This window comes from Mauremys reevesii, linkage group 18 (assembly GCF_016161935.1).
Source record: "Mauremys reevesii isolate NIE-2019 linkage group 18, ASM1616193v1, whole genome shotgun sequence".
In the NCBI taxonomy this organism is placed as follows: Eukaryota; Metazoa; Chordata; order Testudines; family Geoemydidae; genus Mauremys; species Mauremys reevesii.
This window is the reverse complement of record NC_052640.1, coordinates 14,434,301-15,416,078: the sequence shown is the minus strand read 5'-3', so window position 1 is coordinate 15,416,078 and position 981,778 is coordinate 14,434,301. Positions and strand designations below refer to the sequence as shown.

At 42.2% G+C, this 981,778-nt stretch overlaps 4 protein-coding genes and 3 long non-coding RNA genes across 42 annotated transcripts; 4 read left to right on the top strand and 3 right to left on the bottom strand.

The window, feature by feature from the left end:
* Nucleotides 1-2,936: 2,936 nt before the first annotated feature.
* GOLGA3 (golgin A3) lies at nucleotides 2,937-43,716 on the bottom strand. 4 transcript variants are annotated; one of them, XM_039505236.1, is made up of 25 exons: nucleotides 43,542-43,716; nucleotides 40,159-40,243; nucleotides 39,722-40,044; nucleotides 34,127-34,405; nucleotides 32,886-32,998; nucleotides 30,272-30,966; nucleotides 27,591-27,702; nucleotides 26,532-26,838; nucleotides 25,592-25,794; nucleotides 24,867-25,004; nucleotides 23,448-23,609; nucleotides 22,072-22,440; nucleotides 20,479-20,556; nucleotides 19,561-19,824; nucleotides 18,703-18,797; nucleotides 17,474-17,690; nucleotides 16,154-16,297; nucleotides 14,862-15,059; nucleotides 13,515-13,631; nucleotides 13,210-13,349; nucleotides 11,763-11,895; nucleotides 11,401-11,523; nucleotides 10,364-10,528; nucleotides 8,770-8,933; nucleotides 2,937-7,767 (listed from the first exon to the last, which is right to left on the bottom strand). In XM_039505236.1, the coding sequence occupies exons 3-25, from the start codon at nucleotides 39,852-39,854 to the stop codon at nucleotides 7,560-7,562; spliced, it is 4,557 nt and encodes a 1,518-aa protein (XP_039361170.1). In that variant the 5' UTR covers nucleotides 39,855-40,044; nucleotides 40,159-40,243; nucleotides 43,542-43,716; the 3' UTR covers nucleotides 2,937-7,559. The 4 variants fall into 4 exon arrangements, with proteins under 4 accessions (XP_039361170.1, XP_039361169.1, XP_039361172.1 ...); XM_039505235.1 differs by lacking the exon at nucleotides 43,542-43,716 and adding an exon at nucleotides 43,208-43,373; XM_039505238.1 differs by lacking the exon at nucleotides 43,542-43,716 and adding an exon at nucleotides 43,208-43,372 and having other exon boundaries at nucleotides 34,250-34,405.
* Nucleotides 43,717-52,035: 8,319 nt separating this feature from the next.
* On the top strand, nucleotides 52,036-97,374 carry LOC120385907. Of its 2 annotated transcripts, none has more exons than XM_039504464.1 (7): nucleotides 52,036-52,197; nucleotides 75,815-76,815; nucleotides 89,182-89,233; nucleotides 89,331-89,433; nucleotides 91,033-91,196; nucleotides 95,157-95,402; nucleotides 96,115-97,374. In XM_039504464.1, exons 1-7 carry the CDS (start codon nucleotides 52,114-52,116, stop codon nucleotides 96,850-96,852), a joined length of 2,388 nt encoding a protein of 795 aa, XP_039360398.1. In that variant the 5' UTR covers nucleotides 52,036-52,113; the 3' UTR covers nucleotides 96,853-97,374. The 2 variants fall into 2 exon arrangements, with proteins under 2 accessions (XP_039360398.1, XP_039360399.1); XM_039504465.1 differs by having other exon boundaries at nucleotides 95,157-95,238; nucleotides 96,115-96,272.
* A 6,832-nt stretch (nucleotides 97,375-104,206) lies between these two features.
* Nucleotides 104,207-145,936, bottom strand: CHFR (checkpoint with forkhead and ring finger domains). Of its 13 annotated transcripts, none has more exons than XM_039504505.1 (19): nucleotides 145,896-145,936; nucleotides 143,663-143,748; nucleotides 137,818-137,962; nucleotides 135,998-136,097; nucleotides 124,123-124,232; nucleotides 122,123-122,182; nucleotides 121,734-121,946; nucleotides 120,174-120,395; nucleotides 119,280-119,436; nucleotides 117,987-118,141; nucleotides 117,116-117,278; nucleotides 116,055-116,197; nucleotides 114,893-115,012; nucleotides 114,335-114,418; nucleotides 113,582-113,652; nucleotides 111,545-111,632; nucleotides 111,247-111,354; nucleotides 109,609-109,681; nucleotides 104,207-106,955 (listed from the first exon to the last, which is right to left on the bottom strand). In XM_039504505.1, exons 3-19 carry the CDS (start codon nucleotides 137,948-137,950, stop codon nucleotides 106,913-106,915), a joined length of 2,043 nt encoding a protein of 680 aa, XP_039360439.1. In that variant the 5' UTR covers nucleotides 137,951-137,962; nucleotides 143,663-143,748; nucleotides 145,896-145,936; the 3' UTR covers nucleotides 104,207-106,912. The 13 variants fall into 13 exon arrangements, with proteins under 13 accessions (XP_039360439.1, XP_039360438.1, XP_039360444.1 ...); XM_039504504.1 differs by having other exon boundaries at nucleotides 145,878-145,916; XM_039504510.1 differs by lacking the exon at nucleotides 143,663-143,748 and having other exon boundaries at nucleotides 145,896-145,921.
* Nucleotides 138,648-202,301, top strand: LOC120385920. Of its 3 annotated transcripts, XR_005589417.1 has the most exons (5): nucleotides 138,648-138,885; nucleotides 180,356-180,416; nucleotides 190,897-190,945; nucleotides 199,744-199,786; nucleotides 202,165-202,301. It is a non-coding gene; the product is annotated as an uncharacterized LOC120385920 (long non-coding RNA). The 3 variants fall into 3 exon arrangements; XR_005589415.1 differs by lacking the exons at nucleotides 199,744-199,786; nucleotides 202,165-202,301 and adding an exon at nucleotides 196,003-197,236; XR_005589416.1 differs by lacking the exons at nucleotides 138,648-138,885; nucleotides 199,744-199,786; nucleotides 202,165-202,301 and adding exons at nucleotides 140,134-140,420; nucleotides 196,003-197,236.
* FBRSL1 (fibrosin like 1) lies at nucleotides 197,240-937,089 on the bottom strand. Of its 17 annotated transcripts, none has more exons than XM_039504497.1 (21): nucleotides 936,981-937,089; nucleotides 718,930-719,130; nucleotides 583,557-583,658; nucleotides 569,355-569,390; nucleotides 410,040-410,069; nucleotides 320,459-320,512; nucleotides 267,300-267,345; nucleotides 229,460-229,853; nucleotides 227,488-227,741; nucleotides 221,022-221,257; nucleotides 218,658-218,708; nucleotides 217,442-217,537; nucleotides 213,481-213,552; nucleotides 212,914-212,943; nucleotides 212,268-212,339; nucleotides 211,849-211,932; nucleotides 210,739-210,871; nucleotides 206,326-206,409; nucleotides 203,466-203,549; nucleotides 202,136-202,370; nucleotides 197,240-198,536 (listed from the first exon to the last, which is right to left on the bottom strand). In XM_039504497.1, exons 2-21 carry the CDS (start codon nucleotides 719,122-719,124, stop codon nucleotides 197,303-197,305), a joined length of 3,522 nt encoding a protein of 1,173 aa, XP_039360431.1. In that variant the 5' UTR covers nucleotides 719,125-719,130; nucleotides 936,981-937,089; the 3' UTR covers nucleotides 197,240-197,302. The 17 variants fall into 17 exon arrangements, with proteins under 17 accessions (XP_039360431.1, XP_039360418.1, XP_039360420.1 ...); XM_039504484.1 differs by lacking the exon at nucleotides 936,981-937,089 and adding an exon at nucleotides 924,804-925,592; XM_039504486.1 differs by lacking the exon at nucleotides 936,981-937,089 and adding an exon at nucleotides 924,804-925,592 and having other exon boundaries at nucleotides 206,332-206,409.
* LOC120385919 lies at nucleotides 343,692-344,565 on the top strand. 2 transcript variants are annotated; one of them, XR_005589414.1, is made up of 2 exons: nucleotides 343,692-343,906; nucleotides 344,005-344,565. It is a non-coding gene; the product is annotated as an uncharacterized LOC120385919 (long non-coding RNA). The 2 variants fall into 2 exon arrangements; XR_005589413.1 differs by having other exon boundaries at nucleotides 343,761-343,906; nucleotides 344,002-344,036.
* LOC120385921 lies at nucleotides 937,072-975,671 on the top strand. The gene is made up of 3 exons (XR_005589418.1): nucleotides 937,072-937,143; nucleotides 973,255-973,423; nucleotides 974,220-975,671. It is a non-coding gene; the product is annotated as an uncharacterized LOC120385921 (long non-coding RNA).
* The last annotated feature ends 6,107 nt before the right edge of the window (nucleotides 975,672-981,778 follow it).

Here is a 981,778-nt window from a genome sequence, read left to right as displayed (position 1 = left end):
AACCCCATTATCCTTTTGGCCTTCACACATCCCATGGCAACAAGTTCCGCAGGTTGACTGCGCGTGGTGAAGTACTTAGTTCTGTTTGTTTTAAACCGACTGCCTATTTCACGGGGTGGCTCCTGGTTCTTGTGTTATGTGAAGGAGTAAACGCCTCCTTATTCACTTTCTCTGCATAATTCATGATTTTATAGACCTCTATCATATTCCCCCTTAGTCATCTCTTTTCTAAGGTGAACAGTCCTGGTCTTTTTAATCTGTGTGGAAGCTGTTCCATATCCCTAATATTTTGTTGCCCTTTTCCAGTTATATCTTTTTTGAGATGGGGTGTCCAGAACTGCATATAATATTCAAGATGTGGACATACTATGTATTTATATTAGACTCACCCTTTCCCTTGCCTACGTTGTGCCCCATCACCTCCCCCCCCCCAGCCCTCCCACCCCCAAAACATAGTAGGTTGAGTTGTAGGGGATAAAATAGACGGGTTTCCTGTCAAATGTGAGTTGATTTGGACAAGTGTTTCCTGGATTGTGTAGGATACAGTGATGCCTGGAGCTGCCCTCCTGGTATTTGTTTTGTACACTGTAGCATGGCTGTATCACACTTTGTTATTGTTCTAATACTGATACTTTCACTAATTTAAGAACGTTCTGTTAAAATCTTTTGAATTTTTTTCCCAATTTTGTTTATTTTTTTTGTCATTCTGAAGATTTGTTACTCACTCTGTTAACAAAATTTGGTCCTTGTGGAAGTGTTTAGTCCAGCCCTTGATAATGTTCAGCTAAGGCTACCATGAGTCACTGCCACATTAGGAGCTAGATCCCAAAGAACTTGGGAATCAGTAACACCATAGGTGCTGTGGCTGCTGCAGCACCCCTTGGCTTGAAGTGGTTTCCATTATGGACAGGGTTTACAGTTTGGTTCAATGGCTCTCAGCACCCACACTATAAAATTTGTTCCAGCATCCATGAGTAACACCACAAAAAGGTTATGCAGATAAACAGTTCAACTTTATTTTTAAAAATGGTCCAAAGAAACAGCACTAATCTTGACTCAGACATTTAAAAACAAGCAAATGGGTGCAGAAGCCCTGTATTTCAGCAAAATTATTACTTTTATGAAAAAGTATTCCCTTATCCAGTTACATTTACAGTATATTCAGAATCTGATCCCCAGCCCTTCTGTAGTCCTCCAGGTGCACAGGTTATATTTAGAACCAGACAGGTCTGGTTTCAGAAAATACTGCTGTGCGTGTCCCCTGGGGCATAGGTACCTTTCTCAACTGGCCACTGCTCTTTCACTAGTTTTAGAAGCCCTACTCTGCTTCAGAGATTGTTTCAGTGCCAACAACGTACTTAAGCTACATAAAACAGAAAATGTAAACAATCTGTGCCCAAAAAGAGCTTACTCTCAAAGACAGGCACAAGATTGGATACTGTATGAAACCCAGAAAAGGGACTAACTCACAGCTTCTTGTTTTATTAAGTATGACAAAAGCAGCAAGGCTGTAGGAGGAACTTGAAAAAGAAGAGGTTGGAGCTGGCTGTGGACAATGTATTGGTAATGGTGGACTCCTAGGGACATGGGGTTACTTTGGCCCTATGCTTCAGAGTTTACTTGACCTGTTAGTTGGTGGAGTCCACTTTGCAGCTAAAGGGCTACCAGATGAATTGATAAGTTTCCCTGGAGTCTGGTTGTCTCCTGACCACTCAGTGTTGTCTGGCTCTGACGGAGTTTATAGTTCTACAATTGTTTTTAGTTTGCTCTTCTTGGATAGAAAGTAAATGTGTTTTTACAGTTATCCTGTCACTAAAATAAAACTACCATTTTAAAAGTCTCCACCCACTTAAGAGGGCAGCAACCCTCTAAGAACCAATCACCGAACCAAGGTTTTTCTGCTGGAGGCAAGGCTGAATTTTAACCCACTTTATGACACTGCTATCTAGCTTGGCCTCACACATACACCTGTACCCTGATATAACGTGACCCAATATAACACAAATTCAAATATAAAGCAGTGGTCTGGGGGGGCGGGGCGCAGAGCGGGACTGCGCACTCTGGCTGATCAAAGCAAGTTCGATATAATGTGGTTTCACCTATAACACGGTAAGATATTTTGGCTCCTGAGGACAGCATTATATCAGGGTAGAGGTGTATATAAATCTGAAACACAGACAGCTTGCACCAGATGCTTCTGAGGTGTCAAAGTGCCTTGGAATCAGCATCATTGGCAGAGTCATAGGAAAGTGAGCCAAAGGGAAAAAAATAGAAAATGGGTGAGAGGTGTGGAGACAGATGAATTAAATTTAGAATCCCTTTCCTACCAGCTAATTTTAACATATATCAAATTAAAAATTTTAAGCACATGGCAGACAAATGTAGAAAACAAGTTTTCGTTTCCTAGGCCATTTCATCATGAAAGCTGATTTGACTATCAATTATTTTTGAACTACAAATTGTCTACTCTAAACTACACCCACTGTTTGGTCCTGTCTGTGTTACAGAAGTGATGTGCTAGGAAAAAATCTTGTAACAAAGTTTTAAATTAAATGTATGGTTTTGTCTGCAGTGTGGACAGATCAGGAATCAAAATGTTCTTTGAGAGCCATTCAAAATTATTTTAGTAAACGTAACTGCTGTCCACTGTGAATAGTGCATCACTTCAAAAAAAAGAAATGTTAGGCTTCATTCATGCTGGCCAGCACAGCTGTAAGACCTGAAATCATATTAAAAACATTATTATAGAACAGTTTCAGGACACAGTCAGTTAATGATAGGACCTGTATGGACAAGGCATGTACAGCATATCTACCTTGAGAGTTTATAGGGATTGTACAGGCATGACTGTACAATAAACCAGCCAGTGTGTACAACTTTAAATGAGAGGCCTTGAAGTAGAGGTTGACAATGTCCCTTTAACTTACACTGTTTAATGCTGAAAGCAAGGTACAGTCATTTATTAGTTTCTTTTCATTTCAAATGTCTGTATTTAAATTAAAATCATGATGACATTTCCCCACTGTTTAGTTTTGTACATTTGACTTCAAATGTCAGCAAAATCCAGCCAAGAGAGATGCACCACACTTAGCTTTCATCATTCCTGACATGTTCAGCTCACTCTCAATAAATTAAATATAATGGAAAGATAATTGCAGTGATTCTTGAAACATTTAAACTATTGATTGTAAAGTAATATACAATATTTCTTCAATATAAACAGATCTTTTTAAAAAGTTTCTGTACAGCATCTTTAGAATTTTATATATAGAAAAGTTGACGGCAAAAAAGTGTACTAATTTCACTATCAAAGTAAAAACATGAAACCCTTTACCAAAAATAGTTTATTGCACAAAACTTTTAAGGATTTCCTATGCACACCTTTTTTTTTTTTTTAATTACATGCTTTGTAAGGTCATAATTATTAGTTGTACATAGTATAACTCCTCCCTCCCCTGGGTTATCCACTCAAACTTTGTGAAATGACAAATGCTTTTATAAATACAATTGAATTAGACAGCAGATGACTGAAAAATCACATATAAAACATGACAGCATTTCTTTTACAATATTTAGAATGTTTCCCTCCCATCATATCCCATCTGGCTAGCATTAATGGTTACTCTGGGCTGTCACTGCTTTCATAATGAAAACACTGTACCCATAAAAAAGGCTTCTGGTCACTGGGGGTATGACATGCAAGAATTCACACCTCACTCACAAAATTAAGATAAACATACATCACCAGTTTGTGCATCTATTAAACCAGTAGCGAATTTGCCATCTTTGAATCAAATTTATATTGACCAGATTAATCACCATCAATGCACCCTGTGGGATATCTTAATTGCTGTTAAACCCTCACAACACTGAATTTCACTTATATGAGGAGGAATATACAATACATGAATGTATATGCCCTAGATAGAATTTCCATTCTGGGCACTATACTATACTCCTTACACACATGAAACTCCCACAGATTTCAATAGGGGTATTGCCTGAGTGAAGAGTATGGGATCAGACTCTTTTCACAAGAAGAGGAAGGACTGAGTTGACCACCTAATGTGGTACACAAAAATTTCCAAGTAACCTGGAAGACAATGGAATTAAACTTCATGCAAAATACAACACCAGAGACTAACTATAAAAGCTTCCTCCCAACATAGGTTTAAACAGACAACTGGGAAAGTTTCTTTAAAAAAACAAAAACAATACATGGTTTTGAAAAATAATGCTGCAGCCTTTACCACCTTATTACTTCATAAATTTTTTTACAATACAGCAACATTTATTTCTCTTTCATCATTAAAACTTGGCTGGGGAAGTAGCAACTACTAGGAGTGAGGAAATATACATAGAAATTACATTCCATTGCAGTGCAAAACCACAGCAAAAATAGATCCCTTTGAGATTATTCGTTTAGTTTCTAAAAGCACACCAATGCTAATGAGGCACCGATTTGCTTCTTAATTATTTGTCAGTGCTCTTATACATGCAGGAGGGACCAGTGTTTTTATTCCCACTCCTAGTTTTACAGGCCTAAGAAACAAGAGATCTGAGACTGCTGTGGAGACATCATGCTGAGCCCCATGGTGGAAGGGAGAACCTTTTAAAAAACAATCACCACCTCTCTGAATTAAGGAATAAGGTTGAAGGGCTCTAAAGTGAAGGCCTGGCCCTGTAATGTGCTGAGCATCTCCTAGGACATGCTGAATTCCCTCAACTCCTGCTGACTTCACTAGGAGTAGGATGTCCTCAGCACTTCATAGGGTTTAGCACCTTCAAGTGTCATCCACCCCTTTTGGGTCCCGAGGATGGGTTTTGTTTTTGTTTTGTAAAGGGTGGTGAATATAAGTTAAAGGAACAAGAAGTGTGATATCTTAAAGGTCTAAAAAAGGAAACTGGGTACCCTCAGAGACAGGTTGGTTGAGTAAAGGAGAAATCAATTTTCACATAAATTTACAGAGCCGTCCCTTGGGTACAGCGAATCGGGGTGACCACTGCAGGCCTGTGTGATTGGCCGGCGTGTTTGGTCCTGGAAGTGATGGGTCAGTCCTGGAAGAGACAGATTAATCACTTCTGCCCTAGGCCCCGCACCTCCATAGGAATGGCCCTGCTAATGTATCTCACAACTTAACATAATTATCTCTTTTCTTAAGAGGAAAACTATACACTTAAGGCTACTTTGCTGTATTAATATACACTGTTGTCTTTTAAAGCGGTCATAAGAAAGATGCAGCACTGCCCTGAAAAAGGGTGCATTATGGTAACTAGTACAATACAAATCTCAGATAAATGCTTTGGCTGTACAAATGATGCCAAACTTACAAATTAAAACAATGGATTCTTAACCTGTAGATAATGCATTTTGTCACACAGAAAAGTAATATTAAACCTGCACAAATGGTATTTTACTTAAAAACCTGAACATTTGATAAATTTTTTGCACTGAATATATTAGTCATTATGTAGTTTTAACTTGATCAATTAACAATACAGTATTTTTATTTTTTCCTCTTAGAGCACAATATACAGGCAGCTTAAAGGACATGAACAGCAGCAAAATTAGTCAGTACCATTTACTCTGTAAAATAAGACTTAAGTAGTATATAAACATTAGCACATCTGGGTGAGTCGGTAAAGTTTTTGGCTTTTTTAAAAACCGTTCAGTAATCCTACATGATTGGCAACTAATGCCACATTAAACCATTCATTCCCTCTCAAACCTGAAATCCTTGACTTTTAACTTTAATATCAGTCCTTCATATATTTTATTTTATTTTAGCAAAAAGATAAGAGAGAATCCAATACTGGAGTTTCACTGTCAGTCAGTTTAGACATGTTGTAGTACAAACTGTTCAGCAGGATTGAGTAAAAGAGGTTTAGAGAACTAAATTTTTAGATAAAAGGTAAATTGGTTTGTTTTAACTTTTTTTTTTTTTTTTTTTTAAGATATTGCAAAAAAGCAGCCCTCTCAAAGGAAAGATAACTGCCTTTTTTAGAAAAAGATGGATTTTGACCATCCGCAGAACGGAGATAAGGATGATAATGTGTCTCAGTATATGCAAAATCTAAGTACCAAACAATCCTTATCTCACAAGAACCTAATTTTATTCCGTAATTTAATCTATTTGTATTGATTGGTCAAAAAAATCCAAACTACAGAGCATGTAACTGTCCCTATTTTCTGTATCTTTCAAGAAAAACAAAAAGTACATGTATGTATGTGAGCATCCACTGATTCCTCTAGATGTAAGTTTGTCATGTGCAAAGTGTGATTCAGACTGTAGAGTAGGCAAAACAAAGCACTGGTGTTACTTCTAGAGGAATGAGGAGGAAGGGATGACCTATCCGTGCACTGTCAACAGGATAGGGATGTGATCAAAGGAGACGTGACTCTAAGGCAATTGCTTCAGTCATCTTGTATTAGATCGAGCAGGGTGCATCTGCAAGGAGGGCTGCAGTAGTGCCAATGCTCCCATTCATAAACAATGTGCACTTACTTGGGAGCAGGATGAAAAAAGTTAAAGCTAATGAAAATAAAATTAATTTTATAGGCATATCATTTTGTCTTTAAGATACAAATAAAATAGTTACATTTCTAAAATCTCTGGTTTTTTGGGCTAGTTTCTGTAAGGACTATGTACAATGTTTTCCAACAGCAAACTTAAATGTCATACATTAAACAATGACAGTAACAAAAACACCCATGTCAATCTTAATTTACTGTATACGCATACTAAAACAGACACTCCAGGTCAGATGATTATGTATTTATATACATACCCTGTACCGGGGACATCTACTTCAGAAATTAAATAAAAAGGTGCAAAAAAAGCATTTGTGCAGTGAAACAAAGCTCCACACTGGCCTGAGAATGCAAGAGGGAAATCAGGCACTCCAGACAATGTCCTGGGCAAACATTGCCAAAGAAAGTTACTGGTCTACACTGACCAACTTTTTATAGTCCATTTCTTTTAATATAGGGCAATGGTGCTTGTCATAACTAGTGGCAGGCTTGAACCAAAATCTGAAATCCGGACACCTACAGCCTGAATTCAAGAGGGTGGAGGTTTTGGATTCAGATTGCCAAGTCTGACCCAGTGCCTATGGTTGGAACTGGAAAAAGACTTACTTTTCCAGATACGATTTGGATGCAGCCCAAGATGGTGAAAAATTTCAGATAATCTGATGTTGCAAGATTACAGTGATCCCTTAACTAAATTAAACAAATCCAGACCCAGAATCTAACAGTGTCTTCTTGGCCTATCTCTAGTAATAATTCAGATTTTTTTAATCCTTCCTCTGAATTTCTGCCTAGACTCATAAATGCGCCAAATTTATCCTCTGTCCCCAACATGGATTTCACTATTTCAGTGAGACGAAAGCATCCCTCACAGGAAACCTTAATACAGCATGGTCCGCAATGAATGTTTTGCTGATTCCTTGAAACCATTCATTTGCTCTGCTTTTGCCTTTAACAAAGAAATCCACTGAAACAAATAATGATAAAGATTCCTGTACACACTTAAAGCAGTTGTGATGAAAAACAACGGTCATTGTTTCAACGCTTCTTTGTCACCAGCACTGTGATTCTGTTCTTTTATGTCCACAGCAGGAATTTCCTGCTCGCCTGATGCTGTTGCAGGACAGGTAGAAGTTAGGTCCATTAATTGCCCTTCGATCTGAGTCCAAGAAGACATTGATTCATGTACTGTTATGGTGTGTTCCTCCATCTGACGCTGAAGGCTGTCCATTTCTTGCCTTTTGAAAATGATGGGAGAGAAAGCAGAAATATCAGTTGAAAGTTAGTCACCAAAAAAAAAAAAAAAGGCATGATTAATCATTTCTGAGGTTTGAGATCTACCCAAAATTACCTGAAGCATAATGGAAACACAACGCACTTATATATGGGAACTGAGAGCCAGTCTATGCTGAAAACTTACATTGCGTAGCTAATGTCTCAGATATGTGAATTTTTCACATCTCTGAGAGACACGAGTTAAGTCAACCTAACCCCTGGCGTAGACAATGCTAGGTCAACAGAAGAATTTTCCCATCAACCTAGCTACTGCCTCTCAGGGGGGTGGATTAACTACGGTGACGGGAGAACACCCCTCCCATTGCTGTAGCGACACTAAAGCACTACAGCAGTGCAGCTGCAGTGTTTTAAGTATAGACATAGCCTAAGTCTCCAAGAAACTCAGGATTCTTAATCCCTGGGCTGGGAGCAACATGGAGAGGATACACTTAGTCCAAAGGGAGAGGGCAACATTGCAGTGTGCTCTTTTCCATACATCCCCCTGGTCAGGCATGAAGCAGAACTGTAGCCTCAGTGGAGGCATTTAACCTTCCCAAACAGCTGGGTGACAGTAACTTGGATGTACATTATACAAATATACTGATATGCTGGACAGCAAATAATGCTATGAAGTGGAAGAAGAAGGGGCAGAAAGCAATAGAGAATAAGGAGCAGACAAAAACCTTAGCACACTCAATCAACCTGCCATCCCAGAATCTGTTTTGGATAGGGAGGGAGTGTAGCTCTCTTAGCAATACAGCTTACTTGGGAGTTTTGTAGGGTGAGATATGAAAACTGCTACAAAAATGAAAAGGTTTAATGAACATTCTATAGCAGACAGGAATCCAGGCAGCACATCAAAGAGAAAACTAACACAAGGGTCACCTTCCAGATGCAGACTAGTGGCAGACTTTAATATTAAAATTTTTTTGAATAACGTGGTTTTAAAAAAAAATGTGTCATACTTTAGTTGGCGGAGACAGCTGTTCAGGTTTTTTAAAGGCTCCTTGCTCACAGCTGTTGATGGTTTCAATAGCTCTTCTAGCAGCGCAGCAGGGACTGGACAGTCAGGAATCTTCACTGGAGTCACAGGATTTGAAGAATTAGTCTCTCCCTTCAGTTCCTTCTTCTGTTTAAAGGAAAAACAAAAAACCCAAACAGAAAAAGAATAAAACACATTCCTCTACATCACTCTTGCCACATAGGAACAGTGTTAAATCCTGCTCCATATCTACATACTTGCATAATGGTCAGAGTTCAGAGGATAATAGAAGGTTACTCAAAAAGTAGGCTCAGCTACATAACAGACTGAATCAGTCTAGTTTGTCAGTCATACTTGTGAGTAAACAAATATATTCTAGACAGGTAGGTGAGGTGGAGTCAAAGGTTCTTCAGTTCTACATACTAGATAAGAGGGACAGTCTCTAAGATCTCATACTATTAAGAGGCCGATGAATAGGCAACTGAGACAGTATGGAGTTAAATTAATTGCCCTGGTCCTCTGTGATAAGCTAAACTATAATGGAGAAAAACAAAAAAAAGTTACTCAAGAGAGTTCAGACAAAATACTGGCATAGGTCAAAGAAATCCTTTTGGACATTTTGGGCTAGGCTGATGGGACTGATTCTCAAACTGTAATCAGCGGCTCACCAGTGATCTGCAAAACCCTTCCTGCTGTTCTCAAAGTAAATTATTTTGATAATCAAGTACTGGGAGATTGGAAGGGGAGTTGGTCCATGAAAGAGTCTCTTACTAAGTAGTCAGCAGAAGAAAAAAAAAGAGAGAATCACTGCTACACTACCTTTCTTTATAAGTACTAAATATGAGAACTAGTGAAGAAGCCATTAACTGTTGAAAATATGAATGAAAGAGACAAGAAAGGACTTGGACAGACTGCATAAGCATGTGCCCTTTTAAGGGATTATCTAAAGGAGTGAAGATTTGTGTAGCAATGAATGAAGCCAAGTCAGTCAGTCTGTTCCGGTGGAGTGGAGGCCCCAACGGGCCAAGCGTCATCTGTTATTATTTATTATGGGTATAATAAACCATGCTATTATGCATACTATAATATAACTACTACACCCCCCCTCCCCTTGCCCCCCTTGTGCATTGTTGTGTTCCATGCACCTGGTCTGCTTTATCTGCAGCGCGTCCTGTGATGGTGTGTGGGTGTGGGGGGTGGGAATCACTTCATCCGGGCATCGGGCATCCCATTTAGCGCCTTAGCTAGGACGATAGGAAGTAACAGATTTGCCCACCGTTTATTATTTCTCTCTCTCCTTTTTTGATATGTTGCATTGAATCAACATGTGAATGCAACATGTTGCTTCAATACACAGAAAGAAAGACATTCTGCTGAAAGAGAAGTGAACTCCCTGTTTACAAACCAGCAAATCCCCCGGAATTACTATTTAAAAAATAAGAAAACCACTGATCCCCACATGTAATTCTAACATTATGGTTGTATCAGGATTCTCATGAAGTTATGCTATAGAAAACTTTGTTCCCATGTCACGTTCCCAATTATTTTAAAATAAACTATTTTTTCTACTTAAATACCTTCTTCATCTTGCCATGCTTCAGGTCAGTCTTCAGCTGCTGGTTCTGCTGCAGCAGTGTCTTCATGCTGTTCTTCAATTCAGTCACTTTAGCCTGAAGCATGAACTTGTCCTTCTGAGTCATTGACAGATCTTCCCGCACCATCTCCAACTCAGTCTTGATATTCTAAAGAATGAAAAATTAACCATTAAAGAAGCTTAAAAACAGTGTGAGGGAAACAGTCTAAAGTGGAAAATTCCAGCTTATTAGTACAGTGTTCATATTTTAACTGCTAAAAACCATTGAACTGCAAGCTGAATGACTCTAGATGTTTTATATATTCTACTAGTTTAAATATTTTAATTACTTGCTAAATTCTGAAGTCAGATGCCAGTGTAGGATATGCCACTAATATAAGCCAGTAACATTTAATTCAATGTATTACCTCTTGAAAGAGTGTTATAGGACAACAGCATATTCTTGCTCCTCCTTGCAGTGATAGATACTGGCATCATTTAAACTATTATCTACAAGTCTGACAGTACCTATTCCTATCAAGTCATTTGTTTGATAATTCCCCAGTGCAAGGTTTCTTGAAGGGGCACCGTCACGTGAAGTTTAGATTTAGATTTTGTAAAAAGTAAGTTTTGACAAGACCCAACAGAAATGTTTCCATCGTTTCTTTAATTTCAATAGTAACTACCGCCCCTATACCACACTCCATTGCTATTCTTTGCCAACTGGGCACAGCTGCATTGTGTTCATGCAGACAAACCAGAAAGTGAAGCCAATTAGAAACATGTGACTAGCCTATGCTGATTGTCCAAGCTCGTTTCAGTACAAAAAGCAAACACAATAATGAAATGGAAACTGATAAGACTCAAAAAATCTCAGTTTTAATCATCTACAGTTTTATATGTAACACTTGTGCAGTACTTTGCTTTTTAAGCTTAGTATCCCTCTAAGCGTTATCCTACTAAGTATCTCCTCCCCTATTGTAGATTTACTCTTCAATGAAAACACCTGTCTATCAGAGTCATACAGGCCAGATCAAGTACCTGTAATACTACTTGTATTCCTTCTAACTCCTTTTGACTGCGTTGCTCAGTCATATCCAACTGCTGCTTCAGTGTTTGGATTTCTCTCTCCTTCTGCTCCACCTCCCATTTGAGGTCTTCAACCTACGGGGGCGGGGGGAAAAAAGTACCTTAAAATTCACTACAGGAGCAATCAATCACAAATTTGATAAGTATTTTAATTATTACTTATTTGTTGCAAAAATCTTCCCACTTTTTAGATTGCTGATTAAATCAAAATCATACAAAAATTGCCAACTGAGGTGTCAATTAAACCACCTGTTTCATGCTCCTGAAGAAGACATATGTAGTATGGGAGTAAGGAATTAACTAGAAGCTTTTACCTCTTGGTTTTCAACAGGCTGTTTGCTAAGTTGTTCATCCAGCTGTTTCTGTAGAAGCTGGAGTTGAGATCCGGCTTCTGCCAACTCTTGCTGGAACTGTGATACTTCTTGAGAATGTTTTCCATCCTGAACCCTAGAATGGAAGTGGCAGAAAACCTCAAATTGCCATTATCTGTAATTTTCTCTCTTTATAATATAACAGATATGACTAATAAGATGAAATATTTAACAGTACGTGATATAGATTATCAGCTTGAGGCACAAATTAGTCTATTTTTAATAAAATTAGCAGCAAAGTCTGGTGAACTATTTCTTTGATAAGCTTTGTCTATATGCTCACCCCTGGATTTTAGCCAAAAAAGACAGAATTTCAGTAAGATAAATATATTGTTATATAGCTACATACTTCTTGACAAATGTCTTGATGGCTGATAATGTTTCATATGAAGGGAAAGCTGTTAGTAGGATATTTTAAAAGAAGCAGTTCCCATATTGATCCATTCTGGCATTGATATCAGTGTTAACTGCAGGACTGAGGCTGTGAGATGACAAGTTAATTCTATGGTGGAGGAAGGAATAGGCCTGGTCTACCCACAGTTTTTGTACTGGTATATCTATTTCAGCTGGGGTATGATTTCTTACCAAAATAGTTATATGGGTAGAACTCTTAATGTGGTCGCAGTTATACCTGTATAAAGGTGCTTATACTAGCATAGCTTATTCCCCTTCTCATATTGGAATAAACTATTCCATCCACAGTGGATGGAACTACACTGGTATAGTTAAAGTAGTACAATGTGTGTTTAGACAAAGCCTTAAGGAAGTTATTTAACATTTAAATAAAAAAAAAGCATCATTCCGAAGAGCTCAAAATCCCATTAGCAGCTTCATTGAGTCTTGTACTTCAAATTTTCACAGCCTGCATTCTAGGGGTTGTTCCACTGAAGACTGGAACATGATGGAATAACCAGTATATTCAGCAGCAGGCAGCCAGTTCAAATTCCCACACAACAAAACAATTTACTATATACCAAGAAAGTGGATAGTCAGCTGAAGCCTCATTTGCTTATCAAGGTCATCCTGCAATTAAGGTCTCAGGGATGTGCAACAGAGTCAAGATACTGAGTAGAGTGTTAACCTCATCTAGTGTATGAAGCAGGGTTCATCTGTATCAAAACTGTAAGAAGTGCAAGTGAGATGGTCTGAAGAAGATGTACCCCAGATACAGTAAAAGAATCATGAGACAGAAAATAGAAGTGTTTTTGCAGGCAGTGCACACTTGTGGCAAGTGATAAGACTTAGACAGGACTAATTCCACACAGAGCAGAGGGCCAAAGCCGAAAATTCAAATACATAAGTAGTTCTTAGATTTCTTAATAAATTGCAACCATTTTATTCACCTTGTTCTAAGAAACTTAGTGTTTAGTATATGTTACTGTGTACTTACTGTAGTTTGTCTGCTTCAGCCTGAAGGGCTTGGACAAGCAGTTCTTTGGCTTGTAGCTCTTTCTTAATTTCACTCAGCTCAAGAACAGCAGCTCTATAATGACGACGGTTATGTGCTGCATCTACTTTGGCTGCCGCAACCTACAGATGCAAAATAGATAGCTTCTCTTCATCTGACCAGTATTACAGGATTATAAAAAGGTAGAGATGGGTGAGACACGCACACATAAAACAGAATTTGCTACTTATTCAATATTTTGTATTTAAATCACCTGTGAAGTAATAAAGCAGAATCCGAGCCCTTACCTGCTCTTTAAGGTTATTAACTTTTGACTTTTCTCTTTCTAAGGCAGTCTGTAAGGCTTGAATAAGTTGTTTCATTTGCTGATCCTCCTCCTCTTTACGCTTTAGGACTGCTTGAACCTATGGTATCACAAAACCAGAGGTTCAATGGCACAACACAGGGTCTGTGCACAATGTCCAGAAGATTTGAGGTGGGGGTAGAGGGGGAAAAAAGGCAGTAGTACCTATTCTGACCAGTGAAGTATTGTTCATTTGCATGCAGTTTTGTGTAAGACATGAAGTGTTAACTATTTTTTAAAAATGAAGGTTTAGGGTTATTAAAAGGCTGGCTTTGAATAAAATATTATCCCTGTTTTTAGGTATAATTTTAATCATTCATTCACACACCTTGGGTCAACTCCCCCCACCTGCACCTTGAGCTGGGTGCACTGTAGAAACATGCCTTATCTAGTGACGGGGTCAATGCCTCTCCTTGCACAACTTGCATAGCCTTGAGAGTCTAATGATGCTTTCAAGTGGACTCCCTTGGATGGAAGAACTGTTGTCATGACAGAGTCTCAAGGGCACTAGGGAATGAGGAAAACATGGGAATTCTCAAAGTTCCAACAGAGATGGAGGAATGTCCCTCCACCCCAACTTCCCCCTTGGAGGTGGTGGAGAATTACAAATGCTGAGTTATTTAACTTTCAGAATTCAATACAGTAGGGTGCAGACAGGACCTGCTTTTCAGAAACAAAAAATGTCACAAAACCTTCCAAAGGAAGTAAGTAACATGAAATGTATTAGGCACGTGGATCTTTTCTGCACATTTTAAAGATCCCATGGCACCTATGAAAGAGTAAGAGTTTGCCTGAGAATCCTTGGCAAAACTTCCCCTCCCATTACTGCTATTCACTCTCACTGCACACTGCTCTCTCACCCCTGAAATGGCTATATTTCAGTGATGCTAAATGTAGATTGGAGATGGGGAAGGTGCTATATTGACAAATATTAAAATTAGTACGATCATCAACAATGATATCAGATCTTTGTGGTACAAGGTATATGTTAACAAGAGCTGTATTAAATTTGTCACTTTCACTTTTGCAAATTTTTGTTAATGTTTTCATTGAGAAAGTTCTTAATTTAATCCAGCAGGATTTTTTTTTAATGACATGTCTCCCATACCTATATTATTATTCTAATGTAAGCTACATGAGACCTGGACCTGGAGAAAGCACACCATTTCTTTAAACACGTATTTTGAATGAAAATCTACAGACAATCCAGTCCCTATACCTTCTGCAATCAGAAGAATATTAACCTTCTCTTCTAAAAATGTCACATCAAAAAGTCAAATGCTTTGAATACCTGGAGATTCAGCTGTACCAGGTCTGCCTCTCTCTTTGCTAGTGCTGTTTCGAGGATGTTGTTGTGCTCCCGCAAAGCAGTGTTAGACTGACCAAGACCAGTGAGCTTCCCTCGTTCATGTTCCAGTTCGAGGGCCAACTTCTTGTTTATTTCTTCTAAACGTTTTATCTTCCTCCTGAAACCTCTAGATTCCTGAAGCTGCAACCAAAAAAAATAAAATCACAATATTATTGCCATAAGCAGTTGTGAGGTAGACTCATCAAACATGATGATTGCTTTGTGCATATGATGTTAGAAAATTTTTCCAACTTTCACAATAGATGCTTCTAAAATTTAGTTCAACCACATTCTTATTCTGATTTTCTTCGGGAGATTAAAATGCTGGCTAGAAGTAGAGGGCATAAGTCCTGTCCATAGGAGAAGAAAAGAAGGGATGAGCTACTGATGGTAGAGAGGTCAATCCTGCATATTTCTAGTGCCACCTTAGCATTTCAACAGGCGTAGTTGGTCTCTTTCATGTAGGAGCTTCTTTTCTTTCACCCCTACTCTTTTTTCCTGTATTGTAAGTAGGGCAGCGGCGAGCGTGGCTGACCCTAGGGCTGCCCAAGCAGCTGGCTCTGGGGCTAACTGCTGAAGTGGCCCCAGGGACAGCCACAGCAGCCGCTGCTGGAACGGCTCTGCAGCCAGTCCCTGGGACGGCCCAGCAGTCAGCTGCACCAACCGCAGCTGGAGCGGTCCTGAGGCCAGCTGCACTGGCTGCTGCTCAGGCGGTCCCCAGGCAGCTAGCCTCAGGACCACCTGAGCAGTGGCCCGTGTGGCTGGCCCCAGAGACTGCATGAGCAGCAGTCTCTGGGGCGGCCGAAGCAGCCGCTGCTTGGTGGCCCCTGGCAGCTGGTACCGCTACCCCTCCCTCCCCCAGGAGCTCCCCCATCAATGGCTTCTGGGGTGCCCCCTCAGCAGCATCCCCACCCCCAAGATTTAGTTAGGTGTATTTACAATATAAGTCAAGGACAGGTCATGGGCTGTGAATTTTTGTTTATTGCCCGTGACCTGTCCATGACTTTTACTAAAAATAACGGTGAATAAATCGTAGTATTAATGATAAGGGCCCAATAAAACCACGAGGAGTTGGCAGCTTGCAGCAAAATTAGCAAGTGTGGTGGACACAATCTTCCTTTTGTAAGATTATAACATACTTTCATTTTATTTGAACAGTTCAATCCCAAATCCTCTTTTCCCCCCTGGGCTGTACACTGAACCTCCCTGTCTGCCAGGAAAGCTCAGGCAATTACCTCATCCTCAAGTTCAATCACTTTTTCCCTGTACTCCTCAAGCTCCTGGCTGGTGAGTGAAATTACTTCTTGCAGCTCTTTCTCCAACATCATCTTACTGTGGCTAACAGCCTGCAGCTCTGTCTCCAAAGCTTGAATCCTTTCCTAAAGACAGAGACATCAGAAGCCTAGTTAGTAGAACACTTGTTTTGCAGAAGCAACTGTTCTTTTTAACAAGTTTATTCCTCCAACAGGTAGAAGTTTAAAGTGCTTTAATGGACAATATTTTGGGTCGGGCGACAATATTTTGGGTCGGGTGGGGGAAAAACTTATTACATTTAACAGATTCATATTTTGCTATAATGGAAATCACTCTTTTAATGAATGTATTTACATTGCATCATAGATGCCATATAAATCATATAAGAAGTCACATCTCTGCCTTGAGAAGCTTGCATTCTTTCACTGACAGAGACAATATACACAATAAGAACAGAATTCTTCACACAACATCAAAAAAGAGCTTTAGCATTTGAAAGCTATGGGGAAATAGTTGGATTTAAGGAGGGATTTAAAGGAGGACAGAGTGTTTGGTGCAAGCAAAGAAGAAACTATTAGTTAATAAGTAAAAAAAGGCTTCATTATATTTCAATACAAAAAGAAAATACTGAAAACCTGCACTTAAATAACAGGAACATTAACAGGAATTCGGGGCTAAGGCTGACACTCCTTCTGAAGCGTAGCTATAACTGGGGGTTGGCTGTTTATTTTACTCATATATTCGGAGATTGCCAAAACATTTTCCTTATTTTTGATAAGGAAATTCTCTCACAGTTTGAGACACTGGCACATGGACTATCGGTCTGGAAATTGGAAGTATCTTCACAATATTTAAATAATACTTTAAAGAAAACCACTTCTGCAGTAAATAATAAATCAAGGCACACATTAAGTGAATTCCCCTATGACTGAAACGTAGCATATGGAATCTTTACTACAGACTTAAATGCATGTTAAAGGGCAAGCTTCTAGTTTATTTTAGTTTGAAAAGTATCATAGTTATTAACTTTTTAAGTCCTGAAAGGAGATTTCACAGCTGGCTACAGGAATGAAGCTTTGTTGTTGGTGTAAATTAATATAGATACACAGAAAAACTTGCAGTGTTTTCAGTAGAAGGTAAAACCCTGTAAAATACAATCCTGCCCAAAGATGATCATCTCATTACCAAAATTTTTCTCTGTATGATAAATGAACCTATAGGTAAGGCCATGTCTAAGTATTTAGTAGTAATGCAAGATAATCCTATCTCTCTACTAACAAAGTTACAGGACATCGTCCTACATGGGAAGCCTGGTTATTTCCTCCATCAGCGATTTGTGCTTTTAGTTTGCTCAGCTCCAGTTCAGAAGATTCCTTTGCAGTGAGGGCTTCCTGCAGCCGGCGGCTAAGAATGCCAACTGCATTCTCATAGGCTTTGTGTTTTGCCTTCATTTCTTTCTGTGCACTGGTCAGATCTGACCCCAGACGCTTCATTTTTTGTTTCTGTTCAGTGATGGCCCTAGAATAAGAAAGCACAAAGAGAACTCCCTAAAAACTGTATTAAACAATTAAACTTCTAGATTAACAAAACTCTACTGAGAGGTCATAGCAAACACCCCTAACATGATACTAATTCCCAAAGAAGCTATTTTTTCCCAAAGTTACATAAAATCAAATAGACTGATATAAGAACTACTAAAGCTTTTGCTTAGAACATAAACCACATTTTTCAAATATTAAGGGACAATACCAAGTTGTTTACTCCACAAAATTAGTATATTAATTGCAGAAAGCCATTTTCTGATTTGATAGTCCTTGGCGACGCCACTGTTCTTGTGCATCAGCAACAAGAGAGTGCAAGACTTGGGCAGCATTGCTGTAGACATGTGTAAATGAAATGGAAAACTACTCCTGAGTTTAACTTCTCCTTGTTTGTCAAACTCACTTTTGTGTAGGGTTGCACTGTACTTTTACAGTGGTGGATCCTATAGTACTGCTCCCTTTCTCCTTCCCAATATTCATTTACATATGTCTACTTCCATCCCAATCCCATCACATCTACAGTCACAGTAACACTTAATATTTGTGGTTTTCAATTTAGTGCTTATGAAAGACAGTACTGTTAAAAAATAAGATTTATTAATGTTGCCATCTGTGTGAGAACTGTTTCAATATATACCAATTGCAAAAAGCCACTTTTGGTGAGCAATAGTTTGCTATTTGTACAATTTCAGGTGCCTCTGGCCTCATGCCATATACCACAAAGCTTGGAAATAAAGAGAAATGGTCAGAGGAGAGGTCTGTGAACCTGAAACTCATGAGTTTCTGTCCTACCAACAACTTCCATGTCCAGGCTACATTGGGGCACAGATGTTAAGTAGTTTATCAAGCTGTAAAATGGAAATACAGCTGCCATACAAGGGTAGGGAAAAAAACTAAACAGTAATTTGTGTACAGAACACTGAAGTAAAAAAGCACAATAGGAATAGTGAGTGCTACTGTTATTCTGGTTATGTAAAAATCTGACTTACTTTTTGGCTTCCTCTTGCATTTGTTCTACCTGTAGTTTTAATACCTCATTCACCTCAGCAAGAGATGTCATTTGTTCTTTATCAATCTGCAAAGACTTGAGGAGGAAAAAAGGGTGAGGGAGGAAGAATTTAAAAAAGGAAAAAAATACGATAAGCACAAAAGAAATCCTCATTCCGGTTTGCTATATATATATATATATAATATATACACACACACAGTGTATCAGAATGGTAAAAACAGGACTACTTATGTATCTATTTGGCAACCAGTTTATGGTAAGGTTTAGTTTAATATATCAACAACAAAGTAATGTGGTAATTTTCAAAACTATTTCCTTTTCTATATACAAGGATTGGGGGTGAGAGGGGAAGTATGTTTCCTTCCATGTACCAAACAGTCTCCTTCCCCATCCCTTTTTAATTCTAGTCACTATCCTGACATCTACAGACTGGGCAGTAGTCCCCTTAGCATATGCTAATACAAGTCCTTAACATGAAGGATTGTTGTTGAGCAAAATAAGACACTTGCACTTCCTGACAACTCTGGGAGCTAGGAGTGTTGCCTCCACAGCACATCTCTATCACACCTGCAGCCTAATTCTCCACTCTGTTACTGGTATAAAATCAATGTAATGCCACCGACTTCAATATGGGTTAATATAGTACAAGTACATAGCAATACATCATCATTCAGTTTAACCATCAAAAGTAAGTAACATACAACTGCCTTCAATATATATTTGGTAACCTTAGTTTAAAAGATTACTCCTTAACTACAAAACCTCAATAATTAATAGGATTAGCTGCAGCTCAAATGTGTGCTATCCTTGATATAACTGCACTAGATTTACTCCTTACCTGTAGCTGTATCTCCATGTCATCCCGTTCTTTCTGCACTGACTGGAGGTGGCTTTCTAACTCCACCATCTGCTGGTGAACCTGGGATACTTCCTTCTGAAGTCTTGAGCGTTCAGCATCAATGGATTGCTTTTCACCTTGAAGTTTCAGTAGCTCCCGTTTTAATTCTTTCACTTCCGAATCCAGCCGCTTCTTTGTAGATTTCAATTCACTAATCAGCTGGTCCTTTGAACTTGCATCTCTTCGATAAGCTTCCACCATTACCTAGTGCACATGTCAGAATCAGAGAGAGATCCACCAGTGTACAATTTCTAAAACTGTTGGACTAATAGGCAAGCAAATGGTAACAGTCAACAGTGCCACTATAGGGGACATCTGAAGTCCTGGTACATCTTTAGTTTAAAATTAGAATCATATTCTATATAATTCCAAACAAGATTTGGAGTAAAACAAATTATTTCTTTTAAATTAAAATTCCCCAGGCCAACAGAATTTCATACAGTTGCATTAAATTTAAGGTACTTGAAGAGTTACCCATTTTTTTTATAAAAATGAATATTGCTGAAAAAAGTTGTCACCTAGTACAAATGACCTAGAGAAATCTTAACATATTGTAGGCCAAATGAAGTCCATGTGACAAACTTCCCAGACTTTAATGGGAACACAATTTGGCCTACATGTCTGCTTTTATGTCAATTACAGTTTTTAAAAAAAAAATCCATGTATAACCTACAGAAATATACCTCACAATGAACTGTGTTACAACATTCCTTCTATTTGCTATAATGGCCTGTCAGTTAAATAATACCATTTTCATTAGGAAGTAAGATGCCATTAACCTATTAGTACATGCCTTCCCAGCAACACACAATCTTTGTTCATTTTAAATACAATTTTGAAATGGCTATGTATACCCACCTTTTGCTGTAGGAATTGCTCCTTTACTTTTTGGGTCTGTTTCTTCAGGCTGGCACTTTCCTGTTGCAGATTTTCCACCTATTAGAGAAACATGCAGACATGTTGCCTTACTTGGATTATAAATTCTCTGGAGCAGGAACTGTCTTTCTGTTATGTATATGCATAGTGCTTAGACAAACAAGGGCCCTGATCCTGACTGTGGCATCAGACACTACCGTAATGCAAATAATAAATTGTTTTATACCTAAATAGTTGAGACAGATTCAGAATGATAATCTTCCCAACACCACCATCAAGGATGCAGCATCTCCCACTTTCTGGGCATGCACGTTTTAGAATACATCCGACTCTATATCGTGTATCCAGATGACACAGATTCAAGTTTACATGCTCAAGTTAAAAATCAAAATAAATAGCAGGTGCTTCATAATTTATAGAGCTACAAAAATGTTTTTATACTCATATACCAGCAGAGGTTCTTTGGACTTCTGTGACCAATACTCTAGAATCCCCCACCCTACCTTCAGTGGGAAATCTTTGCTGGGTCCCATAAGAATGGCCATACTGGGTCAGATCAAAGGTCCATCTAGCCCAGTATCCTGTCTTCCAACAGTGGCCAATGCCAGGTGCTTCAGAGGAAATGAACAGAACAGGTAATCATCAAGTGATACATCCCTGTTGCCCATTCCCAGCTTCTGGCAAACAAAGGCTAGGGACATCATCCCTGCCCATCCTGGCTAATAGCCATTGATGGACCTATCCTCCATGAACTTATCTAGTTCTTTGTTGAACCTTGTTTGAACCCTGTCCCAGTACAAGCCTCCAGTAGAAATGTAGATGCTCTACCTTTCTCTCAAGTTTGGGATGCTCTACACAAACTGTGGGTCCAAACTTGCTTATGACAATAGAGTTTTGTTTAGTCGAAGCTCCACTGCGGATTAGAGCGCACGCAACAGAACATAAGTAGACAGCAAACCTGGTCTGGTAAACTGGTACAGGGGAAAAACAAGTCTGGGAACCACTGTCAGCATACAGTAATGGACAAAAATGAGATCAGGTATGTTTTAAGTTAGGAAGCAGCTATTAATTCTTCCAAAAGGAGTGCCCACAGAGAATCTAACCTTACTGTATGCATAGGGAAATTTTTTTTGGCTGAGATTGCCTCATTAACACAGTGCACTAAAAATACTATTTCCAAAAAGTGTACTTTATACAAAAAGAAAGTATATATCTATTTATTTTGAAAATTGATATCAGACATGAATCTGTCTCTTGACAAAGAACAAATCTAGTTTATTAAATCCTTAAGATGCAAGAATAACTCAGTTGCACAAACTTCATGAATCCAGAAGCACAGATCCAGATATAAAATAATAATAAATGGGAAACATTCCACTGATATAAACAGAATAAATGAGCAATATTCACTATTGGGGAACAGTCATAAAACAGCTAGATTTATTTTCATTCTCTCGATCTTAAAGTTCATGTGCACATGATACTAACACCAGTCATATATTTGGCTCTATCACAACCCTGTGTCAACAGTTACATCTTCTTATTTGCAACAGAATAATTTTAGAAATTCATTACCTGGCTTGACTTTATAGCTATTTCTTGTCTCAATTGTGCCAAGATTTCTGATGCTGCCTCAGTACTTTCACCTAAGAAGTTTGCTCCTTCATCAAGTTCTTCTTTGCTTGCTTTTGCTGCCTGCAGAGCTACCTCTAGGACAATCTTTTCATTCTGCAAATATTGGATCATGTCATCCTTGGAAATAACATCACCTTGGAATTCCTCTAACCTGGCCACCAGCTCATCATATTGAGTCTGTAGGTCATTTAGGGACTGCTCTTTGGTGTGCAATGATTCTTGGGTTAAGGTGAGCTGCTTCATGAGCACTAGATGCTCTTGCTGTAAAGATTCAAGCTGCAGATCTCGCTGATGCAGAATCAATTTAACCTGAAGAAAAAAATAGTTTTTAAAAGATTTAATCCATCTCAGATGAATTTTAAAACTACAAAATATACTTATTTAAGAAGGTACTTTTAAAAAAAATAGCCTAGTATCTTTGAGGCACTAATAGAATATAACTGTAAAGAAAGTTGAAGGCGATCTTATGTTTCATTGATTCTCTCTCTTCACAGTGTTGATTATATTGGGGTCATTCTGTGCAACAGCTAGAACACTAGAGAGCAGATATTGGTCAGGCTGACAATCCTAGAAGACTACATGTTTTACTTCATGACCTTTTTAATTTCTATTTTAAATTAAGTGTCCAGTGTGCATATAAACATGTTAGCTTCTGCTTAAGATACCATTACCCTTAGATATCCTTTTTGGTCATAACATTGAGCTCTATCATGCACCAGATCCTCATTACATTCCCCTGCACAACATCATCTTCCAGCAACATAAAATTAAATCCTTTACAAAACGTTGGTGTAAATTGATGCTGCACTCAGGAAAATGACTATCTAAAAGGGCAACTTTTAACAACAGAAATGCACTCCTTGCGTATATACAGAATTATTATCTGCAGAATTCACTAGCACATCTAACTTTTACTATTATTTAGTTCTTTTGGCACTGCAGAACTACAATCATCGAGAGAGGAAGCTCAATTCTATTCTAGTTCACACATCAAAAGAATTGCTAACTCTGCTCCGATTACCAAATCTTTATTATTGTTAAGGATGCACAAGCCAGAAAAATAATGGTTTAACTTTCTGATATCAGGTAGATTTTGAAGGACTGGTGGGTAGAAGTGGACTGACTCCTTTTACAAGTAACTGAGCAAGTCTGAGCTGGAATTCAATGAGACACACAACATGCTTATCTTTCCATGCCATTTTTAGAGTAATATTTCAGTCACTTTAAACATCGTTAACTGAAAATCCATGTATTAGTTTTTCAGTTTAAGTGTTCTCCAGGAAGCCCTTGGGAAACTATCCAGTAATCAAGTCTACCTGTTCCAGTTCTTGTTCCAGTGTTGCTGCAGAATCAGCCATTTTCTGCAGTTGTTCTCTCTCATCCTCAAACTCCTCCAGCCTTCTCTGCAGGTCATCTTCCACCATGGTTTTAGCCTCCTGGATCTGTACAAATGCAGCTTCTTGATCTAACATGTCAGCCTGCACAGAAAAAGCAGGAAGTATTTAGAAAGGAATTAGGAAAATGGTAAAAATATCAGATGAAATGGATTTAAAAAAAAATCAGAAAAAATATTGGAGAACAAAATAGGAAAGCATTATTCGGTTCTCTGTGTTACACTCCTGGAGTCCTCAGTGAAGTTATCCACTCAGTATTTGAAGATTACTGGGCTTCTAGGACACATTCTTTGGAATGACTATGGTGCATCTTGCACATTCATAAGAGACTGAATGCTTTTCATTTTAAAAAAATTGATAAGCTACCACAGAAGGGAAGACCAAACATTTCTGCAGTCCCAGCATAACATTTTCAAAAGAACTTCAGTGACTTGAGTCCTAATCTCATTAAGATTCAATGGGTCTTAGGTTCCTAAGTCACTTCAAAAAACAAGATATAGGAGTGTAAGTTACCTAGGTACTTTTGAAAAAATTATTAATCTTTCTGCTAGAGGCCAGGAAGGATAAGCCTGGGGTATAAGAGATTTTCACAGAGGGCCTTTTAAGGATATTACCAATTTCATTTAAGTTCCCCACTCCTCTATTTAAAAACAACAACAAGTATTACTCTACAATAGCAAATACGAATCTTTGCCACCAGCCTTTGTTTTTGGATGACATTCTTGAATTATTAACCAACACTAAAATGAGTAAGATGTTTTAGATCGTCCACAACATTAACTGGGTTTCCCAATATTTAGTAATATCAGAGTGCAAGAATGAGGATTCAAGTCTCAGTAGAATTTATCAGCTGCACATAATTCAGAGCGACATCCCCCGCATGTATACTGTTTACAACAGGGTGGCCGAAGTGTGGTTCATTAAGTTTTCCAATGTGTCTCATAGCTGGGCTAATCTCAGATGTAAAAGTATGGCCTCTGAGACTCCAGGTCCCAGTCCCATTTTACTTTAATCAGAGGAGGTTACATTTAGGCCTATCAACAGGGTCTCTTTATGTAGGTAAGTTTGTGACCTACAGAGGTTGGCAGTTTCCTTTTTAACTAGCAAGATTCTTCATGTAGTTTTAAAATTTGGAGGAGTAACACTTGCCTTCCGGGGATGTAAATTTGAAAAGGCTCTTTGATCATGTAAGATATACAGCAATTTGAACGTACTCATAGCGAAGTCATTTTTACCAGTGTAAATACCTTCTTCCTGAATCTGAAAATATGATGATCACTAAACTGGAATACAAACCTTGAACAACAGAACACAATTCAGACAGGCCACCTACAACCTCACCTCAATATTTTGCAGCTGTGCTGCAATACGTTCCTTTTCTTTGATGGATCTGTGCTGGGTCTCTGTTAGCTGATGAGACAATGACACATTCTCTAGTTTGAGGTGCTCCAACATACCTGCTTGGGTCATTTGCCCAGCCTGCAGGAAGAAAAAGTCAATACAAATACTCAAAACATGGGTTGACAATGAAAAAGTTCCGAAGAAGAGGACTCAGTCTACCTGGGCCTTAGCTGTCACCTAAAGGCTGTACAGATCTACATCCATGAGAAAGCTTAATAAGCTTTTCATAAAGTGCATTGATTAAGTTTATGCCTCAGTATTAGACAGGAAGTAACACCTAACAATGACAGGTAAAAGGGACAGAGCTAATCATGCACCTTACATCAGTGGTTCTCAAACTTTTGTATTGGTGACCCCCTTTTCACATTGCAAGCCTCTGAGTGTGACCCCCCCTTATAAATTAAAAACACTCTTAAATATATTTAACACCATTATAAATGCTGGAGGCAAAATGGGGCTTGAGGTGGATGCTGACAGCTCACAACCCCCCATGTAATAACCTTGCGACCCCCTGAAGGGTCCCGACCCCCAGTTTGAGAATCCCTGCCTTACATAAATACAGAAACGAGACTGGCCCTCCTTAAAAGTCTGAAAATAATTTATCCACAGGCTAAAGCTAACGTAAGAAAGAAAGCAGTGAGGGTGTGGAAAGTTCACACATTTACCTGTATATTGGCCATCTCACTCTGTAGTCTAACACGTGCCTCCTGTGCTACTGCCAATTGCTGCTGGTACCACTGCCGCACATTTTGCAGCAATGCGATCTCTGCTTGAGATTCTTTTAGCTTATTGGTCAGTGTGGTCCGTTCTAACTGCACTTGCTGAAGCTGGTTCTGTAAGGAAGCCATTTGCTGTCGCAGACTGTGTACTAAAAAAAGGAAAAAAATTAAACTATGCTATTCAAATGTCCAATTTTTGATGGTTTTAAGTGTAGCAATGAACCCTAAACATCTTAATGGAAGTGTGCCTATATAACAAAGAACATCCATTCCCACAATTCCTGGACCCACAGAATTAGGGTCATTAGCAGAAAACGGCTTTAGAGGTCACTTCTTCACATGTTCGAAGTTCCTTAGAAGCATAAAGAAGGGCAGAAATAAGTAAGATTTGGGAGCATGCACATGTCTGGGAGATGGAAAGGATACTAGATGCTTTTATCTTAAAAAAAAAAATTAATGAATTGTCAAACAGTTTTTAGACTGCAGACTCTGACTGTGCCTTCCTTTGCATCTGGTCAGTGCCTAGCACGTTAGGGGAACTCCTGTAACACAAAACAAGAAATAGTAATAATAAAATAAATAATCATGCAAATCTCTAAGAATCTGATATCAATGAGATACAAGTTAATAATTTCTCCCTATTCCCTCCTTTTTCATGCTGAATGTACCTAACTGGAAACCAGTTTCTTCCTTGTCTTAAGATGGAAATACTATCCAGTAAGACCCTGTAGGCAGCGTCATGATACACAACACGTTAATCACTTTTTTGTTTGTAAGGTAGTTGCATCAGTAATTGATAGTGCACACAAGTAGTAAGATTCAATTAAATTGTTTGTGGAACAGAAAAAAAGATAAGTTTTCAAGATTCAAGTTTACATTAGCTCACCTGCGTTATCCTTGCTGAGAACACTTTTTTGCATATCTTCAACTTTTCCCATGAGTCTTTGGTACTGTTCCTCTGCCAGTTGCAGGTCATTATTTGAGGAAGCCAAGCTAGCATTCTTGGCTTCCAAGGTGTTCTGCAGGTCAGCCATAGCTCGTTCCAGATCCCAGCAAGATTGCTTTAAGGTAGCCACTTCTGAACTCAAAGAGTCCTGCTTCTGTTGGCTGCTCTGGCTGTGCTCCATCTGAGCCTGAAGCCTCATGTTCAAAGCTGCAATCTGGGCTTGCAGCTCAGTCTTCTCTTTAAGTGCCTGACCAAGTTCAAACAATAAAAAATAATTTTAGGAGAAACTAATAAATAAGTATAGTGCATTAGCAAGAGAGGTAGAGATATCAATATGCTGTCTAAAAGAACCAGCTGCTCCAAAAATACATTTTGCTCCGCTGGATAACATTTCCATGTAAAATAAGAAAAAATTTCACTGTATTTAATAAATGTCTCAAATATGCAGGAAAAATGTAGACAAAAGTGCATACAAACTAGACAGCATCCTTAAAGAAAAGACTGACACAGGTATTTGGTACTTAAGATAGCTTGCTAGACACTGAAAGGTCTCAGTCTTGCTTTAAATACCCATCTTATGCTTGCAAGTGATCATTCCTCTGCTCTGATGTCCCCTACTGTTTGACACTCACTTGTCCTTAACTTCTCTCTCATTCCATTTCTCTTTTAAAAAAAATAGAAGTCTGAAACTGCCACCCACTTTAAGGACAAATATTTAACATATGTTGAGCCCACCACTGGCTCAACATTTACTACTACTTCTTTATACTCCTTTTTCTCTATTCTCTCTTTTGTGAACCACTTCAGTATGGTTTATTGGGTTTTTTTTTACCTTCAGATTTAAAAAGCTTTATTTTAAATAAACAGCCTTTTTTATCTAGCTTATGCAAAATTTATTAAAACCACCTCTCTGCAAACACAATGTGGGAGCTACTTTAAAATTTTAATTAATGTCTGACTGTAGTTTATTAAATACAGAAATTCAGATAAATTTTCTACCTGATTAGCTTCTAATGACAGTGCTTCGAGCTGTCCTTCAAGTCTCATCTTTTCTTTTAGGACCTGCAACATTTCATCATGAGTTCCTGTGATAGAGCTTTCCATAGACACACTGGAGACAGAAACCACACACATTTAAAGAGTTAGGATTTTTTATAAATCACCCATTTATAGAGAGGTGAATCTGAAATTACAAGATGTTCCAACTCCACTAAATTACTCAGTTTAAATTAGCTAGAGTTTTGGGAAGTCTTTAGCTTTGTGAAAGACTCACCACAAAGAACTAAACAAATTTCACTTGCCATCTGACAGAGAAATAGCTGCTATGCACAAAATACTGAATTGGGAGCTATCTGAATTCCTCAAAAACAGGCATATAATGGAACTGATGTTTGTTTTCCAGGAAAGAAAGTAATGGGCTGACTTTATTATCCTCAGAAAGTAAATATCCTTTACCAAGAGATTTACAGGCATCTCAAAGGAAAAATTTCTTGTGATCAAGCACCTTCCACACGCACCAACCACACAGAACTATTTTAAACAGGAAAATAAATGGATAGTTGTCACAGCTAAAGCCAGGGGCGGCTCCAGGCACCAGCACTCCAAGTGCGTGCCTGGGGCGGCAAGCCGCGGGGGGTGCTGTGCCAGCGCCAGGAGGGCGGCAGGCAGGCTGCCTTCAGCGGCTTGCCTGCCGAGGGTCCGCTGGTCCCGGGACCAGCGGACCCTCCGTGCTTGGGGTGGCAAAATGTCTAGAGCCGCCCCTGGCTAAAGCAACAAAAGAGAGCGATTCAGCATGGAGTATACCCTATTCCCATTCCCCAGTATAGTTTACTCAGCATATCCATGAAGTTCAGCAAAAATGGGCAAGAACTTCTGCTCTCTCTCCTGTCAGGATTAGGCATAGATTGTGATATCTAATGACAACTGATTTTGCTCTAAGAACTTTGAGAGGTTTGTATTTCTTCCAAAGACAAGACAAATAACTGTATTTTCTAAATGTGCACAAGTTGTTTTGGTAACTGCATCTTTAGACAACAACAGTATTGTGAGTTTGACTAGTTTTCCACTTGCTAGTCTAATCTTGATCTCCTGTAAGGGATAGATATTAAGCCATAATTAGGGTGTCATAGACACAAACGTCTGAGGATCTAACAGTTAATCCCCTTCTAAAGAGGATATGAGTATCTAGGGCAAGTATCCTGGCATCTTGCAAGTACAGAGGACTGAAAAACAAACAAACAAACAAAAAAACCCACATATTTCTCTGCACAGATCACTAGTCTATAAACAGACCAAAGAGAAAACACTACTGTTTCTTAAGACAGTATCATATATCATTTCATTATTTTTTTTAAATCAGTGCAGTCCAATGAAATTCTGTGGCATATAATACATAACTAGTCTGAGACCAAAGAGAGCTTTAGATGGAAAGAGGAGGGCTGCTAACAGGGCATTCTCTATGAAGGCCCTATTGTTTTAGAATTTGGCCCACCAACCCCCACCTCCTGGCCAAAATAAGCCCAAATCTAACTACCTTCAGGGCATAGAGCACCTGAAAAGAGTAGAGGAAGGAATTGTTAGAGAGGAGGGCAATTTGAGTTTAAGTTGCCTAAAGGCTATGTCTACACTAGAGAACTTACAGTAGCAGAGCTGTACTGCTGCAAGGTCTCTCCGCTCTATGCTGATGACGGAGCTGTCCACACCAGCATTTCTGTCGGTGTAACCTATGTCAGTCAGGGGTGTATTTTTTTCACACCCGACTGACAAAAGTTTTTCCTCACAAAAGTGCTAGTGTAGATATAGCCTTAGTCTCTGGTGGTAGGTAAACTTATATAGTATTACTGCATTTTTAAGTTACGTATGGCTATACCAAAAGGGTGCCTTTCTATAAGTTTAAAATAAAGTAAGGAACTTTTAAAATCCTGACTATGAAATCATGACAGGAAATTGCAAATATCTGAAATATTACAGTTTAGGTAAATTTGTTCTCTAGGCCATTAAAAATGCATACTTTAAAAATTCTGCTCATTCACTGTTCAGCGTGTAATGCCTGAATTAACCCTCTCCTCGCCATGCACCTACAGTCGTTTTGGTAACTGTATCTGAATGATCACTATTGTGAAAAACCAAATTTCCCAGTCTGGTTATATTTGGTTCTAACTGGCACTCCCACAAATTGTAACACTATTAGTCTCAGCCAAGTGGTCCTCAGTGGTCCCACAAAATTCTTTCCTCTCTATGAAAACAAAGAAATCCCTTCAATCAGATACTGAAAACCAAACAGCCAGTGATTAGTGCACAGGATAGGCAAACACACCAGCACAAACTGGAAATGGATTTTGGAAAGCCATTTTTGATGTACAGGGCTAAGTGGATACTACAAGCAGTGGACACCACAATCAAATTCTACTATATTTAAAGAATCGTGATGACAAAGCATACACGTCTACAGTGCCCTTGTTTTAATCACTTGATCAGGGACAGTTCCTATAAACTAAAAATACCTATAATAAAAATGTATTCAGTGCAGTGATTTCTATTAGGACTCACTAGTTATCACACATTTGATCATACTGAACAGAAGTTTAGTTATACCAAAAATGTTGTAGTTGGTAATTAAAGCATCAGGTTGCATATGCCAAAGAAGTGCAATGTGTGTATTGTGCAATGTAATGTCTTACCTGCTAGAAATACTGTCTCTCCGACTCCGCACTTCCCCATTAACTTCCTGGTTCTGGGCATGATGCTCTGCTGCTGCAGCCTGCAATACTTCCCTGATGGAAGGAAATTGCCCCACTCCATCTGGCAGGATCTCCTGGCCATTTACTGTATATGAAATGCCCTGTTTGCCTTCTGCATTCAGTAGAATGCTATACATCCCCCTTCCTGACACACTGCTGTAGGAAGAGCTGTCACTCTCATTTCCATCCAGCCTTGTTCCTAAATCGCTTCCATCAATCTCTGAAACACTGTCTCCTGCTATGGAGGAATTCTCCAGTCGGTCATCTGTTTCAGAGCGGAGACTGATTTCAGATACAACAGAAGTCAGACCACTTCTATTCTCCTTTAGAGACCCACCAGATGCATCAGAAGTCTCAAAATTCCTAGTAGCATTTCCAGGATCTGAATTTTCAGTTCTGTAATCAGCCAAGGAACGGATATTACTTGACTTGGAAGATTTGGAGCTTCTTTTCTCTTTTGAAGGAGCTGGAAGTCCCAGGCTGCCCAGTTTTGGCCCCCTTGGGACACTGGTCCGCAAGAAGGAGTATTCTTTTGTCATAGCTACAGTGCTGGCCCTTGGCAAGATTTCTGGATTTAACATCAGCTCAGGATCTAGTGTACTAGAGGGCCGGGTTTTGGATGTAGAGTAGCTGGACTAAAAGAAATCAGAAGCGAACAATAAATTCTAGAACACTACACTTACATTTGCATCAATTTTTTCTTATCATTGTATTTAGAAAGGTGTAAACGGTTCATTTTTCTTTTCTAACAGCACTTGGACTTACGTAGAACTTCACAAACAAACTACTCTTAATATCTAGTTAACCCAGTCCTGGCTGAGATTTGGATATGGAGGAGAGCTAACTGATTGAGTCTCAATCCAGACATGATGAAGGTAATTTAGGTAAACTGTGAAAACTAATCAGAAGATATTGCAAAAGAGTACTTTAACAACTTAATAAAGGCTTCAGCCTCTGAATAATAATTTTTAAACTTTCCAAAAGTTTTTCAATTTTTTTTTTGTATTATGAGACGACAAAGAAAAGAATATGGATTTTTCAGAACATCTATGATTTAGACGTGTGCATTTAAAAACAAAATTATGGAAAGTCAATTAGTGGGGACTAATTGTATTTAGTATTTACTAAAAAAGTAAAACTGCAAAGATTTAAACTTTAAAAAACTAACCCTTTACAATAATATATATATACACACACACAATAATATATCAGATTTGTACATTCTAATTACAACATGCAATTCTATGTTGACACTAAAATCAAATGCAATTATATTGATTACATAAATATACAACTAAATGCTCATAAATACTAGATTAAAATGTCACATTATGAGATAAATGCACAAGAGCAAAGAGACTCAGTTTAGAAATAACCAAAAGTATTATGAGCACAAGGTCAACTTAGTATTTCCCAAATATGAACTGTAGAATCCTTTACTCAAGACTTATCTCCAAAGGGTTTAATCTTCCCTGCATACTCCTCTCCATCCATCTTCTTCCTTCTCCACTTCTCTATCTCCTGGATTACCCCCTTCTCCCACCTGTTCCTACCATTCCCCTCACACTAACCCTTACACTCTTTTTTGTAAATCAAGGAAATAAAACATGCCAATCATTCTCTTGATCTTGCTGTCCCCAGTCCTGCAAACACAACTATTAGTAACTTTAAGCCTGTTAGGAGTCTCATTTGAGTTCAATGGGACTACATACATGGTAAATTCTGTTCGGGTTTAGACTGCACCCATCATCATAGAATCATGGCCTTTGTTTGGATATTGTACACCTTTCTCCCAGACTTCATCTATTTTTGTATTTGAGATTGTAAGCTCTTTGGGTAGGAGTCATGTCTTCATCTCTGCTACTACGAAGTAAAATTTACTAAAAGTATCTAGCAGAATGGAGCCCTAGTCCTCAGTGGGGGCTATGGGCTCTACTGCACTATAAACAAATAATAAAGTAAGTATATATAGTGGCATGATGAAAAGTGTACAGTTATTGCAGATGGTGCCTAAATAGAAACCTTGCATAGTACACTTTTGAAGACAGCAGTGGCAGTTTACTCAGCTCTATGCTTTTCTTAACAAGGCATTGTAAAATCTGTTCTTTTAACATTTCTACTACTCCAAACATATACGATTGTTCTTCTCACTAGACTTTCCAAATCATCATAAAAAAACCTAGAAGTAACAATTTCTTTGTGAAATTCCTAGCGAGTGTGGGAAGTCACTCAAAGTTGTGGACTATGGTAAATAGGATATCGTATTATATGCAACAAATAATCATTCAAACCTCAGGAAGAAAATATAGGACCAAATTCTTTCTTCAGTTACACTAGCGGTACCCTGCAGCCTTCATATATTACCATGATGCAACTGAAGACAAAATTTGGCACACACAGAAGAGAAGTAGAAAAATAAATTTTCCTGGCTAGAAGTTATTGAATTTTTACAGCCAGGAAACAGACAGTTTAGGGCAGGTATGGGTTCATTTTCCTAGCTTCCCATCCACACAGAGATCACCTAGAAACAGAGGATCTGCTGCAAGGTGCTTACTCTTTCTTGGTGCCTTTTTACTCTGTACTGTTTGAGCTGCTCTTCCAGACGCCTTCTTGCCTGAAGTCTGATTTGTTCCTCTTTCTCCAATGGGAGTGAAGACTCTGCTGAACCTATGTACAAAAGTTACCTCTAAAGTCACACAGAAAACTTCAAAAGGCAAACACAACACAGAAAGGGTGGAAAATATTCCTAGATCAACCCCTTCTCCCATCAGCAACGTATACACAACATTCATGCTTAAGCAGAGCATGCATCATTCTCAAGGACAGCCCTTTAGCATGCAGCTCAGGAATACTCTCCCATCTTCTGAAGTATCCTTGTGTAAGCACTGAGATTACAGTTCTTAATTCAATCATTTTATATTTACAAATATCACAACTCTTTCAAGTGATCTGAGACAAAACCTTCCACAGTAAGAGCAAGAATACTTTCACCACCTAAATCCCACCTGCTTTAGAACCCAAATTATGACAGAATGACAGAAATAGGCAAAAATCTATTCAGTTTCTAGTTCCATCACTCAGAGGCTAGCGTAAGATTGTTCCCTACAGTACATTTTCTTGCATTTTGTCCAGTTTAGTATTAAATACGTGATGCAGCTTCCCTTACTTCCCTTGAGAGACTAGTCTAGTCTAAGGGCTTGTCTACACTTACCGGGAGAATCAACCAGCGGCGGTCGATGCATCGGCAATTGATTTAGCGGCTCTAGTGAAGACCTGCTAAATCGACTGCAGATCACTCTCCCATCGACTCCTGTACTCCACTGGAGCAAGAAGAGTAGGGGGAGTCGACGGGAGAGCATCTCCCGTCAACATCACATAGTGTGGACCCTGTAGTAAGTAGATCTAAGCTACGTCGATTTGAGTTACACTATTCACATAACTCAAATTGCGTAGCTTAGATCAAATTTCCTCTGTAGTGTAGACAAGTCCTAAGACATCCCACTGTAAGAAGCTTTTGCTATTATTTACCTAAAATTGTAATTTTCTCAGTGTTATCCCATTACTCCCAAAGTGGGACAGACTAGGGCAATTTAGCTTCCTATCCACTATAATCTTCAGGTCGGTAGAACAACCAAACTTGTTAAATGTTAAGGCACATGCTTTCCTGGGAGCAGAGAGTGGTTTATTGCAAAAATGAATTTTAGTCCAAGCTTAAGTGATTCTGCAGACACGCTCAGAGGAAAAAAGCTTTAGGCAGCAAGAGAAGCAGGGGCTCTACAGTAAACAGATGCTTACACAATTCAGTTTCTTGCATGGGAAGACTTAGTTTGAGTGACTGCAAAGCTTCTTTTCTAAGAACTACTCCCTCAGCACTAGTTCCCTGAGACTTCCTTAGGTTGTCATGGAAACCAGCCACACCTGGAGACACTTGACCATGTGGACTGCTGGTTGGTTCAAAAGACAAAGGGAGGTCGGGATAGAGTGCCTCTGGTCCATTCTGGTAAGTGTCCCGTTTGCTGTTTATCTCCAGACTTTCTCCTTCATTTGGCACTTTGTTGGCATTAATACTAGTTGCTGAAAAGAAAGTTACATTGCATTAATTAATTCACACTGGCAACTATAAGTCATCCCATTCAACCCTACACACACTTCCAAAACCTAATCTAACAAATTAATAGGATTGTTTTTTGGATGGTAAGAATATCTACAAATTGCTGATTTTTACTTAAAAGAGAAATTAGATGGAGGAAGTTTATTTCTCCATTCAGAACAAGCAGATTCACTTTGCACTCCTATTATGCCCTACATCAGAGGATCTCAAAGGGCATCAAAAGCATTAACTAAGCCCCTTCCCAACAACCTTATTAGGCAAGTATCATCCCAGTTCTCAGATGCATCATATGTATACAGCACAATAGATAACATGAACCAAAATAATGAAGCAAGAAAATACAAAACAGAAGTCCCGCAATTTATTTTTATTAGATTTCATATATAACACAGAAAGAGCTAACCTAAATCTGGATCTCATCCCTTTTTGGTGGTGTCTATATGCATTTTTCATGAGGAAAAAAATACATCCTCAACGCAAGCATAACACATATATAAAATATACAAATTTATATTTTAAAGACCTCCACCTTGCTTCTCTGCTTGATGGAGCAAAGATGTACATTTAAGACATGGCTGTGAACTTAATGATTAATTTTAAGATACATGTTTCTAGATCGCACAAGAGAAAAAAACTATCCAAAAGGAAGCTGAAATAGCCACCTTGCTAGTACAGTTTATTCAAAAAAGTTTATGTGAACAAACAGAGCTGAGAAAAAGTTGTGCTAAAATGGAATTGTTTCTGCTGCTTACTTCTGACACACACTCATCCTTTCAGAAAGTAGGGCTGTTATTGATCACATACAGAAACTAGATATAGGCAAACAGATCACAATGATTAAAGAAAGTGGTTCCTTTTCCATTTGGACATGAAAGTTACTGCTTAGCTATGAAATACTTTTGGCATAAAATAGGATCATTTCAGGCACCAGATAAGGAAGAAGGGAAGTTACACAAAAATCAGGAATATAATAATTCTCAGCTGTGGTAATCTTTAAAACACCTCTCTGAAGTTAAATAAGATACATTGGGAAGTAGGGGGAATTCAGGTGGGGCAGTGCTTTTGTTTTGTTACATAAAAACTAGTCTTCTCATTTAGTGTGGTCAAATTATGCTTTAGAAGAGTTTAAAAATAGAAAGGACAGTAAACAAATGTACTGATTAAAGATACAAAGATTAACTGAATCTCTATATTAACTAAAAAAAATGAAGCACACTATAATCCACTTGGAGTAAAATAGGATATAGTGAAACTCAATTTAGAGAGAATTGCCCATTTGTTTGATTTACTGCAGTGTGATAGGTGTATTTCCAATTATAAAGAACCACTGCTTACCAAGAAAATGTCTTGTTGTAAAGGGCTTCACTGCATTTTGTGTTAACTAAGGTCATGGGCCTATGCAGTTTGTGGTAAGCTGGAACCAAATTCCACGACAACATCCCTGGAATCTCTATGGCAAAAGTGGGCCACATCCAGCCCTTCAGACGTTTTAATCCGGCCCTGGAGCTCCCGCCGAGGAGCGGGGTCCAGGGCTTGCCCAGCTCCGTACATGCTGTGGCTCTGCGCGGCTCATGGAAGTAGCAGCATGTCCCCCTTCAGGCTCATACGTGTAGGGGCAGCCTGGGGGCTCCACACGCTCCCCCCGCCCCAAGCACCGCCCCCACAGCTCCCATTAGCCGGGAACCACAGCCAATGGGAGCTGCAGGGGCGACACCTGAGGACAGGGCAGCATGCTGAGACGCCTGGCCGTGCAGGAGCCGGAGGGGGTACATGCCATTGCTTTTGGGAGCTGTTTGAGGTAATCGTCGCCTGGAGCCTGCACCCTTGACCTCCTCCCCTAGCCCTGATCCCCCTCCTGCACTCTGAGCCCCTCGGTCCCAGCCCAGAGCACCCTTCTGCACCCCCAATTCCTCACCCCGAGCACCACCCCAGAGCCCTCACCCCTGCCTCCCTGCACCCCAACCCCCTCCCCCAGTCCAGAGCCCCCTCCCACACTCTGAACCCCCAATTTTGTGAGCATTCATGGCCCGCCATACAATTTCCATACTCAGATGTGGCCCTTGGGCCAAAAAGATTTCCCACTCTGTTCTAGGGCCTAAGCTGTCCTAGAAAAGGTTTGCCAGTATAGCTAAACCAACAACACCGCCAGTGTAGATACATACCTACAAAAGAGTGCTTTTTCCAAAATAGCTGATAGCAGTTCCTCAAACAAAACAAACTATACTTGCAAAAGCACTTTCTGCTGGTATAATTATCTACGTTCTTTTTTTTCCAGAATAGAAACGTTGTTAAAATATATTTAAAAAAAAAAAAACCCACCCCACACCTGAACAAAAACATCTAATGCTGACCTGCCAGTATTCTGGTGCAACATACTTGCATTAGAACACAAGAACAGCCATACTGGGTCAGACCAAATGTCGATCTAGCCCAGTGTCCTGTCTTCTGACAGTGACCAATGTCAGGTGCCCCAGAGGGAATGAACAGAATAGGTAATCATCAAGTGATCCATCCACTGTCACCCCTTTCCAGCTTCTGGCAAACAGTGGCTAGGGATACCATCCCTGCCTATCAATGGCTAATAGCCATTAATGGACCTATCCTCCAGGAATTTATCTAGTTCTTTTTTGAACCTTGTTATAGTCTTGGCCTTCACATCATCATACTGGAAATTCTTCAGACATTTTCATTTAAATATAAACAACGGAGGTTTGCATTGAATTAAATATTAAAATGAACACCATAATCCTTACAGCAGCCCCTGTGTTGTTGGTTTTTATATTAAAAAAATTATACTGGTGCTACTATTTCAGTTTTTGATATGTCTCAGATTTTTGTATTGGGAATGCATAACCGCATCAGAAGTTGTCAAGAGGAAAGAAGCATTTTGAAAGCTATGTTGGGGCATGGGAGGTAATTTGGCATGTTAGCTGGATGGTGATGGTCTACTGTGATGGTGAGTAGTGAAATAGCTATGGCATATATAGGCTTCAACCACAATAACTCAGAAATGGGGCAGTTCATATCTTTGATCCCTCACTCTCACAGATCTTGGGAGACAGACCTGTCCTTGCTTACAGACAGTCTCCCAACCTGAAGCAAATACTCACCAGTAACCACACACCACACAACAAAAACACTAACCCAGGAACCTATCCTTGCAACAAAGCCTGATGCCAACTCTGTCCACATATCTATTCAAGTGACACCATCATAGGACCTAATCACATCAGCCATACCATCGGGGCTCATTCACCTGCACATCTACCAATGTGATATATGCCATCATGTGCCAGCAATGCCCCTCTACCATGTACACTGGCCAAACCGGACAGTCTCTACGCAAAAGAATAAATGGACACAAATCTGACATCAGGAATCATAACATTCAAAAACCAGTAGGAGAACACTTCAATCTCTCTGGCCATTCAGTAACAGATTTAAAGGTGGCAATTTTGCAACAGAAAAGCTTCAAAAACAGACTCCAAGGAGAAACTGCTGAACTTGAATTGATATGCAAACTAGATACTATCAATTTAGGCTTAAATAGAGACTGGGAATGGCTGAGCCATTACACACATTGAATCTATTTCTCCCATGTTAAGTATCCTCACAGCTTCTTGTCAAACTGTCTTAAATGGGCTATCGTGATTATCACTACAAAAGTTTTTTTTCCTCCTGCTGACAACAGTTCATCTTAATTAATTAGCCTCTTAGAGTTGGTTGGGCAACTCCCACCTTTTCATGTTCTCTGTATGTGTATATCTATATCTATATCTATCTCCTCACTATATGTTGCATTCTATGTGTCTGATGAAGTGGGCTGTAGCCCACGAAAGCTTATGCTCAAATAAATGTTAGTCTCTAAGGTGCAACAAGTACTCCTGTTCTTTTTGCGGACACAGATTAATACGGCTGCTACTCTGAAATCTTTGAGCTACTGTTTCAGCCTGTCTTTCTCAATCTGCAGACAACACTGCATCAGTTTACATCTGTTTCATGATTTAAAGGTTATCCTCACAACTATAGAAGTGTTAAAAACATGTAAAAAAAATAATAAGATTCTGAGCACAATTCTCAGCATGGGAATGATTTTAGCCACAGAATACACAAGACACTACATGCTATTGCTAATGTTATTTAGTTGCAGACATATATTAAAATTATTGCAATATCCTGAAAGCACCGGAAGGTATAATTAAATAGCATGTCTTTCTCTTGTTTTTAATCTATTTACAAGCTATGATTGTTAGGAAGATGTCTGACAGAAATAAGGACAGGAAAAAGTTAAATTTTAACTTAATGTGAGATGAATGATGCATCTTACGATTATACCCTGGCAATCAGATACAAGGTTGTCTCTCAAATAAAAATAAAGGCTCTGGGCTCCTCTTATTGTAGCTGTATGACCAAAAAACCCCCACCAGAACTGTATAGATGGGAACTGTAACATACATTCATTACTCAACCATTTCCAACCAACATTAAATCAATTCCACATATGCATATTAGGTTCACCAATGACTATTAGCTCAGATGGTCAGGAATGCAACCCCATGCTCTGGATGTTCCTAGCCTCTGATTGCCAGAAGCTGGGAGTGGACAACAGGGATTGATCACTGGATGATTGCCTGTTCTGTTCATTCCCTCTGAAGCCCCTGGCATTGGCCATTGTCAGAAGATGGGATACTAGGCTAGATGGACCATTGGTCTGACCCAGTATGGCCGTTCTTATGTTCAACAATAAATCTTTATGCTAAGGAGGCCTATTTAGGTCAGCACATTACTAAACTTCTTGCAAACAAGTGCAAAGTTTTCTACTTAATTATTTTGTAAAGTGGAAAAGTTTAGTGGATTATGCTAAACCAGAAGAAAAGCATTCTTTTTCTAGAATAAGAGTGTGTTCATACATGGAGTTATTCCGGAATAGCTATTCCATAATAACTCCAGGTCTAGACAAGCCCTTAAGGATCTTACCTCTTAATTTCAGGGGAAGAAAAATATAACAGATTAATTGTGATAGGGATTGCTCAATTGCTGTATTTAATTAATGGCTTTAAAAACAAAATTTAGAAGCAGTTTTTCATTAAAAAGATGGACTTCTTCTGAATTTCTAAGACAGATGAGTTATAGTTTTCACAAGACATTCTATAGTATTATACAGCAAAATACACTACTGAATCCAACAAAATAACGGTCAACGTCTTGTATGACAAAAGCATGAGTGAGAGAGAGGCCTTATAATCAGAAAGCGATTCAGTTCTTATGAAACGACTCACTATTAATTTCAGCTCCTTCGGTTGGCATATCTGATTTGGCCTTATAATCCAGACGTCCTTCTGAACTGTGAGAGGCCCCATTGCTAGCTCTGTTCTCCAACAGGGCACCTTGCTCAACAGATGACGAGTCCATGGTAAGAATGACCCAGATCCAAGGAAATTAATTTTTCTGAATAATTTGCCTCCAAGTGAACTACCAAGTCCAGATTCTCTCCATCAGCAGCAGTGCTATTCGAGATGACGTAGAGTAGCACAATAGTGGGCTTTTCATTCGTTGGTTTACAGTAGGCAGCTCAGAAATTCCAGGAGATCATGAAAATAACCTGGAGCAAAAAAAGCAATTACCAAGATGCTACATTCACTGGAAACAAATACATTTATTTTAAAAACATATTCACAACGTTGAAGATACCAGATAGACAGTAAGTAGCACTTACAAATTGCTCTTCACCCACTCAATCCATTTACTTCAGTGTACAGAATCAGGGTATGAAATGATAGTGCAGACAATAATCCACTGTCCTGAAAAATGAATACATTATTTAATAACATTTTTTCAACTTTTACAGTACAAAGACCTGTGCAAGCCTACAGAAAGAGGTTCTGCACCCAGACAATTGATTTAAGATCATTATCTTAAAGCCCTTTTTAATGTAAATATGTATTCTAAACCTGGCATCAGCTCCGCTAGACATATGCAATTGTCCTACTCCAACAAATTACAGTGGTCACTCATTCCTGACCATATTTCCCAAAATGAAAATGGGTCAACACGGGGCTTGCTCAAACCCGCATCCCCCTCCCATGTAGGGCTGGCCCAAGCCCCTCCACACAGGGCTGACTACTTGCCCGAGTCCCATGAACGTTCCTCCGCACACACACCGTTGGGGGTTGTGCACCATTTTTTGGCAAAATTGGGCATGTGTCCCATTTGCTCTTGCCAACTGATGATCAGTTGGCAGGAGCAAACCTGCCCAGTTTTGCCAAAAAAGTCAGGATGTCCGGGACAGGGCTTAAAAAGGGAACCGTCCCAGCCAAAATGGGACATATGGTCACCCTACTCATTAATAATCTGGACTCCTGTACTGTATTTTTCATTTTGGGGAGTTATTCCACTTGAAGTCTGTTATTTTACCTGTATGAATGCAAACAGTGGCTCGAATCTAACCTTTTATTCAAATCATGGCACTATTGTTTATTCAGTTGTAGCTCAGGTTCTTGCACAGAACCAACACATATAACTTTGCAGGAGCATGACCTACTAATTACAGCTTGTGTTGACAGTCAAAATGAAAGTTTGAAGGCCAGCCTTCACTGGCAGCTCTTAGGGCATGGGTTCTCAAACTGGGGGTCAGGATCCCTTAGGGGGTCATGAGGTGATTACATGGGGGGTCGTGAGCTGTCAACATCCACCCCAAACCCCACTTTGCCTCCAGCATTTATAATGGTGTTAAATATATAAAAAAGTGTTTTTAATTTATAAGGGGGGAGGGTCACATTCAGAGGCTTGCTATGTGAAAGGGGTCACCAGTAAAAAAAATTTGAGAGCCACCGTTAGACTTAGGGCAAGGCTACAGAGGATTTCCTAACAAAATGCACTGCATTCTGCCAATCATATGCCAAACAGCCAGATGTTTAAATATAAGTCAAGGCATATACTGATAATTTGTTAAACAAATTATAAAGATAATATTGCATTCATTTCAATTACTGATAGGCTAATTAAATATAAAGTAAATGTAGAAGATTACCAAATTTAATGGATTGTTGTTCAAAAACAAGACACTAAAAAGCACTTGACTAAAAAGCAGAATTTTAACTAAGTGTAAAAACTGTTAAATGTATAAATTATACTTCCAAACACAATCAAATAATTTGACCAATTTAACCTTCTATTCCCTCTCCATCTCCGCAGAATACATCTATAATTTCTAAGGTGCCACACCACTTGATCTCTTGGTGATAAGAGCAACAGCGTCAAGGGAAAAATACAACCAGATTTAAGACCAGATCCTGCAGTCATGAAGGCAAAACTCTCACTGAAATCGATAGATGTTTAACATGCATAGGACTGAATCCAGTGTTATCCCAATATCAAAGAGCTTTGTCCATATCACATGGACAACAAAAAGGCAATCACCCTAGAAAGCCAGAAGCTAATCCATGCCTATTTTCACAGAGGTGTCTGAACTGGGGTAGGCATTTTAGGATGGAATTTCCCTCCACAAAAGAGAAACATGCATACATTACAAATAACCTCAGACTTTTTAAAGTTACATATAACTAACTTAAACTTTAGTAATAGCTGCTACCAATGCTGACATCACAACAGATACTGTACATAGAACAAGTCATAAGGGGATCCTGATTGTAGCAATAAGGTAAAGAGAGTTTACAATCACCATAGTTACACCTTACACAATCCAGTCTGACTAATTTAGATGATTTGTCACGCATTACTAGCAACAACAAATACTTGTGTCTGCCCTGCACACAAACATTCATGTTGCACAGACTTTTAAAACGTAGTGAAATAACAACGTTTGTACAAAGGGCTGTGTCTATACAGTACTCTCTCTTCCTAAAGCTCTTCCTTGTTCCTAATCATATAAAGTCATCACATTTTGACTCCTAATTGCTATTAAAATCCATTGTAAATGATCTCTTTATAAAACATACCCATCACAGGCTCCCAGACACCTTACACAGAAAGGAGCAGTGTTGGAGGGGAGTATATAGCTAGCACTAAGAGCACAGGCATTCACTAAACCAAAAAAAAAGCCCAAAAAGAACCCATTTTATTAAAAGCATTTAAAAGAACAACACAGACTGACACCCTGTGAAACTTAGCACTTATGCCTAAGGTTATTGGAGACAGAGAAAAACAAGTTACAAGAAGCATCAGCTAGAGACACCTGGGATGACAGGAGTCTTCTATCTGACTCCGAGACAGGAGGCTGGATGTTAGGAAAAGAGAGCTGGCACAATAACATTTCGCCCTGACATAGCACCTTTCATCCCCCCATCACCCCAAAGAAACTAGAGACACTCAGCACCACTGAGCCATCGGCGAGGAAGGTTTAACCTCCACACAAGACAGGCAGGACGGTGTCCACGATGATTGATACCCAGCGCACCGGGTTTATTTCGCTTATATGGGACAAGCAAAATGCTGGCCTGAAACCCCAAGGACGCGGAGCTAGACCCCGGCCTGCCCTGCCCAAACAAGAGCTCAGCCCCCACCTTCCAGGCCAGAGCCCAGCCCCGGCCCGTCCAGCACAGAGCCCCAGCCCAGCCCGAGCCAGAGCCCGGACCCGGCCCGTCCAGCACAGAGCCCCAGTCAGACTCCCCGGCGCCGGCCCGCCCAGTCCCTCCGGGTCCCTCACCCAGACCCCCCCGTCCTTCCCCGTGGGGACTCGGGGCCCAGCGCTCAGCGCCCCCCCGCCCCCCCGGACCCTCAGCAGGCCCCGTCCCCTCCCCACAGACCTGACAGCTACCGACGGGCTCCGTCCTCCAGCTGCCAGCCCGAGACGTGGCGCCGCTGCCGCCTCAGCCGGGGGAGGGGGAGCGGTGCAGCGCGTTTCTCCTCCCCCGCCGGAAGGGCAGGCCGCAGGGCCCCGGAGCGGCGCCGATCCCCGCCGGGTCTGTCTCCCTCCCACACCCAGACCCTCCTTCCCCCGACTTGGGGCGTCCGCGGCTCGGGGTGCGGGGTCAGCGGGGCAGGGCGGAACGGCTGAGGGGGGCCGCTGTTTCCCAGCTGCGGGGACGGGCTTTGCCGGGACCTTCCGGGAGGGGAGGGGAGGGGAGAGGAGGTCTCCACCTTGTTGTTTGGGTTGGTGCTGCTGGCACTGGGGTGGTTTGCTGTCCTGCCCTCCCGGCCTGTGTCGCGCTGTATCACGATGGAAGGTCTTGGTCTGACAACTACGTCTTCTCACGCCTGCTCCTCCCCTTCAGCATGGTCATGGGGCCGTAGGCTCTCTGTAGTTAATGGTGACACTACTTTATTCTCATGCCAGGAGTCAGGGCTTCCCCCAAGTCATGTGAATGGAAACCCCCTTGCGCAGGACATTTCAAACGTGCTCCCTTCATCCCTTACTCTCTCCCCACCACTTCAGTGATCATAGTAGTGGAAATCCCCTGGATTAGAACTCATACAAGCCGAGCAGTCAGATCCCTGCCTTTGTAAGTGTGTGTGTGTGTGATAGCAGACTCATCTGCAAATGCCTAAAGGTGGCAACTAATTTACATTTATATATATTACACACACGTTATGTCGAAAAGAAATACAAGGTACTAGCTTAGTTTTCCATTCAGCGGGTTTTGCAATTTCAATTTCTGTTAGGCTGACCAGGTAGCAAGTGTGAAAAATCGGGATGGGGGGGAATAGGTGCCTATATAAGGAAAAGCCCCAAATATCGGGACTGTCCCTATAAAATCAGGACATCTGGTCACCCTAATTTCTGTTGAACTGCTCAACCATCAGAAAAGTTCAGGGCTTTTTTCTGTTCACCTGCCAAAGAGAACCTGGAAGTGTTTGTCATTGATTGATCTGGGAGAGAGTGTAGCAGAGGCATTTGGCAATTTGGGGAGGGTGTCAAATTGGGGGCACATCACAACTTCCGCGATAAAAAAGGTTTGGCATCTACCTATAATTTATTTTAGACATTTTAAGATGCCTTTTTAATTTGTTTCACACATCTACTTTATCATTAATCAGTGGGTTTCACTAACAAAATTGTAGAACATGCCTTGAGGTATTATTTTAGTAACTCCCACAAGCAATGTCTGATGTGTCATTTGCACGGAGATTTTAATGTTACCCCTTTTGACCTGAGCATTTCGTGCATAACTGGGATCCTGCAAGTAGTTTTTGTTAGCAGGAAATATTGATGGTAGAGTCAAATATTTCTTTGATGCAATCCTGTTTATTTATAAAGAACATACAAAGTCCTGGTTGTTTTTTTTAACACTGTAGGAATGAAATAACATTGAGACAGTTTCCTTGCTCAGTATCCCTAGCCTCTTTTTCAAGCCTGCACTCTACCCAAAAAGCTCACTCTCAGCTTTCTCTTTTTCACATTACAATGTGCTTCTCTGTCTGTCTCTCACTTTCTGCTCCCTGCTTCTGAGGGGGAACTGGTAAGCAGGGGTGTACTGTTTCTTTGGCAACAGCAAATCTGTGAATACTATGAGTGTCCAGTGGAAGAAGGGTGGGACACTCTACAGAGATACTTGATGGGCTTGAGAGTTGGAGTGTGCCTATAGCTAACCTGTGTAAAGGCCTGTGGGCCTGTGAGGCACACAGAGAAGAACTTATGTTGCCTGTGGCAGTGGGGTTGGGGAGCTGACCCCTAGCAGGCACAAACAAGGCTTCCTCACACAAAGAGCAGTGGTAGCGAGATGCCTCAGAGCCATGGGTACCCTGGGAAGCGTCACACCTAACTTCAGATTACATGTATCTATGTGGTGCAATAGATTGTTGCAGATTAGATGCGTTTGTTAAAAATCAGATTATCCTTTTACATAACCATTTGATTTGCAGCATATTTGTGGATCATTTTTGTTCTTTGAGCAGGTATTGGTCTGAAGGTTTCCTCTTCATATTTTCTAGAACAAATTCAGGCACTCTAGTTCTGTTTTTCTGCCATCTGGTATGGTAGAGATCCTTGGTCTATAGAACCACAATAAATAACTTTAAAAGGAATTTCTGGTCAACTCTGTAGTGAGGAAGGAGTCTATAGTTTCCCAATCCTGCATACATTTTTTAGGTAAGTGTTTGGGGTTGCTTTTTATAGAAAAATACTTTATGAGACATAAGGTAACAATATACTATATATATAAATGCAACTCACCAGGAATAGGATAGGAAGAAAATTCTTGAAATACCTTGGCAAGTTAAAATGTTAGTATAGTCTAACTACTTATTTCATTAATGATGTGTGTCAATCATTAATATAGGGTAAATAAAATTTAAACCCAGTTATTGGACAAAACATGGTGCACAGGTCAAATTCTTATAAATTTACAATAGTAATATATGCAATTATTCCTAGATTAATCCATTGAACATCATAGGGGTGTGGGACAGTAACCCATTTAGAGAGATTACAGATTACAAAAATTAGGAATGTGCATATAAAGCTAGAGGAGCACGACACTCCAGATAATATCTATCCTTAGTAAAAGGTATTGACCCATTCACAAAACTTTGAAGTATTCCTATTGTAAGATACAAGGATAGGAAATTGTTTCCTAGGAAATTGTTTCTCTAGCTTCCATTCAGTGGTTTTACCCTCTGCAGAAAAATAAATTACAGTTCCAAAATTTGGAACAACATATGGAGGAAACTCTGAATCCATAACATACAGGGATGATGTGTGGCCCATTGTGGGACATGCACTATAGCTTTACAATAGTCTTCTGAACCGTAGAAATATCACCAGAATTCAAGTGGAGGGCAGTCTCTTCCCAAAACCTATTCCAAGTGCTTATATGGTTTACTTTGTAAAGCCTGATTACTTTATTTTGGAAAGCAACCTTCTAGCCTTAAAAAAAACCCTCACGTTTAACTGAATAGAACTAGTAAAGTGCATCCAAATGGAATAAATATCTCTTCTTTGTGCAGAGTAAACTGATAACTTCTTTGTGACATTTCTTGACTTAAATGTCGAGGGTGGGGTGGGCTGTAACTCACTGCAATAATCTCAGTTGAAAACCTCTCTTCTTTACTTACTACTATTTGCCTTTTTCCCTATTACTTCAGGAACTGACCCTGCAAAGAACTAGGGAGGTGAGCAGTCCCATTAAGTTCAATAGGACTATTCATATGTGTTAGTCTTTGCAGGATTGCAGTCTAGATCTGTAAACATGTTATTAAAACCATGTAAAGCATTTTAAGATACAATCTGTTTGAACATATTTGCACCATATCTTTATTTTGTATTTATACTCAAAATTGCACCAGTAAAGAAAGGAATGTGAGATCTTGCAAGGGATAGGCCCTGGATGATAAACAGTTTGTATTTGGCCACAGTCATGATTCTCACAGGACAAAAGATCATAAATATATCATTTTCCGCCCAGCTCCTCATCAAAAAAAGCAAAGTCAAATGCAATGGAAAAACTACATACCCCTCAGAGCCAGTAGGTGGCTCTCTCTGTGTACAGTCCAACAGACATTGTGTGTATTGTCCAGTTTCAGAAGTGGATTTGTTTTCGTAATTATTTTCTTAACACAGATCTTGTTCTCTAACCACCAACAACACTATGTGCATGCTTCAGTCCCCTGAGCTTATTAGATTTATTTTCCCCTTACACATTCCTCTTATTTGCTTCTATTCAGTCTCCAAGACCCTTTCCCCTCATTATGTATTGGAAAGAAAAACCTGCTCTGACCACACACAAAGCACAAATGGTTAAGTAACTAACCAACCTGGCACATTGTATTCAGTATCAGGCATCCAGTTCCCCATCACATCTCAGTGAGGGGAAAATATTTATTTTGTACTAAATGTGGAAAATAAAAACCAATTCATTAAAATCTTTAGGAACTTCATCATCAATCAATCATCAATGATCAATCATTATGGCCATTCTTATGAGTGCTTACATATCTACAGAAGTATACTCGCAAAGTTCTTTCTCCATTCCTCAGGCCATAGGAATCATTTTTTTAAACCATTATTTGGCTTATCCTTCTAACAATAAAGAGTTTTTACATGGAGTTCTGTGAGTACTAGTCTACTGTTCATGATCATTCCAATCTCTTTTAAAAGTGAATTTCACAGTTGTGAGCCACTTGTTGAGAATATTTGTGATGAGTGCCATTGTTCCAGGCAAACATAGCTGCCACGGGAGCTCATGATCCTCCTAGGAAAGGTGGTTCCTTAGGTAATTCAGGCCAGTCCTGTGAAGGGATTTCACAATGAACATGGAAGCCCCCATTAAGACACAGTAGTTAATGGGGAGCCAGTGCAGACAGCAGAGTACTTTTGTTACTAGGTACAGTGGGCTACTGTAGATAGGAGAAGAATTTTAGGACTTAATCTTATAAACTATTCTGCATGGAAGGTGCTCTGGGGTCCCACTGCACATCTGGAGGCACACTGACTTTACTCACATGGGATCACTTGCAGTAGGAGTGCTAAGGAGGGTGTTCAAGTGTGGACATTGGGCATGCCAAGGATTCTCTTTGGCTAGAAAAAAAATTGACTCAGTTGCGTAGGGGGAGTTTATAAACTTGAACATAAAAAGCAGTCCTCCCTAGATGAAACTACTAACTTCAGATGTGTAATTCTGAGTATTTAGTAATTAGGAAGTTACGGTACGAAGTGCAGTGGAGACAGATCTGTGCTGCAGAGGGATGGTGGGAAGAGCAAAGAAATACTGAAGGGAATGGAGGAATAGATGGGTCTGAATACAGCTTAAGCAAGAAATGAGAAAGCAAGAAATGAGACACATTTGTCTGTGTGGTATATGTTAGAGGTCTACTTTCTGAAACTACAGCACAGTCCACATGGCAGCCTATTCGCCTGGAAAGGATTATGGGTGCCTGCACTCAGATAACCCTTGGAAAGGAATCCAACTAACAAGGAAGTAAGATCCTTAAAAAAGAGCTAGAGTTGGACGTGTTCTCCCTTTCCTTTAGATATTTTTTGTAATATTATTCCAGTCCTGTCAAAACGAAGAAAAATCACTCTTCTGATACCTCTTTTTGCTAGCCTTTGACTTACATGCTCAGCAACTGCACCTAAGCATAAGCAAGCACTAGATAGAATCTCTTTATTTACTTCTGTCACACTGAGTCTCATGTGGAAAATAATATATTCTTTGTCTGAGGGATTTTTGAAAGCTTAACATGTATTTATGTTGACAGCTGAGACTTAACTGTGAGTGTTAGAAAAGCAATGCATCTCAGTCCTATGCTATAAACAACAGACTATGCTTTGAGCAGGAGAGCTCTGTTGTAAAAAATATGCTGCAAGACTGCCAATTGACAGGGAGTGTATTTATCCAGAATAGGTCCTATATAGTAACACAATACATTGTAACTGACAGGCAACTCATGGGAACATTACACAGAAGGAGGAAGATCTAAAATTCAAACATAAACCAACATGGATCTGGAACAAATGACTGACAACATCTTAGCTCAGGAACCAAAATATCAGCTTCACGGAATCTTTCTAAAAATAAAACAGTGAAATAATAATTCTCTGCACATAGAAGTCTTGCAATTGCCAATCTTAAGGCAGGCAGGTAAACCAATTTATCTATCAAGGTGTTTCTAATGTTCCATCACCAGGATATCTGCGTATCAACAAATGCAAGTCCGCACTCCTCCTCAGGAAGGCAATACAATCTAGTAGAAGAATGAGTACAGATTAAACAGTCATAGTTCTGATTCATAACTATGGCTCTGCCACTCACACTCTCCATGGCCTTGGGCATCTCATGTCATTGTTCTTCCCAAATTCCCTTATCTGCAAAACAGGGTTGGGGAATAACACATCTACATCTCAGAGATGTTGTTAAGGTTAATTAGATGGTGTTTGCACAGCTCTTTGGAACATGTCAGTGCTAAGTGCTAATTTATTTTTTTTTAACTGATGGCACATCTCAAGCACAGAGATGTTAAGTAACTTGTTCCAGGTGACACAGCAAGTCAGAGTCCAAGCTAGGATTAGAACCCACATCTGCTGACACCAGGACTGAGGAACGTATTTATTCTTGTTCTTCCAGGAACACAGGAATTGCTATACCAGATGAGACCAATGGTCCACTTAGTCCAATATTGACCAATACTAGAGCTTTCAGGGGAAAGTCCAAGAAACCTCCTATTGGACAATTATGGAATAATGTTCCTATTGGTGGAAGCTTTTCCCCTAAAACCAGCTATTTAGTGCCTGGATCTCTGAAGTCTCCACATGCTGTTTCTCATAAGAAGGTAATTCAACAATACCAAAAAACAAAACAAAAAACAAAAAAACCCACCAGCATCAACAACAACCCACAAATTCTTCTAAGGAACCTTACTCCTTCACCAAAGAGTTTAATTTCTAAAGAAATTTGTTTTAACTCTTTCTAGAGACAATTACCATTAACTCTAGCTATCAGCAAAAACAACAAGGAGTCCTTGTGGCACCTTAGAGACTAACAAATTTATTTGGGGATAAGCTTTCATGGGCTAGAATCCACTTCATCAGATGCATGAAGTGGAAAATACAGGCACAGGTATAAATACATGAAAGGATGGGAGTTGCCTTTCCAAGTGTGACAATTCACTTAACAGCAGGATACCAAGGGAGGAAAGATAACTTTTGAAGTGGTAATGAGAGTGGTCCATTTCAGACAGTTGACAAGAAGGTGTGAGTAACAGTAAGGGGAAATTAGTATTGGGGAAAATAGGTTTAGGTTTTGTAATGACCCAACCACTCCCAGTCTTTATTCAGGCCTAATCTGATGGTGCCCAGTTTGCAAATTAATTCCAGTTATGCAGTTTCACATTGGAGTCTGTTTTTGAAGTTTTTTTGTTGAAGAATTGCCACTTTTAGGTCTGTTATTGAGTGACCAGAGAGCCTGACGTGTTCTCCTACTGGTTTTTGAATGTTATGATTCCTGATGTCAGATTTGTGTCCATTTATTCTTTTGCATAGAGACTCTCTCCAAGGGGGTGGAGACTCTTTGGCTCTATGGAGATGTCTACACTGTAAATGAAGGGGTGATTATAGTACGGTTAGGTTTACTTATGCTAACTTTAATTTAGATATCACAGGTAATAATAGCAGTGTAGATGGCATGGGCTTCAGCATGGCCAGGCAACCAGAGTACAAGCCTGCCAGAAATCTTAGGTATGTACTCTGGTTGCTAGCCAGTGCTGAAGTCCATGGCACCACGTCTACACTGCTACTGCCACCTGTGCTAGCTAGATTAGTGGCTCTTATGTACCCTGTCTGCATTATGGGGCCAGGGAGAAAATACAGTGGAAAACAGAAAATAATTACATCAAACATAAAACCACTATATGTTTTAAAACTCTCCTCTGCTGTGATGCCTACAACAAATTTGACAATTGTTATGCAGCTGGTGTGTGGTAACACTGCTTTTCATGCAGTTTTATCTTATTGATTCCTTGTGCTCCACATATCTATTCTGTTGTATCCGCCCGTTGCCTCTTGTTTTATACTAGACTGTAAACTTCTGGAGGCAGGGACTGACTTCTTATTTTGTGTAGCACCTAGCACAATGGGATTCTTGTCTATCATCCGGGTCCCTAGATCCTAGTGCAATGTTACTACTGCTGCTATGTGTTTGGTGGAAGACTAGTTTATATTCTCTTTTTTTAAGAAAACAGGGGTGTGGTGGTGTGATGAAAAAGTCTGTGCTTGCTTGATTCTCCTATTCCTCAAAGAGCTTGCCATCCTATTCCACTCCAGAGAGCAGGGAAAGAGCAGAGATTCAGCAATCCCAGATCTACACAACCACCTTGTTAGTAGATTATTCCCATATAAAGAAATTGGGCAGCACTTGTAGGGCCAGAGGAGTCTCTGCCCAACAGCAACAATGACCTACCAGAAAAACATCTTTCCCTGCTAAGCCCCAGGGTCCATAGACACCCCCTCCCCTAACAGGCACTGCGGCACCAGGATTTGGTTTGGCAGGGGTGGCTGCACCTACTCTTAAGTGTGTCTTATTGACAAATCCAGAATTTGTTAGTGTGACCAGATACCCTGATTTTATAGGGACAGTCCCAATTGTAGGGGCTTTGTCTTAGATAGGCACCTATTACCCCCTACCCCATCTGCAATTTTCACACTTGCTATCTGATTACCCTAACTCCCCCACCCCCAACTGTCAATCAGTTAAATTACTCCCAAAGAACCGCTGTGTACCAAGGGGGGGACGGGGACATCCGTGCATCTCTCTCGCTTTCTCTCTCCCTCTCTCAACCACACACACACACACGACACCCTCCTCCCGGCTTTCAACCCTAGTAGCCCCCTGTGAGTCTCTCCCAGAGCTGGAAAAATCACGCTCGGTTTCTCGCCGCTTCCTTTCCATCCTGCTGCTTTGGGGGGGCACAGGGCAATGTGTGGGGAGGAAAATGCAAGACCTCCCTCTCTTGCCCCATACACCACCCCCTTCCAGCCTTCCCCCCACCACCTCCTCTGCTGCTGCAGGTGACTCCCTGCAGGAGAGGGGGAGGGGGAGAAATACAGCGCAGGAGGAGGGAGGGCGTTTAGGAGTGGGACAGAGGCAGGGAGGAAAAGGAGGGAGGTCCAGGCTGGGGGTGGAGGGGGGTAGGTATTAGGAACAGCTGCTCCAGCCTCCGCTTGCTGCAGCCAACGCACAACAGGCAGCAACAGCGCACAGAGCATCAGGATCCAGCCAGCATGGAGAAAACTTTCGCCCAGTACAGCTCCGGGTGGCTCTTTCTGACAGCTGCGGCGCTCTGCTTATGGGGTGCCAAAGGCAAGGTAAACGGGGCTGCTTCTCCCCTCTCCCCTAGGGGCCTGCCCCGTCCCCCAGGCTTTGGGGCTACAGCTGCGGCTCTGGGGTTGGAGCAGGGGCTGATTTCGCTGGAAGGGGCGGGGGTGGGTGGGTGCTGTTGCCCGGGCATGTCCGGCTGATGTTGTTTTTTAAAGGGCTGGATGGGTTAGTGGTGGCTCTGAGGAGAGGGAAATGCTTTGATGTGTAAATGGTGCCCATGGAGAGGGGGGAGCTGCTGCCGCTTTGTCAAGGCTTTGGCACCGCTGGCCGATATTTAACCTATCCCCTTTCTAATGTAATAACACCAGCCTCTTCCCCCTAGCCCACCCCATCTCCCTGCCTCGCCTCTGTACTAAACTGCCCCGGGATGTGCGCAAAGTTCCTTTTCCCTTTTAATTAAGTTGCAAGTGCTTGACCACATCTCAGACCGAATAGTCTTTTCACACCTTGCAGCCAGGGCAGTCGTTGGAAAGCCCGATTAGTGCTCAGTAGGAGGGACTGGTAAAACGACAGTGAACTGCTGGAGCCAATTAATTAGTTCTGAAACTGACCGAGAGGTCCTGGCTCTTGGCTGTGTCTTGCGAGGCCCTGGGAAACAAAAGTCAGGCCACCTACAAGCTCCGGGGGCTCTCAAACTAATGATCAGACTATATATAAAATACTGCCTATTTTCCAAGAGCTGCACTACTCACCCTAATCCTTTGGAATGGCATCAAGTCCCATTGTAGAGATGGGAGACCTGAGGTCTCCTGGTCACAGGAGCGTGACAGAGCCAGGACTAGAACACGAGTGTTCTGACTCCAAGAGCTCATGCTGCTGAGGTGGGGGTGCCACACAGGAGAGTCATTTGTGGCTTTCTGAAGCTCAGAGCAGCAGGGGACTAGATCACCTCTAAACTACCCTAGGAGCCAATCTGCCAACCAGGGATTGCCAGTGCAGTACAAAGGGTTCATAGCAGGGCTCAGCATTGAGCCTAAAGACTTGTTTCAACCACTGTACTACACTACTGTACCTCTCTTTCCAGTTAATTTTAAAAATATTTTGATGTCTCTGTTTGCTTGTGTTACTGAAGTGCCCAAAACATGCTTGGTGCTGTATAGAAAAATAGAAAGCAAAAGTCCTTGTCCCAAAGATTTTACCTATTATGTGGCTTGCTTTTCAAACTGTGTATTCTCTACTGTGAATACTATCATTCTCAACAATTCATTGTTTTATATTCAGATTTGCCCAGGCCCACAGCTAGCTTGTAATATCTTGCTTTCATGTCTGAATTATTGACCTCAGAAATGCAGAGTGGTGAAATTTGAAATTGTAGAGAGCACAATGTATACAAAGGTAATGTAATCCCTTATTGTAACATATCTTGTACTCATTTTTGTATTTATATCCCATATTTGTGTCTTAGCAGGCTGAGCAGTGTGCAGGAAACAGTAAGGGTTTGTTTACATAAGGTAGTTACACCTGTATAATTCCCCATGAGGAGTTATTCTAAAATAAGAGTGCCTCTTTCCAGTTTAGTTAGTCACTTTGGATGGATTTAAGGTGAACTGCAAAAAGCCACTTTTATTTTGGAATAAGTGTGTTCACATACAGAAATTATAGTGGTTTCATTATAACTAGAATAATAGTAAGTATAACTAGAAAAATCTCCCAGGTACACAAGCCTTAAGGCTGAGGATTCAGATATTTCATACAGTTTCCCCTTATCTATACTTTGGAGATGACTTGAGGAGAAGGATTACTAGTTTATGATAATATATTGTGTATAAAAAGGGCCAGAAAAAATAATTTGGCTAATGCAGACTCTGGATTGTGAGGGTCTCTCTCTCTCTCTCTCTCTCTCTCTCTCTCACACACACACACACACACACACACACACACACACACACACACACACACACACACACACACACACACACACACACACACACACACACACACACACACACACACACACACACTAACATGAAATGAAGTTTACAATAGAAATAACAGAACCTAACCAGTAGAATTAACCTACCCTTTGATTTAGTGCTTTATAAAGCCCTTGAGACATATGGGTAGCTTGGTGTAATCACTTGCCTTGCTATCTATTATTACTTCCCTAATTGTGTGCATGTAATCCAGAATATGAACAGGGTTTAAACAATGTGACTGGCTATGTGTGGCACCTCCCCCTAAAGGGACACAGGTATAAAATGGGATATATTAAATAGGTAGGGCCAGAAAAGCATCAGCTCTTTGGTTCCTTGGGGGAGCTTGAATATGTGCGTATCCTTTTGCAATGTACAGTCATTTGCACAAGAAATGGTCACTAACCATTTTGATGAAATAATAGGCAATCCTGGTCCCACTGAAGTCAACAAGACTTTTGTGACTTTAGTAGGAGCAGGAATAGTGTGGAATCTTCATCCTCTGTCCCAACCAACTTGTTATAAGAAAAGTTGCATGTAAAGCTCTGTCTACACTACTTAAAAAAATTCTGCTTTTTAAATTTAGGATAACTAACACGTTAGCTAGCCTGCTGTAAAATCCCAGTAGAGATAAGGCACTGTAATTTTACCACAGGATTGACCTTGCCTGGTTAACCATGGGTGGGAGGGTATAGCATTGACTCACCTAACAGATGCTTTGTCTCTACGCTCTCTAATAGGATTTTATAGCAAGATAACTAATGTATGGTAGTTATCGTTCTGTACAAATTAATTGGATACTCATATGGAATTGCATTATTTACTAAACAAGGTACATAGCTTATTATCTGTTTTGTTAATGTGGATGCATACCTCTCTGGTCCAACTGCATGCTTCTCTTATCAAGCTGCATAATTCACTAGTTGTCTGGTTTTTTTTTTGCATACTTCTGAACTAGTTTGGCACTGTAATTTCTTCCATATATTAGATGGAATTAGTGTTAGCTGAGTTACATGCTTCTGCTTGTGGGTGGGGCATGGAAGAATGTTTGCGCAAGCTGTATATTTTGGTAGATGCAAAACAGCTTTGCTGATCAACTTCCGTTGTTCACACACTTTGAAATCTAGCAGTTTGATTTCCTTTAAGGTGTTTAACCTAGCTATGTACTGATTTTTAAAGAAGCGCCCTCTTTAATGGTAGCACACTGAATCCAGTTGCAGCTTCCCGCATAGACATTACATCTTGTGAAGTCAATTTACCTTTTTTGATCGCATATAGTCTGTAAATTTGCATGATAGTACAGGATAATTTTCTTCAGAATGATAGCTATGCATCTATTCAAGTCTCACTAACCTCAGCCAGCGTCCTGTAATGGAATCTCAGCACAGGCCTTTGAAAACTGTCTTGCAGCATGTGTGTATGTGAGACAGCTGAGCTTGCTTGGTATTATCAAGGATTGTGTTATGGTCCTCAAACAGGAAGTCTCATTGTTTTTTATCCTTTTTGGTTGGATTCGGATTCTTAAAGAGTGGGACTTGTAGTTTTCCTCTAGGCTGATGGTTCAAATCCAATTCAGGTTAGCAGAGAGAAAAACTCTTTCCATCTGGAAACTGTATAATGTCCAGCAAGAAATGAATTGTTAGGTGGTGTCCAGTTCACATCATTAAAAATTATGACCAAAATTGATACTAACTGGTCCCCATGTTGGTTTCAGTACAGAGGTCAAGGATTGTATGGGCCAGAGAGACTGAACTGCCCTTTCACCCTTGGAGATGTTCTGTCCAGGTCAAAGTTGAGGCGCATTGACAAACCCATGTGGAGAAACTTGGACTGTTTGAAGCTTGTATCTGGTTTGTGGATAAATAGAATTCTGTCTCCAGGAATGTGAACCAAGCATACATTAACAAGAAAAGAAAAAGTTAAAAATCAAATGAAGGAGAAACTGAAGAAGTGGTGGAGACTGTTGTTCCTGTTTATTTACAGCAAGTGGAACAAGATCTGAAGATCAATGGATTGTTTATCCTGGAGAAAATATAACTTTGAAGCCAAACAGATAGCAGGGCAGTCAAAATTCCTATTCTGTGTGAAGTACAGTTCTGTTAATAAAATCCTAAAAGAGAAGATCTCTATTTATCCAAACATAAACCCTCCTCTGATATACTGCTATTCACTTGCTGCATTCAAAAAGAGTGTTTAATTAAAAAAAAAACAGTGAAAGCGGTCTTCTGCTATCCCAGACTCTCTAGCTAGGGACTTGATCCCGCCCCATTGAAACCAGTGGGAATTTTGCCATAGTCTTCAGTGGGAGCAGAATCCTTCCCAAGACCAGTCAAGTATTAAAAAGTTCAACTACTAAAATATGCACCTCAATTAGCAAAGAATGTGGCCTGATTAGTAAAGTGTATGAAATTTCAGCTATTAAAGTCTGCAGCTGATCAACAAAGCGTGCTGGACAATTGGCAATGTATCCGGAATCTCAACTACTGAACTACAGCATCCTGCCAGATCAACAAAACATGCATCTGAATTAGTAAATTATGCAACTGGAGCAGCAAAATATTCACCTTAGACAGTAGAGTATGTAAAATCTGAAACACTTAAAAGAATGCACAGTAGTTAAATTCTATTGCAATTCAACACAGCAGTAGGAAAAATAGGTAGTTCATTCAAGTATCTCCCGATGTGTCCTGTACTTAAAGAATTCCCCCAGCTAAAATAACAGCTAACTATTGGATAGTAGAAGTGATAAAGAATAGGACTACTACTACTAATCTGGTTTTCAGCCAGGTGTTCTGCCTTGTATTTAGCTGTGATACTGAGTACATTTCCCAGACCTGAGAAGAGCTCTGTAAGCTCTCTCACCGACACAAGTTGTTCCAATAAACGATATTACTTCACCCACCTTGTCTTTCTAGGTGTATGCTGAGTTATTTTAGTGACACTTTAACTGGCTTTTCAGTTTCATATAATTATTACTTTATTAGTCACTGCATGAGTACACAGAACTTTAGAAATACATAAAAGACAGGTTGCCAGCTGAGACAAGACGTCTTCAAAGAGGCCAAAGATTTCCCTAGCAATTAGCTTAAGGACTAATAATCTCTCCATTATCTGTGCAACTGTGCAGTAGGAATAGAATATTATAAAGTTTAAATAAAACTGGTAATATTTTTACTTTACTCTCCTCTTTTAGCTTTCCTCTTTGTTTACAATACTCTCATATCTGCTAGCATTGGCTCATATTTGCTGCATGGAGTATTGGGATACCCAGCCTATCATGGTAGCTAATATACAGGTCTAGAGTATTGTCCTGCTTCTCAAATCCACAGGGGGAATTCCCTAACATCCTGAAGCCAGAAACTTGATTACCTCAATCTTAGTGTGCACATATAATTAATTTAATAAAATATTCTAGCTACAGTATTCGATTCTGATCTCCTGCAGTTGCTTCCTAAATTTTAAATTTCCCTTTCAACTCCTTGTAAATTAAATCACTTATTTTTGCATATACACAAGGAATGTGGGTTGTCTTGATTAATCAAAATGTATGGTTTCAAAGTCCCTATAAACAACTTGTTTATATTTGGAAGTCAATTTTTCTATACTGTCCACCTTCAGGAATGGAATGTATAACACTTGTTTTGTAGTGGCAGTGGTAACTTTTACTATACTGTTCACTTCAGTACACCTCAAATTTGGACCATTATTTCATTTGTTATATAATAAATCTCTGCTTTTTTTTAACCCACTCCAACTGATTTATACAACTGATTTGCAATGAACTTCTTATTTACAAAATTTCTGCTTCATTTCCAGGTCAGTTCAATGAATGATCCCATTTAGTTCTTTTTTCCTGTCTCAAATATTTCCTACTGAGTCCAAATCAGTGCCCTTAAAACATAATTGATTTAGGTCATTGAACTATTATTTTTCATTCATGTTAGTCTGCCTCATGCCACTGGTCTGACTGGTATTTCAATTAGAATAATGTAGGGAGGTTTTCTCTTAGAGGATAAAGTTCATGTGGAGGTTCTGAAGAAATAAAATCCTGCAGTTTGCATGTCTAGTTCCAGGCAATTTTATGTGTGAGAGAATATTTTGAGTCTAGTTCTTTCTCTTTGATCAACAATGTGATCCAAAGACATTTTAGTCCTGATGACTCTAATTACTTAAGCATTGAAGAGGCTGAAAATGGGCAAGACTTGTAAGGTTGACTTCAAGTCTTGCATATCACATGGGACTCTCTTTAGAGTTGGACCATGATTTTTTTTCCCCACCAAGACCCTGATGTAGATCAAGAGGCCAAGGGATGTAACTTAGCAGTGAATTATATGGAATCACTTACATTATAGAAGTTAATGGGGTGCTGCACCACTGGAGATACAAACTGTCCGTGGGATGAAAACTGTAACCAACGTCCCTTCTGACTCTCTGATAGTTGTCCAGCTTGAAGCAAATGATCCCATAGCACTATCTGAAAAGAGAAGGGGACTCTGTCTCCTCTCCTGTGGTAACCAAGAAATACTGTAACAGTAGAGTGTGGTTTGTTTTTTCTTCTTTAACAGAACCTAACCAGTAGAATTAACCTACCCATGACAGACATGGGGGCATTAAGGTTTTTGTTTTGCCTTTAAAATATTGGGTGCCAAATACTACCAGAAGATGGATACCAAACACTGGCCTAAGTGGAACAATGACTAGGTCTAGCATAGCCCCTCCTAGAATCACAGAATGTAAGGCTGGTGGGGACCTCGAGAAATCCTCTAGTCCATACCACCCCACCCCTCCCATGCTGAGGCAGGACAAAGTACCTCGACCATCCCTGAAAGGTATTTATCAAATCTGTTCTGAAAAGCCTCCAATGACCGGGATCCCACACCCTCTGTTGGTGACCTATTCCAGTACTTAATTATCCTTAAAGTTAGGAAAAACTTTCTAATATCTAATCTAAATGTCTCTTGCTACAGATTAAGTCAATTACTACTTTCAGTGGCCACGAAGACCAGTTGATCACCGTCCTTTTTATAATATCCCTTAACATATTTGAAGACTGTTACCAGATCCCCCCTCCTATGTCCTTTTCTGTGTTGAGCATACCTCATTTGCCTACATGATTGCTCTGCTACTATGGTTTAACTTGTGAATTTTTAAAGCCCTGTAGGTTTTTTTTTTTCAAAGCTAAAATGCTGCAGTAGTACATGGCTCTGCATTGGCTCCTTAGGACTATGCACACTAAACATTAAATGCCAAATTTACTGATATTGTTGCCTATCATTAGCACTTGAGTCTTAATTAGATGGGAGGAAGGGGTTAGGCTGTGCCTTGAGTATGAAAGGTGCTAATAGAACTAAATTATTTTCTGCTTGGACAAGTCCTTGAATATTACTGGTGGGTCTATAGAATCTTGAGTTATGTGTAGACTAGTTATACAAAAGTTATCCTGTCAAATTATTTACTAGTACCTTCATCTCTTGAAATCACTTAGACTCCATCTGAGAACACCTTAATCCTTTTTACAGCTTGTGGTAGTGAATTGTCCAGTATTGCATTCTGCAGTAAGGTACGTCCCTACTCATTCCATCCCCAATAAAACATACATGAAACATAGTGAGAAGTGATCCAAGTGGGGCGGATGGGTGTGGATCCGCATTCACGTTGCTCTCCCCGTTAGTACCCTGCCCAAGCCAGGGAAGCTAATGATCCAACCAACGGACCAAAGTTGGTGATGAATCCTGGTCATGTGCCACTTGAGGCACATTGCACATACGCTAAGAAGAAGAAGCGTGAGAAGAAAAAGCCACGTTCCCTTTGTGTGCTTCTTTTCTTTCTAGGAGCCAGCTCCAAAGACCACTGAAGTCAATGACAGTCTTCTCCTGGATTTCAGTGAGTTGGGATCAGGCGGTAGGTGCTGCTGACTATTAGTAGAAGTGGGACACTGAAGAAGTGGGCCACTCAGCCCTTCATCCGTACTCAGTGTTAGGTGGAGACCTTTAATGGCAGAACAGTCATTAATACTTTGCTTTTGCGGCACCTTTATTTTAGGATTTCAAAGAGCTTTACAAATATCTAATTGAACTAAGAGAAACCCATAGTTCTGAGGAGCATGTGGATCACTTCTTAAGTATAAGGCGTGGGTGGGAATCAAGGCTCCAAACAAAGGCAAGTTAATTAGATGAATCAGCCATAACCTGTTACTCTGTCTGCATTTTCATCCAATTTTCTTCTTCTTCTTCTTCTTTTTTATTAGCTGCCAGATTGCAACATCAAACCAAAAGGGAACATGGGTCTCCATTCAGAGCTATTGCAGAGTTAAGGGTGTCTTTCTAAAGTGGACTGATCACCAGTCCCTTACTTATCTTCAGTTTACCTGATGGGCAGGAGCCCTTCTGGGTTAATTGCCTGTACATGTTCCACTTAGCAGGGCTCCGAGCTGCCTTGGTTACCAAACATTCTTCAGCCCAGAGTGATAGTTCAGGCCCTTTTAAAGGGATAATTTTCAGGGTTTGCATAATATGTGGGACCTCAAGCTGCTGGAACTGAGGATCAAGCCATGAGTTGCTAGTCCTCTGGTCCACTGCCAACAGCAGCGTATGTGTGGTGGGGAGTGGGTGTCTGACTGACTGCGAGCTGTGTTTTCAAATGCAGTTAAGACCTGCCTGTTTGAGTTTCAGGGCCCCATGTAGCTGTTTGTTTTTAAGGTTGGCCTTGACAATGTCAAGTCTGGTAGGCTGAAGGTTTTGACTTGCTTCTAAAAGTAACAGTAACTTATTCCAAGTTGCCTGGCAACTTGAAAGAGAGAGAAGAAAGGGCATCTGCAAAGCAGATTTATTAGGAAAAATAAACTGCTCTCTGGTTGGGACCCTATAATAACAAATTCAATGTCAGTTTTTCCTCTGTCTGCAGTGCCCCTGAGGCTTCCTCATTTTCCACCTCTCTCCCTGCCCAAAATAATCTGTCCTTGTGTGTAGGCTGTAAAGTGAAATTTACAAGCATCCTGCTCTCTGAAGTCCTGGCAGAGCAGGAGTCTTGTAAATTTCCTTTTACAGCACACACAAGAAGAGATAAGCCCAGGCACAGTGAGGTGGGGAAAAAAGCTGCCATTTATACTCCCACCATCTGAACTATAACAGATTTTTTGATACCTAGTGAATTTTAAAGTGTAGTTATAAACAAAACATTATTTCCAAAATTGTGTTTGTAAGTATTAAAAAGAATCATTATAAATGTCCTCTCTATAAGGCTCCCTCATCCCTATTTCCTTACCTTGAACTTGTTTCCTTGAATGACAGGAAGAGTATCTGAGGAGGCACAGTAATGATTCTGTGGTGCAAGTGGTGAGATGGAATGTTTGCAGATGAACTTTCACATGTGGAATGTTTTCTTCTCCATATGGTTTTATAACATAAACACCCAACATGTGAAACTTCCAAAGTGCCGTGATGAGGAACAATCGCTTCATGTGGTTGAAAAAGAAATCCAAGCTCAAACCAGCCTTTGTTGATTTGCAAGGCACTTTTATGTGTGTATAGTTGTGGATTTTTTTTTTAAAGCTCAAAACCTTTTTTGGCCATGAAAGAGAGTGGGTGGGTGTTTTGTTGACTATGTGGTAAAGGCTTGAAAGAGACTTACCCAGGCAGTCTGTTTCTGCTTTGATAATTTTTTTTTATTTTAAATTTTGGACAATGGAGCTGTATGTGGATTAGTCATTTGAATTTTCTTTTAAGAAATGACTTCCATAACAAAAGACTACTTTTTAAAAAACAAACAGACAACCTATCCAAATGTATCTTCGCAGACATACACAGCATATATTGACCTATACTGGACTACAAATAAGATTCTTTTACTGCAACTCTATAGGTTTTGGTTGGTGTACATTTTTCTTTGTTGCTGAGAAGTTTAAACACATTCTGACCATGTTCCCTTACTCTTTAATTTGAGCTGCTTTGGCCTGTTCAATTTCTAGAAAATGAAAACCAGATTGACCTTCTGAGAGTTCCTTCTCCACCCCCACCAATTTCCACCAGCCATATCGTTTACTATTACATTTTTCTATGGTGTGTTGTGTAAATTTTGTTAATTGGAGTTCAGTCTAGTAAGAAAAAGACCTATATTGACCTATTAAAGCCCTGAAGCAAATGATCATGGCATCTTGAACTCTTCATTACAACAGTTTACTTTTGTTATTTATGGTGCTCCCATCAAATTCATGACTATTTGCCTGAGGAGACTCTCTAAATGATGCCTTTGTTTCTCTTTCTGAGGCATTAATTTTATTTTTTTTTGGAATGAGAGCACTTGGCATTGCATTTGCGTCAAAAAGTGGAGAAAAACAGGATGGCGGCTTTGTATGAAGGTAGGATCTTGTTTGGTATGGCATTTTGCATCCAAATCACAGAAGCTGTCTAAAGAAAGCAATACACACTTCAGCAATTCCCAGACCAAATAGGGTTTGAATCTATTGCATTTATGGTCACACTAGAACTAGTTTTCCCAAGGATCAGCCATGAATTTTGGGACTTAGAAAAAGTCTATGAGAAGACACCAGTTGTTTTTGCGAACTCCACCACTCTATGGTGTCTGTTATCTTACGTATGTTGTATGCTTCTTTATAGCTGTCAAAAGTTTGTGTAAAGATGAGAGGAAAAAACAGTGAGCAAAGACTACTTGCATCTGCATTGAACTTATTGTATGACCCTGGAAGTTTATACCATAGAGTAACCCTAGTTTGTGTGAACTATTAATGAGACACAGATTTTTGCTTTTAATACAGATCTTGTTTGCTAGTTAAAAGTTCTGTCCTCCCCCATCCCATAAGAATGGATTTGGAAATTCTGCTTCTAATGTAATACATTAATCCAGAAGTGGGAAAGAACCACGGGTTCTCAACATCCTTTTTCTTCCTGAATAGATTTAGGGAGAGGAATGGATTCTGAAACTTCAAATTGTAACATGGGGTTGCAGTATGGGGGAAAAGTTGAGAACCACAGATCTAGTCCACTTCTCTGCCAGTGCAGAACTCTTATCTATATTGTACACTTCTACTAGTGTTTTCTCTAGTTTATAAATGTTTCCAGTATTGTGACTTCCACAGTTCCCTTGGGTGACTATTCAACAATTTAACAGCTCTCACTGCAGGAATATTCTGCTAATATCCACTCTAAACTTTGTCTCTTAACTTCATCCCATTACTACCTGTTGTACCATCAAGTATTTATATAGATTGCAGTAGTGCACATAATGAACTAGGCTCTTTCCAAACGCAGAGGGAAAACTTTGGTCCCTGTCACAAAGGCCAACAAAACAAGGCCATCCCCTTGTCTTTTTGCTTAACAAAACTATATGTATTTAATCTCCCATCCATCTCAATTTTTGTTGCTCTTCTCAGAACTATTTCCAATTTGTCAGTTTCTCCCCTATGACAAAGGGATCCAGAAATGACCACTATTCCAGGCATGGTCTCACCAATAGGTCTACTGTTCCGCCCTCCAGGGTGCTTCAGATTTGTCTACATAGGGAAATCTGCCAGCATAACTATACTGGTATAATTATACTGCTATAACTCCCTTTAAGGACATAAGAACATAAGAACGGCCGTACCAGGTCAGACCAAAGGTCCATCTAGCCCAGTATCTGTCTACCGACAGTGGCCAATGCCAGGACCCTCTTATTCTGGAATAAGAATGCCTTTTTCTTGGTTTAGTTTACATCATTTTTGGAAGGGGTTTAAGGTAAACCCAGAAAAGGCATTCTTACACTGGAACGGGAGTGTTCATGTGGTGTATAGCAGTAAAAATAGGTCAGTAAATCTCCCTTTATTTGTTGGGTCTTCTCCTTTCTGCTCTTGCTCTTAGCTAGAGGGTAAAGGCTGTATAGTAAAGTGAAAGTTACTATATTGTTCAGCTGTCTTGGTGAAGAATAGGAGTTTTGTTAGATGCATATGACAAGGTGTATATATATATAGGACAATCCCGAAGAAGTAAAATATCATTGCATTTTGCTATGGTTGCTCAAGTTGCTTTTATGAAAGATTCAGGGTGCCTCCATTTTTGGGAGCCCATCATGATACCTTGGTTCTTATATTCAAAGCAATGAGAATCTACATGTCCTACTAAAGTAAATAAGAGCTACAGGTGCTCACCCTCTCTAAAAATCAGGCCCAAGGTGCCTCAAATTTGGCAGCCAAAATCTGTGACTATTCCTGAAAATTCTGCCCAAAGATCATGTTTATATAGTAGTTTACAGTCAAAGCCCATCTCTAAATTATACTAGAGATGCTGAAGTTTTGGTTCCTCATCTGAGCTTCTCCAAATAACATAGATGTTCAGTTCTGGGATTTTGGTTTGGTGTATCTGCACTGTACACAAATACAAATTGTGATTTGAAATGTTGTACAGATGCTGATTATGTTGCTGTTAAAGAGATGCTGATTATATCATGGACAGCTGTAGTGTTCAGTGGGTAACTGTTCGAAAATAGCCTCTGTTTGTGCGTCTGGGAACAAGCATTTGTTTGTAAGCTGGAAAACGCTTGCAGATAAATGAGAACCAGTTCTGTTGTTCTCTGTAGAAGCCGGAGAGCCTTGTTGTTCTGCCTGATGGTCATCGGAGTGCCCATGTTTATGCTGTAATTTCTTCCTCCAGAAAAAATCGAATGTGAGGGAGAGGAGGGACAGTGACTTCATGGTACAATTATGCAATCTGCTTGAGACTAGGTATCAAAATACATTAGTCTGCAGCGGTGAAGCTGACCAGGTGGTGGGGGGATACCAAAGACCTCTGTAATGAGACTGCTGACCTTATCTTGCCTCTTCTGCAGCTTCTTTGATTGATGCATACTTGAGGGACGGTCTACCTAACAGTCCAGCAGTCTGGTGGAGAACATGTGACTGCTTCCACATCTACAGGCAGTTGTACAGACCTGCTGTAATGGGGCTCACTCACCACTCTGGTACCTCCTGCTGGCTGTCTTGGGAATTCGCTTTGCATGTTAGTTCGCCCTCTTCGGGTCATGCCTTGCTGCCATCACTCCTGCTCTAGGACCCACATCTCTCCAAGGACCGCAGCGTCCTCTTCAGCGGCACAGCCCTCTGGCCATGCCACACATTGTGATCCTCCATTCCAGGGGACCTGCAGTCTGCTTTTCAGCCACTTCCCTTAGTGGCTACTGCAGCAAATTGTCTGGCCACTTCCTCCTGGCCCCAGCAGCCTCTTTGCCCTTGCCTCAGGGCCACCACCTGCAAACCCCAGCAGCCAGCCAGGAGCTGTCTCTTGCTCCCCCGGTCCCTGCTAGCAGCACTGCTCTATCCAGGGTGCTGGCAGTTCTCTCAGCCTTCCAGAGACACACCCTTCCTCCCTGGGCTCCCAGCAGAGAACTGAACTCCTGTTTTGGGGTTCTTGTGTATTCTGTATTCTAGGCAATAAAGTAGTACCATGTTACAACCTTGCAGCAAGAAGATTTATTATCTAATTTATTTGTATGCTGTGAAACAAAGAGTCCAAAATGCAGCCTGGTATCAGAAGGGCCTTTGTTTGTGGATGTCTCCCCTGACTGAGAGTACACGCAGGCTTATGCAGTAAAATGTAAGTGTCTCCTAAGCCCTCCAGAATTATGAATTCAGCTTCACAATCTCCCTGTGAGGTGAGTAAATAGTATCCCTATTTTATAGATGGAAAGATTAAGGCACAGAGAGGTTAAGTGCCTGCCTAAACTTACATAGAAAATTAGTAGCAGGTTTTAGGCTAGACCCCAGGAGTACAGACATCTAGTTCTTTGCTCTACTCACTAGACTTTAGTCCTTCCCTTCCTTTACTCTAATAATCTTATTGCCCTCCTTGACTTTGGCAGCAATAGGCTTTTATAGTCTTCCCTTACTTAGGAGTCCTAGCTGCATTTTTCATTCTCCTGTAAACTGGAGAAAATATAGTAGAAAGTTTAGTGATACACAAGAAAACAGGGTCCTGTAAAGCTGTCAGGTGTGTGCCAGGAAGGATTATGAAGAGACTTGGACCCTTTCCTAGAAATGGGATTTGCAGAGTGGAAATGTCACATCCCATAATCACTTTCTTGTAGTGGAACTGCTGTTCCCTACCACAATAACAAGAGCATCTGTTCAAAAATGCAGTGTTGGTTTTTCCTCAAATCCCAAAGGAAAATGTTACCCATTGCTGAAAACACATGTCCGCAATAGGCACAGATGAATGGGAGACGGAAATGGCTTTAACTGCAGTCTGTAGACAGCACTAAAGTCTGTTCATCCCTGCTTCAGAAACCCAAGATTGAATCCTTAAGCAGCAGTGTGGGTGAATTTACTAATGTAGCTGGAAGAAGAATTGTGTGTATGTCCCTGATCAAATAAAATGTGGAAGGCTGTGGTTTGTAACTGACAATTTTTCCAAGGCCAGTCCAACTAAATCCTAGTTGAGAATCTGAAAAGGAATGAGACCTCTTTCCCTGCCTCTACCAGAGCAGCAATTCATTCTTTATTTATAGCCAGATAGTCGCATATCCTGACAAACATCTGTGGACAGGCATGTACATGTCTATTAATCTGTCTCTTATCCCAGGGAGTCTCAGCCTTTTTCTTTCTGAGCCCCCTCCCCTCCCAACATGCTATAAAAACTCCACAGCCCACTACTGCCACAACAACTGTTTTTCTGCATATAAAAGCCAGGGCCAGCATTAGAGGGTAGCCAGCGGGGCAACTGCCCTGGCCCCACACCACCGGGGGCCCCTCAAAACTAAGTTGCTCAGGCTGCGGCTTCAGACTCCGGTGGCAGGGCTCAGGGCCCCAGGAGTCAGCCCTGCACAGCGGCACTTTGGCTTTCTGCCCCGGGCTCCAGCAAGTCTAACATTGGCCCTGCTTAGTGGACTCCCCTGAAACCTGCTTGTGGCCCCTCAGGCGGCCCCAGACCCTTGGCTGAGAACCACTGTCTTATCCAACCTATAAAGGTGTCTACATTTAACACCTCCCTGTCTCAGAAATGGACTATCCGACGCTTCCCACATGTGACGCGGAGTTTGAATGCAATGTGAGATTATAAGTTGTTAGGGACAGGGCCCTTGTTATCTTCATGCCTATCTGTAAAGCACTGAGGGCACCGTAGTGTCATACACAGTGGTGGTAACATGGGTCACTACTTTTTTAGGATCTAGTCTGTATTACCTTTGCCTATAATACAGCTAACATCAAATGTCCTACACCCATGAGCAGTCACCTTTTTAAAAATAATAAATGTAAGGCCCATGGCTCGATGCTCCAAAGGGGAAAAAGCTCTCCACTTCCTCTATGACAAGTGCTGCTGAATAGAGCTTCACTGGCATAGGCCAGCTAGTCACAATTCTCCTAGTGACACTGGTTAGTGGCCATAATAATACGTGAACATGGATTTTGCAGGGGGTAGTGGGCTCCTAAAGAGAGGAAAGAGCTCATTCCCAGGCATCCAGGATTCTGCTCAAAAGTCTCAGGTGCTCTTGGCTCCTCTCCGGTGGGGACTCCACAGTGAGGGACAACAGAGCACAGCAGCGGAGCTGAGTGGATTCTGGCAAGGCTCTGCTCATCCAGCACCTTATATAAAGCTGAATCACTAAACTAGGTGATGGCACTTCTGCGTGAGACTAGCAGGCTGCTCCCTTGGTACTGGAGAGAGGCCTACAAAGAGACACATGGGTTATTGTGACGCACTGATCCAAACCATGAGTGGGATTTGGTAGATGGGTGAGATGGTACCTGTGGGACATTGTCATGAGCAGGTGGGAAGGCAGTTAAATGAACAATTGTCAAAGTTAGTGGGAAAGGGAGTGGGTTTTACTCTTTATTTGCATATATATTTTGTTGTGTTTTCCCAATTTTATGACTGTTCCCTTTCCCCAATAAAGATTTTGTTTGTTTGACTCTACACAAACCCTAAATACTTGCCAGTGGGGAAGTTCTACCTGTTAAGGGCACCCAGGAGGGTGTTTAGTTTTCCCAGATTTCTGGGTGGGGGCTTGAGCTGGCTTAGTTATTTATCAAGAAAGACCTTAGATCAGTGTTTCCCAAACTTGGGACGCCGCTTGTGTAGGGAAAGCCCCTGGTGGGCCGGGCCGGTTTGTTTACCTGCCGCGTCTGCAGGTCTGTCCAATCGTGGCTCCCAGTGGCCACAGCTCGCTGCTCCAGGCCAATGGGGGCTGCTGGAAGTGACAGCCAGTATGTCCCTCGGCCTGCACCGCTTCAAGCAGCTCCCATTGGCCTGGAGCAGTGAACCGTGGCCAGTGGGAGCCGCAATTGGCCGGACCTGCGGATGGGGCAGGTAAACAAACCGGGCTTTCCCTACACAAGCGGCGTCCCAAGTTTGGGAAACACTGCCTTTGATATATTGAACCTGGCACTTTTTGCTGCTGTTAACCAGCTAGCAGAGTGTCATAAAAACAAAAGGAGTTTCCTTCCTAGGTCTCACTGCAACATTTTTACTTAGTACTCTTTTCACATGCTTAAGAATAACTTACAGTTAAATTTTTTTTTAAATATCTCCACATAGATCAGAGGAATACACTTATTTTTGAACTCTGTGTGGAACTAAGCTTTTACTGATCAAAGTTTGGATTATATATATAGGCAATTTGATTTGGTAATTAGAGAGGATCCACATAGGTCAATTCTCAATCCTCCTTCCTTTCTGAAAGACATTTGAACTTGTGCATAGAGGGAGCTTGTCCACACTTAAAACTTCAAGCCACTGCAATGTAAACACCTCTCATTGGCATAGGTAATCCCCCTCTCTGAAAAGTGGTAGGTAGGTCAAAGGAAGAATTCTTCCATCGACTTAGCACGGTATACGCAGGTACTTACGTTGTCTTAACTATGTCACGCAAGAGTGTGGATTTTTCATACCTCTGAGAAACGTAGTTATGCCAACCTAATTTTCTGTGTAGACATGGTCTGAGACTCTCCAGCTGTGTTTCTACACTAACTTCTTGGTGTAGGTGTAGGTCACTAGATTGGGGTTTAAAGACATAGAAGACCAACCTGGTAGGAAGATAAGGCAAGACATGCTAGAGACTTTGTGTTTTGGTCTTGGTGTGGCACAGTCTTTATGTGCCCTGTATTTCCAGCTGTAAAACTGTAAAATGCTTTCTTCCCACTAAGTAGTTTTAGCACTGTACTCTTTCACTTAATGTCTAACCCTACTCTGGAAAGGGACTGCAAAAGTTCTCATCCTATTATGTAATACAGTAGTATCTTCTGCTAATGCTGACAGTCTGGGGTTTGGAAGAGACAACATCAAGGGCAACAATGAAAGTTCAACTGGAGTCTTCAGTTGGTGATGCAACATCACAAAGAACTGAGTCACCAACATAAAAACAACTTTAGATATTAGAATGGAGACGTGAAAAATAGATGTGTGAATGATGAGCTGAAACTTCTGAAAACAAATACACACACTTTAAAAAAAAATTGGCAAAGCACTAGATATGAATCCTCCCATTGACTTTGTGCTCTAGTTTGAAAGACTCCCATTGAATTCCATGGTCTCTGGATCAGTCAGTTAGTGAAATGAATGTCCTATAGAGCTCTTAGTCGGTTTTTAAATGTCTTTCATGCCTGGGATGGACAATCCTTGGAAGATTATATTCTGAGAAGCATCCTAAAGCTCAGACTTCTTCAGCCTAGAAATCCCTATGAGAAAAGGACGTTGGGTTTGAGCTGGGAACCATACTATACTTTTGGGAGTGTTGCAGCTAATGCCAAGTCAGCAAGAAAGACCTCTGCAAACAATGAACAAAAAAAAATTTTTTTTGGTAAATGTCAAAGTTGTGTGTTTGCTTCCAGTTTTGGCTGAAGGTTCAGGCCACACCTCATTTCATTCCAGTTGGTTGGTTTTGCTCTAATAGCCCGGTGAGTTCCAGAGATCCTTCATTCAGAATGAACTTCCTCTGCTCCAAGAGGGAGGGATCTCTAACCAGGACACTGCACCTTGCTCTGCACGGTTTGGGTCATCCCAGAATTTATTGGTAGACTTGAGATTTGTAAAGAGGTCCCTGAGGGAGAATGAAAGGAAAGGGAGCTGGTCTTAAGTCCTGCCAACACTTTCAAACTTGTGATTTTAAAATTGGACATTTAAAGAAAATTGTGGGGTGAGGGGAAGGGGGACATGTTTAAGACAGTGTGCTGAGCATTGGCAGCTTCTAGTGACTTACATGGGAGCTGGAGGTTCCCATACCTCAAGTGAGCTACCTAAAGTTAGGCATCAAAGCATAAAAACCTTGGCCCCCAAGATAGGTTTTTCTGACAGCAGTAGATCTTAATTGCACCCTCCTATGGCATATCTTGAGCTAGCTGCAGTATGAGTAAGGCTCCAATAGATCTCTCAAATGGTATCATATTGAGATAGGATCACGGTGCTGTTCCTGGAAGAGGCACTTTTAAAAACAAACGGGAAAAAACACATGCAATATTCCCTACCTTCACTGTGGAAAAATTACCAAAATTTCAAAGAAGTGATGCCTCCTCCAGAAAAGGATAGGACAACACAGGGTAATAGCTGAATTTCTGAGTTGGACCTTAAGAATATTGTGTACCTCAGTCTGTGCATGTGTATCTTCTCTTTGCCCCGTCCTACTCCTAATGTTAAGTCTTCTTTATATGCTGTTCAAAGCAAAGCAATGAAAATCATTGCCTTGAAGGGGAGGTAATAACACACCATTATGAAATATTAGAGGGAGTGATCAGTGTTAGAGCTATATTCCTCCCCCTATGAAATTTAGATGGGTGGAGGTTTGAGAAGGGGTTTCATTTATTTAGCCTGTTCAGGGCCATAACTGAGAGTGACTTTCAGTCTGTTTGCTCAGTCTGAAACTGGGAACAAACAACAGAAAGGTGAGACCTTTGCTGTAAAGCTACAGTGTACATGGTAGCACTTCTATGGCCTAGAGGAAAAAATAGTTTTTTGGGACTTCCAGGTTTTTGATTATCATTATCAACAGCTTGGATTGCCTCATATGTGTTTGTTTAAAACTGTAGTAGATTGTGTCTTGTTTTCTCTATGGGGAATTTCATTCTGATTCTTGGTGCTTTTCCAAGGGAGCTGATATTTCCTGGGTGAGTAAATATAAAAGAAAACAAACTACATTGGATAGGTCCCAAGCTGGTGAATCTGAAATTCTGAATGTGAGGAGTTACACAAACCTCAAGATGACAGGATGAGGGGGACTCTCTTGTCTCTTCCTCCCCCCCTCTTTAAAATAAATATTTTTGGATCCTGCCTGCAATGCTGGGACAACTGTGCAGCTAGGCTGCTGCAGACAGCAGCCCCCCGTGTCTAATGTAGATAAGGAAAACACGTTGGCACCTTTCTTTTTAATTGTGCTCAAACATGGTTCTTGCTAGAAATGAGCTAATAGCTTACCTTTTTTTTTGGTAAAAGGAATTGATTTCTGCTTCCAAGTGGTCTCTATAAAGTGGAATAGGGAAATACATCATCATGGAGTCTTAGGACACTGCCATCACAACCACCATACTTCTACCCAAAAAACATGGAACAAAACTCCTTTTTGAGTCCTGATAATATCATTTGTAGAAGACTGCACTCAGCACTGGATTGCCTCCTCACAGCTGGGTGTGGCATACTAGGTTCTCCTTTTTTAGCACCCTCTACCAACAGCTGTTCCAGCCCTGCAGTGCTATGTCTCTTTTCTCATGACTCAGCCCTTTGCCCAGGACATGTTCAGTGCCACCCCTTCCAGAGGAACAGAAAGTCCAACAGAAACATCAGATCCCTCCATCTGGTCTGCTGCCCTCAATTATAGGCCCAGTGGTCTGTACACTCCTTGAGGGCTGTCAAAAATCTTTACCCCCTTATGTCAAGGGTTTCACACCACCTTCTCTGGGTGGCAGGTAGGAGAACTGAGGCCTGCCCTCTGCATTAAGTTCTGGTCCAAGGACTCCAGGAAAGGCCATCAGGGTTCTCTTCACCAGACTCCTTGCTGCCACTTTCCTACCTAGCCTTTCCTTGGGCTTTCACCTCACCCTTCAAGGAACTTCTTTGTTCCCTACAGGGCTCTTCACTTGCTACTACCAGGAAAGCCCCTTTTACACTAAACTTCCTCTGCTTATAGCACCATGAAGACCCTGCCCAGCTGAGTTTCATCATTAATTAGGCGTGGCAGACCCTCCAGGTGCACCCAGATGGGTTAATTAGCCTCTCCAGCCCACATTTATACTTTCATCAGCTGTGTGGGATAGCTGTCTGAGTTTGGGAGATAAGCAGGGTAATACCTGACCGCAGTGAACTGGGAATTGGCCATTCAGTGGAGTTTTAAAAAACACTGAGAGAGTCCTAGGCAAACTTACAAGCAGTGAACAACCCAGGACACTCTGGTAGCCTTCTCTATGATTGTGTTCAGTGATGCTCTACACCTCTACTATGGTATAGGGTATCTTCAACTTCTCCTTTTCTCTCTCCTCCTTTCATATCTCTATTTACAGGATCTCCAGTAACTGGAGCCTAGAAACCATCAAACCATTCACTGACCCCTGATGCCTTCTCTTCTCTTCATCTCATCCCTTGGAACCTTCATCTGTCTGAGCAGGTCATTCAGTTTCATGTGCTGGTGGGGATAAGCACTCCCAATTGTGACCTTTCCATTCTCATTGTGTTAAGGTATCTTTTGATGGCACATTGTTGCAATAGCACTCCTGCATAAGATTCTTCATGAGAACTCAGAAGACTGATGTGAGAGGCCCCTGTCCAATCTCTGACCATCTGTTAAAATCTTCATATGAGATGCAAAAGATTAGCCTCCCCCATGATTTATCTGAGTGATGTTGGCATATTTTACCACTTTAAAAAAATTCCTATAATTTGGAAAGATTAAAAATAAAATGTGTCAAACAAATTCTCTGCCTAAATGCATGTTTCTGCAAGTCTATGACTCTATACATTGGTAAATGTGGTGAACATCTTAATAGATGATATTCAGCCTTTGTAACAGATGACTCAAATTCACTGGATCATTTGTCAATCATTCAATTGTGGATTATAAATTCATCAGTCCTGTCTCTTCTTCAGGAATCTTTTTTTTCTCAGCTCTGTCTTGCATATTCTGCCTCTTGTTGACCTTCCTCTGGGATAAAGTTTTGAATCCAAATTCTCAAGCTATAGTAAATAAATGATTCCACCATTGAGGTCACTGTTCTAGCCTAATTTTGCAATTTGCAGTATACAATTCACCCACCCTTGCTCTCTTTGAGAGAAGCATTTTACCTGCTGGCATTCAGCAGTCTTCCAGCTAGAAATTGGAGCCAACTGGCAATCCTCTGGTGGTTCTGGGGATCAAAAGGAATCTGTTTGGACGTCTGCTTTTGAATCTGAGATTTCACTGATGGGGGTTTCTACTAAGGAGATACATAATCCACCCAGAATGGCACATGCAAGCCAAAACTAAGGACAGAAAAAGGGATGAACTTCTCAAAAGTGCTGGATGGACTGTACTGGACGGAAAGTCCTGGATCTGTTGAACTGTTATAGCATAAGTAATAGTGTGCAGGGCTCCCCCTGCCACTTTTTTGGGGTCAGAAGACACCTGTGAACCAGGCCATCTGGTAGTGGTGGTTCTGGTGATGACCAAGTTGTTCAGCAGAACCTGGACGGAGACCATTAGCTCATTTCACATAGACACACAGCAATTTCCAGTCACTGTGAGCTTGAGTAGACTTAGGCCAGTGCTCTTACCGCCCATCACATCCCAGGTAAATACTATTTGCCTCTAGCAATTTTCATACAAGTTTCATATACATTTAAATAAAAGATAAATTCATGTCAGGGCTCTACTAAAGAATATCCAACTCAGGTGACACTTGTAGAATACTCTAGTGATTGGGATGTAAGAAGAATGATTTTTTTTCCGAATCAACACATGACTTTTCCCATGTAAACAACTTTACAGTAATAAAAGTTTGAACAAAAGACCAGGCCTGAAGAGGTAAATCTGCATGAATATGACTTCCTTCTAATGTAGAACATAGAAGCCCTCTTCCATTCCCCAACCAAGGAAACCATATTATACACTCTGTTGCCTTGTCTTCACTAGGTAAAAAGGTGTGTTCTTAACTTGAATTAGCTAATTTGAGTTAAACTCATAGTGAAGACAATGCAGTTTGTAGCTCTCAAACAGGTTATCAGGTAAAATTAGAGCAGTGGTGGAAAACCTGCGGCCCATCAGGATAATCTGAGTCTGGGCCGCAACACATTTTGATATGCTGGCTTCCATTTCCCACAGCTCCCATTGGCCAGGAACGATGAACCATGGCCACTGTGATCTGTGGGGAGCAGTGCCTGCAGATGGTCAGCATCAGCAAAATGTCTCACGGCTGGCAATCAGATTACCCTGATGGGCCACAGGTTACCCACCACTGAATTAGAGACTATCAGAGCGTAGGCTTTAACTCTACTCGGCTTTCCCGTAGTTTCTAACTGTACCTGATAACCTGCATGTGAACTGCCCTGTCCTCAGTAGGCTTTTACCTCGTTAGCTAACTTAGGTTAAGAATGCACCTCTCAAGTGAAGACAAGGCCTGCATGTGTATGCAGGAATTGTAGTTTCTTTACCACTTGAGTATGAAACACAGTGTTTGACAGTGAATTAGTCTCCTGATAACATGGAGATGTGAAGAATTTAATTTCCATAGATAAACTAATTACCGGTACTTGAGACTTCATGCTTTAACCTAACTCATGCCCCCAAAACACCAAAATGGCCTGTTGCTTATTTCATTAGACCTAGGATAACAGTTTTTGACCGATATTTAAATCTGGCCATGGAGTATTTTAATTCCATTATAAAATAGTCTCTCTCTCTTGTCCCCACCTGCCACTCCTATTCCCCTCTGCCAAAAAAATGGAAAGCATCTGCAGAAAATCACTTATTCATGTCCTGGAAATCTGCAAAGGAGAGCAAATCTGACCACTGTTTGAGGACATTTAATAATTCTTTGAGTTTCAAAGGAATTCTTTTTTTAATTTTAATGAACCAAGGGAGGGAGAAAGAGAATAAAAATCTGGACTGTTTTGACCTCGTGGCTATATACAGACTTGTCTGTTGTTCTGCCAAGCTTCTTTTGTGTTTTAACAGATAACAGACCAAGATGACTAATCATTTTAAATAAAAAAAATTCCCTTTTCTCCAACTAACACTGGTAAACACATGGCTCCTAGACAGGGGCTGGTGATCTAATTATTTATGGACTTTCTTCCTTTAAAGAATATTGCCCAAGGCAGAGGTGAGCTTTACTTTCCCATGTCTATGGAGGAATCTTGCATGAAAGTTCTGAGAGAGAGAAGTCTCTTCACCTTCCCTCAATCACAAGCACTGTTGCTATGAAAGCTTTTGCCATCTGAGACTTGTGTCACGTAATGAAAGGGAGACTGGGCTTGCAACATACACATCCAAAAAGTGATTATCTGTTTTAAATATTAATGCTCCAAATGGTGAATGTAGAAGATTGGCTTTTTAAAAGCTTTATGAATTTTCATTTCCTAAGGGATGTTCTATGTCAACCAACTGAAGATGGATAATTTTAAGATAGTAGATGTAAAAGGCCTAGACCGCTGAATACGCTTTCTTTAGTTTATAGCACTAATATATATCCATTATAAAAAAGGTGATTTTTAATTTTAATTTGCTTTTTATTTGTCTGTCTGTTTCCCTCCAGGTATATTATTCCTGTGGTGCAGATTTGGAATCCATGGAAAGAGGTCTTATTTTATCACCAGGCTTTCCAAATAACTACTATCCAGGGACACACTGTGTTTGGCAGTTTTTCATTCCTGTTAGAACCCATCTTATCCTGGAAATTCTTGACTTTGATGTATTTGAAAGCTCAAATGAAACTCCAGACCCTTGGGATGGCTTTTTTTCTTCTTCTAAAAGAAAAAATAAGGAGATGTTTCCTATTGAAGAAAACTCTGACCTTCCCATCACTCTTGCTACTACAAAATCCTCTGTTCTGGCTGGGATGTCAAAGGCGACCCAGAAACATAGCAGCCCAGGAGCTCAGTCAAAGGGTCTTGCTGGCCGCTACGATGGATTCCCAGTAACTACCTCCAAAAAAGAAGAATACAAACAAACATCTGAAGAAAAACAGTTCAGACAGATGGAAGAACCCAAAGAAATAGTTAAGGCTCAGCCAGATGGACTGCCATTCACTGTGGCTGGCAATACCACTACACAGCAGCAAAATATCAGTGGCCTAGAGATGAACAGAGATTTGAAAGGGAAAGTCCTGCTTGCTCACCTCACTGCTAGAAGGCGAGATGAGGACATGGGAGAGAGTCAGACTCTCTCCACAACAGCCTTACCAAGAGAAAGCTCCACCACCCAGCAGTCTTCAGCGGATGTGTGTCCCCATGATGTCTTGTATGTTTCTGACCTCATCACATTTTCCTCTCGCTTCTGTGGGACAAACTTGCCTTTAAACAAGACCATGGTCTTCAGTTCATCTCTGGAGATGGTGGAGGTTATTATGGAGCTGATCACAACCACGGATCGTGGGAGGGGCTTTGCGATGCTCTTTGAATACAAGAACATCACAGAACCTAATGTCATGGATGTGGTGAGGCAGGATGGAAAGGAAAACACAATGATGCTGGCAATAATAACTGGAATTGTCTTCTTTGCACTTGTTCTTCTGTCTACCCTCTGCATAACTTGCAGGTAAGATATTTGTAATGATCTAAGCTCCTGAAACTAAACCTGCCATGAAATCTGGGATATAACTGATGACATAGTGAAAAGGACAGTGAGGGGTTTTTTCCTACTTTATTTAATTCAGAATCAAACCTGATTAGATCAATTGTCCACCAGAATAAAATCTGGCTAAATTCTACTCTAATGTATTTGTTAATACTATGTATAATTTACTATTATTATTTGGTAGTATGGTATGTCTCAAAAAAATGATGGTCTTGGCTTTGGATTCTTTTGGCAGCTGTCTTGCAGTGTCCGTTTTGATATGTTTTAATGGGGTCACCAACGGGGACATTACACTTGCTGGGGCAGAAGCTGAAGCCAGAGCCCCCCTGTCCAGAGCTGAAGCCGATGCCCAAGGGCTTTAGCCCTGGGTGGCAGGGCTCAGATGACAGCCCCCCCTGCTGGGGGCTGAAACCCTTGGGCTTTGGCTTTGTCCCCCTGGCCAAGGTGGTGAGGCTTGGGCTTTGGTGGGGCTTGGATGGGCTCTGGCTTCGGTCTCCCCTCCTGGGATTGTGTAGTAATTTTTGTTGTCAGAAGTGGGTTGCGGAGCAATGACGTTTGAGAACCGCTGCTTTATATGTGTCCTTCAAACCTTTTACCCATCCCGCCTCCATCAAGTGGGCGAGACACTAGTGTTGCCCTATAACAAGCAGCATATTCTTCCTGGACTGGGTCTAATGTTGTTCCATGCCCTGCAGGATAATGTTTCTTCTTTTGCTGCATATTGAAGTTGAAAAATCAAGTCCTATTTCTGCTTTTCCACAAAATGTCTTCGTTCAAAACCTTTTTTTCTTAAATTGAAAATGAAATAATATTTCTATATGATTCCTCCCCACCCCCCCATCAAACTTAGCTGAAACCTAGCTGTTTTTGCCAGACATTTTGATTATGACAGAAAAACTTTCAACAAACTGTACTGCATGTACAGATCCTCTGCAGCAACAGAATCCAGTTTTCCAGGGCAGCATTCAACTGTCTTAACCAAGAGACAGTCTTTTTTCCCCTTCCCTTGCAATCCCCTCACTGATTCATGAGAATACATCTTCCAATGTCTGCAACAAATGAAGCAGGGGTGCTACAGACAACAGCCTCCTTTACTGAACACCCCTGAATCATCACCAGAGCAAGTCCATCCTGAGCACTGACTGATGCAGCAATCTATGTAAAAAACAGTTATGTACTCATGTAATTAAAAATTGTATCATCATCAGGCATATGACCAAGGGGGCAAAATTACAGTTATACAGGCTTCCTTAATACTGGCATTTCCTAACTTTTGAGTGCTTGACTTCACAACATTTTAATGTTCTTTTAACCTTTTGTGGGTGTGTAATGTCTCCTTGAGGTTGCAAAATTTTCAAAGAGCTCTTGGCAATATTCAAGAATATTTTGATAAGACTTATTTTTCTTGTGGTCCTGTTGGAAGGTAAATCCCTGGACATACTGAATAGATACAAAGTATATTCTATAACCACACTAAGTTTAAAGAGATATAAACAAGGTGGTTAGGTTGAAACATCATTTTCTCTGCTATACATGGAAGTTCCTGACTTCAGAATCCAGCTGTTATTTTGTATTGCTTAGCAAACTAAACCTTGCAAAACTTTAAGAGTTAGACACATCTGTTTATATCTAACCATTTTCCTTCTTGACGGACCCTGATAAATACATAATTTAGACTACAAAGTTTTGCCTGCTCTAAAATGGTTCAAATCTGATGGAAAATATCTACTAGATGCTAAATATTTTTTATTTTTAAGCTCTTGCCAATTTTTTTTTGGTAAATGCTTCCTCTGCTATAGTAACAGTTATGGCCTAATCCTGCTCATATTGGGCCAGATTCTAATACTCTCTCTTGTTGAGTACCATGTTACTTCTCAAATACTCCCAGTAATTCCAGTGGAACTTCTCATGGCACAAAGTAATACTCAACACAAATGGGGATGTTGCAAGCCATCAATTTGGCTTCCAGCCCACTTAAAAACACCAAGCCCACTTTGAAAGGCAACTTTACTTTTAAAGGTTCAGTTGCTACAGATATTGTTTTGCTGATGAGAGGCAGGATTTGTTTTAATTGGCCTTTTTCAATCAGGATGTTTTTAAAATGGGGAACTAGTTGGGTGTTAACACATGGACTAGAATTGCAGGAAATGATTGACTCCTGGATCTTTGCATTGGTGTGGTTTCAGGGAAAATTACCTGCTTTACCTTAGACTGCATGTTTGTATTGTGTTTTTGTTTTGTTTTTAAAGGCCATTTCCTATCCCGCTTGCGTATACTCGTGTGTAAGCCTCCCTGTCTTTCCAGGGACAGGTTATTTTGGGCATATGTTGATTTCTTGCCAAACTTGTATGCATGAGTGAAATGTGATGCTTGTGAAAGTGAAGGCCTCACCGTGCTGAGTAAGCCAGTTTATATAGTACTGGCAGATGCTACGTTAGGTTTTTTTCTTGCTGTTCTGTCTATGCACCTCCAAGCTATTAGTCTGGGACCTCTTCTGATTAGAGCTTGCCAATGCTACTCAACTGTTTTGGCTTATGCAGACTAGGAGTAAAATTATGTGATATCCATTAAGCACATCAAAAATTTGCCTCTGAATGAGACCATCAAGCTCACTTCTAATTTTGTGTGGCCTAAGTAAGGATTTGAATTCAGAGATGCATTAGCCCCCTCTTGTCCTCCTTGCAGGAAACGTTAATTAGTCAAATCTATAAGAGAGGAGCTGACTCCAGATCGAGGATGGGAGAATGAGGCTATGGCTACACTGGCGATTTGCAGCGCTGGAAAGCCTCCACCAGCGCTGCAATTAGTAAGTGGCCACACCTGCAGGGCACTTCCAGCGCTGCAACTCCCTGGCTGCAGCGCTGGCCGTACACCTCACTCAGCATGGGGAATAAGGATTCCAGCGCTGGTGCTGCAGCGCTGATCATCAAGTGTGGCCACACACCAGCGCTGTGATTGGCCTCCAGGGAATAAGGTGTATCCCAGAATGCTTTTATAAATTACTCTCTTTTGTTTTGTTATGCAGCCTCTCTTTGTTTTGTTGTGAACGAGCTCCGATCGGAGCTCCGTTCTGTACCTGGCTGTAAACAATCAAATGAGAGGCAGGCAGGCAGAGTGAATGAAACAGAACGGAGCCGATCGGAGAGCTCCGTTTGAACTGCTTATCTATAAAAACAAACACTGATCACAGCAAACAGGAGCTATCTGTACCTGGCTGTGAACGATCAAATGAGAGGCAGGGGAAACAGTGTTGGATGCAGGCTGTTAGGGTTCGCAAACATTTTGTGATTTTTCCAATCTCTCTCTTCCCCGCTCCCTGTCACAGTACACCACAGGGAGTGAGTGAAACAGGGGGGAGTCCGTGTTGGAGGCAGGCTGTTTGCAATTAGAGTTAAGACTAAGGGCTCATGAACATTTTGTGATTTTTCCAATCCAGGAAGCTAACACACAGTGTTGGCTCCAAAAATCCACTCTCTATCTTCCCCGCTCCCTGTCACAGTACACCACCCTCCACCCCCCTCTTTTGAAAAGCACTTTGGTGCACTTGAATGCTGGGATAGCTGCCCATAATGCAGCACTCCCAACAGCGCTGCAAATGCTCCAAATGTGGCCACACACCAGCGCTGGTAGCTCTGAGTGTGGCCACACACCAGCGCTGCTCCTACACAGCTGGATGACCAGCGCTGCAAACTACTAGCGCTGCAAACCGTAAGTGTAGCCATACCCTAAGGAAGGAGAATACCCGCACTGTAAAGTTTAGGGAAAGGTCAGATCTGGATCCATTACAAAGGAGGCTTTGAAATTTGGAGTCTACCCTGGGCCCATTACAGGGAGAAGAGCCTGCTTTGAAGTACAGATATGGGTTATAGGGATTTGATCTGGGATTTCAGTTCAGGCTTATCTAGGGTAACCATATAACAAGTGTGAAAAATCGGGACGGAGGTGGGGGATAATAGAAGCCTATATAAGAAAAAGCCCCAAATATTGGGACTGTCCCTATAAAATCGGGACATTTGGTCACCCTAGGCGGTGGCCTATCTTCTATAATGAAGCTGGCCACAGCATTACATCAGGGGTGCTGGAACAATCTATATAGTGGGGGTACTGAGAGCCATTGAACCCAACTGTCAACCCTGTATATGATGGAGACCACTACAAGCCAGAACCCCTAGTTCCAGCACCTATGTATTACGTAGAGCATAAGAAGTTCAAAATTAAGGACAAAGGGGACACTTGCTGATAACAATGTCCAGTGGAGCCCATGACGACAGGTCCTGTCCCCTGAGAACATCCTGTCAGTCAGAGAATACTCTAGGAGGAATGAAGATACTCTAATGAGGCAGTACATTCAGCAACGGGTCCAGTTTTCTGAGGAATAACACTTGCTATGACTGGAATGTGCTGTTGCAGAGGAAACCTCAACAGAAGATGCTAATAATAACCTTCAGACTGTTTGCTAAACTTGTCCTCCACCTCCCTTTCTCTCCACTCCACCTGCTCCTCTGGTATCTGAGCAAGTTGAAGCTTAGCTGTGCTATGCTTCCCTCCCCACCCCCTCTTTTTTTTTTTTTTTAAGCTGCCACTGTTGCTCAGCTAGAAGTAGCAAGCTCTGCCTCGCCAGTGGTAGAAATGGCATAGGACAGGCTTGGCACCCAGCACCACCTAATAAATGGAGTCATCAGCAATGCCTGCCCAGGTTTATTCCATTGAACCAAAGTGAAGCTATCTGGGGAGACTCCAAGTTTCTGCCACACTGTTGCTTTTGTTTAGTGTTTGCGGAGGGAATGAAAGCATCAGTTGTTAGATGGCCAATAATTCTAATTACTTTTGGCCATGAGGCCTGGCTTGAGTAACAGGGGTTTTTATTTTCTTTCCCAAGCCCCCAAGAACAAGAGACATGTTCACCTTATTTAATTTTAATCATGCCCAGTGCAATCAGACTTTTGCTCGATGGTTGCAATTCATGGGGAAGAGACATTTTACATCTGCGCACCCTGCCAAAGAACTGATTCTTATTACAACCCCTCAGTTTACAAGCATTTCACATGAAGGGAAGCCTCTTATTTCCAAACACCCCCCTCCCAAATAAATTAATTTAAAAGTTAATACCCTCCCTGTATTTCCACTTGGTGGGCAGAAATGATGGAGTAATGTTTCATCCAACACAAGACCCAAATAGTAGTGACCGGGCAAGATATAGAGCAGGACTGACCAACAGGTTGCCAGGTGGCAATTCTTACTGCTGTAATACATTTCTGGGGAATCTGATTAACCTCTGAGAGTGTGCTAAAAACAGAATGGTTATCTGCTAATTGCTGCAGCTCTGTACTGAGTACTGTACAGAATCCAAGAAGCCCCTCGCTCCTTGCCTGTATGCCTCAATGCCCTCCATCTTTGTTTAGCCCATAGCTCTGCACATTAGTTCTTTCCATTTAAATGGAGCTACTGCTACTTCAGCAAAGTCTTGCTGTGCTGGAAAAAAGTTGCCTTTGTCAAAGGCTTCTACAGAAAATTTCAATTTTTCAGGAAAAAAAACCCCACCCCCAATTGTTCAGCTAAAAACTTCGATTCAGAAATGTCATTGTGGTGCCTCACATGAGCTGAAGTCTGGGGGCATGAGGCACTCATTCTCCTCTGTGGATGGGGCTGCCTGGCCAGACTAAATCTCCCATGATACACCATGGTCTCCCTGTATGCTGAGCTGCTGCAGTGCATCATGGGAGTCATAATTTCACTGGATACCCAGGCCCAAAAAGAAGAACGGGGGTATAAGGATCTGTGGCAGCATTTCTGAATTGAAAAATTCCATTTTCTTCTGGAAGTTTTTGACTTTTGGTCAAAAGATGACTTTTTTCAGGTGTTCATTTTATTTTTATTCTCCACTTAAAAAAAAAAAAAGAGTTTGCACAGAAACACTTCAGCCAGCTCTAGTTAGTATTTTGCCCGTGATATATAAGTACTTTAAGTCTTGGGACGCACAGTGGCGCTCATTTTCTTAGTTACCTGCTAGATACCCAGTTCCCAGCCTTGTACCTCAGGAATATACCAATTTATTAATTGGTTCACCACTTCAACAATGGAAAGTGGATATACGCTGGCCTTTGTACCCTGAGCAGATTTGTCCCACACTTCATACAAACTCACTGGTAAAAATAAACAATTAAACATATTTATTGACTATAAAAGGTAGATTAAGTAATATTCAAAAAGTCAGAGTTAGTTACCAAAAGAAAAGAAAATATAACTACCCCGTCTAAACTCTCAACCCTATTAGACTGAGCAATATCTAGATTAAGCAGTTTCTCACCCCACTGGATATTGCAGTTCATAATACACAAATTTGAAACCTAGGCCTGTCTCCTTTGTTGGAATCTTGTCTTCTTCTCAGTAGCTTTGTTGCTTGCATCATAGGTGGGGGCAGGAGAAAGGACCCAGTATGTGTCCACTGTCTGTTTTCTATCCTCAGTCCATGTGCTTGGAAAACAAGTCCAGGCATGTCTGGGGGCATTGCTGAGTTTCCAGGCAAGGTTGAACAATTCCCCTGGTGTGGCCTCATGCGGGTGAGTCATTGCATTGTAGTTCCCTTGCTGGACAATGGTTGTTGATGGGTTGACTGACACCCCGCCCAGGTGTTGGTTACTTCTTTGCTGTTGCCTATGGGAAGCTAATGTCTGGCTGATGCCTCAATTTACAACATGTTTTACTGACAACCATACCACATAATTCTCATAACTTTATATACACACGCATACATACACACATACACACACACACACACACACAACACTACATATATGGATAGAGAAATAACTTTCAGCAGATCATAACCTTTCCCCTGATACCTTACAAACAAGCTTTATATGTAAGATCATGATTAGATAAAAAGTGAGGAATATAGGGGTTTCAGGACACTCCCTCCAAGGTATAGAATGTCACACCAGCCAAGTAACTGAGATTTTTGTATTCAGTATTAATATATGCCTTTTATTCAACATTATGCAAGAGAATACTAATAAACTGTGAGTTGTTCTAAACTTACTTATATGCATTTGCATCCCACTGAATATTATTATATATATATAAATTTTAAGAGGCCATAACTCAAGAGACCCATTATAGGTGACTTTCTTTGGATCTTGGAGGGTTTCGGGGGTGGGGGGGGAAGGAAGGGTTGTTTTAAAATCATGGTGGATGTTCAAAAACACTCCAAGTAATGTAATCCTGATAACGCTAACAAGATATGGGTTGTTCATGGTTGTAGAAGGGTGGACTCACTGCTAGAGCATCTCCTTATGGCTGGGTTTGGCGCAGCATCTCTCTCCTGTTGAGTGACTCTTGCCAGTAGTTGCAGTGGTCTGAGTCTTCTTATGAGTTGGCCCTCCACCCAAGTAACATTTAGTCCTACCCCATCCAGGGTAAATACAGTCCAATAAACTAAATTCTCCACCCCTATCTGAGCTCGCACCTCAGCTGGGTCATCACCGCTTCCCCAGGTTCTGTAAGGTTGTCTGCCACTCTAATGCAGACCAACACTGCTCAGGGCTTTTTCCCTGATGGCCTGGCTCCAAATTCTACAGTCTGTCTCCCTTTCTGCATCACCTTTCTCAGTGGTCGGTAAGGAAACCCATGCTTTCCTTCTACTCTGAGTTCTAGTCCAGGAACCCTGTGATCAGCAGGTAAAATCTGCTCTCTTAGACTTCACTGTCTCCCTGGATTTCTTCCTACCTTGGCCTTCCTTCAGACCCTTTCCCTCATCTCTTCCCTGGGTTTACAGTACATCTGCTTCTCTCTAGTTGCTTCCTTTGCTCTCCAGCAGTTAGAAAGCAACTGCAGAGTTCTCACTCTGTCTCCCTAGAGCCCTATGTGCTCAGGCTTCTTTCTTTATACAAATCACCCATCTCCTTACCCAGCTGGTACTCATCTTTAATTGGGCCTCATCTACCCCACCCTCCAGGAATGACCTGGTTGGTTGATTGGCCTGTCAGTCCCACATTATCCCTTTCATCACATGGTGTGGAGTAAACACCCAACGCACTGGCCCGTGTTCATGGTTATAGAAGGGTGTCCCAGGTTTTGATTTTTGAAGGTGAATGTTGCTTCACACTCTCCCTTCATCCCAGTTTCCAGCCTGTCTAGAGAGAGCGATTCTAATCAATACCCAGTGAAGACAAGTTCATTCTTCTGGGAGGCTTTAATGCCAGAGTTGGAAAAGAGGGCTTGGAGCGGTGTAGTAGTAAAGACCAATGGAGTCAGAAAAATGAAAAATGGTCTCCTCCTATGCTGCAAGTGTGCTACTCATGAGCTCGTTGTCACCAACCCAACCTTCAGGCAAGCTAGCAAATACAAAACTTCTTTGGTGCATGCAAGATGAAAGCACTGGCACCTGACTGACTATACAGCAAACAGACATTAAGATCACCAGAGCAATGCAAGGGGCAAACTGTTGGACTGACCACAGGATGATTAGAGCCATTTTTAATTTACATGCTGTTGCCACTCAGTGAAAAAATGCTGAACAGATTAAACCAAAATTGAACATAGCAAAGCCATTTCTCCAAGAAAAGCTGAGGGAAAACTTAGAGGAAAAAATGGATAGCATTGCATCATCACCCAAGATTGCACTTGACATATGGAATATATTCAAATTAGCCATTCTTCAAGCCCCAGAAGAAACTCTAGGTAAAAATGAAAGTTGGCCCTAAGATTGGTTTGATGAAAATGACAATGAAATCAAAAAAATCCTTAAGGAAAAGAATGCTGGGTTTGTGTCTTGGCAAAATAACAAAGAATCAACATCAAAGGAAAATAAATTCAACTATTTGCAAGAGATGGCTCAAGGACGTCTTTGTGTCCTACACGATAAATGATTGGAAAAGAAAGCAGAAGAAATACTGTGTTATGCTGATACTAACAGCACAAAAATGTTTTGATTCCCTGAAGGAATCAAATTTGAATAATCAAAACCAGGAACAGCTCCACTAACAAGTTCAAATGGATCTACCTTAATCAAGGACAAAAGAGGTTTCTCTGAGAGATGGGTGTAGCACTTTAGTGAGCTACTCAACTGTTAGGGGGCTTATTCCTTTACCCTCTCACTTCCCTGGTCCTTCTCACATGAACAGAGAGAAACAATGCGGCATTATGTTGGGGAAACACCACAGACAGGATTCATAACACAAACCATGAGCAAAAGACCCACCCCTAAGTAAGTTTAGCAGTATCCTTTTCCTGTCAGGGTCTTAAGTCCAACCACCCAAAAGATCACCCCAGAGTCCCAAAAGTCCAACACCCCAAAGTCTCTTGAGTCCAGCAACCCAAAAATCACCCAAAAGTCCAACAACCCAAAAGTCTCTGTCCCTGGTCGGTGCAGCCCCAGAGTTCAAAAGTTTATCTGCAGAGTTTTACCCCCCACAAGCTGGGTGGAAATGGGGGGGGGAGAAAGGGGCATGCGGGGTGTTAAGGGGCACCTTACGTGGTCCAAGGCCAACTGCCCTGCCTCTCCGTGGGGTTCTGCTGCAGCCTTCACCACAAGCTGCTCAACTCCACCAGCCATCCCGTGAGCCACTCCAGCCATCCCATGAACTGCTCCGCTCTGCCCGCTTCACTCCACTCACCATCCCGTGGGCAGCTTCAACCATCCCGCAAACTGCTCCGCTCCGCTGGCTGCTCCAACCATCCCACAAACTGCACTGCTCTGCCAGCCACTTAGCAATATATCTTCAGGCTCCCCCACTAGTTAATACAGCATTCAGTAATCTCAGCTTTTAGTAATTTTAGCTCTTTAGTGATTTTAGCTTGTAATAGAAGAGCCCCAGTGCTAGTGCACCATTGGCCCAAAGTGAATTCAGCACAGCAGCTTGTAACTAGACTCTTAACAAAATCAAAATTAGCACTACTATTTAACAGTGATTGTGGTTGTTTCAGACCCTCAAAAGGTACCCATACCATCAGATACAAATGCTTGTCCCTGAACTGTCTCAATTCACTGGGTTTTGGCACCCATGTCCCTTGTCTAGTGAGTGCTACTTAGTTGATGGTGAGTCCCTCTGTCATAAAACAGTTCCACTGGCCTTGATTCACATAATCAGGGTAACAACACTTTATTCTTCCTGCCCCAATAACAGAGAAACTGGGGATCCCACAGCAGCCAAAGTGACCATTTGGGCAGCTGTGGGCTCATGCTAGGCGGGGTGGGTGTGCCTATGCAAACAAGACCAGCCCCTGAAGTTCTTTTCCACAACTCACCACAATTCACCACCAGATGTCAGGGTAGAGCTCATCCTGACTCAGCTTACACTAACATATTGTAACATGATTTAACCAATTATATCCCACCACTTAAATTGGTTTACACCCAACAAAATTAATTATACAGCAGACAGAAACAATCACAGAACCGGACAGAGATTATACAGACAAACAATAAGGAAGTTGAGACTACAGTGATAGAACAATACAGAAATTAGGATTTCACATCCCAGCTATTAATAAGTGAGTTCTTGCCAGACAGGATGCTATCAAACTAAGTTTCCTTTTACATCTTCTAGGCTCTTCCCTTTCTCTGAAGGTGATAGGATTACAATCCTGTCCTGATATTCCTAACAGTCCAATAGCACCTTATTTCCATGTGACTAGTTTGGAATGTAAGAATATGACCATACACTTCCCAGTTTATGGCTGGCCTCTGCTACTTAGCCTAAGGCCTTAGCCTAAGAACAGGGCTCAGATTGTCACAGTAAGAGAAAGCCCTTACACAGCTTAGTGATAAGAATACACCTAAATTCTTAAAGTATAGGCCTTTGCAGACAGGCTTGAATATCTATATCCTAACATCAACCATCCCGCTACTATCAAGCTACAGGTGCTAAAGGAACTGACCCAGCACTCCATAGATCAGGGGTCTCAAACTCAAATGACCCCGAGGGCCGCATGAGGACTAGTGCATTGGCCCGAGGGCCGCTGACATGCCCCTTGCCCCCCGCCCCCCCCCACCCCACCCCCCCCCCCCCCCGGCCCCCTGCCCCTTCTCTCTCCTGTCTCTCTCTCTCCTCCTCCCTCCCCCTCCCCCCTCCCTCCCTCCTCCTAAGTGCCACCAAGCTGTTTGGGGGCTGGCGGCGGCACGCGCGGCGCGGCGGGGCCCCGGCGGCCCCCCCCCCCCACCGCCCCCAAGACTGCGCTGCGCGGCGGCGGGGTGGTCCTTTTCTCCCCCCCGGCCCCCCCCCGCCCCGCCCCACCCCCCCGGCCCCCCCCCCCCCCCCCCCCCCCCTCCCCCCCCCCCCCCCCCCCCGCCCCCTCCCCTTCCCCCGGGTCTGGCCCGGCCCCCGCCCGCCCCCCCCCCCCCCCCGGCCCCCCCCCCCGCACCCCCTCCCCGGCCGCCCCCCGGCGGGCCCCGCGGCCCCCCCCGGCCCCGCCCGCGTCGCGCGCTCCGCGGCCCTCGGCGCCGGCGCTGAGCCCAGCGCCTGAGCCGCCGCAGAGCTCAGTGCTCAGCCCAGAGCCCTCGCCCCAGCCAGCCCCCAGCCCCAGAGCCTCCCGCCCCCCCCCCCCAGCCCCACGGGCGGGGCTCCCGGCGGGAGACGCTCGGCTCGGGCAGGAGGGGAGGGAGACCGGGAGGGGCGGGAGGCCCTGGAGGCGGAGGGCCCCCCCGGGAGGGGGGCCCCCCCTCCCTGGGCCCCCGGGGCGGCGGCCTGGGCGGCCCTGGGCGGGGCGAGGGGCATGGGGACCCCTGGGTGCGCCCAGAGCTCAAGAGGGGACACCAGGCCATAGATGATGAAATTGCACAGCCACCTACCATTGAGGAAGTGCAATAAGCTACCAAACAAATGAAGTCAGGTAAATCCCTGGCAAAGAGAACATACAAGCTGAAATCTTTAAACTTGCAGGCCCCCAAACTTCTTGGCTCACTAAGAATATCCCAGAATGCTTTGTTCTATATAATAAAATGTCTGGCATGGTGAAGCCAATGAACTGTATCACAGCTTGAGACCCAGGGTGGACTACATATTTTGTAGTGTGCTGTACTTACAGAAATCAAAGTTCCACCCTTCTAAGGAGAATAAGTGTTGAGACTTGGGATATCTGGCATAAACTCCTGGTTCTGCTGCAGACACGTTGCAGATTCTCTAAGAATTTAATCTCTTCTGCATTAGCTGACTCCCTGATAAGATGGGGGTAACAATTGCTCCCTAGCACACAGGCATTGATACAAAGAAAGCTGTAAAGTGTCATGGATAGAAGTGCATAGTTGTTCTGTTGTGTTTTATGAACATGGACGAGGACTTTCCTCCTATGGAAAACTAATCCATGGGCTTGTTGCTGTCTTTTCCTCAGGCAGAAAATGTGCCCCAAAAGGAACCCTTCCAATGCACACAGTGACCAGGAGGTTAGTGCTAATGTTTTTGGTGATTTTGTTTCTCTTGCATATTGGCTGTTATGCTGTTTCTCTGTAGATGTTTACTGGGGCGTGTTCTGAGTTGTAGAATGGGATCCAGAACTCCGCCATAGATATCAATGAGCTCCAACTTGTGGTGCCAACTCGAGAGAATGAAAACAACAATCATACTGTCAGCCAGGACCAAGCTGGTAAGCTGGAGAGTATATTGTTTCAACCCATAGCTTCTTGCCCATTAAGTCAAGTCAGTCTCTCTCCCTGAACCTTCCTCTTCAGCTGTGTGTGTGTTGACGCAGTGCAAGCTGTCACATATTAAAAGTGTTTGATGTGGAATTACCTCCTTTTGCCCTTCCTCTTGCTGGTAGAGTAATTCCCTGGCAAGGAATACTCATAAGTGTCATTTCTGAACTCTGCCAACAGAAACTGTCATATCCAGTGACACAATGCATATACGTGGTTAGCAGGGCAAATGTGGTTTTGGTTCATTCTGTCATATTGCTGGCTTAAAAACACCTGTAAAATCTTCAAGAATTGTGTTTTTTCTCCCTACCATCCTCCCCTTTGTGTCACCTGGCAAGCATGGCTGTCTAAGCACCGGGTTTGGAACACTCAGATTCCCTGGAGAAGTCACAGGTCCAAAGTTTTTTCATATTAACGTTGTGGATAAAATTGCTCTGATCCAGAGTGAGCCATCTACAGAACCCCAGTGAGTGACAGTAGTAAGTGCTGGGATGCTTTGACTACAACTCATAGGTCCTTCATGGCTGGTAAAAGCCAATACAGACGTACTGGGTCTAATGTTGGTGGAGATTGTCCATCAATGTTTCCCTCCAGAGAGACAAAGTGGCTGAGGTAATACTGTTTATGGGACCAACTTCTGTTGGTGAGAGAGACAAGCTTTCGAGCTTACACACAGCTCTTCCTCAGGTCTGGGAAACATACTCCAAGTGTCACAGCTAAATACAAAGTGGGATAGATTGTTTAGCATAAGTAGTTAACACATATTTCAAGGGACCATTCAACATGAAATAGCCCACTAATGGTCCCTTGAAATATATGTTAACTATTTGTGCTGAGTTGAGTTTGTCAGGCCTGTTAGGAGCTGCTGTTACAGACCAGTGAACCCTTTGCCAGCTGGCACCAAGCCACCTGTGTGTCACAGAAGTTCTTGTGAGATCCCAGCTCAAAATCCCAACTCTGTGCTGACAATCTTGCTAATAGTTTCCAATCTCCCTTTGTTGGGAAAGGTCACTGAGAGGATTGTGGCCAGACAGCTCTGGCAGTCTGAGTCCCTAAAGCTCTTTGACCCTGATCAGTGAGGTATAACATGAACACAACTTTGGGGGATCTTCAAAGTTTAGGATTTGAGTTGGGGGAGGGCAGGTTATATAGGGTGGAGGCCAGAACTGCCTTCTTATCGCCACATAATATCCTACTTGCCACCCCAAAATGTTTATATGCATATAAAAATGAGATGGGTTGAGCCAGCCTGCAAAGTTTTGATCCAGAGCTGAACTTTTCCCAAGGGTGGCTGGATTTACAACTTTGATTTGGGCCCGTCTCTAAAGGGCTTTGGTTTTAAGTCCTTCTGGTTTCCTAGCCAAATTTCAGCCTCTTAGGACAAGGCAAGTGGTTGAATGATTGCATTTTTTTCAGATCTGTGTGGCAGCCAAGGGCTGATTTTTTTTAGGCTGGGTTAGAATGGGAAGAGGAAGGTGGGCTATTTGCCCAGCCTAAACAAAAGGAGATCGTCACTTAAAAAAATCTTTCTATGTCTTTTCTTCCCTTAGTCACTTCCTCTGGAGGCAGCACAGAACACTCTTCTCGGCATACTGACCCAGATATGCCCTCTTCTATGTCTGCCGTGACCACTGAAACAGGGAGCGATGAAGTATTTATTATTTCAGCCGGCCCTGGTGCCAGCGGGTTGAGTTTTACCACATACAGAATACAGGTAGACTGTCATAGACACACGTGGGAGTATCACAGGAAAAGATTTCTAGTAGTTGGAGGAAGGAACTGAGAGTCAAAACTCCCAGATTCCATTCCTGGCTCTGTCCCTAACTTGCTGTGGGCAAGTCATATAACCATACAGTTCCTCAATCCGTCAGTAATATTATTTACCTACCTTGCAGCGCTGTTGGTGTTGTGGTTGATTTGTGTTACTGTAGCTCCTAGGTTGTGAAGCTTAATAAACGTTTGCCAATAAATTGGATGCTTTATGTGTCAGAGCTCTTTACAAATGTTTATTTTTTAATTTTATTTTTAAAATTTAAATACTGTAATGTGGCTTCCCTAGTTTTTTTGTTTTGTTTTGAAGGGGAGGAATTGGGGGGGTATTTTAGCTTACTCCCTTGAAGCTCTTACTGATGTTTCTTTAGAAACACATGTGGTTCAAAAATCCTTTTGCTTGCATTTCCCTTGAGCACCCAGGGTGGTGATTAACATATGTTTTCATAATCGTTCTGGGGTCAACACTTGCTATCTAAGTGTAGAAGCCTGGAATAGTGCAGAAGCCTACCAGTCCTTCATGTAGCTCATGTGACTTTATCCCTGAGGTACAAAGTATTGGGTGTCTGCATCCCTGGCCTTGATTGGAGGCCAGTGAGGTCTGCTAGGATACAGTATCGATTAGGATTTTCCTAGAGTCTTAATTCTATAGAGGTCCGTGTACATTATTATGTCCAGTAATGAAAAATAGCCAGTGAAAACTTAAATGAATATGGGCCACTGCTATTTTTCTTAAACTAGCCTTCTATATGATGGGCAGTGATTTATTATCTAAGACCCATTAAAAATGTTTTAATGCTCTAATTCAGTGTTTCTTAACCTTTTTAATATCAGGGACCAGCTTCCTGCCTCTGTAAAAACTGTGTCAGGAAGACCTCAGGGACAAGCCCTGGTCCACAGAGCAGTCGTTGAGAAACACCCAGAGGTGAAAGTAAGCCGGTACGGTCTGTTACGGCGTACTAGCAAGAGCCAGTACACAGCTGACCGTACCAGCAGGGGACAGCTTCCCCAGTCCAGCAATTTAAAAGGGCCCTGGGCTTCCGGCAGCGGCTGGAGCCCCTGGCCCTTTAAATTGCCACCAGAGTCCGCTGCTGCTACCCCAGGGCTCTGATAGTGGGGCTCTGGTGGCAATTTAAAGGGCCAGGGGATTTAAAGACCCCGCTCCTTCTGCCAGAGGCCCCACCCCTTCTGGTCGAGCCCCCTCCTTGCTCAGGACCCCGGCCCTGCATACCAGGAAGTCCCTTAAGTTACTTTCACCCCTGGAAACACCACTCTAATCTACCACTCTGTAGCTGCATTAAATCTTGAAATATTTAAGGTGTAAAAGACAATAAAATAGTTTGCATAGCAGAAGTCAAATTTTTTAAAACTTGTGCATAGCTTTAAAATTCTTACATTATCTAACATCTCCATTGCACCTGCATCATCATCTGTGGCACGATTTCACAGAGGTGGATAGGAAGATAGAGTAGAAATTGGCAAGATTTGTGCTTTCTCGCCAAGTATGACTTTATTGGTCAGAGCTCTATCAGATGCTGATGAAATGAAACCTCAGTTTGTTGTGGATAGATGGAAAATCCATATTCTCTTTCCTCCCATTTAAAAAAAATGTTGAGCATCCACAAATCTCATAGAAATCATTGAGCTGTGAAAGCTCACCTTTCAAAATCAGGCTATTTTTTCCTCTCCTTTCCAACTCCCCCCCCCACCCCCTCCCACTGCTAGAAGATATATAAAATGTGAAAGTAATATTATTACGCTTGATCTTGGACAAAAAGCTTGGAAGGAGCGATCTGATGTTACTGCGAAGTAGTGCTTCCCACAGCATGTTGTTAGCTAGGTAGCTAAAGAATCTAGATGAGGGCTTTATGGATCCATACTTGTTGCCTGATAATGGTGGAAGGCCTGGATAGGAAGAGGCTAAGAAATCCTTCTAAATGCTAGATTTTCAGCATGTTTGAGACCCACCCTCCCTGTTTTGGAAGAAAAATGTACGTACAAAATGGCTTGTAGCAGGCCCATATCTAAACAGCGGTACTTCAAACCAGCTGATTTGCACCCTTATTCTAGGAGTCAGAAGTGCAGCTACTCAGGTTTACACACATGATTGAAATGCATCCGATGCGCATTGTTGGGGGCACAAATTGCATCTGCAGAAAGGAGGTGGTCCTGAAAAATGTCCTCTCTAATCCTCATTTATATTGCTCTGAATAGGTGGACTCCTACTCTGTCTTCCCTCTGTAATATGGTTTGTATGTGCTAGCTTCTGTAGGACAGCCTGGGCAAATGGTGCATGTTGTTATCCACTGGCATGCAGCTACTTTCTTGGCTCTTACTCTGACATTATCCTAATGTTTATGGAGGTGTGAAAGCTTGAGCCTTTATAGTAGACAAGGATTCCAGACTCACTCACCTCAACCGAAATGCTTGTCTAGACAAAGCGAATCATAAGAAGCTTTACACAAAGATTATCTAAATCCCTTTACTGAGAAATAGTAGTTGGCCAGCAGCAACCAAGCCTCCCACTGAGTATAAGCCTGAGATTTGCTGGTGAGGGGGCAATGATAGGTTGGATTTAAACACACACCCCAGAAGCTAATCCACTGTTGGGAGTCAAGGGTACATCCAGGCAAGGTGCTGGGGGAGCAAACAAACTTCTCTGCAGTGTCTCAGTACATTTGTTAAGATGAAGGGAGGGTAGAGGAACTACTCTGCAGGCCCTGAGGGAGAGAACTGATAAAGAGTGGAGAAAATGAATCCTGTACATGTGTTCCAGGGGAAAATATAGGGCATGTAGACAACTTCTATAGAAAATGGAAACCATGTGACTGCTTTATTTATATCACCACTTTTAGGCCTATGTCTATTGCCTTCACTCCACCATCCCTTCTCATGCATTGTACTCTCTATTGATCTTATTTAATTCTGCCTATAAACTGAGTAGATCTTACAATGTGGATCTGTCCCCCTCTATTGGCTAGACCAGTGTTTCTCAACCTTTTTGATACCAGGGACTGGCTTGCTGCCTTCCTAAAATGTGTCAGGGTGGGGATATCTCAGAGATCAGTGCCAAACACTGGGGAAGACTACAGAAGCCTTTGTCTAAAAAACTTAAGACTTTTAGCACAGGTCATTAAGGTTCATGGTTTTAGATCAAGAGACCTGTAAGAACCAAAGACTGATTGAGGGGAGCTGGTCAGGCCTTTAGGTTGACTAGTTGATATCCATCAGATCCTCAAAGGTTCTGGACTCACATTGCTTAATGAAAGAAATCCAACTCCATATTTTTTGTATACATCTTATTAAAGCTCTTAATTATGATGTCAATAAAACACAGTGCCAAAGCTAAGCTGATATTACTCATATTAAAATGAAAATAAAGTAATGCAACTACCGAATCAAGCTTAAAAATCAACAAATTAGTCTCCACACTGGATTGGATTTAAATAATCAAATTAATTGTTATAGAAATAATTAGTCCTTAAATGTTATAAGAAGGATTCTGAGAAGGTGGCTGTTTGGTAAATATCGCCATGGAGAGATGTAAACAAGCCCTAATGTGTTTGCTTGAGAGGACTGTGGGAGTCTCTCTGGCATGTAAGGGTTTTCTAGCTGAGTGGGGGATATTTTGAAACTGGCTAATAAAGGTAAAACTTTTCTTGTGGGGGCGGAGTGAGGCAATGGTGAACCTGGTGGGTTTAATGCTTTCTGTTCTGGCATATGTTAGGCAGGTGCTGTACAAGCTGCCCCACTGACCTATCTTGTCCCAAGAAAAGATGTGTTTAAAGAACCAGGGTCACTTTCACAGATAGCTCAATGTTTCTAAGTGCCACTCGGGCCTTTGCATGTAAAGTACTTTTGAGACCTTTGGCTGAAGATGTTGAAAAATTTCTCTGTTTTTCAGGACAAAAACCTAAAGAGAAGTGTCACAAGTCCAGCTTCTGTGTCAGACTGGCTGACTTCTGATCATATGGCTCCAGGAGCAGGTACTGTGGATAAAGGGAACACACAGGCAGAGAACCATCATCCAAGGCAACGGACATGGAGTGCCCGCACATTTCATGACTTACTGACTCCGTTACCTCAGTTACAGAAAAAATGGTATAGCTGGACCACTAACAGCCCCTTCACTAAACTGGTAGACAGCAGCGTAAGTATCTACAAGAAGGGAAGGTGTGGGATTCAGGCATTGTGCTCCTAACAACATTAAAGACTACTTCCAAAGGGGCACTTTATATTGCACAAAGACCCACCTACTTTTTGATGTGAACTCCTCTTCCCACTCTTCTGCCTTTCCCTTGTGCATGTGTTGAGCATATCAGCTGAAAAGGTCCAAGGCCCTGAATGTGTGCGCGCACACACATGCGAGAGAGATGGAGACTGTTAGTTCACATTACCATAATATACGTCATCTGGAGCTTGATCCTGCAGCACTGAGAAGCTGCAACTCTCGGGGCTAAGCATCTGGATAAAAGATTATTTTCCCTTAAACTTACGAATTATTTCTTCAGAATGGATCATCTTGAGTCATTCTGCATAATTTTTATGGTTATATCTTAGGTTTCTTTTAATTGACGTATTAGTATTGTACTGCAAAGAATCCATAGACCCATGATGACTAGCTGTCTCTCTGATTGACTCTGCAGATGTCAAACCAAGAGTGCTTGTTATAAAGTTAACATGATGCTTCCGTATCTTCCCATGCACAAAGTACTGCTTTTTGAGAAGGGAAGGAAGCATGTAGCCTCTTGGTCATGATAAGTGCACTATGAAATTTCAATTTTAAATTCCCTAAGGTTAAAAGTTTTCTAGACTGCTGCTTTTCAAAGTATGTTTATTAACTATTATTATTATTTTGGTAGGGTCTTTCTACATCCACAAGAAACCAGAGTGTAACAACCAGAAAAGTAATTTCAGCCACTGAGATAGAGGGAATCTCAGATATTGTTTATTCTGACTCGTCCACCTGCACCGCATCATACCCACTAACCCAATCTGCGCAAAGGCAGGGGAAACTGAGCTCCTCCAGCTTGAAGAAATCCAGGTTTGGGAACCCTTACTTTGGGTTTTTAACCAGCTCCCCTGATTGCAAAGAGGTGAGGCCCTTGGATCCCTCGAGACACATGGGGGTGACACCTCCACTTGATAACCAAAGCCATGGCCCCCCTGGCCTCAAAAGCAACTTAATCAACTGTTCAAAAACCAAGGAGCTCTCAATAGAAATGGACAAATCCAAACCAGCTTTTGTTATTTCTGAAGAAGGGGATGACCAGCAGCCTCTGGTCCTCGCAGAGCACTTTAGTCAGTGTAGAGATACTCTGTCTGAGCAAAATGTTGTATATGCTTCAGTGAAGGCTATGCCTGATAAACCACCAGTGGTCTTGACTGTTCAGGGAGACAGCTCAGCCAGGCCTCCCAATTTCACATTGGATCTCCCCATTTGGGAAAAGTCTCCCAATTTATATAGCAATCACATGAAGACCGATAACTCTTCCAGGGGCCAGTGCAGCTTGCCTAGTGCAGATACCAATACAATCGAGTCACCATGGAATTTTGATTCCTTAACTGCTCATACACTCTGTCAAACATCGGTTCAATGAGGCTTCCAGAGCGACTAAAGGAATCTGTCTGTGAACAGATGCAATAAGGACCATAGCTGTTCACTTTTCTGCTGGAGAAGAAGCTGCTGTGCCTATGGAGGGTAGCAAGTGTGGACAGAGGCAACTTTTTTTTCTTCCCATCAGCAGATTGGAGTTATGGGAAAAGGTAACCTAGCAAAGCACAAAACAAAGTCATCTTTTCTCATGATCAGTTGGGCCTAATAAGTGCACGACATGGTCTTGTTCTCAGTTCCATTCTCCCACATGGAATTTTAATTGTGGCTTATGGAAGAGAGTGATAAAGTGACTCCTCTAAAAAGGTGTCTAATACTGAGTAACTGTGTTCTGGTACGCTACAGGAAAACAAATGATCTGAGTGATTACTTTATGGCACATGGTGTGGAATGGAGACCAGTCCTCAGGGTCACTGTGGTGTCACCTTGTTCTTTGCTACATGTCATGAACCAAATTCTGCTCTCAGGTACACTTGCATAATCCCTACTGATGTCAACTGAAGTTGCCTCCAGCTATCCAAGAGTAGAATTTGGACTTGCATGTTTATGCATACTTTATATATAAAGTAAAATGTTTTAAATAGTTGGTAACCTCTCCACTTTAGTACAAAGTCTTGTTCATATCAGTCTTTGCTGTTTCCTTAGCATTAAAGGGTACATGTAGACCTTAAGTCTAACAGTTTAGAGTGGTAAAAGCACAATACGAGAGCGCACTCAGTCTGATGCTATCAAAATAATTAATACTAATTTCCAATGTTAACCCTGTTAAAATTTCTACACTCTTGGCTAGCACTGTGTAGGTCTGAAGAATTAAGGGAGCACCCCTCATGGCAATAGGAGGGTGTATACAAAAAACACTATTCACTAGCAATAAAGTCTTCAGCATCCTGATACTTGCAGCTGCTATTGTTTTAATACTGTAACAACCAGCTATTGCTGGTAATGCACACTGACTGCAGAATTACTTCCTTTAGCAGGCAAGCCTTAAAAAAACAACAACAAGCAAACTAAGTTGGGCAGAATTCATAGCCCTCTTTTGAAATGAACTCCTTAGTAGCTATGCCACCCTGATTACAAATCCAGCGCATGAAATGGAAGACTGAACCAAAGGGAAGTCTGGTAATTCGATTGCCTTTAATAACCCAATCCGTATTTTAATTGCCTCCCACTGATATTTTCCTGTCTTAGCAAGAAATGTCTGCATACTTACCCCACAACTAAAAGCATTTCACTTTCCTAATTGAAAGTATTGTGTCACATGGAGCTATGTGACTACAGCTGGTTTAAGCTGTTCTAAAAATGGATAGAGGACTCCAAATATGTGATAGATGCCAAAGGTGGGAAAAATCTTCATGCAGTCTACCCTGTGTCCGCAACACTAGGAGTCAAATGAGTGGTCTTAATATTTCTATGCCCAGACATCTAAGCCTGCCTCTTGAAATATTTAACCCCAGTTTGGCCCTGATTTATTTAAGATCTCACCTGCTATTCCAGCTTCCATTTACCACCTATTAAATTCTGAGCTGTACAACACATGGTCTTAGTTTTGCCTAGCATGTTTTATGTGTAGAAATAGAAGCATTGCATCTGGTACTGGTTGAGGAGGAAGAGAGTATCCCATAGTAACTTATTTTTTTTAAGCAGAACTACACAAGCAGGTTTCTGTTAATTCTTATTACTGCCAGCCTGCACTGAGCTGAATTTTAAAGTATAAAATTCTGGCTTCAGCTTTTTTTAATTAATGTTACAAGAACTAAAGGGAAGAGCTAATATACTTAGAGAAATCTGCAGTGCTCTATATATTTTAATGAACTCTTTCCCTATGTATTGAGTTTCACATGTAACACTTGCATTGTAATGCAGCATCATTATGCTTTGTTGTTTTTAGACTTCAACTTGCAAAATAAATATCAAAGTATTAAAAAAAATACTTTTGGAAAACACTCAAGTGACCAGTTACCTTCGATAATTGCTTGGGTGGGGAGAGGGAGAATGAAGGTTGTTTTTTTTCCAATGAGTGTTTGTTAATGTATGAATTTCTTTAGTTGAATAAACTGCCTTGGCACTATTGCTTGCTTTTTGTGTTGTAAGACTGAACTGAATGACTTGTGCTCCCCTGAGTAACTGGTAACTACTATACTGCCTCAGACAGAGGGAATATGGCTAGAAGTGGGAGCTGAACAAATTCAGACTGGAAATGAGGCATAATTTAGACAGCGAGGGCAATTAACCATTGGAACAGTTTATCAAGAGTCATGGTGGATTTTCCATCTCTGGCAATTTTTAAAGCAAGACTGGATGTTTTTACTAAAAATAATGATCTAGGAATTATTTTGAGGATGTTCTATAGCCTGTGTGATACAGGAGGTCAGACTAGATAATCACAATGGTCCCTTCTGGCCTTGGAATCTATGAACATCTATGCTAGTAACTTGTCTTCAACAGGACCAGAGCCTGTAGAGAAATCAAGAAATATTATAATGAATAGTTCTTGCATAATGTGCTCATCACAGAAGCTTTTCCCCAGCCCCCTTGAGTTAATGCCCTGAAGCAAAAGGATTTATATCCTTACATCTTGTTTATCCAGTTACATTACTTAAGATGAGGTTATTGCCCACATTCTCCACACTGACTTCCTGTCCTAGCTATCCTTGTAGCCAAAGAATAGACAGTCTGCCTTCTCCTAAGCCTTTCACCACAGCTAGCAAAGGAGGGAAAGTCTCACACTTGCATCTTGCTGTATAAAATATACCCCTCATGTTCATTGACAGCATGTGCTACCTCCATAATACCTACTACAATGGTACACAGCCACTAATCGCCTCGGAACAAACTCGGGTGGGACGCAGGGGGCAGGTCTCCAGCATGGACAGTATACATACTAGACTTTCACTTTCTTCAAACTTGTATCACAATCTTCAATATATATTTAATTTTCAGACTAGCTGTAGCTGCTGCTGCAAACTTTAGAAGTGCCAGACACCCTATTACAGTGGGATATAGGAAAAAAAGCTAGAATCGGAAACAGTTCTACAATATACAGATTCTTATATTAAACTTGGTTTCAAAAGTATGGCTGCATCTTTGCTTTCCTACTAAAAACCAAGCCCGCTGTTATTGGACTGTAGGATTTTCCCCAGGCAACATTCCCACATGTTTCTGTTGAAAAACTGTTTGAACATCACAGGGGTAGCATTTAACTAGAAAAGTATGAAGGCTGCTGGTGTAGGAAAGTTGTATAGTGTTCTCTGCGGTACCCATGAACTAGGATTAGTAAGAGACAAAAGACTTCATGGTACACAGACTGAAGAGTTTGTGTACAATATACATAACTTGGCCCTTCCTCTTACCAACTCTAAAAAAAAAAATTAGTCTTCGACACCTCACTTCACAAAGTGTTACTCCACTTTGTAAATGAGGAAACCAAGGCACAGCAAGGACAAGGAAATGGCAGAGGCGGGCTTTAACAAAGGTGCCTGCCCCAAAAACTGGCTTCCAGACCATTATGGTAGATGACCTCTGACATAGCTACAGCTAGCCTATTCCAAAAGCATATATGTCTGCTTTGCAAAGCTGCCTGTTCTATTCATATTCTTATGCCGCACCCATCAGCATTGTATCTGAAAGTGTATCAGACTAGACACAAAACACCACTCAACTGAGCAAACTAACAGCATACAGCGCAGCTAGGCAAGACAGAAAAAAGAGCAAATTAGTAATGCTTTTGTAAGAAATTCTTTTAAAAAGTGCATTAAAGTCCTATATTTTAAAAAAAGGACCAGGGTTCAAAAACGCACTCAACTATCGTGAGTATTTAAACCTGTCCCCTGTGACCCATTTTACTTTTAAAACAAGCTCATCAGTTTGCAGTTGTAATTAATGTTCTTATTTATATAGAACTCTTCTTAGGTACAGTAGGTTAAAAACCGCTAACAGGAAGAGGGAAGTAATTTAACAATTATGTGGAAAAAAGTATCAAGAGATAATGAATCTAAAACCTAGAAAAGCACAATAGAACCTCAGTTCCGAACACCTCAGGAATGAAGAATGTTCATAACTCTGAACAAAACATTATGGTTATGCTTTTAAAAGTTTACAACTGAACATTGACTTAATACAGCTTTGAAACTTTACTATGCAGAAGAAAAATGCTGCTTTTAACCATCTTAATTTAAATGAAACAAGCACCAAAAGTTTCCTTCCCTTGTCAATCCCCTCCCCCTTGTTTTTAGTAGTTTTCATTTAACAGAGTACTGTACTGCATTTCCTTTTTTGGGGGAGTCTCTGCTGCTGCCTGAATATGTGCTTCCGGTTCAAAATGAGGTGTGTGGGTGACTGGTCAGTTCATAACACTGATTTCATAACTTGGGGATTCTACTGTAGTGTGTAAAACTGATATGAAAGCCTTTCTATATTTCACCTTATATTTGATTAGAAATATCTTTGGGCTGTGTTATAGCTATAGTGTCCGTATCAGAGACGCAATAATACGGTAGTTCATAATGAGACTGAGGTATTCCTTCCACCTTTCCCCCTCACCCACAATGTTAGCTAATTGGTAGTAACAGGATTTCAAAAGAAGGCATGAGCCCAGTTTTGCTCATTGGTAGCAAGAGCAAGGTAGCAGCAGTTCTTTGAAGCAACTCTACCACCATATAGCAGAACAAGGTTGCAGGGCACTAGTTTTCTTCAGAAGCAATCAACTACTCATAGGTAGCTAAAATGGCAAGGAGAAGTTTAAGGGAATTAAACACCTAGCAGGGTCAAATATGCAGTTACTGTTGTACTAAACTTGAAGATTTAGATTTGTGTTTTAAACAAGCATTTAATACTTATATCCACTACACTTAGTATGTAGAATTTTTAATACAGGGAGCTGGGTGGGCAGGAAGATGCAGTCAGTTTGTTAGCAGAAACCTACTTTCCTTTCAGTCATTTTATAAAATCCAGTCAATTAACTAATGTTAATTTTGTTGCTTATATTTGCTTTTTTCCCCTGAGGTAGAAAAACAGTTTGCAGCAAGATGGTTGTTTGGCTTGATCTCACTTATCAAAACATTTGAAATATTCTAATAATTCACACAGTTTGTTAAAAAGCTAGAATGAATTGTTTGGATAAAATGTAAACAATTAAAGGGGAAAGAAAGGTGACAAGACCCAAGCCAATGGAGTCACTGAACCCATCCAAGCAGTTGTAACATCAGCATTGAAAGGAATAGCTGACTGGGAGATTAAAATTTAAAAAACATTCATGGCCTTTCTGGAAATGTACGATGTTAAATCTCATACGGCGCCCTTAGAAAATGAATTACAAAAAATGCTATAGCAACTAATGAGCTTAGGGATGAAATTACCTCATTGAAAGTCAGAACAGCCAACCATAAAAAAAAGCAAGATGATCTGAAATATAGATTTAGAAACAATCTTTGCATATTAGGCATTGCCAAAGGAAATAATTTAAGTTAGTTTTCTTCAGAAGCTGGTCCCTGACATTGTAATTGGGGCCTCTGTTCCCAAACTTGATACAGAAAGGCGGGAAAATAACTCAGGCAAAAAAGGCGGGAAAACTACCCAGGCACATTCTCTGAACTGCTCAAATGCAACGATACTGAAAGCAGGGGAATAAGCAAACAGTCCTTGTGCTGCAAATTCCCCCCCCCCCCCCCCCAAGAGGATCGACAGCATGAAATAACACCTTTTTCCAGAAAAGTTTTGTCAGGAAGCATAAATAAAAGGTTTGATTGTGGTTTGGTGGTGATCCTCTTCTCACAGAGCAAACTCCCCCTATTCCCACTTCAAAAAGAAAAAAAATCCAAAAGGACTAGTTTAAGCCATCTAACCTAAAGCCTCCATTTAAAAGCTGAAAACTACTTCACTAACAATTACAGTGTGTGTTTTTACTAGTATAGCCATCTCACTATTTATTACTCAGAGCCAAAGACCAACCTCACTGACTTTAAGGGGAGCACAATCTCACCTTAGGTGTAAATTACTGAGGCCTAGATGGCTCAGAGAACTGTAATGGAAACTACCCACTCACTGACTGAAATACAACCCACAGTAAGAATGACCAAGAGTAACAATGACTGTAAGTGCTTCGTGGACAGATGTGGACACTCTAAAACCTAAAATTAAATGATGCTTTTTTCTTTCACTCCACTTCATAAGGTACTCCTTCCACAATGGATAAGCAGGGTAAAGCACAGCTGCTTGCACGATGCTACAGCTGTTCCAGTGACAGAACTTAACTCTGGCAAGACCAAAAATTGACTGCTTCCTTTTAAATTGTGTTAAATACAAGACAGTCTATGCTAAAATAGAGTACACAGTACTTAAACCCACCAATGCTGGTAGAACATCCAAAGCAGTTACAGGTCTGAATGTCTACAAGTCTCTTGTTCTTACAGCTTATGGAGCAGGATTATACTTTCACTGTATATTGCTTAAAGTTTGGGTTTTAATGTTTTTTTCAATTTAGTTTGAAGAATGAATGACAGCTGGCTTAAAAAACAGCAGTAAGGATTAGCTACAATATTAAAGGATTTCAATTTCCATCTTAGTGTGAGAACTGTAAGAATTCAGAAATGCTAAGATCCTAACTCATAAAAACTTGAAACTATAACAAGTTTGACTGGCTTTACTATTTTCATCAAATAGTCAAATGAAGTCTGGTATGAAAAAAAGTTTTTCCAACTTGGTAAGTATGCAACTTTCTACAGCAGACTTAACTTCTCCATCTGTAGTAGCCATTCAGAATCTTTTCATGTGTACATATAAACTAGACTATCTAGACTGGCTTTTAACGCTGCAATATTCATTTTCTGTAGCCCGCTGTTAAATCTTATTCTAGTACTGTCAGCAGTTTTAGAATGACAGTGATCACAGTATCTAGATACACTTGCACAAAGTTAGAAGAAAATCCAGTTCTACAAAAGGAAGTAAAACTCTTTGCTCCTGTCCCTTGTATAGAATTTTTCTTATTTAAAACAAGAGTTATGTCTGCGTGGTTACTTTCAAGTACAATGGAACTCAGTTGAAGTGCAGCTCATTTGTTATAAATCCTGCAGAGAGATTGGAGATCCTTTGCAAATTTATCTTGACAGGTATGTAAGGGAGGCTAAGCCAGATCTCTCACATGCCACATACAAGGACTCTCTCCAGGTAATACCTTCATCTCAGTTATCAAGAGTTTAAGTCTGGTATCTTGCTGTAAAAACTCAATAACTTTCAAATGATGAGCAATATGACTGAACGTTAGAAGGTGATGTGTGCAATATCATCTATGCACAGATTGTGGTGAGGAGAGATTGAACAGCACAGATGAAATGGAAACAGACAGCTTCAGTGGGTAATTTTTTTTAATAACTTTTTAGTCCAGGTAATCACAAAAAGAATTGGAAGAACTGCATTCCACCTTCTTTATAAAATAACCTTCTCACAGAAGGAGACTGTATCTTATTCACCACTACATTAAACCCTATCATAATCACTCTTGTTTTTACAACATCTATTCTACAAGGTTCCATGCTCAGCTCCCAAATGTCTCTTATAAAGAGGGTGGAGGTATGCTTTAGACAGGTTAAAAATATGGTGCACCTTTACAGTATTTAAACAATTACACCAAGTATAGTTTATACAGTTATCACATTATCTAAATATCACCTGGCAACCATACATTTTAAAAGGACTAATGTATAAGAGTATGTAATACCCATGACAGATGCTCTTAGTTACTTAAGAGCATATAAAGATCAGGATTCATTCACCTTCCCCATTTGCAAGTTAATCTCTCAGCTCTTCCAAGTACAATATAATCACAAAAAACTTCTCATTCCATTGCACTACTTCAACCCCCTATGCATAGAAAGGCATATTTATTCTCTATTGGGGAGGGGGGAAGAGAGGGGTACATAAAAGGTATATAAGGAACCTCTACTATACAGGTAGCTTGGATGTCAAGTACTTGAGATTGTTGCAGATTTTTAATATGTCACATACGTCCCAACAGCTTGTGCAGGTGCAAAAGAAGTTGTACATAGGGTTGTAGACGTTATTCTTAATCCACAAAAAATTCAGCACATTTGGGACTTGAACATTAGCATAGTGACAAGTCTATGCTAAAAGCCAATGTGGGGCATGGAAAGTAGTGAGTGAGAATGCAAAGCACATTTCTATATGTAATGTGCAAAGGCTCTCTTTCCACAAATACATGCCATTTGCTTACATGCACAGCCAGAGTTGAAATTGAGACCAAACAGCTGGGAATGGCTGTCCTGAGAAGATATAATAACCATTAAGAAAAAATCAATCTTTCTAAACATAAAATATGAATACAGATGCAACAGAACGTTGTTAGTAATAGTAAAAGGTAGACAAAGTTTTGTTAACAAGTTTCAAGTATTATTCCAGATCTGATTTCAACCCTACTCACAGGAGGAAATGCCCAGAGATTAGGAAGAGAAGTCCACACCCAAGTGTACTTTTAACAGCATTATGGATATTACCAACAGGCCCATCACTGCTGCATCTACTTTTAAAATTAAAATATGAACAGAAATCCATTTTTAATTAGCATTTATATTAACATGTGCAGTATTGTACTTTTTTAATTAATTGACAAACAGATATAATGTGCTACATCATCCTGTGCTGCACTATAACACATAGCACAGAGTGTATTTTTTTATGTTGAAGTATAAATCTTGCTTGCAAAATAAGGCATACCTAAAACATGATATATACAGAGGTAACTTTGTACTCTTTCTTCCCATTCTACTTTGCTCTCCTGGGTATGATACTTATGAAGAGCTGGTCCAAGTGCAGCATGTGAACATTAGTTGCCAGACGACTAGGAAATATTTATGACTACATCACATTTTTATGATGCTCAGGAAATGTTCTGAACATAATTAAGCAAAAAATAGATGAGTGAAAAATTAAGTCTACATAGTCAAAATGTTAGAGACACCAATGTCCTCCTTAAAATCTCCCCCACATCAAAAGAATTTCTCCATATTGCTAAAGTACATCTGTGGTAGACCTTTCCGTAGGTAACATTTGTTCTTTCTTGTAAATCTGTTATATTCTGTTGAAGTGGCAGCTTTTCTACGCTTTTACCGATGTGCACACACTAGAGCACAGCTGCAAGATAAAAACTACATGCCTCGCTAACGTACATCACACCAAAAAATACATTTAAAAAATTGCACCAACTTGTCTTACTGTCTGCTCTATGTCAATAATGGTTTAGTTTAATATAAAATTGCTAAACAGTTATTAAAATAAGAAGCTTGTTCATAAGCAATTACTATCCCAAATTTGAGTCTGATTTGTAAATATTTGTGCAACTGTTTGAGTTATTTAATTCTAATGGTAAAAAAAATCAATATTACTAAACTAAAAAAAATGTTTTCCTTTATAGCGTTCCTGCACAGCACTGTTCTGATCTGGAGCTGTAAGCTGAAGCTGTTCTTTGTTTAATGAATAGGGAAAAAAATTAACAAAAAACCATTCTGATGAACATATACCAGATCACCTTCCTGTTTTGTGAAGTGAACTTTAATAGATTTCCAACCCAACTGCAATTCTAATGACAAGATAGCAGTGGACAAGTCTGAACGTGTTGAGTTTCCTCCTTTGATATTAAGTTACCAGTACAGAGCATTTCCATTTTAATCTAAAGGTTTCTCTTATTTTCAGACACATTTAGTGCAAATACACTCCTTACTGATTACTCTTAGGTCCTCCAATGTATCGCTGCTATTACGTGATTTAAGTATAGTGAAATAGTAACACTGTAATAATGAGGATGGAATGCAATGCTTGTCAGATTTTCTTTCAAAAGGTTCTCACTTACTCATATATAACTGTTAAACTCTACAAATTAAAAAGGTCACACCAGAGTACCTGATGAAAAAGTTATTGACTCCCTGCTGTGAGGGAATAATGAAAATCCCCTGAAAACATTTCCTATGTGATCAGTATTTCGGGCTTCCATCCTCTTTCTAAAGACTACAAATATTCAGACAGCTTCAATTTCAGAAAGTTCAGTTCTTGAAACGTGTTTGTTCACAAATGTGATTAAATTTCCTGAAATAAAAATAAAAAACGTTTAAAATTGCTCTCAGAAGTACACCACCATGAAAGAGTCAAACCTGCTTTAGAATATTTTAAAGTCAAACAAAAGTTCAGAACAGCACATATACATGTTAATGCTATCAGAACCTGAAGACATTGAGGCCTGTTATTTTAGGCTGAATCCTATCCTCCATAAAGTTTTTCATAATAGATTTCTCAGTATTTCTACTACCCAACAACTGTTAATTACATTATGAACTCTGAAAACCTGTTAACTGCATTCCTCTCTATCACCACATACTTTAAATCCAGGAGTCAATTAAGACAGGACATATTAACAGAAGTAATCTTGCCCTGACAGACAGTGGTCATTTTCAGCAGTCAGCATTAGGAGTCTCACTGGGAACTGAAGTTGTTAGCCAATCTTCAGGACATATTAACCTGGCTAATAAATAAATTTCAACATACACATTCTTTGATTTCTGAGATCCAAGATGAGTTTGGAATCTCTTTCTGGAAATAAAGGAGAGTGGAAAACTTTCCCACTTTGGGGAGGAAGGATGCCTCTTCCCAAGTGACTTGGGTTCCATGGAAGTGGCATACTGATCATCCTGGATTAGACAGGCAACACAGAATTCTAGAAATGTACTACTTTCTTAGTGTCAAGTTCTTGTCTGTTCTTGTGTTCTCTCTGATGGGTTCAGTGCCCCAACATGTATTTAAAGCACAAGTTGAGAGTTGAGCATGTAGATGTTTGCAGGAGATGGTGTAGAAGGCCTGAGGCTCTCAGCCCTCTTATTTAATAAGAATCTGGTCTTAAACCCACACCAGTTAGCAGACTAGCTCTGCCTCATGCAGAAGGTGATGTATGATGTAAAAGTGGTGTCTCAGGACTGTTTTGTTTCATGGGTTTCTGGAACTAGGAGCTTGTCCAAAGTTCTGTGTACAGATAATGCTTGAAGAAAGAGCACTGAATTATCACTAAAACTTTCTTCAATTCCAAAAAACCCAACTTCAATCTGAATAGGAAAGTTTGGCAGTTGTTTTGACACTGAATCAGCTCCCAAGCGCGTCAAAATGCCCCCTAGCAACAACAATGCAGCCCAGTGCTACAGATAACTCTCGCAGATGTACATCAAAGCACCTAAACTAAATCTATGAGAAAGAGAAAGAAAATTAGTTTGTGGGTTTATTCTGAAAAATCTTTACCCTTGGAAGACATTGGCGGATGAATATTTTTAATATCTTTCTAATGATTTGGCTGTATAAGCTGCACAGATGGATGATTTTCAGACCACAGCAGTCTGAATTAAAGGAAAATTATGATAACTGCATAGTCTTCTCAGAGAATTAGGTAGATAGAGCAGGACCTTCTGCTCATTAAAGCAATCTCTCAATAGAGGGAAAGTGACAGCTCCTCTTTAGGAACTGAGAACATGGATCATTATTCATAAAGTGAGGAACAGTATTTCTGCCTACCCTCACCCTGCTTAATGGAGCAAATCAATTCTGAGCTAAGCAAGCTGTTAAATCCTTTAACTTTTGGCCAAATTTAGGCTTGGAGTGAATGCAACTCCTCTGAATATAGTGGAGCTAGATGGGTTTACGCTGGGTCTGAATCCAGCCCTTTGTGGGGAAAAAGATCTTTTTAATTCTATAGATAGAACTTCTAGTTAGTTCTCGTGCATGATCACGTACCTTGAGAAGCCTGAGACTGTCCTCCACTAACTAACTGGAGTCTCTTTTTCTAACAAAAAGAAGATATAACCAAGAAATTCCCACCCAGCTGACTAGGATTTAAAGGAATCAAACCCTTCTTTTAAAATATATCACACATGCAGTCTTATGTAAATCACCCATTGGCAGGGGCGGCTCCAGGCACCAGCACACCAAGCGCGTGCCTGGGGCGGCAAGTCGCAGGGGGTGCTCTGCCAGTTGCCTTCGGTGGCATGCCTGCGGAGGGTCCGATGGTCCCACGGCTTCAGCGGACCTCCCGCAGGCTGCCGCCGAATCTGCGGGACCAGGGACCTCCCGCAGGCAAGCCGCCAAAAGCAGCCTGCCTGCCGTGCTTGGGGCGGCAAAATACCTACAGCCGTCCCTGCCCACTGGCAGCTGCATAGGTCTGTCTTTCACACGTGGATTTGGAGTCTATACTCCCTAGAACTGATATACACTTGACAAGCGAAGGATCTTCCTCCTTTCTTCAAGCTTAATTCTTTATTTTCACCAGGAGCCCAAGCTGAACAAATCCAGGGAAAGAAACTCTTGGAACCACACTGGCGACAAGGAATGGCAGGCCACATCAGACTCCTAAAGCTACAGGTTCTCAACCGGTTTCGAACAGGGAGATGTCAGATAACCACTTTCAACAAGAGTAATCTTGTCCTCAGATGCATCCCAGTATCCTTGGAATCCCATGGCACTTCAAAATAGGGACCAGAACAGGGTTTATGCAGTGCATCTGAGGAGAGCCCAGGCACAAAGAACTTAGAAAGTCTGCTTCAGTGGGAAGTGATGACTAGGCTTGGGGAGTCAGGATCAAAAGTGTGCCAAACTTGGCTATTTCAGATCACAGGTGCTTGTCTGACCTGTTTCCTTATGCCTGATTTTTTGATAGTTTTAAGTTCAAGCTTAAAAACAAAAACAAAAAAAACCACCAACTCACATAGCATGGTGTGCTTTAACCTGAGTCCGGCAATTGCGCCCCCAGTAACAATCAGGACGTGATGTGACAGTCACTATAAAATAAACCACCATAAAGTAATGAATAAAGGTGTAGCAGATGACAAAAGTCAATGTAGCTGAAATACATTAGGATCCACTGCAGTAAATGGCTTTGCTTAGGTGTTGCTGGGGACAGAAAAGACCTCTTGCAAGAAACTGCTTTAAGTAATATCAGTTTCCTGTCATTTTTACAAAATACATATTGAAGCACAGAAAAACCCATCATGCACTGGGGGCAAACATGAACCAGCCCTCTGCATAATGACTTGATCCTGCACCACTGAAGCCACTTGGAGTTTTGCCACTGACTTCAGTGGAAACAGGATCGGGCCTTAAATACATAAGACATCATGCACCAGTTACAGTTTAGATATACTTCAAAACAGAATTTGAGAAAAATATGTTGTGATTATTTTTGTTTCTGTAGTTTTGGCGCAGCTATAATGAATGTAAAGCTGAGTAGTCAAACATGCCTCCCTAAGCAGATAAAATGTTACTTATAAAAATTAAAAACATACTAGGCTGGCCCGTCTGCCCCATGCTGTGTTGAAACTCGCAGCAGCATACTTAGCAGGTAATTGAGTGGAGAAGCTGTTGCTAACAACAAGGACTGTTTGGAAAAAAAAGAGTTGCAGTGCATAACTGAGTTAAAAGTAGATTAATGGAAGGGCTCATCTGCCCCCAACGGACTGTGGACACACTGGAATTGAAGGAGATACAATTGCTCTTACTATCTTCTAATGAAGCTCTATACTGCTCAGCAGTTTTAGAATGCATGTTGGGATGAATTCTTGTAACCAACTAACGACATGGATATCTGACAATATAGTCAGATATCATTCAGAAAATATCAGCACCTGATTTGCATTTAAATGTGCAAAGAATTTATGATAGCTAAATTAAAGTCAACAGCTAGTTGTTCTTATATATTATGCTTTACTTCTGAAGTGTTTTAGTATGCACTTTTGTCCTCATAAATATTTAAAATTTTAAAAAACAACAAGCCATATTGGAGGCAAAGAATCCCCTATGAAGGTTTTGGCACTAGCCGCTCTTTGAACTGGTAACACACAAGCTTTACAACAGCTCATGAGTAAGGCAACCAATGTAAGACCTCACTCTTGCAAAGGGAACCACCGACTGCCTGCAACAGGACTACACCTAGGTGTAAGGACCTGCATGGGAGGATCCATTTAACTGAAAGAGGTTCGACTCAGAGGCCTGGTCTACACTGTGGGGGGAGGGGAAAAATCGATCTAAGATACGCAACTTCAGCTACGAGAATAGCGTAGCTGAAGTATCTTAGATTGACTTAGAATCACTTACTTCGCTTCCTCACGGTGCAGGATTGATGGCCGCCTCTCCCCCATCAACTCCGCTTCCACCTCTCGCCGTGGTGGAGTTCCGGAGTCGACGGCAGAGCGATCGGGGATCGATTTATCCGTGTCTACACTAGATGCGATAAATCGATCCCCGATAGATCGATCACTACCCGCCAATCCGGCGGGTAGCGTAGACATACCCTGAGTTCCCAGGCCTGCACAGTCACGGACCAAATTAATTTTTCCCCATTCCTCACCTGGCAATTCAGCAGCAGGAATATTCTGCCTATACTGGTAGGCGAGCTCTCGGAAGCTGCGGAGGCCACAACAATAACAAAGCACTGTGTTCCCAGTAATTCTGTAATCTGGAGAACAAGCCAGTTTGTACACAGCATTAACTTAAGTCTCATTTAATCTAATGTCTCAAAAAAATGCAGTGACCGCTCTGAGCATGTACACAGACAGCTTAGGAAAGCAGGATAGGTTTAGCACAATCCACTATTACTTATTGAAATGCATGCCACTCAAAATAAACATAAGAACGAAGAGACTTACCTGACAGCATAAAAACTTCCCTTTGAAGAGCTAAGAGACTTTCATTTAACATATTTTTCCATGTAAAACCCCTGGATGCCAGGTAATCCTGAAACATGGAATTTTAAAATGTGTATTTAGAAGAGGCTAAGAGATATCAATGTAACAAAAATGTAAGTCTAAATAGGTTTTCAAAATGCATTTCATTTTATATTTTTAATCCAAATTATTGATATTTCTTTAACCTGACTACCAATATTACCATTGTCAGATCACTGATACTTAAAGTCAATACTCTTTGTTCACCATGACCCTTCTCCCGCAAATACTAATGTAGGTATTTAGCTTTAAGCATTCAAGTAGTCCCACTGCAAGTAAGCGTGTGTGTAAAACTTCACAGGATTGAAGCCTAATCATGCTAGGCGAGGTCCTGGTCCATTAGAGTCAATGGCAAAACTTCCATTGACTTCAATGGGGCCAGGATTTTACCCAATGTCCTTAACTAAAGACAACATGGATCATGCTCAGGTACATAATATTTGGCATATACTTGAAGTTAAAATTAACTCGAATGGAGGAAAAAAATTTAATAAGCCTAATTTTCTTTGCAGATTTTTTTCCATTATTAATCTTTTGGACATTACACTTTTTATAGACCTTGGGAACCGGTTTTCTTAGCAAGTCATCATTGATATGTATAAAGCTGTAACACCTGTTTGCTAGGTGCATCTGAATTCCAGAAGGTGTCTTTTAGTCATTTAATTTCAACGTGATTTCTACGGCGTTTAATCATTGCCACACCTGCACCAGAAGTGCAAGTTGGAGAAATGAATCTCCATGATTATGGAAAAGTGATTTTTCAGCTTATTTTGGGGAGAAAGAGCAGGGGGAGGGGAGTGCTCAGGAGAGCTTGGAGGGAATTCTAGTTCAAATCTCTACACTTCCTCTTGCACAGAAATTGAAATGGCTAAAAGATGACCCAGAAATAAATACAATACTTCCAGCTGGCCATTTGCTCAGTGAGGTAAGTTTTACACTTGGTCGGCTCTGCTGAAAGCTAAAAAACTATTTAGTTTGCCTTTCAGAGACCCACTGGTGGCACACCTAAAACTGCCAGCCAGGACACAGCCCTATTGTAAAGATTACCACATGCAACATTGCTATTGAACACCTTTGCCTCACCCTTACAGAAAGGATGTATAGTAACATCAGTTTAGTGCTGGTGCAGAGCAGATCCCCCAGAGACACACAGAGCCAAAATCCATTACAATTCATCATCCAGGAACTGAGTGCACTCTAGGCTTGACAGATCACAATATAAAATCCCTGTGTGTGTGTGTGTGTGTGTATAGGTACGTATACATAAACACACACTATATAGTAATTACACTCTACTGGGTGAACATTCTATATCTAAATCCTTAAATATGTATTTATACACAATCTAAGCATGTATATTATTTCATGCCACTGGCCTGCTGGGTGACTTTGAGAAAGCCACTTCATCTTAGTATTCCCATTTCACAGATGGGGAAACTATCACACTACATCAGAGCAAGGTATTATTATACACAGTAGAAGCCTGACTCATTAACAGCTCAGAGCAGTTACTGTCCATTGTGTCTTCTCCTGCACTCTCCTCAAAGAGATGTACCAACATGAAAGACTGAACACATTCCCGATGTCTTTATTCACTCTTCTAAACTCACTTTGTCTTTGAAAAGAATATTTGCCTGAGTGAGAGTTAATGGATTAGGCTAATGGTGTTAAAGTGACACTGAGTTTGGGGGTGAGGATGGAGTGATTAAATGCAAGACAAAATATAACTCATGGAATCTGAGTTAAAGATAATGTTAGTTGTGCCTCGACACTACCTGCATCTCCAGACAGTGAATGAACAAACATCACTCAATTGCTGCTGGACCTACACACAATGGGATGGATAAAGGAGAAGAGTGTCTCCTTCTGGATTTCTTGCTTTAAACACCTGGTATGTCACAGTCTCAGTGTTACATGTTCTCTTGCTCATATCCAACATATAATGATTTTTAAACATACCTTTAGAATATCCGACTCATAATGGTTGTTGTTTAGGATTCCATCTAAACACTTGTCACCAAGATTTATTTCTGTTAAGAAGAGGAGAAATTATCTTTGTTTTGAAATTTCTAAATAAGTTTTTCTTATTCTGTAACAAAGATGGACTTTTATGAACACAGTATATGAGTTTATGCAAACACATATTGAAGCATATCATGTAACATCCCAACTTTAGGAACTGATCCAAGATTAGGTACTAAGCAGCTCACTACTCATTACAGTCCACAGGAGCCACTGTTGCTCAATACCAATTAACAATACAATAACCCATTAATTGTGACTTCTACTACCCATTTTAAAGGTATAGTCTAAAAGTTTTTGAAGTGGGTGTCTTCTCTACCATTTTAAGATCTGGCTCTCTATGTTCTTATGTTGATTTGTATGTTTTTCTCCTTAGTCTGAAATGTTGCAAGATTCTCTTTAATATCCAAGCTGCTATTTATAGTCGCAAAAGTAATTTGCTAGCTTGATCTGATATTAAAGTGTTAAAGCATGTCAAAGCTAAGGATTATACATTTAAAGAATTACATGTATTTGGAACATGACAACATAGATCCCCTCTCTTTTTCTGTGCCATGACTGTGACTGAGCTAAAGCCTAATCTGAACTACAACATTACATTTATATTAGAAAATTAAGCTTGGTAAAATCCAAGTAACCGAGACACTATTGTTTGCAAAGTGACTATAGCTGATACAGCTACTGCCATACCACAGAATGGTGCCAAGCAGCCAAAACATGCCATCCGAGTGCAGCCCCAGTACAAGTGACAGAACGGCTGTAGACAAACTGTGCCTGTGAACACAAAGAAAAGCCACGATCAACCCAAGGCAGTCACCACTGTCTGGGTATATTGGTCTTACAAAGCAGCGTAACAACCCAAAGCTCATAGGGCTTTACACAAAACACTGCTCCGCTGTACAACTAACCTGACATAAATGGGGGCTATATGTTACAATACAAAAAAAAAAAAAAAAAAATCAGTCAGCTAATGCATTTTGCTGTATCACTATAACAACGAAGATACACAAGTCTTTCCATCCACACTATTGTTGAAAAATGCTAATATATTTCAAAACAATTTGCATTAATTGTGCTTAGAGTAGAGATATAGGAGAACAACCTCCCTCCCTTAATTAAACCCCACAGAAGCAGGAAGACCCTCTCTTGTAACAGCACATGATCTGATATAGTTAGAATGTCTTTCAAATAGACCTAGGATTAGCAATAAGAATTAAATTTGTTTTTAGGATAATAAAGTTTACTCACATTGCTGAGGGGCAATATTGGGATTCTGTTCACGCTCTGCTCTTCGGTCTGGCATTGGTTGAAAACAGCACGTGCATATTACATGACTTCCTTGAGAAGGACAAACATACTCCTGGACAGCTAGATTGAAAGAAATGAAACCCCAAAGAATTAAATATGGAACCACAGTACCAATGAGTGTTAGACACACACATCAGCATCCAAAGAGCAGAGGAACTTGATACTTAAGCAATATCGCTGAAGTTTTTAGAAGGCTATACAGAAAAATAGGGAAATTGGTGTTAAGGCTTCTAAACAATATACCTTTTTACAGTATTAAACTACAAGACTTTTATTAATACAGGGAAATAGCTTAAGAAAATAAAAGAACCAATTGCTCCTAAACAGTGTATTTTGGGCAATACAGCTGTTAAGTTCTCTCTCTAGTTTTCTGCTTGTACATTTGAGTACATATCTCTCTCATCACACATATACATGCAGACTCTAGAGTTGACAAGTCAAAGCCAATGAATGATTTTTTCAATCAGCTTTGAAACAGCAGGAGAAAAAGCTTGACAACCTTTTGATACCACTTTGATTTTGATGAACCTTCAATTTTATCCAGCAAAATCAAGACTGTCAACCCACAAGATGAAGAATGGAGAACAATTATTTCAGATGACCCTCATCAGTTGATGTTCTACAACTTATTCCCCTCCCTGGGAAATCCAACTAAACCCTAGTAGTTAGTGGATTACTTACTACCCTGAGTAGAATCATCTACACTCACCCTGTAAGCACTACAAATCCTGTAAGCTTTTGAAACTACGCCACTGATAACTCCAAAATGGAGTGTTGTAAATTTGCTTTTGTAGTAGGGGTTTGCGCTTTGCTGAAATTCACAAAGATAGATTATTCTATACTCCCACAAAGGTGACAGAAAATGGTTCCACTCAGCTATAATGTATAGCTATTTAAATATAGAGCACATAGTATTTGTTAAATAAATAGGAAAGGCATGACTTATCCCCCAGTAACCCAGGAAAGTCATCTTCACATCTCAAGACTCTAGGGAACATGCTGACTTTCACAACACCTCAAGAAAGTGTTCTTTCCTCATAAGTGACATGTGTTTCTTAGTGTCCCAATACCATGTTAACAACAAGCTTTTCATCACACTGACTTGCAGGAAAGTTGGCAGACGTCGATGGTGCATCTCCCAACGCTTGTAATCCTCCTGCTTCCCCCTCTTGGCCTGGGCAAGGAAGTGGCGGAATGGAGTGTCGCCGATATCCTGGGCACTGTCTGCACACTATATAAGGCTGACTGAAAGGCACAATCAGGTTACTGGATTTTATATGTATAGTTTCCAGAGTGGATTCAACTAGCTATTTGTTTCTGGTTTTATAAAGTGTTAGACTAAGCCCAGTAGATAAAATCTGGATATGGAAGCTTACGAGTTCAGCAACACAAATCACATGAAGCTAAGTACTGAACTCCTAGTTCCTTTCAAAGTAGAAAGGGTAAAATAAAAAGACAATTATTTCAGAAGCATTTAAAGTTTTTTAGTTCCAGAAGTGAGTGCAAGTAGCCCTAGATTGTTGTTCTTTACACTGAGCCCACAAGTGAGCTGGAAGCTTTCCAAGATCTACAAATGATACAATGCTTGCCTTGGCTTCCAATCCAAGAAGGCGTAGGATGGGGGGGAAAGGAGGACAAAAAGTTACAACAGTATGTTGTGATTTAGGGCCAGATCCACCATTCTGTTCCACTCCATCCCCTTGGCACCAGAAACTTGGCTTAGCCAACCAGCTGGGAATCCTCCTCGTATCTGGCAATCCTTCAGGAAAGCGCTTGCTGCTCAACACCACCCACTACTGGACCTCTGGTGGAGAGGGAATGCCGGGGCAGAAGGCAGCACGGCTGGAGCTGTACACTGGGGATCTTGGGCTACTTTAGCTTGTGCCAAGACCTGGATCAGCTCCCTGTTTCCTTTATAAATAGCACTTTATCTATCGGTTTTGAGATTATTATAGAGCTTCTAAAACTGACCTTGAAAACAAAATTAAATCAAAACCGAACCCTGACAAGGATCATGAAAACATACTGACAGGGCTTCAAAAATGAGGGACGCAATAAAGATTAAACCCCAGTTTTGCAAATGGCTGCAGCTAACACAGTGCTCTAGCCTAGTTTGAGACTGCCAACACTCAGACCCAAACAAAGCTAAGCCAATGCACATACCTGATATCTGAGGATTCACTATCTACATCCGACAGTTCCAGCAGATCCTCAGAACTTCCTTCTTCATCTGAAAATGACCTTCGCACCTTAGGCTGCAGCATGTCTTGAGTGATTTTGTTTCTGGCATCCATACTACGTACATCCTCTTCATTACGACACTTATCTGCAAAAGAAACACAAATATGAACGTGAAGAAAGAGATAGCTGTAAATCATCAAATCAACTACTCCAGAGCAAAATCATCTCCATCACCTTGCAAGTTTTTAAACAATGTACCCAGTATTTATGAATATGTGACTACAGTATTTGTAGCTATGTAATGCTCATGTATCTGACATTTTATAAAGTCACAAGCACAAGACTGAAGCCCGGAATTCATAATTCTAGTTCCAGCTCTGCCAATAGCAGTGTCTGACCTTGGGTAAGTCAGTTAGGATGAAATTTTCAGGAGTGGGTGCTTAAAGTTAGACAATTAAATTCAAATCTTGTTTTTTCAAAAATATCTAACTTCAAGAAGCCTCATCTCTCAGTGCCTCTCTTTGACAATACCTCCCTCCCTCTCATAATGAATTTAGCTTCACAACACCTTTAACATTTGTTAAGTGCCTTCAGGTCTAGTATTATAAAAAGGTTCCTGTAATAAATTGCTTTCAATTCTCAGGTATTTGAGGATTACACTTTATTCTGACATACTAACTGGCTGTTGGTTCTTTTTCTCTTATGGCAACGTGAGAGCAACAGGCAAAATAGTAAGATAGGCACAGAAGGGTTTTATGGCTAAAGATCTTTTTCTCTGTTTATACACCTATTTCACACTTAATATCTGAAACATGCTGTAGATGTAAGTATATTAAATACACTTCCAACTTGCCTGGATGCTGGATTAGATAGGCTTCAACCAAGTTATTCAGTATATGGTTCTTACAGATACGTTCAACTGGACAACGGCAAGTTGGACAGAGAGAAGACCGTTCCATCCACCCTGAGTAGCAGGCAGCACAGAAGGTGTGCATGCAGGGCTGCAAGCTGGAAACACAAACAGGTTTACATCACAGGGACAATGAGAAATCCCAAGACTCAAAACAGGCCTTTTACATAAGCTTTAAATACAGAAGTATTTAAAAAGCATGGTCCTTTGATATCTGTTTAGATAATCAAGAAATGGAAGTCTGTTTTTCCACTACTTTTTCTACAGTGAAGATCTGTTTCACAAGGGGCCAGGACTACACAGGAGAGTTGAACTGGTGACCACATTTCCGTTACCAATCAGATGATGGATGTTTAGCAGTCTATTGGAAATTAGTGGATAATCTCAGGATTTAGTAGATTGTAGAAAGCATGTCTACAATATAAAGTAACCCACATTCACAATTAGCATCATATTATTGTAGGTCTTGTCAGAGACCAAGGATTTAATATAGACTGGAGCTGGAATCACTCTACTCTCTTCATCCACACTTCCCAGACTGCTGTGCTATTAATCAAAGGTGCTAGATTACTGAAGAAGGTATTTTTAAAATTAATTTTAATAAAATAGTTCAATTACTTATAATCCCCTATAATTTTGAGTCTTTTCCAAATATATGCTTGAGGCAAAGATGCTCACCTTTCCCATATGACGATGGGAAAGCATCCATTAAAATCATACACTTCAACTGGCATCTCATGTTCAGTTTGATCTGCTTTTCTGGCTAAGCTACCTGATACATTCCACTTCACTTCAGTCTAGTGGGAGAAAATGGTAATGTTGATTAAAGAAGAGTCAGAGCCTTGTTTCACCGTCCACTGGCCAAGTGAACTAGAATTCATCATGAGATTTGCTATACCAGATTGACTCAATGGTCCATTAAATCCTGTATCATGCCTCTGACTGTGGTCTATGCCCAAGGCTTTGTAGGATGGTGAACACTCCTACCATTTAAGCTTCTTTGAAAGTCCCAGCCTAAAGCAGCTAGCTAATTGTTCAATACTGTACGGTGGGGGAAGTGTACATGTTGAAACCCTGGTAAATACACTCCATAAAAAGAGAAAATCTTACCAACCCTCAAGAGAAAATAATAGTTTAAAAAAGCCAAACAAACCCCCACTACCCCAAACAGCAGTTATTGCATTCTCTGTATTAACTCCCATGTAATTACAGAAGCTTCTTTTTAACTATAGGTACCTGACACAGTCATGCAGCAATTCCTGGCAGATAATGCAAGTGAGTGTTTCTTCCATTTTGTCTGGTTTCACATTTGTTGTTTTTGCACCTTCAGATCCAGCTTTAATTATACATTGATTTGGAGCTGTCATCTGAAGATATGGACTAGTATTCTCATCTGCAGAGAAGACATATCTCAGTGTTATAACAATACATGAAATTGACCATGGATGTCAGAGCCTTCCTAGTTAATGTTAATTAAGCCAAAAAGCTAAGCATTATGATTCGTATCTGCTTCCATCACTAGTGTTGTCACAAAGCTGATGTCCTTGCTTTGCAGACTGATCTCTGCACAGTCTTACAGTCACGGCCATTATTTTCACTGAGCCAGCAACAGAATAGCAGGAAGCCTGGAGCAGGTCTAAAATCAGAAATATTTGGTCCCTTTAAGGCATACTTTGTGAAAAGTAAACATATTTGCCCTCATGTAATAGAAGCCTGAGGGCATGGGTTTTTAAAAACCAGATTGCAATACCTATTGTGTTCTGAACAAGGTTTTATATACCATTTAAACAAATCCTTTAAAGCCCTTCTAGGTTATAGGGGTGCATTTTGGACTCATTTCACAGAGGAAAAAGTAATAATGCTCTTAAACTTTCATAAGATATAGTTAGAGTCTTGGATTCTAATCTAGACTGAACCACTGAACTGCCTACTGAGCCCTGGTAAGTCATTTCAGATCCCTGTGTTTCAGTTAACCCAAATGGAATTCTGTGAAAAATTAACAAGCCACCCATGTAAGTAATTAGAAGCTTGTGATTACATTACAGAGTGTCAGTCTTCTTTCAAATCATTTTAACAAAAGATTAAATAGAAGACTACATCGTATGTCACATTATACTATAATATACTAGCCTCCTTTTATTTTCTTCTTTGCAGGCTCCAAGTCCTCCTCCTTTTCCCTTTGAGGCTCTGATGTAGAACTTTCATTTCTCTCTTTATCAATGATATTTGAAGTGATAGTAGAAGTTTCACTATTTGCATACAGCTGTCCTTGTTCTTCATCTGATGCTCCAGGATACCTAGGTTCTAGAGTGGGGAAAGCAGGCACAGGAATGAAAATAGAGGACTGTGATCCTGTAAAATGAAAGCAGAGATTATTAACAGATATGTACAAAGAGGGAACACTGTAGAAAAACTATATTTCCCATGACACATGCCCATCCCAATTCAATCATTATCTGAATGAGAAAAGGCCATGTCAAACAACAAGTGTACTGGCATTGTTTGCACGATTATATGGTATATCATCTGACCTAGTTTTCCCAATTTACCTGATTATTTGGAGGATGTGTAAAGAAACTGGTACAGAATCTGTAAACGCTCCCCATCTAAATGGAAGTGCTTATAATTCATTCATAAAAATATGCTCCAGGCCAGTACTTAGTAATAAAGATTTGGTCTTGGAGTGATTTTATTCTCTCTCTCTCTCACATGCACACACACACACAGCCCGCCTACCTCCTTTCTACATATGCAGCCTACCACAGAAGTGGTTGGCGAGTCTGTGCGGAGCACAAATAATATGCAGAGTACATCAAGGCTAAGGCACATTTTGAACAATTCTTAGGAAGGAGCCAGTATGAGCAGGCAAGGCCAGATTTGTAATAAAATGCTGCAGTATTTGAAGCGTTTAGCAATTTGGGGATGGAGCGAGGTCATGAGACAGAGTGCAGTATAGGTGCACGGAAGATTGAGGATACACTGAATGTCAGGAGGCAGCCTGCAGTGATCATGTAAATTGGAATGACAGCATGAGTAGATTTTCACTTGGTTAAACTGGGTGGCAGGTGGGTAGCTGGAAAGGATCCCCAGAGGAACTAGGGATCACTTCTGGGAACATCATTTACATCTTCTAAATAATTGTCTTTTGTTCTATTTGTCAGATTAAATGATCAATGTGGTCCCTTCTAACCTTAAAAATCTCTGAATGGGAGAAAGTGGACTGGTGAATGGCAGCAGCAACAGTGAGGATTAGAATGGTTCCTCAGAGAGCGACTCCATGCGTGCAAATATTCAGTTATGGTTAGCTTTGTGATGTGATCTGTATAGTTTCAGTAAGTTTACACTCCAGCTTGGTGAGGGAAAAAAATCCCCAACAGCTGCACCTAAGTTCCAAGATGGTGAAGGCTGCAAAATTAAAACACTTAATGATTGAAATGCATTGTCTGTGTCCTTAAATACACACAATTCTCACAATTTCCTCTCCAAGCCACTAGGACTAAGCCTAATTATTTTCTTATGGAACAAATTATTAAATTAACTACCAATCAGGTGCTCTGACTTGAACTTTTGCAGGGATTTTGATAATCATCATTTTATCCTCCACTGTAAGAGATTCGTTTCTTAGGATTCAACAGAAAAGTCATAATTCCTGAGGCACCAAGCTTACAAACACTGCACACAACACCTTACCAGATGTTGAAGGATTATCCTGCTCAGCAGATGCCCGCTCGATAAGAGAGGTAGAAGAAGCATTAAAGAGGTTAGATGTAGAAGTAGATGGCTGTGGTTCCTCATAGCAAGACTGAGTGGCTGGCGGTGATGAGGTAATTTGGGTTCCATCATCACTTCTTCCTATATGTGAGGTATCTTTGGTCAGATGGCACGTATTTTCTACATTAGCTTCTGTAACAGAAACGGGAGTGGAAAGAATATCTCTCTGATAGGCAACCTCAAAAGGTCATGGCTTCATCAGAGTCAATTAACAGGATTTGAAGGAATCAAGCTCTCTTAAAATGGCTACAATTAGTCACAACCACTCATCTCCTTTTCTTTAGTCTTGAACTAATAGTTTTACTTACCTACTGGTTCTTGAGTTACATCTTGTTTTGCATTGAAGGATTCGTAGAGATAAGCAACATCTGAAAGGAGAGAAAATGGCAGAAATTTTATTATAATTTTAAAAGTGGTTTTATTTCTCTCCCTCTTACTCTCATCAACCCCTACCCACAGGTGGCTGCTTCTCATACGTTTTCTACAATGGAGAGGGCAAACAGGAGATTGCTGTTATAGCCAATGTTAATACTGCTACTTAGGAGGTAATTAGGAACAGAACAGATGGATCTATTCTTCTCAGACCAAGCAGAATGGCTGTGTGTGAAATTTAGCTTGTGCCAACCATAGAAATTGAGGCTTAAACACTTACTAACTATAAATTCTGGTGTGTATCAAGATAAGCTGTGACTACTCTTACTAATACAACTGTACTGGATGTTCTCTGCAGAAGGCTGAGAGGTGAGCTCTAACTGTTCAGAAGTTCAATTTTTTATATAAATTTTCTTTAGAGTTTATTGTAAAAAGTTTAAAGTTAACAATCAAATTCCATACAACAGTTTAAGCCACTACCCAAATGCTATTCACTGGCTAACCCAAAACCTACTTACAAAGCAAATCAGAGCAAATTCTTTTCTTCCCCAGGCTATGGGAACCCTCCAGCTTCCTGACAGAACCCCAGAGATCCCATTGTGTCCCCCTGCTTTTTATCCTCAACCATTTAGGTCCTTCCAACACCCTGTAAATTTGCACTGTGATCAATCTTTGCACTAGCAAAGAACTATGCAGGATTCTTTTTAGACTGCTTCAGAATTGCTTAAATAAGACAACTATACGTGCCAAAGCTAAGCTCCCTCTCAGTCCTTCAAGGCACAGGGGATTAAAAACACCAGGACTCAGAACATTAACTGAATGATAGGTACTAAGGCACTAAGCAGCTCTGTTCAAATACATTTTAACTAAAAGAAAATTAATACCTCAGAACATCTCAATCTATCTTGGAACAATGGAGTAAATGAATTCCTCAACTAGTATGGACTGCTACAGTGAAATCCTCAAAAGAGGATCAACAAAAGAGATAGTGGATATAAAGATATAGATTTAGAGCATGTGCACATGTGTCACTGCTTTCCTGCAAAACTGACATCACAAACTGATAAATCCAGATTCAAAAAACTGATGGTGAGGTTACAAAAGGGATTCAGGTTCCAACAGTTATATGCATCTAAAATAAACTGTGGACAAACAGCTTATAGATTTTCCTGTTGTGGCATAGCTGCAAACAAATTCTAAGACATTTAGACTTTCTTACACTTTAGACAAGTCTGAGGCACCAAATTCATCTGGGGCTTAAGTTCTATCCGGGCTTTTAATACCACACCCATCACAGTAGCATTTATCTCTTCTAATAATTCCTGAGCATATGACAGTGTAATAACTTGTTACACTCCCAATCTGCCCACTATAAATTTACATTCCTGTTTTGGACATAATAGCTAGAATGTAGTATTTAAAATACCTATACCATTAATCTATTGTAAAGGAAACTTCAGAAAACTGAACATTTTCTACTGAAGTAACAAATGCTAAATACTAATTTCATGGCACTGGGATGGGCCCAGGAGGCGGGCTTATATTTCTGGCTCTGCTAATGACATACTGCATGACCTTTAGCTTGTCTCGCCACCTCTCTATGCCTCCATTTCTCCTCCAAGCCTTCATCTATCTCGTCTAATTAGACTGTAAGTTTCGTAGGGCAGGGGCTATTTCCTACTATGTGTTTATAGAGTATCTTGCAAAATGAGGCCCCAATTTCAACCGAGGGCTATAGGCTCTACCATAATACAAATAAGAGAGGATGATGATGATGACTAGAGAAGGCCCCCAGAATCATGAAAAAGTTTCGTTTTAATATTAAGTGACTTGCTCTAGCATTCACTGAGTAGCTCTATTCTTACCATCTGATATACCCTTGTATCCCTTATGACTAGCGAATGCCATTTAAAAAAAAAAAAAGACATCTGCTTACTGTTTTCTGGCTCATTCTTCCTGTAAACAACATAGATCACATCCCCAGTCTGCAAAGGGCATGTCTGCTTCTTAACCACTTTCAGTTTATTAATTACTGTTCCATTAGTGCTGCAAAAAGAAAGATAGTTATTTAGCCCAAATGCTTTCATTAATTATCATGGGGGTTGATTGGGAGAGAAGAAGGTGGGGGGAGAGATATTAGCACAGAAAATCGTTGGTACCCAAAAAAAATGTAGCCAAGATTAAGAGAAGCCAGATAACCGAATGGGAAAAATCTGCCATGCAGGGCTGTTCTGCAGAGTTGCTGAGGACTTCGTTGCTAGTTTGCAGCTCCTGGTAAAGAAACATGTGGCTAACAGACAGACAATGATCCCTTACGTTTGGAGAATGGCTCGAAATAATTAGAGAATTGCTCCCTACCGAATGAGCTCAGCTAAGATAAACAGAAGACAGAAATGGACAGAAGTAGAACATCTCACACATCTATCTGAAAGTGCTACGGGTATGTCTACACTACGGGATTACTCCGATTTTACAGAATTCGATTTCTGGCAACAGATTGTATAAAGTCGAGTGCATGCGGCCACACTAAGCACATTAATTTGGCAGTGTGCGTCTATAGTACCGAGGCTAGCGTCAACTTCCGGAGTGTTGCACTGTGGGTAGATATCCCATAGTTCCCGCAGTCTCCCCCACCCACTGGAATTCTGGGTTGAGATCCCAATGCCTGAAGGTTAAAAAAACATTGTTGCGGGTGGTTCTGGGTACATATCGTCAGGCCCCGCTCTCTCTCCCTCCCTCTGTGAAACCAACAGCAGACAACCGTTTTGTGCCTTTTTTCCTGGGTTACCTGTGCAGACACCATACCACGGCAAGCATGGAGCCCGCACAACTGACTGTCACCGTAAGTCTCCTGGCTGCTGGCAGACAGGGGACTGCATTGCTACACAGCAGCAGCTCATTTCCTTTTGGCAGCAGATGGTGCATTAGGACTGAAAGCCATCGTCATCATACAGAGATGGGAGTGACTCAGCCAGGTCATTTCCCATTTTCTGCTGAGCACCCAGGAGATAATGAGGGTTAGCAGTCATAATGCAGCATCTTCTGCTAAGCACCCAGGAGATGACGATGGCTAGCAGTCATACTGCACCGTCTGCTGCCAGCCTAAGATGTAAAAGATAGATGGAGTGGATCAAAACAAGAAATAGACCAGATTTGTTCTGTATTCATTTGCTCCCCCGTCCCTCCATGAAATCAACAGCCTGCTAAACCCAGGCTTCTGAGTTCAATCCTTGAGGGGGCCATTCTGTGTGACAGTTGTTTGTGTTTCTCCTTGATCCACCTTTGTGGATTTTAATTCCCTGTAAGCCATGTCGTCAGTCGCCCCTCTGTCCATCAGAGCAACGAAAGACAATCGTTTTGCACCTTTTTTCAGTGCAGACGTCATACCACCGCTCAGCTCAACACAGCGGTCATGAACATTGTAAACACCTTGCGCATTATCGTGCGGTTTATGCTGAACCAGAACCTGGAAAACCAAGCGAAGAGGAGGCAACGGCAGCGCAGCAACAAGAGTGATGAGGACATGGACACAGAATTCTCTCAAACCACGGGCCCCGGCGCTTTGGAGATCATGGTGTCAATGGGGCAGGTTCATGCCATGGAACGCCGATTCTGGGCCCAGGAAACAAGCACAGACTGGTGGGACCGCATAGTGCTGCAGGTGTGGGACGATTTCCAGTGGCTACAAAACATTTGCATGCATAAGGGCACTTCTATAGAACTTTGTGACTTGCTTTTCCCTGCCCTTAAGCACCAGAATACCAAGATGAGAGCAGCCCTCACAGTTGAGAAGCAAGTGGCGATAGCCCTCTGGAAGCTTGCAATGCCACACAGCTACCAGTCAGTCGGGAATCAATTTGGAGTGGGCAAATCTACTTTGGGGGCTGCTATGATGCAAGTAGTCAAAGCAATCACTGAGCTGCTGCTACCAAAGGTAGTGACTCTGGGACATGTACAGATCATAGTAGATGTCTTTGATGCAATGGGATTCCCTAACTGTGATGAGGCAATAGATGGAACCCATATCCCTAGATAGATGGAACCCACCCCCTTGATTGACTCATTCCCTGTAAGCCACCCACCCTCCCCTCCTTCGATCACAGCTTGCTTGCAAAGGAAATAAATTCACTATCATTTAAAAACCATGTATTCTTTATTAATTGATTATAAAAATAGGGATAGAACTGACAAGGTAGCCCAGGTGGGGTGTGGAAGGAGGGAAGGAAAAGGCCACTTCAAAACTTGTTGAATGACAGCCTTCTGTTGCTTGGGCTGTCCACTGGGGTGGAGTGGCAGGGTGCACGGAGCCTTCCCCCCGCTGTGTTCTTGGGCGTCTGGGTGAGGAGGCTATGGAACTTGGGGAGGAGAGAGGGCAGTTAAACAGAGGCTGCAGCAGCACTCTGTGATCCTGCTGCCATTCCTGAAGCTCCACCAGACACCGGAGCATGTCCATTTGATCCCGCAGTAGCCCCAGCGTTGCATCCTGCCCCCTCTGATCTTCCTGCCGCCACCTGTCATCTCGAGCATCCCTCCTGTCCTCACGTTCATTGGACGCTTTCTTGTACTGTGATACTGTGTCCTTCCACTCATTCAGATGAGCTCTTTCATTGTGGGTCGACTGCATGATCTCAGAGAACATTTCATCTTGCGTGTGTTTTTTTCACCGCCTTATCAGAGATAGTCCTCGGGACGGAGGAGGGAGGCTTGAAAAATTTGCAGCTGCAGGAGGGAAAAAAAGGGAGAGAAATATTTAAAAAGATACATTTTACAGAACAATGGGTATATTCTTTCACAGTTTTGCATCTTAATATTGAATGCCTGTGGCTTTGGTGTTAGAGATCACAGACGCAGGGCCGGGCAATGGAATTCAGCTTGCATGCAGCCATGGTAAGCCATTGTCTTTCGGCTTCTCATAAAAGCAGCGCCCTCGTTTCCCATACCAAGCAAAGCCCGTTGAATGTTGCGGTTTTCGTGTTAACGTGCAGCAGCAGAAATCAAACTAACCCCCCCCACCTCCAAATCCAATTCTCTGGGATGATCGTTTTACCCCTCCCCCCACCACATGGGCTGGTATCAGGGAAGATCCCTGCTAGCCAAATGCAAACAGCTCAGCGCCAATACCTCCCACCCACCGCCTGGCTAACTGCGGGGAGGATTTCTTTTCAGCCACAGGCAAACAGCCCAGTAGGAACGGCCACCTCTGAATGTCCCCTTAATTAAATTCCCATATTTCAACCAGGTTACCATGAACGATATCACTCTCCTGAGGATAACACAGCGAGACAAAGAACAGATGTTGCTTGAATGCCAGCAAACACCGGGACCATACGCTGCCAGGCTTTGTCATGCAATGATACCAGATTACTTGCTACTAGCACGGCGTCCTACCATGGAGGACCAAATAAGGCTGCCCTGCCCAGAAACCTTTTGCAAAGGCTTTTGGAGTACCTCCAGGAGAGCTTCATGGAGATGTCCCTGGAGGATTTCCGCTCCATCCCCAGACACGTTAACAGACTTTTCCGGTAGCTGTAGTGGCCACGAATGCATCACAAGTCCTCAGGGCAAATTAATCATTAAAAAACGCTTGCTTTTAAACCATGTTTTATATTTACAAAGGTACACTCACCAGAGGTCCCTTCTCCGGCTTCATGGTCCGGGATACCGCCTTGGGAGGCTATTTCAGTCAGGCTGAGAAAAAGCTCCTCGCTGTTGGGGAGAACGGAGTGCTGTATGCTCTCTGCAAGCTCGTCCTCCTCCTCCTCCTCATCTTCTCCGTCCGCAAAATCCTCAGGCATAGCTAAGAGTACCCCCTCCTCGGAATCCATGGTCAAGGGTGGGGTAGTGGTGGCGGCCCCCCCTAGAATTGCATGCAGCTCAGTGTAGAAGCGGCATGTCTGCGGCTCTGCCCCGGAGCGTCCGTTTGCTTCTTTGGCTTTCTGGTACGCTTGTCTGAGTTCCTTAACTTTCACGCAGCACTATAGTGAGTCCCTATTGTGGCCTCTCTCCGTCATGCCCTTGGGAGATTTTTTCAAATGTTTTGGCATTTCGTCTTTTGGAACGTAGTTCTGCTAGCATGGAATCGTCTCCCCATACAGCGATCTGATCCAGTACCTCCCATACGGTCCATGCTGGAGCTCTTTTTCGATTCTTGAACTGCATGGTTACCTGTGCTGATGAGCTCTGCATGGTCACTTGTGCTGATCAGCTCTCCACACTGGGCAAACAGGAAATGAAATTCAAAAGTTTGCGGGGCTTTTCCTGTCTACCTGGCCAGTGCATCCGAGTTCAGATTGCTGTCCAGAGCAGTCACAATGGTGCACTGTGGGATAGTTCCCGGAGGCCAATACCGTCGAATTGCGTCCACACTAACCCTAATTCGAACCGGCAATGTCGATTTCAGCGCTACTCCCCTCGTCGGGGAGGAGGACAGAAATAGATTTTAAGAGCACTTTATGTCGAAGTAAAGGGCTTCGTTGTGTGGACTGGTGCAAGGTTAAGTCGATTTAACGCTGCTAAATTTGACCTAAACTCGTAGTGTAGACCAGGCCATAGTGTTGGGATTAACATTGATAGAAAGGACTCTCTTTTAAACTGTTTATGGGGTGGAAGAACCCATTTTCTGTACAACCAGGGACCTCATGCTGGCCTCTCTCTCCTTCCTCCTTCTCTCAGATGCTGAAAGTTTAAAATACCAAAGGTTGCAGATGGGAAATGATTCTGGTTATTAGTGACTCTAGTCAGTTATTTAATTCTTATTTGAATTAGAAAATGAATTGCTGGAATGACTTTTTATTTATTTATTTTTATTAAAGGTCTATAAGTTTTCAACATCATACTCTCAAGCTGCTACCTGGGGATTACTAACAGAAGGAAGGAAAGAAGGAAGTATCTATTTTTCCAGTGATGTTTACCTCAACTATTTCAGGTTGCCAACTTTCCAGTCACACAAAACCGAACACCCTTGGCCTGCACCTTCTCTGAGGCCCCATCCTGCTTACTGTATCCCCTCTCCTTCCATCACTCGCTCTTCCCCCCCCACTCACGCGCTCTTTTTCACCAGACAGGGGAAGGTCCCTTTTCAAGCGGGTGTTCCGGTTGAAAACCAGACACATGGCAACCCTAAGAAAGTTAATGGGGGAAAGGACATGTACATGCGCTTACATGGAGTTAAAAGCCAAGCTAGATGGAATCATTTTGAAGTGGAAACAAACTTCAAAAAACTTATCTGAGGACTTAAATTTGGAAACACATCCGTGCACAGCACCACCAGCTACTGACTAAATATCTAATTATATCGATCTTCACTCATTCTTTTTGAGATGTACCACTTCATACAGTCGCTATCAGTGTTTTAAAATCAAGTCAAATTACAGTGAAATGAGTAATTTCAGCTCTGTTGCAATATGAGCATTTTTTAAATGATTCATAGAACTAAAGGAGTTCAGATTTCTGCCATCCACGAACCTCAGCAACTAATACCATATGTATAAAGATGCCCAAAGAACATTGGGTCTTTTTTGTTGTTGTCTATGCCAACCTTTGGTACTATAAATCTTTACTGCCATCTTGTGGATGAATTTAGTTACTCAGCCCAGATTTTTCCAAACATACCATGGTCTCTATTTCATGGTGGAAAATTAACTATCTAGAAACAAATCCCATCCTTCTCTTCTCATCATTTATCATTTTAAGCAAAAACGGCTCAGCAGAAAGGCCTCCAGTCATCTATTTACACAAGAAGAGAAAGTAAATATATATACGGATATAAACTATCAGTCAGGAAATTCAGGCTTGAAATTAGACGAAGGTTTCTAACCATCAGGGGAGTGCAATACTGGAACAGTCTACCGAACAGGGGGTGGGAAGGGGGGACTCCACTACTTTTTAGATTAAGCTAAGTAAGTTTATGGATGGAGGGGATAATATGATAGCTTAGCTTATCAATCAATCAAAATTATGTGCCTGTAATGATATACTTTTCCAGAGTTTGGCTGGAGGAGCCTTGCCCAGCTCGGGGCCTCAGTTCAGCTGACCGCCGGGGGGGTTTTTGAAATTTTTTTCCTCCAGGAAGGCTGGCTGGCTTTGGCCCTTTTTTCTCCCTCCTCCCAGGGGCGGAGGGGGGGGCTGGTGGATGAGGATATGGGCTGCATCTTGCAGGAGCATGGGACTAGATTAGAGACTAGATATCATAATGGTCCCTTGATTGATTTCTATCTGATGATAAAGAGATTGTTAAATATCCAGAGATTGACAGTAGGAAGTGTCTACTAGGCACTACTAGCAGAAATAGGGTGACCAGATGTCCCAATTTTATAGGGACAGTCCTGATATTTGGGGCTTTTTCCTATATAGGCTCCTATTACCCCCACCCCCTGTCCCGATTTCTCACACTTGCTATCGGGTCACCCTAAGGAAAAATCATTTTTGAGGTGGCACTAAGTGATTTCTCAGTCAAGAAATATATTGCTTCTCCCCATCAGACATACTCTTACAGTGTAGATGGATAAGTCAACTAGGGTGACCAGATGTCTGATTTTATAGGGACAGTCACGATTTTGGGGTGTCACCCTCGTCCCGATTTTTCACATTTGCTGTCTGGTCACCCTAAAGTCAAACAACACTGAGCAAACTGCAAGAAATGCTGTTTTGAAGGTCCCCTACAGAGGGGAGGAAAAACATTGGACTCGTTTCCTTCTTTGCTCCTTTATTAATAATTTTTTTTTTAAAAAGGAGGTTAGAAAATATTTATTTAAATATTCTCCTTGTCTTTTTACATTAGAAATACAGATCCTGTCTAGGTTAGAAGACTCTATGATGATCAGAGAAACAGTAAAGTGCATCACCAAAGTCAAGAGAATGAAAGTTGAGCAATTAGGAGGGGAAGGGAATTTCAGTCAAACTGTTAAAAAAAAAAAACATTTTTGATTTATTATTTACCTATGTTAAATGACAAAGAAATATTTTGAAACAAGGAAACCATTGTTAAAGATTCAAAAAACTGACTAAACTTCTTCAATCAAGTGTTATTGCTCACAATGACCATTGAGACCTGCTAGAGGTCTGCCAGCAAAACTCCAGAACAAACAAACAAAAAAACCCAAACCTTTTGGGCCTTCTTCATAATAGTAAAACAGCAAAAAAAAAAGGGGAAATGCTCATCTTTTAAAGAAACCTTTACAAGTCTCCTTTAAGTAATGCAGAAAAATTTTCAAGGATTATTTTATACAATGAGAATTGAACTAATTTGGATTACAGTTATATTATCGGCTGGCTACTCATGCAAAGTATCAGAGGGAACAACTCTGCTTGCAACATTACCCATCTGGACAAATTTCAACAGAAGAAAACAACGAAATAAGAGTCATATCTAAGTGTTTAAGCAGTGGTCTATGTGCGCTATAATGCAAAACACTATGTGCGCTATGATGCAAAACCACAGACACAAAGTCTCAAGTCTTGTTCTGAAGTGTACATGAATATCAGGTGGATGGGAAAAAAAAACAGCTCAATCTGACAAAATAAAGAATGTCTTTTAGTGAACTTCAGATCTTCAGGAGGTTTCTGGCCTCAAGACTTATTACCATAATGAGGGCAAATATATCAATTTTAAAAAAATTTCAATACAAAGGATTTTTTAAGTACCTTTAACATAATTATTAAGCAATTACTGTCAAATCCCAAGATGGGCATAAGGGACTTTAATGTGTTTTAGCTAAATGCTTATTAGAAAAATGTGCACTCTTGGATATCAAACAGTGAAGTTTGCTACTGGGAGGGAAAAACTGCTAAAACTGCTGCCAAATCAACATTAAGGCTTGAATCCCACACACATTTCCACGCAGGTGAATCTCTATGCTCCTGCAGAGTCCCATTGACTTGAACAAAGCTCTGACTACACCAGTCATTTGGAGAATCAGGGCCCAAACCATCATCCTTAAAGCCAAATGAGGAAACTGGTAGGGTAGCAAATGAGCAATCTTTGGACAAAGTTTCTCCCCCTCCAGCTGCCCAGAGATTCATTTGTTTAATAGAAAGAAAGGGAAAAAAAAATATCACATCACTCAAAGAAAAGCACCCAAGTTTTTGCTAAGCACTAAAGAAAACTGAATGTGGTTAAAATTAGATCTTAGCCAATAATATATGAAATTGTAACATTCCTTTGTGTGTCATATCCAGTTTCAGGGCTCTAACCAGAGAAGTCTAACAGACACTTTGTGGAGTGTCAGGCTATCACAAAATGGCTAAATTTATGTATTTATGAGGCACTACAAATCATTGCACTGCAAGTGAAGAAGAAAGTCTAATATGTCTCAAGTCCAACAGACATTCCTTGTGATTCAGTACAAAACCAGTGCCAACCTGCAATATTGTTTGGAGGGAGATGAGAAGGAAACTCTGCTATTAGACGTACAATTTGGATGAAATGTAAATCCAGGTCATAAAAGATCCCACATCACTTTTCTTAAGACTAGAGATATAAATCTCTGTATCCTGACCCAGTTCCCAGGGTGTAGTGGTGCAAGTTATCCCATACTATTCTGTCAATGTGCCTCTTGGCTCTGGAAGGGCCAATCCTAAAGTTAAGAGTGTAGTTTGGCTATTTAATGCAGGCGCACACACAAAAACTGCCCAAGAGAAGACAGAGAAAGGCCCTTCAACTCATGAGACTGAGGTCGACTTTTGCATTTGAATTTTTGTTTTTAAGAAAGAATTAATTGCTTTTCCCTGGGACAAGCCAACTGTTCCGTGAATGTAACTGATTTAAGTAATCTAATACAGTATTGTTTCATCTAGTAAACACTAAGGGCTTGTCTACACTGGCAATTTACAGCACTGCAACTTTCTTGCTCAGGGGGATGAAAAAACATATACATTATGGCAGTAGGAGAGTAGGAAGAGAAGACTTAGGCTTTGTCTACACTAGCAATTTTGTCAGTCTGGGGTGTGAAAAACACATCCCCCTGACCAACATAAGTTTCACCGACAAAGCACCACTGTGGGCAGCGCTATGTCAGTGAGAGACACTCTCCTGCCTACATAGCTACCGCCATTTCTTGGGGAATGACTAATTATGCCGGTGGGAGAGCTTTTTCCCGTCCACATAGAGCAGCTACACAGAAGACCTTACAGTGGTGCAGCTATAAGGTCCATAGTGTAGACATAGCCTTGGAAGGCAAAGATAAATTTTGTGGTTGGGATGGGGTCACCCACTTCAAATTCCTGCCTGAGAATTCCATTCACACATTGTTAAACTTGAATGTAGCTCCCAGAGTCAGGTCTGTTCATTCAGGATCTGATGGAGCACTGATCATTGCACTCTGCACTTTGCATTGATCTAGCTTAATTCTGCCAGCACAGCAGGGAGGACTCCTCTGAATGGACCTCCCTTGGAACAGTCAGGGTCTATTTATATGTTTTCAACCTTATCAAGTGTGGACAGCTAAACTGCTGGATGAAGTCCCGAAGCCCTTTACTAGGCAGACACATTACAGTTGCTCATGATACTGCCTGTTAAACTGGAAGCATAGCACTTTGTTCTGCAGCTTCTGCCAGTTCAAGACTTTTCCCTGCACACAAAGATAAAAGTGTTTCCAGTCTTATAAAAAATAATAATAATACATGGCCTAAATCAATATCAGAAGTGAGTTTCTGGCCCCAGAAAGAATCCCATTAGCAACATCACATCTACCAACTCTGATCAAGAGAATGAGGAGGGACTGGATAAGTAAGGGTAGGGGTAACTCAGTGGTTTGAGCATTGCCCTGCTAAACCCAGCGTTGTGAGTTCAATCCTTGAGGGGGGGCCACTTAGGGCTCTGGGGCAAAAATCTGTCTGGGGATTGGTCCTGCTTTGAGCAGGGGGTGGACTAGATGACCTCCTGAGGTCCCTTCCAACCCTGATATCTGTGATTCTTCACTAGCAACGTTAAAGCACTACCGTGGCGCTCCCAGTGCTGTAAAAACCCCCACCCCTATGAGGGTAGTAGCTCCCAGTGCTGGTGCACTGTCTACACAGCCACTTCACAGCACTGAAACTTGCAGGGCTCAGGGATGTGTTTTTTCACACCCCTGAGCAAGAAAGTTTCAGCGCTGTAAAGTGGTAGTGTAGAAAAGGCCTTAGTTAAATTTTGCCATAGGAAACTGCTGACTAGGCCCCCCCATACATCCTGCGACAGGCAAGAAAGATTATACATCCCAACTAACTTAAACAACGCCCCAATAACTATGTTGGTGAAACAGTAAATCACTACATTCTACAGTAGTGATTAGAAAATGATACAAGAGAAAAACATCCTATCACCTGTGGGTGAAGAACACTTTTCACAGAGCGATGACTCTATATCTGACCTATCAGTCCTCCTCCTCAAAAGAAACGTGCACAATAACACTTTCAAAAGACAAGCCTGGGAGCTTAAATGTATTACTCTGCTAGACACTAAAAATCATGGACTGAACAGAGAGACTGGATTTATGGCTCATTACAACAAGCTGTAAAGCACTAACCCCTTCTTTTTGTTCTATGACTATAGAGGTGTCAATGGGCCATTCTACCTCGAACAGTCTTACAATATGTGCTAATTACTTATGCTAAACAAGCTGTTCCACCTTACATTTAACTGTGATGCTGAGAGTACCTTTCCCAGCCCTGAAGAGCATTGTGTATCTCAAAACTTCTTTTTCTCACTAACAGAAGTTGGTCCAATTAAAGATATTGCCTCATTCATCTTGTCTCTCTAATATTGAGGGACCGACATGGCTAGAACAACACTGCATAAGCTTCTCATCAGCATTCTTGTAACCCAGCAGGAAATAACCTCTCCCAGAAGAGGAAGTGTGTTGGCCCTGATCCTGCAAAAACTTATGTGCTGAACTTTATGCACTATGGAGTAGTTCCATTGACTTCATTGGGACTGCTCATGGTGAGCTAAGTTAAGCACATACATGAGTCTTTCCAGGATTAGGGCCTTTAAGCATTATATCAATACATAATAACTCCCTGAAATACTGATTAGAGAAAAGAACCTACCAAAAAAAACCAAAAAACCAATCTGATAACAAATGACTAATGGCAACATCAAGAGCTACAATGCTGTATTGAGCAATTTCAATTATTTAATTAAGTTTATTGACTTATAATTTTACTTATTAGGCCCCTTTTCTCTCCTCTCCACCTGAAGTGCTTGAGGTGACAAAGTAATTTCAAAATATAAAACAATAGGCGTAAGTATGTATACAGTGCTCATTACCATAGATCCAAAAGGGAGTTCAAACTATAAATAAAGCCAAAATCCAGACAACCCTTCAAGCCCCAAAGTTTCTGTGAAATATAAGCTACCTTCAGAGATATTTTAAACACCAAAAGGAATAACAAATATGAATCTCTATTCATATCCATTGCACATTTTTGAAGTTATCTGTGCAAATGTATTTCCTCCCCGACCCAAGAAGCTGGGGATGGAGGTAGGGAAGAGAGCTAGAATAAGGAATGAGTGTGTCATATACTAATTCACTATGAACAGTTTTTAAAAAACTCCTAAAGTCACTGATAATTTTTTTCACAATGCTATAATTGCAATCACATAATAAGACACACAGTATACAAAATGACCAGTCTGTCTTTCATCCAGTAAACTAGGCATTCCATGGGGGAGAGAGAGAGGAGATGAGTTTTAGGGATTGTTGGAAAAAATTAACACCTAACAATAAGAGACTTACCAACTACTCTCTGATATGTACAGCTAACGCCTTTCCTGAGCACTAAACATAATTTTACTCCAGCAACCAGAAATAAAAGTTTAAAGCAGGGCTAACCTGGTATCCTCCAATGATACTTGTCCAGATTCTTCATCCACTGTAATCTTACAGTGATCTCCAGACACCAGTTTGTTGCCAGGAAAGGACAAGTCACAACCTTAAAAAGAAAATGTTTATGATCAATATGTTTATAAATATCCCATGAGAATTTACATAGGCAGAACTCTTCTTTTAAAAACAAAATTTTCTTACACGTGTTAGCACCATCTTTAGATTATTAAAGACAAAGAAAATTTAAAACCTAGTGCAGTTCACTGTCATTAGGCAGGAGTATTAATGATTTGGGGGGGTGATGGGAACCTTCCCACCCATTCTAGGGTTCTGAGCAACCTTTTGACACTACCTTAATCCCTCCTTCCCAGCCATATTCAAGGCTTCACACTAAAACACTATTCTATCTTGCAACACTTCCCTTGTAAGAGGGGCCATAATAAGGAACGTGATTCATATCCTCCCATTCATAGCCTGGTGCCGGATTACTTCCCAATACATTCAATCCTCCCTGATAATGGTTTACCACTATTTTTCCAAAACTAATGTCCATGGGACAACCAACAGCTACAACCTGTGCTGCACAACTTCATGGTCATGTGATTCTTGCTGAAAGTGACTAGAACGCCGTAGTTTCCCCCAGAAGTAGTTCAGCACTTCCGCACTGGTGTACCCCTCTACTCTTTGTGGCTCTTGGAATATAGTGTAAGGGACAGGAAGAAGAGGGAAACAGCATGGACTAAATTAATTTTTCCAGAATCCCACATATTTTTCTAACAGGATAATGGTGCCAACAATATTTTGCTGAGCAGTAGATGGCAATTTTGGTTATGTATTTTTCTAACTGAACACTTTAGTAATCTAACTGTTAAATGATTATGAGAGCAATTCAGCAGGCAAAAGTCAATCTTTATCTGCCATGTAAGCCCACTGATATTCAACAAGATTTCCTAGTGTGGACATCTTGTTGGTATTTAGCAATACAGTCATCAAAAAGGGCAACAAATATATGGTACTAAATTTAACAGAAAAAAGATATTTAGATTTTCCCTATAATATGGTCCATGAATTCCATTTTGACTGACCATATAGAGTCTATAAACTATAATATACTTTCATTGATGCTAGGTGCTACAACATGATATGCACTGAGTTGATGGACAGGCAACCTAAAGTTAGTGCCAGATGGCACAGTGCAAGGTTAAGTGAATAATTTGCCTTAAACATGGAATTCCCTTAAAATAAAATAAAATAGTCAACACTTTTAAACACAGAAACATTTGCATTTCAAATCAACTCTCATAAAAAGTATCTTAATATGTTAGCAACCATCATGCAGCCAGAAGGCAGCTTTTTGGATTGTAGGTGTGTGTTAAAGTGTGAAAATGTTGCATTGCAGATCCTCCCCACCTTCTTTTTTTTTTTTTTTTTTAAATCACAAGAGCAAAAGGTGACAAAATAGGTATGGCATGACAAAACTTGGTTTGAAATGTAATGCTTTTTTATTTGCACAGAAACAATCAGGGAAATCATCAACACAAATTCACAGGATTGGGTGTTTGTGATATCACCAGGAACCCCATTAAAAAAGAAAGCCAAAGACAGGGCGAGAGCACAACTTTTCTCTCTGGAAATGCTAGAGTAGGGAACAAGGGATTTTGTGGCAAGCATTGAGGTGGGCCTCTTCTATCCTACCTCCACCTTATCCTCACACCAGATACTAACATACCTGTCATGTTTCAGAGTCCATCTTCATGTATTTTTAAGGCCAGAATGACCACTATGATCACCTAGTCCGACCTCTTGCAAATCACACACCAGCTTACCTTTTTTCCGCCCAATTGTCCATTCTCTTTTCAGCAGTAAGACATGGGGCTCTGCTTCATCTGTCCCTAACCGGATCAGCTTCCCCCAAGGCTGTTGCTGCTGGTTTTGGTCTCCTCCTTCAGAGTGCTCCATTTGGATTCACATCTGATTTGAAAAAAAAAAAAATCACAAGACACACGATAAAAGTTTCACTTGGAAACAGTAGAGTTTCTCTCCCCAGCCGTCCTACCTTTCTCCCCCATCTGTTCTTCCTCTCGCAGCTTTCACTGCCGATTATCTTTCTCTTTCCCCAGCCTTCTCTCCCCACCCCATCCCTCTCCCACTTCTTGGCTGTTCTCTGTCCAAAGCCATCACTTCCCCTCTCATCTCTTTATTTCCAGACCCACCTCCACCTCCCCCTCCCCCGCAGCAGCCCCTCAGACACCTGCACACGCACCAGCCCCAGCTCTCCTGCGTTGCTCTAGTGTGTGGGCTGAAATCCCTGCACTCTCCTCCCCGCTCCTTCCCTCTCCAGGGCAAGCAGGGCCCCCCTCAGAGCCTGGCCCTCCAAGGCCTCTCACAGCCCTGAGGGTGAGACACACAGGAGCCAGGCTGGGGCTGCTGCCAGAGCCCCGTCCTCCCTCCCCTTCTCTCTCGCAACGTCCCTCCCGCTCACCGCCCTGCCCCCAGCCCAGGGGGGCTTCGCAGCGATCCCCTCCCCCAGCTCCAGCCTCTTACACCCAGTCCTGCCGCGGAGGCTGCTGCTGTCAACAGACATTGCCAGCCATCAGCTGATCAGGCTCTGGGCGGGGCCCCGAGCTCCCCCACGCCTCCTATTGGAGACCAGAGCAGGGGAATCATAGAGAACCCCGAGGGCAGGGAGGCACGGAAAGAGAAGGCTTCCGCTCCCACCATAGAGCTGGCCGCGCTAGAGCGCCGCTTTCTTCCGCGCTAGGCAGCCATCTTGGATTGGGGAAGCCAACCGACTATTGATGCGGAGGAAGGCCGCGCGGCGGCCATCTTGGAGGTGGGCACCAGTAGCGAGAGTGTGTCGGGCATTTTGGATTTGGGCGCTATTCCCTTTTGAGGTAATATATTAATCGCAGAGCACGCTGGCGCCCATCTTTGTCATGGGCAAAGTGAATGTCCTGTAACAATTGCGCTCAAAGAGTAATAATGCTGTAATAACTCTGTTATCTGTGAGACCTGCATTTCTGTTAAATATCGAGTAATTAAGCTACAGTTAATTTGACTATAGCACAATCAGTGGAATTTAGCTGGCACAGAATGAGCCAGCAACGCTGCCTTCCCAGGGAATTGCTCCGGACATAATTCTGCGCTGAAAGGGGAAAACTAAATACTGATTTGGGGCCCAGTCTTTCTAGTTTTAAATACTTGAGAGACACTTAAATACAAGGATGGGGTAGGACTTAGAAATACATAGTTGGCAATATTGCCAGCTCCCAGTGCCCGCGGGGGGGAGCCCGTACAAATTACCAGGGCCCGGTGGTCCAGAAGGGGGCCCGGAGCCCGCTTACCCGGCCCTGGTTAGCTGGTCTGCCCTTGCTGGGAGACCTGAAAAATGTTTTTCACCGGGGCCCGAACCCGCTCTCGGTGGCCCTGCCAGCTCCAAATATTAGAAAAGCCTGAGTCAGTCGTTCCTCCTTCCTCCCCACTACAGTTGCCAGTTTTGGACGTATTCCTGGAGGTTTCATCACATGACATAATCTATAATTAAAGATTGATCTTTAATTCCTCGAGACTCAAGGAAAATCCTGGAGGGCTGGTAACCCAAATTCCTCCCACTCCCAAGTCATGACCAGCTTTAAAATATTTTTTAAATATAATAATACATTTGGGGTTCTTTGTTTGCCTTTTGGTATGGTCAAGCAGAGGGCATGGCCGGGCTGGGTGTGGGGGAGCAAGCTTGTTCACCCAGCCCTGCTGGAGCGCTCCTGCCAGCACGAAAGGCAAAGTAGCCCTCAGTGGCTTGGAAGGAGCTCAGTCAGCAGCCTGCTGCTTCCGCTCCCTCCCGCCCGCGTCTCCCCATGCTGCAGGAACACACTGTCAGGTATCCGGTTAACACTGGTGACCAGACACTAAAAATCCGGTTACGATGGGAAGCCCTGCCATGTGTAGTTTGAGCAGGGGCGGCTCCAGACCCCAGCACGCCAAGCGCGTGCTTGGGGCGGCATGCCGCTGGGGGTGCTCTGCCAGTCGCCGGTCGGGCGGCAGGCGGCTCCGGTGGACCTCCCACAGGCGTGCCTGCGGAGGGTCCGCTGGTCCCGTGACGCTTTGGTGGAGCCGTGGGACCAGCGGACCCTCCGCCGACGCCTGCGGGAGGTCCACTGGAGCCGCGGGACTGGCGACCGGCAGAGCGCCTCCCGCAGCATGATGCCGTGCCTGGGGCGGCGAAATGTGTAGAGCAGGCATCGTCCCCGCCCCCAGTATCCTCCACCTCTGATTTCTCCAAAGCTCTGCTTAGCGGTCAGGGTGGGAAGAAGCTCCCTCTGTCCCTCTCTTGGGCTGAAGCTGGCAGGCAGCTCCAGGATTCTGACTCCTGGGTCCTAGTGCCTGTCATCATCAGCTTCTATGTGTGCTGGGTCCTGTTTCTGGACAACTGGTGAGTGCCTGGGGATGGCAGGGAAAGGGAGTGGCAGGGGAAGAGGCAGTACCAGAGCGGTAGGGTGGGAAGCTTGCACAGAACCTGCACACATTCTGTCCAGCTCCAGACAGAACTCTTGCTTCTCCCATGTATAAGTAATGAATTCCCACACACTTGTAGGCAAAACAAAACAAAACAAAACAAAACATCCCATTTTGGATACCAGTACTTTAACTTTTATAGTACCTTCCATCAAGGGGCTTCAGATTGATGATGCACTGTGTTCAATACTGTATCGAACTGTTCTAAAAATCAAAGAAATTAAATTTTTTTCTTTGATGTATTTTTCTGTACTGGGATGCACAGGCAAGCAAGTTCTCTCCTTATGCTCAGCCTAGTTCCACAGCCCAGTGCATCTCTGTACTTTTAAGGGGTTGCAAAAGCACTGGAAGAAGCTCAACACACAATGTACGTTTCTCCCTCCCCTCTCCCTCAAGGATTTTAAATCCACTTCTTAGCAGGCTATGATAGAAAGACTGTCTGGATAAGCTAAAGGCAGGTTCTATCTATTTGCTGGTTCTCTAGCAGTTCAATCCATCATAAAATCACCTCTCATTTGATTTCTTTTGAGTTTCATTCCAAATACTTAAAGCTAAATAAACCTGAAGTTAGTCCTCATTTTTCTGCCCCAATTCAAACTAACTTCTTTCCCAAGTGGAACATGTTGGGTAAGCATGGAATGTGTGTGATTTGAGAAGAAAATGAGAACACAGGCCAATTCCTGCTGAAAGTTACACCTGCGTAGCCTTATTGACTTCAGGGAGGAGAACAGATTTTTGCACAAGAATAGATTTTGGTCCCTTCTGCATTTTCCACACCTGGTATAGCAGAATCTCATTCACTTTCCCCCCCTAAACTCTGGGCATTTTAAGGAAAAAAAATAAATAAGTAAGGTCTGCTTGATTTACACATGCAAACGAAACAGGAAGCTCTCCCTTCATTCTACACCAACCTTAAACAAACACTAGACCTGATGTAACAAGGGTGTCACTACAGCAGCCTTGGTTGGACTGTTCTTTGATTTCAACAGGGATGCACACAGGGCCGGTGTAACCATTTAGGCAACCTAGGCGGTTGCCTAGGGCACTAGGATTTGGGGGGCGCCATTTTCTTCGGCAGTGACCGTGGTGGCCGGATCTTCGGCTGCCCCAGTCGCTGCCGGCATTTAGGCGGAGGGAGCTGGGGCAGGGGAGCGTGGGGAGGGCTGCCTGCAGCAAGTAAGCGGGGGAGGGGGCGGCCCCCAGGGGAACTCCTTGCCCCAGCTCACCCCTGCCCCGCCTCTTCCCCGAGCACGCCGTGGCCGCTTCACTTCTCCCGCCTCCCAGGCTTGCGGTGCCAATCAGCTTAGGCACCACAAGCCTGGGAGGCGGGAGAAGTGAAGCAGCAATGGCATGCTCAGGGAGGAGGCGGGGCAGGGGTGAGCTGCTTCACTTCTCCTGCCTCCCAGGCTTGTGGCGCCTAGCGAGTGCTACTTAGTTGAGGGCAATTCACATAACCAGGATAGCAACACTTCATTACTAATGCCCCAATAACAAAGAGACTGGGGATCCCACAGCAGCCAAAGTGACCATTTGGGCAAGTAGTCCATCATGCTTGGCAGGCTGGGTGTGCCCATGCAAATGAGATCAGCCCCTGAAGTCATTTTCCACAGCTCACCACCAGATGTCAGGGTAAAAGTTCCTTCTGACTCTGCTTACATCAACTTCAAGCTTACTTTGGACTTAGTCCTTACTGTTGGCTGGTGCTTTTAACACTTGTTATCTCTGCGTAACAGAAGAAAATGCCAGCATATGCTGTACATGTTAACTACCTGAGGGGGATACAGCTAGAAGCACTATACCCAAATCTTTTTGTAAACAATAGCATTAGTAGAGGGAGAAAGTTGTTTCTTTGTATTGTGGCTTTGAGAAAACACATTTTCCAAATGTTCCTGCAGAGAGATCCCCTACTATCACACTAAGGAATTACTGCACCGTGGTGATAGCACAGAACAAGTGGTTTCGTTCAGCTCCTACAACATCTATGCAGAAAGATGGCAAGTGAAATGTACAGCTAGCTTAGTGAGTCATGTGTTTATGGGAGATTCAATTAAAATTAAATTATACAACAAATTAGGTTTTAAATGCTATGCTGCATAGCCAGACAGATAAATAATAATTAGAAATGTACTGATTCAGCACTATGTGCATTTGAACAGTACACTACCATCATTGCTTTTCATGTACGTTGATGCTACTTCCACACCCTCACACACACCATGAGCAGTTCCTTATAGAACCCCAAATATCTTATCTTTCCCCATATTTACAACACTCCCCATATCTAGCCATCTTCTGGTCATGGTGAAATGGATAGAACTCCTTCTAGAGCTCATCCACCGAACTATTCAATCAGTCAGTAATGGCTCTAGAGGGATTTGTGTCACTCTCTTGTTCTTTCCGGTGGCAGGAAGTCAAGATATTATTGAATTTCAATCTCTAAATCTTTTGTTGGTTGCATGTGCATATAAAATTCTGAAGTGAAGGAAGCTGAAGTTTAGTTCTTTGCTTTTCTCTTCCCCTTCTCTTTTTGCTGTTGATCAATACACAGCTCAGACAAACTGGAAAGGACTTTGAAGGGAGCAGCTCACACCCCAATGCACACATCAGATATTTATTATTTATAGCACCTGGAGGCATTTGAGAGTTCTATCCCAAGATCATGAGTGAGGCTTAATTTTACGTAGAAATTGCATCTCTCGCGATAAATTCATGAGAGTTGGCATGTCTGGGTTACTGGGGAAGGAACCATGCTATTGGGGCAAAAAAGGGAGGCAACACTGTGGAGCAACTGCCATGTCGCACACAGAATTTGCCCATAGTCCCTTCCTGAAACCTCCAAACTCTTTCATCCCCCTATCTTCTGTATGTTGCGGCAAACTACTCCTGCCTTGCCGTGTTTCAGCACATTTTCCCCTCCCATCATTCTTTTTTATGCGTTTTTGGGGGTGATGTAATCTTAAAAGTCAATTTTGTAACCATAATACAGAAATAAGAATTTATGTATATATTTAAAAAAACTGAAAAGACACAGGTCTATGCCCAAATATCAATCATACATAAGCCAAAGATAATTCAGAGTGACTGTACACAACACTGAAGTGTGCTGTACCCAGGGTGACAAACCCTTTATAAATGTACTGCCTGCCGCTGCACAATGACCTTTTTAAACCACCAGCTGCACGTTTGCCATCACTTCGCCCATTATGATCTCATCCGCCACACCAGGATGTTAGGGAGGAAACACTCTGGGGAGAGGAATGGATATTTGTTATAATCCCCAACCAGTCCCTCTTCGCCAACCCCACAATCTGCCCGCCTGGTTTTGACCTGCTGTATTGCCAATGGTCCCTGTTGACCAGGTTCCGGACAGGGCAAAGTCTCTGTGCAGCAAATCAGTATCATTGGGGCCTTCGTGACAGCCCTTTGTGCAGCTGCGGCATGACACTGACAATGACGCACATTGTCGATGAATGCCTGCTGACTAGGTTAGCGGCGGCCTAGAAGAACTGCATCATGCCACTGAAGATGCCATCTCTTGGCTAGACGACTATGCAAATGCTAAATAAATAAAATTTCTAGAGGGATGCCATCAATTTTAAAAACATTTAAAAAAAATTAGTTCCCTCTTGAAGTTACTATCACCAACTTTATTGAGTTATATTCAAACTGGATTTTCAAAAATGTTTACATTTTTTTCACTGTTTATGCCCTTTATTTTTCTTTCTACTTGGAAATGAAAATAAGTGAAGTCAGTTTTGCTTTTCTTTAGAGTCACGTTCAAGATCTCAATGCTGCAGTCTTTGGCTTGCAAACACTGTGTGAAAATGCTTGTCTAAAAATAAATGTTTCCATTGGGATTACAAAGTAATAATGAAAACACTTCTATTGGTCTTAGGTTTTTTGTTTGTTTTCCCCCCAGAGGTCATTCCTAACTCACATTAGCTGTCTTCCTCACAAAGTAAATTTTAATCATGTGAACAAGGGTTGTAGACTGATCCTTACATCTTGGGACAAATTTGAGTTTGACCAGCTCTCTTTAAAGATACTTCTTTTGATTTACATGTGATATACCATATTTTCCTTATATGAAATTACATTACATAAATTCCCCAGCACTTTCCAAGTCACATTCTTAGATTTATATCTTTTGTCTAGAGGGAGGAAAACTAGCATTTATTATTTGAAGATTAAGAAAGACACATAGAAAGATTACATTAGTATTTCTACAAATCTTCACCTCCATTGAGAATTGGGAGATTTATAATTTGGTTTAAGAACTGTTAGCACTTGGCGTTTTTTTTTAATTGCTTTTCTTTAAATGTTTTTGAATTCTGTTCTTATGAAAGGTGCCAAAGTGATAACACTGGTGTGTAAAATTCCATATTTATCCACACAACAGGCATGGCCACTGTCCATGCCATACTGTCAACATACTTCCCCACCAATGCGTCCCTTAAATCTGAGTTAAAGAGATTGACACTAGAATTCAGATAATTTACAGCCCATTCAGTCCTCCTTTGCCTCTTTTGAGGCTGCAAAAGGAGTGCCAATTTGTACCACTGCTAATTTTAGATACTTCCCCTGCTGGGTTAAGTTAAGTTGGGTTGCCTCACTTGGAAGATAGCTTAAGGATGGCAGTGTAGAAGACAAGAGTCCATCCTGGATTTTAGGAGAAAAGGACTTTGTTTGTGGGAAGAGGCTGAAATTGTAGTGAAATTGGCTAAATGGGGTCCTAAATTCACCCTTGCTTATGAATAATGGTAACACTTTAAATGCAAAAACAAAAAATATGAAATACATTGGATTCATAGCTCTTGTTCTAAAGAAAATCAGGGCAGCCAATAGTGCCACATTTTCCCATAGGTCTAAGAGGTGTGTTTGGACTGATAGTACATGCAGCAGCCCAAAGTAAGCATACTGGTTATACAAGTCACTTCAGTGCAGTGAAGGAATTCATCTACCCCAGGGAAAAGAGCCCTATTGACTAGAATAAGAGACTGCTTCAAACAATGAATGAATGATGTTTTTCTCCAAATCTCTCAACTCTTTCTGCTTAGTAAGGGAAGCCATTTAAAAAATGATAAAATGCAGTTTATGGCTGCTTGCCGATTAAGGAGCAGGAGAAAGATTTAAGAAGATTGTTGGGGAAAATATACACTATATTACATTGCTCATATCTTACTTTTATCTGCACACAAATTAACATAATTTCTCAGTCCAAACAGCCTGGATTCTTTATCCATCATCATTTAAAAGTACTCCTGAAAGAGTAGTTAGTTATCTTCTTGTACTTGATAGTAATATCTCTCTGCTGGAAAATTATTTAAGTGGAAACTTCTATCAGACTCCTATATTAAAAGAAAAAAATATATACTTATCTCATCTTTCTCACATTCAAACGACAGTTCTCATCTCACTCGGAGAGATTAGCAGTGAAAACCAACATAATTAGATCATAATGAAGGATCTGATTCTGTCATGGAGGTCACAGAGATCACGGATTCCATGACTTTAATGGACCTCTGTGACTTCTTCGGCTTCAGCCTCTTGCAACAGCAGAGCTGGAGCAGCTGTCTGCCCCCACCCCCAGGAGCAACAGAGGGACTGGAGCAGTGGCCAGCAGTTAGCCCCCAGGGCTAGAGTAGCAGCTGCTCAGCCCCCTTTGCAGAAGCAGTGGCTGGGGCCAGAGCAGCCCCCAGGGCCAGAGCAGCTGCCGGGGCAAGAGCAGCAGAGTGCTCTAACTGTTAGTCCCCCCACTCCGCATATTTTTAGTAAAAAATCACAGACAAGTCATTGGCTTCTGTTAATTTTTGTTTTTTGCTCACAACTTGTCTGTGATTTTACTAAAAATACCCATGACAAAATCTTAACCTTCACCATAACATAATGTGAACTGTAAAGGTAACTGTCAGCATTGAGAGACCTGTGTAGGTTTAATTAAGAAAATCTTGGACCAGGTGGAGTCAGAGTATCCTGCACTGTAACCTAGGAGATAAGGCCACAATTCTAACAATTGCACTGCAGGATGCTCATTTTATGTGAACTGGTGGAATTCCATTGAAATCAGTGAAGTCACACCAATTTTCGCCAGCTGAGAATATTGCCTCTTGTCTCTTGCTGTCATGGCTACACTTGCAAATTTGCAGCGCTGCTGGCAAGAGTTGTAAGTACTGTACAGGCAGAAGCATATGATCTTACCAACTGAAGCCTTGCAACACTAACTGTGACCCCTTTGGCCAATTTAGGAGCTGTGCCAATGCACTCCATGGGGGTCCTATACACATCTTCCAGTGGTAAAAATGATGAGAATAGGGTTTCCACCTGTCCAGGGTTTCCCAGGATTGTCCCTTTTTTGAGGTAGCACTCCCAGGAAATCTGTAAGGGTACGTCTATACTTACTGTCCGGGTCGGCGGCTAGCGTTTGACTTCTCGGAGTTCGATATATCGCGTCTAATCTAGACGCGATATATCGAACTCCGAACGCGCTCCCGTCAACTCCGGAACTCCACCACTCCACAACAGCAGTGGTGGAGTCGACGGGGGAGCCGCGGACTTCGATCCTGCGGCGTCTGGACGGGTGAGTACTTCGAACTAAGTTAGTTCGAGTTCAGCTACGCTATTTGCGTACCTTAGGTTGACCCACCCGCCCCCTTAGTGTAGACCAGGCCTAAGTGTGCTCAATACATGATGCCATATGTCCAGTTTTGTGGTCTCAGGATTCCCGGATGTCCTAGTTTTTTATACCTCAGAAATGGCAAACCTAGCTGATAGTGGTCATAAATTTTTCTTCACAAGATTTTGTTTCTTCCACATAAGAGTGAGAAGGGAAGCTGTCTTTCCATTCAGGAACGAAGCCCAGCACAGATGCCATCTCAGTTACCAGTGACAAGTGTTACAAGACTTTGCAATGCATTGTGCTATTGATAGCGTGATTAAAATGTACTGTGCCTTTCATAAAGCGTTTCCTTTTTACTGGAGGCAGCGTAAGCAGGCTGGAAGAAGAGACCTATTCAGGATCAGAATCTATTCAAGCTGTATCCTCTCCATACTGTTGTACAGTTAAAAGAATGAGGAGTACTTGTGGCACCTTAGAGACCAACAAATTTATTTGGGCATAAGCTTTCATAGGCTTTTTGTGTACAGTTGTGAAACATAAACTACTAGCTCAGACTGGGCAAAGGCAAAGCTGGACAAAACAACCAATGCCATAGTGGCGGATAGTGGTGGGCATAGACTTTGAATTGCATTGTGTAATGCCACTGTGGTCTCAGACTTGTCTACTACAGACATTGGAGATTGTGTGTTTTGCTTTTCTTGGACTATCACGAGAATGCTACAACACAGTCTGATACTTGACATTTTCCGAGTGGCTTGTAACATCTGGGATAAAATTCTACCAACTGAGGGGGGTGAAGGCAGCCCAGAGGCAGACCCCCTATCACATGGGTTCATCAAGTCTTTCTGATGTTGGACTCCCGGGCTGTCAAGCCCTTGTATCCACACAGGAACGGATCAAATGGCGAATGGTCATTGCAGCCAACTGTTCAGCAAAGCATTGAAGACGAAGAAGAAGAGACTGCTAGAGAAACAAGGCAAGATGGACTGATTTAGTGCTATTAAATAAAAGCAGTGCCTCTTCGCAAGTTGCAGGTATAGATCCATGAGCACCCATGGGTTGGAGCAGCTGGCCTAGTGGAAATACAATGAAGATGTTTGTCTTGCATTAGTGTTTGAGTTAATCTATAGTGATCTAAAAAATTGTCATGGACACCGAACTAGGGGCCTGAGTGGATAACGGAGTGGGATATCACCATAAGAACGGAGATACTGGATCAGACCAATGGTGTATCTAGCCTAGTATCCTGTCTTCTGACAGTGGCCAATGCAAGGTGCCCCAGAGGGAATGAACAGATCATCAAGTGATCCATCCCCTGTTGCCCAGCTTCTGGCAAACAGAGGCTAGGGACACCATCCCTGCCCATCCTGGCTAATAGGTCCATCAATGGCTATCCTCCATGAACTTATCTAATTTGTTTTTTTAATCCTGTTATAGTCTTGGCCTTCACAACATCCTCTGGCAAGGAGTTCCACAGGTTGACTGTGGGGCGTGTGGAAAAAATACTTACTTTTGTTCATTTTAAACCTGCTGCCTATTACTTTCATTTGGTGACCCCTAGTTCTTGTGTTATGAGAAGGAGTCAATGACACTTCCTTATTTACTTTCTCCACACCAGTCATGATTTTATGGACCTCAATCATATCCCTCCTTAGTCGTCTCTTTTCCAAGTTGAAAAGTCCCAGTCTAATTAATATCTCCTCAATGGCAGCTGTTCCCTACCTCTAATCATTTTTGTTTCCCTTTTCTGAACCTTTTCCAATTCCAATATATCTTTTTTGAGATGGGATGACCACATCTGCAGGCAGCATTCAAGATGTGGGCGTACCGTGGATTTATATAGAGGCAATATATTTTATGTCTTATCCTCTATCTATCCTTTTCTTAATGATTCCAAACATTCTGTTTGCTTTTTTGACTGACGCTGCACACTGAGAGGATGTTTCCCAAGAACTATCCATAGTGACTCCAAGATCTCTTTCTTGTGTGGTAACAGCTAATTTAGACCCCATCATTTTATATGTATAGTTGGGATTATGTTTTGCAATGTGCATTACTTTGCATTTATCAACACTGAATTTCATCTGCCATTTTGTTGCCCAATCACCCAGTTTTGAAAGATCTTTTTGTAGCTCTTTGCAGTCTGCTTGGAACTTAACTATCGCAAGTAGTTTTGTATCATCTGCAATTTTTGCCACCTCACTGTTTATCCCTTTTTCCAGATAATTTATAAATATGTTGAATAGGATTGGTCCCAGTACAGACCCCTGGGGGACACCACTATTTACCACTCTCCATTCTGAAAACTGACTATTTATTCCTACCCTTTGTTTCCTATCTTTTAACCAGTCACCAATCCATGAGAGGATTATCCCATGACAACTTACTTTGCTTAAGAGTCTTTGGTGAGGGCCCTTGTCAAAGGCTTTCTGAAAATCTAAATACACTGTGTCCACTGGATCCCCCTTGTCCACATACTTGTTGAGCCGCCTCAAAGAATTCTAGTAGATTGGTGAGGCATGATTTCCCTTTACAAAAACCATGTTGACTTTTCCTCAACAAATTATGTTCATCTATGTGTCTGACAATTTTGTTTTTTACTATAGTTTCAACCAGTTTGCCTGGTATTGAAGTCAGACTTACTGACCTGTAATTGCTGGAATGACCTCTGGAGCCCTTTTTAAAAATTGGCATCACATTAACTATCATCCAGTCATTTGGTACAGAAGCTGATTTAAATGATAGGTTACAAACTACAGTTAGTAGTTCTGCAATTTCACATTTGAGTTCCTTCAGCATTCTTGGGTGAATAGCATCTGGTCCTGGTGACTTATTACTGTTTAGTTATCAATTTGTTCCAAAACCTCCTTTAATGACACCTCAATATGTGACAGTTCCTCAGATTTGTCACCTAAAAAGAATGTCTCACGTTTGGGAATCTCCCTCACAATGGCCCCACTGGTTGTTTAAAGCATGCTTCCTGCTTCTGAAGTACTTACAATTTTTTTTGCTATTACTTTGAGTCTTTGGCTACTAGTTCTTCAAATTCTTTTTTGGCTTTCCTACTTATATTTTTACATTTCATTTGCCAGAGTTTATGCTCCTTTCTATTTCCCTCACTAGGATTTAACTTCCACTTTTTAAAGGATGTCTTTTTGTCTCTCACTGCTTCTTTTACGTTGTTGTTTAGCCACGGTGGCACTTTTTTGCTTCTCTTGCTATGTTTTTTAATTTGGGAGTATACATTTAAGTTGAGCCTCTATTATGGTGTTTAAAACATTTCCATGTAGCTTGCAGGGATTTCACTTCTGGCACTGTACCTTTTAATTTCAGTTTCACTAACTTCCTCATTTCTGTGTAGTCTCCCTGTCTGAAATTAAATGCTACAGTGTTGGGCTGCTGTGGTGTTTTCCCCGCCACAGGGATACTCAATTTAATTATATTATGGTCACTATTACCAAGTGGTCCAGCTATATTCATCTCGTGGACCAGATCCTGTGCTCCACTTAGGACTAAATCAAGAACTGCCTCTCCTCTTGTGGGTTCCAGGACTAGCTGCTCCATCAGTAGTTAATTCATAGGAGTTAAAAAAAAAAGTTGATAAAATGCCCTAAATTGCATCATCTTTAAATTAAAAAGCCCTTCAGAATGGATACAGAGATTAAGGAACTGTCTTACTCTGTTATTGGCTTCTTCAAATGTCAAGTTCTAGAAACCTCACTGCAATTTTTTTTAAGCATAGTTAGGTGATATAAGCTCATGTTCTTCACTGATTTGGATTGGGCTGTCTCTCTAGTAGAAGACAGGAAGCAGGTTTCTATGTCTAGTGCAAAGTTAAGGATTCCAGTGCTCTTCTGTCTGGCTTATTGCTTGAGACAAGGTGGGTGAGGTAATATCTTTTATTTGACCAACTTCTGTTGGTGAGAGAGACAAGCTTTTGAGCTACACAGAGCTCTTCCTCAGGTCTGGGAAAGGTACTTAGAGTGTCACAACCAAACACAAGATCAGACATAGGTTAGCTTGGTTTATTGGTGGCAGGGAACTAGACCGATCAGCATTGGAGGATACAGACTCAGAAGCCTTTTCAGATTGTTTATAAATCCCTGCTCTAGACATTAAAAGAAAATTGACCATAATTCAGGAGGCTGTGGCTTCCAGGGATAGTAAGATGAGAGGTTTCATATTAAAGCCCAAATTGAAAATCTAGCGGTATTGGCTGATGGGCAATACACATTACACAGAATACCAAGCTCTAAACTTCTTGGGGGTGCATGACATCCCCCAGGATGCAATCTGGACTGTGGAACTACTGTGACCCCTTTAACTCTCCTCCCCACCCCAGGCTGTCTCCTCCACTGGTGTGCTAGTGAACAGCAGACGCCTCCAGGCTCTGTTCAGTCAGCCATCAGCGTGCAGACGAATCTCCAGCAAAGTACATGAATGCTCTCCCCAGCCACTCATGAACTATATCCAGGGAGACACCAGGAAATCTTCCTCCCACCCCCCGCAGTCCCAGTCTTGCAAGCTCATTAATTAGGTTGCCACTCCATCAAAGGATAGTGGACATGCACCAGACTTTGTAACCTGAGTAGACTTCCCAAACTTCAATCAAAAACTCACTGGCTTAGATAAAACATTAAAATAAGTTTATTAATTACAGAAAGCTAGGTTTTAAGTGGTATAGGCATAAAAGTTCAGATTTGGTTACAAAAAGAAATAAAAGAAAATCACAGTCTAATGCCTGAACTTTATCAAGCTAAGTCAAATTTGAAGCAGTAAGGTTTCTCTGACCCAAAAACCAACAGTCTGTGCTAACTGAAGAGCTTTTCCAGTTCAGACCACTCTCCCCAGTTCAAATGTTTCTGTGTCTTCCAAATGATCTTGTTGCCTTCAGTGTAGGTGGGGGAGGAACGGTGAGGTGGTGATGTCATTGTCCCTTATTTTATACTCTCCTCCAGGTGCTGGAAAGATCCTTGCTATGTCACGGAGGTTAGGCAGCCTCATGGTGTATGTGCTCCAGCAACTGTCTTTCATGTGAATTGTAAATTTGTTGTTTACAACTCCAGTGCTTGCAAATGGCCAGTGATGGTCACTTAACATCTGGCTGGGTGTTGGCCACTCCTTTGCTGCTACTGAAGAGGTAGTCTGTGGGCGTTTCCCAGATTCACAACGTGTTTCAGTAACCAACATATATCAAAATCTCATAATGTCATATACAATGATGATACATATATTTTGACAGAACAATGATGCTGGATAACTTTCCAAATGATACCTCACAAGGCATACTTTGTATGAAACATATGATAATCATATAACATGGATTTGGAGTGCTATTTTGAGGTACAGTGCATCACAGGGTGAGGTGGGGAATCAAAGCACTGACTTTGAGGACAGTCTCATTGTTTAAAAATATTAGGTTAGTGGGAGCTCCTGAGACAGTGGAAGGAGGAGACGCTGTGATACAGCTTGAGTGCCCTATTTATTTGGGTTCTGTATAGTGTTTACCCCAAGGAATCTGTTAGAAACTCTACATAGTTATGGTGAGTATGCAACTCTCAGTATGTTGTTTGGCATCTGTGAAGCATAAACTTACCAATGTCCCTCACATAAATAACAACTAGGGCTAGAAATGCCATAGAACTCAGCTGATAGTGGGGGGTAGGATTGCTCTACATTTCTCACCAACACTTTCTGTGACATTAAAGAGAGCTGTTGATGAGCTTTAAGGGAGTCCCATTCAGTCTTCCTTGCCCAGAACAACTATGATGACAGCACAGGGTTGTGGGCGAGTAAAGTGACACCGGGAGGGAGTAGATGGGGCATCTACATGGTTCTAAAAAGGAAGCAGAGAATCTTAAGAAAATAAAAAGGATTTAGATAGGAGGAATCAGAGAACAAGGTTTTTAAACCTGGCCTTAGTCTGTGGGAAAGATATTGGTGACACTGACTTGGAATAAGATTATTATAAAGCCACAGAAAATGTATCACTAGATCACTTTAAATAGCTTACAGAGATTTATCCTGCTAATGAATTTGCTGGAATTCTACAAAATTCCAGATTTGGTACTAATAGCTACCAAAGCATCTTAGGTAATAGCAAAGCACCGGAGGTTAACTCAACATCTTCATGTGTTACTTGTACATGTCTGTTAAATGTAGGTAATTTGAAACGTGATGAGGCCAGAAGTATGAAGCATTGAAGATTATGATATTACATCAATAAATTTAACAGAGAGCTTGGTTGGTCATCTCATGACATCATCATCCATCATGGCAGCATGTGCTGAGGTTTAATAGAATTAACCTTAACCAGTCTCCAGTGGTAGCATGTGGTCAATAGCTATAGCATGAGAACTCCTTGTGTGTTGAAATAACATAATACCCAAGAAGCAAAACTGCTGCAGTTTCTGAAAGATAAGAATGGAAGGGAATGCAGGAGACACATCCTTGTTTAGCTAAGGGCTTGGCTACACTTGCGAGTTAGAGCACATTAAAGCAGCCCCCGGGCGCCCTAACTCACTTCCCATCCACACTGGAAAGGCACATAGAGCGCTCTGACTCCAGGGCTAGAGCACTCCTGGTACTCTACCTCGGTGAGAAGATTAACACTTGGTGCGCATTGGCTGAAATGACTGGGCATCAGTGTGAACGAGGTGTTGCATTACTGCGCTCTGATCAGCTCTGGAAATGTCCCATAATCCCCTTAAATCAAGTGACCACTCTTGCCATTGTTTTGCAATCACTGCAGGAATACGGATATGCCCTTTGAAAGCTCTGTTTCTGACAGCCAGCATGCGTATCTGCTCCGAGACAAAGCAACCATTACTGTGGAATGCTGAGTGAGAGAGAGAGAGGCGGAGGGGTAAAGCGGGGGGGTCTGCTGCTGTCTGAATTTACAAGACAGAATGCTGACATGCTCTCAGCCCCCAAAAAAACCCACTCTCTCCCCCCATATACACATAACACACTCCCTGTCACACTCCACCCCACCCCCATTTGAAAAGCACATTGCAGCCACTTGCATGCTGGGATAACTACCACAATGCACTGTTCTCTGTGGCCATTGCAAGAGCTGCTAATGTGGCCACGCCAGTGCACTTACAGTTGTCAGTGTGGACAGATTGCAGCGCTTTCCCTACTGCGCTCTAAGAAGACTGGTTTAACTCAAAGCACTCTACATCTGCAAGTGTAGTCATGCCCTTATACATTTTTGTATGTGGATTAGGGTTAAAACTGTCTCAGAGAATACAAATGAAAGGAATCAAGGAATGGCCCATCTCACTAACTAAAGTAATCCTGACTAGGAGTCACTTGTGTGCAACTGGTTTACAGATAGATGTGGTCCTGGAACAGACTGGTAATTTCAGGCTCTGAATCCTTACTAAGCTTAAAAATCAGATCAGGATGATTAAACAAAAAGGCAGTTATTTTAAGAGATTGGCTGGAAATAAACTTGTGTCTGTGCTAATTTTTCTTTTGGCAGAACCAATTCATTCTTGGCCTTCACAAGATAGTCTTTTACATTTGATTTAAAATTGGATTTGGGCCTCTGGGGATATCTTATGTCAGCCTCTCTAATATAGTATCTGCAGGAAGACAGAGATAAAAAGTCACTTTCACTTAAAGGCAGAGTATCTTTTCTCCGGAATCTAATCTGGATTTTCACATTCTCATTCCCTCTTGTACTTTAGATCACTGTATCTACTTTTCTTAAGTCACATTAGACAGGGCAAGATTATGCTAAGCGACCCCTCTTTGTTTACAGTTAGGGTCAGTGACACAGCTGGGCTGGGGGGAGACAAACTCATACTTGACACCTAAAATCATGACTTGTATCAGCAGCATAAAGCACATTTTGTCCCATATCTCAGTAATAATCATACCAAGGGCCATACAAACATAGAATTTAGTGCCAGGAACAGAACACTATAGATGGTGTAGGCATTCTCCTGTACTTTTCATACAGTAGTCCTTCATCTCCCTGAAACCATAAAGAGAATACTCCCTTACAGGCAGGCTATGCTACAACCTAGGATGGCAAAAGCATAAAAAACCCTTTCCGTGAGGCAGTTTTCTCCTCTGCTTACATCAAGGTCCAGCCTAGCATATATATACATTCATGTTCTCATTTTCTCTCTGCTATCTGAGCAGACACTGTCCAATATCACATCCCTCCCTGCAGCAGCTTCATACCACCAACTGAGTCCCTGGTAAATAGCTGATTGAACTAAGCTGGTTCTGCCTAGGCTGCAGCGAGATCAGGCAGAGCCAGCTGAAAGCAATTTCAGTGTACCCAGAGTGGAGACCAAATCAATTCTTCTCTAGAAAGGGAAATGGGAATAGGAGATATGGATTCAAGTACTCTCTCTGAATCAGGCATTGAGAACCTTTGAAAATCCAGAAAGGGAAAAAAGAAACCTCCCTTTTCCATAGTGGTCACCTTCGAGTGTGTATCTGGAGGGATCAAATGAGTTTGAGTGGACATGTATGGGGGATGGGTCAAGAGAATGGAGGTGCATGCCTGAGGGGAAACCTTGGAAAGAAAGTCTGAACAATTGCATACGTTTGTAGAAGTAGAGCGTGTGACTGGCATGAGAAAAATAGAGAGGAAGAAAAGAAAGGGGAAGAGAGAAAGATTTGGATTTTAAAAAAATCCCACTGAGGAAAAAGAAATGGAAAGAGCTGGAAAGATGGAAGTGTGATACAAGAAAATAACCAAGTGGTAGAAAAAGAAGGCAGAAGAGATACTCCAACATGTACAGTCATCAGAAAAAGGAACCACTATGGGGACATAGTAAGTTTTTTAAACTGTTCACAGAAAGTTTACTGATGATGTGTTAAATTAAACCTGTAGAAAGTACAGTACAGCATGGGATGGGTTATAAAAGATGGAAGGTGAGGGGAAAACGGGCTCAGATGCATTTTATCCACCTGAATGTCTCTCTGATAGGCTTTCTATGGAATATGAATGCTCAGTTTAGAGATGCTCTTACTGCAGAAAATTCTCATTGTCTTGGGCTCTGCTTTCCATGTAGTTGCAGAAATATCCCATAGTAGTTTAGATGCTGAGATTTTCTATGGGGCAAATGCTGAAGAGACTGTTAACTAGAGAACAGATGTTCACTGGCTTGTGTGCTTGGCTGAATGTTAATATGTTCTGCACAGTACAAGTAAATAAGCCTTCTGCATTCACTACAAAGAACCATGAACTTAATGGGCCAAATTCACACCTATGATGTGCCCATAGCATCTGGGCTTAAACTCTTGTAGGTAAGTTGAAATCTTTTATACAAGATGCGAAAATAATAATGCTAAAACTAAAACCTGTCTCTTTCCAAAAGTGAGGTACAGCTCCTGTTATGTCAAAGCAGATCTGCACCAGATAGATATCACTGAGATATGGATATATGTGAATACAGTTGCTCTAATTCAGGGGTAGTCAACCTATGGCACGCGTGCCAAAGGCGGCACGCAAGCTGATTTTCATTGGCACTCACACTGGTCGGGTCCTAGCCACTGCTCTGGGGACTCTGCATTTTAATTTAATTTTAAATGAAGCTTCTTAAGCATTTTAAAAACCTTATTTACTTTACATACAACAATAGTTTAGTTATATATTATAGACTTATAGAAAGAGACCTTCTAAAAACTTTAAAATGTATTACTGGCACACAAAACCTTAAATCAGAGTGAATAAATGAAGACTTGGCACACCAAATCTGAAAGGTTGCCAACCCCTGCTCTAATGACTAAGATAATGTCTTGGTCCCTTTCTTAGTAAAAGGATGTTGCTTATTAGAGGGAATCTAATTCAATGGACTCCATCCTGCCAGACAGCAGGAATATAAGGGCTGAATTGTAGCTGAGATGCTCTTTTAGCTCCAATTATAGGTGACTGAATCATCTTCTTGATGTACATGTAAACTCCCCTTGTTTAGTACATTAGAGTCAGAATCTGACAGCTAGAATCTGTTTATTTCAGGTTTTTGGGTGACTGAGGGTTCAGAGGAGAGGTGCCTTCTGATTATGATTGGTGGAGATTTTTTGTTCAAGTTTGTCTGATATCTATAGATTGCAGTTTGGGATTTGCTTCCAGCAATTTATTTTATTTTATTTTAAATGTAAATGTACCTAGAGGCTTGGGAAATGGATGTTTTTCTTTATAAATATGAAAAAACTGATGATCATGGTGTTTGCATAAAGGACCACAGTGAAAGATGGCTAAGATCTACATTTCATATGGTACAAGGTAAATACCATACTGTATTTTCAGTATGCTCAGTATAGTTTTATGAAGTATTAACACTTCCAGCCAAGCACATCTATTATCAGTTTCTTTACCAAGTGGTGTTGCATCCTTCCTCAGTTACAGCTGTGAGAAAGTGGTTTTGTTCAAATGGAAAACAAACTAATAGATTCTCTTATCTCTCATCTTTCTTTTGCAAGCAGATACTCCAATGATACAAGGGGTTTATCAATGGGCTTGTATAGCTATGAAGGGGACACTTTTCTGGGAGCCCTTTTGTTAAACTGTTAGCAGCATATAGTTAGTCCAGTGAGTACTGACAAGAAGTATTGTAAATGGAGTACCCTTGACTTTCTGGTAGTAGATAGGGTGGGAGTCAAGAGAGCTGAACTGCTGCGTGACCTTGGGCAAATCACTTCACCGGCCTATTCATCTGTTTCCCCTTCCATGCTTGGTCTTTCACTAATTAGATTGTAAACTCTTTGAAATAAGGATGGTCTCTTGATAAGTATATGTACAGTGCCAAGCACAATGGGGTTCCTGATCTCATTTGAGGCTTCTAGGTGCTACTTTAATACAAATAATAATACTCAGTACACTTTGTACTGGTAGGAAGTCCTTGGAAAGGACTTGAACAGCATTTGTTAGTATAGGTCTTTCTATATAGCTACAGCATCTATTATGTCAAAAGCCTTTACGTATACAATCTATACATCTGGATCATGACATCACTAGTGTAATGTTGTCACATCTAGGGAGGAAGGTGACTGTTCAAGACTGCACAGCAATATAACTAGGCTTGGCAGAATCTAGTTTTTTATATAATTGTGATAGATGATTTTAACTTAAAAATCAATATTAATTTTCAGTTGTGCAAAATTATGGATTTTAAGCATTTTTTAGATGATCAGTTTAAATTTTCACAGTTGGGGAAATTATGGAGGGGTCAGACAATTATTTAATGAGTAGATGCTGAGATTAAAAAAGTTAAAAGTTTTATAACAAACACATACTGTCATACCTCAATTTTAGCTTTAAATCAAACTCTAATAAGTTCTCAAGCAGCATTTTTCTTACTTTGCCAATTTGTAAATTTCTGTTATCAATGGAACTATTTTTTATTGGTTGGTGTGAATTGATGAATGTTGATTTCACCACAATTACTGATAACTGAAAATCTAATCTTTCCAAGTCTAAATATAATACAATATTCTTGGGGACAAAATATCAGAAATCTATATTTAGTTGGGAAGGACAAAGGAAACTTAGGTAGGCAGGCAGAAAGCAATTAACTCAGCTTTGCAAAATTCCATTTGCCCTCTTCCCTCAGGCAAATTATATTTGGCCAGGCTGAATTAACTGATCTGGAATCTGACCAGCATAGTAAGGTTAACACCCTGATTCTTACTGAGAATGTCAAGGGATTATCAAAAACCCTTGCTGCACCTAGATATTCCTTTAATCTCTTACCCAAGTATTCACCTTGCTTAGTATATCAGACATAATAGCACATAGGCTGCCAGCCATGTAGGTACTGGTGGAAGTTCAGAAAGCTCTAAGGCACTATATAAATATTAGGTCCTTTTTAATTATTAATTGGGGAACTGTAACAGCAAGTTATACCTTTTTTTTGGAGCTGGTCATTAAGAATTATTTTAAAGCTCATACAAAGCAAATTACCTGAGGCCCTACTGTCTCTGGAGTTTGTGATAGAGTCTTCCAGAAGGGACTCTGGGGTATTTCATGTTTCAGTTAGTGTTGCTGGGGTTTGTACAAATCAGGGCAAGATTTGCTTCTTCCTCTGGTAGTGTTGTGGTAAAAGGAACTTGTGAATTGCAAAGTCAGAGGAGATTCTTAAGTTGTGAGATCCCAAACTGTTGCTTATATTGCATGTGCCTAAGGTACAATTTATACTACAGGTATACCGAAATTAGGGGGACCAAGCTACTGCATGGTTGTTGCCTGACCTAGGTAAGCTACTGTAGTGTAAATGGGCACCTAATCGTGTTCCTCATAACTGCGTTAAAACCTTGGCTTTAGCCCAGATATTAGGCTCCTCTCTACAATTATGGGTTTTGAGCTGTTTCTCCTGTCTCATTTGCATTTGGATGTGTGAACAGAGCTTTGTTCAGAGGCCAGATGTTGACATAGTTGTGAAGTAAAGACCACTGAGTTGTTCTCAGGCTGGAAGAACTGGTTGCAAGGCATGATTGTTCAAGCCTTCAGTTTGCTCCTTTGGCACTAGATGGCACTGTTGCTCTTTAGCAGCACTTGAAAATGACAATTCTCTCTCTCAGAAAGGTTGGCACAAGCGGAGATAGCTTGGAGATTTCAGTTAGTGGTTTGTGCATTGCTGCTGTTATCTTTAAGCTTACCTCCCCCTCCCCCTATCCAACTCCTTCCCACCCGCACTCTTGTAAACTCTTTGTAAGCCCTCCGGCTGTTTTATAGATAAAATGTGAAAAGAAAAACCATGGCAATCTCTCCAGTGGCTTTCATTATCGCACCTCTCTAACAACTGCAGAATTCGCCTTTCGTTTCAAATTGGATTTCACTGATCTTTGGAAAATAAAGCTGCAGCCTCCAGACTGACAACTGGACTGATGTGTCTTAACAATGAGTTATAACACACATTCCAGTAAATGAAGAACGTAAGAAGAGTGGCACATCTGCTTGCAATCGAAACCTCCAACTGCTGGAGAGTTGCAGCAGGCCATAGAGATGGTGCAGGCCAGGAAAACTCATTTGTATACAATGAAACTTGTTTACATTGTGCTAGTGCCCAAACTGTGCTAGGTGTGGTGCAGGCAGATGATTTTGCTCATAGCATAGTTACGGAAGCAACGGTCAGGAATTCAATCACTTTGTGTGAACAGGTCATCTGTTCTCCAAAATTACAGCACTGGGATGATTTAGTTGGGGTTGGTCCTGCTTTGAACAGGGGGTTGGACTAGATGACCTCCTGAGGTCTCTTCCAACCCTAATCTTCTATGATTCGCTTACTCTTTGAGTGTGGAAAAAATGTTGAATTTACAAGTCAATCTGTTAATTAGCTTTGGTAAAAATTAATTTTTAAAATGGGCCCTTTAGGGCGCTAAATTTCTTGCATCTTTTATCTCGGCACAGGCATTTGGCTGTCTATCCCAAAAATTGGCAGACGGGTAAGTCTTGGGTAGATAGTCTGACGTGGATAGATTTTGAAAATCCTTCTAGGATTAATGATAAGACTAGACCTAGGCCATCTAGTCCATTGGCCCTTTCCAATGCGGGATTGTTAATATCATTACATAGTTTTAATTTTAGTTCAATTTTAAAACTCCTAAACACTGGGACTGCTGTTGGGAAAAAAAAAAAGTTCTAGAGCCTAGTAGAGCTTATAGTGAGACAATGTACCTGCCATTTCCAGTTAAAGTTTCCTTTTCTTAATTTCATCTAGTTTATGCTAATTAAAGTAATCTGGAGCACCCAAAATAATGCCTCTCACTTGGAGGTGTGTTAAACCCTTCCAAATATTTACAGGCCTCATCGTCCCCTTTAGTTTTCACTTAGCCAAATTGTACACACTATGCTTTGCTGTCTTCCTCTTTCCCCAATGAGCTAATCTTTGCAGCCCCATAACAATTTTGTTTCACTTCTTAGAACTCCCTCCCGTTTATCCATATCATCCTGGTAAGTGCCCAGAACTAGCTATAGTTTACTAGTCAGAGCTCATACCAGAGCTGTATAGAAAAGGAGCATGCAGCCCAACACTGTGTACTTGTCCTTTCAGTGGCCCTATTACATTGGGGACTCGTGTATCATTTGCTGTCCACTCACGCCCCTATCTCCTTTAGTTACTGCCTTCCAGATTTCTCCCTCTAGTTGAACATCTGTGTTTTGGATAATTTTCCTCCAGATGCACTAGCTTGCAGTTTTTTCCATGCTGAATCTCATTGTTGTTTTCTGCCCATAATTCTAAGCTCTCACGGTTGCTTTATAGTATTCCTCTGATGTGTTCAAAGGGTCCCAATTCAGTATTATCTGCAAATTTCATCACTGTCCTGGTTTACCCCTTGTGGTAGAACATACATGAAAACTAGAAGCAAGCCAAATGCTGATCTTCATGATACATTGTTGGACTCCTACTGCCTTTTAACATGTCCTTTGTTTATAGTCCTTCCGACATTCTTCTATGTGGATTATGTGCACACATCCAAGCAAATTGAATTAATGTTGTTTTTAAGTGCTGTAAAAACCCATATGGTTTTTATCAATTGTGGTTATGTTATCTTCTGGATGATAAAATGTTCTCTATCATTTTACAAGAGAGAGGAGTTAAGCTTATGGTAACTCCCACAGTCACACTTTCCTGTGTGAAGAGCTGTGCCATATTTACTTTTCTTCCATTTTTTGTTTCCTTCCACCTCCCTAGTTCTGCAGGATTCAACTGCATGGTAAGGAGAATATTTGTTAAATTTTGTGCGGTTAAATCCATGCCTCTAGCACTGTGAATATGCCCGTGAAAGGGCAAGTAGATTTAATTTCAAAGCATAACTTTGCAAAAACTTCTGTGATTTACAATTACACATTTTAAATTGGATTAAATGAGCTTTAAGTGAATTTAGCTTTATATCCTCTGGCTTATCTGTACATGAAACCTGTGGGGTAGGAATCTGTGTTTGAAGATGCACAAAGAAGGGTTCCCATGACATCCTCTTGCCAACATTACTACAGTTTACCCAAAATCCCTTCAACCCTAGCTTCCTAGTGGTTAGTAGTGCACAACACCTCTTGAGGAAGTGGTGGGGCTGGAGTCTAGGGCTATGTCTACACTGCTGTGTGGCCGCTCTTTGTCCCGGCGACAAAATAAAACCAATTCAAATGAGGGGTAGTAGCTTCATTGCTGGGACAGCATCTCCCGCCGACGAAGTGCTGTCCACACCGGCGCTTTTTGTCGTTAAAATTTGTCGTTCAGGGATGTATATTTTTCCCCCACACACACAGTGCTGAGGGAGGAGGGAGAGGACTGTAAGTGCAAGGGGACAAGATCTCAAAGCAATAAGATTGCTGCTAGGTGGTCTGTAGTGGCTTGCTCTACTGCCCATTAAAGCCACCCATTGACTTCAATGGGTTTAGATCAGTCTAGAAGTGAGAGAGAAACCAAAGATGGGAATGCATAGCTAAGCGTCATATTGGCATGATGTTCTTGTTTGAGCCCAAGCTGCCTTGGGATATTTCTATTCTCTGACCCTCACAAATTCCCCCTCTGTTTTTACCCAGCAGGAATGTAAGGCACTTGGAATTCATTAATAATCATTGCAGATGACCATGTCTAATGCTTAACTTTTTTTTTTTGCACCCACCCACAAATGCTGTGCTGGAGCACAACCCCCTTGAGCACTCTATTGCATGCTGCACAAGGATTTGTAAGATATGGGCTTGAAAATCTTCTTCATTCAGAGTCACAGTTTAGCATTCCTGGTAGACAGACAGACGGAGAAGAGAGTGTTTCCATCAAAGGTCCCCACGCTCACAGCTCCCCTTCCATACTACTCCAACTGGGTGGATTAAACTGTGTTACTGCTTTGTGTGTTTTGGCATCCTCCCCATTCATCACTGCATTGATAACTGATAGAGACAGTATTAGTTAAAGAACCAACTGCTGCAGTACCAAAATAAACAGGAGATGAAAGATAAGGCAGAGTCTCCTCGATGCATACTAACCTTAAATGAAGGTCTGTTTGATAATGCTGCTGTTTTGATGTGCTAAATAGGTCTGTCTTAATGCCCCAGTGGATAATAAATCAAACATACATCCCAATGATGTCACGCCAAGATTATCGAGATTGGCAGCCGGCAAAGGGGGGAGGATACCCCGCAAAGAAGTTGTGCATGGAGAATGTTCTCAAGTCATCTGTTGTGGCAGGCAGCAAGCCTGACTTCACAGCCTGTTCCTCTGTCAACATGCATTTAAAATCTCATCCAGTGATGCTTCCAGGCAGGATGATGGTTCTTTCAAAGTCACATTCCCCGTGTTGTAAATAACGTTTCTCTGGGTTGTTTGTATGGAGATGGAGGCCTTTCAGGTACAGGGTTTGCAGCTCTCCACATGGCAAAGCCCACTCCCCAGTCCTTCCGTTCTAGGGGTGCTCTCGTCAAAGGTAGCCTTGAAGTGACAGAGGGAAAGGAGCTGCAGACATTGTTCAGATGGTATTACTACCTAGGGTCCATGCATTAGCCAAGCTGTATTTGTTGAACACTTTCTCTCTTTTAAATTGTCCTTCAGGAAGCACCTCGTGACCTAATTATGCCTGCAGTTGTATCACTTAACTTGTCCCGCACTACAAGTGGCACATGGAAGCAGGGAGCTCTGAGCACACATGCTCGCAGAAATTAACTAATAGAGAATGACAGGAGGTGGTGAGGGGGTTTTGTTTTAGAATAAGAAATCTCCTGGAGTGTTACTGATCCTCTAGAGGTGCCATTAGCTCATGATAACCAAACCTTTGAAATGGCTTTATTGTCTTAATAATACAGTGGTGAAAGAAAATAGGGAATATGCCACATTTATTATTTATGCTGGTAAAATATGAACATTGGCAATTAGAATCTTTAAGCCATGGGTTCAGCAGAACTGCATTGCTCATTTATTCCTGTTTGGAACATCCATCATGGCATCTGAATGCCCCTAGCGTCCATGTCTGACCACACAAGCTTGCTAAAACAGTAAGCTTATCCTATAAAATACTGCAAAGCAGCAGGCCATCAGAATTAATATTGCAGGATGGAGACATAGTTTAACTGTAGGGATGGATGGGCTTTCCCTATTGTGGGTGATGTTGGAAATGAATGGTGCTTTACGCTATCTGATCTAATCTTACCTTAGGAAAAAATTCTGCCTTGGTTAAGAGCACACAGCCTCTGTGTTGCATAGTCATGCTGTGGCATCTGCTGTGTGCATCTGATCTGAACATGCTGCTTCCCTGCACACTTAATTGGTAAAATTACCACCTATAAAAAACAAAGCAAACAATTCTGGTCCTTGGGACTGTAGCAGCAGTCTCTCTCTCTCTCCCTCTCCTTCCCCTGCAGTGTGGTTGGGAATCATGCTCTGCTAACACAAGGCAGCATGGCGGAGATGCATGTTGAAACATATGCATCATGACATCTACATCTGGATGGAGTATTCCACATTGAAATTTAAGGAGAACATGCAGCTAGTGAGAGAGAGCACTGTATTTTACAAGTCCTTTCCACACCGCTACATTCTACCCCCAGACTGTACTTTTTTTTTTATTCTTGGTGCCTAGAGAGTGGCCGTGGGGAAGTGGGGAGGGAGAGAGGCTTTCACAACAGAGGAAAATGGAAGGGGAGAAGGGGAAAGTTAACGCTTACATAAAATAAATTAGCCAAACCATCATATGACCACACTGCTTTCAATCCAATGGAAGCTATTTCAATAATCTGCCTGACAGCCCACTTTCTCATTCTGTGCAATCCATCCATTAGGTTGCAAACTTTTGGATCACTTCATCTTAAGAAGTGGGCAATAAGAGTAGGGATAGCTGGATGTTGTATCTGCAGTAACTGTCGACAGAGACTGGAGGGGAGAATGAGAACAAGTGAACTTTTGTTAATAGATTAATTCAATCAAATTTTAATTGGCATTGCAGAACAGATGAAGTGCCAACGTTTGAGGGTCACACACACAACATGCAAAGGTGTCTACACTAAGTATGCTCCTTGCCTTGAGCTGTGATGATTGATACTTGTGCGCTTTGACTAGTCGGGGCAGTTCTACTTGAGTTATCAGAGAATCTACCCCAACTGATCCCCTTCTGCATGATATTCAATTACAAAACATTACATTACCAAACTCACTTATTGCTCAATAGTGTGTGTGATGCTACTGCCTCTTGCATCCCTATATGCCCCACCTGGGGTTTCCCTCAACTAGCTATGTAGCGGTAAAAAGTATATGCGCCTTGTCTCAGTAGGATTTTACATTAAGATAGCTAATGATGTAAAAACACACTTAGCCACTCTGGGCTGCGAGGGAGACAAGTCAGTGGATGAACACACAGTGCTACTAATTTAACAAAACACAATATTAGCATGAGTATATATAAGGTTAGTGTGTCTGAAATCTTTCTCCATCATGAAAGATCCCCCTTTAAAAGGCCGGAATGCAAAACAAAAGGGGCTGTTGTGCTGTGATTCATATTATGCTGGGGGTTAAGGGTGCAATTTGTTCTAGGGCAGAGGGCCAGCTCACGGGCCTCTACATCACTTAAACCCATAACATGGAGTGTAAATTGCATAGGCCCATTGCACTGGAGTAAGTTTCCCTACAACTTCAGCATAATTAATACTAATGTGTTAGGCTGGGCAGTTGGTATCCTGACCACTGCTGGGCAATAACAAACCCACCCCGTGACTGGTAGTGTGGAGGCACACTCCAGCTGACTATGGGAAATATACAAAGCCCTGTGATTTTGCACAGAGGAGTGGTGCTGGGTTATAGCTGTTGGGCATATGAACTGCCTCAGAACAGAAGGGAGATGTAGCACATGCTGTCACTCATGATATTTCTGCAAAAGCTCTGTTTAAGTCTGAGTTTATTTTAAAATCTAAACCCAGTAACACTTGCTGAGATCATTAGCTGGCAGCCTGAGGCAGCTAAGAGTGTATGGTTGCTTCAAAAATGAATTCCCCTCATTGGTTTTAGTTGAATTCAAACCCTTGAAATATCTAGTGTACCCTTGTCTCTCTCTTATATAATTTTATACCTGTTGGCATGTCTTTCATTTGGATCCATGTGCTCCCACTGGAGACTTGATTCAAACTGTTTATTAAGCCACAATAATGCACAGGTGTTCACAATGCATCCTGGATCTCCACATTTACCACCTGTCCCCAGGTATTCATATTTATTACATGAGCAAAAGGAAAAAGTCAATCTCTTTCCCAATGGTGATATTTTCTCCGTGAATGAATAAACCGAGTCAGTTTCTTTTGAGTGAGTTTAAGGCCTCTTGGTCCTGTATGTCCCTCCTTGGTGAAAGTATAAGTGACCCCAGTTGGGCTGTCTGTAGGATTTGAACTTGGTACCTTCAGCACTAAAAGCATGAGACTCTACCACTGCATTAAAGAATTAAGAACTGTAGCGAGCATCTGTAGGAGATTCATTAATCTCCTGTGTGAGCTAGCCACTAGAGCAACCATGAATTTTTAGCTGCCCCCAGACTGACAGCTATGATCTCAGCAAGTGTTACTGGGCCTAGAGGGGGACAAAGCCTACACTTAGTGCAGGCTACACAAGTGTGACTAGAATCTACAGACGGGTGCAAAGTTAAGTGCTGAGCAGCAGTAAATCTCATATGTCCTTGCTTTCAAGAATGCAAGGTGAGAAAATTGGGGGCATGGGCAGAGAATGGATTTAAGTGCAATCCTCAGCATGCAAAACAAGCCACTTAAGTATGTTTCCCTTTTAAGCATTGCCTACTAGTGAATGCAGACCTGGGGTCCCTGCTACTCCTTATCTTGCTCATCACTTTCTGCCTTGTTTATACACGTGCAACATTCTGTGCCTGCATTGCTCAGGATCAAGCCCTAGGATCTCACAAGCATGGAACAACAAGAGTGTGTGGAGGGAGCTGGGTAACCCCTCTACATAAAACACTCATGCAAGCTGCCTCTGCAGCATCCATAGTTCCCCATAGTCCCGACTTCAGGACTCGCTGCTGTTCCAGGCTTTAGGCCCTTCCTCAGCAGTAGTCATTGAATAACAAATAGTTATGGTAGAAGCTACACAGCACTTTAAATCTTCTAAACCATATGCTCCAAATGAAATAAATAGGAAAAGGCCCCAGCAAGATTAGACCTATTAACTAAAGGCCAAATTTCGGTGGCTGAGGGTCCAGAAGAGTGCAGGGAGTCTCTCCTGACCAATGTCCTTGTGCAGAATGTGTCTGTAGTGTGGCTGCGTGCTTTCTTCGGGCACAAAGCAGAATGGGAGGGTTTCCTGTTGGTGATGCAGCCAGGGCTAATAGGCCAAAGATGATATGTTAGTGTTGGCTGGAGTTATGTTTGGGGCCCTGCCCTACCCACCAGCTAAAGACAGTCAGGCAGTGCTGGAGGAGTTCATTTTGTAGTAAATACCTTTTCCTGAGTACACACCACCCTCCTTCCCGAGGTGCTCTTGGAGGAGTTATGCCTTATGCAAGCTGAATGCCTTCCCTCTACCATTGCTCGTTTGCCACAGCTGCTTACAGCCCAGTGAGTGAGCCATAATTTATCCCTGAGCATCTCTATGAGCTGATACACTTAGCTTGCCACTGCTCATAAATTATAGGCAGGATGTGCCTCTGCTGGCCCTGTCATCCTCTGACTTTTTTTCCTCTGAGGGCAGGTCTGCCTCTGACTGCTACATTTTAATTCAGACTGTCAGATAACCAGTGGTGATCCCCCAAAACCTAGGCACCTTGCCCATCTGCCCTAGTATGGACACCCCAGAACAGGATTCCACTGTGTTAGAGGAAATGCTTCTGACTCCTCTCTCACATATATCTGGGGGAGAAGGAAAGTGTAGTTTGGATCAGAGCACTGCAGCTTTATCAGTGTAGGCGTTCTGCTCCATGTGGCATAACAGCCTCAAGTCCTTTTAAACCTTGACATAAATATGTAGTGATAAGATAAGCCTGGTTATCCTGTACCGGTTACTCCAGATAAGATAAAGCCTTTTATGCTTTAAAACAGGACTCAAAGTTTCTGCCCCCTTTTTTATTTTTTATTTTGAGCAACCTCCAGAAATGGTTCTGTTTACAAGGGGAATGATCGCGTGGGAGCAACAGGGATTATAAACATGGCTTTCAAAACCTACCCAAAACACACAAAACCTCTTGTCCTCAGACCAAACAGAATTAATCTGGTAGATAGTCCATTTCAATCTCAAAGAGCTGCTGGACTAGTAAGAGGCAAAATTATTGCAGTACATGGGTTTGCCTAGGGTTAGTTTGCTAGAATTGTGTGCACACTGTAGTATTTCAGTGATTACAGAGGCCAGTTCTAGGATAGTTAACATGAAATACCATATTATGGAGGCACTGGTTGAGACTCCATAATTAAGACTGAGTTTCATTTTGCACTTAAAGGAAAGATTCACCTTGTTTTGTGTGAAAAATACAGTGTATCCTCACCAAACTTAAACATTTACCCTTTGAGTTCAGAATGCATTTTCTGAGAACATACTGGAAGTCCATCAGAGTTAATTTTAAATGGGTCCTTTGCAAAATTTAGCATGTTAATTTTTGTCCCAAATGGTCTTAAACAGAATAACACAGACTTCAAATTTCCCATATAGTTAAAATAAATTAATCTTGTGCCTAGGCTAAATTTGAAGAAATTAAGTTAAGTTTATTAATGGTGGTTGTATCTAATTGCTATGATTATATAGCAGCTAGATAGGCTCAAGTAACTCTTACATTTGGCCATTCTGACATCAGAGAACTCAACCAATTGCCCTCCTTCTATAGCTAATTTGCATGTTAGTTGTAAAAAGTCAGTGGTACAACTGCAAGATATCTCAATGATAGATTACTTGGTCCAGCTGTCTCTGCTCTTGAAGAAATATTCCAGGCCTGCATACTAGCTTGAGCATCAGTGTGTGAAAGGCTCCCCATGGCACTGTTGTGTCAGTACTGATGCAGCATTGCTGGAGGAACTGAGACACAAATGCAAAGCACAGAGACATTTAGACTCTGGGACTGGGTTCTCCCTGCCTCCTCTTTACATAGGCAGACTGGTGTTGACACAGCCTTTTAAACCAGTAAGGTAATTGCAAAATAAATTCCAGATCCACCAATACACTTTCAGCCTGCTTTGCACCTGTAACTTGCTAGTAGAACGTGTGTTACCCATCCTCTCTGTGCCCAATCTATAGAGGATGGGAATCTGTGACTGCCCCAAATAGAGTGTCTTGGCTCTTTAGCTTGAGTTGAAGAGGATCATGGTTTTAGTTCTGAAGGTCCCTTGTCCATTGACCAAGCTAGCAGCTGTCACACTCAGTGTTCAAGTGAGGCAAAGTGGCTATAAATCCAATTTAACTGGCTAGTGTGCTCTGGCTGCTTTGGGCTGCAATGGTGTACCACGGAAGCTGCTGTACAGTAATGCTAAAAATAGGGGCTTGGGGGTGTCTTTAAAAATCAGTTTAATCTAAAATCTAGGATCACAAATGTTAAATGCTTTAGTCACAATTCTATGGTTACTGCATGATACTGTCACGGGGTAGCATTATGATGGTTCCAGGTGCCTTAGCTGTTCATTTCTTATCTGAGCATGTCTGGGTTTTGTTCTTTAAGCACAACCTTAAGTCTGGATTTACAATGCTTGGTTTTAGGATAACTACAGCATCCCTGAAACTACTTTCACTCTTTAGTTACTGAGATGTACTCTCAAGCTTAACCCTCTCTGAATGTAGGGTTTTTGTTTGTGTGGGGTTGTTTGGTCTGGGAATAGCACTATGATATTGATATTACTGTAACTGAGTGTGGCTGAATCCTTTGTCTTGGTCTGCAACTGATTCCTGTGTGTGAGAGAATCAACAGGGAATGTGGCACTGTGTAGTGTCCTGCAGTATGTTTGGCAACTGTGCACTCTAGCATGGAGCTCAGACCTTTCATTGCACACACGAGCAAGTGGACTTCTTGACAACTGCAAACATTTTGGTGCCCATTTCACAAGTGAGCAGAGGCTGAGTGTGTGGTACATGGCACACAAGACAGCAGCTAAAGCTTAAAATACCACAATCATATGTTACAGTTCTTAACTGCCACAAATGTGTTTGAAATGCACTGAATAGATTTAGAAATAATCTTGTTGATCACTCTAAGTTCACTCTACAATTTTATGTTTTGTAGCAAAATGTAACCCTTCGCTTTTCCTGTTACTTATAAGGACAGAGCAGGTAACTTCTAGATTGTGTTTTTCCAAATCTGTCACTGATTTGGGTCCTGGCTCCACTGTGACCAATCCCCTGGAGTTGCATCATAGACTCTCCATTGGGGGGGGATCACATATGGGTTTCAGGAAGTTGTGACCATCCTACCCTTCTAATATTGCTAGATAGAGAAGGTTGAGAGCCACTGAATTATAGCAAAATAGTGCCAGGTGCAGTTCAAACAATGTTTGGTCTCTCCAGTACAGATGGGACCAAACTGGGTCTTAATGCTGTTACTAAATATCATGATGGCCCTGCAGAGTCCAAGGTTGTTACACAACTCAGGAATATTGTTAGTGCTGAATCCCACCTGTGCAGACAATGCTTAGTCACATAAAACAATTATTTCGTAACCAGGTCCCCCAATGTGGTGGATTCCCATAAAGTTGATGAGACCTGGCAAGTCATTTAGGCAAAAGTTTTCAAACTTAAGTGCCTCTAGAAGAGGACTCAGCACTGGTGTGCCCTCTCATTGCTGAGTGTGGCTTAGCAGCTTTCCGCTCTAGCATCCCCTGCTGACCTTTGCTCTGGTGCTGGGTGGTCTTCCTTTTCCCATGACTTGACCCTCCAGCCCAGTCATGTCAAAGTCCACATAAAACAATACCCAAAGTTCCAGTCTCTTCTGCCCCCCTTATCTCAGTGTTACTAAGACCCATGGGTCCTCGCCCCCAGACATTCAATGTATACCACTCAGAGAAATCCTTACTCGAGTAAGTGTTAACACACTCAACTCCCAGTACTTTACTGAACCTGTCTTGGGTTCACCACAGTGAGAACCCCTCCTCTCCCAACCTCTTGGTAGGTCTCAGTTCTGTATGGAGCCCCCTTTCAGGCCTGTTGCAGTGAGAATCACCATCTCCTGTAGCCTTTGCCTTTTAACTGTCTGAACCTAGGATTTTCCCTGCCTCTAGCAGCCTTCCTTGACATCCTCAGCTTCCCAAACTTCCTCTCCAGATCTCATTCCTCCTCTTCATCAGGGCTTCCCACCTAATGTCTCAAGCTCAGCTTAATGTCTGAAAAGTTCTTTCTTACTCATTTCATAGCATGGCTTCTTCCTGGCTCCTCTAGCTCTGGCTCCAAACTTCAGACTTCTCTTAGCCTTTAGCCCAAGGGAAAACTCCCAGCTATCTCTCATTAAGATCTCCTTTCTGAGCCACTTCCACTGCCTTTTACTCCTGCTTCTATGAAGACCCAGCTGGGTTAGATTACCAGTTATGCCTGATACCCCTCCAGGTGCCGCTCAATGGCCTAATTGGGCTCAAGCTCCTGTTAATCCCTGATTAATCACTGTGCAGGGTTTACACACTCCATTACAGTGCCTCATGTTAGGCAGCTATATGCTCACCTAACTAATGAGATAACACCCACAGCTCTTGCTAACTCTGAAAATCAGGCCACTTTTATTTAGGATGCTAAATGTGGCCTTAGCCTTGATGCATCCAGATTGGCCTTAGCCTCTCTGTGGCTCAGTTAACCTTCTTATAAAATAAAGATATCTTCCTTGCAGGGATGCTAAATGGTCTAATGTTGGGATGCCATGTTATCCTAAAATTAAAAGGCACAGTGTATAGTCCAAGTATTAATATTACTGCAAGATATTACAGAGTGTTTATACTCTCTGAATCCCATTAAAGGTTAGATCCCCATTTAGACTCTCTTTCCCACAGTTGTGGAAGTCTGGCTGGCCATCTTCCATGTTGTTCCGACCACTCAGACTATGTTGACAATTGAGGACTTTAAGGGAAATCTCCCACCATCCGGTGTAGGTCTAGATGACCCAATAGTAAAAATGCAGGCTGTCACTGTGGGCTAGCACTAATGGAACTGCGCCAATGTTACTATAGTGCGGGCGGCTCAGACTTCCTTAAAATCCTTCAAGGCTATGATATCTGGGGGGAGGGGAGAAATATTCCTGGAAATTCCCATCGTAAACTTTTGATAAAAGTTCCTTATGCCCCTGAAGCTAATGGTCAGAACAAGCACAACTCTTTTTTTGTTGTTGTACTGTATTTGAAGGGAATTTGGCCAAAAGGTAAAAGATACATTTCAGTGTAATTAAATAAAATATATTTGGCTACAAAGAGTAATCAGCTGAGCAGCCAATGGAAAAATGTCTTAAATGGAGGATAATCAGAGAGACCAGGTTCAAACGTGAAAAACAATGCCATCATTCCAGACCAATTTATGAGCAGTTAACAATGTGTGTCTGAGACAGAGTGTATCTGAGGTGAGTTCAACAGGACAAAGAGAGATCATCTCATCCACTGGAAACTTGAGGGACATGCTATGTATTCCCATTCGACAGAGTTCAGGCTGGCACATATACACAAGATCCCATCAATAACCTTTTTCGGCTTGCACAATTAGTGTTCTCCAATTTTCATCCATCTTTGTTTTGTTTAAAGAACTCAAGTCATGCACACTAAGAAGTAAAATGTTGAAGTATGATTGGAAGAGTTTTGCTGAACTTTTCCAAATGTGTGTTTTATTTAGGGGGAAAATGGCAATCAGGCTTCGATCCAGTGCCACTGAAGGCAGGGTCAGGCCTTTAGAAGCCATCAGTTATAGTGTTCAGAAATTCCAAGTTTAACATTTGTGACTGAACTTGGTTAAAATCTACTTTTCATAGGGCTTTGTTGGTCAGCAGGCTGGGGTCAACTCATTTTAAAATCAAAATCTAGTAATCAGCTTCAGTCCAGGTAGCGATCCAAACTACAGCACTTAAGCACAACTATTCACATATCTGGAGTTGCGTAACTTAGGTCGCCTTAACCCCATAGTGTAGACCTGCCCTCAGTATGAGGCGATGGAAACAGCCACAAGCATGGTTGAGACAGAGCTCTTTTGATTCAGAATATCATCAGGCTGAATAATCACTGGTTTCACAATCTGTTACCATCCAATTTAAGTTCTCAGCCATTTTGACTTTACAAATTACACCTGTGAGACATACAGCTAGAGTGAGTCATGTATCTATGCCATGCCAATAGTTTTAGACCATTGGTGGTGCTACCTCTGATTTCACAACCACCACTCTTACTCTACGGAGAATTTGCATGCAACAAGTGTCATTGATTGTAAGAGAGACTACACAGAGGGTTGGTTACTTGGCTCAACTGCCCCAGTTCTTCAAAGCCACCCAAAGCAAGACAAATCACCCTGCACCCTCCCTCAAACAGTGGAAATGCCCTCCCTCTCTTGTTTGATGGGGCTCACAGTCTCTACAAGGATTGGGAAGTTCCTGAGCAGGAGATGGAAAGGAAGATAGGGCCCTCTGACTGTTCAGGCTGCCAGTGCTCTGGCTATTGCTCTGGCTGCTGCTGGTACATGTGGGGTGAACCCCTGAAGACAGGCCCGGCGCTTCCATTAGGTGACCCTAGGCGGTCACCTAGGGCGCCAGGATTCAGGGGGCGGCATTTTGTGCGCTCCCCACAGGGCGCACGGGAGCTTCCGGTTCCGCTCCCATCACGCCGCTGAAGAAGGACCTTCTGCCGACGTGCCGCGGAAAACAGCAGCAGGCAATTGAGCAGCTCAATGACTTCCACTGTCGCCTGCGGCATTTCGGCAGAGGGTCCTTCTTCGCCGGCGCAATGGGAGCGGAACCGGAAGCTCCTGCGCGCCCCATGGGGAGCACACAAAATGCCACCCCCCGAATTCTGACTAGGGCGCCAGAAACCCTGGCACCGCTCCTGCCTGAAGAACAATGCTCTATGCTGTTACATATGCCTAAAACCACCACTGACTGTTCACGGATTAGCTAGGAGGGGTATATAGTTATATACACTACTGGCTGTTCAATAGCTCACAGCCATTTTAGAGTGGGAAGTAAAGAAAAACACTGAGTTTGCAGGAGTGGGATTCAGTATGGCCAAGTGTAATTAAAAATTGAAGTCGAGCCAGGACACTGAGTTTTACACACCCCTACAGAAAGATTAAGTGTGGGGTGTGGGAGGAGACTGGCAAAAGTTCAGCATCTGTACTTTGCTACAATAAAAACTTGCTATAATTAAAAAAAAACAAAAAATCTTGTAGCTTCATTGCCTGTTGGCCTACACAATGATAAATTGGGCGTGAGAGGTGTGCCGGTGTTTAATCTGCAAGGGAGACAAAAAAATGGGGCACTGTGCAGTCTGTGCACAATACTCAGCACTCTGGGGTTCTGTCCAGTAAACCATTTATACCTGCTTATTCACATATGATGCCAAAAGGGTATTGCGGGGGAGTTTGAGCATTAGCTTACTAAACCCAGGGTTGTGAGTTCAATCCTTGAGAGGGCCATTTAGGGATCTGGGGCAAAAAAAAAAAATCTGTCTGGGGAGTGGGCCTGCTTTGAGCAGCGGTTGGACTGGATGACCTCCTGAGGTCCAACCCTGATATTCTATGAAATTCACAGACTGCACTAGCAACAAACAAATTGAACTATTTTTAGAAGAACCCAACTTAACCAAGCACCTTTGCTGGCAGGGATCAGCAGCCCTGCAGCTGCAAGAGCAAATATGAAAGGAATGGGAGAGGTTAGGAGGCAGAAAGGTATTTTTTGAGCTCTGCAGGACATTTAAAGAGAAATCTTTGGGATTCAGGTGCATAGGGGGAGCAGGGTTACCTTCCACTTGTTCCTAATTACAAAGGCAGTTAGGAAATTTTTAATTAACTTTAACTGCAAATGATTTGATGTGAGTTGGAGGAAACATTTTTTGGAACTCATCTTACTGTAACCAAGTTAAGAAACTTGATTGTGTCTAGAAAGCACAAACTTAAATCAACAGCATAAGACATCTAAAAAAGTTCCTTTCAAGTCTGGATCCCTTAAGTACCTCTGCCAGTTATTCAGATTTTTATACCCATTTTAGTGTTTGATAACTAGGTACATTTTAAAAGCAGCCATTTTATCAAGCACTCTAAAGACTGTGCTAATTATTTTCAGGTGGATTTTAAAAAAAAACATTTAAGAACTTCTGCCTTTTAGTATCTGGGCTCCCTATAATGCTCCATACTCCCCAATCAAACACTCCCTAACCCAAGAGAATAAACTAGAAACCACAGCCACTGCTCCTGCCAGAAAATTATTGCACACCACTTTAAAACTTTAGGTCCATAGAGTAATAGAGGTGGAAGACATTAAAATGAGAAAATATCCTTGAAATTTTACTCATGTCCTATAACTTACAGGATTCCATATATACAGAGACAGCTTATCCAGCATCTATATTGTATCTTATAAACAATTTTAGGACTAGCAGCCTGACTTACATTTGCTTTTGATCATGTCTCTGCCAAACAGTGCTAGAGAGCAGGACTTCTGCTTGCTCCCATTTTTGCTTACTGTTGAACACAAATTCTGCTGTTAGAGGAAAACACCTAACCATCCCATGAACTGGATCGAAGGGAGTCTATTCCCTGTAAAATATGCTCATGTAATGCCTATTAATATATGAAGGGGAAGGTAGTCTACTTGATCCTGACTTGTTATTTACCAACTTTAAAGACATACCTGAAAGGGAGCAGATGCCTGGCTAGCGTCCCATTGTAAGAATGTTATGACCATTATTTGCAGGCCTTTGCAGCCAATACCAGCCATCAGCAGTAGAAGATGAGTGGCTGGGGCCTCCTTATCTGCCTAGCTATTTTTATATGGTGCCTATCACCTTAGGATTCAAGTAGCATAAACGCAGAGAGGGGCCCCTGATCTTACAAACTATTCTACATGGGGCCTGTGTGTACCTGGAGCCCCACCCTGCTTGGGCACAGGTTTTTTTCCCTTGCAGAGCAGTATGCATAACCGGGGCTTAAAGACAGACAAGCTTTAGGTTGATATTAGTCCAGAGGATTGGAAAAAATTACCAACATGTTCACAAGGGAGCTCTAGCCTCACAGCTGCTCCTCCCTTTGGTAGGCATGTTCAGTTTAACAGAGCACTGGAAATGCACAGGTTTTGGGAAATAAGTGTTCTTGGTCTCCTTTTTCTTATTGCCTGTAAAATGGCAGGAGACTTTCAAAGCAACACCAAATCCTGTTTAGTTTTTAATGTTCTTTTTTAAAGAAAAGTTACTTGTCTAGATCCAGCCCTTTTCACCTTAACTTTCCATCACACCACATAAAACTCCTGTATATTTTGGCACTAAACAAGAAATAATTTTTTCCCTCCTTTTCTTTTTCGAACACAAAACAGGAGCTCACGTGCTCTCTCTCTCTCAGCTTTGGAATGTAGTTCTGCACAAACACAGAATGTGCAAATAATGGAGCAAGGAAACACCATTAAATTTTGTAGACAATCAAATGTATTCTATGCACAGCAGCTAGTTTCTCTTGCCCTCTGCAGAAGTAAAGATTTACTAGTGTTCTGGGAAGGGATAAAGAATCAAACACCTCCCTACAAAATCCAGCACAAACAGCTTGGAAATGGCCCTATGCTACATCACCTTCTGAAAAGGTCGATTTCACTCCTACATGATGGTGCAGGCAAATTGATAGGCCCCCAAACGAATGTACCCTGAGAATTCAGTGTAAGGGTACTGGATTTTTGTGATCACAGGGTTGGGCACGCGCACGAGCATGTGCCCAGAAAGGTGTGCCACTGTTCTTATGAATCATCTAATCAAAGGCCCTATCTGCATAAAGGAATTGTTACCTAACTACAATCAACGTAGTTAAATTCCATAATGTAGGCAGGGCCTGAGGCATTTCTTAAGCTCTCATCACCATAGTATATTGGCATCAGGCAAGCCAGTTATGTCAACTAAATTCTTGTTTGTAATCCCATTGATGTAGTATTTGATAGGAATGGAATGGAGGGACACTGTGACATGAACGTCTCACACAGGCCTGTGGCTGCAATATACCGTGTGTTTGGGTTGATTGGTGGTGGATTGTCTCCCTGCTGAGAGCTGGGATTTCAGTCTGACTTTGAAAGAAGATTGTTCTTTTAAATCTCTCTCAAACAAAGATCAGATTCCCTTTTAAGGCAGGTTAATTTTGGGGTGTAGCAGCCTTGATAGTGTTTTCTGCAGTCCTAAGAACAATAGTAAGAAGCTCTTGCAAAGTAGCATGTAGAACTGTGATGTGTATATGGACCATTTCAGCAGGGAAAACATGTCTCTCCTTTCCTGCAGAGAAGTCTGGTTCAGAGCCTACAATGCTTTGGCATCCCAGAGGGAAGAAGATAAAAAACACAGAAGAATTTAAGAGCAAGGGGAATCTCCCTGCAAAGGGAATGGGTACTACTGAAAATAAGGAAGCAAGAATTAAAAAAAAAAGAAAAAAAAAAAGGCATCATACCTTCTTAGGGAACGTGCACACACAGTGATCCTATTGGGCTTGCCTGCCCATCTTCAGGCTCCTCTGTTAGGTCCTTGCACCCTGATAATATATTGTATGTAATGTTCCAAGCATAGTGAATATTGCCGTTCCATTACGGCACTGTTTTTAATGAGGCACAACGTTTATGTCCCAAAGAAGCTTCCTGGAACCTAACCTTATTCTCCTCCCTTCCTCTTAGCCTCCCTCCCTCAAAGATTGTTGCCTCCAGCAAGGAGGGTTTCACTGGGCTCCCTTTGGAGCTCATTAGCATTGTTGTTTCAGCCAGGCAGTAGGACTAATAGAGAAAAATGTGCAGCATTCGCTCCCCACCCAGGACTCAGCCTGCTGCCCCGGTAGTGAACACCCAAACTCAGATGCATAGCCATACACTAGCCAGCCAGCCCTAAACACAACGCTTACATGCAAGACATGACATACAGTGCCTACTACTGATTTTTATGGACCCCTAAATGTCCCAGTATGTAGGCAGGATGCCAAACGTAATGGAACAGTAGTAGCTAGGATGGCTTTGCATTTATATAATACTTGCAAACACTAATTAAGCTCCACAATATCCCAGTGAAGTAGGTGGTGTTATCCCTGTTTTACAGATGAGGAAATTGAGGCACAAAGTAATTAGTTTTCTCATAGTCACTATTGCAGCCGGGAACAGAATCCAGGCATCCTGACTTCTAGTCCCTTCTAACACCTAAACTCACTCTTGTAAAAAGAGGGCATCTCACTAGCTGGGCTGGAGTTTCCACCACAGGGTTGATGGTTGGCCTAGTACAAGCCACGGACTCTTAGTCCTGGTAGTGGCCCCACCCTTGTGGCCCTACTTACTTTACTTCAGGGGAAGGGAGGGAAAACAAAAGTTCAGGTCAACACAAACCAAGCCCCTCCTGGGGTCGCTAACCAGACCAAACAAAAACTGCCTGAGGCACCACCTTGTTTCGGGTGTGCCTGGGTAGCAGCGTTTTTGGGTAGCTGCATCAACCCCTCCCTACCTTACCCTGGGATAGCTGAACTCCTCCTAGAGCTGGCAGGCTTCTAGCAGGAAGGATCCGCCTGCTGTTCCAGGACCTAATCTAGTTGCTCCCTTCTCAGTGTTTCCTGTCTTGGGTACTGCAGCATCCTCCTTTTAAAACCTGCCTTCCTACCATGCCTGATTGACAGGCCAGGGGGTGGGGTGCACACACTCAGCCTGTTAGGATGGCATTTGTACACCCCATCACAGCTCTTAGATTCCAATACATACTGAAAGAATTGTCAGAGGAATTGGGTAAGGTAGGCAACTGAAGAAGTCTTCTTCCAGGTGTTTAACTCCTTAAGCAAATACATTCTAACTTCCACATCTCTTGTTCAGGCAGCAAGAGTGTATGTATCTGAGACTGGCTGCTTAAAAGCCAGTACATTTCCCCTCCCCTGCAGTAAGGATATTTTCTATTTAAAACGTCAAAGAGAAAACATCACCAAATTTGTTTCTTCTTGCAGCAAGTGGCATCCACTGATGGGTCCTTACTATGTGATAGCTGAATTCATACCTGACTCCCAATCCTGTGTCCATTTGTCACTAAAAGACCCTAGATAGAATGCCAAAACTCCCATAGACCTCTGCGAGGATAGGACCGTATTCTTTGGAGTTAATTGCACCAGCTCAGTATTTAGCCTGTTATTAACCATGGATCCAATCCTGATATATAGGGTATATGAACTAGGCTCTCAACTGCACTCTTGAAAGTGCCAATGAGAATTAGTCATTCCTATATTTGGTGCTAAGTACAATCTGTTGTGTCCTGTTACATAGAATAAAAATTGGAATCTCTGAGCATGAGGATTGTTCAGAAGCATAAAAGAAAGACTTAAAACTGTCACTCTCAGGTGTAAATGGCTCATTGAAGCCTTTCTTTGGAGTGCAATGATGAGGGGGAATTGCTCTTCTCTGATGAGAGATTGTGTTTTCTTCTCTAGGAGAATGCTGCTCTCTTCCTCCCCCCAATTTAATAATGCACTAAATTGGTGGGCCTCTTAGCAAGTGATTCTAGTCAACTTCAGTATCTATTTGCAATCACATGTGCTTGGAGAAGCCCACTTATGCCTCTATTTGAGAGACCAGAGGGAAGTTAGAAGAGATGAATTACCGCACCCCATTAGCACTCTAGAAAAACCCTTTGAAATGAATCACTGATGGCTGAATGTACAAGATTTATATAATGAAATACAGTTTAAAAAAAAAAAGTGAGGCAAAGTTGCTCAGACTAAGTGTACAACCTGTACTCCACCCTCAACTAAATTACTCTCTTAGCAACTGAGGGTAGGGATTGGGAATGTATCCAGGGATAGGAGGGTGGAGGAGAGCTAGGGCATTAGCAGATGGTGGTTTCCCACATGAAAAGGAGGAAGAGGGAATCCTTGGTTGTGCCCCAGACAAGACAGAGATCAAAGATGAGACAGCCAGATTCCCCAAGATTTGACATTTTCTGCAGAGGGTTCTGGAGCTGATGCCATAATCACCATGCATTATTACAATTATTTTGCACCCCTCCCCTTCCTCCCAAAAAAGAGAACTGTGTTGTCTGAACTGGCCTTGGGAAAATGGTTACCAGATGCTAAGAACCCTTTGTTTTTATTTATTCTGTCTAGCACATGAAATGTACAGAAAGGCAATAATTACTCAAAACGTTGCACATGAGAGCTATCTTATTCGCTTTACAGAAAGAAAGGGAGCCAGGTAGGGGAAAAAGAGGGAAAAATGCAAAAGCAGCCATTTGGAAAGGTAAGGGCAAGTGGCCTGTTGTCCCTCCTTGTGCTACAATCCCATGTAATTTCATAAGCTAAGCAATGTGGGTCTGTTTCAGTATTTGCATAGGAGATCTGCAAGGAGCACTATTGCTATGCTGTAGAAAGTGGTGGTGACTCAGCAACATGCACTCTCCCCTCTGATTTGCTGTTGAACCAGTGACCCAGCATGGAGTCTCTCTCTCTCGCTGCTTCTCTCTGAAGTCCTGGTCATGAGTGTGTAGTGCCAGGGGGTCTCAAACTGGGGGTCGGGACCCTTCAGCGGGTTGCAAGCTGTCAACCTCCACCCCAAACCCCACTTTGCCTCCAGCATTTCTAATGGTGTTAAATATATAAAAAGTTTTTTTTAATTTATAAGGGGGGGGGGGTCATCAGAGGCTTGCTATGTGAAAGGGGTCACCAGTAAAAAAGTTTGAGAGCCACTGGTGTAGTGCTTTTTATCAGGTGGTGGTGGAGCTTGTCTCTGGTGACCTGGCCAAATTTCTTCTTGGGATAATGTCCTTCTGCTTAGCTAAAATACACCCAGAAGTTTCAACTGGATACAATGGGTTTTTTTCCTTCACTTCCTGTCTCAAAACTGTTGCATAGTGTAAAGATCAATTCAACAACTGCTGCATCTCAGGGTGTGCTGAAATGCACTCTCCATATCCCTTCCCTATCTCACAGGGTGTTGTGAGACTCTTAAAATTAGATCATGGATGGAAAGGTGGTGGAATCTCCATCCTTAGAGGTTTTTAAGGCCCAGCTTGACAAAGCCTTGGCTGGGATGATTTAGTTGGCGTTGGTCCTGCTTTGAGCAGGGGATTGGACTGGATGACCTCCTGAGGTCTCTTCCAACCCTTATCTTCTATGATTTTATTAAAGCCCGATAGAAGTAGGAAGTATTAATACTTGTTCCCTACTTCATAGACATTTATGATACAGTTCTGTGTTGTCAGGAGGCATAGGGCCTAATTTAAAGTGTGCTGCACTTCGGCTACTCTGCTGCTAAAGTAGATGCAGAAGCAGACTAAGGGCTCAATTCAAATCAAAATGAGTTTTCTGGTCATGGTACCTCTCTGGCACTTCCTGTTCAGGAGCCAAAGCTTGTAGGGTACTGTTCCCACAGAGACAAGGCCTTTAGCAAAATTTCGTGACTGGTGCAGAGTAAGAAGTCAAAGTCCTATATATATACACACACACACCCCGGTGATGCAAGAAAATGCAACTGAACATATTCAGAGAAGTCAATATTGATACATGGGGAAGAATCCTCAGAAGCAGATTGGTGGTTAAATTGGTGCTGGATTAACCTCTTTTTAAAAAAAATTATGACTGGCTTCTACAGTGCTCATCATTTGGCTGCCTGGAATTGGACGATGTGTACAGAAAGGAGGGAGGGAAAAAATCATGCGGTTCATCTCTGTGCAAGACAGGATCAGCCACACCACTAACTAGTCCAGCCCTCTGACCCTAAATGTGTGGTGCAGCCAAGTCATTTGCAGGCTGCACCCGGAGAATATCATTTATAGACTCATAGACTTTAATGTCAGAAGAGACCATCGTGATCATCTAGTCTGACCTCCTGCACGTTGCAGGCCACAGAACCTCACCCACCCATAAGCCCATAACTTCTGGCTGAGTTACTGAAGGCCTCAAATCATGGTTTAAATCTTCACCTAATTTTGAACCTAAACTTGTTGATGGACAGTTTATATCAATTTTTTCTTGTGTCTACATTGACACTTAACTTAAATAATTCCCCTCCCTCCCTGGTATTTATCCCTCTGATGTATTTATAGAGAGCAATTAGTCTTCTTTTGGGTAGGTTCAACAAGACAAGCTCTTTGGCGGTCATAAAGTAGGTTTTCCATTCCTTGCATCATTTTAGTAGCCTTTCTCTGCACCTTTCAGTTTGAATTCATCTTTCTTAAACGCTGGACACCAGAACTGCACACAATATTCCAGATGAGGTCTCATCAGTGCTTTGGATAATGGTACTAATTCTTCCCTGTCTCTACTGGAAATATCTTGCCTGATGCATCCTAGGACTGCATTAGTCTTTTTCATGGCACATCACATTGACGGCTCATAGTCATCCTGCAACCAATAGACCCAGGTCTTCTCCTCCTCTGTCCGTTCCAACCAATAAGTCCCTAGCTTATAGCAAAAATTCTTGTTGTTAGTTCCTAAATGCATGACCTTGCACTTTGCACTATTAAATTTCATCCCATTTCTATTCCTCCAGTTTACAAGGTCATCCAGAACTTCTTGACGATATTACGGTCCTCCTCTGTATTGGCAATACCTCCCAACTTTTTGTCACAAGCACATTTTATTAGCACAATCCCACTTTTTGTGCCCAGGTCAATAATAAAAATGTTAAATAATATTGCTCCCAAGACCGATCCCTGAGGAACTCCACTAGTAACCTCCATCAAGCCTGACAGTTCACCTTTCAGCATGAACTGTTGTAGTCTTCCCTTTAACCAGTTCCTTATCCACCTTTCAGTTCTCATATTAATCCCCAGCTTCTCCAATTTAACTAATGATTTCCCATGTGGAACTGTAGCAAATGCCTTACTGAAATCCAGGTTGATTAGATCTACTGCATTTCCTTTGTCCATTTCTGCACCACTTAATTTTTGTGCCTAGAATCCTAAAGCCCTGATTCTCTAGAGCTTCAGCACAGGTCCTTATTTTTGTGCCTGTAAGTAATTGTTGGTGCATTTTATAGTACTTGGACATCTATCTGATCTACAGACAAAATCAGGTATTTAAACATTCTCTCGGCTCTAAAATGCCTGCAGTTATTTGTGGATATAAGAATTGGAGGCCTTCTGGAAAATAGGTTTGGATTTTTTAAAATACTCCTCCTTTTCTTTTAAATGGAAACTCCCCCCCTGCGGGAACACTTCCCCAGATTCACATGCTTTAAAGGAGTCCAAATGCTTGTTAGAGACCTGCGACCTGGGTAAAATGGCTGTGCACAAAAGTTTTGCCAGAGGGGAAAGCGTTCGTTGGAGTGAGTAATTAGTTTGTCAGACAGTACAATGGCTTCCCCCTTCTGTAAATACACAGCATTCACTAAGGTGGGTGGCTGCTTTTTTTTGTTTTTTTTTGTTAATAGTATGGAAAAGTCTGTCTAAGTCCAGAAATGTTAGAGGTCTCACCTGTAGAGACTGGCTTATACAGTAGCAGCGTGAGAGAAATGGTAGTTATTTGACAGGGTTTCTCAAGGCTAAAATGCATAAAACACAGCAGATTGCAGTCGCCTTTGTCATCTTTAATATGAAGATCCCAGCATGCGTTTCTCCACTCTGATCTACACAAAAGTTGCTCAGCTCAAGATAGGGGCTTGTTGTGTCCATGGTAACATGTTTCTATTAAAGATGAGGGTCACAGGTGACCGCCTGACTTGAGACAGAGCATTGCCTGATGAGACCTGTAGTCTCAGAGAGCAACACCTAAATTCTAAACGTGTGAGTAGAACTCCGCATGCAAACAAGCCTCATGCTGGACAACCTGTTTTTGTAATGGCAGTTTCTGCACAGAGTTATAGTCTTTGTTTGCCTCTTCTCTCCTAAATTCCTAATCTCCCTGAGTGCTGTTCTCCTCCAGTATATTCCATCAAGTGTTTCTAATATCTAATTGCATATGACTGATGAGCCTGAACTACATGACAGTGTTGCCAAGAACCACTTTTTAGAGCCTGCTCAGCCAGTCATAACACACTGCATGACTGTTAAGAGTTTATAGTTTGTGTACATAACACCCTCTGAGTACTGGAGTGTGGTTTATCCAAATAGAAAAGAATGGAGATGAATGAATGAATGTAGGAATGACTTTTGGCCAGGAAATACTTTAATTTTAATTAGGAGAAAGGGGGTGAGAGGGGCATGTGGAGTCTTTCTTCTCTCACAAAAGAAGACTAATGTTTACAGCTGTGGGCTCGACCTCAGAGCATCCCACATAATGCTAGCGCTGAAATGTTTTGATTTGTTAGGAGTGTGATGTTAGACCTGATAACCTTACATTAAAAACAGTGAAATAAAGGGAAACATCTGACTAGGGAGGAATCCATTTTTTTCTTTATTTCCCCCCTACCTTTCCCTTTCAGCTGCCTTCATAGAGAAACAAGTTCAGACAGCTGCCCATTCACACAGGCCCCATCTCTTTGAAGAAAGATTGGTCCATTACTGTAGCTTTCCTGCATCACCATAGCTTTCTCTCACCTCTCCACTGAGTGCCCATTTTAGGAAATAAGCGATGGAGCCAATTGATCACCACCACTGCTATTAAAACGGGGGACTCCCAGTCCTGAGAATCACATTAAGGGACCCGTATCCCACTGTGTATGAGGACTTGTCAGATCTAGGCATTTTGTTCAATAGCCTGTTTGTGCAAGAGCACTCCCATCGCCATTAAGAAAGTGATAATCATTGTTTAGAAATTATAATTTCTCCCTCCGCAGGGCAACAAAATGTTTAAATCTTTATTGCCATCTGTGTTATTCCTCATCAGTCTCAGTAAATCGGGTCTGTAGAGAGAGGATGTTTTGAGAAAGACTGATGCAAAATAGGCATTAAACACCCCAGCCTGCTAAGTAGTGAACATATACATTCCTTCGTCTTTCTCTTATTAGTAATGTATTTATAGAACCTCTTCTTATTGCCTATTGTCTTGTACTCCTGCTTAGCAATTTTTCCATGTTTCCACTTTTTATAGTATTCCTTTTTGATTTTCAGGTATTTAAAGAGCTCCTCTTACTGTTCTTCCTATCTTTTCTTGGCATTGGGATAGTTTAAAGTTGTATCTTTTAATATAGTCTCTTTGAGAAAGTGCTAGCTCTTCTGAACTCCTTTTCCCCTTGAGTTTTCTTCCCATGGGACCAGTTCTCTGAGTTGGTTAAACTCTGCTTTTTTGAAGTCCCTTGTCCTTATTCCGCTGCTTTCACGCTTTTCTTTCCTTAGAATAATGAAATATATCATTTCATGATCACTTTCCCAAGTGGCATTCTAGCTTCTCATTCACAACGAATTCCTCCTTGTTAGCCTGAATCAAGTCTAAAATGGTTGCCTCCCCCAAATTACTTCCTTCTCCTTCTGCAACAAGAATTTGTCCCCAATACATTCCAACTTATTGAACATTTTGTGTTTCACTGTATTACTTTTCCAACAGAGGTCTGCGTAGTTAAGTCCCCCATTACTATCAGGTCTTGTGTTTGGGATATTTGTTGTTTGTTCTATAAATGCCTCATCCACCTCCTCTTCCTGATTTGGTGGTCCATAGTAGACCTTTATGATGACATTGCCCCTTTTTATTTTTACCCAGTGACTTTCAACTGATCTGCTTCTCACCTCCTTCTGGACCTCAAATGTATAAATTCTTGGTGTATGATGCAACACCTCCTCCCTTTTGAACCCGTCCTTCCTGAACAAGCTGTACCCTTCAACATCAATATTCTAGACATGAGATTTATCCCACCAAGTCTCTGTGATGCCAATAACAACATTTTACATGTGTACTAAGACATCCAGTTCTTTCTGCTTATTCCCCACACTCCTTGCATTTGTTTATCAACATCTAATATATTGAATAGATTCCCCCCACTGTTTTCCCTTGTTTCTCCTATGCCCTTATTGACATTTTCCATCCCCCTCCTCCCCCACCTCCAAATTCTTGACTTCGGTGTAGGTCACCTTCTTTTATACTTACCTGTGGGCTTTTGTCACGTGACCTCTTTGAACCTAATTTGAAGTCCTCGTCTCTAGGTTGGAGAGTCAGTGTCCTAAGATGCTCTCCCCCTTCTTTGTCAGGTGGACTGCCATCTCGTCCCACCAGCTCTCCCTCACAAAACAGCATCTTTGTTCCCACCACTCAGATTTTGAAGCTCTCCTTTTACAGTGTGAAGTTGTTCTGAGCCATTGTGGCTGTCAAGCCAGTCTCCCTCTCTGGTGATCAACACCACCGGGCCTGCTGAGTCGACAGCCAGCCAGGCTGAAACAATAGAGCAAGTTAATGGAGCAAAATAACCATCAGTGTTTCCCATTAAAAGGAATTTTTTATATAGTGCCTGTAATTTTCTCCCAGCTCACTCAAACACCTCACAGAATAAACAGTTTCTGTATTATCCCCTTGTAAATGAGACCACAGGATCATAAACTTTAATTTGTTGCTTTTGGCTGCTCTCAGGTTTGGCAGACAATTAAACCAATTCATTAGCGAGTTCAGAGGCACATTTTTGGCCATGCCTTGCTTCAAGGGCTATGTGAGGTAATCCCATGAGCTCATCCACTGCAGGGTGCAAAAAATGTCCAGTATCTTTCTCACATGATGCCTCAATACTATAAATTTCCTAGGTGCATTCTAGGTGGTTTTTTTGCCCTTCACATTGGTTTGCAACATCCAGAAGATGCATCACTGTTGGAGGCTGGGTAGCCCACTGGCCTGATGTGTTGGACAAAGTCTATGTTGATCAGTAGGATGAATATCACTTGTGATGGGGCTGAAGGTTTACATTTAGGGAGTGGGCCAGTAAACTGCCCCAGAACAGTTCATAGCTGAGTTTTGGGGAAGTCTCATTTGTATATGAGCTTTAGAGCTCTCCCCACAAGATGTAAATAATTCATCAACAATTCCTTGGATGTCCAACCAATTTCAGAATCCCCAATTCCAGCTGGAGAATCAAGGCTAGACTGTCAACCCAGCTAGATTGTCTCTCTGATTTTAACCTTTTGTTGCTATCAGTTTAATGTATAATGAGGCTAGAGGTTGCTTTTAAAACAAAAGACTTAATATTATTTTTATGAAGGCAATAGGGCCTGGATCTGACCAGTCTTAAAACTGCAATCTGTTGGGGATGCGCTCTGGATATTTTTAATTTCTCAGAAACTGTAGTGTTTTTTTTTAAATAGCTCCTAGTTTTGTAACCCCTACAAACTCCCCATGGTTTTGTTCTTCTCCCTCCTGACTGTAGCTGCATTTTACTTTTCTCAGAGCAGTGATGGCCATCAGCATTCTCATTAGTTTAAGCAGGCCGATGATCTCTTTAGTAGCCTCTGGGGTAAGTATGAACATTTATGAGGGGAGAAACCTCTTCGATTGTGTGTCTCTCATATTTCTTTGCTGACACAGACAGAGAGAGAGACAGACTACCGCACGGCTTCCTATATCTGACTGGGTTAATTCATTTAGGACAAGCGCATGCTTCATTTGTCCCAGGGCTAAGCCCTGGCATCTCTAGGGGCTTGGCAGTTCATAGCCCCAGCACCTCTGGGCTTGCCGCATCAGTTATGAAAGTAAAAAGAATTGCTTGAGTCCCAGCACCTAATTGTTTGATCCCTGGCACCTCTTTCATTACAAATTACGCACTGGTCAAGTGCTAGCTGTGGTAGCCCTTACACAAGGTGTTGGATACATTCTTAGATGCAGGTGTGGCATTATTAGCAGATGGTAAATACCTGGGGAAGAGGGAAATAATCTTACTTTCAGGAAGGGGCCTGAAATGCTTTAGGTTAGTTTTCCTCCAATTTTCCTTCTACAAACGAGATGCTCTTAAACATCATCTTCCACCCCCTCTAAGAAGCATAACGCCCCACTGCCTGGTTCTCTAACCCAACAAACCACCAAGAAAGGTTTTGTGGTCCACAGCCCCCAGGCTGAGATCCACTCTAGAAGAAAGTATCTTATGTGATGTGTGTTGTAGCATGAGGTCAACTCCTTTCTCATGCCTAACAGAAAAACAGTTCCAGGATCTCAACTCCCATCTAGTCATAAAGAAAGGGGGTCATGCCCCCCCGAGACCTGGCCATAACTCACCCAGCTCCCAGAATTTATGGCTCCTTTGCTGAGATCATTTAAGCCCATTTCTCTGCCAAGGCAAGATTTTTTTGTGTGCAAAGCCTTCTCTGAGGATAGCTCTTCAGAAAAGAGTTTCCAAGGGAAAATAAAATTGCACCCAATATAAACACTATGAATGAAATGTTTTGAGCAATGAAACCAAACAGCATCTAAAACTCCATTTTTCTGATTGGTGTCTTGAGCTTGGCATACAAAAAGTTTTCCTTTAATTTTTACTTTCAGTGAACGGGCTGTCAAGAGCAAAGCTGGGAAACGTCCCTCAGGAGTTGGCGCTCCAGCTGTCTCTCTCTCAGCTTGTAATCCTTGTGACATTTGTCAGGAGGCTGCTCACCACCACAGTAACATGGATCCCACAGGGTGGAGAGGGAGATCCAAGCCCTTCTCTGTCATCTAGCTGAAACTGCTGACAAAGCAAAAGTTTCAAGTAGCAAAGCAAAAACCAAGAAGCCTTGTTTGTAGAGAGCGAGCTCCCTCAGTTTTGAGCACAACTAGTGCAATCAAAAACATGTCCCACCATTCTCATTAAGAAACAAAGTAAACAGACATGACAGGTGTGGGTGAAGATCCTCACTTTCATTGGTTATGTAACCACTGATACACAACCTGGGCTATTCTCATGTGAACACCTCAGGTAGCTCACAATTGAGAAGAGAGGACTAAGTCTTTACCTAACCTCTGTCGTGTGTGGCAGGGGATGTGTAAATAAACAAAGTACCTTTCTCCTTTAAGGAAAAGAATGAAGGTTTTGTGAATAAAACACAGACCTATGCCTGGGGAAATCTGGGTTCAATTTCCTGTGCTGCCACTGCCTTCCTGTATGACCTTGGGCAAGTCACCTTGCTCCAAATTTTCCAGCTAGGCTGCCTAACAGTGAACGAATAGAAGTGGCCTAGTTTCTGACCTGATTTCAGTGGGCATTCAACACCTGAAAATCTGGCAACCTATTAGGTGCCTACATTTGTTTTCCCCAGCTGCAAAATGGGGATGATATTTACTTCATAAAGTGCTTAGAGATCTAGGAAAGAAAAATGCTACATAGAGCTAGATATTGCTATAAGGGTAACTTTACATTATTTGCTTATCATCAGAGGCTCCAGTTTGAAAATGTTCTTGATCTCAGTGTGTAACAGTGTTCCTGGTATTTGTAAAATGCAGATGAGCTGGCCAGGCTCCTGCTTCCAGATGGAAAAACTTAAGAAGGGTTAGGGGGTGAGAGGAGGGAAAAGTGTGGTTTTCTCGCAATTATTCTGTTGGGGCAGGTGAAAAGAGTAGAGGGGAGGCCACTTTCTCCCATCCTGAAACCCTGCAGGTGCTCTGTGCCGCCTCATCAGCTGTGGAGCTCCCTAGCTTCCAGGCAGCTCCATTATTTTTGCTGAGAGAAAGCAGCCTTTCTCCAAAGCTGCATGGCTTTGGCCTGGCTTTTGTAAAGTTCTCTTGCAGCCTAGCCACTTGAAGGAACGCATGAAAACGACAGGGTGGTCAACTGCATGTGTGAATAGAGGATGTGTCTCTGGGCCGGTCACACGCTGACACCCAACCCTCTTCAAAACTCTTAGTAAGTGCCCCTTACTTCCACCCCAGTCCTTGTACATGCAGGGAACAGCTAGTTCATTTGGATCCACAGGTGGATAGCAGGTGTGGGGAGGGACATTGATGGAGAAGAGTGGGGCATCCATTTTTTTCATCTTACCTACCTGTGCACCCTTTCATGATGCCTACCAAAGGCAGACCATATCTGTCTGTGCCAGGTGACTGGCTACCCCGTCTGAATGGTTAAGCTTTGTAAATCATGAAAGCTAGCTTCAAGCGTAAAAATGAGTACACTTCCCCTGCTGAAAGAGGCTGCATCCTGGGACTTGTTTTTTAATGGCCATTTAGTGGGACAATCCTGCATATCACTGTTTTGACACGTCCTAGTTAAATAAGGAAGAAAACAGAGGGTGGTTGATGATAAATAGGGTAATTAGGGACGATTAATAGAGTAGAAGGGTCTTTCAAGAAGACAAAGAAATTGTTTTGCCAACACCTGCAAAGAGGTGTCTTAGCCACTTCTGCGCAGATTGCTCTAAATACTCTTTCAACGGCAGGGATCAGAGGCAATGAAGGATAACCCCTTTTCTTCTGCTGCAGGTTGCCTTGAAAGGTTTTGGGGGGAAATCCTGTGCATTATGCTCAGACCACTGTTTGGCTTTTCATTATGTTCAGCAATGGAAGTCTGTAATTTAGGCCTGTAAATTAGTCTTGTAAATCTGTAATTTAGAGAGTCCCCTGGCCCTCAGGCTTTTATTTTTTCTATTTCATGTAATACAGTGTTACCTGAAATGGCATCTTCCAGATAAAATATTGATTTCTGTGGCATCTAAGTAGGGATGATGACACTTCAGTGCTCTGATATCTTTCAGGAGGGGCAGGATGGAGCTAACTCGGTATGGAGTGTTACCTTGGCCTTCAAGAACTCTGTTAAAAGCGGAATCCATCACCTACCATATTGTTCCTTAGGAGGGGGGTAGATGTTGATGCCATTTGAGAGCGAATATCAGGGCTAATAGCTCCAGAAAACTTGTGTGTATCTGATAAATGCACTTGCCAAAATCTGACTTACTTTTATTTCCCAGGTTAAACGCCTCCTGATCCACAAAGGGAAATCTGCCTTTAAGACCCCAAGTAAGTGAAGTGATAGTGCAAGGGGATAATCAATTTCACCTAAGAAATTTGGATATTTGATCTTGATTCATGGGTGGGCCAGCATCTACCCGCATAAAGCACTATAGAGACCCAATGCACAATAGTAAGGAATAACAATACAGCAATCAAAAATCCTCATTGCCTGTGCCCCAGGCATTCTGCTGAGAATTCAAAGCAAGTGTCCTATCAGCAGCTCTTTCTGTGAAGCATTGAAAATGATATAACATCTATCACAAAGCAAGAGGTTGCTTTCCAAATCAGGGGCTGGAATTAGCTGCGTGAATTTATTGAAGATCATGGGAATGTCAAGCATTTCCTTTTGTATTAAGCTTCACTCTTGCAAGGGGAAGGATTACTCTACTTCCAGCAGGTGAGTCTTGGGGGAGGCTCATGTAGCTATTTCTGGCTCAAGAGACTATACAATTTGTCCCTCTCTTTGAGGGCAATCGAGAGTAAAAAGGGATTGCTTCCTACCATGAGTGGCTGCAAAGCCTCTCAAAATTAATGCAAAAGGTAGATTCTGCATAGTTGCCACCCCTCCCTCAAAGTTACATGTATCTTTTAAGTTTTATTACTGAATCTGCCCAGGCATAAATAACAGTATTAAAAAAATTAAGTGACACTGTGCTTAGTCCTGCATGAGTTAAAATGTAAGGAGCTGCCAATCTAAATGGCACATACAGCAAGGTAGATAAGAGAAGCTGCACTCAGAGACCCAGAAGGTGGTGTGTGTTATCTTAGGTCTCCTTTATTTTAATCTTGTTCTATTGGCACAGAGGCATTGGCTTGATATGGGCTAGTGTTTGTGTGCCCTGTGGAAGATGAGAGGTTAGGAGGGATTTAAATGAGGAGAGGGTCTGAGCCTGGCACATTAGGAGTGGGAGGTGGCAGCATGCACAGGGGCCAAGGAAGAAGGCACCTAGAAGGAATAGGAGAAGGAAACAAGGGTGGCAAAAAACATTGCGATGGTGGCAGAGTGAAGAGGGAGCTTAAGAAATAAGATGCAAGGCTGGAATTAAACAGGTCCTTCAATGGCAATGATGGGCAGTGTGGATTTGAGATGGGGGCATGGAGTGAGAAGTCATTGGGGGATTAAAGTTGTGGGCAGGGGATGGACGAATCACTTGATGATTACCTGTTCTGTTCGTTCCCTCTAAAGCACCTGGCATTGGCTGCTGTTGGAAGACAGGATACTGGGCTAGATGGACCATTGGTCTGACCCAGAATGGCTGTTCTTAAGTACCAACTGCTAGATGAGCCAGGGAGATAGCTTTAGTGTTCTGGATGGAAGGCAAGTGAATCAAGGCAGGGGATAACTAGAGGATGGACCAGTGCTTTTTTTTTAATGTTTATTTCATTATTTCAGTAGTTGGCACAAAGGAAGAGCCAGATTTTTAAAATGTGGAAAGTGGTTTCAAGCTTTGACGAGAGTCTGGGTATGTGGGGCGAAGAGAGAAATACAAAACGTGATCCCAAGTGTAGGAGCCTAAGTTATAGTTATGGGAATAAAATGGTGGTGTGTGCAGCTAAGGAGAGAGGAAGAATTAAGGTGCTTTTGTTAGGTCATGTTTGTATTCAGCCAGCCATCCCGGATGACCTCGCAGAGAGAGAGAGCTGGATATGTGGCATTGCACAGAGACAGAGTTAAGACGTCTGAGCCATCAGCAGAAAGTTGATAGTTGGATCCATGTGAATGGAGGTAGTTCCTTAGGAATAAGGGGTGAAGGAAGGAAGAACAGACCCCTTTCACAAATGCATTAATTACTAGAAAAAATAGTGTGTGTGAGACTATGTATTTGCTGGCTACACCTGAATGCATTAGAAACCTCAAGGCCAGCACAACAGACTATATAATTAGTCTATTCTGGGTTTAGCTAAAGGCTCCACCCGAGTGCCAGCTACTTCTCAGGGAAGCTATTACAACTAATTGACTTTATCGGAACATTTTAAGTTTCCCTACCCTTTGCTCAATAGAATTCTACAGACCAAGTCTGCTACGGAGATTATTTTCCTTGAGAAGTTAGAAGCTAATGTGGTCTGATTCAGGCAAACTACCTAGATGGGAAAGTCTGAATTCACATGCTGTCTAGTAGCAGAATAGGGGTGGGTTCATACAGTATTGTAACATCTATAGTCTTGCGGCTTTGGCAAGATGAACTTTTCTAAAGGAGTTATCAGAGTTCCTCTTTTTTTTTGTTCAGTGTAAGTTGATGAAAATGTGCTCTTGATTTCCCTTTGTCCCTTTTTTCCCCCTAGAATAGGCATCCGCTTTTGTCTAACTCAAGGAGTCTGACTCATAATTTGTTCATTTTCCCCCTGCTGGTTCAGAGATGAGGTTGACCTAGGAGATGGATGTAAGACTCTCTGATCAAAAGCCTGACATGATTCTTGAGTGCTGGGGTCTCCCTTTCCTTCTGAAACTGTTGGGACATTCCATTTCTGCTTATTTTGTCTTCTCTAATTTCTTTCCTTTGCTCCTTCTGTAAACTAATTAATGATAATGAGGCCCAAAGATGATGTGCATATTCAAAATCTGAGAATTCCTGCTGTGACAGTCTGGACAACTGAGGAGTCCTAGAGGGCGTAGCTACACTAGACTTTTTTTGTTTTAATCTTTTAAGTTAATGTGGATGAGCCCCAGATGTTTGTTCTTTAGGTGGGGATCAGCAGATTTGCCTTATTGTCAAATTCTTTAATGCTTATTTTTTTGCCATGTAAATTTGAGGATTCCTACAATCCCCTATTGTTTCAGGAATTAGCTTTAGCCTATAATCCACTGTCTCCACCCAACCAGTCAGATGGATATTCAGCACAGTATTTGACTGTTCAATTAAAAAAAAGATGCCTGTAACTGTTTATGAACAGAAGATAGTACATTCATAATTATAAAACTCATGCCAGGAAGCCAACTGTATTCCAGTCGGTACATAAACACTCCTGGTGTCTCAGAAGAGCCTATTTCCCTCTCCTTGTTCTTTCTGTACATAGACCTTCCAGTGAAAGCAATGAGATTGCTGCATTCCACGCACTTCCTTCAGCAGCTGCCAATACCACTGCTATTTTTCCACTAAGTCCCACCTCTATCAGCGAGTGGGGAAAAATCTCCCAGATGATGGCTGGAAATGGAAGAATCAAAAGCGGGGGTGGGAAACTGAAAGAGCATAAATGAAGCGGAAGTTCTTAACCAGAAAGATCTATGTAGTACTCCCCTCTTAGTAAGAGAAGGCTGACCTGGGGTAGTTAAAGGAGTAACACTGAATTAATTTCTCTGTTTCGTGTAATAATATGATTAATCATGATGAACTGTTTTGCTACGGAAGTTGATAAACAGTACTGTGTAATTCCATAGGAATTCCATTGTGGTGCAGTATTAATGAACCATTGCTGTTACACTTTCACATAATGCTTCACAATACAGTAAATGGCAAATCTTGGACTTCCTATGCTGTTGTGACAGATTGAATACCATTCATGATGAATTCTTCTGGCACTCATATGGGTGCAATATGTAATTCTTTAGGAATTCCATTGTAGCTGGCCACTAAATTAATGCCCACTTATTAAGTATTACATGGACTGTTACTGTACAGTAGGCTTTTAACTGGATTGCATACACACTACAATCTTGTTGACATTTCTGAGCATTCAAAAGATATAGCTATACAATCTTTTTAATGGACACTAAGGTTGTAAAATGCTGAGTTTGCCTTGGGCTCTACTGTAAAAATGTTGTCAAACAAGATGGCCCATTGCACAATGGTGGTGGAGGAGAATTTCAATGCCAACATTATCCATGAGCCAAGATTACTAATAGCTCTTTGTGCTGAGGCCAACACACTTTTCACTTCCACCATGTGTTATACATTTCTCCAATTTCTGGTGGGGTAGCAGGTGCTGATTTTTAATGCCTATTTTATTTTGTCTCCTTTCACATCAGCCTAAAGACCATGCTTTTTTTTTTTTTTTTTTTTTTTTTACACTGAGTAATTTAGTCACACACAAACTTTAAAACAGAAGCTGTAACATGCTGTTAAAACAGCTTTGCCCACTGTTAAATCAGTTAGTTATTGATAGGAAGGAGGTAAGGGGAATTGAGAGTTAGGCCAGCAGCATTGTTCTTTAAACAAGCTGTTGCACAGAGGCTGCCCATGAAACAACTACATTTTTACTCCCTCCCTCCCAACTCCAAAAGGTGGCATAAACCTGTATGTGCTACAGAGACATCTATAACTCGTAGTTACAGTTTTTGTATGAGGCAGCGCCACTCTCTGCATAGGGTAAAACTTGAGCTGCTTCATACACCATAGCTATTCTAGCAGCTGTCAAAGTTCTTAGTTCTGATACCTTTGATATTGTGTCTGAAGTGCTAAGAGCTAAATCCTTGGCCAATGGGCAAGGTTCTTAGGGTAAGGGGATGCTAATCAAGGAAAGATTTTAAACAAACCCCTCAACCTCTTCATCACACGGTGGCTGGGCCATCAAAGCACCTGAAGCACTATTGGTATTAAAGAGCTCAGCACATCTGTCGATAAACCATTAGCCTTAAAGTCAAGAGGACTAGCTATGACACACAAACACTCAACTACCTTTTTTCATCCAAAATCAATGTTGTATTTATCTTCATTGATTTACAAGGAAACTGAATGTTTAAAATTACAGGGGTGCAGGGGGGAGGTTGGGAGGGGGAGGGTGGGAAACGAGATACAGAGTCAAGGAAAGAAAATAGTAGCAGATGGCTGAATTAACTAGAGAGTAAAAGCCCAGGATATATAAAACATGGATACTGAAAAATAAAATAAAGGATGGGGAAATGGAACAGCAAGTAAAACATGGCAAAATTTACACATGAGTGAAAAGTAAAATTTGAAATAAAAATAAAAATCATTCCAAAAAGCCAGTTCAAGGCAGAACCACACTGCAACAAACATTTGCTTATGGTCTTCATGTAATAGAGATAATACATCAGGATTTCTTTTTTTTAAATCAACCATTAGACTTTTTTGCACTCCTAAAATTCTACTTTGTCTTGTATACAGATTCCAATAAGAACACTGCACAATTAGCACAAGGGGTCCACGGAAAATTGTCCTTGCTTGCCAGCGAGCCTGCCCACAACACAAAAAAAAAAAAAAAAAAAAAAAAAAAAAAAAAAGGAAGAAAAAAGAAAAAAAAGAGGAAAAAAGAAAAAAAAATTAAAGAAAGGGTCTGCCGCATGGGTACTGTGCCAGTTCCATCTGTTTTTTGCCATCTTGAAAAGTAGTAAACCAAAATCTCCTCCCAGGAGCGTCTCTTCCTTGGTGAACTGTCCCTTGTGTTTGTACAAAAAAAATGCAGTCTTTTTTTTTTTTTTTTTTTTGTTAAACACAAGCATCCTTCTTTCTGTTCACATGCCATTTCCATTCTGTCTCCAGAGTTGCGAGTTGTTTTGTTTTTTTGGGGTTTTTATTTTTATTTTTTTTAAATCTTCCTCCCCCCAACATCCAGTAAGACCTGCCTCCAAGTTCTTGCATAGTTGAAGTATATATGCTGCACTGAGTGTGTATTTCTGACTGTGACAAGAATGAGTTGTAACCATGTTAACAAATAACCAGAGTGGTTCTAGAAACCTTTTTTTTTTTTTTATATAAAGTCTACCTATGTTAAGAATTTAATATTGGTGTACATTTATATTAACAGAATATTTACAGTTTGTTTTCTTTGTTTGTTTTGTTTAAAACAAGAAGTCAAAAAAAATTCCTCTTAAATTTCTGCATAATATTATAAGGCAAAAAACAAACAGTTTTGTACATTATTATTATTATTAATAATAATATTTTAATATATATCTGTAACTTCGGTTCCAAAGTACCAAGATAAGTGATCAATTGGCCTCAGTTAGGGAACCTCACAGTGGACTGTAAGAAACTACAGTATTTCCATAAATAATACTTTAAGAAACCCTGGGTCATTTTCTTAAGGATCTGAGGCATTTTAAATGCAAATTTAACTAAAAACAAAATTTCTCTTTTTTTAAGTGAATAAAGAGCACAAAATTAAAAAAATTACAAATCCATTAAAAATGTTTCTCACATTTGGGAAAAAATGTACAAACTTGATATTTTTAATAACTAATTTTAGCACAGAAACAAAAAAAAATCAATACCTATATATATTAAATTCCCATTCTTAGCAACCTTCTTGTTGGAAAGTTTGAAACCCCATACCCCATTATTTATGGAACTGTGCTTAACTTCTATAAATTTTACATTAAAAAAAAAAAAGGTTACAGCAGTGCATTTTGTAAAAGATTTTTGTTGTTCTATATACAGCCAAGTTTAAAATTCACCCTGTTGGGGACTATCGTGCCTCTACTTCTTTGGGGTTCCTAGAGGGGGAATAGTCCCTGGACTCTGAGTTTGTGAGTGGGGTAGTCCTGCGTGGGGAGGCAGGTCTAGTACTGCTTGCTGGTACCAAAGGGGGCGGGGCACTCAGTGCTGCAGTTGGTGGGTTCCTATTTAAAATTCCATTGTGCATGGCAGTGGATGGACTGAGTCTGGGGTAATGCATCCCGCTTAAGTGAGGCATGAACGATGGCATGTGTGCCAGATGACTTTCGATAGGGGACGAGTGCAGGTGGTGCATTCTGGCACGTTCAAGTTCTTCCCGTAAGTGCAAGCGCTCCCTCTCCTCCACTTGCCGCAACCGCTCCTGCTCTCGGCGGGCTTCAAGAAGGTTTTCATGGTTATAGTCGTGCGGTTCTCTGTCTCTGTAAGAACGCTCATGGTCATAAAATCCAGAAGTGGTAGGGAACCTGTGGATGGGATCTGTCCGGAGCTGGAAGTCCATTCGACGATGCAAGTCTAAGCTCCGATAGGCATCTCTCAATGGGTCCCTCACTGGGTCCCAAGAAAATCCAGGATGTGGCAGTCTCTCCCTTCCTGACAAAGGATTCATGCCCATAAGAGGGGTCATCATTCTGCTGCGGTCTAGAACATTCATGTTGTTCATCTGGTGAACGCTACTCATGGAGAGAGGCATTGTGGCGGCCATAGAATGGGGTAATGGTAATCCATGCAAAGAAGGTGGTGGCGGATGTTCCAATGTTCTGGAATGCTGTGAAGGTTCAGATCCCACCACCAGCACATCACTGTCCTCCTTGCGCTCCTCTTTGACCTTGATGTCATTCTTAATCTTCTGGAGGTCACTTGGAAGCTCTGGCTTTCTCTCTATATCTTTGTTCATTAAATTGCTAAGTTTCAAGCTCTCGCTTAGTGCAGGTTTGCTGTAGGGAGATACAGACTGAATTACTGGCTTCGTGTTGTCCTCAGAGGGTCTCTTATCATGGCTTGGAGTTTCCTTCACGGGGGAACGGCTCTCTTTTATCTTGTGTTCTGTTATGGGCGGCTCTCTCAGTCGGTCAGGGTGCTCTCTCTCTGGTTCTTTGGACCTTTCCCTTTCACCAATGCTAACTTGCCTGATGGGATCGCTGGAGGTCTGAGTGTTGCTGCGGATGAGATTGCTGATCTGATGGGTCACAGGAGCTGATGCCGGTGAGGATCTATTTGAATGTCTGTTTTTATCCATGAGATCTCTGTGTAAAGAGAAAATACCTTATTGTTGGTGTGTGCTTGTTTACACCAAACACCTATGCCAACAATGAACAGCACTATAGTCTAGTAAATAACGTATATGTTATTATTAAAATTCTGAGCCAACATAGACCTTCTGAAAATGAGGGACTAACAGCTTTGGCTAGCAGCAGGCATAGTACTGTTAAATGCTGAGCACTATCTTGCAGCCGGCTATTCCAGCTATGGGCTGCTCATGAGCACTTGTTTGGTGACTTGTGAAAGGTGACTTTGGTTCTTATATTCATGTTCCATTTTACAAGTGACCTTATCTCAATTTAAACTGTAGTCTCCTTAAGAGACAGGCTAGTGGAGGGCCAAAAGGGTCAGTAGATTATTTAAAAAATATTTTTCTAGACTGTGCCAGCCAAGGAAGTAATCATTATGCTATCAATCAATAAATACAATTTATTACCTAGGAATATTAGCCATTAATTTTCTAAGATCTACTTGAGTTACCTCGATGGCTGCACTGATGCCATGTGACATGCATCCAAGACAAAGAAACTGCATCTGTTGGCAGCTTAGTCTTGAGTTCTATGCACATTTACACTAAATTCTTCATAAAACAAATCCATCTTAAACTCTCCTATCTAGGGGCTTGAGCAGCCTGGACATGAGAATATTTTTCCTAGTTTTCCTAGGCAGCAGCAGATCTGCTTTTTAGTTCAGTTTAACTGAGCTCAGTGCTGCAATTTCAGCTGATAAGAAAAAAATGCCAAGCACGGGAGATACATGCACATGAAACTGATTAATCAGACTGCCTTTCAAGAAGGGCTGCTGTGATGCTGACTAAACGAGGCAGGTCTCTCACACAAGCAGGGATGATATTCAATGTTTAGAGTGGGAATGGGAGGCATGAGAGTGGGATTGTATTCCCAGCTGTGCCACAGATGTGTTTTGACCTTGGACAAATCAATTAACCACACTGTGCCTGAGTTACTCCCATCTCTAAAAGGGGAGGAAGGTAAGTAATGCTCACCCTTTTCAAAGCACGTTGTGATCTTTGGGTAAAAGGTGCGCTAACCGCAAAGTACGAGACAACTGAGAAATTTAATGATGCTCAAACTTTCTGTTGGGTTACTGTCATGAGCTGAATGACTCTTGGTGAAAACTAATAGGTACTGTTGGAGTTTTGTGAATATTTATCTCCATTTGTTTATTTTTCAGGGCACTGAATTTTGGCAAACCTTTGGTATTGGTTCAGCAAAAGGTATTAGATGCTGTGATAGACAGACCTGGTGATGTTTTTCGGTCAGTTAAGCTGATTTACTAATGGCCTGCCTACATTACGGACCCTATGGCATACTCCCATAGTGTAGACATAGCTTACACTGACAGACAGGGCTTTGCTATTGGAGTAGGACCACCGCCTCCCCAAATGATGGTAGCTACATTGACAAACATTCTTTCACAACATAGCAGCCTCTGCAGTGGGGATTAGGTTGGTTTAGCTGTGTCAATCATGGGTGTGTTTCTTTCATACCTCTGACCATCATAGTTGTTGGCCTAATTTTAAAGTTTAAGCAATTTAAAGTTTAAGCAAATTAAACCCCTTTCTGGATGGTCTCACTCTGAAGTAAAGTGGTCTTTGTTCGCTTTAGTGAAGTGAATTAAGCTAACGTGACCTAATGCCACTGTACTTTGAAATGAATGTCCAGATAGGGGTTTAATACCCTTTAACTAATGCACTTTGAAATTCATACCTTTAGTTAATTTGTCTTAATTTCTTCCCATGCAGACAAGCTCTAAGTTTATATGCAAATGGATTCTTCTTCCCCCCTTACAAAAATGTGTGTCCGTAAATTGCATCAGAGACTATAACTCTATGCTATTTAGGATTCTGGGACAATTACTCCTATACAACCTTCCTGACTTTGGTGCATGGGAGTAAGAGGTCAGAATTTACCCTCGCCACTATGATGGACTGCATTACAAATGCCTTGGGCCAGATTTTCCATCTCCAGTTCACCAGGTCAAATCCGGTCTACGGTGGTAACAACAAAGAGTTGTCAGCTGAAGTACCAGCAATACCCTCCCAGCTCAAAGATATTCCAAGTAAACAGAAAGGCCCTGAAGGTCAACAAAGTCTGACTGTGTGTAGAGCAAGTCAAGGTGGAAAAGCAATTTCCAGCGTGGAGGCCTTCTGTAGAATGTGCTGGCCTCAGGCATACAACTCTAGGAGTAGTTGGTTAGTATCAACTGCCAAGGTAACACACACATACTGAGTTAGCCGCTCAGATAACCTAAGACACAAAGGGCATGTTAGAACAAAATCATTCACCTAGAAGACGAAACACTACGTGAAATATCCCACTCATCACTTTAAAAGGTTTTACCTACACTAGAACTGTTTTAAAACTCAAATGAATGGATTGCCCATGAACATGAGTTCACTAATACTCTTGCACACGCTCTGCAGACATTTGCATTTACCCGGTTAGTATTGTGGGAAAACATTTGTGAAGTATCCAGACTAGCATGTGTAAATGTTAGTGGACTCAAGTTAGTGGGCAATGCTAGCTGAAATTGTTTACAAGCATTCATCTCATAAAACTATCACCCCATTTTTGGAGCAGTGGGTACGCTTGGGCTCTCTGGTGAGATTGCTAATAGGATTTGAATGGGCCATGGAGCCTGAGCTCCACAGCCTGGTCCCTTTGAGTCAGGGAAGGGAGCACAGAGGAGGGTTCCAGGCTATAAGGGACCTGTTCTGTGGATAAATGGAGTGTATTTGTCTGCAGATTGGTTCTTGATTCTACAATTGACAATTTCCCTTGCAAGCCTCATGAGAGAGATACTGATCTGGTTTAGTTCTTTTACATTTCTTTTTCACTGGGCCACTTTTTCATAGGAGCTTGAAAACTGCCTGCTCCATGGATAATTTCATCTCTGAGCATGTTTCTAACATAATTAAAATTGATGACTTATTGTTCACCTCTTGGTTTATGCATTAGCATCTTTGCGCTAGGCCGGCAACAGCTAAAGAGGAACCCCAGATAGGCTTTTTCTTTTCTGGATCCTGCCAAACCAATCTCTTTTGGTTTCTCAGCAACAGAATTGTTTGGGTTTTATTTGAGATACCTGGCTAGACTTGAGAGGCATTGCCCTTAGCTCAGTGTATGGGAGTGAGAGAGATCAGATCACAGTATCACAATGCAGTTTGCAAACCTTTGCTTACCTGAGATGTTTTGAAAGACAGAAAACACTGTAGCCCACAGCAGCTCTCATTCACCATGCCTGTGTATTAAGAGCTGTCTAATGAGACACACTTTGGGAACAGAGTCTACCTGACAAATGGCCTAATGGCAGGAGAGGACGGACTTGTTCACCACGTTGCCACAGAGAGTGACATTCAAGGATGGTCTGTTTGTTTCTGTCTTGCCAAAACATGCCTATGGTAGTGCTGAGTGGAGGAGGAGGCAGCTTCAGAGAGCTTCAGAGAGAATTTGCTCACCTCACTCAGCAGCAGATTTACAATTATACCAAAATCAAGGCCACTGGAGGGGGAGTTGAAGATTAAGGGGTACAAGAAAGTGTCCAAAACGTTCCTGCCACGTACCTCTCTTTCTCTCTGTCGTCTTTATTCAGTGAAAGATCCCTCTTCTCTGACTCCCGCTCCCGGTCTCTGTCGTGGTTGGTTACTGAAGAGCTCCGTTCGGAATCCCCCGGCTTAGGCCACTGTGGAGGTGTCGGGAAGGAAGGTGGGGTTCGATGGAGTCTGTTCCATGGCTCGTGGGGATTATTAAAGCTCTGTAGGTTTGGACCGTCTTTGTGAGCAAAAATGCTGTTGTGAGCTAGAATAGTGGGAGGCAAAAGGGAACAGATTTTTTTCTTTCTTTTGAACAAGAGTTAAAAAATAATTCACACCAAATTATCCCAAATAAATTCTGTAAAGTGCCAATTATAACCATAACTATCCTTTCAAGGCTTCTCATTTTGGGGTCAGGGAAAGCTCTTAGCAGGAAGTTTCAACCACCTCTGATATCTGGTGAAAGACACAGCAGCTCTTAAGACTGTTTGCGGGGGAAGCTTTAACTACAGATCTGAGTAACTCCTGTAAGGTAATGAGACCATTAACACCATGAGAGATGATTCAGAATTGCCCAGCTTCTCTTTCTCTCCCCGCCACCATGGGATCCATCACAACCAGTACTCACTAGCTCCCGTCACTGACGTAAACTAAAAGGTTGCAGGTAGTTACAGCAAATCAGCTGCCTGCAGTGAGGACTCAGGGCCCTATTTGTTCAGGAAAGCATAGGTGATGTGTAGTTGTGTTTTTTTTTTTGTTTTTTTTTAAACAGAGCTTGTCCATGGTTCACATGCTCCTTTTAGTATGATCGGTCACTTGATTTTTGTCCACCAGTCCAGAATTCATCCCGTTCTGCATGAGATGCACATGCATGCTCCCCTACGTGTGTCTGCCAAGCATGCCTCACCTGCCAGTAATGTACTTTTAAAGGAAAATCCTTCTATATGTGGAACTTAAAATTCAGACCATGGGCATTGGCGGGAGGGGGAAAGCCTGCACAGTGATTTAGGAGAGAGATCAATGGCTGTTCTACTGCAAGTCTTCGCTGTTGAAGGGTGTCACTTTACACGCCAGTAGGGTAGCAGAGCTCAGCGAAGTTTCACGGCTCTGGCACCTCTAAGAGCATACAAGGCAACAATCTTGAGCGGTGAAGAGATGCAGAAGCACAGCTACTGATAACACGTGACATGCAGAAAAGCTCCCACCGCAGAGACCTGGAAATCTTAGGTGCAGTGTTTTCAGATAGGATAATGGAGGTTAGGAAATAACTTTTTTAAAAACTACCACCAGCTGCTGTAAATATTAGCATGTGGCTTTTTTGGAAGGGATGTTTGTCTGCAGTAACCCAGCCAGTACTTACTCAGAGCATGACTGCCTAATCCTCCAAAGGCATTGCTGCCTAAGTTCCCAAGGCCGCTGAAGGTGCTTGACCTGCTAAATGGATCTGGAAAGGCAAACAGGGATTTAGCAGGCATTTAGCCAAGAATGTTGGAGAATGAAACGCACCCCTCCCCTTTTGAATGCTCTGAATCCAAGTAGGATTAGGTCAGACTTTAAGCTGATCCTCCTTATTGCAAGGTTTTTTGCACGGAAAATTCCCAGCATGTTAAAAAATGGAGAAGGGATTCAGTGCTTACTACACAAACAGATGCTGTCAATGTTTGTATGCCAGTCAGAGGGGAGCTAGAAGCTAAGTTCTAATAGCTGAAATTGGGGTGGTAGCTACTAAGCTACACGTGGCAATGAAGAGCTATAAACTGTGTTCTGGCATGAGTGGGCCTTGCAATAACCTTGTCAGGACATACGAAGACTTTGATACACTTTTTGCTCTCCAGCTCCTTTCGGAGCCTACTCTGGGTTCTGCGCCATGTCACAGCGTAGACATCAATATAAAATAAAGCTCTGACAAAACCCAGCAGCCTTGGTATAGGATAACAAAAGGCTCCTGCATTAGTAACCCTACACCTGAGAAAGGGTGAGGCCAGACACAAATACCGCACTGCTGCTAGCTGATATTTCGGCAGCATTAGACAGTTAGTGGAGGAACTAAACACAAAACCATTCTAGCAAGCAGGGGGTTGACGGCTTATTATGACAATGCTTTTTGATACAGATGAACTTTCTTTGCTCACTACTATTATATTTCAGTTGCCTTGAAACAGGAACTGCAGGAACTCTGGTGAGTGGCTAAGAGGTCATCTTGTTTCACTATCGCTTTTGTATGCACCTCTGTATTGTCTGCTGTGTAACCTTTTCACAGACATAATCCTAAGCGAATCACTACAGACATCCATCCCTATAGCAACTATACACCTGGGCCTTTTGCACTAAAATTCCTTGTACAGAGCCACTAGTCGCAGTGACATTGGGAGGGCTAGTGTAGACTAGGGGCTATTGTGTGTCAGCCACCTGGTGTTTTAGACCTGCTCTGAGTCAAGTTAGATGAGCGGTTGGCTAAAATGCCAGAGAAGGGTCTGCGCTGCCGCTACAACGAGGGTGGTAACCATAGTTGAGAAATGTTAGGGGAAAAGTGCTGGTGTAGAGTCAGCCTCAGAGGATTGTTTATCCTCACTCACTAGTGTGAAAGTAGACCACAGTCGTAAGGCCTTGCTAAGTCAGAGCACTAAGTTCCCTCCCCATAGGCGCCAACTTTCCCTCTGCCCCGTGGGTGCTCAAACCCCCTCCCCCCGGCCCTGTCCCACCCTCGTCCCAATTCCAACCCCTTCCAAGTCCCCGCTTCCTCCCCCGAGCGTGCTGCATCCCCACTCCTCTCCCTCTGTCTCAGAAAGTCCTAAGCGCCGCCAAACACCTGTTAGGCGGCAGGCAGGAAGCGCTGGGAGGCGGAGGAGCAGGGACATGGCACGCTTGGGGGAGGAGGAGGTGGAGGTGGGGGGAACTTGGCTACCGGTGGGTGCGGAGCACTTGCTAATTTTTCCCTGTGGGTGCTGCAGCCCCACAGCACCCATGGAGTTGGCGCCTATGTCCCTCACTACACTGCTACCATTAAATTCTGACCAGACCTAAAACATCTTAAATAACATACAAGAGCTGGGTGAACACTACAGAGTTTTCCACAAATACATCAATTAGAATTTTTACACTACTTGACTCTGTGTTTGCACCCTACTCTTGTACTGAATATTAGAGTGACTCGTTTCCAGAAATAGTGAATTTTAATTGAGTGTTGGAGAAAATTCAAAGAAAACAGGTTACCATGGGGTTTTTGCCCTGGAAACTGAATTCAAACAGGTCATCATAGGGCATATTCTGTTCACTGACTGGATGAGAGTAAGGGCTTGAGAACACATGAAAGTTAGTACAGAATAAGGTAGGATGTGAATTTAAAGTGGAATGGCCATTCCTGAGTAACTCTGATTCTGAAATACAAATGCCTCTTTTCCCCAAATTATCTTAATCCACTATGGAAGTGGATTACGCAAAAAACAGAAAGACATACTTATTCCTGAATAACTCCACATGTAGAAAAACCCTTATCATCAAAACTAACCAACACAGCTTGAACTTTGAGTGATATAATGAACTGCTCATGAGCACTATGTCGAACAAGAAAAACTAATTTTGTGTATAATTTAGAATGAAGAAATTTTAGAAAATCAGGGTCTGCTTACAGCCAATTAGGGAACCGAAAAGCAAGCAAAATATATTGGATAACCGTTCATCCAGCTCTAATAAAAAACCCAGCCAAGAACTTAATAGGTGGGAAGGGATGTGGGAGAAACATATTTTAAATTATGCTTTGTTTGAGATATATTTTGCCAATGATTGGAAGTGCTAAATTATCCTTTTTCTTTTGATCACCTTTTGATAAGCCTCCTAATTTCTATTTATTTATCCATCTAATAGCACAAATTATTATTGTTTCTTTGAGCCCACCACACACACATTTAACTACAGACTGGAATAAACCTTTACATCTAAGATGTAAGTGAGCATGCACAGTGGCTTATCACTCATGGAGTTCCACCTTTCTGAGACTCTCCATCCATTGGCAGTGGAGGCATCTACTAAGCCTGCTGATCGTAGGAAGTAATTTGGAGGTGGAAAAACAAAGGGTGTGTTGGGGGAATATTCCTACATAGCTTCTGTTTCCTGTGGGGGATTAAGCCCCCCCAGTGCTACGGTATCTCAGACACTGCTGATCCATGGAGTCAGGGAATGAATTAAATAGAACAATAAATGTGAAAGCAGTGTTTACTTACACTTACCTGCCAAATGGCTAGTAGGCAGGAAGCTGCTGTGATGAGGCGAGGGTCCAAAAGGGGTGGTGGCTGGATGTGCAGCACCTGTGACAACAAGGGAGTGATATGTTTTTATTCCAGCGATGGGTAAGTGTTTAATATGAGAAGCCAAAGCTCCTGTCCATCAAGTCCATTAGGTAGATACAAAGGCACGGGACATACTTAAACACCACAGAGGTGGTATTTGAAACCTAGTAACGGGTAGAATTTCTTTCCCTGTTCCCTAAATCAGGGCAAGAGAAAGGGTGAATGTAAGATCTTGCATCAAAATTTACTAATTCTCTGTAAAACTCTGATCTTGATGCCTTTTTATAAAATATTCATGTAGCATGGTCATTTATTTCACTGCATGGATCACCCACGGTCATCACTGGGCTGGGTCACCCAAGGTCACAGAGCAAGACAGAGACCATTCTGAAGTGGGACAGCTGATGGCAAGGATGCATGTGAAGCAGCACAACACCAATCATCCCTATCCCAGGGTATTTGCCTTGAGGTTCCCTGAATGCATGGTGTGTTACATTTTGAGACTGGCATTAAATCACATGAGGTTCCCCTGACCATTTATTGTCGAGTTTGGTGACATTGTCCACTGCCAGCTGTGGAGCATCACACCAGACTTTGCTGAGTTGCTGGGACTCAAGATTTCTGGGACTTTGTCTATGGTAGAAAATCTTTCCTAAAATTTCCCATCATGGCTAATGGTTAATTCAGCTCAACTGGTGGTCTCAGTGGTGGGAGACCTAGCTTATATAAAGGCCCAGGCAGCTGCCAGCATTTTAAACACTAGGTTGGGTAGGCCAGCTCCATGCAGGGTTAGATGACACGCTGTTTAAAATGCTGGTGACCAGTTGGAGGCCCTGCCTGTGCTAATATTCCCATTATTGCAGCTGAAATGCTGGGAGATTCTTAAGACAATAGTTTAATGTAAATATACCCTCCTGCCTTGCTCAAAGGAAACAAAAACATATCTACCCCTAAAACCAAGCTGCCCCCATCTCCACATTTTATTATGAACTAATGGGACTCCATTAGGCACTGACAGAACCGGCACTTTCTTGAGACCAGGCTTAGCTGTGCCCAAAATTGACCAAGACCTTAGTCCCGCCTTCAGGTGCAGCGCTTTATTGCTTGCTTTTCTCAAGTTGCATTATAAATGCAGTCAGTAAAAAGTTAACTTTCCCACCTCCATTAAGACTGGAATAAGAAGTAGGTCTGTCTGCAGCACTTGGTACCCAGATGGCCCCACAGGGATATGACACTACTAACAATTAGTGCACACTGTAACTAAGACTTCAGAGCAGAAACTGCTACCCAAACATGGCCAATCCCCACCTCCCTAAAATGAATACAACTCAGTCCAAACCAGGACATGGATGTACCTATACATTATCTGTGGCAGGAGCTGGTGCACAGAAGGTCATTGTTAAACAGAGTGATGTCCCATGAACATGAGCAGACTTTAAAGCCCCAGAGAGAGACATGCGAGTCCCACACCAACTTGGGCACTGCAAACCTAAGCAGCCAGAAAATGAATTAAGGAAACTTAAGAGAGACCACAGCAACGAAACCTGAGGTTATCTATAAACATTCCAACTGCTCCACTGCTTCAAGATGGATGGAGACTGTCATCTATCTAATCCTTTAAGATTTCAGAAGATGTATAACGGATGGGAGATTTCTTCAAAGGAGATGGCTTACAAACTCAACTACATGGGCTGATAATAAAAAATCCTCTGGAGAAAGCCAGGAGCAGCACTGTGGGCTGTCAGGTAGTTATTAAATATAACGTCTGCCAGGCAGCTGAACATTCGTCCTGAAGACAGGTGGCCCTAAGATAACTTATGTCTCCCACAGTAACAAGGCAATGCAGCAGAACCAATGATTCACACCAACTACGCGCTTGTTCAATCAGGTGAAAAGAATGCCTCAGATATTGTAGAGTAAAAGATTTATTTATTCCTCTATTACTGCTGCAATGTTTGTTCACTCTGCTGTTCTCTGATAGCACTTTACCTAGAGTTACGGGTTGATGGCTGTTGTGATTAATATACTCACAGACTAGTTGCTCTAAGTTATTTATCTCCGGTTGAAGTAAAGGATTCTATTAATTTGCCTTCTTTAAACAAATCTATTCTACGCTACTTCTCTTCTTGCTTTCGTTAGGAGATAAGCTTGTCGTTATTAAATCATTAGAGATCTAGATGCTTCTCAGGCACGTTTGCTTCCTTTAAAGAAATGTTAAAGATACTAACTGGACAGCACTTTTGCTGCAACAGACCATTTCTGTTTATGACCACAAACTGTACTATGATACAGACCTTGCGGCAAAACCAGAGATCATGTGGGCATCTTTAAAAACAACAAGGGTTTGATTTGAAGATAATGGGAGGAAGAGCAGCTCCCATAGTTAAAGTAATCACTATGTATACACATTCACACATAAAGACATCACCATAGTATCTGGGCACCTGTAGCAGACACATACCTATGCACCAATTTTATGATGGGCACATTGCTTACGTTTGGTGAAGTCACCACTCACTCCCCCTTTGTAATTCACATCCACAAATCGTTGCAGACATATAAACAGGTCCCAGTTATGCAGGCTGAAGACTACCTAAAGCCGGTGTCTGAATCTTAACTTGATGCTGGATTAGTTTTCTTTTTAGGATTTGGGCAAAAAGTCATGCTTCTTTTAACCACATGAATTTTAATGGGGTTACACTGGGAATGAATTTGAATAAATTGGTCACAAATATACACAAGTGATATTGCAATCCTTTGCTCTTGGGGGGAATTCTGTGCCAAAAAAAATTTTTTTTTTTGCAAATTCTGCAAATTTTTACATATTTGATTTGTCAAAATAAAACAATATAATCACACCAGTTTCAATTGTTTTGGTAATTTATTTCAAAATACCTGTCAGCAAGTATGTCTGCAACAATACAGACAATAAAAAACACTCCACCAGAAATAGAGATAAAGACACCTCTACCACAACCCAGTTCCTGTTTCTCTGTTATGCTTTTGCTAGGTGCCTCGGTCTGAGTGTGTCACCTGTGCCAGCTGGGCATATCTTGGGGGAAAACTACCCCCCAGACACTCACATCCCCCAGAGATCCAGAGAGAGAAACAGCCTGATGCTGGGTCCTGGGCTTGTATGCAGTTTCCTGCACGCTGCCTCCTTCCTTCAGTATGTGCTGGGAACCCCAGCTACCCGGAACCCTCCAGCTCCCACTCCCTTCTCCCCCACCCCAGGCAGTGTCCTGTATTTGTGAGCTAGAGAGCCAGGCTCTGCTGGGTCCAGCAGCCCCTAGTGGCGGCCAGCAGCTCTGCAGCACCAATTCTGCAGGGAAAAATTAAATTCTGCACAGAACATTAATTCTGCACAAATTTTGCATTATGCAGTGGCATAGAATTCCCCCAAGAGTAATCCTAAAAATGGAGTAAGGTGAGGAAAGAAAAACACTATGTAAATTACCCACTAGTTACTTATATAAACTAAAATTATATTCTGTCATCCTATCCAAGTGCACAGCTTTCACTGACTGCAGCTAGAAACTGCATGCCTAGCTCTGAGGGCAGACTTAGATACATAACATACGGAAATAGTCAGAAGTGGGTTGGGGGAAAGAAGGACCATAGGGGGAGAAGAGAGAGAGTATTCTGCAGCTGGAAATATTCCTGAATATAAAACAATAACCATACACAGTAGAACATCAGAGTTGCAGACTGTTTCAATCAGAGCTAGTGGGAAGAATTCAATGTGGATTATATGATTGTGGATTATATGGTGTTTTGGTTTAGGGTAAAAAATATATTTTAATGAAAAATTGTCAACATTGAATTTTTTTTTCTGTGATTTTTTTAATCAATTGTTACTGAAACTTTTTGTTCTCAGAAAACCATGTTTTCGATAGACAAAAAACAAAAATGTGGGGGAGTATAATACAGCATGGACAATTTAAAAAAACAACAGAAAATGGATCCATTTCAAACCCTCTGTATTGGAAACAACTTTGAATTTTTTTGCAAAATCATTTTTTGACCAGCTCCATATAGCATGTTAATCTGGCGTGTGGAAAACTAAACTAAAAGCCAGTTAGATAGACCCAAATTCAAGAAGCAATTCCTATCATCTCTTGTCTTGTGGGGTAACATGTATTTCCATCTGGATTAAAATAGGAAGACCCAGCAGAACAGACGGATCTGTTCTAAAAGTATAGTTTACCAATATTCTCTAATATTTTCAAACCATTATGCAGACTAACATTGTACTGCTTTAATTTTTTATACATAATAGTGAAAGGGGAAAACATGAAATCCATTGAGTGCGTGACATTTCTGCAAAAATGATAATTCTCTCCTTACCTGTCGTGGAAAACAGAGGCCTGGCAAGGTCTTGTGGGTAATGGAATCCTGGAAAAATTCCAGGGGCAGGAGGTCTGCTGAACAGGTCAAGTTTACCGCCTATGTCTAGCTTGTGGGGATCCAGCTGCATCTGCTGTCAAACGATACAAGAACAATCTCATTATATATTTCCCTTCTTTATGGGGAGAAGAGAGAGTTCAGGCTCACTGCTGCTTAGTACTGCCAGGGAGAGTTAGTGAGTGTGACGGCAGTGTCTCTGGTCAGATACCGTAGTCATAGTCTGACAACATCTATAAGGCCATTTCACTCCACAGCTTCTCAGCTGCCTGCCTCATTCACATGAATAAGGTCTGAAGTGAGCTCTTAGCCCCACAGCATCCACAGCAGAGCATGCAACATGATACACTAAGTGCACTGCACCCTAGGATCGGTCTGCAGTCTTGACCTGACAAAAAACATTCCACAGGCCGAAAGCTACAGACAGAACCAGAAGCCTTAAGAGTCGACGACAGAGTTCTGTGCTTTGTTGCTCCAGTTCAGAGAGAGAGAGAGAGAGAGAGAGACTTTCTCAGACTATTCCTTTTCTACAGCTAGTAAGCACCAAATGAAAGGGGTAGGGAGAGAGAAGAGATGTGGAGGAATGAAGAAAACTGCTTCTGAGACGCCGGATGAGATTTTTAACCTTCTCCTAGAGTATGCCAGGCTACTAGCAAAGAGCCAGACTGATACATTGACAAACTTCACCTATGCTGAGAAAATAAGTCTTTTTCTAAATGTACAGCTGAAATGATACTTTCACGTACTAAAATTTACATTTGCCATTTTAATGGCATTAATTAAAAAGCTCCAAGTGAAAGCAGTATATATTCATTATTAACTGGATAAAAACTACAGTGGGAGCCATGAAAAAAAAATCACTACAGAGATTGTTTTACTGTGGTATCTGCTATTCTAAGTGTAGGCACCTGGCATGGGGAATGTTGAGTTTGTAATGGCACCCAATGTACCTAAGCTTGTTACCTCGTCAGTTTTTAAATTCCCTCCCATCCCCCCACAGAATCAAAGAAGAAAACCCATCCACCTCTAACACAGAACTATCATTCTACTCGCCTGCTCTATGTTTTGTAAAATGTCCTTCACCGTATCGGTCATTTCATTCTGAATAGGATAATACTCCATATTCCACAGGAGGTACTAGTGCAGAAGGGAAATGATATTAAACACGTATGCTTCGTAAAAAGCTGGATCTTGGGCAAAATTACCCTCCCCCTCCCGCTCTTCTGAACTTCCTCTGGCTTCATACTTAATATCTGCTGTGTGTTTTTGCTACCATTCAACCCAATTTCCGTGCCCTCAGACAAACTTAACAGTTTCTGCCACAGATGTTAAAAGTTTGAAAGCCTTAGTTAATCTATACATCATAAGCTGAAGCATCATCACTAGTATTCTGCATCCTGCTCATTAGTCACTAGAATTTAGCCTATAATAAGCCAGAAGACGTGGCTTCATTGACTAAACGGCTCTGTTACCTTTATCTTCTGCTGGTGATGGTAGATCTGCCAGGCAATCTGTACATGAACTGCACACCACTTCCCAGGCTTCTGCAATTGAAAGGATAAGAATGTAGCTTACTTTAGCGCTTATGGTCTACGGATATCTGATATAACCACTTATTTCCCTTTCTTTAAAACAGTTAAAAATGAGAGAGACTAAGTTGGCAGAGGGAGGTGATCAACATTTTTTGGTGTCTTAAAATTGATTAAATGTCTTTTTTTTTTTTAAATAAAGGGGGATTGAGAAGCAAAGTGTAATATTTTTCTAGTTTCACTACCAGCTCCTATTGGGAGTGGTGGACATCAGCATTCAGAGTTGACACCCTGGGCTCCAGAGCCATGCTTTGTTCTTTCTGACTTATGTATCGCCACCCTAAAAAGCCACAATAAATGGCATGAAGACTATTATTATGTCTATTAACTATAAGTTTCACTTTATCACAGTTCCATGCAAAACAAGACTGGGTTTTAACCTGAATGATATTCCTCAGATGCAGCTGAGAGCTAACTATTACATGTTTCTTCAAGTAAAGGACGAACATAAGACTTATGCTGTACATGTTAAGTTTCAAAAGCATGTGAACTGTACTTAATAAAAATGTACAACCTAACCCTTACTTACTCTTACTGGAGGTCTATAGGGGTCAGACACCTATGAAGAAAGCGGAAATAAAAATTAGAGATTTTGCTGAAGCTGACCAATATATGGAAGGGTAGGGAACTTCTTTCCTCTGAACAAACATAAAGGAAGGCATTGTTCTAGACAAGTCCCTTGTGGCATAGCAAACCCCCAAAGGCTTAAGAGAGGAGTTTTATTAAAACTTGTGTCTTTCATTTCTTGCACCAGACACAACAGGATTTTATGATAGATAAAGCAGTTGCATGCCAGCAACCAAACAGTGCCAAGGTTTTTCAGAACCAAGTAATCCTCCTACAATGGAGTGCATTAAAAACTGCTTTTCTCTAAACAAGGCAAAGAGGAAAGAGCTTAAAGGGTTTCCCACTCCACTTCCGGTGGATTTTGTTTAAATGAGTCCGTAAATCCCCCTGCATTCATGAACTGTTGGAGGTTATTGCCATAACAGCACATTCAATCTGCAAAGGCTAGTTCTCTCTTTATTATAAACAATCAAACTGTTCACTGGAATTAAAGGAAGAGTAAAAGAAAGGTTGCAAATTGTTGCTTTACCCCCGGAGTCTTCTGCAGAAGAGTGTGGTGGACTGTGCCAGGTCTACCTGCTACATCAATTGGATTTGAAGTCTAAAAGAAAAGAAAATAGCATGAGTGACACTGTACTGTACCAGCAGCACACGTAATATTTCGAGCTATAGTAAATGGCATTAATTAGTCAATGTTTGTACTGTGTTTTGACATGCATATTGTTATATTAGTGCTAAATGTTCTCTCTCATTGGCTCTCAACCAACCATGTCATCTATTAGTATTTAGCAGTGGTTGCACCCGCAGACCCCACTGAGATCACGGCTCTATTGTGCTGGGTGCTGTACAATCACACAGTAAGAGAGTCCCCGCCCCAAAGAGGGTACAGTCTAACTAGACAAAAGGTGGAAGAGGAAACAGAGGCATGGAGAGGTGAAGTGACATGCCCAAGGTCACACACCGCTTGTCCATGTCATAGCCAGGAACAAAACCCAGGTTTCCTGAGTCCTTGGCTAGTGTTCTGTCCACTGTGTCAGCCTGCCTCTCTGAGCCGCTAGAAGACACAATGGCTAAAATGGAGACAGCCCACCTAGACTAGCATTGCCATGGGTAGAAATGGATGGGTGGGCAATTTTATGAAAAAGAGCCTAGTGCAGACACAGCTTTAGAGGTAGGCCTGGGTAAACCCTAGAATGAGCGTAGTAGGTACTTTATAACAATACTTCCCCAACTTCTTTTCAGTTGTTTATTCTATTGTTTCCCCAAGGAGGATTAAACACTTGGGAGTGTAGAATCCCAGTTACTACTCCTCCATGCTGCCATTTGGATTTTCTCAGTCGGTTCTAGACTAGCTCACAGAACCCTCCTTTGGCTGGCTGCAAGAGAAGCCCAAGACCTGGAATTATACGTAAACAATCAGTCTTTGACTCCCCAAACAACTTCACCTGTTGCCCCCAAAAAGCTAATTCCCTGGCTGGCTGTTTTACTCACAAGTTAGGTCATGTGACTGTAGATTCCAAAGCCAGATTTTAGGAGCAATCAGTAAACAGGGTTTTTTTTTGGTTTGTTTGTTTAGTTTAATTTTCTCAGGTCAAGTTGTTAAAACTGTAATATTTATTTTAAAGACAATTCTGAATTGTCTAAGTGAAGAAGCATTCCCCTGACAGACCTGCGTTCAAAGGGCTCCTAGGGTCTCTGTCAGCTGAGGTTTAGGGAGAAAACAAAAGTCACAGCTATGATATAGTCAAGAGTCTTGAGATCACAACGCATTAATGATGGAGTGTCATTCTGTCCTCCTTTCCCCTGAGGACAGATGTGAATGCTTCTCCCAGCAAAGGAAATTGAATACTTTTGACCTTTTCAAGTCCTTAGCTTGTGAGAATGGCTTTTGGGAAACTCACTGAGAAGTTTATAGTCAGCCTGGATTTATGTGAGTGGCTTCATACACCACGCCTAAGGCAAGTGACATGGGAGGGATGGGGGGAGAAACATGGACAAAAGCAAACCCTTTGCTTTGTAGGACAGGGAATGCTGAATTCATTGTGCCAGAATCAAGCCACTGGTCTGTCCTAATTATCTAGAATTTAATCAAATAGCTTGGGAGGAAAGTGGGGGGGGGGGAGAGGTGACAGTATCTTGTGTGGCTTCACCCAGAGGCTCAGCTCCACCTCCTCTAGGGAACTGGAAGAGAATGTGACAAGTTGCGGATCAATTTTTCATCTCGTTCATGTCCCTCCAGATGTTAGCTTCCATGTAAATATAGCACTGCCCAGTGCCCACACCATGTTCCTGATTAACCACTGCAGCAGACTGTGATCTTGTGCGGTTTAACCTTCAACCAGTGAGTGTTCTATGTATTTATCTCTAAAATAAATTAAAATCTAGTTACATAGTACTTGGAACTGCTTAGAAATGTGAAAGACCTGTTCTCACTCCTTCCTTTTTATTGCAGAACAGTTTCTCCTGTAGGTCTCACGGTATTTTACAGCAAGATGGTATTATACAGTTTGGTAATGAAGACGGAAACCAGAAGAACACACTATCAGTGTATCAGAGTGTATCAGAGGTTGTCTCATTACAGGCAGCCTTGTAGCAAAACTGTACTATCTTTTGATGTCAGCGGTATTCTACAACAGTGATAGTTCCATAGGGTTTGTGCATCTCTTTCAGATGAGATGTAAAACTGAGGTCCTGACCACTTGTGGTCATTAGCGATCCTTTGGAGTTCTTCACAAGAATAGGAACATTAACCATGGTGTTCTGGCCAAATTCCAAGCTAGGTAATTACATAATTCCTTCCTAAATTCCACCCCCTGCCTACCCTTCTGCCTGGATTCAACTGGAGAACTTATTCTTCCATTCCTGTACTTAATTTGTGTAATCTTCTAGTTGAGATAGGTCATTTGTTATGGATTCTACACTATTTACAAAAAAAGGCTCACAGAGGCTTGATAAACCACTGAAAAGTTCCTTTAGCTTCCATTAAACTATCTTGTGAAGTCCTTAATCACAGTGGTAAGTAGTTATTCACTCCCATCGACTTCATGTGAGTGACTCCTCATGTGAATAACTGCTCACCAGTGCGAGTAAATGCACACCCTGGCCCCAAGTTTCTTGCTGGTCTGTTGCAAAACTGATCTTCCAAATGCAAACAGTGCATAACTGACACAGTGCTGGTTCCTGAAGCCCTTTAATAAACAGTGATTCCGCAGATCATTTCTTATCTCTCTGCAGAGATGTGTTTAGAAATGACAGGAGATCTATAAAACCACGTCACTTAGGAAGTTATAAACACGCTTTATCACAACAAGACTGAGTGTCACTTTTATAAGAATGTCATCAATAATCTCTGCGTACTATGGATTTTTTCTGTTGGAATGGATGTAAACGTTTTCAGTACACTTTCTAAATTTAAAAAAAGAACGTTAAGTTTGAAAAAAGTATGTGCCATGGAGTTTTTTTTTTAAAAGTTAAAATGGTGAAATTTGCAAATTTGCAATCTGCACTAGTTATAATAATACTTTGCAGCTGTACTCTGTCTTTCATCCAAGCATCTGAAAGCACTTTACAGACATTAAATAAACCTCACAAAACCACTGCATGGTAAGTATGTAATTATCCTCATTTTATAGATGAAGAGGCTGAGGCGCAGAGGGGTAAGTGACTTGCTGGAGGTCAGAAAGCAAATCAGTGGCAGAACTGGGAACTGAACGCCTCACTCCTGCTCTAACCACTAAAAAGCATTCCTCTCTATTGTTCCTGTGCTTTGATAGTCAGTTTCATCCCCACAGTTGGCTGCTATCTAGCTGGGGGAGTGACCCTGTCTATCAGTCTGTTTAATTGGCAAAGTGCTTTGGGATTCATCAGTCTGTATTAGAACTAAATAATTTATTTGACTCTGAGCTTCTGCTTAGCTGGCTTTGACTTAGGGCATGTCTACACTACAAAATTACGTCGACCTAAATTACGTTGGCATACAACTGCCGCAGTAATTAAATTGCTTTTGCGTGTCCACACTATGCTCCTTGTGTCAGCGGTGTGTGTCCTCACCAACAGCGCTCGTACAGATTGTACTGTCAGCATTGGGCACTGCGGGATGGCTTCTGAAAGCCAGTAACAGTCTATGTAAGCAATGCAGTGTTAGTGCTGATCTCACTACATCGACATTGACTCTATGCCTCTCACACAGGTGGCATTATTAAGTCCCCGTAGCGGGACAGTTATGTCGGCAGGAGCGAAATTTTAGTGTAGACACTTACATAGTTAGGCCGATGTAAGCTACCTTGCATCAATCTAACTCTGTACTGTAGACCAGGCCTTAGACTTCCATGTGAACAACTGCACTCCTCTCTAAAGAACAACCCCTGGGCCCCAAAAGCATCTGAGTTAGTCAAAAAGGTCATTCATATAATCATCGCAACTACAATTCTGATTACAGTCTCCCATTGAAGAACAAAGCCTGTGCTAATACAACAACAACACATTTGTACCTTCGGTTGAAATGCTCCCTGAAGTGACCCAAAAGGTCCTGAGTGTGGAAGCATTGGTGGCATTCCAGGCATTGCCGGAGGATAGGTTGGAAAGAACTACAAAAAAAGAAGACAAAATGAACAACGGTCGAGGCAGGAGCTAAACCCATCAAACATTGTTACAAAATTTTTAAAAGCCAAAATAAAATGTGAAAATTTGCAGATCTGATGCATTTTATTGTTAATTTCGAACACGTTGGACTATACAATTTGCTGTATTTTTGAAATACCCCATTCTCTAGAAATGGAAAAATATTGTTTTCTTGACTGTTTTTGAATAGAAGTAGTAAATCTATAAGTAATCAATCCTATTTAGAAATGTGTGAAATCGCTTCATTCTTCAAAGCAAATATCAACCCTGGATATATACTCCGCTAGTACAGACTAAATGCACAGCATGTACATAGCCTGGTGAAAGTACTGTATTAAGATTTGCTTGGGCCTCTCCTGAATGCAGACTATACACCAAGTACCAAAAATGTATGCAGTTTTGGTGCTGTGGAGAAATGGGGAGCAGGATGAAGCCACTAGTCCCACTTTGGATATGTCTACACTGCAATAAAAAACAACTTGCAGTACCGAATCTCAGAGTCTAGGTCAATTGACTTGGGTTCACAGGGCTCGTGCTGCTGGACTAAAAATTTGCACTGTAGACCTTTGGGTTCGGGCTGGAGGCTGAGCTTTGATACCCACCCTCCTTGCAGGATCCTAGAGCCCAGGCTCCAGCCTGAGCCTGAACATCTACACAGCATTTTTTAGCCCTGCAGTCTGAGCCCCATGAGCACGAGTCAGCTGACCGGGGCCAGCCATTGCTGTGCCACGAGGCTTTCATTGCCATGTAGATGTACCCTTTGTCTTGTGAAAGGACCGTGTGCTCTGTGGCACTGCATTGTGTGAAGCTCTGAGTGCACCAGGGCTGCAGTAATCCACACTACGAGAAATCTCTGCGCACTCCCCACCTTCCCAGGCACAGCAATTTAAAACCAAAGTAAAGAAAATGCAGAAGACGAAGTTGAAAAGTACAAGATTTACATTTACAAAAAATTCAAACAAGAATAGGAAAACTTTATGGACGGATGAATCGAAACCGCCATCTGCATCAATTAAAGACATTTGAGCAATGCACTAGCAAGCAGAAGCATAAAGAGTGGAACTGTCTTGAAACATCATCACTCACGTTGGAATGTCGAAAGTAAGGGTTGTCCAATTTGGGAGCGTACTTGTCAAACTGGAAGTAAAAGAGAAAAGAAAAGTTGAGTTTGCATTCCACAACACATAATGAACCCAGATTTCTACATGCATAAGTGAATCATGACCCCTTTGTACAGCATTTAACAGAACATGGGAGACTGACTATTCCACACTCATTCACGAGGGAGTGACCAGTTCTCCCAAAGCTGCTGATTAGTAGCGGTAAAGTTATAGCACCTGGTTGTGTAACAGCCCCCGAAGTACCTCTCTGAGTAACAAACTTTGCACAAATTGGTCCCCTCCTTATTACCGAGAGAGACTTCTGAATTGGAACACTCACTCCATCAAAAAAAATGTAGGGAAGTTGTTCCCAGATCCAAAACTGGCATCTCTACCTAATGAGCTGAATTGCAGCGCTAAATTAGAATGCTGGGGAAGTTTGGATTCTAACAGATCTTACTTCTGAAACTCTGGCCCAGCTCTAATTGTCACGCTAACACAAAAACAAAATACAAAATATCTAGTGCCGTCAGCAATTTCCCCCTCTCCGTTGTATGGGAAATGCCAATATGGTTAAGATAGCTTTTTGGAAAGGGCCCCAGGCATAGAAATCATTATATTAATCCCTCCCACTCCCAAAAAAGGAGAGAGATTCAGTGCTCACAGGAGAAAGCCTGACTCTGAACACACCCAGCCTCCCAGCACAGGGCTTTAACACCTCCACGCATGTGACCTGGGTCCCATATTTATTTTCACCAGCATTGGTCTTGAACATCTTTTGAAGAAAATAATGCATATGTTTCATCTTTGAACAATAAGTATTCTGTTGGGGACCAGAGAGGGCAAGGGACAGTGAGCAAGGACCCCTCCCCCCGGAATGCTGTTCATTCGGCAAGTCAGCTGCTGTTACACGCTATCCTACGTGCAGGAGAGCAGATTTGTAATTTCATTAATTACAGTTATTACTGGAGCCATGTACCCGCCAGTGTAAATACCATAAATTACTAAACACATGCAGCTGGAGATTTCAACACTCCTCTCTGGCATTAGGGTTAATAAACCTTATTTAGTGAAATATAAGAAGATGTGAGTAAAATACAACAAAAGAGCCTTGCAAAATGTTTTCACTAGAAAGTCTGACATCAACAGGGCGTGGGTGGGCGGGGAGGGAGCTGTTAGCGGGATCAGATATCAGGGTTCTCAAATAACACACCAGGTTTCAAGGAATGTTTAGAGGGTTGTTTTACACAGCAGAAGAAAAGAGAAGAAGGTATTTGCACACGGCTACGCTGTGCAAGCACCTGGGGCTCAATTTGGGGCGGGAGATATTACTTTCATTGTTCTGTCGCTAAGCGGATTATCACTGAACAATGGCGTCATGTAACTCACACCAGGAAAGAAAAGCGAGAAATATTATTTCCCATGAACCCTTGGTAGTATTCTCCAAATGTTGCCTTTAATGGTTATTGCTCAATTTTGCCGGTCCTAGTAGAAGAGGACTCTGTAAGTTTTAGATGTGGCATACAACTGAGGAAGAAAAAGCTGAATCTTGCTTTTTCAACCTAACAAAATAATAATTGCCAGGGACATATGGAGAGTGTGCTTAAAAGAACTGACAAAGCTGGTTTATGCCAGATACTCTTAGATTTTGTTAGCAGCAGCAGAAAGCACTGTTACGAGCACTGTCAGTGACAAAATGACAAAGTTTATTCGATGGCCACAAGGTTTTGTCCCATAAGAGCCAGCCACATATAAATTAGTGTTTGCTGACCAAATCAAATAATAAATACCCAAATTGTCTACCAGACACAGTGTGGGGAAGTAGAAAATAAAACAGACAGGACAACACTGAACTCAAACAGTGCAAGTACTGTGTTACAGTAAGAACAACAAGCAGACCTGCATTAGATGCTCCAGTATAGAGAGCCAAATATATTGTTCCACAAAACCTTTCTTGACATTTTATATTAGAAACCTCTATTCTTCTGGCATCTCTGTGCATGTATGTGCGTGTGTGTCAAGGAGCTCAGCCAGCTGATGCAGCTCCAAGGATGGGTTGTTAATCTAAACAAAAGTACAGAGCTGACAGTTTACCATGAAGGAGAGATAAAGAGGCCTGAGAACCACACAGTGTATCTGTTTATTGGTAGGAGCACAAGGGAACCGGGATGATAAATGTTCTTGGTTCTGAATGGGAAAGAGACCATCCTTCAAGAATGGAGGGGCTTAATTAAGTCAGCAGCAGGGCTTCTTGGGGGATGGGAGAGAGAGAAGCTGGTCTGAAATAAAGAGGACTGATTTTGGTACGGTGGGTTACGCTTTTGCCCCATGATTCTTTACTTATCCTCACATTTTGGGCTGGGGTACGCACCATAGGAGGTGCAGAGGGTGGCATGAGCGGTGCCTGGGGTAAGCTGGATGGAAAAGGAGTGAATGTGTGTTGGTGGGTGTGCTGGTGCTGGTGGGTGTGTTGGTGCTGGTGAAACTCCGCCCTCAGCAATGGCACCGGGCCAAGAGAGGCACCGGCCCGGTCCGAACTCTGAACCAGAAACCGGTTGTTCAGCTCTTGCCTGAGCAGCTCATGATCTAGAGGAGAGAGAGAGAGAAAAAAAAAAAAAGACACAAAGGCCCATTGGCCTGTGAGTTTCACAAAGATGTAGAAGAGAGTCAGATATTCACCTGGCATTCCCTGTTTCTGCAGGTCATGCTGTGGTGGTTTTCTACGTGAGGACTCATTGGTGGAGGTAAGAGAGATGCCTGTGACAAAGTACCAATCAGAATCCCCGAATGAGGCTGGCAATACATGATTGGTTGGTTGAATGATATCAACAGGCTGGTATCTAAAGACAAGAGAGAACACCATGAGTCATCACAGCAGAAAACACAGTGGGGCTTCATAAAGCATAAACAAGCTTGCCCCTCCCCGCTCCCCCAACCCAGCCACGAATACTGAGGTTAGGACACTTTAAAAGGGACATTATCAAATTAAAACACAAAACTGCAATGACTCCCTTTCCTCCCAACCCACAACAGACTCCCCTTTCCCTAGGCTACAACCCCACTTTACATTAACAACACTGGAAGAATTATAAACATCTCCCCTTTTTCTGTTTTGGTGCATTAGCTTCAGCTGTGACAGTGAAAATAAACTAGTCAGTCTCACATCCAGCTTTTTCCTACACTAGAAAAAGGCTGCAATGTTTGTGTTGGGAGCAGTGCAGAGGAGTATGGGTTGGTTTTAAAATAAGCAAGACAAACCTGTTCCCACTGAAATTAAAAAAAAAAGGTTGGGGAACATTTGCATTGGTCTTAAGTTTGTTAAATTCTCTTTTTGGGCCACATTTGACCTGTCGGTGTCCCTTTGAAAAAGGCACTTTAAAAACCACAGCAAAGGTGATGGGATGGAGAAATGACAGCATATAAACTTCACCATCCCTCCAAGGAAAACAATGGTTAATCCACAGAGATACACAAACGGTCTAACATGACTGGCTTCACTGGGTTCTCTGTGTGTGCGTGAAACAGCCAGGTTAGTGCCTGATCACAGGACAGCATTTTTAAGTGGCTCTTTTTGCCAGGAGGCAACTCCACAGGCCTCACTTCAGCTGGCAGGATTTGATCCACAGTACAGTGAGCCTCAAACTCTGGGCTGTGGCTGAGTTTGCTGCCTTCACTTTACTCCCTGGCCTGGGAGGTGAAAAACAAAGCTCAGGAATCAAGCTGGGGCATAGCAGGTGACTAATGGTAACCATTAACCAACCAAGATGGGCTGAAAATACCAGAACATTTACACACTTCATTGACTGATTTGTCTTTAAGCATGTGGGCCTGTGAGTTCAGGCTGATGTTCCATAGTAGCACCCACCGGCTTGGCCATGCTCTCCTCCTTTTGATATAACCAGTGGAGGGAGCATGCACTGTGCACCCGAGAACACTTGGGCTGAGGACTCTGAAGCCTCAGATACCTGTTCCAAATAATGAACCTCTCCCAGAATTGGTACAACACCTTTAATACTATATTTCTAAACATTCCATCTTTTCAGATAGTAATTGAAATTTCTCTCTCCTCTGCCTCCAATTTATTTTCCCATGCGAAAACTGGGGGTGGGGGGTGGGGGGGCGGAGCAGAGGAGGAGAAGGAGGAGGAGACACATTTCATTTCACTGGGTCAAGATCTGAAGGTTGCAGCTGCTATAAAAAGAAAAATATTCTATCATATGATACAGGGTCTCCCTTCAGTATCAATATGGGAGGGTAACTGACCCTTGGTCCCCAGATGGGGGCAGATTTTCAACAGCGCTAAGCACTCTATGTGCTGAGCTCTTCTGAGAATCAGGCCCTTAGCCCAGCATGCATATTTTTTTGTTCAGTGTAATAGTTGTCTCTCCCTTTCTTAGCTAACACCACTTTTGCAAAGAGACCCTGACATAGTGACTGATCCCGTGAGGCACAGAGTACCGTCCACTCCCATTCATTCCAACACAAGGAGCCTAGGGCACTCTGCATTTTGCAGGATCAGGCCCATAATAAGGAAAACAACATTAGTTACAAAAAGGCCCCCTCCTAGAATGGAATAAATGTTTAGAGCTTTTAAATTGCATTGAAAAACTAGTTTCTTGATAGGGCACTTGTAAGTGACACCTTAGCTAGGTGTCTGATGTTTCTTAGTTGTAATTACTTTGGGCCATGCACAGGTCATGAGCTAGATTTTTTGTTATTGAGGCACTATGGCTGAAACTCACAAGGTCTATGGCCTGCTTATGTCCCCTGAAATCTTCAATGCCAGATTAACATGGCCCTCTGCAAAGGAATGAATTTCACCCACTATGAAAATTTCAGTAGTTTACCCTGAAATAGTTGAGGTGGTCTGGATATGGGTGGGAGGTAATAGGGAGTGGAATCAGTTTTAGCAGATTTGTCTCTCTTCATTTCCTGTGAAGTTTCTTTATGCATTTGAAACATGCTTCCTTTTCCATGATGTGTATGTGATATTAGCATTATCCCAAATGTTTAACTTCTGCATCTGAAAAGTCTATGAAGTGGTTTCCATGGAACAAATGGTTTTAGATGAAACAGGTTCAACAATACTCAATTTATAATGAATAACTCAATTAAACCTTCATCTTTTTGTTTTTGGAAGGGGGAATGAACAGGATTCATCTCAGATTTTAAATCAGATTTACCATTAATCCAGGAGATACCTGATTATTTCTTATTTAAATGTTGTCTAGAATTGTAGAGAGCAGGTGGGGAGATAATACCTTTTATTGGACCAACATCTTTTTGGTTAGAGAGACAAACTTTTGAGCTTACACAGAGTTCTTTGGGTTTTTTAGAATTATGGAAGATACTGAAATGTTATCAATCCTCTGCAGTAAATAGAATAATGAGAGCAAGCATCCTCTTCATCTGCTACGTGCTATGGTAGGTATGTCTGACAGGCATACTATAATTATTCATTATTTCCATTGCAGTAGCACCTGGGAGCCCCAGTTCTGGGTCAGGACTCCATTGTGCTAGGTGCACACAGGACAGCTGCTGTCCTAATATCAAGTATGCTGATCACACACACACACACACACACACACACACATGCTGCTGAAGAGACTTGTGTCCTGATGTTCCGCTGGTTTCAAGAAAACATCCCATTTAAGATGCAGCAGAATCACAGAGAGGGGAAAACGAACCTTTTGACATTCTAGTTCACCTGTAAGGGTCAAATGTTCAAAAGTACCCATAAGTGACTTAGGTTTCTAAGTCACTTTTTAAAATGGGACTTAAGAACTAAGCCTCACTGAAAGTCAATGGGAATTTGGCTGTTAAATGCTTAAATAACTTTTGAAAATATGACTTAGAAGCCCAAGTCATTGTAGGATACTTTTAAAAAAGTTATCCTAAGAGTCTAGGAGCCAGTGCAATCTCTTTTTAAAGCACTATTTACATGCGACGAGAATATTAAATAATAATAATAATAATAGATTAACACATGGGCAGAAATGGAGAGAAACCAAATAAAACTACTTGTAATATTCAAGACTTTGGTACTTGAATGTAAAGAGCCTACACTGAGATTTTCTTTGGATGAGCATTAAACTATACTGCAAATAACTGTAATTAAAATCGAACCTCTTTAAAGACAATGTAGTTTGTTGAAAATAATATACATGTTTTTTTTAAATCTGGGCATGACTCAAAGAAACTGGATCTCTCTTTTAGCATCAAGATAATCCACTTCATGTTGTTTTTGGAAGGAGGGATAAAAGAGAGCTGGCAGCTATAAGTGCCTCAATATCCAATTTCTTTAAGAGACTTGAAGTCAGTCTGGTGGATCTGTGGCTGGCTCCAGACTTCAGCCCTACACCGCAACTTTGCCTTTGTCAGTAAAAGAATAGACACTGAAGAGTCTGGAGGAGGAGCAGGTTGGAACACATTAAGAAGCTGTCTAAAAGAGACTATCAGAGTGGGGACACAAGCAGTGTCCCAGTTGCAAATTGGGCTTTAGAGAGTGGGATCAGGACTAGTTATTTGTGCCTATCAGTGATGCCTGTTACAATGGGTTTAGCCACACAATAACACAGCTAGCTATGCAGTCACTTGTATTACCACTAAGTCCCTAGCACCCAATAATTAGTGTCTCCTGTGTGTGAGTACACTTATGGCTGGGATCGGGAGAGAAGAACACTAACGGCTGCCATTTTGTTTTGCTAATGTTGTTAGTACCCCCTACAACTCAAAAGGGAGGAAAAAAAGCTTTGGCTAGCATACATCAGGGTCGGCCATGGAGCTCCTGCCCAGCAACTCGTGTGGGGGTCACTAGTAAGTTACCTACTCAAGCTTTGGGTTTCCAGAGAAAAAGATGCTAGTAGAAGCATATCATTTCCTTGTTACATTGATATGCACAGACCTAGCTTATTAGCATCACTAACATGCAAATACTGGAAGCCAATGTGAACTCTGCCTCCCTGCCTAGGAACTGGAGCAGAAGTGACAAAGGGCAGCGGTTACTTTAAATTTAAAGGGACAAAAGCAAGCAGGTTTTTTCTAGATGGGGAAAAGAAAGAAGAACCCAAAGGGCCCATCTGAGCGTCTCTAACCTGGGGCTTTTATTCAGTGCACACGTGCAACCAAGCAACATGACCCCATACTAAGGACAACATAGCTGGTAGGAGCTTGAACCTAGCACTCCAGAGGTGATTGGCAAACCCACTGCATCACTTATTTGTTAGTAGCAGAGCTCTTGTCTTTTGCTAACAAACTACTATATACAAGCAGGCCACTTCATCTTGCTCTTACTGAAGTCAATAGTGAAAACTCCACTTGAGTTCAGGGGTGGATGCAGGACTAGCTTGTCAGTGACAACATTCTAATTTCCTCCTCTCAGGATCTGTCTGCACTACGGCCAAGATGTCTATTGTTGGGACTGTAAGTCTCTTTGCCTTAAGCAGGGGAAGAAGAATAAATCCCCACTGTGATGCCCAATGTGTCCCCTGCCATGCGGCTGAAATTCTAGACAGGGCAGGTACTTGAAAGCAGGCATCTACTAGGACAGCCCTGGCTGGGATCCAGAATATTTTGGTCTAATGTTGTTTTGAGAGTTCATTTGGGGGCAATTCTCATTTCCACCCCTTTAAAAGAGTAATTCGAAATAATGGGATATTGAGCCCCTGAAAATGAAAGTGGGATGCCAAGTCATCAGAGTTTCTAGCAGTAGATCTTCCATCTCCCTGCTCTCGTTAACTGGCTTTATAGGAAACAGAAGGGTACATTTTTGTCAGTCCTTGTCCTCATTAATCCCTGTTGAGTTAGTTATAGAGTCAAATGCCAGATCAAAAGGAGGCCCAGCAAGTTAGAGTTTCAGGGAAGTCTCCATCTGCCAGGCTCTCCCACAGGAATAGCTACAGGCTAATGGTGGAACTAGCAACGGGGCATTTAGAGCAGAAGTGACAATAGGGATGGAAGAGGGAACAAAGGAAACGTCTCAAAAAGGCTGCAAAAATAACAATAAAAAGTCTAACAGCAGAGCTTGGAGACTTTAACACTGGGTAGGGGGGTGTCTCACTTGCCAATCTATTTTATTATTCTGCCGCTCACCAGAAAATTTTTCTTCAAACAAGGTCTAAACTGCAGCTTCTTCCAATGCAGGTGCTGAGTATCAGTCCTTTATTTATTTATTAAATGCATTTATGAAAGAAAGAAAGAAAGAAAGAAAGAAAGAAAGAAAGAAAGAAAGAAAGAAAGAAAGAAAGAAAGAAAGAAAGAAAGGCACAGCTCAGCATATCTGGCAAAACCCGAGTGATGGTGGAAATGTATCATTGGACAATCTGCTCCCTCCAGAAAGTAACTAATTTTTAGCACACCATCCTAAAGCTTATTACAAAGAGCACATGTTCCCCTCCCCATACTGGGTAACAAAGGCAGCACCAAAAACAGACTGCAACATGTTTAAATGAGAACATAAATTCAGGCTGGGAGTTTCAAGAGTGCCTAAGGGATTGTGGTGCCCAAATCCAGTTGGGAGCCCAACTCTCTTAAGCTCCATGGAAAATCCCAGCTTCAATAATAGTTTATACTCAGATTCACCTCCTCTCCCCCTCTTTCTTTTGTCAGAGAATGAGGAATATGCAGCGATTGTCCTGCAGGTTAACGTAGGCCTCAGCATGCAGGGCCAATTCAGTGTCTCTCACCTGTTACAATACTACTCTTGACTATTTCAGGAGATGTTTGCATTGGGTTTTTTTGCTTGCACACCCCCTAACCCCACTGTAAATACTGTGCATGCACAGGAGCCCAGCCCTGGTGAAAAGAAGAGCACTTACCTGCAGGGTGGCCTGGTATCACAAGGCTGTTGGTGGGTAACGCTGGTGGTGGTGGTAGCGTGGGTGGGGTGGCAAACATGGCCGGATGGTGCTGGTGTTGGGTCTGCGATCTGAGAGGGAAGTGTGAGGTAGCAAGATTAGAGATGGAGAGGGGCAGGGCTGGGCCGGAAGAGTGGTGAGGAGGGATCTGGGGGGAGAGGGGAAGGTGTTTGGGCAGGCTGATGCTTGTTGTACTGCTGGCGCTGCTGCTCCTGCTGTGGGGAGAGAAATGTGGAGAAGAGAGAAAAGAAGCGTGTTACAATACACCCGTCATGATGGCACAGTGTCAGAGACAGCCAGGCTCTATAACAATGACCTCACCAAGCAGAGAGGCATGAAACCACAGCCCTTTCTGCCCATTTCGGGGAGCTGTCCAGGTGGAGGTTTAAGATCTCAATAACCTTTCCCAACAGGGCAGGGTATGGCTCGGGTTCTTCTGGGTGACACTCCCTTTCATGACTGAACAGGTGGCAGCTCTCAGAGCTGTGTGTGAGTTGACTTAGGTGCTGTAATGGCAGCTGAATTTACACCTTTATTTAGCCTGTGATGACCTTCCAATGGCAATGCATTCCCTTGTGATCACAAGGCTTGGTGACGGTTACTCTGTATATTCAGAGTGCCGTGGTATGAGCTACGGCAATCATATTATGCCTGCCCTGCATTCCATACAGTGGTATTGCACTTAATCAATATGATATATCAGTATATCGTGTATTATTTTAATTCTATTGTTTTTAAAAGATTTTTATTATTTCTGTTGCACAGCACTTTAAGAGCTTTGCTGGGGGTGGTGGAAGGGTAATGTCAATGCAATTATTATTATTAACCATATTCTCCCACAATACCCATGTCTTGCGATTATCTAAGCACTCTGAGATACCTGTGTGTTTGTTTGAATAGTGCCAATGTGATGTTGTTATTAAATATTTATATTGCGGTAGCACCTAAAGGCCAAAACCAGGGAGGGGCCCCACTGTGTGAGGTGCTAGACAAACTGGTTGTAAATGACAGTCCCATATCTTGTTCTTTATGCAGCTAAAAGGTTACGAAATGATACAAACATTGTTCACTGAATTAATCTAATTCAACAGGCTGATTTGGGGGGAATGGTGTTTTCTGCACCAACAAAGGAACTGTCCATGTCCCCATTTATTCCTGTGCATTGACTCCTCTCTCGCCAGCTCACCCCCATTTTATTTCTACTCAAGAAATATAAATCTTTGCATCTTACCTACCGGATGAAAATTATTTGAAGGACAAACTGAGTCTCATGCTAGCCCTATAGCTATGGGGAACGTGTTACTTTGCAATATCTTTTTTGCTCTATACCAAGAGTTGTCCTCTGAGGCTGCTGTTAGCTGATGCATCCTCAGTTTGAACTGTGCTTCCTGCAAAAAGGTCCAAATGGGATGTGGAATTTGTTTTTTCCCAATAGCCCAATATCCCACTAACTCTGGTGAACCAATGAAACGGCACCCATGTCATATGAACATACATGACCATGCCAAATCCAAAGACTGCCTATGGGTTTACAATTGGAATCCACCAGGGGGTGAAAAATGGTTTTGTTCAAACTCAAACTGTTTCCCAATTACTAATTCTTCTGCAGACTGGTTCTGATGGAAATAACTGCAAATGCACTGGAAGCTGGACTTAGGAAGTTTTGCACCACAGCCACACAGCCCCTGTTCACTGGGGAAGCTCTAGTCATAATCTCTTTCATGCAGCTACCCAACACAGCTGGAAATACATGGCTCTGTGGTGCTGGCCTAGAGGAATACAATGCGTCTCCCAAGCAGAGCACCTTGCCCAGGAAATGAGAACGCCTATGGCCTATTCTACAGAGATTTTAATACCTTTTCAATGAACCATACTCTGGAAGTAGGGTTTGAGTGCTTCACAAAGAAGCAATGCAAGCACCCCTTTCCCCTACCTGATATTGAGTCCGTTCTGGGCCACCTGGTGATGCACTTGGTAGTTGAGAGGGGGAGGGATGTGACTCTGAGGCTGGGTCCGAAGCTCAGGTATGAGTTGAGGCTGAGACTGTGGTCGAGGCTGAGGTTGTGATTGCGGTCGAGGCTGTGGCTGGGGTGTGAGTCTTGGCGGTGCTGGTGCTGAGATCACTGGCTCCTTCTTCAACAGCGGGCTTGCCCTGGCGCTCGACGTGGGCGCAGAAGAAGTGGAAGTCACAACAGCAGCAACTGGCTGGGGGCTGGGAATAGGCAGCACGAAGGGCACGTCGGTGCTCAGTTCCCGGCTGCGCTCTAGCCCTGACACCTTTGGGATGGTCGCTGCTTTAGCTTCAGGTTTGTCATTCAAGGTTGGACCTTACAGAAAAAGAAGAAGAAAAGTGGCATATTGAAGCATCCCTGTTTATTTTCCAATTTTGCAGAATATTTGCCCGGTAAGAACAAAGTCATATTTAGCTTGCGGGAGGTATCATCACAACATGATGGTATGTTCATCTGTCAGTCTGTCCAGTACATGGCACTTGTTCAAGTGTGTGTAAAAGATCAAAGTGTTGTCTAGGGGGTGCTTGACGCAAAGCACATATAACCTTACTACGACTACAGAACGCTAAATACAGCAGGAATGCTTCTCAAGTTACTGCTAATGCATTTCCCACCAAATTTAATTTCCTGGAATAGATGATAAATCCCGCAACCGTAAATCCGATCACAAGAGTTTTGGTTCATTTATTTTCTCAATGGCCTTTCAAGGTAACCTGCCTGGCATATCTTGCCATTCATAGCTATGGGGATGGTAACTAATCACTGACAAGAGCATGCTTTAACACCCATCGGCATGCTTTCTGAGATGAATACCAATGACTTTTATGAGAGAGAGGATGGCACAATGATTGTTCATTGGATACACATTCACATATGAAGATGGAACATAAGCAGTCTAGGAAAACCTACAATGAGCACAGTAGGGCAGCCCTGTTCACCCTAAATGTTCTGTGGATATCAAAGAACATACTAACTGCCATAACATATGCCAAAATCATAAGTAATACGGTAATGAATGGCTAATAGGTACCAATCAAAATGAAGTTTCTTTAATGTGTTAAATTCCTCTCAGATTTTTTCTGAGTAAAATGCTGAGTCCTCATTTTTCCAATGAAGTTTGAAGCTCCAGCCAGTAGAAGGGATTAAATAGCAGCAACAACAACAAAAAATCAGACCAAGGACTACAAAAAAAGACCTAAAATAAGAAGAGAAACCACATGCAACATGCTGAATACTCAATTCCCAAAGATAACTCCCTTTTAACATTATGTACATATCCCTGAAGTGCAGGGATGCTCCATAATTCATCTCAAGAGGAGCCTTCCATTGACTGAGTCTGTCGTTCATTTGCTTCTCCAACACACATGCATCCCATTAGATGTATAAGTGTTAAGTTTACTGTACATGTTTTTATTATATCATAATAATTTTAGGGTTTTATTATAATCTTCAGCCCACCCAAGCTGCTGGAGAGATTATGACAGAGAAAACGTGAGAAAGGAACACGGACACCCACCTACGCATGCTCCCAACACTAACATGGACAAATTCCACTTATGAAATTACCTTAACTCTTAACCTTAAAAAGGGCTGGTAGCACTGAAATATATTCATGATGTATGAAGTGTGGGAACAGCAGCACACAACATGCAGCCATTTCTGCATTACTTATTCCACTCTGTGTCTGATTCATCAGTGTCTGGCTTCAGTGACTTCACTGGAGTTACACTGGCATGAAACGAGAGGGAGGCAGTACTGAATCAAGCTCTCTGCCTTCCCTGTAATATGCCAGATCATTTTGTATTTATAAAATATACATCCAATAACAGGGTGATGTCAGATTATTTTCCTTCTTCCTTTGGCAAAAGCCAATTTCACACCCACACACCCCCACACCCACACCTCCAGAATACAGTGGGAGAAAGGCACTGAAATAAACAAGCTATTTTCATGAGCTTGGGAAGAGTTGTGACTGTGTAACTCATGAGTGGCAGAAATGAGTGGGAATTCCAAAGAAATTCCAGTGTTTTGGGTGGATCAAATGGTAGTTCAACCCCCTGTCAGCTGATCCCCATTTTGAGACAATCTAGAGATGTCCCAAATCAATTACTATATAAAGTATTATACATAGTCAGTTTCACTGTATTTTTCAGATGTGATTTGATTTATGGACTTAAAGATAATGGTAAATAGATTTTATTGTAGTTAATACATAAAGTGACTGTATTTCTGAAAATTTAATTTTCATTAATCTAACAGTTCATGGATTTTTATTAATGCATCTAAATCCAATGGGTGACATCCTGGCTAAATTTAAGTCAATGGGAGTTTTGCCACTGATTTCAACATGCCACCCAATATGCTTATCAAAGGAAGCACATTCACAATTATAGTTATCTAGAGGCATCCCATAAAAAACACTCAGGTTCCATTCCTGACCACAGGTTCTATGAAATCCTATTAGCTCATTCCATCCAATAGGCCTATTCAGAGTCAAACTTTAGACAGTGTAATTGCAGGCAATATAGACTAATGAACACACTGACACCATAAAAGTTAAAGAAGCGGAGTTAAAAAATAAATCAATTGGATCCAAAACAAATCAATGAAGTGTTCTATTAAAAGCAGCTGTCTGACCAGTTTTATATACAACTATTGATTCCCTGTGGTTCCAGCATAAGATCTCATTTGCAAGTTTCCCCCAACCATTCCCTAATTGAATCTGTTTCCCTATGTTAAGTATCCTCACTCCTTCTATGAGTCATCTTGATTATCACTTCAAATGTTTTTTTTCTCCTGCTGATGATAGCTCATCTCAATTGATTGGCCTCTTACAGTTGGTATGGCTACTTCCACCTTTTCATGTTCTCTGTATGCATAAATATCTTATAGAATTATAGAATATCAGGGTTGGAAGGGACCTCAGGAGATCATCTAGTCCAACTCCATGCTCAAAGCAGGACCAATCCCCAGACATTTTTTTTTTATTCCAGTTCTCTAAATGGCCCCCTCAAGAACTGAACTCACAACCCTGGGTTTAGCAGGCCAATGCTCAAACCACTGAGCTATCCCTCCCCTTTTCTTGTTGTATGTTCCAGTCTATGCATCCGATGAAGTGGGCTGTAGCCCACAAAAGCTTATTCTCAAATAAATCTGTTAGTCTCTAAGGCGCCACAAGTACTCCTCTTCTAACTAGAATTGGTTATCACCGTTCCTATTTTTTAATAACTGCAGTCAGAGGTGAAAGTAAGCCAGTACGGTACGGTACAGTACGGCATACTGGCAAGAGCCGGTACGCTGTGCCGGACTGGACTGGCGTGGCTTCTCCGGCGGTGATTTAAAGGGCCTGGAACTCTGGCCCCTGCAGGGAGCCCCGGGCCCTTTAAAGCACCGTCCGAGCCCTGCTGCTGGAGCTCCGGCGGTGATTTAAAGGGCCCGGGGCTCCCCACAGCGGGCGGAGCACTGGGTCCTTAAATCTTGAAAGGCCCCGCCTCTTCCGGTTGAGGCCATGCCCCCGCTCAGGACTCCAGCGTACCGGTAAGTCCTTTAAGTTACTTTCACCCCTGACTGCAGTACAGCGTGCTGAAATAAAACCACTTCATGTATTTGATTTACTAGGGGGCGGGAAGGTAGGTGCACATAACTAAAACTGAAAGCACAGAGAGAGGTGGTTAGAAGAGAGCAGAGACTGGTCCAAGCATGGGCGGCAGGTAGCATAGGCAGGGGAAAGCTGTGCCATCCCAAACAGCCTTGTGTAGCCCCACTCATGCTTTGCCCCAAAGCCCTCTCCTGCCTGCTTCCAGTTCCTTTCCTTCTCTTCTGTGGCAGAGAGGCTGGGGCAGGCAGGTTGGGGCCGGTGCACACAAGGCCCAGGGCTTGGTGCGCAGGGGCTGGAGCCACACAACGCTGCCCACCCCTGTGCCTGGCCCTGGGGGGTGCTCCAGCCGCACCGCCTGCTCAGCACTCTGGGGTTGGGAGCGCTCTGGCCACACCGCCCGCCTAGTGCTCCAAGGCTGGGGGCAAGCCGGAGGAGAGGGGAGAAGGAGAGGGGAGGGTTCAAAAAAAAAAAAAAGAACTAGATAAATTCATGGAGGATAGGTGCATCAATGGCTATTAGCCTGAATGGGCAGGGATGGTGTCCCTAGTCTCTGTTTGCCAGAAGCTGGGAATGGGCAACAGGGGATGGCTCACTTGATGTTGTTCTGTTCATTCCCTCTGGGGCACTGGCACTGGCCACTGTCGGAAGACAGGATACTGAGCTAGATGGACCTTTGGTCTGAGCCGGTATGACCGTTCTTATACTCTTCTTATGAGAGGCCTTGGGCAGAGAGGGAGGGGTCGGGATCTGGCCTTCCCCAATGGCATGTTCACCAGCCGCCCATGAGTCCAAGCCCAAATATTCAGATATAGGGTGTCTTTGAGTCCATGCTTTTGTTTCAGTTTGTTCCTGAGATGCAGGAAACTGTGAAATTTGGATCCAGACCCCAGCTTGGAAGTTGGATTCCAGACCTGCTGAAAGACCAGGGTTGCTCAGATCCAGGGATTTCGTCTCTGGCAGGGAGGACAGAGTCAGGCGAACATAGGACACTTTTACCCAAATGGAGACACATCTCAGTTTTAGTGATGTGTCTTTGTTAGATCTACAACATTCATGTATTTCCACTAGAAAGGTTTACTAAGAGAGAACCCTTCTCACCAGAGATGTACATAGGGCTACTAGCAACCATTAGCTCTGCAGAATAATTTCCCTTGGGTATGCCCCGAACACTGGCTCTACAGGATACACACTATGCTTAGAGTGAACAGATGTCCCACTTTTCTAGGAATGTCTTTGTTTTTTTGGGGCATCCAGGCCAATACTATCCAAAACAGTGCCTTTTTCTATCTATTTGGTGCCCCAAACCGATACCCACTTATCACCCGTTAAAACCTTCCTGCATCCCCCCCAGCTACGCACACACAATTCTCCCCACATTTATAGTAAGATGTCCCAGTCACTACCTGGGACATCTTACTATAATAAAACAAACCTCCAAAATGCTTTACTTTGTTTTTTAGACTTACTGATTATTAAGAAAATTCCTGGCCCAAACTCCCCCTTCCATTCTTGATCTACATGTGTGTTCATGTACATTTAGGTGGCACAGTAGAACTAAATCAGCTTTGTTCCAACTTCATTGAGCTCCACCAGAAAACTGGGTTTTTATTCTTTTAAGTGATTTCATTGTCCATCCAGAACTTCAGAGCTTTCCTCCGCAAAACACCTAAAAGACCTTCCACCTCACACTTTCTTGCTAAGGGATTTTTTACCTATTCTGCACAAGTTGCCTTCACTTGATCAGAGATGACTGCTGTTCACATGTGGAATTGTTCCTTGGGCCTCTTATATCTTTCAGACTTTCTGCACTTGGGTCACATACCTCAGCTCCCTCTGATCATACAGACCTGCATAACCAAGCCCGGCCTCCCATAACAAGACCTGGATTCACCATAGCACACTGGAACATTCTAGCAACAAAAATGTGTTTATTTTTACCAAGTCCTAGAGTAGTTAATTTTCATGCTTAATGATAACAGGCTGAGCCAATTTGCCTAAGACTTGACAGTCAGCTCCAATAACTCAAGCTTAATTAAAGCTGAACGCATGTCAGTTCAGCTCTTCTTTTCACAGGAAATCTGACATTTACAATGATTCATGTTTCAGCCATACTATGTAAAGGCTGGAACGCATCTGCCATTCCCCACCATGCACAACCTTACCCCTTTTCAGTATGCCAGTTTTCTTTATTTTCTAACCACGCACATGGGACTTCTGCCACCAAGAGAGTTTTCTTCTGTTAATAAGACAGAAACACACCTTGGTTCTTGTGGGGTGAGTGGAGAAAAAGAGAGGACCCGATTGAAACTGGTCTAACAAAGGAAATAAAAATGATCTCATTTTCAGTAAGTCTTGTCTGCCTGATCACCTGCAACTGGTACTTGCAATGTTGCAAAATATCAACAATGTGCTACTTCACTATTCAGATTTGACTTGGCTAAGAAAAAAATGTATTTTTAAACAGTAGTGAGGGTGTATGCTATTGTTTTCAGGAAATCTGTGAGCACATACAGTATTATCGATTTAAGATTCAAAAGTCAAAGGGACAGTCGACCGATACACACAACTGTTTGTAAAGTAAATTCCTGAAGGGTTTATCTGAGCCCAAATGAACCTGTTGCACATACTTGATGTAAAATCTGATTGGATTTAAAAGCTGTTATGAGAATAAATTTTTTAAAAAAATTTGCCTCTCCACCCAACCCCACTGGTTAGTATACACCATTACAGACTAAATACGATACAAAAAGTTGCAAACACAAATTAAACCTGTTCTATTACAGGAATTTGCTTTCAAGCTGATTAAGTGTTGCTCAAGTGCAGGGGATTAAATCTGCAAAGTCTGCTTTCAGGACTCCAACAGGTGGCTGCTGTTATACAAACAGTACTCAGGGCAATAGCATTTCCAGACCGGCTGCCCTGCCTCTTGCTCTTTGTGGCTGCACGTTGTTATTGAAAGGAACTTGTCAGCACATATATGATATGACTGGAAATTATCTCAGCTCGTCTGTGCATCTTTCCTTTGTTTCTTCAAATAAGAAAGTGGTGTCATTTGGACGCGCTCTCTAGCCCTCTGCACTTTCTTTCTATGTGTTCGAAACGTAAAGATGGTGGGATAACGTGAGAGAGAAGTCTCCAACCCTCTCCATTCCAGGGCATCTTATAAAACAATCCAACAGCAACCTCTTTTAATCTAACCACACACCCATCACTCCAGTCCCATCATTCCTGTAGAGCACAGACCTAACCCATGCTTCTACTAATCCTGAACCATACAAACACCATGGTTACTGTAACTGAAGCAAGCCATGTGTAGAAGCAAAGCAACCAGAGTTAATGGGACGTAGATATTGAAATGAGTTCATGAGCCGCAGAGATGAGCTTTTGAACTCATTGCATTAGGGAATCAGTCAAGTAAAAACAAGCTTTTCAGCAACTGGAATGAAGAAAGAAAATATCCAAAGGATGAGCTTATTTAATCGAGCTACACCACAATTTTTAAATAGTGCTTTGTATGCGTACAGCATTGTGTTTGGTGGATACGTAACATCATCAGCACAAATATATAGTTACAAGTGTGTGGTGGGGCAACGGATTTTGCTTTGGTGTTGGGACACAATACAGTAGCTGATGTTTGTAAAGTGCATAGAGGGTAAGAGGAGCTATGTAGGTGATAGCTCGTGATAATGAAGTGACTTTTGCTCTTGTTTCTACATTCCCCCCTCAAGGCTACTGAAGACAGCACTAATTCAAATATCAGCCACACCATGGATTAACCTGCTTGGTCTGTATATTTCAGGCTATCAGAACAAACACATGGAAGTTGCCCAACATAAATGGCCCTTCATATATATCTAACAACAGCAATTCACTGTTAAGAAAATAAAGACTTGCAACTTATATCTAAAAATACAGATTTTTTTCTTAATGGTATGTAAAATGTATTTAATATAGAAATATAGGCAAGGATTATGAGCCAGTAACAGAGAAGTGACCTGTCGGAGGGTAAAACTGCACTACTACTACTCAGGGACTAAGTCTATGCAGTAACAAAACCTATACGCCCTTGCACCTTGAGATAACATCTCATCTTTTTCATATCACCACTGAGTTTAACTGAGGAAAGGTGTCTTCATGGTTACAGCATAAAGCTATGAGTCAAGAGATCTGGGTGCAGTATGATCAGGGGCGGCTCCAGGCCCCAGCACACCAAGCGCGTGCTTGGGGCGGCAAGCCGCGGGGGACGCTCTGCCTGCGCTGCGAGGGCGGCAGGCAGGCTGCCCTCGGCGGCTTGCCTGCAAAGGGTCCGCTGGTCCCGCGGCTTCGGAGGACCTCCCGCAGGCATGTGCTTGGGGCGGCAAAATTCCTAGAGCCGCCCCTGATTATGATTAACTTTGTGACTAATTCACTGTGTTACTGTGAGCAACCTCTCTATGCCTCAGGCTCTCCAGCTGTAAAAATAGGGTGATCTTGTTTTACCTCAGTAGGGCCATGCAGGTTAATTCATTAATGCTGATCCTTGGATGGGAGGCGCCATAGAATGTGAATTGTTACTATCATGATGCAAAGACTAAATCTCCCCTGTGACTCTAATGATCTGCTCCACAGGCTAGTTGGTGTTATCCCATGCCATTATGCAGAGAATGTTCTTCCAAGGTGCATGCTCTTCCAAACACAACAGGCACCGAGTGAACTTTCAACAGATAATAATATGAAAGTCTTTTCTCATAGGGGAAAATGGGCCAAATATGAGCACAAATCCCCATGCCTTGCTTTGAGCTTGCATCACTGGAACGAAGGAGCCAGGGAAGCTTTTTTGTCGTTGTCACTGATTCCCAAAGTTCTTCTCTGGTGAATGAGTTTTGCTGCTGTCTTTCGACAGGAAGTTCCTTTTGCAATCAAGTTGGATTCAGCCCCTATCACTCAGTTCATTTGTACAGAGCTGTCTGTCAAGTCAAATCGTCTTGCAACAATCTAAAACACCCTCAGAACAGCTGCCACTATCAATTACTCTTGCAGACAGCCTTGACTATCAGGAAAAGAACTGGAGCGAGCACTTGCCAGTTTTAATAAACTGTGTTGCCCAAGTCATTTAACCTGCTAGATTGCTGTATGCTGGGGCTGTAACAAGCCTTCAGCTTCTCAAACTGGAAGAAAGCAACAGCGGCAAAAAGCCGTCAGCTCAGTCCTCAGAATTAACTTTCAAGCGTATCTTTTTTTCTGAAGCGCCCAAGTTTAAAAGCAAGATCATTTCAAGTCATTTGCAGAATGGTATGATAAGCAAAGCATCTCAAAGTCTTAACACAGAGCTGATGACCCACAAGCGTGAGTAGCAGCAATTCTCCAACATTTTCATTCAAAACTGGATAGACCACCTCCCTCAGGAGCATAACAACAATTTTCCTTGCCTACATAGTCACTGCATTACCAGCACGGAAATACTAACTCAGCAAAGTGGTTTAGGAAATAGTGAATATCATATGCACTATATACACTGCAATCTAGTCTAATTTCCTGATAGGCTTTACCTTTTTAACAGCGAACAATTAAATGCCTGTGCATGCTGAATTTATTCCATTAGCATTATCAGATTGCTATGTGAAAGATTTCCTTGAGAAATATTTATATAAAATCAAACCATTTTCTGCTGAATATTTTTGCTTCCTAACCAGCTGTGAGGATTTTGGGAAAAACTTCCAGAACAAAGGATTTTTTTTTTCCTTTTCAGAAATGGTTCCTAACAGCATTAAGATCTATGGACTTGACGCTGATTTGCTGCTTTATGGTTCTTTAATGGGGTGTTTTATTCCTGGAGATTTCAAGCTTGTGGCGCTATATCCAGGCGTGTTAGTTGCAAGCATGCATGACGACACTCTGAAACTGCAAAAGCTGACTGGAAATGGGCACCAAACGTAAGGATTGGGGCCAGGGCATAAAGAACAAGGAACATCATTCAAATCCTCAGAAAAGTAAGTCACACTGCACTTTCATAGTAAAGTTGCTTTTGGCACGGATTCAATGCAAAGCTGAAGCTGTATTTGCAGCCCAGGCACCTCCTGCGAATGCTGGGGTTGTAATGAGATTGGAAGTTTCATGCTGTCTTTTAATCCAGGACTATAACACTGGATCAAACACTGCAAGGTTAAATCCCTTCAGTCCTGCTCCTAAACGGATGCCGGCTAGCTGAAAAGCAATGACGTAAGGGGCATTCTACTGCCCTGACCACAAAACAATATAAGCATCTTGTGTCTACTAGGTAAGGGTTTTTTGCAGCATGTACTGTATTGTATGCACAATCTTACTTTGAAGTGGTAGACAAGAAGCAGGATATATAGGTTATTAAGGAGCCTACCAGAAATCCCAAGCAAACACAAATATTCAACTAAAGTTGAAGCTTTTAAAAAGACAAAAACCCTGCTGTATTGTATATCAAGGAATCTTGTGGTTTTAATTAGTCTAGCAAGTGCAAATAAACTATCAGCGGCTACACTATATGGGAAAACGTACTACTTCTGCTGTTTGAAATCCATATTGATTCCCATCTGGCCCTGTGAGTGAGTTATTAATCACTCCAATTAAATCACGAACACAGGTCTTTACACTGAAATTGAACCCCCACCAATAGATCAATAACTCAAACCTCCAAGAGAAATTACTGTTCAGCATAATAGAACAGCTTGCTATAGAGAGCTCCTTTCAGGCCTCAGTTCTCTACATTGTATTTTTCATATGCAGTTCGCATGTATATAACGTAATGTATTATTTTCAAAACAGACATCTGTTTAGGATCACCTAATCTCTCTCACATCACAGAAGAAAGCAGATTTGCCAAGGTCATATTGGAAACATGATTAGGCTTTTTCACAATTTGTTATTACAGCAAAGCCCTGATAAGATTGAGCTATTGAAGTTCACACTGGTTTAATTTCAAGAGGTTAAATGCCAAATCCTTTTCTTATTGCTACAAGAAAAGGATCTGCCAGGTTGTAGAATATCCTGTTTGGGCTAACACAACAATTTTATTTCATCTGAACAATCTTACCAAGATTTTGATTTTAAAAAAATGACATCAGAGAACCCTGAATGCACACAGAATCCTTAAAAGTAAATCTGAAAGCTAGATCTCCTCCAAAGTAGTCTGAACGATCTCTCAGACAATCTGGAGTAGAGAAGTTTAAATCAATGGGTAGCTGAGGGTAGGGCTACTCTTAGGTAGACACTGCATGCGCAGCTAGCACGGGTATAAACAGTGGTGTGGGCAGTGAGGCCCTGCCTAGGCAAGCAGAGTAGCATAGTGTGCCCTGAACTCTAAGGTATATATCCTACAAGGCTCTCTCTGTATGCCCAACAGCGCCTCCCAGGTCTAAAATACTATTTTTAGCCCCATAGTGTCCCAACTGCCTCCCTACTGCTGGAGCCTTTCCCCGCTCCACACTGCAGTGAGTGTAGATGCAGCTTGCCTTTCCCTGCAGTGTGTAGTTACACGTACCCTTCACGTCACCGCAAGTGTAGACAAGGTCTGAGAAAGAGCACTCATAGACCAAGAAAAAGAACTCTGTCAAACGGTCTCTTTTGAGCTGGGAATGGAAACCTTCCCCGTATCCAGCCAAACACGCACAGGGTCAAGGCCATTCCGCTTTCTTTGACTAGGAAGATCACTGACGCTTCTCTTTCCTCTCTGGCACCTCTGACCAAAAGAGGTAACAGTGCTGAAACATACAAACCTACTCTCTTACTCCCTCTACCTGCTCATCATCTCGTATTGCTCCTGATTTGTTATAATTTCTCCATGCCACTCTGGTTCCTGTCCAAATCTGGTTTGACAGATCCAAGAGAGAGAGCCCGCAAGGGGGAAGAAAAAGTAATGTGACATTCCTCATTGGCGACAGCCAGCCGTTCGCAGCCTGAAGGTTACTATACAAACTCGTTTTGATTAGTTTCATGGCTTGGGTCCATCGCCACTTAATTAACTGCCAATAGCTTTCCTAATGAAAGATGATAGATTGAACAGCTCAGGGGCCTGCTGGAAGGGATGCACCAATAACAATCATGCATCGATGCAGCAATATTGCTCTCACCTGAAAATGGACATTGCAACTAAGTAGTGAGGCACAGCAACGTGTGTGTCTTAGCATGGATGGTTCCTCTTTTCATGCCATTCAGGGTAAGGGCACTTTTACAAGGGAGAGAGTTTATCCATCTCACTGCCACACAGAGAACCAAGAACAAGGCAGGTATCTTTTTCCCCAGAAGATTGGAGGTGGAGAACGGAGCTGGGAAGATCAAATAAGGCTATTATCTCTTTTCCAGAATGTGGAATGCACTATGCATATGAAATGTCAGTTCAGGCTTCAGCTTATTGTACACACCATCACAGTGTGTACTGTACACATCACCAAAATGCTTATGGAAGGGCCCATCCCCTTGTACCTGGGCTGCATTGAGAACAATGGTCATTCATAGGAGCCAAATTTTGTGTGCGGAGATGGCTAGTCTATCACTTCTTAAACCCATTAGAAACATACAGCAAAACAGAGGACTTAATATGTAAGGCCAAATTCTGTCTTCAGATGCATGTACATGGCTCCAAATGGGCTTCAATCCAAGGGAAGAGATTCACCCTACGTAACTAACCGAAATGCCAAAGCAAAGAGCAACCTCTCTCCTTTCCATGCCCAGATGATCATGAGTTCACCAAATGGGATATTGTTTTATACCGTTCCATTTGGATCTTAAATAGTGAATGAGTTAACTGTAATACAGTGACTAAGTAGGCAAACTGAGCACCCATTATGCATCCCAGATCACACTCAAGCTAAGGACAAGAACTAGCTATGTGTAGGAAACCAATGTTTTCAGTCTGCAGAAATCTGTAGGAATCTTTTCTTTTGGTGGGGAGCGGAGGGACGGCTCAACACACTGAGTTTCAATTTGATACAGACCCAGTGTTCAAAAAGAAACTCAGTTAAAGCGGTACGTACTGCTGGGTTTTGAGTTGATACATGTGAAATCACTGACTTCCATGCAATTTCCACCTGAAATGTAACTGGACCAAGATTTGCTTGAAACTGGGGGCAGCGGACCTGGCTTAAATTTTGAGTTTATCAAAATCTGAAACCGGGGTAAAATGTTCCAAAGAACCTAAATGACAACGGCACCTAAATTCAATTTTCAAAAGGGATTTATGCATGCAGGAGCTTGCTCTTCAGTGAAACGTAGGCCCCTAAGTCACGTAAGTGCTTTGGAAAATTTTTACTCAGGGTGAGTTTGACCTGGTTATAGGGTCTTTATTACTAAGAAGATTTTCACAGCTCTAATTAGGACAGATCCTTGACCAGGTCAAGAGAATTATTTCCTACCTTTTAAAAGAAAATTATATAGAATGCCATGGAATCATTAATTTCTACCTGGTTACTCACCAGAGATGGGCAGAAGGGCTCTCACTTTAAGATCTAACAGGAAGAAAGCTACCAGTGGAGAATCCTAGCTGTCACCAAAATAATGCAGCATTACTCCCCTACTGATTTACCTTCAGTCTGAGTACATGGATATTCAGTACAGGACTTGAGTCCACAAACTCTCCTTTAAAAGCTGCCTGCTTCTCCTGGCTGTTCATGCAGCGATTTCAAAATGCAGCATCTGAGGCTGCAGCATCAGCTCTACAGCAATGAATTGTGACACTGCAAATGCTGGATCATGACATCACTGAATGAACAGGGCAGGAGGCAGCAGCTCGCCCTGCTGGGAAGCAATGACGGGAAAGGAAATACAGGGGAGGGACAAGGCAGTTTAAAGGGCTTTGGGTAAAATATTCTTCAAATAAACAATACAGGATCACTACCACCCCCTTACAATTCCTAACAGATTTGGATAAATTGTGCCTATATTTATGGTGGACATTTATTTTAAAGTTAAATAACCACTGCCTAATCCTGGACCCCAACATTTCTCCAGGAAAAAAAAAATATACAAGGAGCAAGGCATGTTTGCTCAGCTGTGTAACAGCACCTGAAGCTGAAAGCAGCCTCTGTGCAATGCTCCCCAGTTTACCATCCGTGAGCTCTTTTATTCTGTAAATGCAAATGTGCGATAGTTAAAAATGAACTGTTTTACACCTTATCAATTGTTCAGCAGAGAGCAAAGTTTTAACAGTTTGTTCTGTAGGGTAAGGACAAGGTCCCGCTCTGGGTGTGCATGCAAAGTGAGCAAAACCAGCTTCTCTCTCCACTGTAAGTGACAGAGCAGGTTCTCTCTTTGATGCACAAGAAAGACATGGCTGGAGAGACACCTAGCCAGTACTGCAAACCCCACGCCTGAAAAACATGAGATCTTCTAAGAATATCGTATTTGGGGCTTTTTTTTTACTTTATGGTTTCTGAGCCTTTTAGGTTCACCCCGCTCATGTTTACAAAGTTCTATGCAACCATGAAGGCTACAAACTGACTTTCCCTTTAACATGAAAGCAGAGATTCACATGGCTGCTTTAAGAACACCACCAAACATTGCTGGATTCATGGCGAAATTATGTGAGTTGGCAACATTGCCTTGCTAATGCAGTAACAGTAATACTTAGCTAGTATATAGCCCCTGATTTTATAAGGAGATGTGGTCTGCCAGCCTGGGGACTTGTCCATCCCCATCCCCATAAGCCTCAACTGGCTAGTGTGTATGCTGCAGTCAGCAACCTGCACTAGCTGGAGGCATGTGTTTGCTTTTAGAGGCAATGCAATGCATGCAGGGTACCTCTAGTGTAAGCTGAGTGACACCACTGTTTCACTCCGTTCTCCACACACATGGATAACTCTAAAACAAGGGTGAGATTTTGCCCTGAATATGTTGCATTCATTTATCATTGCAATGGCTTTAGGCAAGTATTTATTTCTAACCTCACAGCCCACAATGCATTGCCTTAATTAGATCTGATTAATTCAAAATGATTGTGCCTGATTCTATAAATTGCACTGGACCATGCCTAGATATTTCTTGTGTTTATGCACCATGTGATAGAGGTTTTTTCCAACTAAAATACACAGTAAATTATGAAGGATAAAGCAATTCATGCTGGAGAAAAGGAATAGGCCATTACATGGAGATCACGAATACCCAGAATTATTACAATTAATGGTAACAAAAATGTTGTGGAAGGGATATCAAATCCCACTTCACGACAATCTCTAGCTATTAGAGATCAGGAACAGACCAATTCTGGGGGGCAGATTCTCCTGTGTCTGTCTACTATGGGGCTTTTAGTTCTTCCTCTGAAGCATCTTGTGCTGGCCCGTCAGAGATAAGATACTGACTAGATGGATTTGGGGTCTTATCTAGTATGGCAATTCTATGTACCAAAAAGACACTGTAGAACGTTTGGCAATTATTTCTTAAAGAGACAGTGTCAAAGTTGACAGGCCCAAAATTTAGTCTGCCTTGAAATTCATTTGTTTCAAAACAATCTTCTTGATTAAAAAATGAGAGCAGCAATACGGCTGAGCTGCCGACCTTTCAACTCACCTCAGTAATCCCAGTCTGCGTAATCTTGATCTGCTTCCTTTAGCTAATGAGGGCATGTCACACATGGAAGACTGATATTCTAAGAGGGTCATTAGTAGAGACTTCTTATGATACTTCACTGTACATAGAGAGGAGGAGATGTTCTGGCAGGGAAAATTTTGATTAGGGAATGCAAGTGGTTTCAATTACTAGTTCTATCACTGGTATGTCTAGCTGTTAAGTTTGTCTTTAGCCCAGTGGAAATTCAAATTAAAATGCTCAATCGTTTCCTGCTGATCCTTAGTTAGCCAACAAGGTTTTGGTACAATTCAGTGGATCTACAGCATTGGGCTACTCGCCCTCCAAGCTTAAAACAAGAGCCCATTAAAACCCAACAAAGACCAACAGAAACCAAGAAACTAGTGGGAAGGTTCTAATGGGAATTTCTACCAGGGAGGGTCCTGTATTATGTCATGATACTACTAATCTAACTAAACAATGGCATTCACAGTGATACTGCCCGATGTCTGCCTGGGAAAATGGTATTCAAAAAGTGAGCTTATTTCGCATAACGAGGAACAGTTCAGAGGGATGTACATACAGTAACCTTCTGAGTGAACTTTAAGCTTCTGGTATGGGAGACTGCACGCACTAGTGAGGAAAGCTTACCGATGGAGCTGTGATAAGGCTAACAGGCCACATTCATTGGTGATTTCCCATGTGCCTTGTCTCTATCAGAATCCCTGTTCCAGCACATTGCACTTTTGTCTAGGGGGCTTCGTGCTGAACTCTGTAGTTTCTATTCTCAAAGAAAACAAGAGTGAGACAATTGTTTCTAATGGGTTTAAATCTGAAGTGGTCTTTGTTGGATATCAGGGGATTGCACAAAAAGACCTGTATTGTGTTTGCATGCTGTCATTGCCAGGGAACTCAGAACAAGGCGGCAAAAGGAAGGGAAAGGAAAGGTTTGGAGGGTTTAGGTTTAGGAATCATCTTGATTTGGAAAGAAATAAGCTCAGTAATTTGCCTTACTTCTTAATCAATGATATGCAGGGACTTTGTGGCTTTGGTTATAGGTGGTATTGTGAAAATAAGAAACTGTGCTGAAGGCGACTTTGTCTTTGCCAAACAGAAACCAAAAGGAGTGATTTATCATGTAGAAATTAGCAAAATCCTGTCTTATTTGCTTTCTAAACCAGCCCTCATGGTTCAATAATTGCTGTCACGTTAGTGCTAATATATTTATAATTTGGGAAAACACTGCTTGAGATTCAGCAGTAGCTGAGAATGACACATTTCCCTTCCAGAGCTGCCAAGCACACTCACCGTACCCCGATCCCTGCACAGATTCAGTTGCAGCCGAGCTGCATTCAGTAATTCCCCTCACTCAAATTTAGTAAGAGCCACACAATTCTCGTCCCTATATTCAGTAGCAGCCAAATACCATTTGTCTGTCTGTTAACGAATCTGTGACCATCATCTGTCTGTGCCTTCTCTGATGCGGTGGTAGCTGTGCAGTAGCACTATTTCTCTACCTCACATCATATTTGGGGATGTAGATTTTTCTGTGTGAACCAAAGACATAAAATCCCTGCATATCATAACTGCACTGTGATACTCCAGCTTTAGACCTGATTGGACTCATGTCCTAAGAAAACTGGGATACTGAGAGAAATAGACTGAATACATACAACATTTCAAGTTGCATCAAGGATAATTAAAATATTTAAGGGACAAGCTGCACATTGTTAATCACGGAGCATTTATTTGAATGGTGTGTGCCCTTTGGATTTGGTCCCTATGGCAACCAAATATTCGCTCCAAATGGATGTGCTAGAAGGAACATGTCAAGAGCTGCCTCAACATTTTAGTTCACTGAGTAAGCAATGAATAAATGCAGCTATTGACAAGCAGAGCAGAAGCAGAAAAGGTTTGTAAACAGCATGAGGAAGCCACAGATGGCCTTTTGCTCTCTAAGTCTGCAACGGGTACATTTTCCCTTTAAATGCATCTGCTACGAAGATCGACAAGATGCTACTGTGTTGTGTGCCGGGTGCTGTGCCACATGTACCGGCTGCAGATAATATGTACTCTGTGGTGCTTGAGCTTACTTTCAGTTTCTAACAGCTAAATCCTGCTGGATTGCGATCACATACTGGTTGTAGAGCTTCTTCATGAAAATCTGCCCTTTTCCATTAACTTGTTCCCATCTTTGCTGGCCCTACAGGAGACCAACCTTTGGAATAGCTCCAAAGCATCCTCATAAATGGAAGAGGAGTATGGTGCAGTGACAAAAAGAGGCACCTATTCTTGGTTTATATCTAGTATTGTGGTAGCACCCAAAGTCTCTCATCATGATCAAAGCCGAGCACAAACATAGGAGAAACATTATAGGCAGTTTGGAAAGCTCCTTCCACATGGCCCCTTTTATGCAGGGTGGTGTCCTCAAGGGGCTATGGTAATGCTGGAAATACTGCCACCAGAAAGCAGCACGGTACAAGAGACCCTCTATATTCCACAGCCACGGAGTTATCCCTTGATGCAGAGTCACACTCCTGAATCTCGGCTTCTATTAAAAAAAATGTTTCCAGCCTTTATGGTCCTTGAGGAAAACCTCAAAAATGTCAACATAACGGAAGCCCTGAAGCCGGCCTGAATCTACAGAGAGCCTGAAACAGTAACTCTAAGAGCAGCGAACTGACTCGTTTATCTCAAATACGCTCTTCTCCACGCTAATCTCTGCTGTCTGGCCTTGAGGCCAGATTCCATAGTAGCAGGGATCTCTGGACTGCAAGTTCTATAGGAATTGCTGGTTTGGGATTGATTCCTATTCTGAGGGGTACTCAAAAGCATCTGGAGGATATTTGTGCTGTTTGTGTGGATGAAGAGCATGTGTTTTCTAACCACTGTTAACAACCCGCTGGGGTCATTAAACGGAATAGTCTGGCTGAACCCCGGACTTATTTGGCTTTTCTTTTCAACGGCATTTGCCGGAACGCACAAAACTGTACAATTTCCCCCAGCTAGTCCCTGAAATTAGCAAGCGGCAGTCTTAAAAATGTCAATAACCTCTCTCCTCTTTCAAGCTACACATTCTGAACTGTAATTAGGCAGGAGCTCCGATGATACTAACAGGGTTCCCAACTGGTAAACCAAGTAAAAATACAGTACATTAGTGAACACTGTAAAGAGAGGTTTCTAGCTAAAGTATAATCATAGCGAGCACTTCAGCTTAAATTGATGCATAGTTATTTATTTAATTTTGGGTGAAAGGAAGGAAAAGGAAACCAGTTGTTTTGGCCCCTTAAGCTTTTTCCAAGATAATAATTTCCGAGTAATTTGAACGTTTGCTCTCAGTTGTTTGCCATGTGAACGAAGAGACTATTTATTTATTTATTGGTATAAACCCTGCCACTGTCGCACACATTTTTTCCTAACCCTACAAAAACTTAGATGGTCTCATGGTAGGCAGCTGCCCTGATTTCAACAAGGATGCTGCATCCTGGATTCTTGCACACTGTGAGAAAATGAATGGAGTCACTGTCAGCACCCAAGACAACAATTTCCACTCACTGTGTCTCCATTTTTTTTTAAAGGGAGTTTTCTCTGAAGTGAAGGTGGAACTGACATTCATGTACTCCAACCTATCCTGAGACTGGGAAGAACTAATACTTCAGAAATATCCCAGGCAGGAATCAAATCCAAATCACAAACATAGAAGCAAGCACTAGAATTAGCGAGCCATATCATCTCTTATGGCCGATCCTTGCTCTCTGGTTTTAGGATTCATTTGGCGATATACTGCAAAAGTGCTTCCCTATAAATTAATAAGGGTTCTTAGGTAATAAACATTTGTGATGATTAAAAAACCACCACACAATTAGAAACAATTTATAGTCTCCACCCAGGATAGGCCCAGGAATAGAACAACAGTGGTGTTACAGTCAGGCATGACTTGTATTTGTAGAACTTTTCTATGGAAATCTAACAGTGTATTGCTTGTACTGTGACTGCCTCTGGCCAGTTCCTCATATTCTTAAAGTTTAAATTCACTTAATCACATTAAAAAGATTTAAGAGCGACTGCATGCATTAATTTAAATGGAGATTAAACCCTAAATACCAGGCATCAGGATTCCTTTGTGTGAAATACATATGCACTAATAGACCCAAAAGGGTTAATAACGCCAGTGACTATAAATAAAATGCTTTATGGCTCGGTCCAGATTCATGGTGCCATTGTGCATGTGGTTTTGTTTTGCAGATGATACTGAAAGTTGCCTGTGGCCTGCTCCAGCAAATAAAATCTAAGCCACTCTTCTGACTCCTAATAAGGGACAGAGTATTACTTTATTATTAGGGCCCTACCAAATCATGGTCCGTTTTGATCAATTTCACGGTCACAGGATTTTAAAAATCTGAAATTTCATTATTTCAGCTATTTAAGTCTGAAATTTCACAATGTTATAACTGTAGGGGTCCTGATCCAGAAAGGAGTGGGTTTGGGGTTTTTTTTGCAAGGTTATTGTACAGGGGAGTTGAGGTATTGTTACCCTGTGCTGCTGCTGGCACTGCCTTCAGAGCTCGGCAGCTGGAGAGCGGCTCTCCGGCCGCTCAGCTCTAAAGGCAGCAGCACAGAAGTAAGGGTGGCATGGTATGGTATTGCCACCTTTACTTCTGCACTGCTGCTGGCGGGGTGCTGCCTTCAGAGCTGGAGCCAGCCAACAGCCGCCGCTCTCCAGGTGCCCAGCTCTGAAGTCAGTGCAGAAGTAAGAGTGGCAGTGCTGCAACCCCACTAAAATACACTTGTAACCCCCCCCTGCAACTCCCTTTTGGGTCAGGATTCCCTATTTGAGAAACACTGGTCTCCTCTGTGAAAACTGCATAATATAGGGTAAAAGCACACAAAAGACCAGATTTCACGGTCCGTGACGCATTTTTCATGGCCATGAATTTGGTAGGGCCATTAGTGCATATGTATTTCACACAAAGGAATCCTGATGCCTAGTATTTAGGGGTTAATCTCTATTTAAATGAATGCAGGCAGCTGTTATGTACTGGACACATTACTACTATTTATTTTTATTAAAATCAAGACTGGTCCCCCATTGTGACAGGTGACGTATATACACAGCATAAAACAGTCCCAGTCTGGCTTTTACAATCTAAAAAGAGACAAGATAAAGGGTGGCAGAAAGGAAGCATCACTGTTGCTGTTTTACAGGTGGGGCATTGAGACAGAGAGAGATTAAATGACTTGTCATAAGGTCATGCAGTAGAACTCAACCCAGATCTACTGGGTCTAAAACACTGCCTTAACCGCTAGACAGTTCTCCCTCTCCTTCCATATTAATGCAGAAGAAGACACTCCCTGCTTACCAGTGTTGGATGCTCAATGTGTGTCAGTTTAAGGTCCTTTTCCGTCTTAGTATTAGGCATCCACTCTGCCTCCCACCTTCATTTTATAAAATACCAGCACAGACGTTTAAATGTTCAAGGGTAATTTGAACGCAGCATTCATGCCTTGGGCATTTTTACGCTCTACAAGCAAAGAAACAAAAGGGCCTCATTTAATACCTCTCTATAGTATTCTTTGTTCTTGCTCTTCCCTCATTAATCCAAAACACCAATCCTTATTGGTATAATGCACTGCATCTCCTTTTTTTCTTTTTCTTTCTTTCTTTCTTTCTTTTTTTGTAAGACCAAGACTGGCTTTTCAAACAAATCTCACTAAGCAATTGGAACAGGTGGCGGAGTCCTTTAAAGGACAGAAAAATCATCTTTAATAAAAAAGGGGGGAAAATTCTCATTCCTTCAGCTCTATTAAGAACCAGGGGGAGTAATTCCGGACGCTAGGCACATCTGCCGCTTCTATGTGCTTCAGCAAACCCCTCAGTGCAGGAGCTGTGAAGCTGCAGGGCTGAGAGAATAAACTCCCTTCATGCAGCTGCACACTTTGCTTCTCAGAGACGTCTCAGCTTACACGCTGATGGGGAGTTTTATGAACTCAGTCTCAGCCCCAAATCTTGATCGTCTATGGATTGTCCCCATCTTCTCCAATAGGTCCGCTATCCAGAAGGCCTGAGATTCAATTTAACAGAAGCCTCAGAAATTTCTAGGGGCTTGTCCACATACAAAAGCACTGTCGCTTTAACTATACTAGTATACTTTCGTCGACATAGCTTTGTCTTTGCTGGGGGTTAGGTTGGCGAAGTTATGTTGGTCAGGAGTGTAGTTTTTTCTCACCCTGACCGATGTTGCTATGCCAACATACATTTTCAGCATTAACAAGGCTTAAGAACTGTGAGTAGGCCAGGCCTAAGAAACATTTCTTGGGGGTTTATTTTATTGCTTTTAAAAAAATCTCTCTGCTTTTCTGGTCCTCCTTTCAGGAGGGAAGCAACCAAATATAACGAAGCAAACTTAGTATAATCTATAGCATTATGATTAACATGTGGAGACGTTTAATTAGGAAATAACCTCTGAGGCACAGCTGCAGCAAGCTGGGTTTGCTATGACGAACTTCAAGACTGAATGTTTCCTAAAGATGGGAAGAGAACTGTCACATTTTAATAGGCTAGCCCCAACTCCTTCCCCAAGCTATAGCTATGGTACAGAGGTATCTCTCTTCTTTACTGCCAACGCAGCACTTCAAAGAAGAGAAAGAAGACAAGAGGGAAAGAAATGGCCAAGATCAAAGATCAAGAACTAAAAGGACTCCTGCCAAACCCAAAACAATGTTTTATGATCCTTCTATGCATGGAGCAAGAATATGTTCCCTATCCTAGCCAAGCGTGAGGGTGCCCAAGCCTCTGCTAGGAATACTTGAGAGAATCCAGGTTGTTGTCATCCAGCTCCTGGGCCAGAGCAAATGTTAGAATGCAGACTTATCTGAATGTGATCCCTATGATGTGGCCACTGTAGTAGTTTGTTCAAGAGTTAAAAGGAAGCAATGTTTCCTCCTATGAAATGAAACCTGGAAAGGACTCCTGTGTCTCCCCTTTTTCATGATGGGTTTCTCTCCACAGGGGAGGGACTTGAATTTCCTCCAAATGCAACTTCCTTTTCCTGCAGAGGTAATTCATAAAGAAAAGGGTTTGAAGGAAACCACCACACACAGCTTCCAGCTCACAGGCCTTTTAGAAAGTCATAGAATATCAGGGTTGGAAGGGACCTCAGGAGATCATCTAGTCCCCCCATGCTCAAAGCAGAACCACTCCCCAGACAGATTTTTGCCCCAGATCCCTAAATGGCCCCTTCAAGGACTGAACTTACAACCCTGGGTTTAGTAGGCCAGTGCTCAAACCACTGAGCTATCTCTCTCCCCCCACCCATGCAACATTCCTCAAGCATTTCTTTTTTTGCCCCACTGCAGCCTGCCATGAAGTGATTCAACACACACACACACACAAATGCCAACTGCTCCATTACTCTGACATGCTGCTGATAAGCACCTTTCGGGATCCAGCCCTAAATTAGCATCACTGTAATCCAGAAACAAAAGAAAGTCAATTTACAGAGGAAGGGTAGAAAATCTGTGGCATGTTCTTACCCAGTGGTCTGATATTTCATGTCAATAATTTCCCCGAGACAAGCCCAGAACTATAGTGACACAAACCCACCTCATTAACCTAGGGTTAAGACTACAGAGTAAATAAGCCTCAATCTCATGTGTGTTTGGTGTATTTATCATCCTGGAGCTGAATGAAATTTGTCTCTGGGGCAGAATTTCAGAGGTGCTTAGCACCCAAAGCTGGGGCTAGTCGTTCAAAAGGGCTCAGCTCTCATTCAGGCACCCAAATGAAGTGGCCCCACTTTTAAATGTGCTCAGAGCCCCCAGCAGCTCCCATTGTTTCAATAAACATTCATAATACCGTTTGGTGCAATTCGAGGCTGTTTTATTAATCCTTTACCATATAACTTACCCTTGTGGCTGTGATCTAGGGAAGTACCAATTTAACATCTTATCTGTCTCCTCTTGAGGGGGATAAAGCTTAAAATAGCTAATGGGCCTTTTTCCATTTCTTTTACTACTGTCGTCCTATGACAACAGAAATATTAACAGGTGAAGATACTGGAAACAAAGACAACATATTCTGCGGCATTTGCCAATCCAAAACTTTTACGGAACACAAGGCTGAAGGCAGAATGGTCTAGGAATGGTCACGGAACAGTGAAATGGGAATCAGAAAATCTGGCTTCCCCACTCCCCTAAGATCACAAACAAGTTGCAGCCTGTTTCCCCATCTGAAAAATGTGGATACTACCAGTAAGTCTTACTGACCTTTCTAAAGTGCTTTGAGATGCTCAGGTGCTGTAAGTGCCAAGTATTGTTAATCAGTGAGATTTTCAAAGGCACAAAGGGCAGTTAGTTGCCCAACTCATACTGAAAAGTCAGTGGGAGCTGGGTACCTGACTTTTATTTGGGCTTTGGAAAACCTCCCACATAAAGTTGACGAGATAGGCTTAGCCCTGTTCTACAAACAAGCAAGGCAACTCCATTCACTTCACTGTAATCTTCACCAGTGTACTCTGGGAGCTTTTCATAAGCAGATGCAGGGATGACAGGCATTTGTTGTTTGATTGAATACGCCCCATTAGTACATTGGAAAGTAATCAGCTATACCCATTACTGGCTTGTTCAGTCTCTTATGACTTCTTGTATCCCAGGCACATGGCAAGAGGAAAGCCTCTTTAATAGCTTCCCTTTCTCTCCTCCTGCATTTGTCTTTGGCCCAGAGATAATTTCCTGCTTTGAAATGTGATGCATACAAAGAAACAGCACTTCAATGCAACCTGAATGTTAGAATCCACAGATCGAAGAAAATGGAGCTTTACTGGAGGGGGAAGGAGAGGATTGTATTATGCAGAAAACCAAGCCCTGCAATCCCATGTTCCTCTCTGAAATCCAAAGAGAATAGATGAGCAGCATATCTGAAATTAATTACTGTAAAATCCAACTGGATTGTCCCCCTCCCCTCCATCTCCTTCACTGAACTTTCTGTGCGGTGTGTATATTTTCTTAAAGTCACCAGGGCCAAAACAGTACAGCTGAAGTCAAAGAAAGTGCAGAGAAGTTTTTGTGTGTGGGTACAATAGTTCCTTAAGAGCACACCCTCCCTCTCCCCCCGTCTCTAATGAAGGTTTGGTGTCTGTCCACAAAAAACAAACATCAATCAGGCAACAGGCTGTTCCTTTCCCCCTGCTGCTGGTCTGAAATAACAGTCATCCCCCCGCTGGGCTGGGAACACCACTTCCCTGTCCAGCACACATACGGAAGAATAGAGGAGGGAAGAAAACTCGCTCTTAGGTGCCAGAATACACTGTGAGCTGTGCTTTTTGGAGCCAGAGAAAACTTTGGCACACAACAGCTTTTGCTTTCCTCCATCCCACTGGGCACATTAATTATTTAATAGTCGGCTTGCGAATGGAGGGGGAGGGGGAGCAACGCAAAGCTCTCTCACCTTCTCCCCACCTAGCAGAATGTGTGTATGTGTCTCACTATCAGACAGGATAGAAGGCTGCTTACAGCTTTCTGACAAGGACCCCCTTGTTGGCTTGTGACAACAGCAGCTTTTGACAGCATGCGACAGCATCTGGAGCAAACAAGTTACGGCGCAGGGAAAAAACAACTGCCCTGTGTGTGCTCCCTAAGGAAGCCAACGTTTTCATGCATTATAATTGGAGGGGGACTGGTGTGTTTATCCTGGGTTTCAATGTACTTGGAAGTGGAGATGCAACCCCACAGCTAACCGAGATAGGCTTATGGTTTGCAACAGTGGTCAGCTGCATCAAAAAGTTATTTAACGTGTTTTCCAGCAGTGTAATGTAACATTTTTGGGAATGTGTGGAGAGGGGAGGTAATTAAGTCTAATTTGGACACAGATGACTCGCAGATGTTAAGAATCTTTTGGATCAACAGCTCTGCTGGCACCGTGGAATCCATAACCTTGATTGCTAGCTGAGTAAGAAAGAGCTGGCAGCTCCTGCCTGTGTGTAGGAGAATCATAGCGCTGCCAGTCAATACTTCAGTGATGACAAAATCAGAGCCATCATATTAAAATACGGGAGGGGGGAAATTCAAATCAAATCCGAGCCTTTCCCCTTTGCAGAACTTCTAATACTGCCTGATGGGAAAACCCTCCCAAATCACAACCCACCAATTCTGTTTATTTAAAATTAACACGCTGTGGTGGGAGAGTCTGGTCATGAGCACAGTAGGGTAAGCCTGCCAGCAGCAACAGAAGCAGACTCAGCGAGAAGCAGCTTAACACAGGGACACCTGGGTGGCATGTTTAGTAAAGGCCCACAGGAAATGATGCAGAAAAAGACGGTTATCGTAGCTGCCTCCATTCAGTGATGGAAATGTTTGCAGCAGGCGTGGGTTTGAACCAAAAACCTGGATCCAATGCTCCCGAATTACTGGGGCTGCTGCGGTGTTTCCAAATTCAGATTTTGCAATATGGGCGGATCTGAAAACAATATAGGTCCCTGAAGAAAAAGTGAGCAGCACAAACAATCCAGTACTTTTAGCTGCACCAGGGCTCACCTCCAGACCTTAGTGTAATTTAAAGCAGCTCTAAATTACACCTGGCTGCAGAGAACTGCAATGAGGCGCTCTGGTGCTATGGACTGCTGGAGCCATGCTCTTTCTCTTTCCTGAGACACCCTCTCTATGCCACAGAGCTGATATAGGACTGACTGTGCAAGCTTTATGCCAACTAGGGTGTCCCCCTGTGCTGGTTAGGATGGCTTTACTGTGTCTTTATGCTGCTGGAATGGCACAAAGGGGCCAGAGTCTGGGACAGGATCTGGCCTTTAACACAGAAGCCTTCCAACCAAAATGTCCAGTGTGCCCACAGAATTGGTTATAAAAAGTATCAAATAATCTGCTTTACCGTGTCGATTCAACCAATCAGTACAGATTTTAACTATCACATTCTAGCTGTCTGTTTCAGGTTTCTATCTGGCTTTAATCGCTGGTTCAATAACAACAGTCAATGTTCACACAATTGTTAAACTCATTCAATCAGGATGCTTTGTAGAACCCTCACCCCTGGAGCCCATCACTAGTGTCTGGAGAAGGCCAGCCGCATAAAAGGTCAACTGAACAAAGACAGCCCTTCAATTTGGAAGCCAAGCTCCACAGAGCAGAGAGAGAACTAAAATGCTGCCTATTTGCCTGCATGAGGTTGGCCCTCTCCTATCAACCGTGCTTTGTGGACAGGTTCCCAGGGTGCAGGTTATTTTTAGCAGCTTGGCGTGCAAACTTCAATCCACTGCAAAGCCTGTTGAACTTTAATCTCAATCTAATTTGGTTGGTGCTGCCTGCTTCTAAATTTCTTCCTCGTCTGTCCCAAACCAAGTCACAGGAGAAAGGAATCAGGTGCTAGAACGGGACAAGCCATCCTCTTTAGGAGACACTGTCAGGCTGCAGGAAGCATAGTCCCTCAGTACTGGATCATCAGTGAATGCAAACAGATGCATATGCAGTGAGCAGAGACTACAGCAGCAGATGCAGTTTCACGGATATCTGGCTACCAGCAAAACCATGTGAGCTGAGATCTAAATAGCCTTCCTTATGCAAAATGAAAGAGAGAATGAAACTGAAGGAAACTGACAATTACATAATTTTACTTCTTTTCCAGCCCACTCACCTGTCATTGGGTGGCTTTGGGCTTGCACATGAAAGATACAAGCAGCAAGATGCATACATACACAAAGATGTTTTCATTTAATTAGATAAAAATTCCAATGTTAATGCCTGGATGGTTTGGACAAGCAGAGCTGGCTGTTTTCAGGGGTCCTGGAACATGTGAACTGTCACTACACAATATCTTAAAATACAGTTTTTCACCATGCTGAAAACCTCCCCTTAATTCCAGGAGTGCAACTACTACAAACAAGCGGCAAAGAGTTCTGTGGCACCTTATAGACTAACAAATGGAGCATGAGCTTTTGTGGGCTTTCACCCACGAAAGCTCATGCTGCAAAACGTCTGTTAGTCTATAAGGTGCCACAGGACTCTCTGCTGCTTTCACAGATCCAGACTAACACGGCTACCCCTCTGATACTACAACCAAGGTTACTTGCACCGACGCTGGGGAGGAATGGGAAGGGGGTTATAAAACCAACAATGGGAGTAATGATACGATGTTTTAAAAATAACATTTCTTTAACCCAACCAAGATGCAGGGACTGTGATGGGGTGAGGGGCCTGCCATTTAACAATACTAGTAAATGTACTTTTTCTATCTGAGCTTTCTTCGATTTGTAGCTCGCCCTGCTGTTACGTTTCAACAGAGCAAAAAGTTAATGCCCATTTCACTGGGGAAAGAGATCCACAAGTCTGACTATTACCTTATGGATAAGCCCTATAGAATTTATTAGTGATTAAACCAATAGGTTTCTTCAGAAACATAATAAGGGGTCTATAAAATTAGTCTAAAAACCCTTAAAATTGAATGAAAAATGAGAAACGTTCCACAAGCTTATGACACAGAATCCCATAGCAGGAATATGATTCTCTAATAAGCTCTACAGGACAGTTTTTAAAACCCTAAAGTTTATATTCCTATTAACTTCAGTAGGACTTTTACATCAAGTGCATTAAAATGAATGGAGCTGGAGATAGAGAGTTAAATTCTAAACAGCACAAACACTGGCCAAGTTTAAAAACAGCCATTGTGGAAAAACAGGGTAAAAACAAAAACATACCAGTCAAATACCAGTCTCAGCTATGCTGCTATAAATCCAAGTAAGGTCAACGGAATGACTATGGATTTACACTGGAGTAACTGAGAACAGATTCTAGCCCACAGTACACAGGAAAAGTCTGAGTCCTGAGTGGTGGGCAGGGAAGGGAAGGCCTCGTGCTGCAATTCATCTGGCCAGCTCAGGAACAGCATTAAAAGACTCTGCAGGGAACAGTGTCCAGCCCTTGTTAACCAGAAAGGGGCAGGAGGTGAAGCAGAGAGAGAGAGAGAGAGAGTGTGTGTGTGTGCGTGTGCGTGTCTAGGATGACTTAAAGGAGAAATAAAGTGGCAGGAACCTTCAAGGCTTGAAGGATGCCCCCTCGATATTGCCTCATTCCCTCGGGATAGGACAGGCCAGGCTGCTGTTAGTGATTCAGAGATTTACACATTTCAAATGAAGCTAATATGAAAATCAATTACCGAAACATACAGCATGTCAACTCCAGAACTGCTGTGGAGAATGAACTATTACTGCTTGCCACACAGATTGATCAGGATAGCAAGCATCCTGCTCACCAACCTCATACCCTGTGCCTCCCCAGATTAGGGGGGGGGCCTTAAATCTCCCAGGGGAAGGGGCAAAGCAGCAGCTTGCTAATGGTATTCTCTGCTCATGACGGAAGACCCTGTTGCTGGAGGTCGTTGACTCACTGGGAATTACAGACCACACCAGCTTTGTGCACAAAAGAGCAACCAGATCCATTTGCAATTAAAGAACACACGGTGGTCTCATTGATCATTTTCATTGATTGCTCAGAGGGAAACGCAGGATGACCTCAGGGTCAGTTCCAGCTTTCCCCATGCACCCACCTCCTTACCCTCCTGCTGACTTGTCAAATTACTTGCCAATTGTCGGTCTGGCCTCTGCTATGCCAGTGACCTGCATGAAGCACACAGTTACTGTGTCTGCAGGAGTCCCTAATGAGATATTATACAACCCAGGACAGCTTAATACTGGTCACCTGTCAAACTGCTTCTCCCAAATAGAAGTATGAAGCATGGGGGTGGAGGAGAACAGAGAAGGAACATCAGAGAGCTATAAAAAGATCACAAACACACGGTGCAGCACACATAGAGAATGCATACGCATTGTATCAAGACAGTAGAGAAGGATGACACTATTTTACTAGGAACAGATCTGAATTGGATCAGGACTTTCCTCAGAAGGCCAAAAGCATTCATACCCCACACATTGGTTCCAGACAGTCTCACACTGGTTAGGCACTAGTTAATTTAAAGGGGCATGGTGGATTTAGACCCAACATTTAGTTTTCTGGTTAACAAAAGCTTTACAAAATTAATACAAACAGTGTTTTCAAAGTTTAAAAAAAAATCAAGGAAAAAAACTATTAAAATGGATATTGTGTTTGGATGGCGGTGCTCGGATTTAAACATTAGCACCCTATTAATAGAATGGGAAATCAACTGGGAACAATAGTGGAAACTGACCTGTTTGTTTTTTCATTGCCCCACCAGAGAGAAATGCAGGAAGTAAACAAACAGAGGAAAGGATGCAAAGCATACCTGATTTTTTTAGAAAACCTTTTAGCTTTAGTAATTTGTTACTAATAACCAGTAGGAATTATTTTCTTAAATGTGTGATTTATAATCTGATGGTCTCCTTAGCTACTTTTACATGAACTCGGAAAGTTAAAATGTGCCTAGTGAATCACTACAGTTTATGCATGAATATGCCAGTTATATTTTCTTCGCTTTTAAAAGTTTTTTTATTTTAAATAAAAACTATAATTAAAGAAAATAAACCATCCTTTTCATAACATTTATACAACCAAGACTTTGTTTATTTTATTTTTCTTGGTAAGGCACTGCATGCAGTTAGCTCTCCATAATATTTAACAAAGCTGCATTTAAAATTTAAAATATTTAAGGAAATGAACAAATCCTGTGGAGGAAGGGCAGTCGAGCAAATAGACTTTTACATTACCCTAGGCAATTGTGTGTGCGCGCATGTATATGTGTGTGTCTCTCTCTCTCTCTCTACTCCAAAAATATATCCATGGCTTGTATGCTTTAAATCAAAAAGCAATTTCAGTCTGTAATACTCAAATAAATAATTAAACACGTTTTATCTCTCACAGTATTGCTTCTATTCATTCCAATCCCACTGACAGGAACACAGCTACAGACCCCCATAACCTTAAAACAACAAAACAACACACATGACACCAACCAGAAGGCCTAGAAATGTTTGTAATTCAACTTTTCACCTCTCGGCTGTAGCCTGACAGTACAAAGGAAGCTTTATCCTGGCAGACTACAGTGGAGGTGGCTGTCTTAACTGACCAGGGGGTGGGAGTGGGGAGAAATGGTACTAGCAGAATCTGCCTACTTGTGTTAGACAACAGTAAATTTGTGTCGATATTAAAATCATAAATTGCCCTTCTTCGTAGCCCACTCGCCTGATGACATTTCTGGCTAGTGTAAGTCGAGCTTTACTAAGCTAATTGAACAGTGGTGGTTGGAAAATGGTCTCTTCCATGTTATTGTGACATTTTCCTTGGACCCACTATAGAGAGATATCATGGTGTAGACAGCTATTAAATAAGCCTTACATACACCCCTCTACCCCCGCGCAGATGCATTATCAGTTATAAAGAGACTGCAGAGTGCCTTCCAGCACCTGAGCAACGCAAGGATTCCTGTAGAACCCCACTCTTAACGGCTGTTATTCTTACTCTGTTTTCAAAAAATGTGACTAAGTAGCTCTGACCTGTGGGATTGTCATGGTTACCCACATGGTTTTTGAAGAAACAAGAGTCCTCCTTCTTTTGAGACCACTATATATTATATATGGATATATGCATGCACGTTCAAGGAAGCCCGATAGTAGGGTGACCAGACAGCAAGTGTAAACATCGGGACAGGGATGGGGGGGTAATAGGAGCCTATACAAGAAAAAGACCCAAAAATAGGGACTGTGCCTATAAAATTGGGACATCTGGTCACTCTACCCGATAGCTAATGTATTAATTAATCCAAGGAGTGGTTAGATTAGATTAGAAATTTCAGAGAAGGAAAGAGGCAGGAGGCCACGGATGGTTCAGGTCCTGGATCTAATTATATCCCAGATCCTGGTGTGTGTCTAGTATTGCCACCCCAAAGCATCCAAAAATTATGAGACGGGCCTAAAAATGAGCTTTTAAAACATAATACATATGAGGTTCTTTTTAACGGCCATCTGGTTTTTGAGTGTTGGTGGAGTGTCACATTATTAAACTTTTCTTTATAACCAAGCAGGCTAGAAACTTACTACACCTCTACCCCGATATAACACGAATTTGGATATAACGCGGTAAAGCAGTATTCCGGGAGGGAAGGGCTGCACACTCCGGCGGATCAAAGCACGTTCGATATAACACGGATTTTTTTGGCTCCCGAGGACAGCGTTATATCTGGGTAGAGGTATAATTTTAACAATCAAAACAGCATCTCATGTAATCACATGACTCCAGGAGCTAGGGCTTTAAAAACACCAAATAATTTGAGATTTGTGACAAAAGAGATGAGAATACTGGTGGGGAGAGGCTTTATGAGCAGTCTGGCCATCTAGTGCATATTAAGTGATATGCTACTAGTAATGCTTCTGTTAAAAGATTTCCCTCTTTGCCTGTGATTAATGTGGCCTCTCATTCGCAGATGTGGCTCTAAATCATCACCTTTAAATTCGTGCTGCAAACATCATTGGACTAGGTTTAACAGGCATCATAGAAAAAAATGCTGACTCTGGAATTTCATCAAAGCCTGGGTACATTACAAAATGGGAAACAGGAAGTTGGAGGAATCAGTGGCAGAGCCCTTAGTATCTGTATTCCTGGCTCTTCCATTGAATTGGTGTATGACCATGAACAAGTTTACTACACTTTTCTGGGCCTCAGTTTACACACACACACACACACACACACACACACACACACACACACACACACACACACGATTCTGCTACTTACCTCCTTGAAAAGGGTATTGGGAGACTTGTTTAATGCCTACAGATCACATCAAGATCTTCTGGTGAAAAGCTCTATAGTGTATTATTACTATTACCTAGTAGCACCTAGAGATTGCCAAGTGAGATTACAACCCCAGTGGAAAAGGTTTTATATAATCACATAATGAGAGACAGTCTCTGTCCCAAAGAGTTTACAACAAAAACAGAACAAAAAGTGGGAGCAGAAAGAGATGAAGTGACTTGTCCAAGGTCACACAGCATATCAGTGGCAAAGCTGGGATAGAACCCAGGTCTCCTGAGTCCCAGTTCAGTGCCTTATCCATTAGATAACAACGCCTCAAAATGGTGTAAAGCATCTTACTTCAAGAGCAGCCCTGCTAGGGCTGGTTTCCACTTCACTGGCTCACACAGACTCTCTCAGTAAAGAAACCATCTGTTTCCAACCCTTGTCCCTCACCCCACCCCAGTTCCCACCCCCTCTTGCAATAAGCATCAGGTTTTAACAGCATGTTCTACTCTGGAGATTTTGTATTTCTAGCTTTTAAAATGATTTAGTGTGACAGTTTAGTGCAGAAGGAAAAAAAAAAAAGAAAAGAGAAGAGAAAAAGGAGAGAGAGTCCCCTTAAGGCAACAATATTATGCAGCACTGATCTCAGAGGAACAGGGGTTCTTTTTTCTGGTTCAGATGCGCTCGTCAGGACTCTGAGTTGTCTTTTAACAAGAAATCTCTCTTGCTGGCCCATGGCACACTTCTGTGGTCAAGAGGACAAAATATAAAACAAGGAAACTTCAAAGAATTATAAGTTGCATTAATCCATGGGGGCGGGTGGTCGTGGTGCATCCCATGGCTGACAATTATGGCCTGCGTTCCAAGCAAGCCTGGCTCCCTCTTGTCAAAGGGTTAAGACATAGACCGTATGCTTTAGAGCTTTGGGGACATGTACAGTTCACGATGAAAGAGAGCACTTCAGAGCTCTATGTCTATATGTTCAATGAAAAGTGAGTGTATGGTAAGCAAAGAATGGAAAAAAGCAACAACAACAAAAACCCAAACCTATTTTCACTTATTATTACAATGAGAACAATGCTTTATATACTATACTCTCCATAAAACCTCTCAACAAAGGATCTCAAAGCACTTTATAAACATTAATTAATTAAGCCTACCAACATACTGGAGTGGCAAGTATTATCCCTCATTTTGTAGATGTGGAAACTGAGGCACAGAGGTTAAGTGATCACCCAGAAAGTATGTAGCACAGCTGGACAAAGACATTGCCTGCCTAATTCAAAGTTTGGGCGTGAGCCCAGCAGATGTTGAGCACCCACAGCTCATATTGACTTCCTAATCATCCCTGATGGCTGTTCCGGGCCCTGTCCAAAGTTGTGGTGCTGCGCTCAGTCTGGTTCCTAGTGGATAGGTGGTCATCTTACAAAACCACATCTGGCAACCTTGCTGGAAGCTTTGGAAGAGGTGCCAAGGATTCGGTGGACAATGACACTGAATTCCCATTTCACTTCTACAAGTTATTGCTCCAGGTCAGGACTGAAGCACATTGGGAGGGGTTAGTATGGAGAAACTTGCACTGAAGCTGCCCATGCTCCACTTGCTCTGGGGATAGAGGATTTCACTCTCCAGGACCTTAACCTGGAATGTTTCACCAGCATTAAATCCACTGAAGAAACATTTATTTTAAGAAGCCCATTCATACTGCAGTACTCCTGGTGGCTGAGGAAGGAGCTGGGTTCAAGAGAGAACTCAGATCTCCACAAATTTTCTCAGCATTAGGATCTTGGTTTCAAGGCTTATTGGTAATAAAAGCTCTCCTTGTTCCTCTGGCACCTTACTAGTTATCTCACTGAAAGAAACTGCACAGGGCTGGCACTGCATGGACTGGCACCACTGGGGATCACCAAGAAGAAGTTAGGATATCTGCACGTAACATAGGGCATAATCATTTCCCTCCAATGAAATGGGAAGAAGGGACTTGCCTAAAAGTGAATCAGTAGCTGCAGTGAGTGCATCAGAATAGCTTTAAAAAACTCAACACCCCTAATGTCAATACACCAGCCAGATTGAGTGTTTAATGGGCAAATGCTCCTCTGGCCTACTGCAGGCTGACAGACAAATCTGAATTTGTATCAGAAGCTCTTGCTCGTTTTCCTCTTCTCAGTCTCTCCTATCCCTCTGCCTCGCATGGAGCTTTGATCTAGCTTGCCTCTGCACTTTGGTTTTTCAGGTCCCTCTAAGCTCTCCTCCTACCAGTGACTGGCTGGGAGAACCCTGCATGAAAAGAACAGGGTATCAGAACAAATGGGCCTCTATGCTTTTTATTTTTAATTACTATTTTCTTGTGTGGGGTGTTTAATCTCTCTCTCTCCAGGAAGCTCAAAGTCCTCTAATTCGGTCTATTTCACAGCTGTGACCACTGAGGTCACTTTGGGTCAAGACACCTCCTCTCCCCTGCATAATGGCAAATGTTCCAGGGAAGCTGACTGCTACATAGAACATCTGTTGTCACACATCAACTTGTGTCAAAAGAGGGGCACAGCAGCAATGGCCTTCTGTTGTAAGGAGGCAAAGACAAATGTAACACAGGGAACAGTAAACAAAAGATTCAGCATGTAAGACCTTTTGAGAAGCTAAGCAGCATGATAAAAAGTTACATTTTACAACTATTCCAGACATGGAAAAGTAAAAGTTGCCCATCTTCATACTTCATTGCATTGTTAATCTGTTGGTAAACTAGAATGACATTAATAAATTTACTGCACCAAATGCATCCTTCATGTAATTCTACAGAAGTCAATGGTGTTACACCAAGAATGAATCTGACCTACTGTGTTTAACACCCCACCCCCTAAAAAACAACAATCGTGTAAAAAAGGCCAACGATGCAGACAACATAGAACTTGCTAACTAAGAAATTAACCTCTACAGAATTCTGGATGATCTTCAAGAAAAAAAAATTGAATGATAATATATTAAAATCAAAACCTTACTGAGAATTTACAAGCAGCGAGTGCGTAAAGTTGTCTGAATAAAGAGGGCGCTCTCCCATAATCTGAGGAGCACAAGCTTTGGCAAAACAATGCTTGAAGTGCACCCCTCAGTGAGTTGGCTTGATTTTTAATTGTTGCTTTTCGCTGGGCCTGTAATCCCTTGCAATCCTCCCCTCCCCTCCCAAAACCGAAGCACAGATTTTCAAAGAAGGGCACAATGCGAACGCCTGCAAGAGAAGTGTGCACCCGTTGCACCATATATGTGTACAAATCAGGAAAGTGTACGTTTAACTACCGTATTTTCTGGCGTATAAGGCAACTGGGCGTATAAGACGACCCCCTAATTTTACAGTTAAAACATAGGTTTTGGCCTATACTCGCTGTATAAGACTACCCCCCCCTTCCGAGGGGGGGAGCCCAGAGCCTTTTAAATCCCAGCCGCGGCGGGGAGTCAGAGGGCTCTGGGCTGCCCACTGTGGCGGGGAGCCCAGAGCCTTTTAAATCCCAGCCGCGGCGGGCAGTCAGAGGGCTCTGGGCTGTCTGCTGCGGTGGGCAGCCCAGAGCCTTTTAAATCCCAGCTGCGGCGGGGAGTCAGAGGGCCCTGGGCAGCCCGCTGCGGCGGGGAGCCCAGAGCCTTTTAAATCCCAGCCGCGGCGGGGAGTCAGAGGGCTCTGGGCTGCCTGAAACCGCGGGGAGCCCAGAGCCCTTTAAATCCCAGCCGCGGCGGGGAGTCAGAGGGCTCTGGGCAGCCCGCTGCGGCGGGGAGCCCAGAGCCTTTTAAATCCCAGCCGCGGCCGGGAGTCAGAGGGCTCTGGGCTGCCCGCTGTTTATACCCGGCGTATAAGACGACCCCCGATTTTTGGGGGTTGTTTTTTAGTATAAAAAGTCATCTTATACGCTGGAAAATACGGTAATCCTTTGCCTGCACAATTGCTCACACCTTTGAAAACTTAAGACTTAAGTCAATTTTGGTATTTTATTAATGGAGTTTGAAATGTCAGTCCTTGAAGGTCACCTTCTCTCTGCCCATATGGCATCGCAAAGGCTTCATCATTTAACAGTGCCTTTAATTTGCATATGTGAGAGATAAAACTCTGGTGTAATCACATAGCAGGACTTGTAAAATTAACCAGCATCAGAATTTAGTGCCGTTCAAGCTTCTCCATATAGATCTACCAATGCTACTCAATCTGACCTTGCAATACAACTTCTATGCTATGCCATGCCAATCCTAAGGTAGTCCTGAGCAGAGATGTAAACACCAGAGAGTAAATGACTCCATGCTGTCAAGTTTACTGCCACCAGCACATGATGGAGAGCAATCTGAAAACTCATGTTGCTGAGTGGCTCTGAGATATCAAGGGGGAAAAAACCATCAGACTTCAATAACTGCAGGAGCCAACAAAGCTGCTGACGCTTGAATGTAATCCTCTAAACTAGATCACCGGGCCACATTTTCACCCACACTCCTGGAGTTTTGTTTTGTTTTTAAAAGCAAGTGAGCTGTATGGGATTTGGGCTTAACAAGGTTTGGCACCTAAGGTACACAATAGGGTGGACAGATGACAAATGGTGTCTATCATCCTTCCCTCCGCTCCCCTCCTCTCCCCCCCCCACAGTTCTTTGCTATTTTTTTCCTGATGAAACTGCATAATTTTGTGAAAACATCTGCAAATGTACTAATGTCACACACTGACCATCAGTTTTCACATTTACCATTTAAAGTTTGCAGGACTTGGAAAGAAAGAATTTCTAGCGCTTACAGCCTCTAAAAAGGCCAGCCCAATGGTGCCTGGAACCAGCCTGAGAGACACACAACAAGTAATAACCAAAAAGCCTTTCCTTGGCTAGCTCCTATTCCTATACAGTAGTGAGGTAAACGAGCCCCCTCTTGGTCCTCTTGAAATAACCTTTTCATGCTATAATTTCTTATTAATAAGCCTCATTTTCCCCCTTCAAGGCATTTGTGTCTCCCTAGTAGTCATTATTGCTCTGAAATGGTTTTTATTCTGTAGTTCAATACAAGGAACACTGCAGAACAGCGTTACTTACTGGCAGTGTATACAAAGCCATAATGTCAGCCTTCTTGCACGACAGAGCAGAACCATTCATAGCGCATAATGCTTTCAATTGTACACAACACTCTTCTCTACAAGGCTGTTCCTTAAATATTTTTTGTCCACAGCATTCAACCAAGAGTGAGATTATCCATAGGAAGCTGAGCAACAAGCCAGAGTAGCCTTGTATTACCGGCAGACTGAGTCCTAAACGGAGGGCTTGGTATATTTAAAAATATATATACCCAATTCCCAAAGGAAGTCTGAACAGGCCACATCTCTTTGCAACACCCAGTGTGTATCACAGGTAACCCTCATTAATACTAATGGGAGCTATGGGCTAGAATCCTGCAATATACTGAGCACCTTAAACTTCACTTTGGAGGATTGAGACCTATAGATATAAAAGTTGTGCACGCTGGTGGGTGAAAAGATATTTGAATCCTTGAGAGAGTAATATAGATACACAAATATTCCTTAGTTTTTTTAAAAAATGAAGATTTGCTTGTGGCAGCTCTGCTATAGAGCTGATTCCTGCTTCGTCAATAAGCCCTCTCGTTAAGACATTTGCTACAAATCTACCATCTGGAAGGGAAAAAACCCAGCCTCATCCTAATACAAGGTGGCAGTGAAAATTAACATAACCATTGCAAGCCTGTGACAATATGAGGTGTTCCTTTTGACAATGCTACATGGCAAGATTGAAGTCACTGGCTTCCTGTTAAATTCAATTCCTGTTACACACACAAGCTTATGCTCAAATAAATTTGTTAGTCTCTAAGGTGCCACAAGTATTCCTGTTCTTTTTAAGGTTTTTGGTAGTTTCATACACTGAAGGAGTTTCTTGTTCTTACGGTAAGATAAGAAAAGGAAAGTGTTTCTCCAAAGCACCTACCTTTATTTGCTGCAAGGGAAAACAGCTTCTCGGAGCCTAAAGAAGCCTGAAAACAAAACAGAAAGAGGGTTACTGATTCTAAAAGAGAATATAGGAGTCTCTACCAAAAATACACAGTCCTTACAGAACAAATCAATCATCATAACTGCAGTTACACACTGCACCTGGAGGGTGCAATGTTGTGCTACTTAAGAATAAGCAGGAGTCTTGAGCAGACGAAAGAAAAGCACATAAAAGCACTGTCCTGTTCTCACTCAAGTACATCCTCTTGTCTCTTTTATTTAGGCACCCATGCAACACACAAGCTATTTTATTCATGATTCTTCATATGAAAATACAAATGAATTGGCTATCAAGCTGAAGTAACAACATTTCAATGTCTCTCTTGTTGAAAATAAACCTCTTCTCTTACTGAATACACTAATCGTAGTTGTGTAGTGACAGTGCAAGCTATAGCTATATGCATCTGCACAAATAGAGGTGTTACATATATCATACCAAATCACAGACACAGCTGCTATGCACTGAGCTGGTTATGAAACAAAGCAACTTCTTTCTATAGGAAGCCTGTCTCAGTATAACGCAGCCCCGTTTACAAAATTTGAACTCCATCATACTGTACTTGTGCTCCTCACAGCTCTGGGAAGTAGTTAAGAAATCCAATTAACCTAAACCTTGTAAACAGCTTCATGATAATCGGGGTCACTGTGTTGCAACCAGGATGATAATGACAGACATTTAAAAAACCCTTCATGGTAAATAAAGCTTTTATTAGCTAATTTGATGACTTTTTTCCAGCTATCAAAGTACGTCTACTTCAGCATAAACAAATTTATCGTTTATCACTAGCTGATTATTATCTGGTCAATAAAGGTTCCATAGAGAATGACAAGCTAATTTTTGGACAGGTGAGCATTATCAACGTTACTAATCTCAGTGTGATAATTATTAATATATTCTCCAAGTTTGCATCAAACTGAATAAAAATGAAATACAGAGAGAACAAAGTTGGAGAAGCTAAATACATATTAAAAAAACCCCAACCCCAACACTGCTTTAAAAAATAATTAATTCAACTCAGGGCTGAACTAAGTTGATTTTCTTTTTGATTTTACTGATTTTATTCTAAAGTGCCCTGGGAGGTTTGCATGATAAGTGCGCTATGACTTGTATTGTGCTGCTACATATTTTAGACAGCGATTTAGGAAGAGACAGTAAAAATGCAGCAAGATCTGCAGCAGATATAATAAGAAAGACGAAAGAGTCATCTCTCCCATTATTATTTCTAAGGAACACAAAGTCACAATCTGCAGTGATCATATTGAATGCTACAAAAAACAGAGAGGGAAGACAACATGAAACAATGCTGAGGTTGAGACAGCAACCCACAAAATAAGTAAGGAGATTCTGACTTGAGCTTGCCTCTTCAGTCTTGGTGTGTATGGCCACTGCATACCTTCTATCCAAATGATCCAAGATGATGGACCAAATTCTGCCTTGAATTACACTTGTATCACCTTTGCTGCATGGGTGAAGCTGAGGGCAGAATTTACTCCTTGACTCTGGCTAGTTATTTACTGCTACACCATAATGCTGCAAGGGCAGCAGTGTATAAAATAGTTTAGCGCCAGCTCTGAATTTATTATCCATGAGTAAGACCTTCTTCCCTATATTGTCAAACAACATCCACCACCACCAGACAGAAAATAGGAATGCATCTGAATCAAAACTCTGGGTCTACACACTAGGGATGTTTGAAATTTGGCTGAATATTGCAGCTCAGTCACTGCTCCTAAAACCAACAACTGACATACATATATGATTTGGCCTCAAAGCACTTCATAAACTTTAGGCAACATGATGCTCCCCGGAGGTGGGTAAATAATATTACCCCACTTTACAGATAGGGAAACTGACCAAAAAAAGCCACTGACTTGCATAAAGTCACAGACAGCAAGTCAGCACCTGAGCCAGGAATCTTGACGCTCAAGTCCCTGCTCCAACCATAAGGATGGCACCTTTCCACATAATTCAGCAAGGAAGGATGATACGGACTCATACTGTCGCCAGAAAACATCAAATCATCAGCTAAAGAGCTCATCAATATAGTTTAAAATGACGTCAGAATTTAAGAGAAACAAGAAGAAATTTCAGGGTTAGAGAGCAAATAAAAGACCTGTGGATTAAGACAGGGAGAATGACACAGAAAAACAAGCTTTAACGTTCAAGAGTCAGCATTTACAGAACAGGGTTTTCAGCACCACAGCCACAGTTTATAGACATAAACCTTCATACCTAGTGTTTACATGAAGTTTTGCATGAATGTATAGAGATCTTTGCCTCCGGATCAGTACTGTTTTTGGCTTAAGGGCCATTTCTGAAACAGTAAATGCCTGCACTACAGTTTATTCAAGGAATTACTCTAAAGTCAGTGAGCAAGTTGGGGAAGGCAGAAATGAGACAGAATTTGAATACATCATTCAATTCCATTACTCACCCTTTAAAGAAAATGGACACAAAAAACCTATGGATCTGAGCAAGCCCACTAATGAGTGCAAAAATCTAGCAAACCAAAGCATATGCTAAAGCCATTGCCCGCCCACATTTTCTGCTGTTTCAAGCAATTAATTTGCATATGTTTCAGAAGGAATTTTTTTTTTTAAAAAGCAGAATTCCTCCCCTGAGAGCAATTCAGCCAGTTAAGAGCCCTTTACATGGATGGCTCAAGCCATCCAGGAATTCATGTGTGCGAGTGTTTGGTTTAGGAGCATGAAGCTAAGGGATTTCCTTTCCTCCTCTCCCTACCCACCTGAAGCAAAGTCTCAGGAATGGGGGAGGGCAGTCACAGGGTTACAGAGCAAAATGGTTTGTGTACCCCTGGAGTCTTGCTCCTTACCAGATTTTATCTTCATCACTGGATGATGCAGACAGACATTCTCAGCCTGAAGCCTACAGACTGAAGATACTTCTAGTCTTGCTTGTGCATTTGGTGCTTGTCCTCCTCTTAACTACTCTTCTCTTTCATTTGCACTGGATACTGCACAGCCAGAGGAAGATATGTTTTATTAAATCTGTCGCTTTGGTAAGACCTCTTTCTCTATGAGATAGGGGGCTCTATATTTTTCGTGTATTGCACACTTTTTCTCTGACTCTTTCCCCAAAATAAGCATGCATGTGCAGGGCCACCCAGAGGATTCAAGGGCCTGGGGTCTTTGGCAGTGGGGGGCCCCCGCCGCCGAAGACCCAGCACTTCAGTGGTGGGTCCTGGGGTGGAAGGACCCCCCGCTGCGGGTCTTCGGGGCACTTCAGCGGTGGGTCCCGGAGTGGAAGGACCCCCTGCTGCCGAAGACCCGGAGTGGAAGAAGCTCCAAGGGCCCAGGCCCCGCGAGAGTCTTCCGGGACCCCCGGAGCGAGTGAAGGACCCCACTCCAGGGGCCCCGAAAAACTCTCATGGGGGCCCCTGTGGGGTCCGGAGTAAATTGCCCTACTTGCCCCCACCCTTTTGGGCAGCCCTGTGCATGTGCGCAAACACACAATTTCACAGGATAGTAAAGAGTCTTCAAAGTGGTTCACACAGCTGAATCACATCAAACTTTTTAAGATCCTTCCAGCCTCCATTTAAGGGAGCCTGCACATTTGTACCATGACTTTTTTTGGGGGGCGGGTGAGGGGGAGGCTTATTCATCAGGGTTGCTGACAACTGCCAATTCACCGCTGCTGTTTTGATTTGATTTCCTTCTTCCCCTCCAACGTCCTACCTTCCCCAGTTCTAAAGAGGAAAAGCATCCACCCAGCTCTGTGGCTTAACTTTAAATGGTGTTAAAACTAATACACATATAACTACTCTTTCCCCCGCCCACCCCCAGAAATAAAAAAAAGAAAACCCGTGCTCTGTTTCCTCATTGTCTTGCTCCTTGTGCACACAAACTAACAGCAAACAAAACACATTGTGGCTCACATTTTCAACTCCTGCTAATAGAAGCCCCAGCAAAGGCAGTTTTTGCTTTAATAATGGAAGGTGGAAACCACAAATGATGCAGCACACCCTTTCTCCCTAAAGACAAATACTGAGGTATAATAAAATCCATGCCTCATTTATCCTGATTCCTGCTAACACAGGACATCTGAAAGGTGTAGCCCTTTTACAGATGAATAATTTAAAGATTATATATAACAAAGAACTATAGCATCACACAAAAGACAGCACAATAAAACCATGTCAGGCCTCCCAGTAGTTACTGATTTTTCCCCCCCAGCCTAAAAAAATTGTTAATGGGGAATCAATGCTTGCTTGGCATTGAAAATAAAGGCCATATAGATCTTCCTGGAGCAGAAAACACCAGTTTCCCAATCCAGAACTGATTCATCAAACAACATAGCTCTGCTGTACACTGGCCCCAGTCCTGCTGCTTCAAGCATCTGACCACAATGCACTTTTCTGCCAGCTAGCTCCAAATTTTGGGTTCACAAAGAGCAAAACTGTATGGTGACAAAGGCCGGGTGGACTGGTTCTGTATATGTAAGAACCAAATCTTTGCCCTACACTCAGCCCCATTTCCCTTTGGGGAGAGAAGAAATAAGGTTGTAAAATGTAGCTTAATTTTCATTTTTGGAAAGGCTGCACACCTTCTGTTGCAGCTAGGATCCAATCTCAAGAAAGGCTATTCTCACAACAACACTCACCCAGCTGAAACCAACGAGTGCGGGAAATCTCACAAAAAAGGCCTCTTCTTGGGGCTTCCAAACTAAAAGGGATGGATATGTTCTGAGAAGCCTCCAGAGCAGACCTGCAAGATTTGGAGGTTCACCAATTACTAGGCTGTCTCTTACTGCTTCTCATCCTCCTCTTGTTCTCTTTTCTCTGATTTTACCACCTCTTCTGAGCTGCTGTGGCTGCTATACGGCTTGTTCAGTGGAGAATTTCACCATATGTGGGTGGCTAATGCTTTTGCTCAATGCAAGTTGTTTCTGGAAGTCCCTTTTTCCTGCTTTATACCAAATTCCTTCCTTCAGTGTTAGGAGCAGACAACTAACTAGTTTTTCTAAAGTAAATGGAAATTGATACACATGGGAAGATGCAAAAGTAGCTTGGAGTTCCCCCAAACCGCCCAGTAAAGAAGGAAGCATCAAACACAGGAAAGGGTACAGGAGAAATGTAATGTCTGTGGACAGCATTGCATATATTTTGAGGGGACATGTAACATTTGAAGAAGCTGTTAGAACTTTGAATCTTTCAAAAACGGCGTCAGCATCTGACAGAAACTTCTGATGCATTAATACAAATAAAACAAACAGAATAAAGTCAGCTAGAAAAACTATGAGAACTGCAAGTTGATCATTTTGCACAACATCACAAGAGAAATCAACCTGAGGTGCAAAGCATGTGACTGTTCTTTTCCTGAAACTTTCTAGGAAGCATTATTGTTGATGGGGACAGGGCTAATTAACTGACCAATGGGGAATATTAGACAGCTGTGCTGAGGGATTAAGCAAGAAGAAACAGGATACACTACACACACTCCAGCTACATTTTGCTTTTTGATCATCCTTGGACTGTGAAGACACTGTCCCCATGTGACCTTTACATAGAATTTATGGTCTAGATTTTCAGAAGGGCTCAGCACCCAACAGCTCTCACTTGGGGACCTAAATAATGGGAACCACTGGCCATGGGGCACTTTTGAAAATCTTTTTAGGTGCCTAAATGGGAAATAAGCTCTTTTGAAAGTGTAACTCCAGTTGCTGAAATGGAGAACTTTTGAAAATCTGACCACTCACCTCCAAGCCAAAGGCTGTATCTATTTAAATGCCAAGCTCACTAATAATAAATGAGAACCCCTAAGCAAGAAAGGGCTCCAGATTTGGGCAATACTGGCAAAAGAATGCATTGTGCTGATCTGTCTAAAACACAATACAAAAACTTTTGCCATGCTGCAGTCATCTGATAACACATTGTGGTGAAATCTGCACTATGAACTACACTCAACAGGCAACTCCTTGATAAAGTGACCGCCTTAAAATAGCCTAAAGGTTTCCAGTACAATTCTGACCTTTCATTAAAGGCCTTTCTATGAGCAACTGATAGGTGTTGGGCTCTAGGGGTGAAGGTTCACTTTAACAGAGACTTCACTAGTAACAGGAAGCTTCTTGGACTATATTCTGTTCCTGCCAAATGTCAGGCAAAGCCCCAAAGTCAAGTTAATTGACACAAGTAGTGTGTGCAGGCAGTAATATTGCTGTCATGGAAAGGGGCACTTCACAGCACACCTTTTTTCTATTAAAAAAGGCATCACCTCTGCCCCTTTTCCACTTGAACGTTTTTATTTCTCAGTAGCCCCAGAACGTCAGTGAGCATGGATTTCTTGTGTTTAACTTCCTTGTCCTTGGGCCAGCATCCTCAATGTTGGCATAGTTCTGGGACTAGTCAGCTGCACTAGGCTGTGGGGAGCCTGGAAGCACAGGACACAGGGGCAGTTCACTGCTGCACTTCACTGTGTATACCACATACCATGTGCCTACCAGTGCAAAGTGGACCTGATCAGAATAGCAAGGTAACATTTTACACCCAGGTTGCACATAGTACATGAGTGCATAAGCTGCAGGACTATGGTGAATCAAGCCCATAATTTTTAAATGTAGGTCCTATATTTATGGCTATTTTTTCACCCTACGCTCTTGGCAACAGAATGGTGTGTTGTATAGAAAAAAAAAACACATTTGAATCCAGAGCACTTTCCCCACTGCTTTACAATCATTTTGAAGGAGGTTAAATTATTTTTGATTGAACAGTAACTGTAATTGTACAACACGTGCCACTCAGATCTCTCGGTTGCACAGACGTGCCCTCCTTTCTGCGCTGGAAGAGAAGTCTTTGCTGACATGATGCTCTGGAAGCAGCAGGATGCCTGACCTACAAGCATGTCTGTTATCAGAGCCTCAGGGCAGAGGCCTGCTAACTCCTCTTCCTTCTCTGCTCCCTTCTGTCATCTCCCCCACAAACCCACCCCCTAGAGAGCATCTACAGCCTACTGTTTCCCTTTCCTATTCCCTCTATTAGCCATGCTTTGTGATTCTGCTTCCTCTCAGCAATTGCTACCTCCCAGAGGAAAAGGCCAAACTCCTCCTCCGCCCCAGCCTCGCTCCACAGCGCTAGCTTTGTCTCTGGACAATATAAGTAAATAAATAAATGCATTTCTTTAAAAGGTCAGAAAGTTCATGGGGCCTCGACAAGACTGGTCCTGCAGCTGTGGAAGGCCCCCTAAGCTGTTCTCAGAGACACTGAGCAGAGAGAAGCATTTCCAGCTGTCCTTGTTAAACACAGCCCAGAAGCTTCGCTTTACATTTTAGCCTGCGTGTCCTTAGTTACTTTAAATGAAATTGCACTATGGGGTAATATTCTCTCATCTCAGTACCCTTCTCGCTGAGACTACAGTTTTACACTCCTCTTTTCCTTTCCTAATTGGCACGGGTATTTTCTTTATCACGTGCCCATCCACTGTGTCTTTCAGATCTTCCACACCAAAGACATGCCAGATAATCAGGGGAAAAGCCAATAGTTCTGGAGGTGAAACAGAAATTGCTTTTGTTTCTCCTCCAACTCTTTCTAGTAGGAAATTATTTTAAATTGTGATAAATGGCAAGATTACACTTAGCTCTTCTTTAGGCTCTCTTCTTAATTCCCTCCCAGTGGCTAAGAGCACCAGCTCTGTCTCTGGACAATATTTGTCTATGAATTATAATAAGGGGAGAGTTTTCTGGACATCTCATTTGACTAGGCTGTGTCCTCTCCCTGTAGACTAGTGATGGGAAAGACTCACTATGTTAAGGTCAACTAATCCGCCCACAGCCAGTGCAGAACTATTCCTTATGGTGCATTTTTCCAGTGTTTAGCCCAGCCTACTTTGAAACATCTCAGATTATGGCACTTTCAAACCTTCTCCTGAAAGGCTACTGTACTCCATGACAAGAGCTCACTGCCAGGAAGGTTTTTCTGATATTCAGTCTGTATTTGCAGTCCAAATTTCATTGCATGACCCCCCACGATGCTGATATATAGCCATAGAGTTGGCTACTGTTTCAGCTTTCATTACAAAATGTAGGAGGAAACTCGTCTATGACTAGGAAAGGTTGGGAACATTGTAATAACACACTACTACACTAATTTGTATTATTGTCATTACAGCTTGCAACTATCCAGCCAGGTTATCATTTGGCTGGGACACAGATTTTATTTGCATTAAATCAAAGGAATCAAAGGAAAGAGCTCTCTGTAGAATTACCTAAAACTTCTTATAATTCAAAGGCTGCATCATGGAGAGGAGCGATGGGGGGAGGGCAGGAAATGTCTTGCAAATGACAGGTGACAGACTGTTGGTAGGTACCCACCAAATTACTCTGCTGCTCCCAGGGCTGAGTTGGCATTTCATTATCCCAGCTCTTCTGGAAGGATGCAGACATAAATTCACACCTCGTGTCCTGGTTTCCATCAAACTGAGTAAGAATGCAAATGCTGGCACCGACGGGGAACGCCAAGCAAGGCTTGGCACACTAGAATAAACTCCTAACTGTGGTCCTTGCCAGCTACCTGCATTTATCATTGTCATGGCCTGCCAGACAGGACTTGGCAACCAAGGGAAAAACGGGTGGGAGGGGGAGGAAGAGGAAGGGCCAGATCTGCACTGCCAAGCAATTCATTTCTGTACCTCCTGCCATCATTGTAAGGGCAACCTTAATTTTATCTTCCCCTTTTAACCAATTATGGGTCACCCAAATCCCGCCTGGAACCTTCAGCTACACAAACTGCTGCAAATCACATTCCGGAGGCCAAGAGGATTTTGCAAGACATCTGATTTCATATAAAGGTTACGGTCTGAGAAGGCTGCAATTCAAAAAAGGCTCCAAGTAACAATCTGCATTGGCAAGCAACGAAAAAACAGCTTCTGTGATCTGTCACATGTTGTCATCTCTCCTCAGATAACAGGAGTATTATCAATGAGGTCAGCAATGGAAGAGTTACTGGGATTCAGGTGAACTAAGGAGCTGATACGAATTCAATAAAATATTCCTCCCCTCAATTTTTAGGAATATATCCTCCATTACATAAAAAATAAAATTAATATATGTTAAATCAATGGGAATGTTTGACTGTAATCATCCTCGCCACATAAGCAAAGTAAATGCTTCTCCTTTTGGCCTTGACTCACTCCAACTTGCCTAGTTATCCTACATGGAATGGAAGATCATGCCTAGCTCCTTCAGAGATCGCTGCAATACTTCATGGTTCTGAATTTTCTGGCTTTTGAAGTTAGAGGAAAAGTTATCTTTCCATGATTTGTGTAGAGGCTGGACACATACTCACATATAGTCTGTCATCTTATATACGTGCACTCACACGTACATTATCTATATTTTAGGAACATACAACCTTACTTATTGGTACCCCCTCAGATATTTTGCATTCCCTTTGCATCCAGCCACTTTGTGCAAGTTACACTTCCTGCTAAACAGTCTCATACTGAGTTAGCGCCAAATCCAGGTCTAAAGAATCAGGCTAACTGCTGTAAAAATTGGTTAGTGGAATTTGTGTGATGCATGAAAGGATTTGTGTAGTTCTACTAGCCAGAATCATGGTGTATGACATGTTCATACCTTAGACACACACACTTCTGGCAGAAGCTCCATTGTCTTTTACATTTGTGAGATCTGATTGTTATCTGTCTTATTCTGGGTTAGGAGGTCATGGAGTTTATAAGGGGAAAGGCTATTGAAATCTCCTATATTATCTGCACCATCCCCAAAAGGAGCTTCTTTGCAGAAGGCTCTTTTTTGTTGTTTCTAATTCACTGCTCCAAAATATTTCTTGGCTGTATCCCAGGGCTGTAGCCTTATCTGCCCATCCCCCATGGCAGACGTACAGCAGCTGTTGAGGCTTATCATGGCTGCCTGTCCACCGAGTTTACAAATTAACACCCTATCGAGGCTGCACAAGGGCTGATTAATCAGAGAGAGGCAGTCTGAGGGCCTTTATCACGTTAAGCGGCTGCTGGGAGAGAAGTCACAAATCTCTCTGGAGGCCAGAGATGCCTTACAAATGAAAGAGCAGGAGGAGGAAGAGAAGGAAGATGCAATAGTAAGGGAAGCAGATATTTTTGAGATAGTGATGGTGGAGGCAATGGATTAGGGGGAGGGGGTGGGCTGGAGGGGAACACCAGTACATTATGACAGCTAAAAAAAGATAATTAACAGGCTATACCTCATGATTCTAGCTTTCCCTCCCCAGGCTATAATTTAGCCTATTGCTCCTTTGCTCCAGAGGACAATAAACATTTATTATGTTAAACATATAACTGTGCTGCACAAAAGCACCGTTCTTTCTGGGGTCCACTCCTTTCACAGCTGTTCAAACCAAAGGAAGGAAGGGGCATTTAAGTGGGGGCGGGGGGGGGGGGAGGGAAGGCGCCACTTGTGTATAGAAAATAATTCAGTTTGGTCACAAAAAGCTCACCCAATGTTGAGGCAGGCTGGGTGTTGGTGTTGGGTTTCTAGACAACTGTGAGCATGTCCCAGACAATCCTCCAGGGGAGAACAACACTAACCCTTAAGAGGGTGATCTGACGTTGCATTTTCCCTTTGATACACGAGGTTTTTCAGACTGAGCAGAGATCCTCAGTTGCCAAGCTCAGGCCCATAGCTGAACTTTCCCTCAAATTTGTGGTACCCCCTGCCATCATTGTAAGGGCAACCTTAATTTTATTTTCCCCTTTTAACCGATTATGGGTCACCCAAATTCAGATTCAGTTTTTGGTTTGGCCCACTTTAGACATAAAAGACCAGTGACAATATTCAGACCCATCCCTATAATTAAAATCCAGTGGCCCAATTTTCAAACATGGATGACTCAACAGGATGCTGAAATTCCACGCTGCAAGGTTCCTGGCTAAAGAGATAAAACTCCTTTCCCCTTGGGGTTTGTCCATTTCCATATCTGTACATTTCATTCAGGGCGAAGAGAATACAGCGCTTCATCAGTGCTTAACATATACACAATGCATTCTTGGAACCATGCTGGAAGCTATGTTCTGGGCATACGCTAAGCCCCCTTGCCAAGCACAAACGGTACATCTTTATAAAGGTGTGACCACAGTGCTGGGATGAACACCCGCCATGTTCCCTTCTCGCTCTTGGAGTTGCTGACAGCAGCTGTGACTATGAAATACAGTGAGAGTGTCACTTGGGTAGCTTTTGCTGCACATGTAATTTTTCCTTCTTTTTATTTCAGCAATTTGTAAACATTCCTAGTTAAGAGGTTTATTGGGAAGTTCCCAATCCCACCAACAGCACATGTAGAAGAGATTCTTAATACAACGGGCATACTATGACACCATAAATCATACTAGAGTAGTGCTGGTCCTACCCATTCTGAGCATTTCATCTATTGTGTCCTGGCAGAGGGCTGGGAACAGTGGCAGATCTGATTATTCTAAGTGGCCAGTGGTTACCTGTCTTTTCTTTCTTTACATCAAAGTTACTGGTAGCGCGTTCAGTAGCCCGCATCTCCATGCCTGTCCTAGAACAATGCCAACACTCTAAAATCACCAGTTAAGCGCCCACAAATCATAAAAATAAAATGTTGGATTCAATTTCCCTTTATTTTCCTCAGAGTTTTGAGCCTTTAGGGAGTATATTTTCAAGCTTTTCTCCATAACCATGAGGGCTAGGAACTTGGATTAAAAAAAAAAAAGTGAGTTGAGATTCTCAGGCAATAACATGACTCCAGGAGTTGTGACTTTAAGAAAAAACAATATCATAAGTCATGATAAAATCCGTGAGACGTGGCAATGCTGATTTTCCTGGATCCTTTTTATTAAACAAACCAACAAAAACCAAAACCCAAATAATTTCTGGATGAGAAATTTCTTTCAGCACAGCAGACTCCTGCAGATTTAACACCAATAGGATAATTTTGATGAGTAACCCCCTTCATCTTGTTCTGAGGATCTGTAAGGTCAGCATACATTAAGTCCCATGGCCATTTTGAACCTCAAGGCTAGTTATTTCCAAACAATACAGGATGAAGCAAAACAAAAAGGAAACGAGGACTGTATATTGCAGTGAAATATATATAACAAAATAAAGAGCATGAGCAGCTATCTTCTCATCCTCTTGAACCCATACGCAGACCCTTTGCTGAACCAGCCTGCTTATGTTGCTACTGATTACTGTAGGAATCAAGGCTTACATGTAATGAACTATGCTAACTGGGAGTGGGAAGGGGAGAGCGAGAGCGGGTTGTGATTAGCAGCAGAGGAAAAAGAAGCCAGCTTCTCTGCTCTAGAGCTTTCTCTCTGCCATAAGAAGAAGCCAAGTGTGTAAGGATCTCTCATAGTTCTGCTCCACAAGCTGAAAAGAAAATGGATTTCAGTGACGCTGGACCACCATGCTTGGTATTCACTAGACCCTTGGGTAATTAAACTAACAAGCCACACAACAACTGCTACCTCCAGTCACACCAATCAGATAACATTGGCTCTACACGTGAATACAGCAGAAACTATTCAATATGTAAACAATATGTATGTTTTAATCTTGAAACATGGTGAAACAGCAGAACCAGTCTCTCTCTGTGTTATTTTATGAGATACCTATATAATTTTATCATCTACCATGCAGGTCAATAAGCAACAGACATTTCACTTCCTGGTATGCTACTCAGTCTCTACCCTTTAAAAAGCCTTTGTTCTAAATGCCGCAATCTCTTTCACCAACAGAAGTTGGTCCAATAAAAGATATTACCTTACCCACCTTGTCTCGCTAATATCCTGGGACCAACACAGTTACAACACTACAGTTCAAACACACAAATATCCTGGCCACTAGAGGCACTTGGATGTAACAAGGACAGGACTGGGATTAAAAACCTACTAGAAAAGACCGGAAAGATTAGAAACTCCTGAAAAAGAGTAAAGGCCAGAGAATGTACAGTATCTCCCTACATATCAAAACTGTGTAGGGAAATGGGAAGGTGCACAGACTATGTGCCTGAATCTCCCTCTTCAAGGTCAGGGCAGAGACATGATACAGTGATCTGAACAGACAGGGAGTCCGGAATGCCTGAGTTCCAGTTCAGGGTTTGACTTTGACTACTCCTTGGCCAAGTCATGTAAGATCTCTACCTCAGTCTTTCTATCTGGAATTTGGATTAAATATTTAGCTACTTCTCTGGAACGTCGGGAGGATTCATTAATGTTTGTGAGCCTTTCGGGAGACAAAAAGCACTGCATCAGCAGTAAACATTTTTATAATTGGAAGTGTGTTATCAGTGTCATACGGGGATTCAGAGTGTAGCAGCTTGGAAGGCTGCCTCTTTGGAGTTACGGACGCAAAGCATAACTGAGTGAGGTACAATGTGTGTAGGAGTACAAGGAGGAGGACACAGGCACCGTGCACTTCTCAATGTGCTAAATAACAGGAACTGGGAAGGTTCTGCCCATGACAATTCGATTAAATATGGAATTTCCTGACTTCATCTTTTGGGTAGGATGGAGGATTGAGGGGAGGGGAGGGGAGATGACTTTTTCTCCTCTTTAAAGCAGACATATATAATCTGTCTTCTCCAATTAGGCATGCTTTGCAACAAGTGTGGTGGATCCATTTATTTTTGTACTGTAATAATGCAGATAAATCCAACTTTGGCTCCAATCCCATTGCTTTCAAAGCTGGGGCTCCGCATTTCCAATTCCTGCCTTTATTTTTTTCCCTTCTGCTGCAAAATGTCACCAATTTAATTTAGCCTGGGGGCCCATTTTGAGTTTTACCGCTAATACACGAGAAATGCATTTTTCAAGCTGTTACCACTTAACTGTACTGATATCAGCCACTCAAGGGACACAATATTGTTTACACATCCTGCTCTATGGAATAAGCACGGATGCCAAAACTCTGCCTGGGCTGTGAAGGAGACGTTTACTCTCTGTTTTATGAGATTTCCTCGATTTGTGGCTGTCTCAATGGTCGTAAAAACAGCTGTAAATCAAAAGAGCACCACAAAATTGCAATAACAACTGTCGAACTCAGCTCTAAAGAGCATAACTCCCAGCAACAGAAGGTGGAAGGCTTTTTGCTGATTTAATACCAGGTGTGAGGGAGCCCTGGCAGATCTGTGTATAGCACAGTGTCTCTTAAATGATACCCATGCTTATCTGCATGCCAGCTCAGGTGGAATGTGCTAGTCTGCCACTCTTTGCATCACTTTCTCTCCTCTACCAGGAGTTCTCTTTAGAAAGGCTTTTCAAATACCATGGAGAATGCTTAAATAAATAACTGCTAAACACATAACCCTGTTTAAAGCATTAAAAAAGGGAAAGTCAACCCAGTGTCCAAACATGATTGTGCTTTGAACTGTGGATGCCTTGCAAAATGGCAATAGCTTTAGCAGATCACCTCAGCCACTACACGGTACAGGCCAGTTCCATGGCTACTGGCTCATCCTAGAGGACCCCAAATTCTTGTACAGCCTTGATGCCCAGTTCTTGGGGTGTGGAGGGAGAAAGAGGAGGGTTGGTGTGAGGTGAGTTATTAACTGTCTTCAGGGAGCTGACTCTAGCTAAGATGGTTCCAAACCAGACAGCTCCATTTTGCTCCATTTGACAGTTGCTGGTGAGAGCCGGCCAAAGGAGCGGATGCACAGGTCTGGAAGCTACTGTTACTGCTACATTGGTGGCTTATTTCCAAACCTGATGTGGGAGGGATTTTCTCCCAGTGGCGGAAGCAGGCCTCCTGGATTTTATTCTTACCCCCTTCCAATTCCTTCCTCATCAAATTTAAGCGCCTCATCCTTGCCTTCAAGGACCTAAACCAGCAGTTCTCAAACTGTGGGTCGGGACCCTGTTTTAAAGGGGTCTCCATGGCTGGCGTTAGACTGGCTGGGGCCCGAGCCCAACCACCCGAGGCCCAAGCCCAAGCTCCACTGCCAGGTGGCGGGGCTCAGGTTATAGGCCCCCTGCCCAGGGATGAAGCCCTTGGGCTTTGGCCCCCCTGCCCGGGGTGGTGGGGCTCGGACAGGCTCAGCTTCAGTCCCCCCTTCTGGGGTCGTGTAGTAATTTTTGTTGTCGGAAGGGGGTTGCGGCGCAATGAAGTTTGAAAGCCCCTGACCTAAACTATACTTAGTCCCCTTCCCCTTTCACTCTCCACATCCCCTATTCTCACCTCTCCCCCAAAACACGCATCCAGCAAGTCTAACAACCAATCCCTTTTATTGCCTTCTCATCTCCATGTGCTCAGTTGCCATGGTAATGAACTGAGGCATAAAACTCTAGGTAGATAAATTAGCTTGGCCTCCTCCTGCACAGCATCCAAAGCATGAAACCCCTTACTGGCCTCTACCCACCAGGCCTTCATCCTCTCTTCCTTCACATGTCTCCTTAAATCAAACTTCTTTCATGAGGCCTAAACAATCTAACCCTCCTCTTAGCAGCTGAACGTGTCTGTATGTGCATATGCCAGACTACACAAAGAAAGGCAGAAGGAAAACGAAGAAAAATTCAGATGACGCATTATTGTGCCTGCACTGATGTCCTTTGCAACTGTCTTGTCATCCTATCAGCACTCCACCTCCAGTGTCTGTCTACATCCCTCATGCATATTGTTTCAACCTTGCTTGCAAATTCTTTATTGCAGGGGTCATGCGTTACCTCTCTGCAAAGCTACATACACACTCAGTGCAAAAGAATTAATACTCTTTCTGACTTTGCTGATGACTTACTGTGTGGCTGTTGGGGCAAATTACAACAACTGGGATTTTCAAAGGAGGCTAAAGGGAGTTAAGTATCAGTGAGGTAGCCGTGTTAGTCTGGATCTGTAAAAAGCAACGAAGAGTTCTGTGGCACCTTGTAGACTAACAGACGTATTGGAGCATAAGCTTTCGTATTCACCCAAGAAAGCTCATGCTCAAATTCGACTGTTAGTCTATAAGGTGCCACAGGACTTTTTAAAGGGAATTAGGTGCTCAAATCCTACTAGATTTCCTTGGGCACTAAGTTCTTTTCAACTCCTTTGAAAACCCTAGTCCCTCACTTCCCCATGCCCCGGTTTATCCATCTGTAAAATGGATAAAAATAAAAATAATATCTGCTTCACAGGGGTGTTGTGAGGGTCAAATGATTTAGTATGTGGAGATACAAAGATGAGAGGTACTACAGAAGAGTAAAAGTGAGAGAGATTAGAAATTAACACATTGCATATTGGTGTTATAGCTGGGGAGGCAATATGTTCCTGCCAGTTTTACTTCTAATACATTTCCAAGGAGATGGACATGAAGATTTATTTGGTGCCTATTTTTCGGGGGAGGGTGGAAATGGGGGAGGCAAGAAGCCCTCCTAGACCTTTCCTTCATTTGAGCTCTCTCCTCTGCTTTATTAAGCATCACATGACACCAATGACAATTCCTCCTTTGTCATGATGCTGAACGAAGCATAATTCCAGCTTCTAAGTGTTTTGCTCACATGAAAATATCAGCTGCACCTTCCACTGCTGCTGTTTAACATGTGACAGCCTGGCATGGCCTTGTGTCCTTCTTCAAGAACCACTAATTTATTTTTAAACATGGTGTATATTTTAAATGCTGCTTGTGGTTTTACATCTGCTCCTTTGCGCCGTTTTTCAGCAATTGGGTATCTATCTCGGTCCACCTTTTGGTAGGTACATTGGTGTCGTCACCACTGCTTCTTCCCAGCAAGAGTTGGGGGAGGAGAATACACCACCAGAAACGGGGACACCAAGGGTAGGGAGTAAGAGAGAACTTCTGACATAGAGCACTTCAGAACTCGTGGCCCAAAGGGAATCAAGGAAGGAATAGCTGCTTAATTCTCTCCAAATGCAGTGCGGCTCATGTCTATAGAACAGACATAAGCACAAATGCCCTCATTTGGAAGAAGCCAGATTTGGAGGCTCTGAAGCGTCTCATTAATCTTCCTGGGAAATCAAATGCTGCCTTCCCTCTGGGAGTTAAAGTAGACGAAGCTGACCATATCCTAATCTGCCCCCAGACTGCCACACAGATGGGGTGAGCTGATTGACACAGCCTCCCGAATGGGTGTATGCGAGTGTAATGCTGGAGGCTCTGGAACTCGGTCTCTTTTCCATCCATAATAGATTGAAATACCACTCTACGCATCTCTGGAGTCCAGTGTTTTATTTTGATGTCTATCATTGAATTTTCTCAGCTTGCCTCACATTACAGGCTATCCCCTTCCCTTTATCGCTGTCTTCAAGAACATTTTAGTGCCCATGAATACTCCAGATTGACTAAACTGGAAAGTGAAGTTATCTTTTTAATCTACAGAACAGAAATAACACAGGCGGTGGTAAACCAAGTTTCTTCACAATAACCATCAATTCCCCAACACCCCACAATCCAGTGCAGGAGGGAACTCCTCTAATCTGAGAGGACAGTTTAATTTTCATGGCCCACTTACTCTAGAGGGAAAAGACTCTACGGCCTTCCTTTCTTCTAGTCTCTTTGCTGGTAGTATCCACTCCCCAGACTCCTGACTTTAGAAAACTGTCCATAGGTTGAATGGTCTTTTGCTTCCAATAGGCTACTCATCTCTGTAATAAACACTTCCTTTTCCTATGATGCCTGCTGCATTTCCTGTGTCAATCCAACTCAAAAGCAAACTGACCAAAGAAAGAAGGCCCTAAACCTTTAAGGATTATGTTACCGGCAAGTTCAAGTGGGAAAGCCTTCTATATTCTTGCACACAGACATGATATGGAGACTATCATGCTATGCTTTAAAAAGCTGTGTGTGATGGATGTTCTGGATATAGGAATTATAGTAGACAAAGCAAGGCTCATGAGATGGATATTTGACCAATTACAGCCAGACTGCTCTTCCCAAACAGTGATTTATTTCCTTTGTACCACACCCACCGTGACTGTCTGGGTGTGGATATAAAAATTAAAAAACAAAACAAAAAACAGTCTATATATCCAATGCCAAGCACCAGCCACTAAAACGGACTATTCCTTCATGCAGTGGCCATAAGCAACTCCCCTAGCCATCAACCAAAATCCCTAACCAACCAGTTTAAACAGATGCACCTCGTACGGTGTTCTAAAGCCTGCCACCCTCCTGCCACCTAAGAGAGTGAATTCTAGAGAGGGGGTCCTCCACTGAGAATGCTCTGCTGCCACTCCCATGATTTCAGACAAGGGAATCCCCCCCTAATGACAATTGCCATCACAGGGCACAGGGGTTCTCTTATTTCTGTACAAGGCATTTTGCTCTTCACACAGCTTTACCTGGCTGAGCCAAACACAACTTGTAAACTTATGATCAGGGGCGGCTCTACCTATTTGGCCGCCCCAAGCAGTCATGCGTGGGAGGTGCCCCAGAGCCCCGGGAGCAGTGGACCTCCCGCGGGCATGACTGCGGAGGGTCCGCTGGTCGCGCGGCTCAGCTGGACCTCCCGCAGCTGCGGGCGGTTCGCTGGTCCGGCGGCTGCGGTTGAGCTGCCGCAATCATGCCTGCGGGAGGTCCAGCCGAGCCGCGCGACCAGCGAACCGTCTGCAGTCAAGCCCGCGGGAGGTCCACTGGAGCCGCAGGACGAGCGCCCCCTCCGCAGTCATGCCCGCGGCAGGTCCGGTCGTCCCGGGGCTCCGGTGGACCTCCCGCAGGCATGACTGCGGCAGGTCCGCCGGCCCAGCCTGCCGCCCCGCCCCGGGAAAGCACGCGCGTGCTTGCCGCGCTGGGGTCTGGAGCCGGCCCTGCTTATGATAAGGCTCAATTTCCAGGAGTGTTTCTAACTCCATGTACTTCCGACACAGCTTGAAAAATGCAAGGTGCCTGCCCATCAGTTTGTTTTCTTTAAATATGCCACGTATTCTAAAATGCTCTGCAATGTTTGCACTTGGCCTGTTAATAGTGTCAGTGACCTGGCTTTGCTCTTCTCCCTTTGTGCTGATGTCAGAGGCAGACAGGCTCATATGAGTCAGCAGCTAATGCTTTCCATGCTCAGCCACCTCTTGGAAAACGTCCAGAGTACTCACAGGCGTGACTTTCCAAAGCGCTGAGTCAGCTGTGGAGCAGAAGAAACTTGACCCAGCAGCATCAGTATGCTTGGTGCATGTGTCCCGCCTGCCGTTTTGCACAGGTGATGCCCATGCCAGGGGACAGAACAGCAAGATGTACATGGTCTCCTCCATTCAGCAGACTGGATGCACTCGCTTGCTGACATATCAATAGTGTTGACAAGCAATTAAGGGGTTAACTTCTATTTAAACAATAACATCTTCAGAAGTTGGATAGTCCCTGGAAAGTGTGAAAGCTGCTCAGCTCTGATAGTTTTATCCCGGTTGATTTTCCTGTGGCCTCTGTTAATGGTAAAGGGCTGAAGTTTATGCCCTTTTCCATATGTATCTACAGAAGCTGTACAATACCTAAAGCCACATTTAGCTGCAGTTTCCTGAGCTGAAGAAGGTGCAAGTGCGTGTGGTTAGAAGGCTTTGTGACCTCAGCACAGACATGACCCTCCCTATCTGCTCAGTAAAGAGATGAAAAGGCTGTGATGAAACTAAAGGGCTTACCAATCCTTCATATTAAAACACACCAGCTAATACCTTCCCAAAAATGATCTCCATGTACGGGACGCAGAGGGATTTGAGTAATGAATCTCCACCGACATTTTAAAACGCACAGAAGGCTTTCAGACAGCACCCCCATTCAGGAAAGCACTTAAGCCGATGATTAGCTTTAAACGTGCTTAAATCATACTGAAGCCCAAGATGCTTAAGTGTTTCCCAGAACTGGGTTCTTGCTTTCTACTTCTATTAAAAATAAAATTATGGAGGAGAAGTCTCCAAACTAAAACCCCAGATCTGAACAGTCCAAAGTTTAGGAAAATTCTGATCTGGGTCTGAATTTCTGTGGTTTCAGCACAGCTGTAATATAAACTAGAAGTGTTGACTTTGGCAACAGAAGGGAGGAGGAAAGAAATCTGGAGAACCACAATGGACTAATCTGCTATGTTTTATCAAAATCCTAGTCCAAATTTATCCAACACAAATGTGTACGCTTTACATTTTTAAACAAAATAATTTCATAGTTGGCCAAGAAACCATTAAAGACAAGGATACCATTCAAAGGATTTAACCTATATACATGGAAGTCTACGCTGGGCTTTTGCTGTGTTAAAGATATAATGCTAGGAGGAGGAAATTAAAAGCATAAAGCAGTAGACGTGTGTGCATTCCTGATGTTGGTAATCATGACTGTTATATTAAATCAAATGTCTTGCTCATTACATTGCAGTTTTTTGTATTTTTCTGGTGAGGGAGGATGAAAAAATCATCACACTACACATTTTAAAATAATTTGTATAAATTTGTAGCTACCTCCAGTAATAGGGAGGGGACCCATTTGTAGAGTTTTTTGAACTTACATTGGACCCAAAGAAACATGGGACAGGAGACCCAGCACAGTAGCTTGGCAGATAATCGCAAATACAAAAAGGATGATACAAATCACCAATAACTACCACTAACTATTGTAACTACTGTAATACAAAGTCAGGCTTGCTTCCAAACTAATGACCTCCACAACTCAGTGTTCCCTCTGGAATTCTAGATAGCGTCAAGTAAAAGTCAAAACCCATTTCTGCTTTCCTAAAATAATGTCAGACACACCTTGACAAAGCTGGCACAGTGCAGCAAACCCATCTGTTTCTCAGTGTTGGGCAGAGTGCAGAAAATAGGATTCTTCTTTTCCCATTTGCCTCCCCTTCCCATTCCTGCTCCCCACTCACATGCTTTCTGATTCCTTCCCCCTTCTTCCCTGGCTGGTGACTGATTGTTGGTCTTAGAGCAAACGGAAGATGGAATCAGGACTGCTGTTCCTTGTGCACTCCAATGGTTTCAGTCATACCCCAGCATCTCCTGACTAGTTTAGCAAGAACGCTAAGTAGAAGGTACAGCAATTTTGTATCTAATGAGCAAAAGCCACTTTTTAAACTCACTTCAAATATATTTTTATTGGATATTTCATAATATAGACACATGCATGAGCATAGGGGAGGAAGAAGGGAAAACAATCTAAGCCCCTTATTTGGTTGGTTTCAGACCAAACTGATGGAGTGAACCTGATTTCTGCTGATTATCCCTACAAAGCACTAGAACTCTGTAGAAGAAACCCACTGGTGGTGGTGTTAGGTTTGTTTGTTTCTTTAAACACATTCATAATCCAATTTTGAAGTCTGGCTCGTTTGGAAAATATGGTTTTGTAAAGCTCTAGGTATTTTGCCGCCCCAAGCACGGCAGGCAGGCTGCCTTCGGCGGCTTGCCTGCGGGAGGTCCCCGGTCCCGCGAATTCGGCGGCAGCCTGCTGGAGGTCCGCCAAAGCCGTGGGACCAGCAGACCCTCCTCCGCAGGCATGTCGCCAAAGGCAGCCCGCCTGCCGCCCTCGCGGCAACCGGCAGAGCGCCCCCTTGGCTTACCGCCCCAAGCACGTGCTTGGCGTGCTGGTGCCTGGAGCCACCCCTGCATGCAACTATACAAGACTGCCCTTCAGTACAATAAAGCAACTGTTTGGAGTTCCATGTTTTCTGGGATTCAGTGCATCCTGCTCTTGCTTGGAGCAGAAATGGGAAAAAAGAGATCTCTCTCTATCTAATACACCCTTCCATCAATGGGACCAGACAGCAAGGCAATTCATTGCTCAGCAGCTCTGGGCACATATAAAGGCTGCCTCTGAACAGACATGTGCAATGAACGTTCTTCTTCTTGTTACCTGTAACTTTTTTTCCCACTTGACTGTAAACTCTTCAGGGCAGGGATTGCCTTTAATTTGTGTCTTGAACAAGACAAGCACATTATCAGAGCTTAATAAATAATAGTGACACCTTTGCTTGTGTCCTTAAGATTTTTCTTTTTAAGTAACTTTATAAACCAATTATGGTTTAAATTTCTGATAACAAGCAAACACACCAAAGAATCAAAATGCTATTCCGTTCTATTCTATAAGACACTAAGGTTTCTCAAAGAACAGGCCACCAATGTTCCTTACCTTGTGAAACAACATTCTCCCCTAGCCTCGTTCTTGGAAAAAGCTGAACAGTTTTGGCTGAAACTTTAATACAAAAATACTCAGCCTGAGGAAGAGATCCGGTATGCAAAGATTCAACCCAAACAAGTAAGGTTTGGCAAAGCAACTGAAAATAGGTCTTATAATGGGAAGTATTCGGCAACCCTAACAATATGTGGTGTTACCAGCTCCGTCTATAACAAATACAACGTTAACTACAACTTCTACTACCTCTCTACCATAAATTGTATTATTTCTATATATTTTTCTCTGTGCAACAAACATCTCATTTGGACATATTTTTCATTTTCAGTACAAAAAATGAGACAGGTGGTAGAAGATAGAGGAGTTTGATATAAGAGAGGTGGGATTTATTTTCATTTATTCCCTACAGCGATTCTTATCCTCAGGGACCTGGGGGGTGGTTATATGTTATTTTATTTTTTCTGTTAGCACAGTGCTAGCTAATAAATACAAATACAAGCATAATCACTTGTATCCATCTAGCATCAAAGAGCCCTTCTTGTCTTCACTTCTCACAGAGTTGATTCATGATTGTGTGTTTAACACATACATTATACGTGTGGGGGGGTTAGAGCCACATCCCTTGTATATATTTACATACATTTACATATGGACATAAAGAAAGCAGAGAGGAAGGAATGAAAAATCTGTTTTTGTAAGTCCTCCTCCCCACCCTCCTTTCTAAAAATATAAAAGACAGGAAGGCTCCACCTCAGGCCTCAGTCACATTTCGGCGAGATGATCTGATAGCCAGAGAAAAACAAGATAAAATATGCACTGAAACCAGCAGCGCCAACCAGATTTGAAATTTATAACAACTCTCTATGATCAGCTACATTATTAGTGAATGTAAATTAAACATCAACATTAACTTTTTAAGAGAAAGGAAAAGGGTTAAGATTTAAAAGCACTGCTGGTCTGTACTATCAGCTTACACAGCTCCTGGAACCATAGTTAAGCAGGCAATTAAACCAGATAATTAGCCCAATTAAGTTTCTCCTTTGTGTAAAAAAGAAAAAAAAAATCTATCTTGCCATATCCATCGATACTGGAGGCTTTGGGGGCACAGGAGAGCATTGCCCCAGAGACTGGGAAACTGACATCAATACCCAAGACAATCACAAATCAACCAGAGCAGAAAATGGGCCCAACCCTTGACTCCAGCTGAGAAAGGCTTGGTGCAGATGGGGATAAGAGAGGAAATACTCTCTTTGCACAGTATGGGGCCATCCAGGGGCTTGGGTGTTTCCCTGTGTTAAAACAGAGCAGCCTGAGGAGCATCACTCGGCCAAAAGGCAATTCCAGCATGCTCTTCATATTGGTAGCTAGGAGGGCGTGGCTTAGCAGCTGCTATTATGGCTCTGTGCTATTCAAGGAGCTCTTAATCTTCCAGCGATCCACCATGCTGAGTTTTTAGGCATCTTTGCAAGATACAGATTTAATACTGTTCTATTAGCAGGGGCTCTAGCACCATGCTGCACACAATAACATCTTGCACTACTCTATGTGGACCACTAGGGTTGTGTCCACAGTCGCTTCGCACTGATTGAGTTTCCCCAGGAGCAGCTATGGCAGGAGTGAGGGTGAAGACCAGGCTCAAGGCAGCTGCAAAAATCACAGTGATTAAAACGTACTTGGCCACCAGCAGCTTGGCAATCACCATTAATACTGGTGGGGCTGAAGCAATGGTGTGAAATGTCAGAAGGGAAATCTAGGGAGAGTGGGACTAGTTGTGGTTCTCAGGTTACAACAATACGGTGGCCTTAAGGGGTCACACAATTACCAGGGTACTTTTTTGTGCAATCTCGTGCAACACGGTTGGATTTTATCTGTGACCTTTATGGGGGTCAGGACCCACAAGTTAGGAAGCCCCGCACTAGTGCATGAGAACCAGACAATGAAACTCAGATCATCAAGCTGAGTGAAGTGCAAACAGGAAATAAACAGCACAAATGGTGGAAAAGTAAATTAGATTCATAAAATGCTTTAAGTCTAAAGAAGCTAAGATGTTATTAGCAACACAGGTAAGGACTAATTTATTTATATAAAAAAACAGGTGCTTCATCCACTTTTGAGGTAAGTGGTATTTTTTTTTTTTTTTTTTTTTTTTTTAGAGCCCCACCTCCTGGATTTCTGTGCTTCTGTGAGAATTTCAGCTTATCTTTCAGAAAGGTTCTAGCCCTCATGGTTGCAGGGGAAAGTTGGAAAACATAAACCTAAAGACTCAAAAGCCAGACGGCAAATAAAAAGAACCCCAAATTTATTATATTTTACAATCTCAGAGTTTTGGGGCCAGGCTCATAATTTTTTAGTGGTTGGGGTTCGCAATACTGTTTACCTCAACAATGATCATTTTATAAAGCAAAGAGAAAGAATGAAGAAAAAAAGAGTCACAGTCCTTCCACCCGTGGCTCTCCTTTTTTAAATATGAATGAGCAAACTGCATTCAAAATGCAGAGATCTACCTCAACATTAAAATAAAGGTTACAGTTTGCCTTAAACCCACAAAATGGGGAAATTCACAACACAACAGGGAGTAGCAGCCTGGATTGAAATTAAGATGAGTTAATGTGTACAACTGTCTCTTTCCTGTACCTTTTCCTTTGCTGTCCAATACCATCAGCTCTGTACACACCATGCTGTTTCAGAGCACTTCAGCATGCTTTCGAAGCACCAGGCCCTGAACTGAAATGGATGAGGATCACTGCCACAAACACCTCATAACGTAAATCTGCTAGAGCCATTCTGATATATTAAATCAATTTGCAGTGACCAGAAGCAGTCCAGGAGGGAATTAATGACATGATATATGGCAGCACATCCTTTCAGGGGTGCTAGGCCACATCATGCCAGTGCCAATTGTGTGACTGGTCCATCCCATTATGGATATTTTGTTTTTCACGTTTTGACACAGTAACATCTCGCTACAGATATTTTTTTCTTGAAAGGTCTTTAGATGGATATTTTGGCCTCACTTGTGCATACACCTTTAAGATCGTGTGTTTATCATTCCAAAATGAACCTGCAACTAATGAGGAAGAAATACTACCCCGCCAAAACATTACTTAATCTCCTAGAATAGTAATCTTGTATCCCATCCCCGTTAGCGCATGCCTTCTTATAAACCTAACATCTTAATCAGAGAGAGAAAAATGAAGTAGCCCTGTCCTCCCTCCCCAATCCCAGGCTCATTGATATTCACTGCATCTATTTGGCCTCTGACACAGAGTTCTTCTGTGAGACTTGGGTCTATATCCAAGTTCTGATACAGAAAAGGGAAAGGAATTACCACAGTTAGAAGTGTCACTGTTCAGCTGGGATGTTAACCTCAGGTCTCTTCCACCTCTCTTTGGCAGGTGTCCAGGTGGAAGTTACAGTGGTATTTTAAAAAAAAATATGTAATACTGCGCAATATTGACTCACTCAATAAAATGGGTTCCAGTGACAAAATTATTGCTCGGTGCAAAATAGTTGCTCCGTTTTCCTGCACACATTTGGGTGCATTTGGGGTTTGAAAACTGCCACAATAAAATCCAGTTCTATCTTCAGTTGTTTTGGATTTACATTATTTTATTTTCAAACTAATAAAATGAGGAAGACAGTCACCCTGAGACTGTTCAGCAACACACAGCTGGAGGCGAGCTGCAGTCACTACGGAATGCCTCACCCACAGGTCCACTCCAGCTAGAAAGTGACAACAGGCAGACTTGTGCAATGGCCTTATGGGAATGAAGAAACCGACAAACTGAATATGGAAAACTGAACACACTGTACGTTAGTTTAGGCACAGACACACTATGGAACTGAAATCAAAAAGCCAGAGAGAAACTCCTAACTACCTACAATGTGCACAACAAAGGACGCTCCAGAAGTTGATGGACTTACTGACTGAAACACCAGCTACTGGTATTGAACCTGACTCAAGACAAGATGACTGCCCTGATTCAAGAGAAATGGAAATTTCAAGCTCTCTTAAAATACAAATGCAATGAGAACATGAGGAGTAATGTGAGACCACTTTCACTTAGCATTCGGAGCAGAAGCTGAGTGGGATGGCAGCCATCTCTGAACTGTTCCTCTTGTTGGGAGGAGGTGGTAGAGACAGAGTGAGAAAATATCTTAGTATTTACACACATATACTTTCTTTTTGTGATGGGGATGAGAAAGGATAGGAAAGAGGTGCAAACAAAAGGGAAAAAAGGAAGGAGATGCAGCAGATGATGGAAGAAAGACATGTCTAAGGTTTGTGAATACTTTACCTTGGATAGCAAGAGTCTTGTGTTAAATGCATAGAATGTGGGTAGGCCACACCTACGGATACAACCATGCGGATGAACCACAAGGTAACTCACAGAGAGGTGTATTTAACCTGCACCTGATGCCTATCCCTGTACTTCATGGGGATATGGCAATGAATACAGAAATATGCTGCAGGGACATACTTGCCAGTGTGGTGTGACCCCCGTCTTCAAACACATTAGCCAAATCCTTAACCAGTGTGACTAAGAGGTAGCTCTGCCCTGCACAAAGACTCAAGTTTGCCAAATGGAAGCGTAGTAGCAATATCAGTTGAGAGCAGCAGCAACTGAGTCAGCCTTCTCCACTCACTGCAGGGTGCCGCAGAGCACAGCAAATTCCAGTGTATGAGTTCATGTGTGTAATATATCAAATTAAATCAACAGTAGTATAGAGGAAATAAGGTGCCACTTCCACCAATGCATATCTTTGTGCATAAAGTCGAAGATGGGTCAAGGTTTATCACAACCTACAGGAAAATGGAGTATGCTACACATTCCAAGTTTCACCTGCTCAACTGTGATTCCCAAACTTAAATATTTCTCTCATTTTTCTCTGAAAATATTGCTTGCTCTACTTCTAGGGCTACCAAGGCAATGACAAAAATACATCCAAACCCCAACATTAATGTAGTAAAATCGCATACAAGAACATGCAGTAAAAACCATCAGCCCCTATATCAGGGGTCGGCAACCTTTCAGAAGTGGCATGCCGAGTCTTCATTTATTCACTCTAATTTAAGGTTTCGCGTGCTAGTAATACATTTTAACATTGTTGTATGTAAAAGTAAATAAGGTTTTTAAAATGTTTAAGAAGCTTCATTTAAAATTAAATTAAAATGCAGAGTCCCCTTGACCGGTGGCCAGGACCAGGGCAGTGTGAATGCCACTGAAAATCAGCTCGCGTGCTGCCTTTGGCACGCGTGCCATAGGTTGCCTACCCCTGCCCTATATTGTAACTACATAGAAAACCAGCCAACAAACCTGCCATAACATTTCAAGAATATATAAAACTAGAAGCATGGGAACCTTAAACATTTTGTAAAGTTTGGTTCAGATAAGCATCCAGAAATTTCTATGCTTATTATGATATAGAGGTCTCTGGTTAGTCTTCCAGGCCTCCAACCAACACAACTCTTAAGGACTGGGGAAAGAACTTCTTAAAATATACCTTCAGAATGAAAAGTTAGAAATCCTGGCTGAGACCGCAAAAGCCGTTTTAAGGTACCTGGATGACCAATTCCTACTGGGTAAAACTTAGCCATTATCTAATCCCTTTTCCTCCGATAGCAAAAAGCATCAAATTAAGGATAACAATGCTCCTAAAATATTTCTACTTTGACTGTAAGCTCTTTGGGGCAGGAATTGTCTTTTTTCTCTGTGTCTGTACAGCACCTAGCACAATGAAGTCTTGCTCCATGACTTGGGCTCCTAGGCGCTATGGGACAAATGATAAATGATAGTAATTATTCAAATTCTTGAAGTTGATGGAGCATTCTACCCCAGACCATTCCTCCTAGCAGATGTCTCCATGAAAATCTGAATTTGAGGCTAAAATTTCACCTAAACTTTAAAACCACAACAAGAGGTACAGGAAATATTTAACTGGAATATTGATACATCTTTAGTTTTATTAATATTCTAGAGATGTTTTTGTTCTGGCATTTTGAAGAACGCCACAATTTAACATCAACGTGTCTGTAGTAGTGGGTTTCACACACTCAGGGAGGATATACACAATACCATCATTGGTGAGGTGAGAGTGCATGTGTGCATGTCCTGGATTTGGAAATCGCATTGCAACTGGTGCAATGATCATGTCACTGAATTGCACCGCTTAGAATTTTTAATGTCTGAAGAGATTAAAATGAGAACTGGCAGTATGTGCAAGGGATACTGCACTTTGAATGTGTTATCTATAGTGATCCAGGCTTCCCAGAGCTTCAGCTGAAGCTGGAAGGAGCAGGCTTTTCGCCATGGAAGAAACTACATTACATTGCTCCCTAGGAAATGAAACAAAACAATAAAGGACGGTTAATCTCTTCTCTAATTCTGCTCTGTGGGACAACTCCTTCAGCAAGCAGCGCCTGGCTGTATCTACCTGGGAGGGGGTCATTTTCCTTCGGCTTCCTCTTCTGCTTCCCTCTATCCCTGGGAGCGCTCTGTCTCCCTGCTGCATCTTTCAATGGCTTTATCAGAGCTTGCACCAACTCAAGCGTGAAAAGTAGCTCTGGGCCCAGCAGGGAGAGGTGGGGGAGTGTGTGTCTGTGTGTGTTTTAGGGGGAGAGGGGGAGACGAGGGAGGAAATGTTATTCTGTCTTTTGTCTTTTCAACAATTTCTTTTTAATGCAACTTGCAGAGCAGCCTATAATTAGGGGGCTTGTGGAGCAGGCTTAAACTCAGGAGTAACCCTTCTAACGACCTCAGCAATGGATAATCAGGTGCGCGGCTGTGGGGCACAGCACGCCTCCCCACCCGCCGCGCATCTCGGCCTCGTAATTAGAAGCCTCCACACTCTGCTGCATAAAGGCAGATTGCAAGGACAGCGTGAAGTCCTTGTTTGAAGCTGGGGGCACAAAGATTGCAGTGCCTGTGATGGATAGAGACAAAGACTCCAACACTGGAAAGCTTTCAACAGCCTCAGAATACTTGCAGCATTTCTGATGGACGTTTTAAGGCTTTCTTAGAGCCGTGAGGTTTATTCTCTTGCACTCCTCTTAAAATTCCTTCACAGCCCGGCAAGTGAGGGGCACAGATGTAACCATTGTATACACAACCCCTCTGATATTTCCAATATTTTAACCAGGAAAACATATTTTTCCCCCACCTTCAATTTTTATTACCTCTCATTCCTGACGAGAGGGAAGATGACTGTGCAATTAGAGATAACAGAAACATCTTGGCATAGTGACATATTGTAGGATGTGAGAATCAACCCCTCAGGAAAAATCCCCAAGGGGCACAAACCCAAGCCCATATGGTATTGTTACCAGACTTTGTTCACACTGGTTTGAAACTGCGGCAGCAGCAACCATAAATAAACGTGGCTGCTCTTAGCACAGTTTCCCTAACCACTCTGGACCTCAAATTAGGATAATGCACAAAAAGTAAAAAGGCCCCTTTTAAAAACACATGAAAAATCTCCTTCTATACTGACCACAACCTATTTTTATATGTACTTACATGTGTGCAAACATACATGGCTATGACTATTTACGTGGCAAACTACACAGGCTACAGGGAGAGGGAAGAAAACTGGAGGAGAAAACAAAGAAAGGATGAGAGGGAAACCCAGGGGTGAAGAAACTGAAAGAGCAGTGCTGGAGGAGGGGGCAATGGTGGTAGTGAACTGTGTGATGTATTCTCTTAGGCTTTGTCTACGCTGGCACTTTTGTCGCTAAAATATTTGTCACTCGGGGGTGTGAAAGAACACCCCTCTGAATGACAAAAGTTTTAGCGATGAAAAGCGCTGGTGTGGACAGCACTTTGTCGGTGGGAGCTGTGCTCCCGGTGATGAAGCTACCGCCCCTTATTGGAGGTGGTTTTATTTTGTCACCGGGAGAGAGCTCTCCTGGAGATAAAGAGCAGCCACGCAGCGCACCTGACCATGGCGTGGCTGCAGTGGCACAGCCACACCGTTGTAAGGCATGCAGTGTATGCATAGCCTTAGGCCTGGTCTACACTGGGGGGGAGGGGTCGAACTAAGGTACACAAGTTCAGCTACGCGAATAGCGTAGCTGAACTCAAACTACCTTAGTTCGAACTACTCACCCGTCCAGACGCCGCGGGATCGAAGTCCGCGGCTCCCCCGTCGACTCCGCCACCGCCGTTCGCGGTGGTGGAGTTCCGGCGTCGACAGGAGCGTGTTCGGAGTTTGATATATCGCGTCTAGATGAGACGCGATATATCGAACTCCGAGAAGTCAAACGCTACCTGCCGACCCAGGCGGGTAGTATAGACGTAGCCTTAGAAAACCCTCTTCGACTAGCAGCAGTAGGCCCTCTATTTTATTCTATTCTGTTGAGCCTTCCACAAAACTATTTTCATGTTCTGGTAAAGTCTGCACCTCAGGCCTCAGCCACACCTGGTTTGCTAGTTTCTACAGTCCTTGGATCTGCCTCTCAAAGCAGCTTCGGTTCTCCCCAATCGCTCTGGGGCTCCTGATGCTCACAGCCAGAAGCAGAGCAGCAAAGCATCTGGGGAGAAAACCAAGCAACACGGTGCAGCTCAGGCAGCTCGAGAAGAGCTGAGCAACACTGCAGAAAAGAGCAAAGCCAAAAGGGGGTGGCGGTAATAAATAAATAAAATAATAATAATAAATGCAAGGAGCAAAATCGTTAGAGCAGCTCACAGCTCTGTAGCAGAGGTTGGCTGTTTCCATAGGGATTAGCCCCTTGGAAAAACTATAGGGGAAGGCTATCATCCCTTCTGAACCTACTTAGTGGAATAAAATAGCTGTTCTTCTCAGCATGTAAAAGACATTTACAGGAACTGGGAAGGCAACATAACATGGAAGGTGTCTCCAGTAGAATGTTCGGTGGCTCTGCTGCAAGGCTGCAATTTGTCCCGCCACCCGCTTGTGAATATACATTTGTAGATATTTAAAGCCTCGGAAGATCATTAACAGACTATTAGAACCGCCAGCAAAGGAACCCTAACCTGGACTCACTAATGTGTCTCATTCCTGAATAATGAAAGGGCAAAAGTATCCACAGACGCCTATCTGGCTATAACTGAAAACGCTATCACAGGAGAAACTGCAATTTGAGTCGTCTCTCCTACCTACCCCCTTTCCACACCACCATCACTAATAGTGTACAGTACAAGAGAGTCATTCTCAATTCTCTCTCCCATTTCGCCTTCTCTGCACTCTCCCCTCTGCTTGGAAGCAGAGTAATTTCATAAATGCCACACTGTCCAACAGGAAAGCAAATTACTGACATACTCTACAAGGTTTCCTATTTAAAAAAACGAGGTAGCCTCTTTGAACAAGGAGCCGCAGAACCACTTGGGACATGAATATTTTCTACATTGAATCCAAAATGCTCCATGGCCCTTGTGAAATGTGAAAACTTAAAAACACCCCACCCACAAAGAGCAAATAGCCATGGACGGAGAGGGGATGCAGTATAGAAAATAACACATCCTACACACATTCAAAATTACAGCTCTCCAGGGACACATTTACCCTGGTTCCAGTCACCTCACCACCAAGTTCCTATTATTCTCCGATCCTTCCCCAACTCACCAGCCCTTTATTTGTTCACAAAGAAATATGCCAAATTAAAACTGCAACATGGAACTTTTTTTGAAACAACTGGAGCTACAGAGCATCCCTGGTTTAATGATATCCTAGTCTCTCTCCTTTCCTTTTGTTGGTGTTTGTCGCTTTTGACACCTGATTACTTACTTATTTCATTAGGTAATGATTTCGTGGTGCTAATATTCTCTCTCCTGCCCCCCCTCCCCCAAAACCAGGCCATGTTTTCACTGTAAAAAAAAGAAAGAAATGCGTGTATTTAAATCAAGAGAGCTAACCCGAGACAACTCACTTGATGTAAAATCCTAGTGGATAGAAAGAACAGGTAGGTATTACCTCAATGTAACTAGCCCAGCTCAACCCTAAACCCCCCACCCTGGGAATGACCTTGATTAATTAAATTGAAGGTAAAAACTATTGGTACCTTGTCTTCCCTAGGATTTTATATTATGAAAGCTATCTCAAGTTAGCTGTCTTGATGGAAATACTTCCTGCCCTCCCCCCACCCCAAGTGAAGACATAGGCTATGTCTACACTCCACAGCTTTTAGCAACACAGCTGTGCTGTTACAGACGTACCGCTAAAAGGGGCACAGTGTAGCCGCTGTTTGTCGGCAGGAGAGAGTTCATCACTATCATGAACAAATAATGAATGATTACAATGCAGTGGCCACTGTACAGAAACATAAAAGCCAAGCCATAAGTCTAGCTTTTATGCAGGGAGGCGTTTACACATCAGAATGAAGTGGCATAACTTCACCATAATGCAAATCTGCTTGCCCTATGCTGTAGCAAGGTGTGTATTGACTGGCATGGAATCTTTTCCTAAGACCTTACTGGAAAACAGAATTATAAATAAGCAGAATGGAAGGAAGGAAGCTTTTATGAGTTTTTGAAGTTTTAAAAATGTTATGCAGATGCTTGGCATTTGGAAATGTACCATTAAATGGACACTTCTCTACTTCTCTTCAGTTATCATGCACATTCCTGATGCAGAGATTGTTGCCTCAAACTACTTCATACATGCCTGAAATTACTTAAGAAAACATCTCTGACAGCACTTCTCTTTCAGCCCAATTTAGAGCCATCACAAATAGTTTTCAACAGCTTTCATCTTGGGAGGACACAAACTGAATTCTATTATCCTGGTGTGAATTCACAGCAATTCCACCCAGGCACTGTATTTTCTGAACACCCCAAGAAAGGACCCGATTTTCAGAGTTTGCGCAGCATCTCTGAAAGTCAGGCCCACAGAATTTATCTGCTCTTGCAGTTAGAAATAAAACAATACAGATAAAAGCTGTCACAATGCCTGTCACCCTCAGAGCCACCTTCTGTTGTAAACTGTTACCCGGAATTCGATGATACTGGACAAGGAATTTAATAAAGAGGAAGCCAAAGATTCCAGAAGGCTGTTCTGCTACAGAAGTCATGTTACCATTGCCTCTTTCATTGTGATTAACTCCTTGACATCCTCCTCCCATGACAACTGGGGAAGGACAGACTGAACTTGGTGACTAATTTACCAGCATACTTCCCCCTTCCCAAACCCACCCTCCTCCTGCCCCACCCATGATCTTTATGGCTCAGTTCTATATACAGCCACATTTTCTCTGCAAGAGCCAATGTTTGAGGCATTTTGCTAGTCACTGCATTAACAATATCCGAGTTTAATCCCACTCCCCAACTTTTGTGCTGGGAATGGAATCCTCTGAGCCCTCAATTCAAATGATGCTGATTAGACAATCTCATAATTCCAGGCATGGAACAGGGAGGAAGGAATAGTAATAGGAAACACTAGATAAAGCAACATTAAATCACTTTCTTGCAGTCATGTTCCTGCAATTTTTAATATTTGACGCTGCTGGAGAAGCTCATGCCAGCCAACTGGGGGTAGTGCAGCACATTTTAAAAAAGGAAGGGGGGAAAACCCTCAGAAAGGAAGTAGGAGTGAAAAATCTATCGGTGTTCTCCAGGCTTATGCCGAGCCAAGAGCCCTGTTCTAAAAAAGTTGTAACTTCCCAGTCATCTGCTCTGCCGGACACTCTGGGGACTCCAGCACAGCAAACTACAATTTCTAGTAAATATATCCCAGGGACACAATTAGTTTTTCAGCTGGGGGCATGATAAATTGGTCATGCATAATTCAAGGCCAGAGCAGGCTGGAATATAAACTGCTCCATGGCGGCTTCCAACTCCCCGACAGGAGAATGCAAATAGGCTGCTGGCACAGAGGTTGATGGACGCTGCTAACACTGCTGGTTTCATTTTACATCTTTGCTTGTTCCTGTGTCCATCAGCATGCACAACAACCACCATTTTAGCCTCTCCTGGCTATTATACTTTCACAGTGATATATCCATCACTGTCCAAATATCTTTTGGGATTGTACGTTGTTGTGATAACATACACTGTTATCACAACAAATGCAGAACAGTGCCTGCCCGTCTCTGTTTTATTTTTCACATCCAGATAGAAAGAGGTAAAGTCTCAACGTACAACTGGGGGCCAGAGTCTTCTGTGTTCTATTCTCAACTCTGACATTAGCCCATGGGCAAGTCACTTAACCTTTGCTTCAACTCCCCTATCCATAAAATGGAGAGAGAATTACAATCCCATGTTTGTGGGGATTAGTTTATGCTTGTAGAATGCATTCAAATGGCATTTGTGCTATAGGTTTGTCAAAAATTATGCAGGAGACTGAAGGTACACTTCCTAGATGATGATGGGGCAAAAAGGAGTTTTTGTAGGTGGCTGGCTGGGCTCCTGTTAAAGTGATTATCTTAATGCTGCTGAGATTTAACGGTATCGTTAGTGTATATTAGGGTGCCTAAAAGTACAGGATATGTGCGTCTTAGATATTTCAATCTAAAGAAATAAATGAAATCATCAGTCTTAAGTGACCACCCCCACGGAACAGGAAAAACACATTGCCTAACAGAAGTTGATCTAATGACAGGTGAAACAAAATGGCACTGGAAACTTTGAGGATACTTTAAAACGGGGTGGCAACCTTTCAGAAGTGGTGTGCCGAGTCTTCATTCATTCACTCTAATTTAAGGTTTTGCATGTCAGTAATACATTTTAACATTCTTAGAAGGTCTCTTTCTATAAGTCTATAATATATAACTAAACTATTGTTGTATGTAAAGTAAATTAGGTTTTTAAAATGTTTAAGAAGCTTCATTTAAAATTAAGTAAAATGCAGAGCCCTCCGGACCAGTGGCCAGGATCCAAGCAGTGTGAGTGCCACTGAAAATCAGCTCGCGTGCCGCCTTCGGCACCCGTGCCATAGGTTGCCTACCCCTGCTTTAAAATGACATCTTGAAAGCAAAGGTTTTTAATGAAGCTTCACAGTCTACCCTGTGTACTTGGGTCACGAGTGCATGACATATCCATTGGAAATCTCTTACATAAAGTAATTGAAGTGGAGATTCATTGTACTGAGCCTGCCATTTGTATTTTATGATGCAGGACAACAATTACAGGTTTTTCATTCTACTTCATGAGCCACAGAGTTTCACTAACTCCAAGATGCAAAATTCTAAAGACAATTTACCAGTTTAGTTGCCATATTTCTCTCTTCAGGACTAGAATAAGCATTTTGGCCCACTCTGCGGCAGACATTTAAAAAAAGTATGTTGCGCTGAAATTTGTCATCTTTCTGGAAAGATTTTGAGGGAGGAAATAAAGGCTTATTTTGTTACACTTTTGGCAACAGATATGCAGACAGAGCAGCCCAGATTTGCTGAAACTTTAATGAAAATAATGCAGGAACTATTACTATTATTATTTTAAATAACACGATTTTTCCTGAACATGGCTGCATCTTTCCTGGGAGAAGCTGGGATTCCCTAGAAAGGCCAGTCTCACTGGTGGAGAAATCCTGACATAGGAATATGGGGTATCAATAAAGCAAGTGCTGAAAATACATTCATGAGACAGAATGTCCCCATCAGACACAACTGATGTAGTGCTACAAGACTTAAGGGAATCCTGAATCCTATCAAGTCAAGATAGATTTGTCGTCCTTAGTATAGTCATGTCATATCTGATTTTCAAAATTCCTCATGTAATACTTTCCTGTATCTACATGGAGCTGATTTGGCTGTCTCTCTCAAACCCTGGAGCCATGGCCCTCCATTCTTTTGGCATGATGACCGTCCTAGGAGCTGGTCTCACAGGAGAATGACATGCATGAAGTGAGAATAGTTTGATTTTCTCACTGCGTATTCATTAGGTACTTAAATATCTAAGGAACTACCATTATAGTAGTTGTAGAAATTTACACCTTTAAATCACATACATTATTACACGATACTTCTACATTTCTACCTAAGCTTCAGGCCTTCTACAATGTTCTTCCCTACACCTGAGAACATAGAAAGTGCGTCTCTCCCTTCTAACTTCAAATTCAACCTTATAACTTACTTCTTCCAATAATCCATCCTACCACCTTCTGATCAGTAACCCGCATAGCCTCCAGTGACATGGAGTATCTGGCATTCATTTGTCTTAGGCCTTGTCTTCATGAGAAAGAAGCATTGGTCTTTAAGCCAGATTTGTTACATTGGGGCAAGCCTTTTATTTTGGTTTAAGAGGGACTTATTTTGGTTGAGTTTAAACCAGTGTTTCTGAGCTGGTGGGCCATGATTCCCATGGGAGGGGTCACGAAAAGCAACCAGAGAGACCAAGAGGCACTGAAAACTGTATTTGCAATCTAAAGCAAATAAAATTTTGCTCCCCAACTCACTGTTCTTCAAAGTCAAGTATTCTCGGTCAACTGCTCAAAACACCCACAACAATAAATTATATGGGCTTATCCTTATCAACAATACTTTTCAAGTATACATAAGGCGGAGCATAATTTTTTTTGACTTAGAATAAGGAGCTGCCCAAAAGTTGAGAAATACTGCCTTAGCACAATTCCTAACTGACTTATGCTAAGCCTGGTGCAAACCAAAATAAGAATGTCCACACAGCCTTTTGTGGCTGGTTTAACTAAAGCAGTTTAAATCACAACTTTCTTATGTAGAAAGGCGTTACTAGAGCAAAGAGCACATCTTTTCCTAGGGCCTGATCCTGCAAATACTTAAACTACTGAGCATGAGTTGTGTCATAGGCACGAGTAATTTTACTTATGAAGAAAGAACAGGAGTACTTGTGGCACCTTAGAGACTAACAAATTTATTTCAGCGTGAGCTTTCGTGAGCTACAGATGCATCCGAAGAAGTGAGCTGTAGCTCACGAAAGCTCATGCTGAAATAAATTTGTTAGTCTCTAAAGTGCCACAAGAACTCCTGTTCTTTTTGCGGATACAGACTAACACGGCTGCTACTCTGAAACCTTTACTTGTGAAGTTAATGTTTTCGCAGAACCAGGTTCTATGTCTGTATTTTTGACACAGCAGTCCTTTTTAAAAAAAATTATATCTCCATGACCTTTGCAAACTTTGTGTGTGAGGGCTGGTGGATGAACTGACAATTTCATTGAGAACCCTAAATGCTGCCAAGTTAAACTCTGGGCTGCATGAGAGGCTCTTAGACAGCAGGAGCTCAGCAACACCACTGCCGCTACACAAAAGAAGCAGACCAGTGAACTCTCAACAAGTGCTTTAATTCCTCTGGGGTGGTCAGTACCCTCCTTTCCACCAGTTAAAATCTTTTAATAGCATTTGGAGAGTTAAGCAGGATTTAGCAATGCTCAGCTGTGTCCTGATTAGCCCACTGTTATGACTGCATAAAGCCTGGTTTAATTTTATTCTCACTTCAGTGACTAGCTGAATTTTGTGTATTGTGGGGAGGGGGACAAAGTCAGTGAAAGGTTTTTTGTTTTTTTTAAAATAAATATATTTCCACAACTTTTGACCTTTTCACCATTTTGATCTCATGAATTCTCCATTTAAAAAAAATTATTTTCCAGTTTATACAGTCCAAATAGTTGTTCTGGCCTGTCTTGGAGTTGTAGGTTGGGGGATGCATCAGTTTCATAACAATTCTAACTTTCTAGTCTGGGGAAAAGGCTATAGGGGTATGCGGGCAGGCGGACGGAGAGAATACATATGGGTTTAGTAGACTGGACTTGTTTAAATGTCCCTGTGATGAAGAGTATGTGTGTGTGTGTGTGTTGTACTTTTAAGGAGAATGGGAAGCAGGTCTCTTACTCACAGCTTTACATACATGGTAAACAAAAACACACACTTCCACACCCAGAAAGCTATCCTGACAGTGCAATATGTGTGTGTGTGTGTTTGTGTAAGGAGCATGTGTCAGTGTAATACATGTGTGTCTGATTTATACGTACAAATAAGTACACACGCATACTATAGATTTATGTGTATATACACTCATGGAGTACATTGTATAACAATGAAACGCATTTTAGGAAAAGTCATGGGGCGTCATGTTGAAAAGAGAAAGTCATGAGTGTAAAGCTAAAAAAAAAAAAAAAGTCACTTGTCCCAGCTATTTTTTTGAACTCCCAAATGACACTCTCTCTAGATGCAAAAAGAAAAAAAAAACATTTAAAATCACAAGCAAAAATATTACTGCAAATTAAGACAATGTCAGATAAGGCACATAAATACCCTAATCCTCCATTAAAAGAAAAGCTGGCCTGTTCCCATCCCCTCATGGGAAAAAAAGGAGTAAGTAGGTCAAGTTATATGGCCTGAAGGCCAGCAATCCTTGATTCTGCTGGACCAAGTTGGAGAAGATAATTTTAGAGTCATGGACCCTCTGCTGAGAATACACTTCTGTTAGTCATAAAAATCTAGAGGTGGTCAGCAACAGTGTCCCAGACGTTCTCAACTGGTAAGGTAAAGCATGAGGAAACAGGCTGCTCCAAAATGCCAGGGCAAAACAACTGCCCTGTTGGATAAACAATATAGAAGAAATTCCATAGATACATTTATTTATATCTCTGGGCTTTTCTACACTGTGGGACAATGTGAACTACGGGGGTGCAATTTCTAGAGCACACTAATGTGTTGCACATTAATTGGTCTGTGTAGACCCTGCTGGTAGGCACTAAAGATTCCCTAGTGCGCTTTAACGCAGTGCTCATTAAAGTGCACCAGGGAACCTTTAGTGTATATCAGCAGGGTCTACACAGACCAATTAATGCACAAAGTTAATGCACTTCAGAAATCACACCCCTGAAGTGCGAATTGCCCCACCATGTAGACAGGTCCTCTGCATCAAGAGATGTGGCCACATACATATATTGTGTGTGGATATATCCAGAGTGAAGGAGGGAGTATCCTATGGAAGTACAATACACAAACAACACACTCTTGCACAGAGATTTCTTAAAAATATTTAAACAAATCATATTCACAGCACACCACAAGCGCAGCCCCACGGGCAAATTTACAAGACTGGAAAATGAGAACTGCAGTTTTATCAAAAATATATTTAAAAAAAATGGATGCAGCCACCAAGCCAAAATCATTCCCTAACTGAGGCTGAAACAGTAATTACTTCCTGGGTTCTCACTCCAGATCATTAGAAGCATATTAGATATAATACACCCCCACATGTTTAAAAAAGGCAATAGGAACTTCCCCTCCAGAATAGTAAAAGTAACAACTTTTTTTTTTTAATTTATTAACAAACACTAATCTCAGATCATTAGCCAACTTGGCAACAGACCAGAGAAAATTTATAGCCGACGTGTTGCAACATCAGCTTTCATCCAGAAATGCTAATTTCAGTAAAATGAATAGTGTGTGGGCTTTTCATACTGCTTTGCATTTGGCTCCTCACAACCCTGTTTAAAGCCTGGGAACTGGCCATATAGTTAAACTGCACAGATGTTCAACAATCTGTACTTGTGTTAATTACCCTAATGTGAGCAGAAACTCAACAGATCCCTGCTAATGAAGGAGAAAGTTTTCCAGTGTGACGACCGTATGTTTCATTGTCACTGTATTACTAAGCTTCCCCCACCCCGCAACAACACCCCCTCTATTCTCTCCAGCTCTTTTGCATTCACATTGCCCGCCTACCTCGGTGTGCATGAACTGGACCAACTAATGACTGCATTCTCGCAACATGGCAGACACCATTAGGCTGATCAGAGGTGCAGCGGCTGAATTTTAACAGGCAATTTTACACAAGGAAAACAGATTTATCAGGCTCCCGAGTCTCCCATCCCCACCCATCTGCTATACCTCTGCCCTCATCACTGCTGAAAAAGCACCAGTATGATGCAAATATGCTTCCCACACAGTAAAACATAAGCATATAAAGTGACGAAAATCACTATTGCTGGGTGGTACTATTGAAGATGGAAGCCTGACATCCAGTTATATCTGGGAGGATAGACTAACAAGCCAGTGAGGGTGAAGTATATTCTTGTGGGTGTGTGCAATTCTGTGCTGGCAGTCAGCACTGTAGCTATAATATGCCTTGGGAGATCTCATCTGCTAAGCCTGCTGCTCCCATATTAAGAGGCTTGAGTCACTGAATTTCATAATGGTTGGGAATCACAAGAGCGGTAGCGTGTGCACATGGGTATGCGAGGGGAAGATGGGGCTTCTAAAGAGTGAGTTAGGCTACACACACACAAGTAATCAGCTTTACTAGTAGCAATGAAACAATGCTGCATCCCCACTTAACCGAGCATTAAAACACACTCGACCTCTAAAGGACTGTTTCTCCCACTGAGGATCTCACTTTCTCTTCCTGCTTCTTTTCCCCAGCTCCCAGTTGCAATCATCATCATCTATGATTTCTTCTAAAGCAATCAGCTCAGCAAGCAGAAGGCACGGGAGGATATATAAGGGGAACTTGCTTCCACCCTGAAAGCACCAGGTCACCTCTAGGCTGAGTTAGATCATCTCACAGGTTCTGCCACTTGACCATTAAGCCAGGTTTCATGTTAAATTGCATTACAGGTGTGAAGAGACCGACTTACCTTGCTGGACCTGGCCATGCCAGCAAGGAATCCACCTCTCTTGAGGCAGCAGCTTGGTCAACTGAATAATTCTTCCATTGACCTAGCGCTGTCTACACCAGGGGTTAGGTCGACACAACTATGTCTCTCAGCTGTATGGATTTTTCACACCCCTGCAAGACGTAACTATGCCAATGTAAGTTCCCAGTGAAGACCAGCCCTTAGTTCCTACCTGGTACTCTTCATGCTAGGAAAGCTTGTGTTATTCACAGAGCCCAGAATTTGTAAACTCACAGTCAACAAGCATTTCCCTTTGGAGATGCAGCTGCTCCTTTGGATAACTCAGCTACCTTGCCAGTATTTCACATGCTCACTTTCAACAACACCTTGGGTAAGTGTAGTTTCAATTCTCTGCTTGCAGAAGCTCGAATTCACTTTAAAAAATGACGTTCGTCATGAAGTGTGCAGAGAGTGGGAAAAAGAAGCACCACATGAAAAGGTGGGGAAAAAGTAGGGGGAGGGAGCTGGCATAACCCAGAAAAGAGTTGAAAATTATTTAGAGAGCACTTGGGCTCTTTTCTGCCCACCTCTTCATCATTAGCACTGGAAGCAACACAGCTGTCTAATGGCAACTTCAGGCGCCCATGGGCCAGCGAAGCAACATTTTCCACACTTAAATAACACTGAGCTGATTTAATTACTGCACTTAATAGTAACAAAAGATGTCTCAATTTAATCTTCAAACGGCCCTCCAAGATCAAAACACAGCTGGCTGGATAACAAGATGGCCTAGGCCAGCAAACAAGGAGGGCCAATTTGTTCAAGAGCCACATCCACTCCTTAGCATAAAAGGCCAAGGAACACTTGTGCTGCTGAACAAATCAAAGAAAGCTCCGCTCCTTTCCCCCCATCCTTCCCTCCCTCCTTCCCACTTTTGTTATACAGAAAAAGGCAGCTGATTCATTGGTGAAGAAATGCAACATGATAAAAGAACAAATGATGTTTGGGAGAGAAAAAAAGAATTAAGAACCAAATTTTTAAGAGGTTTGTTTTTATAATCCTCAGAGATTATTAAGAAAGAGTGAATCAGATTAAAATTGCACAGGGACAAAGGAAAGTCTCTACCTCTATTATTTTCCTTTCTGTGCTGGACAGAAGGAGACAGCTCATTAATGAAAGCCCCCAGGATATGGCTCTTGTAAGGAACTCCCAAGTGTGTGTGTGTGTGCGTGCGCGCGTGCGTGCGTGTTGGGGGGAGGGGAGGTTGTTGGGGTTTTTTTTGCACGTCTGTTTGGGTTTTAAAGGAGAGAGAGAACTTTGGATAAAACAACCATTTATCTATCTGAAATTTTCCAATAATTCCTAATAGGGGGTAGCCTTTATTAAGAGGGAAGTGTTTTTGTGAAATGCTTTTATTTTCATTAGTTTTTAAGCCAAGTTCTCCTGCTGATTTATTAACCCTGTGACACAGTGGCTAGGTCTCTCTCTACTCCCTTTTCAGGAACATTAAGACTCTGTGCAGTTTCCATCAGGTTGTGTCTACACTACAGATCTTACAGCGGCACAGTTGTACCACTGTAGTTGTGCTGCTGTAAGGTCTCCTGTGCAGTTGCCCTATGCCGGCAGAGCTCTCCTGCCAGCATAATTAAACCAGGCCTAATGAGCAGCAGTAGCTATGTCGGCAGGAGAGCATCTCCCACTGACACAGCACAGTCCCCACTGGTGCTTTGGTCAGCGAAACTTTTGTCCGTTGGGGTGTGTTTTTTCACACCTCTGACCAACAAAAGTTTTGCTGACGAAAGTGCTAGTGTACATGTAGCCTTAGAGTGTAGCACAGAAGCATTCTGAAAGGTTAACTATGAAAACTAACTTGCCAGCCATTGCCACATTCCTGCAAGCCTCTGAACAACCACCACCAAAGCCCAAACACACTTTTATTTATCTATGATGTAGTTTTTCCAAAAGACCCATCTAACAACTGCAGGTAACTAGACACATCTGGCCCAGTTTTTTTATCTCACTTACGCTGGTATAAACTGACAGTAATTCTAGTGCAGTCAACTCCACTGACGTCCATCTGTTGACTTCTGTGGAGTTCTGCTGGATTTACACCATTCCAAGGGAGATTACAGTCTGGTCCATTTGTAGGTTCTTCTCTGAATGGGGAGTTGTGACTACGTGACTTTACACTCCCGCTCTTTCCCAGGCTTTGTCTATATTAGGCTTTCTTCCTTAAAATGTCCCACTGTTGCAGCAACAGTGAGACCTCTTGTGTAAGACAATGTTGGCCACCAGCATTTTAGCCACTGTGTCCTCTAGAACTGTTCTGAACAGGGCTAGACGAGATGATGGTTAAAATGCTGGCAGACACCTGGCTCTTTATGTAAATTAGTGCTGCCACCACGGCGAGTTCTGATGGAGTTGTGCAAATTATGGGCCAAACCCTATCGTTCATGGAAGTACCTGCAACTTCCAGTGACTTTGCTGGGAGCTGCATGTGTTGCGTCCAAGGGAAGAAATGGGACTTTTAAACCCCCGTGGATCTCCACCACGTTGGTACGAGTGAGCATCACACAGGTTTTAATTTATACTACAACTTGGTTTCAGAATTGTGTTCAGACCTTGGTAGGGGATTCATGATTCCCATTAGAGTGGCTGAGCCATCTGACTTTGCTTGCGGAGCAGAAATGGGGGTGCTCCAATACAATTTTCAAATTGATTTAATTTAATATGCTTAAGCCATATGTGCAACCATTTCCCCAATCAGTATGAGCTCTGTGCTAGTGTGGAGATGCCTTTGAGAGGTCCTGCTGCTGAAGTTCAAACAAGCTAACATTTACACATTTGTTTTGTTTTTAAAATGACAGAGATGGGTGTATCATGGACAACTTCTTTAATTATAATTTACAAGTGCAATCAACTAAAAAATAACTAGCAAACATATTCAAAGACTGAAAACCAGCTCTGCTCAGAGGACATTGGCACTCAAAGAAACTTTGGTTCAGTTTTAAACACCAAAGCATCAAGGGTGAAATCCTGTCCCCATTGCAGTCAGCAGCAAAACTCCCATTAACTTCAGTAGGGCCAGGATGTTTGAGCCTGTTTAGACAATTGATTAACTACTATTTCAAAGACACACCTTTTCGTGGGATTCCCAAAGGCCTTTTGAATTTTGACTTAAATGCTTGGATTATTTTTACAATTCCAGTTATGGGTTCTTTTGTTCGGAGGGAGTTAAGCAACACAAAGCACACAGCAAGAGAACAATGGACGGTATTACCATGCATGATTTGCCTTTAAAAAAATCCTCTCTCTTTTCACAAAGTTATAGATCCAATTTCAGTCTTTATTATTACTTTGCCATTTAGGAAAGTGGCTCTTCATTTTAATAAAGGAAATGGAGCTTCATATTTCATCAAGTGCTAAAATACTCCCAGTAATACAGGAGGCAAAAAAACCAAAGCAAACCAAACCAAACAGGGAAAGGCTGTTTTGTTAGATCCTCTTGCTGCCCCAAGTTCAAAGGGAGATGAAAAGATCATATTTTCCACACTTAGAAAACCCTAGTCATTTTTAAAAGCAGCAGAGAGTCCTGTGGCACCTTATAGACTAACAGACGTATTGGAGCATGAGCTTTCGTGGGTGAATACCCACTTCGTCGGATGCATGGACGAAGCGGGTATTTACCCACGAAAGCTCATGCTCCAATACGTCTGTTAGTCTATAAGGTGCCACAGGACTCTTTGCTGCTTTTACAGATCCAGACTAACACGGCTACCCCTCTGATACTATTCAGTTTTGGGATTGATCCAATTGATGCTAGGCTGGATGGCACCTAACCACATCTAGTGAGAACATGGGGAGGACTGTTTAGCTCCTTAAGAAAACCCAAGAGAATGCCTCATCAAAGCCATATTACGTTTCACTCCCCACCAAACTCACGAAACTCCTAGGCCAAATTCAGAGCAACACTTAACTTAAATGCCAAGTAAGTGCGTGTAAATCAGTCTGGGTCTAAGCTGCCTTAGACCCCTGATCTTGCACCATTGAGATCAATAAGACTTTTGCCATTGATTTCAACAGGAGCAGGCTTTTAAATTACATGCTGAATAGCCTGAACACAGCGTAAGAAGTGTGCATGTGTGTCTACCTACCCTTTTCCACATCCAGCTACTAGTAGCTTCCTCTGCTACCTTCTTCTTTTCTGACACCTTACTGTCTAAGTTATACTGATTTAAGTCTTCTTTGGACACTGTAATTTACACCACTGTAGGCATCAGCTCTGAAACTGGCACTCTGTATCCACTGACAAAATACAGCATCTACCTCAAACTCTCTCTCTCTGAGTCACTCCATCTCGTGTTATAATCTTTGTGTTTATCTCAGCATTTGACTAACTCTCCTCTCTTCCCCTCCTTACTGCATCACCATAACGAGTTCTGCAGCAACATCCATATTGGCAACTTTATTGATTCCCTGGTCTACTTCTCTCTTTAAAGGATTTTGTGGTATATCTAAAAAGATTGCCATATAAAATTAACTGTATCATAATTGATGTTGAGGGGGACAAGTTAAATCCAAACCCTGAATCAAAACTAATTAAACAAAAGATTCAGAGAGTGTTGTGCAGTTTTTACCTTTGAAAAAATTACGATTAAAGGCCTGCATTGCCACAACAGTTCACTCTTACAGTGAAGTTACTGTATTCACTTCAAAATGGAAATTCTAATTAGTTTTGTTGGCTGGAACTTCTGATATATGGCAGCATTACTGAAATTGCATTTCTTGTCTAAGCTGACCAACAGCTCTATTACTTTACAGCTTTTTCTATTAGCCCGTCTACACGCCTGCTGAAGCCAAATTAACAAGATCCATGTTTACATATGGTTCTTGCTGGCATGGAGCGAACACGGTTTTGTAAAATGGTTTATAACACCACTCCATCCCTGTGCTTTCTGGCCAGGGAAACCAAGTTAGTTACAACCTGAGACCACACATCATGTTTAAACATGGATCAAATGCAAGCATAGGCAGGGATTTACTACAACATGCATTGAGTGGTAGATCTTTTTGTTTAGAATTCTTGTGTACGGCATCCATGCTGCAGAACATGATATTGCATTAAGAAGATCCTCGCAAAACCAGGCAGCTCTGCTGTGGAGCCCATGGGGAGAGCTAAGAAAAGTCTTATGAGGCTCTCAGGCCTACACTGCGCAGTGGAACACACATTCACCTGTTTCTGAATTCTCAATTCAATGCTGGCAAATGCAAAGTTTCCAGTTGCAAATGTTCAATCTTTTAAACCAGAAAAATTATAGTCCCCCTGACAATGCTGTTTCTTAAAAGCAGTCTCTGAAAATCATGCCCTTTTAAGGCATCTCAAGCTGGGCACCCAAGAGCAAGTCACTTTTGAAAGACCTGGCCAAGGGTCCTATTATAACAGGCCATGATTACCAAGGGAGCCTTTTGTGTTATTTTCTATGCTTGGAAAAGACACTCAATCAAGGCTCACTAAGGGTACGTCTACTCTACCTGCCGGATTGACGGATAGCGATCGATCTATCATGTAGCCACGATAAATCGATCCCCGATCGCTCTCCCGTCAACCGCTAAACTCCAGCAGTGCGAGAGGCAGAAGCAAAGTCGACGGGGGAGCCGCAGCCGTCGTTCCAGCGCTGCGAGGACGCAAAGTAAGTAATTTTAATTCGATCTAAGATACATCGACTTCAGCTACACTATTCTCGATCCCCCCCAGTGTAGACCAGGCCTAAGTGCTCTCTCCTACATTCCAAGACATCCACCTAAACTGTACATGCAGCTTGTTTGTGTCTTTGCATTTCCAAGCTCTTGGGGGCAGGGACTAAGTTATGTTTTTAACACTCATACCTGGCCCTGGCTATATTATAGGACTTTGTCACCTATAGATCTCAAACAATTTTGAATACAAAGATAAGTTGTGTTATCCCAATTTTACAGATGGGAAGACTGAGGCACAGAGAGCTGAAGTGACTTGCCCTGCATCACATTGCAGGCCGGTGGCACAGTTAACAGAACCCAGGTCTCTTGACTCTCAGGTCCACTGGATAATGCTGCTTGTGTATTTTTACAGATGCACAAAGCTGTGTAGTAGATCTCTGGTTAGTGTTAAACGAGACAATGTGCTAATTCTGAGATTTTTTTAAAATACATCACATTCTGAATCTTGCTAAAAGTAAAAATAATAGTAAATGGAGCTTGTAGCCACATAGGAGAGAGATTTATACTGAAACACCAGAATCTTGACATTTCCAGACAAATTTCAAACCAGACCAAAAAGAAAAAGAGGAAAAAACAATACAAAAAAAGGAAAAGATCTTCTTAAACTGCCATTTAAATCTCTCAATTCTCTTGCATGCTATTCCTAGGAAAAGGTTTTAACTGTGATGAAGGGAGCTGTGAGATACAGAAGCACGATATGCTATGTTTTCATGATTCTTTTCATGTAGCAGAGAGTAAAATCCTTGCCCTTCTCTCTCTCCTTGGGCCATTCATATTTCCCAGGTAATGTAAAGCCGTTCTCGCACCGGGTGGCCCTACTCTCCCAGGATCTTAAAATTTAATTGTCACAAATCAATTCCAGCCTCGATCTCCATACTGCTATTCCTCCCCTCCCCCCGTCCCTTCTTCTTTAAACTGATCGTAGTCTGGGATCCTTTCATGTTGCTAAATTCATCTTCAGATACACTGCCGAGATAACAAAGAGGTGGCAACACGCATTGCTTGTTGAAACCACTACGACGAGTGGACACCTGGCCAGAAGGCTGGCCTAAAAATTGTAATTGTGTATGTGTGCATTCATGCCTATTTTATTTTATATTTTTGTTCAGCTGGAATTAATCAGGAATGATAAACACTGTTTGTCTCCTGGAAGCAGCAATGGGGGAGATGAAATATGCCTCTTAAGCTTATCAGCTTCAGTGCCACTGATGAGAAAGCTGGCTTCTAAGCCCTGGGATAATGGGCGTCCTTTCAGGAAGGTATCAGAGGTCTCAGGAGGCGAGACAACACAATGGTGTGACCTTCAGCTAATAAAGCCAACCCTAGAGTCCAAAGAAGCTTGGGGAATATTGACAAAAGTTCATATTTACAACAGCCTGGATTCCTTCTAGACACCATTACCAATTTAGACAGCCAGAGCCAACACACACACACAAAGCCTATCTCTTTTCCTCTCTCCCTTTCTCCCCCATGCTAGCTGCAAAAATGAGTTGGAGCATGGCAATTCTTCGCTAACAAGGCACTGAAACCACAACCCTCCCTCTCCCCCATCAACATCTTTTATAATAGAGTTATTTTTTTGACACAAAATAGAATAAAAATTTGCTTCCCACCTCACTACATGGTACTGTCCTCTACATAAGAGGGGGAAAGGGGGCCCCTGGTATGGATTCTCAGCGCACCATCATATCAGCATATCTGCTGATACGTTTATAATGATCTAAAGAAAAGACAGCCAACTTATTTAAAAACAAGAACAATTTTTTTAAATAGGCTCTAGCAATAAATGCAATCACCGTTAGAATTAAGAAGCCAGAGCTCTTGGGGGCAGGGACTGACTTTTTGTTCCGTATTTGAACAGTGCCTAGCACAGTCGGATCCAGATTCGTGACTGGGTCTCCTTAGTGCTATTGCAATTAAAATAACTAATATTAATAATAATACAGACCTTGTCCATGCAGAAGATGGAACTGTGCTAGCCTGGCTGTTTCTGGCATCTCTCTAAAATTTCACAACAGCACGAGGGATTTCGATTCTGTCCCACCATCGTGAAAAACATGTTACCTTAACTGTTCTATAGATACTCTCTACTCCCCTAACAATCAGGTAGCCTGCCGAAGTTTTATCTTTGATCTCCTAATCATCATAAAAGCTGTGACCAAGTCCATTCACCTGCAAATGCAGAACCTTATTCCCTTGATAAAGGATCTACCAGACATTAAAACCAATATAAAATGAATCCTAGCCATTTTTTAATTTCAGCATATCACCAGTAAAAGGGAGAGAAAATAAAAGCCACTTAAACTTCTTTCCAAATATTTTTTCTACCACAAAGGTGACTATATCTCTGGTGGTCTCATTAACAGCTTCAATATGTAATAGGAGACATCACTACACAAGTGTCTGGAAGATGGAAGAAGAAAACTCATGACATCTCCACACAACTCCAGAGCTAATAAAATGGCTCATTTATATTTCATTCCTTCCCCGATGGGATCTATTTAAATTAACATCTACACAAATAACACTTCTTCTCTGTTTACTATGGACTGGACAGCTCACAAATAGTCCTCCAAATCCCTCTAGTCACTGCATAGTAACCCCTGTATAGTCTCCTTAGCCATTCAATATATACTTGTTCTCAAGAGAGTTCAGGAGATAGAGCTGGGCTGTATTAAAAGTGGCCCAATTATACATTTATGCTGTGTTTATTGTTGTCCCACAAACAAGGTGACTGGTTGTATGAAGACTCTAATAAAAGATGACATACGTGGGCGCTAGAGAGCCCAGGGAATCGATAACTGGAGAAAAAGCCTTCCGTTTAAGGTCACTGTTTCAAATCTGGCCTGGTTCTATACTGGCTGTTTAATGGCTTATCTGGCATGGCATAAATCTAGTTCCCAACAGATAGTTATCCATATCCCCAGTGTAGATGCACTGGCAATGCTGTAGTTGCACTGGCACTTGAAACAATGACCAGATTAGCTGCCCTCCATCCTCACTCTCAACATTTGCTGCAGAATTATTTGTACTGGTGACAGAGGCGAGGTGACAAAATCCACGATAATACTAATTTAGGAGGAGCCGCACATATCAGTGAGGATGGAGAAGTAATACCAAGAAAGCTAGCGAGTCACACATCAGCAGAAAAATAAAATCATATTCATCTTGGTAAAATGCAAGCTTAAATAGCTGGGAGAAAATAATCTAAAGCCGTGATATTCAATGTGAAGAAGAAACTCGGAAAAGTGAGATGTATTAGGTGGTGGAATAATCTCCTGTGTGAAGCAGGGAGTGTTTCCTTGGGACAATTAGAACTGGACTGGAGAAGGCACTACATGATATGCTAAAGCAGACAACTCTGCATTAGTAGGGGGATAAACCGAATGACCGTTGAGATATTTTAAATTAATAACTTCTATGACTGAAAGGAGATGTTGCAGCAGCTGGTATAAAGGATTCAGACCCCACTCCACACACTTGGAGCAATGTATAATGAGGTGACATTGACAAATATGAGGTCGGTCTTCTTTTTATACCACTCCTATTACTGAGGCACTAAGTCATATTCCTCCCTCTCCCCAGGTTTTAGAACCAAATTGTTTATTTTCTCTATTTTTTTAGGGCTTGCTGTCATGGGGGGGACAGTGGTGGAGAGGATGAAATGCTGTCAGAGCAAGTGCTATCACCACTGTGAAGACAATGTAGATCCGGCCTTTGGATATCACAAGGATACCGTTCTGCCAGTGCTCTGTAAGCAGTGTATATAGACCTACATCTTTGTTAGGATACGGACAGCCAGCATGTGCACATGGTTTATTTCAGCAGTAAACGAGAGTCCCATGCTACCCAGGAAATACACCTCCCAAACGGTGTGGCACAATTACAAAATGCAGCAATATCTATGGCATCTTTGAGACAAGAAAGGAAATAGTTTAGGGTTCAGGGATTGTTAAGAATAATGGATTTAATATCAGCCAAGACCAAGCTTGGAATCCAGAGGCAACTGTTTCCCTCAGAGTTTCTCCTGACTGACTGCTAGGCATTTTACTAAAGATTTCTCTTGTGCAACTGCCTGACTAAAATACAGCACACCCTTACCATAAAGCCCTTTGTTACAACATCTTTGCTATAAAGCTGCAAAACCTTGGCTCCCAAGTACATTAAATCCTTATAAACCTGCCTTCATTTTAACCGTGCAATATTTCAGCACACAAAGCGTTTCTTCTGAAAGATAGCACTTTAACGAGGAGAGGGGTAAAATATATAAACCAAACCTCATTATAGCCTAATTTCTGGGAGATAAGCAAGCTGTTATAAAACGAAGCCATGGCAATCGCATTTCATATGTCTTGATGGTTTAACTCTCTTAAAGAGCCCTGGCCACACTGAGGATGAGGTTTTTAAAAAAAAAAAAATGTTTTGGGCCACAACTTGAATTTCGGCTCTGCTGTCAGCTACATATTATATGTTTTATATACTGTCACAAACTGTGATTTCAAACACTGCTGCAGCTTAACAAATGACCTGTCCACTGGAAGTTAGGAGGCTGATTACAAGTTATTATAAACACACATATCCTTAAGCCTTGTCCACATGTGGCTTTAACTATGCTGGTACAGTTAAAGTGGCAACTACCCACCCCCCACTATATACACAGTTATATCAGTATAGAACGTCAGTGACGTAAAATAAACGTTGTCAGGTATAAACTGCCCTTATACCAGTATCACTGTGTCTATGCTAGGGCTTTTACTGGCATAACTATATTGGCTAAAACTAACCCCCTCAAATCACACGCTTTGTTGACAACAGTTATACCAGTAACATTTTTAAAGTTTTAGGCCTTAGATTGTGAGCTTCTCCAGCCAGAGACTGTCTCTTTTAGCACTGGTTTGAGCATTGGACTGCTAAACCCCGGGTTGTGAGTTCAACCCTTGAGGGGACCATTTAGGGAACTGGGGTAAAAATCTGTCTGGGGATTGGTCCTGCTTTGAGCAGGGGGTTGGACTAGATGACCCCCTGAGGTCCATTCCAACCTTGATATTCTGTGACTCTATGTCTGGATAGTGCCTAGCACATGGATTCTCAATGTGAGGCTCATAAACAGGTGTTAAGGAATATGACCATGTTGCCCTTTTCATATTGCAAAGTGGAAGGAGATGGAGGTGGGAGTGCCAGTGTGAGAAAGGTTGAACATACTGTGAGTGCTACCACTGACAAATACATAAGAATAAATATCTAGGCATTTTAATATTAGACAGCTGTCCTAATTATATAAACACCCCTCCATCCTGATAATCAACAAGAATGGTGAAAAGACAGAAAAAAGTCTACAACCTTTTAAAAATGAGTTTCTGGCATATTAGGATGTTTTTTAAAATGTTTACTGAATGCGGAAGTGTTTTGTTTTTTTAAATAGGAAAATTCAATTATTTTCCATAAAACATCAAAAAGAAAAAAACGAGTGAGCAAGCAAACATAATAGGACAAAAATCTTCTTTCAGAGAATGAGCTATTTGCCTACCACAAAGAACACCCTGAACTACAATGGTTTAGAAGACTCCAACCTTTTTGCAGTTTTAATTTAATCAAGAAACCATCATTGATTATAATTCTTCTAGCCCAGCCTGCTGACTCTCACGGCTGAAAAGAAAGCTTAGCGATGATTAGGTATTTACTACAATCGATAAAGAAAATAGTGAAAGATTAGTGTAAACGTAACTGGAGAGGAGAATGGCTTAAAAAAAAAAAAGCCAGGAAATGCACTTCATTCCGTCTTTGATTTGCAAAGTCAATTTATCATCAGAAGATGGGAACGTAGCAATAGTTGAGGCACAGTCAGAAAATTAAACCAACCAACCAATGAAACCCATGAGGTTCTTTTGTTCCTGGATGTTCTGTTTTGGACAATAATGTAGGACGATCAGAATTTCAGAAAAGGATAGTCTTGGTTGCTATCACATGATCTGGGTCAACAGCAGGGTGAAACCCTGCCACTGTTACTATAACCAGATTAAGATAATTATTTCCCCTTATCTCCTTGCTATAGCTCATAATAAATGAAATTCTGGACCGAAGGGAGCATATTTTTCCTGACTGATCATTAATACAGGTTTCAGCACTAAATACACAGCTCTCTCTACAGTAACAGACAAGTTTTTGCAATTGCAGCTATTAGAAAAGACCTCCTAGGAGGATGTAAGACCCCCAATATTCTGTTGAGCTACAGAATTAGAAGCAATAACCTGGCTTTGAATCCAGTCCCCATATACTTTCCCATCTTCGAATTTACTGACGAGATTATCTCTACAAAGCCTACAGTGAAGGAACAAGAGATTTTTTCCCCCTTAAGTCACATGAGACTTATCCAGCTCATAATGACATTGCCACAGGAAAAGACTGTGGGTTGGACAAGTTTGAATCAGTCTGTCAGTGAAACTGACAAAAAACATCACAGAAAACCTAGTGTTAAAGTACACTAGCATGTGTCTTCCATTAACTCAATGTTTCTGTTTACTTTCATAAATTTTTCCCCTTAACCATACAATTAAATTGGTAAAAACTATTATTGGGTGCAGACGCCACTTCATTTTACAGCGTTCCATTTTCGTTTGTTAATGATGGAGAATTTGGGGTTTTGGAAGGCTGACCTGGGGCACGTGACAAGCCTGTAACAAGGCCCTGAGCTAACAAGTTAGCCTTTAGCTGCCATGGAACTGTCAACAGAGCACTGGCTTGGAGACAGACAGAGAGGAAGAGCAAAAGACAGAGAAAAAGACCAATTCAGCGGAGAGAAACCAAGCTAAATCAGTCCCAAGTGCCCATGTTGGAGAGACTTGATCTCATACCTTGCTTGTTATCAAGCCACTCCTGATACGAGGCAGCTCCAGTTCCGTTGAGGTCTACAGACAAAACAAAAAGTTTCATTCATATCAAACACAAATAGTAGAAACCTTGTTTAAATGGCAACCTTCCTGGAGCAGTCTATTATCTGTGCATGGCCCTAGTGGTTTAAATAGGCAGTGCTGTGTCGCATCAACCCAGGGTGGCGAGTTTCTTTGTCTTTAAGGGTAAGTGCCTGGCACTGTTCCTCCAACTCTGCCCATCTGGTTCCATGCTGGTGAGGGGCTAGGGGATGGAAATACTGACAGAGAGAAGAGGGGTACGGAAATGCCATACTGGGTAGGTTCCCCAACCAAAGGAACACTGGCATACAAAATTTGTACCGAGTGTCCCTTTAAGGCCCACAAACATAATAAATCAGTGGTTCTCAAACAGTGGTCTGGAGAACACTTGCTTGTAGTTCGTGGAAAGCTGGCAGGTCCCAGGGTGCTGGCTCTCCTTTTGGTTTCTAGCCACTGTGTCACATTAAAGAAACTAAAAGTACATTACCATATTTTCCTAACATTACTTTTCCCAATAAGCAATTGCTGTAGTTGCCAAAGACGTTATTTGATCATCAGTGGGAGGGGAGATGGTCCATGAGACACTTACTCTATTAAGAGCTGCCTCACACAATGAAAAAAAAATGGTGGAATCTCTTATTAACTGTCGTAACAACCAATCTTTAAAATAATCATTATTAGCAAGTATCAGAAGGGTAGCCGTGTTAGTCTGGATCTGTAAAAAGCGACAAGAGTCCTGCAGCACTTTATAGACTAACCAAGTGGGTATTCACCCACAAAAGCTTATGCTCCAATATGTCTGTTAGTCTATAAGGTACCATAGTACTCTCTGGCCCATTATTAGCAAGGTTCTAAAGGCGCTCCCATATCAGCATGCAAAGTGACAGAACCCATATATACATGGGGATTCTGACTATATTAAATAACATGGTTTAAACTCCTTTATAGCAGAACCAGGTTCCAACATTGCTTAGACACAGTGTGAACAGATTCAAGTACGGGTAAAAACCCCAAACTAAACAATGTTCCTATATGTTTTTCTACCTGGACATAAAATTGTTTGGCATTCACACCAGCAATCTAAACCATATTATAATCCAATTCATCCACAATATAATCTGAATGGTCCTTAAAACAAGGTTGTAAAACACATCCCACAAGCCTGTGTGAACCAAGGCTTTTTTGAGGCCTGTATGCATAGGACACCTAGTTACTAAATACAGGTAGTAACAAGGTTGAGTCCAGACAAGGTGCACAGCAGGATTCCTCACAGTGTGAATGTTCCATGTTTAAACCTTGCTCATGAGCAGGACTGTAACATGATTATCAGGCTGTAGCTGGAATTTAACTCAGCTCTGCTATGCAAATGGGGCCATCTAAGCATGTCAATTGTCTCAACCTGGTCACACTTAATATGGCTCTAGTCGCATTGGTGAAAGGACCTCCACTAGCATAGTTTTAACTGTAGTTATTAAATGGCTGCATACATAGGATTTAACGTTAACACCCCATTCATCCCTACTATTTCAGTCTAGTTGTCAGTAGATATACAAGACAGCAGTGGGCAAATCTGTTTACAAAGGCAACCTCACCGTGCAGAAGGGATAGGAAGGCTGCTCTCCTAGACAATGATTCCCAAACATCAATTACATTTCTGCCCCTACAAAATTTGAACAGCTCCTTAAAAACATAACGCTCTGCTATTCCTTGTGTGTACTGCAAATGCAATTCTACAAAAGCTTAGCAAACAGCTGGCAATGGCTCCTGGCACACACACACACAGAGATTCAGACTGGATTTATAAGGTTTCGCATTCAGCAATACTATTTAATGAACAAAAAGGAAAAATTTAAAGTTGCCCCAATGTTTATGTTGTGTAAATCTGAGATAATAGATCTTCTCCCTAATCCTAATGAGGTCTTCCCATTAAAATCTTTATTAGCTTCTAGCTCAGCATATTGCCAAAAGGCTCGTCACAGTTTCCCTATCGCTCAGTACCAAGATCTGCTTTAACTTTTACAAATAGCTCTGAGATATTTCCCAGCTTATCAGCATTGCCAAGCAGGCTGTCTTATCATTACTATTGCAGATAAAATAAATGAGCTCGGGATGATATGAATAATGGCATTTTCTGTAGGCTCGTTTCCCATTACATCTTCAACAGATTGTAGATCTAAACTTGAGCACACAAAAAAGGAGAGGGAGAAGATTTATTTTAAAATTTACCTTTGTTGCCTTAGTGTCTAGCATGTATTTTTAAGCTCACATGAAAAGAGCAGGCAATTAATTTTGAAAGGGACTAGAAAAGCCTCAATTCTCCTTCTCTGAAAATCCCCAAATGTACAATTACTTCTGGGACATTTCTTCAGCTGCATTTGGTGGATAGTGGCAAGGACAGACAACACTGCACACTACCTAATAAAGCCATCTTCATTAGTATCTTCCTTTCTCTAGCTGCTACGTGTATCAATCGGACTGGGAATTGAAATTACTAAAGGCAACGGAATTCTATCTGAATAAAAAGACTGGGCGACAGAGGTCTCCAAAGCTTTCTTGTGTCTGATTAGACTGTGTACATGTGGCACATTAATAGTACAGGGAGAGTTTAACACAGCAAAAACTAGGGCAATAAAGAGATCAGAAAGCTGAAAGACCAATACATCTCTCAGTTTTCATGCCAACAAGCAGGGAGGTCATATTCTGATAACCACTTTTTGTCTGGAATTCACTACAGGGTTAAATGCTTTCCCATTCCCCAAATTCCTAGCCATGTCACAGCATCAAGGTTATCTATTATTGGCAGTGACAGGTGAAAATTAATCTCCTAATTATTTCTTGCTGCATAATCTGCACTGAAGAAGTAACATAAAGGGATTACAGTGCACCATCTATGGAAGGCTTTTCTAGGGAACCAATCATATAGTGGGATAGGAGGCAGGTGTTAAAGAGGTATTTGTGAAGGATTTCCAACTATTCCGCAGACAAACTACATTACGGCTTTATAACCTAGAGCTTCGGCGTGAGGATCCACTTGTAGGTGACTTAATGGCACAGTCTTTATTCTGTTGTTGATTACTTAAGGAAGAATAATGATTTGTGCATGTGTCTTCTGGGCAGGAGAGCGTTGTGTATCAAATGCTGGAAAACTATAACTAGTCACTGCAGGAGTGTGGTCCAAGTAGAGATTTAATTTTCCCCACAGAAGCACTATGAAATTACCAGCCTTTGGCTGCAAATAACCATCCTTTTCTCCCACACCACTTAATACAAGATAAAAATTCTTGTAGCTACTTGGGACTACAATCTAAGTCAATGATGAGATGAGGCTGGTAAAGGTTAGCCAGCCACACTTTCAATAATATATAAATGATCCTTTGTAACACGCTTTCCACAAAAACACAAACTAAACTGTGTGCTTTTAAAAGTTAACATTTTAAAAAAAAATCTCCACTTTACAAGCTAGACAGGAAAATCTTTGACTTCAATGTAAAAATCTCAGTTGTCTTGAAATGATGGAGTTACAGTTAACTCCATCACTTCAACTCACTTTGCATGTGCACAAAAGCAGGTTTTAGTTTTAAAAGACCAAATGTTGTATTAAGTGTTAGCCTTTTCAAAGCAGCCTTAAAAGCAGAACAGGGTGGTTTTTTTAAGCTTACTTTCTATTGCAATTTATGCCCTAATAAAAATACTCATATTTAAATAAGGAAACAAACAGCACATTTTTACAAAAATCAAAAAACACTATAATGTCATCTTTTGACCTTTTCCCGTTGGTGACACATGACTGTGGTTTTGATTACCATCCCTAAGCATTGTTGTCTTGTCAAGTTCCTTCTCCAGCTGATAACACTAAGATTTCGAGCCTCTCTGATGGTGGTGGTGTAGTTCTTGACCTTTGGTACGGGCTTCAGAAACTGCAATAAGTCCTTCATCTAACCTCTCAATGTTGAAGCCTGGCACTAATTTGCATCTTTTCAGAAAAATCAAATCCTGTCCCAGCTTTGAAAATAATGTATTGATCCAACAAGCATAACCGCACTGATTTAAGTATGAATCACCTAACTTAGGACATGATAGGTAGATTGAACAGATTGTTGGCACTTTAAAGAAACACAAAATAAAACGATCATAGTATAGTAAAGTTATCAGTTTCTTGAAACTGGGAGCCATGCCTGAATGAAATATTGTACTGTACTTTAATAACCACAGGGTGGCATACAAAATATGAAAAAACATTATCAAAAAAGTTGTAAGGAGGGTCTGGACTTCAAATAAGGCAACTGCAACTTTATTTCTAGTAAAAATGGTTTAACTACACAAATCACATAATTACCAAAATCACCACTAGGGGTCACTATACTGCCTTCACTGCTTAGAATTAGCAAGGTAACATTGGTGGTTGTTTTTGAAATAAAAATAAAACTTTAATGTGTTTTTATCTACAGGAAAAATACCTGATACTTTTTTTTAACAAGCTATTTAAAAACCTATTGGAATTGCCAGTATGAGTAGGGATGTTAAATTAGCACTCAAATGAAAAGACTTCCCCCATTAGCTATAGAGTTCTTCTGATTCTTCATTCTGTTCATCTGCAGATTTAAAAAACTTTAAATCCACATGTAATAGCATATATAACATTGTGATGGGATTTGAAAATCTAGACTAAGGGTTAAAAGCTCTATTTAGAATCTGAATATAAACCTCTTGAACTGGTGAGAATGGGGAAGGGTAGAAATGAATAATTTCCTTATTAAAATAATTGGCAGTGAAACTTTAAAAATATTTAATTATTTCAACAATTATTTTATTCCATAGGTGAAGTTCAGGTCTTTGGAGGTCCTGACTACTAGGACTCTGAAAACACACATCCAGCAAACTGGGCATATTAAATCAAACAAGATTATGCATACATATTTTTGATTTAAAGACGTATTAAAATTTTACCCCTATATGGGTAAAAACACTTGAGTTTACATCACTAAGATTAGAGATTATCTTTTCATTCAGATCGAGCTACCACAGATAAACAAAAATAACTTAATGAGGGCTGTGACAGAAGTAGAATCTTTTAATGTTTAATCTTTGGCATTAAATATGTCACCCAAAATTAATGACTGCCGTTTCATATTTTTTGAAAGTTTTAATTTCTTAGTAAGTTACCAAACCTCTGTAAATGTAATTACTCAAAAGAGAGATACCCCAAAAAAATCACAAATATGCCAATTTTACTATCTCTGCCAATTTTTTACAGTATTGTGTCTTGTTTACAGAAGACTGAAGTGTAAATTATTATGCATAGGCATTTCAGGAATATGCTCCATAGCAACTTCATTATGTGATGTACAAATTCTCCCAAGAGATACTATGTAATGGCAATTTCTCCTTCCTCTCCCTAAGGATTATATTTCTCATTACATCTCCTGGTAATTGATCAGCCTAGGAAACAATTTCTGGTAAATCCATACGTTTCCCTACCTGGTTCACTGTTTCCATCCCATACTCAGCATCACAAAAGATCGCAAGAAACAATAAAATATTTTTCCATTTGTGATACCAAAGTGTTTTCCCTAATTTACCAGAAATATCTGTTGACCAATGCTATTTGGTAAGAGAGAACACATTTTGGTAAATTGCATGTCAGACTGACCAAGTCATTTTGTAATTTCACACCGTCATTGAAGTTAACCAGGATGTGTATTCTATTCAGATTATACAAATAATTTAACTTTAAAAGAACCTTCTGTGATTACTTAAAATCTGTGAGAGAGTGTAACCAATTTCTGCCTCATATCCAGATTGGAGTCTTTGGTTATTATGGGTCATTCAAAGCCAGGATGCTGAAAAGCAAGCCTAATTAAGGTATACACCTATGCTTTCACAATGCTTTTATATAGCAAAGGTTAGTTCACTAAGGAATTAATTCCTTCAAGTGTAATTTTTGTCAACATATACTCCACTAAATCTCCTGCAGTTCTTTTGGTTAGGAAATAATCTAATATTTCCATTCTTTACCAAAGTTCAGTACTTCACCTCATATTCAACCTACGTACAAATTCAAGGTCAGCAAATACCAATTCATATTAAATACACATAGAAGCCACAAACTTCTAAAGTATACCTTTCCTACATTAGGGTACTGGACTTATTTGTCTTGCTGCTATTATGTTGGGCAAACATGTACTACCAGTTCTAATGGATTGTCTCTCTTTATGCAACGGCCGCTGATAGAATAACATGGGAATATATTTTGCTCATTTCATACACTGCTGTTCATTTACAAAAATAGACTCAGCAGTCCCTTGCAAAAATAAGTCTTACGATTTCCTCAATGTAATCCACCTTTAAAATAACATTTTTCAGATATAATGGGGCAGCTATTTTAGAGAACCAATGTTAATGAAGGAAATCCTTCAAAAGAACATGAAAAAGTATATCATTTAGAGAAGTTAATGCTGTGTGTTGAAATCAAGCTTCCCTTCCTTGCAAGCCTGCATGTGGGGAAAATCGGATTTATACATATACATAAACCACTGAAGTAAACCATGATCAGGGATGACCAGAGATTTAACTCCTCAGGAATAAGAACAGGAAGGTTCTGTTTCCATGTAATACTCTAACAGTCTTTTCCAGTTGAGCTAGACTGACTTTCAGGGGTGGATAATGAAGCAAATAAATCCAGCAGGTATTGTGGAGGGTAGACCAACTGAGGAGTCTTGTGTTAGATAATCTCCAGGACCCAAAGCAATCACTGAGAACAGTAAGTAATTTAGATATCTAGATGTATTTGTTCTATATGATGAAGTCAAAAGGATCTCTGATACTATAATCTTTCAGGAAATAAGGATATGTATAGAGGTTAGTTATTTATCAGCCTGATGACATACATACACAACTCTTCTGTAAGATTTTGCCATTAGTTCACTGTTTAAAAATGAATTCAAATACCCCCTTTTTTCCAAATTCCTTTTTCAAGACCGGTAATCTTTGATTACCCAGTGACTTCATCCCTAAAAAATTGATAACTTTTAAAGATTCAATCCTGAATTTTTAATTGGATTAAATATTTCTTTCCTATTAAGTAGATGGTGGGGAAAAGTAGACACATTGACAATAACAGCCATCCAAGCAGTCAACTCAAACCCTGTATTTCAATTTTGCCAACACAATTCATTAGGCTTTGGAATGCTGTTGGGGTGTTTGTTCAGCCAAATGACACCATGTTAAAATGGACAGATTCTTAAAGACCATTTTTAACTTCTTATCCTTTTTTAACTTCTTATCCTTTATGACTAAGGAATTTTAACTGCACTGAATGAGTTAACTATCAGATACTTTATGCAGTTAAAATTTCTAATAGGTTTAACTTTATTTTGTTATAATTAATTAACAGGATTCTTGGACAAATATATCTGCTACATAGTATACTGGGACAAGGACAAAACTGCCAAGAAAATACCCAAAAGCGACAAGCTGTTGTACTGAAGCGTTCGTTCTAGGTATGTATGTACAGATTTGGTTTGGGTGGGTGGAATAAATAGGAGGTCATTTTGAGATCATATTACTACTTTCATTCTTTCCTTACTTGTATATGAGGGTGTTTATATGGCACTTTACTAGGTTCAGTTTCCCTGGTTAGTTATGCTTGGAATTGTTGATTCTAAGAAGTTTCTCAGTCAATATGCATGCCTTCCTTTGAGATGTTGAAGATCCCTTGTAAATTACAAGAAGGTGTGTGCCTTGGGGATCTGCTAATACAGTATTACTTTATTGCTTGGATTTAATATGGTTCTCTACTTACGTGTTGTTCTAACCATTCCTGTTTTACATGGGCTATGTGTGGAACCCTCGACATTTATCTTCCTTTCCCTGTTGTACATCCTTCCACAGACAGGGAAACTAGGCAGTGAAACACATGCACCCCTTTCCTTCTTGTACACAATCACTACATCTGCAAGAGAAATCTCCTCCCATGTCCCTTCTGTGAAGGCAAAGTTTCAAATGTTGGATCATTCCCAGATCCCTGATTCTGGCAGCCCTTGGCTGGAAATACAGCCCTGTGTTTGCTGATGAAGGCAACAATTCACTATTTATTATTTTCCCCCTTAAACTGAGGGGGAATATGTGGTTTGCACAGAAGGAATGCGCAAAACAGATTGAAAAACAGGCTGCCTATAAAAAAGCGATTCACTTTCCAGCACATCTCAGAAGGCTCTTCCCTGCTAAGTCTGGTTTAAACATTAAAAAAAAAATAGCCCTCCATAAATCTGCATTGAGGATTTTTTGTTTTTTGCCTGTTTGTTTCAAAGCAGCCGGACGCAGTGTCTGATTATTTGGGCTTTTACAACGGATGCATCTGGAAAAATCACTCAAAGAAAAGAAAAAGAAAAAGAAACCCCATGGAAAACAGTAGGACATAATGAGAAGGACAAAACCTGTGGTAAGATTCAGAAAATTAAACAACCGCGTCAATTTCACCGAAAGAGACAACACACACACACACACAACACCAACCACCATGCACCAGGCGGAAAACAGGGCGATTTCCTTCTCCTGTCTGACCGCAAAGCCACTTAACTCATCATCTCCTGGGGCAAGGGGAAAAATATTTCTAACCCTACTCACCCGCCCAGACAGAGGTGCAAAAACGAAACAATGCATGACGCCTACATGCTCGGAACTGGCCGCAGAGCAAAGAGTGGGGTAGGGGTGGTAGTGGTGGGGGGACAATACGTCTTCCTCAACCATCCCCCCCCCAAATGTGCTTTTACTTACCCCAGCTGCAACGCTGCCCGAGAGCCGCTACAATACAATCACAAGAACAGTTGGGCAACTTCAGGAAGAAGGGATAATCCACAATGCGAAAAAGGAATAGATATATCTGTATATACACATATGTGTGTGTGTAAACACACCCCCAGAGGTGCTCGGGCGGGAATCCAGATCAGTCTTAATCCATAGACAAAATGCGCTGATCAGCTCCGGCCGGTGCTACGGGGGTGGGGGGGGAGCCTTGCTCTGTTTGCACAAAGAAGCATAAAAAGCCGGGAGATGCCCTAGGCTCCCGTCTCCCCTTCCAGCCCGCACAGCCGCCGCTTCTCCCCTGTCCTCGCTGCAATCCCGGCCCCGGGAGCGGAGAGTTTCGGGTGCCAAGCCGGGATTCCGTGCGCGGGGGTGCCAGGAAAGGTGGAAAAGCCGCTGCTGCTTTTTTAAATTCCCTGTCCCGTCGTCGTCCCCCACCCTCAAAAAAAAAAACACCGGAGAATTTTTTTTAACTCAAAGTTTGTGTCCCCCACTCCCGGTCTGTTGGGGGGTTTGTTTGTCCGCTCTCCCTCCCCCCCACCCCGCGCTTGTATCCAGAAACTCAGCTCAGGCGCCGAAGCGGGCACCTGGTGCTGATCCAGGCAGCGGCGGTCATTGCAAAGCCAGCCCGGCTCCGCTCGGCATCAGAAAGAGCGGCGGGTGGGGGGAGAGGAGAAAAGAACCCGGCCCCCCCCCGCATCCAGGGACTCCCCCCGGCTGGAGATTTCTTCCGCTCCTTCCGGCTGGTCCTCAGGTCTCGGGAGCCATCCTTCCCAGGCAGGGACGGAGACGGGACCCGGGACGAGCAGGGGCAGCGGCCCCCCTTGCGGAGGCGGCGGCGCCCGGGCAGGAAGAACCCGCGCCGGCTTCTCCTCAGCCGAGCGCAGCTTCGCCGACGCCGCTCCGGAGGCAAGTGCGAGCGGCTCGGCGGCAGCACTCGCTGTGGGGGCAGCGCGGAGCAGCAGGAGCCAGGCTAGACTAATCCAGGCACGAGACACGGATCTCTCCTCCCCAGCGCCGGCTGGGGCACTCCGCCACCCCACCCCCCCAGCTAGGCGGGCTGTGTGTGGAAACCTCCCCCTGCCCCCCGCTCACAGCAGCTTCTGCCTCCCTTCCCCGCCCCAGGGGAACCCGGGGATGTGTCCTCAGCAGAGCGGGAACGGGAAAGCGTTCTGCAACCTCAATGGTCCAAATGGCACCGGGGGACACGGGATAAATTCGGATCAAGAGGGAGGGGAAATTAAATATAAAAAAAATCAAGGGGATTTCTAATGACTTATGAAGGTTCCGTTGATAAATGAATGGCAATCGGTATATTAAATATATAATCATTGCATGATTGATCTATTTTAATAAACGGTTACTCAACTGTTAGAGTCTGATAGGCAGGTTGCTTATAACCAACAGCAATGCTTATAACTGCCTGTAACACTTACTATGGTGTCTGCAACATCTATTAATCATTGATTAACCCGTTATAAACCATTTCTCAGTGGAAAGTGACATAATTAACAGCCATTGGGGGATGTAACCCCATTTTGGAAGAGAGTATGGATGAAGCAGTATCAGATCACTAAGGTTCAGATCACGGAAGTTATAAGTAACTAGATAGATATTGTACTCAAAAAAAAAGAGGACCGTCATTATTCTATATTATATAAAGGAGTGTGTTCTAGCCCTTTCCCCGACCCTTCACTTGTCCTGCTTCATTATGAGATCTTCAGGGCTGGGACCATTTACTCCTCCCTGTTTGTTCAATGCCCAGGGCCACCCAGGGGGGGCAAGTGGGGCAATTTGCCCCAGGCCCCACAGGGGCCCCCACAAGAATATAGTATTCTATAGTATTGCAACTTCTTTTTAATGGAAGGGGCCCCCAAAATTGCTTTGCCCCAGGCTCCCTGAATCCTCTGGGCAGCCCTGTCAATGCCTAGCACAATAGTGCCAGATCTTGGTTGGTCCCTACCATAATAAACATGATTAATAACTAATAGAGATGTTATCTCCAGTATCTGCCAAATCCTGTCTTGTGTAATTATGTACTCACACCTAAATTCAGCCTGCAGTTTCACTCTGTGGATTACACTGAGAGTGCCTTGAGGCAGGAATGGTATCTGTCCAATGCTTTGTAGAGAACACTCTTGGAATACCAAACTATTTTATACTTCTAGCCTAAAACTATTGTTACGCACAGTAAAAGAATAGCTGTGTTCCACCCCAGAATTGGTTGCATTTCAGTGCTGGAGGAAATGTTCTTTACATATAATGTGAATATCAGTCAGTGGAGTGCTTAGAGATCCTTCTGATTAAAATGTATTAAATATATGTAAATTACTGGTATACTATTACATCATTAGGTGTGAGCATTTTATAATTATTAGTATATTATATTTCTGTGTATAGTTATTGTTACTATTATATTATTAAATCATTATGTATGACTGTAGATGCAATAAGTACATTTCCAGGGATTTCTATTGACATTCAGAAATTCACTGATCATTATTATTATTAAACCACATGGAACAAAGGATTGCACTTACAGATTGTGGGACCCTAGATGTATGACGTTTCATTATTTCTTGTGATTCTTAGATAGGCTGGCTGGTCTCCTTCCCCCTTCTTAAGTAAAGGCATTCTTCTATGCCCGGGGTTCATTTTTAAAAGCATCAGATGCAGATGAGCTAGCTAACATAAGTTGCAAAGAAACCTGTTGGACAAGGATATTCAAACCTGCCTGATAAGATGGAACCACAGAAAGAATATACACTTCAGGCCATATCTTGCTATTGTTCCACACACAGAACACCCACATGCAGAACACTCATTGAAGTCAAAGGGAGATTTGCATAAAAATAGATAGCAGGATATGGCCCTGGACCAGCATCCTGATATTAAAACTGTGGTTTTCTTGTGCAACCTGGCTCCACTGCAAGTAATAATCACAGACAGGTTCTCAAATGCTGCTGCTTGTGCTGCGGGGCAGTAAAAGTGTCTCAAACCCTTACCCCGACCCTAGGTCACTAGGGTTCCTGAATTTATGGTACAGCTTCTCATGAAAGAGCAGATGTTGGAGAGAATATACATCTGTATCTTTTCAGCAAGAGAACTGGATGCCAATCAGGGTTAATTTGGGATACATTTACAAGAGTGCACAGCATGACCTGAGGTACCTCTTTATTGCCCTGCTACAGGCCTGCTAAATAGATTGCCCTACTACTACATGAACTTACAAATTCCAAGTAAATTTTACAGGAAGACACAGGGATAGAAAAAGGAAGAAACCTGATGTCACAAATGACATCCAGATGCGAGAACATTGTAAATAAATATCAAAAAGCTCTTCCTCCTTACTTATATTTCTCAAGGGAAAATACAGGGGAAAAGACTTATTTCTGAATTTTTAAATATAAATCATCAGTAAGGAATCTGATGATCCTGTTGTCCCCATGCACACCAATGCCCTACTGACTTTAATGGGAATTACGCATACATAAAAACACATGGATCTGGTCCCAAGTACATATCACAGTATCATCCCATACACCCAACTTGTGATAAAAAGGGGTATGTGTCTGAATGGTAGGGAAGTACTTAAGTATGAAAAACAGAAGTTTAATTCTAATAACTCAGGTCAAGAGCACTGAAAATTCCACTACCAAAAAGGATGTATATAAAAATGTGGATTTAGATAAAATCTCTACAGCTATTAATAATTTCTGAGTGAAATCAATACACAAACAGTGGTGCCTCTAAAAATGCATCAGTTGCCTTAAAACAGCTAAATAACGATATGCAGTTAGACAGCCTTGGTATTTGCAGCATTGAAGGTATTTCCTTGTATCAACTATTCCAGTATAGTACAAGTGCAAATTCTTGAGACCATGAGGCAACCTCATCTTCAGAAAAGCTGGCGAGTTTTAAGGCCCATCTTAAAAATTGGGGCGGGGGCAGGAGGAGGTGCATAGTAAAGGGCAAAACAGGGAAAGATCCACTGTGAAGGATCTGCAGACTTTCCCTGTGTAGCCTCCTGACTGCAGAGAGGAAAAAATGAGAGAGAAAACTAGTTTGAAATGAGAAGGTAGGAATGTGAAGTAGAATCAGAAGGCAGTAGAATCCACATATCACTTTTCCACAAAGGAAGGGGGATTGAAGGATAAGTGGTGCATAGAGGTTGCAACCCCAGAGATTTATTTAGCATTCTCAGCTCAGCCCCTAATGTACAAATCCAGATGATAAAATTGGGTGGTATTTGCTTAACCTTCCACCTCAAAGCAGGGTGGTCAGGCATCAGGTTGGAGGTGCAGTGTGAAAACTGAGCTGAGATGAAGACATGTACTGTTGTTTGTTTTCTTCATACAACATTGGCCTTTCAGGAATACCTTTTACTTATAGCACAGTATCAGACTAACTAGACCATGAGGGACTTTATACCATGCCTGTGATAATTTCCAAGGTGCTCACATATGATATCGAGGAGTGGGTATAAGTGATCAGCTAGATATTAGATGGCTATGACTATCCTTTTTACTTAGATTTATCTGACGCGGGCTTCAGCCTACTACAGCACTGCCTGCATCAAGACTGCAGGAACTGACCCCTCAGTAATAAAAATGACACTCGTCCTAAATAGAAACTTTTTCTATAGAAATGAATCTATCACACTAAAACAGTTCCTTTAAAGATAGCATGCAACCTGTATTTTGGGGCTAAAAGCTTCCAGGGGTTGAGATTCAGAGTACTGACTATAGAAAGAGAAAGCACTTAACCACAGTGTTACATAAAGACATCATATCACGAGGAAATCAGGACTTTACATCTTTCTGTTTTACAGTCACTGGCAAGGGTGGGGTAGGAAAACACTCAGGAAGGGCTTGGACAAACTAAAGGCCAGGTTCAATTTAAAACAACAACAACAAACCAACCTCTGTCTACCTTCTGCACTGTGTGAGCCCCTCACATGAGCTTCTGCTCTGCTGAAGCCAGAGCGAGGTTTTACTGGATCTTTTACAGAATCTGTCTCTAAGCTTCTAACTCTGCTATGCATTCTCATCAGAGCCTAAAAATATAAGTGAAGTGACTCACAGATGTGCAGTTAAATTGTTAAAATATGCACTAATTATTTTATTTTAAAAAAATTGTACTCTGGTAGAGCAAAAAAATTCATCTGAGTTCCGGAATGCTATATAAATACTGGAAGTTATCAGTGCTGCTACTACAAGGCGTACCATGGCCCTGAGTTCCTGAGCGTGCAACCTCAGCTCCCAGGCCTGGTGTTTTCTGGTTTTGTGTAGTTGCTTTCTTAGGCCTAAAAATATACGAGGCCTAATGCTAAAATAGACATAGCAAAACTATTTTAGCATTAGAGTATCAAACTACATTCAAAATCTATAGCAGCCAGGCAGCTTAATTTCAACATAGAACTCTCAGTTGCCAAATGGGAGGAGGACCTGAAACTGTCTAAACAAAAGATTTTTTCCCCACCGCGCTTTAAAACCTTCATAAGCAGGCACTCAGCCTCAGGGCATCCAAAGCTATGGCTCCAATTAAAGAGAACAAGGATACAGGAGGTGGTACCTCCAGTTTGATTGCTCTTGCCTGGGGTAGCTAAGTCTCAAGATGAAAGAGTGTTCCCTCTAACTCCCAACAAAACAATTACACATTTGTTTTTAAGACTCTATTTCTTTAGCCTTTCCACTCACAATTTTTGTTATTATAAACTAGCCAGGATAGGAATAAATATCCTTGTCATTCTCTAAATGTCCCTGTAATTCCTCATGAACTTATATCTCTGCAGATGATATGAAGAAATGTATCTTTGAAATATATTTAGATTATTTGCAGTTAATTATGATAGAAAAAACCTTCATCTGTACATACTGCCAGATACCAGAGTGAAAGTCCCAAGGGTAAATTCTGTTATCTTGGAATAACCGAGGCAGAACTAGATGTTGTATCTGACATTTCAGCGTATCACATGCAGTGCAATGAAACCTGTCGTTATGATCAACTGCTATTCATGGTCACCTGAATAAGTCAGCTCCTGCAATATTTATCATTTCCATACTAGCTCACACTCTCGCAAGCAGTCACGTGCCTCCTGTGTTTCCAGCTACCCTTGGACCTGCCCAACTGTGGAACCTGCATTGCACCCAACCTGCTAACGGTGGCCAAAAAGGGAACGGTCTTCAAGATAAGGGATTTGTCTGTAGCCAGGAAAAACACTAGCTACCATTGTTTACCATCCAAACTGGGAATGGACAATTAGAGTTTATTAGGCCATTTTAATTTGTATGCTTATTGGATGAGCCTAAGTGAAAGTGAGCTGGATGGTCTCTTTTTATTTTTTCTTGGTCACGCTCTACAAAGTAACAGTCAAACAAATCTGGAATCCCAAGAAAGGCCATTGTTAGCACATTAATCACGATTGAAGGAAAAATGCCCCAACTTCTTATTTTGTTAACATTTTAGAAAAATAAGTACACATGCAAAAACAAAAGAAAACCCCAACTTCCCTCTAACAATGATGATGGAATTAATGGCTTATTGAGCCTTCCAAGAACATAATCATTTTACCCCCAGATAATTGACAAAAACATATGTCAAAGTTTAATATGATCAGTCCTTCTAAAATATCAAACCCTAAACTGCACTTTTTGCAATTAGTACAAAACATTCTGGAAGAGATTCCCCTGATCAGATTATTGTCCTCCTCCTCATCGCTGTTATAACAAAGAGAAAATGTAGAATGTGAGAATATCTAAGGTCTGGTCTACACTGGGGGGGCGGTCGATCTAAGGTACGCAACTTCAGCTACATGAATAGCGTAGCTGAAGTCGAAGTACCTTAGCTCGAATTACTTACCCGTCCTCACGGCGCGGGATCGACGTCCGCGGCTCCCCCGTCGACTCCGCTACCGCCACTTGCTCCGGTGGAGTTCCGGAGTCGACAGGAGCGCGTTCGGGGTTCGATATATCGCGTCTAGATGAGACGCGATATATCGAACTCTGAGAAATCGATTGCTACCCGCCGATCCGGCGGGTAGTGAAGACGTACCCTAAGAGATTCTGTTAGACTGAACGCACAACATTCTGGTTGTGCACCTGGGAGTGACTAAACAACAGATTAGTTACTGGTGTTATATATAAGAAGTGAGGTGGTGTGTAATATCCCATGCTATTCTATTCTATTCTGTTCTATTCTATTCAACAACAATGTATACGGGGAGCTTGAGTACAAAAATAACAGATGTGACAAGATCTTAAAACACAGTATGGCATAGCACAAGAAAGATAAAGGACTATGTATAGGCTCTGTAGGAGTGTTTATGCTGAATTGCGTAATTGGTTCTACAGCCTCTTCATCTTAAACTATAGAGCATGGGTATTGTTATGCGTTGCATAAGTAACATATACAACTTTAAACATAAAAAATTGCATTTTGCATGAGGGTTTAGCATAAGGAAATACGTACTGCAAAAGCCAAGATATTAACAAAAGCCCCTCCTTGGTTCTCTGCTGCCAAAATGACATATTTCAAAATCAAGCTGAGCATGCTAATGATCTGTAAGGTATTTTAAAACTGAAAAATCAAAGGCAATCTTTTAATTTGGAGGAAAGTCTTTAGGACAGATTTACTTACTTGCACCCAATAATGTTGGTGGTGAATTTGCTAAGGAATTACTTTATGCATGTTTCATTTTGCAGAACCTGCTGGTTGTGACTAATATCTTCTCTAAACAAAACTAAAAATGTATACAACAAATGGAAACTGTCTTTCTTTTTAAAATGCATACCTCAAAAAAGTGTTTTATCTAACTGTATAGAAAGCGTGGGGGCTAAGATTCTGTGATTTCTACAAATTTCCACTTTAAATCAATATTGTGAGTGTGTACTAAAAGGGTCTGAATGGGCTGGTGATTTTGAAAGTGCTATTTTGGCATCGTAATAGATCTGCATTCCTTTTAAGGATGTTTTTGTTAAAATACAAAATACAGACTATTTACAAAAAGTCTGAGCTGAAATCTACAGTTTGTGAAGCCATAATTTGTGGTTGCAATTGTGGTTAATTTAACAAAGAAAGTCTTTTGGTTCTCAGTGTACCATACTTACTATTTTTCATAAACTATTGGAGCAAAAAAACTTCATCGAGTCAGATATATGATGATCCAGCAATGTTGTATTTTTCCAACTCCTATTTTGTGGTATACCATACTATATGCACAGGAATGCTACATAATTTATTCTGGAGCACAACCCTGTAATTATTGCTGGCAAACTACTAATTACATACCACCATCAAATCTAACAATTTTCCTAACAGCAGCAACAACAAAAAAATTACTTTAATCTGGAATACACCAAATACATGTGTGTGTGTGTTTTATTTTTAAATATATATATGGTGTTGATGTTTATAATACATGGTACCTGAAACAGTTTTATTAATGACAGACTTACACATTTTATAGTATAAAGCCATTTAGTGTTGTGCTGTATTAGAATTAGGTCTGAGTTGTAAAGTTTGATTTTGAATGTGAATTTCTTCAGTGTTAGTGGGAAATGAATGTCAGATTTGGCATTTTGCTTTAGTCTATTATAGGGTCAGAGTGTGAGCCACAAAGTTTGGATCTAGATCTGAACTTCTCCAAAATTCAGGTGCGTTGAACCTGGGGTTTTGGTATGGGTCCATCTCAAGATATATTAATACCTTATACAACTATGGGCCCAATCCTACAGTCAGTACCAAATGGAGTGGTTAGCATCTTGTAGGGTGACCAGACAGCAAATGTGAAAAATCGTGACAGAGCGTGGGGGGGGTAACAGGAGCCTATATAAGAAAAAGACCCAAAAAATCAGGACTGTCCCTATAAAATTGGGACATCTGGTCACCCTAGCATCTTGGGAGAATCCTATCGCCTATTAGTGAATTTGGCCCTATGTCTATCTTAAGGTATTTTAAAATTTACGCCATGATTCACTTTGCAGAACCTCATGATTTTGACTATAATTGTATCCAGGAAAAAAAATGTATGTGACAGAGCTACCCAGAACATAAGCCCTCTTCTGAGTAGCATTTACAGGCTCAGACACATAAATTGTACAGCTTGGGGTACTTTGTTCTTTTGCTGTATATTCCCATACCATTACTGCCTGGAAGCATGAGAAAGGCCAGGGCAGAAATGTTGCAGAAATATAGATAAAGCCATGAACACTATTACTTTGGACTTATCTTGTCTAACAAGCTCAGGCATCATAATACATGTTTGCACATCGCAGGACTGCTTGTGGACTTGTTACAGTATTTCTAAAGGAGACACTATGCACTCTCACAGGGCTAATGCAGTATAAACACTGTGGGCTAAATTCTCCACTGTAGCCAACCTCTAGTTAGTGCAGGGGAAAGGAGAGGGGGACCCAAGAGGGAGCAAAGTACGGATCTCTGAGTCTACAACATTCAATCTCAGCATCTATTAGAGCAGCCTAGGGGCTGCTTTAACTTAAGTGATGGGTATAAGCGACCTAAGGCCAGAGGACGATAGGCATATAATAATGGAGGCTCAACTATACCCTCTACAATCGGGCACGCAGAAGGAGTGTATAAAAGGTGCAGGAGCCAATTTCTTCAGCTTTACATCAACAGAGAGTTCAGGGAACCTAGGGCCACCCATGGCTAGAATCTATCTCCTTTGTGCTGCCCAAGTGACACAAAAGGGGCAGAGGCTAAACTAGAATCAGGCACTATCATCTAAAGCACATTATGTTTCTTTACTTGCAGAAACTGTTTGTGTTGTTTTGGCAGGTGGAGGAAAAAGGAGGGGAGAACAGAACCATTAGTTCTATTTTCTTAATGAACATTTACCTTTTTCGGTGACCATTCATGATTTTAAAATAGTGTATTTATGACTAGTTGACAATCAAAATAGCCGAGAGATTTCTCTTTCTAAATTTGACATTGTTTAGGTATGCAGTATCTTTAGGGACAACTTACTTCTCATATCTTCCATTTCAAAACTAAAACACACAGAAAAGGACTGTAGTGCAAGATCCATTCCTGCTTATTTCAAGGTATGAAATAATATAAGAAGCTCCTTACACACTTTGATAATAAAGTGTGAAATTGACCAGCCAGGGGCACTTCTAAAAGATGTCAGAAGAAATCACGCTGGAATACAGTAATCTTAAAACATAAACGGTAGCACAGGGCACTCATTGCTCAACACAGGCAAACTTGCACATAGCTGCAATATCTGGCACAATGCTGGCAGAGCATGGATTATTTGCTTAAGCTTCTGGCATTTACTCCTCAGTGTTCTTAGCAGCTTTAACAACAATAAAGCATGCTTTGCATGTCAAGCAAGTAGGTTGATTTTAGTCATGGCTTTGGTCAAATACAAGCAGTTGTCTGACAAAAAAGCACTGCAGCTAAAAAAGAAATTAATTAATTTTTAAAATGCTCACAAAATTCTCTGTTTTCAAATTCAGTATTGTATTTAAGGCCTGACATTCCTTGGGAACTCCCTACAACATTCATCTCACCAGGAATTCTCTTTCACTAACAATCCTTTTTTACATGCATCCGACGAAGTGGGTATTCACCCATGAAAGCTCATGCTCCAATACATCTGTTAGTCTATAAGGTGCCCCAGGACTCTTTGCTGCTTTTACAAATCCTTTTTTAAAATTTCACAGATACAAAACAGGGATGGTTTAATACAAATATTTGACAGGTATGAGATTCAGCTGGTATGAATAACTCTGGGAAAGGAGATTTTCTTCCATGAGTCTACTTATAGGTTTGCTGCTATCAGAGTCAAGGATTAGTCAGCTAATGTGGCATCTCTGTAAGATACATTTCCTTTCTCCCCCGCAAGCTAAAACAGCTTAGCTACTTCATGCATCAGAATCTGCAAAGGTTAACCAGATTCCCATGTCAACAATAGCTTCTCCTATTTATTCATTTATAGTTTTGCTTTCAGTATCAACCTGGAATCCGTACACAGAGGAAAAAGCACCTTAACCTGGCATGCCTCTAAAATATTTCTGTATCAAATGGATACATTATTATTAGCTGAATAAATACCAGAACAAACCGCCAGGTCAACCAGCCCCTGGAATCCATTTATAACTTCTGCATGTGTTTTCTTCTTCAGCATATAGACATTACAAGGATTAACTAGCAATGGAAAGTTATAGCTTTAGACATACTCTGTCTCAGTACCAACCACAGCACTATCTTTTCCACAAGGATTACTAAGACTACACGCCCCCCCACAGCTGTCAGTCCCTCAGGGCTGTAATTCAGCTATCCTTCTCTTACTCTATCCATCACATTTACACAAATCCCCAAGGTGGACTGCCTCTAAATGTCTTTACCTTGTGCATTATCCTGGGGCTTAACAATCCAATATTGGTGCAGCCAAGGATAATTACTCTCCACTGATGATAAAACACCCTGAATCCTGTCAGGCATGGCAATTTGCATCTTACAGTGCCAAGGATCAATAGCTACAACAATGGAGTGAAACCTGATTAGACGCTGTGTGCCTCTCAATGAAAAGGGAAGAGCTGATTGTTTTCCAGGGTTGAAGTCCTGGTTAAGAGAGAGCCAGAGGTTTCTCATTACAACACCGCCTTCAAAACCTACTTTACCTTTGGAAACTAACTTTTACAGCAGAAAATACAGATCCAAGGAAAAAGTAGGTGAACTAACAACTTCATTCACCTCATTCCTAGCAAATATTTAGTAGTAAAGTTGTGGATGTTGTAGTTTATTGGTAATTTATTTATGCAGGAAAGTATAGTGGACCTGTATCATCTGGGATTGGGTAAGGTCTTGCTTTTCCACTCAGTTTTACAGATGGGTTAATTTAACAAAGAGGTCAAGCAACAAGCTCAAAGTCTTGTAGTGCTTCAGTGACCCAACTGGGATTAAAATCATGGACCCAGGAATGGAGGGGGATAGGTCCTTCTTAAATTGTTCTTCCATCACCACGGGACCCAGTAAAGAGCTCCTACACTGTTGGAAAAGGCAAAAGAAATGTAATTTATATTTGTTTAAGGAAAATTTCTAAACCTTGTGATCAGTTTACGGGAGCATGAGGCGAGAGAGTGAGTTGGAAAAATTCTCCTAGCAATCCTCCGGTGTCACCATGGAAGAGCTCAGGGAAGAAGAATTGTATGTGTGTGTGCACGCGCTTGCCATGTCTAATCTTCTACATGTCCATTCAAATCCTTAGCCTCTCCTTCTGGGATGCCAACAGGGTATAGGTGTGCGGGTAGTAGGGTGACCAGACAGCAAGTGTGAAAAATCGGGACACCCTAGAGGGTACATTTTTGAGAACGATATTATGTACCAGGAAGTGGGCTGTAACTAACCCATTTTGTACATGATGCCAAACACCCATGAGTTTCCTGTGTACGTAAATTTATACTTTTTTCCCAGATTATGGTGCTGGAAATCCTCTTTCATCAGTCTCCTTGGAAATACTACAAGCAGAGCAGTTCTCACAGAAGGAAACAGAGCCGGACAGACATCCAAATGAACCAGCAAGGCTGGTTCCTTTACAACAGCACTCTGAGTCTATCACATCCTGGGAATCCATCACTCATCATGAAGAAAGGGACATTATTATGGCTTTCCATCTGTCAGTTCAAAGTGAAATGTAACTTTGTATTGGACTCTCCACTCTGCAGTCAGGCATGGAAGATTTAGAGCTTGCTGCTATATTTTTGAAATGGGAAATTGGAATGAAGCTGCTGAGTCATGAGAACAGGGGGCAATCTCACCAGCCATTTCTCTCTGGGGAAAACCACTAATCCTCCTCGATGCACCTGGGTGCAATTGATTCTTCAGAATTCCAACGCACTTAAACAATCTCAAACTGTCAAAGGTGCATTGATTTGTTCTGTAGCTGAGAACAGAATGGATATAATGGAGATGATTTTTTTAAAGTGATGATTGCTAAGGGAGGGTGAAGATAAAACTGTATTAAATAAGCAGCCATTAGATCTTAAACCCAAGCAGCTCAGTCATCCACTTCTGCCCTCTAAAAGGAAGACCATAACACCATCACAGGCATCTAACACAGGTGAGCAGAAATATAATGAATTCACAGGGTGTAATAAACCTGAAGGAAATGGGCTTAAAATAGACTTGTGGTAATAATGAATCCTCTTGCAGAACAGTGCACTCAAGGACTCTGCTCTCATCAGAATGACATTATGTATGGTTGAAGAAAACAGAGGGAGAACGTTGAGGGTCCTCAAAAACAGATGCAGCAGGGCCTGAATCCCAACCAAGAGTGTCCTATTTAAAACAGTGACGGTGAACCCTTAATAACAAATGCAAATTAGCATTGCTGGTATTCAGAGTTTGCCCGGAAAACTTCTGGTCAGAGTTATTTGTTTCCATGCAACTGGATTGGGAGGTGAAGAGGATCGGGATAAAGGCCTATTTTCCTATCATTTTATCACATCATTCCTCATATGAACACCCTGCTGACCAGCCTTCTCTCAGGGCTCCTGGTCTATTAACACCATGCTGTTCCGAATTGTAAATTTGAACAGGAGTAACACAAAGTTGTCAGCAGGGGCTTCAGTGATCAGAAGCTGCACAGTCAATTCTCACTATTTTTCCTGTGTGTCAAACAAATGTTTACTGATAAAGGGCCTAACACTGAGATATGCTGATAATCCTCAACTCCTTAAAACTGGGCCCCAAAATCTTTAACGTTGGTGGACTCCAATCAGTCAATATTAATTTGGGCTGGGATTTTCCAGAGCCTATAAGAGTTAGGCACCCAGCTTCCACAGAAGTTCAGTGGCAATTAGCTCTAATCCCTAAAATGTTAGCCTTAGTTGTGAAGAGCCTATTAAGTCCCAGTCTAATGGATGGAGCAAAGAACAGGGAGCCAGGAACCTCTGAATTCTAATGCTGGCTTTGCTACTGATTTGATGTGCAAGTGGCTTTGGGCAAGTCACCTACCCCTTTGCACCGCCATAACTTCATCTGCAAAAGGGGGGGATGATAATAATACCTACTTTATCATGAGGCAAAAGGGTATTCAGATTGATTAGTTAATATTTACAAAGTTCCTGGAAGATGCTAAGTACTATTATTCAACGAGTACGTCTTGAAGCTAACATTAAAGGCAGTAAAGACTATGCAAACTTTTCCCATTGCCACAGCCAGAGAATACGATATATTTGTAATACAGACTTACATCTTAAAAAGGGATTTTCACACTGGGGCCATTTTGAAAAGAGTAGCCATTTACACTGCCTGGAAAGCTAAAGCCTTGCAATTACTGATGAGATATCTTTTTGAATGAAAACTTTATTTCCCTGCAGCCCCGGCGTCGACCTCTGCTTGACCCAATAGTGAAGTCATGATCCTGTATTTACGAGATCACCGTCAGCTGCCATGGAAATGTCATGCACTGATGTGATGTCATAATTCAGCCATATGATTCCAGCGCAAGAGCAAGTAGGAGGAGCAGATGGGCTGTGAAGTACATAACCCTGGCTTAATACCAAATATATCTGATAATTAGCAGAAGTGATACCACCATTACAGGAAAAGATGTGAAAGGTAAATGGATTTGGTCTAATGTAGGATATATTTTAAAGCTTCCTCCAGCCTGAAAGTCCCTTTTCAATACCACATATATTGCATTTTTCTTAAAGCAGCCTCTGTGGAATTCCAGTATATTGGCTAATAGGAAGAATGGTCATAAGCAGTTATAATGCGGCTGGGAAGGCAGAGTACAATACTTACAGAACAGAACGAGCAATGTGCCAAAGAGCCGTATGATAAGGAAGAAATGTGTTTTCGATCAAGAAAAACCAGTTTAATGCACTTACTGGGAACACAGTATTTTACACAGACACTTCTTCACTGGCCATGTGAATTTAAGGAACCCTCCTGCTGGTTACTCAGATTCTTTGCAGACAATCAGGCCAGAAGCAAAACGTTATAAATTCTTAAGGTACTGTACTCAGTGAGATTTACATCCTATTTTATACAGACCAAAAACAAGAACAGAAAAGATACCATGTAAGCATCTGAACAACCATACAACAAATGCCATTTCAAGCATCATTATGCTGCCTTTCACAGACTTTTACAAGCCTCACTATGGTTAGCAATTCCAGCTGACTCGTAAAGCGGTTTTAAAATTCATCATTGAAAAGAATGTTTATCTCTGTGTTTTCTCCAGTTCGGGAGTAAAATTATACTCTTAAAACCTGGGGATGGTGTGTCTTTAATTTTGTTTAGAACAGAAAATAACTGTGATATGAAAGATTTAATGAGGTTAGAAATCTAAAAGGAAATGGAGTGGGAATAGATTATCAAGAGAAATAAAGCCAGCCGCTGGAGAGTACACTAATATTAAATATTAGGTTTCTAAACCAAATATATATAATCCATTTAGGGACTTAATGGTGGTTCTCAGAAGCACATTTATCTACAGCTTATGGTTCAACAACCAATATTATAACTCCATTTGTCATTGTTAGGCTAGGGGAATGGATGTCAGGGAGGCGAGGGTCAGCAGAGAGGGAAGAGCTCATTCTGAACAGAAGAGGCACAGCCACCGTATGTTACAGAATTATGCTCTGAGGGGTGGAACTGGACTCCTGACTTTTGGATCCAGAGTGAAAAAAAGTCACTGTGGGGCAGGGGGGGAATCTCCTTTAAAAAAAAAAAATCTTTCCTCCAAGATGTGGGGTTTATTTATTTATTTTTTGCTGCCCTACAAGAACTAAGGTCACCATTTACCACATGGATTTGCCTTAAGTTAGGCTTCTAAATCCATATTTAGGCTCTAATTTGGCAAGATGTTTAAGCATATGTTTCTGTAAGTATGCCAGCAGTTCCAGTGATTTCTACGGGACTACTCATATGCTTAAAATTAGCGACATTCTTAAGTACCTTGCTGAAGTGGGGCCTCGGATGCCCAAGTACACATGGTCTGAACACCTTTGAAAATAAAGCCAAACTTCCTCAATAAGGATTTAGAAACCTGACTTTAGGCAGCCAGGTTCAAAAAATATATAGGAAGGGCAAATATCCTTAGCTTGACTTGTGTATATGAACACCTACATAGGGATCCTTGCTTTGGTGATTGACACAATACTCATCTTGTCTCTTCTCGCTGCCATTCAGAGTCCCTCTGTCGTACAGAGGTTCATTCCTGGGTAGTACAAGGTAGAATGAATAGTGACAAGGAAATTTGCCCTTAGCAACTCCAGTCATCTTAACGCAGCCCCGGAAGCTGTAGAAAAATCTTTCATGCTTAAGAGAAAATGAGAAATTAAGAGATGAAATGATAAACAAAAATTCACATTCCCTCTCCATTCTGACTTAAAAGACAGCAGAAAAAAGTCTAATTTCGATTAGCAATTAGCTAATTGTCATCACTAGGGGAGATGTACATATTAATTAAAAAACAATTCCATAATGCTGGTTCCAGGTTTATCCAAACAACAATTATGGACTACCATATTAATGATGCAGAACAGAGACGCAGTTACATTTTTCATCTACAACTGAGATTATTTAATTTCCCATTTTATATCACTTTACTATTTTATGAACTCTGCTTTTTTATTTGTTTTTAAGAATGCTCTCACAGAGGCTCTTACACAATTCAGCAATTCCTCTTAACTTTTAAATAAGGGCAGGGCTTACCAGCTACAGAATCCACTACCACTGAATGTAACTGGTAACTCATTGAAGACTCCATAAATTTTTTTGTGTAATTTTTTTTCCTGAGTGGGGGATATGGAGGAGAAAGATACAATAGGGAGTGCAACTTTGTTCTCTTTTTGTTTAAAAACAGATGACAATAAGAACTTCAAAAACTTCTCTCTTTTCACCAGGGAAAAGTACATTTTGGACTCTTTCTTCCTAGACTGGAATCTTGGAATGCATATAGGCAGGCACGCCTGCGGGAGGTCCACCAGAGCCGTGGGACCAGCAAACCCTCCGCAGGCACGCCTGCGGGAGGTCCACCGGGGCTGCCTACTGTCCTCCCGGCGACCGGCAGAGCGCCCACCGCGGCATGCCGCCCCAAGCACGCGCTTGGCGTGCTGGGGTCTGGAGCCGCCCCTGCATATAGGGTGTCACCAGGAGCCAGTGGAGCTTACCTAACTAGGTACCAAATAGGCCAAAGCTAAAAAGCAAAACAGGACAAATAGAGAGTACAGCAGCCCATTTTGGAGAATACTTTTCTGCCGCCACCACCACCAGTAGTAAATAATCTAAATACTATTAATGTTAATATTTTTTACTACCAGTGAAGCTTCCTGGGGTCTAAGGCCACACCATAAACTGACATATGTTGAGCTGCCACTCTAATCCTATGCTGAGTATTAATGTGCGGTCAGAACTAGAACTGTTGATATTATCAGAGTGAAGCGACTGCATGAGTCAGAGATTCATCCTGTGATCCATATCACCAAATTTCTTTCCATCGCCTACTTTAGCAGTAGTGTGCATCTCTGTCACTCAAGAAAAACTGGTTTTGGCACTACAAGTAATTTTAATTCTGATGAGGCCTGATTCAAAGACTCCCATTAATTTCAGTTAGCATTGAATATGGCCCCAGTTCAGCAGAGCACCTAAAAGCATGTATCCGAAGAAGTGGGCTGTAGCCCACGAAAGCTTATGCTCAAATAAATTTGTTAGTCTCTAAGGTGCCACAAGTACTCCTGTTCCTAAAAGCATGCTTAACTTTAACAGAAGTCAATGGGACTTAAGCATGTTCTTAAAGTTAAACACTTGCTTAGGTGCTTTGCTGAATAGCAGCCATAAAACCAAGTGGATTGGGCTCTCAACAGAGATCTAAAAACTGACCCAAGAATATTTTTTAGGATTTCCAAGATCAAGGGATTGGTTTGCAAGGGAGAAATCTTAGTAACATAATAAACAACACTATTTGTTTAAACATTCATTACTTCTTAAACTGCCTCCCTCACAGCTACTGTACCTGTTATTTTCAATAAAAATCAAGACGTATGGCTATTTTAGCATCAAACTAAAAAATTAAAAACAAGAATGCAAAGCATAACAGAATAAGTTACATGTATTCCCATTAGTATAATGCAGCTATATTAGCAATGTTTTGAACCTGCCACACAAGATAGAGAAACAGCTACAAGTATTCAATGGTGTTATTCAATCCAAATTCGTGTAAGGGCACTGTGTCAAAATGTCTTGCAACAACAACATTATTGGAGCTGTTGATACTGGAAGAGTCTGCTACAGCTGTCTGCAGATCCATATGGAGATATTGCAAGGTCCAGAATTCCTTTACAGTGTTAGTTCTCAAAATTTTAACACAAGTCTTATGATACTTGATGCTTTATTGGAGACTTCCTTTCTCCAATATGTTCATTAGTCAATGAAGATGGTATTAACAAAAATCAAATAACTGTAAACAGCTGGATTAAAATTTCTCTTTTCTCAATTGCTCAACTGTCCATCTCTTGAAGTCATAATTTTGTGAGTTCTCCAGTAACTAAAAAGTCTTTCAAACAAGACAAGACCCGAATTTCTAATTTAAAAAAGCAGTTTTTTTTAAAACCAACCATCCCTCCCCATCATGCAAACTTTCAGACTTACTTTATACATTACAAAAAAAGTACAAAAGCCCAATGGGTTTTTGTTTTCAGATCACATTTAAAACTACCACAGACAGGCAACATGAAAGTTTATTTCATGCAGTTTCTGCTGGTCACAAGTATTGTATTGTATTGTAATTCACGAAGTTTGAGAGAGTCCTGGATACTGAATCCGTCCCAAATACAGATATCAAGATTAACGCCAGCAAAGCATCAAATTCCTTATAATCAGCATATGCTTTAAGTAGATCTAAATTCCTTTTCAGTGCTGTTTTATTCAATTTGTTGCATCAGACCTGGTTGTTTTCAGGTCAGATACCAGCAGCCATTTGGGTAACTGAACACCTACTTAATTCCAATCAGAAGTATGCAATGGTAATGCATAGCGATAAAAGCCCTTTTATTTTCTGTTATTTTTCCCTAATTTGTTTTCATCTTTCAGCTCCCTGAAAATTCTGTAAGGGGGTCTCAAGGCCTTTTTAGGCAGCAGTAGAGGCCTTTTAAAGCAGGACAGTATTAACATTTCTTCCTGCATCACAGTCAGCTAGTAACATACTGATAAATTACCCACACCATGCTCAAAACTGGCTGAACCCACAAGTCAGAGCAGGTACTGTACCACCTATTTCTAAAGTTGTAACTCTGGCTTAATAATTTGCAGACTGCCTTTACTATATGCCAAATATTTTTTGACAAATATATTAGGTTGAACCTAAGGTAGCTTCCACCAAGGTACTGAACATCTTTTAAAGAAAAGAAATTATGGATTCTGTTGTGATGACGCAGCCCCTAAAAGATGTTTCAGGGTCACCAGCTACCTTATATAGGCAACATCTGGCAAAATCATACTGCATCAAAGAGGGAATCGCTGGTACACATGTTAAAACTGTCTGCAAACACCAGATGAAAACTACAGTATTCCAGATTCCTTCCAAAAATAGTGTCTTTTCATCAAGACAAAAGAAACAGAGTGATGCTTTGGCGAACAATAATGGAAACTTCCATTCTCAAGTAGTGATATATTAATATTTTTGCTCACTTTCAGATGCATGGAGAGAATAGTTTTCTGTGTTAAGAGTTCATTATAGTTTCAGCCCTCCTACTGAACTGATTCCTCTGAAATCAGAGGTAAGATTAAACCTGTTGTAGCAGAGTGCTTTATAATGGCTCTGACAGACATTGTTTTTCCTAGGCCTCACATCTGGGAGTTAACCAGCAGGGCACTTGAAACCAACCAGGTCAGCTCTTTAGTTGAGTTTTGTGTCTAATCAGCCAGGAAGGCTGAGGCCTCAGGTCACACATGGAAATCACTAGAGCTATTTAAGTCGCCAGAGGTTATTAATAAATCTCCCACTATTTCCTTAAGTAAATAATTGGAGGCCCATCTTTCAAACAAGTTGTGTCTGGCCATGTTATGGTACCAATTTTATCCTTCCTTTTTTCCTCTCGCCAAGCAGGAAGAACAAATCTCTGGTGACAACAATGGCAAAACTGTGAATTATAAACATCCATGTGTCTCTCATTTGAACGCCTCCTCGAGTTTCCTTGACAGCTGGGAGTGAGAGAGAGGCTCCTAGGCTTTCACTAGAGCCCTCGCCACTGAAACTGCTCTCAGAAACACAGACTTTGTGGGAAAGCCATTCAGCTGTTTCTTACGAGGAAGCTTTAAGTACTGGGTGAAATATGAGCCACTCTATTTCTATTAGGTGCTTTTAGGTAGCCGAGTTCAGATTCTTTTAGGCTCCCATCAAGAAAACAGGAAAGGAACCTGACTATGAAGCAACGCTGGAGCCAAAGCTCAGGGATTTCAGGAAAGGAAAATGTGTTGAGGGACAGACACGTGTCTGACTCTGACTCTTCACTTCAAAGGCCATGTGCAAACACTGAACCCTGACTGTGCAGAGAGGCCCAAACACTGGCGCCGACATAAGCGGGCTTTGAATTCAATAGGAGAGGCCTTTGAATCGCCTCAGAATCACAGTAACGAACACTGTCCTATTGGAGACCATAACTTATTTCTTCCGCATCTGTCAGTCTTTCAAATTCAGAAATAAAGGATTGCTTCATTTTCATTGTAATAGTACCAATTATCGATAGCAGCGTGTGTGTGTGTGTATACACATGCTTTCACTATATGTAGATATTTACACACATATTCATATATACTTAACATCAAGAGCGAATCTAGCAGCACTTCTCTACTGATACAAAATGAGGGGAAGTCAAGGCAGGGTCAAGGCGATCACTGTAGTGCGCGCTACCGCAGAGATTCTGTGCAGCTTCAGGTGGCAGGGCAGCCCAGGCAAGGTTGCTATAATTTAGAGCAGCTTCCTAGGCTAAGTTATGCTGCGGGTTGTTCTGACCCCCAACAAACCCAGAATCCCATGTGAGCAAACATGGCACAAAGTCAGCTTTGCCTTACCCCTACCTCCCGTGCCGCACCTGTGTGTGCTGGGCCTCCTGGGGATACAACACGGCAGCTCTCCCAAGTTCTTTAGGGTATTAAAATTATGATGTAGTTGGTTTCCCCCAAACATCGTTAAGAAGCCACATCACCACCACTACCAGAGTGGTGGTGTTCACTGTTACAGAGTTACAAGCTCATTGTTTTTGCCTGAGCTTCGTTCAAGATATGAAACAAAGTCTCTGCCAGTGTCAAAAAATTGTGGATGCTTTAAATAATGACAAATATGAATTTTACACACACACCCCTAATCACTGATGCTACTTTCAAGTTTGCCTCATCGAATTTTAAATAAAAAACAGACATGTTCTGAATGATGCATCAGTCAAAACAGCAGGTTTACAGTCATTACATCATCTATCTGATCGGAAATCGATGGGGAAAACCCCACAATGAACTGGGTTATTTTGGATATCTTAATAAAATAAGAGATTTAAAAATCCCAACTACATGTTAGGGCTCAGAAATATTAAAAATACCTGATTATGTACCTGACTGAACTGAATGGTAAATTACACATTGTATGAAAGTAATATGATTCCTAAGTGAAAGCCCTGGATTCAGTTCCAGCTTTATAACTCATTTAAACAACTCGACCTTAAGTATCTCCTGTGAAGCCCTGGAGTTGATAGCTAACCTACGGAATTGATTCAGAGGTATTTTTGCTAGTCCATTTTATATTTTCTCTCATATGCTATGGGTGAGTTTTATCAACTGATGTAAAAAGGTGTTTCTCCATTGATCTATGGAGCTATGACCAATTTAAACAAGTTAGGGATCTGGCCCTATGTTACATACACACACACGCTTGATTAACCTATCCTCCTGTAAGTGCTCACAGAAGAGGGTGTGGGGAAGGTATAGGAAACCTTACAAAGGAGTCTCAAACTATATTAGCTCTACTCTAGCTGCTCCACAGAGCTTGGTGGGTACTTTGGGCTTCCCTTCCACATGACAACCCCACTCCATGTGTGGATCCCCAACCCGGCAGAGGTAATCCAGTAAGGTAGGAGGTAGGAAGAAAGCAATGCTACTGAGGAGTCACCTGATACTGCACCCCTATCTTTACTTAGGACTGGAGAGGTCCACATGGATGGAACCGTCCAAAAGGCGAAAACTGGCCAGATGAGAATTTCTAAAATAATTTATCTAAAATCACAGTATCACTCAAGTGAAAAAACCAAGTGGAACCATGAGTGAATCATACCACCATTCCAGATAAGCAAAAGCCTGAAGCATTAGGGCCCCAAATCGAAGTAAAACTCCCATTATCTTCAGTGGGACCAGGATCTCTGGAGAGATTTCCACTTTGGAGAGATTGTCCCCTTTCAATTAAATGAGCGTTTTCTATTCCCATTCACAGACAACCGCTGTTCTTGGTAACACCAGCAAAGATTAATGTCCAAAACTCTGGGTGCTAGTCTCCCACTTGCAAGAGCACATTTTCAATTGCTAGATTCCTATTGACAGTTGTACACCTAATTCCCTACATGTTGTGCTGAAAACTTACCATGCAAGTACCACATGAACTGTATTTACATACATATACGTTTACAGAATCACATGTACTATATTTCTGAGTGGAAGACTAATATGTTCCTTATAGTGAGGTGGAAGTGTCTGTACGGGCTGCATGTTTTTGTGGGTAACACAAATACAATCTGAAGTTAATGGTCCAAAACATGTCCTTGAACTCATTGCGAGTTGTGTGCTCATAGCCAAAAGCATAATTTGAGAGAGAGAGAGTGCCTAGCATGCAGCTTATTGCTCAAGTGCTGAAGAATGGATCTGTTTGGAACTTGACTATTTTTACATGTACTGAACCATTTTTTCTTTGCAAGATTCAAATTCTAAAGGCTTTTTCCTTTGTAGTTTTCATTCATGACCTCATAAATAAAAATATTAGGCACAAAGTAACAACTGTTCATCTTGTAGTTTCCAAGTCCACTGGCTGATGTGTCTAATGTGCATAAATGGGTGGTGGATCACCTCCTTCCCTATGGGACATTACCCTCCATTTGCTAGTTGACAAATTATTTTCATTTACATATTGATCTACTTTCCCTCACTCCTTTACCCTTCGCCTGCAGTTTAATGTCATGAAACTGAATATTTGTCATTTAAGGAGAGGCTCTTTCTTGCAGCATAATTGCTTTATTTGACTTTCAACTGTTCAGAAAGGGCAACTTTGGGCCATTTCTAAAAGGGCTATTGAGTTAATGGGATATAACTTCACCTCTGAAGCCCAGAGCAGAGTGCAAGTTTGTATTGCTGCTACTTACACAGCACCTTGTTGTGGATATGGACTTCACAGTCAATCCAGGAGCTTTCATGAGCATTAACTTCAAGATAAACCCTCCCAACAAATAAACAAAGAACAACAACAATAACACTCACATGAATTACATCAGTGGCATCTCCAGCTCTTTTAGATACAATGGAAATCTTTATGCTCACACTAGGCCAGGCCTGGGGAAAATTCCACTGGCAGATGTGAGGAATCCCAAGACAGGTTGGTGCATTTCCAGAGTTACTGGCAGCTGATCTTTGTTTGAAAAGCAACATATTGAGTCTGTGTGCATGTGAATGGGGAGGGGCAGTGGGGGGGGGGTTTAAGCAGGGGAGGTTAGGGAGGAAATGGGGAAAAGGTGAAGGCAGCCCAGCTCTTCAGCACCCATGCTGTCACTGAGGCAGCACTGATGTGGGAACTGGAGGGAGATGCTTGCCAATCCTTCTGGAAGGAGAAAAATTGCTACAGATGGCAACTGCCAGCAGGGGAACGAAGAGCAAAAATAGAGGAATTCATGACAGAAATTAGAGAGAGAGAGAGAGAGAGAGAGGAAGGATTTCTAATGCAATCATTTTATCTTTTCATTTACAGGAAATCATGAAATCAAATAGCCACAAACAGAATGGGCCAGATACTGCAAATGAGTGTAGCTCCACTGAAGTCACCAGAGTTACATCATTTACACAAGCTGAGAATTTGGCCCAACTACTCTAAGCACAAAGTGGAATAAAGCCTCTAAGCCCCATGACATTAGCATGTGCCTTTTCTTTCCCCATGGCAGAAGATGCCAGATGAAGATATTTCCTATTCCATCCACTCAGAGGCAAAAATAGAGGGAGAAAAAAAAGAAAAGCAAAAAGCATGCAGACACACTCAAAATGAGTTACTACGGCTGGTCACTCAATCCTTTCAGCCCTGCCAACACTTTCCTGTGATTAGTTAGTAAATCGGACAAGGTCTGCGTTTGTTCACAGCTTATTGACAGAACTGTATCGATAAAACAATATCCAACTGGGGTTGTGGGGGGGGGGGTGTGGAGAAGAGAGAGAGAGAGAATCTCATTTTACTTTCTCTCATCTTTATTGTACAAAGGTATTTTTCCTGGATGAATTAATTTTCTAGAAACTGAAGTGTGAATTTTCTCAGACTGCAGCTCTTATATCATTGCTTAATAATTATTTATTGACTGGGTAGACATTAAACATCGAAGAATAAAAATACGTCACAAAAACTTATTCCTATAGATTTTTAACCTGACGCTGCAGGGACATTTTGTGTTGAGTTCTTAAGAGTGCTGAGAAGTGTGTCTTTGCGGATTTTCTTTCTTCTGGGGAAGCTGTGTGTGCTACTGATGGGGCCATCCTCCGATATTTTCCCTCTTTTCCTAATCCCTTCCCCCTAAACCCTGGAGACCTTGAGTCATGCCACTACCCTCTGGAGGAAAAAGACTGAATGGGATTCCCTTTGGAACCTGTTAGTGCCACTCAGAAATCAGCCAGATGGGTACATGCTGACCAAGAAAGCAAGGGACTGGAGCTGGAATTGAACTCAGGTTTCCCACACAGTAATAGAGAGAAATAATCCCCAGACAGTTGCAATACATGGATTTTCAGTGGTCTTAGGTTTGGATTCACTATATTATAAGAAACTAAGAAGTGACAGAATCAAAAGTGAAGACATTTATATTAAAAATATACACATTATTAAAGCCTAATTGGAGTATTTTAGGCCTTGTTGAACTTTATGAGTCTGATAAAGCCAAACTATCAGTAAAAAGCAGCACTGACTCATGACTGAATGAAAATGAGGGGAAACAAGCTCAGGATCTATCTTGGGATAGTCACACACAGACAGGCAAAATAGTGATATACAGTACAGGCGAGAGGCTGGGTAAAAAAAGATGCCACTGCATTAATCTATATGCATTTCCATTTGGCCATATAATACAGTGGCACTTATGATCAATGGAGAAGGTTAGTTGCTAGTGGAAATTTCTGAAGAGGAGAACTTTTTGGGAGGCAAGGAATAGAAAATGGTGGGACCCAAATTCATGCCATTGTAGTGGGGAATGGAACGTTATAATCAAAACGGAGTGATTGGGAAAATACCTTTATCAGTTAAGATAGATCATCATCAGTGAGGATGACATAGTTCAAAAATTTATCTAAGCTTCCCCTGTCAGTACAAATCCACAGACTCCACTCCAGCCTTCTCTATTTATTAGAACTTTAACCTTTCTCCCCGTAACAAAAATACAAAAACAAACAAAAAATAAACAAACCCACAAGTACTGTCAACAAAAACTGCACAAGCTCTAAAAACACAATACTTTACAAATAACTAATTTTACAAAAATGGGTTGAAAACAACAGTTCAGTACACAAACAGCTTCAGAGGCTATTCTCACTTACTGTAACCAGGCCTGCATATGTTAAAATAAAGCCTCCAAAATTTATGAAGGCAGAGAATAAAATGGGGAAGAAACAAATTACAACTCTAATTGAAAATCAGGCAGAAGCAACCTAGTGCTAGGAAGAAGCTAATAAAATATACTTTAAAGAGTGACACATTTATTATTAATAATGAGTAATCACACAAATGCTTTATTATATAATTCTATAAAAAAGTTTTTTTTGAGCGGACGAGAGAAAGAAGTTGAATTTGGATGCAGTTGTTCTGTGGACTGACTAGAGGACCAGGAGCTAGGAAGTCCTAAGTTCTAAGTCTGGCTTTGACACGGATAATTTCTGTGGTTTGGACAAATCATACCATGTCTTCCTTATTATCACCATTTTACTGATGGGGAAACCAATACCTATGTACTGACCTTGCAAGTGTATTGAGGGAATCAGTCAATGTTTGTGCTGAACTGTAAAGAGGCAGGGCCACTTTCACAACGGTATCTACTCCAGTTTTATGCCAGTGTAACTCCAATTAAATTCAAACACAAAACTGAAGTACTGGAGTGAGGATATCAGTCCTGAGAAGAGCATTATTATTATTTAGTAACCTTTTGTTGCAAGTGTCCAGTGGTTAGTTCTTTGAAATGCCATGTGGGAAAGATAAGCTCAATTCCAAACCACAGGGCCTTGCTTTCTTGGCTGGCACATAGTCCTCTGGCTGATTTCCCAGGACAGGAAACAGGTTCCAAAGAGTCCCATTCACTCACTCTTAGAAACTGGCTACGGTAACATACAACTCAAGGTGTGACTCAGAGCCTCTGAGATTCCATAACTCCTGTTTTAGTCCATTGGGGTTGAAGGCCCTCAATTCTCAGGGCTTGTCTACACAGGAAAAAAAGCCTGCGGTAACTGGTGCATACTAGCTACTCTGCACTAACTTTCCGTGTGCACTTACTGTGCACTCAGGGTACCTTTGCATACATTAGCTTAATGCACTTTGGAAGCGTAGTAATCTAAACAGGCTGAGGGCACTCTCAGTGTGTAGTTAGTGTCCACACAGGGAGTTAGGGTGGAATAGCACTTTAAATTCACACCTTAGCTTACTGAACATTAGCTTCCCTCAGTGTAACTGTAAACAAAGAATCTGGGTCCATGTGGATGGGTGGTGGAGACAGTTTGTCTCTGTAGCTGGATGTTGGGGATTATTATGTTCTCTAAGGAATGTGATTTCATTCCATGTCCACATCAGCCCCACAGCAAACCTTGCAATTCATGACGATTTTTTAATAGAGTTAGTCAAGTGTTGTACTACAATAAAATTATCTGTAATATAGTCCACTGTGGTGCAGGTTGAAGAGTGAGAGAGAAAACAAGCTGATAGGTACAGGACAGCAGCAGTAAAACCATTCACTCCTTCTCTGGAGCAGCCATTTTTGAGCAATATAAATCACCAGCCTATCAGCATTCAGAATCCCTCAACATTTTCTAGTTAGAATGGTACCACCTCATGCTTCTCTGAGAAAGACAGGAAACACGGACTGGCTGATTTTTTCCTGAAGGAATGGTATGCTCCATTCTGGTATTCTTTATTCTCATAGAAAACAGTGAAAGCACAGTGGGATTAGGAAGACTGTCTGTGCCACAGATGTGCTGTGTGACACTTGATAAGAAACTTAATACATTTTTTTTTAAGTTGTCCACTAATTTTGGGTGCCCATCCTGAGACATCTAGGGCCTGATTTTCAAAGGATCTGAGCACCTACAACTCCTACTGAAATCAATGGCAGAGGTGAAGACTCCGCAAATCTGAAAAGCAGACTCACTGTGATCTAAAGCAAGGCACTCAAAAATTCAGGCACCCAGAATGTCTGGGTGTCAATAGAGCTATAACAATTTACACCAGCTGAAGATGTATCCCATTGGGACACAAATCTCTCTCCACAGCCTCAAGCATAGTTTAATAAAGCCAAAACTACTAATATGGGACATCTATTTGAAGGGAAGATTGCCAAAGCTGGAGATGAATCATTTAGACTGGTACTATAGGGGTGTAATGAGGAACTGAATTGGGAACAGGACAATTCAGACTTCATGGGCCTGATTCACATTTACACAAACGGCAAGAAAGGAGTGATTTTGCCAGTATAGCTTATACTAGTTCCCTAAACAAAATGACTTTTTTTGCTGGTATAACTGTGTCTACACTAGGACTTTTCCCAGCACAGCTATGTTGTGTGTGTGTGTGTGTGTGTGTGTGTAAGTGTAAACCACACCTAATATAGATATATACATCAAAATATAAGGGTCTAATAATGGAAAGTGCTTGGCCACCTCCACTTAATTATACACATGGCTGTCAGCTCTTCCTACAACAACCAATATACACTGACCAGCATATGTAACACTATTACCCAGAATACTAACTTGGGTGGAGGGGAGAAGGAATATATATCCTGCAAGCACACACACAGAAGAGGGTTATATTTCCCTGCCACACGCACTGGTTTAGAACTGAACTGGAGATGGATACCAAAATGACCCTTTTCATCATCCCTAGAGAGAGTGCAACATTTGTAAAACAAGAGAAAGATTTTTTTTCTCCCCCGTCTTTCCCAAAGAAAGCATTGGCTCTCTTCCACTTCCAATTTCACCATGGCTGCACACGACTAAACATCAATTTTGACACTTATATGGAGTGGTGCTCTCCTCAAGCTTCGGTCAGCTGGCTCCCCTGCCTGACTTGTCGAGAGATTGTAAACTCATTAATGTGTATTTTACACCGCATCTTTTATAAAACCATAATTACCAGAAAAATTATTCTCCTCTTATTTTAGATTTTTTTTTACAAGACACGTGCTCACCTTCTCTTAGCAGTCAAAATGAGGTCAGTAATTCGAACACATGTGGATGTGTGCGCTTTCTCCTCCCACCAGAAATGACAAAGCAGAGCTTGGCAAGGCAATAAAGGAACGGCTACAAATCAGCCAGGATTATCTGACTTCCTTTAAGAAAGCTATAAATTGTTTACAGCAGCATTGGTCTTTAATGGCGGAAGGGGCCCGGGGTGAGGGAGAGAAGGGGAATGCTTTAATCTGACAATTTCAACACGTTGCCAAAGTCCTTTCCTATAGTTCACAATTAAACAAACAAATAAACAAACAACAACGCTTCTAACTTATGTCGGCTGGACATTTTATTTTAAGGGGGAAAAAAGATGCCTCCCATTCCCTCACTTCTCCCCCACACAAATAGACTGGGATGTAGAGTGAGCATAAGTTCTAAAACATTTAAGTGTCTGAAAAAAAAATGTTTTCAAAGATTTTTATACGTGGAAATCTCAAGAGAAACTGGACAGAGACTTGGATAATACACAGCAGCTCCTTCAACTTAGCTTCATGGGGTCCCCTGTGGTGTAGGGCCCCAGGAATTTGCTCTGCTTGCTGCCTCCTAATGCTGGTCCTGGCTTGTATATGAAGGAAAACAGTTGTTGTGGCACAAGTGGGCCGTGGAGTTTTTACAGTATGTTGGAGGGCCTCAGAAAGAAAAAGGTTGAGAATCCCTGGTTTAATGCATGGGGAGATGGAACCATTAGGATTCCAGCTGCAGCAGGGCTTTATCACCTCTGGATTTAGGCACAACTGTCCCCAGTAACGTATAGGCAAAGGGAAAATAAGGATGACGGGTGGGTTTTCTGCAGTTATTGACATGATGAGAAACAGTTCAGTCCTTTTAGATTGCTTACAATTTTCTGAACATGAAAAGACACCAGAGCATTTCAGTAATTCTAGAGATTGAGCAAAGACGCAAAACTTAGATGTGGATCTCAAACCTCCTTTGCTAATACAAAGTTCAAAGTTGTTTGGAATTTTGTTACTATCTATTTGAGAGATAAGAGCCAATTGTGACATTTAGACCCAGACCTGGACTTTTGACTCCAAATGTCCCCAAAATCTGAGGGTGCTCACAGCCAGATTTCTGGTTTGTGTCAATCCTTACCATAGTTTTGTATCTTTTGTTCCTGAAGGCCATTCAAAGACAAGGTCAACCATTACTGTATATAGACCAAAAAATACAGAAGTCTAGATTGGCTGGAACTGCAATTCCCAAACTCCTGTCATGTAGTACCTCTCATCGACAGGATACATCTCAGGGCTTGTCTACACTACAAAATTAAGTCAACCTAAGATAGGTCGACATACAGCCATTGCAGTAATGACTGGTTTTTTTCCATGTCCACACTACCCTCCTTCTACTAGTGGTGTGCGTCCTCAGCAGGCTCACAGCTGGAGCCCCCCCAGTCTCAAGCTGTGAGCCCTGTGCGAGGCTGACAGCCAATGGGCGATATAAGTAACGTAGTGTCTACATGGACACTGCATTGCCCTAACTACATCGACCGAGGCGCTATGCCTTCCACAGAGGTGGAGTTATTAGGTCGGTGTAGTGGGTGACTTACATCGGAAGGAGCAACACTATAGTGTAGATTACAAAGCTGCCTTACGTCGACCTAACTCTGTAGTGTAGACCAGGCCTGAGACTTACTGAATGGATGCTGTTACCTGAAATGCCATCCCCAGACATGGTACATCATTTCCAAGCTGCTAAGTAATTCTTGGGTCACATCCCTTACAGAGGATATGTGCCTATAATAAGAATGAGGTAAAAATTATGACAGAGCTCATGTTATTCACGCAGCTCAGGAACAGCAAAATACCCATCCTAAGCTACTGGCTTTTGAGAACTGGAATGTTTCCAAACCTGTTTATCTCATCACCTTATCTCCTTTAGCCTCACATTTTCATCTTGCTTTTTCATAGGTGCATTTGCTTCCCAGGATGAAAACAAATAATGAACCATCTTCTTTAATTGCTATTATTAATTATTATTATTATTATTTAGTAGTACCTGCGAGCCCATGGCTTGGGCTAGAACCCCATTGTGTTAAACATTGTACAAACACAGAACAGAAAGATAGTCCCTGCCCTAAAATGCTTACAGTCTCTTTTCCTTGTGCCACTCTATTTGATAGAATGCACAAAGCCAAGTCCAAGTTAGTTTTCCTAGTATTGTCAGGCAGATTGCCAGCAAAGGTCATGAGACACCAGTCTCACTTTTTGGGAAAAAATGTAAATTAGTTAATGATAACCACATCCATCATGAACATCATTTTCAGACTTTTCTATGCCAAAATTAGATCTCTGTGAAACCTGTGTAATGAACCTTGTTAGCAGGTGTTGATCCTTCTGTGAAAGAGTTCTGCGGACTCATGGAAGCTATCTGCTTATTTCCTCACCCAGATGTAAGGAAAGTAGGAGTGGCTCTCTAGAGGGAGGGAGGGAGGATCCAGGGTGTGGGCTGAGGAGTCTGGAGAGAGGAACTCTAGGAGCATTCAAGCTCGGGGAAGGGTTAAGCTGAACTTTATTATTCTATTGTTAATTTTAATGTTAAGAAAGCCAAGGAAGAGGCTGAGTTTGGATTCTATATAGCATGTGCATCGTACTGGAACACAGGTAGGGAAAGATACCTGCTCACATTTGCATTTTGGCAAGGCAAAAGTTGGCTAGCTTAAATGAATTTCATTTTGTGTTTGTTTGAAACCCCACACTCAGGGGGATGAAGTGAAACCAAAACAGATGATGTGAATAAAAAGCACAGTTTTAAGAGTAATATGCCCTCCTTTACTGAAAAGCCTCTCTTTAATAATTAAGGTTGGAAAATGACCGGTATTTTCCCAGGGACTGACAAGGAAGGTATAGAAAGTAAAGACAGGACGCTGTAAGTAAACAGCACAAAAGCAAAGAATGAAGGAGAGGAGAGTCCTTTGTGGACAGTTTTAATCTAACTCTCAATTTTGTGTCTGGAGCCTAGCTTTTGAGGGGCTAATTAGAAATGCAATTGATAGATATCCTCAGCTCTCCTCAAACCCTCACAGCAGCTCCAGAATCACACATGGGGGAAGCTGTGTTTGCTAGGTAGGCAAACGATTTTCTTGTAAAATTTGTATAGCTCTTAGCATGGCTCATTTTCTCCTTGAACCTTGACTATTGCTGCAGCTCCTCCTTCAGAGTGAAATATAACACCCTTCAGCGTCTTAATGATTCTTTAACTACAGCAGTTAGAAAAACAGAGTGCAGAAGGCAGGATATATACAGCTAGTGAGCCTTAGCTCTAATTACAGCACCTTGCTGTTCTTACCAGGTATAGTAACCCATTCCTGAACCCACCAGCTTCCTTCTCCTGCAATTTACTATCCAAAAAGAGAGAGAAAGGCAGCTGAAATCAGATGCTGCAAAACAATAAAATACTAACAATGAAGTAAATAAGTGTCCTTTTTTTCCCCTTACTGCTCAAGAACATGCAAGACAGTTGGGGGGAAAAAAATCCTTCTCCAAGTAATTGAGTCTGCACTCTTGTATCAGACATTCAATGCTAATTTGGAGTCCTGTCTTATCGCATTACAGACAAACACAGGGCCCCTTATATCAAGTGCAACAAAATAGCTACACTCGGCATTATTAATGAAGTAGATGGATTAATTTCCTATTTATGAGAAGCTAACCAACTGGCTAGCTTGCTGACAGCACTATTAATGATCCTTAATGCCCCACAGGCGGTAATGGGTCCCGCTGGGAGATCTAGGAGCTCTGCAATTTGTATTGAGGATTTAGACATTAAAAAAAAAAAAAAGAAAAAAAAAGCCGCACTCCTGGGAGCAGGCAGCTGATCAGCAGGCGCCCCGGCGGAACACAGCAGACAAATAATAAATGACAGCCTTGCGATTAAATCAAACCTTCTACTTTAAGTGTTAAAGTGTCTGACTGTCACTAACAATCTAGTGCTTGTTAAAGCCTCCCGGGGCCCCCAGGAACAGACGCAGTGAGCTGGAAGGTAAAGAGAGAGAGAGAGAGGGGAAAAAACGCAGCAGCAGGAGCCTGGCTGTCTTGACAAGTGAAGCTACATTAAGGCAGAAATTTAGAGAACTAAAGTACCTTGTGCTCTGGTTTTAAAGGTACCGCAAACCTGTAGAGTAGATCTCTGCTACCATGCATAAGCTTTTAAAGAAAGTTTTCGCATGTGAACAAAACAGTCTGAAGCCTATCTAATTCAAGCTTGCTCAGAGCCGTGCAAGCCTGCTTACAAACAGTGCTCTCAACCTAGGGCTAAGGGGACCAGCTGAGACGACACCATGCTTTGGGAAAAATGAATGGCCTTGTATATGGTACCTGGGAATTCTGGTTTCAATTCATTTGTCTGTACATTCAGCTGAGAAACCGGAGGATTGTGCTTTTAAATTCAATAAGGCCAAGGTATGAAAAAAAAAATCCCAAAGGCAGCATGCATTTCATTCACTTGGTGTTCCCAATAAATACAGGTCTTATAACTCAGCTGTCCTTTTACTTAGTTTCCTTGCAGTCTTGATCAGATCTCATCCCAGGGCAGGACTATGGTTTGCAGACATATAAACCTTTCTCCTCTGAAGATCTGGGTTCAGACATAGATTAGAGATGGGCAAACAGGCCAGGAAAACATAAGAAGTGGACTGAGCCTTTGCCTATCTCCCTGAGTCATGATTCCTTAGTGATATGGATTCTCTGATGATTAGAGATATTAAATCCAACCCTATATCTGATTGGGAAAATGATCTCTCTTCCTCTTTGTGTCATGCCCTCTCCATGCCCACATCACACACACTTTCTCTTTTTTTCTTTTCTCCTCTCTCCCTCTCTCCTCAGGGAATCCCCCCCCCCCCATCCATCATCCTCCTCCTCTCCTCTCTGACCCCAGAAGACCATTCCAAGTCACAGCAATTCCTCTACCGTTCTCCAGCCACCACATACTGATGGTGTGTGTGTGTGTGTGTATGTGTGTAGCACCAGCACCAGCATTCATGCCCAGATGAGAGAGAGGAGAGGGATTGGATTGGCCTGATAGACACAGTAGTATTAGTTTTTTTTTTTTAAAAGGGAAGAAGAGCAAATGCAAAAGGTTCATTGGGGTTTTTTGAAGGTTTTGGGGAGGCAGGGAGGGAGGGAGGAGGGGAAGGAAGCAGGAAAGAAGAGAGGGAACTGGACTGGGAGTCAGGAGACCTACTAAAAACTATTTCTGACTCATTGTGCCACATGGCGCAAATCATTGCACCTCTCTGTGCATCACTTACCCCACATATAAAGTGGTGATAATATTTGACTTTCTTTGTAAAGCACGTGAAGATGTACAGTACAGAGGAAGAGTGCTATATCATTTATCTAGAACAAACAAAAAAGGCATCTACGCCAGATCTTGGTGTCCTTCACAAGTATTTAAAAACACAAGAGCTAAGTAGCATTGTTATTATTACTGGAGGATCACAGGGAGGGGACGAGAGTTATCACTCTGGAAGCCTCAATCGTTTGGATAGGCACCCAAGCATTAAGGATGCTTCTTCAAACAGAACAGAAATGCCCCATTTCCAGAGGTTTTCTTATCACCAGTGTAGATGAAGGCACAGGTGGAAAGCATTTGCTGGCCTCAGCCTTGCCTCTGGAGGACACTTGTCTACATCACAAAGCCACTACATTTGGTCCAGAGAGGCCCAGGATTGGAACACAAAGGAATATTTGCAGAGGACACTTGCACCTGCTTAAACAGATCAGGGTGAATTCCATTAAATAACACTAAGTTCGCGTTTAAAAAGCAGAGAACTAACTTCCTTCCTCCAAGAAAGGAGTGATTTTTCATTTTCAATGACCAGAACTGCATATATTTAAGGTGAATCATATAACACTGGAAGTTTTATACAAGATACATTTAGATTTTCAAAACTGTTTATGAAAAAAGTTATGTTTTCAAAACATTTTATATGTCATTTAATACAGAACATCAATATATGGTAAGTCCTATCCCCATTTTACAGATCGGGAAGTTAAGGCAGAGAGGTGACTGTCTTGTCTAAGGCCACTCAGTACATGAATGGCAGAAATGTGTTCCTTGTTTCCTTGTGCTCAATCCACTGTTATTGATATTATGGTAAGTCCTGAATGCTCTAACAAACACTGGGTCCCCACTGCGCTACGTAATGTACAAGCACATGCGAAAGGATAGGCTGTACATGGAAGAGCTTACGGTCTTAAAGAGACAAGACAGACAATGGGGGGAAGGGAAAGAGTGACATCAAGAGGTGAAGTGACTTGTCCAAGATCACACAGGAGGTGAGTGGCAGAAGAGAATCCAAGTCTCCTGAGTCCCACTCCAGTGCTCTTTTCCACTGGATCATAGCAACTCCTCCCTGAAACACTCTGCATCTCTATCATTGTTACTGGAATGCTGGAAATAGGATAACCGTCCTGAATCAAAGCCCATCAAAGTCAATGGGACTCTTTCTGCTGACTTCAATGGGTTGGGATCAGTCTCAACACCGTTTTTTTTTTTTTTTGGATGGGGGTAAGGAGGGAGGAGGAGTTACAAAACTGAAATTATTATAAGGGACAACTGTTTTCAGCCTGATTCTGAAATGCTCAGAATTAGTTTCCAAGAGAATCTGATGTCCTTGCACTCAATTTTAGAGAAAATACTGTTGAGAGCAGCTTGTGTCAGCCCTACAATGCCCAAGGAGGTGACCTATCTCTTGGCAGACATAAGGAAACCGGGCTGCTCTAGTGTTTTTGCTGCCCCAAGCACAAAAAAGAGCCATGATCGGTGGCAGGTCCTTCACTTAGAGAGGCAGTGATGGCCCCACCACCGAATTGCCGCCAAACGGCCGGACGTGCCGCCCTCCCTTCATTGGCCGCCCCAGACACGTGCTTGCTACGCTGGTGCCTGGAGCTGGCCCTGTAAGGAAAGCACAACTGCATTCTCTGCATACAGGTCTTTGAACCTTGAATGTTCACTTCACTGGGTAGCGCAAATGTCAGAGAACTGAAAGAGTTTGTGCTCCCCCTGCCCATTACTCCCTCACCCTGTACTTCTGATCTCCACAATAAACACATTTTTTCCCTGCATGCTTTCGCAAAAAACACAAGACTCCTCGCAATCATCCCTGTATCCACTATACACCAATGTGAGTGGTAGGCAATACCTGGCCCTGTATTCCTTGAGGAGATACCATTTACGGCATATTATCTTATTACCGTGAGGCGGTGTGATAAAACCACAAACAGCTATCTCAGATCACATATATTAATTTATTATAAATGACTCTACTGCATTTTTTTGGTCAAAGTTAGTATTTTTTCCTCTCTTTTTAAACATATTCTTTCAACAACAACAAAAAATCTACTGAAAAACTACCCATCTAGAATAAAATGTTCCACTGTGTGGAAAACACACCGGCCAATGAGAATTTCTTTGCTCTATGAGAGCTTCGTGAAAGGACATGTAATGAAAAAAAGAGTGCCTGGGAACTTTGGCAGACCCTGGATACTGATTGGCTGGTGAGGAGATAGTGTCTTATAGCTATTTATTTATCGTTCAGTTCATACAGGATGCTTCCATTGTAGCCTCTGGGTGCAGACACATCAATTTTAAAGTATCACAAGTTAAAGAATAACCAGTCTGACAAAGAGTCAACTCAAAGACAACTCTACATGCAGGGGAAGCTTACTGCACTCAATGCATCCCCTCCCCCACCCCTCAGGCAAAGTTTCAGTAGATAGATAGGTCTTGCAATGTGCCCTCGAGGTCGACAAAATCAAGCTCTGAGAATGGGTTTCTGTATGCATGTGCATAGCAAATTTCAGACTTGAGCTGCTGCCCTCCCCTCCCTACAAATACTTTGCCATAGGTCAAGTCTGGGAGCTGTAAGCAAAAGTCTCTCAGCTGATCTGAACTGCGGGAATGGAGCCTGCAAAGAATGCCAGTCTCTACATTTGCCAGCACCCACACCATATACCAATTTATAGATCACCTGGCATTGAACCCCCAACCATATTAATAGACAGAGGCATGACGAGCACTTCCAACTGAGCATGGGGAGTGATGGGCTCCAAAGGGAGTTCTGTCCATCTGGAAGGTCACTCTGATGCGGGACTTTATCTAGAAGACCCTTCGAAAATGAGGATTTTTTTCTGAAAGCTTCAAAAGCTAATCATGAGCCTCAGTCAACAGTCATGCAGCCAACATCTATATTAAAAGTAACAGCAATGTGATGTTCCCCCTCATTAGATTACAGATGTCTGCTGCTTGGGCCTTTTCTTTGAACCCTGTCTTGCTCCAAGACTCCGCCACCCCAGGGTGACTAGACAGCAAGTGTGAAAAATTGGGACAGGAGATGGGGGGTAATAGGCTTCTATATAAGAAAAAGCCTCAAATATCGGGACTATCCCTATAAAATCAGGACATCTGGTCATCCTACGCCACCCTGCCAGAGGAGCTGTTGGTCAGAAGTCCTGGATAAGAATGATACATAATACTTTCAAAAGTCAGCATTGAATGTGTGTGCGCATGTCTAATTACCACTGAACAGAACATGGGGTGGGAAGCAGATGTTGAACAAAGGACAATTTGGTGCTTTGGGTTTCTGAACCCACCTCCGACTCCTCCTTGCAATGGACTGTCCAATACACAAATCAATGGGTTAAGCAAAGCCCTATCACACATATTCCTCAGATGAGCATGAACCAGCAGACAACAAAGTGGGGTGATTTACATGTGCGTGAGTGTAGCAAAGCCAACAGCGACTGCGAAGGAGAAAATGCCCACTATCAGGCATCTTCCTCCCATCCACTGCGCAGAATTAAGGCACGTTGCTATTTTCTTCTGCCTGTGCTCTTCTGTGTCTCTCTTGAATACTCATATTAAAACTAAGTCCTGAGCCTCGTTTGTTTGATCGTGCTTCTCCCTCCCCCAGCCTTTCCACATCCTCCATCCTCACACTGGTGTGGAAGGGGAAAATAACAGTGACAGCCCCCTCGGGAAAGCCGATAGGCCCTAGCAAAGTGCACCGCGAAAATGAACACGCCTGCTCACTCATCACATTTAGCATTCGTTCTGCCACTCGCTGTCAAATTAAAACGCGGCCAACAACTCATTTCTCCTGCTCTCACAGTTACAAATTAGTCCATTAAGCTGTCTGCAGCAAGCCTTTTTTCCTCTTCCCAGTAATGGCCTCCGAGAATTCCTTCATAATCGCCAAGTTCTCCTGGGATGCCCATGGAAAGCAGATGGAGAAGCTCCTGGGTAATACATGGCACTTTTTAACGACACAACATGCTGTGTTTTTTATTTATTTATTTTTTGCCCCTGTTCTCCATCTCCCCCCCCCCCCACTCCTTCTCCCCACTCTTTATTCTGGCAGGATAATTTAGAATTTTTAAAAGGCAGAAAAGAGGAAGAGGCGCAACAGAATAAGAGACTATGCTACTGTGCAAAAGCTGCAGGCTAGAGGAATGAAAAAAAAATCAGTGTTTCAGCACCCTAATTAAAACATCTTAATTGAATTATCTTTATTAGAAAATTAGACCTTCCATTGGAAGCTTGGAAATCTGGAAAGATAGAGACGATCGAGTCCTTTTGTAGCTGATGGATCTGCTTCGCTTAAAATCTCATCTTCCACACCCGAACAGTATACAAAAGAGAACTTTCTCTCTCCAGGCTGTCTGAAAGAGAATCGTTCATGACAGAACAAGTTGCTTAATGAAGAATCCCCTCTCCTAAGGGATGTTCTGGAGAGCCAAAAGGACTTGAGTGTTTATTAGCAAGTAAAGGGCTTGGATCAGCTGGGAGCAGCTTCTATTTTAATTTATTTATTTATTAATTAAGAAGACTGCCTTAGAGTGAGACACCATGATAGCAGTGTGCCCATTTAGGTGGCATGAGAGAGAAGGAGCTGGCTATAGCATTGGTTAGGGCACTCAAAACTCTCCCCCCGCCCCCAAACACACAATGGATATTGCTTAATAGACGATCTTACCTTAGAACATTGCTGTGCCTAGATGCAGGGCATTCTGATTAATATCAGCATTTACGCACATTGATGATGCACAGAGAAAATGCTACTGATCAAGTATAGCAAACTGCATTCTCATTAGTGCTTTCAATTACAAAGCCTTGCCGCAGGTAAGGGAGAAATTAGGGCAACTCCCCAGCCCTACAGGAAAATTCTTTTCCATCCTACCTGACACTGCAAATGCTAAGTCCTAGAGATGCCATCAGAGAGCTGTAGTTCTTAGTGTCTGGGCCAAAGCCCAGTGAACTCAGTGGAAGCACTTCCTTCCACTGACCTCTATGGCCTTTGGATCAGGCCCTTGTTGCACAAAGTCAGGGTCCATACTGTGGTAAAAGGGCTGCTCTTCTCTAGCATCTGCACTGGCCAGAGGCAAAGCTAGAAAAGGCGAAGTCTAGACACTGCAAGGTGGCAGAATGACATAACCAAATAAGGAACTGGTCGGATTCTGAATCTCCTGCCCAGGAAACCAGGGGACACAGCCATGCATGGCAGCACCCTCAAGTCATTTAATTATTTGTTTTAAATTTAGCACCCCAGTATGGACGTGAAGAACCCCTGGCTATAAAGATACTGGGAGATAAGGGGCTGGCTCATTCAAAGAATTGGTAATGGACTACACACTACCGAGTCTCTCTCTTCTAGGTTACTTGTTCAAATCCAGTCAAGGCTGTTACCATCTTATTGTTAGTTGGAAGCCTACATGAAATCAGTTTGGAAGGTCTCAGCCCAGTACCCTGTGAGCAGGAGGCCACATCACAAAACCCATCACCAGAACTGGTGCTCGCTGTCCTCATTTTTTTGGCAGTCTCACAGAAAAAGCCAGATCTGAGTGGGCATAGAGACTTCAGCTATGTCTACATGATACCTTATTCTGGCATAACTTATGTAGTTCAGGGGTGTGAATAAATCACCTCCCTGAGTGACATAAGTTACATCAACGTAAGCGCCGGTATGGACAGCGCCTCGTCAGCAGGAGAACTTCCTCCACCAGCAGAGGTGGTTTTATTACGCTGATGGGAAAATACAGCATCTTCACCAGATGCACGGTAGTGGCCGTTAAATACAAGTGGCATCCCTAAGAGGTGGTCCTTCCGGTTCAGGGTCTGGGCAAACAGCTGGGGCAGCGAAGGAAGGGTTGCACTGTCACGGCTACACTTGTTCTGTCCTGAAAATAGGACTTCAGCTTCCAAGCAATCAGCTCTCTTTCAAGAGCAATCCATTCATGTGGAAGCTTAAAACATACATAGAAGTTGAGGGAGGAAGAAGTCAAATATTTTGTAATTTTGCTGCTCGAAGAATCTCTATGAGGCCTGGTCTACACTGGGCGGGGGGGGGGAAATCGATCTAAGATACTCAACTTCAGCAACAAGAATAGCGTAGCTGAAGTTGACATATCTTAGATTGACTTAGAATCACTTACTTCGCGTTCTTGTGGCACGGGATCGATGGCCGCCGTGCTTCCGTCTCTCGCCACTGTGGAGTTCCGGAGTCGACGGCAGAGCGATCAGTGATCGATTTATCGCGTCTACACTAGGTGCAATAAAATCAATCCCCGATAGATCGATCACTACCCGCCGATCCGTTTTTCTATTGCAGAGCAAACCAGCAGTGGGAGTGAAGGACTCCAAGCTGCTTTCATCATTTGAGTTTAGAAACAGCAGCGATAGTGTCACATCAACATAAAGCTGAATGCTGAAGAGTAATTATCCCACACTGTGCTTCACTATTCAAAACCGAAGAAGGAAAGGTCTACGTGCATGAAGCTATTGGAATAGAAGGGATTATCAATGGTATTATTTATCAGCCTCAAACGTTCAAAAACCATGAGTGAACTTCCTAATCGGGGGATTTGTTTAGCAAATCATGAGATTTTGCATGTAAATAAATAAATAATCCCCCCCCCCCGCATTTGCATGCGGATTTTTCAGTCCTCACAGTGCACTCAGGTCACGTTTCCATGTTTTTCTGTGCAACCATAAGGGCTAAAAGCGTGGTGTTGTTTTTTAAAGGAAGCGGAAATTCTCACCTAAACACAGGATTCCAGGAGCTGAGCTTTTAAAAAACAAACCACCAAATACCACAAGACTCATGATAAAACTGCAAGAGTTGGCAATTCTGCGTAGTATAAGCTAAGCCTGTGGACAAATACCTGATACCCTTTCTTCCCCCGCACACACACCCCTCCTTTCCCACCCCCACCAAAGTACCCTCTTTGTCTACCACCTTTCCACTCAGAAATCAGTGACTCAGGTGCCATCTTGCAGATCTCACCACAATTTTGCTGTGAGTGACAGGCGTACTCTATGCTAACACCTTCCTGGTGTTTCCAGCCACGGAATTTATTCTTAGACAAGCAGTGATAAGGCCATTGTCATGGCCACCCACACTATCATGCAGTTCTAAAGGGAAACAAGAGGAGGTGGAGGCAGGGGAGCTTCCAGCCCCACCCAAGTGTTTTAAGGATGGACTGTGTGCTGAAGGGCAGCGGAGTAGGTTTTGACTGTGGGGAGCTGTATTTTTTATATATAGTATATGTATGTGTGTGTATATGTATATATATACACCCACACCCACACACATATTACGGGGAAGACAAAAATACCCAACAGCCTGGAAGTGAAGAAAAATTGGCTGTCTCTGCAAACTCTGTGGCCAAGCTGGAAAGACAGAGGTGTGATTGAAATTTTTGTTTAAAGAAAACCCACTCCAAGTGTCAGAAATGTCCAAAAAACGCAAACCTCTCCGTAAACACAGAGGAGGTAGTGTGCATTAAAAAAAAAAAAAGTCTTTCATGAAATAATTTATTACACTGACAAGAAAATAGGCAATTTCCTTGGAAAGGTAGATGGTGTCTATTCCTACTGAGAGGAGGGGGGCAAAGGGGGGGAAGGCTTAGAACTGTTGACCATTGCAGTCTTGGATTTTGCTGCCACTGTTTGCTTATTTATCTTTCCCCCAAAGCATAAAGATGTTTTGATTGTACCACTTATGATATATTTATAGGAAATGTTAAAAAATATAAAAAACCCTCCCTGAAATTTTCCATATTGTTCTTTCCAGTAAATGCAGTGAAAGGAAAGGAGGAACTTTTATCTTTGCTGCCTTCTCTCACCCTAGACAGAGATAATGTCTAGAAGAAATGGACTAGTTGTGCCAGAAGTAACGCATTTCTTAGTGGAGGAAAAGGAAAGGGTGTCGGGGGGCAGGGACAAGGTTTGAAGATGTGCTATCAGAAGACCAGCCATCCCACTGTGGGCTGTGAGACTGGTGGAGTTCACAGGCTAAAGAAAAAAAGATTTGGTCAGTACGGGTATAAAAGACCTCCAAGGAAACCAGATGGGTTTCAGGAAGGGTTACTGGTAACTCTTCTCTCTGTGATGTTGCTGTACTGATGCCCCAACACTGAGAGAGAAGGGCATGTGCTATTGGAGACGCTACGGGAAATTATCAAAAGCCAAAATCAATGGAAATTATCAAAAGCCAAAATCAATGGAATGTAAGTTTCTAGGGCACTCAGACTACGCCTACACTACAGGGCCTATGCTGGCATAGCCATGTCAGCATAGCTATGCCAGCATAGCCCCCTAGTGTAGATGCAGGGTACGTCAACAGAAGGAGTTTTTCTGCCAGCGCAAGAGGAACACCACTTTGAACCATGTTAGATATGCTGAGAGACCCATTCTTCTGTCAGAATAGTTGTCTATACTAGGGGTTAGACCAGAATAAAATCACACCCACTAACCAACATAGTTATGCCAATATAGGTTTTAAGTGTGCGTTGGGTGCTTTTGGAAATTGTATCTGCTGTCTTTTGAATTACATGCAAAATCAAGATCCTCCTAGCTAGTTGAAATCTTTCACCTTCAGCAAGAGTTGGGTTGCTAAGGCCTGTGTCTTGGCTCAACAAAAGTAATTACATTACATTACATTGCACTGAGCTACCTAATTTGCATGTGTATCCATGGTAAGTGTGCATGCAAATGTGGTCATGTATTTGCATACACATTTTTGCAAATGGATCTCTACTCTCTGTTTATTTAAAATGTTCCGCCAAAATAATATTGAACATGTGTGTACCTAAAACATATAAACAGTATGTGTGTGGATTGTTAGGACCAAAAACTCTACAGCTTACAATTTTACTCCACTGTTTGGGGCAATTGCTGAGATATACTGTAATATTTTTAAACCGTGCATATATGAGAGACTATATAGACTGAAGTTGGCCTCTGGTTTCCATAAACCTTTTTAAAGCCAATATTTTTGCTCCCATGAAGGAATCCTGGGCTACTTATTTTCCATCTTCGTAGAAGTGGTCAGATCAATAGTTCTGTGTATGTTACTTGGAAACATGTCACAACAGCTTCGAAAACCTCGTTCCCCTTTGTCTGAAATCGATTGCTGTAATATGCAAATATTAAGAGAAAGGAAGCTTTAAGTTTCCTCTTAGGATCCTTTGTGAATCCTTCAGAATCCAGACACCATTAGGATGGAAAATTAAAACCCTGCCAGCAGTTTACCGTCTCCCCTGAGCGCCAGTCGTTCTGTGATCGTAACACTTTGCTCCAAGCCATGAAATTCTAAAATTTGCATATTCTTCTCTTCAGGATTGTTTCAGCAAAAAGATCAACAATAGTGGAACTGGCTGCCCATTAAAATAACCATCTTGTCTTACAATCTTGCTCTCTCTGAAAACGACAAAGGAAACGCAGGATTTCCATGGCTCCTATGTGCTGGGGAAAAGATAACACCATGCAGTCTTGTTTTAGATGTTGCCACACACCCTATTTTTAGTTAACATGCAGGATCAGGAAAATCAAACTTGTGTTATAGTCTTTGAAAAGAAGCAAAGAGAAGTGCTATTCACTAGTCTTTTGTGAGAGGTTTTTTTTTTCAGCACAGCTTGAGCTCTGAAGCTTTTATACAAAAAAATACCCCCCCCCCCCCGAAGCAGTGTACAAAAATGGGGGGAGTAGAGAAGGTTTAACAAGCACCAAGTCATAGATTTTAAGCCGCTGCTAAAAATTTATGGATGTTTGGATCTTTGCCACACAGAACAGATTGGCAAGCTGATCAGAATCGCAGCAGGCTGCCTAATGAGTCCCACACAATTTTTCACCCCATATTTTTCCAATAAAAAAGCAGTTAAATACCAACCGCAGCCACAGCAGAGCCTGCCATCTGGCTGCTTTTTTCTCCAGCCATCATTAAAATGGTTCTTGGCAGTTTACACCTCGCTTTTTTCTCTACAGATGTGGAACGAATTTTCTGACAACCCTTGGATGAAACAGGGGACTTTATTGAGCTTTACAGATTAACTGCCTAACTTCTGGTCCTAATTTTAAGTGTCTTAGCACACCAGCGGCCTCATTTTAAGCGAGCTAATTGTAAGTATCTGAGCCCCACCGGCAACATTGGGCAAGTCACACTGAGATTTTAAATGAGCATTGAAAGGGGCTGTGTAACCAGTACTACCACCATGCTTGGGAAAGACTGGCCCATGCTGTGAGCTCCTGAGAGGTTCAGAAAACGTAAGGATAGTGTTCAAAAGGATCTACAGAGGAAAGTGAAGAATTATGGTTGAAACTGATCTATTCCATCCAAATGAGCATCAGCGGCTTCCAGCCATGTTTTGTTGTTATTGTGGTTGGTTTTTGTTCTGTGTTTGTACTGCTACCTCCATGCAGCAGTTTTTCAAGACAAGAAGTAACAGGACATCAAATTAGTGGTTATTCCATGGAGCCTTTGGAACAGTGGAACCAGTGACTAAAGTTGGATCCCAGAATGCACGGGCAGGTATTTTAGGCAAGGGGGAAAGCTTGGCTTAAAACCACTTGGCTTTAAAAAAAAATAAAAATGAAGGACTTGGAGGAATTTTTATAAAATCTACTTGCTCTTGGCAAGGACCTTATGTATGCAGTCATGGAAATGGCCCCATAATTGTACTCCAGAAATTAAGTTTTCATTCAAAATACTGAGCTTATTATAACCTTCAAGGCTGTGAAGATAACCTTCATAATGTAAACTAATGCTGTGATGTCTGCCTGAGTATGGAGACAGCCTGAAACAATTGCTCTGAGAAGAGCATGTTCCAATTCTTCTCAATGGGTGTTAACTCTGATGTCTACTGATGATACCTTATATACTAATATAGTTAGCTAAGTCACTGCTGATCATTTTAGCAGAAACACCCAACTAATGTACATCGCCATTGTTACTGGATATAGAGGCAGATTTTGGGCGGTGGAGCAGTTAGCTGCTGTCAAGGACTGATGAGATGGGAAGTTCAACCCTCGTGCTCCAATTTTAAAGTCACCTCCACCCGTGACGAAAAAGGTGTAGAAAAAGTAGACATGCATACCTTCCCCACTGTGCAAAAACGTCAACTGCCAGCAAGATGCCAACCAAAAATGACCTCCACCCCTTCCTGAGAGCCAAAGGCCCCAAATGTCCCCTTCCCAGCTGCCTAAATCACCAGCTTCATCCAAACAGTAGTGATGCACTTTCCATACACAATTCTGCAATACACTGGAAGTCTGGGGGCAACATAAAATGAACTGACATTAATATCAGAATACATTTAAAATAAAACAACAATTATGTATGTTTAGGGATAATTGTTGGTGGGGAGCAGCAAGGGACGGGATCCTATGGTCCTGGACTGAGGGGAAGATCATGTCACATCATACTGGAGTTTGAAATGGTAAAATTTGAGTCTAATGTGTAGTGGGGGATAAAGAGCCGTACTTATAGCAAAACAAATTTAAAACCAAACAAACGTGACAGAATAACTTCATGTCTTGTTCCATATTTAGTAAATTTTGTTCCTAAGAAATGTGTGAGTTTTTTTTTATGTATATAGTGACATTTGCACTTTTTTTATATAAACATTTTTACAGTATTTCATTACCCCAGAACACACCAGCTAATAGCCAAATCCCTAAAGCTGCTAGCAATAAAATCTGGCTCAAGAGTTGCCTCTGAATAACTTCTATTTCGTCAATGCTTTTGAACAGCAGGCTGGCTAATAAACAACTGAGCAGTAAAACTACAAGTTATCCAATACTGCCTCTGTCTTCTCCAGTTCAGGACCAGCTATAATATGATGTGGAAATATATCCATTGGCCAACCAGCCTCTGGGAATTCTTATGTTTCATGTCGGTTTGTCTTTATTTGGGTTATTTTGGGATATCCACAAAAATGAGTCCCAATTCCCTATCCCTTGCTCTCCACCTCCCCACAATCACACACTCTAGCAAGCAAAACATTCTGGCTGCTCAAATGTGGTCAGGGAATAGACTATTGCAAGGGAAAAAACACTAGCTTCATCTTAATGGTTTCCATCCAAATGATTCAGCCCAAAGGCTTTCCTTCACACAAGTCTAACACAATAGGATTTATAGAACTTGCTTGTGCTCTCTCACATTCTATCTATCCCTGTCAAGAGTTCTCAGCCCACAGAGGAGATAGCAGGGTAGCTGAGAACTTGCTCTGAATATAATTTTAATTTTATCATCTTTTTATTTAGGAATTAACTGCATCTAAGAGAGTTTGGCAGATTACCTGTGTATTGTAAACAGTCTTATGTTTTACAGACTCCTTTATAAGTAAGGTCCCAGCACTGCAACGTGGAATTCTGCAGCTGCAGGATCAGCCAGAGGGGCAGTTTCTCTCAAGCAAGTTTAATTGTACTTTCCGTATGGCAAGGCTGATGGAAAAACTGAAGGGAGAATTTTCAAGTGACTCTACAAGGTTACAGAGTTAAATAACAGGTGCCTCCTCATTCAGCACCCAAACATATATACAGTTGACTTGTGAGCTGCGTAAATCCACAGCTGGCTAAAGAACATCCTAAAATTCATATTACTGGGTTCCAGGGCTGCTCCACCACTGCAGCTTGTTTTCTTTTTCTGCTCAGTACTGCTACTTCTTTATGATTACTGTGTTACCTTTATGGATAACACTATGAGAGTGGCACCCAATACTGGTGCTGCTGTACTTATAGGTCTCTCAGTGGTCTCTTGTTCCCTACTATTTATAAGGTTATAACTAGGCTGTAAAAATTTTGCTGTGGGCTAAAATTTGGCATACCAGATCTTGCTCCTAAAAAGATTTTTTCCTCTACACTATACAAATAAAATCTCCATTGAAAGATAAAACACCACAAAAAAGAATTCAAGAAAACAAACACGGTTCACCATTATTTGGCAAGTCCATAATTTTTAGAAAAAAAACCCCAAAGAAACATACTTTTCTACAAAGAAAAAAAGGCTTTGTTCTTGGAACTGTGAGAAAACTACTTGAGTCCAAGTGATGTCCACAGGAAAGGAAAATAAACAGGCTCAGGAGCTCTGGGGATGCAAATAGGAGATCTGGACCCAGAGGGAGCTGGGCATAGGACACAATTCTATTTGGAAGCTATGGTACTCTAGAAATCCTGCCCCCTTTAAAGTACATGAGGGTTTTGCCACTGACTTCAGTGAAGCCAGGATATCAACTTGTATCTGGATGGGAGGCAGAAGTGTGTAGTATTTTGCAGCGGAGAGCAATTTCAAGTCCTGCCAAGCTGGTTAAAGCAGGGTAGATATTTTCTTTTTGATTCTGTTTTCCTGAAAAGTGTCAATGTAGCAGGACCATTCTGGATACAAGAGATTTCTTGGGTTACTCGAAAAGGGTACATATGCAGCTCTGTGGCTCACTCCCATAAACTGAGTTCATCTGTTTTCTGATGGTCTTTACTGTTTTAGAATTCACATCCAAAGCCCAGTTTCTCCTGGGAAATGGCCTCCCCCTAGATCTAATCTGTTTACTTCAGGGCGGGGAGAATTATTTTGGCATGTGAACAGGGGAGGTCATATACTGTGATGTACCTGAGAACAATTGCCACAGAAAGAGTTTTCTCTTGCCCCCAAGCATTTTGTTTTGCTGAATGCCCTTTGAATTTGGATCAGCATTTTAAACGGGGGTCTCCAAAGTTAGGATCCTAAATCCATATTTAGGCCCCTGCATAAAAGTGGCCTGATGTTCCAGTTATTGGGCTCAATAGAGAGGTAACTGGGTGAAATTCTGTGGCTCGAGTTATACAGGCGTCAGACTAGTTACTTAGATTCTGGCCTTAGTATCTTTGAATTCCAAGTTGCCAAGTGCTCATGCTGCGTGTTTTCTGCACCACTGAACATCAGGCCATTTTTATTCAGGTGCCTAATTTACAGGGTCCAAGTTTGAAACAGCTGGTTTTAATCTATAATGTTGATCAGGTTTCATTGGGTATTTGCTGTTTGTTCTCAGTTATTAACATTTGAAAATTAACTACTGCGTACAGACAATAACTTCCTAATGTTACCGAATACATGTTACTGTATTCACACTGTAAAGACTCCGCATCCTTGTTCTGATGCAAGACTTGGGTATAAGGCCATTACGGTGCTGTATTAAAAGCCTAAATATATATTGACACATATTTTTGCATTTACACAATGAGCTGTCAAAAGCACACTGCAACCACCCTCACACAGCCATTACAATTTGTCACATTGGGCTCCATGTGCCACACCAGAATCATATTAATTTATTCACTTAACTAGTGTTGTGAAAAGAAAAGGAAACTGATGGAACAGCAGCAAAATTTGACTTCAACCCACAGAAACAAGTCAGGACAAATCAGAAGTCAACTTTGAATTCACTCACTTTTGCCCTCAAAAGGTAGAACGGACGTCTTCAGAGAGTGGGTAACTGTGCGTACAGTGTGATAAGTTTGAGGCTGCTTCATATCTGCACATATGGGGGAAAAGCAGCAGCAAAGAGACATGCAACTGTTGTACCTCACTTTGGCATCCCTACAAATCTCCATGGGTCCCTCCAGACACAGTCCCAGAGGGTGTCACCAGCATGTTTTACCATATCTGGTCTCTCCATATCTTTCACACATTACCCCTCTCACTGCAGCAAATCCTGGCTGACCACCCTTCCCCATGGCCGGTAGGGCCATAACCACAGCAGAACCCGAATGTGTGCAGCAGTTACTAGAAACCGCTGCAGACGGTCTGCATCCCCTATACCGCTCTGAAAGAGGCACAGCCAGTGGATTCATTTTTACAGGGATTAACCAACCATACAACCACACCTCACTCTTCCCCTGAACAAGGAGCGTTTGAAGTGTAGCTGAGGAGGGAAGGTTCACAGGTGGTCCTTCCACTCCAACTTGCAGCAAGGCTTTTGTCCCCATGTGACATTTGCAGACTCTCTCAAGTGCAGAGGCCTACAGGCAGGAGTAACTTGCATGGGGCCAGCAGATGGTTCAGAATATGGTGCACATTAACACACTCTTTCTGCATGCCTGCCTCTGCAACAAAAGTGAACAGGGCTGGGATTTAGTCTCTATACAGTCTCCAAAACCTAGGTCACAGCATGATGAGTCCAACGCAACTGAGAAATCTTTACTGTCATTACAAGCTATACAAGTATTGCCAAAGATTTAAAAAAAACCAAAACACTTCAATCTTAGTTTTCTATTGCTTTATTTCCGTGGGTTTAAAGAGAGGCACGCTAATGTTTTTCTGAACTGTTCTTTTCATTATAACAGTGAATGATTTACAAATTGCTTCAGTTATGATGCAGGAAAATGTTACACACATGCAGGATTATGGGCTATGTTATCCTGCAACTTGCCAAGAACATCTTTCAAGGAAGAAATCATTCTCCCTCTAGGTTTGTTTGTAAACAAATATATATGGCATTCCTAAAATAAATGCAGCAATGGATGTTTTCTCACCTGATACTATCAGGCACTCTAAGTAAACTCGGGAGTTTCTTGTGAACTGAGCTGGGCATATGTTCTTTTCCTGTTGGGACATATGCCTTTATAGAACTGCCTTTTAGAGAATTCCCCCCAAATATTTTTGGAATAGCATTTTTATTACTCAACCTACCCATGTACCGTGTGCCTTCAGCATTGAGATTTTATTTTTCCAAAATACCAAGCATGTGCACGTTGAGATTTTTTTGGAGGCTTTTAACTTAGCCAGATTTGGTTGAATTTCACAGTGATGGCAAAAAAGCAGATTTCTGACACCAGAGCCATCCACTGCCAAATTTCAAGTCCCTGCTCCAAAGCATGGCAACATCAGAGCTTCTGAACAAAACAGTTGCAAGAATTTTTTATTTTTACCATGGGCAAAACAAAGTACTCTCTTCTAATCTCATTCTTGGAAATGGCTGAACACTTTTAGCTAAAACTTTCAAAAAAAATTCACCCAGAGGCAGACATTTAGCATGGAAAATTTCAGCCTGAACAGTTTAAGGTTGGCAAAGTTATAAGCAGCAAAGAGTCCTGTGGCACTTTATAGACTAACAGACATTTTGGAGCATAAGCTTTCGTGGGTGAATACCCGCATCCGACGAAGTGGGTATTCACCCATGAAAGCTCATGCTCCAAAACGTCTGTTAGTCTATAAGGTGCCACAGGACTCTTTGCTGCTTTTACAGATCCAGATTAACACGGCTACCCCTCTGATACTTGAAAGTTATAAGCAGCTGCCATCAGGGTCTTATATAATGAGAGGTGTCAGGCAAACGTAACTCTATGAAGCACTACCAGTTCCATCTATAAGTACAGTAATGCACTCACGTATGTCAGATCTATACACCATTGTCATGAAGCTGTTTTTAAGGAGTTAAGAATCATATATGTTATTGTGAGACATGATGTTTATTGTGAAGGACTGTGAAGCTGAAATGCAAGAAGGCATAACCTTACAACTAAAGAGCTTTATAGTAGGGGGACACAGATTAAATCATGAGTACTCTAGAGAATTTAAAGACTCGCCCATTATTCACAGAGATCTGGAATCACTTTCCAGACATTTTGGGTGATTGCAATACAAACTTTACCTAGACTATTAAAGGCTACGTCCAATTAAAATACGTAAATTCCCACCCACAGGATCTACAGATACAAAGCACTAAATAAAAGCAATGTATTTTTATCCTCACCACTGTTAATCTTTGTAGGGATTTTCACATATGATAGATAGTTCCTTATCTAAATTTAAACATAACTCAAGGATCTACAAGTCCAAAATAACAATAAAATAATATTAAAAAAAAAATCGAACAATGGAGGTAAGTTAGAAAGACAGAAAAATGAGCAGTGTTTGGAAAGGCACAACATTTCCTCCCTCAATCCTATTCCTTACTAACTGTGTGTTATGTTCAACTTTCTCTAGGGAACTGGCCAAAAGTTAAGAAATTATAACCAAGTGAATCAGTTTGGTATTACACTTAACCCTTCTAGAACCCCAAGGATGTAGTTAGCATAATGAATTACCGACCATATATTGATATAAATTTTTGAAACATATTAGAGGCATCATGGCCTAGTAGATTGAGCATGTGGCTGCAAAACAGGATTCCAGCATTCTAATCCTGGCTTGGACACTGACTGCTGCGACCTTAGTAGATCACGTAAGGCCCAACTCTGCTATCCAAACTCATGCTGAGCGGTACCCAACAACCGTAATGATAAATGATTTCAATGGGGCTACTAGCATAGTAGGGTGTGTCTCGTGTTCTATGAATATCTATGGCCTGTGTTATACAGAAGTCAGACTAGATGATCACAATGGTCCCTTCTGGCTTCAGAATCTATAGGAATAAGCCATCTTGATTTCTCTGAGGCAATGGCAATTTCACCATTGATTTCTAGGGGACCAGAATTTAACCGTATCTACTTCCCTTTCATAAAACTAGGATCATACTTACAGACCTCATAGAGGACTGTAAGGATACATTCATGTTTGTTCAGAATTCTGAATATTGACAATGGTATGTGTCATGTATTATTTATGTGTATTAATTAAAATACTTTGGCTGAAATTTACAATCCAGTTCATTAGACAGAATGACATAAACCCAGTACTCACTCACACACTTGTCACTAGTCAGACCCTAAATCTAGTCACAGACTAAAAAAGTTACACCTCTTTCCTACAGAGAACTACTGTTTGCTTAGATGTTAACATTAATTTCACATCGTTCTCGGAGTCTGCTCGTGCTCTGCTGACTTCAATGATGCAGGATCAAAGCATTAGTTTCTAGATTCTCCACAAAATCATCATATAAGGCAGTGAATATTTTTACTCTCTTTATCAGAAAACAATGGATGCTGTCTTTTTTGCCACGCAGGGACAGATCCTCAGCACATGTAAATTACCAGGTAGGCCTAATTTATATCACCCGAAGATCTGTTCCACTGGTATCTCCGTTGGGTTTTCTCTTAAAATTTCCCATCAGTGCAATATAATTGGTACAGGTCCCGCAGGGGTAACAATAACAAGAAATCTGGTGCAGCCATGGTACCATCATGTTGTTTAATTCTGATCAGAGAAAACCTGGGTGCTATGGTGGTAAAAAAGGTTGGTAGCTGCCAGCATCTCATCTACACTAGAATTCCCAATGCTGGAGCTGCCAGCAATGAGAACTTTTAAAGAAAAGGTAGAGACAAGGTCAATGATGCAAGCATGTTCCCTTGAAGTCAGAACTTTGAACGTTATCAGCTGCAGACACTGGACAGATATTTACCATAATATGGGGAACTATTATTACTCCTTGAGCTAGAAATGTGAACTCTAATTTAGCAATAATGTCATTAGCCTCTGGATTCATTATTATGTCTCAGAGTTGCAACTCGTGGACCAATAACTTTTCAGCAACTCCAGTCCCTGTTGGTATAAATGTATATCCCCAGCATGCCAGTGAGAAGAATAACCTACCAATAAAACCTATTATTTCTCTCATAAGACTAACTTTCAAAGTGAGAAAATGTCCTGCTATTGTCATATTTCTGATTTCACATGTGTTAGCTTCGCTGTGTGTGTGCGTGTGCGCATGTGTGTATATTTTTTACATAATATATAATGGAGAAAAGAAAATTAACACTACTAATATTGTCCCCTGAGGTAAACTTCCTGCTGGGTCTGTAACTTTTAATATTTACATTACTATGAGAAAATCTTGGTTCATGACTGGCTGAGAACACTAATGTGACAAGTCATCACATTTCCAAAGCCCAAGGCCAAGCCTTTCAAAAAGCAACTAGGCCTAGAATTGTAAAGGTATTTAGGCTCCTAACTCTCATTGAAATCAATGGGAGTTAGCTGCCTAAATACCTTTAAAAACCCAGGCCCTAGTGATTTTGGGTGCCTCCATTTTCGAGTCTCCAACCTGACACACCTTAAAGGAGCCTGTATTTCAGAGAGCAAGTGCTCACCACTGTTTGTGACTCAGGTCCCTTTGACGTGTCTCAAGTTGGGCACCTCAAAGTGGAGACTCCACAAATCAATTATCATTTTTAAAAATCTTGGTTAATATTTACGTCACACTAAATATAAAGTACACCTCTACCTCGATATAACGCTGTCCTCAGGAGCCAAAAAATCTTACCACGTTATAGGTGAAACCGTGTTATATCAAACTTGATTTGATCTGCCGGAGTGCGCAGCCCCGCCCCCTGCCCCCCAGAGCGCTGCTTTACCGCGTTATATCCGAATTCGTGTTATATCGGGTGGTGTTATATCAGGGTAGAGGTGTATACAACAGTTACCTCCCTATATCTCCGCAGAGGTTGATATCTATTCAGTTTTTCTCTATTTTGTGTACATGTTTTTCTCTATGTATATATTGGCATATTCTATACATTTTGTCTATCTATACTGAACATTTTTAAATGAACAGGTAAACAAACCATCAAGGCCAGTCTTCATATTCCTCTGTTCATTTATAATGTTCATTTCCAGCCCTTTAATTTTGGGACAAAATACCTGCTCACTGGTTCTAATACAACAAAAGGCAGTTCTCAAGTACTGTACAAGTATATCAGTAAAATACTGTACCCCACCCAACAGGTTTTCAAAATAGCCAGGCACTTTAACTGGCAACACACATATATAGGCGAGGGGAACATAAGGGGTGGGGCAGTAAAAGAAAGAGGGCTTTTAAAAAAATATTATTTCTTTGACATAAGGCAGCCTTCCCAGACATTATCAATAATCACTGTTCCAACTGTCTGATGCATATGCTGGCCTGCTCTGTTACACGAAGTGGCTCTCTGCTGGAAGAGGCATTAATTATGAGCAGGCAAGAAGAAACTTCTGTGACGGTGACAGTGGCTGCTCCAGTGGATGATTCTCCCTGTGCTAAGCTTGTTTTCATTAACTTTCTAAATAAACGATAAAAGGCCTGGGACACAGGCAATGGGAAGACAAAACCATAATCACTGGATTATCTGGCTGACTTCCTATATGCAGACAAGGAAGCATCATTTATATCTGTGTGTGCGCCTACGCAGATTTCCTGTCATAACTCAACCATCAGTATAAATATTAGCCCACTGGGAGCTTGAAGTTTTGGCTACCTTTATGATGCTGAGGTTTAAAAACAAAAACAAAACAAACAAAACCCTCACGGTATGAGGTTTCATATTAGGCCTGTGACTTAACAAAATAAGATAATGAGGACAGAGAAATCAGTGGCAGAAAGACTGTTCTCATATTGGTACAGTGCTGCCAATCCTCATGATTTTATTGCAAGTCTCACCATAGCTGTTGTTTCTTGTAAAGCCACAGCTCCTAGAGTCATGTGATTAAGTTGGAATCTCAGATTTCATTAAAAAAAAAAAAGTTTCTAGCTTTCTTAGCTGTGTAGAAAAGCTTGAAAATATGACCCCCTAAAGGCTCAATCACCAGAAGACAAATAAAAATATCCCTGGTTCAATATTTTCTAAAATGTTGTGGTTTTTTAACCCAATCTCATGATTTTTGGAGCCTGACTCAGAATTTTTTAGGGGTTAGCTATACTGCTGGTGTAAATCTGGAGCAGCTCCATTGACATCAGTGAAATTAAACAATTTAAAAATATTATAATAAGGGAGAAAAGAATCAGGCTAAGAGAAGTAACAGCTGTGATTACTCATGCAGACTGTGCATTAGGAAAGATCAAAGACTCATTTTTTTTACAAAAAACTTTGGTTCCGTTTTTATTTGTACTGAATTAGGGAAAACTTGGAGCAAATATGGGCTAAGTAGCCAGGTTAGCCCAAAATTCTTCAATGCTCTTAGAACACAATATTAATACTATCAGTGGATGGTTGATGCTCAGTTAATCTGAGAGAAATTTATGCCAGCTGTTGTAGGAGGCTTCAGTCATTCAAATGCAAGGTAGATTTCCTCCCCCCACATGATCATACCTGGATAGGGATGGAATAGAAGTAAACATGACCTTTTGTTGAAAAGTCCTATCCTGCCCCCAGATTTCATTGCTCAGAAGATCATCCCTATCTTGCTGACACAGGGAACAGCGACTAGCAAGAATGGTTTTAAAGGTTAAACAACTGAACCTTCTGTCATGTTTTTTTTAAAAAACAGGCAGACAAGAGCACTACAAATCAAGCAAAATGACCTCTCAGCAGAAGCAGAGGGCAAAGGTGTACACAGCATTATCCTGTTTGGAACACAATACACAGAAACTCTGTTCACACTCGGATTCTGTAGAGAAAACAATTGTCTTAATCATAACCCCTTGGAGCTAGCAACTTTCAGGCACTGGTTTTGTATCAGGAAATGCCAGATCTTGGCAGCAAACATGTTACCAATATGTCTGATAAAACAACAGTGTTCTCTGTATGTGTATTATCTCCAAGGTCTGAAGAAAATAGAAGCTAAAAATCTGAAATGTCCTCTTCCGAAAAGAGGCACAAAAGCTATGGACTGTCTTTCCCAGGTATGTTGTGTAGTATCACTTCCCTGACCAGCATTGCTCCTTTAAGAAGATCAAAGCGGCACGCCTTGCACAAAGAGGGGTTAAATAGGGACTCCAACTAATTGGAGCAAGTAAGCTGAGGCCCCAAACATTTGCTGAACACTCCAAAGTCTTCCCCTCTCTCACTCACATCCCTCCATTTTTACTCCCGCAAAAGCTGAAAACATCCAGATGACTACATAAGGGAGAAGCCTTTTCTAGTGGCCTGAGCACAGGACTGGGAGCCAAGGCCTCCTGAATTCTAATCTCATCTTTGACAGTGGGTATAATGAGAAACAGAATGAGCAGTTTACCAGTATACGTATACCAGTATACTAGACCAGCAAAGAACGCCTTGTGTGGCCGTGGCTTATATTGGCAAAGTTGCACTGTTACTGGTATAGCTTATTCCACCACCTTTATCCCCTACTCACTGAAACAAGCTATTCTGATGAAAGTGCTGTTTTGCTAGTATAATTGCATCGACACGAGGGGCTTTTCCTGGCACACCTATGTGGCCATAAACCTCTCCTCTTCGCCCCCTGACTGACACAGCTATGCTGGCTGAAGTCTGTAATGTACACATAGCCTTCCCTACTCCCCAGGGTTTGCGATAATGTAACAGAGGGTATATTGTGATAAAAGTGAGCAGGATAACTCAGCTAAATCATGATCCTCCATTTGGAAACCATGTCTCATGCCCCATATTCCTCGACTCATCATCTCTCTGCTTAGATTGTAAATTCTTTTGAACTCCTGGACAATCACTGCACTGTAATGGAAGAGGATGCAGCCTCTGGTCTCCTTTAAGGTTATCGGGGTGTGCTCCGTTCTGCAGAGGCTAGCATCACGTTCCTTGCACACTCACCCATGGGCCAGGCACAGTCTTGCCTCTGATGCTGAAAAAAGCTTTGAAATGAAAAGCTCTCTGTGTTGTCATCGTGGAGAGGATGGCGCTCTACTTCCCGTCCAGTACAGCTCAGCAGTTGAAGATAGATGGCATTAGAAGTGGGCCTTGGATGTTCTATATTTCACTTAATTGTGAGAGGGCTGATACCACGGCTTGGCATAGAGTGATAAAAAAGGATGCAGTCTGATTTGGCAAATTAGCCCCTGGTATGATGCAGTTGCCATATGTACTAGGTGCAAAATTTCAAATGGAGCAGAGTGACCTGACCCTGACCTTTGGCTCAGAATGCTAAGTTCAGTCTTCAGGGAGCCCTTCTAGCCTGAAGCATGTTTTAGAGCTGTGAAGAGAATAACTGTATTCACCTGGGGGTTATTTACAGCTGAACATTTGTATTCACTTAGGCTGAAATCTAAGGAAGGCTTTGGGGAAGTCTCAGCTTGTCATTCATTCCAAGAACAGACTTTGTGACTCTTATACAGGTGTCTGGGACCCATGTAAATCTACCCTGGCTGACCACAAATACCTGATGATGTATTTATTTTAAAAAGCAGAATGCTAATTCTCATTCCACTAAGCTGCAGTACCCAGGATCTGACACCCTCTCTCCCACTGCTTACCAACAATTTAACAGTAGCTTTGCACTGTTTCTGTTACCAACACTTCACTATTTGTAATAGACATACTCCAGAACATTTACTAATTTACAAGTAGTATCATAAATAATTTAAACTATACTTGAAACGAATGAAGCATGTTTTTTTCATCCCTGCTATGCATAGCTGTGCTGTGCTATGCTGGTTGTTTGCTTACTAATTAAAAAAATGTAATTGTTCGCAATGGGTCATTAGAGCAAATTAGTGAGGTTAGACTAGAGAATTAAATATAGGCTAATTTCAACTGTAATCTTGGTAACTGTAATGTATAATCAGTGTATCTGTTCTATTCAAATTCTCATAACTGCACACCTGCCATAACTTCAAAGCCAACGACTCCTGGTGTCAGATTTGAACTCAAGGCCTTTTGCACTTTATACTGGAACCAGTTCCCCTAAAATGTACTAACCACTTCACAGATGCTCAGTCAATGTGATCCGCAGTTTATCTAAAATTAATATTGGCTCTAGGCAAGAGTAACATCAGGGATGGGCAAGATTGGGTTGGTTTGAAATAAGGCAAAAAATATGAGGGGCTGAAAGCTCAATTAAAAACTTTTGGAGGTTCAAGTTCTGCTCAGGAGAGATTGTGAAAAAAGGAAAAATAGAGGAACTCAAAGCAAAAAGTCAAAAGATTAATTAAACTAACAGTATTCAGGCCATTCACTAGCTTTTGGATATTCTTCTATTCCTAGGGGCAGGCTTCCTTCTAGTTAACTAGAAATACATTTTTATTTTAAAGGAACTGAATCACTCCTGAAATTCATCATCTATGTTTAAATTACAGTTAACAAAAGTTTACAACTGTGAACTAGTTTGGCAAATCCCTCAAATAAAAAACAGTTTGTGAGATTTGGAGAACACCTTGATCTCCAGGAGACTGCTCCATTCCCTATAACAATAATAAATCTTCCCATTATTACCATAGAAGGGGAGGGGAGTTTTGGTAAATTGTGGTTTTATACAAGTTACATACAGAAAACTTCAGTTCTGTGAACTAAGGTTCCGTAGTAGGACACATCCATCTGCTAAGGCAGGGGTTCTCAAACTGGGGATCGGGACCCCTCAGGGTATCGCAAGGTTATTACATGGGGGTCACGAGCGATCAGCCTCCTCCCCAAACCCTGCTTTGCAGCCAGCATTTATAATGGTGTTAAATATATTAAAAGTGTTTTTAATTTATAAGGGGGGGGTGCACTCAGAGGCTTGCTATTTGAAAGGGGTCACCAGTACAAAAGTTTGAGACCCACCATGCTAAGGTCTCTTTTCCTACTGTGGCCCCTTAGCTCACCCAAATTCAACTCTTCTCTTTTTTGGAGCACAGCCCATTTTGTGTGTCACTATAACACAAATAATTATACACAAAAAACTGCACAGTATTAAAAGAACTTTATTAAGGTTGCAAAGTCAAGCACTCGAAAGTGAGAAAATCACAGACTTAAAGTTGCCCAGGCAACCTCAGTTTGGCCTCCGTCTGCGTAAGCATTTATGGCACAGTCTTTAATCACATCGGGGGTGGCAGAACTGAGGGGGGCAGTGGGGACTAGCACCGTCACAAAGTAAATATTGTGGCTGCTCCATCCCCATGTAAACTTGTGCATGGGGGGCACGGGCAGGTGAGAGCAGGACCTGGAGGGGCTGGCGAAGCTGCTGCAGATCTATGATCAGGCTAGGGAGCAGGTAGGAACCACTGGAGCCCTCTCCAGCTTCCGAGCCTGTAGTCGGCTGCACTCCCTCCACCGGAGTATCAGTAGCTCTCCTTGCTCATCCTGCAGTCCCTCCATCCCCCCATTCACAGCAAGCTTCTCCCCCCTCCAATTTACATAATATATTTTTAACAAAATTCAACTCCATGTCTTATCCCAGTCCCCTGTCCCAGTGCTAGTCCCTCAACCCCATACACCTACTCCCACTCTCTGTAGCCCCTTCTCTAAGTCCCCTCCCCCCTTGTCATCCTATCAGACCCAGCTCATCATCTTGCTGCATCCAGCCAGGCTGCGTGTTCCTTCTCCAAGCTGCCTGGATTCCAGTAAGAGGATATTTGAGAGCACTAGAGAGATCGTTTCCCTGCTCCCAGTTCCTGTGTTCAGTGCCCAGGTCACTGTCCCCAGAAGTCAGGAGGAGCAATTGCAAGCAAAGTCCTACTCAGTCTCTGCAGCACACTCAGTAAAGATGGAGTCTTAGAAGCTGCCAAACTCTAACAAGGCTCAACTCCACTGAGCATGTGCAGACAGAGTTTCAGGGGCTCATAACATGGCCAAATTTTGGCAGACATGGGGATGGCAACAGGCACATCCCTGCCACCAGCGGGTCACCCCTGACAAATTTCAAGTCCATGTCCCAAAGCACAGGCGCACTAGAGCTTTTTTAATGAAATGGTTGCAAACATTTTTCAACATTGGCAAAACTATGTCTTTTTTCATAACCTAGTTCTGAAAAATGGCTGAACCATTTTAACTGAAATTATCCAAAGTAATTCCACCTGAGGCAGACAACCAGCAAGAAAAATTTCATCCCGAATGATAAAATTTTGGCAAAGTTATAAGCAATTGAAAACAGGGCCTTATAATGGGAAGTGTCAGACATGCTGAATTTTAGATGTCACTAACAACAACTGGAAAGGGGGAAAAGACTTCAGTGGGTGGTGATAAGAGGACAACAGGTGCCTCACTCCCAACTCCCACAAATAAACCAGGGTAATGTGTTTTTAGGATGCACCGTAAGCTCATCCATTAGAAGTTTCTCGAAAGGAATGAAGGCAGTTGCACATGACAGATAAATGTTGTGTTAAGGGAAAATTGTGCTGAGATTGGACAGGATTTTCTGCACCAATGGCCACTTTTGAAAACAGCCCTGAACTTTATACTTATACAAATGCACAGAAATGCAAGCATCTTTTACTGAGCAGTGACAGCTTTGGAAGAGTGCAGAAGTAAATCATAGGAACAAACAAACAAATAATAAAAAGACTACCATATGACACAGAATGGCCAAAGGATGCAGTGAAATAGGGATTCATGAGCAACACCTCTGAACCTGTTAGTGTGAATGTCATTTCACAGCACCTCTCCATTCCTACTAGCAGGTGAAAGCAGCAATTAAGAAAGCAGCAGTGCTTTGCGAGCCTTCACTCACTATCACTGGCCAATCCAGCGATTTATTGGATAACCCATTTACTCCAATGTGAACTTATTTTGTACACCTACATCTATTCAGACTACAGGGATAGCCTATCAACCAGGTATTTTTTCTAATGATAATTCATTGCTGTAAACCTCTGTCCCTGTGTACAGAGGTTATTACAAAACATGGCTACTGTATAATGACTCTACTCTACACCCTCCTTCACATCAACCCCTATGTTCATCATTCTTCAACTGTCTGGGGGACAATTATACATAAGATGTCTGCCTCAGGAGAACAGATTATACAGGATTTCCAGCATAACCCTACAGGGATTTCTTCTGTAACCTATGTTATGCTTTCAGATACAACTGTCCCACTCGCAAACAGATTCACCAAATAAACTTTTCAGTGCTTGAATTCCTGGCCAGAGAGTGAGGCAAATCCTCTGCTCACGCTCAATTTGAAACACTCTCCTTCTGGGGTGCAAAACTTCTGCCTGGAAATATGTCAAGTCAGGACTTTGGCCTGTATTCACTGACCTCTGATGTCAGCGATTAGATAATACATGAATGGAAGGGCTTTCAACAGTGCTACTGTATGCTGAGAAACATAATAAAGAGCACACATCATGGCAATCCTCAACATATAAAATTCCCTAGAGGGATAATCCTGTGAGAGAAAATGTCTTTGGTATGTCCCCGTTTTTCACACTGGTCTCACTGACTTAGCAGTTGGATAATGTACGGCAACCTACCCACCCACAAAACAAATCCCACCCACACCACAGGGTTACACAAAACTTTCCATTTCACTCCATAGAAAAATGCTATAGCCTCCATAGACTCTTGTACAGTTCCCAATATTCAAGAATCACTACTAAATAACCTTCATTTTCTCTTCTAAGGTGCTTTCATTCCATGCATTATAACCCTAAATCTTTTACAAAAATGAGCAAGCCCAACATCTTCAGTGTTTAAGAGAAAGCCCGATCATACTAAACAGATTTGTGTTTAGATTTAAAAGCAGAAGTTGGTACCACATTTAAAAAATGAACCAGTAACAGAAGGGAATTTCTAGATGCAACGGGAAATGACAGCCAAATACTCCAAACTCAAAATGACAGTCTTGTACCAACAGCCAAGCTTTCCCTTATTAGGCAAATTGGCATCTCAACTTTCCAGCCCTATTATGTTAGCTTGTAAGATATGTGTTAGACTGTAAGCTTTTTGGAATGGAGATTGTGTTTGTCTATGCTTTGCAAAGCACTATGTGCATTTATAGCACTATATAAATGTCTCAGATAATACATGCAAATTATTCTACTTCCTTGAAGCCAGATTATATGCAAATTCCACAGTACTAGTGAGAAATGCATATCCACACCAAGATCAGAGCCTATTGCAAATGGACATAGGACCAATTCTGTAACATTGGTGAAAAAGATACTATGCTAGCTTCATTAGCTAATTTTTTTTTACTTGCAGCAGTTAAAGGAAATCCCATAGCACTTGTGCTACTTACACTGAGTTCTGGTCATGCTTCTAATGCAAGTCAGTCCTGTTTTGCACTCATTTTCCCACATTCTATAACAAATAAGATTATATGGCTGCTCCTTGCTTTATTTCTAGTTTTAACACCCTACTTCTTTCACCTCTCTGCTTCTGTCTAATGCCTTGTTATCCCCACCTTCCAAACACAAAGTAGACATCAACAGAGAGTTCTGCCCAGGGAAGAGCTCTGACTGCTGGATGAGCAATAGCGATCCCCGCTGCATCCAGGCTTGATTTCATCACTGGCTATAGGATCTTCTACATCACCGCATAGCGCAAGCCCCAGCCCTTATCCAAGCACTTGCCGTTCAAGTTCAGATCACAAAGTTATTCCAGGAAGCTCCCTCTATGCATCATCTCCAACCTTTCCAATGAGAGGGCAGCTGCTGTGCAGAATGACCCTTTCCTGTGGTTTGCTGAGAGTTGGAAACCCAGCATCTATTTAATTGTTTTTGCCATCAGAAGCCATACCCCAGAAGACAGAATTGGAAACATTACAGCTACCTTTCTGAAAAAGCTAATCTGCACAGGAATCCCAGGTATCAAATCTGGCCAATTTCCTCATTTGTGTACTGGGGGCCACCAGACAAGGATTACCTAGGACGATTTAATTACATGCAAAAACAGCATGTGGGGTATCTTGAGGGTTTTAGTTTTGGGGGTGAAGGGAGGGAAGAAAATAGACAGAGACAGGCTGGGTTAGTTTGGGATGGTCTTTGATGACTAAGAGGGCTGTTGTCACATATATATTTTTTTTTTAATAGCAGCACAGGGTCAAGGATTGATACACACAAAGTTAAAGTTTCTTGTACCAACTTACTCCTGATAGCTTTCCAACTAGGACAGGATCACCGTGTCTGGCTGGCAATATGAGACAGCAATATACTTTCTTGAGATCTGTTCACTGGTATATAAAGGAAGACTTCACATTCTTCTATGTTAAATGATGCCTGTGGCAGAGGAGGGTGCCGGGACGGGGGATGGGAGATGTGGCATGTTCTTGGTGACACTGGATGAACTCTTGGCCCCACTGAAGTTGATGAGAATGTGGCAATTGACTTCAACAGGGCCAAGATTTCACCCATTGTCTTTTGATAGGTGTGTCTGGAGAATGGCAGATATCACCTTCCAATGAAACTCAGCACCTTCACTCTCATGGGGCCTGATCCTATGAGATACTACTGGGTGCCCTCAAGTCCCATTTGCTGAGCTTCCACTGGAAGTGAGGAGACTCAGCACCTTGCAAGAAGGCTCTGGGGTACCACCCCCAATGGGGGCAGGGGAAATCTCTCTCATAATACCAATTTCCATAAACCGTGATAAGAGCTCATCAATGCTATCTGCAAACTGATTGAAGCCTTCCATTTAGGACTGTACCAAACAAAACTCATGAAGGAACTACAGTCCATGTGGTTTTTGTTTGGTTTTGTTTTGTTTTTCCTCGAATTTTATTTCTGGAATATTTTTGCTTAGTAAGGTCATTTTCTTGCATAGCATGCAATATCTAATTATTTGTGGCCTTTTTTTTTTAAACTGACATTTTTCCCAAACTTAAGGCTACAAGATGCTTATTCAAACCATCCTTTTTGCTTCATTGAGGGCTCTAGTGCTGCTAACATTTTAAAACAAAAACATATAAAAATGAAAGGCATACTTAGCTGGAACAGACACCTTTTTGTCCTATGAATGTGTGCACGGGCAGACACACACATTTATTTTACTCTCTCCTTTATGGTGTTTCCTATCTGAAGAACACTCCACAAAAAGACTTGACAACCTTGTATTGCTTAGATTTTAAAAGGAACCTGCGGGAGTTAGGTTACCCCAAATCCCACAAAATGTCAACAGGACTGGATGCCTAACATCCTTTGCCTCCTTTGAAATTCCCAGCCTTACTGAACTAAGAAAAAACAGAAAACCTTGCCTAAAAGCAGGAATCCACTAATTAAAGAGAAATGGCTTATTTGTCTTGGTTCCTGAAGCCACAGTCCTCTATGTCTGAAAACACAAGTTTCTCACCGTCTCTCCCCTAGGGCTGTGACCTAAGCAACTTAAATGCTACACAGATTTTGGTCAAAATCTGGTCCTTATTTACTGGACTGCAATGTGCAAGCAATTACTGAATGGGTCACATTTATTGAATAAAAGCACTTAGGCATTATGTTTACAAAGGCTCAGAAACATTAAAATCCAGTGAAAAACAATTATTTTTACAGAATACATCTGCAAGCAATATGGAGTCATTTTGTTTTTGTAAATTTCTCCGTAACAGATTTATAGCTGGTGTGGAAAATGTTCACATCACGTCAGTGAGTTATTTTGAAATGCCAAACTTAATAAATGAAAAATTATTGCAAATAATATTGCAGCCCTACAAAAAAAGCAGCCAAAATGCCAGTGGTTTCCTGACTAGTCAAGCCTCTTAAGGTTGGCAGGACTCTTCAGACTAATCAGGAAGAGTTAGACAAATAATTATTTTATTACTGAAACTGTCAAATAAATCAAGATCTGGTCAGCAACTGTTTCTGATCCCTGCATTTTGGCTGACTTGCTTTTCCATAAAACAGGCTAACTGTGATCTTGGGGGGAAAAGATGGGGGGAGGTCTGTAAAACAAATATAGGCTTTTAAGCCTCCAAACAAAACTCTCTCCAAACTTAGGCCATCATTTTTCTTGGCTTCTCCAAGTTTGTGCTCAGGAATATGGCTCAGAGAGGACCAGAAATGCTTTATAACCCACTAGATTCAATCAATGCTGTTATTCTTAGAGGAACTGTGGAGTTCAGTTCACAAAGAGTAACAGGAGCATAATGTTTAAAAGGACATTGTCTACTGAATTAGGCATCAACTTGATCTCCTTTATCACTTGATTCTTCTGGGATCTTCAGGCAAAGTTGTTTTCCCCAAGAATGCCTACTCTTTGGGTAGGCAAAATTAATAGGAGTTTTGCTTGAGTTACAAGGGCTGAGCAGGCCCATAACAAGGGTCACCACCGGTCCTGAATTGGGTGGGACTGTCCCGAAATGCGAAGTTCAAGTCCCAGTCCTGGGCTGAATGACTCCGGGACAGCATTTGTCCCAGACTCCCTGTGGTGCCAGTCCACGCCGCCGGAGGCTCAGGGGTAGCACCAGCCTCTTCCCAGTGTGTGTGTGTGGGGCTGGGGGGCAGAGGACTGAGGTGGACCTCAGGACACCCCCCCCCCAACACCATGAGGCCCTGCACCTGCTCTTCCTCCTCCCCCTCTGCCCTGCCCCTTGGCCAGGCCAGAGCCGGGGTAAGAGTTGCCTAGCCCCGGAACCTCCATCTGCCCTGGGCGGCATGCCCCGGGGGGACGGGCCCTTGGGTCCCACGGTCACCTGCCCAGAGCAGGTGGAGAGTCCAGGGCTACCCACAGTGGCCCAGGCCACCTGGGTGGTTCTTACCACGGCCTAGCTCTGGCTTCCAGCCTGGCCTGGGGGGCAGGGCCTTGGCGGGGGAGGGGGGGAAAGAGGAGGAGCAGGGGCTGGGGGGAAGAGGAAGGGTGGAGGAGGGGCACCTGCATGTGTTCCGCTTTTGCCTTTTGAAAAGGTGGTCACCTTAGCCATAACTGAGGATTGCAGAGTAGAGGAATTTAAGAAAGCTAACTACACCGAAGTGTTGGACATGCTATGCACCTTACTCCAAACAAATTTGTGCATGCAGTGAAGTTTCAGCTGAGTAAGAACTAAGGCCCCAGTTTAGCAAAGCATTTAACTGTAATTTTAAATCCATTTTCATTCAGCACAGCACTTCAGCACATGCTTAAATTTAGACATGTTGGACTTAGGCATGTGCTTAGGTACTTTGCTGAACAGGGAAATCCAAATTGCTAAATCAGAGTCTAACTAAGGACATCAGGGTTTGGCCCTGTGTCCTACCCTGCCTAATCCAATCCAGAATGTGTCATTTATCTGCACTACATGATATTGGTTTGAACGTGAATCAGCATTTGGGGGAAAACCTTGAAATTAAGGCCTAGCCACTGCCACACTAGGGTTTATAACTGTGTTTGGAGCCATTTTTAATCATGGTATTAACACAGATTATGTACACAAACCAAACAGGTGAGAACTGTGTTTAGAAATTGTAAGATCACCTAGGCAAAGACTTTCTCTGTCTTTGTGCACCATCTTGCACAAAACACGTTGACAGCAATGAAAAAACAGTCAACAATACTCATAATAACGCTAAAGATTTGCAAAGAGGATGAACAGGGTAAGGTTTTGTGCAAGGACGCTGGTTTAAAAACATCCCTTTCCACACTGGACAGTGACACTGTGCTAACACCATGCTATCCACAGGTGCTTGACAACTATTTGCACATACAATTATAGCTAGAGCAGCACTGTTTTTAATAGGAATCAACTTTTAATACAGATCAGTTTTAGGTCTAATTGACTTCACAGTGTCTCTATAAATAACTATCTATTCATCTAGCTAGCAGGCAGTGTACTCTCCTTGCACATGTCTCAGTATGGAAAGACAGCACTACAGGCATCATCCTTTTCTCTCTCCCATACCACACAGTTTCCTCTTCCACCTGCCATTTCATACAATGTTGACAGTTAGTGATTCTCTATTATTGGTGACAACATTGTTGTTACACAGAGAAAGCTTGCAGAGCCACCAGTTTGCCTCCTGAAAATCAACTTTCAGGAGGGAGGGGTGAAGGAAGGCCAGAGAGGAGGAACAGAGAGAAAAAACAGAGTTTTCCAGTTTACATAAACATCTCTTTAGTCATTAGTAATTGCTTAGCAGACAAAACTGTCACTAGCTCAAGGAATGGAAAGTGCCCTTTGCTTAAATAAAATGTTGATAAGTGTGAAAACTAAGGTGGATTGTATAAAGCTGTTTTTCAGGATGGACTTCTGGTGTGACCAGCTGAGGAAAGAAGTGGGAAGATCCAGTTCTGAGAGATCATCCAGGAAAGCTAGTGAAAAACCCAAAGTTTTTCAGCGGGGGGTTAGGATACAATCATTAATTGCCTTGTGCACACGCGGCCTGTCATATTGTTATAGGATGCTCACTCTTTTCACCTGGAGTAGTGCTAATTATTTACAATTCTTCTAGAACATATTGGAAAGAAATATCTATACTAAATTACTATTTAAGGGAAATTGGATCTGAGTAAATGAAACTCAGGGTAATGCTTTATTGCATTTCAGCTGTGTATAAGATAAGGTTAAACAAGAATGGAGGGTTCATGCTGTATCGTATTCAAGTAAATATTAAAAGAACCCATAATGATTGATTGCATGACCAAAATGAAGGACTATCTCCCAGCACATGTCTAAGCGTACAGGACACTAGAGCTCCAGATAATCATCCCTTAGATTTACACTGAATTATTTAATTTTGGGTAGCATTACAGCAAAGCCCATCCATCCAAAATGAACTTACAGTACAAATAAAATCTCTCCCCCTCCTCATTTACATAGCAATAAATGTACTTGTTACGTAGAGTGTACAAGAGGCAGCACAGTGTAAGGATTGGAGCAGGAAATTGAGAGTCAGGAGCACCTGTCTCTGCTTCTAATTGCTTTTAGAAGCAGGCTGGCTAACCTAGTGAGGAGGGCTTTAAACTAGGTTCACCGGGGGAAGGAGACCAAAGCCCTGAGGTAAGTGGGGAAGTGGGATATTGGGAGAAAGCACAAGTACGTGAGTCCAAGAGGGGAGGGCTCCTGCCCCATACTGGGACACCAGGACAATCAGTGAGTTATCTTACATGCCTATACACAAATGCAAGAAGCCTGGGGAACAAGCAGGGAGAACTAGAAGTCCTGGCACAGTCAAGGAATTATGATGTAATTGGAATAACAGAGACTTGGTGGGATAACTCACATGATTGGAGTACTGTCATGGATGGATATAAACTGTTCAGGAAGGACAGGCAGGGCAGAAAAGGTGGGGGAGTTGCGTTGTATGTAAGAGAGCAGTAGGACTGCTCAGAGCTCCAGTATGAAACTGCAGAAAAACCTGAGAGACTCTGGATTAAATTTAGAAGTATGAACAACAAGGGTAATGTCGTGGTGGGAGTCTGCTACAGACCACCAGACCAGGGGGACGAGGTGGACGAGGCTTTCTTCCAGCAACTAACAGAAGTTGCTAGATCACAGGCCCTGGTTCTCATGGGTGACTTTAATCACCCCGATATCTGCTGGGAGAGCAATACAGCAGTGCACAGACAATCCAGGAAGTTTCTGGAAAGTGTAGGGGACAATTTCCTGGTGCAAGTGCTGGAGGAACCAACTAGGGGAAAAGCTCTTCTTGACCTGCTGCTCACAAACAGAGAAGAAATAGTAGAGGAAGCAATAGTGGATGGGAACCTGGGAGGCAGTGACCATGAGATGGTCGAGTTCAGGATCCTGACACAAGGAAGAAAGGAGAGCAGTAGAACAGAGACCCTGGACTTCAGAAAAGCAGACTTTGACTCCCTCAGGGAACTGATGGGCAAGGTCCCCTGGGAGAATAACATGACGGGGAAAGGAGTCGAGGAAAGCTGGCTGTATTTTAAAGAATCCTTATTGAGGTTGCAGGAACAAACCATCCCGATGTGTAGGAAGAAAAGTAAATATGGCAGGTGATCAGCTTGGCTTAACAGTGAAATCCTTGCTCGTCTTAAACACAAAAAAACAACCTCCAAGAAGTGGAAGATTGGACAAATAACCAGGGAGGAGTATAAAAGTATTGTTCAGGCATGCAGGAGTGAAATTAGGAAGGCCAAATCACACTTGGAGTTGCAGCTAGCCGGAGATGTTAGGAGTAACGAGAAGGGTTTTTTCATGTATGTTAGCAACAAGAAGAAAGTCAAGGAAAGTGTGGGCCCCTTGTTGAATGAGGGAGGGAACCTAGTGACAGAGGATGCGGAGAAAGCTAGTGTACTCAATGCTTTTTTTTGCCTCTGTCTTCACAGACAAGGTCAGCTCCCAGACAGCTGCACTCTGCAGCACGGTATGGGAAGGAGGTGACCAGCTCTCTGTGGAGAAAGTAGTAGTTCGGGACTATTTAGAAAAGCTGGATGAGCACAAGTCCATGGGGCCAGATGCACTGCATCCGAGGGTGCTAAAGGAGTTGGCCGATGAGATTGCAGAGCCATTGGCCATTATCTTTGAGAAATCATGGCGATCGGGGGAGGTCCCGGATGACTGGAAAAAAGCTAATGTAGTGCCCATCTTTAAAAAAGGGAAGAAGGAAGATCCAGGGAACTACAGGCCAGTCAGTCTCACCTCAGTCCCTGGAAAAATCATGGAACAGGTCCTCAAGGAATCAATTCTGAACCACTTAAAGGAGGGGAAAGTGATCAGGAACAGTCAGCATGGATTCACCAAGGGCAAATCATGACTGACTAACCTAATTGCCTTCTATGATGAGATAACCGGCTCTGTGGATGAGGGGAAAGCAGTGGATGTGCTATTTCTGGACTTTAGCAAAGCTTTTGATACAGTCTCCCACAGTATTCTTGCCAGCAAGTTAAAGAAGTATGGGCTGGATGAATGGACGGTAAGGTGGATAGAAAACTGGCTAGATGGTCAGGCTCAACGGGTAGTGATCAATGGTTCCATGTCTAGTTGGCAGCCAGTATCAAGTGGAGTGCCTAAAGGGTCGGTGCTGGAGCCGGTTTTGTTCAATATCTTCATTAACGATCTGGAGGATGGTGTGGACTGCACCCTTAGCAAGTTTGCAGATGACACTAAACTGGGAGGAGTGGTTGATACGCTGGAGGGTAGGGATAGGATACAGAGGGACCTAGACAAATTAGAGGATTGGGCCAAAAGAAATATGATGAGGTTCAACAAGGACAAGTGCAGAGTCCTGCACTTAGGACGGAAGAATCCCATGCACTGCTATAGACTAGGGACTGAATGGCTGGGCAGCAGTTCTGCAGAAAAGGACCTAGGGGTTACGGTGGACGAAAAGCTGAATATGAGTCAACAGTGTGCCCTTGTTGCCAAGAAGGCTAATGGCATTTTGGGTTGTATAAGTAGGGGCATTTCCAGCAGATCGAGGGATGTGATCATTCCCCTCTATTCAGCACTGGTGAGGCCTCATTTGGAGTACTGTGTCCAGTTTTGGGCCCCACACTACAAGAAGGATGTGGATAAATTGGAGAGAGTCCAGCGGAGGGCAACAAAAATGATTAGGGGGCTGGAGCACATGACTTATGAGGAGAGGCTGAGGGAACTGAGATTGTTTAGCCTGCAGAAGAGAAGAATGAGGGGGGGATTTGATAGCTGCTTTCAACTACCTGAAAGGGGGTTCCAAAGAGGATGGATCTAGACTGTTCTCAGTGGTAGAAGATGACAGAACAAGGAGTAATGGTCTCAAGTTGCAGAGGGGGAGGTTTAAGTTGGACATTAGGGAAAAAAATTTCACTAGTAGGGTGGTGAAGAACTGGAATGGGTTACCTAGGGAGGTGGTGGAATCTCCTTCCTTAGAGGTTTTTAAGGTCAGGCTTGACAAAGCCCTGGCTGGGATGATTTAGCTGAGTTTGGTCCTGCTTTGAGCAGGGGGTTGGACTAGATGACCTCCTGAGGTCCCTTCCAACCCTGAGATTCTATGATTCTATGGTCTGGAGCAAGACACTTTACCTTAATTTCCCCATCTGTAGGATGGGAACCATACCCATAATTACATGGATATTGAACGGCTGAATCGATGTTTGTGCAGTGATTTGAAGATATGCATTATGAAGAATAAATATCTTACTTTTACACACAGAGTATTTCCCCCTTTCTTCCTCATTCTCATATATCAGGGGTTCTCAAACTGGGGTTCGGGCCCACTCAGGGGGTCTCGAGGTTATTACATGGGGGGGGTTGCGAGCTGTCAGCCTCCATCCCAAACCCTGCTTTGCAGCCAGCATTTATAATGGTGTTAAATATATTTTGAAGTGTTTTTAATTTATAAGAGGGGTCACACTCAGAAGCTTGCTATGTGAAAGGAGTCACCAGTACAAAAGTTTGAGAACCAGTCATATATATTAGATGGGGTGGGGGTGGGGCAAAAGGAGTAGATGAAAATGAGTTTTTACTCATCCACTTAAAGCACACTGCCCTTCCATCTGCTTTACACTGTACATCATCACCTACTGTCCTAGCTGGAGATGATTTTCAAGTACTTAAACTGTTGATGGCTGTTGGTAATGATGTATGAAGCACAAACAAAGCCAGAGTTTCAAAGAATCATGGAGACTTCAAAAGGCTGAGAAGAACTAATAATATGATTTTGACTAAATACAGATACATACAGCAAGAAGCTGCCACTTCTACCAAATGAGCTCTCCTTCTGGAGCAACCTTTTAATTTCTTGCAGTTGCACAAATGATCTCTTCTAGCACTGTGTGTTAGAGTTCAAAGGAGACAGCGATCAGAACAATACCTTGATGCTCTTGCCACGCTAAAGTACTTAAGAGAACAAGCTTCAAGGTCTCAGCAAGAACAAGACTTTCAATGTAACACAAAAAACATTATGAATTTTAAACAAAACAAATCCAAAATGTATTCCGGTTTAGCTAAAAGTTAATTAATTTTCAAGGACTGCCTGTCACTCTTAAAGAGAATAAATATATACAAGGCAAACGTCCAAAGATTAGTTTTGGCTAAGACTGTTTGTAATAAGAGCGTAATAATAATATTAGTAGAGGAAGTGGTTACATCCTAGGATTGAGTCAGGCAATCTGGGCTTCTAGTCCCAACTCTGCCACTAGGTTCACTGTGTGACAACAGGCAAATCGCTTATTTTCTCTGAACCTCAGCGTTTTCACCTGTAAAATGATGACAATAATGCTTACTCATCTTTTAGCACACTTTGAGAGCTCTGGATGAAAAATGTTATATAAGCACAAATTATTATTATTGTGCGTTATTTGAATTCCAGTACTGACTAAAACATGCTAAGTTGCCTCCACACACAGAGCGGGACATCATCCCTGCTCTGAAGAGCTCACAGGAAGAAAAGAAGCCCCATAAACCAGAATAAATTAAAATAAATATCAACTATCCCCAAATGCACATCAGCCTAGCTATGATCTCTTGTAGACCTCATGGCAGAAGTGGGTCTTGAGAAGGGATTTGAAGGAGGAGATACCAGCTCCCAGCTGCCGTGGATGGACGAGGAACCCCTCAGCTCCCAGCCACCATGGTGGCAGGGGAAACCATGCAGACGTAGCAGCAAAAGTCACAGACAGGTCATGACTTCCATGAATTTTTGTTTATTGCCCATATCCTGTTCATAACTTTTACTAAAAATAACCAGGGCAAAATTTTGGCCTTAGCAATAACATCAGAAGACAATGGTGGGAGAGGAGGATCAAAGGGAAGACAGGCTGGCAGCGCTGGCATTGTGGAAGAGGTGTGGGTGATGCATTAGAACAGAAGGGATCGGTGGGCAGAGGCAGAGCTGGGAGGGGCCCTGAAAAGGAGGACAAGAAACTAGCATTTTATGGAAAAGAGGGTGCCAGTGGAGGAACTCAAAGAAGGCTGGAGGAAGGTCCTCTATTGTGTGGCTATAACCTGCCCTTGCAGGGGGGCAAGCTCAATTATCATTCTAATAGGCCTTCCTCATTAATAACTACTAGAATCCTAAGAACAGGCTATCCTGTTTCCTTCCCCTGCCCCTTTCACCTGGGCTCCATGGGGATTGGAGGGAGGATGAGGGACAGACGTAAGTTCAGGCTAGGGGAATAAGAAACTCGTGGTCACTTATTAACCATAGTCTGATTGTCCAGGATACGCAGTGGTGCATATCATATATCACAGGGCAGGCTTCAGCAATTAGTATAAATAAATAGTTCAGAAAGCATATTTATATCCAGAACTAAGAGATTGCTTAGGTTTTGAGAGCTGCAGACACTACAAATTAAACTTAAGATTTATTGATATTACCAACCTGGTTTATATGTGAATGGGAACCCTTTCAATTTCAGCCTATTGCTTTTTTATTTATAATATTCCAGCTAGCTATACCTGCTTGATTATCTTTAAAAACACTTATCAGGTTGATTCCATTAAATAACAAATGAATATCTTTAAAGCGAATGTGGCCTTTTCCCATGAACTAGTATTTATGGACAAGGACATTTGGGGCTGATCTTTCTTGTTGAGCAGCACGTCTAAGATTAAGACTTAAATCACCTGAATGATGCATTGGCAATAACTGGCCTGCTAACACAAATTCTTACTCACATAAGTAGTTCCACTGAGGTCAGTAGGACCAGTCAAGTGACTAATGACTACTGGCCTGATTTTTAGAAATGCTGAGCATCCACAGCTCCAGCGGAATTCAACTAGAGTTGTGGATGTTCAGAACTTTTGAAAACCAGGCTCTACTTGCACAGATAAAGATTTGCATGATCAAGTCCCAGGGATGTTGCTATTTTGAATGTTACGTTTAATATTCTTAGAATTCCCTTCCAATGTTACTTAAACTGAGGCCTCAGTGTTAACTATTGACAGGCAAATGAAAATATAAGATTTGGTGACTGTGCTCAGACTATAGGATTTAGACCTACATTTTTTGCATTCGTGTCCTTAACTATTGAGATATTGGGGAAGGGGATTTCACTCTTTGATTTGGGGACTGGCTGTGTCAGATACTGGACACAGAATGTGGTGGGTATCCTGACAGGACACCAAGGCTGATGAAAATCTTGTAGGAAGAACGAAGCTGAATAAAAGTGAATTGGAAAAGATTCAAATCTGCGCAAACTACTTGCCCATAGTCTGAATGCTACTGATCCAACAAGACGGAAAGCTGAGGCAGGTACTGGATAAATCAGCTCTGTGTTGTTGACCCTACAATACTACAGAGTAATCAAAATGCCAAAAGCTATAAACGTTTAACACATATATATCTTTTTTCTCATACAGGAAGATTCCAACCTATCCCAGGCATTTTTAAAGCCTAATTTTCACTGTAGCTCAATTATGAAAGCCCTTCCGCAAATTTTAAGGGCTTTTCCAATCAATGAAGACAGAGTGGGAAAAATAAGAAAAATCATTCATGGAAAAGGGATTCTGCTTAGTCTTTGGAACTTTGTTTTAATTAAAAAGACATGTTTCTGTCTCTCATCAGCATGAAGCCAAGGAACGTTTCTAATAGTTTTCAGCTCTTTTGCCATCTTATATTGTACATATTGCATCTGGTTTTACAGCTACATCGGCAAAATACTGTTTACCTGGACAGCTGAATCATTACCAAGCTATATAGCAACCACTAAAGAATATTTCCACATAGTTAAAAAAATCAGAGGAAATTATACATTTTAGGGAAATTCATCCCAGCTGTTTGAAGAGCAAGAAAGGTGAGCAAACCTTTGTAAATCCATCAGGCCTTCCTTCCCCAGCCACCCCAATCTAAAAGCCTTAAAATGCAAATGACTTTGTCCGGATGTGATCTTGATTGTAAAGATTTTGTTTTGTTTCTTTCCTCCCTACCAAAGACAGAAGGGATAGTGAGTGAGTGAGTCTTTAAACTCTCAGTTCTTAAGGCTGTTAATATTTCACATTGCCAGCAGGGAAAGGAATTAAAACTGCCAGCAGCTATCCAGATAGATTTAAAAATCCCCTTCCCTTCCTCCCTCCCTCCTTTTTTCTTTCTGCATCCCTTGGCTTCAGAGAATATTTTCCCCGCAAATTGGTTTTAAATTAAAGGAGGTGATGAAAGCAATGTGCCGTCTCAGCATTTTCCCAGGTGCACTTAATCTAATTTCATTAAGGAGATCAGGACAGATGATCGCTACAGTCGAAACATTAAGTCTGTCCATTTTTGTATAAAAAACCATTAAGTCTGTCAAAGTGTCGGCGGGTGGGCTGTTTATTATTGGAGATGAAGGCGCACTTTGCTTCCCCAATAAACTGTCAGGAGTAGTAAACCACAAATTAAGTCAGCTGCTGCCAAAGATTTAGGCAAAGATCTCCAACTAATTTTGACACAGGTGTGAGAAAGGCCAGGGAAATAGAGCCCTTTAGTAGGTCTGTGAGGTTTGGGAACCATGTTTTTTGTGTATATTTGCTATGATTTCTGACAAACTTCAAGTCAATGCAATGCAAATGTTGGGACGGGACATCATGGGGGTATGGTAAAGCTAAGTCATTGGCTCAATATGGTTTTAAATTTCCAGATGCCAAATGGCTGTAAACTGGCATTGGGCACTGGTAAGTGCTGAAAAGTTTCTACCATCACTTTTACCTGCATTGCATCCTGCTCAGACCCATCATCTTATTCTTACACAGAAGTGAACTCATAAAATCTTCATTCAGCCATTTTTCCCTTTTAAGTGTTTTTGCAACTGTCAACACACCATGGAGTCACGATGCATGGGTAATAATAAAAATATCACACAAAATTAAAGGAAACCCAACAATACAGAGAAAGTACAGCAAACTTCTCTAAAAGCACAGAAAAAAGAGTGAAGGTTTCAAATTGAGTTTTCAGGCATTACGAAGCTCAACATAATCTATTTGTTCGGAAGGACACCTTGTTTCTGGTAAAAAAAATGCAGTTTGGTAAAGAGAGTCAGGATATTATGAAATGTCATTAAAGTTCTTTACTTTTTAAGTTAAATTTTCTTTATAGTATATACAGAATAATTCATGATCCCTGGTAGAGTGCATGATTGTTGAAATTCTATCAAGAGCTTTTTACTCATCTTGTAAACCACAAGGGAGCAGTTGAAACAGCATCTGACCAGCAGAATCTACCAACCAACAGGTACATTCCTCCTGCATTTTGGTTCGGGGGAGTGGTGACACATGAATTCTCAATCAAGGAGAGGCAAATGTCCAGGCTCCAGAGTACAAGGGCTGATACAACAGACTCCAATGACTCAGCTCTTTGTGCATTCCTAGTCTTTAAGCTGCTCTAGCAGACAGAATGTAGCACACCTAGAACTCATTTCTGGACAAAGTAATCAAGAAGCTAGGGGAAAAAAAGTCTCCAGCATCTGTAACTTCTGTTTTTGTGAGATAGGGTTTTGTAGTTCTGACAGCCTCACCTGGACTCGTGTGAAATGCACTTTGCATTCTGGAGCTTTCTGGTTATTTGTGCCCCAGAATATTTTTAATGGGAAGCCAAAAAACTGAGGATGCATCAGACATTGGACAAAGGAAGACCCGCGTGGAGAATGAAAGCTTAAGACGCAGTCAGTCAACCTGAGAACCGAACAGAGGGTTAGGTTTGGTTTGGGAACTGACATAGATTTGGAATGGTATTTACACTGCCCATCCCTTTTGCTATTAAACATTTTCAGCTGACTATGGAGGGGCACTGATGAGCTACGAAGTGAGTTCTCCATCCAGTGTTCCTTCACCAGATGGTAAATGCTGAACATCAATGACAGAGTGGAAATTAGTGGAGGAAATGGGGGAAAAACCATTCACAAAGGTTTATCTGAAGAGACTGTGATTACATGTCAGGAATATTTTTGCTCCAAGAAGCATTTAAAAAATGACCTTTGCAAGACTCTTACATCACCCACACTTGTACTAGCTCTCTATGTCCTGTGTACATCTGAAGACTCTGGGCAGTGCTGACACTGTACACTATTTAGAGCAAGGACTGTAAGCGTCATATATTTATAAGGTGCTGAACACATTGTCAGTGCCCAGTAAATAACAGTAGCAGGGTGAAGCAGAATTTGAAGAACTAAATTATGGTGTGAGAATAAGGTCTAACAAACGGGCTACAAAGGAGCCTGAAGCAAACTTACTGTGCTTTTGCAAAGAGCACTGTGAAAACACTATTTTGGCAACTCCACCAATGCTCTTTTTAATTTGCACTTCAAGCTCAGATATTACTGACTTGAAGCTCTCCTACCAGAGCTAGAATACAAACCTGAATTGCAGCATAAACACACAGCGAACATTTAATTAACTTGGAAACACAATGTCATTTTTTCTATGTCTTATTTAGTACCACATTAAATGAAGAAATGCCTGATATCTAACCCTTGATTTGGAGAGCTTACTTATACCCAGCGTCCATACAATTAAACTGACAACCCATAATTTCACACACAGCAGACAGAAGCCCAAGAATGAAAGAACATGAACGCTGAATTACTTTGAAAGAAAGAAATAGGCTTTTTTTTTTAAAACACGGCCTTGAACATTGTTATTAAAAAAAAATCAGAACAACATTTTGGTGTAATGAGCAGAGCTTACTCATTCCCTTGTTTTATGCAACTTGACTTTTGGCTTTCTGCAGAACGCCGTTTAACAGAGCACATTACCAAGCTGCTAGCCACTTTTCATAGTGATGCTAAAGCAGGTAAGAGACAATAAGTGGAACTGTTGATGGTTTATATTACTCTATTATGTTAATGTTCACTAAAGTATGCCATAAGCTCTCTCATTACATGTGTATAAACCAATTCTCTGTGGTGTTATTCCTGTGTTAAATGCTATAACTACATAAATCTTGAATTAATGGAGACTTTATAGTTCCTGAAAATGAAGGGTAATTGCTATCTGTTAATGCTGTTGTTGCTATTAAAGGAGTATATATTTTCTGTAACAATGTTTATGGACCATGAGCCTCACATAGCAGCTACTGCACGGTTTGGAACATAGTGTAATACCGTTACCAGCCAAACTCCCCTCCTCTTCCCGCAACACCAAAAAAAGTCGATAAACTCTCCACAGCTACCACAAACTACCCTGTAATTCTCCTAACAATGGCAGAGTCCAAATCCATGCCCATCAGTGAACATAAGGCAGAAGTAATGGGATTCATGTTACCGTCTCTGGGAATGCATGGTTTGCCGAGCTCTTAGTTTCTCTCAGTGGTAGAAAAGCTCAGTTTATTGTTTCATTTTAAAAAAACAACACCACAATTCTTTGAAAGGATGGAAAGTGGGTGCAAGAAAGTATCTCCCCGTTTGCCTCCCTGGAGAGTTCTGTGGTGAAACAGAAGCTTGAGGCAACGGTTGGTGGAAATTCGCAGCACTCTCCCTCAGAAAGTAGAAGGGGCGGATTAGCAGACTTCAGTATACCTACCTGAAGTCTTTGTGCTTTTAAAAACATCAGAGTCATCATTTGGAAGCACTGTCACAATCTGCCAGCAGACTGCACCTCATGCAACTATAAATATCACTCTTCCGTTCTGGTTCATCTTCTTTATAATTAACTGTGCTCTAACTTGATTACCCTATGCCACTGCCCTCTAGAGTACTGGATGTGACTGCATAAAGGTAAAAACTATGAAGTGTCTGCTTATAGCTACTAATACAGGGAAGATGAATTACAAATGTTGCTCTAACGTATGCATTTTTAAAATGTTGGGCGCTCTAACAACCTATATATCTATGGGCTAAATAAATAAGGGATAAGCAGTAGGCAGCGGATGGAATATGGAACTGGGAGTCGGAAGACTTGAGTTTTATTCCCAGCTGATGCCACTGACTCTGTGTAATTGTGGACAATTTCTCCTCCCTCCCATTCCCCCACCAATAAAATGGGATTGCAGCTGCTACTAACCCACCTTAGTGAAGTGATCTGAGATCTACAAATGAAAAATGCTATGTAAGAGCAAAGTATTTTATTATTAAATGCTGCCCTGCATTTAATTAGTGTTCAAAGGGTATGTGTGCATGTGTTATAGATAAAGATGGCAGAGAGAGCTTCTTGCTGAGCAAGCAGCAAGATAGGATCTCTCTGCAGCACTTTAAAATGCTAAGAAAGGTGCAGAGTCCATACCTCTTATCCCTTAGAGAGTGCGGTGTGTGGGCTAGAGCATATGTCTAGCCCTACAACTGGCTGCAAAGGGCAGGAAATGTTATTAGAGGGCACACTTCGCTAATGTTCTGAGGAGTAGAAATACTCCCCAAGTCCCCAGTGTAATCTCTCAGGCTACCATAAGGCATTCTTTGTTGAGGCCACTCAGGCCAGCATTTTGATAGCTCCTTGTTGCATCAGTCAGGGCAGGATTAAGATCTATAACCAACAGTTGTCCACTTAGGTATAACATCAGATGTAAACAGAGCCTGATTCTCCATGTGCTCCATGAATTTAGTGGGAATTCCACACGAAGGGCATTTGCACTATAATGCCCATTAGAAAGACTGAAATCCCTCCACTTCAGCCATAATGGTGCTTATACTTATGTGCTACATGCACATGTCTTTGAGGACACAAAAGGCAACCTTACTTAATGCCAGAGACCTACTTAATGAAACTGATGTCTTGCCTCATGTCTTTACAGATCAGAGAAGAGATATAAAAAAAGACAATTGCTCTCTCTCCCTTTTTGGTACAGAAAGTACTTTGATTAGGTGGGATTTACTAAAAGAAGGGGGTAGCTGGAACATGCATGAGACTGGATGGTCCAATTACAGATATATATGAAATGCTATAATAATGGTATGGGATGCTACAATGGTCTTTCATTTGCTGTAAAGGACAGTAAGTTACCAGCCAAACACAATGCCGCTTCCTCTAAAGGTAACCTCAGATCCCACATTCTGAAAGCTAATCAATGTTGTTCAGATTTCAATTTCTTCACTACAAGGTGAAGTCAAACCTAATCTAACAAACGTCAGTCTCAGGCTAGCTGGGTCTACCAGTGTAATTTAGATAATCATTAATAGCATAGCTGTATAATAAAACTACATGTCACTTACAACTTCATCTGAGGTTTGACTGGCAGATCTTTTAAACTGTTTTCTAAATGATTGCTTTTACTTTCTCTGATTGGGCAGTGTAAGAAACGCTTTAACTCTTTGGTACCCAAGCTTTGGGGGAGTAAATTCAATCTGTTTCTCTGCCCAAAACCACCCTCTGTTATTATTTATCCTTATGCGGAAGACAGCCTTAGAAACATATGCTGCAAAAACAAAATGTATGCTGAAAATGTCCACTGTATGTTTCATTCAAGAGCCATGATTAAAATATTCCTCTTTGTTTAAGACTTTTTGCCAAAATGTATCTGCCGTTTCATTCAGGGAAAATTAGATATTTGAGTGGACTTTTAAAAGAATACAATGAAAAAATTAAGGACAGCATACATTTTCCTGGTTTTAAACCCATGCTAAAAAACAAACAACCCTCATAAAATTTAGTTCGCATTAGCTTTCAATGCAGCATCTTGAATTCACTTCTTCCTATGGTTACAGGCAGTTGTGCTGCCAAACTGGATACGGAATTTCAGAACTCAGCCTTTACATTTGTAATGCTGATCCAGTGGAATACGTGCATGTTGTTGGTTCTCATGCATGGATATAAGGGACTGGAAAAACAAAGAATAGAAAAGATTTGATGAAGGTTTAACCTGAGACTAATATCTGCTAAAACAGATGGCTATGGGGGTGCTGAAGATTTTAAATGCTTGATGTTCAAAAGCACATCGCAGTTGTTGCTTCCAGTAGAGGTTGTCTGTTTTCATTGCAAAGGTGATGGTCAAGCACAAGAATGAAGGTCAATGGGATGAAACAAGAAGTCCCTATACATATACCAAAACATATTCCTATAGCCTCCCACTGTCTAACATCTGTATCAAACAAAAAGGTCAGAAAAATCATTGCTGCGTGATAAATATGCATGCAACATGACAAAATACTCCCTGACAGTTACCTATCCTCACAGACAGTGCAGTACCAGTTGTCCATCTTCTAAACCCATTACAAAACTGACATGTTCAAAGGTTATTATAAATAAAATATTGGCTCTAGAGGAGTTATCAGGGAAGTCTTTCTCCGAAACAAAAAGATAGTGCCCACACAGTGGCTTGCATCCTACTAAACCCTGGCACATTAATCAAGAAGGGGTATTGTGTTAGCAACAGAAAGCTCGGCTGCATGTCTAAGCTTAGGGCAAAGGCTGAGACTATCATCTTGTGAAGGGATACAAGTTACTGATATTTCTAAATTTGACATGAAGGCTAAAGGAAAATATTATGTTATTGTTAGATTCATTTTTATTTTTCTCGTAGGGGAATTTCCAAGCTAGTGAAGCATATGGAAAAAGGGAATTCTGTCTTACCTTATCGTCAATATCACTCTCGCTGTCACACTGCAGATTAGAGAAAGAGAGAGAGAAAAGGCTTCATGAAATATCTGTATATAAATGAAACTCCTGCATCATCATCTACAATCTTTCAGGTGGCTGCTTAATAGATATTTCAATGAACACAGAGTACACTTTCATTGTATGCATTTTACATTGCCAACATAAATAAAAAATGCAAAGAAATAGCAATTTCCTCTCTTTTTTTAAAATAAAAATACAATGTGCTCGTAGTTGAATTAGATGTTCACACACAAAGTGGGCTTTAATCAAGTGAGACAATCAGCTATGTGTTGCAATAACCACTGGATGTCACATGGATATTTCAACACAAATCTTGCCCTCTTTTCATCCAAAACTCTGGAAATGTATAGACACAGCTGTGGATGCCTCTAGTATGATAAGCACTTTGTCATTTAATGAGGAAACTGTGAAGGTGGCAACAGTTTCTAAATCAGATTAGTAGCACCCATAATGGTAATTTAAAATATATATATATTTATATATATTTTAAAATAAATTATTTTGAATAGTGTATCTTAAAATGAGATTGAGAACCCAAGTCGAAAAGTGTTTATTTAAGGAGTTTCAGAGTGAACTCTTTTACTGTTTCTGAAAAGGGAATATTTCATTTTCATTGCACAAGTGATGGCAAGACAACTTGAGCACTGAATGTTTAGGGGTGTATGGATTTCATAGGCCACAGGTCAGAAAGATTTACATTTGCAAGATAGAAATAAACCCACACAGAGTGGAAATGTCTAGCTGTTGTGGGGCTTCTGGATTCCACTGGAATGTTAGTTCACCACGCGTGGATATTACAGCACACATTTGCAAACGGAGGTCAGGATGGGAATCCATGTTGTGAAACGCTTTATTGGGGCCCAACAAGCTGAGACCATGCACCACAAGTATGGAAACTGGCGGTGAGAAATCTGCACATTTGTATTACCGAAGAAAGAAAAGGAAACCTTTTCTTAGGTCATCTAGTCTCCATCTTCTGATCTCCGGAGAGGGAGGATTGTTCCTTACTGTATAATAGGTCAGTTTAACTGGAACGTTGTGAAACGTCATGCAGTTATGCTGTGACACTCTTGCCTTTCTGTGGTTTGCCTTAGAAATTACATAGAAATCTCTCCTTCCTTTTGGCATCTGAAGTGGCATCCCTAAGTGCCAGAAGGCTCCAATGACTCTGTATTCTTTGATAAGTACAAAGCACACCATGAACTTTGGCATTCGTCAGTCATGATTCTATAGTTAACATTGCCACAGGTTTCCACTCTAAAGCTTATTCTCACCTAACTTTTTGCAGTAATAATATTACCGTCTAAAAATTTATGTGGCTTATGGATGGGGGGCGGGGAGGAGTCAATAATTTTTTGGCTGTTATTTCAACAAACATTTTTCAAATGTTTCAAAAGTCTTTAAAAAATGACATGCCCCATCCCTTCTTCAAATTGTAACGGACTCTCCAGGTTTTCAGCCTCCTTTCACTGACAAATGCCACAGTTTTAAAACAACACATGCATCCGTGCACTTGTGTCTGTCACAGTTTTGAAGAAACAAGAATTCAAAGCAAAAAAGTTGGTAATCTTGGTTAACTACTGATTTGATCTCTTTAGTGATGCTGCTGGACAGAGACTTATCCATCTATCAGCAGCAATGGACAGTGGTTAGGATAACCTGGGAAGACTCTGCAGGTAATGGGGTGTTACAGGTAGATCAGTCTTAGCCAATTGAGTGCTTCAGCACCTAAACCTTATGTGCAAATCTAGAAGTGCTGCGAGTCTATTTTCAAGAATAAAAATGTAAGCAATTCAATAGGATATGGGACTACCGAGCTAAACAGGATCCCACGGCAACCTAGGTCTCCCCTCACAGCCCACTATAGGTTTATGCAACCCTGTTTTCACTTTTGAGCTCCTTTTATCTTTTTAAAAGAAAGAAAAGAAGGAAAATCACAACACATACACTTTGTTAAGCTTTCAGGTGCCCTTAAGGCTCAGCCATTCAGTTAACTGCAAAAAGACAGTTATCTTTTCCGTAACTGGTGTTCTTCGAGATGTGTTGCTCATGTCTATTCCACAGTAGGTGTGCGTGCTCGTCACGTGCACCGGTGCCGGAAGCTTTTCCCCTAGCAGTACCCGTACGGGGGAGCACCCTCCACAACCCCTGGAGTGGCGCCTGCCTGGCGCGGTATAAGGGGAGCTGCACGCTCCTCCCACCCTCAGTTCCTTCTTGCCAGAAAAACTCTGGCAGCGGGGAAGGAGGGCGGGATGTGGATAGACACGAGCAACACATCTCGAAGAACACCAGTTATGGAAAAGGTAACCGTCTTTTCTTCTTCAAGTGATTGCTCAAGTGTATTCCACAGTAGGTGACTCCAAGCTGTATCTGCTGGAGGTGAGTAGGAGTTCATAAGTTCTCGGGACGGAGTTTCACCCTGCCAAACCCGGCATCATCCCTGGTTTGGGAGACTATCGCACAGTGTGAGAGGAACGTGTAAACCGAAGACCATGTGGAGGCCCTACAAATGTCCTGAATAGGGACGTGGGCCACAAAGGCAGCCGACGAGGCCTGCGCCCGCGTCGAGTGTGCCCTAAAAATAGGCGGCAGGGAAACACCCGCCAGCTTGTAACAGGAGTGGATGCACGGAGTGATCCAGTTGGACAGCTGCTGAGTGGAAATCGGCTGGCCTCTCGTGCGCTCAGATGAGGCGACAAACAGCTGTGAGGACTTTCTGAACGGCTTGGTTCGCTCGAGATAGAAAGCCAGAGCCCGCCTCACATCGAGCGCGTGGAGCCGGCGTTCCTCATTAGTTACGTGATGTTTGGTGCAAAGGACTGGTAGAAAAATGTCCTGACCCATTTGGTAGGCGGAGACCACCTTCGGGAGGAACGCAGGGTGTGGACGGAGCTGGACCTTGTCCTTATGAAACACATTATACAGTGGCTCGGAGCTCCGAGACCCTCCTGGCCGACGTGATAGCAACCAGGAAGGCCACCTTCCATGAGAGGTGAGACCACGAACATGTGACTAGCGGCTCAAACAGGGGCCCCGTAAGCTGAGCCAGCACCAGATTCAGGTCCCACTGCGGGACCAGGGTAAAGCCGGTCCAAACCCTTAATGAACCGGCTGGTCATAGCATGGGAGAACACCGTGTGTCCTTGCACCGGGGGATGGAAAGCCGAGATGGCTGCCAGATGCACCTTGACCGACGAGGTCACCAGACCCTGGGCCCTCAGGCAGAGGAGGTAATTAAGAATAAGCTGAAAACTAAACTGATTACGGGTACTACTGCACGAATAGTTCTGGGGACGAGCTGCAGCAAGGCTGGAGCTAAGCAGTTCCGACGCAGCTTCACTGGTGGCAAGAAGGAACTGAGGGTGGGAGAAGTGCGCAGTTCCCCTTATACTGTGCCAGGCAGGTGCCACACCAAGGGTCGTGGGAGGCACCCCCCCTTACAGGTACTGCTAGGGGAAAAACTTCCGGCACCGGTGCACATGGCGAGCACGCACGCCTACTGTGGAATACACATGAGCAATCACTTGAAGAAGAAGAGCTAAATACATTTGTTACATGTTATACACAGTGCACTCCATTTATAAGAATCACTGATATAAGAATCAACCACAGATAGTGATCAAAACCATGGGAACAAAATCATTCCTAAACTAACTAAAATATGCCGCTTGTAAGAATCAACTGCTTCGAGAATCAAATCATCCAGGACGAATGTGATTCTTATAAAAGGAGTACACTTGTATAAAGTAGCAAATATTTAATATTGGGCTCTTCAATTTAGCAGAAAAAGTCATTTGATCACTTGATCCAATGACTGGAAATTGAAGCTAGACAAATTTAGACTGGAAATAAGGTGTACATTTTCAACAGTAAGAGTAATTCACCACTGAAACAATTTACCAGCAATCCTGGTGGATTCTCTATCACTGAGTATTTTTAAATCAGATTGGATTTTCTCTAAAATATATGCTCTAGAATTATGTTTGGGAAGTTGTATGGCCTGTGTTATACAGGAGGTCAGACTATATAATCCCTCTGGCCCTGGAATCTATGAATCTATGGAAAATACAGCAAGAATAAAGGATGTAAAATTCCTGTGATGCTGCGATAGCCATGCATTCCTAAACTAAAATTCTGGAAAGAGACAATCCTAAAACTGCAACAAACTCAGAGATATGCAACCCTGTTCCCTTCGAGAGCTGTGCTTATAGAACCAAATGTCACAAGGTAGGCTGCACTACATTTGTATTTTGCACATCTTCAAACATCAGCTTATCAAATCACTACCACTGTCAGGGTAATCTTCAGAAACCACTGGAAGCCAATGCCTATTGAACAGCTCTAGTGCTACACATTAAGCACACAGTTAAATATTTTGCTAAACTGAAGCCTAAATTCTCAGTGACAGAACCTTCAAAGATGCTGTTGCCTCCTACTTAGACCTTCTACTTTTCAGCATATTTAAAACTTCACTAAGGAATAACTTCATGCAGACTGGTCCTTAGCAAATAATTTCCCACATGCCTTACTTTTCAACTTATGTTGCTAAATTTCATGAAATAAACAAATAAATAGAAGGGGTTAGTGTCACTTCTGGAGACCTGGGGTTTCCACATCATGTTTGAAGGTCAAAAGACAAAATCACTTTGTTACAGACTCTCATCCTAGTTCCTAGCCCTAGCGGATGTTTGCTGACCTCAGAAAGACTCTCACAACAAAGCTGTGCACAGTTGGCAGGTATCTGTTCTGGTGAGGCCCAGGCCTAAGACAGAAGGGGCACCACACCTCGTGATTAAAGTGCATTGGCAGCACACTGTGTGTAGGCACCTGCCTGAACTTGAACATGGCTCAACACAGTACTGACAAAGCAACAAATTCACCGAAAAGCTTAAGAGAAAAAGAAAAGGGAGAGTCACAGCAGTAAGCTAATTATTGTCTCTATAAATACACTATTTAGGGAGATTGGATGATTTAGGGGATTGGGAGCCTTTCATCTCCAACTGAGTGGTCGAAATCCAGCGTAAGTCAGTAGTGACCAAAAGCCAGTATCATCTAACAGCTGTTTGGAACTCAATATGAAATAGATTAGGTTAGTCCAGTTCCTATAGTGGAAGGGGTCCATGGCCCCAAACCACCGTCACAGTTGATACTACCACTTGTGGTCTCTGTGGCCGGTCTACACTAGAAAATTAGGTCGGTTTAACTACACTGGTCAGGAGTGCGAAAAATCCACATCCCTGAGCAAGGTAGTTAAGCCCACTTAAGTCCCTGTATAGACAGAGGTAGGCTGATGGAAGAAGTCTTCCATCGACCTAGCTACTGCCTCTCAGGGAAGTGGATTACCTGCGCTGATGGAAGAACTCCTCCCATCAGTGTAGGTAGTGTCTACAGTGAAGCACTACAGTGGTGCTGCTATATACAAGCTATAGATTGAATGGACCAAAAAGACTGAATTATCTTCTCACACTTAAGCCCCTGTCTACACGACACTGTGGCTATCATTTTGACTGCTGTGTCACTTAGACTTGCACTGAGATGGGATTAGTAGATTCACCAGTTTTAAAGACAGAAGAGACTAATATGACCATATAGTCTGACCTCCTGCATAACACAGGCCAGAGAATTTTACCTAATGCTGCCTGGATCTAGGGTGACCAGATGTCCCGATTTTATAGGAACAGTCCCAATTTTTGGGTCTTTTTCTTATATAGGCTCCTATTACCCCCTACCCCCTGTCCCGATTTTTCACATTTGCTGTCTGGTCACCCTACCTGCATATAGACCAACAACTTGTGGTTGAACTATGGCATATCTTTTAGAAAGACACCCACTCTTGATTTAAAGACCCCAAGTGATAGATAAATGACTCACTAGCTAAAGCTGTGGCAGCAGCTGGAAGTTTCTACTCATATGCGGTGAATCTACCTCTACTGTGGATTAAGTGGGGCAAGCAACAGAGGGAATTTTTTTGAAAATTTCCCTCCTTTAAATAGGGCCCAAACGGTAGCCAACTTGAAACAAGTTTGAAGTAAATCTGAGAGGTGGGGGGGAAGGTTGCACTGTTGATACCCTATGTTGTACTGGTTCTGTAAATGTGGGACTTTCCAGGCTACCAGTTGACCACCTCGCAACAGCTCTGAATGTAATTTAAAAATTTTACATACAAACGAATCAAGTAATTTCAACTTCTTGTTTAATAATTCTGTATCTCACAAGCATTAATAGAAATTCGTGCTGAGACTTACTCAAAAGAACCCAGTTGTGCCACTTGATATAAATTCTAATTAACCAAGCCCAAAAAAGTCTTAAACATTTCTTTAAAGTTGATATATTTTTGCCTTTTAGTCATGCCAAGCTATTTCACAGATTTGCAACATAAATGTTAGCCTTTCTAAACATGGGAGTTTAGTTCAAAGGTTTTTTAAAGCAGATTTTTTTTAAAATACTTTTGGAATGTTCATATCCATTATTATCCAAATCTAATGTGATTTCTAGGAGTTATAAGTATTAGTGGCTTTTGAAGATTCAAGGTTGTCTCTCCTTTTACAGCTGAATAGTGTATAATATCAAAAAAATTGAAAAAGGCACTGTAGAAAACTAAAAAAAGTCTTACCTGTGCTATAAGGGGAAAAAGCTTTAAGGGAAACTTGCTTACTTAATACAAATCTTGTAAGCTCACACAGCCATAATGAGTATAAAAATCCATTACAGGTGGCTTGCATTACTAAAAGGTGCAGAACTGCCTTATTTAGATGCCTAATTTTGCTCTGTGTGATACACAACTTTGCCTGACGTAGATAAGTGAACGCTGTAAAAAGCAAGTGAACCATCAAAACTGCACTCTAAATTTTATAAACAGACATACAAATGAAACAAACATCTGCTATCTGAGGATAAGTTTTTCAATTCAGAATCTGAAAATACACTATAATTAATTGTTTAAAAACTAAAAGGAAAGCAAAGATTTTCGTTTCATTTTAATTTAAATTTTCCTTAGTTTAAACACTAAGGCTCCCATCCTGCAATTGAAAAGCCAGTGAAGCACCATGTGGGTGAAGATCCGTTTGCAAATTTGGCTCCATCCCCACGAATCTAAATGCAAGATGTTGTCTTTAAATGGACTATTTTGGACAGCAAGCAACAACTACTTTGTTCATCTTATAGACCAGATGAGTGAGGCTAGATTTCTTTTCCAATCTCTTCCAATCCTGCATAGATTTAAATGTACATAAGCTTTACTCATATGAGTAGACCCACCGACTTCATTGCGACTATTCAAGTCAGCAAATGTACACAGGTTCTTAGTCTTTGCTGGAATTGGGCTCTAATCTCTGTGATTCTACAAAGAAACACGCCCAGTGCGCTCTATGTATGTTAACCTTTGAATCAAACCTGCTAATAGAGCGAAAAGAATGCTACAGCATGCGAGAAATAATTATCATTATCGGTGTATAATTTGGACTACTGATCAATATAGAATGACCTGGAAAACGGAGAGTGTAAAAACAAGCTCAAGCTCTGGAAAATGGAGGGTGTGCAACAAGCCCAAACAGATTTTCTTCCGACTCCCACCAATTCTCAAAGGAAATCAATGCCCAGCTCCAGTGAAAAGCCAAGCTACAATATTTATTAAGTGTATGGGGTTTTTCTTAAACAATTTAAAGAAACCTACATTCATGTACACATAAAGAAACAGGAACTCTCAGGCTGCTGAATGTGCAAGAGTGACACAAAGAAAGAAGCAACTATAGCAAAAGCAACTCCGCTTGGGGAAATACATAAAACACAAAACCAATGTCATCTCTTCCTGCCCCACCCTCCCAAAAAAGTAGATTTCAATAGATCAGTTTAGTTTCTGTGGTAACACACTTCAGTATCCTTATGCCCCCCTCCCCACTATAAAAGAAAGGCCTTGGGTCAAAAAAGAAAGACCCATGTTTTCTGTTGAGAGGAGGTTTAGATGAATAATTAAGTAATAGGAGAAACTTCAAGTTGACCTATAGGATTCTCAGGGACCTATAGAGAAAAGGCTGTTCTGGGATGATGGGAGGGGCTCCAGAGGTACTCTCAAAAGAACTAGCAAATTAAGATGGTGTAAGTCACACAACCAGTTTCCACACAAACTTTGCCTAAGGAATGTCAACTGCAGAGGAATTAAAAAAAAAAAAAAAAGCAGCTCTCCACAGTTTTACCTCCCACGCAGCTGTTGTCAACGGGACAAAAGCCCTTGTCAAAATACAAAGTTAAAGAAATGTAAAGAATGGCAACTGTTGACAGCTATGGGGGCTCATTGAAAGACAAAAGCTTCAATTACCTGGATATTCCTAGAGGCCTGTTAACACTCCTGGTCTATAAGCAAAACTGTAAACAGCCCATTGTACTGTGTTCATACAGGCTTGTAAAGGGATTATTTGCTGAGTTTTGCCAATTGCCTCTTAATTCCACCAAGAATGTTTGCAAAGCAGACCCTAATTGCCCCAGAGTTTGTAAACAGTTTCCTCCAACACAGGGTTGGAGTCAGAACCCTTCCTGCGAGGGAAAGTTAACAAAAAAGAAAAATACAGTGGAACTGGCTCAATCTGCCACACAGAGGCCATAAGTGCTTCCCATCCTCCTGCCCTAAATGAGGCTGAAGTGAACTTTCTAGTAGGAGGAGAGAGGCAAACAAATGGATTGCAGTCAGTGCATTGAAGAACTACTGGGAGGAGACTGCAAAACCAGCTGTTAAATCAACATTGAAAGAGGACTCCATCACAATCTCAGGGCTTGGCTACACTTACAAGTTGCAGCGCTGGGAGTTACAGCGCTGCTCATGCAGCTGTGTGCCGCGCTGGCGTGTGACACACCACACACTACCAGCGCTGCTGTGTGGTGGCACACTTGCCTGCACTCAGCGCTGTATTGATGAGAGGCATGTGCAGGGCAGCTAGAACACCTCCAGAACACCTCGTTTTGTTTTTGTTTGGCGCTGAGGGGTGTGGGAAGAAGAAGGAAGCGGGTCATTCCCTTTCCTGTGTTTGCCAGGTGCATCGTGCATGCATCATCATTCATTTCATCATTCCAGCATTGGCGCCATTGTGAGTGTCTTCTCTGTCTCTCTCTCTCTGTGCGATTTGGCAATGGAGCCCGATGATCTGCTGAGACTCTGCTGATGAGTGTCACCAGCACAACACGTTTGGTCTCGAGCTCCATTCCCAGCTCCAAAGTGACAGTGAGGAGGATGATCGATGATATGATATATCTATTCTGTTGTCTGTGACACTAGTTGCTTGCGGCATTCTGCTTGAAAAACACCACCGCGCGCTGGCTGGGCTCTGAACAAGCACTGAGTGAGTGGTGGTGGTGATCACATGGATCATGGGGATGAGGGCAGTGGCAGAACTTTGGCTGCAGAAACTTTCTTGCCTGTTTTCATGGGACTGTGTGTCCGCTCCGCTCTCCCTCTGCTGACTGCAAGATTGAGAAGAGCCTTGGCTGATGGAAAAGTGGGTGGAAAAAAATCTGGAAGAAATCAGATCCAGACACGGTCCCAGTCGGCAGGTTTTGGTCCAGTTTGAAGTGGGTTTGCGTGGATGCAAGTTTTGAAGCAATTTTAATTTGCTCCTGCAGGCAAAAGAAAAGAGAGAGGGGAGGGACCGGGGTGACAGGGTGGATGGGATTTTTTCTAACTGTGGAGGGGCAAATGGGTTTAACTGTGGAGGGGCGATAGATGCTGGCATTCTATTCCCTGGGCCCCACATACAGGCATCGTACGTTTATGGTATTTCTCAGTCTTCAGGCGCCACACCACATGCTTGGGCGGCATTGCACACGGTGGCGGCACAGGCTGGCCTGCTGGCCTGAAAGCATGATGCCATCAGAACAGAGGAGAGGCAGGCAAGGAGCAGGGAAGGACTTCCCAGACAGGAAGATAGATGATGTCATCCTTGGACCCCCGCCTTGATGCCCACTGAAACCCTGCATACCCCCTATACAGCTCATGAAACCCTATACAGGGAAGAAGCAGGACAGGAGCAACAGTTCAACTACAGGCTGAGCTTTGGGCGTGCAGAGGCTCTGTGGAGTGTTTGTATGGGAGAGGAGAAAGGGGGCTGGAGATGTTTGAGCTTGATATGCGCTTGCTGTAAAGCCATATCAATATTGAAGTAAGCGCTGTGACATCTTGATATATTGAAGAAAGGCATGGACCACCGAGGAGGAGGCATGGAGGCAGTGAGTTCAAGTCCTGGAGGCTGAAAGGGCAGAGAGAGAGAGCAGGGAGAGGAGGAGGGAGGGGATTGAAGCTTGAAAGGATTTGCTGGAGCAGGAAGAAAGATGCTTGATTTGAGGCCCCACTGTAATGGGAGTGCATTGCACTGCATACATAATTATTCTATAATAATAATACATAATCTATCTTTAATATCTTTATTTTTCTTTTTCTTCTTTCACTATTCAATAAGTTGTTTTTAAAGACTGTTTTCAAAGCCATTTTTTGAAAAAAAGAAAGAAAAACAGACAACACAAACAGACACACACAACACACACAACACACACAACACAATGGGTTTGTAAGTGGGCTGTACAAGTCACAAGTTTGAAGTGTGCATGCACATTGTGTTATTTGCTGTTGAATGCACTGTTTGTGCATATGATGCATTTGCATGCAGGTTGCAGTGCAGGGTGTGGGTGGGGGGGTTGGTAAGGTGGTGGGTGGTGGTGGTAGGGGGAGGGAGTGGGGGGAGTGGTGAGAGGTGGTGGTGGGGGTGGTGGTGGCACAATTGGGGGCAGGTGGACAGGGGGGCGGTGGGGGCATGGTAGCACGGTGGTGGGCTTAGCATGGTCTACTTGCTCTTGCATGGCAATGGCGCTGCTCTATTTTTCTTCTAGCTCCTCTTTGCTGCTTTTCCTCTTCTGCTTTTTCTTTCTCTTTTCTCTTCTCTCTCTTCTTTCTCTCTTTTTCTTTTTCTCTCTTTTCCTCTCTGTCTCTTCTTTCTTTCTCAGCAGCTCTTTTTTCTTTTGTTTTTTTTTTCTCATTTTTTTTTTTTCTTTTTTTTTTTTCATGTTTGAACAGAACAATGTTGTCACAACACAAGCAGCATTCAGCATTTGTCACACAGACACAAGAAATGACAACATTATTGTATCCACTTTCTCCAGACATGAATTGTTACACTGAGGAGTTCTCACTCTCACTTGCATTTACAAGCTGAAAAAAAACACAACAGAAAAAAAGTGTGAGGAGTGAGGAGAGTGGGTGAGAGAGGAGTGAGTGAGCTGGGGAGGAGAGGAGGGCTAGGGGTTGAGGGGAGGGGTTGAGGGGCCTGAGAGTAGGTGATATCTCTTCATCTCTTCACTATTCCTTCTCTTTTAATTTTTCACCCAACTTAATCCTGAAGATGCTTCCAGAAAGAGTCTCTTAAGAGAAATCTCTGGCGGGCCGGGGGGAATGTCGCCGCCCCCCCTCAGTGGTGCGGGGGACCCCTGTGTTCAGAAAGGGGTCCCCTGGCGGTGGACGGCCGACGGACGCCACACAAGGACAAGTGACACTGCTGGGAAACCTGGGACAAGGGAAACTCGAAACCTGCGATTGCCCAACTGAAGCACGTGATGACGCTTTGCATGACTAGATCACTGCAGATTGAACATCATTACCGCTAGACCACATCTCCAGATCCCTATCCATGCCCATATATGCATGCATGCATCCATCCAGAAACCTCTCCCACAAAATCAAGCACCAAAGCCGCTACGCTCTCCTCTGCTTGTCCTTCTGCTCTGCCGCTGCCTGCCTGCTGGCTGCTGCCTTCCTGCTTGGCTGGTTTCCCATCCCCTCCTGAATGCCCAGCTCTCTTCCCCTCCCCCCCCCTCCCCCTCCTTCATCCCCCTCCCCTCCCCCCTCCCCTCCTCCTCCTCCTCCCCCCCCCCTCCTGCCCCCAAGTATGTTGTCCATCTCCAGAAGGCCAGGTGCAGTATCAAGTATGTTGTCCATCTCCACTCCCCTCTCCACGTAACCGGGGGATCTAAAACTCTTCTCCTCTTCTCGCTCTTTCCCACCAGCTCCTCTTTTTTTTTAACAGCAGCCTCGCATTCCACTGCTCCCCTGTGATCCCCCCCCCAGCCCGTCCCTCCCCCTGTGCTGCTCAGTATCATGAATTCCCACGGCTCTATCCACTGACCTGCCTCTGCTCGCACTGAACAGGTGCTCAAAACACCAGCGCCTGTGCCCCACACCTGTGCTCCATGCTGGGGCCTGCTGGCCTGCACAGCTGGACCTACAGTTGCCTGTGGCAACCTGTTACCTGTTAACTGGCACACTGATTTGCAGCACACAGCAGGGAGATTTAGGCATTTCCATTTAAAGGGCAGGTGGTCAGAGGGCAGAGCAGTAGTAGGCAGCAGCTGGCAAGAGCTGAACAGAGAGGTAGGGTGAAGCTGAATGGTGGCTGGTGACAGGTAGGTGTGGGGCTCGTGAGTGCCTGGCTGGCAGCTGTCCCTGGCCCAGCAGCCAGCGCTGCACACCTGCCAGCCGGGGCATGGCCAGCCCTGCAAGTGTGGACGGGAGCAGCTAGCAGCCGCTGAAAGCTGGATGCAAGCGTGGGTGAGCGCTGGAAAGGGAGCTGGACCAGCAGCAGCGAGTAGCCAAGCCCTCATTGACTGCTCTGGTGCAAGATCAGATTCAGGATGAGGCAGAGGTTGCTTTGGAGGGTAAAAGTGGTGGTTTTCTACCTTCCACACATGTAATCCCAGAATTCCCTATGCACTATTATCTGCCCCCACTATCTTGCCTCATGTCCGAGCAATCAGAGACAAGGCAACTCTAGAGAGTGTAGGCTCACAGCCCTGCTCTTCTGCGACTGTTGTGCAAGTGTTGGTGGTTTCAGGCAGGGAATCGTTTCAGTATGCCATCCCCTATGCTTCCTCAAGACCTGGAGTTAAGGTTGGCTGAGGCTATGAACCCAGCGAGAGGTGAATATGGCGGCTCCTGTGATGGGAGAGGGCATAAAAGGACAAGGTGGGCTGGGTCCTTGCGAGATTTCCAGCCTCAGCAGGACTTCCAGGGAATACTGGGAGTCTCGAGGGACTTGGCATGAGATTTGGAGCTCTAAAGGGAGCCCTGTACTCAGAGCCACTTCCTGTTTCCCAGTGGAGACAGCCAAACTGATGCTCGCAGCTCCTTTTGGCAGGTGGCCAGTGCACAAATTTGCTGATTTAGGCTCAAAAAAAGGGTAACATAGTGGGAATCCTGAGGGCATCTTCTTATGAGATGGGGGAAACATGTCTAGCCTCCTGGGGCAAATGTGAACCAGGGGCCAGGATATTATCCCAGAATTGTGGAGTGACTGATGGCAGCGCTAGCGAGGCTGGGGGTCAAGGTCTCCTCTCGCCCTTTCTCGCCTCAACCCCCGGAAAGGGGAGGATGGTTAGCAGACAGGTAGAGGCACCCAGAGACCCCCCCTAGCATGGTGACTGGCTTCCGCTGTGGTGGGAGCAACCAAAGAATTGGCAAAGGCTCAATGAGGTGCGAGTGACTGGTCTGAACTGCTCCGTGACAGGAACCTTGGATGTAATTTGACTAATAAAGTTGCGGCCTGGTTATGTGTCCTTGCCTTCTTCCACGTGTGTTCTTGCCTTCTTCCATGCGGTGAGCACACCAAAGTTGGATATGTCAGTGATTTAAAGATGGACAAGGAGTTACTTCAGCGATGGAACATTCCGGGTTAATAGTTGGCCTGTACAAATCAGCTTGATAGAAGAGAAAAAGGGACTAAGGCTCTTAAGAAGCAAGAGCAAGTATATCGATGGAGAAGGCCTTGTTTTGTCATATAAATTAGACTGCTGCTTGCAGGACAAACTAGCATTAACTCCATTCTGCAGTGAACTGAACACAAACTGCTAATCCTCACCACCACTCCATACACACAACCGGAAATGGGGGAAATATGAATTGTGCTTGCTATTGCAATCCGATAGTTCCAATAACAACATATAATTAGATATCTAGAGGTTAGCAGAACTAAGCCTAGGTCTACACTACAAACTTTTGCTAGCATAGCTAGATCAGTCAGAGGTGTGATCCTGACCGACACAGTTACATTGGCCAAAGCTCCTAGTGCAGACACAGTTCTACTGGAAAACATACAGGATTTTGCCAGTAATAAGCTGCGTCCACACTATAGTGTACCTGCACTGGCAAAATGCTCCTAGTGTAGACCTGGCCTAATTTTCATACTGATGTGACATAACAAGACTAGAAAGGTGTGCACCACAGTTTAGGATGCTATTTACTGATATATTTTCTGGGTTTGTGTGTGTGCACGTTTGTCCATCAGTTGAAGACTGGAATGCAGGTTTTAAAAAAAAAAATCGATCAGAGTTGGTCAGAAAACAGCCCAAAATAATAAAACCAAAAGCCTTTAACTGCACCTTTTGTAGATTTTGACTCACTAGTCTATTTAACAAACACTGCCTTCTTGAATTGAATATGTTTTTTGGGGGGGGGGAAGAGAGGAAACATTATCCCTAGGACGATGCGTGGATGTCTCTGCCTTAAAACAAATAGAGCACAGTCCTGATCATAGCTCACACACCCACTCACACAGTACTAAAAGATGGCCACAATATTGTGTGGTTATTATTTACAACCATATATTGTTATCTCATTTCCTTTTAATGGCCAGCTTGCTGAAAACATCTGGCTCAAAATCTTGCATTGTTTAAAAGCAAAATAAAATACTATATCTTTTTAAAGACTCCTCCCCCCTTGTTCCCTCCCCCTCACGCCCCCAAATTAATTCTCCAGAGCTGCAGGGAGGTGCTTATGGCAATGGCTGTGAATGCGCGTGTAGGGGTGTTGTTTCCTATTAAGTTTGGCATCAGATTCAAGTCTACAGGGGCTTGCTTAAGATGATAGGAAGAGGGAGTTTTATCATGAGCCAAGCTGACAGAAAAGCCTGCTAATGGGACTTGAGGCATACACACGAAAGAAAGTGCCAAAACATTACGCTACCGCCAAGTGTCAGAGGGCCACTGATTTATTGCAGCAATTTTGCCACTGTGTCCTTCTTTATAAGGTCCCATAAGTCCTTCCTGCTGGCAAGAAAGCATGAGCTGCTGCAGCTAGGGGAGAAGTTTAGATCCACAGCACAGAGACTGGCCAAGAGAAAGGAGTGGGGGTGGAAAGAAGGAGGAAATCGAATGTTGACTTGAACTTGCCCCAGGCAGGAATGAGTCCTCTTAGGTCCACTGGCTCCTTGACAGTTTGATTAAATGAGTCAGGGCCTCCCTATGGCTAGACCAGCTTAGGCTTCTGAGTACCAGGGTAGAGCTGTAAGAAACAGATTGAGCCTCAGGGCAGCAATTTCCCCCCCTTCTCTCCTCAGCATTTGGCTAGGGGAAAGGGAGGTTATGAGCACTACAGATGTATATGCTGCGCCTTTGTCTATGTGCATGTAGGAGGGAAGGTGGGGGGGGGGGGAGAGAACAGCATGAGTGTATTAGTAGTGGCAGCCAAGGGTAGCCCTGAGCACTATAACTAATTTTGAGGGGCAATGATGCATCGTATGGTCTGTCTGCTGTTTGGTCTGAGGGGGGCCCTGTTGTGAAGCAGCAATCAAGAGGACATTTTGTTAAGTGACCAGCAGCTGTCATTTGCAAGCTGAGAGGAGAGAAAGAAGGGGCGGGGGTGGGGGGGGGAACATTGTACCTTGGAGGCAGAGCACATTAATCCACCAATCTGCCTCAGGTTTAACTCTAAAAATGCTCAGCGCCTCCTCCACTCTATTACCCTTCCTGAAAGATGCATTCCTCTCATGAGCTGTGAATCCGTCAGACGGTGCGAGCTTCCTTACCTCTCTGGGTCAAGGAACCAATGCTAAAATACTGTTTAAGTCTCTTTTCATTCCAAAAATCAAGTTGATCTGCTGCGGCTTCGGGTCAATCCCTCAAGGACTGTTTTTTTCCCCCCTTTTCCTTTTCGTTAGCACTCATAAATGAATCAAGGAAGCCCCTGACACTTAGTCATTTCATGCTGTACAACATAAAAGACAGTCCCCTGATGATCCATGCTAGGATCTATTAAAAGGTGGGGGAGGAGGAGGAGAAGGAGGAGGGAGAGGGCTAAGAAGGAAGGGAGAAGAGAAGAGGGGAGGGAGGGATAAAACCTCAACCTTTTTGATTTTTTAGGATAAAAGCTGGAGGACTTTGTTACAAATTCTAGCCTACATCAAAATACCTTAAATAATTCAAAGAACATGTTAAAGGGAAGAAACTGAATGTTGCTCTGATGTTCAGTTGCTGCAACGCAGAATATTACCCAAAACACCACAGCCTGTTAAGGGAGAGAGCAGCCTTGAGCATTTCAGTTCTTTAGAAAAATGTCAGAACCTGTAAAAATCATAATTTCCAGCAACTTTTTTTTTTTTTTTGCATGATGTATACTCAGTGAGACTGAAATGTAGGCTTCTGACAAGCTGTTAACAAGACAACTTTAGAAATCTGTCTGGAGCTCTCAGGGAGATGGCTGCCATTTCATTGCTTCGAAGAAGTTCATGACATGACAAGCAAAAATCAGGGAACAGAGACCTAAAAACCACGGTGTAATTTTCATTTGCTTCTGTCGTGAAAGAATTCAGGCAGAAATATTAGAAGGCTGCAACAACTAAAAAAGCCAGCAACTGGAAAATCATTGCTTGGGTTTGACAAGCATATCTTTTTATGCTGAAAATGGATTTTTTTCCTCTCTTACGTGAAATAATTTTGTTTAAAAAAGGATTAACTCCAAATTATTTCATGAGCTCCTCAAGGATTCTAAGAGCTGCCGGTTCTTCATACTGTGTCTAAAAATGATCCGATTAATATGAAACTTTTTCTACCTTTAGGGAAATATAAAAGCTGGTGCCACCTTTTCTTATGGCACACTGCAATCTTCTGCTCTACTCTAGAGTAACCCGACAGACACTGCTGTAATATAAGGGCGTTTAATAAAAACAAATTCATATAAACAAAGAATATGAGCACCCTATGTCATCCAAACACTAGTGCTCACACCTCACTCACGAGAATCCTTCTAGGCTAACCAAGCTGGAATCACAAAATACAGAACTGAATTAAAGAAGGTCTGGGGGTTCATCACACATCTGGAATCAGGCCTTAGTATACCAGTCAACAGGCCCTCCATGACTCTTTGGAGGGACTAAATGGTTTATTTTCCAGAATCTATCCATGCTGCAGCACAATTAGACACAAGTGGAAAACCTACGTGGTAGAATCTGTGATCATGAAAGGGAGACCAAAGGTGAGACTCTGGCTCAAAATCTCTTTCTATGTAAAACTGATAATCTGAAAGCGTTTTCTTACATTGGATTAGCTCCATAAATGTCAGGACACCAGGCGATGCATCTTACTTATGTTTTGTGTTCCTTAATTCAACTTTCTAGGTACTGGTAACCTACTCTTTCAGCCAAAGATGCGGATCTAGCTCTGGCATCCAAAATTGAAAAGTTAGTCTTCGTTCAATTCTTAACAACAGTGTTATAAGTATGGACCTCATAGCATAAGTGCTGAGATCCATGCACCGACGATTTGACAAATTTCCCCCTCCATTACAGTGCTTTGACATTATAGTGATAGATGCTTTAGGGAACCCTAAGACAGACAGTCACACATTTTCAACACCATGGTTAATTACAGCCTGCACTAGCATGGAGATAGAGTGGATGATCCAGTAGATCATGTCTATCGCTACCATCTATGATTCTACGACTGATATAAATGGGGTACCTGCCTTTGGTTTAACTAAGGGCCAGAATTTGGCCCAGTATTTACACAGACCAGGCAAACAATGAACTGAAGTTTTTTTCATTCCTTCCTCTTTCAATTCTTTTCTACACAGCTCAATGGTGCAAATCTAAGGCAGTTTTGGGATAATTGAAAGGACAGTGCACACAAAGTTGAATGGCTGACACTGCATTTCACCAATTTACAATGCGGAGGGAACTCTGACAAGAAAAGAAGTCTGGTTTGTCCCTCTTCAGAGGCAATGACAAGTTCTTTTCATTCCCCACTTACTATGGCATTGTGTGGCCTGTCAGTCATTTTCTTTTCATTAGGCAGACGCTTTGGGAGACATCACAGTGTCAGTGCTCTACATGGGCTTTCACTGAGAAGCTAGAGAAAGATCTGTTGCTTCTTTTTTTATTCTGTAGTTTTAAAATGTGACTAGCCTCACCCGCTTCTAACAGGTGGCTCATCTTACCCCTCCTTCCAAACAGCCCGCTTGTTTGGGCATTCCTAGCCCCTTGGTTCTACCCAAATTAGCTTTATGAGACTGTGGTTCCCCAATATCCTCACACTCCAAGATGGCTCCTTAGAGGAGAGAGTAAAATGAAGACAGAATTTTCAGTTACTCTGCCAGCCCCACCATCCCATCCTAGCAGCTGGGGTATTCTGTAAGTGTGTATAATATTCAACGGTGACCCAGATGTTAACATGAAGAAACTCTAGTCCTTGTCTGCAACCAGCAAATATTAACTCAAAAAGCAAACTATTTGCAACAGTGAAGGGTGAAGACAGTTGTGGTTTGACTACATAAACCTTACTAAATTTAAAGAGGAAGGTTGGGTTATTTTGCATTTGACAAAAAGTCATTACATCACTTCATTATATTGTAATCCCACACTGAAACCATAGCTATCTGTCCAGATATCTCAAGCTTATTGTAAATATATATTTTTCTAATTGGGCCTTATATAGTGCAGGTGTACATTTAAATGTTATATACATGTCATAATAGGAGAACAAAAGGAGCATAAAGCACTAAAACACTAAGAAATAACAAGGGTTTGTTAAATGTGCCTCTGCTATGACTGGAATACATTTAGATATTCTTAGCTCTCCTGCAGTATTGCATGTAACTCTGTTTGGGAATTTCATTTACCTATATATTTGGTGGAGAACATGCATGGTTGTCTTTATTAGTTGGCAGGAAGCTGTTATAGGAAATTTCAGCAAGGAACTCAGTAGATAAAGTGCTTTTTAATCCATTAATATCCTAGTTAATAAAACGGACCCTTCCAGAATGAACAGCAACTTGTGCCTATGGAACATGCTGTGATTTGTTATGACTAAGTCATGGGAATATTTATTTTATTTTACTTTATAAATAAAGAGCTGAACTTGTCCCATTTGATCATCCTGTCAACGTAACTCCTTTGCAAGCCATTGCTTCTCCCCATCCAGACACATTCTTGAAAAAGTAGAGCTACTGGTTTTCACATGGTGGCAATGAACCCACAGAATGGGCTACACATCAACACATGCACCTAGCCACACATATGCACAACATATGTTCCAAGGCATGGGAGAGTTAAAAGAAACTGGGCCAAGACTGTTTTTAAAAAGAACTTGTGCCCAACATTTTCAAACTTGGATGCCTAAAGTTGGGCACCTAATTCCAAAAAAAATGTATTTTAGGTACCCAACTTTGGGTATCCAAATTTGAAAAGGCCCATGGTTATATACATTATTTTTAGCATAATGTTCAATTTGGAATTTGGACCTGAAACTTAATCAAAGGGAGAAGGACCTAAAGCATTCCCTATTTGTCTCAAATCAGGAAAACAAAATACACTATATAATAATTTCAGTGGATGTCCTAATGCTAGGTGACTCAGATACATGGTTCTGTTAAGGCCTTTTAACTGTCCAAAAGGAAAGTCTTTGGTGCTGTCACATGCATGATTTAGAATACTTATGTATAATTAACATTATAATCAAGGTTATGTAAGCCCATTGCTATTTAACTCATAAAAAGACTGTTTGCTGTTGTTGATAATAAAGGATAAACCTTATAAAACTACCAGTCATGTCTGCATGAACATCATCATTCAACCTGGTTAATGATTTGACACAACCAGGGAATCATCTACAGAAGCCCATTTCCTCTGTGAGGCAGCTGTCAGCATATGTGCTAGAACACTAGTTGAGGGAAGGACAGCCTGGCCTCCTTGATTGTACTAGTAGGTAGTCCAGGCCCGAGGCAAAAAAAATTACTAAGATGGCAGCTGAAGAACATTTTAAATCCAAGGTGTAAAGGGAACAGAAAGTTTAGATGCATACAATGCAACTCTTCAACAGTCAAATTTGAACGGACTTCTTTCTTTCACTCCATCCAGTCCTCAAAGCTAGTAGAGATAGGTAAGTCACAGAGGTGAAGGAAACCATTACTTGGAGTAGTCACACGTGTATTTTTACTGAATGTTATGCAATGAAGTAACAGAGGACTGGACCCCTGTCATTAACCAGCTTTTGCCTTGAACTATTGAAAGACAAACTTGAAAACGATAGGTTTCACTTTAGATTAGAAATTGTGGGTGCTTATCTGAAATGTTGAATACTCTCCACCATCTCATCTCATCTCATCCATTCCTTCACTTCCCGTTCAGTAACCTCTGGTTACACAACTTGCTCTTACCAACCTTCAAATCCTCAATGCCCCACCCAACGTTAATAGTCGACGGAAGTGTCTACCTACCTTTGCATTCCATTTGCATCAGCTGGAAAGGTAGTCTGGCCTGCACTGACCTGAAAGATGAAGTTTGGAGCCTCTGGAAAGTTCAGAAGGAGCCTAACGTGCATTTGAAACCCCCTGCAACTGACCCTCCCGCAACACTTAAAATTAGTTTGGGGGGTCAACCCACTTTTTGTTGTTTGCAAATTTAATACTTTTATTTATTTTTATGTACATTTTTCCTTCAGAGCAAATGTCTGCTTGGATGGATTGTTGGATGTTAACAGCTGGGTCTCTGCAAGCAAACTGACAACAATGAGTGCAAGCCCCAACTGTTTGATAAGCCTTTCCTCAGTAGTGATATCTTTCCCCAGGACTAACTCACAACAGGATGGTTGAAAAGTAGAAGAAAAGAAGGAACACCTCAAGAGGAGAAGTAGGCAAAGAACAGTAGATTAAAGAACAAAGATAACACAAAACAACCCCCTCTCCCCCATTGTGGACTAGCAATGGGATGGGACTACAAATATAGCCCTGCTTCCATGCTCACTGCTACCTTTAATTGCTATTCAGCATAATTACCACACCTTAGAAACACCTACGATTAGATTAGATGGAACAAACTAGTATGTATTAGTCATGAAGCCAAAAAACATTCCATTAAGGAAACTGATTTCAGTTACAAGCAATTAGTATAAGCAAGAGTGAATATAAAAATCTATTTGAAAAACTGGAAAATACCTTCATGCTGTCCATTTTAACCATTCTCTGCTTAGTATATTGAAGTTAAGAATACAGGCCTTGTTGCTGCGATACATGGGAGGTACAATAATGCTGGGAGTAAATTTTGTACCTGTTGTGATTTTCGTCATATTGCATTTTGGTACCCCAGGGCCATTACATCTGCTGAAAATGGCTCGCAGCCACAAGCAGCAGTAAAATGCATCAATAGCAACTCACAATAGCAGCATTATTAATGCATGTCACTACCACACATGTAAGAACAGGAGGAGTTTTCATCGACTGCAGTGTAATTAGATGCCTTTAAATTTGCTTTAAAGCCTTTTAATGAAGCTACACTGTGGGAAGATTCTCCTCAGCCTTCACATGAAATGTTTGCACAGGTAACTAAAAAGCCCAGGGGCTTCTGGCAAGCATTTTTGGAATACATGTAGAGAACGGCAGGAACTGAATGTAGTCTCCCCCAAGTACATTTTCTTTTACATTTTCATTTTAAATCACACCTAGCACACTTTTGTTTATGCAGCAGAAATACCATTTAAAGCAAACCAGTTTGTTGGCCCAGCTGGTTAATGAAAAATTGTCACAACTACAAAAACAAATCTTTGTTTTCAATTTTCAGTAAGCAGAGCTTTAAAAGAACAAGCTGCTCTTGAAACCATGACAATTTTTTTTTCCTATCAGAAAAAAAAAAAAGTCCTTCCTAGCAACTGCAATTATGATACTTTCATGTCAAATGAATTATATTACTGAAAATAAATCTTTCTAAGATGCACAAGAGGGTTATCTGGCTCCAGTCAGACTTATGCATTACTGGTTTTATATGTTGTACTCTACTTGATTAATATAGGTAATCAAATTATATTGCCTTCCACTGTGCTCTCAAATTCAAGGCTATAATGTTTTCAATGACAAAGTTCATAGAGTTGTATAAAAATGTACCTCATGCTGTACCAGCCCTTTACTGCTGTAGTAAAACACCATTTTCAATTTAGTAATAAGTGATATAAAACAGAGTGTCTTGATTGGCAGGGTCGTATTCATCATGCAGTGCCCTTTGACACGGCATACTTCAGAATGGAAATGTAAGGAAAGAATCTACCACAATATCGGACACTGATCCCTTTTTCTGGCATTTTTCTAAAAGAAGCACTGATTTCTTCCTGAAAGAATGTATAGAGGGCTACAGAAGGGCAGACTCAGAGAAGTACATTAATTTAATTGAGTTCCACCATATAAAGGTTTTCCTGCGCAGTAGCCAATCCTGTAACATTGCTTCCTACCTTGAGTGGTAAATAACAAAAAAGGGAGGAAGTGTAGCACAGTGGATCGTGCTCAGTCAGGAAACATGGGTTCTTTTGTGGCTCTGCGTCCGACTTGCTGTTTGGTCATAAGCTAGTTGCCTAGGCCTAAATTTTTAAGCGATTAGTGATTTTGCATGTTCAGCATGAAACATTGTCTGAAAATGAGGCCCCTTTAAGGTAAGTGCTAAGTTCTTTGTGAACATTAGGCCCCTTTAAGGTGCCTTAAATTGGGCAGTCAAAAACTTAGACACCCAAAATCACTAGTCATTTCTGTGCCTCATTTTTCCCATCTGGAAAATACTGATAATCATATTTACCTATATTTGTTAAGTACTTTGAGCGCTATAGAGGAAAAGCATATTAACAAAAATATTATTATAAGTAATACCACAGGCTGAGTTATAAAACCACTTCATGGGGTACTAGATTATGTTTTTCTGCTAATTGATGTCTTTTCTAAACATGTATATTGAACAAATGATTTTACCAGGAAAGACAACTCTTAGAGTCAGGAATTAGTATTATCATCCCAGGTTTGTTTCCTTGGCAACTTCACATTTCAAAATCTACCCCAAGGAAAAATATAGGCAACATATCCTTCTCAAATCATACACTGATAATCTTGTGATTAAAAGCATCACCATAATGTGGCCTTGCCATAAAATGGAGAATTAACAACTCTATATTAAATGATCCACTGCTGTTGAATAAAATGAAAGTAGCCTTACAAGAACACTTAATGAGAGGCTCTGTATTAGAATAGGTTTAATCTAGGATGCAGCTATAGATGTCATAAGAAGGAATTTATCAGCATTGCTTCCACTAAAACAGAAATGCAAAATTGCTGAAATGAATTAGAAACAGATTAAAAAACTAGGACTTAAACATAAAAGAGAATGAGTTGATGCCACCCTCAGAGAGCTCATTTGAGATACAGGAGAACTTAATTCGCCGTTAACGGAGGAATCATAGTGTTTGATGTTATTAAAGAGAAGCCTGCATTATGAAGAAGGAAAGAAAGGCAGATAGTCTTTTGCTTTGTCAATTAAAAATGAAAACCCAACCAGAATATCAGCGGCAGACTCAAAGACCCGATAGAATAAATTTACTGTTGCCTTAGGGACCATCAGAATATCTTATGTGGGACTCTAAAAAAAAACAACTAAGTGCTGTGTAAAACATCACCAGTTTAGAACATGCTTGCCTATGTTGCACAAGTTAATGCCTGTTGAGATGGATAACTCAGTATTAAAGAAATATACACTGCAATTGAGCAAATGCTTGGAGCTTGTGAAAAATATGAAATCAGATGAAGCCTCTTGAGTACACTCTAGACAGTTTGGTCAGAATCTATACAGAAAGAGCTCTCTCCCACCATGATAAGGCTCCCCAGGACCAGCTATACTGTGGCCATACTATGAAGAATAAGTCAGTGTATCATCTCTCCTATTACGTAAGAAGAATCGCATATTTTCCACGTGTATTACATAGTCCAATCTCTTTCATAAACCAAGGAGGGTCAGCTCCTTTATGAGTGAAGCTTTTATCTAGCAGACACGATACAAATATTCACGGAGTTTAAGGTAAATAGGGAGAATTGGTAGTCTAGTTTGCCCTCCTCTATATATCACTAGCCATTACATTTCACCCAGTTACCTCTGCATTAAGCCCAATAACCTGTGTTTGACTAAAGCATATCTGCAAGAAAGCCTCCGGTCTTGATTTGAAGACATTAAGAGATGGAGATTCTAACACATCCCTTGGTAATTTGTTCCAATAGTTAATCACTCTCACTGTTAAAAATTGTGAGTTATGGTTAACAATTCTGGTTATGCAAAGGACAAACTGAGTTGATCAAAGATGAGTTTTTTGTTGACAGCCTCTGTGAGTATACTCAATATCTACTCTGTCTGATCCAATGAAATCATCTATGACTTACTATTACTCCTTGCTAAAAAGGTGTTTGACTGTGTTGAGTGGCCCTTCTTTGAAATACTGTATCTATAAAAATCTGCTTCAATCCCAATTTTCATTAATAGTCTGATGTACTATGCCAATCATCTAAGTACTTGTTTCTGAACTAATGAAAGATTTATAAAGAGCTTTGATCTTGATGGAGGAACCCATCAAGAGTTCCCATTTATCTCGCTACGTGCACGCTTTGATACTCAAGGCTCACGATCACTGCATCAGTGAATGTCCTGATATTGCCATAAACACAGTTAGTGAAGCTGTGCTGCATACATATAGCTATTCCTGCTATACATTTCTTCTTTCCTTTTAGCCACTCCTCAGTCACAATTATAAGGTATATCTGTAGTGTAAGCTAATAGAATCATTTCTATTAATTTGATTCTTACAAAAGTGCATTACAATAACTAATACTGAAAGTCAAGTTGTTCTACCTGCACTGTAAGTATACCAAAGCTAGAAGAGGAAGTGTTGTTAGAACACAGGACTATGAGCCAGGACTCAGGAGTTCTATTCTTGGCATTGCCACTGACTTGCTTTGTAATCTCTTCCTGGCTCGGTTTTCCTAAATGTTAAATGGGTGTTGTAATGTACAGAGAGAGAGAGAGTTCTCTCCTGTAGGCATGTTGTAGGAATTAACTTTTGTGAACCTTAGCTGAAAAATCCTATAGAAGTGCAAAACATTATTAATATTTATATTTTGCTTGAGGTGAGTTTTCTCCCTCTACTTCTGCACTTTTATTGTTAGCTGAAAAGCTTTTATTAAGCCTCCATGCATCTCCCTTTTTTAAATGAAGATTCCAAATAAATAATGAGATATGGTTAAATTTGAACATTACTAATAATTACATATTAGCACAAAATAATGGAAAATCAGTTGCTTTTTTAAAACTTATCTGCCAAGCCCCAAGGTCAGTGATCTGCATCTTCCCTCATGAAAGAGGTTATGACAAACTCCTAAAATGAAGCATTTTTCTGCACTCCCTGTATTGATTTAGGTGCACAGGATGCCATGAAACACAGTACCTGGCAGGTAAAGTCAACGTGGAACTCATATTTTATTTTAAAATGTATGTATATTTGCAACCCGTCAGTGCATGCATACATTCTTGTCGTGACTGTGAACCTTAAAGAAGTTTCTTCAATTAGGTACAAAAGTTTTTAGTGCACCTTCTAAAACGTAGCAAATGAATAAAATATGTATTGTAAGTGGAAAACATCTTAATGCAGTTTAAACTGGCAGGCTGCCTAAAGTTGATTTTTTTATTTGTTTCTTTTAAAACACAGAATTACCTTTTTCTTTTCTTTTTTTAGTTTGTAAGGGAAACAGTCTATTCTCAATATGCCAGGTGTTCTGCTACAAAAGTTTTAAAAATTGTGACAAGAGCACACCTCTAAATCTTTTTTGCTCAGAGCTTAGAAATCTTCCTTAATCAATTAAAACTGTATGGAGAGGTAACAAGTTACCAGCATGGACGTTTTTAAGCAAATTAGAGCATGCAATATTAGTACAGACTAATAACTCCACTAATCCTGTGAGCATGCCCAGTGTAAAATATTTGTTCTTAGAATCCTCAGCAATCTCAGCCTGAGCTAGGGGCTAGTGCAGCTAATACATGTTCTGAACCTTCCCCATGAGCCTGGATTTATTAATTATCACAGGAATGAGGTTTTACACATTATCCAATAGAGATATCCGTCATAAGTTTTGGTACTACTAAGACTCCCAGCCTGCAACAAGGTCCACATAGTTGGAGGTATCTGTCCCCATATTGCAGGATAAGGATCCAAATTTTCACCAGCACTTAATGGGTGGAGGATCTTTAGATAATTCTTCTCTCTTCTATTGCTCATTGTCCCCCAAATAAAAATAAACCTGGTGTGGTATTAGACCCTGAGGTTAGATCATGCCAGAATACAGTGCACTTACAACAGGATTACACTTTCATTGCACAGCCTGTGACTGACACCTTACCAGTTTCTTATTATTTTGTTTGGAAAAGGATAGAGAGGAAAGATGGATTCAAATGAATTAAATAGGCCCAACAGAAAAGAAGAATTATTGATTCTGGGGAAATAAGGCATGCCCCCCCCCCACAAGCATAAATGAAACCTATGGTCTTTAGCAACTCCAAAATGCCCATAATAGCAGAAATCAGTATTAGTATGCAAAATGAGCCGATCAGGCTAATCATCATTGGCTTTGGATAAGTTGCCTTAGGAACTACCTTATTGAAGAATGTGAGAAACAACAGTTCCAAAATTGTAAGATGAGGAGAGAAGGACAATTTATTACTGGGTAACTGTTTGTTTTTTTCTAAAGAAAATCAGCATACCAAAGAACTTGGACTCTTCTTCCAAAGAGATATGCCCAGTAACGTGAAAGGTTGTAATGTACGCTACATGAGAGAGAATACATAAATCACTATAAAATTCAGCATGATTAATATATGATTAGCTACTGTTTGTACAATGCTTTGAAGATGTATAGTGCTAATTAGAATTTCTAGATTGGTCTGGTTTATGCCCCAGTGCAATCCAGATCAGGAAATAAAAAAAAAACTGCAGAAATGTATACAGACTGCCCAAAGATTGAAGAACCCATGAGACATTATTAAACATTCTAAAATTAAAGTGGATAAATAAATAAAAATAAAAGGGGGGGGAAGTCAAGGCATTACAGAAATTAGTTATGAAATTAAAAAAAAACAAAGCTGATAATACTGACAGATGTCTGATCCAACTCCCAGTAAAGCCAACAAAAAAGACTCCTATTAACTGCAAGTGGAGTTTGATGGAGGCTTCTAAATCAAAGTACAGATAGTAGAAATGGAGAAGGTTAATGCCCTGATTCTGGATAGCCCTTAAGCATGTGCTTAATTTTAAGTCCATGCTTAAGACTCACTGACTTTAGTGGAATTTATGCAAATACTTAAGCAAATTCCTGAATTGTGGCCTACAGGACAAGACAACAACATTAACTTTGTTCTGCTTTACAGTGTTCAGTGGAGAAGATGCAATGGATGTGGTGTAGATGGGGATGCCGGGAGAGTGGAGAGAAAGAGAGAAGGAAATCCACTTTAGTCTTATCTTAAAATCAGAATCCAAATCTGGGACATGAAAAGAAGAACAAAAGTGTAATGAGGTGACATGGACAATGTGTACTGCTCAGTGATGGAAGCTTCCAAAGCAGCAGCAGACGAAAAGGTAAGATAGTAACTGTACAAACAAATAATGAAGCTTATGAAAAAGAGAAGATAGAAAGATACAAGTATGTGTATGAAAGAGTTGAATAAGTAAAGTCATTTATGGTAAAAATGCAGTCTGTATACAATGACTCGCATGTGACCAACACACAGTGCAGGACAGAAATAGAATGACATCCAACAGAGTGATGTTGACTCTGCTACCGATCTGGCCTTTTCCTGCTTAATTAAAGCTGCTGAACACTTGAGCTGGAAAACTGTAATCCCCATTAAAGTGTCATTTTAGCTGTAGGTGATCAGACCTTTCAAGCTAAACTAAGTAATTATGCTAGCAGGAATTGTGCGTAGTATTAATGCTACCATAGGAAAGGCATAAATGTGCAGGCAGGAGCACTATCAATAGAGAATCCTAGTACAGAGTAACACTACTTAACACACAAGGCAAAAAAGTAGTTTCAGCTCTAGGTACATCTTCAGTGTACTATGCCAGTACTTACAGAGTACTGAGTGCCGTGCAGAGAAGGGTAATATAGTTCTCCTGTTGTGTACTTGAGTATAAATACAATAGATTGGATAGACTGGCATCTGGGAATAAGAAATGCATATAATGGTAATTCACACCTAGGTAAATCATGAGTTTGATATAACCATCAAGTTTAAATGTAGCAGCAGAGTAGGCTCAAAGCAATGAAACACCCATCACGTGAATGTGTATGTAAATTATCATCAAGGAACAGAAATGCAGGTAGTGGTCTATAAAATTTAAGTTGACTTTATACTGCTCTGCGTTTTAAGGAAGAAGAAATGTGACCCATGAAAATCTTAGCAATACAAAAAGTGTGGAGATTTATTACTGGGTAACTGGCTTTTTTTCCCCCCCTAAAGAAGATCAGCATACCAAAGAACAAAGATAATTTTAGAGAATGCATTTACATTTAGAGCTTAGCAAATTCCTTTATGAACCAACTTCAGAAAGACTATTCAGGGGCACAGGAAGATGGGGGTACATCATAGATGCCTGTTGATTAGAAGGCATGCTGTGATGAAGCTGAAGCCATATTTAACCACTCATCCTAGAATGCCTGCGTTACTGAAAAGAAGTTAAATAGAAGAAAGCCAAAACAAAGCAAACCTTTTAATTAGTGTTAAAATGAAACAAAGACACTTTCTTATTAAGTAGGTTGTACATTTTTCTGTCCTGTGTTCTTGCAAAGATGACTAGGACAATTACTCACACAAAGTATAAAAAAGATGTAATTCCGAGGTATTTACAAATCTTTTCCAACTGTTTTTTTAAAACCAGCATCTGCAGCAATACATATTTGTAGCATGTATTTAGAATGAAATATTTTACGAAGTACTTCAGCACTTCTTTGAGTATTTAATTTATCTGACATAAAAGAACAAGAGTATAGCATTTTTCAGTAAGTGGATGTAAAATACGCATTGCATGGATCCCTATAATTAAAAAAACAGCAAATCATTGTCATTAATGCACAAGCAAGATCATAAATGAATACATTATTAAGTCCTACTGAATTAATGTTTAACTGCAATAGAGTCGAAATTGAATGAGGCAATTAATCAGAGTAAGAACTGAAAAAAAAAAAAAGCTGCATCTGTCTCACTTTGAATACATTCAGCTGAACGACCTTCAAAACAGTACTGTCAATCAAAGCATGCCGCCCACTGATTTGACAGTCCTGGTGCCACCACAGAGGGAAAGTTTAGTCAGTGTAACAGATACAAGCTTTCACTCTGAGTCACTTCGGGGGTACATGTCACCCTAAGGGAACAGAACATTGTGTCTCTGGGGTCTCATCTCATAAAATCATGAAAGCTCAGATAGAGAAGATCATGCCGGTTACAAATGTGAACTACATCTGCTCAAAGATTCAAGAAAATAAAACTGGGGGAGCTGACATATTAATTATAAGTTTTAGAGGCTTAATGTTCTTCACCATCTACAGTAACTGAAAAAATTCTGTTCAGAAGCTTTTGTTCCAGGATTGTTCTTTGATCATCCAAAATATGCTAAATTCCTTTCTTCCTTGTCAATCTTAAATTCCATAGTAGAATTTTCTTTAATGGGATAATTAAACTCCCTGAGATTCCTGATTGACCCTTGTGCTGGCTAAAGCCTTTAACCATTCTCCACATGTAATAGTAAATATTTTAAAATATTATGATAAATCTTCTGTTCCACTGTACTACTAGCTGAAGCAGAGAGACAGTCTTTTGGACTTTTCTTCCATATACAATTATGAAAGCTAAACTATACTTAAAACTTTTGAAATTCTATTGGTATTTTTGTTTCAAATTCTTAAGCAATAATTATCAATTTGATACAGATTTTGTTTTATTGGTTAAAGCAAACGAGCTGCAACTCTTTTAAGTTGTAATTGTTTCCCCCTACAAGGGATTGCTGGAGAGACTGGCATGGAGGTAATCAGCAAATTCATTTTCTTTCTTAACTGCATTCAGGTTTAGGACTTGCCATTGAAAATGTCTGCTCTGGGGTTTGTTGGTGAATTAATAATGATTAAAACTGTAGATAAGTTTGCCAGACATTTGAACTGTGGTTATCAGGTTCCTATACTCCTACACTCATACCAATTGTCCATTAAACACCTTGTATTATCTTTGCAGTGTACAGTAATTTGACATTTTGTATAGTAATAGCTTACTTCAGCAAAAAGTCATGCAGAATAGAATTACCTCTCTATTTCCCCATTAACACTAGCAATTACATTTTCTTTTTCTTTTCTTTTGTGGTGCATAAAGCAGGTGGTGTTACCAATGCCAGCTGATTTACTCTGGGGGGCCAACATGAATGTCTCTATGATACAGTACCCTTACTCATATTGCCTAAATACATCAGATGGGGACTGCAGTGTCTCATAAGATACCAACGCACTCATGTCACTGTAACGTTATTTGCTCTATTCTGTGTCTCGGTAGCCTCCCTCACATAGACTGCCCTAGACTGATGGCCTAGAATAACACTCAGGTTACGCCCGCACTACAAGCTAGGGATGTGATTTCCTAGCTCACGTACACATACTTGCTCGAGCCTTATGAGAACGAGTATGAGTATAAATGGTAGTATAGCCATGGTAGGACAGACAGCAGCAACATGGCTTAGCCGTACCAAGTGCGTATCAACAGGGTGCATGCAGGTTTATACTCAGCACGACTACGCTGTGCTGCTGCTGCCTGTGTTACTGCGGCTACACTACTATTTATACTCACGCTAGCGCTCATTGAGCCAGTGTATGTCTACAGAAACTGGGAATCCCACTGCTAGCTCGTAGTTTAGACATAACCTATGTGTAGAGCTCAAATATATAACACAGGAAAAATCAAAGAAGCGGAACACAATGGAGACAGTCTTCATTGTCACAGATTCTGAAACATCACTTAAAATTCACTTTGAACGGTATGATGTTGCCAGTACACTCTGTACAGCAGAGGGAACTATTGCAGATGAAGAATATCCAAGCCATAGGTTGGCATTTGGAGACATTTTTGCATCATTGCAAATATCATCTACTATCCAAATGCTTGATATGCAAGATACTGAGTAAACTCAACTCCCGTTGAAGTGAATGGGAGTTGAGGACACGCTGGACAGAATTTCTGGAAGGGTTCACCAACCACAATTAGGGCCATATTTTCAAAACAGCTCAGAATGTTCCATGCAGAGCTCTTTTCAGAACATCCGTCCTTAAGCATCACAACAGCTCGACTTAGTGCAGTGAGTCTGCTACAAAAATAGGTTTGAGGGGAACAGGAAGATTAGTGTCAATGACTGATGGGTTTCCTTGATCTTTTACAGCTCAGGGATCTGATCCAAAGCCCACTTAAGTCAACAGACTCAGTTGACTTGGGATCAGACCCTGGCGCATATGTCTCCCTGAACAAGAGAAAGTCCTTAGTGCAGAAGAGAGAGTGCTGTCCTCTTGAAAACAGTAAAGCTAAGATTTTCAAAGCTGCCCATGGAGTTTAGATACTCGATTCCTACTCAGCTGTATAGAGAATTTTAACATCAAGAGAGTGTCCCTATTAATTTTAGTAACTGTGGATGCAAAAGCAAAGATGACGACGTGACATGATGTATGAGTGACGTCATATTTCAAGTTGGTAAATAAAACCATATATGTTCTATATAAATAGTTATATTGTCCTAACGAACAAGTATCTAGGCACCATCTTACATAAGAATTATGTTAAAGAAATAATAGAACTGAAATTATTATATCCAATTGCCATTAGGGCCTAAATGTGTGAATATCTTCACATATGCAGGAGGCACGTTGGTGTGGATAATCATAGCATGGCAAATGCAGAAAGCTATAGGAACAGAAGTTTTGATCTTCATAAAATCTATTGAAAAGCTGCCAATAACTGACTCTCTGAGGCAACAACATGGGTTAAAAGGGACCCAGTCTTAACAATGAGAATAATTCACTCTATTTAATGTAGAAAGACAGAGAGATATAAAGTGACCTATTATGTGCCTTCAGTCCAAGCCAGTCATATTTATTAATGAGTGGTCATGCTATGCACACTGAACATGTAGCTCTTTAGATCTCATAGCAAAGACACAGAGTGAAACGGATTCAAAACTAGAAAGTATTACAGTGGGGAACTTCAGATTGTGTCTCCTGAGAAAAGCAAGTCCCAAAATAATCTAAATCTCCTGTCCTATGAGATTCACATCAGATAAAGATTCTTTTGCTTTAAGGACAATGGAAATTCACTTTTCTACTGAAGGACTTGACAAAAAAAAAAAAAAGCTTTAGAAACTACTCCCCAGGATGCATTTCCAGTGCAACAATATTTTGTCAGGATGCTGGCCTCTGAGATCTAGACATATGTTTCTGGGAAAGACTGTGTGTGTCCATCCAGCCCTTTTCTAATGTGAGAAATACAGAACTCTATAATCTAAAAGTAAACTTGAAAACCTCATCGGAATTGTCTAATGACCAAGGATGTAGTTTTCGATTAAAACTTCACAATGGAAGAGCACAGTAAAAAGGAGTCATTGCTATGTATTAGTGATTCAATTTTGGCTGCTCAGTACAAGATAGAGCACTCTTTAATAAAGCGATGTGGAAATCACACAAGCTAAGGCTTTCCCAGGTATCGTGACAAAATAGCTAATCAGCACCTGAATGCAAACGAAAGCATTAACAATACCAACTAATTGCAAGCATGGCTAATTGACCCAATTCATAAGGAGGAGGATTTAGGGCTCCTACTCCCACTGAAGTTAATGGCAGATGATTTGTTTACTTCAGTGAGGGTGGGATTGGGTCCTATGAAAAAGGGATGGGGGAGGGGAATAAGAAAGAAGACAGCATGAAGGAGGAAGAAACAAGAGCAAGAGAGGGGAGAATTCAGTAACACACAAATCCACAAGATAAAAATCAACAAAGCAATTAAGCTTCAACAAAAACAAGACAGGTTTTTTTTTTTACAATGTGAATGTTAATTACTGTGCTTTACAGCGGAGATAACAAGAGGGTTTTAATGCCTAGCATTTTTCAAACAAAGACATGAAAAATTCATGAGCAGGGGAGACCTTGGTTTTGAGCTTCAGTTTTCTTGTCAAATATTTCAGCTCCGGAGGTCTTTGGGAAGGTTACACACCAATATTCAAGTCTAAAGGATGCCTGTCAACTGGAAGTAAAAGCAACAGGAATTTTATAGGCTGCATGTGACCCTGTCAATGGTATTTTCACTGGCCAACAGCATCTTGGTAATGGTTACTCATCCTAGTTTTAAAAAGAAAAAAATAACCAAATTGCTGATCTTACAGGGAGTTGAGCACCCTCAGCTCCAATATGTCCACATTTATTAAGATAGCATTTGAATAGCTTGTTTTATGCTAGGAATAAATGTCATAAAATCAACATGAACATTCTAATGCAGGTTATTTTCTATGGCTGAGATTCACCTCTGTGCAGAGGGCCAGCAAAAAGTCTTTAGTAGAACTTAGACAGTACACAGGAGTTTTGCCAGGCCCTTGCACTGGACTGAGCTTCACCCTACATGAGAGTTGGGTGAAGATCTTGCCAAGTTTGGCCCAGAAGCTGATATAAATTAACGGATCTACTATTCTATATTAGTCATATACATGCTGCTTGCTTTAGGTCAGTCCTGCATTTATTGAAACTCAGGTAAGATTTTTTTTTAAGAGTTAGAAAAAATTATTTGCTGTGTGTTGACACCTAGGTCAAGGACAGATCCAGTGCCAAAAGAGTAATGCCATTTAGCTGGCTAACAAGAAATAAGAATAAGACAAAAGCTTTTGGATCTTGTGAAACTCCTCCTCCTGCCTCATCAAAACCACTACAGCAGCAAAAGGAATTTGATGAGCTCTTCAAAGCTTGAACACTCTACATATTATTCTTTCTTTCCTTGTTTAACAACACAGAACCCTTACATGTGTTACTAAAAATGATTCTTCAAATCAAAATCTTCACTCCACCTTTGCACCAAGCCTTTAAAAAGGATTTATTCAACTTCAAAATGGCCAGATCTCTTGGAATACAGATGCTTCTATAAAGATAATACTGTATACTAAATACATTACATGCATAATGTGTGCATCCAATTCTTAACATAAGCCTTTATTCTGCAGTGATCTCTGTACAGGTGCAGAGGTTCACCCACACAGAGCTCATTGCAAGATCAGGACCTTAGTTAGTTAATCCAAAAATTGCCTCAAATTCACTGCTGTTTCAAAAATATTAGTAAGCTAGCCTTTTTAGTAAAATAACACGAAGAGCTGATTTACTTGATAATTAAATTCCTAGAGTTAGAACCTACAAATAAAAATCAACCCACTTGCCAATACCAGACAGATCAGTGAATGGACCCAAAAGGTCAAATGGCTTGATTCTGTCTTGAAGTGCTAATGTAGAAGTAAGCTATTAACTAGAGTGTGACACAGAAATCCCTAGCAATGTGTCACATAAAGCCTACTGGTATACTGCATATCTGTGTTTAGTTCAGAATGCTTAATTTCATTAACATGCTGCTGCTGTTTGTGGCATAAGACTCCTGGAGATGTTCTCTCTCGGTGTCAGGATCACTAATCCTAAAAGTCCAAAAATCGTGAATCAGCCCCCTCCTTCCCCAGGAGTCAGATTAGTTTAAAAATCGTGAGATTAAAATTAAATAAATCTGGGGTTCATTTTATTTCCCTCTGTTTTTTGAGTCTTTAGGGTATATTCGTGTCATGTGTTCAAGTTTCTCTCTGCAACCATCAGGAGTAGAAAGTTTATATATATATAAACCAAAAACATAAGACTCTCACATAATCATTTGTTTTCAAGGAGCTGGAGCTTTAAGGTAAAACACAAAACATCATGAGAGTTAGCAACATGGTAGTATTTAAGAACATTTTCCAATCATGGAATTTCTTTTATTAAATATTTATTAAAAATATTAGATATGTGGAAGGGAGACTGCAGTGTACTTGCTGGAGCAGGAGGCTCTGCAAACTCTCATACTTTAATTGGATTAGTGGGGAAATAATGTTTAATACATGCTTCCCTTTCCCAAAAGGTGACTTGGTCACTGAAATTAAACAGGTGTTTAAAAACCCCCCAAAGACAAAGAGTTTTAAAACACTAACTAACTAATCACCCTTCCACTCACAATAGGTCAGAATTGCACGGTCATGGCTCTTGTGATATTGCCATTTCATTAGTTTTTCCTAGCTAGATGGGACCTGATTTTCACACCACAAGCAGAGAAAAAAACCCTTTAATTCCCCCCTCTCCCAAAGAAAAAGCTTTCAGCCCTTCTTTATGTATCATAAAGAAGCAGAATGAGACACAAGTATATTTCCCCACTCCTTTGTAGGTCACCTCTGATTAATATGGTCGCAGATACTGAAAGATAGTTGCTGGCAGGTATAGAAAACATGTTAAACAAGGGAGAAGAAAGTGCATGAGCTGGTTTCACCTACTCCTTATCTTAGGCCAATGACAAAGTAAAAGCAAGTGCATTTAACCTCAACATGTTTCTCTTAAGTACCCATACTAGACATTTTCTGCAATTCTAACCACTGTGCGCTTTCAGCTAACCACACTCTCTGCTCTCACATTGCAACATTGAGCCACTTAGAGTTCAAATGCAGCAGTAGTACAGAATTTTGCTCTAGATCAGGATCAAATCTCTCAATGAGTGGTTTTGATCCAGTGTTCCAGTCTGAGCCCATTTCTAGCATATATGGACTCAAGCAGTCTTCTCAGTGGCTATATTGTTTAATGCCATACTCCTGGATTCTGTCTCACCTCTTGTTTTACAAAGCTCTCCCCCCTTTCTGCACACCCATAAATATCACTGTATGCGTGTTTTCATTCTGTGAAGTCGCACTGCACAATTCTCTGAGTAAAGATCTTCCCTGATGTAAAAAGCAGAAGCATTATGAAAATCATTTCTCCCCTCCCTTTCCATTTTATCTTGCAAAGTGTTTCATCTGTTCTCCACCCTGTACTATAGATTTCTCCATAACAAGAAATATCCCCAAAGCCAGAATATAAGCCCCCTACATACCTCTGGGACAACGTCCCTTCTACAGGTTTGGGAGTATCAGAGCAGAATGCAGAGAGTCTTATTTCCAGCTAGTTACAAATGATAGCGTTAGCTTGAACAGCAATGCTCATGAGTCAACCTTATACTGACATTGGTTGCACATCTATTGGTAAAGGCTCACAATGAGGTTATTGAGATCCAGGCCAACTTCCTTCTGAAATGAGTCACTGCTTTTCCACGAGTCACTTTCAGTTTTAGTTAATTAGTGTGAACCTTCTCTGACCATTTTTCAACCTACTGTCTCCTAAAAACTTTATACAAATTACTCTCTCTCTTCTCCTGTCTGTACTTTCCTCACTTTTATTCTCCACATTGGTTGAGGATACTGTTTTTCATTTCAGTTTACTCTACGAGGCAACGGCAATTGGAGTCTGTTTCGATAGAAAATGGCAAACCTTTTGGTGTTCTTAGCCTTGATACACCAGTTACGTTAAGAGTAATTAATCTGCTCTCAGGGTAATTAACTACAGAGAATGGGGAGAAATGCCCCACTGAGTTTCTAATCAGTGTTTTAAACAAACTGGAACAAATTCTAACTTGACCCTACATCTTTGCACAGCCGCACCAAGGACAGTAGGGTTATAACGGGTGTGAATCGGGACAAAATTTTGTCCACAGCTTCTAGCACAAAACTGACCACCTGTCACTAATGAGTGGGAGGCAGCACACACGTGAGTCATCATTGCAGTATTGCAAACCACAGGCTTGCCTCTAATGTCAGGTAGGCTAAACGTGAGTCACCATAACTACAAAGATGACCAAATCGGTTGCTCCTTTCTTTTACCAGAAATGTCATAAAACACCCAGCTCTCTGAGGGAAGAGACAGGCCTAACTGCAACCAGTAGATTACGTTTATACAATGTGTCTTGCGGTGTTAGACGGATACTCACTGGAATTCAAGAGTTTGGGTAAAAAACTTCGGAAGTTTTCTTGGAAGTCTGAGCTCTCAAAAAGGTAAACAGGAGACCTTGCCAAGATACTGCAGTTGAAGATGAAGATGGTGTGAAGTCAGCCACTTATAAGGAGAATTAAAAAGCAGGCATAAGAGTAAAACTTCCATGGTACAAAATAGCACAGTGTCCCCTGCACATACCCAGAGACCATTTGTTTATGCTGATAAATCTTAAAATTGTTTCCAAACACATTTGTTTTCAAGGTTTGTACCTTTTTTTAAATATGAAAAGGCCCCAAAAGAGAGGCAAGAACTCAGAAGGGAAAATTTCTGCTTCAAAAGAACTGTTTTTCAGATCTGATTGAAAGGTGCTACTGGGTACACACATGTAATATTGACTTGGACCAGTGGTTCTCAACCCATTTACCATCCACACAATAGGGCCCACAGCATGTCACATGAGCCACATCTGTGTGTGGATTGGGCCACAAGCGGCCTGCAGGCTAAGAACCACTGACTTGGACAATAAGAAGCACTTTGAAGGGTCAGAGTAAGAGAAGATTAAAGCACATCTATTTCTAGGATACCAAGATATTTGATTCAATTCGTCATTCATTTAGTAGGTTTATTTTCCTTTTCCTAATTAAATTGCCCTAGTATCTATTCCTGATGTTTTGAAGATCTGAGTTAAAAAAACAAATTTGGCTCAAGTTGCAATGCAAATGAGATTTGTGATCATGGCTTAGTCCCTTAGTGGATGTTTGTCAACCTCCCAAAAACATTACACAATTTGGCGCTGTTCAGCATGATTGGCAAGCCTGGACCTGGAACAGCAGGGGAGTTTCAGGTCAGGATTGAGGTGCCTTGGCAGAGCTATGACTGGGAGACTTGTATAGCACCTGCATGCACTATGTCTGGCTACAGTTAGTTCTTTCATGCTCTCACTTTCATGAGAACCAAACTTCACCCTCCTACTCGTCCACCACAAAAAGGAAATGCTCTAGATACAGTAGAATTTATCACTGCTGAGGACTATGATTAAACAAAACAGCCAGAGCAACTAAAAACTGGGGAAATCAGCCTGGCGGCAAACCTGTGCCATTTTGATTTTGAAACCACTGTATCCTCCATGGTATGTTTATTTGCCCAGGAAAACAACCCAGTTGCAGTGGCTGATGATCATGACTGTACCCTGTTTTCCAGCTGGCCTGAATGAGAGAGAGAGAACTGAAGTGATTTACCCAAGGTCATTCAGTGGGTTAGTGACTCATCTGAGATTTAAACCCAGGGTATTTATTGCTCATTAGTGTTATATTTCAACCACAGTGTTTTCTTTTGACTATTCCTGCTTTCATTTCAACTGATTTTAACGGCATGAAATTGGAAACAAAGTTTAAACTACACTGTTTTTTGGTGACGCTGATACAAATGGAAAGGTCACCTTGTAAAAATTAATTTTTTCACATTACAGCTAAACTATTGCCTGGCTAGCCATTGGCTAAATAAGGTTGCCAACTGAATTATTCTTGATAGTGCAAGACATGGAACATTTTTCCTGTTTTCCCCTGACCCTCTCATTCTATTTTGTTTGTTTCCCCATCCTCTAACCTGGTTTCCTACATTTCTTATGAAAAACATGTGCAGAACACTTGCAGCATAGAGAAGAGATTCTATTGTAATCAGGTACAGTAGCTATAATCAATAAATGGAGCATCTGCCTTGGGACTGCTGAGTGTAACATCTATGGAATCTTTGAGTATATAAGCTTCAATGACTTGTTTTAGGCTGTGACATTAGCAGTGGGAACAGAGCTGCTTTTGCAACTCAGAGGTAATGAGAGGAGGTAGTAGTGCCTTGGCAATTTAAAGAAAGACAGAAAGAAACACTAGGAACAAACTACATTTTCTTTTCAACATGCTTATAAAATAAAAACAACTCCAGAGATATGTTTCACTTCAAACCCAGAAGAGGGAACATCTCTATAGTAAGTTAAACCATTTTAGTTTACCCACACATTTAGATGCTTGATAGAGATTAGCTTACTGTGATCTTAGAGCTCTCAACATGCAGGGAATACATGGGAAGAATGAATTAACTTGTCGAGTTTGTCTAATGTTATAGCCTTATGCATGTCAAGTAGTGCTTTGTAGGCAGAGAGTAAAGAGTTCCATTCAAGCGCCTTTGATGAAGGTTTTCTCCAAAATAAGGCAATCAGTTAAAAGTCTGTATTTGCATGTATCGTTTTTCATTAGTGCAGGTTCACATTAAAAAAAAACAACACCTTAGATACATGAATTGGTATCATTAAGCACTGTAGTTTACAGAAAGCTGTCCGTGAGAGAACTTTGTGCTGTTGAGGGTAGTAATGCATTCATCTGAAAAACATGACTGGTCAAAAGAACAATACTCACCTATAGCTAAATAGCTATTTCCACTTCAGGCACTGTACAATGTTTTCTCTGCTGTGCACTCTCTGCCATTGTGCAAGAAAAATCTAGTTACAGTGCAGCTGGCATAGTCTGATCAGCTTCTATTCCAATGGTCCAACCCAAGGACATTTCCACCATCTGAGGGCCTATTATGTGAAATGAGCTGATGGTCGCCATCCAGCTCCTAGTGCACAAGTGCAAAGAACACAACAAATATCATCATTACCACTAGCACCTTTGATATCAGTCTCAGCAAAGAGGTGGAGGATGGTAAGAGCCTGAAGAATGGATCTATTTATTCCCTAGAGTAGGCTCCATCTGATTAACTGAGGCATGTTGCTGGGGGGAGTAGGGTAGGCTTGTCCTACTGCCTATGCTGCATCTGACATGTGGATAAATGGAGGACTTTTGTCACAAGGGCTATAAATCTGGCAACTTTCCTTTCAGAAACTTTGAACTTATATTTAGGGACTTTCAGCCAAAGATCCCAAACTGCTTTATAGAAGTGGGTATTATCCCACAGCAGGGGACACCGGCTACTGATGCACAAAGAGATAAAGTGACTTGACCAAGGTCACAAAAAGACAGTAACAGAAGTGGGAACAGAACCCAAGCAACTTTAGGTGAAATTCTGTGCTGCAGGTCTCAGGTGGGCCAACACAGAACTCAGATCCTGGAAGGGGGAGGGGTGACTTTAAACTTTGCAGCTCCCGGCATAATATGAATAGTCCTGGGGGGCTGTGTAAAGTTACAGCAGCCTATTCACGACTGCTTATGGGCAACAGCAGCGCCTCAAATCTCTGCACTGACATGTAGTATGGACCCACTCCCTGGCATGCTCATACTACCCTGACACTCCATCCCCTACACCAGGATGTGTGAAAGGGTCCTCAGAAGATCATTTATGGCAGTGGGGTAATTCTCCTTGACCAGATTTGAAGCGTTGAGAGCCCTTTTATGCCACCCCCGCCTCACTCCCCAGCTCACAGAGGCTTGATGATGATGAGAGAGAGACAATCTCACACTTCTTAGTTCTAAGTCTCCTTCTCTAAACAGCAGACAGTGCTGCTCCCACGTAGACATATCCCTCACTCCCACAGACGCTGTATGTTAGTATGAGTGCCGTTATGATAATTTATTATTACAGCAGTGACCAGATGCCCCAGAGAGATTCAGGAATTCATTGTGTTTGGTGTTCTACGGTCTCCATCCCAGGGCGCTTATATGCTTCTGTAGTGCCAAGGGAGTCCGGCTGTATGTGTGACTGTTCCAGTGTTTGAGTCTTTGACTGTGCCTCATTTCCCTACTTTTTCTGCTTTTGGCAGATGTTCCAATAATAGCCTGATCCTGCCATGTGACAGAGCCTTGGAAGCTCTGTGCATGGATAGAAGCTGAAACCTTCTTGGCATGCATCAGGATAGTAATCCGTCTTTTAGGGTCATATTAAAAAACCCATAGAAATGAAATCTGTTCCTATCTCATTGAGTGCAGTGGAAGTTCATGGGGAGACACATTTCTTGCCTTGCCTGAACTATGAGCCAAATTTCAAAGCAAAGCTGTTGGGTTTTTTTTTTTTTTATTGTTATTGGCATCACAGAGCTAGAATTGCTAGTGGAGGTGGCTGTCTTGCTAAATCGTTAGATCATTTGTGACCCAAGTAATATGGGAATCCATCTTAAGTGATAACGATCCATTTTCCCATCCTTTTTAATACTTGTTTAATAATCACAGCAAGCAGACAAAAAAGTAAAATATTAAAATGGGTAGAGATGTACTACCCTGCTCTTATGAGAACAAATAAAATTAAGCACCTGAGCAGGCAAACCAAGGTTTTGCATGTGCAAAAATTGGCCATTGAAAACCGCGTATGCTAAATCTGCATTCTGATTTACAGAGGCTGGGTTGAGTCCCATTTGAAAATCTGGCCTAACATCATATGGTGAAAACTCTTGAAGATCATGATCAATGGCCTAATTTATTTTAAGCTAAATAAGAGTGTCCTGTAAAAGGCTGGCACGTTCTGATTTTCACACAGGAATGTACTTTTTAAAGCACATCTTTAAATTGTATGCCAAGCGTTATTCCTCTCAATGACACTTAGTCATGAGAATGGCTGAATTTTAAAACTGGCTGTAGCACGTGAAACTTCAGAAGCAGAACAAGAATGTCAATCAAGGGATATATCCTGCAGTCATCTCTCTCTCTCTGTCATGACTTGCCCTTGCCCTATTTTGGAAAGAGGGTAAAGAACTGGAATCTATTATTTAGATTCAATCCTACAACTCTGTTCTAACATTCATGTTTCTCTCCAGGGAAATAACTCTCAAAACCATGCCAATCAGTTGGATTTTTTAAACACACTCTGCCTTGAGGTTCCAAACTGACTATTTTTATACATTGGATGGTTTAAGCGGGTCATAGACTCTGTCTTAGTAACAGATTGAAAGGAACCAAACAGAAGGCATACAGCTGAACTCATTATTATATTTTAAATGTTTCAGGATCCTCAAAAACAGATTAAGTAATGCAATAATAAAACTCTCAGTGAAACTGTGCAATAAAATCCATCAACAGAGGAGATAGGTAATATAATCTCTTTAGAAAAAAATCCTCTGCTCTATGCTTGAATTACCTTGTGCACCACAAGATAGAGGATTTAGACTATGGCAACGGATTGAAATCTCTCTTCAGGGACATCCTTCTCATAATTGTACATTCATGACTCTCTCCCCAGTAGTAGCCTAAATACAATTTACCGTTGCACACATTTTTATAGGGTTTCTGCAAAACCGCCACTTTATTACCACCCCGGTTATAAGGGGCCCCACAGCAATTCCTGAGGGTTCACTAACTGAGCAAGATATTAAGCACGAATAAAAAGAATCAAAAAGTCTATCTACAATTTATAGTTCTTTATAAAGGACCTTGGGGAACTGCAATTTGAAGGTGAAAAGTAAATGGAAAGCAGATTTAGGTTGGAAAATTCCATATGATCAATGGGAAGACTTACGGGGAATTATCCAGAGAGGTTTTTAAGGTGTGCTGGAGTTAAAAATATACAACTTCAAATTATACACACGCCACATAAACACCCCAAGGTGGATTCATTTCATTAATAAGGTCTATTTGGAGCTTGATAACAGCTGCCTTCTATATGCAAATGTTGTGAAAGCAACCCTATTTTAGACCATCCGTCACAAGAAGGGAAGGTAATAAGCAGATATGAAAAGTTCTCAGGAGGACACCAGTACCTAATAGTTTCCTAGCTTGGCCAGGAGACCTTGAGTTTAGTAGTCAGAAAATCTGGGCTCTACCCCAGCTCTGCTACTAACCCTCAATGTGACCATAGGCAAGTCACTTAACCCACTGTGCCTCTGTTTCCCTGTTGGTAAAATGAGATAATATGCATTCATTAACATACATTAAATATTTTGAGATAGTAGCATGAAAGGTGTTATATAAATTAAAACTGGTAGTGTTATTAATTTTCGTAATGCATGGTAGGCTACTGCATTCAGCTGAATATCTGATTAAAAAGCAACACAGACTAAGAAATAAGATAGGAACTTTTTAATAGTAGTTACTAGGAATAAATAAATTTAAATGATTTAATAAACGAACACAAGAAACTAACCATAGGCAATGTTGTGAGCATTTAGAAGGCAAAAGATCTGTAAGACGTTACTCAGAATGGACACGAGTTGCAAGATTTAGACCCAAAATTTGGGGTGCTTGCATTGTGTGTTAAATTCTCCATCACTTGGAGTCTTTAAATGAAGACTAGGTGTTTTTCTAACAGACAGTTCAGCCATAAGTTATTGTTTGGCTGGATGCAGGACTCACTGGGTAACATTCTATGGCTTGTGCAGGAGATCAGACTAGATCAGTGGTTTTCAACCTGGGGTCCGCTGACTCCTGGGGGTCCACAGACTATGTCTAAGATTTCCAAAGGAGTCCGCACCTCCATTTGAAAATATTTAGGGGTCCACAAATTAAAAAAGGTTGAAAACCACTGGACTAGATGATCATAGATCCTTCTGGCTTTAGAACATAAGCCAGAAATTCCCTGCTGTCGTAATTCCAATGACCTCAGTGGAATGATACCAGCAGGGAATTTGTCTCCATGAATCCATGAAACAAGGAATGATTCTCTCCCCAAATTCTGTTCATTTCCATCCTAGAGCAGCTTGGTATAAGAAGTAGGCATACTTTAGCTTTGTGATCATGTGTGGTGGAGGGACGGGGCATTAGACAGAGCATGAACTTTCTAGTATTGGTGAGAGGTAACACATTTGGTATTAAAGAATCCTGTGGCACCTTATAGACTAACAGACGTTTTGGAGCATGAGCTTTCGTGGGTGAATACCCACTTCGTCCCATTGTTCCAACTCTTTGCTGCTTTTACAGATCCAGACTAACCCGGCTACCCTTCTGATACTTGACACATTTGGTATTGGATCTTCTGCAACGCCTGAAGACCATCACACTATTCCCTGAACCGACGGTACAGTATCTCACTTGAGTCTGAAACAATGACATATGGTAATTAACCTTCTTTTCATCAACTTTTGATTCAATTACATCAGCTAACTATAGTAATGAACACCAGGTCGGGAAATCTGTGTTTCATTTTAATCCTGGAAGAGACCTAGATAAAATGATAGGCTTTATTTGACACTGAATCAAACTAAGATGCGATATCTTGGGCGTTGTGTTTCCTGCGCCATCATAATGTTTTTATTATTTCTCCTCTCTACCCTGATGCTAAGTCTAAAAATAATGTAAGTGCCACATTCACCCAGAACCCTGACTTGGGGAAGATAGTGCTCTCTTGCATGTGCTATGACCTTGCTTGTGTCAGCACTCTGGACAGTACTTGAGAAGTACACCCTACAGTCTCCATCTAAAGTGATGTCACAATTTTGACCCTTCACATTGGACCTTAATAAACAACACTCTGAGGCTAAGTGTCCTCAGATGCTCAGAAGAAAGAGTTGGAACAATGGGATGTCTTTAAAGCCCACTTATTATTGACTGTTGCTGAGGAAAGGTAGCTAGTAGCACTAGACTTGGACTCAGGAGATGTGGGTTAGATTCCCGGCTCTGTCGAAAACATCCTGTGTGACCTTGGGCAACTTAATCCAACAGTTCCCCATCTGCAAAATGGGAATCATGATACTGCTTGTTCCCTGCCCTTTGTTCACCATATCCATTAAAGATGAAAGGGTTAATGCAGGGACTAATCTTTTCCTGTGCGTTCAGGGCATCACACAAAAGGACATTTATCTCAACTGAGGCAAGTATGTGTATGTATGTAATATAAATAATAAAAGTAGTTGACCGGCTTGGTGTATTATGGAGGTATATGAACGTCTCTCTCTCTCTCTCTCTCTCTTTCTTTTCTTCCATATTGGGGCTTCAGTAATACTTTAAAGGACAATTTACAGACACACAGACCTTATTCACTGGGATGAACACAGACCTCTTTTCCTCCAGACTGTTTCAATCCATTCACTAAAGTTTATTCTACACTTTAAAGAAAATTACTGGAATTTCTAAACTGCATTAAAATTAATCCTTTGATTCTTTACAGTCGCCTTTTGGAGTGCTTCTTTTTGTTCCAAGCCATCACTTATAGCAGCTTTCATAACCAGTAGGCAAGGCAATCAAACACATCCTTCCTGTTTGCAGTTTTTACTGTACTTTACACAAACAAAAAGTGCAGAACAGTCCAAAGGACAGCCCATGTGTCTGAGAAAGAACAGGGAAAAAGTAAATGTTAGTAATAGCTCCAAACAGAGACAAGAAGCTGAATAGAGACACCTGAGCTTGCCGATGGAGCTGCAAATATACCATGTCATGTGACCTGTTAACACTCTGGTTGTCCAGTGACACTGCTAAGGCACAGATCCACTGTGAAGTGTGGGCTGAAATATAAGAGCAGTGACCTTCAAAACAAGGGATCAGCATAGCATTCTGTTATGGTTGCTAGAGGCCCCAACCACAGTGGTAGTCTCAGTACCAATAACTATTTTACAACAAACATACATAAGGTCTTATTGAAATAGGCAAGGCTCATGGCCTCCCTGCCTGCCATACCATTAATTCATGTGGCTCATCTGATGCTCCATTTCCCACAAACGTTAAATTAAGGACTCTTTCCTAAATGCAGGTCAGCACATTGAATGAGCTAATTTTTGAGGCATTGATCAGACCCGAGAGAATACAGGGAAATGCTCAGTGGCCAGTCATACCCTTCCTGTATCTTCACTGTGGTTCATTGCTAATTCACCTATCTCTGTAGCAGAAACTTTGTGGAACTCATTGAAAAACAGTCTTTTCCATAAACTCAGACTGAAAACACTGGACTACTTATATGTAAGAAATCTAAGGTGGTTCCAGGAACCCTGATTATCTTTAGTAAATCTGTTCCCCATCAGAATTTAAACTGACATGTTCTCACCCTTCTAAGATGCCCTATTTCCTGCAGAAACAATACTAAGAATTGTTGTTTTCTATTCTGTAGCAGTGTTTTCACAGAACAATGATGCTCAATCTCCATGGTCTTATACAACTAGAAAATGTACCAATTTTTCAATAACCATGTAGCTGGAGTAGACCGGGCTCAGGTGTTCTTACCACGTCTAACACACAAAATCCTCATGCTCTAACGCAGTGATAAAATAAGCCCTGTTTACCATTAGCACTTCAACTTTTGTTAGAACCAATGAAGCTAAAAATGGGCACAAAACGTTGTAGTGTACACGAACCCTTGGAAAAAGAGAAGCTGGGATGGTTACCTGCAAATGCCTGAGTCTGGTTTACTGTGCATCCAAAGAGCTTACAGCCCAAAGCCAGATGATGAGTGGGAGAAGAGAGACAAGGAGAAGCACAGAGAAGTGGTTTGCCCAAGGGTATCCAGCAGTTTCAGTGGAAGAGCTAGGAACAGAACCATGGTCTCCTCACTCACACTTCAATGGCCTTTCTACTGGACCACAATACCACTCGTATTTTCTATTATTTATATATATATTATTTTAGCAGATTAGTGTATATAGTCAATATTCAGCACTGCCACTCTGTGGTCAAAGTTCATGCTCTGTAGCTTTGCACAAGTCACTTTGTACCTCGTTTTACTCATTTATAAAATGGGGATAATACCACCAACTTTGTGGAGGTGAATTTTATAATTGAAGATATACCAATCTCCTAGAACTAGAAGGGACCTTGAAAGGTCATCGAGTCCAGCCCCCTGCCTTCACTAGCAGGATCAATTTTTGCCCCAGGTCCCTAAGTGGCCCCCTCAAGGATTGAACTCACAACCCTGGGTTTAGCAGGCCAATGCTCAAAATTAACCAGCATGTAAGGCCTTTTGCTGCAAGTAGAAGTGCAAAGCGATGTTCTTCCTAACAGTAGAGGTGTAACTTTAAAATTAACCTCCAAACCATCATCTAATCGCTAAAGACACGTTTTGCCCTATTTATGAGGTGGGACTGGCACACTGAATATGGAAAATAATGGTTAAAACTTCTTTACTGCAGTTAGGGGAATAATAACAACAGGGAATGAATCCATGAAACATTAAAAAGCTACCATGAATAAAGGACAGCCCTTTCCCCAAGCATGCTGCAGCTAGAACATAATGCAGCCTAGCTGCTTTTTGGTGTTTACTGCTTGAATGACTAATGTTCAGAAAGCTTCCCTTCACTGTGCCGAGTCCTGATTGATTTCAGAGCCATGCTATCCAGGTCAATAAAGAGGAGAATTTCTCTATTACCACAATGATTCATGAAAGTGATTACTCCAACTTTGACATGTCTTTAAAAGAAAAAAAAAATCAGTGTGCAGTGATGTACCTGCCAAATGCGTTTCCGAACCTTCTGGGGAGGGCCACTCACTGAGGTAAGCGGTAACCGGCCTCTCATTGCTGCTGCAGAATACCAGAATTTGGTCTGTGAAATGGAGCTGGCAAACTTGGAGAGATGTCACATATATTAAAGGGAGAAGCTTGGAAGAACAGCATTGACAATACTTCCATTCCTAGTGTAAGCGGATAGGCGTTAATCAAGCATAGACACAAGACATGCACCTACCGAACCCAATCCTCAGGCCCAGGCATGCTCCTCGCAGTGGAGGACCTTGGGCCTGGCTGGAGGCAGGGCTGCTCTAAGGTATACCGATTGGTAATAACTACAAGCTGGAGTGTATCAGACTCATACTCCCGTTCCTGGCCACACCTGCTCCTACCCCAAGGGCTCTGAGTGTCTGCTGAAGAGAGCCAGCTATCCCATGAGCTTCCTCAGCTTCCCTCTTGGGTGTATATATAGGGGTTGTAGCAAAAAGGCCTCAGCAGTGGCTTGAATCTGGCACCCTGTGTTTGTGTAGAAGCAGGAAGAACGTGTGCTGGCATAATCTCAGGTACTGCATCTCTTCCATCAGCACATCTCCATCTCCACATTCCAAATATCAGTAATAATGAAACTTCTGAACTGCCTTCCGAAGATCTCAAAAAGCTTTAAAATCTGTAAGTGCCTAATCCCCAAATACCCCTTTGAGCGAGGCACGATTATCCCCATTTTACAGATGAAAAAAACCTAAGACTGTGAGAGAATGAGCGAGAAGTAGCTTGTCCAAGGTGTGACAGTGAGTGGTAGAACCCGCAATAGGGTCCACACCTCCTGACGCCCAAGGTATGTCTACCGTGCAGCTGGAAGGTGCAATTCCGAGTGTGGGTAGTACGTGCACTAGCTCTGCTCGAGCCAGCACACTTAAAATAGTAGCGTGGCTGCAATGGCAGGGCAGCAGCTCAGGGAAGCTGAGCAAGTACATACCTGGGCCCTCGAAAGGGCCTGTATTTTGGCAGGTAGCTTGAGCCACCACTAGTGCTGCAGCAGCTATGCTGCTAATTTTAGCATACTAGCTTGAATAAAGCTAGCGCATGTATGCCTACCACACCCCCCAGCTGCAGTATAGATGTACCATCAGTTCCCTGCTCTCATGGGTGGCAAGTTTGTAAAAATTTTGGTGGGGCCCAGAACCCGCCCCCAACTCCGCCCCCCCCCAACTCCGCCCCCACCTGCCTAAGGCTCTGGGAGGGGGCTCGGCGGGGGAGGTCTGGGGTGCAGATCCTGGGCTGGGGATTAGGGTGCAGGAAGGGTGCTGGGTGCAGGCTCTGGGCTGGGGCAGGGGGTGGGTGTGCAGGACGGGGAGAAGGGTGCAGGCTTTGGGATGGAGTTTGGGGTTGGGAAGGGGTGTGTGGGATGGGGGTGGGAGTTTGGGGATAGGTGGGAGTGCAGGGTGAGGACTGTGGGGCTGAGGATGAGGGGTACATGATGCAGGAGGGGGCTCAGGGCTAGGGAAGAGGGTTGGGCTGTGGGGTGAGGGCTGTGGATGAGGGGTTCATGATGCGAGGGGGCTCAGGGCTAGGGAAGAGGGTTGGGCTGTGGGTGAGGGCTGTGGATGAGGGGTTCATGATGCAGGAGGGGGCTCAGGGCTAGGGCAGAGGTTTGGAGTGTGGGGTGAGGGCTGTGGATGAGGGGTTCATGATGTGGGGACGCTCAGGGCTGGGGCAGAGGATTAGGGTGCGGGGGGACGGAGGGCTCTGGCGGGGGCGGTGGGTGGGGGGTTGGAGAGGCTCAGGGTCAGGGCAGCCTGCCTTGCCAGTACTGGCGGAGGGCAGGCACTAGGACCCTGCGGCAGCAGACAGCAAATCTGCTGGGAGCCCTCCGGGCAGCAGGCAGGGGAGAGGCGCGCTGCGTTCTGTCAGGCAGGGACGCAACACAACGCGGCGGAGGGGGGGTGGCAGGCGGGGGCTGGGACCTGCTCCAGGCAGGGTCGCGGCGGCGGGGGGAGACCTGCGGTGGCCGGGGCCGATCCAGGCAGGACCGGGGGGTGGGAAGAGACCCAGCTCCAACTATTGCTGGAGCAGGGCGCCCAGCCCTGAATATTGCTGGGGCCCGGGCCCCACACAAATATATAACCTGCCGCCCATGCCTGCTCTAATGACTAGAATATGCTCCCTCCATTTTAGCTGATCCTCATATTACATGCAAATATCCTAATAAGCAGTCTCTACAATGAGGACTCATTGTATCTAAGGCCAACTCTACACTACAACGTTTTGTCAATATAGCTGTGTAGGTCAGGATGTGAAAACCCCCCACATCCCCTAGTCGACAGAGCTAGGCCAGCAACCCCTCAGTGTAGACGCAGCAATACTGACAGAAAAGTGCTTCTGTTGACACAGCTAATGTCATTTGGGGACGTGGTGTTACTATGTTGGTAGAAAAACTACTCCTGTTAGCATAAAGTACATCTACACCAGCGGCACTGCCAGAATACCTATACCAACAAAGACTCTAGTGTAGACAAGACCTGAGAAAATCCCATAGTGAAATTCTAGAACCTTCGCCTACTATGTCAGCTGCATACATTTAATGGGCTAGAGCAGTGGTTTTCAACGTGCAGTCTGCAGACTATGTCTAAGGGGTCCGCGAAAGGTTGTTATTACCATAGAACAGTGGTTTTCAAACTGTGGAGGGGTCTGCACCTCCATTTGAAATTTTTTTTTAGGGGTCAGCAAATGAAAAAAGGTTGAAAATCACTGAGCTAGAGCAAAACTCTCTCTCTCATTTGGTAACAGAGATTCCACCTCCCCCACTTTTTTTTTTTTTTTTTAATATAGGAAACATTAGCTATGAGGTTATGCATTACTGTGATACATTTGGTTTTGAAGCACTGAGTGGCTTTTAGAATTTGGCATTTTGAACTTCTAAGAAGGAAGAATGTTACTCTCATGACAAACTTTGAAGTCTATTTCCTGAATGCGTTAACTGTTTACTCTCTTTCTTTCTCTCCTGGATACTTTAAGTTCCGTTTAAGTAAACACAGCACTAACTCCTACAATTCTTATCATTCAGGTGTCAAATAACATTCCAAATGCAGGAAATCAACGTAACAATATTTTAAATACAGAGACAGAGCCTGAGAAAGTAGTGGGACTAAGGCTTTAATGCAAACACTCAACATCCTACTCTTAAATGAGCCTTCCAGTTCATTTTATGGTAATCCGGCAACTTTAATTGCCCAGGTATGTATGTCACAGGAATCACCATTCACCTTTCTTCCAAAGCTCTTTGGCACACATAGGTCTGGATTTGGATTATTATTCAAACAGTTTTAATATCTGTACTTTCATTCTCAGATTTGAATCAAACCCTTTCTTCTGGGCTATAAACTACAATCTCAAACTAGAACCTTATGAAATAAATCTCTTGTTGAATTCTATATCCTTTTAATTGGTTTTCACATCCAAGGGCCAAAATTTGCTCTCAATTACATGAATCCACGGACACTGATATCAGCAGAGGCTACAGAACAGAATTTCTGCCCTGTATCTCTCTCTGTTGAAAATAAGAAGCAAGGCATACCCCACTAACCCTTCTTTATTCAAAGTATTTCTTTTTTCATATAAAAAGAACAAAAGTAAGTTATGCTACAGAGTCATACAAAAGAGCTTTAAATATATTTCTCCTTCTCTGGGGGGTTGGGAAGGGCTTATACGCAAAATTACCACTCAAAGGTGGCAACAAAGAAAATGGTGGCAAATATTTTTCATCAGATAAAATTAAGGCATTTTTTAACCCCTTTCTTTATGTGGAAGGGAACAAAATCTCTGACAAGTGTCAGTTTCAGTTTGATGAAAACTGCTCATTTAACAGTTGTTAGTGTCAGCAAATAAAAGTGAACCCATTTTTTGCCAATGAGTCAATAGCTTTTTGTGTTGAGCATAATTTAAAAAAAGGTACTACATCTTTACCGCCTGTCTTTGCACTAAGTCATATTTAAAGCAATGATCAAGTTTCTCAGTTCCTGCTTCAAGCCAAACCCCTACTTCTTCTTTTTATCCTTCTAAGAAGCAGAGGAACAAAAGTTGCAAAGCCCCACTGAAAAGAATTGGCTTTTGCATAACTACAGCTTCATGAGAAACAAGGTTGCACAACTAGTCCACAGAAGCCTGAATGACAACACAATCCAAGTAGGGTTTCAAAGCAGGATGCTAATGTCTAGGGTATGTCTACATTGCAAAATGAAGGTGTGATAGTAGCCTGGGCAACTATACCAGTGTAGACATGGTAACACAGGCTTCAGCATGGGCTAGCAACCAGAGTATATATCCCGGGTTCCTAGAGGGCTTGTAATCTGATTACTAGCCCGTGCTGAACCCCGTGCCACCATGCCTACACTGCTATTGTTACCTGTGCTAGTTGGATTAAAGCTAGTGCGGGTATGTCTACCTATGCTACAATCACACCTTCACTTTGCAGTGTAGCTATACCCCTAATGTCGAAGGGCATAAGAGGGGTAGGAGTTAGCACTGAAGAAAAGATCTAAGAAAACCCTCAGATGTGAAACTATTCCCTTTCTCTCCCCCGTGTTTCACTAGGCAAGAACCCCTCAGAAGACGCATCATGTATACAAAGGCCCCCCTCCTCCAGTGCCTCAATTTTAAAATCTGTTTCCTTTATGTTTGTATTTTCTCAGATTTTCTTTTCCTCTAGTGAAGCAGGGGGAAAAAATGCTAAAACTCTATATCCTCTTTTTTAAAAAAATAAATAAATCCCAGAGCTCTGCTCCTTTGAGTTCCTGCTCACTTTGATCACTGCAAGCTCTGGGGAAGACACTACCAGTCATTCAAATAAGAGCCTATAAAAATAAAACCTGGAAATACCAATCTTCTTGCTTGGTGGGTCCAGTGGCACCCTGGTGTTGTTAAACCACAGCCATTGGCAAAGCAATTACTAGCTAGTCACAGAAGATTCTACCACTGCTGGGCGAGAAGCGATTTACTGACAATGGGATTTTACTCCCTCTCGCCAAGGGGTGCATTTAACAAGAACCTTTGGCTAGAAATTAAAGCCAGACAAGTTCAAATTAGAAATAAAGCACACATTTTTAATAATGAGTGTGATGAACCAAGAAAAGTGATTGAGTCTTCATCACTTGATGTCTTCAAATCAAGATTGGATTCCTTTCTGGAAGGTACGTTTTAGTCAAACACACATTACTGGCCTCAATACAGGAGCAACTCTGCGCCCTGTATTCTACAGGAGGTCAGGACGAGATGATCTAATGATCCAGTCTCACCTTAAACATTTATGAATCTTCAAAGAATATTCTGGATGTAGCTGCGCTGGCTTAAAATATACTAAAGCTTTTAGCTAGCTGAATCAGGTTTCGATCACTCAAAGTTTCTCTGCTAACTTTTTGTTCTGCGAAAATATGGCTCCTTCCAGAATATGGCTCACTGACTCTGTGGCTCAAAAATTTTAGAGATTTTAACCCAAGGTAACTGCATCCTGTAATTACACACCATGCATTTGTATCATGCAACTGAAATTGTTGCTTTGTTTTTATTTAAAAGGTTAAATATCTGTGTGAAGTTAAAGGAGGGTGGAAACAAGCCACTAAAAAGGACATGAAAGTGTGAGGTTTGTATTCTTGCACTTGCCAAGCTCTGCTCAAGTTGTTTTTTTAAACACCCTTCATCTTGCCTTTAGCTAGAGGCAGCCAATATTCCTGGCGTAAAAGACTGGAGGGCTGTTGCCTCCTGAAACCACCACTGGCACTGATGCTGGCAGATGCCTGGTTAACAATGCTGTTCCTCTGCAAGGTAGTGGACTCCTTCCCCCTTAATGACTAATTACTGCATGTCAGGCTCTGCTGTGCTAAGACTTTGCTGGCCTGTGGCCTAGACTCTGCAGTTGCTTCCGGGCTGCCATTTGGCATGTTCTCACAATTTCTGTTTTAACTCTTTTCCTTTCTTACAACATTTTCCAGCCTGGGAAATTGCATATGAGACTGCCCCCCTGAGCTTGGCTGACACCATGGAAATTTTCCAGCTTAGAGATCCCTGTGTGGGTGTGAATTTGAGACTTTCACTCCCTTCCACCTATGGAGCTGTCAGGTTCAGCTCAGGTTGGGAAGGATAAGAAGGTGTCCACACTGTTATGCTACCTACACTTTCCAGAATTCGACTCAGGGACCAGGGATTGCTGTTGTGTAAGAATCTGGTTATTTTACCCACACAGTGGCAGCAGTATATACACAGTGCGGAACAAGGGAAATAAATAGAAGGAGAAAGAGTGTTAAAGAAAGAGGAGATGGGCTCACAACCCCACCCAATAACTCCATTAAGCTAAAATTCTTTGTCTGGGCCTTACAGAGGTGAGTGACCCTGACAGACATCTTCGGATAGCACTTTTGTGTCCCTGATGCCCTAACTATTGAATGAAATAATTTTAAGAAGAAAAAAATATGCACCTCGTCTTCCAGAATGCCACATGCTGAGACACAGAAGTGCCATAATTAAACCCTAGAGTTACAGGCACAATTCTCAGTTGCTATCCACAATACAGTGTGCTTGGAAATCATTCATAGGAACCACCCCAAAATGGTTTTAACTTATCATGCGCTTTGGGAGATCCCTATGCAAAGGGGAAAAAAATCACTAAATTGAGACTGTCACTGTATCACCAGAATAATGAAGCACATTTGGCCATGATACTAACCATTTTATATTCCATGGTTAAAATGATCTCTTTATCTATATACACAACTTACTGATTTGAAGGGAGAGTTTATTATTGAACATAAATCTCTTTGGTCTTTCCAGTTAATTGGAAAACAAAATTATAGTTTTCAAGCTAGGCCCTATGGCTTACTACACCTAAACAATAATATAACTGAATGATTTTTTGAATTCATTTAAGATCAAATTCCTCCACAGGAAAGCAATTCCTATTGTCTTAATTCAATCAGCAGTTGCAGTTAGACCAAAGTGTCCAGTTACACCAATGCAATTAGACTTCCTATCATTTCAGGATTTATTGTTTCATTTTGGATTCTTTTTTCTTTTCCATCCCCCCACCCCCACCCCCCACACCACCTGCGCCATTGGTTCAACTTCTGCTGACCCCTGAAGTATTTTGTGGTCTCCCACACGGATTGTGTCTTGGAGAAGAATTTGTCAGTGCCACAAGGAAAGGCTTGGACAAACCTTTAGGTATAAGGAAGGTATAAAAAGGTTTCTTCAAAATTATAATTTAGTCAGGAAAATCTACATGCAGACCACAGCACTTTCATAACACGCAGATTCAGAATCAGTGCAGTTGTGTGTCAGTTATAGGGACTGGGGACACTAGAAGGAAGTATAAGCTCCTTTGACCTCCCCCTCCCCGCCAATCCTTTAGTATATATAGAGGCTACAAATACTGTCTTACTCCCAGTACGATTCTTTGGATTCCTCTACACAGCCTAATAACAACCATATTTCTTCAAGTGCTTTAAAGACTATTCTGCTTTTACCAGACTATCAAATCCGACGAAGTGGGTATTCACCCACGAAAGCGCATGCTCCCAAACGTCTGTTAGTCTATAAGGTGCCACAAGACTCTTTGCTGCTTTTACACCTCATTTATGTTCTTGAAAGGTAATACTGAGGGTACTAAGAAACTGTTACAAACAGATTTGGACCCCACTGACTTTTTTTTTTTTTTTTTTAAACTCCAGACCTGAAATTTGTTGATAAAAAGGTTCTGTAAAAAGGAGCTTGACTCTGTGCAAAAGTCATTGTGGCCTGAGAAGTTTGGGAATAGATTTGTAGGAGTCAATTCTAAACCTCAGTTCCAGTTTCTGGCTTGAGAGAGAGAGAGAGTGAGCATCCACCCCCCACCATGAAAACAGTTGGGTGAAGACTAAATGAAGAAATATACCACATAATGGACAGATCAACTCCTTGGGTTCTGGTGGTAAAAGTGGAACTCAGCCTGGGTATTCCCAACATTGGATAGTCTATTATAGAAGTGTTGCAGTGGCACAAGACATCTGCAAACCCCACTCACCAGAAGGGTTGGAGCCTGCCAATGCATTCCCAGCTGGAGCTGGAACTCTTTGGGGGGAGGTGTCGGTAGTACCATTGCCTGCTTTCCCCTGGGGGACGAATGCCTCCTCCACACAGAAAGTTGCAATGTATACCCCTTACATCCAAAGAGGTGAGTCTGACCAAACATTAACTGAACACGCATGCATCCAAACCCACGCTCATTAGGAACAAAGCATTCACCTTATTGTGCTGTTGCTATCAACTGACCAGACACTGCATTTCAGGAATGGGAAAGCATTGAAACGGATAAAGCAAATGCTTCCTTTTCAAAATAAGCCATATTTTGTGTGTTTCGTACTGTTTGTGTGTGGGACAGATGACACAGAAGGATTTTACAATAAACGATTTAATGCTCTTTTCTTAAAAAGCAAACAAAAAAACACCCTACTTGCAAACAACCAGGAGTAACCCTACAGTGCAGTAACAAACTTGATGGAAGTGAAAACATTTTCAATAAGGAAACACATTTTCATTTTTAAGCTGCCAAGAGGTTCTTCTAAACACCAGTGAGAAAAACAATGACAGGAGAAGTAAAATACTGGTGAAGGTGTTCTTTTTATTTATTATTAATGGTTAGACATTGATCATTGGATATTCTGACATTGGCCCCCAAGCCTCTGTTGTATTAAAGTGAAAGCATAATACTAACTTAGGGCAGATGAACACAACGTTGGACGGAACACAATGCTGAATACTGCAAAAGTATATGGAGTGATCCATTTATGGAAAAGACCTAGATGTAACCAGCACAGTTCTATGGAATTTGAATAGGTTTCTACAGAAATGACTATAAAACCCAACAGCATTCAATAGCTGGTGACAGTCTTTTTTATAGTTTTAATTAAACCACCCTATAGGATTCTATGGCAGGGATATACTTTATTAAAATTCCACAAGATGGTTTCAAACACCTACAGAAAAGTGATCATTTTCTATTAAACTTCCACAGGACTTTTCGGTCATGCTTGCTTGTTTTACTATTATTTACTTATTTAAACTCTCATGGTGCTTAATACAAGCTTTAAGAACCTGATCCTATGGAAGTTTTCCACTGATTTTGATGGGCTTTGGATCAGGCACCAACCGCATTACTTTTTTTTTTTTTAAAGTACAATAAACACTGACAAATAAACCTCCTCGAAACCTGCTAAAACCTAAAGATGGTATTAGGCTCTTCACAGCATGTGACTCATTACGTAAAGAACTTCATAGCCTACCAACAATTAACAACTTGTTTATGGCTTCTAACAATCTCTCCTCTTCTCAGCCCTCCACAATCATCCTTCCCTAGAAATGGCTGAGAAACAGATGACTCCCATTGTACGTCCAAAAAAAAATCCTGGAGAACAAAGGAGGGAAATGAGTTCCAGATCCAAGGACCCTTCACTTAAAATCTCCTCCTTCCAGTCCCCTCCCATTAATACCTGCTTGTGAGCCACAGAAAACAATTGCCATGCTATATTTGTCTCCTTATCCAACTGAGGTCAGTCATAATTCCAAGAGCAGCTGATACTTAATGAATAAGATGCTGAAGTTACAGCCTCATTTCTGGTTAACAGTCCAGTTTTATTCCCACTTTACAACATTTCTCAGATCAAGCATCTCACATTTTTCACAGTGAATGGGTCGGGGTCCATCTGACGTTGCCAAATCATCCACTCCAACCCTGTCTGTCTAGTTTCTTATTGGTCCAAGAGTTAATGAGACTGAGCTAACAGACTGCAGCATGTCAACATGCTAAGCTGACGTTCTGATGCTCCTTCCACATCTGCCTGACTTTAAGCTTTTTCTTTCTGTTTCCTCTCTGGATTATGTGCAACTTGCACTGCCATCCAGGAGTGCCTCTTGCTTTGGCTGCCTCGACTCTTTCTGGCATGCACATGGACCCTGAGGGAGTCTAGCTGAGGCTGGCTAAGTCACACGTTTGCCCTTTACTGAACATTAAAAAGAAAGCAGAACCTATGCCATTTTGATGTTTCTATTAATACACAGCACAAGAAAGCTCAGGTTCTAATAATAAAGATGGCAGGAAACAATGACATTTCTAGCACTCAATATATATAGTACAGTAGCAGAAAGGTTTGCCAGTGGGAAAATAAGGGTGCTAATCACTACTTTATGCATTGCAAGCATCTTTAATTTGAAGTACTCTAACAATGAAATTTGGTGCATTTTACTGTCAGGTTCTTGCATTCCTGTATTACCCATTGAATGACCTTTACTTATGGTTATTTTCACCCATTGAACTATAACAGCTCAGCACACAATGCAAACATATGCTGTTGGAGACTCATCGTTGCTAAGTGATGTATCAGATGGGATGGGAGCAAGGGTGGCGGTCTTCTCTACATCCCTTCAGTACATCAAGCAATGGCAGAAAGCATTTGGTGAATTATAACCTTGCTGCCTACATAATGTCACATGCAGTATGATCTTCAGTGGGTAGGGGGAGGGGAACAACATCAACATTACTGTGAATCTTAAACATTTTCTTTTGATTAGTTTCATTTCCGGAATGTCTGACAACAGAAACTAAGGCCCTTGAACAATGGTTCACCGTTTTAAACATTTTGTTCTGCCAGAATGACCTTTGCAAGAAATCTAGGGAAAAAGAAAAGAGCAGGTTCTTCCCTTTCTAGGGAGGATTGTGAACCATCTCCCAATTGCACTCCTGAGCATGAATCAATTTTCGTTCAGTCGATAACTAGCGCAAAGGTTCTAACCTTCATTTGTGCTCCAAATACTCAATCGGGGATGTAGAACACATACCAATTAAGCAATTCAGCTAAAATAAGAAGGCCGTGAACCAACATCGTTGCTGCAGCTGCCCCTGAGGGATCGAGGGTTATCAGCTTGGGGAAAAGGTAATTTATTGAGCTTAATACTCTGCGAAATGTTCTCATGATAATAAGATTGTGAGATCGTTTTAATATCTGAAGTCATGTTGAAAAGGTCATTTCTCATCTTTTACGCCTACCTAAGTCATGTAAATTAGAGCTACTCAAACAGAGTTGAGGATTTTTGCAGCCTAAGTTTTTCTATTATTTCATCTGAAGGATTGGGAAAAGGCTAGCAATCACAGCTGAGGATAGTCTGGACACAATCAACCAAATCCTCAGCTGGTGCAAATTAATGTGACTCCATGAATTTGAGTGCAACAATAGTGACTTACACCACCAGGAGATCTGGGGTGAAATATCCTACCGAAGTCAACGGAAGTTTTGCTACTCACTTCAATAGGACCAGGATTTCAGCCCTGTTCCTGATTTTTTTTTAATTTCATTTGATCGTGGTTTGGATTTTTTGACAATGTTCTGATTTGGAAACTATATTCTTTATTAAAATAATTAAAAATGCTGTGTATATCCTGGAGGGAAGGGGAGAATAGCTAAGTTACCCTGTCTGCCAAAACTTTTATTACTAGGAAAATGGGGCAGTGGCAGTTCCATAAACAAAGCATTCTCCATTTTTCCATGGGGGAGAGTTAATTTGGTGAGGTTTTTTTTTTTTTTTTTAAAAGGACTTTCTGGGCAGAAACTGTGTAAGTGTCACTCTCCCCATAGCTCTGCCAACATTCCTGCATCACACCTTGCAGTTGCCCCTGCTATGCGAACACTGAGCCTTGCTTTGGCAGAGAACCAGAGTCATGCCAAGATGTGACTTTTTGTGATCCATACGATTATCCAATGGGGACTGAACTGAGATCACTAAACTCATCTCACTTATGTCCCTAACCCATTTTTGAACGCAGGTCTCCAAAAGTGAAAAAATATGACACACCTAGGCCCTTAGTTTTGTTTATTTTTTTGATGCCTCAAGTACATAACATGAAGTCTGATTTTAATCAGAGTAGAATGTCAAATATTGCATTAGATTTCATGGCAGTCTGAAAGAAGATTGTCTCTCCTTTTTCATTCTCTCCTTACTGGCTACCTCATCTTCTCCTCCTCTATGTTCTGCTATTTCTTTGATACGACTCCTCTCAGTTCTAGTCTCAATTCTTGTCAAACTCTCCTCTCCTTCAAGCCTCTCCTTAAAACCTATTTCCCCAAAAAATTCTTTTTACCTAGTTCTCCATACCAATTATCTATCTATTCCCTGTCCCATCGGTCTCGTATCTCAGGTTATAATTTTTTTGTGGGCAAACTAAGTCTCTCTCTATGTCTGGCAAAGTGCTGCAAAGGTGCTATATAAATGATTAATTATAACAATAATGACTGGAATAATTGAATGTACTATAAAGTGAAGGCACAGGAGAGTTGGTCACCCAATGGGTTCACCAAACTAGCATCCAACTCTACACAAAAAGTTTTCTGCTGCCACAATGATGTATTTTCAGATTTGCTGGGGTGTGTGTGGGGGAATTTTCCAACCATTCATCAGCTTGAACTTCTCCCATGGCCTTTATCATCCATTACAGTCCCTCTGAAAAACTCTCTGAAAGAGACAGACTGAAACAGCTGCCAAACCACTTCTTAGTCATTGGCTCTCAGGGTCTGGGACTCTCTGAAGAGGGTTGCAATGAAAACATGCCAAGACCGTCACCCTTATTATTATTATACTAGAAATAATGACTGTGATAACTGATAACACAGGGTCAGATTGCTCTGGCCTGCAAGAAAAACAAAAGATCTGTCCCACAACTTCACGGACTTTAGGTGATTCACTGGATGCAAAACGCACTGGAAGGTTATCTGGCAGCCCAACTATTGGAATTATATTGCCAAGGGCTCTTGTGCTGAAATTACCCCCCACTTAGACAGGAGGTTCCAAACAAAAGTTATTGCAGCCTCTCAGGAACACGGTCTCATCATAACTCATTTTCTCCTTTAAGACCACAAGGCTAAGGGCCACGTCGTATCCGTGGGGAAGTCAATCAGAGTTTCATTGCTCCTAGCTGAGGGCAGGAATTGGCCCGTATTGTGTGAACAGTAAATATATAACAATAGTATCAACAATACAACTAGAGAAGGACCTTGAGTCCATTTGTGATACTGTGCTTCCAAGTGAGGCATTTCGCATTTTGAAGCAGCACAAACCCCTCCCCCTCAAAAAACAGAGACACAGAGAAAAGTAAGAGGTATAAAGGTATCCCAAGCACCCATGGGAATTTTTTTTATTTATGACTGGCCACTGAAGATAACTCTGTGTGTGTGTGCGTGCGTGCGTGCGCAAGTCTTCAAAAAAATGAGCAGAACTGATGTGACCGTGAAACAATAAATCAAGTTTGCTTCACTTCTGCAACAGTCCGCTTTAAAAATTCACACCGCATTCTGGATAAGCGTGGATGTGTGTTTTTCACTTGCGGAGCAGGGGAGACACAGAGGCAGGCTGTGGTTACCTTAACAGGAAACCTGCCATCTATTTTCTGTAGCGTGTGCCAAATAATGCAGCCTGAATGTTAATGTATGATAAATTATTATTTGGTAGAAAGATATATTTCTCACACAGCTTAAAATATGTTCATAAAAAAAGCTGAAACTTGTTAATCCCAGGCATTTATATCTTCAGCCAATTTTAAAAATTCCAGTCAGTTTCTGAGAAGCCAATATTTCATTGCTGACTGGAAAAATGTCTGCAAGGGGGAAGAAACCCTAGAAGTATAAGAATAGTAAAAATTTCACAATATTTTTCTTCACTTCTCCAAAACTTACATGTAATGCTGTTCAAGAAAAGTTAAGGGTACAAGATCACATGAAAAAAAACAAGAATTGTGACTGAGGTATATAAAGTCAGCACATCGAAGATAATTTTGCAGAGTATGTAACAAAAGTTGGCAGCATTGAAACCAAGGGATATCAAGCATTTTAACTTATCTTCTTTAAAGAGGGGTGTGTGTGTATGTGTGTGTATTTTCCCTCAAATTCATTTTGTTTCATTTTCTCATGTTCTATTCTTCTCTCTCTCTCTCTCTGCAGGGCCCTCAAAAAAATTGTCTTAGGTTTTATAGTTGGTCACCCATCACATAGTGTCAGATCAACTTCCACATTAAATCAATAGCAACAGTCAAGTTTCTAGTGAACTTTTAGGAGTCTCTGGTGCATCTCCCTTTCTGGGGTGAAAGCTCTGCTTCAGGTTGGGTTTTTGTTTTTGATTGAATGTCTTGGTTTGAAGAAACCCAAGGTTAGTAAGATGCATGGCAACTCAAGGTTTTCCAGCCAGTGTCATTTCAGCAGATCAATTTCAGCTGCTGCTTTTGCTTCAACCATAATGATGTACGTTGTTCCACATTGGACCAATATTTTAAAATCTAGAAATATGCGGTTGCTCCAATTCTACTTCCCTACCTAACTGCTAGCTCCGGGTACCATACACCAATATAGCAAAGAACAGCAGCCTCTATTTGGATCTCTTGTTGCATACTGAGCCACGCTGTTGGCTGCTATATTTTAAATGCCAACACACCCACAGAAAAATGTCTATAGGAAACTCTATCCCCAGAAGGCTGTCCATCAAAGGCGTGTGACACAGGGAACTGAATGGCTTGTTCACTCACAGACATTGGTTATCTGATGATGTTAAAGAGACAGAGCAGCCAAGAAAGTGGATCATCATAGAAGTCATATGTAGAGCAACACTTCGGGTGGAATCTGAAGGATGTGTATGTACAGGGTAACATGAAAGAGGTAGTTTAGCTACATGTATCTCAAACAGATCAAATATTTCCAATTCAAAGTTCTTGTATGTGTCAAACTTTACAGATGTTTCCTTTATCAGCTCGCTAAGAAAATGTCTTTGTGGTTCAGTACCATTCTTTGTAAAACCTCAATTGCATTGCAATGAAAGATGTCTAATGTTATGGTAGTTTTATTTACCATATCAACATCTGACCACAAATGCCAAATATAAAAATTATTAGATTTCACCTTACTGTGTTTTGTACTTTATTATGGGCCAACCTCTAAAGTTCTTACTCAAGCTTTCCTCAGGCAAATATGTTACTGACTTCAGTTTGGGACAACATTGACTTTGGAATGAATTCTCACTTCACTAGTATAAATCCAGAGTTAACTCCACTGACTTCCCCAGTGAAAATGTGAGTAGGATGTGGCCTTATATATAATACACGAGCAATATTCCACAGACCACTGATGTTCCTTTTTAAATCCAACCCCTAAAGCAAGAAGAATAAAAATAAATGCTTATCCTCCTGTTCCCCTTCCTCTACTGCTCAGAGGGTCTCGGATCCAATTATGACACCATTAAACCATAAAATCCAGCACTGCAAGGAAGAGCACAATGAAGCACCTACAGAATATTGTTACAACAACTCTTCAGAGATAAGGCCTCAATGCCCAATTAAGGATGTTGGTGTTTTTGAGTAGTGCAGGCAACGGCTTGCGACATTCAAAGAACAAAAGCAACACTGGCAGGGGTGTATGACCCGACGTAAGCCAATAAGTATTGGATACAAGCAGGCTTTAAATCTAATTTTTTCTGTACTAGTATTATTACTATCCTCCTTTAAAAAAAAAAAGTTAGGACAAATTGTCTCTGATTAGCACATCCATCTGCAGGGCTGTCTCTTCTCCAAAGACCACAGAGGTCCTGTGTGTTTCCATGTTAATGCAGACCCTGGTAAAATAAACTTGTTTTCACTGTATACCATGCTGCTGGGGGTTTCGGTAGACTACTCTATGCTGTGGAACTAAAATCAATACACTGCTACCCTGATATAACACAAATTCGGATATAATTTGTAAAGCGGTAAAGCAGCTCTCTGGGGGGCGACGGGGCTGCGCACTCCGGCAGATCAAAGCAAGTTCGCTATAACACGGTTTCACCTATAACATGGTAAGATTTTTTGGCTCCCGAGGACAGCGTTATATCGAGGTAGAGGTGGACATGCGGAAATGGAAAAGGAGGGAAGGGATAAAAAAATAATCCCTTCCCCATGAGCATGTCCTGCCTCATAGTGACTCAGCCTTAAGCCCCAACCATGAAAGTCATCCATGAGTTTGGATCCCTATTCTTATTGGGAACCCCACAGAAGGCGACAGGGTTCGGTGAGGGTTCTAGGATCTGCCCATAGGGAACAATATGCAGGATTAGGGCCTTAGAGAAGCCATTAGATTAATGAGGTAAATTCAGGGTGCTTTTTCAATGTGTGTTGAGATTCGTATTCACACCTCCCCCACCAACCTGATGCAGTCACCAGAAAGAAGAATTATAATAAAAGCTTGATTAATTATGTGCAATAACTGGGACAGCATATCATGAAAATTCCATTCTTGTTTACTCAGCTAATTCACTTTTTATGAGTGTTTAGGCTTTAAAGCAAAACAAAGCACTAATTACCCAATTAACGAGCAATTAAGTTACTGCAGCCTAATAGCCTGTACAGTGGCTGCCTTTATGAGTCTGATGGTGAGTTAGAGACCCATTAAACAAATTTATACACAGCTGTAGCAAAAACTACATTTCCAGAGATGTTACATTACATGCTAATATTTTCACAGCTCTGAATCATCATTTGCTTGTTTAAGAAATGGAGGCTTAGTTAGCAGAGTTCTGATAAAAGGAGAGATTATCTTATATTTTTGTTTTAGCAGTTCCCGTGAGAAGGGGAGGAAGGGGTACTATATTGGAAGTTATGTTAGCACATCAGGTAGTTTATAACTCAACTGTACAACATTCACCCTGGCTTAAAAAATTTCCTCTTGTGCCTCGACTGTGGACAGATCTTCAAAGAGTGGGTCATCTCAGCTCTGACAAAGATAGTACCAAGACATCACAGGATGACAGTTAAGGGCAGAGCTTGAAATTTCACTCAGAACTTCTTTTCTCTTGAGAGTTTAGGTCAAACAAATAACATTACTTATTTAATGTTAGGTTTTTTTTTACATCAACAAGGGAAACATCTATGTCTGTAACTTTATTTCCACAAAGTAACATTTTAAAAGTCTAATTATAATCTCAGTTGCCAAAAATTATTACATTTATGTATTTTTCCAAGCAAGATTTACTGAAACACAAAATCATTTTTCTTTTGGGGGAGGGGGGATGTACCCTGGCACAGCCAGATTTCTATTTACCTCAATTTACCGGATAAACCTGAGATCCGCTTCCCACAGACATGAGTATATGCACTTAAAATGGGTAGCCTTTATTAGGAAAAAAATCCAAAAACATACTTGTGTGTACATGTTTAAAAATATGGATCCAATCTTGCAAACATATGACAGAGCACCCTGAATAATTCCAGTGAATTCTGGAGTAGGCAATACACACTGGAGCATGTATTTGTAGGCTTACGCCGAAGTGGCTTGATATTTAAAAGTGCTGAGAATCACCTGTCGCGGTGGCTGCTCAAAACTTCTGAAAATCAGGACCTAAATGTGTATCAGTAACCGAGAGTACCTGTTGGGCCAGACTCTCAGTTGTGTAAATTCCCATAGCTCCACTGACTTCCATGGAAGTCCATACTTCAATTTACTGTGTGTGTGTGTGTGTGTGTGTGTGTGTGTGTGTGTGTGTGTGTGTGTGTGTGTGTGTGTGTGTGTGTGTGTGTGTGTGAGAGAGAGAGAGAGAATAAACTAAAAGCAACAGGGATATCTCATTTGCACAGCGAATAAAACGTTTTCTTCACACCTTTCAGTGAAAACGTAAGGAAGCAGTAAGCTTTCTTCTAGGATAGATGGCTGCATGGATGAGTGGATGAAAGTGGTTTTTGCAAGGAATTTAAACTGTCTGATAAAGCAGCAGACAGCAACACAAAACCATACCTGTCCCCATTTACAGCCATCTGTAATCAGTCTAACCTATACTCTGAGCATGCAAAAGTAAATGGGTCAGCAAGAGGAAAAATGATGAAGACAAACTCAAAGTCAACATAAACAAGATGCAAAGTTACTACGGATCTTACTCAAAAGAGTGGCATTTTTTAAAAGAATTAACCCACTCCAGTAGCAAACACTTTTCCAGAATCATCATCCAGCTCCACTCATCTACGAGTCACCCAAACAGCATCTGGTTCAGTTCAAGTGATTTCTTCCACTCCTCCATTCCCCCCGCGCGCGCAAACACACACACACACACTTTTTTTGGGGGGGGGTCTGTCTTGGCCTGTTCTGTATTGTTCTGATTTTTTTTCTAAAGTCATTTCAAAGAGTGAGTGTCAGATATCAAGCCCAATATCCTTTTTCTCATTAGCGTTTTTCCCGTGCAGACCTTCAAATGCGGTAATAATTAATGAGTCTGTGTCAGAAAATGAATAAAAGATGGCTCAGATGCTTCACTGTTCAGGGCTGACCTTTAGCTGAGTCTACTGTATTAATATATTCTTGTGTTGTCAGACTCAAAGAGCTAACTGCCTTATGAATTATTTATCAACACAAAAAGTCTTAACCAGAAACAGTGTTAACATTAATTTCTAACCCTCTGTGTCACAGCAAAGCCTGCCTGCACTGCATAATTGAATTTTAGTTTTAGACAAGCAATCAAAGCACAAGTCACTGTTGTTGTAAGTGTGGCTGCCTATGATAACGAGAGGAACGGATGCTCTTTCTACACATCTGGTGCATTACGGGCGGCTCAGGTTTCTGTGAGCATGAAGCCAGACTGGAGACAAATGTGGAATGCGTTTGCAGTCGAAAAGGCTTGCTTCTTTCTCTTCTATCCTGTTCTCTCGCCGTAACAGCACTAGATGCTGTACTAATTATTACACGGCTACTGATATTTCTAAAAGGACGTGGTATGGAAATTCATGAGGGCTTCTAAAGCTTTTAGCATTCTGTGGGCATACTTGACATAATACATCTAAATTGTGGGACCCTAGATTATGCAGATTGCCCAAAGGCTACAGTAGTTTCATCTATCCTTTTATCCCTCCATCTCTGAGATGGGATTCAACCACACCATTTGCTCTCCCCTGGAACCTGGCTGTTCCCCATTTGGATGATTTTACAAAATCTAGTCAGTAGCAACCTTTGGAGAAATGGATTACTACAGCGATTCCCAACCACTTTTGAGTAACTACCAAATCAAATCATAGATTAGGTTTAACATGTACCATATTTACCTGATGAAAAGATTAGCTGTAAGAGCTCAGAATCAAACTTGCAGCAGCACACAACTCAACGAGGTGTGAGCCGGCGTGATGCACCTGGGCACAGTACAAAGGTGTAGCATTATGTGAGCAGAATGGAAAGCATTTTATATACCACTGGAACACAGCAGCTTCATTGCCCACCCCCAGTAGAATCTATACGTTTATTTTTTTAGTTCACATTTAATGACTTTATTGGGTTTGTAGCTCTTTGAAGACACTAGACCTGCAATTTTCAAAGGAGTCAAAGAAGGTCCTAAATCAGTGAGATTTGGACACTTAGCTCCCTTAGGCTCCTTTGAAAATCCCAACCTAAAATATTGTGACAAATCAGTGCTGAGCAGTGGATTCACTACTCTTCTCCCCCATCCCAGAGGATCACAGATCAGCAGGAGCAGGGAGAGCAGACCTAAATCCTCTCTCCTAACAGAGGAAGGGGATGGAAACTCTTTCAGAAGCTGAGTCCCAAGAAGGGAATTCTCCCTGGGGTTCAAGTAGGAGGCATACTGGGAGCTCTGATAAGGAGACTGGGTGAGAACCAGAGAGCCCAGCACGGGAGCAGGTTGCAGCTGCGCTGGCAGAAACTGCAGAAGCAGAACACAGGTTTGAACAGAGCCTGTGTGGTAGCAGCAAGGACTGAGGTAGGGGATCCTGCAGTCAAGGAGCGGAACAGAGAGGGAACCTGAAGGTGAAGCTCAGAAGCATAAAAGCAGCAGCCCTCCCAGTCTCTTAAAAGGGCAGTCACATGAAATAAGCTATCGTTCAGCCAGCATGACCCAGGCATAGGGTTTGAGCCTAGGGGAAGGGTCAATCAATCTGGCATGACTGCAAGCCAGGACAAAGTGAAAGGGGTGAGCAGGCTGCTGAGCACAAAGGAGCAGGTGCAAAGCAAAGATAAGGAGAAATGGCTGGATGGGGTTATAGCCTAATTGTCACCCACAGTGGCATAGGGGCAGAGGATAACCACTACATCTGGACGACGAGGACAATGTGAAAGGATCACCAATGCAGCCATAAATGAAGGGAGCCCAGCAGAATTAGCCGCCTAGAAGCACCAGCTTGCAGCACTTGTCTCTGAAACTCATGGTACACCTGATGCCAAGTATCCGAGAGAGTTTGCTCTGCCTCGGCACTCCCGTGACCACATTGTGTGGGGCCCAATTACACTACAGCTGCGACGGTCTGAGATTGTAGGAATCAACCCTGGGAGCATGGTGTCTTTGATCAAAGTCTGTAGAGTTAAAACCACATCAGCAAAATTCAAATCAGGGCCCCTTGCCTTCCTGTTGCAGTACATGAATTGTGTGCAGTACATGAATTGGGTGACTAACTCCCATAGGCAGCTTTGAAAAACTCAGCTGAGAAGCACAGCATTTGAGTCAGTGACCGGTGCATTAACCCGTAGGCGACTCACCCATGTCACATGACTGGGACTTGGTAATAAAATCCCTACTTTTACCCACACTCCTGCGGGTCACACCTTTATAACAAGAAAGAGTTGACTATGAATGTTTTAATCTGAAATATCAAGCACAGAGTTTTGCGGGTGCTAGACTGTGTGGTTCTGGCTTTTTTGCGCAAGACTGCCAGCCAAATTTCAATGGAACAAGATGACTATATTTTTTCATTGCTCTGCCTGCCGTTGGTTAAGGATAATTTTTTATGGGATCTAGAATCTTCTGAGCAGAAGGGTTTCTTAAACTTTCTTTTGTGTTGTTTTTATTTTTACTCTGGAGGCTAAAATGGCAGAAGTCAGTTTTTGCCAACCAGATACTTTTCCTTGGTACCTATTTGTATATTAAAGCTAAAGTTGTCTATCTTAGCATAGTGAAAAGCAGTTCTTGAAAATCACCTCACATCCTCCCTGTAACATGTTACTAATACACCTCAATAACTAGCACGGCAACACTCTGCCTGCTTTCTCATGACCTGCTAACCTGGCACATCTAACTGTTCTCTAGTGACTATTTATTAATGCCCAGATCAAAACCTTTATAAGATCTGCAAGGTAGAGACAAATAATTTGACAAGATCTTAATTTATCACAAGTCTTCCTTTAAAGTTGGTATTTATTAATTTTTTCCCAAACACACCACAGGTCAGTAATAACTAGCTCCCAATTGCACACGCTTACTGCTGCACTATACAAAATGACTGCATTGGAAGCCGAAGAGTGTATATAAGAGCCAAATAAATGAGGTTTAAGAATGACTGATATGCTGAGATTGACTTTTGCCCTCACTGAAGGCTCGTGGAAGGTACATTCCACCCTTCATACACTGCAAAATTGGCCAACGGATAAAAATAGCGTATTGGTTTATAGCTGTTTCGCAGATGCAGTGACCTGCTTCATATCCCATTGTTCTCAATGTCCCAAACTCTCCCCGTTGGTTGTGTAAAATATATGTTACAATTGGGGATATTTTTTTAGTCTCCCGCTTCAATATACCAGACTAGGCTAGTAAAAAATGAGACGGTCATGCTCTTTTAAAATAACACAACACCCACCCTGGCAGTTATGACATAACCCGGCAGATTTTTCTTGTTACTTTGCTGTTTTAAGTGCCTCACTCAATGTGAATCCAATTACCGAGGCCTTTGTTTTCTCTAACAAAGGGACTGTGTTTCGGGGCTCTGTCTCATCTGGCTTTAATCATCTCTCAGGAGGGGAGTTCAGTAACAACCATCTTGGGATACCTTTTATGACAGCTTTAGGAAGGCACATGGAAGAAAGGGGTGGTTTGAAGAAAGTATAGAAGAAATAGACTTTTTTTCCCTCTTTTCTTTTGACAAGTGCATGAGCCTTCCACAGAAGTCCAGTAATCCTGTACATGACATATCCTGGCCACTGATGGAAACTATATTTTGGCTTGAGCCATGGTTTATTTTAAAAGTCCTCTAAGTCTTCAGAAAAAGCAGCTCTAGATCTTCACTGGCCCATGTGTCTGAAAATCACAAGCTTTACTACTAGTAGTGATGGTGCCAAGTGGACAGCACATACAGTCGTGTTTTCTTTTCCCTTTAAGGCCTAGTCTACACCACACTTTTCCCCATAAAACTTCCCAGTAGTGCAGCTCACACATCGAATCTAAAGAACAAAGTTTCTGAAATCAGTAGGAAACAAATAAATAGAAGCGAATGCATCAACATCAGGGATGGGGAATTCAGGCTGTTGGAATGATATTCAAATTCTCTTTCCCACTCCATCCCAGCAGGCACTCTTGCTTTAAAAGTAACCATTTCAATACCAGACTAGTAACCAAGGCCAGGATCTTTCCTATTCCACTCCCAAAGGTTACATTTAAAAGGGAAAGTAGACCCAATCTGAAAACTTCCCCTAAAGCACTCATGCCTTGCTACAGGTCAGTGAAAGAGTGGTGGGATAATTATCTCAATGCCACAACTAACCTATATTGTGTAAAGTTTACAAAAAGTTTTGGTAATCTCCACAGTGCCCAAAGCAGTATTATCTAGCACTCTTTATTTATCTTCCGGGAATAGACTTAAATAGCTACCCATTGATTCATCATTTTTCAATGTTGTTCCATCTTTACCAGGTTTATAACTCTTTAGCAATGTTGTGAGTTGGTTTATGATGGTTCAGAGCTACTGCACAGAGAAGAGTATCTGGGGTTTCTTTTCTATTGCACTCAACAGGCAGAGAAGCCTGCATAGTAACCTTTCCCTCAGAAATCTGTCCATAACCACCATAATCATGCAGCATCTTCTGATGACTGGTTACATGTCTTGTCGAAGGCTCTCTGTTGGTATGTATTGCAGCTTCTCAAGGGCTCTCCCCTTTCCCACCAAAAATCAGCTACAAGGTCAAAAGTCTAATTTAGCATAATGCTGATAGCAGAGACGAGAGAATTTTGTCATATTTCATACAACTACCTAGTGTTCAACACATCTCTGATGTTCTCTAAAACCACAAAAAATTAGTATAAATAAATAAATAAATAAAAATGCCCAATGGGAGTTTCTCCTCTTTCTTCAAATATTGTTCCTCCATTGACCACCCAGTCTCCACTACATCTCCTACAGGTAAGTTCTGGCTCAACAGACCAAAGTATTTCAGGATGAAAACCCATCTTTCCCCTTTGTATTCAGCTTCATACTAATATCAGTTTTGCATTTGAGTTTGATTATCATTTCGGGATCAATATGAATATTCCCAAAACACACAGGGAAGATTTTTTGCTGCTTCGCTTCCTATTTTGCTGTGTATCTTCTGAATGATTCCTATTTGGGCCTGAATACAATGCACAGATTTTCACTACATCCAACAGCACACTTGACAACTCCATACAAATCACCATAGTTACTGTATTAGACCAATCTGGGCAATGACCCAGCCACTATGATTTACCATTACAGTAACTATCATACATTTCACATTGATTTACTAAGTCCTTATACAAGCCCGGAAACTAGATCGTATCTTGGGAGTTGCTGGAGAAAGCCAAGCATAATTAATTGTTTTGATCCACTAAGAACAACATGCCAGTTTAGAGAATTATACAGGCTTTAGATCAGGTCACAAGAAATTATTGGTAGTGAATCCACAGTTAAGATTGCAGGAGCCATTCCTCTGTAAACCTAATTTTACCCACTAAAAATTTCCACACTGCTGTGTTATATTTTGGAAAATCTGAAGGATATTAACTTTGCACACCCTGTGGCTTAATCAATGTATCCCTTAAAAAAAAAATTCTTGCCTTTTTATGCTCTCGTCTACCTTAAAAGCAGTTTGCTCTTACAAGTTTAAATAGGCAGTACTGTTAATCTTCCATAAGAATAAGTGGATATGACATGTCTGAAAAGTTTGGGTTAGAAATAAACATATAAACCTTTGAAATCAATCCTTTCTAATTACATGAGCTCATTGCAGAAGATTTCATAAACTACACTGGATGTTTGAGAAGATCCTAATGTGCGCAAGGGGTTTCTATATCTAATGATGTCCACCGGTATGAGCTGATACATGAAAAATGACATGCAGGCACTAAATAATATCATCATAATTATGGTTAGGCCTCTGCTTGGGAGCCTAACTCCAGAGCACCGGAGTTTGCGAGACAGCATACCCCATTCTCCTTAGAGTGAATGAAGTGGCTGCTAAAGAAGTTAGCAAGGTTTATACACTTTTGTGCTGCAGAAGCCCACACAAGACCTGAAACATTTAATTTGGAGACTTATGTGACCTTTTGCAGAACTGAAGCCTGAAGTTTTGGTGTTTGGGGGGTGTGTGTTAAACCTAAGTTGGGTTCAAATGGTTAACTTGTATGACAAATCACAAAACAAGACAAGATTATCCTGGGGACTCTATGGCTCAGGGGGTTCATAATGAGATACAGAATGTTTCACCTATGACTAATCAGCTTGAATCCAGCCTGAGTCAATAGCAGCTCAAAGTGACTGTACTACCAACTGATGGCTTTTGAGTGGCCCGAGTGAAATGACTTTGGCGGTTTCATTCCAGTTCCCAGCAGATGGGTGTCCACACCATAAAGGAATCACAGCTGGAGCTATGGAGACTGAACTACTCTCTCATTCTTAAGAGAAAGGTCCTCCAGACAGCATATGGCAGGGGCAAAGTACTGGGGATTGCACTGCCTATGTCATATCAGAAACAGAGGGCTTCAGGCTGTATGACTGCCACTCCTGGCACTTTTCACCATCACTAAATTCACATAAAAAATTAAAGAGAAAATGATCAATTATTGCTGAGAAGCATTTGGCCATGTCAAAGAGGAAGGCAAGGAGCTTTCTGGTTTTTTTGACTCCTATTTCCTTCCCCACCCCCACCTCCTTTTAATAAAGAAAATCACTTTTCTTTGTCACTGTTTTAATGATTCCCAGAGCATTTCTTAGCACAGACATAAATCTGGAAATCAGCTCTCAGAAGGAATGAGTTTTCTCTTCTCTAAATCATAAAAGTATGCCGAGCTCTTTGTAAATTCCCACAACAATGTAATTGTGGTTCTCCCATCATTGCATAGAATGTTTTTGGTGGCTTGTTTACAAGCTAAATAAATAGCTGCACAAAACATCTGGAACCACAATATGTCTTTTAAAAGGCTGCTTTCAGAAGAGCTTAAAGTCTCAATTTTTACTGGTCTCGATTCTTTCTGATCTAATTGGGGTATATTAATAGACATCATGGAAACATTTGCTTAAAATATGATTAAAAGCTCACAATCCCTCATGCAGAGAACTAAAACCACTAGTGCTTTACAGCATAACTTCATTGATCTTTCTGTACAATAAAACAGAATGCACAACTTTCTGGGTACTGGATGGCCCAACTCTTCAAGAAGCTAGAAAGTAACTTGAGATTCTTCTTTGCAGGAAGCACCGTGATTCAATAGCTGGTGCCAGATCAGGTATAAATGTTTTAGGAACCAATTTTGAAAATAACTCAGGTAAAATTCCCACTGTAATCAATGGGAATTTTGCCTAGGTAAAGAGAACTGACTTCAGAAATGGACCTGCTGTATATATGACATACTGCTGGTGACATAGGGCCAAGTGCAGCACTCATGGTCTTCAATAGGAAATGGATTGACCCAGGGGCGGCTCTAGACATTTTGCCGCCCCAAGCAGGGCGGCATGCCACGGGGGGCGCTCTGCCGGTCGCCAGTCCCGCGGCTCCGGTGGACCTCCCGCAGGCATGCCTGCAGAGGATCCGCTGGTCCCGTGGCTCCACCGAAGCCGCGGGACCAGCGGACCCTCCGCAGTCACGCCTGTGGGAGGTCCACCAGAGCCGCGGGACCAGCGGACCCTCCGCAGGCATGCCACCAAAGGCAGCCTGCTGGCCGCCCTCCAGACGACCGGCAGAGCGCCCCCCGCGGCATGCTGCCCCAAGCACGCGCTTGGCATGCTGTGGCCTGGAGCCGCCCCTGGATTGACCTCTTGGGAGGTGGTACAGGCTTCAATATGGACTGTTCGAGCATGCCACGAGTATATACTCATGTTTGTAGTCCATATGGAAGCTTGCATTACTGTGACAACACTGCTAATTTTAGCCATGGGAGCATGAGTATACTGAGTGCAGGTATGTCTATCTGTGCTACAATCACACCTTGGATTGCAGTGTAGGAGAACATTGTTTAAGGGTCAAAGAGTGGGGTGGCTTTAAGTAAGTGAAAGGTGGTGTTAGGATTACCTAGCATAATATGTATGTATTTTTTATTGTGGTTGATGGGGAAGGATAGATTGGGTTTGAGTATGGGAATTATGTACAGGTACAAGGAATTAGAGCAATTAATGCATTTCTTAAGATGAAACGTAAAGAGGTTTGTCACATTCATATAAGATTTCTGCTTCTAGTAAGCACTGCGGGTGTTTCAGGTTTTCCAGCTGCTATATTTTCATGTTGAGGGTCAGTATAATAATTTTTTCTTCAGATGTATTCAGTGTCAGGAGAAGACAACATTTATAAAGTTGGTTAAGGGGCTTATGAAAGAACAATCACAATTTTAAAAGCCTGCAGCACTCCAACCACGTTTAAACACCCCCAAGCTTTAAATCTAACTAATCAAATGACAATCCAGAGACTTAACTGTGAAATGAATTAATAGTCCTCAGTGCAGATTCTAGTGCATAAATATTTATACCACAGACATGGCCATTCTATCCAGCACTTACAGGCACCTTCAACAAGGGGATCATGGATGCGTTGGGGCATGGCAGCTAGACTACTCTCCCACCCTTAAAAAGTGGTCTCTACGTCGTGGATGATGCAGGTTGTTAAGTTACCAGGGCATTGACATAGTCCATTTTTTGGCTAAAAAAATCTCCAGACCTGTCCGAGCTGTATCTTTCACCAGCAGTAAATTTGCTTTAAAATATGTTATTTTAAGAAGGCTTAAAAACCTCTGCTGAACTCCTGAGTTTTATTCTTCAAAGTTAATTTTGTATGCAGGCGATTAAAACAGATTAAAATTAATGAATCCTGTTATTGGGGAGTCTCTGTCAGGCAAAAAAGGCAGGACAACACACTCTAATTCCCTCACCACTTAGATGCAGATGTGTTTGGGTCAGCAGGCACAACATTTCAAAAAGGCAAATTAACACTGAATATCTTATTTTGAAATTGCAGTTGTGAAACAGGATTTCCTGGGACAATGGAATCTGTAACGCCCCGAAGTTATTCATAGCCCAGAATTAGCTTATGCCATCTGGGTGAACAGTTCATACCAATGTTTAAGGCCCTAATCTGCAAACAACAGTGTGTGGGCAGACTGCTGCACCTGTGTGGGACCTACTGACTTCAGCCAACCAGGTTCAGTGAAAGTACAGCAGTTTACAGGATCATGACCTTGCACATAACATGAAAGTCGCTATCTGAACCAGTTGTTTCGTGTCCTGAGGTCACTTATATTCCTGGAGGATGTTTTAAGTGCGTTTCCAAGTCTCCCTACTTCTGAGCCGTTCACTGCATATGTAAACCCTGAATCTGGTTGCTATATACTAATGAAGCAGCTATTGCCTTGCAATACCTCCTAGGGAGAGAGTGAGGAGGAGCCATGAATGCTGTTGCTTCCCATCTGTATATATGCTTAAAGACTGTAAAATAAATTAATGGCAAAATCTAAAACATAATGATAAGGATTCCCCACTGAACAGGTGTTTTTTCCATCCACGAAATTACAAGTTGCCAGGAAAAGACATGGGCCCAGCTCAGTTTTATTTCAGTCTCAGCTCCTTCCATTAAAATAATAACAGGCTTTATGTTCCTGAAGCTGTAATTAAACAAGTGCTTTAGGAGGACGACCTAAAGCTTGTTGTACTGGAAACAAAAGGGAAGCATGAGCAGCATGCTCTGATTGGCTGCTTCCGATTCACTTTCTCTCCCTCTCCTTGCCTCCTAGTGTGACTCTCTGGATCAAGCTCTGATTTTACACTGCTGTTTTGGGGTTGGTTTTTTTTTAAATGGAGAATATGTATTTATCATTGAGATGCATGTTCCGACTCCACTTTGAAAGCTAGAGACGCATTAGTTCTTCAGAGTCCCATATACCAGCCACTGAATTGCCTAGATTTTTTTTTAATATTGTAAACATTCATTTGCCATCAGTGTCTAATAGTGACATTCACAACAACTACTTATGATATTGATCTTTATTTTAATCACTCAAAACGTAAATGGCAAATACCACTCTAAGATGACTCCTATTTTGTATTGTGAGGATGACAGAAACAAAACGTCTCCGTATTTACAATACAAAATAAGCACTAGCAAATGTAAAACAGTTCAAGAGGGAAAACAGACTGCTGTTTGAACCAAATTTAAACCAATTATATCTATTATAGAATCCAGGATTTACAAAAGAAATAAGCTGCCTTTAGTGAGACAAAGTTCGTTTAACCTGTCTGTAACCCCAATAAATAAAAGGGTTTCAACGTGCATTTATAGACGAGTGGGAATGTAAACTAAAGATGTGCTATAATTTACAATTTTGTGTTTTAAAAGGTCACTAAAGAAGCTAGGGAAGAAAAGAAGATGATTCTGAGTCTCTTGCTCATCCACCCTCAATCTGTATTTTTCTGGGTGCTAACATAACATAAATATTGACCATTAATATAGTGGTTAAAGCTAGACATGGGTCACTAACTGAAGGTGACTAATAACCAGTTATGTTATGTTCTTCACTTGTGCATGATAAAATAAAACAGGATAGATTAAAGACATTTTAATAATAATTTTTTGGAGATATACCAATCTCCTAGAACTGGAAGGGACCTTGAAAGGTCATTGAGTCCAGCCCCCCTGCCTTCACTAGCAGGACCAAGTGCTGATTTTGCCCCAGATTCCTAAGTGGTCTCCTCAAGGATTGAACTCACAACCCTGGGTTTAGCAGGCCAATGCTCAAATCACTGAGCTATCCCTTCCCCTCCCCTTTATTAACATTCACAGTTGACATACAGTCAAAATCAGCAAGGCTGCCAGTTATCAGAGCCAGATGATTTAATAATATATTTGAAACTGAAAATAATAGAGCAAAAATGGAGTAAAATTCCTAACTGTCAGGGTGGTTAAACACTGGAATAAATTGCAGAGGGAGGTTGTGAAATCTCCATCATTGGAGATTTTTAAGAGCAGATTAGGCAAACACCTGTCAGGGATGGTCTCATGCCATGAGTGCAGGGGACTGGATTAGATGAACTCTCGAGGTCCCCAGCCCTGCTATGATTCTAAAATAAGTAACTCTAGGAGAGACTTTGCAAAATGAGAGTCTAGGGCTATGGAGGCACAAGGGACTCTGTAGACAAGGACTGCCAGCTTGATCCACCAGCCAGGATGAGTGCCCATCTGGTTGTCTTCTAACAATTAACATGCTATGTGTGAATGGGTTGTATGCTATAGAAGCACCACATCACTATAAAACTACATGAGAAAGTCACATGACACATCCATCCAAGTGCTGTATCATTGGCATAAGACAGCTTACATTCTTACTCCCTCATTATGGACTACACTGGGACCTGTTACTCCCATTGGTGAGCAGTTACTCATGTCATTAGTCTCACTGTGCCACTAACTGCTCACCATTGGGAGTAAGGAGATCACAATCTGCCCTGTAAGGAGTGTGAGAAAAGCTGTAAAGAGCCTTGTACAAAGAACAGATTTCAATCCGCCATTAAGTTAGGAGGAGTCCACCTGACTAAAAGGGGATCAGAAAAAGCAATAAAAGATTTGTATTGCCCAAACAGAAGAGAGCTTACAGTGTCCAATTAGGAAAGAAACATGCTTCAAGAGATGGCTTTAACTTTGTACCTGTATTTTCAGAAATATACAACTGACCCTTGCATGCGGTCTTACACGCATAACATTTTTAAACATCTGCTTCATTGTCCCAATAAGAATCATGCCATTAATGAGAGACATGAACGTCCTCTTGTTCCACCTCCCACCCCCCTTGAAGAGGTGTTTATTGTCAGAAATCTTTCTCTACCCTGAAGTTCCCCTTTGTCTTATTGTATCCCAGAAAGTTGTTGAACTGCCATTATCATAAAGCCCTTCTGTGTGTAATTTCAAATCCAAGACTCAAGTCACTTCAAATTTTAATGAATGAAAGTATCATCTTGTTACTGGATACTACTAAATTTAGTAAATGAATGTTGCTTCATTATAAGATCCTTCTGGTTTAAACTCTGGTCACTTCTAAACAAGATTAATAATTGGTTTCATCTTGATTAAATTTGAGAGAAAGCAGATTGGGGAAAAACCATCAGGGAAAAACAGGAGAGAAAAATAAATATCATTGTAGTACTCGTTTTGTTTCAAGGGTCCGCAATCACATACTATAGCTCCAGTGACATAGTATTACAGTAGTATTAGTAACCTTTCTACCCAGTAGTTCTGTATTTTGGGTACCGTACCTGATATCCCACACATCAAATGAAGATCTCAAATATATTCTTTGCAAAGAGTGGTCACTGACGTACAGTCGCAGAAGATGTAGAGACAATTCCAAAACATCAGCGGCTGGATCCTACAAGGCACTAAGCACTCTGGAAAAGTACTTAGCATTTGCTCAACATGAAGCATGTGAGCATGAAGCATTGACTCATTATTACTAGAGCTGGCTGAAAATTTTCAATTTGCAAAAATTTAGACCAAAAATTGTTAAACAATTTTCAATTTTTTTTTGTTTCTAGAGAGGATGGACTTCTCAGAGAGACAAAATTTAGAAGAAAATGTAGAAAATGTTTTGTGAAAAAAATATTTTGCATTTTTTAGCCATAACAACAAGAAAAAAACATAAGAATGGTCATACTGAGTGGGACCAATGGTCCATCTAGCCCAGTACCCTGCCTTCTGACAGCGGCCAGTGCCAGATGCCTCAAAGAACGGAGCAAACTTCAAGTGATCCATCCCTGCGGTCCAGTCCCAGCACCTCGCAGTCAGAGGCTCCACTTATTATCAGCTCTACTTACCACCAATTCATAGTGCTCCAACAGTGCGGAATGCAGGAATGGATGACATGGTGGTAAATATACTCATGCCTTATGTTCAAGCGAGCCACTGGTGCTAATGCAGGTAGAGTGCTACCTTCTTTGGAAATAATGGACTTGAAAATTTCTAGTGTGGATTCACCCCTAACACCTAGAGGTCTATTGTGAGCTATCTCCGATGGTAGTACAAATATCCTCCTTTCTAGCCATTCAGTCCACAGAAGCTAAAGTGTTTCTAAATGTTGGCTCTAGGTATACGTCCTTTAAGTGCAATACATATGTACAGCAACTGGCCCAAGCAGGAAACTCACATAAGAAAAAAGTACCTCCCAGGACTTGAGGAAGAGCTCTGTGTAGCTCGAATGCTTGTGTCTTTCACCAACGGCAGTTGATTCAATAAAAGACATTACCCTCACTCACCTTATCTCTATAAAGGAGGAAGATACACATGCTTAAGCAAAATGCTGATGAAACAAACCTTAGGTAGGTACCAACTCTCTGACTATTGTAATTACAGAGCAGCCAGGGAATTATCGCAACTTTGAAACAAACTACATACTGGTATTTGCCTAAAGATACAGTGCATGAGAGCCGCCCCACCCCCCTCATTGTATCTTAACTGTTCCTTAAGTTGTTTCCTAATAGATATCTACATGGCAACATGTTTTGGTTTTCTCTCACAAATTGGAGATTAGGCTTCAAATTAAAATGGAAAGGCTGCGTTCCAAATTTCAAGACGCGAGGTATAAATAAAATACAGTTAATTAGCAGTGTGGTGATAGGTGCCCACATAACAAAGATGAATTACTGCATTTTTGTGCCCTGGTATATTAGTGTGTCTACTGCAACATAACAGGAATACCTCACATCAGTGTGAAGCACAGTACTCTAAAATAAGCCACTGACATGGGGTATTTGCTTATGAGAAGATGTTATGATAGGGTAAATGTAAATGAGGGTACTGTGTGTTGATAAATGCATCTGACATCACAGAAGAAAATGTAACCTCAAGAGGCTGACTGCGAATTCATCAAAGGTTCATGCAAGTTTCAAGCCACAGCGTACAACATGGAAATGCAGAGCAGGCTCTTGTCAAATAGGAGGAGAGGAGGAGATCTATTCAGACTCTGTAATTTAGTGTTGTCTTTTTCAATAAAAGTTAAAGATAGTTAGAAGCTCAAGGTACATAAATGCTGGAATTTATATCTTGGCTAGAGACAGGCACATGATATACAGTACAATGGGAAGGCCACCACAATTAGTCTACACTGTGCCTACTTCCAGGATTATTGTGTTAAAGGGCGATGAGGCTAGGAAGGGAATTGTAGGTGGGGAATGATGGAGATCAGAGTCTGTCCTTGGAATAATTTACATCCTTGAGGGAAAAAAAAATCACTCATCTGGAGGAAGCTTCCCTTTGAAAATGCTCTCTCATATGCAGGAGATTGGAGGGATTTTGATAAAGAATTCATCTTTTTGGAGACGTGTTTTGCTGCTGCAGGATTATAACTCTTTTATTTTGCCCTGACTGCCTCCTGGGACAGTGTTGTGCACACATACTGTGGGCAGATTATTCCTGTTCTGGAGCTTGCAAAGAGGACAGAATGCAATGTAAAATTTTTAGAAGCACTAATGAAAAGGAGAAACAAACAGTCGGAGATACAGGCACAGGGGTTTGCCGATTAATTAGAAAAAATAATAATTTGCCCTACGATAGAGCCCTACAGTGAGCTCAGAGCACTTTAGGAATGTTGGTAATATTTTGATTTTACGTAGGGGTAAACAGGCAGAGATGTTAAGTGACTTGCCCAAGGTCGCACAGCAAAGTCAGCTGGCAGAACTGAAAAAAAGTATGGGATCCTATAAGTAAAAACTGTATCATAATGCATATGCACCACGGGCTGAATTAAGATCTCATGGGTAACCTCAACTCTGGCATTTCCTAACTTCTGAATTTGCAGTCTTACTGTTCTTTTAACATAGTTATGATGTGTAATTTCCTTGGTTTTTAAAAAAAAGCAAACTGAAAAAAGAAAATTCCATTATGTGGAATCTTACTAACTCCAACATGATTTCTCAGCATGGTTAGAGTCGTTAGATCCACAGCACAGATTTCTGTCACCTAAGCTAACAACCCCTACAGCCCCAGGATGGAGCATACTCAATATAGATGGAATCTTCAAAGAATGTAGCCACCAAACTCACCAGTTGAGTCACTACTGAGCATGTGCATACTGAGATTTTCAGGAGCTCATAAATTGGTCAAAATTCAGTGGGTTTTCATAGGGAAAGCAAAAGGCACAACAATGACACTACAGAGACTACCACCAAATTTAAAGTCCCAGCTTCACAGCATGTAGGCATTAGAGCTTCTCAAAGAAATGGCTACAAGCATTTTTTTTTTTTACAACTTTTTCTCCAGACTTGTTCTGAGAAAAGGCCAAACTCAAATATGCAAGATGGAAATTTCAGCCCAAACAAGGGAAGTTTGACAAAATTATAAGCAACCAAAACCAGAGTCTTCTAATGGAAAGTATTAGGCAACCTTAACTACAGACAGTGCTACCTGCAGTGACTCTAATAAGTAACTTCAGTACAGACCATGCACAGTAACAATGGGAGAATGAGATAACAAAATGACAGACAGGGTATTTTCATATGCAAACAGGCTTCTTACTATACAAACGAGGTACTCACTGTACATGCACAATTAGCTCTTCTGTATTCATGAACAGATGACTCCCACATGTACTGTAGGTGCATTTCTGGAGGCCCTTGGAAAATTTGGCCCAATATGTAGAAACTTTTATTTTGCCTACTGTTTGATTGAAATATCTATTGGCTTAAGAGAGAATCGCTGAGCTACTCACTGAAATGGAGAAAAGAATGCTAAGACACAAACCTCAAAATGAAGTGGTGGAGATGTTACCCTGGAATTTGACATTCCTGCATGTACCCCAGAACTTGACAGTACTGCAGTCAGCCATTTTGTATGTTCAGCCACTGTCAGACGGAAACCAAACATCACATAGCTAGGAATAATCTTAGGCCTTTGTCAAACAAAGTCAGACAACTGCATACTTGCATCTTACTAATCAGAATGGGACAGGGAATTATGGAAAAAAGTGAATAAATAGTGACCTTGGTTTTAAGTGCCCCTGACATATTGTTGTTCTAGCTAAAAGGTTTTAAAATAATAAGTAGTTTGTTAAAATTAAAAAATTAGTAATCCAGTAGAGATTATCATGCAAACCCAAGAAGAATCACTATAGGTTATGTGCTTTGTTAAAGTTAGCTATAAAAAAATTAAGTAAAAGTAAATACCTTGGAGCAGTCTGAGGAAGCTTTCTTAAGGCAAAGAGCTGACATTTAAACTCCCCATCAGCTGGATGGTAAGAGGGCCCCTGGAAGCCAGGCTGGTGATCACTCGAAACCACCTCAGACTGTGGGTAACTGTATCTGGGATGTCCTAAACCTACTGCGTGTGTGTGTGTGCTGAATAGCTAATAAATAGTAGAGTTAAATAAGAGCATGCTTGCTTGTATCAATCATTTATCAGATGGAAGCGCTGTGTTCCCATTGATTTATTCCCGACACCGCCTGGAGAAAAACAGTTAAATTACCACTGTTTTAGGTTCTGAAAATTCTGGGTAACAGACATACGCTGGACTGGTTGAACTAGATTTGCTTTTGCTTTCCTCCACTTTTTTACCTAAAAGGAAGGTGCCAGTAGAAACATAAGAATGGCCATACTGGGTCAGACCAAAGGTCCATCTAGCCCAGTATCCTGTCTACCGACAGTGGCCAATGTCAAGTGCCCTGGAGGGAATGAACAGAACAGGTAATCACCATGTGATCCATCCCCTGTCACCCATTCACAGCTTCTGGCAAACAGAGTTACCGGATCATGTTTCCATAACCTTTGACAGACAAGGCTGTTAATGCGATCTCAGCAACAGATAAAGTCAGACCAGGATAAAGCTGCAGCTGCCAAATTTAAGAGGAAGTCATTGCATAATCACGTTCAATGCCAAAAAGCTCAGGATCTAGTTGGCAGGGCCCCAAATGGAAGAGTTGATGTGGCTGTGTACTCAGCAGAGGACTATGATATGCTGGGCCTGATTCACAATTTTGCTAAGGCCTCTTTATACCACTCTGGCTGTGTAAAGAGGCCTTATAGGGACCATCGACTCAGCCCCCGGCAGCAAGCCTCCCAGCTCGCGTCACCAGACTTGGGCTAACAGGGCATATGCTAATGCTCTATAAATAGTTGTGTAGACAGCGCTTTGAAGGTGCGGCCTGGGATGGAGCCCAGGCTCTGTAGCCTCCCACCCCCGCAGCCTTCAGTGGAGTCCGAGCTCCAGCCCAAGCCACAACATCGAAGCACCATCTACATAGCTATTGTTAGAGCGCAGGTGCAAGCTCCACTGTCCCAAGTCCGTCCCCATGGGCTCGGAGGCTCGCTGTCGTGGGCTGTATAGACATACCCATCACGTAACTGAGAATTCAGGGCCCCGGAGGGCTAATCCTGGCTCTCCTAGTGATGTGCTGCGTGTCTTTGAGTAAGTCAATTTTTCCATTTCTCATTCCTCCCTCCTCCACCAGTAAAATGGGAATTACCTACCAAAGGACAAAGGGATTTGTTAATGTTTTTAAAGTGCTTTGAAATTGTAAATTGACCCCCACCCCTTCAAAAGCAAATAGGAAATCAGGCTGTCAGAAAGTCTTATGGACTTTGAACCAAAACCTCATTTCAGGGTTGGGCTTTTTTTTAAGAAGCTCCTGCCAAAATGTCTCTCAGTTCACATGAAATCTAAAGGACCGGTGGGTGCTCATTTATCATGTCTTATTATTAAAAATACCCAATATATAATCTGTTCTTCAAATTGTGCTCTGTTGAAACAGTTCAATAGTCATATTAACAAAGTGAATTGAAGAGGAGAGCAGTATAGTTAGTACCTGTCATTTTAGTAAATGCAGCTGTTTGCACTTATAATACATAGTATAGGACCCAGCGTTCTAAAACAGACTGTTTAAGAGCCTCGTATTTTAGAGGGTGATGACTTGAACTATAATATTACAAAGTAGCATTACACAAGATGTCGTCACAATATATAAAAAGTAGAGTTGTTAAATATTTAAGAATAATTTCAGGTACTGTCTGTGGTAGGTTGTCTTTAAAGAACTCAAGATTTACTATGCTATGATATGAGGGCAGGACAGTGGAGGAGAAAAATGTGTAGAAGGTCACATCAGTGCAATGACATTATAAAAGACAGCATGTCCAATAAATTGTGAATAGAATTTTTATAAGCTGGGATTCGGTGTCTTTGCTTTTTATTGACTCACAAGTATCAAATAGTAAAATACATCTAAATAATATGTATTATGCAGCTTTATTTTTATCACAGGGCTGTTCTAAAAGAAAGTACACTGCTTCAATTCTGCTGTCATGACACACATTATCATTTGAAAACCCCTGGTAAAAGGGGAGCCTTTTATCTGTAGTTTGGCATGCTTTAGTCTCTATTTACTTCACAGCTACTGCACATTGTCAGGGTCTTGTGTTGTATCCCCATGCAGGAGTCTCAGGTTTAGGAATCGGTCTGCCTAGGAACACAGCTACACTAGAGAGAGTAAAGCAGTGCAGCTGTAAGCTAGCTGTATAGCTGCTCTAAGCTGCCAGAAGACAGGCTCTCCCGTCAGCTTCATTACTCCAGCCCCGGTGAGTAGCAGTAGCTATGTCGCTGGGAGAAGCTCTCCCACTGCCAATATAGTGCAGTCCACACTGGTGTTTACGCTGGTGGAACCTATGTCGCTCGGGGGGTGGGTTAGTCACATCCCTGAGTGACGCAAGTTATGCTGACATAAGCTGTAGGGTAGACATAGCCTAGGTCGGAGGTTCCCAAACGTTTCTTATTGCAAACCCCGTTCCAGATCTACCAGCTGCCCACAAACCCCTACACTTTTCATCACTAATACTTCGTGTGCTCTTTTTAACACTACCTGTCTTTAGCCATCTATCCATATTTCAGTTACGTACAGATGTGATGTATACAAAAAAACCTGATTAGGTTCTGAGCTTAGCTAGATTGGACAGGTGCTCAGCAACTGAACCCGCGTTGTACGGTGATTGTATGTAAGCGTCTCCGTGTATCTGTGTTCTCATTGGTACATCTTGAAGTAAATTAACTACAGTATTTTATATAACAAATCCCCAGAGTTTTAAAGCATTGTCTGAGTAACCCATTGTGAAAATGCAATCAATAAAATAATTTAAAAAACCCAACATTACATAATTTCTCCTACATACCCCCCCAGAGATGTTTGGGAACCCCTGGCTTAGGTTCTTTACCATGATCTTCCATAGTACCATATATGAGCACATGCCATGATTTGTACAACGTGAGGCAATTAGGACTGACGTCACCAAAGGGCAGGGGCACTGTCTGCTCTGTGGAAGACAGGACAGGTGGTGGGGGAGAAGTTTGAGTGTGTAACTGTGTGAGCACACCCTGAAACAACTATCAGCACTAACAATCACCTCTGAGAAAGATGCACATTGCCCTCCTTCCACCAGGAAGTTGGATGTCCTACATACACCTTAATTTCTACATGAATTTGCAAATCATCTGCTTCTGTTTATGAACTGGCACTGATGGGTCCCCTTAATCTGATACAGTTTCATGTATGTAAAACTAGACTTCCTTTACTCCTCCCTAGTTCTTTGATTCCCTTGAGAATTGCAGCATGAGAGTCACCAACCAGCTTCACCCTCTGACCTCTTCCAGGCAGCATAAGAGAGACGTTGCTATCAGGCAGTGGATTGTGCTTGGAGGCATGGTCCTTACCTAGTTAGCTAAAAGGAGTTAGCTAAATAGAGATGCAGGTTTCCTATTACAGGAGCCAACACAGATCCTTACATAACACCCCCAATAAAAGGTATGTACTGTAGACTACTGTGATCCATCAGCACATGAGCAGCTGAGGAGGAAATCAGGACGTACTGTGGAATGGATTGTTTTAGATCTCAAAAATGTCAGCGCCAGGAAATGCCCAGAGTTTTCCAGTGCTTGTGAGAATTCTTCGGTAAAAAAAGGGAAAATAACATTTTAACCATGAAGTTAAAAAAAGGCTCCGTAGAGTTCTGAATTTCTCACTTAACTTGTTCCTCACTCCCTCATCGCTTTGCACTTTCAGGCCAGAGCCTTCTCCGCACTGCATTCTGAGGTTCTGAAAAAGGCATTCATTTTTTTTCTGCCTTTAAATGATCACTGAATCATGAAATATCCAGTCTCTGCCAATCTTTGGGTAACCTAGCTGTTGCGTTCCCACCAGGTTTGCTTATCAAAGGTCAAAAACCTTGCGCTGCTGCTGCTAACAGCAGTAGTTCCATGCATGCAAGATATTGTTCTGACAAACTTCTGTAATACAGAACTGCTGTTGGAAGTTAACTTCACTGCATCAGTTTAGGGATGGGCAACAATACAATCATCTTCCACGTGAAAATGGTTGTACTACAAATACCTGCATTTTCGTTTAGCCTTTACTAGGTTGGAAGTTTTTTTTTTCTAGTTACAGCTCGGGACTGAGAACCAGGGATTCTGGAGTCTGTTCCCAGCTCTGCAACTGACTCGATGTGTGACCCTGGTCAAGTCACTTACCTTCTCTAAATTGGGAAAAATTATTATATACCTTTCTAGTTTAGGAATTAAGAACACTCAAACACTCTCCCCTCCACCCCATTACATGTGTATATCTGATATATGTTTGTGTATATACATACATATACATACACATACAGTTGATAGGTAAGAGATGGAGAAGTAGTCTGAATATGGCTTTTGTTAACATTCACAAATCTCCTTAAGAAGTAGCCAGTAAGGCAAGTAAACTAATCAGTCCACAGCTAGCATTAAGTCTAAAACAATCTCCAGCAGAAATGTGATTAATCCATGCATGACATCTTAAAGGTCAAAGCTAGAATGCAGTGCTTCTTGACTGCGAAGAAAGAACTGACTTATTTTTATCTCTTCTTTAAAAATTACAGCAGCCATGAAGTGGCTCAAGGAGCAGAGTAATGAACGTCATAAACCTGCCTCATAAAAATGGCATTCATGCAGTAATACAGCAGGTCAGATGAGCAGGGAACATTTCATTAAAAATTCCCCTTCTTGCCTACCCAAGAGAGACTTAAAACTAATCATATAAAATGGCTGAGTGACACCATTAACGAGCATTAATATTTTAAAGCTTTAATAGTACAACAGAGCTAGGCTGTTATATCAAAATTATACAACCTTATTAGACAGTGCACTTGGCTGTACTGTACTTGAACTGTCAGTATCCCTCATTGAAAATATTAAGGTGGACAAGGTCCACAGCATAAATACTTTAGATGTTGTTTGTCCATGCTTTGGAGGCATGATTGTTACCTGACCACTTGCACATGCACCGAAAACCTTTAACTTCTAGAAGCAGGTTGATTTATTCTATCAGTAGCAAAAAGGGGGCAAGAAATTATTATTCCCAGATTATCTGGGTTGGGGATTACTGGTTTCAAAAGCTAGTACAGATCAGAATTCTGATTTTAAGCAACCTGAATTATAGTGCTAAACAGAATAAGTGGAACCACTAGGACGACTGGGGGAGGAAGGGTAGTAAATGTCTCTTCCAATTTTAGATATATATATTAAAATCAATATAGGGCAGAGTAACAGCTAGCCAAGTATACATAGCTTCCTTACAAAAAAAGAAATCCTTTTTTAATATGGATCCATTTATGTACCACAGATACAGAGGGTGAAACAGAAGCAGAGAGGTTAAGTGACTTGCCCAACATCTTCCAGCAAAGAAGCTTTAGAAAGCTTGCAATGAACTGATGAAGTTGGAGAAGACGAGCTGCCTATTTTAGTTTCAGACATAGAGCTGTGATTTAGGAAGCAAAAGTAAGAACCATCCCTACCTTTCTCCCTCCGGACAAAAATTAATCACACACACAACACCAAACCAATAATATGCTGGGCTTCAAATTAAGTGAAACATTTTAGCTCAGGATCCATTTGACATACCTGAACTAAAAGCTTCACTGCAGATCATTTGCAGTCATATGCAATCACAGTGAGAGTTAGAATCACTTAGTTACTAAATAAACAATAGTACTTCTAATGAGCAGACATTATTTCCAGCCTTTCCTTTTAGCAAAATGAGATCTCAATCATAATTTTCTAGAAATTAAATGCATGAAACAGAAATTGGAGGGAGATGTAGTCAAGTAAAGTGTAAGAGACTGCGGTTTATAGTATTCTTTGTAGCCAGCATAGTTCCTTAGTTCCTTCCAGTTAAGACACATCTAAACATTGCTGCTTCATATGGTGCAAAACTGCAACAGAAAACTGAGGCTTTTACAACTCCTGTTCCTGTCTCGCATAATCTTGAAGGATGTTTGCTCATCTCTATAACATTCTACCTCAACACACATGCACAAAATACAACTTCCACTGTTTCCAGGCACTCGTCTTTCCTTAAACGTTTATGATCTGTAGAACAGGGTAATGATTTGGAAGATCTGTCCATGAACCGTTTATGAATTCCAGTTTGATTTGATGAACTCTCCGTATGTTTAGGCCTTAGGGCTGTCTTCTGTTGTAGTGTTGCATTTTGCTTCCTGTGTTAAGAACAGGAGGAATGTGTGGGCCTGGATGTGGGCCTCTGAATGAGATAGTTGTTAAGGTTCAACAGCAGCTCCATAGGCCCTGCCCTAGGAAAACAATGGTTACCTCATAGTGTCGCCAAGGCTGCAATAAAGCAGTTTTTCAAGTCTGGACTCCAAGTGGGTGGTAACCAAGTAAAAGACCACCTGATGGGGGACCGTAATTATCTGATAGATGGGAGGGCTTGAGGCTGACTAGGAGAATCACATGACAGAGGGGACTGGAAGTTATAAAAGTACTTGGTCTGCTCGGAGCAGCACGCTCTCTCTCACCAACTCGAAAAGGAAAAGAAGTCTGTGGGTAGATGAGTGAAGTCCAGTGATAATGATACTGACTGAATCCCAAAGAATGCTCAAGAGTGGTGAGGAAACTGAGGGCTTGTCTACATGAGGACATTCGGGCAAGTGAAAACCCCCATGTAGACACTCTCATTCAGAAAATGGCCTTAGTATAGACAATACTTGATGCATAGAATGGTGTACAAATGTCTCTTATTTTGCAAGGATGCGTACATCTTGTGCTGTCTAAAAGAGAAGCGTGATTGGGTTAGAAATCCCTCTGCAAATCTGTATATTATTGGCTTCAACTATCATGTGTCCCTGAAGGGTTAAACAGTAAATCACAGTACTACCGTATAGGGTGTGCTTAAGCTACTTTCAGGGGTCTGGGACTTGGGGGGGGGTCAACACAGGCCTATGGGCATAAGACAGCTGAACTGCAGGGTCCCACTTCCGAGAAAGGATGCCAGACAGAGTCAATGTCCAGGGAATGAGCCTAGTGGCCAAAGAAGGAGACAGTGCTGGAGCCTAATTCAGGCACAGGAGAGATTAAGGCTCATAGACCTAGCAGGCAAGTCCAAACACAACAGACTGCTGAATGTCCAGCAGGGGACACTCAACTGGGGCCATGACAGACAATAATTAGCCAACGCTGACAATATAAGGTACACTGTAAAGTTTGCAAACTACATCTTTAGTAGGCATCCTACTTAAGGAACATCTGAAAGCTCAGCAAAGTTATCATAAGATCACCTCTTAATTACTTTGGCATTATAATGAATGTTCCTCATATATGCACCCAGCTGTTTTGTTTCGTCTGGTATAGAGACAGTGGCGAATTGCTCAATAACTGCCCGAGTGATAAGACATTGGTAGTCTTAAGACTGAAGAGATAATGCTGATGACTCTGGGCTATTTCCCTCTCTCTAAATGCTATAATTTTAGTGACCAATTTAAGAAGGGATTGTTCAAAGAAGAGAGTGATGGTAGGACTCAGCTCAATACTGGTTACTTGGACAACATTAGACAATAGTAAATTGATGCTGTGATTTTGGAGAGGAAGAGAGATTTAAGTAAAATGCACTAATTTAGCAAAGATAAGAGCATTAAATGCTAGAGGCGCCTATAACACCATAGCTTTCCGAGTATTGTAGATGAGGTTGTAGACACACATAAATCTTAATATCCCAGATATATAAATGCTAGTGGGCTTTGGTAGCTAACTTTTCCTGGCTACTGGCTCTTTGCTTTGTTGGCAATGCAAAAACCCAGGGCAATCCTATCTGATACAATAAAAGGTGCCATGTCCTTTGATGTGCTAAGCATAAATAGTGTAGTATAGTAGACTCTACCCTCTTCAACATATTGTTTATGGATCTTCATTGTGGATCCATTGTGCTGGTTAGAATCTGACCCCTGACCATGCACCATTTCTCTCTATTTTGCAATGCAAAAGTCAATAATAAGCAAGCATCTAATGCATGTTATTTATAATCTGTGAATATTACACCCATGTGTTGTTATTAAGGAAATTAAACAGCACATATTTTAAGATAAAGAAAAAAAAGTAGAAAGTCAATTAATCTGATCTTGCAAGTACTAAGAAGGAGCCTCACAACCACCTCTGTTTTAGAACTTTGGTGCTCACAAGCTGTGTTGCATCATCTCAGAAATTATAAAATGGAATAAATCATCCAGAACATTGGTGTGACATCCTAGCATTGTATTAAAAGAATAATATCCCATGATATATATAGTGATGGGCACTAGATGGGGAGGGCTTTGAGTTACTACAGAGAATTCTTTCCCAGAGGTCTGGCTGGTGGGTCTCACTGACATGTTCAGGGTTCAACTGATCACCACATTTGGAGTCAGGAAGGAATTTTCCCCCAGGTCAGATTGGCAGAGACCCTCGGGGTTTTTCACCTTCCTCTGCAGCATGGGGCAGGGGTTGCTTGCTGGTTTGAACTAGTGTAAATGGTGGATTCTCTGCAACTTGAAGTCTTTAAATAATGATTTGAGGATTTCAGTAACCCAGCCAGAGGTCTGGGGTCTGTTACAGGAGTGGGTGGGTGAGGTTCTGTGGCCTGCGATGGAGATCAGACTAGATGATCACGATGGTCCCTTCTGGCCTTAAAGTCTGTGAATCTAATAGCAAGTTAGCAGAACAACATTTTTATGCACTCTCCAGATTGGGTTGAGAGCCTACTTTTGTACTCTGCCTCCCAAAGGTTTTCCCATCATTTCCCAGTGCATTAAAGTGAGAGGTGAACTCTATTGTTTTTCCCTTGCTCAATCTAGTAATGTCATAATTCCATGATCCTCTAGTAATACCTTGGTCTGTAAGGAATCACAGCCATTGAGACATGTAAGGCAGCCATCTCCTCCCAGGAACACCTACTATTTCCCCCCAGGTATGAACATTGTAGTTTTTTTATACAATAACTGCCTACTTTTACCACTTAAAACTTAACAAGCAGTTTGGGGACATTATTCTCAAACCTCTGAAAAAGCTTTGTGAAGATGAAAAGTCACACTTTCCCAACAGGCTGAGGGCTAAAATATCTAGCTATCTAAAGGACTTTAGCAATATGGAACAAAAATAGCCATTTTTTTTCTCTTTTTGAGCTATGTTGCATTTAACAGATCACTTCCTGAGGTGATACAGCTTTACATGTCCATAATCATTGTAGGAACACTAGACTGTGCAGCTGCCTAAAGAATGCTATGATTTGTTTTGATTCTTACATGCTTTTTATCTACAATTAGTTCCCCAAAAGGAAGCTCATCTCTGCTATCAATAAATATTTGGAGGTTTGATAAATACGGCTATGGTATAACAGAGTATGTTAAAATCTAAAAGTTATTTCCATTTGGCGGTGGATTAATTTTAGTAGCAAATCTCCCTATGGCCCTTTTGTAACTTAAAAGATCTAACACCACTCTCTTTTCACAGTAGCATCAGAACATCTCTCACCTTAAAAAAAAAAAAAGTTTTCTGATTGGCATTGTTAGCACCAAGTCTTAATATACTATGACAATATAATAAAATCCTTTGAATGCACAGAAAACCTCATGCACTCCATGCAGCTTTCTTTCTATTAGCTTCACTTCCTTTTGTTTATTCGGAGCAGCCCTTAAGCTGTGATCAGAAAATTCAGCAAGATATGGCAAGGACAACCTCCTCTCCTTCTCTCCCTCCTCGCCCCCCAAAAAGTGCAAAGAAGCAGAATAGAAATGTCCACATTGCACAAATTTATCATTGACCATGTGCAGTGACTACAGCTCAGGTCTGGCAAGGGAATGATTTTTAAAAAAGATTAAGCTATTTGACATTGTGCCACCTGCGAGGAGACTTAGGACTGAATTAGGGTGGCTAGGCTCTGGGCCAGAGGAGGATGGGTACATCACAGGGGGAGAAGTCGTCAACAGATTTCAGGACATCTGCCAGCTGGCTAAATAGCCAAACAGGCAATCAGGAGCAAAAATCATACATGAACAGCAGTAAGAGTTATCCAGGCAAAAGAATGAAACTGGGAATTCCATGGCTGAGACTGAGAGTAAGGTGGGTAACTGCGGAAAAAGAAGGAAATGTATATCCTCATCCACATCCTCAGAAAGGCTTTATCATTGAAATACTAAATCCAGATTGGGCTAGAAGTTAGATCTTTGATGACTTGGAAAATTATTATGGATCTTGGCCAGTACAATGGAGGCCAATTAAATGTGCTTGTTAGAAGAATGGACCTAATCGAAGACCCTGTTTTCCAGGTACCAAAACAAAACATATAGCATCCAATTCTCATTTACACTGAGGCACTTTTCCTCTGTGCTGGCAATCTAGAGGGGCCTTAACATGGGCATAAATGTATGTAATTTACTTTGTGTAAAAGAGAATCAGATCTATGCTGCACAGAAATGTATTGCGGTTCCTTTAATAATAAGGTACTTGTCACAGTCATAGGATACTAGACTAGATGGACCACTGGTATCACATAATTCCTATTTTCCTGTTTTAAAATGAATATTTGATTTAAAAAAGAAAACGGGTGTGGGGGGGTACCAAAACACGTAACTGCACATTGACTAGACAAAAACTAGGAGTTCAGATTATTAGCTGGTGTAAATCAACAAAGACCCAGAGCTCTGCCTACTACAAAATGTAAGGATATGGCCATAGATCTGTCAAAAAAACAACAACCACCACCCAAACCTTTAAATTAATAACTGCAAAAGAAATAAAATTGCAAAAAAGAAGATAGGGTTTGGGCCTCCTCAGCGGCATATTCTGAACATACTTCTGTGGCAAGTTTGCAAAATTCTATTCAATCTTTCAATCCAGGGAAAATAACTTTTTTTGACATACGAGTAAAATACCTTCAGTATTTTTGCATTATTAGCAAACACCTTGGTAAAGTGCAGAAGAATAGATTTCTATGCCTGGGTCAGAACATGTTAATGGAAACTTTGCAACACCATTCTATGCTGTATTTGCGTTTCAGCTTTACTCTTGTGGTTTGCATTTCAAAGCATCAGCAGATCATTTTAATTACCATTTTAGTCAACACCCTTCAAATGAAGGAACAAAAATTTCAAATCACATGCTGTGACCCTCAGAGCCCCTAAACAAAACTGGCAGCGGGCCCACCATACTATAATTCATATCAGGCCTGACACATACACTACCCCCAACACACTGATGGCATAATATATATCTAAAAGGTGTTTTATGTATTATATGTAAACAGGTGATCCCGAAAATCATATACATGTTGTGTCCAAAATTTTTGTGCGTGCGTGTGTGTGCGCGTGCATGTGTGTGTGCTGCAAATATGTTCCTAAAATGTGTTTGGGCAGAAGTTTATATACCAAGTCTAGACAAAGGAATGTGGATTTTCCTATCCAGCCAGCTTGATTACAATCAGGAGACAATGAAAGTACATTTACGTGTAAGGTAAACAAAGCCATCAAGCTAATGAGGCAAGGAGACAATTTAGTAAATACACCGCAGGTCAGAATATGCACCCCAGGATCCCTTCCTGGCTCTTGAGTCAGAGTCAACAGACTTTGGGTAGTACAAGGGGAACAAAAAGGCATGATCATCACTTAAAGGACAAAAGAGGCCAGAGCTCTTGGAATCTGTGAAAGGTGGATCCTTCAACCACGTGGGTTGAAGTGTCTGGGAACTGACTATGGGTGAGAAATTGCCTGAGACCAAGATTGTAATCTATTAAGATTCAGGTATTAGAAAATTCCCCAGAGATATATTTTGTTGTGCTTGTATCTATACCTGTCTCCTTTTCTCTTTCTTAGTATCAGTTAAATCTGTTTTTATTATAAAATCATCGCAGAGCTGTGTACTAAAGTGATTTCAGCTAACCTAGCAGGTTGGTGTGTACAACACTGTCTTTTAGGAGGCAGCAAATTTAACAATTTCTGTGAGTGTCACAGTAAGAGAGACTGGACACTTCAGTGCGATATCTCTGGGGAACTTGGGAACTGGCTTCACTAATTGCTGCCTGTAAGGCAAGGTTTAGACTAGCAGTGTCTTGCTGGTGAAGCAGATAGACTGGTGTGGCAGGGAGATAACATACAGTCTAATCTCCAGCAAAGTTCACTCTTGGTAAGGCAGAGGGGTAACACGGTGGCTTACAGTTCTGGGTGTCCTGAGCAGAACATCAAACACACATTAGTCTAAAAATGGGCTAGTAGGGGTTCATGGATAGCAAATAGCTATGTTTTGCAATGCAATATGAGGGTAAAAAAGGCAACGTGATTTTGAGCTGTTTCTGGAGAGCAGTCACAATGACATGACCAGCATTACAGAGTAGAATGGATATTATCCCCTATACAGCACTTATGAGACCTCACAAAGATCATGATCAGTAATGAGCTCTTCAGTATTTGAAAGATGTTACTAAACTGGAAGGAACCAAGAGAAGAGCAACAAAAATAACTAAGGGGCTGGAATGATTGACTTATGAGTAGAGATAAGTATGTCTAAATAGGACTAAATATGTCTGTCTTAGACAAATGACAACTAAGAGGGGATGGAGTGCCAGGAAACAGAAGTATCTGAAGTATGTAAGCACCAAGAAGGAAGATGAACTGTTTGGAGTTTACTTGTGTGTGTACCTACTGTAGAAGAAAAGGGTATATTAATTCAAAGAAAATTCAGTGTGCGTATTAGAATGTTTCCTACCTGTAGTAGTCAGACTGTGCAATGGCCTCCCAACAGAAATGCTAGAACCACCTCTGCTCGGGTCATTGAAAGCCAGATTGCAAATGCACTAGATTATAGGGAACAATTCTGCATTTGCAAAGGGATGGACTAAATAGGTTAAGACAATCTGTCTTTTCCAACTCTATTTTTCACAATCATTTGACACTGAAATTTGATCTGCATGTAAATAATTTCTTTTCCATTTAGAAAATAAAAATATATGAAACAGAATTTTTCATTTGTGTCTGTCTGAGAATTCTGATTCCTCTGAGATCCTCATACTTGGCAAGACAAGGAAGATGCAGAAGAGAAGAGGAACCATTGGGGAAGTAAGCTGATCGTAATTCCACATTAAATGCCAAAAGAAACATAACTGGCAAGGTCATTTGGTAGCGTATAGGTTGAGAGGTATCTCTGACAACTGAAATTCTGACAGAAATATGTAGTAATTTGCCATACCGGGAGTACAACCCACGATCACTTTAGAAGTTCCTTTTTTCCCCAGTACTGTCGCTTGATTGAAAATTAACGTAAGACCTGCAGGTAACAAGTATCCATTACTATTATTATGTAATTATGGGTATTTGAGATGGAATTACAGAGCAGGTGCATGGTTATCTTTGAGTTGTCAAAAGAACCCACAACCACAACACCTGAAATTCAGCAGTCAAGGGCAACATGTCTGGTTTTGACAGGAAGGTCTGTGAACTCCTGCAATCCTTGCCCAATGTTATCAACGGTTATGTGGTATGTGGGCTTCTCCCCACACTTCTTTCTACCTCCATATTGCATCTAATTCTTGGAACTGCAATACTTGACTGTTCTCTACAGAGATCACAAGTTCCTCCCACTCCTGGCCAGAGGTTGGCAAGAAAGGAAAAGGGGAAGAAGGGGAGATGTAGATGACAGGCAAACCAGAATCCCAGTAGCACGAATGACAGGGCTTTGCTCATGCTTGCATACTTCAAGGACTAGCAACAAAAACAGACTTTATACTTGAGGGCAAGAATACAGTGGTCTGAAATAGCCTTGAAACTCAAGGAGCAGAAGGCTTATTACAATCTCCAGACTAACACAAAATAAACACATTTCAAATGGTGTCATATCCAGGTCAGCCTCTCTTGTGTTTCAAAATATTTGGAGACAGAAAAAACTTCACCTTTTCTCCCATACTGTTAAGACTATCTGAAGAAAAGTATATTTAAGATTAAGTGTGATGTACAACAGTATAGAGAAAAAGATTTAATTATGTCATATTCCTACTGATGTTCAACTGAGTTCAATTTCTCTCGTTCCCAGTGAAAGTCTGCATTTCAAACCATATATCTGGAAAAGCATTCCAGTCCTCTCTATTTTCCAATTTCACCTTTGCTTCTGCTGCTGTGTTCTTTAAAATGAGAAAACATTAAGATGATTCCAGTTGTCTAATCTACATGGATGGGATTGTTAAAACTGGTGCCGAACTGTTCACTTGCCACAATAATTATTTACGATGCAGCCCCAACTTCTTAGGATATAGCCTTAGTGTTTCTATGAAGATGGAAGGGGATACCAATATATCTGCCAAGCCAGGCAGAAAGAGCTTGTCTTTTTTATTCATAAATAATTTTGCATTTCTTACTGTATTGCTCCAGTTTAATGAAACAAGTGATTGCAAGCTCCCAAAAAGCACGTCAGTTCTGTGCAAGGACATGAAAAGCCTTCCAGCCTTTTACACAATGGATTTTTTTATCTAATAAATCAAGTCAGGCCTTTTTGACTAAAGCAATGCTCCTCATGAAGGAGTGAAGAACCGCCTCATTTGACAACGCAAGGAAGAAGAAAAAAAACGAATGGGGGAGCCAGCTTCATTTCAAGGTGACACTAAGCAGAGAAAGCAAGGAGAAGCAGCAGATTGGTATTCTGCAAGACTCCAAGCAAGCATTGGACATAAGATTCCTCTGAATTGAGGGAGTCTCACTCCATTAATTCAAAAACCGATTGAGGTGGAGGGAAAGTAGAGCAATATGCATTATGTATTTGTTACAAAACTATTGTGTCAAAGCAATATTTAGTGGTAAATTATGGCACTATCAGGAGTAGGATGCCACAGACATAAATCAATTTGTCTGCTATGCTGTGTGACAAAAAGATAAGAGCTCATCAGTACCATTATTTCACTAGGCTAGAGGAGGGGTGGGGGAAGTGCAGAAGGGGGAACCAAACACAGCCATTGATTGTAAGTGACAAAATGAGGAAGGCCTTGAGCTTTGACGAGCACCGTTAAGATGCTATCTCTAAGTTAAAACAAAACCTCTGCTAAAGGAAGGTTGCACAATACAAACAAACTCTCTTCTCTCCTACAGGAGGGGGAAGCAGACAGACTAATCATTTATTTTTCCAAGGTCAGCTTGAAAAATTGCAAAGATTGAAACAATAATATTTTCTCTGGCAGAAGAGAACCAAAAAAAAAAAAAAAAAGAAGTAGGGCTTATTAGAATAAAGGGAAGTACAAATGGCACAGAGCTAAATGGTAATTATGGCTTTATGGAAATATCCCGTTAATTACTAGGTCATTTTTTTTTGTTTGTTTTACAATTGAGTTGTCAATTTGCAGCTAATTTAGGCCATGCCAGCCTAATAGCTATTTACAGTTCACACAATTGCCTCCATGGGAGGAGCAAGTGGCCTGCAGGCATCAGATGCCATTTTGGGGGAGAGGAGGGGGAAGACACTCATTCAGTAAGCGCAAGTTTCCAATTGAAACAGCCCCACAGGCACCTGGGATACATGCACAACAATAGTAAACAGAGCAAGGGGAGAAAGAAAGAATGAAGTGGCTTCTCTGCTTAGTTTAGTATTCATTCTGTGATAATACAGTGGAATAACATGTCCTCCAGTCAGGCCTGCCCTGTGATTAGAGGAGCACAGTAAAGACCATAATTATTCCTCTTTTTTAAAACCCTGGGCAATTCTGATGCTGCGTGTTATCTGTTCCTTAATTGCAGCTGTCCACAAAAGTCTGAGCTTGTAACCTGAAAACTGAAGTGCTAAGAACCAAATAAAACACCACAATCAAATCCACTTTCTTATCCCACAATGTCAATACTCCGATTCCTATCCAGAAACGTACTGGAGTTTCATCATGAGGCATCTATGAAGGCCCTTTCAGCCACAAGTTGCAGAAGCTAGATGTGATGCTGGCAGGCCAGGTGCCTGTGTCTCAACTGGACACTAAAAGATACATAGCTGCAATCTGTCTGGCTCACTTGTGGGTGAATATTGATAAAATAGGCATTAGAATTATAAGGAAGTGTTTAGACTCTATTGAATGCTGGTGAGTTGCTGCATGAGTAGTGGAATTGCGAGCCTCTGGGATTGTATGAATCACTGTACAGGAGTGGGACATTAATTAGGGTGAGGAGCTGCTCTTCTACAGAAATTGTTACAATCTGTTCAAAAGAGGAGAGCCATCAATATTAGACAGGATATGGGGGGATCTTACAACTGTAAACTCCCCACATCTAGACTGAGGAAAAGTCAACAAAAGGACTAAAGATTCTTATTGCTGTTCTGTTCTCCTCCCTGGGAAGATGAGTCATGCAAGTGGACTCCTCCCATCAGCTGAGTTTGAAGCTCAGAGCACATGGAAGGAGGGGGATAAAAACCCCAGACAAAATGAACTAAGTTTCTCTATGCCACTTCTGGGGAGAGGGTGTTTCTAGGCATAAGGAAGAGATCCCCAGCTCCTTAGCCCAAAAGTTCAAATAGAGCTCACTGATTATAGAAACCTCTATTACCTTTTGAAATCTAAGACTATATATATAGTTTACTATAGGATTGGCTACAAGCATTGTCTTTGGTGTGAGACTGAAAGCACCACTGACTGGGGGTACGTGATTTGTCCTTTGGAATCAGAAGTAACCTGAATATTGCTGTGATTCTTGCTGTAAGGGGCATCTGTCACAGAGCTATGGGCACCTGGGTGGCAAGACAAACCAGAGTTAGGGTTGCCACCCGTCCGGGTTTTACCCGGACAGTTCAGTTTTTGGCTTCTGTGTCTGGGTGCTATTTAGGGTTGCCAGGTGCCCGATTTTTGACTGGTAAGGCCGGTCAAAAAGGAGACCTGGAAGTGGCCAATCAGAAGCCCAGTTACAACGGGACAGGGAAGGTACTGGGTCATTAACCTGCATCAGTTCCTGCTCAGCCAGGGCCACCTCCTACATACAGGCTCTTTGTCAGGATGCAGCAGCTCCCATTCCAGCCCGGGAGCAGAGGGAGCCCAGCTAGGTGGGGGAGGGAGTGGAGACAATCCTGCGAGTGACAGGGGAGGGGAGAAGAGGACCAGGTGATGGGGGAGGGTTCTGGGGGGAGGAGGCAGGGCTTCAGGGAGGGGCCTTGAGGGAAGAGGTGGAGCAGGGGCAGGACCTTGGGGGAAGAGGTGGGGTGGGGGCAGGGCCTCGGCAATTAGAAAGATGGCAACCCTAACCAGCATATCCAAGGGGATTGTCTGTGATTCCATGTTACGGCTTTTAAAGTGCCTGAGGAGTGCACACTTGGTGCATCTGGTTGGTGAAATTTAAGTTTAGAACTCTCAACCAATTTGGGGGTTGTGCCCTTGTTTTTAACAGTCTGCCCTGAGGTTAGTACTCTTGCTCCTGCAGCGCCATTGGTAACGTTACGCTAGACTCATCACTTAGTACACTAACAGAAGATACTTCTATGCCATGGTGATGGGTGCGATATAAGAACCTGAATAGAAAACAGAAGAGAATAGAAAACAGTAATTTTAGTTTTTGGGGAGGAGGAATAGAAATACAGAAGAGCAGGTGGAAATCAGCATCTGTGAACTCAGAACCAAGAATATAAATATAGAAAATTTCCAAATAAAATTGATTGATCGAGACTTCATATGAGTTTGGAAAAACTCTGATAGGATGCAAAGTTTATAGCAGCAGAATGAAGCACATGTGAAATATCTGTGGGAATTGCCACACTTCCTGCAAACATAAGATATAGGGATCTTTCTATATGGCTTTGACAGGCACTATGTACACAAGCCATTTAGAACCAACCATTTGTAGTACAAAATCACCACACTGACTAATATTAGCTGATTTCCACAGGTTTGTTTTTTTTATGTTTGTAGAAACAAACCTTCAAGTACTTCTATTTTGTTTTGTTTTAATAACATGTGATCCATTGACATATTTCAGAGGATAAGATGGTTACCATGTACCCATGCAATTACTAAGATTTCACCTGACCTTTAGCAAAAATGATACTTTCCTGATTTCAAAACCAAAGATTAAATGTCTGGTGCTGAACTACAGGAGGTGACTCCAACATTTGTTTCTAAGGTTCACTTTTCAATTTTTTAAGGAAGAGAGGAAACTCTTCTGGTACCTCTAGCTGGATCTGGATGGCAATATCTTGTAAAATTAGCATTCCTGCATTGTGCACTGGATAAACGGGAATAAGAGAGCTTATTATTGGCATATGTCAAGACAAAGTCAGGCAGACTACAGCCCAGATAGTCTAGTCTCAGCAACAGTTCAGACAATGATGGTGACTTGTTATAACAACTACAAATGAAAGCAATGAAAGGCAATGGGGGTGAAATAAATCACACACAACAAACAATCTCAAAGAGATTATCAAACACTTTATGAAATTATCAGTTTGCAACAATTTTAAGTCAATTTATGAAAAAAAATCCCAGAAGGCAATCAAGTAAATCAGGTAATTATATCTTGTAAGGGGAGATAACATCAGGAAAATTAGCAACACTTCTGCACATAAATCAGAGGAAGGAAAAGCTTCACACTTCATTTACTCATTTTCATGTCCAATATATTTCATAGAGGGGGCAAGAGTTGGCTTGGGTGATGTTGGCTGCTGGGTGCATTCTGTATGTTTATGGAAACTGGATGAGGTCATCCTATGTAACATGGTTGATCAACCCAAAGAGGCAAATCTGCAATGATGTGATTTGATTTAGTGTTTTGAATATTAAAATTGGAGATGGGCCTGAACCAGAATTAAAAACCGTCCCCACTGAACTCTGAGGTAGTTCGGATACAGATCTAAATGCTATGACTCAGGCTTTCCAAGTCTAAAATGGTTAAACGCCTGGGACTTGGGAGAAGTTGGTATTGTGATTTGATTCCAGACCTGAATTTCACCACTTGAGTCCACAGTGTCCCTTGCAAAAGAAAGATGAGACAGAACTCGGATGTAATAAGCACAAATGGATTTTGTTACTTTGACGGGCGGCTCTATGTTTTTTGCTGCCCCAAGTATGGCAGGCAGGCGGCTTTCGGCAGGCGGTCCGCTGGTGCCGCGCCATCAGTGTCCCCGCCACCGAATTGCCACTGAAGCCGCAGGACCGGCGGACCTCCCGCAGGTGTGCCGCCAAAAGGAGCCTGCCTGCCGCCCTCACAGCGACTGGCAGGCCGCCCCTCACGGCTTGACGCCCCAGGCATGCGCTTGCTGCGCTGGTGCTTGGAGCCACCCCTGGTTACTGAGGGTGTTGGCTCCAGCCAGAGCCCAGTATTTCTTTCTGCCTCTCTACAGCATCTAGACCAAAAGCCTATGCTGCTTACTGTCACTATACAGAGTTTCCCTAAATCCTGGCCTGGATTAGCTATCACAGGATGGACTGCTGACTGGATTTATATGGCTCATTTCTACTTAAAAAGATTTGGACACAGATACGCTTGGACATATGCTTCTGTACTCTATCTATCATAATTTCATCTGCCTTGAAATGGGAACTGCAAGCATTTTTATAAGCAGATTGAACCGTAACTTCTAAGTAACACTTGTGATGTGTCATTTTGTAACTTCTACCAGCAGTCAATCACTGCAAGTATTGCTATGCCTCCTGTAGTAATAGCGTCCTAGGGGAATGGCTCACATGGTCTCAGTGGCAAGACAAGGTTTTCCCACACTCACTGCTTCCATTGGGTCGCATACCTATGTGGATTCTGAGATGGGTAAGAAGGTGTGAGCTGTGATTGAAGGTTTTCCCACACTCACTGCATTTATAAGGTCTCTCACCGGTGTGGATTTTGTGATGTTTAGAAAGGCCTGAGCTTTTCTCCAGAAATGGAAGAACACCAATGTCAAAAAGGCTTAAATTCATCAGAACATCCTATTCTGCAAAGCTCTCAAGTACATGCTTATGCTAAGGCCTGGTCTACACTACCACGTTAGGTAGCAGCCACCTGTCATTGATCTAGCTGCGCACGGGTCAACATTTAAATTGGTCTCCCACAGATGTAAGCCCCCTCTTACAATAATGGAGTAACATCACCTCCTCGAGCTACATTGAGCTGTGGTCAATGTAATGAGGTCAACTGACTAACTTATGTTGACCCTAACAGTCCTCCAGCAGCTGTCCCACAATGCCTGACACTGACCGCTTTGATCACAGTTGTGATCTCCACTGCCCAGGGGTCTCGGAGACCAGAAGGCCCCACTCCTCTTTAACCACTGCGAATTTCTGACATGCTTTTCCTGATTATCCAGCTTGGCAAGCACAACTGCCCAACTGACCATACCAGCTATATGCTCCAGACGCGCTCTGGTTTGGAGCAGACAGGATGATGATCTCCTGTGCCTGTGGGGAGAAGAGTACAGGTACGGACCAGCCATTGAAATGTGGATATCTATGAGCAGATAGTATGGGTCCAGCTAGGCTGCAAGCCAGAACCTGTCTGAGACTCCACCACAGTCCAGTCAATCCCGGTAATTGAGCACAGGTGAACCAAATGCAGAAGAAGGAACCTTGGGTAAGTGTGTAATTGTATTTCTCATTACAATGATGTATTGACCAGACCCCCGAGATAACAGTACACAGCTATCTACTTTTCATTCATTTATTCAGACTAGAGAAGGTAGCATTGGTAATCTGCTTTTGATGCCCCTCTAGAATTCGGCAAGGGTGGGGTGGGGAGGTCATGCAGAGCAGTTTGTTTGTTTACATAGGGATGTTCTTTGAATCCTCCTGAAAGAGCTCGATGAAACTGTCATGGAGGTACTTTGCAATCCTCCCCTGACGGTTTCTATGAATGGCAGCCTTATTTCTTCCTCTGCAGTACAACTCTTTCCTGCGCCAGACAGCAATAACTTCAGCAGGCACCAGTGCAGTACTACCATGCAGGCTAGCAGCACAGGAGCATGGACAGCTTCGGGATGCCAGCAACAGCGGTGCTCTCTGTGCCTTTGTTACCCTCAGGAGTGAGACAATAGCTAAAATCACCACCGACTGCGGAAAATGGTGCCAGTATCCAGTGCCATTGCCCTACACCCATTGTTTCATGCAATCGAGCAATTCCCTCCTCATTTCCCTCATCCCTGGTGGGCCATGCTCACCGTGGTTGGTGCCGAGAGTGGTGCTGTGCACAAACACTTTGAAGCAAAAGTGTCAATAAGCACGTCTTGTTTAAAACTACAGGGGAGGAAGGGAAGGGAATTCTAAATCTTAACTTTTGCTTACCGTTGTGACTATACTGACAATGGTACCTCTGCATGTTTTATCTGCAGCTACTGCCATTGCAGCCTTGAAGGGTTCCCCCTCCACACCTGCAGAACGTCTGTGCCAGATAAGGAGGAGAAATAAGAGGGCTAGGGATGAGATCCTGCAAGGGAGGACTGCATCAGACTGTGAACAAAAGGCCAGGAGACATTGCAGACAGCGTGGAGAAAGAAAGAGCAGAAAGGAGAAAGGTCCAAGCATCCTAGCAGGAAAAGGAGAGAGAAATGCACCAGGACATAATGGGGCTTCTCTGGCAGCAAACACAGATGCTGCAGACTCTTGTGGGCCTACAGGTTCAATAATCCCGGGTTCGCCTCCCTTTGCAGTCTCTGGAAAACTCCATTACAGCACCTCCCTAACTACCCGGCATCAGGGGTTGCATCTCTAGCCCTACCATTCCACCCTGGGACATTAAGGACAACCACAGCTTCACATACGCTGACCTATGAAAGCTACAGTTGCTGTATGTGTAGGTAAAATGGACGTGAATGTTCTTTCCCCTTGGTAAGTTCTGTTCCAATAATTTATTAAGTTTTTAACATACACCTCTACCTCGATATAACGCTGTCCTCGGGAGCCAAAAAATCTTACCACGTTATAGATGAAACAGCGTTATGTCGAACTTGATTTGATCCACCGGAGTGCACAGCCCTGCCCCCCCGGAGCACTGCTTTACTGCGTTATATCCGAATTTGTGTTATATCGGGTCGCATTATATCAAGGTAGAGGTGTATTTGCTTTTAAAATTGTACAGATTTTTCTTTGCACTGATTTTGTTACTGAATAAAATTCCATTATTTGGAAAATAATTCATCTTTATTAGTGCACAACACATGCTACAGAGTGCCTAGCAGTTCAGAAAGCAACCAATTACTTGTTACTGTACAGTGTGACACAACTCATAGGCTCGGTGACAAACGGTGTAATAATCATAAATGTACAGCAAGCAATGCAAAATTAATAGGTGCACTGACAGTGTTATATCCATAGATGTACACCAAGCACCACACGATTCCTAACAGACCCCAAAACAGCAGGGCAAGGTAGAGCACAGTACACCACAACGTATGAATGTGGCTCACTGTTAAAGTGCTCTTTCAAAGCCTCAGCTCTGAGTTTTTCTAATAACCCTTGTGTCTGGCAGTTCAAACTCAGCAGAGTCTCATTCCACCTCCACTCTGGTGGCAACTCCCCCCTCTTTACTTCACAGATATTATGCAGGACACAGCAAGCACTTATACCATTGGGATTTTTTTTTCACTGCAATCCAATCTTGTGAGTAAACAACGGCAGCGTCTCTTCAATCTTCCAAAAGTGCATTCTACTCTCATTCTGCACCTGCTGAAGCTTCCCTTGGTGCTGTTGAGGGGGCTGGTGTGTGGCTCCATGAGCCGGGGAGCATGGGGAAGCTGGGTCCCCCAGGGTCACTATCAGCATTTCAAGATCACCACTGGTAATCTGCTGTTCAGGAAAGAAAGCCCCTGCATGCAGCTTTTTGAACAATCCTGTGATCTTAAAGAGGCCTACATTCTTCCCTGACCAGCCAACACTGATGTAGATGAAGCGTTCCCGGTGATCCATCAAGGTAGCCCTTTCTGTTTATGTACTCTGTGGCCTGGTGCCAAAAGAGGGATATCCATGCTGCCTATTGCTTCACAGTTTGGAAACACCACTGCTGCAAATCCATCCACTATGTCCTGCACATTGCCAAGAGTCACAGTCCAGCACAGAAGGAGATGATTAATGGCCCTGCACACTTGCATGACAGTGGCCCCCATCGTCGATTTTCCAACTCCAAAATGATTTCCTAGTGACTTGTTGCAATCCGGGATTGCAAGGTTCCACAGTGTGATTACTACTCACTTCTCCTTTGTCAGTGCAGCTCTCATTCCGGTGTTCCTGAGCTCAGGGAGCTCGGCACACAGATACAGGAATGTGGTCTTGCACATCCAAAAGTTCTGCAGCCCAAGACTGTATTATGATGTGCAGGGGCGGCTCTAGGCATTTTGCCGCCCCAAGCACGGCAGGCAGGCTGCCTTCGGCGGCTTGCCTGCGGGAGGTCCCTGGTCCCGCGAATTCGGCGGCAGCCTGCGGGAGGTCCGCCCAAGCCGCGGGACCAGCAGACCCTCCACAGGCATGCTGCTGAAGGCAGCCTGCCTGCCGCCCTCGCGGCGACCGGCAGAGAGCCCCCCGCGGCTTGCTGCCCCAAGCACGTGCTTGGCGTGCTGGTGCCTGGAGCCACCCCTGATGATGTGATCTTCCCAGTCAGTGCTCGTTTCTGAGGCCCAGAAGTAGCAATCCATCATCTGCAGCTGTTCTATGAATACTACCAGCAACCCTGACCTGGTGATCACTTTCTCCCACAGCAACCTGTCCTCCAAGACGTTTTTGTGTGCAGCGTTGATGTAGCCATGTCAGTCCCAGGATATTAGATAGACAAGGTGGGTGAGGTAATATTTATTGGACCAACTTCTGTTGGTGAGAGGGACAAGCTTTTGAGCCACAGAGCTCTTCTTCACCCACCTTGTCTGTCTAAGAAACTGTCATGTACCATAGAATCATAGAATATCAGGGTTGGAAGGGACCTCAGGAGGTCATCTAGTCCAACTCCCTGCTCAAAGCAGGACCAATCCCCAACTAAATCCCCAAATGGCCCCCTCAAGGATTGAACTCACAACCCTGAGTCTAGTAGGCCAATGGTCAAACCATTGAGTTATCCCTCCCTCCCTCTGCTCTGCAAACATGGGAGGATTGTGCGTCCTGTGCTTGCAACATGTCTGACCACTGTGCAGAGCTGTGCAGGCTCCACGCTTCTGTCAGAGATGGTGAACAGTGATGAGGATTATACGGGTTCATGGGATTTTTAAACAAGACATGAAAATTATGGGATGTAGATGAAATTATGGGATAGAGACAGTTGCACGCTGGGAAGTTGACTCCTCCGCGCCCAGTCACTCCCCTGTATGACTTGTTTCTGCCCCACCAGGCATTGCCAAAACATCCCAAAAGACTGCAGGTGGTCGCACTTTGCACGCTGGGATATTTATCTATGGTGCATCGACACAAGCACTACTGGTGAGTACACAGATAGCCAATGCAAGGAACCAAGCGTACAGGTGCACAAAGGATATACAACTGCAGCAGCTTTATGTTGACATAACTTGCACTGACTAAAGTTTATTGTGTAGACATGGCCTTCAGAACATTTTAAATTCCATTGGAATTAATAGGACTTAAGCAAGTGCCTGGAGTTAAGCATTTGCTTAGCTGTATGGGGAAGAAGCTAAGTACATGTTTAAATGCTTTGCTGAATTGGTGTCAAGCTTGTATTAAATCAGGGCCCTGGCTCTTTCTAATTGGATGCCAATACTTCATGAATCATGCAGAAGAAAGGAGGTCTATCCAAGTCCTGTATCCTTTCTTAGGATACAAAAGACTTGCCCTACTTCCTGTTGCAAGTAAAACATATAAACTGATGCCAATGGGGAATCTCTCGTTGCCAAAGCATCTCAAAGATATTATGGCAGATAAGCCTTTTAGTAGTTAATATTCGTCCCTAGCCACATTCCTACTTTATAGATTATCATTTCTCTTTAATAAAGGAAAAACCCTAAATCCCCCAGCTTCAGCTGGAGATGGATTTTCATTTATTTGGTCGCAAGAAACCAAATTAAGAAAATTACTTTCTAACTAATTTTATAGTGCTAAGGAACATCTGATGATATGCTGGGGGAAAGCTTCAAGCTTTCTGAAAGAAGCTGTTAAGAAGTGAGTAATAATTGGAAATGTACTGTGAATAAATCTTGGCAAAATTAAACTGCATTTAAGTATGTACTATAAAACCAGGTCAAATGGCAAATGTCCTGCGTCATTTAGCACGGGGAAATGTATTGTGTTAAAACTTCAAACAGAATAATTACTGTTTCCAAGCTCTAAATACAGGTAATCATTCCTTTCCTTGCATACAAAAAATCCTGGTGTAAAAGTGCTATATTTATCAGTCACTCCTGATTCAAATTCATCTCTGGAGAGAAATGTCCAGATTTGCAGACGGCACAATATGATGTTGGTAGACATTGTTCAGCTTTACAATATTTTCGCTCATACAACACAAAACACAGTTCTTTATAACATGCTTTATCAAATCTTTGCAACTTCCTTTGGTATTTGCTGAGATGGCATTAAATCATATTATTTTCCCCCCTACCCCTCCGTGTTTATACATGCTGGACTGGATCCTCAACTACTGGATGGAGCCAATGGAGCTGTGCCGATTTATACCAGCTAAGGATCTAGCTCATTGTGTATAAACAAGTTCATAGAAATTCCAATGTCATGGAGCATTCAATGACAGCCACTCAGAGCACATTTGGGTTATAGTCAGGTGTGCGTTACAAACCATTACCCAATTCTTTAAGGCTAATTATCTGTCCACCGTGTCTTATGGACAATGGGGGAAAGCCAGCCCCCCTTGTAGTTAATGGGAAAAATCCCATTGCTGTCAATGGAGCCAGGGTTTCACCTGATATTTCTAAGGCAGTTATGGACAGTATACTGTTTTTTCTAAAGTGAATATAGTAAAATCACTATTGGCTCCTATCCTTCCGAGAGGAACAAACAGCCGTCTGTTATAAAAATGAATTTCATCTGATCATAATCCAAATGCATCGTGAGCTATCATCGCTCCAAGGACTTTGACTAAGTACATGAACATGATGGAAAGTCTGCAAAAATGTGATAATTAACTGTATATATAAGTAAATCAATCCAGGAGATGGGCCGATACTCAGCAGATGTAAACTGGCCCCGTTCTGTTGAAGTCAATGGAGCTATGCCAGTTTTCTTCAGGTGAGGATCTGGTCTACTGGCTTTTGAACTTAAAGCTAAACCTGAGGCATGAAGTATAATTTATGAGCAGAATGGTGGGAGGAAGCAGTGAACCATCCTTCCCCCCTACACCTTTTTTAAGCAAGTCACCCAGCAGACTAGTAGGAGAGGATAAACAGGTCACATAATGAGAACATTCTTCATAATAAATTTCTCTCTGAGTTGCGGGGAGAGGAGCAGATGGAAGCTAGGGCCAGTTGGATGACCTAGCAATACTGCACATATGACAAACTGAGTGTAATTCTGGTCCCACAAGGAGAACTGAAGAGGGTTCAGGAACTCACTCAGAACTAGCAATGATGTGGCTGATAAAGGGGAAACATTTGGAAGGATCCTTCCCAGTCTACTTCTCTGCTTATATAGCCCCCTATCTCTCCATAATATCTAAGCACCTCACATACATTAATTTATCCCAACAACACTTCTGTAAGGCAGAGAAGTACTATTATGCCCATTTTAATTATGGGGAACTGAGGCATTGAGAGACGAAGTGACTTGCCCAAGGTCACTCAAGAAGTTCTGTGGCAAAGCCAAGAATTCAACCCAGATGACCCGAGTCTCAGTCCAGCATCTTAACCACAGGACCATCCTTCCTCTTGGAAGTCCTCAGTCAGAAGAATGGTGACTCTGATGTGAGGATGTTGGAAAAGGAAAGGCAAGGGGGGAAGGAGGCAAGAGAAGAAAATTGACCAGCAGTGTAAGCAGCCCTCGGTATTTCTGTAGAAATGACTCTACAAGCTGGGAATTGTGCTTCATTCACAATGGTAACATAGCCTACATCCAGGAAGAGCGGCAAACCACATAGGCAAGTTCCTTGGAGGTGCCGACTGGAAATGCATCAGGCTTGGGTCTGCAGGCACCACAACCCAACAGTGCTTTATTTGGTGGTGGGGGTGGGGGGGGAGGAGAGAAGTGGAAAATTCCACAGATGTAGCTCAGTGCTTCAGCATGCAACAAAAATATTATAATTTAGCATGAAAGGCGAAGGGCACCTCCTGAGGAAAACATCAGGAGGAAGGAACTTTTCTTTTTTACAACCTTAAACAGAAGCACACTGTCCTTTTATGGGATTATACAGCAAATATCTGCTAGCAGATACGTATTAACTGCTGCTAGTTTTTCCTTCGCTGTATGTTGCATTTATTACTGTGTGGTTAAAAACAAAATCCCTGCTGATTTAAACCCTTTCAAGTAATGTTTGTTATGTTTCCTGCTGTTAATATTTGTCTCGTAATACTTTGCTACAGAAGTTAGGTAAACTTGTCACGGAATGCATTTAACAGTCCCCCCGGAGGCTAGTCCTGAACACCGCCTGCTCTGTTACAGAAATGTGTGGGTCCCGACAAGCTACTAGTATGTTTTTTATTTAACCCCAGAAAAAGGAACATAGGACTTGCTGTAGCACACCAGTCCAATGGTGCATCAACTCTGATCGGCCAGGATTGTGGCCTTTGTCTGATAGTTCAGGGGAAGGCGAATACCTTCCACTATACATATGTGCTTAATCCCTACTGAAGCCCTCTTATTTCCATCTATTTGTGTCTCACACTTGCTTGTTCTGTAACACAGTCTCCATCATTCTGACCAAGGAGAACTGGCTGGAGTTCCCTTTCTGGGACATGTTTTTGGGCTACTGCTATTGTATTGTCATTTTTATATTTATTTGCCAATAGTACCACCATATTCTGTCATTGTTAACTTTGAGGTACTGAAAGGAAAAAGTTCAATGCTACTAACATTTTGTGTAATGTTTCTCGGCTGCACTTGGAAATACATTTTTCCGAACAGAAGGAGAAAGAATGAGTTATCTGAAGAGAATTTATAAAAGGTTCAGGGTAGACTGATAGAGCAGCATCGCTCACAAAGAGGTTGCAGCTCTTTTAAGGAAAGCTGGGAAGAAGCATCAAAATCTGAGAATTGTGTTTTCACTTCTAAATCACATTATATCCTTCTGAATGCAGACAGGTTTGTGGAAACAGAATGTTCTCTTAATACAACTAGTTTACAGCACCTTGACAGTACCACGGAGCACTTGATAACAAGGATGAATTTTTATTTTATTTTTTTACAAATTTCTTCATTACTTCAAGCCTAAGTGAGATTTCAATTTTCAGTTCGAGATGACAGACTATTATCAAGAAATGTACAATTGAAGGGAATCTTTCCACCTCCATGAAGGTGATGAGTCAGCAAAACTGTGAACCAAAACTGTCAACTTTCCCACAGCGCTACACCTTTACTAAGCAGGGGTTATATTAGCAAATAATAAGGAGTAGTATCATCCCCAAGACCCAACCACTCATTGAGCCAAAAGAAGATATCACTCGACGTGAGATGCTAAAAAGAATTTCTTAATATCTAGGGAAGGTCAGGGTCCCTTCTGGCCTTAAACACTATCCATATGATCATCTCTCTTCTTTCTTGCATACTTTTATTGGCACAGAAATAGGAACCAATGTTGACATTTAAATGATCATAATGAGGTTTCAAAGTTAACAGATCATTCAGACGAGCAGGCTGCAGTGTATACCTTTCAGAGCCATTGTTTCAGGTTATGAGTCACAGAATGAAAGTGTTGGGGAACCACCCCATTAAATGAATGATGAAAGTGACATGGGTTATTAAAATATCAGATTAGATTCATTCTCTCTGGGTCCACCGTGCAGATATTAAGGGTGTATGCACAGGTTCAGTTCTTCTCTAACATTTCCCCCCCAACTCTTTTATGCTCCCTCTGTTTTGACATCTTCTTGGAGCTCCCAGCCCCAGTGGTCAAATTGGGCTAAAAAGTGTTTCAAATGGGTGATGATTTTCAAGTAAAGCGAAAAAGAGTCATACTGGCAACATTAATACGGCTAAAAGAGAGAGACCGAGCCTGCAGGCTAGCTTTGGTCTAATATAGCATTCATCTTCCTGGGTGAGGATGAGAAAACAGATGTCCCAAACAATCTCTCCTAATCAGAGAGGCTAACCACATGCAGCGCTTCCACTGAAACCAGTGGGAGTTTTGAGTGCAGATCAATTGGAAAAAAAAAATCAGGCAGGTTTCTCGGTATGTGTTTCCCTGTTTTGATGAAGAAGGCAGCATCTCATGGTCAGTGCACAGGACAGCGATTTAGGACACCAGTGGCCTGACATTCAGAGCTGATTAGTACCCTAGAAACCAGCTAAAGTCAATGGGAGGCACAGGTGCTCAGAACCTCTGCAAATCAGGTCACAAGGGATCTATTTTTTGCTCTGCTGGTCAATCACTGTCATTTTGGGCAAATATACACGACTGTATATGCAAAATTTCCAGCCAGGAGGTGCAAGGGGACACAGGCAATTTGCCAGCAGTATGTAAGGTGAGTAAATGCCCATTTTACACACCCAAGTGAAAATATGAGCATTGAAAGGAGAATATGTTGTGTTACCAGGTTTGAAATGAGTGTTTCTGAGGGAGCACTGCTCATCCCTCGGTCGATGAGGTAACTATAGTTATTCAATGGACGAGAACAGCTGAGCAATCCTTTTTCACAATCCAAAAGCTGGTCAGATAGCTCAGGTTTCCCTCTCACACTTCTTTATTCTGGGGGAAAAACATCCTCACACCCCCATTAATATCCACGCCCTCCTGCTCCTTAAGCAGCCGCTTCTGTACAGACTGTTTGCCATCAAGAAAAGGAATAATCTGCTACATCTCTCTTTGCAAGGATGATGATACAGCATACTCCCCTATCTTAACTATACGCTACTGCTTTATACTGTAAAAAAGAACTCTCTATTGACTTCCAGTGACTGTTGTTAATGCTCATGAGACAGGCATCTCATCATTTATTCACGAAGATGCTGGTTGTGAACGCTCACTCTTGGGATGAAACGTGGTATCTTCAGAGGCAGCATGAAGGGATTCGCTGAGGGTGGGGAGGGGTGGTAGAGTTGCCCATCAGTCGTCTTTCAGCCTTGTGTGGAAGAGGCACAACACAAATTTTATCTAAGCTTTCTCACTCACAAAGCCCTTGCGCCTCCCACACCTCCAGAAAAGATGTCAGATTATGTTGCTCTTTTTTCTTCTCCTTTCCGCTGCGAGGAAGTGAATTCCACCAGGGTCCTATAATTCAGTGCCAGGGGGGAAATCCTTATCTCTTGGCAATGAAAGTTTAGCATGATCACCCGGGGATGCCAAACTTCTAGAGAATTAGGCTGTGTTTTTTCTCTCTCTCTTTTTCTCCAGCCTTGAATTAAAAGATGTCAACGGCTTTGCCCTGTTCACTGGCAATGTACAGCGGTTACTCCACTTAAATACACCTCTACCCCGATATAACACGAATTCGGCTATAGCGCAGTAAAGCAGTGCTCCGGCGGGGCGGGGCTGTGCACTCCGGCAGATCAAAGCAAGTTCGATATAATGCGGTTTCACCTATAACGCGGTAAGATTTTTTGGCTCCCGAGGACAGCGTTATATCAGGGTAGAGTTGTATTTAAAACCGAAACATTGACTATTAGGAATCCTAGTCTACACATTCCTGCATCCATTCCTCTGGCTCGTAATCTCAATCTATCTTCAGTAAAGATCCATTTAACTGGACTGTAGGCAGGTGTGATGCTACATCCCATATTCTTCATAGAAATATTGTTACGATATGAATATGGCATAATGAATATAGGTTTTATGCAAGATGGGTCTTGTGAGGTATCATTGGAAAGGCTATGCTTTATTAAAGGTGTTTATCCAATTGGTATGCACGTATTGTCCCTGTATCTGAAGTTAGAAATATTGACTATGTAACAGTTACTGTGTGTGTGCTTGGGGGAATGCCCACCGGACAGTAGACAATCAGCCTGGATGGGACATTTAAGAAGGACAAACGAAGATACTAATCTCCCACCTTCCTGAGAAGCTTCCTGGGATGCTGCTTTGACACTGCGAGGTCAGGTGATAATGTCACCTGATATGGAATACCACCTTGGACACTGCTGGTATTTTTCCACTGGAAACAAAGGATTCCCACCTTATGTGAATCCTATTTAAGGCTGAGAAGTGAGTCAATCAGGGCTCTTTTCCATTGTCTCCCCGCCCAAGGAGGAAGACTGCTGAAAGCACCTGAAGAGACAAAGGGACTAAGCTGGGGAAAGGCAAGGGCTGAGTCCAGGCTGAGACAGGGGTGCAGCCTGTGAAGAGAAATAGCTGGAAGTCTAAGCTGCAGAAATTCTGTAACCTGCCTAAAACAACATTCAAGGGGAGAATTACTATTTGTAACCTGTTCCTTTAGTGAATTAAGCTTAGGCTGCGTGTTTTGTTTGATTTGCTCAGTAATCTGCTTTGTTTTGTTTGCTATCCCTTATAATCGCTTAAAATTTACCTCTCGTAGTTAATAAACCTATTTCTTGTTTATACCACAACCCAGGTTGTGCAATTCATCTCTCAGAGGGAGGCACAAAAAGCTGTGCATATCTCCCTCCACATTGAGGGAGGGGACAATTTTTATGAGCTTGCACGGTACAGATCTCTCTATACAGTGCAAGACACTATTATTTTGGATTTAAACCCCAAAGGAGGTGTGCACGTGAGTGCTGGGTAAATTCCCAAACTGAATCCTCCCACACAGAGCTAATTTCAGTCTGTGTATGCAGCTAGGTGTGGCCTTACCTGTGTGCGTGCCAGAGAAGGCTTCAGGGTCTGGCACCGCAAGGACAGGGTGAAGAAGCCCAGGCTGGTGGAACGGGCAGGCTCAGTGGAACCCTAGCACACCAAGTGGCATCCCAGACAGGGGATCCAACCCGTCGGAGTAGGGTACCATAACACTCCTAAGTGGCGCATGTGCTTATTTTTTATAGTGTACCTCAGCCCTTTGTTCCAGCTACTGGGGGATTTAGTAAAAGGTGGATGCCCTCTGATGTGCTGCTACTCTTGCTTTGTACTGCGTCATCTGTGCAACTGCAATACGAAGAAGCTGCGGCAGCAAGGATGTTCCATCTGGAAGATGGACTATTGAAGTAACACCTCGGTCTGGTGCACAGAATTGGGAGGAGGCAACTGTATTTTAGTCTAATTTAATTTTTCATTTCTAGAGTGCCTCATGCAGCCTAGTGACTGAAACACCACTGATCATGGCAGAGCTTTCACCTTTGTACTGCAGCACTAAATCACGCCATGTCATGGGATTGCATCCATAAGCAATCATGTGTTTTGCCATGATGCAAAGCCACCACATCTTGATGCAACAAACTGGTTCACTATATCAAGACATCATATCTCAATCTTCTGACTCCCAAAAATATAGCTGGGTCTCTAACCATCTTGCAAAAAGCTGAAGGATGTGGGAAAGACCCAAGACAAAACATGCATTTTAGGATGGGTGACACCCTAATTAAACAGGGGGTTGGCTGAGTCATTTCCCTCTTGGTGCTAATAAAACAGGGAAAATGTAGCAATTATAGTAATTTTCATTTATCTACCATCTTTTATCCAGCACCTCCAAGGAGACTAGGCATAGTTTATCCCCATTTGCAGATGAGAAAACTAAGGCAACAGAGAGGTTACGTGAACACAGGGCCTGATAGTAAATACCCTGTATTTTGGAAGGCTTTGGTCAGAGGCTTACAAGGTTGAGCAGATAGTCTGTGGGGACTCAGCCAGTTACTTCAATAGGGTGAGGATTTCACTCCAAGGCTGCTCACTCTCAGCCACCTGTTCTGACCACACTGCCTTCCTCTAACACCTTCTCTTCTTCCACTGCAGGTTATGGTGCCCTTCTCATGCAACCTGCTTTCCACGCACAGTGTCCTCAAAACTCCTAGTTTAGGGGTTCCATGACATTACTGGTGGGGGAGTGAAAAGGTGAGGCTGAAATTTAGACTCTGACCAACAATACATCAAGCCATTTTAAAGATTTGTGTATTACTGTAATGCACCTGTGAATGTGGTCTGAGAGCAGAAGAAAATACACAAGTGACAAATGTGTAATGAATGCTGTCATGTCCATTTTCAATTCTGAATGCCACCACTGCATGGTCAGATCTCCCCATCCTAAAGAGTAGGGCCAAATTCTGCCTTTAATCACGATGCATGCAAGTTGATGGCTCATAATCTCAAACTGATGCATGCACCTCTCTCATAAATACTCACAAATGAGAGATGTTTATTTTAGTAAGGAACATAGCCATGCATTTTGGAAAGAAACACATTCTCCTTTCAACAACCAGAGATGCAGGCGGCTCCTGACATTTATGGCTTGGGTTCAGGTTTGAGCTTGTGGCTTTTCTAACCCCCTCCCTCCGCCATCTAATAGTCTGTTTATCCTCAGCTCACCTCATCCCTCCCTGACAACCTATTAGTACCCAGCTCTCTCCCCTCTGTCTCTTTTAAATCATGCAGAATTTTTTTGGCATTCATCTCAGTGTAGTACATAATTCCACAGGAATTCCATTGTCATTTAGCATTAATTTAATGTCCACTTACTATATAAGTGTTATGATGAAATAATACACTATTCTTGTATGAGAAGATTACGTTAAGAAACTGATTGTATAATAAAGATGTTACTTTGAAAGGTACTTCCTATTGTTAGGCATCTTTAGATTCTTTAGCACCGTAGTGCTGCTTGTTTTGACAAGCAACTGAAAAGTCTGTTTATTGCTTTAACGGCACCATTTTAGCTGTCATTCTGTCAGGAAAAAATGTTCTGTAGTTAAAAACACACAGCTTCAAGGAATGATTGGGATATACCTATGCTCCTTTTTGTATTTTTTAAAAAATGTGAAAATAGCTTGCCCTATCTGCTACAGTGCTTCACTGCACACTACACAGGGACAGACATTGTTATATGCTCGAAGAGAATAATTTGCAGTTCTCACAATTTTATTTTAACTTAAAAAAAAAATTCTAGCAAAACCAGAAATTCCTAATGTCACCCTTTAAAAATGCTTAATGTATTTGCACTTGATATACTAAAGAGATAACTTTAGGAAGATATAATCTATTCATAATATTGCTACAAGATAATAATCTTCCAATGCTAGACAGAGTGAAGCCAAGACGCTCATTTTCAAAGCTGCAGACAGTGACCCTGTGACAATGCTATATAACAACCACTTTATCTTTTATTATGCCATATGACTGGAGGGAGAAATTGACCTCACAGATCTACACAGCAAACCTGAGACTCCGATGTTGTGCTCTCTCAATATATCAACTCCGTTTGGCTTTGGCAGGAGATCCACGCACAGAAAGAGAGCAGAATAAGAAACCCACCATCACCCATCCAGATCTGAGAGCAGAATTTTCCCCTCCCTCAGGCAAGCCGCCGAAGGCTGCCTGACTGCCGCCCTCACAGCGACCAGCAGGCCACCCCCCATGGCTTGCCGCCCCAGGCACGTGCTTGCTGTGCTGGTGCCTGGAGCCGCCCCGGTCAGTCAATAGAAATTTGGCACAAGGAAGGGCTGTATGATTTGGCTTGGTATCATTTGTGCACTGGATTGGGCTTACAGCAAAAGACTAATTTGGTTCCTAGAGCACAGCATTATTTACAGACTGGCTTATAGCACATTAAGGCCCTGTCTATACTGGCCAGAAAACCAAGTTGGCACCTTTATAGCAATACCCAGATCGAGGAACAGTTTGTTAGAAAGGTGATAACTATTTCCCTGGGCAGTTTGGACAGTGGTAAAAAGACTGAAGATTGTAGTCAGACAATATTGATCAGAAGGACAAAGCCAACCACTGAACATGGGGCCTATTTTTGGTATGTTCCTGGGCACTACCACAAATCAATCAATCAATCAACAAACAACTACAATTAATGCAGGACTAACCCAAAGACACTGCCTTAAATACAAACAACACAGGGAGATTTAAAATGTTTTTTCATCTGCCTGTTTTAATTTGCAAAGTATAGACGAGTGTGTATTTGACAACAATACATTGGGTTTTTAGGTTTGGGTTTTTTTTTTTTTTTTCAGATTTTGTTAATTATGAGGATAGTTTTGATGATGAGGATAGACAGACGTAATGGAAAGGTCATCTTTCTATAATAAGAAATGGAGGTTAGTGAATTTAAAAGCTGAAGTTTTCCTGAAACTTCAGGATCTTGTTGGCTGGCTGGTACTCTGCTGAGCCAATACTTTGGGGTGAATTTTCAGAGCGGCATGAGACGATTTAGCCTGTCTCCCATTAATGTTGATAATCACACAGCTAACTTGCCACAGCATTTCTTTGACTATTTACTCCGTTGTGCCTTATTCAGCCTGGGCTTATTGATATCTGGTTTAAGCCCCTTGGCAAAGTTTTATTTGTAAACAGCTCCAGAAGTGCACACAACCGGCAGCGAATGCTGTAGCATGGACCTTATAAGTCACACCTGATGCATCTGAAAGTCCAGATAGGATTGGACTGCCTGGCTGAGCGGGAGCTTGTGGCTATTAAACAACAGTGCACGTACCTACAGAATCACTGGGAAAAAAATTGAGGTAGCATCAAATTGTCATCAATAGGGAGACCTGGCTATTAAGTGAAGATGGGACTTCAGCCGTCAGAGAAATTAGACTAATTTTTCTCCTTCTGAGGATCATTGTTTCATAAGTAATGTTATGGTGCTTTAACTTAACAAAGCCAATGGTGTGAATAATTAAAATTAGATGATGAAAGAGAAATCAAACAACGCTTTCCCCCCCGTAACCTTGAAGGAGCTTTATGATCTTAATGGAAAACTAAACAGACTGAAAAAAAATGTATTTTATGCTGAGATAAAAATTATTTCTGTTGGTTACAGGCTGTATAATAACTAACCAGATTTAAACAAGGCAATGCAGTTTGCATTAGGGTATAGCATCTACTTGGTTGCTCTCTCTTTCTGCAACACTCCAGAATGCCTTTCTGACAATAAAAGGAAGTCTTGGAAAATGAAGTGTCTGTAACATTACTAACAAAACTGTGATAATGACAAAGAACATATGTTTAATTAGCTTAGAAGAAAGTTGTGTGAACAGTGCTGGTGAGTAGGCAGTGAACAATTAAATCTAGGGAATTCATTAACGAAGCCACTGCCAAAGCTTATGTAAAATGTCAGACATCCAACCACACCACTCGGCACTTATAATATGCTTTTTACATCTTCTGAGCACTTTGCCAGCATTGAGTAATTAATTCTTATGCCAGGTAGGACACTAAAAATCATTACCCCAATTTTATAGATGGGGAAACTGAGGCAGAGTGGTGTAGTTACTTGCTCAACACCACAGAGTGTCTCAGAGCCAGATGAGTCTTATTGTTTCTAGGCTGCCACACCTGCACTCTGCCATACCTCCGTTCCTCTGACCCACCAAATAGATGGAGTGGAAATCAAGCATTCTACTGGGGATTTAAAGTCCTCTCCATGTTGTTGCCAGTGTAAAACTGCTAGATATGCCAGTCCCATACTCTGCTGACTCTGCGCTGCCAGCTAGTCACTGATAGGAAGCAGGCTTAATGAATGCCAGATCCAGGTGTCTAGGAGGAAAAAAGGAGATCAGAGGAGCTACTGTTGGAATATAGCGTCCATCCATGAGCAGAACTTGGTCCAAATTGTTTCAGTTAGCAACAATATTTAAGGATGAGAGACAGCTAAGAGACTCAAAATGGAAGGTGTGGAGGTGGGAGGGAACAGCAATGATGAAAGAGGAGAAGACACAGGACGGGGTAACAGAAATGGGGGGAGAGGAGATACCTATCGAACTTTGTTCTTTCCTCCCTAATGACGGGTGCCTTTTCTCTTTGGAAAGAAAGCAGGATCTCAGAGATGGAAGAGTCATAACTAATTTGGCCCGAAGAAATGTGTGGAGGATGAGGATTCAGCTACCCAATGGAAGTGTGCACAACGTATGAACCCATTTCCTCTGCTAATTTGACTTCTGACAATCTAAGCTAGTTGTCTGACTTTCCTCACTGTGATTTGTAAGGATCTATTTTATGGACAGGAACAGTGATTAGTTGATTCTTCCAAAAAACAAAACAAAACAAAAAAACAAAAGTACATGAGAATTTAAATACTTACCGGTAGTTAAAAAATGGAAAAGACTTAAGAAAATATTAATATCACACTCTAAAAGTAAAGGCCACAGTAATTTTGAGCTGTTTTTACAATTTTAAACACATCAGGTGCTTGAACATATTGCTTTATTGGAATGTTAAAAAGTTATATGATTTTAATGGTACAGGAAAGAATACAGTCTCAGGGAATAAATACCAAAGTCCTTAAATCCTTAGCAAGTGTCTTTAAAGGAGATAATTTCTAAATGTATCAGACTATTACTCATGGTAATTTTATTTCCATTGAATATGCTAAGAGCTACTGCTCAAGGACAGGCATTTATTGAAAGCAGGTCGCCGAGGTGTTGCATCAAAATGTAATAACACTCTGTGTAAATGAAAACAAAAACCATTAAGGTTTTCAACTGGGGAATTTCAAAATCTAATACACACCCATCTGGCAGCTGTGATTTAACCTACCCTGGTGCAGAGGTCTCATTACTACATCGAAAGGGGAAATTTGGAGAAGATTGGAATCTGCTTAGAAGCATTCAGGTGACCGATGTTCAACCACCCTGCACTTGGGAAGCGGGTGGCTGGCTGGCTGGCTGCATCAAATTTTACCATTGCTTTTAAGATTTCAGAGGGAGAGAGAAAACTGAATGGTTCAGCTACCACATGAAGGTGAACCTCAGGCTTATTTGCTTGATACCAATATAAAACCAAGTGCTATGCTATACACACAAGTAGTGCTTCTTCCATCAAAGTGAAAATTTACAGTCTCTGAAACAATATATGAGATACAGTTGTTAGGCATCAGCTTATAACGTTTATGGGTAATGATCCCTACAGTATTTAAATGTGACCCAGCAGGTATCACAAAAGAGAATGGGGGTGGGGAAGACTACTGAAAGTCAATTGCTTATGTGTTACTTAGCTTTTTTGCACAGGAGGTGGTGTAGGAGGATGATTATTTTTTAGAAAGACCACATGGGGATGTGTGGGGAGAGAGAAATATGCACTCTCACACATACATTTGGAGGCTTGATAAGAGGGAGGGTGAGCTGGATATAAAATGCGTGAGCAAATCTCAGATACCCTGGTGATTGATGCAACGTAAGAAAGAAGCTGAGCAGAATTCTCAAAGGACCATTCAATGTGGAGAAGACAAAGATCTACACTGAATTTTGGTGACCACTGAATTGAATCATATGGAAAGAGAAGCAGAATCTGAGTGGCAGCATGGTCCAGTGGGAAAGATGTTGAGCTGGAAATTGGGAGATCTGCATTCTGCTCCCAGTTCTGCCACTTACCTACTGTATGACTTTGGGTAAATCACTGCATCTGTTTCTCCCAGTACCAATTATCTATTAGAACATAAGCTTCTGTCTCTGCCTGTGTGCTTGTACAGTGCTGAGCATGATGGTGCATCATTCTTGGTTCAGGTCCCATGGCTACTTTCCAATGCACAAAAATATTAGCAACAACATGATTAGGATATAGATTGGCCACCTTCCTCCATAGCCACTCTGTAGTCCAATTACATTAATTCTAGTTTTAGCTGGATTTAAGTTTCTTTAGACCGGAGGTCCTCAAATGGGGGAGCATGGAATATATTCTTGGGCAGGAAGAGTGAGAGAAGTTGTTGTGGGTTTTTTTGGAGCGGGGGGACTTACTGCATACATTTTACCCACATCAATGAATAACTAGCAAAGCTGATTCCTCCAGACATATCAGGCCCTCAGATGGCGCTGACTCTAGTTGGTGCTGTGCATTTTGACGGATTTCAGTTATGCTTGCAGAGCATTATACAAAGTTGTTGCCATCTGTATGTTAATCCGTTTGCTACGACATGGCATGCACTTTTAATTGTAAGCAACGACCACAATCACAGTTTTGCTTTTGATCTTATTATAAAGAATCATTGCCTTTGTCTGAATCAATGCTTCACTGTTTTTAATATTTAGCGAGAGTTGCATGTTGATTTTTTTGATCAGTATATGTACTTGTATGGCAGGAGGGCGGGGCATAAACTACTACAGACAAAGAAGGGGGCACAATCAAATACATATGAGAACCACTGCTCTAGACAGTCTCTGTAAAGTTATAATGTTCTTAATTCTAATATTGACAGGCAAAACTGATACCATGTGTCTTATAACACCTCTGTGCAGTACATACACATTGTCTAGGTAGATTGCTTACCTATGTCCCCGTATATGATGGATTTCAAAGGTGTCTTTATAGTTTGTTCCATAAATGCTTTTCAGTGTAGCAGGGCATGATTCTGATTTCAGTCACGCTGCTGTAAATCTGTTGTAATTCTATAATCTAGCCCTTATCATTTTTAATTAATAGAACTGCCACTGGGGTATATTTACCATATATTTTCTATAGCCCACGAGATGAGAATTATAGTGATGTTGTCCAATGCTCTCTCTAATCTTATATGCATTCATTAGTAGCTTAAGGAAAATGATCAGACTGTCCAATCAACGTAGAAGATCATTCATGAGCCATCATTTACATGTTATCCCTTTTTGCTATAGTGTGATTTCCACTTGGCCCCAGGGTAATACGCGATCAGTATTAGCATTTTTCCTTGTAAATTAATCAGAATCACCTAGCAAATAATTACAAACCTCTCTTCCAAATCTATTATCTTCAAGTTTAAATGTCGGCAGCTGGTAGGCTGGAGGGCATGTTTTATTCCAGGTATTGTATTAATTGATGATTTCTCATATTATAAACTGAGAATCCTGTATTATTGTTGAACCTCTAATTTTTTTCACTGTCCTTATTAGTGCTCATGGTAGGTAAATGTCTGGCAGCAACGAAATCTGATTTTTAAATATTTAGCCCATTTTGATTCTGGTACTAGAATCATAAGCTCCCTTCTTACTAGTCCACTAATATTCAAAGTTTCCCTGTAACACTTGATCTCTTCTAAGAGATAAGCGTTAATTTATTCTTCAGGCCGCTTCCTTTGGCTAGAATTGAACACTCTTCCCAAGCAGTCCAATGACATGCATGATAGTTTTAGGATATGAATACTTTGGCTTGGAAACATAGTTTTTCTTTGAATTGGTACCCTAGAGTTGGGAGAACAAGTCTTCATTCATTTGGACAGCTTATCAATGAGAACACAATCCTGGGTCTTTCAGAATCTCAGACAACAGAGACCTCTTGGATTGTTCAGTCCGAAGTATCAAACCATGCATTGAACACAAACATGGAGTCTTCTAAGGTGCTGTCCGGCTAAACCAAAGAACGTATGCAGTGTTGTTGTGGCTGTATTGGTACCAGTATATTAGAGAGACAAGGTGGGCAATGTAATATTTTTTTATTGGACCAACTTCTCTTAGTCAGTGAGAAGTTTTTGAGCTTACACAGAGCTCTTTTGTGTAAAAACAAAAGCTTGTCTCTTTCACTAACAGAAGTTGGTCCAATAAAATACGTTATCTCAACCTCCTTGTTTCTCTAACCCAAGGAGCTGGGTTAGCACCTTTCTTAGAAGAAATGTGCTAAAACAGGTTCACTCCAAAGCCTTGTCTACTCTGACAAGTTCTAAACCTAATCCAGTATGTCTCCATTACCCTTATTTTTCCCAGCAAGTGCATGTATCAGAGGAAAAATATTATATGCCAGCTAGAGTTAAATACTTCGGGAGGCAGCATTGTTTTGAGCTTGGAAATATCCACTGTATTCTAAACATCATGAAAAAAGTGCCCAACAACAAGTGTCCCGTTTATACACGATAGGATCCTATTTTTAAACATTATTATTAGTGTTATTCTATCTACTGATGGAACAGACCTCTTGTGGAGGCTTTGTAAATACCTCTCTATAAATCATGACCATACAACAAAGCACTGGGAGATAATTTATAACCTCTTATTATTTTTCTTTATGACTTCTTTGCTATCACTCACATATGGAAAACAGAGCTCAAGCAACAGCAGATATACCTACATCTGATTTTCCTATCTGAGAGGGGGAGGGAAAAAACAAACAACCCCAAAACACAACCAGCCATATCAAAGAGCTTCTTTCTCCTGGCTGGCGGAAATAAGACACCATGTTATCAGTATGGATATAGATTTCCTATGACCTGCTATCAATATTGTACACTGAAATCCAAAATTCGTACAATAGGTAAGAAAAAGCTTAGCAAACAGCGATCAAATGTTTTTTCCTTTCCTGTCTCAGGAAGCAATCAATGCATATAAGACAGAACAACTGACCTGACCATGATGAGAACAGAAAACTTTGTTCTTTCTTTTCTTTTGAGGAAGAGCTGTTTTCTGTCAGCAAGTAGTGACCAACAAAATTAAACCAGAACAATCCAATTAGGTACATGAGAGAAAATGTCTCACAGTGTCTGACGAGGTAAGTACTTTAAATTGATGATAATACATATTATGTTAGGACTAAGATCCAATGCCAATATTTTACAACCTCAATGGCATATTCACATTAATAGAAGAGACTATGGACTCAATCTGGTCGAGAACATGATTAACTTTAAGCACATAAGCAGTCCCATTGGCCAAGATTTTCAGAAACGACTAGTGATTTTGGGTGTCTCAAATTTTGGGTCCCCAATTTGAGACACTTTTTAACTTTTTTAAAAGGGCCTGATTTTGAGAAAGTGCTGAACACTTCCACCCCTGAAAATCAGCCCCTTTTTGGGTGCCTCCAAAAATGGAGGCAACCAAAATCACTACCCAATTCTGAAAATCCTGGGCATTGATTTTAATGGGATGGCTCACATACAAGAAGTTAAGCATACTGTGCTGGATAAGGGCCTATGCATCAGTGGGCAGATAAGTGGCTGACTGTGTGTGTGTGTGTGTGGGGGGGGAACGGACAGACACGAGACGGGAATAAATTCCGAAAATGTGGCCCTGAATAATGACGTCTTAAATCACTTATCCAGAATTCCTGCTCTAAAGGTATGGAGAGAGGGTTTCCTTAGAACAGGGACAGTTTGGCGAGCCTTTTGCGGTGAAGTTCAGTTTCCTGGGACTTCTTCAGTGGGTAGCTAAAACTCAATCAATCAATTAATGCAATTCCAATGGTTTCTTGCACAATCATCATTGATCAGGATGCCATGGGTAATGCTTAAATGAAAACAAAGGAATTTCTTACAACCAAAAAGCAAGAATTTTATTCCCTTAAAAATAAATTAATCCCTAGGAACACAAGCTGGCATCTTTAATTATACCTAAAAAAAGGAAGAGTTGCACCTTAATACAATAATTAAAGGGTTAATTATATGCACTATAAATAAGTTTTATGATTTACAGTGCACACCCAATCCTTATAATCTGGTCATAAATAAATGTGCTGGCAATAAGGAAAGCTGCAGGCAGGAGAGCAACTCACCATCTTTAATGGGCAGTTATATGACATGCTGCTAGTACATTGGCAGTAAATCAGCAGAAACATCTTTTATAGAGTTCTGGTTTTTATGATGTCATTAACTTTCCTCCTTATACTTAAGGGATAATGAAATAAAGTCATGAGGAGGGATCAAAGGATGAGCCCGTATTGTGTAGTTTGAAGCAGCCACAGGGGAATTAGCTTTGCCCACTCATTCTTGCGGACATTTTGATGGTGGAGAAAGGAGCAAGGGGTGGAGATGGTAAGAAAAACCACAGATTTTTGGCAAACTCTGAATAGCACACAGTAATGAGCTGTTTTATGAGAAAAGCTCTTTAAGCAACAGTTTGTGGTTCCAAAACACTGCAATTTAGGCAGAATTTAAACACATAAGGTGACAGGATCAATCTGAGGTTCAAAGCATTTTTGCCACAGACGTTGCATTGGGCATTAGGATAGTTTCTATCCCCGGCCACCAATCTCTTAAACATAACTAGAGATACAGTCATGGGCATCTAACAACGAGTAAGGCAAAATATGGCATACATTAACCAGTAGGCTTGCTGAACTAAACCACTAAGACTGGGGGGAGATAAAAAAAATTAAAAAAAAAAAAAAAAAAAGAGGCAATTGTATCCATTTAGGCCAGCGTAGGAATTTGAATCTCACAGTATGGGAGGCAGGTCTTGTCTGCACATACAGTAATCGGTATGTAATTTTTATTTTAAATTGAAATAAGATCCCCTATCTGGTAGTAGCCATTATGATAAAAAAATTACTCCTTTCGTGATCCCACATCAAACATCATCTTTCTTTTCTCATCTAGACTAAATATCAGAATTACAGCACGCATTTTTTTTTTTTTTTAAATATTAGGGTGGAATTTTCAGAAGTGGTCAGCAGAGTTAAATCAACACTGAATGGCTTTGAAAAATTCACTCAAAGCACAGTGGAACCCTCTTACACTGAAGTCTAGTTGTCACTGAATAACAAGAGAGAGAACTGACACTGTTTTCACATTTCAAGACGTTTCATTTAGAAATGAGCCCAAGATGAAGTTCAGAACTGCATCCTGTTTGTCCCAAACTTTGGAAGTATTTTGACTGCAGGTTTTGGTGTGGACCCAAACTCACTATGTATGTGAACTCATTATCAGCAAGGACTCCATCTGACTATGCAGCCATGAATCTTCCATTGGTTAGAACACCAGTATTTAAAACAGGATAGTCTTTTGCTTTGTTTTACTAGCCTCCTGATGTAATGGTGCTGCCAACTTTACTCGTCTGCAAGAGGGCTGCCAGGGGGAGCTCAGAAAATGTGCTTTAATTAAAAACTTTTATTTCTAACTGCAGTTCATATCTAGAAAGAAAGGCTTCGCACTCTTAAGGAACAGACCAAGATACATACATTACTACATATGAGGTGTGTTATTTGGCTGCCTATCTGCCTCACACAACTCCCACTCACCAAAGTAAAAGTAAATCTGGTAGCCTGTGATTGACACTGTACTGTAGAACATTTTGTTGTGTAGTTGGTTCATGGGCAATAAAAGTTTATTAGATACTGGGGCTTGGATCAGTTTCTAATGTACAAGTTTATTCACAAAGCACATCCAAATTTGAATAGTAGACTAAGAACAACTTTCCCATCCTCCACCTTCAATGAACAAGCGTGAACCATGAAACCTCATCTGTAGCACTAAGAACAGCGTCACACTCACTATAATCTAGTTAAGTTACCAGGAAGGTGTCTTTCTGGTGTCAGACACACCTTTCCTTACATTAGTAGGTTTAATTTTGAATAGTAAAAATGTAATCTTATTCAATGGATGATGACCACTTACTCACCTTGCATGGAATTCAGGACATGATCCAAAGCTCACCGAAGTCAATGGAAAGACTCCCTTTGACTTCAGTGGTCTCTGGGTCATGTCCTAAGGTAATGAGCCACAATAAGATATGCTGGAGGGTAGGGATAGGATCCAGAGTGACCTAGACAAATTGGAGGATTTGACTAAAAGAAATCTGATGCAGTTCAAAAAGGTCAAATGCAGAATCCTGCACTTAGGACAGAAGAATCCCATGCACTGCTACAGGATGGGGACTGACTACTTAAGCGGCAGTTCTGCAGAAAAGGACCTGCAGATTACAGTGGACGAGAAGCTGGATATGAGTCAACAGCATGCCCTTGTTGCCAAGAAGGCTAACGACATATTGGGCTGCATTAGGAGCATTGCCAGCAGATTGAGGGAAGTGATTATTCCCCTCTATTCGGCATGGTGAGGCCACATCTGAAGTAGTGTGTCCAGTTTGGGGCCTCCCACTACAGAAAGGATGTGGACAAATTGGAGAGAGTCCAGCAGAGGGCAATGAAAATGAATAGGGGGCTGGGGGACATGACTTACGAGGAGAGGCTGACAGAGCTGGTCTTATTTAGTCTGCAGAAGAGAAGAGTGAGGGGAGATTTGATAGCAGCCTTCAACTATCTGAAGGGGGGGTCCCAAGGAGGATGGAGCTAGGGGTGGCAGATGACAGAACAAGAAGTAATGGTCTCAAGTTGCAGTGGGGGAGGACTAGGTTGGATATTACGAAAAACTATTTCACTAGGAGGACGGTGAAGCACTGGAATGGGTTACCTAGGGAGGTGGTGGAATCTCAATCTATAGAAGATTTTAAGGCCCAGCTTGACAAAGCCCTGGCTGGGATGATTTATTTGGGGTTGGTCCTAGTTGAGCAGGGGGTTGGACTAGATGACCTCCTGAGGTCTCTTCCAGCCCTAATCTTCTTTGATTCTATGATAATTGGTCCACTCTTCAAATGATCTGGTGGCTAGCTGACTTGTGTGCTGACTGGAGTGATATACGTTTGGATTGACCAAATCCTTTTCCACTTACTCACACAAGTGATCCAATTTCTTCAGTAGGACTATTTCAAAGAGTAATATGAGCAAAACTAGGCCCACAGTACATGAGCAATCTGCATTAAAACTACAGATTACACAGTAGTATTGACATTATCAACAGAGTGAATAAAATGAAACAATTCTAGCTTTAAAGCATTAATTGAGAGCTTTGCTACGATGACGTTCGGTTAGCCAAGCCTGGTAGGCTCAAATCATATCTTAACCTATTGGTCATTCCTTACTACTTACTGTGCCTGTATCCAATTATTTAAAAGGAACAGTTGTGCTTTTTGCTGACCAAAAACATCAGGTGTTGGCAGTTCTTTGACACACTAAGTTTATGCAACCTGGTCTCTTCCTCCCTCCTGCACCACAGTAGATGCCACTTGTTTTGCATAACTGGTTAGAAGGTTTAGGCGTTGAAATGAATAAGGGGAAGTTAATGATCCCATCTAGGAGATTTGCATGTGTACATGGTAAGCTCTAGGTCAGCGCATCTGTCTGTAAACAAGGTGGTGAATTATTACCAAAAAAATCCATCATCAGCTACGGTTACACATTACATAAGCAAATGTTCAATGAAATATGAGCAATATCCTACAGAAAGTCTCAGAAATGTACTTGGTTGCAGTTTAGACTCTTGAAGCTATTCTGCCACATTATCAGAAGGCTTGCACCATAGCAGACCCACTCCACACATCACTCCATTCAAATCAAAACTGTCTTTGTATGAAGCATGCATAAAGTAGTTCAACAGAAGAGTATCCAATCCTACTTCCCATGTACTGAGAATGACCTAAACCCATGGGCTCATCTGTCTCTTGCCCGCCTACCTGTCTCTTGCTGCTTCCCATCCTCCTTGGTACTACAGTTTCCTTGAATGCTCAACCCTGACAAAATAGTATCACTCAAGGAAGGAGGGTTTAGTGGTGTTATTAAAAGGGGGGAGGAGAGGGAGGAGGTAATCTTGCTCACTACAACTCTCCTTAAAAATAAGGAATTGAGTCATCATGATGCTTCTTGTAGGGCTTTATGCATTCAAACTTCTCTAAATGAGGGACTGCACCATGCATTGAACATAACCATATAGATGATTGTATACCATTACCTAAAATTGAACTCAGTCTGTTCAACCTACACTGCACTCCAATTTGTCACAGGAAATAGTTTTCCCAGCCCATTCACATAATGAATGTAGATATGAAGTTAATACCAAGGAAGGTAAGCACCCTAAGGGTTATTTAAGCTTAGCCTTCTCTGTCATTCCCTTCATTATTTCTTAGGCAGGATTGCACAGTGGGTTTGTTTTTTAAAGGAAAAAGGTGTGTGTGTGTGTGTGTGTTGGGAGCAGGGGGTGGGACCAGCAAGCTCTAATGCCAACATTTACTGTGACCTTGCTGTCAAGAAAGATTGTGATAAAATGTAAAACATTTCATATTTTTTGTTTCTGGAGAATGACACTAAAGACCTAGACACTGACTATGTATTTTTCTGTCATGCTGATGTCGCTCTCTTACTTTAATAGGAAACTCAATATAGAATTAAACTGATTAAGTGCAAAATACAGCTTTGAAAGGAAGGCTCCATAAAGCAAGCAAACAAGACTCCTAACAACTTGCACAGCAGCCTGTTAGGAGATCTGGGGTGAAATCAATTGAAATCAAAGGTACTTCCCATTAAGCTCAATAGGGCCAGAATTTCACCCCCTGGATTCTAGTCCCTAACACTACCTTTTAACCTAATTAGACCCCCATTTACTTAGCTTTTCTAGGTACTTCTGAAGCTTCTCACCTTCCTTTCTGGTCTTGATTTACCTAAATAATTTAGAATTAACTGCACTTTTGACCACCTCACAGTTAAATTCTCCAGATCATTAATAAGTGTTACTAAATACAGGTCCTAGTTAGGATCCTTCCATGCTGGAAACTCTATTTACCTCCTTCTAAGTTGACCACGTATTCCAATACTTTGTTTTCTATCTTTGCCAGTTTCTAATCCATAACAGAACTTTACCCTGCTCACCCCATGACCAATGACTTCTCTTAGCAGCCTTTTGTGAGGGACTTTATCAAAGGCCTTTTGGAAGTCCAAATAAATGTTATTTTCTCTTTCTCGCTCGCTCGCGTCTTTATAAGCTAGTTCACTGACTCCCTCTTAAAAGGTTGGAGAAACTCAATTTTTCTTTAGAGAAACCAGGCTGGTTTGCTCCCATCATATCATGCTTCTTTAAATGTTTCTTAACTTTATCTTAATTATTGTTTCAAGCAATTAACCTGATATCAGCCTGTGCACTTTATATTAGAATAGATACAACAAGGACTACCCTGCAGACCTGTGGAATAACAGCAGATTTTAATTTTTGTAGACTCTGGGAGGGAGTTTGGGTGCAGAAGGGGATACGGGGTGTTGGCTCAGGGCTGGGGCAGGGGTGCAGGAGGAGTGCAGGCTCTGGGAGGGAGCTGAGGTGCAGCAGGGGATACGGGGTGCTGGCTCAAGACTGGGGCAGAGGGTTGGGATGCAGGAAGGGTGCAGGCTCTGGGAGGGAGTTTGGGTGCAGGAGGGAGCTCCGGGCTGAGGCAGAGTGTTGGAGTGCAGGAGGAAGTACAGGGTGCTGGCTCTGGGAGGGGCTCAGGGTGGGGCAGGGGTTTGGGGTGCTGGCTCTGGGAGGGGGCTCAGGGCTGGGGGAGGAGTTTGAGGTGCAGGACGGGCGTGGACTCCCCGCGGGCAGCACTGACCTCAGGCGGCTCCCAGTCAGCGGCACAGTGGGGCTAAGGCAGGCTCCCTATCTGCCCCATCCCGCTCCCCGAAGTGGCCAGCAACATCCCTATGGCCCCGGGGGGGAGGAGGGAGGGAAATGTGGCTCTGTGTGCCACCCCTTCCTGCAGGCACCGTCCCCCGCAGCTCCCATTGGCCACAGTTCCCTGTTCCTGACTGATGGGAGCTGCGGGGGCGGTGCCTGCAGGCAGGAAAAGCGCGCAGAGACCCCCTGCTCCATCTCCCCAGGGGCCGCAGGGACGTGCTGGTAGCTTCTGGGAGCAGCGCGGGGGCCAGAACAGGCAGGGAGCCTGTCTTAGCCCTGCTGTGCTGCCGGACTTTTAGTGGACGGAGATCGCGATCGACTGTCAGAGGCTCCAGGATCAACCAATCAATTGCGATCTATCAATTGGTGACCACTGATCTAGTCTTATCTCCTGCACATCACAGGCCATTGACCCCTACAGGTGACCTCCTGAAGCATGAGATTTAGGAATACAAACCATGGGACTGGAAGGGACTCCCTGGGACATTGAGCCTAACCCTCCCTCACCATAAGCAACCCCTCATGCAATCCTACTCATAAATATACCAAGCTCTATCTTAAAACTAATTAAGTTGACAACACTCTAAGGTGGTGATAGGCTATAACATTTCCCCCAACGCATATCAGCCTTACATTATTTAGAGAAAGAGTTCATTATAATGTCAAATTAGAAAATGCTGCCAGCGGTATTTGACTCTGAAATCTCTTCCTCATGTGAGCAGTCCCAGAGAAGTTATATGGGTTCAGATTCCTACTTTGAGATAACTCCCAACTTTTTTTTTTTTTTTTTGGACAGGGACACGCTCCTGTAAGTCTGAGGTGTCTTAAAGCAAGTCCTGTGGGCAGGGATATACAAAGGAGCCTAAGTGAAATAGATATTCAATTCCCATTGAAAAGCAGTGGTAATCAGTACTGTATTGTAAATATTATAGGCCCATGGAATTAGCATGCAAAGATGCACATGCAGAAGACAATCCTGACTGAGGTTTAATATTTGGCTTTTCCATTGAGGTTTTTATTGTGATTTACGGCCTTATGTTACCTTTGGTATCTATCCCTGCACCTCCTATTCACACAACACAAGGATGCCGCAAAGATGGCAATATTACTTACAAAATGCTGCTTATCAAAAGATGCCATCATCTCCCAGTTACTGAATCTGCCATGTAGCCAATTTATATGTGCAATAGTCTCTTCTCTGAGGCTACGTCTTCACTACCCGCCGTATCGGCGGGTAGCGATCGATTTTTCAGGGATCGATATATCGCGTCTCATCTAGACGCGATATATCGATCCCCGAACGCGCTCCTATCGATTCCTGAACTCCACCACCGCGAACGGCGGTGGCGGAGTCGACATGGAGAGCCCCGGACATCGATCCTGCGCCGTGAGGACGGGTAAGTGATCGATATAAGATACTTCGACTTCAGCTACGTTATTCACGTAGCTGAAGTTGCGTATCTTATATCGATTTTCCCCTTTAGTGTAGACCAGCCCTCAGTATCACTAACTTGTAAGAAAAAAAACCAAACATGACTGCCAGCCTCCAAGTATCACAGTTTCTTATGGCTTTGCTGTGGAACCTTAAGCCAGGATGAAGAATTAGCTGTGCCATGGAGAAAATTTGCTACTGTCAAAGTTATTTAGTTATTCAGAGTTACAAATATGATTTGCTGCTACCAAAAATCAACTGGGCTGTATTAAAATTGTAATTTGATACTTGGATATAAATCTCTTTAATAAAAGTGTGGTGGGGATGATGTTATCTATAGAGAGAGATTAATCTCTATTTAAATGCATATAAATTCAGGCAAAATGAAAGATAGGCAGAGAGGATTCCTACAAAGTCTTGGGTTGTTGCTGCTGCTGAGTTTTTGGGGTGTTTTTTTCTGGTGTTTTTCCTCCCCTTACTACTAGTGAAATGCTCTGTTTTCTGCAACCTATCTGAACATACTTTGCAGTTAAGCATGAAATTGTATTTATTATTCTCACTCTGAACTTTCCACAGCGTCTCTTTCATCAGTTAAATTCCCCCTTTTGAAACAAAACATCTATTTGAACAAAAACAGTCTTTAAAAAAATCAAAGCGTTTTCAGTGAAATGAAGTTTTCTGGACTGAATTACCCAGCCTACACCATAGTATGCTCAGCCACTGGAAATTATTTAGAAACAACCAAAGTATAGGGCTAAAGGCCTGAGGCCTTTATCTGGGCCACATGATTGATGTGTTGTGGGCCCTAATGTGGTTAACAGTGATTTTTATCTGTTGCTAGCAGCAACAGTCAGGGTCTCAGCATGAGGCCAGCAGCAGGCTTCATTGCTGAAGCAGGCCCGCACACAGGGACAGACAAATAGTCTTTTCAGCTGGACAGGTCTCATGGGGGGTTTTGACATAAAGGGTCCTTTGGAAAGGCTGGAATTGTCAGTCCTTTGATGGCCCCATGCTGGGCCATTAGCTTCTGTTACTAATTTGCTGTTCATGTGAGAGGGCAGAGCTACGTGAACACCTGCAAACGGCTCTGGTGCATTGTGGGAAGGATTTTATAGGGAGAGTGAAGGAATAAAGGATGAGGCATAACCCCTCCATCTAAAGGGCAGATGACACAGACTATTATCATTTTAAACCATCAAAAAGACAACTCTGAAATAACATCAAGGGGCCTAACTCAAACCTGAAAAAGCAAAGAAAGCAAGAACATTCAGAGTTAACAAGAGGCCATCCCTTCATTCAGCATGCCTAGGTTTTGCAGGAATTGTCAAGCAGTAGGTAATCTTATATTCTGGAATAGTGAGGTAGAATGGAGTTTGTTAAGGAGAGAATTTCAGCATAAATCATTGCTTTGCTTTCTGCGCTTTTGTGATTCTACCCCTCCAAAAATGTGTTAAAATATAATGGAGAAAAATGCTGTTTTACAGTCAAAATGATAGCTGACAGACCTTAGACTGTAACAGCACTAGAAGGACTAGCTATCTTAATTCAGACAATTTTAGACTCAGGATAAAATATGGAGCAAATCTCTATTGTACATTCTATACTCATTCAGGATTCTCGCTCATGATGGTGGAAACTGCACATGCAGAACATACAATAACGATCTACAGGACACATTGGGTAGGAGTATCCTGCCCCTAGCATGCAGATTATGGATACAGCGATTCATGAAAAGCACTTTTAGAAATCCTGAGTTAACCTTCGTAAACATGGATTATTGAAGTCTTTCCAACACATACATCATGGACTCCATGCTACTTGCCATGGGATAAATTTCACCCCAAGCAATGGGGTAGCGCGAGGGCTATGCATCACTTAAACACTCAGAATAGGATTTCAGAGGTGAACAGATTTTCTGCTGGCAATCCACACAGTGGTGAATTTCACCCCTGGACAGGGGCGGCTCTAGGAATTTGGCCGCCCCAAGCACGGTGGCACGCCGCGGGGGGCGTGCTGGCGGTCGCCGGTCCCGCGGCTCTGGGGGACCTCTTGCAGACGTGCCTGCGGAGAGTCCGGGAGGTCCACCGGAGCTACGGGACCAGCAGACCCTCCGCAGCCATGCCTGCGGGAGGTCCACCGGAGCCACGGGACCAGCGGACCCTCCGCAGCCATGCCTGCGGGAGGTCCACCGGATCCGCTCGTCCCGCGGCTCCGGTGGAGCTCCTGCAGGCATGACTGCGGAAGGTCCGCCGGAGCCGCCTGCCACCCTCCCGGCAAAATGCCGCCCCAAGCGCACGCTTGGCGCGCTGGGGTCTGCCCCTGGAGGACTGTAAAGGCTCTGAGTCATGAGCTACTTGGTTAACTTCTTAAATCCACAGATTCATGCATCCCTAACACTATCGAATATCAATATTTTTGCACCTTTCACCTGAGAATGTCACAGAGCACTATAAACATAATTTGACTAAATAAATTATAACACCCAGCTCTTATTTAGCTCTTTTCGCCAATAGCTCTCAAAGCACTTTACAAATGAGGTCAGCATCATTATTCCCATTTCCACAGAAAGGGGAGATGACTTGCCCAAGATCACTCAAGCAGGCCAGTGCAGAGTCAGGAACAGAACCCAAGTCTCCGGAATCCCAGTCTAATTCTGTATTCACTAGGCCTAACAGCACATCCTGAGGGTCTTTCCAATCCCATAGAAGAGTTAACTGAGGCACAAACACCTTAAATGGCTTGCCCAGAATCACTGAGCAAGATTATGGCAGAGTTGGGAATAGAACTCAGACCACCTGATTCCTAGTCCTGTGTTTTAAAACACAAGACCGTGCTTCCTCTTCTGGTTAACATTCAGGATGTTGGAATTATAACCATTAAAGATTGTAGCTTTGAAGAAAAAAGAAGCCGCTTTTGAGTAATGTTTATTAAGTGAGCAAAAAAAGCACATCCTGTAAAATCATTAACTGGTTTGCACCGCTCTGGATTCAAATGGCTACAGAGCAAGTTGGCTGTCAGGCTGAGTTGCAGGCAAGAGAAAATTCTTCAGTCAAGTTATATAATCTGTGTGTATAATGGAGTCATTGACAGCTCTCATATTATAGTGGGGTTAGCAGACAGCATTTCAATAAAAACACATGGTAATAAGGGGACCGACAGAATGCCAAAAATAATCCTGATTTTTGCTTTATTTAAAAAACCTATGAAACAAATTGCCCCATTTCTACAAGTTATTCTAATGCACATACAATTGCCACGTCCACCCAAAGGATGTTTTGACCGAATACCTAGAACAACCTCACTGTAAGAGTTTACATGAAAAGTTACTCATTATTATTAGTGGTATTGCTGTTACAACAGAGCTGAGAGGTTTCAACTAAGATTAGGGCGTCATTGTGCTAGGAATGGTACAAGCACAGAATAAGAGACAGAGCTGCCCGAGATCCCCTTTCTACAGTGAATTTTAAGGTCACATGTATACACATGTCTGAATCAGGAAATACCAGCGTTAAGGCTCCATGCACAACTTTCAGTCTGGCCCTTCATGATGCAGTCTTTAATTACATGCTTCCATCAGCATGGCCAGCCCCAAGCAATCAAAACTCATACCTCAGGGCCACCAAAAAAGTATGAGATTGGTTGAAAATCACAAGTTTAAAAAAAATACATTTGTGTTCTTTTTATGGGCCTTCTTGTTTTACAGCCTCACAGTTCCCACTTTGCTCCACAACCACAAGGGTTAGAAATTCGTTGTGGTCTCCTCCCACCCCTTTCTTTTAAATGAAAAAGAAGATTCTGATAAAATCACTTGCCACCAGGAGCTGGAGCTTTATGGAAAATACCAAATATTGCAAGACTTGTAGTAAGATTACAAAAGTTGGCAACACCTTTGTCCTCGTACTCCCGCCGAGACAGATAGATGTGGCACGTTCTGGATTTACTTGGGATCTCTGTAACTCCTCATTGCTGGTCACCTAAGATGGGTGAAGAAATCCTGCTACTATCCTATCTGTCTCCCGGCACAAAGGGATGAAAAGTGGCCTGCAGAGTAGTGGAGGTAGAAGGGAGGTTTAGGAAACTGCTTGCCAAAGAGGGCGATGGGAAGAACATGGAACAGACACACACCTATGATTTATCAAAATGTGAAGCAGTAGACTCAGTGCCCTTTTGAGGACATTTCCTGCTCTGTTTTTGCCATTCACAACACATTTTAAACACAAGTGAATGAAACTGCCAGATGTCACGCCTACCATTCACATTTTGAATCATTTGCACCCTTCATACCATGTCCCAGAGATTACAATCTGTGCTGCTGGCCCAGAAGCACACTACACAGACAGCTGGCAGGCAGAGCAGTGAGCAGCTTTGTTTCTGCGTATTTACACATGATTTTACCCAGTTCCTCCACTACTTACTCTCCCTAGCTCTCCAGTCATTTCCTTATCTGTATACTGTGAAAACACAAGCTGCCTTCCACAAATTTTCATTGCAGAACTGCTATCCCTCTACCAACAAGCTGTTTTTGATTTCTGACCCAATCACCTGAACAGGATTGTTAAACAATTAGATCTTATGGCATAACATGTCATAATACTTTGGGCCAACAAGATGGGTAGAGTGCGTATACTGTATTTTAAAGCATACCAGCTCCCTGATTCCTATGTGCCATATTAGTCTCAGGTTCATTTGCATTACACTTCATGCCACTTTATGCATGCTTGACTATGTATACTTCAATCAAAGTAGGCTGCTTAAATTAACTTCCACTATTACATACCACATTCAAGTATCAGAGGGGTAGCTGTGTTTAGTCTGGTTCTGTAAAAGCAGCAAAGAATCCTGTGGCACCTTATAGACTAACAGACGTTTTGCAGCATGAGCTTTCGTGGGTGAATACCCACTTCGTCGGATGCAAGACGAAGTGGGTATTCACCCACGAAAGCTCATGCTGCAAAACGTCTGTTAGTCTATAAGGTGCCAAAGGATTCTTTGCTGCTCATACCACATTCAGATCTCCAATAGCTACTCAAAGGTTTAGGGCACTGAATTCCAATATATTGTAAGGTCATCTGGATTTCAGCACTACGTTCCAAAGGCCACGACCATTTCAAATCCTGCCATCTAACCAAACAACTGAATGATGGGAGGTATTTTTCTTTGTTAAAATTTCTTCAGACATCCAAAAGCTTGCGTGTTTCCTAAATATACTTTAAAAACTCAGCAAGTTTACAGAGAAGCTGATTTCTGACAGGCTAAAACACACACAATGCTTTTGTTCTTTAAGCCAATCATAATGCAGCTAGTCAGTGATGCAGACTAATTGCTAGTCCAAAGCATTAACATCCTTCAGAAGAAATGATCAACTCTACATCAATCATTGGCCTTTTCAGAAATAAAGTCACTGAAACAATCAGTTTCTCTTGGTTTTGAAAATAAACGTCTTGGCTTTTATTTTCCACATAAGTGCTTTAACTTTTTTTTTGGGAGCGGGGGGAGGTGGTGCATGTCAGGAGAGACGTAAAAATTCTGTGACGATGTGAGGATTTTGTGGGGGTTGTTTTATTTATATTCCACTATGGTCCCTACATAATCCTTTAGTCTATATGCCTGTTCCACCCCTCCAGCCTTCTCTCTCTCTGCTTAGGACCAAAACTATATTCTATTGCAAGATCATAACCATCTTCTGCTCCAGCATCTGATGCAAGAAATAATGGAGACAATCTCTCTCTCTCTCTCTTTATATATATATTAAATTAACTTATATATTAAATTATATATATATATATATATATTCAGATGCCCTGTAAAGTGTACACAGTATCTGGCTAGCTCTTAACCAAAAAATTGTCCAGGGACCTGTTGTGTCTTCTCAAATTTGCTTGAAATACTAATCAATTCTTGCCTTATCTTCTCACATTGCACAACATGAAGTCTTTATTGGAAACAGCATCTTTCATTTCCCTGCAATTTTCTGTAAACAGGAGAGATCCATTTGGAGATAATGAGACTGATTTTGGCATGCCCAGCCAAGCTTTATTTTTTAAGACAAATATTTGAAGAAAACATGTGTGCTGAGAAATGTTGGTGTGTGTTTGTTCTGAATTATAAGTATAGAAATAAAGACACAGTCTGTTCCAAAGCAATTAAATACAAAAGGAATCATATGTAGATGGTACAAACATGATGCAGCCAAGCTTGAAAGGAAAGATTTAAATAAGGAGCGCATGAGTATCAAACAATAGAACCAATCCAGGGAGGTTGCTGGAAAAAGAGTGCCAAACATATGAGATTGCAGCACTTCGCTTTGGAAACAGGACAGATGGCCTCCCTCTCCCTTCAGCAGGGGACAAAATTTTTTTGGTTTTCATCAAATGCTAAACATCATCAGGCAGAAACCAAAAGATTGTCATCCTGATTCCATCGCTTCTGGGTCATTAGCATTTTTACACACGATGCTCCCCATCCTGCAAGAGCAGCCAATTTTTAAAAATCCCTTTTTTGCCCCTCTGAAAAATTCTCTTTTGAGTGACAAGACCCTTCTTTCTAAAGACTAAATTTGAAAATTGAGTTTCCAAGATTTGCATAGGTTTCAGAGTAGCAGCCGTGTTAGTCTGTATCCGCAAAAAAAAACAGGAGTACTTGTGGCACCTTAAAGACTAACAAATTTATTGTAGCATGAGCTTGAGCTAGCTAGCCTCTTTTTTGCATGCAAATGATGGAACAACACACACAGAGATATTATACACACAGAGAACATGAAAAGGTGAAAGATGCATACCAACAACAGGCAGAGTCTCAATCATTTGAGATGAGCGTTAGCAGGAGGAAAAAAAAAAAAAAGAGGCCCATAGAAGGTGTGAGAGAAACTTACATAGGAAATAGAATCAATTGTGGTAATGACCACCCACCATTTCAGTCTTTATATTTACACAGTTAATAATGGTCTAGTTTTTTATAATTTCATTTCAGTTCAGTTTGCATACTGCACCTTCTGAGGAAATGCATGGAATGAACGATGGTTCAATCCAAATGTCTATGGACTGCAATCTGAAAGATGCTTTCAATGCTTTTTCTGATCAAATGCCTTACATGTAGACTGTAAACTCTTCAGGATGGTCAGGGGCGGCTCCAGGCCCCAGCACGCCAAGCGCGTGCTTGGGGCGGCATGCCGCGGGGGCGCTCTGCTGGTCGCTGGGAGGGCAGCAGGTGGCTCCGGTGGACCTCCCGCAGGCGTGCCTGCAGAGGGTCCGCTGGTGGTCCCGCGGCCGGTGGAGCATCCGCGGTGCGCGTCGGGGGGAGTCCACGAGGGCGAGAACCCTCACCCCTCACTGGCTGCGTCTGCGGAGAATCCACACGAAAGCAGACCAGCGACCAGCAGGCGCCCCCCGTGCGTGCCGCCCGAAAGGCACGCCTGGCGGAGGGGTCCCGAGCCGCGGACCAGACGGACTCCGCGCAGGCACGCCTGGTCGGAGGTCCACCGGAGCCGCGACCCCGACCAGCAGAGCGCAGCGCAGCCGCGCCGCCGTGTGGGGGTGAAATGGCTAGAGCCGCCCCTGAGGATAGTGATGTGCCTTTCTCTGTGTGTGAGCAGCCTAACACGTTGCGAGTGTTACCAGAGTTAAAAAAACTCAACAGCTAATAGCTTAGAAAATGCTACAGGACAGTGGCATTTGTCTGTTGACACATAAGCTGTCCCATAAGCGTTGCATCCTACTACCCCACTACTTGATCCTCAAAATGTTTCATCCTATGTACCACACTTGGGGAACAACTTCCTGAAGACTGACTGAACAGCTCAGACTATTTCTGACATGGTTAGTCTTCTGTGGCTTACAGGAGACACGGTCAGCCACTGGGTCTCCTGTTATCAGGGACAGAAAAACACCATTCAGTTTGTGTGTAAGCTTCTAATCATGGGCATTTCCTTCTAACCTCTCCAACCACACACCCTTTCGCCCGAAAGGCATTTACTCTGGACAGGCAGTCTCCATAACGTCTGTAAAACCCACTGACATTACCAGATGAGCAGCAGCTTAGTCATCACTACAAACTGTTCTGCATAATAATTAACAGAGGCTTCATATTTATTAGGCTATACTTCAAAGACACAGTCTCACTCTTGATAAGATTTCATGAGAGTTCTAAAATTAATGTGCTAAATATTTTTCCTTTTTAAAAAAAAAAACAAAAACACCACAATAAGCTTCTAGACATTTGATTACAAAATATATGTATATGACAGATATCAAAAAGCCTACAGGAAGATTCCTCCTTCAGTATTCAATGCAGCCTCAATAAATATTTCAAGGTTTCAAATGGATGCTTTGCAATAGCACAGTTTTCATTTGCACAAGTGCCGGAAGGAAGCATTCAAAGCAGGCTTAAAGCAAAAACACAGTATTTTCCTGTAAAACTTTAATTGGGAAACTGACACTATATAATCTGTACATCATTGCCTCCGAGCTGTTGTTAAAAAATTAAAGCTGTATCAAAAGAACTGCTTTGTTAAATTAACACGTTATGCATACCAGACATAATCTGTGCCAGGAAAGGAAATAGCTTTGAGTCAGAAACCCAGTGATTGTTATGGTTGTCATTGCAAGTGTCTGAGCCGTGCAATGAGAGCAGACAAAGCAGAAGGATACATCCCATCCTATATATGTATCTTAAACAAACACACACACTTTTTTTTTGGTGGAACCCAGTAGCTAGCAAACAAATGATGCTCTGTTATTACAATCAACATGAGTATAAATCATAGATCACATCATGCGATCCCACAATAAAGTAATACCACCCAGCTCTTGTACAGTGCTTTTTAATCAGTAGATCTCAAAGCACTATACAGAGGAGGTGTCATTGTCCCTATTTTCTACGTGGTGAAACTTACGCCCAGATCAGCTAAGTGACTTGCCCAGGTCACCCACCGAGCTCTCTCCCAATGAAACAGAACATTGTCCACTTTACCTCAGAGATTTGCAGCGGAGTAGAGGCCTTTCACTATCCAGTTGGAGAGGTCACATTACACCAGTCCTCTGTTTCGTGCATGATGCCTTTATCCTTTATAGTGACCCGATATTCTGTTGTCCAATCTGCGTAATCAGATTTGGACAATGGACTTTCCCACAAGGTGGGATGGATAGAGAAGCATCCAGTGTCCCTAGCGGCCTGAATGATGTCCCCATTTTCTGTATTCTAATCCCAAAAGGCCGATGCCACAGCTAATACCCTCTGAGTTAGGCCTAGACCGAACTCATCTGAGAAGCCACCAACGCAGCTTCTTAATAAGCCTCAGGAATAAAAGTTGCTGAACTATTTGGGTTATTCCTTCCACCTGAAGCAGTGGGCAAAGGAAGCTCTGGCAGGTCTAGGGAGCAAGATTCCAGAGACAGAAGGAAAGCACTACTATCAGGGCACTGAGCATACCCACCGTGCAGGTTGGTTTGGTTTTTTTTAAAGGGAGCGAGGACGTTAAGCTGCATAAGGGGCCTGTCACATGCTGTGCGTTCATAGCTGAGGCATGCACATCCAGGATTTACTGAAGTGGTAAAAGGACATTGTCAAGTGCTTCCCTGATCCCAGCTTCATAGCACAATTTTAAACTGCTGCTGCTCACATTAAAAAATATACACTGGAATGTTCAAAGTTTGCCGAAGGGAGTTAGGCATACAACTTCCATTTAATTTCAGTGACCCCGGGTGGGCCTATCTCCCTTGGGCATCTCTGAAAATGCCATCCAGAGGCTATGCACAAGAATGCGGGATTCTCACCTGTTAATTCAAAATCAAAAACTCAGCTGATATCTGGTGGCATATTTTGGGGTATGTAACAAATCCACGAGCTATCAACAAGAGAGATCAGTAGATGAATCGCATATACTTGGGGAGATGAGAGCAGAATCCCCATTCTTCCATTCTAAAAGCACAGTCCTGTCATTTGAGCTAAAGGAGAGCTTCTTCAGCTAGCAGGAGCAGGTGCCTTTACCCGTCTGTGGGCACCATCCTACACACAAAGCCCTTATACTACAGATGGACTTTACAGCCCAGATTGTCAAAAGGGGCTGGTGATTTTGCATGCCTCAGCTTTTGAATGTTCAACCTGGGAATCTTTAAGAGGCTTGATTTTCAGAATACACGGAGCATGCTCCCTCTAAAAATCAGGGCCCTTTGATGTTTCTCAAGCCGGTTGATTGAAAAACTGAAGCACCCAAAATCACTTTTGAAAGGCTTAGCCATAATGTTTCTCAGGGCACGTCTTCAGCGGCAGCACTTTAACATGGCTTGTGTAGTTGCAGCACAGCTCGCTGGGAGAGCTCTAAAAAAAACTACCTCCATGAGGGGCATTGCACCAGCACTGGGAGTGCAGCTCCCAGCACTGGTGCACTGTCTATACCGGCACGTTACAGCACTGAAACTTGCAGTGCTCAGGAGGGTGTTTTATCACACCCCTGAGCAAGAAAATTGCAGAGCTGTAAAGTGCCAGTGTAGACAAGCCCTAAGGTATGTTGGTTTTCTTTATAGCTTTGTTTAATGTGACAGTTTGTCAAACGTATTTTCTGACTGCAAATCTTAAGACGCTACTGTAGTCCACAGTGGTGAAGATGGGTTAACAGTTTTGAGCCATTTAAGATAAGTAAAATTTCCCCTTACGTTGTAAACTCTTCAGGTGGTTACATGCTACAGCTTCTGCTTTTTTTGATGTCTTCTCAGAAAAGAGCTCACATAATTTTATCAGCCTCTGGGGTGACCATCAGATAACCAAGCTATTCCTGTCTGAACCACTCAACACGTCTCAACCTTCCTGTCACTGGAAATCCACAAAACAACCAGGGGACCTGTCTTAACCACATAGCTCACAGCTTAACTGATTAAGTAGGTGGGAACTGATGCCAGCTCAGCTCAAAGTGTCTTTTTCTGCTAACCAAAAGCTGGCCACAAGCTGTACAGAGGATTGACCGCAGATATTGCACCGATAACTAAACAGTTTTGGTGAAGTTACAACTTCCTGTTTGAGTGCTCTTAGAATCACATGTCGTCTTGGAGTGAATCGCGAGCAGGAAACGGACTCAGTTAAACAAGCTGTCAGGTTCCTCATATGACATACATATATTACTGTATGATGTTGTCAACAGGAACCATTTACCACTTTCCTCCCATGCCCCAACCTTCTAGAAATTAACTAAGTTAGGGCTCCGAAGAGAATGCCAGCAAGTCCTTAACAGTGTGTGTCAACGTTGGAACACAGCTGTGGCTTCTTAAGGAGTTCATGGTTGTCACTTATGTGGCACTTCATGGTCACTTCAAATGAAATTGTAACACTCAAGAAGCTGCACCACTTTCCCTACAAATGCAGCCTCCTATGATTTGGGCAAAAATCTTGTAAGGACCTTCAGCTTGCTAAGAAGAGCTGGGTGAATAGTGGGGAAAAAATGTTCTGTGAATTGGAAAATGAGGTTTGATCTGACACTGACCATGACCCTTGCATGTGTGCATCTATCAAACACTCGAGTGCTCAAGTTTTGCTAGCAAGAATACTCAGAAAAAAGTGACTCTTAAGCATGAATAGTCTCTGAAAGTGAATTTCAAACTATAGTGGATTGTCTCGTTTCAAATTCACATGGTGTTGGTTAATCACCTGAGGGCCTGAACCAATGCCAAGTGAAGACAATAAAAGGACTCCCACTGCATTGTACCAGGCCTTAAATCTCCTATTCAGGACACAGGAACAATGTGACACCGTTTAGGTACACCACCAGCACAGCCCCATTTCCAAAGTTCTAATGATGAATTGTCACAATGAGCGGTTCACAGAGGAAAAATCAGTTCAACAAATTCATGAATAATTTTGAGAGATTAATAAATCATGTTTTGCAAACAGAAAGAGAGGTGAAAGTCTATAAACAACTTGTATTAAAATTATATGTCATTAATGATTTACTCAGCTCTAGCTGTTAGTGGTATAGAGCCTATGAGACACAGTTGAACAGTTTTGATCCATTGCGCGTGCACACACACACACACACACACACACAGTTTAGCCAGTTCATTACACCATTTTTCCTTGACGCCTTACCACATGCCTTTAGTTACTACCGCCATAATGCATCATAATATAAAGTAATGTAGAGTGCAGTACTATAGCAGCTTACATCTACAAGGCTCAGGGTGCTACACCTTGGCCAAAGGGATACTGAACTAATTATAAAGTTTTAAAAATGCATCGATTAATAAATATTAAGACAATAAGAGATCATTATGATCAGCTAGTCCAACCACTTGCATAACCCGGCCAAAGAACCTCACCCAGTAATTTCTACATCAAGCCCACAACTTCTGTTTGAACAAAATTTTGCTCTGTATATGCAACGGGACTTCAGCTGGCAATTCCAGATGCCTGGAGCCTATGCGCTCCTGACATGTTCCACAAGGGCTACCAATGTTGTGAAGCTTCCTGAAAAAATATAAGCAGCCCATGAATCTGTCATCCTCCAAAAACTCCTTAAAATACTATGAGTCTGGGCCACAAATACCCAGAAACATATGGAGTAAGTCAATATACAGCTTGAAGAGGGGTATAGGACCATACAACATGGAGAGGGTTAGATGACAGTGAAGAAAAGAAATTTAAAAGTTAGATTAGGTGTCTCTGGAAACCATCAATTGTGATGTCATGTCATGTGAATTTCCAGCCAGTTTATTGTTCTAGTTGCAGAATTCTGGGTAAGTCACAACTAACTTGAAAGGACAGAATCTGGAAGACTTCCATAAAACAGTGAACTTCCTTAAAACCTAGCAGAGATGTGATGAAAACATGAATAAACAGCTCATCAGCATTCTCCACGCAAGCCCTAGAAAAGAAAAGAAAAGAAAAAAAAAAGAAAAGAAAAGAAAAGCTCTGGCCACTGCAGTACTAATTGGAATTTTTGTTGTGTTACTTAAGTGGTAATCAAAAGCAAGTTTGTGCTCGAAACTGACCTCTAGGTTACAACCCCCCTCCAGTAGGTTATAAAATGTATTTCCAATCAAAAGCAGCAGCCATGTCATTAGCACGTACGAACCAGAAGAACTGTGGGGGTGATTAAAAGAAGCTCTGGGTGCCTATATCAATGCCAGGAGGAGATTACTAAACAAGAATAAAGTAGCAAAAAATTCACACAAAAACAGAATAGGGTTAAGATTGTTGAAAGTAATTTTACAAGACCTCAATGCTCCTGAGTTCCTGTTCTGTGATTGAAAAGATGAGAAAGCAGATGCAGTAAGAGACTTATGATCACACCTCAAAGACTCATAGACTTTAAGGTCAGAAGGGACCATTCTGAGCATCTAGTCTGATCTCCTGCACAACGCAGGCCACAGAATCTCACCCACCCACTCCTGTAACAAACCCCTAACCTATGTCTGAGTTACTGAAGTCCTCAACTTGTGGTTTAAAGACCTCAAGGTGCAGGGAATCCTCCAGCAAGTGACCTGTGCCCCATGCTGCAGAGGAAGGTGAAAACCCTCCAGGGCCTCTGCCAATCTGCCCTGAAGGAAAATTCCTTCCCGACCCCAAATATGGTGATCAGTTAAACCCTGAGCATGTGGGCAAGACTCATCAGCCAGCACCCAGGAAAGAATTCTCTGTAGTAACTCAGATCCCATCCCATCACAGACCATTGGGCATATTTACCTGCTAATAATCAAAGATCAATTAATTGCCAAAATTAGGCTATCCCATCATACCATCTCCTCCATAAACTTATCAAGCTTAGTCTTGAAGCCAGATATGTCTTTTTTCCCCACTACTCCCCTTGGAAGGCTGTTTCAGAACTTCACTCCTCTAATGATTAGAAACCTTTGTCTAATTTCAAGTTTAAACTTCCTAATGTCCAGTTTATATCCATTTGTTCTTGTGTCCACATTGGTACTAAGCTTAAATAATTCCTCTCCCTCCCTGATATTTATCCCTCTGATATATTTATAAAGAGCAAGCATATCTCCCCTCAGCCTTCTTTTGGTTAGGCTAAACAAGCCAAGCTCTTTGAGTCTCCTTTCATATGACAGGTTTTCCATTCCTCGGATCATCCTAGAAGCCCTTCTCCATACCTGTTCCAGTTTGAATTCATCCTTCTTAAACATGGGAGACCAGAACTGCACACAATATTCCAGATGAGGATTCACCAGTGCCTTGTATAATGGAAATACCTCGCCTGATGCATCCCAAGACCGCATTACATTTTTTAATGGCCATATCACGTTGGCAGCTCATAGTCATCCTGCGATCAACCAATACTCCGAGGTCCTTCTCCTCCTCTGTTACTTCCAACTGATGTGCCCCCAACTTATAATCAAAATTCTTGTTATTAATCCCTAAATGCATGACCTTGCACTTTTCACTATTAAATTTCATCCTATTACTATTACTCCAGTTTACAAGGTCATCCAGATCTTCCTGTATGATATCCTGGTCTTTCTCTGAGTTAGCAATACCTCCCAGCTTTGTGTCATCCACAAACTTTATTAGCACATTCCCACTTTTTGTGCCAAGGTCAGTAATAAAAAGATGAAATAAGACTGGTCCCAAAACCAATCCCTGAGGAACTCCACTAGTAACCTCCTTCCAGCCTGACAGTTCACCTTTCAGTATGACCGGTTGTAGTCTCCCCTTTAACCAGTTCCTTATCCACCTTTCAGTTTTCATATTGATCCCCATCTTTTCCAATTTAGCTAATAATTCCCCATGTGGAACCGTATCAAATGCCTTACTGAAATCGAGGTAAATTAGATCCACTGAGTTTCCTTTGTCTAAAAAATCTGTTACATTCTCAAAGAAGGAGATCAGGTTGGTTTGGCACGATCTACCTTTTGTAAAACCATGTTGTATTTTGTCCCAATTACCATTGACCTCAATGTCCTTAACTACTTTCTCCTTCAGAAATTTTTCCAAGACCTTGCACGTCAAACTAACAGGCCTATAGTTACTCGGATCACCTTTTTTCACTTTCTTAAAAATAAGAACTATGTTAGCAATTCTCAGTCGTACGGTACAACCCCTGAGTTTACTGATTCATTAAAAATTCTTGCTAATGGGCTTGCAATTTCACATGCCAGTTCCTTTTCATATTCTTGGATGAAGATTAGCTGGGGCCCCCGATTTAGTCCCATTAAGCTGTTTGAGTTTGGCTTCTACCTCGGATGTGGTAATATCTACCTCCATATCTTCATTCCCATTTGTCATCCTACCATTATCCCTAAGGTCCTCATTAGCCTCATTAAAGACTGAGGCAAAGTATTTGTTTAGATGTTGGGCCATGCCTAGATTATTCTTAACCTCCACTCCATCCTCAGTGTTTAGCGGTCCCACTTCTTCTTTCTTTGTTTTCTTCTTATTTATATGGCTATAGAATCTTTTACTATTGGTTTTAATTCCCTTTGCAAGGTCCAACTCTACATGGCTTTTGGTCTTTCTCACTTTATCCCTACATGTTCTGACCTCAATAAAGTAGCTTTCCTTGCTAATCCCTCCCATCTTCCACTCTTTGTAGGCTTTCTGCTTTTTCTTAATCACCTCTCTGAGATGCTTGCTCATCCAGCTTGGTCTACAACTCCTGCCTATGAATTTTTTCCCCCTTTCTTGGGATGCAGGCTTCTGATAGTTTCTGCAACTTTGACTTGAAGCAATAACTAAGCAAAAGGGAATTATATCAATTTCTGCCTTTACCCTGAATTGTCTGGCTTTTGTGAGGTGAAGTCAGTCCCTGTGTGTTATTTAAGGAGGAGTCATTTTTGGTTGCATTTATTTATTTGCCATAAAACAGAAAAGGGCACCTGGGTGTTATTTCAGTTTCTAAGAAGTTGCCAACCAAGTCACACCATGTGTATCTGGAATTAACCACCAGGAAATGGGAAGCTGGATCTCTAAGAAGGTGGCAAGTGCAAACAGCATCCTGTACAGCTGACAAGGATTTCTGCCTTTATCCTCTAGCAAAAAAATGAATTTGGTGGAAAAAATCCAATCCTCAGTCAGCTCCCCCACTACCTCTTCTTCCCCCACACCCAAGGGCTGAAAGATCCCCTTCCTCGCCATTCAGAGCAAGGCAGACCATGAATCTTGGTCCACTTCTGGGGATCACAGGCTGCTGTTCTCTTACTGAAGCCAGTGAGACTGAGCTGCATGCTTACAACACCACCCTTCTTTTAAAGCTGAAAGCTGTGTAATTTCTGTACTCAAGTTCATCCCCTGGTGAATGGAGTGTTACCTTCCTCCTGAAGATGCAACTGCATATATCAAGGTATTGTACATTTTTAATAGCTTGTTAAATTGCAGTCAGTCTGCAACTGTACGGGGAAAAAATCCCAGCCCATGTGGTACACTAGATTTATTCCCCCCTCCCAATTTGCAGCTTTTGTAACACTGTGTTAAATCTTTACGGTGCTATTAGAAGCCTTCCAAGGTGTGAGGTATGACTTGGGTTTATTGTCTCATTAGCTGCAAAGCTGCACCTTGTTTTCTGTTAGGAATATGATGGAACTGGTCAGGGAAATTTGCCTCTGGCCTTTAACAAACAAACAAACATATATATAAATATATTAATAGGGGGTGGGATGGAGCAGGAAGGGCAGAGTCAGACCAGGTGAAACTTCACTTACATATTGCAGTGCAGACAAGAACTAAACAGCAGTTTTCCACTACAGACTATTTTGTGGCTGGTGTTTAATGAATGGAAAACACAATCATAGACCTATATGGGGACTAGCTAACAAAAATTGTGTGCGTGGGGGAGAGAGTATTTACTGAAGTAACCAATTAAAACATCTTTATATATTAATGTGTCAACTGATATGTTAGCTTACATTCTCTTAGGCAAACACCGTATATGCATGGGTTACTGGACCACTTCCCCCGCCACACACTGTTGTTTATTCCATTGCTAATTAGACCAACATAACACATCATTTTCCCTTTCTTTTACTTTTGTGCCAGTGTTTTGGGTTAATGTCACTGTTATTTCCTCTGCTGCTTCCCTTCACTCAGTGGTTTTGGGTGGAGGTTTCAATAAAAGCATGTAAGATATGAGAAAACAAGCTGATGAATTCCCCCCACCATGTTAATTTCTTCTGATGACCCCACCACAGCATGAAGTGTAATAAACAGGCCATCTCCGCTTGTATAGTCCACAGGAACTGGGTATATCAAACTTTTGTCTGTGTGGTCATAGCTCACACATAACCCTGTGACAGAATGAAATAAAAAATCTAAATGCCCCACTCTCCCATAAAACAACACCACTGCCTAGTGCAACATTAGCATCAGATAAGCGTGCTGGATCCTGACTGAGATGAATTGCTAGTCTGTTTTTTGTTTGTTTTTAAAACAGAAAGGGAAGTAAGGAAAGACTGGAAATGGAGAAGAAGAGAGCACAGGACAAACAATGTGAAGACGAAGACACTGAAACGTGCTGACCTATTACATAAGAAAAGCTATGAGATACACACAACATAACCACCTTAGGCCATTCTTAATCATAAAGGTCCAGAAATGAAGACCAGATCTCCTCAAAACTCTCTGCCTTTCCTCTTCAGCAGTATGTAGTCCTTTCCAGGCTAGCGAATTCAAGATGGATTTAGGACATCTCTTTATTCCAGTATGCAGGGCTGTGGGCAGCTAGGCTATCCTATGCAAAAGTGCTTAATGGGGGGACTTTCTGGAGATGTGTTTGTATAATAATCATGGCTTTCTAGTCAGACTAGAGATAGGATTTCCACCACCCCATGGGGGGGCGGGGGCGGATTAAAAATGTGGTAAAAATCAGAGACGAGTCATATGACCCATCCCTCGAGGGGATCTCAGAGTCTTGCCGTGTCAGCTAGCTGCACTTGCATTAATGCTTGTCAGTTTATGTAAATCAACGTCATCCAATTATGCTCATGTCTTATAAACAAAGGGGTGCCCTTTGTCAATATGGCTGCTCTGTGAGCCTCACAATCAGACCCTCTGCCAATGCCACTGACTCAGATAGACTGAAATTTAGCCAGCAAGGGCCCTTTGTGCTTATTTACGGCTGTGGAGATGAGTGAAAATTTATGGGACTTTTCATCATAATTAAAAGCAGAATGTCATTTAATAGGAAACAGATTCTAAGAGAAGGGAACTTTTAAAGGAACTGTGTGTTAGTAAAGTCCATGCACATCCCTATTTGTACAGTTCACGTATTTGAGTTTATTTACTTTTTTTTGGCTTAGGTTTTCCATGGGGCTTTTCACACACTCCAAAAGCCCTCCATGTGCCCAAAATGCCGTGCATGCTAATTTTCCAGGCACATTTAAGTTCCCAGATTGTGGAAGTATCACAAAAAGACAAGGGGCCAGATCCTTAGCGGATTTAAGTCAACATACTTCCACTGAATTCAGCTTGACTCAAGATCTCACGTGGCACAATGAATTAAAAGTGAAGTCTATACAACAAACTCAGAGCATTTATTTGGCAGCAAGGGCTTCTTTGGGCTAATCCCAACACAAGGATAACAGGTTCATGCAGAATAAAATGCATGTGTCTAGAAACCTAATAAAGACTTTTTTAGAGTCAGATTGATGTGTGGTTATAGTCCTGGAACTTTAAGATTTCTCCTGTGCTCCAGGATGGGGCGTCTTATTTATTAATTTTTAAAAACAGGAACTCAGAGTTAGCCTATGGAATTAAACCTGCAGGGTAGAAAATTCACTGTAGGACAGGAGGGATTTTATAGCAGTGTGCACACAGCACAAAACTTATAAAAGAATAGTCTTGGCACAGTCTCTCTCTCCGATCCCCAAGGAGATCTTTTTCATCCCTATTAGAGTCTCAAGTATTCCTTCCCACATTTAACACACAGCATCCCTAGGTAAGAGGTACTTTTCTCCCGGGTGAGGAGAACTGGACAGGAGTGTGTCTAGAACCCCATCAAAACTTCTCTCTAACTGACTGGGGTACTTTCCCATTCTTGTCCATCCCCTTTTTGGCTGAATGAACTATTTCCATGGTATTTTCATCCCAAGGAGCAAGAGCCTCATCTTGGATATCTAACCTGGCATCTCCCTCCTCTATCTATCTTATAGTACGTTTATCATCAGAGCATGTGCCCTGAAAACAGGGAAAGCAGCAGGCCTAGATGACATCCAAACAGCAGATCAAAAATTTCAGCTCACACACATGGAAGTGGCTCCAGACTATGTCCAATACCAGTCTCATCCAGCTCGAGATACCAAAACTCTGGCAACAAGCCAAGGCAGGGGTCCTTTTTGAAGCCTGGTAAGGAACCATCTGATCTTTTTAAAAAAAACTTTCGACCTATCTCAATAAAATATCCTGTGTGATATTTTAAAGTTGTTTGAGAGACTACTGTCACACCAGTTATTGAACCACTTTTTAACCAACAAAACGGCTGGCTTTCAACCGGGCTCGTCATGCACTGAACAGCTTCTGAACTGGACACAATATATCAAAGATGGATATAAAAGGAGACTGATGACAAGAGCAGTGTTTGTTGATCTCTCAGCTGCCTATGAAGCACTCAATCATTGTGGATTCCTTGCCAAGGTACTAATGGCAACGAAGGACTGCCACTTCACAAAGCTAATACAGACCATGCTGGAGAACAGACAATCCTTCGTGAACGTTTGTGGCAAACAAAGCCGATGGCAACAACAGAATGTGACCTCCCCCAAGGTAGTGTCTTAGCACCTACATTAGTCAACATCTACACAAATGTCCAGGCAAGCTATCCCGGCACAAGGTGCTTTATCTACACACAGATGATCTGTGCGGCACCACACAGCACAAGGAGTTTGACATATTAGAGAGTACTCTGGAGAATGCACTTAACACAAGTATTATGCAGCCAACCAAGTGCATGCAAACCCAGCAAAGATGTCAGTAAGTACATGGCATTTAAAAAACCGAGGGGTCAAAGGTGAACTCAACAATGGCTGGCTTGGGACGAAATGTATTGTTACATAAATCCCTCAGTATTGCTCTCCACCACACACTTTCCTTTCGAGCCCACACTGAGAAAACTAAAACCAAGGATGGCATACAAAACAACTCTCTCAGCAACCTGGTTACTTCAAAGTGGGGTGCAGACACCTCCACTCTGTGATCAACTGCACTGGCACTTTGCTACTTCTCTGCTGAATACGCCTGTGCAGTTTGGGCATGATCCCCCCATGCAAAAAAGTTAAACCCTCTACTTACCTCTGCCTGTTGTGACATTACAAGATGCCTTAAGCCTACCCACATCAACAGCCTCTATGGCCTCGCAGATATTGCTCCTCCTGATAAATGCTGGAAAGTTGCTAGGAGAGTCGAGTGTACAAGGCAATGCACAGATCCAAGACATCCGCTATGTGATGTAACATTGATGCTGAGTCAACTGAAGTCACAACAAAGTTTTCTCACCACCATTAAACCCCTAACATTGTCACTCAAACAGACAAGGGTTCAGCTATGGCAAACAAAAGTAGGGAACAACCCTGTAACCTGTGGACTCCAGTTCCCACCAGTCAAGCACCTACCACCCGCTGCAGATCAGCCCTGACTACATGCTGTTACTTTCAATCAACTCCACGCTGGAGCTGGCTGGTCTAGAGATGTAATGATCAAGTGGGACTACATCATCAGCCCCAATACCTGTGAGTGTAGCAGATAGGAAATGTTTCATCATTTGAGGCTATGATGCCAGCTGCTTGAGCACAAATGCTCTTTCAGTGACCTGGCGAAGTGCAACAATCGGCCAATCACATGTGCACGGATGTGGTGGGAAGAATATGAGGACATGACAAGACGACGACCCTGGGATGTGAGAACATGGTATTGCAAAGTACTACATCAAGGCCAGTCTCCGGGGATTTCATTTCTGAACAGTAGAAAGCACATCAAGGGAAGTTCTGAATGTGGCTATAATAAAGAGTATCCCCTCCAGGCTGAGGCACTACGGGCACCTGATGAGTAGTGGCTAGCTGGAATATCATTATGAGTTTAATGGCTTCTTCAGTCCCTTCAGCACTACGTTTATTTGTCAAGTTTTATTTATTTATTTATTAATTACCTGATTTAGGGCTCAATCCTGTAAGGTGCTGTGCACCCTCAACCTTCACTGACTTCAATGCAAGTTGAAAGTGCCCAGCACCTTACAGAATTGAGCCCATAATTCTTATTATAACACAACTTGGGCTTTAACACTGATCTAACACTTCCGCTAATAAGCTGTTGGAGAGAGAAACCAGAAGGGAAATTAAAAAAAAACAACATTCAGCAAAAGCCTGACATGAACAAAAGAGCCTTGCAGAGTGATCAAAAGTTGACCAACTTGACTGTAGAGTCAGAAAGAGCCAAATCCAGGACCTAAAACTGGGAATGTCCTGCTTCTGAGCTTTGGAAAGCCAAGGATCAAACACAGACAGATGAGATTATCCTAGCAGAGCTTAATTGTTGAGACAGAGTAGAGAGTAAGAAGCAGTCACTTAGACAACTGGCTTTAAAGATGGTTACTAATTGCTTGGAAACCCGTTCTCAAAACCTCAATACAAATTGACAGGAATGACTACACTCAGGAAGGGTCTATAGCAGAGTTGCAGATGTGTTCAATAGCAAGAATCAGGTGTATTGGTGGACATGTGCATTCAGGAAAATTGCAAGTGGTTGCCTACATTATGCTTGGCTCTAACTTTCTCTGTATAAGTACTTCACTTTTATGAGAAGTCACAACATGGTGGAAAGATGCACTAATCACTATGAGTTTGAATGCCCCAAACAGAGAAACAATCATCTCAAGATCTCTCTATAAGCCTTATGTGTTTTAGACATACCTTGATATACATGATCTTCAAATATAAATTATTTTGATGGGCTGCCAGGAATAGGCTGCACAGAGTTTGATATTTTACAGCAGCATAGAGTAAAAAGCAGCTGCATTTGTTGCCGAGTGCATGTTATTGTTATTAGTTTTAAAAAAAGGACCCCAAAAATAAAATGAAGAGCTCCATTCTTCAACACTTTGCTCCAGTGGATACCCAGAGACAATTTGGTTCACTGAACCTGGATCTGCCATGTGCTTTTAAGTTTGCATTTTATCCCCTTTCATTTCATAACAGGAACAGCTATACAGGTGTTCTATAAACAAGCTACATGATTTATCTGAAGATTTTTTATTACCATGTATTCCCACTTCTGCCCCTTCTCCTCTATACAAAAATGAGCCAAGCACAACTTTAGCCTAGACTTGTCTGTAAGCCATGCTCTACATTTCAAACAGCTGAGGCATTTTAGCTGTGTTCATACAGTCCATGTAATTTGTTATTGTATTCATTATCACTAGTTCCTAAACACACTGTGTCAAACGAATGTATAACTGTTGTGAGAGGGTCAGGCCAGATGGCTACAGGAGAGTGGGTTTTTTTTGTTTTTTTGTTTTTTTTTTACACCTGGAGAAATCCAGGCTGTATCTACTGGGTTTCTGGGAACCGGGAGGGCGGAAGCCCGCCCAATGCTAAAGGATCCCCCTACCCCCAGCCTAAGGGGGGGATCTACAGGACCTCAGAAACCCACTAATTTCGGGGGACAACTAATAAAAGGACAGGGACAGGAGTGCGGTCAAGGGGTCATAAGAAGAGTGTTCGAAGGCAGATATATTAGTCCCAGATTAAGTAGATCCCTTTTCCCTGGGTAAGGTAACAGGGGCAGTTCCAGAACAAGCAGGAACTTGCTGGAACCAATTAAGGCAGACAGGCTAATTAGGACACCTGGAGCCAATTAAGAAGAAACTGCTAGAATCAATTAGGACAGGCTGGCTAATCAGGGCACCTGAGTTTAAAAAGAACCTCACTTCAGTTTATAACGTGCATGCGAGGAGCTGGGAGCAAGAGGCACGAGGAGCTAAGAGTGAGAAGGCATATTGCTGGAGGATTGAAGAGGACAAGCATTATCAGACACCCGGAGAAAGGTCCTGTGGTGAGGATAAAGAAGGTGTTGGGAGGAGGCCATGGGGAAGTAGCCCAGGGAGTTGTAGCTGTCGTGCAGCTGTTCCAGGAGGCACTCTAGACAGCTGCAGTCCACAGGGCCCTGGGCTGGAACCCAGAGTAGAGGGCGGGCCTGGGTTCCCCCCAAACCTCCCAACTCCTGATCAGACACAGGAGGAGTTGACCTGGATTGTGGGTTCTACCAGAGGAGAAGGTCTCTGGGCTGTTCCCTGACCCACATGGTGAATCTCTGAGGTGAACAAATCCGCCAATAAGCACAGGACCCACCTTGTCACACTATAAAGAATACATTTTTAAAATGCTCGACAGCGCAATCTTAGTGAAATCTAGAAACTGGACACATCAGTGAAGCATTTCCAGAATTTCCAAGTCTACAAGTAAAATGTACGAAAGAGGATTTGCCTGTTTTAAGTTGTTACCCAAAATATCTGTTTTTTTTCTGCTTGCAAAAAAACCACATTTCTGGCTCAGAATGGCTGAAAGCTGGAGTGTCTGATCTCAGCCATGTGCATGAGAGGCATAGCACAATACCTTATACAGTGGTCCCCAACCTTTTTGGCTGGCGGGCGCCAGCCGAAGGACCACTGCAGCGGTGGAGCACCCGCCGAAATGCCGCCAAATTTCGGTGGGGACGCCTCTCGATGACACCGCTTGCCGTCAACAAGTGACGTCATCGAGAGGCGTCCCCGCCGAAATTCGGGAGCGACGCCTCTCGATTATGTCACTTGTTGACAGCAAGCGTCGTCATCTCGATGCGTCCCCGCCGAAATGCCGCTGAAATTCGGTGGCATTTCGGCAGGTGCTCTCCCGGGGACCAGGACACGGGCGCATTAAGATGCCCGCGCGTTGGGGACCACTGCTTTATCACATACTTGCTAAAATAAAGAAATGGAGAGTAAGTTATTACCCTCCAAAAATATGCTACCATTCCATTTCTCAACACAGAGAAAATACACATTTGACGTGCAACAGAAAAAGGGCATGAAAAACTCATGCTACGCTGCTTATGAGATAAACAGCTTGCTAATCCACACATCTACATATGTTGCATAACCATGTTGTCCCAGGTAAAATTAATCCTTGTTTGAAACTTTATGTTGAGCAGTAAATTCATAACAAATGTGTTATAATCAATGAATTTCACTTTTTTTTTCTGATCAGCAGCTATCTGTGAACAAACTGTGAAATTATATGGCAAGCAATTTCCACCAGTAGTTCTGTGGTCAAAATCTTCAAATTTAGGAGTAAAACTCAGTCAGTGGGAGTTGCTGGGCTGTTCAGCAAATGAAAATTAGGTCTCTTGTATAGGCGCTTAAATTCATTTTTTAGGCTCCAATTTGAAAATCTTGTCTTTGGTCTATAGCTTTTATATAAGCTGTCACCTGAAGCATTCAATATTTGAGATGTTGCAATTGGACACATGGCTTACATAGCATTCTGTTTCCTGACTGGATGAGCTTAAATCTTTGAATAAGGATTTTGGCTCATGGTTTTGGATTTCAAATTCTCTTACCAGTAAATATTTCCTTACAAACTTGGTGTTTATATGAACGTTCCTAACAGTAAACTCATCTGCAAGGATAACTGAAAAAAGCAAACATGAAAGGATGCAGATTCAAAGCAAGTTCATTTAAAAAAAGCAAACCCTAATATGTAACGTCCAACGTAGTTTGATATTTAACCAGCTCTTTGTGAAACCCAGAGCAACTACCCTGCATAGTAACTACGTACCATTTTGTAAGTGACAGTCTTCAATAACATAAGCCATCACAGATATCAAGAGAAAAAGGCACAAGTAAAAGAAACTGTGCCTTACTCTTGTAAATGCTATTTTTTTATACATGCTTTCACCATGTCTGGCAAACAGGCTTTGATATAAACAGAGGGCCGTGCCAAAATACTGATTTAGTGCTTAATATACAGCTAGTTCCCTGTGAAAATGAAACCTTTGCAATATATTAAGGATAACCCCTAGCTTGGCCAGTCTTGTTGAGTCAGTGGTTAGAACGTCTTAGTGCCACCTGGGAGAGTCAGGTTCCAAGCTAAGTTTGGGCCAACGGGATCTTGGCAGTGTTAGAAGCTATAGTCTTGGCCTTATGTTGGATCAATTTAGAACAGCATGATAGTCTTAAGGGAAATGGTCAGCCTCAACAGCTGGTACATGGTGAGGCAGAAGGCAATTTAACAGATAAAATGACAACCCAGAAGGAAAAGCAATGCCAGCTCAGGCTACTCATGATCTCAAAACACTGCTCGGGGATGCTAAGAGCTCTCCCCTCCTATGAGGTGGTCTGGGTTGGGTAAATGAGACAGAACAAAACCAGTTTTCAGACAAGGAGCTAAATAATTTCTGAAGATCAGTTATTAAAGACACACACACAAAAAAGATTTATTTTCAGTCAGCAACGGACAAAATTACCCAATGATGTATTGTTTAGGGGCTTCTGAACAATCCTTCGGCCTTTTTCCATTCAGATTTTGAAACCCATGTTATGGCCAGTGGGAAATTGTTTAATTCCCAGACATAAAATTTGTGAAGGTGATTCATTATTATTTATATAATGCCGTAGGCATGCATGGCACTTTACAGAAGACATAACCTAAAGAGTTATCAGTCTAGATCAGGGGTAGGCAACCTATGGCACATGTGCCGAAGGCGGCACGCGAGCTGATTTTCAGTGGCACTCACACTGCCTGGGTCCTGGCCACCGGTCAGGGGGGTTCTGCATTTCAATTTAATTTTAAATGAAGCTTTTTAAACATTTTAAAAACCTTATTTACTTTACATACAACAATAGTTTAGTTATATATTATAGACTTGTAGAAAGAGACCTTCTAAAAACATTAAAATAAATTACTGGCACGTGAAACCTTAAATTAGGGTGAATAAATGAAGACTCGGCACACCACTTCTGAAAGGTTGCCAACCCCTGGTCTAGATGGATCCAGTCCTTCAAACGTATGGGAGATTAACTGCTCTATTTTGCACATGTACATTTGAATCTTCATGCTAGAGCAAAAGATCTCATGCGGCAAGTGAGTTAAGCAATGACACTCACCTGAGATACAATAAATATTTTGACTGCAAGATATTTGAGATGCATGTCAACATCAGCAACATCTCCAAAATATTATTTGTAAAGCCTTTAGACTCCAAATCATATGATACTATCATGCCAATGCACTTCACACTGCCTTGTGCCTCTGTCACAAGAGTATGTGTGTGATGCTGTCACTCTGAAACTGGGACACATCTAACAGCTTCCCAATGTTAATGTATACATCACACCAGCTGGACACGCACAGGTTCCATCACATTACTCAGATAATCTCTCTCTATTCCCCTCGTGTCAAATGGACAAATGTACAACATACATCATTAAAAAGAATCATTCTCAATTACTTTAAAAGGCTCTGTGTCAGGTTGTTACATCAACCTCATAAACAATATGTAACAACCTGCCCCCCTTTTTAAACTATATTGTTAAAAGGAAGCAGCAGTGGGCTCTTGAAATAAGACACACATTCCGGGTCATTCACCTAGAAGATAAAACTTATGTCGTGACAGATCTTGCAAAAGGAGTGACTACTGCCAGTTAGTATATGTAGGGACTGTTAAATGGTTAACACACTTCTAATTCAGATCATCAAACCACTTCACTTACAACCTCTGCACCAATAATCAGAGAACACATGACTTGATAGGAGACCAGCAATGTCATTACATGCATCTAAATGCCATACATTTCTCCTAAGAGTTGTGTGTAATACAAATCCAGGGCTTTAGTGATGTCTTAAATAAACAACGTATACCTGTGTGTCACTTGTCTCATATAAATTCCGTACAATAAACTTGCAGGCCCGATTTTCAGGTGGATGAGTGCAAGGCACACGTACAAATGAGTGCATCACATCTACATGGAAAAATACCATCGTTGTGCATACAAATAACTTCAAGTATCTGCACATACAAATGGCCATTTAAAAACCATTGTGGAACTGCATCTGCATGCATCTACTTTTGAACCTCACGGCCTATAACATTGCCTATAATTATGGCATCCTGGTTTACTGGAGGCAAAAACAATCATGTTACCCTGTTTTCAAATCAAGTGAAATTTATTCTGTTCTGACCAGTTATACAGCACAGTGTTTGCCAGCAAGAGAATTTAACATTTTGAAAATATTCCACCCAAAATCAAATTTTCAAAGGCACAAAGGGGTAGTTAGAAAATCAATGGGAGACAGGCATCTATCTTAGAAAAATCTCCTTTTTGTTTCTTAAATTTTCATTACCTGATTGACTAGTCAAAAGTAGTTCGGGGGAAAAAAACCCATGAAGAAAACAAAATTCAAGAGACTTGAAAATAGGCAATTCACTGTTCCCTCGTGTGCAGAAGGTGTCGCTTGCTAGAAACACAAGACAGTGCTTTGCTCAAAGCTTATTTTTCATGTTTTGTATTCCCTTAGTGTCAGTGGATATGCAACAGGTAATATAAACCTCTGCAATCAACAGCAACAATAGTGAAAGAATTAGCTGTAAAATGACTTACGGAATAGCCTCTTCCTGAAAGCGATTGAGCAGAACTCTGTAGGAGGAAACAATATGCCACAATAAGTAATGCGAGAGATTATGTGTAATGTAATATAAGTAACATTGTGAGATTTCCCCCCAACCCAATTTTTTGGGGGAAAACTTTACAACTAAGCACCTCTTCAGTTATTTTCTGGCATTCTCCATGTTGCTGCCCCAGTCACTTTGTAACAGTCAAAGAGCATTTCCAGGTGCTGGCTCAAAGGCTATTTTAACACTTAAATTGTGACAAACTATATATATATATATATATTGGGGGGGGTCATTTGGGGTTCAGTAGCTCTTTTCAATTGAGGTGGGGTCTCTCACATTTATTCATAGTGTGCCCCACATCTTAGCAGAAGCCCCGATTCAAGAATGTAATCGGGATGTGCTTAAATTCATCCCTATCCAGTACAGAATTTAAGGCTATATCTACATTACAGCTTATGTCGGTGTAACTTATGTCGCTCAGGGGGGTGATTTATTCCCCCCCCCCGAGTGACATAAGTTACACCAACATAAGTGATGGTGTGGATAGCTTCTCCTACCGACATAGCTACTGCCACAAGTGGGGGCTGGAGTAGTTAAGCCTCTAGAGTAGCCATGCCCTAAGTTTGACTTCAAAGGGTATTTCTACACTGCAATCAAAGGTGTGACAGCAGCAAGTGCAGACTAGGGTGACCAGATGTCCCAATTTTATAGGGACAGTCCCGATATTTGGGGCTTTGTCTTATACAGGTGCCAACTACCCCCCACCCCCATCCCGATTTTTCACCCTTGCTATCTGGTCACCCTAGTGCAGACATACCCAAGGTAGCTTTGATCTAGCTTGTGTGAATTACAATAGCAGAGAAGTTTGGCAGCACAGGTTAGCCTCTGATTGCAGTGTAGGCATATCTCAAGGGACTTAAGCAGACACATGGGCCACGTGAAAAATCCACACCCCTGAGTGATGTAGTTACACCGACCTAACCCCCAGTGTAAACAGCGCTATGTCGGCGGGAGAGCTTGTCCTGTCGACATAATCCACCTCTGAGAGAGGTTGTAGCTAACTACGCCAACGGGAGAAACTTTCCCATTGGCATAGGAGTGTCTTCACTTAAGCGTTACAGCTGAATTGATGCACCGTTTTAAGTGTAGACCTGCCCTTAGGAATCTTGAATTTGGGCCAGATAAATTATCTCATGGACCACCTCCCTTCCCACTTAAGATCATGCAGCCAGACCTCTCCTCCCGCTCACAACGAGCAAACCCCCTCTATGTCGGCCAGTGATTTCACAAACCACCTCCTCTTCCCATTCTCCATTGTGATAGCTCCCTTGTGATAACTGCACTAACCACTTGCATGGAGCAGCAATACTGGGAATGCTCTGCTCTATCTTAAGCAGCTTTCATAAATTCTGTCCCTTTTGAGTACAATTAAACCATACTGTAAGTTTGCTCTTCATTTCATCTCCCTCCTCCCATCTGCTCTAATCCACCCCCACCTCCCGTCCACACTTCTCCACGTCTCTGAGCCCCTACTCTCCTCTCTCCTGCACACGCTATTCTGCCACTTGATTCCCTTTCTCCTCTGATTCATTGGACAGACTGCCCAGCCACCTGGTCCTTTTTTCCCTCTGGATATGTTGTTGAGCTGTCTCATTGCCTGTTTCTGTGGTCTTTACTCTCTCTCTCTCTCTGTGGCTGATACCTCTACTAGGCTTCAGTGTTACAAAAGAGGAGCAGAGGCAGCTAGGCTGGTTCCTCCTTGTTCCCAGCTGCTGCTTCAGGCCTCCAGGAACAAGCAAGAAAAGGAACAAGCACCATGTGACCAGCCAGTCCTCCAGCAATTGGCATGTTCTGAAGATGCTTTACAAGATAGCTATGTTTTATTAACCCCCTTTTACACGCAGGGTAAACCCAGTTATACAAAGGTTAAGAGAACTGCCCAACATGACAGAGCAGTTAGTGGCAGAGCTCAAGATAGAATGCAGGAGTCATAGTTGCCCATTTCCGAGATAATCTAATGGTCCCAGATGCCTTGATATAGTTTAGATGTGGAGTAGAAAAGCATGAGAGAAAAACCACTCATTTTGTCCCAAGTCCAGCTTGTTGAAGGTTTACCTTGAAGACTTGCTTGTCACACTGCAGCTATGATGGGAATCATTTACCACATTACCAGAAGGTTACAAAGCACCGACATCCTGTGTTTTTAATGCTAGGTGACTGCAAAATTGTCATCAGTGGTAATCCCCACTTCCCTCTGTAATTTAACAACAACTATTCTGTATTATCACTCCACATTCTTACTAACAGAAGCCACGCAACTCAGATATCCCAAGATCCTAGGCTTCCAAGCTGCATACGAACAGTGGAGCTATGACTGGGAGCTCTCTGACAGCAGTAACATAAATTAAATTGTTTACAATGTTCAGGCTTTAGCCTCTCACATCTTACACACAGATCTGACCTCTGCCTCTAAACATTACTAAGGGTTCAGGGTTATAAATAAGTCTTGTAATGTAAAGTGGCTGGAAATAAAGCTACTGAGTGATAAAATGAAGGGCAGTAGCATTTATGGGATTTCTGAGCTGCTACCACCAAAAAACCCCCAACAACCCCCAAATACTAATAAACTAAAAACCAGGGAACTCATCATAATGTTAACAACATCGCCTCATTTACATAAAGATATTCAGCAGATAAATTACAGTACCTGTTCTGCCAATTTGATAGCTTGCCAATATAGTAAACATATCAAACATAAAAAATAAAGCATACAAAGAACTGAGTAGGAGGCAACATATTTGCTCGGGAGGGAGTGAGGGAGGGGGGGCTATATTAACTCTCTTGACCTTTCAGTTTAAACACAGACATTGACAAGGAGTTTAGCAAAACGGAAGAACAGGAGGTTTCATTACCAGCTTCCTTATGGGATTTTAAATGCAGCTCAGAGCATCCTTTGTTTTAAAAAGACAAAAGCAGCAATCAGTGCATAATATGCTGTACCTGAAATAATTATGATCGAATGCCACTTCATTGACTTTTTTCACAGCTAAAAAAAAAGCTCACTGTTACAAAGATACTCCCTCTCTCCTCCCCCCAAATTTAATATTAGCATTTCCTGGACCAGGAAAAGGATATTTTTCTCGTATAGAATTTTCACTGCATATGTAAAGCTAGTCATTGGTAATACTTTGGATCTAATTCTTAACATCCCTTCCAACATCTCACGTATTTAGACTCATGTGAGCCCAAGACCCCTGCTTCCACAGCAGTTTGCATGGAGGTCCCCTAATATAGGCCTGACTTTTGTTGTTTCTGGGAGAATCGGGAACATTCTAAGCTCTTTAAAAACAATCCATATCGAACTGCTGCACTCAGAACCTCTAAAAGCCCCAAATCATAAGTGCCATGCAAGTACCAGAGTAATATCCATGCATTTTGATCTGCATTCCTAAAATGAGATCCTTTTGATATTACTTCAGGATAATCCACTTAAACACACCGACAGGCCCCAATCCTGAAGCCTTTACTCAACTCTTATGTAATGAATCATCACTGCATACACAGAGATATGACTGTCAGCAGAAACGGAACCTGGGAGCACCAGTATCAAGAATATAGGCCTCTCCCACTCGAATCAAAGCCAATCATTTTATCTTGTTTTAGTTTTGTTCTTACCAAAGAAGCATTTCCCCTGGTTTGCAACCCAAATGACATAATGCTGCACCACTGTGCTGCCTGAAAATGAAAGAGACATGATTTTTTGGTGTGAATTTCATTGGGCAAGCTCTGAGAAATGCAAAGTAGTAAACAAACGGTACAAATAACAAGTAATTTGTGAAACAACTAGCAGCACAAACTTCTTCATATTGCCATCTAATCTGCATCTACCCTGCTCTAGAGGGGTGACATCTAAGAAGCAAGAGGGTAATTCGTGCCCAATTAATCCTATGCCTGTCTGCCAACGAGGATGCCAATTAGTATTAATTGTGATAAGATGACACTTTGATACGGGCACCTGTCCATAAGGAACAGAGATGCAAGCAATAATTCTTTCCATGTAGGTCACAAACAAGGAGTCAAATGCCTTCCAGTGGTTTTCGAACCTCAAATGGAGTTGAACCATTGTCTTTGGGTATGTCTACACTGAAAAACAAATCTCCACTGCAGTGAGTCTCAGGTAGGCTCCTGCTACGTGGTTAAAAATAGCAACATAGATGTTCCCACGCAAGCTGGAGCCTGAGTTCTGAGACCCACCCCATCCTCAACAGGCTTCAGAGCTCCAGCCCAGGCCTGAACATCCACACTGCAATTGTTAGCCCTGTCGCGCATACACCCTGACCCTATGAGCCTAAATCGTTGATACACGATCAGACTTGCTGCCCTGGGTTGTGTTTTTTGCAGTGTAGGTGTACCCGTTACATTTGAAAGGCTTTATTATCCCCTTACCAATACTCTTGAGCCATCCCGTCACTAATTTTGTTTTCAAAAGTTCTTTTATTCCTGTCAAACACTGCATTGCTTGTAATTTGGGGTGGGAGAAAATCATGACAAAACTATGGTTGTGCCAAAGATCTTCAGCCGGATTTTAAGAACTTCTATTAAGAGTTACTCTCTCTGTATCAATACAAATGTCTTCATCCCACTGTATTTTGATTAAGCAAAAGAGATATTCCCTTTGATAGTTTGGGTAATAGATTAAAAATTGGGGATAGTAACTCTATTTGGTATTAAGCTTTTATCTGTCTTTTTTTATTTAAGAAATTTGCATAATCCCCATCACGACAGTATGTGAGCAGCTTACAATCTTTAATGTACTTATCAGAACACTTCTGTGAGGAATGGAAGTGCTCTTATTCCCATTTACAGATGGGGAACTGAGGCACAGAAAGGCTAAGGCCCAAATACACAAGAAAGACTTGGAGATTATGACACAGTGTCGCCCAACTCTTAGAACTCCTAGAAAACCATAGGAACGCTGCTATCCACAAAGCCTGAGTTGGAAGCCTAGGCTCCTATAGAATGGATGGGGAAAGACAGTACTCTTAGAATGAGATCCACAAAATTAGGGCCTAAGCTAGCCAATGGCAGATGCCAACAAGATTGGTGCGTGCTAAGCCCTGCCCCTCTGTCAGAGTTTGGTGCCTAAGTCCAGGCTGCAGGGAGGTGCCTATCTCTGCTAGCAATTTATGAACAGGGAGAAGATGGGCATTAGGCCACCTAAGCTGCATGCAGGACCCAATCCACTAGACAGGCTCAGAGGGCTTCTAACTCCGTATCAAACCACCAGGTAGAAGGAAACCTCCCTTGTAACCTTTAGCCTAGTGAGTAGAGTATTCATCCGGGATGTGGATACCCTGGATTCAATTCCCCGTTCTGCCTGAGGAAAAGAAGGCATCTGCCACCTCTCAGGTGAGTGCTCTAACCACCAGGCTATGGAATATTCTCACATGCGTCTCCCCCAGTCTCTCCTATTGAAGTTGTTCCACTTAATTAAATAATTTAATAATTAAATATGAATTGGGCCAGAGATAGCGCTTGAATGACTCAATAGTCTAGTGGTTAGAGCACTCACCTGAGAGATGGCAGATCCCTGTTCAGATCTCTCCTACCCCACCACCCCCAGCCTTGGAGCATGCCCAGCCCAAGCCCCGCATGCAACTTAGGTGGCCAACTGCCTGTCTTTCCCAGTTTGAGAGTCCCTTTGGGGCTTAGGCAGGAGACAGATGCCTGGGTGCCTAGAGGGAGGCAGCATTGTGTGCGCTCAGAGGCAAGAACATAGGCACCTAGGGAACTGTTACTGCAAAAACTCAGGCACTGAGTGACTTTAGGATTAGGCGGCAGCTGAGCAGGAATTCTGTGGATCACAGTGGCACCTAAGTACCTTTGTGGAGCCCACTCTAAGTCACTTGCCCTAAATTATACTGGAAGCCCATGACAGAGCAGGGAACTGAACCTGGATCTCCTAGGCTAGTGCCTTAATCTCTGAACTCTCCTTCCTCTCTGGAACACAGGTCCAAATTTATCTTCCCCACTGTCCGTACAGCATGATGTTGTTAGCCAGCACTCAGAAGAATTAATAAATAACCCCGATAAAACTAATTTTTGGTTTAATTTCTACTCAGGGAAACTTACCTCAGACAGCCCCATACTATTTATCCAGCTTTATAGGCAGGATGAGGCCGTGAATAAGCCTGTAGTTTAACCAGGAGCATCTTTATGCAATGAGTCACACCCTTCTCTGTGCTCATGCAATGAGGTCAATTGACTTGACGCACTGTCTGACATTTGGCAAGTATTCATTCAGATTAGAAGCCAGGACTTGCCTGGATAACCACAACACAATGTGATTTCTGGATGTTATGCACAACTTGATTCATCTTCTCTCTTTAATTTTCCCATTTTATATGCTCATATAAACAAAAGGGTTTCAATGTTTGCAACAGTTAAAAACTAAACGGATTTCTTAATGGATACAAAATTATGTAAATTCTAAACCTCTGTAATTGGCTTGACAAGCCTTTAGGAAAAAGAGAGCCTCCTACGAAAGAGGGCATTAGAATCCCAGCACTAGCAGCCATAGAAACAATAAGGAAAGAGAACTGATGACTGGTGATGGTCAGATGGATCCTAGAAATCCATTTGCCACAGAAAAACACAGATTTTGCATTTTTACAGAGAATCTTTAGTTTTTACATTTTGTGAAAAAAAATAAACACATATATAGTGGAACCCCGGTTATCCGATCTAAATGGGACCGGGGCCAGATCGGATAATAAAAAATTCAGATAATCAGGAGAAAGGGCAGGGCTCCACTGTCAGCTCTGGGTGGCAGAGCTCTGGCTCTCATCTTACAATATATCATTGTGTTCAACTGATACCTATATGTACACATTGTGGCTGGGGAAACTAAAGTTCAGCCTTTCATTTTAATCGCAGAAAAATACAGATTTGTTTTTTTTTAAATCGGAGAATTTTGCTTTTTTTATCATGGAAAACTAGGATTCCTGGTGCTGTGTGAACCTTATTTCATATACTGCATTCTGGGTAATAACATGAGATGACTGTTTCTAAAACTAAACTGTTTTTTATTGAGAGAACTATTTAGAAATGCTACAACTGCAACCAGCATTCAAGCCACGGGCAAACAGACTGGATGTTTGGTGCTTCCTACAAAACTCTGCCCTCCTGCAACCTGGGCTCCTCCCTCCATATTCCACACAGGCTGCTGCAAATCTCACTACAGGTTCAGCTTGGGTAACAAGTGTCACCAACTCTCACAATTTTAGCACAAGTTTTGCAATGTTTGAGGTTTTGTTTAGAGCCCCAGTGCCTAGAAACAACTCATCATAGAAGAATCGAAACTTACATTTGTTTTGAAAGAAGCAAGTGTCTAGTTCTCATACTTGCAGAGAAAAGCTTGAAAATGTGACTCAAGTGCATCCTCAAGGGTCAACAACCAAAAAGCAAAATTAAATAACCCCAAATTTACTATTTTGGGTTAAAAATCATGATTTATGGGGGCCTGAGTCATGGTTTGATAACTTTTGGGACTACCAGTACAGAGTACCCACCTCCCAAACAACACCACTCCACTCCTACCTAGCATTTCTCAAAGAGCTCTATACAAATCAGTATAATTCATCCTCATATCACCCTGCGAAGCCAGTCAGTAAAATGAGTTTCTCCATTTCACACACGGGGAAACTTCAGCTGGGAAGTCTGGGGCCTGAGCACCACACAGTTTTCACTGAGTTCAACTGGAGCTATAGGATATGTCTACATTGCAAAGAAAAACCCACGGCACCAAGTCTTAGAGCCCAGGTCCATTGATTTGGGCTCGTGGGGTTCAGACTGTGGGGCTAAAAGTAGCAGTGTAGATGTTCCCCCTTGGGCTAGAGCCTGGGCTCTGAAATTGGATGAGCTGGGAGGGTCTCAGAGCCTGGGCTCCAGCCCGAGGGGGAATGTCTACACTGCTATTTTTAGCCCAACTCAACTAAATCCTCTTTCCTTTTCATGACCTTGCTTTCACCCCTGTTAACTCTTGCTCCTCCTTTACTATACTCCTGTCCATAGCTCTGTTAGTGAGTCTCTCTCAGTGTACAGTCATTGTGTGGGGTTTCTAAATTGGTTCTCTCGTGACCATTATCCACAGGCAGGCAGGCATGTGTGCATACATCCATTTCAGCACTGTTCCTCTCCCTCGGGTCAGATCAGTAGCCAATCAAAAAAATACGAGGATGCTAAAAAAAATTTCAGATGTTATGCAACTCTCCATACACAACTCTGCCAACATACTTCCATCTCAACTGACGATCCCTTCTGTTATTCCTGTCCTCCCATATAAGCTTTGTTAATGTATCCAACTCCTGACGTTCACTCTCCTCTGCTAGCCATTCCTCAGCCCCACAACAGCACGTGAATGCACCTCCAACTTGACTTGCAATTCCCCCCTACTATTAAATCACAACTAGCACTATTTATGTGTATTACAACAGCATCCAGCAGCCCCATTCAGGATTAGGACCCCATTGTGTCAGCGGCTGTATAAATGTGAAATAAGGGAGAACATCTGCCCCAAAGAGCTTACAGTTTAAATATTGGAAATCTACGCTTCCGATGGAGCTCCTCCCAGGCTACACCACCTTTGCTATTCCACTCCTGAGCCCCAAGGAGCACTATCAATGCATCTTATTTCTCACCTGTAAGCACACGACATTATTTCTCTTCCAAACCCCTTCCTCTATCCCGAGCTAAGACTGTGAACTAACGTGCCAAAGTATGTGATGGTTTTGTGAAGTGGACAAATAAGGATGGAGACCATAGGACTCTTTTTTGCTTCTGATGTTTGATCATTGTCCTGGGAAGGGACTTAAGCCCTAGGCATACCCAATAGATCACCGGCTTGGCATACAGTATTGCACTTGCTATTACACCTGCAGCTGCTTTCATCCATTTGCCCCAGCAGTGGGCAGTGTAGTACAAAGTAGGAACATGAAGGGGAGAAAACCAATAAGCCTGATAGAACACAAAGATGAGCAGCTGGGAAATCAGTAGGCCTTTATTGTACACCTCTACTGGAGAAAGGATTTCACATCTAGACTTTGCAATATGCTAAACACGGATCCAAAAACTGATCCAAAAACATTCAAGGAAGGGGGTGGGAGGAACCCTGCATTTCTGCTTTTCTGACACAGGGATTTCTGTTTGCTTGTTACACTGTAAAAACGTTTTCAAAGCAGGTAGTTGGGAGAAAAGAGAGAAAAAGCCTGAAATGACTTACTACAGGGGCTTGTATTTTTGTGCACGGCCTAAAGTCAATCTCCTGAAAAAGAGAGTTTTGTCTCTAAAGTGGCCAGCACCTCTTGCAACATATTTCCTAATCAGCTAGTATTTATGGTCGATATTTTATATTTCCAATTTCCCCCTAAGGGCTCATGAGAAAGCAGCACACCTGCCAACCTTTTCAGCTGGGCCAATAATTGCCAATTTGCTCTTTGCCTTAGTATATCACTCAATTTAGCCCTTGCTGTGCCCTGCATACATCCTCATTCATCTAGGTGCCCCCATGACAATTAGAGTGTTAGCTTCAGCTAACTAGGGCAACTATTCTACTAGGGTTGGAAGACAATTATTAGTCTATTTTCCCATCTTGTGGCAACAAAATTGAGAATCCATGACAATTACATTCAGCAATTCTGTCTTCTGCTGCCTCCTCCTCTCCCCACCTTGCGAATATTTCAAATTATCACAGCTCTACTAGCACATTCAAATTTTCCACGTTCACAGGGAGTGAGGGTTCTATTTAAATGATAATGAGGGACGATCCATTCAATTTAGTGAGGGAGAAAAGCCATTAAAATGCAGGCAGTTCTTAAGCTGATGGGTCAAGAAAAAGATAAAACCTTTTTTAAAGCCATTATACAAAGGTCTGTGTGGATTTTTTACACTGTTTGGGACATCAGAAAAGATTAGGACAATTACTGAAGGGAGGGGGAGCAAAACCCAAACCTCCCAGTTTTACTTGGGTCAACACAACAAGCAGCAATGGGGCTTATCTGTCTCTTAGTTCTTTGGTAACTTTCAATTACCTTACTATGAAAGATAGCAGAAAAAAAATCCTGTTTTGGAAAACAGCTGTTGACTTTGTGTTCTAAAGGAACCTGATAGGACACCAAGAACATGTGTTGCAGAGACCTTTGCTTTGTAATAAATTAAAATGGAATTTACCATTGACCATTGGCAAGTACAATCAAGTGTAAATTCTCATCCTTCCCCGCCCCTTTAAAAAAGAATTATTTGTCATGCAAACATTGGTTAAAACTTTTTTTTTCCCATAATAGGCTTACCATATCGATGAGAAACCAGTCCCAACAAATCAAACCTTGGCAGTCAGAGATAATTTCACTAGATCAAAATATACATTTTCCCCTCAATGATCTATAATAAACGGCACTCCAAGCAACATCTGGAAAGATGCACTGTACAACACAGAGTATTATTGTTCTACCATAAAGCTTTAGTGCTCTTTCCACAAGGAAATTTCACTGTGCCAAAGCAGAGTGAGTGCGAGTGAAAGTGTGTGTGTGTGTGTGAGAGAGAGAGAGAGAGAGAGAGAGACACACACACACACACACACACACAGTCAATCACTTCACTTCAGTTTCCTTTAGGGTGTAATTATTTCATGACAGACCAGGCCACCTCTTGCCTTCATGGTCCATCAGAGACTAAAGACATGCATTAATGTAAATAAAACACATCTTACTGGCACCCCATTAAATAAATCATCTCAAGAAACAATTCACATAGAGAAACTAAGTTGTTCCTAGTAGCACCTCCTAAATGCAGAACTGCACTGAAGTGAGAGAGGAGCAGCTAAAGATGCCACAAAAGAATGTGCGTGATGGCCCTACAGTGCTCCTGGAGCAGTAACTTTAAAGCATACATCCCTCTGCACACCTGCTGTGCCATGGTATAGCAGCCAAATCTGCTAGCACCTGCTTCGTTTACTCTGGTTGTTGCCACAAGTTAATAGGGATGGAGGTGGGGGATGAAGGCATTACAAAGCAGGCATCGCAAGACTGTTTTGAGCCCAAACACACTGAGGAACAGCAGGACAGCTAGTCAGACTGAGCAAGCAATGGGCTAGATGCCTGAGGCAGCATGTTATGTCAGCAAGAAAAAGTAACAGCTCTAGGACAATTGCGTTTCAGAGCCTCAATTTGTAATCCCTCCAGCAGCCCCTAAGGGGGAAGAAAATAAAACCCCTTCCCTTTACATCTTTAGTGCACGATGGGGGCTTAATCCTCTAAGTGCCACACATAAGGGGTCAAGTCAGTTCAATTGCACACCATCCATTTGAAGGATTCGCCAGGAGATGCATCCATAGAGCCATATGGGGGCCTTATCAGATGGACAGTAGAATCCTATGTTAATCCACACTCCTCATAGCATGCACACAAAAAATCTTGGGTCTTCTTCCCCACTTCTCTGCAAAAGTGTACCAGCAGATTGCAACAGTGTGGCCTTTGAAGGCTGACATTTACTACCTTGTGATGAATAGTTGTGAAAAGTAAATCAAACTCAACTGCAATTATCAAATAACGAACAAAGTGCATTTTGTGATTCATAAACCTCGTTCTTCAAACAATGTAATTAGTCACTAACTGGAAAAATTCCATCATTTGGAATGGGTCGCTGGGTCATTAGAGCAACATAAGCGAGGTTCTACTGTATGCTCCTGCCCATAGGCACCGTGGCTGGAAGTCTCCAAGGAGCCTGGAAGAGTTGAACACCCAACTCGCACTGAATTTCCTTGGATGAATAACTCCCTGTGAGGAGCCTACGGAGTTAGACACCCAATAAAATTCAATGAAGGTCACATTTTTTAGGTGCTCATGCCGTAACATTGTGGGCAGGGGCGGCAGGTTTGTATCATTTTTGGTGGTGCCCAGAACGGGTCCAAATCCTGCCCCCCGTCCCCAGCTGCCTTGTAAGCTCATTTTTTTAAAAATAATGTAAAAATGTGCAGGCTCTGGGGTGGGGCTGGGGATGAGGGGATTGGGGTGCAGGCAGGCTGCCCCTGGCTGGGGCCAGAGAGGACTCGCCCCCCAGCCCTCCCACCCCCCGCAGCACTCACCTCGCACCACTGTCACTGCACGTGCTCCTAGGGCCCTCCTAGGGCCTAGTCACCTGTGCACCTCCTCCCCTGCTGCTGCCCCTCACTGTAGCCGGGGGATAGGGCTGCCTCTTGCCCAGCGTGGGGCAGGAGTGGTGACTGCAGGCGGTGGAGGGTCCCGCCGAAAAAGGGAAGGGGCTGTCTGTCTGAGGTGGAAGGGCAGGATCAGCCTGCCCTGGCACTAGTGTAGGAGAGGGCACTAGGACCCTGCAGCGGCAGTGGATGCTGGGAGCCGGCAGAGTGAGCACAGCATGGAGCTGCAAGGCACAGCTGCCCAGGACACAGGCAGGGACGCTTGGGGGAGGCGTGCAGGGGCGGCAGGCGGGGCCAGGGGAGAGAGCCGGCCCCAAACATTGGTGGAGCCGGGCCTCCGTGCCCTGAATATTGCTGGAGCCTGGGCACCACGAGCCCATATAACTCGCTGCCCTGATGGTGGGTGGGGAGAGAAAATAGCTCTCTCCCCACCTACAATGTTACAGGCTCCTCCAAGAACCTGTGACACTGGCTAACCAGTTGCCATCTAAATACTTTGACCTAAACTACTCAAACCAATTGGTAGGTCTGAATCTTTTATGCTTTTTTTTCCCCCAGCTGTACTGAGCAGCAGCAGTGTTACCAGCTGCCTCAGATCACATACTTGTCAAGAGTGACTGGAGGAAGAGAATCATGCAAAAGACTATTACTGTCCAAAACACACACAGTCACACACACACACAAGATTATTTGCCCTTAAGGGTTTCCCCCCCCCCCCCCGCCGCCCTTTTTCTTCTCCAGTGTGCTCAGATTCTTTATCCTAGAAGCAAATCACAGGGACAGCTTTCCCCCCCACCCCCTTCCTCCCACCATGTAGGCTGTTTACAGCACCCCATTCACACTCAAAACATGTAGAGAGAATTTTCCCCCGTCACATTTCCCTGTCAGAACTGTCAAGCCGAATCCCGCTTTAATCTGCCAGAAGCACTTTTCTGCTGACATTTTTAATAAATACTTTCAGCTTTTAAACACATTTGTGGGAGCCATTTTCCCCCTCTCTTTTTTTCCCCCCTTCTCCTGTAGAATGCGCTCTGAAAGCCTTAATGGCAAATACATTACACTTATCAAAGCCTTTTTTTCCCCTCCTTCCTTTTGCATCCTGAAGCAGAGGTAGTGTTTTCAATTTTAAAGCTAAATTAACTGTCCAATTGAATTTGGCTGGTGTGAGCCGTTTTCTGTGACAGGTTTTAGTTATGAAGCATATTTTACATTAATAGAACTCAACATGAAAACCGCTCGCTCTGGGATTTCTGTGGCTTGCCATTGAAATGTTAAATTTAATATTTCAGACATGCTTGTGCCAGCGCTTGATTATTGTTCTTCATTTAAATCTCTCCTAACGGGAAAGGTCCTAATTAGTAAAAAATCATGTTTTAATGAAGGCGAAATGCTAATTGCTAACACAAAAAGCCTTCACATAAAATTATCCCAGCACTGCCATTGATTTCTTGGTGACTAAAAAGCCCATTTGTGTGTTTACACATGAAGGCACCATTTACTTTTGTTTTATCATAACATTTCACTCAAAGTAGAGTTGAGTTTCCTGAGAGAAAGGCAGCTCACCACCACCACTCAAAAAACGTTCCTCATCTTTCAGAGGCAGGAAGCGTAACAATAGGTGAGCCAACTTTGCATCCACCATAATTCTATGCAGAAGCTAAAAACAAAAGCATCTGTAAAACGCTTTTTACACAACTTTTTTCTTTAAAAAAATCTCAAGCCATCTTTCCCCTCAGGAATAACAGTTCCATTTTGTTTTCCCATCTCTGATCTTTCACTTATCATATTATTTGCACCATGATTATAGTGTTTGCAAGGCAGCTCAACCACTTATGCCATAACACTCAATCATGACATAAAAAAAAAGTTATTACACAGTGACCTCTGGATGCCAACATTTGTTCAGCGAGATTTATGAAAAGCCATGTCAGCAGCGGGAATTGCTGCAACGAAGCGGCGCTTGATTCTGGTACTTACATCACTGAGACGGTCCCTCGAGCTGCTCCGCTGAGAGCTTGTGGCCTCCCTGATGCTGTCTTCTTCGCTATTTCTGCCACTTCTGCTTGCAGGGACCTTCATCTAGAGGGAGCAACGAAAAACAAATAGAGGAGTTTCAGGCACTGCTGCATCAACTGTTCCTGAGGTCACCAAACACAGTTTCTCAAATGCGTTCACACCTATAAATTTCAGTGCAGTGTGGAGAAGATGCTCTTGAGTTCATTAGACTTTTCCAAAGAGTGCCTTACTCACTTGTTTCTGCATCCCTTTCTGTTAGCATTCAAGGAACAGGTGAATTTAGCACTCCTGGAAGTGGGACAGGCTGAGCCGAGTAGCTATGATCAGGTAGACAATAGGCAAATTTCCCTCACAATCTACTACTAATGCACCTCAATTCAGACCTGAACCACTTTGGTATTGAACATACTCCTAACTGTGTGGAATTATTATTAATATACACATGTCTAAGGCTCCCATCCCCGTACTGAGCTACCATTACTTGTTTAGAAGTACATCAGGGGGTCTCAAAGAAAAGAAACAAAGCTCCCCTCATCTCCCTAATAGAGTGAAACTGCTCATTTATGTGGAATAAAATTTAGTGTGATATATTACTGTGGAGTCTCCAATCAGTATGCAGTAACATTATGTAATAAAATAAGTCATAGTTCTGTACTGAGACAGATCAACTCATTCCTCAAATATCTACCATTACCTCACAAGCTTCAATGTATTTTTCCTGACAATGTGTGTATTTAGCCCTCTGAGGTAGGGAAATGCTTTTATCCTCATTTTACAGACCAGCAACTGAGTCACAGAGATTTTTAGAGGTATTTAGACACCTAACAGGATTTTCAAAATCATCTAGACACCTAAACCTCTTGGATTTCAATGCGTGTTAGGTGCCTAGATGCTTTTGAAAATCACACTAGGAGCCTAAATGCCTCTTGGGGATGTCTGGTGGAGCAGGAAATTGAAGATAGTTCTCCTAAATCCTAGGCTAGTTCCCTAAGCACTGGGCTGTCCTTCCATTCTCATCGCCCTTTCACTTGTGATCTTGGTTACATTTGAACTCAGAACACTAAGTGAAAGGGATAATGTCTCAAATCACAGTAATACCAGCGCTTCATTCTGCAAAGACTGTAAAAGGGGAGGGGAGGAAGAACAGAGCTGAAATGTCATTCACTGCCTTATTCCTGGGATCATCTACTAACAAATTATTCTGTTAATTTCCTTGTGAAATACTGGGTGGAAGGAAGTGTTTAATTTATTAATAGGTTCTATTCATATCAGTCTGCTTCTATTTAAATTACACTATTTAAAATGTTGGTTTGTACAAATTGGTACTTTTAATGGCAATAAAATTCCCTTGTTTCCCTGGGTGCAATTTCATTGCATAATCTGCAGTTCAGTGGCCAGAGATATTCGCCGGTGATTCCACGTACGTTAGCACCTTCTGAGGGCACTGGCACTCCACGCCTATGGAGTCAGCGCCCTTCAGTACAACACTCAGGTGCTTCAGTGCACACACTCAACAGTGAAATGCTCTAGTACATACTGTACAAAGCCCCCATTCAATGCTTGGTACTGCGGCAGTTAAAATGCCTCAGTTTCTTCCCAATGAATGTGCAGGGCACTATTCCCATACTGAGGCTAACTACTGAGCTAGTCTGGAGAATATAATACTGCTTAGCTTCAGAGAGGGTCCTGTGCAGGGTTGAGATTACAGCTCATCTGGACATGTCCAAAGGCGGGGGACAGAGAGTCCACCATTCCCCATGTTACTAATTCCTTAATCTCAAACTCAAATATTTACCAGAAACACGTAACAAGACGAAAACCTCAGAAGTTAAAGGTCTCATCCAATCTGTTACCAAAGAGAACCCAATCTTTCTTGAGCAGTAGTATGTCTCCCTGTTCCCTCACCTGACCTGTTTCCCTTTAATAAACTTTGGAGGAAAGAAACTACACCTACGCATAGGAACAAATTGAGACAATTTGACCTGACAAGGTCTTGCACGGGCAAACAAATTAGAAGCCTCACCGCTGCCATTAACCTTTCCAAGTAAATATCAATTATTAAGCTTGCTGTACTACCTCTGTCCCCCGTTTGCTGCTGTGAATTAAGAGGGTCATCAGCCTTTTTGACAGATCTTGTTCATTTACACCTGCTGCCTGCCAGCAGGGGAGCCCACACACCCGCAGCCTGAGTGCTGAGCCAAGCTGCTTTAATTCATCAGTAATTACCCTAATGAGCCACATGCAGGACTGAACTAGGAGGATAAGGAGTTCTACTAAATGGATGCATCAGTTTCATGGGCACTTTCTGCAGATCAGGAGATTAGTGAACTGGTCAAAAGCTTGTTTCTTGAAGTTGCTCCTGGCTAGACTGCTTGATTTTTAATCAGTTTCTCTCGATGTTGCTGTTTCAGCTATAAAAATTCCCTCTGGCTGTATCCTTGAGTTGAGTCTTACTTTGCAAACTGACATCCCTTTTCCATCCCTTTGAATGGTCCTAGCCCTAGGAGACCATGAAATCTTTGCACAAAAGCCCCAAATGTAACCAAGCCAGAGGATGCACACTTTCACCCTGTTTTGTTGCTTCACAATGGGTCTTCGGCAGGATTTGAACCTGGATTTTCCACACTGTAGCACAGACTTGGCCACAAGAAGTAATTTAGGCTACGTCTGCACAGTGTAGTAGCTCTATCGCCAGGAGAGAGCTCTAACAATAAAACAAAACCACCCCAAACGAGGGCTGGTAGAGCTTAGCGCTGTCTACACTAGCACTTTTCGGCGCTAAAACTTTTGTCGCTCGGGGGGGGGGGTGTTTTTTTACACCCTGAGCGAAAAAAGTTTTAGCACTGAAAGTGCCAGCGTAGACACAGCCTTTGTTGACTGGCAGCAACAGTAAGCTGCTATGCCCTATTGCAGTGGTTCTCAACCAGTGATCCAGGGCCCCCTGGAGGGCCACAAGCAGGTTTCAGGGAGGCCGCCAAGCAGGGCCAGTGTTAGACTCGCTGGGACCCAGGGCACAAAGATTAAGTCCCACCACATGGGGTTGAAGCCCGGGGCCCTGAGCCCTGCCACCTGGGACTGAAGCTGAAGACTGAGTAACTTAGTTTCCTGGGGGCCCCTGTAGCATGGGGCCCCAGGCAGTTGCCCTGCTTGCTAACCCCTAATGCCGGTCCTGGCTTTTATATGCAGAAAACTAGTTGTTGTGGCACAGGAGGGCTGTAGAGTTTTTATAGCATGTTGGGGGGGCCTCAGAAAGAAAAAGGTTGAGACCCCCTGCCCTAGTGGAGCATCCAGTAGTGCCAATGTTTCACACCGACATGACTGTAACATCAACCACTGTTTGTATTTTTAAAATGTGAACAAAACCAGAGACTAGAAGTTCAGGATAATTTATGCATGGAAAACTTGAAAATTTCATTTCCACCTGAAAATACTGTGCTTACTACTAAAAGAAAGAGGAGTACTTGTGGCACCTTAAAGGCTAACAAATTTATCTGGGCATAAGCTTTCGTGGATTAAAGCCCAATTCATCAGATGCATGCAGTGGAAAATACAGTAGGAAGATATATATATATATATAGATATATATACACACACACATACACACACACACACACACAGAGAAAACATGAAGAAATGGGTGTTGCCATACCAACTCTAACGAGACTAATCAATTAAGGTGGGCTAGTATCAGCAGGAGGAAATAAACGTTTGTAGTGATAATCGGGATGGCCCATTTCAAACAGTTGACAAGAAGGTGTGAGTAACAGTAGCTATCACCTTCAGCCCCCAACTAAAACCTCTCCAGCACATCATCAAGGATCTACAACCTATCCTGAAGGATGATCCCTCACTCTCACAGATCTTGGGAGTCAGACCTGTCCTTGCTTACAGACAGCTCCCCAACCTGAAACAAATATTCACCAGCAACCACACACCACACAACAAAAACAGGAACCTATCCTTGCAAAACCCAGGAACCTATCCTTGCAAAAAAAGCCTGTTGCCAACTCTGTCCATATATCTATTCAAGGGACACCATCATAGGACCTAATCACATCAGCCATGCCATCAGGGGCTCATTCACCTGCACATCTACCACTGTGATATATGCCATCATGTGCCAGCAATGCCCCTAGGCCATTTACATTGGTCAAACTGAACAGTCTCTACGCAAAAGAATAAATGGACACAAATCAGATGTCAAGAATTATAACATTCAAAAACCAGTCGGAGAACACTTCAGCCTCCCTGGTCACTCAATTACAGACCTAAAAGTCGTAATTCTTCAACAACAAAACTTCAAAAACAGACTCCAACGAGAAACTGCAGAACTGGAATTAATTTGCAAACTGGACACCATTAAATTAGGCTTGAATAAAGACTGGGAGTGGATGGGTCATTACACAAAGAAAGAACTATTTCCCCATGCTAATCTTCCCCCTACTGTTACTCACACCTTCTTGTCAACTGTTGGAAATGGGCCATCCTGATTATCACTACAAAAGTTTTTTTTTCCTCCTGCTGATAATAGCCCACCTTACTTGATTAGTCTCATTAGAGCTGGTATGGCAACACCTATTTCTTCATGTTCTCTCTCTCTCTCTCTCTATAAATATATCTTCCTACTGTATTTTCCACTGCATGCATCCGATGAAGTGGGCTTTAGCCCATAAAAGCTTATGCCCAAATAAATATGTTAATCTCTAAGGTGCCACAAGGACTCCTCGTTCTTTTTGCTGATACAGACTAACATGGCTACCACTCTGAAACCTGTGCTTACTACTGTTACAGGAAGGCCTTAGAATTACTAGAAACAAGAGAATAAAGAGAAAAAACTATTTTTTTCAGTTTGTTGACTTGGTGAATTTGACAGCACTTTCAATAGCCCTTTTTTTCCGTTTTGCTGATGGCGCACGCCTTCTCTAGGCCCTGCAAGATGGTGTTTCCAGTAAAAGCAGCAACAAAGCTGAAACAGAAACTAAAGAAGCAGCAGGCAGCAGTGTACCAGGGCCAGGTTTGAGTCTATTTGACAGTTGATCTTGGGCCTGCCCCAAACACCATTCTAAGCATCAGGGGAGCAGGAAAAACAAAAACTAAAAAAATTAAAAACAAACATCAAGTCAATCTTGAAAGAGTGCTCTTAGGACATTCCCTTTTGTTTTAAAAATTCAGGCTGACAACTTTGGGAACGTTAAACCAAAACAGAGCAGCAATGCAAACAAGGGGGCAACTCAAAAGGGTTGATAATTAGACTTGGCAAAAGTTGATATTTTTATACTTTGATGGATAACAACTATGTTTATTTTTCAGAAATTTTTTTTTTTTTTTAGATTTTTACTGATTGCAAATGGTCACATTTATGCAAAATTATGGGTCCTAAGCATTTTTTACATTTTTATCTATTTAAATTTCACAGTTGCAGAAATTATGGGGCAGGTCAGATAGTTATTTCATTACAGTAGTTGCTGAGATTCAACAAGTTAAAAAGCTTTTTAACACCACTAACTGTCAATACCACATGTCAAAATATACAAATAAAAATTGTAAAATCAAACTCCATTACGTTCTGAAGCGTCATTTTCTAACTTTGCCAACCTGTAAATTTCAATCATTATTGATAGAATATTTTTCCATCAGTTTTTGTGAGTACGGCAAAACTAACGTTTACCAACATTTATCAATAAAAATCTAATCCTTCCAAGCATATTGATAATTTACCTCCTCTGAGGGCCAAATTCCACTCTCATCTAGGTCCCAAATCAGCAACATGTTTAAGTCCATCCATATTTAGCAAAACTCTTAACTACACATTTAATGCTTTGCTCAATTAGGGCATGAATCCTACCGAAGGTTTGTCTGAAGGCAGAATTTGTCCCTACCACTGCTTAGAACCCAGTGTTGCTCAGAAAATGGACAAATGCTGCCTTCTCCTTGACACACAACCCATCAAAGAACATGCACATTATGGTGCAAAGCTGGCAGTTAGTGGTCCCGGACATCTCTATAGTTCAGTGCAATTCTCACCATCAACCAAAGGCCCAGCTTTCAGAATATGAGTAATAACCAAACAGCCATTTCTGCTTAGGGGCTGGTTTGGCAGGAGAAAGAGCAGGGGGAATATATGGATAGATATGAAAGGCCACAATCAGTCGGCATGCTCCAGGTGCTCATGTACAATCCCGAACCACATTCAGAGCCAAGAATTATGAATCTCATGCCATTGGACAACATGTAGCATGATTAAATACCATAACTCATTCCAGCAATAACTTCAGCTCTCATTATATTCCAGTTCTATTTTTCTCTACTGCGCCTGCCTTTTTTTTTTTTCCCCCTCTTGCTTCTTTTTCCTGCAGGGAAAAAATGTGCATGGACAGAATGGGGTCTTCCCTCTATAAAAGGGCTTTTTTCCATGATCACTGTTCTAGCTCCCAGACTCTGCTTTTTAATCATAATAGATCGGTCCACTCTCCATTTACTTACACTTTTCCGATGTCATAGAAAAGCACATTTTAATTTGGTGCCCCTATTTTCAAATCACAGGCATGTTGCCCCTGCTCATTATTAATAAATACACTTTGATTTATCAGAAGCTCCGTTTGAGTGCCACAGGGAGCCTGGGGCAAAAGGAGACAAATTCTTTTCTTAAGTTGTTCTGAAAGGTGCTGGGCTTTCCGACCCTCACCCCCATTAACCTAGCAAAGCTAGTTCGCTCCTACTGGGAGCTCCATGGCTTGCACAGCGGCAAACTCAGACTGATCTTGTGCCATCTCGATATATTTGTTCATTATCTTGCGCGCACACAGAAGCATTTGGAAATGTACTCGGGGCACAGGCCAAATTGAATCATCTGCCTTCATTTTCCACACGATCTGAAGCTACAGCTGCTACAACAGGCTGTGGGATTTTTTTTTTCCATTCCCTAACAGTTTTTATCTCTCTTAAAGCCACAGCCGTCTGGTTTTTAACTCCTTGTCATTTTTGGTTTTGTGAGAAGTCTTTTTTTTGTTTTGTTTTTTTTAGAAAGGCCTCTGCAGACACAGTTTCTAATTTTACTGAGGCTTGATTTGGGGGCTGCATCATGGAAGCAGTAGAGAAAGCAATGCCCTTGGGGGAAAAGCATAATTAATATTCATTTTCTATGGTGGCTCAGATGGATCTATTAATCCATTAATCCTCTTGCCTCTGTTATTGGGCAAGAAGCTGGTAGAGATGGCAGCTGCCCATACTGTTTACTGACTATGAGCACTGAGATACACTAGGAGACAGAGAAAGGGGCTGTCTTTTTGTTCTGTTCGTACAGCACAGTAGGATCCCGGTGGTCCATGTCCGGGGCTCCTTGGTGCCATGATAATACCAAAAAAAATATTGAAAACACTCTTCCAAATCCAAACAAGAATGACAGATGGAACTCCACATCGTGTTCCACCATGTTGTGTCCTCTGGGAAACACAAAAGTAACCTGTGGGAATAGTCTGATTTCTTAAAAGCTCTGGCAAATCAACTTTGAGTTGTGTTGTGTAAAAGGACAAATCAATTATAGCCAACAAAATTCAGATGAACTCCATTTTCCTACCAATTTAGTGGCAAAACTTAAGTCGGCAGAGGCAGCTCAAAGAAAAGCAGACACTTTTCTCTTGAGATACACCAAACATGAAAAGTCTGGAGCCAAGCTTCTGGATCTGCAGTTCTGGGGGCAGACCTGTCTCTACAGTTCACATATCTATGCTATACTGCTGCTGAATGGATGAGGCGTTAATAATAGACAGCCTTAGAAACTAGCCTGCCAAGAGCTCTATTTCCAGTGTTTCTAGTGGGCAGTCCAGAGACTAAGCATTCTTTGCAGTTATGTTTCCCACTGCCAGAGATTATGTCTAACCTGAGGCTACCAGAGCTGGTAAGAATGGCTATTCCTTCCAATAACTTACTGAGATTGTAAAGTCCTTATTTCAAGGTCTGTCCCCTTTCCATCTCTCTCTCTCTCTCTCACACACACACACACACACACACACTCTCTCCCCAAAGGACAAAGATATCGAAGGGCTTGTCAACATGGACAAAAAGCCTGGAATAGCCAGAGTGGAATAGTTATTCCGCACTAGCTCCCTGTGTGGACACTCTTATTATGCACTAAGAGTGCCTTCATGTGGTTTAGATTAATCCACTTTGAAAGTGGATTAACCTAAACCACAAACAGGTCCTTTTAGTGCAGAATAAATGTCCACTCAGGGATGTGTGCGGAATAGTTCACATCAACTTTCCTGGGTAGACAAGCCCTTAACTATACTTTTGGGAAAAGTTCTTGGCTTGCATTCTCTTCCATTTTAATATCAATGCACAGCTAAGCTAATGCTTCTCCTTGGTAAACTATATCAGTAATCGCAACCTTCTGCATTAGGAGACAACAAACTGCCTTAATAAATATAAATGGACAATTTAATTAAAATATATTGGAGATTAGGAAAAAAGTACTTTGTGGATAAAACTGTGTTAAGGGATTGAACTTGAAGCTAGTTCAGTGTCTTTTAAGCAGGCAACAATAAGTGGCAGTGATATATACTGTTCAGAGGTCTACTACCGATTATTAAAGAGCATGATGAAATTATTAAAGTATTTTCCAGAAGGGAAAAAAAATGGTCACTGAGTTGCCTCTTGTTTTAGTGCTTGAAACAAAACAAACCATTTGGCTTCAAAAATGCACTTCTTTAAACTTGAAAAAGCCCATGTATCAAAACAAGGTGGAATCAGCTAAACACATTACTTCTGACTTGTTTCCTTGAAAATCCAGCCTTAATGCATTCTAACTGAATTTATCTATCCCAAGCATACCTCATAATGAGATCAACTGGGAAAAATATCAGGCTTGTTTGTATATTTTATACTTGCTCTAACTTGGCAGTTTGGAGATTATGTATTCCCCAGGTCCCTCCTTAAATCGTTTCACACGCTGCAATTTGATTTTCTTTGCTTGCCCTTTTCCACAATTTTTTGATACATTTTATTGAGTTCTGGCTCAGAGGGAAACATTCCCTTTGAATTAAGGGTGCAATCATTTTTTCTCTAAATAAGGACATATGGCCTAGAAAGCAACGTTATGGTACAAGGATTTTATGATTGAAGTAAGACTCATTTTAAAAAAACGACAATAGTATCAGGTTAGATTAGCCTAGTTTTTCTAATTGGATGATACTGCTGCGGATCCTGTGATAGCCTACTTTAGGAATAACTAATGTTTAGAATGACACGTCAATCTTTACTTACTGTGATGAGAAAATTATGTCAGTGGCAGTAAACTGTGATTTACAAGGACATTTTTACCTATGTCTACATTCATTCAAGGGAAAAGCATTGTCTAAGATTTAGAACACAGGACTGAGATCCAGAATATTAGATTCTAATCCTGGCTCACCAGTGTGACCCCTGAAAAATAAATTTACATCTTGTACTTTAATTTACCAATCTGTAAAATGGAGAATAATATTTACCTACCACATAGGGGAATGTGAGGATTAATTAATGTTTGTAAAGTAACCTGAGATCGTCTGATCCAAGGTGCTACAGAAGTGCAAAGAATAAAAAATGATGGTACTGCTACTACTACTAATAATTAAAAAAACCACAAAAAGTAGTATTGATGCAATGTTAAGTTCACAAAACCAAGCACACAAAAGTCAGGAAATAAAAGTTTGTATACAATGTTAACTTAGCCACATTTGTTTATAAAAGAACAAGATGTTGTGACCTTAACAATAGTACTAGTTTTTGTACATTCAGTTTCCTTGGCTTCTTTGTTTAAAAAAAAAAAAAAAGATGAAACAATCAGCAGCTATTCATTTTGTGCAGACTACTGACTCTGAAGTCTTTGCCAGTGGAGCTGATAGGTTCTCTGTTCTGGAGGTAATAGGTTCATGGACCAATCCCTAAAGTCAGACCACCATCCTGCTATGAGCTCATCCTAAACCAGTTCCAGGCCTATTCCTAACCTTCTGTCAAGACCTTCACACCGCAATGTGCTAACACTGTGCTACTATGCTGGGCGAGCCTTAAGTATGAGCAATGGAAGCAGTGGCTTGCAGCCCCAAACATTCCATGGGTCCTACACAGACTTTGCAACTCATGGGCTAGAACTCCCTTCTAGACATATGAGCAGAAAAAGAGGAACTCTCAGCTTGATTTCCCCTTCAGGCATTGTGCTTGGAGGTGAATTGTGTTCCAATGCCCTTGGGACCTCTGATGGCATGCCTACACCGCAATTGAAAACCTGCATTGACACTGCAATTAGACACCTGGGACTGGCCCATGCCAGTTGACTCGGGTTCACAGGGGTTGGGGTAAGGGGCTGTTTAATTGCGATATAGACATCTGGGCTTGGGCTAGAGCCCAGGCTCTAGGACTCTGCAAGGTGGGAGACTTCCAGAGCCTGAGCCCAAATGAGCTGGCATGGACCAGTCCTGGGTAGCTAACTGCAATGTAGACATATGCTGAGTGGCTTCTTTGATTGATGGCTTGCAGAACAAAAGGCCATAACTGTCAGTAGATGTCAACCTTTCTACATGGTACCAATTCATTGAAGCAGGAAAAACGATTTTCACAAGCTCCTAGCTGGAGGAGAGCCTTTATAGTGGAATAGAGCCTAGAACACTTTTGTCCAATGGGCTATGCCATCTTTATTGGGAGGCTTACTGTAAATCCAGGAGCTGATACTTATTTTGGAAGAGAGTTGATAATTAAATGGTCACAACTGCCTGACTTTACAGCTGCCACCCGGCTAATAGCAAACTGCACTCTGTATGCCCCCATCTATGCTTGGCAGATGATATCAGACAGCTGGGAAAATCTGGATTTGACATACATCAGTGATGAAGTGTGTCAATGTGGATCTGCTTTGGTTACAGCTAGCTAGCGTGAGAGTGAGCCTCATGGAGGGTAAATAGCTGAGCTTTCAGTCATTCCTAACCAATGTAGCTAAAATCTATCTCCACAAAGGGGTACGCAGAAAGTATCTAAAGATTTCTCTACTCTGTATGGAGAGTCACATAGAAAAAGGTTGAGGACACCTGTTTTTTCTGAGGCCCTCCCAACATGGTATAAAAAACTCCAGGGCTCAGCTGTGCCATAACAACTAGTTTTCTGCATATAAAAGCCAGGACCGGAATCAGGGGGTAGCAAGCAGGGCAACTGCCAGGGGCCTCCAGGAAGCTAAGTTACTCAGGCTTCGACATCAGTCCCAGGTGGAAGGGCTCAGGGCCCCGGGCTTCAGCTCCATGTGGTGGGACTTCATCTTTCTGCCCTGGGCCCCAGCGAGTCTAACACTGGCCCTGCTTGGCGGCCTCCCTGAAACCTGCTCGTGGCCCAGGCCCCTGGTTGAGAACCACTGAGACAAAAACACGTAATTTTGTGACTCACAGAGTACATCACAAACACAGACATGTAACAAACAAGTGATCACTGCCGATGATAATTTGTTATGTCCTGTTGTGAAGACAAACATATAAGCAACGGTGGAAGGAAAGAAAAGACTTTTTGTACTCACTAAGTGAAGAAATCTTTTAAACCTTGACAGTAATAAAAGAAACTTATTGGAGCACATTTGGCTGTGTTTAGCAAGATTAAAAGAACCTGTAGCCACACAATCACCAGAACACGGTGACAAGAGAAACGGGCTACGAGGCGGACAGATAGCAATATTGCAACTGGATAGACTAGAAACTTATAATGATCAGTGCTAAAAAGGCAGTTTCTGATAATTGCTGAGACTCTCAGTCAGAAGTCGGATGCTTTAACTACACCCTAATTTAGCTATTTGTCAGGAAGCGAATAATGGTCATTAAATACTTCAGGAGAGAGTTCAAAGTCCTTAGCAGGTTACTAGATAAGATTCGTAGCCCAGACTTGCACACTAATCTGGTTTGGATATATGACTCTCAATCATAAAGAGCTACTCAGTCCATGTTTGATGACAAGTAGATCTGGTACAGGCTGGATAAACTGGTAATAAATTTGTATGGTTGCAAGGATAAACTGAATATTCTTATAAGAGAGATCCAGGCCCAATACCATCAATACTGGTGGTGCTTCTGACCATACTGAAATTAGCACGCATTCAGCTGGAGTCGATGGAGTAAATTAGGTTGAGTTTACACAATGCTTTTAAATATTATGTAGGAGGCGATCAAAACAGCTTTAACGTTGTCATATACACATACAGATACCATCTATTAAAGAATAGTATCAACAGCTGTTCTGTTCAAAGGAACAATACATTTGATACACATATTAAATTGTCCAAAACTGCAAGAGATGTCTCACAATATGCTAGGAAATGCAACCAAAAAAAACTATCCTTCAGTTTGCTGATGCATTTCTCTCCTACAAAACTCATTCATCAAAAATAAGGAGTCCTGAGTGAAAGGTGAAAGAACTGGAATTATGGAAATTAACTCTAGAAAAGGAAGACACTGAAACCTGGACGTTAATAATGAGGCAGAAAATAAGAGTGTCCAATAGATATTTCTGTTCTATATTTGGAAACAAGCCAGATGATGTACTCATATCATAAGTACTTTCTAGTCCATTAGTAACTGAGGAGGTTAGACAACATCTACTAGGGACAAACATTTTAAAATCAGCAGGCCTAGATAACTTGCACTCTAGAGTCCTAAAAGAGTTGTCTGAGGAGATCTCCGCCCAATGATGTTGTTCCCCTCCCCAACCCCCACCCCCAATAAATCTTGGAATAAAAGGAAAATTCCATAAGACTGGAAAAGAGCTAATGTTGTGCCAATATTCAAAAAGGACAAGCAGGCTGACCAGGGTACCTATAGGCCGGTTAGCCTAATATCAGTCCAAGGAGGTGGAGGAGGGGGGGAAGAGGAAAGGAAAGGAAAAGCAAACCAACCAACCAACAAATAAAAACAACCAAGAGTTGATGCAGGATTCAAATGATAAAGAATTAAAGGCTAGGAATATAATTAATGACAGTCAACATGATTTTATGGAAAATAGGTCTTGTCAAATAACCATGATTGCGATAACAAATTTGGATCATAAAGGTAACTGCACAGATGTATACATTTAGACTTTTGTAACGCATCTGACTTAGGACCACACAACATTGTAATTAAAAAATTAGCACTGTACAATATCAACAGAGTATATGTTAAATGGGGTAAGAACTTGCCAACTGACAGAACTCAAAAAGTAGTTGTCAATGGGGAAATCATCATTAAATGGGAACTTTTCTAGTGGGGTTCCCTGGGAATCAGTACTGGGCTAAATACCTTTCAATGTTTTCGTTAACGGTCTGGAAGTAAATATCAAATCACAGATGGTAAAACTTGCAAATGACAAAGAGATTGGTGGACTAGTAAAGAATGAGATCTGGATCATTTGGTAACTTGGGCCCATTCAAATCAAATGCATTTTAATATAGCCAAATACAAAGTTGTATATCTAATCTAGGAAGAAGGAATGCAGGCCATACCTGCAGAATGGTGGGGAGTCTATCCTGGAAAACAATCACAGAATTTAGGGTTCATAGATGACCAATTCAACATATGCTTTGCGATGTTGTAGCAAAAAGAGCTAATGGGATCTCTGAATGTATGAGAAGAGAGTAGCAGGTAGGATTAGCTCAGTGGTTTGAGCATTGGCCTGCTAAACCCAGAGTTGAGAGTTCAATCCTTGAGGGGGCCACTTAGAGATCTGGGGCAAAATCAGTACTTGGTCCTGTTAGTGAAGGCAGGGGGCTGGACCCGATGACCTTTTGGGGTCCCTTCGATCCCTATGAGATAAGTATATCTCCATATTAGAGAGGTGATTTCACCTCTGTGAATGGCACTGGTGGGACCAATACTGGAATAGTGCATCCAGTTCTGGTGTCCAGATTTTAAAAGAGATCCTGAAAAAATGGAGAGATTGTAAAAAAGGGCCACAAATGATTTGAGGGTTGGAGAAAATGCCTTCTGCTGAGAGGCTTAAAAGCTCAATATGTTTAGCTTGTCCTAAAGATTGAGAGGTGACTTGATTACAATGTATAAGTACCTTCCAGGAGAGAATATACTGAGTACTTCAGGGCTCTTTAATCTAGTGCAAGAACCAGTGGCTGGAAGCCAAAAGACAGTTAAATTCAAATAGGAAGTAAGGCATGATATTTTAGCAGTGAAACTAGACTGATTAACCATTGCAACAAACTTCTAAGGGAACTGGTGAATTCTCCATGTCTTGGTGTCTTCATATCAACACAGGATGCCTTTCTGGAAGATATGACTAGGGCTTATAGGTGCTACAGTAAAACAAATAATAAAAAAAATATGCTTTAGTCAAACAAGTTATTAGGGTCAATACAGGGATGTCTGGGTGAAATTTAATGGCCTGTAATATACAGGTCAGACTAGATAATCTAATAGTCCCTGATGGACTTAAATTTATGAATCTGACACTGGATCTGAAGGAAATATCATAAGCCAGGAAGGACATCTTCGATTTGAGCTTTGTGTAAGAAGTTATTGACTCAGATGTTGGAGACATTACCTAGGAAAGTGACAACAAGCCTGACCCAAGAACATACAGGATTATAGATTTATAGGCACGGATCTTGAAAACACTCACATGCATGGAGTTACTCATGCACGTGAGTAATTCCATGGATACCTCACAGCTTTGAAAACACAGGCATAAGTATTTGCAGAACTGGTGCCAGAGATGTTAGATATGGAAAATGGACCATCCACCTCATCTCCCCACTGTTCCTTACAGGGCAATTTTTTAGCACTTTATCCAATCTCAATTTAAAAGCCCCAAGCAATTGGGCTTCTATCACTTCTTCAGGAAATTATTTCACAGCCTAAAATAAATGACACTGTCAAGAGTTTTTCCTTATATTATACCTATATTCATTTATTCAAGTTATGTCTTCCTATGTATCATACTAAATAATCTCTCTTTACGTGATATTTACACCCTTAGAATATTTTTGTAGGCTTATGACCTCCTGCCCACCCCCTACATGCCAGATATCGCTTAGCCAAGCTATATCTATATATATATCTATATAACAGTAACTCTCTCTATCTTCCCTCCTAAATCAATCCCTTCAGATCTCTTGATGATTTTTATTGCTGTTATCTGAGCTCCCTTCAATGTGTTGATTTGGTGTGCACAAACAAATGCAATATTCAGGTGCACTGACATGAGAGAGAGTCCATGCTCCATGTTGTGCTGCTTTTTTAGGCAGCCCAAAAGAGCACTGGCCTTTTTTTCAACAGTCAACATACATTACTGCATTCAGGTGTGTGTGTGTGTGTGTGTGTGTGTGTGTGTGTGTGTGTGTGTGTGTGTGTGTGTGTGTGTGTGTGTGTGTGTGTGTGTGTGTGTGTGTGTTTTGGATTCATTTTTTCTACAAGTAATCCTAGAGGGTTAATAGTTTCTGCCATGTTCGCACTTGGTTATAAGGTCAATGTAGGAGGCAAACGTGGCTAACGGTGTCACAATCTGTGATGTACGAGACCGGCAAGGTGCCAGGCATGGCCACAAGCACAACAGTAAAACTTTCCCGTTTGCAATAGGAAGAAATGGCAACTATAGACAGATTTAGGAGACTAATTTTGACTGTAGTCCTTGAGCCCCTTCTGGGATGGAGCACAGTAATAATACAGGGGTCATCAGAAAAAAAAATCAACATTTGCTAATAGCTATCAAAATCTGATACACTGCATAATTCTCCTATACTTACAACTGGAATTAACAGTGGTGTTTCAGACACCACGGTGTGGTCAATGTTAATTATTTAATGATGGCCTCTGAACATGACAGGTTCTTTTTAATAGTTCACAGCACCAAGAAGAGTCACATTCACCTCTCTGCGCATTTCACTCAAGCATCCTCAGGTGCCTCAAGTGAAAAAGACGTGTGTTTCATAGTATGTCCAATTTTTATTATATGTGTTATGCGTGTGGACAGTAATATGTTGTTCATATTAATTCACGAGTCAGTACCACCCCACGCAAGTCTTACATATAAAACACATGCTATTGATATAGCGCCCTTGTACAAGGTACCTATTTTTTCTCCATAGGGAGAGGTTCATACGGCCAGTAATTTAAAATGAACAAGTTAACATCTCAATTTAAAAGACTTAAGAAAGAATATCAACATCCAGGTACCAATGACCCCGCTAAAAGTACAGCCTATCAGCAGGTAGAATTTCCATCTGGCTCTGAATGCATCCTACACACACTGGGCTCAATTTTCCACTGAGCAAAGAGCTCAAATGCAGAAGAGAGCAGGGGCTGGCAGGGACCTCCAGATTCTTTGCTGCCCAGCTCCAGCATATGTTTAAGCTGTAGCGGGGCAGTTTACACTTAAGCAGCTGGTGGAAGACCTTCCACCAGCAGAGAATCAGACATTACGTTATGCTCCACCATACTCCCTTACCTGCCCAGCCCTGCCTTCTTCCCCTTCCCTGAAATGACCTCTAAGTAATCTCCCCTTCCCTCCCCAACACTAAAGCACCCCTTACATCCAGCAGCACAGCTCCAACATAGGAGCTGGCAGCAGGTGACAGAGCTGACACAGAAGGCAACAGAGCCCCAATTCCATCAACTTTATACTGGCGAAGGCTTGCCCTACACAGAGCCAATTCTCTGGCCGCTGAAAGCTGCAGCAGTGCACTGTGAACGTAACAGGGCAGAGCATCAAGCCACCTGTATTTTTTTTTTAAATTTACCCATCCCGCTCCTCCAACCTGCCCTAGGATTTGCTTTTATCAGTAACTCAAACACCGCCAAAGCCACAAACCTCAACCTAAACTCTTTCCCTAAGTGTGGTTGGTCCTAGACTTTTTCAACAGAGATCTTTCTTTCCTTTCCCAGTTTCCTATATCCTGGAAGCCACTTCCATGATCCCGGATGTCCAGAACGCCATTAACACACTGCTCCTGCCCAGTACTGGGATTATAATGGCGCCGATGGTGCCGTGACACTGGGTCCACACTCAGAAGGGGCTCCGGTGCCCAGACCATGGCCTTGCCCCGCCCGCGCTCCACTCTGAGGCCCTACCCCCACTCAGCCTCTTCCTCTGGAGGCCCCGCCTGCCGCTCGCTCCTCTCTGCTTCCCCTCCCTCCTGTGCGAGTGGGGCCTTGGGGGGGAAGATGACGATGAAGGGGGGCAGGACCTCAGGGCAGAGCATGGGTGGAGGGCGGCAGGGACACAGTCCTGGCACTGTGGCCCACAAAAGGTTAATCCATCCCTGCACCTGCCACAATGAGCACCAACAGGACTCAGTCGGCATTTCCCTGCTGAGTTCCACCACCTGCTCACAGGGGTCAATAGATGGGCCCTGCCAATGAAGTCAAACACAAACGGATTCAAAATCATTTCCTAGAATCTGCATTTGAACGCAGGTGCTCAGAAGCATTTCTGAAGCACGGAGAACATCTTTGCTCTCTGCTTGTTGACTCAAAATTGTGATCTCCCATTATGATCAGTCAAAACATTACAGAGTGTTGCCGTGGAAACTTCCTGAAAGGTTATAGGTCCCACTCTACTATTAAAGATGCGGTGATCAGGAAAAAATGTGTTAGAACTATCATAATAAGCAAAGTTAGCTCCACAAGGAAACGTACAAACAATTTCCCTAGAATACCTGAGGGAAATCCTGTTTACTCTTAGGCATCCTGGAAAAAAATAAATCACAAGAATAATTAAAGCCAAAGCAGTTCAGGTGAAGCCACTTGATAATTTTCTGCCCTGAATAACTTAAAAGGGTGACAATTATTTCAGTTAATTATCACTGTGTTTTGCTTTGAGATTAACATTCATAGCCAAGGAATAGGAAACACATTTTCAGAAGACAGTGCTGTGATTAGGACAAGCATAGAGCTCTGTGGAATAGTTGTTTGTCACTTAATATATACAAGGGATACGCTGAATTACCCAAAGACACAGTGAAGTAAACAAAGCAGAAAAGGCTTGATGGAGGTGAACTGCAATTCCACGCTTTAAGGGGAAGGGTTTTCTTTTATCTATATAATACAGGGGTTCTCAAACTGGGGGTTGAGACCCCTCAGGGGGTCGTGAGGTTATTACATGGGGGGCGTGTCATAGGCCATTAACCTCCACCCCAAACCCCACTTTGCATCCAGCATTTATAATGGTGTTAAACATATAAAAAGTGTTTTTAATTAATAAGGGGAGGGTTTGCACTCAAAGGCTTGCTATGCAGAAGGGGTCACCAGTAAAAAAATGTTTGAGAGCCGCTGATATATATATTGTGCCACCTCTCAATGGGGGCATCAGACAACCATATCTACATACAGTGCTTTGCAGATTTACATCCTCACTTGTCACAGAGGAACAGTTCTGCACCGGTTTGTGTTAGAGCTGCATTGTAAAGGAAGGTTTTAAAAATTTCATAACACCCCAGCTCAAAATCAGAACTAGGATTTTGTGGTGCACTCTCTGTATTGTTATAATGGCCAAACCAAAATATTGATTCTGAACACCCCCTTCTGACTTGTGTGTGTTCAAAACTTTGTGGCTCAGGCTTAGCCAGCAAAAATTACCTCCCTCACCTCACAAAGGCCCATGATCTAACCGCAGTCACGGGTCTCCTTTTGACAGAGGGAGTTGCTTCTCCACTCCAGTGGCCAGGACAGCCAGTAGGTGCCACTGAGATCCAGTAATCTCTCTGTAGAGAGGAAGTCCTAACCTCTCCAGAAGTTTACAGTGCTATAGTGCACCCTAAGGTGCAAGTTGCTATGAATCACCAAGAATGTTTTTAAATTTTATAAGTGTCACAGTGGAAGGATTGTTGAGTCCTCCAACACTCACCTGACCCCAGAAAGCAAGAGGAAGTAGGCCATGAAACCACACCTCAAAGAGGAAAATTAGTGGCAGAGAAACACTGTGCTGACGTGGGAGCAGAAGGTGCTGCTTCATTTCTGAAGACAGACGATAAGAAAGAAATAGGTCTCGTTTAAGGGTGAGCTGTACACAGAGAAGGCCCTCGGGGCTTTAAACATTCCAATAGCTCAACCATGCTTTGACTAATAACCCAAACTGTGCTACTGCTTCAGACAAACTTACAGACCATTTCAGAGTATACAGGCACAGGTTATTGTGTGTGTAAGGATTTGTCAACATGAAAAAGTTGCACACGTTTAACTAGAGGTGTGATTTTAAATAGATTTAGTTAAATTGATGCAAACAGTTATGTGGACACTTTTAGGCCTGGTCTACACTAGGGGATGGGATCAATCTAAGTTACGCAACTTCAGCTACGTGAACAACATAGCAGAAGTTGACGTAGTTAGATCTACTTACCACAGTGTCTTCACTGTGGTAGGTCAACTGCTGCCACTCCCCCATCGACTCCGTCTACGCTTCTTGCTCCAGTGGAGTACCAGAGTCGATGGGAGAACGCTCAGTGGTCAATTTATAGTGTCTTCAATAGACACGATAAATCAACCCTTGCTGGATCGATCTCTCCGGAGGTAAGCGTAGACATGCCCTTAGTTTGTTTTAAAGCAAGTTTATTTCAGTTCACTTTTAATTGATCGGTTTAAGCTACACCAAAATCAGTTTAAAGTAAACCACTCTTAATTCAAAATGAGTGTCTATAAAAGGGGTTTCACCAGCTTTACTAAATGAATTTACAAAAACTATTAAGTTGAATTGGTGCAACTTTAACATGTAGACAAGGCTTTAGCCATAGCAAAACCACACGATCCTTGTTATGTATTTATTGCTGTTTGTAATCCATCCCCTCCGCCCCCAGTATCTGTTTTTAAAAATTGCTTGTTGGATAAGTGTAGATAACTACAAATAGGGTCACTTTTGATGACTAATGTATTAAACAATAATTGCTTTGCGCCTCTAAGCACCTTCCCTCAGAGGATCTCCAAAAGCGTTTGTTAACATCAATTAAGCGTCACAATAACCCTATGGAAGTATAGCAGATAAGTACGATTATCCCAGTTTCTCAGGTACGAGGTCTTGCAGGCAGCTACGGCAGAGCTGGGATTAGGACCCAGATCTGCTGGAGAAGAGAATTATACCTAAAAGCATCTGGTATGATGCAGCTCTTAAGAATAACTATCCTGGGTCTTAACCAATCATTCCTCCTTGCTGACATGCAGTAAAATGTTTCTTGGAAGGTCTTTTGTTTATTTATTTTACAATATGTTGTTAACTGAGTGCAATGTATGGAGGGAGGAAAAAGCAATGCTTTTTAAGAGACTGACATTTCAAAGACACCACCTGTAAACCCAGTGACACCAGCTGAAAATGCTTAAATATTTAAATTGATGGAGGAATCCATAGTTGGTTTGAAAAGTGAGACAAGATAGTAAGACATTTTTCTTTATTACATATAAACATGCACTCATTACACAATTTAAAAATAACACACCACTTTTTCGTGGGAGAAATGGGGGAATAAGAAAAATATTTGATGTCAAAGTTGATAACCATGGCTACCTTCACATGCAGTACTGGGGCCAGGAGTGCTTCAAAATGGACTTTCAGAACAGTTCTAAGAAAACTGCATAAACTAAAAGCTTGATCCAAAGTCCCTCAAAGTTAATGGAAAAACTAGTTGGGTGAGATAATCTATTTTATTGGACCGACTTCTGTTCATGAGAAAAACAAGCTTTTGAGGTTACACAAAGCTCTTGTTCAGGTCCAATAAAAGATATTACGTCACTGGGACCAACATGACTACACAACACTGCATTCAATGGAAAGACTATCAATGACTTTAGAGGGCTTTGGATCAGCACACAGAGGGTCAGAAAAGAAAAACAGGAACCCACCACAAGAACTATAATTAAATTACCCAAGTCAGATACCTTAACAGAACTAGCTACAGTATAGCAGCAGGAAAAGGATTAATGAGATCTGTAACATCCCTTTAACTGTTGCCTGTGGATAAACAGACAGAGGAAATGCAAAAAAGAAAGGGAGAAAGAGAGAGAAAAACTCCCCACCCTCAAAAAATTATGATGCAGGATTTCAACTCTTATTGGAGATTTAGTTTTACATGGAAATCTTTGCAGAATGCCAATGATGTAATCTTGGTTGTCTGTAAATTATTTCACAGAAAATATCTATCTAATACTACCTGTAAACACCCCTTTCTGCTAAAATGTTCTAGATTAAAAGAAACAATCTGACTCAATGAACCAACAGTGCTGTCTGCGCAAAACAAAGCAATTAACCTCTGAGTTTACAAGGAAACGTGTTAGCACAACAGATGTATGTGCATGTATTTCGACCCTTTGGTAAAAGGCATGGTTTTAGGGCCAGATGTTTTTGTTCATGCCTAAAAAGAATCCAGCTGCATCAAGCTGTGAAAATGTCTTCTGATCTGTCAAAACCTGCCATGAACTAGAAGAGAAAAAAACAGAACCTAAGTTTGAAAAAGAAGTCTGTTCTCCACTGGGATTTTACCACCATCTGTATTTTAAAAGCTTTAATATTACTTGAAGTCCTCTGCAAAAATTTGCAACTCAATAGGTAGAGCACATTAAAACAACATGCAAATAAGGTCTAAAGGATTTCAGAAAACAAGTAGTAAAAGGCTAGTTTTTGCACATTGTTCTTTAAAAAAAATCACTTAACATTTATTTTTAAAACCCATTACTGCACACTTTTTCTTGTAATATCCTGCCACAGTGATGCTCAGTACTATAGGAAAGAAACGTTTCTGGTTGGTGGGGTCTACTTTAAAAACATCAGACCCGATTAGTCAGTCAGGCTCACTGGATTTTAAACCATCATAACTCCACTGACTTCAAAAGAAATTAGTGCAGAATTACACTGAGATGAGACCAAAATCAAGCACATTTTTTTCCACAATCAATCAATGAAAAAGGAACCACAATAATAAATAACTACCAGCAAAACATCTCTGACAAGGGCTGGCTCACATCGGCAGGGCAATGAATTGCTCTGCATATTACCAGCGGATCCCTAAGCAATGTTTCAAACTGGGGTGGGGAAAACGCATGAACATCGCTGGCACTAACTGGCATCCTTCCTGGCAGGCAGTCCGTGCAGATCGGTCAAGCAATGAACAGGCACTGATTGAATGACCCTCTTGTTTCCGAACGGTGGTTCCCTCCAGGATCGGGCTGGGGGCATAGGAGTAAGGTGAAAATATTCTTTTGAAGGGGGAGGGCTGAGCAATCAGGCTCCTGGCTCTGCAGGAAAGGACTCTTGAGGGGCACAGGATGGGCCCGTCCCCAACCCGAGCATGCGCTGGAGGAGCTTGCTCTCTGGACCTGCTCTCCAGCGTGTATGTGGGGGCTGCTGTGCAGCCTCCATCCTGGGCTGGTACAGAGGGGAGGACCCCAGGGTACAAGGGGGGTTTAAGAGCAATGCCGCCCCGCACTCACCCGTGGCCACAGTGGCTCCAATCCGGCATGGCTGCCCACTGGCTCTCTCCCCTTGGAGAAGCATGCCACAGTGTGACACACAGGCACCTCCCCCTCCCCCTTGGCCCTAGTACCACGAGATGCAGCTTATTCTGCGCCGCAACCACAGGGGGCAGATGATGAGCTGGTAGACAGTGGGTTTTGGTGCATGAGGGGAGTGGACTGAGCCCCTCTAGCCCTAGCCACCTGCCACTGACAGCTTGAGTGTTTTGGAAGAGGGAGTAGGGAAGCATGCACCACTATCGCTCGGCTGTACCCATTCAGTGCCTAGAGGTTTATACTGTTTCTTTTTACAAGCACTAAGCCCGAGATTTTCAAAAACGAGCCCACAAGAGGAGTTAGGTTCCTAATGCCTAAGGGAGTTGGGGACATAGGCCCAGCTCCTCAAAAGGGATTTAGGCATCCACCTCCAATTGACAACACTGAGGATCTGGGCCCTAATTCTTCCAGTCTCCTTTGAAAAATCTCAGCCTTACTAAGAAACCCACCTAATTGAAACAATTAAAATATATTTTACCTAGAGGAAAGAACTTTGTATCTAATCTGGAACATCTAAAACTCGATGAATGTACAGTTTTAAATCTTGATCTTTGATTATAGTCACCTTTCCGTGTTTATATGTTAGCATTCAAACATCTGCGCTCCCTTCCAGGTGCAATGTGCAGATTTTCCACTGACAGGGTTATCTGTTTTGTGGGGAATTATGCCAGGAGGGCTACAATGAAAATCACTGTAGAATTGTTTTGAAAAAAGGATGCCTCACATGGACAATTTCAACTTCACATAAGCTGACAGAAGATTTTCAGGTTCTAATTATTAATCAGCACCCAATAGCACTGCACCGGTACTACATTTACTTTGTCACAAGCTGTAAAATCTGGATTTGAGAATTTACTTTGGGGGAGGAGGTGGAAGGGACCTTAAGAGCTGATCTAACTAGTCTGGATGCATTTACAAATGAGGGGGATGCTACTTTCTTTTCTCGGAGATGGAAAGGGTAAAAAGATGCCAGACAAAATGACTGCCCTTTCGCATTCCATCCACTAATACAAAAGGTACCTAACTCCTCCCATGATGACAATTGTCATTACACAGGTTTCTCCAGCAAAAGAAGAATGTAATTATAATAACCACTCTGCACAATGCAACAACTGCTAATCATACATAATCACATAGTGAGTGCCTTGATTCACATCAAGCTAGTTTTAAGCATCATTTTGCTTGACCTATCAAGTTAATATGTTCCTGTGAAAATCTGCAGGGCTAAGCTTGCAAATCAGTGCCTGGGAAAATCAATGGGTGAAATCCTTGTAAATGATTTGAAAATGTAATCCAAACCTTTTAACAAACAGGTATGTTTACTTTGTAAAACAGAACTCTGTAGATGCACAAACAATATTTTACCTTATATTTTGAAAAAGAACAACTTTCCATGGCAATAGAATCTGCTACTGCCAAATTGACCAATAAATTCCCTGGGCACAACCAGCAGTAGTAAAGCTCTGCGACTACTCTAAGTTGTGGCTTGGCAGTTCTTTCCTGTAATGCATCCCCATAGCACAGGCCCTTAAAATGCAGTCCTCCTGTAACAAAGCAATCCAGACTGCTTCTGTTTTTCAGTATTCAGAATGGATAACTGAGAAGAGAGAACCCTCCAGCCCAGTTGGCTTTGTCACATTTGGTGCACTAGTGGATGCCTGAACAGCTGTTTATGTACTCAACTTCGAAGCCCTCAAGTGCAGAAGGTTCAACATTTGATTGTTTTAGCGCAGTCAGCTGCAGGCAGAGTCTTTGCCATATCCTCCTGAGTGTGTGGGGAGGGGGGAGTGAAAGAGTGTACAGGTGCACATGCATACACAAACATGCATGTTAGGAGGGGCCAGAAAAATACACTATAGTGTGACTGGCCCAGGACCCAGGTATGCATGGCAGCTACTGCGGAGGACATGCATTAAAATCCTCTTTGCTTCCCTATGCTGTTTACATCTTTATTACAAAGAATTATCCTGAGAGATGACTTGGGAGCTTGGGGCTAGCAGGCAGGCAGTCTCACAGTCTTTGCCTGAAAGTGTTAAATTTCTGCCGTAAGTATTTTTTCAGTGTCACCAACAAAATAAAAATAAAGGGATACATTGTTCCTCCTGTTGCATTATACTAAAACAACAGCCGCTTCCTCTTGCGGGAGATTCATCAAGAACTTCCTCCAGTGCTGCCCTGCTTTTCTTTCAGACCTAGTCAGAAGGCAAATTATCAGCAGCCTGATGAGGAAGTGCTAAATTTTTCATTACCATCTTTCTCCTGAGATTTGGAGTTTAATAATTTGTACTGTATAAAATTTCACATATGGGAAAACACTGCACCACACAGCCTCTCCAGATGCTTTTTCTGCTGATAATCATGTGAACCCCCCGGCTAAAGGAGAGGATTTAGGGCATAATTAAAGCTTTATACTTTAATAGTACTACGTGCAAAGCACAATTTTATTTTTAAGAAAAACATGCCACATTTGTAAGTTCCCATTTCACTGAAGATCAGTTTTCAAACAGGCTCTGTGACTAGGCCTCTTTGTTCCTGATACACCATGAAACTACATATTTGGAACCACATAGGAAGTTTATGGTGCTATGAAAGCACTCTACTTCTGATTAGCCTCTATGAATGTTCTTTAGTTTCTTGCAATGACTCCAAGAGTGCTGTTGTTTAGGCAATGGACGTTTACAAGAGACCCTTGATGATATCCTCTCTGGCATTCATCATGTATTTTTGGCAGAGAAATCACTCAGATTGGTCACATGAGCTTGGAAGTTCTTAATATTTTAGCTGCAGCCTTAAGCATAGCCTGTTGGTGCTACACTAAGGCCTCCCATTCACTCCCCTCCCCATGAGGAAATTCGAAGCTCTTGCAGTTGTGAGTTAGAATGGCGAGCAGTCCTTGTAATCTTCCCACCACGGAAAGTTTTTTTCTAAAAAAAAAATTTCTGGATGGAGACCAGTAATTGTGAAACTCATTTAGGCTCATGGCTTGTTCAGGGTAAGCCCCTGGCGGGCCGTGAGACACGTTGTTTACCTGAGCCTCTGCAGGTACGGCAGCTCGCAGCTCCCAGTGGCTGGGATTCGCCATTCTCAGCCAATGGGAGCTGCGGGAAGCGGTCGCCCGGCCCGCGCTGCTTCCCGCAGCTCAGGTACCTGCAGATGCTCAGGTAAACAAAGTGTCTCACAGCCCGCGAAGGGCTTACCCTGAACAAGCCATGAACCAAGTTTGGGAACCAGTGCCTTAGAGGGAAGAGATACAGGGATCAAGTCCCCAAGATGCCACTTACAATGTAAAGAGCTCTTCCCTGATAGAAAAATCCTCCCAGATAAATCCTGCAAAAAATAAGACGACTGTGTTCACATCCGAAGAAGTGGGTATTCACCCACGAAAGCTCATGCTGCAAAACGTCTGTTAGTCTATAAGGTGCCACAGGATTCTTTGTTGCTTTTACAGATCCAGACTAACACGGCTACCCCTCTGATACTTGTGTTCACAATGCGGCTTTAATTAAACCCAACTTTCTTTCACCTGCTCAAGAGGCCCACAGACTGCCTTTGAGTGAAATGCCTTGCTACTAGGATGGACTTGAGATTTCCCATGGAGAGAGCAGGTGAGAAAAGGGATTTAAAAAGTGTAGTAAAAATTCACAGCACTCTATGGTGCACCTCTGTTCACTACAGAGCAGAGATCCCAATTTTACCATCTACTGTCACTATGCAACACCATGCGGGTTGAAAAGCTGACAAGCAATGATATCGTGTAGGATGGTGGGAAAATTGTGGTACCATGGATATGTATTTATTCAGTTGTTGGGCTCTCCAATATACTGGCAAATATATCAAATGACCTAGAAGAAAGAAATAACGACCTTGAAAGTGAAAGCTTATTTCTGATTTTATCCACCTTTAATATCACTGCTTAAACCAAATCAACCATGTATTTTAAGATCTATATTGTATCCTTTCAAATCGCTGTCCAAATCTATTTGAGAATGCTGAAGTCTTGAAATGATATTTGTTGGAGTACAGAGCTTATGGCAGGTCAGAATTTTACTTGCCTTTGAAATGATTATGTACATTACTTAAGCCTGTAATACAGCTAAGGGATCGAGAGCTCTCAAAGTATAATGAAACTTTTAGTGACCAGGAGATTGAGATAAACTTTGGGGATGTATGCTACTGATTTGAGTATGAATAAAGAGGCGTTTTAGAGAATCCAATTAACTACCAGGCAATCTTAAGGTTGAGAACCATACATCACAGGCAAAAGGTAGACAAGGATTATTTAAATATTTGGAATGAAACAACATCCTGGTCTTGAATATATAATCTTTATGTACATTATTGTTTTAATTTTTTAAAACTCATCAAGCTACTAGTGACCAGGAGCAGTGGGAACTTGTTAGTGCAGTGGTAGCTGACTACAGAAGATGGTGATCTTGAGTAGATTGTCTATCGCTAGCTTGGTTGTTCTAAATAACCAATTTTGCATAAAATCCATGTGTGGGAAAGCGTATTCTGCAAAGCCTATGGCTCAGAAGGAACAGATCTGTCCATTGTTATAAAGTCCATGGTGGTGACACCCCGTTCACCAATGGATCTGCTTCTATGATCTGTAATAGGATACCCGGTAAAAATGAGACCTGCTGGCAGGAAGAATAATCTTGTGGGTAAGACATAGGACCGGGAATCCCGAGTCCTAGGTTCTATTCCAGGTTCTGACCTTGGACAAATCACTTATCTCTTTGCCACAATCATCTCATTTGTGAAATGGGGATAAGTAATATTTTGTGAGGTTTTGATGGTTGATTCATTAATGCTTGTAAAATGTTTAGAGGTCCTCAGTATAGAAGGTTCTATACAAGTTCAAAAGATCATTATTGTGCCAAGGGATATTCTTGGTGCGTAGCAAGAGACAGAAAAACCTATATATTCATTGAACAGAAAGGAGTAAAGCTGTTAGGCCTGAGAGCTAATGGATAAAGTATGGTATCAGAATTCCTGCCAGAGGAAACTCGAAGTGCTGATTTTGAGGGAAGAATTTATATTAATCTACAGTAGATAAGAAACACAGGAAATAAATCTGTAAGTCAGAGCTTACTAATGGGTATTATTTCTCAGATAATAGCAAGTTAATGCTATCTAGTTGGGCAACTAAACCATTCCATACTTGATAAAGGTGTAAACAAGTTAAAGGCATAATCCCTCCATATCACGAAGTTACTTCTGCATTTATAACATTGCCATGCTTCTGTTGGCACTGCCTGTACGAATCCCTACTCCATACCAGCTTGACCAAACTCTGGCCCATGAACTGCTTCCCCCAACAGACACACTTTCCTGCTCTAAATCCATTAATAAAAGCTCTAATCACTGTGTCACAGATCTCAAACTTTGTAGACCAGTCAGCTTGAACTAATTTCAGTGCTTGCACATTATTTCTACATTTATTGGTTGAGCTCTGTAGAGAAAATGCCAGAATTAAGCCTTAAATCAAGGCCAGACTTTAGAGAAGAAATGAGGGGAAAATGCAGCGGTACCGTCTTTAATGCAGAATCCTCATGGATACACATTCACCCACCAACCCACCCCAACCTCAATGTTTTTATTGTATACAAGTATTTATTAGAGGCTGACTCCTGATCCCATTGAAGTCAATGGGAACTTTGCTATTCAGCGGGTCTAGGATTTGGCACTAAAGGAGATGTTAAGCAAAAGTCAGTTTTCCTTTATGGAACAGTCCCATTCCCTTGTTCAGCCTCTCTTTGAAGAATCCACAGACTACACCAACTGGATCACAAGTAGGGGAGTTGTGTCATATGACAACAAACTGCCACGAGGCTTGTTGAACGATGCCAATATTTTTTTAACTGTTATTTAATTACCGGTACTTAATCTGTTCACAAAATATAAAGAAAAACAAGTTGGCAAGGAAACCAGCCTGAGCTGATGATTTTAATATTGCGTAACCCTTTTCCCTCAGGGAATTTCACATATAGCAATCAAAGCCCTTAGGATTCAGTGACTTATTAAATAACATTTTATGGAGACAGTTTTGCTTCCTCAGCTCTCACTCCCAATATTGATTACAATTTCACCTGCTTTGCTATGGAGTATGCAGGTGTTTTGATAAATGGACTGAATGCTTGCCCAGGCCTGCTTAAATTTTGAAAGCCCATCTTTATCTTTCGGCAGTAAAGGCTATTTTGGAGCTTCTTCGAAAAAAACTCAGCAAATCACATTAGACATACCTAAAACACAGAATATGCCACAGGTAGAAATACGGCACTAATGAGAACATTTCTAGTTCCTCCACTGGTGGAAACATGCAAGTGTGTCAAAATATTTAGCTATATGTTAACTCTGTCTCTCCCTTCTCTTCCCTCCCCGCCCCAACCCCACGCCCAGTTACTTCCAGATCTTGCATTTATGGTACAGAGTTGGGTAAAACTGGTGAAAAATCATATGAAAGACCAGTAAAAATGACAATAATCCCCCATCTTTGACTTAATTTAAAGGGATGTGGTTGTTTTAATTGTAACGTCCTTGGGGCTACATAAAACATAAGATAAAGGGCCATACTGGGTCAGACTAATGGTCCATCTACCCCAGAATCCTGTCTTCCAACAGAGGCTGGTGCCAGGTGCTTCAGAGGAAATGAACAGAACAGGGAAATTTAATCAAGTTATCCATCTCCTGTTGCCCATTCCCAGCTTCTAGCAATCAGAAGCTTAGGGACAACCAGAACATGGGGCTATGGTCCTAGCCATCTTGGCTATCTGACACGACTGTCTTTTATATTTGTGTGTGTGCATGTACAGTGTCTATCATAATGGGATCTTGATAGGGGAATTTAGGCACTAACACAAAACAAATAATAAATAATATTAACCATTTAAAATTGGTGAGTCCCAAGATCTGATCTATATATATTTTTTACTTATCTTTTAGCAAAGTTCATGTACTCACTTCGTTTTCTGTGCATGATTTAAAACAAATTATCTTCTTCCTCTTAAAATACCTACTCCAGCCAAGTTGCTATGGTTGAGCCAACCTACGATAATAACCCAATGCAGGCACATCAGGGCAGGTCAGAAGTACATCAGAAACAGGAAGTCTGGTCAAAACAAGAGCCAAAACAATCAGTGGGGCCACTGGACTATCGAAGTGCTAAAGGAGCACTCAAGGAAGACAAGGCTATTGCAGAGAAGCAAAATGAATTCTTTGCACTGGTCTTCACTGCAGAGGATGTCAGCGAAATTCCCACACCTGAGCCATTCTTTTTGGGTCAAAAATCTGAGGAACGGTCTCAGATTCAGGTGTCAATAGAGATGGTTCCAGAACAAATTGAGAAATTAAACAGTAATAGGTCATCAGGACCAGATGGTATTCACCCAAGAGTTCTGAAGTAACTCATATATGAAATTGCAGACCTACTAACTGTGGTGTGTAACCGATCATTTAAATCGGCCTCTGTACCAGATGACTGGAGGACAGCTAATGTAACACCGATTTCTAAAAAAAGGCTCAAGGGGCAATCACAAGACAGCTAGCTTAACTTCAATATCAGGCAAACTAGCTGAAAGTATAATATAGAACAGAATTATCAGACCCATAGATGAACATGGTATGTTGGGGATGAGTCAACATAGTTTTTGTAAAGGGAAATCATGCCTCACCAATGTATTTGGATTCTTTTGAGGGTGTCAATAAACATGTGGACAAGGGTGATCCCGTTAATACAGTATACTTGAACTTTCAGAAAGCCTTGGGGAAGGTCTTCCACTAAAGTCTCTTAAGCAAAGTAACCCATCATGGTATAAGAAGGAAGGCCCGCTCATGGATCAGTAACTGGATAAAAGATAGGAAACAAAGGGTAGAAAAGAATGGTAAGTTTTCACAATGGAGAGGTGTAAACAGCAGTGTCCTCCAAGGATCTGTACTGGGACCAGTGCTGTTCAACATATTCATGAATGATCTGGGAGAAGGGGCAAATAGAGAGGTGGCAAAGTTTGAAGATGATATTAAATTATTCAAGATAGCTAAGTCCAAAACTGATGCTGAAAAGATACAAAGGGATCTCACAAAACTGGGTGACGGGGTTACCTATTTGAACTTGCCATCCTTCTCCCACTGTCTGAAACCAATGACATTTTGGGCCAGGGAATAAGCTCTTTCCTTGCTGGAATTTCACACCAAATGGTTTTACACACTTGATGTTGCTTTAATCAGCCATTAGTGAATCACTTTAACTGGATATTTTACCCTAGCTTGTAAAAATGACTGCATTTTAGGCAGCCTATAAAGGAAAATGGTTTAACAAATAGAAAACATAAATGATCTAAAGCTGAGCTTTTCCTCCCCCTTTCAATGAATAAGTTGCTAAAAACATCAAACTCTTGGTGCCAATTTGTAAGATTTAATGACTATTCGGACTATTAAATGAATAGACAATGCCCCAAAGCTGCTCATTTAGGATGCTGCTATTGTAATAAAATTAGCTGCCTGTCCAATGAAAGATCAGAACCCTGGGCTGGTGCTGTGTAATTGAAGTTTACAACTTTATTGGAGGTTCTTTGCATCTCTCTCTTGCTTTGTGAAGCTTAATGGCTGGTGGCCTAACTTAATTACAAATTGGAAAGGAAGATTGTGTGAACATAACACCATTCTGCTAGGCTTAAACGTAGCAGCTTTTTCAAGGCAAATTTTACCTGTTCTCATCTTAATTTGCCTGGTCGGTAGGTCTTAATCAAATGGAACAAATGGGTTTTCAAATTTAGAATGAAAACAGAAAATTGAGGGCCAACGTCTGAGTGCCCTTAATGCCCAGTGAAACCTTTGAGAGTCAAGAGCATTCCACACATATCAGGAAGTGCTGTAAACTTGCAGGATCCGGCCCAGAGTTAGTAATAGTGGCGAGATCGTCCCCATCTGTGGAGGTGGGAGGGGAACAGAAAAGGCCTCAGAGAAGGCAAATCTCTGTGAGAATCCCCTAACAGATATCGACCCTCTCAATATCCCTGTGGCCTGCTCCCAAGCATTGTCACTCCCCAGAAATCTACAAGAGGGCCTATGCCTCCATTTGTGGCCTGACCAGCTTCTCGGCTGTGGGAAGCCATGTTACCAAGGTTTCCTCAGGATGGGGCTGTCCCTGAATCCTTGGGTAAAGGAGGAAGGTGGGATGGTCTTCAGAAAATATGTATATGTAAATAATCACAGACACAAAGATTTTAATAACCCGGGGGGAAAGTGATGGCTAGAAAGGAACTGGTTAGAGTAGTCAAGAAAGGAAGGCAGGAAACGATGAGAGCCCAGAAAATAGCTTTAGCTGTGTAGAAACAGCAAAAAGTGAGGGAGGGAGGGTACCTGGAGAAAGAGAAAAGAAGGGGAGGAGGAAGATGCACTGAGACACTCAAGAAAAAAAAGTAGGAGAACTAAGAAAAGGAGTGAGTCATGGAAGACGAGGAAAGACACGATTCCAAGGAGGGTATGACTGAAGGCTTCAAAGGAAAGTCAGAAGTTGAGGAGGAGGAAGATGAAGAAAAGGGCCCTTGGATTTGACTATAAAGTCATTAGCAACCTTTGTGAGAACAATTTCATTGAAGTAGAAAGAGTGAAAACCAGACTGAAGAGCAGCTATAGAGGAGTGGAACTTGAAGTGAAATTTGTTGATGGCACATTCAATTTGGTGAGTTCATCGGTCACTGATTTACAGTGATCTGGATCACTTGGTAAACTGGGCACAAGCAAACAATATGCATTTTAACATGGCTAAATGTAAACGCATACATCTAGGAACAAATAATGCAGGCCATACTTACAGGATGGGGAACAATATCCTGGGAAGCAATGACTCTGAAAAAGATTTGGGGATTGTGCTAAACATGAGCTCCCAGTGTGACTCTGTAGCTAAAAGAGCTAATAAAATCCTGGGATGCATGAACAGGGGAATCTTGAGTAGAAGTAGAGAGAGGCTATTTTACATCTGTATTTGGCACTGATGTGACCACTGCTGGAATACTGTGTTCATTTCTGGTGCCAGCAATTTTGATGATGATGATGATGATGGGCGATCACTCGTTACTGAGTATGATTATCTTCCATGGGAGTTATGGGTCCTCAGGTGGCTAATAAGGCCAATCCTTGAACCACAAGTTCTATTACAATGAGGGCAGATGTTTTCAGGCTCAGCAGGAGGCTGTTGACCATGACTGGAGACTAGTCTCTCCTTCCTCCTGAGCCTCTTGTCCTCTTCGGCTTGTTGGCAAGCAAGTTCAAAACGTAGGGGACCATCACGTAGAACTTCACTCCATATTAAGCGATCCTGGGCAAGTGTCTCCCAGGTATCAATGTCAATATTACATTTTTTTAGGCTGTCCTTCAGCAAGTCCTTATAACGCTTCCATTGTCCACCCACGTTACGGTACCCTTCTTTCAGCTGAGAGAACAGGACCTGTTTTGGAAGGCGATGGTCTGGCATCCAGACAATGTGACCAGTCCAGCAGAATTGCTGACAGATGATCATTGCCTCGATACTGGTGGCCTCTGCCTCTTCCAGAACACTAATACTGGTGCGCCCGTCTTCCCATTTGATCTTCAGAATCTTACGAAGGCAGCGCTGATGGTGCCTCTCAAGGACTTTCAAGTGGTGTCTATTGGTTGTCCAAGTTTCGGACCCATACAACAGTGTCAGGAGAATAACAGCTTGATAAACCAGAAGCTTGGTGTCAGTTCAAATGTTGTGATCGTCAAAGAGAAAAAATGCTACACTGGCACAGCTCAGGTGATGTTGAATTTCTGCATCAGTATCTGCCTTGGATGAAAGATGACTTCCAAGACAGAGGAAATGATTGACATTCTCCAGTGCCACTCCATTGATTTTGATAGATGGGGCATTTAATACCACATTTGGAGAGGGCTGATAGAGCACTTTAGTTTTCTTGATATTAAGAGTGAGACCAAGACATGCGTAAGCATCGGCAAACACATTCAAGATAGTTTGAAGATCTCTCTCAGAGCGGGCAGAGATTGCTTTGTCATCAGCATACTGAAGTTCCAGAATAAATGTTGTGGAAATGTTACTCTTGGCTTTCAGCCTGCTAAGCCTGAAAAGCTTTCCATCCATTCTGTAAGTGATTTCAATGCCAGCTGTAAACTTCCCAGCAATTACGTAAAGAATGACAACCGCAAACATGGTTGGAGCGATGATACAGCCGTTTGACTCCTGTTTGTACTTTGAAAGGTTCTCTCTGGGAAGCAGTGCTGCTCAGAACAGTCGCTTTCATGTTATCACAAAGCAATTTTAGGACACTGATGTATTTATCTGGACATCTAATCTTAGAAAGTACAGTCCAGAGGGCACGATGATTCACTCAGTCGAAGGCTTTAGTTAGATCAATAAAAGCCATGTACGGTGGTCGGTTTTGCTCCCGACCCTTTTCTTGCAGCTGCCATGCTGTGAAGACCATATCCGCAGTTCCACAACATGTTTGGAAACCACTCTGACTCCGGCAAAATTTCTTCTGACAAGGGCAGAAGGCGGGTTGCAAGGATCCACGCCAGAACTTTGCCTGCAGTGGCTAGGAGGGAGATACCACGATAATTTCCACAATCCACTTTATCCACTTTTCAAGAAGGTGACAATCAAGGCATCCCTCATTTCATGGGTATCTCCTCCTTTATCCAGATTTTAAGGATAAGGAGGTAAAGCTGCCGAATTAGCTCTGGTTTTGAAGCTTTCAGTGGGGATCCCATCTAGACCTGCTGCCTTGTTGTTCATCTGCATTGTGCACCTCATACAAATTGGGAGGGTCTCCAAGCTCATCTCTAAATGGTCGTTGAAGGATTTGCTCAAGGACTTCACCTACAACCACAGAATTACGGTTAAGGAGATCTTCAAAATGTTCTTTCCAGTGAGAATTGATAGCTTTGTTGTCCTTCAGAAGTGTGGTTCCATCCTTAGAGCGAAGAGGATTCATACCATGATAAATTGGCCCATAAACAGCCTTGGTGGCACTAAAGAAACCACATATATTGTGGATGTCTGCGAGATGTTGGAGTTCTTGCGCTTTCTCAGTCCACCATTTGTTCTTAAGTTCTCTGGTTTTACATAGTACTTCCGCCCTCGTCTTGGCATGGGCTTCTCTCTTTATATTATAATTTATGTATTCTGCCAACCACAAAATGCCATTCTCTTCTCATTAATGAGTTGCTCAATTTCAGCATCATTCTCGTCAAACCAGTCCTGATGTCTTCTGGTGTGGTAGCCTATGGTTTCCTCACAGGCATTGACGATTACTGCTTTCAACTGGCTCCAATGTTCCTCAATTTCTTCTGGAAACTCTGATGGGAGCCTTTCTTCTAAGACTGCTTGGAAGTGGTCATGCTTAATAGGGTCCTTCAAATCTTGAACCTTCAGTTTGCATCTGACTTGCTTCTTTTGCAGCCTCCATTTGAGAGATATCTTAATTTTCATTGTGGATCGAATAAGGCGATGATCAGTCCAACTGTCATCAGCACTTGTCATTGCTCTTGTGAGAAGTATGTCACTACGATCTCGGGTACAAACTATGACGTAGTCAAGGAGATGCCAGTGCTTTGACCGTGGGGGTCTTCAAGATGTTTTGAACTTTTCCTTTTGTCGGAAAAGGGTGTTCATAATAATAAGTTCATGTTCAGCACACTTGGTCAGGAGCAGAATTCCATTTAAATTACTTTTGCCAACTCCTTCTTCCCGATTGTTCCTTTCCACAAGTCTGAGTCTCGTCCAACACGTGCATTGAAATCCCCCAGAAGAATGATCTGGTCTGCTGTAGGGGTTTCCAACTGAGAATAAAAATCTTCCTTTACATTCTCATCGGCATCCAGCATTGGTGCACAGGTGCTCACAATAGTTGCCTGTTGATTTTTGGTGAGCCTCAGTTGGACTGTCATAAACCACTCGTTGATGCCAATTGGTACCTCAGAGAGGCACCTTACAAGCTTGTCCTTTATAGCAAAGCCTTCCAGAAATAGATGTATCCTCCTTTCTCCTTCCTCACCTGTTCTTCATCAGCTCGTCTAGTTTCGGACAAAGCAGCAATATCGATGTTAAACCGATCAATTCACGAGCAATAATGGCTGCACGTCACTCTGGTCAGCAATACAAGAAGGATGTTGATAAACTGGAGAGGGTTCAGAGAAGAGCCACAAGAATGATAATGCCATACAGAAATAGATTGAGCTCCTTAAGTCTACTTAAGTTTAAAGAGAAGGTTAACAGGTAATTTTATCACAGTTGCTAAGTACCTAATGGGGAACATTTAATATTTAATAATGGGCTCTTCAATCTAGCAGAGAAAGGTGTAAAATGATTCAGTGGCTGGAAGTTGAAGCTAGACAAGTTCAGACTGGAAATAAGGCAAAAATATGTAAAAGTGAGAGTTAGGGTATGTCTACAGTGGCAGAATTACAGTGCTGTTGACAGAAGTGTGCTGGGCCATTAATCGCATCCTTCTCTGAAAGACTGTGACTCTGAGTAACGTGCGTGACACTGTGGACGGCTTTGTACAAATGGGCTTCCTATCTGCGAAGGGGTCATAGATGGCACACATTCCAATTCTGGCACCAGACAACCTAGCCACCAAGTACATTAATTGGAAGGGGTATTTCTCTATGGTTCTCCAGGCGCTTGTGGATCACCATGGGTGCTTCACCGACATTAACGTAGGCTGGTCCCGAAACGCATGCATCTTTTGGAATGCTGGCCTGTTCAGGAAGCTGCAAGCAGGGACTTTCTTCCCAGATCTAAAGATCACCGTAGGGGAGGTCGAAATGACCATTGTGAGCCCCTGCCTATCCTTAATGCTGTTGCTTATGAAGCCAGACACGGGGCACCTTGACAGCAGCAAGGAGCGGTTCAACAACAGGCTGAGCAAGAGCAGAATGACTGTTGAGTGTGCTTTTGGCTGTTTAAAGGCCCACTGGCGCTGCCTATATGGGAGGCTGGACTTGGCCGATGACAATATTCTTATGCTTATAGCTGCATGCTGTACGCTCCCTAATATTTGTGAAGGGAAGGGTGAAAGCTTCACTCAGGGTTGGACCGCTAAGGCTCAGCACTTGGAGGCTGAATTTGAACGGCCAGAGACCACGACTATTAGAGGGGTGTAACGTGGAGCCATAAGGATCAGGGATCCTTTGAGGCAGCAAGCTGAAAGCCACTAATATTTGTTGCTCGGGAGTGTAGTGCTTGTAATGCTAGGAGGTGATTGGTGCAGACGATGCACTATGAAGGGCTCTGTTTGCTTTCAGTTAATAGAAAAAAAGATTGCTTTCAAACAAAAAAAAATATTTTATTAAAAAACAACCACCGGAGTAGAGAGACAAACAAAAAAACACATCAGCACTGAGGGGGATGGGGAAAGGGAGGGTCCCAGGAGGAGGTGGGATCCAGGATGATTAAAGATTTGTGTATGTCCAGGAATCATATCCAACCTTCTCCTTTGGCGTATGATGCAGTGGGTAATGTACTTCAGCAGGGCTAACCTGCAGAGGGACGGGTGTTGAGTGCAGTGGGTAGTGGGAGTGCTGGACTGTGACGGGGGAGGAGTGGAATGCAGCGGGTACAGACTGGAGCCAGGAGGTTGATAAGAGTGTGTTGGCGGTGTCTAGGGGGTGCATGGGAGGGTGGGCGTGGAGCTGCTCCGTTTGCAGCATTAGTAGCGCCTGGAGTGTGTCCGCTTCTCCAAGCTCCGACAACTGTGACTGGCTAGCCTCCTTCGGGGTAAAAAAGAGCTCCTGTCTGCATGCATCTCTGACCTCCAAGTCACCCTCTGCCTCTAGGTGCCCCTGCCCCCTCCACATCCTCATCCAAGATTTTCTCTTCCTGGCTTGCCCCACTCTCAACTGGCACGTGAGCCACCAAAGTATCCACAGTGGCCTTCGCAGTGGAGGTGGAGTAACCACCAACTATCGCGTCCAGCTCTTTGTAGAACCGGCAGCTCGTGAGTGCAGCACCGGAGCGATGGTTTGCCTCTCCCCCCTTGTGGTAGGTGTTCCACAGCTCCTTCATTTTGACCCTGCAGTGTGTCCTGGTCATGGCCCCTTTCAGCCATGCATCGTGAAATCTGTCCATAGGTATAATTCCTATGGCTGGAGCACAGCTGGGACTGGACAGCCTCTTCTCCCCAAATGCTGATGAGGTCCAATGAGGCATTGCTCCAAGTGAGGGATCTCCTGGTGCGTGGAGCCCGCATGGTCACCTGGAAAGATATGCTGAGACCACTGCACACGCCACCGAGCAAACAGGAGCGGGACTTTCAAAAAGGAATTTAAGGGGTGGGGCTCATGGTCACCTGAGAGCAAAGCAGTAGAGTTCAAACCAATGACCAGAGAGGCAAGAACAGGCACTGTGGGACACCTCCCAGAGGCCAATCGCAGGGCTGTAATTGACCAGATGTCTACAGTGGCACCGTACCCCCGGTGCAGAAAGCTGTACACCTCTCGTCAGCGCGGCTGTTTTTCGTTTTTTTTGACAGAGCTGCAAGTGCACTCATCAAGGGTGGGGTATTTTTAAGGATGGGGGAAAACATAACACATTTGTATTGTGAATGGAGGGAACTTGATGAAGTGAGAGGTTAAGGAGAGAGTGAGGAACATAGTGAGAATGAGGGTAAGGGAGATCAGAAGGCCGAAGGGAATTGGGTTGCTAGGGCAAGAACAGGGATAGAGCAGAAAAGTGAGCGTCACAGCACCAGTGACTGAGGAGAAAACAATGGGGGGCAAGGGAGAGTCACATTGATTGTTGCTGATTATCTCTTGGAGAAAGTCAGTAATGTACCCTGCAGAATGGGAGGAGGGAAGGGATTTAGCAGGGATCAGAGGTGGTGAATATGCAAACTTTTACATTTAATTTTCAATGTCATAATATTAAGCCGAAGAAAAAGGTGATCGGTAGGTGCCAAGTACAACACTGGGGGGAGAAAAAAGCCCTGGGAAAAAAAGTGAGTCTATACACTCTTCTAAAAGATAAGCTGATGTGTGTTCACTATAAACAAAACCATCACTGCCACCTCACATACACAAACACACATGCCGTAATGTGGTCCATTAACAGTCAGTTTGTTCCACTGATTAAAAAGAAAATGTAATACATCTATTGGAACACAAAGACAGAATAAATATCCTTATCGTTCCATTTACTGTAAATACTACTTAAGGGCAAGTCAAATATTAGCTATGTTCAGAACATCATCATAACAAAACAGCCACTGTTAACATTATGGTCCCAAACGGTGTTATTCTTAATTAACATCTGACATATATCTGCTTTTGCAATCACCCATTACTGATTAAATGACAAGGCACAATGTCAGATACATAATCTGATTGGTTGGTGCTCAGTTACCACGGTGTTACATTTTGAAATTGCCTGTGAATTGATTTCTTTTATTGAATTAATAAGTGTTATCATACTATACAGAAGGTAAAATTGCTACTGAATGTGAGTGATAACATATAATTACAGAAAATCAAATCCTCATCTGCATAGCCAAGCCAGGTGTCAACATTTTAATTGTTGTTAGGGAAGTACATTAACACTACAGAGTATGGGGGGGGAGGCAGAGGGGGAAGACAGCAAGCTTAGAAAGCAAGAGAAATGTATTACATTAGAAAACAGATTTGGTCGGGGGTGATAAAAACCTTGAGGGACATCAACAATCCGTTGAGAGTGCAGGAACCCTGTATTTAATTTTTTACTTTATATGAAATCCTCATATGCTAGAACACCTGATTGCCATACAGTCCTGACTATCCTTGCAGAGATAATAAGCTTTGCATTTTGGGGAGAAAGCCTCTCTCAGAGTTCAGATCTCCTAGGATCATTATGTAAACTTAAAATACTTAATTCACATCCACCTACAAATTTTTCACACCTTTCCCCCCCACTTCTGCTTCGCTTATGGAAAGATAGCAGCATTATGAAGTCCATGCTAGATTATTAAGAATTTGTTTCTATTTTTGATATATTTGTATAATTTTTGTTGTCTGACATTCATTGTTTCAATGGAAAAATACGTCCCCTGAAATGTTTTCCTGGATGTTCTCCTTATGGCTTGGTCTACACAGAAGTTGAACCGATTTAACTAAACTGGTTTCTAAATTGATGTTGTTAAACTGGTGCAAATCCCTTGCATGGACACTCCCAAGTCAGTTATTGCTCATATTGATTTACATTAAGTTGGTCTATATTAGCTACTCTTAAACCTATTTTAGGGCTTGGCTACACTTGTGAGTTGCAGCGCTGGTGGAGGCTTTCCAGCGCTGCAATTAGTAACTGTCCACACCTGCAAGGCACATCCAGTGCTGCAACTCCCTGGCTGCAGCGCTGGCTGAACACCTGGTCTGCTTGGGATGTAGCGAGTGCAGCGCTGGTGATCCAGCGCTGCTTGTCAAGTGTGGACACACACCAGCGCTGTTATTGGCCTCCAGGGTATTAGGAGATATCCCAGAATGCTTTTAAGTAAATTACTCTCTTTTGTTTTGTTATGCAGCCTCTCTTTGTTTTGTTGTGAGCTGCTTATCTAAACAAACACAGCTCCTGTTTGCTGTGATCAATCTGTAAGTGACTGTGAACAATCAAATGAGATAACCCCCTGCCTACCTCATTCACAGGGGTTGAGTGTTTGTTTGATGAGAGAAAGGGGAGGGGGGGAGAAAGGGAGTCTGTGCTGCTTATCTGGTCTGCAGGCTGTTTGCAATTAAGAGTAAGGGGTTTGGAAAATTTTCTGATTTTCAAGGCAGGGAGCTAATATACAGTGTCGGCTCCAAAAATCCACTCTCTCTCTCTCTCTCTCCCCCACTCCCTGTCACACTACACCTCACCCCCCTCTTTTGAAAAGCACGTTGCTGCCACTTGAATGCTGGGATAGCTGCCCATAATGCATCACTCCCAACAGCGCTGCAAATGCTGCAAATGTGGCCACACTGCAGTGCTGGTAGCTGTGAGTGTGGCCACACACCAGCGCTTTCCCTACACAGCTGTACGACCAGCGCTGTAACTCCCAGCGCTGCAACTCTCAAGTGTAGCCAAGCCCAACGACAGGTAATGACACCAATTTAGAAACCAACTTAGTTAAACTGGTGCAATTTCAGTGTGTCGACCAGGTCTGTCGAGTCTCGGTCTCCTTTCCCTCCCGTGAAGAGGTGCCGCTACCACCCTGCAACCCTCACAATGACCAGGGCACCTGGAATGAGTGTGGGGACACTGTACTTTCCTCCTGTCCCCGTGTAAGGCCCAGCCACTCTCCTCATGGGTGTGGGCTAGGAAATCCCAAGCCATCACCGCCACCTTAATCAGAATTGCAGCGACTCCAGCTCCCTCTGTCACTGATGCCTCTCTGCAAACTGCTTCTCTGTCATCTCATTAATTCAGAAATACCATCTGCCTTTGTCTTCCAGGTGCTTGTCTCCAGCCTCTTTCTTTCATCACTCCCTTTCCCAGTCCCTTCCCTGGCGCTCTCCCTTTGGATATTATCTATCACTCATTTTCCTTCTGCAGAACTGACAGATAGGTTCACAATGAAGTGAATTATTATTCACTCCATTTTCCTTGCTGAAAGGAGCATGTAGAACTCCCAGGTACAGATTTTGGTCTTGCCCACTAATTCCATTACTTGGAACAAGGAATTTCCTAGGCAGAATGCAGGCTACTCACCCAGAGCGGTGCACAAAGGGCGCTGGCTACAAAAGCTTTGTCTAGAGGCCAGACTGCCCTTTTATAGCACCACGCGCCAGACGCTAATTTGCTAAACATCTGCTCAAGAGCTGTTTCGCATCTTTCTCTTTTGTTCTGGGGAAAGCGAGCAAGTAGTAAAGTGGTCCTGTTTCAATGCAGAGGGAGTGGCTAAACTGTGCTATTCTGCCCAGTTGGCATGCCTGCTTGGCCTCAGGATGGCATATAAAACTTTGAGAGCTTCTCTTTCTAATGTAATGTACTCCTAAATTTTTGTTTAATTGCAGGAGGGACCTTCTTCCTTCAGGAATTGCATCTCTCAACACACCTAAGCTCTGACCAAGATGAGACCTTTCATCTTCCCCTGTTCTGAGATTATGATTTTCCCTCATTACAATGAATCCTGGAATAAAAATAGTAAGGCACCACTAATGACCGATTTCTCCCTGGCCCGAGTGGTTGTATTTACCGCCGGTGTTAAGCAGCAGTGGATACCAATAGAGCGTAATGTGCAGACCCCAACAGACTGCTGCAGCCACATGCCCCAACTACATTGGCTCTTGGGGAAAGAGTCCTGCGGCTCCTTGTGTACTTGGGTTTCCCATCCTGGATGAATGACAGGCTATTGCCAACCCACTGGTTAGTTGTAAGAAGATTACTATGCAGCTTGTGTTTTGGTATCATGTGATCAAAGACAAGGCAACTTAGAAGTTAACCGGTCTTGTCCTTGCATCTTAAAAACCGTGGGCTCATCTTTTAATCATTTAATGTGATCCTGTATGTGGAACCACAATGACAGACAGCAAATGACGCAAGCATTTGCAACATGATAAAGAAGCAAAACTGGACAAAGCCATGTTTTGATTGAATGTACACAAAGGCATCATGGCATGCAAAACAGAGAGAATAGTTCTTTTCTACAGAGCTCTGCTGTGAATGCACTTATAATGCAAGGCACCTTGTTACCAGTTAGGTGCTGACAAACCGAAGGGAGTTCACAGATGAGTAATAAAAAAATATTTCAGGGGCTGATTTAGGAGGAAAATTCGTAAGTTTGTGTATGCATAGCTTGGCTAAGCAGTGACTAAGAGTGGAGGGAGGACGCAGTAACAGCTCACACATATCTGAGAGGTGTAGATACCAAGGAGAGAGAGGAATTGTTTAAAGTAGCAGAAACAGGCATAACTAGGAGCAATGGGCTACAAGTAAGTAATGCAAAAATAAGGCTAAATATGAGAGGGGGAAAAAACTTCCTGGCAGCAAGATATATTAAGCTGTGAAAAAATCTCTCAGGGGAAGTGGCAGCAACCTCATTGGAAGGAGCATTTTAGGGGGGGGGAATTACCATACAGAACAACCCTGGATTGTACTGGATGATATTTTGTTATTGTTTTGTTATCTGTGTTACTACAATATGGACACTCTCAAAGGGAAAATCAGCCAATTGGATTTCATTTCTGACCAGCTTGCTTTAAGTTGTTTACTGTTCACTTGAAGTCATCAGTGGTGGGAAATTTGCTGTGTTTAATTAATGGATTATTTATTTATGCTGATTGTCTATTTTAGAAATACATTTCTAAAAAAACTGACTGGAGCTAGCTCAGCTGTCCAATGGCAGCATACTCCATTCGTACGCTACAAACAAGAGTTCTGGACTCGGGCCATTGTACTACAGAGGCACCATCACTCAGCCTTTTAGGGACAGAGGGCGGTTTCTCACTCTCAAGCTCAGCAAGCTGTTGGAATACTACTTACTCTGGAGGAGGGTGCCTCCAATTCTCCTGAGGCTCTGGCTACACTACAGTTTAAATCAACAGGAGTTATGTTGTGCAGGGCTGTGAATTAGCCACTACCCCAGAACAACATAACTTATGCCGACTTAAGCCCCAGTGTGGACAGCGCTACGTCGGCGGGAGAGCTTTTCCCACCGACGCTGCTACCGCTGCTCGCAGAGGCTGGAGTAATTAAGCTGACAGGAGAGCTCTCTCCCATTGGCTTAGAGTGGCTACACGAGAGACGTACAGTGGCAAAGCTGCTCCGATGCTCTCTAGTGTAGCCATAACCTGAGTGGTGTGGTGATGGTGGTGAGGTACCTGGCAGGTGAGGGGAAAGATTTATTAAACTAGCACTGCAGCATACTAGCAGTTCTGCATGTTGCAACATGCAGGGTATGAGTTTTGATCCTGGGCTAGATCTATTTTTTCTGAGCGACGAAGGCAGTGCCACTAAGTATCTACCATCTGTCTTGAGCAGTTCCCTGAAATGGATATGTGACACAGCACTGGCTGCTTTTGGAGGGGTCCTGAATCATGCCCTAATTGTTGCTATGCTGTGTGGCCTCCGAGGGTAAGTTACAGAAGAATCCTGAAGGCCAGTTCCTCCTCTCCCCGAAACGAATCCAAATATATTAAAATAAACTATTTTAAAAACAACGCTTTTCAGTAAGTATTTGTGTTCTTACTACAGTAATTACCTTGGATTCTGCTATTTGTAAATGCAGCTAGATATTCCAGATCTTCTTTCTTTCTTTCTGAGATGCTTTTTTCCAAGCAATAACCTCCTCCCTTTGTCGATTGCTGAAACTGACCTGGACATCTGCTTAATTTGCAGACTACAGCTCCTGTCAGACAGACACAACCTCCCTTTAGACTTGTATTATTCTTTCCCAAATTTTCAGTTTATTAAGCCCATTAGGGACTTCTTTTCTTCTCCTCTAGGAAACATGCTCTCCCTTGTGTCATTTATTTAACAAAATGATTTATGCCAAGACGACTGTCAACTGCCTGAGCTTCCTATACCTGTCAACTGCTTGTGCTTACTACACCTAGAAGTGATTCTCCTTCTGGTCCCTCCTGTCTGTGTGATTACTAACAAAACACTTACCCCTGTTGTGTAGCAAACATGTGCACCTCTCTGTGCTCTCTCTTGGGTACCGATATGGCCTCCATTACCTTAGTATCTGAGCGCCTTGCAATCTGTAATGTATTTATCCTCACAGCACTTCTGTAACTTAGCCAGTGCTATTGTCCCCATTTTACCAATGGGGATTTGGGGCACAGTGGGACTAAGTCTTTGTAGAGGAGCAGGGAACTGAACTTGAGTCCCAGGCTAGCACCCTACCACTGGAATATCTTGCCCCCTATTTCCCAGACTGCCTAATACATAAACTTAGGAACCCAAAACTAAGGAGTTTTTAAGGATTTTTACCTTCCATTAATTCCAAACCCTCCTCTTTATGCACTGTATCACCCTCCCTCACAGCAGCAGAGACTGAAGCACTCAAACTAGGGATGAGAAGGCAAATATCTGCAAGGCTGCATTCATTAATGGTTATTTACAAATGGTAAAGTATATATGAAAACATGGTGCACAATGCATGCTGCAACTCCTTATGAGAGACAAGGTGGGGGAGGTAATATATTTCAGTGGACCAACTTCTTTTGGTGAGAGAGACAAGCTTTCAAGCCATATAGAGTTCTTCTTCAGGTCTCTCTACCCAACAGAAGTTAATCTAATAAAAGATATTACCTCACCCACCTTGTCTTTCTGATATCCTGGGATCAACACGGCTGTAACAATACTGCATGCAACTCCTCATGTGCAGTCTGCTTTGAAAGCGTCACCTCCGTGCTGCCTCCCATTCACAGCTGATTCATGAGAATGAGGTTCCTCTTATTACTTAGCACTATTCCCTAGGCCATCAGCCAGATTTCACAGACAACAATAAAAAATACATATATATTCATCCAATAACTTGAGTGCCAAGACAAGCAAGGAGGAAAGCTGTGGGCCAACCCTAATACCAGAGAACTTGGCAGGCAACACTTTCCAACTTATTGTATATTTTTGTCCAAACTTTCCATCCTTCTATCCCCATCTCCATTTATTTATTTATTTAGGGACAGACAATAGCATCGACCTGGAGAGTGACAAATGGCTACAATTGTTAAGTGCTTGCCCTTGATAAGCTCAGACCTCTTTCTGCTCTCTGTTGCCACCCACCCCACCCCCATCCCAATTCTTCCCCATATCACTCTGCACACCTCCATCAGTTATTACAAGCTCTGGCAAAGCTGAAAAACTTGTTGCTGCTGTTTCTCTTTCAAACCTTAAAGCCAACTGGCAAACCAGAATTTAACCTCACAGCTGCTGACTACAGTTGGATCCATGCACTCTGGCCAAATAAAATATTGCCTTTTAAACATCATTTTTGCTTGGCACGTAGCACATTGGGAAAACGCAGAGCAATTTGCACTTTAGGCTAACTACTAACCCTACGTCAAGAGTGCTTTGATGCCCCCAATTTGGATCTGACAGGCTTAATGTTTCTTGGAAATAGGCAGCAGTGTAAGAGGCTCCTGCATTAGTAATAACTGATGTATGAAAATTGAAAAAACCTAATTGGATCAAATGTTTTGTAGAATTCTGTGTACACTCTCCCTAAAAATAGTGAAGATACGGGAAGAAGAGATTGATGTTGGCTAATTGTGATGACTTTTTTTTTTTTTTAAACACCGGACAGTGGCTTCACACAGTCTTTTAAACTAAATCTAGCAATACTACTTCTAGGGAAAAAGAAAACCATAGGAAAGGGAAGTTCTTTGCTTATGTCTGTGGTTATCTGGCCTGAAACAAGCACAGCCTCAAACTCCTGAGTTCTGTTGCTCCTAAACTGCATATCTACACGTTGTAAAACCTGAGACAGGGAGCATCGGGATTTTCTCATGCTGAGAGTAAGTGCAAAGCAGGTCCCAATGAAGTAATGGGAGTTTTTCCACTGTATTTAATGGAAATTGGATTGGGAGTGTTGAAATAACTGTGTTATGGACACACCCCAATTGTTGGCCCAGGAGTCAACGGGGGAGACCCTGGAGAGAGACATATCTTTATTGTTTACAGTCATTCCCTCCTGCCCTCATAATTTGAAACTGAGCCTTCAAATCAATTATTGAAGCGGTTTCTCTGTTGTGTTTGGTGGTGTGAGGAGACAAGACTCTCGTGAAAGCGACACACACACACACACACACACCATATTTGCTCAACATTTTCAGGGTTAAATAAGCTGCACATAACTCATGGGCTCTCTTGAAAGATTGGCTGCAACCTTCTGACATAAAATATGGCTTTACTAAGCCAAAAAGGATAAAACAGAGATACCTTCATACTTGAAGGAGGAACAGTGAAGGATTTCATATTTTAATAAGGTACAGATGCCGACCACTGAATGAATCATTCTGTCCATAATTAAAGATTCTTCTGATGTCTGAAGACACTTCCTGTCATGAAAACTCCTGGACATGATTTCATCCCCATCCTAAATCTGATTTCAGGCTGAAGGAGGGGGATCCAAATTTTGATGTCACCCCAGACACCACTTACATTCCCCAACTCCCTTTTGAAGGATTTGGAATTATTTTCCGTCTATTCCCCCACCCACCCACACACACCCTTTTTTTTTTTTTTAAACAGATTCTCAAGCACCCTCAGAGCTACACAGGAGGTGAGGAAAATCAAAGATGGACCAAAACTCTTTAGAAAAATTTTAGGGCAATGTGGATTAGTGTTTCATTAAAAGCAAAACTCATGCCTCAATAACTCAGTTCCCCTCTCTCTCTACACCAGACCTCCTCCCCCCCCAAAAAGTTATGAAATTCTGTTTATAATAGCAGTGATTCAAATTATGCTCCAAATATTTTAATTCCAAGAATACCATCTAGGAAATGTTCAGACTCCAGGTCCTCAGAGTTAAGAAGAGTTCAGACTTGAACCTCTATTATAGGACGACTTGAACCAACATTTTGGAGACATTTGAAATATCATAAGAATGGCCATACTGGGTCAGACCAATGGTCCATCTAGCCTAGTATCCTGTCTTCTGACGGGGGCTGGTACCAGGTGCTTCAGCAGGAATGAACAGAACAGGCAATCGTTGAGTGATCCATCCTATCGGCCACTCCTAGCTTCTGGCAATCAGAGGTTAGAAACACTCAGAGTAGGGGGATGCATGCCTGACCATCTCAGATAATAGCCATTGATGGACCTATCCTCCACAAACTTATTTATTTCTTTTTTGAACCTCATTATAGTTTTGGCCTTCACATCATCTCCCCAGATCAATGTCCACAGGTTGACTGTGTGTTGTGTGACGAAGTACATCCTTTTGTTAGTTTTAATATTAATTTCATTGCGTGACCCCTGGTTTTAGTGTTATGAGAAGGAGTAAATAACACTTCCTTATTCACTTTCTCCATGCCAGTCACATTTTATAGACCTTTATCCTATCCCCTCTAAGTCATCTCTTTTCTAAGACGAAAAGTCCCAGTCTTTTAAATCTCTCCTCATACAGAAGCTGTTACATACCCTTAATCATTTTTGTTGCCCTTCTCTGTATTTTTTCCAACTCTAATATATCTTTTTTAGAGATGGGGTGACCGAAACTGCATTCAGTATTCAAGGTGTGGGCATACCATAGATTTATATAGTGGCATTATGGTATTTTCTGTCCTATTATCTATCCCTTTCGTAATTGTTCCTAACATTCTGTTAGCTTTTTTGACCTGCCACTGCACACTGAGTGGATGTTTTCAGAGAACTATCCACAATGGCTTCAAGATCTCTTTCTTGAGTGGTAAGAGCTAATGTAGACCTCATTTTTTTTGTATATATAGTTGGGATTATGATTTCTAATGTGTATTACTTCGCCTTTATCAATACTGAATTTCATCTGCCATTTTGTTGCCCAGTCACCCAGTTTTGTGAGAGCCCTTTGTCACTCGTCACAGTCCGCTTTGGATTTAACTATCTTGAGTAATTTTGTATCGTCTGCTAATTTTGCTATCTCACTGTTTACCCCCTTTTCCAGATCATTTATGAATATGTTGAGCAGCACTGGTCCCAGTACAGACCGCTGGGGGGATACCACTATTTACCTCTCTCCATTCTGAAAACTGACCATTTATTCCTACCTCTTGTTTTCTGTCTTTTATCCAGTTACTGATCCACGAGAGAAGCTTCCCTCTTATTCCATGACTGCTTCCTTTACTTAAGAGCCTTGGGTGAGGGATCTCGTCTAAGGCTTTCTCAAAGTCCAGGTCCACTATATCCACTGGATCACCCTTGTCCACATTTCCCCAACAAATCATGCTCATGTATGTGTTTGATAATTCTGTTCTTTATTATAGTTTCAACCAATTTTCCTGGTACTGATGTTAGGCTTACTGGCCTGTAATTGCCAGAATTACCTCTGGATCCTTTTTTAAAAATTGGTATCACGTTAGCTGTCCTCCAGTCACCTGGTACAGGAGCTGATTTAAGTGATAGGTTACATACCAAAGCTAGTAGTTCTGCTATTCATATTTGCGTTCCTTCAGAACTCTTGGGTGAACACCATCTGGTCCTGGTGACCTATTACTGTTTCATTTATCAATTTGTTCTAAAAAGTCTAGATTCAAATACCCCACTGAGGCACAGTCAGTGACAGTGAAGATGCTGGAAGAGCACACTCTGGTCTTCCTCTTGTTTTTGTTTGCTTCTTCATTACCACTGCTCTCTGGTTGCTGCAGTGCTTCTAATGGGACCAGAAAGACGAATAATCTCTTCTTTGGACAAAAACAAGGCCTGGAGACAGTTTTGTTGCAGAAAACTGCATGCAAGAACCCATTTGAAATAGAGTAATTTAATAGATTCTCTTCCATGCAGCAGGGAGATCTGGAACTGCCTTACTGCAGCTGCTGAAGCAGAACAAAACATGGGCTGCTCCCCTGCTGACTGCTAGGTCTGGCCATACCCACAAAGCTTCAAAGAGGCTAAGGATCCATTGTAGCAGATCAGCAGAGCTTAGCACTCTGAAGAAAACAGTGTTATTTTGTCATTCCTATGTTGATATTTCCTCATGTCCAGCAAGAGCTTCCAGGACCTTACAATTCTACTTAACAGTTAGTACAAAGCATGTCTTACATATGGAAGCAGTAGAAGCAGACAGCGCGAGTGAAAGTGAGTCAGTAATGCCTCTTTAGATGTGATGGGATTATCTTGGCAGGCAGCCACCATTCATGACATCACTTGCAACTCCCAAAATATGATGGCATTTCTACAGGAATTAGACATAACACAACCTAATGGGTGGGTGAAGGGGTGGGGGCGGGGAATCAAACACCATACATCTTCCCTGAAGCAGTAATCTAAGTCTATCCAGAAAGCAAGGAATTTTCAGACACAAAGTTCAGACCCGTTCACTGGAAGGACACAGCATCGTCACGCTGTATTTAAGTGGGGATCTGTTACCTTAGGACATTTCATTTGGGCTTTTGGTCCCCATTACTTACATGTACACTATAGTCAGAAAACTAAAATTTCAACAGCATATGTAATCCCGGAGCCAAAAATGCTGTTACAATAAAATAGCCCAGATAAAATTTTAGCTCCATTAATCAAACGTGCAGTGTGGACTTGAAAACTTACTGCCTGATTCTGCTCTCATATATACTGGTGTGAATCTGGAGTGACCCTACTGAAGTCTGTGCCGTTACCTGGTGTGAGAGTTGCTTTAGTTTTTAAGTCCAAACTGCAGACACATTAATGGAAAAGGAAAATTTCCTAACAAAATGTCCCACACAAATTGTTTGTAATAAAATATCTCCCAATAAAATGTTGCAGAGCAAATTATGCACAACAAAAAACAGCACAGACCCTTCAGGAAGGGCACTGTCATTCTCCTGGATACCCAAGTGCTCTGGTTTAGTGTCCTCAGAAAAGGCTGCAGAATCCTCCTTGCTGCTGGCACAAGATATAATGAAGGATTTAAGTGCAGGCTGTAAAATTCTATGTGCTGTCCTGGATAATTTATACCTTTCCAAATGATGCCTCTCCATTCCTTAAATATGAGAGACCACCCTCGAGGGGGTAGCCCTGACCCCAGTCCTTTCAACATCCTCCCTCTGCTCAGGGGATGCTTATATCCTACTGCCATGCTTTGCTGCACAGTAGCAGTCAATAGCAAAAAATGGCCTACAGAGAGAGAGGCACCAGGAAAGAAAGAAAGAACAAATATTTTAACAGCTACCTCCTAATACACAGAGTGGGAAGGAGGAAGACAGAGCACAAGAGGGACAGTGAAAACAATATCAGTCCTAACATGTGGTTAGACAGATACGTGTTATCTGGGGTTTGCCAGCCAACTCCTGTGTGTGCAAGATCACAGTGCGCTGGTTAACTCTGCTTGCTCTGTTGTTTCCAGAAATGCCTTAAAAGCATTCATTCTGGAAATCATAGCCAATCAGCTTTTACGATGGCATGTTATCAATGAATGTCATAACCTTGTTATACCCTGTTCTATTGGGGCCATTATTCAAAAACAGAATCACGGCATACCCACAGCTGCCTTCACGCTTACTTCTAGGCGGCATGAGATTTGAAGCAGGATAGGCTACCAGCAGAGATGGCTTACGCTTACCCCGGGGTGCAGTTAGGCCAATGTTGAGCACTTTTCAAAATCCTAACCAGTGATTAGCTGCTTTCAGAGCATGCTTCATGCCTATTGCTGTGGAATTACTAGAACCAAACCATCATCTAGCTCATAAAGGATCTGGTGCTGGAATAGTTTATTCTGAAGCAGGAGGGGGGGTCATTTTGACCTACATTTGGGCCATGGAAAGCTGCTGCTCTATTGGAATGAAATGCAATGCATTAAATACATTGAGTATAGTATAGATGGGACACTTTCAACTCATACATTTGTAGTTATAAATGGAAAGAGGACACCTGTGCCGCCACAAATTCATGCATCTATCAAAGATGGTATGCTGTACTGGCACCAGGAAGAAAGGAGCAGACCCCAATGTCTGAAGAAGAGGAACCATCTATCCCCAATGCTGGGAGGCTCAATAGCCACCAAGAAGAGAAGATGTAGGGTTTCACGGATTATCTGACAGAGGCATCCATCTGCCAACCTGACCTGACGTCCTGGTGGGTGAGCTGCCTTCCTGGCGCTCGCATCTGAGACATCACAGAAAGGTTGTGGAGGGTTTTATCCCTCTGACCATTACCTTATGCTGCTCATCCATATGGGCACTAATGATACTGCCAGATATGACTCTGAGCAGGACACTGAGAGCAAGGGTGAAGGGGTTGGGGGCACAGATGGGGTTCTTCTCTGTCTTCCTGATTGGGGGAAAGGGTCTAGGCAGGGGGACATGCATCCTGGAGATGAATGCAAGACTGTGCAGATGGTGTTGACTGGAAGGATTTGGCTTCCTTGACCAGAAGATGTTGTTTCAGAAAAGAGGGCTGCTGAGAAGAGGTGGTGTCCACTGACAAAGAAGTTGAAGAGTATCTTGAGTCACTGACTGACCAATCTAGTGAGGAGGGCTTTAACTAAGTTCAAAGGAGCAGGAGACAAAAGCCCACAGGTAGGCTTTGAAAAAAGACAACAACAGAGGGCTAGATGTTGGGAAATGGAAAAATTACAATAGGATCATAGAAGCAATAACAGGGAAAACAGTGGGAGAATCTGCTTAACATCTTAGATATCTACATATAAACGCAAGGAGCATAAAAAGGAGCATCACCGCACCCGACATTGGAAACGTAATACAGCAAAATACAAAATTTTTAATAAGTTCTTGGAATGTACTGGGGACAACTTTTTGCTTTGGGAAATGGAGAAAGCAACCAAGGGGACTTCCATTTTAGACTTGATCCTGAACAACGGGCAGGAATTGGTTGCGACTCCGAGAGCAACTTGGGTAAAAAACTAATGAAATGATATATTTCATGAGTCTAAGTAAAGACAAGAGTGATAACTGCATAAGGAAAATTGACTTTAAAAGAAGCAAAAACTCCAAAACTCAGAGAACTGGTAGGTAAGGTAAGGAAAATGTAAGGGAAAATCATGTTCAGGAGAGCTGGCAATTTATCAACCAAAAATATTAAAGGCACAACTGCAAACTATCCCAGTGCAAAGGAAATTTAGAAGAGGACAGGTGAGGACCCAGATGAATAAAGAATGGTAAACATAATACCTATGCTTAAAAGGGGAAACAAAGACCACCTGGGGAATTTTAGACCAGACAGCCTAACTTTGATACCTGGAAAGATACTGGAACAAATTATTAAAACAATCAATTTGTAAGCACCTAGAAGAGAACAGGCTAATAAGTAATACCCAACATGGAATTGTCAAGAACAAATACGTCAAGCCAACCTAATTTCCTTCTTTGACAGAGTTACTGGCCTGGTAGATAAGGAGGAAGCTGTAGACATGCCTTATCTTGATTTTAGTAAGGCTTGTGACACAGTCCCACATGACATTCTCTTAAGCAAAGCAGAGAACTGTGGTTTAGATGTAATTACTATAAAGTGGTAGCACAACTGGATGAAAGACCTTACTTACTCAAAGAGTTGTAATCCATGATTTGCTGTTAAACTGAGGGGATGTATTTAGTAGGGTCCTGCAGTACTATTTGAGGTTTTCATTAATGACTTGGATAATGGAGTGGAGAGTATGCTTATAAAATGTGCAGATGACCCCCAGCACAAAGGGATTGCAAGCACTTTGGACGAAAGGGTTAGAATTAAAAATGACCTTGAAAAATTAGAAAACTGGGCTGAAATCAACAAGATAAAATTCAATAAAGAACATGCAAAGTACTTCGCTTAGGAAGGAAAAATCAAATGCACAGCTACAAAATGGGAATACTGGGCTAGGCAGCAGTACTGCTGAAAGGATCTGGGGAGTTAAAATGGGTCACAAATTAAACGAGTCAGCAATGTGATGCAGTTGCAAAATAAGTTAATATAATTTTGGGGCATATAAACAGGAGTGTCCCATGTAAGACATAGAAGGTGACTGTCCTGTTCTACTTAGCACTGATGAGGCCTCAGCTGGAGTAGTGTGTCCAGTTCTGGGCTCCACACTTTCAGCAAGATGTGGATAAACTGAAGAGAGTCTCTAAGAGAGCTACAAAAAATGATAAAGGTTTAGAAAATCGGATATATGAGGAAAAGTTAAAAAAAATTGGGCATGTTTAATTTTGGGAAAAGAAGATAGAGGGGACCTCATGCATCTTGTGAAGGACTATTATAAAGAGAACGGTTATCAATTGTTCTCCTTATCCACCGAAGGTGGGACAAAACGTAATAGGCTTAATCTGCAATAAAGCCGATTTAGGTTAAACATTAGGGAAAAAATTTCTAACTATAAGAATAGTTAAGCTATTCCAGTAGGCTTCCACTGGAGGTCATGGAATCTCCGCCATTGGAAGTTTTTAAGAACAGGTTAGACAAACACCTTTCAGGGATGGTCTAGGTCTGTTTGGTCCTGCCTCAGTACATGGGGTTGGACTAGATAACCTCTTACGGTCCCTTGCAGTCATACATTTCTATTATTTTATGATCATAGGAGGGCCTCTCTTTTACTCACCCACAGGATTCACCTGAACAAATGCAGTTTTGAGTGCATTCTATCACTCATCTGAAAGGCAAGCAGAATTCTCTCCTTCCTCCATCATCTTTTTCCCCTAAGAGCCAAATTCTACCCTTATTTACATCTCTGAAACCCTATGGCAGGTCGGATTTGGCCCCAAATATTTGAATACTCCTAATATATTGGCCCATACAGAATACAACCTCTCCTCCCTTATTTTAAATTGGCTCTTTGCAACTGCGTGAAATACCTTAACTGCCTACATTCATCCATATTTGGGTGGCCAATTTATTTTTCGTTTCCATTTATGGTGAGTTTCTGCAGTTAAAATTAAACCATCGATGACAGTTCATTACCCTTTCTCCAAATCCACTGAATCATTTCATATAATTTCTAGAAACAAGATTTGTGGTTCTCACAGACACACACCAAGGCAAAATAAAGATGACAGTACATTTGAACGAGGAAGCAATAAAAGAATGATAGTAATAAAGAATAAAAATGCTGTATCAGGTTGTCATGGGAACCTGCATTCAAGGACTCCAGGTAACATTGTAAAACATGCCACTGAGCATAAAGCAGCTAAACAGGTTAAGAGGTTCTTTATAACATTGCAACATGTCGTGCAGTGCCCTCTGGTGAGTGCGCAAGACAGGCATGTCTGGGATTAAAAATAAGGCTTTATTCAGCAATTTTAGGACAACAAATCTTTGTATGTTGAATGCATCTTTAACAAGAGAAATGTCAACTTTACAATTACACAAATAAAAAGAAGCCTGAGAAAGGCAAAGTTGCTGCAGAACCACAGGGAGCTCCAAGCAACATACAAGGATGTATTGTCTTCAGTCCACAAACTGTCACTGCTCCATGCCCAGAAATATCCACTGGAATCAGCAGGATTTCTGCATGTCGGGCAACTGCAGAATCAAAAATTGTTTTAAACTGCCCTTTGTTATGCGTTTTCCTTCTGCATATGCATGAATACCCGGGAGATTGTCTTGAGTGTCCTGAGAAAGCAGTCATTTCACACTATTACATAAAGATAACCTACAGAAAAGAGGATGATATAATATTGACCAGACTAAAGATCTGCATATGAAATACAACTGAGTAATACTGCATTAGAACGCTAGACAAAAGTGGAGCTTTTTGACTGGCTGATTGCTGTTTCTATACTGCCCGCTCTAACCTCCTCTCATTTATGTACACGTTCCACTTTACAACAGAAATAAGACACATGGCCAGTGTCTTTCTGATAAATTAAAGTGTATCTTGAATGGTTAACATTATTTGCCCTTTGAGCTTTGCCTTGAAGCATATAGCAAACATCCAGAAATATGCCTCTTGTCATGTCTTATTAGTTAATTCAGATCTGAAGGCGCTGCTATCAATATCTTCTCAGCAGAGAAATTTTTTGTTTTTAAGCACACACTCTACTTAACAATAGCCATTAGTAGAAATATCATTAACAGAATATTTGAATAAATACACCATTAACATTTCGTATAGATTGTCTTCTTCAAAACTAAACCAAAGATAGACACAACTTAGTTTCCTGATCCTGTTATATTTAAAGCACTGGAAATAATGGCCCACACTGATTTGAGGAGTGAAACCGGGTGCTTAAAAATTATACTATTTCATTATATGACTTGGCAGGACCAATTTTTAAATGGATAAACCCAGATGACTTAATGCAATGTTCAGCAGTGATTTTGTTTTGTGTACACACTGAAAACATCCAGGCAGCTAAAATCATCGTTATATGTTCTGGACACTTTGAACATAATTACATGGCTAGCAACATACTATCTTGCACTTAATCAAATAGCATAAAATACTGATTTATTATTTTTATTTAGAGGAAAACCTTGCAAAAAGACCCTAGAATCTTTAAGCCGGACTTCCCTAGTTTTCCCCATGATGTTAGAAAAAAGTCAATTCAGTTCTCCCCCCACTAAGTGGCACCAATGCACCACAAACCACAATGAAAACATCTGTATGGGCAGTTTAAAATATTCTTCTGCCTTCTTGAGCCTTGCCCACTGAATGTGAAATAAAGCAAGCACAGCATTATGTGATTAAATGCTTTCTGACAGAGGCTACTGACTTCAGCCGGTGATTGAACACCCAGAAGAGGAGTCTGAATTCCAAGTCTTAACGTTTGTTTTTTTTTCACAGCAGAAGGAAGCTTCTTAATGAAAGACATTTAACCCTTTGGTGTAAGCGTTCACCCAACATTAAACAGTAATTAATTTTCCATAAAGGAAATTCACAGTTTACACTGAGTTAAGAAAAAGCAAATAGGTAGACCAACGTTAATTGTAAAGTCCATATTCTCATCAAGCCCCAACAATGCCAAAACTCATCCTAGCAAACTCTGCACTTTAGAAATTCACCATCACCCATCTCAGCATTGACCATTATTGCAGCACCTTTCCTACAAACAGACCAGAATCAGTCCTTTAAGGACACGTGCTGCTACTTTTATTCTGTGAGAAGTTAGGGAACAATGTGAAGTATTAAAGAGTTGTAACTCCATGAAGACACTAGCTTCCTATTATTCCCTGAATACCTGTTCTTTCTTTTAAAAGAAAAAACATTAAGAACATGCAAAGCAGACTGCCAAGCCTAGCTTGGATTGCATCTTTACCATACATAGTCTGCGCTGCACGCACCCGAAGCCTGGATTGATTTACAAGCATTGTAAACTTTCTTTTGGCAAGTCCTTGCAAGTGCCTTTTGTTTGTGCAGATAACAAGATTTAATTACTCCCAAATTCTTGATAGAGCTATCTCAACTTTTCTCAGAACTCTGCTTGCAAGGCTCTTCATTGTGACTGATGTGGTATAAGGTCCTACACAGATTAGATCATTGTTTTTTTTTAGTTTGGAAGGTGATAAGGGGTTAAAGGCTGCCAAGCCATCCAGTAACTCACTCACCTTCCCTTTGGTTTGCTGACTCCTACTAGAGTGGGGCCTTGCCTGCCTGGCCAGGAATTAGGACTGGGATTCTCAAAGTTAGGCGCCAATGGGAGTTGGGAACCTAATCCCCTTGAAGATCCCAGCCTAAATTTAGAGCAGAGATGGCAGGAAACAGGACCTCTGCATGTTTCATAGCCATGCTATTTCCTCAAGCCATTTCCACACCAAAAAACGTGCATTTGCCTGACAGAGAACGGCACTAACCCTGCAAAGCAGCGTGTCCGATTCCACCCACACTATCTGTTTCTGCTGCCTCCTAAGGCCTTGGGTTTAGTCACAAAAGTGAGATTTCCTCTACAGCACAATGCCCAGTATTAAAGTACTAACAGGGGTGCTGGAACAATTTGTATAGTGGGGGTGCTGAGAGCCAAACTATAAACCCCGTATATGATGGAAACTACTTCAAGCCGGGGGTGCTGTTGCACCCCCAGCACTCCTATTTCCAGCACCTGAGTACTAATGTCACTTCATACTGTTACCAACTTCTGCTGTTTCATGAAGCCAGCAATCAAGATTAAGAGACAAACTCATATCCTCTGCATGGTAGAGCATAATGCTAACTCAACTATCAGCTGTGGCAATACCATTTAGCCTCTCAGACACAATCTTAGTACAGTGTCTATATTTTCTGAATAGGGAGAGGAGTTGGAAGACTATCTAACCCACACCCAGTGCTTAATTTGTAGCAATTTGTAGCTGAGCCCTGGCACCCGGGCAGTTCATAGCTCCGGCACCTCTGGAATATAAAACATTGCTTGAGCCGCAACACCTCTTTCATTACAAATAAGCACTGCCCACACCCCCTCGTAGTTGGAACAATTGGCTACAGAAAACCTAGCACACGTTTAGGTTTAGATCTACTTGTTTCCTGTTTTTCCCAACACAAGAACAGAAAGTAAAAATGAATTGTGAGCAATTGTATTAATCAGCGTTACACGAGGAAAGTACAAATTGGACCAGAGAACAAAGGAAAATATGACAGAAAGATTTGGTGGTGCCTGTTCTACGTGAAAGCAAACCGTTTAAAAATGCACAGACCAAACACACAAGTTAACCAAATTCCTATGGTCCTTTGGTTTCAGCCCAGACAGCCATGTGGTCTCAATATCAAAGTATCAGCTACCTCCAGGAGAAGAGCTGAAACTTAAAGGCTACAAGATGGAATCAGTAAGAATGCAAGTATAACAGTGTCAGAGCTGTAACAATTTCATGGAAGCTGACAAGCGACTGAATCACTAGGGTTTCAGACAAGAGTTTCATGATGATGGTTTGGGGTGACTGATTCTTAGAGGAGAAAAAACCTACTACATATTTCCATTAAGGTGGAATTGCTTCTACAACAGCTGTTTCTATGGATGAGTTATCCTTACTGGTAACCTATGGTATTTTCGCCAAGAGGCATACCACCCAGCAGGTCAAATTTACAGGTGATAATGAAGTGCTGCATTGAATAGTGCCAGAAAACACTTTAAAGTCATAGCAACGTAGGAGGTGGGGGTTGGCTTCCAAATTCTTTCTTTACCAACAGCTAGTTCACATTTCCAGCAGGAGAAAGTGGATCTGAAGCAGCTCAATTCCCCATGCTGTAGATCCTTTGTAGATGAGCCCTCTTTGACCAGCTGATCCCAGCACTTAAAAGTAACACCAGGAATGAATAAATGGTGACCTCCCTAATCAAAGAGGGCTGCCATCAGTCACCATAACCCAGCCCATGGCTGTGATTCCACCTCCTTAAGCCCACACACAATATAGGCTGGCCATGAAGAAACAACCTTACTTTGCACACAAGAATTGTAGGAGTACACAGTCTCAGGGATATCCAGAATTGCAATCATTTTATTGCAGCAAGGGAAAAACTGCAGTTGTCCCTAGAGGAAAAAGAAACACTTGAAAGCTGCATCTAAGACAAAGTGTACAAATCTCATATATTCAGGCCCAGTTCTAGCTTTCCAATAGCTTGAATTCACACGCAGAGACTTCTCTGCTCCTGAGATATGACAGACACCCTGTGCAGAAGGCAAGCTTATATCCTGGACATCAGATCATTGTCTACACTTGTTGATTTGCCTCCTAATCCTTCGCTTCATCAGTGTGATATCCAATAGCTGATTGTTTTGTTGTTTGTAGTAGGCTGAAGTAATTAAGCCTAACCCTATTCCTGTGGGAGTCTCACAGAAGGTTAGTGATCCACAGGCATGACATGCTGTTATTTATAACTGATTAAGTCCTATTTATCTCCATTTAGATGTTGCAGGAGATGGGAGAGATCCCAATACACATAGGTAACTGATTAGAAATACCAGCTGAATATGGTAGCTTAAAGTTCCCCATGGGGGGGGGGGGGGGGTGGAGACCAGAATAACTAATTCCTTTCCATATCCAAAGGAAGGAGTACAGCTTAGTCATGGTTTTCAATAGTAGAGCTGTGTAGATCCTTTGTTATGAAGCCTGAAATCACATGAATCTCAGCTGCTTTTGGGCTCATGTTAGAATGGGGAAGTATGCAGTGGTGGTGTAGCCACGTTGGTCCTAGGATATTAGCGAAACAAGGAGGGTGAGGCAATATATTATGGGACCAACTTCTGTTGGTGAGAGAGAAGCTTTTGAGTTACTAAAGAGAAGGCTTGGTCCCTGATTGACTTTGTCTACTCACAAGACTGAAAGGGGCATTCAGGTGAAATGTGCTTCTCTCCCCTCCCCTTCCTCCCAGCAGAAAGCTTTATTTAGCAGAGCCCTGCAATTCTGTCAGCCAAAAGCTTGGGGGAGAGGGGGGAAGTACCCATTCTAGAAAAGCCTGTGATGGTTAGAAGTTTTCATATAAAGAACTTATCTTTGCACAAGCAGGCAGGGAAGGATAGTGGGAAGAATTTCTGCTCCTTTTTTGCCTTTGGCAAGAATTCCAACACTTCTTCATTCATATTTGGTAAAGCCCCTTGAGTTCCTCGGATGAAAGGCACTATTTAAGTGCTAAGAATTTGATTATTATTCAGAAAGCTACACACCCAGTAAAGGCCTAATAAAGTTCTGTATGGTAATTTATTCTTAATAAGTGCATGTGTAACCCACACATCTCCTGGGTGTGGTGTTCTGTCCCATCTAGTGGCACTGAGACCACTTAGCTAGCACTACAGAGCAGACTCATTAATCTCTCTATAACAGCCAGTTGGCTTTTAGCTCATGCAGTAGAGGCTCATGCACTAAACACCAGAGGACCCAGGTTTGATCCCCCCTTGCCGACAACTGGGGTCTGTTGGTGTTACACATGGGCAAAAAACAAAGTCTCTTCATATATCGATATATATATATATATATATACACACACACACACACACACATTCAGATTACATCTACATCAGTAAGAGAGCCAACAGAGTGGCACAAGAGACCCCCCTGAACAAAAAGGCCACCATTCATTTCTTCAGAAAGAGGTGAAACATTACAGTATTCACCAGAAAAACTTCTGCAGTTGATTAAAGTCATTGCAGTATTTGCAGTTTTGGGTACAGAGAAGTAAACTGAATGACTAGTAAATGGAAATACTTCAATGATGAACACTGTATTAGGAATCCAAAGCCAGATTCCAGCGGCAGAGACAGCATGATTTTCCCCTCAGCGCCACTGATATCACAACTGGCAAGTCTACTGTCATTTCTCTACTTCCCATCAAATGTCAGAGCAGAGCTTTATAAGGGACCAGCAGGCAGATGTCAATGCCCCCAGCTACTGTAAACATAAAGAATGATCTGAGTTAAAGCACCAAGACAGCAGCAGTCGGACCTAGTGGGGCCTTTCGTGTCCTCCTTCCTTAGAACTGCAACCCTCCAGAACAGTGATACTCAGACCGAGGCTTGCGAGCCGCAAGTGGCTCTTTAATGTGTCTCCTTGTGGATGTTTGCAGCACATGATATTAAAACACTGTGTGATTTAAGGATTAACCAATCGGGGTGTGTTTATTATTACTAACCAACTGTAGCTGAAAAAATAATAATAATTGGTCAGTCATTTTGTGGTCAGAAATATTTCCCGTCACACTGTCATAGTACTATAGTAAATGAAACCATGAATTCACACAATTGTGGCTCGTTTGGGTAATGCTGATCTCTAATTTGGCTCTTGAACCACTGAGGCCTGAGTATTATTGCTCCATAAGTTGTTTCCTGGGTTTGGGAGGGGTGGGACAGCAAGCCTACCTCCTGATTCCCCAAAGATGGAAGGAGCATCCCAGCCATTTCCCCCTCTCCTCCCAAAGAGCTCAGGTGGGAGCATAGGTGCTGGAATTAGGGCTGCAGGGGAGTGCTGTTGCACTCCCTGGCTTGAAGTGGTTTCTATTACAAACAGGGTTTACACAGTTTGGTTCAATGGCTCTTGGCACCCCCACTATAAAAATGGTTCCAATACCACTTGGTGGGAGGAAGGAGCATGTCAAACATCTGACTCCGGAAGACAACTCATGCGAGCAGTATAAAAGCCACAAGGATCTGACTTGAGGCTTTCAGTGGAAACTATATGAAACTTGATGGATTTGCCTCTTTTTGGAACTGTGCAAAAACCCAGCTGATCTGGTTGAGTTTCACATTGAACTTCATTTCAAATGAACCTAAAACTCACAATGAAACTCAGCGAGTGTAAAGTGAAACCTCCAAGATTGACATAGATCTAATCTCTAGATCTTTATGGCTTCAGAGCTTCAATAACCCCACTTCCCTCAAAACAGCAGTCAGAATGTAGAGGTGGGAGCATAATGACTGGGAGCTAAGGAGCAGAACCTTCATACAACAGCTATTACAAGGAATGGGGCAGTACTTCAGATAGCTAGCATTTGCTTACTGTTGCAGTTTGGCCTGCAGAAGGTAAAAGCTAGGCAACACCTGCAGATTCTCTTGGCAGATGCAGGAGTTTCCTGGAGCTCCCATTCCCAATCTCTCAAAAGGCCAATGGAGGCTGGTTTGCTGGCTTCACAACTACATGAATAACCCCAGTCCCAGCATGGGCTGAGGTTCACACCTGCGTCAAATCTCAAACTAAGGCTCAGTTTGAGTGGGTTCGAGACAAATATTTGCATATTTCATGTGAGCAAGGCAATGTTCCCAACTCTTGTGATTTTACTGCTAGCCTCTCAATATTTGGTGTTATTCTTAAAGACTCAGCTCCTGGAGTCACGTGAATATATGAAACACTGGCCCTGTGTTGAAGAACTTGCAAAGTGACCCGTGCACACCTTGCAGGTTCAAAAACCAGAAGGCAAATAAAAGTAATGAAAAACATAGTACTTATTACCAATCCCAAGATTTTTAAGCTAATCTCATGATTTTGGGGTAGCTGACTCATAATTGCTTGGGAACAGCAAACACTGCAGAGCATTGGTCTCATGGTTTATGCACCAGATTGGGACTCAGGGGCTCCCCATTCAATTCCATGTTCTTCCATTGACCTGGAGCAAGTAATTTATGGCCAGATTTTTAAAGCTATTTAGGTGCATAACTTCCACTCATTACGTTTTGATTTAGGCAACTAAATACCTTTAAAAACCTGCCCCTTAGTCTCCTTGTGCTTCAGTTCACCATCTATAAAAGGGAATACGGATATTTCCCTTTCTCCCACCTTTTATCTGTCTTATCTATCTCGATTGTAATTTCTTTCCAGAGAGAGACTGTTTATACAGTTCATAAGAACGGCCATAATGGGTCAGACCAAAGGTCCATCTAGACCAATATTCTGCCTTCTGGCAGTGGCCAACACCAGGTGCTTCAGAGGAAATGAACAGAACAGGTAATCACTAAGTGATCGATCCTCTGTACCTCACAACATGGGGCCCTGACATTGGTAGGAGTGCCTAAGTGCTACCATATATTAATAATAAGAACACAATTCTAGTCTTTCCTTCAGTATCTCAAAAGTTATCAGTACCTAACATCAGGAAACATACATCCCATAGACAAACCCTGCCCACGATTCTAAAGTATTGGGTAATACATACCCTATCATCATCAAATGAAGCAAAACTTTTGGCATCAATGATCTTGCAAAATTGTACCACCATAATGTTTTGAGACGTAACTGGTATACAAAACTATCAACCTCTTCTAAGCAATCTACACCACACTATTAACTCCTCTCATGCTTATGATTTCATCAGACTGAATCTTCCAGGAGTTGCAAGCATGCGTGTGTGGTATGTAATCTTTAAAAAAGAACTAACAAAAGCTCTCTCTGATATACTGTAGGTAAACAAAGCACTTTGGAAGATACACAGCTCTTGCTTTTCAGATCAAAATCGAACATATGAAAAAAAAACTCCAACAAAACAAAGTCTGATCTCTCCAAGCCAAATTAATTCCCACTGGCACAGAGTTAATACGTCTCAGACTGTCAGACTGCTTTGGACCAGTATTTTGCTCCAGGCCTTGTGGAAAGATTTCACTGTGATGGGAACAAGAACAGTACAATATAATATGATCACAGTCTCATCAAGTGAAGATGACTCGCTGGTTTGTTTTAAACTTCTCACTGGAAGGTGGAATAGGGAATACATAACACTCAGTCCCATATGGAATTTGCTGGAATCCAGCTAGCCACATGAAAGATTATAACCAATGCCAAAGAGGGGGGCTGGAGGAGGGGAAGGGACATTGAGTTTGAAAGTCAATCTGATGGGTGGACCCAATGGACAAGATTCTCCTGACTTACACCACTTGACACCTCACTGATTTCAATGGGAACTCAATGGGGTATAAATCAGAAGAGACTCAGACCATTCTTTTGTTTTAAAAAAAGGCAGATAAAGAAATGAACTTTCAAGATGCTATTAAAGATTTGTCTGCCCCCAAATGTTTTCCCTTAAAATTTCCCACCTTTGCAACTCTAATGTAGACAAGGTACCAATGGCTTCTTAAACACCAGGATGATCAGGTAGTACTGCTCTGAGCAGTAGTGGCCTACCTATCACTGCTACCATCATTGCTAGCATCAGTGGAACTGCACCTAGTAACGGTGGGAAATTTTAAAGGAAAAAAATATCAACTTGGTGTTACAACATAGAGGAATGGGGCTAGTTTGTTTACAGCAGAAAACTCATCTCTACAGTTGTACTGGAGGAACACCACTGTCCTTTACAGGAATTAGATCTACTCTGCTATGTGTCACAGATACCATATAATGATAATAGCTAATGGACATTCTCTTTTAGAAAGCTACTGCTTTTGAGTAGGAGAATCTGAGTTTTCTCCCTACTCCAAGTGCTGTAGGTATGCAGCATGATGATAATAGTGGCCAAAGACTTTCAGTGTGTTTTCTTTAAAGTCCTATTAAAATAGAAAAATGTGTAACTATTCCAGTTGCAAAGTTTGCTCTTGTCCTCTTGACTATGTTATAATTTGTCCTGTTCACCCTTTCATTGGACTAGCTAGAAAAATGTTCGTAGACGCTGACCTTTTGAATTCAGTGTCTTATCACGCCCGCAGAGTATAAAATAGAAGCTCAGCAAAGAACAGCAATGGGAATGCAAAGGGCTGTCATTTTTGAACAGGCACAAAGTTTAAGGTTATTTACTATTAACATTGTCTTTTCTAGCTCTTTATTTCTGTATCCCAAATATGGTTTTATGATTTTGTACATTCTGCATTGCTCCAAGTTCTGTTAATTTCTCCACTTTCTCATTTCAGATTATTAATATAAACAGGAGTTTTAGTAGTATTCTGAAAAACTGAGCAATATTGATGTATGTAATTTTTTTTCTTACCTCTAGAAAGATCAGAGAAGCTGTTTGCAGTTTACTCAAGGAAAAACAGACCCCAACACAGGGCCATATTGCAGTCCCATCTAACTCTTCATTCCAAATTAAATATATATTGCCATTGGGTCAGGTAAGTCTAGCTGTCAAAAATATCCACCACAGATTTCTATAGCCTTATTTTTGTCCTATTCTACCTATGTAATAGAGTTAGCAAAGAGGAAAGATAAAGGAGAGTTACCAGTTTTACCTTACAAAGGGGTCATGAAACTTTATCAGATGGAGCACAAAACTACGCACTTGCTCTGTGCCACAGTGACTGGAGAGAATTTTAAAACTTAATATTTTACTCACCAGTTAAAAAAGGTATTTTGCTGTGAGTAGAATTTTGCAAGATATTTGTATTCTTAAAGTACAAATACAGCCCCACAAAGATTCCAAACTGCTAAGCCTTTGGTATCCTTTTTGTTTCCGACACTCTGACACAGTGCAATTAAGTCAAATCAGATTGCAAGAGGCGCAGAAGTACCTTGTTTGTCTTCTTCCCATCAACATCCACTTCCCCTCTTCAGCACAGGTCACCTTGTCTATGTAGTACATGTGCCAATACAGGACTCCAGAGGGGTGTTGTTTTAAAAAACAACAATAAAATTCCAAATTCCAAAACACTTGAAGAAAAAAAGAACAAGATGTGCAGCGGGACAAACTCAGCCTTAGTTCTTCTGCAGCTGACTGTGCCCCTAACAAGTGCCAGCGGTTTCAAAAGAGCTGTAATCTGTAGAATGTTATCAAGGTTTTATCACACTCGGGTACTTATCTAAGCCAAACAATCACTAGAACAGCAGTTGATAAGGCATCTTGACAAGGTAATTTCAGCAATTAAAACTCCACAGCTACAGCCATCATATGCGGAGAATATTTTAACACTCTTTACACTTTAACCTCTAACCTCACTCTCTTCCTCTGTTCTTTCCAAACACGTGGTCAATTTATTTCCCCCTCTCTCTCTCTCTCTCTTTTTACAACAGCGTGCACTTCCTGCTGTCATTTACATTACACACAGGTGCCCTTTGAGCTCTCCCCTCTGGTGTGTGCAATTCATTTACTGATACCATTTTGCTTAATCAAAGGCATTATTTCCTCACTGAATTCAAGTGGCAGCCTTCCCTGTTTTAATACAGATTCACCCTGAGAAGCAGCAGAAGCCACCGCATACTGCAGTGTTGAAAATTAAAAAAACAATCAATGGTCGTCAACATGACCTGGGATCTTACCCAGTCCTGATGGAAATGGGCATAACTCAATGGAATTGTCTTTGGAATATAACCCGGTGGAATTTACACCTAAGGAATTTCACCCACGTATCACAGAGCAGAATTTGCTCAGAAACTTTTGGCTTCATCACTTCCCTTTTAATCCCTTCACATCACAGGAAAGTCAGATGGATATTTGCACTGCAGTAGCAGAGTGTCTTTTTCTCAGTCTTCTAGCTGCAGGCATCACCAATCAAGGATACAGCTGTGCTTGTCACAGATTTCTCCTACCAAGCCAGGCTTTGTATTACTACATTTTAAGAAACATTTTGTTGCCAAATGTAGCTGGCAACTAGTCTATAAAAAAACAGAAGCTACTTGTCAACCGGACAGAAATCTTAGTGGCTTGATGCTATTTCCTTTCAGACACTGCCTGGGCCTCCTTCCAAATTATTTTGCTCCTGTACGTGGGTCTAAGCGAAGGTAGGGGGCTAATGTAGCTTTACGCCACCGTTGTGCTCCCAATAGTCTGGCCCTGTGCAGGGCCCTGCCTGGTCTCTAGTGCAAATCAGGGCAGTTTCTAGTCTGCTCTAACTTTGCTTTTCATGACTTTCTCTTGGTCCTGGGGAGCAGAGACAGGCTGTTATTAAGTGAACTCTGGCCACACCTCATCACCCCACCAATCTGCTGCTACACCAAAGGCTGGGAACAGGACCAGAGAAGAATCCTATGCCAGTTCAACACAGGCCAGGGAGGCTCTCTGCACAGGGCTTAGTCTCAGGGGGCTATTTCTGCTCACTTTAAGGCTACTTTATACTGCTATACATTCCATTAAACCACAACTGACTGCACTACAGTCATAGGTTGCAGTCTCCATGTGCAACAACCATTAAACAACATGCACTACATTTTTTTTTCAAGTTTGAACAGTTAGAATTAGGAACCAAGAATGCATGATTTGTTTGCATATTTTCACGTTAAAAAAAGAAAAACTGGCACCTGCAAAAAACAAGCAATCACTTCAGCTGAGAACGGTGTCATGGAATTTTCCTGTTTCAAAAACTTTCTTCAATCAAGAGCCAGAACCAGACGCAGAAAAACATTTTTCTTAATAAATCACTTTGTGTCTGGCATGTGAAATGCAAACTAATCTGTTTAAATTACAACAGTTAATGTGGTTATAAAAATAAGAGGATGCCTTCATATTTTTTAATCAGAAAAATATATCCTGAATTTCAGGAAAAATTACCCAGCTCAACTAGCAATGTTAGTGTCTATAAATACAACAGTCTCTTCCTGGGATCAAATATGCTTTTTCCTTTCCATTATCTTCAAAAGCTTGTAGTTTCCTGGTTTCTGTTTGGATCAGATGGGGATGTCATATTGTATCCCAATTTCACTTTAAATGGGATGGGAAGACCCATCTTGTGTTTCTTTTTAGATCCAGCTCTTATTCTCACAAATGCACACATGCACAAGACAACCCACTCTTTCTTGTTGAATCTCCTCCACCTAGTCTACAGATAGCAATGCAGACATCTTCACGTTTCAGGCATGGTTGCCCAAATATCAAAAGCCCATGCAACAAGTCAGTGAGCAGCACAAATTGTACCTTTAACTGCAAAGTTATAATTACACAACCAATCACTTGCTTGTTCATTCAATTACCCAATGCATATATTTCTGACCTAGAGATGTGCAAATAATTATTTTCATTACAGTTAGTTACTTCCACATTAATATATTCGTTGCTTCCACAGAGATGAAGGATGATCCAGTGATTAGAGCACTGTTCTGGGACTTGGGAGATTAGGGTTCAATTCCAAGCTCTGCCACAGACTTCCTGCATGATCTTGGGCAAGTCACTTAGGGCTTGTCTACCCAGTGCAGCAATGCATATGATGAGGTGTGTGATTTCTAAAGAACATTACTGTGTTGCACGCTAAATGGTCTGTGTAGAACCTGCTGGTACGCAGTAAAAATTCCCTAGTGCACTTTAATGTAGTACTGTTTGAAACAATGCTTTGCTAAAGTGCACTAGGGATCTTTCAGTGCACACCAGCAGGGTCTACACAGACCAATTCGTATGCAACATGTCAGTGCTCTTTAGAAATCACGCATCCCATAGTATGCTCCATGTAGACGTGCCCTTAATCTCTCTCTGCCTCAGTTCCCAATCTGTTAAGTGGAAATAATGATACATTGTGCCCTTATAGGGCTGTTGTGAAGATAAATACATTAAAGAATGTGATGCACTCAGCTACTACAGTACTGTAGTGTAGCTATGTACTACAATATCTCTTACTATGTAAGCTGGACTGTCATTTATTCCCTAACTGAAAGTCCTGTGGTACTAATAAATGTAATTCGTCCTGTGTTTATTAGAAATTCTAAAGCTATTTCAAAACTAAACTGAAAGATATAATTATTTAGCCTAGCATTTAATTAGCGGTTTCATCTTCCCATGTGATTGTATCTTTGATTGTAAAGATACTATTTATGTGAATGGACTTACACAGTTGATCAGGGAGTGTATGGAATTATACTGTTTTTTCTGATTATTGGGATTGGATTCACTAACCAAATTGGTCCAAAAAAGGTGGCTATTGGCAAGGAATGAGCATCTCTCCCGTGTACCGAAGTAGTTCCAAAATGGCAGTCCTTCCCCGCCCATGGACTATGCTTTTCAATCCCCTTTTCCCCCACACCATCACCAGACAGCAAACCAGCCCCTTAAAAGCACAATTATGGTGTATGCACTCAGTTTTTAGAGCACCTAACCACTCCGCCATAAACTGTTACTCTAGACAGTTATGATAGGCCATAAACACATATTTATCACATGACACCTGCACCGTGCAGTCCAATGGTGCAATAATCCTTATCAAATCAGCTACTTATCAGGAACCCAACAAAAATAAGGTTACACCTTGCTGTGTCCTCCTTGTAACCTCTGCTCCAACACCACCACATATGGCTTCAATTAAAGCTACATTGTTCAGACTCCCTTGACCTACTTACTAGTGCCTGCCCTTGAAAATAGATCCCTGTTAGCAAAGCACATTGAAATGATCACTGCTGAACTTGACAAATACCCTGTTGGCCTAGCTTTTGATTTTCTTGCCTGCTGTAGTGCTGGCACCCAGACCCTGCGTAGAGCAATGTGTCAGCATGGAAGTGTTTACATTTAGGGCATGTCTACACTTACCTCCAGAGCAATCGATCCAGCAGGGGTCAATTTATCATATCTAGTGAAGGACACTGAGCGCTCTCCCTTCGACTCCGGTACTCAACCGGAGCAAGTGGTGCAGGCGGAGTCGACGGGGCACTGCGGTAAGTTGATCTAAGTACGTTGACGTTAGCTACGTTATACACGTAGCTGAAGTTGCGTAACTCAGATCGATTCCCTCCCCCCCCCACCCCGCAGTGTAGACCAGGCCTAAGTGTCTATTCAACATCTGTTTACAAGCAGCTTTCTGCATTTTAGAAACAAGCTGAAGGTCAAACAGACTCACAACTGAATCCAATATGCTTGTTTAAAAATAATAAGAATTGCAGGGGGTACTGGATAGAATTTAAATGATTCAAGTGACTGTTCAGTCATGATGGTCTTTGTTCTTGGGTGTTAGACACTGCTTCCATTAACCAAATTAATGTACTCAAGCAAGAACAAAAACATTAGGAGAGATCTCCTCCTATCTGCCTTGGCCTCCTCCTTTTAAGAAGAAACCTGGACCTTTTCCAACCATTATTGTATATTGCACATTAAAAAAAAGAAAGCAGGCTCTGACCAATAGAACTCCTGGTACACACAATACAAAAGCAAGTGAAGTGAATTAACCTGGTATTTGAACAATACAAGGAATAAAGTTCACTTCAAAAAGTACATTTGCTATTTGTGCCTATATGGAATATTCCCTTTCTTTGATGGTGCTTGATGTGCCAGAGTAATAGGATACCTCATTCTTTTATTCACTAACTGGAAAAAAAATCTGACAGAAACAATAATTTCGCTTTATGAATTATGCATGTGCTCCAACTTTTATTGATGCTAAAACTTCCATGCTTTACAATAGTGTCACTATGAACTACATTGTCCAATTCAATCCACATTCCTTACCATGGAACACTTGTGAAACATAGTTTATTTCAAAATGTCTAATTCGGAGAGATGATGTAAAAAAGTAACCTACAAGTGGAGCTTTTTCCCACCTTCCTAATTCAACAAGATCCAAGAATGAAATTTTCCAGGTTTGTAATTTGCCATTAATCTCAAACGCATTTTGTTGAGATGACTCAGCTGGAGCACAAATGTTCATTTTTACTTGCAGGTAATATTAATAAAAACATACAAAAAGTCACTTCACTTCCTCTTTGAGACCTTCTCTCTCCTCCTAGCATTCTGTTGTCGCACAGTCAATCAAGACTCTGACTAAAGAACTCTAACTAAAACCATGTCTATACGTACAGCACTGCAGCGGGGCAGCTGTACCGATACAGCGCGTCTGGTGAAAACAGGGCCGCCGGGGGGGGAGGGACAAGTGGGGCAATTTACCCCAGGCCCCCAGCCCCGGAGGGGCCCCTACGAGAATATAGTATTCTATAGTATTGTAACTTTTTTTAATGGAAGGGACCCCCGAAATTGCTTTGCCCCAGGTCCCCTGAATCCTCTGGGCGGCCCTGGGTGAAAAGCCCAGCTCCATGAGTGGCAGGAGCTATGTTGGCAGGAGAAGCTTTCCTGCCGATATAGCGCTGCGCACACAAGGGCTTATGTCGGTGTAACTTATGTTGCTCAGGGGGACGGAATATTCACACTCCTGAGCGACATAAGTTTTGCCAACAAAGGTGTAGTGTAGAAATAGCCTAAACTCATTTTGGGCCACTCCTGATTTAAAAACATACGGGCTCATCTACACAGGGAAGTTATTTTAGCACTAGGAATGGTTATGAATTTAAAGCCCAATAATTATTCTGGAAGAAGAGACCACATGGGAAGCTATTCTGGTCAATTTCCCTGTTTAGAGGAGACCTAAGACTGCTGGTGGATATATTGTGCATGTGATGCTAGGTCTGTCCCTGGAGAGCAGGCTGCTATTCAGGCTTTTGTTTCCATACTCTCTTCCTTTATTGTATTGTGAGGTTCGGCTGAGACGAAGATGAATACTCTGGCTCCAAAAGCACTTTCCCATTGATTAGCTATATTATTGTTTTTATCATCAAAGTCTTTACAAATAGCTATTTGCCTATTATTATAATATTGACAGCTCCTTTGTCTGGTGGGAAGAGCACTGAGAGGGCTTTCATACATTTTTACCATTGATATAGAAACCTGCACTGTCTTTATGCAAATGGTTTATCTACGTTTGCTGCTATCATCTGGCCAGGTTAAATTCAGCTTTAATGAAATGCACTTGTAACTCTGTGAACTCATAAACACAAGCCCTCCATGATAAGCAAGCAATAAAAACCTCTCCTTTATTGGCAACAAGGTAATTCATACTTCTAATATATCTGTTATTTCTGTACTAAGATTATTTTACTGCAGCAAATTGAATTCCCCCATGAGGGTAATAAAAAAAGAAAAGAAAAGAAAAATGCATCAAAGACACTGGAGCAAAATCAGAGATTCTCTAAGTGAGAAAGGATGGAAAAGAGAAAATTATAGAGGAACTGAAATTAACAGAGATGTTACAAATAGGGAGAACCCACATTAAAATAAAATGCTTTGTGTCGCCCAGTTAGTTAGGAAAATTAACACAAATATAAAATACTAAGTATTCCAACAGTGCATTTCATCCAAGTACATCAAAGCATTTTACAAACATCAAACAGTTGTCATTTACAAGACACGCCCTCCCTACCCCATGCAGGTATTATGCCCATTTTGTAGAAAAGGAACCTGACACAGAGAGAGTTTAAGTGAGTTGCTCAGACTCAGACATATAATCAGTTGCAAAGCTAGATCCAGGACCCAGAAATCCTGATTTCCATCTGTGTACTGTGACTACTAGAAAATGCTTCCTTTTCCTAGAGTACATGTTCAATGTAATCATTCACTGGTGTGTATATATACATAAATGCTCCCCCGCAACTGGCAGGGGATGAAAGTTCATCAATAGCTTTGAGAATTTAAACCTCTTGCTCAAAGATTCAGAAGGCAGGTTAACCATCTACTGTATATGAAGTCAACTGAGAATCAGAATAACTCATTCTTCCCATTTGCTGTCTCATGTGTCTGAAGCCTGCAAACAATCTTGCTAACACAGATTTAGTATCCATATCATCATAGCACAATCACTAACCAGTACTTCCCCATACGTTTTGTACCATGCAATGTTTCTTGATCAATAGGGATGTGATTTCCAAATTGGTAGAGGATTCAGAAATATGGTTTGCATTTTATTCCTACGGAAGACTGTCAGGCCTGCATTATGGAGGAACTAATCTTCTGCAAGGAAGAGAATGTAAACTAGTTCATTTCATTTTATTGGCCAAATATACCATACCTGATACTTAAATAATGCAGTATAATGCAGGTTTATTACATTATTCATGAGACACTGGAATACAGGTGAAGTAGTTCTGCTCTAGGTATAGCCAATACAACCTAAAACATTTATTCTCAGGAAAGAATTCTACAGCTGTTGAATGGCTTTTATGAAATGTGCTGGTTCTCTCGTCCAATTCCAGGCAGATAGATGCCTGATGTCACAAAAACTAACATCACAATCAGCACTAATGGTCACCTTCGCTGGCAAGTGCATCAAAATTCAAGGAATAAACGTGTCACAGAGACTCAACTTACCGTCTCACCTCCCTCTGTCATTACTTCTATTGAGTATTTATATTATGGTAGTGCCCAAATGCTGCAACCGGGATTGAAGCCCCATTGTGCCAAGCCCTATATTAATATGGAAAAGAGACAAATCCCTGCCTGAAGGGCTTGCTATCTAAACAGACCAAGGACAGGGGATGGGAATATGGCATACAATCAAATGTGTATGGTGAAGACTTGTCACCATTTTGTTTGTTAAATGTATTGGAGTTGTGTTTCGAACTGGGGTTTGATGTAGGGAGTAGGGAAAGAAAGGAAAGGATTTGAAAGTGGGTTTAACATCAAGATAGGTTACTTGATCAGCTATGTAGGGTTGGGCTAAAAATCATTGTAATACATAATAATAGTAGTAGTAGTAATGAATAACAACCACCACCCTTCACATAGGCTTGAGGAAGCCCAAAGTAACCTGTGCTGCTGGTAGCACATGACATCTGGATTACTGTGGTTTGCAGCCACAGAGGAGAACAGTTCTTGAAGGGGCAGATATGAGAGAGTGGCTTCTTGGGAACACAGGAATTGCTGTAGTGGAACAGAGTGGGTATCCAAATCTTTTAGAAGGTAAAAAACGGAAGTCAACTGGGGAACCATTAACAGGGCCACATCTCACACACTTCTTGTCTGATAGGTCTTTTTCTATGCAGTGGTGTTATAGTCATGTTGGTCCCAGGATATTAGAGAGACAAGGTTGGTGAGGTAATATCTTTTAATGGACCAACTTCTGTTGGTGAGAAATACAAGCTTTCGACTTTACACAGAGTTCTTCTTTAGGTCACTATTTCCACTTTTGGGTCTCCCTGGCTTACCCCAGGCATGGCTTTCTCATCCTAGGACTGTCAATAAAAGGGTTCTATTTGGACTGATGGATTAATTTGAAAGTCTCAATTTCCCACCCAGTCACCCAGTCTAGAAGATTGGGATTCCTCCTCAGCACATTATTTTTTTGTTTTTAAAATGTAAAGATCCAAGGGGGAAAAATGGTGGGGAGGTAAAAAGGAAACCTGAATCATCAAGGAAAAATGGGAGTCTTTCCATCATCCCCTGAACCATGGTCACACTGAGAATCAGGATCAAGAATTTTTTTTTAACTGCATATTCATGAAGCCAGGGCCAGAACCATTTACATGCAACCTCCATCTTCAGGTCAGCTCCCAACAGCTTACAGCCACAGTTTGCCTAGTTTGTATTTACTAGCTTCCACAACAAGCCCATGGTTCCTGCGTGTACTGTAGGTCAACCTCCTACACAGCCAGATTCCATGACCCACTAGGGTTTACACAGCTGGCTCAGGAAGCAAAAGATATTTTCTGTTAGACTATGGGGTTGCTGGGTTTTTTAGTACCATGAGAATGAGAAATTTAATATGGAACTCCTTGAAGAAAGAGATACAGTACAAGTTCATGCAGGTTAATTATTAATACTTAGAACTGGTAATCTTCAAAGCCCTTTACAAACATTTAACTAAAGTTCTCACAGCGACCTTGTGAGGTAGGTACATGATTAAGTCTGGTTACCATTTTACAGAGAAAGGAAACTGAGACAAAAAGTGACTTGTTTAAAGCAATGAAGGGAGGCAGCATAAGAACTAGTATTTTAACTCAGGAGTCCTACACAGCTCCCAGACCCATGGTCAGACCAGACCTCCTAACTTCAAGGTCTTTCAGTGTAGTCTGTATCCCTTTAAATCTTGTTTAGGAAAGTGGAAGCCATATCACATTATGAGCAGCCTTCACTACCATGATCTGAAAAACAAAGCTCCAGGCTCCAAGAAAAAAACAGAAGACTGACCTTCGACATTTTTTTTCATGCTTAAACTGACAGTAAATAGGAAGCACAATGATATCATGCACCAAGGAAGTGTAAATTATTTTATGATACAGCAGCTTATTCAATTTAAAATCATGACTATTAAAGAGACTGATAAGAGATAAGAGAGGTAAAAACTCAGGGACATTTCAATCTTATATCTTATCTGTTCTAGTATAATATTAACCAACTGGATTCACCATATTCCAGCCACTTTGTGATCTTTCCACAGTTGAGAATCATTAGGGAATGTCAACTACCCAGAACTTTGTTCGATTGTATTCCAAACAATACAATCTCGTTTTTGATCAGGTACCTAATTACAGTAGCAGCAGTACATAGATGATGTAAATGTTTTATGCCTTTAAGAAAAATGCCTTGAGTAAAAGTAAAAGCTGGGTATTGTGAGCACATTTATGTCCTCCAGTGTAGTCAATACACCTTTTATACCTCTAGGCACATGTTAGCAAACTGCATTTTAATATATTCTGACATCTCCCTTTCCAATTGTCTTACATGTGCAGTAGGCACTAAGTCATTCTAGAAGTCCGAAGAAATGGTCTAATTCCCACAAAGGATTATGTCTCACTCATCACATAGATAGATTAATCCATGACACTGAGTCACTCACGCACTTGTTCAGAAAAAAGTAACCCTACAACTTTTACCCACATCAACTTACAGTGTTTTAATTGCAAGAGTCACATTTGTTATGGCTTGAATTGCCTGACAACTAGGAATTCATAACTCCACTTGTTGTCAAAACATGGTGGTGGTAAAGCCTACAAACAATGGAGGAGTATTACTTAAGGACATCCTCATAACACAAGCCTGAAGTCGCACACCCACAGCCTGTGATTGTGTTAGATCTCAAACTATGGAGGGTTAGGACTGGTTGTACTTGGCTGAAAAAGCCCCAAGCAATACCCAGGTGGTGCAGTATTTTTATTTATTTATTTATTTTTGGTATAGGACTTACTCTCTTCCCATCTAAGGCCCTATCCTGCAAGGACGTCCTCACATGAGTAATCCTGTTGACTTCAACAGCGCTGCTTATGTACACAGGATTAGACGCGCATATATCTTTGCTGGCTTGGGGCCTGAGCACATACTGAATGAATGCCTGGGGGTCCTGGTTTTAAGGCGCGTTGTGTTTGGAGGTTGCTATTTGTGGCTAAAGAAGAAATAGCATCATTTTTTCCAATGGCAGAGGTGTTATGTTAAAGGTGAGACTCAAAACAAATAAAATATAAACTGTGCTTTTGCCCTTTGTTTCGCGCCTCTATGATGTAAGGAGCCAGATCTTCAGCTGGTGTAAATGGCCACAACTCCTTTTGGAGAAGCTGACCCTAAAAATAGCCTCAACACTGTTATTCTGTTTTTGTTCTGGGCTTTTTTGGCTGGGACGGGAGAGGAGACTTCGATCATGACTAGAGCTATTCTAACTGTGCTGTTTCACAAAAGCCAAAACAATATGTGAAGTCGTATCCATTTCAGTGACTTTTTCCAGCAAGGTGTCTGAGGTCCAGAGAGAGAGAGACCCAAATCGAAAATCCCAGCTTTCTGATCCACAAACAGCTGTTTCGACACAAGTCTGCTTCATGAAAAAAAAAGTGAATGGTTTTGTTCCACTGTGGAACAAAAACAAATCTCAGAACCTCAAAAGGTTCTGAAATCATGTCACATCACAGGAGGCTGAAAATGTTGCTGCAGCTCTCCTCAGCTGGGGACTATGTATCTATCTATATATGCTATAACAATCTCTCAACCAAGCAGTGAAATGCAGTTACCTCTCCAGTTAACTGCTGCTACTGCTAAACTGTGCACAGCAAAATCAACTATATCTATATATGTCTCCATGTTACAGTTTCATAATTAATTTGAGTATCCTGAGCCCTACCAAAGTGGGTCAATTGTCATGTGTGTGTGTGTGTGTGTGTGTGTGTGTGTGTGTGTCCTGTTTTGAAGAAAAAAACCCTATTCATAATATATTTCAATGAGTGATCACCTGAATTCTCTCCCCTGAATTATCAAGAGACTGTAAGGAAACAGTCAGTAAAGTCTGACCGTGGAGTGTTATGTCAGCTCTGTACGGTTGACACACGCTGACAAAGCATGCCTGGAGCAAAGGGCTGTAAATAAGACAGTAAGACAGATTTTTTAGCTCAGGAAAAGAAAAGGGGGGTGGACGAGTCCCTAGGCTTTCACGAATGGTAAAAGGACAGCAGCTTTAAAGATGGAAATATCCAAGCATTCAGCACAAGAAGCCAGATGGTGTTTTTTCCACTTACCAAGGCCTGGAAGAGTCATCTGAGCTAGAAGTCGAAGACAGACAAGCACTAGTAGTCACGCAAGCTATTAGCACCTGGCAGACAGACACTGCCATTTAATAAAACCGTAACAATAAGCTTGAAAACCACTGCTAAAGATAGCTGAACAACTACAAGGAGCAAATCAGGACAGTGCATTTTCACATGGCCCTACCCTGTTTTCTTTCAGGTGGAAAAAGGATCTGGTACAAAAAAAGACCAAAAGCAGAAAGGGAAAGGCTAAGACCTTGACTATAGTAGGAATTTTTTCTCTTGAGCTTTCTCTTAAGCTCTTCTGGGCAGGGACTGCCACTGACTACGTCTGTATAGCACCTAGAACAATGAGGCCGTCATTCACTTGAGCTGCTGCATTATAAATGTTAATGAATATCAATGTTAATATCATTTCCCACCCTTGCATCCCCTGTTCAGCTCCACTGATGGTAACTAAGGTAAGAGCACCAGTGCAGACATGGTGAGAGGACAGGGACAGAGGGTGGGGTGGCCTGGGGTGAACAGGGCCAGAAAGGAACAGGTGTGGGAGGGGAGAAGCAGGAACTGATGGAGTACAGAGGTGGGGGAGGCAAGGACAGGAGGGGGTACAGCTCCAGTGAGATGGAGCAGAAGATGGATAATGGGATGGGAAGCAATGGCATAATGAGGGAGGTTGCTCCAGCATCTCCCACCTCCAACACCACCTCCTGCCTGTGGACTCCCTGCCACTGACTGCTTCTTGTTGCCATTAGCTTCTCCAAGCACAGCCCCCCACAATTATTTCCAAGCTACCCCTGCCTCCAGGCGCAGCAGGTTTGTATAATTTTTGGTGGTGCCCAGAATGGATCCAAGTCCTGCCCCACCCGCTACCTGCCTAAGGCTCTGGGAGGGAGTTTGGGTGCAGGAGGGGCTTTGGGACACAGGCTCTGGGAGGAAGTTTTGGTGCAGGAGGGGTGTGGGCTCTGGGAGGGAGTTTGGGTGCTGGGTGCGGGCTCTGGGCTGGGATAGGTGGTTGGGGTGCAGGAGGACATGTGGGAGGGGCTTTGGGGTGCTGGATGCGGGAGGGGGGTTGGGTGCTGGGTGCAGGATCTGGGAGGGAGTTTGGGTGCTGGGTGCGGGCTCTGGGCTGGGCCAGAGGATTGGGATGCAGGAGGGGGTGTGGAGTGTGGGGCTGGGCCAGGGATGAAGAGTTTGGGGTGCAGCAGGCAGGCTGCCCCAGGGCTGGGATGGGGGGCGAGAGAGGACGACTCATCTCAGCCCTCTCCCCGCCATCAGCAGCGAGCTCCAGAGGAAAGGGGGGCCCTAGACCCCGCCCTCCCAGCACAACACTCACCCAAGCCCCCCAAGTCCAGCCAGGAGAAGCCCCCCCCCCAACTCAAAGTCGCCTGCCGGGGGAACGGACTGCCATGTGACTCCTTCCTTCCTCCCTCCACAGCAGCTGCCTCAGCCTTCCCCTGGTGCCCTTCCCTGGCCATGGCAGCCGATGGTGAGGGAGCGCAGCGTGGAGCTGCAGGGAGGCAGCCGCCCACTGCCCACGGCAGGCAGGGGGGGTAGGCGGGGCCAGGGGACGCTCCAGGGGAGGCACACAGGGGCAGCAGGCGGGGCTGGGGGAGATATCCAGCCCTGAACATTGGTGGAGCTGGGCCCTCCGGGCCCTGAATTTGCTGGAGCTATATCACTCACCACCCCTGCCTGCCTCCCTTCAGCCCCCAGCTCCCACCTTCCACTCCAACTGCTCTAGGGCACCCCAACGAGGGGGGGGGGAAAGACAGACTATTTCTCACTGGTGCAAAGTATCATACATGGGGCTGCCCCATACTTGGCAGCTGTTTGTCAGTCACCTTGCAATTGGGAGGGGAAAGCGCACAAATTCATCATAGCAGTGGTTCCCAGACGTTACCCCTCTGTAGACCCCTTATTCACATGGGTCCTCTCGCAGACCATCCACCGCAAACCCCGATCCCACAGCTTCCCTGCAACAGGTCACCTAAAAAAGGTAACTTTAGGATAAATTAAACTTGCTTGAATGGGGGTGGGAGCTGCTGCTTGTTTGTTGGCACTCCCCACCCCAAACCCCACACACAACGCTTACTGTAAACAGCCTAGACAGAATATTCTCTCCCTGGGTGCACATTTATTAGGAGAGCCCTTGCCTACATCAGAAAGGGTTTGCCGGTATAGTGAAGACAGGTATAGAGCTTTTGCTGGTGTAGCTGAAACCAGTTCCTCAAACGAAATAGAACAGACTTTTTGCTTTTGGCAGCACAGCAGTGTTTGGCTACGGGGCTTTTTTTTTCACACTTATAACCGACAGTTACAACAGCAACACTTTTTAAATATAGCTCCAGCCGCAGGATCTCCTCTTACTGCTTGCAGCCTGTGCTGCAACCTACACTGCACTAATCTCGCCAGATCACTTTGAGGTTTAGTTCTGTTCTCCTCTGGGCTTGCTATTCCGCCTGCAGTGTGGGTGCTGCCAGCCAGTTTGATCAGGGTGGAATTTCTACCAAAGCAGCACCCAACAAAGAATGGCGCTCTTCAGTGTACTTCAGTTCCCATGCAACAACCAAACACGTGAAGGCAGACAAAGGTGTTCAAGCGCAGAGAGCTCTGCCTGAAGTGTGACACATGCACAGGATGGCAGAGGCACTTCTACTTTCAACTGTTTATGCTTCACAATTACTGTGGAAATTTAACAGGTCACTCTGAAGGTCTCCAGGAACCATAGTTTGAGGCCACTGATTTATAGTAACTGCTAGTAGTTACTTCTGCAATACTTCATGGGATGCAAGTTTGGTCACAACCAAACCAAGTGGGGACTTTTGGTTTGAGGCTCAGGCTTCTGGGGGGTTTCCCGACTCTAGGAACTGTTGCCAAGATTGCCATAACTTTTCATCCTCATTGCTGCCGTGAATGCCACAGAGAACTCTGATTGATACTTATGATGCTAACAGAACCGAGCGGGAAGAGCGAATTCTAGGCTGGTCACAAAGACGACAGCTGTGGAGCGTCTGCATCTCGCCACTGTGTGGATTCACCAAAAGCTGCGGATATTATTTTCCTGATTGAAAAATCAAATGTAAATGTATCTGATCTCCATCTCCATCTCCTCCTCCCTCCAACCTTCACACCCTACTAAATGGCACAGAGAAACCCAAGAAAGGAAGCCAGTAGTGAGCAAACACATAGGCTCTCTTTACCATTGAAGGCGGGACTTAAGTTCCAATCTGCCAAAGTTATTTTCTGTACTTCTGCTCCATATGTAGATTGAACCCTAACCTGTATAATAGCCTCAGAAGGAATTCCTTACCTTCCACAAGTACAGGGTGCACATGTGGTCTCTAAAGGTGGAGAAACAACATGGGAAGAATTTTAAAACTGCCCTTTCAGAAAGATCAGCAGTAAAAATATCCAGCTCTCCTCTTCTGCTCCTCTACATTCAAAAGATGTACTCCTGACAGGGATCCATCTTCCCATCCCAGAAGGCTCTCACCCTGAGGAGTGGGCTGTAGGTGGACGGGTGGCCGAAGGCAGTAGTTTTGGGGTGAAAGCACACAGCATGATCTAGTGGTCTGTGCACAAGGCTGGAAAATAGGTTGATTTACTAAATTCTAATACAAGCCACAGCGCTGACTACCTCTGCAGTCCTGGGAAAGTAACCCACCCACTCTGTGACTTGGTTTCTCTGGTGTAAAATGGTTATAATGCTTACTTGTCTCAGCAAGAGGTGGTGAAGGTCAGTTAATTAATGCCTACGATTTTCTTTGAGGATGAAAAGTGCTACAATTAGCACCGAAAAATTCTTTTGCTGTTGCTTTTATAAGAAGCTGCTGAATAAGCAAGTCTTAAAACCTAAGTGAATCCTGATGGGCCACAGAAAGCAATGACCTAGCTACACATATGAGAACACTTTCAGGTTCAATCAAAACATCTTCCAAATACATCCTTCAACCAACCTGATGTACTGTACTTGGTAATTTCTGCACAGAAGGAAGAGTACGTGAAGCCAAAAGAGATTTTAGCTTCAGAAATAACTTGCAAGATCTAGACAGAATGGATTCACACTGATATTAAGAAACCAGATGACTCATTTGTGGCAGCAGATAATGAATAGCACTTGCAGCTATCAGATGGACCGGTATAACCGTAACCACAGTAAACTGCTGTGCTCTTAACTCAAGTCAATTAACTCAAAGAAAATACTAACGAAGACAAGCTGTAGTTTTCACATGAGTTAGCAGGTCACGTTATGGGAGAGCATATAGGCTTTAACGTGACTTGCTAACTTGTATGAAAAATCCTTATTTCATGATTTATCTCAAGTTAATTAACTTAAGTTAAGAACACTTTTTTCCCCATCAGGGAAGTCAAAACCTGTAAGATGTCTTAACAGAACAAATCACCTAGTGACAAAGTGGCTAGGGCTAGGGATTCGAATCCTATGCTGTATTTGTGTTGTATACATTGCACTAGACCAGTGGTTCCCAAACTGGGTTCGTGAACCCCTGGGGGTTCGCAAAATATTATGGGTTCTCGGGGAAAAAAAATCCCTAATGGCGGACAGAGCTGTCCCTAGGGACCCTAGGTAGCACGGGGCAAGCAGCACGGAGCCCCTGGACTTCCAAGAGCTAAGCAGATCAAAGCAAGCATATCTATCACACTGAGGAGATTTAAACTTCAAGACTCCTTATAAGAAACGGAAAGGGAGGTGAATATTTTTTGCTGTTTTAAAATTAAATAGGCAGCTAGTATTGTTTTAAAAATTATTATGAAGAACAAGTTTAAGCTTTGTTGTAACGTGCACTGTTTGCCTGGACTGCTCAAGACCTGAATGCTTGTGTAGGAGGAACTCTTTGAGTTGGCTTCTTAAATCCCTTCCTGCTGTTTCACATCAGATACTTCTTGATGAAACATAGGAGCCTTGTCTCAGAACAGGCTTATTCAAAGTGATACAAGCTACGAAAGTGAGATCTTGGAAGAGTGTTGCTGTTTTCATAATGTAATAAAGATACTGTAATGATCAATAATAACTAATACTAAATAGTGTGTAATAAGCATGTCATAAAAACAAATTTTATGTTTCCAAGATCACTGCTTTTATAATTTATACTTAGGTAAACGAGAAAAAACCCTGGAAATATTCATTTTTAGTAGCGGGTTCGCAAGACTTTATGTGTTAGTGAAAGGGGTTCACAGGCTATTAAAGTTTGGGAACCACTGCACTAGAGTCAAGGACCAGTGGATGGAGGCGCATTCTCTATGTATGTTATTTTCCAATGAATGTAGAGCTGGTGCTGGATGGACTGTCCTGGAGACCTAAATCAGCTATTTATCCACAGAACAAGTCCAGCACAAACAATGGAGATGTGAGCATCTTCAGTGTCCCAATGAGTTTCAGCACTAACATGACGGACCAGTTCTTGGGGTGAGGGGACAGTTCAGGGCTCTGTGCTGAATTAATCATTGGCTTCTCTACTGAGACTGCCAACAAACAGAGCCAAGTATGATTATTTCATATAAGTCACTGCACAGCTGTCAGACAATAACAAGTTTTGGTCACCACCAAGCAGGCCAGGACTGGAGACAGTTACCTAGGTAACAGAATGCAGAAACATTTATGTCTATCTCCACACCATCCATTCCCTCCATTCTACAGACAAAATGGTTGATAGTTTTGGAGGTTAAATTTGTAATAGCTAATTAAAAATTAGACCTGTAAATCTGTATGCAAATTTCTCCCAATTATTTTCTCCAACAGACTGTGTGTAAATGTCCTGCAATTTTGTTTACAGTGGAAAACTAGTCTGAAGTTATGTGTACACTACAATGTAAGTCCATGGTTCAGATTCAGGCATAAGTCCAACCCCCCTTGCATATAAACACAAATTGCACTAACCTAAACTCAGGGTCAACTGACTTGAGTCCCACTCACCCTAGGCTTAGTAGATATACCCTTGCAATGTAGACGTACCATAACATCTTGCATGCCTGTCCAGCATATAGGAGAGTAGCTACAGGGTTTCTTGTCTTAAAATATGCAGTGGATGGACCATCGTAGGCTTACATAGCCTAAGATAGTAATGAAAGTCTGTAAGGGTATGTCTATACTACAATTAAACACTTGTGGCTGGCCCACGTTAGCTGACTCAACTTCGCGGGGCTCAGACTGCAGGGCTGTAAAACTGTGATGTAGACATTCAGGCTCAGGCTGGATCCTGGGCTCTGGGACCCCAAGCATCTACACCACAGTTTTATGGCCCTGCAGCATGAGCCCCACAAACCCAAGTCAGCTAACGTGGGCTAGCTGCGGGCGTTTAATCATAGTGTAGACATACCCTAAGCGGCTGAAAAATAATGACAAAGTATTAAGACCAAAATTGTCTTGGGTATTTCAAAAGATTTGTTAAGTGCTCGGTGTAGTTGCATATTTCTTCCTTTCTCTAAGGGTAGGTTTACACTTACCTTCCGGGTCGACGCGGTGAGTTCGACTTCTCGGAGTTCGAACTATCACGTCTGATCTAGACGCGATAGTTCGAACTCCAGAAGCGCTGCGGTCGACTCCGGAACTCCACCACTGCAAACGGCGGTGGCGGAGTCGACGGGGGAGCTGCGGAGTTCGACCCTGCCGTGTCTGGACGGGTGAGTAGGTCGAACTAGGGTACTTCGAATTCAGCTATGCTATTCACGTAGCTGAATTTGCGTACCCTAGTTCGACCCCCCTTCTTAGTGTAGACCAGGCCTATGACATCTTAAATCAATGCAGAAAAATACTAGACAGCATTTCTCAAAAACAGACTGGTAAAAACTGAATCCAGCTTGTTCTAAAGCTGTTCAGAATATATACCACAACCCAATCCATTGAGCAGCTCCATCTGAAGAAGATAGCTGCCAGTAAATTATTAATGCAGGAAGCCAAAGTGTTTTCAAAGCAAATACAGAGATTTTCATCCAACTGAGCTTTAGAGTGCAAATGTTAATCTTTTAAACATATCCTCATTTCTACTGTACAGCATGCTAAAAGATGATTCTTTGACAAGGAAGAATGTGGAATGTCAGCTTTTCATAGGTAACCAAACTGATACAGCACACTGTGTATGTTTGTCTTCCTATATTTTAATGCACTTTTATACTATTAATATGCAAGATAAAATATCCTGGAAGTTCTGAAAACATTTCAATAGGGAGATTAAAATCAATCAATCAAATATGGGGCTGTACTCAGGCTTCTCTATTTGTAATAGGAACAAGGTATCAAAAGGCTTAAAATTATTATTTTTCTACATCCCATATTTGATATTTATAGTTTTTATAATAGAATCTTATTAAAGAACAAACACTAACATTTTAAGTCATTTCATTAGAAAACCAAGCAGCTAATTTGTAGTTACCGGAATTCTGATGTGTACCAATTAGGGAATTTAATAGTGTAGGCTTAAATAATATATGTTCCATAAAACAACCTGCACAGCAACATGCCTGACACCAAGTCAATTTACCTGGACAGCATCTGCTACACTGAATATAAAAAAGGCATGACCGTTTTTTAAAAAAGACAGCACCATGAAAAAGTTAAAAAACAAACAAACAAAACAAAAAACCAGTATACTAATTTTCAGTCTTCTATCACCAACTATCCAAATGCCCCCACAAGTCCCCAAATACAAACACTGAAGATTAAGTCAGGACAAAATGTAACCCTAATTTGCTGCCTTTAAATGAAATTGGGACGACTCTGCCTGAGAAGCAGGTCTCAGTTTGGCAATCCATCACTTTAAATATACTGATTTTATAATTATCATTCTTAAGGTTCTATCCACACTGCAGAAGTAACTATGTTCAGGAGCCTGGTAACACCACATTAGTCCATAACCTGATTATAAAGATGGTCCTAATTTGCAGCATAGACTGGACCTTAACCATGGGATAACCACGCTGTAAACTGTCATGGTTGTATTTGCAGAGTAGCCAGGGCCTCAGAAAGGCCAATGTAAGTTCTATTTTCACTGGTACTTCATTTTATTAATAGCAATGACTGACCTCTCTGGGCCCAGTCCTGGAGAGTGATGAGCTCCTTCAACTCCGTGGGACTGGTGGATGCTTGCAGGTCTCTGAAAATGGCAGGATCTGGCCCCTAGCTTAGCTAGCAACAATTCAGAGCATTTTACTGGCCACGAGAGCAGAGGAATTAGACCCAAAGTTCACTGGGTCACTCACTGACTTCAACAGGCTTTGAGTCAGATTCTGAGCATACAGCACCTGCTGATCAGAAGTGAGCAAGGCAGAATCTATTCTCCAGAAATGTTAGGCTTGACACCATTTTACCTCGCAAGCAATTACATGTCCCTTTAAAGAGAGAGACTTTTCACGATGGACTTGCTGATCTAGCTCCTATTCATAAGAGACCTGGTCCAAAGCCCACTTAAGTCAGTAAACAAACTCCCTTTGACTTCAAAGGGCTTGGCTCAAGCCCTAAATAAACTACAAAATGCCACAAGGTAAGTAACGTATATATCTGGGTGATGCTCCTGTTATTATTATTATTTTCTTGTTAAAGTTCAACACTGTTATGCCACAAGCTCAGAGACAAGACGGTTGACACAAAATGACTCCCCACACATCTTAAAACCTTATGAACTCTTTCTCTTTCACTGCAATCAGCCTAATTACACTCACGTAGAAGTCTAATTACACTTCTGCCTTAGCTACCAGTGAAGTGTTTCTTGGGTTATTCCTGAGCAGCCTACAATTAAATGAGTCTCATCCATTAAGTGACACTTAGTGTGTGTAGTCTTAGTGCTCCAATTATGTACCTCAAATCAGTCCCTGAAAATCCTCCTTGCTGCCAAAGATATCCCTGTGAAAAATTAAAGATACTGGAGGTGGCTTTGGTTGAAAAACATCACCCGTGTTTAAAATGACTGCTCTTATGCAAGGCCCTGCATTTCATTTAAATTTGTGCTGCCTGAGATGCAAACAAGACTGATTTCACTATACGGCTGTGTTATTCATTTATTAACCATTCTGCATGAAATCCATTTCTAAATGATTTCACTCAAGTTCATAAACCATTTTAAAACTCAGACACTCATGAAAAGGGAAATGATCCAGCAGTTACAAACCTTGATCTAAAAGCCTGATGGAAATAATTTTGTCTATTTAAACAGCATACAAAATTGGATTCAATCCTAAAATCATTACATGTTCTTTTTTAATCAAAACTTCCACAGAAAGTGTTCTGTTTTCATAAACAGAGAAAATGTTTTCTTAGTTTACTACTGTAGTAACTTATAACTTACATTTGGTAACAAACAGTAAATGAGACAGATGGTCAAAATGTGGAAGTCTTTTTCTCCACTGACAGAGGGACAGATGAGTTACTATCCAGCAGCTGAAATTAACAAGTGCTTGGATTCCCAGCTGCTGCTGATGGCCAAGTATCTTCCACCATTTCCAAGAAGGCATTAGATCAAAGTAAACAAGAAGAGTTCTTTGTATAGTGCCTACCAAAACAGGTCCTGCTCCTTGGCTAGGGCTCACAGGCACTGCAGTAGCACAATATATAATTATAATAAAGGTGGCATTTTAAAACATTCCCTTTCATTCATTCAAGGCTAGATTGTGAGTTGAACTATGCAGTTGCACCTGGGCATAATGGGGAATAAGAACCTCCCTGGGTATATCTACAAAGCAACAAGACACCCACAGCTGACCAGTGCTATCTGACTTGAGCTCACGGGATTGTTTCATTGTTGAACAGACTTCCGGGCTCAGGCTGGAGCCTGGGCACTAGTACCCTGTGAGCTGGGAGGGTCCCAGAATCCAGACTCCAGCCTGAGCTTGAATGTCTACACAGCAATGAAACAGCCCCGCAGCCCGAGCCCTATGGGCCAGACGCAGGTGCTTAGGTGCTGTGTAAACATACCCCTTATAGCTCCGCATGAGCTACCCAGAACCTGAGACTGGGCATAAGGAGAGTAAGGGCCGTCCCTGCATTAGCTACTCCTCCAACTCCTTTCTAGCGTAGGAAGAAGGTGAAGCCTTAACTTTCTCCCACCAGTGAGCTGGGCAGTGAAGCTCCCAAACCAAAATAAACTATACCAGTATAAGGCCTGGTATAACCTTGGGGGGGGAGGAAATCGATCTAAAGATACACTTCAGCTACGAGAATAGTGTAGCTGAAGTCGACGCATCTTAGATCAACTTAGATTGACTTATTTCATGTCCTTGCTGTGCGAGATCGACGGCCGCCGTTCCCCCATCGACTCCGCTTCCGCCTCTTGCCATGGCGGAGTTCCGGAGTCGACGGGGAGCGCATTCGGCTATCGATGTATCTCGTCTAGACGAGACGCAATACATCGATCCCCGACAGATCGATCACTACCCACCGATGCAGCGGGTAGCGTAGCCATACCCTTAGGCATGTTTATATTGGTATAACTGTGTCCATCGCTGGGGTGTTTTGCAGTTTTACCTACACTGAGATAATGAAATGACATATTTTACATGCATAACCCCTTGACCATGAACATAGCCCTTTCATTATATACATACATGCACACACAGAGCAGGAGGTTACCCAAGTGCAAATAAGGGGAGAATATGTCCCACTCAATGAAGCTGAAGTGAAAGGCTGTTTTTCCATCTGATATACACAGCTGCTGCTCAGAGCAGAGTTTTATTTGTATAATTTACCTAAACTATGTCTAAATATCAAAAGGTTTCTATTAAAAAACCCCACCACAACCCTAAATATCACTTCTTAAATATTAAATAAACGTTTTTTGTGAGAATGAAAATCATCACAGGACTTTGTCAGAATATCAAAGCAATGGCAAAACCAAAGCATGCGTGGAAAATAAGTTCTCAGACAGAGCAAACATTATTATTTTGAAACCACGACAAGCTATTACAGCAACCATGTAATGCCTCTTACCATAGTCATTTTTGCCTGCTGGACACCATGTAATGTAACAACAACTGTCCACAGTGCTATTACTGAATAAGCATATTCTGATTGGCCTATTTAAAAAAAAAAACTTATTTGCCTGGGTCAATAAAAGAGTTGTTTAAAATCATGCTGCGTTTTCAGAAATGAAACAGCTCCTGACAAGTCAATTTCTTTGAGTAACTCAAGATATATCTATGAATAATCCAACAGCCAAGCGCCAATCTGACTTCCACCCATTCCGCTTTGTGAACTATTTCGTTTTTAGTTGGTGGGGCACATGGAAGCATGTTCTCAATTTTACACACCGGGAGAAGTCCCACTGAAACCAAGGGGCATAAATTTACGCATGTGAGTAAGTTTTTCCAGGATCAAGGCCTCAGGTAACAATAATATCAGTTTCAATGCAATTTCAAAAACTCACCAGGGATGGGATTTTCCTCAGCTGTGCTCACAGTCTGAGAGGCTAACCCAACATCCAGAGAAAGAGTCCTATTGAATTCAGCAGGTGTTGAATCATGCCCTCAGACACCAAAATATAGAGAAAGATTGCTTTGCCTTTACTGTGAGGTGCTTGTGCTCCTTTTATGACGATTTATCTTCCGTCTTGTGTACGTGCAATGATGGCATCTGAAACTTTCAGACTGAGCTTAATGGATCTATCAGATCACAGAGCTGGTGTAAATTCACTGGGTAATGGCCTGTGCAATAGAATAAACTGCGAAATATAATTGTCTGATAGAAGCCAGGGAATTGCTGCGTGTAGAATACAGGATACTATTAGTTTGTAAACTGCAGTAAGTAAGTATTGGATTTGAGGTTTCATACTATTGAATACCTGGTGCAATACCCTCTCTGCTTTGTGGATTGCATTTGATTTGCCTTTTTCTCCCTGCCTAAGCTGCATCATTCTGTTTATCTTTGTGAAATGTCCTCTGCAATGTTATCCAGAATGCTAGCTTATCACATTATTGGAGTCTTTTTTTTTTTTTAATAAGATGCCTCTGAGAAGGAATGATCACCACTTTAGTAGTCTCTTTATTTTAATGCTGCATACAGCCATCTAAAACAAAGAAAACCAAAAATTTACATTTCAATGTTACAGCAGCAATCTTAGCACTAAACAGCTAGGGTTATTTTCCCAGGTTTGGGCAGGTATTATAAATCATCTCTCTAAATAACAACTTTGGGTGATCTTGGGTCACATGATATCTTCATAAAACTCACAACCAAGTGCAAATGTCAAGCAGGGTTCTCAAGCACCGCTACCTCGTGTTAAACAACTAGATGTCCATTTAGCAGCTAGGCTGCCTGCTGAAGTCTCAAGGAGCAGTACTACTAACAAGAGTACATGAACCTTAAGTCACCTGAGGCAACTTTCCAATGAAGAGGAGAAGCTACATGAAGCCTCAGAGCTCAGTTTGAAATGAGGTTATTCTATCAGTAGGCAAAACGCCTTCAGAGAGATTTTTCTGATGCTTAATAGCACCGATTTAAAATAAGTTATTTGCATCAAAATTAAGTGAGAGCATAAGTCCCTTAGCATATTAATAGCTTTCTTGAGCTCCAGTCTCTTTTTAATAAACAGCAGCCATGGAAGGGTTTAAGTGACTTGTTTTAACTGCCCATAAGTAGTCTTGACAGGGAGAATCCTGCCTCTGAAGATGTGCTTAAACACTTTAGGCAGGTCGGAGGGAAAGAGCTTTACTCTCTGAAGCACAGCACTTTGCAATCTGAACGCTGTTAATCTTTGAACATTAACAAATGTGAGCTCAACCTGCAGGAGATCAAACTGCTGATTGCATTGGTTATTACTAGTATTTCAAAAGCAAACTGAGGGCACTACATTAGGCAAAAGCAGCAGAGAGTCCTGTGGCACCTTATAGACTAACAGACGTATTGGAGCACAAGCTTTCGTGGGTGAATACCCACTTCATCGGATGCATGCATTAGGAAGTTCACCAAGGACAAGTGCCTGTGTGTAAAATATACATATTACAGTATTACAAAAGTATCCATTGTTGTTGGCATGTTGTAACTGTGTTGATCCAGGATCTTAGAGACACAAAGTGGGTGAGGTAATATCTTTTTTTGGACCAACACGTGTTAACTCAGGGGTGGGCAAACTTTTTGGCCCAAGGGCCACATCTGGGAATAGAAACTGTATGGTGGGCCATGAATGCTCAGAAAATTGGGATTGCGGTGCGGGAGGGAATGAGGGCTCTGGTTGTGGGTGCAGGCTCTGGGGTGAGACCAGAAATGAGGAGTTCAGGGTGCAGGAGGGGGCTACAGGCTGGGGTAGAGGAGTGGGGTGCGGGCGAGGGGGAGGTGAGGGCTCTGGCTGGGGGTGCGGACTCTGGGGTGGGATGTATCACCTTTTGTGAAACATTGCCAGTTGTCTTCACTTTTCTTTGGGTTTTGTAACTAAACCACCAACCACAGTCCTATAAACTCCAAACCTCTCTCTCTCTCACACACACATACAGACACACGTTCTGATAGCATCTCAGATGCAGGGCACTTCAGGAATTTTTAAATTAAGCACACACACCCCTATTCCTCTAATTGGCCATAATCCGAGTGAGATCTGGGGAGGCGAACAGGCTTGCATGCAAGGGGTGGGAGAAATGTGGCTGTGTAGGGGGCTGGGGCATTGTGCCTAAATGCTGAGTCTTGGCTCTTCAAAGGCCCTCCAGGTGCTGGCTTGGTTCCCCGCCACACTGCAGCATCCATACCACAGGAAGCACCAGATTCTGGCAGGGAGACACCACATTCCCCCAGCATTGCTGACCGTTCTCCCATGAATCAGGCAGAGTGTCTCTGCTCCAAGATGTCTACTGATCAAGGCCCCCCATGACACTGCTGCTGCCCTGGGGAGCAGAGGCCGCAGTGTCAGAGGATCCCTGCAAGTGCTGATGCCTCAGTGCAGAGGCACCAAGTGCTCCTACACCCCATCTGCCCACACAACTCAGATTCCCTCTCACATTATCACCCGTTCCCCCAAACGCCCCTCTTCCCATCTCTCCTGCTCCCCATGGCTCCAGTCACCCACTGGCTCCATAAACATCCCTGTTCACTCCTCCCGCTCCCCTCCCCCTCCGCTCACCCAGAGCAGCAGCAGTGCCATGAGGAGCAAGTGAGCGGTCATGTAAGGTGAGCAAGGAGGGGTGAGCAGGCATGTGGGTGTGTGCAATGGGACTGGGGGGAATCTATGCGGACATGGGGCTGTCAGAGGAGCAAGGCTGCATGGAGGAAAAGTGAGGCTTGAGGAGTGTGTTAAACCACTGGTGTTTCATCAGAGAGGAACTGTCCCAATTTTCCCACTCAAAGGGAGAAAATAGTCACTGGAGGAAAAAAAACATTTTAGAGGTGAGAAAAAGAGGGACCTATGGACAGGATTTGGTCTCAACAAATTCCTCTTATAAATGACAGGAAAACAAACTTGGGTCCCAAGGGAGAATGCTGACAGGGTGTATCCACCAGGAAATACTGAGGATCTCCCAAGAATGCTTCCCTTCCTACCAGTTATCTAGCCTGAAGAAGTTTGAGATACGTACCTGAATGATGAGAAAGACAGAACCTCTGAACCTTCTGAGGGTCCTGTCCCCCCCATCCCTGGCTCCGGAGCTCAGCCCTGAGCCAATGCCTCAGCGTGGTGTAATGGTCTGCCCGTGCTGTCTGAGCGGCAACCTTTCAGGTTAGGTCCTGCCTAATGGGGCCATTACTAACCCCACACCTCCTTTTACATATCGGGGGTGTGCTAGTGTGACTAGGCCCTGGGGGACAACTGCAAAGAGCAGCCAGCCAGACTCCACCCCGTAGGCCCAGGAGCAGCCAAAACGGTAGAGTGTGCTGACTTCGTGTGCTGACTGACTGCTCCAAACTGCCCTTCCCTTACAGTCTCTTCACCGCAGCTTCATTACACACCTGCCTCCCCCCTCCATCCTGTCCCTAACCTGCCCCCAACCCTTCCCAACTCAACTCTCCCCCAAAAAAGGAATCCTGGAACTAACATGATGTTTGCTGCCATCACACTGCCCACTCTGCTTGTGCATTCTAGCCCTTCCTCTTCCCGGTCTCTCTCCTATTTCAACAATATTGGTTCATTGTCTCCTTGAGCTTCCCTGTCTATCTCCAATATCCATCGATTGTCTCCTGTTTTATACTTGGCTTGTAAACTCATTGGGGCAGGGAGTGTCTTTCTGTTCTGGGTTTGTATAGTGCCTAGCACCATAGGGGCCTGGTCCAAACTACAGGATTCAGAATACGTTACATGATTGGCACTGGACGGAATCTCACATGCTGCCAATGAGCTTTCCCTTTAAAGACAAATTCTTAGGGAACCAGGCTGCCTGCCCCGATAAGCAATGATGAACCTCTTTCACCAATGCCTCACCTTTCTTACTCTGGTGCCTTCTACACTAGAGAGCTTATGCCATCACAGCTAAGCTAGCAGAGTCCCTCTGCATAGATGCAGTGTAGGCTGGCAGGAGTTCTTCTGCTGGCAGAGCTATACCACCTGCCCAAACGACCTTAGGTCAACTGACAGAAGCACTCTGCCAGCATAGCTGTGTCTGCACTGAGGGGTGTGCCACCACAGCTACGTTGGGTGAGATTTTTTTCATGCTCCTCGTCAACATAGCTATGCTGGTGTAACTTTGTACCATGCCCCAACTCCTAAAGGTTAATTGTGCAGCCTCCTTCCTCCTACAGACAGTCAGACTGGCTCTCCCTTGGCCCTGGGAATGTTTCAAATGGAGGAAAGGCACATTAAGAATCTATGTCCGTGCAGTTACACAGACCTACTCCATTTGCTCACACATACAGCAGTGTCCCCTGCAATATGCTGTCAAGAGCTTTGTCCAGTCTAGTTTTATATGATCAAAAATCCAGGTTAACACCACTGCTTTTCTTAGCCTGTCCCTCAGTCTCATAGATCTGTGAGAAAAGCCACCATCCCTTCCCCCCCGCCACCCCGAAACTTGTTATATTGCCTCACAACAAAGATTACAACGTGTCTTGAGATGATAAACCCCAAGGAGGATTTGGCAAGTACAGTTGTTTGTACTGGAAAAGATGCTATTTCATTGACAGAGAGGAGACCACTAACCACATTTCTCTTCCTCTCAAAATAAAACAGCTCCAAGAACAAACAAAATAAAATCTTATTTATATTTTGTGTCTTACTAGAAAAAACCTCTGCCAAAAAAAAAAAAAAAGACAAAAAATAATGAGGAACACTTCAATAGCTTTGGTTCTCTTTAAAGGAAAACAAAAAGTTATTTATGTAGTGCAAAAGGAAGCGTCTTCTCACTGGGGAAAATCAGATTATTAGAAAAATAAGACATTTCTTGCTAACAACCAGCAGATCCTCACTTTAGCAGCAGCCTAGGAGAGAGAAGAAAGGAGAGGTGGCATTGCTAAATTCATCCCTGGTATAATGACCCCATTGAAATCAAGGGATGAATTTAACTCAGAAGTTTCTCCTCTCGATAGAAATGGACTTGCTAGATATATAGCAGGCTTTCACTTGGCTAGTCCTTGCTAAATCACAACAAATATACAAGTGACAAGAAAGCACAGCAACAAAGAATAGTGGAATGCAATTTACCTGAGTTTTGCTCCTATCCCATACAGCATTATGATACCTCCGAGATAATGGCCAAAACATGTAGGCACAGTGGAGTTTGGAGCAACATGTGCTGTGCTCTGCCCTGATACACATTAGGTGCTATGTAGCGTTGTAACCCTGTTGGTCCCGGGATATTAGAGAGAAAAGAAGATGGAAGTAGGGGCAGAGTGAGTGGTCCTACCGGGGAAATGTCAAAGAACAGCCAAGCTCAGGAGACAGCTTATGCTGAGTTGTGTTTTGCTGCTGATATTTAAGTTACCAGTAAAGGAGAACACCAGAAAAGGGGTAGTTTGGATTATGGAGTGAGTGTATACTGTCTCCTTAGAGCAGGATGGAGGCTCCACCTGCTTCCATCTTGTTAACGAGACAAATTAGCAAGATACATCACTTTATAGGACTCATTTCATGTCTGACCCACCCTGTTTGCTACTCCCCTAAACTGGATTCCCCCCGATTTACCCATTATGCATGTACAGTGAACTAATGGACCAATCCCTGAAATTCATCCACAATTGCTACAGTGTTAAGGCTGCTGTGAACCACTTTTCCAGATGTGAGGCCCCAAAGAAACTAAGTTGTTCTTTATATACCCCGAACTTTAAGTTGTGCACTCCCCCATCCACAGAGTACAAACACCAGCACTGATGTCTCCACTGCAATTTGAAACACCCATTTACCTTTCCAGAGAAAGCCAAAACATGCATTAAGAAACTGAAGCCAGCTCAGTCATTCTGTCATGTTTCAGAAAGTCAATGGCAGCCTACACTGTGCAGAGACATTTATTTCCCCGTGAGACCTCCCACTTCCCTTTCTGGATATGAGTCCATCTACCTGACCAAACGTGCAATTAACCTACAATTCAGTGTGTTAAGATGCTAAAGCCAGGGCTCATCAACTGGTTTTCTGTCTTGGGAGACAGCAGTCAGAACACAGGGCTGGCATTACCCCCAGATCACTGCTTTGTTTCTCCACTTTTGCAAGAGAAACATGAGTTCTCAGGGAATCATTTCTCTCAGCCATACATTCACACAATATCTAGAAAAATATTTTAATGGAGCAGGAAGAAACACTTGTAGATTTTAGACCACTCTATGCCAAAAAGCCTATCATTAGCAGGTGTCTTTCTACAGCAGCCCTTTATGCTGGTATAAGCCTCTCCATTACAAGATTACTGTATCCTGCCGCTCAACTAAAATCAAATCCCACTGAAAACATTACAGTCACAGCAAAATGTTCTTCCTTGCTAATGCACCAAGCACATAGCTCTTGGAAATAAGCCTTCTATTATGATATAGGGGTTTGTTTTTTAGCTTACTCTTCTCCAATTCCCTTTTATTACCTGGAAGGGGATGGAATTATATCTGCTTGACTCGAAATCGATTAGTCCTGTGCTAGAAGTAAAAAACCCATTAGGGCAGCATTCAGGCGTGGAGAGGCAGGAAGGAGGCCTGAGTGGATTAGGGATAACTATGAAAAGGGGCATTTAGATTGGATAGATACCATGCTTCCTAAAGAAACCAATTATAAAAGCCCCACTTTAGTGTCAGTTTGTGTTTATTCTCTTCCTGCAGTACATTTCCCCGTTCCTGTGATTCCAAAAAACACATTCTGAGTTTGAGGCTCCATATGTTGTTCAACATTTATACATTTATTTTTGCTTGTTTTGTTCATCCTCTCACGTATTCTTCTGCTTTTTCTAACCTGCCAACCATCATAAATATAATGGGAAGGAATCATGTCCACAAATAAATTTCACCTACCAGAGACACTAAAACAAGACACCACCCCACAATATATTGTGCATATTTTCATCATATGATCTTCCCTCTTCTTTCTGATGTAGTTTATCAGTATTATATGATTTGTCAATATTATCAGTAGGTTTCAGAGGCAACAGCACACTGAGATGAACAGGGGCAATTCACACCTTTCAGAGCTATTGTTTCAGGCAGTATGCAGAATGAGGCAGACATCACTGCATCAGTTTATAATCCAAAGAACATTTGGTACCAACTCATCCTCAAGAGGATGTACCTAAATATGGTGGAAATACTACACATGTCACAATGCCATTACTTTGTAAAAAACATGAAACCCGGTTGAAATATATCTGGTTGTGTTACGAACCTGAAGCACTGGTTGGGTTTGCTAAAAGATTCTCATAGGTTTACAAACTATTTCGAGAACTTGGGCAGAGTTTTGGATGCTAGAAAGGGATTTCTGGTTTCAGGTGCAAACCATGAAAAATTCAGTAAGTTCAGGCAGACAAGACTACACAGTTTCGGTGAATTCTGCTCTGAAAATTTGGGTTCACTCAATCAAACTCCAGCTCAGTAGGTGCAAATCCACACAAACCCCAACAAGTAAAGTTTGCATGACCCTCTTCTAACTGAAATCACTGTGAGCTGCGGATATGGTGAGTTTGCTAGGCCAATAAATATTTAAATATTCCATCTTAAATAAAACTGTCTTCCCACCCCCAATTGTAGGCAGAATGATCAAAGGACTCCTAAGGACAATTAGAGGAAAAAACTCCTGCTCACCAAAGTCAACCACTACCAATAAAATGAAACTCGGGACACTAGCTTCACTTCCCCTTTGAAAAAATGTTCTGTTACAAATCCCTGGAGATTTGAAAGTTCCTTTCATAACCCTGAGGATTATTTCCCTCTTTTTCCTGTCCAGCCCTTCCTTCATAACTCGTCAATACCACGCCTTATGCCACTGGATGGATCAGCATTCTGAACTGAAAAGCTGCCTCTATTCCAAAGGATGGAGATAGCACATTGCTGCTCTATTTTTAAGCTATGATTTTATTTATTTTTACTGACCTTCATTCCATTTTTTCTTTTCCCATTATTGATCTGTTTAAATTTTTTTTCCCCTCAAGTGAATTAGTAGCTAAATGCTAACTCCCACCCAATCAAAACACTCCGGAATTTTGGGGAAGTTAAGATCTAGAATCTGTTCTGTATCGAATTTTGTGGCTTGAGCCCATCTCTGTTAGCCAAGTGTTAAAATGACCGTATTAAAATGGCCTTTTATTTCCTTGGCAGTACTTTATGGAGTGGTTTGAAAGGGACATATAGTATTTGCAACTCATCTTTAGGAACACAAATCCCATTCATAACGAGATCTCTTGCAAAGAGGAAATCAGACAGCACCTAACTATCCTGTTGACAAGAGAAAATGTCATTAGCTGACAAGGTGTGTGGTGGGGGGAGGGAGTTGGGGTCTTGTTTTGTTTTGTTTTTTTGCTGCAAATGGCAAATATATTAATTATTACTATTATTATTAAACTAGGTTGCAAATATAATACTGTAATGCAATATTGAGAACACTGGAGAAACAGAATAATATAGAATCACAGAAATGTAGGGCTGAAAGGGACCTTGAGAAGTTATCAACTCCGGGCACCTACACTGAGGCAGGACCAAGTAAACCTAGACCATCCTTGACAGGCATTTGTCCAACCTGTACTTAAAAACCTCCAATGATGGGGATTCTACAACCTCCCTTGGAAGCCTGTGCCAGAGTCTACCTACCTTTATAGTTAAAAAGGTTTTCTTAATATCGAACCTAAATCTCCCTTGCTGCAGATTAAGCCTATTATTTCTTGTTCCATCTTCAATGGACATGGAGAACAACTGACCACAGTCCTCTTTATAACAACAATTAACATATTTGAAGACTTATTGGGTCCATCCCTCAGTCTTCTTTTCTCAAGACTAAACATGCTTAGTTTTTTTAACCTTTCCTTATGGGTCAGATTTTCTAAACCTTTTTATCATTTTTGTTGCTCTTCTCTGGACTCTCTCTAATTTATCCCCATCTTTCCTAAAGCGTGGCGCCCAGAAGTGGACACAATACTCCAGCTGAGGTCTCACCAATGCCACGTAGAGTGGGACAGTTACCTCCCATGTCTGACACATCCCACTCCTGTTAATACACCCCAGAATTAAACCAGCCTGATCTTTTTCAGCAGTACGACCCCTAGCCAGTTGTTCCCCATTTTGTAGTTATGCCTTTGATTTCTCCTTCCTAAGTCAAGTTAACACTATTAGAAGTTAGCTATATCGATAACAAATGAATGGTTGGAGCCTCACTATTATATTTTTCCCCTCACTCTTGCCCTATGAATTTTCACTTCTCTTTAGAGGCACTGGATTGATAGCGCTGAATAACAAAGCCCCACATTCATCCATTCATTAGGTACGTGCGTGTCTTGTGACAGGGCAAGGGTCGCCTTTAGAGACTGCTCTATCCCTAGGCCCATTCAGTGCTGGATCTGCCAAAGAGGACCAACTAGCTCTAATTTTGCTAGTGGTTCTGTGTGGAGAGCCGTCAGCCAGGAACGGAAGTAAGGCCACCAGCGCATTACTATCATACTTGTTGCTTTCACAGCTGAGTGGAGCCCACACTTTGCTTACAAATATTCATTTTTCAGATGACAAGAAGTGATAGGCTCGGGCCATGAAGCGGGCATCTAGATGGGGATCTGAACTTTCCTAGCGTTCCAAAGGGCTTGCACCTAGTGTTCCAGTTTGAGAACAACTCTTCTTACAAGGAGAAAAGAAATGTATTATTGTTAGGAAAGCTGGACATCTAGAGCATCCTGTGATCCCTGCATTAATGAAATGTCTGAATATTTTATCTGCAGATTTTTCTTCTCTGCACACACCCTAGTATTCCCTTCCTCCCCGCACCCTATCTTGTCCTTTTCTCCAAATTTCAGTGGTCTGTATTCCAAGTGAAAGGCTCAATTCTAAAGCCGTTCCACAGGCAGAACTCCCATACAAATGGGAGTGACTGCAGAACCAAGTACTGCTCGATCAGCTGACATAGGTAACACTATTAACTAATCAACCAGACTTACAGCTGTCAATAACAGCATCTTCAGATTCAAAAGCCAGGCAATGCCTGGATTCGTGCTCAGTAGCCCAACAAGCATGAGGCCCCACTGGAGCAGTGTGGAGCGTGACATTAATAGTGCATTTTCTATCAGAGTCATTCACATTACATGGGAATAGCTCATTCACAGCTATTGAAGATGTAAGCATCCAATCTCCCTCTCTTCTTTGCCATGGGTTTGCCTGAAAAACCATGATGTTATCGTATAGGTAATATTAATGCCCGGATTCATATCCTTCATACATCATTATGGTGACTGCAGATTTACATTCTCTGCTCACACCAGACAGATTCGTGACGGCTCAGTCATGCTATCAATGTGGCTATATTGCTACACACACACAATATTTAGATCTAATAAAAATCACAACCACACCCACCCCGTGCCAATTGACAAGTTTCATATTGTAATCCTGACTGGGCATGGAAAAGGCAACTGCAGAAAGGATCTTGGATTTCAGCCAGCCTCTTCCCCAGCAAGTAAAGATAATTAAGCTTTTAGCTATTGACTGGAAATGCTTTTTGGAAATGCTCCCTTATGTAAGGATTGCCCAGCAGATGGCACTTTTGATTCACATACCACTTTCAGCTGTATTTTCTCCTATTCTTTTTTGTGGCGCTGGAGAAGCTGAAGCAGAGGTGGTGCTGTATGCTTAAAAATAAAGACATTGTTGCTTTAGTCTACTCTCTCCCTGTCCCCCCTCAACCAAGTTTTATTAAGTTCTCATCTTTAATTCATGCCTGCAGCAGAGCTGATGTCACTTTTTTGCTATAACAAAAATCCACAAAGCACAAGCCAGGCAGGCAGTGGTATCTCACCTACTCTTGCTTCTCTATTTTTATTTCCTGTTTCAATGATTTGTTAGTATTTCAACAACATGAAAGCCTATTCCGGCAGAAACAGGATTACAGCACTTAGAAGGGAAAGAAAACAAACTACCTCTTAGATCATGAAGTCTATCCCACCGCAAGGGCAGGATACAGCCCAGAGACATATCACATATTCAACTCACCAGTCATCTGTAGCAAAATTGTTGGGTGTTGGTGACACAGTGAGATAAACAGTTTAGCAACTGTTAAGGTGAATTCCCTTTTGGGAGGCTGACACCTAACACTGTTGCTTTCACTCTGGGCACAAAATGTGAGAGTGAGAACATGGGAGAGGGAAAGAAGACAGTGTGGTGGATGAGCTTTGTGGTAAATTTCCAGCAGTAGCCATTGGAATTGAGTCAGACCACATCCTGAAGCTGAATTGTCAAGAGTTCATAATTTACACTGCCCAAGAGAGGAACGATAGTCTTGTGGTTAAGGCACAAGGGGTGAGACTTAAGAGATCTGGGCTCCACTCCCGATTCTGCCACAGACTTTCTATGCATCAAATCATTTAATATATCTGTGCTTTATTTCCCCACCTGTAAAATGGGGATAATAATATACTTCCTTTCTCCCAACTTTTGTCTGTCTTGTCTATTTGGATTGTAAGTTCTTCAGGGAATGGATTGTCTCTAAGTGTTTGTACAGTGCTTAGCATGACAGAGATTCAACTACAGCAGCAGCAGGAGGTTTGCCTGTTAGTACTGATCACTGGTAAAGATCAAAAGAAGATAGACTGGAGACAAGATAAGAAATGTGTCATACTGAGTTATGGTGAACCAGTAAATAACTACCCCACACAGAGAGGGAAGGAGTAAGATAGGAGCAAAACTGAGGTGGCTATATAGAGGTTACAAAGAGAGCTAGAGATTGTGATGAGGAGATACACAAGGCCCTGTGTCTGTCACCACTTTAGCATGTAAGTTTAACTGCAGTGTAAAGGTCTAGAGGCTCGAACACAGAGCTGGGAGGGCATGCCTGGGTTCAGTTCTCATTCTGTCACTCAAACACCTTGTGTCTCTAATAACTGACACAGTTACAATCACACTGCATACTGCTGTGCTCCGGAGAGTAATCATTTAGCTTTTTGCCTCAGTTTCCTCATCTACAAAATGCGCATAGTAATACTTCCCAACCCCCAAAGAGGTGTTTGGAAACTTCATTAATTAATGTTTGCTAAGCACTTTGAGAGCCTAAGAGAGTGCAAAGTATTAAACCATATCCCTCCGTCCACATCGCAATTCAAGTCTAAGGGCCAGAAGCGCATACATAGGAATGTTTAAACCTAAGAACAAGAAAAGCGAGGAGGTAGGGAAAAAATAGAAAAGCAATTTACTGAGAAAATAAAATAGTTGGGTGCCCTACTGCCAGATTATGTAATATCATCCTATGGAGCTGTGGGCATACGGCACAGTTTGCATTCAACTGTGGGTCTCGCAAGTGAGAGTGATAAAGAGGCTTATTCAAAGGGAGTCTCATTCCAGGATCATCTTAACAGAGTTTCACATGGAGACTTTCTACAGGAGATGCACGTAACTCTTCATTGGTTACGCAGTCATTGGGATAACATTCCTGGTTTTACACCTCTTTGTGAGGCACTACAGCGTGGAGCACCATAGAAAAACCTAAAATTGCGTCTAATTGCCATCCTCCCTGTGATACTTCCCACTAGTATGCTTCTAGTCACTCCCTTATTTTTAATCCACTGACTAAATGCTGTAACTATCACTATCAATTTTGAGGGACATAAGACATAAAAGACAACCGGAATAGCATGGAAGGGATTCATGCCTTCTCTTGCACAAATCCCTCAACCGCTACCTTACAGGTTAAAAAATGTTAGTAGCAATTTGCTCTGTGTTTAAATACAGCTGCTGGCATTGTTTCATAAAACAAAGTCACACAAGATCAAAGAAGGCCAGCGCCATGTAGGAGCTTCTGTCTGGTGTTACAGGATTAGTTTTGGTGCAGCACATGAAACACTGTTTTGACTGACAGCACAAGCCTACAGGCCAGAAAGGAGTTGAGACTCTGCTGTGTTAAACTGAGGGTATATATCATCTGTATAGGTGAGGGGGATGGAAAGGAAAGCTATTATCAATACAAAACAAAACAAAAAAACCACCATGGTTAAAAAACACATTGACTCTGCTCTTACTCAAAGAAATGGGTTTCACCAAAACTCTGGTTTGCTACGTTTCTGATCCAGGAGACTCTTTTGCATCATGCTGCATTTCTATCACACCTTTCCTGCAAGGTACATTACAAACACTGCTTAGCTAATCTAATCAGGGGAGTGGCTGGGACATACAATCAACTACAATTTTTCATCTCTCTGTGGTTAGGAAAAAAATCTAATTTAAACCCATATTACCACAGCCCAGCAAATCTGACCTCTGCTCTACTCAAGAGACCCACCCCAAAAGAAACAAAGTAAGAATTAGCTTCTTATTGCTTTTCTCTAGGTAGAGACAGGCTCTAGAGCAGAGGTTCCCAAACTTTTCTTATTGCGTACCCCCTTCCAGCTCTACCAGCTACCACCGTTCCCCTACCCTTCTCATAACTGATACTTTGTGTCTTCTTAACGCTACCTGTCTTTAGCCATCCGCCCATATTTCACTGTCATGTGCAGATATAGTTACAGTGAGATGTATATAACCAAAAAAGACCCCAACAATCCTGACTCAGTTCTGAGCTCACTTAGACTGGACAAGGGCTGAGTAACTGAACCCACACTGTAGGGTGATTTGGAGGTGAGAGCTCTGTACGTCAGTATCTCTGTGTTCTCACTGGTACATCTTGAAGTAAATTAACTCCTGTATTTTATCTAACAAATTCCCAGAGTTTTAAACCTTTGTCTAAACAGCCTATTGTGAAAATGTGATAAATAAATTAAATAAATAAATAAACCCCTCCATTATACAATTTGTCCTGCGTACCCTCCCTGAGATGTCTGACGTACACCCAGGGGTACAGTACCACAGTTTGGGAATCCCTGCTCTAAAGTGATCTGCGTGGGGTAATGCCTACAGCCACACCCCAGGCACTCACCTCTCTGAATGAGAAGTGAGACACCTGCTTACATATAGTTGGATTAGCTTGAATTCCCAGTCACACCGTGCCCATGCACAGATCCATGCTACAGAACTAGGGACTCGATACAAAGCCCACTGAAAAAATCAATAGAAATTCACTCCCATTGACTTCAGTGGGCTTAGGTCAGGCATTAAGATACTTTCCTTGTAAGAACAGGGTCTTTGAAATCCAGTTTATCCTTGAGTCTTTGAACCCAAACAGAAATATTCATTGAGGCCTTCACTTTATCTACCCTCTATTCACACAATAACCCAGTGAGTCACTTAAGTATTGAGAACAAATTGATGCACAGAAATTAAATGTAAAAGTTCAACTCCCACATCTTAGGGCAAGTCCTACTATACTGGGTGGTGTTTTCCTTAAAGCCCCAGCTCCTGCAGTCATGTGATTATGTGAGAACCTCATCTTTAAAGAAAAGTAAGTTTCTAGCCCACAGAGTTATGGGAAAACCCTGAAAACAAGAAAGGCCCCCAAACAAGAAGGCAAATAAGAACCCCAAATTAATGACTTGAAGCCAATCTCATGATTTTGGGGGTCCCGACTCATGATTTTTGAATGCATGGGACTGGCAATGCTGTAAATAATTATCCCAAGGATACACAGAGAGTCTATTTCAGACTCAGTAACAGAGCCCAAGAGTCTCACTGCTGTAAATACCAGACACGCTGCCTCCCAGACCCTTATTTCTAGACTGATAGTTTCAGTCAGAGCTGAACAGTGCATATTTGGACCAAAGTAGCATTCAAAGATATATTAATAGCTTTACAAGAAGTCCAGGCTGTGGGCGCTCACTGGCAATGACCTCATCAAGCACGTCCCAGGGGGTTGTTAAATGTCATATTTTACATAGCTGAGCTAAAAGGACTGGTTTTGTTAGTAATAATTTTCCAAGACTGACTAAACAAATACATTTCCCTTATCCACACAGTCCTTCAGAGAAACTCTGGCTCCTCTGGGCCAATGGAAGTTAACTGGAAGCACATTAACACAGACTGATTTTTTTTCAAATGTTATAACAATGGGTGGAGCGGTTATGTTATGTAAGAAAACAAAGAGCAAAACAATTAGTAACAAGGAAAGATATTATCATCAGAGGGTTTATTTTCCCTACCAAATCCATTGGGCAGGACTTCCTTTCATGCTAGGGTGTTACTAGTTTTATTGGAACTCCATGTTATTACTATCTGTCCTACCCATACAAGTTTTAGTATCTTTTAAACTAAACACAAGGAAATCATTCATACATCCTTGCTAAACTGTCATGACATTTTAATAGCTTAGGCACAAAAAAGCCACTGAAACTCAATGGGACTTGTGCATGTAAGCCACTTAGGCACTTTTGAACCTCCCTCCCCAAACATAAATGATAGGTCCTTTACTCTGATTTCTGATTCTGAACAAACAAAAGGCCAGATCCTCGGTTAATGTAAATCGCTGGAGTTCCACTGAAGTCAGTGGAGCTACGCCAATTTACACCAGCTTAAAACACAACCCTACATTTTTAATTAACCCATCCAAAAAAACGTTATCCACCCTGTGCAGGTAAGAGGAGAATTTTGTAAGGCTCAAATAGTGTAATATTAAGGCTGAAGTTTTAAACTCACCAAAGCCAAAAAGTTCAGAGTTAAAAGTTCTTAGCATTCTAGCAATTCTATAGCTTGCAGGTAAGCCTTCCAATAGGGTATTTCAATTACCTGACTATTCAATCTCTTGGCAAATATTTTACACAAGCCAAAACTGGATGCCTAAAGTTAGGCTTAGAGCAGTATGCCAACCCCAAATATTAAAAAATCGTTAAGTCCATGATTTGTAAGCCTAAATCATGAGTTTTGGCGTACAAATCACAGGCGTTTAAAAAATAATACATCCTGGTTATTTTTATTTCTCTTCTGGTTGTTGAGCCTCTACGGTTCATATTTTCAAGGTTTTCTTTGCAGCAGAGAGAACTAAAAACTATGTTATCTTTTTCCACATGAAAGCTGAGATTCTCTTATCATGTATTTCCAAGGGCTGGGACTTTAAGAAAAAAAACCAAAACACAAAAGATCATGAGATTTGCAATAAAAATCACTAGAATTGGCAACACTGGGGCCTGATCCAAATTCCAATTAAATCAGTGGGAGTCTTTCCATTTAATTCAATGGCTTTGGATCAGGCCATGAAAAACTGCAGATTCTTGGCTACTTTGAAAAATCAGGCCACCAGCTTAGGAACATGTAGATAATAAAATAATATTAGTTCTTAGTATATATAGAGAGAGACTTTTCCAGTTGTTGATTTCCAAATACTTTACCGAAAAGGTTGAATATCATTATCCAAAATTTATACATCAGGAAACTGAGGCACAGAGAAGTAAAGTGACTTGCCCAAGACAAAATCAAATGCAAAGCTGGGAGTAGACTTCAGGTACTCTGGTACCTGCTAACTTATGGTATGTCTACATTTAAAACAGTAGTGCACCACAGCTGCACCACTGTAGCACCAAGTGTAGACTCTACCTATGCCGAGGGTAACCCACTTCCTCAACAAGCGGTAGCTATGTTGACAGAAGAACTCTTCCATCACGTAGCACGGGCTACAAGGGGACTTAGGTTGGATTAGCTACACCACTCGGGGGTGAGGAGTTTTCTAGTTTAGACCAGGCCTCAAGTCCAGTGCCCAACTCCCTGGACCACACTGACTCCATGATGTCTAAGAGTAACACGCCATGAGTGACTTTAGATATGGGATAAAATTACCGAGCAAATTACATGTAAGCAGCTCTGAGCAGAGCCTTAAACCACATAGTAAATCGCCTTACATAGGCTTCCACAGCAAGGAGAAGGAAGAGATTGTTTCTTTTTGTGGACCTGAAAAAAGTGAGCAGCAGTCCTGATCTCCTGCTGAAGAAACTGCACCAGGACCTACGTTCCTATGAGCTCTTGCTTATTTTCTGCACTGGTGATGACAGATCATATAAAACCACACGTTGGGCATGGACTGGCAGTCTCTCTCTCTCTCTTTCCAAACATCTTGTTTCAGTCTCTGTGGCCTTGGCTACACTGGCGCTTTACAGCGCTGCAACTTTCTTGTTCAGGGGTGTGAAAAAACACCCCCCTGAGCGCAGCAAGTTACAGCGCTGTAAAGCGCCAGTGTAAACAATGCCCCAGCGCTGGGAGCGTGGCTCCCAGTGCTGTAAGCTAATCCCCACGGGGAGGTGGAGTACCTGCAGCGCTGGGAGAGCTCTCTCCCAGCGCTGGCGCCGTGACCACACTCACACTTCAAAGCGCTGCCACGGGAGCGCTCCCGCGGCAGTGCTGTACGGCTGCAAGTGTAGCCATACCCTGTATTAGAAACTGCCAGTGCCTCGTTTCAGAGTGCTTGCGGCACTAAGAGCACATATTCCCTCATCCTCAATACATTCCACTGTCACACTGCAGGACTGCAATTTTAAAAGGTATTGCCACACTGTGCATCTAGGAAAGAAAAGTATCCTTATGTTTCCAGCATACTGCAAATGAGATGGTATGTTGCGCTAAACATTTTTCATACATAATCCCACAGAAAAATGCTTGTTTAATGCCCACTAAGAGACTGGGAATTTAAATACAAGCTAGGAAATTCTGAGCAAAGGTCGGTGAATACACCTTATCTCTGCACCACATCTACCCACTTACCTCCCTCCTAATATTAATTGGTATAGCAGTACCACCTCGGAGCCCCAGGACCCCATGGTGTCAGGTGCTGCACAAATGCAGAACAAACAGATACTCCAGCTGGTAACCTCTCTGTGCACTCTCTACATGTTCCGAAGATCAGAGCTGCATGAAAGCTTTACAAAGAACCTAAATCCACAAAGGTAAAGAATTTTCTTTGATTTTTAAATCTCTCTCTAAATGCTTGTATAGATAGGTCCTTTGTAAGTGTGTGAGGGATCTGGTCCGTCCAAAGTGCCTTTTCAATAAATACCTAAACAATAACCGAACAACCCAGAGGAAACTCCCAAATGCAGTAACAGCAATATTGCTCTGGCAATTACCAAGGTTTCTGTGTCTTGCATATTCCTTTAAAATATTCCAGTTTTGCATATGATAACTAGCTACGGTTACTGCTGTATAGCACATACAAAGTGAAAAGAATTCCCAGAGAACACTCTGACTATGATGGCAGCATTATCTAATCAGAAAAAGCAAAAAACTGTCAGATTGAGAAAAAGATTCATGTGAGAGAATAACATGTACAGCGTCTAGCCTAAACTACAGTGCAGAAAGGCCAGGCATTAATGCCAGTTTTAGGTCTAGTCTACATTTACACGTTAGGTCGGCATATGGTGCTAAGGGAAAAATCCACACCCCTGAGTGCCGTAAGCTAAATCCACCTAACCCATAGTGTAGATGCAGCTAGGTCAACAGAAGAATGCTTCCATAACCTAACTACTGTTGCTTAGGGAGGTGGAGTTCCTACAGCTATAGAAAACCCGCTTCTATCGCTGTAGGAAGCGTCTTCACAGTGCCATAGCTGTGCTGCTGTAGTGCCCATAGTGTAGACATGGCCTTGGTTACATTCAGTTGTTGAAAAGAAAAAAACATTATGAATTTCTCTTTCCTTAGATGTCTTGCCTAAATGCTTTAAAGTAGCCCCAGAAGACTGTGCTCTTGGGTTTAAATCCCATAGGAAATTATTCTTTGCGGTGGATGCTCTCCCCTTGGGGCTTGTCTGTGTGTTTTGCTTTGATGTAATCCTCCCACCTTGGTTTTCAAATGTAATGCTATCCACATTATTACAGCTCTTTGATATCCTCAAATGGCACTTATGCACGCTGTCATATTTTCAACTCTTCCAGACAGGGTCTGAATGGCTCTGACTGCTTGTGGTTCATACAGTAAATATTTAGTTAAGCCAACACAGATATGGCTAAATGAGTCCAAGTCAGCAGCAGACAATGCATAGAAAACGCTTAGGCCATGTGCTCTTTCCAAGTAAAATGTGTTTGTGATGTGAGAGAGCATGTGTTCTAATACTGACAGAACTGAAACAATAGAATCATAAAATGCGATGACTGTCGGGATCTGATGACATCCTGTAAATTCAGCGCTTGTTGTTACTCCCTTTTTTCTCTTCTAATTTATGTCCTAGGAAAGCGCGCCAGATTTTACATAAGTTGTTAGTAAGGCTCCTGATTCCAGTCCAATTTTACCAATGCTGTGCTGGGTCTCAACACTGCCTATACACTTTGTCTCAGGGTTAAAACAAACGCCGATGATCTCTTAGGGAGCTTAGACCCCAACTTGGGGTTCCCCCCAATTCCCCAGCCAGCCCAAGACTGAAACCCCCCCAGCAGTCTCAGGGCTTGGCTACACTTGAGAGTTGCAGTGCTGGGAGTTACAGCGCTGGTCGTACAGCTGTGTAGGGAAAGCGCTGGTGTGTGGCCACACTCACAGCGACCAGCGCTGCAGTGTGGCCACATTTGCAGCGCTGTTGGGAGTGGTGCATTATGGGCAGCTATCCCAGCGTTCAAGTGGCAGCAAGGTGCTTTTCAAAAGAGGGAGGTGGGTTGTAGTGTGACAGGGAGCGGGGGAGAGAGAGAGAGAGTGGATTTTTGGAGCCGACACTGTATCAGCTCCCTGCCTTGCAAAATCAGAAAATTTTCCCGACCCCTTACTCTTAACTGCAAACAGCCTGCAGACCAGATAAGCAGCTGTTTCTCTCGCCAAGCAAACACTCAACCCCTGTGAATGAGGCAGGCAGGGGGATATCTCATTTGATTGTTCACAGTCAGTTACAGATTGATCACAGCAAACAGGAGCTGTGTTTGTTTTTTAGATAAGCAGCTCCCGGAGCCCCGAGTTCACAACAAAACAAAGAGAGTAATTTACTTAAAAGCATTCTGGGATATCTCCTAATACCCTGGAGGCCAACAACAGCGCTGGTGTGTGGCCACACCTGACGAGCAGCGCTGCATCACCAGCGCTGCACTCGTTACACCCCAAGCAGGTGTACAGCCAGCGCCGCAGCCAGGGAGTTGCAGCGCTGGATGTGCCTTGCAGGTGTGGACAGTTACTAAGTTGCAGCGCTGGAAAGCCTCCACCAGCGCTGCAACTCTCAAGTGTAGCCAAGCCCTCACTCTCCCTCCCCTCCTGGCTTCTCCTCCAGCCTTTGTCCAGTTTCCTGGGCAAAGGTGTCACCTGGCCCAACCCCCTTCCCGGCTCGGGTTACAGGCTCAGGTATTATCCCTCAAGAAAAGTTATCCCCTGCTATTTCATCCCCAATGAAGACAGTTCCAGTAGAACTAGACGACATTTCCAGGTCAAGCTGCCCCACTCTGTAGCCCTGAGGATTAGTCTGTTGGTCTGTATAAAATGTCTTTTTGATAAATTTAAGTATATAATAGGCTTATAGATTTATAGATTTGCAATAGCTGACATCCAGGTCAGACATCCTGTGGGACCCTTACTCAGAAAAGTAATAAGACAAATTACCTACGCAGATGTCTGGAGACCTTTACCTGAACCAATAAGAGTAAAGGGTGGAAATAGGGATTTTTGCCCACAAATCTAAAAAGTACACCACAAATGCATACATAACTGTCACTCATACACACACATATGTTAGCCTATGAGGCAGGTGTACCCTAACATTTCCGTGGGGGGAAGACGAAATTTTGGCATAAGAGGAAGGATTTCCGAATAATGCTCTATAAAAGGTAAAACAAATCACCATTAGGCAGGAGATACACCCATCTATCTGTTCCTGTTTACCCATCACCTCAACCCCATCTACGCATCGATGTTACCCATCTACGACGCCTATTAACTATCGATAGGCCGTGGTATTATTTCTTTTCAAAGCTGTAAGTATAAAGGAATCTAGTTTCTGCTTTACCTTCTAGGGTTAAAGTCAACTTCCTTTATCAGAAGTGTGAACAACACCCAAAGTGCTACTGCACAGAGTGAGTTTATAACAGTGTATTATCATAAATCTCTCTCTTAAAGAACTGTGATATTTTTGTAACTTTGTAATCTCGAACTGTTTTAACATTTTTACATTTACTTATTGTTTCATTTATTTTAATAAAAGGTCTTTATGACTATTTCTGTCTCAGGCTTTGGCTACACTTACACTTCAAAGCACTGCCGCAGCGCTTGAAGCGCAGAGTAAGTAGCAGCAGCGAGAGAGAGAGAGCTCCCCTCTCCCTCCCCCTCCCACCTCCCCTGTGGGGAATAGACGGGCGCTGGGGCGCCTGGGCGCTGGGGGCTGGGCTGACCACTGGGCGCGCTTGCGCGCGCAAGCGCGCGCGCTGGAGGCGTGGAGAGTGTTGTTGCTGCTGCAGCGCTGCAAATTTGTAAGTGTAGCCAAGCCCTCAGTGTAAGTTCCTGTCATATACCCTGAACCTCCTTTTATAAACTCTGTGAAGCCTGATTCAGGATGAACTTTATCTTCTGATCATACACATTGGCGAGCCAAACCCATATTATTAATATCTATTAATTATTATTAATAGTAGTAATTAATTAGAAAATTAATGATCAAATAAAATTAAATTATGTGGATAAATTCCACCGACCCTACTAACCCACCCCAAATCAGGCTACAACTCCCTACTGTGTCACATCTCTCACTAGACATGAACTTTCATTGCTACTGCCGATCTCACTTACAATTAGAACAGGGTTTACTGGTTTCCTTTCTAGCTCGTCATCCTCACCCAGCCCTTGTAACAGGTTTACATTCTCCTCAGGTAGAGCAAGAATCTGACCATAAAGACATTCCTCTCTTTGGGTGTTATCTTTTGCTGATTCTAAGGCAAATTTAAATCTTAGTCAAGTTTGAACTTTACTATACTTCCTACAAACACACATAGGACAACCTCAGCACCCCAGCATGCTCATACAGCAGAGGCCCTTAAACACCATAAATCAGCATTAACCCAGTTTCCCTGCACTGCTATCTGACTTACAGCAGTTCTCTCTTAGGCGTAGGAAAAGACTCTGACACCACCACATGGGAACTGTAGCTGACTGCTCTACCATGGTTTCCTTCTAGAAAATTATCTCCTCGTTGTAAAGTGGTCTATAATACCACTTTGCACTCTCTGAACACAGTGCTCCTCATTTTAAAAAAATCAAAGCGCTTTGTAACCATATACTGGTTAAACCTCATAACACAGCTGTAAACTTTCCGCACCTTTGAAAAGTGCTGTAGGATTCAGAAACCTTAGGACCATTATGATAATCTAGTCAGACCTCCTGCATTCAAAGAACTTTACCCAAGAACTTCTGTTTGAGCTATCTTTTAAAAAGATACCCAGTCTTGACTTATATACACAAGTGACGGAGAATCAACCCTATGCTTAATTAAGTTAATTACTCTCACTGTTAAGAATGGGTGCCTTATTTCTAGTCTGAATTTGTCCAGCTTCTGGATCTCCGGATGAAAAGTGTTAGATGGTCACTATATATCATCGCTACCATTATTACTACTATATGTAGATGTCAAAAAATAATTTGGACAGAATTTGAGCAAATTGTTTGCGGGGAGGGGAAACACTGTCAAAGGAGGATGTCTGAAGAAATGTTTAATTCCTTTGAGCACCAAATCAGGACTGAAGCAGTAAAAGTGAATTTTGGTGTAATTATCCTAAGGCCATTCCATTGTGGGGAACTCCTCTAGCTGGAAGTGGGGTGAAGCAACTCTACATTGTCTGCCAGACTGTCAAAATGGTGGTGAAATGTGAGGAGGTTTTACTTCGTTTTCCACCGAGTGGCAGTAAATTGAAGCAGTGCAGCTGCATTCTGTTCATGCTTAGGAGGAGAAACAATTTGAAGCTCACATCTATGCAACAGCTATTAAGAGAGTGGAGTCGAGACGGGTAGGTCAAAAATTGACCTACAGTGCAGATCTTGCTGACGATATTAACTTTAGGAAAGGCACAGCATGTTTATTTTGCAAACAGATCTTCGCTGGGGAATTATAAAAGAACAAAACAGCAGCTTGCTGTTAGACAACACCGTAACTCAAAACAGAGCACAAGCATTGTGAAGAGAGAACACATGGCCAACTCTCAGAATTGTATTGCGAGTCTTGTGATATTTGGTGGTTTTCTTAATTCCTCAGCGCCTGGAATTGTGATGTGGTGAGAATCTCAGCTTTTCCATTAAAAAAACCCCAAACAAACCCTTAAGTTTCTAGCCCTTGTGGTGGCAGAGAAAAGCTTGAAAACCTGATCCTTACAAACTCAAAACTTGGAAAACAAATTTAAAGCAGCAAAATTCATTATTTTTAAATCTCTTGTGATTGGGGGGGGGGGGGGGGCTGATTCCTGGTTTTTGAATGCCTGGGGTTAGTAATACTGGTGAACCAATGCACATTGCTTGTGTTGCTTATTGCAATATTAAACAGTAAGCTGCACACTGGCTTCTTTTATTAAACATTTCTGGCTGCAAAACAAACTGAGGAATTCTCAAAGGTAATGGGCCCAAATCTGCTCTTACATCACAGTGACGGCAATAAAGTTGCACACATATCTGATTATCATTTATATAAGCGAGAGGAGGCTCACAATCAACAGTTTTATATGAGGTGGAATAGCCCTTTAACCTACAATCTTTGCCCTAATATTCCCAGTGCCCTTTGAGGGTTTTATAATGGGAATTATTCATTGCAAGTTTATTTCCCTGAAATACATTCCAGCATCATTCTTCTAGAATATCATAGTTTAAAATACATTTTCCAAAGGAGACTCTGTAAGGAGAGCACAAACGGGTTTGGGGTTCTATTGCTTCTACATGCAAGCAATTTGTGCAAGTCAAGTTACATAGACACAAATAGAGGTTATGTCAGACACCTTGACAATTGCCTTTGCAGATCAGAGGCAGAAACAAGATGGCAAGACAGAAACAAGTTTTAAGTATTGCTTCGTTAAGTTGAGAGCATAAAGGAAAGTTTGTGGTGAAGTAAATTCAGCCCAGCACCCAGTTCAGTTTTTTTTAAATATAAGTGGTAATGGAAAATGCACCATTTATGTTAATCTTCCCATTTATGAAACTCACAGGATACTCTCGCTCGCCAGGAGAACGAAGCAAACATTGGCAGGACTCAAAGGAATCAAAACAACAAAAATTGCAGGTTCATGGTAATAGTGGACAGAATAATCTCTATGCCTGTTGCCTCCTTTCCCCCACCCCATTGGACACATAACGGCACAGCCCTGATCCTTTCAACTCTACTGAAATTAAACAAACTGCACCAAATGAATGAAATACAACATACAGGGATAAAAAAATACCTTCTGCACTGACCAATATACCTCCAACAAGAGCTATTACTTTAAGCCTTGAGTTGGGACTGTACCATCAAAATAATTTATAATCTCCATCCTCAGGGTTCTATGACCATTAAGCTTTATAATCTCTCCATTTCATGGCTAGTAGAATTTGCACATGAGCATTTAGCTGGATCTGGAAGCAAACCAAAAAATTTCAAGTGATAGCAAGAACTAAACATTTCTAAGACACAGCAGCCAGTCCACACAAAAAAATAATCAGACCACAAAAAGAAAGACAAAAACCACGACAAGCGCATACTAGGAAATGTCCAGCTTTATTTTAGACCTTCTCCATAGCTTGCAACACTTTTGAAGGTTATGATACAAATGACATGAGATCAGATTCTCAGCTAGTGTAAACTGTCATTGTGCCACTGTCTACAACTGAAAATATGATCAACTTCTTCTAAATTAAAGATGTCTTGCCTTTATAGGCATTATTTTGCCTTATTTTAGCCATTTACTTACAGCAGTGACACATACACACACAATGTACAAAACTGTACTAGAGCCGAATGATTTAAGGATGGGAGGAAGAGCACAGGATGTTCAAAATTCCTGCTACAAGTTACAGTTAACACCCTTCCATCTGGCACTAGAGAAATTAGCAGAAGCCTTCTTAAACCATTTGCACTGGCCAACAGTTTCCTCTCTCCATTTTTCACTTTGCATATGTCTGGGGAAAAGTTCCTGTGCTAAGATCCCCTGAGGTCTGGATAGAACGCACTGTGTATGATTTCTAATGGGAATTCCAAAAAAATGCACAGTGTTTGTTCGTTCTCCTCTTTGGGTTTATACTAAGCTTCCATCCATTTTCCTTCCTGATGGTTTTACTGCATCAAAGGGGCTCGTCATATAATGTGTGATGGCAAACATAAGTTAGAATAACCTTTAAAAATTTACATACTAAAAACAAAACATCCTGGAAATGCAACTAATTTGGAATTCTCTTCTAGAGGATATTATACTTTCCCAGAAGAGTTTCGATGGTGTGGCTCTAAAGGACCTGTCCTGTATTGGTTTTAATGATTAAACTCACGTTTTCAATCAGAATGTGTTAATAAATGAGTGGCTCATGGGAAGAACTACACCAGTGTAACTGACTGTAACACAAATGCTCAGAACACACTTCCCATTGAATTTCAGGTTAACTTACCTTTCCTACAATACATTAGGCAGGGCATTCATCTGCTTTTAAGACAGACAGTCCTGTTTTTTTCAACATTTGTCCCCTGTCCAGTACAGATATAAAACCAGACACGGCTTTATTTGATATCATATCACTCTGCTGGTTTGACCTCACACGCACCATGCATGCGAGGTCATGCGAGCAGGGGAGGTGAGGTGCTCTTCAAAATGGTGTCCTCCATGTGAGTGTGGTCATGACACAGGGTCATGCAGGTGGGGGTGGTCTCATGACATTCCTGGAAGTACCCAGACTGTTTGGTATTCTGGGGACACATCAGTGGCCATCCTACAATGCACAACTTTAAACCCATACCCGTAATAATTTAGGGAGAGACTGTACCATCCTAACACATGGTGAGTACTACCTTCCTCCATGAGCAATCCCACTGGCTTCAATGAGCCTAAATTAAGGTGTAAGGTATCAACATTTTTTAAAAACGTATTCCACCTCCATCCTTACAATAGGCTATCCTCAAGAGCTTGTATCCAAATATTTAGAAGTAAATTTTTGGCAACGTCACATTTGATACAGATCAAACCCTTCTCTACTACGTCTACCTACTCATAAAAAGGACCCATATTAAGCTAGAAGCCAGAGTAAAACAATGCGTCTTCCATTGCATCTTAAAGACTGCCAGTCTCTGGATCTGACATACAGCAAGGGAAAGTGAAACCAAGAGCTGGTCCCTCTTACTTGGCAAGCTTTGGGTACAGACCGCAGAGCAGTGAAGGCAATTGCAATTGCTGCTGTAAAACTCTTTGGTGCTTTATAGTTATAGATAAGCAACACTTTACATCACACCCAGCAGTGAATAGAGCTCCCGTGCAAAGCCAACTTAAAGGTGCACTAGGGTTTCTTTCTGCACTAGCTGAAACTTCTGATTAGTCTTTCAAAGGAAAGCAGCCAGTGAGGTCAAGCTATAGTATGGGAATTTTATCATCAGTAAGGGAAAACAAACTGGTTTTAAAGTTTTAAGTTGGAAAAATTCAATGTAGGACTTCCTGAGATCAGCAGAGAGAAAACTGTTACTGCAATAGAGAGAGATCAGGTGGTTTTTTTCGCTTTACAAAAATTGCAAAGGCTATATTCTAAATCAGTCCTTTCCTCATGTTAGTACAGCTTATGCCCAACAGTCAACATATCCAGAGGAAACTGCCTCATGATACTGCAGACATGTACGTTCTTCTCTGAAATAAAAAAGTTTTAATCACAAACAAGTTTTCTGCATTGTCCTATTGGTGCATATTGACTCCTACGTATCTCTACAAATTAGCATTGCAGTCATCCATTAAGTACTGCATTAACAAAGTGGAAGGGGAATCTTAATGGATAGGAGAGATGGACAGGAGCAGGCTCTCTCCGAGAGGTTTTTCAGCAAGTTTTTTCCCTGGTTTACTATTTACTATCCCGTCAGGTGAATGCACTATGTATTTGTATCTCTCAGCCTGCCTAGACTCTGCCTAGGAAAGATATTAATAAACATCAATAATTCAGCAGAACAGAGCAAGAAGCCATTTGACATTGGATCACCCGAATTTTTGTCAAAGCTTAAAAAGAGCCTGGAGAAGATATATTTTTGGTTTGTTTGTTTTATGTGAGTCTATTCATTTCAGCATCGCTTCCTCACACAGGATTGGACCTAGAGATGGTGTGCCATGCTACTGCAAGCTTTTGAGGGAGAAACAGGACACCTGGTGGTTCTCTGCTTTGCTAGGCAAGAATGCGGGGGGGGAGGGGGGAAGGTAGGATGGAGGAACTTATGTAACAGGAAGCTCTCAGATCTTTCATTAACTAGGCCATGGATCTGGTTCACAGTTGGGTTTATGAGAGTGGGACAGATACTGTACTCCAGTAAGTCAGACAATGACTGTGGCTAGCAGATGTTTAGACCTCAAGGTAGATATCCCTTCCCGCTGCAGAAAAATACTTGAGCTTTCCGGGTAGCGATGTATGAGTTTGTTAGAGCTGCCCTAAGAACCCCACTTCAGATCTTTTTTCTCCTGGTCAACTAAGATTACTGCTCTAATCCCCAAGAATCCTGCTCTGCTAACGTTACACCAACAGACCCTGCTCGTTGGTGGGCGGGATCAAACCTGGGGCCTCTCAAGCTTAGTGCATGAGCCTCTACGGCATGAGCTAAAAGCCAACTGGCTCTTAGCTACACCTGTAGCAAATTCATTAATCTCTCTCTCTCTGAGTGGTCTCAGTGCCACTAGATGGGACAGAACACCACACCCAGGAGGTGTGGGGCTTACACTAACGTGGGTTTTTTTGATGGAAGCTGCTTTTAAGCAGGGAAACCAAAGTACAGACATATCTTGACAATGCAAAAGGTAAGTGAGCAGTTAACTGACCTACAATAATGGGATCATTTTTAGCACTTCACCCTTTTGCTGCTTGTGTGTTCTCAGCCCAACACCACACATCATTTGACTCAGCCTCAGTTTGGCCCAGAGAAAAAATTAATTACAATCTAATAGGATTCAAATTGGTACAAGGTATCCCATCATTACAGAACAAGAGAACGTAGAGCGGCACTACATTAGCTGGTTAGCAAAGAGCTTCGGTCAATGCAGTGGAACAGGCTACAGTATCACAGAGATATGATGAACTGCTATCTCAATAACTGTAATTTATTATTCAGGGGCACTGAAACTAGCATATGAAACAGTTGGCATGGACAAAACCCAAGTAGTGTTTGTGGCAGAATCACTTTCCTTTTGCAAGGTCTATCTTAAAATAATTTTGCACTGCAATGGAGATGGGTTAATCCAGGCAGCAGTTACATAGACCAGAGGATTAAAGCGTAAATCAGCAGCAGACTTGGAAACAGAAGGCTCTGGGTTTCAAATGTCAGCTGAGCCTCTCCCTTACTGTGCAACCTTTGACAAGTCACTTGACCTCCTGGTGCTTCAATCAAGCCAGCTTGAGAACTGGGTAAGAAGCAAGATCCCATTATAAGTCAAATACTACAATGGAGCTGAGAAGTCTTAGATAAACTGTAACCTCTTGAACATTAACATTACATTTGAAATTAAGGTTTGCATTATTAAAATTGGACTGCACCATGGTTATTTAAAAATCGTGTGTAAATCAAACAGTTAGGCTTTATGTTGATGTACCGTGACTGTAAAACTGGGGTAGGTGACACCCCCCAACTCACACACACACACACACACACGCGCGAGCAAAGCCAGAGTAACTGGGTGTTGTGTGGGGAAACTCTGTGGGACTTGGAGGGATAGAATTTAACCCCATCAACCCACTGAAGCCAGCCTGCCCCACTCCCCGCCATTCCAGGGAGTGGGGCAGGCTGGCTTTGAGCTGGAATAGTGACAGCTACTTACCCAATCCTCTTCGGGCAAGTTCTTAGGCTACAGCAACCCCACAGGCACAGATCTGGTGGTCTCTCACCTGGCTCACCCCAAATCATGCCCTCCGCTTCAGGGACACAATTGCAGAAGCCTTCTGGGCAGCCACTCGGCCCATCACAGCTCTCAACAGGGAACCATAGGGCTAGCTAAAGTGATGTGGAGGGCCTTGTGAGAGGCCATTGTGCTGGACTGAACTTCAACTACTCTGTATAGCTAGCGTGGCTGAGGATTACATTTTTTCCCCACCAACCCATGCAAAGAGTCCATCCCGTGGGGTAGTGGAGCAGATGCACTGCTACGCTGGAGTCTATGAGCTGGGTTTCAGGACTTGGAGTTGAAAGCCTGTCATTGTTACCAAGGAAATCAGGGTTATTATGGTTAAACCAGGTTGCTATTTATGTTGTAACTATCTGAAACCTAAATGTCCGGCCTGGGACTCACTCCTTCCAACACACACATCTTGAGACCGTTTAAGCAGCAGCACTGAAAGATGCTGAATGATGGTTGTAGAGGGTGCAAATGGTTGTATCAGGACACGGCAGTGAGCATATTCTGGGATGTAGCAGTGAGAAAACATGGGATGGACTAGAATAGACAATTACTGGTGAAACTTCCCAATGTTTACTTTTTTGTGGGCTTATTTTACCCTTTTAACCCCCAAACCCACCAGCAATACACAAGCTGATCTTATTCCAGATGCATCTTTTAAATTGGTAGAATTAATGAGTCCATTTGTATGAGCACAAGCCTCTTCAGCCAGGAAATTTCTATCTCTTTGAATCAAAAGCAGTACACAGTGCAGACAAATCCTGCTGCTGGGCTGAAAAACGGCACAAATGCATACTGAGTTACTGAAAATGTTTTTCTTGGCAAGCTGGTGCTTTGACAGCCCTTTTTACTTCATTGCAAACAGCTTTATGTAGTTCTCACTCTCTAAGAGGCGTGACCAAGTGGAGCTGTTTCAAAGTAATAGATACCTGAGCCCTTCCTCAAGTATATGAAAGTGGAGTTAGTCTTTCCTGAAGCTTCCTGAGAAACTGGTTACTAAAGATGGAAGACCATAAATTATACAGTCTTGAGTGTTTCCAACCAACCGTTTTCCCTAGGAAACCTTGGAGGTTTGTAATTAAGAAAACAAAATGCTTTGACTGAAAAACTGGCCAAGCAAGTGTGGTATCAAGATCCTTCCTCTGGGTATACACTGCAGGACACCCACAGTATTACACCTAGTTCGCAACCATAAGTTAATTCTGGCAATATCTTTAGGATTAAACTCCCTTCAGTGTTGCTATAGCTCCGTGAAAAGTATTTTGCAGCTGCCATCACTAGAGGGCCCTCAGCACCTCAGATCAGACCCTCAGAACATGGCAGCTATAGTCTTTCTAACCAGATGGAGCCGCCACCACTACAGCAACTGAAGTTCTTCTCTCGCTCCTCAAATTGTATCACCTCGGATCTCCCTGAATGGTAACAGTACTACCACCACCCAGCTGTCATGGAGCCTTTTTTATCTGCATACCGCAAAGAACTTTATAAAAGACAAAACCATCATTACCCCCTTTTACAGATGGGGAAACTGAGGCACAGGGCGATGACATGACCTGTCACCCAGTAATCCAGTGGCAGAGCTGGGTAGCACAAAGCATTTTACCACTATGACCAGGCCCAGGCCTTGCTGGGAACAAGGATGCAGACTCTCCGGAATACAGAAATGTTTTTTTAAAAGGCAGAATAGTTTTATTAGCTACATTTGCTAGCCAGGAGACCTTGTTGTAAACCACAGTTTGCCTTTCCTCAGCTATCTCCAGAGTCCCTACATTTTTTATGTATTTTAACAAAATGTTTATTTAATTTTTTTTGGAAGGGATGGTAGTGGTGGTTTTTAAATCAGTTTACACTTTTGCAGTAGCCAGAAACAAAGGAAAGTTTAGTTATTAATTGAAACTGCAATTACACTAGAAGTCAAGATTCATATCCAATTCAGAAATAAAATCAGATCTTGTAAAATTAATTTCTTATTGACTGCCAGAGAGAAATGACAGGAGAGGAGGGCACCAAATAATCTACAGCTGCAATATAACATACAATTAGCTTTCCCTCTCAGTAGATTTAAATTAACATTAGAAATCTCTCTGATTTTGGGGAAGGTAGATAAGAAACAGATGACTCACTGATTAATACTGATTAAAATTTAATCCTGCCAAAACCACAGTAAGCTATTGTAAACACCTATTAGCAATTAACTAAAAAAGATGTCTTCTTTGCTTGGCTGTATTGACACTGGAATGTCCTTCAAAGTAGTAGCAGTCTGCATCTTAAAACGACTTACGAGGAAAAAAACAACAAAAACCTTGTCCAGACTAGTTTGCTCTACCAGATACCTTTTAAAACAATTACAGAGATATCCCATAGGTCCTGTGAATTGCAGGAAATATCTGACCAATTTAAACCACATGGGATCTGAATAAAAAGCAGAATGGATTAAATGAAATGAAATAAGTGTCTTGTCCCCTCCATCCCGAAAAGTCACAAATGCTTGTCTACAGGACTGTGAGGTAATGGAAAAATCCAGCATTGCCAGTGCAAATTCAAGCTACTATGATTATTTAAAAACAAAATTTCTTTTGAAAATGAGTCTGAACACTGAATAGAAGACTCAGGTGTGATGGTGCTTCAGAAAGAAGCCTCTTGAATTACCAGAAATCCTATTAAAAGCACAAATCTTGCAACAGCTTGCACATTTCTCTCGCTGGGAACTCTATCAGAATGAAGGGAATGCATTTGCTGTCTTCCTCTTGGTAACAGCATGAAAAATTTGTATGGAATTACAGGGCCAATGCTCAAGGTGGGATTTTCAAAAGAGTCTAAAGACTTGTCTACACTTACAGGGCTGAGAGGCGGTAGCTATGTCAACGGGAGAAGACCTACGGTCAACAGCGCGGTCTACACAGGGGGTTAGGTCGGTATAATTGCATCACTCAAGGGTGTGGATTTTCCACATCCCTGAGCACCAAAGCTATACCAATATAAGTTGGTAATGGAGGCCAACACCAGGTCTACACTACAGACCTATATCGGTACAACTAAGTTGCCCAGGGGTGTGAAACATTCACAACCTGAGCAACATAGTTATACTGACTTAACAACCCATGTAGCCAGCATTTTGTTGATGGGAGAGCTTCTCCCATTGGCATAGGAGTGTCTTCACTTAAGGACAACCGCAGAACAGCAGCACTGGTGCAGCTGTGCCAATGCAGGTTTGAAGTGGAGACCTGCCCCAAGCCTCAGTGACTCAGAAGCACAAATTCTGATGAAAGCTCCTAAATCACTTAAGGCCATAGGTATTTAGGCACCCAAGGACACAAACAGGCACAGAATTTGCAATACTGCCTAGCTCCTAGCTTCCACAGAAATGAGAATTAGGTGCCTAGGCACTTGTGAAATGCCCACTAGGTGCCCATCTGCATATTTGGGCACACCAGTAAGTGGCCAGATTTTAAATACTGCCCAGCAAATTGTGGGCATGTGGGATGCTGAGCTCCTTTGTGTGCATACTAGGCCTTGGGCCAGATTCGCAATCTCTAGAATGCTCTTGCTTTGTTTCGAAGTGAAATTAGCACAAATACGGAACTGATACAAAGTATCTAGGGTCTCTGTCATTGCCTAGTGAATGACATGACAGTCACATTGTTTAAAGATTTTATTTCTGCCGTTAAAATAACTTCAAAAGACCATATTTTCCTGGTGCCCTCCGTTTCAACACACAATAATAACCAGTTATTTGTAAAGTTAACCTATAACCAATTTTGTATCTCTTCTGCCTTTGGCTTTGCCTTAGGCTTAAACCTATTTTATCAGGTGACCCAGACAGCATTTCAGTTCACACACTGAAATAAAATAAAATACTCCCCCTCACCACAACATGTCTTTTTTTCTCTGGGACAATGCAGACTCTTTGTTACATCTGCTATTACAACATGCCTATAACAATGTTCTCTAACAAGCAGCCCAAGGGTCAAATGTGTCCCTTGATCAATTCACTAGAGGTCTGTGGTGCTGCTGCAGGTAGACTGTGTCTGAAAAAAATCCCTTTATTCTCTCTGCTTCACTGGAAAAATATGCTGTCACTGAAACACTCTTTTCTTTTTCTAGTCTCGACAATTCAGGTAAACAGGGAGCAGCTATCTAGCTGGCATGGCACTGAAACCATTATGGCGCTAGCATGTGTATGAGCCTATAATAAACAAAAGAAACATTGGTTTGCCAAACAGCCTGGCTCTGAGTATGACTCAGTGATAAGGAAAGAAACAAGTCAGTCCACTGCAAGCTGGAGGTAAGCAAAGACAAACATAAGACACTCTGGATCAGCAATTACTTTTTATGGCTTTTTTTTTTTCCACACTTGATTTTAACAATCCCAGTCAGGGCTAGCACCAGAGCAGTCCAACTGGTAGTAGCACAAGGGTAGACAGGCTACCAGTTGTTTAACCACCATGTTAAAACACTGGTGGTCTGTTCTGCTCTACGACCTAGTCTATAGCACTAAATAACATCTGCACCCAGCAAAAGCATTCCTTGTGGCTTCTGATACAGTCGGACTTGCTAGAGAAACTGCTACAAGGACATATTCACATTCAAGCAGCAGGGAAGGAGTTAACGCCAGAGGCCAACAAAGTTAAGTGCAAAGCTTGATTGCATGATTTCTGTTTCATATGTTGTGATTTATTTTCAGCTCCATGTGTGGATTTTAGCCACACAGCTCATATTAGCACTAGTGGAGCTGCCCTCTCAAGCCTGCTGACTTGGAGTTGGACCATAACCTAGCATGCTTCCAGTGATTAAGACAAGCCTGAGTACTCCTGGGAGCTCCTTTGCCTCCCAAGCGGATATTTGCCATGCACCAGTTCCCCTTGCTCCTGACTAATACATGACAATACCTACAAGCACGGAATGAGCAGACCCCTTTAAAAAGGTAGTCAGCTCGGAAAGTGACCTTTAATGGGGCTGAATAAAGACTAGGCTGTCCTTTATTCATGCATGGCTTCAGTGCTTCTGTTCCTTCCACACCCTGCCCCCTTGTCATGATTTGGAGCAAGGTCTTAGCACAGACAATTTACAAACTCCCCATGGTACACAAACTGACAAGCCTAATTCTTTATTCTGCATGATAATTGGCCAGGACTCTTATTTTGATAAATCAAGCCCTGTCTACACTGGAGATTCCAGCCAATGGTGGCTGGGCACTGGCATTGCTGCAACACCGCAAACCCCTAGTGTACACAGGTAAAGTCTTGAAACTGGGGTAAGCAGCAATGATGCAAATCACAGCTTATAGTGGCAGATTTGCCTGTCTACATTAGGGGTTTGCAGTGGTGCAATGACACTGACGGTCTGCAATGGATGCAATCGTGGCAAACTGCCCAGTGTAGACTACAGCTCTGTTCACATGAGAAAGCTGGGCATTTGGCTTGCTTGGTGCTGCAGTGGGATTGCCACTCCGCAAGCATATGGGGAGCAGGCAGGCAGTTGTGTGTGACAGAGTTAGTGTGCTTGTTAGTGCGCAGGAGAGGTCATAAACTGCAAAGCTATTCTCAGAGCTTGCTTACTACCCCCTACTACAGCGATTCTCACCTTTTGCATACCAGGATACTCCCATCTAGCCAAGACCTGCTTCCTATTTAATAATATAAGGGAAGAGGAAAGGTGTCAACTTCCCAGAACCTGTAAGTTACAACTTCCAGGCCAAGAACCCACACTGCTGGACAAATGTAGGAGAAGCATTCGTTAAGTGGCCTCTTTCAAATCCATTAGTCGCTAAGATCCTGGGGTGGGGGAACGAGAACCACCACATAGGTCAAGAACATAGCATATGCAATAAGAGAAAAAAATTGCAGGTGCCAGCAACAATTATTGCTCAGAGGTCGTGAGTGTTCCTAGACACTCAAACTGGTGCAGCCCTGCATGCTGAAGGCAACAACTCAGTGAGTGCCCTTGGATACAGCAGGAGATGCACTGCATAATGAGAGCTACACTCTCCACCCCTTTCACTCCCGTCTGAAGACAGCTGTAATCATTTTATGAAAATTAGGCATGGCCCTTAAGTGCTTGGTGACTTGCCCACTGCAAATCACATCTAGGCAAAGTTGCACATTGAAGTGAAAAGATTTGTTGTGCAAACACTTGGAAAACACATGAGCAAATATACTCACCCTATTTTTTTTTTTTAAAGCCATCACAACAACAAACCATTGACTGGAAATTCATGGGACTATCTGCGTATCTCAGAGAGAGCATGCTTATCACTGCACGTCCCTGCAACTATTTTAACCTGCCTTAAAATAAGACCAGCAGAGTAAAACTGCTGATGACAGAACCATGACAGTGACAAACAGACAGGCTGAAGTTCAGACCCAAATTGTTATTCCTTCAGCCAGGCAGTCACGCACCAGAAACGCCGCATGTGAACACTTCTTTGTCAAACACTCAATTATAAACTTGAGCCACAAGGAAAGCAAGAGAGGAGAAAGGGAGGAAAAAAACAAAATGGCAGGCAGTCTTTATGCCATCCCATTCCTCTGACCGGTGCCAGGAACCATATTGTCAACCACGGATTGCAACAGAGTATGAACACATGATGGGGAAAAAACACTGATGATTTTGTTTTTAAGAGCAGGTTAGTGCTTATGTGAATCTATTTCCTATTCCCTCCCATAGCAAAACATGGTGTTTAAGGTTTATTCTTAGGTGCTGTGTGGTAAGCAAAGTCCAAAATGTTTTTTTATTTTTGTCCTCATGTACTGGAAAGAAAAATAAAACATCAGCTACAGACCTAAAGTAAGTAACTAACTAACTAAATAAAGTCAGTCACCAAGAGACGGGATGCCTGTAACCTGACTGGGATTCCCTTGGTATTATTCTGCCAGCACCATGAAAAAACATTTATGAATAGAAACTGCTCTGTATAAATGAGAAAAAAAATCAGCATATAGTGTTTTAAAACAGTAAGTCACTGTCTTTCCCTCCACAGTAGTACACCTATCTGATACTAGCTGAATTATCTCAGCTTGATGTCCCAACAGAGATTTCAACTCCAGACACGTGACTGACAACACAGCTAACAAATGTCATGACAAATTACAACTACTGACAACCACATGCAAATTACAAGAATCTATAGAAATATAATGTAATGGGCTCCAACACCCCCTCTTAGACAGCCGCAATACTACCTGCAGTATAGAGGAATCAGAAGAATTCATTACAGGATTCCAATGCTTCAGACTGTCTCTAGCATTCAGAAGGTTAGCATTACTCCATCCTTGGACTCCTTGATTGACATCAGGCCACAGAGTTTGGTAGGTGAGGTTTGCTCTTACAGGCAATTTACCTTCTACTTGCTGCTCATTGTCCAAGGGTCAGGAAGGAGCCAGAAGGGGAAAGATTAGAGAAATCTAAATGGAACTCATGTTATCCTTCAGCATTCCTCCCATACAGCAGATGAAGGATGGAGCTCCTCAGTCACTCATTCCCCTGCTCTGGAATCAAACTACTGACCTGCCACCGTGGAGAAAGTGGAGCCTGAGAGGAGGGTTCAAATAGCAGGATTTGCTAGCTAACCTTTAGCTGCCTGATGTCTGAAGCTCTCACTTTGGGTGCTAATACAATTCTGGACTCGCCACCAAGCAGCTAACATTGATACTCTGCTGTGTTATCTGAACCACCTCTAATCAGAGAGAAACAATGGAAAAAGATGATGCTAATAAAAGCCTGCGTAACCCACACACCTCTTGGGTGTGATGTTTTGTCCCACCTAGTGACACCAAGACCACTTAGAGAGAGAACATGAGTCTGCTCTACAGCCTTAGCTAGCAGCCAGTTGGCTTTTAGCTCATGCACTAAGCTCCATAGGCCCCAGGTTCAATCGCGCCCACCAACAACCGGGTTCTGTCGGTGTTACACCTGTGCACATAAGGCAACTCTCGGGAGGTCATTTTTCAACAGGGTGACTGAAAAACGAAGCAGGCCAACTCCCATTAACAGTGAAGTTTATATGACCCATTCCTGGCACTTAGCACTTGAAATATTCTTCTTGGTGGGATTCATTTTTATGAACAAATTAATTCCAAAGTCTAACCTGTTAAAAAGAAGTCTGAAAATCAATGTACAACTTTAAAAGCAAAGAGGCCGTATTCAAGTGATCGTTTCTTTGGGCATATTTCATCTCTCAGTTACAAATATGTACACATGACTATCCCTCAGGAGTCCATCCACCAGCAAATTTGGAATAGCTTAAAGGCTTTCAAACTCCCTGATGATTTTATTTTAGTTTTTTAAACTTCCTCTATTAGGTAAAACTGCAGAGGAAATACCAAGGGCTTCATATGCTGCCTGAGCCAAAGAAATAGCCCTCAGGCATCACTCCTACAACTACAAGAAACCTGGCTTGATGGACCACAGAACAAGGAGTGCTTATTTTACCTAAGAGATGTCTTCAAATCAAAGATGTGCTTACTCAAGCTGTGCATATTCTCAACAGTTCATGTAAACCATCAATCAGTTAGCAGTATGAAAATCAGCTCCCGGAGGACTCAATGCAGAGAGAAAGAGAGAGAGAGAGACAGGGAGGGGGTGTTTGCAAGACAGCCTGAGGCTGCACTTTGTGAGGATAGTGCCACTGCAAGATGGAAAACAGCATCTTCTTTGATATGCTTCCACAAGAAAACCCAACTGAATTGGACAAACATCATTAAAAGGCTTTACCCAAGAACTGGCAACCACCATCGCTTCTGCCGTAGCTCGTGATGCACTATTCGGACATGTTAAACCTTCACATTCCTCACAGAGTTTTGTGGAAATTGGGATCACTGGTTAGGAACAAACAAGTACAGTTTGTTCTGCCTGTTTGAAATAACTCACAGTTCTTTAGAAATATACATTTAATTCCCTCTCAGCAGTGACCCATCTAGGGCTGTAGCTTTATTGTTTGTTTCCTGAGTTCAGATTAGAGCAGGACGGATTAGATGGATCAGTTATCCCAGTGAAAAGCACAGTATAAAAACCTAGACAGACTATATTGCCCGGTTGGTGTTGATTACGTTTGTGTTGCAGACCAAAGAACCTGAGATCAGCCTGAATTAAGGCTACTCATGAATTAAAGAGCCACACTTTATCCATGATTGTTCTGAGGCTTTGTTTTTTCCTGAAGATATTATGTGCAAAGCCCAAGGAGGTATAAGAACAGAGCAGTTACAATTAGCTATCCCTAAGGAACTTCAACCCTGGTACATGAAATTCAGAGTTCACTGAACGCTATCTAAATGAGGTTGAGAGCCACTGAATGAAGGTGCAAATCTGCACTTAGAATCTTCCTCCCTGCCAAGCCAGAACTAGGGTGCCACCAGCCATGCAGCCGCTGCATGTTTACTCCTGCAGCTTCCAGGTTGCAATAGCACCTGCTGTCTGCAGCAAGTCCACTCTGCAAGAGGTTTGGCTGGTGACTCTGCATAGTTCATGGACCAGCTGGCAGCATACAGTGTCACTGGAGCTGGTGGAATCAGGGTGGTCCTTTTGCATTAAGGAAACATGCCTAGTATTGAATGGGAAGAGATGGAAGAGAACAACACAGATGTAATGGCCGCTTTTCCCTTCCTTTCATTTCAAAGTGCTACTTCTGACCCTCTGCCTTCTCCCACTCCCAAAGCAAATAAAAATAAAAGAAAGATTTCGAAAAGAAAAAAAGTAAAAGGACTTTTGCATTGCACTAGCCAATTAAATACAAGACAGACAGATACAAGCAGTTATAGCTTTCTGTAAATTACTTCATGTAATTAAATCCACTTCTCTAAATTACAAACCATTTAGCTCTTCTTTTATAACAATGTAAGCAATGACCACCAACCACCTTTTTATGGAGTCTGATGCCATAAAAGTTGTTAGCGATGAAATTTCCTTTATATCTCTTAATTTCAAATAAGCCATTGTAATGAGATCCATTCACATCTACTTAGCAAACAACTACATATTCTGCTCCAAGACTGAGGCTATATTTAACCTGCCATGACCTATCTGTGGTCTCTGCTGATCAGCTAATGACTAGACAGAGGAGTTAAAGGTGACCTGAAAAGGAATTTGTGCCCTCTTTTTTATTTTTATTATATATATATATATATATATACACACATATACATACACACACACACACACACGGCTTTGCAAGTTGTTTTCCCACCAGTTCTACTTTCTGTTTGGTTTTTTACTTTGGAAATCTCAGGAATGTCAAGTCATGTCTTCCTTGGTGTTGTCGGAGGCCTTGCTGGGAGTCTCAGGAGGTAGATGTTCTGAAGGGATGTTGGAAGAGGAATGCTGAATCTGATATCTTTTCTCCCAAGCAGGGGCGGCTCTAGGTATTTTGCCGCCCCAAGCACGGCAGGCAGGCTGCCTTCAGTGGCTTGCCTGCGGGAGGTCCCCGGTCCCGCGGATTCGGCAGCATGCCTGCGGGAGATCCGCCGAAGCCACGGGACCTGCGGACCCTCCACAGGCATGCCACCGAAGGCAACCTGCCTGCTGCCCTCGCAGCGACCGGCAGAGCGCCCCCTGTGGCTTGCCGCCCCAAGCATGCGCTTGGCGTGCTGGTGCCTGGAGCCACCCCTGCTCCCAAGCGTTCAGCTCACCAATGCCTGGGTACTTTTCCTTTAGGTCATTACACTCACCACTGCTGTGTCTGAACCATTTTTATTTTACATACGAGGAAACAGCAATTAAGGCCTTGCCTACGCTAGGAATAAGTTTTTTTTAAAGTTGCCACCATTGGTTGAGCTCCACCACAGGTAACCCTGGGAGCACTAAAATAGACAAGGTGTTGGTGGCTGCCGGCATCTTAACTCCCGGGGTTCCCTTCACATGTTAATAAAATGCCAGGGGCCATCTGGAACCCTCTCTACACTAGTGCTAATACTGATACTGCTGCTGGTGGAGTTGAAATGGTGGGAGTTTTTGAGCAGGGGAGGGAGGGGAATCCAACACTGCAGGCACAGTCTAATTGCCTGATCCGGAACCCATTGAAGTCACTGGTGACATCTTGAGAGCAGAGTGGAGCTCAGGATCCAAAGCAAACCTGGGAATGGAACTCAAGTCTCCTGATCCTCAGTTCTATTTCTTAATTGCAAGGTAATCCTTCCTCTCAGTGTACATCATGCCAGATGCAACGCAGGGCCCAGAGGATGGGTAGGTGCTGGTTTAAAATTGGATTGGATCTGGAGCGAGACACGGGAGCCCACTTCGCAGAAGAAACCCTCGAACAACAGGAAACTCAAAATTCCTTCCGATTTGAGCTTCCAATTTTAATTGGAAACATTCCAAATTTTGAATATATTCTAACCTGAGTGTCCTGGCTACATGCCAACTCACGTAACCGTACTGTACCTCTAAATTCCCCTGGTAGTTTCCAGTGGATATAGCTTCTCCCCACTCCAACCCCTCAGCCCCCCAACACTATTTGTCCTGATGTGTAGTGTTACAGAAATCTGTTAAAACAGTTGCTGCGTTCCACAGAAGAGGTGGCTGCATTTCAGCGACAAATGAAGTTGTCCATTGTCTATGTTATGGTGATATTAGAAACCTTAATTGCTTAAGGTTTGTAATGCACTTAGAGATATATCAGACAAGCCAAGCCTTACCATCTCTCTCTCTCTCTCTCTAATGTACAGTAGGGTTATCCTCCACACAGACTTGAAGAATCTTTAAAACCACTGGGTAAATTATTTTAAAGTAACAGCACATTTTTAAAATAGCCAGATTTGAGTTGGAAAATAAACACACAGTATTTATTTACAATGTTTGTTTGTTTGTTTTTTACTGCTGCCACTGCTGTGCTATGCCTATTGTTTCCCTGCACTTTGATGCAGAAAACAGAATACAAAGTGCATAACCAGGACTTAAAGCAGATTTTTAAATTAGTTCCTAACAGTGCAAACAGATTGCTATTGATTGAAATGAGCCTGATTTTAGGCCTTGGATTAGCAAACCTAATGACTAAATACTGTATTGCCCATTTCAGTACTTTGTGCTGGGCCTCCCCAGTGGTTCTACAGGCAGCTGTGAACTCTCCGTATTCGCAGATTACTATGAGAGAATAAGGGAAGACCATCTGTGTCTTCATAGTGTAGCAGCTCTCAGCCTGAACTAAGGACCACCAATGAAAATCCCCCTGCGACAGGGTCCCCTGCTCTGCATCCTCATTAAGGGCTTTGAAGCCAATGGGACTGTTCACATGCTTAAACATAAACACGGTCAGTCTTCTGCTGCATTGGAGTCAGAGTACTCAGCACCTTACCGGATCAATCCCTAAGTGCTTTTTCCTCATCTTGGCACAAGCGTAAGGGAATCGAGGTTGCAAACTCAGTCAACAACCCTGGATATTTCCAGGCATCTTAACCAAAGCGTAAAATCTTTCTTTTACTAATAAGTATCTGATTAATGGTGTAACTCTTAAAGTAATCACGTACGCATATTAAAAGATTTGCTGCCAACTAGCTTTAGGCCCAAAATTTAGATTTATATACTTACAACAACGACCAAAAAAAAGACCAAAATGTGGACCTGATTTTAGAAGCTCTAATAATACAAGCAGAAATGTTTGATTAAAAGAGGCTACCAGAACAGTTTTTCATTTGTTTTGTTTTAAAATGTTCTGTGAAACAAACAGAATCTGCTAAATAAAAAGGTGAAACCACCAAGAAACAAAGAAACTGATCTGTCTAATTTTACTGTTCAAATGCAGTGAAACGAAAAAAAAACCCTGAAACATTCTGTACTGTACGGGTTGTTAATTATATTCTTAATTTTTATCAACAGTACAAAAAGGGGTAAGGAATAAAGTCTGAGTACAAAACATATTGTCAACACAATTTTTATCTGACCATTTTATCTGTTTGAACGTATCATGTCAGAGGCCTGATGGTAATACAGAGAGTCTTTCACCTCTAGCTCTTCTGTTCAAATCTACGCCAAGTCAGTTGTGACTGGAAGTGGCTACCATCTGAAGGCTATTTAGTGGCCTATTAATTAATGTGCATGGGATATTAAGGTGATGAGCACTACAAAAAGCCTGTAAGTAATTTAAACAAGTAAACAAAAATACACGTGAAACTCATTTGCAGATTCCAACCCAGCAAGAGCCCCTATGACAACCCGCATTAATTATCATGCTAGTTCTACGATCTCATTCCACATCGACATGAGTCCCTGGTCCCCCAAAGACAGGGTTAAGTCACACTGGTGGCTCAGCATCAGGAAGTCTGCACTCTCATATGCCATGCTGCATCTCCTCCGTGGACAATGGGGATTTCAGCTTCCTAGATGGTCCCAACCCAGCCCCACTCATAAGCACTACACTTACACCCACACCAAAGATGTAAATGAAACCCTTTTTTCTCTATTCAGCCTCTTATGACGCCTTCTCACCTTGGGACCTTTAAATGATGGGAGTAAAAGAGAAGGAAGAGGTGAAAAATAGTAATCTCCATGCTGAATGGCTGCTTGCTGTCTAGTATCCCATTGTCACTACAGCAGCATATAAACAAACATATTCAACACAATACACTACTTCTGACTTGCCTGGCCACAGCGCTTGTGGCTAGCTAACTTTTAGCAGCACCAATTCTTTTCTATTAACTTGTTTTTGGCAGTGTGATGCAGTAGCACAAAAGACCAGCACAACTCTGGGCTGCAGACAGAGTGCCACTGGGTCATGATGCTTGGCACAACAGCAGCTACATTAACTCAGTTCTGGGCACTTCATTTCCAGACAGAGACTAGAAAGCTGGAAGGATTTCAGCAGAAAAAGAAAGCAGCAAAAACGGTCAGAGGGGTAGACAGACGGATTCAGAAGGAAAAGAGAAATAGACACAGTTCGGCTAAGGGACAGTGGAAGGGGGTATAACCTAGACTAACAAAACAAAAAATAAAGATGGACAGTTTTCAGATTAAATATCAGGAATCTTTCTTAGAGGAGATCTCTTCTCTTGGGTTATGGAACAGCCTCTCAAGATGAGTAATGCAAGCTGCAACGGTGACTAAGTTTCTCATGCTTCACCCAATCTTATTTTAAAATATAGTGTAGAGGAGGCACCGGCACTCGCAGAGGGATGGGCTAGATGGCTTGACAGATCTTATTAATTTCCAGCGTCTTTGGTTTTAGTGCAGAGGACTTCCCCACACCCACAAGCAGGGATACAGATGGATGTGGTATGAGAGAGAGGAGAGGCTGGGAGGAAAAGGAAATAGAAACAAGTTGTCTTTTTGTGGGTGGGGATGCCTGTATCCAGCTTTTGGGGAAAGTGCTGCTGTGTGAGGGATCTATCCCCGTTCAAAGTTTGTTGTATTTTTGGACAATCCCTCATTTCTTTAGATATCCCTGATGCTGCAGTATGCTTCCCAAAGACTTCAGCATCATCACCAGTCAGAGAGCAACAGTTCTGACACAGCTGCCTTAAACCAATGCAAACAAGGAGTCCGGTGGCACCTTAAAGACTAACAGATTTATTTGGGCATAAGCTTTCGTGGGTAAAAAAACACTTCTTACCCACGAAAGCTTATGCCCAAATAAATCTGTTAGTTTTTAAGGTGCCACCAGACTCCTTGTTGTTTTTGTGGATACAGACTAACACGGCTACCCTCTGATACTGAAACCAACATGTTCATGCATCATCCCTGCTATGAATGCAGTAGCAAAAAAACTTAGAGGGGGGTGGGAAAAGAAGGCGACAGAGCAGAATAGAACAAACCCACAGCCACGTAAATCTTTGGCTAATTATCCCTATGTCATACAAAATGCCCACAATGTCCTGCATTCTCTCTATATGGTTACTGCAGGATGTAAAAGCTTTTAAACCACTTCACATATGGTTGGAGCAGTGGTCTGGAAAAGATAGATTATCTCTACCAGCTCCCCTTTCTCTATATCCCAAAGTGAAAAAAGAACAAAATAATCAGAGGTAAATAGGAATTCAGACATTTACTTTGTTGAAAAAAGAGTGAAGTATTAATCTAATTTCCTAAACAAACCAGACAACCTGGCACTCAAATCAGCGTACCACTTTGCACCTCTCTACAAGGATTAGCAAAGCGCCATAATTATAATGCCCAATTTGATTTATTAAAGGAGGCTTCACAGAAAGGATGACAATTCAATAGCTTAGCAGAGAGAAGAGATGAGAGAGAGAGTGTGAGGCTTCAAGTAGACCAGCAGTGTCTTAAATAAAAACATGCATCAATACAATTAGTGTCAGTTATAGTAAATTTACCAAATTAGGGGCGAGCACAGACTGGAACCTCAGATGCGAACCATCCCAAAACCCTGGGAAAATTTAGATCAAGCCCATTATTTCTAGAGTGGACTTGAAACATAACAGCCCTGAACTTGGAGGATATTAGACCTGGGCGTGAATTTCATGGCTATAAAAAACACGCAAGAAAAGAAAGCAGGGTTATTAAAAAAAAGCATAATTGAATATAAATTTCAAAAAGCTTGTGCTAAGAGAGAAATGGTTTTACCTGTTACACCTGAGTAAAGCACAGTTCATCTAATCAAGTCATTAACAACCAGGAAGACTACAGAGAATATCTGCAATAAGCACTTATCTCTATAGCCTTCAATACTGGTGTGCACCATATTGGGAATACACTGAACTCTGAACATGACTTGCTCCAACAGGCTAATTGTGGTTTAATGGGTCACTCATCACCGGTTTTGTTTTACTCTCCCCATGTAACCTCCCTGCCCCCTACAGAAGCTTGTTACTTCTACCTACAGAGAAGCAGGAGAGACTATGCAGACAATGAGCCAAGAAAAGATGTAGGAACGACGTGGGGGGCGGGGTTTGGAATATGAGAGATGCTACTGTTTAATATCAGTGGTAACCACAACGCTAGCCAGAAGAAAATGCAGGTAACTTTTGATATGTCTTCATTATTCATGATGTACCGAGGGAAATTAAGTATTAGGCAAATTCAGGCAGCAGAATGTAATGACTCAAACTGGAATTTGGCCAGGACATCAAGGCTTTTTACCCTTGTGGTTGCTAGGAAAGTGTCATGAGATCCTTCGGGACCACAAGTGTTGGAAACCTTGGTTTTACATTTCATCTAAAAGATGGCAACTCCAGAAGTACATTCTCCAGTACGTCGTGCAGGGGCATTGGTTCATTACTGACTCAGAGGGATGAGTGATACCTACTGAATCACTAGCCTCACTCCCTGCAGCATTTTGGATCAATGCCTAGTAGATTTCAGTATGAGTGAATTTACCTAAACAGCAATGAACTGATAGAATTTTAGCTTAGGTCTCAAAGAACAGCCTGGTTTATGCATTTTTAACCCGCGAGTGAATATTTTCTAAGCTGCCACCCAAATGAATGTTTAGCAGAAACATCTCTGCAGCATTAATTGGTTAGACTGAAGAGATCAGTAAGAGAGAGCTAGCTTTGGCCATAATCACATAGTTTTTGCACTCCTTTTCTACAAATATCTGAACAAAGTGTTTTAATGGCCCAAATAGTCACAGAAAGCAGATTTCAAATGTAAAATGCAAGTATCTGTGGAAAATGAAGTTTAAATTCACACGTTAAGCATTTGGATTGGACACGACTGCACGCTTACCCAGCTGGGGAATCAAAATACTATGAGCAATCATAAACAAGACACTCAACTCACATTTTATATATCACATACTGAATGAATCCTGGAAACAAAGTGTTTGTGATAACTTCGGAGAGTTTTCAAAATCTCCAAAAAAACCCAAACCATTGCCAATCTGACTGGAGGAAATTGATTTGCAACCAAAATGTCCACAAGCAGAAAAATGATTTGTCAGATAAGTCATCTGTTGTGAATATTTTCCTCATCCCTAATAGCAATCCATTTTCAAAATCAAAACACAAACAGAAAAGATGCCAGAGTAATTAACCATCAGAACAGATTGCAAGGTAAACTCTCTGTCACTAAGGCCACGTCTACACTAGCACTTATGTCGGCAAAACTCTTGTCACTCAGGGGTGTGAAAACACACACACACACACACACCCAGCCTCCCGCCCTGAGCAACATAAGTGCTAGTGTCTCTTGCCAATATAGCTACCGCCGCTCATTGAGCTGGTTTTATTATGTTAACAGGACAACTCTGTCCTGTTGGCACAACGCAGCTCCATGAGCTGTACCAATACGACTGTGCCGCTGTAAACTTGTAAGTGTAGACATGACCTTAGAGTCTAGCTCAAGATTCGGTGCAGTGTCTTTCTAAAAAATATGCTCAAGTTCAACCACAAGTTACTGGGCTCAATGCAGAAATCACTGATAAAGTTCCATGGCGTGCGTAATGTGGGAGATCGGAGTCCATGACCATAATGATCTCTTCTGGCCTTAAAAATCTATAATTCAATTAAAAATACTTACAATGACCACAGAATCTAAACTTTTGTTGTCATCTGAGACATATGCAAAATCCCCACCCATAGAAGGAAAGGCTTGTCCTGCTTATTTGAATAAGCTCCTTTCCCTGGAGTACTATGCAGTACATCTGCAAATACTTTTCAATTGCACATTTACTTCTTAGCTTGGTAAGGACAAATATGTTGGTCACGCTGCTAATTTCCATTTGGCGCTAGGTAACAGGTACTTAGCAAGTGCTTGCTCTTAGATATACTCTGCTGTGCTATGTGGATTTCAAGCCCCCAACAAATCTCCCAGTTGAGCTGCAGTAAGTGATAAACGGCCTGCCAAGCTCTTGTGCCTTTCCTTCTTCACCTCCCTGGCTGTAAAAACACACACACTGGTTCAGACAAGAGCTTTCGAGGCCATGTTCCTCATGCTTGTAGCATTCAAGGTGACTATGGCAGCTAGACCACTACTAGAGCGTATTAATGCATTGCTTGTTTCAAATGCACAAGGAAACTGTATGCGGCATGGGAAGGGAGGGACAAACCCTTTCTTCTGTCTCTATTTTCATTTCTTAACTCCTATAGTGCTCCCCTCAGTCTTAATTCACTGTTTGGCAGCATGCAGAAGAACTTGATTCATGATGTGCACGTTGGTGTCACATTTGCTAAGCCCCAGATAGGCATTAACAACCCTGCATTCCCCAATCCTAGGCACCAGTGGAGATGACAGTTGGATCACACCAATGGAGATGACTGGATCACAGCCTAACATGCACACTGCGTTTGGGTCACTTACTGTGCGAGTTACCAAACTTTGCTGGAGATGCAGAACTACAGGGTAGTTTGCCTCTCTCACGGTGCACTTGTTTTTTCATTTTAACCAATGGAATTTCCTACCACTCATGTCTATTCACTTGACTAAAATCCACACAGGAGACATTACAGCGCCTAGTACAATTAGCCAGGAGATTTTAAAAACAGACGCATTAACAGCTTCCACCCAGGAGAAAGAAGACAGCCTATACTAGGACACAGTCACTTCAGAGGTAAAAGAATTCCCCTACCTGCTTGGATATCTTCAAGGGGTGTTTCTTCTTCACCCTCTCTTTGCCTCGTTCAGTCTCTCTCTCAGAGCTCCCGGCATCATTATTATGGCCATTTTCGCTGGGCTCAGCGGACACGTAGTTTTCGGATTCTCGTGGTTTCTTTCCTGGATGCCTCTCCCATTTTTCTTTTCGCTCCTGAGGCTTTAATGACATGTCCTTCTGTGGAGAGGAAAAAAATAAAAAGTAAAACCTTTAAGCTCTTTGTGGTAAGGACTAGAATTTACTATATGTTTGCACAGCACATAGCACAATGGGTCCAACCTGCCCTTCGGTTCTAAAGCAATCTAAATGTCAAATAAAAAAATAAAATAGGACTTTCTTTTAAGAGAGAAGCTGAAAATGAGCAATCTATTCTTATGCAATACAAACAAATATTACATTAAAGTGGATGAATTTTCTCCAGGCTAGGTGGGAAACAGCTTCAGAGAACTAGTTATGACAACGGGTTCTCTTCTGACTAATTCAAAAGCCACACTTCACTCATAAGCACCCAAACATCTCAGAAGCAAGCTCTGTAAGGTTTGCTCGGTGCTAACGGTTCTGTATCATAGCCAGTGACATATAAACCTCTGAACTGAATAAGGCATAGAGGGCCTGATTCAGAAAAGCATCCTTGTTGGGGAAAGAAGTTTGCCAAATGCATATGTGCTTTCCTGAATAGGGATGCTAAAGTCAAAGGGATTTAAACGTGTGGTTCAAGTTAAGCAAGCGCCTAAGTGCCTTCCTGAATCAGGGCCAGAATGCATACTTTGAAGGTAAAACATTGAAGACACTGGTATGGTGTGTAATAAAACTGAGGCCATGGCTACACTTGCAAATTTGCAGCGCTGCAGCAGGGTGTGAAAACACACCCTCTCCAGCGCTGCAAATTGCGGCGCTGCAAAGCGCCAGTGTGGTCAAAGCCCCAGCACTGGGAGCGCGGCTCCCAGCGCTGTACGTTATTCCCCACAGGGAGGTGGAGTACGGACTTTGACTACACTTAGCGCCTTTGAAGTGCAAGTGTAGCCATAGCCAAAGTCAACAAAGAAATATCAAGAGCAGAGAAAAGGATACATTACAGTACATTTGTGAAGAACATAATTTAGTGGGGTTAAAGAAAAAGGCACCTCAAAGAATGGAATAAAGTTGACTATTGGGAAAAAAAATGCAAAAAACACACATGGAAAAATGTTCTGCAAAGAACTGGCTATTACAAGAAACAACATACAAAAATAGTCAATAGTTGTGGCTATCTAATTCTAGACTGCTAGATTTCTGCCAGACCTTTTGTGAAACCACCCAAGCGTCAAAGACTAAACTCTCTCAAATGCTTTGCAGACTCACCATCCCTATTAATTTTTCATATGAGCTAACTGAATGAGATTAGGAGATGCATTAAAACCTCTACTAATCATGACTTGTCAGCTTCAGACAGTTAAACCTTGCTTCTTTTTAAATCCTCAGGCCACCCCTTCTGACTCAGTCACAATCACTTCATCAACATTCATACCCTGTGTGAATGGAGTTCACAATAGCGCACCCATTCATATTGGCCTACACACAACTTCAATGCAGCAAAAGTTATATCAGCCTCCTAGGTGTTGAAACCCAAAGCACCACACCAAAGGATGCGCTGGGAATTGGGACAAAATGCCCTGCTGGCTGCTCGATACTATTTTTTCCCTCTTTTAATTTGCAGATTGGGCTTCTAAGTATGCATCATGCTGTTTCCATTTCAAATCATTCACCACTTACAGTTTTCTTTCCTTCTGCAGTTCGATGATGCACTGACATTCTAGTGAGATGCATAAACATGAGAGTTTGAATCTGTTCATAACAACAACAAAAAGTTGGGGGGGGGACCAGTGGGACAACTAATTTTCTATCCTCAGCTAAGTCGACACTCAATTGTTACACACACAGCCAAATCACTGTATAGTTTAGCATAAGGTTGTTTAAGGGGCTAGCAGCATCTCCTTACACACACACGAGCACGTTGTAAGAATAAGCAATGTCCCTTAGAAGTGCAGAGCAAAATGGACTATGGTACTGTCGGCTAAACCTGTAAGTAGGGAGGGAGCCCCAGGAAAATGGTTGCTCTTTGTAAATGCTAGAATTAGGAACTTATCAGGGGTTTTCAGTTTGAAGATCTCTCTCTAAAGCAACAGTTAGCAGTGCCACTCAGAGAAGGTCACAGCCTCCCACTTGCTGGGATGTTGCTAAGACAGAAAATGACTTTTTAAGCTCTGATAACTGGAAATTACATTGCCCTGCTAGTCAACTGATGCTCAAATAGCCATGTAAAATATTAGAAACAAAAGCCACTGGAAACTTGTCTGGTTCCAACTTTTAGTATAAATTTATGGGGAGATTTTCTAAGGCACTAATGGCAGTGCCTAACAGAATGCCACACACACATATCCTTAATGTTCAGATCATATTCACTGACGAGTTCTCTTAGGTTTACAAAACTTTCCCGTACACTTAGACTGGTGTCATTAATGGTTTCATGCAAAGTTCACTGCTTGGAAGTTCACAGTTTTGTTTGGAGATTTGAGGTTTGTTCTATCACAGAAGTGAGAGTGAAATGAATTCAGGGAATGCCATCACAACTGGATCAAAGCCACATTTGCTTCTAGCGCACCTAGACTCAAAATATTTTACAAACGTTAATGAATTAAGATGCACAATGCCCTGTGATTAAGGTTATTACTTATATTTTCCTCATAAGGAAACTGATTTTTAAAGGGATTGAGTGGCTCGCCCAGTCTCAGAGCACATGTGGCAGAGCCAAGGAAAAATCTCAGACCTCTCAGCCACGAGCCAGGACTACAAGTTCACTCTTCCTCCCTGAGAATATTTGTACATAACTTGGGAAGTGAAACTGTGTGCAAAGGATTGCGGGATTTGGGTCACAGTACCATTTCCACCTATTGTGTGCGGCAGAACATAAACTATATGGGGTTGGGGATTGTGCGGGAGGGAACAGGTGCCCATGGGGAGACTTGAGGGATCCCCATCTCTGCCTCCCCCCAGTCCCCTCTGTCCCACTGCATCCCAGTTTACCAATCCACAATGAGGAGTCATCTCTGTCCCTCATAGCACCACCTTTACTCTCTCCTACCCGCCACACTGGAGAGAGCTGGTGAGTGTCCTTTCTTTCTCACCCACTTGGCCCAGCTACATGGGGAAGGCAGCACATCATCCTTGCCCGGTTTGCAACTGGCAGGAGGAAAGCTGGATTCTTGCCTCTGTCCCCCTCCCGGTGCTGGCTGAGTCTAGCACTGTGTGTGTGCTAGAGAGTAGAGAGCTCGTATCTCCACTCAGCAGCCTCACAGAGGAAGCAGGAGGAAGCACTGCTTGAGATCAGCCTTCTCTTCCACCATTGCTTCTCCTGCGCGCCTGCCCAGCGATAACCTTTCCCCCGGGGTTCACAATGCACAGGCTGAGAAACCCTGCTGCACAGGAAGACACAAGCGCTGTCCAGAAGAATGTATCATTTATTTAAGTAAGGATGCGTACGCATCCGTGCCTGAGTGTAGGTGATTATTGCCATGGGTGGCCCGTAATGGCTAAGCCGCCCCAAACCTCATCCCGGCCAATTTGGGGCCTCTGGAAAAATCTCTCCCCACCCTGGTGCCCGGGCCATGGCAGGCGCACAGAGCGTTTCTGGTCTCGGGGCCACAGCAGGGCGGAAAGGAGCGAACAGGGGCGAGGCCTCGGGAGAAGAGGCGGGACAGAACAGGGGTGGGGCCATGGGCGGAACGGGGCAGGGCTGTGGGGGAAGGGGTGGAATGGAGTGGCACTGAGAGCTCCATCCTGGCTGATGCTGAGCTCTCAAACCCGCCACCCTCCACCCCAACCAGGGCCATGGGGCAGGGGCTGAGAGCAGCAAGCAGGGGCGGGGCCTCGGCTGGAAGAGGCAGGGTCTCGGCTGGAAGAGGCAGGGCAGGGGGCTAACCTCCTGAGGAGGAAACTTCACCCACCACCCATGATTACCGCAGAGCCTGGGGGCATACCAAATGTACACTGGATCACCACAATGGACTCTATGCAAAGATGCACTTTCATTCTCCTGCTAGTAAGCAGTGCTTCTCGGTGGCTGCAGCACACAATACTAATGTTCCATGGTCTGTAGTGGCTGCTTATTGGCTTCTGGATTGAATTTCAGGTGCTGGCTCAATAGCTCAGGACATTCCCACCTGAGAAGCTACCTCTCGCCTTGTGCCACACTGCAGCCACCATGAGAAGGAGCTGGTGATAAAACATTACCCACACATGGCTCTTGGTTTTGGAACCAGATCCTTCCTCCCCGGTCTAAAAGAGCCCATGTCTGTTAACCTCCATGCCATGCTGCAAGGCGCATCTATTTGCTGGCTGTTGCAGAGAGATGTCTTGATGGGGTTCAGGGCTACCTGAAGGAGGGGTGTTCTGTCGGGGAGTGAGTTTTGCTGCTCATCGTGGAGCGGAGTGGAGGAAGTAACCTATTTACTATTTCTGTTCCTGTAAATGTGTGTGAGGGGTGCTGAGGGGTTTGGATTCTATATAAATCTACATACATATATAGGCTAATGCTGCACTGTACATGCCATTTTATTATTTCCTTATGACAATTAAATGAGGGTGGGAGGGCAAACACACTGGAGATTTATGCACAGCTGACACGTGTTCTCTGTTTGATCAGGAAAGAACAATCAGCCCTAGAGGTCCTTGGCTCTGAAACTCACATCCACGGCTTTCTGCTGGCCAGAGTTATCACTGCATGTTTGCTCAACCCAGGCTCAAACTTTCCCTTAAGCCTCCTAGTTTATCCTGCACTTTGAGATTTCAGAGAGTATAAGCAGGGCGGGGGTTAGAAATATCCGTCACATGAGAGGACTCTCTGGGAGCTGGAGGAGAAGTAAAAGCAACACAGTTAGAGGAAAAACATCCAGCATGCTGGGGTAGATAAGACAGAATGATTCTTAGTTTTAACTAAATAGAAATGCCCTTACCTTCCAAACAGCATTTAACATTACTAGGGCCTGGCCTATACTGCAAAGTTTTGGCAGCATAGCTATGGTGGCTAAGAATGGGGGGGAGGGGGGGGACAAAAACAAAAAAACCACCTTCCCAGAGGCATAATAACTAATGTTGTTTGGGGGGAGGTGGTGAAGCTATGCTGACAGAAGAATCCATTCTGCCAGCTTTCACTGCATTGACACAAGGGAGCTGCCACGATAACTATACTGGCCAAGGTTCTATAGTGTAGAAAAGCCCTTGCTTTCATACATGGCAAAGTTAAAGTCCTGCATGGTTCACCTAACTCTGAGGTAGAGATGGGAGAAGGTTGCAAATATTAAAAAGCAAAGCCAATAGCTAATTACATTCCATCATCATCAGAATGCCCCCCACCCCCAGTTCCTAAGACAACGGTTCCCACACTTTTTGACTGCACAACCCCATTTTGAGAAGTATGGATTCCCACGACCCTATAATGACATCACTAGACTTATGGCTACAGGCTGAAACAAATGCTGTGCCTCCACCGGCCTCCAACAAAAATACGTGCTTTACAAAATGGCCTCCTCTATGCTGCATGATCTCATACGTATGGTGCATGGCATTTTGTAGAGCAGGTTTGGATGTGTTTGAATTTGGGTTTTCTATTCAATTGGGATTGCAACCCACCTGCTGATGACATGACTCCACTTGGGGTTGAGACCCACAGGTTGGGAACCACTTCCTTAAGAGATTATGTAGGCACATTTATCAAAAGGGAAAGGGGCCTGCAGGATCTCACCACCATCACCTCCCAGGCTCTGCATTATAGCAGCTATCACTTTGGCTGGGGAACACAGAACGCTGGCTCCAGCGGTCAAAGAAGAGTGATTACTTGAGAGAAATGTGAAAAACTGCTCCCTTCTACGACTGAGCCTATTTGTGTCTATACAGTGTCCCCACAGCCTGGCAGACCAGGTCGCAAAGGACTGGTCACCAGCCCTAAGTGCCACACGCCCTTCTGTTAGGGCTGTCACTCAACCAGTCAGCCAGTCTGTCAGGTCTGTTTTAGAAAAATGCTGGGAGAACTACTGGTCCCCAGATATGAATTATATCACTCTCTCTCTTAGGTATTGCTGCTATCTCTGGGGAAACTAAGCACTGTATTACAATATGCACTGCATGTTACTCATTATTGTTATGACTTAGTATTTATGAGCTTTCTAAGTGTACAGAGCACTTTACAAATGCATAGAAGATGAGGTCCCTACCAAGAGAAGCCTACAATCCATTTCAGATGGATAAAAGTAATACAGGAGCTATCCATTCAAATGGAAAATATTGGCAAGGAGATTTACATGAGGCTATATGAAAGCAGGGCCCTTGGCAGACAAGGCGGGAGAGATTGTTCCAAGAACAGCCACCAACATAAAAGATGATGTGAAGCCAACAGGGAGAGGAGATGAAGTGAGTAATAAGGACAGCGCAAGGGGGAGGAATGTAGGGTATGAGGAGGAGGTAACGAAAACAGAGATTTAGGCTGGAGTGTGATTATGTAGAGCCTTGAAGGTGGGGACAATGAGCTGGAGCTTGGTGTGATAAAAGAGAAAACGAATGAAGATGGAAGTAATATGTTTAGAGCAGTAAAAGAGGAAGAGATTTTTGAAAGCCCTGCTTTGGACAGACTGCAAGGGTGGGGAAATCAGTGAGGAGGACGATGACCAAGGCAGGGAGTTAGGCATAGCAACAGCTCATCGAAAAGCTGATTGAGCAAGGCTCAGGCTATGTCTACACTTGCAGAGTTTTTGCGCAGTCAGTTTCAATGGTGATAGTGAACCGGTGAAAGAAAAGCGCCGGTTTGTGTACTCACTTCCACAGGCGTCAGAGAGTGTTTATGTTTGCAGCACTTCCATCACCGATGAGAGCAGTGAACTGAGGGCAGCTATCCCACAGTGCAGCTCTCTCCATTTTGACGATGGGTCAAGTGGGGGTGTGTGATCATGGGGCATCCTGGGTCCCTGCACAGCCTCCTCTCCCCAAACACTGATCAGCTCCAGTAGCTCAGCATTGCTCCAAGCAGAGGATTGTTTGCTCCGTGGAGGAGGCACTGTCACCTGGCCAAATAAGTGAGCACTTGCCAAGAAAACAGAAAGGAGAGTTTCAAAATTCCCAAGGCTTTACAGGGGGCAGGGTGGACGTCTGTTTACCTGGCATCAGAGCTGCTGGCCAGAGTGGTCACCTAGGCATTGTGGGCTATCCTCCGGATGCTAAAAGCTGTGTAAACAGGAAGAACGTGTCTTCACTTGCACATCACTGCAAAAGCATCACTGGTAAGAGCTGTACGCCTCTCGTGGAGGTGGTTTTCTTTTTGCGTGAAACTCAGAAGTTTCACCACAAAAAAATCATTGGCAAGTGTAGACGCTCCCACGGTTTTTGTGCAAAAAAGGGACTTTTTCTGCTTTAAATGGTAAGTGTAGGCATGCCCTCAGACTCAAAGCTCAAAACCTCATCAGGACAATTTGGGAGGTAGACTGGTGGACTCTCCAGCCGCAGGCTGCAATGTTCGGGGGCGGGGGGGAGGGGGAGTTCTCACCTTTCCTTTAATATAACACACATTTGTTTGTTTTACTTTCCAGCCCTCTCTTCTCCGCTACTGTGAACTTGACTGAAAGTGTAACTCAAACCTTTGGCCTTTCAGTCAATGCAACTAAAACTTTAAAGGAGATTTGAAAAGGCTCTCTCACTTTGACCCTCAATTCAGGTAATGCAATCAATATCAATTAAAATGAATGCAAGTGAAATCCTTGCTTGTTTAACCCTAGACTAGAATTCCACCCTGCCAGATGACATAGTCCAGACTAATTCAGGTCTTACTTTCTCTGTGGGTGACATTGGCTCTGACCCTGTCAAATGTCTGGCTTGAGAATAAGAGGACTGTCTGATAGACAACCTTGGAAAGGTTAAGCCATTTGAAGCTGCCAGTGGTTTGCAGGTTTATGATGCATGCTTTAGCTTAAAAACCATAGAAATCAGCATAATGAAAATAGTTATATTTATTTCCACAGACTGGGTTCCTATTTACCAGTGGAAAACTGAAGAGCAAACTGTCATATACTCTACTGAACGGCCATGTGTTGCGTTTTCTGCACGTATGCAGTCTCCAAGCACGGCCCCTAGCAGATTAGCATGCCACTGTAGTCTCCTGCCTCATTTCCCTTCAGATTCCTGGAAATAATTCAGTCACAGACAGGGTCTTGGAAACAGTATCCCCCACGCCTGGGGCCTAAATAGCATTCGGTTCCTCAAAATGCCCCTTTCCGCTCACCCCTTGGGTGTAGGGTTCACAGTTATCCTTCCTGGGACTGTGGCCTCCCTGGTCTGTCGACTCTTCCCTCAGGTTCAGGGGTTTCACAGCGCTCCTGCCTGGGTCTGTGCCCTGGCTGAGTTCTCCCTCTCAGGCCTGGTCTACATGACCTTGTGGGGTGTGAAAAACCTCTTCTGTCGCTGTAGCAAGTGTCTACAGCGTATAGCTGCAGTGCTGCAACTGTGCCACTGTAGCCCTTACAGTGTAGGGACAGCCTCAGCAGCCCCCTCCCTTGACTGGGGTGGGGGCCTCCTTTTTAGTTACTCACCCTGTCAACCAATTACTCTCTTCACACTGCCCGGGTGGTTCTAATAACCCCAAACACAAGAGAGAAGGGGGGGACTCACCCAGCCCATTCTATAAGACTCCTGGTCCCGGGTCCTTAAAGGAATTTGGTCAGGATTTTCCTATACCTCCCTCCTCCTGGCCACTGACTATTCCCCAGGAATATCTTCTTCTCTCCCAGTGACTACTTCAGTTATTAGTTTATTTTTGCTTCATCTGCTTGCCCTGGATACATGGAATAGTGTAACTGGCCTCTCAAGCTACCTCCTATGGCTTTAAAGGGCCAATACCCATTACATTTTCCAAGAATTAACCAATTTCCTCCTGACAATGAGGATATGCCAGGAAGGTACAGCAGCTATGAAGGCGTTTTTTGGACCAATGAAAATGGAACCTTCCAGACAAAACATATATAAGATAATGTAAGTTAAGAAATTCAATATAATGGTTCAATAAACTTTTCTTTATAACTGGCCTGAACTCACAATATTTATTAAATTTGTGCAAGTGTCTCCAAATTAATCCAAAGATTTAGTCTGGCCTATTCTATTCAGATTCTTATACCACACACCTGACCCTTGTGTTTGAGTATCTATTTAGTAGTTCATTAATCATGTGACTGGCATTTGTCACAAATGCTTTGTTTTCTCCCTTCTCTGGCTAAGCAGCATAGCTTGCGGCATTACCAAGTACCTGAAACTAGGATCATTTTTTTTCTTAAATACAGTAACTTCTGTGGAAGATAAAAATCAAACCCATCTCTACAGCAGCAACTATATTTGTTGTATAACTTCTGCTCATGTGTATGTGTGCACATGTGCATTTTTGCCCATATTTTGGCACAAACATTTCTAAAATCACCCATTGATGAGATGGCTGAAAAATCCATTGTTTTCTGCCACATTCTGCAGGTCCCTCAATACAGGAAACAAATTTCTCATAATGCGGAGAAGGGTGTATTTTTTTTTCTTCCTTTTGATTCCCTGCAGGATTTCAGAGCCTGTGAATGCCTCACTGAGAGGAATTGCACACGTCTTCCCTGCTACCTACTGACAGACACACCATACAGCTATTAAAACTCCCACAGGTGCTCGCTGTCCATCAGAAAGGAAATGATCCCATTTTAAGCCATCAGTAATTCCTCTAGTGATGGCAGTAAATGCCCGACGAGCACTCACAGAATTACTGTCAGTGGAAAGTGTGTCAGAGAGCAAGGGAGCTTAAATGATTGAAGGGAAGCCAGGGCACCATTTTCAGGTAGATGAAATGAGGCATATTGCGAGACCAGCCTACCCAGCTTTCACTGTCTTTAGAGTGCTGAAAGATCTCCATTCACCAGGCACCAGAAGGCCAACCTGCTCAGTTTCCACAATAAAAGCATGTTTGCGACAGTGCTGCTTTCAACCGGCACCGTGAGTTCAGCCTGCCTGGTTTATGCGGCGTATAAAAGATGCACTGAGGAGCCTGCGTTTGTTGACAGTGTCTGCTTCAACTCATTTCAGCTGCACTGCCATTTCGTACGAACTCTGAGAATGAAGAGAGCGCTCCCTGGAGGTCCCACTGATGAGCGGAGGTGGGATTTTATTTCTGCGTGAATCCAGCCCTTGTGGAAAAATGCCAGGTCAGCAGCCTTGAAGGACAATTCCAGAAGGTAGGCACAGCCATGGCTTCCCGCATAGTGCTCCAACTTGCCATAGAGGAACCACCTTCAGCAATGAAAAGATGATTCGTTTGCCATGGTCTATTCATTTGCAGTCAAGGATGCCAATTGTGATTATGGTCTTGTCCACCGAAAACTGGAGAGAAGCCATCAACTCATATCATGCAGGCCACTGATTATCAGATGGTAACTTTCTGACCCTACTGACCATGCACCAGCAATCTAAATGCTCTATATATTCCATTATCAACACCTCTGAGCTATCATCCATTCCTCTCCTCTGTCCCTCACTATTCACCTCCCTTCTGTATATTAATAATATTTTGTGCTCTACAGCACCTTCCAGCAGGGGATCGCTCAGTATTTTGCAAACAGAATAAGCCTCAGAGAGCCCATATGCTATTCTCTGTTTACAGACAGGGAACCAGGCCCACAGAGGTGAAAGGGCTTGTTCAGGGTCAGCAATCGAACCCAGGAGTCATATACTTTTGCACCATGAAGACAAGAAATAATAAGTAATGCAAATGACAGCTTGGGGCTGCATTATTCTCAGGCAGTAACTTCATGACTCACAAGCCAGCCTTCTCTCACCTAGCAGCAGCAGGATTGGAAGGAAAGGAAGTTCACTGCTTAAAATTCAGGGGGAGAGGAGGGGTCAGGGAGCAAGATTCGTTACCCTTCCCTTCTGGCAGAGGCAACTCACAACCCAAGTGCTCCAGCATCAGCACGTGAAGCCCAGAAAATCATGAGGCTAGCCCTGAGCTGCCCGAGGACGAGAGGGCCAGGTTCCCTTTTGCACAAGCAGCTGAACATTTCTATCATCACAAATTATCAGCTTACACCAGTCAGGAAAGAGAAAGCAGGAGGATGCTGTTGAGTTACAGATGCCTGCAGCACGTTTGCTACTGTAGCCCAGCATAAACATATTTGTCTATTCGTTTAAAATTAATGGCAAAATGAAAGAAAGCTCTTTGTCAATGGAATTCTTTTGCCCTGTTGAAAGATGGAGGCCACGCATTTATGAACTGGATTCTGAAAGTCTGGCTGAGATAACTGCAAACTAAGCAGACTTTATTACAACCTGTGGCTGAATTTTCAAAAGCCGATACCTAAAGTAGGTTCCTAAATCCATATCTAGGCCTGATGACCTGATCTTCAAAAGTGCAGAAAATCCATCATCTCCCATTGACATCGTAACTGTATTGATTCCAATGTAAGCTGGAACATACTCAACACTTTTAAAAATCAGGCCACTTAATTAGGTGCATAGCTAAGGATTTAGGAGCATAACATGAGGGTTTTCTTTTTGTTTGTGGGTGGTTGGATTGTTTTTAGATCTTGGCCTATGGTTTTGTTTAATAATTTAAAGCTTCATCCTGCAAAAAACCAAACTCAAAATTAAAACATATTACCCAGTGATAGTAAGCGTCAGTCACAAGTGTGGCTCCATTTATTATTTTAGATTTGTGCTTTTAAAAATGTAGCCATGAAAAATAATAATTCCCCTAAGAACACACCACATAAGGAAAGAATGATTCTTCAGACAATGAAAGCTATTTTAGTTGCAAACTAAAACACCCGGCACTGGACTATAGCATAGGGAAAAGTTGCACTATTTATGGAAATTGGGGACAACAAATGCATTATGTTAAAAACAAAGATTCCACCACAACTGTTTTCAGTTCAGCTACCCAATGTGTGTATAAAAAAGTATTAAGCAATTTATCCTCTGGTAATTTCTTTTGACTGGAAAGCAGGGAAATTATTTTAGGATTGATTCACTGATAAGAAATATGTAAAGAAATCCATCTGCAAAAAGCACCTGTCCAAGACACTTCACTCTCTGATATGACCTGAACCTCACAGAATGAAGTTCTAATGCTTCACTGGAGAACAGTCAACATACCAGTGGTGGTGATGGCATTTAGTAAGAGTAGAATACTTTTTGCTCTTTTATTATTTGATGGTCTCCCTTCCAGAACAGTGAGAAATAAGGAATAAAAGGTACTCACAAAACAAGACATGGCCAGAAAGTTTATCCTATAGGAATGACTGACAAGATAAATATCACCCTGTTCTTGGGATGTCTTGTGTGCTCTGAATATTTTCCAAACTTCATGTATGTTACTGAAGACCAAACTTTGCAGTTCTAAAATGAGTTTTCAGAGAGTGATTCCATCTCCTGAAAAGACTGACATATTTTCATGATTATACTGAATGGTGTCATATGTGGCTCTAGCTGCACTCTTCCTCCTAGCAAAAAAGGAAGGCCAATGTTTGTATACCTACTCTTGTCCTTTCTACTGCACAGCACTGAATTGGTTCCAACTAAAACAGAGGCTGGCTGTAGGTCTAAAGCCATCATCTCTGCCATCAGCTGTTTTCTCCCATGTATACAGCATTGGTGCATGGGATGTATTTGGGTGCAATAACTCTATAAATAGTTGCTAGAATAAATAATCTTCATCCAAATGTTGCGAAATATCCAAGTGGTTCCAAAGGACAATTCCAAACACGCTAATAGCCATGTCAGAATGAGTTATTCATTCATATCCCAAACAATCACTAATAAAAGGGAGAAATACACCAGGACAGTCAACAATTTTAATATATTATATGTTACAACACATTTCATTCAGAAACCATAAAGGTCATTAATAGATTGTCACATGTTTGCAGACAGCAGCAATTTCAAACTATGCAATTTTAAAATTGCATGTCAGCCCCTCAACTTCCAGCTGTTATCTCAACATTAGATGATGAACACAAAGCAAAGGTTACACCATCACTTAAACCAGCTTATGTACTGCATCTGATAACACAAACCATTTATTAAATTCTAATTACACATATATTACTTTTACAACTCTTATTAAAATAACAGGGAACACAAGGGCAAAGCCATTAAAAAAAAGATCAACAATTTAGAGAAAGAGGCAATGAAGGTTATTCTTTTTAATGTGGCAAATCTGCAGTGAGTTGCTGTTTCTATCCACTTCATCTCAAATCTCCACTGATTTACGATAGTCTCTCTCAAAAACACAACTGCATCTTGTTAACACCACGCCAGCTGGTGCCACGTATAGCTTTCAGCCTCAATTTTGTTTAAGTGCTTTATAGATGCTTAACATATAGACATTGACGTCTGCTTAAAATGATGGTCTGATTAGAGAATTAAAATGTTTGGTGCCCATCCAATGCACTCACTGAGGATGCTCGTTACAAGCTTTCAGACACAGAACAGACGTAAAATTAAGGACTTCCACTGAAGTCTATGAATTTCTTCAGATGTGTAAGTGTGATGATCTCCACTAAATCTTTAGAGGACATCAGGTCAATCTACACTGGTTTCTATGGATTCATAGATTCTAAGGATAGGATTTTAAGGTTTTTATGATCCTCCAGACTAACCTCCTGCATAACACAAGCCAAGGAACATAATCCACAATGGCTTTGATTACGGCAGTGGTTCTCAAACTTTTGTACTGGTAACCCCTTTCAAATAGCAAGCCTCTGAGTGTGACTCCCCTTTATAAATTAAAAACATCTTTTTAATATATTTAACACCTTTATAAATGCTGGATGTAAAGTGGGGCTTGGGGTGGAGGCTGATAGCTTGCGACCCCTCCCCCATGTAATAACCTCACAACCCCCTGAGGGGTCCCGACCCCCAGTTTGAGAACCCCTGGATTATGGGGAGTTTTGGAAAGCATTCCAGCCAAAGTATAGCCCTATTCAAACACAAAAACACCTCTATCACCAGACTCCCTTTCTCATCTCCAGTCCGGGGAGGTACTGAGAACCACCAAATCCAGCTTATTTATTCTGACTTCAATTGTCAGTTTCACAGCATGTGACTTCAACCGGAGATGAAGCAGCTCAGCCCCAAGAACGGGCTTTGAAGCAGGGTAGACCAGCAACATCCTTTTGTACAGGAGAGGTATCCTGCAGTGACAGCAGTGCTATCTTGGCAGTGTAATGCCTCTCTAATTCCTGGCGCATCCGTTGCCAGAAATGAATTTCACACGGGGAAATTCCATGTTTTAGCATTAAAGAATTTCAGCTGAGAACAGCAAAGTCTAGAGGATTTCCACTGAAATTTGATGGGATTTGGGTGCCAAACTCTTTTAGGCTCTTTTGAAAACACCACCATCATTCTCATTTCCATCCCTCTTCCCCCTTTTCTATGTAAGTGAGAGTGTGCAAGCAGAGGGCAGGGGGTGGTGCATTGGGGAGGACATGCTATGGTGGGATCAACAAGAGACACCACACCCATCTTAGCATCCTAGGTCCTGTCAGTTTGTAGCACGCAACATGGGCAAGAACTAATTAATGGGCATTTTCATTAATGTTCCTGATAGGACTAAAATTAGTGCTCTTAGTGGTCAGCCTTACGTTGTATCAACCAGGCAAGGTACTAACAACTTCAACAGGACTTTATTTTTAAAGTGGAAACCTCTTTACCAACCTGCTGCTGCACCCTCTATAACTCTCACTCTGCCTCCTCAGCTCCTCCCCCATCCTTCCCATTTCCTGTCCTTTCAGACTCCCAACAGCCAGTGCTCCCAGTTCTAAAAATTACAAGCAGCATCTAAACACCACACCTTACCAGACATTAAGGAAAAAGCAACAGGCAAATACCCCGCAGAACTGTAAACAATTAAGGCTCTAAAGTGAACAACAAAAAAGCAGCTCTGGAAGGAGGAACATGTGCAGAATCAAAATGATGTGCTTCACTTACCCAAGCATGTAAAATAAGGCCTCAGGCACATTTAGCTGACAGGGCGGTAACTGATTGTCGAGAAAGACGTCGGTAGAGCAGGTGCAATCAATCACTCCTTCCTGCAGTCTCACCAAAACCAGTGTGAACCGTGCAATTTTTCTTTTGCTCTGCTGCCCCCTTTTCATAGCAGGGTCTGAGTCTGAGCAAGGACGGCTGAACAGGGGCTCTTTGCAATCTACTGGCTTCGTCTCCTCAACCTGCACTATTTCAATCATTCGTTTTTCCTTTTGTTCTGTTTTCGGTCCCATACGTGGTGCTAGCTTTACTACTACTGCACTTACAGCCCCCATCTACTTTTTAATCCTTTCTGAAATAATTCCCTAACAATGAGAGAGTGCGGAGTTACAACATGGAGCTTCAAAGCCCCAGTGAGGCCAACTGCCCCACACAATGGAGGAAGCCCATCATGTTTTATTTGCCTCACAAGCAACAACTACAATTAAGAATCATTCAGTCAGAAAGAAAGAGGTTGAGGCAGAACAGATTCAGGTCGGATGATTGGAGAACAGACTTCAGTAGGGAGGTGATCAGTTTCTAAACAGCAGCAGCACAGCTGACAGTAAGCCCTTCTCCAAGACCTAACTCCTCACTCATGCAGAAAACCAAAACTATCAAGACCATCTACAATATGGGGCCATCTAGTGGCTCTCAAGGTTACAATAATGTGAGCAAAAGAGCCAAGAACGCCCGGGTTCTAATCCCGCTTCTGCCACTGACTGAGGGTTTGGCTACACTTGCAGCTGTACAGCGCTGGGAGTTAAAGCTGTCTTCGTACAGCTGCGTAGGGAAAGCGCTGTAGTGTGGCCACACTGACAGCTACCAGCGCTGCAGAGTGGCCACATTTGCAGCATTTGCAGCGGTGTTGCGAGTGGTGCATTATGGGCAGCTATCCCAGTGTTCGAGTGGCTGCAACATGCTTTTCAAAAGAGGGGGGTGGGGTGGAGTGTGACAGGGAGCGTGGGGGAGACAGAGAGAGTGGATTTTTGGAGCTGACACTGTTTTTTCCCCTCAAAGACCAGATAAGCAGCTGCTCCGAAACGGACCCCCGCCTCCTCCCGCCGTGCTGCTTCTCTCCTCAAGCAAACACTAGCTGTGGACATTCCAAAAGGGATCCCCCTGCCTCTGCTCATTCACTGCAAACAGGAGCCGTGTTTGTTTTTTAGATAAGCAGCTCCGGGAGCCCCGAGTTCACAACAAAACAAAGAGTGTTATCTTTACTTCAAAGCATTATGGGAAGGTTCCGGAGGTCAGTTACAGTGTAGTAAGATTAATCACTGTTTACACTGGCACCCCAGTGCTGCTACAGCAGCACTGTTCTCTTTATTCCTCTCATCGAGGTGGAGTACATGCAGCGCTGTAAGCCAGGGAGATACAGCGCTGTATGTGCCTTGCCAGTGTGGACGAGGAGTAAGTTACAGCGCTGTAAAGCCACCACCAGCGCTGTAACTCTCAAGTGTAGCCAAGCCCTTAGTGTGTGACAAATACTCATCTGCTTTTTACAGACACAGAGGCCAACAGTTGCAGGACACACCTCCCAGAGATGTTGTGATGATTAACATCTGTAAAGCACTTCCAAGGTGAAAAGAACTATCAACATACTTAGTACTGTTTATTAACAAAAGTCTCCCACTGCCATCATACTGGTTATCCACAACCTTCTTTTCTGCCAGTCTATTGATGTGGCACATTACATCTGCACTAAACAATGTAGCCTCATCTTGTGCATGGCTGATGCTTAAATTTGCCTCCCCAGACAGGTTGTTGGAGGAGGATCTATACAAGTGTCACAGCAAGAGCTCTCCTTCCAATCTCCATCTCAGGAGCCTGTTGCTAAGCAACTAAGTGTCTCATATCTGCAATATACATCCTTTGCCACCAGCCCAGAGAGCAGGTTCTGAGTGTATTCCAAATTCAGGACCCCTATAGGGCAGAACTTCTGTTTTGTGGATCTTAATAATACTAATAATTTTATGCATAAAGCACTCCCTGCCAAGGAGCTCAGGGAGCCATATGATGGTAAAGACAGTAAGGTCAAATAAAAGGTAACACTAAGAACAAAAATCTCCACAAACAAACCGAGGGGGAGAATGGAAAAATTCCACACATCAGGGCCAAGAGTGACCAGAATGAAGAATACATTTGAAAGAGAGTCTCTTTTCCTCCCCGCCAGTGTGTTTGAAAGGAGAGAAGGAAAAGGATTGATTTATTTAGTGGGCTCAAGTCCCATGCCATAGGTCCATCTGAGCTAAGGCAAGACCAACGTATGGTGCAATGGTGGGTCCCCTAAAGACGGGACACCATGAGAGGACAAATACAACCGTTTGTGAAGAAACTAAAGCAAAGGTCTCCTCTATGCTGGCAGCCAGGGCCGATGCTGTTAAAGGCGTTAAAAACCAGCAAGGCCAACTTAAAAATCAATCCACCCTTTTACAGGCAGCCAATTTGGAGAACACAGGGCCAGCATAATAAATCTGCATGTTAAGGAATTCCTCTCTCAGTCTCTCTCCACACCTAATAGATTTCCCATCCAAGCATTAATCTGTTATTCATATAAACGATGAGGTTTCTGGCTTTTAAATTTAATTAGAGAAAGTCTTCCTCTAGCCAAAAAGTAAAGGGGGGAGAGAGCAGGGGAAGACATTTAATAAAATAAATAATAATAATACCACCACCTAGCTCTTTTCATTCAGAGATCTAAAAGCGCTTTACAAAAGGAGGTCAGTATCATTATCCCAATTTTGTATATGGGGAAACTGAGGCAGAGCGGTGACCTGAATTGCCCAAGGTCATCCAGCAAGCCAGCTGTGTTCTATTCCTGAGCCTCAGTCCCACGTGCTGTCCATTAAGCAACATTGCCTCCTTCCCAAGAAAAAACCCCAGCGGAGCCAGGTAGGAGCTTACTTTCCCGACATTATCTGTGGTAGATGTGGGGTTTTCTATGGTGTATGGCAAATACAAGCCTTGATGTTAGCTGTGAAAGAGGGAGCAGGAAGGGGTTGTCTGACTTCATCCTGTAGGTTCATAATTTACAAGGCCAAAGCTAAAATCGTCATGATGACAGTGAAAACAACAACAACATCGCTCTATAAAGTCAAACTGGTTGTTACCAACAGAACAAGAACTGGCAGGCTTTCTTCACTTCTGTGTTTGGACACATACTCTGGCCTTCCTAACTTGCTGCTCAGGATACTGCCCAAACCCAGGACCATCTGGCCAGTATGTGAGTGGGGCAGGGAACAGAGTCCTAGATGACAGCTAAATGACATCAGTACCATACTGAGGACTCTACCTTTCTTTCAAGAGAGTGCAAAGTTGGACCAGTGCTGGGAAAGCAAAGAGGCTGGTTAAGTGACTCCAGGCATGATGAGGCTGGGAGAGGCAAGATGAAAACTTCTCATATGGGCATGGGTTCTGGATAAACATTTGCTTTGTGTGCAGAAACAATCACCCATGCTGCAAAGATGTGAAATGATTTTCCTAGTACAGATGCCAAGTGTGGGGTTTCACACTCCCTTCCCCAGCCTGACAGCTAATCTCTGAATTCAGAAGCATGATTTTTCTACTTCAGTTTCTGCATTCACTCTTCCACACCCTAACTCTGGCTTCACAACAGTCAAAACTGACATGGGCTCTCATTTTTCCTTACACCCTGCATAGACCTTTAATCTTGCTTCCCAGCTGTGGATTGAAGCTTTCCTTCTCACATTCCAGCTGCAAGACCACAATGAGCTCACGAAAGCTCATGCTACAATAAATTTGTTAGTCTTTAAGGTGCCACAAGTACTCCTGTTCTTTTTGCGGATACAGACTAACACGGCTGCTACTCTGCAACCTCTTCTAACATCATTTTCAAGCAATCTACAGGGGACTTGGCGGCAGGGTGCTAAGACAGCAGTGTAGTAGGCAACCTCTGTAGAGCCCTACAACCCGACCTGACACTGAAGGGACATGACTACAAAAGTGTCAGGCCTGGGTCGGGAAAACCAACCAGATCCTCTCAGACTACGGTCAGCTCCACTCTTGCACACGAGATCAGTGCGGCAGCATCTGCATGCCCTGAGCCTGCCGGTCACCCCCACCTCACTACGCTGTGTGCATTGCGGAGTGTTTGCCAAGCAGCTGCAGAGCCCCTCACTCCGCAGCATGCACACACAGCATACCACGGGCAGTGAATGGCAGCCACAGGGCACGCGGCCACTGCCAGCACCAACCCCACGTGTTACAAAGGCAGGAGATGCCGGCGCTGACTCAGGTTCTGGCAGAAAGGTCCAGGTTGGTCAGGAAATGACTCGACATCTCACGTTGGGTGGGCTTGGGTCCAGCATGGGACTAAAATTAGGACTAAGCAGACCCCAAATCTCTGTCTTAGAGAGAACAAATGTGATGGCATGTATCATATCTAGAGCCTGATTCTCTGCTCACCTACGCTGGTTTTACATTGCTGTAACTCCACTGACTTAGAGAGTCACCTCCGACTCACGCTGGTGGTAGGGAGAGGAGAATCAGGCTCTTTGTCTCTGCCAACTTGGGAAGTGGGAGTCCCTGAGACTGCACAATGTGTCATCCCACTAGGGACCCAGCATAAGAATCCAGGCAGAGAAAGAATCCTCCATCGGAAAATACCCAGACCCAGCGTAGCCATGGATTCATAACCACTGCTGCAGAAACCCCTGGGAATTTTGTTTTTGCATTTGCTATTCCTCAAATGAAGGGGAAAGAACCAAAGGAATTTAAAATAAAAGAAAAGAAAAAGAAACCACAACAGTCTATTTCAAATTAAAAGCCAGAGACAAGTTAAAAATCCAAACTTGAAATTCCCTTTTAAATAGAGTTAAAAGTGGCTTCTGGGACCCCATGCCCCTAGATCCTCCTGCTGAATTTGGCTTTACAATGCCCCACTTCCCCCACACGTGAAAGACACCGGGGGAAATGGGCTGACTACAGGGGAAACCGTGGAAGTGACTCTGCACAAAATACTGTGAAATGCACAAAGTGAACAAGCTGAGAGATAATTTCCTTCCCCTTTAGTTTCCTTCAGTATAGGGTACGTCTACGCTGAAACCGGGAAGTATAATCCCCACCTTAGATAGACACACACACGCTAGGTCTTACCAGCTGGCATGTTAAAAACAGCAATGTGGTTGTGTCAGCACAGGCAGCAGCTTGGGCTAGTCCCTGAGTACAATCCCGCCCATCGCCCCTGCTGCCACAGCCAAACTGCGATTTCTAGTGCACTCGTCTATCAGAGCTGGCACATGTACATCTACCTGAGCTGGGAATTATACCTCCCAGCTGGTTCCCCTCGTAGTGATAAGAGGCGTTACTTGTTATAACAGCGAGCAATCTGTAGATAGGAGTGCGAGTTCTAAGCTGATTGTCACTGTCTGTCTCTGTCTCTCACACACACGTTGTGTGGAGAGGGAAAACCGGGAGATGGCCACCTTTCAATGACTGCAGCGCAGAGGATGCACATGTACCATCCAGTGCACTTTTATTTGAAAATAGGGCTGCTTATAGCTTGCCTGCTGGCCACCTTCTCTGCTGAGGCACTGACAGCACTACACAGGTTTCTCACTGACTTCACTTCCTAGCTGGCTTTAACAGCGCATACAGCACCATACATAGGGGTCTTTTTAAAAAACCAACCAACCCACCCTATATACTATTTCCTTTCCATTCAGAAGTTCTTACTGAAGTAAGGCTTTTTCCAGGACAAAGGAGGAACAGGGACAAAGAGGTTCAAATTAATGAGAATCCTTGGCAATCAAGGAAAGAAGAAAAGCTGGGAGCTGTGGAAGATTAAAATGTCATCTTTGTTTAGCGCGAACTACCTTCTGCTATCTTTATACATCATGTGAAATTCACTGCGCCCTTCCCCAGAAGATTTTGTTATGAAGTTACTTTACCCTGGTTTCTAAACTCCTCAATGAGCCCGTCATGGAAATCTAATTTACAACGTGTTTAAACATTCAAAGTTTCTCGGCTACCAAAAAAAAAAACCTTTCTACAGAGGATTAGACTGGTGTTTTCTTTAAACCACAGAGTGACTAGAAGAGGCGTGCTACAAAGGCAAAGAAAAACAACAAGGGATTAGTCTGGATTTTTTCTTTAAACAGCTCAGGTGTACAAAAACAATGATTTATAGTGCTACAGTTTTTTAAATAAACCAAGGGGTAGCTATACTTATGGTGCAAGTGAACAAGTAATTATCTCTTTAAATGGGATGATCTCTAATGGACTGTTCATGGGACTGAACAGCTGTGATCTTGCTCACCTAATTTTTCAGTGCCTCGGTTTCCCCATATGTAAAGAAGGGGGATACAATACTTAAATATCTTTGTAAAGCACCTCAAGAACTACAGACAATATAATAAAACCCTTGTTTTTATTTATGGCTTTCCATCCATAGAGCTCAATTTATAAAGGAGGTAAGTATATTTTTCACCATTTCACAGGTGGGGAAACTGAGGTGAAGCAACTTGCCTGACATCACAGACAGGAATAGACCCCAGGCCTTCTGAGCTCCTCTCCCACTGGCTCATACTGCCTGCCTTAGGGAGGAAACATACACAGTTTCTCTTCTTTCTTGAAGAACACACACACTGGAATAAACAGGTCAAGAAGCTGAAATACTGCTCCCCATGGCAGAATGCCCCATGAAGTTGTGAGACCTCTTCGTCAACCTCCTTTGGGAGCTGGCCAAGGTGCCCATCTATTATACCAGGAGGAGGATGCTGGATAGGGAGGTGCTCTGCAACTGTGGGGTCTATTTCTGCTCCTTCCTTCAATCACACATCCGGTCAGAGTTCCTCTGGGTGGTGTCCGCTGCCACCCTAGACACCTTCTAGGAGCAGTGGGTGCTGTCTGGGGGTTTCTGCTCAGTGACCCCTTCTGGACGGGGGAATCTGCCCTATGTAGATGCATTTCCTTTGGAGAGTCTCCTGCTATTTCCAACAGCTTTGCTCTCTGCATGCACTTTCCTTTGTTAAGGTCCCCTTATCTAATCATACTTTATGGTACTTTATCACAGGTTTGGCATCTCAAACATCTGAAAGAAAAACAGACCGCACAAGCATGCCGATTAAGGTGCTAACTGTTGTAGTTGCCTGGTAAGGAGGTGAGAGAACAAGGAGACTGGAGCAGTAGGGGTTGCATTCCCAGCTCTGCCACTGACCTTCTGTGTGACCTCGGGCACAGATCTGTGGGTGCTTCTACACCACACAGGGCAGCTCTGACACACATGGGTTTGCAGGGCTCGTGCTAATGCTCTAAAATCAGCAGGGAAGACAGCACTCAAAGTTGAGGCTCAGGCTGGAGCTCGGGCTCTGAAGCCTTTGGAGCCACAACTCCAAAGTGCTGCCTCCACCACTATTGTTAAAGAGCTAGCATCAGTCCCACAGGCCCGAGTCTGCCAACACAGGCTGGGCCCTGGTCCACACTGGAGTGGGGGGGTTGGTCGACCTAAGATACGCAACTTCAGCTACGCGAATAGCATAGCTGAAGTCGGCGCATCTTAGGTCGACTGACCTGGCCGTGAGGACGGCAACAAGTCGACTGCTGCCGCTCCTCTGTCAACTCTGCCTTCACCTCTCGCGAGCTGGAGTTCCGGAGTCAACGGGGAGCGCGTTTGGGAATCGATTTATCCGCATCTAGACAAGATGCGATAAATCAATCCCCGATAGACCGATCTCTGCCCGCCGATCCGGTGGGTAGTGAAGGCCTGCCCTGGGAGACTCCCTGTCACAGGCTTTGTGGACTGCTCTGTGTCCCCCTCCCTCCTTTATCTGTCTATTTACACTGTAGAGAGACAAGGTGGGCGAGATGATATATTTCTGTTGGTGACAGATTTCTTCTAAACTTTTTGTTCTCTGTTTGCACAACACCTAGCACAATGGAGCCCTCTCCCCGCCCCAACCCATGACTGAGCTCTTACACACCACCACAATAGAAACAAATGGTCACAATAATAAATAATAATGCAAACAGACAACTTGAATTTCCCTTAAAGCATGTCATTTCCGGGATGAATGGAAAGATGCACAGGAAACTCATTTTTATGGATTTAGAATGGGGATCTGTGAAGCAAAGCTTAGCTGGCACAGAAATATTTTCAAAGTTTTGACACATTTTGATGTAATGAGAAATAAGAGATGGGGGATTCTCATGACCCTGCTTGAATTGGCCTTTGGCTACCACCAGCCATGGCAAGAAGGGAGAATCTGTGCTGCTGGGTCTTCAGGGATAATATAACGGACACCAACCGAAAAGCAGGATTAAGAGTTGGTCTACTCTCAGTTTTTGTAGACCAAAGTAGGTAGAAAAAACAATTTAGTTCAAATCAGTAAAAGCCCCTGCTGTGGAATTTATAGATTCCTTCCTTAACCTTTGACTGGATGGCTAAACTACCACCACCACACAGTCTCTCCTGTGGTCCCTTCAGCTAAATCAAACCACCCACTGCAGTTCTACACAGCTAAAACAATGTAAATGGCTGATGTGTAACCTTAATTATTCCCTGAATAACAATGAGGTGCTAATTCACAGGGTCTAATTACCCTTCATTTTTATGGAGCTGAATCATTAGTTCCCTAAGGGTATGTCTATACAGAAAGAAAAAAGAAGTGTGTACTTAACTCGGGCTAGCTAACTCTAGTAAAAATAGCCGTGAAGGCACACCAACTTGCATTAGCAGATCAAGTTAAAGCTTTATAGGGGAGCCTAGGATTGAATTTGAGCAGCTAACCCAAGAGCCCAGTTGCTGTGTTTTCACTGCTATTTCAACCAGAGCTAACTAAAGCAGGTCAGCTAATCTAAGGGGCTTGTCTACACTACGCAGCTGTTAGCGACAAGGCTGTGTCGACACAGCCTTGTCACTAAAAGTCAGCGTGTGTAAACACTCTGTCGGTATTTTGTCAGCACTTTGGACAATAAAAATACTTCCAGCCCCGTGCGCGGTGTTGGCAGGAGAGTGCTCCTGCCAACAAAGTCCCGTTCACGCTGCCGCTTGCGTTGTCAAAACGTGTGTGTTTCGCGGAGGGGCTTTTTAAGTACCCGTGAAAGACAAAAGTTTTGTTGACAACTTCGCAGTGTAGACATACCCCAAGGGACCAACACACCTTTTTTCCTCCCCATCAATGTAGACATACCCTAAGGCACTGACACATATTGCTGTTCTTCGACATACCCTCCCAAGCTGGTTTCCCTGTCCTTAAATTAGATTACAATCATTTTGGAGAGTTGGAAGGCACAGTATTTAACATTTTATGGAAACATCTGCTGACAAAGCTGTTGAACATCCTTTCAGGAGAAAGGAAGAATGTTTATTTAGACTTGCTCTTGAAGATTCCTGCTGCATTTCGATCCTCAGGCTCACTTAGTCCTTCCAAATAATTTAACGCATCTTGTGGAAGCAGCAGTCTCCTAAAATAGTATAGCTATTGAGTGTAACTGAGTTTGAAACTCCCTGTCAAAGCAATACCGCTATCTAAGCTCCTCCTGAGGCCCCAGACAATGAAGCTAAAAACCACCTAAGAAAAAACTATTTCCCATAAGCCAACATTTAAAGTTAACAAGGGAAGAAAGGGAAAATGGCTCAGTGGTTAGGAACCTAATCTTGGATCTGGGAGACTTAGTTAAATTCCCCATTCAGGCATATACTTCCTGTGTGACCTTAGGCAAGTCACTTAGCTTCTCTGCACCTCAGTTCTCCATCTGTAAAATGGGAATAACAGTACTTCACAAAGGATCTATATACATTAAAGATTGTGAGGTGCTCCAATACCATGGTAATGTCATTTGTAGCATATATCCTGGGGAAAATCTATTAATTGTTTTTCTATTAATAATTCACAACATGAAACAATCTGGACCTTCCCTCGAAGAAAGGAAGAGAATCAGAGATTCTGTGCTTTTTGACATTTGATCCCCAATAGTACAGTACAGAATAATACGTTAAGCAACAGATTTTGAATTTCTCTGTGTAGAAAGCATTACCATAGCTTGTCGGTTACAGAGATTAAAGACAAGGAGGAAAGAAACATGAACTTTATGTTTTATGGTTGAATACCACAAGTTAAAACTAACCACACAAAAATGAAGGGGTTCATTTAGGGTTGTGCTGTTAACTAACAAGTCAGCAAGAAATGGTGTGTGTGTGTGTCGGGGGGAAAATCAGTTCTATTTTTGGTAATTTTGCACCTGCCAGATTTGAGGGTTCTCTTCTGCCCACAATTTTTGTCCCCTAAAGAAGGCACGTTTTGTGGGCAGGCACTTTGACAGGCACATTGTGAGTGCTATGAGAGACATAATAACGAAAAGGGCAATTGAGGATCCTCAGGGCTGGCTCTGGCTGCTTTGCTTGAATTCATGTACTATACCACTGCACTAGGATTACCTACTGTTGTAAAATGGTTTTCTGCTAACCTGGGTGTGTCGTTTTCCCCTTATCCAATTTTAAACAGAACCAGCTTCCACTGGATATTCAATTTTGCAGCTTTATTATTTATTTATTATTATACTAGACCAATAGGCCCCAGTCAAGGAACTGTTGTGTTACAGGCACTGTCAACACACAGCAAAAAGCCGGTTTACTGCTTCGATATGGAAACCCCCTCAGTGGCCACTTCTGCACCCAGACTATCCTAGAATAAAATTCCCACAAGAAAACTGACTGTCACCTGAACTAAATTCTGAGATTTTCAAGGTTCTATCTTGGGGGAAGGAGGGGAGAAGGCTCATTTTAACTTCAAAATGCTCTCATCTGTAATGCAAAAAACATTTCTCAAGCTTGTCTGCCTGTTTTAATGAAATCACACCATTCCCCCGAAATCACAATGAAATCTGAAAATCTTAGAATTTGAGGAGTTCAAACAAAACATCTATGTGAGCTAACTGCCCTGATCTAGTTTTGAGTCTCAGGTCTTGTCCACACATAAAAATTGTATTGCTTTAACTATAATCAGTACACTTAAATGGTACAACCCCCCGCCTCCCCTATGGTGGACACAGTTATAAGGTAGAAATGGACCTACACTTATTCCCCTATGGTAAGGGATATGTGACAGAGAGGCTACTTCCTTCTGATGTAAGCTTATCCATGTTTCCCCTTATGTTTACTTGCACAATGATGTACATGAGGAAATACTTCAATTTGTGGGGAGGAAGCTCATTGTAGAATGAAATCTTCACTCCCTTCAACTACTTTAGGTAACAAGGACCCTGGGAATTTTCTTCCACAGCATCCTCCGACTCTGCTTTAATAATGCTAAGAACTTGTCTTTGTCCAGGTAAAGTGATTATTCCAAGAAAAAAAAAAGTTACTACCATTAAGTATCTATAAACCAACAGGTAATTTAAAAGAAGAGGTAGATTTTTTAGTCTATTATTTAAGAAACTGAAGCGTTTCAATTCCTGCAAGAGATATGGCCCCCACTCTGAAGGATGAAGTTATGTGAGGCTTGACTGAAACAAGGATGATGCTGAATTCTTGTGTTTCTTAAATCAGATCAGATCCATTCTATGAGATCCATCTGCATGAACTCCAAGGCTATTTAAATGCTTAATTGCTAAATGTATACACATGTAGTTCTGATTACTCTGGTTCTCAGTAGGATTTATTTCAGTGGCAGGAAATTTGAGTTAGCGACTCACTCAACAATGCACCTTTTAAAGTTCCTGTCATCAATCAAATTGCAAGAACAAATTGTTCTAGGTGTCGTGGCCACTTACCCTACAATCACATGGGAAGATTTAATACAGGGGTACTAATAAAAGGACAACACCACACTTCAGTTCAGGATTTCTCTTTGTCACAGGTCAGATGGACTAACTAATTAAGTTAACACTAACATGGAATACCTAGAGTCAACCACAAAACCAGCTAACACATTTTTAAAGGTATTAAACCCCGTTTACAGTTTTGTTTACAAATGTCTTAGTTAAAACATGTTAGCGAATGTGTTTTTAAACAGAGCTTTATTTTCATAATCAAGACAGGATCACTGAGTGTTAAGATTCCTTTACATCAAAGCAAATATAAGGCTGACATCGAGAAACAAAACAACCGGTATTTGCTGTATCCATCTGTTGATAGATTTATGTAAGAAGAGGCAGGATATGTCCATTCTCATTCAACCTGGGGAGTGGCTCTGTGATCAAGGTTGTTTCCGACTGTTCCCAAGCAACCCCTATGGGAACTGTTTCAGGTCACAGTGCGTACAGAAACATTCCCAGTCAACAGAAACAAATGTTTAAAATCCAGATTGCCTAGTTCCTAAAAAAAAAAACCCAGCCAGTGACACAAGCCAAGCTTCAGGTCTCAAAAGAGATGCAAACACAAAAGCAGCTGGAACAAAGTACTATCATTTCACTCACACCAGGCCCTCTCTGTTGATGCGATCATTTTTAATAGTACATAGAACTGCAAGATACCTGCCAATTGTTATGTTTGGGAAGCATGTGCATGAGCCTTAAATGTTCTTCAATGCCACCAGTAAAGTCCCTTCGGTGTCTCACTCCGTTTGATTGAGAGAGAGATCCCTATGTGCTAGAACAGAGACTCTGATGTAGCAAGACTAAAGATCCAATATCCAATAATGTATATAAAACAAGATTGTGCAAACACTATTAGACACAATAAAAGAGACTGCACTCCTTCCTAGAAGACTCTCTGTACAATCACTGCTGACAATATGCCTATCCTTTAAATTTTTGTAATTTATAGTGAATTTGATGCTCATGAAAACGAGGAACCCATTGTACTGGTTAGAGCCAGGCTCCCTCTACCTGCAAAACTTTCCCCTGGTAGCTTTGCTATTGCACCCCCTGCTAATTGAGTGTCAGCCCTTTCGGGGAGGGGGGGCTGTCAAATGAGCTACACATTTTGCAATGTGGACAAAAAGTCCACCAGGCATTGGTCTAAAACAAAACTCATTTCCTCTTAGGACTTAAGCCAACATTTGAATAAAGCTCTCCAGAGGTGAAAGGCTAATGCATTATAAATTCACTGTGTGCAGTCTACTCCCCTCTATTGCTTCCCTATCTTATACTGATTTCTACAGAGAAAAATGTGGATTTAAATTAAGTAAACATGCCCTGTTTTGTTTTGTTTTAAACTGGTGCTGCACCATAGACTACAAGATCTGGTAATTAGGACTCCTGGGTTCTATTTGCAAGTCTATCATTGATTTGTTGTTTGACTTTGGAAAGTCATACACCAGCTGTGCCTCAGTTTACTCATCTGCAAAACTCAAAGGTGGTATTGAGAGACTTAATATTAGTAAAGCACTTTGAAATCCATGAATGAACGCTACTTTAGAAGCCCAGTACATTATTTTTTAACACTGACTGGAATAGCATCCATTGCTAATAAAATCATGAATGATGTTTTTCAGGACCTTGCAGGATATACAATGATATTTGCTTTGATTTTGAGGGAAATGAGTGGTTGTTTATGATGGATAGCTGATAGTTTACATGGGAGTAACAGCTCATCATCATAAAATTTAGCATTTATATACATTTTTCATGCGTAAACCTGCAAATCCAGAAGTGTTTTTTTTCCCCATCTTTAGTTTCTGTGGGGGAAATGGGGGCACAGAGAGATTAAATGACTGTCTCCACAGAGAGTTACCGGCAGAGCCAAACATAGAACCTAGTTTCCCCTTGCTCCCAGCCTTCGGACCATAGTACTCAAATACAGCTGGGCCCTTGGCAATGCAGTCGTTTTCTTAGCAAAGGATTCTGTTGATACAGTTTGCAAGTATTGTTTTCCATTTTCAAATAATATTCAGTAATTTGTTAGTCATGTTATAGCCCCCATACAGAGGGCATAGATATTGGCGTAGAAAATAAAACTACAGTTTTAAAGGAAAGCAAGAAGATTTCAGCCTTGAGGTAGAGCCGTCCCATGACACAGCACTGGGGAGGTATGTGTTATAAGGCGCCGGTAAGGAGAAATTGAACGGAGGAGCAGGCCAAAGCTCTCTGCACGAGCTGTGTTTCCCAAGCGCTCAGTAATGAGGCTTTTTCTGTCACTTACCCACTCCCTCCCTCCCGTCAGACACTGATAGAGTGCCTGTCACAGCCATAGCAAAGCCAAAGTCAGAGATGACAAATCACAGGGAGTGTGTGTCAACACAATCAACTGGCCTGAAGACAGACAGCTGGTGCTCAAATTCCACCACAGACAATACTGCTTGTGAAATCATTCCAAGGTATTTTCAGCAACAACAGCTTCTCAACAGCAGTAATGAACGCTAAAAATAGCCAGCTGAAGACTTGGTCCAGCATTAGTAACAAGGCTAGTGAAAGCATAAGGCTTGTAAATAAGTGGGGGGCAGGGAGGTTGGTGTTTATGAAGATTAGAAGGATGCCCTAGCTGGTACTTTAAGACACTTAATTGGATTACAAAACATATATATTTCATGAATTTCAGGCTCTCAGATACCAGGGGGAGAGGCATTGAATGGGAACCTAGACAGATAGAATAGGGGATTTAAGAAAAAATAGAGTCAAACACCAAGTAATCTCAAATGATCATCCTCATCCATGGAAACAAAACAGAGCAATCCTTCAAGGTGCTGGGTGCCCCCACTCCCATTGACTTCAGTCACAGAAGGCGGCACTAGTAGCCTGGAAAATCAGGGCCAAAATTGCTTCTCCACTAGTTTTGACTCTGCTCTTGGAGAAGAGTGGCATGCGGAAGACAGATTCTTCTTTCTTTGATACACAGCTAAACTAGATTACAGCCCAATCTTCAGAGATGCTGAGCTCCCACAGCTGTCACTGAGGCAAAGGAAAGTTGTGGGTGCTCAACACCATTGACAATCATGCCAATAAACGGTAATCACAGATGCACATGTAAAGGAGAATTGACTCCTTAATATTTAAACGCTGTGATGTCAACTGTCTCCTCTGTCAAACCCCATTGATTTTTTGCATTTGGACCTACGGATTGTTTTAACAAGTCCTCCTCTTTTCCCCCTAGAAATCCTCTTTTGTGTGCATGTTATTCATAGATTATAAAGCCAGAAGTGACCATTTTGATCATTTAGCCTGACCTCCTGTACAACAAATGTCATAGGACTTCCCTGAATTAAATCCTGCTTGAACTAGTGTGTACCTTATAGAAAAACATCTAATCTTGATTTAAAAAATCCTAGTGATGAAGAAGCTACCACAACTCTTGGTAAGTTGTTCCAGTGCTTAACTCCATTAAAAAATGGTGCTTTATTTCTAGTCTAAATTCAACTTCCAGCCATTGGATCTTGTTATACCTTTGTTCGCAAGATTGAAGGGACCCCTATTATAAAATCTGTCTCCACACAGACTGATCAAGTTACCCCTTATATCATCTCTTTGATAACATGAATAGACTGAGGTCCTTCAGATCTTTCAATCTAAGGCATGTTTTCCAATTCTTCAGTCATTCTTATCGCTCTTCTCTGTACCCTCTCCATTTTTTAAACGACTTTCTTGAACTGTGGACACCAGAACTGGACAAGACATTCCAGTAGTGGTTGTACCAGTGGCAAATACAGAGGTAAAATAATCCTTCTACCTCTACTCAACATTCCCCAGTTTATATATCCAAGGATCATTTTAGCCATTTTGGTCACAGAGTTGCAATGGGAGCTCATGTTCATCTGATTATTCACCATGAATCCCAAGTCTCTTTCAGAGTCTCTGCTTCCTAGGGTACAGTCCCCAATCCTGTAAGTATTCTTTGACCTAGATGTATGACCTTACATTTAGTTGTACTGAAAGGCACATTGTTAGCCTGTGGCCAGTTTACCAAAAACAATCCAGATTGCCCTGTATCGGTGACTTGTCCTCTTAATTATCCACCACTCACCCAGTCTGAGTGTCATCATCATTTACTGATCAACTTTGCAATGTTTTTTTCCAGGTCATTGATAAAAACATTAAATAGTTTAGGCCAAGAACTGATCTTTGCAGAAGCCCACTAGAAACTCCCACTCAAATGATAATTTACACCTTGAGGCCTATCAAAATATAATCCAGTTTTTAATCCAGGTAATGTGGCTGCATTACAAAAACAATAAAGCTGGGAGAGTTGTGGTAAGATCCAGTGAGCTTCAGAATGTGCCCTACCAAGCATCTAGGGGCTGCCACAGCAGATTGGAACAAATGTCAGAGGAAATACATTCACTGAAAACCACACTCTTAGCAGATAGACTAAATAAACCCAAATCTGGGATTGTGCCTTTGAGACATGTAGCATCTGGTGCTCTTACTCTGCCCAGTGGGGTATTCCAATCTTAATGTGATGGAATTAGATTATCTTTAATGTAAAGGGATCTAAGTGCAATGAGAACAATACACACAAAATGAGGACTGCAGTATAGTTAAAATAATGCATACGGCATGCCCCATTACTTACACAGTCTTAATCAGCCTTAGTTTGAATTGATCCCACTCAACTATGCAGCCTTAAATCTCACCTGACTATCAAATGTTGCTAGGTAAAACAAGCTTTCTTCACTAAATTAAGCAGCTGAGCAAAATGGGGAATGGAAACAGAATACTGATCTGCAATCTTCTAGATAATTTTCCTCTGGATTATTTTATTGTGGGGCTTCTCCTCTGGCAGATGTCATGAGATGAACTTCCTTTGCCACATGGCTGTCAACTGGTGGGTCAGCACCCCAGCCACTGCATCAGCTCTGCCCAGCAGCAGGAATTCTCTCCAGGAGTGAGTTATTTCTCCAAATCAAAAACAGTTCAGCACAAAATAGATACAACAGGCTCCTTCCCCTGCAACAGAATATCCTGAATGAACCACTCTCTACTGAGCTACATGTTTGCCAGTAATGCAAGGACCACTTACCCTGCAGGCTATCACTCCATTCCTGGCCTCAGACCCGTCACCTGGAAGGAAGCTGATTAGTCACAGGTGAAGCTAAGACCACCTCCTGTAAAGGGCCATCCTGCCCTGTAACAATCTCCTTTTCACCAGACATAGCTGTCACCAGGCTCTCACAACCCCACATGCTTCTGTAACCCTTAGTATATATGCGGGGGGGGGTGAGGGGGGAGGGCGGAGGCGGAACAGCCCAATGGGCAGAACTACGTGACAGGATTTCATAGATCAAAAGCGGTAGAAAGTCTGGACAAATAGATGGCCACTCATCTTTCTGAAAATGGCTAGTTTCACACTTATTTCTAATCACTGCTAAGCTCCCAGTTCCAGCAACTTTAGCCCTCAAGTGCTCCAGATGAGGACAAATGATATGGCTCTTGCCTTTAAAGTAACTTGGGACTAAAGCCATTCCAGGCTTTGGAAACAGTGGCTACTACGATAACGTTCACCCACAGATCTACTGACAGCCAGTGCAGAGAATAGGTGTGATGTGTTTTTGCCACTCCACTTGGCCAGATTTTCAAAGGGCATTCTAGTGTCAGCTCCCAGTATAGCCCATTATAATAGTCACACCTAAATGTAAAATAGATGTGGATGATCCAGGAGAGAGAGAGAGATATCATCCTTCTCTGTCTTAAGAGTTGAGGGTACAGTGGTATGTGTTGGTTTTGCTCTTATTTGGAATAACTGATGATTGCATTTGAGCTCCCCACTGCATGTAATAATGCAATTCTTTTAGATGCTTATATCAGGATGATTGCATACTACAGCTGGGATTCAGCTAAGAAAATGTCTCTCTCTCTGAAATTGGTCAAGTAAGCTAACATGCTTGTGAATTTTACTCAACATTAAAACAAAATGACTTGATCAACAGCACCAGCAAAACAAAACAATGCAACCACAAAAACTGTGGGGGGGGGGACTTTGGCAGGGGACTGATAAGGCATACAAGAGACTGCACCAGGGGAAAGATAAAGCATACAAGAGAAATAAGTTCAAGCTGACAGGAAATGTGAAGCCTTACTGAGGAAGTGTCCTCTGAGTGGCTTGCTTAGAAAAAAATTAAATCTCCCACCCTCAGACAGCCAGGGCTAACAAGTACTTCCTTCATTTTGATGGGCCACAAAAGAATTCTCAGGAATAAGAGAAGAGCTCATTGGTGAGGGAGACGGAACCTTTTCGGGGTGATCTGCCATTGTGGAATGAACTCCCACAGGAACTAGGGACTATCACAAACCTCAGCACTTTCTGCTTCAAGTGCAAGCCACATTTTTTTGATCTTTTTTTAAACACACACACAACAGGTATATTTACCAAAAGAAAAAAAAATCACCCTACCAAAACAAGACACGCCACATGCTTCTCCCTCTGGGAGTGGATGAGAGAACAAACAACACATGAAAGATGTGTAGTCACGCGGCTCAATGCACTACCAGAAGGCACTCAGACACTATAGTGAGGAGCATGGTATAAAAACCTATATAGAATACAATACACACTTTCAGGAAGCAGCACTTTGGAGGATGTTGTTGCAGAAACAGGATTCTCATTTGCTCTTCAACAGCATGATAAACTGCAGGCCAAGTCACACACAGACTTCCCTAGCAGGGGCACAGGCTCACCAGTTTGTCAGACAAAACAGCAGATTCACCAGCAACGTGTGAACTGCTTATGCAGCATCACAGAAACCTGCACCTCAAGTTGCTATCACTGCTGGGTGCAACATGAGGCCTTCAAGGGAGAGGATCCTTTTCTTTGCCGTTGATGGGCACAGTATGTGTAATCCAATCCTCCAGGATTGACATGCACTGGGGGAACAGCCACAGGTTTTTACAACAGCACCCACTCTAGGAGAAGCTGGCACAGGCCACTTCCATATGGAGCATTGTGATCTCCCAGTGGAATAGTTTGTTTCTGTTTTGCACACATTCTCCTCATCAGTACAGTCTCTGATCCCCTGGGAAGGTATTTTGCAGAAAGGTAATAATTGGAGATATACCAATCTCCTAGAACTGGAAGGGACCTTGAAAGATCATTGAGTCCAGCCCCCTGCCTTCACTAGCAGGACCAATTTTTTGCCCCCGATCCCTAAGTGGCCTCCTCAAGGATTGAACTCACAACCCTGGGTTTAGCAGGCCAATGCTCAAACCACTGAGCTATCTCCCCCCCCCAGAAATTCTCACACAGTCTGGTTGTTTTGCCATTTTCCTGTGGCTTGTCTCCACAACTCTCCACCAGGCAGCCTGCTGGCATTGGCTTACCTAAGACCCACAAAGTCCAGCTCTAGTGACAAGTTTCAGAGCCCATTACAGACATTTGGAATGTGACATCAGGAATCATAACATTCAAAAACCAGTAGGAGAACACGTCAGTCTCTCTGGTCACTCAATAACCGACCTAAAAGTGGCAATTCTTCAACAAAAAAACTTCAAAAACAGACTCCAACATGAAGGTGCAGAACTGGAATTAATTTGCAAACTGGACACCATCAGATTAGGCCTGAATAAAGACTGGGAGTGGTTGGGTCATTACAAAAACTAAATTTCCCCAATGCTAATTTCTCCCTACTGTTACTCACACCTTGTCAACTGCCTGTAATGGGCCACTCTCTTACCACTTCAAAAGTTATTTTTCTCCCTTGGTATCTTGCTGTTAATTGTTTTATCTCGTTAGAATGACTTCACATTTGGTAAAGCAACCCTCATCCTTTCATGTATTTATACCTGCTCCTCTATTTTTCACTTCATGCATCCGATGAAGTGGGTTCTAGCCCACGAAAGCTTATGCCCAAACACATTTGTTAGTCTCTAAGGGGCCACAAGGACTCCTCGTTGTTTCAGCTCTAGTGAGAGGCCCTGCCCATAAGGCCGGAATGGTGGAGTCCCAGAGCTGCTGATCAGTCTGATGGCCCGACTTAAACTGTACAAACAACTGGGCTCCACCCTGCTCTGGACTATGGTTCCTGGTCCCGCTTCCCCATCTTAATTTCCTGGCATCCCAACCCAGCTTGACGCCTGGCATTTGACTTGTGGCTCCTGATTTCAAGTTTGTCTCCTGCCTCTGATCCCTGCTATCTTGACTCAGCCTGATTCTGGCTCCCGACTCATGGGTCTGATCTCCAATTTGTCTCCTTGCTTCAGGCCTCTCAGTATCCTCACTCAGCCAACACTTCACTCCTGTCTCATGTCTGCGGACTCTGGCTCCAATTATTAGGTTTGGTCACGCACAACCAAGCCGTGACAAGCAAGTATTTTTCAGCAGTGACCTCATTTTATCTGCTAAATTATTAGACCAGTCTCATGATGAAGCAAATGCTATCCCTGCAATCACAGGAAAAAACAACTTATTGACAGGCACATCGAGGGGAATGCTACCTTTCCCTCCTTTTTTATGGCTCTTCTGATTATGAGATATGCACTGCAGTTAACTTCAGGCCACTATCAGTTTCAGTACAACCAGTGGACATTGTCAGGAAACATTAACACCTGGTTTAAAAAAAGCAACCTACATTTTTTGACCCTCAGCTAGGCTATGGTGTATTTAAAACAACAACCACCTATTATATTCTCAATAACAAGGCTTCATTTACCAATTTTCTCCAAATCACACTGCATTAAGGAAGAAAATTACTGAGTTAAAATAGTGTCAGTCATATGATTGTCTTTAGTAGGACAGTCTATTTCTTCTCCAAACTATGACCCCAGCTGATCCAAATTACACACAGTGGGGAGAGACTTGTAGAACGTGTCTGATTCTTGGGTATAGAGAATCCAGCAGGACAAACTTCTCTTTTCCACCTCCAGTTCTCATTCCGCTCCCACCAATAAAATTTGTCCATGCTGCATTTAGGGAACCTTGATTTTGGATTGGGTTCAAACGTACGTTTTCCTGTCATCTTCCACTCCGATCAGCAATTTGAAACCATTTTACGGCAATGGCTGCTCCCTCCGGGCTTCCCCTCCCCCACCCCGATACGCTGCAGGCATTGTATCCAGGGTGACAGGTGGATTGACAAGATGATTGGTGCCGCCTCAGACCACTAAACTCGTAAGTTTTATGGCCGCTTAATACATTTGTCAACCTGTTCAAAAAATAATGAACTGTAGCAAAGTTATCCCAGCCAGCAGTAACTTGTGCAAAAAAGAAAGCCTTTTTTTATTATTATTATTTAAAGATTTAATGGGAAAATGATAGACTGCCCCTTGGCTACAGTGCACTGGTTGCAAGGGCCTAAATTCCCATGTTAGCAATTTGTACGGGTTTGTGATGCTTTCTAGTCTGTGTGAATGTGACCTGCATTTAAATGCAAGCAGCTGGTATAGGCACACAGTGGAAAGTGTGGTTTTCAAGCACATAAAGACTGGCTCTGCCATTGGAAAGACCGTGTCCTGAGACCTGTGTGTGCTCAGTGTTTGAAAGTTTCAATAAGAGGAAGGACTATTTTGGGGGGAGGTTAAGGCAAGCAGATACATTGTACTGCGAACTTTCAACTGTGCTGAGCTAAAATTAGCTTAATCCTGCGATAAAATGCCATTGATACCATGCTTAGAGCAGTTGTTGGAGATACATGTTGAAAAGGGACTCCTTTTCTCTGAAAGAACAGGAGTACTTGTGGCACCTAGAGACTAAAAAATTTATTTCAGCATGAGCTTTCGTGAGCTACAGCTCACTTCTTCGGATGCATAGAATGGAACACACAGACAGGAGATATTTATACATACAGAGAACATGAAAAGGTGGAAGTATGCATACCAACAGGAAAAGTCTAATCAACTGAAATGAGCTATCATCAGCAGGAGAAAAAAAAACTTTTAAAGTGATAATTAAGATGACCTATAGAAGGTGTGAGGAGAACTTAACATGGGGAAATAGATTCAATTAGTGTAATGACCCAACCATTCCCAGTCTCTGTTTAAGCCTGAGTTAATTGTATCTAATTTGCATATTAATTCGAGTTCAGCAGTCTCTCTTTGGAGTCTGTTTTTGAAGTTTTTTTGTTGCAAAATTGCCACCTTCAAGTCTGTCACTGAGTGGTTAGAGAGGCTGAAGTGTTCTCCCACTGGTTTTTGAATGTTATGATTCCTGATGTCAGATTTGTGTCCATTTATTCTTTTGCGTAGAGACTGTCCAGTTTGGCCAATGTACATGGCAGAAGGGCATTGCTGCCACATGATGGCATATATCACGTTGGTAGATGTGCAGGTGAACGAGCCCCTGATGGCGTGGCTGATGTGATTAGGTCCTATGATGGTGTCACTTGAATAGATATGTGGACAGAGCTGGCATCGGGCTTTGTTGCAAGAAACTTTTCTCTGAAGAAAATCTATGGAGTACTACTTATTTTTAGACAACTGTAAAAGTTTTCCCTCTGGCTGTGTAAGAGAAGGCTTAGATATGGCAACTCAAAGTAGTCCTTGCCAAGCTCAAACACAACTAACCGGGAATTGTTGGAGAGAGAGAGAGGGTGGTTTGGGTTTTTTCATTTACTTGGTTGGGTACTATGAAAAGATGCAATTGCTGCTTACTTGCCGTGGAGGCTGCTTGCTTGTGGTGGACGACAGTATGTACAAGTAATATCAAGAACAGATATAGTATTTGGACAGACATAGGGTGACCAGACAGCACATGTGAAAAATCAGGATGGGGGTGGGGGGTAATAGGAGCCTCTATAAGAAAAAGACCCCAAAATTGGGACTGTCCCTATAAAATCGGGACATCTGGTCACTCTAGACAGACACCTCCCTTTTTTAAGCAGCAGAAATCTAAAATAAAATACTATAAAAATGTCACTGTAAAAATCCCATTAAGCTGCCATGCAGACTTTTCCGCTGTTATTACTGATCATATTTAAAAAAATAAATCTTTTCACATGGCCATTTCTTTTCTTCCAAACCAATCTGCTGCTTCTGCCCAATTCATTCTCTGTCACAACCTAAGGTTGGTGACATCAGAATTTGCTTCTTAAAATAATTAAAAAAAATATATCCATGACACTCTTTGGAGAAGCATTGCAATGCCAGTCCTTTACACTGCAGAGTTCTGGACCCTTACTGCAGAATACTGCATTGCATTTTTAAATAAGGAGTGGTGATAATTTGATATCAGGGACATGGCAATCTGATGAGGGATTGACCCTACTGACTAAGTTCCCATTTGTTTTCATGGGAGAGGCTCAAGGCCAGAATGAATAAGGTGAGAAGTGGATAAGTATATAAGGAAAATGGTTATGAAATGCCTTTAAAATGGACAACAAAAACATGCAGAAAAAGCAGGGGAGAGCTCAGCAATTCCTGTGAGGTTGGCCCAAGAAAGTTCTGGATCTGGAGTCTTCCAAAATTTGGGGAGTTCAGAACTAAGGTGTTGTTTGGGCTCATCTCTAGCTGTTCTTAGACAGCTTAAGAATTCCTCGCCACATCCATATATACACCCTCCCCCACTCACCTATACTGGGCATTTGACACTTTGCATAGTCTTCAGGAAATCTCTGCCTGCCCGTTTAGCGTCTTGGCTACTGTCAGGTGAATGACAGCTTAAGCTTGCTGTAAACTCCAAAACAGCGAGCACTGTCTCCGCTATGCTTGGAAATGCCTCATTTTAGATTTATTCATTCAGGGCTAAGGTTTGAAGAAGGCATTTATGCGTGCAGTAGGGTACACACACAAATAACTAGAAAGAGCTTTTATAAAGCCTTTCAAAGAGATCTTACAGTTAGAAATGTGGAATCATGCATGCCCAAATATGCTCCTAAATGAGTGCCCAGTTGTACACGCGAACTAGCTGGGGACATACACCTGAATAGCAAACAAGGGTGCTGTTGAATATCACTTGAGCTGGTAGGGAAAAAAGAGAAAAACAAACAACTTTCCACCAAATCCTTTTCCAGCTGAAAAAGCATTTCAGACCAAATGAAAATTTTTGGTTGCGAAAATGTCAAAAAACTTGCTTCCTTCTGGAGAGAGAGAGAGAGAAACCCACATGCTCTCCGATCTTTGCCACTGCCTCAGTTCTCCTTGGGGAGGGAGGGGGGAAGTAAAATGAGATAGAAAGGGGATTTTCTCACCAAAATGAAGTAACATATTTTAGAAAACTTTAAAAAGTTTTTTGACATTATTTATTACAAAATGCACGCTTTTATAGAAACCTTTGAACTGAATACAATCTTTTAATTTACTTCTGAAGTTTCCTTGCAGGATATACTCAACTTTTCTATTTACAGCCTGTTATGCTTCCAGTGTATATGGGACCTAGTTCAACTTTATGCAAAAAACAGCTTCTATTAGCTCTTTCCCAAGCCCTTAATTTAAATAAACAACCATGTATAACCAAAAATCTTACTAACAGCAAGCCTGTTCTTACTGAGGCTGAGCCAAACAACGTTAATTACCTTAAAATACCCACAATGTGCATTTTGTCCAAATCTCTGTTTCACTCCTTAGCATGGGGGCATTCTCTCTAAAAATATGAAGATATTGTTCACCTGAATTAAACTGGTGGGAATGTATCTGATATGGTTTTTGTTGAGATTTCAGTTGTTCTCTATTGACCGCCATTGTTTTCTAACTTTTGTTTCTTATTACAGTTGTTTGTGTTCCTTGTGGTTGAAAAATAAATGTGATTCAAGGGGCAATCTGAAAGCAAAAAACAAAAATATTTTCCAAATGACAAAGTCAAATCACTCCTCCGGCAATCTGAATTTTTGGGGGTAGAGTTAGAGTGAAGGAACAGAACAAAGAGCACTTTTAAACTAATCACAATGACTTCTGCATATATCAGCTATGTTTTGACCACCAATTACGTGCCTAATATACTGAGTGATGCAGCTGCATGTTTACATGCAGTCCCCAAAACCCACAGTATTCCTCCTCCTCAAGAACAGTGCTTATGCAAGGTGACAGGAAGAGCAACAGAAGGGACCATATTCGAGAATTCTGGGTCCTGAAATCCTGGCAGTCAAGAGGACAATAGAATCAAATTACTTCATTTTAGGGTGAGGACGAGAGCACAATGTCTTTTGGCTACTGATGAGTTAATGGACAGTTTTAAGCAGGGCCGGCTCCAGCTTTTTTGCCACCCCAAGTGGCAGCAAAGGGGTGGGGGGAAGCCCGATTGAGCAGCTGCCGAAGTGCTGCCAAAGAGGAAGCGACAGACTGAAGGACCCACCGCCGAAGACCTGGACGTACCACCCCAACAACGGACAGTCTGCCAGGAAATGTAATTTAACAGAGTGTGAATTGCACAGAAAAAAGTGATCGCCTTATGAGGAAAATGTGCTGGCCTGGATGGAGAAAAAAAAAGGGGAAGGACCAAGACTCCTGCTAGCTGATGTTGAGCCCTGCTCCCCCACCCCAAAGCAAGAAAGCACTGAGGAGGCGGCCATTTTATTACTGAGGAAAAGTAGTTTTTCATTCACATCCACCAATTCAGAGACTGGGCTATGCACAGCTTCAAAAGAAAGAAAGTCTGAGATTTTTGTGGTTTGAAGAGGGAATTCAAGAAGCTTGTGGCCTTTGACATCTCCATTTTCCTTTTTCCACATGTCCTGTCAGTGATGAATCATATTGCTTTTTCTTTCACAATACTCCCCTGATTTGATCTTTCTGTCCACACAGATAAAATCTCTATCCAGGTCCTCCACATCTCCTGTCTGACTACTGTAAACCCCTCCTTCTTGGAACACACATCATTACCCCCCATCCCCCTTCTCCTCTCCACTGCAGTCCACCCTGGACACAGCTAAAAATCACCTTCCTAGTCCACTTTGACTGTGCCATCCTTGCAATTGCGGTATTTGCTTGACTAGAAACAAGGAAGCAGGGGGACATGTGAATAGCATTCACAAAATTTCCAAGGGAAGAAGTTTGTCCTAGAAAAGTCAATGTACTTGCTGATGAAGGAAATGCAATGGAATCACTTATTCATTAATTGATTTATTCGTACTCCCGTTACCCAGGCCTGCCTTGGCAATAAGTTCTCTGATCTCACAAAGCCTGGTTACTCTACTGATGGCAGTACACGTTCACTTTATCTTAAACCTGACGAGCCATTTGTGCTCCAGGGCATGTGTAAGAAGAATTAAATGCAAACAGTCAGTCCTCTGCAGGTTAAGAGACATGAAAGATAGTGCAAAGGGATTAAGGATTAAAGGGGGAACAGCCATAAGCAGGATGGAAGGTTTACTTATGTAGCTGGCTCCCACTAGCTAAATATTTATGAGCAAAGGGAGTAGATGATTGTAAGACTGTGTGTGTGAATGGGCGGATATGCAGGGAAAACACACAACTACTGAAGGTTTTTGCCTTATTGATTTTGTGGGAGATTTTCAAAGGCATCTAAGGGGTTTAGGAGCACAAATCCCGTTGAAAGGCTCTAATGGCATTTTCACTGCATTGTACATCTTCAAAGCACTGTTGAAACACCAACTAATAGAATGAGAAATGGACATAGTCAGAGAGCACTTTAACCCTGGGGCTTTGAAAAGAGTCAATCTGTTGGAGATGTGGGTAGAAGGAAAACCCTTCCAAAACCGCTCATTCCCTAGAACCCAGCACCTCTTTAGGCTGGAGTGCTTCCATGCCTGAGATGTATTGTCTCAAACTGTTTCTCCAAGGTATCTTCCCTTTTTGCATTCTGAAGAGCTGACTTTTACTAGTTATCAGAGATATGTATAGCTGAGATACTTAAGGGCTCCTGTTATCAATTCAGTTCAGCCAACATGATTGGAGGGAAGGAATTTCCACATCCGATGCTGCTTCTGAATGAGACTAACAGCTACCACTTTTTGCACTCCCCTTCTCCCTTCAGTGGCTTACCCCCAACCTGGTTCCATACCTGTGTCTGCTCTCTTCCTTTGAAGGGGCTTTGCTGTTTCCACCTCAAAAATTTCAGCTCTCCGACACACCCTGCAACCTTTTGCAGTGGTTACCACAATATAGGCACAAAAAGTGATATATCAGCAGCCTCAATCAGTTACTCTCGTCTGTATTTTATACCAACAAGTGTCTGCAGGTGGTCAAGAAGGAAACAAAACTTTGTAGAAAAAGTCCTGAATTTCAGAGAGTTGCCAAGCCTCCAAAAACTACCACTGACTTCAGTTGGAGTTGTAGGTGCTCAGCACCGGTGGGCGGGGGGAGGGGGGGGGGGAAATCAGGTCACAGATGTCCAGAACCTAGAGGCAACCAGTGCTGGATAGTACTAGGTGCACAGAAAGTTAGGCAGATTAAGGACAAGGCTGGTAAAAAGGAAGGGTTTCCTGAGAAGAGAGATTTAGTGAGGAAAAAGGACTATGTATAACAAACAAAAGAGACTCTGTTTCCTTGACTATGCATGTCCCTATTTCACAATCCTGAATGATCCAGTACAAAGATGTGGTTTATTAAATATGAGCAAGTCACATGGCCAATATTACCAGGCTGCTCCCTCTCATTTGCTGAGTTGCCAGATGTGTTGATCCATATCCACACTTCAAGACTGGGTAAACTGTTAAGAAACAAAGATCCTTTCTCATGTAAGTATCCTTGGAAATAAACAAAAAGCAAATGAAGCGAAGTGCAGCAAATATGTTGTTTCTAGCTAGCCAAACTTTCTACAGCTGGTCAGCAGCTCTTATAAAGGTAGGAAAGCAATAGCATAGAATCATAGATCTGGAAGGGACCTTGAGAGGTCATCTAGTCCACTCGTGGCAGGACTAAGTATTATCAGATTCTAGACCATTCTTGACAGGTGTTTTTCTAACCTGCTCTTAAAAATCATCAATGATGGCGATTCCACAACCTCCCTAGGAAATTTATTCTGGTGCTTAACCACCCTGACAGTTAAGAAGTTTTTCCTAATATCCAACCTAAACCTCCCTTGCTGCAATTTAAGCCCATTGCTTCTTATCCTATCCTCAGAGGTTAAGAAAAACAATATTTCTCCCTCCTCCTTGTAACAACCTTTTATGTACTTGAAAACTCTTATGTCCCCTCTCAGTCGTCTCTTTTCCAGACTAAACAAACCCATAGGTTTGTCTTCCCTCATAGGTCATGTTTTCTAGCCCTTTAATCATTTTTGTCACACTTCTCTGGATTCTCTCCAGTTTGTCCACATCCTTCTTGAAATGTGGAGCCCAAAACTGGACACAATACTCCAGTTGAGGCCTAATCAGCACGGAGTAGAGCGGAAGAATTACTTCTCGTGTCTTCCTTACAACACTCCTGCTAATACATCCCAGAATGATGTTCGCTTTTTTTGCAGCAGCGTTACACTGTTGACTCATATATAGCTTGTGGTCCACTATGACCCCTAGATCCCTTTCCGCAGTACTCCTTCTTAGGCAGTCATTTCCTATTTTGTATGTGTACAACTGACTGGTCCTTCCTAAATGGAGTACTTTGCATTTGTCCTTATGGAATGCCATCCTATTTACTTCAGACTATTTTTCCAGTTTGTCCAGATCATTTTGAATTTTAATCCTATCCTCCAAAGCACTTGCAACCCCTCTCAGCTTGGTATCATCCACAAACTTTATAAGTGTACTCTCTACGCCATTATCTAAATCACTGATGAAGATACTGAACAAAACCGGACCCAGAACCAATCCCTGTGGGACCCCACTCGTTATGCATTCCAGTATGACTGTTAACCACTGATAGCTACTCTCTGGGAACGGTTTTCCAACCAGTTTTGCACCCACCTCACAGTAGCTCCATCTAGGTTGCATTTCCCTAGTTTGTTTATGAGAAGGTCTTGTGAAACAGTATCAAAAGCTTTACTAAAGTCAAGATATATCACTTCTGCCGCTTTCCCCCGATCCACAAGGCTTGTTACCCTGTCAAAGAAAGCTATCCCGTTGGTTTGACATGATTTGTTCTTGACAAATCCATGCTGACTGTTATTTATCACCTTATTATCTTCTAGCTGTTTGCAAATTGATTGCTTAATTATTTGCTCCATTATCTTTCCAGCACAGAAGTTAAGCTGACTGGTCTGTAATTCCCAGGGTTGTCCTTATTTCCTTTTTTATATATTGGCACTGTATTTGCCCTTTTCCAGTCTTCTGGAATCTCTCCCGTCTTCCATGACTTTTCAAAGATAATCGCTAATGGCTCAGATATCTCCTCAGTCAGCAATTTGAGTATTCTAGGATGCATTTCATCAGGCCCTGAGGACTTGAAAACATCTAAATTTGTCTAAGTTATTTTTAACGTGTTCTTTCCCTATTTTAGCCTCTTCTGATCCTACCTCATTTTCACTGGTACTCACTATGTTAGACGTCCAATCACCACCAACCTTCTTGGTGAAAACCGAAACAAAGAAGTTATTAAGCACTTCTGCTATTTCCACATTTTCTGTTATCGTTTTCCCCCGCTCATTGAGTAACGGGCCTACCCTGTCCTTGGTCTTCCTTTTGCTTCTAATGTATCTGTAGATTGTTTTCGTGTTACCCTTTATGTCTCTAGCTAGTTTGAGCTCGTTTTGTGCCTTGGCCGTTCTAATTTTGTCCCTACATAATTGCGTCTCCTTGATTTAGAACACGAACACACAAACACACACAATTGAGCATGACTTTGTTCAATCTTTGGTTGGAAGAATACCAGACAGAAGACCTAAAATCAAGGCTTTATAAATTGTTAGTTCCCAATCATGCCAACTTTCACTACTTCTCATATGACAGCAACTTTGACAAAGAAAACTCTTTTTATACTTCCCTAGTCACAGCTGTTGCCAAGAACTGAGTATGTAGCATGCTGCTTAAAATTTTAACTGTTTAGTTTCTCTCCATGTTGTTGGGACCTGAATGGCATAGATGGAGATTGCAGGGGCAGGGAGGAAGAATTCACCATTCCTGATTTTTCTGGATACCAATACAGTAAAATTCTAAAAAGAAACATATTTGCTAATATTTATAAGCCCAACTACTAGAGCTTCAAAGGCTGTGGTCTTATTATGCATCTTATTTTCCAGAATGCCGATAAATATTTCTTCCAGTCAGCAATTGTGTATTACGAGATCTTAGTCTGGGAACAGTTTAAAAAAGCAAAAAGATGAAAACAAATCTGGCCAGCCATTTTAAAGATAAAAATATACATGAATGGTTTCGCCTTTTTGTGCTTGTACTGTGCAATTGAAAATATCTTGGGTTTTATTTCAAATGCCATTTTTCAGTCAGTTCATTCATAGTATGTAGATGTCATTTGGGGTGACTGGGGAAAAATAATCCAAAATATCTGGCACCAGTTAAGCCATCAGATCCACATAGACTGGTCTTTGCCACTGTGAAGAACTCCACTAGTTTTAATTGGGGGGCGGGAGGGGTTCACTTCACTGGATCCAATTGCAGGACTGAGGTGAATCTCATTTCCCCTAGAAACGCAGTTTACGGTTCACACACACTTTTTTTGTTGTTGTTAAACAAAAATTTAGTATCATTTTCAGGTCACAGAGCTAATGTGCATCTTCAACAGCTGAATAATCCATGGATTTAAATGTCCCTAAATACACAGTGAAAAGATGGATTACACATTAGGCTAAAGTAATACACCCAAGTCCCTAAATACATATGTACACTGTAATGCATATTTTAAATAGTCTCAGTGTGTGAATTTAAATGATAATATGCCTGTTAAAAAGTTTCAAACAACATATTTACAAAGGAGCCATTACTACTGTGTAAATAATACATCATTTAAAAGAAACTCACTGGGCTCTCATGAAAAGCTTTTTTTTTTTTGGTCAGCATTAAAAGAATAAAGAAAATTAATACACATGAAACACAGACCATATCAGAGCTTCAGTTTAAATGAGCCAAAGACTGAATACACCTCTACCCCGATATAATGCAACCCGATATAACATAAATTCAGATATAACACAGTAAAGTAGTGCTCTGGGAGGGCGGGGCTGCACATTCCGGCAGACCAAACCAAGTTCGATATAACGTGGTTTCACCTATAACGCAGTAAGATTTTTTGGCTCCCAAGGACAGCGTTATATCGAGGTAGAGGTGTAATTAAATTAATGACTGAAATTCTCAGCCCAGCCTTATTATTCTAGTATTGCTGCACTTTTTGTTTGGAGATCCTGGAGGAAAAAAATATCCTAAGAGAAAGAGAGAGAGAACTGTTTAAATTTGGAATGATCTAAGAGAAAAAATGGAAGCCTCATTACCAAAAAGTACATGTATGTACATCCTCTCTCTCTTTCGTGTGCGGAAAACTCAAATCAGCATTTTCTGTCTCTAACTCCTAGGATTCTGTGCACAATAGAAGGCGTTTAAATGACCCCATCAAATTTTTAATGATTGTTTTAGGCTGCGATTTTCAGAGATATCTAACACCTGTTTTTGTAATGTTATAACTGTGTTGGTTAGGAGCGTGATTTTTTTCATGATATAATTATACCAATACAACCCTAGAGCGGACACAGTTCTGCTGATAAAAAGGTGCTTTATATTGACTTGCATAGTTTATATATAGTGATATAACTGTGTCCATGGGAGGGGTCATTAAAGCGGTACAATGTTTGTGTGTAGACAAAGCCTAAGGGATAGGTGACCAATTCCAAATGGGATTTGGGTGTTTAACTTATTTAGGGTATGCTGCAAATCCCAGCCTTAAATGACTTCAACCTAGCAATATCTCAATACTGAAAAATGAAACCATGCGCCTGGTGGCAGGTCTGTCTTTGGAAAACTTTACAACTTGCTTTCATATGTTAATGTTTGTATTTTCATTTTGAGAAGGAGACATCCTAGGCTGTATTATCTACTGCACCATTATGACATAATCATCATTATGTACAGCTCTGGAAAGCAAACAGGCTCTCTTTTGTTCACACCCCAGTTCGGATCACTGGATGATACACATGTGAGCAAAGGACACTGTACTGCCAATAATAAACCTTATCACTGAAATGTGAGCGTGTTTCCTGTAGCTTTTTTGCTTTCAACTTGTACAATCTCGTTTTCCTGACCTTACCTCCATGCTCACTTTCAATCCCTTCCCTTCCATAACACACAAAACAATGTTCAGATTTCTCTCTCTCCTGATCCTGGCACGTTTCTGCCACTTCCACCCAGCAGGGACAGGAGGGAACTGGGAATCAAGGGCACAGGACAGGGAGGCGGCAGCGGCATCCAGGGTTTACGGAAGGAAGTGGGAACATGATCCTGCCCAGTCTCTCCGCAGTCACATAAAACTTCCACTGACTCCAATGAGAGCTCTGCTTGATTAAGGACTGCAGGACAGGCCCTGGAATCCCCAGCCAGCTCTGATCAAAAGCTATACACTTCTGCTGGAGCAAAAAAAAATCATTTCTTTGGGCAGTCACCTGTGTTCCTCGCTGCTGCTGCTCTGCCAGCCTTTCATTGCTTCTTCCAGTTTCCTCTCGACACCCCCTTCTCTAGAGGTGGTTCAAAAAACCATAACTCCTAGGGCTACACGTAAGCTGGTCTAGCGTTCACCTACCTCCAAACAGCTGCGTGGTTACTGTAGTCAAAAAAGCCACCTCCCTCCTGACATGTTTTATTAGCTAAATGGTAATTCTATAAAAACACTATATGAATTCTAGCCTAAACCTTCTCCTTAGGTTTCACTACTCCTAGGTTTCTTTTCCTCTACACCTGCTGTCCAACTTGCAGTTTCCTTCTGCCAGAGGGCTATTCCTGTTATGTTCACAGCTTACACAGAGGGCAAAGTTAGATAAACACAAACACTCTTGCTGGAAGGTTGCAATGTAACACTACTTTACTGCTCAGTATTCATAACGCTTACAAACAAGAATCCAAAACCAGAGAGTGAGAAGGCAGGCTGCTCTGCTTCCTAAAACAGACAGGCACAACTCACTCCCCCTTGCTTTAAACTGGCTGCTCTTTCTAGACTGACTCTGATCCCAGAGGCTTCACTAGAGAGCCCACAAGCAGAATTAAGAAAACCCCATCACTCAAAGTGATAACTTGCAATTTCAACACAGTCCTCAATACACACCCACAACTCCCACCTCCCATACATACAACGTGGAATCTAGCAAGCCACATCTGACCCACTGAGTCAACATTAACCTACAATTCCCTGTAGAGTTCAGACACCTGAGTACAGGAGAATCCAGCCACCTCTAATTTGTAACCATACACATAACTAACCAACGATGTCACATTTCTCCCCTTAACAGTACATAATTGTGACGCTTCCTTGGGGTAACCAGCTGTATCACTTCTCTTCTCTTCTTCAGTGCTTAGCCAGACAGTCGGCCGTAGTGATTGTTTGCCATTTGGTCTGTTCCTATGCAACCGTGAAGGCTTGACAGCCTGAGAGTCCAACATCAGATCTTGATGAACCCATGTAATACGGGGTCTGCCTCTGAGCCACTTCTACCCCTCGGTTGGTGGAATTTTACCCCAGATGTTACAAGCCACCCGGAGAACGACATTCGCTGGAACGTCTTGTGGCATTTATGTGACATGTCCGAAAAGCACTGAATAGAGGGGAATAATCACTGCCCTCGATCTGCTGGCAACATTCCTACTAATGCAGCCCAATATGTCTTTAGCCTTCTTGGCAACAAGGGCGCACTGTTGACTCATCTTCTCATCCACTGTAATCCCCAGGTCCTTTTCTGCAGAACTGCTGCTTAGCCATTTGGTCCCCAGCATGTAGCAGTGCATGGGATTCTTCCATCCTAAGTGCAGGACTCTGCACTTGTCCTTGTGGAACCTCATCAGATCTCTTTTGGCCCAATCCTCCTACTTGTCTAGGTCACTAGACATCGAGCCGTTAATCACTACTTGTTAAGCCCGACAATCTAGCCAGCTTTCTATCCACCTTATTGTCCATTTGCCCAATCCATACTACATTAACTTACTGGCAAGAATACTGTGGGACACCGTATCAAAAGCTTTGCTAAAGTCAAGGTGTATATCATGTCCACTGCTTTCCCCATATCCACAGAGCCAGTTATCTCATCATAGAAGTCAATCAGGTTGGTCAGAACCCAGATAGCAAAAGCTGGAAACGGATTTGACGGTTTTGTTGTTCAAAGAGATTGGAATCGCAGGTGGTCCTGGTCCTAGATTTTGCAGTTTTGTCTTTGACCATGAAACATGGAGACCAATCTTCGCTGACTCCTCCTCCATATGCTGGAATGCCTCACGAAACCTGTTGGGGCTCTGTACTAAAAGAACGTCATCAGCGTAGTCAAGGTCTGTGAGCGAGAGATGCCACTGCATCTACATTTATTCTTATCCTCCCAGAGAGACAGTCTTTTCCAATATTTACCCACATCATGATCTATTAGCAAGATTTTACAATTTGAGATAAAACCTCTTAGAACTGTAACATTTATAAACCAAAATCTAATTTGATATTTGTACTGCAAGTTCTGTATACTGCACAATGTGCATTCCTTCCCATAATTACATCTGAAAATGCAGAAGACTTAAAGTGTGTTTGTGTATACATGCACATGATATGCTCTAGATACCTTGAATATTAATCTGGCTCTATTTCTCTAATCTGCTACCCTTTAAAAGTAATAAGAAAGTTCATGTTATTTAACTAAAAAACAACAATTTGGGTAAATGAACCGGAAAAAAAACAAACCAAAAAACTTTTAATGGGATTTCTAAATCCCTGTTTAATGGAGCTTCAGAGAGGGTTGGGGTTTGTTTGTTTGTTTGGTTTGTTTGTTTTTAAAGAGGTGGGCTACTGAGTAGAGAGGAGTTTTGTTTTGCTTTTTTACAGAAAGAACCATATTAATTTTTTACAATTACAAATCATCTTCCGGAAAATTAAGAATCCCACACCACTGAAGTTATTGCTAATTGAGCAGGTTAAAACTGAAACTACACAGCTCCTTCTTCTACAGCACAAATGGCCCAGAAGTTCTGTTTACTTTTTCATTTCAAGGCTGTTGTAATAAATCCCAGCCCTCACAGCTCTTCTCCACCCCATCCCATCTCTTTTTTGTGCTATAAAAAAGTGTAACTTAGAGCTTTGCTTATATTGGCACATACAGGCTGTCAGTGAGCTTTCAGCCAAGGTTTTTCTTTCAAGGTTAAATAGAAATTCAGATATTTACAAATACCTAATTCTTCTAGTTAAGAGTTCAAGAGTGGCTGTCCCACTGCTACGTCCAGACACCTCAACTTGCAAATCTCGTTGATTTAAAATGCTGTAGGGTTCGCCCAGAGAGCTGCACTGCCATGTAGTAAATCCAGGTCTGATTTCTGCTTTCAAGTTGGCAAGCTCTGGGAGCGTTGCAGAGGCATAGCACTTTAAAACAATCTTCCCCCATTTGTGAGTTATTTCTTCGCTGACAAATACCAGTGTCTGTGGACATAGAGGGGTATTTCTGATTAACACTGCAATGCCAGTTCTTGCACCAAACTGTTTTATTGCTGAACATTCTGCACTTGCATGAGATCTTCCTGCAACTTCAAGCCAAGCTATTCCAGGGCCTGCATATACTGGAAGCTGGTATGAATTTCCATGACAGGCAAGGTACGTTTCTTTCCTAGGTTAGGTGAAAAAGGAAGATGTAGGTTACCTGATCAGAAAGAACTGATTTTTGTGGCAGACACTAAGGGTTCCTTGTCGCAATTTCTACAATGGTTGAGCACCAGGGATGTGAAGTCTAGTTAACGGTGGGAGAGAAGATGCAACTAAAATTGTCCTGCCATTTTCTCTTCAGCTTTTGTAGATGTTTGAGGAGTGGGGGTGCCAGGAAGGATAAAGAAGTTATGATATCCACAGAATCTTGAGCATGGCCTTTTCTTCTTAAGAACAATTCCAATTCTTCTTCACCCACATACAGGCCGCACATCACTACTGTAATTAACCTGAACGCCTTTCGGTTGAGGATCCACTCCCCTTGATTTTTTGATCCTACTCAACCAGTCTGCCCTTGGTATTTAGGATCCCTCTGATGTGCACTGCTTAGACAGATTTCATACTCTATAACTCTGTCCAGGGAACTAAGAGAACTGTTTCCTGGTGTGAGTGGAAACTTGTTGTACTTCCTACCTGCTGAGATGTTATCTAGCAGCATTAGGAGGTGCTAGCCTCACAGGATGTTTCTGAAGTTTCTTAAGGGAGAAAGTACCTGGCTGCTTTGCTTTGACCTTCAGCTACTCCTGGGGGAATTCTGCGGCACTGCGGATGCACAGAATTCATGGCCCCCGCAGATTTCTTTGCTTCCCCGCAGAAAAATGATTTCTGATGGGGAAGCAAAGGGAAGTCACAAGAGCAGTCATGGGCCCCTCCCCAGTGGTGCAGGCAGGTCAGCTTGGGCTCCTGGAGCAGTGGTTAGAGACATAAATCATCGTCGGGATGGGAGGGCTGTGCAGTCATGCGTGTGAGAGAAAAACACTCTGTCCCTCTCGCTCGCTTGTGGAGGGGCAGGGTTTTGGGGTGTTTCTGTGGAGGTAGGTGTGGGGCAGGCTCTGTCCCCTCAGGCAGAGCAGAATCTAACAGCTTGCCTCCTTAGTGAATTGTTTCCATTCTTCTTAGAGAATTCCCCGAGGAGTATAAAACAAGGGTAAAAATGTTAAGGCTCCTTTAACATTGCCAGAAGTGGTTTAAAGGAGCCTTATTGTAAAGGACAGTGTGGTCTTACAAATGGTTATGGTGCTTTAGTGATTAGAACTGGTCTAAATTTTTGGACCGAAACAATTTCCTATCATGAACTGTTTGCTACTGACCCTTCTGGAGATGGTCAGTAGCCAATATAAATTGTGAGTTTGAGTCCCTAGCTTGCTCTTCAGTTGCCTATGATGTAATACTGAGCATATGGCTGCATATATTTGTTGACTAATAACCAGAGGTAAAAGATCAATACTAGCTATCTTACTATTAGACAGAGGGGGTTGGGGATTTCCTCCAATTCTCTCCACTCCCATTATTCATCCACTGTATTGTCATTTAAATAAATTACCAAAATAATTGAAAGCAGCATGATTATATGTTATTTGACAAATAAAATATGCAGAATTTTAAAATACTGTGTGCAGAATTTTTAATATTTTGGCACAGAATTCCCCCAGGAGTATGGCTCTGGCCCCCCAAGCGGAGTGCCCTCATCGGGGAGAAATGAGGACACAAAGGTAATACAGCCCTGGAAGAGACAATGAGAGGGGTCCCAGATGGTGAACAGATGGCCTTGAAGAGAGCCCCTCTATCTGCCTGCCAGCTTAGGAATTAGATCAGCTGACTTTGGGTCTGGTTGGCTAAGTGAGAACGAATCTCTACCAGGGCAGGAGATCTCCATGAGCTCTAGCGAAGGCAGCTCAGAAGCTGATGCTGCAGGAAAGGCTGCAGCGTCACGCTGCTGCTACTCAAAAAGCCCCTCAGGAGAGTCCTCGGCCTGGGGCTCTGATGCTCTCATTCCCAGCCCAAACCTGGTTGAAGTCAGACTCCATTCATGTATTTTCCCAATTCCTTGAGCCCCTCCAGCCTTCTGATTAATGGTTCTCCCCAGTGCTGGCTCCAGAGCACTCCCAGCCCCCGACAAGTCTGAGGGCTGGTATAAGTTAGAAAACTAGATTGATTTAGCTACATCGCTCAGGGGTGTCAAAAATCCACACCCCCTGCGCGATGTGGTTAAGACAGACTGAGGCTTTGGCTACACTCGCACTTCAAAGCGCTGCCGCGGCAGCGCTTTGAAGCGCTAAGTGTAGTCAAAGCGCCAGCGCTGGGAGAGCTCTCCCAGCGCTGTCCGTACTCCACCTCCCTGTGGGGAATAACGTACAGCGCTGGGAGCCGCGCTCCCAGCACTAGGGCTTTGACCACACTGGCGCTTTGCAGCGCCGCAATTTGCAGCACTGGAGAGGGTGCGTTTTCACACCCTGCTGCAGCGCTGCAAATTTGCAAGTGTAGCCAAGGCCTGAGTCCCAGCACTAAGTACCCAGCACGAGGTCGATGGAAAAATTCTTCTGTTGACCAAGTTATTGCCTCAGGAACCAAACATTAAGCTGCCATTCTTGCCTTCATTGCACAGAGATGCTCTTCTTTTTTGGAATAGAGAGTGCACACATAACTTGCTTGGTTTAGACCTCTTTTTATGATGCTTTTCTTTGTCTCCAGATAAGTATTTTTTTTAAGCAATAGCAATCTGTGACTGAAAAGATTTAGCAGAACACAATTTCATTTGTTTTATTGCTCCATTAATTTTATTTATGTTCCAAGCTGTTGCTTTTTACCAGTTTGGTGCAAGAGAGACAGATACAGACAATAAGGGGGAAGAAAGAAACATGGTTGTACTTGAAAATGAAGTTTTGGACAAAATATGAGAGGTGAGTGTTAGAACCATATAAAACTATAAGCCTTATATTAACAACACAATGCAGTTTTGATAGGTAGCAATTCCAGGATAATATATATTGTAACATCAATCACAGAGGCCTACTCAACTATATGTTTAGAGCAGTGGGCCCCAAACCCTAGGGGGGCACCGAGGAACATCCGGGGGGCACAGCGGAGCCCAAGCCTGCCCCCACGAGGGGGTGGGAAGGGAATGCCATGCACCCCTGCTCTGCCAGAGCCCACCACCGGCCCCAGCAGCCCACTCTCCGGCCCAGAGGGGCACAGACACATTCTATTACTGGTAAAGGGGAGTGTGAAAGGAAAAGTTTGGGCACCATTGGATTAGAGGAATAATGCCTTTATTTTCCATGCTGTGGGTATGCATGTAAATTGTCACTTTTGGGGAGAGAAAGTCCATACTTTTTTTTTTTTTTAAATGGCAGTATATTTTGCATTATCCACTCTACCTCTCTTGAAAGAAAGGGGAAAAAAAAGCAACCCAACAACTGCCTACAAGAAATTAATGATCATGAGACCCCGTACAACACCTCTGCTAATGACAAGATATTACTACACAGGTTAATGAAAACCAAACACCAATTTAACATGCTAACCTCTGAGCAAATTGAGTTCAACTCATCAAGGACCCTCAAAAGAGCTACTTTGAACTGAGAGAGAAAACTGGAAAATCATTTGCACAAGATGGCAGAGAATACCATTTAATGGCATCTGTGCTAGGGAATTATCCCAAGGAAATTAATGCATCATTTAGGGCCTTTTCCCTGAAGTATTTATATAATGTTTTCACCTCTTAGCTCAGAAAGCCGAGAAGCAAGAGGCCAAATTCTACCCCGAGGCTTATGCACAATTCCCATTAAAAACCAAGGGCCATAACAGATTTTTCTGCAGGTACAAACCACCAGAATTTTAACAAACAGAAGCAACATGTAGGCTCTACCATAAAGTCAACGGATTTGACCATTATTCAACAATGCACCTGTACTGTATAATGTGCTATACAACTTTAAGAATTCTCTACTTCTGGATCTCCACATACTTTGAACAATACCATAAACTATTCTATAAACTCAGAATTGAACACTGCATCAGTTAAAATTATTCTTATCATTTGTAATATGTATAGCGGAAAGTATGCTATGCGTCCTGATTTGTCAACAAACGCAGCATCCAATTAAAAGGTTTGGAATACGTCCAACATTTATAACAAGTCTAGGATTTATCAGACGCAAGATCCTAACATTACAACAATTTAATAGAACCTGGGCATATAATTTAGAATTATATTTAAACAATAGCAAGTTATAGAATACATTATCTTCATTTGTATCAAACATTGCAGTCTACACACTAGTCGTGAGTCCTTGAACAGGGTTTTTTTTTTTTCAATTAAGAGCTTCGAAATAGAAGGGAATGGCTGGCAACCCACGCATGCTTGCTTTGGCACTGCAATGACTACCACTGATTGGTGCAACAATTGATAACAGTCTCAGTGGATCCTTAACAATGGCCTGACATACGAGGCACCTTTGGCATAACTGGCACGGCAATATTTCCTCCAGACTGATCTCACTGTTGCTGCATAATTGTCCCAATGAAAGCCAGAGGAGCTGTCATCTAAAGGAACATTAAAGCAGTATGATGCTGGAAATGACCAGCGCAAAAACAAGGAGGAAACAATTCTCAAACATGACAAACTGGATTAATCCAATAGAAGGCCACAATTCAGGAAAGCATCAGTGGACACTTGTTTACTAGGAACTGGATTAGACAAAAAATATTTTAGACACTCTACCAGACAACCACCTCAATAACTTTTGGTCACTACTGACCAGGGCTGGCCTCATTACATTTTAAGTGCCTAGACATAATACAATTTATTTCTTTATTCTAAGTGTCAGCCACTGAGGTTCATTTTGGGAAGGACTGTGATGCACTTTAACTATTATCACTCTCGCTTTCATCTCATTGCTACACCAGCAGCTTCTAAAGTACTTTCTTGATACTACCAAGCAACCTATGAGAGGATGAATAAGGAAAAATAGTTAGTACATACGGTGTTAAGAGCTGTTTTAACCCCTGGCTTACTTATCTAGCCTATCTAGTCTGAGATTTTCAAAAAGGCCTAATGGAGTTAGATGCTCCCATTGAATTTCACTGGAATTTGGATGTTGTGCTCCTTTGAAAACCCCAACCCATGTCTTTTTTGGCAGACTGAAAACTGCCCTGCAATATTTTCATTCCCCTTCTCCGTATCCCTTCCAGTTCCCTCCACTCCAATCATAAGAAATGCCATTATGAAGCTAACACTTGTCTGGTATTGAGAGCTTAAAAAATAAAAAAAGGAAAATCAAACAATTTCCAATTGAAATGCGTCTATGGTTAACAACGGCTTGGACCTTTGTGAAACTATACCTTGCAGTTAAGAGATTTCATAATTAGACCACAATTACTCAGCCATATAATGTGTCAAATTATGGAGAATGATTATTTGTTAAACTACAGATAAAGTCAAGAATGAATCAATCTGGAGCCATAGATAAAGCCAATTAAATGAAAAATCTTCCCCTTAGCATTTACACTCCTGAGACCGTCTTTATTTCCTACACTAGTTTACACACACAATTGCTGTGAGAACCTTTACACTATACACACAGTGTTAATCTCAGTAGTAAATAATGCAGTACAAGAAAAACTGCAAAGAGAGACCACTGTTCCTGACAACACTATCAGCGTAGTTATTACTACTTGGCACACAGTTGGCTAGTTTGATATGAACAGGGCAGAGGACACAGTGAAAAGGGGACACATATTTCAGATAAAGCTGAAAGTTGTTCTGGGATTTCGCTTCTTACAGCTACATTTGCCAGGATTTTTTTAAAACGGTGTGTCAAAAAAACCCTCGTCCCAATCTACTGAAGATTCTTCTTACGTACAAGTTCACAAAGCAGTCTATATTGGGGCATCTAGCTATTTTGTTATTATTCACAACAGATTGCTGGCTATTGAAACATTTTACATTTTTAAAAGGTAATAATTGGAGATATACCAATCTCCTAGAACTGGAAGGGACCTTGAAAGGTCATTGAGTCCAGCCCCCTGCCTTCACTAGCAGGACCAAGTACTGATTTTGCCCCAGATCCCTAGGTGGCCCCCTCAAGAATTGAACTCACAACCCTGGGTTTAGCAGGCCAATGCTCAAACCACTGAGCTATCCCTCCCCCCAATTTTATTGCCTTTTAAGCATAATAGATAAAAACCTCTTTGTTTCATTAGTGCCGAACAAGAGTAAAGCTTAGACACTAGCCACCCTCTTCTCTTGAGCTGATGGGGAAAAAATCTGCAGACTTCTCAGAAGCAAAGGATATGAGTCAATACAAACTGGGGTATGATGTGAAAGCGCAATAGATTAACCAGAAACATTCAACCATAGCATAAGTTCCAACTGCAGCCTCTACAGTCATTTAATCACAAATCATCCTGCCACAACAGGTGCTTTGCTCTGGACAGGAGCATATCTGAACCCCTCAGTTAAAAAAACATGGTCAATGATATAATCTGATTAATTAATTCAGCCAGCGCTAAACTATACTGTTTGTAATCTAGAGGAGAATGAGGGAAAAATCAAAGCAAATGGCTACCCAGTTTAGAACCCAGAAAGGTTATTATTCAGAACCACAGACGCTGGAACTGCACAAATGGCATTAGTAGGAATGACGGAACAGACAGAATGACGCAGCAAAACAATAAAGAAAGATAAAATAGACAGTTTTCAAAGGAGTCCCAAAGGAAGCAAGCTTCAAATTTGCAAGGTATGCCAAGGAGTCATTTAAACTGTACCCTAAATCTTAAGAACGTCCCATCAATTGTTTTCTTTCCAAGGTAATTTGTAAATTCCAGCACTCTGAGAAGAGCACCTCCTGTTAAGTGGCTTTGACAACAGATTTTATTTGATTTCCCTCATGAATGCACTACCCTGGCTTTTTTCCTACTTAGGAAAGATCATTGTGTCTGAGTGGAAACTCTGTTTTGCTGAATAATACCATGCTGTGCAGTGTTTCTGTGACTCACTAGGGAATGAAGAGAAGCCAAGCACATTTCAGTTGTGACCTCAGCAGAATTGGACCCTAGGTTTCCTCTCCTGTCCCCCCATTCGTTTCACAGTGTTACAATCCTTGCCTTGATATACTGCAGCTACATGTAGCCCATGCACAATATTAAGAGTGACCTATAAAAAGAGCCTCATTACTCATTCAACGTAGAGAAAAATCGATTAAGGAATTAAGCAAACTATATAGAAAACCAAGCTGGTGATAAATACAGGATCTCCCATCTTAAGTGGTAATAATTAGGTTTTCCTTTCACAAGCAACTGAGGTCTAAGAAATATTAGCATCACCATTCTTTTCTACTGCAATGTTCTTGTACTGATTTTTTTTTTTAAAGAAGGCACATTTCTAACTAACTCAAAATCAGAAAAATGAAAAACGTTAAGAGCACTCGGTTGCCACTCTTCTGGGGCCTGAAAACACTGTTCAGTGTTGTTATATAACATCAGCAGCACTGGTCACCTAGAACCAAATTTAAATAAAACTAAGTCTGCAGGCAACAGTCTACAGGTTAAAGTGTGGGACTTGGAATCAAAAGAACAGAATTCTAGTCTGAGCTCGCAACCCCCTTGGCAAGTCACAGACTGTACCTCTTTCTCTAACTGTACAAGGGAAATATTAATATGTACCCACCTTTGTAAAGTGCTGCAACATCTTTAGAAGAAAAACATGTATATAATGGGATAACCCTGGTGCTCTTCTCTGTTTCAAAAGAAGGTGCTTCATCAAGATTTACTACTGCAATGCATTTTTTACAACTACTGTCAGGCTGACATTAGAAACAATAACAAAACCACAAAGGAAACCAAAAAGAAATCAAAAACGATGTTAACCCAACATTCAGCAGATTAAAAACAGTGGGAAGCTTTGGAGAGAGATATTAAAAGCATATAAATAAATAAAAACGGACATTTAGGCAACACAAAACCAATGAGAGGTAAGACATGGAAAGCTGAGCACACACCCCATCCTTAATGCTACTGTAAGAATGAACAATCAGTTGGGTTAGTATGCATTACTAAAATCAATCACATAAATTTTAATGGATTAATTAGGACCTGATGCAAAGCCCATTGACCTCAATAGAAAGACACCAATCGACTTCAATGCACTTTGGAGCAGACCCCAGAAGGAGGAGAAAATGGTTTTGCAGACTCTCACTAAATATACAGGAGCCCAGTGTATCACTAGTGAAACAATCCGGCAAGATGCTAACTGCCAATAGCATGCTACAGCTTCAGGAATTCCAACGTTAAAAAAATTTGTACTGGAAAATTAAAGCTACTTTCAAGAACAGCACATTTCACATCATGACAAATTTTGAGCTTTCTAGTATTTTATGGCTGCCACTACACTGTGCATCAGGCCATCCTGTATTTGAGGGCGGCAGCTGGGATAGAACCCACATACCCACTTGTTGCAAAACCACAGGCTCCTGCCTCCTGAAGTAGAGGGGAATCTCTAACTGTTAGCAGTATGGGGCCTGTGACACAAAGCTGAGTAGTTCCGATTGCTTCCACTACTGGGCAATGGAGTCTACACATACATTAGCCATCATACTAAAATACTAATATATTGTAACATAAGAAAAGGGCAGCTCATATTTTGGTTTATCCAACTAGCCCTGATAATATTCCTTTAACTATTCTTGCTTTTGTCTGTTTGTGTCAAAAAGAGATGCATATAAAAACAAAGCATTAATATTACAAACACTGAATAATGACATTAGTGTATCAGACATGCAGAATCATCAAGCATCAGAGGATTTAATACATACATATATTGTAAGCCAAAATAGTTCTGAGATTCACATGACATTTAGAGATTTTACTTAATGTCATTCATAGTGCTAGGAGATCAGACACTTAAATGTCTATTATGCAACTTGTGCCATATATATACTATCAAATTCCACAGCACTGACTACATATCCCAAGCCAAATTTATAGCAGCTAATTGCTAATTAGGGTTATTTCTGAAGCACTCCTGTTTGCACCACACCAGCTTTGCACATGGAGGGAAAACAAAAAAACAACAATATGATTTACAAGGTTGGACTGAACTTTAAACGTCTTTATACAGCCAGATTTATTCATGTTACAATCACTAAACAGCTTTAGCAATTTGAGAGTGGAACAATGGTATTTACATAGGATACTATTAAAATGGTCACTCCCAATCTCTTGTCAAGCAGTTATTAAAGTACACAAATGCAGAGTAAGTTGCAACAGTTTAGACAGACAACCCTCTATAATATCAATGGAAAAAGCGTGAGCAGCTAGGTGCTTATGCCATGCACTGCACCAAAAATTAAACACTACTACTAATGCATCCTGTTCATTTTCATAACCTACGGCAAACATTTAATGCACTAGCTGCCTGTATTTGCAATAGTACATTACTATCAGCCTGGGATTATTAGCCACTGAAGGAACAGCTGGCAATCTCCTCTCCAGCCACTTCCGATGTGTGATCCATCATTGGTGGATGGATTCCAATAATTCACAGGGTCATGTCCAGATGTATTAAACCCCTATTTTTATATAAATGTAACTAAGTATTTATACCACATTGGTCAACATAGTATTTTAGAGCCTTTTCTCTGGGGATGCAAACTCCATCCCAGAATATAGAACTCCACTTTTAATGTCATCCAACATTTTGCTCCAGTGACCTATGAGCCCTCAATGCCAACTGGCAAGGGAGTTACAAGAATATCCTAACCCTGGTATGTACATTCTGGTTCACCAAAGAATATAATGTGAAGTCTTAAATGAAAGCCAGGGTCATGCTGGACATTAATATCGTTGTGAAATGTAGGTACAGAGACTGTGTGAGGAATTCTGTATGTATGCTGAAAATATGTTCCTAAAGTCTGTATCAAGGCAGAGTTGACAAACAGGTCTCCTGACCGACAGACAAAAAAGGCTTATTCACCTATCTCCCAATCGGCAGGTAAATTAAGTAAAGGAAGCCAACACCACAGAAGCCCTATTTATATACCAAGTCAAGTGGGGGATGTAATATCAACAGCAAAGAAGCAGAACTCAGGGGAAAAACAAGCGATGGGGGGATTTTACTGTCCCTGAGGACAGATAATGAGCTTCAAGGATATAAGTTGAACTCCAGGAGACACTCCTTTATCCTGCACTTAGGAAGTAAGCAGAAAGAACATGAAAATGGGATCTCAACCCCAGACTTGGTTGGTTAAAAAAAAAAAACGCAGAGGACATTTGGGGTCAAATGAACCTCTTTAGGCAGAAGGTTAGCCGGTTAAGTTGAGCACCTAGAGATCATGTTATGATTTTGTTTTGTATGTAACCCTTTTGATTCCATTATCTTCATTTACACTGATGAAAAACTTATTGTTTTTACAATAAATATATCTCAGCGCCGTGTATTATACTTGGAGCTGATCCTGAGTTGACTCATTCGAGCTGTACACTGTTTCTTTGGGGACAGCAGACCAGGTATTTCTGAGAGAGTTCAGTGGATACGGCGCTGGGCACTACAGGGGAACACTTCATTGGGGCTCAGGGACTGGGGTGGCATACTGTTAACCTGCAAGGCAAAGTAAGGGCTGGCATAGTTCAGAAGAGATTGTACGGCTGGCTACCAGGCTGGTAGGAGTGAGGAAGCGGACAACCACTTAAGTACAAGCAGGTCTCCCTCTCCCTGGAGATATAAAGTAACAAGATGACTCTCGGTCCTGGGTACCCTGAGAATGATCAGTTACTCCAATAAAAATTTGGACAGCATTTTTGCTCTCTAGCTGCATTGAGCACTGATCTGAGTTTCTCCTGATGAAAAAGAATCCTTTTTTAATCTTGCCCTCAAAAAGCTAAAGATGGTGGAATGATATTTTTGCCTGCTACCTAGAAAAGGTTTAACGCTTTTGATGAGAAAAAAGGAGAAAATGTCCTATAAACCCCAGAGAACTGAGTTATAGGCAATAGATTTTATATGATATAGTGTACGGGCCATGAAGCTGTGATTTAAAACTATGAGATTAAACAAAGTTGAGAACAAAGCGAGGCTAAGAAATATATGGTGGATAGAGATAATTCAATTAGATGAGCTGAAGTATTTTTCACTGAAATATTAGCAGAGTAACTGGAACCCAATCTGTCCATTGGGCATCAGTTGAGGGACTAAATTACAAAGAAATGGGGGGAATTCACTGCTCTATTAACTCTTGAACTCCAGATGAGATATTCTGAATAGAAACAGAGCGGTGAAGAAAGACGACTAACCTGGGTTCCAGGACCAGGATTTACCTAGAATACTAAATAGGTCTGAATTGCTGTGAAAATGTTGAGAGAGAGAGAGAACCCCAAACAAACTCACCTTTGGTTAGAGTAGACAAGGACCAGAATTCTTACTGTGAATAAAAGTGCTGAATTAACAAAGGAGATTGATTATAGCAAGAGTATATGCAGGAGCGGCTCCAGGTCCCAGCACGCCAAGTGCGTGCTTGGGGTGGCATGCCGCGGGGGGCGCTCTGCCGGTCGCCGGGAGGGCGGCAGGCGGCTCCGGTGGACCTCCCGCAGGCACGGGACCAGCAGACCCTCTGCAGGCACGCCTGCGGGAGGTCCACTGGAGCCGCCTACCGCCCTCTCGGCGACCGGCAGAGCGCCCCCCGCGGCATGCCGCCCTGCTTGGGGCGGCAAAATGTCTAGAGCCACCTGAGTATATGAAGGATCAATAAGTTTCAACCAAAAACATGTGACTTTAGATTTAATAGGTCTTGAATCATTACCTGATTTAAACTCACTTTTACTGTTATCTTTGAGTCTCCACTCTAATCATTAGCTGTATCAGCTGAGTGAGAGACATGTGAGAAATAATGCAGTTAATTTTAACTTTAGGAAACCAATTGTGTTGCCAAATATATTGCTAGTCTAAGCCAGACAGGAAGTGGTTTCATAAATCCAGTGAGTTTTCCTAGCATATTTCCCAGAGAGAGAAGCAGCTGGTGTGAAATCTCAGAGAAAGCTTTGATTCCATGAACCAGGATCTAGGGAGTTCGGGGTAAGGGTGGTTATAAAAATATGTTTCGTGTTTTTTCTGCATTTTTTCATGGATAGAGGTTTGGATCCCTGCTGAAAACCCAACTTCTAAATTCAGCCTTTGCCAGGTCACTAGAAAAGTTGTTCTTTTATTCATTATTATTATTTATATACAACGATAGGACGTACGAGACACAGTCAAGGATCAGGACCCCACTGTGGCAGACACTGTACCAAGCACAGAACAAAACGACAGTCCCTGCCCCAAACAGCTTACGAGCCAATGTTTATTCTATGCATGAACACAATTCCCAACAGCATTTTAACAAAAGACATATGTGCACCAAAAGAAGATGGTTTATAGTTGTGAGGTTTGTTCCCTCCCCTTCATTTAGTTCTAGGGAGATACAACACAATCTCCCCCTGTCCTTCCCACCCAATATCCCTATGAGTATGAAAGGGAAGGCTAAGCTAAGGCTGTGCTGGTGAGCAGAAGAGGCATCTTTCCTTTATTGCAAAATATAACCTTTAGGCAGAAAAAAAATGGTTTCTGAACTACTGCAGACTGAACATGTAGCAGATGATAAAATTGTTCATTATTTCAATCATGCATCTATCAAATTTTTAGTGGCATTTGCATACACATAGCATAACACCTATTGTGACAATGCAACACTAAAAATATTCCCTCCACAAAGAAAAGGGGAACTCATCCCCTGACAAAAGACCTGAAATAGGCTTTGAAGGTATGCCAGTAACATCAGCAAACTCAGGCTCTGTCTGACGGACATTTCAAGCAGTATATTTTCAAGCTGATCTCAACTGCTGATCATGAGTATGAGAAGAGAACTCTAAGGTAGCCAGGCCTCAACCCATGAGCTTTATAGTCAAAACCACCACTGTGAACCGCACCAAAAAACAAAATGGAGGCTGGTGCAACCTGTGAAGGACCAGTGTAAGATGCTCCCTAAGCCAGCAACCGCCTACAGCGCCTTAAGTCTGAACGGTCTTTCTGTGCAATCCAAGTACAGCAATTTCAGTATGGAGGTGACAGATCACTGGGTTGAGTTCCCCATCTCCATCAGAAAAGGACACAGCCTTCTAACTAAGCCAGGAGTTCTCAAACTTCATTGCGCCGCAACCCCCTTCTGACAACAAAAATTACTACACGACCCCAGGAGGAGGGACTGAAGCCTGAGCCTGCCCGAGCCCCGCCATCCTGAGTGTGGGGGTGGGCGGAAGCAAAGCCCAAGCCCCTCCACTCCAGGCAGAGGACCAAAAGCTGGAACCAAGAGCTTCAGCCCCAGACAGGGGGCCTGTAACCTGAGCCCTGCCACCCAGGACTGGAGCCAAAGCCTGAGCCCCACCGTCCAGGGCTGAAGCCCTCGGGCTTGGGCCCTGGATCCCAGCAAGTATAATTCAGCCCTGGAGACCCCATTAAAACAGACTTGCAACCCATTTGGGGATCCTGACCCACAGTTTGAGAACTGCTGAATTAAGCTATGATGGAAAAAAGCACTTCAGGCAACCGCTGCTCTCTGGATATGTAATCAACCAGGAGTCAAACAAACTCAAAGGCTGCAAATCATAGTTACAAAATTCAATAGAAGGGGCCAATATCTCTCTCATTTCCTCAGATTGCTTCTTCCACCCTGCCGGCACATGCTCTTTTTTAATGTTCCATGTATTCGATTCAGGGCAGGGAACACATCCTGCTATGTGTTTGTACAGCATCTAGCATCCTGGGCCACGATCCTACTTTACGCTCCCTGGGAACTACTACAATGTATATGCTTAATATCAAACAAAGCAATTATTTTGACTGTATTAATAAGACATACATGCATGCTTTTTTGTCTGCGTGTATAAAACATTTAACAAGTATCCTGGCCTTGATGTGAACCCATCCCTACTGGAATACACAGAATCACAGAAATGTAGGGCTGGAAGGAGCCTCGAGAGGTCATCAAGTGCCGCCCCTGAAGCAGAGGGTAGACCACATATACCTAGGCCTGGTCTACACTGGGGGGGATCGATCTAAGATACACAACTTCAGCTATGAGAATAGCATAGCTGAAGTCAATGTATCTTAGATCGACTTACTTCGCGTCCTTGCGGCGCGGGATCGACGACCGCCGCTCGCCCTGGTGGAGTTCCGGAGTACACAGGGAGCGCATTCGGGTGTCGGAGAAAAACTCAGTTCTCGCTTTTTGTTTGGGTGCAGCAAAATCAAATACTTTATTATTTCTCCAGTAATTACAATGGAGGGAGAGAGTGCCATAGGACACAGGGTCGCCCCAGTCCTGGACAGGTCTCTCAACTGGTAAACAATTACAGCAAGCCTTTATACCTTTGTTACAGACAATTTCTAGCAATAATACAGACGGTAAAAAGCAACAAATACATTTTGTTTATACATAAGTCTTTCTGCTATCTTATTTGTCTCACTCCTAAAAGACGCCAGCCTGCATATTTGCAAGGTCGTAATAACTTTTTACACAGTTCTTTCTTGCTTCTAGAAGTCTCACGTCATTAGGGTTACAGCTAGGCTAACTCTTGCTAACTGACTGACATGCATTAAAATCCCCTTCAAATCCTTATTAATTCTTTCCCTGCTTCCACACGGGGATTGATGTATCATGTCTAGATGAGACACGATACATCAATCTCCGATAGATAGTGTAGACATACCCCTAGACTACCCTTAACCTGTTTGTCTAACCTGTTCTTAAAACCTCCAGTGCTGGGGATTTCACAACCTCCCTTGAAAGACTACTCCAGAACTTAACAACTAGAAAGTTTTTCCTAATATCTAACTTAAACTTCCCTTGCTGCAGATTAAGCCCATTACTTCTTGTCCTACGTCCAGTATCCACAGAGAACAGTTGACCACCATCTTCTTTATAACTGCCCTTCACATATTCGAAGACTTAGCTGGTCCTCCCTCAGTCTTTTCCCCTCAAACATGCCAAGTTTTTTTAAACTTTCCTCACAGGTCAGGTTGTCTAAAGCTTTTACCAATTTTGTTGCTCTCTTCTGGACGCTCTCCAATTTGTCCACATCTTTCTGATGCCCAGAACTGGACACAGTACTTCAGCTGATCCTCCACCAGTGCTGAGTAGAATAGAACAATTACCTCCGGTGTTTTACATGCCTGTTAACACACCCCAGAACACTAGACTTATTTGCAACTGCACCACATTGTTGGCTCATATTCAGTTTGTGATTCACTAACTCCCTAGCCATTACTCCCCATTTTATCGCTGTGCATTTGATTTTTCCTTCTTAGGGCACTTGCCTGTATTGAATTTCGTCTTGTTGATTTCAGATCAATTCTTTAATTTCTGAAGGTTGTTTTGAATTCTAATTCTGTCTTTCAAAGTGCTTGCAAACCCTCCTTTCTTGCTGTTATCCACAAATTTTATAAGCATCCTCTCCACTGCATTATCCAAATCATTCGTGAAAATTACTGAGTAGTATCCGACCCAGAACAGACCCCCCTGTGGGATCTCACTAGATACATCCTCCCAGTTTGTTAGCAAACCACTGATAACTACTCTGAATATGGTCGTTTAACCAGTTATGACCCCACTTTATGGTAATTTCATCTAGACCACATTTCCCTAGCTTACTTACGAGAATGTCATGTGAGTCTGTGTCAGAAACCTTACTAAATATCAAGATAGATCACACCTACTGTTTCCCCCTTATCCACTAGGCCAGTAATCCTGTCAAAAAAGGGAACTGGTTTGACATGATTTGGCTATTACTTATTACCTTATTATCCTGTAGGTGCTCACAGATTGTTTAATAATTTATTCCAGTATCTTTCCAGGTATCAAAGTTAGGCTGACAGGTCTATAATTCTCCAGATCCTCTCTGTTCCCCTGTTTAAAGAGAGGTATTGTGTTTGCCCTTCTCCAGTCCTCTGGGACCTCACTTGTCTTCCATAAGTTCTCTAAGATAATTACTAACTGCTCTGAGATTGCTCCAGCTAGTTCCTTAAGTACCCTAAGATAAAATTCATCAGCCTCTGCTGCCCTGAATACACGTAATTTACCTAAATATTCTTTAAACTGTTCTGTTTCTATTCTGGCTTGTGTTGCTTCCCGCTTGTTGTTAATATTAACTGTGTTAAATAGCTTGTCACAATTAACCTTTTTAGTGAAGAATGAAGCAAAATAGGCATTAAACACCTCAGCCTCTCGTTTGTCATCCTTCCCCGCTTCAACTCCTTTTCTCCATCTTTCCTCTTGCTCCTAATGTATTTGAAGATTATTGCCTTTTATGTCCCTTGCCGGATGTAACTCAGGAACGCAGCCCTGGTTCTCAGCCCGACGAGGTGATCTGGCAGAGAGGCACTGACTGACAGCTAGCACTGGCTTCTGGGCTTGCACCAGCGGCCCCTCCACACCGTGATGGGGAGCAGCACTGCAGGTATTCCGCCCCCAGTACACACATACCCCCCAAATATCCTCTGCAGAACACCCAACTGTAACCTTCTCGAGCTCTCCCCACCCTCTCCTGCTCATTCCCCCAGTGTCATCTTTTTGGGAACCTGAAATATGGTAACCCTACAGAGCCATATTGGCCTCTACTAGTCTTCCTATTTTTCCTGCGCATTGAGATAGTGTGTAGCTGGCCTTTAATACTGTCTCATGGAGAAATTGCCAACTCTCCTGAACGTTAATCCCCTAGGGTTCTTCCCATGGGACTGTATCTATCAGTTCTCTGGATCTGTTAAAGTCTGCTTTGTCATAGTCTTTATTCTGGGGGTCTCTCCCCTTCCTTTCCTAAGGGCTTGTCTACACTGCCACTTTACAGAACTGCAACTTTCTCGCTCAGGGGTGTGAAAAAACAGCCCCCCGAGCACTGCAAGTTTCAGCGTTGTAAAGTGGCAGTGTAGACAGTGCACCAGTGCTTTAACGTTGCTAATGAAGACATGCCCTTGGAATCATGAAATTTATCATTTCATGATCATTTTCACCCCAATTGCCTTCCTTCTTCAAATGCGCAATTCCGTGTTAGTCAGAATCAAGTCCACAATGGCTGTCCTCCACCTTCTGAAACAAGAATTTGTCCCCAGTACATTCCAAGACCGTAGTGACAATTGTGTGTTTTGCTGCATTACTTTTCCAACAGATGGCTGGGTAGTTAAGCCTTCCCTGTTATTACCAGGCCTTGTGTTTTGGATATTTGTGTTGTTTGTTCTAGAAATGACTCACCTACCTCCTCCTCCTCCTGATTTGGTGGGCTATATGTTTGTAAACATCTGAACCAATTAAAAAAAAAATCATAGAAAACCATACAAGTTGCTGCAGCTTGTGTATAAAGCTTTGGTGAAATGAAGAGCAGAAACACATTCCGACCCACTCCACCCTGGGAGGTCTGCTGATTCCCAATTACTACACAGCAATGTCAGGTGCTGCGTATTGGCGGGGGCAGGGATTCTTTTCACTATTCATCGCGCCATTTTCACCTCTCAGTACATGGTGGGGATTTAACGCACGTAAAGCCCTGGTTCATCAAGAAGTGAATAGACCCTTTTGTTGCAGTCTATTACAGTTATAAAGATTCTGGCTGTTCTTCCCTCACTGCCACCACCCTCTCTGCTTAAAAAAAAAAAGATTTAAAAGCTTGCAGGAAAGTTAACTATGGGAATATCAACATTCAAACATGGCCTGAAACCTGAACCACCAGGCTGCACCATAAAAAAAACCTCACTGCCTCCTTTTCAGGCCCTTACAACACCCACTTTTGAAGAGTTTTATTCAGGCAGCTGACATCCAGCATTCGCCTTCCACTGCAGATGTGCGGCCTGCTCACACAATAGGCGCCTGCAGCCCTGGCCTCCCTCCAGATCCCACTGTGTGACAGCAACAAAAGGCTATGCTGGAAGCCCTCAGCTATAGCACAGCTCTAAATGATTTAGTGACCACAGCATTCAGACCTTGGCAGCAGCTGCTGTTTTAAAGGGACATCGCCTCGTCTGTTTACTCACTACTCCTGGATAGTTTATCTCCCACTGGATTGGAAAATCCCCTTCATGGTTAAAAGGGTCCCCACAATTCCTAAAAATATTTAGGGTAGGGGCAGAGGGGGGAAGGCAAGGATTGTCACTGTGTTGCTCTCAATTTCCCCATGTGACACCAAAATGCTCTACACTTCTGTACAGTATCAAATGGCTCTGCAAACACTAATTAAATCTCACATCATCCCAGCCAGGTAGATCCAGCTTATCCACATTTTTACAGAGCGGGACACCAACGCACAGGAACCTGTTCCAGGACATGTAAGACATCTGAGCTAGACAGCGAACCCAGATCTCCTCAATCCCCCTTATTTTTTTTGTAAATCACTAAATTGGACCACATGCTCTGCAATATGAACAGAGCGCAAAAGGCTTTTCTGAAGAACTGTAAGAGAATGTTCATTCCCAGTCTGTCACAGCAGTGTGACGGAGGAATTACTTACTGAATATCACCAGCCTGCTCAGTGCTGTACAAACACCGGCATCGATCCTGTAATGTGACATCACCAGGCCTACACCAGGCACCTCATATTGAACAATCAAGGCCATAGCAAGATGCAGTGTTTGCCTCAAGCAGCCTGGCGTCTAATTCACATGCATTTGGTGAAATCCTTAGCAGTTCCCCTCATTTACTGTGCAGTTTGCTAGCACGTGCACAAATAGCTGTTGAGAAATCGTATGTGGATTAATGTATCCCTGTACAGCCCCAAACACAATTCATTACATTCATTTGTAAGATTTATTTTAATCGAATAGTTTCCTCCCAGGTTGCAGGAGAGCAGAGCTTTTATTATGAGACTTCTCACATATTTCAGTGAGTTAATGAGTCAAAGCAATGGCATTTTTTCAGCCAGAGCAACAGTAAAAACAAAGATCACCCTGCCTTGGTGTGGCAGGGTGATCTTTGTGCTTTTCCATCTCCAAGCACTAGAAGTCAGCATTCTGCATTGGTGTTTTGGAGCAGGCAATTTACAACTCCCTCCTGAGACCTGACAACATTGGTACTGTTCAACCTCTATATTTCTCACCTTTCAAAACTGATGATTCAAAAAGAGCACAGGGAAGCATAGTCTGCAGCCACCGGCAGTCAAACAGGGGTTGGCCTACTGACCAAACAACAGAGAAGCAGGTCTAATGGTTCACTCACAAAGGATGTCTACACATACAGCGCTGCAATGGCGCAGCTGTACCAATACAACTGCACCGCATATGGTGAAGATGCTATATGCTGATGGTATAAATAAAACCCACCTCCATGAGCTGTGCACACGAATGCTTATGTTGGTGTAACTTATGTCACTCAGGGGGGGTGGAATATTCATACCCCTAAGCGATATAAATTCTGCCAACATTGGCTATGTCTACACAACAGCCTAAAAGAAAGGACTAGGTAGTTGTGCTATGCATCACCAATAACTTGGTACCAGACATAAATATACCCATTTGAGTCAGTAACAGATTTATGCAAACAGTAGCTACTGTAAAAAAACAGGAGTACTTGTGGCACCTTAAAGACTAACAAATTTATTTAAGCATGAGCTTTCGTGAGCTAAAGCTCACTTCTTCGGATGTGAAGTCAAATACTGTGCGTCAAATACTCAAAATATTTTCTATCAGTAGGGCACTAAGGTGGATAAACACTCAGTTAATCTTCCTCCACCTTCTCTCCCCATCACCCAAAGAAATTTCCCCACTACAGAGAGAGAGATTGGTGAAACAAAACAAAGAAAATCACACAGTTAATACTGCTGCATGCTGTGTGCCATAGTCAGGTACAGTAGGCTTGTTAGGGATAGGCCGGAGGGAAAAGTACAAATTTTATATCTCTACAGATCCTGAAATTAATTTTAAAAGGACTTTTTAAAACCGTCCTTTGCTACTTATAGTCAAATGGTCAGTAGGAAAATAATATACTATAATCAAAGCTCCCGCTACCTGCTGTGAACCACGATTACTCCAATAAGTGGAGTGGCTCTATCCATCCACTCTACAGCCATCACGAGCAAATGAAGTGAAGTTGTGCTGAGTGGGTCTGATTCTCAGCTGCTCCATTCCTGCACTCGGAGCAGGGAATGGGTGAGGGGACAAAGACGTCTTTATGCCAACTTTGTATTTCTCACGTGCTGGGGCCATGATCTACCCAGCCCCCAGAGCAGTCTCAGGGCCTCCTATGGGTCCCGGGAAAGAGCAAATCGCTGTAGTGCAGTGCCATACCCCGATCTGCCCCCTATGCTGGGAGCAGGGCCAGCAGAGACACCACACTCCAGTTCTACACTAGCTGGAGAGGCTCCCTGCCCAGGCAGTAGTCTTGGGAGGCCATGTCCACTCACTGAGGGTCACCCTATGCTGACAGAGTTGTGTAAAGCAGCCCTGGTGTAACAGAGAATAAGGCCCAGTGAGAGGCAAGTACCACTAACCATTCAGGGGCTCTGGCACCCTAAAATATTTCAGAGTGAAATGCGCAGAACAAAAGAATAATTTCCCTCTGCCCAACTGGAGATAAGCCTCTCCCAATTTACACCTCCTCCAGAAACAGATGTTGACTGCAGGTGATCTAGAGGCTAACCCTGAGTGTGGGTATGTCTACACTACCCATCGGGTAGTGATAGATCTATCAGGGATCAATGTACTGCGTCTCGTCTAGATGCGATACATTGATCCCCGAACGCGCTCCCTGTCGACTCCGGAACTCCACCAGGGCGAGAGGCAGAAGCCGAGTCGACGGGGGAGTGGCGGCCATCGATCCCGCACCACGAGGACGTGAAGTAAGTCAATTTAAGTCGATCTAAGATACGTCGACTTCAGCTACACTATTCTCGTAGCTGAAGTTGCATATCTTAGATCTATTCTTCCCCTCCCCCTGACCCCCAGTGTAGAGCAGGCCTGTGTATCTCTTTTCATTCACACAAACACAGCTCTGACAACTGGATCAGCAGAGTTCAAGCAAACTCAGGTCTCTGTAGCACCAAATTGGAGACCAGGAAGATCTGATGAACGTTCCAGTCTCTTGCTCACCCAAAGCAGGGACTGAAACTCGTAACGGTAGAGGTAAACTGCATCATTTAGCAGCATATCTGTTAGCAGCGCTTGGTGCAGCACTGACTATGTTTAAAAGGAGCCACTCCTTGGCTGGAAGGACCGTGGCTTCGGTGCTGTGGCTTGACAGTGTAGGAATGGGGGTATGGACAAGTGAATGCAAAAAAGCGTTCTTTGGATTACAGAGAATTTCTTGTAGGAGAGCGTGGGTGGGTGTAAAATACAATTCGTACCTATCCAAAGGGAATGGCAGCACTCTAACATGTGCCACCAGCCAAAGTCACTCACAGTAGCGCATGGAGATGATCTTGGGCAGCCATTCAAGCAGACTGTGTCTATGCCAAGGAATGCTGTCGGTCCATTCAGGTTGGGATGTTAGCTGCCTACCGAAAGTTGAAGGTCTGGAACTCTAAATGGGCAAACGCTGTGGACTGGAGGTATGGCAATCCCTGGGATTAGAGACAGGTTTATCTGGAATGACTGTACATAGCATAACAACACTGCCTCCTCCGATTTACTGATTGGCGAGAGGTTTATTCCATCAAGGCCTATAAAGTACTTTGATCCCCTAAGGATGGAAGGCGTCACCCCTGTTATTGGTGTATGAAGTACTAAATTGTCACATTTACACCTGACAGGATCCTGATTGGCTACATGTGCTTTAACGAACATCTTAACCCCAAACCACAACAGATGCCAAGAAAACAAACTCAGCCCCAACCCGCCACCTGGTCTCCAAAGTTGAAAAGAGCGAGAGGATTCCGAATGGCTGAACTATGACAGGCAAATGTATTTTTAACAGATTCTGTTTCTATAAATATTACAAAGCTTTTTGCTCTTTGGAGGCTGCTCCGTTCCTGGGGCTGCTGACATTACTGTGACATTTAGGAGGCCTTGGCATTGCCTCGCTGCCTTTCCTATGCTGGTTTTGTTCCAGGGATCAGAGAGACACAAGACGACACAGGAGCTGCTTATTCATACTCTGCTCACTCCTCGCTGACCCACTGCTCATGCGGGAGCTGGGAGCACAAAGGGACTCTCCATGTCAAGTGTGCAGGCTGCTGCCGGCTCCACTGCTGTGGAATGCATGTAAATGCAAAGGGACTTTAACCCTGAGGTGCCACCTGCAAGGGAAGAGGCAAATTTCCTTAAGGAAGAAGTGGGTGGGTTTTTCAGGCTGGATCTTTCCACTTTCATATTCCACACAATGCACAGATTGTCCTTCTCCACAATGGGATTCTGTATTGGGTTTCTTGTCTCCTCTTTCTTTTTCAAGCTACTCTCTCCCGTGCCCTCTCCCCCGTCCCCGTATTCTCTCCACCAGAGACTCTTACCAGCAAAGCTGCATGGCAGGCGTGCACCATGAATGGCACTCAACTGGCACACTCCCCAGATGCTGCCATCACCTCTGCTAATGCCCTCAGCCTCCACTGAGCTGGGATCCAAATCTTGCTTCTAAAACTCTGATCTTCTAATTTGCAGCCTGCTGCCTCCATCCCAGCTCTGGTTTAATCTGTATTGATTCCTTTATTAAGAGGTGGGACAGTAGTGCAGCAGGAGACTGCTTAGGAGAGGACCTCCTAGGCCAGATTAAATAAAACAGCAGCACACACCTAGGCTCATTTTACCATTGGAAAGTAATTCCCCCGCAACTTCCCCCCTCCCACCATGCCTCTGCCTCTTGCCAAAACCTGAACCTTGATATCCCATCTGTTTATGAGCTAAAAAATATGCTTCCTGCATATTTAAGCACATTTCAAATGCTCAGATAACACCGTGGTCAGGGCCACAAGTACTGTGACAGACAGATGTAACACACTAACCTTTAAGATATATTTTTTTAATACAAGTCAAGATGGTGAATTTTTATTAGACATTTCGGCTTTTGGTTTAATTTGTGGTGAGCGACTGTGAAAACATCCTTGTTCCATTTCAACTAGAGCTATGCAAAATTAAGCACCCCCTCCCACCCCTCCGCTCATGATGTTTGATCATAAATGCAAGCTGACTGGATACCTATCTTCCTCCCACCAGTGGAGAATGTTCATAACGTACTGGTTCTTTTGCAAAGTCTGCAGTGAAATGACCAATGCCCTGGATCCTGCACATGCCTATAAGGTGCTTAAACTTAATCACATGAGTAGTTCCATTAATCTACTGCAGGATTGGGGCCCAAGGTATCATATGCAATGTGAAGAGAGTGTGTTTTCCTTTGAACTTGACTCCTCCATAACAATGCAGAGCATGCTATACTTTTTTAATTCTTGCTCTTTCAAAACAAATAAAACGTTTTTTTAAACAATAGCTTTGTATTTTGTGTTCACAGTAGAATTACTTCTACTGCAACCAGGGCGGGGGGGGGGAGGGGGAGGAATATGTCCCCTGTGACAGTTTGGCTGGCACCCAAACCAATGAAAATTGATTTGTTTGGATTCTTTAAAGATTTCTTCCCCCATCTGACATTTAATGTATCAGTTGACACAGTAAATGGATTTTGAGATTCACAAGGAGAAGAGAATCACCGTAAATGTGCATCTCTTAATAGGATTCTCCCAGACAAATAACAACTCGCACTAAGCAGCTGCCTGTCAAGTTTGTAATACAAGGAGACTTCAGAGCATGGTAACTGTAGTTATTTAACCTTTTGTCAAAAAAACCCCAAACCCCGAATATCCAGTAACAATACATACAATCTATAAAGGCTTCAAGTCAACACACTTTTTATAAGCAGATTTGTAAGGTAATAAATTTTCTGTGACTTAACGATCAGCGTTGGCTATGAAAGCCAATGTTGTAATTCCCAATTGATTATAGATGTTAATCTTGGGAGACTCTTGTTCTTATGCTGTGATTTATTAGGTGAATTAATGACAGATTGCACCGTTTAAAGCAGGCTGCTGTTTTACACAATATCTCAGGAAGCTCTGTCCAACTGAGTCACAGCAAAGAAGGGAGGAGAGGCTATTGTGCAAGGTGAAGCTTCTTCGGATACCTGAGCTAATTGGTCATATATTGAACTTTGAAATGCAGCACCAATTGCCTTACAATTAACCCTATGACTGAACACTAGGAAAGATGAACCTCTGCCATCCTTAGGAATTACACCTAGTTCTGCATGTAATTCATCCACTTAAGAGAGCGTTGCTTTCCATGGAAACTAGCATAAGATTTGCCCTGCCTGTCTGGCTGGAGGCCTGGTGAATGATACCCTAACACAGTCTGTTTTCCTTCTCCCCCTTCTTGGTTGGTGTTACTGGTTGGCTGTCTAATCTTCCTGAGCCTTATTTTCAGTAACAACCGTTGTATTAGTCCAGAGAATACCAGAGACTTAAATCCATCCCTTACAAGGGGTCTCAGTAACAACTCAGACTATTTGGGCCAAATTCTCAGCCTCATTTTTCTCCTTTGTATTACTTCAGTAGCACAAAGACAACACAATCTGGTTGCAGCTGGTCAGTGGAGAACACCTCTGGCATCCTCAACTGGCATAAAGCCAAGCCAGCTCCTACATCAACTGCCATCCCAACAAGGGCGTGTGCTGGGGAGGGATGGAGCAGAACATAGGGCAAATCTCAGCTGGCATATGGTTCCTAGGCTGCTCTAATTTATGACAGAACGAGAGTAGTCTGAGAATCTAGGCGCTATTACAGACTCCCTGACATCCCCTATTCCTCTTCTACACTGAGTGCATTTTGATGCAGGAGAGATTCTGCCACAAATAAGCTTCTAACAAGTTGGAAAAATGACAGGCCTTTTGTTACACAGTAGGTTATGAACTGTGATGCTGGGATGAACTCAGACCTTTTCCTGTCAACTGTGCCATCAAAATACAATGCAGAGTTGAGAACAGAAGTTGTGAATTTGCAGAAAAACTACTCAATTACAAAGAAGGAGTTTTAACTTTGGTGCAGGAGAGCACGTTTACAGCTTTGTTGTTTCCTTTTTAAAAGCCTGTTTCTGATGTTATCCTTCTGCTTTGCAGTGGATTTGAACTTGCTTGGCAAATGCATCTTCCTTTGCAAGTATTTCCCAAGCTGCAACTAAAAGTGTTACCAGTTCCTGCTGAACCACTGTTTAATTACAGTCCCATTGTACATTTACATGGACAGTGGCTCTTTCCTCCTCCTTGTTCCTGATTAGCAACAGTATACGCAGTATTATACTAGGGCTCTAAAGGTGAGTGTAGTATTTTTAAAAAGGAGACAGGATAGCTGAGCCTTGCATGGCTGCTTCATAACAGGTGTAATTCACCTCTGAAGAGTCATATCGAGTCCCTGGGTTCACTGCTGTGATCAGTTATAAAACTGGCCCTTGCCATCTGCTGGTGGTCAAACTCCATGATGTGGCAATCAATTACAGCTGTTATCTAGTCCCAGTTTAGACAGATGTTCCTCTCTTTCATTGTACAGTAATTACTGGTTGGCTGCCAACAGGCTTCACACTTCAGCTGTGATGCTAATTTGAAACAAAGAGGAAGCGACAAAGATGGAGAGACAGACAGACAGGGAAAGGGGAAAGCTAAAATGGCTTTGGTAGTTCGAGCCTCAATGGATTGAACATTTCTTTACAGACAATGGGAGGAATAAGGCAACCAGTCACCCAAGCAAGATAGAAAGAGCCAGTAGGGCACCATCCAAACACAAAATGCCTCCCTGACAGAGAGGGCTTGGCTACACTTGCAAGTTGCTGCGCTGGTAGAGGCTTTCCAGCGCTGCAATTAGTAACCCACACACCCTGCAACACATCAGTGCTGCAACTCCCTGCTGCGCTCTGGCTGTACACCTGGTCAGGGTGGGGTGGGTGCATTGCAGCGCTGGTGATCCAGCTGCTCTCATCAACAATGGACACACACGCTTGCGCCTCCCTCTCCAGGCAATAAGGCGATTCCTCCAAGAATTTTAACTCTTTGTTTTGTGTTTTGTTTTGTCTCTCTTTCTTTTTGTGTTGTGTGTTCAGTCCTCCGCCGAACTGCTTATCTAAAAAAAAAAAAAAAAAAACACACAACAGGAGCTATAACAGGAGCTCTGGCAGTGGCTGGATGAGCAGAGAATGATGAGAGGCAGAAACAGAGAGTGAGGACAGAGAAACAGCGTTGGAGGCAGGCTGTTTGCAATTAAGAAAGAAGGTAAGGGGTTTTTTTTTTTTTCAATTTTTCAATCCACACACACCCACACACCAAAAACTCTCTCTCTCTTCTCTCTCTCCCTCCCCACTCTCCCTCCACCACCTCACAAACCCACACCTCAAAGACTGTTGTTGCTGCCCATAATGCAGCACTCCATGCTGCAGCATGCTGCAAATGTACACTCACTGTAAACTTGGCACACACCACACACCACACACACACACGCTGTGACACCAGCGCTGTACGCTGTTCAGCCTCATGACCAGCCATGACTGTAGCCAACAGCGCTCTTCCAAGCCCAGAGACAGGGAAAAACCTCATGTTTTATTTTACTGTCATAAGGTTGCAAAGTCTCTATACAAGTTAGAGGAAGCTCTACTTCTGCAAAAGCCAGTCTGGGGTTAGATCAACTATTGGTCTGCCCTTTGGGTGTGCAGTGACGTATCTAAAGAAACACCAAGGAACAGGATGACTGCTTTTGAAGAAAGGACCCAAGGACACAAGTTGGAAACATCTGCAGGGCAGCCAACTGTCTGTCACAAGACGAGTGTGGCCTCCCAAAAGCCTGGAGAGGCCTAGCTACCTGACAGAGAAAAGTTAACAATTTGAAAGTAAAACTGTAGAAATTAATTGCACCTGTCATAGCATTCTTTATCTTCACACTCTGCTTATTGCCTAACTTGACTACATGATTTCTGCTGCTCTTAAAAACAGCTAAGAATGGCTTGTTCTTCACATTTGTTTTAATGCTTATGCACTGGTATTTCCCTTTATCAAACTCATCTCCTTGGCATTTAGGTAACTCACTCACCATCGTTCAAGCTTTGCCATACTTCCTTTGCTATCTTACCAAAGACCAATGCCACCCTTTAAATCTCTGTTCCTTATAACTCACCAGAGAAACAATCTAACTATGATCCCACAAAGCTTTTCCCTGCCTTCCTTTCACCGTGCTCCTGACTGCCAAGCCTTAACTGCTGAATACCCCCGGCACACACTCATGCCCCTTTCAAAGACCGCCAAACCATCTCCAGCAGACGATCGATTTGAGGCCATGGCCACGGTGCTCTTTACATGTTGAACACCAGCGATTCCCCCTACTCAAATTCTACCTAATGAATGAATCTCTGGAGTCAGTAGGTGCTGACCTCTGACCTCTATCTCCACCAATGAGCACTTGTTATATGTAAAGCAATCTCTCCAACTGTCACCAATGCTGAACAGGTCATTACTATGCCTAGTGATTGATTACATTTCCCTAAGTTGCATCCAGAAGGGAGGCAAATCCACATTCTATAATAAGGGGAGAAAGATCCAAGACTGACCCAGACAGCTGTGCAGAAACTAGACTTATTTTAAGTAGAAAGGGGCTCAGACCAAAACCCCAGGTTCGAAACTGCCCCATTTGTTGAGGTGTCTGAAATCTGAATCTAGACTGGAATTCAAGCTGCTTTCAGAGTGAAGTGCCCCAAAACGCCTTACGTGTTTGAAATGCAATAGGACCTGCTTAGAACAAACTCAGCTGGAGTCAAACCCATTAATAGTGAAATGTAGAGAAAGTCTCATCTTGCTTTAGTGTTTTTGATGGACCTTTCATATCGCTCGCAGTGAGATTTCTCTCCAACATAAGCAAGTTCCAGGAAGCTAATCCTTCTGGAACACAGCAATTGCTATCTACCAGTTAAAAGCCTCATGCCACAGACCAGCCCCCCTGCCGCTTTCTCTGCTCAGACTGAGAAGTGGAGGAGAGCAAGTGGGACTGATTCTGCTTCTTTGCCCCGGCCTAGCCATTTACCTCAGTGCAAAATGTGTGTAAATCTCTATTATTCCGATTTGGTAGCATTTTGCACCACCTGGCAATTATTTTGTTCAAGAGTAATAGATGCAAGGCAGTAGAAATTCAGACCTCGCCTACATTGCGATGTGGCTCCGATTTCAGACATTGGTATAGCTGCATCAGCACAAGTCCCAAGCATAGACAAGGAAAGCCCCAGATGGAGCCCATTCTGATCCCCAGCTTCCAGCAGGCATCATGTGGGTAATGGGCAAAGACACGTAGGCTGTCACCTTGTCTTACTACTACCAACAAAAAGAGTGAACTGATCTTGTTACATTCGCTCTCCAGGTGCAGAACGACTAGAATGAACACGAGGTCTTCCCAAGGCAGGAAGGACGAGCTTGGCATTCCCATTAGTGAAAAGGAATGCTCTTTTGTGAGATAGGCTGTCTTCTCTTATAATGGGGGGGAGAGGAGAGAGGGAGCCTTCACAGTAAGAAAGTGTTGCTGTTTGCACAAGATGTTTTTGAAGCTCTGAACTGCTGCAAGAATATGCAAGGGTCTCTGAGGAGCTTCAGTGTGAATACAATTGAAAAGCACTACAGATGGGAAGAGGAGCAGATCAGATGGAAGGAGGACTAGTGCAATTGTCCCTAGGGGGCTTTCTTGGATCTGGAGAACCCCAGCAGATAGTGCCAGAGGGGCACTCCTTATCATGCCAACCTCAATTCGTCTCTGCTTGGCAACCTCTCACCACTTTCACACCAACCTGTGAGATCCAAGAAAACTATAATGCCATTCTGTGACTGTCTACCAAGGAGTGCTTAAGAGAGAAAAGGTGACTGAGGGAATCTCTTTTACTGGACCAGCTTCAGTTGGTGAGAGAGAAGCTTGCGAGCCACACAGAGATCTTCCTCAGGTCTGGGAAAGGAACTCCCAGCATCACAGCTAAATGCAAGGTGGAACAGATTGTTTAGCATGAGTAGTTAGCATGAGTAGTTAGCATGCGTTGTAAGGGACCATTCAAGGTAGGAAAAAAAAAAACAGGAGTACTTGTGGCACCTTAAAGACTAACAAATTTATTTTAGCATTCTTCGGATGCATCCGAAGAAGTGAGCTGCAGCTCACGAAAGCTCATGCTAAAATAAATTTGTTAGTCTTTAAGGTGCCACAAGTACTCCTGTTTGTTTGGGGTTTTTTTGCGGATACAGACTAACAGAGCTGCTACTCTGAAACCATTCAAGGTAGAGTGGCCCGTTGACACCTCTACACTCATAGGACAAGAAGAGGGGGTTAGTGGGTTACAGACTGTTCTAATGGGCCATAAACCTAAACTCAGCATCTCTGTTCAGACTATGATTTTAAAGTGCCTAGCAGAGTAATGAATTTAAGCTCCAAGCTCCTCTTTTGAAAATGCTGTGCAGGTTTCCTTTGAGGAGGAGGACTGATAGGTCAGATGTAGAGTGACCGCTTTGTGAAAAGTGTTCACCCACAGGTGACAGGGTGTTTTTGTCTTGTATCATTTTCCTGTGCGAGTTCCTTCGAGTGTTGTGATTGTCTGGTTTCACCCACATAGTTGTTATTGGGGCAGTTAGTGCACTGGAAGAGGTATGTTGTGATCGGTATGTTTAGGACCCATGACACTTGAAAGGTGTGTCCTGGGAGAGGTGCTGATCATTGTAGAAGTGGAGATATGTCTGCAGGTTTTGCATCTATTGTTCTGGCAGGGTATGGTGCTGCTTTGAGTTACGTCCTGGTCTGTGAGGAGCTTGCTTCTGACGATGAGCTGGAGAGGTCGGGGGGGGGGGGGTTGTTTGAAGGTCAGAAGTGGGGGTTCAGGAAAAATTCTTTCAGGGTGGGATCCCTATTGAGCAAGGGCTGTAGTTGTTTGATGATACCCCGTATGGGTTCCAGAGATATTACTCACCCCACCTTGTCTCTCTAATATCCTGCGACCTAGACAGCTACAACGACCCTGCACACCAGAATGCTTTAGAAAGTTGCAGCCTACATTCAGCACCTGCCAGTGTCATCTCTGTGGTTCTCCCAACCCCACCACTTGGCCCACAGGAGACTTGATATTCCATGAACTGGCGTCACACCAGCACTACCAGTCAGAATATTCAGCTGGCTCCAGAGATATTAAGGTCAAAGAGCCAAAAGGAGAAGAGCTTTCGATTAACCCTTTTCTGGTATCAGTCATGTCCCAGAAAGCCGCAATACACCATGGGCTCAGGGATTTTTTTCCCCCCATCATTAGTAATTATCTTGCGCATCTTTGCCAGCAGCATTTCACAAAACAAGACTTCAAGACAAACTGCATTGGCTTTTGAACCATATCCCACAGCAAGAATAACCTTCAATTCTAATTAAAGGCTCCTTCACTCACAACACGGAAAGTCTATTACAGCTGCTTTGTCACACGGCATTATCATTTCCACTTACTTAGCACATCACTCAACAGACACAGAGAAAGCAAGGCCCCTAGCCTAGCTCTCTCCAGGGCTGACTAGGCCTCGGGATGCTGAAAGTAATTAAGGCCTAACCAGCATAGAGGATTTTTTTTTTTTTTGGATGAAGCCCAGCTGCCAAAACTTTAATTCCTTTTTACAGGATCAGAGCTGAAATGTTTGAAATAATTTCTTAACCAAACAAAAGAGGCTGCTGAAAAGAATAACATTGTGACAGCTGCTGGGAAAGTCACTGATGGGTGAAAACGTTGGTCACACTGCAGATCCTGTTCCCTTCACTGGCTACGGGAAGGAAGTCATTTTTATATCCTGAACAGAAGTGTTGGCTTTTTGTTTTTGCACTTTAAATAATTTTCTCTTCATTCTAAAGAAGCCTAGATTCAGAACGCTCAGTTTCTTCTAAAGCTCATAGTTTTGAGACCACTTTACACCAATGGATATTAGAAAGGAAGGACAGCCCAGGGATTAGGGTGCTAGCTTTGCACTTGGGAGACCTGCTCTGCCATAAGCTTCCTGTGCGACTTTAGGCAGGTCACTTAGGGCAGATCTGCACTTAAAATGCTGCACTGGTGCAGCTACACCGATGCAACTGCGCTGCTGTAGCACTTTAATGAAGATGCTCTCAGAGAGCTCTTCCATTAGCATAGTTAATCCACCTCCCCGAGAGGCGGTAGCTACGTCCGCCAACATAGCACTGTCTACACGGGGGGTTAGGTTGGTGTAAAGACGTCGCTCAAGGGTGTGGATTATTCAGACCCTGAGCATCATCGTCATACCGATATAGGTCTGCAGTGTTCACCAGACTTGAGTGTGTCTGCTCCAGTTCCCCCATCTGTAGAGCCAGTATAAACCTACCTTGCAGAGTGTTCTGAAGATAAATACATTGAAAGATCTTGAAATATTCAGATACTGTGGTAATGGAAGCCATTTAAGTACCCTACATAGATATTAATGATCACATTAGCTAAAACATGAATTGGGATACATTATTAGGTAAGATAATAAACTTGAATTAAATGGGTAATTCATTCTCCCCACACATTTATTTTAAAGTGATAGGAGTCTCTTTCCAGCACTGGCATCCCTCGCTCTCTCTTCAAGACAAAGGGCTTTGCCAATGATAAGCTTAACCATAGAACCATTTGCTTCCATCCATACAAATCCCTCCCTACAGACACTTCCCCACAGCCAGAGACGCATAGAAAACTGGCCTGTGAAGTCATTACAAAAATTAAATGGAATTTCAAATGAAATTAAGTTTAATTATGTATACTTAATGTCAGCTACGTGTTTTAAAAGAACTGGGTCTGTGCAACATCTGTTCAATAAAATACTCCATGGTGCTAAAGAAAATGTTTTAGTTACGAGTGAAAAATGCCATTCCCTGTCTTTAGCTAGGCATCTGTAGAAGTACAGTACCTCAATATATACATATCCATCAATGATGATGATTTTTTTTTTCACATTTTCTTCCCCATCATTCCCCAGTAGTGCTGGATGGATGTCTGGAGGGAATTAACCTTCTTGCCCGAATTACCTGTCACCCTGAGTCACCGCAAGAGCAGGAAACAGCAGCAGTGAGGATTCTCCAAATAAGGACTTTCCTTCCAGTCCTGCTGCAGCAGCTGCAGTATCTTCTCAGGGCTGTCTGTCTGTAACTGTACTCCTCCTGTATCATAAGACCTGGGACAACAGAAGAAGACTAGAGAACCAAAAACACCAAGATTCAATCAGAGCAAGATTCTCTCAGGCAAGTATCTTCAGGAAGCAAACTTGAGATTGAGGGATGGAAAGAAGACAGACTGGATGCAGCATAATAATGGGAGGGTGATAAACAAGGGGTGGGGGGGGGGGGAGAAGGGGGAAGGAAGGGGGGATGAGAAAATTTGAAAATATGAGAGAAAAGAAATGAGAGAAGAGAGGAGGGAGGAAAAGGAAGGGAAGGAGCGAAAAGGTGGAGGAGAGGGTGGGGAGGAGAGAGGAGTTTAAGGTTTTATCCAGACTTTCATCAGTCTTTCATTTCTTTGGATGACCTTGATGGAATTGGATGGATCCTTGGAGAGAGGAAGGAAAATGGAAAGAATAGAAGAGAGAAGATAATGAATAATAAATATAACAAAGTAAGAATAATAAAAATGTAAAAAAATAAAAAAATTAATAGAGAAAGAAAGAAAAAAAGAAAGAAAGAAGAAAAGAAGAAGAAGAAACAGTGAAAATCCACATGATAAATCAATTATCCTCAGGAAAAAAAAAAAAGAAAAGGATGAGGAAGTAAAGCAGAAGAAAAAGAAAGAGGGAGGAGACAAAGGAAGAAAAAAAAAGGAGAAAAACACCTAGTAAGTTAGCCTTCCAAATTAAATGAAATGGAGACGAGAGACACTAAGAAACAGAGGATGAGCCATAAGGAAAAGAGAGAAAGAAAACCAGAAGGGGAAGGGGCTGGGAGAAGAGGAAAAGAGGGTCTCCAGAAGATCCAGACAAAAAAAATGAAAAAAGAAAAAAAATTTAAAAAAAAAAAAAGCATTTTTTTGAAAAAGAAAAAAAAATTTTAAAAATTAAATTTTGAAGAAAAAGAATTCCTGGAAGAATCTACCTCCAAGAAATGAACTTCAGCTATGTGATGAATGTAAGTTTTAAGTTCCCATTTCCCATAAGTTCACATCCTCTCCACTCCTCATCTCTTCATCACATCCTCTACTTCCATCTGTAAAATGGGGATAACACTGCACTGGGGGATAGTGATACTTAATATCATTACTAAAACACTGAGGGTCAAAAAGACTTACAAATACTATGTGTGCATACCACACATATATTATTTAAAAGAATACCTACCTTATTACATACACTTTACACTTTACTCCTACTTTCACTACTTTCTTTCTGGCCCCTCAATTCCCAATAAGTCAACCCCGTCCCAGCTTGCCCACAATGATTGCAGACAAGGGGGATTAAAAATTTCCTCATAACTACAGCATGGGAGAGATCAGTAAATATTAGAATCAGGCCTTAGGATAGCCGTGTGTGAACAGACACTCTGTTAGAATCAATAAGCTTCTCCTTTCTGATTCGGTTACTGGCACAGTCCTATGCAGTATAAACAAAATGTTTGCGCTCGTCACAAGCACAGGGTTTGTGAATTGATCGTAGGGAGCAGACTGCATACAAAGGAGAAAGATTCTATTTAAACAAGTTTCTTAGAAACCCATAGTTACAGAAAAGGAAATAAGAAAACAGCGACCGCTTAATTGGGATTTGAACACAATTTGGGAACGTCTGCCTGAACACAGCAGCAGCAGCCGCTCTAAATTCTGCTGTTATGTCAGCAGGCGGCTGCGCAGGTATCTCCTAGCTATCCCTGCTGAAACTCACTATGGTGGGTGAGCAAGTTTCACTTTCCCCTCCCCGCCCACAGGAGGGCAGCTGGGCCAGAAGGAAAGTGAAACGTTTCGTCGGTTTCACTTTGAAGTCCTGGTGTCTAGACATCACAGCAGACTGGGAAGGGAAGTGCCTGTAGGAATGAGGCAAGAGACAATGGGGAGAAACAAAGGAGGAAGAAGAAGAAAAAGCCCAGGAAAGGAAGACTATTGCCCCTCTCTCCTCCTAAACAATACCCTCCATCTATTGCTCTCCTTCAGGTTTCAGAGCGGTAGCCGTGTTAGTCTGTATCAGCAAAAACAACGAGGAGTCCTCGTCTGCCAGAAACCACAAGTCCAGAGCAGGAAGCCAAAACTAATCAGGGGATGATTATGTTTAACTCATACAACCCCCAATTCTTCTCTGTTCCTCCATCTTGGCTGTGTGCATCAGGAAGAGCGGGGAGTGCCCAGCAGCCCAGCGACTGGGGAAAGAGAATGTGTTGGCAGTAAGCAACTCTCCCATGCTGCTAGCAGGGCTGGAAGGTGAGGAAGGATTGTGGGAAATTCTCTCCAGTCCCGTTCAGTCTCCAACGTCACCCAGAGGAACTCTCCTGCCAGACTGTGGCTGAAATTTGGCAGTTTTGCTTCCTATGCACGCAACACAGATGGCAGGGCAGACACCTGCTGCTGCAGAAAGCCTTGCCAGTGACTCATGGGGAAGCTGGTGGAGATGGGTCACCAAGATTAGACCTCATTTCATTGGAGTCTCAGCCCGCTCTCTGGAGAGAGCCAATGGAGACTTCAGAATCAGGTTTTTTTATGTTTCATTATTGGGCCTGTCAATCTTAACAGGGTACCTTAAAGGAGGGAAAAAAAAATACTCAGAATTACTTGGCCTGCTTAAAAAATATCTGATTCTTGCTGATTGATTGCTTATCTACCTCCTGCTTTCCTGTCCATTCTCATTGATTTAATTACATCTCACTTCACTGTTCACCAAGAAAACGAATGGTTACCGTAGAGGGGCTAACAGGCAAGTTGCAAAGTAATTTGCACAGCCATTTCCTGTTACGTTTTCTTAGAATATCCATATCCATTCTCCTGCCCTTGTTTTAAAAGCAAGATGAACCAGCAATGCTGTTCTCTGCATCAAAACACTTAGGCTTTGGCTACACTTGCATTTCAAAGCGCTACTGCGGCAGCGCTTGCGCGCGCTTTGCTAGTCAGTAGCGCCAGCGCTGAAAAAATCCTCCCAGCCGCTGTCCGCACCCCACCTCCTGCCTGGGGACGCTGGACAGCGCTGGAGCATGAGAGCTGACTGAGCGGGGCTTTGCTGCTGGCGGCGCAGCGGCACCACAGCGCTGCAGAGGTGTGTTTCTGCAGCTGCGCGCCAGACCTGCTGCTGCAAAAGCCTCAGCTATTAGGAACCATCGCCTTGCAGAATCACCAAGAGACAGAACCCCTTCTTCCCAGCTGCATTCTCCTTTCCACCACATTCAGCGTGGTCCCACAGCATGTGCGGCAAACTTTGCCAACTCACCCGAGCATACAGGAAATCTGTTGTGAACGACTGAGCAAGTAAGTGAATAAACACGATTTTAAAACTAAGGCTAATGCATCAATTGCTTGCCACGCATTTGACAAGTGTAATTTAATTTTAATTGTTTATGATAATGCTACATAGCATGCTAGAAAACATTGGGTCTATTCAGTAAAGTCTTAGCAATATTGACAGCAGTGGGTCCGTTACTGAGTCCTTTGCAAAGAAAGTAAAGGAGAAAGAGCACCATTTTGTGGGCATGAATTACAGGCTGTGTAGAGCAGTGCAGTAGAAAATAGGAAGGTTTTAGGGCAGTGGTTTTCAACCTTTTTTTCATTTGCAGATCTCTTTGGAAATCTTAGGCATAGTCAGCAGGTGTTCACAGAACATAAGTGGAAAACCACTGTTTTAGGGGATGTAGAAAAACTTCCACTTACACCCCTGTGTACCCAGTCCTAGCAGGGCATTCTCTTGTTCTCACTAAGGCCTTGCTGATGCTGGGATTGCACCAACTGCTGTCGCTGCCCCAGTTTGATTCCCTAATGCTGATATCCCAGAGTAGACAAGACAGTGCACTTTTATTCAGAAGAGATCTGCATATGATAGCAAGGTAAAGGTAAGTACATTGCGTGTGCTTGGTGAGCACCCAGTGTGCATGTGGTTTTACACCGGCCTTGTGTGTTTATATTCTGCAGAAACCCAAACAAAGCTGATGCACAAATAAAGCTAAATAGCTCTCTATTTACATTTGTTGATTTGGTGTATTTTTGGTTTTTATAAACTGGCTCTGTCAATACCTCCTGGAGCTAATTACGTAGTCAAAACCAATATGGGAGCTTGTCTTCTCAGGGAGTTCAGTACCCAAAAGGAACTGAAAATGCTTCAAGAAAAAAAAATCACCTCTCACATTTTAAAGCTCCACCAATGGTTTCATGAGATATTAAGAAGCTGGTGAAAAATATAAATACATATACAAATGCACTCAAATACTAGACCCTACATACACCCCAGTGTGTCAGCTTGGATGCCAAAGCGGAGGGATGCACTAATACTGAACACAGAACTGGGACTAAGCAAACCTGGGTTCTATTCCAGCTCTGCCACTGAAGGCAAATCACATCCTCTGTCTGCGCCTCAGTTTCCCCATCTGTCAAAATGATATGCTCCTCTTTTGCGCTCTACTGATGAAAAATGCTAGTCGAGAGCTAGGTATCATTAATTGGTTTGTTTGAGAGCTTTTTTGTCTGTCTGTTTTGATAGTCACATATCAAAAGCAGTTGAGAACACCTGACATGCTGTGAATCTATACACTTTTTAGTGACCACTCACACATTTAAAAAATGTGTTTTTTTTTTTAAATCATCTTTGATCAAAGCACATGAGAACAAAATTCAAGATAAAAGGAAAGAAAAACACAGCACAGAGATCTCTAGAGGCGCCTTAGTGGCTTTCATGACATTTCAGACATCACTTTATTCCCATCTATCTGAACACCAAAGGTCAATTTATTTAAATTGGTCAAAAAAACTAGCGGAAGGGGAGAAAGACCAGAGAGACCGAGACCGGTCTATTTCAAAGACATTTTCTAAAGTAAACTTTTCCATGTTTGGTAACCATTTAGCACACTTGGGGCTCTATTGCATTTGAAATTATAGCAACTACTCAGACATTTACCCAAAGGTCAGCTCGGACCTGTCAGTGCCCTGCCTCTGGGAATGAACCTTGCTATGTGACACTGTAACCTCAATAAGGCTGCATTCCTGAAACAGGAAACAAGTTGTAATCTTGTAGGGGAACTGGTATGTATTTCTGTTAACACAAAAAGATCTATTGGTACTAAATATCCCAGTCTCTCATCCAGTAACGGATTCCCCCTACCCCCCAACAGAAAAATGTTTTCCACCTGTGAAAATTACAGATATATGCCTTGATCTTGCAAAGACTTTCATGCATGCTTAGTTGTAAGCAGTGAAGTACTCACACTGATTTTAGTAGCTTAAGGTTAGGCATGAATGCAAGTCCTCGCAGGTTCACAGGCTTATGTTGTTTTTGTCTCTTGATCATTTAGCAAGAAACGCATCAGAGAAGCATTTTATGTTTTTGTTACAATCTTTATCTGAAACCTATCAAGAAGCTACGAGTCTGCTTTCTCTTCTTACTTTCACCAACAAAATGGCTTCAGTCCACTTTACCTATAGGTGAGAGTCTGGAAATACAGGACCATAGGAACTCCAATACAGCCCAAGGAACTCCTCTAACAACCAGAAGCAGCCAACGGTAAATCTCAAAATTTCCATCTCTATTGGAAGGAATCTCTTCTCCTGCAAAGGTGGCCCAAAGCAAAACCCTTGATCTGAATATTTCCATATTGTGGGTCTAGGCCAATGTCTTTTGTTATTTTTAATTAATAGTCTCTAACTAAATGTGACTAAAGCAACCCCCGATCCAAACATTAGATTTAACAGCTATGGAAATTGGCCAGCGAACTTTCCTGAACCCCCACTCTAGTCACTGCTGACACTTAACCGCTGTCAACATATGATTTGTATCTACTTGGTTTCCACAGATATTACTCTGTATTTTATTGAAATTTTATGATGTTTTCACACAGATGCTAAAATTCTTTAAAGGTACAGGCCCACGGTTTTCTTTGCAATGCCAGTAAGTTCACAAAGTTAATTGTAACAGGACACTGTTACCTAAACATAGTAGGTGTAGACTGTAGCATTCTGATTTGAAAAGTTGGGCCTAACCACACAAACTAGGTTTTCAACCAAAAGTTTATTATGCACAAAATTGCAAGAAACTGAACACCAGCTGGTGGTTTAACTATTTTGAGCAACCATGCTGCATTAAAGTAAAAAGGCCAATATTTTTCAGATTTGCCTATTGATTTTGGGTGCCCAATTTGAGGCATTCTGATTTTCCAGGAGTGCTAAGAACCCAACCTCTGAACATCAGGCTGCTAACATGCATCTCAAACTGAGCACCCAAAAAAATGTGGGGGGGGGAAAAAAGACACACACTAGAATATTGGCTAGGATTTTCCAAAGTGCATTCCTACACAATCTACACGTCAGCCCAGAGGAGAGCTCACAGTTAATTGGGGCAAGGAAACCGCTCAAATAGTGAGAAACCTTGAGGACCAGAGACAATAGTGACTTAGTTCTACGCAAGCAAGGCTTGTGGTGGGGGGAGGGGAAGCAGAGCTCAGTGTGGTTTGCAGAGTGTAACCGCCCTTTATCATCCATCTCATGAGCTGCCAGCCACCTTGGATTTTTTTTTTATTGCAGTGAGTAATGCTTAATTCTTACCAGATGTTCATTCATCAGTACCCACAGAGGTTTGCTTCAAAGCACAGAGGCTAATTATTTTTTTTTAAATCAGAAACATACCAGCAGCTCTGTGTTTACTCCTGGCTTCTCCCTGAATCCTGAGGTGAGGAGAGGATGGGGTGGTGGAGGAAAGGTTCCTCTGAAAGGCATGTGCTTGCAGGAGAAAGGCACCCAAGGTTCTGTAGTAATGGATCCAGAAGAAGAGCGCCAATTATGGAAACAAGCCCCTAATACTACCCTCCTTTTAAAACAAATATTCTTTCAAAGCCCCTGTGGGGTAGCCTAGCAAATATGAGCCAAACTTTTTTTCCCTTTTGTTTTATAGGCAAGGCAGGCAAACACACAGTGTTTCCTTTGGAAGCAGGACCAGCTGGCTCAACTCTCCGAACATAAATTATTTAGCTTGCTTGGAAAAGCTGTGCAAGTCATACTATTATTTCAAATGATAACAAGGTGGCTGGGGACATTGCTGGCCAAGCTCTTGGGCTGTGCAGTGCTTTTATTTGTTAATGAACATTCAGGGTGGCTTGGCACTGGGGAACAAAAACCTGAGAATCATAACATGGCTCCAGGGAAGTCAGCTGATAAATGCTGGGAATATTCATAAATAAGAGGAAAAAATATTTCAATCTGGGAATTCAAGTTCTCAATTAAGTTCCCAATACGTTCAGGGCACTAGAGTTGACTCTGCCCGCTAGCAGTTGAAAGCCACAGTTTATTTGCTAGTTCAACTAAATTTATTTTCTTTTAGTACCAAACACTCACTTCAGACCTTTATACAGGTGAAGCCAACTCACATTTCCAGCTCTCGCATGATCTTCAGGCAGTAACAGGAAGAGATACCAATAATCACAGATTTCCTCCTAGCGAGACATTAAGCCTAGCCACTACTTCCAGGGTAACTATGATGTGGCATATGCCCAATCCTGGCAAATAAAGGGCAAAAAGGGAGACGGGGGGGCCCAATCAGGCCATTCTATGGCACCTGGAGAGAAGACAGCTAATTAAGCATTAGACCCAGCTGGATTCAGACTGGATGGTCCCTGTAAAGGAAGGGTGGGGTGTCTCTCTCCTGTTCTGGAAGGAGACGACCCAGAAGACAGGAGGTGGGGGACTCTCCTCTGTTTGGGAAAAGGAACCCCCAGGAAGCTACAGGAGTTGAACTAGCCCTCTGGTAGGCCCTGGTAAAGGGGCAAGACTCTAGGGTCTCAAGGGAGGAACAAGGGATTAAGACGACCCAGGGAGTTTCCTGGAAGTAAGTGCCAGATGAGGGTTTTTATTAATCACAGGCTAATGCAAGGGTGGGCAAACTTTCTGGCCCAAGGGCCACAGTGGGGTTGCAAAACTGTATGGGGAGCCAGGTAGGGAAGGCTGTGCCTCTGCAAACTATGTGCCCCGGCCCTGTATCTGACCCCCTCCCACATCCCTCTCCCTGACTGCCCCCCTCAGAACTCCTGACCCATCCAACCCACCCACTCCCTGTCCCCTGACTGCCCCGACCCCTATCCCCCGCACCCTGACAGACCCCCCCGGGACTCCCACGCCTATCCAACTCTCCCACCCACCCCCATTTCACATCCTCTTATGAGTCCTCTAGGCATACATCCAACCAAAATCAGCAACCCTATGGAGAGCACATTACACTAATCTGACAAAGTGACAAAAGGCACTGTTGATGAGGTCTTATCTTCAAGAAAAGAAAAATTATTTGGCCACGTGATGATGATGTGAAATACACCACGCCATTGATGCTAGCTGGGTCTCCAGAATCTGCTCAGGATTTAATAAAACCCGTAGGTTGCAAATTTGAATAGCAAAAGGCATTAATCTAGGAAGCAAGCCTATTTCTTTTGTTTTTCTGCAGCCAACCTGAGCCTGTTCTGTGTTGAGTCTCAGCTAATTTGCCCTCAATCAAATCCTGATCCTGACCAGACACTTGAGAGATGATAAACTTGCATGATTTGGATGCAGATTTTGCAAATTACACAAGCCTTTGTCTGAAGTGAGATATAATTCATGTGGCACTCCCTTTCCCCAGGATAACGTAGGTGGCCTCAGAGACAGTCTGCTTTTGTAATGAGTTCAGCGTACTCTAATCACAGGTGCCATGAAATGCTCACCATTTCAGCTGTTCAAACGTCTATTGCATTTCAGCACTTTTGTGCCTCCTTAGTTTAATTATTTAATATCCCCATATTCATGCAGACTGTAGATGCGAGTAACAGGTTCCCTCTTAGAACTCAGGCATATTCTATTACATATTCTAGAATGAGCACTTCAAAAGCTGTTTTGCAAGACATAATTCCCATTCCTGTTTGAAAGAAAAACCAACAGTGTCCCCACACCCTGTGCCCTGGCCGACTCTTGTGGAGTCATGGGATCCCATGCTGACACCTCCATGAAACCGAGGATTTGGTGTGATAAAGCTATACACTAGAGAAGAGTGTTTTTGCTGACAGAGGGTGAATTCTATTACGGTCTGTACTGATACAATGAGATGCTGCTGAAAGACCTTTCCCTGACAGTCTATTCATTTAGATGGGTTTTTGTGACAACCTCCCCAGAATGAATACCCAAACTATGCAAGCAGACTGACACTAGACATCACCTCATTCACTGTTCAAAAGTGTTTCAAGAAAGTAATCTCTTTCAATTAAGAGCTAAGTTTATACACTCAGCATAGGTTAAAAGGAAAATAAAATAACTGATCAGGCATATTACTTAAAGATTATACTATAGACTAAGTTTTATTGTGTGATAGTCACAATGCTTCTCTCTCAAGGGTAGAGCTGTTTTAAAAAAAAACTTTTTCCTTTTCTGCAGCAGCACTTAAGGAAATTTACTGTACATTTGAAATTCCTGGCTTTTCTTGGTTTTTGTCACGAGTGCAGTTGGAGAGAGATTCATTATGATGCTGAATTACCTTGATGTTTGCCCCTTTTTGAGTTCATGGGTCGTCTCTGAAAATACATACTTTTCTGCAGCTCCACCCAAGAAAATGTTAAGATGCAGCTACATATTGCTTCCAGCTATTCATGCTGTAGGTTACTCAGTGTTGGCATACATGTACTCTGGAAGACGGAGTGTGATAAGGCCAGATCTATCTGAAGGCGTGATTAAGTCATTTTAGTTAAACAAGTGCAATTGTGTGTGTGGACACACCTCAATTTAAAAATATTTTAAATCAGATTAGCATGATCCTATGTTGGTTTGTAACCAAATTAAGCTGAACTGATTTAGAGTGCTTCCAGAGGGGCTGGCGGGTTGCACTGTTGTAACTCAAAATTGGTTTTCTAAACATCAGTGCAAAGACTGTGTAAACAAGGCCTAGTGATTTTGGAATACTTGGATGGTAAAAATACTGGCTTCACATTACACACCTGTCACTTTGTAAGCAGTTACAATCTTATCCCCTGAGGGATGAGTGAAGTTAGAGGAAATAAAAAAGAGGAAATGAAGTGACTGAGGCTTTGGCTACACTTGCATTTCAAAGCGCTGCTGCGGCAGCGCTGCTGCGGCAGCGCTTTGAAGCGCTAAGTGTCAAGCCCCCGCGGCTGGGAAAACTCTCCCAGCGCTGTCCATCCATACCTCCCTGTGGGGATAAGGACAGCGCTGGGGAGCGCGGCTCGCGCGCGCTGGGGGCTTGGCGCTTTGCTGCGCTTAGCGCCTTGAGCTTGCAGCGCTGCAGAGAGGGTCACCTGCACCTGCTGCTGCGCTGCAAATTTGTGGCAAAAGCCCTGAGCAAAATAGCTCTAGTCCTTCTGTCATCTTCTGTCCCTTTTTGGGTTTCCAGCACAAGTTTACAGAGGGATCCCCTGAAGAGAGACCATAGCAGGGCCGCCCAGAGGGGGCAAGAGGGGGGGCCCCCCCCCCCCCCCCCCCCCAGGCACACCACCAGACCAGAGTTTCCCCCCCCGGGTCCTTCACCCCCCGGGGGGGCCCGGAAAAACTCTTGCGGGCGGCGCAGGAGCTCTTCTTCTGGGGCGGGCGGGGTCCGGCCGGGCTTCCCGGACCCGGACACAAGACCCCCGCCGCCAAGCGCGGGACCCGCGAGCTGCTGAGAGCAGCGGGGGCGGCTGGGGGGGGGCGGCGGCGGGTTTGGCGCCCTTTCCCACGGGCTGCCCTGAACCAACACCCCACCAGACCCTTCCCTACACCAGCGCCCCGAAGGCCGGGCTTCGGGGGCGGGCGTCGGTCCGGGGGCGGGGTAGTCGGCACGGGTCCGGGGCGGGTCGGGAAGGGCACCGGCCCCCCGGGCCCCGGAACCCCCCGCCCCCCCCCCCTCAGCCCCCCCGGGACCATAGCCAACGTTGTTACAATATAGTAAACATAGCAAAAGTTCTCTATCACAGCTCATACTTCATGACTCCACAAAGGAATCTTCAAACTCCATTATTTCCTTTGACAACAAATCCTGATTGATCATGCATAGTGTGCAACTCTTGGCAGGAACCCTGGCAGATTCTATGGAAAACTATGAAGTGCTACACTTTAATCAATGCCTATACAAAAAACATCTTGTCAAGGATGTTCAAAACTGAGGGTCTCTTTACAACCATGATCATTAATGGCAATCACCGCACTGAGATGGGAATTCCACCAGTACTACACATACTCTGTTTTGATTCTATGCAAAAATAACTCTCTCTCCTTTAAGGATTGAGTGAGGCATCTGCTCAGATGGGTGGCCACTTTTAATCATCCTTACTTCACTCTCCTAAATAAATCTCTCACTAACTCAAAACACACCATCTTTATCACGTCCTTTTTGAGGGGAGCAAGAAACACTGAGACTTAGAACAGTCAAAATGTAAGACAGATGCTTAAGGTTTGTGATCTTTAATGTTCCTCGACTTTTCCCTACACTGTAATTTTAAGAGCTAATTATGAAATTACTGTCTGTATGCAAAAGAATTCTCTTTCAAACCATGGTTTAAACTCTCTATAAACATCCTAAACCATACCCATTGATCCACAAAGAAATTTCACCGGGGGAAGAGTCACATGTTAGGAGTGGCCTTCTTGGCTAATCTTTCTTTTTCCCTACATTATCTGACTATGTATCAGAAGTACAGTAGTTTGTGATAATTCTTGGCCACTAGAGCTAAAATGAAACAGATGCCCGTCTTGGTGTTTAATGTTAAAGTAGGCTTTACAACCCTAAACACAACAACATAGCAATGATGTAGTATGCTGATATTGGTTTGCCTTCTTGATGTTTTTATTTTTGAAGTTAACTAAACTACATCAAAATCTTCTATCTTAATTTTGAAACTGACAACATAAGTCTTGGCTCCTATGAGCTTGCATTCTGTAGAGATACAACAATGTGAGTTCACGCCAAGACAGAAGGCAGTAAGATTCATGATCTGAAAAATAAATGAGAGGTTTGGCACTCTAAAAGGTAAGAGCGGGAGAAGCCCCGTGAAGACTTTTGACCTGTCTCTGACTTAATGTTGTGCCCGCTAGAGAATGGCAAATAGCTAGTAATTAGTCATTAATTTGACTGATTTTCCATATTTTGCTGCTCATCAACTGTCCAGTGTCTACAACAGATCCTATCTTATCTTAGTTTGACATCTGCCAAATTATTTCCTCAAATAATTCTTACTCTGTAGCTTGCTCATGAGCAGTCCATTGTAATTATTCTAAAATCAATTTTTTTTTAAATTAGAGACAGGTCACATGATTGATTTTGACACCCTAGTTCAATGAGACTAGCTCTTAGAATAAAAGCTTCTGTACAAATTCTTGTGGGTACAAATTTGAAGTTTGCTTTCTTCAGATATCTTCCAATACTTCACTATTTTGGCCCATAATGCTGCCAGGCAATCTACTCATTTGTCTGAATATTCATATTCACAGAATATTCATATTCATATTCATGAACACAGTCAAAGCAAATTCATTTAAAAGCCCGAATGAGTATTTATATAGCGGAGATGCAGTTTAATCACACAACCCTCCTGGGTTTTATTCAACTTCTGGTCTAGCATGTTGCCCCGTGTTTCACAGTTTTGCATCTCACAACCGTTATATACTACTACTACTACTATTACAAAAAAAATCTACAGGATTAATAAGGCCCCTGAGTCAGAATGGTAAATAACCTTTAACACCAACTATATAACACAGAGAGGGGGAAACGTGGTTTCTTTATAGGAAAACACATCAAGTTCATTGTACATGCTGATTTTTAGTTGGAGTCTATAAGGGGGAGTGGAAGAGCAGGAAGAAACAGTTCTAAATATCATGCTGAGTTTTCAGCTTCTGTGACTCTCTGTATGCAGAAAGATCAACCAAGTTTTCCAAATTATCAACAAACTGGAGGCCAGTCTGTAGCCATCTTGGGCAGCTGCAGCAGGAGGACTAGTTATACAGTGGTAAGAACACCAAACGCTCCTCCTTAGGGCTAGTGGTAACACAAACCCCTTTCTCCACTCAGGGCAAGGGTTCACAACAGAGACACTTTTTCCAATTGTCCTGGAACCTTGACTCTCCCCACCATCAAATTCACTAAGCCCTGGTGACATCTCAGCCAACGGGGGACTCAAAGCTAACATAGCAACCAAGAGGCACCTTAAAGACTAACAGATGTATTGGAGCATAAGCTTTCCTGGGTGAATACCCACTTCGTCAGACGCACGTAATGGAAATTTCCAGAGGCAGGTATAAATATGCAGGCAAGAATCAGTCTGGCGATAACAAGGTTAGTTCAATTCGGGAGGGTGAGGCCCGCTTCTATCAGTTGAGGTGTGAACACAAAGGGAGGAGAAACTTCTTTATTAGTTGGCAAGCCATTCACAGTTTTTGTTTAATCCTGATCTGATGGTGTCAAATTTGCAAATGAATTGAAGCTCAGCAGTTTCTCTTTGAAGTCTGGTCCTGAAGTTTTTTTGCTGTAAGATGGCCACCTTTACATCTGCTATTGTGTGGCCAGAGAGGTTGAAGTGTTCTCCTACAGGTTTTTGTATATTGCCATTCTTAATATCTGATTTGTGTCCATTTAGCCTTTTACGTAGGGACTGTCCAGTTTGGCCGATGTACATAGGAGCTGAGCATTGCTGGCACATGATGGCGTATATAATATTGGTGGACGTGCAGGTGAATGAACTGGTGATGTTGTAGCTGATCTGGTTAGGTCCTGTGATGGTGTCGCTGGTGTAGATATGTGGGCAGAGTTGGCATCAAGGTTTGTTGCATGGATTAGTTCCTGAGTAAGAGTTGTTATGGTGCGGTGTGTGGTTGCTGGTGAGAATATGCTTCAGGTTGGCGGGTTGTCTGTGGGCGAGGACTGGCCTCCCTCCCAAAGTCTGTGAAAGCGAGGGATCATTGTCCAGGATGGGTTGTAGATTACTGATGATGCGCTGGAGAGGTTTAAGCTGAGGACTGTAGGTGATGGCCGTGGAGTTCTGTTGGTTTCTTTCTTGGGCTTGTCTTGTAGCAGGAGGTTTCTGGGTACACGTCTGGCTCTGTTGATTTGATTCCTTATTTCCTCATGCAGGTATCATAGTTTTGAGAATGCTTGGTGAAGATCTTGTAGGTGTTGGTCTCTGTCTGAGGGGTTGGAGCAAATGCGGTTGTACCTCAGCGCTTGGCTGTAGACGATGGATCATGTGGTGTGTCCAGGATGGAAGCTGGAGGCATAGCGGTCATGGGTTTTCGGTATAGGGTGGTGTTAACGTGACCATCACTTATTTGTACTGTGGTGTCTAGGAAGTGGACCTCCCGTGTAGATTGGTCCAGGCTGAGGTTGATGGTGGGGTGGAAGCTGTTGAAATCATGGTGGAATTCTTCCAGAGTCTCCTTCCCATAGGTCCAGATGATGAAGATGTCGTCAATGTAGCATAGGTAGAGAAGGGGCGTGAGTGGACGAGAGCTGAGGAAGCATTGTTCTATGTCAGCCATAAAAAAGTTGGTATATTGTGGGGCCATGCGAGTGCCCATGGTGGTGCCACTGGTCTGGAGGTATATTGTCACCAAGTCTCTACAGCTTGAGCTAGAGAGCCAGGCTAGGTATCTGGGATGGTAACAGACTCACATCTGCTATAGAGCTGGTAAAGAAGGCGGCATGTAGAACATATAGACCAGTCAGTTCCATACTTTGTCGGCACAGAGAAAACTCGTCCTGAACGCCTGTGGCTCGTGGCAGTTCAATTCACAGACAGCAGGAATTTTTAAACCAGGGACCTTCAGAGCTGAAAGCATGAGTTTCTAGGGCTTGAGATAAAGACTCAGGGTCTGTAAGCGGGGTGGGAGCTTACAGACTTGCATGCTCTGTGGATCAGGCAGAGAGGGGTATGTATAACACACTGACTGGTGGGGGTTACATACACTTACTATAGTGTGCTTAGGTTTACATGTTAATTAACATTATTCTGCATTACTCGACAATGCTTTGCAGTCTATGGATGACAGGAAGAGCAAACTAGTGAGAATATTTCTTACAATGCCTTAAGTGTTTTCAGTGACTCATGTGTTTTTCTTTCATGTGCAATCCTTTAGCTTTCCCTTGACTCTAGCATCAAACTGTCTGCTGGGACCAGCTTTACCTTAGATCCACAAATGTTACAATGTCTTTGTGGAAAGACGTAGGTGAAAAACACTTTTGTCACAAACACTCAGGACTTTCAGCTGCTCAGTTCAGCAGTTGGTACCAGAAACAAAAAGAAGCTGCATTTAAATAAAATTCAGATTTTCGGTATCATCATAAAAGCTCAGAAATAAAAAGGCCTTTGTCTTGAAATGACTGGTACTTGTTTAAACTTTATACTTTGGTGTCTAATGCACTGAAGTCCTTGTGTTATAATATGTCTGTTTCTACAGATCACGAATACAAAATACAGATAAGGGAAATTGTGGGGGAAAAGTTCAAATGGAGGCAAAGAAAGATAGATACAGCTACAGCAGACAAAATCCACATTTAGAGCACTGATTTGAAAGAAAAAAAGAGCACAATGGAAATAGCTCATTGTTAAAAATACCAGCAAAAACAAAGGTAGCTGCATGAAAACAAGCAAAGGAGATTGTGCAACAGAAAAATAAATCAGATAGAATACAGAAAACAAAAGGTGACCATACAGATAACAGCCAGCAAGGGAGAGAGTCCACGCAAATTAGAGAAAGCTTTTAGATTATCCCACTACTTTGTGCAAGTTTGACGCAAGAAAGATCCCTCAGCCACTTTCATTATTACAGTTTTCTTTTGGGATCCATTCTACATAGGGTAGCTGGCGCAGTCACACTGTGAAACAACTAGCTGTGTCAACAGAGATAAAGCTCACTTTTCACCCCTGTAAAGCTCTCACAAACACAGACTGGCAGAAGGGGGGGAAGTTGAAAACTCAGAAGCATATTAAAATACGTATCACAAGAGCACATTTATACTCCTGTAATATCTAGAAGCCAACAAAGGTGGGCTTAAAATTTTGGCATGTGGATTGAGAAAGAACTAAAGCTCAGTCAGGTATATTTCATCATGTAAAAAAATGAATATACCAAGACTACAACCAACTGTAGTATTTTGTTTTCCTTCTGCCACCACAATAAATTTAAATAAACAAAACCAAGCCTTCAAAAGCTAAGAATAATAGTATAATATATGATGAAAACCCACCAAATTCCAAACAAAACAGGAGGGAAAAGGATTCAGCAGAGGGGCGAAAACAAGTGGTATTTCTGTCTTTGAATAAGTCCAGGTTTCTTAGGTAGGCTGGCAGGTACACTTCTGCTGTTTTTACTACAGACAATAATGCAAAGAAATTACTTTTTGGTCCGAATGTTCTTCTCCTACAGCAGCAGTTTCCAAACTGTGGGTTGCAACTGAAAGCACACCGGGGGCACAAGATGAGGGAAAATGAAGAAAATGCATGGAAGTTCTAAACAAAACAGCTCTAGGGCAGCTAGGAAGGATCAGCCGCTACCAGACAGAGCACTCTTTCAGCAGCACCATGCCTTCTAAGGCCATCTGGTGGGCCGGATATGGTCTGTAGACACCAGCTGCCCATTTCTGGTCCGGTGGTCAGGGCCAACCCCTGAGATGGGGGCCCTGTGCAAGACCACTGAGAACATATTGGTTAATCCAGGCCTGACTACCCACCCAGAGTTTTCAAAGTAGACTGTTTTAGTGGAGTGGTTGTTTGTGGCAAGCCAAATTGAACACTAAATCCGGGAGTGGGCAAGCGTTAACACAGGTGAGACCAACGGGGATCCCAGCCTGAAAAAAAAAGTTTGAGGCCCACTGCCCTAGAGAGAACACGGACATCCAAGTTGTGCAACTCAGCAGCACTCCCACTGGGAGCCCTTTGGCTGGACAGCTGGTAGGATTTAGGAATATGTAGCTTGAGTCATCTTCCATGGAAGTCAGGGGGAATCTCTCCATTGACTTCAACAGGAGTTGAATTAGGGCCGTAAGGGAGGATATGATTCATACGACTTCTGGCAGAGGCAGCAAAAAGGAACTCTAGCTCTGTAACAGAAGTCTGAGAAATTCCCCATTTTCCTTGGTTTAAACTCTAATTCTTGTGGCCACACACAGCAATTGCCATTCAAGTCAAAAAAGACTGGATGCCACTCCCTTAAAATGCTATTACCGCTGCTGCTGAATTGATTGAAAGGGTCGCTAATAACTAGCGTAAGACCCTTCCTTCCTGAGTCTGTACATTCTGCACCTCCATCTGATACAGATCTTGCTGGTCTGTGAAAGGAGGCCCCAAGACTAGGAATCACACTCCTGTCTTCTGCAAGATAGAGAGCAGAGCACTACCAACTACCACTGGACTGACCAATCTAATTATATTTTTTAAGTCCCAAAGAGTCCCCTACCCCTTAAAACTAATTTGATAGAAACTAATTTTGCATTCAAACTTCCTTTTACCTCTTGAAGTTCTGTTCAGAATACAGACCCTGATCGATATTTTAAAAAAAAAGCAAAAAGAAAAAAAAGAACAGTTAAGTACAAGCAGATTTCCCACCCGCATTGATTAGGGTGACTTAGCAACATGTATACACTCTCTGTTTTTTATTTCTTTTCTCCTAGACCAAGGCTCTCTTAGGACAATAGTTTTCAGGACAATATCATTAATAATGGGACAAGATATTGCATCAAAGCTGGCAGGGCTTCTCTGTTTTGAAGGTCCACCGGAGTTCATATTTGTTAAACTCCTGAGCATGCTGCAAAGCTCATCTTGTTCCTCTGTCTCCTAAGGAGCAGAGGGTGTCTGAGATGGATGTGTGTTTATGGGAGGTCCTTACATTGTCATTTTAATTTATGAGCACAGAATGGACACCTACAATAAAAATTTTGACATTTAAATAACATCAACCTTCTCTTTGTTGCACCTGCTATTTTAACCACTCCTTCTTTTACACACAAAATAATTGCAGCTCTAAGGTTCTGCTACTTGGAATCAGCAGAAGAAAAAATGTACTGAGCTTTTTATCTGATTTGGTTTGAGAGGATTTGGCATGAAACATTTGTGGACGGGTCAAAAAAAAAAAAAGTTAATCTGCTCACTTCAACTTTAGCCTATAACAACAAAAAAGCAGATTGTGGTTGTAACAACAGGAATTATAGAGCTAGAAACGTCAAACTGAAGGGAGACCACACTGTAATTTACTTCTATTGCTTCCAAAATTCCCCTCTCGCCCCCATGTATCCGCAACCACATTGGCCAGGAGGATCTAAAACTCTGATCACATTTGTATGAACGTGAACTAGAAAGGACTGCTTTTTCAGTTTCCTCTACACCACTGGGAGCACAGACTGAGATTTCTTACCTAAAAAGATAATTAATTTAATAAAGTGTCAGATACATATGAGGTCAATCAGTTACGTGGATTTACTTCCATTATTATATTTCAAAAACCTGTGGTTTTATTGTCCACATAAGCAGTAATTTACTGAAGTGAAAACAACTGTGGTATTGTATTTTGGTATAACCGACCAGAAAATACGGGCTGACACTGCTTTGTTATTTACTAATGTGACCAGTGTTAAAAGCCAAAAAAGCTTTTTGGAAAAAACAGTTTTTAAACAGTATATAAGGTTAGACATATGATGTAAGACTTCCATCTTTGAATTAAAAAAAAATTAAGTCTTGTACATTACGTGAATTTCTTCATAGAAAGGACTCTAATCTTTCACACTTCATGAGCCAGAAAAAATGTATAACTGGAGAGAATATCATAACAAACTTCCATTCCCAGAGATCCAAGTGCCAAACCTGTGTAATACTTGCAAGCAATCTAACCTAGTAATGAAGATGATCAGACTGTGAGATATAAGACCTGTTAATGAAACGATTCTCCTTTTAGCATAACAGTTAATGATGGATGGCAATCTTATGTACCTGAAGAAAGAATCACCCACTGTCACAGCTGCAGTGTGTTCTGATTAACTGAATCTAGAGAAGGAAAGAATCCTGTGGCACCTTATAGACTAACAGACGTTTTGCAGCATGAGCTTTCGTGGGTGAATGCCCACGAAAGCTCATGCTGCAAAACGTCTGTTAGTCTATAAGGTGCCACGGGATTCTTTGCTGCTTTTACAGGACCAGACTAACACGGCTACCTCTCTGATACTTGAATCTAGAGAGTATAATTTAGTTTGTTCTTTTATAAAATGTCTGTTTTCAGTTAATTTCCTTATGTTTCTGTTGCTTACTTTTACACAAAAGTTAATAAAAAGCTTAGGTTCCCGACATATTTACAGATGACAACCTTACCTTAATGAGTACTTGCAACTACAATAAGTGTCAAAAAGTGCAGTTCAGCTAAGTTCAAAGCCCAGTGCAGTCAGTGGAAAGATTAAGACCTTGATCCAGCAAACACTTCCACATGTGCTCAGCTTTGAACAGATAAGTAGCCCCATTGACTTTAAGCATGTGAATAGATCCATTGAATTTAAACATAAGGGGAAATATTTATAGGATCATGGTCTAACATTGATTTCACTGGGTTTTGGATCAGCCCCTTAAACACCTAACATGAGTATCTTTCTCCACCTCATGACCCATCTATTTCCCTTCTCTTCTTTCCTTCATGGTCAACAAGGTAACATTCTGAATAGATAAGCCTGTACAGTGTAGAACTAGCAGAGGGTAGTGAGGGACTACAACACTGATTGGATTTAAAAACCACAAGATGGAGATTTCTATAAATCACGTATGAATAATCACACCCCAGATGTAAGATCAGCTATATAGGAAGGGAGCTCAGAGCTGTTTAAACTGATGTGTGATGAGGCAACTCTCTACTATTAAGGTGAATTCCATATCCTTACTGTAGCACATTCATAATCACAAGGATGAAACTCCACTGGCAGAAAATTGAATCCCACGTGGAAATATAAAAAGAGCTGTTGGCACAAAATACTAAGAGCGCCGATGCTAGGAGCAAATGGCAATTCTGTGAAGTATACTCTTCAACATTCTCCACAGCAATCCTGTCCTTCCCTTGACCCAATGCTGTTCTCCAATACGGTCTTGGATTGCAAAAGCAGAAATAATGCCAGATTGCAAGGCAGTGAGCTTTATTCAGAATAAAGATATGGATTGCTTTCTGAATCTTGATTACCTCTTCCGACCACATCTGATTATTTTTAGCTTACAAAACTGAGACACTGGATGTTGTTGACATGTTTTGCAGCCAGCCCCAGTAGTCTTTCCTCATATATACATCGCCACTGAATCCCATCAGGCTGACAGGCAAGGCAAGTTTACTAGATCTAGTAATTATGTAAGTTTAATGTAGCAATTTAACTTAATACTGCCAGAATAAACATGGCCTATTAACTTCAGTTAGAGCTGTCTTCAAGTTCTGAAGACTATGAAGTTGTCATATTTTACAAAATAATTTATTAACACTATATAGTGCTTTTTTAAAAGGGGTGTGTGAAGAGGTCCAGTTTTATTTTTCAAGAGTATGATGAGTAGAGCCAGTTAAAAAACAACCATATTCAGTGGATTTTTTCAATTAAATGTTGAAGTTTTTTTCAACCAGCTCTGGTATTGACAGGGTCCTTCAAAAAACATTTTTTAAAAAATCATCTGTTCACAGACCCATTTGGGTTCTTGGGATGTATGAAAACTCAACCAACTGACTGACATAAATATGTGTAGATAGATAGATAGAGTGAGTGAGAAAGACAATGAATTGAACAAGTAAGTTTCTGTTAGAGCTGAGTGATAACATTTTCTGGGCATGTTCATTCAGATAAGACAAGTCCGTGTTCACTTTCTGTGAACATTCTAGCCAGTCAGTTCGGTGGCAGCAAAGTTCATGGAATCAATGAGTTTTGAGCAAGTTTTAGAGAATATGTGCAGAAGGTTAGTTTTAACTTTTAAACCTAAGTATCCACAGAGGAAACCTGATTCTAGAGGCTGATGCATCCAGGGTTTGAGCCAATAAAGCATTTCAGCACCTGGAGAACTTTAAGAATACGAGCAGTTTCCATTATCTTCAAAAGGACTATTCACATGCACGTGTTGACATTCTCTGCTGGTTCACGGCTCCAAACAATGGACAAGTAACTTACGATGTCCAATCAAAACTTTCCTTTAAGTATGAATATCAAATACTTCAAGAATCCAAGAATTATAATTTTTAACAACAGATTTGAGAAACCTCATGGATTTTAAATGGGAAGGAAGAGAGCAAAAATGACAGGGAACTGACAGTTCAAATCTAATTACCCAAAGGTCCTCGAAGATCACCTGAGTGGTTAATTTGCACCTGTCTCCAATTAGCAATTTCAAGACATTGACATTTTAATTGTGATATGCTAATAAGTAGCTTCTGTACCTCACTCCCCGTCCTCTTCTCCCCCCAAAAAAGACTTACCGTGTTTTTGAGAAAATAACTGACACATACCAAATGAGTCTGTTTTTCCCACAAAAAAATTCTGCTCGCTCCACACACATTTTTATTTACTAAAAATTCTTTGCTATACCTTGTGGCAATACTTTTCTTTTTGAGTAAGTGCTTGGAATGCTATTACAGCTACCATTACAGACACAGACAAGTTTGCTAAGGGAACATCCTTGTGAAGCAGCAGAACAGGGATTGGTGCTTCCCAGCACAAATACAGACTTACATTTACACAAAACATATATTGTGTTTGTGAAGATAAAGAAGAAGATTATGGGATCTAAACAGATTTAGCTTTCCTCCCATCATACTTGGCACGGTGAATAACAGAGGGCACAGAAATGAGTGCCCTCTGGAAATTAAACAAAAAACCCTGTTTCTATCCAGCTACAAAAGTATTTAATTACTGTGCTCTGATCTATACTAGGACATTCTTCTCAAGATTTCCCATTGTTGCTATCTCTAATAGAGCTCCGCTAGTGGTAGCAACAGTGTGGAAAAGAAGCTAGTGGCCACATTGTGAGCACTGCATCATATAGATCTTCTCTGGGAAGGGTTAAATGACCGTGCTGGAAACACCAGTGGCTGCTGGGAAGCCTGCTATACATTAGTGCTTCCACTGTTGCTGCTATTGGTGGAGATCAACTGGTGGTACCAAGGGTGGGAAATTTTGCGGGGGGGGAAGCGTTGTAGACACACAGACAAGTACAGAGCATATGCACAAAATGGCACCTACCCCTACTAAGACACTATCAGCTGTTCCCAGAACCCAATGGATTTGTGAATGGAAACAAGGCACATGTATAAAGAAAATGACGAATTATAGTGAAGCTGGAAATGCAGAATAGAACAGCTTTACTTCATGAAGCCTGAAAGGTTACTATTATGTTCCTTTTTCTTCTCTTTTTAAAACAATGATCAAATGTGTTTGTGCATCCTATTACCCTATTCATTTGATTCTTCCACAGCATTAAGCCTCTTTGAATATCCCTGACATAAATCAAATATGGGGTGGGCTTTGAATATCCCTGACATAAATCAAATATGGGGTGGGCTTTCCTGAAGGTACATATTATTACTTGAAGCAAAGAGGACTATTGCCTTTGATTTTTTTTTTAAATACGTTGAACTTTTTTTTTAAGCCTCGCCATTAAAAACAAATACATGGTGAAGCTGCTCTCCATGCTAACACGGGTTAGATAAAATGTTTGAGTACGATAGGAGAGTTTCTATCACACCACACTCTTGTGCTCTAAGGGAGTAAGCCAAATATATACATCATCATTTTTAATATTTTTCATGGCAACAATATTAATTCTTTGCACTAATATAAAGCCTTTCAACAACAGATTTCAATGCACTTCACAAGCCTCATACCAACCAGATACAGTAGAAGTTATTACAGACCAAGAGGTTAAAGTGACTTGTCCAATCTCATAAAGCAAGACTTGACCCTGGTACAGTTCCAACAGAGGGAGGGAGCTGTTCTATATAGAGGATCCAAGTGTTTTTACCTCCCTGCATCATCTAACCCTTCCCAACATTAGGCAACACACCAGACCAGTATAGACACCTGGATCCTATTTACACTACAACTTCCACTGCAGGTGGTCCACTGGTGGCAACTGATTGCTATGAAGGTTAATAGTACTGACAAGGTCCAGGCGGGTGGCAGAGCCAAGTCTCGACTCACGTTCTCATTGTAACCATTCTAGACCACAGTCCTTCCAAGCATCTTGACACGTGCCGGTACGAAGAGTTGCTTACCTGTATGTAATTTCTTATTATTGTCTATGGCAGTGGTCAGCAACCTTTCAGAAGTGCTGTGCCGAGTCTTCATTTAGTCACTCTAAGTTAAGGTTTTGCGTGCCAGTAATACATTTTAACGTTTTTAGAAGATCTCTTTCTATAAGTCTATAATATATAACTAAACTATTGTTGTATGTAAAGTAAATAAGGTTTTTAAAATGTTTAAGAAGCTTCATTTAAAATTAAATTAAAATGCGGAACCGCCCGGACCAGTGGCCAGGACCTAGGCAGTGTGAGTGCCACTGAAAATCAGCTCGCGTGCCGCCTTTGGCACACGTGCCGCAGGTTGCCTACCCCTGGTCTATGGACTTCCTTAAGCTGACGCGGTCTCTTAAATCAATAGCAGCTGATGTAATCATAAACCACTAACCTCCTCATTGGGCAGTTTTGAAATACTCTTACTTTTTCTAAGCTCTCAAAGCATTTAGTACGATCCTGATTCACTGGTATTATTATTTGTGTTACCCAGTCATAGGCCAGGATGCCACTGTACTAGGTGCCGTACAAACAGAGGTGTCCTCTCACCTTTAAAGAGAAGAGTTGTATATTAAAATTACAGAGAAATTTGATGGATTTATTCTACAGTAAGTTCCCACTGAACTCTGCTTCAGTTAGCAGACAAACACAAGAGAGAGGAGACGACATAGAAACAAACTAATTTTAAAGAAAGTAAACGCCGGATTTGTTCCCATCAGATATTTAAAGTTTATGCCAGTCTTGAAGCTGGGAATTACAACCGTCAAATAAAACTGGAGTTGAGCATACTTTACAGATGTACTGCAGTGCATGTCCAACAGACTGAATACAAACTATGGGCCATTAAGTTGGCGGCAGCAGCAGAGAACGAACAAGTATGCTTTCAGAGCTCCTTTTAATTACTTTGCAAGTATTAATCCTCATTAAGTGTTAATTAGGAGGTTAGGGTTTTTTTTTTTGAAGTGCAGTGGCAGTGTGTAAAACATTCCCCATCAACACTACTTCTCTGTGAAGTCTTTCACCTGTTATGTTCAGTGCAAGGCTGTTAAGATCTGTAGACACTCGGCTAGAGGGGAAAATGGAAATACTTAAGCACAGAGGGTGAGGAACACAAATGAAAGAAGGAACACAAAAGAAGTTTATGTGCGGAAACTAAGCATTACCAAAAAGGCAGTCTGACTTGAAAATGTAATTTCTGTGGATCCGATCCATCAACATGGCCCAAATGGTCATCCCCCTCTTGAGCTCTTCATTCGAGTAGAATCCAGACAATAAGGATCATGATTTTGGTACCACTACCCTCAGTTTTTTCCCATTCCCCTTATGAAACTTCTCAAGCTACAAAGTAAAAGATCTGACTAAAGAATAAACAACTAATACCCAGGATCACTCCCCTTAGCTGGTGACTAGAGTCACTATCACACCCCATTTTGGGGCAAATTTCTTATAGGCGTCAGGTCGACCTCCATTATGTGAACACGATCAATTAAAAGTGCAAATGCTAGGGTTTGGGGTGGGAGATTTTCAAAGGTGTAGAAGGGCACGTAGGCAAACAACAATCATTGGATGCCAGTGGAGTGCCTAACTTCCATTCATGCCTTTGAAAATCTGCCCCGGCTCCATCTACTGGCTGATGCATGCACTTGTGTTAGCGACTAACTGTGCTCAAAACATTGCAGGCAGATTTAAAATCAAGCCCCTAATGATTACAAATCACTCTTACTGATTCTTTAGCTTCACCTAAATGGATCTGCACTCAAAAGATGCAGCCAAAATAATTCCTCTCTCTTATCTAATTGTGTCCCAGCCTTTTAAAAAACAGTAAAGCTAAAATCCTGCAGAACAATTTCCATAGACTGAGCTGCACGGCTAAAATCCGAAAATATCCCTTTCCAGACATCCTCCCCCTCCAACCCTTGAGTTCAAACATAAGATCCATTGAAGCCAAGCCTTATTTAACTAAGTATCTTAAGAATGTTCTCTGAAAACACACATGCCCTGGAAAAGAAGGCTCTTAAGCAAGCTTCCAAGAAAAGTTCTATCAATAAAAACCCCTTTCCAAGGCATGATTTATCAAGAACCTCACCCCCCAGGTAGGGAGCTGGAACAAATAGTTAATTTAAAAAAAAAAAACACAAACCCCAAAACAGGTACTTTTAAATCCGTAAAAACTTCTTGCAAGGAAGACAGACAATTATAGAAAGGAACAAATAAGACAGATAGTAAAATGGACCTTAACTACAGAACACAAGTGTCTGTTTCTTGCCATGGCACTTCATGTGACAAGGACAATCAAATCAGGATCCCACTTATACCCAAAACCAGAGTGTGAACAAACTTCTGAAGGAGACAGACCTACAGCAGTGATAGCAGAAAGGGCTTTGGATGTAGGTTGTAATATGAACTATAACTTTTAACTGAGTTGGTCGGATACTAGAGAGATTAGCTCATCTACTACATACACTGAATTTATAAACACAAAGCAGGTACGATCGTTATACCACTCTCTGCAATTCCATGCATGCACCCCACACACACACACACACACACACACTTTCTCTGAGGTCTGAAGCAACCTGCTTCTGTGAGCAGATGCAAGTCTTGTAAAAGATTAATAAACACCATGAGCTATTTCGACTGCAGGGGGGAAAATATGCTAGTCAAATATTTCAGTACTTTCATCAAACATCTGGCGTCTACATTGCACTTGATAAAACGGCAAGGTAACGTCTCAAAGATTAACAGACATCTGCTCAGTTAAATCGATGAGTGCAGCGGAGTGCTGTTAAATGTGGAATGCAGCATCTTTGAAAAGTTACTTTGTGTACCACTAGGAGCCTGTGAAGATCTCTCAGTATTAGCCTGTATTGGAAATTTATCTCTCTTAAAAGATAAGGGCACTGTGGTTTTTTTTTAATATAGAAACTGCTTTGGCACAATACATGTAAGTTACAACACAAATCTGCTTCACAAGGATAGCAGAACAAAGGATGAGAAAATAAATCTGGAGCCGTAGCTAATGTGATGTCCCACCCAGCCATCCTTTGCATAAATTTGTTAAGGCAGCAAATGACAGAGAGAGTTTAAATGCTAAACGAAGAAGGTTGTTTTGGAAATGCCTTTGTAACATATCTGGGTTTTATTTCCCCTATTAAAGTCTCATAAGTTTCACAACAGTATTAAGCACACCCACTTTTGTAGGGTATCCTTCCCACGAGCAGGACAATAAGAACTGTGCAGGCTATACTGCAGCCGTCCTGGGATTTGGTTTATAGGTCTAGACTAAAGCACATGCCAAGCAACACACCCTTTTGGAGATCTCTCAGTTAGCACCTTTCCATTTATATGATGCACTCACAAACTCACCTACCCAATCTCCTCCTCCTCCCACTCCTGGGCCCCGGAATGGCACCCTGCCCCTTCATTTTTTTCATGTTCTTAAACCTTCTGCCCCCAGATACCAAAGACCTCCCCAGCTACCATGCTTGACAAAAGAGACTTGCATCCCCTTAATCCCAAGTGCCTCCATCGTGGGCCAGCTACTAGATGCATCCATCCCCCCAGATGTGCTATGTGGATTATGAAATTCTACCACAGAGCCCCACCTATCTTATGGTACACAGGGGCCCACAGAATCCTGATTGGAAGAGCGTAGCATTTCTTAGACAACACCCACCGTGGATGCAGTTTTCAATGAAAGAAGCTGAAAATAATCTGGGGGGTTTAAAAACTGGGGGGCTTTAGGTGACACTCTACACATGTTGGGGGAGCGTCCTATAACTCCCATAATCCTCGTTTACATACAGTTGTGATATTGCATATAAAGCATGCCCTGTGAGGTATCATGGGAAAGGTTATGATCTGCTGAAAGCCACTGTTCCATCTAAATATGTGTACCATTAATGCATATAAAATAAGTATAGTGTTGTATGGTTTTCACTAATATATGCTGTGGGTCTGGGAAGCGCCCAGATACTAGCTCTCCAGAGACAATGACAAGGGAAGAGGTAACCAGTGCTGAACAGACATCACCAGCCATTGTTCAGCAGAGGAGATACAATTCAATGACTCACTTGCAGGAGACACCAGGGTATTGCTTCACCTTGTGACTCAGCAATGCCCACCAGACATGCCTGGACTTGTGTCCTCCTAGCACATGGACTGAGGGTCTAAAACAGAACACAGTGGCCACATGCTTGGCCTTTTCTCCTAACCTCACCTATGCTGCAAGCAACAAGAACACTCATAAGACTAAAGTCTCCAACAGAGGAGATTGGCTCAGGTTTCAAGGGTGAAACCTGTGTACTATGAACTGCAATATCCAGTGGGGTGAGAAAAACTGCTTAATCTAGATGTTAATAGGGTTGAGAGTTTAAACTGTGCTTATATTTTGTTTTCTTTTGGTAATTAATTCTGACTTTTTGCCTATCCCTTAAAATCTATCTTTTAGTCAATACATTTGTTTTACAGTTTATCTTTACCAGTGAGTTTGCCTGAAGTGCTTGGTAAATCTGCTCAGATTTACAAAGGCTGGTGTACATCCACTTTCCACTGATGAAATGGTGACCCAATTAATAAACTTGCACTGCTCATCTTAAGCAGTGCAAGACAATATATTCCTGAGCTACAAGGCTGGGAGCCGGGGGGATTTGGCTGGTGCTTTTCTCTGGGTGATTCATGAGTGGCTCTGGGACTATTCATGCAATATAGCCAGTTGTGGGGCTCCACATGTGGTTGTGCTGAGTGATAACAGCACCTGGAGGGGTTTGCTGCTTGTCACTAGCAAAGCATTGTGACTTGGCTGGAGAGTTGAGGGCACAGCCGTCCCACAGTGCCAGGCTGCACCCCAGGGATCCTGTAACACTTTAAATCTGCTAAACCATCTTTCATCAGGAAAGTGATTAATGTCATATCTTGGATGTCAAATGGGCTCATGTTGCCAATGATTTGTCATGTCATTGAGAAATGGTTCTAGATTTCCTAGTAAGTGACAGAGTAATGAGGAAGAAGTCACTCACTTCTATTTTTAAATGCACAGTGGGTTTAAATTAGTGATCTTGGGAATGCACCAAAATAGCACCGCTGTACGAAGGTGAAAGCACAAGGAACTACTATGACATATGAAAAGAAAGCCTCAGGAAATGGCACCTGGGCTAGCTTTACTCCAAAGGAAGGTAAATTCAAAAAGCACTGCATTATTAGGTGACAGATGTTGTGTCTCGAGGAAGCTGCAGTGGAACATAAGGTAGCAAAGAACTGGAGCCAAGAGGAGGGAGGAGAGACGTCTCCCGCTAGGTGTCAAATGATTTGTTGTGGGACAGCATGACGTCTGCAATGCCATTCAAAGGCTGTGTCATGTTGCAGCTTTCCTTCTGGATAAGAAATATATTCAAAGGCAAGGATTATGTGCATGAGTCATCATCATGAGGTACCTATTATGGAGTGGGAGTTAATAAGGTATTTCACTTAGGCTGGGAGCGGAGCAAGAATACAGTTACCCTAATAACAGTTTTCTACTCAGGAAGAATATGCCCATTTTTAACAATGCCTTGATAGTTTGTCGGAGGGAAGAAGGGGAGGAAAAAAGAAAAGAGACATTTGAAAGCCAGTGACTAAGGCTAAAATTTTAAAACTTAGGTGATTAAAATTAGGCATAAAAATCCATAATGAGGCATATAAATGAGTTTAAGATATCAATGGGACTTGCAGGCACTCAAGGTATGAAATGTTAAATGCTTAAATATATATGCACTGGTTTGATTTTCAGAATTGCTAAGTACCCACCACTGCCATTATAATTAGTGCAGCTGCATGTGGTCAACGCCTCTGAGTATCAGGCCACCATGTGCCTAATTGTTTTTAGGGCCCCCAAGTTTGAAAATGTTGAGTCTAAACTCTGTTTGAGCTCCATGATCTCTTCGGCTGTCTCAGGAATAGGAGAGTGTTTAGCTACAGAGCAGCCAAGCCACCAAGCTGGTACCAGCTGCCTACCTGAGTTCAAGAACATGTTTGTTTTGGGGGGTCTGAGATAGCACTCGAGGCATTTGTTCCATGTAACCACAAGTTTCACACACTTCACTGAGAGAGGAGACGAAACCTGATCTCCTGTTGAGTGGTTCATCAGAGGGCTAATGTTCAATGGACCACTGGAAGCCAGTCACCTTGGGTTCTTCGGTTCCCACTGCAGACTACTTAATATTAAACAGTGAACAAGAAACCAAGCAAGGGCTACATTTATACCATAGAACTAGTGATCTGCTCAACTACTCCTATTCCACACAAGTCACTTACCTTGGCAGCTGCAATGGTGTATAGGAAACTAGAAATCTAGAAAGGGCAGCTGCAACCCACATTAATACACGAGTGCAATTTGTATAAAAAAAGCAATGTGTGACTCTGTCAGGAGACATGACATGCACACATGGGTTTATTATTTTTTCAAACCTCTCTATCCCATTAGGATCCTTAGTAACAACATACACACCACACCTGTGCAGACAGGCGAAAGATCCCACTCAGTGCCTGACCTGCATTGAGAAGAGGTCAGCAACAGGAAATCGCATCTCTACCATATAAATTAGCTTTGATCAGTGCTATTACAACGAATGCCAAAGGAATTAAGAACGGGGGGAGGGAGGGAGAATAAAAGCACTTTATCAACAACATTCACATCTGGCTGCTCCGGTGTGTTAGGCCAATCGTAAGTCTTCCCCATGCCCATCACTGTCTGCCTGCGCTAACTTAACTATGTTTTCAAAGGCAGAATCACATGCACCAAAACTAGGTGTGTGGTTTTTCATGTAGTTTGGGGCGGAAACTAACAATATACTAGTCTACCAACTGACTATTTTGCATGCACCCTTAACCAGGAAGTCTGCTGAGGCTTAAACTTTCACTTCATCATTTCAGTGTCAAATCCTGTGCGTTTCCTCAAACTTATCCTCAGCTGACTCTGAGTGATGCTAGTTGGGCTCATCAGCTGTGGCATGCTCCTAATACTCAAGAGAGGTAAGAATGGGTATATGTAGAGAGGCAACAAAACCACATCTTCCAAAGGCTGGCTTGGTGACCAGACCAAACTTCAATAAGTTCAGGCTGGAACTTATTAGAAAGCACGCTTTTAAAACGGGAATTACGTAAAAGGACAGAGATGAGCCCTCCCTTAGCCAGTCTACTGACCAGCTTACAGGAGTGGGCAATATGGATTTGATATGGGGAGGAAAATGAGATTCAGTGATATATACAGGCAACAGGCAGTCAATACCCATGTGCTGACTGACACATGCAACATACCAATGGTAGAAAACCTCACTCCTAATAAGGGGAAAGCTCAGGAGTCTGAAGTAAAAAGGTGATCTGCAAGGACTAAAGACATATACCCCTATTCCCCAGCATTAAGGATTATGTGCCGAAAATGCCATTAAGCAGCGTGTGAGGGACCTGCCGCTCAAAACTCAATGACTACGGTGCTTTCTTGTTTCTCTAAGGGTACGTCTACACTATCCGCCGATCCGAGAGGCAGAAGCGGAGTCAACAGGGGAGTGGCGGCCATCAATCCCGCACCGCGAGGACGCGAAGTGATTCTAAGTCAATCTAAGATATGTTGACTTCAGCTACGCTATTCTCCTAGCTGAAGTTGCGTATCTTAGATCGATCCCCCCCCTGCCCAGTGTAGACCAGGCCTAAGGATCCTTACAAGGAAAGTGCCTTCTTCAGCTGAGAAGCTCCTACAGCGCATGGGTCAAGAGCTCCTTCTTTTGCAAAGTAGGGGCTGGATCCCAATGTATTAAGATCGCTTGAAGCAGTGGCCTTCACGCAGTCAGAGATAGGCAGCGGAGAACTTTTGCCGCATAGAATTTTCTACTGGTACGTAGCTGTGCAGAAGGGTCTGCTACCTCCAGCCCCAGCCACACAACGTAAGGAGAAGAAAGAGGCATGTCAGGGGCAGGACCTGGGTGGGGCAGGAAAGGGTGTGGCAGAAGAGAGTTTCACTAGGCTGAACTCTGCACAAACTTACGCTGCCAGACCATACACTCAGGGCACAAACTGGGGCTGCCCCCGTGCAGTTCTAACTTCTGCTTGGGCTTGGCAGTTCTGAATCAGGGAACCACAACCAGCTTCCTGCAGCTGCCGCTCTCCATGCCTCTCATGCACAGTTCAAAAGTGGCTCAGTGTCAGGGCTTAGGATTTCATCCAAGAGCAGCGCAGAGGCAAACAAGACAGTTTCTCTGATGCAGCTGGGGATATGCCTGCCCTGTAGAGTTCTTAAACTCTACCAGAACAAAGGCTCTGCTTCATTGGAGCTCAGGGACCTCCCTCCTCCATTAAGCCAGCCCCTGGCTACAACTCCCTTTCCAGGATCTCCCCTTGCACCAACTCTCAAGAGACCCTCTCCCTCCTGGTCACTGTTTCATGTCCTCAAGTCAGCAGAGGAGCCGAGATTTAACCTGTGGCAGAAAGACGGGGTTTGGAAAGATGTGGGTTCTCAGATGCCCTAGGTTATCCTATTAAGGGGAGGAAGGTTGTGACCACAAGCTGACTGTGCTGAACCATGCACAATTCCAGCAGCCTTGGCATTCAGAGTTAAAGCGCCTCATTAGTACATGGGTCTTGGGACCAGATTTGTAAATGCTTTTAGGCACCTAAGATGGAAGCAGGTACTCGGTGGGATTTTCAGAAGGACAAAGGTGCCTGATTCCTATGGAAATCCATGTGAGATGCCTAAGTGCTTTGGAAAACCCCATTAGGCACCTATCTGCATCTTTAGGTGCCTAAATACCTGTAAAAATATGGCTCTTTATTCATATGCAAAGATATCCCATTTTGATGTTTCAATAGAAATAGCACGCAAAGTGAGCTGCTTTAATGTCTGAGCATCTCTCCTCCTGCTCAGAGGATGGTTATTGAATTTCCCAGAACACGTTCGGTTTACTGCACTGCAGTCTTCCTATACCCCCCTGTCAATGCCAGCTGAACTCTGCTGCTGCTGCTATGCTCTGGGGTCATGGTGCAGAGCCCGCTCAAGACAACGGAAAGCCTCCCACTGATGTCCCTGGGCTTTGGACCAGCCTGCTGGCGGCCATACCATTTTAAGTATACATGTGTCTCAATATAGATCAACAACTAGGAGTCTGAAGGACAAGCAGGAACTAGTGCTCTCTTCTAACCCAGCCCTCAGCACAGCTCCCATCGCTGTCAAGTGCAGGTTTGTGTTTGTTTTCCAGCCTTGTGATATATTTCTGTTGGACATGAAAATACAAGAGCGCTCTCTTTGCAGCACTAATACTTGAACATTTTCAGTTCTCACACATCAAACCTAGTTAAGCCCTTGAACAAACTAAAGTTCTGTGGTTTACCACAAGGAGCACTTGACAGGGTCGCTCCCGGACTGACACAACACTGCAGCGTTGTTGAGAGCGCGCAGAACCTGGAGTGTGCAGACTGCTGTGCTCTTGCAGAGAGGCAAATAGCTCGCGGCTTTCTCAGAATCCAAAACACAGGCATTTAGCAGCATCACTTGATTCTTTTTTTTAAAAAATCCTTTGTGGAGATTCTCATGAGAACAGAAATAAAACATTCAAAGCTTTTCTATTGCCTCTCCTTTTCATCCTGTTGTTATGAGAAAGACAGTATGTTTTAAAGGAAAGAGAGACTAGGTATACATGCAGCCAGCATCCTTTTCTGTTTGTATTATAGGAACTGATCACATAACACTCAGGTGCATTTCTACTACCAGTATTAAAATCAGAAGGACCCAAATTTTCTCCTGGTAAGAGTAAGAATTCATCCATGTCCCTATTTCTGAAATATATTAAGTTTACTGTCCCACATAATACAAAAAACAAAAAAACATTAAAAGGCAGAAAATTTAAAACTAGTAAAGAAAAAACTATCACACAATGAAAAATTAGCCCAGGGAACTTACAGCCACAATATATCACTGAGTCAAAGAGTTTAGCAGGTGTCCAAAAAGGACTGGACGGAGAACAAGGGCATCCAGAATTACAATAGCAAGGATTTTTAAACAAAAAAACACCAAGAGTTTTGGAAGGGACATAAACCCACCTGCTTCAGAGCACAAGCCAACCTGTACCTTCTGGACAGTTGTAAGAAACTTTCTGTGTGGGCAAAGATCTCGCCCCATTCCCAATTATTTTTATTTCTCCCTCAATGCCATGTGATAATAGCTACCCCTTCAGCCCGGTCATGCACAATCCTCCTTCACTCCCTGGGACTAACCTACTTCTAGGGACCTAAGACCTGCCTAACAGTTGCAGAATTCAAATGCAGAACAGGAATGTAACTAATCTGAAACAATGCCATTACTAAATTATCTCAGTTTTAAATCAAGATTGGATGTTTTCCTAAAAGATCTGCTGTAGGTGGAAGTTCTCTGGCCTGTGTTACACAGGGAGGTCAGACTAGATTACCACCATGGTCCCTTCTGCCAATGAAAAGACCTTCAACTATGGCACCCTGCCAAACTGTCCCCCAGGTTAGGCCATGCGTAACTGAGCAGCAGCTGCAGGAATAGTTAGGGGCAGTGCCAGGGGAATAAAAAGAAGAAGGGGTTTGAGGCCGAAGGCAATAAAAATGTGGGGGAGAAGGAAAACACCACTCCCCTAGGCAATTCTAGTGTAAGCAGAGTCAGGATGAGCTCTACCCTGACCTCTGGTGGTAGATTATGGGGAGTGCAGAAAGAAGTTTCAAGTATTCGCATTAGCAATTCAGTTATTTGCATTGGCACACCCACCCCCACTTAGCATACCGCACAGCAGCCTGGGATGGTTATTTTCACAGCTGTGGGAGCCCCAATTTTGTTGTTATTGGGGCAGGAGCAATAAAATGTTGTCACCCCGATTAAGTAAATGAGGAACTACAAAACTGTCTTATGATAGAGGGTTTCATTATCAATTAAATAGCACTTGCTAGACAAGGGACATGAGTTCCAAAACCCAGTCAAGGGAGAGAGGCTGGGGACAGATATCTGTACTTGGTGGTATAGGCTCCTTGTGTGAGCCAGAAGCACCAGTTCCACCTATGCCTCTCTCCACTGTGGAATGTCAGAGTTAATTTTTGATTCCCTTAAGAATCTAGATGCAGGTTACTGAGCTGAATTCAGTGGTACTGGGGCTCCCTTACTATGAGCTGGAATCACTAAGAGCTGAAATCACCGAAGAGCTGGACTTGCTGAGCTGAGAGCACTGTGCTAATGAGTGGGGGAGCCTGAAGCAATACTGGCAGAGCGGAGTGGAGCAGTTTGTGCAGCCACTGGGTGAGTGGAGCTGAGCAGCTCGTGAGGACGGCTGGAGCGGATCACAGGACAGCTGGTGGACCAGAGCAGCTGGCAGAGCGGAGCAGCCCACAGAGCAAGCGGAGCTGAGCTGTTTGCGGAGATGACTAGTGGAAGCAGAACCCCATGAAGAGGCAGGGCAGTTGGCCCCGAACCACGTAAGGTGCCCCTTTCTACCTAGGCTGGGGAGGGGGACCTCTGCAAAGAGACTCTTGAACTCTGGGGCTGCACTGACCCGGGACAGAGACTTTTGAATTGTGGGACTTTTGGGACTGTGGGTGATTTGGGGGTTGCTGGACTCAAAGGCCCAGAGAGAAGGACACGGCCCAATTTGCTGGGGTGGGTCTTTGCTCACGGTTTGACCTATGAACTCTAGTTGAGGTATTTTCCGAATTTAATGCTTGTTGTTTATCTTATGTGATTAAACCTTTTCTGCTACATCAAGAGTCTGTGCTTGCGAGAGGGGAAGTATTGCCTCCTTGAGGCGCCCAGGGGTGTGTGTAAGATTTTCCCAGGTCACTGGGTGGGGGCTCGAGCTGGTTTGCATTACGTGGTGGGGATGGGACCCCTATGTATTGAACCTGGCCCTTGCTGCTATCATTTCAGCCTAGCAGAGGGGTTACACTAGTATAGCACCTGAAGACATATAACACTATCAGATACTAAGCATGCTGCTTCCATAGCATCTAGCACGCCACAATCCTGAAAGCTGAAAGAGCTTCAAAGACAATTACAAATATCAGAGGGGTAGCCGTGTTAGTTTGTATCCACAAAAACAATGAGGAGTCCGGTGCACCTTAAAGACTGACATTTATTTGGGCATAAGCTTTCGTGGGTAAAAAACCCACTTCTTCAGATGCAAAGCTTATGCCCAAATAAATCTGTTAGTCTTAAAGACAGTTACTCTTATTTAATTTTATTTTAAAGGAACAGTTCTAATCAGGTGATTGCAACCAGGTAGGTTACTGAGTCAACAAGTGTAACTTTTACAGAGCAGTAATTTCACTCTAGGCTGAGCACTGTAAAAGTGCTACTACTGACAAATGGATCCAGTCAGTGGTTCAGCAACTGACGGGCAACTAATCCACTTCATCATCATCAACTCCTAGGCTTGAGGTATAGGGTGGAGTGGAGAAAGCACTGCTAACCTTTCTGAAATGGGTAACTAAATCATGGAAGTCATCTAAGTACAGAGGTACGAGGCTTTATCCGCAACAAGGGCTCAGGGGTACTGAACAAGATGTCAGAAATGTGTGGGGTCTGAGTTACAACAAGTTACTATCTCTGTGTTTGGGAATCAAAGACAGCACGTGCAATGAAAAACTTTCCAGCAAATGTAGCTACAGTGTGAGGAAAGGGTAGTTATAAAAAGTTCCGAAACCAGGTGCTTCGAGCTAATGGCCTCCATTATTAAGACTTCAAGAGGCAAACAAAAATTAAAAACATCCATTTGAAAATAAATGTATTGCTACATATAAAAGGGCCCCAAGATGCAATTTCTCTCTACGTTCCCATATCTTCTTGACAAAGTTTTATTTTTATGCCATGCATTGCTGTGTGTGAAATCCCATCAACGTGTTTTTACTGTTATAAATGGCACCTGAATTTAATATTGAAATGAACTGTTTTATCTTAGCTTTAACCAACGGAAATGCTTATTAACTGTGATTTGGGGTGGAATAAAACAAGCAAGATCTGGATTCACCTAAACTTTGCATCTTCAGTGTCCCAAGGACAAGGTTCCTCCAGCCAAGCTCCCATCTCTACAAGGGCTCATCAAATCCTTCTGCACCCTGGAGCTCCTGATCTTTCAGCTAAGCCCACTCCTCTCCCAAAGTCTTCATCTCATTTCCTCAGCAAGACCATTCTAAATTTCCTCAGCCCAATCCATCTCAGCCTCCCCCATTCTGACTGCTCTTTCCTCTCACAGAATCCAGCCAGGGCCCATTGAATCTTCCTTTTGCTCTGACTCAGGATCGAATTTGGGCTCCCTCCTACCCATGGGACTCAGCGCTTGGAATTCAGCCTGAATCCTCTGACTGCCCAGCAATTATACAGATAGGATGGAGCAGGTGAGGAGACTAAAGGGGGTAGCAGTGGGAACACATTTTCCAAACACCCTTACAAATGCAAAGTTTCCCACTGAAGTTTTGGGTGTCCCTCTTAAAGTAAGTGGATGTTTTGCTCGTATAATGGAATTGCAAGAACAGGCCCTTAAAAGAACTGTTCCATTAATATGCATATGAGCGAGAGAGACAAAGAGAGAGAGAACAGAACGCATGCAGGCATGTGTGTCCCCTCTCCCCCCTGCTCCTTGTGAAGAAGTCGGGAGCAGAGGGGAAGGGGCAGTAACGTTACTTTCTCCATAAGTCTACCTGATGGAGGCTGGCAGGCTAGAATTCTCTTTCAGGAAGGAGAATAGAAGTTGACTGGCAAGTTTTCAGCAGTAAATATGATTCAGAAACTGAAATTTGATTAAAAGCGTTTGCTTTCTGTCCAGATCTGGTTGGAGACAATGACTGGTGCTCTTCGTTATCCATCAGTCTTCCCCACTTGTCCATTTTCCAGATGGCACCGCACTTCATAAGATGGGAAACAATAAGCAAAGGGTCAGTTGTGTAGCAAATGTGCTTACAGAGGGAGAGAAAAGATGAGGAGGGAAAGAATATTAATTTAGTGTTCGTACAAGTTTTTTTATTTCAGTAAATCCGACAACACTGATGTTTCAGCTATATTTCTGGAAGGATTTTTCCTTTAGTTTTTGTCTTGGTTTTTTCAGAAAAGATTTCAACGGGTTGCCGTCCCCTTAATATTTGCATTTGTTTTATGGTGGTGCCTAGAGGCCACAACTGAGATCAGGATCCTATTTCCCTAGATACTGTACAAACACACACACAGGAAGACATATTCCCTGCCCAACAAGTTCACAATTTAAATAGACCAGACAGACACAGGGTGGGAGGCAAGGAGGAGTTAACAAGCCAAGGTGCAAGGAATGTCAATCGCCCCCCCTCTCCCAATTCTCATCTCAGCTCTGCAGAGATTTCCCAGAAAAAGAAACCTGGCTCCAGGCGTAGTTTGCTGAGAGGACTGCTAAAACAACATCTTTTGTGTATTAACAGAGAGAATTCAACGTGTAAATCAGTGAGACACAGACATGGAGCCCTATGGTGCCATTTTTACAGAGTCGCACTTCAGAGTATATCTGCACTTTAAGATTTGATATTGTGCCTAACAGCCTCTGTTGGTATTGTGCCAGCAGCATATGTTGGAAGCTGATATGGATGTAAAAACCAGCAACAATATATATATTAAAAGTAGCGAGAGAATAACAGGGCAGGGGAAACGAAGACCCTTGGGTAGGAAAATAGAGCTTGGATAAATGTCTCCAACCAAACAACCACAAATTTTAGTCAGCTTCATTTTCATTCATTGTCAGGTCCCTAAGAGGTGTTCCATGATGAGTACACTTAGATAGAAAGACCATATAGACAGAAAAGAAAGTTAATCTGCCCAAGGTCACACAGCCCGTGTCAGAGCCAAGACTGGAATCCAAGACTCTTACCTCTCTCCTCTAACCATGATATAAGCCCCGTCGCCAGAAGCTCTAGAAGGAAAAAGAGGCAAAAAGAAAAAAGTGCTGCCACAGAGAGCTTAATTTGCATAAGTGACCTACCCACAATTTCTCTTGTGACCATTGTTGTTATGGTGACTCCCCAAATTCGATCCGGGGGCAGAAGTGGGGTTGTGGGTTCTCAGAAAGGAGAAAGGGCTCTTACCTCGTGGCAGAGTTCATCTCCAGTCAGCCAGGATTCAGCTCAACAGTCCTATGTATTCTTGGCTTCCCTCCCATAAGGACTCTATGCTCCCTTTCCCCTAGTAAAGATTTCCTTGATTGTACAGTTTTGGAGCACTTGTGAGTGGGGAAGTCCGGCCTGTTAAGGGCACCCAGGTTGGATGCATTTAGTTTTCTCAAGTTTCTCTTGGGGGTGGGGGTGGGGGGAAGAGGTCAGGCCAGCTTAGTTATTTGTCAAGAGAGATCCTAGATGTATTAAACCCAACCCTTGCTGCTTCCATAGCCACCTGGCACAAGGGTTACAACATGACGATGCTGTCCCTCAAACTGAAAATGAATTCTGAGTAAGCCTGGGACAAAATATATGCTTCTGGGTGTAAGCCAGGCAAAACTCAATGACTTCACAGGAAGGAGGAAAGATTCAATCAGCCCAGCACTGGACTGGGACTCAGGACACCTGGGTTCTATTCCTGGCTCTGTGCTTCCCCCTCTCTGTGCCTCAGTTTCCCTAACTGTAAAATGGGGACAATGATATAATGACCTTCTTTGTAAAGTGCTTTGAGATCTATTGACAGGAAAGGCTAGTTATTGTGTCTTCAAAAACTGTCCATTTGCAATAGGTCTGCTGCAAGGTGTGGTAGGAATTGTCAAAATTTAAGTGATTTAATGGATTCTCTTTCTCCCACTCTCCCCCCCCGCCAAAAAAAATTTCAACTTGACTTCTCTGAAATCTGTCCTAGAATCAATAGCACTAATTTTTCTGCATAGTTACAGGCTGCCACATGTATCCGTGCTTCATCCCACACCTTCTGACCAAGTAAAAAGTCAGCTGGGGAAAACAAAAACAACAAACAATGAAACCACCAGACACCCTAGTCACCCCCCGAAATGATTAAGAAAAATTAGTGGTCTCAGGGAAACCTGCCTAAAATGCTACCCGTAGCCTCAGAGCCTCCTGCTGTTGAATCTAACCCAATACCAACAATTTCATGACATTAAAAAACAAATGGACGTGAAAAAAAAAGTCAGAGAAAACTGGCAATCCCTGAAGTGAAAAAATAGACCAAGTTAGGATAAGGCTAACTGCTTGTTTTCAGAGTAACTGAATCTTCTAGTACAGTTGTGCATTTTAAAATGCACAGCAAGAAGGAGCTTTGAAGTATTATCTATTGGACACAAAGGATCTACCGCGAGCTACGTTACCTTTTGTTCTTTTGCCCTGAGTTGTAAAATCAACATAGGTCAGGTCTGACAACAGCTGCAGAAAGGGTAAGGGAGCAGGCAGCATATCCTTTTGATCTAAAGGCTTTATGCTTTATTCTGTCTTTTCTACTGGGTCAAAATAAACTGGTCTGGCATAATACACTCCACACCTTAAATGCCAAGATTACCACTTTGCTATCAGATATTATTTAGTTATATCAGGTACTGCCTAGAGGCCACCCAAAATCAGGGCTTCATTGAATATAGAAAGAGATAGTCATGTGTCTGAAGAGTTTATAACCAAAACAGACAAAGTGTGTGAGAGAGAAAGTAACGTTATCCCCATTTTACAGCTAGGTAATTGAGGCACTGAGAGATTAAGCAATTTCCCCAAGATCACTTGTAAAATGGCAGAGCTGGGAATTGAATCCAGATCGGTGCCCCAGCCCAACATTTTCGCTGCATCCTTCCACTCAGTTAACTAGCCTAAAACTCTCTAATACAGACACCTCTCTGAATGCTGCTGAACTTCAGCTTCGCAGAGATATCACTTCTGCCTTCACACTAACAAGGCACTAGTCTTCCTTAGATTTTCATATTAGTGTCAAGCAAAGGGGGAAACATTTTTTACACTACTTATTTTTAATTAGCTCTGTACCCATTGCAGTTTTTCAGAGAGACACAAGGTTTTATAACAAGGAGCTCTGTAAATTATGCACCTTTTAGGGATAAAGTGAACCTGTGAGGCTTTTTAAAAAGTCAGCTAAGATCTGATGTTTTGCATACTGGAAATGCTGGAGAGATGTTTAATGTTTCAGTGGGATTTCCCCCCGCTCCCTCTCCAGAGAATGAAAAGGAAAGACTCAGACAGCGACAAAACGGGAAAGAAGAAAGGGAAAGAGTCTGTATCAGATTGTCAATCTGCCAATAAATCCCAGAGCTCTCTTAATACCTTCAGTTCCCCAACATCTCAAACTGTTTAAAAACACTGATGTACACTCTGAAGAATTCCAGGAGATGGAAGCTAAGCCAAAGGACGTTGTGCTTAACTGCTAGAGGGGGCAGCGAGGGGGAAGGAAATGAAAAACTCTCGGCCGTAAGGATTTAATAGATTTCAGCACCGAAGTGCACCTGCGGTGCCTCCAATTTATTACGGTGCCTCTATAATTTATGGATTTGCACTTTAAACTGATACTAAGACTGTTGTGTGAATGTGTGTCTATGGGAGACTTTAGGGTAAGGAAAGGAAGAAAAGGATAGGAAGGAAGAATACCTCATCTAATAGTCATTGTTGCACAAAAGACAAGCTCAAAGGCCAATACCTCATGACCCTGTTGAGTTAGAGGAATGAGAACTTCATCTGTTGGAAGAGGTAGGAACTCCTTTTTTTCAATGGACCACCACACATCACATTCTTCTATTCCCAGAAGTTCATAAAGTACTGGACTTCAGAGTCACGGGTGACCCTAGTTTCATGAAAGTCAAGGGGAGTTTCCATGGGGCCAGGATTTCACCCATAATGTTTTAATATACAGAAAAGCTATTTGCTCCCAGAGGCCCCACAAGGTCAGGACAACATTGTGCAAGAATATGTCTAGATTTTTTCCCCTTTAACCATGTATTTCTCTCCCCCTCTGGGATTGGGCAGCTGGCCTCATGGTGAATAGGGCACCTGGCTTTGGCAAGTGGAAGGAATAATAGTCATCAATAATATTTTAAAACTCCCTAAATGCTTAAAAGTAATGCGTCCAAATTCATGTTTAAAAATACTTTAAAAGAATGGCATTTTAGTTCCATAGCAATAATAATAATGGAATCTGGCCTCCAGAAACCAACCTGTAATAAAACTGAACTAACAACTTCCACCCCCCACTAACAGATTTGGCAACCACTCCTTAGTACTGATTTTTATTTTTTAAAGAGGGTGTTTGTTAAACTGGATTAAAGATGGCAGGAAAGGTAGCCTGCATGTCCCATTTCAATTGCCTCCAAAGTAACTCTCAGCATTTCTTTGTGTATATTAAGTAAGCTACTCATCATTTTGGTTTGCCATTATTCAGTCATTTCATTTAGTAAGTCTCTCTGGATACTGCTTTTTCTTTGAATGTACAAAGAAAACATTCAGAACCTTATACTGCGATGTCACAGACCATCTGCTTAGGGCACAGCAGAGGTCTCACACTACAGGACCCTTATTTAAGTGAAGTATTTCAGGAGTTGATCATTCCATGAGCATGCCACAGTTACACTTTATGCTGCTCTAACTTTTTGGGCACTCAGGCAGTCATGCTCTCTAAACCGCTCAAATGCTCCAAGCAGGAAAGCAACGGAGTTGATTAACCAGCATAATGATCTACATAAGAACAGCCATAGTGGGTCAGATCAAAGGTCCATCCAGTCCAGTACCCTGTCTACCGACAGTGGCCAATGCCAGGTGTCCCAGAGGGACTGAACCTAACAGATAATGATCAAGTGATCTCTCTCTTGTCATCCATCTCCACCCTCTGACAAACAGAGGCTAGGGACACCATTCCTTACCCATCCTGGCTAATAGCCGTTAATGGACTTAACCTCCATAAAATTATCTAGTTCTCTTCTAAACCCTGTTATAGTCCTAGCCTTCACAACCTCCTCAGGCAAGGAGTTCCACAGGTTGACTGTGCGCTGTGTGACGAACTTCCTTTTATTTGTTTTAAACCTGCTGCCCATTAATTTCATTTGGTGGCCCATAGTTCTTATATTATGGGAACAAGTAAATAACTTTTCCTTATTCACTTTCTCCACACCACTCATGATTTTATATACCTCTACCATATCCCCCTTTAGTCTCCTCTTTTCCAAGCTGAAAAGTCCTAGCCTCTTTAATCTCTCCTCATATGGGACCCATTCCAAACCCCTAATCATTTTAGTTGCCCTTTTCTGAACCTTTTCTAATGCCAGTATATCTTTTTTGAGATGAGGAAACCACATCTGTACACAGTATTCGAGATGTGGGCATACCATAGATTTATAGAAGGGCAATGAGATATTCTCCGTCTTATTCTCTATCCCTTTTTTAATGATTCCTAACATCCTTTTTTGACTGCCGCTGCACACTATGTGGACATCTTCAAAGAACTATCCACGATGACTCCAAGATCTCTTTCCTGATTAGTTGTAGCTAAATAAGCCCCCATCATATCGTATGTATAGTTGGGCTTATTTTTTCCAATGTGCATTACTTTACATTTATCCACATTAAATTTCATTTGCCATTTTGTTGCCTAATCACTTAGTTTTGTGAGATCTTTTTGAAGTTCTTCACAGTCTGCTTTGGTCTTAACAATCTTGAGCAGTTTAGTATCATCTGCAAACTTTGCCACCTCACTGTTTACCCCTTTCTCCAGATCATTTACGAATAAATTGAATAGGATTGGTCCTAGGACCACTAGTTACCCTTCTCCGTTCTGAAAATTTGCCATTTATTCCTACCCTTTGTTCCCTGTCTTTTAACCAGTTCTCAATCCATGAAAGGACCTTCCCTCTTATCCCATGACAACTTAATTTATGTAAGAGCCTTTGGTGAGGGACCTTGTCAAAGGCTTTCTGGAAATCTAAGTACACTGTGTCCAATGGATCCCCCTTGTCCACATGTTTGTTGACCCCTTCAAAGAACTCTAATAGATTAGTAAGACACGATTTTCCTTTACAGAAACCATGTTGACTTTTGCCCAACAATTTATGTTCTTCTACGTATCTGACAATTTTATTCTTAACTATTGTTTCAACTAATTTGCCCGGTACTGACGTTAGACTTACTGGTCTGTAATTGCCGGGATCACCTCTAGAGCCCTTTTTAAATACTGGCGTTACATTAGCTATCTTCCAGTCATTGGGTACAGAAGCTGATTGAAAGGACAGGTTACAAACCATAGTTAATAGTTCCGCTATTTCACATTTGAGTTCTTTTAGAACTCTTGGGTGAATGCCATCTGGTCCCAGTGACTTGTTACTGTTAAGTTTATCAATTAATTCCAAAACCTCCTCTAGTGACACTTCAGTGTGCGACAATTCCTCATATTTGTCACCTACAAAGGATGGCTCAGGTTTGGGAATCTCCCTAACATCCTCATCCGTGAAGACTGAAAAAAACAATTCATCTAGTTTCTCCACAATGACTTTATCGTCTTTAAGCGCTCCTTTTGTATCTCGACCGTCCAGGGGCCCCACTGGTTGTTTAGCAGGCTTCCTGCTTCTGATGTACTTAAAAAACATTTTGTTATTACCTTTTGAGTTTTTGGCTAGCTGTTCTTCAAACTCCTTTTTGGCTTTTATTATTACATTTTTACACTTAATTTGGCACTGTTCATGCTCCTTTCTATTTACCTCACTAGGATTTGACTTCTACTTTTTAAAAGATGCCTTTTTATCTCTCACTGCTTCTTTTATGTGATTAAGCCACGGTGGCCTTTTTTTTTTTTACTTCTTTTACTGTGTTTTGTAATAAGGGATATACATTTAAGTTGGCCCTCTATTATGGTGTCTTTGAAGTGTCCATGCAGCTTGCAGGGATTTCACGGTGGTCACTGTACCTTTTAATTTCTGTTTAACTAGCCTCCTCATTTTTGCATAGTTCCCCTTTCTGAAATTAAATGGGCTGTTGAAGGCCAGACTCCTTGCTATCTGCATACTCCTTGGCTTTGTTTACACAGTAATCAGTGTTGAAAAGTTTCACTGCAGGCTATTTTAAATTAAGTTTTAATGTATAAAGCATGGCATGAAATTGTAATTTTCCATGTACAGATTTTTATCATTTGGGTCTTAAAAGAGAGAAGTTTAGATTCTAATACAGGTACAATTTTAACAAGCAGAAGTGTATCACATTTGTCTGATGAGTCTCAGAGCAACCCTTAACTACCCTGACCTTCTTGACAATGATAGATAGCATAATTCCAAGAAGTAAAATAATTATGGAGACAGATGAACAGACACCATGGAAACAGATAAAAGATACTGTGTAACCATAAAAACCAATATTTCAAATATAACATTATTAAAACAAAGTCAATGTTATCTGCATAAAGGCCTCTTCGCCTATTAAAACTCATAAGGAACTGAAGTAATTCTATTCCACATGGAATTTACCTCGATTTTATTTGTGCAGCCTTTTCAAAGCAATACTTTGACTTAAGACACCTGTGTTCTAAGATCTGTGTACTGAACAAAGCTGAACAAATAATTCATAGCAAATCATGTGCTCAATATATCGAGCTTTTTCCCTGCTAGCTGACATTCTGTGGACACACTAGAATTTCCTCAGTTTTAGTCATTATTTGACTTTTCTTGCCGTGGACTGGGACGGAGATTTGAGTTGTGTTGGTTAATTGTGATTGATCATTAAGTCACATGGTACTGTTTCTGTCTCCTGACTGGATAACTGTAACTCTTCTAATCAAAAAAGTGTCTTAAAGAAGCCACTGGAACTTTGGCCATTTCAAGCAGAGGTGGCATGTAAACAAGATAAGGGCATTTAATTTTTTTTTAAACCTTTTCATTATATATTTCTTTATCAAATGTACGGAAAGGGGCAGTTACCTCACACCCGAGAGTTCCTTGCCAGGAACAGGGAGATCAAATAATAAATGCTAATCTACCAACAGCCCCCTAACAAAACGCTCCTTCCTTCACAAAACAACAGCACTTATCTAGTCCTTCCCTCCTTCAAAAGCCTAACCACCAACCAAGCTTTGCAGTGTGCCCTTGAGATTAGCATACCTAGGCTGTTTCAGACAGGAGAATGACAAGTTCCCAAGCTGACTGCCTCTCACAGTAAATGCTCTACTGCCAGCCCTCCTCCTTTTAAAAAGATGGGGTGTCGAGGGCATCAATAAGCCACACAGAGCCCTCCCCCAAGGCACTGACTATTGGCTGGGGGCAGAGCATAAATTTAATTTCATCTGATCTCATTCACACAAAGTGATTATGTTTGCACTCCTAGCTGGGTTAATTGCCTCTGCGCCAGGGCTCTGTCAAATGGTCTTGGGAACCATCTCTCCATGATGCATCATGCAAGCTAGCAAATTGCTTCCACGAGCATTCATGTGTGTAAAGCTCCATCAGTAAAATGGTTGCAGAAACTGAACAGTCGGAAAGGCTGCAAGCATGGCCAAAGTGAATCCATCTAAAGTGGAACCACTCTGGGACCGGGACTGTCTTAGCAGCTGTTCTCTGTATACTGCCTACCACAATGCGGCCCTGATACTTGCTTGAGATTCATAGGCCCTACCATAATAATAAGAACTTCATTTTTAAAGTGTAAAAATACACCTGAGATTTGTATGATATTTGACCAGCTCCTCTATTAATTAGAAATAATTATGTTTCTGTTAAGATCCTTAAAGTTTGGATGAAGTACATTTCCTTTAAGGTGGAGTATTCTTGGAAATGCAGCAATGACTAAAATGAGGCTAGACAGAAGAAAAAGTAAACGGTTAACAACCAAAAGGCAAAATAAAAAAATCTAGACAATACGATCAATCACTTTTTATGAGGAAAAAAAAGTGTTTAAAAGCAAATATAAAATGAGAGCCATAAGAGAAGGCATCTCCTTTCTGGAGAGAGAGTTTTATGCTGAGCTGCATGTTACACACCAACAAAGAATAAATAGGCTAAATATAGCTTGGAGCCAAATTATTGCCGCCTTAAAATGCGGTATATTTAGGAACTCTCTAAGGACAGCTAGCTTGCTGTCAGTGCACACTGAACTATGTTTAGGTTCTCCACTTTATAATTCATTACCTCCACACCAGTCAATGCCATCCATTTCTGAGCCATCTGAAGCATGCATATCTCGACATACCAGAAGCATGGTCTTGCCCCTTCACCGAAAATATTGGAAAATGGAGTGCCCTGACTGGTTAGTAACTTGAAGCATTCCATTCTCATATTTCATGCAGGGCTATTTACTTGTGGGACTGAATAGCTCAGCGTTCTGGTAATGGAAGACAGTCACTCAGCTGTAGGTCATTGGTTCCTTTACATGTTGTTCTGGTCAGTAATGACAGAAATTTGTTATAGGATGGCTGCTCAATGAGCTATGTGGATTCGTTGAACTCAGTTCAGTTCCTTGTGGGACAGATGGCTGCTTTCCAAAAGCACTATCTTCACCAGCACTCTTGCTGATGGTCTCAGGAAATAGGCCAAGGATTGAGTGAATGGAGAATGAATTATCTTCTCATTCTTAGACGCAGATCAGAGACCAGGACTAAGACTACAGTTTTGAGAAAGCAAGGAAACCTATTCTCTCCCCCAACTCGCTCCACAAAATATTAAATGGAAAAATTCTGTTTGGGTAAATTTTGAACGGCCATGAAAATTTGGTAGGGTATGTAAGGGTATCTGCAACATGCATGTCCCCCAGAAGGGATGTATCTAAGTGAGGTGAAAACTGGGACATCACCTTATCCTTTCTTCAGGCCAGCAAGCGCTACTGAGACTGCTGGAGGGGGGAAATGCAGCTATGTATTTTTCCAACTGTAGCAAGCCCCTCTGGTTCATGGCATCCTGCCCAGTGCACAGGAAAACCTATGCCTCCCATTTCCACCTCATAAAATACATATTGTGACATCCAGGTTGGATGTTTTTCTTTAAAAAAAAAAACTTAATAAAATATGGCTTGTTCAACCACAAGCTATCAGGCTCAGTGCAAGAATTACTGGTTAAAATTCCATGGCCTGTATTATGCAGGAGGTCAGACTAGATGATCATAATGGTCCATTCTAGCCTTAAAAAAAATGAACTGGAGAATAATTTAACCCAGCGAATCGCGATAAATATTTTCCACAAAAATCTCTTGACAAAAGTCTCCGCATTTTATGTGCTCACAACTGTATGGATTATGTCACATACAACACTCACTAGAGAAAACCCCAATGCAGTAGAAGTCTTTGCTGTTCATGCTAATCCAGTATTTATAGGAAAAACCTTTGGTTTAAGCTCCCGCTTGCAGCTGAGCCCTGAGGCAAAGTGGAGTGCTGGAGCTCAGTGTGAGCTTTACCAAGCTCACCCAGACAGGCACTAAATTTGTGGTGCACCAGCTCATAAAACAGACATGGATATGTTGCGTTACAGGCAAGAACCTCGCTGAAAGCTTAAACAATCTATGTTCATTCAGAAAGAAAATGATCCATGTCTTAATTCAGCACCAATTGCGTACATTGGATGGGTGTCGGGTTGACTGGATGGGCATTGCTCATATCCATGTATATCCCACACCTACACACAGACTGGTAGACTCAATTACCACTTTTTTTTTTTTTAAATGCATTCTCTCTCTCACTCGGTAATACCTGGTTTCAACATCTGTTAAATAATTAAGGCCTATACATGGATAAACACAGCTCGGGGAGCTTTTGTACCAGAGAACACAGCCGCAAAACTTTTTTGGAAGTAGGAGAAACATTCACGTTTGCAGGAAGAAGGTCTGTTACCATGGAGCTTATTTTGTTACCCGACCCACTGAGAGACATTTGGCCTCAGGTGGGCTGCTTCTTGCCTTCACATCAACTCGTTAGACATGCAAGCTCTGTGTTACAGCACCACTGCAGGAAATGCATATTGTTTTACATGTTTACAAACCACCTTTTCAGATCTTCCCCTGCTCTGTCTCCCGAGGTGGTGTGTATTGTAATAAATTCACATTATGATGATTTAAACAGCTTTAGAGTGGCATGTTTTAGCGCCTTGATCCAATTGTCTGCCTCTCAAACTGTCAGTTTGTTCACTGCAACTCCCCCATGGTGGAAAGCTGTTCCCCTTACATAAACATGCCGGAAGAGTTGTACTTTTGGGGAAAGGAATTAGTAGCAATGTCATTTAAGCTCATTACCAACAAGATTTTCTCTTGTTAAGACACAAGGAGCCTCAGCTACAACACGACGGCAGGAGATGCAAACTCAGAACTGTTATAATGGAAGGCTTGAGAGATAAACAACTATATGCACATATATAATACTATGTCTTTAGGTAACTGCCGAATATTTTCACTCATTACTCACCCCAGACCATTCCAATTCCCAACCCATTACCTGTTATTTCCTTTCAGTACAGTATGCAGATGAATGACAGAAGAATTCAGTGCACACACCAAAAGACAGTGAACATATATGATGGATGTACAGAAGAGATCTTAAACCTCCATTGCTTAAAATAACACACTTCCTACATGAATGATGCCATTTTTGTAAAATACATTTATTTAAGTATCTGAAAATATGCTTAGTGGGCCACGAAATTACACAAGAGACTATTACAATTAGAGCACGAGCTCATTAATTTTTGCTATTGATATTTAGTGGTTTCTTATTCAGTTTTAATTGAGCACATTCCAGGTATCAACGCCCCGTTTTTAACACCAAAATATCGACCTGTGGCTCCCATCCGTCACAGCTATTAAGTACAGTCAGTGACAAAGAACTGTTTCATATTGCATGTACAAACTGGTTGGTTTGCATCTAGTTTACTATTACAAACCCATTTCCCAACCCCAAACTCTATCTGAGCAACTACATACTCCAGTGGCATAAATGGCAATATGCATGTAGCTGTAGATGAGAGTATTAGGACACCCAACACCAAAAATGATTAAAAATATAGGTACATATCCTAAGCTTCACTCTAACACTAATAATTCAGCATTTTAATTTAATGGATATTGTCAACTTAGAATGATCTATACACTTCTGTCTGGATTTTTCCCCCCCTCTCATTATTACAGCTAACACCTCCAGCGAACAGGAAGACTGCAGTTGATACAGATTACAGGGGGAAAAAAGATTTTGCCGTTTGTTTACTTTGTGCATTGGACAGAACCTGAAGCCATGTGTATACCACAGTGCCACAGTTATCCCACAATAGCCCCACAGCACAGCTGCACACTACAGCGATGGATAGGTTTTTCCCATCTCTGTATTAATGCCTGTACCCTGGGTGACATTAGCTTGGTCGACAGAAGTATTCTTCTGTTGATCTAGCCATGTCTACACTGGGGGTTAAGGTTGGCATAGCTGCCCTGCTCAGGGGTGTGGATTTTTTACACCCCTGAGCACTGTCACTATGTTGACCTGTTAGACCACTGTCTTAGTTAGGCTTTGCAGGTGGAGCAGTGAAACTGTGGGTCTTTCCCCGTGACAGAGGAGAAGAAAATCAGTTTTAAAACAATAGGAAAACATTACTGCAAAACACAAAATTGGCAAGGGGGACACAGAACAGGTGTACTTGCCTGAATCTACTTTTAACTCTATTTTTCCTTTTTAAATTAACTAGATCTCTGCTTTTTACCCACAGATCTCTACTGTGAGGCCTGTTGGTAAGTGAAATGCATGAAGAGACCAGCTTCCCATAATCTGTTTAAAAAAAAAAAAAGTGTAGCTTTGCAAATATGAGAGAGAAAAGTTCAACAGCATGCATGCAACCAACATATTGTGGCCTGAAGGTTATATATTCCATTAAGAACAAAATCACCATCTTCCTTCTACTGAGCAGTAGAAAATAGACAATGGTTGCTGCAAATTACTTACTAGTACTGTTCAAATATTTTGTGTTCAAATAGTTTGTGTAGAAACTCAAAGCTGCCGCAAAGACCCCAGATTTGGGATGATCCTGTTTGCATACTTTCCCCCTTCAGTAAAGGGCTCTAGATTTGCCCAGCCTCTGCCTTGGATACAAATACCCCCCTCACTTGTCATGTGTTATGTCTCTTCTCCTCCAGCCTGGGAGGCCACCAGAAGGGCCCACTACCTTTGCCAATTTTTAGTAGGTGTTCAGCAGCAGGAGATGGGAATCCATCCTTGCTCTGCAGGCTTGGCTCTGTATGTCCTCCCCATGACATTTAGAACTGGGTAGACAGGAAAGCTACAGAACTTTTAAGACCTCCACATATTTTGGATTCTCTCCTCAAGCATGGTTGCTGGGGAAGCCCCAGGAGCTCCCTAGCTAACCAAAGCTAAAGATTACTGAGTGCAACCGAATCCATACAGTGAGACCAGGGCTGCTTCTCAACACCACTGCCTGCATGTGTTGTGGGAAATGCTTATTATGCCTCTTCAGAATCACACAGCTTGGTTACCACACTGAGTCCTTATAGCATTATACATATTCTACTCAAGGTCTTAGTCTGGATCCTAAAAGCTTTCAGTGGGATGGGCCAGAGCTATTTCAGGGGTCACGTCTCCTTCCAGGATCAGAATCAAGGGAGACTAATGAGGGCAGAATACAGAGCTTTCTACAGAGCCAGCAGCCCAGCTCTGAGCGGGGAGCCTGGAAACCTGCGGGGGCAGCCAAACTCTAGCTGAAGTCCCCCACCTGCCTGGGGTGACAGCCTAAGCCAAGGGTGGGCAAACTTTTTGGACCAAGGGCAACATCTGGGTATGGAAATTGTATGGCGGGCCATGAATGCTCACAAAATTGGAGGTTGGGGTGCGGGAGCCAGTAAGAGCTCCGGCTGGGGGTGCGGGCTCTGGGGTGAAGCTGGGGATACAGGAGGAGGATCAGGGCTGGGGCAGGGGGTTGGGGCGCCGGAGGGGATCAGGAGTGTAGGCTATGGGTGGCGCTTACCTCAAACAGCTCCCAGAAGCAGCAGCATGTCCCTCCCTCCGGCTCCTACACGGAGACATGACCAGACAGCTCTGCACGGTATCCCGTCTGCAGGAGCCGCCCCTGCAGCTTCCATTGGCCACAGTTCCTGGCCAATGGGAGCTGTGGGGGCTACGCTTGGGGGGGGGAGCAGTGTGCAGAGTCCCCTGGCTGCCCCTACACGAAGGAGCCGGAGGGAGGACATGCTGCTGATTCCAGGAGCCGTGTGGAGCGGGGCAAGACCCAAGTCCACTCCCCGGTGGGAGCTTGAGGGCCAGATTAAAATGTCTGGAGGGCTGAATGCGGCCCTCGGGCCATAGTTTGCCTACCCCTGACCTAAGCTGTGAGCTGGGTTTTCTTGTCAATTTCACTGCTCCAGTTGGGGAGCTGTGAAATTGACAAGAATGATCACAGACAGCCAATGTAAGTAACCTGCAATGTCTATAGGGACACTGCCTCACCCTAACTACACCATGCAGTGGAGTAATGCGGTGTAGTACAGCACTTACATCAGCAAGAACAAGGCTGTAGTGTGGACACTGACATAGTTAGGTCAACATAAGCTGCCTTATGTCAACCTCACTCATTTTCACCAGGCTGGGACAGGGGGCTGGAGTGTGAAAGGGCTCTGGCTGGGGTGCAGGCACTGGGGTGGGGTGGGGGACGAGAGGTTTGGGCTGTAGGAGGGGGCTCTGGGCTGGGGTTTGGGGTCCAGGAGGGGGTGCAAGAGGGGGCTCAGGGCTGCGGCGTGGGAGGGGTGTGTGGCCTTAGGGCTGGAGCAGGGCATTGGGGTGCGGGCTCTGGGTGGGAGTTTGGGTGCAGGAGGGAGCTCGGGGCTGGGGCAGAGGGTTGGGATGCGGGAAGGGGCTTAGGGTGTGGGCAGTGCTTACCTCAGGTGGTGCCACAGAAGTGGCCAGTAGGTCCCTGCAGCCCTTAGATGGAGGTGCAGCCAGGCAGCTCCGCACGCTGCCCTGGCCCGCAGGTGCCGCCCCCGCAGTTCCCACTGGCTGCGGTTCTCAGGCAATGGGAGCTGCGGAGCCGGCGCTCGGGGAGGAGGCAGCACACAGAGCTGCTCTGGCTGCCCATGCCCCTAGGAGCCGGACTTGCCAGCCGCTTCCAGGAGCCGCACGGAGCCACGGCAGTAGCTCTGCCAACCACACTTAACAGTCCTGTCAATGGTGTTGATCGGAGAGGCCAGGGTCTCTTTTCGACTGGACGTTCCGGTCAAAAACCGGATGCCTGGCAACCCTAGCTCACCACTGTGCCATGAAGCAGCTCAATAGACTTCCCTGTAGCTATTTTTAGCACCACTAAATGTTACTGCTATGCAGTACCAATAAAACTGCTAATTATGCTGAAGGAAACCAATCACAAACAGATAAAAGTAATTATAACTTGGCAAATACAAATCCTGGAGGGTTTTTCCTCTTCCCTCATAAGCGATGACTTTATTGTTCACTCCTGTCAGTAGCACCAGGGCACGAAAACCAGAATCTAACCATCTCTTCTCTTCTAGATCTGGACCCTTCTTCTCCATTTTAATCTTTGGACGCAATTAGTAATATACAGACACTGTCAAGCTGTCCAGAAAAGCAGACATTAATTCTAAATGCACATGCCTTCATAATCATTTGCATTACGAAGGCTTTTTTCCAGTGGAACGATGCACATAAGGGAAAGTAATCTGAGGAGGTAAATCGTCCGTCCTCCTTGAAAATATTCAGATTTTTGATACTCTCAGCTCCTCTTTATCTTTTACATGCTCTAGTTCTTTACTGGGTGCTTTGCCTCCATTACTCTTGTCTCTCTGCATCTTTGGTAGAAACCTTAAGGACATAAGGGACCACGGCAAGCAGGAAAAGCAGCAGATAGGCTATTTGAAGTACGTTTCAGTTGTCTATGGCCACCCCCATTCACGCAAGAGTCCATATAGCCTCTCCAAACACAGCAATTATCTAGGCTTTCCCCAGCTTGTGACTCCAAAGACCCCGTAGATCACTGCACCACACTGGCCTCAGACAATCAGTAACCTGTAGACAAGGGATTACTGGGTCAGGGACTATTGTTTAGTTTTGTGTTTGTACAACACGCAGCACAACTGTGGACCTGGTCTATGACTGGGACTCGGACAATACAAATATTTCAAGTAAGTACTAGCTCAGAATTTGCTTCTTTCTTAGGATAGACTGTGCTCTAGGGCATTTTCATAGAGCTCTATCCTTCAGCCACTGGGGCAGGAGACAAGGCCTCACTGCAATAGTCTCTCATATATGCACTCCAAGTGGACTATGATAGGCTCTAATTCTCATAACAAATCTATCCATCAAGCTGCGGCACGTAACACTGAAAAATGACCCAAGCGAGCAGGCCCTCATCCGTCCATAAAGAAAAGAATATTGTCTTCCACAATCTCAACAGAATAGTGCAAACAGACCCCCTACTCCCAGGACTCAGAACACATGGACAGGTTGGTGCCTGATGCATAGTCATGCCCCTACTGAGGTGGATTAAAGAAGGATCCTTGACAACTGAAAAAAGCCCAACACACAACAGTAAGTCAGTCAAAAAATTCCAAAAGGGATATAATGTAACCCTAGCATCAAAGATACAATTGCAATGAATTTTACCCTTCTACTCCAGGACTGAATTCAAAGCCAAGAACATACCCTAGATGCTAAGAGGGGAAGATCAAGGAGCCTTTTTGAGAGAAGGTTCTGGAAGGAAGATTCTGTTTGGGCAAGGGGGATTGAGGAGATTGTAGGTGGGGTGTGTGTCTGTGTTTGGAGCGGGGGAGGGAAAAGGTGGCCATTTAGTTCCTGCTCATGTGGAATTTCCAGCAGGCATATTCCTCCTCTTCCTCATCTCTAGTCCCCAGAGCAGTCACGATAATCAAGCAGCGGCAGAATTGGGAAGGATCCTAGTGCCCCATCACTGAACACCCAAGCTGGCCCATGAATTTGATGCAGCTGTTTAAAGCTCTCTGACCAGACTTCCACTTTTCTCAGCTATCTGAATGAGATCCTAACTGCTTTAAGAAGTTCAAGTGCCGTAACTGCAGACTTAAAGTCTCTGTCTTTCATAAGTCAAGGCTCAGGAATGTCCACCGGGGTGACAGACAACTTGCTTAAACAGAAACACTAGCCCTCACCTATATGACACGGGGCATGTTCTGGAGTTCATTCAGGAGAGGCTGGCTCTCAGGACACAGACGGCGGAGAGCCATCCCTTTGCACTGTGAAGGTAATCAAGGCCAAGATTACATAGTAAGCTCTCAAAGTTCGCCATGCCTTTGATTCAGAACCTGTGTTTGACTAAGCCTTCCATTTTGACAACTCACGGTTTAGTTTTTTAAGGCATCAAGTGTTCAGGTAACTCTCGTAACACAGACCACAAAGCTCTACTTGCACTCAGCTTCCATTTCAATTAAAAAACTACCTATGGTGCTCTGCCCAATGCCGGCAAAGATCCACTGAGCAAACAGGATGGCACTTGCCACTATGAGCTCCTGCAGTGAAGAATAGTTTAATTAACAAGGTCAGGCAATACAGAAAGGCTTATTTAGACCTGGATCAACTTATGTTTCAGATAAGCATCATGTTGGCAAAGGACCTGCCAGCTGAAATATATGCCAATCCAAGTCTAAACAAGTTTTTTTTCCTGTAACACCTTGTGCTACAGATGCAAAAAGATATGAACTAAAATTCTGCTTTCTTGAGCTGATGGTGCTGCCTGTTTTATGAATCACTCCTCCCTTTTGGGAAAGATCCTGTCTTGGTAGCCAGACCTTGACAACAATTTCAAAGACTATAACATTCTCCTGTTTCTCTCTGTAATTCAAAGTTACCTCACTGATGCTGACAACGATTTTAACTCACTAGCACCATTGATATGGGGGTGTTTTGGGCCCCAATTGAGTGTTGAAAATGGGGAAAAATCCAACTCGCTATGTGCAAGAAAAAAAATGAATCAATTGCCACAAGCTGTCATGATTTCCCATTGTTAAGAGCTATTAGCACCGGGAAACACTCACCAGGGATTAAACCAGCAGTGCGTGTATAGTAGTTAACTGTTAAGCAAATGTATACTGCCTGGTAACACATGGTGCGAGGCTGTAATTAATCATTAAGATGTGACAGGAAGTATAATACTGTGAGATAATGCCAGAAATTGGATGCATTGCATACAATGCCAAGTTGCTTACGCTAGTATATCCCACCTTCATATGACTCATTAATACAAAGAAAGTGTCCTTAAATTGTTTACTTGCTCTCTGATGGCAGGATTCTGAAGTATGCATCTGGGTTATTCGGAGGATAAAGTTATACGTATTTGAAAATTAAATACATATTCAGGGCTTGATCCTGGAAGATGCCCAATACCCACAACTATCAGCATCTTCGATGGATGCTGTGGACGTAAAGTACCTCTTCAGGATTGGACCCAAAATGATGGGTCTTCAACTGGACCCAAAATGACGGTGCCAAGTTACACCAATATAAACCCAGAGTAACTCCTCTGAAGTCAATGGAATTATTCCAGATTTACCCCCAACGTAATGAAGAGTGTACAGCAGCCTGTGTTAAAAGCCAGGATGGAGATATAGAGAGACAGATGCTTTACCTGCTTCCTAGAAGTTTGTCTTATACCTTTAGGAAACAAAACAAAAACAAAACAAAAAAACTCAGAGCCTCTGCAGTGATGCTATCACACCACTTCTTCCAGTAATGCCCCGAAAAATGAATTCAGCACTATCTGGGTCCCCCCACCACTGATTCCCTTACTAATTTGCCTGAGAAGACCTAAAGGAAAAGCTCTACAGGTGGCATGAATCCTGCTCTTATCCAGTCCAATGTCCATGTTTTACAGAGTGCTGTACTACCAGCAGGATAAAAGGGAGAAGCTACTGCCTCTTTTATCCTAGTCACTCCGACAGGCAATTAGTAAAGATCTACATTACATTACAGAGTATTGCATGGACACAATTATTTATCAAGGGTATGGACAATAGCACTGATTGTTACAAGTTTGATTGATTAAACAGACAAATTGGCACCGTTTCCACTTGCCTGCTTACCATATGTTTCTTCTTAATCATCTGGTAAAGACTTTGTACTTCCTTGAGTAACCTAACAGGTGTTGAATCAAATCCTTAATGCTTTCCGTTCTCCCTTTTGAAGCAGATGGGTGAGAAGGAAGAATATTGCATTTCTAATCTCTGCCTCCCCCTTCTCTGGCCTCACCAACAGCCTCAGGTTAAAAGTAGTAAAGGGAATTCTTTATTAATCACTAGACTCTTCTTTTGATGTGAAAAAGGTTCTTTATATTGAGGAGAGGAACTAAAGCTTCATATCACCAATGTGATTTTTTTCACATTGCAAAGTGGAGCAGGAAAGGCCCTTTTACCTGGCCACTTGTACACATTTCTGCAATGATAAGAACTTCCTCCTGCATCCAAAGGGGGCCATTTGTTTATTGTGCTCTGGCTGATGGTGAAATGAAAGCTACAATTACATCTCCAACTTGCAGGAAGCCATTGACAGCAACAGGCAGGGTGCCAAATCTGTAATTCTAGCACAAAGAGCAGAAACGCAGGTGTTTAACACCGAGAGGGCACTCTGTTTTGAAAAACGCAACAACGCTTTGCCTAATTACGTCTTATCTGTTTAAAACTATAGGATAGTTTGATAACAATTAGAAGGGCCTCCCAGAAGGGCTGTTGAGATCAAAGCCCCTTTCTGCTCCTAAGTTTAACAAGGAAATTAACACTTTTGCCAAGCAATTTGCACATGCTGCCAGAGTTGTTTTAACTTGCTGTAATATTTTAGTTTTTAAATATGTACCTGCAGAGATTCTGCTTTTCCTCAATCATTCCCTTTTCCAGCTGGAAGCTCCCAACCAGCCCCCCTCCCTTCTTCTATGTTCTCACTAACAGCCACTTCAGGGGGAATGGACTCCTACCTCTTACCCAGTGAAAAGAAGAACATTTTGGATGACGAAATCCACAACCTCTTTTTGCATGGGAGGCTGGAGATTTTTCAGAGCCTGCCTTAAGGGATCTGAACACTTAATGCTCACTAAAATTAATGGGAATTGAGGCATCTATAGACAGTTTTGAAAATTCAAGCTGTCATCTCCTGCTGGACTTTCAATGGTGTTATAGGCATATTCTGGTTTTTTAGCTGAGGACTGGATATAGTCATGACACCACTGAGTAGCAGTGGTCAGGAACAGAGTGAGAGTGAACATAAAGAGACAGGGGAAATATAGCACAAATTCAACAGATATTTCCTAAAGAAACAAAACGGCATAGCTCTTTTTAAATTTACTGTGACACTTAAATATCATCCTATACATGGCATGTTCCAACCATGTATTCACTAATTATTTCACTGGTTATTCTTTATAAAGGACACTTTCTATGCAGCCCACTTTGACCATGGGGGCAATGGAGGTAGTGGCTTTCTGGTTCTCCATACCATACCATGCCACCCTTCCTTCTGTGCTGCTGCCCTCAGAGCTGGGTGGCCGGAGAGTGGTGGCTGCTTACTGAGGGCCCAGCTCTGCCGGCAACCGCTCTGCCTTCAGAGCTGAGCTCCCGGCCAGCAGCCACCGCTCTCCAGCTGCCCAGCTCTGAAGGCTGCGCCACCGCCAGCAGCAGCGCAGAAGTAAGGGTAGCAGTAACGCAAACCCACCTACAATAACCTTGTGACCATTCCCACAACTGCTTTTTGGGTCCGGACCCCTACAGTTACAACACCATGAAATTTCAGATTTAAATAGATGAAATCACGACATTTACCATTTTTAAATTTCTATGACCGTGAACTTGAGCAAAATGGACCGCGAATTTGGTAGGGCCCTGCTTATGTGTTTGTACAGAATGTAGCACAACAGAGACTGATCCCAGATAGGGCCTTTATATGCTACAATGATGCCCATAAACAAATAATCACGACTTACTTTCGATAAGTAGTTATGGAAGATCCACTCCCTGGGTGGGGAGGTTATGTTCCCCCAGATTCTAGAACTTTCTTATTCTGTCCACCACAGAGGCAGTTCTTAAATGTTATCCTTAATATTCTATATTCCTGCAGCTTCTACTGTTTCATTTCTGAGGAACCAAAATGTTAATTCTGTCCCTATTTCAGTACAAGCGACATAATGGCCATCGATTTTTCTCCATCCCCAGGCGGCAACCTTGTGCTGAAGTCGTGCTATGGCTGTGCTGTTATCCTTACCAGAAGAATTTCACTGGTTATTACAGTGCAATAGAGGAGAAACACAACTATTGTGATGTGGAAGTTTACAAACCACAAAGTGGAAAGAAAACCTTGGATTTCAAAAGACAGAGGACAAACCATTTCTAATTCCAGCAACAGCGATGTGGCTCTGAACATGCAGATGTTCCACTTTCTCAAACCAGAAGCTAGCAAAAAGCATTTTATTTTTAGTAAAGCGACACATTCCCTTTGTTCACTTCAGTAAGTCAGTTACATCACAGTAAGTGATCCATTGCAGCGCAATATATAACTGCATAGTCAGAGGAAGAAGGTTCTGAGTCAATAAGAAAGACATTTACTGTTCTGAGAAAAACCCTGACATGACGGTTATATTCACCTGGAAAAAAATGTCAAGTATACTGGCACGTGTGTCCTTGCACCAAAATGGACTATGACCTAATAGGCCTCTTCCTTCCATTATCGTTATCCATCTTTCAAAAGCCAGCCTCACATTTGTATAGGTCCTGAAAGGAACCACAGAGGCCTCTTACACAGTTTTTAATTAGAGCACAAGGAGTGCAAAGGGTTCTTGGGTTTTTAAACCAGAGGAGCCTTATGAATTTATTAGCAAGGCAGCGGCAGGCAAATGTTAGAAGAGAATTTGGAATATTTCAGATCCTTCCATTTCTTTGGGCCAACTGATTCCCATCAGTTCAGGTTAGTGAAACCCAGGGGCTCAGAATCATCATTTGTTTTACAGCAGCACCTAAAGGCTTCCATCAAGATTTGCTGTGCTTGGTGCTGTGCAAAGATATAGTAAGAGACAGGCCCTATCACAGGGATTTAAAACGTAAAGCGACAAGGCTGATAAAGGTTGAGGGACAGTAATATCACCCCCATTTTAGAGCTAGGGAACTGAAGCACACAGAGATGAAGTGCCTTGCCTGTGAAGTCACACAGGAAATTTACAGTGGAGCTCAGAACTGAACCCAGAACCCCTCCATCTCAATTCATTCCCTCAACTAACATCTTTAATTTCTTAAAAAGTGAAACATAAAATCACTTGACTTCAACTGTTGGAGACAGGATAATGGACTAGAACAGGGGTCAGTAACCTCTGGCACCAGTTTGTTTACCTGCTGCATCTGCACGTTCAGCTGATCACGGCTCCCACTGGCCGTGGTTCACCCCTCCAGGCCAATGGGGGCTGTGGGAAGCAGTGCGGGCCGAAGGAGATGCTGGCCGTGGCTTCCCGCTGCCCCCATTGGTCCAGAGCGGCGAACCACGGCCAGTGGGAGCCGCGATCGGCCGAACCTGCAGACATGGCAGGTAAACAAACTGGCCCAGCCCGCCAGGGTGTTTACCCTGGTGAGCCGCGTGCCAGAGGTTGCCGACCCCTGGATTGGATCAGACCTGGCAGTTCTCATATCCTAACACATCTCATTAATCTAACATCATGCTTTAAAAGCTAGAGATTCAGATCCAGATCCTGGCAGCACCTTGCATCAACCACACTGAGCCCTGAATTTGGAAGGGTCTTCTCAAGGAGGCTGGTTGGGCCTCTGGGAGAACTAAGCCCCTCCTGACTCTAGCACATCACAAACAAAGGATAGGGTGAAGACTATTTGTCTTCTTGGACAGGCCATTTCTAGAGCTGGTCAGAGAAATTTCAGCTGAGCCATAGTCCATCAGAGTATGCAGTTCCATCGAAATCAGAACATGGCAAATTCTGGGTGAGTTCAATAGAATTTCATTTTAGGGAAACAACTGAGTAAGTCCTGACAATGTTGACATGCCCCATTTTGATACTGTTGGAATGAAATATGTTAATATTTCATATTGAAATGACTATTTCAACCTTTAAAATTTGTATTATAATATGGAATATACAAAATAAAACAACTGAAATAGAAACCAGTTGTTTCAAATGACTACTTCCCCCACTCCCCCGAGTTTTCCTTCCCAAAATTTCAAAAAATCAGTTTGTTCATTCCAATTCAGATCAAAGCCAAACCTTGAAATCCTTTGTGAAATGGAACCACCGCAGCTCTAGTCATTTCTACTCACTCAAAGGTACTTACATAGCCCCCCATTACCACAGTATCTGGTCCCCTCACAATCTTAAATGCATTTCTCCTCATAGCAAGCCTGGGAGATAGATAACAGCACTTCCCTATTTTACAGATGGGGAACTGAGGCACAAAGAGGCTAAAGTGAAATGCAGGACACACCCAAGGTGACCCACTGAACCATTAGCATCTTGTATGCAAAGATTAAAGCAAATTCCTGCTCTCAGAATGGCTTGGGTCAATATAAACCTCGCTCGTCACTTTTACTAGCAGTACAAAAGGTGCCACTGGAGAACATAATGGACAGAAAGAAGATGCAATTCAGGGAGATAAATCAGAAGCAAGCATTGAGTCTCAGATGAAATAATTTAAGCTCTGATCTTTACACACACACGAGTAATCCTGACCTGTAAGTAACATTTACTCTGCTGGTCTTCTTGCATGTGTAAGGATTAAAAGATCAGGCTCTTAGACTTACAGGTCCACCCAGGCTCTAGAAATGGGAAGTGTAGCAACACACACACACACAGTTTGATCTTTTCACCCTACAATTTAAATGACTAAAGTTGCAATGACACAGTGGAAATAAACGGCTCTGTTGAATTCAGAGAGCAAGTAGGTTCTGACTTATTCCTCTCCTCTCCCAGGGTTAGGTACACCGAGTCCGTGCCAGCAAGAATCCTGCCCAGTCAATTTTATCCAGCCTCTCACCTAGAAGTAGTTCAAACCAAATAAAGCCGCCTGTCCTGTATCATTTTATCCCTCTAGGTAACGGTGGAGGTTAGTGCACAGTGAAATGTGAGGAAACTTGAAAATGACAGTGGCTGCGGGCCCCATGGTTAAATCAAACACTTCAACTTCCAGGGCTGCCAGACTTAACCTTCCCGATTACTGAATATGTGCCAAAAAAAATAAAAAGCTTAGACAACCACAGTTTGTTAAGTCTTTAATCACTGGTAGAAGTTAAACAGGCTCTGCACTAGGGATGGCCAATGAAGTGCGTGTTGAAGGAAGCTTAGATCAAAGGAGACAGCTCAGACAAGAGAGGTAAGCAAGATGGGAAAGGTGATAAGAGTAATTAAAATCTGCAACAAATTGAGGGAAAGTCAAAATGAAAAAGAAGAGATGCCCCAGAGAGCATCATCACAGGCAGAAAGAGCATCCCTCGGAAGTGCACAGCTCAGCGTAAGGCAGGAAGGACTAACAATAAGCAGGACACTTGGAATCCTGCAGAGGCTCCAGCGGAGCCACTCCTCATCAATGATGTATAGGACCGTAGTTATACGGAGGAAATATGACATCTCAGCTTTCCGCAAGAGATGGATAACTGCGACTTATGCATGCATTTCATTCAGATACTATCATCCCTGTGAAACAGCTTCCACTGGCTAATTCTGTGGCAAAAAAAATCTCACTAACCAGCTCTAATCCATTTAAATGGTTAGAGAATTCTGCTGATCTGCTGTAACCTATAAAATTCCAATGTAATTCTGATTTGGCCCTAGGATATTTTCAGTGGAGGAAAAAAGTTAAATGCTATTTGGATTGTCTAAGTAGTAGGGTTTTTTTGTTTGTTTTTGTTTTTGTTCTTTTAAGGCTACAATGTTCTCTTCATCTTGGGGAGTTCTCCTCCAAATATTAATAAAAGAGCCAAAACGTAGTGAAGAGGCTCCCTCCCCAATGAAGGGCTCCCTTGTTTAAAATGAGGGCTCCCACAAACTCAGCAATTCCACAACCATGGAATCTGATGCAGGATCCACCTCTTTCCTGAGCTCTGTACTTCAGAAACTAAACACATACAAAAGCAATTATAGATACAGCGACTTAGATGCAACCGTAGCGTAAGTAGTGCAGTGATGTTTGCAGAAAGCCTGAAACTGCAAATTTCAGCACCCCCATTATTCTCGTTTCACTGTTGCTCATAACGCACGTTACTGGATGCTGTAATCTCCCACTATCTCTACCTGCCGCTCACATCTTCACAGATGTGAAAAAGCCTCAAGTTCCCCCCTTTCAAAGCTTCCAACTTCTTCCAGTAGCTTCCAGCAAAATGAGCATTTTCATTATAAAAATCTGTAGTTAACTGAAAATTACAAAGAGAGAGACGGTAAGAAATAGAATTTAATATCACATTATATACTCGGGGGGGGGGAGGGGAGAGTCGAGAACTAGCATCCACATTCATATTTAATTAATTAAAACCTCGTATTTCTAGTTTATCTGAAGGTGCCACAGAATCTCCAGTCATCAGAATGTCACACAACACAGGGGCCATGGTGCAGAATTTAGCTCCAGTTTGCTATGGAGCACATAGGGCTCAGAGGTATGGGTGGAAAGCCACCTCCTGATTCTCCCTGAAAATCAAATCGAATATAAAAAAAGGCTTGAAGGAAATCCTTTTAATGCTCCCTCTTTGCATCCTAAACATATGGGATCTTCATTAGTGCTGAGCACTCACAACCAGGACCAGACTTCAGAAACAAAACAGAAACAAAAACACTCAGCAACCATTCAGGCACCAAACAAAGTTGGCAGATTTTCATGAGCACTCACAACTTAGAAGCTTCCACTGAAAACAACAAGAGCCAGTGGGTACTGAGCTTTTGAAAATCTGGTCACTTCTTTAGGTGCCTAAATGAGTGCTGGGCTTATTTGAAGGAAAAAAAAAATCAGCCCCACAAAGACTCAACTACTCAAGTTTACACAACGGCTGAGACCCATGTCCCTTTCTCACTTGCCCCAATCAATGGAAAGCTTTAAGAGCTTCTTGTCTGGTATCAATTCATCTCTGTATCCTTGCCCATCACAGATAGTGAGAGAAGCTAAATGTACAGAAGTTAACTGAACGCACACAGGATCAGCTAAGCTTGAACAGCCCTGGTCAATCAGAGCATTAAAGTATGGTGATACTTCGGTTTAACTCCAGGGAGCCCGGTAGCTTATTTGTACATTTGATATCAAACCCACAGTGTTTTTCAGAATCAAAGAGAACAACTTACAGCCTTTGGTCTAATGAAAGTCAAACACTCAGTGTGTGTAGCTTGGTAAGGGGAAAGAAATACTCATAGGAAACTCACAAAACTCACTTTATACTTAGCTAAATAGCATACAACTTAGATAGTTCTTATGAAGCAAGAATTGCTGCTCCTGTACTTTGGCCACTAGCAGTTCAAATGCTGACTGCCAGAGTCATTCCCTAGGTTTGTTGACACAGAAAACTCTATCCAAATATCATTTACAAACACAGTTCAGCAAGTTGTGTGATAAAACTATTAGTAATTAAACAAACAACCAAGCAATCTGCATGGGCAACTTAATCTTACGTTCTAGGAGTAACGGATAAATAAAAGATTTTTCTTCAGATGTACAGCTCCAGAAAGGCTACTTGCTGGCTGCCGTTCAGGGCTGGCATGCCAAAAAACAAACAAACAAAAAAACCCTGACATTAATAATATAATAAAATACCATATCTGTACTTTTGGAGCAGCTTCCAGTCATGTGTTGACTGAGGCTATGGCTACACTACAGCTTAAATCAACATAAATTATGTCGCTCTGGGGTGTGAATTAGCCACCCCCCCCCCAGCGACATAACTTATGCTGACTTACACTTAGAGCAGCTACACTGGAGAGCTTACAACGGTGCAGCAGCATCAGTGCAGCTACACCTGTGTAGGGTCTCCAGTGTAGCCCTGGTCTAAGTCTATTAATAGCAACATCAATATGGTAATAATCCAAGTTGTTTTAATAGCTAAAATGTTTAAATGCTAAAAAGAATCCACCAAAATACGTCTCACAGCAACAGCTCCCGGTCAATATAACTTTCTATTATCAGATTTATAAAAGCAATCATACTAATCTTACCAACTTTCACAATTTCCTCATGCGTAATACAATTTTGGTCCATGTAGGGGCCAATCTTGCCACAAGGCAATCCTCGTGCAAACTCCAACCCTAACTAGGGACGTATATAATTAATTAAAGGGCTCGGGGGATGAGCAGATGGAGGGGTACAATTAATCTGTTAGAATTCAGGGGGGGTGGGAGAAGCTAGAAGCTTTGCACCACCAGGCAGCCAATGAGATCTCTTGCAGCGAGGGCCGAAATCACGATATTTAGCTTTGCCAACTTTGAAAAATTTGCTGAATATCTATCATGTATTAAAGATAAGCAACAGGGAGTTCAAAAATAAAAAAAGAACAACCCACAAATACAATATACATTTTTCAATATGAATTGGGGGCAAATCATGTTTTTGAGAGATGCTTTTTACACTTTTGGGATTCCCAATAATGATACTACCAAATCTGTCATGGTTAGAACTGGGCAAATGATTTGAATTTTTTTTTGACAAAGTTCATCTTCTCTGCTCATAAATTGCCCCTGCAGAGATTGCCAAATTCTTTAAATTAATTCAGCCTTCAAAATTGTGTGGATTTCAAATCAGTGGCTAATTCCTGATCGGCAGATTGTTCATGCAAATATTTGAAATTGAGACTCTATTAAGGACCACTACTGCAAAACCGTATGCCTCATTGAAGCCAATGCAAAATGCCGGCCTTAGTTTCATGAGTCATATGGTGTTGTTTCTATCATTTCACTGAATTATGTAATTTAACACCATAGACCTTCTATAGAGAACTCTGAAATTAGAGTTCAGAATTCGTACCTTTGTTGGTTAGTTCTGCAATTTGAAATTTACTATTTGCACTAGTGAAACTGCTTTGGGGAAATAAAAGTAAATTTAAAAATTCTGAAATCTGTGATTTTAAGAAAAACAATCTCTGTTTTAGTCCTTTTATTATAGCAATGAATTTTAATAGGCCACAGTAACTGTCCTACACACACTTCAAGAGAATTGCGTAAGAACTAGTATATAAGATAGTTTGGTGCAGGCACAGATCTTGCAAGCATAGGAGGCTTCGTTAAAACTTGGCCCTATATTTATTCTCAGGATCATTAAAACCATCACTCTTCCTCTCCTCCCCTCAACTCACATGTTCTTTTGTAGTTTTGCTGAGGAGTAGTCTCCTTCCTGTATGCCAGAAATAAGCATACTCCACTGACTTGGACTTACCTAAATAGGTAGGCATGGAATAACGAAATTGGAATCCTAGAAACATTGCAAAGTGGTAGCTTGATTGCTGATATTTAACCAACCCTTTACTGTATTCACTTATGCATTGAGTAAGAAGATGCGCATAATAATGGAAGGATCAATAGAATCCAGCTGCATTATATAACGTATATTTAATATAATGCAGCTGGACATACACTATATATCCCATTGATCCTTCCATTATTATACGCATCTTCTTACATCTTCAAGTAACTTCACTCTTTGGGAAGCAGACTATTGTTTCCAATGGGTTGTGTTTGGAGACCAGCCCCCAGGATCATTATAAAAAACTGCCTGGACCCAGATACAGGTGCAGGGTAACAGCTAGATAATACCAAAATATTTTGGTATAAGTTCTTTTAACCTGGACACACAAATGTTGAACTTTAGATTCTCCACTTTTCCTATCCCCAACCTCCTTCAAATGGGCAGAATTTAGCCCATGGTAACTATTCTTGTAATTTAAAAACCTCTCTTTGGAAAACTACCCATTTTCACTGAATTCCTAACACACCACCTTTCTCCTCCCCCATTTCCAGTTGTGTCCCCTCCACTTTGGAAGCAGTAGAAGAGTTCGCTATTTGTTTCTGGAAAAAGAAGCCTTTTTAATTTGAATAGAACTTCAGAGCTGAAGTGTCTCAGGTTAAATTAAAGTATTTCCAGGGGAATTCTATGTAAGTGATAGGTTGCCTGTTAATAAATTGGTGCTTTAGGGAAGAAAATATCAATTAAGTTTCATAGCATGCACCCAGAAATTGACCTTGAAAGCTATTTGTAACTTTGATCATTTAAACTTGAAAATGTGGAGTCAAAACTTCTGCTCTAATTGGTTTTTACTTCGCTGAAGAATGGCACAACTCTGCAAAGACCCTAGTAAAATTAAGAGAATCGGTCTGAAAAAGAAATCCTCCCAAATCCTGTTAAGAATTTAACTATAATATTTGTGTGTGGGCCCGTGGTTGCTCTCCCTTTGGTTTTGGCCATTGCCTTTGGAGATATTAGTGGTTCTTTTCTCTTTCAGCCTTTTAATAAGGCTGAAACCGTTAACCATCACTAGAGACTTGCGCTATCATTTCCATAAACATGCATTAGAATAGAAGAGTTCTAAGAGATGAAATCACTGCCTTTCATTCCATTAGGCTTTGTGGAGTCCGTATTGGAGTACCTGATCCTCCACAGTTAACAAGACAACCAGCATGCGTTGCCGTGGGGAGCTTAACAAACAGAGGCACTTCCTGGTGACTGCATTCTCTAGATGCTGCATCAAGCATGGCTTTTTTTGTTTATGGCCTCACAAGACAGGCTTTAGGTCCAGTTCACTTAATAGCCACATTACATATCATTTGTACTACATCCCCTTCTCAAGGCACACTGGCCTGCATTTTCAGAAGAGCCCAGTGATTGAAGTTCCCAGCCTGACACACCTCAAAAGGATCTGATTTTCAGAAAGTGCGGAGCAGCTCCCCTCTGAAAAAAATCAGGCTTCTTTCAGCTGTTTCGAGTTGAATCGTCAACAAGTGAGGCACCCAAAAAATTACTAGCCACTTTTTTAAACATTAGGCCATGTCTACACCACAGTATTTCAATACCAAAGAAAATATAATAATCATGGAACTAGAACACAGCCTGGCAAGACAAGATGGGTGGAGGGGAAAGCAGCCATCGTAAATTTGTTGTGTAGAACAGAACGAGGAAAATTATAAAGCACTTCACACCTGGAATTTGTGTTGCTCTTTAATTTAATGCATCTCCCATTGCAGTAGCAATTACAAGCGTTGCTGTAATTCAGGTTTTGTCAGCAATACGTCTGTTGAAATTATAAGGGTAATTTCTTATCTGCGGTAGTGTAGTTATCAAAGGCGTCCTATCCCAGCTCAGATTAGTGAGTTATCTGCTCCCCAATCAATGTGAGACAGGAACGTAAATGTTTAATGGTACCCACTTTATCCAGGAAAATTAATAGTTTACAATCACACAAAAGATAATCCTCCCAATCTTTTGGAGTGCGCGGGTGGGGTTTTGTTTGTTTGTTTTTTGTTTTGCCTGAATGAGGGCTGCACATGCCCTGAGTAAACACCTGAAGCAATAAATGAGAACAATACTCACTATCCTCCCCACCATAAAAGCCTGGGTTGGATGCCTCAGTGGTTTGAGCACTAGCCTGCTAAACCCGGGGTTGTGAGTTCAATCCTTGAGGGGGCCATTTAGGGAACTGGGGTTAAAAAAAAAAACTGCCTGGGGATTGGTCCTGCTTTGAGATGGGGTTGGACTAGATGATCTCCTGAGGTCCCTTCCAACCCTGATATTCTAGGATATCCACGCCCACCAGATCAGGAAGGAAAATGTGCTAGATTTCCTGAGCGGAGCTAGAAGAATCGAGCTTCTCTGGATGCTTTGCTAAGGGTTATCTTGTGTTCCCTCAAGGATTCATGGAGTGTAAATAGTCACAGCAGGAATTAATGCCTGTCTATCCACTGAAAGGTAGCCAAGCCTGTTTTCCTACTGAAATCTTTTCTGGGCTGTTGAGTCAGTAACACAGGTTTGAAATCCCTCCAGTGTTCCATGGCAGCTGAATTCAAACTCTTCTGTGCTGGGTGGTTGGAAGTGGGTGGAAGCAGCAATGTTAGTTTGTTAATACCTCTGATTCAAAGCGGGGAGGGGAGGAGAATCTTTACACATCAGTTTCTTTTTTTTTAGAATTGATATCTGATGGTCCTACACAGCTGAGTTAGGTCCCCTTTGTCAGTGACCAGGACGTGGGTGGTCAGGCCTAGCGGCTGGAGTCAGGAATCAGAGCCAAGAGCCAGAGGCCAGGCACCAGAGGTCAAAGCCAAAGAAAGAAATTGGAGCAGAGGGTCAGGACTGGGTTACTAGAAAAGAGGCAAGGCAGGAGCAGGGGGTATCACAGCCACAGATGAATGTTCCGACACCTTTTATAGCAGTGACTGGAAGCAGCTAGAGTCCCCAAACAGGTGGGATGATAACCGTATCTATCAAGCAATTAACCCTTGTCCATGGAGTAATAATTTCCCTCCTCCTGCAGGCAAAGAAACAAAAAGCTTATTAAATTTCACACATAAGCTGATCTAAACCAGCTCCAATATATACAGGAAGATTCTATGGAGAAGGTTATATCACCACACACTAACCCTCAGATTAAAAATTAATAGGACTGGAAAAATCTCTCATTTGATATTGCCCACTGACCCCACTTGTGAACATATGGATGTTGAGCTAGGTATCAACTTTACAAACTCCTTCTGTGGAGCCCTCGCTCTTCCAACCCGACGATATTGTTTGGGATGGGTCTTTCTTGGAAGCCCTCAGACGTTTGGGGAGAGTTCAGATATTTGGTTCCCTTTATCAGCTTTGGAAGGGTACCTTTATGTGCACTGCGAGAGGTTATGAACCGGAGGGCGAATCATTCTTGCAAATTCCCCAGGCCCTTTAAGAATTTGTGAAAGGTCCTTTTGTCCCCAAATTTGGGCTAGGATTTCTCTTTAACAGTGGAGGATTAGGACATAAGGAGAGGAGGCTCTTTGCCTTATGGCATGTACCCCACCAGTACCTGCGCTACCTTTTCGTGTCACCTGACAGTCATGTCACTGCACTAACGGCTACTATGGAACCTGCTCAAATTGTCAGGAAATGCCAGGAGACCACACTGACGGCTTGCATACACTTGAAGCGCCACAGCAGCACACCCCTGAACGGCACAGCTGGGGTGACCTAATTTTTTAGCACAGAACCAGGCCACTCAGGAGGCTTTTCAAGAAGCACCGAACTGTTCCAGTTCATCCTACAGCCTCAGGGTAGCTGTATCTTTCTTAAGGCTCCATATGACGGGATGAGATGAGTTGCTGTGGTTCAGTGACACAGACAGAATGGAATTAAGGGCTGATACCTGCCTGCTTATAGGGGATATAGCCAAGCCAGGAGAGGTGCTCCCAGTAGCAATTACAATAAGTAAAAGCCTGATCTGCACACAGTTTGTGTGTTGTTTTAAATAGATCAGTTTAGAAACAGATATAGTTAAAGTGGTACAATCCCTTAGTATGGACACAACCAAGATTCAGCAAGTATTTTCCCAGCCTCATGGACCCTCCCGTCTTTGTATTTGATGTGCTTTGCCCTTGGGGATGATATGCATCTTTCTACCACCCCCAGATAGTTTGACACCCTCCTGGAGGGGTGAGGTTCCTTTAGGCCCTCCTTGCCTGTGCAAGAGCGACCATGCGGAGAGATGCAGTCCTATTCTGCTGATTCACCCTGGCATCCAGATCAAGTGGCTCCCATCAGTTCCAATGCAGGAATGTAAAAGGTTGAAAGGCAAGAGGGACTCTAGTAGGGACAAATGATTCTCCAGGGGAGAATGTTAGGAACAGCCAAGCTCAAGCTAAGGTTTGTGTTTGCTGTTTTAACTTCGTTAGCAATAAAAGAAATATACTTTGAAGGTGCAAGTTTGGAGACACCCTAATGTGTGTGACCTGTGGTGGGGCAGATGGTAGAGTCCCAGGAGCATTTCCACCACACAGCTCCAGAAAACTGATGCTGTTTTTGCTTCATTCCCTGGACCACAGACACTGAGCAGAGTTCATTCTCCAAGTGAACGTCTCTTTCCCTGAGGTATCAGGGGTAACTGCTAAGTATTGGTCAGGTCTATTCTGTATTTGTACAGCAACTAGCACAATGGGGTCTTGGGCCATGACTACCGCAAGAGAAACAACAATCCCGGAGTGATGCATTGTGAAGGGTTCAGGGGTTTTTTGTTTGTTTTTTAAAAACCAATCAGCTTATAGCTTCCCCATACCAAAATAGCCACCTTTGAACTATACAATCATCCCTTTTATCCTCCACTTTCTATCTCCCTAAAAATCTCTCACTGGTTTTGCATATGGCTATATTTTAAGAAGCTGTCTACTACTATATTCTTCTTCAGCTTTCGCAGGCATGGCAGTAAGGCTGTCTGGGTGTGGTGTGAAGGCCAATACCTTAAAATGTATTAACATTTCATCATTGTTTCTATGTACATATTTCATTTAAATGTGGACCTGGAGAAAGTTTATTAGCTTACTGGAAATTACTTGTTATATTTTTTGTATTATTCTACCGCCAGGATAACACCTCTCCCTCTCAACTCTCCTACGCAGATTTAGTAGAAACATTTTCAAGTCATTAATTGGAGTCAGTGATTTAGCTCTGGCTTAGCAAAGTTTTCTACTAGAAGCATGTCCAACCTCCAGGAAAACATGCTACATATTAACACGTGATACTGCAGAGGATACAGAAACAAAGAGATACAGTTTCCAAGATTAACTAAAGATCTCCCCCCTCCCCCACCTTCCTTCTCTAAATTGGCAATATTTAATCTCATTTACCTACTGGTGTAAATCCATTGAACCACTCCAGATTTACACTGGAGTGTAAACCTGACTTCAGTTTGACTCTATGCTTTTATCTACCACAGTTTTCTGCAACGGAATCAAGATGAGACTTGCATGACTAAAAGTGGAGAGAAAGAAGGTGTGCTCCAGAAAGCCAAGCATTATAAACCGCTACTAGGCATAATCTTACATCCAAATAACTACGCATGGATATCAGAACAGAGATCAGATTAGGCATGCTACTAAATGAGGAGTGAGAAACCTTCAGTAGTTTCACCTTCAGTGTAATACCACAGCTTTGCTGAATTACTGTTGTCTCATTTAGCAAACTGAGTCTTACTAGTAACAATGTGGGAGGTGTGATTAGTTTCAATTTTGCATTTCCCATTAATCATAGTTAACTCATGCGATTAACTCAAATTAATCGTGATTTAAAAAATTCATCGCGATTAATTGCAGATTTAATCACACTGTTAAACAATACCAATTGAAATTTATTAAATATTTTGGATGTTTTTCTACATTTTCATATAATGTATTTGGTGTTGTAACTGAAATCAAAGTGTATATTATTTTTATTACACATATTTGCACTGTAAAAATGAAACAAAAGAACAAGTATTTTTCAGTTCACCTCATACAAGTACTGTAGTGCAATCTCTGTCGTGAAAGTGTAATTTACAAATATAGATTTTTTTTGTTACATAACTGCACTCAAAAACAAAACAATGTAAAACGTCAGAGCCTACAAGTCCACTCAGTCCTACTTCTTGTTCAGCCAATTGCTAAGAGAAACAAGTTTATTTACATTTGCAGGAGATAAAGTGAACACACACATTTGGATTGTTATCGAGCAGAACCCGTCATCAGCATGGACACATCTCCCCTGGAATGGTGGTTGAAGCACGAAGGGACATATGACTCTTTAGTGCATCTGGCACATAAATATCTTGCGACACCAGCTAAAACAGTGCCATGAGAACGCCTGTTCTCACTTTCAGGTGACATTGTAAATATGAAGTGGGCAGCATTATCTCCTGCAAATGTAAACAAACCTGCTTGCCTGAGCAATGGCTGAACAAGCAGTAGGATTGAGTGGACTTGCAGGCTCTGAAGTTTTACACTGTTTTATTTTTGAATGCAGGTTTTTTGTTTTTTCTTTTTTTTTTTTTTTTAGATAATTCTACATTTGTAAGTTCAACTTTCATGATAAAGAGATCGCATTACAGTACTTTTTAGGTGAACTGAAAAATACTATTTCTTTTGGGGTTTTTTTTATAGTGCAAATACTTGTAATCAAAAATAAATATAAAGTGTGCATTATACCCTTTGTATTCTGTGTGGTAAGTGAAATCAATATATTTGAAAATGTAGAAAACATCTAAAAATATTTATAATAAATGGTATTCTATGATTGTTTAACGGTGCGATTAATCATATGATTAATTGCGATTAATTTTTTTAATTGCTTGACAGCCCTGCTTAGAATCAATTTAACTTTTGTTGGGAGTGACAGAGGATACAAAAAGCTAGCATTCTGCCCAATACCAGGGTAGCTAAAGCACTGAAGAGATGCGCTCTCGTGACTCTTTTCCCCTTTTCTCAGGACTATTTTGCAGTTCAGGCAATAAGGCAGGCAAACAATTTCTTGACAAATTAGGAAGTGAGCTTTGGAATGAATTCAGGAACTTTACAAAACACTAGAGAAAGAGATTTAATTGCAAGTGCTTGGAACTCATTGACCTTGCAGACAAGTAAGAATGCCATTTCCCAAGGCATCAAATCTACATATTAAAGGGCAAAGGGAATAACTCTTGATAAGAAAAAAAGTTATATTTCAGTAATTTTCATCTCAGATAAATCTCCTCTGTAAAAATCTCAAGAGCCGTTTACATCCCAATCACCATCTATGCACCACATTCAGAAATTCTTTTTGGGTATTATTAATGGGAAGACCTCAGAAGGGTCAGTTCTTCAGACTGCTTGGAGAGAATGATAGTCTTGTGATTAAGGCACTGGAGGGGGAGACTTCTCTGCACAGCACTTAGCACAACGGGCCTCTGAGTGTTACTGTAACATTAATAATTAGGACTTGTACTTTTCCACTTAAGGTCATCAAAACCTTTTGCTCTCCATGCACAAGCAAGATCATGTGTGTAGAGTTAACACCCCTATAGCTTAGTCACAAACAAAACTAGACAAGTTCTTCCATTTTTAATGTTCCTCTTGGTTCTGAAGAAGGAAAACAAAGGGAAGAGTTTGATGCTTCCACAAAACAAGAAAAGGCATCGAGAAAACAAAAAGCTCCATTTACCTAGAGCAGATGAAAAAATGGCTGCTCTTATTCATTTCAACTCCGATAGTTCACATTCAATCCACTTTTTCTACTCAGCATGGTGCTTAGACAAAGCAATATTTCAGCCTGCAATGCCCTCTTCTGAATTCTATGGCTGATGATCAAGTTAGCTTTTTGCTCCTAGAGTAGCTGTCAGACCTTTCAGATCTAGGCTTTCCTGGCTTGTAACCTAGAGATGACACGGGGGAAGGGATCCAGTGAGCGAAGCTCCTATTTCTCTAAAAATTGAATATCTGCTAAAGACAAAAAGTGACCTGCCTGATGAATCTGAAATACATCTCTGACTTGGGTGAAGAGTTTGGGCCAAACTGTGCCATTTCTTCGAGCTTTTAATTCAGTCTTCTATGACCCCAGTATTATGAAGGGTAGTTAATGTAAACTATCTTGTGAGCCTTACTTGACAGTCCTTTTCCTGACCATTTGAAGGCCATTAAAAAAAAAAAAAAAAAAAAGCAGCCGTGTGTGTGTGTGTGTGTGTGTGTGTGTGTGTGTGTGTGTGTGTGTGTGTGTGTGTGTGTGTGTGTGTGTGTGTGTGTGTGTGTGTGTGTGTGTGTGTGTGTGTGTGTATATATAATGTCTATTTTTCAAAAATTCACTGTTTTTATTTTAAACAAGCTGTAGCAAATCTATTTTAAAGACGAGGATAGAAGAATGGTTGGAATACTCAAAAAATCTGGCATATTTTGGTTTTCTTACGTCTATGCAAAGTCAATGTTAGTTTTTTATTTTTTGACAGAATACCCCCCAATTCTTATTTTACATTAATTCTACTAAAACATCATTAACCTTGTCCTCCCCTCTCTACTCCCAACTGCTAGTTGTATCCAACTGTTGTGTCATTATATATTTAGACTAAGCTTTTGGGACAAGAAGTGTCTTTTCATTTTAAGTATGTACAGTGCGCCTAGCACAACCAGGCCCTAATTAGGACCTCTAGATTCTACTGTACTAGACGTCCCCCAATTCTAAAAATAAAGGCGATGCCTATAACCCAGCACTCAATAACACCTAAGCATAACTACGTACTTAGTAAACAGATTTCAATGTGACATTTGCAAGAGTGTATGAACGTTCTGTTCACTGTCATTTTGACCACAATAATTTCATTGCATTTAATCCCTCTGAACAGTAAAACTATTACACCTCTACCCCGATATAACGCCACCCGATATAACATGAATTCGGATATAACGTGGTAAAGCAGAGCTCCGGGGGGGAGGGGCTGCGTGCTCCAGCGGATCAAATCAAGTTAGATATAACGTGGTTTCACCTATAACACGGTAAGATTTTTTTGGCTCTCGAGGACAGCGTTATGTCAAGATAGAGGTGTATATACAAAAGTAGCATATTTTATTCAAGGTAAGTTAATATCAGCATTTAAAATGATTAATACCCTGATTTCATTGCTATGGGTTTCTGTTGTACAAAAGAATCCTAGTCACTTGCTATTCCTTTTTTAGCACAAACTGAAATGGCAGAGTATAACACAGAAAGACAGTGAGGTGCAGGGAAAGGAGGAGACTGGATGACAGAGCTATGATTCAGTATTAGGTGCTGCTAGGAAACTGCAATGGCCCGCCCTACACCAAGAACAGAACAAATTCTCACTCCTTGTTTTGTCTCATTAACAAGGTTTACATTAGCAACAGTGAAACGTGTCTCACTTTGACAGCTTACTAGAGAATTTAGGAATCATTCCAGAACTTTGTGAATAAGAAATCACCTAACCATGTTAGCGTTCAGTTTCAAGCAAGCCTCCTTCTGTTTCCTGCTAATGAAAGAATAGAAAGGTGGTGGTTAGGCATTTTCAAGGAACCTATTCACCTTGTACCTAAAGCATGTGTGTTTCTGAAGTAAGGGAGGGAGTAAGGATTTAGGCCCTGATCGCAGGCATGCTTAATTTTATGCTTCCAATGATTTCTCTATGGGTCTTCTACCAAGCATGCATGCTAAGTCTTTGCAGGATCAGGGGCATAAATAGTAACTTAGCTTTCATCAAGAGTGTACATTTGCATACCTGAGAGAATTAACCCGCCCACCCCCTTCCAAAACACCACAAGAGCTTGATACATTCTAAATTTAAATTATGGGTTTCAGATTCGCTCATAAAAATACAAGCATTTCCTATCTGGATTTTTAAAGTATCTACTAAGAATGTTAACCATGAAGGAACATAAATTCAACTGGGTTGCTGTATTATTAAATAAATTAATTTAGCCAAATGGGAACAGATGAAGAGCAAAAGAAGACCACTCAAGATTTCTCTGGGGGAAGGGAACAATTGCTAAATATTTAAGGTTCGCTAATTATTATTTGAACCCCAGAATTATAAAAGTGCTCAGAGACAGTTTGTAGAGAGTTCGATTTCACTTAGCTTAGCAGTTTAACCACCACACATTACTGGAAAGCGTCATCTCTGTGGTTCACAAATGTGTATATTAGAGAAGATACAAAGCAACATATTGATAACCTTATATACAGATCCCTTTCTTTTTCTTAGTTTAACTCAAAGATTGAGATCATGGATGATTCAGGGCTACATGCTGAAGATTCCAAATGACATTTTGGAGGTCTCAGAACACCAGTCCAATGGACAGAGCCCCAACCCGAGAATAATTTATATATATTATGGAAGCATCTAAGTGCACTAGGCAATGAACAAATGCACAGAAAGAAACAGTTCCTACACATTCACAAGGGAAAAAATCCAAGGAAAAGCTTTAAAACTGCCAGAAAGAATAAGCACCTGGGGGAAAAAAATCTCAGAATATCTCCCTATAGCCTCAATCAATATCACATCTAAGGGCCGTGTTGATTACAACTTTAACCCCTCCTCCGCACCACACCTGCTGGCCTTCTGAACTTTTAGCCCAAGTTCCCTGCCAACCTTTATCTCCAATGCAGTGGGTTTTTCAGGCCCCTTAACCAGTGCTCATTCCCCTCTTGACTTCAGGAACATGAAATTGTTAAAAACGTATGTTGATAAGGGTGAAGGGCTTGTCTACACTTAGGGAGGTGCCACTGTAGCACTTAGTGAAGATGCTACCTACACCAATGGGAAAGCTTGGTAGATCAAGCCTAAAGCAACACAGTAAGCGGTGAGGAGACTTCGGGAATTTCAGGCACTGGTGGCCAGCAGCGGTGTCTCTGTATCAGAGTAAACCCGCAGGTCAATGTACACCGCAAACTTTTGCCACCCTAGCCAGGGTCAGGGGCGTGATTCAGTGTGAACGTTGGCTGGCGTAGCTGTGCTGGCAAAAGCCCGTAATGCATATGCAGTTATACTTGCACAACTGTACATTTATCGGTATAACTTATTTCCCTCCCAGGAATAAAGCTGGAATAAGCTTTGCCAGTGTAAGCTGTGTTCACAGTAGGAGCGCTATGCCAGTACAGCTACACTGGTAAAGCACTTCTAGCACAGACCTGGCCTTAGTAGAAACTGCTCAGTTCCATAATTAGGCAGCACAGTTTGCTTGGGTTTCAAGCAGGGGTAAACTCCACTTATGCAAGTCACAGCTATGCTGGTCTATGTTAAGGGTTTTCACATATACACCAGTGCTGGCTACCAACGGATGTAATCTCCAGTGTAGGCCAACTTTAAGCACATGCATGAAGAGGAAAGGGATGGAATTAAATCAAAATGTCCGTTTCATATGAAATGACCATTAGTAATTCTTATCAATAACGTACGGCTAACTACACATAAAGGGAACCGAAATAACGGATTTCTTTTGGCTGAGGTTATTTTCCTCAGAGTTGAGATTTTCCTTACACTGGAGAGTTCTAATCTTTCTCTGATTTCCTTAAAAAAAAAACCAAACAAACAAACAAAAAAAACACCCTATCATCATTTGCGTCAGTGATGAAATATATTTTTAGTTCCTTTTTAAAACATTGCAGGCTGGTTGAAATTAAAGCTTGTTTTTTGCTCCTTCTCACTAAATGGGAATGCAAAAAATGTGCCATGGCTTTCTGGCAAAAGAGCCAATGCATCTCAATTTTGTGCTTACAAGAAATGTAAATGTTGTTATATTTCATATTTGAACTCTTATGCAGCTTCCAGCAAGGGCTCAGAAGTACAACAAGTTGTACTCACTGATTGGTAGGAATAAAAAAATAAAAAAAAAAAAAAAACATACCTCAGACATTCCCTGCCAGTGGATGACCAGTTTTTCAATGATCCTGCCACACAGGACGAAAACATTTTCAATGTTAAAAAAAACAAAAACAAAAAAACCCCACAAACAAACAAAAAACACCTAAAGATTATTGCTAGAATCTCCCCATTAACTCTAATTAGCAAGTATTTGTTGTCTGGGTTTAAAACTTCCCAACTTGGTGTTAATTAACAGCAACAGTGCAGCAAAAGGTATTAATAAAAACACCACACAGTGGTCTGAATAGCAGCTTCCATTTTAAAATGTGTGCAGGAATCTGGTGGGGGAGGTTTTCTTTGCCTCTTCAACCAAGAAAATACACATAAGTAATATTAAGGGTGCTGCACTGAAGGTCAATACACACAAACACCAACCTGCTTGGTGCATTATTTAAATGACAATTAACTGAACTCCATGAACTCTTTTGGGGAAAAAAAGTCTCTCTCCTATAATGTACAAGAAGGGCATCTGCTTAGATGAAATATCCCCCCACCACCACTTTGCAGGAAAGCCGACAAGGGAAAAAATTAACCAACTTTGGTTTTAACACTGCATCTGTTCCTATCCCACACTCTCCTGACTATCCTGTCACGCTACATCTGTAGCATCTTTAAGCTCCATTATGCCAATCACCATGGCAACATCCAACTATGGTGAAGATGCAAACCCAACAGGACATCAGTTCCAATAATTGGGTTACAAGGCTTTTTAGAGAGCGAGTATAGAAAGTAATCAGACAGTAATTAATGGGACACCATAGGTGTGGGTTTCATATGCTTGTCCGATTCTGTCCCCTCAATAAATGTGTAAAACATAATGCACGATCAAAATCCAAAATCCATTCAAGGTTTTGAATCTCATTTGTTTGCTAATTATCCTGAAAATCTAGGAAAGGGGAAATACAAAGAAATGTGCATCTGTTTCATTCTAGCAACAAACAGCATAATGTGATAAGTGAAATATTTGCAAGACAAAAACACCTCTTGATGAGTTCTTTGAACGAGGGGGAGAGCCCCAGAAGTGAGATTTAATTTTCATTTCATTTCAAGATGCCAGAAGGGAGTAAACAAAAGAAAGCCGTCATAAATATCAGTGCAGTTTGTAGCAGCTTTAAAACAGGCTCCTTGTAATCAAGCTCCTCCTGGCATAGTTGCAAATGTGCTGGGGTTCAAGAACATACTGAGCCAGCACAGTATTTAGGCAGGGTGCACAGTTTGAATTACAAATTCATCTAGCTGAATGAAATACACACGGGCCCAAATATTAAAGAGATTGTGCGCAGCTCCAGGTTCCCATCTTGCTGCATCCTAGAAGGGAAATGACACTTTCCAATGAGTCAATGAAGCAAATTTTGACAGGCTGTTTAGAAATATAGTTCTTCTCTTGCTGTCAGGAGATACAATGGCTCGCTGCAGGAGTAGCCGTACAGAGGTAAGAATTAGGGTGTGGGGAAAAAAGAAGGGCCTTCAAATTTCTCTCTGGGACTTTGGGCATTCAGAGGAGGGGCTTTCTATGCCTACATCTTGGACCTAAGACAAGGCCTCTGCGCTTTCCTGCCCCCAAATAAGGCGTCGGTTTTAATTGTTTTGAGACCTCACGCTCACATAGTTTTGGAGCAGAGCAGAAAACCACCGTTTAAACTACACAGATTTAATTCTTACTTAAGGCCTAAATCCAGCTGTTGAGCCAATACTTTCCCCCACCGCTTCTAGACCAGCATTTGGGGGTTTGGGAATGTGTGCGTTTTATGGGGTGAAATGAGGAGGGCAGTCATTTATTTTACTCTGTTTAATGTTAGGGGTTTTAGCCACTGTCAAAGCCATGTCTTTGGATGAGCTTCTTTTTGCATAATTAGAAATAAAAATAAATAGCTCAGTATGTCAATAATAGCGACAGTGTAACACAGCACCTTTCACAGACAGAGCTGGAGCACAGGACTGGGAGACAGCAGACCCTGGGTTTCTATTCCTGGCGCTACCACTTAGGGCTGGTCTACACTACAGGGGGGAAAATCAATCTAAGTTACACAACTTCAGCTACGTGAATAACGTGGCTGACGTCAACGTACTTAGATCTACTTACCATAGTGACTTCACTGCGGTGTGTCGATGGGAGATGTTCTCCCATCGATTCCCCTAGTGCTTTTCATTGAGGTGGAGTACCGGAGTCAACGCTAGAGCGGTCGATTTATCGCATCTATACTAGACACAATAAGCCGACCCCTGCTGGATTGATCACTGCCCGGTAGTGTAGACAAGCCCTTACTCAGTGAATGACTTTAGGTAAGTCATACCTCTTGTATTAACAATGTTTACCTGTAAAATGGAAATAATGCACAGGGATGTTGTGATGTTTAATTTATCAGGCACTCTGAGGTCCTTGAATGATAAGGGCTAAAGAAGTGCAAGCTAATATATGTCATATGGGCATCCCTAAATGCCTTATAAACACCCACTGAATCTCAAAGCACTAGTGAGATGTATAAGTTATTGTCCTGATTTTTCACACGGGGAAACCAAGGTACAACGAATGAGGTGGCATGCTCACCAGATAGCTAATAGGAAACAACATAAGAGGTCCTGGCCCATCCCCTCCTGCAACTGCAACAATGTAATCTAATTACAATTAAAAAAGGTACCAAACATACATATACATCCAACCACATATAGCAGCTCTCCCTGTGATCCGGAGAATTCCTTATTGCCAGGTCCCAGCCTCACCCATAAGTTATCTAGTCGCAACAGCTGGCATTTTGTACGCTGAATTTAGCAATTAAATGCTGTATTTTCAGAATATATTTTCCCCCATATATTGTTGCTGTGGCTGCACTAAGAACCATGTGATAATGGAAGAATGAAAGCAATTGCTAATGGCTAAGAACAAGCATTAATTATATTGATCAGACTGACATGGTACAGGTATACAATTATAACCCACATGGGTTGCTGATTTTATATCCTGCATTTTTTCCTTCTTGTTTAGCTCAATACTGAAACACAGACATTCTGGAGTCAAATGTCAAACTTCAGCTTACCTGAAATACCATGAATACCATGAAGAGAAAGCACAAGAAAAAAAGAAAAAGCATTTGGGTACTAGTGATATTTACATACACTGCTGGGTCCAGGTCTTAAAAGGTTATCTGCTTTTAAAATCAATTGCGCAGATTATACTAAAATGCTGTCCTAGACACAGCCAGGTGCCCTTGTGCATCAGAGCACTGACTCAGAGACGAGCAAGCAAGGATGGCTGCAAACCCAGGTTAAAAGAAATTACATCCTCTAATCTGATGACAACAATTGAGTCCAGCTCAAGAGGAAAGGAGGTAGCTCTGCCGCAGCCAGACAGCATGGCAATCAAGATTTTCAACTTGTACTGAGAAAGATGCCAGGGGCTCCACAGACACCAGTCAGTGCTGGCTTCTAATGAGACTTGTACCTCTTTACCCTGCTACATTTCCTCATGGAGAGAGCACAGCCACACCAGTGCCAGGCTGGTCACGTGTGTGACATAGGGATGTGGGAAGTGATGGATGACAACCCCTCTACAGCTACACTGATGGTCTTCCCTCCTTTTCTCCACCTCAAGTGTATTTTCTGCTTTAGGCAAATCGTCAAGGCGTTTTTTTAAAAATTCCCATTTTGTCTTTCAGCTCACATTTGATGCATGTTAAATGTGACTAAGAATTGACCCCAGTGATCACATCTATGCATATTTTGGGGCAGAACAAAGAAGGCATATTCTCTTCAGACCCAAATTCAAAGCATGGCCCTATTTAGTAGTATATTTAAAATGTGCCTCAACATAGCTTTGGATGCATACACAAGAGCTGCATTAAAAAAAAAAAAAATCAACACAACACACAATGCCCCCCCAAAACACCAGGAGGAAAGAGACCCCCATAGTCCCTATGCAGGCAAAAATTCCACTCCAGTATTGATTGGCTCTTTGTTTTATCAGGCTACTGTCTGGCATTATCTATCCTGAGGATTTTAGGCAAATCTCCAACTGTTGCTCAAGCCCAGGCCTAGATCCACCAATGCTAGCACAGCGATGCTATCACTTAAAATAATGTTTAAAATGTCACCATAGCGCTAGCATCACTGGAGCCGTAAGAGTGTCCCTCTTTGATCTGCTACAGCTGACACAGCAAACAGAGTTGCAGTGACCATCACGCTACAAACTTTGCATTCTCCTCATGGGGCAACCTAGCAGGAGCAGATTTCCAAGTTTGGGGCACATGGTGGAAAAGAAAAAAAGTCTGCCAAAGGTCTATGCAAAAAGGAAAAAAAAAAAAAGAGAGAGGGCAAAGCCATTTACAACCTGTCACTGAATCAGAGCTGTAACCTGACCCTGGCGGTGTCTTGCTACCGAGAACATTAACTACAAACAGCTTCCATTTCAGCAGCTCCTGCCAAAAATAAACAGTTCAGACTTTGCCGGCTGCTTGGTGGGATTCTCTTTTTTCTCTCAATGTTTTTCTTCTTGTAAAGACTACTGGGAGGCAGCCTAGGCTGCCTAATTGGAACACACTGCAACATTTCCTGTGACCAACTAGTTTCTTAGCTTATTTCCATCTCACTATTTTTACCATGTAGAACTGCCCTGATTAAAGCTAAGCAGCTAGCAACTTGGAAGTATTCCTGAACAGTTTACAGGTTCTATTCAAAAGATGGCCCAGTTCAGCTTCTTGGCTCTGAGGTGGTCACCTCTGGTGATGTTGCCTAGTGGTTACGGCAGGTGTTGTACAACTTTTCTATAGTAAGAAGCCTCATCTTCATAGTGATATTGTCTTGTGGGCAATCTCCCCCCCCCCCACCCCCGATCACACAGGCCACTACCCCTTGCAGTCTCACATCAAACCTTGGAATCTATAGCAACTCCGATGACCAGAAGTTACATTCGAAAGGTATTTCATGGATCAGCTGTCTTTTTCTAAAATGACGTATTGAATTAGCGTTATTTACACTGTCAAATGTTACTGCTTAATTATCTCCTTTCCACCACTCCTCTGGTGTCTTTGGTTCTTTACACATCATCAACAGGAGACCCCACATGGGCACAACAGGGTCCCAATTCACTATGTTTGCTCAATATACATAAACACGCCAGGCCTACATACATACTGCTTCTCTGACTGGTTTCAGATGGCTTCAACATAACAGTGAGTGCCACTAGACAACTTACAAACGACAGACTATTACCCCATTCCTATGTGCTACACCACCCCATCTGTTCTGTTCCATTGCTCTACCCCCACCCCCACCTTTCCATGCTGCTTTGCCGGTTGGTCTCCTCTCCCCATTGCACATGCTTCCCAGTACCCTATGGCATGAGGCCCAGCCTCCTAGTCGTTTTCTTGCCCTACTTCTCTAGAGATACTGCCCAGTTCCTTTGTTCCACTCTCCCCGAACATTCCTCTTCAATTGGCATCTTAATTCCAAGGGGGGGAGGGAGGGGGGGGGGCTTCTGTTTCCTCTCTTCCTCTCACGGAGCAGTGGCTTTTAGTTAAGGCACCTATAGAGTCTCCTACTTTGTTCTTACAGGCCTCTGGGCTCTTCCTTGCAAGGGCTGTATAATCAGCTGGAGAGAAACAGCCAAGCACTATCTGACCCGCCAGACCTCTGTGGACCACAACCAAGTTTAGAGACCACTGGGTTCAAGCACAAGATGGAACCCATGACACCTCGATTCTGTCATTCACTTACCCTCTTCTAAGCCTCATTCCTCCCCCCCCCCCCAATCTATAATAGGAGGCTGATAACTTATCCACTGTTACAGTGGTATCCGCTGTTTATAAAGCACTCTGATCTGCTTGGATGACAGACACTAAGTATTATCAGTGGAAGATGGCTAATGTTTATCATTGCTGAACACAACACACTTAGCAGGTGCCAATAAACCACTGAACTGCAAGCTGCTATCAACTCTTACACCTCCCTCATCATGCAATAAAATACAGTTCAGTGAAAATACTATTACAAAACTTGAGGGACCATTGTATGTGTTGACAGGCACTTAATATAATGGGGATGAGGGAGGCAATGGGATTTCAGCGTCACTTTCAGTGATGTTAGTGTTGAGGAGCACATGACTGGCACTAAAAAAGTGCACTTAAGAAACGAAAATACAATTGAAAGGGATGCAAATGATTTAAAATTCCATGGAAGCACATCGCGCCAACCTTCCTCTCTTTACACACTTCCAGTGAATCGGGCTGCTCAGAATACAGATGGGAAAGGGAAAATTCTTGTCTAGCAAGCAGCACGTTTCTGACCAAGCCATTGGGGGGAAAACACAATTGAAAGGTCCAGTTCTTTAAAACTGGGGTACTTTAATATGCTGTAGGAAGTTCTCTTTCCTTTCTTATTTGTTCAGCTCTTTGAAACACCATTTCCTAGGTTCTGTTACTGTACAAATAGTCTGAAGCTCATGTGGAGTCCTGCCATTAAGACTAACAGTCACATTTAAATAGGCGATTCCTCTACTTGAAAGGTTACACATTAGAGAGAGAGAAATAAATGTCTTCAAATAGAGAATGCAACTCCAAACCATTTATTTAGACCTATACCTTTTTTCCTGTGACTGACTGCTGCAGGCAGGGGCTAGGAAAGAAGAGGTTGAAGGCCCCAGTAATTAATTCTAAGTGGTTTTAAACTAGCTAGGGAATTGAGGTAGACAAGATGCAGTCTTGTGTCTAAGTCAAGCTGCACTGCCCTCCCCCACCCCCACTTACACTATATTCTAGAATATACATTGCCATCATGTGAAAAAGATGAAGTGTTTTCACTTTTAAGAAATAAACCCAGAAGCCCCATTGTTTTACAGAATACAAACTTTCAAAAAAGGTGTCTCAGGCCAAATCTCAGCTGGATTTAGAAAGGGAGAGGAAGTGTAACAGAACCATGATTTCATATTAATAAATCATTTAATACAATTGCCATGAACAGGAGGGGAGGGCTTCTTAGCAGGAACCTCCCTGGAGTCACATGCATCACCTCCTACAAATACAGCTCCTTTAAAAAAATCAAATTAAAAAAATTTAACAGTAATGTCCCATTAGAGAACATTTATCATTCTGGGGTTTTTTTTCCTCCTAACCTTCCTTTTTATTAAGACTTTATAAAAATATAATGAAACATGACAACACACCATATGGTGCATAAACACACTTCCAACCTCACCAAGTTAATTCAACAGGCTGTGCAACAACCATTCACCTCTCATGGGATAACACAGCCCCAATCCCTTTCTTCTACTAATTAATTCAAGTCCTGCAAAACGATGGACTATCTCCATGCCGGAGAACCATTCAGAACAAAGGGATCCCAAGATCCCATGAAGTGTTTTTTGTATACACAGCAATCCTAGGAAACCCAAAACCTATGTATATTACAAGATAAACATCTTGATTAACATGTGCACTGCAAGCAAGCTGATTGGCAAAAGAGTGGAACCAAAAAAACCCAACCCCAAACTGAAGGACTCAATGCCTAATTCCATTCTACACATGGAAGATCAACCAGACATGACTAGGGAAATTACTAGTATCCTCCCCCCTCCAATGGCCTCAAATTGTGTCACTTGCTTCTTTCTATAGCGTAGGGAGAGATAGGGCCAATGGAGAGATAGCTCAGTGGTTTGAGCATTGGCCTGCTAAACCCAGGGTTGTGAGTTCAATCCTTGAGGGGGCCACTTAGGGATCTGGGGCAAAATCAGTACTTGGTCCTGCTAGTGAAGGCAGGGGGCTGGACTCAATGACCTTTCAGGGTCCCTTCCAGTTCTATGAGATAGATATTCATCCTTTGATGCAGAATTGTTTCAGAATCTCAACTTCCATACATCAGCTGAGTGTAACTAAAACAGCATAATCGTCTTAAGTTTGAAGAGATCCTGAAACAATATCAGAGATAGGAACTGCCCCCATCCAACTCAATCATAAAGCCCTGGAATTTGCCACTTGGCTAGACAGCATCCAACATTTTGTGCTCTGTCTCCCTGCAGCTGCATCTTGCTCCTCGGCTTTCCCCACACAGGGGTATTAAATCGCATAACAGTGCATACTTCCTGAATTGTCCATGTAGCCAGGGAACTGGGAGATCCAGCACTGTGAGCTAGGAAGCCAAACTGCCTGGTGAACAGTGTAGCAGATGAGGCGTGAACCACTGAAGCTGGCTACAAACTCCCTGCCATACATGGGGGAGGGGAGGGAAAAGGGAGGTTTTCAGCCAGGTTGCCTGGACAATACTGGACCTGGGCCACCTGGAGAACATAGTGGGGGAAAAAAAAACACATCAAAAAATAATCATTCTTGAAGATCAGTGCACTATGAGCCACAGTTCGGTGTGGGTGTGTGCACATGTGCTTTGGGATGGGGAGGATGAGAATTAAGTTATTCTGTCTCCAAATAATCTCAACGTTGTTGAGAAATTTAGGGGTTCTTGCCACAGATGGCAGGGGGTATAAGCACAGAGTTTGGTCCTGTTTTGTCAGAGTAGCCAAGCCTCTGAGAGCGAGTTGAGACAGTGCACTCAACTGAGTCCAAAGACGGGAATTCTGCTCCCAGCTTTGCCGTTGACCTTGGGCAATGCACTTTCCCTCCGTGGAGCAGTTTCCCCATCTGTAAAATGGAGATGGCAATACAGACCTTTTGTGAGGTGCTTTGAGTTCCATGGATGAACAATGAATCATTCCACTCCTGTTTCCAACCCACTTGAGCACACAGAATAGCCTTCCTGCCTCATTTACTAACCACTTTTCTATTCTGTTGCAGCATTTGTCAGTCTGAATTCAACACTGACACCCCCTGAGGGTTGTGCAGGGCACTTCAGCCTTATGGTGAACCCCCTTTGAGCAAGACACATCCTCCCTCTTTTTACACTGGAGAAAAGAGACCAAGGGGTCTGAGACAAAGTCTCTACAAGAAAAGCCTCCTGAAGAGGGTACTCATTTCAGCTGCCTATTTGATGGGTTAATGGCGCTGTGGTACACTTGCCCATTGCACAAGGAGGCTGAGCTCGGCCATTGGGGGTATGTTAATAGTCCAAATTTCCATAAACGCCTCATGATTTCAGGTGCCCAGCTTGAACGGCCTTAAAAGGGGCCCAATTTTCAGAAAGTGCTGAGCACCAGCTCTCTGGACATCAGGTCACTATACGACACCCCCAACTGGGCAGTCCAACAGAGGCTCTAAGGGCTACAACATACGCACACGCACCCCTTAGTAAGGGCAACTTTTACCTGGGCAAGCTAGTTGTGAACTGTTTGTACCATGTGGCAAAACTCAGGGCTTCCTCGACCCAGCCCATTCCCATGACCATTGATAACAGAGCCGTTCAGCACTCCGTGCGGGTGGAGCCAGACAGCAGGCCAGGCAACCAAGAAGAGCTCTGTGTAAGCCTGACAGCTTGTCTCTCTCACCAACAGAAGTTGGTCCAATAAAGGGCATTACCTCACCCCCCCTGTCTCTCCAAGCAGTGATCCTTTCATTTCAGTCGTTTATCAGTTACACATGTACTCAAGGAATGACAGACAACCCTCTCCCCCTTCCCACACATACCCCATCTGTAATTTAACATAGGCGTATGGAGCGGATGATGGGCCTCCTTTCCCTGGCCTCCGCTCAAAAACGAAAAACAGAAATGCACTCTCAGGACTCACCCAGCCACTAGCCTCAGAGACCTACAGACCACGCACATGCAGGGCTTTCCCTGACGTTCAGTGGAACATTGCAGTCACATGATAGACCCAGGGGCTCCTGGCTAATGTCTGCAGTGGTCCAATATGACCTGGAGCCTGCCATGTAGACAAGAAGGGTGAGAAATGATGGACAGTTCTGTTTTGCTTTCCCAGGCAGAGCAAAAAAACCACCAGTGCTAAATCTCTGCATGGCTGCCATTCAGTTGTTCCCCAGCATTATGTAATGAATTGAAGCCTTCAAGGATCAAATCAGCCAAAAACTCTACCAAGGAAATAATGCAAAGCAACCAACCAGAGCAAATTAAAAACAAACAAGGAAAAACAAACAAACAGAGACTGAGCATACAGTAGCTGCCACACTAGTAGAAAAAGTGTGTCCCTGACTCATTTTAATGAGGATGGGGCGATTGTTTTCATTTTCATTCTCATACATCCAGCAACAACAACTTAAGGCAAAACACAACCAGATTCAATTTGTCACGCAACACCTGCAATCCACTGAGTAAAAAAACAAAAACAAAAAATATAAATTAAAAAAATGTGCACAAAGAACACTGCTCAACTTCTAAATTGCAAACTACATTTCAGGATTGTTTAATTAAAGTCGTTTTTAGTTTTTGCACGAATGCAATCACCAAACATTGTTTCCCTGTCAGCATTTGAGGGGCAAACGTGTTGCTGCCAACAATAAGTACAAATCTGGCTGACATTGTTTTCCCTAAAAATAAACCATCCATGTTAAGTAGCTCAAGAACAAACTAAATAAAAGAAAAAAAGGATTTTTATTTTTTTTGCAATTTTTTTTTTCCAAACAAAAGATGGAAGATCATGATTGAAGAGACACTGAACCAACATCACAGCATGGTGTTTAGGAGACACTCTGCAGCTGGAGATGCAGACTTAGGCTATGTCGACCTACACTGCAGTGAAACTGCAGCAGCACAAACCCACCCAGAACCCTGATTACTCAGCCAGCCAGCCCAGCCGAAGCCTGGGCTGCCATGGCTTTGCTACTACTGGTACCTGAGCTAACTAGATTAAAGCTAGCTCAGATATGTCTATATGAGCTGCAATCACTGCCCATGAGTTACAGTGTAAACATACCCTTAGACATGAAATGTGAAACAGAGATCATGGACACTTCTGATAATTAAGGAACCCTTTACTCCCCAACCCTTCCCCTATGCCTCCCCACTATCTTTTTCGTGTTAAGCCAGAAGAGGGATGTTAATGCCAGGGTCCTGGCCGAGTTCCATTCAGGGCAATTACTTTCTGCATTCTTGAATTCTCCCTGACACATGTCTCTCAATCTGCCAGTAGCCAAACATGAGGCACGATGTATGACAAAGACCCCAAATAATTATTTGTGTAGGGAAACCTCTTTGTCATTCCTTTCTTTAGTGTGAATAACTTTCTATAACAACAGTTTCATGATTCTTTATTTCGGATTTAAATAATTTTGAACAATAAAAGTGAAATGACGCCACACGTTTGGGCACTGTAAGTGATTTTGAAACAAAAAATGAGTGACAGCTGTAGCAGGGTGGACCCCTGCTCCGGCCCTGAAGGTGTTAAGAACAGCCCTGGGAAGGGGCCGAGGCTGGAGAAAACAGCCTTTCAGCTGGGCTGATTGGGGAAGTGGCTGCAGCTGGGGCCATGCCCCAAACTGAGCCACAGCTGGCCCCTATAAAAGGCCAGGGAAGCCAGAGGCGGACAGTCTTTCTCTGCCTTCAGAGAGAGAAGGGCCTGGCTGCAAGGAGCTAGAAACTGAATACCTAGGGTGAAGCAGGGCTGGGGAAAGGCTGAGGAGCTGGGGAGCTCCAGCCTAGAAAGCCAGGCTGCGGCCTAGCGAAGGGCCAACTGGTACTGGGGGGGTTGCAGAGGGCAGCCCAGGGGTAGGCCAAGGCAGCAGGTCCAAACCCCTTTGCCTGTGATGAGTAGGCTGATACTGCAGTCTGCCCCAGAGTGTGGGGCTAGACAATGACTGGCAGTAGCCAATACTGAGGCAAGGTGGGGATAGAGGGTGAGGGTTCCCTGAGGAGGGGAGACCCTAAGAGAAAGGGGTTACTGCTAGGGGGCAGCACCCCATGTAAAAGGGCACCGGGTCCAGGGAGGGACATGGGGGCCTGAGGACAGGCGGATCACCAGCCTGCAGAGGGCGCTCTGTGCTGGAACAGAGCTAATTCCCGGAGTCACCAGCAGGAGGCGCTGCGGGGGTGAGTCAACCCGTCTACACAGCCCTCTAAATGAAGGACAATGGACAGATACACCATTCAGCTCCTATTGCATGTGGCATTTGTTCACTTCCTGTCCTAAATTGCTAGATGGGGCTATTAAACCATGTCATGCTCCACCCCAGAGGTGACAGCCCTTCAGCAATGGGAGAATTAATTCCTACAGAGAAAAAGACTGCAGTGTTCTTCAATCCTTCTGGATAAGAAATATTATAAAAGATAGCTTATAAAACTATTACGCGAATCAGACAGAAGCGAAGGAAAGGGAAGAGATGACTATCTTTTGCTTAGAGTCAGGATTACTTGCCAACTACATAATAGCATCTTGAATTTTTATTACTGGGTTACTGCTTCTTCAGGATCTTGATTCAGCGGCTGCATTTTCTTGCTCCCCCTCCAGGCATTATATATTAAATGTTTTGCAGATTCATAACACTCTTAGAGGACATTAATATTAGTCAAACCGGATTTTATTTTTTATTGAGATTAGCTAATCCAAGGAGATGGTCACTGTCACAGTTGCTTCCACCTTTCTATTCCTAATAATGCACATGAATTATTGCGGTTTCAAAAAAAAAACAAACGCTGAACGCCTATCACGCAAACGCCAAAGTACGCAGTGCGCTTCCTCCAATATTACTAGCAAACAGAAGGCAAAAAATGCTTCAATGGTAGATCTGTGTCCAGGCGAGGGTGACCAGATGTTCCGATTTTGGGGTATTTTTCTTATATAGGCTCCTATTACCCCCAACCCTGTCCCGATTTTTCATATTTGCTGTCTGGTCACTCTAGTCCAGGCTGGTTTAGGGATCAATAATTAAGCTGCGTAAAATATATGCACACCTGTTTTGACGTAGTCTGGTCAATACTTTAAGTGAATCCATGAGTTCCAAGATAATTTTTCTGCTGAATTTTGCCTGGTTTCCATTAAAAACAAAACAAAACATATAAACTTATTGAGTTTTACATGCTTTCCACTTGAAATTGTTAAATCAGCCCAGATTTGTGGAGGAAAAAAAAAATCAGTGAATCTGGTCTGAGTTTGGGCTCTGTAATTAAATCCAAACCTAAATAGTACCAGTTTCATTACCGACTTTCTCTTTTAATACACCGGAGACACATTACCAATCCAGAGACACATTTTTTTCTGTTTTTAATACACCAATCCCCAGTATGTTTGTCCATGCTTGATTGAATTTGATTCTGCTCTATAATTTTATGTCTATTTCTGATCTGTAAAAACAAAGCAAGTCACTAATGTTTACAAAAAAAGCGTTTATACCATTTAAAGTTTGGGCAACAAGCAAAAGAATGAACAGTGAAGTACAGAGATAGTCCAGTGATGACAAGTACTAGCCTGGGGGGGGCGGTGTTTCTGCGAACACAGGACCATTGACTGCAAAGATCTTGGAATCCTATTGAAAACTGTGGGCAGTGTGACCCATAAAAAGGCACTGTTCTATAGGATAACAGTTAATTAAAACTAGCAATAAGTCATCTACATCAAGCATGATCTCCTGGTGCTTACAGTAATGAGACAATCATGAGGCAACTCAGGATCTAACCTGATGAATCTCCTTAAATCTGGCACTTGCATGCCATATTTACACATCATCGGCAATGCAAATACTCTCCTCCTCCCCCCCGCCCTCCATTGGCTCAGAGTATAAAGAACAGCCCTGGTGCTTCCTACTGAGGTTCACCTGAAGCGGCTCAGTAGAACGAAGCTGGTCATTTTGCTTACCAACCAACTAGCTCATTGCCTATTCCTGACTCTGTATGCCACCTCTACACCAGATGTATTACAGAACTAATGCTGGTATCTCATTCGCCTCACCAGATCTGAGAAGTTTTCCTCCTCCTGTGGAGAGGATGCTAAGCCTGCGAAGAAAATAATTACCTTTCCCCCCACCCCCCATTTGCTCTCAAGAACAGGTCCCTCAATGCCAGAGCTGAGCTGAGCTCATCGCCCAGGTAAACTCTCATTACAGCCACCATTTTCCTTCTCCTCTGGCTCAGGCACCCTCTCTATATCTCGATCAATATTCATTCCATATTGAATCAGAAAGATTCAGGAAACATGCAGTGCTAATGGTCTGGGTGGAAATCTCAGACCGAACATAGGAGCCAGCCACATTCAGGACTGAGCAAGTTTGTCAGGCAAAGGATTAGTCTAGCACTTTACAGACATTCACACCATGATACAGGGGGGTCACATTCTGCCACACACTTGCCCGTGCACACACCAGCCCATGCCTCCAGAATCCATCGTCAGTGCCCTCGGGAGACAAGATGGCCATTAGATTCTAAAAGACTAGTTCAGGAGCCCACCTCTGGGGCACAGGCAAGGGTGGCTCTGGGTTCTAGCTCTGACAATTGTGCTCGCTAGCAGATCCTTAATTTCTCTGGCTTTGCTTGCCCCATGCTAGTGGCAGACTTTGGCATAGACAGGGAGGGAGGAGGGGAGGAAATGATTCACATTGCCCAAGAACCAGTCCTCTGACTAACGTGCTACAGAGAAAACCTGCAAGACTGATGGTGAACCCAAGGTCTTGAGATCGAATGATGTGAAGTGGGAGGAAAAGGGGTCAAGGAAAGGTGAAAAGGAGGAAGGAGTTCCCTGAGTTCTGAAAAGGACACAGAAGAGAGATTCCTGAGGGTGGGGAGCCTCATGTTTCAATGATTAACTGTAAATCTTAACTATCCAGTTCCTCCCCTGAACTCCAGTGACGGCATCGTGCCAGTGCTAGCTGTATTTTCATTTTCCTCAATTCCCCAACCGCCCTTTTTCCATCCTAGTGCTCCAAAAAACCAGAGGTGGTAATGAAACTTCAGTGCATCTGTACCCTAGCCAACTCCTTTTGGCACGTGTGTAGGATCGGCGTTATTCCTCTGCTGCTCTATCTTCTTCCCAAGAGCTGGGGGGGGGGGGGAGAAATGGGTGAAGACAGACAGACAGAAAAAGCAAGCCTTACGTCCCACCCATTAAGTGTCATCATTAGGCTCTCCATGCACAGTAGCGAGTGGCTGGTTAACTGAACAAGCCTGGAATAGCTGAAGCCTTGATTTGCCTCTGACCTTGCAAGTGTCTGGAATGTGCAGAAACACGACTCACAAAATTAAATATATTGTCCTTTATGCCACTTCCAGCAATCATCACAAGAACATAAAAAACGTGAACAGAAACGTTAGCTATGTCAATGGCTCTTGTATTCTGTTTTGGTTTGTACACTGCATCCTCTTGTGTCAAGTCTCCAGCTGACTGTTACACTGTATACACATTATGCCTTCTTAAACAATGGCACCTCTCTCAGCCTGTTCCAAACAGCCATTAGCACACTGCGTGTGCTGTTGGACTAAGCTGGCACAAATACTGGCCTCGTGTAATCTGACCCACTCTCAAGCTTCAGACAGTGCAAAGCTCACTGCTCAGCTAAAACCAGTTATTAAGCTAGCTGCAGCCTGCTTTGGCCAATTGCATTATTTATATACACACTCTGGAGTAAGCAAAGTTGTGAAACCAGTTCACCGGTAAATAGCCTGCATACGTGTGCGTTAACATTTGTTTGTGGGTTTGTAAACTACTCTCTCCACTTAATTGAGCGCTATTAGTGGAGAGCTAAGGAAACAGGTAGGGATGGCAAGAGAAAATAAAGCATCTTCAAGTCATGCCAAAGCTGAGAGAAATAAACAAATATATTCAGAGGGGATCAGAGTTGATCACAAGCTACAAAAAGTTTTTGGATTTAGAATCAGACACTTGCCCAAAGTTAGACAAATACCCCAGATCCAAAGCCCATCCTTTAACAAGGATGTACATCAGTCTATTTGTATTTGGAGATCTGTGCGTCTCTATGGCCGTTAGACTGAAGACCATCTGTGATTACTAACTTATGAGACATACAGCAGTCTACTGCTACCTTATGCTGTCCTCCCCTCTCCCGTTTGCCTGTTTATTCACCTGTCGGCAGATTGTCTACATCCTCGCTCTCTGGGGCTGGGAGTGCCTTTCTGATAGGTTTGTAAAACGGGGCCCTAATCCTTGCATCGGGTCCCTAGGTAATACGGCAATAGAAATGAGGATATTAAGGATTTAGGACTTGTAGAATGCTACAGGGTGAGCATGTCCCTCTCCTATCTCATGCAGGGCAAGGAACAGACACGGGGGTCAAGTACTTCTCCCTCCTCACACAGATTCTCCCTCTGTTCTCACACTGTTAGGAAAGGAGGCAAAGTAGCTTAAAACACAGCCAGGGGCTTGGCTACAATTGCCAATTCTGATTAGATGCATTCCTGGAGGTTTCATCACATGACAATCTTTAATTCCTGGAGACTCTAGGACAATCCTGGAGGGTTTGCAACCCTAGGTTTGGCAGAGCTGACGCAGCACACCATGCAGGATGTTCAGCGCAGGCCTGCTGTTGACTACAGGAAGAAAGATGGTCCAGTGGTTAGGGCATTCACCTAGGACAAGGGGCCACATGCAGACTGCCAACATGCTTTTGGACAGACCGCAAACTCTTTTTATTTACTTATTATCATTATCATCATTGTTACTGCAATGTGAAAAATGTTTCTCTGGAGCCTGATCTTGACTATACCTTGCTGGAGAAATTTGGACCTTGACAAAAAAGATAATTGACTACCCCAACCTAGGATTTGGGGGACCCTGGCTCAATTGCTTGCTTCACATAGACTTTTTATGAGTCCTTAGGCAAGTCACTCTGTCTCTGGGAAATGAGGATAATAGCACTGCCCTACCTGACAATTTTTAATGGACTGGGATACTACAGTGACAGGAGTGACCATGATAGATCCCAAATATCTTCCTTAAGCCCAAGCACCAGTAATGCAAGTTTAGGCCTCAATCCTGCAGTTTATGGCATATGGGCAGATACTGCACCTGCACTGACTTTAGCCTTAGTCTGGGGACATCTGAAATATTATATTTGGTTCCAGCACTGGATCTTCCTTCTAGAGAGTCTTATGGGAGATGGGTGTCCCGCCTCTAAGTTTAACATTTTATAACAAAAGAATCTCTTCCAGGACTTTTTTCTGCTTAAGCCTTGCACAGCCTGGCTGGGTTGAAGAGGTATGTTCCTTCAGTTTCTTTCTTCATAGATTTAAAATAACCAGAAAAGGGGAGAGATGAAGTGAACATTTCTTTACTGTATGATACACAGAAATTGTGTTAATCCTCTGCAGTCATCAAGCTCTAAATGTTTGCTTAGTGTGTTTGATTGCTTGCTTTTTTCTAAAACCCAGCGATGAAATTTTACAGCATAACCATTATGAAACCTGTATAAAAAAAAATTACAATAAACTCAAGTCTTATGTTGTGAGATTTAAAGTTTTAATTGTTTTTTTTCCCCCTTTCTTCATTTACTTTATGGTGTTGTTATTGTTTTCTCAACCTTGCAACATTTGGAGAAGGCTGAGCCACATTATTGTTTCGTACTCTCTGGCATTGTTTCTGGGGCAATGTTACTGAAAAGAAATCTCTCTTTTGGGCAGGGACTGTCATAACCTTTGTTACTTGCACAGTGAGGAGCACATTGCCAGCACTAAGCAAATAAGTGACAATATGCCCTGTTCAAATAGGGTAAGTTATTCTTTATGAAGTCCTGCTGAACTTCATAGTATGCTATATTACAGAGCACAGATGGTCCATGGGAAACTAGGAATTTCTCAACTATATTTTCTTTTCCAGATGCTGAGGTGAATATGATTTCTCTTGAAACAAGCTCCTTTTGCTTTCACTGAAGAGCTTATAATTATTATACAATAGATCTCATCGACGCAGGAATGCTGATACACTGGCGTGCAGAGAAACGGTTTGCTCTGGGCCAACAGAAAAAAATAGCAGGATTGCTTATCTGGCTCAAAGGTGTTGCAACGGTACCATTTTTATTACAGCTGAAAAGCTCTGAGCTCTAGCTTGGAACTTGCTCAAAATTCAGGAGTGTTTGGATGTGAAGTTTTGATATAGGCCTACCTCTATTTTTCATTTACTGACTCTCAGAGATGGTCTGGAACAATAAATCAAAATTTCTTCAACCCACTCCCCGAGTTCTGGTGGTGAAGGGACTAAATGGGATGAAAGCCAGTCATACAAGTTTTGTACATCAACAATCTGACAATGAGGTTTTGCAAAAACCAAACTACCAACACGTTTTGCCAGTCTTTCAGAAACACTGTACTTGCAGTTAAGATGCAGGATTTCCAAATAAAAATGCCACCCTCAGAACCTCACCTCATCCCTAGCAAAATCTGAGTTCCTGTGACAGCTCACCCGCTGTTCCACATCTCTGCTGAGAGTCAGGACTTGGTCTACACAAAGGAATGCTAATGCTGACTTGCTATTCACACCATATCACACTGAATTAGATGCTGCATGTGTCACTCCACCAGCACACCACCATCATCCCCACCAACTTCACTCCTTACCAACAAATTCCCCAAAAATTTGTCATGGATTGCACCCATGCTAGAAAGGTCTCCCTCCCTCCCTCAGCAATAAATCTATAGCTACAAATGCCTTTAGCCGTAGGGATGCAAAGGGTTGGGGGTGGGTGGCAGATATAGGAAGTACAGCGTTACCATTTCCTGCAGTTTGTTAATCAGCACAGTACAGCTGCAATACTGAACACGGGGATGACATGAAGGATTTAATGATCCTTCGTGACGGAAAGTCTCTGGCATTTCTCAAGTACAATTGGATAAAGGCACAATGCATCAGATGAAGAGCTGCCCTATCGATTCTGCATATGAAGGAAGGAATTGGGCTCTTGTATTTAAGCCAGGAAATCGCAAGCACACTTAAACCATGGTTTTCCAATTGTGGATCCAGTGAACGTCAGGGTGGAAAGGAACACGTCAGTTTATTCATGCTAATGCAAAGATGATTGGTCTTGGCTGGTTGGCTCTGGAGGAAATCTGAAGTGGTGTCACAACAAATTAATGTGATTTACAACATCCTCCGCTCCTGCCCCTCAAATACCCAATTAAAAAAAAAAGGCAACATTCAGCAGCAACAGTCAGCTCAGGAAACAAAGGCAGAATCAATCCATCAGAGCCTTCTTGAGATGAGAGATGCATCGGCACTAGAGAGGAAATCATGCTCGCTCAGCTATAGATCTGATATGGATTGCACCATGAGGTGCTTCCTCACCCACAAAGCTGACCACAAACCTTCCATACCAGAAAAAAAACTCCACCACCTCACCCCCCTTCGCTTCTGTCCAACTGTCATTTCTGCTTAAATCTCACGTGACAAGAAAGGCAGCTCTGTGTGACTCTCCCTGGGCTTTTTCCACCTACGATGCACATGACGAGCAGAGATACAGAAAATTATTTTCAACACCTCTGAGAGGAAGAAGGAAATTCAGTCTAAAAAACACCAATGCACATAGTTCGCAGTCCTTTGGTCTTTCCTATACTCAGACATAGTCTGAGGAGGGAGACCCCTCGCACCCCCTATACTCAGACATAGTCATAGTCTGAGTATAGGGGGTGCGAGGGGTCTCCCTGCACCTTTAATAATATACACAGCAATGAAATCACGAAGGAGTCATTTTTTCCTCGCTAACCCATCAGTGCCTACTACAGACACTTTTCATCTTCCTCTGAAGCAGCTGGTCCCTGGCCCCTAGCAGCAGCAGGACACCAGATTAGACAGCCACTCATTTGAGCCAGCTTGGCTCTTCCTACGCTACGCATGGACATCTACAAAGACACCAGAATGATTCCAAGTCAGTAACATTTTAACCGTGTCCTGAAAGCGCCTAAAGGCAATGTTACCTTAACATTCCCATCCTCCATTTATATTCCCATGTCATACCTTTCTACATGACTTTGGACTCGCTACTTCTCTCCCTTGGTTATGTAGCACTTCACACTTTCAAAACAACATCTTACACTTAGACCTCATGAAAAGGAGCAGAATCTGTTAGATTTGTCAAACATTCTGTAAATCCAAAGAAAGTGAAACAATAAAAATCTCATCTCTCTCAAGTTGCCGCTGTAGCACTATTATTTATTTGTATTAACCTAGCATCTAGGAGCCCCAGTCACAGACCAGGCCCTCCATTGTAGTAGGTGTTGTATAACCAGAACAAAAACTCATACCCCAAAGAGCTTACAACCTAAGTAGCTTCTCTGTCTCTTGAGGGAATGTTAAAACTCATGCAGACACCTACACCCTGATTTAAAGGGACTATGACAACTTGGATTCTGGTTAAAGCTAACAAATGTATAAGTATTAAACTCTTAGTTAACTGAGTCCTGTGACAAGTATCAGAGGGGTAGCCGTGTTAGTCTGGATCTGAAAAGCAACAAAGAGTCCTGTGGCACCTTGTAGACTAACAGAAGTATTGGAGCATAAGCTTTCGTGGGTGAATACCCACTTCGTCCGACGCATGAGTCCTGTGAGTTTTTGTTTTTGCTTCTGCCAGACAACTAGGGCTTTGGGGGCGATTCTCTCCTCTGGCTGGATGTAAACTGCATGAACAGCTGGGAAGACCACAGGTTGGAGATGATACACCGCTCCATACAGCTCAATATGGGTAAGTGAGAATGACATAAAAGCAATGGTAGAGTCTCCCTCCTCCCGGGAAATCAAAAGGAAGTCAAATGGCGACCCCCTGGCAACCTACTATTTTTAGAAGGTCTGAAAAGCCTTTGAGATTGTGGATGGATGTTTTGAGTCAGTAAATCAATAATCATGCAACAAAGCAGATTTCAAAAATTGCTATTGATAAAGGGGCTCAAAAAATCCTGAACATATAAATACAATCTGCATAACCAATTGTTTTAACTTCCTCTTGTGGCTGCCATGGAAAATTAAAGGCCAGATTTTTAAATCTGGTTATCAAGAGCACTAAGATACTCTTGTTGTGACAATTTTTTTTTACAGGTATTAAAACACTCTCCATCCCTGCTATGTTCCCTCAACACACTCCTCCGTTTCACTCAAAAAACTTGTCAGTCAAGCAAAAAAAATTAGTCTCAAAAACACAACACAGAACACATTTAAACACTATTCGAGAACAAACTTACATGCCATACACTGTAGTGCTTCTACTGCACTTGCCAGACCTCAGAAATATTAGATGCACAAACCCCAAGGGCAGCATGCACTGAAAGGAATCTTTGCTCTGGGCAGCTCTGTAAAATGCTCTCTCTCACATGCTTCAGAAATTCTGAATGCACCAGTGAGCAATGTGAAAGTTTACTTACTCTTTGGGGGAAGAGAATGAATTCAAAACTGTGTTACAAAACTGAAAAGGAAAGGAACAGTCACTGAAAATTATAAGCAATCTATTGCTTTCTTGTATTCTGCAACTTCAATTGACAAAGTTAATTATGGGATTTTATAAGCTAGTGCATGATAATATAGGATAACAAAGGGAGAAGAGAGAAAATAGTTGATATGTTGGTCAGAGAAGTTCTGGCTCATGTAAGTAGCATTCACGGTACCAAAAAACCTGGAGAAATAGCCCTTTTAACTGCACTGGTAGCTACAGATTGATTTTTTTTTTAAAAGAAATTAACAGTCTCATTGTAAAGTTAAATAAAAGTGTGGTTTTAAGAAGTGCATGGAAAGCTCTGCCGCATGTAGCTATTTCTTAGCGAGTAAAATATACTGATTACCTCCTTTTATCGCTGCAAATTAAAACCTACTTGCAACGGTAAAGCTGTGAGCTACATGGCCACTGCTGATGCCTGTTTGTTTGTACGCCATCTCCCAACTTTATCACAAACAAGTAAACATCATCCTCAAACCTCTTCAGGACAGAACATCATGCACTCCTATACTACTGCATCTTCTGTCATAGGATTCCAGAGTGTTTTACAAATATATCAAGGAATAATGTCTCCCAGCCCCTGTGAGATCAACTATCCTCATTTTATAGATGGAGAAACTGAGGAAGAGAAATTAAATTACTTGCCCAAAGTCACAGAGAAAGTCAGTGGCATATCCTGACTCTCCTACTCTCTGAACTCCTAGATTTCCTGACACCAAGTCCTGTCCTCTAACCACTATGACAGGCTTCCGCAACAATCATGCATTCATTGCAGGGAGTTCTTGGTTTAATTTTACTTTGCAATAGCTCATGTCTCAGATTAAGAAAACCTACATAAACATCAATGTCCATTTTTCTCATGACACACATGAAGACTCACCCAACCTTTGATGGGTAATGAGACTTAACAGGTTTCATTATTTTGAACACTTTGCCCAGAGTGCAGTTGTGAATACTTGAAACTAATCCATGGAAGCCAGGGACTTTAGAGTTGTTACTATGCTACTCGCCATACCTATTTGGAAATTCATGATGGGTTCAAGGCTAGAACTCGAATGCTCCAAAAGGGCAGGCGGAAGGAAAAACTGATAGCAATGGGGCTTACTACACAGGTAAACAGTTCTGATTCCATCCAGCAAGGAAGAGGAAGATTTGGACACACTCACAAGGTTATTAGTCCATGAAATAAGATAATTTGCTAATTGTGGTATCTCACTCAGTTGCCATGAAAATTAAGTGGTGCCCCTACAAGGGCTGGTCAAAAGTTTTCCATAAAAGCTATTTTTCTGCTGAAAGTTGAGTTTTTTTTGAAAACTGGAACATTTTCAGTTTTTAAAACAGAAATTTAACATTTTCCATGGGGAGAAGAAAACATTGTCCAACTAGCTCTAATTCCAACATCCCTACTGAGACAAGGACTGGTGGAAAGAGCTACAGCTTAAAATAAACATTTAGAGAAAGCCACTGAACAGGAATTGAAGAGGTGCAGATTTTTTCAAAACCTATTTTCAGTAATTTATTAATATATCACCAAACCAAGGATTAAGTTCATTATATTCAAAAAATGTTTCACACACTGATTTTTCTTGAACATCTCAGTCTGCAATCCAGTTCATTAGTGCTACAGTGAGAAACTGCTAATGCTTCAATAATATGCTCTTTTACTAATCTATTGTTTTTTTTTAAATTTCGGCACCTTATTAATGTCTATCCCTCAACATGAAGGAAGTATTTCACTGGTTTAAATTTGGTACAGTAACAAACAAACTTGCATACAGATTAGCCAATTTATTTGCTATGATGTTACAAGATACTGTTTTATTAGCTTAATTTGTCTTATACACAGTGGAGCCCAGGGTAACTACAGATGAACTACTGGAGAGAATATGAAAAAAAGGCATTTTTTTCCCCTCCCCCTCAGAAGAGTGTATAGCTATTGCCGCACTCAAACATACTGTTTTTAGCTTGCTCATGTGAAGCAAATGAAGTTTAAAGGGCAGTTGCTTGCAGGTATCCTTTAAACCTTAAAGGCAGTCCATATCTGAGACTCCGCAAGGCCCACAGCATGTTATATTGGCACATAGTGCAGACAAAATTAGCGCTTCTATTTAACAAATAACTAACTAGATAAAAGATAGCCAACTACTCAATTGCACAAATTAAGAGTTCACCCGACTCTCTACTTGGACAATAAAATCTGTTCTTGGATTGAAACGTTTTCTTTTCCACTTTAACTGCACTGCTACACTGAAAGTTAAATGAAAGATAAAATTAGACACACTCGGGATTTGAGTGAAATCCGTGCCCCACTGAAGCCAATGGGGGTTTTTGCCACTGGTGAAATCCTGTCCCACTGAAGTCACTGATCACTGCACACTGTTTCAGTTTATTTTCCCTAGCTCTCTCCTATCTTTTATACCTCTTATGAAATACACTAAAGTTCCAGTGAGTTCCCAGCCCTTGAACAACGTGTTCTCCAACTGTGCAGCAGAGACGACCAATAGAAATGAAATCTGTGTTGCTGTTTCCACAGATCTGAGACCACTTTACACTGTCCCATCACATAAAAAATAGGGCTCTGAAGGGATTAAAAAAATTAATCATGCAATTAATTGTGCTGTTAAATAATAGAATACTATTGATTTAAATTGTTTTGATGTTTTCTTCATTTTCAAATATATTGATTTCAACTATAACAGAATACAAAGTGTACAGTGCTCACTTTATATTTTACAAATATTTGCACTGTAAAAAATAAAATAGTATTTTTCAATTCACCTAATACAAGTATTGTAGCGCAATCTCTTTATCATGAAAGTTGAACTTACAAATGTAGAATTATGAACAAAAATGACTGCATTCTCAAATAAAACAATGTAAAACTTTAGCACCTACAAGTTCATTAGTCCTATTTCTTGCTTAATCACCCATACAAACAAGTTTGTTTATATTTGCATGAGATAATGCTGCCCGCTTCTTGTTCACAAGGTCACCTGAAAGTGAGAACAGGTGTTCTCATGGCACTGTTGTAGCTGCGGTGTTGGGGGTCACCCTGCAATATAGCCAGGCTAGTCAGAGTCAATGTGTGACTGGCTGCAGCACACACAGACATAGCTGGGAGTAACTTACATGCTGGAGGCTGTTTGTGAACAGTCCAGGACTGGAGGCGTCAGCAGCAAAGCATGATAAAGGGCACCTCAGATTGGAGGTCAGGGGTGACAATGCCATTTATTAATTAGTCTGGATTTTACCCTAGGTATGTCACAGAGCCCAAATCTCAAAAGGATCAAAGTATACGTGCATTAATTTCTGCACCTAAATTGCAAGCAGAATTACCATAAGCACACATGCAAGGTGGATAACTGAGTGGGCAAACAACATCCAGTTGGCCAGTTATTCTATCTGTATCACAGCCACTACATGTATATTTTTTCATTCACAATTCAACCACTTAATTCTGAAAATAAGCCCAATATTTGGGAGGTAGCATAGTCTAGTAGACAGGACACTGGACCGGGAATTGGAAAACCCAGATTTTATTCCATACTCTGTAACTGCTTTTTGACCTGGGGCAATTCATTTCTCTGTACCTGTTTCCACTCCCATTCCATGTGGTTTGTCTATTTAGATTATAAACTCTTTGGGACAGATACTGTCACTTACTTAGCATTTGTACAGTGCTTGGCACAACTGGACCACAATCTTAGTTGACAACAACATTAGGGGTTGTTGTTTTACAAGTAATATTTTCAAACACATGTCTAAGAACCAGTATTAAAAATATGTCCAGTAGCAATGGATATAGCAAAGACTTAACACAAATCCCAGTTTTCAGGACTTTATCACTAGCCTTCAAAACTCTGACCCAGTCTCCAACTTGATACAAATAGTTTCAGCCCAAGTCCTGCTGACCAACCCAATTGCATAGTCTCATTTTCTTTTCATATAGGCGGCAGGCTTGTTTAAAAATGCTACGGCTGGCCCTGCTTCTACCCTGAGGCTACCACAGGCTGCTCAGATACCACTGTGCTGGGCACCAGCAGAAGAACATAGACACATAAGCAATGGATGATCTTATTTGGTCTGAAAGGTGCCAGGCCTAGGCACAAAGGAGAAGTCTATTATTATCTCAGTTCTTGACAGGAAAGGGGAGGATTTAACTGACTAAATCCTTAGCGTGAAGAGACTAGACCTTGAAATTTCAGCCCATCCTCAAACACCAGCTCTCTACTGGGTATTTTTGTACCGTGTACCTAAACCTTCAATATAGATGCACTGCACGAGCATAACTTGTAAGTAAGCCACGTTATAAACCAGAGCAGTCTGTGTGCATTACGATTTTCCTGTGCAATTATATTGGTTTTGCTACGTTGGTGCTAATTTTCCTCATCTAGACAAGATCCAAATTCCCAAGTTTTGTTGATCTATGCTTGACTTGCAGCATTTTAACAGTGTGCACGTTACCATGGGAGAGTATGAATAAATAAGGGTTCTGTGTTTCAGTACCGCCAACCACTTAAATATGCAGCCTTTGCATGATCACATGGGCAGAGGTTTCTGAATAGCTGCTTTTATACATGGTTTCAGAGAATACCTGTCTCTGAAAAATCCCCCTCCCCCCAACCTGTCTCTTAAATTAAACCTTGCAACATCTGGGCCCTGTGCTGACAGCGTTGTCAGTATTGTGAACTTCAGACTGATTCTTCATTTGTTTGAACTCTGTTGCACTAGTCGCTGCTACTACAACCTTGCTCACGTTCAACTGAAGCGACAGGGATTATAGAGATGGCACAATTTAACCAGTTGGAGTTTTATTTTGTTTGTTTGTATTAGGAGGGGGGAAATCTTGCTCTCTTTGGGGATGTAAATACCATTTCTTATAGGAAGCATCCATGTCAGTTTTCCTTCAGTGACCCTTTTCTTGAGAAGATCCAGTCCAGCAGAATTTGAAGAGGGCTAATTCAGGAGTAAAAGGGGACAAAGTATTCATGGGTAAGATTCTCAAGTGGTGTAAATCAGACAGCTCCCCTGACAACCACGGCTACACCAATGTATACAGGCTGAGGGTCTAGTTCCATCTCTCGTCATGTTTGTCAGTTGTTTTCTGGCCCATCTACACACAACCTTACTATAATGGGGGTTCATTTTAACACAATAGCATCCCAAACACCATGAGACACATGGTATTACATGCACAGGCAAAACCAAAACAGCATCGCATCCTTATTTCAGAACCGTGTTAGTCTGTTTTTACAGGGCCTTTTAGAGCTTCAACGTAGGGTTTGGTGGGCTGCAGCACCATGAGAACGGTTACAACATTGGCCCATCCACAAAAGTAATATACGTTGACTGTCCTTACACCCTCAAATTAGAGCAAAATCCCTATTTTTCAGATTCCTTCCCCCCCACCCCTATTTTTTGCACATGTTCAGTTGCTTGGCTTCCCTCTGTCTCTCCTGATGAATCTATAGGCATTGCTGGAAATGGGACTTGGTGTGCATACTCAGATTAAAGATAACCACATCTGGGCAGAGACTGTATCCCCTTTGGCGACTCACTTTATTGCACACAGCATCCAATGGCAAAATTCTGACAAGGTCAATACCTAGGGTGCCCAGGGAGGTTACATATTCATACTTAAATCTTCAATGTGTTGTAAGATTATGCATTTTTCTCTAAGTCAGCTAAGGCCATCCAATGAAATACTGTTGTTTTACGAATTCCAAGGTTCATATAAATTTTAAACGCAGAATTTTTTTCCTCCAGAGCAACCCTAGTAAAAGCCCTCTCCAGCATGAACAATCATCTACAGCGTCCACAACAAAGCACAGGAATTATCTGGGTTCCACCAGCCACTTAGTCTTAGAACACTTTTGTTTTCAGAGTCTTTCTCAATCTTACAGTGTGCTTGCAATAGTGAAGGAGACATTGATCTGTGTGGCCCTTCCGCTCGCCTCTTTAGATCTACAATATATATTTCCTGCTTCCTTATAAAGCATCAGCAGAAAAAATAAAAATAAAAACGGAACCAAAGTAATAGGGAAAAACTCATCAACCCCCAACAGCCAAAAGTTAGAAGTAGTTCAGACACCTCACTCACCATCAAAAATCACCCAAACAAGAAAATCCATCTTATTTCCTTGCTTTTGCTTTGAAAACAACAAAACAAACTGTGCAAAAGGCAGCAAAAGCCACCTGTTTTCAGAGCAGATAAACAGCATGCAAGATCTGTCCTTCCAAGAGGCCTCTTACACATCACACAGCCTCCCTCATCTCTCCCCAGCCTTGGAAATAATGCTGCCTGGCACCAGAAGTAGAAGGTTAATTATAATTATATACGATCATTCAGCACTGTTCAAGTGGATACTCTAATGTTAGAAGTCAACCTGAATATATGGCTACGAATAAAAGGTTTCACCCATCTTTTTGCAAACTCAGCTCACTCCTGACATCTCTATAACTGGAAATATGGGAATAACAAAGCACGGATTGTAGATCAGGTGGTTTATCTTAGCAAAACGGAATCTGTTTAATAAAGAGCCGTTTTTACAGCATTTTTCTCCTCTTACTTGCTTAGAATCATAGAATGTCAGGGTTGGAAGGGACCTCAGGAGGTCATCTAGTCCAACCCCCTGCTCAAAGCAGGACCAATCCCCTTCCTCTCTTCAAAGCATTTTGAATATGAGGGTCTCAAGGCTCCCAGTTGTTTAAGTAGCTAAATACTGAGCAGAGTAAAGGAGGACACTTCAAGGTGCAGGAAGTGGGAAGTGAACCTTGATTGCTAGAGGTAGGGTTGCTTGTATTTCCCCTGCAAAGGCAAACAAGTTAAGCAGTGTGGACAGAGTGACTCCACAAAAGAGAAGAGAAACTAAGCTGGGATGGGAAAGGGGGAAAAAAAATGACACAGATGCAAAATAAGCATTTAAAAACCTGAATGTAAGCACGTGCAGGGAAAGAAGAGTTTACAATCTTCCCCAATTTGCTGCCATAACCGTTTTCATTTTTGCATGATTTTCATATAGTTCTCTCATCTCTCCTTATGATAATTCATTTCAGGTCCTGGCCCAATGCATGAGGTAAATTCCTGCAATACCTGTATGAAGAAGACCCCCAGGTTTGCGAGATGCTACTGGGCAGATTTCAAATTCAGCTCCCTCCTACTAAAATTAGGGGGATCTACAATAAGGGATGTATTTATTTCTATAATGCTTTCCAAGCAGGTGTGAACCTTTATCAGCCATAAAGTAACAATATCCAAACAGTATCCAACCATGGGTCAAAAGTATGTTTAACTGAGCAAAATCGGTTTTTCAAAATCTGAATTTTTCAACAGCAAGAATGATTTAGCATTAAATACATTTTAATCACATGCCATTCTTTCCCACTTCTTACTCCAATCTGTGATGAAAACCAGTCCAATCTGTACTGACTACTTTCTGAACATTTTCTTTAATTTTTAAAAAAGTCAATAAATTAACATACATGCAACACTTTGTAGATCCGTTCAATTTTCTTCATTAATATTTTTGATACTGACAATGAACTTTCCGTAAGAGTAATAAATATAAGTCCACTCTACTGAACTATAAAAACTCATGATTAAATTCCACCAGTTCCCAGAGGTTTTTAATAACTAAAAGAAAAAGTGTGTGTGTATTGAGGTCAATTGTTATATAATCCACGTGAGATGGGAGGACAAAAGCCTTTAACATCATAAAGGAGAAGTGACAACTAGGTTATGGCCTAAATATTAATTCTTTATTTATAGGAAAATGCTGGCATGATCACCAACTAGCAGAGGTTTATTTGTTGGGATTTAAACATTGTTAGGGCCTGAGAATTCGAAAGTGAAATGCCCATAATCTAAAGTGGAACTGAGTAGCATTTCAATGTTCTGGCTGAACAAAATGGAAATAAGGTACAAAGACTAAAAGACTAACATATAGATAGTTAAAGTTCACTCATCTTTGAAGCCTGACTGTGTGTTTTATTAAAAAGGACTACAGTTAAAAAAAAATATCAATATACTGGGACAAACATTTCACCCTTTAATGCAGCTGTAGCCCAAATTCTTACATTCCCGGAAACTTTTCAAACCCCCCCCCGGGGGGGGGCATTCTTTATATTTGCATTTGGGGGTATTGTGTGATAAATTGCGTGGAGTTAATTTGTGGGTCAGGAAAATATCAGGCTAATTTCTACGCATTTTGTCAGCTCGGGAACAGATTACAGTACTCAACTTCAATTTACCAGTGTGGTGTTTACTTTTATAAAGGACTTGATCACCATAAAAAGAAAGACACAAAGCAACAAGAAAAGGCAAGAAAAACCAAGTATGTTACTATTTCCGGGACCATAAAAACTGTGCTACTGCAAGCTGTCATCCTCTGAAGACACATCAATCTGTTTGTCTAATGCTGGGGGGGGAAAACGCACTCATGTGACATTCTGCTTGTTGCAAGTGCAGTGAGGCCAACTGTACAGAAAGATTAACCCTTTCCTACCCAGAAAACCAGACATATCCAAAGTATTTTCCAGTCGAATGCTAAAAATAGCCATCATCCTTTAAAACATACATATTCTGTTCACCTCTTTAGTCTTATCTCTATGCTCTCTCAGATTTTGCTTGTGCTCTGAACCTAAGAAATTGAATACTATGAAATTACCCTCTTGTGAGTGTATTTGCTTCAGATATTTGTATATACATACAGGATTGGGATTTTTACATAAGAGATATAGGAAAACAATGTTTTTTTCGTCCCCAAATACATTGTTTCTGGAACAGGCATCTAATTTCTTCTGAATATTTTCTGCTATTTAGTCGAGTTCCATTTTGCCAATACACTTTTCCCCCTAATTAAGCTGCATGGTAATAAATGGTCAAAAGGCTGAAAGGTTTAGTAGGATCGAGAGAAACATACGGAAGTCGAGATGCTTTATCCAGTACTACAGCACACTGCATCCAAGGATCTCAGTGAGCTGCACAAATATCTATTAACCTCAGAAAACAACCCTGAGAGACTGGAATTATCACCACCACTTTACAAATGAGAGAGTTAAATGACTCCCTCTCTTCTACCCACCAAGGGCACAGAAGACATCAATGGCAGAGTCTCCTGACTCCTAGTTCCAGTTCTTCCTGCTTCTGCCCAGACAGGAAATATGAGGGAGAAAATCAACATAAAACAAGGCAGCCTCATGGTATTTATGCTTAAAGTTCCAGCTGAATATTTCCTGGACTTCTTGACATCTTGGCTTCAGTTTGGTTCAAGTCTTGGACATACACTGGGCTCATTATTTTACTGCATTCATATTGGTTTATTCCTAATGATAACGAATTGTTACTCCTTTATCCTGCAGCTGGTTCTACCTGCAAACCTCCAACTAGCTTTGAATAACTGCAGTAAGTGATAACAGTAAAACCTGCCAATTGGTATATATGTGAGATGAGGAAAGAAGACGGCATTCTGTAAAGATTCAACTTCTATTCAAGAATCCCAATAATCTAGTTGTAGATGGCTAGTTACATTAGAGTTAAGAAAACACAAATGCCCTACTCCAGCGCTGCAAAGGGTTTAGAGCAATCCTTCCCCTGTCCTTTTTATCTGATTTTTTAAAAATACCAAAGAGAATACAAAGAAATATTCCAAATGTTGTCCTGAAGAGTGTAAGAGCCGTATCTTTGGGTGTGTTTCTGCAGTGCCTGCCACAATAGAGCATTGGTCCCGATTGTGGACCTTGAGGGTCACAGTAACGTTAAACATGTCATCACAGTTGTATCTATCAGATCTCCACGCGGAAATGTAGCCTCTGTAACTTAATCTGACAGTCTTCCAGTGATGCGCATAGTTCCTAAGCCTAAAGACCCCGTAACCATTTCTTCTTCCCCTCAAAATAAAATTCAGGGCCCCATATTTGTCAAATGCTTATTAACTAATCAAAATTCCACACTTCCCCTTTCTAAATTTTTCAGCTGACGACTTCAGGGGTTTCGTTGCCCTTGTCAGCTTTTATTTCAGGAGCTGCACAGTAGCTTGAGTGACATATGCTGACCAGGACATAGTGACTATCAGCCAAGAGAATAAATGTCGTAAGGGGGAGTCCAGAGCATCCTCACCTGGAAATCGGGGAATAAGTGCCTGTTTATATGATGCTATCCAGCACATTCAGAGGCAAAAACAATAGACTCCTCTTCCAAATTATAGCAGCACATCTTTAAGATCAAGCAGGTCAACCCTAGTAGGGCCTGTTTAAGAAATAGGATGAAGTTTCAGAAAGAAAAATTCCATACTTTCCCACCCCCACAAATTTTGGAGCACAGAGCAGGTATTTGGGGGGAAGGTCGTCTGGGAATTCCCCACAAGACTCCCTGAAGACTGGACCCCCGGATGCATATGCTGGTCCTACGTCTTTTGTTACCAGCCCTAACTTCCTTATTTGGAATTAGCAGAAGCCTAACTCCAGCATAGCTAATAAGGCCACCATAAGAACACGTAGTTTGTAATGAGATGAGACTTGCCCCAAAGCTGTATGAGAAATAAATGGCTAGAAACAGAAGCACAAAGATAACATCGAGTCCCCATTTTAGAAGGAGTAAACAAACGTGCTAGGAAATCTCACAAATTTAGTACTTATAATTTAGTACTTAGCACCGAAGGAAGACGAAGCGCAGAACCCAAAAACATCTCATCTGGAAATAGTTCACGTAAGTGGTTTATTTAAAAATACTGAGTTCAGAAATAACCCTCTGGCATCCTATTAAACAGTAACATGTTTAAGATTTTATTTGAAGACAATCTGTGGGTGAGCAGTACTATATACACAGCAACCCACTCCCTACTGCTCATATTGCAGCATAAACTCGGGAGATGGCACTTATTTACCTCCCAAAAGCCACTCCCCAAGCTGCAAAAGGAACTTTGCTTGATGTTAGGAAGCAAGGCTTTGGAAAACCTGTTCACCTAGCAGATACTGTGCAGCTCATCCCTTCCTTGCAGGAAGCCCATAGGAGAGAATACTTTATTAGCGTCAATCTTCCTGGAATCAGTGCTAATGTTTTCCCATGTAAACATGTTATTGCATCAGCAAGTCTCAAAAATTGTTATCTTTACTAAGACACTCAGAATGGAAGAACTGATAGAAAACAATCTCCATAGAGATGGAGACTTGCAAAAGCAATCATGCTGAAGCTCTTAAGAAGTTTTACTGTCTAGTACTGTTGGGATAGGTCTGCCAAATACACTTCCCCTCCCGCACACATACCACACCAGGGGGCTGCAGCCTGCGGGGAAAACATTAATAGGACTTGGATAAGTTTGTTTGATGTAATCAACAACATTCCCATGTGTGCCTTATAATTAATCTGCAAACATGTGTAGAGTTTGATGGATGAGCTGATAGTAAGCAAGTTATGGAATCCATCTGTCTGGAAAGCCATTGTTATTTTCAGCTAAAATCACATTAGTAATATTAAATCACAACTTGCTATTTAGCTTTCAACCAGAATGTCAGAATAAATGGGATGCCTTTTTCCTGGAGAGGAGTCTGCAAAAGGTGTTGCTTTTAATGATCACTGTCGTACACAACAGCATGTACTGAACGGAATTAAAGATGGTTTGGGTTTTTTTGTTTTTTTTTAAATGTTCTGGGATCTTGGTAAGTTTGAGAAAAACAGAAGGGGACTGTATCTTGCTCTATAGTGTATTGGTCTCTCTTGAGATTTGAGCTGCATGAGAGGAATATCCAATGAACACAGGAGTGACTTCTGCTACGAGAAGTAAGACTGTGGATCAGGAGTACTGGGGGGAAAAGCAAAGACCCACAAAAATTTCAGAACCTCGTCTTGGATGGATTGACTAGCCTGTTTCCTTGGCTCTAGTAGAATAGGTACCAGGTGGCCACGGGAAAGCCATCACTTGCATACCTCGGTCCATCTTTGGGGAAAATACATACATTTTATAAGTGCAGTACAGTCTCTAGAATTTGTACACTGTATCAGCAAGAGATGGACTATAGCAAATTCAGAAAGTCAATGTGAGAGGGATGTAACAGTGACCTAGAGAAACAGGCCTTTGAGGGGGATCAAGATTTTTCTGTGTGTAGCTCACACAGGAGGATTCAACCTTTGCTTGCAGCTTTTTCCAGAGCCTTATGAATTCCGATGAAGTAACATCAAAGTTCAAGATACTAGAATGATGAGCGAGGGGTCAGAAATAATAGACACATACACCCAGTGACATGTCACTTCCTCCACTAAATGAGAAACATTTATCTGGAGTGGCAGAGCTTTTCCAGCGTGCTAGGTGCTGTTCACACACATACCACCTGACCTGAGAAGTGTTCTCTCACATTCTCCAGTATAAGGGAATGGTGAATATGGCTGAATAGCCACTGAAGTCAATGGAGCTATTCGCCAAATCACACGAGCTGAGAATCTGTCCTCCCCGTGTGGTAGCCAAGGATTATTATACAGAGTTTATACGTGGGTAAAGTGAAGCAAAGATGTTAAATGACTTGCTCAAAGCTCAGACAGGAAATTAGTGGCAGAGTCAGAAAAACAACCCAGATATCTAGATTTCCGGTTCCCCTGCTAACCACTAGACCACAACACTACTGTTACAGTGCAACATCACAATAAATGAATATTTTGTACTGTAGTTCATCATTAAGAACGTATTCTCAGCTTGGTAGTAAAAACAATTCATTTAAGTTTTTAAAACACATTTCAATTACAGCTGAAAATAAACCTGAAAGATAGCGTTGTGACATAGCCACAATTCCCTCCTTCCCATCCCCTCCAATTTCATTAAGCCCTCTTGATAAGAGCAATTATTGGGCTTTTAGACACTGTGAAAAAGCAACTGGAAAAGATGGTGACAAATTTTGTCCCTCTCTTTACGCATGTGGTTTTTTAAATTTTTTTAGTTTTGCCATGAGGTCTTTTATGTCTCTTTCAATAATCATATAATTATATGATTCCTAAAGTACATGCTGGCAACACTTCAGGGGATTTTAGTTATTACAGGTGACAAGACTCTTCCTTCATATCTAATATGCATGAGGATTCATTTCCACTTCATTCACAGAAGGTTTTGGTAACACTCCAGATAACTCCCAAAAGCTAAAGACTCGGGGGACAGTTTGGTGTGGGACAAAGGGTTGAACACCTTTCATTAATACGTTGAATTGCACAGAAAACCAACTGTAGTGAACCTAAATTGGAATGAAGTTTGGTTTTTTTAATTAATTGGCCCATCATTTTTCGCAGGCTTCATGTCCAACTATTTTCACATTCTTTAGTTAATTTTACAATCTGAAAGAAATGTCAAGCATCCATCAAAAACTAAGGATGCTGCAATTATATTTCTCCCAATGGCTGCAAGTTATTAACAAGCTGTCAAAACACCATAATTATTTTATTTCAGGTTTGACTGATTCTATAAACACCTCTTAACTCCATACTATCTTTAGTGTCTTTCTCTCCCTGTGCATGAGGTCTGGATAGATTATATAAAAGAAGATGCACACCCAGCAAAACATCCACACACAAAAAAATGCATTCATGATTCCAAGTCAAAGATATAATCATATTTATTAGCCAAAACTTAACAGCAATCAAAGGATAAAACAGCCACCCCACAAAAAATGCTTTAGCGTTGTAGTAAACAGTGTACAACAAAACCACTGCTGCTTAATCCGCAGTTTTAACAATAGTAGGGAGTAACGAAACTGCAGCCCTTCTGTAGGTCATAAGGCAATTATCGCAATCTAAATTATCCATATTTCCCCCCCTGCGTGGGCCACCCACCTCCTCTCAAGCTAAATATGGTATTTCCTCATTACACAGGGGTTACTAGTTTGTGGATATGCTTGTGGGGGGGAAACTACCCTGATACTAAATAAAAATAAATGAACTGTAGTTTTCTTGTTTGTCATCTATGGCAGTGCTTCTCAAAAGCTGGTCCGCTGCTTGTTCAGGGAAAGCCCCTGGCAGTCCGGGCCTGTTTGTTTACCGGCCGCGTCTGCAGGTTTGGCCAATCGCAGCTCCCACTGGTCGCAGTTTGCCGCTCCAGGCCAATGGGGGCTGCGAGAAGCCACGGCCAGCACATCTCTCGGCCCGCACCGCTTCCCGTGCCCCCACTGGCCTGGAGCAGCAAATCACGGCCAGTGGGAGCCGCGATCGGCCAAACCTGCGGAGGCGGCAGGTAAACAAACCGGCCCGGACCACCAGGGGCTTTCCCTGCACAAGCGGCGGCCCGACTTTGGAAGCACTGATCTATGGAGAAAGTTTGGTCGGGGGGGGGGACGGGACACAAGAGTTCTATGATAACCAGTCACTAATTTTCATACTCAGCAGACTACAGGGTGCACCTGAACAGACCAAAGAGATTTCCTGCACACCTCATGACAGAAAAAGCCATCTCTCTGTGGCTCCTCTGCAAAGCAGGTCCAGACCATAACAGAACAAAATGAAGCACAGGCCTGTTGACAGTGACCCACAGTCCCCTAAAATGGAATGTTTGACTTCAAATGGCGATCTTTTCTGTGGCGTGTGGCTTGTGTAACTGTACATAGCTCATAAAAGATTGTAAAGCTTTTCACTGAACACAAAGAGATAGACAGGAATGGTGCCATCAGCCCACGTTTTGCAGCCAATGGCTCTGGGAATCATTTTGATCCCTCCAATCCATGCCAAGCACTGACCTTGCAGATGCAACTTTTGTTCAAGTTAGTCTCTTTCTGGCTTGGAGCAAAACGGAACTACAAATGAAACAGGCTATGTCTACCTGGAATGACACGGGAGAGCTGTACACATACCTGCGTTAGTAACTACAGGGTCAATAGGGGTGCCTAAAGTTTTGCTTCCATGGCACTTAATTTGAAATAATTAATGAACAATGTGAGGTGACTTATGCCAGCCTCTGCTGTTCCTGCCCATTCCCACTCCTCTTCCTTCCTTCTCCTATGGTACTCAAAAGATTTGGTAGTTTTTTCACTGCTATTTTATTTCCCTGCATGCCGCTGCAGCTTTCCTTCCTTGCATTACTATATGACCCCTGCCCGCAACAATGCTCTGCAGATTCCCTGACAGCCAGCCTCTCTGAGTCCTTGAAATCTACTGCCTTTCCCTACCCACACCCTTCCCCAGACTCTCCACAGAGCGTGAAATATCTCCCTAACCAACATTCCCTGGACAGCCACAGCTTTGCTTGCATTGATGGGACCCCAATTCACTACAAGTACAGCATCACTGATAGTAACTACACTGGAAGTTGTAGCACAGAGAGATCCCAGATCTTTTTACCCATCTGTCAGCCAGCCCTGTTCAGAACAGGGTAAAGAGCCCCGAGGCCTGTATACACTCCAGTTTTCAGCATGCTAGAACAAATAGACCTGTACTGGTGACGCATGACAGGTGCCACTGTTGCCCACGCAGACACAGCCTTGAAAGTTAAGTCACTCAAGACCGACTCATTTTAACATGATTTTTTTTTTCTTAAAAGCATTTTGGATTAATAGTGTGAAGACTGATTCTCCTTTCAGCATCTGAATGGTATTAACAACAGTTCATTTGTTCTGGGAAAGAAACAACTTTTTAAAGAGATGGAACATACCCAGTAAAGCAGCACTCAGACACCTCAGTGTGTGTAAGTAGCGCTGCTGAAACAGTCAGTCAAAGCCCCTCTGTACTACAGCAAAGCCAAGCCAAGCAACTGTTAAATAGTAACAGCCACTTCACCTACATACAACTCTTTCATACCTTTACTGTGCTTAACTAGAGGCACTGAAGTGCAATGCATTGGAAACTGTTCTCACTTCCAGCAAGATGTTCACATACAATAGATACCAGGATCAAGCCTTCCCTACTGTATTTCAAAGCTTTATTTAAAAAGTCACTGAGCTTGATTTAAGAGCTCATCCCATGGTTTCAGTTTTGCTGATACACAACTTGCTCTGAGCAATGCACAAATACTGACTGCCACACTAAGGATACACAAACAAAGTTCCCCCTCCTAAATCACGGTGACAAAATGATTTTTAGAAAAAGCTGCACAATCTTTCTACCACCATCTTTATCCAAAAGATTCACTTTAGTCACCACCAAGTGCAGCAAACTCCACACACCTTACCATAGAGTAGGACGTAGAAATTTTGATCAAAGACAGAAAAATAAATCCCTAAATTTAAATTCACTGGAATAAGCTTTACCAATATAAGCATCTTCATAACAGTACAACTGTGTCTACTACAGGGTTGTATCACTTTAACTATATCAGTTTCTAAACGTATATAGTTAGCATGGTACAAAACATCTGTGTCGACCAATTCTTACACAGGGCAAGCCAGAATTCAGTTTAAGAAAGTTTCAGGCTGAGAGGGCTAATATTGCTCTAAATACTCTCAGAATTTTGCATTTTCCTGAACACATCATTATGAGAGAGAGTCTCTCTCATTTCTTTGAGATAGCCAAGATAAACGGCCAAACTTGTCTTTCATTAGCATACAAGGAGAGACAATGGAGATTTTATTGGTTACTTCATTACAAGTCGAATGCATGTTAACTGGAACTAGTAAGATCTACTTTTTTTTTTTTTTTTTTTTTTAAACGGGAGGCTGCCAGGCATTTTTTTTTAAATATATTTTATAAAACATCCTTACCTGAGCTACACACACCACCTTAGACTATTAAATGCTAAATAATTTAAAATCACATTTATCTTTTACTATTTATATGGTTTAAATTTGATTTTTCCTTTGTTTGGAGGATGCAAATAGCCTGGTCAGTTGCATTTTTGTTTCAAGTCAATTCCAGTCAATTTTACATATGTTCTTTGGCACCAGGTAAAATACTGAAGTGTTCTTGTTGTAAACTGCACAAGAGAACATTTGTAACTTTCTAAGGGAATTTAAAAAAAAAAAAAAAAAGAAAATATGCATTGAAACTTTTCCATTGGTCTTAGGTTTTGTGAAAGGGACTGTCACGTTGAATTTGGACCATTCACACAGCAAAGTGAAGAACTCCGTTTATCTGCCTCACAAGGATGAAGTTGACTCTGCGGCATTTTGTACCTTCTGTTTCAAAGAATATAAAAAATTACAAAACCTGATGCTCAGCTCAATAAGCCATCTCTTTTTCTGATTAATCTACAAATATGGTAAGCAGCACATACCTAGATAATACCATAAAACTAACATGATCCATATATGCACCACTGCTTTCACGGAGCAGTCACACTCCATTACAATACACAATCACTCCTGTTGAATGACCCACTCACATGTAACAGTATGTCCATTGATTTCACTGTGTATAGCTATGCGACCAGGTCCACTGACGAGGCACAGAGTCCCAGTAGGGACTGCAGAGCTTGATTCTTACTCATTTCCAGCTCCAAATTATAATTAGGTTTGTACAGAGTCTAAGGGCTCGACTATGCTGCACCGCTGTAGTGCTTAGTGAAGACGCTACCTATGCCAACGAGAGAGCTTCTCATGTAGGCGTAGCTGCTCTACCTCCCTGAGAGGCAGTAACTACGTCAATGGGAGAGGCACTCCTGTCAATATAGCACTGTCTACACTGGGAGTTCAGCTGGTATAACTGTGTCGCTTCAGGGTGTGGATTTTTCACACCCATCAGTGATATAGTTATACCAAAATAAGGTCATAGTGTAGACCAGGGCTTAAAATCCCTCCACCCCCCATGGGACTATTCAGAATGCATAAAGTTAAGTGCATGCTTAAATCCTTCCAGAATTGGAGCCTTTTTTTAAGATCCAATATTAAGCAGACACCCATTTCTTACAAAATGAAAAGTACGCAAAAGGACAAAATGCTTCCAGAGAAGAAGTTATAAATAATGCTACCATTACTGGGAGGAGGGATAGCTCAGTAGTTTGAGCATTGGCCTGCTAAACCCAGGGTTGTGAATTCAGTCCTTGAGGGAGCCAGTTCGGGATCTGGGGCAAAATCAGTACTTGGTCCTGCTAGTGAAGGCAGGGGGCTGGACTTGATGACCTTTCAGGGTCCCTTCCAATTCCACAGGATAGGTATGTCTCCACATATTAATACACTGACTGTACCCATATTTCAGTTCACAAGTTTCAAGGGGGAAAATAAATCTGCATTTCAGCCCACAAACTTTAGATCAGCTGAATTTCTGATAGGCACCTTAAAGCAGCCTATCAAGAAATAACATCTATGCTCTCTTCTGATTACTTTACGATATCTAAACATTATTTGACAGCATTCCACTTTCAAAAGGGATTTTTTTCCTTGCTTGCTTTTTTAACTTCTTTACAGATTGGGGCAGACATTTACTGAGACCACTCACCCATTAACTGAAGGGGCTTTAACAAAGTCATCACTTCTCCAAAGGATGGGCTAGTCAGTTGAGTTAAACAGGTGCCTATAACCCCTCTCCCCAAACAGTAATAAGTTTAAATATGTGTTCCCCTCTCTGCTGTTCATGCTCATTTTACTAGCTCTACAGTCGCCTAAGAGTTTTTCCCAGGTGGACAAGACCTGTATTTCTAATGTAAAAAATAAGCAAAAGAAAAATGCTTTGGCCTCCTTTCACATCATAAAGGAGCAAGAAGGCACAAGCTCGTTATTCCGTCTTTACAGGTCATCTTTAGTTGATTTATATATTGCTCTAAGGACTGTCACAATGGGCTTGCACAGATCGAAATAAAAAAAGTTGCCAGTATCTGTTAAGTTTAAAAAAAATTCAAAGCTAATCTGACTAATAGTATCAGACAGTGAAATCTTTTCTGTGCCACCAACACACAATTCCCCTAAGTGACATTTACTTTAGCTTGCAGTGATATAAAATAGTTTTCATCTAAGAACTCTAAGCACAGAATGGGGTTCCTATGGAGTTGGGTGTCAGCACTTCAGTTTTTCCAATCTGAAAGTAGCCCAAAGGATCAGTTATCGAAATGGCAGAAACCAGACTGTCTTCTATGTCAAACCGTTATACGCATGTTCCCAGAACTTGAGCTGGAACAGCATGCTGCACAGTAACATCCAAATGTGCTTATCTAATGCATCCCACTTTGCTTTTACAATTCCTATTCTCAGTAACGTCACCAAAGAAAGCTTCTTATTACAGCAAGGCTAGATATGGGAATTCCAGAAGCAAAGTGGGTGTGCTGATTTCCATACCAATAGTCCAACTCTTCTTGCAGATCACAGCTACTTCATGGCAAGACTAGTATCCAAGTTCTGTTGGAAAAATTAAGCATTCGGGTGAGTTTCTGAGTGAAAAGGAGGTTATTTTCTCTAAGCTCTTTAGAAACTCTACACTAACTACAGCAGTCCACTTTTACATATATTAGCAATATCAGTTCATTTTCTTTTAAAAGATCCATGGAAGAGAAATTCTTATAATTAAAGCAGATTTTTAGTATTCATCTGCAAAAGGTAATTAACTGCCATAATTAACCTGCTTTTTTTAATCTTGAAAAGCACAGTGCTATGAAAACACATAATCGAAGACTACTACTAAGTCTGCAGTTAAATCAAAAGTCTAAGGCATCTGAAGCGGAATCTTTAAAAGTACAAGATTTTTAAGGAACATAATTCCTCAAAAAACTGACTTTATAAATTGTCATTAGGCAGTTAAGCACCAAGGTAAGAACTTTAAATGTTGGGTACCTGCCCTTTTAAACATGAGTGCTGCTTTATGGAAAAGAATTCATTACATCACGTTTGAAAACATACAGAAGATATGATCATAAATCAAAGGTTACACAGCTAAGTCAGTGGAACTAACACAAAACCTTTGGAACAGGAAGTTAAACGCACTGGTTTTATCATCGTTAAAAGCTCAGAGCAACAGCACAGTGTACAGCACACTTGTGGACACCGCCTTATCAAGACAGAAGCTGAAGGAAAGACCAAGCAATTACAGATTCTACCCAGAAATTTTGCATCACTACGATACTTTCCAACTTGCTAATCTGAAGCACAACCCACAACAAGTAACTACCTGGTATCTCTGTTAGATCCCTTAAAAAAGGAAGGTGTGAGAAAACTAACACAATGTAAATCTCTTCAGGGTAGAGACTATCTACCTGTATGGCTGCAACCTTGCAAACCCTTACCTGCATGTAGCCTCATGACTTCAGTGGAACTACTAACTTGTGTAAAGTTAAGCACAAGTCTATATCTTTTCAGGACTGGGAGCTATATTTGTGCAACACCTAACGCAAAGAAGCCCTGATCCCAGCTGGGAGCTACCATAATATAAATACAAAATCTGAAATCTTTATTATAGGGTTCCACAGCTTTGTAAAGTTGATAATAAAAGCCAAAGAACACACAGATATAACATTTACAAAAGCTTTGATTGAACAACTGGTCTCAAAGATCTCATTCATTTACATTCTGATGAAATTCCCTTTTTAGCATTGTTTTTATACTTGAAAGGAACAAGTATGATCAGAGAGAGGAGCCCTTAAATACAGACTCATTCATCTGTTTTTTTCTCACTGTGATTCACCAATCACCTTCAAGAATAATTAGCAACTTCATCTAAATGAAATGAATATATAGCAAGAGAGAAACACTCACATATCCATATCCATTCATTTCAGGATGCTGTTCAAAATTCCCCTCTGTTTTTAAACATCCCCCCAAGGACTTTCTGCATCCTCCTTCACAGACCACCTCTCACTTTTTCTCTCCCTGCTCATAACATTACAGATCTCACAATCACATCGCCACTGGTGCAAGAACCTTCTTCTCTGCTGCACGGGTCATCTAAATAGCATTCCTGTAGTTTACAGTGTAGTTGTAGCCGTGTTGGTCTCAGAATATTAGCAACAAGGTGGTCAGATAATATTTTATTGGACCAACTTCTGTTGGTGAAAGAGACAAGCTTTTGGGCCACAAGAATTCTGTGTGGCTCAAAAGCTTGTCTCTCACTTCCTGTAGCTGTCCATCTTATTCGGTCTCCACACTGACTCTCCTTTTCAGATTAAAACATTTATTTCATTTGCTTTACCTGCTAGTTAAGTCTCTCTATTATTTCTTTTAAACTCTGAAATTCTATTGATTTCTATTTAATAATTTGTAAGATAAAGCTGCATTTTAACCTGGGTTTGAGTAGAGATTTGTATTGAGGGTGAAGGATATTTAAGTGCAGATGATGAGTTGGGGTAATTTCAGATTCTTATGAACAGAGAAGAACTGATGGTTTGCTATGGCTTTTTGTTTTGATCTTAGTTGGATTTTTTTTTTTTAAATTATCTGTTTTAAGTTCTCTCTTGAGTAAAGGATACCTAGAGCTTGGGATAGGTAATCTGTACCTAAAACGAAGCCACAAGTAGATAGACACATGCAGAGTTGAGACAACATCATCAGGTACCAAATGCCACTGGCAGCATTCTGTAGCGGTTTAATGAAAATTCAAAGCGCTACTTAAAACTTAAAAAAATTAAAGGAAACATCATAAAGTAACTAACTCCCTTATAGGCAACAGCAAAATTAACTCCTGCCGGGTTCAGCGTGCTGGCATCTTCAGTTCAACGTACAGGAAGAATATATATAGCATCCTACATTTACAGGAACATAAGGGTAGTGAGAATTTTTTTTGAAGTGGGGAAGGGGATTTCACATTATTTGAGATAAAAAGAAAAAGAAAACCTTACACGTTACAGACTTTTCTACTATGAGGTTCTCTCTAACCATATAGCAATTTGATTTCCCAGGGGAAGCCCACAATTTAGCGAGCCTATTTAACCTAATCACAGGTCACTGTAAAACCAAATGAAAAACAACGCAAAGCAGCAATATGAGAAAGGATCATAATGAAGAACTGCCACATACACAAACAACTGCTCCTTTTTAGGATTACAAATGAAAAAATTATAAGGCTAACATATGCGTGCTGAATATGAAATTTAACCTTTATTCTCTTCTTTCTCCTCAAATTGTATATAATTTTTAATTAAGCAGCCATCACAGAATAATTTTTGTAAAAATGTATACACTGTAAAAGATGCTTCTCCTCAAAACCAGTGGAAGACCACCTGTTGTAGTCAAGTACACTACAGAGTATTGCTTCTTAGTATTCTAAATGACCTTACAGATTCAGTAATTTATGTGGGCATATGTTACTTTAAAGCAGTTTTGTCTTGCTAATCCCTTTTGCTTGCTGCTACATCAGAAATCTGCCAGGCATTATCTTTTGACAAAAGCAGCACTGCACTTTTGTAAGAAAAATTCTCACAATGCCCAGTAAATGTGTGTGTATTACTGGAATGTATTAAATACACAGATCACTAGGGCTTTCAAAAGCACCTCACGTATGACACGTCTCCCAGTGCAACACATGAAAGAAACAAGTGAATTCTGCTTACACTATTTATTCTGACGAGCCAATTAAAATCTAAAATGAAGTTCGTGTACTCTCTTGCATGTCGATAAAGACTGCAGAAATAGATTGCTTCTGAAACCTCACTATGGATTCCGAGGGGACTGTCCTATAAAGTATCTTTACCATAGCTCATCCCCAAAGCAAAAAGGTTTCCAGGGTTGTGGGGCGGTGGTTGGTTTTTTTAATGTCATCCCTCTTCCTCTGTGCACAGTACTATTGCCCAGGTTAATGTTTGGTTGATTTGATGACTAATCCGTTACCATGTGCAAACCATGAGACGCTCCCCCTCCCGCCTTTTGCCCCTGGAGGGACTGTACCATCATTTGAATGATATTTCCCGATAATGTGCTCATCATGGCAGAAAATTTCCCAAAGAAAATGAATTTTACTTTCTTCACTGACAGCTCTGAGAAACTCAGTGGTTTAATTGGACCTATCTGCTGATGTGTGCTTGACAATGAGCATGCTCAGAAAAAAAAAATAGACAGGTCTAGACCATCTGTTTTAAAGCAACATAAAGCTGGATAGTTTGCTCATTATCAACTCAGACAGATATTAGTTGGTTTAAGTGTTAAGATAATATCCCACAGCAGTTTCTGCTAAAGGCCATAAAACACCACCTATCAGTTTATCATAAATCTTTTCTTTTTAAACATTCCAGCATTTACACATTCAATACTGCTCAGCAAAGACTCAGCCAAATTTTCTTTTTACGTGCATTAAGAGTCAGTTTCCCTGAACCAAAATCTTGCCAGCTCAGTCCCACTGTAGATTTACAGGGCATCATGCATCATAAACATTTGTTCTCAGAACAGCTCCAGATACTGCTGCTGAGCAGGTTGTCTCCTTCCAAACACCATCACCATATGCCCTGCTAGTAATGACTTCCTAAGCAAAATACTCAGAGATTAGGGATAGAGAGGGGAAATTTGGGGCCCAAAGTGGGGTGGCAGTTTCTCTTAAGTTTAAAAGGATCGTCTTTAGGGTACAAAGAAGTTGGTTCTGATAATCAGCGACTTGTTACAACAGACTTTATAAACACACAGCTAACAAAGTGTGGGTGAGCTGAAAAATCCTGGTAGCCACAAGGCCACAAACTATGAGAGAAGGAGCCTGTGTTCTAAGAGATTTGGTCTGGAAATCAGACAGGCTCTTGGGGAAACCTTTTGACAAAATAAGATCTTGATATGTGGGTGTAAACATTAAGAATGCTGTATTGATGTACAAGAGGGCCAGGGAAACATAACAAGGATTACAGTAAATTAAAATCCTAGACAAGATAGATACTAAAATGGCAGGAAATCCAAAGTATGAATAACCAAGTACATTATTCAATGTGCTGTATTAAATAATGTGGTAAAGTGAATGAGGACACTATTATTGCTCATATTTACTGAGAATATGATGAACTATTTTCTTTGATAAATGCCTTTTGATAGCAGTTTTTCTCCTACCAACTCAAATTTTCCCATCACACACCCACAAAACAAAAATCAAAAGCCACACAAAGTGCTAGTTTGTCATTGCCCCTCTGAGAATATTAAGTTTCCTGCTCTGCTTAATTTAGCTCAGAGAAGACAAGCAGTATTTGCTCAGCAAATATTGTTTGTAATAAGTTTGACAAGCAATATTTTTGCCAACCTATTAACAGCAGGAAAAAATGTACAGTCAATAACAGATGAAGAATTTGTTCAATTACTTCAAAAATTGGGAATTACAACCAGGGGATTATTATCCACGTAAACATCTCTTTTTCCACAAAATGTTAAACACTGGCCATTTGCTAACAGTCTCCTGAGAAAGATAAAGTAACATTTTGGCAATACAAATACAAACTTTAAAGGCCTAGAAAAACATGGTTTAAGTATTGACTCTACAATTCACAACAATGTCAGGTTATCGTCAATATACCATGATGCACAAATATGTTGCATTCCTCCCATCAGATATTTGTCAGCCAATTAAAATCCTAAACAAACATTTAACTTGCCCTGATACTTGATATTAGTTGAATTGGAAAGTATAGGATTACCCACAAATACTGGCCTACAGCAACTTATGAACAGACATACAAGTACTCAAGAAAGATACTGGTGTTCACTTGCCATCCCTTCGACCACATACATACACAGCTCCCCCTCCATTTAAATTCCTCCAGGCTGACATCAGGATTAATGCACACAGGTAATTTACAAGAAGAAAGTTAATTGGTATTTACAATCTGGAGCCTAGATTCAGCGCCTCTATAAAGGTCCCATGCTTTTTCAGGAGACAATACCATTGCTCTGGACCATAAAACATAGAAATACCAGAGAACCCATCATTCTGATCTCTTACCTCCAAGGCTTCTAAGGTATTGAAGCTGGCTATAGCAAACCCATCAATTAAATCCTCTTCTTGGGAGCTGGATTCCCGTCTCCTGCGCCTCGGAGGTCTGACATTTCTGGCGGTGGACGCCAGGTTTGGGGGATTTGTACAGTTTTGGCTTGTATTTTCCTTGCCAGGGCTTTGCTCCTTTTCGGATGCCGAAGAAGGACTTTGATTTCGGGGATCCCTGGCATTAGCTTCCCTTCTCCTCACGCGGTCCCTTTGGGACCTTGATCTCCGGCTCTGCCTGATTTTCCCATCCATTTTCCAAACGAGAAAAAGAAGAAGGGAAGGGGGGAGATAAAAAAAATCACCCCCCTTCCTCACTCACCACTTCCCCTCCCCAACCCCCGAAGCCCTAAAAATCCTCCTGTTCAGACCCTCCGATCCAGAGAGATTATAATCCACAGAGCAAAGCTGGGCAGTGGCGGTGGGAGGAGAGAGGGGGGAGATCAAAAAATTAAATCCACGGAATGACCTTGACAAAATCCCCCCCTCCAAAAAAAAAAAGAGGGTTAAAAAAAAATCTCAGCCCCTCGGCTTCACAGCGGCGGCAGCAGCAGCAGAAGACGGAGATCCAGGAGAGCTCGACCCGGCTCGGGATAATCCAGCGGCGGCGGCGCTGCGCCCCCTCCCCCGGGGCAGCGACCGGCTCCGGCCCCAGCTCCGAACCGCCAGCAGCCGCGGGGGGCGGGGGGTTGCAACAATATCACTCGCTCCGCAACTTTGTTGCAATGAAGAGAGAGAGAGAAAATCCCGGTGCAGCCCCCGCCGCCGCCTGCAACCCCTCCTGCCGGGCACGGCTCCCCGCCGGCCCCCGGCCCGGCTCCCCGCCGGCCCCCGCCCGCCGCCGGAGCACGCGCGCCCCTCCCAGCCCGGCCGCCCCCCAGCGCAGCCCCAGCCCCTGCAAGCGTCTCAGTCCGCGCGCCCCGGATTCCGCCCCATTCTCCCCGAGCTGGGACGATTAGCACCGCCCGGCCGGCCGCGCATGAGCAGGGCTGCCAGCTGCGCGTCAGGCCCCGGCGCACGCCCGGCCGTGCCCCGCCTCCCCCGCCGGGAGCCCCCCGCCCCCCGAGCCCCGAACCCCGGGGGCCGCCCCGCCCCCCGAGCCCCGACCCCCGGGGGCACCCGCCTGCCCAGCCCAGAACCCCGGGGAGCTTCCGCCCAGCCCAGAACCCCGGGGACACCCGCCTGACCAGCCCAGAACCCCGAGGAGCTTCCCACAAAGCACATAACCCCGGGGGCCGCCCCGCCCCCAGCCCAGAACCCCGGGGACACCCGCCTGCCCAGCCCAGAACCCCGGGGAGCTTCCCCCCCAGCCCAGAACCCTGGGGACCACCTCCAGCCCAGAACCCCGGGAGCTTCCCCTCCCACCCCTCAGTCAGAATCAGGAGACTTCCTCCTGCCACCCCGCAGCCCAGAACCCTGGGAGCTTCTCCCCCCCCAGCACAGAACCCAGGGAACTCCCAAGCCCTGAACCCCAGGGACCTTCCTGCCTTGCCCAGAACCCCTTGGATCTTCCCCCATCCCAGAAGCCCGGTGGCACCCGCCTGACCAGCCCAGAACCCCAGGAGCACCCACCTGACCTGACCAGCCCAGAACCCCGGGGGAGCTTCCCCCCCAGCCCAGAACCCCGGGGGAGCTTCCTCCCCAGCCCAGAATCCCAGGGGGCTTTCCCCCCAGTGCAGATCCCCGGGGACCGCCCCACCCCCAGGCCAGAACCCTGGGAGCGCCCACCTGCCCAGCCCAGAACCCCGGGGAGCTTCCCCCTCAGCCCAGAACCCCAGGGACCGCCCCCACTCCTCAGAACAGAACCTTGGGAACTTCCCCTCCCACCCCTCAGTCAGAATCAGGAGACTTCCTCCTGCCACCCTGCAGCCCAGAACTTGGGAACTCCCCAACCTTGAACCCCAGGGATCTTCCCGCCTTCCCAGAACCTCTAGGACTTTTCCCCAGCCCAGAACCCTGGGAGCTTCCACCCACTACCCTTCATCCCAGAACCCCAATGAACTCCCCAGCCCAAATCCTTGGGAGCTTGCTCCGTACCCAGCCTCCCACAGCCTAGCACTGCAGGACTTTTCCCCTCAAACCCCATACGTCTCAGCCTAGAACCCACCAGCTCCTCTACATCAGAGCAGCGGAACTGTCTCCCCAGCTCATCCCTCCTCCCCCAGCCTCATTCCTGCAGAGCTATAGCTGACCCTGTCTGTCCTCTGCTCCCCTACTTAGGATGCCTTCATGTGCTCCTTACAGCCCTCCCCCCCACTGTTCCCCACTTGTTCTTTGTTCCCTCCACACGGTTCCTTCTACCCACCTGCTCCCACCTTCCCCCTGTGCCCCTCACACTCTGCTCCACCTGTGGTCCAGTGCTCCACTTCTTCACCTCCCACCTTAACTCCCCCATTTTGCTGTTCTCTTAACCCCCCAGCTCCTGCCCCATTGCTTGGCTGTTGTCTATAACCAAATCCCCTTTCCCTTATGTGCTGACCCATAGACCCCTTTTCCTCCACTGTGCAACCTCTTTGGTTACACCACACATACAACTTTACCGCTGCTACCTCCAAATGCCACCTGGGGCAACCCCTAGTCCCATTCCTAGGAGTAGTGGAATGAAATTATGAAAGGGAGACCAGAAGAGGAGTATCAGGAAAGACTTCGTATCAGACATGGGAAAAACCCATGAGGAAGATCCCACACTAGCTGGGCAAACTGTCAGGGAACCTGTAGAATAATTCCCCAGAAGTGATGGAAGCCAAGAAACCCTCCCATCCCACATCCTGGTCCCTTGTACAGGGGTGTTAATTTCCCCAACGGGGTGTCTCCTTTTCACACTAATGAGAATGAGGCTGGTACCTGGATGTGGGACACCCCCTTGTAAGAGTCTGATTGGGGCCCATATTTCTCCTGGCTTTCCTCAAAGTCTTCAGATTCCATCCTGCCCTAAGCACAGTAATGAAACAAGCTAGAAGCAGTGTGTCAATTCTCAGAAGTGGCTGCTGGTGGTCATTCCCTCTCCCTCACTCCTCCCGCTACACAAGGCTATTAACATATAGCCACAACCTTGCCCTGGCCTATTTAAACAACAAATACTACATAAAATGACTTTAAAGTCATCCTTTAAAAAAAAAAAAAGAAATGTCAAATAAAAATAATTTAAAATAATGGGCGAAGTTTTGTATTTAGTATTATGCTGCTTAATGCAAGTAGGCATTTGTGCATTGTGCACTTCTATCATGCTTGTATTGGTGTCATCTGTGCCCTAATACAAATCTTATAATCATTTATGTGCCAATTAAGCAAGGAAGATAGCTAAATCTAACAACTTCCTTTGGTAATTACAGGCTAGTGGAAGTTATTGGCTTTGGCTTTCCTAGACTGTACATTTCAGAAAGACTATTTCTCCCTCTTCTGTATCTTTAAAAGACTAAATCTGTAAAATTAGAGATCCTTGGCATTTTAAGGCTTAAACTGAGGCCTGCAGAGTGGTTATCAATAAAGGATCTCAATCTGAATGTAGCTAGTTAAGTACAGTAATGGATGAAGTTTAATAACTGTATTTGTTTTACAAACACTTTTACAAACACTCAGTTTCCAGACTAGACCCTTTCATCGGAATTAAATCAGCTATTTTTACATATGCAATTCTGTGCCTCGCCCCTAGTTTAAAAAGCAATTTATATCTTGCTCTTGCAGAAGAGCATTGTCATGAAGAGATATAAGTAACAGGTGAATTTAACAGTTTGTCTGAGTAGTGGTGGTTACAATCATTCTATGTTTTTTAGAGCTCCGATCATTAATACGCATTTCTAATTTGTTTCTGTTCATTTTTGCTGACCAGCAAGGATGGTGGAAATTGCCTGTAGTTCCTTACATTAGTCCTTGTGACCATAGTCATCATGATCCTCATCCCAGTTATGTGTTTACTAGTATTAGCTTGATGCTGCAGCAGGTTTCACTTGAGTCTGCCTTCTCAGGAAAATTGTGGAGAATTGATTTAACATTAACTTTAACAATTCAGCAGTGGTCAAAAAAATTGCAAGAAAACCTATCTACCTTCTGTAATATGTTTATGGGAAACCCCTTATTTATATATTCATCTATTTTTGTTTATAAGTACGGCATAAGTATTGACTAATGAAATTAACAAAATCAAACATCAAGACACCTATTTGAAATAATATCTATAGATCAATTGTGCCTTTTCCCCCTACCACGTCAATTTAACATTTTCAATAGGAGACATATCTAGAGTGATTTTCCTGCATTCACATAATGATATTCATCATATTATAACTGGGTGAATGATAATGGATCAGAGGGAATGAAAACAGATGGATGTTAAAACAGACAATTTTGCACCATGATCCTGGAAGCTCTCCACTACAGCCAGTCTGTTCATTCAGTTTTATAATTGTATTAGACATTCCAACAATAGGGAGGCCTTCTTCATTAATTCTGAATTTACTGAAAAGAAACCTTTTGGGCTATAGCTCTTTTGGTACATAGACAACAAGAACCAAATTCACCATTGGTTTAAGGCGGTGAAACTCCACCGAATGGAGCTAATGTAGGAGATTTGAGAAGAAGATAGACAGGGCCAATGAGGCAAGAAAAGAACCTTCGCGACTGCATTTTGGATAGACTGGAAACATTCAAATATCTTTGAGACAGAAACATCTGAAGCCTGGCTTTCACTGGGGAAATTTACACTGGTTCAGTATAGACATAGCTTAGGATAGATAGATAAACCTGTCAACATCAGCAGCACATTTGGACTGATTTTCCATTTTCAGTGATCACAGGACACAAGTTTAACTAGGTGTGTAACACAAGCCACATAAGTCAATGGATACTGAACCATGCCATGTGACAAGTGTACAACCTGGCCTATGTCAGGTGACTAGGACAAGGAAAAAAAGATCAAATATCTTAGCAGCTCTTTTTTATTACAATATTGATATTGACATTTTAATCATATACTTATGACTGCAGATTCTAAGGTTGCCACTCACTAGGCCTTTGCTTTCAAAGGACCAAATACTAGACCACTGCACAAACCCCGAGAAAGAGGCGCATGGAACATCAGAGCAGCAGCTACTGTCATAGCAAATATGGTCGTCCTGTCCCGTTCTGGTCCATGGTCAATATCTTGTGCCACTGCCACTGAGAACGTGGCACTCTGCTCTAGAGCGCATAGGGGTCCCAGTTCTCAATGACTTCATTCCCATACTTAGCACAGGAATAGAGGACATGGGAGGGGAGAAGAAGAGAAAGATGGTGGTAAACCACCTTTGCACATCCCTTTCCTGAGAATCTACTTGAGTCCTGGTGAGGTTGCTCAACTTTACACCCTCTGCTTCCTGGGGCTTATAGTCATAGAACATAGTACCCCAGCCACACCCTAACTTCCTACACAGTGGGGCTAGGAACAGAGCTTAAGTTTAAAGCCTATACACCCCCTTTTATGCTGTCAGAGAAGCATGAAGGGGCCTTTGTGTCATTGAGAATCTGGCCTCAAATCTGCAATGTTTCCCCTGCATTGTCTTTCTGTAACCTGCCCCCAACACTGCACAGTGGATCCGTGTGGTCCCACTGTATTCCGACATGCATCCGACGAAGTGGGTATTCACCCACGAAAGCTCATGCTCCAAAACGTCTGTTAGTCTATAAGGTGCCACAAGACTCTTTGCTGCTTCTACTGTATTTAGAGATCATTGTGTCAGTGGGGAGCTGGAATGGGGGGCGGGATTTATCTTAAATGGTTTGGATAGATTAAATAAATTAAATACAAGACTGCTTAAAGTAATAAAAAGACAATAGAAACTATAAGGTGCAACATTTAACATCCTGAGAATACTGAAATAAGTTGTTTTAGGTGACATTTTGTTTACTACCTATTATGCTTGTCCAAAAATGAGCTGGTTTTACTGGTTATTACCTTTGTCCTTAATATGAACTGCCTTTATCACTTACTTCACCATGGTCATTTCCAGTGAAAATACATAATCACTGTCAAAGTACAAAGAATCATTACAAATAATTAGTTGCTTCCAATATAGCAGCTCAGCCTCATAAATCTTCCATCTTTGGCTATGGTGCTGGAGAGAGAGTCCTTAACGGCTACACTTCCAAGACTCTTTTAATCTACATGAAATTGTATTCAGAATTAAATTTGTTTTAACAGTTCTAAATCATCCCAATAAATCAATTTCAGCCCACCTGCTTCTTAAGGGTTCAAATATGATTTCTACCTCTGGGAGAAAAGCATCCACCTACAATGGGCGAATAAATGGTTAGATCTGACCTATTTTTGGTTTTCTAAATACTCACCTATTCCCATAGGTTGACGTCAGAGAGATATTGCACTTTGCAAATGGGGAAGTGGCAGGTAGAAGTATAGCCTATGACATACTGGCTTAAGGGTTCATAGCTGCAGCAGTTCTCATATGCATCTCTATTCCTGATCCAGAGCCTGGTAGGGCACAACACACTCAACTTAGATTGTCAATGTCAGCTGACCAGTGAGCACATAGTCACATGCAGACTTACAGGTGAACAGAGAATGAGCAAGGAAAATCTTCCAGCAAGAGGCATTCTATATGATGATGGTTTGGGTGTTAACTTCTCCCCAGCTGCTGGGTGAAGGGGCGCTGGAGGGGTGGCCCATACATTGCCTTGTTGTTGCCTTCAGAAGAGATTGTTTTTCCCTTCCCCCTCCCGGGTGGGAGAAGGTGAAGCGAATCGGTATTATACCTAGCTTTTATACAGTGCTTGTCATCCACAGAGCTCACAATATGTTACAAAGAAAAGTCAATATCATTATTCCCAGTTTGTAGATGTGATAATGGAGGAACAGAAATAGAACCCAGGCCTCCCAAGTCCCAATCCAGTGCTGTATCCACTAGGCCATGCTTCCCATCCACATAACAAGGAGGTGGGGTGCACTCTGCTCTCCAAGATAATGAATGATAAAGCGGAACAGTTCACCACTCCCTGTCTGCTAAGCACCTTCTCTCCTCCCTCAGATCTTTCTTTCTTTAAAAGGTCACTTATTCCAGGAGACTCCTTCCTACCTACTTCTCCTATCGAAAAAAATCTCTCTGCACCCCCCTTCTGCAACCATTGTCCTGCATTCGGGTCTGGCTGGTGTCCCTCAGGCCCTAGTCCCAGAACAGGTTCCAGGGAGGCAGACACCTGCTTTTGCATGGAGCCCCATTGACTGGTGATGCTCTGCAAGGGCCACACAAGTCCATATACATGAAGCAGATTTTAGAAGACAAAACTCTTCAAGGTAGAGACCATCTAATATGTGTAAAGCACCATGTAGGTTTTCAGTGCTGCATAGATGATTAATACATTTTGCTTAGCTAGCAATGCCCAAATCTCCTTGGACTAGAACAATGCTGGGGTACACAGACACCTTTTTCTCTAGCATGCAAAGTACACAGTATGGGGCTGAGACATTTGTGGGCAAATGAGAACCATCGTTTTTCTCTAACTGTATTGCAGCCTTTATAGGCGGTGGGAATTTTGCATGAGTAAGGACAGCCTGATTGAGGTACCAGTGCACTGCAATACATCCCCATCTTACTATCTATGAAAGTCCACGAGATACAGTTTATTTTTTACTTCTCTGAGCATAGTTATAAAAACAAAACCTCTACATAGACAGCCAACACTGTCAAATGGGAGTTATATTTTTTCCAGGGTCTTTCCACTCTATTCACTGATATGGAGCAATAATAATAATAATAATCAGCAAAACAGAATTTAGAGTGGCTATTTCAGGCAACAGATGTATTTCAGAGCTCCCCCAACAGAGGCTGGTAGGGAGTGTGAACGTAATTATCATGTGGTCAGGTGCTTATGATAAAATAAACAGGCACTAAAACATTTCTGCAAGTATTTTCTCCATTAATGTTTTGTTTCTTTAAAGCAACTGTAGGTGAGACACGTCTTAATTACAGTACCTGGAAGTGAGAAGTTTAGCAGTAGCTAGGTAACTACTGATAAGGCCTTCTCTGCCCTGCACTGGGGGTTGCAGCTGTCAGCACAACTGCGACCGTAGAAACCCCTAATGTAGACAGGCAAAAACACTGTGATACATGATTTGCACCAGGTCAGGTTACCTCTGCTTGAAGCCAGGATTAGCTGCACTGGTGTTAATCAGAGTTTTGACCTGTCTATAGCCGATGGCTGTAACGGATAAATCCCCAGGGTCGGTGGGGTCTATGATATTCCTCCATGAGCACATGCATGTTCTCTCCTGTCTCACACATTTGTGCATCCAAACTAACTTTTCAAAATGTATATTAAGAAGTGGATTCACCGCAAATAGTTGCACATAGGATATATAGAACAAAATGCACTGCTTTTAATGGGCAAAAATCCTACGCCATCTGTCTGGAAACATTTTTCAAAATCCAAGATGAATTGGAGAGGCTCATTGAGAGAAAGGGGGAAAAGAGTCCAAGGGATTACTCACATTTAGAAAACATGTATTAAGTACTGAAGTCTTCTCAATAATACAGCACAATATTTTTCATGTGTGCCTCAGATAGATTATTGCCAACCTCCGGTCTGATTCACTGATTGCATTTCACTTTTGCACAGGAAGGAAGTTGTCTCAATTTATGGGGAGCAGAAAGTGTTTTGAAGGGTGGGGTATTGAATTTCAGAAAACCTTTCATGAGACAGTAGCCTGCCACAATCTTGTGCCACACGACTTCCCTTGGAAGCGTTCATTTCTCCTTCATAAGTCTTTTGAATGGTTTTATACCACACATTTCAAGAGCATTAAATCAATAATACTCTGTACCTTTTCTAACTTGAAATGCAAGCTCTGCAATGCAAGAGAGCAAGCTATGCAATTAACTGTTGTCCTTTTCAAACCAATTTCAGTGAATATTTATTGTTTACTGTATTCTATTTCCATGCCACTGGAATGTAACAGTGCAACTGAACACTACTGACTGGAACTATGAAATCATTCAAGCCATGTCCCTCTCTTGGTCAAATCTCAAGAGGTGCTGAATACAGCAGTTACAGACATTCAGCACCTCAGAATTTGGCATTAACGTTTGATTGATTTATCATGCACCCCAGTTAAGAGAATGGAGAAAGGATTTATTTCTCCATCCTCACTTTCATCACTTGCTGCCTTTGCTAACACAATACACAAACCCTTCCTTGCAATAAAAGTTGTATGTTTAAAATGGAATTTCTCAACCCTGCACAAATGTATTCTTAAAATAAGAGCTTTCTCAATTGGTGTATGGTCAACATAAGAAGTGGGAAGACTATTTTGCGTGGCAAAATAAGACACACATTACTATGTTTGTGTGGGAGTCTATTAAAAATGAACTATGCAATACTACAAGAAGTGAACAGATTGGCATTTGACTGCTAGACACTGCATTGCAATACAATGCCTCTTATTTTATACCCTGGGTTTCCCAGTAACCTATATATTCATGCTGGTGTCTGAGCACCATGACAGTTCCTAAACTAATTAATTTTCTGGAAACTATCCTAATATTCTACTTGGAACAAATGGCATTAATTTACTGTCAATATATGAGAGTTTGGAGCTTCAGTAAAATGGTAACACTGTCAGATTCAGTCTCCCTTTTCTGCTCTCTCAACATGAGGCTCTTATCACAGGTCACTTTAGATTCCAACCTTGATTTGCAACTTTCCTCAATTGTAATTGAAAACTGGAATTTCCTCAATCCCTCTGCTTTATGGCTCTGAACCAGCACAGAGGTGCACTGTATGCTGCTAAATCCTATTAGTTCTGTTCCAGTGGAACTCAACCCACTGCTCTCAGGTTGTACGTGGCTCTCCAGGACCCAGCATGCAGCTCACAGGAAGGGTTGGTCACTCCTGTTGCTAGACTGTCCGTTTCAGGAGCAGCGAGTGAAGCACGGATCACAGTGTTCCCTGAAATGCTTGATACACATAAGGCAGCACAGGTAGCACTGAGCAATGGAGCAGTAATGGAAACCTCGTCCCACTGGGATCATGCTTCCTTTCAGCAACCACAAGAAAGGGAAAGAAGAAATGTGCCAACACCCCTGTCCCTCCAATGTCAGGGGTGAGGGGAAAGAGGGGAAGAAACCTTCCTTCCAGCTGCCAAGAGGGAGATGAGAAAAGAGGAGCCTGCTGTCATTACTTAGCAACCACAGAGAGGGTGGGGATGTGATGCTATTGCATTGTGACTCCACCTCAGTATGTAGCGATATCAAGTTGTTACAATGCAACATCACAAATATGTTTTACAGAGCAACAATGGGACATCACCCCACAATTGAGATGCCACTGGGTGACAAAGGTGTTTCTTCAGTTGTCAGAAGCCAAGTACCACTGCTCTGGGAGATCAAATGCCAGTTCTCAATTTATAGAAGCAATTCAGAGAAGTTTCTCAGGATTTTTGTGGGGTTTTTTTTGGTTTGTATTGCTTAAGAGAAAGCAGGATTTCTCCTTATGAACAGTTTTTTCTTTTCTTTTTCCTCCTATTAATCTACACCCCTATCTTAAATTTCCAGAGGAGAAATGTCTTGGAAAGGGCTGCTGGCTCCTTTTATACCTACTCACCACATCCAGTCTTTTTACGTGTATTGGCGGTCACCAGTCCCCACAGAGAGACTCTTAGAGCAACCAGATCTGGAAACTGCCAGGAATCACGTCTGTATGAGGCTCTGATAAGGATTCCAATGGTAGTTCTCAGACTAATGAGTGGGTCAACACAGTACAATGGTGATCTGGGGCCAAACCCACTTTGTTGTCAAAAGGGACGACTTGTGTGATCAAAGCAAGCGAGTCTTGGCACTTTCATGAGTTGAGCTACTATGCTGACTTGGGGAGGGGGTGGGAATTTAGTAATATAGTAGGGAACTCTCCTGTGCTGCACATAGGAGAGCTTCCAGAGGATAAAAGCAAACAGTACATTATTTGTGTGCTCTTATCACATTTCTCAGGGCATTATGTCAATGTTAATCAAGGTGAAATTACACTCATTCATGTCTAAATGCAACCTAAGTTTATCCTGGTAATATTCAAGCAGAGGTCAGCCACTCACCAGTCTTCTGACAGAAGCTCTGAGGTCCCTGCTGTTTCTCACAGCTTTAGTGCTGTCCTTAGGCACTGGCACATAATTGGTTAGTTGGCGTCCCAAGAGCTGATGCTGCCTCTAACCCTCCCAAGCCTAGATCCTTGTTCTAGTGAAAAGTGTGTCTGTGTATATGCATGTATGGGAGAAAGACTTCTGGTGTAACTCTGACTTCAGTCTTAACTATGGAGAAACTACTGCGTCTCTGTAATGTTACATCCCAACCTATTTTCTAGATCCTCAAGTCTAATCTGTGTGGTTAGACCAATACAGGGTATTAACTAAAACAAAGATCTGTGCTTTGTCTGATTTAAAGGACAGAAAAAGAAATTCAGACAGGAAGTTTAGATCAGAGGGATGTTTATCTATCCAGGGACTTCGGAACACAACCCATCCAGCACTCTGAATTATGGTACAATCCTGGATGAAATCTTGCTAACTGTCAATGTGAGACAATGCTTGATAATATCTACCACATCACACTATGGCTTTTCTTTTTAAAAGGGGGTCTTAAAAATAACCCCCCATTTTTACCTAGAAAGTACAATGTATGCTTCTACAGCTAGAATTTTAAGGAGCAGATTCAGCACGCTGTGATAGAACATTAAAATTCACTGTTTTGTTCTGAAGCTGCCTTTTTGACCTTGCATTCAGCTAGCCTTTTTTTTTTTTTTTGGTTAAAAGAGTTCTTTTTTATTTAAATTTTCATATACAAATATAAAGTGCTCCAGCAGCTAACTAAGGTCAGAACTGAAACCAGCTACATTTATTTTGTATGTGTGTTTTTAAATATAGCCCTTTGAAAAACGGTAACAAGAATACTTACAGAATAAATGTAGTCCTCAGATGGACTCTGAATACTCTGAGTTATCTGTACAAGTACAGTTATATTTTACCACTCTCTCAACAAACTAAATTGGAAAATATAGGGAGTCCTTCTCTCCCATCAGTCCTTCTGGGCAGTAAAAAAGAACTTGTAATAATCAGGCGAATGCAGATGAAAAACCAAACCAATAGGTAGGTAGGTAGCTACTTACTTGCTTGCTTGCTTCAGGGTGGAAGGCTAGGGAGAAAAGCAGCCAGCCACTACAAAATGTCTTCCCCCCCAGGCTAGAGCTGCTCAGCTCTGTTAAATTTAAAGGGCTAACCCCGGAAAGGCAGGCTGGGGGAAAGGATCTACTATCAAAGGATAGCACTACAGTAAGTAATGACAGTACTGACTAGAATTTCAGTGAAGGAGGTGGGGGAAGGTGTCGTATTAATACTGTGCTTACTACCACATTTAGTTTGGCTCTGCATGGTGCTGTAGGTCTCAAACGAAGGTCTCCCATTGCCTGTGCTAAAAGGGGTGGGAATTTTTGTTACCCTAGGACTTTACTTTTACTGTTCATCATTTTCTTTCTTTAAAATGACCTGAGAGCCAGTGCACAAATGCAGAGGATCGTAGGCACAGGCATTTCTTGTTAGGGCACATTTTTAATACTTTGCTCGAATAGTCTGGAGATGAGGGCCAATTTACCATTATACACACAAAGGTGTTTGTATAACTTATTGGTGGGCCCCCCTGAACTTGTTGCGTGCTGCTCCCTCCACCATTACTGGGTCACTTAACCATCTGTGCTGCCCAGCTGCAGAGCTCAGTCATGCATGGCAGCATTTAATGAGTTTCACCATTTTTTTTCTGTCTGACCACCGCCCAGAACAGATGCAAAGTGACACCTGACAGCCTAAGCAAAGCAGTGACCATGCTTCAAGACACTAATAATAGCTGTAGAGTTGCAGCCGTCTTTCTTCGTCCTTCCTTTTGTTAGATTCCCTGGTTTACAGAGGAAAGGCGATCACCCTGGCACAGTTTATCCTTGGAAACCCCCATTGCTGAGCTGTTTAATCACAAAACTCACTGCACAGTGGAGTCAACGTACTAGGGATGCTATCACCATAATCTCTTTAAAGAACAGCTGATACCTCAACGCTGAAAAAAAATCCTATTTAGAAACACTCCTTGGCAGAGGGTCTGAGCACTCAGAGGTTTCCATGGGAGTAAAGGTTGAAGGGGGTGGATACTGGATCATTAGCGGATCAGAGAAGCTGAGAACTCTCCAGAAAAACAGACTGGCAGTTCTGTGCAGAGATTTTCCGTATCTCTTGTCTTTTGCTTTGTTACTAGGAAAATTTGCATTGGAAAAGAAATCTGTGAGGGATTCTTAGGGCTAAGCTATGATCAAAAGGGAATTCCAAGGAAAGGAAGAAAAATACATGGCCCAGTTCTGACGTAAGTAGTCCTATTAATCCAGCTGGACAATTCACATGGGTAAGGACTGCAGGATTGAGCTCATCTCCAGCCGGAGCCCACTGGCCCTCCAGAAATCAATGGCAAATGTGGGATTGGAACAGGGCGTTCGTTGTCTTAAGGGTTTATCAGCTGCTGCTGCTTATTCCCTGCCTGACTTCCTAATTCTCCAAGACATCATAGTATGAAAACAGCAATCAGCTGTGAGATCACAAACAACAGGATCAGGCTTTAGGGTGTTTGGCTTTGTTCTGATAGTCTAGTATTATTATTAGGAAAAGAAGGGACAGAGAGGTTAAAAGAGTTGCCTAAAGGTGCTTAGGAGCCTAAGTCTTAATGTAAGTCCAAGATCCTCAAAGGTATTTAGGCACCTAAGTTCCATTGATTTCAATGGAACTTAGGCACCTAAATATCTTTGAGGAGCTGAGCCTAAGTGACTTTTGAAAATGAGACAAGGTCACACACCAAGTCAGTGGTAGAGTCAGAATAGGACCCAAATCTCCTGTCTCCCAAACCGGTGTGCACCTGACCCCACTTGAGGAGTAACAGAGAGAATCACCCCGGGCAGGAAATCCTACTTTCCTGAACTGTATTAAGTTTTAAGAACAAGAGGGGTAAAACAAAACAAAAACAGGAGAAAACCCTACAAGGAAGTGGAGACAGACTAGTTTTTCAGTAGGATGGAGATGAAACATGGGCAGCATTGAAGGGCCCTATTTTGCCCTCATATGGCTCGAACGTCTTGCAATTGCATTTGCTCTGCAAATGTCAATGCAGTGAATAAGTGGTTCAAATGTAGCAAACATGCTGGGCAACTTGAAAAATTAGTCGGTGAGGGGGCTGACCAAGAAAATGGTCTTCTCCAGCAAGGGAAGGAAGGAAGGGGGAAAAAAAGAAGGAATTACTGTCCTCGGTAAGCTAGCATTTTCCTCTCCAAGAGTGTTTGAAATCTTAGAACAATTGATCATGTACAATGATCATAGTATTGCTAACCAACATATATACAGCAGGTTAGCTAAGTTCTCACTTGCTTTGCCAATATTGCAGGGGACACCATTCACACAGTTATACTGTTCCTGATTAAATATTGCACAAAAACATTTTTTCTCTAACAGTAGTTATGAAGGTTCTTGTGACCTTTAAAAATTATGCCCCTTCTGACTCTTGCAGTGGAAATCCTTCTCTTTGTTCACATCCTCTGTCCCCAGTTCCCAGGGAAGTGGTGAAATACAGATTCTTGTTTCTTAGCTATTATATTCTGGTAGAATTACCCCCCAGCACTCCAGCATCTGGTATCAATTATTTTTTAACAGAGAGGACTGAACCTTCTGCCTTACAGGCATCAGAAGATGCAGAACCTGTTCCATTACCCATGAGTGTGCATTGGCACCAGAAGGAAATGAAGGCGCTTTAGGAGCATGAGGGCAACAGGCATAGGACAGGCTGAGTTTCCTGGGCGTACCCGTAGATGGCAGAACATTGTGTATTACAGTTTAGGCTATATCTTTGTGTGTCAAAGGAATCATGACGCTATTAAACATCCACTTTAAATTGCACATTTGATCAAACTCTGTCCAAAGGGAGCATCACTGTACAGTTTATATATATACTTTGGAGATTGCAATTCTGGCAGCATAAGAAAGGTCTTGGGAGACAAAGGGGAAAAGAATGACACACACATTAAAGTTGGCTGAGAGTCCTATCCTATGGTATCTTATCAATTCCTACCTGATAAGCACACACGCCTTTGAAGCTCTTTGCAAAGTCATAAATAAGGACAAAACAAAATAGACAGATTTGCTTCAGCCTGCCTCCTGGACCATATCTCTCCTGGCTACCATCTGTGCTCACCATGCTTATCTAGCTCTGTCCTGTATCAAGCCTTCTTACTGCTGGTGCGAGCACCTTCTCTTGCTCCTCAGCAGATCCTGCTGTCTGGAGAAGCCTTCATGCATTTGTCTGCCTTATCTACTCTGCGTCTGATTTCCAATCTGAGCTGAAAATGTATCTTTATTTCTCTAGTCTCGAGTCCTGAATGTCTCTATCCTTCTGCCATTAAATACCTTATAACTGTATTTTTAAACTGTAATATCTGAAGGCTGCTGTACCAAACAAGAGTGGTGTTGCATTGCAAACAGTACAGATGCCAAGAAATAAAATATTTTTTCATAAGAACAAAGTGCAAATTATTTTTTAAAAAATTACATTTTGCAAATTTTGAGTTAGATGCAAGATCTGGTGGTAAGGTGGTTTGGGGAGTAGGTGCTGATGCAGGAGGAGAAGTTTAGCTTTCATCAGGTCCCTTAATCCCACAGGTTATTAGAAGAGAAGCTAAATAGTATCAACTTTTACAGGGCTCTTTGGGCCACGTTTTCAGCCCGTGTAAATCAGAGCGGCTCCAATGACTGCAACAGAGCTATGCTGATTGACACCTGCAGGAGACTGGCCCTTTGAGTTATCTTTTTCCATTTACTGGTAGCCAGAGCTTTAAAAATAAGCCTATTAATGCCCAGCTCAGATTATCCATGAACCTTTCCATTGTAATACTATCCCACGCTGTTCTGAATCATGATATATTATCCAGGGTGTGGGTTATCTCCTGCCTGGTCTTCATCGCTGTAGGACTGAGCATCTCAATCTTTTATTGCAAATAACCTCCTAACACTCCTCTTAGTAGAAGAGTATTATCATCATCACCCCTACCGCACAGATGGGAAACCGAGGCACAGAGATTAAATGACTTGCGTAAGGTTGCAGAGTGGCCTGTAGCAGAGCAGGAACTAGCACTCTGACTTCCCTGGTCCAAGGCTAATGTCTTAACCAGTGGCCCATCCTTTCATTCTCCCAGCATACCCCCAGCATACCTTGGATGCTCTCAGACGGAGTGAAAGCATTTGCAGACCCAAAAGAAGACAGGACCCCAGATCTCATTAGCATTCATTGGGAGCTGGGTTCCAAACACTCTTAGGCACCTTTGGAAACAGCCTAAAATCTGGCATGGACATTCCTGTGCTTTGAGACATTGCTACCAAATATGGACAAACATACCTTCCACCCACACTCTCTCCACCCAGTCATTGGAGACTTCCTTTTTTAAACAAGAGGCAGTTTTCTTTTTACTGCTGCACATATAGAAGTGTAATTTGCTATACGCCAACAAAGGGACCAATGCTCTAGGTGAATTGCCTCATCTGAGCATTTATTCATTTAATGCCATTTGCCTTCCAAATCAAGTTTAAATAAGTTGGCTACATAGTTTTGAAATGATGCTTTTGCAGCCTCATCACCTTTGCCGGGTCTATAAATGGGTCTGAGAAATTCACTGTTTGTCAGGCCATTGGAATAGAATATTGTAATTATATACAATTAGCTTATCTACATGGAAAGTTATTTACGATGTCATGAGCAGCAAAGAGTCCTGTGGCACCCTATAGACTAACAGAGGTATTGGAGCATGAGCTTTCGTGGGTGAATACCCACTTTGTCAGACACATGTAATGGAAATTTCCAGAGGCAGGTATAAATATGCAAGCAAGAATCAGTCTGGAGATAACAAAGTTTGTTCAATCAGGGAGGGTGAGGCCCTCTTCTAGCAGCTGAGGTGTGAACACCAAAGGAGGAGAAACTGCTTTTATAGTTGGCAAGCCAGTCACAGTCTTTGTTTAATCCTGAGCTGATGGTGTCAAATTTGCAAATCAGCAGTTTCTCTTTGAAGTCTGGTCCTGAAGTTTTTGCTGCAGGATGCAGGGCTGGCTCCAGGCACCAGCTAAAGAAGCAGGTGCTTGGGGCGGCAGAAAACCTGGAGCCGGCTCTGGCAGGATGGCTACCTTTAAATCTGCTATTGTGTGTCCAGGGAGGTTGAAATGTTCTCCTACAGGTTTTTGTATATTGCCATTCTTAATATCTGACTTGTGTCCATTTATCCTTTCACGTAGGGACTGTCCAGTTTGGCTGATGTACATAGCAGAGGGGCATTTCTGGCACATGATGGCATATTACATTGGTGGACTTGCAGGTGAATGAACCGGTGATGTTGTGGCTGATCTGATTTGGTCCTGTGTCGCCAGTGTAGATATGTGGGCAGAGTTGGCATCGAGGTTTGTTGCATATATTGGTTCCTGAGTTAGAGTTACTATAGTGTGGTGTGTGGTTGCTGATGCAAATATGCTTAAGGTTGGCGGGTTGTCTGTGGGCGAGGACTGGCCTGCCTCCCAAGGCCTGTGAAAGTGAGGGATCATTGTCCAGGATGGGTTGTAGATCACTGATGCATTGGAGAGGTTTTAGCTGAGGACTGTAGGTGATGGCCAGTGGAGTTCTGTTGGTTTCTTTCTTGGGCTTATCTAGCAGCAGGAGGCATCTGGGTACACTTCTGTCTCTGTTGATTTGTTTCCTTAATTCCTCCTGGGGGTATCATAGTTTTGAGAATGCTTGGTGAAGATCTTGTAGGTGTTGGTCTCTGTCTGAGGGGTTGACGCTTTTTACAGATCCAGACTAACATGGCTACCCTCTGATACTTTACAGTGTCATGCAGTTTTCTCCCCTTTAATTAATGGGCTTACTCTTTGCAGGCCAATTTGCCCCCTTCTCTCCATTTGTGGCAGGGAGAGGGGAGGAGGCATAATTCTCTCCTTGAGGTAAGTAAAACATTTTCAACATTAAATACAGCTATGAGAGAATTGCAACAAATCTGTGGCTACGTAGTTGTTACCAGGGCCAATGAGAACTTCACAGCAGCATTAAGGATGGAACTTCCATCCTCTTGCTCTGAAAGTACCAGAAGTGGGTATCTGAGATGAAGGAGAATCTCCACTGGATGATAACATTTTAGAGCCAATGACACAATTAACCCATTCTGCTCCACTGAGTGGAGGGCAGAGTTGCCATTAATTACTGCATTTGTATACAATACCTCTGTGCATGAACAGGATTGATTTATTTTAGCGGTAATACACTTTAAGCTTTTAAGAGTGTCACTTTGCTAAAGAAAAGAAAAACAAACAGCCTTCGCAAATTAGAAAATCCACACAATTTCCAGAAGTTCTGAAACCTTTACATTGTTTCCCTGAATAACTTGCAAAGAGTTTGCATTATAATGAAGTGAAAATATATTAAATCGCTAACTAAAGCAAGGACTGAGAAAAATGATGAGAGTGGCAAGTCTGACCGGCAAAATCAATGCAGCTGAATCAAAGTGATTTTTTGTTGAGCACCTTCTTGCGTGGCTCAGGTAAGGTTATGCTGCAAAGGCACTATTGAGCCACGGGCACTGCCTGTGGTCAGCGATGTAACTCTCAAGTTTAGAAGACGCAGCCAATTTGAATTTTCAAACCAAGTGCCAGAATACAGGTGGTTTGCATGCCAAAATGGCCAGACAAGAAGCCCCCCACTCTCCGCTCCACAGAATAGGATTAAGCAGGATTAAAGCCTGAAATAATCATACTGTACTGAGTACTGGATGCCGCCACAGCAGACTCAATAAAACTCAGCAGGACACTTGACATGTATATTTCCAAGCAGCAAGTCATAAATCTACGTGTGTGTAATTCTCCACACCCTGAGTCTGACAGAAACAGAAACACTGCACAATTGCAGGTGCTGGTAAGGGGAATAAAGCACAGGCCACTGCCTTGCCTTGCGGGGACAGATTCCTGCTAGGGAAAATGGAAAGCAACTTGAATGATGTATGTAATTATGCTTGAATCATACTTTACTAAACATGGCTCATTTGCAGGGCTATATAATTACTGAGAGTCCCCAAAGCCTGAGATTAAAAGCAGCTTTTTCTCTCTCTATATATAACAATAGTTGCCTACATATAATTATACTATCTAGAGGCTGCTATAACAGGCCCCAGATCAGCAGTCCATCCCTAGTCAGCAAAGCACTTAAGCATGTACTTACTGCATGCACTTAAGTGCTTTGCTAAACAGGGATAGATTTAAGCACATGCTTAAATAATTTGCTGAATTAGAGTTGGAATGAATGCAGCGTTTTTGGTGTCACCACTCACATAAGTGTACTCTGCTTAATACTAATCCCAGTGTATTGAGGGCAAACACCAAAGAGAAGGAGCTGGAGAGGATTCTACCATCATACCCATGCATGGTGAACTGGACTCATGCTAAGTGTTCCCTTATCCTGTGTTGCACACTCACCGGTGTCAACAGGAACCTTGGGTGTGTAGGGCCATCAGAATATCACAGTCCTGATTATAGAGATGGTTCCAGCGTGGGGCCATTTATCCTATCAAACACAGGGCTTGGATCAAATTGGATCTGGTTCTGAACCACTCCTGGTTAGGGGTTAGGCTGTTGCATAATGAAAATGACTCCTTCTGTCTCTAGTTTTGCTCATCTCTAGCCTAACCGGGGATGTGAGCACGAGGCAGCCACTTGCTGGGGCCATAAATACAGGCTAAAGACCTAGTGGAGTCTCTGCTTTCCAACTGGAAAATGGTGGCCAAACCTGTCACCATTACTTAAAGATCTCCAGGCTGTTATGGGTAACAGCTGATATTATAATTCATCTCAAACCGCAGCGGGGGAAAAAGTGTCTTTGTTCAAAATGGCCTTACGCCTTCTCTTGGAAAACATCCTCAGGCCTGACACCTTCCTATTTTAAACATATTCTCTGGCAACAATAAATTATGATCTTATCAGGCACATTATCACAATAACCAGATGCAACACAAACAGGATGGTGGACTGACTCTGTACCTCCAAATCACACAGCTGTAGATAACATCACACATCTTTCAACTTCGGGGGAGGGGAGGAGAACCTGAGAAAATATTCCCCCATGAACCACTGCAAAATAATTTACACCAGAGTCAGTTCATAGCCAGGATCAAGCTAAAGTTATCACACACCCATAATAAATGGTGTTATGGTCTTCCTGGTCAATACAGATATCTGATGGTTTCTAGTTACATCAAATAAGGGAGCGGGAGAATTATCTTTTCACAGCTGCTGACATTTCCCATCTGCAATGCGACTGCCATTTTTAGTAGCTCCATTCAATGAGTGTTTGTACCATGTTCAGATGGTTATTAGCCATACTGTAGTGTCTAACCAGAGGGGGTGGCATGGAAATCTAAGGCCGGACTCTTCATTGCAAAGTGAATGCAAATGCTCACCAGGAGCCCGATCCAAAGCCAATAGAAGTCAATGAAAAGACTCCTATTGAGTTCAATGGGGCTTGAATCAGGCCTCAGATGTAAAGGACAGTGTTTTACAGCCCACTTTGCACTTATTGTGCACAGATGAAAATACAGAGCAACAGAGACTCAAACTCCTATGGCTCAAACCTTAGAACGGCGGGTTTCCTCTCAGTTCAGACCAGAAAACAGTTGCACTACTGACCTGTCTATGCAACATGAATAGCCCTCAAAGAGAGTGAATGCAAATTTGTGCAGAGCTCTGCATGTTCATCTGAACTATCCTTCTTTCCCTGTTCCTGTTGAGAATGCTGGGAAGCAGATGTAACCAACAAAGAATGCACTCCTGGATGTGGTTGTCATTTTAGGGAGGATAAATTAAAAGGACGTATGTGGGAATCTGAAAGGCGCTATTTGGAGCCCAGATGAATTGCTCTCCAACACAAAGAAGAACGTGTCAATGCTAGTCAGGATGAAATGGCCTTGTTTCAAGAATGGGAAAAGCTAAACACACACCCAGTAAAGGTTACACTCCTACTGCTATGGAAATCTATATCTATGTCCTCACTAGAGAATCAGCCTCTGAAATGCTGCAGCACAGGTCAGACCTGGGGAGCACGTACACCAGGGTTTGCCCTGCAGAACGGGTCAGGTCACACTGATGATTAACTCAACCTTGCAAAACTGTCAGGAAAATTCTGCAGCCCAGGCAGAAATCTGCTTGCCTGCCCTTTACCATGAAGACTTATGCTATGCGACTAACAATGCTTTACTCATCTCTCAGAAAAATACTTGTCCCTGTCATGCGCAGAAGTAGAGTTTTGCAAGGCTAGATTAAGGCGAGTTTATTTCCCCCACCTTCTCTCCAATGAGGATTTCTGGACTTTATTTCAGCTTTACAATCTTTGCACTGTTGCTCCAGTAAAGCTGTCAGATAATTCCAGTTTAGTTCAGGAAAAGGGCTGGGACTCAGATCCTGCTGGGACCAAGCCCCGGGCTATAGTTCCTGCTCACACTGCCCTCGATTCATCCCACACCTGTCTCCACTACTACAGTGTTTCTCAAACTGGGCTCACCGCTTGTGTAGGGAAAGCCTCTGGCAGGCCGGGCCAGTTTGTTTACCTGCCCTGTCTGCAGGTCCAGCCAATCGCGGCTCCCACTGGCCGCGGTTCGCCGCTGCAGGCCAATGGGAGCTGCTGGAAGTGGCGGCCAGTATGTCCCTCGGCCCGCGCCGCTTCCAGCAGCTCCTATTGGCCCATAGCAGCAAACCGCGGCCAGTGGGAGCCGCGATCAGCCGGACCTGCAGAGGGGGCAGGTAAACAAACCAGCCCGACCTGCCAGGGGCTTTCCCTACACAAGCGGCAACCCCAGTTTGAGAAACCCTGCCGTATAGGCTCCATAAGCCTCCTGTGCAGCGTTGTGCAGCAGAGGAAGCAGCTTTCTGTTTCTCGGAAGAGGCCGTGTAAGCTTTTATGCCACCCCTTCCTCCTGATTTTGTATGGCATCCGAAGGTCCTGGAAGTGGCAGTGGGGTTGGACACTGAAGAAGGTGCTGAGTACAGCAGCGTCCTAGTTGTTAGGTTTCCATGTGTTACTGACCCCCAGGGAAGATGCGGGAAGGCTGAAGAGAATGGATCCCTGTCGTATGGAGTCAGGGAGAGGTGTCAGGGCCTATCATCCTCAAAATTTGCATCTGCAATGGTGAGCAGGAATGGGGAGCCCCCAGTTGACCCAGTCCCCCAGCCTGTATGTCTGTATGAATCCCCATAAAGTAGCCTGGGATGGCAGAGACCTTCTCCCCTCCACCATATAACTGGGAGGTAAAGTCTGAATCTAGCCCCATCTCATGGCCCCTCAACTTAACACCAATGGAAGACCCCACTGCGTCCCTAGGGCATCCCTAAAGTAGTAAGTCCTACTTCCCTTCTGGCTCCAGCTTCTGGGAGAGTGACCAGCGACGAATAAGGAGCAGTCCTGCTCAGAGTTTGGGAGATCATGCACTGCCTACCCTCTGCTCGACTCCTGGCTGTTTATATCTCCCTTATGCTTTGGGTCAAAAGCGATTGACCTATATGCAGCTTTCTGAGGTGTGCAAGCCCCAGGCTATCATTAAACTTAGGGCCCTTCAAATACAGCTTCTGACTAAACACTAATGGTTAACTCTAGCCCCACAATTTTAAATGCAGCCCACGGACACTCAAGCCATGTGTCTTCCATTAATGTCAGTGGGAATGGCAAGGCTAAAACCCTGCATGCAGTTTTACAAACATAAGGGTTGGTATTAGAAGGGAACAGCTGTTGGATTTCATCATGGGCAATTAGTGCTGGACTTTAACCTGAACTAAATATCACAGGGGAAAGAAAAAAAAAACAATCAGACCACAAGGATCTGAACTCACCGAAGGGCCAAAAACCATTTTCAAGTTTTCAGTCTCTCTGCCTTGCAAAGAGGCAGGGTGGGATAATGGTTGGAGGGATGAAAGAGGAGCTAGCAGCTGTGGGTTCCATTCCTGGTTCTCTCATTGACCTTCTGTGTGACTTAAGACAAATTGCTTCATCTCTCTGTTTTTCCTCACATCCATCGCTTCCCTGGACTCTTTGCACCGTACGCCCTGCATGGCAAAGGCTGGCTTTTAATATTTGTATGTACTGTGCCCAACGTAAAGGGGCCCTGCTTTTGGCTGCAGCCTTTAAGTGCTACTATAATACAAATAAATAATAAGAACAAAAGCCACACCAACGAGAACGAGGCATTTGTGTCCTGGGAAGCAATGACAAGTATCACAGATGACATAAGAAGGTGATTAGGAGTGGATGGGCCCCTTTACTCATGATGAAAAATTGATTCCTATGGGAAAACTAAGGACATTCTTTGCTTGTATTGTTACTATCCCCTTTAAGGTTTTTTTTTTTTTTTTTTTAAAGACTAAGTTCTACATAAGATGGTTTTACCAAGTGATGGGATAATCAAACCCAAGCAGTGAAATGATGTTTATATGGATGTGTGTTTGTGAGGGTAACTGGTTTTTAAAGGTAAATAAGTGCTGGATGTTTAGAGATACTTTCTACCTCTGGCCCCTCCATACTCCCCATGTCATGTGGAATAATTTCCCACACAGCCACACAGGGGTCCTCTTTTTAACTAGCAGTTGTAAACCCATAGCACTATGTTAGATTTTTGATCGCTTGCAAAGGTCCCTGATTGATTTTCACACATTAATTTCGACAGCAATAGGTTCTACACACTGAGATGCAGAGAAGAAGGGGGGGGGGAAATCTTTTTAATCTCTTCTCATATGAAAGCTGTTCCATACCCCTAATCATTTCTGTTGCCCTTCTGTGTACCTTTTCCAATTCTGATATATCGTTTTTGCAATGAGGCAACCAGAACTGCACGCAGTATTCAAGGTGTGGGCATACCATGGATTTATATAGTGACATTACGGTATTTTCTGTCTTATTATCTATCCCTTTCCTAATGGTTCCTAATACATCTTGTCTATTTAGACTAGAAGCTCCTTAGGTCACTCTTTTATTATTTGTTTATTCAGTGCCCAGCAGCACAATGGGGTCCTCATCACAGCTGAGGCCTAAATTAATAAAACCCTAAAATCTGTGAGCTTTATTTGCTAGGACTGCACTGAATGGATATCCACACAGAATAGACTGAAGTCCCCAAATCCTCCATCACCACCTATGGAGGGGTGGTTGGTATTTAAAAAATACTGGGGGGCGGGATATTGGGCAAAATGAAAAGAGAAAGACAAGTGGGCCAGTTTTGAGCACATTGAAATGAAAACACCCTAAACATTTTTTTTTAACAAAAATCAGTTTTCATTTTTCAGCCAGTTCTTCACCACGACACTCCCAGTGTGAGAGCCCCAGGGCTGGTGACACATCCTGTGCAGCGACATCGAGCACAACCACCAGCCACTGAGCTGGCTTCCCAGTACAGCAGAACCTCAGCGTTATGAACTGACCAGTTAACCATACAGCCCATTTGAAACCTGAAGTACACAATCAGGCAGCAGCAGAGAACGCCCCCACAAAAAGCAACTACAGTACAGTCCTGTGTTAAACATAAACTACTAAAACTAAAAAAGGAAAGCAGCATTTTTCTTCTGCATATTAAAGTTTCAAAGCTGTATGAAGTCAATGTTCATTTGGCAACTTTTGAAAACACAATCATAATGTTTTGTTCAGAGTTATGAACATTTCAGAGTTATGAACAACCTCCATTCCTGAGGTGTTCGTATCTCTGAGCAGGGGTGGCTCCAGACCCCAGCACACCAAGCGCGTGCTTGGGGCGGCATGCCGCGGGGGGCGCTCTGCCGGTCGCCGGGAGGATGGCAGGCGGCTCCGGTGGACCTCCCGCAGGCGTGCCTGTGGAGGGTCCGCTGGTCCCGTGGCTCCAGTGGACCTCCAGCAGGCGTGCCTGCAGAGGGTTCGGTGGATCCGCAGGACCAGCGGACCCTCCACAGGCACGCCTGCGGGAGGTCTACCGGAGCCGTGGGACCGGCGACCGGCAGAGCGCTCCCCGTGGCATGCCGCCGTGATTGGGGCAGCGAAATGTCTAGAGCCGCCCCTGACTCTGAGGTTCCACTGTTACAGCCTTTTATGAATCACTGAATTATTAAATGATTTAAAGGAATGGAAAATATAGCAGATAAGCCTGAGACCCAAGTGACAGCTACTACACAAAACTGAAGCGCTATCCTCTCAGTAAGACCTTAAATATCTGCAAATACTGGCTAAAGTTGAATAGACTGCGGACTATTTTTTCATTTACCTAACAGACATTGTCATTATCAATGATATTTCTCTCCACACCCTGTAATGGCTTGCCTTAGAAATGGAGTCCAGCCTGGCTTATAGAAAGCGTCTCAGTAAACAAAATAAGTATGCATTTTATTTCTTAAAAAGTCACACTGGCAGTTTAAAAAGGCATCTTATATCTCACAAACAGAAATGTTTATAAACCACACATCCCAGTGAGTCAATGGAAATGTGCTCCGTCTAGTTTACAATCACAGCACAATAAAATACCCTGAACATAAATAGCAAGAAATCAATTTTCTTTAGAAAAAAAGTAAAATAAAGAACATTAAACGATCATTTGGTTAGATAACTGCAGTTTACTCTGTGGTATAACTGTCAGCTTGCTGCTGCATAATAATGGAATTAATGCAGAGGGGGTATGGTTAGAAGTCTGCTTTTTTACAATGACAATAACTCCCTTGTTTTCTCTAGTGAGTACATGTTTATATTCTAATTTTGTCTCTGCAGGCTACACACAGCCTTAAACTTGCAAAAGCGATTTGCGAGCAGCTTGCTTGTCAAGAACAAACACTAGTCAAAAGACATGCATGACTTATTGACCCCAAGTTCACTGAGCCTTCCTTTTAATGCTTCTGCACCACTAAGGGATCAGTTCCTGGTAAAATTAAAACTCCCAGATGAGAGAAGAAACATCACATAGAGTGAGTGAAGGTTTTACAAATACATATCAATTAGAGACCTTCAACAGAGCTGAATTAGAACAAGCAAATGTTTGAAAGATAAGAAACTAAATGAAGGTCAAAGTTGATAAAAACCAGACATCTGAAAATATGGAATTTCATATTTACATTTCCACCAACAGCCTCCTTATTCGCCAGATTATTCGTCTGAAGATGCAGGTATATGGCCAGCAGGTGTTAGCTATGAAAATAACTATCTTATAGGGTATTATTGTTATTGGTCTTGTGGTAATGTCTAGGAACCTTAGCCAAGGACCAAGCCTCCATGGTGCTGCAGACTCAAAACAAAAAGTCCCTTTCTGTCTCAAAGACCTCAGTTTCTGTGTGGCTATATTTTACGTCCTTTATGATACTGTGTCTGGTCAATGTCAGGTGGTAAATAGGATAATATTATGGAGTGTTATGTTTCGGAGGATGCATAGAGAGATTTGTCTGTCTAGCACAAAATGGAATGATTTGCCTTAAACTAATTAAGACTCTTCAGGTTAGAAACCATCTTTTATGATGTCCCTGATTAAGCAAGTCACTTAAACAGGCACTTTAATGCTGGATGAATTGTTGCCTGTATTTATACATAGCACCTAGAAAATGGGGCTTGGCTGAGCTAAGGTGCTGAGCTAAGGTGTAGCTAGATGCTACAATAATACCAATATCCTAATAAATAATAATAGATTTGACATAGTGTTGTTCCTAAAATGCATATGAAGAAAGAGAGAGGACGTGGAATGATACTTGCTGTTGGGATATGGGCTGCTGAAGTGGAGGATGGTTTGTGTTTGGGTCGGCGTCCTGTATATAATGGATGAGGATCGCTTTGTAGATCTATATTTACAAGAGAATATGTGGGTTTTGTATTGGAAATCTGGCAGCAGGATGGCAGTGTGATAGCTTGGTGTAAAGGGAGTGTTGGTAGCGTAAGATACATGTGGAGAAGGGTGAGAGTCACAGTCGTTATGTTAGTCTGTATCAGCAAAAACAATGAGGAGTCCTTGTGGCACCTTAGAGACTAACAAATGTATTGGGGCATAAGCTTTCGTGGGCAAAAAACCCACTTCTACAGATGCATGGAGTGAAAATACAGGAGCAGGTATAAATACATGAAAGGATGGGAGTTGCCTTACCAAGTGTGAGGTCAGTTTAATGAGACAATTCACTTAATAGTAGGATACCAAGGGAGGAAAAATAACTTTTGAAGTGGTAGTTATGAATTTCCAGAATTTCAAAGTTTTGCTTTTTACTGTAGCATTCATTTGGAATTTTCTGGCTTTCACATATTTGGGTTTTTTTTGTATAACTACGATGTTATAAAAGGTTTTTTTAAAATTAAAAACCATTTTATATGTGTTTCCTAAATCTGTCATAAAGGGTTTTGTGCAGTCTTATATGAGGGAAAGCTAGTTACAGCTTTACCTATAGAGTTCCTCTTGCAGCTTTATATCCAAGAAATAACCAAGCATGCAAGATTTGTTTTTTGAGAAAGGACATGTACCATAAAAAGCTCATATAACTCTTATCTCTGACTGTGAAACAGAATTGTTTTCTTGCTATACAGCACAGATATATATCTGTGTTTTGTAAGAGTTTTATATATGCTTGCGGTAAAACAAAATCTGTCAACATTGAATTTAAGAACTATGGAAAGCTGGTTAATATTTTACCGATGGTGGCTCCAAAGTTCCATTTTCTCCCTTATATTCAGTCTGCTTCTTAATTCTAGGAGTATTCACTGGACAAAGAAACTTGGGCAACTGAAAACTTATTTTGCTTACCCTGAAAACCAAAAAAGTTCACTTTGATGATACTATTACATAACTTCTGATGTGTGCCATGCAGAGCAAAGTATTTGCAGTGTACACACCAAAGCAGCTCTTGCTCAAACGTTTTTAGTAAGTAGGTGGAGAATCTTTACCGTGTATTTAGAAATGTGGGATAAAGTCCAAGACACATTATTTTTTCCCCTTTAGCTGGATAAGGATAATGCTGAAGCTGTGAAGAATCTCTAAGCTTACTGTAATGGAAGAGTCTATCCCTTTAACAGAGAATCACTTACAATGACTAGCTCATGGCCAATTTAGAAGTGAGAGTATGAAAAACCATTTAAAAACCTTTAAAACTGTCAACTGTCCCTGAAAGGGGATTCTTTGGATGTTGTCGGCAAAGCAACCTCATTGAAAGTACTTGCCTTTTCATTTTCAAGTCTTCAGAGTTACAGTTTATTTTAGATACATATTTATTTTTCTATTTCTTTTTTCCACTTTCTACCACAGTTACCGAAAATGACAGCTTTTTTTGTCAGTTACAAGGCATGTGGTGTCCTAGAGAAAGTGTAGCTTTATGTTAATGGCACTATCCGCTCACTTCATTTTAAAGAGGCACCTTCACTTCACCAGAAAATAATTGATATTTGTATGACCTGAAGAAGGTTTAAATAGTTCTCTTGAAGCTGGATAGAGCAGAAAGTGTCCCATGAAGATATACAGCATGAAACTCTGGCAATAGTGTGAAACAATATCTTGCCATTCAAAGACTACTGGTTCTTGTTCACATTCACAGAAATAACTAGCAGAGTTTTCTTTGTGTGTAGTGATGCAATGGGCTTGGAGAGCATACTTAAAATTTAGCAAACCCTGAAGTGTTTTCCTGAATTTGGGCCTCAGTTAGTAAGGGGCCACTGTGGGCTAACGTGAGCATGAGACCGGAAATCAGGAGACCTGCGTTTTCATCCCACTTCTGTCACTGATTTGCTACATGACCTTGGGAGTAAACGACTTCATCTCTCTGTGCCTCAGTTGCCCCATCTATAAAACAGGGATATCCACCTTTGTAAAGTACTTTGACACCTCTGGATGAAAAGGCTCCATGTAAATGCATAGTATTAGTTCATTATTACTGTTACTGTTTGTTTTCTCTCCAGAGACTGCATTAGAAATGATTAAACCTCATTCGCCCCCATCCTGCAAAATGAAAATAAAGGTTAAGAGTCGTTAAAAGCTTAGGATATTCAGAATAGGGCTGACGTCTACTTTGCTGGACCTAGGTATTTCAGCCCCTACGCTAGGCAGAAGTAAGATTATACGTTGTTTGAGGACTCCATGCAAACTTGGTGGTGGTGTGATTAAGACACCAGCCTGGAATTCAGCAAACCTAGGTTCAAAAGCTGCAGGACCTTGGGTAATAGCTTTTATTGGAACAACTCTTTAATGTCCTGGGACTGACAACAGCACTGCATACACGATATCGGGCACGTCGTTTAATTTCTCTGTACTGTGATTTCTCATCTATAAAATGGGGATGAGAAACCTTTCTTTCTCCCACCCTTTGTCTAGTAAACAATAAGATCTTCAGAGAACGGACAACCTAGCGCAATACAGCCCCATTCTTGGTGGGAGTCCCTAAGTGCTACTGTAATATACATGATAATAGCTTCAGGAACACTAGGGAGGTGGGAGGTGAAGTTTCATGCTCACTTGTGAATGGCACGGTGAGGGTTAATCAGATCCCTGGAGTCCCATATGCCACCATACCAAAGGCCAAGGTATATCCAGAATGCCTAGTGAAGGCAGGAATTTTGTGATTTGTCACAGGTAGCGAAGGGGTCGCTCTCAGTGCTAAAGGAAGGACAGCATCAGAAAGTGTGGTGCTATCACAGTGACAGTAAAGCCAGTGTTACGCACAGAGCAATGTGTGCTTTCTGGAAGTGAAGATTCTTTTACTTCTTTAGCGGGATTATGCAAGGAGAGTGTACTTGTTAATACAAGTGCAGGGAAAATCCCATGAGTTGTTCAAAATAACAACACAGAAGAGGCTGTAACTGCTACGACCATTTAACCTTTGGGAATATTGTCAGCCCCAGATTTTTTTTCAGAGGACGCTGCATCAGGTTTTGAGCGCATTGCCAGGATACTACTGCTACTTGCAGTGACGGGCAAGAGTGAACAGGGGTGTGCAAAGAAACTAGCTGGGACCTATAGTGTTTGTGATACCAAAGTGCTCCAGCTGCAAAGGCAGGCTTTCCATTAGGTTCCTAATCAGACAGTGGGGGTCATGTAAGGTCAAGAGTCACTTTTCAGTGTTCCCTAAACCTGTTAAAAAGTTATTATGCAATGTAACTGGTAAAAATCACACCACTGCCTATGCATTACGAAAGCATCTACCTATCTCTATATACACAACATTATGATACAAGCCTCAGGGCATCTCTTAGCCTTTTCTAAACAAAAGTCTTCTCTGAAAACCTTAGTCATGCAAGTTAGTGGCGTGAAATCATCTTTTCAGCATAAAACTGGGAGTTTTGCATCTGAAGCCTCAAGGAGCTTTGTCTTGTCTTGCAAAGTTGTTGTGCTTCACAGACCTAATCACCCCTAGTAATTTGGGAGCAATTGGTTTCTCAGTTTGCAGGTTGCTCAGGAGGCATGTTGCAATCCCATAGAGGCTGTGCCTTGGTTACTCCCCGAGTCCCTTTGGCACGTATAGTTAGCCACTGTTATCCAGCCTCTCCCAAAGATCTTGTTATTTGGCATGAGATATAAAAAAAACTAAAAAGCAAGGATATAATGGCTAGGTCACTATACTGTCTCTAAAAATTAGCAAAAGGAGAGGGGTACAACCAAAAGACGAAGCTGTGAAGAGAGACTGAGGTGGTGTGTTCCCAGTGGGTTTGTTTGCCAGACATTAGACAATTTTACGTAAGAGCTCCCAGGTACTGTGATGGGAGCTTTAGAAATGCAGCCAGTAACTGAAGTGTATGCAGTTATCAGACTGTGATGCCTTTTTGTCATCTGTGTATTATGCCTTTAAACAGATGATCCTTTCCCTTCATGCAACATTCAGCAGCCATTTTCATTCTCAGAGCTCAATGCAGACTGTCAGAGAAGACACACATGCACACACTACTCTCTCCCGTGGAGACTTTACTTTTGTTCTTTCTTGTGTTGTTATCAAAAAGAAGGGTAGTTCTGGCTGAAAGTATCTGTTCTACATGTATGGAAAAACAAATAATTACAATTATAATAAGAAAAAAAAGTTGATTTTCCATATCAGCTATGTGCTCATCCTTCTAATGTCAGTATGGGGCTTCATCACCTGGTTTGATCAGTGCTTTGTAGAATCCTTGGGTGTAGAGAGGTCACAGGTGGCACCTTTTGGAGTCGCAGACAGCATTAAACAGTTGTCAGATTATAGGCCCTGATCCAGGCTGACCGTTGTACCTGTGCAAAGTTCTGTTTGGCTTCCCCATGCAGCAGAAGGGCCTTGTCACTTGGTGGTGGGATTCCTCTGAGGCAGGAGGCTCATCCAAAGAGAGCTGGAGAAATCCCCCTGGCTGTCTGGGAAAGGAAAGAGCTCAGATAGTCGAGTCTCCCTGCTCCACATGGTCACTGGTAAGCCTCGGTTTCTTTCCTTAATTATAGCATCTCAGTGCAAAACTAAAAAATAATGTTCGACTCCTCTTGTGCATAATGACTGTTGCTTTCTCCCCACTCCTGCTTGTTATTCTGTATGTCAGTTTTAGCTCTCAGTAGCCATCTATCCTCTAGGAAGGGTGAAAAACAAGCTTTCATTCTCCCCTCCCCCCTTCTTGAAGCTAAACAACATTACTTGGCTTCTACTTTAACATGTAAAGATTTCTACTTGCTGTTACCGGAATTCCAGTCCCTTCCCCACCACCCCCAAGATTAATCAAACCCCAGATGCATGGGGTTTAGAAAGTGTTTTTAAGACTTCTTGCCTCACTGTTTATGATGCTGGGCTGTGGTGTCTTCAGATTATCACAGCATGGATAAAATAATATTCACTTCCTTGCCTACATCCCATTACTGCACCTCAGAAAGCCCCATCACTTAGTCTGACTACTGAGGGGGGAAAGTGAATGACACACAACCCTTTGAAACTAGTAAAAACTGTTGTGGAGAGAATAAAAAGGTACCTTAATTCATTTTGACATGACTTCTGGTTTGCTGGTACTCGTTGACTTGAACAGTTATTATTCCATGATTTGCAATTGGATGCACATACCCCTCCAACCCCCCTCCCATCCAAAAAACCCAAACGAAAACCAACCCCTTCCACACACACAGAATTTACTTTGAACTTCTTGTTAAATATTATGCTGCCTCAGGAATGAAGCAGTGGAGCTGTGTTCCTAGCTGGAATATTTAAGGGGAACGGTGGGGCAAGATTACACTACTGGTGAATTTATAACAATATGGGGAGTCAATACTCGCACAAAGGTTATTCCTCTAGCTAACTTCTACATTTTTTACACACACACACACACACACACACACACACACACACACACACACACACACACACACACACACTCTCTCTCTCTCTCTCTCTCTCTCTCTCTCTCTCTCTCTCTAATCCCTTAGGTGCTTTACAATCCCGAACACTCTCTCCTTCACAGCACTGAGGGGGAGGATAGAAACCTCTTAGCATTATTGCCTGGCTTTTTCTAACAAAGAACAAGAAAAAGACTCTCATCAAGCATGAATAGAAGCAGTGACAGGCTGTTGGGACTAGAATGAACCCACCCTCCCTCCACTGTGATATTTCTGTTTTCACTTGTCATTATCAATATAGTCTCAGTTCTCTTTTTTTCCCTCCCCCTCCTGTAACTCGTAAAAGATTTCCTCATTCTTTCCTAGTAGCTGAAACAAATCTTGCTGTAGCTTGTAGCTTCCTTCTACAGGGCTAATTTACTCACTGTGGTTATACTGTGGTCGCTGAATGCTAGTTATATTGAAGGGACTGCTCCCTTATCAAAATAAAAAGAAATCCATTTGATATTAAAAAAAAATTCTCTCTGACCTTTCAGAAACATTTTTCTTCATTCTCCCACCCCCCGAGTTCTAGGAACACAGTCACCTGTAGGAAAGGAGCTTTCCAATAGCATACATTAGGTTAGCTGGTTAATAAACACTTCCAGTCTGGATGTCAGTGGTTAAAATAGCTAGGGGCCAGAAGGTACCCTTTGGAGTCCTAACTCTGACCAAATTCCATCTCAAGTCAATATTCCTATTGGAGAGGGAGGGCATGTGTTTTTGTTGGGCTCCTAACTCCATTAAGAGCTGTTGCAAATCACACCTCAAGTCAGTAGGAGTTTTATTGAGTACAGATGGTACTGAGTATAGAAGGCTCTTGAACAGTAAATGGGGGTACGGGTTGTTTTTTTTTTCAAATCCCAGTGCAGATTATTACAGGTCATTTTTCAGAGTTTAAGACTCTGGCCAGCTTCAGCTCACATTTGGCCCTTTGTATTTCTGCATACGTTGTGCACACTGTGTTCAACAGTAATAATAATTGGTACATTTTATAGCACTTTTCAGGCAAGGATCTCAAAATGCTTTGTAGTTCTCACACCATGTCTAAGAAGTAGCATCTTGGTTTATACCCAAACAAGAAGATTTGTGTGAAGGTAAATAAGGACTTGAAATGGTCAGGATTTTGCTTTTGAATCCATAGACCTTGTTGTCACTCCAGCAGACGTGTGTGTGTGTGTGAAAGAGGGGGAAATTAGAGGATTTTTACCTTATTTATGCCCATTCCAGAATGCAAGCTTAACTGTGAAGTAGTAACAAGCGCCTTCACACCACCCATTCTACAGGTGGATGGAGAGATCTTAAGTTGCTTGCCCAAGATTCCACAAGTCACTCTCAGAGCCAAGAATAGACCTTGGGAGACCTAACTCCTAGTCAGCTGCTTTAAGCATCAGTAGCAGTAGCCAATCCCCTGTTTCTTAAGTCGCATAGTATCTGTCAGATATGGACTTCAAGATAATACTCACTGGTGGATGACAGCAATGGGATTGATTTAATGTGCCATCTAGCTTAGCCCTCTGCCTGAGCAGGGTTCTCCCCTGGGTTTTATTATCCAATGTATTCAATCCTCTCTAGAGCCAGGGGTTCCATCTCCTCACTCTTAGAAAGATTTTTCTAATGTGTAATCTAAGTTTTTCCCAATCTCGGCTTTCAAGCCATTGAGCCTTTTTGCCACAAAATTTTCAGCCACTGCAGCTAGTTCCCCACCTCCTTGACTGTCATAAACCGGGAATGACGGCTTCAGACTGTACAAGGAAAAAATGACGTGGAGGTTCCCGTTTGGGAGCTGATCTGGTAGTCAGTAGAAAGGCTCCCGTTGACTTCAACAGCTGCTGGGCCGGGCCTTAAGAGAACTGCACTGTGGAACCGTTGTTCATATGCCGGAGTAAGAGCAATTTCAAATGAGTCAGATGCCTGGAGGTTTGCAAGTCTCCATGACACGCTGATTGCTGCTAGAGCAGTGTGAAAGTTTTGTAATGAAACCCCAAACCATGTGAGACCTACCAGGCTTCACTGCAAACCTGAAACCAGAGCTAAATTCATGGAGGTTCACAAATCTTTCAAGAGAATCTTGGGCAGTTTTTGGTTTCAGGGCCGGTGTAACCACTAGGGAACTAGGCAGCTGCCTCGGGCGCCAAGATTTGGGGACACCAAAAAGCGGTGTCTGGCCTCACGGGAGTCAGCTGAGCGGGGCAGGGTCGGGATCGAGGCCTCCATAACAAACCCGCCCCCGCAGCGAGGGGCACCGCGCAGGACAGTCAGTGGGAGCCTGCGGCGGAGCAAGGAGGGACAGCCGGCCAGGCGTGGCGACCAGCGCGGCCGAGGGACGGAGCCGTTGGGGGAGGCAGGACGCAGTCCTGAGCTCAGCTGAGCTTCGCCCTCCAACGCCCTGCGCCTGGGGCCGGGCGCAGCCGCCTCCTGGGGCGAGGGAAAGTGAAACTAAACCCCACAGTGCGATGGAGGGGAAAGTGCTGGCGCAGGTGCCTCTTCCAAACACCGCCCCCCAGTGGCACTGTGCCAATGTGGGGAGCTGGCCCTGATCCCCAGGGAGATCCTCACCTGCTCCCTGGGAGAGCCCAGCTCTGCCCTCCTTGCCCCGGGTCCCGCCCCAGAGGGAGAAGTACTCAAAGCCTGGGAACGTTTAGAGACCCTGCAAGCTGGGGGCATTCCCAGCCTCCTCCTCGCTCATAGGTTCCCCCAGGCCAGAAGGGACCATTGTGATCATCTCCTCTGACCCCCTTGTATTAATTCTAATGAACAATGCCACATGATGCAGTATTCATTTTTGAAAGTTAATAATAAGCAATGCTCGGGGGGGAGGGAGGGAGCAAGGTGGAAGTTTCGCCTAGGGTGCAAAATAGTCTTGCACCGGCCCTGGAGATGAGTCTTGCAATGATCTTATAGGTTCATTTGTGCACTGAGCACAAAATGCCCTGAGCCCAAAGTGAACCCCTCCATGTGAATTAAAAGCTTTGCACAGCTGCACATGCAACCCAGGTTTTGGCAAGACTGGGTGGGCAGTTGCCATTGATATCCCAGTAATAATGCTGTTGCAATCACCAGCCAATTGACCTAAAAATCATCAGCAATTTGTCCATTCCAGCTGTGAAGCAAGAAAGACAGTCAAAGTTCTGCTCTGAAAAGTGATTAAAAATTGCATCCTGGGGTTCCATGTTTACTGTGCCTCAGTGACTCCAGCAAAGTGGAACTTAGGACATGATCTTAACCACGTACTAGCAAAGTCAATGCTTCTCACTGTGCATAGTCCTATTGCAGTCCACAGGATGACTCATGACAGTAAGCGCTATGTTTTAAGGCTACCCTACGGCTTTATAGTGAGTGTTGCAGAATCAGGCTGTTCACCAAAAACACTGTCAGTGAGCAAGGTATACTAGAATCCAGCTACCTGTGTCCTAGAGCTGGGTTAGCTATGCAGCGCTGTCAAGGATAAAAGAGGAGTATTTGGTACTAAAGTCAGCGGGGCTGACACTAAATACTCACAGGGAGCAGACTGGTTGCATGACAAAGTTGTTAGGAAGAAGGATAGGCTTGCGGGTAAGCCCCAAGGCTAGGACTCAGCAGATCTAGTTTCTGGTCTTGGCTCTAACTACAGACTCCTTCTGCAAGTCAGTTCTCCATCTGTAAAATGGGGATGGTAGCACTTCATGTCTCAGCCTTTTGTTTTTCTTGTACTGTGCACTCTCTGGGGATAGCACTCTCCCTTTCTCTGTTTATATACAGTGCATAGCCCAAGGGGGCCTCCAGCTGTTACTCTAATGCCAACGCTAGTTTTCTACATAGTCACTTACAAAAGCAGGCATCTTCTTTCACATCAGGGTCATGTGCCCTCAAAGCCTCTCTCTGGTGCTCATATGCACATGTCTGACGTGACCAATGCCCCGAACACATGTCCAGCTTAGTGAGTTATCTATAAATCTGCCAAGAGGGAACCAAGGAGCCAGAACCATTCTGCAGAGCTGCGATCCAGTGTGTCTCTAGTCAAGTGGAAATACGGTAGCTAGCAACTCCATCATGTGCTTACAAGGGAGAGGGATTGAGAGTGGAAGATTTTTAAGGTCAGCATCATCCATTCAAGGCAAGAATAGAAGATCTGACCTTTTTCAAATGGTAAGCTTTGTCAGTGGTCCCACTGGGAGTTTTACCCAGGTGGCAGCTTAAATGTCACTTGTGGTAAACCAAGGGATTGGAATCAGTTAAACCTTTTATTTCCTCTCACAGGGCAGCATTCAGAGCTTCTAATGAGGCTACATATTTTCTTAAAAATGAAAAAGTGGATTCACTCCCTATTCTTCTACGTATCAACCCCTCTTTTATAAACACTATAGATTCTGGATGTTTCTGTTTTTCTAGCAATGCACAAGGATTTTTATATAACTCCAGTTAACACTCAAGCAATAATTTGGTGGCATAAATCCCCTGTGTTTATTGATGGGAGAATAGACCCCCCCATGGGGCTTACATTGCTTCCAACACATTCGATTCCAGTTGAATACCTGCAGTGTAAATTGATCCAAGTGTGCTGTCCTCCTAAATTTTAGTCATCTTGGCCCATTGCATCACTTACTGTGTTTATATTTCATGGCTGCAGTACAAAGCTAAAATGAAATGGCTCCACATGAGGACCCAATCCTGCCCTCATTGAAACCAATAATGAGCTTGTTTCTCTTACACCAGCATAGCTCCATAGAGCTACTCTTGATTTACAGGGGCGTGAGAGGAAAATCAGGTTCCAAGGGGGTTAAAGGAGTTCAGCACCTCACAGATTCAGGTCCATGTATTGCATTAGCAGATTTAATACCAGTGTTACAAGCAAATGGGAAACAATTAAATTACAACATCTTTCCTTTGGGTTTGGTCATGAGGCTGCATTACTAATGATTTTCCTTTGGATTGCAAACCTGGGTGATGTAGTCCGGGCTGGAGTTGAAAGTGCTCCTTTGCATTTGAAAGAAGCTGATTTCCTAAAACTGAGAGGTCTGCCAGGAGCATGCTTTCCCTGCAAAAGAGTGCATGGGAAGAGACTCGGCGTTTGGTCAGCAGCAGCTGCCTCTGAAATCAGGAATGCTGAAACAAGTTCTTTGGAAATCATTCTTGCTATGTCCATGTAAGTTTGCATGGTGTTTAGCAGATTATTGAAATATACAGGTCCCTGTCCAAAGTCTGAGGACCAGAGCAGGGTGTGTAGGTGTTGCTCAATGACCAAACAAAGGTGGAGATATGACCTAGCGTGAGGCTAGGATGTAGATAGCAAGGAGAGTTTCACCCTCAGCTCTGCCAGTCTCAGTATCCCAATGGAATCACAGCTGTTGCTTCTAGTTGCTGAGGCTTGGCCTGTTAAGGGCTTTAAAACCTAGGGTAAGGACCTTGAAACTGCTCTGCAGTCTGTTAAAAGAGCAGAGCATGTTTGCTGTGTGTGAAACAAGGATAGTGGATACAGTTCAGTTCCAAGTGGACCAGTGTTCACAGCACAAAAGCACCCGAGACCAGAACTGGAAGCGCTGGCAGTTTCAGCAGAGAGGCTAAACCATGGAGACTGAGAGCACGCTGCTCGCTGCCTTGAGTTACGCGGGCTGAGGCATGTGTGCAACGCTTCCACTGCTGCTGTCCATGCTATATTGGCTTTGTGAACTTCCATTTCCCAGCGGTGTCAACACAATACCTTTCAATGCAGCTACTGTCCCATGAATATATACACACACACACACACACAAACATTTATTTTAATTCTAATAACATTGTTCCCGCCAACAGGTCATTTCTAAGGACCAAGACAGCTTCCTTATCTCTAAGTACTGATTTCTTGCCTTTTACTTGCTCCCACATATCCTCCTCACACAGCTCTTCTGCACCACAGAATGGATGTGCTGGCTGCAAGACACTGGTCACCAAACCATTAGAACAAACCAAACACCTACCAGTCTACAGCTGAGATTTGACTAATGTGAATTCCAAATGTGATTGTGAAGATTCATTCCATTTTCAGCCCTGGAATGTATAGTTGCTCCTTGATGCAACGCACACTGATGTGCTATTCTTCAGCACAGCAGCATCAATGGAAAAATGCAAAGAAACTTCTGTGGCTAAGGGGAGATGCATGGAAGAAAGATTCTTTTTCAGCTTTTGATGCTCAATTAGCAGAGGCCTCCATATTCTTTGCTGGTGGTGTCACTGTAGCCATAGGAGAGAAGACCAGCTTGGGGCACTGTGAATCTTCACAAGCCCCAGATAAGGATAATCATCTGGAAATCCCTGCATCCCACCTGTGTAAAACAATGCAAAAATAATGAACCATAAACCCTGCCACTGATTTTTATGGCATCAGAATCAGGAAAGGGATTCCCTGCTAGAGGGAAATCTTCAAGTGCAAAATGAGAGCCTGTTCCCCACCACTGCCCCATTCCTCTGCACAAAAAGAAAAGCAAGAGAAATTAATAGAAATACATAAAAGAATGGAAAGTGGGATTTTCTTTGCAACCGCCACAATAACTATGTTTGAAGATTGCTAGGTGGGGAGGGGAACCTGCCTGCTTAATGTTGTTTTTGCTTCAGTACATTAGGAAAGTTCTTCAAGAACAACAAAATCTGTGTGAAAATGTGACCCCTGAAATGCTGACCCCTGATATGCTGCCAGTTCCAGTGAAAGGAATTGAGCTGCCAAGCCAGTGCTGGCCATGCAAGTTCCAGATGCCTGGAGCAAGCTTTCCCTTACCCAAAGGTTCCAGGTTTTCAAGCTGTCTTAGAGAACAGTCTGTAAAATAGGCTTGTACAGTCTGTCCTCCTTTTGAGTTTTTTGTTCTCTGGGCCAGCTTGTCCTCTCAGTTACAACTCCACTGACATCACTGGGGATCACACTGGTGCCAGAGGAACGTTTATTATTATTTGTATCACAGTACTGCCTTGGAGCCCGAGTCATGGACCAAGCCTCTGTTGTGCTAGGTGCTGGCCAAACACAGAACAAAAGGATGGCGCCTTCCCCCAAAAGCTTACAACCTAAGCCCCCTGCATTCTCCACAAACATGTTCTGTGCTTCTCCATTCAGATCAGAGGCTTTTTGACTCCCAGTGGTGGAGGCAGAGGAGAGTGGGAGGGAGGCTACATTCTTGCAGGTGAAATACCAGTTTAGGGTAATGCAAATGAGAGAATGGTGTGCTTCCTTTTGCATTTCACATTACACAAAAATCAGAGATCCCAGACATGAGCAAAGGCAGAACAGAGCTGAGTCTTTAATCTTTAAAATCTATTTTACATGATTAAAAGGATCCTGCCTGGAGAAAAGCAACTCTGGCTATTTATATCTCCATTCTTTCCCCCACCCCCCTTTTTATTTATTTTTTGCTTCCAGAAAATACTGCAGTCTTTGTACATCTGAAAGACCACGGCTAGCTGCCATTAATTTTAATGCTAAATCCTCATCAGCATTTCAAAACATTATGAAAACCTCTAAGCAACTGTCTTCTGCTAGCTTGAAAATATTGCAGGCAGCAATCTAAATAATGTTATAAGTGCCACAGTAAGTACAAGAGCACATGCTGGAAAGAAAAGAAGAAAAATAAAAGGCTTCAGACCATCGGGAATGTGTCAGTTCTGGAGAGTAGTCATAAATGGATTGCAGGATTCCATAGGTGGTGCGTCTGATTGAGCTGCACCTCACTTACACAGAACGTACCAAATTGTAAATGCTGCTGTTTGCAGAAGCCATCAATTCCGTGAACAAGTGCATACACAACTTACATTTATTCAGTGTCATTTAGGCAAGCAGAGGTAATCAAATGCAGTGGGATTCGGCCAGGGCACTGATATTAATACTCTCTTAAGCTGTGCTTTCAAAGAGGATGGATGCCAGTCAAACTGAAATCAGTGTACATTCATCAAGCAAATTTATGACCTGGATTCAAGAGAGCATTCCTTAGTCAGGAAAGCATCAGATCCATGCTTAACTTTAAATACATGTTTAGGACTTGAGCACATGCTTAATGTTAAGCATTGTGCTTAAGTGATTTCCTAAATAGGGATGTGCTTCAGCAGGTGATTGTAAGGGAGTGGACTCACCCCGGCGGTGCTTCCTGCTGGTCATCCATGGGAATTAGCTCTTCCAGCATCCTGGAGCGCCTCATGCAGGCCGGTGATCCGCCTTACCGCTGGCCCCCGAGTCCCTCCTAGGACCCCAGTGCCCCTTTCTCTGGGTTGCTGCCCCCCTGGCAGTACCCCCACACTCTGGGTCTCCCCAGCCAGGGGAACCCCTACCCACTAACCCCACCTCGCCTCAGTGTAAGGCTGCCAGTCACCATCGAGCCCCACTCCCTGGGGCAGTATATGCCACTCATCACAGGCAAGGTTGGGTTGGACCTGCTGCCTCTCTCTCTAGCTGGCCTGCCCCTCTGCAGCCCCGGTACTGGTCTTAGGCCCTCAGCTAGGCCCACAGCCTGGGGATTTCCTAAGCCAGAGCTCCCCAGCTCCTCTAGCCTTCCCCCAGCCCTGCTCCACTCCCAGTACCCTACTCGGCTCCCTAGCAGCCAGGGCCTTCTCGCTCTACAAGCAGAGAGACAGTCCTGAGCTTCTGGCTGCCCTGGTCTTCTTCCAAGGCCCGGTTAGTCTGTTTGAGGCGTGGCCTCAGCTGCAGCCACTTCCCCCAATCAGCCGGGCTTTGCTCCCTTTCCCAGCCCCAGCCCTCTCTTGAGCCGTTTCAAGCCCCGCAGGGCAGGAGCCGGTAACCAGTCCGATACGGTGACCGAGTGCTTTCTTGAACTAGGGAGTAAAAATTCCATATGTGTTTAGTTCTTTAAGGCCCACATTCAGCAGCACACTTAAGCACATGCTTCACTTTGGCTTCAATGGGACTTAGGATGTGCTTAAAGTTAAGCAAGTGCTCTACTGAGTCAGGGCCTAACACTGGCTCTATTTTGTGACTGGGATGTTTGTGGAACCTATTCCAACATTATAATTTGAATGTAAAGCCCGTGCCAACTCGGGGTTTGGTGAGAGAAGGTGGAACTGTTTCAATATTGTTTTAAGGATATGAATTTCGTAGGAACTACGGCCCAAATTGTAATCTCGGATATATCCATGTAAAACTGGAATGACTTCATTGCAGTCGTCTGGTCGGCATTTGGCCCCAGTGAGTCGATGTTGTTCAGTGTTTTTATTGAATTGGACAGCTAGAGAAAAGTTGCTGTGAACACTTATTTACATTGTGCTAGTGCCCAGAGTGGTCCGTGAGCTGTACAAGCACGTAAAGTGGGATTTTTAAAAACTCAGCATTAGACTAACTCTGCTTCCACTGTAGTCAATGGAAGTTGTATCATTTCAATCAGAGAAGAATTTGGCCAAAGCTGAGTGCTCTTTGTAGGTGTAGGCATTTGTATTTGCGCACACAGAGCAGGTTGGAATGTGTTGTTGGTTGTTTTTATTTAAATTTTTCTTGGCAAAAATTTTCATTTTTTGCCATGATTTTCTGATTTATTTAATGACACTGAAATTTTTAATTTCCTTCTCTGCCTCCCTCTACCGCCTCGTACTTTAAAACAGGCAGGAAATTGCAAACCTAAAAAACAATTTAAAAATTCAGAAAAATTCCATGAGAAAATTAAAAAATTGTAATTTCTCTCCAAGTTTTCCATGGAAGATGCTGATCATTTTTCAACCAGCTCCAGGCAGCACGTTGCAGGCTAGGAGCCATGGTTCTCTGCACAAGAATGTGGGTGCAGAATAACAAGCTCTGTTGCAGCTGGAATTAGCTTTCCCTCCTCCCGTTTCCTTTGAAAAAACATATTCAGAAGAAACTGAACCCTGAGCTGAATAACTTTCATCTGCTCCTGAACTTCCTCTCTTTCTGATTAAACATTAGGTTTAAGTATCCTCAACACAATGACCCCTAAAGAATATATCAGAATGCACTTGAGGTCAGAAAAGCATGTCTTTTATTTATTCAAGTATTTGAAAAAAAAAAACCCACTAGACTTGCAATAAATCACCGCGAGGGTTAGTTGAAGGCTGGAGGTGCGAGCTACATTTTTCATCGCAGCTCCTCGTAGCCAAGGTGCGTTGTCAAGGCTATTTAACCTTGGAAAAGCTCTTCCATTGTACAGCTCTCCGTGGTGGTGTCATTAAAGTTGATGGGTATAACTGACCACAAAGGCTAGCAGGGCTCTGGCTCCTACCTGATTTTCCCAAGTGTTTGTGCAGTGTGGTTATCCTGACCACAGAGCGGACTAATCAGCATTATAGCTGACAAATACTGTCATGGCTAAGTGGGAGATGGTGCTTCTGCTAAAACAAGCAGTGAGCCTGGGGGCACATCATGCTCAGAGAGCAGTGTTACGGATTGATATTAATGTACTCCCCACTCATTAGGGGCCTCATCCAGATCCCACTGAAGTCAAGAGGTATCTTTCTACTGCCTTCTGTGGGTTTGGATCAGGTCCCAAAGGTGTTTTAGCATTTTTTTATTTCAGACAGAGGGCTATTCCCATCCAGTGTCCATTATATTAAAAACCATTGTAATTACCACAATGGTAATGAAGTTGACACCAGTATTTAGTGTAAAAAGCATATGCTTGGTCCAGCATAATTCCCCCAGCCATTGCAATAATCTCTTTAGAACTCCCACCGTATCATGAGCTAAAACACTCCCCAATAGCCTTTAACTCCTTCACCCCTTTGCCCCAAACTTACTCCTGAAGGCCTCTGGAATTACAGACCTGGCTTCTTTCCCCACCCTCAAAGGAGAGAGGCCAAACGCAAACCCATGTTAAACTTGGATGTGCCTCCACCACTTCCTCTCCTTCTCCAGGCCACACTTCCTCTCTGCATGCCTCAGCGCCCCCAGCTCCTTCCAGATTGCATGCACTAACTCCTCTGGAGAAGTCCCTGGCAGGGGGTTCATTTGAAACACCACCTCTCATCTTGCCTTCCAGAGGAACGTACATAGGATTGTGCTGATGAGATAGAGAGTCTCCCCCTCCCATTGCGGAAAAATCCCCATATCCGCATTGTTCCCTCGCTTGGCCTATAATAACAGGTACTTTCAACACCCTGGCTAATCTCACCTGCACCTTCTGGGCCCACAGGCATTCCTCCAATAGATGCTCCACCCCCGACCACAGCTGTTGCCTGGGACACACCCAGTCTTGGGTTTTCTGAATCATTGACATATCTCATTGCTGCAGGTCTTGTAACACTGCCATCTTCCACACCTATGTCCTCAGTGCTCTGATACTATTCACATTCAGTGTCCTCACCATGAGAGCATCCAGCTCCCCTGTATGCCCAATGGGTCATGGGATTCTCCCGCACAATCTGAAGATGCCACCAGCAGTGACTTAGGTGAGTCACAACGTATAAATATCTCTGGCATGAGCGTAACTAAGGCTGCCATGCTGTCACCCAGCAGAGTCAGCAATAAGAAGGCTTTCTGAATTAGAGAAAATCTTGGCTATACTTAAAATGTGGCTGTGATAGCAAAACGTACAAAATGTTCTTTGAAAAAGCAGCTGTGGCTATTTTATCTTTCTCTGAAAAGATAAGTAATTGTAGGAATGTTATAATCTTTTTTGTTTTTTTTAAATCAGGTCTAAACAGCAATTTCCTTTCCGGCACAGGAGGTATTTAAACATCCATACCTTGAACTGGTTAAAAAGAACTGTACTGATAATGCAATTTTGTAGCTTAAGATTTACATTGAACTGAACAATAAATCATAATGAAACTGATTGAAGGCAGGAGTTATGATGGGAACAATTCCGCAAACCAGTAAGTCCAAGTTGGTATTTTGGTATCAAAAAGGGAAGTTGGCATTTGTATGAAGCGTATAATTATTGGGGCCAGAAAGGTCTAGTTGTTAAATCTAGGGTGGCTGTTGTTTTTTTACATGAGAAGTAATATGACTGTCTAATGTTGTGTTGCCTTGTTTTACTGGAGGAAGTCCTGGAGGTGCCAGATATGTAATGTGATCTCTCACACTTTAACGGAAGGACTTGGGAGGTTGGATCTTTAACAAAGAAACCCTTTCTCCTTAACAAAAAACCCCCAAAGAACGAGGGTAACTTCCCCCCCACACACTTTGTATGTCACTTCAAGAAAACAAAATCCTCGAACCACCTCACATCCTAGCAGACACATGCCTGTTCATGGGCCCGATCATGAGAGATGCAGAGGACCTGCCTCTCCCACTGAAGTCAATGGGAGGTGCAGGTGTGCAGCAGTTCTTAGGATCAAGCCCTTTACAGAGTAACTCGCTGTAATCATCTTTCACTCTGAGTCCAATACTGTTTTACAATCAAGGTTAACTATGAGACGCTGACTGTTTAAGTGCTAATGAGTCTAACGGGCCGTGTGCCAATCTCATTTTTGCAGGCTGTTGTGTGAGAAGATCTAGCAGTCACCTAGCTAGGCTGATTTTGGATTGTTATGTTTAATTCCATTCTGCACCATGCAAACACAAAGGCCTGGTCTACACTACGGGGGGGGAGTGTCGAACTAAGGTACGCGACTTCAGCTATGCGAATAGCTGAGATTGGCACACGGCCCGCGAATAGCGTAGCTGAAGTCGAACTACCTTAGTTCGACTGACTTACCCGTCCAGACGCCGCGGGGTCGAACTCCGCAGCTCCAAGGTCGACTCCGCCACCGCCGTTCGTGGTGGTGGAGTTCCGGAGTCGACCGGCGCGCGTGGGGAGTTCGAACTATCGCGTCTTGATTAGACGCGATAGTTCGAACTCCGAGAAGTCGAACTCTCCGCGTCGACCCGCGCGGTAAGTATAGACCTACCCAAAGAAAATGACTTTGGTCCACCGTGTGCCTCCAAGTTGCTGGCTGAGTATTGCTAATTTAACCCTTGCTCATTGGTGGCACTCATGTTTGGAGTACTTTCCACACTGCTGCTACTGTAATCAGTGTCTAACCTCCACCGCAGACATGCCAAACTCGCGGGCGGAAAAATGCAGACATTGGGCTTGTTTTTGGCTTAATTGGCTTGCGAGTTGCTTGTTGGTTAGTTTTTGGCTTGTAGCTTGTTGCTTGTAGCTTTTTTTGATTGGCTCCCGGCAAGCAGGGGCAAGGAGCAAGGGAAGGGGGAGAGTCAGGGGTGCACAGTGGGCCCACCACAGTCCCAGACTGCACGCCGGGGGGATCTAGTAACATAGAGTGTCGGGTTCTTAGGGACTGGCTTATTTTGGCCTTGTTCTGAAATGGGATTAGCTTGATTTTTGGCTTATTGTGAAAGTCGGGGTGCTTATTTACTGCGTGAAAGTTGGCAACTGTGCTCCACCGTGGGGTCTCAACGGGCTAAATCCTCATCTTCACGCAAGTAGTGACAGCCCCCTTGTGTTACGTTTTGTAAACACTAATTTGTGACCTCTCTGTTGGCGCAATGCTCTGGGCGGCTGGGTGGTGAGCTCCTGGGGCAGTGCAGCTGCAGAGCCCGGCCTCACCCGGGCTGCGCAGTGCGTGGCCACCGGTGCTCCAAGTAGCGCAGTAAGGGGGCAGGGAGCAGGGGGCAGAGGGGGTTGGATAGAGGGCAGGGGAGTTCAGGGTGGTGGTCAGGGGTTGGGAGTGTAGATAGGGGTCGGGGTGGTCAGAGGGCGGAGAACAGGGGGGTTGAATGGGGCAGGAGTCCCAGGGGGGCAGTCAGGAAGGAGTGGGGGTTGGATGGAGCGGCGGGGAGCAGTCAGGGGTGGGGGTTCTGGGGGAAGTCAGGGGACAGGGAGCGGGGGGGTGGATAGGGGATGGGGGCCGGGCCATGCCCCTTCCCCCAACCGTCCCTCCATACAATTTCCAAAACCCGATACAGCCCTCAGGCCAAAAAGTTTGCCTGCCCCGGTCTAGGTCCTAGTTCTATTAGTTCAATGTCCCTATTGATAGAAAAGGAGAGGGGGAAAGAATTCCTTATGTCCTGATTTTTAGTAAATAGAAAGACGTACAGGGAGAATGGAATGACCAGGATATTATTTCTTTGTCTTGCGCTGGTGTCTAGAAGCCCAGTCATGGACCAGGACCCTATTACGCTAGGTGCTGTACAAACCCAGAACAAAAAAGACAGTCCCTGCCCCAAAGAGCTTAAAATCTAATAGCCAGGAAAGAATATTAATGTAAACGTAAGTTACATAAATAGGCAGCCCTCTCCTATCGATCCCTCCCCTTCTTAGCTAGCCCTTTCCTAAACTGCCCTTGTTGTTCATATTGGTTCAGCTAAATATATTGTTCCTCTCTCCTTCTTTGTAACATCATGATCCTCATTGCACCATATGTATTTTTATCCCCGCAAACAATAAAAGCCTTTGAAACAAAAGCGGCAATGTCACAGAGACTAATTTAAAACACAAACGTTTGTAAACATGTGTAATGTGAGCCTTCGAAGCCCCAGGCAGCTGAGTGTGGTAGCTGGATTGTACATCCTCATCTGCATTATTTTCAGTTTGATTAAGGATAAAGGGGATCGCTAATGATGTACAAAGGAACACAAACACGCTGTAAAACAAATGGTTATATCACTAAATGAGGCACAACCTGAAGGATGAGTAACTTCAGGGATAAAGACTCGGGTCCAGATCCACAATCCAGGCACTGATGTCAGTGGAAGTTAGGAGCCTAAATGTCTTGGGGCCTGAGAGCTGTAAGCTTCTGTCCCATAGAAAACTGTATGGAGGGAGCAGGGAGCTGTGAAAAGATGCCTGAGGAAGAAGGTTCTGTCTAAACAGCAATTTCCTTTCTGGGACAGGAGGTATTTAAACGTCCGCACCTTGAACTGGTTAAAAAGAGCTGTACAGATAATGCAGTTTTGTAGCTTCTGATTTACATAGAACTGACCTGCCATAGAGCAGGCAGTGGATGCCGACCAAAGGCCTGCTCTAAACCCCCCACAGCTATGCTGATGGATGTAGGGTGCTTGCAAACGCCAGAACTGTAGGGGCAAAGTGCAGGGGCAGGGGAGGGGGGGTCAGAGGGTGGCTGGCCCCAGTAAATGAAGCAGATCCAGCACCCTGGTGCCAGTTTGGCCAGTTCAGAGGGTGGGCCAGCACCTGGGGCTGCCAAGGATCAGGGAGAATCTGACAAGGAGGTGGGGAGGACTGGTGAGAGAGGGACCTGGTCGTCAGGAGGACAAAGTCTCTGCAGGCTCTCCTGGGAAAGCAGGAGGAATTATGAGGAAGCCAGTGGAGAGACTAGCTGAGGTTCCTGAGTCAAAGCCAGGACTGCGAGGTTGACAAGGGCTGAGAGGGAGGAGCCAGGGGAGGGGTGAGCCTGGTGACTTTCCTGAGCCACTGCCAGAGAAGGCAGGAGAGGGCTGAGGGCTCAGGCCAGCAGAGGGAGGTGCTTGCTGGCCCTTGGAGCCTGAGAGCTGAAGCTGGAGGGCCAGAGAGGGCTGAGGTCTAGAGTGAGGTCTGGTGAGGGGTGCCTGAGCTTGGGGCACGGTGCTGGGTGCTAAGGTACTTGAGGTACAATCTGGACTAGGGTGCTGAGACTTGTTTTGTTATGGCTTATGTGCAGCGGGCTTTCTTCTGTAACAAAGTAACCCCACAAGGGCTATTTGTACCAAGTTTGAATGTGTGGACTATTTCTGAGAACTCTGAAAGAAGGAAACTGAGGCAAATGTGCTTCAGTCAGGCCTGCTTTATTATGGCGGGCAGTTTCCTCTAAACTAAACCTCTTTAAAACTTCTGACTTGTTCCTCTCCAAAGATGCGATCAGTTGTAGGAGCCCTAGTGCACAAAAGACTCCAAGCAGTTGCCAGAATCTTAGCCACCTTGTCTTCTAGACTTTCTCCCTTTTCTCCTTGGGAGCTTGGTTTCAGGACAGATTTTTAGCACAGCACATATAACATCGCCCAGGGCCCTATGATTTTCCTTGACTTCTTTTACCTGGCCTCTCACCATTGATTCTGTGGGACCTACTGATGATACGCCTTGCCCCCATGACACTGTGCATCGCCACAGAGTGGGAGGGGGAAAGCAGGCCACCTAGACAATTATCCACTGTGCAAGGGGGTTTCACCTTTTTTTTTGTTTGTTTGCAGTTGTCTGTTTCAAACTATTCACCGCTGCACTGAGCAGTGGAGGGGAGTATATTGCCCATGGAAAGAAGAGTGAAGTGCAATTGGGAAAACAGTTGGTATCCTGGGTCAGCAACGGAAAACCCACCAGAGAGGATGGTGACTTGCCTGGGATGAGAAAGAGAAGGATGAGGTGTGTGGAGAACAGGCTGGGGGATGGGTGGGAAGAGGAGGAATGACTCTGACTGCAGAATATGCTGTCTGAGGAGGAGAGACGGGGAGGAGAGCTGTTTTGCTTTGCACGGTTTATGGGCGTGGACATGGCCCCTAATTGTACAGATCATGTAACCTGCCTAGAGACCTGGTTGAAAGTCTTGAAGACACAGAGCCCCTCTTGGGTGCCTGGCTCTCCCTGCATTTCTTCATTTACCTGCCTTGCATTGTGGAAGTCCAGGAGGGTCAGGCTGAGGACACAGCTTCCTGCTGATGCCTTCCTTGCTGCTTGCGGAGTCGCCCGGAAGGGGCTGCCAGGTGAAGTCAATGGAATTGTGCCACTTACACCAACTGGAGTCCTGGCCCACAATTCTGATTCAGGAGAACAGACTTAGAGATCAGCTCCCACTGAGTGCCTTGGGGGCGGCACAGGTGTGACTGGTAAATCAGCATCACTCCATTCAAGTCAACGGCGCTACACTGATTTACACCAGCAGAAGATTTGACCCAAAAGGAGGCCTGGCCAGGGCTGGGGATGTGGCCTCCATGGCACTGCTCAGGAATCCTGGGTTGAGATCTGCTCCCGGGCTTGTCTCCAATGTATGGCTGCATAGCCGGCTGGCTGGCCCTCGGTATTTTTAACGTTCAATAATTGTTTTTAAAAGGGTTATAAACACGATCAGGTGTTGCAATGCCCAAAGCATCTCTAACATCTTTGTTTCATTTCCTTGAAAGCCTTTTTGAAACTGAAATGCATTTTTTTTTATTCCCTCTAGATAAATTTTCTGTACGATTGGGGAAACCATTTTCTCCTAACTCCACTGAATGCTTCTAACATGGTAATGCTTAGTACGACTTCTGGCATATTGATGTTGGCTCTCCGACTAGACAACGTGCCAAGCTGTCCTGGGGGCCTTAATTATTGCAACTTCAGGCCGGTGTTGCCTGCCTACGGCACAATCCCACGGCCTAGAGTGAACCCTGAAAACGCTTAATTAAATGACGTTCCACAATAGATTAATGTATCGGAAACTCAAGATCCAGAAAAAGGATATTGCAGGAGCAGCAGCAGCAGATGCTCTTCCCCTTCAGGATAACATCCTGACAAGCTCTTTCAACCTGAGCATCTTCAAAAAGCAGCCGTGTGAGATCAATGTGGGATAGTCATCTGGCTTTTTGGTTTGTCCGCATAGTGATGCATAGAGACCTTGTTTGGGACCAGATCCTTTGTGATCATGAACTTCATTGTAGCTTTGCTGATTTACTCCACCTGAGGATCCGTTCCTGATCAGTCACCATTATAACCCTGCAACTCCCAATGCGCTCAATGGGAGCTGAGTGGCTTTCACTAAGGCAGTATTTTCACCTATAATCATGGCTGAATTTTGGCCTGATCTTGAAGTATGCTCATGTGAGTAAGAATTGCGGGGCAGGTCTCCAGCTAGTGTAAATCTGTATCGTTCCATAGGCTTCACATGGAGTTAAGCCAATTTATAGTAACATTGGATCTGGCCCTGTCAGAATAGGAATTTGCAGGGTTGGATCCTTCAACCATCTTTTCCCAAAGTGACCAGTGATTTTGTGTGCCTCAGTTTTTTGGATGCCCAACTTGAGATGTGGGCTCGATTGTCCAATGTGTGAGGACCCAGAGCTCCAGCTGAGTTTCTGCTCAGCACTTCTGAAATTCAGGGCCAACATGTCTCTGAGAAGGTACCAAAAATCAGGGCCCACTTTTGAAAAACCCTAAATCCAACCCCCATCTAGCAGGCAGGTGGCTACAAGGCATTGCACTGTGTGCAATACGCACCATCAAGCTGCATTAGTAACCCCCCGGGGAGCCAAAGTCTAAGTACACTGCAACTACAAAAGATCTGACTAAAATGCTGTAAATATGACATTGTACAGACTAGCACTGAAATCTTCACGACGCTGTTCAGAGCAAGGAAATGACAGCGAGTGGGACACATGCAGCACACACAGGGCAAATCTCTTATAAGGGCCAATTTGTAAAGGCAGTTATCACTAATATTGTGTTCTATCATATTATTCTTCAATTATTTGCTCCAACAGCTCTCTTGTCTTGGCTTAATAAGCCGGTTCTGTAGAAGCTACCCGGGATTGATTTCCTTTCTGCAAAGAGAAGTGGATCATGGTTGGATTTCGTGACATTTCTGCGGGCTTAGCTTGTTTGTTTCTGGTGCCTCCTCTCCCCTCCCCACAGTCCTGTGACATATTTTAGGCAATTAAACTACAGGATGGAAATTAATATAAAGCTTGTGTTAATGTTGGAGCAGGCACCGGGGGAAAAATACACAAAAGGAAAGCCAGGCTAACCAGATCAGTGACATTGGTTGCTGGCAAGGTGACTTGTCAGTTTAGTGGCTCTGGTTAAGAATTAGAATCCACCAAAGGGGGGAAGGAGGAGGGGGTGTTGCTAGGCAGCGCAGTGGGTAAATGCATTAGCCTCATACCTCTAGAGACCTTAGGTTTAAGTATTTCTTATCTTACAAGTGAAAGGAGTTTAGTGGTTCCAGCCTAATCCCTAGTGCATATTTTGTCCACATTATAAAATGTACCACATGATATGACACAACTGGCAACCTCTGGTGTGTGGAGAGACAAGGGGTTCTTATCTGAGAGCAGAGGCAATGCGGATTATTCCTAACCTGTGTCGGCTGAGCAGTCTGAGGGAGCCTTATGCATTGGTTCCTTATCTCTATAATGGAGAGGATAATATCTCCTATCTTCCCCTTCCGTCTTGTCCATTAGACTGTAAGCTCTGTGGGGGTAGAGACTGTCTCTTATTATGGCCCCGACCCTGCAAACACTTAGGCACACGCTTAATTTTACTACCATGAGTTGTTCCATTGATTTCAATGGAGCCACTCACACTAATGAAGTTAAGCGTGTAAGTGTTTGCAGTGTCATGCCCTACGGGTTTGTATAATACATAACACAATGGGGTCCTGATCCTAACTGGGGCTTATAGGCATTACCGGAGCACTATTACTGGTCCCCTGCCTGAATGATGCAAGACTTGCTCTAGTAATTGGGCCTATAATTTGACCTTAATTGTGAGTTTAATAGTGAAAAAGATCATAAAATATCACACTAGCCATAATAAATAAACGTTGATGACGGTTGGGTGGGGGAAGGTGGAAAAAGGAGACAGGCTGAATTCGTACAAACAAAACAGCCTATTGATATAATTCAAGAACTGTGTTAAGATCATGCCCAGGTGGGTGAGCGGGTGGCACGTCCCAACCCTGGGCGGGAGGCACAGTCCCCTCCCCCTCCTAACCGCAGACCAGAAAGCGGGACCAGAAACCAGTGAAATGCTGGCGGGTGAGTGGGCAGCTGGCCCCCAGCCACTCCAGAGTTCCGGGCGGGTCAGCGGGCCACGTGTCCCAGCCCCAGGCAGGCGGCACAGCCTGCCCCCCCAAACTCGGAGAGGCAGAAGGGCAGGCAGCATTTTCCCTCCCAGCATGTTGGATAGGCGGCATGGCCTTCCCCCAGCCCCGGAGTGCAGGCTGGCCCCCATTAGTGCCCCAGCTTGGGATCCCGGCCACAGGGGGGGAAGAGCCTTCCACAGCACAGCCCAGGAAGCAGAAAGGGGCCTTGGGGTGGAGCGTGGGTGGGGCCATGCAAGGCTGTTTGGGGAGGCACAGCCTCTCACTGCCTTCGATACCTGCTGCCCATGCACTGGACCAAAATAGGTGTGTTGGTGAACAAAATAATGAGGGGTTGGGGTTAGTTCACAAAAAGAGACTCTGGGAGTGAAATTTGGGGGAAGCAAACACAAGAATTGCTGATTGAAAGAAGAAGGAACAAGCTTCACCCTTATGGTTGCCACCCCATTGCGTCCTGGGACCCTGGGATCTACCATAGCACATCAGACCATCTTCATTCTGATCCTGAGAGAGGTCCTGACTAGACTGGGCCAGAAAAAGGACTCAGATGACATCGCCACCTCCACCAGCTCTGGATAAAGCCTGAACACTCACCTTATTTTTTCTTTCCTGTTCCTCTTCTTTTGCCTTCTATCTAACAAGAGTCTGACTTAGCTTGCAAAGATTGAATATTTTGCAACACTGCTATAGGCCTATGACCAGAGAGACACATAAAAGCAATGCCCAAGACTGCCTGATGCTGGTACAAGTTTACCAGGTCATGGAGTGGCTAATAAGATCATGTTCCATGCCTGTGTTTCTCCAGCAGTGAGGTTGCAAGTGAAAGTCAACACCAGAAACAGAAGCTGCATTTGTTGTTCTTTTCTCTCCCCTTTTATTTTTGTCTTCTAGGAAATGGGATCAGACTTTAACAAGGGTAATAAGCCTTGTGGATAGGAGGAAGCGGTAGATGTGGTATATCTTGACTTTAGTAAGGCTTTTGATACTGTCTCTCATGACCTTCTCATAAACAAACTAGGGAAATACAACTGAGATGGAGCTACTATAAGGTGGGTGCAAAACTGGTTGGCAAAACTGTTCCCAGAGAGTAGTTATCCGTGATTCACAGTCAAGCTAGAAGGGCATATCAAGTGGGGTCCCACAGGGATCAGTTTTGGGTCTTGTTCTGTTCAATATCTTCATTGATGATTTAAATAATGGCATAGAGAGTACACTTATAAATTTTGTGGATGATACCATGCTAAGAGGGGTTGCAAGTGCTGTGGAGGCTAGGATTAAAATTCAAAATGATCTGGACAAACTGGAGAAGTGGTCTCAAGTAAATAGGATGAAATTCAATAAGGACACATGCAAAGAACTCCTCTTAAGAAGGAACAATCAGTTGTACACAAACAAAATGGGAAATGACTGCCCAGGAAAGTGCTGCGGAAAGGGATCTTGGGGTCATAGTGGATCACAAGATAAATATGAGTCAATGGTGTGACACTGTTGCAAAAAAAAGCAAACATCAATCGGGGATGTATTTGCAGGAGTGTTATAAGCAAGACACGAGCAGTAATTCTGCTGTTCTACTCTGTGCTGATTAGGCCTTAACTGGAGAATTGTGTCCAGTTCTGTGTGCCCCATTTCAGGAAAGATGTGGACAAACTGGAGAAAGTCCAGAGAAGAGCAACAAATATGATAAAAGGTCTAGAACACATGGCCTTATGAGGAAAGAGTGAAAAAATTGGGTTTGTTTAGTCAGAGAAGACTGAGGGGGTACATGATAAGAGTTTTCAAGTCCATAAAAGGTTGTTTCAAGGAGGAGGGAGAAAAATTGTTTTTCTTAACCTCTGAGGATAGGACAAGAAGCAATGGGCTTAAATTGCAGCAAGGGAGGTTTAGGTTGGACATTAGGAAAAACTTCCTAACTGCCAGGGTAGTTAAGCACTGGAATAAATTGCCTAGGGAGGTTGTGGCATCTCCATCGTTGGAGATTTTTAAGATCAGGTTGGATAAACACCTGTCAGGGATGGTCTAGATAATACTTCATCCTGCCTTGAGTGCTGGGGACTGGACTAGACGAACTCTCAAGGTCCCATCCAATCCTACAATTCTGTGATTTAACAGCAACAACTCCTCCAGCCCATCTCAACTGACTCATCCCATTTTCCCCAAAAGGATAGTTATTACAATCTTTAATACCATCTAAAAGGCTGTCAAATGGGGGGAGATTCCTTCTAAAAACTCTCTACAGCTAAAGGGAAATGGAGCAAGGGATGTTAGAATGAAAGTCTTACTTACTACTTTATATTTTGAATGCTTTGTTTCTTTCCTTTCTCTCTGTCTTTAATCAAATGTTAAAACAATGTTAATAAGGTTTGCCACGGTACTAAGCAGGCTGAGGTCTCTGAATATCAAACCTTGTTTAATGTTGGACAGTTACAGGGTCATGTTAATGCCTTGACTCTGGCCCCATTTGTTCCATCTAAATTAATACAACAGACCCTACCTAGTGTTAAGTATTCCCCAACATTAAAATGTATCAGGTTCTTCCGCCACAACTTTTTGTTTGCAGATCTAAAGTAGAATAGATTAAAAAACAAGTGAGATCTTACAGTAAAAGCCCAGTTGTAGATATTCTACGGGATGGAAAAATTGCTGCTGATGCAGCTGTCAAAGATTTTTATGTACCTACAGATAGTTTGCACATAAGACTAGGCAGGAGCCCACAGGTCTGCACTGATTCCCTTTTAAAGCTTCGTATTAGTAAAAAAGGAGTAGCTATAGATTCATTTTCTTTCCTCTGTATTTATTATTGCTCCTCTGGAATGGAAACAGCAAGCGCTTTGCTAAATCGATAAAAAGATTGTCTGGCTTCAGTCTGAAAGCTCAATTCTGTGAGGTACAGAGCACCTTCAGCTTCCAATGACTTCTATGAGGAGTCCAGTGTGGTCCTCAAACGGCAGGATGTAGCCCTCTGCTCCTCAGTGAAGTAGAAAGTCAACCTCTCTAGAAGCACTTGGGTGAAACCTGCAGCCCTTACTCAGGGCTATATTGTGTGATTCTTGCTCAGTTGGTGAATACTTCCTCCCAGGAGTTAGGTCCACTGAAAATGCAGCTATGAGTAAGGGGTTGCACCCTCAGTGACTTCACAGAAAGCTTTGCTTGAATAAGAGCTCCTGGGGTAGTCCTGTGTGTAACCCCACCCCAACTTTGAGGCTCCGTCAGACTGCCAGAGTAGTGTAAAAGGCCCTCAGCCCAAACTGTATCCTCAGAGTTGCTTTTTTAGGAGTCACTGGGAGTTCACATGTTTCCAAAAGGAAGAACTGGGTTCTGAAGACTTTCATTTAATGTGTGTACTTTCAAAAGATTTCAGGTGAAATTTCAACGAGCCGGAGATGTATATAGCACAAAATAATTGATTGAATCTTAATCAAATCCGACTGTTCTCACGCAGGAACAAAAATAAGGTCTCTTAAAGCAGGGCAGCCACTTACATTGTAGCAGATGTTTCTTTTTATTGTTGGAAAAACAAATCTTTATTAAATACCAAAGAAAGCCCCATAAATCCGGGAAGGCTGTTGATTCCATGCTGAGGACACCTCTTCCTCTCAAGCCAGACAGTCTTATTTCTTCTAAGTTGTTTTGTTTTTCCTGCTGATCCTTCTGTGGTGTTTCCATGACATAAAGGCAAAAGGGAAGATGAATATTTAATAATGGAAACAACCTGATAGTTTAAACTTGAAAACAGAACACGGGAGTGTAGCAAACATGCTAACAAAATACCTTTCACACCAGCAATTCCTTCTCACTGGCGGATTTTGACAAAGCAGAGATGCTAGTGAGTTTAGTGAAGATTTTCCACAATTAGCAGCAGGCCAAGATAGCTGGGCATGACATAGCTGATTTCTGGGATAGTCTTCTTTTGGGAACATGTCTGGAGCAAAACAACATATTTTTATGGCCTGTGAATTGTGGAGACACAACTTGGGTAGAATATATTTTCTGCATTGAAATGGAAACCAGTCTGTCTGGATTATCTGGAGAATGCTAAGTGTAATAAGTTTGATTTTTTTTCTTTAGGGCTACTAATGGCATCTTCTTCTTTTAAAAACAACCACCCTCCATCAATTAATAAACAGAAGATTGCGATTGACTAAACAGAAGGGTGTGCAAATCGACATTGTTTTTTTCACCAGTTAATGTCCGTAGATATAGTATTTATTCGTAGAAATGCACCAACGGCACTGTCAGAGCAATAATATAGGAATGGGCAAGAATGCTTAGCCCCAGCTGACTTATGCATGTTAAATACTGTACAAGGCATATGGATGAATGCTAAACAGGAAGGTGAGGGATCACAACCGTTCTCTGATGTATACAATAATTTTCTAAGCAAAAGTTAAACAGAAGACACACCTACAGACTTGGAACGGGGTGGTTGGGTAACTTGCTCTGTCCTCAGAGAAAACCCCACAGTATCATGCATGGTTTTGTTATTATTCTTGAAATATTATAAAATGCTTGATTGCAATAACTGGTTCATTATTCCTGTGTTTGCCAATCATAGAGTGATGCTGGGAGCTTGCCTGCACAATGCAAATCATAGTTTACATGCAAATCCATCTGTAGTCCTGTCTGCATATCTAAGGGGGGATATGACAGAGGTCTATAAAATCATGACTGGTGTGGAGAAAGTAAATAAGGAAGTGTTATTTACTCCTTCTCATAACACACGAACTAGGAGTCCCCAAATGAAATTAATAGGCAACAGGTTTAGAACAAAGAAAAGGAAGTATTTCTTCACATAACGCCCAGTCAGCCCGTAGAACTCCTTGCCAGATGATGTTGTGAAGGCCAAGACTGTAACAGGGTTAAAAAAAGAACTATATAAATTCACAGAGGATAGATCCATCAATGTCTATTAGCCAGGATGGGCAGGG

Excerpts from the sequence above, each read along its gene's own strand:
- GOLGA3 (XM_039505236.1), bottom strand. The coding sequence starts at position 39,854 with ATGGACTCGTCATCTGTTGAGCAAGGTGCCCTGTTGGAGAACAGAGCT. Across the intron at positions 25,005-25,591 it reads GTGAGATGGCCAATATACAG|GCTGGGCAAATGACCCAAGC; the intron begins GTAAATGTGTGA and ends TTCTTCCTGCAG. Across the intron at positions 16,298-17,473 it reads GAAATAACCAGGCTTCCCAT|GAAAGGATTCAAGCTTTGGA; the intron begins GTAGGACGATGT and ends CTCTGTCTTTAG.
- LOC120385907 (XM_039504464.1), top strand. The coding sequence starts at position 52,114 with ATGGAGAAAACTTTCGCCCAGTACAGCTCCGGGTGGCTCTTTCTGACA. Across the intron at positions 52,198-75,814 it reads TATGGGGTGCCAAAGGCAAG|GTATATTATTCCTGTGGTGC; the intron begins GTAAACGGGGCT and ends GTTTCCCTCCAG. Across the intron at positions 95,403-96,114 it reads CTAAACTGGTAGACAGCAGC|GGTCTTTCTACATCCACAAG; the intron begins GTAAGTATCTAC and ends TTATTTTGGTAG.
- CHFR (XM_039504505.1), bottom strand. The coding sequence starts at position 137,950 with ATGGAGCACTCTGAAGGAGGAGACCAAAACCAGCAGCAACAGCCTTGG. Across the intron at positions 124,233-135,997 it reads GTATCATTGGAGGATACCAG|CACTAATGGAACAGTAATTA; the intron begins GTTAGCCCTGCT and ends TTCTTTTTGCAG. Across the intron at positions 122,183-124,122 it reads GAAGAATGAGCCAGAAAACA|ATGTTGCTTATCTCTACGAA; the intron begins GTAAGCAGATGT and ends CTCTCCTTTCAG.
- FBRSL1 (XM_039504484.1), bottom strand. The coding sequence starts at position 925,097 with ATGGATGGGAAAATCAGGCAGAGCCGGAGATCAAGGTCCCAAAGGGAC. Across the intron at positions 212,944-213,480 it reads TTCTGCAGAAGACTCCGGGG|GTGTCTGACCCCTATAGACC; the intron begins GTAAAGCAACAA and ends CTTTCTTCATAG. Across the intron at positions 211,933-212,267 it reads ATCACCAGCAGAAGATAAAG|TACCTCCTGTGGAATATGGA; the intron begins GTAACAGAGCCG and ends CTTCTGCACTAG.